The sequence below is a fragment of the Ambystoma mexicanum genome, chromosome 5q, assembly GCF_040938575.1.
Source record: "Ambystoma mexicanum isolate Mex_15411 chromosome 5q, UKY_AmexF1_1, whole genome shotgun sequence".
NCBI classification, from domain to species: domain Eukaryota; kingdom Metazoa; phylum Chordata; class Amphibia; order Caudata; family Ambystomatidae; genus Ambystoma; species Ambystoma mexicanum.
Genome location: NC_090933.1, coordinates 863,996,037 through 865,149,469, shown reverse-complemented (window position 1 = coordinate 865,149,469; position 1,153,433 = coordinate 863,996,037). Strand labels below are relative to the sequence as shown.

Below are 1,153,433 nucleotides of genomic sequence, written 5' to 3'. Positions count from 1 at the left end.
AGTCACAATATTGCTAGTGGGTGCTCCTAGATGTCATCTCTGCTTATATTTTCTATTCAAATCAGTCACCATACTCCCTTTTGGAAGAGCCTCGCGAACACCCTAGACACCCTTCAGGCCCTCAGGGGGGCCAGCCCTACAGTTTTAAGACCACTGCACTAGGCAAACAGCAGGCATGCCATACCCCCAAGTCATGTCACAGCATCCCTGTGAGTGACACAGTCCTGATGCTACCAACAGTTGCCAAGGCAATCTTCCGGTCAAGTCCTTTGCATTCTTCGGTGTATGAGCCAAAATGCTTACACACTCCACCAACCACTCCGAGTCAGATCGCCACCCTTAAAAGCCGAATTGGAACAATCTAGCTTGAATCATTACCAAGGAAACCACAGGCCAATCACTATATGGAACGATGAAATCACAAGGCAGTGTGGTTACATGTGAGCCTCCATTGCCATTGCTTCATCCAAGAAACCCCTTAAATCTCTCCTTCTCCACTCCCGGCCTTGAAACACCCTCCCCATCCTGCTCCCCCTCCTTTCTTTTTCCTTTCCCTTGATTCCCTCCTTCCACTCCCTACCACCCCTCTCTCACCCTCCCCCCTCTCCTCCTGTTCCCCCCTCCTCCCCATATTCCCACTGCTTTCTCTCCCTATTCCATGCAGTCTTATTGCTCTTCTTAATGGTTTATTTGATTCATATTGTAATCTGCTTCTACCGTTATATTGTTATGTTCTTTGTATCAAGTTGTTCAATTGTGCAGCGCTTTGGCGGAAAGCGCTATATAAATTAATAAATACAAATAAATACAAGACATCCATGACACTTGCATGATGAAATTGCTAATAGTTCATTATGATAAAATTCTAGTATAGTTTATATCATCAGCAGGTGTGGAATGCACTTGGTAGGGGGCTGCAGGGCAGTGTATAATGTCTTTACCCACCTATGTAAACACAGAATCATGCCTCTGGGTGAATAACTATTTTATTAATCTTTTTTTTCTATTCTATTCCTTTATTTTAATATCACAAACATGCACATAAGAACAGATCACATATTCCATTCCTTCTCTCCAATAGTTTGAACTGAGCAATCTGCTAGAAAAGTACAGGGCTCCTGACCAATCCAGAAATTACAATGCCTGTCTCTGACATGCACTTCCAAGCAGCTCCCCCACACACCAGGATATCACTCCTTCCATCTTTGCCAATTTAACAAGTTATAAGATCCATCTGTCGATTTGCAGACTCTTTACATTTTTCTAATTCCTGGGTGTAATTTCCCTCCTATATTAAGGGTTTGTTTCATCCAAGGGGAATATTTGTCACATATTTTCCCTTGCCTAGATAACTGAACAATATTCTTTGGAGACTTCCAATCGCATACCAACTGTCAAGCGAAAAATATGCTAGTAAACAAAGCGTAGTAGTATATTAACATATTAGCAAATATGCTTAAAACGAGTTATCCTAAACAGATAAAATATATGGATTTGCAGTCAGCTGCAAAGGACTTTGCATTATAACCCATTAGCGGGTCGAGCTAACATCCATTCAATGGTTGCAAAAACGATATAGAGAAACGATATGAAAGCACTGCGCAGGACTGGGATGGGAACATAGACTGAGGACACCATGTCAAGATAGATCCATTCAGATAAGTGGAGATTGCTGCTACCTGGAGGAAGCCAGCCACTATTCTGTCATGTCACATTTTTCATAGATAGCTCACCAAAACATAGCCTCATGCCCACGTGATGGCAGGAGCCACCATAAGCCGCCATAAGAGAACTACTGGATTTCCCTTATAGCATCGCTTTGCTGGAGCTATGGCATTTGAAAGTAGGTGAGCATGTGCAATTAAAGGCACTGCCTAGGCTTGGTTCCAATCACTCTAGTGATGTCAGATGTCAGTGTTGCTCATGCTGTGGGTTTCATAGTGCCGCTTTCTCAAAAGAATACCCTAGCACCTACCCCTGATAATCTTGCACCTTGCAAACATCTGATGACACCATACAAGTGAAGGAAGGATCGTCGCGAGAAGAAGGCCCGGCTACCACATGCATCCCCCGGGACCCGGTTACACTGAAAATGTTACAGCTTGATAAATAACCTCGCATTTTGCGAACTCTTTTATGCCATTTCTAACCATTCTACTTAAATTTACCACTTGTTTTCGGAAGACTTACAAGAAATAGAAGTATATTTTGAAATACCCTGCAGGGGCTGTGTAGGCAATGGGTTAGACTGCAATTGGCACAGAAGAAAGTCTCTGCCCGGACCTTTACTTCTCATTATCTAAAATGAAAGGGCTCCCACGCACACAAGGAGTGTGCTTGGGACTGGAGCAGTACAGCACCTTCGTGTACCACCCAGTGGCTTTGGCGGTCACAAATCTGCCACCATTGAGAGCTTTGCAAGGTTTAAAACCAGTGGCAGCTGGTGAATTTTGTAAGTGCAGGAGTGTAAATATTTCTCCCAGATATGCCATAGAGACCGAGCACAGCGAGGGAGCCGGAACCAATATAGGGGGGTTTGGGAAGATTCTCTCATCCCCCCTGAGACTTTTTTTTAAATGATGGGTTGAAATGGGGCATTTTAGAGCACACCTTTAAATCAAATTGGGTAAAAAGCCAAACAGTTTGGAATTGGTTTTGTACGGTAACTCATGAAAATATCCAATAGATGCAAGTCACCAACAGTGCACAGGAGCATTTCTCCAACACATTTTCATGATGCCTTTGCCCACGATATGTGCCAGTATACAACAGTTTCACACTGGCTGTGCACATGCAGTTCCACGCTGACTGCACCATTATACCCTATTATTCCCATTCCATTATACTGTAGTATTCCCATATAAGAACGCGCTATGTTTGCTTTGCGCATAATGCCAGTAATGATACTATTAGAAAACATGTCCATGTTTGTTCGGCCAATATATGGCAGTATCCCCACTCCAGTTGGCTTTACCATTAAAAATGCAGGCCACAGTATAAAAACATGTTCAAACTGGCTGCAGCAAAATTCCAGTCTAGCTACATAATAATACTTATCAGGCTTGCTTTACCAAAGATGCCCGATATAGCAGGTCACCCCACAGTAAGAATAATACCACTGACCATGCTTGCTTTATCAACGATGCCCAATACAAACTGTCATGCCAAAGTAAGAAATGGCTAGACTGGTTGCATACAAATGCCAGTCTAGCTTTGTAATAACACTTATCATGCTTGCTTTATCAAAGCTGCCCAATACAAAATGTCATAATACAAAAAGAAATGACAAGACTGGCTGCATTAAAATGCCAGTCTAGCTACATAATAACACTTATTATGCTTGTTTTATCATCCAAGCCCAGTAAATAAAAAATGCCATGCCCGCCACCTGGTGCACCAGCACCTCGCACTCCGACATAATCACATTTTGATTATGTCTGAGTGCGAGGCATTGGAGGCCAGGAGGCAGATGTGTGTCTGGTGCTAGGGTCCCAGGGTAGAGCCATGTAATTTTTATTGGGTATAGATGCCCAGTAAAAACTGCCATGCCCGCCCCCCTTGGGCCTCGATCGCCTCCCAGGCACACAATAAATTGGGTGCGTGCGAGGTGCTGGGGCGGGTCCAGGTATGGCATTTTTATAGATGGCCATTAATAATCAATTATCACATGTGAGCGCTGGAGGGCTTAGGGGTCAGGCATGACATTGCATGTGAAACACTAGGAATCCCAGAAAATTCTTTACTGGTCATACCCAGCAAAAAATGCCATGTCTGCCCCCTCAGCCCCAGTGTCTCTCACAATGAATGTGGTAGTACGTATGTAAAGCGCTGGGGGGTATAGACCCCATATCCTCCCACCCACACACAAGAAATGTGGCTATGTGTACATGCCAGATGTTGGGAGTCTAGGGAGCAGGTCTGGTATTTTTTACTGGACATAGAGGTCCAGTAAAAAATACCATTCCTGTCCCCTGGGCCCCACAGCGCCTAACACATGCACACATTCAATGTAATTATGTTTGTATGCAAGGTGCTGGGGGACCCAGTGGAAAAGCATGGTATTTTCTACAAGACATCTATCATAGATGTCCAATAAAGAAAATACCATCCCTGTCCCTGGGACCCACAGCACCTCACATACGCACACAATCAATGTGATTATGCGTGTATGCGAGGTGCTGCAAGACCCAGGAGAAAGGTATTTTTTACTGGACATCTATCATGGATGTCCAGTAAAAAGAAATACCAGCCCTGCCACTGGGCCCCACAGCGGCTAACACATGCATGCAATCAAAGTGTTTATGTGTGTATGTGAGGTGCTGGGGGCCCAGGGCAAAAAGCATGTTTTGTTTTTTACTGGAAATCTATGACAGAAGTCCAGTAAAAGCAATACCATCCCTGTCCCCTGGGCTAGACATCGCCTCAGAAGGAGAGCTGATTTTGGCCAATAAATAATGAACAAACACACATACACATTCACACAACATTCAGACAGCATGCACCCGTTCATTCACACAAGCACCCATCATCATACACTCACTTATAACAACACAAGCATCCATGAATCTATATAGATATTTAAATAATAAATGAACATACAAACACGCACACATTCATATAGCATTCACACAGCAAGAAGCACCCACTCATTCACACAAGCACTGATTATCATAGTTAACCCTTATGGTCCTTTTAATTAAGATAGCACATCATACGATGAATGGGATGGAGAATAACTTTCACACCAAATAAGAAGACCGATGCAGGAAGTTGGCAAAGTGTCTGTGTTATTCTCAATTGTCTAAACAGGGAGTACAACGGACATCTACGGACGTCCCACAGCCTTGTCTCAGTGCATTTCATAAAGAGCAGTACTTTTATAGCAAAAACTCGTCATACGTTACATCACACTACGTGGCAAGCTGAGAAAACCTACGTGGGATTGTGATAGTACTAAGGGGAGTATCTAAGTATACTTTCTATAAGGGATTGGATTGTGATTGGGCTCTATAGTCAGGTGGGCAACTCATGCCCTCCCTTAGTGCAAGTCATCTTCAACAGTTATTAGAAACACAATACATCATTGGCTCTCAAACTATAAGGCCTTCGTTATATGGCCCTCTACAATTGGTTGGCACACTTGTACTCTTCTGGAACATTCAATACTCAAGCAGCACATAAGCTGGTACCCAGGTGCCAGTGGGTGTACTTGACCGTGCCTCCCCACTCAATTAGCTCAACATCTCTCATTGCTCATGCCTTCTGCCATTCAGATTGTCCTTGAACTTGGCCTTGTAGTTGCTTTCCTTCTCTGGGAATATAAGGGATTGTGAGCACGTTCTTATCAAGGTTCAGGTCTACATGCCGAGTTCTATTTCCATCTTAGAATCACATGACGGGAGACAGTGAATCTGCCCATTTAATAGCATTTAAATGTCTCGAATAAAGAAACTTGCCACTCATGTGTTCCCTCGGCATCTCACATTCACTGTTCTTCATGGACTCATAACCAGTTTTGGTTGCTTTAGCCTTTGAGCTATCATCCTCCTTTCTCCATGGGTTGCGCTTACTAAAATTGTGACATTGAATGTCCAGATTCTATATATATATATTTATATATATATATATATGGTCTACTTGTGTTACGGAATCTGTAAAGTTATCAAACGACTTGCATTTTCTGCAGTGCGTCTTCACAGATGCAATCTTCATTCGGCACATGACAGTCTTCTTGTTTCTTTACTTTGCCATAAGTTTCTATAAGGTCTTTGCATTCTCTTCTCTGGGCATCCTTCCCAGTGCGTCACGTTCATTTCTTGTGCCGTCACCAGCCTCTCTTTTCACATCTTCACACTTCTTCAGGCCTCTCCCTCAGGAGACTGTCATCTCTTCGGGGATACATCATATAGGGTTTCCTCAGTGGATACCTTGTCTCAAAGGCTCTTCGTGGTATAGGTACTGGAGTTGCACATGTTGCAATTCCGAGTTTCCAACATATAGGCAAAATTGGGGGCAGAACTTCCTGCAGAGGCATTTAGCTGCTCCTCTACATTCCCCCCTCTGGTTTATTTATCAACCACTCCTTCACCAGTCTCCACATCTTCTCCACACAGAATTCAAACATCACAATCACCAATATTGCTCCCAAGAGCTTGAAGATATTCGTCATCCATTGTGGAACCCACGAGAAGATAGACACAAACCATCTGTCTTCTGCAATATCTTCTGCCTCATCTTCTATCTTGTTGTATAGCTTAATTAGCAACATGATGGCCTCTGTCAAAGTCCCATTCTCGTCATCGTGAGAAGTATGAACGTGCAACATGATTTTCCAATTTTGGCGCAAACACCTCCATCCATTGCTGTGATCATATCAAGGACATATCTTTTCTGGAGGGTATTCAGCCTTATGGCCCTCAATTCTTCCTTGATCGCACTGAATCCTTTTATGGTAGTGTTGATTGTCTGCAGGCGTTCCCATCTGGTAATCTGTAACCATTTCGAATTGGCCATTGTCTGGAACCCTGGCATGAAGATAATTGTGAAGATTGAGGCAGTCTTGCTAAATAACCTATGCTCATACAGAATAGCATCAAAGGATTCTATCGATTTAGCAGAGAAATAATTCTCCCTCCTTGTTCAATTGAGGAATTCAAGTGATCTTCTCTTCTTCAAATGGGCATCTGCTTTTGGAAAATCATCAATGTTCAGGTCGCTTTGAGGAATCACTAACGCTGGAACATGAATAAGCACTATCATATGATATGATAAAGCATTTATATTGCGCCTATACACAAGTGTTTCGAGGTGTGACGAGGCAAGGGAGGGGTAACAGAGGGAAGACAGACAACAATCCTACTAGGCCACGTGTCATTCAGATTGTGCAAGTGCATTGGAGGGGGAAGGGGTAGCGTGCAGGGGGAAGCGGTAGGGACAGTGCAGTACATGGATAATAGAATAAGTAAAAGTACAGCCAGCAGGTGGTAAGTGCAAGGGTAAGTGCAGACAAAAAGGGTCAAGTGCTGGTAGTGGGAAGCAGTCCCCAAGTGCGGTGGTTGCCAGGAAGGCAGTGCGGGTGTGCGACTGGTGAGGGAAGGGACCTGGTCCAGAGATCAGAACTTGGCCAGGTAACCAGTGCAGTTTCAGTTTCAGCCAGGAAGTCAGCAGGGGAGAGGAGGAGAAAAAGAAGAAGCAAAGAGAAAGGTTTTGAGGTGCTTCGGGAACCGGAGATGATTCTCCTCCAGTTTGAAGGAGGCAGGGAGGCTGTTCCAGAAGGAGGCCCCAGCCAAAGAAAGAGATCTACCACCAACTCATTGCTTGGAGAAGCGACTGACCCTGAGGGAGTTTGAGGCAGATGAGCGAAGAGCTCGAAAAGGAAGATATATAGGAAGTGAGAGTTGAAGGTATTGAGGCGCCAGGCCCCAGAAGGACTTTTGGACAATGCAGAGGGTTTTGAACTTAATCCTCGCAGCCACTGGGAGCCAATGGAGAGATTTCAGTCCTGGAGAGATACGATTCCTGGGTTTAAGGCCAAGGACAAGTCTTGCAGTCCTGTTCTGGATGAGAAGCAGGCAGATTTAGAAATAGGCTGTTGCAGTAGTCCAGCCTAGAGAGAACCAGAGCTCTGGAGACAGTGAGCTTCTGGGGGAAGGAGAGGAAAGGAAGAATACCTCTGAGGAGGTGCAGCTGGTAGTGTGACTGCTTGGAGACATCAGAGTTGTGAGGAGGGAAGGAGAGTGTGGCATCGAAGATGACCCAGAGGTTCTTAGCCTCACAGGTGGGAGCAGGAAGAGGGCCAAGAGAGGCCGCACAGAGAGTAGCAGGAAATGAAGGAGCAGGTGTGCCGATGAGGAGAATCTCTGTCTTACTGGCATTAAAGCAGAGATCATTGGTGGCACACCACTCCTGGATGGTGGACAGACCGTCAGAGATGAGAGAGGGAGAAGAGGTGGCTGAGGGTAGCCTGAAAATGAGCTGAGTGTCATACGAATAGCACTGGAAGTTGGGGCAGAGCGTGGCAAGGCGGTGGGCACGAAGTGCCAGGTATTGGTTGAACAGCTAGGCATAGAGGTTAGACCCCTGGGGAACACCACAGGTAGAGAAAGAGATGGAGGAGAGGAAAAACCCAAGTTGAACCTGCAAGGGTCGATCAGAGAGGAAAGAAGTCAGCCATGCCAGGGCCTGAGCGGTGATGCCCAGGTTATCGCGTAGACGGTTGAGCAGGATGACATGGTTGACCGTGTCAAAGGCAGAAGAGTGATCAAGTAAGATGAGGACACAGCGGGTGTTGGAATCAAGGTTGAAGAGCAGGTCTTTACGGATGTTCACGAGAGCAGCTTCCGTGCTTATGGCAGCTCTGAAGCCAGAGTGATGATCATGGAGACAACCAACAGATTCAGTGTGAAGCTTGAGCTGGGAGATGGCCAGCTTTTCCAAGAGTTTGCCCAGGAAAGGAGTGATGGAGATTGGGTGATAATTAGCCGGGCATGATGAGTCGGCAGAGGGTTTCTTAAGAAGAGGATGCACAAGGGAGTGCTTCAGGGGGGAAGGGAAGACTCCAGTGGCAAAGGAGTGGTTGCAGAAGTTGGCCAGAGCAGGAGCCAGAGAGTCAATGTGGTCCTTGATTGGCCAGTTCCTTGCAGATTTTAAAGAGTTCAGCGGAGTTGTTAGATGCCGCAGAGATGCGGGCTTGCATATTACCTCTCTTCTTGGTGAGGACAGAGAGCCAGTATTGCCTTTGGAGCAGGCGGTAGGCTAGTTTGTCAGAGGATGTACATGAAGCACACCATGTCCTCTCAGCCACCCTGAATTTGCGTTTAAGGGTGACGAGGTCTGAGTCGTAGCAGGAGTTGCACTTGGCTTTGGGCTTCAGGCAGATCCTCATGTCAGGGGCAAGAACATCAAGAGTATCAGATAAAGCAGAGTGGAGTGGAACACATCCTTCCCCAATCCTTGGGCAGCTTCATTTAAGCTCTGAACCCACAGGCCCAGTAGTGATCCATTAGAACTACTGTCCCATTCTTCATGCCTGGTAGATCAAAAATTCGGTCACACTGATGATTTACACCAACTTTCCTTGTGCCATTGTTTCTGAAACAAATAGCTGCACTGGCCAGAGGTACTATCTGCAACAGTCCTTCTTTATTGTCGACACATATAAACAACTTCACCCTTTTCGGCCAGTGGTGCTTGCATTCATTCTCTGCAATGTCTATAACTGGCTCATAATATCATGTTAGTGCTGCTGCCTTGCACACAATCAGGCCTTCTGCCCATCCTTCCGGAGTCAACATGGTTTCTTTGATTTGTAATTGACCTCTTTCCTTACTTCTTTGTATGTTTTCTTCATTCTTGTCTTGGCAAAATGTTCATCTTGTTTTCTTCTCTTCTGATTCCTGCTCTGCTCATTCCAGGCTGTTCATATTTTATCACTAAATTCTGTGTTTCTGGTCTCTCTCTTGTTTTCAACTCTTGCACATAGTTATCTTCTCTTTGGGGTGTCTTTTCAGTTATCCACATCTTTTTTTAAATTTATTTATTGTGCAATAGTCAACATTAGACTTTTAACATGTTTATAATCATGCAACAGAATAATAGAACTAAAATACTTCAATCAATTTACAAAATTCATGTCAGTAAAATCTTCATCTATTTTTTAAAAAAGATTATTAAGAGAAAAAAAGAAAAACAAAGACTCAGAAAAAACAAACATTTCTCACAAACACTAAAATTAATTATATAAAAAAACAAGACTACTGTGACTACGTTAAGCAATACCAGACATAGAAAAAAAATAATCAGTAGATCCAGGTTCCAAAAAAGAAAAATCACCTATACAGAAAAACAATTTCATTATCCACATCAAGGATGCTGTTCAACCCTGGAACTGTCCTTGTGTCTTGCAAAGTGCGAGATGCATTAGGCAATTAGCTTTTTGCATTGTTCCCTCTGTAACTATGAATACACTGGAGGTCCCCATAGCATACGGTATGAGAGCACAAAAATAGCAACTCTCCTTGGAAGTTCTCGCTACCCACTTTTATCATGTGCTGATACCACATGTTATTACCCAAATGTGCTGTACTGTCTAAATATGTGTTAATACTATTATAATTTTCCTCTGCACTTCTCCTGTACCTTCCTCTTAAAATGTTAGCAGCCCTTGGAAACAACTCTAAAGCAGCTCTGCTCTGGGCAGAAAACACTTGAGACCTTGACTCATCGGTAATGGGTACATCAACCGTAATTCCTGGAGTGGGGAGAATCAAAGGAACTAATGCCTCTTTTGGATCATAATAATAGAAAAGATGAATCATAAGAAACAAAAGGACACAAAGCATAACTGTGCATATGTATATTTCAAATGAACATATTAATCACCATTACTTATGTCATTCTGGTATCTCTTGAGCTTGCTCATTCTTTGAAATCGTACCATTTTCAAGATTCCTCATGTTTGCTTATACTCAAGTTTAAGGAAGAAAAACACTACTCCGGCAATTGGAATATATTTGTTATTTTCAGTAACTCCTCTACGATTGCTATAAGCAGCCGCCTTATTATAGGGCAATTTTTAGGATACTGTAAAAATGTGTGGATGTCCACATCTCTTCTAACAAGTGCAGGATAAGCTCAAAGAATAAACACAAAAATAGTAAGCACGATACGATGCACATTACTTTCAGGGAGAACCATAAACTCAGTTGAACAAGTATTCAGTAAGAAATGAATCAGGGTACTGCTCCCTTTTCCAATTATCGAAACCGAATTCGAAATCCAGTTCAGGCATATTTGTGATGTATCAACAACTTTCTAAAGTTCATTTTCAAAGAATTCGGTGGCTCAAGAAAAAATTTGCACCCCTGTTATAATATCTATAAGGAGTATCTAGTAAGAACCACAGTCCAAATGCAAATGTGCATTTATTTGTCAATCCGTTGGTTTATCGTCCTTCTTCCTTGTTAACGTTCGAGTCTGCACACACTGAAATTCTTCTTCTTGTCTTGCTTCTGGATTGATCATTGGGGGTGCGCCGGTCTCACCAGTGTAGAGCTTGACGTCGTTGAGTTGAATCCAAGCTCCTCTGCCTTGAACTTTTATTGCTGAGGGAGTAATGTCCTCCACAATGTACGGTCCGATAAATATTGGCTCATGCCACTTTAAAGTAAAGTTACGGGTATGCAGCACTGTATCTCCAGCAAACAGTTTATGTGCTGATAATAATTCATAAAATCTGGTTGCTGAATGGTTTTCATCTGTGTTCTGAGACTGACCCCCCTGACGCTTGAGTTGATCTGAAACAACAGAGATACTAGCAGTCATACATGTCAAATATTCATTTAATCAGTTTCCTAACATTTTTGCAGTGCTCTGGGCATCACTTCTGCTCCTCGATGGAGGAGTTAAAGGCATTCTCATTCGTCTTCCTGTCACTAGCTGATGGGGTGTGAGATGGTGGTCAGACCTGGGCTGATTCCTTAGGGCATATAAAGATAGGGGTAGGCAATATAGCCATCCCTTTTTCAATGTCAATTTAAGCTTGTTGACTCTTTCATTTAGAAGGCCATTGAGTCTCTCACATATCCTGTTCCCTTGCAGGTGATAAGCAGAAGAAAACATGTTCTTAATATTCAGCAATAATCCTATTTGTTCAAATACTTCATTAACAAAATGTGGCCCATTATCGGATCTCAGCACCTCACACATTCCCCATCTTGGAAAGATTCAAGTACTAAAAAGTTTGCTGCGCAAGTGGCATCAGGGTGTGTACAAGGACCTGCTTTGATCCACCTGGAGAAGGGACACACCACCACTATCCGATACCTGTATCCATTACATACTTGCAGCATATCAACATAATCGATATGTAAATGCTGAAAAGGACCATTCGGTCGAGGAATTACTCCTCTAATCGTTTGCAGTGAAAGCCCAGCGCTAAACCTTTGACATACGATGCAGTTTACAACATAAAATGCAATGTGTTCTAACTGGTTCAGTGCGAAACAGTCTTCTGCAACTGTTGCAGAAAGACTTTCCCTAGTTAAATGTGCAGGGTAGTGCTGCTGTTCAAGCGCTACCCTTGAAAGTGCTACTGGCATCACTGTCTTTCCAGTACTGTCCTGCCGCCATAATGCTTCTGTGGGGGATAAATAACACCCCTTCGTTTCCATAATTCCTGCTCTTCCTGTGGTTCACTGTTTTAACCCTCCTTTAACTGGGCTCTTGGTAAATGATTAAATCCTTCATTCACTATCATAATCTTAACTACCTTCTCCTTAACATCTGGAGTATCAAAACTTGAAATATCTGGTGAACAAGCAACCCTTTTGGCTTCTGCGTCTGCGGCTTCATTACTGCAAGAGATAAAGTCTGCTTGCATAGTATGCGCTGCGCATTTAATTATCGCTATGGCTACTGGGAGTTGTAGTGCCTTAATAAGTCTGTCCAATAAGGATGCATGCTGCACTGGAGTGCCGTCCGCTCGGAGGTAGCCCCTCCTTATCCAACATGCTAGCCCTGCATGTATGGTTGACATCACATATGCAGAGTCACTGTACACCGTCACTTCCTGCCCTTCACGTTTTTCGTGCATGACAATAAGCGCTATCAATTCTGCTCTTTGTGCAGAAAAGTGAGACTATAGTCTTGCACTTGCTACAACCTCAAATTTACCGTTTGCTCTATGCCTCACTAAAGCTGCTCCAGAATGCCTTTCTCCACTTGTTTGATACATTTTCAAAGAACCATCAATAAAGAGAATCTCCCCTCCTGACAATGCATTCTCTTTTATGTTTGGTATATCATCATAAAACTCTTCATAGTTTGCGCAGTCATGCAAATCCTCGCCCTCTGCCACAGGCTCAGCTACAAATGTGGCAGTGTTCACTATTTTACATCTGACAATTTTAATCGCTGGGTTTGATATGAATACTTCATATCCAGAAGCTCTCTGAGATGTCAATGTGGCCTTAGGTTTCTCCAAAATGGCAAACAAAGCATGCTCCACAAAAAGCATCATAGAACAACCCATTACAATGATTGTAGATTTCTCAATTGCGAATGCGGCAGCTGCCAATGACTGTTTGCAAGGAATGTGCCCTTTCATAACCGGGTCTAGAATCCCACTATAATATGCCAGAGGTTTTTACCCTGGCGTAGTTCTCTGTGTAAGCACTGCTGTCATAACTGTCCCATTTGTATGTAAAAAGATTAAAAACTCCTCAGCATAATTGGGAATTCCTAAAACAGGCACTGTACAAATTGCTTTCTTCAACTTTTTAAATCCTCCCTCCATTTCCTCAGTCCATTCTATTTTTTCATTATTCGCCTGTGCTTTCTTTAAAGACTGTAAAAGGGGTCTTGTGTATGAACTATAGTCAAACACCCATGCTCTCACATAATAACAATCCCAAAAACTGTTGCATCTGCTTCACCGTATGCAGTTTTTTAGTTTTCATGATCGTTTCAGCTCTTTCAGGTGTTACCTTCTTTCCCTCATGTGAGATCAACTGGTATATGTACAACACTTCTTCTTGAAAATACTGTAACTTTTCATTGTCTACCTTGTATCCCTTGTCTGCTAGAATAGTCATTAATTGAATCGATTATTGTCTACACTCATCTACTGTTGTGCTACAAATCAAAATGTCGTCTACATATTGTATCACGATGCTTTTCAAATCAATATTGCCTAGGTCCATCTTTAGGACTCTATTAAAGATCGATGGGGACTCACAGTACCCTTGAGGCAGCCTCGTGTTTCAGGCTGATATGACGGAATGAAAACAAATTCAAGTCTTGTGTGTTTTTGTGCAATGGGATTGAGAAAAACACATTTTTCAAATCAATCACGTGAAATATCACACTTCTACTGGGATACTGCATATTATCATTGCCGGATTAGCAACTAAAGGAAACTCTGCCTCTCCAATCTGGTTAATCGGTCTCATATCTTATATGAATCTCCATGACTCTCCCTTTGATTCCTTCATAGGTTACACTCCGGTATTGCACAATGATTCTGATGGTACCAGAATACATTGCTCCATCAGTGCTGAAATAGTCTAAAAAATGCCCTCATCTGTCTCTCGAGACATTGGGTATTGTCTTGCTTGAGGTGAAATCGCTCCTGGTTTCAGCTTTATTTTAACCTCCCCTACTCCTTTTAATACACCCATATCATAAGTGCCTGTAGACCATAAAACGCTTGACACTTTCTCAAGTCTACGTCAAAAAATGTCGGACGCTGCCGCATTATCACCATGCGCTGTGGTATCTCCCTTTTCTCTATTCTGATCCAATATGTAATGCTCATAAAGAACACCACTTCATCATCTGATGGATCATCTCTATATCTCTATACATATCATCATCAGTGACGTCAGGCAATCGGCACCCTTCCCCAATAGCAATCAATGTTCTCCATGGTCTACCCTCATCAGCTGTTCTTTCGAGCACTGCCATTTCCCCTCATACTATGGCTGCATCTAACTTTAGGGGGATGGTCTGCCCCCCCTCTTCGTCCATAGGTATCAGTGGTCCTAATAAAAATTCATCAGGTATCATCATAGTTATTCCCATTAAGCCAGGTAGCCATGTTAACAGAATGCTCATCCCATAAAGGGAAACTTTCGGTTCTATCGGCACACCTCGCAGAGCCATTTGCTATGTGAATGCTAATAAATATTCGCCCACATTCATATCATGTATCTCAGGAGTGGAGCACATTATACCTTTGTCAGAAAAATAAATCTTCATGTTAACTTTTGTCATTAAGTCTCTTCCCAAAATATTAACTGGTGTCTGCAGTGAATACAACAATGGAACAGACATATCACACTCTCCTATAGAGACTGGTAATTAATCAGTAAAAGGAACTTGACTTGTAGCTCCAGAAAATCCTTGAGCATTCATGGCATTTCCCGACATTGGATATTTTCCCTCTCATATACATGAACGAGTCGCACTAGTGTCTACTAAAAATGAAAAAGATTTGCCTCCTACCGTCACATCAACCCTTGGTTCCTCTTGGGGTCTGGTGTCACATATAGTACTGAACACATCAAGTCACCCTGTGAGCTGTGATATTGTGGATAAATTCATACCCCTGTATCTCTCCCAAATGCCATCAGCTCTTTAACCAAGAATAGCTGCTAGGAGACCCTTAATATCTCCTATTGCTAAGGTATTTCCTCCTGTCATTTTTTCAAACTCATAATCAATTTTCCCGCACCCGCTGTTAAACTGGGGAGATTGCACCTTAAATTATCCTTATCCATCTGTGGCCATGGAATATAATGTGGTCTTGCCCCCCCTTTTTCCAATAAGGGAAACTGTGTAAATCTCGATTTGCAATCGGCTCCCATCATCTGCCTATCCATAGTGGGGACAATGGTTCCTGATTGCCTTCTTCCTGGCAATGACCTTAACCTGTTTACATATGGCTGTGATTCTCTCTTCTCACTATACGATCGTTCTTTAGGGCACTCTGGATATGCCATAGGATCGGGCGTTCTTTCTGTAGGTTGCTCTAGATCAGACCATCTTACTTCCTTGTTTGCCTGCAGGCCTCCCTCGCGGGCATATGCACCTCCTCCCTCTTCCCCATGGAAGGATTCTCTCTCCTCATCTGACATATCTAATCCCCAACTAGTGTGACTTTCATCCCCTTCACCCTTGTCTAAGGACAGTCTACTGAAGACAAGGCTCTTTTCTTAAAACTGAATGGATTATTCTCTTTGATTCGTGATTGGAAGACTAGGGTTTGTTCTCCCTTCCTTTCGGCTTCCCAATTTGCCACTTTCTCTTTAGACCTGGTAGGCTTTACTTTATCAATTCTATCTCCGATGCTCCCTATATCTAAGTCCTCTTCTAGGGTTGCTCTATATGGGCCTGACGTTGCTCCATGTAACAAGAGGAATTATTTTATACCTCTCCATTGTATTACTGGAATTGGATCCATTAATTATTTTTGAATGCGATCAATATTGCATTCCCGCTGTCTCCGTTTTCATTCTAATTCTTCATCTACTTCTCTTCCCTTACTTGCTTCCCATCTAACTCTCTCCTCTTCCTTTATTATCTCATCTCTCCTCAACCCTGCTCTTATTTCTTCCTCTTCTCTTCATCTTTGTATTCATCTGTCTTCATTTCTGTGCTTCTTCCTCTTATCTCTTCCTTTCTTGCTTATCCCGTTCTTCTATTGCTCTCTGTCAGTTGTCATATTTCCTTTGCTCCTCTGCCCTTTCTTCTTTCTTTTGTTGCTCCTCCTGATACATCTGTTCTTGCCGCTGTCTGCTCTGTCATGCTCGTCTTCTTTCAATCTCTTTTCTCATTCCCTGTCTTTCCTGTCCTGTTCGTCTTGATCTTCCCTTTGCCTAACTTCCTCAAGGCTTTTCCTATCTAGCTTGAGTAATATCTGTCCTCCCATCCATTTGTTCTGTACGAGTGTTACTTTGTCAGATTTATCCTTTTCTCCTTTCCATCTCTTGATCTCTCGATCTATCTTTGTCGATACATTCCATTGCTCGCTTTTCTCTACCCTATTCTGTAAAACCTTAAAGATCTCCTCTTTTCTCTTAGTCTCCTATCGTCACTACTATAAGCAGGTGGTTCGTATATCAGATTACTATACCCCGTTGCCGTTTTCAATTCCTTTAACAGATAAAATCCTATGTCTTCCGTGCTATCACTAGGCAAGGGGAGCAGACGGCTCAACACCTTCCTCTTAACACTGGTTAAGCATCCAATCCTCAGGTAGCAGATCCTCTCTCTCTTCCTGGTACATCGTCCAAAGCTCTAAAATAGATAACCTTTTCTCCGATTTTCAGTGTACGCAGCATGCAAGTGTGTGGTCATGTGTTGCAATACTGCTTTCGCCAATGATCCCCCTTGTGGCCATGGCATGAACATCTTATGCACTGTGCATTTCACCCATTCTGCACTGTACTGTTTGAGCTTGGACATGTGTTTTGGCAGTGTCTTATATAAATGCATCAGAGGAGTAATGTCTCCCATTGTGACAAGTCTCAGTTGACGGTCAATACTTACCAATGTTTACAAAAATAAATGTTATGAAAACAACAAATATGCGCACGCTCCAACAATCGCCGCTCAAAACCTCTATTTTTCAATAATCTCAGTCTATCTGTGCGTCGGTAGTAACAGTTTCTCTAGATATATGCTATGTCTCCTTGACCCTTTCTCAATTCTCCTTACACAATTGTCGCTCTTCGACACCTTAATTTACCACAAATACACAGACAGACGAGTCGACTCTTCAAATTTATCCTCAGTGATCACTCTTGTTATCGTTGCCCTTAATAATACCCTGATCACATGATTTGAACTGTCATCTTGTATGGACCAGCCCAATACTTAGCCTAGTTTACTTTGACTGAAGTGTTTGACAATTGCTTCTAAATCCCTTGGGTTAGGACTCCCAGGATTTCTCTCTCTTATTTACACCAAAAAAACTCACTCGTTACTTTCCCGTTATTTTATACTACCCGTTACTTTTCCCTGTTACTTTCAACCTACCACAATCCCATCCCCTCAGTTTGCCATTCCCCTTAGTCCACTCACCATTCGCTCATTCAGCTTGAGGCCTTCGGTATTGACTCCCCCCTCCAATCAACCACTTTTGCCTTCTGTCCAGAAAAAACATCTGTAGGAACCAGGAGGGGTTTCATCAAAGAGGGACCCGTCTGACCGTCTCGATTTTCTTGCAAGAATTCTATATCGGCCGCTCTCCGCGGGAAACCTCGCAATCTTAAGGCTACATAGCGGAGGGTGTCAGATTGTCCGAAATACTGGGGTCTTACTGGTGATCAGTCTTGCTACCAAACCATCCCACATGCTACCAAGTGAACCCTTATGGTCCTTTTAAATATGGTAACACATTGTACGATGAATGGGATGGAGAATAACTCTCACAAAATAAGAAGACCGACTCAGGAAGTTGGCAAAGTGTCTGTTTTATTCTCAATTGTCTAAAACAGGGAGTACAACAGACATCCACGACGTCACACAGCATGGTCTCAATGCATTTCATTAAAAAAACATTACTTTTATAGCAAAAACTTGTCATATGTGACGTCATACTATGTGGCAAACTAAGAAAACCTATGCAGAATTTTGATAGGACTAAGGGGAGTATCTAAGTATGCATTTTATAAGGGATTGGATTGTGATTAGGTCTCTTTAGTCAGTTGGGCAACTTATGTCCTCCCTTAGTGCAAGTCATCTTCAACAGTTATTAGAAACACAATACATCATTGGCTCTTAAACTATAAGGCCTTTGTTATATGGCCATCTACAATTGGTTGGCACGGTCGTACCCTTCTGGAATATTTGATTATCGAGCAGCACGTAAGCTGGTACCCCAAGTACCGGTGGGTGGACTTGACTATACGTCCCCACCCAATTAGCCCAACATCTCTCATGCCTTCTGCCATTCAGATTGTCTTTGAACTTGGCCTTGTAGCCGCTTTCCTTCTCTGGGAATATAAGGGAGTGTGAGCACGTTCGTATCAAGGTTCAGGTCTACATGCCCACTTCTATTTCCATCTTAGACTCATGTGACAGGAGACAGTGAATCGGCCCATTTTATAGCATTTAATTGTCTCGAATAAAGAAACTTTCCACTCATGGTGTTCCCATTTTGCAACTTAACAAGGGATGCCTCAGCATCTCTCATTCACTGTTCTTCAAGGACTGATAAACAGTTTTGGCTGCTTTAGCATTGACACCGGGCCAAGCAGTCTTCCAATGGTCCATCTTTGAGCCTCGGCTTATTTCTTTGCTGCGATATACACACAGCTGTCAATCCTCCTTCCTCCACGGGTTGAGCTTAATAAAATTGTGACATCAAATGTCCAGTTTCTACATATATGTATATTGGCGACACCGCCTGCAGTCTATTTCCTACGTATAGCCAGCCTTTACGATTACTTAGTCTAGTTGCGTTACGGCATCTGTATAGTTATAAAAACGACTTGCATTTTCTGCAGTGCTTCTTCACACGTGCAATCTTCATTCTGCACCTGAAAGTCTTCTTGACTCTTTACTTCGCCATCAGATTTTATAAGTTCTATGCATTCTCTTCTCTGGTCATCCTTCTCAGTGCGTCACGCTATTTTTTTGTGACGTCACCAACCTCTCTTTTCACATCTTCACACTTCTTCAGCATCTCACACAGGAGCCAATCATCTCTTTGGGGATACATCATATAGGGTTTTCTCAGTGGATACCTTGTCTCAAAGGCTCTTCGTGATATAGGTACCATTACTGGCGTTGCACATGTCGCAATTTCCAGATTCCAACAAATAGGCAAAATAGGGGTGGGACTTACTGCAAAGGCATTCAGCTGCTCCTCTACAATACACTCACTTATAACAACACACACATACATGCTTCGATGCACACATCTAAATAATAATTAAGCTAACATAATTTACCATCTGCCCCGGTCCTGAAGTTCCCCCCCCCAAAGCTCCAGCTCCTGCAGCATGAACAGAAATCAGGAAGCAACAAAACATGTCTTAACCAGGTTGCCTTCAGCCACTCAATTTATAAGCACTCTGCATGTCCTTCACTGAAGTCCTGTTAAAAACGAGCATTGGCAAAGCCAACAGTTTTGGCTTGTGTATAAGTAGTAGGCATTTTCCAGGCACTGCTATTAGATGCACAGGTATTTGCACCATTTTGCACCAGCTACCATCAATTGCCAGTTAATACCACTACAGCTGTGCCTGGCAAGTGCCTTTCCCATGCCTACACCAAAGTCCAAACTGTTGGCATTGCCAATGCTTGTTTTCTTGGCTTTCTACGACTTGCAGTCCTGGAGTCATGAAAAAGGAAAACTACCAGTCCAAGAAAAAAACAAAAAAACAAAGACAGGAATGGATTAACAGGCATTACCTAAATGACACGGAGCATGTGGGCTTTTATGGAGAATATGGGCCTCATTACGAGTCCGGCGGTAACCGAGGCGCCTTGTTACTGCCGGACTCGTATTAACATTCCGCCTCCGTGATTCCCGGAATTACCGGGGCATTACAACCCCGGTCTTCCGGGAATCACGGAGGCGGAATGGTGTTAATCCCCATTCCCATTGAGTCCCATTGGACTCAATGGGAATGGGGATCATGGAAACACCGGCAGCATCTCGTCCCCCTGCAGGAGTTGTGATCGCCCGGCATGGAAACAACAGTGGCGGCGGGTTTACCGCCACCGTTGTTTCCATACCGGGCGATTTGTAATGAGGCCCTATGTCAATGTACATTGCATTTAGTAAACACTGGGAACAAACTATCACTACCCATGCCCATTAAGCCATAGTCAGCCGAATAAGCATGCATGTGTCAAAGCAACATGCACTATGAGAGTGAATTGCTCTATATCAATAAAACATTCCTTCCAATTACTCGCTGTTGACCCAAGTCCATGAATTACGGAACCTAGTGCACACTTCTGTGTTCAACCAGTGATCACAGTTTGGAATGCAAGCCAGAAGGACTCACCCTTTCATCCTTCCATAGCCGATGAAATGAGCAATCATGGGCCTCCCTGAATAATTTGCGCACGAAATGTAGAAAAGTCGCAGAAATCTTGCACAGCCCAAAATGATGACCATATATTCAGTGCAGAAACCTGTTTCAAATTACCTTTTACAATGCATGTGTACCAAGTTTCACACTCAGCTGTGATTTAGTTTGGTTCAAATGTGTGCATCTCAGACCTGAACCAGCAAAAACAAGATTAGCTGGAGTGGATACCAATGTGTACCTATTATGTTGTAACTTGCTCTCTAATCTTTAAATAACTGCAGTTCTCCTCCAATTTGGTGACAAATAAGAGTGGCGAGGCCAGGGCTGTCCTTAAGTGTCAAATTAATCAATTTCTTAGACACACATCCAGATACCGGAGATGATTTTCATCCTCCATCTAAGATAAAGTATAAATCCATGCACAAGGAATCTTGGTCCCAGGGATGATGTTGATGGGGCAATCCTATTCCTGATGCGGTGGAAGGGTGGCAGTACAGACCTTGCCGAAGATATCTGCATAGGTATTCTAGTAAGATGACCACATTTGATAGATGGCCCCCAGTAACTGCTGTAGAAGAATTGTTGGTGGGTGGAACCCTGAATTATGGGCCCAAGGGGTGTCCCCAGAATGTTTATATGGCCTGAACCCCTTTTCCTGTTGTAGTAAAAGTAATGGAAGATTAGGAACAGAAGATTAGGCTCATCCAAAGCAGGTTAATGCAAAGCCAACCAGGGCTACCTAGTTGGTCTCCAAACTGTGGAGCATACATCAAGTTAAAAGTTAAGGTCTTGGCGATGTCCCTCCTGTTCCAATATTAGCACCACCAAAAACAGTGATGGGTGCAATGTGAATTAATCTTAAAAACTGTCATGGCTCTGAGCAACCTTCCATGCCACCGATGTTTAGCCCATCTGTGCCACTTCACAGGGGGACCAGTCTTAAACAAATCAGCAAAGGTACTTGCTTACTGGGGCCAGTCTAGCCTGAACATTTATGCAACATAGTCTGTGCACGGACGTACAAGCAACCCTCAATGTATTTCATCATTGTTGGGCGTCATCATTGAGGTGAAGCTTGGCTTTCTAGGGTGCAGTGATCAAGGGACCAAGGGCCTCATCACAAGTTTGGCAGTAACCCTTAAATGTGGCGGTAACGCTATTAACGCCACATTTAAGTGTCTGCCAAATCACAGGCTTGGCGGATTTAGCCCCAGCTCTGAGCTGAAGGCAAATCCACCACGATTTTACTGTTTTTCGGCGCTATTACCGCCAAACATTCCCCATTGGGCACAATGGGGAATGGGAAATTTCCAAATGGGCCCAATGTTCCGCCAAACCCGTGATCCGGTGCTAATAGCATTGGGGGTTTGGAGGTAGGATTAATAACCCCGGCTGTAATACCGCCGGGGTTAGCGCCCATCTGGTGATGAGGCCCCAAGTCTAGTCATTCCTTCTCTCATTTAGGGGGATACATTATTCACCAATAAATGTGAGGGGAGAAAGGTTTTGAATTAATCTTAACCACTGGCATTGCCCTGGGCAACATTCCACGCCACACTTTGTAGCCCTATCTGCACCATTGAAGATGGAGATCAGTTAGCCATATGCACATTACTATTGATACTGCCACCAATGGTAGTAGTCCAACCCAGACAGCTTGGATATCATGCCTGAAGATAAGGGCTTGTCATCCAAAGCTTGCTCTGGTTCTGGAGCCTCCTTATAATGGGTAGGAACATGCAATGTTTAAGGACAAGTTATGTCAATATCATTTTCATTAGCTTCAGACTGCATTTGTCCATTCCGGTGTAAACCTCTTGCACAACAGACTGAACCAAGATAAAAATGAAGAACTGGAGCGTTTGTGGTGTTTACTAAGACCTGGTTATGTAAACCTACCTCACTTGCCTCTGTCGTTCCCAATAGGGACCAGCTGCAGCATTTCCCTATGACTTTTGCCGGGAAACTCCTGACTGAAATGCTCAGGATTGTCATCATACAGACACAAAATGTGTTTTTCTCCATCAGTCTTGCTCTTCTGAGGTTAAAAGACTGTGTACCCCTATTTGCATGGGTTAATTCAGGACAGGGTTCACAGTGTCTTTGACAATAACTTTCTTTGTTTTCATAATGGGCCATTGCTGGCCAAGGCTGGGAGTCCAGTCTTCTCTGTTCCCCTTCGCTCAGGTGTTGCTCCACTTGAAGGACAAGATCAAGGACTGGCAAGCAGGCTGTGGGCAGTGACAGAATTATGGGAAGTGCATTCTTCTTCCTAAAGCCCTGAGAAAAAACAGTGGCCTTCTTCGCTTTCAACCACTCAATAAAAGATGCCAATTGGTTGAAGCTTGCCACATGCTGTAGCAAAGTCTCATTATCGTGTCATAGCTCAAACTGTTCAAAGTTGGCACCCTTAGTATGATCCTTAGTCTCAAATATCAGACCTAATGCTATGGTAAGTGTATCAAAATCATAAAGTAACAGGTTTTTGGATTGTAATAAGTGGTAATACGAGGCAGCTTCTATTTTGGCAAGTAGGACAGTAGAAGAGATACCTTTGAAGCAGAATCCACAAAGGCTGAACGTCGGCATAAAACAATGCAATTGCACCGGTTTATCAAGTTAAAAAAAATCATTCTACGGGGCCAAGGGAAAAGGAATATGCAGGTGAAATAGCTGAGTGACTACATGACTCGGAGTAGGAGGTGACGCTGTTGGAGCTGCAGATGACAGCCACATGAGGAGGTGCACTAGCTCCCAACTCACAGGTTTTACCAGGAAGTGTATGTTAATACACCTATAATTGATCAAATCTGGCATTGATGGATGCATGGGCATTGACGATCTAGGTACACTAATCTACTGAGTCATGCATAATGGCCACCACCCCCTAGGGAGCCTGGTTCATGGGAGCTGACAAGGGACTCCCCAAACTGTTAGGACATCCAGGATGTGCCTATTAAGCTACCTCGGATGGGCCCTTTGATCTATCACAACTCTGGGTAGGTAAGGGAGCCCACAATGGAGTAAGAAAACAAACGTTGGCCAGGCACAGTGGTGCTCTTGCTAGGTTCACTTCTGAACCGGGTGAAGGCGTGGTCCGTATCTCGCTTGATGCCTATTTAGCCCAGGCGAGACAGGCTGCAATTTATGGGGCAGAGCTGTGGGGACATGAAAAAGCAGGTGCTCTAGTGGTGGTAGAGAATAAATATCTAAAAAGTATTTGGGGTTTACCATCTTCAACACCTAACTGTTAGAAACTGGTATGCAAGGCATTGAGCACATTTGCCAATTTCGTCCACTTTACTGCTGGGTTTGGTTATGGTCAAACGATTCTCTCATATAGAGAAGCCCTGATGGACGTGATTAGCCAGAAAGGGGGGTTGTCCCTGGCATGAGTAGCACATGGCAATGCTATATGAGCAAATTTTGACCACTTTTTTGTTAGCGGCTTGTGCGATGTGGCCTGGAATTCATAGACAAGAAAGGAGATCCCAAAACAAGCTACCTATTGATGTCAACATATAGGTTCGGAAATTCAGACTAACATGAGGCAACTGTGAATCAAAATCTTATGTGGAAACATATATCACAAGATATAAGCAAAGGCCGGTATTACAAAAATATTCTAAATTTTATTTTCTGTTACATTCTAAAAAGAAGGGACGTCAATGGTCCATCTTTTAAAAAAGACGACATGTGACAACCGATAACAACAAATACTGGGACACAGTATTCAAAAGCATATAAATATCTGTTGGCACATGTCAAGACTCAATAAAGCTCATTGCCGACTTAGAGTGGTGTTAGTAAACACAGGTGACTTCCAATCATATGCAATACAATTGATTTTTCAAGGGAGCCCCCATTGAAGATGTGCCGACAGAAATGACTCTGTTTCCAGCCCTAGATATGTGAACACTCGAGGTAATAAGTGTCAACTGTTGTAACCGGACACCTGATGGTCCGACTAAGGCTTTCGTCAGGACACACAGAGGACATCTGATGTTGGATGTCGTGTTTTCAGAAGAGATGCTTTTTGTATTTGACAATATATCTAAACAAAAACACAAAAATGTAAGACTATTACCAACCGGCTCAGTGACTCATTGCAATTATAGCGTTACCTCATTATTCCTAATATTTCCAAACATTTGAATAATTTTTACATGTGCATCACAGGTATAACATTATCCAATAATAAATATACCACTTAGTTATATTCGGATACATCTAATTTCTCTGTCCAATATTCTTCTTATATTGAAGGTATTTTGGCCCAAGGCCCCAGAAGGCCTGTGGACAATGCAGAGGAATTTGAACTTAATCCTCGCAGCCACTGGGAGCCAGTGTAGTGATTTCAGTCCTGGAGAGTTACGGTCCCTGGGCTTGAGGCCAAGGACAAGTCTCACAGTCCTGTTCTGGATGAGTTGCAAAGGGCGGAGAGTAGAGGCAGGAAGATTTAGATAGAGGCTGTTACAGTAGTCCAGCTTCGAGAGAACCAGGGCTCTGGAGACAGTGAGCTTCTGGGGGAAGGAGAGGAAAGGAAGGATACCTCTGAGGAGGTGTAGCTGGTAGTGTGACTCCTTAGAGACGTCAGATATGTGAGGAGAGAAAGAGAGTGTGGAGTCGAAGATGACCCCAAGGTTTTTTGCCTTGCAGGTAGGCGCAGGAAGAGGGTCAAGGGAGGCCGGCCAGAGAGCTGCAGGGAAGGAGGGAGTGGGTGTGCCGATAAGTAGAATCTCAGTCTTACTACTATTAAGGCAGAGGTCGTTGGCGGCACACCATTACTGGATAGCAGAGAGACAGTCAGAGATGAGGGAAGGGGAAGAGGAGGCTGCGGGGAGCCTGAAAATGAGCTGGGTATCATCCGCGTAGCACTGAAAGTTGGGACAGAGAGCGGCGATGCGGTGAGAAAGAAGAGCCAGGTACTGGTTGAACAACCAGGGGGAGAGGTTAGATCCCTGGGGGACACCACAGGTAGAGAAAAAGATGTCAGAGAGGAAGGAACCCAGTTGGACCTGGGAGGGTCGATTGGAGAGGAAGGAGGTCAGCCACGCCAGAGCCTGACCAGTGATACCCAGGTTATCACGGATACGGTTGAGCAGGATGGTGTGGTTGACAGTGTCAAAGGCAGAAGAGACGTCGAGCAAAATGAGAACACAAGGGGTGTTAGAGTCAAGGTTAGAGAGCAGGTCCTCACGGATGTTCAGGAGAGCACTTTTGGTGCTTCTGGCAGCTCTGTAGCTTGACTGATGGTCATGAAGAATACCAACAGATTCAGCATGGAGATTAAGCTGGGAGTTGGCCAGTTTCTCCAGGAGCTTTCCCAGGAAGGGAGTGATAGAGATTGGGCGCTAGTTAGCTGGGCAGGAGGGGTCGGAAGAGGGTTTCTTAAGAAGGGGGTGCACAAGGGAGTGCTTGAGGAGGGATGGGAAGACTCCAGAGGCGAAGGAGTGATTGCAGAAGTCAGCCAGGGCAGGTGCCAGGGAGTCAATGTGGTTATTGATAGTTTTGGAGGAACAGGGATGGACCTGTTTTGACAAGACTTTCATAGATCGGACTTGTCTCTAAACCTTGTCAGCAGAAAAAAGGGCAAAGGCAGAGAAGGAGGGAGGAGGGGTGGCTGCAGAAGGGCCTGAGGGAGAGCAGGGAATAGAGGGGGGGGGGGGGTGATAGGAGGAGAGTGAGGACGGGATGTCCTGAGTTTTTGAAATGAAGTGAGAGGCCAGTGCCGTGCAGAGGGCCTGGGAGGGGACAGGAGAGGTGGAGACTGCAGCAGGGTTGGCCAGCTCCTTGCAGATTTTAAAGAGTTCGGCCGAATTGTTAGATGCCGCAGAGATGCGGGCTTCTCTTGAGTATTCGTTTTGCCTGTGACCTTTTTTATTCTAAGGTGCAAGCTACGTGTTTCATACCTTCAAACTTTTGTGGACCCGCTCGGCTGCACTACCACTGCGTGTTTTTTCATGTCGCTGGGTGTGGGGAATCTTGTTTGTATAACGAGCTGGAATTGGAAAACTCCTTTACTGGATGCTAATCTCTCTCGTGTGCTCTGTCATAGTTAACCACATAACAGAGCAGTATATTAGAAAAGAACAGGAAGTTTGTGAGTTTCTCCAATTCTTCCAACAATAGTGACTCAGATACTTCCTCGAATGCTCCAAACACAAGTGGAACTACCCAACCCCAAAGGGGTCAACACCAGTTTTTTCAATGACGGGGCAATCGGGGAAGAAACAGACAATGGGGCAACCACGGCATGCGGACCAGATACTGGATCCCGCCGCAAACTTGGTAACCCCAATCTTTAACTTGAGCACACATGTATTACTGCCAGACGAGATATCAGTTCTCTCAAAAGGGTTGTCCTTTGTCCCTGTATCTAGAGCAGATGCCTTCCAAATAGAAGTTGAAATGCGTAATTTCTTTCGTATCATTAGGTTGAAATATTTCTTCCATGATAAAAATTATCCAATACCTGATAATGACAACCGCCTGCCTAAGATAAATAAATATCTAACCATCCCTCCAGGACGGCTGATAGTGTCTGCCATCGGCTCACTATTAGAATCTCTGGCATTTTATGCTGATGTGTACCTGAGAACTTTTGTGAGTCAAATGAAATAATTTGTGCAAGATTCCACTGCAATGATAAACATTTTGGATTCACTTACCATTCAGACTGAGGATGTTTTTGTCACACTTGATGTGACATCTCTTTATACCAACATACCACAGATGAAATGCATCAATATCATGTTAGGATTGCTCAAAACACGAGAGGACAAACGTCCACCTTTGGCTTTCATTGCCGAATGCATACATATTGCATTGACAAAAAATGTCTTTATCAATGACTGTTCGTTTTTCCAACAACTCAACGGTACCAGTATGGGGGCCACATTTGCTCCAGATCTGGCCAACCTATACATGGACCATTTTGAGAAAAACCATATATACATTGACACCAATCCATTTGTTAAAAACATCCAAGCCTGGTATCGATATATTGACGATATCTTTATGATCTGGCGGGGTACCATGGAAGGACTTAAGATCTTTAACATCTGGCTAAATCAATGTGAATTGTCTCTAAATTTCACCTGGGAGGCCAACAACGCAAGAATTGCTTTCTTAGACTTACTCATCTATCGAATGCCAACCAATCTTATTGGGACAAGTCTGTACAAAAAACCGATTCAAAACAATATCTTGCTTCATTTTGGAAGTTTTCACCCGCAATCATTGAAGGAAAATGTACCTTTCGGACAATTTTTGCATATCAGACGGAGCTGTTCTGAGAAACAAGACTTTGTAGCCCATAGCGAGGCACTAAAAAGCAATTTAAAAGCCAGAGGTTACCCCTCACACACCATCAGAAGGTCATATAAAAGGGCGGCCAATATCCAAAGGATTGATTGTCTCTCCAAACAAAAAAACACTAAACTGGATAAAATAACTTGTGTGACTTCTTTCACTCCTGTAAGTAATGATTTGAGAAAGACCATTCTCCATCCTTCCTCCCCATTTTGCCTTCAAACGGTTACAAAATCTAGGAGACAAATTGGTGCACACATATCCGAGACAGCCTGACAAGTTGTCCTCACAATCGACACTCTGGAATTTGCCTCCAGTTGTAGGACATTATAAATGTGGAAAATGTCTAATGTGTAATTTCACCAAAAATTCAAAATCCATTGACCTGAAAACTGTTGTCTGGAAACTCAGATCATTTACAAATTGTGCAACTAAATGGGCTATCTATTGTATAATTTGCCCATGTGGGCTTGTTTATATTGGAAAAACCAAAAGAACAGTCTGCACCAGAATAAGGGAACATCGTTCCTGTATAAAAAAAATGGGATCAAGGACAAACCACTAGTAGAACACTACCAAAAAATGAGACATTCACACAATGACATATCATGGTGTGTGTTGCAAACTGTAGATCCACACCCCCGAGATAGGGACCTTAAATTGCGTAAGCTCGAACAAAAATGGATCCATAAATTAGAATCTGTAAAGTGCAGTTTAAATCTGTACATCGAGTGGAACCTATTTGTCCACAAATGAGCCCTGCACATAACTGACCAGGGGCACCATCAAGCATTGACATCCATGGAATATCTGTATATCTATAGATTGCCATTCTTGGTGGATATAGCAGCCGTGTCAGAAACCAGTCCACAATATAGAGAACGTACATGCGGTCACACACTAGGCGTTGTTAACACTCCCTTCCGTATTATGTCCATTCTTGATCCAAATAACCAAGTACCACATTTCTCCCTTTGATTCTTGTGTTCCAACTCCTTATTTTATAACTATGAATGGGCACAAAAGTGTTATAATAATCACGCGATATGGTCTCATGAAAATATTTTTGTTGGTTCTGACATCGGCATGCACCAGACATATATACAAAATCACACTCATATATTGGGATGAGCCTTTTGTCTTTTCAAGATGGCCACCATGTAAACAGAACCCGTCCGTATAGACACCACTAGTCGCCGTCTAGTCACGTGACGATGTCATCACGCCATACGCGGCTATATTAGTCGGATCATGTGATCTAACATGAACTGTTCGCACTCGCACTTGGATCCCAATGTGCCGTAGGCTTTCCGCCATACAAGTAAGTGTTCCACCATTATCTAAGAACTACCACACTTGTTTACAGGTAGATCCTCCCAGTGCACTACTCGTTTTTCTAATACACTGCTCTGTTTTCTAATTAACTATGACAGAGCGCCCGAGAGAGATTAGCATCCAGTAAAGGAGTTTTCCAATTCCGGCTCGTTATACAAACAAGATTCCCCACGCCGGCGACACAAAAAAAACGCAGTAGTAGTGCAGCCGAGCGGGCCCACAAAAATTTGGAGGTATGAACACGTAGCTCGCTTGCACCTTAGAATAAAAACGGTCACAGGCAAAACGAATACTCATTAGCTTTTTGTTTTCCCTTAATGCAGAGCCACATGGTCACAAACGTATATATTGGCTATGATGTACATAGTTACCGGTACGAGTGAAATAGATGTATTGATGACGCAAATCGCTTGAATCTGTTCGGGTCTACCTCAAAGAAATTGACAAGGTACTTATTCAGACAGGTTGAAAAATCCAGCAGGCAAAATAAGAACTCGGTCTCCCTGTTCAATTATTGACCCGTTTCCCCTTCTCTTCCCCCTCCCCCACCCCGGACTTCTTGCATTTGAGCATGCACAAGTGTGTATGCAATATGATTATAAATAAAGACTCTCTCTTTCGAAATATCTTCCTTCTCGAGCTCTTCGCTCATCCACCTCCAACTACCTCAGGGTCAGCCGCTTCTCCAAGCAACGAGCTGGGGGTAGATCTCTCTCCGCAGCAGGGGCCTCCCTCTGGAACAGCCTTCCTGCCTCCCTGAAACTTGAGGAGAACCATCTCCGGTTCCGGAAGCACCTCAAAACCTTCGTCTTTGCCTCTGCTTTCCCTCCCTCTCTCCCCCCTGCTAAAATCACTGAACCTGCACTGAATCTGCTACTGGGCCACTCACCGATCTCGGTCCTTGGCCCAACCACTCTTCCCTGCACTGCCTACCTTCACTACGGGACTGTCTCTGTATCCTACAGCCCCTTCTCCTGGCACTTACCTTGCACTTGCCACCAGCTGCCCCTATTATTTATCTTGTATTCTACTAACCATGTACTGTACTTTCCTTGCACTTGCCACCAGCTGGCCCTATTATTTATCTTATATTCTACTAACCATGTACAGCACTTTTCCCCCTCTCCCCTTCCCCTTGCACTTTTCCCAGTCCCCTCTACCCCTGCACTTGCGCGATCTAAATGACACCTGGCCTAGTAGGATCGTTGTCTGTCTCCCCTTGTTCCCCCCCCGCCTCGTCACGCCTTGAAACACTTGTGTATAGGCGCGTTACAAATGCCATATCATATCATATCATATCATTAGCTTTTTGTTTTCCCTTAATGCAGAGCCAAATGGTCACAAACGTATATGTCGGGCTATGATGTACATACTTAACAGTACGAGTGAAATAGATGTATTGATGAGGCACATCGCTTGAATCTATTCGGGTCTACCTCAAAGAAATTGACAAGGTACTTATTCAGACAGGTTGAAAAATCCAGCAGGCAAAATAAGAACTCGGTCTCCCTGTTCATTTATTGACCCGTTTCCCCTTCTCTTCCCCCCCCGGACTTCTTGCATTTGAGCATGCACAAGTGTGTATGCAATATGATTATAAATGAAAGACAATTATGTCAGTCCAAAAAGAAAGACATATATATAAATATAAGAAGAATATTGGACGGAGAAATTAGATGTATCCGAATATAACAAAGTGGTATATTTATTATTGGATAATGTTATACCTGTGATCCACATCTGAAAATTATTCAAATTTTTGGAAATATTAGGAATAATGAGGTAACGCTATAATTGCAACAAGTTACTGAGCCGGTTGGTAATAGTATTACATTTTTGTGTTTTTGTTTAGATATATTGTCAAATACAAAAAGCATCTCTTCTGAAAACACGACATCCAACATCAGATGTCCTCTGTGTGTCCTGACGAAAGCCTTAGTCGGACCATCAGGTGTCCGGTTACAACAGTTGACACTTATTACCTCGAGTGTTCACATATCTAGGGCTGGAAACAGAGTCATTTCTGTCGGCACATCTTCTATGGGGGCTCCCTTGTAAAATCAATTGTATTGTATATGATTGGAAGTCACCTTTGTTTACTAAAACCACTCTAAGTCGGCAATGAGCTTTATTGAGTCTTGACATGTGCCAACAGATATTTATATGCTTTTGAATACTGTGTCCCATTATTTGTTGTTATCGGTTGTGACATGTCATCTTTTTTAAAAGATGGACCATTGACGTCCCTTCTTTTTAGAATGTAACAGAAAATAAAATTTAGAATATTTTTGTAATACCGGCCTTTGCTTATATCTTGTGATATATGTTTCCACATAAGATTTTGATTCACAGTTGCCTCATGTTAGTCTGAATTTCCGAACCTATATGTTGACATCAATAGGTAGCTTGTTTTGGGATCTCCTTTCTTGTCTATGAATTCCAGGCCACATCGCACAAGCCGCTAACAAAAAAGTGGTCAAAATTTGCTCATATAGCATTGCCATGTGCTACTCATGCCAGGGACAACCCCCCTTTCTGGCTAATCACGTCCATCAGGGCTTCTCTATATGAGAGAATCGTTTGACCATAACCAAACCCAGCAGTAAAGTGGACGAAATTGGCAAATGTGCTCAATGCCTTGCATACCAGTTTCTAACAGTTAGGCGTTGAAGATGGTAAACCCCAAATACTTTTTAGATATTTATTCTCTACCACCACTAGAGCACCTGCTTTTTCATGTCCCCACAGCTCTGCCCCATAAGTTGCAGCCTGTCTCGCCTGGGCTAAATAGGCATCAAGCGAGATACGGACCACGCCTTCACCCGGTTCAGAAGTGAACCTAGCAAGAGCACCACTGTGCCTGGCCAACGTTTGTTTTCTTACTCTATTGTGGGCTCCCTTACCTACCCAGAGTTGTGATAGATCAAAGGGCCCATCCGAGGTAGCTTAATAGGCACATCCTGGATGTCGGCAATGAGCTTTATTGAGTCTTGACATATGCCAACAGATATTTATATGCTTTTGAATACTGTGTCCCATTATTTGTTGTTATCGGTTGTCACATGTTGACCATTGACGTCCCTTCTTTTTAGAATGTACCAGAAAATAAAATTTTGTATATTTTTGTAATACCGGCCTTTGCTTATATCTTGTGATATATGTTTCTACACAAGATTTTGATTCACAGTTGCCTCATGTTAGTCTGAATTTCCAACCTATATGTTGACATCAATAGGTAGCTTGTTTTCGGATCTCCTTTCTTGTCTATGAGTAGCAGATGTCAAGGATTTGTTGTGCGCTGTATGTCTTGGTACATTCTGGACTGACCCAAGTGCAATTTCCATTGCCTCGAAAGCTGTAATTAAAGCTGCAGTGATCAGTAAGATTGAGCATGATATTGTATCGAAGGCTGCACATTCAGCTGCTTTGTTTAGATTCTGCAGTATTAAGACAAATGTGGGGTATGAGGAGTATCTCGAGCATGTTAACCCTAAATACAAACGATCCTCATACATCAAGGTGCGCGTAGGGACACTATCAATTGCATGTATAAGACACAAATGGGACAAAAATGTATCTGCAGCATGCCTCTTGTGTGTTAATCCAAAAGAGGACATGGCTCATTTCATATTTCTTTGCATAGCCACCTTGCCATTAAGCAAGAGCTTCTTAAAGCCATTGTTTCTGACTCGAGGTTGCAGAATGCTAACTGAGGCCATGGCGACCTGTCTTAACCCTAGCGATATACATGATGTATATGCTAACTGTAAATATTTATTGAGGGCATGGAGATTGAGATCAAAGGGGGGCCCTGACGAGTCATGAATGGTATTTGAATCGTATTTTACAAAGATGATATTTTATATGTTTATACGTCTTTTGTTTTTAGATCTGTATGTTCTTATCTGTTATTTGGGGCTCTTAGGAACTTTTGTATTGTCATTTTTAGATATTGAATGTTATTGATTAATCTTGTGATTTATTGTGTGCTTTTAAGACAATTCTCTCAAAAATAAAGCAAGAGAACTTCAAAAACTGGTTAGGATAAAAGCCACCAAGAGACAAAGAACAACACCAGCTTAAGTCATTAATCAATGTTAAAGTAAATATAGAAAAAAAGGAAAAGAACATTATAAGGATTCAAATAAGGAAGGTTGATGGTATCCAATTGTGAGGAAAGGGCAGAGGCAAGGAACTACTCTACCAGTCAAACATCAGAAATGTGGTATAATAGGGGCTATGGCCTACTGTTGTCATGGGAGAAATCAAGACAGGTCGACTCCAGCATATTACAAAATGACATTGATACTTCACGTGTCTCAAATTACTAAAATTATTGTGGGAGTTCTTATTACCTCCTGCACCTTACAATTAACAAAATATCAATTGAGATTATACCTTACATATTAAATTATATATGAATAGAGCAAATGTATGGTTCAGCATTGGATGTTGCTTGTATTAGTTATTTTAATATATAGAAAATAAACAAGAGTCTAATTGAACATAGAATTAAAAAATGTGACAAAGGGGAACATTGTATTGCATCTATAAATATTATTACATATTACTGGCCAGCATCCAAGTAGCCATATGCTACAAATGCTGGTGCTTCCGTCCTCTTTCAGAATCAGATAGGCCCTTTATTATGTTATGTTGTGTTACTAATCTTTGCACTGTGCATACCACCACCATAGGGCTTTTGAAGCACCAAGCCTTGTCCATGCCAAAGCAAATTGAGGCCATGCCCTGGTTGACAGCTAGACCATGGTCTGTGGGGTGAAAGTGGGGAAGAGTGGGAAAGGTTAGACATACAAACTTCATTCACTACATGTAGGGATATAAAAAGATAAGGGTGAGCGATAGAGATCATTAGGATGAAGTTTATTATTTTGACCATATGAATAGTTAATCAAAAGAAGTGATGAGAGCTCCACATATTGGCCATTAGCACCATCTAGGGGGGCGCCAGCCAATCAGGAGGCTTGGAACGCAAGCTGTACTGTATGGTACAGGCCCACATTCCGAACTGCCTGAACAGCCCGCACCCACTTCCCTTCCCCGCTCCCCCTCCCACCTCATCTCTTAGCACCCACGTAGTTTCCTACGCGTGTGCTAAGAGTGTTTTTTTTATAAAGCAATTTACCTTTGAAGCACAGCCCGGCGCCTCTCAGAGCTGTCATCAAGGAAACCCATTTCTAATGTTGGTGACGTCCCAAAGTCATCAACATTGAAAACTGACTTCCTGTCCAACTGCACTGCGTGGCGTCAGAATGCGCTTGAAAGGCGTACGTGTTTCTTTTTATAAAGACCATTAGCACCTGTGTAGATCACTACACGGGTGCTAATGGCGATATGCCGCCCGGCGGTGGGCTGACCCTTACAGTAATGGCTCTGCCAGTCTTGTTAAGGGAGCCTCGCTGTGCTAGGGCCCTTAACTTGAGCAGCTGGGCCATTGCCTACAGGGTCGGCCCGCTACCTTTGGGCATATCATTTGAGTAGAATTTTCATGGATGCTAGTGTGGTGGTCATTGTAGTGGATGTATGATGGCTCTGAGATGTACTCAAGAGTGTCTAGGAGCTGTGAGGGGTACGAGATAATCATATGGGATTGCCCCCTGCTGATATCCAGCAGGTTGTCTGGTAAAGCAGAGGCTACTGATTGAGATGTTAGAGCCAGGAATTGACTGCATGTAGATTGAGTGCTCAGGGGCACAAAAGAAGGGTTTGACAAATGAGCTCCCACAACCCTAGCCATACCAGATTGGAGCTAGGCTAATATGCGAAGATTTGGCGGCAAGCAATGATTCAAAGTCACACGTTAACAGTGTGTGGTGCACTGCATGGATCTGGAGCACATGGTTATGAATGTGAGTTGTCTTGATCACAATGTAAGCCTCAAATTGCACAGATGGCAACTGGCAAAGCTGGCACTAGTATTACTATAACATGTTGTATCCGAATGATTGCAAACAATCATTGCATGCAAATCATTTCACACATTGATTTCTAGATTACATTATTTTTTATGAATTGCAACACTAGTGAATTAGTTTCTGTCAGATCGGAAAAGTTATTAACAGCCAAAAGAAAACATAGACATTTTGTAAGTATGTATTCAATTATCAAGCTGTGAAGACATGTCTGTTTTCTGATATGTGTCTGTCAGATCTAGAGGGTATTTCTGCTCCAGAAGAGTGGTCATCTTGTCCCTATTCACAGTTTTATGTCTATATCCCAAACTTCTGAGGCCACTCTTCAGAAAGCCTGCCTTTTTTTAACCTTGAAGCAGCCCCAAACAGGCAGCGCACAGGCATTCATTGTGAGGTTTCACCTCACTGAATCTACCATAGAAGGGGGCCACCTCGCCCTCCCCTTTTCCGTTGTGTCTTGTCCTTATCTTCTCCTGCCCCTCCTCTGAACCTTCAGTGTTACGTTAACCCCCTCCTTCCACCAGGTCGCTTCAATCCTGCCCGGATCCCCCCTCTCAAACCCCTTACCGGCTTTGGCGCTCTCCTCTCCTGTAGTGCTTGTCTGCTCTCGTCTCTTCTGGCCTTCTGCTTCCATGCTTTTGTGGGAAGTGTTTCCTGGATGGCCTCTTTTCCGAGTGGTCCATGAAACGCGATCCATAGACCTGCAATGCATACTCCCTTGGTGTGATCTTGAAAAAAGTCTGGCCAAAATACCTCTGCAAATCGATTGTCTGTTTTGAATGCCCATGTATTTATTTTACTGATAGAGTTAGATAGGTAACTTTATTGTATTTACTTGGAGAAGTAGACTTCATTGAAGATGAATGCACTAGAGACACGTATCCAAATCATATGCCCTCTGTGTTACATACAAACATATCCAGTATAGACAAAATGTCATATTCAAGTAATACAAAAGCAGAATCAAGAATTAAAAAGAGAACAGCTAGTACTTAATGACTACCCCCATTACTTTCATAGCACCAACAATTCATGAATATAAATAGGCAATGTCCCTCAGCTTCACCATCCATTGCGACCTCTCCTTCAAAACACACATCGTCAAGGAGACACAAACAACATGGTACCAGCTGTCAATCCTCAGTCAAATCAAACCTATCATCCCTACCCTAGGCATCTGATCCATCATCTAGGCTCTGTTGCTCTCTCACCTAGATGGTGGCAACACCCTCCTGGCAGGTGTCCCAACCAGTACTCTAGCCCCACTGCAACTTTTCCTTCATGATTTGATAATACTAGCCTCTTGTGTGTGCCCAATCCGATGTGTTTTAGGGGAGATCGATACCCATTGCATGATTGGTATTTCCGGTCGGATGAATACATCATGACCCACCGTCATCTGTTCTGTATCCACAAGTGCCCAATAACAGGCTAACAATTGCTTCTCAATTGGAGTATATCTGTCACCAGCTTCAGGCAACTTCTGACTCCAAAACCCTAAGCGCACCCGCTTCCTGTCCTGTTTTTGCCACAAACGCCAGTTGGCATATGCATCTTGTACACATACGTTTAGTTCCACCTATCTGTCCCTCAATGGCCATAAATCAAGTACTTTCTGAATGGTGTCTTTGTCTAATTGGAACGCTCTATCTTGCTTCTCACCCCATTCAAAACTGAATATCTTGCGTGTTACTATGTAAAGGGGAACCAAAATCTGTCCCAAGTGTGATATATGTTGTCTCCAGAATCTGAACAGCCGAATAAGCTGCTGGGCTTGTTTTTTAGTCCTTGGAGTCGAAAACTCAGGGATCTTTTGTTTGGCTTTTGGCACCATTTGGCAATGTCCATGATGCCACTGAACTCCCAGAAAAATCACTGGGCCTCATTACGAGTCCGGAGTTAACCAAGGCGGTAAAACCGCCTGGTTAATGCCGGACTCATATTACCATTCCGCCTCCGTGATTCCCGGAATTACCGGGGCATTACAACCCCGCTTTTCCGGGAATCACGGAGGCGGAATGGTGTAAATCCCCATTCCCATTGAGTCCTATGGGACTCGATGGAAATGGGGATCATGAAAACACCGGCAGCATCTCGTAATGCTGCCGGTGTTTCCTCGTCCGCCTGCATGCAGGAGGTGTTAAACTCACCAGGTCAGACCTGGCGGGAACATCACCTCCCGCCTGCAGGGGTCGGACTCAGGCGGTCCGGAAACAACGGTGGCGGCGGGTTTACCGCCACCGTTGTTTCCGGACCATCTGGGTCGTAATGAGGCCCACTGTCTCTGCCGGACCTTGAGTTTTAGTCTCATTAATTTCCCACCCTTCCTTCCAGAAACCGTCCATGATAAGATCTAGGTGCAAAGGGCAAATTATGCTCATCTTTGCCTTGGATCAATATATCGTTAATGTAATGTACAATCTGTACCTCTGGCTTGCACAGGATTTTGTCCAGATGTTTTGCCACCAGGCAGTGACAGTTTGTTGGACTATGCATATAACCCATTGGTAAACGTTTGAACGTATACTGCCTCCCATTCCAGGAAAATGCAAACTGCTCCTGACATTCATCAGCAATCGGTACAGTGAAGAAGGCATTAGCCAAGTCTAACACTGCATAAAATGTTCCCTCAAATTTCTGTACATTTTGAATAAAAGTTACTGCATCAGGAAATGCCGGTATTATCGGAGGAGTATGCTTTTTCAACTCGCAATAATCAACAGTCATCCTGTAGCTTCCATCTGGCTTCTTAACAGGGCAGATCAGATTGTTCCAAGCCGTGGTCACAGGACGCAACAAACCGGCTTCCACATACCCTTTAATGGTTTCTGAAATCTCCTTTTGCCCCCCGGGGATTCAATATTGTTCCATGGACACGCTCTTAGTAGCTATCGTAACATGCACCGGGGGTATCTTCAACTATCCTACCACCACAGGGGTGCAAGTGAACGCACTTACGCCAAATTGATAAAGTTTACCTCCCAATCCGAGTGTTAATCCTTCTAAAATGTCAAATCCAATAATGTATTAAGGAATCGGGACAACTAATACTTGATAAGTGTCCCTTATCAAACCTCTGATTTTCATGTCTATTTTTGTTTGAACGGTAGGGGTCTCTTTGTCCCCCAGCCCTGTGATCGTGAAATGTCATCCTTAAACCTTGAGGGATTTCCATGTACAAATGAGTTCTCCACCCTGGTTTCAATGAAGGTGTTGACCTCCTGTATGTTTCCTGACTGCCAAAATAATTGAACTTTTACGTGAGGCGGTCTGTCTGCCTTAATTTGGGCAATTCTTACTGGAGTAATACCATCATCCTATTCATATTTTGACTTTGTGTTTAGATTCCATCTCCACCATTGCACTCACCATTTTCCTCAAATCAGCATAAGTCGGCTGAGGTTGCAGGGACATGCCTGGTAACTCACCATCTCCCTTCTCAGGAGGCGATGCAAAAGAATCCTCCCCCTCTTGGGGTTATGTACTTCTTGCCATTTCACCTCTTTATTACGCTCTTTCCCATCCAAACCCGGCTTTTTATACAGTTGATACATTTCCTGTGTCTCAATCCCATCAATATCTTCCCGTGGCACTCCATCTTTCAGCAATGCTAAAAACATATCCTTTATGGATACGTGAGAATCTCGGCAAACAAACCTCTTTACAGGAGTGCGACTTATCACTTTTCCTCTCCATCTCTCGATATTGGGGTCGTTCCTCTGTCTTTTTCCATTCTCCCAGATCTGCCAATTGCCTAATAGCATCCACCACCTCATCTGTTATTTTACCAGTCATTCCCACCTATAGGGTCATTATGACATTCTTAAATGCTGGGGGGATGTTTGAATAATGGTATTTCTGGCTGAAACAGATAACGCTACTAACCCCATATGCTCGGGAGTTTCCAAATGAATTGCCTCTTTCATGGCATGTTCCCTCACTCTTTGAATAGCCTCTTTTAGCATATACAATTTCTTCTCCTCGGTTGGCCAATCTGAGGCGATAGGATTCTTGTCATTACATCCTTGGGCCGTCAATTGTAACAAAGACATTTGAACCTCTCGTGGAGGGCCTACATGTACAATCTCCTGTATTTGGATTTCCTGCATCAAGGGTAAAAACCTGGCAGAATCTGTTGCATCTACGTGGAGACCTGCCGTCCCTCCACCAAATAACCTGACCATCCAGGCCAACAAGGGTTCTCCAGCCCTCTGCTTCAATTGGTTATTGATTTCCCCAATTTCTTGCTGTGAATAATCGTCCAGTGCAGTCATATCCACTATCACTCCTCCGGGATTATTGGGATTTCAACCCATCCTTCTACGTATCACAGGTTTTACAATTACATCTTTACGGCCAGATTCCGATTTTGCTAACACCTCTGGTTCTGAACCACTCTCGGTGCTAGTACTATAGAATACATCTCAATCCCAATGATCAGGATCCCAATCCACCCCTGCAGTAGCAATCACATTTGCTATTTTACGAGAATTCCCTCACCCTTGTCTCTTTCTGTATTTATAACAAGCAATCTTCACAGCAGCTTGCTCGGCTATCACTTGATATTTGTCTGCTTTATCATGATACAATTTCATCTCTAGCTGCTGCATCAGCGCAAGTTGTTTTTCAGCGGCCACCTCTTTTTCCAAATTCAGGAAATTCAACTGTAAATCCACATTCTGCTGATGTATCATTTGGAAGGCATGTATCAAAATACAGCCCCTCCTACCTAGAGCCGAACACTCCTTCCCTTCTTCCACCAGTACCTGTTGCAGACAACCCATCACTTTAGCCAGACTGACCTCTCCTATACTAGTGTACCATTTCTCACTCAAACCCTACCACATGCCCAAATCTGTGCGACTTTGTCATACAGACTCTTAGTCCACCCCGGAATAGTCACCTCAGGACAGCCTCTGCCTGTGGTGCTTCCTTTTTTCCTAAATAGGGAACTCCTTTTACAAAAAAGATACTTCACGTCCCTATCGTTAATACCTAACCACACACTATTCACTTTCCAAACGATTGCCTCTCCGAGTCAAATATCTTTTGGGTATATCAAATTGGCAGGGATCTTTGGCATCAATGTCAGCACAAAGACCCTGCTCACAGCACCAATTATTTTGCTTTATCTTGGCCAGGTGGGGAGACCTCATGCTTCCACCCCCCCCCGAACTCTTGCAAAATCAGTTATTGGACTCAGGTAGGCAAAGAATTACACATAATAAGTTGGTAATAAAGATAATATAAGTGGCTCATTATAGGCCTTTTATTCACTCATAACAAAAATGAAGAAAAAACAAACACATAGTCAGTTATACATAAACATAGAAAAAGCGCATCACCGTTAGGATAGTTGAAGAAAACACCTTCATCTCGGCCACCACAACGCTGCTTAGTCCCACAGCAAGTAGGCAAAGAGATCACTCGTACTAACAGAGTCTGGACCGGAGCGTTCTCCCTCTCAGCGAGACTGCATCACCCTTGGTCCAAATTCTAAATGCCTTCCAAGAGGAAAATCTATTCTCTTTATGGGGCTACTTTCGATACCCGCCCCTCATGGGTTACCAGACTGCCCCGTATCGAAGATCAGACAATAAGCATGAGGAGCAAAGAGTGGAATATTCTAGCTAGAAGTGGAAAAAACCCAACTCCTCTCCTTGCTTTCGTTCCCTGTACCCCTTATCATTGCACCCACAGAGCGTTCTGACTCCCATTCTGGCTTGTTCTTCGGTGAACAATAGAACTATTCTCAACAGTTACATCAATATGTGACATTGCCTCCGCTGCAGAAATACATGCTTACTTGCTAAGCCCATGAAAACGTAAGCTTTCATTGCTGTTTCATTGCGGTAAATGGAAGTGAATGTCCAAGATGGCTGCGCATCAGCGCCATTTTTTCTGGCTCATTTCGCACACGCACTACACCTGGTTCATGTGATGTAAAGTGTGTCCAATGATTGGCCATATTGCCTCTAGGTGTAGGTTTCTAATTCACAGAAAAAGGACACTGAAGGTTTAAGCGAGCAGTTGACTCACTATCGGTATTAAGAATGTATGACCTATTATGGTCATTCATTTAATAAGCATGCATTAGTGATGATCTTAGCTGACTCACCCTTCCTCCAACTTGTTGCAAAGGATACCCTGGTGGAATTAAAGTTTATTCGAGCAATGCATTATTGTCACACAGTGTTGTACATGTTTTAGTTGTTATCTCAGTCATGATACCATAGGAATGGTTAGATGGGACAAACCATTTGTTGTCGATCAATGTTGTTACAGAAACTATGGACTTTTGTAGAAATTGCAAATGGAGTAATCTGGATAGACCTTATTTCAGGTGCATTTGGAATAAAAATGCAGTGTGTATGAGCCTCACGCTCATCACATGGGGGATAGTTCCATTCGAAACTCTAAATTGATACCATCTGTCCCTTACCTTAAGTGTGCACATTCTTGCGCTTCAGCAATCGTAAATGTCATATATAGTTTGTTCACAATCCGGCCGCCTGTGTAAATCAATGCAGTTTTTACTTGTTAAGAATCCTTATGTTGACACATTTTACTCTACAAATAATACTCTAGTGTTGATCTGAATTCTCATCAGTGAACGGGTTTAATAATGTATAAAAAATGTTTTATTAATTATATCATTGCAATTGTGCCCAAGGTAGATGGGTCAATATTATTATATAATTGACTGATATAGCTTTGAAATCAATGTCATCCATTATATTGCTAAGTGCAATTGCTTCCCACACATTATATTGTTAGATTGCATTCTAGATATGTCATTAGATTTAACTTTCTCTGTGAACAATATGTGTCAGAAAAATTATACATAAGTCAGAGTCTGTGAAATTATGGCATCACTACTGCTACTCTCATTTGAGTTATAAGTTACCAGTGTGGGAAGGAAGGTCCCATAACACATGCGCTCGAGAGCACAGATAGTTGTTTTGGCAATATCGTACCTTAATGCGCGGAAAAGTTTACTTGGGTTAACTCCCTTTGTCAGTCTAAACGGGGTCAACTGAAGTCTCCGCTTATTAAAGGTTTCCTAGTGATGGTAATAGCGTGTGACCTCACGTGTACAGTAACGTTGACACGTGTGATGTCACACGTTACTGAACGCGTGACGTCACACACAAACAATAACACACCTAATGTGTTCGTCACTTGCATTAGAATTGTCTCCATATTGTCTGTTCATTAATTTTGTTTTTTCTATTCACTGTACGTGGATGTCTAGTGTTATTTTTAAGTATGCAAACATGAAGATGGAAAAGTAATATTTAGAATGCATTCTCGAAGGGATTAAAATTCAATCTCAGTTCTGAATGTGTACAATGTTCTAAGGCTTATGTGTGTGTATCCAGGGCCTTTGAATTATCTTGAACAATAATAGTTACTTTATAAATGCAGTTGCAAAAGTTGCACACGTGTGTAAGGTCCCTCAAGCATAATGGCTTACCTATATATAATAATGGCACTCATTTTTGCCTATGTTAAAACCAATGATTCCTAAAATGGAAATATTGAGACAGATACCATGTCAGAAATAGTTCGATATGTTAGTAATCACTATGCAGGTGTCCTGTCAGATATGCGCTCCTCACTTCAATGGTGGTGTAAATGAGGTGCACTTTGAATATAGGATAGGTGCATACATAACTCTTCTAATGAACATGCAGATATTGCAATATGTTTGACCAATGTTGTCACTAGTTTTCCATGTTTCCTCAGGTGGTGGTGTTGCCTTTTTAACCAGCACATAACACTTAGACTGTAGATTGTGTGAACATTAGTCTATCATACAAATACTGTCAACCTTACTTTTATTAAAAAATGTTCATCTCATGGTCTGCATTGAGACCATGCTGAGTGCAGCACAAGAAACAAATCAGCGTGCATGCAATCTGCCTAAGCTTTAGTTGTATGTCACCTCCCCTCTAACCCCGCATTAGGCCTATAAATCTTAAATCAGATTTGTCCGCTAGCTCGTGGGACAACTGCCAATGAATGGCAAGAGGTAATTTCCGGTCTGTACTATTTTGACTGACTAAATGCTCTCTTATCCTGATGCGCAACTGTCTGATAGTACTTCCCACATAAAGTTTGCCACAGATGCATATGAGTGCATAGACTACATGGGAAGTTTTTCAATTAATGTAGTCTCTGATTCTTACAGTAATTCCAGTGGGATCTGTAAATTCATCACAATCTTTGTGTGCATATTTGCACAGATTGCAGGTTCCGCATTTGTGAAAGCCATGTGCAGATTTTAACCAATTTTTGTCTGTTGCTGGGCTAAACTTGCTTGTATATAAGAACGAAGGACATAACTTATTCCTAATCATTTGGGCTTTAGCATAGATATATTTCGGTTTCTCTGATAGAAAAGGAAGCAAGTCTTTATCTAGTCATAATGTGTACCAATGTTTAGATACAAGTTTGTACAAGGTCGAGGCATCTTTGGATAATTTGGTAATTATAGTCATGTTCCTGACTGGTTTGACACCTCCTTCTTTTGGATTAATCAAAGATGATTGTTCGACATGTAAGTATTTGTGTGATGCTTTGCTGATGATATTTACTCGTACCCCCCTCTGATGGAACCTCTCTGTGAGAATTTTACACTCCTGTTGAAAGTCTTGACTGCTGCAGTTGCGTCTTGCCCTGTAAAATTCACCTCTCGGAATATTGTTAATGGTTTATTGTTGATGGCAACTCTGTGCATGTAATATAGAATTAATCCCAGTGGGGTTTTCTATAAGTATTTGTTTCAATCCTACGATTTCTGATGACAATATGTAACTCAAGAAAATCTACATTTGTTGCACTGCAAAGGCCTCTTAGTGTAATACCATAGTTGTTATTCTTGGTGTAAGATACAAAATTCCCAAAGGCCTCCTCTGTGTCTTGCCATTAAATCAGAATATCGTCAATATAATGTTTCCATGATGTGACATTCTTGAGATACACATTGTTATTGAGTACATACGTTTCTTCGAAATGAGCTATACATAGATTGGCCAATGATGGAGCATACTTGGCTACCATTGCCACCCCCTTTGTCTGGACATAGTACACATTATTGAACACACAAATATTATTCATCAAAGTGAACTTTAAAAAACATTTAAGCATTTTGATGTACCTAAAGTAGGATGCAGATGAATTGCGATAGGTTTAGTCAACAGCTTTGATGGCTAGCTTGTGGTCTATGCTTGTATAAAGGGCTGTCACATCAAGGGTAGCCATCAGAAAATCTTCTTGCCATTGTATTGTTTTAAGAACTGCAAGACTTGGGTACTGTCCCTAATGTAAGACCTCATGTTAAGGACATGTGGTTTGAATGTGTCATCCAAATATTGGGAAATTCCTCGTATGCCACTCATTATAAAAAAGGTTTATGCATTTTTTGCAAAAAATATAAAATGTGGGCATGGTTGATTCTGTGATAATTAGAAACCTTTTTTCCTCATCTGTGAGGTAACCCATTGAATACCATTCTTGTATGAGTGCCTGGAGTTCTTGAACAACCTTTTTTGTCGGATTACAGCTTAATTGCTTGTAGCATCCAGGGGTGGCTGAATGCTTGTTGCCCATATTGATGTAATCCTGCATCTTAAGTATAACAACATTGCCTCCTTTGTCTGCCTCTTTGATCATAATGGAACAATCCTTTGCTAGGTTTTCCAAAGCTCTATGTTCTTCTGTTCTAAGGTTAGACTTGCTCTTCTTCTTGCTAACATGCATCTGGTCTAGGTATTTGTGTATATCCTGTACTAGTGCTCTATGAAATGTTTCTATGATGTTGTCATTCCCCAATTGTGTGAATTTAGATCTAGGCTTTAATTCATCCATTCTCAAATGTCTGTCATGCACTCCTAACTCATTGAGTAAAGTCCCCTGGTCCAGGGTTGTATCTTCATCTAATGGCATAAGGAGTTCCATACTTACAATATCTCGCATTGTGAGAGTGCTTAAGGGGTCAAGTGAAGGTTTAGACACATATGTACACACTTGATTTGCAAACTTTTTTTTTAATATACATTTTCTTTCAAATTTGAATCGATCAATCTTGAAATCTACAAAGTCTGTTTTGGCACTAGGTGTGAATTATAATCCTTTTAAGAACTTGAATTTCTGGTTCGCTCAAAACTCTACTGGTAAAATGAACAACTAGGTTTTTGTTAGTCATTTCGCCAGTTGCTTTCTTGTGTGATCAGGTAAGAATCCCGGTTGGATTTGTCCGAGCTTCCGCTTCCCACCCCTCCTGCTGCTGTAGTGGCATTTGGTATTGTGATATTTGATATTAGAGGATTTTGAAATCTGACTTGCTTCAAATAAATTTGGCTGCCCTTCTTGTATCGTATTGTCTGATTTGTTCTAAAAAAAAAAACCTTGCTTTTTGCGACACTTTGGTTAATATTGTCTGTGCTGTTTGCTGTTTGGTCATTATTCTCACCTTCAGATTCCAGATCAGAACTAGCTGTAGTATTGGTGAATAAGCTGCTTCTAGATTTGTATCCCCTGTCATCATATTTACTCTGGAAGGTGTAAACCCTATCTTGTCTATAATCTTCATCGTCCCTAAAGACAATTGGACACACAGTTTGATTTCATCCTGATAATCTAATAGGATTTCATTAATTTTATCATAATTTGTTTGGTTAGTTGTGTCTGCATTAGTTATGTCTTTAATTTCTTGTCTCAGCTGTTCTATTTGTCCAATGACTCTTGTGTGTTCCCTGTTAGCATGTGCAATGAGTAGTTCTAACATATTTTTGGAGCTTTGATTAAGATTTTCTTCCCATTTTTCGGGTAAGTCTTTATCCTCAATAGTCAAAGTTAGGAAAAATCAAAATATGTAGGCATCTTGGAATTTTGTTGTAATTAGTATGCAATGGTTGTTCCCAGTATTTGTTTATTTCAAGCTTGTATAACCATTCCAACCTAATTAATTTGTGTCTTATTGTTTCAATTGAAGTGTTAGCATAAGGCTCATACACATTGCATTTTTATTCCAGATGCACCTGAAATAAGGTCCATCCCAATAACTTCATTTGCAATTTCTAGACAAATCCATAGTTTCTGTAACAGCATCGATCGACAACAAATGGTATGTCCCATCTAACCATTCCTATGGTATCACGACTGATATAACAACTAAAAACATGTACAAAAATAATGTACAACAATGTGTGACAATAATGCATTGCTTGAATAAACTTTAATTCCACCAGTATATCCTCTGCAACAAGTAGGAGGAAGGGTGATTCAGCTAAGATCATCACCAATGCATGCCTATTAAATGAATGACCACAATGGGTGATACATTCTTAATACCGATAATGAGTGCACTGATCACATGATCTTTCGGTGTCCTTTTTCTGCAAATAAGTAACCTACAACTAGAGGCAATATGGCCAATAATTTGACACACATAAGATCACATGAACCAGGTTAGATCTCCTACACACAATGGTTGGTCTTAAATGGGATGCAGTACTTCACTGGCATGTTCAGGAATCACCCACTGATATTAGTACTTTACTAAGGCGCTATAAACTATGTTTTTGTTCTGTCTTTTGCTTCTTCATGTCCCTCCATCATCAAATGAATGATGGGTATGTACAACTACTACACAAATAATGCGAACAACCATGAACTTATCTGTTATTGTGCTTAAATACGTTTTTTAATGTGACAATGTCCTAATATACTTCAATATACTTCAAATGTTTTTGTTTAACATGTTTACTTTTTAATCTTAATTTGACCATACACTGTCCATTGTTATTTATAATTTGGCTTTATAATATGTGCAAATGACTTATTTATGGAAATTATATTTTTGGTTGTGTTGTCAGCCTTGAAAACGACCAAGGTCTAAACACGTGCGGCTGACCATATCAGGAATTAAACATAATTATAAACTTATCAGAAGGACTTTGGAAGGAGTTGATTATTTGTAGCTCAGTAATATTACTTAAATAGAGCGTGATTCATCTTAATACAGTTCAATTCTTTCTTTAATTTTTCAGAGCTCTAGTTGGGTGGGATTTGTGGAGTGGTGGACGCAGCCTGTAACAATTTAAATGCATCCACAGTAGTCAATAACGCACTGGTATAAATTTTCCGAACCCATACACCTTAAAAACGTAGACTTACTGGTCAGAATCACTGGTGCCTGATGGAGACTATTGGACACACAATATGGCAGATTATCTACTTAACCGGGATGAGGATAGGGCTGCCCTTTTTGCACCCAGAAGAAGTGCTAGTAATGCCTTCAAAAGCAATTACACTTCAATTGAAACACTAAATCAATCATCAATTAGGTTAGAACGGTTATCAACAAGTGAAATCAACAAATGCTGGGAACAAGCCTTGCTTACTAATTACTTAGAAAACACCAAAATTCAAAGAGGCCTACGTATTTTGATTTTTCCTAATTTTGACAATCAGGAGGATAAAGACTTAGCTGAAAAATGGGAAGATAATCTCAATCAAAGCTCCAAAAATATATTAGAACTACACATCACAAAATCTAGCAGGGAACACACGAGAGTCATTGGATAAAAAGAACAGAACAGAAATTAAAGACATGACTAATGCAGATACAAATAAGCAAAAAAAATTATGATAAAATGAATGAAAACCCGTGAGATTATCAGGATGAAATAAAATTGAGGAAATTCAGAAAATATTTTCGGGATGAAAAAGATTATAGACATGATATGGTCTACACCTTTTAGAGTAAATATGATGACACGGGATACAAATCTAGAAGCAGCTCATTCAACACTACTCCAGATAGTTCTGATCCAGAATCTGAAGGTGAGAATAATGACCAAACACCAACCAGCACAAACAATATGGACCCACATGTTCCAAAAAGCAAGGGTTTTTTAGAACAAATCAGACTATACAAGAAGGGCAGCCAAAGAAATATTAGCAAGTCAGATTTCAAAATCCACTAATATCAAATATCACAATACCAAATGCCACTCCAGGGGCAGGAGTGGTGGGAAGCGGAAGCTCAGATGAAGACACATATCTGACTGGGATTCTTACCAGATCAAACACAAGAAAGCAACTGGCGAAATGACTAACAAAAACCTACTTGTTCATTTTTCCACTAGAGTTTTGAGCGAACGAGAAATTAAAGTTCTCAACAAAGGATTATCATTCACACCTAGTGCCAAAACAGACTTTATAGATTTCCAGATTGATCTATTCAAATTTGAAAGAAAACTTAAATAAAAACATACTTTGGCAAATCAAGTGTGGACATATGTATCTAAACCTTCACTCGACCCTTTAAGCACTCTCACGATGCAAGATACTGTAAGTACGCAACTCCTTATGTCATTAGATGAAGATACAACTCTGGACCAGGGGACTTTACTCAATGAGTTAGGAGTGCATGACAGACATTTGAGAATGGATGAATTAAAGGCTAGATCTAAATTCACACCACAATTGGGGAACAACATCATAGAAACATTTCATAGAGTACTATTACAGGATATACACGCATACCTAGACCAGATGCATGTTAGCAAGAAGAAGAGCATGTGAAACCTAAGCATAGAAGAACATAGAGCTTTGGAAAAGCTAGCAAAAGATGTTTCCATTACAATCAAAGAGGCAGACAAAGGAAGCACTGTTGTTATACTTAAGACGCAGGATTACATCAATATGGGCAACGAGCATTTAGCCACCCCTGGATGGTACAGCAATTAAGCGGTAATCCGACAAAAAAGGTTGTTCAAGAACTCCAGGCACTCATACAAGAATGGTATTCAATGGATTACCTCACAGATAAGGAAAAAAGGTTTCTAATTATCACAGAACCAACCATGCCCACTTTATATTTTTTGCCAAAAATTCATAACCCTTTTTTAATTTTACCTGATGTCAGGCCTATAATGAGTGGCATAGGTTGGGCAACAGAAGGAATTTCCCAATATTTGGATGACACATTCAAACCACATTTCCATAATATGAGGTCTTACATTAGGAACAGTACCTAAATCTTGCAGTTCTTAAACACCATACAATGGCAAGAAGATCTTCTGTTGGCTACCCTTGATGTGACAGCCCTTTATACAAACATATACCACGAGGTAGCCATCAAAACTGTTTATCTACACTTTTGCAATTCAACTGCATCTTAATTTAGACACATCAAAATGCTTAAATGTTTTTTAATGTTCACTTTGATGAATAATGTTTAATTTATTTATTTATTTATACAGTGCTGCAGGCATCAGGACGCTTACAAAGAGACTGAAGACGTGAAAAAAACGTGACAACAAGGAGAGTATTGCCTAGCAGGAATTGGAGAGAAAGTGTCTGGCTGTTGCTCAGTTAGTTGGACAGCATAGTTTTCAGTTTATTTCTGAAGTGTAAGTAGTTTGGTTCTAATGTGAGGTGCACAGGTAGTTCATTCCATTTAGCAGTTGCTCTAGTAAGAAAAGCCCAACCAAGTCCGATGGATTTTTTTGAGTACAGAGCTTTTACTAGTCCTTGGGTTTGGACCACAGGGCGCGACCTGGTTCATAAGGGCGAATGTGTTGTTTTAGATAGTCAGGGGCCGCTCCGTATAAACAGTGATGGACGAAGGACTTTGACTTAAAAGTAATGCAGTCTTCTATAGACAGGCAGTGAAGGGATTTTCTTTCCTTGATGATGTGCTCCCTTCTTGGTTTACCTTTGATTGACCTCACAGCATTGTTTTGAATGATTTGGCACTGTCTAATGCATTTGTTGCTAGCACCCAGCATCAGTGAGTTCCCATAATCCTGTCTGGACAGGTTTGTGGCCCGAGCGATGATGGAGCTGTTATGCTGACTCAATAGGGGCCGGATTTGTTAAAGGAGTTTTTGGTGGTATTGGCATGTTTGCTTAAGGTGTGTTTCATAGGCCTCTGCTCCTAGGGACGCCTGTAGATAGACACCAAACGTCTTAACCTTATCGGATACCTTAACATCTGAGTTTTTGATTTTGAATGTCGAGTAGGCTGGGTCAAGCTTGGCTCTGGCCTGGGGGGATCCAAAGACCATGAGTTTGGTTTTGCTTCCATTGAGGCACATCCAGTTGGTCTTCATCCACGCCTCAATGGAGTTGTAAATGTGAGGAAGCTTGTTGTCTGCGGTGTGAAATCCTGTTAGTTCCATGACTAATTGCGTGTCATCTGCAAAATTTGTAAAATATGTACCCAAGTTGGTGAGGAGGGTACAAAGACAACGCATGTAGATGTTACACAAAAGCGGTGAAAAGCTGGCTCCTTGGGTCATGCCACAGTCAACAGATCGAGGGGCTGATGCATGGTCACCCCATTGAATCTTAGAGCTCCTGTTTCCCAAGTTTATGTGTTCAATGATGTGTACTATATCCAGACAAAGGGGTTGGTGATGGGAGCCAAGTATGCTCCATCATTGGCCAATCTATTTATGGCTCATTTCGAAGAAACGTATGTACTCAATAACAATGTGTATCTCAAGAATGTCATATCATGGAAACGTTATATTGACGATATGTTGATTGTATGGCAGGGTACAGAGGAGACCTTTGGGAATTTTGTATCTTACACCAACAATCACAACTATGATATTACACTAACAGGCCATTGCAGCGCAATGAATATGGCTTTTGTTGATTTACATATTGTCATCAGCAATGGTAGGTTTGGAACACATATTTATAGAAAACCCACTGAGGTGTTACGCTCACCTGGCTCCCACAGAGGCGTCGATCTGGACTGGACTGCTGCGGTCTCCACCAATGTGACATGTAGGGCCAAGATGACGGACTGGACTGGCCCACCTAGCTTCGTTTGCTTGGCCCGTAGGAATATTCTTCTGCAAGTGGAGAAAGGGAATTAACCACCCATGGAGTTGAGCGTAAATCCCCCCACCCCGCTGTTCTCCCCACTGATCACCTTGGATGTTCCCTCTTATAGTCTCACCTGATGATTTGAAAAGATGAGCTGTCCATCCTGAATTGAGCGCAGGGGCGCGTAAATAACCAGTTGCTTCACTGGCTCAAAGGAATTGGTGAGTTCCAGGACAATATTGACTCTGATATTCCCGGCAAGATGCCGTAAGTATGTAGTTCATAAGAGTTCAAATGCCTGACTTTCACTCTTGTCCGATTCCTTGCAGGTTGCAGCTTGACCCTACTGAAGAGTTCCTCGTGGCAACCGGTAATGTTCTGGTAAGGATTTGTATTATCCAACACAGTTTGATAAAATAATGTCCATATGTAACCTGTTGCTTTCTCCCTTATTCAGGCGCTGAGAGAAAGTATGAAGTCTCGGGGAATAATGCCTCCGGCGGTAAAATCAGATAAGTCTTTTGTGGTGAGGAGGGTTCCCCTTGTTAGTCCCTTGTTTCCCCCTGCTGTCCTTTTGTTTCCCCTTAGGGGCCAGGGTTCGGCTAGGGTGCAGTGGAAGCTGTGCCGACCCGTGAAGAAGAATAGTACCCCCGGTGGTAAAATCAGGTACGTCTATGGGGGGTATTCCTCTGTGTATTCCCTTGGCTCACCTTGCTGTTCTTGTCTTCTCCTTAGGTGCCAGAGTGCGGCGGTAACATGCAGGAGGATACGGTGAAATGTGAAGATGCTGCGAAGGCCGGTGAGTTCAGCGCGGCGCTGCCGCAGGCGAGGCGACGCGCTTAAAATAACTTCTTTCTTCCAGCTCAAAGGTGCGATGGATCAGGAATTCAGGTAAGGATGAAAGGTATTGCTCTTGTTCTAACCTTTTCTCCTTCTTTCTCCCTTTTTCTAGGAGCTCCAAACTCGAGGCGGGCGTGGCAGATGACTGGATACAGACTTGCAGGCACGGTGAGCGTTACGCTGCTGGATGCAGAATAACGCGAAGCGTGTGCTGCTCTTCGGGCGTGGTTTAAATAGCCTCCAAAGTAGTCCCAGGTAAGTATTCCTCCCCAGCCCCACCCGAGTAAAAAAATAGTCCCTAGGTAAAATAGCCCCTTCCAAGCCTCGTTTGGCTTGTAGCTCTTGCAGCATGGTCTGCATCAGTTAAGTTTGCAGCATGGTCTGCATCAGGTAAGTTTTAATCTATAAGCCTGCTGCCTATGGCACCAGGACTGACCCTCCATATGAGCCTGGCGCCAAAGGCGCCAGGACTGCACCCAAATAGCCCCTAGCAGGGGTTGTTGGGCTTGCTTGGGGTAACTTGATGCCTGCTTCCGGGGTTGCTGGACTTGGTCTGGGTCCCCGGGGGTAGGCATCATGACAGCACTCCCCCCCAAGGCCCCTCCTAAAGTCATTCTTCCCTGTGGTTTCGGTTTGTCTGGGAAATTTCGGTGGAATTTTTTCACCAATCGGGGTGCATGAACATGGTCACTAGGTTCCCATGACCTTTCATGTGGTCCGTAACCTTTCCAGTCGATTAAATAAAAAGGTTTTGACTTTATCAGCTTAGAGTCCAGGATGTTCTTAACTTCAAATTCGGGTTCTCCGTCTACAAGGATGGGGTCTGGTGGCTTGGTTAGTCTTGTCCCTGGTTGTACTGGCTCCAAAAGTGACACATGAAAGACGGGATGAATTTGCATATTAGCAGGTAAGTTCAACTTGACAACCACCGGGTTAACAATGGCCTTAATAGAGTAAGGTCCCAAATATCTGGGGTTAAAGGTCCGTGTTGCCTTTAGAGGTATATGTTTTGTGGCTAACCATACTTGGTCCCCTATTTGGTATTGTGGAGAATCACTTCTATGCCGATCAGCATCTTTCTTGTATTTTTCTTTCATCTGTTTTAAATGTGTAGTGCTTCCTTAAAGGCTTGTGTAATCGTAGCATGCAGATGGTCCACTGCAGAGATTTCTAAATCTTGGGGTGAGTCAAGGTCTGAGGTTCGAGGATGGTGCCCATATAAGTTATAAAAGGGGCTTTGGCCAGTTCCAGAGTGTACTGAATTATTGTATGCATATTCGGCGATCCAAAGAATGTCTTTCCAATTACTCTCCATCTGATGTAACATACAACGCAGGTATTGTTTGAGAGTCTGGTTGGTCCTCTCTGTTTGACCATCGGTCTGGGGGTGGTGACTAGTCCATAACCTCACATCGATTTGCGCCAATTGACAGCATTTTTTCCAAAAATGTGAAATGAATTGACTGCCCCGGTCAGAGACCAACATGGACGGAAATCCATGTATGCGAACAATGTTTTCGAGGAATTTTTTGGCCAAGATTGAGGCTGAAGGTAGTCCTTTTAAAGGAAAAAAGTGGGCCATCTTGAAAAAAAGATCCACAATAACTAGAATGGTGTTAAACCCATTACAAGGAGGTAGATCGGTAATAAAGTCTAACGATAAGGTGTGCCATGGTGTAGGCGGAATGTCTAAAGGTTGTAAGAGTCCAGCTGGTTTTTTCTTTTGATTTTTGTTTTGGGCGCAAATGCCACAAGACATCACAAATGATTTAATATCCTTTTGCCAGGTGGGCCACCAGAATTGTCTTTTAATTTTAGCTTCAGTTTTTGCAATACCTGGGTGCCCCTCCATTAGGGTATCATGATAACGGGAAATGACTAGCTCTTGTAGTTCCTACTCTTCTAGCTCTTGTGTGGCAGAAATAGCCACCCTTGGTAATAAGGCAGATCATTGGTGACAGAGTAGTCCGGGCCTTTCTTTACCAAGTCCTACAGGGCAGTAGGAACAAAAAGTTGCTGGATCTTTACCTGAATGTCCTCTAGTGTCTGTAGAGTAGTCATGCCAATAATCCTTTGTTCGGAAATCATAGGTACTGGTTCTGGGTTCACTTCTGCCTCTCCCATCCCTATTCGGGATAAGGCGTCTGCTTTACCATTCTTACAACCTGGTCGATAGGTTATCACGAAATCGAACTCGGCAAAGAACAATGCCCATCGGAGTTGACGTGACGATTGGGTTTTGGCTGTTTTTAAATACTGTAAGTTCCGGTGATCGGTGATCACAGTAATGGTATGCCTGGCACCGAGAAGATAGTGCCGCCAAGCCTTGAAGGCGGATTTAATGGCTAATAACTCCTTGTCGGTAACCGCATAGTTTAACTTGGGTGCCGAGAACTTTCTGGACCAAAATGCTACCCGCTGAAGCTGGCCAGTTTCAGGGTCCTTTTGAGACAGGACAACTCCCATGGCTAGACTGGATGCATCAGTTTCCACTATGTATGGAAGTTCAGGGCGCGGGTGCTTTAACACAGGTGCAGACGTGAATTTCGCTTTCAGCTCTTGGAAGGCATTTTCAGCTTCTTCAGTCCACATAAAGTGTTTATTTTTTCGCAAGAGTGCTGTGATAGGATGTACGACATGTGAAAAATCTGGGATGAATCTGCGGTAGAAATTGGCAAAGCCGAGCATGCTTTGTACTCCTTTAACTGAACTTGGTGATGGCCACTTAAGGATTGTGTCCACCTTTCGTGAGTCCATTCGGACTCCCTTTGGGGTCAGGATAAACCCAAGGAATTCAACTTCTGTGGCATGAAAAACGCATTTTTCTAGTTTTGCATATAGTTTGTGCTGGCGCAATTTCTCAAGGACTGCTCGGACGTGCTTCACATGGTCATATACTGAAGAGGAGTATACTAGAATATCATCGATATACACGACCACAAAAACTCCAATGAGTTCACGAAGGACATTGTTCATGAAGTATTGGAAGGCTGCTAGTGCATTGCACAACCCGAAAGGCATCGCCTGGTATTCGAATAACCCATACTTAGTGCGGAAAGCAGTCTTCCATTCGTTGCCCTCTTTTACACGTACCAGATGGTATGCCCCCCGGAGATCTAATTTAGTGTATATACAAGCGTCCTTCACTTGGTCTAGTATTTCAGGGATCAGAGGCAACGGGTATCGGTTCTTAACAGTTATCTGGTTCAATGCGCGGTAGTCTATGCACGTTCTGAGGTCACCTTCCTTTTTGGGTATGAAGAACAAAGCTGAAGATGCAGGGGACTTGGATGGGCGAATAAAGCCATTGGCAAGGTACTGGTCTAAGTATTGTCGTAGGTGAAGGTTCCGTAAGGGCATAGATCCTGCTACAAAGGGGTTGTGCACCGGGTATGAGATCGATTTGACAATTGTACGATCTGTGAGGAGGTAAGGTGTTTGCCTGTTCCTTTTGGAAGACATCCTGGAATTCTTGGTATTCTGGAGGTAGTTGCATGACTGCTGTGGTTACTGTGGCCAGGCCTGCGTTCTGATTTTTCTTTGGGTAACAGGTTTGTGCACAATCCGGGAAGGTTATTCTCTTCTCTCACCAATCAATACAAGGATTATGTGTTTCCAACCAAGGTATCCCCAGTATTGTTTGGAACTGTGGGGCTTTGATTAGATCAAACACAATAGTCTCTCGATGCCCATCCTGACCCAATAGTGTCATCTCTGCGGTGGAGTGAGTTACAGGCCCAGAGGCAATTTCAGTTCCATCGACTGTGGTGTTGACATCTGAGGTGGTTTTTCGGCAGAGAGGTAGATTCATCCTGGAAGCCAATTCATAGCCCACATAGTTTCCTATGGCCCAGCTATCAATGTATGCCCTTACTGCGTGCATACGCGATGGCTGCCCTGGATCTACGAGGACCATTGGTATGATGAAATGCGAGGTCTGAGTATCCTTCTTCAAGCTCGGCAAGCGGACCTCTACGCTTGTCGGCCGTGGTCCTTTCCCGAGTCTGACTCCATATGGCTTTCATCAGCGGCTCCTACCACCTTCTTGGGTGGTTTTACAGGGCAATCCCGTAGAAAATGTCCAGAAGTTCCACAATATAGACACAATTGCATTTGCCGTCTCCTTTCTCTTTCTTTCTGGGTAAGGGATCCTTTAACCCCCCCCGATTTATATGGGTTCTGAAGGATCTGCTCCTTTCGGGTTAGCGTGGGTTTTGACCAACACCCGATTCTGAAACTTGGCTCGATCAGCCTTTCTGTTCTGAAGTCTGTGATCTAACTGGACCACTAAGTCTATATATTCAGCGCAGTGTTGAGGTGGGTTCACGACTTGAGTCAAGACATCCTTGAGTTCTCCTCAAAGCCCTCGATGAAATAACGCGATTCGTTTTACCTCAGGGCATCCAGTTTCCACTATTAACCTATTAAAGGTTGCGATGTAGGATAGAAGGTCCTGGTTACCCTGTCATAGGGACAAAAGCTTGCTATCCAGGGCCTGTCCTTGGGAGTGCCGGGCAAATAGTCTTTCAATGCTAGTTTGAAAGCCCTGAAAATCCCGAAGAATTGGGTCATCCTGAGTAACTACTGGAATTGACCAATCAGCTGCACTGCCGCTGAGATATGACAATACAAAGGCTACCTTGGCTTGATCGTTTGGTAAGGCTCCAGGTCTGCATAAAAAGTGCAAGCGGCATTGGTTCATAAACACGGCGAACCTTTTGGGATCTCCGGCAAAGCGTTGGGGTGGGGCTAATGGAATATGTCCCGGTAGGTTTATTTGCACAGGGTTACTTCGATAACACAGGAGCTGGATTTCCCCCGGAACCAGCTAGGGGTGCTTGTCTAGCCTGGCTTTGCAATAGTTGCCTAGCAAGGTCATCAGTTCGCTCCTTTGACAAAATCAGTTCTCTCCTAAGAGCATTGGTTTCTTGACGGGCGGAATGCACTTCAGCCCTCAGTTCCCCTAGTAATTGGGCCAATTGGTCAGTCTCTGAGGTATCCATAACGCCCGGGTGGGAATTTGTGGGTAGGCTTTGCGTTCTGTTACGCTCACCTGGCTCCTACAGAGGCGTCGATCTGGACTGGACTGCTGCGGTCTCCACCAATGTGACGTGTAGGGCCGAGATGACGGACTGGACTGGCCCACCTAGCTTCGTTTGCTTGGCCCGTAGGAATATTCTTCTGCAAGTGGAGAAAGGGAATTAACCACCCGCGGAGTCGAGCGTAAATCCCCCCACCCCGCTGTTCTCCCCACTGATCACCTTGGATGTTCCCTCTTATAGTCTCACCTGATGATTTGAAAAGATGAGCTCTCCATCCTGCATTGAGCGCAGGGGCGCGTAGATAACCAGTTGCTTCACTGGCTCGAAGGAATTGGTGAGTTCCAGGACAATATTGACTCCGATATTCCCGGCAAGACGCCGTAAGTATGTAGTTCGTAAGAGTTCAAATGCCTGACTTTCACTCTTGTCCGATTCCTTGCAGGTTGCAGCTTGACCCTACTGAAAAGTTCCTCGTGGCAACCGGTAATGTTCTGGTAAGGATTTGTATTATCCAACACAGTTCGATAAAATGATCCATATGTAACCTGTTGCTTTCTCCCTTATTCAGGCGCTGAGAGAAAGTATGAAGTCTCGGGGAATAATGCCTCCGGCGGTAAAATCAGTTAAGTCTTTTGTGGTGAGGAGGGTTCCCCTTGTTAGCCCCTTGTTTCACCTTGCTGTCCTTTTTTTTCCCCTTAGGGGCCGGGGTTCGGCTAGGATGCAGTGGAAGCTGCGCCGACCCGTGAAGAAGAATAGTACCCCCGGTGGTAAAATCAGGTAAGTCTATGGGGGGTATTCCTCTGTGTATTCCCTTGGCTCACCTTGCTGATCTTGTCTTCTGCTTAGGTGCCGGAGTGCGGCGGTAACATGTAGGAGGATGCGGTGAAATGTGAAGATGCTGCGAAGGCCGGTGAGTTCAGCGCGGCGCTGCAGCAGGCGAGTCGACGCGCATAAAATAAGAAGAGGTGTCAAACCAGTCAGGAACATGCCTATAATTACCCCATTTTCCAAAGATGCCTCGACCTTGTACAAACTTGTGTCTAAACATTGGCACATATTACAACTCGATAAAGACTTGCTTCCTTTTCTATCAGAGAAAGTGAAATGTATCTATACTAAAGCCCAAACAATTAGGAATACGTTAAATCCTTCGTTCTTAGATACAAGCAAGTTTAGCCCAGCAACAGACACAAATTGGTTAAAACCTGCACATGGCTTTCACAAATGCAGAACCTGTAATCTGTGCAAATATGCACAGGAAGATTGTGATGAGTGTACAGCTCCCACTGGAATTACTGTTAGAATCAGAGACTTCATTAATTGTAAAACTTCCCATGTAGTCTATGCACTCTTATGCTTTTGTGGCAAACTTTATGTGGGAAGTACAAGCAGACAGTTGCGCATCAGGATAAGAGAGCATTTAGCCAATCTAAATAGTACAGACCCGAAATGACCTATTGCCATTCACTGGCAGTTGAACCACCAGCTAGAGGACCAATATGATTTAAGATTCATAGGCAAAGAGGGGGAAGAGGGGAGGTGACATACAACTAAAGCTTAGGCAGATTGCATGCACGCTGATTTGTTTCTTGTGCTGCACTCAGCATGGTCTCAATGCAGTCTATGAGGTGAACGTTTGTTTATAAAAGTAAGGTTGACAGTATTTGGATGATAGACTCATGTTCACATAATCTACTGTCTAAGTGTTATCTGCTTGTTAAAAAGGCAATGCCACTACCTGATGAAACGTGGAAAACTAGTGACAACATTTGGCAAACATATTGCAATATATGCATGTGTATATTATGTAGAGTAGAGTAGAGTAGAGTTATGTATGCACCTATGCTGTATTCAAAGTGCACCTCATTTACACCACCACTGCAGTGAGGAGCGCATATCTGACAGGACACCTGCATAGTGACTACTGACATATCAAACTATTTCTGGCATGGTATCTGTCTCAATATTTACATTTGGGGATGCATTGGTTTTAACATAGGCAAAAATGAGTGCCATTATTATACATAGGTAAGCCATTATGTTTGAGGGACCTTACACACGTGTGCAACTTTTGCAACTGCATTTATAAAGTAACTTTTGTTCAAGATAATTCAAAGGCCCGTGATACATACACATAAGACTTAGAATATTATGCACATTCAGAACTGATATTGTATCTTCACATTTCTGTCTTATTATATAACTGGTCTTGCTGATTGGTTGTGGTTCCACAGCATTCTGCGGTGTTGCTGCACGTGATTTTATGGTAACTGTATTGTATTTCCGTTTCGCTTCTTGTTTGGTATTGTGACATGTTTGAATGGTTATAAATAAAAATCTATAAATAATTGTTTTTACAAATTTTAAAAAACGGCAGCTTGTGAACGTGGTTGGCAGGGCATGGATGTGATTTGGTGAGGACACATATTTCACCAGAAAGGATACCATAGTCAAGACAACGTTTGCCTTGGCTGCCTCAAATCCTTGCAACATCCTTGGCTAAAATCCTGTGCACCATCCGGGGCCTTTATTTGCAACTAAGGCATGTGGGTGGCTGGCTGCAAAGACCGTTCAGTCAGTGACAAATGCAGCCTCTACTTTACCTCAGAGCAGTGGCTTCAGACTCCACCTCGGCATATTCCCGACGAGGCACAGAATAGCTTTCCTTGTCAGCAAAACCACCCCGATATGCCTTTTTATACTGAGAATGTGATGCCTGCACAAGAGAATGCAGACAATATCAAACACGAATATTGAGAAACACTACCCTATGGGTTGTACTTGCAGCAAAACGAAAGTAAAATAGTCCCATTCTCTCGTCTGACTTACAAATTCAGTACGTTGGTGCTCACACAGTCGCCATGGCGCAGTTTTATTTACCTTGGAGTCCCCCCATTTCTGATTGAAGGGCACACTTCACAATGACGTGTGTTTATCTTTCACACTGTGCAACTGAGGCACTCAACCGTGAGGGGCGAGCTCTTTGACGCTTGTCTCTGCCAATGAGAAGCCCCAGATAACACATGATTGATCGGTGCCACCGTGTCGGAAATTTCGGGTGTTCACGGGGGTACCAAATAATAACAGGCTACCTGACAGCAAAAGGTGCTGGTCTCTCTTTTTTTAGACTTACCGACAATTATGCCCACGGTGCTATCAACCTTGTTGCTATGAAGGGGCGTCTAGTGGGGCATAAATGACATCTTCGGTGACAACTACACACCGCATGGGGAGAGTGGAATTCACCTCTGCCTTGCACACCTTTTCACTAATAAAACAGATTGAAAATACTACCTGCCCTCCCATGATAGCGGAGCGATGCCTGTTATGCGTGCAATAAATCACTTTCAATTTCTTGTGATCTTTTCAGAATGTCATAAAACAGATTGTTTTAATGGCTTTGCGAGCAATGAAAAATGTCCGTGTTAGGTGGAAACAACAAATTGATGTCTTTTTTTTTTCGATTCCACTGAATGGTTCGAGAGCCTCCGCAGCCTGCTGAGAAAAATATTCTCTTAATGATAGGCCTGTGGCACAACTTAAGGAGTCATCAAGAAATAAATGTTCTGCTGTCTGGCTGGCAGCTTGGTGTCCCTTAATTGAAGTATTATAAGATTGCGTGCACGGCGCAGCCTCGAGGGCTTTGCAGCTAAATGGCACGGACACCTCTGATGAGACATGCAGTTGAAGAAGATGTCTCAATACACTCTCCAGCAATTTGCTGCAATCGCGGGGACTGATTAATTTTTATAACCACGGGAGCTTCTATTAGCTAACCCAAGAAATCATTTAGACTTTATTAAGCGACTTATTTCTATCTTCTTCGAGAAACTTCTGCAGCATAGTCCACAGGAACTTGCTGGGCACTTCTGGAGAGGATCACAAGTTTCGGTATCAGCCAATGATTCATGCCCCAGTCTTTAAGATCTAATGGAGTTCCAGTCCTCTGATCCCACATGCTGAGCGCCTTATTTTTTACCATGTTTTATTTTTTTAAATGCCTCAGTGTAGAAACTTTCCATTTTAGTGTGGCAAAGCCCTACTGCTATCTTCCCTATCATTGCTACCAAAGGTGGAGCCAGAATCAATATTCTTGGGGCGCTGAACAGTTTTAGAAAACAGGTGGCGAGAGGCGCCATCAGGGATCACGCAAGTTCCTCCATGCTCATAAACAATTGTGCCTTTGCTTTGTGCACTCTGGCCTCGTAACTCAAGACCCTCTCAAGACGACGTCAGTGGATCTTTCACAGATCCCTGTGCAGCCATCTCACCACATTTTACATCAGTGTTTTTTATGAGTTTTTTTAATGGGGGCCTTCGGCCCATGATATTTTTTAAATCACTCCCTGCTCATTAGCCATGGCCTTTGTTCATGGCCAGTGGCCAAGCCCTTTGTCTGTGCCCACTCTCAATTTTTTTTAACACTACCTCCTTCGGCCGTGCCTACTCTCTATTTTTTAACACTAACTGGCCATCGGCCATTGACTTTGGCCATGCCCACTTTATATTTTACAACACCACAAGGCCTTCAGGTGTTTAAAATGCTACGGCCAGTGCTTTTTTACCCGCGACGTCACTTTAGCTGTAAAATTATATGCATTCTTTTCTAAATATGTTTGCCCAATAACCATGGGTACATTGCAATGAACTACAAATACCCTTGGTTATACCTGTGGCTATTTCTATTCATTATAACCACAGTTCTTGGCAAAAATCATTGGAAAAATATGCTTTCGTACCCTCCCAGACCCTCACCAAGTACCCGCTCATGTGTGCCTGCTGCCCCCACTTCCCTGATGGCCTACTCACCTCCCCTGTCCCCTCCCATTCCCAAACAACACTCGTTGATTCTGACGCAGTTTCAGTTGAAATGTTGGGTAGCCGCGATGATACCCCATGTTATACCCGAGGGTATATGAAAATGTTTGAGCCTCGTGTTGCAAACTTTGTCCCTAGTCCCCATCCAACTCCAAAATTTCATATGGTTTCCTCTTGCCTCCACCCTACCTCTAGCCTGATGGCATGTGCACGTTTATTGACCTGCAAATTACTTTTTTGTGCTTTTTATTTTCCGATACCCTGGGGTATAACCGCAGGTATCACTCGCATTGAGGAAACAAAACGATGGCTGGTTTTCATTTATAAACACCCCGATACTGGATGTTCCCAGGCAGATATACCTATTTATTTTGGAGAAGGGAGCTCCACCTTCTCCGTCAAATATTATAAAAAGTACTGGACGCAATAACCCCAAACCACAAAAGTATCGCTAGTCAACGCTTCATGCCAAAGTTGTTTCAAAACTGGTCCAAATCTGTCCTGCGATTTTGACTGTGAGATCGAGCAAAAATTGACCTTTTTTGTGTACAGAAAAATGAATGGGGTCTAGGCCCAAAGTGCTTTTGTTGTTTTCTTAATAGCTTTTCTATTTTTTAAAGAATCTTTCCTAAACTTTCCAGTCTGGGGGGGGGGGGCATAAGTACGAAATTGTCTGCAATATTTCATCCAAATCCATCACACGATTCAAAAGGTATTAGTGATTTGTTTGTTCGATTTTCCTATGCAACTCTGACTCACCTTAACTATAGGGTGGCCAGTTATGGTAAGGTAAGCAACCATAACTCGTGCCACCACCGTGCACTGCTAAGACTAACACCCAGGATATCAAAGATGACATCACAAATGTCATTGATGACATCACTGATGACATCACATGTCTGGTTCACTCTTTTTTTCCTTTGCTGATAGATCTAGGCCAGTAACAGTCAGGAACTAAGAATTCACTATACTATAGTACAAAGTACTATATTTGTAGACTTGTACTTCAAATATGTTCTTACAGTAATTCACTTAGGGTCCACTCAAAGCATATGAAACATACACAAAGGGGAAAACACAGAGTTGTAAGACAGCAATGCTTTCTATGCATGAAGATGATTAGTAGGGTTATCAACACTGTCTTATAGTTCTGTTGTTTTTTTTATTACTGTACTTTCCCTGGATATGCTCATATTTGTACTCATTGCACTTACACTACTTTCCTTAGGGTCTAGTCACAATATGTGATAGTTGTACATAGGGAAGTAGTAGCTTTGAAGCAGAGCGATCATTTCTGTGCATGAGGATAATGTTTTAGGTTATGAAGATTGTTGGGTAATACTGCTGTTTTTTTGTTTACTTCACTTTCCATGTATATGCTCTAATTGTATGTGTTGTTGTCTGTTTGTGTTTTGTGTGCAGTAATGTAATAATGTAGTAAGTGGGTTTGATTAGGTACTTATTAAATGTTTCACAGTATGCAACACTCTAATAAGAAAGCATTTATAATTTTAGTATTTAACATGACAAGATTATTAATATTGCATCTCCATCATGTCTGCTGCACACTATGCCTATGTTACTACATCTGTACCTTAGTATATTGGAGAAAAGTCATAATACAATGCTATTTGGATTAATACATTACTTAATGCACTGCGTACCTCATGATATTTATTCCAATGATCCTTGACACTTTTTTATTAACATTACAATGAGAATCCCTTGTACAGACATTTCATGAAAGGTAAATGCACATGTGATTTCATTTGTGATGTCGTCTTTGATGTCCTGGGTGTTAGTCTTTGCAGTGCACGGTGGTGGCGCGAGTTATGTTTGCTTAGATTACCATAACTGGCGAATTTCAAGGGTTTTTCGGTTTTACTTCGAACCATAACGAAAGTTGTTTTACTGAATTTGATAGGTTTTTAGTAGCGCAACTTAACCATAACATCCCTTTAACAAAGTTTTTTTACTGAATTTCATAGGTTTTTAGTAGCGCAACTTAACCATAACCTCCCTTTATCAAAGTTTTTTTTACTGAATACACATTTTCATAGAGTGAATTTGATATATGTTTACTAGGCTTCCCTTACTTTATATACATGTAACATAGAACATACTGAACCCCCTGTTAGTGATTTTGATGTCCGCGGACTGTGCGTATGTCCGCGAACGGACGCGGACAACATCAACACTACCCAAAAACTCAGGGGGTATCTTGTATTGTTCTATCATGCCATATAAACACTGCACCAGTTCAAAAAGCAGCACATAAACACATTATATGTAATAATAATAAATAAGAAGTGGAACCTATATATCTAACATATCAACCATCCATTTAAATACCATATGTAGTAAAATGGAATATACCAAAACAAAAAAGATATGCCTCCAACATAATTACCTCACAGAAACTGCAGAGCTAGAAGCAACAGTAGACCTACACAACAGTACGAATACAACTACCAAAAATAGTAAGTAAACTTCATTTTTCTTATATATTTCTAAACGTTTTGTATTAGATACACTAAAATTGATATATTTTTGTTTTACACACAGAAATGTGCAGTACTTTGGAATGGCTTGAGGAAAATTTTCCACGTGAGGAAATATCTGAAGACAGTGATACTAATGGTGGACACCTCTCTATATAAGCACATTAATAATCATTACTTTATGTGTACTTAACATATATATATTTATTTTTAACAGACCATACAAACATTGAAAGCAATACACCAAAACACACATTGGAAAAGACTCTGCAACACATGGAACAGAAAATGGACAATGCTCAAAGAAAATTTCAATGTTTTGAAACAGTTTGTGGAGAACCACAGAAAAGAAAAAATTAAATACCATTGTCCCACATGTACCTGTTCCCCCTCTCCATGTTCCAGTCAACTATCCCCAAACCCTCAACACCAAGAAAAACATTTTGATGAGACTTCCATCCCTTCATCCCCTCCCATCCATCCTCTCCAAACCTTTAATTCCCCTATATTTGTATCAGTTTCTGCTTCCCCCTCTCTTTCATAAATTGTGTATATGTATACAATTAAAAAAAATGTTTCTTTTAATGAAATCCTTTGTGTCTTTTTTTTTTAAAAAGCAGTTAAAATGTCAGCGGACAGCACGCCTGTCCGGAATGTCCATAATTAACAAATGGGGATCTCCTAAGGACACTACACCTGTCCGTACCATTTGCAAGCAAAGATGGAACTGTTCTTAGAACACACCCGGTGTCTGGGATGTCCGTAAATGAACAAAATGGGGGTGTCCTAAGGACACTAAACCTGTCTGTAGCATTCGCAACCAAGATGGAACTGTTCTTAGAACACACCAGGTGTCCGGGATGTCCGTAAATGAACAAAATGGGGTTGTCGTAAGGACACTATACCTGTCTGTACCGTCCGCAGCCAAGTTGAAACTGTCCTAAGAACACGCGCGGTGACCGGGATGTCTGTAGTCAAACAAAATGGAGGTGTCCTAAGGACACTATACCTGTCCGTACAGTCTGCAGAACATCTACGCGCATGCGTACCACACCCGTAAGTTCTGCGAACATTGCGCCTGTCCGTAACTGTCTGTCTCACTTGTGTCGCACTTTTAATTTGTTTGAGGACCCGAACACTGTCCGTAGAACACCTGCGCGCCTGCGCACAACTGTTCCCGTGCATTTAGTGTCCTGCGGACACCCATTCCCTTCGCGGACATGTTCCCGACCTCATCATGTGACCGCACCCATGCTGAGCGTGTGTCCTAATTTGCAGACACTGTCCGGTTCCCAACATTTTAAAAGAACTTTTTCAGACAATCCAAATTATTTTACAGTACAAATTCACCATTGCACATGTCCCAGACAATGACCTTGGCTTTCCACATACTTCCACACACCTCCACCCCTATAAAAGGCCGCACCCCAGAGCTGATCTTCATTGTACTTCTGGCTATTGCAGATTGACTTTTGCTGCCTTTGCTGCTCTTGCTGAGATTATCTCATCAACCCTGATGGCATCCATGGCTGCTGTTGCTACATCTGCCTCAGCACCACCCCCAAACCCTCCACCACCACCACCTCCCCAAGGGCCTGCAGAGGGGAACAGGCGTGAGGATGTAGAGAACAAGAATGAAGAGGATGAAGAGGATGAAGAGAATGAGGTCGAGGAACTCCCTACTACCAGCACTTTCCGGGAGTCTTGGGTGTGGCGGTTGTTTACCATTCATGGTAACATACCAAAAGCACATGCGAACTAGGTCACCCGCAAACAGTGCAAAATGGTGCTGAGTCGCGGGAGACATGGTTCGCACAGCTTTGGTAAGACATCCATGAAGCGACACCTAACTTCGTTCCACAGAAGGGACATTCGTAAGGTTCTACCTTGTGATAAACGTAATATGTTCAGTTCCTCTACAGAGTCCTCCGTCTCCGCTCCTCTCACCACAAGAGACACTCCTGTGAGAGAGCACATCCCTCCAGCTGCTTCACAGGCCATTTGCGATGATGTTGACCCTTACCTTTCGAGGGTCACAATATTGTGTATGTACTGCGTCGCAGTACTCTGCAGGGGGCAGAGTCTTCAATGTGCTTTCGAGACTACGGGCATGGAGCACCAGAAGACCTGCTACCTACCTAAGTAAGGCCCACCCTACATCTTCCTCTCTCCACCTGCCCTTTCTTATCCCTATGGTTGGTGTCCCTTCCTTACCCTCCTTTCCCCTCCTCTCCTAGTGTGTCGTGTGTAAAAAAACAAAAAAATATATAAAACAACAAAAATCCAAAAAAAAAGGCTCTTTTCAGAGCCGCCTTTCACAGTTTAAAAATAGAAGTGGCAAATAAACAGTGCAGGGCCCTGTGCAATTTTTGGAAGTCAGCGGACCGTCCTAGGACATATAAAGTTTTAGGATGCTGCCCTAGCAAAACCAATGCACTTTTCTCTGGGAGGAAGTGGTGGCTCTGAAAAGAGCCTTTTGGTAGTGTTTTGTGTGTTTGAAAAACTTGAAATCGTCAACATCTACTGCAAAATAGATTACTTCAATTCCAAAAAAGGTTGCAATACATTTTGTACATTTCTCAGAAAAATCTGATTGCCAGAATAGGTAAGATGGACTCCATCTCTGCGAAAAATGTATGTGCTATGAAACATAATATTTTCATTGTGAAAAGAGGACATGCCAACATCTCTTAGAAAGGCACAAACAGCCTTATTGACATTGTGCCTTTCTTTCTCCATTTGTGGACCAAATGAAGAAAAACGCAGGCACATTTGTCTTTGCGCAATACGAGAAAAAACTACTTGGGAATTTGGAAACATGTCCATGACCTTCCCAAGTCCTTCTTTCATTGCAAATTGCAAAGAAATTCCAGACACATGTCCTAAACTGTTCCCTCCACAAGGAATTATAATGATGTCTGGATGATGTTCTGTCTCTAAAGTAGCACAGAGAGGTACCAAGTCCAGCCACTTCATTCTACGCACTCCATGCCAGTGCACTTCCACATAAGGGAATCCAAGATCTGCAGCTACTCCATAGCGTTCTGCATGCACCTCCAACCAATGTATCCATGAGTCTCCCAAAATCCAGATAATCTGTTTTCGGAAACACACAGCCATAGCTCTCTGTTCTACTCTCAGGAAAAGTTCTGACAAAATCTCTCCTTACACAGCACACCCAGTAGACTTTACTGACCAATCCCTAGCTCTGCTCATTCTCATTTGCATGCCTCTCCACCCAAGAATCACTGTATGTAATATGCGCTGGCCGCGGACTACCGCCATGTCCGTGGACATATCAAAAATCTGAGCGTGGTGAATGTAAATTTAAATAGTGTGCCCCATTTCCCCTTTGAGGTTGGTTCTGAAAAGAGCTGTTTTGGGGTTTTTTCTGTTGCAGATGCCTGACAGACACCTGTTATTTTGTATTTTTTGGGGGGTTTTTTCTTCTTACTTTACTACTATCTTCACATAACCTTCTCCAAACCAACCCTTACATTCCAAAACATCATGGCATTTCCCAAAAAAGATAAGGAAATGCCATCTTCTTCAAAATAAACAGCATTACTCGAATCAATATTCTCATTATTACAGAAAAACATACCAGCTCCTCTAAGCATGAAAGCAGACATGCCTCGGTTGATTGCACACCTACCAATGTTTTGCTGAGGACAAAAAACATAACGATTGTCCCATATTGCCCTAGGTAGTAATCCAGAAATAATTACTTTCACATTTGGAAGGATGTTCATTACTGCTTGAACCAACTGTTCCAAATCTGCCAACAAAGTAGGGGCACTGACGTAGCCCAAATGGAAAGCACCATAGTGCAAAACTACCAGATGGGGACTGTTCATCCTGCCCATATCTTTGCAAACTTGTAGAATTCGCTCTACATTGCAATCGGGCACAGCGCTCCACACCACCTCCACTCCTTTAACATCGAAATTGCTTGCCACATGCCTGCATGGAGCATACTGCTGTAAAGCATGCACAAACAAATCTCCGAGCACCAACACCCTGACTTTCTCCACCTCTGCCATCTTCACTACACACAGTCTCTTTCTACACAAATCTACAACTTCAACATCTGATTGGCTGATCCTTACAGTCCCCTTTCCATACTGGATTTGCTGGAAAACCCCGGATGTGGCATGCCCTATCCGCGGACAGCTGCAGTCTCCACACGGCACGTAACTCTTAGCCAGCCCTTCTACCCTTTCCACATCACTCTCTGTGCCATTCCCTCATTGGATACAGCTAAGCAGTCACACAAACATCCACCAAACACATCCAAGACCTCTACATCTAACTCCTTCATCAGAGTTCCGCACTTCAAATGTACTGTTGATCACTCTGAGTACAAGTCTTATATCTTTGGAAAGCATCTACTACAAAAACTACTCTACAAGTCTCCAAGATTTCTACTTACAGCTGCATTCATATCCACATGCATGAATTCAAACTACAGGTATGCATATTTTATTCACAGTACATGTACAACTCTTATGAATCCATGTAAACAGAGTAATGCCACTAAACCTGCATAACCTATATATACTTGTCAACCCTCCCGATTTAGGCGAGAGACTCCCAATTTTTCATTGAAAAATTGCACTATTTTTTACTGTCTCCCACCTAAATTAACGTTAGTCCCAATGCAATCCTATGGGAAAAATAAATGTTCCCGATTGCTGTGGTGAAATCTCCCTCTCAGGGGCTCCCGATTGTTGGCATGTCTGAATTTATTGAAATTTTTCCCATCTACTATAATCAACTGTCAATTCCAAACCTGTCTGCCATCTACAACACAGCTTTAAAAAACCAAGTGAATTTCATACACTTAAAATTCTACTCATTTGCAAAGCATTTTGAACTAACATATTGTAAATAAAATATAAAAGCTGCATATAGTCAAATGAAATGCATGCATACACTCTGTTCAGATATCAAACAAGAATACTACCACAAAAACATAAAAATCTACATCTACATTAACATCAGTGCTATAAACACACAACATTACTAACTTCTTTCTTTTACAATTGCAGTGACAACCACTCTCCTGAAAATCAGCAGCATCTGAACTACAAACAACATATCCGAAGAAACCTGCTCATTCCACGAAAAAAGAGTAAGTACAATACTACCTTAATATTCTTACTGTTCCTCAAACACACTGTGTGGTTCATTCATGTAATTTGCGCACCAAAAAAACAGATTTCTGAACCATTCTGCGCACAAATCCCCATTTATTAAACAGGGATTAGCAGGCAGAATGGCACACAAATCCCTGTTTTTGTGGAACACAAATAACATACTCAACCCCTAGAATGTTAGTATTACAAAGCAAAGAACTGTTTTAATTTTATACCATTAGGTTTGCTATTAATGCTTCTCCTCACCACTAGCTCACTTATTACTCTGATCTGAACTGCAGTTTAGTAACACACAAATAGAAGAATAGCCTTCCCAACTAATTGTAGCTGCCCAATGCACAATCACACACCACCACATACACCTTTCCCATCATACTCAGACACTCATGCACACAGCACACATACATTGCAGAACGGCCCAACCCATACCTTCTTTTTTTTTCAACAGACCCCAAAGAATGCCTACCAAAAAGCAAGTACGTAGAAAGCAATGCAGAAGTAGAGCAAATCAAAATAAAAGTGTCCAAAATAAGCTACCAGAGTTTGTACAAAAAGTTCAAACAAAACAGCTAATACAGTCATTTAGCGAAACAAAACAAGCTTCCAGTACAGAAACTTTGCCTCCTCTATCAAAATGTAAAACGAAACAGAAAATGATTAACAAGAATTCAGCTACCACTAATGCTAAAACTGCTCCTATAAATCTTGATATACTAGCAAGTAACCATACCAAAAAAAGTATTTTAGCAAAAATGTTCTGCCACATAGTCTTTCAGAATCTTATAAAAACAGGAGACAAATCATCCACAACCCTTCAAACCTACCGTAGAAAATTAAGCTTAGAAGCTTTGATAGACAGTGCCATCCTTCTCAAAAGAAAGTTATTCATTTTAGTGTTAAACAGAATGAAATCACTAACAAAACTAACTACTAAATTACAAAAATACTTCTCAATAAACGGAATGTCAACAAAAATAACTTCTTAAATATCTGTGGAGGTGAATGGAGTCACACCACGAGCAGAGAACCATATTTTAATGAAGAAGCATACAAACAAAACCAAACAAACACAATTGCCATACATAGCAGTGGACGAGGTTATGAAAAAAATAATAATACCATAATGGAACAAGAAATACTGCTAACAAAAATATCCCCAGAAAACTCAGTATCACCTCTCCTTTCGACTGAACCAGAACGTACAGTATACAAATGGCAGTGCATGTCAATGTGTGACAAAAAATCTTTCAAATCTTTACGCCAGTTCCTCAATCAGTATGTGAAAGGCAAAGACAAAATCAAAATGAAACTACTACAAAATATGGATACCTGTCCAGTGCGCAAATACACAGGACTACAAGGACATTCATTAGCCTGCATTTCAGGACCTATTTGCAAAAGCACCTTCCATCATATCAACATGATATCAACACATCATTCAACTATATAAATCTAGTCTATAAACTGTACTATGCTAAAAGTCCTGCTTTAGCACTAGCCAATTTAAATAACACACTTCTACATGGTACACCCAAAGACCTACTTAAAGGAATCGACCATATCCAGAGAAAATATTTTGGAAGTGAAAGCCACTTACAAAATGCAATAGCTTTACAACAGACTAGCAACAATTCTGCACATGGCAACCTTCTACTACACACATACAAAAAAGAAATACTAAAATGTAAAGTACATCCGCTGAAGTACCAAACCATGTGTGTGTGTGTTGCCACAGAACGTTTTATAAAAGTAACACAAAAACCGTAGACGTAACATACAGAATAGAAGAAAATGAAGATTCCAAATGTTTTGAATTAGCTCTCTACCTAATAGCAGAAAACAAATACGAAATAACTGACCCCAAAACTTGACAATAACCAAACTCCTTCACGTGCTATTACAAATAACTTGGAATTATTCCCACTACTGAAACCCCTGCAACAACTCAATGTATATGACAGCATTATAATTCAAACAGTGCACCAATGTCAAGCAATAATACTCCTTCAACCAAAAACAGCAAAATTACCTCCCTCTGAATTGGTAAAAGGCATTTGTGGCAAGGTAGTTTAATTACCATTAGATCTGAAAGAATATGTGCACGCTCTGGGAGTGCAAGGTCCAAAAGAGCAATCTTTAATTGTCTTAGTAAATGATGTACCAACAAAAGACAACAAAATTTGGCAACAACTCGTAGACTTACATAAAGTTAGACAAGCCTTGCAATAACTAAAAGACAATAATGAATACTACAAAGAAATAAATATTGAAGAAAACATAAGGGAAACAACTGAAATAATTCAAGAGTCACCAGAAACTGCTCAATTTGAACTTCTAGATCCTACTACAGTATCCAATATTTTAGACCATTATACAATTCATCCATTACACTCTAATGACACCATAGATTGTTGGGTCAATAACCACACCAGGTAAGTTGCGTAAGTGGTTTATTGAACATTTGTAGACATACAGTAAGGACCCCCAGCCAGCATATCAGTCCATACCTAAATGCCAATCTTAAGCAACAACAAGAGCTGGAATTCTATGCTCTAGAATCCCTTGACCTCACAAGCTTAACAAAGGATATGGAGTAACAGAGAGACAGATTTGTAATATGACACATTAACATTAAGCATTTACACAACACCCCCCCTCCCTTATCTTAAACAAAATAAATAGTTGTACTTCGTTCTCATGTTATTTCAACTTAACATTTAGAAAACCAGGAAAGGAAAAGAAGAAGAAAAAGAAGAAGAAGAAATTAACTGAACAATAGTTTTATATACATAATATATTGCATTCACATTGCTTTATCCCCTTTATATTTTTGCAACTCTGGACAGATTCCATACCTGTCCACTTTCTAACCTCATAGCATTTTCAAACACTTGAACAACTCTTACAGGGTCTGAATAGAGAGGCTCACCTTTCTTGGGAATAAGAGCTCTCCTTATTCTGATAAGGTCCCCTACTTCAACAATGTTTTTTTTTAGGGAACCTCTCATTTGTCTTCCTCACCCTTTTCTCTTTTCGAGCATCCATCCTTTTCCTCACATCATCAACAACAACATCCGTCCCTCTTGCTCTACCCAGCCAGGCTGGTGATAGAAAGGTGTTAGCTTTTCGACCTCTCATAAGCTCAAAAGGACTTACACCCGTTTCCATGCACGGTGGCATTCGCAAGGCATACATCCACTCTTTGACAGCTACTTTTCTGTCCATACCGCATGCACTTGCCCCTCTAATTCCTTCCATACACCTATTGACTCTCTCAATCATGCCATTCTCTTGTGGGTAATAAAGCACAGTCCTATTGTGCTTTATCCCACACTTGTTTAAATATTCTTGAAATAACCTTCCCGTAAATTGTGGACCATTGTCTGTAAGCACACTCCTAGGCAGTCCTTCCCTCTCGAATATCTCTTCCAAAAATCCCACAACATGCTGTCATGTCACTTCTCTTAGCACTTTAAACTCCGTCCACCTCAAGAATGTGCCCACTAAAACAAGAAAAAATCTTCCTCGGCCAATACCCATGTCAACCGGCCCCAAAACATCTATTGCAATATCCTGCCACACTCCCTTGGGCGGATGCACCTTCCTCACCGGCTGAGACACAGCTGACAAATTCTTCCCCGACTTGACACAATCTACACATTCTCCAACCGCCTTCTTGATTTCACGATCAAGCCCTGGCCACCAGTAGTCAGCTTTTATAATTTCTTTAGTTTTATACACACCTATATGACCTTGATGTGCGGTTCTGATTAATATTTCCCTCAGACTTCCAGGTGCAACCAAGTTGTCCCACCGATATAATAACCCATCCTTCACCGATAACTCAAACCTCACTTCCCACAATGATCTTTCTTCACCAGACAATAACCTCTTCTCTGGCCATTCCTCCCTAACAAAACTTGTTATGCGTCTCCACATCTCATCAGATTGCAGCAACTGAATCCATGCTCCTTTTTGTATAACTCCTTCTATAGTGGAAAAAACCATATTTCCCGCCTCAACCGCATTATCACTTTCATCGTTATTGCCTTCTTCTATTCTAACTCTGGATGAATGATCAGCTTGCACATTATCTTTGCCTGACACAACTTCTATAACAAATTTGTGACATTGTAACCTGGTTACCCAGCAGGCAACCCTCCTTGATACCTTATCAAGACCTTTGCTCTCAAATATAGCCTTAAGAGGCTTATGGTCAGTTTGTAGAACACATTCTTGACCCCACACAAAGTTTTTCAGTTTCTCTATTCCCCAATGGCATGCCCAGGCTTCCTTTTCCAGGACTAAATAATTCAGTTCAGCACCTTTCAACATGCGGGAGGCATGCATCACAATAGCTTCAGTATCATCCACACCAGGTTGTGACATCACAACCCCCTATGCCTGTATCACTGGCATCCACGGAGAGTATGGTCTTCCTTCTTGTGTCATACATAGCTAAAGGCTTTGCCATGTCAATTTTCTTTTTAATTTCAGCAAACTCTCACGCACATTCTTTGTCCCACTCAAACTCCACTCCCTTCCTCAACAATGCCCTCAAACTAGTCACGCTATCAGCATAGTTTTCTACAAAGCGATGATAAAATTCAATCGTTCCCAAAAATTATCTCAATTCCGCTTTATTCTGGGGTGATTGCATTCTCACAATACCATTCACCAATTCTTTTTTCGGCCTCAACCTTTCCTCTGATATTTCATGCTCCAAGTATTCTACCACTCGGGTTGTAAAGACACATTTCTCTCCTCGCAACATTATACCTCTTGTTTTAAAAATTTCCAACACCACTTCCACCCTTTCTTTCAATTCTTCCTCACCCTTCCCGCATATTAGCACATCATCCTGAAAACACCACACTCCATTCACATCTTTCAACAACTTATCCATAACATTTTGAAAAACAGAGGATGCCGATATCAATCCAAAGGGCATGCATCGAAACTCCTTCATATGTGATAAAAGCAGTGAGCTTTCGAGACTCAACATCCAAATTTATTTGGTGATACACACTTGCCATGTCTAGTGCGTGACATGGCAATTAATCATGCCATGTCATGCCATGTCTAGTTTGGCGAAGTACTTTGCATTACCAATGCGACTCAAAAGGTCCCCCATGTTTGGAAGATCAGCTACCACACATCGATTGAGTTCCCTCAAGTCAATACATACTCTTATGTCCCCATTTCCCTTTCTCACCACTACCACGGGGGAAATCCATTCCACAGCTTTGGCAGACTCAATTATCCCTGCTTTTTCCAGTTTTATTAGCTCCTCCCGTACTGCACTTCGCATTGCTAATGGCAAAGGTCTGAGTTTAGCAGCAACTGGCACACTTCCCTCTTTCACAACAATTTCATGCATCATCCCTTTGAGACATCCCACACCCTTGTTAAACACTTCAGGATATTTCAATATCGTGTCTTCTCCTTTACTGGCACTTTTATCAATCTGTGCTGTGTTGGCAACATTTAAAACTTGTTCCTTACTATTGGGATCTAGTTTAATGCATAATCCCCTCTGCTCTTTCCACCGTAGTAAAGTCTCACCTTTCTTGGTAACATATATTTTACCATGTGTCATCCTACCTTTAAATTTAAATTGAGCATCGCAACATCCTAACACTTCTATTTTGCTTCCATTGTACCCCCCAGGATTCTTATCGGAGGGAATCAAGTCTTCCATATGTCCACCAAGTATGTTTTCGTAGACTACCCCGGACATCAACGTAATTTTTGAACATGAGTCTGCTAGCATTTTCACTTGATGCCCCTTCACTTCAACCCAAGCAGAGGGATGTTCACACTCATCAGATCCTGTGCAACGTACCATATGCACAGTAACAATCTCATTTTCTGACATTTCGCCTTCCTCTGATGACCCCACATCGCACTCATCAACCAACATGGTCCCTTTTCTTCCACCAATGCGGTAATTCTTTCAACAATTCTCAAAATGTTCCCATTTCTTGCCAACACTACAATTGGCACGTCTGCCGGGACATACAGGAGACGTCAATAAATGGCGTGCACTGCCACAGCGAAAACACAATCTATCATCTCTCTTTACATTTCCTTGCGTGTAATCTTATTGGGGTCGTTTATTACCCAGCTCACTTCCCCCACCTTTGCCCTGATTAACCTCATAACACTTGGGAGGTCTGACCTTGTGTCTCTTTTTCTCCTTCACATTCTCCTTCTTTTTGTCACCTACCCGAAGCACCTCAAAAGACGTCTTGTTTTCTTTGACAGACAACTTGGCCACACACTTGAAGGTATGTTCAATTCTTTTGGCTATACTAATAACATCTTCTAAATTCGGATCATCTTTTAGCCACACTTCCTCAAGAATGTTATCATTGGAACAGTGCAACATAAATTGATCCCTAATATGTTTGTCCAAGCCCCAGCCAAATTTGCAGTTCAATGACAAATGCCTCAGGGCTGTAACATAGTCTTCCACAGACTCCCCTTCATGTTGGAACCTCATGCCAAAATGGTACCATTCCAACACTGTACTTATTTTCGATTCAAAATGCTTATCCAGTTTAGCTAAAGCTTCATCGAAATCATTTGCTCCGCCCTCCAAATCCAATTCAGCAGTGTCAGGTAGTGTATCAAAGATTCTTTGCCCCTCATAGCCCAAAACATGCATCAACATCGCCACTTTGCATTCCACGGACATTCCATTACCACACGTAGCCTTGACGTAATGTAAAAATCCCTTCTTCCAAGGGGCCCACTTAATTCTGTGTGGGCCCGGTGTGGGCATAAACATCTGAGGACCAGGAACTCCCAATAAAGCCATATTCCCTGTTTACCAGGTAAATGCAGTACAATAGCAAACCTCCAGCAGATGCACTCAGCAACCCTTAATGCTGGAGATAGTACCGGAAGGGGTGTTCAGTAAACCATCAGTAAACCAATGCAGGGAATGCTTCCTCCTCCGTGTTTGCCAAAACAATTAACAATGTGCCTGATCAGACGTCTAGTTTAACTTTGATCACTCTCAGCTGTGATCAGAATGCTCCTCGTGAATTTCGCCCGGTCCAGCTACGAGTCAGCCTTCTGAAGCGGACGTGACACAGGCTGGAGTCCCGTGATTGCCGGCACTCACTCTGCCTTTCCTCTAGAGACCAGGCAGGTCTGTGGGTGCAAGCAGTTGATTCTGCTGCTTCCCACTTCATGGTTCGATGCAGAGAGTGATGCGGCGGTCGTCACATGACAGCTGTCACAGCGATCACAAGGCAATTCTGGAGAAAGGGGTGGCCTTCCCCTATGACGTATTCTGGAGCCCCTTTCTTTATTTTTTTTATACAGCCTGGGCCAGTGCTGTTGCCGGAACCTCCTTCTTCCTCCGGCAACTTGAAAAGGGAGCGGCCGCTCACACCGCCACTGTCACGCCGGCCTCTGGGCTCTGGGACGGATCAGCTGTACTGGATGCTGGCCGTGTGCAGGAGCGGCTTGACCCCTCATAGGTCTGCTGACTCAGCAGACGGGGGCACAATGGCAGGCAGCAGTCCTGGCACATACCAACCTCTCCTTGCTTACATGCTGGGGGTCTTGGAGCGGTTCGGATCCCAGGCGGGTGGCACCTCCTTCAGCATCCCATCCTCGACCCCAGCGTTGAGTCAATAATTTACACCAGGTAAGTTGCGTAAGTGGTTGATTGAACATTTGTAGACATACAGTAAAGACCCGCAGCCAGCACATCAGTCCATATCTAACTGCCAATCTTAAGCAACAACAAGAGCTGGAATTCTATGCTCTAGAATCCATTGACCTCACTAGTTTAACAAAGGATATGGAGTAACAGAGGGACATATTTGTAATATGACACATTAACATTAAGCATTTACACAACATAGATGATGCACTAGAAATGTACCAAATGCGACAAACCAAAGGATCACCAATCCGCACATGGGAAAATAGTATAGAAGCATGTGCTTTTCCTCTACTCGTTCCTACTGGAAAAGGAGGAAGGTACGATGATAGACCCACTCAGAAACAGCATCAGAATACCGCTCGTTACGAACGTATTCTGAAGATCCCAGATTTAGACAAAATGTGGAATACATATTCCACATACTCTTTGAAAGTGAACTAGCAACTCTATGTTACCGAATTGCACACATTTTGAAAACGGAAACCCACTTTCAAAATATGTCAGCTACGTAATTAATACAAAATGTTCAAGAAAAAGATGAGGTTTTACAATCAAGGATTACAAATCTGTTAGCAAACATGGTTGGTATGAAAGAGTACCTATTCCAATGTCATGGAGATGTACGTTGTATGATAAGAAACCTTGGCACACCCACTTGGTTTGTTACATTAAGTTGTGCAGAATATGCATGGGAAGATTTACATGATTTCCTATGCATATCAAACAAAAACAAAAATAAAACAAACATTGATATACTAACATCGGGAGAACTTTGCTCTCTAGATCCTGTTAATGTTTCAAGATATTTCCCTCATCATTTCATTGCTATGCTACACTTTATTTGTAATAAAACTGTTCTTCCCCTCGGAGAAGTGCAACACTTCTTTTGGAGAAAAGAATACCAAGCCAGAGGAGAACCACATAGCCACATGCTTTTATGGATTAAAGATGCTCCTAAATTTGGTCAAGAGAGTGATGCTACTGTTTTACAGTTTATCGAAAAATATGCCACTTGTGAAATTCCATCGGAATCAACAAATAGTGATCTTCATGCACAAATTGTACAATTTCAAAGACACAAATGTGGCAAATATGGTCGTTCCAAATACAAAAACAAAGGGAAATACTACACCAAATGCCGCTTTGGTTTCCCTAGACCAGTTACAGAAACAGGTGAAGTGAACAACTTCATGTCTTCAGTTAGACAATGGGCCCCATTACGACCTCGGCGGTAGCCATGCCGCTTTTGGTGGCATGGCTGCCGCCGAAATCGCGTCCAGGTCCGGGTTCCCAGAATGAGGAATTACCGGGCCATTCTGAGTTCGGAGGGCCCAGTAATTCCTCCCTCCAAGGACCCGGACCTGGGCCTTCCCCATTCCCATTTCAGGCCCCATAGGGCTGAATGGGAATGGGAGAGGGAGCAAACAATGGGCCGATTACGAGTGTCCCGTTGTTTGCTCCCTCTTCCCCTCGCGGGACCCGGTAAGCACGCCTGGTTTTACCACGAGGGGATCTCGTAATGTGGCCGAACGGGTTTAACGGGTCCGCATCCTTTTGTGGCACCCGTTAACCCGTTCCACCAGGGTCGTAATGAGGCCCATAGTGTTAAAAGTAAATCACCTAAGAGCACGTATTACATAAAAAGAAAAGAAGAATCAAAATATATCAATGATTACAATGCAATCATTGCCCTCTTATGGAATGCAAACATAGATGAGCAGTACTTTGCAGACAATTCCATTGCAGTTGCACGATATGTTACAACCTACTTAACAAAAGCAGAAAAAACAGAGCTTCAAGACCTCTGGAATGACCTATCATCGGACAAAACACTATCTCAGAAATTGTACAGCTTAGGCATAAAAATTCTCTCTCATAGAGAATGTGGCTCCTGTGAAGCTGCAGATCGTTTAACCGGTACTGCTTTGTATGGAAAATCTGAAAATATAGTATGGCTAAGTCTTGGTCCTGCTAAATCTAGAAAAAGAGTTCTCAAATCATACGACGACATAGAAACAATAGCCAAAAACTATCCCAACAGCCCAGACATTTTGAAAAACAATTTACTAGACACATACTACCCTAACAGGAGTACCACTTTGGAAACCATGTGTCTATACCACATATCCCAAAACTTCACATACAAAAATAATATAAACCCGATGAAAAAAAAGGTAGATATAGAGTGACAGATTGTGAAGGCAGTTTAGTGAAACTTAGCAAATGAAGCTTAATTAATCATATCAAATTGTCATTACAAACTCCTCAACATAAAGAACTATATTACATGTCCATGCTACAACTTTTTAAACCATGGAGAAAAGAAGATGAGATACTAGAAAACTATGACTCCTATGAAGACACTTTCAAAGCAAATGAAAGCACTATCCAAGGGCAGCAAGGCTTGCCAGCAAACAGCAGCACTTTTGCAAGCACTTGATGCGCGTGCGCTGATGCGCGTGGCCCGTGGTGTATGTTAGGCTTCTGGGAAATAAGGGGCGGAGCTATCCAGAAAGAAAGACCAAACAGGTAGCAATGTAGTATCAGAGCAGTCCAGTCCTATCCAATCCAAGGGCAGCCAACAATGAAAGCACTATCACTGATATAAACTTTACGCAGTACAAAACAATGTTGCACAATGAACAGCAACACGAAGAAGAACTCCAGGTCCAACTAGATAAGGAGACTCCCGACGGTAGTCAACCTTCTGCAACAGGAAGTCAAGAACCACTGGGACAGCCACTAATAGCAAATGAGGCAGAATTAGCTATGACAGAAGTAGAGAACACCATGTTTCACTATGAAGATACAGACGACTTAACTGTACTACAATCAAAACTGAACAAAGAGCAGCGTACCATTTTTCAAGAAGTAACAAAGGAAATTGCACATGGTGTACCACATGAAAATAAAGAATGTACCTGACAAAATTACAAACCTATACTACTATACGTCAGTGGTGAAGCTGATTCAGGCAAAACATTCTTAATCAAAAACATCAGCAAGTTCCTTCAACAATTGACAAACAACAAACTGTCAGCTGTTATAACTGCCCCCACACTTTTTGCTGCCTATAACATAGGCAGTATCACTTTAAACCAATTACTACTCCTTCCAGCTGCAATGGAAGTACACAGAGTGTTAAAACAAATGAAAATGCTACTAATAGATGAAGTGAGCATGGTCTCCAACCTAATGTTAGCTTTGATTCACCTCAGATTGCAAGAAGTACTTAAAACAAACTACGAAGAGCTCTTTGGAGGAAAACACATTATTGTTTTCGGAGATCTTCTTCAATTGACACCAGTGAAAGGTGAACCTATTTTTAAAAACCTTAGGACACAAACTCTGCCGTAAAACTGTTGGCAGCATAGGAAATGTCAACCTTTAGCAACATTTCCAATACAGAGAATTAACAGAAAACGTGTGCCAATCTGCAGACCTCACTTACGCCAAGATTTTAAAAAGTATTCGAGTTGGTGTACTATCTCAAGAAGCAAAAGCAATATTAAAAACCCGGCACATCCATGCACTTTATGGCCATAATTCATGTGCTACTGATGTCATGGAACAATTAGCACACAAAAAATGTCAATTGTATGTCCTTAATGCCAACTCTTGCAAGCTGTTCCTAATTCAATGAAACAATGTTGAAAACAGAAATGCAACCAATAACTGAAATCTGCTCCACAGACAAACTGGACGTACATGGTATGACACTACCCATGTGTCAACAAGCCACAACAAGACTAAATACCTTAGAAAATTCTATCTCCAACACAGCTGGTTTGGAGAAAATATTAAAATTATCCTTAAACTGTAGAGTAATGCTTAAACGTAACCTTGACGTGGAGCAAGGACTAGTTAATGGAGCACTAGGTACAGTTGTTGGCTTTCAAACATACCCACTTGACAACAACATTCAGTTTGTCAATATTCTCTTTGACAAACTTTCAGAAGTAAAAAGGATAGGGCGCTCAACAGCTCAATTCCTTCTCTTCAAAGACATGTATGTACACAGAGAACAATTTTCTCTAACTCTAGCATATGCAGTGACCATTCACGAATCACAAGATCTTACCCTAGACAAAGCAATGATAGATATTGGGAACACAATCTTTAAAGAAGGCATGAGCTACGTAGCACTATCACGCTTACGTACACTTGACGGTCTATTTCTAATCAACTTTGATGCAAGTAAAGTAAACGCTGATATTCCTTGCATTTTAGAATACAATAGAGTACATTCACTATACACCCGCCATCCAAAAACATATCATGTTCCACAAAAAGGAAAACGTTGTAAAAGGAAACTAATTCAAATAGAAATGCAACAGGATCTCACTGCAAATCCTCCAAAGAGAGTAAAAGAAGCTAATACTTCATCAATTACCACAACCAAAGAAGAACCTATTACTCAAAGTAACTCAGGGACTTCTTCAAAGAAGCAATACATACCCCGAAAAAAATTACTTGGACACAGAACTATCTGGTCCATTCAAATTTTCAATAATAACTGGTGTAAGTTGCTAGGCAAATGTAGCAATGAATATTCTATTTCAATTGCCACAAATTGTTGACAACATTTACTTACACAGTACAGACCAATTGTGTTTGCAAATCTTAGTCTTTCATAGAAACGCGACAAACAATCCTGACAACACGTATAGTGTGCATGGAATAAGACAAGAATTGGACTACTGTGCTGGGATGGTGAAATTCACTATAAACTCACAAGAAGATCCACAAGAATTTCCAATGTACTTACTATAAGTACTGGAAAACAAAAGCATACCAATAAATGAAATCTTCCAGATTTCATACATGTGGAAAAATACATGCACTCTCTGCAACAATGTGGCACAGGAACAAATCCCCAATGAGCATTTCATGTATGTATCCATACCTAATTGTGAATCCGTTCCATTTCAGCAACTTGTACAAAATGCAAACCATGGTAGATTATGTACTACCTGAAATTCAGATAATCGCTCCACATTACTAATACAAACACATAGTAAATACGTAATACTAATGCTTCTATGTTACAATGCACATGGTACCAAAAACAACTGTAAGCTGACTGGATTCACACATGGTCAGGTATCACTTGGTAAGAAAACCTTCACAACAATAGGTATAATCTACCACGCAGGAGCCACAACCAATGCAGGTCACTACACTGCATATATAACAAAGAAATGTGGATGGTTCGAATGTAATGATAGTACCATTACTCTAAAGCAGAGATTACCCCCAAATCTTACAAACGCTTATTTAATCTTCTTAAAACCAAAATTTTATAACTAATCTGTACTTAAACATTAACAAAACTTCAATTAAAAAACTATAAATGTTATAATATGCCAACAGGTATCTAACTGCCCCAAGATTCTATAACAACCAAACAGATAAGTGAATATGACTGCATTATAACAAGAAATAAACAGTTAGAATACGCCAACAGGTATTTAACTGCCCCAAGAGTTTGCAACAACCAAACAGATAAATCAATACCACTAAAATATAACATAAAATAGACAGAATACGCCAAAAGGTATCTAACTGCTCCAAAAATCTGCAACAAGCCAACAGATAGAACATTAGCCAGAAACAACAAGTGAACACTGAAAACAAACAAACAAATAGACTGAGCAAATTGCACAGTACACTGGTTTGTAAATTACTAAATATGAGGGTCGAAAAAAAGCTGAAATGTCGATTATGCAATGTAATAAGTCTTTATAAAATACATACACTAACATGCTCTTTTCTTTTATCAAAGAAATTGAAAAAAAATATGTGCTCCAGTTACCCAACTCATGAAAAATATATCCAATCTCAAAAAATCAAACATTAAGTATACTCTAATAGAATGCATAAATACTTCTGCATAACAGAACCATTGAGGCAAACATCTAACCATACACCACAATACAAAAAGTTTACTTCCATGGATATATTATACTGCAGTGCTTGTTACCAAACTCTACAATCTTAATGACATGACGTAGCCAAAACTTCACATACAAACTATAAAAATCAAACAGTACACAAACTGTAGATTTGCAAATATTTGATAGATATTTGATTCTGCGGCCATGCACCCAAGACTCTAGGCCCTGGCCACAACCACCGCAGCATATCACACCCATAGAATCAAACATTTTAACTGTGGCGGACAACACGGACGGGAATACTGTCCTGAGGAAACCCCTCATTTTCACTAATTACAGACATCCCGGACAGTGCGGGCATGGCGAATACATCAGTAGCACCTGCCACCTAAACAAATACAGTATTTGACCCATCTCCTACTCCCCAAACCTCCCCAAACACTCTTGCACACCAAAACACTCCCCAAAACGGCATTTCGCCTCTGTTCGCCGCCGCAATGGCATCAGTGATGGCATCAGTGATGTCATCAATGACATTTGTGATGTCATCTTTGAGGTCATGGGTGTTAGTCCTTGCAGTGCACAGTGGTAGCACGAGTTATGGCTGTGTACCTTATCATAACTGGCAAATTTCTGGGGTTTTTTCGGTTTTACCTGTAACCATAAAGTCCCTGTAGCACTGTTTTTCAATTGAATTTCATAGGTTTTTTAGTAGTGCAGCTTAACCATAACGTCCCTTTAACAAGGTTTTTTGTTAGTGATATAGGGCCTCATTACACAGTAGGCGTTAACCATGGCGGTATTAGCGCCATGGTTGCCGCCAGTATTTTACCGTGTCCGCCTTGGTGGATGGCGGAATTACTGCCCTACTCCAAGGTGAGAGGGGGTGGTAATTCCCCATTCACCAAGGCCCCTCCCCATTCCCATTTTTGCCCCCATAGGGCATAATGGGAATGTCGAAGGCGCTAATTACGGTACCGCAAATTGCGGTACCGTAATTAGCACCAAGGTCCCTTTGCGGCACCCTACTTTAACGGCTGGTAAAACCAGCCGTTAAAGTCGGGTCCCGCAAAGGGAACTCGTAGTAAGGCGGTAAGGGTTAACGGTCACCGGTAGCATTACCGGTGACCGGTAAACCTCACAGCCTTCCATGTAATGAGGCCCATAGATATATATATATATATATTGTGGTAAGTCAGACATTGGAGAAGGGGCAAGCAGACATGGTTTAACAGGTTTTATTAAAGAAAAAAAGGACATAACTACTAAACTGTCCCTGCAGCTATAATAATGGTTTTCACTAACTTCAAAGAAAACAAAAAACTGGTGCTCATCAGGATGTCATACGAATATTTCGTCCTCCATTCTATCCTATCATCTATCCATAATAAACTAAACAAAATAATCTTTTCCTAAGTATTTTTACACCCACTCTTCCTGTCTTCTGGTGGTGGATATTTGACCCCCCACCCAATTGTGTCTTTGGTTCCCTCTCTCTTTCTCAGCAGTTACAGTTCACATATGGGTCCTTTAAGTCCTCCTCACTTCTTAGAGAAGGTTGCTCGGGAGTACCATGGAAGCGTTCCTATCAGTTCAAGAAGACCATCTCCACAGTAGCAGGTTCTTTAAACCTGAAATTGGTTGCAACAATGATGATGAATTTGAGTCGCTATTGTTCTGATTGTATATTCAGTTTCTTTTTCAACCCTACTGGATATTTTAACCTCCTTTGGCTTTTTACATCTTTGAACCCGGTGTGAACTATCTAACCTTTTAAGTCATCTGAATACGGTATGGCATTCACATCCTTGTGAGGTATTCTGTGGCTCAGCCTCTCGTAGGCTGTCTGGCCTCAAAGGCCATCAGATTCTCTTGTTTCATGCACCCTCACGTGGGTTATTTTCGTGGTCAGACCTTTGTGGGCTAACTGGCCTCTCAGGCCATCTGCTTCTCTGGTTGCATTCACACCCTTGTAGGTTATTCTCTTGGTCAACCCCTTGAGGACTACCTCTGTTCCTCACCGCCCTCCTCCTGCATCTTCCGCATACCTTTTCTTCTGCTGTGATGGTCGTCAGGGAAGGCGGCTTCTTAGTTTGTTGCAGAACTGCTACTATGACCACGTTGTGGTTAGCTTTCTCCTTTCATTTCCTCCTGCCTGCAACTAGCAGGACTTTGTTGTCAGTATGGCTGGATGCCTGTGTGCCGCTCCAGCGGTGACTTGCTTCTCCCTCAGTTTGTGGTCAGTGCTCCTCGGGCTGTCTGCCTTCCAGGACTCGGCTGAGTTCCACGGTTTCCGGGCTTCCTGCAGCCACCATGTCCTTGTTTCCCTTCCAAATAACAAACAAAGAATTAATGAAGCGAAGCCGGCAGGCCACCTTACCAGTAAAGCTTTCATTCTGAGAAGACCCCAAACATTGCGCTCCCATCAACATATAGTAAGGTTCACATACAATGGGAGCAAAAGTAGCCCCATCGCAGTTCCCCTCACTTGATGGTGAAAAGAACCATTAAGCAAAAAAACATTATGATTCAAACAAAAAGAGATAATTTCCAAAATAATTTCGGTGTGACTCAAACAATTCAAGGCCCTGGTATCTGTGTGGTAGCGAGGGGCCAACAGGCCCCTCTCTGCCGTCACTTCTCAGTACAAGACTTGGACCAAGTGCCTCCAGTAGTGGGTACGCCCCTCGCCCTTATGCAATGGTAACATCCCTCACAAGAGCAAACATCACCCTGAGCACATGCAGTGCTCAACGTAGGAACGCACAGTGACATCATCATTGAAAGTAGACCATTGGGGGGTTATATCTCCTCCATACCAATGTGCACTCCACAGCTTGGAAAGTGTTGTTACAGCAGCCTGCCAAGAGTTCGATGGTGTGCAACTTGCTCCCACCCCACGCCTTCTGTTACATTCCCATTGCAGTGGGAGAGGTCCGAATTCAACAAAATGAGGCTATGCCCCAGAGGCATTATAGTTAAAGCTGCCTTCCCCTCATGCTGTCACCGGGGTCACAGCTGTTAATAATCACAGGCACCAGAACAACTAACCCCCAAATACCTAGAACTCTAGGTAGATTGAAATGTAATCCAATTACTGAGCAGACAAAGACACTACTCCAAAAACTGCTCCTCCAGAAACTATAGCCCTGACCAGTAGACAACTTCTAAGGAAATTCTGCTGGGCAGGAGTCGGAAGAGATTCCTCCATCTGGCATCACTCTCCTCTGAAATCTGTGGCTGTGAATGGCTCTTTGGGGGGCAATGGGTTTCCAAAATGTCACTGCTCCTCCAATGCAGAACAGCACCTTAACTACTGTCCACTCAAGAAGGCCAACTTTTTGCCAATGAAGTAACCAGAATCCAGTAAGTTATAGATGGCATAGCATCAAAGAGTACATGTAAAGGTAAGCTTTATTGGTTGTTGGTAAGCCAGTCACATGCCGCTGGGTCACTTAAATAGGATCTACGGGAACACAACCATCAGCACATCCTTCCCCTGCCAGTCTCTAGATCAACTATCTCCTCCAGAACCTCCAAAGAGCACCGACTCAGGTTTTCCAACACAACATTGCAGTCAGACCTCACAGGAACTGCATACATCAGCAATCATGCCAGCAGTACGAGACACCAACAAAATCAGATGGATTGTTTTTCACTAAACAAATTGCTACTTTTCAGTTTACAAATATTATCCACCAATTTAATGCCCAAAATATACATACTTGAAAATGCTCTACATTTAAAAAAACAAACACTGGACAAATTTGCACCAAACCAGGTAAAGCAAGACAAGAACTCAAGTTGGCAAGAACTTGAAAAGACTTGGTGCCAATCTATCCAGAGCATCAAGTTGGCTGAGCATCCGCTCCTTGCAAACAATCTGTCCAACTTTTCTTTTTTTCTGTAGATGAGAGAAAACATTTGCTTTGGTAAAATGAATGAGAATTGCAACTTTTAGTACTCCCACCTATAACCTTGGCTGTGTGCACAGTTTCAGTCCTTACTTACATAGTGTACGAAATGTACATCTCCCAGACGCACCTGTACAGTTTGTACATGAAATGTACATTCCTCCTGTTCTTGTATTATATGCCACCTATTCGTATAAAAGTTTGCATCAAAGTGAGCTTCAACTTTGAGGTGAGTTTTTCAATACAAGTAAGAGACGTATTGATGTTTTACATTTTGAACCTGAACACTGTTTATATCTCCCATACATCTAATTTACATCTAATGTACAGAAAAAAAACGGATATCAAAGTCAGTCCTACCTTTCATGTAAGTTTCCATACATAAAGTCGCTTTCATGTACAAGATTTACATCTTCTACAAGTACATGTTGTGACGATTCACCTACTCTCGTCACTTCTTCACAGAAGGGAACCCCTTTCCTTTAGTCTAGGGAGGTGAGATCACTACCCAATAGTTCCCCTAGGGGTGGTTTAATGTGAGAGGGCTTCATGGGGAGGGACTGCCCCCCTGTGGACAAGGACGACCACCTGGGGTTTAGCCCTGGCAATTCCATCACCAACACACATTCCCTAGTCCTACACTGCACCTCTAATCCCTGCTTAGAGAGCAAACATAAGTACTATTGTCATAGTGATGAAACCAGACAAGTAGGAAGGACTAGGACGAGGAAGAACATCAGAGGCATGAAGATGACACCTTCAAGTACTGCCACGAGGTGGCTCACCAGCATCATGAAGAGCGCCCCACGATCATACACTGCAGGTGTTGACATTAGGCAGAGGGGAGACCAGTCCTGCATAAAGAAAACTGTAGAAGTGCTCAAGGTTCTCTTCGAGGAGCGAGGGACCCGGGAGATCCGAATCCTGACAGAAGCAGGCAGAGCAGCATGTTCCGGCGAGATGCTGCAAGAGTCAACCAGGGACCCTGCAGGGGCAGACTCCTCTACCTGACCTGGAAAAAAGAGCAGTGGTGTATTCCAGGCCAGGTGGACCGATGGGTCCCAGAGAGGCACCTAGACCACAAAGATGGGGATTTGCGAGAATGCTGTGGAGCCTGCAGGCAGAAGGAGAATGCGCCTTTAAGCAGCACATCAGAAAACCGATCCCTGGATGAACCAGAGCAGTGCCTGACCCCACGTGGAGGTAAAGGGGGGCACGTGAGGCATGGTGAGGACACAAAGGGAACCGCTGATGCAGGAAGCATCCGTGGAACGCATCCATGTCTCAGTTGCATGCATGAGACCATTGGACACCAGAAAAGGGTCTGGGAACTGAAATTAGAAACGGAAAACATAAGAGGAAATCTTCCTTGTTTCAGTGAGAAAAGGAAAGCCATTGTGCACCAGAGAAGGGTCTGGGACCCAGACTTAGAGACTAAAAGCATTAGAGGCAATCTTCCTCGTTACAGTGAGAAAAGGAAAACCACTTACCACCACAGAAGGGTCGGGGACCCAAACATAGAGACAGAAGGCATCAGAGGAAATGTTCCTCATTACAGTGGCAAAAGGAAAACCACTGACCACCAGGGAAGGGTCTGGGACCCAAACCTAGAGACAGAAAGCATCAAAGGAAATATTTCTCATTACATTGGGAGAGGGAAAACTACTGACCACCACAGGAGGGTCTGGGACCCAAAACTAGAAACAGAAAGCATCAGAGGAAATCTTCCTCATCACAGTGGGAAAGAGAGAACCACTGGCTATCAGAGAAGGGTCTGGGACCCTGTCAAAATTTGGGACTTGGTTGAGAACAAGTCAGAGTGGCAAAGTGTGTGTGACATTGAAAACATTGAGAAAGAAATATATAAAGCCATACCAGGAGAAGGGAGTCATTCTCCTTGACGACATCAGGAGTTCTGAGAAAGACGCCAGGCGAATTAAGTCATTCCCCCTATCCTTGTCTTGAACTGTGCCAAGCCATACCAAGAGAAAGGAGGCATTATTTTGGTCCTGATCGGAGAATTGAGCTGAAGACACCAGGGGAAGGGAGTAATTTCTCAATTTCTTGTATTGAACTGTGCCAAAACATACCAAGGGAAAGGAGGATTTCCCTTGGTCCTAGACTTAGAATTGAGCCAGAGATGCAAGGGGCAGGGAGTCATTCCCCGTGGCATTGTGTTGAACCGTGCCACAGCATAACAATAGAAGGGAGGGATTCTCTTGGTCCTGAACTGAGAGTAGAGATAAAGACGCCAGGGGAAGTGAGCCACCCCCCTTGGCATTGTTGTGAAGTGTACCAACTCATACCAGAGGAAGGGAGTCATTCCCCCTGGTTCTATTGAAGAATATAAGGAGCCACACCAGGAGAAGGGAGCCATTCTCCTGGATGTAACGTTATGCCAGGACGTGGTGGTGATTTTGGTTTGAGAGAACACTCTTTTGAACATTACCCAAGAAGAAGGAGAGCCATTCATTCTCCTTAAAGAAGGAACTTTTTCGTTAGTTTACTTTTTTGTTGTATAGTGTGAGGGATAGAAGTAGGTTTTGACACAGTATGGAGGAATTTATGTTGACAGACATTCGACAGACCCTTTTAGCATTAGTTTTGAGGCAGGGAAACCCCTCTTAGAAGTTAGTGATATTAAGGGACTTTTTCACAAGTCTATAACCAAAACCATTGTGTCAGCTGCCTTCTTCAACACCCTTACAATGAACGGTTACAATGTAATGTCTCAAAATTGGCTAGCCTGATTTTCAAATTTATTTTCAGTGCAGCAATTCGGGATAATATTTAAGGGTATGCCAAAAATGTTGAAAATTGAAGACATTTTTAGATATTTGGGCTGAAATCATTATTTTATTTTCCAATAAGAAACCCCCCTGTTAAAAGCTGTTAAAAAAGCAATCAAAACAACATTTTGTTTAAAGTATAAAATCGTCCATGAACAATTCTAAAATGTTCCATGCACTAGGGGGCTCCCTCAAAATTTTACTGCAGAATTTTGTTCAGAGTTGTTTATGGAATAGCTCAAGAGTTATTAAGACAAGTTATTTTCTGAAACTTCATAGAAAATTTGTCCTAACCTTAACTATGACATACAATAGTGCCACACATAATATACACAGTGAAAAAACGTTAGTTAATATAGAGTTAAGATGATCTGATTTATTGCACAAATAACACATGAAAATCACTGGGTGCGGGAAGTGACACTGATCAGACAGAGTCTTATCTCGTAGATGTCCCCCATGAGGTCATCTTTTATTTCATAGCTAACCTCTCCTGTGACGTTGTATATGCTCTTGGGCTGTGTGACGGAAGGGACTCTTAGTTAAGATGGTCATCACTTCCTACACCCACGGAAATTCATGGGTTTCAGTTTGATATGTCAGATCATCTTAACTCTATTAACTAAAGATTTTCAAGGGTTTTGTAATACTATTTCTTCTCCACTGACCATGGCCTTTGGCTGTGGCTCCTGTTCTTGTAGCAGCATTTATTGTAAAAAGGCCAAAGCTCACATGGTCATACATCCTCCTGCACAGTAGGTAACTAGATGCCACCTGCCATGTCCTGCAGCAGCGTCCACTGTCCACACTGCAGCAACTAGGCAAAAAGACTGCCTACAGCCACATCCCATATCCCCTTGCCCGTAGCCAGAGGATCAGTACTCCTGATGAAGCCTGCATCCTCCTCACTCAGCCTTGGGCCACATCCCCCTGCCTAGCAATTCACCAGCTATGGTCTTTGCACATGGCTAGGTGCCACATGGCAAAAATTAGCCAACAAGAGCTTGGGCCACTAATATGGCTGTGTCCATTATATTCAGACGTGTCCATGGTCCCTGTTGCATCAAATAGGCTAAAAGACCAGGGACAAGTGGGCCGGGCCTACAACCAAGGCCCACATCCCCTTCACAATTAAATTATGAAATCCCACCATCCATGGATGCTATACTGGTGTTGGTGGTGCCCAGCATGTTTTAGCATCATTTTGAAAAGAGTTTTTGCACATTCAAACCGTGTCAATTCATAAAAACAGTACGATTACATACATTTTTATCACAATATTATAATCACTAAAACATTACAATTCCTCCTCTTTTCTAGACCCCCTTTTGTAATTTCTATTATCCCCTTTGTCTCACCAGTGCATTTTTTTTTCAAGCATGTCTTATGAAATGTATACAGGCATCCATTGGAAATCCCCCGGATGCTCTGGGTAAAACAAAAACGGTCTGGACTAATTGGGCCCTGCAGATCACCTCTAAATCTCCCACTACACAGGTCCTCTTTCACCCTCCACACTTCACCCCGTTATGAAAGCACCTCTTTCCCTGCTCCAAACATAATTTTGAGCATTTGGCTTTTTCGGCTTCCTTAAGGATTATTGCAGGAATCACTCGGATTTAGGAAATACAAATGGCGGCTTTTTACTTCTGAACAGCCTTATTGATGTAATAAACCATAGGTGATATTTACAGATATTAAAGTTTTTGGGAGCTTTGTGCCCAAGTTGTTTATTGGGTGCAGATACGCAGATACGCACATCGGATTTCGTGCTAAATGCGCTCAATGTGACGTTCAATGGAAGCACCTTTTTCTCTAAGGGGAAATGAACGAGTGTAAGGCGAGAAAAGCTTCTTTTGTTTTCTTAATAACATTTGAACCGTTTAAGGATTTTTTCCTAAAATTTCCAATTTGGATGGATCCAAGGCAATCATTTATTCTATGATATAATATATTCATATACATAGACGCCTATAGCAATGGCATTTCATATCATCTAGTTTATTCTTTGCTTGCCTGGAAACTCCAAAAGTAGCGATTTCCCAGCCTAGAATACTGGGAATTTGAATCATCACCTGCCCTGTTCAAAATGGAGCGCTGCATGGCAATTAAATCAACAAACAAGCACTCTCTGAACAGAACATGAAGGGCCCTTCCGCACACTTCACGCAGTGTATTTGGAGGACCATTCAGGTCTTTGGTTTACAGGAAGGGATTTGTAGTGTGCCTCACAGGGCTTGATGAATTCGTGTCTGATATAATAGAAACGTAGGAAAAGCTTTTTTTAAAATGATTACTATAAAATAAATGATATTTGATGTCAACCACTTCAAGCGGATATTGAAGATATTTGAATCGGAAGGTTAATTAGATAGGGAGCAGTAAGAGCTTCCTTGTTTCCGATACAGTCTGGAGTTGCTATGACAGTGCTCATCCAAGCATTCTAGAACCACCGAGACACCAGAAGGTTGCAATGTTGAATATAACTATCACCTCTGCATCGGTGCATCGGGGGGTGGGGGGAGCCTAGGGCTGATAACGGCCTGCCTGCATGAACCTAGGTTCCTCGGCTCAGGGCCCTTACCAACCCTGTGCAACCCTGACAATGGGTGATTACTATTCGCACCCTGGGCCTCTGGCCAGGGTGCAAATAGTTTCAATAATTTGTCTTTTTTGCTGCGAGATGGGCACGCATGTATTGCTCTAGCCCAATCCCCCATAAAAAAAAGAAAATCAAGATGGCCACTGATACAGTAAATAGAAAAAGGGCGCTAGCTCCCTTTTCTATTTCCATGGCAGTCTGATAGGGAAGGAGCATGGTAAGCAGAGTCCAGAGCCCCAGGCCAGAAAGTAAGTGGGGGCAGGAGTGGGGGTGGGATGTTGAGGATGGCATATCGGACATGGGGGGAAGGGGAGGGGTCTAGCAGAGGACCAGGGGGCTTAGGTGCTTAAAAACATGGTGGCATCTGGGGAAGGGACTCGGGTGGCACGTGGAACATGGTCATGACACTGGCAGTTCTCATCTGCGTTTCCAGCCACCTGATTGTCTGAGCCTCCTACCCTAAATGGGAATACATGTAACATGCCAACATCCATACATACATTAATTACGTGGCACATTGTCTATTATTTACATTAAAATAAATATTACAGACTGTTTTGGACCTCTTTTGGAAATGTGAGGCAGCAAGAGCAGCATAAAAGTACCTTTTTCTGGACTTTAAGTTTGTTGAGAAGTGAAGGATGATAAAAAGGGGAATGACTCACGACTTGATGCAGAGATATTCTTTTTATTCACATACTTGAAAGTAGAGATTTAATGGAAGCAGAAAAACTGTGGATTAAAAAGGCAATTATTACTAGGAAAACAATAGTTATATGTCATTAGAAAGAGAAAAAGGATGTAAGATAGATGAATGGATGGTAGCGATGTCTAAAACACCGAACTCTGAACAGTAGGAATCAGAATGACACCTTTGAGGCTGTCTGAGCCTGCTGCATATGCAAAGGAAAGTGTGATGTCCCTAACGGGGACCAGGGACACAGGCACTGAAATGAGCATGGCGACGCAGGGGGGTGCATATAAGGAAACTAACTGTATTACGGCACCTCCTCCCCCACATAACAGATCATCACATGACCCACTCAACTACTGCATGCCGAGACACATGGTGGCTAACATGAACACTGCCATCTCCCCCCAAAATAATAACATTTCACTCTACTTTCTCTATCCATCCCTTCGGGCGTCTTGTCACTGAATATGGTCGACCTTCTGACCTTGGTGGTGTATTTTCACACTAATTTCCTTGTCATTCACTTCCTACATCATGGGATTCCTCTTCATTCCCTCTGTACCCCTATTCTTCACTTGTGATGTCCCAGTGTTCCCCTCTTATGCTTGGATCCCTTGGACGTTCCTCCTCTATCTTCCGAAATAATTATTTCTCGTCTCCCTCTTATCAGTCCGAGCAGCCGTGACCATAGACCCTTTGATCTTTGTCACTACCAAAATCTCAGAGTCAAGTGGTGGCATACCTTTATGTGTCGCTGATTGTCTCACTAGTATGCTCTCTCCTCTGATATCAGACACTTGAGCCCTGCAACAGTGATCTGCATAACTCTTAATCCTTTCCTTTGCCTCTTTGTCACGTCTTCTGATGTCCTGATCGCGGCCTCATTTGTCCTATCATGCGAGGTGTGCAGCAATCACTTGCGCACAGAGCAACTGAACATCAGTTCTGCTGGGCACGTCCCTGTTAGACTGTGTGGTGTGATGCTGCAATCGTGCAGCAGTTGATAGATGGTCTGTTTGAGCGGCTTGCGTGTGATGTTGCCACTGCTCTCTTAATGTTGCCCATGAATTGCTCAACTGCCCCATTCGCCGGAGGCCATAACTGAGTGGCCCTCCTGCGATGGAACCCCATGTATTGCGCAAAGTCCTTGAAGTCCTTTGCTGTAAACGGGAGCCCATTGTCAGACTTCACCACTTTTAGGATGCCATATATTGAAACAATATGATCTAGAGCCGGAATCACAGATGTGACTGCAGTGGATTGTCAAATTTCAATTTCTGGATACCTTGAGTGCTTGGCTAGCACCACTAGAATGTAGATGTCTGATTGCAGGGGCCCAGAAAAGTCAATAACCACTTGTTCCCACACTTGTTCAGGCAGCTGGGTCATCTGTAGGGGTTCAGGGAATGTGTTGGGTTGTAGGCTGAGGCAGATGTGGCAGGATTTTAGGGTGCGTTCTACCATGCTGTCCATACCCGTTAACCTCACCTTCTGTCTGAGGAGTCTCTTAGTGGATACTATTCCCCTGTGGCCTTCCTGCGCCGCATCTATTACCTGTTGTTGTAGGGGTGATGGAATTACTATCCAATTTCCTTTCAGTATCATGTTTGAAAGCAATATTGATAGTTCTTCCTTTTACCTGATTAGTGTTCTCAGAAGGTGACCTATCGCTGGGTTCGAGGATGCTGTCCCTTCTGCCATCCGCCACCGTCGACTACGAATGCAAGCAGCAACTAACTCCAGCGTTGGGTCTTCAGATGTTCATCTTGTGAGTTCTTCCAGAACAATTGTTGATGGTCGGGCATGGTGTACTATATAATTGACATATCTTTCCGCTCCTTATCACTCGTCACTTCTGGGCTCACTAGTGGGTGACGGGATAAGAGGTCCACATGGTTACCTTCCTTCCCCGGTTTGTGTATGATATTAAACCGGTATTCCTGGAGGCACAAGCCCCATTTGGCAATGCATGGAGGCATCTGGCCTGTTGGCTTGGCATACATTGTGACAAGAGCCTGGTGACCTGTAATGACTGTGAAGGCCTTGCCGTAAAGAAATAAGTGGAAATGTTTGCATGCCCAAACCACAGTGAGGCTCTTTTTCCGCGTGAGAGTAGCATTGTTCTGCTTCCGTCAAACTTTTGCCCGCATATGAAACTATCTTCCCAAGGAAATGGTCGCTGCCTGAGTGTTGGGCCAAAATTGCCCCCAGTGCCACCTGGCTGGCATCCACTGTTACCTCAGTGTGCAGGTTGGGTTCAAAGTAAGAGATGAATGTTGCTGATGTTATTTCCTTCCAGATTTTAGGACAGGTCCCAAACTAACTTGTGCTCTTTGTGAGGGGTCAGAAATGTGACACGGACAACTTAGTAAAGAGTTTTCAAATGTAGCCATTTTATTAAATACAAAGGTTGGATTAATGCCTCACTATCCCTACCCTGAAGCAAATGTCCCTGCCTAAAGTAAACTGAGGAAACACTCTAACAAAAAGATATCTGTCCCTTACACGTTTAAAACCAATAAAGCAAAAAGAAGATATATGGCAATTCAACAATATAACATATGATTTGATTCACAACATATTCAATGTCTCTTCTCATAACCTGGCTGAATTTCCTTTCCCCAGATCTGAACAGGGGTTTTCTCAACAGTTCAAAGAAAACAAGGAAATCCATTTTAACACAAAGTTCAAATACAGTTTCAAGGTTTTGTATAAAGTTCCACTGCTTAAATAAAGTATCTCCAGAAATTAGAAGTTCCCACTCCTCCTGGAACAAGAACTGTCTCACATTGGTTTTCTTCCCAGAGGCAACAACAAATGTCTTTGTCAGGAAAATGATCCCAACTTGTGTATTAAAAAAGAAATAAACTATACCAACTTGTCCTGGAATAAGAACAAATGTAGCAGCAACAAATGATTTGCCAGGATAGTTTTCTTCAAACTTGACAGCAGGAAGAATTATAACTTTTCTTCAACAAGTTTTCACGTTGCACAAATAATTATGAGTTGTTTATTTTAAAATCACAGCTCAGCTCTTTTGGGCAATGCATCTTGCACTACAGGTTTACTTGCCTGCCCGTCTACTTCTTCAACAACAAGAACAGAAAAGTGTTTCAGTGGTAACTTCCAACTTAGCGTAACAACTTCATTATACTTCTTCAGCATCAAACTTTAAACATATTATGGGGGAAACAAGAAACCAGATTAGTGCTCTTCAAGACTTCTTGGCAGCTATGCTCTTCTCCCTCTGGATAATCTATTCCAGAAGGTCAACCTGTTTTCAACCTTTATTTCCCCTCTGTACCAACTGCCCAATTCTGATCACAAGATAGTATCTCTTCTCTTCTACCTTGCCTTTGGCAATTTAGGTTGCTATCACTTTTAGATTTGTATTTTGTAGGGTGTCCAGTCAACTCGTCGAAAAAAAACTGGTCGACTGCAATTTGGTCGACGCAATTTGGTCGAAAACCATTTCGTCGAAAACATTTTTTTATTTATATATTTATTTTTGGGTTTTCGTTTTGTTAAAAAAATGGGTTTTTAGAGAAAAAAAGGGGGTTGGGGGGGGGACCCCCCCCAAAAAAAAAAAAAAAAGGGTTAAAATAGAAAAAAAAAAAAATTCGACGAAATGGTTTTCGACCAATTTGATTCGACCATTTGTCTGGTCGACCAATTTTTTTCGACGAATTCACTGGCAACCTTTTGTAGCACATAAGCAGTAAGTTCTATAATCATTAAGCCTCTCACTGTTCCTCTCTTGCCTTGAGTACTGTTTGGTACACTGGTTTTCCTGGTTTGTTATAGACTCTTGGCGTTGGTACTGCCTGTGAGCTTTTGGAACAATTACAGCTTTCCTGTGGGGTTTCTGGGCTTTCCAACGCTCTCATGCACTTATTTATACAGTCACTTGCTCTTAACAGGCATAACTTTTGTTGTTTTCATATAGTTCGGCATTCAAAATCACTTATATTGTCACTTTCACTCACTCACGAGTGAAGCGGACTTCTGCAAACACGTGGGCAGTGTTGGAGCACTCCAGAGTCACTTGCAAGCTGTGAACTCACCCGGTTAGTTGCTCCTTTATGCTCCTCTCAGCATTTACAGGTCTTGAGGACTTGTGGCTTCTCATGGTCAGGTGGCTGCCTCCTCTGTTCCTTCTAGGCTAACCGACAATTGGAGCCTTCTCTTCTCAGGAAAGGTTCAGGCGCAATCCAGCCACCTTGATCCTCACAAGAGGGAGCACTTCCCTCGCTGCTACTGCTTTCCGCTGCACGGATTCTGCACAACTAAATATTCTCGAGCAAGCGTCTCGTCCTCATGTTTGACAGAGAAATACTAGGGCTGTAGATCTAAAAACCAGTGCAGGACCCTAGCATTGGAATCCTTCCTTGAACGTAACCACTTAAAGGGAGCATGATCAGTAATTAGCCCGAAATTTCTACCCATGAGATAATACTTCAGGTATGTTATAGACCACTTGATGGCGAGAGTTTCTAATTCCAGGGTTGCAACATTCTTTTCTCCAGCAAACAATTTTCTACTGGCATAGAGAACTGTGTGTTCTAGACCATCATGATTTTGTGATATTACTGCCCCAAGACAAATATGTGAGGCATCAGTTTGTAAGATGAATGGTCTATTAAAGTCTGCCACATTCAACACTGGATCTTGACATAATATGTGTTTTAATTGATCAAAACATTTCAGACCCCGCCTTAATTTTTGTGGTTCTGCATTTTTAAGTTTGTCTGTATAATGATGTTGTCAATACCTAATAATACCCACAGAATGATGCAATGGGGTATTAAAAATGATCCATAAGTCTCTGAACGGTAGCAGGAGCACCATGTAGACCAAAAGGCAAAACTTTAAATTGGAATAATCCAAGAAGGGTAGAAAAGGGGGTTTTAGGCATGTCTCTTGGATTAGCTAATACGTGCCAATAACCTTTAGTCAGGTCAGTGGTTGAAAGATATACTGCATCTCCAATTTTATCAATCAAATCGTCTATTCAAGGCATTGGATATCTGTCAAACTGGGATGCTTTGCTGTCCTGTCCTTCCTACAGATACAATACAGAATCTCCAGGAATTGTCTGGTGTGGCAACTAACACAATAGGGGAAGACCAGGGACTTTGCAAGGGGTCAATGATGTCAGCCTTTGACATGGCCTCTATCTCTTGTTGAATTATTTGCTTCCTACTTTCTGGGATTCTATAGGGTTCCTTATTTATTTATTTGTATTTATGTATTGGGTATGTAGAGGAGCAGCTGCATGTCTCTGCAGGAAACCCTGCCCACCTACCTCCCATATGTTGGAGACCTGAAATAGTGCCGTGTTTGACACCAGCAATTGTGCCAATACCGCAGCGTGTGTTCAAAAGAAGATACCTGTTGAGACAACTGTACTGAATGTATCCCCGAGGAGATGACAACCTAAGGGAGGAACTCTATGAAGGAATATGAAAAAGAGCAAAGAAAGAAACTAATGACATCACACGAGACATATACGACATCGCGAGATACTGGCTGAAGGGGATGTATGGATCCTACAGAAACTAATGACAAAGTAAAGAATCAAGTAAACCTTTAAATACGAAAAAGGAGATTACGCGTGCACGAAGTGCTGTTAAGAACCAACCATTCAATAATTGTAAAGACACAGAAACACAAGTAGACTAAATCATCTTAGAAGCTGGCTATACATAGTGAATACAATGCATTCAAAGCCGCCATGTATGGAAGCCGGACATCGGTATCATGAATTGAGTAAGCCAGGACTCATGAAGAGGAAAAGGAAAACTGTGTCGCAGCAAGGATAAACTGAATCGTTGAGCTGCATGGCGAGGTTGTCCGGCCTGGAGTCAAGGCCTGATGCGCCAAGGCCAGCTATCTATTCTGGAAAGGAGCGAACGTGTGAAGGATGAATCATCCCTTGTTACGCTGCAAAGAAAGAACACCAAGAGTGTCAAGTTTAATTCAGTATTTAAAACCTGCAAAATTGACCAAATCATGGTCTCCTGTCACGTGAGCCACGGATGAAAATAGAGTTCGGACTTGGAGTCCCAAAACACAATAGTGAGTGCTCAAACTCCAATTCATTCTGAAGACAAGGATACTTTTGCAAGGCCAAGTTCAAAGACAATCTTCATGGCACAAGGCATGGGTGATGAGAGATACTGGGCTAAATAGGTGGGGAGGTAGTGTCATGCCCCATTTCCTTGCACCTGGGTCTGGGCTGACATGCTGCTAAATGCACTGAATGTTCCAGACATGGCACAATCATGCCGACCAATTGTAGTGGTCCTTATAATGAAGGACCTAACAGTTTGAAAACCAATGAGAAACCGTGTATCTAATGTTTCCGAAAATGACATATTTTAGAGGTAGGCATATGTTGTCTACCTGACAGTGGGCAGCCAATCACAATCCTAGTTCCTATAGAAAATATACTTAGATGTTCCCCTTAAGCTAATCCTGACCCTTAGTAGGGTTTTCATTATTTGCCACACAGTAAGATGTCACCTTTGACTTATTTTTGATATATTAACTATGTTTTGTGAAAAGATCACTAAGAGAACCTAAGTTTACGTCTGTTGATGTTTGTTGTAAACTCCCTGTTTAGATCATTGTTAATAAAACAGTACTTTGCCATCTACCTGAGGTGGTTCGGTTATTAGGACTCAGATTTATTCTGTGTAATTCCATCCATTACATGCACGTTCTTAAAGGGCCCTAAGCTCATGTGGTAGCGGTGCGTATGGTTCAAAGATTCAAACTAATTCTGCTCCAGATTTTCGGTCGACCGGGCATCCTCCACCATTAGCTGGAAGATTGCAGAGTTTACTGTGGAGAGCGGCCGAATAGAAATAAACTTGCAAGAAGAACCGAGATGGTAGGCAGGTCGCCCTTTGAAAAAATCCCTGCCCGGTTTCCACAGGCACTGTGCGGACAGAAGGCAAAGTGGTCAGATTGGAGGACGAGTCGATACCAAAGGCCTCCAGTCGATTAATGAATGGTGAGTAGACTAAGGGGAATGGCAAATAAAGAGACAGAATTGTGATATTTTGAGTAATGGGGAAATACTGTGAAGATAAAGAGATACTGCCTAGAATTCCTAATTCAAGGGAATTAGGAGACATTTCAAACTCCAGCGGAAGTAGGGTAAAATATAAAACGTGCATTGAGGACTGTGTAAGGTAATGTCTCAAACCCTGTACAGGGTAAAAAGTAAAGGCGAGGGAAGAGGTGATCACAGTGTTTTATATAGTGTAAATGTTTGACTAGACTAAATGTTGTCTGTTGAGTAAAATACTGAGGAGCAATAGAAATTGTGAAGAGTTGAAGAAGTAACAGTGAGTAAGGATAAAGTGTAGTAAAACGATTGGTGCTAATCAAAAGAATAGATAGGCCATTGAAACAAGAGTATTGAGCAGCGATTGATGGTGCTTGCTCTAATTTGTTGTTTTAAAATGTTGAAAAGTGGTGATTTAAGCCACAAGGGGGATCATTGTCAAGAGCTGTATTGCAACACATGACCACATGCCTTCACGCTGCGTACAAAGGGAAGAAATTAGAGAAAAGATTTGCGGTTTTAGAGCTTTGGAAATGTATCAAGACGAAAGAGAAGACCCGCCACCTGAGGAGTGGATGCTTAATCAGCATAAGGGGGAAGGCATTGAGCCCTCAGCACCCCTTACCTTGCCTGAAGCAAAGAGTATTGCTACAAAAGAGATAACAGTGTATCCTTTAAAGGGTTTAAGAGCAGTGACGGGTAGAGTAATCTGATATATGAACCCTCCCCATACAGTAGCGATGATAGTCTGGAAGAGAATAAAACAAAGGAAGAGATTTATAAGTTCATACAAGATAAGGAAGAAAAAAGTGAGCAGTCAATTTATCGACAGAAATAGACAGGGAGATTAAGAGATGGAAAGGAGAAAGGGATAAGGCTGACAAGGCAGCGCTTTTACAAAATGAATGGATGGGAGGACAGATATTACTCAAAATAGATGGGAAAGTATCGAGGAAGTTAGGCAAATAGAAGATAAGGACGAACAAGAAAGGAAGGATAAGGAACGAGAGAAAAGATTGAAAGGGGATGAGCAGAAAAGGAAAAGCTGGGAGCGGCGAGAGCAGATATATGTTATGTTATGTGTTATGTTATGTTACTTGGCATTTATATAGCACCTTATATACCATTGGTATGACCTCAAAGCGCTGGTAGGTTGAACTCCCTCGGGAACCGTAGTTCAAGTCAGTGGAGAGAGAAAGTGTTGTATGGTGCGTGGGTGCACTGTATATGTGTGAAGCTGGTGTAGTTGTGGGGTGATAGCTGCTACTTAGCGATAGGTGTGGTGTTGAGGAAATCAGTTGGATGTGTTCAGTCTGGTCGGTGGAGTCCCAGACTTGGCTTTGGCTGTGTTAGGCCTGAAGAACGCCTATGCTAGCCGGAATGTGCATCAGCTAGCAGTGTTTTATTAGGGTGAAGAGGTGATCGTGAGGTCGTTTTCATATATAAACAGCCAGGCCGAATTATCAGGAGTATAACTGTGTTCTAGTTGAATGATGGTGTATAGAAGAGAGTAAGCATAGTGGTGTGATATCGTGACTATCAGTAGAAGCGCCTGAGACCAGGCACGTGTGCAGGACAGTGGGGACGTACATAGTGACATACATATATATAGCGACAGGATGGATTTAACACAATCTATATGCAAGATTCAACACTGTAACGCTAATAGGGCACACTCAGTGATGTTGGGCGCACTTTCTAAATTCAGAGTTTTTACTCAATCTAGAAGCAAGATTCAACACAGTGACTCTCTTCGGGCACACTCAGTGCTGTTGGGCACACTTTCTAAATTCAAGCTTTAGCACAGTCTAGATGTAAGATTCAACACAGTGATGCTTTTAGGGCGCACTTTCTAATTAGGGCAGACTCTATGATTTTGGGCACACTATCTAAATTCAAACTTTAACACAGTCTAGATGTAAGATTCAACACTGTGATGCTATTAGGGCGCACTTTCTAAATTCACATTTTTACACAGTCTAGATGCAATATTCAACACAGTGACACTATTAGGCACACTCAGTGATGTTGGGCACACTTTCTAAATTCATGATTTTTTACACAATCTAGATGCAAGATTCAACACAGTGATGCTATTAGGGCACACTCAGTGATGTTGGGCGCACTTTCTAAATTTAAAATGTTTACACAATCTAGATGCAAGAGCCAACATAGTGACGCTATTAGGGCACACTCAGTGATGTTGGGGGCACTTTCTAAGTTCAGACTTTAATACAATCTAGATGCAAGATTAACACAGTGATGCTATTAGGGTGCACTCAGTGATGTTGGGAGCACTTTCTAAATTCAGATGTTTTACACAACCTAGATGCAAGATTCAACATAGTGATGCTATTCGGGCGCACTTTCTAAATTCAATTTTTTTTACATAATCTAGATGCAGGATTCAACACAGTGACGCACGCTAGATGCACACTTTCTAAATGCAGACTTTAACACAATCTAGAATGGGTGGCACATGCTATCATTCACTTTTCTATCCAAATGTGATGCAGGCGAGAGTTCACAGTTATCTCTAGTTAACTTTGGCAATTATGTTAATATGTAATGCATGGCAACTTTTATAGTACAGCCATAAATAGATTTAGGCTGGCGGTTACAAATCTTTCTAAGTATGCATGGGCAAGTCTATGGCAGTCTATGTTCTTGAAAGGTAAGGTAGCATAGCGGGGGCTTTCTGGAGTAGAGTAATTGCTCTACACCCCACCCATGCCACACTTACAGTTTTTGTTGGTGTCTGCTGGCTGCTGGCTTCACAGGCATCTCCTGCGGACACCTGCAGACACTTTCTGGAGCCGCCTCTGTTGGAGCCGCCCTTTGCTTTGGGGCCCTTAGCCGCAGGGGCTGCCAGGCAGAGGGCTGCTTTGGTCAGTCCATCTTGACTTTTAGGCTAGCCAATCAGGTGTGATGGGCGGGTCGGGAGGCGGGTGGGACGCAGACCAGGAAGCGGGTGCGTGGAGGGAGCGGAGTCTGTGCGGTGGGATACAGGGGCCTGGGAGCTGAAACAAATTTAGTTTAGAGCGCGAATAGACTTAGAAACTCACCTGGCTTCCACGAAAAAGTGAAGCTTGTGGGGCACAACGGGTCAGTAGACCTCGTACACATGGCCTGGAGGACCAATCAGGCACGCTGGGCGGGTCGGGAGGTAGGAGGGAAGCAGACCAGGAAGCAGGTGCAGGGAGGGAGTGGGGACTGTGCAGTGGGTTACAGGGGCCTTGGGGCTGCGACACATTTAGTTTAGAGCACGATGGAGTTAGAAACTCACCTTGCTTCTACAAAAAATTGTAGGGAAGGACCCACACCTTGGGTATCCCCCCTCGTGGTTGTCCCAAAAGACAACGGTCAATTGCGCCTGTGTGTCGATATGCACATCCCAAACACAGCCATACAGAGGGAGAGGCATCCAGAACCTAGCATTGAGGATATGCTCGTTAGGCTGAACCAAGCCACACATTTCTCCAAACTAGACTTAAACCAAGGATACCACCAACTTGTCATAGACCCGGCATCCATACAAATTACTACCTTTGTCACACATGAAGGATTGTTCCGATATAAACGCCTTAATTTTGGAATATCCTCAGCGGCAGAGAACTTCCAAGAGACCATTAGGAAACTCATATCACCAGCGACGATATGCTCGTCTTTGGGAAAAGTCAAGTACAACACGACAGAGCACGTGTGCAAAATACTCCACGACACAGGCCTCACCCTCAATGGCCCAAAGTGTGACATTAACAGGACCAGCCTATGGTTCTTCTATCACATCTTTTCAGATAAGGGTATTAAGGTCGACCCAGAAAAGATAAAAGCCATCACCAACCTACATGCCCCCATGAACATTGCTGAGTTGAAATCCTTCCTAGGGATGGCAGGATACTGTGCCAGATACCTCCCAAATTATGCCACCATCACTGACCCCCTCAGGCCCTTACTCAAGAAGGACTCACCATTTGAGACAAACAATGCCAAGGTACCTTCCATGACATTAAAGAGAGCCTAGCTAACCATCGACAACTGGCCTACTTCGACCCAAGTTGGGATACTATCATCACCATAGACGCGAGCCCCATTGGTCTTGGTGCTGTCCTGGCCCAAACCAGCCCAGGGGACAACAGCTGCTTCACCGTCATCGTGTATGCCAGCAGAGCCTTGTCACCCACGAAAAAAAGCCTACTCACAGGCAGAACGTGAGAGCCTAGTGGCTGTGTGGGTCTGCAAAAAGTGCCATCATTTTGTGATAGGCAGAGGTTGCACGCTCGTCACAGACCACCAAGCGCTACTCTCCCTGTTTGGAAACCCCAAAACAAAAATGACCCCTCGTTTAGAGAGATGGGGCATAAGACTCCAGGAATATGATTGCAACATTGTACATAAGCCTGGAGGGGTCACGAACCCAGCGGACTACTTATCCCACCACCCAACAACCACCTCAGCCGACACCCTAGCCTACGAGGCGGAGGACTACATTGCATACCTGTCCACCAACGCCATGCCACCCACCATCACACCAAAGGAATTTTCCACCAGGAGCAAGGCTGACCCTACCATACAAGCAGCAATATGCCTCATTAGCAAGAATAATTGGAAATATCTCCACAAAAAACATTTCGCCGGGGGGGGTGCTGACAAGAAGGACCTATCCCGACTAGCCAAAATACAATCAGAACTAGCGACAACAGAACAAGGCATATTACTGAGAGTCAACAGGCTAGTGGCCCCTAAAAACTTTAGAAAAGCGCTAGTGGAAATAGCCCACGAACGACACAGAGCGATTGAAAGCACCAAGAAAATCCTGATGAACTACGTATGGTTCCCGTACATGGATGTCATAGTAGAAGATGTGCTAGCCCACTGTGAGTCCTGCCAAAAAGCAGCAAAGAAAACAAACCCAAACCCAATACAGCTAGTACCACAACCCGTAAGACCATGGCAAAGAATCGCAATAGACTTTTACCGGCAACTAGAAGAAGGTGGACATGTACTTGTGGCAATCGACAAATACTCCCGCTTCCCGTTTGTCAAACAAACACCATCAACATCATTCTACAACATGGCACCAATAATGGACAATCTATTCAGTGAATGGGGAATACCTGTTATAGTGAAGCCCGACAACGGACCCCCGTTCCTAGGACACGAATTTAAGAAACTGGCTGACCACCTAGGCTTTCACCATCAGAAAATCACCCTGGTATGACCCCAGGCCAACGGGATGGTGGAAAGATATATGGCTACCATCAAACAGACGAGGCAAAAAGCCATTGTGGACCAAATACCACACCAGCAAGCAATATGCTACATGCTCAGGAGGTACCAAAACACCCCCCACGACGTGACAAACACCAGCAGAACTCATGGTGAAATACAAACCCCGGACCCGCCAGGACACACCAGAACAAGATGCTGAGATCCGAAAACGAGACGCCAAGAAGAAAAGACAAGCAAAAGAATGGGCAGACCGAAATAGGAAAACCAAGGAGCGACATCTAGAAATTGGACAAACAGTCCTGGTGCGATAAAGGCAGCAGAAGAAAACGGATACCCTATACAATCTGGAACCCTGCTTGATCACAGCCATCAAGGGACCAATGGTGATGGCCACTGGAGAACAGTGTGATGTCACACAGAACGTGTCCTTCTTCTGGGATCTAATTCTATCTAATTCTATCAGAAGGAGCAAGAAAAAATTGAAGAACGGGCAGAAGAACAAAGAAAGTATGACAATAGACAAAGAGCGATAAAAGAAAGGGACAAAAAGGAAAGAAAGAGAGAGGAGAAAGAAGCACACAGACTAAGGGACAAAATATTACAGCGACAAAGAGAAGAAAAGGAAAGGAGGGAAGGAGTAAGGAGAGAAGAATGAAGGCAAGAAGAAGAAAGAATTAGAAGGGATGCGAGAAAGCAAAGGGAAGCAGATGAAGAAATAGAACAAAAAAGGAGACAGCAACGTTGTGATGCCAGTCACATTCGTAAATAACAAATGAGGCTGAGCCCAGAAATATGATGGGACAGAGTGGAAGAGATTCTTCTGATAAAAGAAGCAATGCCAGCAGTATCTAGAGTAGCACTAGAAGAAGAAGAATTCGATGTGCGAAGCATTGGAGAAAGGAACGATAAGCTCTATCAACCGTTAAGACGTATAGACCTTTAGGGAACGATGATCGAGTACCTCAAACGCGAAGTAAGGAAGGAAACTTGTTTATTGACAAATGCAGAGCCTTGTCTTTGAGCAAACTGAACTTAGACAAGAGTGAGGGGATGATAGCCATACTTGTTGGGGCCTAGACATGTCAGACGAGGAAAGAGAGTACGGTCTTGGGGCAGAAGGAAGGAGCGTGTGCGCCCCTGAAGGAAGCCTGCAAATGGATAAGGAAGTGAGGTAGTCGGATCTGGAACAACCTAAAGATAGAACGCCAGATCCCATAGCATATCCTGCGCATCCCCAAGGATGATCACGTAGTGAGAAGGGTGAGTCTCCATCATATATAAGCAGCTTATGGTCATTATCGACAAGGAGACAGACAGGGACATTTATCCCTGCCACAGATAGACTAATAGTGGGATTCGACTATGGGATGGGGTTCACACAGTTCCCCTTGTTAGAGAAGGTGGAAGCAAGACCGCAATACATACCATGGCCACAGATGGATAAGGATATCTTAAAATGTAAGCTCCCTAGTTTGACTTTGGGGGCTGGGAAATGGATATACGAATTAGAGAAAATGACAGGAGGAAATACTCTGGCCGTAGGGGACATAAAAGGTCTCCTGGCCGCCATTCTTGAAGAGAGGGCTGATGACATATGGAGGAGAGCAGGATACTCAAGTTTGACTGTACAAAACACAGCGCATGATGGAGCGCCGTTTGATAATTGTAGAGCAGATGTTTGGAGGGCTCTCAGGGTACAATATCCTGAAACATCAGATATGGGTGCAGTTATGACATGTAAAATGAAGAAAGTTGAAGACCCTATTGCTTGCATTCAGGATATTCAGGAGAAATGGCAACTTGAAACTCGCAAGCCATGGGAAAAGACAGTGGCATTATTTTACCACAGTTGATGTCAGGGGTTGCCTGAGCCAGTACAGAGGCAGATGAAAAAACAAGTAGGGATGGAAGCGAAGCCATGGGCTGAGATACAGTTGACAATAGTGCATCATTGTCAGTTATTTCAAGAGAAAAACAAGAATAAATTTGAGAACAGGAAGATTGAGGAAGTTAGTTCAGAAACAGTTGTCACACTTTGCCATAGATGGAGCGCTACTGACAAGCGGGGAAGAATTGGGATTGCAGGAAGCAACATCACAGGTGAACACTTTGTGCCAGACAGACCAAGGTGGGTATGGGTTTATACCACGAGGCACAGTTATGGGTTATAGGGGAAGACGAGGCGGATTTCAGAATAAGGAAGGTGGGTTTCAAAATACACAGAATGAGAACCAGTGTGCTCAGGGAGGATATAACCAAGGGGAAATTAACAGGAGGGTTCCCCCAGTATGTTGGACTTGTGGAATGACAGGACGTATTGCGCACGTATATGGGAGCCAAGGGAATGTACAAAAATGGCCAATTTTCCAGAGGGGAAACAGTTTATCCTCTGCCATACAGTAAACAGACCAGAATGGGCTTTGCCCAAGATTACACATCTTACCAGGCACAAGCACCGCAAGTACAGCAGGTGCAACAGCAGGGACAAGTACAAGTGAATCTGCCGCAAGGACAGTCGCAGCAAACCCCTATGCAGACACAGCAGTATGCAAATACAGGACAAGTATTGACACCTAGAATAGGAGTTGTCACTGTGGTAGGTGAAAATCCTTTCACAGGGACGGGGATGTGTTTGTATCCATAATAGCACAGCTCACAGGGTGACTTGATCTGTTCAGTACTATCTGTGACACCAGACCCCCAAGAGGAAGCAAGGGTTGATGTGATGATAGGAGGCAAATCCTTTTCTTTTCTAGTAGACACTGCAACAACTTGTTTGTGTCTACGAGAGGGAAAATATCAAATGTGAGGTATTGCCATGAATGCGCAACAGTTCTCTGGAGCTTAGAGTCGAGTTCAATTTACTTATAAATTACCAGTCTCCATAGGAGAATGTGACATATCGTTCCTCTGTTATATTCACGACAGACACCGGTGAACATTTTATGAAGAGATTTAATGACGAAACCTAACATGACGACTTCATTTACAGACCAAGGAATAGTGTGCTCCACTCCAGGAATACACTATTTAAATGTGGGAGAGATCAAACTGGCGTTTACAGGACAAGTGACTCTGCAAGGCGTTCCAGTGGATCCAGAGATTTCTTTATATAGGGTAAGCATTTTATTGAGATGGCTACCTGGCCTGGTAGGAAAGATTGTGAGGATACAGATGAGTTTTTATTTAGACTACAAATACCTATGGATGAGAATGGTGGACAGACTATTCCTGTAGAGTTGGAAGCAGCTATAGTACGAAATGAAATGCAATGCTTGAAGGAATAGACGGTGAGGGAAGACCATGGAGAACACTGATAGCTCTTGAGGATGGGTACAGATTGACTGACATAACTGATGATGATATGTTCGGGGAAGACCAAAGTGATGATGAAGTAGTGTTCTTCATGAGCATTACATGCTGGATGAGGATAGAGAAAAGGGAAGTTCCACAAAGAATGGCAATAATGCAGCAGCCACCAGCATTTTTTCAGGAGGATCTTGACAAAGTGCAGATTACCCTATGGACCACAGGCCCTTATGGCATAGGTTTATTGAAGGGGATAGGGGAGGTTAAAATAAAGCTTAAGTCATGTGCAATTTTACCCTGAGCAAAAGAGTACCCCATGTCTCGAGAAGCTGATGAAGGTATATTTCAGACTATTTCAGCAATTATGAATCAGGGGATTCTGGTACCATCAGAGTCATTGTCTAATACCACGTTGTATCCGATGAAAACATCTTAAGGAAGGTCATGGAAATGTATCCAGGATTTGAGAACTCTTAACCAGGTTGTAGATTCTGAGTTTCCTTTAGTTCCTAACTCGGTGACAATATTGTGCAGTATTGTAGTATAAGCTCAATACTTCATGGTGATGAATTTGAAAAATGCGCTTTTCTCGATCCCATTGCATAAGGACTCCAAAGACTTGACTTCATTTACATTTACCCAAAAGAGACTAAAACATACTCGACTGACCCATGAGTACTGTGAGTCTGTGATGATTGGCAGGTTGGGAAGAAGAAGGGAGGATGCAGGAAGGAGGGAGAATCTGCTCGTTGCCAGGGAGACAAGGCTTATTGTGGTTGGCACCTGCTTCAAGGTCCTGTTTTCTAACTTGCTCTGTATGTTGGTTACAGGAGACCGCCCAGCTGCCGGAGGACGAAGCTAACCATTATGAATGGACGTATTAAAGGTTGAGAAGACTGAAAACATGTTAATTTCATTGTTATGAAGCGCCGTTGCGCTAGTTGAGTTTATCGTTGTGTGAAGATAGAAAAGTCGTGCTGAAATTCAGTGAAGAAGAATGGAGCCGGACGAGCGCTGACGATTCGACCTGGCGGTTGGATTTGGAGCGAGAGTGGAGGTCGGCACCACACGGTAGGAGGGATAGCAGGACGAGTCTCCCACGTTGGGAGTCTCCTTGAAGGCGAGAAACGCTGACATCCCGAATTGAAGAAAGAGAAGGAGCTAAGTTACGGAGCTGCGGGAGGGGCTGAATGAACGGCCTATGAGGAGAGAGTACTCTGACGAGCCCCAACAGCTGTTCGTCAGCTGCGTACAACGCGGAAGAGGAAGGAGGCTGCAGCCCGCTGGAGAGAGTACGCTGATGAGCCCCAACAGCTGTTCATTCGACGACGAAGATAAGTGTCGAGGTGCCGCAGTTCGGAAGGGCAAGAAAGCAGGAAGAAATCCCGACGAGACGATGAGAGTGCAGGTTTAAGGAGATAAAGAGGGAGAGAGGTGAGATGTTTTGAAGGAAGACTGAGCGAGAAAGGAAAGACTTCTTTTGAACAAACGTTTTCTTTTGACAACAGTAGAAAGTCTTAATAGGAAGTTTGAATACTGCATGGAGTGAGAGTCTCACGTGGAGGAGTAAACATTTGAGGCCTATGATAACTTTATGGACTGATGATCTAAAATAAAACAAGGACTTCCTTATAAGGACCTCAGAGAAGAGGAATCACTACCTGTTGTATGCCTCAAAATGACCTAGTGGAACGGTCAAGGAAACAGACATTGTGTTTCACATCCCTGTGTCAAGTCGATGTTTGGACAGGAAGGAAAGTGTTTTTATGTCTTCGAGCAAGACTGTTTAATAGCAGGAGAATCATCACAGGAAGGTTTATCTGAAGCTGGAGAAGGCCGTGTCCTTCCAAAAGAGACTGCAGCTACCAATATCCTTTTTTCCTGAGAAAGTTCATTAAGAGTGTTTGATACACTTATTAAAGTTATATTTAACTTCCAGACCGTGTGTGTGATCTTTTAATCCCAGAAAGTGACAGTTGGTGGCAGCGGTGGGATTAGAAGAGAACGCCATGGAAGACTTAATTAAGACACTAAGTGAAGGCCAACACCTATTACAGCAAGCCTTACAAATGCAAAGCCAACAGGCTCAGGGGGATAGGCAGGCCTTTCAACAGGCTCTTCAAGTACAACAGGCCCAACTCTTGGAAGCTACCACCGTAAGGAATCACCCACAAGTACCAACTTCAGTCTTGCAGAAGTAGCTCCGGGTGAAGACCCTGCTCATTTTTTTGTCAATTTCGAGGGAGTTGCTAGGAATGCTCAGTGAAGCCCAGAGAGGTGGTGCCATTACATCGCCCCCTTGATGACGGGTGAAATGCAGAGCGCCTACCAAGCTGCTAATCTCACAGGAGAGACTGGTTATGCAGATATGAAGAAGGTAGTCCTTGAAAGGTTGGGACATGATGAAGAAGCATACAGGTTAAAGTTTAGAGAACTCAAATTACTTCCCGAGGAAACCCCACGACAGCTGTACTATCGGGTGAAGGAAATGGGCGATAAGTTGCTCCAAACAGTTACGACAAGTACCCAGGAGATGGCAGAGAAAATTATACTTGAACAATTTCTGGAGTCTCTTCCGTTGCCAATACAACGCTGGGTTAGGCAACATCACCAACCCACGTTGACAGAAGCAGTTAATATAGCTTCCGCGTATCAGAAGGCAGGGCAAGGACGCCTGTTAACATATACAACCGTTTCAAGGGGTAGTACAAACCCATCGCCCTCTTCAGGTAGACCCATGAGTAACCAGAGATGGCCGAACTTCATGCTCAGGAAGCCCGAATGGGAGAATGTCAGAGCTAGACCTAGTAGTGAAGGTCCACTCACAACTAGACAACCCTCAATACCATGAAGAGGCCCACAGTGTTTCGAGTGTGGTGAATGGGGCCACCTGCAGAGGCTATGCCCTAAGAAGAGCAAACCAGAACCCATGGATGTGGGAAGGTTTGACGTGTCAAGGGAGGCCAGTGTTAGTGACTGTGATCAAGTGGTGAAGTCTCCTTACCTGTACACCTGTGACGCCGAAGTTGATGGCAAACCAACCAGGGCCATGATTGATTCCAGGAGTCTTCAAACCGCTGTAACATCCGATCTGGTAGGTGGAAGGGTCAACCATAACAAAGATATACCCATTAGATGTGAGCTTAGGGACATAAATAATTACCTAACGAAAGAAGTTAAGATAAAAGTGGCTGGGGAACAATTTGGTATAAGGGCAGCAGTCATGCCCATTCTGCCTTAACCGTTGTAAGTAGGGTCAGATGTCCCCAATCTTTCAAAAATTGTGAAGAAGGTCGAGGAGAGCTGGTTGGAAAGTGCCCCTTTTAATAGCGAAGAGATAAAAAGCCCAAATACCAAAGAAATGAAGAGCAGAGCAGACAAGAATTGAATAAAACAAGAATGGGGAGAAAGACACGTACTCCCGATAGCTGTAGACTGGAAAATTGATGAGGGGGGTGACAGTTTTCAAATGGCACAGGAACTAGATCCTCTCCTGAAAAATGCTAGAGTTGCTGCAAAAGAAAAAACAAAACACGATGGAACTCATTTTATTCAAGAGAGGGGTTTGTACTATAGAATAACGAAAGGCTCTGGAGAAACTCTGATCCGGCAGTTACTGGTACCCAGTAAATTCTATAGAGCAGTCTTAGAGGTAGCTCACTTACAGCTAGGAGAAGGACACCTAGGAACAGAGAAGACAACAAAGAAAGTTTTAGCCAGATTTTATTGGCCTGGAGTTTATGCTCAAGTGGCTAGGTTTTGTAAGGCATGTGAAGAATGCCAGAGGAAGAACAGGGCAAACATAACTAAGGCACCCTTACAACCTATGCCATTAGTGCTTGAGCCGTTTCACCGAATTGGGATGGACATTGTGGGTCCATTGGATCCCTCCAGCAGAGGGCATAAGTATATACTTGTTGTAGTGGATTATGTGACTCGCTATCCCGAAGCATTCCCGTTGAGAACTACTAATTCACAACAAATCTGTGATGCCTTGATACCTTTTATGAGTCGGGTTGGCATCCCTAAGGAGGTGGTGATGGACCGTGGGTCCAACTTTATGTCTAACATCATGAAACAAGTATATGAAACCTTAAAAATCAACCATTTGAAGACGGCAGTGTACCATCCCCAGACGGATGGACTGGTTGAGCGATATAACCAGACCATCAAACAAATGCTAAGGAAGACCACTTCTCTGAGTGAACGGAACTGGGACAGGATGCTACCTTGGATATTACTGACCTTACGTAATACTCCACAATCGTCAACGGGATTCTCTCCCTTTGAGCTCCTGTTTGGAAGGCCGGTATGCACCTTGCTAGATGTACTAAAGGAAAGCTGGGAGGAGCAACCGTTGGAGGAAATTTCTCTCACAGAATATGCCTGTCAGCTGAAAGAAAGGGTGGAGAAATTACAGGCTATTGCTACAGAGAATCTACGTAAAGCTCAGTTGAGTCAGGAACAATATTATAACCAAAAGAGCCATATGAGAAGTTTCAAGGTGGGAGACCAGGTGCTAGTAATGTTACCATCGTCAGAGAATAAAATGTTAGCATCCTGGAGAGGCCCATATTTGATAGAGAAAATGTTGGGCCCAGTTATATATTCTGTAAGACAACCTGAGAAAAAGTTTCCTTTACAGACGTATCATGTGAATCTTTTGAAGGAGTGGGTGAAACCCCCTGAGACGATGGCTATGATTGACAATCAGGAAATACAAGCTGAGCTATTCCCACAATCAAAAGAATTGGGTGGAACGAAAGTCCTGAATATAAATCCTGGCATCTCACCATCACAACGTATGGAGCTGGATCAACTAATAGGAAAGTTTGAGAAGATGTTTTCCTCCATTCCAGGAAAGACCGACCTAATTGTCACTGTCATTGTCAAAGCAGTCATTGGGCATTGGTCCTATCAGTTCATTTCCTAGATCCATGGAAAAATGTCAGCCATCAACTGCCATTCCAATAATGGTGCCTGCGCCCAGAGTGATACTCCTGAGGTTGCTATTATCCATCAATATTGGAATGGTGTTGTCTTCTATATTGACTAATGGGGTTGGGTTTAACCCCAACCCCTGCTGTTGGAGATGGGCATTGAGGTGTACATATGCGTCAGGATTTTGCAGTCTCTGTCCTCTTTTAATTTTTAATTCAAGTGGGAATAGTCGTGTCCATCCTGGGATGGTGACCTCCTCTCCAATTTGAACTTCAACTGCATATGGCAGCAATTGGGCTGACCGAAATGCTTTTTCTGAATTATCAAAGTCCATGGGATTTCCCCCTAGTCGGGACCAGGCTTTGTAATTTATCAGGTCCAAATTAATGGCAAACCGATTGAGAATGTCACTGCCTAACTAAAATGCAGCAGGGGCATCTCGCACGACCCAACAATTATGTTCTATGCTTTTGGTACCTATAGAAATGTTGAGCATACACCTGCTAGGCAGGAGATGTTTGGAATTGGGAGTTTGCAGACCCGTTTCCCATTTATTGATCAATTTAAATGTGGGAATGGCTGGATCTTTTGGGAGCTGTCAGAACATGGCTTTGCTGATGAAGCTCTTACCATTTTTCTTGCACGCTCGGACGAGAACAGACTCCTTCCCCTCATTTAACTGAACAGGGATGAATAGCTGTTCTCTAATTTTCTGAATATCAGCTAAACTTTGAGCTGGCTTCTCATCACTTTTGACTATAGGATTGGGATTTTCAGATTGTGAATCAGTATAACATTTCAAAGTATTTGCTTCCACTGTTGAATGCCACTTAAAACTGGAAGGAAGGTTGATTTTCAGGAATGGAGAGGAGTTCCTATCACCAGTTTGTTGTCCTACAGCAGTTACTGTCACGTCCGGTATTTCATTGTTTTGAAGATGAAACTTAATTTGATCTGATTTTCGTTCAACCATGTGTCATGTGCCATTTAGACTAACATGGTTGATACTCTGTTTTAATTTTATTGGTCTGTGAGTCTAGGTCCAGAGTATCTTGTTCACACAGTCTATAAGGGAACACAACCTACGAAGGGTGTCATTCCCTAATAGACACAGGGTTCCCTCTGTAGCCACGACTATGACTGGGTGCTTCATCTTCTTTCGCCCTAGTTTAATTTCCAGCTATGATGTCCCCTGTCGACAGGAATTTCATTCCCGTCGAAGTTCTGGAGTTGTCCAGGAAGAGGGGTGAGAGGGATCTGAGATCTCTCCTCCCTTCCTGAATTTAGCTGGTCAAAGGCCCTTTTTGATAGAAGAGTGGCTTGGGATCCAGTGTGCACCAGTGCTGGAAATGCACATTTCCCTTGCACTTGGACGGAGGTGTAGTATCTACCTTCTGTCTCCTCCAATGGGCAAAGGTAATGGGCAAGCTGGGTGGTCAATTTCTTTATTTTGGACTCTGACACAGGGGTAGTTTGGGCATAATTCTGTGTTGGAGTTTGGGAATCTGAAAGCAAAATTTGACATTCTGATATTTGGGGAATTTCGGGCTCCCCTTTTTCTGGTTCTGGGCTGCCCCCCTTCTTAGAGACAGTCACCAGAATTGGTTTGGGACATTTGGGAATCCTCTTGTGCTGGTTCTGGGCTGCCCCCCTTCTAGGAGGTAGTCACCAGAATCGGTTTGTGAGGTTTGGAATCCCTCCTTTAATATTTGATTCTCTGGATGCTCATTCTGGGGTTCAAGGATGGGCGATTCTGAATCAGTCCTCACATCCACCCATTCTTCATTTAAATCTCTTGGGAGCCATTTTTTTTGGCAGGAGTTCCCCCGTCCCAGAAGGAGAGGATCTTTTTACCAGAATCCTCTGAGGATTCTTCCCCTTCAAATTGAAGGATACTAACTTTTTCCCCAAAATGGGCCGTTTTGAGGTCTTCATTTCTCCTACCCACCCTCTGTTCCATCGGTTTTGGGGGCAAGAGATGGTTTTTCAGGTACCTGGGTCTACAGGGGCTTTTCACTAGTGAGGAAGGAAGTTTCCTCTAGGGCTTTACACACCCTTCCCCCCGTGCCTCCTCCTCTGGAACTGGTGAGTTGTCTGGGTTCTCTCCCCGTCATTGTTCTGGGGTGCCAGAACCTTGGTTTGTGGGGTTCTGAGCCGCCATGTTCATCTGAGGGTTCTGTTGAGCCCTCAACATGCAGCCCAGATCCTGGGTGAGGTTCTGGACCTGGCGCTCCAGTTGGGACACCCTGTTCGGCTGGTACAGGGGTCTTTGCTCATACCTCGGTTGTTCACGGGAAGGGTAACTATCCCTTCTCACGTAGTACCCTGGATATGGTGGATTTTGGTAGCCCTCCCCCCTTGGTCTCCCCTCTCCTGGATTGGGTTGTCTGGGCTCCTGAACCCAAGGAAAGAAAGGAGGGTTGCCCTGCAGGTTGGGGTTTTGAGGGTACTGGGGAAAGAAACTTAACCTGTGATTTGGGGGATTACTGCCCTCTGCCCTCCAGAGGGAAGTTAGGAGGGAAGTTGCCTGGGGGAGTACTTACCGGTGGGACCCTCCACCTTGGGCTGGAGGAGTCCATACATACCCCAAGATAGACCAGTTGCCCTTGTACCTGGGACGTATATACTCAGGAGAATTAGGTGTCCTGTTAGTGGGATTACCTCCCTGATTGCCACCTGCTTCTGATTGGCCTGAATGCCTTTTTGGCCTCTGGTTTTGCTGGTTTAGGATTGGTGAATTTTTAGGCTTTCACATTTCTAGGTCTAAAATGGGGGCAATCTTCACCTCTGCCACCTTAGCAGCAGCAGGGGTGTTGGTTGGCTTGGAGTTATTACCCAGATTTTTATTTTCTGCATGTTTTTGGACTTCATAAATGCGGGCTGCCCAGTCCAGAGATCTTTTGTCATGGAAATCCCTCACCAGCTGGGTCACGATATATTTTAGGAGCGCATGAAAGAAGGTAGTTATAAACTCCCTGCTATCTGTGCGCACCCTCCTAGTGGTTTGTGCAAAGGCGCGTTTTAACTCCTGCACAAATTCTTGTGGGGCCTGATCTTCCCCACACTGCAAATTGTAGGCCGCCCTGTAGGTGGACCATCTTGAATGGGTCTGGTCCTCCAGTCCAGCAAAGAAGCTGGAGTACTCTGGCGAGAACGTCCACTTAGCCTACTCTATGCAGTTCTGGTTGTCTTTAAGGTGAAAAGTGTCCATCATTTGCTCGTAGAGTTCCAGATTTTCCCAGACAGAATATTTTGCGTTTTTGTGGTATGGGGTTATGAAAGTCCTAATGGCCTTAATCTGCCCAATGGGGTCTTTTACCATAACTCTCTTTAGATTATTTTCCTTCTTTGGCTTTGTCACCCGAGTCCACTTGCCCTCAGACTCAGAGGCTCTACTGTTGGAGGACCCCTCCTGATCTGGGAGAGGCACGCAGAATGGTGGGGACTAGTTTCTACTCCCCTGTGGCACACAGGAGAGAAGTCTTCTGACTCCTCCCTGCTTCCAGGGTTGGGGGAGGATCCCCCCCCACTGCCCTGATTGTGTGGAGGTCTTACAAATACTCTTTTTGGGCCTCGTTTCATTTGGTTTTGCATCAAATTAAACCAGTTGGTCCCTTGGCAGGTGGTATTTTTGTAGATCTATTTCCCTGACTTTCCCCTCACAGGAGACTTCCTTGATGTTTTGGTATCTATACAGGGATGCCCGTCCATCAATTTCTGGGGGCACTGACCTGTCAGATCCATCATACTAAGCCTATTTAATTCTGCCGGCCTGATGGTTTTTGGTCCATATAGACCAGTAGACAGGAAGGCAGGACTGTTTAATGTATTAAATAGGTTTGAGTCCCTTAGTACAGAGGTCATCATACTATGATCAGTGGTTGACCTGTCCCTTTCTACCTGTTCAGGTTCCATCCAGTTTGTATTAGATCTTGGATACTCTTTCTCCAACCTTGCTAGTTTTTCCTTCTCAGCCCGCATCTCTTGATAATAGGAAAATATCTGAGCCTTTTGCACATCTACCAGGGCTTTACTGGCCTCTATGACCCACTCTTGAGCTGCCACTTGTTTGTGGAGTCCATCATTCTCCTCACAGAGGGTATCATTATCTCTTTGTTCTGCCTGTATAGTTTAGGCACCCTGAGCCCATTTTTGTTGTAGGAGGTGAGCTTCCCTTTTCTGCACATTTAGAGCCGCTATGGCCTGCTCTAACTCAAGTTCCATTTGTCTCCTATGTCCTATTAATTGGTCATATTCTTCTTTTAGGCCAGTCAGTCCCTGAAGATCTGACTCCCTTCTATCCAGATTGTTTTTTAAATTACACATTTCCTGGTGAAGGGCCTCTTTCTCCTGACACAGGGCGGTCCTTTGTTCAGCCAGGCCATCCCTTTGTTGTGTTATGGTAATTTCTGGTGCTCTTCATCAAATTCTGATTGAGAGTGGAGGTCTCTCATAATTAATTTATTATTGTACTCTTCCAATTGTTTTATCTGATTCCATAAAGTGCCCATTTGCTCTATGCTGGCATTATTGTATCTCACTTGTTGTTCTAATTTCAGTTGACCCTGTTGGCACTCCATTCTTAAAGTATTTAATTGGGCCTCTTGGTCTACATTATTCTGTTGTTGGAGAACAAAGTCCTCTTTTAATTCTTTGATATAATCTCCAGATTCTGCCTCAGAATCTTGGCTCTTTTGCAATTTTGTTCTGCTAATTTCAGTCTGGATTTGAGCTAAAAGTTCAGATTGATTTTGCGCAAGGGTTCTATTTTCCTCATGCTTTTCCTGCATCACTCCCATATGGAGATACATATAGGCCACAATTCTGACAATTTTAGTCTGCTCCTCTTTAATTTTTCGGAGTTAAATATAACTAGTTCAAAGCTTGGTGTAATAGGCCACCATCCTACCATATATCCATGTCTATGGGGGTGACATGTTGCGTTGTTTTCTTCTAGCCAGACTTTTTCATTTTGTTCTGGCCATTCCCCCTGACAAATAACTTGTGCAGAAGGTGCTCCCTAGCTATGTTGATCTCTACTGTGGCCATTTTGGAAAGTGTTCTTTCTTTATTAATGTATTTATGTATGTAAGAGTAATCTGTATTCTATTGCTTTTTGTCTATTTTTGGGGATGATTTTGCTTTAATTTTATACACAGGCCTGGTACTTAGGATTTTTGTTTTGGGGAGGCGCTTCTACAGTGTAACCCAGTATTCCAACTACACAAAGTATCACTACCTTGCAGTTTAGTCTACTGTGTTAGGCTGTCATGGGTGAATAAACAAACTCAATCCCGACTCAAGCCCCCAATTTGTTAAGGATACGAATCAGGCGTAACACACCAGAGCAGGACACTTATTATCCCGTGATGTGGCGCACAATAGGAATGCTTTTTCTGCAATTTCAATGAATCCAAATTGAGCTGATACCCGACCTGTCTCAAATCCCCTTTTACAAATACCCTGGGTCACAATGGACCATGAACCAGGCGGGTTGGTGAAAATACAATATTTATTTATTTTTAGAATTCACAAAAATCACACAACTTTTAATATTGGGCAGCAATCACCAATGGGGTGATAATTACAATAAGAACTACAGAACTACACTTGGTTAACCGTCTACATGAACATATCCAAAGCACAATTGAATAGGAGCACTTTTTGAATTAGGATAGATAGCACCCAAGTTAAGGTTTCCCCCTGCAGTGTTTCCTGCACCCACGAATAATCAAATTCTGAGTGGATAGAAAAAAGCAGCAGGTAGTCAGGGATAAGAGGCAGCAATAGAATCATAATCCGACCTTCCCTCACAAAATTGCAGTGGAATCTGGAATCAGTTATGCTTTGGCCTTTGCAGTGGAATCTGGAATCAGCTATCCCATGGCTTTGCAGTGGAATCTGGAATCAGCTGTGCTTTGTACTTTGCAGGTGGATCTGGAATCTGGCAGGATGAATATAGATATCAGGAACGCAGGCACAGGAAATTCATGAAAGAGTGTGTGTGTAGAGTCCTGTCAGCCACCCTTTATATGAAGCATGGTGACATCATAGAACATTACAGTGGGGCAGGCTTGAGCATGCCTCTGAACAACTGGATTGGTCAGGGATAATGGTTGATGCCTTGCTCTCAGCTGTTGGGTTTCAAGGGCATGCTGTCAGATTTATGATGCGAGTTTTACAATGTCCAGACCCTCCCACAGTTATTTTAGCTAAAATCCAGTTTTGCCAAAAATGGCACATTTGTACAGTGGTAGCATTTTAACAAATTACATAAACAGGTTACATATTTTATGCAGCACATGCCACTCCAACGCTGTAGTCTGCAAGACCTTGTTTCACCCTTCTAGTCATTTTTGGTCATTTTTAGGGTGAAATATTTGGTCTAAAATTCTATAACTTCATACATGTGTGTGGATTATCAGTAGGCATGCCAGCATTGACATTCGCAGTGGCATCAGGTATACCGTCCATGGAATACCCAATTCTCTGCCATTTCTATTCCCAATATGGCAGTGAAAGCTACAATGGGCCTCATTACGAGTATGGAGGTAGCCATGCCGGGTACTGGGTCTGGGTTCCTGGAATGGGGAAATACCAGGCCATTCCGACCTTGGAGGGCCCAGTATTTCCCCATTCCAGGAACCCAGACCTGGTACATCCCCATTCCCATTTGAGCCCCCATAGTGCTGAATGGGAATGGGGAGGATGCTAGCATCAGAATCCTGGTCTGCTAGCGAGTCCCGCTAAGGATGCCTGCTTTTACCAGACATCCTTAGCGGCACAAGCCAGCACACCTCGTAATGGTGTGATAATGGGGCCTCTAGCTCTACCAGCGCCGTTATCCCTCTTCTGCATTCCTCGTAATGAGGCCCAATAGTTGTTAATTTTTTACATTCCTGCAAAGTCTGGTTACAAAAATAAAAGTCTGAAAAGTTTCTTAATAAAATAGCTGTTTAACCCAAATAGTCAGCATTGTCCTCCAAATATGGTCATGCCTTTCCAGGCTACCCCCATATGTCCAGGGTTTGACATGGAGTTTTTCTTTGAAGCTTCTTGTAAAAGTGACAGGGAGGTGTGATTTTCTTTTTCACGTCCTCATTTCTCAGAATTTCTATTGTGAGAGGCCTGTGTCCAGACAAATGTCTGATGAGTATGTGAACTTTCTTTGTCTTGGTCAGTCAAAGTTTTCCACCCTAGTATTATCAGCAGTGTGTCATGGACCTGGGAGTATATGGTGTTTCCTTTTGGGGGAAGCCTTAGCTTAGCCAGCAGGGAAAACCCTGTTCTGGAGCTTCCAAAATCCAGCCAATGCAGTGTAATTTCTTTTATTTTATTTTATTTTGTCCTGGATCAAAACAAGCCTGTTGGGTAAAACATCCCCTATAAGTTTCACAGCAACAAACCCCTTTACATTGCTAGGCACAGACAATGTTTTGTTCAACATGGTACTTTTAAAACAGGTATTTCTTTTCTGGTTTGCAAACCCCCATTTTTACATGTGTAAAGCCAGCTGGCATTTTCCTTGCAAATTCGGCTTGTCCCTTCCCTCTGTATTTCCACATTGTTTTGTAGCCAGAGTTAGTTTCTTGTAGGCAGTAATTTGTTGAAACACAGATGCACTGAAATTGACATGGGCCCAGAGCCAGGGCACTCTTTGACGCATTGATCTTTGATATTTTATATCCCAAAAGTAAAGTGTCTCCCGTGTGGCTGAAGTAAAGCTTCTCTTGATTCTTTCAGAACTGACCAACAGTCTGTCAATCAGGGATACTGCTCTTGTCTGCTGGAGCACAATGTGAATGTGAATGGGCATGGCAGAGTCTCCTTAATAAAATAGTGTGATGAGGAATCAGAGGAAAGAGCATCAGAGCGGCATCATTTTTAATGTAAATATTTCCCTTTTTCAATGGGAACTGTGGATTTGCAAGCAGCAGGGTTGCGCTGCATTGATTAGCTTTTCTTGGGTGCACCCCAGAACACACTGGCACCTTTGTCTGTGTGCTCCTGGTTCCAAATCACCCATTTTGTGTTTGGAAAGATGGTGCAGCCATCATTTTGTTGCTGCAAGGCGCAGTTTTGATGCAATGGTGCCCCAAGGAGCCAGTGCAGCCATTTTGCTGTTGACTGCCAAAGCGCAGCTTGGTTATGAAGAATAATTTTGTTGAGTGGGTCAATGTAGCCCACAGTAGTAGGCGCCTCAGCCAGATCCGTACTAATATGTAATGTGTACCAAGGTATTGTATTTTGCATCTGACAGCAAGGCTGGCAGGGAAGAGTAGGACAGGCTTGAGGTAGCAGACCAATGGGCCAGTGCAGGAGAACACAGCAAAGCTCTAGCAATTTGTAAGGGGCGCAGGTGGTGTAGTGGGGATCAGCTCCTGCTTTCTCATGGACTGTGCCAGTTTAAATGGATGGCAGTGTCTGTAGATGCAGCCGTCAGGAGCATATATGGGGTCCAGAGGTCAGTGTGCACCCGATTGATCCTCACTTTTGGTAGGGTAGTGGCAAAGCCTTGGCCACCGGATCTCCCACAGGTGTAGATATTGGGCTCGACCCCAGGACTGCCGGATGAGAGAAGAAGGAGCGCTGCTGTAAAATCATCCAGCCAGCTACCCAGTGCACCCACGTTGTTGTGTTGGGTTGAGGAGTTGAGGAGTTGAGGAGTTGAGGAGTTGGAGGCACCCCAGGCAGCAGGGGAAAGATGGAATTCATGGGTGCTAGGGTGGTGCAGTGCGGAGGGTGTCTTTGGGAGGGACTCACCTCTGGTACTGTGCGTCGTCTCCTATAGCTCAGCAGCACGGCCACTCCAGGTCCAGTGGGACAGCTGCACAATGTCAGCCGGGTCGTTCCCCGCAGCAGGAGCTCTGCACACAGGTCGGGGGGAGCCCGCCAGGAGTGCAGCACACCGTCGGGAAGTGTCCGGGCCCAAGATCGCACATCAGCCGATGTCAGGCCTCACAGGAAGGTGGGCGGCACAGAGCACCCTTTGTCTGTCACCTCACACTCGGCGCCAAAAGTTCTGTGTCCAGTCCACAGAGACCGGGAATCGTAGCAGGGTCGGGAGAGGATCCCCAAGTAGGTGGGCACATTGGAACCGCACCGGCAGCCTTTGTATATCGCCAAAGCAGTTGGAAGAGTAAATGCCAGCCCTCAGATAGAGCCAGGTGTGGCGGCTCTAGAAGTGAGCCCCCATCTTGCCCGCGGTGCAACAGCGCCCCTACCCCCCTGACTCTGCATTCAATCTTGAGGGAATGGTAGAAAGGAAATAATTCACTTAAAAGGTAAACTGATAGAAAAATTTACCTAATGTATTATTTTTGATGTCCAAGCATTATTTGAACCATGTCGCTCTAACATACCTGTTAGAAATAAGTCCCCCAATTAACTTCATTTATAGTTTCTTAAACTTGTCACCCTCTCCATCTCAGAGCTTCTGTCTTGCTTGGTTTATAACTGTAAAAACATAAAAACATAATGTATAATGTAAATAGATCTAATGAGCCATTCATACTCATTCATACTCATTCTGTGCATGATAGGATTTCCCAGATAGAATTCGGCCTTAATTATACTTACAATACATATATAGTGGGCCTCATCACGAGTTGGGTCGTATCCCAGCTAGGATACCGCCCAACTTTATTTACATTAGCACCCACCCATCTGGTAACATTACCGCCAGAACATGGATTGGGCGCTAACCGTTACTCCCCATTCCCCATTTTTGGCAGTAATTATGCTGAAAAGGGGCAGTTTTTTCAGGCGTGTTTATCCCCAGCTATTAGCTGGGGGTAAACACGCCAGTCTCGAGACTGGGCAGATCCTTAAATGCGGCAGTAACACAGTTACCGCCACGTTTAAGGGCTACTGCCCAACTCGTGATCAGGTCCATTGTGATGGATGCTTTTAAATCTTATTTTTATTTTCAATATGCATCTCCCAACAAATACATTGTCTTGGGAGGATAGCTCAGGGGCAACGTGCTCACCTTGGAAGCAAGACAACATGAAGCAACACAGGTTCAATCCCCGGGTCCACGCTTAAAACCTCTGGGTATTAACCGCGTTATAAATAACCTTTCATATCATATCATATCAATTATATGTCCCAAATAAAGACCCTCTAATCTGAATATTTGTTGATTTTTTTATTGTAAAATGTGGTATTTCTTTTCGATAATGGCCCAAAATGTCGCACTCACAATTACGATGGCCGAAAATGCAGACTTTTTCTTAGATCCCCTTACACCATATATATATGGGGGAGTGTATGTAATATAATCGTAATATGAGGAGGTGCGGGGGGTCGCCCCGCATATGTATGTGGTGCAAGGGGGGTTTAAAAACATATATATATATATTTTTAAGTCAGCATTTTTGGCCGTCGTAATAATAGTGGTCGCAATAATCACATAGATCCTTTCTTTTCTGTCAAGCATTTGTGTGAACATTTTCTCATTAATGAAAATCCTCTCCTGTTCTAGGGCCAATACTGCCTTAATCAGATATCCATCTATGTGCACTGGCATCCATGCCTGACCTTCATTCATGTGTACCTCTGCAATGGTTGATATAAAGTTTTCCTGATCTGACACTAAACACATTGTTTAAAATCTTCATCACTTAGAACCGCAAAGTGTTTTCATCCACTTGTGTTTGCTAGTTTTTCTTGGGATGTAGATGAATCCCTAATGACTGCTTTTCTTTTTCCCTCTGCATTTCATCCTATAATATGAAAATGGCAGTGACACTAGTGTAAGGGATTTCAATCCAGCACTCCAACTAAGTCAATGCCTAGTATGGGATGCCCAATGGAAACCCTTATTTATATATTTTTATGTCAAACTTCGTTTCATTCTGGATGAAGTACCCTTATATAACGCCCCTCTCCTTGAATTCCCCCGGTCTCACTGAACCAAGAAATAGGTTTGGTTTGCAAATTAAAAGATTTATTTGAAGAATTAAACAATATGAATAATATTTGAATATCACACTTATGAATATGAACAATGATCAGCAATGGGTAATATTACAATATCGACAATCTCTTTAATCAATTAGGAGTAGAAATAGGAGGAATAGTGTAGCAGAGAATAACTTTGTGTGGGTTCACGGAATGCAATGATAGGAAGAATTGCAACACAGAAATAAAACTTGATATGACTTCAATCAAAAACAATATAATCACTCTTTCCCCCTGTTATTACTCACTCCCCCCCAACATGCAATATGAAGAGATGGAACAAAGGCACACAGGTATCAGGAATAATCAGCAATTGCAGTTTCAATCTCACTTCCCCCCAGCAAGCAGAGAGAAACAGGGCTGATTTTAAACAGGTCAAAATGCTTTTAAATGTGATTATGTGATTTGCAATGAATGGGAAAAATGCTAAAAATGATTTTAATTCACTAAATGGATTCAGAAATAGTGAGAGTTGCTTTGGATTGGTTCAGGTCAACACTAGCAATGATTATAGAATGATGAGCAGATGGAAAACGAAATTTAGAAGTTGAAAGCAAGAAATAGCTGTTTTCTTTTACATGGGGTGAAATTGAGCCAAATGCGAAATCGTGGCAACTTTCTGCGTGCGTGAAACGCGATTACAGCAAAACTGTAAAGAACTTTTGTTTCTAGGACGTACGGTTCAGAAGTTACAGAGGTTTTTGTGAAGGTAGATTTTTCTGAAACAGAGTCAAGATTTCGAAAATGAGAGATGCGCTTTAAAGATTAGGACTCAAGATGGACTTATACTAAGGAGCAATGAAAGTACAAGATACTCAATGGGACAACCACCAGAACAGGGCGCCTTCCACTCTGGTTGTTGTGCGCTAAGACACTTGACTTTCTTCAAAATATCAGCGCATAGATGATTATCGCTACAGTTATCACAGACAATATAATGAGAAGAATTCAGGATGGACAGAAGATTCTAAAATGCAGTTCTGGAAAGGTTGAAATGGATTGAATAGGATTGCTTTAAACTAAGAGATGACTATAGACAGTTCTAGACTAAATATTCACTGCTGTGACTTTGGAATGGAATGGACCCATCAAAGATCTGGTCAAGGTTTTGGCTGGGATTCTTTCACCACCAGACAGGTCTCAGGCACTGGGTTCTGCTCTCAGCAAGGCCCTCTGGTCTGCGCGGCCTCTTGGACTGGATCGGACGGGTTGGTTCTGGGTACAGCTCTGCTCTTTGGGTCTGGATCTTGGTTCTAGCACGAGGTTCTTAGCTAGAACAGCAAAACAGCTCAGCCAGGCTGTTGGATTTTGTGGTGACCCTTAGAAGTTTAGGGGTTAGAATCAGGTTGCAAAAGATTCTGAGACCTGCTGAAAAAGGGTTCAGCTTCTTGGGTTAGGCCCCTCTGCTTCAAAATTCTAGAGTTTGGTTCTGGAGTCTGGTCTCTGGATCTATGTCTGGAGTCTTGGATCTTCCTGCAGGGTGCTTCGCCAAGAAATCAGTTGAGGAGTGGAAAGTGTGTGTCTTGTCTGTCCTCAGCAGTCCCTATTTATGTATTTCCAAAGTGGGTGGGGAGGCTGATTCTACTATGCCCAACCCTCTAAGGATATGATAGGTCAGAGAATTCCCCCTCTCCTGATTTGAGACAGGAGCAGTGTGTCATCAGGTGTCAGAGTGATGCTGTGTTTATGGTCCAAAGGAAATCCCTTCCCTTTGCTTCTATGGTTCGTAAATGACAACTATTTTGCGCTTTTGGTGGGTTTCTCAATGTTCGTTCTGCACCAATTTTTATATATGCATGCACGTCCCCTCTGGGCACATTCCTGTAATTTTTCATGTTCCTAACATAAACACCATGGCCACAATATGAATATTTTCTGGGTGTCAGTCTCAGAACATCGCACAGATTCCAACTTAGTCTTAAACTGTGAGCGAATTTTTCATTTTAACAATGTTTAAGTTTCATATTTTTGTCAGTTCACTACACTTTGCTATAAGCATTTTTCTAAAACATATATTTAATCCAATGTCAAATCAACAATTTCAGTCTGGCCCACCCCTAGAGCTGGGCTGAGTCAGAGGGTCACATGGCTTGCCTTCCAGAGCAGTTGTTGTGAGTTACACCTGAATTAGCATTTTCTATTCAGCCCAAGGAACCCATTGTTTCTTTCTCCTGACAGCAGAGAAAATCTCCTCCCCTCCTGATTAACATTTCAATGTGATATCCTTCTTTTGGTGGGAATGAACGAGGTGTGAGTTTCCCAGGGGAAGAAGGCCTCTTGGAAGTTTTAACTGAATCAGGTTACCTTCTGGTCAATTGTAACATAGTTCCTTGTGAAAAAAATACATTTATAAATTTAAAATAAGCAAACCCATCTTTTCTTCCAGTTCTTTTGCCACATGAAAATCAATGTGTGGCACTCTTATATGGCATTTTGATGGAAATCTCTTCTTTGGCATAGTTTGAGTTCAATATTCAACTTTACACATGATAGGTTTTAAATCGCAGGCTCCAAACAGAGGTGAGTAACGGTACAGATTTCTGACAGATTTCTTTCAGCAAGCAATCTTTAAAAGAGGATTTTGTTCTGATAACATATGATTCTTGCTGACATTGTATTTATGTGGAATCTTGCAGTAGAATAATGTGGAACACCCAACAAGGAGGTAGGATCTTTTAGGTGGTTTGTGAGCCATGATTTTTGCACATTTTTGACAATCAAGAAAACGGATTTCCAAACAGCTCTGTGTTTCTTTTTGGCAATCAGCATTGCTTTTTCAAGTGATTTCAGGCTATTTTGTGGGTAGCCCAATGGTGGGTTTTGGCAGTGGTCTCCTGTCTTACCACTGACATAGGCAAAAGTGGATGGCGGCCTATTTTTCAGATTTTTACTGCACACTTTCTGGTGATTTTTAGCGAGCAGCATGCTTTCTGGCAGCCATTCTGATGTTTCTGCTGCAAGCAATGCACAGTAATGTTGGAGGGCCTGGACTAGTGGGTTGAAACATCCCACATAGGTACACAGCCCTTTTGAAGAGATATCTCTACCACTCTCTCTTGACAATGGTGTGGCATTCGTTTGCACTGCTAACCCGGATCACCACTTTTTGAGGCTTCAGGGACTTCTTGGCCAAAGACCACAGAACACCATTTATTTAATCAATTAGCGGTGACAGGCACTTCAGACAATTTGTACCTAATAGGAATGGTGTCTCCTCCATCACCGTGACCACCTACTTTGATGTTAACTTCAGTAGCACCTTCCACAGGTATCTCTTCACCATTAATATGATGTGCAGGACCCTCAGTCTGTCTTAATTTCAGAATGTCCTGTTGTGGCCTTCCCTCATTTATGCTATCAAGCATTTTTCTTGACATTACTGTGATCCCGTAGCCACCATTTCATACACATTACATTGTTCTTCCATTCTTCAAGTATACATACGAAGTGTGAGTTGCTGATCTTAGGACTGATTTTCCTTAATCCTGCTTGACGTCTTGTTACACACTGGGGCATGTGGAATTATGTTTTACCAGCCTTTTTGACTGCTTGAAACTTACCTTGCAATTGTACTTTATTTGTTAACTGCACCTCATTGAACATCTGTGCATGAAATATTCCTTTAGGGACTTACCTGCCTTGAGGAGTTTGTACCTCTGTGGAGATATGAACAATATTATATTCATCGGATGAATCCCTATCACAGATTTTTGTATACATTCTACCCTCATTGGTCATTTTATCTACTTTTGTTTCATTTCTTTCTGCCGTGCTCTGTGCTCTTACTGGTGATTTTTGAGCTGAACCATCCAAGCAACTAAACATGTGATGATGGCCCTTTTCCTCATCACACATTTTCACACTTTCTCTTTCATCCCCTGCCCCCCATGTCATGAGTGCCCCATCCTGCACCCTTAACACTGAGGAGTATTAGTTCATTTGTACTTTCCTCATCCTTTCCATTTGCAAAGTACCTTTCTTTAGCTTGTTTTCTTTCCCACTGTTATTTGGGTTCACCACTAACATTGGTGTAATCATGTATATTTTCCATTTGACTTTCACTGTCTTCACACACCTGAATGGAGTCAATACTTTGATTTAACTCCAGGTTAAACCACACCCCTTTCTTATGTGTGTTTTTTTTCCTATTTCATCACCATTTTGCCTTCCCAAATCTAAGTTACTGTGCAGTCCTGTTTGTTAATCTAATAGTGTGGTATTTTGTGTCGGTTCTCCAGTGTAGGTTGTGTGCCTGATTAGTCATTTACTGGTTCCTTAGGCAATGCCACTCTTGCACTCTTCATTCTGTTTTGCAATTTGTTGGTGATCTCTTTGCTAGCACACAGCTAGCACACAGTCTCATGATTTCCTCAGCCAGCATTTTCATTTGTGCTTCCAGGCTCTGAAATCTTTCTTGATCCCTATAATCATCTCCCTGTATTCTGTGCCTATACTGATTGGATTCAAATTGCCCTGGCCTATTTTTGTTAGCTTCAGGTGACTGGATTTGGTTAGTATTTCCCCTCAATTCCCATTTTATGGCAGGGGGAGATCGTGGGGCTGTTCCTTGTCCATAACCCCTTTGCGTTTAGACTAGGAATGTGGGCTATATGTCTGATTATATCTTTCATTAGGTTGATACTGTTGTCTACATTGAGCACCTGCTTCAAGAAATGTACCTACATATCTTGGTACCACTTGATTGCTGTTCGCATATGTCATTGTCACAGGGTAAAATCTCCTCTGTGCTCCCAGGCCCTGGCATGACCCAGGTGGTGATTGATTTGTGGCACTATTTGACTCTGCCACACTGTACAGAAACCATACTCGTGGTGAATTACCAAGTTATCAGGGACTGATGTACGTATCCATTTGACTCGGATCTGTCGATTGGAACACCGATATCTGTAATGTTGTCCTTGTGTCGCTACATTTTTTGATTCTGTATTGTGTCACTTTTTATTTTGCCTGTCTCCAGTGCATATTTCTCCCTGACCTAATTTGTGAAACTGCAGGACATTATTTTGCCTCTTTTACTTTATGTTTCACTCCTTGCACTTATTTTCAGTGTGAGAAATAACCTCCCAAATTTTCATGGCTGATCTATACATTTTTGTATACTTTTTCCACTTGAAAAATAACGGGCGAGCTGGGACACTATCTTTTTATGAAGGATGTGAAAATATGTGCTTTTGAACTCGACCGAGTTAACATCACAACTCCCATCAAACCATATTAATGCCCTTTTCAATGTGTGCAGACATTGTCTGGGTGACTCATCTGGGCTTGCAAATAACAAATACGCTGCCCTTTTAGCATCTTGTACTGACTTATATGTCAAAAAGAATCCCCTCACCTCCTGCTGATAATCACAATTATGTGTGCTCTATCACCTGCTGGCTGGAGTCTGCCTCTCTCCCTGCAGTGCAAACAGCCCTTTATTTCTCTCGCAGGGCTTGATTCTGCCTATCCACATTATCTGTCTCTTCAGATACTGGAGGCTGGCCAATTCTTAGCAAGCATTCCTTGCCTGACCCAGTTCACAGACTGTGGCTTGGCACAGATCCACTACATTACATGTTCTGTAACTCACAATGCCGTAAACGCAAAACTTTCCCTCTTAAATCTGAGTTCTGCTGCCTTCATTCCCTGAGCTGTGTATGCAATTTCTGCATTTCATCATGAAATGTGTCAAATTTAAGCTGTTCTTGTCTCAGTTTTATGATTACACCATTCATTTCTATGACGTGTTCCTTGTAATCAGTGATTACTTTCAGACTTCTATTGCCCTGTGACATTAAATGAGCAATCTCATTTTCCAAGCACTGTATATCTTAAGACCACTGTGGGTTGTATTTACGCAATGATTCCATCTCTTTTATGGTAAATTCCATATCCATTCGAACCTGAATTAATTCACTTTTTATATGGACAATCTGTTCTGAATCTTCCTGTGCCTGCTTTCTCATAACTTCCAATTCAATTTCTAATATTTCCCAACGCTGTGGGGTTGCCCTTAAATGTGAAAATTGATCCATCAAGTCATCACATTTAGCTTGCAACTGTGAAAGTGGTAGCTGCCCCTCACCTGACATACCTTCTAACTGAAACAACCTTTTATGCAATTTAGTCAATTCATTCTGACATTTCAGCATAATGTGTTCATCATTTGTTTTATTTCTAGTACTCTGTGCAGGATGAATCACAGTTTGTACCCAACCAAATAACACAATCTTTTTGAGATTTGTTCTCTTCACAAACAAAAAGTCTGTTCAGGCATGAATGTAACTGTACCCCCTTCAAACTATTTTCAAGTTCCTCTTTTCTGTTTCAGCAACTAGGCAATCTCTCCACCCTTCAATGTATTTGAAGTCCATGTTCCTAGAGCAAAGAATTTGGCTTCTGAATACTCCCACACATTTGCAAGGCACACTATCGACAAATCCGATGTTGTCATGCCTGACAAATGCACTTAGCTAAAATGTTTCCCTGTCAATGCACCCCATATTTAGGACCAAGGGATTCCCGACCCTTCTCTATTTGCCACCTTTTTACACCACAGCATCTTAGCGAGGCATCTTTAGACTTTGTACTGTGTCACCCATTTCTAATGCTCATTTAAGAAATAGAACAGGCTCTAGACACAATAAAAACCACCACACACCAGCACACACTTTCACAGTGAAGGACTTTTATTTTCAAATTCATTAGAGAGAACCAACAGACAATTAAACCAGTTTATATTTAGTAGAGATGGAAACGTTCATTGTAAGCATTTGCATTGGGCACATGTGAGATTAAAGGAAAATAAACTATATATCAATAAGCACTTTGCATTGGGTCAGCATAGCATTTCAAAAGTATGTGATTTTCCCTCTAACTTGAGACATCCCAACTGGCACTCTTTGACAATGAAAGCCATGCAATAGGAATACAATTTCAGCTCTTAACTATTTGCCTAATGTTGGATTGGTAGCACGATTATGAGTTTATGAGATTATGGGATTATGATCCTCTCTGCATGAATGAAGAAACCCTAGCTAATACTTTGGAGTCTGGCTACTTTGTTAATCCTTTGGTACCATAATGATTAACTTCATGGAACACCCTCTACATTTAGAATATACTCCAACCCAGCCAAGAAACCTCACCAGAGACCGCTCCACAGCACGGCCCTCTCCCTCAAACCAGCCAGAAGCAGTACCCCTCTCTTACCACAAAGCTAGAAGACTCCCCTTAATCCTTTCTCCCTCTTTTAAACCTCTCAGTGACAACCGCCTCTTATCCTATGCCTCTGTACATTTTCTTTAATATTTCTTTAAGATTTCTCCTCCCTGCTTCCATGGTGTCATCTGTCACATCACGTGCTAGAACCTTCCAGCACCTATCCTGCCCCCTCTGATTCCACTTATGTAATTTCCCAATCCATGCCTTGAATGACCTTTGGATAGTATTCTGCAAAGCACAACCTCCCAATAATGTTGCATTTCATCCTTCCTTCCTCTTTTGCTGCTGCGCACAATGAACCAGTTTGAAGTCTGTTTATTTCCAAGGACCATCACAAAGTCACAACGCATGCTCTGAAACTCACCCTACAAGGCACTGCAGAACCCTTCTCAATTTCGCATTATTTTCTGAACGCTGCAATGTTGGTGTGTCTGCTGCTACCAGAATTTCTGTGGCCTGTGTAAGGAACTGATAGTTTCAAAAGTAAAGACATACACAAGTGATCACAGCATGAGCCAACATTTCTGTACCAGCGATCAGGTTCTTTGATGGTTAAGTCTCTTTCAAAAAAAGCTCTTGCCGTTCGAGGGCTTGATATATTCAACAAACAAACAGTTCTGTTCCATGTATACAATGGGTTATAGCTTCACCCCTGGCTCTCCCTCTTCCGGGTGTAGACCATTCACAAATTGTATTCAACAAATCAACTAAACAGTTCCTTTTTTCAATGAACTTTGGGTGCTAATTTTCCACCCTGGATCTCCCACTGCCGGGCTCGGACCCAAAATGACTAGGGGGACAATTCACGTCCCCTAGTCTTCCAACACTTCTTGTATTCACGATTTTTAGTATCTTTTTTAACAGTTCTTCCCTTTCTGGTTGATGCTGGCTTCATCCCTGGGTTCCCCTTTTCCAGGCTTAGTCTCCTCTTGAATGTTAGCCTCCCTCTGCCGGGTTCAATCTGGCTTGTATTTCAAGAACAATCTTCTCTGCTGTTTTAGCACAATATCTTTACACCAATTCACTGTGAACCTCCCATTCACAGGTTCACCTTTGTCAACACAACATATTCTTTGAGGCATCAGGCTTCGCCCCTCGTTGTCGGCATTCCCTTTGCCGGGTTGACTCTTGCCAACTTTTAGAAAACCATTCACTGGGGACAACCCTCTGCCGGGTTCACTCTCGTCAACCCACTGTTCTGCAGGACTTTAGACTTTGCCCCTTTCCATCGGCATCCCTCTTTCGGGTTCACTCTTGCCAATTCTTGTCAACACACTGTTCAGGTGCTAGTTTCACCAAACGTAAAGCTTCTTTCTTTGTTCTTCGAAAGTCTTTGACCGAGAGTAGTGAAGCTGTCGGTCAAAGACTTTCAACCGTACAGAGGATTTTACAAGACCCCTGTATGACCACTTTGACCTCTTCTTGCCTCTTTCCAAGGACTTCAGGTTACGGTATTTTCTACTATCGGGTAATCGCCCAGAATTTCCTGCTAAAGCACCCACGTGGTGCTGGCCTCCTCTAATTCTGATTTTCCCCCTTCTCCATCAATCATATCTTTAAGCCTTTCCAAGTTTAATTTAGCCATTGGCTACTTTTTGTTCATCACAGTTCGGTGTCTTATCGATTCTCCCCTCGACTCACTGACTGTGATGAACGGCTTGTCTTTCTTCTCCTTCGAGGGCAGGTTGGTAACACGGAGAACCCGCATCTCTTCCTGGCTTGGTTATCAGCAGAGGAGGGTCTCATGTACCATAGACATCTGTTGCAACACATGCTGGCTATTGTTCACGGTCTTGATATGATATGATAGTTTATTTATAGAGCACCTATACACAATGTGTTTCAAAGCGCTTCAAGGCAAGGAAGGGAACAAGAGAAAATACAATGACATTCTTATAGGCCATTACCAGTAAGGATGTGAAATTAACTATCGTACTCGGCCTGATGACATTACAGATAGAAGAGCTAAGACATAGATAAAGAGGGAGGGGGTGAGTGGGAAGGAAACGGAAACAGACAGGCGACTACTGTACTAGGCCTGATGACATTTCGGGTAGGGCCAGAGAAAACAAAAGGTGAGTGAGAGGGGTGCAGAAAGAGAGGGGAGGAACAAATACTAGGCCTGACGACATTTCAGATAGTGCTGGAGGAGGTGGAAAAAGTAAGGTGGGCAGAGACAGATGAGGTTGCTATCATACTAGGTCCAGGGAAAGTAGGGGGAGGAGGGTAGGAGATAGAAAAAAGGGAGAAAGGGAGAGGAGGAGAGAACAGAGAGTAAGCAGTCAAAAAGAGTGGAGAAGCTAGAGGGGAGAGCAAATACAATTGCAGAAGTCAGTTGTAACACATAATGTTGCAAGCCTGGATATAAAATGAAGATAGGATCAGCATGATTCAGGGGCACCATGAGAAAGGGTGAGGCACTGTGAATCAATTAAGTCCATAAAAGTCAAATTCAACATTGGCCACAAGACGGTGATGGTGAAACCAGAATGTATCAGGATAGACTCCTGCAGAACTAGGCTGGAGGGAGTGAGAGGGAGCAGGGTAGAAGAATCAGGCAAAACAGGTAACACCTGTGTGAGAGAAGGAGGGGCACAAGAGAATATCACAGGGAAACGGTTCCATGTGATATTTTTGCCGCAAAAATATCGCCATACAAAAATTTTGCCATATTTTTGTGGCGAAAATAACACATGGACCCTGGAGGGCTCCTTAAGAAGGGAAAAAGAGCGGCAACCAGGAAGGCACCAGGTGGGGGGGCTTGCTAAGTGGGGAAAAAGAGCAGCAACCAGGAAGGCACAAGGTGGGAGGGGCTTGGGCCAGGTGACCAAGATCCACTTGCACCTGCTCCCCATCTGCAAAGGAAAAGAGGCTGGAAGGCTCCATAAGTAGGGAGAAAGAGCAGCAACCAGGAAGGCACCAGGTGAGCGGGGCTTGCTAATTGAGGGAAAAGACCAGGAAGGCAGCAGGTAGGTGGGGCTTAGGCCATGTGACCAAGATCCACTTGCACCTGCTCTTCATCTGCAAAGGAAAAGAGGCTGACGAGTTCCTTAATTTGGGAAAAAGAGGAGCAACCAGGAAGGTACCAGGTGGGTGGGGTTTAGGCCAGGTGACCAAGATCAACTTGCACCTGCTCCCCATCTGTAAAGGAAAAGAGGCTGGAGTGCTCCTTAAGTAGGGAAAAAGGAAGGCACGAGGGTGGGCAGGGCTTGCTAAATTGGGAAAAAGAGCGGCAACCAGGAAGGCACCAGCTGGGCAGGGTTTAGGCCAGGTGACCAAAATCCACTTGCATCTGCTCTCCAACTGCAAAAGAAAAGTGGCTGGAGGGCTCTTTGAGCAGGGAAAAAGAGCGGCAACCAGGAAGGCACCAGGTGGCCGGGGCTTGCTAAATTCGGAAAAAGAGCTGCAACCAGAAAGGCACCAGGTGGGCGGGATTAGGCCAGGTGACCAAGATCCACTTGCACCTGCTCCCCATCTGCAAAGGAGGCTGGATGGCTCCTTAAGTAGGAAAAAAGAGCTGCAACCAGGAAGGTAGTAGGTGGAGGGCTCCCTAAGTAGGGAAAAAGAGGAGCAACTTGGAAGGCACCAGGTTGCCGCTTATAATTCCTTCTGCTGAGGTTTGACAGGCCTTGGTGGGAAAGGGCAAGGCCGCTTCTTTCCTTGTCACCCACTCGGTATGTGTCATCTTTCTCCTCCTCTTCAACTACTGTGCTGAGTTAGCTCTCACATTGATTCTGGTCAATTGCCTGACTTTGCCTGACCCTTGCATTGGGACATGTCAGGTAAATGGCTCTGGTGTTATTCCATTGTCTTTCGTGTTGTGCAAAAGTGTTTGTGTCGGAAAAGGGGGGCAGTGTTTTCAAATATCCTACGCTGTAGGATGGGGAAAAGGTGTTGGAAGAAGGGGGATACGTATCTCATTACGTTGGTGTTCCCGTTTCACTCCCAGAGGACCCCCCCATCCAGGTGATCCTCCCTTAGTGGTCCACCCCCAGGAACTGGTTCCAATAGCGATGTCTGTGTCCTGGCCACCTGGATGACACATCCCCGGTGTCTAGGTCAGGAGACACCTTCAGGTTTCTCACATGACCCGCCCCTATGCTGGTTGGATATATCTGTTCTTTGGCCAAGTTCCAATTTGTTTGGACCTGGAAGAGAACAGGGATGAGAGATATTCACAAACTCTTGCATATCCCATTGTTTGGCACTAGTTTGTTTATGTAGAGGTCTAGAGCTTTTATTGGTCTCTCTAAATAAGTCTATAAACTGGGTTTCACATGTTGTTGTTGGTTCCATATATTTTGCATTCTCTGAGTCCCATACTGGAGAACATTGGGAGTAATAGTCTGTTTGCCAGCTACTCTGGGGTAGAAAATCTCTGAATGGAGGTGGGTTTTCCTGTAAGAGAGTTGAGAAGGTAGGGAAGTTTCGCCCCAGGATAATTTCTTCGGGGAGCACCGAAATTATGGCTGATAACATTTCACAAGATTCGCACCAGACATTAATATGTAAAGATATTTTGGGATATATCTCATTATCGCCATGCACACAGGTAACCCTCACTACGGCTGCATTTATTAGGTCCTTGGCTGAAACTAAATCGGCTCAGATAGTGATTTGCTTACTACCCAAGTCAATCAAGGCCTTTACTTGTCTTCCGTTTACTCAAGCCCTCTCGTATGTAAAATCTGTAGAGGACTGGCATAAACAGATACTAAAAGTTTCTAATTCTTCCTCTGTTTCATCCCATTTCTCCCACTTCAGGCAACCTATTTCCATAGGTTCATCCCTTAGGTTTTTTGGGCAGTGTCGAGCCACATGTCCCATTTCTCTACAGGAAAAACAGATAGGAGGAGATGGTCTACTCTCTTTTATTTCCTCCTTTTTACTTTCATCTTTGGCTTTGAGGTCAATTCTTCTAACGTCTACTCTTTCACGGGGCAGCCCTTCTTTTTTTGGTATGATCCTGCTGGTCTCTCTATTCCCTGAGGTTGATGGCGATGGATCAGTCTATGATCCTTCCGTTACTCCCAATGATGGGCCCAATGGAAATGTTTAGCTGTGCCTGAGTGGTTTTGCACAGTTTCAATGACCACAGCCAGAGTAGCTCGATTTGAATGTAGAACAGCTTTTTGCGGAAAAGGGGTAAGGAATTTGTAAACTGTTCCAGGGTGATCATTTCCGTTAACTCATCTAGGGTTTTACCATTGATCCAAAGAGCTACAGTATTTTTAATGCTTACCCCCCTTTCTAAGGGGGTTTCCCCTGGATTCAATTTAATAGATCTTAATTTCTGCTGATAGAAATTGCATGTTTGCCCTACTCTTTTCAACAGCACCTCTTTGATGGATTAGCCCCTTGAGCCATATTCAGTAGTTAATATGAGGTTTGTAGTTTGCCTTTCAACTGAGTGCCCAAATAACATCTTTTAAGGTTCTCTTCCCTTCATAGTTACGCTGCTACATGCTCAAAGTTCAGAAAACAATTTCCCAAATCGTCTCCCACCAGATATGGTTGAAGTACCCCTTGTGGCAGTAGGGGTCTTGCTTGTAACTCAATTAGTTTAGCCACATTTTCTTGGAGTCTAACCTCTGCTTGCATCTGATGGGCCGCTAACTGGGCAATGATGTTGGTTAGATCAGCCATTTCCTCTGGGGGTGTAAGGGTTCCCTCCATGGATGGTTCTGAATCTGCAAAGATGTAAGTCTCACTTCCTTCAGATAAAGTTTCAAAATCTTCCGAGAATAAATCTGACAAACGAACAGACTTCAGTAGTTTAATCTCCAACCCTGATAGCCCTGTGATGGATGGTGAGGATGTACCAAAAGAAAAAAGGTTCACAACTAGGAGGGTTTAGTGTGCTAGGTTTTACAATAGAAAAAACAGGTCAGACCTTCAATACTACTCGATCGCACTGCTGTATGCTGTAGTGTGAGCGAGGATGGGTGTCGTGTAATACTTAGGTGTTAAAGAATAGATCCTGTGGACCAGTCGGGATATGCAACTGTGATAACAACACCTCTTTTAGTGTGGATACACTGTCAGAGTCGAGGAGTTCAACAATCCTGTTTTCCCATTTTGGCGGTACTACAATTAATAGCATGGGTTTCAATATTTATCAGTTAAATCACATCCCAATCCTGACACCATATGTAAGGAACCCATGGTGGCAACAGTAAGGCCAGATACAAGTGATTGCAGTTGAAGGGTGTTTATTAAACTGTATGCAGGTTGGAAAAACAACTAATCTAAACCTAAATCTAAAATGGGAGCAAGCTTCAACCCACAAATGAAAATAAGGCAGTCCTTGTGGTGTCTTGTCAAAATAAATGGCATATGCAAAAAAAACCTGCTGCCAAATCCTTACACCTAAATATAGAAAGAGTGTGGGATAGGGTTTTCAAATAAAGTAAGAAGTGTTCACAAATAATGAATCAGGATGTGATTGCCAGGGGTCTCCCTTCCCCTCATTTTGAGCACGGGACACGGTGGGTCTCCTGAGCACAGTACATGCTTGAGCTTTCCCAGCATGAGCCGACAGTACTGTAACAGCTGTCAGGTTCTTTGATGGTTAAGTCTCTTTCAACAAAAGTATTTTGCCTTTGAGGGCCTGATATATTCAAGAAACAAACAGTTCTGTTCCATATATTCTTTGGGTGGTGGCTTCACCCCTGGGTCCCCCTCTTCTGGGTGTAGACCCTTCACAAATCATGTTCAACAAATCAACTAAGCAGTTCCTTTTTTCAATGAACGTTGGGTGCTAACTTTCCACTCCTGGATCTCCCACTGCCGGGCTCGGACCCAAAATGACTAGGGGGACAATTCACGTCCCCTAGTCTTCCAACACTTCTTGTATTCACGAATTTTAATATCTTTTTTAACAGTTCTTCCCTTTCTGGGTGATGCTGGCTTCATCCCTGGGTTCCCCTTTTCCAGGCTTAGCCTCCTCTTGAATGTTAGCCTCCCTCCGCCGGTTTCACCCTGGCTTTTATTTCAAGAACAATCTTTTCTGCCGTTTTAGCACAATACCTTTTCACCAATTCACTGTGAACCTCCCTTTAACGGGTTCACCTTTGTCAACACAACATATTCTTTGAGGCATCAGGCTTTGCCCCTTCTTGTCGGCATCCCTCTACGGGGTTCACTCTTGCCAACTCTAGAAAACCGTTCACTGTGGACAACCCTCTGCCGGGTTCACTCTCGTCAACACACTGTTCTGCAGGACTTTAGACTTTGCCCCTTCCCATCGGCATCCCTCTTTCGGGTTCACTCTTGCCAATTCTTGTCAACACACTGTTCATGCGCTAGTTTCACCAAGTGGGTTCCATCTCTCTTTGCTCTACACTACTCTGTCATTCAAGACTTTCGACAGTACAGAAGATTTTACAAGACCCCTGTATGACCACTTTGACCTCTTCTCGCCTCTTCACAAGGACTTCTGGTTACGGTAGTTTCTACTATCGGGTAATCACCCAGACTTTCCTTTTAAAGCACCCATGTGGTGCCAGCCTCCTCTCTTACTGGTTTTCCCCCTTCTTCATCAATCATATCTTTGAGCCTTTCAAAGTTCAAATTAGCCATTGGCTACTTTTCGTTGAACACAGTTTGGTTTCTTATCGATTCTCCCCTCGACTCACCGGCTGTGATGAAACACTTGCCTTTCTTTTCCTTCGAGTCAAGGTTGATACCACGGAAACCCACGTTTCACCCAGCTTGCTTATCAGTAGAGGGTTTCATGTACCGTAGACTTCTGCTACAACAAATACTGGCTATTGTTTGCAGTCTAATAATTCCTCCTGCTGAGGTTTCACAGGCCTTGGTCAGAAAGGGCAAGGTCGCTTCTTTCCTTGTCATCCTCTTGGTATGCACTGTCTTTCTCCTGCTCTTGAACTGCCGTGCTGAGTTATCTCTCACGTTGTGTTGTCTGCCTTGCTCACAGTGTGCTTTCGGTCTCCACCTTTTATCCTTGTGGAGAAGAGAAAGGGCCGTCAGGTGTGTGTGATTCTGGTCAATTGCCTGACTTTGCCCCGCCCTTGTATTGGAACACGTCAAGTAAACGGCTCTGGTGTTGGTCTGTTGTCTTTTGTGTTGTGCAAAAGTGTTTGTGTCAGAAAAGGCAGGACAGTGTTTCCAAATATCCTAGGTGGTAGGATGGGGACAATGTATTGGAAGAAGGGGGATACCGCATCTCACAAGTCAGTGTTCCCGTTCCACTCCCCAAGGACCCCCATCCAGGTGATCCTCTCTCACTGGTCCACCCCCAGGAACATGTTCCAATAGTGAAGGCCGTGTCCTGGCCACCTGGATGACAGATTGCTGGGGTCTAGTTCGGGAGACACCTTCAGGTCCCTTCTGTACAGCGGCCAATAAATCCTTACCACCATTATAGTAACTGAACTTCCATAATGGCCCTTGGTAAACCCCTGTGACCTTGCTACCACACTCCCATCCACCTGCATGCAAAGGAGAACTCTGCAACACCCCTCCTCTCTGCTGCCCTCTTCTCCCCACCACCGATATTCTTTCTGAGTACATACAGGGGCCACCCCTTTCCCACCATGCTTCCTGGCCCTTTCCTTCTCCCCCCACACATCAGAGCCAAGACCCATGGGCATACCGACACATACAGCCTTTCACACTGCTTCTCCCTTCCTCCAGGCCATCAGTCAAACCTCATCCCCTTCTGCCACCTTTGCTACTTTTGGGATTCTTCCACCTGGCTCAGCAACCTTGCACTGATCTGGACAATCCACCCCTGCAAGCAGCTCATCATGATGCTCTTCACCTCCCCAACTGCCCACCTCAGTAGGTTTGCTCTGACGGAAAAGTAGCCTGTCCACAAAGCCCATAATCTGACGAGCAGGCCGAATTGGAAAACCTGCCAGTGATTTGTTCAGAAGTAAGTGACTACTTTCAGGATACAGCACTGATTTTCAGCCACTGTAACTGTTTCCAGACCTCTTAAAGATCTGTACTGTATCTAAAATAAACTAGCAATCTCTCATTTTTGTTCAGTATTAGCTTTTTCTTTGCCACCACAACTAGCACTGCAGCTCCCATCATGGTTTTGCCCAGTAAACAGGACCGTACCGCCTCCTTTCTGTGTTCCTTCTGGCCCTTGACTGAGAAGTTTCAAATTCTATACTACCTTAATTTTCTCATCTTTTCTTTGGTACCACCCTCCAGCTTTACTTTCCAAATATTTTGTGTGAGAAGCTCTTTGGGACCAACTTCATTGGGGGTTTCCAGAATGTGCATGGAGAATGCCCTGTCCTGATTTATTGCTGCCTCCATATTCTTCTACAGGTTAACAATACTGATAGCTGCACAATCTTGACTACCAGAGACATTCTCCTGGGCATCACTTCTCGGTAACACCATCTAATTTCCAGTGTTGAGACACATGTCTCTGCATCAGCTAGTCATGCCATATCTATTGCATCATGTACTCTATGGCCACCAAGTGTGCATTGTCTGTGGTTGACCTTCTATGAATTTGTTCAACATACTCAAGTGTTTTCTTGTGTACGCTCTTGCAATCTTCCCGTATCTTTGTGCTGTACACCAGAGTTCTAGATTGCTGGCTTGAGAAGCCGTTCAGTTGCTTTACAGTTTGTCTTCTCTTTCAGTAATGTCTTACTTTAGTATTATACTCTTCATTTCACTTGTCTTTTGCGAGCAGAAAGGAGACAAAGCCAACAAAATAGTATTCTCTAAGATCCTTCCAGCATTATTGTTGTAACATAGCAGAGTTGTAGGGAAAATAATCATATGGCATTGTAGTTTAGAACCAATTTTCTCTCAACTGATCTCCCCTCCATGGAGCTCATATGTGTAGTGGTGTAGTGTAAAATGCATGCGTAGATATTTTATGCCTGCATTTTATGCCATGCCACATTTTCCATCATTGATATGGCAGAAATGGGGCATGGAATGTTTTGTACTTTTCTGTCTCCCCCTTTCTCCTGCCATACAAATGCTCTTGCATAGTCACCAGCATGATATTTTTATGCTGGCTTAAAAGCTGTTGTTTCCTACAGAATCTGCCTGATTTTTAGACCAGCATTGTAAACGCTGCCTACCATGCATGCATATCACACAGCATTTAATCAATTTGCCCTATGCAGTACAAAAGGGAGGTGTAAAGACATTGGGCCTCATTACGAGTCCGGCGGTAACCGTGCCGGAAAAACTGGCAGGCTACCGCCAGACCCATATTACCATTCCGCCTCCGTGATTCCCGGAATCACCGGGGCATTACGACCCCGAGGACCCAGGAATCCCAGAGGCGGAATTCTGTAAGTCCCCATTCCCTTGGAGTCCTATAGGACTCCATGGGGATGGGGACAATGGAAACACTGGTTCCGTCTATGACAGAGCCTGTGTTTCCTTTTGCTCCTGAAGGCGGGTGGCGTTACTCCTGCCAGGTCAGACCTGGCGGGAGTGACATCTCCCGCCTGCAGTACTCTGAATCAGCCGATCCGGAAAGAACGGTGGCAGCGTTTTTACCGCCACCGTTCTTTCCGGACCGGCAGGGTCCTAATGAGGCCCACTATCACCTGCAGTTTACACCTCCCTTTTGCACTCCACAGTGCAAATGACAAAACTGTGTGTCAGAGACCTGTTTGCATGTATGTGCAAATGTAGACAATCCCCTTGGCGCAATTTATGGAAACTTGCAAAATGAACCCCTACATGTTTTTCAGAGGAGGGTCAATTTGTTTTCTGCATTTATTTTTCTGAACTCTAGCCAGAAAGACAAAGAACAACTTCATAGAACTATGGTGTGTTGGAAGCAGCCGTTTCTCAATGGTGCGGTTTGACGCTGGATGTGAGTTCTTACCTTCCTAGGTCCTTTCCTTTAACTTGCTTGTTTGAGCTCCTGGAGCTGCTGGCGGTGCAGCTTTCACACGCACAGCATTTCCATTGTTCTTTTGAGTGGAGTGAAGTCAGGAGCTCTTCTGAAAACATTTTGGGTTAAGTCGGCTCCGTGCTGCCACTGTGGGCAACAGCCGGAGCTTTCCTGTTTATTCTCCATGCCAGAAGCATGTTGATTGTTCCAGCATGTGCCCCTGCTGTGGCTTTGGTTCTTTCCTGCAACCTGAACGATGGTTAGCGTTGGGTAAGGCTTACTGCTTAGCGCTTTGTATTTAGTGGCTTTAGAGACTTCTGAAAGAGTAGTGAGTAAGTTGCAGAAACACTTATGCATTTTGCAGGAGGCAAGAGGCTGGGGATTATAGCTGTATCTGCTCTACCTTTGGCACCGCCAGCATTTTCTACGATGTTGAATCAGGTGGGGGCATAGTATTGGATTGGTTGGTGCTTGCTTAGACCCGAGTCGTTTTTGCAATTTCAATAACAAACAAAAAAAAAAGAGAAACATGCAGGTTACTTGAGCGTATGCTACCAATAAGTTGCCCAAAACAGCTTCTGATGTTTCCTCATGGTCAAAATCCCCGATCTTAGGAATAGGAAATAAAGCAGCATAACATACGCATGTCCCTATAAAGCCCAGTGTACCCATTGAATGCCCAGCCTCTCATGGGAACAGAAGTCGACTAACTGAAGTTCTGGCATTAAGTGCCCGAAGGAGACGACAAGTTCAGGACAAGATGGTCCAATCACTCAACATTGCTGATAATGATGTCTTCTCAGGTTCAACCTGGTATCCAATTACTACCCGCCGAGTTTCGGAAGGAGGTAACATCTACTCATGTGAATCGCTCATGCGTTCCTGGTGAAGTATCATCAAGAAACGGAGTTGGCAGTCCTGGGGACTTGGTTCCTGCCTTTATTCTCACATTGCAATCCCAGACTAAAAAGATGGAGGATGTTATCTCTGAAGCATTGGGGCTTCCACATTGGCTAAGAAGGGGGTGGATGATAATCCATTTGGCTCAGGGAGATGGCAGCCTATTAAGGAACTTATCATTTGAGATCTTAATGCTTGTACACATGTAGCTGAATTTCCTTCCTGGGTGGAGTCATTGGATACCAGGGTTCCTTTGGTACAGACACCAAGTACAGATAAATCTTGTCAAATGGATCAGACTCATGAAAAGGTGAACCTGTCTTGCCAAGCGGTTCAGATGAAATCGCTGATGTTGAAATGTTTATCAGGGACACTATGGACATTGGGATACGACAAGCAGAACAGGCCAGGCCGGCCCCTGACAGAACCTTGCCGTGGTGCTTCTTCATCTTCTGCAAAGCTTGTTAAAGCAAGGACCACAATTAATACTACATCGGACTTGTTATCCTTAAAGGATATTCGTATATGAAAATCTCACATGCCAAAGATTGTTGATCCGATCTTAAGGAGGTTTATTATGGACCCTCTGAATATTATACTCACCAATGTTGAGAGGCCCACGGAATTGGAATCAAGAGAATTGCTTAAAAACAAAATATTGGCCTGATTACAGCAAAGAGTGGGACAAAGTTGTATTAGAACTCAGGACATGAGCGTCTTTCGAAGAATGCAAGTGAATAACTGGTGTACAATCGACAATACAGACTGCATTGTTATATGATGTGGTCAAAGAAATGTACCATCGTTCCTGAATCAATGTAAAAACCTGTAGTCTATGTCACCCCATACTAAGTTGAGAATAATTTTGGATTGATTTTTATGATATTTGTAGGAATAATGGATCCTCTGTTTTTTATTAGATACTTATGTTGTCTTATTTAATATATGTTTTGTCTATTTATATATTTGTGAGCTCACTGAGGCCCATGTTCATGTTGTGCTTATATAAGAAATAACTAAACTAAAGCCAAATTCTTGAGGATATACCATTATCCCAAAATATATTCAAGTAGTCCCAACTCTATTTCCTCTATCACGATGCCATAGATAATTTTACTTCACTGAAGGGTGATGGCCGGAAGGTTTTGAATGCATTTAAATGGCTTGCAAGCATGGTCCAGTCTGGTCACATCTCTTCTACATGAAACCACAAGCAACCCAGGCATGATTCAGCCTCATTGGGCATCATCAGTGAAGTGTAGCTCGAATCTCTGGGCACAGCTCTGGAGCCATTTTGGAGAATACCTGTCCCACTCAGGGTGACTCTTGCATCGCTGACCCTTTTGGCGTGGATTAAGCCTAATTTGCAAGTAGTCTTTCCCCTTCTGTAATGGTATGGGTGTCTGAAAACAGTGAGTGGAAGGGTTGCTCCGAGCTGAGATTTATTCAAAACCCACCATTGATCACTCTTAAGGTTTACATTTGTCACCATCAGTGGGATGAGTATGTGCCTAAAACCCAAGCTACATCACGCTGATGATAACCCTTTAGGTCAAGTCATAGGAGTGGTAGCTTGGAGCTTCACTTATCTTCCTAGAATCGAGTGTAGTATTTCTCTCTATCTCTGGCCTGCCTTGTACTGGGTTGAGTACTAGCTGAAGCCCCTTCCTCCAGGTAGGTCTCACTTTAATGGACATTGCAGCAGACAGAGTGGCTCACAGTGGTTCTTGGCCTGAAGAATGGCACCTCTTGATGTTTGATCTCATCTTTTCATGAGGGGTAGGTTTCCATTTTAAGATGCCAGATATACTAGATATCGTGAAGGGTGCCAGTGAATGGTTAATACAGGGTTGATTGGGTCTTCTTGAGGCCAGCTGAAAACCCTTTGTCTGACTTATCCAAAATAGGCCCTGAAAGATGGTGGGGCTCTTTTTCTTTTTCAGATAAAGCACTGGTAAGAAGGTCCTTGAAGAATTATCAGAAGATCATGACAGAATATGTTTTCCTCTTTCTCACCACTGCCAATGTTGGCTATTGTAACATTAATCAACTTAATATGTTAGATCAGTCTAGTGCCCCTGAAATTACCAATTGCCTTACATAGAGCCCCATTACAAGTACTGTGAAGAAGAAGATGACCAGGAGTATGCCGATCACTCTGGAGAACCAAAATGAATGGTCTAACCCCCACAGCATTTGATTGGTTTAAGGAAATACAAAACATCAGAGGGAAACCAATATGGGGAGATCCATCCTCCAACAAGTAAGCCTGGGCGACGCTGACCAAGCGAACAGGGGACCGCAGCAGGAGACACCGTGCACCGAGGCAAATCTGAGTGCATAAGGTAGTCCAAAGAATGGAGCTACTTTGCTCACTGCCTAAACAAATCTCCAAGTGCCCCTAAGTTCAGCAATCCACTGGAAAGCAAAACCCAATCCTAGGAAGGGAGCAGAGAACCCAAACGCAAAGCAACCTGCGTGGACACCGCCAACCGCAGAAAACGCCCGAACGCTGCCATAGCCTCAGAGAGACGCACCAGTGCTCGGAAGATGGAAACCAAAGAAACAGGTATGTGGGCAGACCTAGAGGAGCTGGTGGTCCGTGATGAAGCAGGGAACAGCGGCAGAACACGAGTTAAGAGGGTTTGGGACCTGCACCCATATGTCAGCCAAAATATAAGATAGTCTGGTACCTAGAGACATTACAGAAAGGAGCACATGCCTGGCTGGAGAGTAAACCAGGCTATTGCAGCAGCGCATTTTGTGTCTGGGACCCGTACCCATATGAAAGCCAGAGAACAATAGGGTCTGGGACCCTGAGAGAAACAGAGGCAGTACAAAAGAAGGTGTTATCTTGGCAGGGGAGTAAACCAAGTTATGACAACCATGCATTGTGAGTCTGGGGCCCGCACCCACATGAGAGCCTGAAAATAAGAGGGTCTGGAACCCTGAAAGCAAAAGAGACAGATCAGAAGAAAATCTGTGCTTGGCAGGAGAGCACACCATGCTGGCATAACAAAGCATTGTGAGTCTGGGGCTTGCAACCATATGAGAATCTAAGAATACAGTGAAGTTCATTCAAGAAGGCACGGGGTATGGGACCCAAGGAGTTAAGAGAAGGAAAGGAAACTACACGAGGAGACAAACTCCTAAAGTAGAACCAGAAAGAATCCAGGGGAAAGGAGCAAACCCCTAATCATTGTAGTAATACCCGGTGATACATTTCCTTTGTTGTTTTTTTCACCTGAGCCACTGGGAACTTTTTTTGTTGGCAAGAACTGTCATCACTTTAAGTTGGGAAGTAACCACCTTGCACATTAGATTTAGGCTATTAGTGTTAAAGTCAGAAGTAGGGTTTTGGGACACAACTGTGACTATTTGTTTGACATCCTGATGTTTTCCTTCGATTTCTTTGAGGCAGGGAAACCCTTCTTAGCTTTAGGGACAGAGAGGCCATTTTCCCACCCCTTTTCATGGTTAATAAAATGTTATAACCAAAATCATGGCACTTTTGTGTCCGAGTCTTACTTCTGCACCCTTACACTAGATTTAAGTATTTTAAAATAGATGTTGAGGATATTTTCTGTGTTATTTATTTACCAAGTGGATCAGTGTGGGATGTCAGTTTTTATGGTGTTGCTGAATAAAATATTTGTTTCACAGCTTAACAATGGGGAATTACTCATATTTGGGGTGGAACCAAGTCAAGTTTGCATATGGCTGAAAAACAATTAATTTTTTAAATTTATTTATTTCATTTGTTGATAGAGCCCACAGCTGGAAGTATCACAGCGCTAGGTTACATTGGTTGGAAAAAGACAGTTGAAGTAGAACAGTTGCTGGGTTACATTACACATCGGTAAGAAGAAGACAGTTGAAACTAGAACAGTTGTTGGGTTACATCATTAGTATGGTTGCAGCAGTAATGGTAAGTAGGATACAGTTAGGTGTATTTGTTGAACAGAAAGGTTTTTAGTTTTTTTACGGAAGATCAGGCAAGAGGGCTCGTCTTTGAAAGATGGAGGGAGAGCATTCCAAAGAATGGGAGCAATAAATGTGAAGCTGGCTCCCCCACTCTTTGTCTGGTGAATCTGGACGTCGTAAGGAAGGAGGAAGATGAGGATCTCAGGCTGCAGGGATTGTATTTTTGGAGATGCACGCAGTGAGGTAACTGAGTGCAGTATTGTGGATGCAGCAGTGGGTGATTGAGAGGATTTTAAACTCAATACATGTCTCACTAGAGAGATGTGGTCAGATCTGTTTCGGCCCCAGACAGCTCAAAGGGTTTTATTTTGGATCAATTGTAATTTAGTTACATTTTTGGTGGAAGTTCCAGGGAGTATGGCGTTTCAATAATCCAATTTACTGCTGATAATGCACTTCGCCAGAGTAAGGCAGCTGTTCAGGATAGGAATTTTCTGGAGTGGTTAAGTTTAGTGGAGTAGGCAGCAGAGGAGGCAACAGTCTTTACGTGTTTGGACATGGTGAGTTCAGAGTCTTGGTGGACTCACAGGGTTTTGAAAATGGTTTGTGGGGTTGCCAAGAATAAGCAGGAATGTCATTTGGGGGTCACCAGGGTTTGCACTGCGACCGCTGTGGTCTCCCTTGCTACCCCTGTGGTCTTGCTTGCAACCCCTTTTAAACGGAAGCTCCTTGGCTGTGGCCAGCGCCATGTGACGCTTTGTTTCTGGAGTGGTTGGCTTTCTTGTTCAGGCCTCTAAAAAACAGGGGATTCCACAAGCATAACACTTTGAGAAATTACCCTGAATAAGGATTTTTCTGGAATTCTATACATTCATTTCTAGCCTCATTAAAGGTTTATTTCAGGCACACTTCAGGGAGCAAGTCACAGATTTAGTCCGTTCCCAAACACCTCAAAATTCACAATGCAGACAACAACTTCCAAAAAGCCTTTAGAGTAGAATAGGGATCCATTTTGGACAATGGGCCTCATTATGAGACCGGCGGTAGCCGTGCTGGTCAAACCGGCATGACTGCCGCCGGTATCAGTTTTTTGCCGGCACCCGCGAATGGGCAATTACCGGGACATTACAGCCCTGCCGGACCCGGTAATTGCCCATTCGCAGGTGCCGGGAATGGGGAGGTTGGATGCACCGGCACCATTCGTGAATGGTGCCGGTGCATCCTACATGCTCTGTTCGTGGGTGCCGGTATGCCCGCCAGGTCAGACCTGGCAGGCTGGAAGGCACCCGCGAGCAGAACTCATAGTTTGCCTGTCCGGTAACAACGGTACCGCAAACTTACCGGTACCATTGTTACCGGACCAGCAAACTTATAATGAGGCCCAATGTATTTTGCATTTCACAAGTTGCAGTTCTAGCATGTTTTTTCTCCCTTTGTCTCTGTTACAATCATCACAAGAGATTGTATCTCAGTGTCGTCGGTCACTTGACAAAATCCTTGTGCCTAAAAGCTTGTGTACAGTGTAGAAATGTTTGACCATAGCACATCAAGTGGCCCTTGATTTCATTGTGCCACAACTAATGCTTTGTTGTAATGTGTCTATCTTTCCTATCTCCCTGGCATGCTGTTCAGGATGTTTGTTTGCATGTATGAGGTGACGAGTGCCCAGACTATGGGATGCCATGTAAGTGCGCTGCTTTCACTGCACTACTCTAAATTCTTTAATACACATTTATGAACCCTCCCAATAGTATGTTTTTTTCCGCCTCTGAAGCCTGAAAAGTAGATCCACGCAGGCTTGACACGTGGACAAATTTGCACCAGACCTGCAGATGAACTGGCCTGCTGTTAAATCTCAGTTACCAGTTTAATGGTATCCACTACAGAGTGTAATTTACTTTCTTACTTTGAGAACATTCAGACATGTAATTGCACATTTTACTATAGTCAATAAGATAGCTATAGCTGGTAAGATACGTCAGTGGGTTGAGCGCTTGCTGCTGCCATGTGTGTGTGATCTGCAGGTTGCAGGTTCTAATCCCTGCAAGACCTACTCAGCCTTCCATCCTTCGGAGGTTGATAAATGAGTACCAACACAGGTTGCGTGATATTGTATGCATAGTTGTTCTATATAAAGTGCTCACGGGTAAGTGCTATATGATAACTTATCGTTTGGCCTTGGACGTCTGCTTGCATTCACAGTCATTTGGTTATATGGCCTAACACACACATACTAACGATACATCTGGTGATCTATTCTTGTATGAAATGTATATCACATTACAGTGATATCGTAACCATATTTTTCATAGTGTACTTAGGAACCATGCTATGTGATGCCACTTCCTGTTTTGTCAAGGCGTGCAGGGTCAAGTTCCATTGCTTCTCGTGATTTCACTTCGGGGTGAGTTCAAGGGTTGTGTGATTTCACCTCCGCTACACCTGGCATTTTGGCAAAATAACGTCCCTGAGAATAAGGCTTGTACAAAGATTTATTCAAAACCTTCCACATATCACCAGCTGTCATTCCTCGGTTTTGCAAAGACCATTTAGTATATTCTCTGAGTACTCCTTTACACATGTGTAGGTGGAAACAAAAGATAGCTGCATTTGCAATGAAACATTTTCGGCTGTACGCCTCCTGAATTAGTGATTTTGGCGGGGGGCTGAATACGCCTGTGGTGTGTATCAATTGAGAGATGCAGGCTTACATACTTGATGTAGAATAGTAAGATACTTGCCAGATGTTGGTGCCTTCAAGTGTTTTTAAGATCTCTCTCTCCACATCACCCGATGTCACTTCCTCCAGCTTCAAGTGTAAACATGTAGAAGGCCTCCTTTTAAAAAAAAATATCTGTGCTCATGAGGTTCCCTTCAAATTCAGTGGTTGGATGAGTTTTCAATTCAATTCTGAACAGATTTGATTAGGTTGAAACTCTAAGGTATTTCAATTTAGAAAATGCACGTCCCATTAACTTTGATATATTTCCTGTAACATTAATCTGCTCTCATCTCACAAATCCCCTAACGCCTCAATGATTTTGTTCCTTCAGGGTATTCGTTTGTATACAGACAGGAATGCTTGTAGAGCCCCACATAGGTCCAAGAGTAATATGGAAATCAATATATTGTATGTCACAGCAAGGGATTGAATTATCCATTTAACCTTTAAAAGAAATGCATATGTTTGTCAGATCCATGACACTTACAACATTTGCTGCATTTTATATAGCACAGACCTTTCTTTGGGGCATTGAAGCACAGTACACTCAAGGTTAACTATGAGGCATGGAGAGAAGAGAAATAACCCATCTGATCCGTCAAATATATTAGGGAATACCCCAATGCGAAAATAGGAAGTTCTTAAGATCTGTTAGAAAACACTTCAAAGATGGTGCCAAGCAACGTTTTTCTGGCAAAGAATTCCAGAACCACGGAATGTTAACTGAGAAGGATTGATTTGCAGTGTCTGAGATCAGCACTTTTGGGATGTTCATATGCAAAACATCTTCTCTCCTTCTTGCGGTGGAACCTCAGTCAAGCTGAACAGCTGAATGGTGGTTGGGGCGATTATGCAGGACAATAGCTGATGGTCAATACAACCTGTTTTGAAGGAAATGTGAGGATCCAGGGGTAGCCAGAATATTTTGTTGACGACAGAAATATGGTCACATTTCCTTCTTCCACCATCATTCCAGCAGCATTACGTTTAATTCCCAGAGAGTGCAGGACCCAGTTAGTGGCTCCCCTAATGTCGGTATTTCCTCTGTTGATATGTGGCACCAAAAGTGTTAATATTCTGAAAAGACCGGGAGGAACAAATGATTTCAAATGATTTAATATCAAGCCACAAATCAAGTGATTTTGCTGCCCAAATCAGGGTTAGTGAAAACCCTTCTGCTTTCAACAAGCTTTCAACAAAGTCATGGAATGGACCAACTCCTCCTTATTATGAGGGAGTCAAACAATGTAATTTCAGTCTTAGTTTAATTTAAATTAAGGTTAACTGAAACAATCCAACCCCTAATTTCAGGGAGACATTTCCATTATTTGCTTCACCTCATCAGCGGCATAATGTAAAGTTGAGTATAGTCTGGAAACTATGATTGCTGAAATCATGTTGTCGAATTAGATCCCTCAAAGTGAGATAAAACGGGTTGGGGATAGCTCAGGGGAAACACGCTTGTCTTGAAAGGTTAAAATCCTGTTCCCTCGCTAAGAGACTGGTCTCCGGCATTAGGCGCATTATAAAAGATTAATTATTTAATTAAATAATGGATCCTTAGGGAACACCACAAAAACAGGTCAGGAGAAAGAGCAAACTGATCCTACACGTGTAGCCAGTAGAGGAGCAGATCCTGTATAATACTTAAACGCCTAATCCCATATGGACAGCCAGGATGGAACAAAGAGCCTCATGGCTGACCATATCAAATACTGCCACTAGCTTAAGCAACATTAAGAGGCAGACATCACTATACATTTTCCTTAAAGAACATTTGTATTAGAATTGTCAATAATACCATTACAAACAAAACATGCAACCAGAAATAGTAGCAACAGCACATACACATTGGATACTCAGTACAGTAGACTGAAGCCCCACCGATCAGCACCTGAAATGTCGAACTTCAGTGACATAAGGACCATATAAGGGCAAGGGTACACAGCAGTGGTCTCTAGGCAAAGCCAGATTCAGGAGTTCATTTTAGTATGCACATAAGAGGTGAATACAAATCAGTAGCCCTTCTGCCTAAATCCATACACAATGAATCCAATATATATAGCCTCTTGGGCATTTCACCAGACCAGATCCCTAAACCAGATGCCAAATGCAGGGGCCACCACACCCATCCAGTTTATCGCAATTTGACACTTGACATGCAGCAATGCCAGTCCTAAAAATCTTCTTAGGAAACACAATGGTACCACCCAACAAACATACTTGATCAGATAGAACAGCAGCTTTAATAATTATACATAGTTCAAAAGTGACCACAAACCAGAATTGGGATATTTCAGGGCATGACCAGGCTAAGTGCATAACACCGGCATTGGCTTGCCCACAAATCCTGGTTCATGCCACATCTGTGATAGTCAAGCTCTTTTCCCAGTTCAATTATGCTAAATTACAGATATCCCTGTCAGGCATCACCAACATATGTATCTTATACATAATGGAAAGTGTATTCTTAGAAGTAATGGCCGCAAATAAATATGATATCAGTGGATGCTCGACCGGACTCTTAGGACAAGTTAGATCACTCTTGTCAACTCACCTCACACTCTGTAGTACATTAGCATCTGCTAGTTGAATTCCCCACATTCCTTGGTAGTGATAAACCTCACCTCACGAAGCAGGCAAACCATGTTTATCAGCCCGATTCTGGGTAATTCATTGCATACGGCCCCATCAAAGCAGCCCTCCATGCACCAGATCCTGTCTATGTAGATGCTAAGGTTGGAGGGGGCTCTGACACATTGTGGGAAATTATTTGTGGAACTCAGTGTCTGCAGTCTGCATTGTATTGTTGGGAATTACAGGTGTGTGCTGTGTCCCCTGGATTGCCACTGTTAGTTTCACTGGTTTTACAATCACCCATTCAATCACTCCATACTAACATGTTTCAATGTCCCGGACATTGAAACCGCCTTTCTCCAAAGGAAGAGTTAGAGTGCTCCAGGCGGAGACCATACAAGGGACATTATCAAATATGTGTATTGGCTTGGGAAGCACCACCATTTAGATTAGGGATATTCTACCCATTGTCTATAAAGATAATATTATCCACCTATTGACCCCAGGTTAAAGATTGCCTTGCTGCACTATGTAGTTTCTTTGCAAAAACGAGCCATATTCCCAAGTAGTGCAATGGTCTCTAAGGCACCATTAAAATCATCCCCACTGCTCACCAAATTGTCTAGTGTTCAGAGTTAAAGGAAGCAATGCAGATTATGACCAGTTACTTTTTAGGCTAGAATTATCAACAGAATTATTCAGTGTCAATTATTGGCCCTATGGTATTATTGGCAGGCTCTAGCAGATTAGCACCAAAGACTGATGTTATGATCTTTTGCATATAGAGATGAACACCTCTTTTTCTGTATTGCTCTCTCAGGAAGCAGGCCAGTGGCTCCACTGCAAGGAGAAACAAAAGTATGGAAAGGGGGGCACCCCTGCCTTTTATCTCATTCGAGCGTGAACGGAGCAGATGCACAACATTTGGCCTGAACCTATGCCTTAGGCTGAGCAGAAAGAAAAGAAGTTTAGTGAAGAATAAATACATCTCACCAACTCCCTGTCATTGCATGGACCGCAGGGACACCCAAGACACCCCCAAGCAGGACGCCAAATTCCCAATCCACCCATAGCAGAATCCCCCACCATACACACATAAAAGGTCACCCCGGAGCCAGAGTTTGGAGGGCACTAGTGCAGAGTTGGAGGTGGGCCCAGTGGACAGAGCCAGCCTTACACCAAAGCGTACCACAAAAGAACATCGCGAAATCCCGTTCCTTTGAAACCCTGTGAGATCTCGTAATTGCATGTGATCAGAAAATCTCAGGCGCCATTTTGTCAGGCAACGGTATATAAGCCACGCCCATCCTTGGACATGTGCTTAGTGTCCTGAAAAGCAATGATGCACCACTAAGGTGTTCCAGTTCCCTACAAGCCTTCACTCTCCTCAACCTGTTCCGTACTTAGGAATAAACATACTGTTTATGCCTGGATCTTTGTTCCTCCACATCGGTCAAGCAGAGATCCTCTGGAACTGCATCATTCCTACGCTTGAACTCGACCTGTAAGTGCCATCACAAGGTAAATTAAGGACTCATTGACAATTAGAGCAAGAAGAATCAAGAGGTGAATCAAAGCCTCTCAGGCAATTGGAACAAGCCATATTGACATCAGAGTTTACAAGAAGAAACATACATTGACAGCTACACATAGATATTTTTCAAGGTGCCACAAGAAGTCAACACTAGCAGGACTGCGTTGTTGGATCCAGTGAAGCAACAGGTCCTAGTCAGCTTCCAGGCTACCTCCAACTCTCACTCAGGTACTAATAGTAAAGCAGGGTTGATGGAGGGAGTTTGAGGAGGGGAGCTGCTTGCCAGATCACTTATGCCCCTTGTTTCGCCCTGCAGAGAGACACAAACTGGGCTGCTGGTAACAGGGTGGGAGGCGAAGACCAACATAACCCCATTCCTCCAGCACAGATCCCTTTTGTGCCTTTTTTCTGATCATTTGGGATATGTGTGGGAGTGGTGGGTACATACACAGCTTCCAGGCAGATCCGTAGCTCAGGTGAGAATTACTATTTAAGGTTGTTTACAAGATTGACCATTCGAATGAGCTTAACGCTTTTTCCATATCAGGAAACATGCCAGTGGCCTGGATAGAAGGGTCCATTTTTAAATAACAGTGAAAACGTGCCTCGTTTGTGTTGCGTGGGCCTATCTCCGACAAGTACAACTTGTCAGGCAACACCAGCTGGTCCATTAAGGGTTTTCACCTTCCAGCTAATTCTTTGGACAAAATTGTATTATCTTAGTAATGATAACGGACGGTGCAGATGGTCCTTTCCTTACCAAGTTTGGGAGAACTATGATCACATCTGATAATAGGTAGAAGAATCCCAGCATCTAGGGCCTTACCATTAAACACCAACCACCAAGGGAGCTACCATGTTCGGATAATTGATAGTCCTGGTAGTGCTCAACTGCAAACCATCAGGGCCCAGCACATTACCACTTGTCAGCTCACCTATAACCTCAGAGACTTCAGCAGCCGTAATAGGTGCATTCCACGCCATGTTGGTCATCAATCCTGTCCAGTAACTGCAGAGGTTACCTCAAGGGCCTTTGAGTCTCCCTCCAGTGATGTAAGTGTACCTCCAAGCTGCTTCAATACACCTGCTTCTTTAGCTATGCACACCCTTCTCACATAGGTTTGGTAGGTTTGCCAAAATGCACCCATGTTGTCCACAAACCCCTGCTTAGACTCTAGAACCTCTGCATTACTATATACAATTCTGCTGTTAATGCTAAAATCTGTGAGATCATCAGCCTTGAATCTGAATCTGCAGCCAAAAAGGGGAGTTATCGTGCCATAAGCGTAACAAGCAAAGAGGAATGATCCGAAATAGTTCTAGCGGGTATATAGCATGATTCAATCATGCTAATTGTGTCTGCGACAGCGCCAGCCATCATTTGATGATGGCGAGTTATGTGCATTGTAGTAGTAAGTGTCATCTCTAGCCTTGCAATTCAGGTGACGCCACATCTCAGCCAACACACATTCCTTGCAAAGGCTGAGAAGGGATCAAGCCATGGCGCCTAGAGCTTTGGGCCTAGATGTTAACCTATTCAAGTCCAGGTCTGTGATTGTGCTGTATTCGCACCCATAATTATGCAGTGGTCCATGAATGGTTGAAGTTTATCCAACGCTGTACCAAATAGGGCAGATGTATCAACATTGGGCTTGTATACATTCACCAACATTACATTTGTGCCTAGTATTTCCCCCCCTCCCTCACTAGCAGATATCTCACTTCAAGCTCAGTTGTGGTCTGCCTGCATAGAAAATGCAGTTTGTGGTGGATCATTATCATACCACTCTTAGTTGCGGTGTATAAAAAAAAATACCAACTGCAATTGCCCCAGTGCAGGCCAAACATGCTATGAACAACCTTCGACAGGTGCAACTCCTGCAATAAAGCAATAGCTACAGAATGCCTTTTGAGATAGGATAAGACTTTTCAGTTACTGCAGCCATTAGTATTGCCGGAACTCAGCCTTGTAGAATGTCAAGGCAACACAACAGCATTTGAAACATTTCCATGCTCCCCAAAACATTTCAGCACTCCACCGCAATAATGACATGCCGGTAACAAGATCTAATTCACATACAGTAATCACACCCCCCTCCCTAGTTGGTGTAGCCTCAACTTCACTGCGTCATCCTCATACACAAAACCCAAGACAGAAAAGAGACATAAATTCCAGCCAGAATCCCACAGGTGTGTGCTCGTAGTTCGGGGAGGGTTCTAGCAGACCGCGCCTCCAGTGCAGCCTGTAAGAATGATTCTCCACACACAGGCTGAACGTATTTGCTGTCTTTATTTCAGCTTTGTAAGCGCAGACCCCCAGCACTGCCTTCCTTCATGCAAGGACGGCAACAAATGGAAACAGAACATAGTTCAATTCACAACACTCCATACAAGTTCCTGACTACATCACATAGCATTACCTATCTACATTCTAATCACTATTCATCATTCCATACATATTTCTAACTACATAATACAATACCTAATAACTAATATTTACACAAGCTACATTATAACACATCTCCCTCCCTTATTCAATTCATCACGGCAACCATCCGTACAGGATCTGAACATAACACAACCCCTTTCCCTCTTAATCAAGCCTTTCCTAATCCTCACCCAATCACCAGACTCAACCCTATGCTCGTTTTTACCTCACCGCCTGTTTTCTCTCATCACATACACCTCTTTCTTCTTCACCAAACTCTTTCTTAACTCCTCGACCACACAATCAGAATCACCTCCTCTGCCCATCCACAGCGGGCTCACTTCGGAATATGCCTTGCGACCCTTCATAAGCTCAAATGGTGACACACTGTTGCGGAATGTGGAGACATCCTTAGGGCGTATAATCTTTCCTGAACAGCAACTTTCCTGTCCACCCCACACGCACCTGCCATTCAAATAGCTTCCATAATGCATCTATTAATTCTTTCTACCATCCCATTATATTTGTGATGGTACAACGCTCACCGCTTGTGCTACATCCCACATCTATTCACATATTCTCTGAAACATCCACCCGTAAATTGCAAAGCATTGTCCGTTAAGATACTGCTGGGAATAATTTCTCTAGCAAAAACCTCCTGCAAGAATTTCACATTCCTCCTCTCTTAAAGTAATGCCCCTCCATCACAGGATCCTTGATACACTGTCGAATATTTTGTCATGTGCACTTTCACTCTCTCAGCTCACCAATATGTCATCCTGAAAGCAGAACTCCCATTTAATTCCACAAAACATCTTGTCCATAATCTTTTGGAAAACAGAAGACGCAGACACAAAGCCAAAGGCATTCTGCAAAATTGAAACACCCCTTCATGGGTAATAAATGCTGTCAGTTTTCTACAATTCTCCTCTAATTCCAAATGATGATAAACTGAGGTCATATCTTACTTTGAAAATACATTACCACAACCTATTACAGCAAGCATTTCTCCCATATTAGGCAAAGGGTGGCGATCTATAGGTACACACATATTCAATTCACATAAGTCCAAGCATAGTCATAAACTACCTGAAGGCTTTCTCTCAACGACTAATGGGGACATCTACTCAACACCTCCCGCTCTCTCAATGATCCCCATACGTAGCAACGCATGCAATTCCTTCTTCACACTCTCTCTCAGAGGCAAAGGCAACAGGAGTGCATCCCTTTTCAAGCACTATTTGATGCTGCATCCCATTTACCATTCCCACACATTTATTGAACAAATTCCTATATGAATCACCAAAGGATGTACCAATTTGCAACACTTGATCCGCTTTGTTAGGATCTAACCTTACATTTAGTTTTTAAAATCGTGCCAACCCAGTAGAGTCATACCCTTCTTGGTAATGTATACTTTCCCCTGTGCACACCTCCCTTTTAGTTCAAATGTTGCCTCAAAATAACCCAATGAATGGATTTTGTTCTGGTTATATCCTCCTGGGTTTATATCGGGATCTAGTAAATTGCGGACATCCCCTTGCATATCCTGTTCAAAAACAGCTCCAGACATCAACGATATCTTTGAGCCTGAATCTGCCATCATTTAAATGCTCTTCCCATTCACCCATACATCTGCATATGGATGCTCGCATTCATCACTGCTCGGATCCTGAATAACATTAACTGTAATGTGATCTACATTACAACTTTCCTCATCATCAGACGCTACTAGGCAATCCTCATTGTTGACCGCTAACACCCTCCTTTGGTTAAATTGATAATTCTTGCAGCAATTTGCAAAATGACAGAGCCTCTTGCATTTGACACACACAGTCTTTCTCCCTGGACATGCCAGCAAGGTAGCAAAATGCCCACTACTTGCACATCTGAAACATAAACATTCACAAACATCTTTCTTTTCTCCCTTCCACTTGTTACTCTTGACCTCTGTTCTCTCCTTCACTGTGAATTGTTATTTTCCCTTTCTCTTTTGCTTGGACTCTGCAATGATAAAAACTACAATGTTGCTTTTGATCCTCCTTTTCAGAAATCCACTCCACACAAGCCAGGGAATGTTCAAATATCTTTGTGATGTCTAAAACTTCTTCCAACGAGGGCTCGTCCTTCAACCACAATTCTTCCCTTATCTTATTACTGCTATAGTGTATCATGAACTGATCTCTAATGTGTTAATCAAATCCTTCCTTACACTTGCATGATAGGGCTTAATACTGCCACATATTCTTTGACACTTTCCCTTTGTTCTTGAACACAAATGCCAAAATTGTATCCCTCCAAAATTGTGCTCGTCTTGGGATTAAAATGGATATCTAGTTTCCTCAGGGCATTATCCAGATCGCTTGTGCTGTCGCCATCACCTTCCTTGGGGAGGGGCGGTAATGTGTCAGATATTCATTGTCCCTCATAGCCCAAGAAATGCATTAGCAAAAACACTTTCCGGTCCATTGAATATGAATTGCCACACACAGCTTTGATGTAATGGACCAAGCCCTTTCTGCACTGTTTCCATTGTTCTTTGGGTGGGCCGGGAAATGCCATGAAAACAGGCATCCCAGATAGCCCTGTCATAGCCATGTTTGTGCATGTGGGTGTTTAAGGTACTTTATAGAACCTCCCGTCAACATCTGTTTGGTTGGTGTCTTTATTTGATGCAGTTCACTTATTCTTGTTGGGTGACACACTGCTAAACCTCTGTGGATATCTACCCTTTTACATGTTATGGTAATTGCCCTGGGTGTGTAAATGAATACACTTGACAGCATTTGGTATTTGTCTCAATGTTCCTGCAGTTTCTGTTTGACATAATAGATGGTCATTTTGGTGTCTTGCATCACCAGGCTAAAGTTCGAGAAGGTGGATCTTGAATCATTGTGGTATTTCAGTTCACCCTTCTCACGTGCCTCTCTCAAAATCAGATATCAGTCCCTGTAGGTGGAAATGCAGGCAATGGCAGGACAAGGGGGCATACGCTGTGCTAAATGCATGCCAGGTGATTAATGGGTCTTTCACCTAAGAAATGATTAGATAGTGCTGGGTGTGCCAGGGTCATAGCTAAGTGCTATTTCAAGAATAGTTCCACTGATCTCTGTATGGCCTTCTCTGGAACACCCAGAATCCTGTTGTTGTTGCATCTAATCCTCTATTCTAAATCCTCATCCTTTGTCCTCACTGCAAGAAGATTCCTATTGATACTGCCCATTTTCAACTTGAGATTGTACACCACATCATCAGTATCTCCAATGCGCTTATAGCTATCTCCAGAGACTCTCCCACATAGTTGGGCAATCTTGTGCTGAGAAGCTTCCACTTTGATAATGAGATTGGCCATCTTCTGATCTAGCCACTGGAGCATACCTTGATTTACAGCATAAGTGCACCCACATCAATATCAGGCTGATACATTTCCACAGATATGTTATCTGACACTGTAAGCAGAGAATGCCTAGTCAAACTGGCAGATGGGGCATCACAACAGCAAAGCTGTCTATTTGGACTCACTTTACAGGCTTTGTGCAAGACTGTGACATTTCCAGCAAGGTGGCCTAACATCCTGGCATATAAAGCTTGGGTGCCACTCACCAGCAGTTGTGGCATGTTATCAGCAAGAGTGTCAGTGCTAGTGGCATAAGAGAGAATAGACAGAGAGGCCCCACTATTTTATCGAAAGAGCAATCTCAGCATAGAGCTCAGTAGACCACAGATCAAGCACTGCGCCTCAGTAGACAAGGTGCTTCTTGGGTTCAGGGAGGAAGTAGAGCTGATGAACTCTGAGGCCTCACTGTATGCCTCCTGCACCCCAATCTATTTGCAAAGGCCATGTTTCCTGCTGAGTCATCTCACTGGCATATCCACTGAATCAAGAGGCTCTACGTCCAGTCTTTGCTCAGCAACTACCTCACATCAGGAGCGTGCACCCGCAACAGGCCTGTCGTCGACCCAACAGAGCCCCAACTTTGCCACCAACGTTGACAACTCAGGCTCCACTTACAGACTTCTTGAGCACCCACGCTCTGATTGCCCGCCAGGCGCCACCATCCCCAATCAATGTAGCATAGTCTAATTTGGATGATTCTTAAGGATCTTAATGGTTGCACTGGAGCTCAATACCAAGGCAGCCGTCTTGGTCGCAGCCCACTAGCACACCCCATCACTGTACATTGTAAATGATCAATTCAACGCATTCAATAAAATCCTCACCAATGAATATAAAGAAGTTGGAATTATCTGAATGAGCAAACAGTTGCTTGGAAACAACGTTTTTTAAAATGTTACAAAAAAAAGGCAGGTTCGTAATTGGCAGATGATTACTCAGACCCCAGGAGTCCATGGAGTATTTCTTTAGGAGAGGAGTGATCAAGCCAGTCTTTTAACAATATAAAAGTATTTTGTGGCTAAGTGAAGCATTAACAAGTGTACATATGAGCAGAAACACACAATTATAGATGTACCTAAAGAGTTTGAAAGGAATAACATCACCTACATGCAAGGTTGATCGAGGGAGGGCAATGACGTGTTCCAGCTCATTTAGGGAGATGGGCCAAAGGACTCCCACAATAGAATCTTGTGATGTCTGCAAAGAGTGGTCATATTGTTTAGGCCTTTATTCTTAACACTCTGTGAATTATAGTAATCTTTTTGACAAAGTGGTTACTGATCTGAGCACATATCACACGAGAATACACAGGGTAGGCTTCAACAGAAGATTGAAACAGTCTTTGACAGAATTTAAATGTTTGGATTGATTCATGGCCATAAAGATCTGTTGCATTTGATTTGTGGATGTGTCAGCAGCACTCATAACAGGCAGCACAATGTTTCAGAAAAGCTATTTGTAATCTGGATTCACGCCATGTTTTTTCAAACAACTGAGCATGAATAAGGTGAATGCCAATGGCTTAATGTCATCTTGAAGCTTCTGTTAAATTGAACATGGGCAATATAATTGATGAATTGACCCAGAAAAGTATTAAACAAGTTGAATGCAACTTCTACCCCAGTGTTGGAATTCAATGGTAACTCTAGAGATAGCACAGCTTCCAGTACTCTGTTTATCAATTCTCACATGGCTCAATTGGCCAATATGGAAAAATTGAATGAAACAATAAAGAAAGAAATTATAGAATGATTGGACCAGTCAATAGTTTTTGTAGAAGAACAGTCAATAATGAAGAGCAGAGCAATGCTAAAATCCAGCTTATTACCCTTACAATCGTGGTTTAAAGACAATGCTGGTGACGATCAAATATTGTGAAAATGTGCTGCAATTTGCCAACGATTGACAAAAAAGACTTGAATCTTAGGGATATTAGAATCACCCAGATGAACATTGACTGAGATGTCCATGGCCATTGATGGGCCAAATCTGAGCAGTCATCCAGAAATGTTGGCCGGGTTCTGAGCAGACAGTAGATTAAGTGAAAAGCTATGTTCTGTTAAGCTGAGATCTAGGTGGGGAAAGGTATAGGTTCAAATGAGGTAAATGAGATGGAGGGGGGTTGTTTTCAAATAATTTTCACCCATTTACCGAAGAAGATAATACACATCTAGTACAAATTAATCAAATATTACAATAGAAGAAGGAACATGTCCCAGTTAAAAAATAAAAATAAAATCAAGATAGAGTAATTCAATGTCCATGATTTCTAGGGAATAATTTACAGTGTTTTGAGAATTCAGTAAAGTGGTATTCAAGAAGGACTTATGAGTGTGAACCAAATTAAACATTTAAACACGTCGAATAGAAACCAAATTACTTTGATATACCCTCTTTTTTGGAGTGCCCAACACTTCAGTGCTCAAGTATGCGAGATAAAAGCATCGAAAAGGGAGCAGCCAAATGAGAAGCAGAAGGGTTAAGAGTTTGGTCCCTGGGCTGGAGTAAATCCATAATATCTTTCATTAAAACTGGATCGACAGAATAAATGAGTCAGGGACCCTTAGCCCCATTAATGAGCTGAAACAAAGTTGCACTGTGTGAAAAGGGGTCCAGTGATGGAGACAGCATCTGGTGAGCATAAAACTTTGTTCTAATAAATGCCCTTATCCTGTGTACTCCTCCGGTATCATCTTAGATCTAATCTCCAATTGAATTTTATTGCTCAGTGTTATGAAAGGAGAGGTGGCAAAAGGGCTGGAACAAATAATTTTAGATTAAAAAGGGATAAATATTTCATAACACCCTGAACACGATTGACCAGTGTGTACTCCATGAGAGGACTGTCTAGCAAAGACAAGCGGGTAGCTTGTCATGCCCAAGGCCCTGCCATGGCCAAACAGGCTCAAAGAGGCTTTGGGCCCTATGAGTTTGGCGGTGTGGCCAAAACAGTGATAATGCAGTGGTATCAGACTTAACACTGCCTTACCGCTGCATTACCACAATGCCGAACTATGGGTTTGGAGGTAAGGTGGAGGAAAAACCTCCATCCAAATTATGAAGGTAATTTTTCCACCTTACAGCCAAAAAACATCACTTTCGGCTGAATTCCCGCTGGTCATAATTTGTCTGAAATCCCCATGGAGTCATATGGACTCTATAAATGCAGGCTAACACTGCCGTACCGCCACTTGTAATCTGGCGGTAATTCCGCCAGACCAAGTGGCGGTAATGGTAAATCTGTTTGGTTGTGTCTCAACGGATTTACTGCCGAAATACCACCAAACTTGTAATGAGGCCCTTTGTGTCAGCAAGCTCGTTAAGATGGAGTCAGACCAGCGTAACCCATCGAAATTGCCCACAATTTTAGTCCACAACTGCATACAGCGGATAAAGAGACTAGTTTTCATTCTGAAGAGAGCATTTGAATTTTCTATTTTTTTCACGCAAGTGCACGTCCTAGAACAGCCTAAATAAAGCCCTTAGTTAAGGATTGCAGATCATCTATTGTATTATCTATATACAAGGCAAAATGGTCATTTGTATTATGTTAATTTGGCCAATTAGTGTCAGTAGCAACCTGTTCCATTTCTGCATAAGTGCGACTATCAGTTAATTAATTCTGCTCAAATGTATTTTCCCTGTGTCTTCTAATTTTTCTAGGTTTAGCACTCACAAGAATCTAATCTGTTTTTAGTTAAACTTATAGCTCAACTTAAAGTTCATTACAAAATGTCAGTTTTTTCTTTGTTTCTCTATAAAATTTGCAGAATGCATAAATATTAGTAACTAGACTTGTTCTCGTTTTTAAAGGATGCAAGATGCATACAATTAGCCTTTTCACTGTTGAGCCTTAAGTAATTTCAGCAAGTACAATGGAAAGTTAATATCTCAAACATTGCATGGAAATAGAATGATATTGGTAGTGTCCTGTATCTTTTGGACAGGTGGCTTTACATAAAGATCGAATATGTATGGGAATAAGGTCTTGTTTCTCTTTCTATCGGATGTGTTTGTGAAAGGTCATTCACAGCTTTTCTTTTATGGGTATGCTCATATGGTGTCAGAAAACCGCCTATGATTTTGAGACAAAATGTTATATTTTACAGATCATTCCACAAGAAATTGCCTTTCGCCTATTCAAAGGCATTACATGTGTCAATATTGATCACAGATGCATTTTGACCTTCTGTTGATACCACATAAATAGGGCACAAATCCCTTATTGTCAAGGTGGATTACTTTTTCAGTAATCTTTTTCCTACTATGTAGTAATATTGTAATATTTTGCTAAACATTTTTGCACTCAGCAGAAATAGATAGGTCTTTAATGGTGTGCAGTTATAAGGTCGACTGCAAAAAGTCAAAAACAAAAATGTCGAAAAAGAAATGTCGAAAAAAAATCGAATGCGTTTTTTTTTATTTGTATGTTTTTTTGGGTTTAGCTATAAAAAATAAACGTGGGGGACCCCCCCACCCCCCATTACAAAAATGTTTTTTTTTAAAACATTCGAAATTTATTTTTCAACATTTTCTTTCGACTTTTTTTCTCAACATTTTCACTATAACCCGTCTTTAATATGTGCATTGTGCTGTTTTTTCCTGTCTTTAGGTTACCCAATTTCCCAAAGTCCCCTACCTTGTTCGTGAGGCCAAGGCATTACTCTCTGGGGTTAAACTAGTGGATTAAGGGCCCTGGGGCTATGGTGAGTATGTCTCTGCCTCTCTTAATGTCCTCCATCACTTGGAAGAGGACATGCAGCGCTCCTACAGACTCCCTCCTCAGGCAGGGAAGCCTAAGATAAACACAAAATACACACAGCTCCCTACTGTCCTGAACACAGCAAAGACCCCAATCCTGCTGCTAAAATTAGGGAGCTGACACTAAAGGAACAGGTAGAATTAAAGGTGGGAGGAAAACGATTCATGGATGTTTGCTATATACATTCCCTAAACAAAGAGAAGTTATTATTTTAGATAAAGAAAACTTGGAACGCTACCATGTCCGGTCCTTGCACGTGATACAACGTTGCCACTCAACTTTTCATCAGCAGATTGTTTACACACACACACGATTTGAAGTTTTTAATCCATTATTCCTCAACTGAAAGTTCAATCGTGAGGGATCAAAGTTACAATTCCAGCAACAAAAAACATTTCCCTTCCCCATTTAAATATTGCAGAGACATGCTGAGGGATTTCTTGCTTCTGACTCACATGCTTCAGGCACATGGAGATGGGAGCTTTCACAGGCACAGCTGGGAAGACAAATAGATGGGAAAACTGAGCACAGTGAGCCCTGGAGCATCAGCCAATCACAATGATCAGATACAGATGGAAACACTCACATAGAGTCCAACCTAGGTGGAAGTCGAAGAGCAGTAAAACACAAGGCACCCAAGCCAGCTAAGTGGTGGGAGTTGAAGGAGATGGCGGCATAGAGAAAAGCTGGAGCTAAGCGATTAGAAAATAACAGGTTGGAAGCCATTAGAAAGGAGCGAAGAATAGGGTCAGGGGGCTGGAGTGACAGCAGAGACTGTAGAGACCCGAGAGTGACGGAAGAGACTGTAGAGACCTGAGAGTAGAGCGAGACAAAGGGGTGATGGGTAGAGATTTAAGTGTACGGTCTTGGCAAGGGAAGGTATTGGGACAAAGAAGGTGGTAACATCATGTAGCGGAAGTGATATTGTCAGGTGACAGGAATGAGAGCGGCTCTTGAGAGACTCAAAAGGATGTACAAAGTTCAGAGGGAGAGTATACTGTGGAGAAGGAAGAAGTGGATGTAGTCACTTCAGGCCCTGAATGTTCCGAACAATCGGCACCAAGGGCAGGGGCTGGTCATAAAGTGGTGGAAGTGGTACTAGTGAATAGGAGAGCTGTCAAGGAAGAGGTGGGTATAACAACAGGTGGTAAAGGGTGTATTAAGGAAGTGGTGGTGGCAACATGCGATGGTGAAAGAGGTACACAGGAGGAAGAAGTGGTAACAACAAGAAGCAGATGTGGTTTAAATATAAAACTACAAAATGAAGTAGTTAGTCGGTTCCATAAGGGTCCAGAGGGTCAGGTTAGTCTCAGTTAGGCAAAGGCAGTGCTAGGAGGAATGAGGACAGGGCAGTTAGAGAATGGCAAGGTTATAGAGGATAAAGGGCCACACTCTAAGGCTAATCTACCCAAGCCAGGGAAATAGGGAAACACAAATCTCTCTTTCTCTCTCCCTGTTTCTCTCTCTCTCTCTCTCTTTCTCTCTCTCTGCATGATTTCAAGAAAACTCTTTGTTGTCTTGCAGGTTGGAGAGACTGCTGGCAAAGCTGGCTTTTGAGGTCTGGCATCCCTGGAAACCCGCACCTAGTATCACTGAGCGGAAGTGGTTGGGGTCCCTTTATTCTGCAACGATCCTTTTAATCTGCAGTGCATGAGGACTCGTCCATGCAGAGGGGCTGACCTTGCTGACATTTTAAAGTCCAGGAACACTGGGAGGGACTATAGTAATTGAATTGTTCTCTACATACTGAAGAAGTTGTTGATGCTAAACTCCTAAAACAGAAGATCCCTTCTGAGACTTTACAATTTTGTTGTTAGAAGCAGTTTTTAAACCATAATTCTGTCTTGGGGTACTTCTTGGTCTAATTCACAGGTATGTGACACCAGGTTCTTGGGCTTTTCCTATATCTGGGTATGTTATTGAAATAAGCACAATAATACTGAAGCTAATGTTCCCAATAGGATCTCATATAATTCACATGGTAAGCCTTCTGGTCAGGCAGCATTGCTGCTTTTCCAGGCGGTCCTGAGGTCTTTCAACTCTGCCATAGTTTTCTAGGCTCTAGCTCTACTTTTTAGCTGTTATTCAGGTGTGATATTTCCATTTTCCCCACAAAATACCTTCAATTCCCGAGTTAGGACTTTGCTGATCTGCTCTGTATGGATTATTGAAGAACTCAAAGGCTTGATTGTTCCTTTGAGGTAGTATTAGGGTATCCAGAGCTCCTACAACTGCGATATGACTCCTATTTCTAGCTATGCTTCCCTTCCTGTTAATTATGCCAAAGATAGTCTGATATGATTGCCATGGAATGTTTTATTTGCTGACTCTGATTTCTGTGCCTGATGCCAACGTGTCTATTAGAACCCTTTCCAAATTGGCTACCTCAGCATCTGGGTCAGCTTGAGGTTCCTTGTCTTTCCTTGCTTTGGGGACAGTTTCATTATTTTACTCCAAATAAAGGCCTTACACATGTCCCAAAAAATGCTTGGTTCTAAGTCTGAAACCTGCCCGTTGAAGGCTGCATCCACAAAATGCTGCTAATTTGTTCCCTACTTGGAGCGGCCATCAACAAGCACAAAACGCTGATTTTGGAGAATCTAACCCCAAACCCCTTTTGAAGTGCTTAGCCACCCACCTCGACCTTGTCATGTGCTAGTTGGATTCTGTTTTCATCAAGTGTTTCAACCCCTGAAGCCCTCTTTTACTCCCCCACCCCATATACAAACACACACACACACACAGACATATACATACATATAAGCATACATTCATTACATATTAAGATGTAGAGGGTCATTCATCAGCCCAAAGTTAATACGTCTGGTGCCAGACATTACTCCTTACTTAACCTGCACATAGGCTTTAATGCAATTTCCAGCTACTAAAGGACAGTCATGGTATCACTTAAGTCAGGACATAGATAAGCACATAAAGACAACATGCAAGGAGCTGGACAATCCTGTTGCAGTCTCTACCTCTCCTGTTCCCTCCCAAGCCCTCTGCACGGTCTTGTCCTCTCATTTCACTACTAAAACACAGGAAATCCTGTCCACCCTCTCCTCTTTTACTTTCTCTTTCCTCCTCCTCTATCACTTCTGGCCTGTCTGAGGCCATCCCTCCTTCTCCTTTCACTTCCTTTTCCCTGTTCACCCCTGACAATGTTTCTAGACAAGTCCGATCTATGAAAGTCTTGTCAAAGCAGGTTCTCCCCTGCTCATCCAGAACCATCAAAGATCACATCGACACCCTTGCTCCAGCCTTGGCCGATTTCTGCAATCACTCTTTTGCCACTGGAACTTTCCCCTCCCCCTTAAGTACTCTCTTCTGCACCCCCTTCTAAAGAAACCCTCGGCTGATCCTTCCTCTCTGGCTATCTATCGCCCGATCTCCATCACTCCTTTCCTGGGCAAACTATTAGAAAAGCTGGCTATCTCCCAGTTTAGGCTATATAATGAATGTGTTGGTTGCCTTCATGACCACCAGTCTGGCTTCAGAGCTGCCAGAACCACAGAAAATGCTCTCCTTAACACCTGTGAAGACTTGCTCACCAATCTTGACTCTAATCTCCCTTCTGTCCTCATTCTCCTCTATCTATCCTCTGCTTTTGACACAGTCAACCATGCCATCCTGCTCAATTGCCTCTGATCAGGCCCTGGCCTGGTTGACCTCCTTTCTCACCGACTGATCCTCTCGGGTCCAACTGGGGTCTTTCCTCTCTTCTATCTCTCTCTCTCTACTTGTGGTGTTCCACAGGGGTCCAACCTCTCTCCCTGGCTCTTCAACCACTACCTCCCACATCTTGCCCACCACATCGCTACTTTCTGCTCCAATTCTCAGTGGTATGCAGATGACACTCGGCTCTCTTTCAGGCTCCCCTCAGCCACCTCTGCTTCTTCTCTTATACCAGACAGTCTGGCCGCAATTCAGGAATGGTGTGCCCCCACTGATCTCTGCCTGAATTCCAGTAAGACTGAGATCCTCCTCAATGGTAGACCCGCTCCCTCCTTTCCTCTCTCTCTCTGGCTGCCCACGCTGGGCCCTATTCCTGCTCCTTCCTGTTAGGCTAAGAACCTTGGTGTCGTGTTTGACTCCACCCTCTCCTTCTCTCCTCACATCTCTGTTGTCTCTAAGAAGTCAAACTATCAGCTGCACCTCCTCAGAGGTATTTTTCATTTTCTCACTTTCCCCAGAAGCTCACTGTCTCCAGAGCTCTGGTCCTCTCTAGGCTGGAATATTGCAATGCCTCTTTCTAAATCTCCCTGCCTGTACTCTTCGTCCTTTATAACTTATCCAGAACAGGACTGCAAGACTTGTTCTTGGCCTCAAGCCCAGGGATCATATCTCTCCAGCTCTGAAATCTCTTCACTGGCTCCCTTTGGCTGCAAGGATCAAGTTCAAGACCCTTTGCATCGTCCACAAGGCTTTCTGGGGCCTGGGACCACTCTCCCTCCAACTTTCTATTCCAAAACATCTTCCTTCTCAAGCTCTCTGCTCATCCACCTCCAACTCTCTGAGGGTCAGACGCTTCTCCAATCAGACTGTTGGCAGCAGATCTATCTCCTCAGCTGGGGCCTCACTCTGGAACAGCCTCCCTGCCTCTTTCAAACTTGAGCAGAACCACCTCTGGTTCCGGTAGCAACTCAAGACCTTCATTTTCGTTTCCGCTTTCTCTATTCCTCTCCCCTACTGATGCACCTGACTGCTCTGCGCACTGGTCACCTGATCACCCTCTGAACTCTAGACCATACTCCTGCATGTCCAGATGCCCTTGCGCTGCCTCCGGGCACCCCAGCACTTAAGGGTTTGTATCTGCAACCCTACGGTCCCTTCTCTCTGCACCTATGCGGCAAACGCTGGCTGCACTTGTAAAATAACTGCACTTCCCCAGTCCCCTACCCCCTGGCACTTCTCCTGTTTCCCGCACTTACACCATCTGAAATACACAAGGCATATTAAGATCGTTATTTTGTCCTGTCTTTGTTTCCCCATCATTGTCTTGTCGCGCCTAGAAACATTGTGTACAGGCACGTCATAAATGCCACATCATACCATATAGATGGATTTCCCTTAGAAATACAGACAATAAAATCCTTTCCAAAATACTTGCCAATAGGCTTGCCCATTCACGTCGAGATGAGCACTGCCAGACCAATCATATGTACCTTCATGAAATGATTTGCTTCATGTATGACTCTGCATACAATTACTTAGCAAGTATTTACAGGTGGCTCAGCTTTTTTAGTTTGTTTCGGAAACTGTTTTAATACTGTTATATATTTACCTGTGGGGTTTGATATGTTGTCAAGGTTTTTGGTTTAATGGAGAAAAGTTACAAAAAAAGTGAAGGCATAGACCCTTTGAGGGAGGAGGAGTTCTCAGCTCTGACTCTGCAGCCCTAGGAGGCCAGCTACCCTGAGCTGCAGAGGCCCCTCCAGGCCGCGTGATGAAGTTGGTGTTCCGATTTCATCACATGGAATAACCGAAATTATAAAGCAATGAGTCATCATTTTGCGTCATCAATGCTGAGGCCATAGACTAACGCATCCGTGTATAAATCACCCCTCATATTCTGTGAAACATATATTGGCTGAATCCACTGAGGCCAATCTAATGAGAGGATGCAGGAAAGAAGAAAAAGGTTCACCCTTTCAAGACTGTGGTGCAACGTTTACCACTTCCGACGCAGCAGCACTACAGTGTCATCACCCAGGTACAAACCCTAACTTGCAGTACTGGTGCACGGAAGACGTTCCCTCTTTACCTACCGGATCCTCTCCCTCTTACCACACGCCTCTCAACAAGGTACACAGTCACTCGGTGTTGCAGTGCTCTTACAATAGCTGTTAATGTTGCATTGCTGCAAGAGCAGCAATTGCTGCCTCCTGCCTCCCCAGCTGCAGCTGCCATGCAGCAGGATTATTACAGCCTTTGCTGCCAAAATACCAAAGCAAAGATCCCAGGTGAGCTCCGCTTGGAGGCGCCCGCTTTCACCCACCAGTATGTATGGCTTTTTAGACACAAAATTCCCAGAATGCAATCAAAGTGGCAGCAGCATGACAATCGCTAGGGATAACACACATCCAGCAGAGTATCACTAGTTGAAACTGTTGACAGCCAATGACTAAATGAAAGGTTCTGGCCTGTATATGCTTCAACCTGGAAGGGATCAAAAAGGGGAGCAGTCTGAATAACCATACGTCTCCAGAGAGCATGTTTCCAATGGGCATGATGAAGATGGCTGCAAACCTTGCCGCAACGCAACCATAGGCAGTGAGACTGTAGATTACTGCACCACTGCTAATGAACTGTACACATCTCTATGGCACCATGGTGCCAGGGGGAATCAAACCCCATCCTTCCCCCAACCTTCCACCTCAACTACCAAACTCTTGAATCTGCTGTTAATGTGTGTGTGGGGAAACACTTTATCGTTCTGGGTATCAAACCGATAAAGCATTATTGCAACCTTAGCACATTTGCTATTCAGCCTCGGGAAGGGAGTTTTAGTAGCTGCTTACTAGTTCCCTTGACCTGACCTATGACAGCTGGGTACTCGATGGTCAAAGCAGGAACTGGAAAACACTTAAACAGCCTCATCACGAGTTTGGCGGTAACCCTTAAATGCGGCGGTAATGCTATTACCGCCGCATTTAAGGGTCCACCAAATCACTGGTTTGGCTGAATTTACCCCCAGCTCTGAGCTGGGGGTAAATGTGCCAGGAATTTGCCGATTTTTGGGGCAATTACTGCATGGTAATACTGCCGACGGTAATTACGCCGAATATTCCCTATTGGGCCCAATGGGGAATTCCCAAGTGGGCCCAATGGGGAATTGCCCTTCCACCAAACCCGTAATCCAGCGCTAATAGCGCGGGGGGTTGGCAGTAATACCGCTGGGATACCGGCCAACTCGTGATGAGGCACTTTTCTTATTCCCAATAACGACACATTTAAGATTATATTAGAAAACAGAATAATGTTGTTTTTGGAAACTGGCTACAATGTAGTATATTATAGATATGCATTATATACAGTATTCCATTTTAAATTAAAATACTAATATATGAGTGCCTTTACTGTTAAAAACAAGTAAATTGAATGTTCCTTGAAAAAGTATTGAGCTGGAACTCTGCACTGAAAATTGAATCACTATTATCATACCAATATGGGTTGCTTTTTCAATGATATGAAGTGCAGCTGTCAGAGACAGAATGGAGCAATTTAATGGTCCATATGTAAACCCAATTCCAGGTATGGTAGACTATCATTGCCAACATGCTGCAAACCATTACTGAGAACAGATGGCATAAATGTGTTTTTAATATTCCATTAAGGGTGCACCTCCATGTTTTCAATGAAGGTTAAAGGCCCCAAAGGTTATATTAGATTAATTTGACAAGAGAATATTCAGAAAATGTGCTCTATTTGGAAGTGGTACCATGGGACTGGGTTGGACTGCAGCCAATTAGCTAATTGGAGCTGCCTGGGAATTTACTCCAAGTTCATCTTTTCATCAAAGAGTTTAGTAAAGATTAAGTGCATGAAAAAAGGAACCAGACTGGCAGCTAAGATAATTGTTCTAAATGGGTGGAACATTCAATGTCTTAGCAATGTTGGATTCCTCAGACTAACTCGAGAATGTCCCACAGCAGACAGTTGAAGATACTAGCTGCCCTTAAACCAGAAGGCAGCCTGACAATTTCTTATGCTTATTCAGCCCTTGGTTTCTTCCCAGACTATATGTGAGGGGGCAAATTCAAGGCAATTGGAATGAGGCTACGTGTGACATTTAATGTAAGGCACTGAGCGGTACTTTGTGGTCATACTATAAAAGAATAATTGGGATTGTTACCTTGAAAAAGGTACATCCTACCAATTAGAGAATTTGTAAATCTATATGAAATTGAATTTGAAAATAACAAATCTGTAACCCCTATATAGTCTTTGCAAGCAAAAGTGGATGTTGAGCCCAAGCTTACAGTATGATCGCCCATTGGCCTTTTATCTCCTACGAGTAGTGAAACAGTAAACCTTTGTTTTACTCCACTTAAGGGTGCTCGCAATGCTTGACATATGTACATGAGAGATCCCCTTAATTGCGAACAATATGAAAAGCTCTTAGACATCACCAATGCCTCCTCCTTTTCTACAGTCCAATCAACTTTAATGTTCCCCATTTGACATTATGAACATGCCTTCAAATTATTCAACTCTCCAAATAATTGCTACTGCCATCAGGCACCCAGCCTTCTACACAGTATGATAAAAGTCTCTCTCTTATCAGTTCCAAAATATCCTTGTGGCAATCTGGCTTCCTCTCCTTCTTACTTCTTGCCCCTAAACTTACAAATGCTTTACCCCTCTCTATTAGGTCCTCTCCCACCCTTTCTCTATTCTGTTCTAATCCTAAAGCTCATTGGTTTTTCACTTTGCTGTAACATAATGAATATTAAGTACTTTTGTACTCCCCACCATTCTGTACTGTTATTTTGGCGAAAGCGCTTTATAAATCAATAAAATACGAATTCATGTGATCTCTGGGTCAATCTTTCTACCTATCCGCACCCAAAATCGGCCATATTTGTTGACATTGCTTTGTGGTGATCTTTTATATGCTTCATGCAGAGGGGGGTGGTCTCTGCCTTTCTCCCCAGTGCCTAGGCAGCTGGGTCATTGTGATTGCGTCCAATCATGTCACCCATGTTGACTTGAGTCATGAACCCATTGCACATCCTGCATTACTCATGATCTAGTGAAGGGGGAGGGATGTCATCTGGAGCATGCCTAGAAGGCAAGGCCTCATGCTGGGATGGCCATTGTCACAAGGATTTACCAGGGGGAGGCCAGTGCCCTAAACATTTGTGAACATGGCACATGGGAGCTCATCTTCCCATTTGCATGGTAGTGCTTCACCCGCTTGAGTCTCTTCCCTCTCACCGTTGCCCTCTATAGGTGGCATGGCAGCATATGGCACGTGCTCAGGGTTGCTGAGCAGCACAGCCTCTGTGGGTATTGTGTTTGTGCCAGAGGGCACAAGTGGGGTAATTAATTTAGGACATGTAAATACATGTTGCCCGTTCTGCTTTGCCCCATCAGCACCTTGTCACATTCAGGTTACTTTTCATTGATGTTCTCTTGCCATGCCAAGTGTGAGCCTATCTGTCTGCTTCTCAGCTGTGCCCAGGCCTCCAATTTCAAGAAATGGTCTGGCAAGTATTGTGGTAGCTACAGACTCTTCTGTGGATGTCAGTGTCAGACCTCTGCTTGGCCCTCCTCCAGTTCCTGTGTTGTGTTTTTTCATTCAAGCCACTATCGACTTCTTACTTCCTGTGACATCAACTCAACTTTACTTTATTTTGGTCACATTAGGAATGCACAAAGGCCATTAATGTCCCTGCTGACCACTTGCCAGAAAGCATTGTGTTCTGCCATGGATGTGCATTATTAATGGAAATTGATCATTTAATTCTCATTCTTTTCTCACCTCCTTCGTTCCTTCATTCTCTCCTTGTGCCTTTTGAGGGCCATTTGGCATAGACTTCTGCTTCAATTTGGATGTGCACTGTGGTGCAAGCAACATATATGGGTGTGTACCATAGAGACAATGTTTGTTATGTGATTTGTGCTTTTATGTGCACGTGCGTGTTTTGTTATAGATCCTAAAATGATACCCATTTTTTATGTGTTCATTCAGTGCAAACATAGGCAGGAGCAAGATACGATTCCAGGTATGATGCATGTTTCTCACCATGAGATGCATACATTTGTCATGATATGCGCATGCTGTCACGTTAAGTGCATGTTTTTTATGCATTCACATGAATGAGCCATCACGCAATAGTGTGTAACGTTGCACTTTATTTGTGAATTTGCACCTCGCATTGTGACACATAATCGTGTGATTGCCAATCCCAATTCTATGTACTATTATTTCTCAATCAAGCCCAAAGATGTATCCTTTTTAGGACTAGGCAATTACTATCCAACCTTTTTTAAAACATTCCCGGTGCCAACTGGGGTCTTGAGGGTTTCAGTTGTCCGAACAAAGAATCAATGGTCTTAGCCATGTCAACGGGCATTTACAGAAACTCAAGATAATAGTGCAAATCCTGTGCTTTACACGACCAGGCCGAAGGGCGGCCATTGATACAAGAATGCCAAGGCATATGGTACTGGAAGGGTACACTCTCAGGTTCAACTAGGAGTAAAAGGGACTACAGACTTTACCTCAGGGTCGTTGTAGGGACTGGAACTGAGCTATTCATATATATTCATCAATATAATAACTATGCAAGGATCAGTAGGTGGACAACGTGAATGGAAGGATTCTCCTTGTAGATTGTGTATGGACGTGGTGCAAGCAAACCTCGAGATTGCCCAACCAGTGCACTGGTGGAGGATGAAAGAAATGGGAGAATTTCGAGCACTGAATTGGATTACTGCATGGCAAGGATGCCGGGTGGGGGGCTGAGCTGTATGTAAACTGTATCACGCTATGGAGGGGTGCAAAGGTGACAGCACCGAGAGCACTCGAGAAATTGATGAAACAGGAACACATGCCAAGATGGAGGTTGGGGGAGGATGTATTACTGGTGGCCGGGGTTGGATATAATGCGGGAGAGGATTGTCAGAATGTGAATGGACATTTGACTATCTCTAAGATATCTCTAAAACACATCGGAGTAAGGAAAGGGCATAAAGCACCATGGAAAAGTGTCGATTTTAGACTAAAGTATCTTCTTTCAGACGCAGGCTTCATTCCAATCTTGTGTATATCATCTCTCATGGTGGGATGGCTGCCCAAGCTTTGCATTGATGCCTCACTCTTGCTACAGGCAGGCTGTGTGTTTGGCTTGTTTGTGGGTGTGGCAATTAGCGAAGATGAATGGAACAGAAATGAGACAAACATTTTTCTATTGTCTTTCTAATTTCAAAGCTATTAGCACCTCCATGTTTTCCTGGAGTGCTAAGGCAATAATCACTGCCACGACAGGCTGTACCTGCTGGTTATGGCCCGCAGCCCTGGTTAACAGGCTTGAGCGAAGCGAGGGCCTTTTTAGAAGAGATGCAGGATGTTACCATCAAGGATGTCATGTAATTGTAGTCCCTGGCCCAATTAGGGCCCAGCTAGGAGGGTTATGTTGGTCACTCCCTGAGGAAATATAAGGGAAATAAAGTACATAGGCACCATCAAACTACAAACTACCCCAAGAGTACAATCACCATCCAACTAATATATAGGAACCTTTGAGAAGACATTACCTCTCTAATATCCGAAAACCCTAAACCCTCAGCACAAAATATAATTCTCAGAGACTTTAACCTAGGGTACAACAACCCTAACGACATTCCAGCATCCTCCCTTGCTAACGCCCTAGCTGAGCATGACTACACCCAATTCAATTATCTACCTACCCATCAGAAAGGTAGAATCATTGATTGTGTTGCAGCCCATAATTGCAATATCACCGGAAAAGCCCCCCAACCTCTCGTATGGACTGACCATTTCCTCATATCATTTGACATTAACATTAACAACCCAAATCCCAAACAGTGCCCCCACGCACCAGCCTGTCTGACCAGAAATAAGAGCAATATTACTGAGGAAACCCTTATACCATTGGTCCTCCCCATTCTAAATACGCTCCCTGCCACTGCTGACCTCAACCTACTGGTCAACACTTACAACAGCGCAATGACTAATGCCATTGACGCAGTCGCCCCACTAAAGTTATGCAAAGGTAAACCTAGAGCTGATCTGAACTCTTGGTACACACCTGAACTCAAAATTTTGAGATAAAAAGAAAACCAAGATATAAACTCTCTGGAAAATGACTCCATCAGCTGAAAATAAAATTAATCTTACCGCTATCTCCTCCCTTTACAAAAAAAGGAGATAATCCGCACTAGGAAGGAAGTTTATAATGTCAGAATAAACCAGGCAGGTTCCTGCGCTAAAGAACTTTTCACCATTCTAAAGGAATTAGAAAATCCTAACCCATCGACAGACACTTGTGTGAAATACAAACCCTGGTGCACTAGCATCCAAGATGCCCTTGCCAACAAAATCACAGGCATCCGAACTAAAATTGAGGTCAAACGACAACAACTCTCTAGCAGGAACTCCTCCACCCCAAGCATATCAACTCCCACTAATACAAACACTGGCTTCACGTTCAAAAAGGTAACTATACCAGAAGTCCAAAAAATCATAACATTCCTTAATCCCTCAAATTGCAAAGAGGACAGCTGCCCCGCCCAGATCATCAAAGACGCAACGAGAGACCTATCCCCCCTCATCTCCAAGCAAATAAATCTATCCTTTTCCGCCAACTCAGTACCTAACAACCTGAAACAATCATGGGTTCTCCCACTTCTAAAAAAAACTCTCTAGATCCGGCCATTCCCACTAATTACAGACCCATCACAACGGTTCCATTTTTGCTAAAAATCCTTGATAGAGTTGTCTACCTGCAAATTAAGGGTTATTTAGAGACCAACCGACTGCTAGGAATGCGTCAATCTGGCTTTCGACCTCAACGTGGAACAGAAACTGCCCTCGTTGACCTCAAAAGTCAGATTGATGACATTAAAGACAAAGGTAATGCTGCCATCCTACTCCTTCTAGACCCCTCAGCGGCCTTCGACCTGGTCAACCATAAAATACTCTGCAACCACCTCTCATCTGCAGCTCACTTCTCCTCCTCTGCTGTCATGTGGATACAATCTTTCTTGGCCAACAGAACTATGAGGGTTTTTTCATCCACAGCAGCAGCAGACCCCATCCCTATCACCCGCGGTGTCCCACAAGGCTCTTGTGTTTCCCCCCACTTTGTATAACATCTTTACAAAGCCTCTCTTTGACAAACTGGACCATCTGGGTGTCACCTACACCAAATACGCAGATGACACCCAGATACTCCTCACCATCTCAGGTAACTACAGTGTTGACGTCATCAGGATTATCAGGATTAACAAAATCTTCTCCATCATTCAGGCATGGATGGCCACACACGGCCTCTGCTTGAATGATGAGAAGACTGAGCTTCCCCTTGTCGGCTCACCTAATAACCTACAGAAAATCAGCCCCAACTACAACAACGTCAACATCGATGGTAATACAATCCCCATTGTTAAAAATGTGAAAACCCTCGGCTTTTATCTCGACGCCAATACCAACCTCTCCAAACAAGTTAATATGAACGCCTCAGCCTCTGCCTACACTGGGAAACTAATTAGGGCCTGCAAACCTTTCTTATCCACCAATAGCTGTGTCACGCTGGCTAGGGCTCTCATACAATCTAAGCTAGACTATTGCAATAGCCTTTACCTAGGTGCTAACCAATCTATAATCAACAAACTACAAGTAGTCCAAAACAATGCGCTGCGAGCAGCATTAAACATCCCTAGGCGAGAGCACATTTCCGCGACCACAATACCTGCAAATGGCTCTCTATACAACAAAAAATAGACTTAAAAACCATATGCCTCGCTTACAAAGCCTTGAACCACCTAGCCCCTCCCTATCTCACTAACAAATTCACCATGAAGTCGGCTACTAGAGTTACCAGATACTCCAATACTCTATGCCTTACAGTGCCCAGATTCATCTCTAAAAGATGTGGAGGTTCTAGCTTCACGGTCCTTGCCTCTCAACTCTGGAATACCCTGCCTCTGAACATCAAATCGATCAAATCCTTTCAACCTTTCAGGAAAGAAGTCATTGGATGGCTACTGGAAAAAACGAATTCCACCATTTCCATCTCCTATGCCTGACGACACAGCCCTTACGTTAACTATAACAATGACCATTACAAACTGTATATACTGTACATATTTCACAAATGTTTAACTGCAAGTTCAATTACAATAACTGTATATACTGTACATATTCTTTACAAATGTATAACTGCAAATTTTATATATTTTGTGCTTCTATAACCTCTCCATAAGCGCCCTTTTACCTCTGGGTCTGCAGCGCTATATAAATAAAATAAACAAACAAACAAACAAACAAACCAGTGCCAACAATTATTTTATTGGGTGCGTATATGTTTTTAACAATATGACTTACCTGTTTCCCCTCCATGGACTGGAGTGCCCCAACATAGAAAGGGGAGGGAGGAGGACAATAGCAGGCCACCCCTGGCCTGAAAGAGTGGACTGGGCAGGAGAGAACCTTGGAAGTAAATCGTTGAAAAAACTGTTGGACGAGAGACCATTGAGCGGGAAAGAGAGCGAGCAGTAAACCAGCAAAAGGCCCAGAAGTGGCTGCTATCTTGAGCATACTCCCAGGACATGGAGATCAATGTGAGCCAGGCCCTGTGTGTCAGGACTGGCCAGGCATAAGTGTGAGCCCCTGGCTGCTTCTCCTTTGCTGCCCAAGCACCCACATGGCCTGCAGGCAAGTTGGACTGCCTGGGAGCCAGACCGGGTGGGTTCAGATGAAGTATGCAACGGGCCACATGCGGATGGCGACTGGAGTGAAAACAGGGCCGCACACCCTAAGCCAGATGAGCGGGGTGGTGCGCGACAGGTGGCATGGCATGCAAGCCAGATGGCCTGCCCCAGAGACAATTGTGGCAGGCCCAGAAGATCCATGCTCCTGGGCTGTGTAAGCAAGGGTCAAAGTATACCAGACAATCTAGAGGTACTATGTTCCTCTCTGTCCCGCCACCTCCTGACATCCCCTCCTGCTCCTGCTCCCCACTGACCTATATCCATCCTCATCAATCCAATATAAGCCCCATAAATGGGACCTGCCTTTCTTCCACTCCATCCCCCCAAAACTGTGCTTTACAACTCTATTATTAATACTGAAAGGAAATGACCACTATTACTTTCAGTCATTGTCCCCCACAGAATGCACCTTTATGCACACTCCCCTATCCAATTACCTACCATTCACACCTTCTAAGGGACATGCCCAGGACTATATCCACCACCCACCCCACCCCTTATATGCACACAAAGCTTTGCCAGCAGCAATTTCAGGTTAATAGCACTTAATTGCAGAAAATAAACACTGATCGCTGTGTTCCCTACAATGATCAGCATTTGTTTTCTGAAATTAAGAAGGGCTGTGGTGCGGCTCTGGAATGAGCGTTATGTCCCAAGTAAGGTAAAAAATCAGAGCATAACCGGCTCTTGGTGCGCTTAGGCCCTAATTATATACAGTGTGGCGTGCTCCGTGACTAGTATAATGAGGGTCTACCCTTGGCCCCATACACTGTATACAAGAGTATAATATTTGGTTGTGATGAAATGCCTCTCATATACATTGCAAGGGTTTGCAGTGAAATTTCAGAGACAATCTTCATTTTATAAGCCCCACTAGAATACAGTCCTTAGGTTGTTTAATTGATAGCTTTTAAGTTTTTAGAGATTGTGTGGGAATCCATGAAACTTCAGGGCATTCTGTTCCGATAAAACCAGTGAACAAACAGTTCCAGGGATATAATGGCTAGATTCAGTGCCCAGCCGCTTCTTTTTTCTCAAACATAGTCTCAGGTATATAGCTTCCAGCTCATTCTCAGAGATGTAGCATCCAGATCACTCCCAGCGATATAATCTCCAGCTAATTCCCTGGGATATAGTGCCCGACTTACTCCCAAGGATATAGTGTCGAGCTCATTCCTGGGATGCAGGGCACAGCATAACTCCAGGGATATAGCATGCAGATCACTTCCAGGGCTATATTGCCCAGCCTACAATGCACGGAGGGAGCTAACGTCATATGCATGTTCTCTCAATCAGCACAACCAATTCCTAAACTAGAGTCGGGTTGCCACATGGGGCCATGCTTTGACTCTTAAGCCTTCTTGACTTCTCTTCAGCCCACCTTGTCTTCTCAGATCTCTCAAGTCCCTTGGTTCTCTCCACTCTCTTGGGCCACTCTATCATCTTAGCCTCATTGGCCCTATTTATCATTGCAGCTCTCTTGCACCTTTCAGCTCTCTGGGCCCACTCCGTTTCCCAAAGCCAATCAGTTCTCTTGGCCTGCATGGCTCTCTTGGGCCCATCAGCTTTCCTCTGCCTGTTGGCACTCCTGGGCCATTAAGCTCTCTGGAATTCCCCAGCTCTCTTTGGACACTTAGCTCAATTGGGCTCCTGAGCTCTTTTGAGAAAATCAGCTTCCATGTGCCACTCAGCTCTCATGGGCCACTCAACCCTCTTGGACTATTCAGTTTTAATGGACTAATCAGCGCCCTTAGTTCACTCAGACTTCAATTGTCTACTCTACTGCTTTTCCCTCCAACCTTTGAGTTCTTCCTCCGCTGTTCTCTGCCAACTGCCACCTTTGCTCTGGTTTCCCTGAGCCTTTTATAGGGACAGATGCAGTTGTTCCTATCTAACCAGGTCTTGCATTGGTTAGGCATTTGGAACTTTGTTTCAGTCTTCCCCACTGGTTCTCTAGATTTAAAAGTAATGTGTCCTATCTCTATGCTCCTGGATGGTTTGATGATACGTTAAATAGGCCAGGGACCATACTGAGGTCAGACAGATGTCCTGCCCTCTATATGCTGCTCACCTGCCTTGCTCTTAAGCTGAACTCCGCTCCACAGGCTGTGAATTTGGGAAATTCTAGGCCAGGGACCATTCTGAGGTCAGACAGATGTCCTGCCCTCTATATGCTGCTCATCTGCCTTGCTTTTAAAGGAGAGTTCCGGGACTTTTTTTTTATTGTCCCTACGGTTCGGCCATGTGTTTTTAAGCATAACTCGGTAGATCGTGGAAAACTTTCCTATGGACCTTACCCGACTTTTCGTCCATTAACGCACTCGAAATCAGCCGCCATTTTCTGATAATCCTATCACTTGCCGCATCGCCCTGGCTCACCTGCTTTTGCGGCACTAAATCAAATCCCCCGCCCCTGAAACAGACTTGATCAAAACATTCATATTCCCCGCCTCTATCCGTGACGTGACTGAGCTGCGTAGGCAAACGCGCCCAGGCGTCTTCTACGCGACTCCACACAGAACCAGGAAATCAACACAGATGAGCTCAAACAACACAGCGCGCCACAATTGGGAATATGAAACTGTACTTTTAAATTAAACCGCAAGATTGTAAATTTGGTAAAGTAAATTTATTTGACATCAAATGTTTTGAGAATATTCAGCGATTAGCATTTTTATTTGCACATGTTCCAAAAAGTTCCGTTTCGAGGCACACGATGTTCCTTTGCTGTACACAGGGTCTTAGATCATCTCACAATACAGCGCCACAATTCGGAATATGAAACAGTGGTTTAAAAGCAAACGGCAAGATTGTACATTTGGCAAAGTACATTTATTTGACATCAAATGTTTTGAGAATATTCAGCGATTTGCATTTTTATTTGTTCACGTTCCGAAAAGTTCGTTTCGAGGCACACGATGTTCCTTTGCTGTACACAGGGTCTTAGATAAATGAATTTTTATTTGCTCTCGATCCAAAATATTTCGTCTTGAGGCAAGCGATGTTCGTGTGCAGTAGACATGGTGTTGGTTTACGATAAAATAAGCTCTTCGGTCGCACTGATAATCGCATGGCTGTTCCAACAACGAGGCACTAGGCCACCACAACGGTCTGTATGTTGCATCTAGCCGTTAGTACCGCGTAAGGGCATACTTGTACTTGGCGATCGTCCCATAAAATGGTCAGGGTGGTAACGTTGTTCACGCGGAGAAGCAACTGGCGGTTAAAGAAGCCGTCCGCCGGTGTCTGGTACTCGTGACACATGCAGTAATGCATGATGTACCTGTTTGAAAAACATAAACAATGAAATTAGTCTCACCATCAGATCTTTATTAAAATTATTCATTTTATATATTCGGTCGGTAAATTATTTCATAGCTAGGACAGTGCAACTGGGTTTTAAACGTCAAGGGGGGGCTGTAGGATACTGAGACAGTCCCTCAGTGCAGGGGTTGACAGGGAGTGCAGGTGGAGAGTGGAAGGGCCCAGGACCGAGATCGCAGACAGTGGACCAGTTGTTGCAGGGGAGAGGGAGAGAGAAAGCAGAAGCAAAGGTTTTGAGGTGCTTCCGTAAAAGAAGCCGGTTCTCCCCAAGATAGTGTGCGGTACAAAACAACATGCCACATAGAACGAACAAGTACAACTTAACCCGTCTTTAAAGCAACTGTATAGTAATTAAATTGCGGTATAAACTCATCTAAAGAGTTACTTACATTATATTTGCATTTTCCATTGCGTCTGTGCGTAGGGCAGCCCCGAAATACCACTCCTTCTATGCCGACGTTATTTCTTCTAATGAACGAACATGAAATGGCTTTCGTTTCTGAAATTATATTCATTATCGTTTCTTACGTGGTCCAGGCCTGTCAAGGTCAAAATACAATAGAACCTTATTCTGAGTCGTGGGCCATTCTGGCACCCGAGAAAAAATCAAAGCAGCTGACCTTCACTTCGAACGAGCACACATTCCAAGTTAGCTACATTCAGTGTAAGGCATTCTCACAGGACTTGAAATTTACACTCCATCTTTGCATTTTGTCTGCGTGCTTTGCAGCCACACAGAACCATAAATACGGAGAGATTCTATATTTATTGAAAAATGATTTATATTACTGTTTGGTTTAATTTAATGCGCAAATGAACAAGGGTGGAGAGACACATTGCATGTACACTGAGCAATCACTTTTATTTACACAATACATAGATACACATATTCAATGGGCCTGCGACATGAGGAGACTTGAGAGAACAGACAATCAAATTACAATCATTTAAACCGTGATGTGTATTTCTCAATGAGTTCTTCTTTAGGTGGACATGGAACAGATGCAATGTTGGGTGGCAATGCAGTTGTCCCCTGCACAGGTTCGTTCACAACTCCATTTATGTGCCTATCTAGGACGTCAACAATAAGTTTCTCAATAAACTCATATTGCATATCCTCAAACACTGGTTTGATCACCCATTGTTTACTTCTTTTAGTGAAGGCCTTATTGTAGCGAAGCGTCCCTAAAGTTCCGGTCGTCCTACTTTGTTGACGGCCAACATTATGGTTATGTGCCAAGACCGCTAAAAGAGTCCGATTTATCATGCCCTCCATGCCAAAATGCAATCGTTTTGGCCTGTACTTTAGGCACATATTGTGGAACACCTCCAAATCTCCTGTGTGGCAGAATTCCGTGAGTCCCCTCAAAGCTTTTGTTATAGTTTTATCAAATACAATCTTTTCAATGGCTTTGTGAGTGGGTGATGAAGGAATCAACCACTTCTTCTTCCGTGCCTCCTCTGTGGACAAATGGCCATGTTCACAATTGTGGAAATGTTGGTTCGTGTTCCATCGGTGAACATTTGTACAGTGTGGCATTACTGACCGCCATTTTTCCAGTAGAATTTCCAACGACCCTCCACATGTTTTTGAGCTCCACCAAAGATGGTTGCTGATTGACTTGGACCACTGTGAAATACCTTGCAATTCTTTTTTTTTACCTGCAGCCGACAATTTTTTATTGATTGATTTTGCAAGATGCCAAACATCAAATTGGTGATTTATATTTTTGTACTGTTCTCTCATTGTCTTGGCAATTGAAACGTGTCTGTCCGTGGCTATCAGGTCGATCACCATTCCCCGCGATTGTAGTTCTTGCAATGATGCTACAAAGCCAACTTTCTCCATGGCCACTGAGGATGTACTTTGTGACACCTGCACGACCACCGAACTCACAATTTTCTTACTTTCCATGTCCTGAAAGTGGTAGGTGCAGTACTTGGCTGAAAATCCTGGGCTGTCGCACTGTCCATCACCGGCTAGCCTGAACCGTTTGCCCGCGAATGTACTATCAATAGACATTTTTTCCATTCTCCAAGCTTCGCTAATGGCTGGAAATAGATAATCGGTTTGGTATTTGTAGAACTGAGTTTTCGCAATGAAATGGATTCCCACAAACTGAAAGAAAGACTCTAATTTTTTAAAACTTGAACCACTAAAAAGTGCAGCCGCTGCACAAAGTAGATTGCCTGCTGGCAGTTGTCCCAGCATAGGTTGTGCAGACCATGTGAAAGGATGATATTTTGTACAGGTGGCATGTATTTTAAGGTTAGTGCCTCGAATTGCACGAGTCACATTAATCAATGGCTCCCCACATACTTCCCCACCTACCAAATGCCCACATTTAATCCGAATAATAATATCAATCAAACAACTATCGAATACAATGAATTTGGCCTCTTTCCTTATACTGTCACTCTGCATCCCAGCTGGTTCGGCCTGTAACGTTGAGGACATGTCACTCACATGAAAGGTAGAATCTCTGATATCGTCTTCCGCTATGTTCAGTGATATTGATGGTGTTTCATTGTGGTCTACTTCATTCTCTTCCATTGCAACATCTGTTCCTTCTCCGGCGATGGGTGAATAAAACAATTTCTTCAACTTTCTCGCCGTCTTAGTTTTTGCGGGTGTGGATTCTGTGAATTGATCTCCGACTGCATCCGAACTACCAGGAGGACATTCACTATCAATGGCTGGTGGTGGTATAGCTCCGTTGTCAATCACTTCATATTCTTCCCATTGGCACGATGCTTCTCCAGTCTCAAGTCCCTGACAAAAGGTTTGACAAGCAACATCTCTCGTTCGCTTCACTGTCTGTGTAGATCTAGTTCGTACACCCACTCGCAACTAGAGGACAGATTGGAAAAGGGGTGTTCAGTTTAAACACAACTTACAGTATTGAACTATTAACAGTGAAAAACAACATAATATAGTGACCAGGACACTAACCTTCTTTTGCTTTCTTTTCTTTGAAACTTTCTTGCCTCGAACTTCAACATCAGGACGCTGTTGCTCCGACTCGTGTGTGCATGTCTCCACTTCCTCTTGCGCTGCAACGACTATGTTTTCCTGATAAGCACATCCATCACGCACTGACGCTCCATGGACTCCCTGAAACATAGAACTTTCATTAGTATGTATAATAATATCGAAAACACAAAATGTACTTGGGGACCAATACCCACGTACATCTCAATAGCAAAACACGAATGAACGCTTTGTGTAGAACATTCAAACGACAATTATTCACGCATTGTTGATCTAGTTAGATGGAACTGTCAAGATCCATACCTCGGGCTCCTCATAGACTTCCATTGATGATATTATTGAAGATGATGCTTCAGTGACTCCCTGAAACACAGTAATTGCATTAGTATGGTTTTCTATTTTGATAAAAAGAACAGAAAGTTTGTGCAGGCGTGAACGGCTCATCTAAATAGACCTGCACAAATGATCAGTTGTCTAAAATAAATAATGGATATCTAAATATGATTCGATTTGCTCGATCGTTGGAAGTGTCACCACCCAGAAATCTGCATCAACTACTAGGGGTGATGTTCTTGTAGAAGAAGCTCCGTCATCTCCCTGAAACATAGTACTTGCGTTAATAAAGAAGGAAGTATAGCGGATGTAATCACGTCATATGATCTCGCTTGATCGAGCTGTCAGTATCCATACCTCGAAATGCATAAGAACATCAAGGGACGATGTAACTGCGGTGCACACTTCTGCAAGCTGTTGCGCCGACCCGTAACTGCACGCTCCCCCTTCTTCTTGGACTAATGCTCCATCGACTCCCTGAAACATAGGACTTTCATTAGTAATGAACACAATATTGAAAAAAGAAGACACATAGGAGGGCGACGACAGAAGGACAATCAATGGCTAAAAACGAAAGAAACATTGTGTGTAACAATCACGCTACAAGAATGCAAGATCTGATGATCTCCATCGATGGAACTGTCCTGAAACGTACCTCGAGCATCTGAGTGACATCAACGGTAGTCGTCAATACGTTGGACTCCTCAGCATCTCCCTGAAAGACAGTACTTGAATTATTTTGGATAACAATAATTATAACTGAAAACAAAGACTAGAGGACGAGTACAAGGGTGTACCATTAGGTAAAATAATTACACGATAAATTAAAACTATTGATTTACATGCCTAAAACAAGTCAGTGGCAGAATAGCCAAGTAATATTACCCGATAGGCGCTTGAAGTGGCTGATGACTGCAATAACGACACGGATGGAGAATCTTCCGCCTTCATATTGAGTGGATACATAAATGGGGAAATTATTGTTAGCTAATGCTACACACTACCGCAAGGCCGAGAGATAAATACGTAAACTTGACTCACCAGTGGAGGGATGTGGACGAATAGAGTGGGAATAGCGGTTGAGAGCAATTTTCGCCTCGCTCGCGGTGTGTTCTTCTTTATTAGCAATGATGTGGAGTACATGTCAGAGGTAAAGTGCCTGCTGCAGATGCGGTATCGATCACCCCTCTTGTCCGCAAAGACTTCTAGGACTCTACTTTCAAGCTCAGAGGGTGGATATCCGCAATATCGGACCCATTCTCTTATCTGATCTATTGTCTTAGGGAAAACATGCATTATAGTACCTTCAGATTTATTATGGGTCTTCGAAGGACAACCGCCAATGGAACAGGCAGGCATTGTGGAAAGTTCTGAAAAGTAAAGATCAACAATTCTCTATGAATACCAATGTGTTAAAAAATTAAATACATAAAAGGTTCAATGCAAGGTATGTTTTGGTTTTTGGAACTATACACGGTATTCACATGCGGATAAGTATTTGAATAACTTTAAAAAAATACAAAAATAATTTGACTAAACTCAGAACATGTGACTAGTTCCTTGCATGTACTGTCTTGAACGAAAAGAAATTGGACGCAAAATGAGTATGGTACATGGCCTTACCTTGACGAGCAAACAGTTAGATGCAGGGATCAGAGTAGTTTCTTGTCGTAGAACAGGAGATGAGTTTGCTCAAAGTGGTCACGGAAGTTCACAGAGACGAAGAGCAGACAACCAGCACCTTCACGGGTTGACTAGCAAAGCGCAAAGAAGTTCTCATTAGAAATATGAAGTGGGTTATAAAGAATTCGAAACAGGGGTGTGTTTGTGAATGAATGACGTGTGGGGAGATGCTTGGCAGGAGACACGGGGTCTGGCGGTAGACATGGGAACAACAACCCATGCTCTATAGACCACTTTGAAGTGTACATGGTCTTTGGCACCTCTTGGCCTTTATCGCTCCCTGACAGCTCCACTTGCCAGCGCAAGTACCCCGGTGCGAACTGCCTTTGATAGGGCGGGGGGTGGATTGGGGCGGTGGTCGTGCAGACAAGACACAGGAAGACTCGTGAATGGAGACACACTTATGTGGATTGCAGGGGGCCGTCCAGCGTGAGGGCAGATGCTTGGCAGGAGACACGGGGTCTGGCGGTAGACATGGGAACAACAACCCATGCTCTATAGACCACTTTGAAGTGTACATGGTCTTTGGCACCTCTTGGCCTTTATCGCTCCCTGACAGCTCCACTTGCCAGCGCAAGTACCCCGGTGCGAACTGCCTTTGATAGGGCAGGGGGTGGATTGGGGCGGTGGTCGTGCAGACAAGACACAGGAAGACTCGTGAATGGAGACACACTTATGTGGATTGCAGGGGGCCGTCCAGCGTGAGGGGAGATGCTTGGCAGGAGACACGGGGTCTGGCGGTAGACATGGGAACAACAACCCATGCTCTATAGACCACTTTGAAGTGTACATGGTCTTTGGCACCTCTTGGCCTTTATCGCTCCCTGACAGCTCCACTTGCCAGCGCAAGTACCCCGGTGCGGGCGGTGGTCGTGCAGACAAGACTCGTTTGCCGTAGGGCCTCACCAAGGAGAGGCCATCTAACTGCATGTAAGAGGCAGGCTGCAGGATCTAGTACATGGAAGGCAGGGGGGTGAGTTTATAAATACCTCAGCCTCCCAGGAGAATATATGGGTGAAGTTCACCCTGGAGACCCTGAACAAAGTGGTGTGGTAAGTATTTTTGGGGGAGGAGGCAAGGCCGGGAGGCTTGATGCCAACCCGCAAAATAACATATGTATGTCTGCTGCATATGGGTTCAACGGTTATGTGGATTGAAGGTGGGCGGCCAGCGTGAGGGAGGATGCTGGCCGGAGACATGTGGTGTGACAAGACAAGGCACAGGAAGACTATTCAATGGAGACACACTAGATTCATTTAAAAAATCAAAACAACCATTGTTAAAATATATGTTGGGTTTTATTTTAGATCTTAATTTCAATTGAACATAAATAATAAACATTACACATTGTAAAGTTGCGGTTGCAGCACATCCCGGGAAAAGCCGCGGTATTGTCCACTGTCGCTGGGGAAATGTTGTCTAATGGCAAGTACCGCACAGGCAGGTATTACTCTCCGAACGCGGTGTCCGAGCCTCCCGTGAAGCCACCAAGTGAAGCAACGATAGGCCATCAGCCTGTACCACCTGTGAAAATGAAAGATGCAAACTGTATTAAAATGACAACTTTCTTATCACTGTCGATTCAGGTACAAAAATGTCATTCTGCTTTGAAAAAAATTCTATCTAGAAAATGCACAACATGGAACCAATTTACATGCATTCGAATGATATGTAGATGTAGTTTTATATGTGGGAGACGACCATGAAATAGTAGTGGCATCACTGACATCACAACCAGAGTATACTTACTCGTTACTCGGATTACGCGGACGAACAGTGCCGCAAAGTTCGTGCATAAGCACCATCATCATCCTCAACACTGTCCGTGAGAGGCAGGCTTCCCTGAACTCTGGCAGCTCGGTGATGCATTGCGGACTTGGCTCGCCTTCCGAAATGTAGGCCAAGCACCCGGAATTTTCACGGCAGCAGCAGTTCTCCTCCTCAGTTGGCATTAGCTCGCACCGATTGCACGTGCACCAGGTGGAGATGCCGTCCATGCGACATGGTCCAGGCTCTTCATCCGTTGACTGGTCCTCCCAACTGCCGTCCGAATCCCCATCGTTTTCGCGTGCTTGCCTTTCCAGTAGTTCTTCCTCGGTGTACTCGGGCTCGTACATATACGGCATTATTGTAGCCATTGTGTGGTAAAGAAAGTAAAATAATTTATAGCGGTGGTACTGGTATCTGTTCACACGGGCTACAATCAACGAAGGTAGCTGACCAGAGCACAGAAACGAGTCACAGAATACTCAAAGTAACACAGCGAGAGTAATGGAATCGAAAATCTGCTGCTGTGTGTTGTGAAACGGTGTGTTTATACTTATTGAGGAAAGAGGCGTCCTGCCGTTTCCATGGCGACACTTCATTAGCTGAGGCGCAGCGATTGTTGACACGAAACGTGCTTTGGCGTTGGGAAATGGGCGGTACGCGTCTGCTGATGTCAGCCTCGGGGGCGGGGGATTTGATTTAGTGCCGCAAAAGCAGGTGAGCCAGGGCGATGCGGCAAGTGATAGGATTATCATAAAATGGCGGCTGATTTCGAGTGCGTTAATGGACGAAAAGTCGGGTAAGGTCCATAGTAAAGTTTTCCACGATCTACCGAGTTATGCTTAAAAACACATGGCCGAACCGTAGGGACAATAAAAAAAAAGTCCCGGAACTCTCCTTTAAGCTGAAATCCGTTCCACAGACTGTGAATTCGGGGTATCCTATTATTGTGAATATCAGGCTATTGCTTCACTCTTAAAATGCATGTGATGGCAAACATGGGGGGCAGTGACAGTGACTGACTTTTGAGCATTTTCATGACTACAGCTTACACAGCTCCCATTTGCCCCTGACCTGTCTTCACTTCATTCTGCAGCAGTCCGGAATGCATCCTATCACTTCAGTACAGGCCCTAGAGAGTGGACCAAGGTGATGAGCAGCATAGAACAAATGGGGATCAACCTGAGACTGGGACTCTAGAGAAAGGGGGTTCTGGGATCCTCCCTTTACATCCTCCAGGTAGCTCACAGCACAGGCCCGAGGGCTCTTGTAGGCTAGCTGGCCTGGTCTCAATCCCTGTGTACAAAGGGCCTTCTGGTTGCCTCCCTGATCACTAGAGTCCAAGTGAATATACACCAGGGGAGGGCAAATGTAATCCTGGTGGTTCCATTTTGGGTCAGAAGGTCTTAATTTCCAGTTGTGCAGGGTCTAAATGCAGGGCAAGGATTCATTCTCGATTTGATTTGTTCCCCTCCCAGGACCCCGTTGCTGTCAGCTCATAAATTATCTCAGCTCAGATTGTCGGTTTGGAGGTTGAGAGGCATGCCCATAATGATGGGAGCTTGGTAGATGCCGCCAGAAGAGTACAACACTCTAAAAGATGTGCAGAGTAAAAAGCTTGTGCATATCACTGGGCTTCTTCACAGCAATGAAATTTGATGAAGGCAATTCACCCCCTTCTGTCACGTTCTGTAGTCGTCTCCCTCGCTTCCTCCTCACCTGAGCTGTCAGTGGGACTGTCCAGAAGCTCTGTCTTCTTTCTTTGAAGTGATTGGAGTCTTTCTCTCGTCTTCTTCTTGGTCTTTTTATCGTGTAAGTAGGGATGAGCTCCATGGGATGCCACGCTGTCGGGAAGTTAGGGAACCGAACAGTGGGGATTCCCGGGAGCCGGTTCCTGGGCAGGGCAAAAGCCACACGGCAGAAAATACCCTGCAAGCTGGATCCATTTGAAGAATGGCAAGGCTGGTGTACTAGATGCCCATGGTCGAATATGTCCAGACAGCAGTCAGATGGCGGAAAATGAAGATGGAAAAGCTGTTCGAGAGGACGAGCACAATGTGGAGCAACAGGTAAGTCGGTACACTGGGTTCCAGCGAAGTATACAGGAAACCCAAGTAAAAGGACTAAGAGGACAGAAAATGCAGCAAGAGGAAGAGAAAGGAACAGGAATGAAAAAGACTGAGCAACAGAAGTAGTGTAAATGGAGGCAGAGACGGAGCAGAATAGGAGCAGAGAGATAGGAAGCTGGCAGCACGCAATACAAAGGAAGGCACAGAAATCAGAGTAACACAAGGAGGGTAAATGACACGGAACATTGGCAAAACAGAGTTACCTTTGGAGAGCAGTGAAGGTGCAATGCAGGGAACACTGCTCCGAACTGGCACTAGGAGATGCGGCGGCCATCTTAGGAAAAACAACTAGACCGATAATTCCAGACGGCCGCTGACGTGATGGAACACCTAATGGCGTCTCCAAGGGTCCCATAATCGTCGCCATGCAGAATGCATGACACCTTCATTTTGAATTCCTGTTCGAATATGGTAAGAAAGGTTTAGTGGTAGCAACACTGGAAATTCACTGGACATCTCACACAACCTTTCATCAGGCTTGTAAGAATCTGGGTGGCTTATACCTTGTGGGACTTATGCCTGTAAAGGTATTTACACTGTTGAATCATCTGTTGAGGTTTTATCGTCCTCCTTGTGATCTTCTGTTAGTTCAGAGATTTCTATATGGTCCTACTATTCATTACCTTCAGGGGCAGAATTGGAGTTGTTCTCTTAAAAGACCATTTCTGCCAACTGTCCAGAGAATCAGACATTCTCCGTCTTGGTTAGTAGACTGCTCAATTTCAAGAGGTTTTCATGAGTTATCTTCCAAATGTCTGTTCTTCCTTTGGTTTGGAGCAATCAGGATATCTCCCAGTCTTTTGCCCTTCACTAATCTTTAGATTAAATAGTAATTCACTCCTTCAATGTAAGAAGAGGAGTTTTATTATATTTGACTAGATGTGAGGAGTTCAGAAAATATGTTCTACTTTTGTAAAGGAAGGGGAGAATGATGGCCTTCCCTCTGACTGTTTGCTATTTAACTCTAAAAGTGAGTACGAAAGGATATGAGTAATCAGGTGTTTCTCCTATGAGTAAACGGGACTGTCAGCCTTGTGGTAGAGGCACTGGAGTTTCTACAAACTACGTTTGTGGGGTGACAAAATGGGCTGTAACATTCTCCATCAACATGTATGTCTTATTGACAGTTTTCATTGTCCAGAGTGTCTCTACTAATCTCTTCATACCTGCAATATGTTATGTCTGATGCCAGATCACTGGACCAAAATGATATACATATATATAAGCACAAGCAATAGTGTGTGATGTTTTGGTTCAGATTTGTGGGTAGTCAGTTGTGACAAATATAAGATTACGTGTAGCCTCGTATTGGGGGATGGGACAAGGGAGGTCATAGAGCAGTCACATTTCAATTACATAAGTGAATACTTATAACTCAAGGTGTCCTCCCTCATCACAGCACTCACATCAGCCGCCTCTCCCAAGTATGCATTGGAATCCTTGGAATGTCGGGTATTAACAATTGGTAACAACAGACACTACTCCTTAGTACTCCTGACACCCCTAATAGGCCCTTATGATGTGTGAAGGAGGGAGACCGGAGGTACAAGGTTAATTTCTTTGGGAGGTTTATATCACAAGGCCTACCTTTTGGAGTGTTGTGATACTTCGGGAAATGGAGATGACCATACATAATGAAACATTCACACTTGTTGCCAATATGCAGGAATCCAACCGTACATTGCCATTCAATGTTTCAATGGGTTTCATCTCTTTCCATATTAGATTGTATTCTTCCCCTTTGATGTCAAGCAGCCAGGCCTTCTCCTGTCATGAGGTTGAGAGGAGCATGAGCCTCTGGACCTCTGGAATACCAAGTAACTGTTGCACTGCACTGTGAGTGAGGATGCAGATCATCTGTGTATCGAAGTGGAGACCACTACAGTAGAAAATCCTCCATGAGCAGCTGCGAGTAGGAAGCAATGCTAACCTCTTCAAAGTAAGATTGTGTTTTTGTGAGTGGTGCTTCTTTTATCGAGCATAATGTCAAGATCAATTAAACTGTAATCATGCTCCTCCATTCAATTGATCTTATGGAAGCCCCAGAGCCAGGAGCATACCATTGTTTTAAGTTCTATTACACCTGGTTATTTCAGCCACCAACAGGATGTTTTATATAGTACTATTTACCTGGCACCCAGGGGAACAGATGCAATCAAATAATATTTATATTGAGCAATCAATACCTTTTTCATTGCATATGCTGCCAACATTTTCTTTGAGGACTTCTAGAATTAACAGGAGGTGTTACACATACCCTTCATTAAATGTTTTTATTTGGCTGCCTTTATTTTTAGCTTAATTTACCCTGTATGGCTAATTCAGTTTCCTATTCATACATGTCATCATTTTATACCATATTAGTTTTCATTTGGCGCTAATAAACAATTGGATCTAGTCCCTAACTTTACAGATGGGTTCATTGATTCATGATTTTATGGTGTTTCCTTAGTTGTGTCACAATACGTTATGGCTTATATGTACACTCTTCCTATCAAATGGCTTTCCAGTTATTTTTTAGGAAATTGTTCCCTTGCCCCCTTGATAACTCTACCACCCACATTTAGACTACGGTAGAGGACCTAATGACACCATACTCACTAAGATGTAGTTGTTCCCATAGTTGCATCTCTAGCATTGTGTGTTGGTTTTACCAGACTTGAAGACAGGTAGCAGTACTCTGCAGAGATAAATCATCTTTTGGACAGAGTTGGGACACATGTTTGCCTTGGACATACTTGGCAGTATAGAAATGGTTCAGGACTGTGATGCCATACACATTCATCTTCTGTTGCATGATGGCCCCCTGAGTTGAGTTCTTGTTCTTGACATCTGGCAGGGCTATCTTAATGAAGTTCATGTAGTCACCTATATCCCTTGTTGAAGTGAGTCAGATTTCCTACAGATAATAATTTTAAAAAGTAAAAAGAAGATAAGATATGGGTGCCACATCTTAAGATAAATGCCGGACATGTTCCAGGATACAATGCCAGTCTTTCTCCGCCGGGAGCACGTTACTGCATTCACTCAGGTGGAACATTGCTTCTCTATGTAAGTGGCAATTCCCTCTGGACTAGGCATGGATGGCCCTCAGTTTGTTTTGTATTCTCAAATTATCCCAATCTATGGACTGCCGTTTGTCTCATTTTGTAGATGTATATATATTACTATTATATTGACTCTCACTAAAGTGTCACCTACAGGACCTGAAAGCGACTCTTGTATGTATAAAATTTTTATCAGATGAAATTACCACATCAGCGCAGTCTCATCACTGTTTTGGCCCAAATCTATCGCTGATACCGGTTGGATATAGCCTTTTGAGATACTGTTTATCTGTGAGATACTGTGAGATACTGTGTGCTTTTTGTGAAGCGCTGTTTGGCAAGGGCTGTCTACGGCTGGACTTGCTGCTCTCTCAAGGATTGCTGACAGCTGTGCCTTTCTGCTGCCTCCTTTCCATGACTTCAAAGGAAAAGAGAACGAAAACAAAGAAGGGACTGTCTTTTTTCCTCGAGCCCCTTGGCCCCGCCCTCCTATCCCATAATCCATTTAATCTTGCACACCCACGCTTTATGCGCGCGCGCTTTTTGTGAAGCGCTGTTTGGCAAGGGCTGTCTACGGCTGTCCACGGGTGTTGAGGGCGTTGAGGGCGCACTGCCCTGTCTGTTTTTTATTTTTATTTTTATTTTCTCTTTTTTCTTTTCTTTCTTTCTAATTTTTGTGTAATTTACTATGTTCACCCATCTTCAGTCTCTCAAAGTAGGCATGCCGGATGACTCTGTAATTGCTGCTAATTTGACAAATTCTGTGATGAATAATTTCTGTGCGTTTCGTAGGTTGCCGCCACTATCAGCTCCCCCATTGCAATCACAACGGAGACCCACTGATAATTTTCCTCTGCCAAACCATGACTCAATTATCGCGGAACGCAACCACACTCGCACATCTCTTTGTCAACCCTTACGTTTGGCTCCTTCCAACACATGGCGCATGCTCCGTGCCGTGCTGCTGGCCACCGTCAATGGGCAGCAGGGTCTCCAATAGCCCCAATGTCAAAACTTGTTTCTGATTCAACTTTGCTTGCTGCCGATAACCATCGCTTCAAAACGCATGTCCTGCCAGTAGTTCCCACTTTAGATACCATCTATGAATGTCTTACCCCTGTAAATAAGGAGACCATTTCTTCTTATGTTGATTTACCCCATTCTCCATTTTCTGTGGCTAGTATCCATGATCTAGCCCAGCCACATGAAATCTCATACATCAGTAATGTTCCAAGTGATGCTTCTCTTTATGCGCATCCGACTCCGCGTGCGCAGCCTCAACCATCTTCGCCGGTTTCGGCGACTATCACTTTACCCACTATGCTTGAAATTACGCTTGCTGTATTAAATACCACTGTGTTAAGTCTTTACAAACTGTTTGAACGCCTGGACGATAACATTTCTACTCAATCCCTGCAGATTGACACCATGTATGATTGGATAACTTCCCTAAATCTTGTGCCAAACCAAGCGCCTGTTCATCCAGTCTTTACTCAGCTGGGACCTTTTCCAACTTTCCTGCATTTGAAGAAATCATTCGCCCCACTGAGGCTGATCCCGCTAACGAAGCCATTGTGGTTAATGATTCTTCTTGGGAGAACATCTCCTCGACTCAAGAAAACCTACCTCTTGTGATTCTTGAGTTGGTGATTATTGATTCTACTCAACCAACTCCTCCTATCAGCCACCCTCCTGTTCCTTGTCCTGACGTCGCTCAAGAGCCTTTAAAAGGCAAACGTCAAAAGAAAAAGAAATTGCCGCTTAGGCAAACACTTATCAAGAAATCTAAAAACATGCTTGCCCCGAAGCTTCCGAAGAATTCCATTGCCTCTTTCTTTAAACCTCCATCTTCAAGTTTCCCACAGGTTCCATCTATCAATCAACCCAAGCCAGTGTGTCAAATTGATAAGAGTGGTCCTAGTGGCAGTCCACCTCCTCTTAATAATTTTCATTACTCTCCTCTACAGATTTCAATTAATGCTTTGGAAAACTCGGTGCCTCCCGCATGTTCAAAGGCTGCTACTTCGATCACTTCCATTCCAACCTCTGCACCTGCTTTGATCACCTCCGGCCCCACAATTTGCCCTGATATTTCATCTACTGCAAAAATTGCTCTCATCAAAAATGCCATTGATGAGTATCTTTCCTTGAAAAACCAGTCTATTCTTCCTACTTGTGTTCCCACTCAGTCTATCAATGCTGTTCCCCTGATTTCAACCAACAATCCTTTCAGAATGGCGCCTACAAGTGTGACGCCTCCTCCTCCAGTTTCCACGTTACCTTCTGCCACAGTTCAAGATCAAGCTCCTAACAACATGCCATGTGGCAACTCTTTACATAATTCTGATTTCATGACCTCTCAGCTTAAATCTTTAATGGACGCTTTTCTTGAAACCCACGGTGCTTCATATATTGGTCCTTCCAATAATAATGCGCTGGCTAATACTCATGCCCAAAGTGAGTAATAGCCCTGGTTCTTCAATAACAGTTCCACATCGATCTCCTGGTCTGTCACCACCCCTGCATCGACAAAGCTGAACTACCACCCTCTTCCCCGTCCCGCCACTTTGCAGTTTTCCAAAAATACGAACCTCAGTAAAATACCCCCTAAAACTCTATCTCAAGTTTCCAATACACGTGCACCAAATGGCCACTCATTGATCATGAAATGTCGTGGTGGCTCTCATCCTCTGTATGATCTCAATAGACAGTGTGTACTAAATATCCTGAATGATGTTGACACCTTGGAACACATCTCGTCAACTGATATTGACTTGGTGGAATTCATTGCTGATGTTGACTTCACCATTGTCCGTCTATGGATTCCTTCAGCTACTGTGGCGAAATTGCTTTGGAATGCTAAGCTGATATTGTTTGAGATGGGATTTCTTATCTCTCAGGACCCTGATCGATCACAATCCCTGTTCACCTCAACAAATGTATCGGCTAGTGACTCAGGTAAATGCCTTCAAACCACACGAGTATATCAATCTACCAAAAATGGCTGTCACAATTTATAACCTCAAGATACCCCAAAATACTGTTCCATTTCATTAGTTTGTTGGAACACCAGAGGCCATGTTCATTTACAACATTCTATTGATGTGTTCACTCACTCTTATGATATACTGACTTTTCAGGAAACATGGTTTCTAACTCCTCCTGTTTGGGACAATTATGCAATTGCACTTATTTCGGCTGTAAGAGGTGAGAAAGGTCGTCCAATGTCGGGCCTCCTGGTAGCAGTTAGACAATCTTCCGACCTAGAAATAGTTCCATGGTGCGCCTTCGGCATCTATATACAATTAGTTAGAGTAATTGGATGTGGAGGTAATATGGCCATTTTCAACATATACCGGAATCCGGCAAAACTCTATTTGAATTTATTCCTTAGAGAACTCTCCTATATGTTGGAAATAGTTTCTCAGGCATCTGATGTCACTGCCACTTTTCTTCTTGGCGATCTTAATCTTGATTATTTTAATCCTACTTCTGAATCTACTGCCCAGGAGGTCTTGACTTGGTCTACCTTCATGTCTCACAATACCTTTATGATAATCAACGGGTCTATGCCTGGTGATCTTCCAGCCTCAACTACTTGGCGCCATGACTTAAGCACCAGTACAATTGATTACATATATGCTGACTCAAACTTGTTTGACAATATCACTTCATTAAACATCACTCCTCAGATGTATAGTGACCACAAGCTTCTGACAATACATTTCGTAAGACCCCTGGCTATAGTGCCTTCTCATACTAAAAGGTCCTCTCAACAACTTGTTATCAATTGCTCTGGTAATCGCCTCTCTGTGTCCTCTAGAATGTTTTGGACGTTAAAACAATCACTTGCCCCATCTACGGTGCCCAATTCCAATTCTAAGATTGAATATACACACCTTCTACAACAATTTCAGAACAACATTCTTATCTCTAAACAGAGGTCGATTACTCATTTACACTCCTTTGATCATGAATTACATCATAGAAGGAATAGTTATAGGCAGGAACGGAAATTATTGCTCTCCTCGTCACTAAGCTCTCGGTTTGCCCACGCAAGGCAGGCAAAAACCCGCTATACCAACTGGGTTCGTGGGCATAGAGCCTTGTTATTTCAACAAGATAGTGAGCTTATGCTTAACACTGTAGCTACAAAAAATTCTGCAAGTATATGGAAACTACTTAAGCACAAACATTGTAATCAACAACTAGATGCACAAGCCAATGGCGTGCAAGAAGCGCAATGCGTCCAACACTTCTCCGAATTATATTCTGAGACGGAGTTCAGTAATTTTAAATACCAAATGCAGTCCACCCCGCAATGGTCCCTGAACTGCGAGATGGAAACCATTATTCATTACATAAAACTGGCTAAAAACTCGAGAGCTGCAGGACCCGATGGAATCAGCAATTTAATGCTTAAATCCAACATAAACCATTGGGCCCAAATTCTCTTCCTTCTATTTCAAAACATTTTGACCACTCGAACACTCCCATCTTCATGGCACTCGTCTATTCTCGTGCCTATTTACAAAAAGGGAGATTGTTCGCTCCCCGAGAATTATCGACCCATCGCGCTTCTTGACTCGCCAAGCAGGATTTTTGCAAAGTTTTTGCTACTTGAATTTTCTGCATGGACATTAATCCATCTCCATCGTAATCCGTTTCAAACAGGTTTTGTTGCCGGAATGGGCACAGCAGTCAACTTGTTCCTCCTAAACTCCATCAAATCTCTGTGTCACATTCAAAAACAGCAGGTCGACTTTGCTTTTGTGGACCTGCATTCTGCATTTGACTCAATTTCTAGAGTTAAACTTATGTCTAAACTTATTCATGACAAATGTCCCCCCCTCCATTACCGATCTTATTTATCATTTCCATTCTACCACCACGGTTCAGGTTAGATTGATGTTGAATGGCCTACTTTCCCATCCGATTCCGACTACACGCGGCCTTAAACAAGGCTGATTGTTGGCGGCAGCCATTTTTAATTATTATATCCAAGATATCAAATATTCCTTTGAACCCATTCAATCAGATTCTCCGAAAATTAATGGTGTCCCAATTAAAGCACTGTTCTATGCTGATGATATCATTCTCATCTCAAAGACCCCCAATGGTTTACAAAAACTTTTATCAGCACTAGACCATTATGTTGTAGAGAACGATCTAAAAATTAATTCCACAAAGACTCAAGTCTTGATGTTCAATCCTCATCTTGGCCTCCATACTCGGAAACATTGGTTGATCGGTAATAATACTTCTTTGTCCCTGGTTTCATCATATACCTATCTAGGTATTATTTTTGAAGCCTCTCTACATTCATTGAAACACATGGCTCAGATTGAAGTCAAACTTCTTACAGCGATTTCACAATCACGTATTCTTCTTGCAAAATTTGGAAAATTTTCCATAATCCCGGCCTTAACATTTTGGCAGATGAAAGTCATTCCCACCGTATTATACGGTTTGGAAGCAGGACCACCCCATACCATCTACTACTTTTGATAAATGGGAGGCTAAATTTTGGCGGAATGTGCTGCATCTGCCTCAGTGTATTCCCATCTCAGGTTACGATACGAACTAGGCCTCTCTTCCCTGTCAGCGCACCTTAACTGGAAACAATGTTCATTTTTCAGGAAATGTCTAATAACATCTCGGATAGACAACCTACTTAAGGTATTGTCGAACTACATCTTTACGACAGATCACGTCTTTATCCAAAGATGGCTGTCAGCAGTTTACAAGATCTTAGCTGACGCAGATATTTCAATTGAAACCCTTCTGCAAAACCCTGATAAGGCTAAACTAAAAATTAATCAGACCTCCTGGATCATGAATCATCAGAAATGTCTCACCTATAAACATGCCTCGAGTTTTCGTTTTCCACCACATAAAAGAGGCATTACACAATCCTATTTATCAAGAGCCCCTTCACCGAAATATCGAAATGTAATCCTCCGTTTCCGGCTACATATATGGGAAACGAGAGATCTCCTTTATACGCGTCACCTTATAGGACCTTTTCATAAGTTTTGTCGGTTTTGTCAAACAACCAAAATCCCAGAAACCTTAGCCCATTTAATCACTACATGTCCTAATTTTACGAGTCTGAGGCAATCGCATTTTCATAAATATTGCCCTGGATTTGCTATGTATGAATCTTAAGCTTGTTGGGATCGTATTTTTCGCTCGACAGACTTGAAAATTCAGATAGCAACTGTAAATGTTCTTCTTTCCTTAAATTTAGATCAAGGGAAAATTCATTGAATTCGCGATTGAATACTCTTAGTTGAACCGAGTATGATGACATTTAAGACACCGTGTCCTTTTCTTGAAGATACTCTGATCAAATTGTGAATATTGGATTGTTTAATATCTATTTTGTATTTACTGTTTGTCCAAATTGAATGATCTTTTGAGAAACGATCTTAAATTGTTTTTATATTATTTTAATCTACCATGTTCAGATTGTGTTGATATGTCATGTTTATTGAAAAGTTGTAACAAAAAAAAATTCAACTAAATCAATAAAAAAAAAAAAAAAAAGATACTGTTTATCATTTTGCAACTAGGTGGTTACTTGCGCTGTTCCTGGCCAGGCCGCGTGTAAGAGGCGAGTGTGACATTCCATCAATGGGACATTCCTTTAGTATTTATGATTTTGGTTCATCCCCAGCTTTTTTACATGTGTTTTTTTATCAGCAAATGTTTTGCTTGCAAGAAATTACTAAGTGGCAGCAAATGTGTGCAGTGGTACTTGTTTATTATTATTCCTTTTATCAATCAAATAAGAACAACATGCAGTGCAACACAAACAGAAACAATCTACAGTACACTTTTCAATGAAGACCCACTCAACCACCTTACTCAAAAGCATATTTCAGCTGAAGCTTAGGCTTCGTTAACCTCCTCTCACCCAGCCATTGAGAAATGACAGCAATAGGATTCCATGTGAAAAGGTGCAGTGTACGGAAAACTTGCATGTGGCCAGATGCAGGAACAAACACTCTGATCTAGGTATGAGTGTTGCACCCACCCCCAAAGACAACAAAACACAAACAAAAGAGGTACCGTTAGAAAAGTAAGAAAATAAAAAGGCATCCCAACCCATAGCACACATTTCAATAAATACGTCACAACAAACAGATACTATTGTGATTATTATTTTTACCAAAAAGCCAAAAACAACATTGGTTGTCAAGCAGTTCTGAATAGGTGCTATTTTATGTCACAGATAGCACACGAATCATTCCAACTATCTGAGGTCGTTCAAGGGATTTTATGGATGTTTCCTTGGGCCCTAGGGCTGTCCCCTCTCTTTCATCTTATTTAGTGCCTTCTCCCTAACCTAGGCATCCCTGACTGCAAGTTGGTAAATACAGAACCTTGACCCCCTGCTGTCTCTATCTTATACAAGGGATGACGCCCTAAAGGCAGATTGCCTTATCTAGCTAAATTTCCCTCTGGGACTTGCTAACTTTCCCTTCTCTATCCATTTGTTAGTGTTCTACTGGGATTTGGGAATTGTGCTTTACAGACATACGGTTGGATTTAGTCCCCCTGTTATCATACTAACTGTCACCTCTCACTCTCCTGCTCTTCTCTCTACCCACTCCCGCTTTCTCCTCCCTCAAATTCTCTATCCTTGTGATGTCTTCCACTCTTTATAGGCATCACTCTTCCTTGCACTACACTACTTCTCCCTTCTTCCACACTACTACTCCTTCCACCACTTGACTACTTCCTCCTCCACTCAACTACTACCTCCTCCACTCCACTAATCCTTCCTTCACTCACAAACTACTCAGACACTCTCCTTTCACTCAGTGCCATGCACTTCACAGTCACTCCTTACACGATCTGGCGTAAACTCACTAACCACTGAATACTGGCACAAGGTGGATAGGAATTGGGGCCCTCTCAACTGCTACCATCCACCTCAAGGGTAGGACTGGCTCTGGAATTCTTCCTGGTGGGCCTCCCATCCCCGCCTTACAGGGATTCCTGTTCCCTCTGGGCAAGGCCATATATATCCCTGGACAAATTATTTGATCCCATATATAGGGACTGTCTTTAACCAGCATTTCAGTGCACAGAACCCCTCAGCCAACCAATCCGCAACCGTGAATACTGCTCCAAGTGGGGATAAATGTGCATGTAGTACTGCAAACTGTGACTAGGATTTGTTTTTCAATTCCCTTTATCTTTTTTTATTTTGATAGCTTGCAGACATCCACACAACGGCAACACAAGATGTCCCCATATGAATAGCTACTCCCTAATCTGAACACCTTTCACTCCCCACCCTACCTTAGACTGCGTGATCTGATCCCCACTGTTTCCTCCTCTAGCTGTTTGTAGATCCCTTGGTGACAAATTGCCCACCTCCCCCCTCCGCTGTTGTTAGTTCCTCACTTCCTTGTTTCTCTGCTTCTCTCACTATATTCTTCCCCCTATGATTGTAAAGCACTCCATTGCTTCTCGAAGCTAGGTCCATGGGCCTGGGGTATCACCGGTCAGGCCCTGGCGAGACTGACTTCTTTCCTCTTTGCTTGACCCTCCAAGGTTCAACTCTGGTCCTTCCTCTCCTCTATCTCTACCTGTGGTGTTCCCCAGGGGTCTAACCTCTCTCCCTGGCTGTTCAATCTATACCTGGCGCTTCTTGCCCACCGCATTGCTGCACTCTACCCCAACTTCCAGTGCTATGCGGATGACACTCAGCTAATTTTCAGGCTACCTTGAGCCACCTCGTCTCCCTCTCTCATCTCTGATTGCCTGTCCGCTATCCAGCAGTGGTGTGCAGCCAATGATCTCTGCCTCAATGCCAGTAAGACTGAGATTCTCCTTTCCTGTCACTCTCTGGTCAGCCTCCCTTGGCCTTCCTCCTGCAACCACCTGTGAAGCTAAAAACCTTGGGGTCATCTTCGACTCCACACTCTCCTTCTCTCCTCACATCTCTGACATTTCTAAGAAGTCACACTACCAGTTGCATCTCCTCAGAGGTATTCTTCCTTTCCTCTCCTTCCCCAGAAGCTCACTGTCTCCAGAGCTCTGGTTCTCTCTAGGCTGGACTATTGCAACAGCCTCTTTCTAAATCTGCCTGCTTCTACTCTCCGCCCTCTGCAACTCATCCAGACCAGGACTGCAAGACTTGTCCTTGGCCTCAAGCCCAGGGATCGTATCTCTAGAGGTCTGACATCTCTGCACTGGCTCCCAGTGGCTGCGAGGATTAAGTTCAAAACCCTCTGCATTGTCTGCAACGCCTTCTGGGGCCGGGGGCCGCAATACCTTTAGCTCTCTCTTCCTAAATATCTTCCTTCTCGAGCTCTTCGCTCATCCGCCTCCAACTCCGTCAGGGTCAGTCTCTTTTGCAAGCAACGAGTTGGTGGTAGATCTCTTTCCTTGGCTTGGGCCTCCCTCTGGAACAGCCTCCCTGCCTCCCGGAAACTTGAGGAGAATCATCTCCGGTTCCGGGAAGCACCTCAAAACCTTTCTCTTTGCTTCTGCTTTTTCTCCTCCTCTCCCCTGCTGTCAAAGTACTGTTTACCACATTTACTCCAAGTTATGGTTGAATGGATATGTAATCTAGAGATAGCATACTCATCTGTGCCGCAGATACGGTTTTGAGGTGAGAATATTTTGCACATTTCTTTTAAAATTAAAGTGGAAACATGATTTGCCTATGCAAGTGTGTAAAAAGTATGCAACAGACAACCAGAACATGACTAAACTTGAAAATGAAAAGAGCACATAAGAAACAAGACAGTTGTTCAGCACTGATGTCTAGCTTGTTAGTACCCTGGTTTGCTCGCGGGACCCTTAGCGGGTTCCTGCGAGCAGACTTGTAATGAGGTGGTAAGGGGTTGACAGCTCTGGCACCTTTACCGGCGCCGTTAACCCCTTACCGCTAACCTCGGAATGAGGCCCAATGTATATTTTCAAATTGTAACTGTTTTCCATCTTATTACTGATAAAATTATAAAATGCTTTGACAATACATATGCATGCATAATGGTTGTTCCCTTCAGCATCTATAGACCCAAAACATAACAGAAATTGAAAAGAAACAACCCCTTCCTTATCTCACTACACTGGGCCTTTTAGGAACAGCAGAAAATAAATGTCTGTTTTCAGACGCTGCTCCATGCATTGCAATTTCATTCATGCAGATAACAATCAAAGGATGTGTTCTGGATTCTGTCAAGTCACCTGCCCTCTGCTATTAACTGTTGCGTAAATGAAACACATCGAAAGATAAAAGGTTTCATATTTACGAGATTTTAGTGTGAAAAAGGCCTTGTACAACACTTATCCAGAGCTCTAATGAACAAAACATTTCCTTTGATGAAGGCTGTAAAAATAACAGTGCACATCTATGACTTTAAGGGACACCAACCAGTTCTTTTAGCATACATAATGAATTCACCGATTTAATTTTGATGTTGCCGTTATGAATCTAGCAGAGGGTTAACATGAAACATGGTATTGGTTAAGTGAAACTACAATTGAATGCACTCCTAATTCAGAAACCCTCCCAAACATATAGACAAACAATTGTAGTAACAGTTGAATTAGGCGAACTAACAGATTCCACAACAAAAAATACCATTTGGGATTGCATTTGAAGCCTAGTTTGACAGGTATTACAATGAGACGGTGTTAGGAGTGTTTTGTTCTTATCGCTACTAAGTATTGCTTTGTAATCATTGGTAGAGGTGTGCAAAAAAATAAATATTGAAACCATGACTCCTGCGGTGGACAGGCTATGCGGGAGGGAGCAAGTAGCAACACTTATTTCAAGGGGTTGTGAATGGGCCAGGTTGACAATCAAGTGGGTGGAAGCAATAGAATGGGGTCCTTTGTATTGTTTTTCATTATTTACACTATTTATATGCACTTTGTGAAATCAATCGCCTCTACTCGCTGATCTTAACTTTGTAGGAACCCATACTTAACACCTACCTAAACAGCAGCTGCTTCAACATGGCCCTGCTCCATGAAAAATGAGAGCTGTCATGAATAGGATTTGGTAATTTTTTAGAAAGCCTACATCCCAAGACTGAAAGTCATTTATCTCCTCTGATAAAACAGAGCCCTAGTGATGAATAGTAATTGTGTCCTGGTGTGTATTACAGTAGTCCAAGAGACTGGTCTCTAAGACTTCTACTATAACTGCACACTTGTCCAGTGGCATGAAAGGGCAAATCCCATATAGTCATCTGATGTCAAAATAAAATCCCATGGAAATGGCATGAACCTTTATCAACTGTATCATATAAGCATTTAAGCTGATAAAAAATGTGACTCGTTTTTCAAAAAGCAGGTGAAGACGGGGTGCCAGGAGAGATAATTTCTTAGTGTTTGCAGGACCTCATCCATCTTCTGATAGTTATGATGAAGCCAGCTAGAGTACATCCAGGCTGAGATGCCATCCATGTTTCATGACTGTATGGTGAAACAGATTTCCGTTTTGATGTAACTGCCATTGGTGGAAAAATGAAGAGGTAAACGAAGAGATATGCCGAACTACAAAAAGAACCATTCTGGAATGGTGTCAGTGGTTCTAAAAAGAAGTGGAACTTTAATCATTAAATATAAAAGTAGTGGCACTCTGCTCTCAATAGCTCCTGCTCACTTTGACCTCTGCTTGCAATTGTGGACATGTGGGGAGGAAAAATTACAGCACTTGAAGGCTTAATTGCAGTGCAGCCTTGTGATGCATAGCATCATTGACACTTAGCACTTGTGTTCCATAAAGAGGAAAAGAAATAAACAGCAGTATTCAGAGATAAATATACTCATAACAGTGTATCCTTGTGACCATGGGAAAGTAGCCTATTGTGTGCTCTAGTGTAACCTGGGGAAGAAAGGAAATACATCTGTACTGGGAAATGCAAATATTCATAACAGTACAGACTTGTGATCATATGGTCAACGAGTATAGTGTGTGGTCTTGTTTTCCATGGGGTGGCGGGCAGAATCACCACCTGGAGGCGAAAGGATTCAACTCAGTGAATCCACCCCACGTTCATGAACTGAATTCTCTGGCTGCAGGCTTCACAGAATATACAGGTAGGATTTCCACAGTTGCAAAATATGCGTGTGAAGCTTTTCCTATGCATATAAATGGGCAGTTTATTTTAGAGAGAAAAATGACATTTTAAATTCAGTCTTTGTTTTCACAAGCCTACATCATTGGGAGGATTAGTGGAGATCAGAAGCTATATGCCTTTATCAAACCCTTCATCAGTGAGATGGGGATGGGACTAATCGATTGTGGGAAGTGTTTTGAACTGGCGAATGCATCGCAGCACAACTTCTGTTTTGTTTCAATTCTTGTTACTATGATCCTGGTGCAGGGGTCCATGGAATACCTTACTCTGTGAAAGTTGATTATAGAAGTGTATCCAATACACACTCTGGAAAGTTGCATTTAGAATTGTGCCCAATAGCCTCTCTGGAAAATTGAATTTAGAAGTGTGCCAAATAGACGCTCTGTGAAAATTGCATTTAGAAGTGTACCCAATAGCCTCTGTGGAAGTTGCATCTAGAAGCGTGCTCAATAGCCTCTCTGGTAAACTGAATTTAGAAGTGTTTCCAATAGCCTCTCTGGAAAACTGATTTTAGAAGTGCGCCCAGTAGCCTCTCTGTGGAAAATTGAATTTAGAAATGTGCCCAATAGCCTCGCTGTGAAAGTTGCATTTAGAAGTGTGCCCAATACCCTCTGTGAAAGTTGATTATAGAAGTGTATCCAATAGACACTCTGGAAAGTTGCATTTAGAAGTGTGCCCAATAGCCTCTCTAGAAAATTGAACTTAGAAGTGCCCCCAATAGCCTCTCTGGAAAATTGATTTTAGAAGTGCGCCCAGTAGCCTCTCTGTGAAAGTTGACTATAGAAATGTGCCCAATAGCCTTGCTATGAAAGTTACATTTAGAAGCGTGCTCAAGAGCCTCTCTGGTAAACTGAATTTAGAAGTGTTTCCAATAGCCTCTCTGGAAAACTGATTTTAGAAGTGCGCCCAGTAGCCTCTCTGTGGAAAATTGAATTTAGAAATGTGCCCAATAGCCTTGCTGTGAGAGTTGCATTTAGAAGTGTGCCCAAGATCCTCTGTGAAAGTTGATTATAGAAGTGTGTCCAATAGACGCTCTGTGAAAGTTGCATTTAAAAGTGTGCCCAATAGCCTCTCTGGAAAATTGAATTTAGAAGTGTGCCCAGTAGACGCTCTGTGAAAATTGCATTTAGAAGTGTACCCAATAGCCCTCTGCCCAATAGCCTCTCTGGTAAATTGAATCTAGAAGTGTGCCCAATACCCTCTCTGTGAAAGTTGCATTTAGAAGTGTGCCGAATAGCCTTCTGCCCAATAGCCTCTCTGGTAAACTGAATTTAGAAGTGTGCCCAATAGCCTCCTCAGTTGAGGAGAGTGAGTGTATGGAGCGGGTGAGTGTATGGAGCGGATGAGTGTATGGAGCGCTTCAGTATATGAAGATAATGAATGTACAGAACAGATGAAGGTATAGAACAGATGAGCCTAGAGATGAATATATAGAACACGATATTGCTGTTGATTGCGTGAATGCACAAGTGCTTAAAGCGGATGAGTGCAAAGAGGGGATAAGTGCGTGGAGCGGATGAGTGCGTGGAGCGGATGAGTGCGTGGAGCGGATGAGTGCGTGGAGCAGATGAGTGCATGGAGCAGATGAGTGCGTGGTGCAGATGAGTGCAAAGAGGGGATGAGTGCGCAGAGGGGATGAGTGCGTAGAGGGTGACGAGTACGTTGAGGAGGATGAGTGCGTAGAGGGGACGAGTGCGTAGAGGGGACGAGTGCGAAGAGATGGTGAGTGCGCAGAGGTGATGAGTTGCGCATAAGGGGTGAGTTCGCACAGGGGGTGAATGGGCAGAGGGGGTGAATGCGCAGAGGGGGTGAATGCGCAGAGGGGGTGAATCCGCAGAGGGTGTGAGTGCGTAGAGGGGGTGAGTGCGTGGAGGGGGTGAGTGCATAGAGGGGGTGTGTGCGTAGAGGGGGTGAGTGCGTAAAACAGATGAATGCATAGTACGCGTGTGGGCATAAAGCAGACGAGTACCTGGAGCGAACGAGTGCCTGGAGCGCATAGAACTGCATGACGTATATAGTCCGGTTTGGAATGCAGAGAACGTTTGAAAGAGCACACCACCACGCTTACTCTCTCCTTTACATCACCACTCAACTAGAACACAGAGATACTATGACACCATTCGGTATAACTGTTCTCATACCAACATCCGCCACTTACTCCACATCATTCTATGTAAACACTGCTGGTTTAACAACCCCAGCCAGGCGTTCTCCTCAGGCCTGTCTCAGCCACATCCGTTCCGGATAAATCCTGCCAGAACGAACACATTCTCCTGATCTCTCAACCACCACACCTACCGCTAAGAAGCAGCTATTACACGAATACTGCACGAGCTGCACACATACCCGGTGCTCACACGCACCTTTTGACTCTCCGTACTCTCTCTACTGATCTGAACTTCGGTTCCCAAGGGCATTCAACCTACCAGCGCCTTCAGACCATACCAATGGTATATAAGGCGCTATATAAGTGCAAAATAACATAGCATAACATAAGATAACTTGCATTTAGCACCTGGCGAGAAGGTGCAAGCCAATCAACATTGCAGAAACATTGTCTGAATCACATGGTATAAGCCTGCTTTCCATCCTGAGGCAGCACCTTTCTCCCCGAGTCCCCCATGTCCTGGTACCCCGGCGCCTTTCTTCACCACCACTGGGTACCAGAATTTAGACTGCATATCCATTGTGGGGTTATCCTGCTTCAAAAAGAATGGTCTAGGGCAACTCTTTACCCCAGTTGGGGTTGCTACGTTAGACTTGTTACTTGAGTTTGTGGGAGTTTAAAGTCACTTTTGTTTTTGGTAAGCAAGAACAGGTTTTGATAATGCTACTTTAATGTATATAATTAGAAACATTCTAAATCAGATTGGTCCCCATTACAAGTTTGGCTGTGCAGGACAAAATGGGCAATAATTCCACAGGAATGGAATTGCTTCAATTTTTCACTGCACGGCCAAATTAGAATTTTTGGCGGATTTCGGTAAATCCTTCAATTTACCTCCAAGCATCAGCAGATTTAACATGCAGTCATTCTGCTGGTGGTAAATCTTCTGAAAATCCCCATGGAGTCCTATGTACTCCAAAAATGGGGAATTACCACCACTTAATTCTGTAGTAACCCCATGGGACCAAGTGGCAGTAATATGGCGGAATTACCACTGAATTACCACCAAACTCATAGTAAGGCCCATTGTACTTTATTTCTTCTCGTTCAAGATTCTCTTTACAAAGGCTTTGGCCAGCCCCAGGGGGCTGCGGCTCCCTCCTATAGCGACGATTGTGTATCCAGCGCTACGTTTAATCAATACATTATCCTAAACACTTCATGAAAAGATTCCCCTTAGGCTATCTTTTCACACAAATATTTGCCAACAGGAGCACATTTCTAACAACCAGTATCACAAAAGCAGTTCTCTTCCATCAAAATTCAGCACCAAGTTACTTTTGCTCCTGGATTCGCAATAATAGCATCGTTTTTAGGTATTAAGAAGCAGAACGGGTGTGACGGGTTTTACTGTTTGCTGTGTATTCTCAACATTCAAGTTCAGTACATTTGGAGCATCGGAATCTCTCAACATGAATACAGCTATACCCGCTGCTTCTCCGTCATGCATTGTCGGCTACATCCACCATAATGCTTGATGCATGGACTCCATTTTGTGGACTGGCATCTTTATATTTACCAAACAGACTACCTTAAATTGATGGGGGGACTTAATTTAATATGCCAGTTTATAGAGGGACTTAAAGCCATACAACATGATAAAAATTTACTGCATGGCATAGTCCAAGTTCTTATTTGCTACCCACAGCATACCCACATTTTGTCTATGGTAAATTTAGGATGTTGTGCATACAGTTTAAGTTCACATCAGGTCTTACATCAATACGCATAAGTCATCTTCAATTTCTCAGAAGGTCCGCTTAAATTCACTTAAATGTCCAATATTCTGTATATCTATGTGTTGCTCAATAAAGCTAATTAGATCAGTCCTGGCGATCAATTCGGCTTCAAGAGTAAAAATTCAATGTGAATGAAAATGGAAGAGACAGTAAAAAGTCAGCAATCAAGTGCACTATTCTAAGAATTTAAAATAAAACACCAGCGCATATGAGGAATTATTCCTTTTACCCACCATATTTGATTTGCTCATATTGATCACTTGTACTCTGCCTCTACTGTGTGGTCCATTCCTTTTTGTGGTATTCAAGGAGCAGCAGAGCACTTTACAGAGAACATGTTTTGAAGCAGGAGCATCTTCAACATCAGGGGCTGTACATATTTATGTATTGTGTGGTCAGGTGAGACCGGATTATAGAACCAGGGTGTGACAGGGAGCTGCAGTGGGAACATGCACTTGCCACAGAACGAGCTAAATTTCGAACCCATAACCACAACTCTGTCACATATAGCAGATATAGCTGTAAACAAAGGAACATGAATAATGCTATTGTAGTCAATGCAGTAAAACCCGGGTCAGTCACTACTACCTGGGTTTTGAACAGGGAGTTATGGGCATGGAACTTACTTGTAAGTCTTTTGGTGGCACACTTTCTCTCCCTCTGTGGCAGCAAAATACAACCACCTGCGCTGCCTGGTCAGCTCTCTGGTCACACTTCTTTCTTTTCTGACTCATAGTTCCCTCCTTTTCATGCAGATTAACCTCTGATTTTCCTTCCTTGGCTCTGGTTTTATACTTTTTTTGCAGGTTCCAGTTCTTCTGCTAGGCCTAATTTGCAGTATATGTGGCTATCTATTCAATTAACTTGACATTCTTAGCATTTTACTGTTGATTTGAGTTCAGCCATGATGCACTCTCTGTTAATCACTGTGACTTTGTGGTGCTTTTCTCTATGCCTTGGAGACCGCTACTTGAAGTGAGCCATCATCAGTGATATTACTTCACTTGCTCTAAGCCGGGTCTTAGTCTTGACCTATGGCAACCTTCTGCCATGGAACGTCTTTCTGTAGGTCATCTTTACATGAATTAAGCTCTGTCCATCAAAAATCAAGACTTCTGATAATTACCTACCCGCTCGACTGAGGATATCTGGAATTGGCAATTTCCACCTCGGCTGACGGTTGACAGAGTACACTCACCCTCGTTTTGGGGTTCCATCATACAGCACTTCTCCTTTGGGATGAGGGTTGTCAGTCCTGCAGAAGCTTTTATCCTTTCGTCCTCAAGCGAGTCACTTGCTTCTTGTGGCCTACAGCTCCCAGAAACGTGTCTTCTGCTACTGAGTTTCTGGATCTGTCTTCTCTAAGTAAAAAAATAAATATTCTTGAAAGATTGTTTTGCTCCTAAATGCTTACGCAATATGCATACAGCCAGAGAATTTAAATCAATGTTGAGTTTGTTTTGGACTTTGATATGGTTATCTGATTACTTGCCAATTCCTTCTGAGATTTGAGAAAGATTTTCTGATAGTTGATTGGCACTGGATCATCTTGTTTTAGTTATTGGATGATGAATTTGTTTTATAACCATTTCAATTGTGTAAAATAGTTGAGTCAAAACACCCCTAATTTTCTTGAATTATAATGTAGATATTATTTTGGATTCACATATGATGTCATGAGACATGGGTGCACTGTTTCTTGTCCAGATGAAAATGAGGAGGCAATAATCCGCAATCTTCAATCTAGTGAGTGCTGAAACATTTGGGAACTGTGTTGCTTTCTACCCAGCAGGGTATATAGAAAGGAAAGGATTTACTAATTATACATTGTTTGGGCTATAGTTATGTTAACTGCTTTCGTTCATTCTCTCTATTTTGACATTTCAATATTTGTATTGTGAATCTTTTGCTGTGTGTGTGTGTATTTGTTAATGTGTTGTATTTTATTGTGTGTAAAATGACATGTTTTTGCAGTTTCTTTAAAAAAAGAAAATAAATGTGTATGTGTGTGTGTTTGTCACGCTCTGGTGTGCACCTTTAGAAAATGTCTCCAAATATGTTGACAAAACATTGACCTCTTTTGTCACTTCATCACCTTCTTACTTAAGAAACATGAAGGATTTCCTAAACAACATCAATGGTATTCCATGGGAATCCTCCTTTCTATTGCATACGTTAGATGTTGTGTCATTATACACTTCCATCAAAGCATATGGATGGCTTGTGAATTCTTCCTAAATACCAGATCCATTAACTTTCTGAAACATGGCAAAATGATCATTGAGATGATCCATCTATGTCTCACTAACAACATCTTCCTGTTCGATAAAGATTACTATATTACTATATCCAACTCCAAGGGACAGCCATGGGCACCACATTTGCTCCTTGTATGCAAACCTCACAATGGGTTGGTGGGAGAAGTTCATAGTCTGGCATCCTGATAACAACAAATACACAGTTAAAATTGCGCTCTGGCGATGCTACAAGATGATCTGTTCATCATATATCAGGGAATAGCTGATGAATGGATGGCCTTTGTAAAATTTCTGAATACATACATGCTGAATTTAAAGTTTACAGAAAGTCATAGCCAGCATTCAATTGTCTTTTTGGATGTCTGTGTGAAAGTCGATCACGGTGAACTAATCTCACAAAGGTAATCACTCAACATTATTAAAATGTAGCATACCCTATGGTGAGTTCATACAAATTTGAAGCAACTATACTAGAATTGAAACCTTCGATAGTGAATGTGCCAAAATGGTGCAACGAATTTGTACCCAAGCATATCCTAAACAGGTGCTTGAAAGGGCGTTTACTAAAGCGTCTGAGCGAGACAGACATTCATTACTGGTTTCTAATACCAATCAAAACACGGCCAATGACGAGAAAGTTATACGTTTGATTCTCACATATAGAGAAGAATTTACAAACATTCAACATTGGCATTTCTTAAAACTTGATGAACATGTGGGGGGCTCCATTGGTGAGAAAATCGATGTTACGTTTCGTAAATCACTGTCCTTGAAGGACGCTCTGGTGTCCAGCTATATTAGTCCTAGGGCCAACATCAATGCTGATGCTTGGTTGAGCAAAGGCACCCCTGGAATTCATAGATGCATGAAATGTAAAGCCTGTCAATATGCCACCAATGTATCCAATTTCCATCATCCTATGGCCAAAGACATTAAGATCAAGTCTTGGATAACTTATAATACTGAGCATGTGGTATATATCCTTTGGTGCCAATGTAAAAAATGACATGTGGGTAGTACCATTGGCAAACAAAAATTGAGGATTCTTCAGCATTTATGAGCCATTAAGAATATAGATCCCACATACCCCATGGCTCTGCATTTCAAAAATACACATGAAGGAAAGCTGGATGGTTTCAGGTTCTTTGGTTTACACACAGTCCAAGATCCTCAAAGGAGAGGAAATCATGAATTCCAGCTGCGACAACTCAAACCAAGTGCATACTCGACCTAGAGACTAAAAAACCTAGTGGACATAATCTGGATGAAGAACTGTACACCTTTCTGGGCACATGAGTTATCAAACAGATCCCTATTATTGTTCCATTAATTGTAAAATCTTATGAAATGTCATGTTTCTCGTTTTCTCTCTCTTTTGTATTTCTCTTACTTTCTAGTTCTTGCTGCTTATTTCCTTTTTCTATTTAGAAAATATAGCAGTCACATGGCTCACGCTACTTTTCTACTTGCCAAGTCTAGTTTTTAAAATTTGAGAAGCTCTGATCTCATAGTATTCATTTTGTCTTGAATTGGAGAACCTTCTTCTTTTCCTCTCTTTTTTACGATGGTTTTTAACATCGTGTTTATACAATTTGGTGCAGGTTTGTTTTTGTTATGAGGGAAGTTAGGACATTTGGATTTTAATTCTCATGTTCTCATATTGGATTTATGAGAGCACTTTGGTTTTTGGACCATAGACTGTAGAGTGGTGTGATAAATGTGTGATATTGGTTTCATATTTGACTCGTCTCCCCGTGTCTAACATTTTATGGTTTTCACATTTTGGAGAATCCATCCTTTTTGAGTATACCATTGTTGGTACGCGTTATAATTACAATCTTTTTTTAGATCTCTTTTATCTTAACTTTGTGGTAATCTTGGTGGAGCTTGGATGTGCTTAGCATATTTAATTTGGCTGGCGAAACATTACCAACATCGTGTTATATCATTTTTATGAGGTTTTACTTTGTGATAATTAATTAGATCAATAGAAGGTACTTTATTTGATGGCGATTTTGCACATAATCCTTTTGTATTATGTAGTTCAGTGTTGAAATGAATGCTTGCAGTTTTACACTTTAGATCCTATTTGAGGTTCTATGTGATGTTTCCTCTTCCATCTAGAATTCGGGGAACTATGACAGTACTTGCACTATGCACTTTATTCTCAGATAAATATGCTGCTGATGTAATACTATTTTGTATTGTTTTCGGTCCGAATTGCACGGTCATTTCTTGAGGGAGTACCTCAGGGCCAACATGGTCCCCCTAGGTTTGATCGTGCGTAATGAACCGGCACTATTTCTTGATGATCCCGAATACATGCTCGGGTTCAGTCAAATCGCCACAAAGTGCAGCAGAGACCTGATGGTGCTGACCATCACAACGGCACAGAGAGTACATCTAAGAATTAAGAAAGATCTTGATAAAGAAGAAGAGGAGTTCTTGAAAAATACGGACCTGGACAATGCCAGGGAGAAGCTCAAGGAAATCAATAAAAATATGGACCAATTCATGGCAGATGCTCTAGAGAAAAAGCATAAGAAACTAGCGAAGGATATCAGCAGCTTCAAGATCGAGATAGTCTATCCCTACCTTGCCCCAGAATATAAGGAAAACAAGGACAAGGAGAGGACACAAAACATTGGCTCAGCCAATAGACAAAAGAAGAGATGTGTTTCGTTCTCGGATACCTATAGCTCTGATTCTGGTAAAAGTAATCAACCCCCAGTCTATGGGAATTTCCCATACCCTGGACCATACCAGATGCAACCGCCTTTTTTAGGGTATGGGGGCCCCAGAGGTGGACACTGGGGCCCCCCCGCCCCCTATGCCCCCCTTTGAGTTCCCCAACTGGAGACAACCGAGGGGGAGGAAGAGGTCGCAACGGAGATATTAGAACCAAATTGCAACACGATCCCTATATTCAACATCTCTGGGGTGCATCTGACGAAGGGAGAAATTAACGTCCTTTCCAAAGGACTCTCTTTTGTCCCCACCAATCCGACGAATTGGTACAACATAGATTGCGAACTAAGGAACTTTTTTCGCAAGATTCGCCTCAAGTCCTTCTTCCAAGACATAGGTGAATCTGAACAAGAATCAGATACCGGATTCCGTCCGAAATCCACATTTTGTCCTACTGAAGCTGAGGTGGCCCCGGCCATTATCACATTCGAGAAATGTGTATTACAAGAGGTCCAGAAAATACAAGCTAAAACACCTGTACAAGATATCAAACTAATCAGATATCCAGAGTATTTGGGTTCTACATTCATTGTTATGCAGGCGAATTAGCCTTAGGCCTTCTGTTTGTAAAGAACCACACAGGAAGTAATACTGTGTGTAAAAATATTTTTGTCGGGATGAGGTCAGTTACTTGTTCGTATAATAGATGTAATACTATTTTGCACCTAATTGCAATATGCATTTAGGAATCTAAAAATAGGATTAAGCGTTATGCACTTTATTGTTAAATGAGATAGCTGCATTAGGACCATCTAATATTCTCCACAACTGTTTTAGCAGTTTATATATTAAGATTCTTACTTAGCCTCCCTGGGGTTTCTCATCTACTGTGTAAAAGCTGATGCACAATTATTGTATTTACCTATCCACATGGTATATGTAAACATTGTATTAACATTGCACATTGATAATCCCATCAGAATATAATATTTGCTCTATTTCTTCTATTTTATTCTGTTATTAATATGTTGGTTAAGAAATAATATTTTGCACTGATTTGCACTTAGCACTTTACATTTGATGAATGCTATCATATATCAGGAACCCTGCAAACATGTTTAGGCTTCCGCTGACTGCATTAGACACATGAATACTACCCCTGCTTTGAAATGTAGGTTTCTGTCCCGCACATGCCAATATTTTGTTGGAGTTTTCCACTTCAATATTCTCCCTGTTAGATAAACAGTGCATTATAACCTACACTGTGTAAAACGTGTCTATTCTTGAACATTTCGTGAAGTTTTGTGTAACTGTGGAATTGTGTAAATATATGGAAACTTTATTAACAACCAACATATGTTTGCATTCAGCGCTGTACTCTCAATGCATTTGCGTTTATGGTACATATCTTTAAAACCCTCTCCATCACAAACTCTTGCCTATCAAACACAGCACCACCCTACCTCTCAGAAACCATCCACCGTGCCACGTCAGAAAGACCCAAGCGGGCACAGCACTGCAACCGGCTTGCAGACCGGACCTTTAAAAGATCCAGTGCAGGAGGCGCAAGCTTTGCAGTACTAGCTCCAAAGAACTGGAACACGCTACCAGCCACACTCAGGAAATAGACCTCCCTCACAGTGTTCCGCAAGGAACTTAAAACTCAACTCTTCCACTAGCCACTGTCTCATATGCGCACCCCTTCTTAGATATGATAACCAAATGTTTGGCCATTACCAACGCATCTCACCATTGTATGAATGAGAACACACTCTGTAAACTGTTCTAAACTATATGCAAACTGTTGTGCGCCTAAGCAATTGTACTGTAACAGTGCCAAAATGCCCAAGGGGCGATGTGCGCTTTATAAATGCAAATAAATAAATAAAGATGATTATTTTTCATAATCTTGTAATGTCAACCAGTCAGAAAGAAACATTACAAAATGTCTGATACATTAAAGCATGAATCAGGTGTCTCTCTATGTAACAACGAGACCTATCGATCATGCTCAGACCATAGAGTCTTTCACCATACTAATGTCCTACCTTTATGTCCGTTCCTTCATATGTGATCAAACAGTCTGTCTACCGCGAAAGGCGTTGTCGTGTGTTTTTCTGTCCACGGTTCATTGAATAAATTATCCTTGTTGTGGAATTCGTGGTTGTGGATTTTGTGCGGATTGAGGGATCGCCTCGTTCCGCTGTCCCAAGGAGTGCTATCCAAACAGCGTTCTATGGTACGCGCTCTCTCTACATACATACATATATATATCTTAAATTGTATATTAAGGCACTAGACACTTTATTGTGCAATGACTGAATATCACTCTCAGGTAAATACAGCTCATTTTGCACATGGCATTATTAATATCAAGTCGTAGGTTAACTGTAAGGTATCGGACAATGCACTTGCATCTGATTCTTAAGCAAATATAGCTTACTTAGCACACAGTATTATTGATATTATTAATATCAAATGGTAGGTTAACTGTAAGGCATACAACAAAGCATTTGCATTTGATTATCTTATGATATATCTTTCGATGTATTAAGCACTGATAAGTATTAACACAGATTTTAAAGCACAAAGATCATTAGATGTTCATCAATGGCTAAATATATCAGCCTATGCAAGGTTACATTTTCAAGCACTAAGCACTTTATATTGCAATATATGAAATTTAAATTTCAGGCAAATGCTTCAAATTCGGATCAGTTGCTAAGAATATTATGCATTTTATCTAAAAGTAAGATTTGCACAAAAATCCTATGCTATGTTGCATTTGTAAACACTAAGCACCTTATCTTATAATGTATGAAATCCAAATTCTAAGCAAATGCTTTACATTTGCACTAGTTGCTAAGAATATTATGCACTTTATCTAAAAGCAAGCTTTGCACAAAAAAACCCTCTCCTCCCCCCTTTCCACTTTTCCTTTTTTACCTTAGCACTCAACACTTTATGGTATGAATGTATTAAGCCTGTGTGAGCAAAGGGCGTGAGACTCAAGGAGTACCTGCTGTTGTGCTGTGGCTGCGCTTCAGTGACCTATCAGTTGTTCTAACAGCCGCTTCAGCTGGAAGAAAATTGCCAGAACTGTGGGAGCGAGGAGAAGCGCCGTCGTGCTGAGTAGCCCTGCCCCCTCTGCTCCGGGCCCCGGCCATGCAGGAAGTGTGCCTCTAAAACACCGCCCCAGACACCCATGCGGCGCTAAGCCCGTGTGAGCAAAGGGCGTGAGACTCAAGGAGTACCTGCTGTTGTGCTGTTTGGCTGCTTGCTGTGGCTTTGGCGGCCACCAAACTCCCCAACGGTGGTCAGTTGGAGACTGACACCCCCCTGCCAATTCAACTGAGTGGGAATCTATGCGAGGAGCTGCACGACGAAATGAAGTCGGTACCCGTGGAAACGCCGGCCTCGGGTTTAAGAACTCGCCTCCAGGTAAGACAAAGATTCACTTCCCTCAAGAAGAGGGAAATTCTGACCAATTACTTAAAGTGGTGCAAAAAGACCTGCCCATGTTGAATCAGTCACGCTTACCATTCAACACCAAGAAGCGTAAGAGCCTCTCTGTGGGGGCTGAAAGGACCGTTGAAAAAAGTACACTGCTACCCTTAGAAACTGAGGATAAACCAGAACCACTCCTTAAGCCCTATGACCCCCAAAGTGCCCCCCCGCCCCAATCTCAGCCGATAGCAGAAATCAACTATCAACGGGTCTTGGTAAAACCCAAAGCACTGAGGAACGGTTGGATTGTGGGAAACTGGGAGATCACGGTAATAGCCATCTAGGGGAAAATGGCCAGATGGACAGCTCCACCTCTATCAAAGAGCACAGAGTCTGTAAGGGCCAAACAAGTGAGGAACCAGGTGAGAACCCTGATAAAGCTCAAGATATGCCAGTAAATGAAATTGAGGCAGAGAACCCAGAGCTAAGCGAAAAATCCAGAATGGGCAAAGAGAAATGCCCCAATCATTGCCCCTGTGGAGCACCACAAATCCCTGAGGAGGGAGAAGGCGAGCAGGGTGTGGGTCAAAATCCAAACACTGCCATTGATTTGGAGCAGGCTGCCCCGGACCGGGAGGGGAGGCCCTCTCCAACCAAAGATAAAAATGGCCCTGTATCGGGAAATGCGACTGAAAGCATTTCAGGGAGGGAGCCAAATCTATTCATGGATGGCCCAGAAGGAGTAAAAACAAAGACAAAGAGGTGATGGCTGGAAGGTTTAGAATGAATCTTAACCACTGGCATTGCTCTGGGCAATCCTCCAGACCATCGTTCTTCGCCTGCCAAGCAATTACAGAAGGGGAAGACCATATGCAAATCAGACTTGGTCCCACTCCAAAAGGGGCAGTCCAGCCTGAACTGCTAGGTCACATCCCCAAACATGTTTCAACCTTGTTGGGCCTCATCAGTGAGGAGTAGCTTTGGTCTCTAGGCCCAGCAGGCACGGGACCCACGTCTGGGCATACCCGTCCCACTCGGGGTGACAAAGTGTCGGGGGGGAAATTCTGCCGGGGTCGGCCGGGCCGTCCGCAGACCTCCGGGCAGGGAGGCCCCAACTCCTCCCGTATATCCCAAAAGAGACAGAGTATGAGACACACGCAAGAAGCAAGGTGACTCTGCTGTTTATTATACAAAAACGGCAGGGATGGGTCAAGGATGGTACGCGTCCGTCCTGACACACACACAATCATAGGGCTCGCAGGCCCTTTTTACCTTAGTATGACGCGCTACTTGAGTCACCTTGGAAAGTTAGCAAAAAACCTATCGCCACTCTTAATTGGTTGCTCGAGTGGTAGGGTTAGTATAGCATACGTATAGAGAACAATATTAGTGGACAAGGGTTAGTCAGGTGATATATCTGGGTTGTCCCTACAATTAGATACATGAGAATTGTTACATGAAGACCACTGATGATTGGTTAATGTTAATGGCGTCAGTGATGAGAGCCCCATGTTCTGATTGGTGCGCCCGCGAGCTTCCCAGTCTGGGACCATCGCTGTTCCCAGCTCTCGGTGTACCTGTCATTTGCAACAATGTTTCACTATGAGTACATGTAGACAATGTGAGGACTTATTCATGAGCTGGAAGGCCGACTACTCCCACTGTTGCAGATGTCCATTGAGCCTTTTAATTGTATTTGCCTTGTGTCTTGTAACGAGGGATCCAGACGCCTTTTCTGGTCTTGGCATCCTGTCAGGTTCGGCTTGGTCACGTGAGGTGAGACCGTGTTTGAGGCAGAATTCTGCACAATTAATATTGTTTTTCCACTGTGTGCCTGGTTTAATTTGCAGGTGTGACTTTAACGTTGGTGTGCGGCGTGCGAGGTTGCAACATCGTGCCCTTGATGGTCTGCTTTCGGAATGTGGGTTTGCAACATTGCGACCTTGGCTGTTTGCTTTCGCCGGGCTCATTCTGCAGGATCAGCAACCTGACTCTTGTTCTTTTAACGTCCATGGAAGCTCTTGCTTGCGGCCTACTTAGGCCTGGTGTATAGGTGGAACCGTTTGGTGCACAGGCGCTTTAGGTTATAGTATCATATTGTCTTATGACCAGTATCGTGTCTTCATTATATTTCTCATTGTGGCACCTGGTTTTAGGAGAAGCGTAAGCAAGCTTTTTAGATGGGTTCATGATGCGTCTTGCGTTTCTGCATTTTGAGAGCCTATGTGGAAAATAATAAAGATGCACGTCCGTGGGTATGTCTGTCGCCTACGTCATAGCACTGAGTATATTCTTCGTGTAGATTGGTGCGGGAGTGTCCAGTGTGTATATTTGTACAGGTGTGCTGACCGTTGGCTAGGTCGTCATGGCATCTCTAACGACGTGTAGGTTTTAGTCTAGTTGATCCGTGCCGCAGGTGTCGGCATGGCCAGGGCGGGCTGCTGGGCAGGCAGATGGACACATCCGTATGTTCCTGTACCAGGGTATTTGGTCGTCTGGTAGATGGGCAAACTCTTCTCGTGGCGGGTGCCTGGGCCGTGACCCTTTAGGCCAAGCGCGAGAGGTGAAGGACGGGAGCCTGGTCTTCCATTCTCCCACTTCAGTCCCCCCTCTGGTCGACTTGTCGACCACAAACATATCCTTTTCATTATCTCCTCTTACTCTCCATATCTTAGTTATTCCTCCTAAATGTCCATAGTGGTTCACATGATCTTCAAATGACCAATACATATATTCACAGGTTCCTCCAGGAGTACAGTATACCCATTTCCCTATGTAGCTCCTGGGGTTTCTTGGGTTCTCGATCTTCACAGATGGTGGGTCCAGGTGGTTGGTGATGATCTGGTTGCGCAACTTCTCCCTCTCTTGTATGATTATGCCTGTGTGTTGGCCGTCATCTGCTGGCATCAAGGGGTGCATACCGACCATTTCAAGCAACTCGTCAGTGGTGCGTGCCTTCCGGGCCTTCCAAAATCTTATTATGATCAGTGTAGCTCCAGCCAAAATAGTACAACCAACTATAATTTTCAGTCCATCAGACAGCCAAGATGGCATCCATGACCATAATAGTGAAAACCAGCTCTCATCCTTTTTCACACCTTTACTTTCATCCATCATTTTGGAGTGCATCTGGGCCAATTGTGAAACTGCTTCTGTCAGTGTACCATTGTCAGCATCGTTGGCAGGAATGAACGTGCAGCATGATTGTCCTATCTTTGCGCAAACTCCTCCTTCCATGGCTGTGAGGAGGTCCAATACATATCTGTTCTGAAGTGCTACCATCCTTATAGCTCGCAGCTCCTCTTTTATTGCGTTGAATCCATTTACTGTAGAATTGATGGTCATCATTAGTTCCCATCTAGTTATCTGGAGCCATTTTGCGTTTGCGTAAGCCTGCAGTCCCGGATGGATTATTGAGGAGAAGAACATTGCTGCTCTGCTGAATAGCCTGTGTTCTGGCGGAATTGAAGTGAGTGCCGTTTCCGACCTTCCCCATAGGTAATTTCCTGTCAGAGGTTCTCCTTGTCTTTTCCTTCTATTTAGGACAGTATCATTGCTGTTGTTCCTGTTCCCTGGCCCCTCCTGAGGTGGTGCAGATCTCTTCTTCCTCTTGTCCCCTTCATCCATTTTGGGAAAGTTCGCCACATTCACATGCTTCTGGGGTACCACTAGTGATGGTACATTGACGTGCACCATTGTGCATACACCATTCCACAGAGGGGGCAGTGTATGGTATGCCTTTTCTTCACAGGCCCAATAATGGTCCATTATTACTGCTGTTCCTGCTCCCCCCTCAGGTAACTCCATCACGCTTGCACAGTTGGTGTTGTATCCTACGTCCACCTCTCCTTTATGTTGGTAGCATACCTTAGGCGCAGTCAGCGGCAGTATTGTTATTGGGTCTTCATCCGTTTCTATACATGTGAGCATGGGTACGTACTTGATCCAAGTCGTCCAACATCTGTGGTTGTGAGCATCGATAGTTGAGATAGTTTCTTTTGTTACCATGTTGCTGCCAATCACTCCTATCTCCCATTTGTTGTCCAGGTACACCTTTCCCGTTATCGTCACCAGTGGCCTCTCCCAACATCCTGGTTTACCAGGAACTTCAGTGGCGTACCAATCACATGGTAAATACTGCAGTGTTACTTTCTTTGTTTCCCCTTTTGCAGGACCACTTGTTATGTATCTGAATGCTTGTGGTAACTCAAATAAGTCTTGAGGAAGTTGTTTTCATATGGGTATGAGTCTCGTGTTTTCCACACCATATGCACCACTGTCCCTTGAAATCTTCCTTTCGTTTGGAACAGTGCCAAGTATATTATGCATCGTGCTGTCTTTTCATCTATTTCTGTGGCAACGAATGTTCGAGAAGTGCTCATGGCGTATGGTATTAATGAGCAAACGTAGCAGCTGTCTTCTGTTGTCTGCTTACCAATGCGGGTCATGTGTTGGTACCATATGTTGTTTGAGACGTGTGCTGAATCTTGTATATAATTATCAATACCTTTATTATCTGAGTATGTGCTGCGTTGAACTCTATTTTGCTTGTGTGCAATTTTACTAGTATCACCTGACGTAACACCTGTTGCAGCTGGGGATGTGGGTGTATTAGGTTTGGGTACAGCAATAAGATGGATAGCATAGCTGTACTGCCATACAGAGGCAGCCAAGAACCCGGTGATCATCAAAATCCCTATTATTTTTATTACATATGCTAATTTCACCGGCATTTTGCTCTTACCTTGCTGCAGTCCGGCAGCGTATTCTTGCGACGTTAAAGTTGCCCGCCTGAAAATTCTCAATATGCTGGTTATTAAGTGTTAGTTGTTGTTTTTTAAGCTCTCCCTATCAAATAGTCATTCAGTGCCCAGGCAAAGAGCTGTTCCCACGCTAATCTAAGCGATCTATCTCTTAGGACAGGCAAGTATGGGTGGAGGTGGGGCATTGAATATTCTATGGCCAAGAGGAATGCTGTGTAGTAGACACGTACCCTTCTCCTTTTCAGGTACTTTGGCCTTTTTATTTCATATACAAATTGGTGTGACAATTCTTCTGGGTAGTTATCGTCTGAGGGTACCATCTACTCCTGGGCAGTGAATTTGTTAGTTATCTATTTTCTTAGCAGTACAATAATACGCAGTTCCTGCATGTGCGAGAGAAAAGAAAAAAGAGCATTCACGTGTTTACATGTGTACGTGTGCAAAGCAATGTCCTTTAGTTCAGTTATTACTGCAGTGGGGGTAGGGGTCAATGGGCAGGTGGTTTGGGTTCAACTGGCGGAAGTATTTTTACTCTTTGAGCGTGTGACCATGGGGTGGGCAGTATGGGGATCACCCCTTTCTTCTTCAGTTATTGTCTCTGGGGAATCTGGGGAGTGACAGGGTATGGGAACACTTGGGCCGTTTGCTGTGGTAGAACTCTCTTCTTCCGTTGGTGATGTTGTTGCTGTTCTCCCAATGGACCTGTCGGTGGCGCTGGGGCGGGTCTGGAGTTTGTAGATCTTTACATCGTGTAGGTGGTTCCAGGCATGCTTGTCCTGTAGCTTTACTGCTCTCGTTGATACCTCCTCTACCAGGTGGGGGCCAGTGAATCGTGGACTATTCCACTTCCTGTTGAAATTGCGAAGTAGTACGTGGTCACCTTTAGCAATTTTACACAGTCTTTCCTTTTCCAATTCTTTATCCGCGTCTTCTTGTTGATTGCTGTTAGACCCGCCCCGTGTGCGCTCGAGCTGTTGAGACACAAACACTACACTAGTAATCAAAGAAGATACATATTGGTACATTTCATCACCAAGAACACTCGCTGTACTCTCGTGGTCGGTAAATGCTCTTGATGTTGGCGTTAGGGGAAGGCGCATTTGACGTCCGGTAACCACCTCGTGAGGGGTGAGGTGGTGGTCGGACCCTGGTCTATTCCTTAGCTCAAATAGAGCTAATGGAAGGCAATATAACCAACTCTTTTTTGTTGTTTGCTGTATCTTTGCAATTGCCTCCTTTAATAGGCCATTCAGGCGTTCACATACACCGTTGGCCTGTGGGTGGTATGCACATGCAAATTTATGCTTGATGTTCAGCAAGGATGTGATGTGCTGGAACATTTCGTTTGCGAAATGTGGGCCATTGTCTGACCTTAACACCTCGCACACTCCCCACCTGGGGAAGACCTCCCTCACTAGGAATTTAGCTGCTCTAAATGCATCTGGGTGTGAACAGGGCCCTGCTTCAATCCACCTAGAGAATGGGCATACTACTACAATCATATACCTATTTCCTTGACATATGTTGATCATATCAACATAGTCAATATGGAGATGCCGGAACGGTCCCTCTGGCCAGGGTATAGTACCTCTTATCACCTTTAGGGTATGGCCGGCCGTAAACTGTTGACATGTGAGACAATTGCTGATAAAATTTGACACATGAGAATTTAGCTCGGGGCAGAACCAGTCCTCCCTAATTCGGGCTGCAATTACTTCCTTGCCTGTGTGGGCTGGATGATGTAGTTGGCTCAGGGCGGTGTTCAAAAGTGCCAATGGTATTACAACCTTTCCAGTGCCACCCTGGCGCCATAGTGCGTCGGTTGGTGACATTGTGCATCCTCTTTTTACCCATATTTCTTTTTCGGCCATTGGTGCAGCCGCTTGTAGCTCCATAATCTGTGTGGCTGGGAGATGGGTGTACCCTTCTCTTATCAACATCTCCTTAGCCATTCCCCTCCCTCTCCCTCTCTGTGACTCTGGGGGGTTCCATATCTCACCAAAGTATGCAGCATACTTCGCATGTGCGTCTGCTGCTGCATTCCCTTTCAAGACGTGGTCTTCACCATTGGTGTGTGCGGTGCATTTTACTAAAGCTAATTCTTGGGGGTCATTTATTACTTCAATTAGTTCAGCCAATAAGAGGGCATGTTGCACTGGAGTGCCATCAGCTCTCCTAAACCCTCTTCTTCTCCATTTCGACAGCCCTGAGTGGACAGTGGATGTAACATATGCGCTGTCGGAGTATATGGTCACTCGTTTGTCAAAGCTTTCCTTCAACGTCAAGATCAGTGCAACTAATTCCGCTGCTTGAGCGGAGTAATGCTGTGGTAATTGTACACATTTCATAGCCACACACACCGGTACCTCCATCATTTTTACCACTGCTGCCCCAGTCCTCCTTATACCATCCCTTTGGTCGATAGTTGATGACCCATCAATAAACAGGAGCTCACCTCCCTCTAGTGCGTTTTCTTCAACCTTTCTAGTACATGAGTACATTTCAGTTATTTGCGTACAGTCGTGGGCGTAACCTCCCTCCTCAATTACTTCTGCCAGGAACCTTGCAGGGTTGACCGTGCTACATCTAACAATTGATAGTTCAGCTCTGGATAGTATGATCTCATAACCTGATGCCCTCTGCGTGGTTAGGGTGGACTTAGGTTTATTCAATATTGCAAATAGTGCATGCTCCACAAACAGTGTAGTTGGGCACCCCATGGTTATTGCTGATGCTTTTTCCACCGCAAAAGCAGCTGCGGCGAGACCTTGTTCGCAAGGGAAATGACCTAACATCACAGGGTCCAAGTGGCCACTGTAAAATGCTACTGGTTTGTAGCCCATGCTTGTTTTTTGAGCCAACACTGCTTTCATTACTGCTGAATCGCAATGTGAAAATATAAAAAATTGTCGCTCATAGTCTGGGGATGCCAGTACCGGAGCAGTTGATATCGCATCTTTTAATTCATCAAAAGCCTCTTTCATTTCCATCGTCCACCCCAGCTTTTTCTCCCCTTTATTAGCTTCCCTTAACGCCTCAAGCAGGGGTCCTATGTACGAACTGTAATCAAATACCCATGCTCTACAGTAGTTGCACAGCCCCAGGAACTGCTGTAGTTCCCTCACAGTGGCATTGGAGTGTTTGAAATGGCCTATGCTCTTTGTGGTGCAATCTTTCTTCCATGCTGGGATATAAGTTGACCAATGTAAAGTACCTGTTCTTGACAGTACTGTATCTTTTCCATGTCTACCTTGTAACCTTTGTCAGCCAATATTGTCAACATTTTTAAGGAGTCCTCTCTGCATGTTCTTTCGTTTGTACTGCAAATTATTATGTCATCCACATACTGCAACACTGTGCTTTCCACTTCAATGTTACCCAAATCCATCTGTATTACTCTATTGAAAATTGAGGGTGATTCGCAATACCCTTGTGGCAATCTGGTGTGCTTCCACTTTGTGTTTCTGTAAGTGAAGCTTGTCAGATCTTGTGAGTCTGGGTGCAATGGTATTGAGAAAAAAGCATTTTTAAGGTCGATCACTGTAAATTGTGATGCTTCAGCTGGAATGCCACACAATATTGTGGCCGGGTTTGCTGCTATGGGATATTCTGCTTCTACTATGTTGTTCAAGGGCCTGAGATCCTGTATGAAGCGCCAAGACCCCCCTTTAGCCTTGCGCACTGGGTATACAGCCGTGTTACATGGGGATTCTGAGGGGACCAATATGCCATTATTTATAAGGGCCGTAATGGTTTCATATATGCCCTCATCTGCCTCTTTTGATAGTGGGTACTGTTTCACTCTGGGGAGTATTGCACCTTTTTTCAATTTTATCCTTACTCCCCCTATACTTTTTATGCACCCCACGTCATAGGGGCTAGTAGTCCACAATGATTTGGGTACCTTTGACATATCCTCCTTAAAGAAGGGGACTGGGGTGCAGGCGGGTGCCTCAAGTGCCATTGCAATTTTCTGTGCTACTTGTTTGTAAGCCACTCTTAGCCATATTTCCACACTCATCATGAACACCATTTCACCTTCCTCCTTTTCTTCTGAGAACAGCTCCTCATCTGACATCTGGGTGAGCCTACATCCTTCTGCTAGTGCTATCACTGCCCTCCATGCTCTTCCTTCTCTGTCTTGGGCATGTACAGCAATGTAATCAGCTGTTGCAATAATGCTCTCAATGTCCATTAGAACCACCTTTCCTTCTGGTTCATTAACAGGTGTTTCTGGTCTGAACAGATAGGCTGCTGGCCTCCTCCATATTTTCCCTTCTATCCCTGGCATCCATGCAAATGCCATATCTGTCCCATACTGGAATAGTTCGCCATCTACTGGCTCCGCCCTAATCGCTGTCTGTCCGCAGTATGCTTGCATAATCTGTCGTGCTGTGAGCATGTTAATCCCTGGAGTAGAGCAAATTATGCCGTCCTCAGTAAAGGAGATCGTCATATTCAACCTGTTCATTATGTCTCTCCCCAGTATATTAACTGGTGAGGCACTATAATATAGAAGTGGAACTGACAGGTCATAATCTCCAATAGATAAGGGAATGTTATCAGTAAAGGGAACCAACCCTCTAGCCCCAGAGAATCCTTGGGTGTTCATGGCTTCGCCTGACATCTTAAATTTACCTTCCCTTATGCAAGACCGGGTCGCCCCGGTGTCAACAAGGAATGATAATTTTTTGTCACCTATCGTTACCTCTATGCGTGGTTCCTCCGCACTATTAGGTGTTACTGACAGGATGGGACACACCAAGGCTGTCTGTGGGCTGTCCTATTGAGGGTACAACGATTGGCCATTTCCTGTGTAAGGGTTGTGTCCCAAGACCGTCACCCTACCCAGTTGTGTTTGTTGTGCTTGGGGTTGTTGTGTCATCGCTACCTGTTGTTGTGGCAGTGAATATGTCTGTGGCTGTTGTTGTGTTATTTGTTGTTGTTGTTCATTTCCCTGTTGCAACGTCTGCTGTTGCTGTAGGCCCTGCTGTTCCTGTGAGGGCCTTGGTTGTCCCTGTTCACTCCATGATGGTGTTCCTGGTCTAACTCTACACGTGCGTGACATGTGCCCTAATAGTCCACAACTCCAACACACCGGTGGTTCCCTACTCTGCCATGGGAAGCTCCCTGTGTTGTCCTGGTATACTGGTTGTCCTGTGGGGTAAGAATGTCTAAGTCCTCCCACCTGCTGTTGGATGTTATATCCGTATCCTCTCCCTCTCATAATTCCTCCTCTCCCCCTGTTATAATTATAATACCCAGCTCCTTGCATTGGGTGTCCTCCTCCCATGTTGGTTGTGTATGGTTGCAGTGGCGGCGCCTGTTGTGTTATAGTCTGTGAAGGTGGTATTTGGGAGGAATCTTGTGCAGCCACTACTTGTGTGGGGCTTTGGGTCATTGTTGTAGGCGTAGTTATTAGTGCCCCTTCCATTGTGTATTTAGTAAGCTTTTTCTGTACTAGTTTAGCCTCTTCCGTTTTCCTGTCCTCTTCCTTTTGTTTCATTTTTCCTTGCCATGTCCTGCAATGATGCACTATAGTCAGTTGTATTTCTGGCCATGGTTTTGCTTCCATTCCCACTACTTTCTTTAGTTGTTTCTGAACTCCTTCTGGGAGCCCTTGTACTAGTATATGATAGAATATTGCTGGTGTTTTATCCCATTGCTCTCTAGTTTCCATGCGCCACTTCTCTTGGATTTCCTGGATATAATCAACAGGATCTTCATTCTCACGCATCTTGCGGGAGGTAATTGCTCCTATGTCTGATGTGTCTGGGTACTGTACCCTCAGTGCCTGCCATAGTGCATGTCTGCAGTTTGCGAATGGTGCCCCATCATGCGATGTGTTTGTTATTGTTACCCCAGGGAATCCCACTCTCTTCCAAATGTCATCCGCTGTATCCCCTAATATCGATATTAGAAGGCCCTTTAAATCCCCTACTGCCAGTTTCTGTCCTGCGGTGTGTTTTTCCATTTCATATATCCACTTACCCGCACCTCCACTTAATGATGGGAGCCTGCATTTTATATTGTCTTTGTCTGTATGCTTCCAAGGGACATACTGTGGTCTAACCCCTCCTCTCTCCAGAAGTGGCATTAAGTTATGTCCCGTTTTACCCTTTATATTCCATAATATCGAGTCCTCACACCCTTCCTCCTCTTCCCTCTCTTCTACATCGTCAATTTTGTCCATATTTCCCCTGCTCGTAACTCTTTCTTCTCCATCTTTTCCCCTTCTTCCATCATTTCCTGTATTTAATGTGGGCATGTGTATTCGTCTTTCCTGCCTGCGCCTAGGGAGGTCCCTAAACCGACATGCATAGGGTGTCAGTTCGTCTGTGAAGGGTGCGAGTTTTATTGTGCGTAACGAGCGTGAGGTGGTTGAGCATGTAGGGTGCGATGGGGGAGGGCGCATGTCCGTGGGGGGAGGGCGTGATGGGGATGGTGCGGCCTCATGTGTCTGTCTTTCCGCTATTCCTTGCTTTGCCTCCTCACTACTCTCCAGCTCATCCTTTCTCCTACTGATCCAAGGTGAGTCTGTGTTGGTCCGGGTGATGTATAGTTTATCTAAGCTTTCCCTTTCACTGTTTCTTCCTTCCTTCTCCACTCCTTCTTCTTCCTCACTACAAAAGTCAGTCATAAACGGCACCCCCCACTCGGTCTTTTTCCCCTTGATTGTTACTGTTTGTAAGTCTATTAGGTCCAGTTCTCCTTTTTCTCCTTTACCAACCGCTCCCCTTTGTGCTGATGTTGTTGCTACTTCTGTGTTTCTATATACATCCCCCCATTCTTCACTCTCCCTTCTCCTATCTTCTCTTTCTCCTTCATTTCTCTCCTCCATCTCCCTACTATTTTCCTCCCTTTTCCTTTTTAATTCCTCCATCACTTCACTGCTCATCTGTTCCAATATTCTTTCATCCTCTTTCTTCCTTTCCCATTTCACCCTTTCTCTTTCTACTATACTCTCTATCACCCTCCCTTCTTCATATTTCTTAGTTGTTTCTGATAGTAATCTCCTCTTCCACATTGCCATTTCTTTTTCTTTTTCTTCTTCTTCCCTTTACTTTTCTCGCAGCACTACTCTTGATACCCTTTCTGCTGCTGCTTTCACCCTTTCAGCTTCTCTCCTTTGCTCCTCATTTCGTTCCCTTATTTTTTCCAATTCGTTCTTACCTTCTTTCCTTTTCCTTGCTCTCTCTCTCTCCTCCCTCTCGAGCTGTTTGATCAATTAATTCTGCTCATCCCTTAGCTTTGCTAATTGTTCCTCCAAAATCTCTTCCTTTTGTCGTAATAGCTCCTCCCCCCTCATTTCACTCTCCCTGGTATTATCCTCGTCTGTTTTCTTTACTACCTCCTTCTCTTCTCCTGTTAATGAACCTCGTAATTTTAATAACATCTGTGCAGCTACCCACTCATCATTTCCTATTTCCACAAATTGTTCTTCTCCAGTCCTCCCCTCCCCTGCTGGCATCTTCCTATGAGCCACATATGGTGGAGGGCTGTATGCCGGATTCGAGTATCCCTCAGCCGCCCTTAACTGTCCTCTTTCTATTTCTCCTAATTCTCTTAAAGGGTACAACCCCCCTCCCTCTGTTTTCACTCCCGTTGCTAGGGGCATATCGTTGCTCTGTTCCTTTTTTATTTCATCTGATGTATTATTCTTTTCTCCTCCCTCTCGTCCGTTCCCTGTGTTCTTTGGGTCTTCACTCCCCTTTTTCCCATCCTCTCCTTCCTCCTTAATCTCTTTTTCTTCCGGTATTTCCCCCACAGTGAACACTCCGTTTGGTCCTGGTCGGGACCCTTGGAACATCCTCCATAAGTTAAACACCTCCACGTGGTTTGCCAACTTCTTCCCCTTGTATGTATTGTGCAGATGGTTTAGCAGTGAATGTTGGGCATATGGATCGAAGCTGCCATTAGGCGGCCACAGTGTTAGCATTTTGTTATCCGTCCCCTGGGTCCATTCTATGCTATACTTAATCAGTTTCTCCCTATGGGGTGGCAGTGTTGTGCATATGTGTTGTAGTGGGGTAGTGAGGGTGTTCCCCCACCCTCCCGATCCTGTCCCGTATGACATAGTAGCGCTCCACTTGTTACCCTTCCCCTATCTGGTAGTGGTTATCTCACTAGCCGTGTACAATATACAACCTTATATCGTTACCTGGCCCCGTAAGTTTGGGGACTTACGACAGTCCGCTGAGGAAAATTATTAAAATATGGTATTTACATTTGTATATGTTCTTCGTTCTGTTCTTCCTTTACACAACACCCTTACGGCCCCCTGCGGCCGAGGCGCACGTAGCCCCCTGCGGCTGCATACCCCTTGTGACGTTCTTATACAGTCGTCCTATTTTCATTTGCTCCTCCTCCTTCTTCTACAATTGCCGTGGCCGGCGTTCTCCGTGGGCAGCCACGTCCCCCGTTTCACCTTTCCCCGATCAACTCATTTACCGTTTATCTCCATTTCCACTCCCTTACCACAGTTCTTTACCCCACCACTCTTAAAACGAAGATACCTTGCGCTCGCGATATCCTATGAAAGCCCTACTGGTGACGTCACCGATCACTTCGAGCTACTGGTAAGTTCTTCATATATTCTTTAACTTCAAAATACACTTGCAATCTACCCCCGTTAACCTTACAGCTGTCTTCCTGTCACTCCTTGAACAAGGTAACTAATAATATAATTGGACTGCGCACGCTGCGTCGCCTCGCGTGTGATACGCCCCTCGACAGGAGGGCTTAACCAGCCAATTATCTTCCGTATTGGGCAACTAACTAGCTACCGCCTACAGGGAAACGTCATCTACCTATCGAGTTTCTTGCTCGAACAATAGGGATCCTCATCTACTCATTGATCAATAAATGCCAAATCGTAGGAAACCACACACACCCACCCTTACACGTAATCGCGACCTAGGCCAATCAGTTTCTACGAGCGGCCGCACGTGATGTTTTCGTGCTCCGCCCCCCTCTCTCGCGTGATGTAGCCGACTGCTCTCGCACTCATTCGGCTACCATTCATTCCATTGCCAACACTAAATTGTCAAACCTTCGCCGCGCACCTGTGCAATACCTCCCACCTCCCGTATTTAATTCCTCCCCCCTCCCTCACAATTTCACATTGCTTGTTGTGCGTGGCATGCTCACCAAGTTCTCTTGATGCGGGGCCGCTCGACTGCGTGCACCCATCCAAGCGGCTCGCCACCTCCCCTCGTCTGGACCACGTCTGGACACTCGCCAACCGCGGGCGGGATACTTCTCAACCGGCTCCCGAGGGCCAATATCCGGATTGCGCTGTCTGGTCTTCTCGCAGCTCCGCGATGGTCCTGTAGTCAGAAGGGGGCAACGGCAGAGGGGGCCGCGCCGCCGGGCCTCCTCGCAACGGGAGTACCTGGAAAAGGTAAAAATAAAAAAGCGGATCTTAAACAGATCTCAGCAGTGCCTCCAACTTGTCGGGGGGGAAATTCTGCCGGGGTCGGCCGGGCCGTCCGCAGACCTCCGGGCAGGGAGGCCCCAACTCCTCCCGTATATCCCAAAAGAGATAGAGTATGAGACACACGCAAGAAGCAAGGTGACTCTGCTGTTTATTATACAAAAACGGCAGGGATGGGTCAAGGATCGTACGCGTCTGTCCTGACACACACACAATCATAGGGCTCGCAGGCCCTTTTTACCTTAGTATGACGCGCTACTTGCGACACCTTGGAAAGTTAGCAAAAAACCTATCGCCACTCTTAATTGGTTGCTCGAGTGGTAGGGTTAGTATAGCATACGTATAGAGAACAATATTAGTGGACAAGGGTTAGTCAGGTGATATATCTGGGTTGTCCCTACAATTAGATACATGAGAATTGTTACATGAAGACCCCTGATGATTGGTTAATGTTAATGACGTCAGTGATGAGAGCCCCATGTTCTGATTGGTGCGCCCGCGAGCTTCCCAGTCTGGGACCATCGCTGTTCCCAGCTCTCGGTGTACCTGTCATTTGCAACAATGTTTCACTATGAGTACGTGTAGACAATGTGAGGACTTATTCATGAGCTGGAAGGCCGACTACTCCCACTGTCGCAGATGTCCATTGAGCCTTTTAATTGTATTTGCCTTGTGTCTTGTAACGAGGGATCCAGACGCCTTTTCTGGTCTTGGCATCCTGTCAGGTTCGGCTTGGTCACGTGAGGTGAGACCGTGTTTGAGGCAGAATTCTGCACAATTAATATTGTTTTTCCACTGTGTGCCTGGTTTAATTTGCAGGTGTGACTTTAACGTTGGTGTACGGCGTGCGAGGTTGCAACATCGTGCCCTTGATGGTCTGCTTTCAGAATGTGGGTTTGCAACATTGCGACCTTGGCTGTTTGCTTTCGCCGGGCTCATTCTGCAGGATCAGCAACCTGACTCTTGTTCTTTTAACGTCCATGGAAGCTCTTGCTTGCGGCCTACTTAGGCCTGGTGTATAGGTGGAACCGTTTGGTGCACAGGCGCTTTAGGTTATAGTATCATATTGTCTTATGACCAGTATCGTGTCTTCATTATATTTCTCATTGTGGCACCTGGTTTTAGGAGAAGTGTAAGCAAGCTTTTTAGATGGGTTCATGATGCGTCTTGCGTTTCTGCATTTTGAGAGCCTATGTGGAAAATAATAAAGATGCACGTCCGTGGGTATGTCTGTCGCCTACGTCATAGCACTGAGTATATTCTTCGTGTAGATTGGTGCGGGAGTGTCCAGTGTGTATATTTGTACAGGTGTGCTGACCGTTGGCTAGGTCGTCATGGCATCTCTAACGACGTGTAGGTTTTAGTCTAGTTGATCCGTGCCGCAGGTGTCGGCATGGCCAGGGCGGGCTGCTGGGCAGGCAGATGGACACATCCGTATGTTCCTGTACCAGGGTATTTGGTCGTCTGGTAGATGGGCAAACTCTTCTCGTGGCGGGTGCCTGGGCCGTGACCCTTTAGGCCAAGCGCGAGAGGTGAAGGACGGGAGCCTGGTCTTCCATTCTCCCACTTCAAAAGCAAAAACAAAGAGGTGATGGCTGGAAGGTTTAGAATGAATCGTAACCACTGGCATTGCTCTGGGCAACCCTCCAGACCATCGTTCTTCGCCTGCCAAGCCATTACAGAAGAGGAAAGACCATATGAAAATCAGACTTGGTCCCACCCCAAAAGGGGCAGACCAGCCCGAACTGCTAGGTCACATCCCTTCTGCACGAGACCACAAGCATCCCCAAACAGTAAAGACACTTGTTAACCAAACCCCAAGTTTAACTGCCTCTTCGGAGGCTCTATGGCAAAATGCAGGCTCTTGGGACTTGGCAGATTTAGGCCATTTGGAAGAAGTCCTACAGGCTTCCACTACCTCAAAAGGAAATAAATTCCATTCAATGGAAGCAACATGTGCAGATCCCATAAGGAATGATCTCTTCCTGCCATATATGGGGGATAACCCAAACCAAGGAGGTAAGGATACTCCATACCAAAAAATCAAACAAAATGAAGTTATGGCATTGGAAAAAAAACGGAGGGGATAAAGGGAGACATCGTTCAAACCCCATCCAGGAAATGGCCATGGTGATGCCTAAAGATGGGTGGAATGAAGATCAAACCTGGATGCCGGTAGAGAGACCCATACCATCAGAAAGTTTAAGTGGAAATGAAAGTACAAACACGCCTGCAGCTAATCTGAGTAATTCAAGGCTGGTGAATAAAATCATGCAAGACATATCGATCCTGATGGGGAAAATAGAAAGAGAGAAAAGTAAAAGCTTCTCCTTCATAAATGAGGAGATTGCAGCATTAGGCAAAGAGCAAGTTAAAATGGGCTTTTTGGGTGATGAAGAATATGACAAAAACCTGACTAATCCCTTTGAAAAACAAACATCAACTAAAATGACTCAAACATCGGCTGTAGTAGAACAAAGTCTGATTCAAGGGGGGATGTCCGAAAAGCAAATCACACAACTAATTAATGACGTCTGCAAAACTGAAAGGCTAAAGGATACTGAACATATCTAAAAAGTGATCATGGCATCTTTAAACATCACAATTGCTCCATTCTTAAAACTTTATGAGGTGATAAAGAACTCTGTACAAGAAGTAACTTGCATGAATATACAAATTAAAGAGGAAAATTTGCAAATAGAATCCTCCCTGCAGAGATTAAATCTACGAATGGATAACTTTGGCAAAACCGCCTTAGTGATCTAGCGAGAAAAGACGCTAACGATAAATCACTACTGATGGAGGCAGTCCTTGAGGACTGCAAATGAATGAGAAACATCTATGAGAAGACAAACGAGTTGGACCCATTGGGAGGTATTATAAAGATAGGAAAGGGTCCAATGAAATTGAAACAAGGAGAAGGTATTCATTCAAAACAAACAGGCCGAATCCCTGACGGTGTAGTCCTGATCTCTCCACGAACGAAGGCAAATGATAGAGGAGAGTCCGTGCCCAAACCAGATCAATCAAACTTTGCAATTTTTGCAGGCGGCACCTCAAATGGCCAGGACCCTTACGGGGGAAAATGGGTAGTCTAAAAAACTGGAAAAGGGGAAAAAATCAAAGAATGAAACGGAAACTAAATGGCTCCAGAGCTTTCCTGGGGAACTTAAGAACACCGCCTAAAAGAGAAAGCCTGCAATGTGCAAAGAAGCCCAGAAGGGAAATGACACTCAGTGAGCCGGACCCTCTGGAGGAACACAGGGCAAATGAAATTAATAAGACTATTGTAATAGATGAGGAGGAAGGGGCCGAATCGGAGCAAACTGCAGATTTAAGTGATCTTATTGAAATAATGGATAAAAACAGGGAAGAGGAGGAATGGGAAAGTATCAGTCTATCTGATTGGCAAACCATAGATAACTGGGAAACCTCCCATAAGGGAGTGCAACCAAAAGATCTAAAGACGCTGAAACCCCAAAAAGACAAATTGGCAAAGAGGGTCTTGAAACCAGATAAAAAGACAGACTCATTACAGAGGGAGCCTCGGGTTGAGGAACAAGGAGACACTACCCCTCTTAAAACTCTGGAACAAAAAAGGAAGCAGCAGGACAATGAAGAAAAGAAACCATAAATAAAGCAGGGAAAGCTCCCGGCAAAATTAAAACTGAAAAAACATGAGGGGGGAAAGCTGAAGATGATCAGAGAGAAGTCTCTCCTCCTCGAAGTGTCAGGAAAGCAAGGCCACCTAAAGGTTGCTACCTAAAGTTAGAAACAACATCAAAAGGCCCAAGAAGGGTAGTGCTAAATAGGAACTATGTGATGACTCTCTTCAATCAAACTTCAACTTTTACGTACAATAGTTACGGAGGACATAAAAATTGTGGAATTTGTAACAGAAAAGCGGATGAACCAGGTTATATTACACCTAACCTCCAATAAGATCAAGCAGAAATTGCAGGAGGCCAGTGACATCCTTAAAAAAAAGGGCTTCCGATTAGAAACTCTGGAAGATAAACCCAAGTCAAACAGTTCAAAAGAAACAAATAAGGAAGAAAAAGAACAGAAGGGGGTGAAGACTGCACATAAAGCGATAAATGTCATTGAAAAAGGAATCTAGTGAAAAATCCAGACCGATCATAGTGGATGAAATTAAAAAGGACTTAAGAGCAAATGCAAAAGAACTATCGGAAACCCAAAGGGAAAGATTATTTACAACAGAAAAAAGTGCCGAGCAAATGAAAACTCTGAGGTTCACAGTGGATAATTCAGGAAGCATGATGAAGAGAAAAATCAACCCCAATGGAGGGAAAAAGAAGTCCAATTATTGGACATGGATGGCTGGTATTTTAAACACTAAGAAAAAACAATAGATTGATAAGGAGCCCCAAAGAAATGTCTACTGTCCCTCATGGAACACCAAAGGCTTTAAACATCTGTTCACTGATGACAGTAGCTTCTTGGGCAAATATGACCTCATATCTATTCAGGAATCGTGGCTGCGAGAAACACCAGTATGTGAGGGATATGAAGTGTATATGAACCCGGCCAGAAATGGGCCAAAAGTGAGACCATTCACGGGTCTTATGATTCTAAAAAAACTAGAGAGCCCCCTACAAGTTCTAGAACACCATATCCCAAATGTGCAAATATTAAAAATAGCATTTCAATCAGAGGGGAGCGATGGTCCATCAAAGTTGCTATTGATTAATAACTACTGGAGCCAAAACATGCCTAAAGTTGATGGCTACCTAAAAGACAACATGAATGCCATCGATAAGTCTATGATGGTGGACAAAGACCAACTGATACTACTCAGCTGAGATTTAAATATTAAATTACTGGACCCAGATATTACCGATGAGAACAGGAGTGATGGAAACGGAAGTGTCCTGGGGAAGAAATCGAGTAAGGATAAAAAAACAGTCCATACCAAAGTTGGTGCAAAAATACAATAATGCCATAGGGAATGGTGATGACGTGGTTGAATACAGATGGCTGCTTGAAGCTTTTGAGGTCAAGTATGATCCGAATAGAGTTAAAACAATTAAAAAGAAACATGCATATGATGAACTCTTAGTGGCCAGAAGGAAACAATACAGAGCTGATCTGACATGCAAACCCTCTAGATAAAGATGAACAATGGAGGAAGTGTCGGCAAACATACAAAAATTGGCTACGCTCCACTCGATTTCAGAGAGCACAAGGAGATGCAGAGAAAATGCTAGCCGCAGTATCAGCTAATAATGCAAGAAGCACTTGGGATATAATCAACAACAAGGGCCTCAGCCAATCTGCAATAGGTGTTAACCAAGTTTCGGAGGAAAATTGGTTTAATCACTACACTGCACTATATGAGGGGAAAAACAAGAAAATGGCTATAGAGAAGGACCCAGAAGAATCTCCTTGGGCAACTGAATTTGACAGAGAGGACATCGTAGGGATGATAAAGAAAACCAAGTGCTTCCAGGGCAGCTGGCCCAGATGGCATCTCGAATAAGATGCTTAAGGACTGCTGTGAAGAATGGTCAGACTTAATTTACATATTGTTCCAACAAATAAGACGAGCGAGACAAACCCCTTCCTCATGGAGAGAGGCATACATTGTAGCGATTTATAAAAAAGGGGACAGAGGTAATCCATGAAATTATAGTCCAGTAGCGTTGCTGGAGGCAAACTATTCACATCTATTTTGTTAAGAGTCCTGAAAAAATGGGCGATACAGGCAAAAATCCTGGATGAGAGGCAAACAGCGTTCATCAGTGGAGTAGGAACATCTCTAAATTTGTTCCTAATTAATCTCATGAAGGCAAAGGGTCTGGAAAGGAAAAAAGCCACCTACTTAGCCTTCATCGATCTCGAACAGGCGTTCAATGGGATAAACCAGGACCGCTTGTTGCTAAAGATGAAAAAATGGGGATGCCCGGTAGATCTTTTAGAAGCCATCCAAGTCCTGTACACCAACACCACAATCCAGGTCCAAACAACAGCAAATAGAGGAGTGACTAGAAAGATCGGAACATCCCGAGGAATTAAACAGGGATGCGCCTTAGCTCCCTTTCTCTTTGTCATATACATGGCCGACATGAAGATCTCACAAGACCAGACTCGAGCCTTCGCCCCTAAGATCAATAGGATTGAAGTGCCATGGATGTTGTATGCTGATGATGCAGTATTCGCCGACCAAACGCCCATCGGACTTCAGCGATGAATAGTGGCCTTTAATAAGTTCCTAATAGATAACGACATGAAAATAAACATCAAGAAATCTATGGTACTAATAATGAAGTCCAGTCGTGGAAAAATATCGGCAAGGAAACATCACGTCTGGTCGCTAGAGAATGAAAAACTAGAGGTGGTTGATACAACACTATATCTTGGGATAAGGATAAATAAAAACTGCAATGAAGAAGGTCACTATGCATTGATTCGAGAAAAGCTAACAACCTTGACTAACCAAGGGTTAGTTATAAATCGAAGTTATGGAAAGTACTCTTTGATGCCTATTTTAACCTTTTATAAACAAAAGGTGGCAGCGGTAACTGCTTATGGAGCCGAGGCTCTGCTAGCCCTGCGCTGGGAAGTTTGGAACTTATATGAGGCATACTTTTGGCGGAAAATCTTAAACCTCCCAAATTCACTGCCGGTGGCACTTATAAGAACTGAATTAAGGCTCCAATCCTTGGCGTCAATAGTACTATGGAAAATGTTATCTCTTTACCGAAAATGTATCCTTGACAAACCACCACAACCCTGTGAAATACTAGCACAGACAGGGCCAAGTAATAGAGACGCGATACTCCAACGCTGGAAAACGAAATGTAAGGCCATCTTGGAACAGTTTAGTATCTCTGAGAACACCTTGAAATACAATCCTGACAAGGCCAAAAGAACTATCCAGGAAAAAGATTGGAAAGAAATTCTCGAGAAGAAACTGGTAAGAAACCAGTGCCATAACATCATATGGGAGCGAAAAACATCAAATACCGTTCCTCCCTACCTAAAGAAGTTTCCATCAAATCACTATAGAAACCTCCTGTTGAGATGCAGACTAAATATATGGACCTCCAGAGAGGTAAAATGGAGGAGAAAGTTAATGGAAAAGTCAAAAGCGCACTGTAGGTTCTGTGAAAATAAAGAACACCTGGAGTCCATTAGACATGTTATGTTAACCTGCCCGGCCCTGGCAGCGAAACGCCTAGCGGCTATGGGGAGTTGTACTACCACAATTTCACCAGAAACAGAGGAAGAATACTGGGAGAGATTATTCACAGTTGAAAAGGTTGGCAAAACAACTGACGCTCTAAAATTTGTGGAATCCTTTAAATTGTGATTGGAGGTGGAAGGAGTAGGAGAGAGAGGGAAATAAATGGGACCACAGTATATATACTATCACCTGATGTGAGGAAATGGAATGTGGAAAAATGTTAAAGGTTTAAATTGTTTAACCAATAAACCATAAAAAAAATTTTTTAAAAAAATTCTATAACCAGTCATCCAATATGGCCGCCATTAAAAGGCGAGCAATAAAGCAAAAAGTGCAGGTCTAGGGGTTTCTACACAGGAAAGATACCAGATCCAAACAGGAAATGAGGTATAAAGAATTGAAAACATGGTGTCAATTGCAATCCGACGAAGCCCAGTTTGGGGTGAAACTCGTTATTGTGATTTTTTATTCATGGGTGTGCTCTTGACTGTCCACACATGATAAGAATAAAGGATGTTTTACAATGGAGAAAGCATGGAAACGTGGTGTACTTTTTGGATTAAAAGATGGAGGAGTACCGCTGTGAACTGCTACCTTGCAGTTCGTTTTTTTGTTTCTATATATATATTCAATGAAAATCCTTGTTAAAGGCATGCTATGGTTAAATTGCACTAATAAAAAGCTATGAAATTCAATGGAAAAATGTTGCTAAAGGGATATTATGGTTACAAGTAAAACCAAAACCCCCCAGACATTCGCCTGTTATGGTAAGCTAATCAACCATAACTTGCGCCACCACTGTGCACTGCTAAAACAAATACCCAGTACATGAAAAATGACATCACAAATTTACCAGCTCCTACACCTATTCTTATTCATTATACATTAAAAATCTAGCAGACAGTACATATTTGGAAGAATATTAGGAAAACTGCTATTTATCTTAAAAACGGCATTAGCTATTTCCATCCCTCCTCCCCAAGAGCCACCCCCACCACCAGCTGGAGGACCTACACAACAAAAGAAGTGCAATACTTCAAAAGACAATCAAGAAGATCAGGAAGATGAGGTAGAAGAAGTGTCTACCTCTAGCACTCAGAGAGAATCATGGATGTGGCAGTTCTTTGCCACTGTTGGAAATTTACCAAAGGCTAAAGCTACCAAAGTGAAAGTGAGTTTACTCAGTCGCAGACAAACTGGGCAGTACTCCTATGGGACCACCTCTATGAGCCACCACACCAAATCCAATTACTGCAATGCTCTCAGAAAGGCTGTACCTTTCTTAGGAAGTAGTAGGCTGTCTTCCTTTACCTCTTCTTCCTCAACCAATGCTGTAACCACACAGCCTACTTCTGTGGGACACAAAATCCCACCAGATACCTTGCAAGTGATAAAAGAGGCTGCTAATCCATATCGTTCAAAAACAACAGTACTCTGTATATGCTGCAAAACACCACTCTGCAGGGTGGAGCAATTTTGAAGTGCTTTTGAAGCTGTAATCAAGAAGCATGAGAAACACTGCCCTCCATCTTAGATTTAACACATGCGTAACATCTTCCCCTGTCTACCTGCCCCTCCAAATGTGTGGTTGTGCCCCTTCTCTTATTTCCCTCCCTACCTTACTTTCTGTCCTCTCCCGCAAAAATATTATAATAAAAATAAACATTAAAGGTTCCTTTAGGAACCACCTTTCACAGTTAAAAAATATAGCAAAAAAATAAGCCTATAGACTCCTTCTACTTTAAAATGTTCAGTAAAGTAGTTAGATTCAATACGCTTCTCCAACATTCCCATTAGTATGTTCTACTATGCTAATAGAAATAATGGACAATTGTATATTAGAGAAAAAGAAAAAAGCACGGCCTGAGATGTTTCCGGTGGACCAGGTAGGCCCAAGGTAGATGTAGAAGCAAAGAGGATGTATGAGACAGTCCTGCTACACCATTGGCAAAGGATGTCATGAGAGGAGTAGAGAGGGGAGAGGGAGGCTAACCCCTAAAATCCCAGAAAGAAAAAACAGGGGAAGCAAATGATGAATAAGGCCCCACTCCTCGGTCTACCCTACACAGCCTCCAACAGCAAGTGCTCAGCAAACGAGACATGTAAGCCGGTGACTCTTTGCCCTCTAAGCATTAACCTGGACTTTGTTGTTATAAGTGTTAGTTGTGGGTTATGGAAGCTGGGAAAGACTGCAGTGATCCAGCATGAGATGCACATTGTTACACTCAAGGACCAACAACCATTGGCTCTTCAGATGTTTTGGGCAGTATAGTAGTCTGTCTGTCTCAGTTTTTAAGTTGGTGTATAGAGTACCTGGGTGTATGCATGGTATATTGGATTTGAATGTTAAAGGAGTGCTTGGGGAATGTTCTGTTGGATGACAGTTGGAGAGTGAGCTGACTGGGAAGTTGATGACTGGGTGGTTGTTCCATTATAAGCTTACCTGATGTATCCTAAGTGACCTTCTTGAACTGTGCAAAAAACGTACCTTGTACTTTCCTGTGGATCCAGCTTGGTGTGTCATCTCAAAAGGCCAGGTTCCTATGGGCTACAACTCCTATCAGCCATAACCAGGAATACCAATGTTTAGTGTTCATGGTAGTTGTAGTCCAACACATCATGTCTCATACATGTCTAACCTTACTGAAAACATAGCTACATCATTGTACATCAATGTTCTGATACCTGATTTCTGTTGACATGAGTGACAACAGAAAACCATGAATGAGGTGCACTAATGGCAATGATTGCTCTCTGGAAGCGAAATGTATCACAAAGATTGCTGAAGATTATGAGGCAGAACCCTCATGTGGACCATGCCAACTGCAAGTCTGTAGTATCAAAAATACAGTCAGAATATTTGAAGCAGCATCTGTCCTTCATTGAGCGAGAAGGCTGCAGTACAATGTCTCCTCAGCCACTGTCTGAACTTTCTGGGGCACAGACAAATAGGCCCCCACAAATCAATGAAAATGAAGTGTGTCAGTAGAGCAGATTAAAGACACAGATTACCAGAATAAAATTACTTGTTTGAACATGCATTCCTTCCTTTGTCCCTACTCTCTGCTTTCAACTGACTTTGACATTGCCGGACAATGACCTGGTTGTGCTTTAAAACCCGGTCAATCTTCTGATGTACCACCATTGCTCTCAGAACTGGACTATTTGACGACCATGGAAGCAGGGAACTTTTACCAGAACCCAACCCTGCCATGGGAGCTCAGGTTTATTGGCCGAGGGCCAGTACCGCTATTAAGCGAAAAGGGAACCTGACACCAAAGCACCCCTGAAAAGCTGCCTGCCAAATAGACACCTTCAAAGGAGGCACAGAATAAGGTTCTCACGATTGCACTTGGTATTTATTTTTCAACCACTAAATGCTCTCCCTTTCTTCTTTAACTTACTGCAATGTATTCTATGCACATTTTGCATTCAGTATGTTATGTTATTGTATGTTATGCTATGTTACAGTATAGTATAGTATTGTACTGGATTTGTCTGTATTCAAGATACTCTGTGCTTCTTTAGATAGTACACCAATCCGAATACTTTTCAAAATGTTGGCATAGGTGAGATCTTCAGACTAACGCATGTTTTCAGTTAATTCTTTGTATTGGAAATATTGCCAAAGATTGACACTTCCTATGCTGCCAAGAGTTTTACGGCATAGTTTGTGCCCTAAGGTTTTAAAAATAGGTTTACCTTTAACTGGTGCTAATTGAAGAAGATCTCTGAAAACAATAGTTCAATTGCAGCTCCTGGAGAGAGTCTGTAGTAGTACTAATTTGTTTTGGTGTTCTACTGGAAGGAGTAGTAATCCGTTAAAGTGACACTGCCTATGTTGTATGCAGCTAAACCTATGGGGACAGTTACAACAGCTGACAATTTGTTGTTTGTCAATTGTTGGAGGAACTTGCTGATGATTTTTATCATGTATTTTTTCCTGAACCTGCTTGATCACTCACATAAAGCAGTATAGGTTTGTAGTCTTGGCAGGTACAAGTTTTAGTTTCATGCTGCATATCATATTCAATTTGTTTTGTTATTTCTAGGAAAATGCTACGCTGTTCATTGTTTAATGATGATTTGAGTATAGCAAAGTCTTTTATAGACCCTTCATACTGGTGTTTTCTACTTCACCATGGCTAATTCAGACTCATTTGCTATGAGTGGCTGTCCAAGTGGTTCTTGGCTTCCTGTTATAGAAGGTTGACTGTTGTCAGGAGTGTCTATATTTAGTTGTGCTTGGAGTTCTTCTTCTTGTTGCTGTTCATCGTCTAACATTGCTTTGTACTGCGTAAAGTTTATGTCTGTTAAAGTGCTTACATTTGCTTTGAAAGCATCTTCATAGGAGACATGGGTATCTAATAAATCTTCTTTTCTCCATTTTTGTAAATTTGGAGTATTGAGAAAGTTTTAGTAGAGACATGTAATACAGTTCTTTATGTTGTGGAGCTTTTAATGACAATTTCATATGAACAATTAAACTTTGTTTGGTAATTTTCACTAGGCTGCTTTCACAATTTTTGACTTTATAACTACCTTTCTTCTCATCTGGTTTAATATTATTTTTGTATGTGAAGTTTTGGGCTACGTGGTATAGACACATGGTTTCCAAAGTGGTACTCCTGTTTGGGTAGTATGTGTCCAGTAAATTGTTTTTCAAAATGTCTTGGCTGTTGGGACACTTTTTGGCTATTGTTTCTACGTCTTCATATGATTTGAGAACTCATTTTCTGTATTTAGCAGGACCAAGGCTTAGCCATACTATGTTTTCAGATATTCCATGTAAGGCAGTATCAGTTAAACGATCTGCGGCTTCGTAGCAGCCACATTCTCTATGGTAGAACATTTATATGCCTAAGCTGTACAATTTCTGTGACAGTGTTTTGTCAGATGATATGTCTTTGAGCTCTGTTTTTTCTGCTTTGGTTAAGTAGGCTGTGACATATCATGCAACTGCAGTGGAATTGTCTGCAATGTATTGCACATCTATATTTGTATTCCATAGGAGGGCAATGATTGCATTCCAATCATTGATGTACTTTGATCCTTCTGTTCTTTTTATGCAGTATGTGTTCTTAGATGATTTACCTTTGACAGTATGTCTAACTAAAGACATGAAGTTGATCACTTGACCTGTTATTGAAACTGGTCTAGCGAAACCAAAGCAGCATTTGGTGTAGTATTTCCCTTTGTTTTTTATATTTGCGCCGAAAATACTTCCCACAATTGCGTCTTTGAAATTGTAAAATTGTTTTCATGTAGGTCACTATGTGTAATTTGTGAAGGGATTTCACAAGCGACATATTTCTGAATGAACTGCAAAAAAGTGGCATCACTGTCCTGACCAAATTTAGGAGCAGCTTTAATCCACAAAAGCATGTGGATGTGTGGTGCTCCTCTGGCTTGGTATTCTTTTCTCCAAAAGAAGTGTTGCACTTCTCCAAAGTGAGGCACTGTTTTATTACAAATGAAGTGTGCCATGGCAATAAAGCGATGATGGAAATATCTTGGTAAACTTACAGGATCTAGAGAGCAGAGGTCTCCTGGTGTTTTTATATCTATATTTGTTTTCTTTTTGTTTGCTATGCGCAGGAAATTGTGCAAATCTTCCCATGCATATTCTGCACAACTTAATGTCACAAACCATGTGAGTGTGCCAAGGTTTCTTATCATACACTCTACTTCTGCGTGTCATCGGAACCAGTATTCTTTTTTACCACACATGTTTGTAATGCTCGACTGTAAAACTTCATCTTTTTCTTGCCTTTTTTGTAGTTATTGCATAGCAGACATATTTTGAAAATTGATACCTGATTTCAATGTGTGTGCAACTCGGTAGCATCAAGTTGCTAGTTCACTTTCAAAGAGAAGGTGGAATATGTATTCCACGTTTCATCTGAATCTGGGGTCTTCAGAAGACATTCGTAAAGAGCGGTATATTGATGCTATTTGTGTGGGTCTTTCATCGTAAATTCCTCCTTTTCCAGTCAGAAAGAGTAGAGGGAACGCTCGTGCTTCTACACTTTTTTCCCATAGGCTGATTGGAGATCCTTTCGCTTGCCGCCTTTGGTAAGTTTCCAGTGCATCATCTATGGTGTCTTTAGAGTGCAACGGGTGAATTGTATAATGGCCTAAACTATTGGATTCTGTCGTAGGATCTAGAAGTTGAAATTGGCCAGTTTCTGATGAGTCTTGAATTATTTCGGTGGTTTCCCTCAGGTTTTCTTCAATGTCTATTTCTTTGTAGTATTCATTGTTGTCTATTAGATATTGCAGGCCTTCTGTAACTTAATCTAGGTCCACTAGTTGCTGGCAATTTGTTTTGTCTTTTGTAGGTACGCCATTTACTAGGATAATCAAAGATTGTTCTATTGGCTGTTGCACTCCCAGAGTGTGTCCATTTTCTTTGAGATCTAATGGCAAATAAACTACTTTAGTAATTCAGAGGGAGGTAGTTTTGCTGTTTTTGGTTTAAGGCATATTATTGCTTGTAATGCGTGCACTGTTTGAATTATAATGCTCTCATACAAGTTAAGTTTTTGCAAGTATTGAGGGGTTAGTCATTTCGTGTCTGTTTTCTGCTGTAAGATAGAGAGCCAATTGGAACCACTTGGAATCTTCATTGTCTTCTATTTTGTACATTATGTCTACAGTTTTTGTGCACACACATGGTTTGGTACTTCAGCAGATGTGCTTTTAAACTTTAGTATTTCTTTTTTCTATGTGTGTAGTAGAAGATTACCATCTGTAAAGTTGTTGCCAGTCTGTTCTAAAGATATTGAATTTTGGAAGTGGCTTTCACTTCCAAAATATTTTCTGTGGATGTGCTCTATTTCTTTGAGTAGTTCTTTGGCTGTACCATGTAGAAGAATGTTATTGCCAGTGCTAAAGTAGGACTTTTTGGCATAGTACAGTTTATCAACAAGATTTCTTACAGTTGAATGGTGTGTTCCTATCATTTTGATATGGTGGAAGGTGCTTTTGCAAATAGGTCCAGAAATGTAGGCAAATGAATGTCCTTGTAGTCCTGTGTATTTGCGCACTGGACAGGAGTCCATAGTTTGTAATAGTTTTTTTTTTATATATATATATTTTTATTTTATATAGTTCATTACAAACATTTAAAATATTCTACATTTTCAACATTGATGCACTTTAATTAAAAGACAAGAAAGAAAAGAGAGAAAACATTTCTGCACATTAATGCACTTTCAATCCATTCAACAAAGATTTGAGAATTTGCAGCGGTAACGTATATCGTTGACTTTTATGAGCTTCTATCAGGGACCTGGTCAGAGTTATTTCTGAACCCCAATGCACTCGCTCAAGTAAGGTCCGCCATAATGCATTCTGATTTCTCTAGAAAAAATGTTAATGCGAAGATTAGTTTAAAGTCTGTTCCTTCAGAGATTATGTTCCACCAATCTTCTCCTTCTAATTGCGGCCTCTTTAGAAACTCTGGTCCCAATTGTGCAGTTCGTAGATCTCTTAATTTCGTACAATATAGTACAAGATGTTTTAGCGTTTCTTTTCCAGTTTTACAAAATCTGCAATCTTCATCTGAAACTTTGTCTTTATTTCTTATATTCATAATTGATTTGGTTCTGAACAAGTTCATACGAAATTTCAGGTAGATGTTTCTCCTTTTAATACATGGAAAGTTTTGGAGATATTTAGGAAGAGTGTTAAATGCCTGTGCTTCAGAGGCATTTTCAATCATACATCTGTGGGCTGATCTTTGTGCTTGGTTTTCACACCAGTGTAGCTCCCATAATTTTTTTTTTACAGCATTCGGGTTCTGGATCAGCGTTAATTGATCTGTTTGTAGTTGTATTAGAGTAGTACCACACATGTTTGTAATGCTCGACTGTAAAACATACAGGTTTCTTTCCACATACTCAATACAGACACTTTAGCATTTTTTTCCTTGTTTCGAAGAATTACATATTGAGGAAGATCATCCGCTCCCAACGCTTTCCGATATACTGAGAGCATGTTCCACATCACCTTTGCATTAATAGAAGTTAAACCGAGCTCATATCGAATACAAGCAGTTGGGGTCCCTCTGGGCAATGATAGCACTTTTCCCCAGAATATGTTTTCACACCACGACCATGTCTCAGCAGGACAGCCAAACATTGCCTCAGCACCAAAAATCAGTGCTGGGATTACCTTTGCTTTGTAAAATTCTATGGTCGGTTTTAAGGTGAATTTCCTGTATTTCTTATTTATGACGAAGCCTTGAGCTGCTAAGGCTTTGCATTTCCGATGAATTTTCGTCACCATACTGTCGTCATTAATACTGGAGTTTATCATCACTCCTAAATACAGGGTTTCCATTGTGAGCCAGATAGGTTTGCTTTCTAATTTCCAAATGAATTTTCGCTGTTTTGTTGCTCCCACTAGGTTTTGAAGTACCAGTATCTCGATTTTCATTGGGTTGATCACAAGGCCATTTGTGTCTGTATATTCGTTTAAGGCTGTCAGTTCCCTTTGCAGCCCAATCAGAGTCATAGTTTTATTTTCAATTTGTCTTTGCCTTTCACATACTGATTGAGGAACTGGCGTAAAGATGTGAAAGATTATTTGCCTATGTTACACATTGATGTGCACGGCCATTCGTAGACTGGACGTATTGGTTCAGTGGAATGGAGAGTTGATGCTAAGTTTGCTGCAGATATTTGTGTGAGCAGCATTTATTGTTCCATGATGGTATTATTAAACTTTTCATACCCTCGTCCACTGCTATGTATGGCAATTGGGTTTGTTTGCTTTTGTTTGTATGCTTCTTCATTGAAATATGGTTCTGTGCTGGTGGTGTGACTCCACTCACCTGCACAGATGTTTTCGAAGCTATCTTTGTTGATATTCCATTTGTTGAGAAGTCCTTGTTGTAGTATAGTAGTTAGTTTTGTTAACAGTTTCTTTCTGTATAAAACTAATATAAATAACTAATATAAATAATTTCCATTTGAGTAGGATTGCGCTGTCTATGAGAGCTTCCAGGATTAGTATTCTGCAGTAAATTTTAAAGGTTGAGTATGATTTCTCTCCTGTTTTTATAAGGTTCTGAAGGACTCTGTGGCAGAACATTTTTTGCAAAATCATTTTTTTGGTATGATCGTGGTGTCATCAATGACGTTTGTGATGTCATCTTTCATGTCATGGGTGTTAGACTTAGCAGTGCACAGTGGTGGTGGGAGTTATGGCTACTTAGCTTACCATAAATGGCGAATATCTGGGGGTTTTCAGTCTTGCTTGTAATCATAATATGGATAGGTTGTTATTAGTGCAAAGTAACTATAATGTCCCTTTCAAATAGTTGTTGCACTGAAGTTGATAGGTTTTTCTTAGGGCAACTGAACCCTAACGTCTCTTTAACAATGTTTTTGTCAGTGAATTTCATAGGTTTTTAGTAGGACACTGTAACCAGAATGTTCCTCTATCATAGTTTTTTCAGTGAAGGTGATAGGGTTTTAATATCACAACTTAACCTTAACGTCCCTTTAACAATGTTTTTTTCACTGAATTTCATAGGTTTTTACCAGGATACTCTTAGTTTGTATAGGTGTGCTGTACAGCATACTGAAACCAGTGGCTCCATACTAATAGCCACAGTGGGTGCGAACAGTGCGTCTGTTCGTGGACATCGGGTGGCAACCAACCTGCCGAGAAAGGGAGGGGTGGTCATACATAGTGGTACCATGTAGCAAAGACAAAAAACATATACAAACAGCAGCAAGTACATGAATTGGAAGGGAAAATGCAGTAGGTGTACAAACTCTGTACTTTTGAAACAAAGAGCACAAAGGCATAGGGTATACAGCATAATGGAATGCACCAACAAGAGAAGTGACGTCTGCCTTCAACAATCTTACCGCAGAGCTGCTTTACATAGGAACAAAGAACGAAGAGGCAGAGTTAGGCCCGAAAACTACTGAGAGCAGAAAGTCACTGCAACGTGGTAAGTACACCAAAGTTTACCTTATAATTGCACAGGTCCTGCCGTGTACAACAGTAGGAAACCATGATGTTTTCTTTTTGTGCGAAGCAATGGCAACCATCCTAGAATGGGCGGAAGAGAATTTCCAGCATGACGAAATGAGTGAGGACGATAACCCCATTGGTAGGCACTGCAGTGTGAAAAGTAAAACAATTACTGCAAATGTAAGTACCCTAGAATGGCTGGAAGAGAATTTCCAGCATGATAAATGAGTGACCATAGTAACCCCATAGGTAGGGAACACAGTGTGAAAAGTAACACAATCACAATATATTACTTCATGTATACCAAACACATTTGTTTTTCTTTAACATAACATACGGGCATAGAAAGGAGTACACCACAAGCGGCACCTCTTCCACAGCAACATACGGCCACATGAACTGAAGGAAATGCTGCAAATAGCAAACTAAATTGGTGCTGAATTTATATGTACCTTCTCCTTTGTTTTAACAAGCCCATTATAACTCTGAGGAGCACAGTACTAGTTGGGATGATCGCAAGTTAGGAAAATGGAGGAGTCCTACGACCGCCGCACCTGTGTGCGCAATTACAATGGAAGCATCTGTAGGATGCCACTACGGGCCGCATGTCTGCATCCACAGAACCACCTGTAAGTAGTTGTAGGACTGTACGTTTGCCGGTCGCACACCTTTGCACATGCGCATCTCTTCTCCTGACGCCTGGTAACACTGCCCCTGGCCAAGATATGCAAAGAAACGTGTGTTGTACTTTTAGTAGGTGGAATCGCTCACCCATGTCCTGCGGATACCTTTGCACATGAACATCCCACCTACATTACCGTTCACACACCCAGCTTGTTTAGAAATGGTTGAGGCACATGTGGTGTACTTTTAAGTAGTCCGGGGATCACAAGGGTATCCGTAGTACACCTATGCACATGGGCACAAAATATTCTGGCCAATATGCGTCCAGTGGACAGCCGTCCCAATGGAGAACAATCGCAACGTCACCATGGGAACTTGATAATCTGTTGCAGATGGGGCACGCGCATAGTTTCCACGTGACTTGGCTGGGGTGCGTCTGGGGTACGCAATGAGTTTCCATGCGATTTTGCTGGGGTGCGTCAGGGGTATGCAATGAGTTCCCATGCGATTTGGCTGGGGTGCATCCGGGCTACACAATGAGTTTCCACGCAATTTGGCTGGGGTGCGTCCGGGGTACACAATGAGTTCCCACGCGATTTGGCTGGGGTCCCTCAGGGGTATGCAATGAGTTCCATGCGATTTGGCTGGGGTGCGTCCGGGCTACACAATGAGTTTCCATGCGATTTGGCTGGGGTGCGTCCGGGGTATGCGATGAGTTCCCAAGTGATTTGGCTGGAGTGCGTCCGGGGTACGCAATGAGTTTCCACATAACTTGTCTGGGGTGCATCCAGGCTACGTGATGAGTTTCCACGTGACTTGTCTGGGGTGGGTCCTGGGTATGCAATGAGTTCCCATGTGATATAGCTGGGATGCATCCAGGGTACGCAATGAGTTTGCACGTGATTTGGCTGGGGTGCGTCCAGGGGACATGATGAATTTCCACATGATCACTCCACCCGCACCCCAGCCAAATCGCGTGGAAACTCAGCGCGTACCCCACAAAACAAGCGCAAATCCCCTGGAAGATGACCCCTCCTCATGGGAAAGCCACATCCCAGCCCCCATAACCCGTGACCACCCCGTAGGCAGCCCGCACCACATGGGACCTCCATCACCCGTGACCACCCCCGCAGGCAGCCCACACCACATGGAACCCCCCATCACCAGTGACCACCCCACGCAGGCAGCCCACACCACATGGGACCCCCATCACTCATGACCACCCCCGCAGGCAGCCCACACCACATGGGACCCTCAATTACACGTGACCACCCACGCAGGCAGACCACACCACATGGAACCCCCCCATCACCCATGACCACCCCCCAGGTAGCCCACACCACATGGGATCCCCATCACTTGTGACCACACCCCTCAGGCAGGCCCCGCCTCATGTCCCCCCACCAAAACCTGTGACAGCAACCTGCAGGCTGGCACTGCCTCATGTACCCCCCACCAGTGACGGCAACCTGCAGGCAGGCCCCGCCTCATGTCCCCCCACCAAAACCTGTGACAGCAACCTGCAGGCTGGCACTGCCTCATGTACCCCCCCCCACCAGTGACGGCAACCTGCAGGCAGGTCCCATCTCATGGGACACCCCCCACCCCAAAACACTTTGGACCAATATACATAAAATAAATGAAACCTACACCTAAAGAACTATATACAGTGGCAGAGGGCTAGTACCCCTCCTCACCATACTGCATGCCAGGGCATCATTGAACACTGCATCCACTTCCTCTAGGCAGGCCTCCGCTTCCCCCTCGAGGGCTTGCAGGGACTCCACCATTCTCCTCTCGAACTACCTGCAAGTCTCCTCGAGGACCTCCGCTCACCTCTCTGCCCGATGCAGTGAATTCTCCGCCCTGGCCATGGCAAGATCGTGCCTCCTGTGCCCGCTGCCACTCTGCCGCTCTGCCGCTCTGCCGCTCTGCCCATATCTTCTGGCCCAAATGCTCCAACACGGAAGACATCCTTGTTGTAAGGTCCACGTTTGCCTCGTGCCTGATGTCCGATACCTGCCCCTCTGCTGTTGAAATACCTGAGTCCTGTCACCTCCTACTCTGAGTCTGCTGCTGCAAATATGCCTGGTGCCTGCGCATCAAGGACAGCCTCCGGGATGATGACAACCCCCGGGGCTGTCGTGCACGTGCCCTTCTCCTTGGTGCCTGTTCTTCCTCCATTGTCCTAGCTCTTGTTGCTGTGTTGACCACATCTGCTGATTCCACCTTGACTCCCGACTCTGGCAGGGATGTGATCTCCACTAGACTGGCCGCCGGGGTTGGGACAGATACACAGGGTGCCCTGGTGGTATCTTGGCTGGAAGACGGCAGAGAGGACGACTGGTGCACAGACGAGGAAGATGAGGACGGGGTCACATAAGTGGCCAGCTCATGGACCCATTGCGGGACCATGAACTGTGCTAGCCAGTTCATGAGACGACAGACCTCATTGTGATGACTTGCAAGCCCCAGATTGGAAGCCTGCACCTCATCATGGATGTTGCCTGTACGCCTCGTGATACCGGCTAGCAATGGTTTCACCCGGTTCCGAATGGCTTCATTCGCAGGTATTGGTGTATCTGTTTGCGTGGATATATCTGCCACCTGCAGGTGCACACAGATGTAGTCACAGTTCCAGGGGAAGGAATTAGCACAGGCACCTCAATGAAGACCTGCGCTGCCTCCGGCCGCTGAGTCTGGCCTGCAGCACTCACACTTAAGTCATCACCCCCACTGGGCCCCATGGACTGGGCTGATGTGGCCTCCTCCTCCTCCACATCCCCGCCAACCTGGATGCCTCGACCCCTGTCTTCCGCAGTGTCTTGCCCCTGTGTGGGCTCATCTGTCCCCCCCACTGCTGATGAGTCCTCCACCACATTCGCCCTCTTGGACCTACCCTCAGCAGCTGCGGCACCAGCCTCCTTGCTTCTGGAAGATGACAGTACCTGGGAGGACGACTGGGCCTTGCGTCTGTGCCTGGTGAAGGCATCCCTGCTGCCTTGCTCCACAGCGCCTTCTCCGCCCTCTTCTCCCATCGTTGCTGTGGATGTGAAAACAGAGAACACAAACATCAGGGGACTGAACATATGTGTTTGGCACAATATAAATGTACATCAGTGGCATTGTCAAAGGTCACAACCATCATCACTGTCCACTACACACCGGGAAGTGGCATTCACACACATGCACAATCATGTATGTCATGCGCAACAGAAATTCACATCCATGTACAAGGCGCTGTGAGCACTTCAAAATTATGTACCCACCTCACATGCATCATGTGACTTACAAATCTCATTCACATACATCACCTGACAGTCATGCAACAGCCCATGCAGCTATCACGTCAGAGTGCACATGAGGCCAATTTGGCAGCATGAGTCAATCACACATTCAAATGCCCATGTATCATACATCCATGAGTGTTGGCCAGTCACACAATCACTTCACTGACATATGCACATGTACACCATGCATGCCCGTGATGTTGATGAAAGTACACATGTGTAACACCACTCACATGCCCCAGTAGAGGCACATGCATGCAAATATGTGCATGTCACTACATGCTTGCGCGCATTACGCATTGCAACCCAAACACCATTGCTGTCACACATGTTTGAACGGACTCACATGCAGCACTGTCTGGGACATGTACACAGACCTCTGTACAAGAGGCCAAAGTGCACACTCCAGCCACACATCAACATGCACATACACCATGGTGTACGAGAACACATGGATGAGAAACAGAGAATGGGACATATCAGAAAGAGAAGTCGACTCCAGATGGAGCTCCAAATCCCAGACCTGGGTGTACAGCGCTGGATAGAACCTCTCCAGGACCCGATAGTTGTTGTTGCTCAACCGGCCCCGTGCCTTGTTGTGGGTCCTGGCCTTGAAGTCCTCCCAGCACTTGTGGATATGTGTGTAATCGCGGGGTGCCACCCCCTCCATGTTGATGGCACCCACAATGTCTGCCCAGATCCTCCTCCGTCCTTCCTTGCCGACTTGGGATGGTCCATGGAAGACAGCATTAAAATGCCCCAGGTCTTGCTCCACTAGGATGCCAACTTCCCTGGCTGAGAAGCTGACAGCCCTCTGCCTCGCTTCCGGGGGTTGCCACTTGCCTCAGGTGATGTTGGATCAGACATGGCAGGTGTGGGTGGGCAAGGTGTTCTGGGGCTGGGCTGTGGAGCGGTGGTGTGGCACGTCATCGGGAGTCTTTGGCATCAGCAGATGTGATCACAGTGACAAGATCACTGGCAATGGCTGTACAGCAGGCACCAAATTGCAGGGTACATAGGCAGCAGGCACACAGAGTGGATAGGCAGCAGCAGATGGCTTGTAGGAGGCAGTTCGGGGCACTTGGAGGCAGGTAAATTGGCTGGTAGGCAGGAGCGTGGGTCTTCTGTGTTACTCGTGTGGCCAGCCGGAAACATAGTGACTCTGCACGTGCGGAACCAGTGCATTAGTGTGGAATTAGAGGAAAGGGCGTACGCGCGTCACTTACGTGACACGCACTGTACGTTGGGTGTCTGGGTTAAAGGTGTGCGTAGGACAACATTGCACTGTATATGCATTTTGTTGCGGACGGACATGTGGACTTCGTAGTATTCTGGGGTCCCACACTTATTCTCCAATACTGTGACAGTGCGTACATCTTGTTTTGGTGGGGGAGCTGCCTCTGCGCATGTGGTTTTTTTTCTACGAGGCAAAGGTTGAGTCGCATAAGCAATTTTCATACTGTGCTTGCTCCTGTGTGTCACGTGTACCCCCCTTTTCAAGGTCATAGTACCCTATGTGTACCTTGCCTACACATTTATTTTGTTGCTGGGTGCCACAGCATACTGTCTAATGCTTTTACTTCACACATGGGCTACCGAGGGGTTGCGTACACGTTTTGTTTTGCTTTTGGGGTGCCTGTGCATTACGCAACCTGTTATTTTTACCCCAGGGGTTACATTGAGCCTAGCTGGAGCACAGTGGTACGTATTTCATTACGTACACTGCCACACTCACTGAAATTGCCCAGGACAATTGTGTCTCCCATTGCATAATTCCATCAGTGCCATGAGTGGGAGGCCCAGAAGTGGGAAGGGGGGGCAGAGGTGGACGAGGTGGCAGAGGTGGCCGAGGTGGCCGAGGAGCCCGAGATGGACAGGGCCATGCAGGGAGAGCAGTACCCCCCCAACAGGGTCAGAGACATGGAGCTGATGCTGATGCCCCGAGCACTCAGGATCCCGGGGAAGCATTGTCATCTGCTGTACCCACCAGCCAGGGTGAGGGAGCTGCAGGGGCAGCTGCAGCAACCCACGCCCAGGCTCAGGGGCCAACCGCCAGGCCTGTAGAGGTGCTGGCACAGGTCCACAGAGACCCAGGTGCCATTGTCCCTGTCTCCAAGGGGGAGGGACGTGTTGTGAAAGTTACCAGCACCAGGGGTCACAGGGCAGCATCGTCATCTGCTGTCCAGACCAGCCACTCCCATGAGAGTGCGGTGGCAGCTGCATCTACCAGCACCCAGGCTCAGGGTCAGCCAGCCAGGACTGTGGTGGTCCAGGCACAGGTCCACAGAGACCCATGCACAAATGTCCTTGTCAGTAAGGGCAAGAGACATGCGGTGCAGATTACTGGCACCAGCACCGAGGTACAGATACCTGCCAGGGCAGCTACTGTCATGCCATCAGTGGCTGTTGCCATGACACAGTCCACCAGTACTCCAGCCCCTACTGGCCCAAGTGGCCCCAGCAACTCAGGGTCTGCACGACCTTGCAAGAAGCAAAAGCATGCAGGAGCGGAAAGGGCTCAAACCCCAAGCACGGCACAGCAGACCAACACGTCGAGGAAGAGGAACTTCTGTGATGAGGAACTGTACATCCTTGTGGAGTATGTGTTGGAAAATGAACATGACATGCATGTGCAGGCAGGGCGCACATATACACCTGCTCAGCGTATGGCCCACTGGCAGCGTGTCACGGATTGTATAAACGCCTTGGGCTATGAGAGGGGCACACCTCATGAGGTGATGAAGCGTTGGAATGACATCCGACGCAGAGCCATAGACAAGCTGGGTCCCGCCTAGGCCAATGCTCTGGTGACTAGAGGTGGGCCAGCACAAGAGGACGATCAACTCACTCCACATGAAGTGATCGTCAGTAATATGATCGATGTGGAGAAGGCGTGGGAGACCTGCCATATTATGAGGACATGTCCGGTGAGTGTAGATACATGTGCGTCAGGGACATGTGCTTGTCACTTGGATGTAGTGTGATGATTGTCTGCCAGATGTGCCTATATGTACATGAGTGGCAAGAATGAGCCATGTGAATGTAGAGTGATCCATGCTTGTTGTTGTGCTGACTGCATATGAACGATGTGCTGCACAACTTGACAATCCTCATCACCACACTGAGTACTGATTGCATGTCACTTCCTGTCAAGCCTCTCTTGGGCCTCTTCCTGCTCCAGCCTGTGATGGCGGATGGCCTGTGATGAGCTTGCACTACACAATCGCCTTCTCTCATCACTACTGTGATGTCTCAGGGAGGTCACCTTGCCGGCTGCACTTCCTCTGAGGTTCACTCCCTTTCCTCTCCTTCCACCTGCAGATCACTGTCTGCAGAGTACAGTTAATTCCTATGGTGGGCTACTACAAAGGCTTCTAGCGGGTATATGTGCTTCTACTCTCTTCCTTCTGCAAGTCACCGCCAATAGCACTGTGGGGGTAGTCTTGTTCTCCTGGGGCCAGGTTTCTCACTAGGAATGTGATGTTGTCACTGCATCACAGTGCCTACGTAGGTGGATTTCAAATCCCTGTGCATTGCCTACATGGCCATATTGTTCCTGGTGCCGCTGTTCGTTGATCTCCATCATTGACGTTTGATTCCTTCTCATGGTATTAATCATCCCTTTCCTTCTCCCTCAGCCTCAGTACCTGCTCATTGGCAAATGTTTTGTGGTTCATTCCTATCTTCATCTGGGTCCTCGCCCAGATGGAACTGGTGGTGTGCCTTCTCTGGAGATGTAGGCACTTGTGTTGCTTCCACATGTTTTGTGCTTTCTCTCCTCGTCTCCCTTGCTGGGGTCCGGGATGACTGCAGGTATGGACTTGCCACCTGCCAAGACTCTGATCTGCAACACGGTCCTCTGAGCCAATGTTTGTACACATGCATTGCCTCCTGGACATCTCCCGCACTTGGGGGGTCTTTCCTGTATCCCTATGACCCACTACCAACACTTGACACCTGATGTGTGCACATACCCTTCCACTGGCAGCATCCCGCTAAATTACAGTGCAGGTTATGTAGTTATGTCCTTATTGTCGCACGTCCACATGTGATGCACTGCCACCTCCCAAATCCAACCCAAAATGTCCACTTATACATGGTACTTCACTTGTGTGCTGTCAATGTGACCTGGAATCACGGTATCAGTGTGCCTGGCTTCACTCTATTCAGCCACCATAGCTTCATTGTACATTGTGACACATTTGTGTTTCTGACTAGTGATTTCCATGTCCTGTCAGGTCACAGCCATTGGACATGGGTCTTGGACAGTACTCATCAAGTTGCATCTCATGGTGTTTGTCATTTCAGGCATGGCCGTGCTACGTGGCACCTGTGTATTTTCACTGGGGATGTTGGTGACGCGACTGTACAGGTCAGGTGCTTGGGTGTGATGCAGGTGCTAGGCACCATGCACTAAATATGTTTGCGTGGCCTTTAACACACTTCTGTGGCTGCTTTAATGATACACTCCCCTTCAATTGAGACTGCGTATGTGCGTGAGCATGTGCATTGACTCTGCGTGCAAGGTGATGTGTTGCGTGACAACATTGTGATGCCTATGTGCGTGGCCTATCGCATTTACAGGTGTCTTCATGCATTTTTCTGTCCATGTGCAGGTGATGAGGCACTCTATGCAGAGTAGGAGGTGGAGGAGGTACAGGAGACTGAAACGCAACCTGGCACCAGTGGAGGATGTGGGGTGGTAGCCCATGAAAATCATGTGGTGCTACAGGCCATCCTGGCGACGAGTCAGTCTGACTCCACCTCTGAGGAAGCCTTTGGCTCGGGTGGTGAAACGGATGTGGATTCAACATTGCTGACACAGGTGAGTGAATCAACTGTGGGTGCTGTTCATTCCCAAACTTCTGCAGGGGGGAAGACCCCTCACAGGGCCAGTCTGTGTTGGAACGTTGGTCTGTGGTAGTTACGGGTGCAGGGTCACACTTCACAACATTGACTGCTGGTCCTCGGGCAGGTGGTCAAGGGAGGGATGCAGTACTGCAGCTACAGACAGCGGCAGCACATCAAGGGCCACATTTCCTTAATCCAAGCAGACCTGGAGGCCGCCATTGCGGTGGCCGTGTGGCAGCAGGCAATACTGTGTTGGAGCAGGCCATGTATTCTGTTGCACAACAACAGGGGGCTTCCTATGAGGTGTTGGCTCAGGGCATGGAAAGCGTGGCCAATTCCATTATCCCCCCTGACAGACAGGTGGAGCTCCAGCAGCAGACATTGCAGTCCACATGCCGCTCACAGAGGCTCCACATGATGGGCAGCAACAGATGATGATAGGCAGAACGGAGTGCTCTGCGTGCATCCATGGCTGCAGAGAGTCGGGCCCATAGAGCTATCCTGAGGGAGGAGAATAGGTCCCTCCGAACTGCACTGGCTGCACTCGAGGCAGCCCACAGTAGACGGTCAGAACAGCACATGCAACAGTTAACACACACCATCTCAGAGGAACTGCATGCAAGCCATGCAGTGTTGCAAGCAGATCTGCGTGCATCCCGTGAGGTGTTGCATGCAGACCTCAGAGCCATCATGTTGATGATGCGAACATCTCAGTCCTGCATGGCTGCTGACATGGAGGTCCAGGCCAGGGCCTTCTGTGGTCAACCTCCCTTACCACTTGCACCTTGTAATGCTACACCAGAGGGTGGTGACAGCAGCAACGGCTCTTCCCATCCATGCTAGCCGTGCCATGGACCCATGGAGGGTATTTATTTTTTCTCAACATCCACACATGTGGTAGTTGAGGTGCACCCTGCCCATCCACCCTCCTGGGTGGCCCTCAAACCCCCCCCAGCAGCCCAGCATGGGCATTTTGGAATTGTCCATTGTGCATTTATGTAGCAGTGTGTTGCTTTGTAGCAGTGTGTTGCTTTGTGTGGCATCCGAGGGCATCCACTGTAGGTTCCAACTGGGCCCATACAGGCTTGTGTTTGTGGCTTGGGGTCCGGATGCGACTCCTGCTTACCCTTTCCATGGGCTTGCAAGGAGTGCAGCGTGTAAAAGTAACTTACACAGGGGCACTGGGCTTCCATGATATATGTGGGCAGTCAGAAGTCCAAGCTGTGTATGGACCCCAAATGCGATTCATGATTGTTTGGCCTGTGCATGGTTGATATCCTTTTTTTTTTTTTTATCATTGCGGACCATTATGTTTTTATTGTGATTTCTCAGGTATTTGCTTGCCTGTCTCCATTGTTGGTGGCCTTCATGCTGTTTGCACTTCCATGACCACTTTAGTTGGTGGATGCCACACTGACAATGGCAGTGTACCAAGGAACACGTTCAGACAACTGTCGTATTCGTATTGCTCGCTATCAGACAGGATCACTGTTAGCTCCTGTGTTTGTGGTATGTTCTACGGGGCAATCGATGTTCCAGGGTACATTGTTCTTTTGATATGTGGGAGTGAGTTGTTTCTGGAGTAGTTTCGTTTGTCGTTCTGCACTTCGTGACAGTAGTGTTATGTGGTGGCCCTTTATTTTGTCCATTTTCACATTGCATGACATGGCATGGTGCAGGCAAGGAGGTGACATGGAGATTGTGTGGGTTTATGTGACATACCGCCATATGGATGTGTACTTTTGCATAGGGTTAGTGGCATACAGCATCTTCCGTGTGTGCCTTTTGTGCACGCCAGTTTGAGTAGGTTTGAGTTGTAAGGGATGCACACAATGTAGAACTTCCAAGGACACATTCTCAGGGTGTTAAGGTTGGGACAGATGATTGGCCCTTTGTCATCATCGATTGTGACCTGGAATGTGCAGGCCTGTGTGCACTCCGCAGGGGTTGAATTTTAGGTGAAAAATTGTGCCACAAGCTGGGTACAGGCAGCCTCGCCACATGCCCTTTCCCCTCCATGCACAGTTGGCGTGCATGTGGTTGGGGATGTGGGGGCACCACCATGTCCACTGCTATACCATGCCGTGTTGCAACGTTGTGCAGGACACATGCTGCCACAATGATCCTGCACACTACTGGTGGTGCATATAGTAGCTCGCCACCAGAGTGGTTGAGGGAGCGGAAGTGTGACTTGAGCACTCCGAATGTGCGCTCCACTATGGCCTGAGTTGCAATGTGGGCTGCGTTATATCTTACCTGGGGTGGTGTGGTGTGGTTCCGTATTGGCGTCATCATGTAGGTGATCAGAGGGTAGGCACTGTCCCCTCTGGAAGTGACAAGGTTTGTCAGTGGTATGTTTTGGTCTGTGTGAGACATGCATGCATTTGCAGGGCATTTTGTTGGCATGCCTCCCAGCTTCCAGGGTCCGGTGTTGGGGTGACATTCTGAATATGAAACTATCATGGCTGGACCCGGGATAGTTGGCATACAATGCCAGTGCTTGAGATTGCGATAGATATGCTCTGTGGCCCTAAGTGGACGTAGGGCCACATATGTGCAATCGATGGCACCAGGCACTTTTGGGAATTGTGCCACCCCATAAAAATCCAGGACCATGGCCTGCCTTTCTGCGAGTGTTCTGGGCATGTATATGTGCCTGCGGAATAAGAGGCGAACAGTCATGATTGCCAACACCTGGTGTAGGCAGCGTGACTGCGTGGCCTATGAGATGCCCCCGACAATGGCAGTTGTCTGCTGGAATGACCCAGTGGCCCAAAAATGCAGGACATTGAGCACCTTTTCCAAGGAGCTCAGTGCTTGGGAGCACAGGGTTGGTGACGTGAGGTCATCTTCCCACTCCATGAACAGGTCTAATATGATATGAGGTGGAAACCTATACCTGGCATAGACCTGATCATCAGGCATCCCAAAAAGGCTGCTCCTGGGTAAAAAGATGCATGCCCTGGCTATCCTCCTCCTGCAGTGTCCCATGATCACTGCTGCGAAAAATGGCACATTCATCGTAGCTGTATACGCGTGTTTGTTTTCTTGCTGTCTTTTTATGCATTGTTTTTGGTGCGCAGTGACGCTTACGCCATGAATACGTGTTGTTAGCGCGCGTGTGGGCGTTGCAAGCATTTTACTGCTGTACTTCCCACGGAATGCCCACATTTTCATTTGTTGTTCCCCATTCTGCCCCCTTTTAGGGTGACTGCGCAAGACAGTATATACCTTCGCTGCGCGTCTCGTGCAAGGCGTTCGTGCTATTGCAGTGACATGCTCGGCCCGCGCGGATTCAGCACATGTCTCAGGTAAGCCACGCGCAATGTGTTCCATGAATCGGCAAACAGGTGCTTGTGTGCGTTTTGCATGCAAGCGCCTGTTTTTCTGTGCACTTTTATTCCATGAATCTGGCCCATAGTGTGGTTAAGCCTTGGTCCTGCTGCATCCAGAAAAGGAGTACTAAAATCATACAAAGAAATACAAACAATAGCCAAAAACGATCCCAACTGCCAGGACATTTTGAAGAACAACTTATTGGACACACACTACCCGAACAGGAGTATTACTTTAGAAGCCATGTGCCTGTACCAGATAGCACAAAACTTCTCATACAAAAATTACATTAAACCACATGAGAAAAAAGGCATATACAGAGTGGAAAGTTGTGAAGGCAGCCTGGTGAAAGTTACCAAACGCAGCCTAATTAATCATATGAAATTGTCATTAAAACCTCCTCAACACAAAGAACTGTACTACATGGCTCTGCTGCAACTTTTCACATCATGGAGAAAAGAAGAAGATTTGTTAGCCACCCACGCCTCCTATGAAGATGCTTTCAATGCAAGTGAAAATACAATTACAGATGGAAATTTTACTCAGTACAAAACCTTATTGGACAATGAACACCAACAAGAAGAAGAACTTCAAACACAACTAAATGTAGACACTTCTGAGAGCAGTGAACCTTCTCTAACAGGCAGCCAAGAACCACTTGGACAGCCACTCATAGCAAATGAGGCAAAATTAGCCATGACGGGAGTAACCACCACCATGCTTCAGTATGAGCAATCTGCAGAAGAGTTGGCTGTACTGAAATCCCAACTAAACAATGAGCAGCGTACCATTTTTCTGGAAGTAATTGAAAAAAATTGAACATGGTATGTAGCATGAAAGTAAAACTTGTACCTGTGACAACTACAAACCTGTACTGTTGTATGTAAGTGGTGAAGCTGGGTCAGGGAAAACATTTTAATAAGAATTATCAGTAAATACCGCCAACAATTAACAAACAACAACCTTTCAGCTGTTGTAACCGCCCCCACAGGTTTAGCTGCCTACAACATAGGTTGAGTCACTCTACACCGATTGCTACTCCTTCCAGTAGAACACCAAAACAAATTAGAGTACTAGAAACTTTCAGCAGAAGCTGCTATGGAGCTACGCAGAGTTTTGAAACATGAAAATGCTATTAATAGATGATGTGAGCATGGTTTCTAACCTAATGTTAGCTTTGATTCACCTCAGATTGCAAGAGGTCCTCCAAACAGACTACGAAGAACTGTTTGGTGGAAAATATGCCATTGTTTATGGAGATCTCCTTCAATTAACACCAGTAAAAGGTGAACCTATCTTCAAAAGCTTAGGACACAAAGTGTGCCGTAAAAGTCTTGGAAGCATCGGGAATGTAAATCTCTGGCAACATTTCCAATACAGAGAACTAACTCAAAACATGTGTCAGTCTGCAGACCTCACCTACGCCAACATTTTAAAAAACATACAGATTGGTGTACTATCAAAGGAGACGCAGTCTACCCTCAATACTAGACGCATCCATGAGCTGTACGGGCGTAACACATGTGCTACTGATGTAATGGAACAATTATCTCACCGCCTCCCAATCTACACATGCCCTAATCAGCCATTTAATTGCCTGCGTGTATATTGACCGCCGGCATACCCTTTGGGACATCGATTTTGTTTTTGTTACTCCCTACCCATGTCCTCCTATCGTCATTCGCCTGAACTAACCAGCGCCAGTACTGTCTGTGCCATGTACTGTTCTGCTTGAAGGATTGCGTGTGAACCCTTTCATTAACAAGGTTAGCGCTTCTTTGCTTACCCGCCTCCTTTGACGTTTCCCTGTTGACTGCCCACCTCTCTGGGAAACTAGCCTAAAATAAATCTGATGCGTTCTATGCTCACTTGCCTCAACTTGACATTTGGTAACATACACTGTACTGAATATGCCAACCACTTGCCCGTAATGGTTGTCTACCCATCCGGCAAAGTTCGTTCTGTAGAAGTGCGGCCAGTGCTCTCCTACAGATTGTTACCATAACTGACATTGGGCCTCATTCTGACCCGGGCGGTAAGGTGTTACCGGTACCGGTAAGGGCACTGGTGCCGGTAATCTCTTACCGCCCTATTCCGAGGTCCCTTTGCGGATCCTCCCTTAACGCCTGGTTTTACCAGGCGTTAAGGACAGGACCCGCAAAGGGACTTTGGAGCTAATAACGGTACCGCAATTAGCGGTACCGTTATTAGCGCCTTCCCCATTCCCATTGAGCCTTATCGGGGCTCAAATGGGGAAGGGCCATGGTGAATGGGGAATTACCACCCCGCCAAGCTTGGAATGGGGTGGTAATTGCTCCATTCACCATGGCGGAATCAGTAGGTTTTTGGAGGCAACCATGGCGCTAATAGCGCCATGGTTACCGCCTGGGTCGTAATGAGGCCCATTGTCTGCAAAGTGCAAAGTTTGTTCTGTAAAAGTGCGGCCAGTGCCCTTCCTACCGATTGTTACCATAACTGACATTGGGCCTCATTACGAGGTTGGAGGTAGTCATGGTGCTATTACCGCCATGACTACCTCCAATACCGGGAACCGTGTCCGGTCCCGTTCAATGAGGATTTACTGGTCTATTCCGAACTTTGCAGGACCAGTAAGTCCCCATTGAAAAAGCCATTCCCCATTCCCATTTGAGCCCCCATAGGGCTCAATGGGAAGGTGCTAATAACAGTCCTGCATTTTGCGGTACCGTTATTAGCGCTGAAGTCCCTTAACGGGTCCCTTCCATAACGCCTGGTAAAACCAGGCGTTAAGGAAGGGACCCGCTAAGGGACCTCGTAGTAGGGCGTTAAGGGATTACCGGCACCGGTGCCCTTACCGGTGCCGGTAATCCCTTAGTGCCCAACTCGTAATGAGGCCCATTGTCTGCCTCTCTGAGCCCAGGACTAACTGTCAGTCCAAACCCTCCTAGGGTGGTCTGACCTTAATCTCTGAAAGTGGTCCGACACCCTGTCCTAGTATGCTCCACCTAGTCTCTAGCCAGACTGTCTGCTTTATAGCCATCCTACAAAGCATCACCTTATATACTATTCTACTACACTTTCCTCCCACCATGACACATAATTCTAACCCACATAACATTTCAACTACTAGACTATGCCTAGACATGAATGCTACAAAACCCCCACGTCCAAGCAATCCTTGCACTACTACAGCCAGGAACCTACGTCTCAGAGCTAGATTAGAAAAAAAGTATGAGCCGCCTATCAGATCGATTCCCACCACTATAGGATTAAGATCCAGGTCAACTCAGCCCTGCCATACTAATACAAACGTGAACCTAGCCCCTAACTCTGTTCCGGTGTCTACCAATAGAAGGGCCAAGTTCAGCAAACCCAAAACATCACAAGCTCACCACCTGTCAACTACTACCACCTTGAACTCCCCAGATCAAGGGAGCCCTAATTAACTCCAGATCTCATGCTACAGAAATCGCCGACCTTATCCTAAATGAGGACCTAGATTTCCTCGCCATCACCGAGACCTGGTTACACTCAGCAGCAGGCCCTATGCTCATGCTAGCAGTCCCGGATGGCTATTCCATACTAAGACAAGACAGACTAAAACCCAGCGGGGGTGGCATCGCTATTATCCACAAATGTAGCCTTACCATGAGACTAGCCATTCCCATCGACGTCCTCTCTTGTGAATTGCTATCTTTCAAAGTCCCTCTCTCAAATGCCCAAACCCTCAATGTTCACCTGATTTACCATCCCCCTGGCCCTCCAGGGACATTTGAAGAGGACATTAACACTATCCTGTCCAGTAACCTCAAACGTTCTACACAAGTACTGGTATTTGGGGACCTTAACATGGGTTTCAATGACCCTTCAGACCAGCTTGCCCTTGCTACACTCAACACCCTTACAAAAATAGGCTTCACCCAAAGAAGTAACGCACCTGCCCACAACAAAGGTAGAATACTTGATTGGGTGGCAGACTATAATTATCAAGCCAATATCCTCTCTATGTCGCCACTACCTTGGACTGACCACCACCTTGTGTCATTCATGCTCTCCACCATCAGACCCCCACCACCACCAGCAATCAGAGCTCCACCCAACCCATGTTAACTAGAAATAAAAGGAGTATTACTGTGGACAGGCTTATCCCGGCCATACTCCCTACCCTCACGAAGAATATAACAAAATCATGACTACTTCCTTAGATTCAATCACCCCCATCAAACTCAGACCAAGTAAGTCCAAAACTCACTTAAATAAATGGTTTACGCCCTTCCTAAACAACCTAAGGCAACAAAAAAGAAACTGCGTGGCTGCCTGGAAAAAACTACCCTCAGCAGCTAACAAACTCAAACGTAATAAACTCTCATCCCTCTATAAAAAAGAAATATGCTTGGCTAAGCGAATATCTTTCGACACACGCATATCCCAAGCTAAATCTAACATGAAGGAATTATTCTCCATCCTGAAAGAAATAGAGACCCCCATTGCACCAATTGACAAATGTACTAAAGACAAAAAATGGTGCTCCGAGATCCAAAATGCACTAGCCAATAAAATGTCAACATTACAAAACAAAATTTCCAGTAAAAAACCCTCCTTAAATAACTCTCCCCCATCAAAAACAACTGAGAATACCACGGCCAATGATTCTACACGATTGAACCTCACCAAAGTCTCTATTCTTGAAGTAGAAAGAATTATCCTGTCCTTGAAACCATCCAACTGTCAAGGCGACCTCTGCCCTGCACAACTTATCAGGGATGCAGCCCGAGACCTCTCCCCTTTCATCACAAAGCTTATCAACGCATCCTTCTCTTCTGGCAGCATCCCTACCAATCTTAAACAATCTTGGGTACTTCCACTGTTAAAAAAACCCACCCTTGACCCATCTGTGGCAACTAACTACAGGCCAATCACGACAGTACCTTTCTTCTTAAAAATGTTGGACAAAGTTGCTTATGTACAAATCCAAAAACACTTGGAAGCACATCAGCTACTAGAAGCCAGACGATCTGGTTTCCGCCCTCAACACGAAACGGAGACAGCACTTATTGACCTTAAGACCCAAGTCGATGAGCTTAGAGACAATGGCAAAGCTGCCCTACTCCTCCTCCTAGACCTCTTGGCTACATTCGATTTGGTTTATCATACTATCCTATGCAACCACCTTAATACAGCTGCTCACTTCTCAGTTGTGGCGATTACATGGATTAGATCCTTCCTAAATGGCAGAACTATGAGGGTTTTTTCACCTACTGCTGCTGCCAACCCCATTCCAATCACCTGCGGGATGCCCCAGGGTTCTTGTGTCTCGCCTACACTTTACAACATTTTTACCAAGCCCCTTCTCGATGATCTGGATCATCTGGGTATCGCCTACACTAACTATGCAGATGATACTCAGATCCTCCTCCTGCTTTCTGGGGATTATGGAACGGATTTGGCCTTGGCTAACAGAGTGTATATCATCATCCAGGCATGGATGGCCACGCATGGACTATGCCTGAATGATGATAAAACTGAACTCATCATCCTGGGCACTACCCCCAGCCTAAAAATAATTAGGACCTGTCTACTCATCGTTCATTATCGATGGTTACAGCATCAAGGTGGGACATGAGGTAAAAACACTAGGCTTTTACCTTGATGCCAACCTCTCATTTGCCAAACAAGTTAATTCTCTAACGTCCTCCACTGTCTACACATGCAAACTTATCCGCACTGCCAAACCATTTCTCTTCGACACTAGTTGCACCACCTTGGCTAGAGCCCTCATCCTGTCTTGCCTGGACTATTGCAACGCCCTGTATCTTGGGTCATCCAAAGCTACCATTAGAAAAATACGAACTCTACAAAATAATGCTCTTAGAGTGGCATTAGGTATCTCCAGAAGAGACCACATCTCTGAGAGTAGCCGACAAATCAACTGGCTCACTACCAATGATAAAATCCTCCTAAAAACGTTATCACTTACATACAAATCGCTCAATAACGCAGCGTTCATTTACTTGATCAACAGATTCCATAGACATATCTCCTTGAGACCCTCCAGAACAGCTTATAAAGACTGCCTTTCCATTCCTAATTTCAATTGCTCCACTATCAGCGGTAACAGCTTCCCAGTGAAAGCAGCTAAACTGTGGAACTCCCTACCACCCACACTGAGATCTGACCTCTCCTACCATAACTTTAGGACCAACGCTATCCTGTGGCTGAAAGCTAATGACCACAAAATGTAGTAAGCAATCAGGATTCATTGTAAGGAGCTACTGCTACCCCGCAATTCTGCCCTTTCCACACTGACATACATTCACCTTACCATTGCCTACACCTGTATATATTGCTGCTGTAAATATGTTGTATGTATCATTTAGTTCTCTACTATTCTAGCATCTGCCTAGATGAATGCTCTATTTGTATATACCCATGTATATAATACCTGTATATATTTGTATTTGTATTGATTTGGTTTATATAGCGCTTTACGCCAAAGCCCTTCACATTATTAACAACAGGATACATTTAACGATAACAAATTAACAGTAACAGTAGAAGCAAATAACAATTTTGAAGTTTTTGAATCAGACCAACAAAACAGTATTTAGAGCAAAAGGGAGAGGGTGAGGGGAGTGTAGTAAAGTAGTTCTGGGAGGAAGAGGGAGGGATGGGAAGTAAGAGGAGAAGGGGAATGGGAGGAGTGAAGGTGGGTGTGGAAGGAGTGGGAGGGAGTGTGGAGGGAGGTGAATAAGGGGAAGAAGGAGAGGGTGGGAGGGGGGTGATAAGGGGAGGGGAATCATGGTGGAGAGTGGAGAGTGGAGAGTGGAGAAGGAGAGATTTGAGGGAGGTGCGGAATGAGGAAAAGGTAGGAATAGAGCGGATTGAGAGAGGTAAGGAGTTCCAATGGAGTGGAGCTAGGAGTTGGAAAGAGAGGAAACGAGAGGAAGCACAGGGGGAAGGAGGAACAGTGAGAAGAAAGTGGTCAGCGGAGCGAAGGGGGCGAGAGGAAGTATAGAAAGAGAGAAGGGAAGAGAGATAAGGGGGAGCTTTTGACTAGGTAAAGGAAATTTAAGTTGGGAGCGAAAGGGAAGCCAACCAAGGGAGGATAGGGAAGCAGAGATAGAGTCTCGGGAGGTGAGGAGGCAGAGGGTACGTATGGCAGAATGGTAAATAGATTTGAGGGGGTGAGATGCGAAGTGGGTAAACCAAAGAGTAAGGAGGAGCAGTAGAAGAGGCGAGAGAAGATGACGGAGGAGATTAAGAGTTTACTGGAAAGGAAAGTAAGAGAGGGGCGAACCTTGCGAATATTATAGAGGTGGTAGCGACAGGCGCAAGAGGTGAGAGAGATATGGTGGGAAAAAGTGAGAGAGGAGTCAAAGTGAATGCCTAAGTTCCGGGCGTGGGGGGAGAAATTAAGATCAGTGGGGGGAAAATCAATAGAGGTAGGAGGAGTGGGGGGAAGGGAGTTGGAGGGGAAGAAAACGACTTCTGTTTTGTCGGAGTTAAGGGAAAGGAAGCAAGAAGACATCCAGTTTTTAATTGCAGTAAGACAGGAGAGTTTAAGGTGGAGGTTGGAAGAGAAGGAAGAGAAGGAAAGAAAGAGCTGCGTGTCATCAGCGTAGAAATGGTGAGAGATGGCAAAAGAGGAGATAACAGGGGCAAGAAGAGAGGTGTAGAGCGAGGATAGGAAAGGGCCAAGCACTGAGCCTTGTGGAACTCCGTATTCCAGAGGCTGGGAAGGAGAGGAGCGGCCTCCCCAGGAAACAGTAAAGGAGCGGGAGGAGAGGTAAGAGGATAGCCAGTTGAGAACAGAGCCTTTGAAACCAAAGGAAGAGAGAGTGTTGAGAAGAAGGGGGTGATCAACAGTGTTGAAGGCAGCAGAGAGATCAAGAAGAATAAGGACAGAGGATTGCTTAGAGTGAAGAGCAGTGAGGAGAGAGTTGAGTATGTAAGTGAAGGCAGTTTCAGGAGAGTGTTTAGGGTGGAAGCCAGATTGAGAAGGGGGAAGGAGAGAGAGATTATTCACAAAGGATGAGAGCTGAGAGTAGGCGAGGCGCTCAAAAAGTTTAGAGAGGAATGGGAGGAGTGAGATAGGACGGTAGTTAGAGGTGATAAGGGGATCTGCAGAAGGTTTCTTCAGAACCGGAATGATTTTGGCATGCTTGAAAGCAGAGGGGAAGGTGGCAGAGGAAAAGCAGGTGTTGAAGAAGGAAGTTAGGTAGGGGATAAGACGAGGGTAGATCTTGGGGATAAGGTGGGAGGGGAAGGGGTCAGTTGGAACAGATGAGGGGTGAGATTTGGAGTGGAGGATGGATACGTCATAAGGGGAGACAGTGGAGACGTCAGTCATGAAGGATGTGGGGGCGAAGGGAGAAGGGGGAGGGGGGAATAAGAGGAGGCATTGATCTTTTGCCAAAGGGCAAGAATCTTGGAGGAGAAGAAGTTAGCAAAGTCAGAGGGAGAAAGGGTGGATGAGGTTGAGAGGTCAGGGGTTGGGGGAGAGAGAAGTCAGGAGAGAGTTTGGAAGATACGGCAGGGGTGGGAGGCTTGGGATTGAAGAAGGTTGGAGTAGTAGGAGTGTTTTGCCGAGGAGAGGCAAGAGTCATAAAGGGAGTGGAAAGAGAAGTAGGAGGTTTGGTTGGAAGGTGAGGGAGATTTGAGCCAGAGTCTCTCAAGACGTCTGAGGAGACTTCGCATGGAGAGGAGTTGAGGAGAGGGCCATGGTTGAGAAGGTTTACGGGTTGGACGGAAGAAGGAAAGGGGTCAAGTAGATCAAGTGAGGAGGAGATAGAAGAGGAGAGAGTAGACAGTGCGTCGTTGACCGATAGAAGAGAGAAATCTTGAAGAGAGGGGAGAGAAGAAGAGCAAGTTTCAAGAAAGAGGGAGGGGTCAAGCTACGAAGGTCACGTCGTGAGAAGATGGACCGGGGAAGGCTTAGGAGAAGGAAGGGGAAAGGGAGGGAGGGAGAAGGAGAGTAGAGCATTCACAGAGATATAGAGAGGAAGTGTAGAGACAGCAGAAGAGGGGTAGGAAGAGTTGAAGATTAAGTCAAGAGTGGAGCCAGAGGAGTGATTAGGATAGGAAGGAAGAGGGGAAAGAGGGTAGGAGTCAAGGATGGATGAAAGGGGAGAGGTGAGGTGGAGAAGGGGAGGGAAGATTAAAGTCACCAAGTACGGTTAGAGGAGAGGGAGAGGGAGAGATGAGTGTCATGATGCCTACCCCCGGAGCACCAGGCCAGGCCCAGCACCCCCGGGAGCAGGCATCATGCCCCCGGGTAAAAGCCCAGCGGCCCCTTATAGGGGCTCTTTGGACTCTGTCCTGGCGCCGTTGGCGCCAGGCTCATGTTGGACATCAGTCCTGGCGCCATAGGCGCCAGGCTCATAAAGGAAGGTGTTTTGTGCACTTACCTGATGCAGACCATGCTGCAAGATTCAGGCCTCCCTGAGACCTGAAAGGGACTATTTTTTCATTGGGACTATTTTGCCACTCGGGCGTGGCCAGGGAAGGATACTTACCTGGAACTACTTTGGGGGCTATTTAAGCCACGCCCAGACAGTAGCTCACGCTTCGCTTTGTTCTGCATCCAAGCAGCTGAACGCTCACTGTGTTTGCTCCTGCATCTGGTCTCCAGCCATACCCGCCTCGATCCTGGAACACCTGTAAGGAAAGAAGAGAAGAGAAAGGTGAAAACCAAGAATTTTATCAAACTTCTTACCTGCATCCGGAACCTTCACGCCAGCGTTCCTGAGAAAAGACTTTCATTAAAAGCACTGCGTTGCTCGCTGCAGCGCCGCGCTTCACTCACCTGTCCCAGGGAGTTCTTCTGGCTCCACCGCGACTGTCTGCTCCGGTCGCCACATCTCTGCGCCTAGGGGAGAGAAGAAGAGACAAAAGGTGAGCAGAAGGAACATATGAGGAAAGCCTAATTTTCCGCCATAACACTTACCGGTCTTCTGTTGGTGGACCATTCCTCATTTCGGGTCGGCGCCGCTTCGTTGGCAGGTACCGCACCCCGGCCCCTATGGGGAAAGGACAAAAGACATTACTGGAGGAATATAAAGACATTAAGAGAGATCGCCCCCATCGCTAACTCACCTGAGTTTACCATCGGCAATTCAATCCCTCAACGCATCGCCTTCATTCTGCACCTGAAATAAAGGACAGATCACAGGTTAGGAAGGCAACAGAAAAGGAGGCTCTACACTTGAACTTTTGTAATCTTCATACTTACGGCGTTCCGCTCGGAAAAGTCAAGTGGATTTTGCCAGCGCCATTCTGAAAACCAGTGAAGTAACTGGACAAACACGTGCCCCTGCACCAGAAGCAGGATGGAGAGTTCATCCTTTCAAACCATAAGGTGAGCTTCAACCGGGGATTTCAGAGGAAGTTAGAGAAGAACAAAGAGGGCAAGGGGGAGCAAGCACACTATTCTGCAGACTGTTAATCCCCTTTCTCATCTGTAGAAGGATATTCCTACGGGCCAGACAAGCAAGATTTGAGGGTCCTGTTCAGTCGGTGTTCCGAGTTCTGCGCATCACGCTCGAAGAGGTCACAGCAACCCAGACTAGACCAGCACCTCTGTGGAAGTCAGGTGAGCGTTACAATGAGAGAAAGGAGATGATCGAGGTCATCATAGAAAGAAGAGAGAGGGCCAGGGTGACGATATATGATTAGGAAGGAGATGGGATGAGGAGAGGAGAAGGATTTGTAAAGATACTTGAATGAGGGGAAAGAGGGAAGAGATGGAGGGGAGGGAGATGGGGGATCTCCCTCTGCACTGCGGTGACGCTGTGCATCTTCAGGGGAGGGAGAGGGAAGGTATTTGGGGTGGAAGAGGAGGCCAAGACCGCCACCGCGGCCAGTAGGATGAGAGATATGGGAGAAGGAGGAAGAAGAGGTGCTTAGGGCAGCGAGGACTGTAGTGTTGTGAGGGGGGATCCAGGTTTCAGTGAGGCAAAGGAAATGAAGGTTGAGTCGGAGGAACATGTCAAGAACTGCTGCAGTCTTATTGCAGAGGAATCTAGCATTCCAAAGAGCAATGTTGATGAGGGAGGAGGGTTGGACTATGGGGGGGTAGAGAAGATTAAGGCTCCGGCCCGAGGAAGAAGCACAGTACCTGAGCAGATCCTGGTCAAAGGAGAAGGAAGAGATAGCAGTGCGGCAGACAGGTGGTCCGAGGGGTGAGAGGCCGGATTGCGTGGCCAAGCTGGGAGCCGTTGAAGAGGAGCCCGTGATGGAGAGGCGGGCAGTGAGACAGCTTTAGAGTACAGAGGGAGACCGGGTAATGCGACGGCTCACACCAAGACCTTTTGGAAGCCTAGGCGTGAAATAGACGGTGGGCAGTCCACGCAGATTGCATATCGGAGCAAAACCAGTAGGAATTGTTGTAGAGTGTTGGGGCAACGAATCCGGCCTGAGTAAGGTGCGCTGCGCCCACCGCAGTGTGGGGGGAGATTCTGCTTCTGCAGGCAGGTGGATTGATGGTGAAGAGGCCGGAGAATATAAGGAATATAAAGACATTAAGAGAGATCGCCCCCATCGCTAACTCACCTGAGTTTACCATCGGCAATTCAATCCCTCAACGCATCGCCTTCATTCTGCACCTGAAATAAAGGACAGATCACAGGTTAGGAAGGCAACAGAAAAGGAGGCTCTACACTTGAACTTTTGTAATCTTCATACTTACGGCGTTCCGCTCGGAAAAGTCAAGTGGATTTTGCCAGCGCCATTCTGAAAACCAGTGAAGTAACTGGACAAACACGTGCCCCTGCACCAGAAGCAGGATGGAGAGTTCATCCTTTCAAACCATAAGGTGAGCTTCAACCGGGGATTTCAGAGGAAGTTAGAGAAGAACAAAGAGGGCAAGGGGGAGCAAGCACACTATTCTGCAGACTGTTAATCCCCTTTCTCATCTGTAGAAGGATATTCCTACGGGCCAGACAAGCAAGATTTGAGGGTCCTGTTCAGTCGGTGTTCCGAGTTCTGCGCATCACGCTCGAAGAGGTCACAGCAACCCAGACTAGACCAGCACCTCTGTGGAAGTCAGGTGAGCGTTACAATGAGAGAAAGGAGATGATCGAGGTCATCATAGAAAGAAGAGAGAGGGCCAGGGTGACGATATATGATTAGGAAGGAGATGGGATGAGGAGAGGAGAAGGATTTGTAAAGATACTTGAATGAGGGGAAAGAGGGAAGAGATGGAGGGGAGGGAGATGGGGGATCTCCCTCTGCACTGCGGTGACGCTGTGCATCTTCAGGGGAGGGAGAGGGAAGGTATTTGGGGTGGAAGAGGAGGCCAAGACCGCCACCGCGGCCAGTAGGATGAGAGATATGGGAGAAGGAGGAAGAAGAGGTGCTTAGGGCAGCGAGGACTGTAGTGTTGTGAGGGGGGATCCAGGTTTCAGTGAGGCAAAGGAAATGAAGGTTGAGTCGGAGGAACATGTCAAGAACTGCTGCAGTCTTATTGCAGAGGAATCTAGCATTCCAAAGAGCAATGTTGATGAGGGAGGAGGGTTGGACTATGGGGGGGTAGAGAAGATTAAGGCTCCGGCCCGAGGAAGAAGCACAGTACCTGAGCAGATCCTGGTCAAAGGAGAAGGAAGAGATAGCAGTGCGGCAGACAGGTGGTCCGAGGGGTGAGAGGCCGGATTGCGTGGCCAAGCTGGGAGCCGTTGAAGAGGAGCCCGTGATGGAGAGGCGGGCAGTGAGACAGCTTTAGAGTACAGAGGGAGACCGGGTAATGCGACGGCTCACACCAAGACCTTTTGGAAGCCTAGGCGTGAAATAGACGGTGGGCAGTCCACGCAGATTGCATATCGGAGCAAAACCAGTAGGAATTGTTGTAGAGTGTTGGGGCAACGAATCCGGCCTGAGTAAGGTGCGCTGCGCCCACCGCAGTGTGGGGGGAGATTCTGCTTCTGCAGGCAGGTGGATTGATGGTGAAGAGGCCGGAGAGCGCGGACAAGCTGGGAACCACAGAGGAGCCCTTGAAGTAGATATAGGCTGCGGGCGGAGGGAGGGGATACAGCTGGGTGGCAAGCAGCGATGCAGTTGCAGAGCTCGGGGCGGGCAGGAGTAAAAGGAGCGGCAACACCAGGCCCGGAGGAAGCCTAGGCGCGAGATGGATGGCTCGCCTTCCAGCGGATGACACTGCAGAGACTAAGCAAAATGTTGGGGCACCGGCTCCGGCCCAAGAATGATGCACAGTGCCACTGCAGTGCAGAGGGAGATCCCCCTGCGGCAGGCAGGTGATCTGATGGTGAAGAGGCTGCACCACGTGGCAAAGCTGGGAGCCACCATGGAGACGGCGAAGCGGACACAGGCTGTGGGCGACGGGTGGAGTCACTGCAGGGCGGCGGGCGGTGATGTTGCTGCGCAGGGGGGGTCCGGAGCAAATGCTGCATCCACTCCAAGGACTTTTGGAGACTGGCGGGGGGCCTGAGTAGAACGTGGGAGCTCTGACACCGGCCCAAGAAGATGCACAGCATCACCGCAGTGCAGAGGGAGATCCCCCTTCAGCAGGCAGGAGATCCGATGGTGAAGAGGCAGCCAAGGACCGCTGGAGGCCCGCTGGGGGGCCTGGGTAGAACCTAGGGGCTCCGGCACCAGCCCAAAAAAGATGCACAGCGCCACCGCAGTGTGGAGGGAGTTCCCTCACAGCAGGCAGGAGATCCGATGGTGAAGGGTGGCCAAGGACCGCTGGAGGCCCGCTGGGGTGCCTAATAAGAACGTAGGGGCTCTGGCACTGGCCCAGGAATGATGCACTGCGCCACCGCAGTGTGGAAGGAGTTCCCTGACAGCAGGCAGGAGATCTGATGGTGGAGAGGTAGCCAAGGACTGTTGAAGGCCCGCTGGGGTGCCTAAGAAGAATGTGGGGGCTCCGGCACAGGCCCAGGGAAGATGCGCTGCGCCACCGCAGTGTGGAGGGAGTTCCCTCACAGCAGGCAGGAGATCCGATGGTGGAGAGGCAGCAAGGACCGTAGGAGGCCCGCTGGGGTGCCTTAGAAGAACGTAGGGGCTCTGGCACCGGCCCAGGAAAAATGCACTGCGCACCGCAGTGCAGAGGGAGTTCACTCTCCAAGTAGACCGCGAGATGGACACAGGCTGCAGGCAATGGCGCTGCTGGGCGGCGGGCAGTGATGCAGCTGCGGAGCTTAGAGGGGGAGGGGGTCTGGAGCAAAAGCAGCGGCCGCTCCAAGGCCCGCTGGAGGACCAAGCGAGAAGTGGATAGCGGGCTGTTCCCGCGGAAGATACTGCGGAGGCCTCGTTGAGGAGCTGAGCTCGGGCAGGGTGAAGCAAAGACCGAAGCCGGGTGGAAACACCGCCGGAGGGGGCCTCCAGGCTCAAGGTACAGGAACCGAGGTAAATTGGGTGAAAAATAATGCTGAAAATATTGAGTTATTTCGTCTGATTCAGCCTGAGTTGAGGAGGCGATGGTTCAAAGGAAAGTTCATTCAATCAGAAGTTCTAAATGGTTTGGCAACAGTATCACCAAATAAATTGAAATCAGCTCATACTCCATCAACTACCAAAAGCACAGACGAAAGACAAGCCATACCCAACTCCACACACAAAAAAGTGCCTCTTGAAACAAACCACGTGCCCTTCCATCAAAGTACTCAGACAAAGAAGTACCTTGTCCATTCAAATTTTCTAATAAAACAGGTGTTAATTGCTATGCCAATGTAACAATGAATGTTCTATTCCAAATGCCAGAAATTGTTGAAAACATTTATTTAAATGGGGCAGACGAGTTGTGTTTACAAATGCTCGTCCTTCACAGAAATGCCTACTTAATATTCTTGAAGCCAAATTTTGATATTGATGTACAAACCTGCTGTTCCCTATGCCCCAGCACCCACCAGTACCTTCGTAATTGCACAAAAAAAGAATTACCTTCCAGGCTGTGGACCTAAAGCAATTTACCATACAGCAAGTATTCAAGAAATGCATTAAAGTGTGTGTTGGACAATTGTATCCCCAATGAACCCAATGAGTACACTCAGACAAACAATACGTTGACAGAAATGACACTAGCAGTATTTTGCACATGATATGTAAAAGGGAAAGCACTAAGTATGAGGGTTTAAAACCATCCTCAGTAACTTCGGAAACCATCGAGTACACAAATGAGTCACCATCTGTCTAAGAATACTCATACAAATGCAATACATATGGAACTATCACTGCGTAAACCCTAATGGTACACAACCACTTCAGAATGTACATAGATGTGAAAGTAGCAACAGGAATTCACAAGCTTGTCAACGTACCCGATAAGAATGGGACACTGTAAACAGAATATGCCACCTGCTATCTAACTGCAACCAGAATACTACAATGTTAATTGCAGCATTAAGAAAATCCAACTCAACCTTCAACAACCACTGTGTGACAAACATATCCTCAAACACTTCCAAAGTATGAACAATTACAGTATGCCAACAGGTACCTGACTACCCTCACAATTCTGCAGTAGCATAGTACAATGGCATAATACTTGCAAAACACCAGCAGCAACCAAATGCATAAAGAAACAGTGCTACAAAAAGGAAGCAGGTAAACCTTTATAAAACACCAACTGCTATACAACGGCACCCATACTACCAACATTTATAGACCAGAAACCGTAAACCATTGCATTTCCTCCTACTTCAAGAGTACACATTAAAAATTGCTATAACTACTACAAACATTACTGTAATTCATTGTGCGCCATAGCAGCAAAGAAATTCAGAAGGTTTTTTTTATCCAGCATGGATATTTTTTTCCCACTGACCCAATGACTATGCACAGTACACTTGTTCAAAGCATAGTACTTATGAAGTACTAGTAATGAGGGTCCACAAAGTAAATTAATATATGCAATGTAGTGGACTGCAAAATACCTGCTCTAAATTGTTATGTTCTCTTTTCCCACAGATAATGCAGCAACGATTACTACAACATTTCACATCCCATACACAAATAACAGCACAATCCAAACAGTAAGTATGAAATTATTGGTATCATACTTCTCTGTAAAGTCCACAGTGCAATGTGTGCACATATTTCTGCAATCCACATAGCAATGCCACAATTTACAATGTACACCTATATTACACTACGCAGCTCGTGCCAATGCCCTACATGATTCACAACACCCCATACAGTGTAGGGGCTCCAGCCATGCACTTAATATTGTAGACCCTGCCCACAACTACCGCAGCACAGTACAACCATGCATACAAACCTCTATCCACGTACCACAAACTCCACACATAACACAGCCACCCACCCCTTAGCCAGTGCAGTTCACATTGCATGACATTTCTTCCACACAATGGATAACCTCTTTCCTACATATACTGTTCACCCAAGCCTATATATTATTTTTTTAAAACTTTATTTTTGGTATTTATGCCACAACACAAATTCACACCCACATTAGGGCGGACTTTAAACCTTGCGCCACGACCCCGGACCCTCCCGGTAATCCTCCCCTGCCCCTCTAAAACCATGTCTCTTAGATAGTGATTCTGCTCTAGCCGATTATGTGTCATTTCCCGCTCCCATTCCGCGGGTATTGTCCCCACAATTGTTAGCCCTCATCTGGGGGCATTCTCCGAGTCGGAGGAGTCAGAAGGGTGCTCTGCTGCCTCACCCAACAGGAACAATGTCAGTGGTCCCCATACGTCTGGAGGACGGGCGTGCAAGGGAAGGAGTTTAATGAAATCCGATTCAACGTCTTGGTAATAAAGCAAGTCCTTGCGCCAAGCGGTGAATGCTGGAGGGGGGCCCCGGCCCCAGGCAATGGCAACTCTCCTCCGAGCCAAAGTCAGCAGGATCCCAGCTAGTTTCCTTATCGGGGGTGAAAGCAGCCTGGTCATGCCCAATAGGGATGCTGTGGCACTTGGCTGAATTGGTTCCCCCACAATTGCTGCAGTCGTCTCTAATACCCGTTTCCAGAAGGGGGCCACCTCGGGGCATTCCCACGCCAGGTGAACAAAACCTGCTGAAGTTGTCCCGCACCTGATGCATTTCGCTTCTGCGTCAGGGTGGTGTATGTTGGATTTTGCTGGAGTATGGTAAGTCTGGTGAAGGAAGTTGAAGTGGATGAGTTTTAGGCGTGAGTTAAGCGCCACTTTTTTAGTCTGTTTCAGGCAGTAGTTCCAGTCCTCATCTGTTATATTCGTATGCAGTGCTTCTTCCCATCTAGCTTTGGCCCTAGTGATGGCCGGGGTTGTGGCAGGAGTGAGAGCTTTGTAAATTTGTGATACCAGCCTACCCTCGCCTTGGGCTTGAATGACATTATGTAACAGTTGCCAAGTTGGTGGTTGACGAGGGAAGTCTGGCAGCAAGGCCTGGAGGGTGTAGCGAGTCCTGAAGTAAAGGAATATGTCCAGAGCCGTGTTGCCCCCTCTATTTCTGGCTTGTTCTGGAGTTAGGAAGCCTTCTTCTGAGAAAAGATCCCCTAGTGTTTGAATGTTTAGTTTGTCAACCCAGTGGTGGAACACGGTCTCTGAGGTGAGTGGGACTCCGGGAATAAACTTGACAGGTAAGAGTGGGGAGTACCGTGTTATCACTTCTAGTCTTTGGGCCAGGGTCCTCCAGACCTTGTACGTCGTGAGCATCACGTTCATCGTGGAACTGGGAACCGGTGTGTGGCTCAGGATGATTGCGGTCAGAAAGTTTGGTGTTGCAAGGGCTCTTTCCACCTGTACATGTGGTCGGACCACCTGGGGGGTGTACCAGTGGCTGAGGTACTGTGCCTGAGCTGCCCAAAAGTATCTTTCGAGATCAGGTAGTGCCAGGCCTCCATTTGTGACCGGTAGCGTGAGTGTAGTGTACGCTATTCTGGCTGGTTTGTTTGCCCAGAGTAGCTCGAGGACCATGCTCTTTAATTTTTTTAAAAAGGCTTGTTGCAGCAGCAGAGGGATATTGATGAATAAGTAAAGTAATTTTGGTAGGATCACCATCTTCACCAGAGAGACCCTTCCCCAGAGTGTCAATGGTAATGACTTCCATCGAGAAATCTTCTCTTGAATCGACTTGACCACCACTTCGTAATTGTCTCGAAACACTTCCTGACAGTTTAATGATAGCTGTATTCCGAGGTATCGGACTCTGGAGGATTTCCATGCGAGTTGGAAGTCGTCTGGAAACTGTTTTGTGTTTGGGGTCAATGGGAAAACGATGGATTTTGACTGATTAATTTTTAACCCCGAGGCGGCTCCAAATTTGATGACCTCCCTCATGACTGGATTCAGGTTGTCTACTGGGTCACGGATAAATAGGGCTACGTCATCAGCATAAAGAGAGATGATGAGTTTGTGAGGGCCTATGATGAGACCTCTCTGTTGTTGCTGTTCCCTGAGTTTGGAGGCTAGTGGTTCCATCACCAGGGCGAAAATCAGGGCTGAGAGCGGGCAACCCTGCCTCGTGCCTCTTTGCAGGTCGATTGGAGCTGACTTGGTTGTGCCGACGATGATACTTGCACGTGGTCTGGAGTACAGGAGTGAGACCAGGTTGATGAAACGGGCGCCCAGGCCCATCCTAGTAAGCACTGCAAACAGAAACGGCCACTCCACCGAGTCAAAGGCCTTTTCGGCATCGAGTAGGACCGCCACCGCCTGCAACGAGGTGTCCAATGCGGCAATGACACCGAACATTCTTCTAATTCCGAAAGTCGTGTTGCGGCCTGGTATGAAGCCGGCTTGATCCGCCAGCACGAGGGTAGGCATCAAAGGCATTAATCTTCCCGCTAGCACCTTGGCGAGTATTTTATTATCGAGATTGAGGAGGGATATTGGTCTGTAGGATGAGCATTCCTCTGGTGGTTTATCTGGTTTGTACAGCAGAATAACGTTGGCATCACAAGTGGTGGGAGGGAGGTGACCCCTCTCTAGTGCTTCTTCATATACCGCCGCTAGGAGGGGGGCCAGTGTGCCCGCAAAGGACTTGTAGAATTCGCCCGTCAGACCGTCCGGGCCTGGCGCCTTAGAGCTGGGGAGGGATTTTATGGCCTCCAGAATCTCCTCTTGGGTGATCAGTTCGTTCAAAGGTTCACGGAGGGAGTGTTCAACCCAATACAGCTCTGTGTCCTCGAGGTTCTCCCGTGGGGCGGTCGAGGACTTGCACAATTTGGCGCTGTAGAGTTCTTGGTAGAAGATCCTGAATTCCTCAGCTATCTCCTTGTCAGTATGTACTATATTGCCTTGCTTGGTCCGAATGCGTTCTATTTGGGTCTGTTTGGTGTCAGCTTTGATTAGGTTTGCCAAGAGGGCGCCGGGTTTCTGGCCTTCTCCATACTGCCGGACTTGGCTATTGCGGTTCAGGAATTTGATCTCTCGGTCCGCCGCTTGATTGAATATCAGTAATTCCTCCTTCAGTGCCTTCGCAGTTAGGGGATCCATCCCGTTTGTGGCTTGTCGTTCCAGGTCCTTTAACTTCCCCTCGCTGGTTGTGAGCTCGCGTCTGATGAGCTTGAGGATGCCATTTTCCTTGGCGTGACACACTCCTCTGATATAGCATTTTAGGGATTCCCAGAGTGTACTTGCTGAGGGGACTGATCCGGAGTTGGCTTCTAGGAACACGCTAATCTCTTCCTTCAGTTCGCTGGCGAACACCTCGTCTCTCAACGAACCTGTCTTTTAACGCCATCGTAGTAGTGGCGGAGAAGGGGTGGAGTGTGCAACTTCAAGAAAGAGAGGAGAGTGGTCAGAGAGCGTTCTTGGGTATATACTGCAGCGTCTACTTGACAGTGGACCACTCGCTGAGATGAAGAAGTAGTCAATTCGGGAGCTTGTATTGTGAACCGCAGAGTGGAAGGTGAATTCCCGTGATTCACCATTCGTGACCCTCCAGATGTCTAGCAGATTGAAGGCATTGCAGATTTCTTTTATTTGGAGTCCTGCTTTAGTTGGAGGGAGTTGCTGAGCTTTCGATCTGTCTCTTGATGAATCAAGTACAGTGTTCATATCCCCTCCCCAGATTATGGTTGCTGGGTCTAACTTGGAGAGCTGGGACAGCACCCAACCGAAATTATCCGGGCCGTCCGTGTTCGGAGCGTAGGAGTTAATGAGGGTCACCTTCTGGCCTGCTATGACTCCACTTACCAGAATCGCTCTCCCCTCTGAATCTCTCGTTGTGTGGATCAAACGGAAGCTCAGCCTCCTATGTATAAGAATAGCGACTCCTCTGGCGTAGGATGAATAAGAAGAGTAGTATCTGTGGCAGCCCCAGCTCTTGGCCCACTGATGGTCCTTGCCCGGGAGAAGGTGTGTCTCTTGAATCATGGCCACGTCTACGTTGTGACGTCTCAGGTATTGGAGTATTTTCCTAGTTTTAGCGGGAGTATTGCCTCCTCTTATGTTCCATGTCAGAACATTGAATGTGGCGGGGTAAACTTTCTGTGTCGCAGCGTTACGGTGGATGCGGTTGGCGGTATCATGGCATCAGGGTGAGATTTGCAAGAATCGTCGCATCGGGAGAGGACCCCTGTTGGATAAGGTGGCGCTGGTTTTTGATTGGGAGATGGCGAGCTGGGATATGGTTGTGGGCTAGAGACGCCTAGTCTATTTTTTGATGAACACTGAGGGAACCATCCACGGGCTAACCCCAACTGGCCCGTGGAATTCCTTTCTTTTGGGTGGGCAACCCCCAACAAGCCCACCGAGAGGACCCTCAATAACCAACTAGAACGAACTGCGGACACGTGGAAACCATGTCGCTGTGTAAATTGTGCTCCAACTGAACTTGGCATGAAGACCAACTGGTTGCCGAGATAACTTTGGAGACTAAACTGGAGCTGTGCTAGGGGCGTCAGGGGCCCTCCAAGTTTCCCAGCCCCGTGTCGTACTCATAATAAATTGAGCCTGTACTTATGACAATCTGTCGTATGGTTGTGGGTCTGCTTAGGACATGCTGATTTACGGTGGATTTCTGCGGATTCCGTCTCTTTGGGGCCTTGGTCGGTTGGGGTCCGGATCGGGACAGCCCATCCGATCAAGGAACATGCCCGCCTCGTCTGGAGATTGGAAGAAGTGAACCCTCTCCCCCTGTTGGACTCTGAGTCGTGCAGGAAAGAGCATTGAGTAGGGTAGTTGGTTGGCTCAGAGTCTTTGCTTGATGGCGGTGAAGGATTTCCTCTGGGTTTGAACAGTGGGTGAGAAGTCTGGATAGAAGTGGATTTTATCACCCTCATGAAGAAGTTCGCCCTTCTCCCTGGCCAGTCCTAGGATGGTGTCACGATCTCTGTAGTTGAGCAGCCGTGCGATGATTGGCCTTGGCGGTGCTCCGGGGACTGGTCTGTTGGATGGGACCCTGTGTGCTCTTTCCACTATAAAGACTGGGGACATAGATTCTCTGCTGAAGAGTGATGTGCAGAGGGATTCTACGAACTCCTCCATTTTACCTTGTAGCCGTTGTTCCCTCACGCCTATAATTCTTATGTTGTTCCTCCTTGAGCGACCCTCCAAATCCTCGCATTTGGCAATTGTTGTTTTCATTTGGGATTCCAGTAGTGAGACCTTGGTTATAAGGGACTCTGTGCTATCATCTAAGTTCGACACTCTTTGCTCAACCTCATTCAGACGTTCTGAGTGTGTGTCTATGCGGTGTTGTAGGAGGTCGACCTTGGAGGCGAGGCCATCCATTTTATTGTTAAGATTTCCTATGCCGGCTTTCAGTTCCAGAAGGAGTTCTTTGATTTCGGGCGGGTTAACCTCCGGTTCCAGCTGAGGCGGGGGGACCGGGGCCGCCGCGTGGACCTCGCTTTGAGAGGGGGCTTTAGGAGTCGCGCCACCCTCAAACGTCAGTTTCCTCTGCGATTTATCGTTCTTCCCCATTTCTGCGGTGGACCCACTGGTAGACGGTTGAGTGAAGCAGGGTTATAGTGTTATATTAGTGTTTTCTTATGGCAGGATTGTTCTGAGAACTCGCTCAGGGATGCCGGTATGGTGGGGTTTGCAGCTGTGATGCAAAGTTATTAGGCGTTGTAGAGCTGCATTTTTGTGAACTACTGGGGCAGCCCTCGGATGACCAGGAGGGAGAGGATGGCGCTCCACTGCAGCGATCAGCTGTGCAGGTGGCTTCCCTCGTGAGTGGCACCGAACTGAGGGGGGGGAGGACACTCCACCGTGTTCTCGCTTGACCTCCTGGTGCTGGTGCCCCTGTGGCTTGATAAGGGCACCAGAATGATGACTTCCGGGGGGCCCAGGGTCTTTGCCTCCGCGGTGGGGGGGAGGGTGAGATCCCTCCAAGATGGCGCCAGCTGTCGCGCTGGGGGGGGAGAGCCCCCTGCTGGTTATGGGCACTCCCACTGGTGATGGGCGCTGGGGGCTGTTCTCTCCCTCGACCCGCGCCGGGTCCCAAAGTCCCCCTCAGCGGCGGCTGGATTTGATCAGCGCTGATGCCCCCTCGGCGATGGGGAGGGGGGGGCGGCCACTCAGGGGGCGCCCAGTATCACCACAAGGCTCGACCCCTCCCCACCCCCGTACCTTATCCTCCCGGCGTTCCGTCCGCTCCTCACCGCCGAAGTCCGCAGCTGCGCTGGGAGTCCCACGGCGGCCCCGGTTCCTTCAGGCGCTGGTGGGCCCCGTTGGGCGGGTGGTGGGTGGGGGGGGGGAGGGAGGCTCCGGCTGCAGTGACATCTCGGGCGCCCGAGCGCCAGCTCCACCTACCCTCCGAGTCCCCACGGGACCTCGTTACGCCGGAGGGCGGCGGGCCGGACCTGGATCTGGATCTTGGGGGGAAAGGAGCGCCCGAACGCCACCTCCTCGCCGATTGATCCTCCCGGGCTGCGCCGCGAGCCAGCCTCCCAAGCCACGGGCCGGCCAGGCAATGCACCGGTTCAGGCCTCGTCGGTCTTCTCAGCACAGGATGGCCGATTTTCATCCAGTTTTCACTGGCAGGCTGCTGGAACAGACGGGAGACCAGGAGTCTAGGATTCGGGCTGCGAAAGTACAGGCAGAAGGAGGATTATGCAGGATTAATACGGGCTGTGCTGGGAGCTCAGGTCAGTGCGGCCATCTTGGATGGCCCTCTAGCGCCCTCTTCCCAAGCCTATATATAATAAGTGGACACACTGAATGCACTATAGTACAGTACCCTACCCGATAATATGCACAACCACAACAATGCAAACTGAACAATGCATCCATATGGCTTACGTAACTTTCCTATGTGCTGCAACATTTGCCTCCTCGCATGCCACTAGCACCGTTTAGGGCATTAGGTAATATTTATTGTTATGTACACCATTTCAAAAGAAGGTATACAACACAGATTTAACTGGAGCACATGGTACATAGCTCGGCAGCCATATTTGACACTCTGCGTTACTCCTTAAACTTTCAAACTTCTGAATCCCTTTCTTAATCTGTAATGGAAACATCATTTGAAAACCATACCCCCTTACAGTGTTTGAAGGAGGTATGAAGTAATTTATTTTCCTTGATCAACGAGAGCCCTCAACCATCTTCATGCTGCAAGACACCAAACTGCGTACGATGGCCCAGCCACCCACGTATTCTGACCCATCGCACACACAGTCTGCCATCGTACACTGCTGCCTCGTAACACACTGCACATATAAATGTTCCTAAGGGCCTGTAAATGCACATTTAATGTATGTTGCCATCTGTGCATTCAGTGCAGCATGTGTATGGCACCATCATCTCTTCTTAAACGTCATACTAACTTCACTGTAACAACCATACCAACATTTGGAAACACATGGTAATATCGAAACACGTTGACACCTGGATCCTTTTTTTTTCCCAGCATGGTCTCCGGAAAGCGAAACCTAACATACCTCTCCTTCAACAGGACAAATGCTCATTGTAAAACAGCCTTGAGTTGGAAGCATGATTAGCTCCAAGGACAGACATTGTATGGAATTGTAGAAAAAAGTAAAGATAACTTACAGTGCAGTTGCTCTGCCAATGTGCCCCAAAGGTAGTCTGCAACGATTCAATACGCCATACACAGCAATTTGTCGTCCACCCAATACAAGCATGGAATTTGCCAAAGTTATGTAAGTACAACTTTACATTACATGTGTATAAGGATTAAAATGTATTAGGCTGCAGTTCTGTATGCATAATTATAAAGTTACTTTACTGCACACTTTGTCTGTGTGCATTGTACGGGGGTTTGCAACGGCAGTAGTCACGCGCTGTTACAGTGCCATGTCTCCACCATTCAGCGTAAATGGCAGCTATGATTGTAGTTCGCTTTGTTACCATCCTTCTCCAGCCCCTGCAAATCCAGACATAAAGGGCAAGACAGAAAGGGAACGCAACTTGTGCAGTGAAACATCACACCTTATGCTCAAGCGTGTACTGCTACATTGCATGTTTTGTCCTTACTAAGCCCTTTCAAACAGTTACCAGTTCTACGCACCCTTGTTGTATTGAAAGTAACAACGGCCAGAGGTGCACGTAGCACTGGACCGGCACACAAACATCGACAGGTGATAATTTAGTGTTGCATTTTTTAACAAAACAGCTCCAGCATTCACCTGCAATCGGAGGGGACCCCCATGAGGATTTTTTGCCATCGGTCTAATGACACTCGTTAGCACTGTCATTTTTTCTAAAAAGTAAACACATGAAAGGAGGTCTGTTGCCAATGTTTGAAAGACATTTTGCATGTGTGGAGCCATAGATAGACAGTATCACTTACAAAGTAGACAGCAAGGCAGTGGGTGAACATATGACACTACTCATTAACACACAGTAGATCACCCAAAGGTCAATGAGGCAGCCACCTACAGCCCGTTTACGACATCCTTCCCATAAACTGTTGTCCTGTACGCTGCCACTAATAACGGCTACTTACATGTATTCTTATTCCTGTATCTTCTCAGATACCTTGCACCTCACTGCGCGTGTCACAACTTCCAGGTTCCAACAGACGGATGGTGGACCAATCATTGCAAAATTACCATAAGCAATGTCTTTTCCGTTGTTATCTGGGCTGACCGATATGGGCCTGTATGTCCATTTGCAGTTCCGGCAATAAGAACCAACCTGCAAATCTTTATGCTATAAGGCATCACAGAGGCAACAGCTGGTACCTTTCCTACCTTGCAAAGAAAATGTGTTTTTCCACACGGCCCACCAATGACCACAAAGTAATCCTTTTCCCACTTTGCCAGATGACAAAAGAAGTACAGAAGTGCACAAACAGCATTGGACACTGGAATTTGTTCGCAAAATAAAAGAGCAGTGCAGTGGTTGCAGCCACCTTACACGTTCTTGTGCAAATTCTGCACCAAAATAAAGCACTTGCAACAATTCACAGTGTTTGTCGTAAACTATGGAAATGTTCTGGAACCGTACGCTCTGTGTGTGCATACCTGCTTTTGCTTTTCTTTATGTTGTTGGTTTCCGAAACTAGGTGCTCACATGACAGAGTGGTCCATGCTGGGCAGGCACGTTAGGAAGGTACCCCAGAGTGCACACCGTGAGCAACGACTGTCCAAAACTAATGTCTGCTATGCAAGTGAGTGTTGCAATGGTGTATCGTGTCCACACGTAAAGGTAATGCAAGCGATGCACACATAAAAATTGCACACAATAGGAACGCCAACCGCGCTCGTTGGCCATCTCAAAAAGTTCTCAAAAGAAAGCTTACAGTGATATGGCCTGCCATCCTGTATATGGCTAGACTTAACCGCGTAGATGGTTTTCTCTGGTGCAAATGTATGTGGGTCGGTCTGTCCATATTTGAAACGTGTGATGCTAAGTAACTCCTGTCATGTCACAATGTCTTCCTTCACTCTCAAAGGAAAGGGTATGATCCTGGGCACACCATACCAAACACAAAGGGTGGCATTTCAGTCTGTGAACGGCAACGTATAGAAACGGACCCAAACAAGGCAACAATTTAAAACCTACTTCCAACCATTGGCCAGACTGGTAGGTGCAAGGGCCTTATCCATGCACACAAGGCAGTAGGGGCTTGGCAGTCACAACACAACATGGTACGCCAAATGCAAATATCCTCAGATTATCTGCAATGCACTCCCCATCCCCAATGGAGTCTGCCTGCACTCACCACAGAAGGTAGTCGCCTGTGCAGCTACCCGACAATGAAGTATATGTGAGAAGCTGCGTAAATGGTCCATATTGCAAAGTATGATGCTGAAGAAATCTTTTTATGTTGCAATGCCTTACTGCACTCCCTAAAGCAAGGCTGTGTTCACGGCCACACCATTCCAAACACAAATGGTTTCATGTCTCACCGCTGCTGCTGTAACAAGTCTAACATTACCACCACAAACAATCTGCAAAGCTGAAACTTACATATTTAAAAGTGGGTGGGATGGAGGACCGTATGATTATAATAATTTACGCAAAAGAGCGAAGGAAAAGGAAATACACTCTGCATACATATGTTTACAATCCACAAACCAGTATCACACTGCTCCCATGCATGGCCGCGTTGTGTTGCAGGGCTTGTGCCCAAGGCCTAAACTATTGGGTACATGCAGAAGCCTATGGCCTCCGCCCATGCTCCCAAAAGCCTAGGCCTTGCCCACAACCACTACAAGGCAATGGAGGCATACATGGGAACATGTGGCCACCTACCATAACTGAGAAACGTACCACAGCCACAGGCCCCCCTACCCAACGCCACAGCACAATGTGAACCCACAACGGCAACATAACCACTGGCACCCCTAGCCAACAGCCAACAGCACAACACATTGTCAATATCTTCGTATCATCTGCAATGTAGTTCTCATTCCCAATGAAGCATCCATGCAGTCACCACAGAAGGTAGTCACCTGAGGAGGTACCCGCAAATCGCTGCAGTGCTTGCGGACACAACTTGCACACCACCGTCCTCTTCGACCTAAACAAATATATCATATGTTCCGCTTTTAACTCCCCCAAACTTTTCTTCCCCTCTTTCACCCACCCCATCCTGCAAACCATGTTTTGCAACCCCTTCCGGCGCTGCACTATCCTCCAATACACCATGGCAGTGTTTCCCAAAAAATGTGACGCACAGCATGCTTCCCTCCAGCCAACCACCGGCTGCGTCCAATGTTCGCCGACATCACGGCGTACTGCAAGCCAATGAGACTTTTGTCCGCGGAGCGAACAGGGAAATGCGGCTGCTGAGCGGAGCCAGATATCACTAATTTTTGTGACGTACATTTGAGTTCTTTGCAACAAAAGTACTGGTCGGATTTCCACCAAACACACAAATGCACACTTTCGGAACCAAGCCCCCGCTCCTGCCGCAAATTTGGTTATAATCCGTCCAGCTGTTTGGCCTGTAGGCTTGCACAAAGTTTTTGCCCATTCAGTCTATGGAAAAAAATATATATTTGGGACCCCCCCCCCTATAACTTTGCCCCAACCTCCATGAAACCTCACCCAACTTTCCAAAACAATTCGGCGGGCCCCATATGCTTTTTTGGCAAGGTTTTAACCAAATTCGTCCATGGGGAGAAAAGTTATAAGCCGCCCAAAAAGCGGTCTTCGTATGGATTTAGCAACTTAACCATAACTACACAGCCACTACTGCGGGCAGTGTAAAATATATTATATGGCCACGGTAGTGGCCATGTAGTTATGGTTAAGTTGCTGTTTCAATAGGAAGAGCACTTTTTGGGTGGCTTATAACTTCGCTCTCCCTGGACGGATCCTCACCAAACTTTGCAAAAAAAGTATTTGGGTCACTCTGAATATTTGGTGAGGATTCGTCCAGGGGGGGCAAAGTTATAGGGGGGGTCCCAAAACTTTTTTTTTTCCCATAGACTGAATGGGAAAAAAATGTTGCTCACGCCTACAGCCCAAACCGCTGGACGGATTTCCACCAAATTTGGACCAGGAGCAGCGGCTTGATCCCGAAAGCGTGCTTTTGCAAATTTGGTGAAAATCCGTCCAGTAGTTTTTTTTAAAATGACCAAAAAGTAGGTAAAGAAAAATTAGTGATATCTGTGTTCGGTTCGCGGACACACTTCCCTGTTCGCTCCGCAGACAGTGTCCTGATTGGCCAATCGTCTTGCGTGATGTTCGCGGACATGCAACGTGTTCGCTGATTGGACGGCGTGGAGCGTGAAGCGCGTCAGATTTTTCGGTAGCGCCCGCCATCTTGGATTCGCTGACGTCCGCGGACAGCGCGGTGAAACTTTGTTCAAAATGTGTATTTAGTAGAGTGTGTTGGTGTGTAGGAGTGTTTGGGGAGGGTGGGAGTGTATGAGATAGGATGAAAGTTGTGTTTTTTATATGTTAGACTTTCTTTTTGTGTTCGATTTGTTTGCGGACATCACAGGTGTTCTGAAATGTTCTAAATAAACTGACTGGGGGGTGTTCTTAGGACTCAATATGTGTCCGTTTTGTTCGCAAGCAAACTGAAACTCTTCTAAGAACACTCGCAGTGTCCGGGGAGTGTTCGTAGGGGGTGTCCTGAGGACGCTGTCCGTATTGTTCTCTGTCAAGTTGAATGTGTTCTAAGAACACCCGGGGTGTCCTGAAATGTTCGCAAATAAACAGGATGGTGGTGTTCTGAAGAAGCTTCTAAGAACACTCGCGGTGTCCGGGGAGTGTTCGTAGGGGGTGTCCTGAGGACGCTGTCCGTATTGTTCTCTGTCAAGTTGAATGTGTTCTAAGAACACCCGCGGTGTCCTGAAATGTTCGCAAATAAACAAAATGGGGGTGTTCTGAAGACGTTTTTGAGAACACTCCCGGTGTCCTGGAATGTTCGTAGGGGGTGTCCTTAGGACGCTGTCCGTATTGTTCGTTGTTAAGTTGAAAGTGTTCTAAGAACTATCGCGTTGTTCTGAAATGTTCGTAGGGGGTGTCCTGAAAACGGTGTCCGTATTGTTCGCTGGCAAGTTCAAAGTGTTCTAAGAACACTCACAGTGTTCGCGGACATTAAAAGTTTCCCATAGATCATATTTAAAATGTTTGACTCTATGGATGTGATATGCTGCGGTGGTTGTTGCCAGGGCATAGAGTCTTGGGTGCATGGCCATTTGGCCATGCACCCAAGACTTTATGCCCTGGCAACAACCACTGCAGCATATCACATTCATATTTGCTTATAACTTTGGGTGAAAAACAAATGTATGGTTCTCTGTCAAGTTGAATGTGTCCTAAAAACACTTGCGGTGTCCTGAAATGTTCGCAAATAAACAAGATGGTGGTGTTCTGAAGACGCTTCTAAGAACACTCGCGGTGCCCGGGGAGTGTTCGTAGGGGGTGTCCTGAGGACGCTGTCCGTATTGTTCTCTGTCAAGTTGAATGTGTCCTAAGAACACTCGCGGTGTATGGCCATTTGGCCATGCACCCAAGACTGTATGCCCTAGCAACAACCACCGCAGCATATCACATTCATATTTGCTTATAACTTTGGGTGAAAAACAAATGTATAAGGAACAAAGGTATTAGATACTATGGATGTGATATGCTGCTATGGGTGTCCTTATTATTGTATACTTACTGTTTGGTCTAGTGATGGGAGTCCATGTTTTTCTTCTTCATTTCTGTGATAAAAGAAAATAGCATGTTAGTATTAGTATTTTGTAATGACTTATTACATTGTATAAGCAATATACTTTTATTTTTTTTCGACACTCATATTTAGTATAGTACAAATCAGAGTACTGTGCAATTTGCTCAGTTTCTGTATTTGTTGCTAAAATCATTGGGTCTGTGGGAGAAAAAAAAATCCATGTTGGATTAAAAAAAAACTTTTTCTGTTATGCTACAGTTTGTTTGTTTGTTTTCAGTGTTCATTTGTTGTTTCTGGCTAATGCTTTATACTTTGCTTTGTTGTATTTTTTTGGAGCAGTAACAGATTCTTCATTTGTTTTGATATTATAAAATTGTGGAGCAGTTAGATACCAATTGGTGTATTCTAACTGTCTATTTTTTTAATATATTTTAGTGGTTTTGATTTATCTATTTGGATATTGTTAAATTTTGGGACAGTTAGATACCAATTGGCGTATTCTAACTGTGTATTTTTTGGCCTAATTTAGTGGTATTCATTTATCTGATTAGTTGTTGTAGAATCTTTGAGCTGTTAGATAGTTTTTGGAGTATTCTAACAGTTTATATTATTTTAACACAAATTTATAATTTTGGGACAGTTAGATACCAATTGGCGTATTCTAACTGTGTATTTTTTGGTCTAATTTAGTGGTATTCATTTATCTGATTGGTTGTTGTAGAATCTTTGAGCAGTTAGATAGCTTTTGGAGTATTCTAACAGTTTATATTTTTTTAACACAAATTTACTTAAAGGTTTAAATACAGTTTATTTATCAAATTTTGGTTTTAAGAACATCAAATAAGCGTTTGTAAGATTTGCTGGTAATCTCTGCTTTAGAGTAATGGTACTATCATTACATTCAAACCATCCACATTTCTTTTTTATTTATGCAGTGTAGTGCCCTGAATTGGTTGTGGCTCCTGCGTGGTAGATTATACCTATTGTTGTGAAGGTTTTCTTACCAAGTGATATTTGACCATGTGTGAATCCAGTCAGCTTGCAGTTGTTTTTGGTACCATCTGCATTGTAACGTAGAAGCATTAGTATTACGTATTTACTATGCGTGTGTATTACTAACGTGGAGCAATTATCTGAATTGCAGCTAGAGCATAATCTACCATGGTTTGCATTTTGTACAAGTTGCTGAAATGGAATGGATTCACAATTTGGTATTGATATATATATGAAGCGTTCATTGGGAATTTCTTCTTGTGTCCCATTGTTGCACAGAGTGCATGTATGTTTCCACATGTATGAAATCTGGAAGATTTCCTTTATAGGTATGTTTTTGTTTTCCAGTACTTGTAGTAAGTACATTAAAAATTCTTGTGGATCTTCCTGTGAGTTTATAGTGAATTCCACCATTCCAGCACAGTAGTCCAATTGTTGCCTTATTCCATAAACACTCTGGCCGATTCATGGAATAATTAGCGCGGCGCAAGTGGGCAAAAACGTGCGAATCGCAGTGGAATAGCGAAAATCGCAGTGCAAGTGCGAAAATTGCACGAAAAGCAGCGCACATCGATTCATGGAAGGCCGTGCGCGAGAAAACCATCGGATGTGCGATAAAAAAGTGCGCGGCGCACGTTGGCGCACAGGGCATCTAACTGCGTGCGCCAGGTCACAGCGAAAATCGCACAGGCCACAGCGAAAATCGCACATAGCGCGGCGCACGCAACAAAAGTAGGCGTAACACGGGGCGTAACACTCGGAATGGGGAACAGCTTGCCAAAATGTGGGCGTCATGGGGGAAGTACAGGGTACAAGTGCGCGGAAGGCCCACACGCTCGCCTACAACACGTATTCATGGAATAGAATAGGGGAAAAAAGCGCACGCTCAAACCAGCGCACAGGCACAAACACGACCGCCACAAGAAAGCAGGCGGTAGCGTCTCTGCGCCTGGAAGAAATGTGCGCCAAAAGGTGCGCCAACAAATAGCACCTATATACAGCCATGATGAATGTCCTATACTGTGGCCCTCCAGGACAAATGACGTGCAAAGGGGTACCCACAATCACGGACACCCGCTGACAAAAAATACGTGTGCGTGTATACCGGGGTGCGCGGGAAGTCTCACACGCGATTTCGGAAGGGTACGTGTATTTCAGGGGTGCGCGGGAAGTTCCACACGCGATTGGCCGAGTGCGAGCAGGGTACGTGTATTCCATGGGTGCGCGGGAAGTTCCAGACGCGATTTCAGCAGGGTACGTGTATTCCAGGGGTGCGCGGGAAGTTCCACACGCGATTGGCCCAGTGCGAGCAGGGTACGTGTATTCCATGGGTGCACGGGAAGTTCCACACGCGATTTCAGCAGGGTACGTGTATTCCAGGGGTGCGCGGGAAGTTCCACACGCGATTTCAGCAGGGTACGTGTATTTTAGGGGTGCGTGGGAAGTTCCACACGCGATTTCAGCAGGGTACGTGTATTTCAGGGGTGCGCGGGAAGTTCCACACGCGATTGGCCCAGTGCGAGCAGGGTACGTGTATTTCAGGGGTGCGCGGGAAGTTCCACACGCGATTGGCCCAGTGCGAGCAGGGTACGTGTATTCCATGGGTGCGCGGGAAGTTCCACACGCGATTTCATCAGGGTACGTGTATTCCAGGGGTGCGCAGGAAGTTCCACACGCGATTGGCCCAGTGCGAGCAGGGTACGTGTATTCCATGGGTGCGCGGGAAGTTCCACACGCGATTTCAGCAGGGTACGTGTATTCCATGGGTGCGCGGGAAGTTCCACACGCGATTTCAGCAGGGTACGTGTATTTCAGGGGTGCGCGGGAAGTTCCACACGCGATTTCAGCAGGGTACGTGTATTTCAGGGGTGCGCGGGAAGTTCCACACGCGATTGGCCCAGTGCGAGCAGGGTACGTGTATTCCATGGGTGCGCGGGAAGTTCCACACGCGATCTCAGCAGGGTACGTGTATTTCAGGGGTGCGCGGGAAGTTCCACAAGCAATTTCAGCAGGGTATGTGTATTCCAGGGGTGCGCGGGAAGTTCCACACGCGATTTCAGCAGGGTACGTGTATTTCAGGGGTGCGCGGGAAGTTCCACACGCGATTTCAGCAGGGTATGTGTATTTCAGGGGTTCTGGGGAGTACTACACGTGAATTGGCCGTGTGGGTCCTCCCAGGTGTACGCTCCACAGCCTCCACGGCCCCTGCAGGCAGCCCACACCACGGGGGACTACCCTGCACCCCTGCTCATGTCCCGCAGGCAGCCCATCCACCATGGGCATGCCCCCCAGCCAACCCACATGTCACCTTGCACTACTGATCAACAATGCATGTCTCCCACCACCCCCACCCCCCAGCCACCAGGGGCACCCTCCACCAGGCCCCCACTACTGTCTCCCACCACCCCACCCCCCAGCAGTGCAGGGGCACCCTCCACCAGGCCCCCACTCATGTCTACCACCCACCCCCACCCCCCAGCCACCATGGCCAGCCCCCACCAGGCCCCCACTCATGTCTCCCACCACCCCCACCCCCCAGCAGTGCAGGGGCACCCTCCACCAGGCCCCCACTCATGTCTCCCACCACCCCCACCCCCCAGCCACCAGGGGCACCCTCCACCAGGGCCCCACTCATGTCTCCCACCACCCCCACCCCCCAGCCACCAGGGGCACCCTCCACCAGGCCCCCACTCATGTCTCCCACCACCACCACCCCCCAGCAGTGCAGGGGCACCCTCCACCAGGCCCCCACTCATGTCTACCACCCACCCCCACCCCCCAGCCACCATGGCCAGCCCCCACCAGGCCCCCACTCATGTCTCCCACCACCCCCACCCCCCAGCAGTGCAGGGGCACCCTCCACCAGGCCCCCACTCATGTCTCCCACCACCCCCACCCCCCAGCCACCAGGGGCACCCTCCACCAGGGCCCCACTCATGTCTCCCACCACCCCCACCCCCCAGCCACCAGGGGCAGCCTCCACCAGGCCCCCACTCATGTCTACCACCCACCCCCACCCCCGAGCCACCATGGCCAGCCCCCACCAGGCCCACACTCATGTCTCCCACCACCCCCACCCCCCCAACATCCAGGGGCACCCTCCACCAGGCCCCCACTCATGGCCCCTATCACCCCCACCACCCCCCCGCCACCAGGGGCAGCCTCCACCAGGCCCCCACCCATGTCTCCCACCATCCCCACCCCCCAGCAGTGCAGGGGCACCCTCCACCAGGCCCTCACTCATATCTCCCACCACCCCCACCCCCCAGCCACCATGGCCAGCCCCCACCAGTCCCCACTCATGTCCCCTATCACCCCCACCCCCCAGCAGTGCAGGGGCAGCCTCCACCAGGCCCCCACTCATGTCTACCACCACCCCCACCCCCCAGCCACCATGGGCAGCCCCCATCAGGCCCCCACTCATGTCCCCCTGCACCCCCACCCCCCAGCATCCAGGGGCACCCTCCACCAGGACCCCACTCATGTCTCCCACCACCCCCACCCCCCAGCCACCAGGGGCACCCTCCACCAGGCCCCCACTCACGTCTACCACCACCCCCACCCCCCAGCAGTGCAGGGGCACCCTCCACCAGGCCCCCAGTCATGTCTCCCAACACCCCCACCACCCAGCATCCAGGGGCACCCTCCACCAGGCCCCCACTCATGTCTACCACCCACCCCCACCCCCCAGCCACCATGGCCAGCCCCCACCAGGCCCCCACTCATGTCTCCCACCACCCCCACCCCCCAGCAGTGCAGGGGCACCCTCCACCAGGCCCCCACTCATGTCTCCCACCACCCCCACCCCCCAGCATCCAGGGGCACCCTCCACCAGGCCCCCACCCATGTCTCCCACCACCCCCACCCCCCAGCCACCATGGCCAGCCCCCACCAGGCCCCCACTCATGTCCCCTATCACCCCCACCCCCCAGCAGTGCAGGGGCAGCCTCCACCAGGCCCCCACTCATGTCTACCACCACCCCCAGCCACCATGGGCAGCCCCCACCAGGCCCCCACTCATGTCTACCACCACCCCCACCCCCCAGCCACCAGGGGCACCCTCCACCAGGCCCCCACTCATGTCTCCCACCACCCCCACCCCCCAGCCACCAGGGGCAGCCTCCACCAGGCCCCCACTCATGTCTACCACCACCCCCACCCCCCAGCAGTGCAGGGGCACCCTCCACCAGGCCCCCACTCATGTCTCCCACCACCCCCACCACCCAGCATCCAGGGGCACCCTCCACCAGGCCCCCACTCATGTCTCCCACCACCCCCACCCCCCAGCATTCAGGGGCACCCTCCACCAGGCCCCTACTCATGTCTAACACCCACCCCCACCCCCCAGCCACCATGGCCAGCCCCCACCAGGCCCCCACTCATATTTCCCACCACCCCCACCCCCCAGCAGTGCAGGGGCACCCTCCACCAGGCCCCCACTCATGTCTCCCACCACCCCCACCCCCCAGCATCCAGGGGCACCCTCCACCAGGCCCCCACTCATGGCCCCTATCACCCCCACCCCCCCGCCACCAGGGGCAGCCTCCACCAGGCCCCCACCCATGTCTCCCACCACCCCCACCCCCCAGCAGTGCAGGGGCACCCTCCACCAGGCCCCCACTCATGTCTCCCACCACCCCCACCCCCCTGCAGTGCAGGGGCAGCTTCCACCAGGCCCCCACCCATGTCTCCCACAACCCCCACCCCCCAGCCACCATGGCCAGCCCCCACCAGGCCCCCACTCATGTCCCCTATCACCCCCACCCCCCAGCAGTGCAGGGGCAGCCTCCACCAGACCCCCACTCATGTCTACCACCACCCCCACCCCCCAGCCACCATGGGCAGCCCCCACCAGGCCCCCACTCATGTCTCCCACCACCCCCACCCCCCAGCCACCAGGGGCACCCTCCACCAGGCCCCCACTCATGTCTACCACCACCCCCACCCCCCAGCAGTGCAGGGGCACCCTCCACCAGGCCCCCACTCATGTCTACCACCACCCCCACCCCCCAGCCACCAGGGGCACCCTCCACCAGGCCCCCACTCATGTCTCCCACCACCCCCACCCCCCAGCCACCAGGGGCAGCCTCCACCAGGCCCCCACTCATGTCTACCACCACCCCCACCCCCCAGCAGTGCAGGGGCACCCTCCACCAGGCCCCCACTCATGTCTCCCACCACCCCCACCCCCCAGCATCCAGGGGCACCCTCCACCAGGCCCCCACTCATGGCCCGTATCACCCCCACCCCCCCACCACCATGGGCAGCCTCCACCAGGCCCCCACCCATGTCTCCCACCACCCCACCCCCCAGCAGTGCAGGGGCACCCTCCACCAGGCCCCCACTCATGTCTCCCACCACCCCCACCCCCCAGCCACCATGGCCAGCCCCCACCAGGCCCCCACTCATGTCTCCCACCACCCCCACCCCCCAGCCACCAGGGGCACCCTCCACCAGGCCCCCACTCATGTCTACCACCACCCCCACCCCCCAGCAGTGCAGGAGCACCCTCCACCAGGCCCCCACTCATGTCTACCACCACCCCCACCCCCCAGCCACCAGGGGCACCCTCCACCAGGCCCCCACTCATGTCTCCCACCACCCCCACCCCCCAGCCACCAGGGGCAGTCTCCACCAGGCCCCCACTCATGTCTACCACCACCCCCACCCCCCAGCAGTGCAGGGGCACCCTCCACCAGGCCCCCACTCATGTCTCCCACCACCCCCACCCCCCAGCATCCAGGGGCACCCTCCACCAGGCCCCCACTCATGGCCCCTATCACCCCCCCACACCCCCCCACCACCAGGGGCAGCCTCCACCACCAGGCCCCCACCCATGTCTCCCACCAAAACCCCCCCCAGCAGTGCAGGGGCACCCTCCACCGGGCCCCACTCATGTCTACCACCACCCCCACCCCCTAGCCATCAGGGGCACCCTCCACCAGGCCCCCACTCATGTCTACCACCACCCCCACCCCCCAGCAGTGCAGGGGCACCCTCCACCAGGCCCCCACTCATGTCTACCACCACCCCCACCCCCCACCCACCAGGGCCACCCTCCACCAGGCCCCCACTCATGTCTCCCACCACACCCACCCACCAGCCACCAGGGGCCGCCTCCACCAGGCCCCCACTCATGTCTACCACCCACCCCCTCTCCCCAGCATCCAGGGGCACCCTCCACCAGGCCCCCACTCATGTCTACCACCCACCCCCACCACCCAGCCACCATGGCCAGCCCCCACCAGGCCCCCACTCATGTCTCCCACCACCCCCACCCCCCAGCCGCCAGGGGCACCCTCCACCAGGCCCCCACTCATGTCTACCACCACCCCCACCCCCCAGCAGTGCAGGGGCACCCTCCACCAGGCCCCCACTCATGTCTACCACCCACCCCCACCCCCCAGCATCCAGGGGCACCCTCCACCAGGCCCCCACTCATGTCTACCACCCACCCCCACCCCCCAGCCACCATGGCCAGCCCCCACCAGGCCCCCACTCATGTCTCCCACCACCCCCACCCCCCAGCAGTGCAGGGGCACCCTCCACCAGGCCCCCACTCATGTCTACCACCACCCCCACCCCCCAGCAGTGCAGGGGCACCCTCCACCAGGCCCCCACTCATGGCCCCTATCACCCCCCCACACCCCCCCGCCACCAGGGGCAGCCTCCACCAGGCCCCCACCCATGTCTCCCACCAACCCCCCCCCAGCAGTGCAGGGGCACCCTCCACCGGGCCCCACTCATGTCTACCACCACCCCCACCCCCTAGCCATCAGGGGCACCCTCCACCAGGCCCCCACTCATGTCTACCACCACCCCCACCCCCCAGCAGTGCAGGGGCACCCTCCACCAGGCCCCCACTCATGTCTACCACCACCCCCACCCCCCACCCACCAGGGCCACCCTCCACCAGGCCCCCACTCATGTCTCCCACCACACCCGCCCCCCAGCCACAAGGGGCAGCCTCCACCAGGCCCCCACTCATGTCTACCACCCACCCCCTCCCCCCAGCATCCAGGGGCACCCTCCACCAGGCCCCCACTCATGTCTACCACCCACCCCCACCCCCCAGCCACCATGGCCAGCCCCCACCAGGCCCCCACTCATGTCTCCCACCACCCCCAGCCCCCAGCCGCCAGGGGCACCCTCCACCAGGCCCCCACTCATGTCTACCACCACCCCCACCCCCCAGCAGTGCAGGGGCACCCTCCACCAGGCCCCCACTCATGTCTACCACCCACCCCCACCCCCCAGCATCCAGGGGCACCCTCCACCAGGCCCCCACTCATGTCTACCACCCACCCCCACCCCCCAGCCACCATGGCCAGCCCCCACCAGGCCCCCACTCATGTCTCCCACCACCCCCACCCCCCAGCAGTGCAGGGGCACCCTCCACCAGGCCCCCACTCATGTCTACCACCACCCCCACCCCCCAGCAGTGCAGGGGCACCCTCCACCAGGCCCCCACTCATGTCTACCACCCACCCCCACCCCCCAGCATCCAGGGGCACCCTCCACCAGGCCCCCACTCATGTCTACCACCCACCCCCACGCCCCAGCCACCATGGCCAGCCCCCACCAGGCCCCCACTCATGTCTCCCACCACCCCCACCCCCCAGCAGTGCAGGGGCACCCTCCACCAGGCCCCCACTCATGTCTACCACCACCCCCACCCCCCAGCCACCAGGGGCACACTCCACCAGGCCCCCACTCATGTCTACCACCACCCCCACCCCCCAGCAGTGCAGGGGCACCCTCCACCAGGCCCCCACTTATGTCTACCACCACCCCCACCCCCCAGCCACCAGGGGCACCCTCCACCAGGCCCCCACCCATGTCTACCACCACCCCCACCCCCAGCAGTGCAGGGGCACCCTCCACCAGGCCCCCACTCATGTCTATCACCCACCCCCACCCCCCAGCATCCAGGGGCACCCTCCACCAGGCCCCCACTCATGTCTACCACCCACCCCCACCCCCCAGCCACCATGGCCAGCCCCCACCAGGCCCCCACTCATGTCTCCCACCACCCCCACCCCCCAGCAGTGCAGGGGCACCCTCCACCAGGCCCCCACTCATGTCTCCCACCACCCCCACCCCCCAGCCACCATGGCCAGCCCCCACCAGGCCCCCACTCATGTCCCCTATCACCCCCACCCCCCAGCAGTGCAGGGGCAGCCTCCACCAGGCCCCCACTCATGTCTACCACCACCCCCACCCCCCAGCCACCATGGGCAGCCCCCACCAGGCCCCCACTCATGTCTTCCACCACCCCCACCGCCCAGCCACCAGGGGCACCCTCCACCAGGCCCCCACTCATGTCTACCACCACCCCCACCCCCCAGCAGTGCAGGGGCACCCTCCACCAGGCCCCCACTCATGTCTACCACCACCCCCACCCCCCAGCCACCAGGGGCACCCTCCACCAGGCCCCCACTCATGTCTCCCACTACCCCCACCCCCCAGCCACCAGGGGCAGCCTCCACCAGGCCCCCACTCATGTCTACCACCACCCCCACCCCCCAGCAGTGCAGGGGCACCCTCCACCAGGCCCCCACTCATGTCTCCCACCACCCCCACGACCCAGCATCCAGGGGCACCCTCCACCAGGCCCCCACTCATGTCTCCCACCACCCCCACCCCCCAGCATCCAGGGGCACCCTCCACCAGGCCCCCACTCATGTCTACCACCCACCCCCAGCCACCATGGGCAGCCCCCACCAGGCCCCCACTCATGTCTCCCACCACCCCCACCCCCCAGCAACCAGGGGCACCCTCCACCAGGCCCCCACTCATGTCTACCACCACCCCCACCACCCAGCAGTGCAGGGGCACCCTCCACCAGGCCCCCACTCATGTCTACCACCACCCCCACCCCCCAGCAGTGCAGGGGCACCCTCCACCAGGCCCCCACTCATGTCTACCACCACCCCCACCCCCCAGCCACCAGGGGCACACTCCACCAGGCCCCCACTCATGTCTACCACCACCCCCACCCCCCAGCCACCAGGGGCACCCTCCACCAGGCCCCCACTCATGTCTACCACCACCCCCACCCCCCAGCAGTGCAGGGGCACCCTCCACCAGGCCCCCACTCATGTCTACCACCACCCCCACCCCCCAGCCACCAGGGGCACCCTCCACCAGGTCCCCACTCATGTCTCCCACTACCCCACCCCCCAGCCACCAGGGGCAGCCTCCACCAGGCCCCCACTCATGTCTCCCACCACCCCCACCCCCCAGAATCCAGGGGCACCCTCCACCAGGCCCCCGCTCATGTCTCCCACCACCCCCACCCCCCAGAATCCAGGGGCACCCTCCACCAGGCCCCCACTCATGTCTACCACCCACCCCCACCCCCCAGCCACCATGGGCAGCCCCCACCAGGCCCCCACTCATGTCTCCCACCACCCCCACCCCCCAGCCACCAGGGGCACCCTCCACCAGGCCCCCACTCATGTCTACCACCACCCCCACCACCCAGCAGTGCAGGGGCACCCTCCACCAGGCCCCCACTCATGTCTACCACCACCCCCACCCCCCAGCAGTGCAGGGGCACCCTCCACCAGGCCCCCACTCATGTCTACCACCACCCCCACCCCCCAGCCACCAGGGGCACCCTCCACCAGGCCCCCACTCATGTCTCCCACCACCCCCACCCCCCAGCATCCAGGGGCACCCTCCACCAGGCCCCCACTCATGTCTACCACCCACCCCCACCCCCCAGCCACCATGGCCAGCCCCCACCAGGCCCCCACTCATGTCTCCCACCACCCCCACCCCCCAGCAGTGCAGGGGCACCCTCCACCAGGCCCCCACTCATGTCTCCCACCACCCCCACCCCCCAGCATCCAGGGGCACCCTCCACCATGCCCCCACTCATGGCCCCTATCACCCCCACCCCCCAGCCACCATGGGCAGCCCCCATCAGGCCCCCACTCATGTCTCCCACCACCCCCACCCCCCAGCCACCAGGGGCACCCTCCACCAGGCCCCCACTCATGTCTACCACCACCCCCACCCCCAGCCACCATGGGCAGCCCCCACCAGGCCCCCACTCATGTTCCCCTGCACCCCCACCCCCCAGCATCCAGGGGCACCCTCCACCAGGCCCCCACTCATGTCTCCCACCACCCCCACCCCCCAGCCACCAGGGGCACCCTCCACCAGGCCCCCACTCATGTCTACCACCACCCCCACCCCCCAGCAGTGCAGGGGCACCCTCCACCAGGCCGCCACTCATGTCTCCCACCACCCCCACCACCCAGCATCCAGGGGCACCCTCCACCAGGCCCCCACTCATGTCCCCCACCACCCCCACCCCCCAGCAGTGCAGGGGCAGCCTCCACCAGGCCCCCACCCATGTCTCCCACCACCCCCACCCCCCAGCCACCATGGCCAGCCCCCACCAGGCCCCCACTCATGTCCCCTATCACCCCCACCCCCCAGCAGTGCAGGGGCAGCCTCCACCAGGCCCCCACTCATGTCTACCACCACCCCCACCCCCGGGCCACCTAGGGGCAGCCCCCGCCAGGCCCCCACTCATGTCTCCCACCACCCCCACCCCCCAGCCACCAGGGGCACCCTCCACCAGGCCCCCACTCATGTCTACCACCACCCCCACCCCCCAGCATCCAGGGGCACCCTCCACCAGGCCCCCACTCATGTCTACCACCCACCCCCACCCCCCAGCCACCATGGCCAGCCCCCACCAGGTCCTCACAATCCCCAATCATGTGCGTTATGGTCAGCCTCCACAGCCAAAAAGCCCTACCAAGTAACCCATTCACCCACATGGAAATGGAAATTACATGTTACACCCCCAATGTTCATAAAGCTAATGAACCCATGTCCGTCACACACAATGGTTGCAATTGAATGGGAAACCACCCAACATGACATGCATGAAACCAATGAGATGATACCACACAGTGAAGTATGAAAACAAAATTGTATTAAAAAAAAATAAGAATGCAAAAGAAATGAAACAAACTACAATGGGAATGAAAAAAAGATAAGCTGCATGTCCGGTTAAAAAAATAAAAACACCAAATCCTAATCCAAAAAAATGTTGTCCAAAGTCAAATGAAAAATAAAATCAATCCAATGAAGAACTATGTACAAAACATCCAAGGGTCCATGAGCCCAACTGAACAAAGGAAACCTACAAAAAACCCTAACTAAAATGCAACTATATACAAAAAGTGGAGCAGTGTCCGTCGACTCCAAATCATAAGAATAAACAAATGAAACCTAAAACTAAAGAACTATATACAAAGGCGGCGGGCAAGTCCAGCGGCTCACTCCGTAGTGTTCCTGGCCAGGGCATCATCAAACTCCTCGTCTATGTCCCGGAGGCGGTCCTGTTCCATGGCCCCGAGGGTCCGCAGGGACGACGCCATCTGCTCCTCCAACCCCCTGCGGATTGGCTCGAGGCACTCGGCCCGCCTCAGGGCCCTCCGCATGGAGTTCTCTGCCCTGACCATCGTGAGCCGCTCCTCTTCCGCCCGCCGCCACTCCGCACCTATCTGCTGGCCCAACCGCAGCCACACGGAAGACACTTCCTGTCCTGGGTCCTCCTGCCCTCCGGCCGATGCCTGCCCCTCCGATGTTGATGGCCCCGAGCCATGATGCCTCCCACGTTGACTCTGCTGCTGCCTCCGACGCAACTGCCTCTGCCAGCACGACGGCATCCAGGCTGATGGAATCCACCGACGCCGTCGTGCACGTGCCCTGCCTGATGATGCCGGCACATCCTCCATCTGCTGGGGTACAGTTGCTGTGGTGTCCACCCCTGCTTGACCTCCGACTCCCGACTGTGGCAGGGATGGGATCCCCACCGAGCTGGCTGCATAGGTCAGGGCAGATCCACAGGGGGCCCTGGTGGCATCTGGGCCGGAAGACGGCAAGGAGAACGACTGGCGTATAGCCTCCACAGAGGAGGAGAGGGCCGCCAGATTGGCCGACACATGCAGGAAACCCCCGAACATGGAAGATCCCAATTGGGCCACGTCGGCACGGTGCTCTTCGTGATAATGTGCGTGCTCCTCCCGGGAAGCACGCACGTCATCACGAATTGCACCTGCGCGCATCGCAACCCCAATCAGGACCTTCTCCATACGGACACGGGTCCCCTCGTCCGCAGGTGGAGGGGAGTCAGGTGACATGGACATCCCCTCTACCAGCGGACGGGCCTGGGACGGGGCAACCCTGCTGGTGCATGGTGGTGCACTCACAGGGTCAGGGACAGCGACATGCACAGGCCCCTCCACGGTGACCTGTGCTGCCTCCTGCCCCTGGCCCTGGCCCGCACCACTTGCACCAGCAGGGATGCCCCCACCAGGCCCCATGTGTGCCCCTGTGGCGGCCTCCTCCTCCTCTGTGAAAACCACCAACCTGGATGGCTCCTCACCGTCTTCCACTGTAGCAGGCCCCTGTGGGGGCTCACCCACCCCTTCCGCTGCAGCCGTGGGGGCATCCCCGCCGCCTTGCTCCACAGCGCCGTCTCCGCCCTCTTCTTCACTAGCCGCTGCGTAGAGGGAGACAAAGAACACAAGCATCAGGGTACTGTACAATGGTCCCCTAGACAGGAAGCAATAGCAGATGAGTACCACTGTCAAAGTACACTTCCATCATGTCCCTCCACAACACATGGGTCAGTCCAGGCAAAACACACACAGGAACAGGCATGGTGCATGCCATGGACATTTCCATACATGTCCAATGGACTCTTGAAACATACAATGATATGGAACTCACATGCATCATGGGTCATGCCTATCACATGCATACACTTCACCTCAGTCACATCCATCTGGCCCCATACACCCCAAACACAGCGGATACAAGGGTAACTAGGCTGCATCAGTGAATCTGTGCATTGTCACACACATGTGTCATGCATCCATGGCATGCACAAGTCACAGACACGCAGGTCAGACACACAGACATGGCTACCATATATGTACCTGCCATCAGCACCCATCCCTCACCCCCACCCGTGTCCAGGAACAGAGACTGGCATGCTCTCATGTCTAAAATCTGCATAGGGCTCCCCATGTGGCATTTAAACACATGCAACAACCATGTGGTTCACACATCACTGGTCGCACATGCATTACCATGATGTCCCTGCACACATACATGCATACATGGCCTATGTCACACATACAGGCAAGTATCAGAGAACCAGCACACCGCAACATGCCCTGTCTCACACAGCAATGCTTGGACACTTACCGCTCAACTCCAGACGGGTCGGGTCTCCCTCTCAAGGATCTGGGCGTGGAGCGCTGGGCGTACGCGTTCCAGGACCCTCATCTGGATGGAACTCATGCGGCCCCGGCCCCCCTCCAAGAGGCGCCGGGCCTTCACGAGGGTCCTGGACCTCAAGTCCTCCCAGCGCTTCTTGATCTTCTGGACGTCGCGGGTTGCCACCCCCTCCGCGTTGATGGCAGCCACACAGTCGGCCCAGATCCTCTCCCGTCCTTCCTTGCTGGCGCGGGACGATCCAAAGAGGGCATCATACTGCCCCAGGACATGCTCCACCAGGACACCAACTTCGGTGGCAGTGAAGCTGGTGCCCCTCTGGCCTGGGGTTGCCACTGGTGCCAGATGTGGAAGTGCCCGACATGGCAACCCCAGAGGCAGGTGTGGGTGGGCAACTGGGTCCTGGGGCTGGGCTGTGGAGCGATGTTATCCCAGTCGGGAGTCTTCAGTTCCAGCAGGGGTGGACACAGCAACTGGACCCCTGCAGATGGCTGATGTGCAGGCACCAAATGGCAGGGCACGGTGGCAGCAGGCAGGCAGGCAGGCAGGCAGGCAGCAGCAGATAGCACGTGGGAGGCTGCTCGGGGCACTGGGGGGCAGTAATTCGGCCTTCTGGGCAGGAGCGTGGTCTTCCGTGTGTTTTCGCGTGGCCAGCTTGATACGGAGTGATTTGGCACGTGAAAATCCTGCACGTCAGCGTGAAATTCGAGGAAAGGCCCTTAGCGCGTAAGCGCGTCAGCACGCATACGCGATTCTATTGGACCAAAGGCCCTCAGCGCGTAAGCGCGTCTGTGACGTGACCCGCACGGGTGTTTCCCACACAGCACGTGATGACAGAGCACACGTGGAAAGACTGCACGTCAGAGTGTCATCGCGTGTAATTGGACAGCACGTCAGAGTGTCATCGCGTGTAATTGGACAAAAGTGCGCGTACACGCGATTGGCCTATGTACGTGTATATCAGGGGTGCGCGGGCACTTACACACGCAAGTACGTCAGCGCACCTGTATCCCGGGGTGCGCGGGAATTTCCACACGCCATTGGACTGGGTACTGGATTTCAGGGGTGCGCGGGTCACACGCTCACCTACAACACGCGCAACACATAAATTTGCGCGCTAACAAAATAACAAGCTCAGACCCAGGATGAACATACCGTTCCTAGCAGCAGTGGGCATGGGCTACCAAAGGAGGAGGAGGAGGATAGTCAGGGCCAGAATATTCACACCCAGAACCAGCCTTTTCGGGATGCCTGATGACCAGGTGTATGGGAGGTACAGGTTTCCACCACACATAATACTGGACCTGGTGAGTGAGTGGGAGGATGACCTCCCATCACCCACCCTGTGCTCCCAAGCACTCAGCCCCCTGGAGAAGGTCCTCAATGTGCTGCACTTCTTAGCCACTGGATCATTTCAGCGGACAAGTGCCATAGTGGGTGGGGTATCACAGGCCACCCAGTCACGCTGCCTACACCAGGTCTTGAACATCATCACTGCACGCCCATCAGTCCGCAGGCACATATACCTGCCCAGAACACCTGCAGAAAGGCATGCTGCCGCCCTGGATTTTTACGGTGTGGCACGATTCCCCAAAGTGCTAGGTGCCATCGACTGCACCCATGTGGCTCTACGTCCCCCCAGGGCATCAGAGCACATCTATAGGAACCGCAAGCACTGGCATTCCATCAACGTGCAGGTAGTATGTAATGCCAAGGGAATCATCACCTCAGTATATGCCAACTATCCCGGGTCAACCCACGACAGCTTCATTTACCGAATGTCCACCCTAAGCCGGGACCTAGAAGCTGGGCGGCATGGCGATACATTGCTGCTTGGTGAGTATGAATGCCACTGCACATGCATGCATGTCAGATACTGAGCAAGGTCACAACCCCACCAATGATACCAATCACCACCTCCACAGGGGACAGTGCCTACCCTCTCAGCCCCCACATGATGACGCCAATTCGGAACCCCACCACGCCACCCCAGGTAAGATATAACACAGCCCACATTACAACCCGGGGCATAGTGGAGCGCACATTCGGAGTGCTAAAGTCACGCTTTCGCTCCCTTGACCGTTCTGGCGGGCAGCTGTTGTACGCTCCCCCAGTAGTGTGCAGGATCATAGTGGCAGCATGTGTCCTGCACAACGCTGCAACACGCCGGGGCCTGGCCGTGGACATGGTGGTGGCCCCACATCCCCAACCACATGCACAGCCGCTGCGCATGGGAGGGGAAAGGGCACGGGGGGAGGCAGCTCGTACACAGCTAGTGGCTAATTACTTCACATAGAAATCACACCCCTGTGGAGTGCACACTGCCCTGGCACATTCCATCTGACAATCAATGATGACTCAACCTGACACTGATCCTGAATGTCTGGAGAATGAAACGTGAAAACCATATCAGCCTGAGATTGTTCACCTGGAAGTGTTACAATGTGTGCATCCCTACCCACACAGACACCACCAATGCAGTTTTGTGAAGTAACACATTCAAGCAGCTAAAATGAATACCCACTTGCAAAATGCAACAAGAGGACAGTGCCATGTCAGCCAACCCATCCCCAGCACCGCCACACGACACACCGTGCCATGTCATGCTATTTGCAGGTAGAAACTTGCAACACCTGAAATGCTCACAGTAATGCAGGACCAACAACAAACTTGAGCAGGTACTACCATTAACATGACATCACAAATGTTATAAATTAGTAGTCTCACCACCTGGAAATGCCTGCACTCCCACCACTACCAACTGTGCAGTGTTGGCGCCATGTAGAGTTGTAGGTGCACTGCTGCCAACATGGACCCCATCTCCAAACTAGAGGGCCTTGTGTAGACATGAGGAAGGGACCTGCAAATTGGGAGGTAGACACAGATGATGAGTTACACATCAATGCAACATGCAGTGTACAACACAACAGCAATATGCACTAGGAATGTATACACAGTATTGACTAGACTACCCACACATGTAGTGGGAGTCCAATGTCACCATGTACGTCAATGTCACTTGGGCACACCCTTTGCAAGCCCATGGAAACGGGAAGCAGGAGGGGTGTGTGTGACTCAAACCCAAGCATCTGAACCAAATACATGACAAGCCTGCATGTGCCAAGCCACAATGCAGCGTATGCCCACAGGAACCACGGAAGGCAACAAATTGTCCCAAAAAAATTGGGAAAAAAATAATTAAAAATAAAAATAAAAATAAAAATAAAAAAAAAAATAAATAAAAAATGGCCATTGATGGGCCCGGGGGGGTTGGGGAGGCCAACCAGGAGGTCCGAGGACAGGGTGCACACCAGAACCCACCTGTGTGGATCCTGGGAAAAAAAAAACACCTCCATGGGCTCATGGCCCACACGGCTACCCTATTGTGGGAGTATCACTGCTGTCGCTATTATCACCCTGTGCAGCTGCATCCGGAGGTGGTTGCACTATGGGAGGCAGCCCACGCAAGGCCCTAGTCTGCCCCTCAATGGCTGCAAGCATGCGGGTGTGGTAGGTCTGGTTCTGGAGGATGAGTGTGCGGAGGTCCCCATGCAACAACTCACGGGATGCCCGGACCTCCGCCCTCGTTGCCTGCATCTCAGCTGAGAGCGTACGGGTGAGACGCTCCAGCTGTTGTTCTGCCCTTTGGTGTGTTGAAGCCTCAAGCTCAACAAGAGTCGTCCTGAGGTGAAGGAGCTCCTGCCTCAGGGCTTCCCTGTGGCCCTGGGACTCTATGGAGATGGCCTCCTGCAGAGTCGCCAGTGCCACCCGCCTGTCCCTGTTGGACGCCAACATGTCCTCCCTGTGTGACTGGCAGATGGAGTCGGTTGCCTGCTGTAGTCGCTCCATCAGCCTTTCAGGGGGGACAATGGAAGTGGCCACCCTATCCATGGCCTGAGCCATCATCTCGGATGATGCTGCCTGTTGGGTTGCCATACCGTAAATGGATTGCTCCCATACGGTATTGCCAGGTGGCGTACGGCCACCACGTCGGCGGGCACTACACCTGTCTGGGGCAAGGCGAACTGCGCCTTGCTGTGCCGGCACTGCCTGAGGCTGCAGGACTGCATTCCCCCTCTGATCTGCTGGCCCAGGAACAGGATCAGATGTCGTGGAGTGTGACCCTGCATCCGTAACCACCAAAGGCGTAGCTGCCAACACTGACATCCCCATTGAGGGTTCTGACCCTGGTGCAGGTGGGTGGGACAGAACAGAATCCCTCCCTGAAACACTCACCTGCGATGGCACGTAGGTCTCATCATCCGAATCAACACCTGAGTACAGCTCGGGGGAGGTGCAGCCAGAGACACCCCTTGAGAGCACGACCTGCAGCACTTGTGGGTTCTCACCCACCACCACACCACGTCCCTCACTGGTGGTTGGTCGGCCCTCAGACCCCTCCTGGGTCTGCACCATCTCCACAACCCCAGCAGTATCAGGTACGTCTTCCCCTGCAAAGACATAAAAACAAAGAAATGGAAACAGGCATTAGCACCATGGCACACAATGAGGGCTGAGATGCAAGAGAACCAGTACTTGATTGACACATGTCCCACATGACTAAAACCCTCCCATGCATGCACCCTCACTGCATATGAAGGGCAGGCAAATGGCACACACTGATGACACCAAGATGGAAGATGAACACATTTTCTGCATGCTGCCTGGCAGTGGCATCACACATTGGCCTGTGATTGCCAGGTGAAACACACATGCCATCACACAGATGGCATGTACCATTGCTATTGAGTGAAGATGGAGAGGAGGGCAGCACCTATTCATTCAGTTCAGTTCCCGCATGTAATAGCTTTTCTTATTCAAACAGGTCAGATTTTTCACCTGGAGCTGCCAGTCCGAAATGGTCCAATTGCACAGGGACATGTGTGAACAAATGATATCCAGGTAACAAAGTCACTCCACTTTACCATAGCCATGTCAGACATGTGACTAGAGGACTGCGAAATGCCTAGTAAAAGTGGTGGAATGGAAACAATCTGACTGAATGAACAGTGAAAAATAAGCAACAATGTTGTGGCAAGGTGACACTTCAAGGGCAACTGGCGTGCAGTTGGGCTAGATGTCTACTGTTGGCAGAAGGGATACTGCTATGGCCAAATGCAGCTGCGCAGGATGTATTGCATGAAGCACATGGCTGACCCATACGACTCAGGTGCACACACTCTCACCTGGCACACAAACAGAAGCCCTCACACACACCATGCACATGGATGACACACACATGCATGTGCACTCACCGGACAATGCCTCGTAATCAGGCAGATCTCCCACGCCTTGGATCTGTTCCTCCGTGACGTAGGTCCCAGCGACTGACTCATGTGGAGTGAGTTCCATGTCTACTACTGGAGACCCACCTCCAGTCACTAGAGTTGCGGCATGACTTGAGGCCAGCTTACTCTTTGCCCTGGGCTTTAGGTCATTCCAGCGCTTATAGCAATCATTGGCTGTGCGCCTCACGATTCCAAGGGCACTTACGATGTCCGCAACGGTCTGCCAGTGTGCCTGGCGTTGTGCAGGTGTGGTCTTGGACCCTGCAAAAATGACCATCTCGTTGTCATGTGCGGACACATACTCGACAAGTGCATTCAGTTCGTCATCCGTGAAGCTGGGCTTCCTCGACGGGCCAGACTGTGTAGCCGTGTCTGGGGCATCAGCCTGTGCCGGACAAGCACTCTTCCTCTTCCGCTTGGAAGGTGGTGGTGATCCTGAGTGTCCTGCGCCGCTCTGGACACTAGGGGCAGGAGCCCTGGTGGACTCTGTATCAGGAGTGTGGGATTGCACACTCAGCATGGGAGTTGGTGCAGGCATTGGCTCAAGTGTAATGGTGTCAGGGGGAATGTCAGCAGGATGGACTAGGACCGACACTGTCCTGGCTGGGTGTGTGAGGGCTGGGGTCGATGGAGCCGCAGCTGCCCCTGCAGCCTCTCCGCCCTGCCTACTTGGGGCAGCAGATGACCTTGCTGCCCCAGATGCACGTGGCATGATGACATCAATGTGCACCAGTGCACGTGTCATAGGCCTGCTGACCTGGAAGTCAGCCATGGAGTCAGCCAGGTCTGGTGCCACAATGGGCTGGTCCAACAAGGGCTGAGCATGGATGGTGTCAGCCACATCAGCCTCAACGAGAGGGGGGGGATTATGGGTGCCCTTGACTGGTCCTCCACACATGGGGGGACAGGCTCACCCTGCAAGTAATGACCACGTCCCCTACCGGATCCACCACGGCCACCACTTGTGGCTCTTCCACCTTTGCCACCCTTACGGAATCCTCGCCTCCCAGCCATGGCACTGATGTTAATGTGCGTATGGGAGTGGCTGTAAACTATTGTCCTGGGCAATTGGGGGTCAAAGGGATTGGGTACCAGATGGTAATTGTACCCTAGTGCTCTTGCAAGGCTGAATGTAACACCTGGGGAAAGATGACGGGTCACGCTACGCACAGGAGCCCCAAAAAAGTGAGATGACGTGCACGCAACCCCTCCTAGACCACGTGTGCAGAAAGAAAAACCTGCACTACGCTGTGGCACCCAGTAACACAAGAATGAACGTATGCGTGTCACACGCAGCCTAGAATGACCTCTGAAGGGGTAGGCTACACACGGGGCAAGCAAAGATGTTAGATACGTGCGTGACTCACCGTCTGCCAGGTAAAAGAGCGTGAAAAAGGAGCGCGTTTGGTTGGCAACACCCCCGCCAAAAGAAGATTTGTACGCTGTCTGAGGAGACAGGACAACAGTAGAAGGGAACACTGTTTGAGGGAACAGGCCCAGGTAAACCAGTAAAAGAGAAAAAAGAGAAAAAGCTGTCAGAGGTAACAGGGAATACGAACATGAAACGCCGTGAAGTAAATCGCATGTGAAATGACAAGAAGTACAGAATTCACCCACTCGCTCTCCACGAAAAGCACGTACAAGGAAATGGTGTACTACACGTACCTTTTATACAGGCCCACACGTCCGGCGTCACTTACGCGGCGTGTACGCGCTAGGGCTATTTCCACCAATTACACGCTTTGTCACTTCTGCGTGTAGGGCCATTTCCACCAATTACACGCTTTGTCACTTCTGGGTGTAGGGCCATTTCCACCAATTACACGCTTTGTCACTGCCGCGTGTACGCGCTAGGCCCATTCCCACCAATTACACGCTTTGACACTCGGACGTGTCATTCATTTTTTTCACACGCAACATTTTCAAACGTGTGCCCAATTCAACGTGCACGTGACTTCATAGACACGCATACGCTGGTGACGCGTTTACACGCTAAGGGCCTTTCCTCGAATTACACGCAGACGTGTTGGATTTTTCACGTGCCAAATCACTCCGTATCAAGCTGGCCACGCGTAAACAGACGGAAGACCACGCTCCTGCCCAGAAGGCCGAACTACTGCCCCCCGGAGCCCTGAGCACGCTCCCACCTGCCATCTGCTGCTGCCTGACTGCCTGCTGCCCACGTGCACTGCCATTTGCTGCCTGCACATCAGCCAGGGGTGCTGTTGCTGTGACCACCCCTGCTGGAACCGAAGACTCCCGACTGGGATTCCATCGCTCCACAGCCCAGCCCCAGGACCCAGTTGCCCACCCACTCCTGCCTCTGGGGTTGTCATGTCGGGGCAAACACCATCTGTGACCACTGACAACCCCCGGCCAGAGAGGCAGAGGGGCACCAGCTTCAGTGCCACCGAAGTTGGTGTCCTGGTGGAGCAAGTCCTAGGGCAGTATGATGCCCTCTTCGGAAGTTCCCGCGCCGACAAGGAAGGACGGACTCGGATCTGGACTGACATCGTGACTGCCATCAACGCGGAGGGGGTGGCAGTCCGCGACTTACAACATGTCAGGAAGCGCTGGGAGGACTTCAGGTCCAGGACCCTGAACAAGGCCCGGCGCCTCTTGAAGGCAGCGGATGCCAAGGGGCGCCGGGGCCACTTGTCGGAAGAACAGATGAGGGTCCTGGAACGCATATCCCCAGCGCTCCACGTCCAGGTCCTAGAGAAGCAGACCCGTCTGGAGTCGAGCGGTGAGTGTACATGCATCCTGATTGTGAGCAGTGCGTGTGGTGATTATTCGGTAGTGTGCAGGTTGCACATCTGTTTGTATGGGGTCGAGTATGGGTGGGGGTGTACAGGGCCGTGGGGCTGACACATACGAGGGCTGTAATGTGTGAGACATGGATGGTGCTTGTGTGTGTAGGCTTGCATGGCAAATGCAGTTGTGTGGGCACACATGTTTGGATGAATGTGTATGTAAGTAGACATGTCCGTGATGTCACGCATGTATGTTGTTTTCGGCTGCATGCATCAGCACTGTGTACATGTGCATGTGTGTGTATTTGACAAGGGTGCAACAGTGATGCAACATGGATGCATGTGACAGCGGTATGTGGAAGCCTGATTGGCAGATGTGACATGGATGCCCGTCTGAACAGTGCGACACTTGGCAGAGGTGTACACATGCATGCAAGTGTGGTGGTGTGTGTACATGTGTGGTGCACTTCCTGTGTTGCATGTGATGTCTGGCTCACCTTTGGCTGCTCATGCTGTTGTATGTGTAGAGATGGTGGTGGCAGTTGCGATATGGCTGTGGTATGGCTCATGTGTGCGAGTTGTAATGACATGTGTGTTGGGGATTGTGATGACATGTCTGAGGTTTGCCAATGCCACTCATGTGCAACTGTCATGTGTGTATGTGTCCATTGTACAGTGCCCTGATGCCTGTGTTTTGTTTCTCCCTGTCTGCAGCGTCAACTGATGAAGAGGGCGGAGAAGGTGCTGTGGAGCACAGCGGCGGGGATCCCACCGCCAGCCGGAGACGCAAGGCCCGGCTCCCCTCCCGTGTTGTCATCTCGTCGGGGAGTGAGGAGTCTGGTGCCGTGTCCCAGGCCACAGCTGCTGGGGGGAGGTCCAAGAGGCGGAGGTTGGAGTTGGACTCCTCGGCAGCAGAAGGGGCAGCTGGGACCCCACAGGGCCCAACAGGAGAAAATGGCACGGAGTCATCCAGGTTGGTGGGGGGTTTGGTGGAGGAGAAGGCCGTGCAAGTACCAGAGACGGGGTCTGGAGGTGGGGATCCCACTGGTGCTAGTGGTGCAGTGCAGGACCAGGGACAGGAGGCAGCACAGGCCGCCGCGGAGGTGCCTGTGTGCAATCCTGTCACCGATCCTGTCCCTGCATCATCTTGCACCAGCAGGGATGCCTACGTCCAGACCTGTTTTCAGGCAGGGGATGAGCTGACGTCAACTGGCCTTCCTCTGCCTGCGGACGTGGCTATCCAGGTCCGGGTTGAGCCTGTCCTGGCTGGTGTGGCGTTGCGTCAACGGGCCATGCGAGGTGACCTGCAGTCTTTTCATGGAGAGACTGCACGTCATCTCGAATGTCTCGTTGACCACGTCAGCCTGCTGGGACAGGTCACCCAGGCCGGATTCCTCCGTCTGATGGGGCTTGCTCCGACCCCCTCCTCAACTGGACCCCCTACGTGCCAGTCGTCCTCTGTGCCATCTTCCCACCCATCAGTCACCTGGGTGCCCTGTGGTGCTGCCTCTGACGGTGCGGCCAGGCTGGTGGAGGAGGCATCCCTGCCACAGTCGGGAGTCGGACGTCCAGCAGGGGTGGCCACATCTACGACTGCACCCCAGCCGGCGGAGGATGTGCAGGCAGCAGGAGGCAGTGCACGGGCAGAGGCAGAGCAGCAGCAGCAACATGGTGGGAGCCATGAAGGCTCGGGGCCTTCGACATCGGAGGGGCAGGCATCGGCCGGAGGGCAGGAGGACCCAGGACAGAGAGTGTCTTCCGTGTGGCAGCGGTTGGGCCACGCCATAGGTGCGGAGCGGCGGCGGGCGGCAGAGGCGCGGCTCACAGTGGTCAGGGCGGAGAACTCCATGCGGAGGGCCCTGAGGCGGGCCGAGTGCCTCGAGGCAATCCGCAGGGGGTTGGAGGAGGACACGGCGTCGTCCCTGCGGACCCTCGGGGCCATGGAACAGGACCGCCTCCGGGACATCGAACAGGAGTTCGATGATGCCCTGGCCCGGAACACCACGGAGTGAGCCGCTGGACTTGCCCGCCGCCTTTGTATATAGTTCTTTAGTTTTAGGTTTCCTTTGTTTGTTCTTATGATTTGGAGTCGACGGACACTGCTCCACTTTTTGTATATAGTTGCATTTTAGTTAGGGTTTTTTGTAGGTTTCCTTTGTTCAGTTGGGCTCATGGACCCTTGGATGTTTTGTACATAGTTCTTCATTGGATTGATTTTATTTTTCATTTGACTTTGGACAACATTTTTTTGGATTAGGATTTGGTGTTTTTATTTTTTTAACCGGACATGCAGCTTATCTTTTTTTCATTCCCATTGTAGTTTGTTTCATTTCTTTTGCATTCTTATTTTTTTAATACAATTTTGTTTTCATACTTCACTGTGTGGTATCATCTCATTGGTTTCATGCATGTCATGTTGGGTGTTTTCCCATTCAATTGCAACCATTGTGTGTGACGGACATGGGTTCATTGGCTTTATGAACATTGGGGGTGTAACATGTAATTTCCATTTCCATGTGGGTGAATGGGTTACTTGGTAGGGCTTTTTGGCTGTGGAGGCTGACCATAACGCACATGATTGGGGATTGTGAGGACCTGGTGGGGGCTGCCCATGGTGGCTGGGGGGTGGGGGTGGGTGGGAGACATGAGTGGGGGCCTGGTGGGGGCTGCCCATGGTGGCTGGGGGGTGGGGGTGGTGGTAGACATGAGTGGGGGCCTGGTGGAGGCTGCCCCTGCACTGCTGGGGGGTGGGGGTGGGGGTGGTGGGAGACATGAGTGGGGGCCTGGTGGAGGGTGCCCCTGGATGCTGGGGGGTGGGGGTGCAGGGGGACATGAGTGGGGGCCTGGTGTAGGGTGCCCCTGGATGCTGGGGGGTGGGGGTGCAGGGGGACATGAGTGGGGGCCTGGTGGAGGGTGCCCCTGCACTGCTGGGGGGTGGGGGTGGTGGGAGACATGAGTGGGGGCCTGGTGGAGGGTGCCCCTGGTGGCTGGGGGGTGGGGGTGCAGGGGGACATGAGTGGGGGCCTGGTGGAGGCTGCCCCTGGTGGCTGGGGGGTGGGGGTGCAGGGGGACATGAGTGGGGGCCTGGTGGAGGGTGCCCCTGGATGCTGGGGGGTGGGGGTGCAGGGGGACATGAGTGGGGGCCCGGTGGAGGGTGCCCCTGCACTGCTGGGGGTGGGGGTGGTGGGAGACATGAGTGGGAGCCTGGTGGGGGCTGGCCATGGTGGCTGGGGGGTGGTGGTGGTGGTAGACATGAGTGGGGGCCTGGTGGAGGCTGCCCCTGCACTGCTGGGGGGTGGGGGTGATAGGGGACATGAGTGGGGGCCTGGTGGGGGCTGGCCATGGTGGCTGGGGGGTGGGGGTGGTGGGAGACATGAGTGGGGGCCTGGTGGAGGGTGCCCCTGGATGCTGGGGGGTGGGGGTGCAGGGGGACATGAGTGGGGGCCTGGTGGAGGGTGCCCCTGGATGCTGGGGGGTGGGGGTGCAGGGGGACATGAGTGGGGGCCTGGTGGAGGCTGCCCCTGGTGGCTGGGGGGTGGGGGTGGTGGGAGACATGAGTGGGGGCCTGGTGGAGGGTGCCCCTGGTGGCTGGGGGGTGGGGGTGGTGGTAGACATGAGTGGGGGCCTGGTGGAGGCTGCCCTGCACTGCTGGGGGTGGGGGTGGTGGGAGACATGAGTGGGGGCCTGGTGGAGGCTGCCCCTGCACTGCTGGGGGGTGGGGGGGTGGGAGACATGAGTGGGGGCCTGGTGGAGGGTGCCCCTGCACTGCTGGGGGGTGGGGGTGGTGGGAGACATGGGTGGGGGCCTGGTGGAGGCTGCCCCTGGTGGCGGGGGGGGTGGGGGTGATAGGGGCCATGAGTGGGGGCCTGGCGGAGGGTGCCCCTGGATGCTGGGGGGTGGGGGTGGTGTTAGACATGAGTGGGGGCCTGGTGGAGGGTGCCCCTGCACTGCTGGGGGGTGGGGGTGGTGGGAGACATGAGTGGGGGCCTGGTGGAGGCTGCCCCTGCACTGCTGGGGGGTGGGGGTGGTGGGAGACATGAGTGGGGGCCTGGTGGAGGGTGCCCCTTGATGCTGGGGGGTGGGGTGGAAGGGGGACATGAGTGGGGGCCTGGTGGAGGGTGCCCCTGGATGCTGGGGGGTGGGGGTGCAGGGGGACATGAGTGGGGGCCTGGTGGAGGGTGCCCCTGCACTGCTGGGGGGTGGGGGTGGTGGGAGACATGAGTGGGGGCCTGGTGGGGGCTGGCCATGGTGGCTGGGGGGTGGGGGTGGGTGGTAGACATGAGTGGGGGCCTGGTTGGGGCTGGCCATGGTGGTTGGGGGTGGTGGTGGTGGTAGACATGAGTGGGGGCCTGGTGGAGGCTGCCCCTGCACTGCTGGGGGGTGGGGGTGATAGGGGACATGAGTGTGGGCCTGGTGGGGGCTGGCCATGGTGGCTGGGGGGTGGGGGTGGTGGGAGACATGAGTGGGGGCCTGGTGGAGGGTACCCCTGGATACTGGGGGGTGGGGGTGCAGGGGGACATGAGTGGGGGCCTGGTGGAGGGTGCCCCTGGATGCTGGGGGGTGGGGGTGCAGGGGGACATGAGTGGGGGCCTGGTGGAGGCTGCCCCTGGTGGCTGGGGGGTGGGGGTGGTGGGAGACATGAGTGGGGGCCTGGTGGAGGGTGCCCCTGGTGGCTGGGGGGTGGGGGTGGTGGTAGACATGAGTGGGGGCCTGGTGGAGGCTGCCCCTGCACTGCTGGGGGGTGGGGGTGGTGGGAGACATGAGTGGGGGCCTGGTGGAGGGTGCCCCTGCACTGCTGGGGGGTGGGGGTGGTGGGAGACATGAGTGGGGGCCTGGTGGAGGCTGCCCCTGCACTGCTGGGGGGTGGGGGGGGTGGGAGACATAAGTGGGGGCCTGGTGGAGGGTGCCCCTGCACTGCTGGGGGGTGGGGGTGGTGGTAGACATGGGTGGGGGCCTGGTGGAGGCTGCCCCTGGTGGCGGGGGGGGGGTGGGGGTGATAGGGGCCATGAGTGGGGGCCTGGTGGAGGGTGCCCCTGGATGCTGGGTGGTGGGGGTGGTGGTAGACATGAGTGGGGGCCTGGTGGAGGGTGCCCCTGCACTGCTGGGAGGTGGGGGTGGTGGGAGACATGAGTGGGGGCCTGGTGGAGGCTGCCCCTGCACTGCTGGGGGTGGGGGTGGTGGGAGACATGAGTGGGGGCCTGGTGGAGGGTGCCCCTGGATGCTGGGGGGTGGGGGTGCAGGGGGACATGAGTGGGGGCCTGGTGGAGGGTGCCCCTGGATGCTGGGGGGTGGGGGTGCAGGGGGACATGAGTGGGGGCCTGGTGGAGGGTGCCCCTGCACTGCTGGGGGGTGGGGGTGGTGGGAGACATGAGTGGGGGCCTGGTGGGGGCTGGCCATGGTGGCTGGGGGGGTGGGGGTGGGTGGTAGACATGAGTGGGGGCCTGGTGGGGGCTGGCCATGGTGGCTGGGGGGTGGTGGTGGTGGTAGACATGAGTGGGGGCCTGGTGGAGGCTGCCCCTGCACTGCTGGGGGGTGGGGGTGATAGAGGACATGAGTGGGGGCCTGGTGGGGGCTGGCCATGGTGGCTGGGGGCGGGGGTGGTGGGAGACATGAGTGGGGGCCTGGTGGAGGGTGCCCCTGGATGCTGGGGGTTGGGGGTGCAGGGGGACATGAGTGGGGGCCTGGTGGAGGGTGCCCCTGGATGCTGGGGGGTGGGGGTGCAGGGGGACATGAGTGGGGGCCTGGTGGAGGCTGCCCCTGTGGGCTGGGGGATGGGGGTGGTGGGAGACATGAGTGGGGGCCTGATGGAGGGTGCCCCTGGTGGCTGGGGGGTGGGGGTGGTGGTAGACATGAGTGGGGGCCTGGTGGAGGCTGCCCCTGCACTGCTGGGGGGTGGGGGTGATAGGGGACATGAGTGGGGGCCTGGTGGGGGCTGGCCATGGTGGCTGGGGGGTAGTGGTGGTGGTAGACATGAGTGGGGGCCTGGTGGAGGCTGCCCCTGCACTGCTGGGGGGTGGGGGTGGTGGGAGACATGAGTGGGGGCCTGGTGGAGGGTGCCCCTGCACTGCTGGGGGGTGGGGGTGGTGGGAGACATGAGTGGGGGCCTGGTGAAGGCTGCCCCTGCACTGCTGGGGGGTGGGGGGGAGACATGAGTGGGGGCCTGGTGGAGGGTGCCCCTGCACTGCTGGGGGGTGGGGGTGGTGGGAGACATGGGTGGGGGCCTGGTGGATGCTGCCCCTGCACTGCTGGGGGGTGGGGGTGGTGGGGGACATGAGTGGGGGCCTGGTGGAGGCTGCCCCTGGTGGCGGGGGGTGGGGGTGATAGGGGCCATGAGTGGGGGCCTGGTGGAGGGTGCCCCTGGATGCTGGGGGGTGGGGGTGCAGGGGGACATGAGTGGGGGCCTGGTGGAGGGTGCCCCTGGTGGCTGGGGGGTGGGGGTGGTGGGAGACATGCATTGTTGATCAGTAGTGCAAGGTGACATGTGGGTTGGCTGGGGGGCATGCCCATGGTGGATGGGCTGCCTGCGGGACATGAGCAGGGGTGCAGGGTAGTCCCCCGTGGTGTGGGCTGCCTGCAGGGGCCGTGGAGGTTGTGGAGCGTATACCTGGGAGGACCCACACGGCCAATTCACGTGTAGTACTCCCCAGAACCCCTGAAATACACATACCCTGCTGAAATCGCGTGTGGAACTTCCCGCGCACCCCTGGAATACACGTACCCTGCTGAAATCGGGTGTGGAACTTCCCGCGCACCCATGGAATACACGTACCCTGCTCGCACTGGGCCAATCGCGTGTGGAACTTCCCGCGCACCCCTGAAATACACGTACCCTGCTGAAATCGCGTGTGGAACTTCCCGCGCACCCCTGAAATACACGTACCCTGCTGAAATCGCGTGTGGAACTTCCCGCGCACCCCTGGAATACACGTACCCTGCTGAAATCGCGTGTGGAACTTCCCGCGCACCCATGGAATACACGTACCCTGCTCGCACTGGGCCAATCGCGTGTGGAACTTCCCGCGCACCCCTGAAATACACGTACCCTGCTTGCACGGGGCCAATCGCGTGTGGAACTTCCCGCGCACCCCTGAAATACACGTACCCTGCTCGCACTGGCCCAATCGCGTGTGGAACTTCCCGCGCACCCCTGAAATACACGTACCCTGCTGAAATCGCATGTGGAACTTCCCGCGCACCCATGGAATACACGTACCCTGCTCGCACTGGGCCAATCGCGTGTGGAACTTCCCGCGCACCCCTGAAATACACGTACCCTGCTTGCACGGGGCCAATCGCATGTGGAACTTCCCGCGCACCCCTGAAATACACATACCCTGCTTGCACTGGCCCAATCGCGTGTGGAACTTCCCGCGCACCCCTGAAATACACGTACCCTGCTGAAATCGCATGTGGAACTTCCCGCGCACCCATGGAATACACGTACCCTGCACGCACTGGGCCAATCGCGTGTGGAACTTCCCGCGCACCCCTGAAATACACGTACCCTGCTGAAATCGCGTGTGGAACTTCCCGCGCACCCCTGGAATACACATACCCTGCTGAAATCGCGTGTGGAACTTCCCGCGCACCCCTGAAATACACGTACCCTGCTCGCACTGGGCCAATCGCGTGTGGAACTTCCCGCGCACCCCTGAAATACACGTACCCTGATGAAATCGCGTGTGGAACTTCCCGCGCACCCCTGAAATACACGTACCCTGCTTGCACGGGGCCAATCGCGTGTGGAACTTCCCGCGCACCCCTGAAATACACGTACCCTGCTTGCACGGGGCCAATCGCGTGTGGAACTTCCCACGCACCCCTGAAATACACGTACCTTGCTCGCACTGGCCCAATCGCGTGTTGAACTTCCCGCGCACCCCTGAAATACACGTACCCTGCTGAAATCGCATGTGGAACTTCCCGCGCACCCATGGAATACACGTACCCTGCTCGCACTGGGCCAATCGCGTGTGGAACTTCCCGCGCACCCCTGAAATACACGTACCCTGCTGAAATCGCGTGTGGAACTTCCCGCGCACCCCTGGAATACACGTACCCTGCTGAAATCGCGTGTGGAACTTCCCGCGCACCCCTGAAATACACGTACCCTGCTCGCACTGGGCCAATCGCATGTGGAACTTCCCGCGCACCCCTGAAATACACGTACCCTGATGAAATCGCGTGTGGAACTTCCAGCGCACCCCTGAAATACACGTACCCTGCTTGCACGGGGCCAATCGCGTGTGGAACTTCCCGCGCACCCCTGAAATACACGTTCCCCGCTTGGCGTTTGCTGTTTGCCAGCCCGGTGAACTGGTCCAGGGTTAGCGCAGCCCTTTGCGATGATTTAGCGATTTTGATGTCTTTTCCTTGCGCGAGGGCGTTCTTGGGGGCGTTACTGGCGCTGCTGCAGGGTCGCTGCGATTCTCTGCGCCACAGCTGGTTTGGGAGCCTAAAATCCATGAATACGCTGTGCGCGGAAATCGGTTTTAGCGCACGTGCCTGGCGCAGACAATGCACGCGGACACTCTGCGCCAGCCGCTTGCGACACTTTTCTGCGAAATTCTATGAATTACCCTGTATGTGTTTAGATGGGGAGTGTATAGTGAGCGAAGTCTATTATATTCTAAAATGCAAGGAATATCAGCGTTTACTTTACTTGCATCAAAGTTGATTATAAATAGACCGTCAAGTGTACGTAAGCGTGATAGTGCTACGTAGCTCATGCCTTCTTTAAAGACTGTGTTACCAATATCTATCATTGCTTTGTCTAGGGTAAGACCTTGTGATTTATGAATCGTGACTGCGTATGCAAGAGTTAGAGAAAATTGTTCTCTGCGTACATACATATCTTTGAAGAGAAGGAATCTAGCTGTTGAGCGTCCTATCCGTTTTACTTCTGAAAGTTTTTCAAAGAGTATATTGACAAACTGAATTTTGTTGTCACATGGGTATGTTTGAAAGCCAACAACTGTACCCAGTGCTCCATTAACTAGTCCTTGGTCCACGTCAAGGTTACGTTTAAGCCTTACTCTGCAATTTAAGGATAATTTTAACATCTTTTCTAAGCCTGCTGTGTTTGAGATTGATTTTTCTAAATTATTTAGTCTTGTTGTGGCTTGGTCACATATGGGTATTGTCATACCATGTACATCTAGTTTGTCTGTGACGCTAATTTCCATTATTGGTTGCATTTGTTTACTTAACATTATTTTATTGAATTTGAGACAGCTTGCAAGAGTTGTCATTAAGGCCATACAATTGACATTTTTGTGGGCTAATTGTTCCATAACATCTGTAGCACATGCATTATCGCCATAAAGTGCATTAATGTGCCGGGTTTTCAATGTTGCTTCTGCTTCTTTAGAAAGTATACCAACTCTCAAACTTTTTAAAATGTTGGCATAAGTTAGATCTGCAGATTGGCACATGTTTTCTGTTAATTCTCTGTATTGGAAATGTTGCCAAAGGTTGACATTTCCAATGCTTCCAACAGTTTTACGGCAGAGTTTGTGCCCTAATGTTTTAAAAATAGGTTCACCTTTTACTGGTGTTAATTGAAGCAGATCTCCAAAAACAATAATATGTTTTCCTGCAAAGAGCTCTTCATAGTCTGTTTTGAGTACTTCTTGTAATCTGAGGTGAATCAAAGCTAACATCAGGTTGGAGACCATGCTCACTTCATCTATTAGTAGCATTTTCATTTGTTTCAATACTCTGCGTAATTCCATTGCAGCTTCTACAGAAAGTTTGTAATAGTCTAATTTGTTCTGGTGTTCTACTGGTAATAGTAGTAATCGGTGTAATGTAACACCACCTATGTTGTAGGCAGCTAAACCTGTGGGGGCAGTGACAACAGCTGACAGTTTGTTGTTTGTCAATTGTTGAAGGAACTTACTAATGATTTTGATTAGGAATGTTTTGCCAGAACCAGCTTCACCACTGACGTACAGTAGTATAGGTTTATAATTATGGCAGGAACATTCTTTATTTTCATGTTTTACACCATGTGCAATTTGTTTTGTTACTTCTTGAAAAATGCTACTTTGCTCATTGTTTAGTTTTGATTGTAGTATAGTTAAGTCTTCCTTATCGTCATACTGACACATTTAGTGAGTTTAACTAAGCTGCCTTCACAGTCTGTCACTCTATATTTACCTTATTTTTCATCAGGTTTCATATTATTTTTGTATGTGTAGTTTTGGGCTATTTGGTATAGACACATGTTTTCCAAAGTATTACTTCTGTTTGGGTAGTATGTGTCCAATAAATTGTTTTTTAAAATGTCTTATAGCTGTTGGGATCATGTTTGGCTATTGTTTCTATATCTTCATACGATTTTAGAACTCTTTTTCTAGATTTAGCTGGACCAAGACTTAGCCATACTATATTTTCAGATTTACCATACAATGAAGTACCAGTTAAACGATCAGCTGCTTCATAAGATCCACATTCTCTATGGGTGAGCATTTGTATGCCCAAGCTGTATAATTTCTGAGATACTGTTTTTTCTGATGACAGGTCATTCCAGAGGTCTTGGAGCTCTGTCTTTTCTGCTTTAGTTAAGTATGCTGTAACATATCGTGCAACTGCAGTAGAATTGTCTGCAATGTACTGCACATCTATGTTTGCATTCCATAAGTGGGCAATGATTGCATTATAATCATTGATATATTTTTCTTCTTCTTTTCTTTTTATGTAATATGTATTTTTAGGTAACTTACCTTTAACACTATGTCTAACTGAAGACATGAGGTTGTTTACTTGACCTGTATTTGTAACTGGTCTAGGGAAACCAAATCGGCATTTGGTGTAGTATTTGCCTTTGTTTTTGTATTTGCGACGACAATATTTTCCACATTTGTGTCTTTGAAATTGTAAAATTTGTGCATGAAGATCACTATTTGTGATCACTATCTGATGGAATTTCACAAGTGACATATTTTTCAATAAACTGTAAAACAGTGGCATCACTGTCTTGACCAAATTTAGGAGCATCTTTAATCCATAAAAGCATGTGGATATGTGGTGCTCCTCTAGCTTGGTATTCTTTTCTCCAAAAGAAGTGTTGCACTTCTCCAAGGGGAGGAACAGTTTTATTACAAATAAAATGTAACATAGCAATGAAGCGATGGTGAAAATATCTTGAAACATTAACAGGATCCAAAGAACAAAGTTCTCCAGGTGTTAGAATATCTATGTTTGTTTTGTTTTTATTTGATATGCGTAGGAAATCATGTAAATCTTCCCATGCATATTCTGCACAACTTAATGTAACAAACCAAGTGGGTGGGCCAAGGTTTCTGATCATACAACGTACATCTCCATGACGTCGAAACCAGTACTGTTTAGTACCACGCATATTTGCTAATAGATTTGTAATATTTGATTGTAAAACCTCATCCTTTTGTTGCACTTTCTCTAATAATTGTGTAGCTGTCATATTTTGAAAGTGTGATCCTGATTTTAATATGTGTGCAACTCCGTAACATAAAGTTGCTAGTTCACTTTCAAAGAGTAGGTGGAATATGTATTCCACATTTTGTCTAAATCTGGGATCTTCAGAATACATCCGTAATGAGCGGTATTCTGAAGCTGATATTTGAATAGGTCTATCATCATACCTTCCTCCTTTGCCAGTAGGAAAGAGTAGAGGAAAAGCGCGTGCTTCTATACTTTTTTCCCATATACTGATTGGCGATCCTTTTGTTTGACGCATTTGGTAAGTTTCCAGTACATCTTGTACGGTGTCATTACAGTGCAAAGGATGAATTGTATAATGGTCTAAAGTATTTGATATTGTAGCAGGATCTAGTAGCTCAAATTGACCAGCTTCTTGTGTTTCTTGAATTATTTCAGTTGTATCTTTCAAGTTTTCTTCAATATTAATTTCTTTGTAATATTCATTAATCTCTTTAAGATATTGGAAGGCTTGTCTAACTTTATATAAATCTACCAGCTGTTGCCATATTTTTTTGTCTTTTGTAGGTACTCCATTTACTAATATAATTAAAGATTGCTGCATTGGACGTTGCACTCCTAGAGTATGCACATTTTCTTTTAGATTTAATGGTAAATAAACTACTTTTCCACGAATGCCTTTTACCAATTCAGAGGGGAGGTAATTTTGCTGTTTTTGGTTGAAGGCGTATTATTGCTTGAAATGGGTGTACTGTTTGAATTATGATGCTCTCATTTAAATTAAGTTGTTGTTGAGGTTTTGGTACTGGGTATAATTCCAAATTATTTGCGATAGATCGTGACGGAGTTTGGTTGTTGTCAAGTTTTGTAGTGCAATAACTGCAAAGTATTAAGGGCTCAGTTATTTCATATTTGTTTTCTGCTACAAGGTAGAGAGCTAATTCAAACCATTTAGAATCTTCATTGTCTTCTATTTTGTATGATAGGTCCACAGTTTTTGTGTTACTTTTATAAAAAATTCTACGGCAACATACACATACATGGTTTGGTACTTCAGCTGATGTACTTTTAAATTTTAGTATTTCTTTTTTGTATGTGTTTAGCAAAAGGTTGCCATGTGTAGAATTGTTGCTTAATTGGTTTAAAGCTATTCCATTCTGTAAATGGCTTTCACTTCCAAAATATTTTTTCTGGATATAGTGAATTTCTTCAAGTAGGTCTTTTGCTGTACCATGTAGAAGGATCTTATTTAACTTTGCTAGTGCTAAAGCAGGACTTTTAGCATAGTACAGTTTATAGACTAGATTTCTTATAGTTGAATGATGTGTTGATATCCTTTTGATATCATGGAAAGTGGTTTTACAAGTAGGTCCTGTAATGCAGGCCAATGAATGTCCTTGTAGTCCTGTGTACTTGCGCACTGGACAGGTATCTATATTTTGCAGTAATTTAATTTTGATTTTGTCTTTGCTTTTTACATATTTATTGAGGAATTGGCGTAAAGATTTGAAACATTGTTTGGGAATGTTACACATTGACGTGCATGGCCATTTGTACACTAGACGTTCTGATTCAGTTGAATGGAGGGGTAATTCTAAGTTTTCAGGCCATATTTTTGTAAGAAGTACTTCTTGTTCCATTATGGTATTATTCACTTTTTCATAACCTCGACCACTGCTATGTATGGCAATTGTATTTGTTTGCTTTTGTTTGTACGCTTCTTCATTAAAATATGGTTCTGTGCTTGTAGTGTGATTCCATTCACCTCCGCTGATACTTAAGAAGTTCTTTCTGTTGATATTTCGCTTATTGAGAAGTCTTTTTTGTAATTTAGTTATTAATTTTGTTAGTGGTTTCATTTTGTTTAACAGTAAAATAAATAAATTTCTTTTGAGAAGAATTGCACTGTCCATCAATGCTTCTAAGATTAATTTCCTACGATAGGTTTTAAGCTTTGAACCTGATTTCTCTCCTGCTTTTATAAGATTTTGAAGGACTTTGTGACGGTATATTTTGGCTAAAATACTTTTTTTGGTATGCTTACTTTGCACTATATTAAAATTTGAAGAAGTAGTTTTATCTGTACTGATAGCTGATTTTCTGTTAATTGTTTTTTTGGTTTGTTTTACATTTTGATAGAGGAAGCGAAGTTGTTGTACTTGAAACTTCTTGTGTTTCACTAAATGATTGTATTAGCTGTTTTGTTTCAACTTTTTTTACAAATTCTGCTAGAGATGGATGCTTATATTGGACACCTTCATTTTCATTTGCTCTACTTTTGCGTTGCTTTCTACGGACTTGACTTTTGGTAGGCATTCTTTAGGGTCTGTTGAAAAAAATAAAGAAGATATGGGTTGGGGTGTTCTGGAATGTATGTGTGCTGTGTGCATGAGTGTTTGAGTAAGATGATAAAGATGTATGTAATGGTGTGTGATTGTGCATTGTGAACTAAAACTAGTAGGGATAGGTATTCTTGAATTTATGTGTTACTAAACTGGGGTTCAGATGACAAAAGAAAAGTAAGCTAGTGGTGTGGAAAAGTACAAATAGTAAATCTAATGTATACAATTAAAACAGTTGTTTGTTCTATAATATGAAAATTGTAGTGGTTCAGTTGGGTAATTTGTGTGTCCAAAAATAGAAATTTGTGGGCCATTTTGGCTGTAAATCGCTGTTTAAGACATGGAAATTTTTGGACAAAATGGTACAAAATCTCTATTTTTAGAAACCGAAATAGCTCGTATTAACGTTATAGTATATTTGATTAATAATACAAATATTATGGTGATATTTTACTTACTTTTTTTTAAAATTAACAGGTAACTTCTTAGTTTTTCTTTCTTCTTCGAATTCGGCTGCTTCTTTTCAGGAAACTGGTCTTCACTGCAATTGTAAAAGCTTCAAATTAGTAACTTTGTTTGTATATAGCACTGTTTTTACTTTAGATATTGATTTTTTTAATTGAAATCCTCAGTGCCTTCTTTAAAACCATTAAACTAATTTATTTACATAAGATACATTGCATCAGTTCAGTACATATGATATGTTCTTAATGAACAAATTGTATTGAATGACTAACTCTAGCAAAAAAAAAATATCTTTACTATGTCTTGTAAAATTTATAATATATTAGTGAATACCACTATTTCTGTAAGTAAACTGTTCTAGGTAATAGCGCCTCAATGTCATGTCTAATTTAAAGCAATTTAGTAAATAAATAAATAAAAACAAAAAATATGAAATTGTATAAGTATTTTTATAAAGGTTTAAACATAGATTGTGTTTGCATGCAATTTTGTTTGAATATATGTAGTCTATATATTTCATTTAAAAATGTTAGTTTAACATGATTTGAGTGTGTGTGTATAAAGAAAATAAATAGTATAAAGGTTTATAAGTGATAGTTGATTTTAGGAAATTGAAAAAAGTACAGTAAATTCATTTTACAGATTTTACAAGGTAAAAGTCTGTTTGAAAATGTGTTCATCTACTATACAGAAAATATGCATACCTGAAGTTTGTGTTCATGCATATGGATATGCATGGAGCTGCAAGTAGAAATCTTGAAGACTTGTACAGTATTTCTGGTAGATGCTGCTTGCCAATGATATGACACTTGTACTCAAAGAGATTCAGAGTACATTTGCAGTGCTGATCTATGATGATGCAGTTAGATGTAGAGGTCTTGAATGTGATTGGTGCATGGTCATGTGATTTTTGAGGTACATCCAATGAGGGAATGGCAGAGAGAGTGTAGTGGAAATGGTAGAAGGGCTGTTCATGTTACGATATGTCCGCGGACATGGCGGTAGTTCGCGGACATCGGGAGTTACATCCGGGGATTTTTGGGTTCAGAAGTCATGCAAATGAGAATAAGCACTGAAAGGGATTGGTCAGGAAAGTTTGGTGGGTGTGTTGTGCCAGGAGAGATTTTCTCAGATACTCTTTTTGCTGAGAGAACAAAAGATAGCTATGGCTGTGTGTTTCAGAAAACAGATTGTTTGGATTTTAGGAGATTCGTGGATACATTGGTTGAAGGTGCATGCAGAAAGCTGTGGAGTAGCTGTAGATCTTGGATTCCCACATGTGGAAGTACACTGGCATGGAGTACGTGGAATGAAGTGGTTGGACTTGCTACCTCTCTGTGCTACTTTGGAGACAGAGCAACATCCAGACATAATTGTAATTCATTGTGGAGGGAACAGTTTAGGACATGTGACTGGAATTTCTTTGCGATTTGCTATGAAAGAAGGATTTAGGAAGGTTATGGACATGTTTCCTAATTCTCAAGTGATATTTTCACGGATTGCGCAGAGACAAATGTGGCTTCGTTCTTCTTCATTTGGTCCACAAATGGAAAAAGCAAGGCGCAATGTTAATAAGGCTGTTTGTGCCTTTCTAAGAGATTTTGGCATGTCTTCTTTTCACAATGAAAATATTATGTTTTGTAGTACATACATTTTTCGCAGAGATGGAGTCCATCTTACTTATGCTGGCAATCAGATTTTTCTGAGAAATGTACAAAATGCATTGCGACCTTTTTTGGAATTACAACGACGATTTTGAAGTAGATGTTAAGCATGTACAATTTTTGACTTACAAACACCACCCAAAGGCTCTTTTCAGAGCCACCACTTCTTTCCAGATAAAATTACAATGTTTGTGATGGAGTAGCAACCCAATTTTTGTAATGTTCGTGAACTGTCCGCGGACTTCTAAAAAATACAAAGAGCCCTGCTTCATTTATTTTCACTTCTATTTTTTAACTGGGAAAGGCGGCTCTGAAAAGAGCCTTTTTTTTTTTTTTTTTTTGTAATTTTGTATTTTTTTTGGTTTTTCAGACACGACACACTAGGAGAGGAGGTTAAAGAAGGGTAAAGGGGGGGACACCAACCACAGGGATAAGAAAGGGCGAGCTGAGAGAGGAAGATGTAGAGTGGGTTTTATTTGGGTAGTGAGCAGGTCTTCTCGTGCTCTGAGACGATAGTCTCAAAAGCACTCCGAAGTCGCTCCCCCCTGCAGAGTACTGTGTCACAGTACATACATACAACTGTGACCCTCGAAAGGTAAGGGTCATCAGCATTCTGTATGGCCTGTGAGGCAGCTTGAGGAAGACGCTGTCCCACAGAGGTGGTCCTTGTGGTGACAGGATCAGAAACAGAGGATGAAGTAGAGGAAATCAACCTGCTACGTTCTTCGCAAGGTACAACCCTGTGAATAGCCCCAGAGTGAAATGACCTCAGGTGTCGCTTCATAGTAGTGGTCCCAAAGCTGTACTTACTGTGCTTCCTGCGACTGAGTATCATTTTGCACTCATTGCAGGTAACACGGTTCGCACGAGCCTTAGGAACATTACCATGAATGGTAAATAACTGCCACACCCAAGACTCACGCCTAGTGCGGGTAGTAGGGTTTTCCTCTACCTCATTCTCATCATCCTCTTTTTCCTCCTCCGCATCCTCACTCCTGTTCCCCTCTTCAGGCTCTTGGGGAGGTGGTGGTGGTGGACGGGGTGGGGGTGGTGCTGAAGCAGGTGCAGCACCAAGTGGCAGTTCAACAGCCAAGGATGCCGTCTCGATGATGGTGTAGTCTGCAGGTCGCAGCAAAAATCACTGTGTTCTGAAGAATAGCCAGAAACACAATGGGAATAAGCTCTTGGGCGTGGTCTTTTATAGGGGTGCTTGTGCGCGGTTCGCGGACATGCGCACTGTCTGCGGATAGATCGAACACAAAAAAAGGATCGGAAAGTTTCAAAAGGTATATAGAAACTCAAGATTGCTATGTGGGACTTGTGCCATGGTGAGATTTTATTGAAAAATATTATGGATTAACTGAAAATGTACTTTTAAATTGTTCGGGAACACGAACAGTGTCCGCATTTCAGGACACATGATGAGCGTGGGCGCGGTCATATGATCCTTTCGCGAACTAGTCCGCGAAGGAAGCGCCTGTCCGCAGGACACCAAGTGCACGGAGATTGGTTAGCGCATGCGCATTGATGTCTTACAGACACTGTTCGGGTTCTGAAGTAATTAAAAGTGCGTCACACGTGAAACGAACATTTTAGGACACCGCGTGTGTTCTTAGAACAGTTTAAACTTGGTAGCGAACAGTAAGGACAGATACAGTGTTCTTCAGGACACGTGTAATTTCGTTTATGTACGAACATTTCAGGACACCAATTGTGTTCTTAGAACAGTTTCAATTGGGTAGCGAACACTACGAACAGGTATAGTGTTCGTCAGGACACCTCCATTTTCGTTTACGTACGAACATTTCAGGACACCACGTGTGTTCTTAGAACAGTTTGAACTTGCTAGCGAACAGTACCGGACAGGTATAGTGTTCTTTAGGACACTTTAATTTTTGTTTGTTTACGAACAATTCAGGACACCGCGTGTGTTCTTAGTACAGTTTCATGTTGCTAGCGAACACTACGAACAGTTGTACTGTTGTTCAGGACACATCATTTTCGTTTATTTACGAACATTTCAGGACACCAATTGTGTTCTTAGGACAGTTTTAAGTTGATAGCGAACATTACGGACAGATAGAGTGTTCTTTAGAACACTTTAATTTTTGTTTCTTTACGAACATTTCAGGACACCACGTGTGTTCTTAGAACAGTTTCAACTTGCTAGCGAACAGTACGAACAGGTGTGGTGTTCTTCAGGACACCTCCATTTTCGTTTATGTACGAACATTTCAGAACACTCGCACTGTCCGCGGACACTTTTATTGTTTTTTAAAAAAAACAGAAACTATTCACAATACAATATAAAAATTAAACTTTATTTAACATATATTAATAATTTATGACAGAGAAGGTGAGGCAGAAACAGAAACAAAAACAGGAGAATTTGGGGTTTCAACATGATTGGTATTAGGTGAAGAAGGGATGGAAGTCTCATCAAAACGTTTTGGATTATGGAGAGGGTTTGGGGATATTTGACTGGGATATGGTGAGGAGGGACAAGTACATGTGGGGCAATGGTACGAGGTTTTTGGTTTGAAATGATTTTCTACTAAAGTTTTTAAATTATTAAAATTAGCAACAATACATCTATTGTTTCTTCTATATTGTGAAGACTGTTATCCATAACAGGGTTTTCTGAAGTTTTTTCTATTTTGGTATGCTCTGTACAAAAAAATAATATATATGTTAAATGTATATAAAAAAATAATAAATAAATGGTTTATATTATAAAGTGTTTACCATTAGTTTCACTATCTTGTGACATTTCTTCACGTGGGAAATTGTCCTCTAGCCATTCCAGAGTACTAGACATTTCTGTGAGAAAAAAAAAAAGATAATATATTTTTTAATCTAATACAGAACGTTTATAAATATATGAGTAAAATGAAGTACACTTACTATTTCTGGTAAGATAAGTCCTATGTATTCATTGGGTCTGGTCTTGTTCTCAGTTCTGTTGTGTCTGTGAGGTAATTATGTTGGAAGCCAATTTATCTTCTTGTGGTATATTCCATTTCAGAACATATTGTATTTAAATGAATGGTTAGTGTGTTACATATATGGGTTACATTTCTTATGTAACCCATATATAATGTGTTTGTGTGCTGCTTTTTGAATTTGTTAAATGTTCCTATATTATGATATAACAATCAAACATACCCCCCCACACCCCCCCCCCCACAGTTTTTAGGTAGTGGTACTGTTCTCCGAACATGTCCGCGAACATTAAATAAGTTCGCAGACATCAAGTTCATAAGAAGAGATCTAGTCAGTTCCATATGACATGTATATAAAGTCAAAGTCATTATTGTTAAGTTGTGCTACTAAAAAACTATGAAATTCAGTGAAAAAACTTTGTTAAAGGGACGTTATGGTTAAGTTGCGCTACTAAAAACCTATGAAATTCAGTGAAAAAAACTTTGTTAAAGGGACGTTATGGTTAAGTTGCGCTACTAAAAACCTATGAAATTCAGTGAAAAAACTTTGTTAAAGGGACGTTATGGTTCCAAATAAAACCGAAAAACCCTTGAAATTCGCAAGTTATGGTAAGCTAAGCAACCATAACTCGCGCCACCACCGTGCACTGCTAAGACTAACACCCAGGACATCAAAGATGACATCACAAATGTCATGGTGTGGGATAGTTCTCAAGAAAAGAAAGAAGTGTTCACTAATAAAATGTCAGGATGTGGTAGCCAGAGTCTTCCTTCCCCAGGCTTTGAGCATGTGGTAAGGTGGGATCCTGGAGCACAGTGAACTCTCGAGCTTCCCCAGCACGAGACGACAGTTTCACTTGCAGCTATCAGGGCCGTCGATGGCCAAGTCTTGTTTCTCTTGAAAGTCTCTTACCTTCGAGGGCCTGACGTGTTCAAATAACAAAAACGAAAGTTCCTTCAACAAAATGAAAGTTTGTTTCCTGGTTTCACTTAGGGTGAGGATTTTTCACCCCGGGGTTCCCCTCTTCTGGGCGCTGACCCCTGTTCCTCTTGATATCAGGGCCTCGTTGTTGCATCTTCTGGTTCCAAGGGGCTGATAGGTTTTTTATGTATTTATATATTTATTAGTTATATACTTTTAGCCAGCGGCTTTGTATATACAACATAAAATTACAAACATTCACGTCAACAAAAATATAATTCCATATAAAACCAGTAAAATCCATTGACAATTTACATACTGATAATCATACAATATAGGTTGCTCATAAGCTATTAGCAACACCTACTTACACACTTAAAATCAAGGTGACAACACTAAAACATGTTTCAGGCGTTCTATATTATCCTAAAACTTTAAAAATCATCTGTATCGTCAAATAAAATTTCACCACATGGTAAATAAAATTACTGTCGTCACCTTTCATAAATGTTAACCATATTTCAAAACTTTTGTCACAATCAACTGCTTTATCATAAGATTTTAAAAACATTGTGAGCATCTTATTTAAACTTTCACAATTAGCAAGCAGGTGTTCCAGAGTCTCCCACACATTACACCCACATAGACAACAGCATTTGTCAGTGCCTGATCTCCCTTGCCTTCCACCTATTACTTCCAAGGTGTCACAAACATTGAATTTCATTAATAGATCATTTCTAAATATAAATGCCTTGGGGTAAGCTATGATATACTTAGGCTTAGTCAGCCCGGACAGCCAGTATTGTAGTATAAACCACTAACTTTCATAGTCGATAATTCGACTATATGAGACTCCCGGCTGTACTCTTGCATTTTCTTTTTAAGCTAAAATTTCAACTTATTTTGTGATGCATTAGTTAGAGATATATCATACTCAGATGTCCATTTGTTATGTTATTTACTCATTTTTATTATTCTAATAGTGGCATACCTGTCCAATTTTAAATATGCTTGAATGTAGGTCACAATAACTATATCGTTGTCTAGCAGCATCATGTTTTCTAGGTACGTAACCATTTTCCTCATACCTTCTATAACAACGCCTCTCATTTCAAATTCAAGATAGATATACTCAATTGTTGAGTTCCTAGGCATTCTGAAGAGTTTCCTAAGCCACCCCGCCTCAAATTCTGAGTACATCTAGGTAGTTATGGGCCCAAATCTCGCACCCATATAACATAAGCGGCAGAATTTTAGCAGAATAGAACATCAGAATAGCATGAGTAGATATACCAACATTTTTCCCAATAAATGAACTTATAGCATTTATTGACTTCCTACATTTTTCTTTTGTTGCTTGCCAATGGTAAACCCACTTCATCTTTTCATCCAGCATGACACCCAGATATGAGTACACCTTTACCTGTTTACCTGTTCTAGTGATGTATTTTCAATTTGCCAAACATATTGTTTGGTTACTTTCTTAACACCAAACACCATAGTTTAACTTTTTTGGATATTTACTTTTAAACCATCCAGGTTGGCGTAGTCCAGTAAAGCATTTAGCAGATTTTGAAGGCCACTAGCTGTGAGGTCAACCAAGAGCAGATCATCTGCACCAGCTAGCCAGTTTATCATAGCGGTACCCACCTTTACTGGGCTGGTTAACAAGTTCATAAAGTGCTCATGCATATCAGCCAAGTACAGGTTAAACAGGGTTGCTGCCACAATGCAACCCTGCTTAACCCCTAGATAGGTATCTATAGGAACAGAAAGTTTTCCCCTGCCATCTAATCTGATGCAAACCGTAGTGTCAGCATATAGCAAAATTAAAATTTTCAACAAGCCCTTCGGGATATGCCAAGCACATAATTTTCTCCACAACCTATTTCTGAGTATGGTGAGTATGGTACTGAATGCCGCACTGAAGTCTATGAAGGCACAATAAACATTACGTTCACGTTGCCTCCAGGAGTACTCAATAGCCGTTGTCAGAACAAACAGGTTATGCTTAGTGTTTGCTCCAGGTCGGAAACCTATCTGGTTTGCTCGTAGGATATTCTTTACTTTAATCCATAGATTCTGCTCTACCAACAAAACCCTGGCAAATATTTTTCGATGAAACATCTAACATAACCAATGCCCGGTAATTGGCCGTATTGTTCCACACACCTCTTTTGTATAGAGCCAACAGATGGCTCATATGCCATATTACTGGTATTCTTCCTTTGCATCCTATTTCTTTGAATAATACAAGAAGTGCATGCGCTCATAGTTGTGGTGAGCCTTTCAGTAGTGCGTTACACACTCTGTCAGGCCCAACAGCCCTCGACTTATTGAGTTGTTCTATTATTATAAGTTTTTAAATACCAAACAAACACAAAGTTCTGCTCTATAATTTTTTCGGGTGATGGATTCACCCCTTAGCTCCCTCTTCCGAGCGCAGAGCCCTCTTTGCTTTCAGACTCCCTCCACCAGGTTCACTGTGGCTTTTCTTGGGTGATGGATTCATTCCCGGATCTCCCTCGTTCGGGCTTGGATCCATCTCGACTGTTGGCCTCCCTTCACCGGGTTCACTATGGCTTTCAACAATCTTCCTCTATCGTTCCTCGTACAAAGTCTTTTCAACAGTTCGCTGTGAACCTCCCTTCATAAGGTTCAATTGATCAGGGTGATACTGGCTCACCCCTGGGTCCCCCTCTTCCAGGCACAGACCCCTTTTCAATTTTCAATGTCTTTTTAAACAGTTCCAGCGGACATCCCTTGGCCCGGTTCACTCTTGTCAACACACTGTTTCTTGGGAGTTTAGACATGCCCCCTTCTCATCAGCATCCCCTCTTCTGGGTTCATTATTGCCAACTTCACCTTCACAAATGTTTGCAGGATTCACTTCCCTTGTTTTCTCACAGTTCTTAGGTCGAAGGCTTTTGACTGTACAGAGATTTTGCCTGACCTTCTGTATGACCACTTTGACTGATCTTGGCGGTTCTCCTACAGCCTTCTGGTATTTGAAGTTTCTCTCAGACGGGGATCGACCATAGTCTCTTGAGTTAGCACCGACATTATGCCGGTCCCTCTACAGCTGGTCTCCCCTCAACACTTTTTCAGTTCTTTGAACTTGGTTCAATTTGCCACTTTGCGTATATCATTCACCACAGCCCGGCTCTTATCGGCTCTCCCTTCGTCACACCGGCTGCGATGAACCACTTGGCTTTCCTCGTAACTGGAGTCAAGGCTGGTACCACAGTAGCAGGAGTTTCCCTTGCTCCCACTTATCAGCATCGACACGCTCTGTGTACCGTTGACATCTGCTGCAGCACACTTGGGCTATTGTCCTCAGCATTATGATTCGTTCAGCGGAGAGTTTGCAGGGTTTTCTCAAAGAGGGCAAGGTTGTGTCTCTCCTTGCCAGCCTCTCAATGTTTGCCGCCTTTTTCCTCTTCTTGAACTACTAGGTCTGGATAGCTGTCTCGTCATGCGGTCTGCCTTGGTCGTACTTGCTCTCGCTCCACCTTTTATCGCTGTGGGGAAGGGAAAGGGCTGTCAGGTGTGTGGGATTCTGATCAATTGCCTGACTTCCTGACCCTTGTATTGGGACGTGTCAGGTAAACGGCTCTGGTATTAGTCCGTTCTCTGGTGTGTCGTGCGAAAAAGTTCATGCTGGAAAAGGGGGGCAGCGGTTATGAATGTCCTACGTGGTACGGTGGGGAAAAGGTGTTGAAAGAAGGGGAATACCACGTCTCAACCGTTGGTGTCCCACTCCCTGAGGACCCCTCATCCAGGTGATCCCCACTCACTAGTCCACCCCCAGGAACTGGATCCAATAACGATGGCTATGTCCTAGCCACCTGGATGACAGATCAGGGGGACACCTTCAGGCTTCTCACAGCTCCCAGCAACTAGAGCGCTGCCTGTGCTTGGGGCTTCTTTTGCTCTGCATTCCTCCACTCCCCTTCCTCATCACAGTGCTATGGTGTTTCTGGGAACAGTAGTCCCTTTTGGATAACTTGCCTGAAAACATAGGAGGGATGTTCTTAATAGGTTTTGATGGCAAGTCAGCTATGGGGGATTTATATGAAGAGTTATAACATAGGACATTAGTAGATTTACAAGGAAAGTCAATGCTTGAGAGTTGGTTTGCAGATTGGAAAGAGTCAACACTCTCCATTGAGGGAGCAGGGGAGGAATCACAATAGGCCATTAGAGTGTTACAAATGGGAGGTCCGTCCTACAAGGGGAAAGGGGTACACCATGCCTCATCCACTGAACCCATGACATCCACCCAGAGGTTGCCTCCTCCCGTGTTATCCTCCCTCATATAGCTGCCCCCAGGGGCAGGATCAGGTAGTGGCTGCCATCCCCTAGCCACACGGGAGGAGGTCACTGCTGGGAGAACAGTGATGACTCCATTGGATTCATCACAATGTGCAGCTTTCAGAGGTGGGGATGAAGGCAGTCTCCTAGGCCATCCAAAAAGAACTGTGCGTGGACTCAGTCCAGTCGTTTGATTGGGTGTACTGCTCCCACTGAACAATACCGAAGGGTGGCATCAGGGCACTTGAAGCCGTTTCACCACAAACCTTAACCGGAGTCTTCTTCATGACCCTATTTTGATGCTTCACTGCAGCTAATGACTGGGGATGGTGTAGGAAGTGGAAGTTGCATTGAATGTTGAGTGACCGACACCTCTCTCATAATCTGATTAACAAGATGTGTGCCTCTGTCGCTATTTATACTGAGTGGTAACCCAAACATTGGCACACACTCTCAGATGTAAGCTTTCACTACAGAAACAGTGCCTGTACTCTGGCTAGGGTATGCCTCACAAAGCTGGCAAAGGTATCCAGAACCACAAGGACATATTCCAGGTAATTCTAATGGGGCAGTTGGGTGAAGTCTACTTGAATGTTTAAAAAGGGACCATAAGGTGGTGGGATAGGTACCTGATATAGTGGGTAACAATTTTCCACTGATTATTCTGCAAACAAACAGTACACCATCTGGAGTATTCATGTGCCATAGTTGTAAACTCTGGAGCACAACTTGGACTAATTTGTTTAGTGTGGAAATCATCCCTCCTTTGCTTACATGGGTTTGTACACAATGTATTCTGAGTAGTTCGGACAGTAACATTTTCGAAGCCACTAATCGTCCTGGTTCATCTCTCCACAGATAGTCTTCATGTAAGTGGCATCCCATGCATACCCAAAAGACTATTTCTATTAAGGGGGCATCTTCATGCATAAGCACAAGCTCCTCGAGAGTCTTAAAAGGTGGCAGCTCTGGCACCCTTTTTGTTCACAACAACTATTCATCCTGAGAGTTGTAAATGGGTGTTAGCTTCATATCAGAGTCTGTAAAGCTGTTCCCACAACTAACCTATTATTTCATATTTGTTTATTAGGATTACTTTAAATATAACCTTTTACCAAATACATCTGTATCAACACAATGAATATCTTGTCCTAAGCAATCCAATATCAAAAATTCCATTTCCATTTCATATCACCCAACACAATCTCATTTTCGTGAACTCGAAGGACAAGAACAGCATTCATCCAGACAATCAATAACATCTGTTCATGGCAAAAAGAACCAATAGAAGGGGTTTGCTGCTATTGGGCGATATAGCCAGAATCCATTGTTCTAAAAAAGAAAAAGACTTTGTTTAAGAAGTTTAATAGCGCCAAGGTCAGTGACATACTTTCCCACATAATTAGTCGATCCCACCATTGGTCCATTGAAAACAATGGAAATTCATCAATAAAGGTGGCCAGCCATTTGGTTCTCATTTCTGTTATAGCCGGACATACGAAGACCAAATGTTGCAGTGATTCAATTGAGGCTTTAGAGCAACACAGTCTGCAGGTCAAATCTGCCTCCATGCCATCCTTAGCCCACCGAACACTCAGAATTTCTCTAATTGTTCAAAAGGTTGGTGTACCGCACATTTGATCATGGCTATCATTCAATAGTGCATCTACATAGGTGTGATTATTTAAGGGGAACCTTATTTAAGGGGAATCCAGATGAAGTCCGACTCAATATCACATGGAGTTGGGAGCAAAGATAGAGGATTCAAGACAGGGCATCAGGTCAAAGTAGTGTTGGATGAATTTAATAACAGGAGTGTGTTGGGTCTTTGTTTTAAGCAGGAGCGCAACCACTGGATACAGGACTTCAACCTCCAGAGGCGAAATCAAAACAACATTTTCACATTTGTCTACTGCTATGGCTGCAGCTGCTTCAGATGGAAGGAATGGAGGCATACCTGCAGCTATGTACTCTTTACTATTACATACAATAGGTCTCTAATAATGTCCATGTGTTTGTGTCAATACTGCTTTCATGACAAAACAATGTCATTTTCTTCTTCGTATAGTGTTGCAATGGCTTGACTATCTTTGCATAACGCGATATCCATTGCCTACAGTAACCTACCATGCTTAAAAAGGCTCTCATTTGTGTAACGGTCTGGGGTTTGGGAGGGTTTGGGAGTCTTATACACAGCTCCTTTCCTGGAAAGGGCTAAGTGCAATTTTAATGTCATGCCCTAAATAATGTACCCTCTCCATGCATAAGTGAAACTTCTGCTTGGATGCTCTGTGCTCATTCTCAGCTACATCAGTTTACAGCACCTGGGCATCCTGTTTGCTCGCCTAATATGAAGGTGGGGCTAAAAACAAATCATCTAAATATCTGACACAGAATTTCCAGGACATCTGATATCATCTAAATATTTTTTTAAGCTGCTATGGAAAAAAGTGTAGGTGACTCTGTATAACCTCGGGGCAACCTTGTCCACATGTACTGAATTCCACGATAAGAAACACATTTAAGAACTGGCTTTAAGTATGTATAGTTATTGAAAAGAATGCAAAACATAAATCAACCACAGTTAAATGGGTTCTATGTAATTTCATCAACAGTCGTAATTGAAATGGGTTTTCAAAGAGTATTTTTTACTGAAAAACAAATCGAAATTGATTTATTTTTATTTTTGGGGGGTTCCTCCCAATCCCCATCCCCTATTGTTTTTTAACTATTCCCAATCCCCTCACCCCCTTATATACACTTTCCCAATCTCCATCACCCCCCTATATATTTCGTTAAGTTTTTTCGGTAAAAAATACTCATTAAAAAACCCATCGAAATTATGACCGTCGATGAAAGGACGTTACCAGTAAAATGTGTGACAGTGGGCGGTATACAGGCATGATAGTAGCAGGATTAAGCACCACTGGAAAGGCTGAGACAACCACTGATTGTACTGCTCTCAGGTCCTGTACAAATCTTTATGTAGTTCTACCAGTATTTATGACAGGAAGAATCAGGGTGCTACAGGGAGCAGTGGTAGGGACTTTGACCCCTTGCTTCAGAAGTGACTTTATAACTGAGGCTATACCTTCTTCTGCTTTAGGTTTCAATGGGTACTGCAAAATATAGGGTCATTTTTTGATGGATCAATCTTAATTCGAATTGGTTCAGCATTCCTAGTGCAACCCACTTCATTATCATGTATTGACCAAAGGATTCAGAAACAGCATCAATCAACCCTTGTGAATCTGGTGGCCAATCCCTCACGATAGATCAAACAGGGGTTTCCTACAAGACCTGCAATGTTGCTAAAATGGCTAATGTATTTTTGCTATGTACACTAAGGAACAGTCCATCAGGAGTACAATAAATATGAAAATTTAGATTATGCATCTAATCTCTCCAAGCACATTAACATGGGCTGGGAAATATGTGTGTGCATCTTTGATGAGACCCAAAGTGACCAAAGGTACCTAAAGTTAAAGGCTCAGTAACTTGGTGCAGCACAGGAACATCGACTATGCCTATTGCCTTTACAGTCTCGGAGGATAGTGGATTTTCTAGAAATACTTAAATTGAAAAACCGAGCTATTAGCTCCAGTATCTATCAAGCATGGAACGGACTGACCATGGACATCATATTTATCATATGGTCCTCCCTGATCTACAGTTATCCTGGGTTTCACACAAGATTATCTCTCATGCTGTCTTAATACTGTTCTTCCGCATTATGGGACTGAATGGTTAATTCAGAGTGAGCCTTGGGGAATTTAGATTTTGAAAGGTGTCCTGTCCTGGAGTATTGGGAAAATTGTTTCTTTTTGTGGTTCTTATGGGCATTAGTTCTTGTAGTATCTCATCTATAGTGGTGTCTATATACCCCCAGGCTCTCCCTGTGGATTCCTATTCTGTACTCATTTTGAGAGACACTTTCCCTACCAACCAATGCCCTTTCTTACCCATCTACCTTCTGTGGGCACCTGTCCCTGCAGATTATGTAGCTGCAAAGTCATGAGCTTATTATCAGTATTCTGCTTCATCTCTTCCTGACACACAACACAGTGGCACATTATCATAAGTAGCTCACACTGTGGATTATTCTGACAATCTATATAGATAGTCCTTATCTGTGCTTGTATCTTTGGCTGGAGAGCAGACACAAAAGAGTTTGCAATTGTCTCTTGCGTGGTCACATCCGATTTAGTGATGCCAGCGTGCTAACTAAATACTCCACTGGTGGCTCTCCCTTATTCTGTTTGCAGTTTATCATCTTACCCCAATCAGTCTTCCCAGGGCACACCTCCGGACTTGGTGCTATTATTCTGTTCCAGGCTTATTCTAATCAATCTCTATCCCCCAGTTCAGCAATGGCCAAATGACATGCTGAACCAACCTTGTCTAACTTCCAAAGGGACAACCGCTCTCATAAATTGGTTCATGTTAGCCCAGGCATGAATATAACACTGAATTAGGGTCTGGAGGTCCTCAGTAAAATTCAAAGGCTCCTCCCCTACGTTAAGGAATTTATTGGCCAAATTCCTTAGATCTCCAGCAACCCATGAAACATTTACAACAACCAATTGATTCTCATGTCCTTCACCACCAGCCAACGCTTGGACTTGTCTGAGGAGTGCTTGAAACACTGTGTCCATGTCTGGTACGTTCTTTCATCACAGACAGAGCATAAGAGGGAGGTGGAATTGGTACCTATGAAAATCTTTGACCTGCAGCCTCTACAGCTATAGGGGAAAGAGGTTCAGAAGCACTCACTGCAGGTTGTAGCATCACCATTGTAAGAGCTGGTGGAGGAGGGGGTGCCTGAATGGGTGTTGGAACTACGGGGTTGACACAACCGCTTGCGCAGTGTACATCACTGAGTGCACAATAGTGAACAAATCTATTAAGTCTTCTGCTGTTTTGCCATCAGGTTTGGCATCTATAATTTGAGGATAGATCAACAGAGATTTCTGTTTTTTTTATCCATTAACCAATTTCTGAAATACCCAAGCTGCCCTTTCAGTCACTCATTCAAATCCTTCAGGCCCCTAAGGTTCAAAACATTCTGTTAAAGCGAGGCCTCTTGGAACCAAATGTTCCCATCTCCCAGTTTTGAATCCCTTAAAACAGATTACCAGAAGGCCACTTGATCATTACTAGACTTATATCACCAGAGTGTGACTCGACACTTATCAGACCAGAATAACCAGAAATGAAAACTGACAGTACTTTTCTAGGCTAATATCAGGATGCAACAAATATATGACTCCAAATACTGTAGTAATCAGCCAAGCACAGATGAACAACAATACTAAATAACCTACTTAGAATTTCCAACTCACATTAGCATGCCGCTGAAAGAAATGTGCCTCTTGTTCAACCACCTTGTAAAAAGTCATGCTCTCATGAGTGGATCACGCACCACTTATGGTCAACCTTCTCCAAACCATCCCACAGGAGATTTTTGCAGCACTCATAACCTATTTGGATGTGCACTGGGGCATTTGAAAGGAGGTGGCCACATATTCGGTGATGCTCCCAAACTGAACGACAGGGTCTGAGTCACAGCACCAGATTGTCTGAGAAACCAGGCTCACACGTACATTTTGGGTGATGACAAACAGAGGAAATCTTTATTCATTGATTTGCAAGCCAAGCAAAATGGCAACCCACAATCTAATGGGACTGCCCTTACCTGACCCGCCCTCCAGACCCCTTACCTTTATAGGTAAAATGTAACCTGACCCAATCGAAACCTAGGAAACTTTGAGAACTACTAGTAGGCATTCCGGCATACTCATCCCACCTCCCACCAAAACAATGAAACCATTCATTTATAGACATCCCTGCCCCTGATCTAAAAGACTTTCTGACCGTTGAGAAGAGGAGAGAGCACACAGCTAAATCTGTGCAATGGTACCTTTCTCAATCCACTTTAGTGCCATCTACGAATATGCATCAAGTCCAAGATGCTCGATCAAAAAAGTACTCTAAAGAGATCCCTGATGGTAGTGAAAATAAGAAGGTTACATTTCAAACGTCGACAGCATCAACTAAGGAACTTGGTCGCAAAGCGGCCACACAAAATAAGAAACCGTGTTTACATCATCTAATTCTACAATGTAGAACCCATCCTTTTCGTACGTATGACTTCAGTAGAGCCTGTGTAATGATATACTAAGTGATATACCCGCTTTAGAAGATCTATACACTTATGATATTGAGCAAGTGGAATTTATCCATGACCATTACGTGTCCGTAGTTAAGTTATGGATCAGTTTGTGTTTAGTGAAGAACATGTTGTGGCACACCAGAGCAGAGCTATATAACCTGGGTTTCCTTCTGATTAATTATTAATCTTTTGATCATATACACATCCCCACTCATGGAAAAGATATATACTAAACCAAGATATATACCATAATAAAAGCTTGGCTACCAGGATATATGTTCAAAATGAAACCAAAGTAGACTCAGCGAGAATCAGAAAAACAGTTATGAATTCAAATAAACTGATCTGTCCTCCTGTTCTCTAGGATCTTGGAATACTAGGGGACATAAACATTTCACAAATACCAAACTAAATCCCTTAGTGGACTACGACATAATAGCTCTGCAGGAAGTATGGCTTACTACACCGCTGGTCTGGGAACAACATCTGCTCTCCATAATTCCAACTAAATTACCAATCAGAGGATGTCCCATGGCCGGTCTGATGGTGGCCGTGAAAACAGCGTCAAACTTATCTATAGAACCTTGGGCATCCCCGAATAGCTTTCTCCAATTAGTTAAAATAAAGTCCAACAGGCAATCAATCGCATGAATATATGTGTACTGGAATCACACAGTGATACAGGATGACAAGTTTTTTAAGGATGCAGAATCCCTGTTGGACCTTGTAACTTTGGATCCTTCAAATAACTATTCCATCTTAGTAGGGGATTTAAACATTATGGGCCTGATTCACAGAACGTTTTCCTATGGAATTGCAGCATTATTAAATGCTTCTGTGAATCAGGCTGTATGTGTTTAAAAAAAAAAAAGAAATCTACCAAACCATTTACAGCTGTGGCAATACGTTGGAATACACTTATGAAAAAACACCACTTACTTATGATAAATGGCTGCGTCCAAGGGGACATCCCCCCAGCATATGCAATGGCATAGAGGACAACAAGTTGCTGTCATTGATTATGCACATGCGGATTTCAAGCTTTTCGCTCGCATTTTGCAGTTTCAAATCAAATCTCAAACTGCAAGTGACCACGATTTGCTGTCTGTTATGTGGAATTGGTCTAATCCTAAAAAACCTCTGCAACTGTCATCTGCTCGAGATATGACCGTTTCGAGTGGTAAAAACAGATATAGATGGACACCAAAATCATTATTTAGTTTGAACAATCTATTAACAAATTCGCTGAATACTCAGCAAGTAGATACTGCTATTACTCATGGCTCAAATGCAGCTGTAAATGCAGACTTTCAACATCCAAACGTACTCGAACTCTAAGACCATTACGAGCAAACTTCATATTTAGGAACATGACTTAGCTGCTAGAAAAGCTGAATTTCGAGCTCAGAAGAGAACATTTCTATCTCTACCTTCTTCTAAATTGGTACCTAGGTTAAGGTCTCCGAAATGCCAATATAAAAACTGGATCCAAGCCAGGAAAGCCTTAATGTACCAACGAGATGCTGAGCAAATGATAGAAGCCATGGTCACTAAAAACTTGGCTCGCATTTGGGGGCTTCTGAACATAGCAAATGGGTCCTCACAACTGGGTGTTCAAATGAATGCAGTTCCTCAAGAAGTGTGGAAACTGTTTTATAATAGCGTATATGCGGACACTCCTCTATCGTGCAAGGCAGCTGATCAACTATGGGATGCCCACTACACCTTGCAGTGCGATCTCGATGATCTACTTTAATATCTCATGAGACTAAGCACATCTCGGCCACCAGGCCCTTACGGTCTATCGGACCAGATGATCAAAGCCCACCCTGTGGCATGGGCAAGAATACTAATGGTTATATTCTCTCACATGATCCAGACCCGACAACTTCCTCCCTCGTGGAGGAAATCCATCAATGTCCCGATTTATAAGAAGGGCGACCGTAGTGACCCTGGTAACTATAGACCAATCACCCTATTAGATACCCCAGGGAAGCTGTTTCCTAGACTCATTCTGAGGGAATTTAATCAGTAGATCTTGCAAACTGACATACAGGACCTGAGTCAAACTGGTTTTGTGTGTGGCTTGGGTACAGCGATAAATAAACACACTTTACATGCTATAAAACTTAAAGAATGCCAACGGAAACAACCTTTAACTAGAGTGGCCTGTCCTGTTCATCTGCTAAATTGGATAAACAATTACACTCTCAAACTACTGCGCAAGATCGCCTCTCTTTGGACTGTAATCTGTCGTCTCCCATTGCAATTTATAGAGGGCTCAAGCAGGAGTGTATACTCACATCAACACTATTTAATTTCTTTATAGCAGATATGCGACACAAATTTACTGCAGTCACGTCTGACATGCCCAAACTGGCAGAGTGCGTGGTCCCCTGGCTGTTTTCATGCCGAAGACCTTGTGTTGTTGGCGAAAACACCCAGGGGCCTGCAAGTGCTTTTGACCCAGTTGGGTGATAAATACGAATTTATTGAGGGTCAATCAATCAAAGTGTAAGATTATGATTGATGATGACAGACAGAACAAGAGAAGGATGAAATCTAGATGGGTGAGCCAAGGAAAATAGATACATGTAGTTCAAGAATATAAATACCTGGGCCTTAACATTAGTAACAATCCGTCTTGCAAACCTTATCATGCTGATTTACAAAGAAAATTGAAACACCACCATATCACATGCACCTATTATACAGGCTAGATATGGTACATTTTCCATAAAACCAGTTATTCTTTTCAATCAGAAGGTGAGCCCTATTCTCACCTATGGTGCCGAAATGAGAACATAGCAACTGGAGACTCTATGGCTGAGGATGGAAGGCTGTTTTTGGAGATCAGTTCTGTTGCTCCATCAATCAGTTTCCATGTGTCTGATACGACATGAATTAGGGATAGAGTCCCTTCATGCAAGGTATAGATGGAAGCTACTTTCACTTTATAGAAAATATCTTATGTCTTCAAAGAAAAACTCTTTAATGAGTATTATTTCAAGTTATGCAAGATCGACTGAACATACTAAAATGTTAACGTGGAGAACAAAAATTCAAGAATTCTTGGAAACAGCAAGTATTTCAGATTCCTTATTAATTACCAATCCAAAGAGGGCCAAAACAAAATATGGCTAGAGGACTGGATTTGAACGAGAGAACACTGTACCAAACTTTGCATATTTAAAGATCAGGCGTTTCTGCCAAAGAGTTGGAATAAGACTGAACTTTACATGATTATGTTTCCAGATCCATCAATAAGAACGTTATTTATGAGGTTTAGAATGAACCTGTGATACACAAATGATGTTCTCCAAGTAGGAAAGAAAATTAGTAAGGAAGACAATTTCTGTATATTTTTTTTTAAATGTTATTCAACCTGAGGCAATCAAATATTTAATTTCTGAATGTCCGGCACTATGTGGAATCAGAACGAGATATTTCTTCCATTTATTTAAAGATTATTGTATACCAAGATTATTGTATAACAACCCCGGTAGAATTGTGGAGAATGTTATTCGATTCTCAAACAGTTTCAATCAATATAATTTCTTCAGTCACTCAATGTATCTTGATGACCTGTAAGAAATGATGAACATATAGAATTTGAAGTTGATTTTACCTAAAAGAGCAAAGAATGATTATCGACCTGGCCAAGATCCCAAGAGATACCTGAGTCTTAGTTCTTGATTTTTCTGTTTTATTGCCTTTTATTTATCTGGCTAACTGAAGAGGTGATTGCTGTCCTATTTAATACCGAATTAGCAAATACCTAAAAAGGTCGTGTTGAGAATTATGATCACAATGTTTTTTTATTGTATATAATTGTTTTTAGATGTAAATGTATAGTTTATTGTATCTTCCTTTCCTTTTCTCTTTATTTCTTTTTTACTTTATATATTTCCTTGTCATGCTTTATACATGGTTATGTTGTAATAAATAAAATGTTTGAATGTTGTTTTTTTATATGAAATATTTGAAAGGCTTGATCAGCTATAACAAATACATTTAAAAAAAATACAGTCCCTCTTCTGTACATAATTCCATATACATATATATATATATATATATATATATATATATATATATATATATATATATAACATTTGTAGATGTTGTTTATTACATTGTGATGTTTTACATGTTTAGTTGTTTTGTGTATGATTGTGAATACTGGATATGGATATGAATGTTTGGACTAAGGTATAATGCCTAGTTCAGATGTGAGAGTGAGTTATGGTTTTTTTTCCTGCATTTAATTAAATTGGCTTTAAGCTGTTCATGATTCATTCAATATTTCTGTATTAATTAAATAAATAATGTTGATACATTTCTAAATTTTGTCCACTGGACTTTTGTTTTCTGAAAAATAGTTTTGTATTTTCCCAATCCAGAGTGTGGGGTTCCCTGCTCTTCATTCTATCAGTATAATTCCGGTTATGTCATCATATGACAATTTCCAGTCTGCTGGTCTCTCCAGAGGAACGTTGGACTCCCACAGTGACTTCCATTCGCTTATAAGCAATCTCATGGTCCATTCCATTCCTTACTGGATTTAACAGTCTTGTGTTGCCAATTACCTTGGCATGGATTTTTTCGGAACAGCACTTTTTAGTCCATGACAGAATTCTTGCTCCAAATAGTCCATCGATTAACAAGTGTTGGTAAAACCAAAGGGGCAAAGAAATGCTAGGGATGTGTATAGCAACGTAAAATGAAGGGACAATCTTTATTTATATGGATATTGCCCACCTCTAATTCACATTTTCTGCTTGACTTTATTCATGGATTTGTTTATTTGATTTACCATCATTTTCTCCATCAAGCACCAATGACTTCACCCCACCTTCCGTGGTTGCCAACACTTATGCTTCCTAAGAACTTTGAGTTTGAGGAATAGTAGCAGGGTGATTTTGGAGTGGAGACTGGGGCAGGGACTGTACCAGGCCAGGGCTTATGTCTGGCTGCACAAAGAGGCCCCAGGGTCCCCTCACCACGACCCACGTATGCACACCGACTCCTCACACAGTGCACAACCCAGTAGCACCAATGATGCCCACCCTTTCCTCATTTGATTTCCCACATGTGGCATGCTCAGTTACTCCAAGGAAGAGAGTTGGTACCAAGTTTCCCGATTATGTGCAGAAAACCATTTCTGCATTGGACGAGCAAGTCATTATTTTTACTAGTAAACTCTGAGCAAGCAATATTGTATGCATACTCTTCAAATATATAGCCACTTTGAGCAGTATGAGCAGTGGTGCAAGCGAGTGAACTTTGATGGATTGGACAACATGGTGAGTCTTCCCATTCTTCTGAGGATCATGAGTCTCATCTTTGTGCGCACAAAGTTTGGGAATTACCAGACACAGCTCTGTAAGAATACAATAAACACACTCTAGGCTGAATCAATGCCTCTTCCTTTCCCACCTCACTGCACCATTGGCTGATTCACTGATAGTCATCAATCTTCCCCCTTTTACCCACACACCTGTCCCCCCACACAGTACCCCAGACAAGTAGCTGATCCACTGGCAGCACATCAACTTTCCCACTCTGCCATCTCTGACTGTTCTATGTACTTATTAATTCAATTCAATATGTGTCTATTTCGGAAAACAAGAACATTCCATAAAACACATACAAAATATTGCATACAAAATATAGAATAAGAGCGATAAATAATCACACACAATTAAAATAAAGAGAGGTCAGCATGCATTGCAGAATTAATAAATTACAATTTTAAATGGCAAGACCCAATCTTTAATGCTCGGCAAAGGTAAAGCTGTAAAGCCCAGCCAATTACCTGTGTTTCGGCCTTAGTACATGATGTATTGCTGGAATAAAATCTGGAATTACATTCTCTGTCTTATGCGAAAATAAGCAGGACAAAAGAAAAGAAAATGCATTAAATCTTCATAATCAGCATAACACATTCGACATTTTTGTTGCAGTGCAAAACCTGCCCAAACTGCTATAATGTCTCCCAGAGGAATGCAATTAAAGCATGCCTTAGTGATAAGATAATTATCAAACAGTGGGTTACTCCATAAAATATACTCTTGGATCCAGTTTGAAGCTATAATCATGCATCTGCGATTAAAAGGTTTTGCCAATTCCATGCTCTCTGCATTATCTTGAATAGTATACCCCAGGTGGGAAATGTCCTTTCTTAAAGGTGGAGCTAGGGCACTGGGATTGGCAAAATATGAACCACCATTAATTTAGTGTAATAGATTCTTAACATGTTGGAGCCAAGGAATGGTAGCAGGGCCCCTTTTACTGCTGATGGTAATAATAAGGAGTTATGTTAGATCTGCTTTAGGGTTGGACGACACATGTATACAGTGTAGAAGGGTTATGGGAACTATTTAATCCCCCAAAAATCCCAATTCCATATGTGCAGTGTAATTGGAGGTTGATCTTGGAAGTCCCAGTAACTTTTTGAAGGAATCATTCTCAACCGTTTGTAGCCATGTACCTTTAAAAAAGCCCTACAAAGTAGCTCCATACTTTGAAATTACTTTTGTTTTAGCAACATAGACATTTAAAACCATTTTCATAAAACGTGTCACCCCTCCCAAGGATTGCCTCATTGTGGGGGCCTGTTTATCAAAATGTGCTTTACCTGTTAAGCCTCTCCAAAAGCAAATGCTCAAATAGTCACCTTCAGGAACTTGTGGAGTACTACATCTTTGGGATTCTAGTGGAAACCAAAGGAAAAAACAAAATTGCAGACTTCACTGTGTTTACTTGAAAATCCAATGCATTGTTAAATGCTGTAGACTGTATACCATGTATTTATTAATTGTATTTATTGGGTTACTGGTATAGTATAAAAGCTGAGTAATATAGCACAAGTTGACAAGTGATATTCATTCACATATTGGTTACTGCCCCAATGCACTTTTTTCAGGACCTGCCACCCCAAAACGAGCAAATATTTCCCATTGTGAGTGCTGTATTCTCCTGCTGTGACATCATGGTAGATGATTTCAGAATTCATAATCAACTGATATGATGTCACACTAGGCAGCTACAGCAATTCCTCTGCCAGGAGTGTTTTTGGGATTTCTATGGGGTGAGGTGAGACTGAACCTAGCATTTTTTAATGTCTTGTATAGGTCCTTCATGCCTCACCCGTCTCCCCTCTTCCATGCTGGTCCACAGGGCAGTGCAGTGGGTGAAAAAGGGATGCAGATGGGGCTATACCCATCACACAGTTATAGATTGGTAGTTTTCAACTGCAGTACATATTCCACTTTACGGTTCTATGTGACTTCATAAGCAACTCGTGATTCGCTCTCTTCTATGCAATGTCATCCTGAATGCCTTGGTGGAACATTTCTGTATAGTTGATAGCTACCCATCTATAATTCTGTATGATTGTTCACTGATGTGATGTCACCGCTGGATTTAGATGTATTTGTAGTGTATCATGGCTTTCAATGAAGACACTCAACATGTCTCTTGGTGAAGCCATACACAGCATGACCACTCCCCAAGACGATCACAATGCCATTCAGTGTCACATTCTGACAGCTGCCTGTTAGAATGGATGTCTGCACCTCACCAAAATAATCAATCTGCTAAAAGGAGACATTCAGTTAATGAAGGCACAATAGGCTTTGTTGGGGAAGAATTTGTAGAGTCCAACTGGTGTGGGATTTTACAAGACTCATCTCTTGGTATTAGGTAACCCACCTTTTAATATAGGTCTGTACTACACAAGTTGCTAGAGTGACTGAGCAGCCACGCTTATATTAAGAGGGGTAATGTGAGCTGTACAGCTGTACAATTAAATTAGTAAATAAGGGTATCCAAGTAAACACTTACACACTTAAAGTTATAGTATACATATTTATCTTATATACACAAGTATAATTATACAATACTGAAAAAGCAGCAACTAATAGTAACATTAATCCCAAAATTAGGATTCAATTCAACAAGAGCAATAAAGTAGGCGAGTAAACATTTCTTATGTTATACATATTCCAGAACACTGAGTGACGTCATTTGAGGTCAGTAATAACACTTATTTGTGATCACAATTAGTTAAAATCAGACCAGAACATACTTTGTAAGTAGAGAAACAGTTAGGTTCTCCCAGGGGGATACAGACAGCCTTTTATTCCAGCAATAATAGTGTTCAACAAATAAAACCTGTAAGGGAACAAGCACTGCCAGAGCCAATATGTTCGGAAGGGGCCCTTTAGGGGGCCAGGACAGCCAAAGTCAATGGGCCAGTTCAAGGTTCTGATGCTCTCTTCTTAGAAAAAGTTGTAAAATAGTCAGTAATTCAGTAGAAAATCACAGAAGCTTAAAAAGAGGTACCTTTAAGAAGCACAAGCTGGGAGGCCAGTGCAAGTAAGTTGAGGTCAACTCAAAGGGGTTTAAAATAGTACTCCCTAAGCTAGGAAGCACCCCATTTGGCAAAGGGTAGATGTACCCCAAGCCCCATAATACCTGAGAACTGAAAAATTGGTTCCAGCTGGATGCCTTCCTGTTGCACTGTAGCAGGCCCTTCTTCCTGGTCTTTGGTCGTGGAGGATGTCTGGTGGGCTTCTGCAGCAGTACTCGAGAGAGAGGGACTTCAATGGATTCTCCTTGATTCAGTGGCCTTTTGTGGTTTTGGTACCTTTTTCTCAGCACAAAAGAATAACAAACAGCTCTAGTTGGAAGTTACTTGATCCTTCGGTCCTGGACACTGATGAGGGGCCTTTGGATGAAGATTTCCTGCTTCTGTAGGGGCCTCTCGATGCCTGCAAAGTTTTGCACTCGATGATGGTCAGGGGTCCCCGGGCATTGCGATTATCCAGCCTTGGAAAGTCAAAGCAAGTTGGAGGTAGCGCCAAAATGAATCTTGTCTCAAGGCTAGTTGGTCTCACCAGCCCAAGGGAGGACATTTTCCGGTGCAGGTCTTTCTAGTCGAAGCAGAAATGGGGTCAGCACAGCTGCAGAACTTCACCAGGTACATTGCGGTCCAGGAACATGCTGCTGGTGTATCCTGGCATCTTCTTTGTCCGATGTCCTCCATTGGTCGACTCTGCCTCTAGTCCCAAAAGCCTCACCTTTTAAGCAAGTTCCCATTAATTCACAAGCCTTAGGCTGTCAATCACCAAGCAGGGTGGCTGTCCTGCTGGACAGCCAACTAGCCAATCAGAGCTGGTTTCACTCAGGCCCACCTAGAGACAAAGGACAGGAATGTTTTGGGACCCTCTCTCACTTCCTGCCTTTGACAGACACACTGGAGCCTGGGCGAGCTTCAGGGCTGAATCCTGCGAAAGGCAAAATATAAAAAGGACTCAAACCTGATTCAAACAACAGAGTAAAAGCCCAGAAGGAACGAACTGACAAGGAACGGTGAGAAGAGAAGACAGGGCCGTATTCGGAAAATTGTCACCCTTTGGTGCTGTCCTGCAGCTGAGAAATCAGCCTGCAGATCCATGGCACAAAGGTAGTAAAAAAGAAACCACTTCCACCAGCCATTCAAGTTAGTTAGTGTAACAGAATGTTACACGAGAAGTGGGATAAAGGAGTTACTACGTAACACCCCGGCACTCCACATAGGGTTGTGTGTGCTGGACCCACAAAAGAAAAAGTAAGTAACACAAACGTCATCTTACTATTCTTGGGAACAGTAGTTCACCAAAGAAAATGTATTTAAGCATTAAGAGAGTGGCACTGCACAAACGGTGCTTTGTGTCACCATGCACAAAGCAGATGCCTCTGGATTTTACCATTAAACAGTAAGAAACACATAATCCAACTAAGAAAAACACATAAGGAAGTGGGGGGAAAAAGCCCCACTCACTCAGGAGAAAAATGTTTAAATCCCTGAGTACAGCAAAAGAACTGGGGCTCTCTAAGGTTAAAGGGAATTGGCACAGGAATGAAAATTCTCCCTAACAAGCTTGAAACTCTGAGCAGACATTATAATGACTGATGACAATGAAGGTGACGGTAGAGAAAACTTAAATTATTTACTTCAACTATATAGGCCATTTAATATTCTGCCCCAACTGCTATCTAACGAGCTATTTTCAATTGACCTCCACATTCATGGAGATAGAGTACCTTCCATTCATTTTTCATTAACCCCTGGGTGAAGGCATATTATTACCTCAAAGAAAATAGAAACAGATTGTGCAATTTATCTGTCCCGAGGCCAGCAAAACAACGACTACCACAGGAAATATGTGGCACCCAATGTTCAGCTTACTTTTGTTGGAAACTAGAAGCTGCAGGCAGTTATTTGTCTTTTGTAAAACATGCTTAATCCCCGGCAGTTTTGCTCTGTAGTTAGAATAATGCTTATTTTAATGTTCAAACATCATAAATTAAAATTGCGATTTATTTTTGTTAAATTAAAAAAATAGTTAACACCCACGTTCACGGGGAGTAAACAAGACATTATATGGCTACATTATGACCAGATTATATCTATTAGTTACTGCTGTGCACCATGTTCATCCCAACATCCCCCGGGGGAATGAGAAAATCATTTCAGCCTTCAATAACTAACAATTGTTATTGCTCTGGGCAATACTGAAGCTGCATGCAATTATCTAAAGTGAGGCTAGCAGTGCAACAAATGAAATACAGATTTCTTTCTCTCTTAAAATAAATACAGCATCTCCTCATCACAGGCTGCTGCATAGTCTAATAGGATTTCTGAAACACGCCGACTGAACATTCTATTTGAGGTTTGAAATATATGTGATTGACATTTATTAAGGTTACATTTTATGCCTGTGCCTCTGCATTCCCATTAGCATAAGAACCAAAGCCTTCACGAACAGAACGGACAAGATACCAGCGCATTCATGGATTGCAAAAGCACAAAGCTGGTACTAGGAGCAGAGGCTGGTTTATGGATCTATTTTCTACATTGCAACAATATCAGCGACTCCTTGCATGTCTGAAAGGGCCACTGAGAGTCGGAAAGTTATGTCACTATCTGTGGTCCAGCACTGCAGCTCACACAAAAATTCCACAAGCAGTAGTAAAGTCTTGTGTTATGTCCAACACCCAGATCCCTATGAATGTTCTTCAATTCCGGGAGGATAGCTCAGGGACGACGTGCACAGCGACCCAGGTTCGAATTCGGGTCCTTCTCTTAGAGACTGGCCTTCGGGAATTAAGGAATGTAATTAATTCCACAAACAATAGTCATGCAGTACTAATGTAGCGTTAAGCACCGTTTTGGCAGGCGGTTTTATCACCCACCAGCCCAAACCCTGGTGTGGATTTTAACGCTCAGATCTTTTTTTCCACTTCCACGAGCAGTAGTATGGTTGTCCTCCCCAAGAGTATCTAAGATTAGCATAGCATCAGTGTGAACAATGGAGCAAGTGGAGTTGGCACTGGTTTTGCTGCTTATATAATACAGAATGGACCAACCAGTTTTTGTCCCCAATCCTAATTATCTAAAAGCGTTTGCATGAGGATGAGCGTAAAAATTAATCTATTTCTTTTGTTACTATGTTTGCTGCGTAACATAAAAAGGAAAGTGGTTTCTGTGCTTTTATGCAGAAAGCAAAGTAAAGAGTAAACCAGTCTGCTTCAGTTGTGCCTTACTGAAAACATTTTTAGATACTATCAATTGGGAGCAAACATTGTTTGCGCCTTTCCCTGTTATAGAAGAAGTGGAATTCGTGCTGCTTTGCTTTACTCCATTTTTTTCACATGGGTAAAGTTCAGGCAATGTGGCCAAAGATGTGGGTTGTGTTAACCAGAGCTGTGCACATGTCTTTGAAAAGTGTAATTCCACAACTGTAGTACTGACGTTCCGATTTGAATCTCAGCCCCTGGGTCTATATACCTGCCCTTGAGTTGTTCAAATGCACATTCAGTAGTATGGTCATTACGAAGCTGGCCCTGATTGGTTTTTGCATTCAGGCAACATACTCATATGAGCTTCACTCTGGAATGTTGAAGTTCTGCAAAGGTTATATATCGGCAACTGTTACTATTTCTGAACTGCGATATGTGTGAGCATTTATGCATACTTGTGTCTCAAAGTTCTGTAAAGAGTATACAAAAAGACACTTTGGTTCGATGCAGACGAACACGCGATGAAATACACCTTTACGCCCATTATTTTCCCTCTCCCACTCCTCCCAATCTATTTGTTTTTCTCTAGAATATATTTGAGATGTAACTTGTTTATGTGTATATGCAACTGTTTAGTTCTGAAATGCAATGTTAGTTCGCAATTATGTATGTTTGCAGTGTAAGGATTAGGCAAAACCACGATTAATGAACTATGAATTTACTTTTATTTTTTCCTCTGTTCCCTCTCTCACTCTTTAATTTGATCTGGTGGCACCTTGTCCAGCTCTACAGATACACACATCGTTATCCCTTTCTATTCATTTTTATTTCTAATTCGCCCCTTTGCTCCCCCGATCATGACTTCCAATGCACACTCCTGGGTTGTATGTTGTTGCAGCAGACACAATAGTAATTAATAATACAGAGAATGTTACCCCATGCTACAGTAGATATGAAAGGTTCACAACAACTATCTCCCTAGCAAACCTTTCTCTGCTTTGCTTTAGGTCTCCTTCGGTACAGAGAAGTCCCAGTGTTGTAGCAGAAGGCCATTTAGACAACTCAGCACCGATAGTTTGTGCTACATGCAGTGGTACCAACCGTACAGCTGTTCTTTTTAGAGGTCATGGTGCCATCATTTATATCTTTCTTTGTATCAAACCACTAGTATCATTGTGGGACACATTTCCTTTCTCAGTGACAACTGTACCGGTATTCCTTAGGCTGACCCTGATCCATCTTCTGTTGCACAAGGAAAAGGTCTGTCATTTTCAGGAGGTGGACCTCATTCCCTCACTAAAGGTTGGGCCAGTAAAGTGCACACAGTTTTTGGTAACTGTGGAAGATGTGGGTTTGTGTTTCCACATAGGCTACATTCACTTCACAATGAGGCCTTTTAATGAATCCATAGAGGGTTCATATGAATGGTGTTTTGAGCCCAGGATGGGTGGCTCTTGTTGTGGGGAGTTCCGGAGTCCATTTTTAGGTAATGAAGGCTTCTCTATAATGGCACCTTTTAGGTTTTTCTTGAGGGTGCAAAAGCTGTGTGAAGATGTTGGTTTTGGGGAGAAGGTGAATTAGAAGTGGGAACTACGCTATCTGCAGCCATGGTATGAAATTCACAGTGATTCACACGAGGGAGAATAGATATTGTCACGAGGGTTGTCCCCCAACACAGAGTTAAGAGGGGAAGAATTCTCTGAAAAGAGATGTTTTCTCTTAAAAGCAAGAAGGCTGGTTGAGGATCTTAGGGTCTCGGTTATAGGACAAAGATGCACCAGAGATGGGGGTTGAGTACTTGCCTTGCCAATTTCAAACAGTGAGTCTGTTGTTTCCTTTATTGTTTTTAAAGGGTGGGATGTACACTGAGAGATAGGGTATTAACAATTTCTGACTTCTAGGACCTGAAAATGATATCACAACTGTATTTCATTATACAGCCTCCCTGTGCTGCAGTGAGTGACTCCCTAAGGGCAGTGTGGTGTCCAGCGATTGTGTAACAGGGAAGATCAATTGCTTATGTAGCAGACGGGAGATAGGTGACAGGAATTATGTCAGAGTGCCAGAATGACAGATTTGACAGTTGAGGACAGAGAGTGCGATCACTGTGGTGAAGCTGACTGGAGACTGTAGGGAGAAAACTGTTTTCAGATAATGGAAGATTTCAAAATAGGGTTTCGCCATAGAGAAGGTTCAAGGGACGGTATTTTAGGGACGGTTAGCTGTCGGATTTGACCTCACATACAGACCTGAATGATGACAGGTTTCTTTTAATCAATAATTGGGTTGTGTTGGACCCTCACCAACATCCCCAATTTAGCACCGGTATAGTGGCTCAAAGAGCTGCGCGAGAGAGGCATGCAGTGCGTATATATCCCATTGGCCAGTGAGATCAAACGACTGTAAAGATCTCTTAACCATAAAAAACAAAATAATATTTCTTATTAGTACCTGGCGAGGGTCGATGAGCTTGTTACAAGCAAGCTCATTGGCCCTCGCCCGGGCCTTACCTCACCAACAAGGCTCTGAAGCCTCTGCTTCTCTGCCGTGGCATCCCAGATTGGCTGCCACGGAAAGGGAGAATGGACTATATGTATTCCCTTCGCCCCTTCCATTGTAGCCATTTTTTCGTTTACTTTTTTTTCATTGGTTTTAATGGCCACCATGGAAAGAGAGAAGGGACTACATGTAGTCCCTTCTCCCTAATCCCTGGTAGTCATTTGTTTTGCTTTTCTTTCTCGAGTCGAGGAATGGTTGCAGCACCATTTCTCAACTTGAGGAAAATTACTATTAGTACCCCGGTATGACGTGCCAGGGTACAAATGGCAATATGACCTCTGGGGCTGAGTTAAAGCCTTGGCTCGGGCTTGTAACTATGGCCCCGGGTGCATCACCCAACTGTTAAGGCCCACTCCTCAGGTCATCTTGCCTAAACAACGACACGCCTGAGTGTGCAGTCCAGACAATTTGGTTCAGAATTGCTATTTTAATGAATTGATAAAACGTCAGCATTTATGGATCAGTTGCATACACATTAGATGCATAAACTTAATAATTTACAAAGCCGTCAAATGAACCATTGATACTGGCACTCATGAAGTGAAATGTTGTTGTTTATGTTGTGTGGCTTCATTACCTACATTTATTTAAATGTTTAAGTAATTCTCGGGAGGATAGCTCAGTGGCAACACGCTTGCCTTGGAAGCAGGACGACAGGGAGCACCATAGGTTCAATCCCTGGGTCCGCGCTTATAAACCTGTGGATATTGAGCACGTTATAAATAACCTATCATATCTCATGTTCATGATGGGAAGTGGTGAACCGGGACAGTCGACCCAGCCCTTTAAGGCGAGGTAGCAATACCTTGAGATGAATGGGGATGCAGAAGTTACTCAAACATCAATAATTAAAACAACTCAGGAAGTTGGCAAAGTTGACTGTTTTATTATCAATTATCTAAAACAGGGAGTACACCGGACATGAACAGGCGTCTCATAGCATGGTCTCTCAATGCATTTATCAAAAAACATCATACTTATAGTAAAAACTCGTCATTGATAACGTTAACCTACGTACTCACTAACGTCATCCTACGTGGCAAACTACAAAAACTTAGTGTCAAATGTGATGGGCTCAGAGGGAACATCTAGGTATACATTCCATACTAATCTAGAAAGTGATAGGTTATTTGACATCAGAGGGACTACTAACCCCTGAATGTCACTATATACACAACGTCCTATTGGTTATACAAACTATAGGGCTCTTAATTATGCAGCCCCCTACAATTGGTTGGCACTCTTACACACGTCAGTACTTTTCCACCCACGTTCGCAGCACGCAGGCTGGACTTCCAGGTGCTGGTGAGCTGGTCATAACCATAGCTTCCCACCAATTAGCATTGCATCTAACATCTCCTGAGTAATCTGCACATCAATTAAGGCTTTGAATTTGGCCTTGAAAATGTTCATTCCTCTGGCAAATAAAGGGGAGTAGAGGCACGCTCTGCCTCTGCGTAGATGTGGTTCGTCATGTTTGTCCAGTTGTATCCATTCACGTGACTGAAGACCACAAATTTGAGCTCTGGTACATTCAAAATACTACTATTAAATGAAACAATGACTTCTTCCTTGTTTTCGCCCATGCCTTCTAAACAGGAGTTTCATTCTTTCACACGATTGTAACTAATGTCTGCTCATCCCAGTCCGATAAGACCTTGGTTTATTGGGGCTAATCCAGGCTCGCCTTTCGTAGGTTCACTTCTGTAATTGCGTTGTTTTTCAACTGCGACACACTGGAAAAGGCCTTCCTTCTCTGGTCCAGCTCTGCTATAACACGTTGTGGAAACATCCATTCTTTACTTACTCCTATATATGTATACGTTGGCGCATGCCGCAATCTATTCACTACATAGCTAGCCTCAAGAATATTTTGTCTGCTTATCAGTGGTTGAAGTGTATGAAAAGAAGTAGTGGAACTATGTTCCCTGCTGGCCAGCCCCCGCTCCCCACAAACCCCATCGCTGCAACCCCTCAGAAAATCAATTCAAACTCCAAAACAAACACACCTGCTGTTTATGGGAATGTTCAGTGCTGTGCACTGAAGTGCAAGCTTCAACGTCTTCCTAAACTTTTATTTTAAAACTAAACCATTCCAGAACGGTTTCTTTTTAAAATAAAAGTATAGGAACAGTGACACTTAAAAATAAAAAGTATAGGAGCACCGCTCCAGACCGCTCCCGCGTACTTCCACCTCTGCTGCTTATGCTTCTTTGCATCTGTACACGTGTAAATGACTTGATATCTTCATCGTTTCTGTAGCATAAGTTTCTTCATCTCGAGCCCGAGAGGTCACTTATCTTTCTTGATGCCTTATAGAATATCTTCACTCTTTTGTCTTTGCATCTCTTCCATGTACATTAGTCTGGCTTTGTGTGACATCACCAATATGCTCTTTCATTGATTGGCCCTGCTTCTTCTGGGATTTCATTCAAATGACCATCATACTGTCTCGTATGCAAGTATGGCTTTCTCAATGGGAATCTTGTCTACAGGATTCTGCTTGGTGTCAGTATATTTCACTGGTACTGCACGTGTTTCAAACTCTGGCTCCCAACATAGGCAATATGGGAGAGATGGTTGAGGTGGGGCTACTTGGCTCCTTTGCTTCACTCCCCCCTCTGGACGATTCATCGACCACTCTCCCATCATTCTTCACATCTCGGCATCCTTGTCTGAAGAAATGCTTCTTTGGGACCCAGATCTTGATTACTCCTTTCAGGCATCCAGCTGATTTTACATGCTCATCCTTTTTCCACGTCATGAGCATGCACTGACCACTTGGACTGCAATCGATTCATCTTCATGAATGCTGGCTTTCACAGAATCTCTGAATTCTTCATGTGCCAGCTCTTTGGCCTTCCATCCTGATTCAACATCAATCATTATCTTCAGCCCTAGAGCTTTCTTTGCAGTCTTTTTGCATTGTGAGATTATTATCCTAACCACACAGAATCCAAGCAATTGTCAGGAAAGCAGTTTCCAATGCCTCTAATTCAACTATTTTCCCTGGGACAACTGGTCGCTTCTCCACTGCACGAGGGCATCGGGCCCCTCCCGTGGTTGCTGGGAAAGGTACTGCACCGAAGATCTATCGTAAAATACTGAAACGCTTGTGGTCCTTGCGGGAGCGTTGGTTGTTGCCATGGAGACGGTGGTATCCTATGTTTCACTCATGCTCCTCCTGCTCGCTTCCGTGTTGCCTACGGTACGGCAGGTCAGCTGACCAGAATAAAGGCTCCTCCACTGCTCGTGAGCAGCACTTCTGAATCTGGTATTCAGCTGCGTACCTTGTTTCTATGTGCCTCAAACTCCTGTCTTTGCCCTTATCTCTTCCCCCGCCCCTCTTGTTGCTTTGTCCTTGATTCCCTAATGCTGACCCGGCCCGCTGATAAGGATGGACTTTGCCTATGTTTTGTCTTCAGACGCCGGCAGGAAGTAAACCCGACCCGGACTGCTGACACGGATTGGTTAGCCTCACATTGTTTTGTCTTTGTCACCGCCAGGAAATAGAACCGACTCGGACAGCTGATTCAGATTGCTTTGCTTCAGGATACTGTTTTCATTCACCGCTAGGAAAAGTTCCAAACCCGGAACTTCAACGGATCTCTCGTCACCAAGTACTTTGTTTTCTGGACTTTTGGGAAAACTGCTGTTGGTGGACTTCCCCCCGTGTGTTTGGACTAGAGACTTCCTTTTTAGCACACTTGGTGCTAGGCGTCCTCGTGCTGTCGGTGTTAGGTTGCTTAAATGGACTACATTACAGGCGTCCTTGTACCGGAGGGATAGGGTTCTCCTGTCTGCAACACTGATTGACTCTTCACAACCTCAGGACTCCTTTGATGGTAAGACACTCTCCTTTTCCCTATGTTTCTTAGCCAACACCCTTGTTCAATTTGAAAATCATAGTGCTTTCATTTTTGCCTACAGGCTCACACCCTGATCTCATTAGAACAGGATTTCTTGTTAAATCTGAAAACCCAGCCTGAAGAAAAAACAGGTGAGCCTTGTTCAGTTTACTGTTTATTAGTACTGTCTCTGCTTGGGATTAGTTCCCGATCAATGTTTTCTTATATACAGCCTCCTGTTACGATCCTGTTCCGGGGTGCGGAGTCCATCTTCCGGCTAATCAAATTCTCATACCATCTATTGGTACGACTGAGAACTGTATTGGCAGTAAGATATCGTCTTCTACATGACGAATCAACGGCTCTACCTGGTCTAAGCAGTGTTAAGGCAGTGTAACATATTCAGAAGCCTCATACATATTAGCCGTGGAAGCCTCTAACAACCCCCTGGCTGTTTTGGTCCAGTTAGTGGCAGACCTTCGTGCTGATATGACTGCTGCCCTTGACGCCACTCACCTCCGCATTGACAATTTACATGTTGGATTACAAGCAGGACAGGCTCCCTCAGTCCTAGCTCCCGATGCTGTTTCCGCTTCAGGGGGTGTATCACCGCGGCAGGAGAATGTGTCTGTGTATATGGCCGCACAATTTCCTTTGGCTACTACGGAGCATTTTCATGGAGACCCGAAAACTTACTGCACTTTCATTAATCAGTGTAGGTTGCATTTCTTGTGCAGCCCCACTTCATTTTCTGACTCCACCACAAAAGCTGCTTTTGTTTTATCCTATTTAGGTAGCACTGCGGCAGTCTGGGCGAATCCCTTATTACATACACAGGAATCCTTGCCTTATTTGGATCCAAATAGTAAGCAGTGCATACTGTAAGTGAAATAAGAATCACAATAAAAAAGATGCATGTATAAATGATGTATAGGTAGGCCCACTTCATGCAGCAGTAGCTTCTTGCACATCGAAGAGGTCTCTCATTGACGGCCATGACATTATTACTGTTGATGATGCCCATTCCCTAATCTTTTTTTTAAGGAAGGAAAAATCAACTTTTATTCGGGCAACATCATGCAATACTCTTAATCTCCTCAACAAGCTCCTTAAACTGCTGGATGATTGCAGCACGACTCTATGTCTGTGATGCCTTGATAACAGCTATGTCTCCTGTGTTTGATACCCGTTACAAATCTCAGGCCACAGACCTGGAGCTTCTTTCTCTAAAACATGGTGATGGTACACTGTTGGCATACCTGTCCAGATTCAACCAACTCATAGCAGAGACAGGTTGGCCAGATCAAAAGAAAGGGGCTTCATTGTATAGAGGGCTGTCGGATTCTCTGAAGGACACCTTATCCACAGTCCCAGTAGTTCCCACCACCTTCCCTGAACCTGTAATTTGGGTTTGCATATTGATGCATGGAAGGCGGAGTGGAGGGGTGGAAGGAGAAGTAATACTCCTGCTTTGCAAGTTCCTTTTTCACCTCCTGTTGGGGAAAGTGAACCAATGCAGATCGGGCAGTTTGTGGTCCTTTGACTCCTGAAGAAAGGGAAAACGGGAAGAAAAATAACTTATGTTTCTATTGTGGCGCGTCAGACCATCATTTGAGAACCTGTCCCAGAAAACCAAAGAAACAGGGACACGTCAAAGCCCGACAATAGAAGGAGCCCCTTTGTCAAGCAGATTCTTGCTGGGCTCCAGTATTCCGGTCCCTTTCGCTATACCTGTTACCTTGACATTTCTTGAAGGGGTGTCATGTTCCGCTGAAGCTATTTTGGATTCAGGTGCCATAGGGAATTATGTTGACAAACAATGTGCTCAGCACTGGGGGTTACCTTTGGTTTCAAAGGAGTGACCTGAGTTTGTGAATGCCGTGGACGGTACTACCTTGCTGTCTGAGTTAGTGACACAACGAACCACTGAACTCATCATGGCTGTGGCACCTGGACATATCGAGAGGATCACTTTCGATGTCATCTCTGCTCCGCAATTCAAGTTGATCCTTGGTTTACCATCGTTGGTATTACACAATCCCGTGGTGGATTGGCATGCAGGATCCGTGGAGTTTACCTCTGATCACTGTGAAGGGTCCTGTCTCACTAAGGAAACCATAGCACATACTCTGTGTAGTGCTCTTCTTGAGAGGGCTCCTGTTGTGGGTGTGATTTCTGCTACCATTCTTCCTGAGGAATACCAAGTTTACAAAGATGTTTTTGACAAAGGAGGGGCAGAGATCCTACCACCTCATTGTGTTTACGACTGTCCAATTGATTTGGTGGAAGAGGCTAACATACCCTCAGGTCGTATCTACTCTTTAATGCAGAAAGAGGACGCTGTACTTAAGGAGTATCTGGATAAGGCCTTGACGGTCGGTTTCATACGACCATCTCGTTCACCGGCTGCTTCACCTCTGTTCTTTGTTCTAAAGAAAAAGGGTGATTTTTGTCCATGCATAGATTACCGGGCTCTGAATGCCATTACTATCCACAACCAATATCCCATTCCCTTAATATCGGTATTGTTAGACCAGATTGGATCCTCCAAGATATTTACCAAGCTAGATCTGAGAGGTGCCTAGAACCTGGTTAGGATGAGGAAAGGCGACGAATGGAAAACTGCCTTCAAGACCGGGTATGGGCTATTTGAGTATGCGGTTATGCCATTCGACTATGCAATGCCACTGTGACTTTTCAAAACTTTATGAACAATGTCTTTATGGATTTGCTAGACTAATTTTTTGTCTATCTCAATGACATTTTGGTTTACTCACCCTCATACGAAATACACATTCAGCATGTGTCCACAGTCCTTCAGCATTTACGAGATAATCATTTATTTGCCAAACTCGAGAAATGCATATTCCATGACTCTAGTGTTGAGTTTCTGGGTTATGACATCATGGTAAAGGGCATCCGAATGAGCCAGAATGAGGGGAGGGCTATTTTGGAAAGGCCGGTTCCTAAGTCTATAAAAGCACTACAATCATTTCTTGGTTTCTCAAACTTTTATAGATGATTCATCGATTCTTTTTCCGCTAAGGTGGCTCCTTTAACCACTCTTACCAGCAGCAAATGCCCGTTTTCATGGGGAGAAGGAGCACAACAGTCCTTTCACAGTCTGAAAACGGCTTTTATCATGGCTCTGGTTCTTCAACACCCGGATCCTGCCAAATCGTTTTTATGGTAGCCGACGCATCAGATGTGGCGGTGGGTGTAGTATTGTCCCAGATCTGTGCCGACACTGGATTGTTACATCCAGTGGCTTACCATTCACGTAAACTCAACTAGTACCAAAGCCATTATACCATTATGGAACGTGAACTATTGGCAGCCTGCTATGCTTTTATGCTTTGGAGACATCACTTATTGGGTACCCTGGTTCCAGTACAGGTTTATACAGACCAACACAACCTTCTTGCACTACAGTCCGTCAAATGCACTACTGCACGTCATGCCAGTTGGCACACGTTTTTTGCAATGTTTAATTTTGTAATCACTTAACAACCCGGCTCTCTACACTCTAAGGCTGATGCGTTATCAAGGAGGCATGGTGCTCCTTCCTCACATGACTGCGATGGCGCTCTCCTCTTACCTACTCAAGTGGTCTGTGCTTGTACTCTTGATTCGTCACTAAAATTAGCCATTCAGGATTGGGTGTCTAAGAATCCAAGCGAGATATCGGACTATAACATGGACATCATACATTCCTTGCCCTATGTCCAAGGTCGCATCTACATGCCTGATGCCGCTACCAGATGGGTTGCTTTGCAATGGTGTCACGATTCCCTGATGGCCGCACATACCGGTGCCCACAAGACCATCAAATTACTGAAACGTTGGTGCTGGTGGTTTTTGTTACATAAGGATGTGGCTAGCTACATTGCGACTTGTGCTATATGTGCCCAATGTAAGGGTTCCACCGCCAAACCAATGGGTTTACTGCAACCACTGCCTATAGCTAGTCAGCCTTGGTCTATGATATCCATGGATTTTGTTATGGAACTACAGTTGGTTCGGGGATATGACACTATTTGGGTAGTCGTTGACAATTTCACAAAATTAGCCTTGTTTATCCCCTGTTGTGGCTTGCCTAGCTCTCCCGCATTGGTGGATCTATTCTTCTGTAATGTCTTTTGATTTTGTGGTCTGCTGGACATTATTATTTCTGATCGGGGTTCGAAATTTACCTCCTGTGTTTGGAGGCATTTTACGGCCCTCTTTGGCATTGATAACCATTATTCTAGTGCCTACCATCTGCAAACTGACGGTCAGACCGAATGTTTGAATTCTAGACTACAATCGTATTTGCGCTGTTTGACTATGCAGTTCCATGAATCATGGTTTCAGGTACTCTCGACTGCTGAGTTTGCTTACAACAACTCCATTCATACCTCTACAGGCAAGTCCCAGTTTTTTGCTATGTATGGTCAACATCCATGGACTCTTCCTCTGGATATCATGGTTCGTTCCGCCAGTCCAGCAGTCCTCGATTGCACAAAGGACCTTTCTGCTGTACATACTCAAGTCTATGAACATCTGCAGAAGGTCCAGAATCAGGCTAAATTTTATGCAGATTGTCATCGTAAGGCAGCCCGGTCTACCTCCAAGGTATGAAGGTATGGCTATCCACAAGAAATCTGCGTATCCCTGGTTGCAGGTGTCTGACTCCATGTTTTGTGGGTCCGTATCTTATTTGGAAGGTCATCAGCCCATTGGCAAGTTCGCTTGGAGTTGCCCCGTTCGTGGAAGATCCATTCGGTTTTCCACGTTTCATTGCTCAAGCCTTGTGTTGCTGACATTCGGCTGCCTATCCGTCCACCTCCAATCATGGTTTAGGGTTCAGAGGAATACGAGGTTAATGCTATCATAGATACTAAGCTTTCACATGGGGTTCAGCTTTACCTGGTCGACTGGAAGGAGTACGGCTAGGAGGAGCGGACTTGGGAAGCGGCTTCTAATCTCCATACCCAACTGGTCACTTCTCCACTGCACGAGGGCATCGGGCCCCTCCCGTGGTTGCTGGTAAAGGTACTGCACCGAAGCTCTATAGTAAAATACCGAAACACTTGTGGTCCTTGCGAGAGTGTTGGCTTCTGCCATGGAGACGGTAGTGTCCTACGTTTCACTCAAACTCCTCCTGCTCGCTTCTGCGTTGCTACAGTATGGCAAGTCAGCTGACCAGAATTAAGGCTCCTCTTCTGCTCACGAGCGGTGCTTCTGAATCTGGTATTCAGCAGTATACCTTGTTTCTATGTGCCTCAAACTCCTGTCTTTGCCCTTACCTCTTTCCACGCCCCTCTTGTTGCTTTGTCCTTGATTCCCTAATGGCGCCCGGGACCGCTGATAAGGATTGACTTTGCCTACGTTTTGTCTTCAGGCACCGTCAAGAAGTAAACCTGACCCGGACTTCTGACACGGATTGATTAGCCTCACGTTGTTTTGTCTTTGTCACCGCCAGGAAATAGAACCGACTCAGACTGCTGATTCAGATTGCTTTGCTTCACGATACTGTTTTCAGTCATCGCCAGGTAAAGTTCCAAACCTGGAACTTCCACTGAACTCTTGTCGCCAAGTACTTTGTTTTTTCTGAACTTTTGGGAAAACCGCTGTTGGTGGACTTCACCAAGTGTGCTTGGACTAAAGACTTCCTTTTTAGCACACCTGGTGCTAGGCATCCTCGTGCCGTCAGTGTTTGGTTGCTTGAAATGGACTCCATTGCAGGTGTCCTCGTGCCGGTAGGATAGGGTTGTCCTGTCTCCAACACTGATTGACTCTTCATGACCTCAGGACTCCTTCGATGATAAGACTCTCCTTTTCCCTGTGTTTCTTTGCCAGCACCCTTGTTCAATCCAAAAATCATAGTGCTACAGGCTCACACCCTGGTCTCATTAGAACAGGATTTCTTGTTAAACCTGAAATCCCAGCCTGAAGAAAAAACAAGGAAGCCTTGTTCAGTTTACTATTTATTAGTACTATCTCTGCTTGGTGTTAGTTCCTGATGAATGTTTTCTTATATACAGCCTCCTGTGACAATCCTGTTCCGGGGTGCGAAGTCCATCTTCCGGCTAATCAAATTCTCATACCGTCCAATGATACGACTGAGTATTGTATTGTCTTCTACACAACGAGTCAACTGCTCTACCTGTTCTAAGCAGTGTTAAGGCAGTCTAACAGCAATACCATCACTATCAGGGCTCCAGGAAACTTGAACATATCTGCCATTGATTGTGGAACCCAAGAAAAGAGCGCTCCAAAGCAGCATCATCAGCAATTTCTTCCACTTCGTCCACCATTTGGACATGCAGCTTCGTCAGCATCTCTATGGCCTCTGTCAAGGTATCATTCTCATAATCATGAGAAAGTATAAATGTGCAACATGATTCTCCAATTTTTCCACAAAAACCTCCATCCAATTCCAAGATGGCCGCTGCCTAGAGGAGACGTACTCCTCGGATCTCTGTCGGTACCGGAGCTTTATAAAGCTGGAAATAAGCAGCAGCGGAGGACCGTATCGCTAGAAATCGTCCGTGGATGCTGCGCACTGAAAGCGGAACGGACTGATGCACCCTGGAAACTGTCCACGTTAAGAGGTGTGGATACCGATTCTACGGGCGACCCGCGGGCTCCTGAACGCGCGGACTGGTGGCGCGTGTGATTGAATCGGAGAGAAATGGAGCACCCCTCCCCCGGTTTGCTGATCCGGTAAGAGGCTGAACCGTTGTGTGAGGATCCAGTGTGCAGAACCCCGGTATTGGAAGGACCGGAGTGCCACTGGCTGCGGAGCTGACGGAGGCTTGGAGGTGGAGGGGTCGGGAGCCCGGCGTGTGCTGCAGCCGGGCTGGCCTAGCGCGCGCTTCTGACTCCAGAGTGCCGGGGAGGTGCGGAGGTGGTGTGGGGCCGGAGACGGCGGAGAAAAGGAAAGGAGTCTGAGGCTGGCGTGGAAAGAGCCGGTACTCAGTGTACTTTAATCCGAAATTCACTTCTCTCGTGGTGTAAGAGAGGTGAGGACGCACCCCCCACCCCCTGTCCCTCGTACCTAGTGAAGGACTCTGCATGGACTCGTGGATGAGAAATATGAAAACACCTTCCCAAATATAACCTCAGCTGTATGAAGTGCATCAGAACGGACTCCATCGGCTCTGCGGATTGTATTAGATTGAAGACCAGGCCTGTCGAGAGACGCCTCCCTTGGGAGGCCATAGGAGTTGTGCAGTCTTACAGGGCGGATAGACTTAATGGCAGAGAGACTGCTGGCATCGATTTGAAGGTCTTGGACGGCACCTGAGAACCAAATTTAAAGGAACAGCAGATGAGTTAAGGCTCCTGTGAGACTGGGCTCTCTGGGTTGGTCATAGACACTCACCTAGATATAGAAAACAGTTTGGCTCTGGCTTGCTGTTGGTTACGTTGTTCGCTGCATCCAATCCCAGTTCATTCCAGACTGGCTGCTGGGACATAAGTGCAGGAGCACATAAGTGACATACGCTGTGGTTGCAAGCCCAGGACGAATTAAATTGAACTCAAACTACTCATGCCAGGCGCAAAACCTAGAGGGGCTCAGAGGAAATCTAAGGGAGTACTTACTCGTCCGGAATCCCGAATAGAGAGGTGCTGGAAATATAAACAACCAGAAGAATCTCAGACGCTGGAGACCCGATCGAACAGTTGGGGCCAGGAAAACGTTGAGCGGTCATCTGACATGGCTTCGGACAAAGAAGAATTACTAACATGTTTGAAGGGAATGGAAACTAGAATGATGAACACATTCCAACTCCAAATGACCCAGATGAAGGAAGAGCTAAAAAGAGCTTTGCAGGACATTCGGATAGACCTTACTGAAATTGGAGAAAGAGTAGAGGTGCTTGAAGGAGGCCTTTCCGAAGTGGCAGATGACAATAAGCAAAATAGCATGCTGTTGGAAAAGCTGGCCAGAGCTACAAATAATTTGGAAATACAAACTGAAGACTTAAAAAATAGATCGAGAAGACCGAATATAAGGATTAAAGGGCTAGCAGAGTCAGTGTTAGATGTGGACCTTCGGTCTACTGTACAGCTTGATTTCAGCAGCCTCGTCAGAGATACCCTGCCGGAGGAGATCCGTTTCGACAGGGTTCATTGAATTGGTCCGAAAAGAAATGAACCAGGGGCTAGACCCAGAGACGTACTGGTCGCCTGTACTTCCTTCATCCAGAAAGAAGAAATCTTAAAGGGAGCCAGGTTGCAGACAGAGCTGACGATTAACGAAAATCAAGTTAAACTATTTCAGGACTTGGCTCTCTCAACGCTTCATAAAAGGAGGTTAATGAGACCAGTGACAAAGGCTCTGACGGACAGGCAAGTTAGATACCAATGGGCCTATCCATTTGGCCTCGTGTTTAAGTGGGAAGGAAAAACTCACCGGATTTCAACTTGCGAGGAGGGGATCGCAATACTACATATTGAGGATGGCGGTGGGCAAATGGACTCAACTTCACGGCAGACGCCCCTGAAAGTTGCAAAGCCTCACTGGGAATGGAGGAGAGAGGGCCTTGAGAGAAGAGATCGAAGGTTGACCCGATTGGGGCATGCTGCGAAATGACTTGACATGGGCAACTGAACAGAGGAGAAAGTCTGCTTTTTGGTCTGAAGAAGGATAAAGGGTAATCGAACTGCATTTTGAATCTACAAGTGGGGACGGGGATTGGAGGAAAGCTGTCTTAGATCTACTAGCTGGGTATGATTAAGCCCAGGCAGAGGAGGAAGTATGAGTTGGGAATGGCCCAAAACCCTGATCGAGAATTGGGGAGCGCCCGGTTGGGCCACGGCCATTCGGGGGAGAGATGGGGGGGGGAGAAGGGAAGGGGGAGGAAGATCAAAGGGGAAGAGGAGTGGAGAGTTAAAGTCCAATAACGTGAAGTGTGTGGCACGGTCCCAAATTCGAGGTGCTATTAAAAGAAGAGTCATGGCAATGGATAAATGGGTTCAACTGTCATGGGTCACTAGATGGGTTCAGCAAACTATACAGGGTAGGCCTAATGCATGAAGATGTGGTAATATCCCTGAATGTGTAGGGATTAAACTCCCCAGCGAAACATAGAGCAATTCTGGGGAGGTTGGTGGATCTCAATGTATCGGTGGGCATACTCCAGGAGACACATCTCCTCCCGAAAGATGAGGGGCGTCTAGCGCACAGACTCTTCCCACAGCAATATTTTGCCTCAGCAAACAATAAATCCAAGGGGGTAGCAATATCGCTGAGCAGACCCTTGCGGTTCCGAAAAGAGCAGCTACTCACTGACCCTGAAGGTAGGTTCCTGGGCCTTAAATGTTGGATAAGGGGGCAAAGATATACTATTGTTGCCTTATATGTGCCTAATGATAATCAAGACAACTACATTCAGGGGATTTTAGATAGGTTTGGTGGTTGGTGTGAGGGACATACCATAATAGGGGGAGATTTTAATTGTGTCATGGACCCTTCAATAGACAAAACCCTACCTCCAAAAGCAGCAGACGGCAGAAATAGGTAAGCTTTAGGAAAACTCTTCAGAGACCTAGAGGTGATTGAAAGCTGGAGGTTCTTTCATGAACAGGAAAGAGAGTACACACACTATTCGGCAGTCCACCGGGGATACTCAAGGATTGATATGATCCTCGTGTCGGCTACATTGGTCCCACAAATAAGGAAGGTAGATATAGGGGTCCAATACCTGACTGATCATGCTCCAGTGATAATATGCATGGATATGGGGGTACAGAACACGGGGAAAACAAGGCGATGGACACTCAATTAACTTATCTTAAAAGACATAGCCCTTAGAGTACATATAGAAGAAGCGATCCGTAATTAATTTAGTGAAAATGATCGGGAAGGGATGGACTTCAAATCTGTATGGGATGCTGGAAAGGCGGTCATACGGGGGGAATTTATCTCGCAGGCAGCGATGTATAAGAGGGAACAGGCATTAGTCACTCAAAAATTGGAAAAGGAATTACGAGAGGCAGAGCTCCAACACAAGCTCAAGCACACGCAAAAATCTTTTAGGATCCTTAAGAAAATTAGGGCGCAATTGGAAGCCCACACGCAGATAGAGTAGCCCAATCGCGTACAATCTTACTATGTCCACGGTGGTAAAGCAAATAAATTTCCAGTGGCCAAATTACAAAAACAGAAGATTTGTAACTATGTGATACAATTGAGAGACTCACAAGACGTATTGAGAGTTGGAGAAAAAGAAAAGATGCAAATAATGACGAACTTCCAATTTAACCTGGCAAGGCGAGAGGATTTGGATTCCCATCTTCAGGAATCTTACCTGTCACAAATAGGCCTGCCTCAAATAATGGAAGCAGAGAACGAAAAGCTGGGGGCCGAAATAACAGCACAAGAGGTTAGTGAGGCAATAACTAGTCTCCCATTGAATAAAACCCCGGGACCTGATGGGCTGGGGGGGGGATTTTACAAAACTTTTCGTACACAATTATTGGCACCCCTAGAAAAATTGTTCAATCGTATTAGAGAAGAAGGTACAGTAACCCCAGACATGGGCAAATCTTTAACCCTATTGATTCCTAAACCGGGTAGAGATCCCTCAGATTGTGCCAATTACCGTCCCATAGCTCTGTTGAATACAGACGCAAAACTCTATGCTAAGATTGTGGCATACAGACTTGGGAAGGTCCTCCCCAGAATCATACACTCTGATCAAACTGGGTTTATCACTGGTAGAAGCACTCAGGATAATGTGAGGCGAGCGGTAAATGTGATTGATCTGGGTACTAGAACAGGTCAGCGCTTCGCTCTTGCTGCTTTAGATGCCAAGAGGGCGTTCGACAGTCTGGACTGGAACTATCTAAAGCTGGTCCTGAAGAAGTTTGGATGTGGTCCAGTCTTCACCAAAATGGTTCTAGCAAATTTCCAAGTTCCATCAACAAATCTCTTGATTAATGGCTTTACGTCAGGGCAGATTAGGATAGAAAGAGGCACCAGGCAAGGCTGCCCCCTATCACCATTAATATTTGCCATGGCAATAGAGCCATTTGCAGCTCGAATCAGGCAAGACAAGAATATCGAAGGGGTGAAATCCGGAGAAACCAATCATAAAATCGCATTGTATGCAGATGATCTTATGTTTTTTATGTCAAACACCCGGTTCACGCTCCCGAGACTGTTGCAGCAATTAAAGGATTTTGCTGAGGTTTCCGGGTTTCATATAAACTTTGCGAAATCTAAGGCCCTAAACATTACAGAGGAGCAGATAGAAATAGCGGAATTAGAGCGAGCAAATCTACTCACTTGGTCAAAAGACTCTTTAGAATACCTGGGTGTTCATATAACTAGGAGACTTGCTGAGCTGTATGAGGCCAACATCAAACCGTTATGGAAACAACTGCAAGAAGACTTAAACAGATGGAATAATCAGGAGCTGTCTTGGTTTGCCCATATAATGGCAGTGAAAATGACCTTGCTCCCTCGTTTATTATATCTTGTTAGCTCTCTTCCAATCAGTATTCCGCCCCAAATCTCTGCTAACTTGCAAATAGCAATTTCAGCCTTTGTGTGGGAAAAGAGAAAGCCTAGAATTCAGAAGAAAGTCATGACGCGTTCCCCGTTACTGGGAGGCCTAGGACTACCAGATATACAGAGGTACATCCAAGCTGCACACATTCTTCCCATGTTACACTGGAGGCAACAGGGTCTCTCCCTGGGCTGGGTGCAAATAGAACAAGAAGTGACGGGATTCCCATTGAAAACATTACATACTCTCCCACCACACAAGCGTCAAATGAAAGGGAAGCTGTTAGAAACCACTAAACTGCCGCTTAACAGTTGGGATAAAGAGCTAAAAAGGAGAAACATTACTCCTGGACTAGGTCCCCATTCCCCAATTGCGTATAAACCCGAGTTTACCCCGGCGCTCCAGACACATTTTTGGGAGGGATGGATAGATGAAGAGAATGTGACCCTGGCTGACATGTTTCGTGAAGGCGAACTCCTTACCTTTGAAGAATGTAAACGAAAATTTGAGATTGGGGAAAAAGAAAGATATAGATATACCCAACTAAGACATTGGATAACGCATCCAACGGTGAAAAGGGCTGCTACTAGACCCCTGATAGGCCTTGAACTCACCTTGCAAGAAGGGTCAACTAGGAAGGGTATTTCTAGATTATATAAACTGCTGGATGCGGCTCTCCCAGAAGACGTTTTGCACTATAAAGTGATTCTGACGCCCTTGATTTGGGTATATCTAGATCTGATCATCTCACTTCTTTGTCCACTGGAGAACATCCCTGGGGACCGCCAGTGTTACCTCCCTCCTCCCCACGGAAGGTTTCTCTGTCTTCCTCTGACGTATCCTGCCCCCGATTTGGTTCCATGTCATTTCATCGCGGGCTGTTTTTTCTATGTTTTTTTTACCGTGATTATTTTTTTTTAAACCCATTGAATTTATTTTGGGGGGTTCCTCCCCAACACCCCCATTTTCTCATAAATTCGATGGGTTTTTTCTAAAATTTGCGGTAAAAAACCCAGCGGAAAAACATCCCGCGACGAAAGGACGTCGTACCCACTGATATATGTGGCTTCCTCCTTCCTCTTCATCTCGATTCAGAGATAGTCTGTCTAGAGACAACTCTTTAGGCTCAAAACTACACAAGCCTCCCTCTCTGTTGTATAACTGTGTACCCTCAAGTCGATTGTTTTTACTCTTTCCTTTAGGTTACTGCTTAGTCCTCATATCATGATAGACTTTATCGATTGCGTCCCTAGTGCTTCTAGAGTGAAACTCATCCTCTAGATTTGCTTTAGACGGACCTGGCATCGGTTCATTTGCAGGGAAGAATTCTTCTATGTCCTCCCATGCACCTACTGGATTAGGATCCATTAACTATTTTTCTACGCGCTCAATGTCGCATGCTCTCTGCCTTCTCTTTCGTCATCATCAAACTCTCTTTTCTTCCTTATTCCTTCTTTCACCCTTTCTTCTTCCTTTCTTTTCATATCTCTTCTCTCATTTGCCCTTTGGATTTCTTCGTCTCTACGTCTTTGTTTCCTTTTATCCCTAATCTTTGTTGTTCCTGTTCCTCTCTTTCTTTCTAGTCTTTCTTGTTCTTCGATTGCCATCTGTCTGTTGTCATATTTCCTCTGTTCTTCTGCCCTTTCCTGATTTTTCAGTAGTTCATCTTGATACAACTGTTCTCGTCTTTGTCTATCCTTCCTTCTTGCCCCATCTTCGTTCAGCCATTCCTCCCTGTCCCTATCTTTTTTGTCCTTTTTGTCTCGATCTTCCTTTTGCCTAACTTCCTCAATGCTCTTGTAACGCTCACCTGATTCCCGCAGAGGCGCCGGTCTTGACTGGGTGAAGGCCGTATCTTCAAAGGTGATGTGTAACACACGGTTGGCTCTTTGGGCTGGACCTCTGTGCACTGTATGTCTGACTCGAAGAGTAAGATGTCTGCAGATAGAAAATATGGGATTAATGAACTGGGGTTATTGGGTGCCTCTCTCCTCTTCCCTTTCTCTTCTCCTGTAGAACCCCAAAGGTTAACGCCCTCACCTTAGGTAAGTGAACGCCGAGCTCTCCATCTGCCTCGGGGCAGGGTGCCGTAACCAGTTTCTTCACTGGATAAGGGTGCAGGCCTCTTGACCTCAGAGGACTGCTGTCCGTCGTTAACTGCACGAACGGTAAGTTCTGGGCACTTCAAATGTCTTAAAAGTCTTTTGTAATGATATCTCTTGTTTTGCAGGGTTCCGGCGATGGCGGATGGCGGGCTGATGAGAGTTGAGGATCGAACCCGCGTGAGGAATAGAAGCGCCTGGAAGCACGTAAGTAAGCGCTTGTAGCCTGCTTCACGATGCGCACTAACTGTCCCTTTTATCTTGCAGGTACAAGTTCGGAGCTTTAGAGAAGCTGAAGGGTGCTGGAATACCCACTGGATTCGGCGTGGGAAGGAGTAATGGCACGTGAGTAATAAAGTTGCCCAATGTCTTTAAACACACCTTCTTTTGTCTTTCAGATGCGGGATGCAGCGCCGAAAGCCTCCGGAGCGTGCGAAGAGCTGGTAAGCTTTTGTCTTTCAGATGCCGGAATGCAGTGCGAAGACCTCCGGAGCATGCGAAAAGTAGGTAAGCCTTTGTCTTTCAGATGCCGGAATGCAGCGCGAGGCGTTGGTGACAGCCGATGGACCAGGTAAGAGATGCGCTGCCACTGAAGACCGTAGTGCTAACCTGTTCTTTCTTTGTCTTTACAGGTGCTGCTGAAGACTGGATTCCAGGATGGTAAGCCTTTGTTCCCTTAGGCCCAGGATCAGAAGCAGAAGACACGATGAACGTTCTGCTGCAGAGAATGCAGAATAACACAAAGCAAGATTCATCCATCGGGTGTGGTTTAAATAGCCTCCTGTAGTGCTTAGGTGTCTCCTTCCACAGCCACGCCTACGTAAGAAAAGAGTTCCTGCTTTCCAGAAGAGTTCCAGTGTTCTGAACCTAGGGAGTGGCTCCTGCCCCACCCAACAGGAAAAGTAGTCCCAAACAGAAGAGGATCAGGGGTTCAACTGGCAGGTAAGTATGCAGCATGGTCTCCTGCAGGTAAGTCCACCCAAGCATTATGAGCCCGGCGCTTCCAGCCTGGGACTGGGCATCTTTATGAGCCTGGTGCCACTGGCGCCAGGACAGGGTCCAAAAGGTCCCAATTGGGACTGGCTGGCACTCGGAACCGGGGTTATGGGTCTGCTTCCAAGGGAGTCGGGCAAGTCCTGATCTTTTGGAAGCAGAGATCATGACAGCTCTAACCATCAAGTTTGAGCAGAATCTGGCCACCCATCTATTCGTTCTGTATGAGCGCTACCTCATCAGCCTTATCTTTTTCTCCCTTCCATCTCTTTATTTCCCTTCCTATATCTAAGGATGTACTCAGTTGGTCTTTCTCTCTTTGTCCCTTGGGACTTTAGAGATCACATCTCTTTCAGGAATTTTCTCTGCACCCTCGTTGCTGCTATGCGCAGGCGACTCATACGCGGGATTGCTGTACCCTAGCCGCTGCCTTAAGTTATCTTAATGGGTACACTTCATCATCTTTTATACTATCGCCTTTTACTTCAGGCACAGTGGGGGGAGCAGAAGGCTCCTCTGCCCCCTCTTTGCATATGTTAAGTATCCAGTCTGCATGAGGTGGCTCTTCTCTTTCCTCCTGGTACATTTTCCAGTGCTCTAAGCTCGCTAGCCTTTTGTCTAGCTTTTTTCCTGTGTATGCTGCGTGCAAATATGACGTCATTTGTTGTAAAACTTCCTTTGAAAGAGATCCCCCCTTGTCGCCATGGCATGAACATCTTGTCTGCCATGCCCTTAACCCATTCCGCACGGTACTGTTTAAGCTTAGGTGTGTGTTTCGGCAACTGCTTGCATAGATGTATAAGTGGAGTAACATCCTCCACTTTGAGTCATCACTCTTGACTGTCAATACTCACCTTTACACTTTGCACTTTTTTAAATATACGTTTTCAGAAAAATAGTATAATAAAAGCATGCACCAATCGTTGCAGCTCCAAACCCTTTGTTTCATGTTTTACTCCAATCCATTTATTCACTAAACACCATCAATTCAATTTCAACAAAAAATTATTAACTCTTAAATGTTGTGTTTTACTTTTCACGTCTCTTAATTCATCTAATATTTCTTAACCACATAAATATCTATACAATATATAAAACACACAGATAAACTGACATACTGGACTGGCCACAAACATCTCAGTCTGCGATCCTCAAGACTTATCCCCGCCCTTAAATACCCTGATTGGGATGTGAATCGTTCTCTTTAGACATGTCTTTAAACGAGGCTCTGGCCTACGTCATCCGCTAATGGGACTCTAGATACGACTCCTTCTGTTACATGCTATGATGCAGAACACTGGGCTTACTCTTTTCTGACGTTCCTCGTCTCACTGTTTCTTAATTGCTTGGCTCCTCTCCTCAAGTCAATTACTTAATAACTCAACACTTATCGTCTGGAGTTGTTTTTTACCCCAACTTCCCTCCGTTACTTGTTTCCCCTTATCACTTTTCTCCACTCACTGCCCATTCTCAATTTTGCCACCTCACTCAGTTTTAATTACCATTTGCTTGTTCAACTTCTGACTCTCAGGATCGAAACCTCTTTATCGGCCGTTTCAACATTCCGTCAGTTCAGCTTCCTGTAGAAGTCGGGAGGGAATTCCGTACAAACCGAGGGACCCATCTCACCTACACTTGCAAGCCTTAGTTTTAAAACTATTTCCGCTATCTACAGGGAGCTTCACGCCCTTTCAGCCGAATGGCAGAGAGCATTCGATATTGCCGGGACCCCAAAGCTTACTTAGGTCAATGGCTCAACCATCATCTCTGCTACGATGTGAACCGGGAAGCCAACCCAGCCCTTTAAGACAAGGTAGCAATACCTTGAGATGACTGGGGATGCAGAAGTTACTCAAACATCAATAATTTAGTCAGGAAGTTGGCAAAGTTGACTGTTGTATTATCAATTATCTAAAACAGGGAGTACAACGTACATCAATACATCAGTACATCATAGCATCAGTTCAAAAAATATCATACTTATAGTAAAAACTCGTCATTGCTGACGTTAACCTACGTACTCACTAACGTCATCCTACGAGGCAAACTACAAAACCCTAGTGGCAAATTTGATAGGCTTACAGGGAACATCTGGGTATGCGTTCCATACTAGTCAAGAAAGTGAAAGGTTCTTCAACATCAGGTGGGACTACTAAGCCGATCCTTCAAACAAGTCACTATGAATGTCACTAAATACACACATCCTATTGGTTATACAAACTATAGGCTCTTAATTACGCGGCCCCCTACAATTGGTTGGCACTCTTACATCCATCAGTACTTTTCCACCCATGTTAGCAGCACGCAGGCTGGACTTCCAGGTGCTGGTGAGCTGGTCCTAACCATAGCTTCCCATCAATTAGCATATCATCTATCATCACCTCAGTAGTCTGCAGATCAATTAAGGCTTTGAACTTGGCCTTGGAAATGTTCTTTGCTCTGGAGAATACAGGGGAGTGTGGAATAAAGGGGAGTAGAAGCACGCTCTGCCTCTCTGCATAGGTGTGGTTTGTCATGTTTGCCCAGTTCCATCCATTCACGGGACTGAAGACCACAAATTTGAGCTCTGGTGCATTTAAAATAATACTATTAAATGAAACTCTGACGTCTTCCTTGTTTTCGTTCATGCCTTCTGAACAGAAGTTTCATTCTTTCACATGATTGTAACTAATGTCTGCTCATCCCAGTCCAATAAGACCTTGGCTTCTTGGGGCTAATCCAGCCTTGCCTTTCTGAGATTCACTTATGTAATTTCATTGTTTTTCAACTGCGACACACTGGAAAAAGGCCTTCCTTCTCTGGTCCAGCTCTGCTATAACACATCATGGAAACATCCATTCTTTACTTACTCCTATAAATGTACATGCTGGTGAATACTGCAATCTATTCACTACATAGCTAGCCTCAAGAATACTTCATCTGCTTGCGTTTCTTTGCATCTGTACACGTGTAAAATGACTTGATATCTTCATAGTTTCTGTAGCATAAGTTTCTTCATCTCGAGCTCGAGATGTCACTTATCTTTGATACTTTCTTGATGCCTTATAGAGTATCTTCACTCTTTTGTCTCTGTATCTCTTCCATGTACATTAGTCTGGCTTCATGTGACAATACAAACTGCTCATTCATTGATTGGCCCTGCTTCTTCTGGGATTCCATTCAAATGACCATCATACTGGCTTTCTTAAAGGGAATCTTGCCTCCAGGATTCTCTTCGGTATCAGTATTTTCACTGGTACTGCACGTGTTTCAAATTCTGTTTCCCAACATATAGGCAATATGGGCGAGATGGTTGAGGTGGGGGTACTTGGCTCCTTCTCTACAGTGGCCTCACATATCAGCAGTCATTTTTCTGGGGCCCCTACCAGCCCCACATTTAGATAGGTTGAGTCATTCTTCGGGCCAACTGTCAGGCAGGTCAGTACTATTTATTTCGGGAGATCGTAGGACCCGCAAGGGATGTAAGCCATGCCACTCTCCTGTGCGATATACAGGTGGATTTAATGAAAAAGTAGTGACCCTGCATATGCATATATAGAATTTATAGCAAAGCAAACAACGCTAGGCATCATCATGCAACTTTACGCCATGTATAAATTGTATAAATTCAATACATGGGAGTAGTAGATGGCGCCCCCTTTCCTCTTCAGGTAAATTTTGACAGGTGGAAACGCCCCCTTTGTGTCTTTAGTCTCGCCCCCTTTTAATATCAAAATGCGATCAAATGTGTATTTTTATAGGAAGTTTGATATATTTTGATACGAAAAGGGTATCAATTATATCAGTTTTATATAAAGTTTATATTAAAATGTTTTTAATATGGGAGAGCGCGTGTTGACTGTTGCTTGGTAGAGGGCATAGTGAGTTGTGAGGAGTTAGTCGCAAATGTGAGGTGTTGGTGATGCTTTGATGACGCGCGAGTCGGTTGTGGCCTTGATGGTATGAGGTCATAACATTATATAAAGCTGGCCTTTGATACACCTTTGAATATTTTTATACAAACTTTATATTATTTCTATTTATAAAATAAAAACAAATCAAAAATTGTTCTATCAAACAATGTGGTTATCAAAAATGTTTGAAATAAAAAAAGTTATATAAACATTTTTTATCCCAAAATGTATTTTTGATATCAAACATTTTTTCTTATCAGATTTTTTGATATCCAAATTATGTTGGATTTAGTTTTATATGAAAAGTAAAAAAATGGATACCAACAATTTTATATCAAACATTTTACAAAATTGATATAAAAAAAATTGTAATATCAAAATTCAAGGTTTTCAAAATTAAACAAAATGTGAGATCCTTTTTTTTGTTTTACTATCAAAATTAAAAACAATTTGTACATAAACATTTTGAAAAAAATGTATATCAAAATAAAATTAAAAAATGATATGAAATGATATCAAATTTTTGGGTGATATAATTTATTTTTTTATATCAAAATATATTATTTTGATATCTAAATTATATCTGTACTTATATCTGTACTGTACCAGGGAAGTGTACGGAAAGTGCCCTGATCGTTCCTTGAGCGTGCTGCTTAGCTGCTTGGACACTCTGTGTGGACTTCAATTTGGGACTATGACACGATTTGGCTGGCTTTTACAAGTTCTTTTGTTTCTAACTAGGAGGCTCCACCCACTGTATAGCTGGCAACCATAAAACCGGCGCGCACGCTTACCAGCGGGCGCTCAACAGGGAAGTGCACGGAACGTGCCCGGATCGTGCCTTGAACATGCTGCTTAGCTGCTCGGACACTCTGTGTGGACTTTAATTTGGGACTATAATGCGGTATGCAGATGTTAATCCTGCTGCACCCCAATGGACTTCTATAACAGCAAAGATTTGTAGTTAATGGTATAACGTTTTTATTCATTTATATTGCAGATTTGGCTGGCTTTTACAAGTTCTTTTGTTTCTAACTACGAGGCTCCGCCAATGTATAGCCTGCAACCATAAAGCCGGCGCTCATGTGTACCAGCGTGCGCGCACCGGGGAAGTGCACGGAAAGTGGCCAGACCGTGCCTTGAGCATGCTGCTTAGCTGCTTGGAAACTCTGTGTGGACTTAAACCTGGGACTATAGCGCGGTATGCAGACATTAATCCTGTTGGACCCCAATAGACTTCTATAACAGCAAGGACTTGTAGTTAATGTCATAACATTTTTTATTCATTTATATTGCAGATTTGGCTGGCTTTTACAAGTTATTTTGTTTTTAATTTCAAGGCTCTGCCCACTGTATAGACTACGATTATAAAGACGGCGCGCGTGCGCACCAAGGAAGTGCACTGAAAGTGCCCGGATCATGCCTTGAGGGTGCTGCTTAGCTGCTGAGTCTGCAACTTTCCATGTCACTCCCGATTGAACAGCTACCATAAGGTAATCATCTTTGTCAAATTAGACTCTGCAATTGTTTTACTATGAGTAACTATGGCCTCAGGCGTTTATTTGCTTAAATGTGACTTGCCACAGACGATGTGTAGTAAAGAATCGGCCTCTCTGTGCCCCCAAAATTCCTTGAGAAAATCTATGGCCACCGCAGCTATTAATTCACGATATTTAAAGTCGCAGACTCGTTCTCACACCTCAGGCCTTGATATTCGCACATACTACCGCCCCACTATCGTCATTTCAGCTACTCCAACAATAGTGGAAGAAACTCAAACAGTCATGTCCATGCCCGAACCAAAACGTCATTGTCGAGATAAGAATCCGAGGCTTCATAAGTCACTCATGGAAATAAATGAGACAGATGTGCCTTTTATAACAGACTCTGTCTTAGAGGCTCCATTCCCACTCTCGAATCTCGCATCCACAAACACAAATTCTATTGAGAATAACCCCGCCCCTACCTTGTGCGGAAACCTTCCTACGCACATAGATATAACTCAACAAACGGGGGATGTAATTCTTGTGCCGTCGAATGTGGGTGATACAATAGAATTGAGACAGGTGATAACATGACTAATTCTGGTAATTCTTTAAATTCATTACATTCTGCTTTGCATGAAGTTAATTTTGATGTAAGTGAATTTAATCTTTCTGTGTCACCAGTTATGTTTGCACAATCGTCATGTCATTCATCCCCATTGTCTCTTTCCTCTGCAAACCCAACACCTAGACGTTCTAGCATGCCTTCGACTAATTTGACGAATAATTATCCATGTCAAAACTGTTTAAATAAGGACTCAAACATAAACAACACGCTAACTGCCATGAATACAGCACTCATTTCTATAGCGAGCCTATATGAAATGTTAGATCTTAAATCTACAAACCAAACAAACCTAGTGACTGAATTGGTTGAGCAGAATGAGTTGATGAATGAGGAGCACATTAGAACGTATTTGCTTGTAGTTCCTACTCTAAATCTAGAACACAAAACATCAGATACTCAAATAGAAAAAAACAGCAACATAAAATGAGATACCTGAAATACTGTAAATTATTCACTCACCAGCAATTGATACAACTGTACTGCGTGCTGATGATGTGACCATTAAGTCTAAATCATCCCACGTAGCTCTCTCAGAGGTGCCGCAAAATAGTGGGATATCTGAAATGACATTACCAACAAAATCACTTAAACATGTCCCTTTCTTTAATATCTTGACATGTTGAATGAGAAAGAAAAAAACAATAAAAGCGACATAGCAAAAAAACCCTAAAAATCAACCTTTAGCTAAGATACAAATACGATCGAGGCGTTCCTCAATCAATCTGACTACTCCTAAACGACAGATGCAATGCAAAGGTTTACGAAGACAAGAGCACAAACCATTTACAAGCACTCACATGCATTTGACCCAGAGTTGAAACTAAGAAAGATTCGACTTAAGCAAAATATTAGAAGTCTTAGAGAACTGCCCCCCACGATGAGACAAAATGAGATCAGACTTCTAAAATGTATCTACAGGAACTGGCTGCGAGCGAGAACATTATTTTAAACGCAGAAGGATGGAGAAGCAATGCTTAAGCAAATTTATACCAAATCCTCTGCAGGTATATGGTCTCTATTAAATGAGGCCAATCACAAACCTCAACTGTTGATTCAGGTAAATGTCATCTCGGAGCTGCAATGGACACAATACTATTATTCCAAATTATACCAGCCGCCCTTTGTCAATATCAACTTAGATATTGACAGCATGGTGATACCATACCAACTTTTGGTTGATAGTGATGATATATTGCAATCTATAGCCAATCTGAGCTTGTCCAGAGCCCCTGGACCAGATGGTATATCTAATGCTGACCTGAAACGGCACCCTGAAGCTTGGGCCGGTATTCTACATTTGCTCTTTAACAGAGTCCTGCAAACAGGTTTAATTCCTGCTTCTTGGAGGAAATCATTTATAGTACCAGTCTTTAAGAAAGGTGACAGAAGTAATCCGGCCTCTTATAGACCAATTGCACTTTTAGATTCACCAGGGAAAATGTTTGCAGGACTTCTGATGAGAGATTTTAATCTATGGCTAAATGAAAGAAAATCGCAAGACCCCTTTCAAACAGGATTTAGTCCAGGTCTAGGTACGGGTATAAATGTACTCACCATCAATGCGATTAAGGCAAATGAACAACATAGGAAGCAGTCATTATATATAGCTTTTGCTGACTTCAGTATGGCTTTTCACTCTGTGCCAAGAGAATTGTTATTTAAAAAGTTGCTTGATGCCAAATGCCCAATTCATATACTCAGATTTCTATATCAATTTCACACTCAAACCACAATACAGATTTTACTGTCTACTGTAGGATTACTTTCTGCACCAAGGGCTGAAGCAGCGATGTGCCTTTGCCTCAGCCCGCTTTACTTCTCGAACCTAATAACTGATTCACTAAAGTTGGGCAATGTGACGATGAAATGGCTGCTATATGCTGACGATTTCGTTTTGATGTCAAAAACTCTGCGAGGCAGGCAGACGTTACTTAATGCACTAGGTCAATACAGAATAGCAAACCACTTAACAGTCAATACTACAAAAAGTGAAATAATCCAGTTTGGTGCAGCGAGCAAGAAGAAAAAACCCTATAACTGTCTCCGACACAAAGTACTCCCTATAGTTGTAGTGATCTTATCCCGGTGTAAAAATAAATAATGATCCTTTTGACTTGCCGTATCAAGAAAACCTAAAAGCAAACTAGCCTCAGTCACATCCCAAGCCAGAATAATAAATGGGAAATATGGTAAGTTTTCAATCATACCCTTGATTACTTATTACAAGCAAAAGGTTACACCGAATCTTCTGTATGGTGCGGAAACCAAGATTTACAAATCAAGTGAGTTTTGGCAAAAACTGGAAAGTAAATATTGGAAGACTGTTTTAATGCTGCCTAAGTCTCTACCGATGCCAGTTATAAAACATGAATTAGGACTATTGTTGTTGTATGGTATATACACCTGGAAGTTATGTACTTTATATTGTAAATGTTTTCTATTCTTTTTTTTCATTTTATTGGTTTGTAATTAAACTTTTAAAATACATAAATGTTACAAAACAGACAAACAACATTCATCCATTTCCCTTTCCCTCATTGTTCTACAGAAGTATGATTTCCCACTATCCCAAGAGATGTAACACATCCTCAGTCGTTATTTATAGCTACATTAGGGGTCAGCAATCGATTTTCAATTATTGCTAAAAGATGTGTTACAGGCCAGACTAGTTTCATATCCTTTCCATTAAACATTTGTTGCCACCAATCTTCAGCGTCCATTGACGGGTGGGAGTCACTCCAAGGGCCCAAAAGATGAGTTATTTCCGTTCTTAGCCCATCGCAGAAGAGCATCAAATGTTTCAAAGTTTCAGGTGCTTGAAGACAACAACGACAGGTTGGATCTAAATTTGCGTATATTGACCAGGCCCGTAGCCGCTCTTTCGTTTTAAACCCATTTAGCCTGAAGCACATGAACAGTCTTCGGGCGTGCGGGTCCGGAAACAGTTCAACGTATTTTTGTGGGTTATTATATGCCCGGGCTTCAGTTGGAACCTCACACATTATTTTAGAGGATGTTCTTTTTGAACATGTTAGTTCCCAATCCTCACGCCATATTTTTATTTTTGCTGCATTCGGGTTTCCTTGGAGAGTATCTATCTTAATGTCATACTCAGACATAAGCGCTTCACAACGTTTCATCCATAATGCCAGGACCGCAGGTCCGGAGGAAGTCGCACCAGGGAGTATGCCAAATTGCGGAATCTGTTCACTAGTTCTCGTTTTCCGATAAAGTGATAACAGATTCCAACAAACTCTCGCATGAATTGAGATCAATGATAGTTCATATCTTATCGAGGACGTAGCCGTTCCTTTTGGCAACTTAAGGACTTTGGTCCAAAAAATATTCTCAAGAGTAGACCATATCTCCCATGTACAACCCAATGCATTTTCTGCCCCATATGTAAGTATAGGTATCACCTTTTGCTCATAAAAACGTAAAACTGCTTTCAAAGAAAATTTCCCATATTTATTGTTTATCACCTGTGCTTGACACGCCAATTGTTTGCATTTACGTTTAATCTCAATTTTCCATGGTTCGTCACTGAGGCTGGAACTGAGCATCATTCCAAGATATTTCACATTAGGCGAGATTGTTAGCTTTTCTTGGTTTAATGACCATGTTAAATTTTTTACAAGCCTAGTTTTGCCACTTTTTAGATCTTTCAAGACCAATATTTCACACTTCTTTGTATTAATAGGCAGATGGTTTTCGATCACGTATTGCTGATTGCATTGATTTTCCTCTGTAGACCAATCGGTGTTAAATCCAACAATATAAGATCGTCCGCATACAACATCCAGCTCAACCGGGATTTATGGATCTTCGGCGGAAAGGTGTTTAAGCCTTCAAAGGAGTATCCAATATCAGAAATGAACAACCCAAATAATGCCGCCGCCAGCGGGCAGCCTTGCGTGACTCCCTTAAAAGTGTTAATTGGTTGAGACAGCATACCAGTTTGATCCAGATGAACCCTTATAGAGGTTCCAGTGTGTAATTCTTTTATCGCGGCAACTAGGTCTTTCGGGCAGCCCCATTCTCTCATTTTGTTCCATAGCCGTGCTCGATCTATTGTGTCAAATGCATGGGAAAAATCAATGAAAGCAAGATAAACCATTGTTTGGGTTCTAATTGCCTCCATTTTAAGTATATTTAACAACAATAGATTGTTTTCTATTAAGAGATTTGACTGATTTGTTATCCATGATATCTACATATGTTGGCGAATCTAACCACAATTTTATTGTACAATGGAGATCCAAAATTCAATTCATTATGCAAGAGGCTGATATTTCGCTTAACCTTCTAATTATGAATCCGACTCAAGCGAAAATTAAATTGTGGCAGCTGGATTGAATTAGAACTAGAGACCAACGCATGTCATACAAAGACTTTCAACATAATCCATTTAATATCAAGAAGTGCAAAGTATTGGGCTCGTATTTAGTGAGATCCCCTAGATTGAATCTTTTGTACATGAATAAAGTTATGTACAAATGAAAAATGGATCCCCATATGGAGGGTAAATGTCAATTGTGTCAAAATCAAAATGAAATGTTGAGGCATCTAATTTTTAAATGTGTCGAACTAATGGAAAAGCAAATAAGATATTTTAAAAGTCATTTCTTATCCTTTTAAATCCTAACTTTGGGAAAGGTTGTTTTGTACACAAAATCAAGCTATTGGCTATTCAATTGTGAACTTTTTACAGTATTTGTAGCTTGATTCTAGAGATAGACCTGATGATGCAAGCTAATCTTGCTGGTAGTATGAGTCACATGAATTTGCTAACAGTGTTGAGTTTGCATTCTTTTCATCTCTACGTATTGGTATATACATATTTTATTGTTGACTGAATGATTGCCTTTTCCTTTTTTATCTTCTTTTCTTTTCTTTTTTATTATTTGTACTGAAGGTTTTTACTTTGTAAATGAAATGAGGTTAATCTTTTTCCTTTTTTTCACTATGTAAATGATGTTGATTAATATTGAAAAGTTGATCTATTATCAGCTATACCAATAAAAAATAAAAAATATCTGTACTTTTATATCAAAATAAAAAAATACAAATGATATAAACATTATTTTGATAAGCCTTTGAATAATTTTATCTAAACTTAATATTATTGTTATATAAAGCTGGAATACATTTGATAAGCCTTGAATACATTTTATATAAACTTTATATCATTTTAATATAACATTTTATTGAAAGGTTCGGCTTAAGGCTAGGGTGACACGGGTGTGGGCTTTAGAACCCAGATATATAGTTTTATGTGACAGGGTGGAAAACACACACTTTTTGAGTTAACCAAGGGCTATTCAGAAAATGGCGACTATGATTAGCTATAGCAACGACGCAGGGAGAACAACCCCAGGAGCCCCTGTGGATGTTATGGTATATGAGGGGATGGAAGCTGCTCAGGATTTAATGGCCGGTTACAAACCCAAAGAGTTTTGGGACAATGACGATGCGGTTATGGAGCAGCCATTTGCAGACGATGCAAGCTCTGAAGACAAGGACTGTGAAACTATCATGCTGCAGGTGGATGCGCCCCCCCCGGAACCATGATGAAAAACAAGGGCATGTGTGCAGGGATGGGATGATCTAGGTGGCGGCTGGGACTATTAACACTTATTGTGTTGGTTGTTTAAACAACATGAACACACAGGTTATTCTGAAAATAGCCTGTGTAAGACTTGTCTTCTACTGATGCAGACTGATAGCCTTAAAGAGAGTGCTATTATTCAATGTGCTTGCTGCTCAAAACAAATAGAAAGCCCTGGGAAAAACAGTCTGTGTAAGGACTGTCTTACGCTAATGGAGACTGACATGGACACAGCGGCCCACTTCGCAGCAATATTTGAGCCCTTCAGGGGGTCACGGCATAGTGGCTGAGACATGTTTAAAATACACTTTTACAGACGGTGCAAAGGACATAAAATTAATTATCCCCAGCAGGATGTTCACGAATGTCTGGAACTATCTTATGTGGATATTTTGCTACATAAAATATATGTTTTGTGTTAAGCCCTAAACACATTGTAGATTTGCTGCGCTTGACGCAGTCATTGACACAGGTAAGGATTGGTGCTGGGACTGAACGATGCGTATCTAAAACATTATGGGGTATAGAATCTGCGAATAACCCTCTCTTGAAAATGAAGCAATTTCGATGCGTGCGGTCGATGGAGTTTAGAAACATCATCGAGAAAACAGTTCCCAATTGGGCGGGGATAAAGTATATATAAATGAGCGCCTAATTGAGTGCAACATGATCGCTTAATGAAGCGGCGGCATGTAATGGGTTTGTGCGCTATTTGCATGTATTATGGATTCTATAACTGGGCCGATTATTTTTGTATTTTAATATGAATATATTCTCAATAGAAATTGCTGCATTAAATGTGCATAAAAATCTGTTTTTAATAAAAACTGACTGTGTCTTTATGTTGAGATGTTAGGGGGTAACATGGCTGCCCTCAATCTGTCGGAAATATGTTATGATGAACGAGGTGTCGGTCGTTATGGAGGGGTTGACAGCCTGTGTCGTAAACTGCAAACTGACGGTGAGAAGGTGTCACAGGGAGCAGTTAAGATGTGGCTTTCAGGGGATAATGCCTACACGCTACACAAACCAGCATGAAAACATTTTAAACAGCGAATGACAGTGGTATGTGATGACAATCAGCAGTGACAGGCAGAAATTATGGATCTGAGTCAGTTTCGCAAAGATAACAATGGTTTTACATATATTCTAGCTGTCATTGACGTTCTATCAAAATATGCTTATGTTGAGGCTTTCAAGAACAAGGCGGCCCATAGCGTGGCAATGGCTTTTAAGCATATATTTAACAAAAGCAGGGTTCCCGCTAAACTACAGACGGACGCTAGTAAAGAGTTTTTAAATAAGCCATAGCAGAATCTTCTAAAGCAACACAGTGTGCACCACTTTGTAACACACTCTGAAGTTAAAGCCTCCATTGTAGAACGTTTTATACGAACATTTAAAACACGACTCACTTTACAGCTAAAAACACCCAAAGATATAAGGAGGCACTACCTGCATTTATAAATGTATATAACAATATGCATCATAGATCTATTAAAACCAACCTGCTGATGTAATGTCACAGATTGCCTGGAAGAAACTGTACGTTGAAAGACTATTTGAAAAGACAAAACTTATGCCCCTTAAAAAGGGGGCTCATGTCCAGATTTCAAAACACAAGGCCATCTTTACAAAGGGGTATGAGCAGAACTACAGCAACAAGAGCCTTATCGTAGAAAGTGTGACTCAGAGGGAGGGTGTCCATTTTAGCTCGGGGGAAGCAACCTTTATTATAAAATGAACAAACCCTCAGAGGCTCTGGCTGGGTAGATTCCCCAAGGGGCATTATTCAAATATCCTGGAACTTGTGAGTGTCACCAACAATGCTATATCAATCATACCCGAATATGAGGCCACAACGCTACAACTAGACCCACAGCAGCGTAAAGTTTTTCTACAGGGTACAGACCTGTCTGTGAAGGTTTTAACAGCAGGGTGACCGTGCAACATACTGGTGACTGTGCAACACATTGGAAGTAAAGAACCGTGGGATAATACCAGCGCCGACATTAACAGGTTTTTTTTAATAGCTTATTGCTTTATAGCAATGTTGCGGAGTATCAACGTGTGGGTGATAGCTACACCCCGCTACTTCGAACCGTTGAGATTAAAGGGAACAACAACTATATTGTGAACATTCAATACAACAAACTTAACAATGTTCCTGTGTGGAAAAAACATTTTGACACCATAAACATACAGATAAGAGACAACCAAGAGTAGTTTGTATCATTTAAATACGGAAACATCTGGCTGCGGTTGCACTTCAGGCCGCTCTGGCTGAAAGATTAACAAAACAGCGTTATAATGGCTGTGGTAAATAACTATGGAGATCCCGGTCCCTATATGGAATATTACATGAACCAGGCCGTTTACGGCGATCAGCCATATTTTAGCAGAACTTCCGTCATGTATGGGCCCGGGCTCGGCGGTATCTTTAAAAGTCTTTTTAAACGCGTGATGCCCTTTCTACATCACAGTTTTGAATTAGTTAAACTGCATGTGAAAACAGCCGCTGACAATATTGCAAAAGCGTCTCACCCAACAGAAAAATATGGGGCAGGACGGATCCAGCCTCATTTATAAACCATGTAGGAGAGTTAAGAGGAAGAGGTTGGCGTCTCTACTGCCCAGCCCCCCGAAGCCCACCAGGAAAAGCAGATCAAAAGCCAGAAGTGCACAGGCGAATAGGAAGAAGAAACGTATTATTTCTAAAAGACACTAGGACGGCAATATTTTTTAAAGAACAATGGCTTCTTACACAGAGCCTCGGGGGGGAAAGTATAAAATCAGAACTCAATCTTTTTACACTGCCCCAACACAGACCAGCATCAATAACAGTTTCTATCGAAGTCTCGCCTCTGGCTGCTCTATCACCATTAGCCCCCACAGAATATTTTGTATCGGGCTCCACCGACATGTATCTGAATTTGAACGATATTCTTCTGCATCTAACCTGTAAAATAACAGAGGCGGATGGAACTGACAACGCGGCTACAGCACGTGCTGGTACGATCTCTTATACGATAGCCAGCATGCTTAATCAGGTGGACGTGACGTTGGGCGATAAAATGATAAGACATAGCGATAATATGTACGCCGACAGGGCCTACATAGAGAGTCTGTTAAATTATGGCCATGATGTCCTGGATAAGCAGCTCTTGGTGGTGCTTTTTTAACGCTATAATGCAGGGCATTTTGACAACACTGCCATGGATGTCGATAACAAGGGATTTGTGAAAAAGAGCCTATCATGCTAGGACCAGTTGAGTATTTGATTTACTGGGCCTCTTACACGCTGACCTTTTCTTTCAGGATAAACTATTGATCAATGGTGTTGATCTTAAAGTGAAACTATCCAGAAAAACAGTCGCTTTTTGCCTCATGAGCAGGGATATCGAACAGTACCAACTAGTCATCGTATCGGCCACTTTATTTGTTAAAAGTGTAAGCGTCTCTGCAACTATTAGATATCTGCAGTGTCGCTGCATGCCTCAGTCTAACGGGAAATATTCCGTGGAGCAAGTCTTCAGCATTCCTACTGGAAGCCGCGGCAACAGTCAAGACAACCTGTTTCTGGGGCAGCTCCCAAAGATAATCATCATGGGAATTGTCGCTTACTGGTGCATATGATAAAAACCCTGTGGACTTCAAACACTGTAACATGAACTATATGGCTCTGCACAAGGACGGTGTTCTAATTCCTGGCAAAGCATACATACCCAATTTTAGACTGCAGAACATAATCAGAGAGTACATGGGGTTGGTGGTTTTCACTGGAAAGCACATGCATGATGTACCAGTTTCATTCTCACACTACGAGTATGTGCTTCGCTATACCTTGCTGGCCTTTGATCTAAGACCCGATAACGCATCAGCAGGTCAATTCAACCTCATGAGGAGCGGAAACCTACATGCAGAAATAAAGTTTGAAAGAAACCTAACTGCCACATATTGCCTGCTAGTGTGGAGCGTTTTCGATAGCGTTCTTGAGATCAACACACAAAGAAACACACTTTTTGATATTTAATGGGTACTCTACAGATAAAAGGATTTTTGCATAAACATAGACACGCACAACGAACATTTCATGGTTCGTATTCCAGCGATACATGTCCCAAGCGTCTACCTAGAAATCACCTGGTTAGTCTGGTGGTGAACACCGATCCTCAGGCCCGGGCTGGAACACACTTGATAGCTTTGTGGCTCGAGGGAGATATGCTAACAGTGTTTGACAGTTTGGCGCACTTCCCGCAACACCCCATATATGCCAGAGTTTTGATGGACTTTGTAAAAAGCATTGCAAAATATTTACTTTACATTACTGTACTGGTTCAAGACTCTAAAGCCGTGACCTGCGGTCAGCACTGTATATTCTTTATCAGCCAAATGTCAGAATGTAAATTGCTGTCAGCTGTTTTGAAAATGTATTCAAGCAGATTGCATGCAAAACTACCAAATTGTGACCAGATTTGTTAACAAGATGTTATCTAATGTGTATAGATCTTGCAAAATGTTTACAGTGTGTAAAAAATGTAAATGTGGATCGTCTATACACTAATACATGTATAAATAAAATAGTTTCAAAAATCAACATGCATTGTACGTTATTATACATACTAAATAATATAACATAATAAAAGACCAGTCATGTTTATGAATTGAAAACTTTTATTAATAAAAAGACATATTTAATACTGAAAGAAAAGAAACGTTATAGCAGAATATAGCAGTGGAGAAACTTATACATTCAACAATGATTGGGGGTTGCATTATTCAGATAGCCATATAGGCCTGCCGCGGCCCTGATGTTCTAGACGTTTCAGAGGCACACATGCCGCAGGCAAATAAAGAATCCGTAAGCCAACTGGTATTCCAATCCTTTTCGGGGCTGGGTGAGTGGGGGCTGCTCATGGGGGTGCTTAATGGGCTTTGTTGTTGGCGAGGAGTTGCGGGAACACCAGTTTTTAGCATCTCGAGAAGGCGTTTTTGGACATTACCCACGACCAAAGTTGGAATATTTAGATCGGCCACTGCCTGCATAAACTTGTTTCAGCCGATGGGTGCATTTATTGTAGCAGTGGGATTTTGGTTTGTAACACTTCGTACAAGATTGTGCAAGTTCGAACCACTTAAAACCTGGTCTTTATAAATAAGCTCTCCCCTATTAGTCCATGCGGCCACATCCTTTGAAGGTTGCATCTTATGTAGCAATAGTTCTGTATTAGGTTTATACAGTCTGCAGCAAGGACTGTAACGCTTCCAGCACATTAGCAAGAAGAATGCAGGTAAAGCAAAATAACACGCGTTTATTTTGCTTCACCTTTCATTCTTTTTTGCCGACTTTCAATGCGAACGTGCATTTCTTTTGCCCAGGTTAGGGTGGACTCAGCCCCATTGAACCACAGCCATCAGGTTTGCAGGCTGGACAACTCACCACTGCACTACATAACCTGATGAAAAACAACTAAGGTGACATGTCCAATTTCGGTACTGCAAAATTCAGGGAAAACCTTTGTATTGGTTCTTGGAGTTTACATGTGCACATTCTAACGTGTTGATTTTATGGAAGGTGAATGCTATTTTTCCTATGCAATTTGGGTTGTTGTGAAAAGGCAATTTAATGAAATATGCAAATTTCAATTTGAACTGCAAATTTCTGACATCACATCACATTACAACAGTTTACCTTTTTGACATGTGGGCGGAGCCATGTGGAAATGGGAGAAGCTTTGTGTGACCGTGGGCGGGGCATAAATCTCAGGATTTTTGATTTTCAAATGTAGGCAGGTATGATATGACCCTTTAAAGTGTTCTGAGCACTCTCCTCAATAGTGGCCAGCAAGTCATCAGAAGCCGCGGCTAGAATGGCCTTGCGTTGTTGAGGGGTGGCACATACACGCATTTTCAACAGCACAATGTTTCTTCGTATGCATGTTGACATGCTGAAAGCACAACCAGGTACTGACACGATATTGCGCTTAATGTTGTTTTTTAGATGACTTTCTCTGAATATAAACAACGAGTAATTCTGGCGGAAATATATCGGTGTGCAATCGATAATCCTCTAGAATGGTTGTTTTGTAAATCAAGCAGGTAATATCCATAGGGCTTAGTGATTGCATCTTCAAAAGCTTCCATGAATAAATGTGTTTTGGTGGGATACATCTGGCGGGCTAGAACTGCTAGTTGCTGTTTTAAATACCACTATATTGCTAGCTTTTAGTGTTATCGATCTGCTACTCTTTCCCTTGTTAAATTGGTTTTGCACAATATAACATATGCTCAGATTGCAGTGATGGGAATATTGAGTAAAGACTTTTTCTAGTTTGGCGTTCTGACCTCCCTCAGTCATCAAACCATCCACAATAATCATATTCACCATGGTCGGCGGTAATAAACGATTATCGTTGAGACTCTATGACATATCTTCTACAAACTGAAGGTATTTAAACTGCTGTTGTAGGGTGTTGTAAAGAGGTTACCTGCAACTGTAAAATCAAATAATATTTTCGGGGACATGTGATAAGTAGCGTTTTCTAAAAGTTTTTTCCCAAAGTAACTTTTCCCGCAGTTAGAGGGACCGGCCAGCACACACACGAAGGGGTGTTGTAGCCTGGTATCCATAATGACAAATACCTGCGCAGTAGCGAAGTATGTACAGATATTAATGTGCAAGCTTCTCGTGTGAGTTTAAATCACCGTGGATAGCTAGGCTTTCAAGCTTCTAAAAGTTGATAAAACAAACATTACTATATCTGCACATTTCTATTTACTGTTTAAGGGCTATGTGGAAACCTACACTGAATTGTAAATAAAAAAGGTGTTAATAATAAACATGATGCAGTATACAACTGTATGAAACACATGTATTATATATCCCACACAACATAGCTTTACAAATTATGATGAATCATTCAGCATATAGCATCCCATCACACATGTAAAAACACTGATCACACCTGTAAAAAATACTGGGTCGGCATTTGTTAGCAGTGTCATGACACATGATTTCAAAAATAAAAGAGCAACTCTGCTTGTTGGGGCCTCAGGCCCCTCTGGATGAATCAAAAGAACTCCATGCTTATGGGCCCCCCCAGACACTCCTTGAGCCCCTTGGATGAATCAAAAACAACAAGGTAAAAAAGAACTTGTTTTGGGGCCCCAAGGACATTCCTCAGGCCCCTCTAGATGAATCAAAAACAACAAGATGAAAAGAACCCCACATGTTGGGCCCACCAGACATTCCTCGGGCCCCTCTGGATGAATCAAAAACAAAAAGAACAACTTAATACTTTAGGGCCCCCCAGACATCCCTCAGCTCCTCTGGATGAATAAAAAACAAAAAGAACAACTGCAAATACATTTTGGGGCACCCCAGACATTCCTTGGGCCCCACTGGATTAATTAAAAACAACAAAACCCAACCCCAATGGGTGCAAACTGAATCCAGGCATGTCTACTGATGAAATTACAAAACAACTCCTTAGCGTCGGGACCCCCAAAATCCATCAGTCCTTGCTGATGCACAAAAAACACTAGCCCACCCATCCTTGGGGCATTTAAAACACTCATGATTTGTTGATCCCAAGAGAGCCAAATGGGCCCATTGATGAATTCACAAAAGACCTCTGCGGCATATGCCCCCCAGATCCATTGGGCTTTACCGCTGTAACAGCACTGTCAGACACCAACCATGGGTCGTTGAAACATGTCAAAACTGTTGATCCGTGCAAAACAGGACCCATCCCAGCACCCGCAAGAGATCCAGTAGAGACAGGCAAACCCATCCCTGTGCTCTCAAAATAATCCATGCAAAGCACCCCACCCCTTGTTTTTTTTGTTCACTTATGAGGCCCCCGGACATTCCGGACGGTGTAACAAAAACTCCAGAACAAGCGCGTGCCCAGTGATGATTTCACAAAAGACATCTGTGGCGGTGGGGCCCTCCAAATCCATCGGCCTTGCTCCTGTAACAAAAACATTAGACCCTGTTCTGGGTGGTTAAAACATACAAGTTTAGTTTAGTTTAGTTTAGTTTATTATTTGATAATGCGCACAAAACCCAGGGGTAGCCGGGCACAGCAGGTACAAGGTTACTTAAGCTTAGGTTACATGCATATGGACGATAGGAAACATATCCAAAACAATACATATATACAATACAACAAGGTGTGTTCATCCAGAAAGAACAGGCTGTCATTGTCCACCGCTGCAGGCTGTTTTTCCAGAAGCTCCCTGTTGCAGCATACAATTGTTAAGAGCTATTTCTGTAAGAAAACATAAAAACATTGAGTCAGCATCAACATATTAAACCTGTATAACAACCAGACACGGTCCTGAAAATAAATTAAAATTTCAATAGACATACAGGTTCAGGCCCTAAGTGTATATGTAACATTTAATTTTGTAACTGTGGTTATTTTAATCAGTGCTCACCACATCTATTCGTTTTGTCACAGGTCCACAATTAAAAACCACACTACACAAAGCGCCTATTGCGTGTGTGCACAGCTGTTTTCCTAGAGTCAAAATATGTATACATGTCCAATACCATCTCCAGCCAAAACAAATATTTGAACAAGAGTACCAACAGCAACCCCATACACGTGTTTCAGCCTTGTTGGGCCTCCTTTTTTTTATATTTTTGGAAGGTACTTGGGGTTGGTCACCCTAAGTTACCTGGGGGCAACCAGACATGGACTCCCTGCTCACTGTGCTCAGAGAGGCACAGCTTCACCTCGCTGATGAGGCCCAACAAGGCTGAAACACGTGTATGGGGTTGCTGTTGGTACTCTTGTTCAGAGAGGAATTGCCATAGCATTTCAGTGCTGGACTGCCCATGTGGGTGGGACAAAGACTGATATGCAAATGGATATTTCCCATCTGTGAAAGGTACAGTGAGAAAAAAGCATATGGCTGTGAACTCTCAAAGTGGTTACTAACCACTGAACAGGTTATCATGCTGTGTTCTTTCGAGAGACGGGCGCCTGCTACCTTTTTTGTATATAAAAATACAGGCTGGCAGTTAATCCTGCCTGCACATAGAGAGTAAACACGTTTTGTTTTAAATTGTCTGTTTACCCATTAAATAAAAATACTCTTATGTATATAAAAATCCAGGCTGGCAGTTAATCCTACCTGCAGCTAGAGAATACACACATTTTGTTTTAAAAACTCTGTTTACACCATTAAATAAAAATACACAGGGTTAGATTCTAGAACATATACTTTTTAAATGGTTTTCACATCTTGTTTAAATAGTTAACACTTTTAAAACACAGCTATTAATTTACAAGCTTGCAGAAAAATCATCGAATCAACTCACTTTTAAAGTAGAATACCTCTTTCGTCAATGGGCTTTAGATGTCCTGGGGGCTTCAGTTACAGCCGGGGCTGCACAGATTGTGCACATCTCCTGAAATCTGCAGCGATGTTCTGGCAGGCTTCCAAAGCATGGGTTTTAAAGACACCCAACCCCCACCTCAGCAGAACACCCCCATCCGGCCTATTCCCCGTACAGGCTGCTGAGGAATTTTGAAAAACCCTAGTCACTGGGAGTTTAGAATACTATAGGTCATTCAGATGTCCTTTAGGCACAGCAGTCACATGTTGACTGATGATTACAGGCATCTCAGGGCTACGTTTCCTTTACAATGAATGGGGCCATGCAAATACAGTTTAGTCACACCAGGCACATGGCGGCACGTGATTGCAATAGACTTGGAGCATTGCAAGGTTGGATCATTCTGATGTGGCTTCATATCATTTGAAATAAACAGAGAAACCAAAATAGTTGAGTCAGAGTCTGGGCCTCTTGTGTGCATCATCATTAGTGAATTCTCTGCCCTGCCGCAGCATTTTCATAAAGGCAAGCTGCAGCTGTGTTGCTGGAACACTGCTTTCTGCACAACAAGGAGAATGGTGGAATCCAGTTCCCCAGCATTTTTATTTGTGGCCCTGGAATTAGATCTTCAATTTTCATTGTGTTATATATTATAAACTATATATTCACAGGCTATCAAGCTCAATAGTCCAAATCACAGTTTACGGACCGCAGGTGGGTTCAGTGTGTATGTCTAGAATAATAGATAGTAGCCATTGCCTTGAACAAGTTCTGTTGGGAAGCATCTTTTCTTTCTCGCTTGTTTTCACTAATACATGTATAATTATATATTTGTAGATGTGCCGTTTTGTGAAATGGGGAACAAGATTGACCTTCTAGAAGTAACCGTTGTCCTGAAGATGGCCCAATACTAATCTATGTAATCACTGTTGACATGAGTGGTATACTATTACGGGCCGAAACATATGTCGACTGATAAGGGAAAATCCAATTTCTTTTTCCTATGTCGTGTATGCATATACATAATTACTGTTATGCTCAAACTTTTTTCAACTTTAGCACTCCCCTGTTAGAATAGAAATACGATGACTGAATGGTATGATTGAGGATCACTATTGACAGATGTTTGTAATGTTTTAATATGTTTTTATAAGAATAAAAAGAGATCGATTTTTTGTAAAAGTTGTAATGTTCGAACAACTTCTTCCCATTAAGGCAGATACCTTGCAAATAAAATATTAAGGTGCACTTTTTCCATTACCTGTGTCCCGTACGGGACTAAAAGAGAGGGGTAGTCAATCTGTACTTCCTATATTTCTCTCCCTTAAACAATATAGTACAGGATGAATTTCTGGTTGTCCTGAACCCTGCAACCATCATTTGTAACATAACTACTACAGCGACCCACTTTACTGTTATCGATTTAAAGAACACACTTTCTCCATCCCATTGCACCCCGATTCTCAATACCTCACTGTTTTTACCTATCACCGAAGGAGATTCCAGAACACTAAGCTCCCACAGGGGTACTGCGAGTCCCCCAGCATTTTTAACAGCATTCTCAACGCTGAGCTGGTGAATATACAGGTGCTTGGAGTTATAATCCAATGACGATTTGTTGGTATTAGGGTGATAACGGTATACCGGTATAAATACCGTTATCAATTTCATTCTCATGAAATAACCGTTTTCGTTTGCAATCGTATATCGAATTAAGTTGTGCATGTGTGCAGTGCACATTAGAATGTGTGCACGACTGTATCAATGGCTTCTGTTTTGCAGTCTCCACTGAGCCGGAGCCTGGGACTGGTGTCAGAGTTTGCCCGGGGCTGCTTAGATGTGCCCAACACAAAGAAAGAGAGAGTTACAGGTGGCAGCAGGGCAGTGCTCCATGTACGGCTCCACACACAATAAAACCTCTAAATTAACTCAAGCGACCTAGCCAGCCTGAGCTATCGCGGCCCAGTGCTGACTCCTGAGTGCAGAAGATTATTGCAGAAGATCTTTCTGTGACGAAGAACAGAAAGCTGATGAGGGGAGGATGATATGATGTGGCATTTATAACGCGCCTGTACACAAGTATTGTTGGCTCAGAGGATCGGGATAATTACATTCGTAGTGCTGCATCACACCTTGTCTGGTTCCCTGTTTGACTTTGATGCAGCATAGCACCGAAAGAAAGGAATGTGTTTTTTAATTGTTAACCTGACCAGCTTATTAGCTAATTTATTTAAATGGAGCTTCCCATGGGCAGCCTGCAAAAGATCCTGGGTGCCAGCTCCTAACATTTTCACCTACTGAAAAAGATTCTGGTGGTCAATATTCTTTCAATAGAACAAAACGTGGCCTTGCCTTGCAGCAGTCCTCACCAGTCCACTGATGCCAGCCCTGTAATCACTCACTGTGACTGCCTGGAGGCTTTAAGCAAGTGTAATTGGAAAACAAGCTGATCTTATCTTATCTCTACAGATCAGATCAATACACAGCTTGTTTTCTGATTTGCGTAATGCAGATCAGAAGCACTCATGCAATTACTAGCAATGCCGCTGGTCCATCATTGCGAGGGGGTCGGGATCACAGGGCTGGAGAGGAGGTTGTTTGCAAGGAAGGCAAGGCCCACATTTCATTTCATTGAAAGTATAACATTAAAAATGATTTTTTCTTTGCTCTGTTAATTCAGACAGCTAGGCCAGTTGCTTTGCGATTTCCCTCCCCTGCCCCTACCAGCATCACATACAAGTTACTGTTTTCCCCAGATCCTCTCAGCATGTGCAGTGCCACATCAATAGCCCTGCTTGCACTTGCAGTGCAGAGTACAGCATAACAGCACATATTTTGCAAGGGCACATCTGAGAGGGGTGATGGTATAACACCATAGGTCCTAAAAAATAAATTCTCTCTTGGGGTCATCATTCCTCACATGGTCAATCTATTTAATAGCCGGTGAGATAGCTCAGCAGGTTAAGTGCTTGCTGAAGACATCTGCGATGTGCAGGTTCCAAATGATAAGTCAACTCAATTTGTGACTCAATTTGTAAAGAATGTGATACCGCCTCAAATGAATTAAGAATGCAAAGTTATGTTGCGAATTCGAAAAATGCAACTACTGTTGTAATGTCTCTTTGGTTTTAACCTTTTAATTATAATTTTGCGTTAAATGAATTTTGAATGTCTTCATTGATTTTTCTTATCTTGTTAATGGTTGTAGATTTTGTATTTTCTTTTTTGGAAGGTTGATTTATTCAGCCAAATCAAAATAAAAAAATAAAATAAAAAAATAAGTCAACTCAGCCTTTCATTTTTCCAAGGTTGGAAGGCCTTTCCAAAGTTCTGTTTGGTTAGAACAATATCTACTATATAAAAATGTTCTATGTACATTGCTGTTGCAAAAGTGCTATATAAATGTAAACAATATTTAGTATTCTCATATTGAAGGTAACTCGCTCCTTTAAGCATGGGGCACATTCCCAATATCTTCTTAACAATCAGGGATTTAAGAAGAAGCAAAAGAGCATTTGATGTCTATGTACCTGGGGTACGTTTTTTTCCATTTGTATGTTCTGCTCTGAATTACATTGCGTTTTCATGCTGTTCAAATGTGTTCAACCCAACCCGCTCTTAAAACGTAAAACGTAAGCAAACTAAAATATGATATGCATGCATTGCTGACACATGCAGCCTGATTCATGGAATTATTTGCGTGAAAAACGCAGATTTGCGCGCCTTTCTGCCCGAAAATCCCTGTTTGAAGTATGGGGATTTTCCGGCAGAAAGGCGTGCATATCTGCGTTTTTCACGCAAATAATTGCATGAATCAGGCTACTGGGAACATAGGAGTTTCATGGAAGGGAAAAGGCCATGGGAACAATACCATGCCCAGGGGGTGAGACACATGGTAGCACGAGCAGAAGGCAAGCTTGCGTGCATTGGAGATCAGTGGCACGATTGCTAGCTTGCCCTTTACCCCCAGTCAGTGGCGCAATGACCACTGGGCAGATTAGGTCTTAGTTGCCCCCTCTCCAACCATTGACATTTTGGGTTGCGTTGACTTGGCCTACAGGACAGGACATGTTCCAAACAGCGCCTGTGGCTAAATAGTTAATTAACCAAGGTCCGGCAATTACTACTGTAAAGCATTTTATTGTTAGAAACTGCATTCATTTGTATGCATACATTGTTAGCCCCACTGCCGCAATCTGAAGGGCTACACCCACACCCCCTGAAATGTTAGTCTAGTTGCACCCCTGCCCCCAGTGGTGGTAGCGGCAGTCATTTGTTAAATAAAATGACTGGAGGGCGAAGACCCACTTGGCCCTTCTTGTGATGGCTCTCCAGCTGAAAAGTATAACGAGGATGTGTTCCAAAAAGTGATTTTTGGGTCACATCCCCTCGTTCTATGTTTCTGACTACTCTCCATCACATGATTGGCAACAGGGGCAAGCGGTTCTCCCTCCTTTCATTTTTGTTGGCAAATGACATGTCCCTCCTCCCTCGAGGTTGTCAGGCGTTTCATATGGCGCAGGGGTCTTTAAAGCCTTTCTGTTGGAAATGGCCCACAAGCATCAAGGGGGTAACTCCCCAGCAACTGCCCCCATGTAGCAAGTACCACTGTCAGTGCCCGTCAGAAGTCTAACACAGCAATACATTCCTTACATTCGACCTGGGGCTTTAAATGTGTGCTTGCATCGCTCACCTTAAAAGCTGTGTTTGCTGGAGCCCTTTGGCTGTCGCTTTCCTCAAGTGTTATCACCTTGTTGCCTTGACATCTGTTCCACTTCCTGACAAAGGATGTATAGCTATGGCATTTGCCAGGTCATGGGTAATTGGACATTTAGTGGTTCAGATCCCTTCTGGCTGGCCGTCTCGTGGGAAGACACGGAACGGCCAGCCAGCAGGAATATGAAATATTTATTAAATGCCCATTGCCTGCCCAATGCCCATAGCTATAAATCCTTCTTTGTCAGCATGGGCATTGTGAGGCACCCGTGGGGTATACATTTTAATGGGGACTGGTAACAAAAAAATACAGCCAGTCATTACAGCCGCCGATTATTCAAAACACTTGAATAATCGGTGGCTTTATTTCAAAAAAGGCAGTAGGCGCTCCTCTCTTCAGAGAGTAATTGCCATAGCATTTCGGTGCTGGACTGCCCATGTGGGCGGGACAAAGACTGAAATGCAAATGGATATTTCCCACCTCTGAAGGGCACAGTGTGCAAAAAGCGTGTGCTGCAAACTCTCACCTCAGAACAGGTTATCATGCCATGTTCGTTCTGGAGCGGCGCCAGCTACCTTTTTTTGAAATAATCGGTGGCTTTAACCGGTGGCTGCATTTCTTTTTCTACCCTTTATAATGTATACTCCACAGGTACCTCATACTGTTTTACACTAAAGGCCCCCCTAACACCAAACCATCATCTTGATTGTTGAAATGGGCCCCACATTAACCAGGCCTGCAGTGTGTCGATTTCAAATGTACTCTGCACTTATCCAGGCATGCATGAAGCTGCTAAATCGATTGCCAGCTAAATGATGTTGGATTACATGGGCCAAAGTCCATGGCGTTTGGCCCCTTTAGTCCATTAGCAATGGTTGCAGGAACCTCACTTTTCCCCATAGAAAACAAACGTTGCACAATTTCCAGTTTCTGGCCGTCCATCCTAAGTGTCAGTGTCAACTGTCAATGTTGCTGGGGAATGTGGATAAAATACTGTTAAAGTCATAGATGTCGGACGAACTGTATATAATGCAGTGATTTTGAGCAGTGTCATGGGTATCTGGCATCACCAATCCAATATATTAAGTAATCAAGCAATACTTTGTGGGGGACAGGGTGGGGTCTACTTTTTCTCCACACTTGCGAGGGCAATGCATCAGCTGGCACACAATCACACATGACACGTGAGCTTTTTATACGACCCTGTCCCATCCTGTCCCTGACCCACCCCATTATGCTTAAATGTCTTCTAGATGTGTCCTTCTGTGTTAATGTTAACCAGGCACTTCCATCCTACAAACACTTTCTGCTGCTCATGAGTCTAATACTTAAAATCTTGTCAATCTTGTGAACTTAAGCTGGTATTTGAATTTCTTGAAAGGTTTACCCTGGTGTTGTTGCAAAAGGAGCTGGGGTTTTGGAACTGATCTCAAACTCTGGCATAGCCTCTCATGGTAACCCTTTTCAGACCAGCACAAAGAAGTGCTTGATCACAGACTCGAACAAAACAAAAGAGATAATGGCTGGAAGGTTTTGAATTAATCTGAACCTTTGGTGTCACTCTGGCAAAACCTCCAGGCTATTGTCTTTCCCACCTCCCATGCCATTACAGAAATGGGAAAACCATATTGAAATCAGGCTTGGTCCCACTCCCACTGCAAAAGGGGCCATCCAGCTTGCGCTATCATCCAGATTGCAGAAGGATGTGACCAAGCACTGCCGTTCTGGCTGGACTGCCTTTTTTGGGGTGGGACCAAACCTGATTTGCATATGGTGTTTCCCTTTCTGTAATGGCTTGGCAGGCAAACAACAATGGTCTGGAGGGTTGCCTTAAACAATGCCAGAGGTTCGGATGAATTAAAACAAAAAAACTTTCAGTCATCACCAAAGTTTGTTTTTCTTGAGTCTGTGACCAAGCAGTACTTTGCTCTGGACTAAGTGTGCACTTTGTTGTGGGGCCAAGTCTGATCGGCATCTGGTCTTTCCACTTTCTGTAATCGCATGGCGGGCTGGAGAACAATGGTCTGAGGAGGGTTCCCAATGCCCACTCCCCAGAGGAGCTATGCCAGAGTTTGAGATTAATTCAAAACTCCAACTCCTTTTGTTTTGCAACAACACCTTATAAAAACTTTCAAGAAGTTCCAATGCCATCTTAATTTCAGAAGATTGACAAGAATATAAATTATAGAGTCAGTCTGAGTAGACGGAAGCTTTTTTGTTGTTGATGCTTTGGTCAAAGACGGACGTACACATCCCTTCTAATCTGCAGAAGACCACACGTAACCCCAAATGTTTCGGCCTATGGCCATCATCTGGGAAGTCATGACTCCCAGTCTGTACCCTTGAGCCGCTAGTAAACACTGCAAGCTCAGGAGTCAGCACTGACTGTGCCATGTCTGACCTAGGGCATGTTACCTGTCCCACTGAAGGTGACCTTAGCAAAACAAAAAACGATGCGTGGCTGGAAGGTTTTGAATTAATCTTCTCACCTCTGGCATTGCTTTGCACAACCTTAGACCATCGTTATTCAGACTCCCATGCCATATTGCCAAAGGAACAAAGTGTACTGATATTTGCAAATTAAGCTTTCTTATTTCTTTGATGACTCAACAGGTGGAAACACAATGGTCTCTGCGGTTTTGCAGAGCTATGTATGCAGTTATGATTGATTTAAAACCTTCTAGCCATCATACTCAGAGACACTAGTCTCATACATTTCTTGACCTCCTACTTCTTTAATTAAACTCCTAAGAGGGTTGTATTTTCTACAAAGTTAAATTGGACCACTAGCTCCTGCTCTGCAGAGTTAAACTAAAACAAATTTATGTGAGAAGAACTAAGGCAGCTTGTTGGTGGTGTCTTCCTGTTTGTGTTGTGTATCTTGGTGAAAATGTAACTTTTCCGGGCAACATATTATTTAGGACAATGGATAAACACGCATGTGTGCTATGTATCGCGATAACCACGGTGTACCGTCATTTCACATCAAGGTTATCATAACATCAAAAAATCAATACCGTGAGATCCCTAGATGGAATGCAGCGCAAATGAACAGCAGTGCCGAGAAGACTCATTCACATTATTGAAAATGTTAGCAGACAAAGGGTACAAGGTCGACAGGGCCAAGTTGCAATATTGTTAACAGGAAGTGTTATATTTAGGACAATTTATTTACTTATACGCAGCTGCAGTGTGCAGCACACCACAGCCAGTGACAGTTAAAGACATGCAGACATTTCAGTTCTATGTTCATTCTTCGATCATTCTTTTTCGCAGCACTTTTTGCTGAAAAATGTTTGCCGAAAAAAATCAACATGTTATTTTATTTTATTTGGGCCCTCCCAATGGCCCCTCCCCTTTTATATATCCCTATACACCACCCAACGCTACCACTTTTATGCCTTACCCCTCCCATATTTTTCTACTTTTTTGGCAAAGATTTTCAGCAAAAATTGCAGCTAAAAATAAAGGAGGGGATGAATGAACATCGTACCGACATTTCTAGGGTTGTGCAATTACTGCAAGTCATGGATCTTTTACTACACCACATACACAAGACTGTTGTTACAAGGACTGAAGGATGCCCAAAAAGCCTACTAATGCTAGAGACTGTACTCGCGAAGAGTGGGAAGTATTTTTTGTGGATGGCTCAGCGACGATAGACCAGGAGACAGGCAGATGGCAAACGGGGGTGGTAGTGGTCCATTTGGCAAATGACATGTGGTCCGTTTGATAGATGGAGAGTATGAGGTATTAGTTCAGAAGAGATTTCCCATACACTACTCTGCCCAGGCAGCACAGCTCATTGCCCTAATTGGAGCGCTGGAGTCATCCTAGGGGTGCCGGGTGACGATATACTCTGATTCAGCATACATCAATACTACTGTACATTCAGGCTTTTCCCGATGGAAGAGGAGGGGTTTCGGAGGGCCGATGGGTCCCGGTGTAACATGCGGCCCTGCTGGACAGGTTGATCTATGCTCTTTCACAGCCCACACTTGTCGCAGTTATATTACAGACCCAATTTGATGAGGCAGCCAAACTAGCGGCATATCTTCCAGTGCCAGATGTTTCAGTCTACCTAGAAGTACCAAGTCTGCAAGCACAATCAGAGGCCTCATATACTCAATTACCAGTCACATAGATAATGGAACTACAGGGACAGGTGCCACAGGAAGAGAAATAATTGTGGCAAAAAAGGGGCTGCATGCAATCACCAACCAATCTCATTTGGAGACAAGTTATCACAGGTAAGGTAGCTGTATGTGCCTAAACAACACATTGCCGCAGACATTCAGGAGTATTGGTTCGTTCCGAACCTGCAGAGGTTTTTGTAGCAAACTGCACCACATGTCACCTTTACAACATGGGACAAACATTGAGGACACGGCATGGCACATTATTCCGCCCCAGTCAGCTGTTCCGCAATCTCCACACAGACTTTGCCGACATGGGGGAGAGGTGTAACACCTATAGATACATTATTGTGTGTCTGTTCTCCCGGTGGGCCAATGCGCACATCTTGACGTCAAGTCGGCGGCCATATTTTTAGTATGTGCGAAGTACTTAATTACGATAATGGCACACATTTCTACAACAAATTATTTAAAGAAATTGCAGAATAGTGAGGCATTCGCCATAAGATGTGCTCTATTTATCACCCTCAGGCCAACAGAGTTGTTGAAAGGGTGAATGCACTCCTGAAGAGAAAATTATCAAAATTGTGTGTGACCCTCAAAAAGAACTGGGTCCACTGTTTGCCACTGGCTGCAGATTGAGAACGCAACCCTGCAAAGACCATTACTTTTCGCCTCACGAAACTGTGATGGGGAGGAGAATACACAGGCCACTTTCACCCATACGTAGTGCATCTGATGCTCAGAGGTCTGCAAGTGTTTTGGGGGAGGAGATTACAGGGTATTTGTGTCAGTTAACCAGATGCATAAAGGTTCTCTCTTGACAGATTGCATCAAAAAGAGACGATCCAGAGGTTGGTGTGGTGCCCAGCGGAGTAAGCTTACCACCATTGCAGCTGATGCCAGGAGACACCATCTACTTTAGAAATGTTGTCCGGTATTGGAGTCAACCAAGGTTCAACAAACTTTTTATGGTGGTCTACGTCACTCCTTTCACTGTCAAGGTAAAGCAGTTGCAGTATTGGTTCCAACTTTCTGATATCTGGAAGGCACCTCATACAACTCCACCTTTGTCAGACTCGCAGCCACTTATAGAGTAAAACATAATTGTTTAGGTATGGTTTCCAGCAATTGACGCTTCTGTAGAGAGAATATTCAGTATCCTAGCTGTTTTTCTTTCAGGGACGTGATAGACCAGTGGTATAACACATGTGTTCTAATGATATTGAGCATGGAATAAAATGTGACTTCTGCGTAGTTGTCTCGTTCTTCTCGCCCCCTTCAGGTGTCGCATCACAAGCTCTGTGTAATACTGTCTTTATTGTACATATGTTTAGGTTTTGTTGTAGGAGTTTGTGTATATTATTTGTGTCAAGTTATATGGTGGGGCATATAAAGGGGGGTGTACATGGTGTGTAGAGAACATGATATAGAATATGTACAGCATGATATTGAATATATTTTCTGAAAATGCTGTGATTAACATGAAGAGAAATATAATAATAGATAACTGACATGGTCCAGAAAGCAACACATTAAATGGGGAATTGAAGAGGAGAGGGAATACAACCAATAAGGACGGGGTGGTGTTTGATACGACTAACGTACACCACTCAGAACTCTGAGAATATATGGTATAGTCACACATGCTCAGTGAGTAAGGAGAGGTCACATGGGAGCTGATATGTTTGCTCTCTCATCCGTCATGCGTTGGGGCACCCAAAATGTTAATATCCCTTGAAAAGCCACCTCTGGTAGACCAGTGCTTGGTTCATTTGGCACTGTGGCGGGTACAAAGCATGTTCCAAGGGCATAGTGTGCAGGTTGTACTGATGGACAGAGATGATGAAGAATGTTCAAAGAAGGAGAAAAGTGGCCGAGCAGATAATGGTTTAATTGTATCAAGCTGTAGGCCTGCAAAACTAGAATGGAATGTGAACAGCAGTGCAAGGGTAGGTAGGGCTGCACCCATCCCAAAGGACAAACTCATGGGAACCAGGTAGAGGTCTCGAGCTGCCATAATGCTCTGTCTAGAAGGCTGGAAAATAGAGTACCTAAATCCATCAGAAATAGGCCAATTTATGTGGTCTTTGAGAGAGTAAGGGGGAGTACTGTGGGTGGGCAGCTGATAAGGGGGAGTGAGCAGCAGAACACACTGTGATTTGTGATACGAGGAGAAAGAGGTGATGCCAACAAGCATAGTTCAGAGCGGTGGGGGCACCCATGTGTCTGGTGTCAAGAGAAGGACACTTTTATTCCAAGAAGCCAATCTGACCTCAGAGTTATCCACTGAGCTCATGTTAATGAACAGATGCATACTGTAAAGACCGGAGGGGGGGTCTGTACTTCGCTCTCTATATGGTAGAGGAGAGACACAGAGACCCCTGCCAAGATTCTCTAGTATTGGTATTTGTGGTCGAGCAATCAAGGCCTAGCTTCTCGGGAGGTGATGTGAGCTGGTTCTTAAGTACAGTGTAGTCCCCGAGCACCCACGAAGGAGTGTCCACACACTGTATCGGTTAAAACACAATCTTTATATAATTAATATTCAAAGTCATATACACGATCACGATAACTCACTTTCTGCTCTGAAAATCAACAATGGTAAATATGTACAATTCTAAAGTGGTCCCACTAACGTTATAAGATCTTATTAAAGTGCATACGGTCAGAATGACACACCAATCAAAATAAAGAGGAAAACCAGCAGTAGAGAGAAGAAGGAAAGCAAGGTGGTTGAGCAATAGGCAGAATTATGGTAACTACCGTTAAACACAGCTCTGTGTGGAGATCCCCCCACCTGGGCAACCTGTAGAAGAAAGATACAAGCCCAGTCCATATTTTCTTCCCACTAGACTTTCCAATAGTTCAGCAACCCCAAAAAACCTTGGTGTTGTAGCTTCCTCGTCGGGGAAATCAACAACCCTACTGGAGTGTCCTCCCTTTCAGGCAGGAGTCACGGGTCGTCAAACGTCCGACGGAGAACAGGTCGAGCTACGACGATGAAGTGGCCGCGTCTTTCCTAGCGGTGCTCATTGACGGGGAAGTGTAAACGTCCTGCAACAAAGAGGCGTGCGATGCACCTCAGTGTCGATAGTTCTGGACGGCAAAGAGTTGAAGAACTGTGGCCCAGCAAGGGTGTCGAGTCGTCGGCGTCTCTGTAGTCTTTGGGTGGCGGGAAACCCACCGGTGGATGCTCCTCGGTGCGTCGACGGTCAGGCCTTCTTCAGCAGGATACGGCGGCGACGATGTGGACGAGAGTGTCCTTGGATCAATTAAGTTCTTAGGCAACAGGAGCACAGCGGCTCCAGTTGGCAACGGCGGTCGTCGACAGTGGCGGACAACAGTCCGGGTGCATCTCCTTGGAGTTCCGCAGCAGTCCCCGTATCGGGTCGACAGCCTGTCAAAGGTCTGTCTACCAGGGAGCTTAGGCAAAGATCAGCTGTGCATGATGGTCCCTCATAGCTCGGGAAGAAGGCGCCTTACCAGGTCCTCTCTGGGTCAGTTTTTGAAGCACAGCAGCTTTCCGATTGCGAAGGAGAGCAACACCAATTCTTCTCGTCCAGCAGGGCTCAAGGTTAAGCTTCACTCCAGTTACTCATCGTAGTGGACTTCAGCTTCTGAACACGATTCCTAGCAGTGAGAGGTCTCCGGATATACTGTTGATCTCCCATTCATTCCGCTGGGTCATACTCAAGCATCCAATCACGACTACGGGCATTCATGCACGCAGGCAGCCAATCAGGCACAAAAGGTATTCAGGCCATTCACTTCTCTCCAGACACTCACAACAAGTTATGTGTATTGGGACAAGTACCGAGCCATTCAACACTCCAAGCTGCATTCATACCGGTTTCGGGCAAGGCTGTCTCAACCACTGTGTCAAACACCAGATACTAGACAGCCACAACATAAAATGTATATTCGTCACACACTCCATTCACCCAGGTCCCACCCACAGGCGTACCCGAATCATACGGTCATTGCGAAGGCCCCAGCCAGTCTGGTCGGCACTTCCCCACAATACCATATACAGAACTTCCACCCAACAGCCAGTCATGGGGAAGGGAAAGAGGCAGGGCTTCCCGGGACTTCGGGAAGATCAGGGTAACAGGTGATGGAAGGCAAGAGCCCATGGGGGCCATTTTGTCTCCATCAGGAATCTACCGATTCCAATGACAGGGCCTGGGCATCCCAAAATGGAGGACGCTCAGGGCACGAGTCATTTCAGCACGGAGCTGCCACCAGCCCGTACCCTGCTCTGTGGGTCACACATAGGTGCCAAAAAACATACACTAGGGGCACAGGATTGTGCCCCTACCCATGGGTGCCATAAGGGTATCCCACGGTTCCGTTCACTAAACCAAAGGAGAGAGAGCTGCACCGCCAGGAGTCCCACATGAACTCCTGCGTGGAAAACATGACAGAACACACGATAAAAAGCAGTAAAGGACAAGGATATGGAGGCCCGGTGCATTTCCAGCATCACAGTCGCCCCCCCAGACTGAGGTGGAGGGTGCCTAATCTCCCATGGGATAGGCACCCTCATTCAGACAGTCAACATACCTTCTGGAAAGGCCATCTGTATTATCGTGACTCTTCCCTGGTCTGTGCTCAATGGTAAAGTCTAGTCCTTGCAGACTAATGGACCACCTGAGCAGTTTCGGGTTTTCACCCTTCATCTGCATAAGCCACTTTAGAGGTTTAAGATCGGTTTGGACCTTGAAGGTAGACCCGGTAAGGTAGGGTCTAAAACGCCTAAGGCTCCAAACAATACTAAAACATTTCTTTTCAACAGTAGCCCACCTAAGTTCCCTACCCTTAAGTTGTCTACTGTTGAATATGATCAGATGTTCTCTTGTTTTGTCATCTAACTGGGACAAGACAGCTCCAATTCCTGTGTCGCAGGCTTCAGTTTGAACGTTAAAGGGCTTGCTGTAATCAGGCAAACACACCACGGGTGCCCGACACAGACTTCCTTTCAAGCCATCAAAGGCCCTCTGACAGTCTTCAGTCCAATTAACCCTCCTAGGTTGTTTGGGCTAAGTCAACGCTGTCAGGGGTGCAGCTATGGTTCCATAGTCTGCCATGAAATTGCGATAATACCCAGTGAGTCCCAGAAAGGCTCTCACCTGGGTTTGAGTAGTGTGAGTCTCCCAGTCATGTACATCCTGTACTTTACTGGGAAGAGGTTGGATTTGACCCATTCCTACCTCATGACTAGGATAGGTGACTTTCCCCTGAGCGATCTGGCACTTGGTGGCCTTGATAGTGAGGTTAGCCCTTTTTAACGCCTGCAACACTTTATTCAGATGCTCTTCCCAGGTGGAACTGTAGACGGCAATGTTGTCTAAGTAAGCCACACAAAAGGCTTCCAGCCCACTGAGCGCATGGTTGACTAATCTCTGGAAAGTGGCAGGGGTGTTCTTCAGCCGAAAGGCATGACTCTAAACTGGTAGAGTCCCTCTGGTGTTGAGAACGCTGTATTTTCCTTGGCATGGTCCGTCAGAGCTATTTGCCAATAGCCTGAGATAAGGTTGAAGGTGCTCAGAAATTTGGCAGCCCCTATGGTGTCCACAAGCTCATTAGCCTGGGGCAAAGGGTGCGCGTCAGTTTTGGTGACGGCAATGACTCCTCAGTAGTCCACACAGAACCTCCAATATTTTGTACCTGCCTGGGAACTTGCCTTGGGGACAAGGACCACGGGACTGGACCAGGGACTGGTTGAGGGTTCAATAACACCCAGATCCAACATCTTGGCGACCTCAGCCTGGATGTAGTTCTTGACGGTATCTGACATACGGTAGCACCTGCTTTTGACCGGCACACTGTCACCAGTGTCAATCTCGTGCCTACACCACGGTGTAAGGCCTGGTGTCAGTGACAACAGAGAGGCGTACTGCCGGAGCAAAGCCCGGCAGGCCTTCTGCTGCTCTGTCATCAGATCGGGAGAGAGATGCACTCCCTCCACGAAGCCATCCTGAGGGTTGCTATGCAGCAAATTAGGAAGGGGCTCACTCTCATCCTCTTCTTGCCCTGAAGCTAGCAAGAGGCATGAGACTTCAGCCCGCCTGCGGAAAGGCTTGAGCGTGTTAACATGGAATATCTGAGGGGCTACCCTAGAGGCCCCCATGACAACCAGATAATTGACCTCACCCATCTTGGAGATTATCCTGAAGGGTCCAGTCCATTTATCCGCCAAAGCCCGAGGCTTGGTAGGCTCCATCACGAGGACCTCCTGTCCCGGAGTCCAATCCACTTGCAATGCTTTAAGGTCATGCCAGTACTTATTCAATTCCTGGCTGGCCTTAAGGTTCGCTGTTGCCTGACCCATCATCTGTGTCATCCTCCATCTGAGGCCTAACATATAGTCCCCCACTTGCTTGGCGGGACCTGGAGGGGTGGCCTCCCAACCTTCTCGGATTAAGGCGAGGGGGCCCCTCACAGGATGTCCAAAGAATAACTCAAAGTGGCTGAAACCAACACCCTCTTGAGGTACCTCTCTGTAAGCAAACAGCAGGCATGGCAGGAGAAGATCCCACTTCTTCCTGAGGGGCACTTCTAAAGCGCCTAACATGCCCTTGAGAGTTTTGTTAAATCTCTCGACCAAACCGTTGGTCTGGGGTGGTAAGAGGTGGAGAATTTGTAAGATACTCTGCATTCTTTCCACATGGTTTTCATGTAACTCGACATGAAGTTGGATCCTCTATCAGAGACAACCTCCTTAGGGAATCCAACACGGGTGAAAATGCCCAGGAGAGCCCTGGCAACCACCTTGGCCATAACCGTCCGAAGGGGTATAGCCTCAGGGTACCTGGTGGCATGATCTACCAAAACTAGGATGATCTGATGTCCACCCGACGTGGGAGGGTCAAGGGGACCGACGATGTCAATGCCAACCCTCTCAAACAGTGTGCCCACCACTGGCAACGGTTGCAGTGGGGCGATGACTCTGCTTCCAGTCTTGCCAGACAACTGACAAGTTGGGCAAATCCTGCAGTGGGACTCCACTTCTACTCCCATCCGTGGCCAGTAGAAATGGGCAGAGAGCCTCTGCTTAGTCTTCTTGGTACCAAGATGACCAGCCAAGGGCACCTCATGCGCCAACTGCAGCAGGAAGTGCCGGTAAACCTGGGGTACCACCAACCTCTTGAGGGCACCAGGTTCAGGCTTAGTGGGCTCACTAACAAGGAGCTCACCCTCCCAATAAATCCGAAATGTCCTAGGCACTTCTCCCTGTGCCTGGGACAGGGCCTGTGTCCTCAGACCCTCGAGAGTGGCTCTCTCTCTGTCCCTTACAGAAGTCTGCCCGGGAGGGTCCCCCTTCAGCCAACAAGCATTGAAGGTTGGGATGATCCTCCGGGTTAAGAGCCTCTCTCACAGGAAAGTCTTCTGGCTTGTCTCCCACAGGAGTTGAGACAGGATTTACCACTGGACCCAGCCCGTCCGGAGCATGGATCCCAATGGGTGCTGTCGGAACAGCGGGAGGAGTAGGGGCTCACTCCACAGAGGCAGCTTTCTTACTCTTCCGTTTCTTTCGTGCCTTGGGTTTCCCCGTTGGCAAGGATACCGGGCTCGCAGCCGGACCCGGTGTGACCTGCGATCGGGTGACTGCCACAGCAGCCATGGGTAGCCAACCGTGATTATCCCCAATTCGACCAAATCGTTTCCCAACAAAATATTCGCAGGCATGTTGTCCTGAACCAGGACCAGAAGCTTTGCTGTCTTGTCTCCAATCGTAATGTTGACTAAGGCTACAGGCGAAAATTTGGGAGGCCCACCAGCTAACCTGGTGGTTCTCAGAGGAGCGCCTACATAGTCCTCTGGCTTGAGCAGGGTCCTGTCCACCACTGTCATGCTTGCCCCAGTGTCTCTCAAACCAGTAGAAGGCTGGCTATTCAAGAGGACACTTCTCAAAAACCTGTGAGTATTTTGCGGGATAGTCACCAGTACTTCTGCGTATTGGTCCCAGGCCCCAAGGGACACTAAGGAAATCTCTACGGGAGCACCAAATGTGATCCCAGTAGATGAGGGGAGGACGGTGGCCTCCGCCTCAGGTATAGATTAGGGATAGGTCAGGCTGACTGCCTGGACTCCAAGTACCTTACCCTTACACTTGGGGTCACCCCTTCCGTGATCCAGAGCCCCACAATCCCAGCATGTGCCGGGCATGAGGGGTATGGTACTGGAACCACTGGGACCCTGCTTTGCAGCAGGCAGATCACTACTCTTACTCCCACCTACAACAGATGTATCCCCACTAGGTTTTTGGGTCTTCGGAGAGGAAGGTTTTGGTTTACCGAGTGTGATTGCTTTTGGGACTCCTCAGCTTTCTGAGAGGCCCCCTTTTCTTTGTCCTTGTCCTTCCCACTGGAGTCCTTAGGGGACACCTGGTGGGAGACACACTTGTCAGCCAACCTAGCCAGCTTAAATGGGTCCAAAATGTTCTGGTCAGCAACATACTGACCCAGCTCTGGTGAACAGGCTTCCGAAAAATGCTCAAAAAACAGGAGGTGAGACAATTCAACAAACGTTTTCACTTTGTAACCATCAATCCACCCCATCATGTTCATGTGCGCAGCACTCACCCAGTGAACCCAAGACACATTCTCTTGTTTCTTAAAATCCCTGAACCATTTAAGATATTGGGTAGGTGTTTTGCCAAACTTGGTGATTAAGGCAGACTTCATGCACTCATACTGACCCCTTTCTTCCACACTCAGTTTCAGAATACAGTCATATCCAGTTTGAGGCACTATGCTTAACAAACACTTAGCCCAATCTCTCTGATCAACATTGTGAATTGCACAAGCCATTTCAAAAGCTTCAATCCATTGGAGGATATCAGAACCCTCCGCAAAGACACCAACCAAATCTTTCGTAAACTTGGTTGCTGGGGACCTGACACTCTCAACTGGTTTCGCTGAAGTCTCCACTCAAGCTTTCTCTAGCTGGATTCGCTGATATTCAGTGTCCCGGTTCTTGAGTTCAAGGACCTTAACTTTGATTCAAGATCCCTATCTTTTAACTTAAGATCCCGGTTCTTGAGCTCCACTTGCTGTGCCAACTCCTCTTTCTTAAGCTCAGCATTTAGTTCCAACTTGCGATATTCAAAGGCTAACTTCATCCTCAATAGCTCAAGCTCTAAAGAATTACTGGGGTTCGGAACAGAGGCAGCAGGAAGAGTGGCATTCCCAGAATCAGTTTCTGCGACAACCCCTGTGGTAGAGTCCTCATTGGTTGCACCCCCCCCTTCAAGAGTTTCACAATCGATCTGGTAGTCCACCAGGGCAGCTATCAGCTCAGCCGTAGACTTATCCACAAAGTCTAATTCCCTGGCTTCACAAGCACTCTGGAGAGCCTCTAAGCTCATCCGAGTCAATTTACCATTCACAATAGATTCCATTGCTTGTAATGCAGTTATCTTGTACACGACTAAACCTTAATTTAACAAAGTGCAGATATCCCTCGTAAGTGGCACGGTTATACACTGAGTATTAAAACCATAAGCATCCCACTGCTGCCACCAGCTGTAAAGACCGGAGGGGGGGGTCTTTACTTCTGCTCTCTATATGGTAGAGGAGAGACACAGAGACCCCTGCCAAGATTCTCTAGTATTGGTAGTTGTGGTCGAGCAATCAAGGCCTAGCTTCTTGGGAGGTGATGCAAGCTGGTTCTTAAGTACAGTGTAGTCCCCTAGCACCCACGAAGGAATGTCCACACACTGTATCGGTTAAAACACATACACGATCACGATAACTCACTTTGTGCTTCGAAAATCAACAATGGTAAATATGTACAATTCTAAAGTGGTACCACTAACGTTATTAGATCTTATTAAAGTGCATACGGTCAGAATGACACACAGATCAAAATAAAGACGAAAACCAGCAGTAGAGAGAAGAAGGAAAGCAGAATTCTGGTAACTACCATTAAATACAGCACTGTGTGGAGATCCCCCTACCTGGGCAACCTGTAGAAGAAAGATACAAGCCCAGTCCATATTTTGTTCCCACTAGACTGTCCAATAGTTCAGCAACCCCAAAGTACCTTGGCATTGTAGCATTCCTCGTCGGGGAAATCGACAACCCTTCTGGAGTGTCCTCCCTCTCAGGCAGGAGTCACGGGTCGTCGAACTTCCGACAGAGAACAGGTCGAGCTACGACGGTGAAGTAGCTGTGTCGTTCCTAGCAGTGCTCGTTGACGGGGAAGCGTAAATGTCCTGCAAGGGAGAGGCGTGCGGGGCACCTCAGTGTCGATAGTTCTGGACCGCAAAGAGTTGAAGAACTGTGGCCCAGAAAGGGCGTCGAGTCGTCGGCGTCTCTGTGGTCTTTGGGTGGCGGGAAACCCACCGGTGGATGCTCCTCGGCGTGTCAACGGTCAGGCCTTCTCCAGCAGGTTAAGGCGGCGACGATGCGGACGAGAGCGTCCTTGGATCAATGAAGTTCTTAGGCAACGGGAGCATGGCAGCGCCAGTCGGCGACGGCGGTCGTCGACAGTGGCGGACAACAGTCCGGGCGCGTCTCCTTGGAGTTCTGCAGCAGTCCCCATATCGGGTCGGCAGCCTGTCGAAGGTCTGACTACCAGGGAGTTTAGGCAAAAATCAGCTGTGCATGATCGTCCCTCGTAGCTCGGGAAGAGGGCGCCTTACCAGGTCCGCTCTGGGTCAGTCCTTGAAGCACAGCAGCTTTCCGATTGCGAAGGAGAGCAACTGCAATTCTTCTCGTCCAGCAGGGCTCAAGGTTAAGCTTCACTGCAGATACTCGTCATAGTGGACTTCAGCTTCTGAACACAATTCCTAGCAGTGATAGGTCCCCAGATATACCGTTGATTTCCCATTCATTCCGCTGGGTCATACTCAAGCAACCAATCATGACTACGGGCATTCATGCAGTCAGGTAGCCAATCAGGCACACAAGGTATTCAGGCCATTCACTTCTCTCCAGACACTCACAACAAGTTATGTGTATTGGGACAAGTACCGAGCCATTCAACACTCAAAGCTGCATTCATACCGTTTTCGGGCAGGGCTGTCTCAACCATTGTGTCAAACACCAGATACTAGACAGCCACAACATAGAATGTATATTCACACACTCCATTCACCCAGGTCCCACCCACAGGCGTACCCACAACATACGGTCGTTGCAAAGGCTCCAGGCAGTCTGGTCGGCACTTCCCCACACTACCATATACGGAACTTCCACCCACCAGCTAGTCAGGGGGAAGGGACAGAGGCAGGGCTTCCCAGGACTTCGGGAAGATCAGGGTAACAGGTGATGGAAGGCAAGAGGCCATGGAGGCCATTTTGTCTCCATCAGGAATCTACCGATTCCAATGACAGGGCCTGGGCATCCCAAAATGGAGGACGCTCAGGGCACCAGTCATTTCAGCACGGAGCTGCCAGCAGCCCGTACCATGCTCTGTGGGTCACACATAGGTGCCCAAAAACATACAATAGGGGCACAGGGTTGTGCCCCTACCCATGGGTGCCATAAGGGTATCCCACGGGTCCATTCACCAAACCAAAGGAGAGAGAGCTGCACCACCAGGAGTCCCACATGAACTCCTGCACGGAAAACACAACAGAACACACGATAAAAAGCAGTAAAGGACAAGGATACGGAGGCCCGGTCCCTCCGATGCATTTCCAGCATTACACATTCCATGTGAGTAGGCCAAAGGGGTGGGTAACATTCCAGGTAAACTCACCAATCAAGTAGCACGAACCAAGGTGATGGAGTAGGAGGACCACGTTTTAGAGGGCAGGGGCAGATTAGGATAGGCTCGGTCGAGGTACTATAGGGGACTATAGGGGACTGGTAGTATATAGGTGGTAGCCAATGAGCGTGGGGTCTTCACACTGTTTTACATCACGAGTGATGATCTCATTCTTTAAAAACTCATACTGCCTTTGAACTAACAGAGAGCTCTGTGTCAGTTTGGTTCTATGGGACATTCTGTCACCTTTTTCCTTTTTGTAGACAAAATAAACCTTGTTTTCCTTGCAAAGAGGTACACCTAGCCTTTTTCCTTAGAGTGTTTTTATTGTATGGTTGCCTAGGTCTTGCCTTACACATGTAAGCCCTACCCCAATGCTTGCAGCTTGCTTCACACCTTATCAGATGATGGGATCCAAAGCGATTTTAAAGTGGCAATGATAACATATTTTGGTGCACCACTGCCATGGAAATGATTTAATGTGGAATTGATGTACAGTGTGGAGTTTGAAAAGGAGCAGCATGAAAAAAATTGCTCGATTTTTAAACTATTATTTTGAACTACATTTGAGTGGCGTTCAACTGCCAGCTCCGCTCCTCTGAACTTCACCACCTCAGAACTCTGTCCCTTGTGGGATCCCCCTTTCAATTTTTCCATTTCAACCACTGTTCAAGATACCAAAATATTTTGACATAAACATGTAAACTAGCCCTCAGTCAGACATGCTGGAAAATTGCCAGGTCCACGCGCGCTTAATTAAGAATCTGTTACGAAGCAGCTCCCAGCATTCTTAGGTTGACATGCTAGGTTTATTTCCAGCTTCATAGACATCTTCATAGGAGTCAAGTAAGTTACATATAGGACAATAGAAACACTGGCAGCCCATCACCCAGGCAAAGGGCTCACCAACTGACCAGGTTAGAACATTCACCGATGCATTCCATCACTCAGGCATAAACACTCCACATGACATCACTACATTCCTTCTGCAAAGCCAAGCCATACACAACACATCTCCTCCCCTCACATTGCACATCACCCACAGCAAAGCATTACACAACACATCTCCCCTCTTCCGACAACAGCGCAAGACATTGAACAACACACCTCCACACACACCAACATACGACATTACACAACACACCTCCACACACACCAACATAAGAACATTCACACCGGCTCACATCATCAGGGATAGCACACAACACATGCTCTGAAACTCTACCACTCACCTCATACCCGATGCACTGGCCAGGCACACCAGGACCAACCAATATCACTGTCTCACTCCGGACCCTGATGGGGTGAAAAGAGCACATGCACAGAGAACAGAAAAATACATTATTTGTGGTAAATAAACCACAAAGTCGGGGTAATGTGTGACCATGCAATGCCTAATACCACAGACACGCCCATACCAACACCAGGGGTGCTACCACCCGTACACACATACCCCTCACCATGCGTGACTTTACTGCAGTCACAGCCCTACACATACTGGGGGCGCTACCACTCAGATACCAAACTATTGACCTCGGATGACCAACCTCAGTCAAGCCCCAACAATTGGTGGCGCTACCACCTCACACAACCATACGTGGGATAACCATGCATAACCTCATTATAGACATGCCCCGACATATCTGGTAGTGCTACCACCATAAACAGACATAAACTGTTTAACCCTGTGCGACTCATCACAATCACGCCCATACTGTACTGGAGGCGCTACCCCCAGACACCACATTACGTGGCACTACCTCCCAAATGCCCTTGTGTAGTACCATTCCACACCCATACTGAAAACATAACTGAAGGTGCTACCCCCAGAAATCACATTTGGAAGACAAAAACATGCTGACCTGGCACTCACACGCCATAAGCAAAATCATATTTATAAATCACACATAAGCTTCACCCAAAACCAAACACATGGGAGGCGCTACCCCCGCAATCACCAGACAATCGTATCGACACCCATACAAGGGATAATTGAAGGCGCTACCCCCAAAATAACTAAACTTCCCGGATCAATTCAGATGTTCCATACAGTACACCACACATCACACACAATGTGCAGTTCACATTGCATTGTTCTATACATATAAATGGATGCATTTCTTAAGATATTATATATACCATGAAGCCCAAACCAAATGCACCCCTAAAAGTCCATGTCGCAATTTAGAGACCTAAATGCTGAAAATCCTCAAAAAAAATTCAAACTAAACAATTTGAGAAACGCCATTCATCATACTAGTATTGTAGCATACCATACATTTTCTCCATACTAAAAGTACATGTCGCTTGCAGCGACCTAAATGCTGCAAATCCTCAAAATATTTAGACCAACCTTCAACCAAAACTAAACCTTCAACCATAACCAAACCACTCTTACACAGTGACAAACACAATGCAGCTAAATGTCCAACTGTCCATAGCCATACATTTACTCCATACTTAAAGTCCATGTCACTTGCAGTGACCTAAATGCTGCAAATTCCTCAAATGTTAAATCTACTGTTTATCTAAAATATTTGCATACTCATTCCTCCTATCTTACATCGCCGCTGCTAATCATAAGACACATCACAGTTGCTACTGCAGCATCTCTTAACTGAACACCATCCATTTCCCTAGATGTACACATTACTCAAAAAGGATACACATATCCATTTTCTTCTCTCTGCTTGCACTTGGTCGCACTGTAGACCGACCAAAGGGCATCACTGCTGACACTGTTTCTTCCATCGGTGGATACTCTTTGTAGTTCCTTGCCACACCCACTCCATAACATACAGTACTCCATTACTTTCTTCCATCGGTGGACACTCTCTGTTGTTTGCTTGCCGCGTCCACTTGACTTGCGCAGTCTTGTTCTGGATGTAATGTAAACTTTATCGTACTGTCCATTTTGTAGCGGTTATATACACTCTGTATAGGACTTGTTAATTAAAGGAATGGTTCAGTCAAAAAATGTTATTGCCCCTACGGGTCGGCCATGTGTTTTTAAGCCTAAGTCGCTCGATTTTAGAAAAATTTCCTATGGACCTTATCCGAGTTTTCGTCCATTAAACGCACGCGAAAACAGGCATCAGGGAGCTGCCATTTTGTCATAATCCTATCATTTCCCCCATCGCCCTGGCTGACCTGCTTTTGCGGCACTAAATCATATCCCCCGCCCCTGAGCCTGACATTATCGAAACATTCATATTCCCCGCCTCTCTCCGTGACGTTACTGTGCTGCGTAGGCAAACGCGCCCAGTCGTCTTCTACGCGACTTCACACAGAACCCGGAAACCAACACAGATCAGCTCACAACACAGCGCGCCACAATTCGGAATATGAAACTGTATTTTAAAATCAAACAGCAACACAGTAAATTTGGTAAAGTACATTTATTTGACATTAAATGTTTATAGAATATTCAGCAATTGACATATGAACTCCGAAAGTCATTTATTTTCTTTTATCTCTATCCGCAAATCCTTAAAATTTTATTGTGTTTCATGCGCTGTTCCTTTATGGTACACAGGGTGTTGGTTTTCGTTGAAAGAGGCACTTTTGTCGCACGTTGAACCGCAAGGCTGTTCCATCAAGTAGGCACTAGGCTAGCGTAAAGGTTGATATGTTGCTTCTAGCCGCTAGTACTGCGTAAGGGCATATGGGCCCTTGGCGATCATCCCATAAGATCATCAGAATGGTGCAGTTGTTTACATTAAGCTGCAGCTGGCGGCTGAAGAAACCGTCTGCCGGTGTCTGAAACTGGTGGCAGGGGCAATACGGGAGTATGTACCTATTTTGAAAACATAAAATTTATAATTAGTCTCGCCAGCCGATCTTTAGTAATATTATTCATTTTATTTATTACGGCCGAGCTGAAACTATTTGCTTTCAAGTATAGTGCAATGGAGTATGTTCGGCTCTAAAATCAATGAGAAAACTAACTAAATAAATCGAGGTTGGTACACAATGAGAAACGACTTTTTGTCTACATGCGTGTGGAATGTGGACCTGCATGCCCATGTGCCCGCTACAAGGACGATCCCACAAACCTTTTCAAAGCTCTTCATTCATTCATTTATTCATGCATACATTCATTAATTCTTCATTCCGGTATAAAAGCGTCTAAAGAGTTACTTACATTATATTTGCAATTTCCATTGTGTCGCTGCGTAATGCAGTCCGTAAATCCCACTGTGCTCTTGACAACGATTTTTCGTATACTGAACTAACATGAAACTCGGTCTAGTTTAAGAATGTTCTGCCTTATCGTCTCAAACATTATTGCACCCCCCAACCTCCTTTCAAATGAAGTTCTTTCTGCATGGTCCCTGTCTCTCAAGGTCAAAAAACAATAGAACCTTATACTGCCAGTGCGAGTTGTGGGCCTCTTCAGGGCGCGAGCTGAAAATCAAAGCCGCTGACCTTCACTAGAAATTAGCAAACATTCTTTCTTTGCAACATCCCGTAGTAAAGCCATCTGTGAGAACTTGAAGTTTCGCATCCATCTATGTAGTGCGCCTCAATGTGCAAATGCGAACTGGCTTCTCTCCCATCTGCAACGGCTCGCTTGGCGTGTTCTAAGGCCCCAATTTTGTCCTCGTTGTCTGCGAGCTTCGAAGCCCCAAAGAACCATAACTATTGAGACTTTTAATTTTTTGGGGAAGGTCAGGTGAAAGTATAAAGTACCCGAGCAGTTGATTTGAAAGTGAGATTTATTGTTTGTTTGTTTTATTATTTGCAATACGCAAGCCTCCCCTTGGTTAACAGTGCCCAGCAATTTATAAGAGATTGCAAAAATTAGTTACATCAACAAAAATATATAGATACACAAATAGACAAGGTCAGCAATATAAGGTGAATAGAGAGAGAATTCAAAGATGACACCCAGGTAGTTCGACACCCAGGATAGTGAAGGTAGGGGTTAGGGTTAGCGTACTTTGTATGCACACTGTACAATAACATTTATTTACAAAAAGACAATCGTATTACAATTATTTAAACCGGGATTTGTACTTCACAACCAGCTCTCCTTTGGGTGGACATGGCACAGTGGCAATGTTGGGTGGCAATGGATCAGTGCTCTGCACAGAAACGTTCAAAATTTCATATCTGTGCTTCTCTAATACAGCAACAATAAGGCTTTTGACAAAGTCGAACTCCATTTCCTCATAGACTCGTTTGATCACCCATTGCTTACTTCTTTTTGAAAAGGCCTTGGTGTAGCGAGGCATCCTTACATTACCCTTAGTCCTAGATTGTTCACGGCCGAGATTCTCGTTATGGGCCAAGACGGCAAATAGAGTCCTATGTCTCATGCCCTGTATGCTGAAATGCAAGCGCTTTGGCCTGTACTTCAGGCACATATTGTGGAACACCTCCAAACCTTCTGTGTGACAGAATTCTGTCAGTCCCCTCAAATCTCTTGATAGAGTTTTATCGAAAACAATCTTCTCAATGGCTTTGTGTGTCGGTGAAGATGGATTCAACCACTTCTTCTTCCGTGCCTCCACTGGGGATAAAGGGCCATGTTCACATTGGTGGAAATGTAGGTTTTCTACCAGCGGTGCACATTGGTACAGTGGTGCATCAGTGACTGCCATTTTCAAGTAGTATTTCCACTGACCCTTCACAAGTTTTGGAGCTCCACCAAAGATGGTTGCTGATAGACTGGGACCACTCTGAAATACTTTCCAAACCTTTTTTTTCCTGCAGCCGAGATTTTCTTATTGATTGATTTAGCAAGATGCCATATGTCAAATTGATGTTTAATATGTGGGAACTGCTCTCTCATTGTCTTGGCAATTGAAACGTGTCTGTCAGTGGCTATGAGGTCAATGTGCATTCCCCTCGATTGCAGATATTCCACTGATTTTATAAATCCTAGCTTCTCCATGGCCACTGAGGATGTACATTGTGTTACCTGCACGACCACCGAACTCACAATTTTCTTACTATCCATGTCCTGAAAGTGGTAGGTGCAGTACTTGGCAGAAAATCCAGGGCTGTCGCACTGTCCATCGCCAGCTAGCCTGAATTGTTTGCCTTCGAATGTACTTGCTAGAGACAATTGTTCAATTTTCCAAGCATCACTAATGGCCGGAAATAGATAATCATGTTGGTATTTGTAGTACTGCATTTTTTAAATGAAATGGAGTCCCACAAACTGAAAGAAAGACTCTAACTTTCTAAAACTGGAGCCACTAAAAGGTGATGCAGCTGCACACAGTAGATTGCCTGCTGTTAGTTTCCCCAGCATCGGTTGTGCAGACCATGAGAACGTATGATGTAATCTACAGGCGGCATGTATTGTGACGTTACTGCCTTGTTTTTGACGAGTCACATGAATCAATGGCTTCCCACATACTTTCCCTCTGACGGAATGCTCACATTTCAGCATACTTATAATATCCATCAAACAACTGTCGAAAACTATGTATTTGCCCTCTTTCATTAGACTGTCATCCTGCGTCAAAGTTGATTCGGCCTATGACGTTGAGGACATAGCACCACATTTGAAAGAAATATCGCTGCTATCAAGTTCTGATGCAACGGTGAATGCTGCTGCTGGTTCATTCTCTGTCATTTCAACATGTGTTACTTCAACATTGATGGGAGAACACAACAATGTCGACAGCTTTTTTGGTGGCAATTTTTTGGCGGGTGTAGATTGTGTGAATTGATCTGCGACTACGTCAGAGCTATCTTCAATACTTCCAGTATCATGTTGTTGCGGCTGTGAGGTCGTACTGTAGCAATGGTCCAATACAATTTTGCTGGATTCTCCGCACACATTCATTTCATGTTCTGGCCATTGGAAATGAGCATCCCAAGTCTCAACACGCTGCGTCTGAATTAATAGTTCCTCCATAGTGTAAATGGTCTGGCAAGCAACATCTCTCATTCACTTCACTGTCTGTGTATGTATAGTTCGTAGACCCACGAGTAACTAGAGGACAGATTGGAAAAGGGATGTTCAGTTTAAACACAAGATAAAGTATAGTACAATTGACTGGAAAAAAACATAAAATAGTCCCCAGCACAAAAAAATTTCTAAAGTTATGAATTGTTTGTAACTAACCTTATTTTGGTTTCTTTTCTTTACAACTGTTTTGACTCGACCTTCAACATCTGCACGCTGTTGCTCTGATACGTATCCACATGTCTCCCCTTCCTCTTGCGCTGCAACGACTATATTTTCTGTATCCGCATAGACAGCACGGAATGAGGCTCCATCGACTCCCTGAAACATAGTATTTTCATTACTGTGTATCAAATATTGTTAGCGTAAAACGCACGTGAGGACTAACACACATGTACATCTCAATAGCCAAACACGATTTAAACATTGTGTGGAACAATCAAACGACAAGTATTCGAGCTCTGATGACCTAGTTCGATGGAGATGTCAGTATACATACCTCTGGCTCTACATGGACTGCCACGAATGATTGTATTGAAGAGGAGGCATCAGCAACTCCCTGAAACACAGTACTTGCGTTAGTATGGTTTTCAATATCGTAAACATAACACACACTTGGGGTCGACGGCACAGGTACATATAAAGAGATAACCACAAATGTTGCATTATCTAAAAGAATCAAGGAATATTTAAAAATGATCAGATTTAATTGACTTATTTCTCCGTTGTCTTTACATCTGCATCATCTAAATGTGATCTTGTGATTGTAGTGGAAGCTCCATCATCTCCCTGAAACACACTACTTGCGTTAATAGGGAAGAAAGTATAGCAAATGGAATCACGTTATATGATCACGCTCGATGGAGCTGTCAGTATCCATACCTCATGCTGCTGAAGAATATCTAGGGCTGTTGTCAATGTGGTGCACACTTCCGAAAGCTGCTGCGCCGATTCGTATCCGCATGGTCCCGCTTCCATCGGAATTACTTGAATGTCAGGCTCTGCATCAAGTGCGTGGGTTGACGATTCAACAACAGCCTGAAACATAGTATTTGCATTAGTAAGGATTACAATATTGAAAACACAACACACGCTTGGGGTCGACCGCACAAGTACATATCAACGGCTAACCACAAATGAAACATGGTGTAGAACAATCAAACGACAAGTGTTCCAGTCCTGATGATCACGGTCAGTTGAGCTGTCAGTATCCATACCTCGGGCTGCTGAAGAACATCTAGGGTTGTTGTCAATGTGGTGGAGGCTTCAGCATCTCCCTGAAAGACAGTACTTGCATTAGTATGGATAACACTAATTATAACTGAAAACAAACACCAGGGGACGACAACTAAGGTGTATATCAATTGGAAAGCACTAACCAAACAATTGGTAAAATAATCACACGATACATACAAACTATTATTTGACATGCATAAAACAAGTCTGTAGCGGAATAGCCAAGTATGATTACCTGATACGCCCTAGAAGTGGTTGATAACTGCGAGCACGTGACGGAAGTAGAATGTTCTTGCTTCAGATTCAAGGGATAGTCAAGAAGTTGTAAAGGTAAATTATTGTTTGATAATGAAATGCCAATATTTAAAATTGCCATGTAAGGAGACAGAATACTTGAGCAATGCGCAATATAGCACAGTTCCCTGTGCCCATATATAGATTTTGTTTGTGGGTTATGAAATCTAAAAATAATATATTGATAAATGTCATTATTCAAAAAGCTATTCACTCATATCAATGTCGAAAGTATTACAAATTGGAAACAACACCTAAAATATCAATGAATCCATTTGGCTACCTACACACTACTGCAAGGCCTAAAGCTAAAAACGGACACTTGACTCACCAGTGGCGGATTGTGGATGAATAGAGTGGGAATAGTGTTTGCGAGCAATTTACGTGTCGATCGCCGTTGGTTCTTCTTTGTTACCCAAGATGTGGTGTACATGTTCGAGGGAAAGTGCCGGCTGCAGATGCAGTATCGATCACCCCTCTTGTCCTCAAAGACTTGTTGGACTCTACTTTCCAGCTCATCCAGTGGATATCCGCAATGTCTGACCCATTCTCTTATTCGGTCAACAGTTTTCGGGAGTACATGCATTGTAGTGCCTTCAGATTTAGCATGGGTCTTCGAAGGGCAACCGCTAATCGAACAGGCAGGCATTGTTGAAAATTCTGAAAAGTAAATATCAAGATTATTATAAAACCTTGATGAATAAAAATGTCATAAAAAAGTAAATGAACCATACCATGCTCAATGCAAGGTTTGTTTTGGTCGCCGGAACTATACCAGTTCATCATGTGCGGCTTAGTATTTGCATAAATTACAGAAATTTCTGTTTTATCTTGCACAAAAAGGAACCATGCTTACATTATAGACTGGACCCCCGATGGATGCAATTCGATGACAATTGACACAGATGAAAATAAATAGATCCATTGATAGCATAACAATTGAAACTCAAGTCAATAGCAATGAGACCAATGACCATAGCTCTATTGGGTACTGTAATGGCAAATAGATTGAAATGTAAAAATGACCGAAATATGACTAGGATACATGACCTTACCTTGACCAACAAACAGTTGGATTCAGCAGGCCGAGCGGTATGTTGCAGGAGAACAGGTAGATGGCCACAGGTAGCACACTGACGAGTTTGCTCGAAGCGGTCACAGATAGCACGGCGACAAGCAGATTAGCATAGATCTCAGTGCTTCTCAGGTAGAAGGTTCAGGAGTTGACTTGCAAAGCACAAAGATGTTCTCATGAGACTTATCAAGTGGTTTATAAAGTATTAGAAACAGGGGTGTGTTTGTGCATGAATGACGTGTGCATGTCGTGGTATTATGTTTATTGCAGCGGGGCGGCCTGCCTCAGGGGAGGCCTGCCTGGAGACACGGGGTCTGAGGAGGCCATGTGAGCGATGGCCCCTGGGCGTGGGATACCTTTTGAAGTGTACATGCTGTTCGGCACCTTGGCCGTTTGCGCCCGTCACAGTCCCCCATGCCAGCGCTCATCCCCGGGTGCGAACCGCCTTTGATAGAGGGGGTGGGATGGATCGGCCTGGGGCGTGCAGATAAGGCACAGGAAGACTGCTGAATGGAGACACACTTATGTGGATTGCAGGGGGGCGGCCTGCCTCAGGGGAGGCCTGCCTGGAGACACGGGGTCTGAGGAGGCCATGTGAGCGATGGCCCCTGGGCGTGGGATTCTTTTTGAAGTGTACATGCTGTTCAGCACCTTGGCCGTTTGCGCCCGTCCCTTGCCCTTATGTGATGTTAAAGGACACGGGGCATCCATTTTTGTACACCCTTTCCACTCCATTTTGGTGACCTGCGATAGTACAGCGCGCAGAGCACATGGCCCACAGCCTCGTTCCCACTCTGACTGGAAAACTCCAGAGGTATTTGCAACAGCTAATAAATGTAACACATCACTCTCTGAGATCACGGTCCTGCATGTGAACCCGCTTGAACCATGCACATGGCTCGTTCATCTCCACAAACGTGTCCTTGCCCATGCACCCTCGCCAGTGGAAAGTAACTGCCATTCTGACCCTTTGTCCCTGCAAGGTATTCTCTACATGTGCGAGACCACTGACCACGCCATGATGGCCACCTAGCAGATCCCCAACTAACATTAGACCCCTACTGCAGTATATCGTTGCCTATCAATAACAAATGCCACATATCAGAGATTCTTGTGAGCACAGACCCACACTTCAAACACTGTATTATAGTGGTGAAGACCCTTGACCTAAGGCCTGTATAATCCAATGTTCATTGATAGTATTGATATATGTGTGACTTTTATAGAGACATAACCGACTGAAAGACTTTGAACAAGTGTTATTTAGTGCATGCATTATTGATAATATATTTGGTTAGCTTAGATAGTGACCACCCCGCTTCACAGCGACCTGAACTTCACCCATTCCGTGCACAGGTGTCTGACGTCCATCCTTGAATGGAGACACACTTGATTGATTTAAAAAATCGAAACAACCGTTGTTAAAATATATGTGGTGTTTTATTTTGTAGCTTATTTTGATGACACAAAAAAGTACAAATGTTTACACATTGTACAGTTCAGGTTGCAGCACAGCGAGAGAAAATCCCCTGTACTGACCGCTGTCACTCGGGAATGTTTCTCTTATGGCACAAACGGCACAGGCGGGTATCACTCTTCGAACGCTGTGTCCAAGCCTCCCGTGAAGCCACCATGTAAAGGAACGATAGGCCACCAGCCTGTACCACCTGTGAAAAGGAATGAAACAAACTGTTTTTAAATGACCAAGATAATTTTAATAAACGTTTGTTGTCAATGACAATTCTTGTAACTAATGGCATTCTGCTTGGACAAATGCTATCTAGACACTGCACACTATTGAACGACTTTCATGCGTTACAATGATATGAATATGTAATTTTGGATATAGTAGAAGACCATGAAATAGTAGTGGCATCACAAGCAGAGTATACTTACTCGTTGCTCGGATTACGAGGACGAACAGTTGCGCGAAGTTCGTGCATAAGCACCATCATTATCCTCAACACGGACCGTGTGAGGCAGGCTGCCCTGAAGTCTGGCAGCTCGGTGATGCATTGCGGTTGTGGCTCGCCTTCCGAAATGTAGGCCACGCATCCCGAGTTTTCACAGCAGCAGCAGTTCTCCTCCTCGGTCGGCATTAGCTCGCACCGATTGCATGTGCACCAGGTGGAAACACCGTCCATGCGACTAGGTCCAGTGTCTTCATACGTTGATTCGTCCTGCCAACTGCTGTCCGAAGCCCCATCGTTTTCGCGTGTTTCCACAGAAACGAGTCACAGAATACTCAAAGTAACACAGAGAGAGGAATGGAATCGAAAATCTGCTGCTGTGTGTTGTGAAACGGTCTGTTTATACTTATTGAGGAAAGAGGCGTTCTGCCATTTCCATGGCGACACGTCATTAGCTGAAGCGCAGCGAATGTTGACACGAGACGTGCTTTGGCGTTGTGAAATGGGAGGTACGCGTCTGCTGATGACAGGCTGAGGGGCGGGGGATATGATTTAGTGCCGCAAAAGCAGGTCAGCCAGGGTGATGGGGGAAATGATAGGATTATCACAAAATGGCAGCTCCCTAGTGCCTGTTTTCACGTGTGTTTAATGGACGAAAACTCGGGTAAGGTCCATAGGAAATTTTTCTAAAATCGAGGGACTTAGGCTTAAAAACACATGGCCGATCCGTAGGGGCAATACAAAAATTTGACCGAACCATTCCTTTAATGCTTTCCTAATCTGTCGCACCATCATACTTCGGGCGCATTATACGTCAACACTTCGGCGTGATCACCCGAACTTGCTGGGCACGTAATGCCACGCATTAGGGTCCGTTTCTCAAACACCTTGCACTATATTCCTGACCCTAAGCCAGTCCCCTTCTCGGAACGTTTGAAGCGCTGCGCCCGCCATGTCCAACGTAGTGGGTGGTTGAATCGATCTTGCTGGAACACTGGGGAAGTTCCAACGCCTCCGCCAACACCCTCCAGCTCATCATGACGTCACTATTCACAGGTGAGCCACAGAGCAATGCAGATCGCTCCGGACCCAACCGACACCATTTCGGTGCTTCCTACTAGAGCATTGTGTACTGCGGGGGAGCCCACCTGGAGTCGATATGGAGGGCAACCGATAAGAGCCAGAACCCCTGGATGTGGAAATCCTCCAAGTTACCCTGTCACATTCACTGCACCTGGTTGAGGTAACACATTTTGTTACTCTTGCCCAACACCATTATCCACAGGCGTCCCCCGCACTAAGACCGTAGATTGTACATATCCACCGACCATTGGACCATATGGGCAGATCCATTCCTTTCTTTACCTCCTTCCCTCCTCTAAGCTTATAGGGGATTTCCTAGCAGAGCGCTTGGACACCACTACCAGGTGATGTACCCATAATCCTTCCAATGCTGAGCGCTCCTCCTCCTCCCCCTTTTCCCACCCTGGGTGATGGGCCTTACTTCATTTGGGGGCAGTGTTGTCCTTCTCGTCCTTTCTGCACCCCCTTCTTAGGTTGACATGCTAGATTTATTTCCAGCTTCATAGACTTCTTCATAGCAGTCAATTAAGTTACATATAGGACAATAGAAACACTGGCAGCCCATCACCCAGGCAGAGGGCTCACCAACTGACCAGGTTAGAACATTCACCCATGCATTCCATCACTCAGGCATAAACACTCCACATGGCATCACAACATTCCTTCTGCAAAGCCAAGCCATACACAACAGAATCATAATAACGTACGATCAGTGCTTTGAATGGCGGAAAAAAGAAGTGCGGGTACTCGCCAATCTAGGCTTTAAGTGGGCCGTGTCTCGGACCCGTTAATGTCCAAAAATTGGTCTTGTGCCGGATCTCACTAGCCCATTTTATTTAATTTTACCCTGTCCAGTCATGTAGTTCTCTGTGTCTCACTTTCTAACACAGGTCAGTCATTTAACAATCTAATCATTAAGATAGAGTTTTACACTTACCTCTCATTTGGTAGGACAACCCTAAACATACCCTATTAATTTATCTATTACAGAAATTACCCTGATGAAGGGCTACGCCCAAAATGCTTCATACACATAAAGGACAACACTGCACCCCCAGAGTCCCTTTGCAGTGTTTGTGCTCCTTACACGAGATCACAAATATAGTTTCATTTTTTTGAAATGCTAAAATTATCAATGTTATTATGCTAATCTTGATGTTGTTGTTAATTTTGTAGACACACACCATTCTTTTATGAGTTTTTTTCTACCTCCATGTTAGAACTTTATGAATGTGTTTGATATTCAAGACCAATGAACATTTCATTGTTAATTGTGCTAATTCATGAATTCTTTGGATTAAATTGCTTTCTGATTATGTTTCCCAGTATCATTACTGTTCATTTAACTTATTTACTGATCTCTATCAGACTACAGTATGCCCTGTTGTTGTCCCGCATTCATTCAGATTTTCAACACATTCGTTCCAGAAAGTCATAATTCTATTAAAGACAGCGAGGTAAAGGATCATGCTTCTCTTCCATATTTACTGTTCAGCAGCAAAGTATAACCAATAAAACATGAAACACAAAACTCAATAAAAACTACAATAACCATGGTTTTAGAGTCTTTGTAGTTCTGTTCTTATTGGTCCTCAAACTGACCATGTGATACTTGTAACCAATCATAGTGTTTCTTGTCCATAAATCACCCTGTCCTTCTACTATTCCTCCTATTTCTGTGTCCAGCCGAGGGTTGCGTCCAGTGAACTTTGTAATTCCATCCGTTACATGCCGAAAAGAGTTCAATTTCCGGATTGTTTGTTGTCTGCCACCGTACCACTGGAAACATAAAGTAAAATGGTGACTATAAACTGAAAGAGTGTGGGACAATCGTAAATCCAACCACAATTTATCTATATTATCCTTTTGTGCATTAAACAAAACTGTACCATTTTATTGTATTCATCATGCACTATTTCAGTAGTTACAAAAAACATGTAAAACATTAAAGTACTTTTACATTACATTACATTATTACGATTGATAGGGTGGGATAATCCTTTGCCTGTGTCTTTAATAGAATTATGACTTTCTGGAACGAATGTGTTGAAAATCTGAATTCTATGTCGAGACCAGAGGTTCGGTTTATGCGTGTTCAAAGCTTACTCACCACTAACGATGCGACACCATCCGTTGGTTTAAAATAGAAAGTTTTAAAAGTCGATTCATTCGACCAATCTGCCGACCTCATAATGGCCTCTACTCTGGCACCTATGTTCAATGCCTTGGTAGCCATCGCTCCTCTAGCTGAGCGAACGTCATATTTTACTACGTCAATGCCTGCCTGTTCCATTACCATCTAAGCATCTGGCTGTGGTAGCCAGAGTTATGGCCTTGAAGGGTTTACAAATTGCTATCAGTAATTGAGATACTCCTGGGGGTCTTACTTCCCTTGTCATATCCTCATATGCTGTTAAGCATCTGACCGGGCATAATTTTGGTTGTCCCTGAAAAGATTTGTGAGATATGGATCTCAAACCTGTCTTGGTCCTTCTCGTTATGAGAAAGGTCACTCCATTAGGTGAATGAAACACTTTCCTGTTGATTTCTAGTGCTCTAACGTCTGATGATCTCTTAAAGCTAAAAGACATAGTAGCATGGCTAGTTTCCCTGAAATCGCCTTCCTGGATAGATCCTGATTATCTGGCCATGATAGAAATAATCTCGAAACTGTGTCTACATCCCACAATTGAGTGTATTTTTCACTAGGAGGTCTAGTCATTTGTACTCCCTTTACTAATCTACAGATAAAGGGATGTTCACCTATCGCTATGCCTTTTATCCTAGTATCAACGTGTTAATAGTTCTGTATGCTTTCCCCTGGGCTGCCAACTGTGCTAAGAAATTGGCTACGTGTACTACATCCGTTCCATCGGGCTGAATATTCCTGTCCAAACACCAGCTACTCCATCTAGCCCATGCAGATTTATAAGCACTGTGTGTTCCTGGGGCCCAGGATTCGTTAATGATGTTTTCAGCCTCATTCGATAGTCCTGGGCTAACCCAAGATCTCCTGAAATCGCCCATGCAATTAGGTTGAGTCTGCCTGACCTCACTAGTGGATGGCTGAGATCCCTGGGGTCTCAAACAATGAATTTGTCGTTGGGTAGCGCCACTGGGTTGTGGTGTGATAACTCCAGAAAACTGGGGAACCACACTTGCCCCCTCCAGTCCGGCGTAACTAGTACTAGGGATGCTTTCTGGCACCTCACCTGGGCTAGCGTCCTCACTATCATAGAGAAAGGAGGCGACGCATAGTTTGTTTGGTGGCCCTATAGCTGTAGGAAGGCATCTGTCCCTTCTGCCTCTGGGTCCGTTCTCCAGCTGAAGAAACCGGGTAACTGTTTGTTTAGTCTTGATGCAACTAAGTCGACTTGGCATGGCCCCCATTGCGTCATTAGATTTTGAAACACTTCCTCGTCCAGCTTCCAATCACTGGCATCTCTGAGGTATCTGTAGTTCCAATCGGCCACCTGGTTCTGATGGCCCGGCAGGTACTCCACCGTCACTGACACTTCCCTCTGAAGACAGATTTCCCAGACATCTTTTTCCAGTGCTGCCAGTAGTCTGGGATCTTGTCCCGCCCAGTCTGTTTATGTACCTGACTGCCGAGATATTGCCCATCTTTAGCAGGACACAACACTGTGCCCTCTCTTGAGCCCAGCATTTCACTGCGAAGGAACTCCAGGTAGTTGATATGGAGCGTCGTCTCCTGATCCGACCGCCTGCCCCCTGTCGATAGGTTCCTGCATCGGGCTCCCCAGCCCCATATGCTGGCGTCGGATTCGATGATCAGGTCGGGGGAAGAGCCAAATATGGCCCTCCCGATCCATGCATCTATGTGGTGTACCCACCATTCCAATTCTTCCCTCACTTCTTGGGAGACGGCAACATTTGTTTCGTAAGAAGCACCCCTCCTGAGATGTCTAATCTTTAACCTCTGGAGTGCCCCGTAATGTAGTGGTTCTGGAAATATCGCTTGGATTGATGACACTAGGCGGCCCACTAACCTTGCAATGTCCCACAGTGACAGTTCTCTCTTCGCTAAAGTGTGATTTAACTGCTTTTTGATATCGTTCACCTAGGGAATGGGTACATTGAGAGATCCCTGAACAGAGTCCACTATGAATCCCAGAAATTCTAATGACTGTTCCGGTACTATTTGGGATTTTTCCCAATTTATTAGAAACCCCAGGTCCTCCAACTATTTTATTGTCTTCTGCACCTGTACTAGTAATGGTTCTTTCTCCTGACACATCAGACATATGTCGTCTAGATAAATTATAAGTCTTATTCCCTGACTCCTGACATGTGTCACTACTGGTTTCATCATCTTGGTGAAACACCATGGTGCGGATGCCAGGCCGAAGGGCAGACATCGAAACTTCCATGTCGATTCTCCCCAGATGAACCTTAGGAATATGCATCCTTTAAATCTATTCTGGCTAGCCGATCCCCTTGAATTAAGGTGTCTCTTAACATGTGTGTCCCTTCCATCTTGAAGTGTCTGTACAACACTTATTTGTTTAAACCTTTCAAGTTTATAATTGGTCTTACCTTGTGTTTCCCTTTCACGAGAAATATATTGATTATATACCCCTTTGAGTAATCTTATGTCCTTTTTGCTTTCTAGTCCTCTCATCTCTTTTTCCAGCAATAATTTGACTTCCCTGTTTAGTTCTAAACTCTTTGGCAGTTTCTTCTGATGAGGTGTCTCTAGAAAGTCTATGTGAAAACCTTGTACGGTTTCTATTATCCAAGTATCCCCCAATATAGTGAGCCAATTTTGTATAAACTCTGCTATCCTTCCCCCTACTTCTGGGGTAATTAAGCATGGGTTGTTTGCTCTTACCTGAGTTGTTTTGTTGATGCTCTCCATGTCGCCAGCTTCTGCCCCTTCCTCTGCCCCTTGATGGGAAGAAGGGGGTTTGTCTTCGATTCTCCTGATCTCGCCACTGCTTTCTGTCCTGGTAGGATCTGTTAAAGTGGAATCGGCCAGCCGAGCAACCCTTGCCTCTGCTGGCCTGTCCAAAAGTTTGTCTCCCAAAAACTGTCTTGAGAGAGGCCTGTGCCTTGTCCAGCGCTGCATAGGAGTTAGCAAACTTAGTTAACTCTTTAATGACAGAATCTCCGAAAGTTTTCCCTTCGCAGTTGACGCTGACTCACTTATCTTCGGGTCTACCTTTACCAGTAGACACCTCGTTCTCTCTGTGGTGATAGCGTAGTAGATCAGGATCGTCGGGTCCACTGGCTCCCCCTTTTCTCTGGCCTCTTCGCCAATCTGTAGAATCTTAGTGAGGGGCCCTGTCATGTCCAGCATTTTGTCCTGGCATGAAAGCCAGGACCTACCTAGACCTTTCTTCACGTCCTTAGTGTACTTGCTCATGAACGTGATCATTTTGTCATCTATTTCAGGTGTATCTGCTGCACCCTCTGGGAGGTGAGGTCTAGGGCATTCCGCCCTCATTTTACTCCTAGCTTCCTTAGCTAGGGGCACCCTCAGGTGCTTTCTTAAGTAGGCCGCTATCTTTTTGGCGGCTCCCATTAGGAAGACCTTGGGTGGATTAGTGCTTCAGGATCAATGTCATTATCACCTGCACCATCCTCCTCTGTCTCCTCCTTCCTCTTTGGCGCTTTGTGGCCTTCTTCTTCTGAGGAAGATATAGAATATACCTCTTCTTCCTCCGAGTATTCTTTCTCCCAGTCCTCCTTGCCCTCATCAGAGGTGTCAAAAGATTTATCCTGTCCCCTGCTAGGCCCAGCCTTTATTCTTACTCTCCTTCTCTTACCACCCTTCTTCTTTGGTGGAGTGCCCGGGCAGGGCCGGGGGTGTGCGCTTTCTCTGCCCTACAGGCTGCTTTTCTGCCCCCTTTTGTTTTCCCCTGTGCTTTTAGCACTTTGATCTCCTCCAAGCCCTATGAGAACTTGAGCCAGTCCTCCATCAGAGCTATCTGCTATGGCCCTTGTCCCAACGAGGCCCCCATGGCTTTTTGGAAGACCTGAGTCATCTCTGCATGGCTCCTCTTCTGGCTAATGGTAGCCTTTCCCTCATCACTAGAGAAGCTCATGTCTGCACAGAACACTGGGGATTTCAATAATATACCAGGAGTTTTTATGATCTCTTATACTCTCTTGGGGGTTGAGCGGTATAAAATAAAAAAATATATATATATACATATATATATATAGTGATCACCTGGTCTGATATGATATATATGATATATATGTAAGCTATAACAGGTTTTACTTGGGACTGTTCCCGTATGGCTGTTGTGGTACCTTACTGTGGCCTGCAGGGGCGCTGTGCTCTCTGATCGTGTAGTGCGATTCTGATGGAACGTTGCGCTAGGAAAGCGAAACGAGTAGAATATGATTGTCGAGATTGTAATATATAAGAATGATCTCAGCGATCGTACGATATGTCTGAACACTTCTCTAACTGTCCGTGGAATGGAGGGAGAGCGCCGGAACTACATGGTTCAGTCGCGCTCTCCCTTCCGTGACTGCAGTGCCCTCTGTGTCTCTCCTTTGGAGTTGCGGTCGCCGGAGCACCAGGCCTGTTGCGACTGCAACTTCAAAACACTGAAATACTGATGTGGATATGCTCCGCCAACACTCCTAATAGTGCATGCGCGTGCTAGTATGCCTAATAAAACACCATCATGTAAACACAGTCACACAAATAATGAAAAAAGGGCATTTAACTTTCTGCCGAGCAGCAAAGAAAGAGGAGGAATAGTAGGAGAGGGTGATTCATGGACAAGGAACACTATGATTGGTTAAGAGTATCACATGGTCTGTTTGAGGACCAATAAGAACAGAACTACAAAGAGTCCAAAACCATGGTTATAGCAGTTTTTATTGAGTTTTGTGTTTCATGTTTTATTGGTTATACTTTGCTGCTGAACAGTAAATATGGAAGAGAAGCATAATCCGAGCCTCCGGTCTTGACATAGAATTAGGATGACCTCTTGTTCCACGTTTTATTGCAAGTCTTGTAGCCAAGACACACACAGGAGCACTTCAACTTATTTATTGATTGCACTGACAAAATATCACATCTTCTATCTGAACGACCCATATTTTCTGAGTGCACCTCTACAACCTGTTTCACTTTCTATGTGTGTCTCCTCTATTTTTAGCACTTTATTTTTGTTTCTCTCCTACTTGCCTCTACAACAATCATATTTTCGCCCCCTTTTTCACTCTGTGTAAGAGCTAGGGCCTTGGGACTCTAGCCCACTTAGACATTACAATCAGTGATTCCAATAAAAAGCTAATTATTATAGTGTACTTTTAAGACAATCTCTCACATTTCAGGAAAGGTTTAATAAAACATATAACTGCTAAGGATCCTTAGTCTCCCATTACCCTCAGAGGACTTGCCCACTCCGACAGAGACTTGGTCATCCTGCAGTAACAGCGGACTACCGTATTACTTTTGAGTTTTGCATTAATCTCTAAAGACCTTGTGCATTGTGATCCATTCGGGAGCCTAGTATCTTACATAGGGCCCCAAGTGGCACATTCATCCTTTGTACAGTGCCTATTGTTCATTTATTTAATTTCATTGGCTATTTTTTCTTCGTCCTAATTTGTACATTGTATATATCCTGTATTCATGTAAAAAACTGTATATTTTGCTATCATGTAAATATTGTAACCTGTGGATACGAAACTATGTAAGTCTTGCATTTCCATTTTGCTGCGCCCTTTTACTCACGAGTCTGGTGCGCTTAACAAATGAATAAACAAACAAACAAACAAGACATGCACTTGAAATGTGATTGTCAGCCTTACGATATAAGTCATTTATAAAACACCTGTGTTTCTAGGCGTTAAATGCAGGCATCTCTCAAAGATGTCCATCAATCAAAGACTGAAGTTGCCCTGTTTTGCCACCAATAGCAGAACGTTTAAAAGGTGGTTGGCTTTGAGAAAAAGGAGGGTCTGAAAGACAACAAATTCTATTCTTATAATTATGATCAAAGTAAACGAAGGTGCTAAAAGAGAAAAGTCACTGATAAAATCTCACAATCTCATTGTATACATTGCTTTGAAAACATATCAGGAAAAAATAGGATTATAGCTTTATTTTACCCATCCTGACTAGATGACAGTAAAAACCTACAAAGTGTGTGACTTTTCAAAACTGTATTCTCAGTGAAAGAAGTTGGGTTGTAAAACTGTATTCACAGTGAAATAAAACGCAAGGCATTTTAATGTCATCTGCTAGTCTTTATTTCACACAGCAGGTGATATTCTGCTTCCTTCCCATTTATTATCACACCTCTTAAAGGACAATGGTCTGTCCTTCCCATGTCCCCTGGCTATCTACCACTAATCTCTTACTGTTCTGGTTTGATTACACACAGCTAAACCTTAGGTGGAGAGGGATAGGGGTGCGTGGGAGGGGCAGATGGGCGTCCCTGCTCTTTGAAGTGTCACAACAAAAAGTGTAAACTCTGAGCTGGGACAAGGCTGCAAATCCCATCTGGGGAGAATAGAAATGTATTGAGTACCGGAACTCTCCTAAAGCTTGGAGAAGTTCCGGCTCTCAACACTGCCAGCAATGAGAAGTGCAGGTGCTGAGGGTCGGGTAGTGGCGGTCCATTTAAAGCACTGGTACGAGATGAACGGTCTTTCAATATTTATGTTCATTTTTGGAAACTTTCGACAACCACAAAACAAACGCATCAAATAACGTGAAAGCCTCCAATTCCCGGTGCGTTCTACTCCGGGGTGTTAGCCTTACACTCCATTTCACTGAAACGTGGCTTATAACCGCACAGCAGTCTCGTGGAACCTGGCTACAAAGGACACTCCCTTCCTACCACACGTGGGAGGAGAAACTAGGATAAACAGGAAGTTCGCCGCTCTTGAGAGGCTGGTGCACGCAGTATATGGGCCGGTCTCAAACACGGTAAGCTGGTAACCGGGGAAACGGCTCTACGCTGAATTGTAAGGCCGGGACGTTCCAGCAACGCTGCACACTGCGACCGCCTAGTGCCGTTAGCAGGAGCGTTGCGCGTCTGCCAGTACTACCAACGCGGTTACTCCCATTACTGACGAGAGCCGCCCCAGCCGACTCTAACGTGCTCCGATGGGATTGGTAACTGGGAACGTCAATCTCGCCCCACGACCTTCTGCCCGGGGGGCCTCCTTTCTTGGTTGTCATTCTGGCACTAGTTTTATTGGTAACTCCGCGTAGATGAATTGTCGCCGCTCCGGTGTGCTGGTCAATAGTTGCGTTGCCATTTTGGCTGTTGACTAACACTTGATTATTTTGCAATCGGCTCAGAGTGTTCGCAAGTATTTGATAGTTCGTCTAGTCAACAGACTCGTACGGGCATTTGGGGTAATGCCCAAGTTGCGAATTGAAAGTCCTAGGCCAGTTTTCCGTGGTAATGTGGGTCATTTTAATTGTTTAGTCCGCTGCCCAGCTTCTAGTTTTAACAATACTACAATTTACAGACCATGTACTTGAATGTTAAACATCCATATTCAATGTTTTATCTTGCCAAGTTACACGTGATATTTGTGCGTTTTGGCCACTTTCGTTTTGATTCCCTGGTCTCATTTTCATACCTACCGTTTCAATGAAAAGGCAGGTAAAACAAGAAGGTTTTTTTGCATCATATATATTTTACTTTAGGGAATGCTACTATGCTTGGAAGAGAGCCAGAGTGTTGGATGCAGTTGGAAACGTAACCAATTTTGTTAGGGCAGCATACACGTTTGGAAACCACTGCTACTTTGTAAATTGAATATGATGGGTCACTATTATATGTGAAACAACAGTCTATTAAACTCTGAGGCTTTTTTGGAATATCGTACACTGCAAACTAAATCACTTCTTGGGGCACCTAATTTTGTCAACTAAGGCACAGTGAGAAACGGTCTCACTCTTTGGTTAAGTTGTGAAGTCGGAATTTGATCATAGTCACTATCTTCCCAGCTGAAGTTAATGTTTGAGTTTACTGACCTAAAATAATACTGTTTATAGTATTCAAGCCACATTATATACCAACCTGACAATGTTATTGTTAAAGGTATTTGTACCGTGCACTGTCACGACCGGAATGGTCCCCAGGTGCTCTGGCGGATCTGAAAAGGGAAGAGGGTAGGAAGGTTAGCAGGGCTGAACCTGAGAAAGGCAAGAGAGCAGTGATGTGCTGTTGGCAGCCTCAGTTCGGTTTGCACCGTTCGCTGAGCTTAGGTGTCCTTTTCGGTTGTGAGCTGTTGTGTGAGGCTATGTGTGGTATGATTTTGTGTGTGAAGTTTGTTGTGCCTTTAGTTTGAGATGTGTACGTAGCAGGCGAGATTGTTTAGTGGGGTTGGTTAGTGGCATCGCTATTAGAAGTGAAGCATGCTAATCCTCACCATCCTGTCTGGATGTGATGCAAGCTGACGTCACAGATCTGTCTAGTTGAGCTAATCTGTACAATCCTCTCTAGGTGTGGTTCAAGCTGACATTCACAATTCTCTCTGGATGTGACGCAAGCTAATCTTTACATTTCTGTCTAGATGTGATGGAGCCTAACCTTCACAACTCTGTCTTGTTATGACGCAAGCTAGTATTACAGTTGTCTAGATATGACACAATGCTAGTCTTCACAATTCTGTTTTAGATGTGACGCAAGCTAGTTTTACAATTCTCTCTAGATGTGACGGGAGTCTAATCTTCACAATTCTGTTTAGATGTGACAGAGGCTAATCTTGACGATTCTGTCGAGATATGACGCAAGCTAATATTTACAATCCTGTCTAGGTGTCTGACATTCACAATTCCATCTAGGTGTGACGGCAGAGTTGGGGAGCAATGTATAAACCATTGTAGAAACATGTTGATTTTGTTTTGCATCCTAAATTGCACAGATGGGAACGTTTCTGTTGGCAATTGAAAGGACCCCTGCATACATGTTTGCACCACGTAGTGCAATAGTAAAACACTGGTAAAATTGGAAAAGTGTAATTATCTTCCGCAACTAATGATTGCGGGAGCGATCTACAAAAGATTCCTTTGGTGTACATGTCGGGCAGATTCCATCAGAATCAATTGGTTTTCCACTAGCATAAAAATACATGCTGGTGGAAAACCGAGCTGGTTTGGCCGGCGGACCCAGAAGAGTAGGCAAATGTGTTCCCTCCAACTTCACCATACAAAGTCTTCTGAAGGGGGAAAAGTACTGGCAAAAGCTTTTACCGCCACTTTTTCCACTGTGCAGAACATGGAACATTATCCACAATGATTGTAAATTTATTTTCCCATCCTGAATTTCAGCATGCATATTAATAAGAATCTACAAAAAAATTGACAGCCACAAAGTGAAAATATCTGTATGACTGGGTCATTGTTTCACACAGCGTGTTGCTTGATGATCACTCAACAATCGTAGCTTATTAAAACCTAGAATTATAAGAAAAAAAAAGTCCACATCCCATTATCTGTCAACCTCACTAGCCAGTTACCATTATAAATGGTCAGCTGCTCAGACTGTTAAAAAGATCTCACTGGGAGGTTCTGTTCAACCAGGGATTTTGTCTTTGAGTTGAGCGAGGCATAGCAAAAGCGGGGGTGGAGGTGGGGGTCGTTGGTCCCTTGTCCGTTTTTTAAATCCGCCAAATCCAACACTGCTTATTAACCTATAATGCTCAAGAGTATCTTATTTCTAAAGTGATCTTCAGTCCGGGCTGCATTTCTCACATTGCCTGTTCCCTCAACTCCCTTGTTAACATTATCAATGCAAAACAAAAGACTGAGGAGGCCTATCGAGAAAGGTCAAGATAAAATGCCATTTATTGCTGGTTTGCAAACTATTAAACGGACAGTACAGGAGGTGGTTTCCTTTCCTACTGCATGCCTCGAGCAGTGCACAGCTGCTTTCTTGCTGCGTCTGCAGCATACCACCTTGATGAAGACCTCCTCGTGGCCTGGTGAGCTTTCCCATGTAGGCTCACAACCTCAATTTTCCCTGTTGCTTTTTCTCACACACACCCTCGCTCCTTGCCCTGTGATTGGCTGATCCTGGGTCAGCTGACCCTCCAAAGCTACCCAGAACCCATGCAGGTGGATCCTTTACTTGCTGCACGCCTCGAATAGTGCCCAACTGTCTTCTTGCCTCTCCTGCAGCATAATACCTTGATGAAGGCCTCCTCGTGGCCTGGTGAGTTTTCCCATGTAGGCTCACAGCCTCCATTGATATAATATGGCATGGCATTTATAACACGCCTATAAACAAGTTGTTTCAAGGCAAGGGAGGGGGAACAGAGGGAAGATGGAGACCTTACTCGGCCAGGTGACCTTGAGATCACGCAGGGGAGGGGGGGAAGGGAAAGTGCGGGGGGAGGGGGCAGTGCAGTACATAGAAACAACAGTAATAAATAAAAACAATAGGTAGAAAGGGCATCCAGCGTGTGGCATGTGCAGGGGTGAGTGCAGACATCACATGTCAGGAGCTGGTGGGGGCTGTAGGCATACAACAGCCCCCAAGTGCAGGGGTTGCCTGGGTGGCAGTGCAGGTGTGCAGCTGGCAGGGGAGGGGACCTGGGCCTGAGATCAGAGTGTAGCCAGGTGACGAGTGCAGTTTCAGTCAGGAGTTAAGCATGTATCCTCATTTACTCATGTTATCACATTCCTTTATGGCGTCATCATATCATGAATCCTGTTCCCCCTACACCCGGGGTGACTGCTCAACTAATCTAACTACCCATCTTACACCCTTGCACTAATTCCCAATTCACCTGTTTTTTTCTTTGCACAGGGAATTCTATTCTATTCACCCCACCCCCCCCACCCCACTATGGTCCACTCCTTCTTTCTACTACTACAAGTATTACCCTTTACAATATTTATTTGTAAGGCACTTATACAGCAAGTAAATTGTGTTTCAATGCGCCCACAGGGCAACAGGAAGGGAACATGGGATTGGTAAACCATTAAAACACTGAACTATAAAGAAGAGAGAGAGAGAGAGACAGAGACAGACAGACAGACAGACAGACAGATGTAAGTGCCAAGTGGAGGAAGTGCTATGGAGTGGTCTGCTGCCAATAAATGGGTAAGTACAGTGGCATGTGCCAGGGCAAGAGCTGGGAGCGGGCAGAAGGTGATTGGGTGTGGGAGGCCAAAGCCCATAAGACACCAGGGCCCTGGATACCAATCTCGGCAGTTGTGGGATTAACAGAGGAAGGAAGGAGGAGGTGAAGATGAGTCTTGAGGAGCTTCTGGAATATGAGGAGATCCGGCTGAAGGGGGCAGGGGCCGTCCATAAGACGGAGCCAGCTGAGGAAAGAGATCGGCACCCAGCCCTCTGTTAAGTGAAGTGCTTGACACACATAAGAGTGGGTACTGGAGGAACGTAAAGATGTAGGAGAGTATTAAGCAAGTTGTAGATAGTATGGTCTCCGGCTGCAGACAGCCTTATGGGTGATGCAGAGGGATTTGAAACTGATCCTTGCAGCAACTGGGAGCCAGTGGAGAATTATTAGGGCTGGAGAGATGCAGTCCCTGGACTTGAGGCCAAGGATAAGTACAATGAGCACAATTCTAAGTTCAATGATACACACCATCGTCCTCTGTAACGTCAGTTTCCAAGGTATTTCAAGCAGGGCAAAGGAGGGGTGAAGGTCAGGCCCTACGAAGAGGAGGCGAGCTGGTTGGTCCATTTTGTATACCACGGCTCGTGACTAGTGACAGCGCCTTGTACAAACCCAAATCACCCCAGCCAACATAAAAGAAAACCTACTGTTGTGGTAATTTATGGCTGATCCGACACTTTCTGATTTACTGCACACAAAACATCTCCTGCCGTACATATTGTGACTGTACGATGAGCCACTTTAAATGCATGTTTCTATTTATTAAACATAGTCTCCAACACCTGCAAACTCTTTGTCACATACTGCTTCTTCCACTTCCTCTAACTCCTTAAATCTATGTGGCGCTAATTTGGGCCACCCCTTTAGCAACTCGACATACACCTTACCATCCTTCTCTCTGTAGCTGGCCATTTACCCTGCTTAGTACCTGTATGAACAGTGAAATGCACATCAGGCTCTGGAAGTGCTAATAATTCTACACAGCAATCCTTCCCTTGGAACAACCTTCTTCCTACCAAACTGTATTGAGCTCCCTCACTTTCCCAGCACACTTGGTTTGCAACCAACACTCTGTCCCTCACTAAGTTTACTGAAACATTGCAACGGAGGGAGGTTGCAAAGGTCATAACTTCCAATTTAAACCAAAACAATACAAAAAATTCAAGGTCATCCCTGTGGCAGACATCCGGTATCGGGAGGCATTGTTGGGTTGTTTGATTTCCAATACTTCATGATGTGTAACCCACTCCCAGGTTAAAATCCTGCCCATAGTCCTCCGATTGGCCCATGCACTGTGAATGAAAACTCTCTATCCTCCCAATACAAGCCACTGACTTCCAGAAATTCCTCTATTGCCATAGACGTCCAGGTATCCCAGAGTCCTTCAACTGCCATGGCCGACTATTATGTTGAACATCCTCTGATTTATGTCATCTTGCACCTCGTCACATGCCATGCCGCGCTCCAAGTTCATTCCGTGCTCCAAGTACCACATCCATCAGTCTTTGCCGAGCACCGTTTGGTAGGTTGATGGAGGGTGCCTATTACACAGTGGTTGCCAATATGTGCCTCACTGCATGTAAGCTCTGCTCCAGATATGAGTCTGGCGGCCTTTTCAAGTCTGTCAGCTTGACCCTCTAAATTTGTATCTTTTTTTTTTTTTTTTTTTTTTTTTTATATACCAAAGAGCAGTATTGACCCCACTGCACATTTTATCCAGTACTACTTTCCTTTTCTGTCAGACGCTAATGGATAGTCACCTGGAAAGCATACAAAGGAACAGTAAAGAAAACTGTGGCTACAGTTGCATTTAACACTACATCTATAGCCAGACCGATCCAGATTCGACAGTGTTGTACCACTATGGTTGATTATACATTTGTATACTTCATGAACTCCCACATGTTCATCTCTGGGTACTGGAAATGCTTATTCGCACCATAATGTCGCCATTATTGTGGCACCATTACTAAAACTTCATCTGAGCGCGGTACGAAAATCCAGACCCCTCATCCCCATTACTGCACCTAAGCAGAGCAGGAGTTGCAGGGGTGTCCCCCGCTCTCCTTGGTTGAGGGTTGGCGGGGGTGTCCCCCGCTTAGTATTACGGTAAGCGGTGGATAAGATAATAAAACAAAAGGACCCTGCAGCATCGGCACCGCCTGAGGAGCTGACCGCTGGGGTACAAGGATGGCGGCGCATGCAGGAGTGCGGCACAGTAAGTTAAGTGGGGGGGTGCGGTTTTTGGGATCGCGGGCTGGGGCAAGTGGGCAGAAGTGATCTATCTGATAACTGAGGCGCGCTGTAATTGGCGTCATTTTCGTCAGTGAAGTAATGGGCAGCGCAATGATCACATAGATCCAATCGTAGTACACGTTCGATTGGTAAATTGTCTGAAAACTGGCACAGGCATCTGTAGAATTCAAACACCTTTTCACTGTTCTTCACATATCCATCCTTAGTAAATCACACCCCACACTACTCCCACCTCACCTTTTTTATATATGAAGTTGGAGCCCCTGTCAGAAATTACTTCTTTAGGGACCCCCACCCAGAGAGCCTTCACCACCACGTGGTATTTGATACCTCCAGGGCAATGCTTCAGGGTACCACGTGGCATGGCCTACCACTAACAAAATGTACCCGTTTCCTGAGGTGCTTTTGGGTTTCAAAGGACCCATAATGTCCTTGATAGGCTGCCCACCCAGGAATGGTGGAATTAAGGGGCACTTTGTCAATTGTTGGCCTGCTTGAAAGAAGCTTGAAAGAAGTTCACCAATGTATCTTTATTTTAGTATTTGTTTAAACAATTTAAAAAAAAAAAATTCTGTACGCCAGTAAAAAAGGAGACCTCAGCTGTGCTGTCTTGGTCACTCCCAAGTAACCGGCCAAAGGAATGACATGGTCCAAGTCCAGTAGGAACCTCCTGTTGCATTGCGGAACAACACATCTCTGATTGGCCCTAACTGCGAAATCTTGCGCTTACTGTATAGGAGACAATTCTCCCAATAAACTTTAAACAACCCAGGGACCACACACTGAGCTTGTTCTGTATAATTGCTCCCAAAACCAATCCAATCAAACAAAGTAAAGGAGCACCCCAGGTGCAAGGAGAAAGTACCTTTTTATTTACTTTATTTTGCAAAAGTAACGGGCGGTATCGAACAAGAAACTGAAAATGCCCACATTGGGCCAATTGTTATAAAGCGGAAAACTGCAGTATTGACATAATTACACAAAGTAACATTTCATGCAATTCTAACATAGTCATTGGCTACTCTAATCAAAAACCCTATAGAATCCTATACATTATCTACCATTGCTAATCCACTGTCTCCAGAAGCACCCAAGTTCAACCCATCAACTATAACGTCATCACCATAAGCATCATTAACTTGTGGTTTAATTGGATGGCAGGTTTTATGCTGACAGTGACAAAATGTTTTAATGCTATTGGTTGGCACTCCGTGTGGTGGCCTTGGATGTTGCACCCCTCTGAGACAGCCGAGTTAGCAATTAATGTGAACAGAGAGATTGAAACCTGGCTTCAGGAAAAAATCTCGCGTCCCATGCTTGGGCCCCTACAATCCCAGACAGTTCCCTAGCCTTGAATAACTCATTCTGCAATTCCTGTCTTGATTCATGTTGCCACTGCAGGTGCACAGTCTTCTAATTGGGTCATGAGATGAATAGCTGGACCTGTGTGCAGAAACACATGTGTTGGTCTCGCCAATGCATTCTACAATGGGTGCAATGGCACTAACTTATCGTTGGGGGAGACTGTGTACGCAGCTTAGCTTTGTACCTTTGGCAATGTTGCTACATGGTTTGCCGTGCACCTGGTGTTCAAAACAAAGTTCTGTATATTCATCTAGTTATCGTCTGGAACGGAAATAATGGTTGCAAATCTAGTTCTGATTCATGGTAACCAGGCCTCCAGATAAGCATTGTACCCAGCCTTTTTATGCATTAAAATCGTGGCTATACAATGGCTTTATTTTTTTCCTTTGTACATTTACGCACAGGTTTAGAGCACAGGGCGGTGCAAAGGTCTGGTTACTTGACAGAAACCAGAATTCTTCTTTTGATTTCTATCTACATGGATGTAATTGCAAGCCATGGAGAAAAGGTTTTTTTTTTTTTTTTTTTCTCTGGAGCCTTTCAGAAAGAAATCACACACAGGGATATAAGGAATGGTTTAATTCGCTTCAGCTTCTGCTGTGTTTTATATGTAGCTGCTCATGGAGCAAACAGAAGAATTGCGGATATTTTATTTTCCTAGCATTTTAGGATTATATAATTAATAAGATGTAAAACGGACTTACATTTGCAACTGTTTAGTTTCAATTAGGTCTGATTAATTCTTAGCTTTTGACGTGTCGTGGTTGCCTGTTGCATGCTTTTTACACTCTTGAGGAGGTAATTTTTACATAATTTTACAATGCAAAATTATGAGTATGCACGATCTTGTTTACATCCGTTCAACCTTAACTTGCAGCCAATGGGGTATATATCCCTAAAAATGGCTCAGTGGCAGCAGAGTTCTTCCTCCGGGGTGAGTGATTTGAAATTGCACCGATCACAGGTGTTGCAGCCTCTTTCAAATCTTCAAGACTACATCTAAAACCAGACTTTCCAGGAAGTGAAGCGATGTTCAAAAACGAACAAAACTGAGTTACATTTGTAATTTGAAATAGAAACCCAGCAAAATCTGTCCCTGTAGTGATAATCCAGATGGGTAGCGCTTCATGGATGGTTCGTCCAACTGCCTGGCACTGTGATTATTATACCTCGTTCGTTGGTCATTATACCAACCTCTGGAGGATTTTAGCCGGTAAGATAGCTTTGCCGGTTGAGTGCTTGCTGTTGCTATTTGTGCATGATCTGCAGTTCGCAGGTTCGAATCCCAACAAGGCCAACTCAGCGTTTCATCCTTCCGAAGTCGATAAATGAGTACAAACTTCGGTTGGGTGATAATTCTGTGTAAATCTATTCTGTGTACAGCACTTTACCAGACAAACTATATAAATAACAAATCATTTAACTCCGTCCAGCCTAAATTTGACCATGAGATTAGGTATAGAATTTAGCATCGAGTTCTTAAGTCTCTGCATTGTTGTATCATAACATTGGCATACCATTAGGTAATAGTAATTATAGGAAATGAGGACTTTCATTAAACATCAAAAGCCAATTTTATGGGACCCTCAAAACACATGATACAATTCATGTTAGCGTTACTGTGCAATTGGCTAGATTTTTGTATTTTAAAAATTTAAATGTATACAGAAGTGATAAAATGGTCATAATTAAAGTTGAGTGACTATCGCTCTGTTTTACATGAAGTGAACCAGCTGTATAGTGCCAGGGAATCGTTATAGAAATCATTTGTTTTTCTAAGGCTGAATGCCTTATAATTACGGTTTACTGAATATACCTACTATGCATAGCTTTTTTGATTTGAGTTGGCCTGTGTATGTTCACTAGTTGCTGTCAATGTAGTGTTAGTTCCATCTTTGAGGATCTTGCCATGCTGAGGCATTAACCGCTCCTGTTCTTTGTGGGTGGTTCACCTACTACTGTATTGGGGAGGCACATGCTGGGCATAATCTTTGTGACAGACATAATTGGAATATCAGCAGTCCAAATTGCTAAGTGTAGCTTGCACTGCTGTGGTGAGACCCTTAATTTACCTTCAGTGTGGGGTGCTTTCACTGCTCCATCCGTGCAATTTTCTCTATGCAACTGGTACTTCTACCGTTACGACTGACTCACAATGTATCTGTTCCAAGTGTGGTAATCTTGCATTGTTGAGACTTCCAATGTTCCTTTTCTATGTGAGTCAAGCATGATCTACTGAGATCCGTGGAACTCCTTTTCTATATTAGGAGTGAAGTGTGCACTACCAAGGTGATTATATACATATGACGGGAGCTTCTACTGCAGACACATTCGTGATCTGTTGTCTGTGTGGGAATCTTCCACCTTTGCTTTACACCATGCACTGATCACCACATGTTCTCCATAATTAAAGCTTGCATTGGAGTCGCCCTGATTCACCTTTATTTGTATGGGTGAAGCATGCACGGTTCCTACTCGAGCTGACCTCTGTGTGAGCGAAGCATTAAAAAGCTTCTACTGCTACCCTTTCTTTAAATGCAAGGGAACCTCTGTGTTAGTGCTCATCTGTTCCATTTGTCGGAGGGTGTTTGTGTGCTTTATCTGTTAATTGTGAGAGAAACCTGCTTTTCTGTCACGATGCAGACCTTGTCGGTCCCACGTTTAGCTTATAGCTTTAGTGTCTTTTCGTTATTTTGCTTAGCCAGATCCGACTTGTTTACATACGAACATGTTTCACAGTGACCTACCCTTCATAAGTCTACTTTGGACCCTATGTACTAATCTACATTACAACTAATCGTTATGTGAACCTATAGACATCCGCATCCCCCTTTTTTTAACACTCCTTAGACCTAACGTGATTTTTGTCAGGCAACCGTACATCTTCTAGTAACTTTCACTATACCTAACGCGATCTCTGTCAAATAGGCAGCACTGGCGCTACTGTGCATTACTAGATCGCATCAGTAAAGCAATACCAACATTAGTTCACATACTGTATTACATCCATATGCGCTTCTCTTTGCAATGCGCTACTTTTCGAAACATGCTTTTGTCCTTTAAGTTTGCGCATGCACTGCAATCACGTTCAGACACATTCCGAGTGTCCATCACCATGGAGACATCCCCGCCCCATGGCTTGCGCCAGGGGGTGGGGCGCGAGGCGTACGTGCTCTGCACAGACCACGACGCCTCGCCCCGTCTCCATGGTTACATTTAAAACAAAACAAAGTAATTTCCACCGCGAGCGCGTTGGAAGCTGCACACACGGCTGACACGTCTTACAAGCTGTTGGGTAAGCACGGTTACATCCAGCTACACTGAAGCTCTACCCTCTGCATATTGTGCGAGGATTACTCACAGTGATACTTAACTTCTATTTTTTGTAGATCCTCCAGTTGTGCTCACGCACAACGATATCATCCATGCGCTCTTTGACTTGATTAAGGTATGACTTGCCTTTATGGCGGATACACTGATAGAAGATGCATAACCATTGCAGCAAACTAATTGAAATGTTTTTTGCTTCTTGTTTCTTTTTTATTTTCTACCAAAATGGATGTGGTTCACAAATGGGTATGTGCTTTTATAAACATGTTTGATAATATTTTCTATGCATGTTTTGCAATGCATCTTGTGAACATTGTTAGATACAATGCAATAATACCGCCCTGATGAAGGTTTTATCCGAAATGCATTGGCACCAGAGTATTCTGGGCAATTTCAGATGAATACTCAATGTGTAATTCACACAGATTAACTTTACCAGAAAACATTTCAGAAATGTGCATTAAACATTTTCTGTTATGAAAACTCATGACTTTCAGAACTTCTTTGGAATAACATTTGTCTACTTTTTACAGTAGACTATATATGAGCAACCTAATTGGGGCTAACTGTGCAGCGCCTTTCCTAGCAAAGTGGAGTCACTTTGTTTTTTAGAGATTATACGATGCAGAAAGCTGCCATATGGTAATGATTTCCATACGGTTTTTGCACACGTCGGATGGTTGTTCCATACTTTTTACTCTTGCAAAGGAGGACATTAAATTGTACTCTCTTGAAATCACATTTACTCTCAAAGTTTAAAAATGGGGAGTAAAATACTCCCACTTTGAACCACCTCAAAATCCTATCTGGAACATTGATGAGTACAGCCAATTCTCACAGCTTCAGCTAAAACTGTGCTAACTTCCCCTTTGTTCCTTGCCTTGGCTACCTGGTGTTCTTCAACCAGAAATAAAACAAAATAAATTGTGCAGCTTTAAACAGGGCCTTCTCTTAAAATGGTGATACCCTTGCTCAATGTTGCACAAAAAATGAATGTCCTAGTGTATTCCCCGTTCAGCTATATATATGCCTGTGTATTTGGGAACCTAAAGCTCCCTTACATGCAGCAAAACGAGTTGCCTGAAGTGTGGCAAAACTAACTTTAGTCTACTTGTGTTCATAATCTAGAAAACATGGCGACTTCTCAAACAAAAGGTCTGAAAGCTTTATTCAAAGTTTTCTTATTTTATATTTCCGCTCTTGTGTGGGAGATGATGCATGATGTTGTATCTGCACCATCGCATACACCCCTCTGGGTCATGTATTAACCTATAAACCATCATTCTGCCGTGGGCATCTTCTGGTACCCATGATCGGCACACTCCCTTCAAGCTACCTCCACGTGCTGCATACTCCTCTGGGGTGAAGGTCATAAAACGCTCCCCTTATCTATTAAAATCCACCCAATGCTTCGTATAATTCATGGCATCCTTGGGAGGGGTGTAACGAGTGCCAGGGGGACCAATCGGATATTCAATTTTGACCATGCAGTGTTCCTTTTGACCGTTCCATGAATCTATGTATGGGCATGTTTCGAGATGGGGTGGCCTCCAAGCAACTAAGTGTAAGTTGTAACATTCGTGCTTGTGCTGTTTTCTTCCCGACTCCTTTAAAATAAAATACTCCTAAACGACAGAGGTTTATGAGTAACACAACGAGGACCGTAACCAACACCTTAAAAATGTTGCCCAAGCAGGCAGGCACCCAGGAGAAGATCAGGTTATACAATCTTCATCTACCACTGGACCACTCTCCTTTTCCATAGTAGTGTGCAAAGCATAGCATCGGTCAAACTGCCATTTTGCGTGTCATTTGCCTGCACGAACGTGCAGCAACTTCCTATTCTCTTGCAAACGCCCCCTTCCATAGCAGTGAGGAGGTAGAGTACGTACCTATTTTAGAGAGTGGTCAGTCTAACAGCCCTGAGCTCCTCCTTAATGGAATTCAATCCTTTCCTGGTGGAATTTGCCAGCTGAAGCCGATCCCAACTTGTGATCTGAATCAATTTAGAATTTCCGGCTGTCTGTCTACCAGGTGCAAGAAGAGAAGTGAAAAAGACGGCATCTTTGCTTAAGAGTCTATACCTGGTGGGAATTTCCACCATCTATCAGAGGATTACTGGAGAAATAATTCTCACACTTCAATGTCAGAGAGTGATGGGGGTACTTCTTTGAATTCACTTCATTAATAGCCGGATGATGATTGCCAGTGTGACGTTGTGGCACCACGGGTTCCGAGTGGTTAGGGCTCATGAAACACTCCAGTTTGGTTGGCGCTGCGTAACAGCACGGGTGCCACAGGATCAATAGTGGTCCATTATTGCTGCTGCTCCTAGTTGCCATCCTAGCATGTCCATCGTAATCCCACACCATTCCTGCCTATGTTCACTGTTCCCATTATATCACAAAAATAAAGAAGGGTGTGTAAGCCTCTGTATGAGAAATGGTTCTTTCTTCACATCGATCCAGGTAAGTAATTTGGCAAACTTTCTCCATCAGCAAGACATGTGTTATCAAGATGTGCAACTTTCTTTTGCCAGTCCTACCATCACCTCTAGTCTACATCCCATTATCCCCTCTTCCCATCTCCTTCGGTGGAAAACCGTCCCTATAATGAGCAACCGACGACCTCATCCAACACTAAGGCAGTATGCTCACTTCCGAATCTGAATTTTCTTGACACTCTGTGTCCTAAAAGTCAACCTCCGTTCCCCCCCCCCCAATGTGGACTCTGTAATTCATAGCGCATTGCAATATTTTTCTGATCCTAAACTATCTGCCATTTCTTTTAAAGGTTTTTTTCTTTTTTTATTGTTATTCTGTCCTACCCATTGAGTGTGTGCCAAAAGCATCTGAAAACCCTCTTGTCTTACATAATGCAAGATGGAGCAAACAGTGTCCATATTTAGTGGTACCTCCTGTGGTATAAACAGACTGGGGGCACCTGTTACATGGGAATGCGAGGGCAAACGTAGCATGCCTCGTTCAATTTCTCCCTTCCTAACACTTTCTTGTGGCCCTATCACATATAATCGATATCGGAGGGAAGGCCATCATTGGTACCACCTAGAGACATTTCTGTGTTGAAAACCTTTTTTGCGCCAACAATTGCTAAATTTCAAACCAAAAGAAAGGGGAGAAAGTAGAAAACACAGTAATTGTAACTATAATGTACTTTTCTTGAATGTGCCCGGATGCCCAATGGTCGGGAGAGCTCTACAAATTAAACAAATCAAGGCACATTTTTCATAAGTCTTGCCCATCTCCTGTGCTGTGGGGGGGGGGAAAAAGCAAAAAATCTATCTGAAAAAGGATGAATGGAAGTAGAAACAGTCGCATGGGAACTTAACTATACTGTCTTGCTGCTCTTGTCCTTCTTGACGTCGGTTATGTGCACTTACCCCTTTCTTCCTTGCAGTTGGGTAGTGTATTCAACCATGAAGGTCCCACGAACTGCGATTTGTTTGTTCCAGCGGCACACAACATTTCTAACCGACACTTTCTCTCCTGTGTAGAGCTGTGGTGGTATCAGCGCTGTTAGATCTGAAGGCACCTCTCTCTTCTCCGGTAGTTGCAGCTGGCCATAAGTGTTGAGGCCTTATCTAGTTGGAAATAAACTTGAGAATCGGTCATGGCCCTAAGATTTTCATGACCTTAATCCCCAAATACAGCTGTAGCGCTACGCGCATCAGAAAGTGCGCATCGAGGCATAAGTGGAACATGCATTCTTCTGCCTGTAGCTATCTGATGTGGGTTAGGGTAGTGCTCGGAACCTGACTGATTTCGCTGAGTGAAGAGAGCCGGCAGCAAGCAATGGAGCCAATTCTTGTGAAGGGCATCACACAACTTCGCAAGGTGTTCCTTCAGTAGGCCGTTGCGGCGTTCCACAACTCTATTGGCTTGTAGGTGTTCAATTGAACACAATTTGTGTTTAATGTCTAAATAAAGGTGTTTTCCTTAAAGAGGTCAAGGAAAAAAATGGGCATTGTCCGACCGCAATAATTCACATGCCCCCCACTGGGGAACCCCTCATGTATGAGGAATTGTGCTGCTGATTTGGCATCTGGATGAGCCCAAATACCCGTTTCAAGCCAACGGGAAAAGGGGGCACGCCACAGTTATATAGCAATGGTTACATTTGTTGCTCATATCGCTATAGTCCATATGAAGATGGCGAAAGGGCCCAAACGGGCGAGGCAATGTTTTTAGTGTGTGCCCTGCAGTATATTGCTGACACACTGCACAGTTAGTAATAAATCCTGACATGCTCCTGTACATTGGGAGTGAACCAGTTTTCCTGTCTGCTGCTGTTTGGATGTGTGTGTGGGATGATCTAATTGTTTATGGGTGATTGTATGCGTCTCTAATGGCATAATGGGCTTCCCTGTATTGTTCTGTTCCAAATAAAATCTGTTGGTGATATGAAACACTCCTTTCGTCCATAATTCCTGCTCTTGTTGAGGTGCATGTCCCTGAAGTTCTATCATTTGTGTTAGGGGTAAGGCGTTACAGGGTTCAGTCACTTGCGTGTAGTTTTAGTAGATATTGCTACTATCTCTAATGATTGGTAAATATGCTGCTTCTTTTGCTGTGCTATATGCTACAGCATTACCACATGCTATCATGTCTTACATTAGTATGTGCGGCACATTTTATCATCACCACTGATGAAGGGATCGATAGTGCTTCCATGGATCTAAATAATTGTTCATGCTGCACTGTCGGACCTCTTAAAACCTCTCCTTTTGTAGCGGGATAGTCCTGAATGTACTGTGGGGGGGGGTAACATATGCAGAGTCAGAATAACCAGTGACGGGGCTGTCTTCGTACATCTCTACCGCTGATATTAGTGCCATTGCCTCTACAGCTTGTGCAGAATAATGTGAGGGCAACCTTTTATTAACACTTCATACTCCTAATGTGGACCAATCCTGTATATAATTGCCCTGCTCCATGGGATTTGCAATAAAAGTGGCAGAATTAACACAGCATCTCACAATTTTAATTGAGGCATTTGAAAGAATCCCTTCATAGCCTGACGCGTTGTGTGGTAAATGTAGACTTAGATTTTTTCAGAATCGCAAAAAGCACATGCACTACAAATAGTCCCTGAACAGTTCATGGTCATTGTCAATGTTTTTTCAATTGCGATGCTGCTGCTGCTAAAGCCTGTTCACATGGAAAATGTCTCTGTATTACTGGGTCTAAAAGGCCACTATAGAAGGCCAGGGATTTGTGCCCCGATAGGATACTTCTGTGTGAGGACAGCTGTCATCACATACCCATTAGAATGGGGGGAAAATAATAAAAACTTGTATAATTTGGCAATGCTGATCGCCTCTTTAAGTTCATGAAAGTATTTGACCATTTCTACTGACTGGGGGAGAGGGGGACCTTTTTCCTTTTGTGCTTTCTTTTAGCCTTTGTCAAATGAATCTAGTGTAGGTGGTAGAATTGAAAATCCAAGATCGACCGTGGTTGTATAGTCCCAAAAAATTGGCTGCATTTCTTTTACAGTGGTTGGCTGTGGTGTGTTCTGTATTGCTTCTGCTCTTTCTGTTACACTCCTTGCCATCGAAGATCTTATTTTTCCCAAATTAATTACTTCTTTCTGCAATATTGCAGCTTGCCTTATCCACTGGGTACCCCCCCTTTCTCCTAATAGTCAAAGGCATCGCTGAATCCTGTCTGCATTGTTCTTCCTCTGTGCTGCACACCAAAAGGCCATCAACATATTTTATTGCTACACTCTGTGTTTGTAAATTTGCCATGTCCATTTGCAACACTCCATTAAAAACACTGGGTGATTTACAGTATCCTTGTGCTATCAGGTGTCTTGAAAGGTCTGCCCACGGTAAGTAGTGGTGGGTTGTTTTGAGTGAGTGCAATGGTATGGAAAAGAAAGCATTCTTTCAATCACTGTGAAATGGGTGGAGTTGGTAGGGATATGACAGGAACCTATAAGACCCTTGCACCCCCCCTACTTTCAGCTCCTGCCATAAAATCTTTTTCACCCATGACTGATTGTTCATATATCATATGAATGTTATGAAGGAAAGGTTTTGCACACCTAGCTTTGCCTATATCCGTTTCTTTAGTCCTGCCACTACAACACCCTAAGACGAGAAGTAGTGATAAGCACATTTCAATCTGTTGCAATTTCTTTGGGAGGGTTGACTAGAGCTGGTCTTTTTCTTGTCGCCATCCTTCCAGTGTTGAGGGGTGGCAGTGAAGTGTGATTGATACCCTGGGGTAATTTGTAGAGCTTCTGAGAAGGACAATGGTAAGTGTCATGCAGTGGGTGACAAGACTTGCTTTCAAAAGAGTGCAGTGCTGTAGGGGGTTGAATGGCCAGTGAATGAGTGGGCGTGTTAAACACACTCTTCAATCTCCTACTCTGTGAATTAGTAAGCATGGCAGAGGCTGAGGTTTGAGGTGACTCGGTTGCCAAATTGTTCAGCCTGGGCCAACAAAAGCATCTTTGATGGCTCTTCCTATTTTTATACCAGTTTGATTGAATTAGTATGTGCTGGGATTTAAGTTTTTTATCACAAACGTTTGTGGTTCATACTCTCTTCATTGAATTCATGTGTAAGGTTACCCACCAGGCGTGCTCTGAAATCTGGTTTGCTTTACCTTTATGAAAAGTCCAAGTGGAAACGAGATGATGTGGCCGTTGGCAAAATGTGTTTGGGAAATGATCACGCTGCCTCCTGAAACATTACTCAACTGCATTTATATCTGTGCTGCTTGCTCATTGATGGGTCAATGTATCTATTTTAACATGACTTACAAATTACACTCAGTGTTTTGATATGTCCCTAGGGTACAGCCAACATATTTGTTAAACGGAGGCTGCTGGAGGTATTTACTAACCATTTGTGCTCTGTATATGTTGTTTAAAGAAAGCCAACCTTTACTCTAATCAACAGAAAAGCAAGAACGAAGTAAACTAGCATGTTACTGGAAGGGACGAAATCTGGCAGTGTTTGTATTTCCTCAAGATCTTTTTTTGTGGTTAAGATACTGCAGCTCTACCTGAATTCTTATCACAAGGGGTGATTTTGCTTTCTGAATGTTCATGAAAAAATATGGTCTGAACGATGATTTAAATGTACCCTTAATGTGCTATGTTATAGTTGCTGCTGTTATAGCATGTGCAATGCAAATAAGAGCTTGTAGGAGATGGAGGTGATATCAAAAATATATCAACCTATTATCCACATTGTCAATTGCGTTTTCCTGAGTAATGCTTCATAATGGTGTATCTCTGAGTACAAAAGAACTTCACAAAATGTCCTGTGTTTTGTCAAATTATGCTATTAGGCGTAGACACTCAGGAAGTTTGTCCCAACCGCTAGGTCAACTCATGGGGTACCTATTATTATAAAATAGGACTTCTGATTCAATGTCCACTCCCCACAGCCGCAACTGAGGTGGAGGGGAGTGGGCAGAAATCAAGCTTGATAAACGGGCAATCATATCCATACCCCATTTCACTTTTCTGAAGCAGCCCAAGCTGGGACTGGAAGAAATTGTCGGATTTAATTATGATATTGCATTTAAGCTTTTATAATGGCTATGTCCATAGAATAAAGATTTTCCATAATAACTTACTAGAAAGTCTTAATTCTATTAGACACAGAGGCAACCATTATGCTTCTCCTTTCTTTATTCCAAACAAGTAAAGAAAGCTCAGCAGCAAGATATTTCTATGTACCTGAGCGCAGCAGGTGATATGCGTAGGTACAATAAAAAAATATATAATTAAACACATTAGACCATGTCCATTAGTCTCTGTGGAAAACGAGAACCCCATTTCCCAGGAAACTTCCCTTTAATGTTCATTCTGAGGTCACTAACCTGTGACATTAGTCTGGCAATAGGTATGCAGGTCTCCTCATAAACCGTCCTGAACATGATGTAACTTCCTCTTTCGAGGCTGCAAACTTGGCTGTCCATAACTTGGTAAGTAAAATGGTACCTGAAGCCATCTCATAGAAGTAAATACAACTGAGCTGCAGCTCATGTGGACTTGTCTGCAGGCGCTGTCAAATGATGGATAAAATACTAAAATTACTTAATGCGTAATTTTGTAGGGTGGGAGAGAAATCATTGAGTTATTTAGAAAACCTATACAAATTCCAAATCGCCAATAATTCATAGCAATGTACATGAGTACTATCAAGCATGTTACGTGCTGCTATTTCTTTCTCTCGCCGGGTGGGATAATGCTCGCCTCCGTGTCTTTAATAGAATTAAGACTTAGAATTAACATTTTCCATAATAACTTACTACAATGTCCAGATGATTCTATGTCCAGACCGAAGGCTCACATTATGCTTGTTTAATGCTTACTTACCATGATATGCCGGCTGCTCTAATGGTTTCAGGTAGAATTGCTTCAATATTGATTCGCTTGCCCAGTCTGCCATCCTCATGATGTCCTCTAGGTGAACTCCAACTTGGAAGCCATGCCCCTCTCACGGAGTGGGTTTAGGGTATCGATCCCTGCTTGAGTTAGAGTCCAACGCACCCAGCGTGCTAAAGTTGGAGCTGAAACTGCCTTGTGCGGTTTACGCAGAGCTGTCAATAGCTGCCCATTAGGAGAGGTCCTAAGCGGGGCTGTCATTTCTTTGTAAACCTTCAAGTATTCAACCAAGCAAAGCTTGGGCTGGTCTCTAAAAGCAGGGTAAGAAATCACCTTAGAGTTGGATTTTGTCCTCCTTTGATATATTGAACACAATACCATCAGGAGAAAAGGTGCTGCCCGCAAGATCGAGAGCTGACATCAGAGACTCTCCTGCAAGAAACCAGGCAGAGCAGGGTAGTAAGTTTGCTGGATAGGGCCGTACGGGATAACTCCTCATTATGCGACCATGACAGAAAAAGATTCATCACTTTGTTAACGTCCCAAAGATTGTCGTAGCAGGACGGAAGAGGGATTGTAAGTCTTGATACCCTTGAGTAATCTGCAAACGAGGTGATGCTCTCCTGCTGGGACCCCCTGAACGAGGTTTTGTCCAGCAGAAATGGCTGAACGATGGGCGTTAACAGTCCTGTAGGTGAGACCTCTCAACTAAAGAAGCTAGGAAATTCAGGATTTCCTCTATAGGTGCTAAAATTGGATGTAATCCGTTCTTTTGACACCGGGTATTCCAGGTGCTCCAAGAGTTGGAATACCTCTTAACGGTAGCAGGAGCCCAGCTTGCCTTGATAAGCCTGACCGCTATGTGTGAAATGCCGGGGACTCTCGATCTTGACCTGAAATCCTCCAGGCCACTAGGATCAGTGATCCGTTGAGAAGGGGGTGATGCTGCCCTGAAAGATCCAGTAGGAGTTCTGGAAACTGGGGTAGAAGGATTGGAGAATCTGAGGAAAGTTCCAGAAGAACTGGATGCGAGGTCCAGACCACCGCTATGAGGATCAGATCTGTATGCTCCTGACCGCCTTCGCCAGGGTCCTCGCTATCATGGTGAGTGGGGGGAAAGGCATAATGGATTCCCTGGGTCCATTGTTGCAAAAATCTGTCTGTCGCAACTGCTGCTGGATCCGGCTTCCAGCTGTAAAATACCGGTAGCTTGGTCTTAAGTCTGTAAGCAAAGAGGTCTATGGACATAGGACCCAAGATCCTTTGGAGGCGGAGGAAGACTTCTCTGTCTAGCCTCCAAGCACTGTAATCTGTGGAATGACGGGAGTACCAGTCCGCTACCACATTTGTGAGGCCAGGTAGCTTCTCCGCTGTGACTGAAATCTAATGTTCCAAACAGAAATGCCAACAATCCTTGGCTAATTCTGCTAGAGGCCTCAATTTAATGACCCCTAGATGATTGATGTACCTTACCGCGGAAATGTTGTCCATTGACAGCAAGCTACAACTCGCTCTGCCTCTGGCAAAAGAGCGCACTGTGAAAGAGCCCACGAGGAGTTCCAGGCAGTTGATATGCATCTCCACCTCGTGAGGAGACCCAAGTTCCTCCTGTGGCGACAGAGCTGCATCTCGCTCCCCAACCTGAGTGACTGGCATCTGACCCGATGATGATATTGGGGGGGGGGTGGATACGAAGATGGCTCTTTCGTTCCAGGCTTCCATGTGAGTGAGCCACCAGTCGAGCTCTATTCTCGCCTGAGGTGATGGTGTCAAGTGTTGGGAGTAAGAAAGGCTGCGCCTTAAGTGTTGACCCTTCAGTCTTTGTAGTTCTCGGTAGTGAAGGAGACTGGGAAATATCGACTGGATGGAGGAGGATAGCAAGCCTATTACTCTTGCTAACTCCCGAAGAGAAAAGAGACTCCTACGCAGGTGTCTGCGGATCTCCTGTCTGGTGGAGTGAATCTTGGCTGCTGCAAGGCGGAGTTGAGAATTCTTAGTATCCACCACGAATCCCAGAAATTCCAGGTTCCTGGATGGATAATGGATTGACTTTTCTCTCCCAGTTTGAGACAGTTGAGGCTGTGCAGTAACTCCTATGACTAGCTTGGCCTGCCGCTGAACTAGCTCTTGTGATTGAGCCATGAAGATGATGTCGTCCAGATAAATTATAAGTCGGACACCCTGTTCTCTTAGATGGGGCTACTACTGGCCTTAGAAGCTTGGTAAAAGCCCAAGGTGCTGAGGAAAACCGGAGACTCGTGAACTCCCTGTCTCGTTGTCTCCAGGAGAATCTCATATAACCTATGTGTGCTTGGTGAATGGGCACTGCGAGGTAAGCATCCTTCAGGTCTAGGCGCATGAGCCAATCGTTCACTTTCAGGATGTCTCTGAGCATGTGTATGCCTTCCATCTTGACATGGTGGTAAACGATGAACTCCTGGAGAGCCCTTAAGTTTATTACTGGCTGCTCCTTCTGTTTTCTGCGTACCAGAAATATGGGGCTGAAGGAACCTCCTTGACTAGAGCAGGGGCGAATCACTTGCTTTTGGTATAAGCTGTGTATCTCCTAACGCTATTTGATCAGTCTCGGACATCACTAGAGGTGCAGTGCAACAGACTTGAATGGGCTGTGTGAAAAACTCTAGGCACAGACCACGAGCTGTGTCTCTGACACAGGCATCTCCTGACAAGGTATCCCAAGCTCTCGCAAAGATAGGGGTTAGGAGCGCAGGTGCTGTTATGAGTACACTGACCTGAAGATTGTTGCTGGGCTGGGTATTTTAACCGCTTCTCCAGGCACGCCCTCTTCCACGTCCTCTTGAAGGAAATATGGTATTGGTGCGTTCTTGCCAGGCGTTATGCTGGTCCCTGGAGTGTTGAGGTCTTCTATTGAAGAACTAACGGCCGGAGGAGCGACCTCGTCCGGCCCTGGAGAAAATTGTTTAAGCGAAGACTCTCTTGATGGAGGCATGAGCTTTGTCTAATGCGGTGAATGTACCGACAAATTTCGACATATCCTTCAGGAAATTATCCCCAAAAAGTAGGCCCTGAACAGCAGCACCTGACTGTGTCCGGTAATTCACTGAACTTGGCGTTGATTTTAAACCGGATGCCTTAATGACGTTCAGGTGATATAGCACAACCAGCATTTCCTAGTAGGCTGATGGCCCGCTGAGCCCAGCCGGAGAGAATCACTGGGTCAATGGTGTCGGTAGTGTCGATGGCTGCTTCCGCCAGGTCCAAGATCTTAGCTAGTGGACCCGTAACGTCCAGAACTTTGTCCTAACAGAACCTTCAGGCACAGTCTATGTCTTTCTTATGGTCCTTCACATTTTTTTCCAAAAAAATGTAATCATTTTAAAGTCTAGCTCCGGGGCTAGGACCACTTTGTCTGGAATTTCTGGACAGGGGCGTTCGGCTCAGAGTCAAGCTCTGACCTCTTTATTGAGGGGCTTGCGTAGTCTGATAAAGCTGTATTTAGTTGTTCTAGAAGACGGCTCCCAGTCAGTGGATCTGGGATGTATTAGATCCTCGGACGCAAACATCCCCTTTGAAGGAGATTGATTCCCGGGTGTCTTCTTGGGGATGGGGGCTGCGACAATCCCAGAGCCAGAGGGCTTTGAACCCACTATATGAAAGTCCTCATCAGAGGGGGTGTAAGAGTGATTGGCTTCATACACGCCTCTGTTCTAGTTGTCTTCCATGCCCCTCTGGGCTTGAGGTTCTAGTACCACCGTTGTCCTCCTCGGGGTAAGAGGGTCTATCATGGGAAGGGGTTACCTTCCTATTCATAAAGGCTCTTTTTAAACTGGAGAAGGCGTCCGATACGGCAGCATGGCCGGTCAGGTTCTGGCTGGCTCAAGGGGGGGTGGGGGGGGAGGGGTCGGAGAGCTTCTGCTCTTGCGAGCCGGATTACATCCCCCTTATGTAATGTGCTTCCTTTTTATGGTCTCTTTCCTCCCTGGTGGGGAGGTTTCTCGCATGTGCTCCTCTATAGTATCCAGACGCTGCTGGATAGGTAGGAGCATATCAGTTACAGCCTTTTTAATGCTGGCGTCAACAGAAGAACCTAGCACCTTCTGCAGGCTATTTGCCATTGCCACTTCGTCAATATATCAAGTATCTGCCTCACACTCAGACCAAGCTTTATCTGATTGAGGGGAGTACTGTTGCCGTTGTCAATTATGCACTTTTTATTTTTTGCTTTCTGAGCATACTGGACACCTTCTCTCTAGCCCAGCAGTAAGGGTAGTGACGTTTGAGATGATCCTTCTTATAGGATCTTGTCCCCTTACAGTTGGCATGTTTTTTTTTTTTTGATTTCAATATAGAACAGTGAATAGTCTCCGGCGCTCGCGATTGCAAATTGTTATAATCTGCAATGGAAATGCGTCAGGAGCTCCACCTGGTGGATCGCGGGCGGCGGTGCCACACGTATTATCAGGCTGTGATGGCTTCCCCGAGCCCTGGGGGCAATTCGGCTGGGCTGGGGAAGAAGCTTTATGATTTATAGCGAATGTGAGCAGATCGTTTGTATATGCATGCTCTGACGCCAGCAGGAAGCATCTGGCATCGGAGAAAAACTAAGTAATAACGGAGCCCTAAAGCAGGCAAAGTCAATAACTGACAAGTTACACATTTTAGTAATGTATAATAATTAAAAAAATATAACTAATATTTAAATCAATAATATAAGCACTTCATAAACAGTGCTGAACATGAAATGTACTTCTCTCTTGCTGTGATCAGCAAAGAAAGAGGAAGTTACATCATGTCCTGGACTGCTCATGAGGAGACCTGCATACCTATTGGAGGACTAATAGTGACCTCTGAATGAACTTGTTCCCTGGGAAATGGAGTTCCTGTTTTCCACAGAGACTAATGGACATGGTCTAATGTGTTTATTGTGTCTTATTATATATTTATTTATTGTACCTTCTTTACGCATATCACCTGTTGCGCTCAGGTACATAGAGATATCTTGCTGCTGAGCTTTCTTTACGTGTTTGGAATAAAGAAAGAGGAGCATAATGTGAGCCTCCGGTCTTGACATAGAATTACAAATACAATGAGATTGCAATGAAGGTATTGGCACAGTGTGCTGGAACAATTCCACTGGAACGCCAACAAATCGAATAAATCCTTATTGTAGTCTCTGAAGACGTGCCTCAAGTTTTATTTGTGGAGTGCAAGGGAACCGGATTGCAATGCACAGAATTGCTAAGAATGTGTTGCATGATATTTTGATATTCATATATCATTAGAACAGTAATGTACACTGTTCTTGGGTGTTTAAAGCAATAGCCCCCTAATAACTATTCATGTATGGCTTTGCTATGTCCATGTGCTGGGAATTGCAATTTTCAATGATCCCTGTACATTATTGGCCTGGAAAACAATTTAAAAATGGTTGATTAACTCTGTTTGATTCCTTTGCTTCAGAAATGGCTGCTCACCTTCCCTTTTATCTGTAACAGTTTGTTTTGCCTGTGTTTGGCTCAAAGAAGAAAAGTGCCATTCTTGGTCAATAGAGCAGGAATGTGGGTTGACCAGCCCAGAGAATTTAGGTGACCAAAATTCAGTGAAGATATCTGAATGAGATGGTATCTTGGAGGCATTTTTATAGGTATTTGCATCCTCTCAGATGACCAGGTGGACCTGTGTGCCTCACCTGTATGTGTAGATCTAAGGCACTGCATCTGGACAAACACATTGCTGGCCTTGGGTAGTGTGAAGAATCTGGACTATTCGTCCCTTCTCCCCAGAGGGTAGCCACCCTCTTTGAGGCTTGGGAGGTGGTCCCGCTAAGTAAGACCGTCCCTAGGAGTCTGAGAAAGTGGTCCCTCACTTGGAGGGACTCCCCTGTAGAGGGACAAGAACGCCATTCCTATGAGGAACTCCATATCAAGAATACATTGTCTGCATATATGGGAATCAAAAGGATGTTACTTCTGTTTTGGATTCAAATAGCTGTGACATTACTGCAATCTATTTGGCTTCAGGTAATGCTGGACTGGATTCCCCCTGAACCTAACGTTCAAAGAGGAACAACCTATCCTTTACGTGATTGGTAACAAACATAAAAAGTTGAAGAAACTTGTATGGAGGAGAGGGACTCTATGCAGAGGCGAGCCTCTTAACGGGAAGACTTCCTGCAGGAGCAGAACCGCGCTAGACCGGGGAGCCGGTGGTAGCGTGATAAGTGAGTGGATCGCTAGCAAGACGCCAGAAGGCTGGCATCCCGAGTAGCAATGAAGCTGTGAATGAGGCGGTAGAACTGTCTTGCCTGGTGTTGCACCTACACCAGAGTTGTGGTGGGCCTGGGGCCAGTTAACCAACAAGACCAGACCTCCATGGAGATAACTGATCATGACCACTGCATGAGAAATGAGCTGACTACTAATCCCGGCAGGAAAAGGTTAAGCGGATGCTCCAGAGAAGGTGGAGAATCACGAATGGCTGCGTCCTAGAGTGTTGCGAAGGTAAAAGGGTTCCGGGAGCCCGAAGAACCAGAACACTGGATAGAGGCAGACACTTAACCGATTTCCTGCTGTATTGGATCGGTCGGCGGGCTTTGGAAAGCCTTAGAAAACAAAGTGACATTTACATACAGGGCTGGAAAATCCTAAAGGGTTACGAGACTCAGAGAAACCTGAACTTTGGACAGGGGCAGAGGCCCAATCAAGACCCTGCTGAAATAAACGCATCAAAGGGCAAGATGGCTTTGTGGAGCCCTAGAAATACAAACCACAAGGAAAAAGACTGGGACCAGAAAGAACCTGGAGGGTCCCATTGTATAAACGCTAAGGACTCTATCAAAAATCAGAGCAGCAGTGGTGGAATCCCACTAAGAAAATCCCCTTTGCCTTTAAAGAATGGACAATCTTGGATGTGTGTGAATCTTACAACTTTTCCTGATAAACCTGCACTGTGGCTGAAGAACTGTACTTTTGTTCATTCACTATTTAAAAAAAACATTATTTGGTAGGAACCAAAGTAGTTTGGGCAAGTAAAGCTGGAGCAGAGAGGCTATTGCTTTGGTCTAATGTTAAATTGTTTCTAAGTGGTAGGGCCCGATAGTAGGTTTTAGATGGAGAAATATATTAATTTGGACATTTGACGAGCACCATTATTTTAATTTGTTAGGGAATTGTCCTTCTAGAAATGGGGCTAGGTAGGTGTTTTTATTTAAATGGCATATTCAAAAAGGTAAGTCCTGACACCTTCTTCTGATGCACCACATATGGTGTAAGAAGTGTGATTAAGACCAACTGATCAAAGTTTGGGAGCCATGCTTTGAGAGATCCCCTAAGGCAGAAGTACCCACACTATCTATGCCACAATCCATAGGGATGGATTTTTGCAACATGGAGAACGTCTTCATACCCCCTAATGAGAGACATCCGATACCAACAGGGCTCGGTTTTTCCCTTCCACCTGGGACGTATGTGTGATTGGCCTTTTAACTCAGGCCTTACCTGGCTATGTGCCGTAGATGTGGCGGCTGGAGTAATAGATCCTGATTATCGGGGAGAGGTTAAGATAATCATCATAACCACAGGTTTCAACCTTACATGGTCAGGGAAGGAGAATTCGTAACTCAAGAGAACAGGCCCTCGCTCCTATTCCTCAAGAGGTGGAGTTCAAAACGGGATCATTGAGGTTTGACCTTCCCAGAGAGGAGCTATACCTAGTAGAAACTGAGGACTTTGCACCACTACCCGACTTTGCCTTCGCCCAAAGGAATGCACCTGCTCTTACAAAGGCCTCTGGAAGGGTAATGTCAGAAGAACCTGGGCAAAGTCAAGCTGGGCCCTTTCTCTTCCTCAAAAGAGGGCACACCGGGAAAGATGCCACTCCCAAAGCCAATTCGTAATGCCCCAGAGGCTTGTGTTGGGAGCTAGCCCACTTCCATCTTACCGGCACCCACCAGGGGATGGATAAAACCCAAAGGCAGGTGCTACCCAGGTTTTATTGGCACAGGGTATTTTCGGATGTAAAAACATGTCTCCATTTGTACCATCTGCCCAAAAAAATGCACCTACTCCGGTACCCCAGGCTCCACTTTAACCTCTACTAATCATTGAGGTGCCCTTTTCATGCATCACAGTGGACATAGTAGGACCGTTAACCTCTAAATTGGGGAACACATGTATTCTTGTCATTGTTGAATATGCAACTCTGCATCCTGAAGCATTCCCCTTTAGGAACAACACCCGTCGTCAAATATTAAAACATCCACTTCCTTTCCAGATTTAGATTCCCCAATGAAATCCTTACGGACCAAGGCACAACCTTTTTGTCCAAGATTATGCAGGACGGCAAAAAATTATTATACATCAATTCATGTGCATCTGTATAGCACACTCAGACTGATGGACTCATGGAAAGGTTCAATCAAACCCTGAAAATATTCTTAATCAAGTTGGTACAAAAGCCCCCCGGGCATGTCATGGATATTCCCAGTTAAAATGATTCTACAGAAGGGGGAAGCTCAAAATGTACTGCACAGGCCGAAGGAGACCTGGGAAGACCGAGCCCAAGAACATCAGAAGGCTCTGCATGATAAACCAGATTTAGCCCGGTCTTTCTCCATAGGTGACTCCCTCTGATTTCCCCTTTCAACCAGAATAAGACCATTTCTAAATGATATGGCCCTTTTATAAAATTCTGGAAAGAAAAGATCCCCTGAAATATGTAGTCGCTCAAGCAGATGAACGTCCGAAGACCCAGATGTACCATGTAGACCTGGAAAATCGATCCAGTGGAGAAACTACAGTGACAATGGCCACCCTCCTCACAGACTGAGATCTAGAAAACCCATTAATCCCTAACCATCTACCACTCTCTCAATAATACCTTCAGGATTTGTTAAACCAGTTCCCAAAAGTCTTCTTTGAATAGCCAGTTTGCATATAATGAAACCAATTACTCTCAAACACCTTCCAGACATGCAGTAAACTTAAAACCTTACTGGATCCTGGAGGCAAGGATAACAATCTTTGAAATGGAGCTCGATGAAATGCCCAAGGCAATCCTCATTGAGCCTCCATCCCCCCCCCCCATCATTTTATTGTACAAATCGGACAAGACTTGGATATTCTGTATATAGTTCAGGAAAATTGAACTTCATCTTTGCATCCGATACCCTTGTGACAAATCTTCATTGAGAAACCAGGGCCATCTAAGTATATGTCCAGTCTAGATCTAGCCAAAGGATACTGGCAGTTAGACCTAACGGGGGGGGGGGGGGGGTCGAGGGAGCAAGACCGCTTTCTCCACTCCTCCAAGGGCTGTTCCAATGTAAGGTACTGAACTTTGGTTTACATGGAGCTCCTACTACATTCCAGTGGTTACTGAATGAGATCTTAACACCATACTCTACTTCATATGGAGCTTGCTTGAATGATATTATCTTTAGAGTAAGAGCTGACCCAACACCTGCACAAGCTATATGTGATTGAGCCCTTGGGAGAGCAGGTTTGACACCCAACCGGAAAAAAATGTCATCTCGCCCAGACGGCTGTAAATTATCTGGGTTACTTTGTGGGAAAGGAGCTTATTAAATCTCAGACTGAAAAAGTCAAGGCAAAAGACAAACCCCTTGTACCCAAGACAAAATGAGACTTTTGCCCTTTCATAGGATTGATGGGTGTGAGACACCTGAGGGCGTTCTCACAAGTAGTCCAGGGGGATCCGTTGTTCAGGTGGTCAGGGAAGGCCCATCGCTGTTGGATACCAACTCTGGGGGCGGTCAAGCAAGGGAGGATCACCTGGGCAGAGGAGCCCTTGGGGACTCCAGGGAGAGCTTGCGCAGGCCAGATCTAGTATTCCCCATTCCTTGCCCCAATCCATTTAACCATCCCCCCCCTTTGTTAATGGAATATGGTCATCCAAATCCCGTCCTAACCCATGACCTTCCCTCAAGTAAAAGGAAGATGAAACATCTTGCTTGGACACCTGGGGAGACCAAACTCTTGTCTCTCCCTCCTCAACACCCTGAGGATATGCTGTAAACCCCACCCCCCTGTTATCCCTCTCCAGTAAACAAAGGGATTTAGAACCAAAAAAACCTCACCCACTCACCATTTTAATAGGCCCCAACAAATCCCTACACCTAGTACTGAAGAGGATGAGAACATTCCAAACCCCCTCAGCCTTTAATCTCACCCAATCTCCCCCTCCCCATTTTCAACTAATACTAGGATGAAGAAGAGGCAACCGAGTAGTGAGGATTACCTATGGAAAAGCCATTGAGAAACAGAGGAAAGGCTGCCACCACTTACCATTGCATTGTCCCACTAATAGGCACTCTACTATAATCCTTTACACCCGGCTCCATGGAGGACTATGAAAGGTGTGGTTCTGCACAGGTGGGGGAGCGAGCTGGGGATGCCGTCTGGACCTGAGAAGCCAAGGAGCAGAAGGGGGCAGGAGCTGAAGGCCGGAGGAGAACGGCATGCGGATATGCTGGCCCAGTGTCTGTGAGGGGCTGCAGCGTGGTGAGGGAGCCGGAGTAAGGTTGCCTGCATCCTGCTGGTGGCGTATGGTGGAGCGCTCGTTGCCTTGGGTCCTGTGCCATCTCTAAGGGTATCTGAAAGGAAGGTGATGAGACCCTGACCTCAACCCCACGTGTCCTGGAGGGACTGCCTGTCCATGTGACGCTACCCAGTGTGTTTCATGAAGGTTAATGAGCGAGAAACTCTGGAGCTTACGTGTGACTGCGACAGAGTGGGAGGATGGCACCAAAAGAAAGCTGCACAGAGGGTGACTGATTGTGAAAAGACGTAAAGCAAGCAGAAAATGTTTAAAGCGTCAAGAAAGGAAGCCAAAAAACAAGAGCGAGAAAACAAGCGGAAAGTCAGAAAAAAGGCTTGAAGGAAAATGCGCTAGGGGCGCTAAAATAAGAGGAAGTGAACTGTAAGAAATAGAAGGGCGAACGGTGCGAGTGACCGGAAGCAGGAAGAGGGTGTGAGTGACACAGCAGATTTGAAAAGGGGGAAAGTAAAAGCAAGAGGAAGTGAAAAGGGGGTAGGTACGAGTGACCTGAAGATGAAAACAAAAGTGCAAGCAACAAAGTGACAAGGTGCAAGAATGCAAGTAACAAAGGGTGCCAGGGGCACGATAAAGGCAAGGCAAGGGAAGCGTTCAAGAGGCATGGCAAGACAAAGGGGGTTCAAGTGGGTTTGATAGAAAACGAGGCATGCAGGAGGCACAGTGAAGTGGAAAGAACAGAGTGAAAGAGGCACAGAAGAGAAGGTGCCTGAAGAAAGCTACAAAGAGCAAGGAGAGGGGTTGCAGGTCAGAATGGTCACGCTTGGGAGGAGCAAAGAGCCCTGCATTCCCAAGTTTCTGATGCTACCCCATGTAAGAACTGTGGAGTGAAATGTCCATCCTGATTAGGAGGACTTTGTTTAAAGATGAAAGGGATATTGTGAACTTTGTTGATTTGCTGCAAGAGACCTGCGTGGAAGGTTCTAAGGGCTCCCCTTTTGAATCAGACTGTTTTACACTGGCAGAACTACACCCATTGGTAAGACTATAAGAAATCAGTTGTGGTTTACATTTCCTTTTCTTTGAGCCACTATTTTCTTTAAGAAACATTCCCATCACATTTTAGTCAGAGTGAGGGCAAGCATAGGTTTAGACACAAGACAGGTTTTCTCTCTTGATACCATGCCTGTCTCTCACAGGCTATTACCAATGTTTTTTACCCTCCTATTCCACCTTGGCTGGCAATCTTAGACAAAATAAAGAACTCTCACCCACAAAAGCTTGTCTGGGGGGGGGGGAGGAGAATCAACAAAGCTTTGAGGCTCTAAAACATATTGTGTCAAGAGCCTGTTTTGAAAATGGCAGACTTCAGCCATGAATTCATCGGACCAATGCATCAAAGGTTGGTCGTGTTGGCTGCAGTATTGTCACAAGAACATGTCATGGAACACCCCCTTTTGTATACAAGCCGGAAGCTGTTCCCTAGAAAACAAACCTATGCAACAGTTGAATTGGAAGCCCTAGCCATCAAAAGTAAGCCTGCTTGACTATCTTCTCAAGAAGGCGATTCCGGCTCGTGACTGACCACTCTCCCCTAAGCTGGATGAGTCGAAGTAAAGATTCCAATGCCTGGGTTTTGAGATGATTTATAGATCTTCAACACTTGTTTTTCGGTGGAACATCGCAAATGGGGGAAAAAACAAGGTAATGTGGACTTCTTGAGATGTTTCCGTCTTCCAATAATGGGGTGCCACTCGCTTAACAGGAGCGGTATGTGACGAATCTGGACTGCTCATCCCTACTCCCCAGAGGGAAGCCACCGCCGTTGAGATGTGAGCCTGCTAAGCAGGAACCTCACTAGGGGACTGGGAAAGTGGGACCTCAGTAGAAGTGACTCCCCTCTGCAGGGAAGGACTCCCATTCCTATGAGTAACTCACTAGCAACCCCTTCTGCTGCAAATCAGGTACTCCGCATTAACAGGGTTAGATCCCTTGCTGCAAATCAGGTACTCTGTATTAACACACGGTTAGATCCCTTGCTGAAAATCAGGTACTCAGTATTAACAGGGTTAGATCCCTCAGCTGCAGTTCTGGAGGGATGTCGGTTGCTGGTAACCTGAACAGAAAAAAACGTTTTCACTATAGCTACCAGAATGGATCTAACCCTGTTAATATTTGTCCATTTTGGGATGTGACTCAGGTACTTATTTTGTGCAACAGGTTTAATTGACCAGGACCGGGAGTGCGTGCCTCACCCACCTTCTTTTTTGCACAAATTACTCTTAGACACGTGTATATGAAGAATATATATATACATTTATTGTTGGCCAGGCCAATAGACGCAAGTAAACTTTGGTTATATAAAAACTGTTACCACACAAAATACTCTACTATATAGCCTATATTCAATACGTTTCCTAATGCGACAAATGAGTAAAACATAGCCACAACCTGTAAAGAGACCATTAGCCAATTTTTCAGAGTCGCTCCTTAACCTTCGAGTCTAGTCTAGCCCTAAGAAGTGGGGAGCCTTGTGCTCACAAGTACAGTTGTGTGTTTAAAAAAAAAAAGGCACAATCTCACAGGCAGAACAAAGAAAAGTGTCTTCTTGGGAGAGCTCTAACAAGTCAGGAAGGGGCTTGAGGCGATGAATAATTGGTTGCCACTATTCGTGTAGGATCTTCCCTTGGTGGCAGAACAGTTTTCAAAAGGTGAGTATAGCTAGGGGGCGCAGGCTAAACTAGCCAAAAGCAAATCTGTTTTTGGGGATATCCATGCGTAAAAGATTGGTTGTGCCAGAGGGCCACCGGTAAGTGATGGTACTCACTGACCCTCGGCACAGTCCGGATCAAACGTTTCCAGTTTTGTCGAGGTCACTAGTAGGTTAGAGTCTGCAACTCTGTGGCGCTCCGGCTCTCAGCGGCTGTGGGATAGAACGTACGGCTGTGACGGGATAGTTGCTTTTTCTCAGCTTACGAAGGAGATGCAAAGAAAATTCTGGTGCAGCAGGGCACAGGAGAGCAGGTTAGCAAGACCCCTACAGCGACCGTCACGAACAGGTAGAGACGGGAATCACAGATGTGTGCAGCGTTACACACACTTCTAATTCGGTACCCAGATGAGCTAGGCCTGTGAAATTTGCCAGGCGAGGGCACGAGACCACAAGCAAGCAGTGTCTCTGGTTTCAAATCGAGATGGCAGTGATTCTGCGGGATACCCTGAGGTAGAGCTGGACAGTTCACTGGACGGGCCAGGAACACTTCCAAAGGGGCTTGTTCGGCGGGTAAGCACGGGGCACTGAGAGTAGTTGTTCCCACTACTCCAAAGGGGCGAAGCACCTTGGCAGGCCTTCTTGATTGAAGAAGAAAACGGGGGTCCGACGGGACAGCAGAGGTTGAAAGTTGCCAAACCTTCCACAGCCTCTCCGGCGGTTCCACAAGTCTGTTTCTTCAGTGCAGGATACTTGGCTCCTTCTGTAGTTCGGAGAGAACTCTGGTGATCGACCTGGAATGGATGCAGAGCCCCTTCGCTTATCTAAGATTAGCTTCATGCCAACAAATTGAGGACTTACAATCGAAGATCTGCTCTCATGCAGGCATCCCAGTTGTGGACCATCACGGTCCATGGTGGTCCCAGTCGTTCAGGCACTCCAGACATCAGTAGTGTGGATTGGGACCAGGCTGTCCCAACCCGCTTCCTGGGAGCACACACGTGACCGGCAGAAGCCTGCGAAAGAGATCGGTTTTCACGGGAGGCTGCATGCCCAAGTAAGGACAACCCGGGTTACTCGACCTGGGTGAAGGCAAGGGCCAAAATGGCCATGAAACCGAGCAAAAGACTTTTGGCTCTGTCATTTTCAGACCTGGCCACAGGCTTGAAACAACCGTGATCCGATTCCGTAAAAAGAAGTAAAACACTTACTTGTCCCAGGTGCACTCATACAATCACCAAAAAATCCTTTGAGTGGGGGTCTAGGTCCATGTAACAAAAAGGACCCCAGCGCACCGTACTGAAAAGAACATTGTACATGGTTTATAAAAAAAAAATAAAAGATTACCAAATGGTAACAGTCGACTAAGGGAAATGCAGTTTCACAGTACTGACAGTCTGAAGGACGTGCCAGTGTCCCCATAACCAGTGAGCAAAAGCCCAGGGGAGAGCTGCTGAATGCTGGGCTCCACTGGTAAAATGTTGGGATATGATAGCCAAACGAAAGCAAAAGGTTTGGGGTTTTCGGGGGCGGGGGGATTCACAAATGGAGGGGAAAATTACACATAAATGAAATCCTTCCCAACACTGACCTCGGCATGAGATGTGTGCCGACTTCCAAGCCAGGCAGGAAAATGTAAGTGGACTCTCCTGAGAAGGTAACCCTGAGGAGAGGATCCGGCTGCTGAGGTCCCTGAGTGTTGGAGAAGCCACCCAACCAAGGTTCCACTGTATTGAGTCTGTCAGAGAGCTTTGGAGAGCCCCAGAGAACTATGACATTTACATACAGGCCTGGAGAAGCCTAAAGGGTTACGGGAGCCAGAGAAACTGAAATTTTGGAAATGGACAATCGAGACCCTGCTGAAGTAAGCACATCTAAGGGCAGGAGGGTTTTGGGGAACCCTGGAAATGCAAGCAATAAGGAAAGACTTGGACCAGAGAGAACCTGGAGGGTTCCAGTGCATACACTCTGCATAAACTCTAAACAAGAACTTGATCAAAAAGATGAGCAAGCATGGTGGAAATCCTGGAAAGTATTGGATGTATGTGAAAACTTGTGACTGGCCTGGAAAGACCTGCAAAGAGGCTGGAGAACAGTACTCTGAACATTGTAGGGCTTTTGCCACTTGGAAATCCCTTCATTGGAAGGAAATCCAAGTAGTTTGGCCATGCAAAGCCAGAGTGGAGAGGTTATTGCTCTGGTCTAATTTTGTTACTTTTTCTAAGCGGTAGGGCCCAGTAAGTAGGTTTTGGGCAGAGGACTATATTAATTTGGACATTTGACGAGCAGTTTAGTTTGTTAGGTAGGGAATGTAATACGGCTTGATGGTATGTTGAAAAAGGTTGTGTTTTATTTTTTATTTTTGTTAAGAAAAACACCCAATTCCTAGTTGACTCCTTCTTCTGATTGACCACATAAGCATGCCTTCAAATAGACAGGCTATTTAGAAACTCTGGGGAAATACAATCTTCTCTAAATATCCCATCTTCTCCTCTCCACACCGATGCACCGTTTCTCATGAGCCACTTAAGGGTATGGCAACAGCCAAAACTGTGAAAAGCAATTCCCGCCACAGTTCCTCTAGCTTAGACTTTGCAAACAGTCTATACCTTCAATAACCAGCCTATTTAAATTGCTGTACTAGAAAGAGCCTGAAACGTGACCACTCCCATATTAACAAGTACAGTTGTGTGTTTAAAAAAAAAAGGCACAATCTCACAGGCTGTGTTTTCAAATATACAGAAACCATCCTGCCAGCCTTTCTTTCACTATATTGCCTTCCGGTGTGAAACAGTTTCGCATTTTTCAAAATCCTTTATAACTATACCATGAGTCTTTTCAAGACATGGATGCCGGTTTAAAGGAAAATTACTGCAAAACATCAGAAACCACTACATTTTCCATTCATTCCATGGAAAACCAGTAGTTCAAAAACTGTAAAGATTCTCACTATCTGACTTTGTTCCAAAAAACCCAGACGCTCCTTGCTCCTCAAGTTCGTGCCAACCAGAATTTGAATCAATTGTGGAACTTAATCTCATTAAACTGGACTCTGTAATTAACCTGCGTTATGTTCCTTTTTGGTGGCATACACTGGCCAAATGTCTGTTCCTGACAGGAATGAGAACCAATCCATTTAGGATTAGGCAGGTGTAAATGATTTGCTCTTCCATACTTCTACAAACTTATGAATAGCGCATAACCGCATGATATTGCATGTTGAGTCATTCTGTAATATCTGCTTCCTATCTTAAAATTAGTTGGGAACATTTAACTGTTCTTCTACGTAATTGGGTGTGATTTAGAAATGGCAGGTTGGGGTAATGCTTGCCTCTGTCTTTAGTAAGAACCCAGTCTTGTCTCTAAGAGGTTCTGGAAAAATTGCCGTTCTATGCCAAGAGTGGAGGCTAGCATTATGCATGTACAAAGCTTGCTACTAAATATGCCAGATGTTCAATGGGTTTGAGATAGAAATCTCTGAAGGCAGATTTGCCGGACCAATTTGTTAAAATAATTTCCCCCAACCGCACTCCCAACTGAAAGACATCTGCATGCTAAATGTGTACAAATGTAGTGGTATCATTGCCGTTCTGGGTAGGTTTCCGGCACACCCAACTATCCAGGGTTGGTGATGTCACTGCCCTCAGCGGCCTTTTTAGCGCAACAAGGGGTTGGGCTTTTGGATCCCCTTTTTGGGAGGCCGTAACCTCTTTGTATTCCTTCAGGCTGCACACAGCTTTAGATGAGTCAGAAAGTAAGTGTATTAGATGACTTTGACATTGCATTTTGTGAGTGCCAGAATGTCAAAAACTAGTCGGTGTGCTGAATACACTCAGCCCTCTAAATCCAGAACTCGGGCATATGACACTAGTCTACAAGACACTAAACCTAGAGCAGTCAGTTTGCCCGAAGGCAATGCATGTGAAAGGTAAGCATTTTCAAGTCCTCACTAAAACAAGTTCATCACCAAGTTAACATCAAATAGTGCAGCATAAAGTTAGCTGGTGAATGTGTAGCTAGCCACTCAGCATTTAGCATGCAACATTACTGGAGTGTGTTTCCCCTCAGTCAGCAGACCCGCCACTGTGTTGTGACCGGTAGAAATAATGGAACGGTATATATTAACTGTGCCACATTTCTGTGGTGCATGCTAAAAATTTCAAGACAAAATTGGTTGAAATGGAAGTCCTGCCCAATACAATAGCAACTCCACGATGCTCAAGAGACTGCATACCACTTGGAAGTAGAGCCCAGCTTTCTATAGTACAGTTGTTGCCTTTTCTGAAAGCCCTGAGACCTTCCAACATACCAGAAATCCTACAGACCCTCATTGTTACCTGTTATCAGTGGAGGTGTGTCCTCCTTACGGACTTGTCCGAAAAGGAAGGTTGTGTGCGCAAGTCAGATTGTTCATAGACGTTCCAGAAGAATTGGAAACTGGGCATGAATTTTCCACCAAAGAGCACTGCCTCTACTCGCCACCCCCTAGCCCCCAAGGAATCAGGGTATATTGGGGGCAAAGATGTGATTTCTCCCCAGCATCCAGGTTTACAAAAAATGCATCTGATGCCACTGCTGTTGGCCTGGCAGGTGAATATTGACACAGGATGCAAATGGGTCCGCGTCAAATGAACCCCAAGGATGCTGTACCAATGCAAAAATGGCTGTCCAACCTCCAGTCAGTGTAGTCAATTATTATCTTTTATTCCAACAAGATGTAATGTGGAACAGGCCGGGTAATTATTCCACTGTGACTGGAATCTCTCTTTCAAGGCAATCGTGCATAAAGGCTTTGGATAATTCTGCTCGCCATCACGACCAACTAGAGTTTCATTTACCTCACTGTAGAAACTAGGCCGATTTTTAGGCGATTGATCTAGAAAGACAGTCAAGTCTTGCAAAGTGAACCGTGATGGATCCCTCTAAGAGCTATAGACAATTTGTGCAAATACAGCTCTTGTGCTGATTACTGCGCTCCTGTGGACATTGTCCCTCACCTAGGCCCAAGCCTTCTTTGCTCATGTCCTGACTCAATTATCTGATTGAGGGCTTATCTGAATATGGTCCTGCCGTTCCAGGTCCCCATATGCTCCACCCACCAAAGCGGTTCTTTCTGTACATGAGCGGTTCTGCTCCATATGCTTCAGCTACCAATACAATTCTACTCTCACTTCTTTTAAGAGAGAGACGGCTTCTATGCCCGAATGTTTTCAGGCATACATTCTTGTCTATCTAGGGCTCTGTAATGTAGGGAACCTTGGAAGATGGTGTAGGGGAGGATTGGTCCAAAAGACCCCCTTGCCTACATCCCCCTCCCCCGGTGAGGGCCATGGCTCATCAGGCGTCCCTTCCTTACCACCAGGGCCCAGGTGGTGGATGGCTCACCTGCTGAAGACATTGCCCAAACATATTGAATTTAGCTAGGCCTCAGGAACCATCTTGTCTAATAAAGATGGTGTGAGCTCGGCGCACTGCAGCGCGGCCCCCACCTCTGGAGAGTTTGTTATCCCTGTGGCCACAGCTCCCTGGCAGATCCGCTGTGAGCCCGTTCCCACGAACAAGACGGACATGAGCTAGTGTAAGATACCAACACTGTAACATTTCACCTTCCGCAGTGTATCACTGCTCCCAACATGACCCGGCCAGCAGAGCCTGGGTGGAAAAAACTGTAAAATGGCCCTCGGATAAAAGCAAAAGTTCCCAAATTTAATGCCAAAACTACCTGCGATGGGCACATTTTCTCCACAAACCTCTTTGACTAGAAAACCTGTAAGATGTATAGATATGGCAGAATGTATGTTCACATGGCATTGGCAATGAAGCACCCACACCACTGCAGTTATGTACAAATAGTAGAAGCGTCCCGGGGGGGTTATTTGTTATGTGTAACATTGAAAAGTTTACACCCCACGGTCCCGCGCCATCACCGAACTAATGCTGCTAGAGTGCAAAGGAAGACAAATGCATCCATACTGAGGGCTCATGTGAAGGACGCGCGAGAATGCACCCTTCATGTGTGTATGTCCAAGCCCCTTATGTGCCACTACCGTCACCTACGGTGGCGAGTCGTTTTCTATGTGCTCCACCAACCCCACTACTACCTCACTTACTGCAAATGTATATACATATAACAAAATGTTATAGTTATTAAAACATAGTGTACAAATAATGTGCTCGGACTGGCTATATTTGAGAGGCATTTAGCAAAGTTAAAATGTAAGCTTTGGAATGATTCAATGAGTATTGTATAGTATTCAAATGTTTATGATGCTTTCACCTAAAATCGGCAACACACGAGGAAGATACCTTTGTGAATATGAGCAAGGCCATTCCCCCCTCCCTCCCTGCGAGTCCTGCCAGACGAGAGAGCAGAGAGCCGCGCCGCGCTGCTCCACCTCCCCCAACTAGGCTGGAGCCGCTTCAAAGATTTGTAGTTCCCTCTGCAGCACCCAAGACCACGGCCCGCCACCTGCATTATTTACAGCCCAGCAGTAAACCTCCGCCTGAATACACAAATCCAGAGGCGCCCTCTCTTAAACCCCACAACCCACCGGATCACCTTAGGTTAATGGCCCCTGTAAAATTAGGACACCCAATATTATGGCAACATTACAGCAACACATTCATAACGACTTCTAACAAGACAGGAGGACATGTACTGTCTGTCCCATGCCCTGAGACCCAGCCCCACGACCTATGGTACCCGGTCAACAGGACACTGGTAACCATGTACTGATGAATCGCCATCAAACCCCTCTGAAGGTGCATTCCTCCTGTGTTGCATTAACCTGTAGCATAACCTATTGGGAGATTTACTAAAGAGGATAATATTGCAAATGACTGAATGACTGCGGTGTGCATGGCCTACGGCAATGAAGTCAGGAAAAGACATTCATCTCTGACACTGGCCACAATGGCACAACAACACTGCCCAGCTGACCCGCCAGGCCCAGCCCAACCCACGAGGCTGACCAGTGACGTCCTCCAGCCAAGACCAACCACATCACAGCAGCACCTATAGCTAGTCGTCGCCACCCAATCCCATTGAACTTGCGCCCCCTATAGTGTGTAGGTTTTGATGACGTTTTTTGTAAATATTTACGCCTGTCTTTGCTATTGTCAGACAGAGCGCTCTCGGAGTTCTTTGCATGCCCTATTCTGATTGATAAACTCCCATTTAAGCTCACCCACACTTTGTCTTGGCCTTATTCCCATTCTGGGAGAGTACATCATTGTCTCTCATTGCAGGGAGGATCGTGCTGGTTGGGGACGCTTGCTTTCAGTGGTGACCCCGAAAGCGTGATTATTATTTTCTCCCAACATATCCCTACCGTCCCCTTTGGCACGAAAATCTCTGGTTGAAAAGGGATACGCACGGTGCGCCGGCTCCGGGAGGCTGCCCGCCAACGGTGACCGGTACGCTCAGTAGTGCGCACTCAACAGAGAGAGGGTACGGGATCCCGGTTGAAAAATCCCCTTTGAGTACCGCTCGCCGGAGCCGTGGCTGACTGTTGAGCGTACGGCAGCACTGCCTGGACGGACCCAGTTTCGGAGACTCTCGGTTCAAGACGGGCATGTGAGTATTGAGTGCGAGCGATCATAAAGGGAGTAGAGGAGGAAATTTAGGACAGAGAACGAGGCGGGGTAAAAAGGGGCACGTTGGGTCTGCTAAAGACCATCTTAAACTTTCTTTGCATATGGCCATTAGGATTAAGAGGTGATTAAGAGATAAAAATGACGGGAACCTAGCTCCGAGAGGGGGTGGAAGGCGGCGCCGCATAGTGCTATCTTGACTAGTACTGGGAATATATGAAGAAGTGGAAAATGAGATAAAGGTGTCTGGCAAAGGGAGACACGGAGAATATATTAGTGACTGCTATTCTTTAGGGTTACGGGAAAAATAAGTGGGGTAGTACAAAACCAAAGAGATAAAGTAAAGAGACAGAGAGTTTTACTTTAAAATTGAAGATCAAACCTATATATATATATATATATATATCTGAATAAGACGGATAGGGACAGCCGGCCAGGGAGGAAAGGGAGGACAAATTGAACTGTGAATAGAGTGTTACACAGGGGTGTGTGAACATCGTATGTGTCAGGAGATAATTTGGTATAATGGTTGTGTAAAAATGGTCAGAAATGTATAGCCATTGAGTGGTCATGGTAAGTGTGACCAGACAAAATATCATAAAGACAAGAGTAATGTGGTGTAGTGAGTGTGTACCTTTCTGGTTTTTGGGTTAACATTGTTTAGATTACTGACGGTTTGCTCTTGTACGTGCCCCCCAAAGCGAACAGAATAGAGACTGTGCGCAGCCAATCTTATGGTGTGCAGGCGGAGGGAGGAACACGAAGGTCCCCACGATTCAGTAAGACATAAAATACGCGAACTTACATGGTGATACGTTTATATTGAGATATCGAGATACATAGAGATGCACAAGGTATGGGGGCAGAAACACCCTTATCACATATTTGCAAGAACCTACCTGGGTACGCGGAACGGATTAAGAAATATCATGACCAATAGATCAGAGTTGAAGGGGGAGGGGTTGCCTCAGATATGGCCCGAAGGGGGTTCATTTGACAAGAGTGTCCTAGATATGGTAGCCACATGCATTTGTTTGAAATACAAGGGGAAGCAATTGCATAATAGGAGAGAAATATTAGATCTCTGGAGGCTGTTTGAAGAGATACCGCCGCCTAAGGCAAGGGAATTAGATCCTGATCTACCGTCTACCACTGATAATCCACTAATGATACAAAAAGATGATAATGTATTGCCAGAGGAAGAGCCACCGATAGAAGTAACCAGGTTGTACCCAATACTAAACAAGCCAGTGCCCGCAGAGGGATACAGTGACCCTACTTATGTGCCCCCACCGACAACTATCACAACCCAGGGGCCAACAGCACCCCCTCCATATGAGAGTCATAGGGAGCGAGCTCAGGTGAGCACACCAAGGGTGGACATAGAAAAACTAACAGACTATCTAGAATCAAGGCTCTCCATAGCCAAAGATGAGCTCTCGAGGATAAAAAGCATATGTGAGCGGACTGCACTTAATGAAGCCAGATCAGAGCATGCGTCTAGAGCGCAGAGCAAGAGTAGAACATTTGAAGAAGGGTCGAAAAAAGGCGAGATACTGTTCAGAATACAGGAAGAACCAACCCGAATAATTGAACTAGAGGCAAGAGAGGGATATACTGACAATGAAGAGAGGCCTATAGGAGACGGGGAGGAGCTACTATGTGATATAAGGGATGAGTTGGAAGAAAGCGACAGGTTGAGTATGGCAATGGGAGGGGGAAGCGAAGGGTTGGATGGTGCATGCTCAATGAGGACACTGGATGAGTGGACGGGGCGATTAAGGAACCGGGTGGGGAAAATGGCATCATTAGGAAAATCAGGAGTGAAGGCGGGTACAGATATGACAACGAAGGGAAAGTTGCAGCTCCCGCTAATACATAGGGGAGGAGGGAGGCCGAATTACATACCCTGGGCTCAGATGGATAAGGCCAACTTACTAAAGTTATTGCCCCCGTTATCCGGAGGGGTGAGCAAGTGGATATACGCCTTTGAGAATCACACTGCCGGGGTACCCCTAGCAATAGGGGATGTGAAGAGCTTACTTGTATCAGCAGTGGGGGATCAGGCCGACAGAGTATGGGTCAAGGCTGGTTTCCCAGGAGTAACAGACTGCAATCGCCATGATGGGGCCCCCTTTAACACGGTGCATGCAAGGGTGTGGGATGCTTTGCGGGAAACGTTTCCAGATACCCCAGACTTGCAGTCAGTAATGTAATGTACAATGAATGACGGGGAAGACGCTATGGATTACATTTTTCGGGTTATTTTACTTCATTATAAAGAGGGGGCTCCCAAAAGAGGTTCAAAAGGCGCTCGACAAGATAGCAGGTATTGAAGCGAAAGGATGGCCTGAGATTCAGAGCATAATAGTGCACCACTGTAAGCGAATAAAAGAAAGGGAGAAGGAGGTGGCACAGAAAAGATTGGCAGACGAAACAAAACTAGTGCAAACAAAGTTGGTGAAGGTCGCAGCAGCAGTAGCCGCGCTCCCACACAGCAGGGAGGGAGATGGGGAAGAGGAGGGGCTGGTAGCAATACAAGGAAGGATGGCAACTAATTGGGCAGGAGCAGGACAGCGGCAGTGGAACGAGCCGGAACAGGGCAGAGGTCCGCAGTGGCAAGAGTGGGCCCCTCGAGGGGGACGAGGTGGGTACAGGGGCCGAAGAGGAGGTGGACCGGGGTACGGGGGAATGGGAGGAAATGGATGGCAGGGTCCCAGAGGTGCGCAAGGGAGTTGTTGGAACTGCGGGAGGTGGGGACATTACTCTAGCGAGTGCAGAAGCAGACCACACAACGGATTTCCAGAGGCGGAACATTATGGCCATCCCCATCCGGGGAGCCCATATGGTCTCCCAATGGAACAGCAACAAAGAAACCCAGGCCAGGGGTACAATGAGCAACAACAGGGACACCAATACAGAACACAGAATCACCCACAAAACAATGACACTATGCACTACACACCAGGCAACCCTTTCGCGACAACAGCAAACTGAGCCCCAGCACCAGCCCCCTATAGTGGCGTGTCAGTGGTTTCAGGGAGCGTGTTCAACCAAGGGGGGCAATGAGACACCCCGCATAGGACAGCCCACAGAGAACACTTGCATAGTCCAGTTCTATCTACCACCTACGATGCAGCAGAGGAACCATTGGTAGGGGCGCAGATAGGAGACAAGCAGTTCATATTCATGGTGGATTCGGGAGCGGAGAAATCGTGTATTAGGGAGGGCCGGTTCCCATTATCTAACCGGAAGTTAGAGACGCAGGGGTTCTCTGGGGCTGTAATTGTAGTTCCTTACACAGAAGCATTGGATGTGACGGTAGGGGGTAAAACTGTAAAAACACCCTTGCTGTATTATGAACATTCGCCAATAAATTTACTAGGGAGGGATCTTCTTAGCAAACTCAATATGACGATATCATTCACTGAGAGAGGTATAGTGTGTTCAACACCAGGAATATGCCCATTACGTGTAATGCTGGTAGTACAGGCTCACACAACTGCACCAGAAATATGTGGTTTGCCAGTGGATGAGAGAATGTTTATTGAAGGACTAAAGACACTGGCCCTCATAGTTCCTGAGCTAAAAAGAATGGATTGGAGAATGCCGGCGGAGTTCCTCTTCCACCCAATAGTGCACCCTGACATAGCACCAGGATCAGTGGTATCATTGGATTTGCACGCTGTACAGGTATCTGCGAAAAGGATCTCTGTGATTGGAATGGATATAGAAGGATGTGAGTGGCGTACAGTACTGTGTACCAATGCCAATATTGCCCTGAGAGACTTAACGGATGAGGATCTCTTTTCAGATTCGGAAGGGGATGGTGAAATAGTAATGGAAATAGCGATGCCCTGTGACATTCTGATTCAGGCAAGAGAAATTCCTGTCCAGCTGATGGCAGTGGTGGGAGCACCACCGTCATTCTTCGATGATGACATGAGGCTAGTACCAAATAATTTGTGGACAACAGGCCACCATGACGTAGGGTTGTTGCATGGAGTACAACCAGTGATAATAAAGCTCAAACAAGGAGCGATTCTACCCCGAGTGAAACAATATCCATTGTCCCGTGAAGCTGAAGAAGGGATAAAAGAGACAATTAATGCACTACTAGCACAAGGGATAATAGTGCCTTCAAACTCCCCATGTAACACATGCATTTACCCAATTAAAAAAGCAAAGGGAGGGTCTTGGAGGATGATTCAGGATTTACGCCCCCTAAATGATGTAATACAGAAAGAGTTCCCTTTGGTCCCGAACCCTGCATCAATATTATGCAGCATCCCAAAAACGGCATCACATTTCACGGTGGTCGATTTGAAAAACGCATTTTTCTCCATCCCCTTGGCTGAAGAGAGCAGATACCTGACAGCATTTACGCTAGGGGGGGAAGAGATATGAACATTGTAGATTACCACAGGGATACTGTGAGAGCCCGAGCATATTCAACCGCATACTACATGAAGACTTAGGAAACTTATCAGTTGAGAGCACAATTATTCAGTACGTAGACTATTTACTCATCTGTGCACAGGATGAAGAAACATGCCGAAAAGATTCAATAACACTCCTGACCCTGTTGGCCAATAAGGGGTACAAAGTAGACAAGGAAAAGCTACAATATTGTCTGACAGAAGTTCTATACTTGGGACAGCTAATATCAAAAGATGGAAAAAGAATAATCCCCGACAGGGTAGAAGCAATAAGATCAGTAAGAGAACCCACAACAGTGAAGGAGATGCAGAAATTCTTGGGAATGTGCAACTATTGCCGAGCATGGATATTAGATTATGCAGCATACACCAGACCCTTACTGCAAGCGCTCAAGGAGGCCCAACAGGAGAACAAGAAAATAGAATGGTCAGAAGAAATGAGCGCCTCCTTCATATCATTAAGAGTTGATTTCAAGCACTCCAGTGCTCGCAAATCCTGATTATGGGCGCAAATTTTACCTGTTCTCACACTGCAAGGGGACACTCATGACAGCTGTACTGACACAAAAGACGTCCCTAGGACACAAACCTTTGGCTTACTATAGTGGCACTTTGGATGCTGTGATGCAAGGACATTTCGCGTGCGAGCAATCGCTCGCTGCAGCCGCGTTCGTAATTGAGAAAAGTGCCACAATAGTAATGGGATGCCCTGTGACATTGTTTGTGGAGCATTCATTATTTGCGATACTCGAAAGGTCAAAGAGTACACTGACCACACAGCGGGCAACCGCCTATGAAATAATATTGTCCAGCGCCAATATCCATGTGGTGCGATGCAGGACAGTGAATCAGGCAACATTCATTACAGAAGCATGCACACTAGAGGACATGCAGGAACACGATTGTGCAACTTACACAGGAGAAAGAGGGGAGGACACAGTGGTGTGCGAGAATGCCCTGACCGAGGGGGAAGTGTACTTTGTAGACGGATCAGCATCAATTGACGTGGACACAGGAGAAAAACATGTGGGTATGGCAGTGGTGAGATTAGAAGACTGTGAGTATGAGACACTAGTGCAGTACCGCCTTCCATCACAAGCAGCAGAACTCATTGCCCTAATGGAAGCATTGCACGCAGCCAAAGGGTGCGCGGTAACAATTTACACGGATTCAGCTTGTTTGACGACAACAGTACATGGAGGTCTGGCAAGATGGGGACGGAGGGGGTTTCGACGAGCAGATGGGACTCCAGTGCAACATGCAGAATTACTGAAGGAGTTAATTGAAGCACTACGAGATCCCACCATGGTAGCAATAGTGAAGTGCCGAGCACATACGTCCAACACAGACGTGTCTTTGGGAAACGCGGCAGCGGACGCGGCCGCCAAAGAAGCCTCATACTTTGAGAAATGTGAAGCAGGTGAGTACATGCTACAGCACAAGACAAACAAGGAGCTTCCAGAAGGGTACAACACAATGCCTATATCACAAATACTAGAGTTGCAGGAAGGAGCAAGTGCAGATGAAAAGGCGATGTGGGTGAAACGAGGGTGCAGCCAATCAGCAACAGACTTACTGTGGCGACAAAATAACTTGGGGGGGGGGGGGGGGGGGGGGGGGGAAGTGGTAATGCCAGTAAAATTATTAGAAATAGCGTTTCAACAACTGCACTTCCCAGCACACAACACGAAACAACACATTGCAGCAGATATACAGGAAGAGTGGTTCGTGCCCTGTCTTCAGGAGCACTTATCTAGATTGACATTGGAGTGCACAACATGCCAGATATACACTTCAGGAATGACATTACGTACACTAAGGGGAACAATTCCAAAACCGATTGGGCCATTCAGAGAGCTACATATTGACTATGCGAACATGGGAGAGAGGTGTAATGGGGCACGTTACATGATTGTGTGCCCATTTTCAAGATGGGTGGAAGCAGGTCCATGTGCTCGACCTGATGCTAAAAATTCCTAGTGAGAGAAGTATTTCCGCGCTGGGGAATTTGTGACATGATTCGCTCAGACAACGGCACCCACTTTGTAAACAAACTCTTCAAGGAAGTAACGACGCTATTGGGAATAAAGCATAAGTTGTGCTCTATTTATCATCCTCAAAGTAATGGCGTGGTAGAAAAGATGAACGGCCTGTTAAAAGGAAGATTATCGAAACTATGCTTTTCATTAAAAAAGAACTGGATTTACTGTTTACCCCTTGCACTGTTTGAGCTGAGAAATCAGCCAAGCAAGGACCACCATTTGTCTCCGCACGAAATCGTGACCGGGAGACGAATGCACACAGCACACTCCCCACTGCGCGAACACTCGGGTGCACACAGAAGCGCTGCGATACTGGGAGATGAGTTCACGGACTACTTGAAAAAATTAACAAGGGCAGAGCGCACAATATCAAAGCAACTTTCACCACCGTTCACGAGAGAAGAGGGGAACACAACAGGGTCAGTTACAGAGCCTGAAGCCCAGGTACAACTGACGCTGGGTGAATTCATTTATGTCCGGAGCTTTGTGCGCCGGTGGAATGCACCACGGTTCCATGGCCCATACGAAGTGGTGTTTTGCACCCCTACGGCTGTAAAAGTGAAGGGCCTCAAGTATTGGATACATTTGACGGATGTACGAAGAGGATATAATAATGTGCAGGAAGAGGTGGATGAGGGGGCACAGACAACCGCAAACCATGCAAATGAAAAGAATGTGTGAATATGAACTTGAGTGCGACAGAAATGCACCTGATTGAGAAAGTTGCTGACAAGTATAATTACATTTAAGGGTATTTAGAAAAAAAAAGAAACATTTTTTTTTTATGAACTTATATGTAAATAATGATGTGATAAAAATACGGAGTGTCTACTCCCTTGTCTGTGCATCCCCAACCCTACTGCCCTACCCGCTTCCATTCCCTTTCAATATATACTGGCACTGGTAGTGCCAACAAAATGTTTACATTCATGCACTTGATGCACTTTTATATCTCAAACAGGAGCTATCATGGCATCTAACGGGCAGCCTGCAACGGATAGATTTATTAGATATAGAGAATTGTTAGCTGAGAGATGCAGATATTCGTATGAGTGTGGATTGTCTGTGTGCATTACATTGTTTTTTTACAATCATGTTTGGCCTGGTTACATATTGGTTCATAGCGTTCATCTCTATCGAGATGAACGAGGGGGGAGGGATTAACGGCACTAATGTGACCAACGCAACAGCAAGTGTAAATACTAAAGGTGATTTTTTTTGGTATGGGACGGAACTAAACTTGTATGGGGATATTATACCACACCATCCAATGCTGTCATCTCGAAAAATGAAGGGCCACAGGAAGAAATGCAAAATAACACAGTGTCTCCGCCAAAAATATCTAATTACAATGTTCGCAGTTTAAATGATCGAAACCCCTCCGCCATATCCTGGTTGTATAACACCCCCACCAGCCAGCCTGCCCCCATAGCCAAAGACACACTGTCAGATAACATAAAGGAAGAAAATGAAAGAATGACAGCAACACATGAAATATTATATGTTTGGGCAAAGGGGGGCGGGAAGGAGAAAGGGGGGCCCACTTTGTCCATCGCCCATGAAGCCGGGAAGTACATCAGGAACAAAAATAACAGACGAAAAAGGGAGGCGGGAAGGAGGAAGTATGATGAGTATTATGTGTTAGGACTAGATAAAATGGAAGACCTGCGACACACCCACCAGACAAATAAATGGTATGCGGACATGAGTGCAACAGCTAAACAAACAACAAATGAAAGCTGTTATGTCTGCTCCCTCATTCCCCATGCTTCAGGCACGCCCAAAGTATTGTTACCCAAAGAGTTGCCTATTGTAGATGCCCAATGTCTCCTTCATCTCACGTTGTGCAGAATTAAGAACACCTTCCAGGCACATGAAGTTACTTTTAGAATGCTGCAGAACTAGAAAACCTGCTATCCAAAGACAGTAGGAGTGGTATGTCTGGAAGAACCATTTTTTATAATACAAGGGACACTTTTTTCAGATCATAAATGGAAGGACGAAGAAGTAATGTGTAAGGCTGAAGCACTGAGGGGTGTGGCACCAGAGAAATTGCAATTGATAGAAGAAACGTGCACACCAGTATGGAAGGAACACATTTCAAAACTAATGTGGGTAACAGCCATTGAAAAACCCTTCAAGCTGCAGAAGGAAATGGATTATGAACTGTGTTTTAAAGGAGAGGGGAAAGCCTCCATGGGGACAAACAAGAACTGTAACAAGACCCTCACCATCCCAGATTTAAGAAAAGGGACAGCGGCCCTGATGGACACGTATTGGGTATGTGGCAACCAGGCATACCTGCACCTCCCACAATCATGGAGTGGCAGCTGCTCAATGGCCACTCTGCACTCGGCACTAATGGTAATCCCAGAAAGCCACATTGATGGGAGCAAAATGACGCGAGAAAACGCCCAACAGAGTGCGGCCCAGCCAACTGCAGAGTCACAAATCTATGTCTTGTCTTCCGGGAACAAGGAAGAGGTGCTGTCCCGAAACAGACGAGCATCGAACTACATATCAAAGGCATCGTCAGAATTGCTGGCACAGATCCCAGACAGGTATCGATTATTTAGCTCGGCAGAAACCTTCTTCGCCTCACTCATCCCAAGTATCCGGGCACGAGCAAACGCAAAATGGCTCCAGATAACACGTTGGGAGCTGATCCAGCTGGCAAATGACACTGAAGAAGGGTTCAACGTAATAAAAGTGGAACTAAGAGCATTACGGCTGATGACCATGCAAAACAGGTATGTCTTGGACCTGTTGACAGCGATGGATGGAGGTGTTTGCCGAAAAATCGGAAGTGCCTGCTGCACTTTCGTACCTTCCGAAGACGCAGACAACGGCTCCCTGTCCCATGTGATCGAAGCAGTACATAACCTAGGAGAAAGAATGAGAATGGAAGGTGGAGCGAAAGAAAGCACTTGGTTCGACAATATTTTCTCCTGGGTTCCACCATGGCTGGGAATGACTGTGAAATTTTTGATGCCAGCTGTGGTGTTCCTCCTCTTTATTTTTTGCCTGTGCCAGGTGGGTCTTCGATGTTGTGCTAACGCAGTACCGAATGGTGCAATGATGATGGTGACAATGGGCAACCCCCGTGGTACAATACAAGCTATGCAGGAAGTGCAGGTACAAACAGGAACAGATGACACACCAAGATATCAGCTAGTGCCTAGGTATCACGACAAGGATATAGTAGATAAATTGTGGCATACTACCATTAGAGAGCCCCATATACTAGAATGGTACACGGAGGTATGGGTAGACTTGGAAGGAGAGAGCGGATGTATATACCTGACTTGTACCCCAGATGAATATGCTAGGAGAGGTGAGAGTTAAGGGGGGTGTGCAGAGCATGGATGCCCATAAAAGGCACACCTGCATGGGATGACGCAATAATTGACGAGGAAGAGTGCAGGAGATTGGAGGATTTAAAGAATTCGTTACTTAAGTAACGAAAGGGGGGAAATGTAGGAGGATTGGTCCAAAAGACCCCCCTTGCCTACATCCCCTCCCCCGGTGAGGGCCATGGCTCATCAGGCATCCCCTCCTTACCACCAGGGCCCAGGTGGTGGATGGCTCACCTGCTGAAGACATTGCCCAAACATATTCAATTTAGCTAGGCCTCAGGAACCATCTTGTCTAATAAAGATGGTGTGAGCTCGGCGCACTGCAGCGCGGCCCCCACCTCTGGAGAGTTTCAATTATCCCTGTGGCCACAGCTCCCTGGCAGATCCGCTGTGAGCCCGTTCCCACGAACAAGACGGACATGAGCTAGTGTAAGATACCAACACTGTAACATTTCACCTTCCGCAGTGTATCACTGCTCCCAACATGACCCGGCCAGCAGAGCCTGGGTGGAAAAAGAACTGTAAAATGGCCCTCGGAAAAAAGCAAAAGTTCCCAAATACTAATGCCAAAACTACCTGCGATGGGCGCATTTTCTCCACAAACCTTTGACTAGAAAACCTGTAAGATGTATAGATATGGCAGAATGTATGTTCACATGGCATTAGCAATGAAGCACCCACACCACTGCAGTTATGTACAAATAGTAGAAGCGTCCCGGGGGGTTATTTGTTATGTGTATCATTGAAAAGTTTACACCCCACGGTCCCGCGCCATAACCGAACTAATGCTACTAGAGTGCAAAGGAAGACAAATGCAACCATACTGAGGGCTCATGTGAAGGACGTGCGAGAATGCACCCTTCATGTGTGTATGTCCAAGCCCCTTATGTGCCACTACTGTCACGTACGGTGGCGAGTCGTTTTCCACCAACCCCACTACTACCTCACTTACTGCAAATGTATATACATATAACAACATGTTATAGTTGTTAAAACATAGTGTACAAATAATGTGCTCGGACTGGCTATATTTGAGAGGCATTTAGCAAAGTTAAAATGTAAGCTTTGGAATGATTCAATGAGTATTGTATAGTATTCAAATGTTTATGATGCTTTCACCTAAAATCGGCAACACAAGGAAGATACCTTTGTGAATATGTGCAAGGCCATTCCCCCTCCCTCCCTGCGAGGCCTGCCAGACGAGAGAGCAGAGGCCCGCGCCGCGCTGCTCCACCTCCCCCAACTAGGCTGGAGCCGCTTCAAAGATTTGTAGTTCCCTCTGCAGCACCCAAGGCCACGGCCCGCCACCTGCATTATTTACAGCCCAGCAGTAAACCTCCGCCTGAATACACAAATCCAGAGGCGCCCTCTCTTAAACCCCACAACCCACCGGATCACATTAGGTTAATGGCCCCTGTAAAATTAGGACACCCAATATTATGGCAACATTACAGCAACACATTCATAACGACTTCTAACAAGACAGGAGGACATGTACCGTCTGTCCCATGCCCTGAGACCCAGCCCCACGACCTATGGTACCCGGTCAACAGGACACTGGTAACCATGTACTGATGAATCGCCATCAAACCCCTCTCAAGGTGCATTTCTCCTGTGTTGCATTAACCTGTAGCATAACCTATTGGGAGATTTACTAAAGAGGATAATATTGCCTAGGGCAATGAAGTCAGGAAAAGACATTCATCTCTGACACTGGCCACAATGGCACAACAACACCGCCCAGATGGACCCAGCTGACCCGCCAGGCCCAGCCCAACCCACGAGGCTGACCAGTGACGTCCTCCAGCCAAGACCCACCACATCACAGCAGCACCTATAGCTAGTCGTCGCCACCCAATCCCATTGAACTTGTGCCCCCTATAGTGTGTAGGTTTTGATGACGTTTTTTGTAAATATATACGCCTGTCTTTGCTATTGTCAGACGGAGCACTCTCGGAGTTTGCAGAGTTCTTTGCATGCCATATTCTGATTGATAAACTCCCATTTAAGCTCACCTGCACTTTGTCTTGGCCTTATTCCCATTCTGGGAGAGTACATCATTGTCTCTCATTGCGGGGAGGATCGTGCTGGTTGGGGACGCTTGCTTTCAATGGCGTGGACCTATGCTAGCTCTCTGAGAGAAACAGTTCTTCCTTGGTAACAGCCTGGCCTCACTCTTCACTTTCTTGGACAGCACCCTGAGCTTCCATCATAAGGTTCCGTCATTTATCAAACCCTCCAGGAATTCATTCACTCTTACCGGAGTGAGAGCCTCCGTCCATGTTATCCAAGATCCAGCCCATGGAAAAGTTTAAATGCATGCCTTTGTTCATTATTGAATAAGAAAATTGTATTTACCAAATAGATGGTGAGATGCATGTCCCTTTTATGAAGTGCGCGACCACTGGCTTTGTAGTACCAAGGCTAACAAGTGCCTGAAGGGCAAATACGTGAATTCCCATGTTACCCTGTCCACGAACTGTAGAAATTATTGATGTGGGTAAAAGATTGGATTGTGAAGTATCGTCCTTGAGATTCAGGCCATCTGCAGGGAGGGGGATGTTCAGATACTGTGTATACCCTCCATCTCGAAATTATGATACCATAAGAAGATGTTGATCTTTGAGGTTTATAACTGGCCTCACTTTTTACTCCTTTATGAAAAATATATTGCTGCCAAACCCTTCAGTATGGTGGCCTTTAAACACCACCGTGGTAATATACTTACTCTTAGCCCTCTGATCCTCCTGTGAAAATGCCCCTGAACTGCTGAGGATCTGTGAAGAAATTCAGGTGGACACATCGTCTGATGGCGCATCCCAAGGATGTGCAAAGTGAGCTATCCTGAACTCCTGCTGGTGACCGTTGTGCTGCGCTTTTGCAGGATGTCTTGCAGGTCTCCTCCAGTAACGTCTTCTTTTTTTGTGTCCTCAGGATGCAGTGGGGTAGGGGGGGTGTCGATGGCGGGATGGCATCAATCTTTTTGGTTCTGCTTCTATACTGTACGGTTGCAAATATGTTTAAAGATCATGGGAATTTACACCACATTGGAAAAGGCACAGGCATGCATTTAAAAAAAAAAAGTTTTTCAAGAAAATGTTTCTCCAGGGCCGAAGATGCATGGCCAGAGGAGCAGCCCCTGCATTGATGCCTGTGGGTTTGCTTTTTGAACTTATGCCAATCTGTATTATTGTGGATGAAATGTTTTTGTATTTTGCACGTTGACTTTTTACCCTGAATTGTGAACTTGTAAATGTAATGCTCTGTATTTTAATGATTTATGCAAAGGTGAATGACCTTTGATTAGCAAACACAATTATCTATTGTAGAGTCAGCAGTAGTGGGAAGAAAATGAAAGGCAAAGGAAAACTGCCTGAAATTAAAGCGAGAGGTGCAAAAAAGTTGCACTGTTGTATTCAAGTGTGATACACGGGATTCAACTGTTTGGAAAAAAAATATTGGAGTCTAGAGGGATGGTGACATTCAGCGGCGATTTATACAGAAGGAAGGTCGGCCGATGACCTTTCACAAGGTCGCTGCAGAATCGTGAGTATGGGTAGGGCAACATATAACTCATGCCTCACTTCTACATAGACTGAAATTGAAATGGCCAGGAACAGATGGAGTATTGGTAGAAGACGAGACAATAGAAATAGTCTATGATATATCAGAAGGGGGACACACAGTATCAAGACTATATGAGATTCTGATGGCAAAGCCAGATAGCAATCTAATACAGATTAAGCAATGCTGGGAAGTTGATTTGCAAGAGCAGCTGCCAGATGATGCTTGGAGTAGGACCATGGGGTATCGCAAGAAAGTGTCCAGAAATGCAAACAATTGATCCATATATGTTACTCACAGAGCATATTTAACTCCGAAGAAAATTGCAAATTTTAGTAATGCGTCAGAACAAGCTTGTCCAAAATGTGGTTGCCTGATCAACGCAGGCCTGATGCACATGTTTTGGGCATGCGCGGAAATACACCTTTTTTGGGATGATGTGGCCCAGACCCTAGCCAGGATCGGCCTATCGGCAGATTCCGTCTTCCCCAATGTGTGCCTGTTATGTATCTTCCTGAGACCAAAGCAGACGAGACACGTTAGCAAATTGAGAGATTTAGCGTACATCTTGGCAAAACGCAGGATAGCAATGGGGGTGTAAGGCACATGGAGGCCCAGTTATATGGGTAGAGTTATTTACAAAGTTTGTATGTTATTTTGTTTGAAAATCGATTTTGGAAAAATAACACACTAGAATAAGACATGGCAATACCCTAAAAACTACACTCGCCATGAATATTTATGCAAGCAAGCCCAAAGGGGGATGGGTTTGCAGATTACTTTAATTGCAACAAATGGACATTAAGAATGTCCCTTTCATCGTTGGTGCGAAGACCCAACATTACAATTTGGCTAAATAAGGAAATAATGGATTTTTTGCAGAAATAATATAATGGCTTTTTTGCAGAAATATAAGTATCGGACAACAAACATGCAAACGATTAAACAAGATCTTCTATAAGAAGAAAATAACATTGCCATATTTTAAAAAGTTCTGACATATGGAGTGAAGTGCCAGTGCCTTGACTGTTTCAGAGACATTTGGATGGAAATCATGTATTTATTCAACTATTGTTAAATGTATTGTACAAATCCATAATGACTCATCGAACTGATTCAACCTGTGCACAGGATTTGAAAAGCCATAACTTGTGTGATTTTGAAAAATCTATTTATTTGTGTGCTATAGTATGTTGACTTCAAGTGGCCAGAGTTTCACTTCTGTGTGGCCCCAACCTTTGGAAAACTCCTTGGAGAGGTGAATGTGAGAAAACACTCTGAAATAGTTTAGAATTAAACTGAAATTGTGGTCCACAAGGAGATTACCATCTGTTGTCCTGAACCAGTCTGCATTACGGGGAACTTCAAAAGCAAATTTGCCCTTTAAAATTACCCTGTTGTACTCTACACCCAGCCAAATGCAGAGCACTTCGTACAGAGAATGTACGGTTTCTGTTATTTCACTTGCATCTATCATTGCCAAAAACCCTCCATGAAGACATGTAGAAACCACTTACAAGGCTGCATGAACCGTGCTGGAGCACTGAGGCCCCCAGGTGGGAATACAGGTACAGACCCCCATCAGTTATGTGCATTTCTTATGTTCATTCAAATATGCATATAGGAATAATCCACCGCTTCTACTACCCTCGCACAGCCCTTGCCAAATGGGGCAGTGGGACGGATATGAGACCTGTCTCCGGTGACGGGTACCTTTTTCCATATGATCTGGGACAGAGATGTGCTACAAGCCTTCTGGAACAAATGCATTAATACGATTTCCAACATAATAGATCACCAATCCCGAAAGACCCCAAAATGACACTCCTGGGAATCTGGAGTGAGGTCGACCTCACCAAATATGAAAAATTGTTCCTAGTGGTGGCATTGCGAGCAGGGAAACGACTGATTGCTGCAACCTGGGGTTCGATAGAATCAATATGGCTGAACCGTTGGGTCAATGAAGTAAGCAGATGCGCATCTATGGAAAACTACATCTACAATGCAAGAGGCTGCCCCCAAATATTTGAAAAGATATGGGGGGAAATGGCTAGACCTGTACTGAGAGATGTCCCCCTCCAGGCCCCCCCCCCCTCTCTCTTCACCCATGGACACATAACGCACTCGGCACTGCCACCCGTTTCTGTCTTTCGGAAATACCCAATGTACCCCTATGACACTGGTGGCTCTTATTCTCACTACTGCCGTAACTTTAAACTGAATGCCTATGTTTATGATGATTTGTTGTATAAACACAAACCAAAAAAAAATGCATATATGTTTTATCACTAATACTATGTGAAATAATATTAATAAATCCTGAATTACCAGAGCTGGGAGCATGAACATTTGTGAGTTTGAAGATCAACACTCATTGTTCATTCCCTTCCCACCTCTGCGCCCCAAACCCCCCCCCCCCCATATTCCTTAACAGCTTTCAATGAATCACGTCCTGGAGCTTGCCAGCTGAACTGAGCATGGGGGCGATCTAGAAAAGACCTCCATCGTAGGCCCAGAATTGTTTTTACTTTTAAGTTCTTTGCAGTATCAAATGAACAAAGTGATGTTCTTGACCTCTCCACCTTCAACTCCTATGTCCTGTGAAGAATTGAGGGAATTCGCCCCTTCGCTCAAAGGGGGTGTTGCCCACACCCCCCGTGAGGCTAGAGAGGTGAGACCACTATGCAACACCATCTTTAGGGGTCAAAGCAAGTGGAACCGCTCCGGGAGACACTACCCCACCCCCTTAGAGAAGAATGACTCCTGTTCCCATGAGGCTCTCCATAGAGCTGTACACACTATGACCTACATGGCAGCCTCTCCAATATCTGAAGTTTCTAGACTGTGATGAAGAAAGTCCCCAGAGATGCCAGTATCTTCTAGGAAAAGAATATGTCCGTTTTTAACTTTGAAAAAAAGAGAGCGAGTGCATATGCGTGTTAGAGAGCACCCCACACTATGTAATACTTTGTGGAGGCAGAAGACGCTCAATTGACGAAGCCAGCAAGTTTTAAACTTGCTAGAGAATGCAAGCTGGGACGCTGGAGTCCTAGCGCAACCCAAGTGTGAGAAACCAGCAGGAGCCCAGAGACTGGGATGCCGGAGTCACGGCACAACCCCAGCACGATGGATCAGCTGGGCAGAAGCCATATCGAAGGTGGTGGCGAGACCACGAAAGGCCCATGGAGGACTATCGGTCTAAGAATGATCGTCAATACCATTGCGCACAGAGAACCTCAGGGTGTCTGGCCCCTCATCGGAAGACCAGGACACCATAAAGAGAAGAGACCAGAAGGAGAAATACGCGAACTAAGGCAAGGGGCCAACGCTCCAACACCCGAGAGAACGTTGCAGAAGAACAAGGCTCCTGAGGACGTTAACCACTCGTTACAAAGTTACTGGGGATCACAGGAGGCTAAACGGGAATACTTATATGGTGTGAACAACTTGTCTCAGTAGAAGTCATGAGACAAACATAGCATTGAAGATGAACTTTTGGGATACAAGGAAAAGAAATAAAGTTAAGAGAAATGACAAGAGATGACCATACCTTGCAAGAAGGGAGAGTCCTTGGATATTTTGCACAGGGGAAAGAGCATATCCAAAGGGCTGAATATTCTGAACCACAGAGGATTTAGACAATTGAATCAAAGAATCAAGTAGAACAAAGTAAGGCGTGCTGTGCTTTACCCGGAAGGAGCGACTATCTGAATAGTATCTGCCCAGGATTTGCTGGAAATAACAACCAGTAGCTTATAATAAAAAAAAACCCACAAGGTGATCCCAAGGAGAAGGTGGAAAATATCCAGAACGCAATGTAAGTTTAGAGACTGATCCAAGAAATCGTAAGAGAATATTTCAAACTGATAAATAAGTGTGTAGACTGGTACTAGAGTACCCTCACGGAGAAGGAAGTCATTCTCATAATATACGTTAGTTTTCATAGTGGTAGGGTCATATTAGGGTCGATTTGAGACTGTTAACTATTTCTTTGGACATTGACAACTGACATATGAGCTCCTTAGTTCGAACCATAGGCAGGGACCACCCAAAGAGATGCGGAAAGTCAGGCCTTATGCTTTATTATTTTTGTTTTGTTAAATACGTATTTTATTAAGTATTGATAATGAATGAGAACACATTTAAATTCATCAGTTAACATAGTTATAAATATAATCCTGAATAAATACAAATGTTTTGTTGAGTCAAAGTGGTGTATCAGGGTTGTAAATAAAAATTAAACCTTACATTGGTAACACAATAAAAATATTTGTAATGAAACTTGTGAATCATGTCTGTAAAAGTGACTGCGTCCTCCTTCTAACCTATTGAGGGGTTTTTACTGGACTTGGATTGAAAAAGTTGGAGGAAGATTTATGATCCAGAGTGAAATTAGCAACTTGGTAAACGACTCCACACAAAATAAGTCTTTATTTATTTTGAACAAGTTTCATTTTGAAGTTGGTCCAGAAAAGGGGTTCAGGAGCGGGAGGGCCATATACATTAACTATATAGTAACTGGTAAATTGTTGAGCATTGCATTGATAATGATCCATTGGACTTCAGGGTCCTTTTCTTCATTAATCGGAGAGAAGGACTGGTTGATCAAAATAGAGATGCCTTGTTTCAAATGCTTTATATAAAAAGGGTGGTGTGACTAATCCACGAAGCTTTAATCTTGTCATTTTTGTTGTGGGAATTTAGGTTAGTTTCTTGAAGGCAGGTGACATCAACCTTGAATTTTGCAAGTTGGGTAATGGGATGATTTAGTCCTTTGACACTCTTAATAGACATTAGTAAATATATTGACCAAGGGGTGCAGCAAAAATTACAGTAGAGATACAACCAGATTAAATGTATGGCGGTATAGTGGTTGGTGAACAAGCACAATGTTGAATTCCATGTCTTGCAGCGATATTGGGATGTAAAGGGCAGTACAGAAGGATACGGACATGACCACAGGGAGAAGGATATATATATGGAAATATAGAGATTATACTATGTGGAAATATTGAGAAGTCGAGGTAGGAGAGAAGAGAATCCACGTAAAGTGACAATAATAAAGGAGTATCATGGAAGATGTAAGAGCAGTTATGAGCAATGCAAAAGTGATGGAAAGCTGGTACACGGGAGATGATTATAACTAACACTATTGTACAAAAAGAAAACTAGGGCAACATGTGAAGTAACCCGCCTATGATATAAAGAACTATGTAAACATAATGTATTAAATAGACTGTGAACATGAATAAATAGTTGGAACATAGTGAGAGAGTAACATTGTATTCAGGTTTTATAAAGCAGCAAGGGCAATTTACGTGGTTTTGATAGGTGATCTAGCTTTGGCTCGGGGGCAACTAGGATTTGAAGAAGGTGTAGATGAAGCAGATCCACTTTGTGTAGAATTAAACTTGCTTTGATGATTTCTTGATCTTTTGTAGCAAGGTAGTTGCTGCTGAGGGTCTGATTCGGAAGAGCAGGATGTTGAATCTGAAGAGGAAGAAGTATCCATCGGAGTAGATTGAAGAGACTGGAGTAAATTGGAGAGGTCACTGGGTTCACTGAATTCTTTAGCCTGGCCATCAGGGATTGTAATGATCATTTTTGCAGGTTCAAGCAATCCGTATCTGATGCCAAGGGTCTTCAGGAGAGGTCTTGTATCAATAAATCTTTTTCTTTTGGCTTGTGTGCATTTGGAAAAATCCAGTGAGAGAGATTTTTGGACCTTGAAAAATAGGGGAGTTTTTCCTGGCAGCTAATAAGGTTTGGCACGCTTGCTGATGTCTTGGAAAGCCAGTAATAAACTGTCGGCGTAGAGTTGTTGGAGAGTCTTGGCACCATTCCTGTCATTATATGTGGCTAGATGGACTCGCCATGCTTTTCTATGTTTTTGTTAGAATCTCTTATTAACCAACGAAATCATGTGTTGAAGAGGTTTGATTGTCGGGGACTGGTTAAGAGTGTAGGTATTGTAGGAATGTGTAAGCCCAGGAAACTCTGAAACACGCATGAAATGCTGACTGTATTGAGATCAAAGCTCCTACAAATGTTTGCACAATTTGCAACCGTTGGTGACCCTGAAATGACTTGGTCCTCAGGCTTGTCTGGTCATTTGACATCCACTGTAATTGCCGTTGTGACTTTTTTAAGAGCGTCCGGGGCTGTTAGGGGGGGGGGAGTAACCCTCTTACCTATATCCATACTTGTCTATCATTTATGCCTCCAGTATAGGTGACTATGATGCATGCATTTACCTATACACTAAAGGTGGTTATGATGCATACATTTACCTATATTCTGGGAGGTTAGGGGATCATGGTTCTAGTAGTGCTTAATGTGTTAACTGTGTCCTTTTCTCTTTTTATGGTTTTTGCTTCTTGCTTTGCTGTTTTTGTTTTTTATAGTAGTGTTTACATTGTTGCGATAAATTGTCTGTTCATGTTTAATTATTGTCAAGATTGTTTAAAGGTTGACTTGTTTAACCATAAAACAATAACAACAAAAACCCCAAAGTTGTTGGTAGAAAAATAAGGCACTATCCAGTGAGCTCTATGCCGTTCCAATGGAGGTGAAAACTTGATACATAAAGTTGAGGGGGTCCATTTAGTAAGAAAATGTATAGTTTCATCCAACTCTAATTTTCTCAGGGATCACGCAAAAGCATAGGTTATCGCTCTGATTTCTATCATCTAATTCAGTGGCGTCAAGCTCAAATTGGTGTATTTAATTTTTTTTTTTTTTTTGCTGCATGTTTTCATTGTCTTCCATCCTATCTTCAACAAACAAAATTCTCTTCAGCCTCATCTATTCTGCCTGAGAACATTTTAATCTCATGTTTGAAGCCTTTGATTTCTTCTTGAATGTTGGAGGAACGAGAATCAAGAGTGGAGATGAAGGAACAAATATTGCTGAGCTCCTCTAATATCTTCTCCATACAAGAGCTGATGGAAGAATAATCCAATGGAAGTGAGGCATTGGTGTTATTAGCCATATTTGTATTGGAAAAACAGTAATAGTGCGCCTGAAATAAAAAGATAAAAGTTAATGCAAGGCATGTGATCTTATTTCGACTTCGGGTGTCAGTGTTGAGTAGGCCACTGAAGTGTTGGAGCAGCTGGGGAGTAACTTAATCTGTGACGCCAAGGGACAGGAAGCAGACTGTCAAGTGAGGCCGAAGGGTGCCAGAGGAGAGTGTCTGAGAGAGCAATCTGCAGAAGAGCAAACCCGGACCACACGGAAGTAATTGGAACACCCCCTGTGAGACCGTGACTGGCACGGAATCAAGGCAAATGTTGAACCCTACATGGGTGGAGAATTTTCACCTCCGAAGAGGAACACCGCCGACATGAGAAACTTGTACCGCCATTAAGAGTGTATTGTCCTGAGCCATTCTGCAGCACCACAGGATGCCATTTTAATATTTTCTGTCGTCTGCAGTGGCCGGCCTCACCAGCAAAGATTGTAGATATGCGTAAAGGAGACCGACTTCGAGATACGAAATCAGCGTTTCTTTACATGCAGAGCCTCCGACAGCACAATAGGAGTTCCTTTACTGCTGTAGTTTGGAAACTCGGCAGGAATGCATGGTTGCTGCTATTTAATAGTTTATGTTGATGTTTTAGAGGTAGTAGAGTAAGAGATATTGCCCATATTTAAGAAATGATCTCTGTGATCTTAGGTGCTGCTTGACCACGTCCCCGTCCCTTTCAATGCAGAATATTCCATACACGGAGAGGAACAGAGGGAGAGGGGGGGGAGAGAAAAAATACCTTGTGGAGGCGGAAGATGCAAGTTTCAAACTCGCCAGAGACTGCAAGCTGGGATGCAACCCCAGTGCGAGGAAAACCAGCAGGCCATGAGCACTAATAAATGTGGTGGCAGGACCACCGAAGGGCCGTGGTGAACCATCGGTTCAAGAACGACCGCCAATACCATTGCTTATAGTGAACTGCAAGGTGTCCGGTGCCTTGTTAGAAGTCCAGGACAGAGGCCAGAAGGGGAAATATGCTGACTAAGATACCATGGAGGCTTGGGATTACGTGAGGCCGAACCGGAATAATTATATGGTGCGAACATCTCAGTAGAAGTCATGAGACAAATATATCCTTTAAGCAGATGTACCTAATGTTATTTCTTCTTCTTGTATCCCATCATTTAAGAGAATAGAACGAGAGATAACCATACCCTTGGAGAAGGGGAGAGTCGTTAGGTTATTTTTCACGAGAGGAAGAGCATATGAAAAGGGCTGAATATTCTTAACCATCCTTCAGACAGTTGCAACAAATAAAGAATCCAGTAGAACAAAGTAAGCCCAGCTATGCTTTACCAAGAAGGAAAAACTATCTGAATAGTATCTTCCCAGAATATGCTGCAAATGACAACTAGAAGCTTCTAGCTTGTAAAATAATCCCAAAAGAAAACCTAAAGAGAATTGAAAAACCCAAAACACCAGAGACTCTGAACATTTCCAACAGATTAAAAAGCTTATAGGCTGGTACTAGTACCCTCAAGGAGAAGAGTCATTCTCCAAATATAGGTTAGTTTTCATAGTGTTTGGGTCAGATTAGAGGAGTTTTGGGACAGTGGACTATTCCGTTAGACATTCACGACTGACCAAGCGGCACCTTAGTTAGAAATATAGGCATGGACCACCCATAGAGATGGGGAAAGTTAGACCTTATCCTTTTTTCTTTTAATAAAACTCATGAATCATTTCTGTAAAGTGTCCGTGTCCTCCTTCTGACCCGCCTCACTCCCCAAGGATAAATGAAAAAGATCACCCCTTGCAGATCAGCTCAGTGTGAGAGTGAATTGACCAGGCTCACCAAGCCCATGAGTAGTAGGCGTTACAAGGAATGATATGGGTGACCTGTTCTATCTCTGGTTCCAACACATCCTTGACTGTTTGCTACCCAAGCCTATATGAAGTGCACACCCCATCCCTGGGAGTTGCATACGTCCTCCTGCGGAACAAACAGTTGGTCTATGCCTGTGGCTAAACCGGTTTTGTATTAATTTTTTTCGTTTTTTTCATTTTTATTTACGGGTTGTGGCTTATCCTTTCACCATCCATAGATCTGTATAAATGTATGCATTTACAGTCATAATTACACCTTCTAAATGACGAAACATAAATATTCCCAATAATCCAATTCCATATTCTCAAATTCATAAATGCAATTCAACACATAAGTGATAATCTGAAATATAAAAATTAATCTCAAATTCCTTCTAAATTTACATTCATAAGAGGCATCTTCATCTTAAAAATATCTACAAATCTTATTAGTGCTAATACCAAAGGCACTCTTTTTCCACCCAAAAAAAAAAAGTAATAACCTTCCCACCATTCTTCGGGGGCCAAACTATGTGCCTCATGAATGAACCTCCCCAGAAGCAACGTTCTCAAATCTGTGCAAGAAAGGAAAAGGTGCTGCAGGGTCTCTATTTCATTCCCTGGACAGAGTCTACAGAGGGCCCTAACATTCGCCCCAAAGATAAGTGAAATTCAGGCTCTGTATGCTGATCCTCTTTTCTTTACATTCCACAAGTATTTGGTGGGGGCTGCACACTCTGGCTTCTTTGGGAATGAAAATCAATCGAGAGAAGCACTTCCCAGTGTTCTTTTTGAGCCCAGATCCAAAGGCCAAACCATCCCTACAGAACTTTGGTCTCATCTGAATAGAATGTAAGTACCCTGCTAATGTCAGACATTTGAACATCTTTTTTTGGGTATACTTACTCTCTGGAAGAGCATTCCCACTGAAGTGTCCGTAGTCTCGTCTAGTGAGATCAAAGATGGCCATGTGCTATGTGGATTAGACCACTTGATAGATCTTCACTCCAGGGCAGATAGAATTTCCCCAAAAGAATTAATGAGAAAAGATTGCAGTAGAAAGACAGATTTTATTTTGGTCTAATTCTTGTGACATTTTTGCAAATTATAAAAAAATATGTGGTGGGCTAAGGTTATTACCTAGGGTGGAGGGGGGGTGGGGGGGGGGGTCTTCCCACCTGTATTATGAAAAACAGAAAAAGTGCAAAAAGCCCCCAAAATGTTGGTCATTCGACCAAAAAAACTGTTTTCCACCTCCATTTTATTTTGTTCACGTACATCCGGGCAGACACCCATTCTGGGCATGCTGTGCGATGGCAAATATTTGGATAGGTTTCGTGGTCTTCTGCCTTCCGCTCACTTGTGGAAAATCTGAAGTATCCTCCTAAGTATGCAAAAGGGGAATGGAACATATGCATAATAAAAACCACTTTTCACTTCAGTGACTTCGGATGTTGTAGTCCATTATAGTCTTTCCTTCATACGGCCTGTTCTTCACCCCCTCCCTCCTCACAAAGGAGTAAACCGAGTGGTGGGTAGGACTGGTATCATGCGTGAGGGAAAATACTTGCTCGGCATGTCTACAGGTGCGCTTGCACCCGCACTGTGTTCTTGTTTTGGAATCTGTTACTCTGCATTAAGCTTTGCTTCCATCCCCATATGGGACTATTTCCAACCATTATTGTGAAAAGGGGAACGATGGACTAAGTGCAATAGTCAGTATGGCAAAATAAACGTAGTCTCTGGTCTCCACTGTCCCCGAGTATACTAGTGACCAGTATTGTCTTGAATGCATCTACCTGCTCGCAAACCCCTTATACTTCTTATGTCCTTCAGTACTGATGGCTGATAGCAACCAAAGGTAATTTCGTGAGGATGAGTTAGTGAGGAGCATAGTTCTATTGCAACTTGAGGTTCGCTCAGAATGTTACGGATAGGTGCTGCAGGCATCACTATATGTACTACTCAATTTTTGTATATCTTTAAATTTGAGTGCCTGGTGCAATCTCCAGCGGTCCCATGTTTTACCATACTGTGCCATTATTATGCAAATGAATTCCCTAGACATTTTTGAGACCACATGTTTCTTCTTGTCTACTACCTAACCATTTGTGCCTCCGACTGTTTTTGTTTTAAAACCTACAATATTCTCTAAATCTCTGAAAAACTAATGTTTTGTGTGAACCATGTCTGATCGCTTTACTCGAATTAAAATTCAAGAACATAGAAGTTACTCATCAATAGTATTTTATTTGATTTGTAACCTGAAATACTTTGAGGTGCTGCCCCCGTTACGGGGCTTGTATGTTGCCCAATTGTAAATCTGTTAACGAAAATAGCCTACTTGCCCTTTTCTTGTTTTTATGCTATTCTTCACATTAAGTGATTTTCCTGCTCTGACAATGCCCCAATAAAATGGCTCTCATTGTAGCGTTTCTCTGCAATAGCACCATTATCCAGATAATCTAATCCAAGTAAGGCCTAAAGACATTGAATGTTGAAGCAATAAACCCTGACGGCAGGGGGAATTGCTGGGTCAGGTAATGCCTGGGGCCGAGTTATAGGCCTGAGCGAAGCCCCAGGGCATCTCCAGACTCGGTAATGGCCACGTCCAGAGGAATTTATTGCTGCCGGCATCACTGAATGCTTTTTTCTGGGATGCTAATTAGTTTTCTTAAATTGGGAAACGGCGGGTTTCAAGTTTTCTCAAATTGCCAAAAAATACAAACCAAGCATGGACCAGGGAGAAGGGAACTACAGTCTTTTCTCCCTTTCCATGATGGACATTACTGCGACAGATGCACTGGGAACACAGTGTTCCCAGCGACTGTGAGGGACAAGGGAGCGCCAAATAAGTGAGATAGGGTTGGGGATTTGGAAATTTAAGATAAGGGGTCGCAGGGGAGCATGCTGGCTGACTTGCCTTCATCCCTGTGGGGAAGATGGCAGTTTCCTGTTTGTCAGTAGGCTCGGACCGGGAGATTTACCATGAGATAACGCCCCTGCATTCCAAGCTTCCTGATTGGCTGGGAGGCCATCTGACCCCCCCCCCCCCCCCCAACCTGGGTGCTAATGTAAATGAAACTGCATTATTGAATGTCATAAAGGACTTACTAAGATGTACATTTACTGTCCGACATTGTACTTGTCTAGCATTATGGCCTGGTGCCATAGTCCATACTGGGGCTAAGGGCCTACAAGCACATTTGTATGGATCTTGGCTAAAGGCACACAAAATTGTTAAGCAGCAAGTGTCTAAAGTTTTTGGCACTGCCGTAGGGTTCTGTGGTTTGACCCTCTTTTTGCTCCTTGACTCCCTGTGCACATAGGAGAAAATGGGTTTAGAGAAATAAACCTTTTGAAAGTAGAGATCTGGAGACATGGGCAGTTGAGAAAGGAGGTGAGACAAGGAGCTACATCATGCTTCATCATGCCCTATGGGGAAACTGGAAAAATAACCTTTCCAGAAATGGGTTATTTCTTTTCTCAAAATAATAAATGCATGCTTTGTAAAGTTAGTTTCCTTCTTAATATTCTAACAGTCCATTATTATTTCTTTGGGAAATTCCTTTCCAAGATGCAAAGTCTATTTTCCTCATCTCCCAGAATGTAGTGTGTGCGCAGTTCTCCTTCGTTCACGTGTTTGGGCGCTTTGGTATTAGGACTACATTTTCCACAGTGTATTGTCACAATTCTCCTGTCAGTTTTCTTCAGACATTGTGGTACTTGGACTCCAATTTTTAGAAAATAGTGAAGAAAAAAATGGGGTTGTTGCACCAACTTATTGACACTTTGCTTTTTTTTTGTTATTTTTCTGTCTTATAACTTTCTTTCCCAAAGCATCCTTCCCCACTCGCCGTCCTTTATTTCTCCGACTTAATATTACTACATGTGATTTGGTGATTATAACATTGTCATTTTAATTATGCTGGTACTATTAAGCATTATGATTTATGTTGATAACCTCGGATTTGAGAAAGGCAATGAGGTTTGCCGAAACACGTGTCACCAAAGGGCAAATTGTGATGTACACTCAAAACTGAGGGTTCCTTCCCTCTGTCTTTTTGAATGCTTTGGTACTTGACTATACGCCCCACCCAGGGATCTTACTTCCATTTTTCTTTATCCTACTTACTGTTACTCCATCTCATGTTTGTTCATAGACTCCCAGGATCTCTGGCCTTTCCCAGCAAACTGTTCTCATATGCGGATATCGCCATTTGTATATTTTATTGTATATAGTATAGCATCTGGTCTACAATATAAACCCATAGATGAGCATAAGATAAAATGATTTTTTTTAAACCTTAAAAAGAATTGTAAAAAGGAAGGCCCACAAAGTGGTTACCTACAAAGAAGCAAGTATAAATACATTCATGATCAAACCTCAAGATGAAAATGACAGTCGGCAAACTTATCCCCACTCAATTATAGGATGTTTTTAATCGGGCAACATCCAATTCAGGGGAACTTTAACCAGGAGCACACAATTTTCCTTTATTTAATAAAGTTCTTTATTTGAATGTGGCCCCCCAATCTAATAACTTTGGGCCTCATTACAAGCGTGCCGGTCTGGGAACAACAGTGCCGGTAAGCCTTCTGGCACCATTGTTACCAGACCAGCACACTCCGAGTCTGCACCCCCCTCATCCCCATTTGAGTCCTATGACTCAAATGGGAATAGGGATTTACATTTTTCCAGCGCCTGGCTTCCATGAACACCGGAGTCGTAAACCCCTGCAGGGTAATTCATGGAAATTTGCACAAAAGTGTCGCACACGTGCGATTAAAATCAATTTCTGCGCACAGCGTATTCATGGATTCTCGCCTCCAAAAGCAGACGTGGCGCAGCGACCCTGCAGCAGCGCCAGTTACGCCCCCAAGAACGCCCTTGCGCAAGGAAAAGCCATCAAGATCGCAAAACCATTGCAAAGGGCTGCGCCAACCCTGGACCAGTTTCCCGGACTGGCAAACAGCAAACGCAAAGCGGGGTACGTGTATTACGGGAATACGCGTGCGCGAGAGGTTTCACATGCGATTGGGCCTAGGGGAGCGTGTGCGTGTATTTCAGGGGTGCGTGAAGTTTTACACGCGATTGGGCTGGGTGCGTGTATTTCAGGGGTGCGCGGGAAGTTTTACACACGATTGGGCTGGGTGCGCGTATTTCAGGGGTGCGCGAGAAGTTTCACACGCGATCGGGCCTAGGGGAGCGTGTGCGTGTATTTCAGGGATACGTGAGAAGTTTTACACGCGATTGGGCTGGGTGCGTGTATTTCAGGGGTGTGCGTGAAGTTCCACACGCTATTGCAGCAGGGTACGTGTATTTCAGGGGTGCCGGGGAGTCCTACATGTGATTTGGCAGTGTGGGTCCTCCCAGGTGTTCCCTGTACACGCTCCACGGCCCCTGCAGGCAGCCCACACCACAGGGGACTACCCTGCATCCCTGGTCATGTCCCGCAGGCAGCCCACCCAACATGGGCATGCCCCCCAGCAAAGGCACATGTCTCCTTGCACTACTGATCACCAACTCATGTCCCCTTGCACCCCCACCCCCCAGCATTGCGGGGCACCTGCCAGCAGGCCCCCACTCATGTCCCCCTGCACCCCCACACCCCAGCATTGCGGGGCACCTGCCAACAGGCCCCACTCATGTCCGCCTGCTCCCCCACCCCCCAGCATTGCGGGGCACCTGCCAGCAGGCCCCCACTCATGTCCCCCAGCCAACATGTCATCACAATCTAGATCCCTGGCCCTTATGGTCAGCCTCCAAATGCCAAACACCCACCCGAGTATTGCATCCACCCACTTAGAAATGGCAATGACATGATAGAACCCCAATTGCAAGTTTGGAAATGAACACATGTCCCTCACATACACCCAATGGGTGTCAGTGAATCTCAAAACCCATATCATGATATGCACGATACCAATGAGATGATACTACACATTGAAGTTTGATGAAAAAAAGTATTAAAAACAGCATAAATGGAATTAAAAATAAACAAATGACAATGGGAATCAAAAACCAAAAGCAGCATGTCCGTAAAATAATGAAAAACGACAAATCATAATTCCAAAAGGAAAGGTGTCCAAAGTCACAGTTCAAGAAAGTAAATCCAAGGTAAAAACAAAACCGAAAACCATTGCTCCATGGGTAAATCCAAAAAAAAATTTAAATCCAACAGTCAACTATATACAGACAAACAATCCAGGGTCCATGATCCCAACTGAAGAAATGAAACCTATATAAAAATATTACCTAATAAAAAAAAAAAAACTATATACAAAAATGTGGTCCATTGTCCAAAAGGTCCAAAATAAATAAAAAAGCACAGGAAACCTAACACTAACTACATAACTATTTACAAGGGCAGCGGGCTAGTCCGACGGCTCACTGGTTGTTGACATGGGCCAGGGCATCATCGAACTCCTGTTCAATGGCTTGGAGGCGGGCATGTTCCCTGGCCCCGAGGTCTCGCAGGGATAATGCAGTGTCCAGCTCCAACTCCCTGCGAAGACCCTCGAGGCACTCGGCCCGCCTCAGCGCCCTCCGCATGGAGTCCTCCGCCCTGACCATTGTGAGCCGTTCCTCCTCTGCCCGCTGCCGCTCCGCACCTATCTGCTGGTTCAACCGCTCCCACACGGAAGCCACTCCCAATCCAGGGTTCTCCTGCCCTCCGGCCGATGCCTGTACCCCTGATGTTGATGGGCCCCGAGCCATGATGCCTCCCACGTCGAGCCTGCCGCTGCCTCCGACGCAACTGCCTGTGCCAGCACGACGGCATCCAGGCTGATGGAATCCGCCGTCGTGCACGTGCCCTGCCCGATGCCGTCACATCCGCCATCTGCTGAGGTCCAGTTGCCGGTGTGTCCACCCCTGCTGGACCTCCGACTCCCGACTGTGGCAGGGATGGGATCCCCACCGAGGTGGCTGCATTGGTCGGGGCACGTCCACAGGGGGCCCTGGTGGCATCTGGGCCGGAAGACGGCATGGAGTACGACTGGCGCATAGCCTCCAAAGAGGAGGAGAGGGTCGCCAGAGTGCCCGACACATGTACGAGACCCCCGACCATGACCGCTCCCAACTGGGCCACGTTGGCACGGTGCTCTTCGTGATGACGTGCATGCTCCCCCCGGGAAGCACGCACCTCATCACGAATGACAGCCGTGCGCAACGCGACACCAATCAGGACCTTCTCCATACAGCCAGGGGTCCCCTCGTCCGCAGGTGGAGGGGAGTCAGATGACATGGACATCCCCCCCCCCTACCTGCGGACGGGCTTGGGATGGGGCATCCCTGCTGGTGCATGGTGGTGCAGTCACAGTGTCAGGGACAGTGACATGCACAGGCACCTCCACGGCGACCTGTGCTACCTCCTGCCCCTGGACTGCACCACTTGCACCAGCAGGGATGCCCCCACCAGGCCCCATGTGCGGCTCAGTAGCGGCCTCCTCCTCTGTGGAAACCACCAACCTGGATGGCTCCACACCGTCTTCCGCCGTTGCAAGCCCCTGTGGGGGCTCACCCACCCATTCTGCTGCAGCCGTGGGGGCATCCCTGCCGCTTAGCTCCACAGCGCTGTCTCCGCCCTCTTCTTCACTTTGCGCTGTGTAGAGGGAGACATACAACGCAGGCATCAGGGTACTGTACAATGGTCCCCTAGACAGGAAGCAATAGCAGATGAGTGGCACTGTCAAAGATCACTTCCATCATGTCCCTCCACAACACATGGGTCAGTGCAGGCAAAACACATGCAGTAACAGGCATGGCGCATGCTATGGACATAAGCAAACATGTCCAAGGGACTCTTGAAGCATACAATGTTGTTTTTGGACTGACATGCATCATGGGTCATGCCTATCACATGCACACACTTCAACGTACTTTCATCCATCTGGACTCGTCCACCCCAGACACAGTGGATGCAAGGATAACTAGGCTGCATCAGTGATTCTGAACATTGTCACAGACATGTGTCATGCATCCATGGCATTCACAAGTCACAGACACGCAGGTCAGAAACACAGACATGGACACGTACATGGCATCAGCACCCATCCCTCACCCCCACCCATGTCCAGGAACAGAGACTGGCATGCTCTCATGTGTCCATTCCGCATACGGCTCCCCATCTTGCATTTAAACACATACACCAACCGTGTGCTTCACACATTACTGGTCTCACATGCATGACCATGATGTCCCTGCACACACACACGTGTACATGGCCTATGTCACACATACAGGCAAGTATCAGACAACCGGCACACTGCAACATGCCCTGTCTCACACAGCAATGCTTGACCACTTACCGCTCGACTCCAGACGTGTCTGCCTCTCAAGGATCTGGGCATGGAGCGCTGGGCGTACGTGTTCCAGGACCCTCAGCTGGATGGTACTCATGCTGCCCCGGCCCCCCTCCATGAGGCGCTGGGCCTTTTGAGGGTCCTGGACCTCAAGTCCTCCCAGCGCTTCTTGACTTGCGTGATGTTGCGGGTTGACACCCCCTCCGCGTTGATGGCAACCACAAAGTCATCCCAGATCCTGTCCCGTCCTTCCTTGTCGGCGCGTGGTGATTCGAAGAGGGCATCTTAATGCCCCAGGACAAGCTCCACCAGGACACCAACTTCCTTCTGACTGAAGCTGGTGGCCCTCTGCCCCTCTGGCTGGGGGTCGCCAGTGGTCTCGGATGGTGTTTGCCCTGACATGGCGACCCCCGAGGCAGGTGTGGGTGGGCAACTGGGTCCTGGGGCTGGGCTGTGGAGCGATGGTATCCCAGTCGGGAGTGTTCTGTTGGACCCCTGCAGATGGCTGATGTGCAGGCACCAAATGGCAGGGCACAGTGGCAGCAGGCAGGCAGCAGCAGATGGCTCGTGGGAGGCTGCTCGGGGCTCTGGGGGGCAGTAATTCGGCCTTTTGGGCAGGAGCGTGGTCTTCCGTGTGCTTGCGCGTGGCCAGCTTGATACGGAGTGATTTGGCACGTGAAAATTTTGCACATCAGTGTTTAATTCGAAGAAAGGCCCTTAGCGCGTAAGCGTGTCGGCACGCATACGCAATTCCATTGGACCAAAGGCCCTTAGCGCATATGCGACGTATCGCGCATGGGCGTTGCTGTTCGTGGGGTGCGGTGCGTGTGTTTTGCAGGCGTTGGGGTTCACACGCTATTACTTCACAGCAGGTGGGTGTTGGCTACGCGTTCTTCTACACGCAAGGCAGACGGTGAGTGGTGCCCTGCTCCCCCAGGCCCGATCGCGTGTAAAACCACCTGCAAGCCCCTGAAATACATGTACCCCGCTCCCCCAGGCCCGATCGCGTGTGAAACCACCCGCGAGCCCCTGTAATACACGTACCCCACTCCCCCAGGTCCGATCGCGTGTGAAACTTCTCGCGCACCCCTGAAATACACGCGCACAGGCCAATCGCTTGTGGAACTCTCTGAACTACACGCGCCCAGGCCAATCGCGTGTGGAACTTCTCGCGCACCCCTGAAATACACGCACACGCTCCCCCAGGCCTGATCGCGTGTGGAACTTCTCGCGCACCTCTGAAATACACGCACACGCTCCCCCAGGCCCGATCGCGTGTGGAACTTCTCGCGCACCCCTGAAATACACGTGCACAGGCCAATCGCTTGTGGAACTCTCTGAACTACACGCGCCCAGGCCAATCGCGTGTGGAACTTCTCGCGCACCCCTGAAATACACGCACACGCTCCCCCAGGCCTGATCGCGTGTGGAACTTCTCGCGCACCTCTGAAATACACGCACACGCTCCCCCAGGCCCGATCGCGTGTGGAACTTCTCGCGCACCCCTGAAATACACGTGCACAGGCCAATCGCGTGTAAAACTTCATGCGCACCCCTGAAATACACGCACACTCTCCCCCAGGCCCGATCGCGTGTGGAACTTCTCGCGCACCTCTGAAATACACGCACACGCTCCCCCAGGCCCGATCGCGTGTGGAACTTCTCGTGCACCCCTGAAATACACGCGCACAGGCCAATCGCGTGTGGAACTTCTCGCGCACCTCTGAAAAACACGCGCCCAGGCCAACTGAAATACACGCACCCAGGCCATTCGCGTGTGGAACTTCTCGCGCACCCCTGAAATACACGCACACGCTCCCCCAGTCCCGATCGCATGTGGAACTTCTCGCGCACCTCTGAAATACACGCACACGCTCCCCCAGGCCCAATCACGTGTGGAACTTCTCGCGCACCCCTGAAATACACGCACACGCTCCCCCAGGCCTGATCGCGTGTGGAACTTCTCGCGCACCTCTGAAATACACGCACATGCTCCCCCAGGCCCAATCGCGTGTGGAACTTCTCGCGCACCCCTGAAATACACGCACACGCTCCCCCAGGCCTGATCGCGTGTGGAACTTCTCGCGCACCTCTGAAATACACGCACACGCTCCCCCAGGCCCGATCGCGTGTGGAACTTCTCGCGCACCCCTGAAATACACGTGCACAGGCCAATCGCGTGTAAAACTTCATGCGCACCCCTGAAATACACGCACACTCTCCCCCAGGCCCGATCGCGTGTGGAACTTCTCGCGCACCTCTGAAATACACGCACACGCTCCCCCAGGCCCAATCGCGTGTGGAACTTCTCGCGCGTGTAGAACTTTGGCGCACATTTTTTGCCTGCGCAGGGACGCTACCGCCTGCTTTCGTGTGGCGGACATGTATGGGCCTGTGCGCGTCTTTGGCCGTGCGCTGTTTTTACCTATTCCCAGATTCCATGAATACGTGTTGTAGGCGAGCGTGTGGGCGTTCCGCGCACTTGCCTCCTGTACTTCCCCTGTGACGCCCACATTTTCACGAGTTGTTCCCCATTCTGCGTGTAACGCCCCGTGTGCGAATTCGCTGTGGCCTTATCGCACAGCGTTCGATGACCTGTGCGCCAGCGTGCGCCGCGCACTTTTTCAGCGCACATCCCACATTTTGCGCGTGCACGGACTTCCATGAATAGATGTGCGCTGTTTTCTATGCGATGATTGCACTTGCACTGCGATTTTCGCTATTTCACTGCGAATCGCACGTTTTCGCACGCATGTGCCCTTTTTTCAGCGCACATTCATTACATGAATCGGCCTGCTGGTGTTTCCATGAAGCCAGGTGCAGGAAAGAATCACAGCTCTGGCGGTTTTACCGGCACGGCTACCGCCAGAGTTGTAATGAGGCCCATTTGATTCCGTACAGCTTGCTTACTCTTTCAGACAAACGCACAATGTTGCACAGAAGGTCTATTTATTAACGAAAGAGAAATAATTGAATCAATTTAAGAAAAATATATTGCACTTCTATTAAATCCAATTGCAATGATGAAAAATGATCAACACGCAAGTCACTTGAGTTTCCTATGCAACAGTTAAAGAAAGACTTTTGTAAAGCACACTTCACCATAAGTATCTATGCATTCAATTGTGTGTCCATAAATGTTACATTTTCCATGAATGCAGAATTCTTTTTGGGTCTTACGTCCAGCCTTGTCAATTGCAGTTTTATTTGAGTCATTGCAAAATATTGCACATTTCATTTGTGCGTGTGTTTTGCGCAGTCTGCAGCTAGCATGTTTTTAAAATGCTGCTTTGCTCTGCATGGTGGGGGGGGGGCGTGCAGGGAGCACACATTTTTACGAACACAGTACCTCTTATCATGGAATGTTTACATTACTTCTTAATACTAATATTTTCATCCATTCGTTGTCTCGCACTCTGTAAGTTGATTACTTACCCATTAATTTTCCTGATACGGTTTATTTTTTTTTGTTCTTTCGGTTTCATATTTAATTATTTTCAGGTCTAACTTTAGATGGCTCCTCAATCATTCTCAAAACTGGTCTAGGGTGACTGCTTTTCATTTGATTGATTTTTCCTCAACCAGATCTCTTTTCGTATTCAGATCTTCTAGGTGACTGGAGAAATGTTATCAATCACAAAATCGCCTCACTAAGAAGGTACAAACTTCTTCTCCTTGGCTTGGTTCCTCTGAAAATCCTGTTATGATGATTTGAGGTTGAAATATGCCCTAATCCCTTCAAAAGACTTTTCCATATTGAGTTGGTTAGATTGCATTGGGCATATGCAAAAGCATGCTGTAGATGCTTGCTCAAGTTCACAATGTACTCAGTAGTTGAGGCATTTATCAATATCTGCTCTTGAGTTTGGTAAAGCAGATGTTGAGGTAATACCATTTTTCCTCCAGTCATTAATTCAAGTAGAGGCCTCTTTGGTGGCAGAAAAAGGGGTAGATTGTTTGCTGCTTGTCCTGATGGCCATTCATATGGCTTAACTTGGTCCAGAATCAACCACAAACAACTTCATGATCGTCACAATTGTTTTGTTCTATCTCGCTGCCACACCACCACTTCATGCTGGGTGGTAGGTGAGGTGGAGTTTTCTTCTCACTCATAATAACGTTCACATCTTTATCACTTAACTGGTAAAATGACGACCTCTATCGGACTACTGGTTATACCCAGATTGGAGTTTTCTCACCAAACAGTCTGTCTTGTACCTCAAACATACTCTGAAATGTCATCAAAATACAAAGATCTTCCTTTCCTTTGTAGTATTGATTCTGCCAGAGGAAATATGACTGGATTTTCGGAGTATTTATTGAACTTTCCAATATTGGGATTCTGTTTTTGGGCAACAATCAAATCTGCATCTGTACTCCACTGAGCAGCCCCAAGTTTTCTGCCGTACCAGGATTCCAACCCCGGAGGTGTTTTTGTCTATGAATTCCCCCTGTAGAACTCTTGTTTTGGCCAATTGATCAGCCAAGTAATTTCTAGGTTTATCGGGACCCTCTTATCTCGACCTGTGATTTTTCTTCCAATATATAGTCCTCTCCTGAGACATCACCACATCATAAATAGTTTGGATCAATCTACCTTGTTTTCACGGTTTATTTGCACAAAGCATGCCTCTAGTCTTCCAGTTTATTAGGTGTTCCACAAACCTATTTCATACATAATCTGAATCGGTTGATTGTTTACTGCTCTTCTGAGTGCTGACCCCTCATGTATCGTATTCCTCTATGAACTTTGGATGTGCCTCACCCCTAGATCTTTCTCGGGCTCGGACCCTTCTTGACTGCCAGTACTTGGGTGAAAGGGTTCACCTCTGGATCTCCCTCATTCAGGCTCGGACCCGCCACCCCTGTTGATTGCCAGTACTTGGGTGATGGCTTCACCCATGGATCTCCCACGTTTGGATCCCTCTTGACTCTTAGCCTTCTTCACAAATCTTAATGTCTTTTTAAACAGTTCCAGCGGACAACCCTCACTTTTGTCAACCGACTTGCTGCTTCTCTCTGGCATCCCTAGGTCGGGTTCACTCTTGCTGTCTCTTTAAACAGTTCAATGCTGTTGGGATTCTCTTCCCTTGCTTTTTCAACTGTTCTTAGATCAAAGTCTTTCGATTGTATGGTGAGTTTGCTTGACCCTCTATATGACCACTTTGACCTATTTCGGTGGCTCTCTTACGGCCTTCTGGTACCTGTAGATTGCCTCAGATGGGGATTGACCTAAGTCTTTGGAGTTGGCACCCACGTGGTGCCAGTTTCCCTCTGCAGCTGGTCTCCCCTTTAACACATTTTCCAGTTCTTTCATAGATAATTGCACTTGGTACAAACTTGTCACTTTGCGATTATTATGCAAAATAGCCGGTTCTCCCCTCGACTCACTGGCTGTGATGAACCGCTTGGCATCTCTCTTCTCCGGAGTCAAGGCCGGTACCATGGGCGCGGGAGATTCCCTCGCTCCTGCTTATCGGCATAGGCTTGCCCCGTGCACCATTGACATCTGCTGCATGACACATGTGCTATTGTTCGCAGTCTCATGTCCTCTTCCACAAAGGTTCTGCGGGCCTGGGACAGAAAGAGCAAGGTTGCTTCTCTCCTTGCCACTGTCTCGATTCCCGACGCCTTTCTCCTTCTCTTGAACTACCGTGCCTGGTTAGCTGTGCCATCGCGCTGTTTGCCATGCTTGTCGTGTGCGTTATTGCTTTTATCCCTGTGGGGAAAAGGAAGGGTAGTCTGGTGTGTGTGATTAAGTCAATTGCTTGACTTTGCCTGACCCTCTTGTCGGTACATCTTAGGTGAACCGTTTTATTACAATTCTACATTGGGGAGAAGTGTGGGTGTCGGAAAAGGGGAGAGGTAGAGTTTGTACATGTCCTGCATGGTAGGCTGGGGATAAGAAATTATAGTTTTTGTATTGGAAAGAGGAGAGGTTGAAGTGTCAGAGTATCCTACGGGACAGGATGAGGAAGGTTTGTGAAATGGATGAGAATGACTGAGATGGAAAACGGAACATAGGGGATTGTGGGAACTGTAGTATTTTATCTGAGCAGGTTGGGAGCGTGGAAAATAAGAGGGACGGGAAGCAGAATGATTTGGAGTATTCAAATTGGAAACAGGAAAAGTATACTGGGAGGGGTGGGTTTTGGTTCTGATGGGGTTTGTGCACCTGTGGTATTTATCAGATATGAAGGGGATGTTGGGGTTGGGACAGGAGAGATCTAATGGAAGGAAGGGAGGCAGACGTAATCCAGCCTATGAAGATTTCGGGGATCTCGCCCTCCTCGCCTCTGGTAAAATACTGCGTCTCCTTTGGGTTATTTCCTCGGGTATAACCCTGAGCTTCCCCATCCCGGTGAACCTTTCTCGCTCTTTCACCCCTAGAGTTGGGATCCGAGTGGGTCAGCCCTTCTTTGGCCACCTGAAACAGGGTTTCTTGAGGTTTGCTATGTGAGATACCCTCAGATATTTCACAGCATCCCCGTACAAGTGTTTTCTTCATATATCTTGTGCGAAGATGCCAGGTATGACTCCATATTACTATTGATAAGACTTTTGTCCTCAAGACAGTTTGAGCTAGAGGACCCTTCTTGTTGTGGCAGTATCTGACGTCTACAGAGAAGCCCTCCATTGACGTAATCCAAGAAGTGATTCTTGAATTAGAAACATTCCCAACATGTATTCCATAACTTTTGTGATGAAAATGGCAAATTCACAATTTTCTGCCCCCAAGATACCCTACCCTCATAATAAAAGCAGGGGACCAGTATAAAGGTCCTGTAGGGAAAATCTACTTTAACTGTGATGAGGAGGCCCTGCACAGAGGTAATTAGGAAGCACCGGCAACATTCTTGTTGTTGCTCAGCTACTGAGACTGGTCAGCATATAAAAAAGCAAAGAGGGACAAAACTAGTGAAGTGGAAGCAGTAGTGGTCATCGTAGCAGTGGTCCAGAATGTAACGATGGTTGGAGATTGAGAGGCAGTTGAAAAAGTAGTGACCGTAGACTGCACTGTGAGATCAGAGTGTATGAGAGAAAGGGATTGCAAGAAGGACTTTTTCAGGTTCGTCACCAGCAAAGGAAGCCGAGTGTCAACTGGGACTATAATGGTTTGTTCCCAGGCAGACTTCATTGAAGTGGAGGAAACATGCCCAGAGCAGAGCTGTGTTCCTGAACTCCCATGGGAGGAAACCAGGCGAGATAGAAAAGCTGAATGCCTGGAAGACGGAGCATGGAGCGAATGGAGGGGCGCTGAAGGAGCCATTCCCAGGTGAGTGTCGTCCCATTGCCAGACTGGGATGCGTGTGAAAAGCTCTGCGAAACACTACTCAAAGCAACAAGAAAGTGAGTCGTGTGGTGCAGCATACGACGGGTACCCGGGGCAGGAAGGGGAACAGTGGAGTCCAGAAAACGCAAATTAAATAATATTATAACGTGTGGGTGACGTAAAGCCCCAAGAAGTGTCAGACAGTAAATCACCTAATAAATAAGAAAGACTAACCTTTAATAAATGGTGATTATGGGAAAGAAAGAAAACTATCAAAACAGAATGTAAGCAGGTGCAAGTTGGACAAATGTGCATATGCTTGTTAAACATTGAAAGCTCATGGTGGGAGTTTTCTTATCGGCATCAACGTCTCTTACTCGTTCGAGTGGTTTGGGCAGTCTTAAGTGAAGTGTGAGACAGACTCAAAGATGTTAGTTACAAAAGGTTCTTAAATTTGTGCAATGCGTGGCTGGCCCTAAATCTAAAGGGATGGTTCCCTTAACTGATGTTTCTCAGGGCTGTAAATGTCAGTCCAAAACAATAGTCAGTCTGTGTCTAAACCTATGCTTGCCCTCACTCTTTACAAAAATGTGTTGTTATATCTTCAAAAAGGAAAAATAGTGGTTCAACAAAAACTAGGAAACCAAGGTTGGTTTCCAGTGACTTTCTCGCCAGATGTGGGGTGGTTAATTTCACAAAAATGAGTTTAATGGACAATGGGCTGTTCGTCAGACCTTCTCCATAGTTCTTGTTGCAGTCTTACACTTTCAAGTGTCTTAAGTTCCTTGGGATTCTATTCCCCAAGCTTTTAGTTTTTCAAAGTTCCAAAACGCAATCAAAAAGAAATGTACACAGTTCCTTTCCAGGCTCCCTGGGGTTTCCTTCCCCAAGCTCTAACTCCATTAGCATCAAATCCATTCCACTTCTCTGGGATTCAACCGCAAGTTCAGCTGTCACAAAATAATAGGTATTCCACTGTGTTAGGCCTCTCAGGAGTTCCCTTCCCCAAGCTTGGGCCCCTCTTGTATTGAAACGCAAGTTTTGTTTGTCAGGATGTACCATTCCTTTTTATATTCAGTTCTTTCATACACATTTCACGCGTGGGGCACAATCCGAGACTTTATAAACTGCCAGGTTCTTTGCTTCTCCTAGGCGTGACGACTCTGATCGGTATCCCCTCTTTATTCCTTGCACTTTCCTTTTAACCTCTCACCTTCAGGTGCTTCCTGCACCCCTTTCTTGCTTTCCCTTTTGTTTCTTTTAGTTTCTCGTGCATTCTTGCACCTTCCTTTGCTTTTATATCAGTATTGTGCCTCTTGCACACTTTCCTTTCTCTAATGTGCATACTTGCACCCGGTTAACGTGCACACTTGCACCTGTTTGTTTTCTTCCCATGTCTCTGCACACTTTTACACACTTTCTGCACTGCTAGCGCCTTTTCCTTCTTTCTGCTTTCCTTAAACGGCTTTCTTAAGCTTCCTTTCGCTTTGAACTCTGTGCCACTTTATATACTCTCTAGCTTTTCCACGCGGTGCCGCTTTACAAACTGTCTTTCTCCCGCTCTGCTCCAACCCACTGTACGATCCAGAGTTTCTCTCTCACTGACCTGAAACTCAGCGGGCAGTGTTTTGCTGATGAGCAGTCTGTCTGGATATACAGGGTTGAGGTCAGGGTCTCACCACCTGCCCCTCGGATACCCTTTGGACAGGCATCAGTCAGGATCCAAAAGCGATGGCCCTTCCCTGGTCACGTGAATGGAAGATCCTGAAGGAGTAGGTGGGAGAATACTGCCAGGTTTCTCTTGAACCCTTCCCCCTCTGCGGTTTGGACTGAATTGCTTCACAGGGGAACCTTGAAAGGAAATCTTATTCTTTGCCCATTTTGATGTTCCACTGAGAAGCAATAGGGTTGTAAGTCCAAGAACCACCGCATAACCCTTGGGTTGGATTCTTTCCTTTGATTGTTCCATATTAGGGGGAGAGTTCAGTGATATACATTTTTGGCCCAACAAGTAATTCCTCCCTCTCGGCAGGATAGCCCACGGGCAACGCGTCGCTCGCCTTGGAAGCAAGGCGACCTGGAGCAACCCAGGGTCGATCCCCGGGTCCACGCTTGGAAACCTCTGGGTATTAAGGGCGTTCTAACCAATTTAATTATTAAAAAATTAGAATTCTAATGCCCCATTTGATTGCTAAAGCTTCTAATTCAATCACCAAATAGATATTTTCCCTAGGTTACAGTTTCCAACTAGTAAATAAAATGGGATGTTCTAGCCCGTCATGGTTCTGAGCTAATACTGCACCTAAACCAGTCAAAGAAATGTCAGTTTGTAATATGAAGTCCTTACAAAAGTCTGATACCTTGAGCATAGGGCTTTGACGTAATGTTTGTTTGAGGGCCCGATGGCATACCTCGTCGTCCTCGACCCAATAGAGTTTTTGGGATTCTGGGTTTTGTAGTTTTGTCGGTAAACCTAGCTGTTTTATCAGAAAAATTAGGGCTGAATCTCCGATAGTACCCAATCAACCCTAGGAAAGATCTTTAATCCGTTTTAGTTTTCGGCGTAGGGGACTCAAGACAGCTCTAACTTTTTCCTCTTGAGGTTGAACACTGCAATTTCCAACAAAGAACCCTAAGTATTTCACAGCAGGTTGAGCTAACTTTCACTTTCTGGGGTTGGCTGTTAATCCCGCTTTTTGTAAGGCTCTTACTACAGTGTATAGATGGTACAAATGGTCTTCCCAGGTTAGACTGTGGATTACAATGTCATCGATGTATGCCCTGCAAAATTATGAATAAGGTTGGAGAATCTTATCCATCAACCTTTGGAAAGTTGCTGGGGCAACCATGCAACCCAAAGGGTAAGACTTTAAACTGGTATAGGCCTATCTGGGTGGAAAAGGCAGTCTTTTCTTTATCTGGTCCTTGTAGAGGGACTTGCCAATACCATTTGGTTAAATCTAGGGTGGATAAACAGATGGAACTACCCAATTTATCGATGTCAGTCAATACGATGCATTGGGTAGGCGTCAAAGGCTGAGATATTGTTCACCTTTCAGAAGTCTATACAGAACCTCCAAATTGTGTCTGTCTTTCCCACCCGCACAACGGGGGAGGTCCAGGGACTGGTAGATGGTTCAGTTATGTTGGCCTGGAGCATTTGCTCTACTTCTTTGACAATATTTCTAAGGGCCTCATGTCGTCTATACGGTTTAAGATGTACTACCTTGCCTGAAGGGCTGCAGATGTGATGGTATGTTCCTTTCACCCTACTAGGCTCTTCATGAAACACACCAGGGAATTATTCTAGCAATTCAAGGATATAATATCGGAGGGAATTATTACTATTCACCTCTTCTAGTCATACAAGATAACACTGTGGCATTACATTCAGAGGTGTTCTCCTTCCACTCTTTTAAGTTTATATGACAGATTTGAGTCTCTTGCTGATGGCCTGGTTGGGCGATCTTATAATTACATAGTCCTGTCTTGTCCAATACATCTCGTGGCCCATGCCATTAAGAAATAAGTTCATCTGAGGTGGGGAGAAGTAGGACTGTTTGCCTGATGGAAACTGACCTAAGTGATACCTTCTTATCGTAAAATGCTTTCTGTTGGCTCTAAATAATTGATCTTGTACCAGTTTTAATTGAAAAGCTGTGGTATTGAAGGTTCTTCCCTTTCCTCCCATGTTTCTCGAAGCATATTTAAAAAATCTCTGGCTTCTCGCCCATACAAAAATTTGAAGGGTGGGAAAACAGTAGAGGCTTGAGGTGTTTTTCTTATGGCAAACCAAGCCCATGGAGTCCTCTGATCCCAGTTTGTTTCGTCCTTGTCAACCAGCTTCTTAAGAATAGCCTTAAGGGTCTTAAGTCGATTAACTTACCTATCCGTTTGGGGATGGTTAACAGACGTCCTCAAGGTGGTTATATGAAGTCGCTCTTTTACGTCCTCCATGAGCCTACTCATAAAGGTGGTACCCTGGTCTGTTAAAATGTCCTTAGGGAAGCCCACTTGAGAGAATAAGGGAAGTAAATGCTTAAGTATCTGCTGGGTGGTATTATTGCACAGTGGAAATGCCTCTGGGTATCTGGTGGCAAAGTTCAGTATCACTAACCTGTATTTGTTCCATAGCCTACATTTTTCAAGGGGTCCATTATTGTCCATTCCAATTCTTGAAAATGGTACTTAGATGATGGGCAATGGATTTAAGGGGGCTGGTGGTGGTAAGTGGGTACTAGTCTGCTGACCTTTTTCACAAGTCTGAATTAAATTTTTCGTGTCAACGTGTTCTGACCAGTAGAATTTGTTGGCCAGGTGAGCATGAGTTTTGGCTCGACTAAATGTCCTCCTGTAAGATGTGAGTGTGCGAGAACCATCTGTTTGTGACTTTGGAAATCCACTAGCTGTATTCTTGGCCCCTCTATACAGAAGTCCCTTTTTAAAAGGGGGGAAAAATGGCCTCCCTCTCTTCCAACCCTCAGACTTGGCATATCTTGAAACAAGGCTTAGCGAGTACAGGAAAGTTCAGCTGAGCAAAGGCCAAGCCGGGAAGTTTGTCAGAACTTTTGTCATCGATGGCTGGAGTTTGATTAGAACTAGGTCGGACATCGGCCTCACCAAAGCTTAAAGCACCACTTTCAGTAACCTCTGTTTCAGCCTCTTTTCTAAGGATAGGCAACATCATTCTTTCAAGTATCCCTTGGGCTATTTGATCCTCTGCCTGAATCTGAAAGGCCTCTTCCCCATGATTGAGTAGTACCTTCTCATCCCCTCTAAAATCAGGATCGATTTTTCAACCCCCCAGCAGGACATCGATGCAAAACTTCCACGCAAGGCCTGACTTGGGTGCCAATCTGATGTAGGTTTCGGGAGGTGGAATAAGAACAAGAGTAGTAGGGATGAGACCTCTTTCTTTTGGCAGGATGGTTTCTGCCCAGCTACTACAAAGATCCAACCCCACAGACCCTTTAGTGGCCGCTGTGGGTTTGGAGGCTCGATCACTTAACTTCTCATATTTCAGGGTCCCCCAACTTATTTCGGTTGAGTTGCATCCCACTGCTGACACCAAATATGAGATGGGTATGGTATCAGGAGAGACACAGACTCAAAGATGCTAGTTTCAAAACCTTTATTTACTATGGTTCTTGGGTTTGTGTAATGCTTAGCTGGCCCTGACTCTAAAGGGATGGTTCCCTTAACTGATGTTACTAAGGGTCTTCCATGTCTAAGAGTCCAAAACAATGGTCTGTTTGTATCTAAAACTATGTTTGTCCTCACTCTTTACAAGAATGTTAGGATGTCTTCAAAAAGGAAAAATAGTGGTTCAACAAAAAATAGGAAACCAAGGTTGGTTTCACGTGACTTTCCCACTAGGTGTGGGGTAGCCTGCTTCAAATAAATGAGAAGGGAGCTGTTCATCAGACCTTCTCGATAGTTCTTGTCGCATTCTTACACTTTCAAATGTCTTAAGTTCCTTAGGATTCCATTCCACCAAGCTTTAGATCTTCCAAGGTCCAAAACACAATCAAAATGAAATGTACACAGTTTGTTCAGCATCTACGGGTTTCCCTTCCCCAAGCTTAGGGTCCTCTGGGATTCAAACACAAGTGCAGTGTGTCAGGATGTTCCTTTCCTTTTTATATTCAGTTCTTTCATACACATTTCACATATAGGGTACAATCAGACTTTCGAAACCATCAGGTTCTTTGCTTAGGCGTGAGCACTCTGAAAAAGGAAAGAGTAAGGAATAAAGATGCACTCTGAAAAAGGAAAGAGTAAGGAATAAAGATGGGGAATGCCGATCAACCTCTCCCCTTCAGGTGCTTCCTGCACCTCTTTCTTGCTTTCCTTTATTTCTTTTACTTTCTCGTGAATTCTTGCACCTTCCTCTGCTTTGTTCTATCGGTATTGTGCCTCTTGCACACGCACGTGCCACACTTTCCTTTCTGTAACATGCACACTTGCATATGTTCGTTTTCTTCCCGTCCTCTGCATACTTTTGCACACTTTAAATTTGTTTTCTTTCCTTCTGCGTCGCTAGTTCCTATTCCTTCTTTCTGCTATCCTTAAATGGCGTTCGTAAGCTTCCTTATGCTTTCCGCTCTGTGCCGCTTTATAAACGCTCTCTCGCTTTTCCATGCCATGCTGCTTTACAAACTGTGTCTTTCTCCCGCTCCGATTTGCAAGCTCCCGCTTCTTTCACTGACATGAAGCTCAGGGCAGCGTCACATTGATGAGCAGTCTCTCTGGATACACAGGGCTGAGGTCAGGGTCTCACCACCTGCCTCACAGACATCCTTGTGATAGGCACCAGGTCCAAGGGAACAAGCATTTCGCTGGACACCAACGGCAAGATGCAGGCTGCCTTGATCCGGCTCCTTGGAGGCCCGGATCCCTAGCCACGCTACAGCGCCTCACAAACATCGGGCCAGCGTCTCGCCATGCCGTTCTCCTACAGGGGTTGGGTCCTGCTGCTCTCTTCTCCTTGGTCTCTCTGTTTCTGACATCTCCTCCAGCTCGCTCACTCCTCTGTGATAAACCACACCTTTTTATAGTTAAACAGTCCAGTGTAGTGAGGTGCGAGTGTTCTTTATCAAATATCTGACCCAGCCTGACTCTATTAGTGGGACAACTTGTCTTCTTTCTATAGCTGGTTTCCCCTACTTTCCCCATGGTATTTCTATGGGTAATATACACTGATCCTAGTTGCATCCTCCTCGTGTTCGTATTTGCTGGAAATGGGGGCAGGGTGAGATGGAAATACCCCATGCAGGCTGAGGGAGAGTGGTGCAGTATTATTGGGAATGGGGATTACCATGTCTCACCCCCCCCCCCCCTGGGTATCCTCCCAGTCCCTTGTGACCCTCCAGTCGGGTGCTTCTCCCTCGCTTGTCCGCCCCCAGGGCCGGGATCCACAAGCGATTGCCCTTCCCTCGCCAGATGAATAGAAGATCCCGAAAAAGTAGGTGGGAAAATACCGTTGGGATTCTCACAGAAGATCTACTTGACAGGTTAACAAACCAACTGTTGTAGGTTAATGCAAAAGACACACAATCCTTGACAAAAGAGTATGCCAAAGGTTGTGAGTAAAGCAGAAATTCAATAAAGGGACTCGCAAGGAAAGGGATACCAACACCTTTGACTTAATTTAATTGACTTGTGAAAGACAGCGTTTACTAGTGGAACTAGTTATATTGGAACTTTGTGTATTGGTGCGCGACTAGAATAATTAGCAACCCTGAGTAAAGACCAGGAGATGTGGATTGTCCCACTCCCACCAAAACAACAATAGCGGGTGCACTGATCAATGCTAGATCTGTCATGGCCCATGCCACTGAAATAGCTGATATGCTAACATCAGATAACCTCGACCTTCTAGCGATCACAAAAACCTGGCTACATGATGCAGCAGGTCCAGCGCTTTCCTTAGCAATACCTAAAGAGTATCAACTCCTAAAAATAGACAGACCTAATGCTAGAGGAGGTGGCTTAGCCATCATTGCTAAAACCAACCTGGATTTAAGACTATCCATGCTACCCCCACTAAAATCCTGTTAACTCCTATCAGCGAAACTGACTATATCCCCATGTCGCACTATAACCATTTACCTTATATATAGGCCACCAGGGCCCTTCGGCTCGTTTGAAGAGGACATATCTAGCCTCTTAGCTAGTAATACAAAAGAGTTCTCAGATGAGGATCCTAGGTGACCTCAATTTAGGACTCAACAACCTGGATGACAAACGAGCTCAAGCGATAGCCACCATGCTTGATGAACATGGTCTCACCCAAAAAGTCCTTCCCCCTACCCATGATAAAGGTAGTACATTAGACTGGGTAGCCACTTCAAACTGCCCAACTACGATCACCAAAATTACACCCCAACCTTGGACATGCCACTTCCTAATTGTTTACTTCTTTGAGTATTAAACAAGTCCAAGAAAAAATAATGGCACCTTCTCTCCCCACAAGATCATCACACCAGACAACATCTTACCTCTTCTCGTTCTAGTGATTAATGCCCTGCCAAGCAATTCTGATCCAGATACGCTGGTGGACTCCTGTAATGATACCATGGCCAAGGTCCTAGACACCATTGGCCCACTTAAGAATTGCGAGAGTAAACAGACCCTCCTCAATACCTGGTTCACCCCTCACCTAAAAGAACTTGGACTGGAAAAAAGGAAGTTGGAAACCATATGGCAACATACCCCAATGGAAGAAAATAAACTAAAACTCAAACTCTGCCACCAACTACAAGAAAGAAATTATCCAAGCCAAAAAAGAAGCCTACAATGAAAGAATCTCCAAAGCATGCTCCAATACTAAGGAACTATTTGGGATCCTGCGAGAATAAGAATCTCCCATACCTCCACCGGATAATGTACCTAAAGATAAGCAATGGTGTACTAACATCCAAATTGCCCTAGCAAATAAAAGAAAAACGCTACAAACCAAAATTGCAATAAAATCAGACTTGCTTCCACTCATGGAAACTCCTATTATTTCCACTCCTACTAACAAGCCCATCCTAGCAGCATTTAAATTCTCTAAAGTCTCCATTCAGGAAACTGAAAAAATCATTGCCTCACTAAAGCCATCAAATTGCAAAGGCGACAACTGCCCGGCCCAAATAATTAAGGATGCAGCCAGAGATTTAGCCCCCTTTATGTTGAAACTCATCAATGCCTCCTTTTTATCCAATACCGTCCCAAGCAGCTTAAAAGAATCCTAGGTTCTACCCCTTCTTAAAAAACAAACCTTAGACCCCTCCATCCCCAAAAACGACATGCCCATCACAACAGTCCCATTCCTCCTGAAGATGATAGAGTGGCCTATCTTCAAATTCAAAAGTACCTTGAGACAAACCAACTATTAGGCTGTCGCCAAGACCTCAGCACGGCACAGAGACTGCCTTAATAGACCTTAAAGCCAAATCGATGAGCTTAACGACAAAGGAAACATTATGCTACTCCTCCTTGATCTGTCAGCAGCATTTGACTTGGTGGACCATGCATTATTATGCAAACACATAGCATTGGCCGCCCACTTTTCAAGGGAAGCTATAGCCTGGGTCCAGTCCTTTCTTGACAACAGAAGTATGCGAGTCTTCTCCACCTCACCATCTGCAGACCCAATTCAAACAACATGTGGAGTCCCCCAGGGCTCATGTGTCTCATCAACCATGTATAATATCTTTGCTAAGTCTTTATTTGACAAATTGGACGGACTGGGTGTCACCTGCACAAACTATGCAGATGACACCCAGATCCTAATTCCCCTTTGGGGCAATTTCACCTCGGATACAGCCTTAGTTAACGAAATGTACATCCTCATTCAGGCATGATGGCGAGCCATGGCCTCTGCATGAATGACGATAAAACATAGATCCTGATCCTTGGCTCGGCCAACGACCTAAAAAACGTGACGCCAACTACAGCGCCTTCAACATCGAACGTAATATAATTACAGTTGCCAAAGAAGTGAAGACTCTTGGCTTTTTCCTGGATTCCACGCTATCCCTAAAACAAAAATAAATAAATTAAAAAAGTAAACTCCCTGGCCTCATCCACTGCCTACACTGGCAAACTTATTAAAGTATGCAGACCCTTCCTCTCACTACCAAGTTGCATTATTTTAGCCAATGCCCTCATCCTATCAAAATTGGACTACTGCAATGCACTGTATGTAGGAGCTAATAAATGCATCATTAACAAATTACAAACATTGCAAAATAATGCACTCAGAACGGCCCTGAACCTCCCTACTAGAGAGCATATGTCTAAAGCTAGGATAAATTACAATTGGCTAACAATCAGCGATAGGATCCTCTTCAAAACTGTTACGTTAACCTTCAAATGCCTAAATAATGCAACCCCCCCTTACCTGAAGGAAAGAATAACCAGAAATTCCTCTGCACGACCCACTAGGACAGCCAATTCCTACTGCCTCCAAATATATACCCAGATTCCGACAACAACAAAAAACAGGAGGCAACAGTTTCCCTGTAAAAGCAGCTCAGCAATGGCACGCATTACCAGTGGAGCTAAGAAGGGATCAGTCTTATGACAGTTTTAGACACAAAACCCAGGCCTGGCTGCGCCACAACAACCACTAAACCCATGACCACAGGTGTCTGCTCTCATGTCCTGCCTCTCATCCGTTAACTGTTGTAACTGTACCTGTAAATATTCTCTGTACCTATCTATATCTGTATCTAAGCAAACTGTAACCAAGCTCTAAGTATTCTTGTCATGTTGTGCGCCCAGCTACCTAAGGGTTTAGGGTGCCCTATAAATAAACAAACAAACTTGGCATTATCAGATCCCCTTGAAGGGAAGAAAGTCACTTCCCCCAACAGCAGGCGGACCACCAAGTAAGAAAATCCTACTTGTAACATTGTGGAACTTTGGTTCGCAACTTTGTTTGTTTGCATATTGCTTTCATGTTAGAAAGTGGTGCACAGGAACTGGGAAATGCTAAAGGAAAGCAGCCGAAAGACACATAATTTTCTTCTTGTGCTATGTTTTGTAGCATTGAACGTGTGAAGGTCAGAATGGGTTTTCAAGACGGAACAGGTAACTTTATTTTGGGCATTCGGACGACTGGTCCATTAGTTTTGTTGCGGCTGGGAAACCCCCCTCAGAGTTAGGGCTAGTGAGGCAATTTTTCCATCCCCTTTATTATTTTAATAAAGGTAGTTGGGCAAACGATCACCACTGTATCTGTCTCCTATGTTTGACCCCCTCACACCGTGTAGATATTGCAATGTTTGGTGGGGGATTCTCTACTATGATGTGATCTCCCTGGATAAACGGGCGGTAGTTTTTCAATGCCTACACTGTTGCCAGAAGTGCTTTTTCTTCAATGGAGGAAAATGTTTTGATTGCGATGGAGATTGCCTTGGTATAACACTGCCGTCAAGCAGGGATCTGAGCAACCCATCTCTAAGAAAGGCTCCTTATTCGTGATGGGGTAATCCAAACAAGGAGCTTGTGACTGGCTTCTTTTCAATTGCTTCACTGCCTCATGTTGTGCTTCACCCCACTCACACTTTACTCCAGTCTTCAATAAATGAACCAGAGGTTGTGTGATCTCTGCAAAACCTTCCATTAATTTTCAACTATAATTGGTCAGTCCAAGGAGGCTTTGCAACTCGTTATGGGGCTCATTAATTTGAGTAAGGTCTCAACCTTCTTTTTCTGGCTATTGAGACCCTCTGCTGTATTTTCATGTCCTAGAAAGCCCTCTCTGGATTTGTACCATTGTGCTTTCTGGAAAGATGCACCAGCTTTTTGCAAATGGGTAAGAGCATGTTCTTCCACAGTTGATCTATTGATCAACAGATCCACATAGGCCAAGTTTCCTCAGATCAGGCATGGCCTTGTGAAGGAAAATATTGAACTCCTCTCCTGAATTGATGCATCAGAAGGGTGTATGGGTCCACGTACATTGTTGCCCTCCTAAGGTAAATGCACACTTATACTGGTCTCCCTTATTCACAGGTACCATCCATTTGTCACGTCAAGGGCTGAGTACACTTTTGATCCTTGGAGCTGTGCCAGTCCTTCATCAATATAGGGAAGAGGCCACCTTGACATCTGGACCCGTTTATTTAACTTGCTAAGGTCAGCACAAAGTCTCCATTGTCCATTATGTTTTAGGATCCCCAGTACTGGATTGTTAAACTACTGTTGATGAGATGAATTATGCCACAGGATTCCAGATTTCTGTAAGTGATCATGTTCGCGCGAGGCAGCCAGGATTGTTTTACAAACACAGGAGCAATTTCAGGGTCTGTTGGTATTGTTGGATGCTGACAATTGAGTCCACTGAAAAGATCCTCTGGAAATCTAGAAATACATGTCTGTTGTCGCTGTTCATTGGTTGCACAGGCATCGGGCAGACTTCTGCTTTTGATATTTCAGAAGAATCCTCCAGTTGAGGGGACAGATTGCTTTTAATTGTGTTTACCTGGACAGGGGTTTCCGTGGATTTGTGATGGTTATTATGAACTCTAAATAGCACCTCATCTTCCAAGAGGTCACAGGTAACCTCTTCTACCCCTTAAGGGCATGAAGAACACACCAAGAAATACCCCCAGTGTTTTTCTTTTCTTGTGGGATACTCTGTCTTGTAACAATCTTGCAGAATTGGGCCTAGGATTTTATTTTCTGAATCAATTAGTATTGGCAATCGACCAGCCATTACAATAGAGTTGTCTGCGTCCAAAGTGATACTTTGAGGGTCACTGTTAACCACCAATATTTGAATGCTGTCTTCTTTTAAATCGATAGGTAGATGTAGGGACAATCTTTGCTGTTGGAGGGTCAGACTCAAATTTATGAACGCTTCCTGATTACCATAAAGTGTCGCGCCTGTCCTAGGAAAGTAACCCCTTCTTTTGCTTGGACTTCAACAGTTGAGCCGACCAAACTCCTTTTTCAACTTTGTCAAAGCCCATTGGGTTACCCACTTGTATTGACCAAGCTTTTGCAATTATGGCAAATCGATGGAGAATATCACTACACAGATAAAATTCAGAAGGGAACTATCCAACAATTATGGTCCATCGTTTCATTGGCAATCGAAATATCTAACATGCACCTGCTATGTAGTATATGTTCGTTTTACAGGCCAACTTTACATTTATTTGTCAAATGAAAGCAGGAAGTGGTTTGATCATTTTGGAGTCGCATTAAAAGTGCTTCTCTTATGATGCTTTTTCCATTGTATAGACAGACTCTGGCAAGCACAGTATCTTTCCCTCCATTTATCCGAATGGAGAAGAATGTGTGTTCACCTTTTTTCTGGATGTCAGTTAAATTATAGCTGTTTTTCTGAATTGTTTCAGGAGCACTTCAAATTTATTTGTGGTCCTCCTGAACAAAGGTATCTCCATTCAATGTGGCATTTGATAGGAGGGAGATTATTTTTTAGAAGTTGGGATGAGGTCCCCTCACTGCTCTGTTCCCCTATGGAGATGGTGGGGATTTCGGGATCCTGATTATTTTGAAAATGAAATTCAGTTTGATTGTGATGTTGTTCAATCAAGTGACTTGGAGATAAAATGTGGAGTAGGTGTATTTCCCCCACTCCCAATCCACAGACTCTTGTCTTCTCTTTTCATAGGACAATCTCCAGAATCCTTTAGGAGGGAGAGTACTGCTACTATTTCTGGATTTTCTTGGTTTTATGCGATTGGCTTTCGTTTCTATGAGTTACTTTGCACTTTTCAGTCTTTCTTTCTACATTCTTGGATTCAGGGTGTTCTATTTTTACCCACTTTTCCTTAGGAGCTGTCACTCCATATCTGAAAGAGAATACTTTCTTTTCTGGGTTTCCTGTGTACTCCCCATCTCAATAGTGACTATTTTTCTTTTCTCGAAATTTCACTTTTTCTCTGTACTTTTGGTTCTAGTTCTCAGTGGAAAGAATTATCGCTATTTTATTGTCCGACTTAATTTAATTCAGGGGTTCAGAAAGGAAGCTTCCTCTAAGGCATGGCGTATCTTTTCGACCCCCACCCCCCATCCCCTTTTTTCTTCCACTAGATTACTATTACTTGGATTGTTTGCCTCTTAGTCATTGTCCCTGCTGGGGCACCTGACCTGGACTTTGGGGAACATTGGTAGTCTGAGGGTTCTGTTGGGCCCTCATTTATCCACTTTTCTTGGTGAATTGCTTTACCTGGCTCCCCCACCCCCTCTATCCCCCTGGTGTGGGGGAGTGCATCTGTAGCCCATGATGTGTCTAGGGCCCAGGTACAGTGGACTTACTAGGTACTAGTGTCGGAAGGGTCAGTATTTTGGAACACTGGGTGAGTGTTGCTCGATTGGGACTGGACAGAAGGCCTCCTCTGTTTGCCATTCTGTTTGGTTCTATGGGAAGCATTCATCGAAACCATTGACTCCAGAGGAAGGGCTTCTTCGTCTCTGCCACATTTGCAGTGGTAGGTGTTGAAGATGATTTGGGAGTTTTGAGGTTATTTTTGTTTTCTGCAGGCTTTTGGGCTTCATAGATCCTAGTTGCTTTTGAAATCGCCCACTGAAGACTTTGTGAATCGTCCAAGTCCCTTACTAAGTGGGTGACCATATATTTTGGGAGTGCATGGAAAAATGTTCTGATCAACTCCCTACTGTTAATGTTTAGCCACTGAGAAGTCTGTGCAAATGCATGCTTCGACTCTTTGGTAAATTCTTGTTCCTCTGCTCATATTGTAATGCAGCTTTATGGGCCTCTTAGGGTTTTTTATGTGCAAAGATTTATTTTAAATGGCTGCCTTATAAGTGGACCATTTATGGTGATTTTGTTCCTCCAGTTCTGCAAAGAAGCTGGAAAACTCAGGGGAAAACATCCATTTGGCATACTCCATGTTTATAAAATCAGTTCTTATGCTAAATGAGGACATCATTTGCTCAAACAACACAGAGAATATTTCACAATTTTATGATCAAGGGTCATACAACGTTTTATGGATTTGATTTGTTTGATATGGTCTTTGATGAAATTGGGATCTGTCCTTCTTGTGTCTCTGAACAGGAGTCCGCTGTCCCTCTGAGTCAGCGCTACTGTTGGAACCCCTTTCCCTATTATCATCTGGGCTCTCCCGACTGTTCTGATTTCGGGAATGCCTTCTCCATGATTTCTCTGGGTTATTTTTTTTGCCAGGATCTTTTTTTTTTTTTTTTTTTTTTTTTTTAGGTTGGATAATATTGGGTTTCTTCCTCCGAGGGCTGAAAATAGACTGTCTTATCTCATGGATGAATTAGAATTCTCTTCCCAGTATCCCTGATGGGAAGAGACTTGTAAAATGCCCTTCCATGGCTGAAGCTTTTCTTTCCATGTCAGCTAAGTGGGCTAAATGATTTCTCTGCGGGATCATTTATTGCAGTTCCATATCCCTCAATCATTCATGGAATATTTCCTCAGGCCCACGTGTATCTTAATGTCCACGCCTGTTCCCTCCTGACATGCTGAATGGGGCACCCTCCCCCCTTCTCACTGGTAAAGATGAGAAGGCATCTATATCAGATAAGGAATGTTCTCCTTCCTGATCAGGAACATTTGGGTGAGGAGATGAGACACCTCTCAGCCTGCCAATAGGAAATTGAATGTGGGTGTAATCAGGCCTTTGGCAAAAGGGAATGATCCTCTGTCCAAAGTACTTTCCTCTGGGCTGCCTACTGGGTAATAGTTGGGTCATTTTTATAATCCCTTCTTGGTATTTCTTTCCATTTCCAAAATAATTTTCTTACACTAGGCACGTATGCTGGCCCAATTAGCTTGCAGCGTTCTGCTATGGGAAGGTAAGTCCGTCTTATTTTGTCATTCCTGCTGTAAACATTAATTCTCTCACTGGCAATTTTGAATGGCACTAGATGTTTCTCGACATTCTCTTACGAGTGCAGTATTTCATTTTGTTTTATACAAACTACCTATTTCAGGCCAGTCTCTATTTGCTTGAATTTATCCTGGAGACACAAATTAAAATTTTTCACATTGGCTACTTATTTTGTGCGCTTGTTCTAGTTTGTGTACCAGTTGCTGCTTCTCATGAGTGAAGAGCATCACGCTCTTGTGTGAGCTGATCTGTCATTTTGTGATGCTCAAATTCTAATTAATTTGTTCAAATTCATTTTGAGACTAACTTCTTTGTGAATTAATTTACTTTTTACTTATTTTTATTACCCTAAATGGAGTTTTAGGATCACAATGTTGTCTAACAAGGCATTACTATGCACAGTTTGGTCATTCTATTTTTCCTTGTAGCTTATTTGTGGCCTCCATACACTTGACTGTGTCCTGGAAACTTTGTGTCATCTGATTCTGCAGTTCATCACAAGGTACATTAATTTCAGCTTGCATTTGAGCTGTGACATTGTGCTGATGTAATATGGAAGCCTGATTTTCCTTCAGCGTTTCTTGCAGCCGCACAATGTCTTGTAGTTTGTCACTACACATTTGCTTGGCGCTCAGCAGCATTTTTCCAGGACGATTTCTTCCTACTGTTTAATCTGAACCGTCCTGTCCTCTAACCTGCCTTCCACCAATTAGAGGTGAAAATAGTCTGCAAAGGGGTAGATCAGTATATTCTTGATGGTGGAAGTCCTAGCCTTTTTTAGGGATTGGTTAAGTGGGCCATGTTCATTACAAATGTCCACGTGCACTGAGACGATTCTGTCTAACATTGGTCTTCTAAAGGGCAATATCTATGACTGTTCAATACCCTTTCAAATTTAACTTTGAGAGGGCCTGGGCCTTTGCCGCAGGTACTGCTCTGTCAGAGATTTCTCAGTTTGAACGTAACAACCTGCCTCAACCAATTCTCATTGAACAGAAATGCAAACATTTCTTACTCTTATTTTACCAGTGTCGCTCAATCACTTACAACACCAACTTCAAAACCTAATAATTTACACTGTTGGTAACCCGCCCACCTCCACCTCCCCCCTCTTCACTGTGGGCAAATACTGAATAATGGGGGAGAGTTGGATCCGGACTGGCTCTGAACTACAGGAACCAGAATTCCTTTTTGGAACATCCTGGTACTTGCCAGGAGGATTAAACCTTTCACACCTGAATCCGATCAGCCCCCCTGTCGTGCTGAAACATGAAAGCACGCACTAGGAGGAGAACATCACTGGACTCTGAGCTGATTGCAGCTGGGACCCAGACTTGCGCCTGCTGCCACCCCTTTTTTTTTATTTTTTATTATATATATTAAAAGGCCTGCAGTAGCGACTGTGTAATTATGGTTAAGTTGCTCAACTTTGAGCCTTTTTTGTGTGGCTTTTAACTTTGGTGCTGTTTGAATCCTCACCAAACTTTGCAAAAAAAGTATATGGCCACCTCAGAACGATTTTGTGTAGTTGGGTGCGGTTTCGTTTAGGGGGTGTTCCAACTCTTTTGAAATCCTTATAGACCTAATGGAGACAAAAAAAAAAGGGTTGCTCACGCCTACAGCCCAAACCGCTGTACGGATTTTCACCAAACTGCGTGAGGAGTGGCGGATTGGTCCCGAAAGAGTGCTTTTGCAAATTTGGTGTAAATCCGTCCCATACTTTCTTTTTAAAAATGGCCAAAAAAGTAGGTAAAAATGTGTGAAATCTGGGTCTGGGCTGCAGACTTACTGATCCAGTCCGTAGATGCCCGTGGACCAGTCACAGGGTGGCTTGTTGTCCCCGGACATCAACGGCAAACTCTGATTGGATGGTCAAAAACATGAGGTGTGTCATTTTTGAAACAGTTGGCATAATGGATCCACAGACTACGGACTGTGTCCGCGGACAATGCAGTGAGGAAAAAGTCTGAAAATACACTTTTGGGTTATTTTGTGGTCAAAAGAAGGCCTGGAAAGGATAGGGCAGTGGAAAATAGGAAGCTCTGTGCAAGGGTCACCGAGTCCGCGGTCAATTTTACTGTCCACGGATGTCATTTGGATTGGGGTGGTGGGGGTTATCGGTGATCCTTGTTGTTTGAAGGTGCATTGCACATACCTGTTACATGGTTTAATTCTAGTGTGGTTGTGGCCAGTGCTATTCCTGTAATAATCTGGCCACACACACTATAGTAATAGGTATATAGTAATTATAGGTACTATAGGGGGAGTATACACTATTTGTAATATGGTGGAGTGATATAATTGAAATATATATGGTATTTATGATCGTAGTAAAATTGAGGGTAGTGCTTATGGAATCTATATTTTTTTTCTTTGCGAAGAAAGAAAATGGGATAATGCTGGGTATAGTTGCAAATGGTAATAAAGCTGGGATCTGTGGCTCTTTTTGTTGTGAAAATAACAGTATAATTTGTTAAATAAGATGCTTTAAAACCTTTAGTTGCATAAGATTGTACATATAGATTTACTTTTTGACCCTGATAAGTAGAACATTCTATGTACTATATTTGGTACAACATAAGTGTGTGATACTCTGTTGTATTAACATGAAATAATCATTGGGAATAAAATACATAGTGGGTTAAAAATTAAAAAAAAAAACTGCTGTATTTACATGCATAGTTTTAAAGAATATATATGTTAAAGAATACGTGTGTGTGTTTGTGTGTGGAGTAGAATGGATATATTATGCGAGTGAAAGCGTGATAGGACGTTTGTAGTGTGTCGTAATTAAGGGTACGTTTAAAGTAGGAAGATGCTTGTTGGCGTATTCCAACTATATTGGAATTTACAAGAAGTATTGCAGTAACAATAACTGATGACATATTTGAAGTGTATCACAATGAAAGGTATTTTTAAAGTGTACCCTTTGGCGTTTTCGAACTGTCTTGGATATTAAAAGTACTATTGTATTATGGATGTAGTTAGATACCCATTGGCGTACTCATGTTGTACTATACTTTACTGATTACATTTGGGTTGAAGGAATATTAAGTAAGCATTTGTTAGATTTGCTGGTCACCTATATTTTGGAGTAACGGAAGTCTTGTTACATTCCAACCAACCACTTATTTTTTTGACATATGCAGTATAGTGGCCCGATGTGCTTATGGCACCAGTGTGGTAGATTATGCCTACTGTTGTGAAGGTTTTCTTGCCAAGAGATACTTGGCCGTGTGTAAAGCTAGTAATCTTAGTTATTTTTGGTACTGTCTGCATTGTACCTTAGAAGCATAAGTATGAACTATTGGGCAAGTGAGTTACTTTGTATGATGGAATGATTGGCATGGTTTGAGGGATGGACACAGACCGTCTCTTTTCAGGCTTGCCAATCTACGACCTATGGGGTTCCCCAAGGGTCATCCTTGTCCTCTCTCCTTATTAATCTTTAGATGTCTGCCAATTGGCAAAAGCTGAATGGGGATAAAACGGGGGCGTTGGTGTTTGGTCCCCAAGCGGCTGGTAGTCTTTTGAATTCTCAATTTTGCCACAATTTTTTTGGCACATGCCCAGCAGTCTGTGTGTCTGTAAAGAGCCTAGGGGTGAGACTCATTCCTAGTGGGTCGTGGGGAAACTCCGATTTCTGCTGTGTCATGCAGGGTTTGGGAAATTTGAATCCTGCGGACGATACCGCCTCTCCTGCCTTCGCATAGTTGAACTATGCTGGTTAAACAAAGATAATGGGGTCACTGGACTACTGCAACAGGATCTACTTGGGCAACCCAGATATCAGATACAACATATGCAGGTACTCCAGAATGCAGCAGCAAGGCTCGCGCTTAATGCCACCGTTTGACCTAGTCTGTAGCTCTCCTGCGGCACCTGCATTGGCTCCCAGTGGCAGCATGGATAGAGTTTAAGATACTCTGTGTCACTCACCGACCTTTGTGCAATGTAGGCCCGGAGTATTTGAAAGTTAAGATATAGCGCTATTACCCAACTAGGAAGCTGCGTTCAGCTGCTCAGTCGCTACTTGGATATCAGGGTGCGCGTTTTGGAGGCCGCTCCTACATTGTGGAATCTTCTCCCTCTGGTTCTGAGAGTTGGAGGAGTACCTTCCCTTTCAAAGGGCGTTTAAATCCTTTTTTTTTTTTTTTTATCTGTCAGCATGCAATCAATGAGGTTTTGATCTCTGTACTGCCAATAGCAGCGCCTAGACGCTTTCGAGCTGTAGTTGACCTTAATACATTTTTTAATAAATCGTCTGAATTGCATAATATGCCATGATTTGCATTCTGCAGAGGCTGGTGCAATGGAATGGATTCATAATTTGGTATGGATACATACATTGTTCATTAGTCATATGTTCTTGTGATACATGGTTGCAGAGAGTGCATGTATTTTCCATGTGTATGAAATATAGGAGATTTCATTTATAGGGATGTTTTTTGGTTTTAGTTTCATTACTGATGCCATTTTTGAAGTTAAATAGCAGGTGTGCCAATAGTCTTCTATGCAGGTGCTCTCTCGTGGGCTGCCAGATTGAGAATGACTAAAAGTGAGGGTTGGGTGCCTTCGGTCTTCCCTACTGTCTGCGTACTACCAAGTCGAAAAGAGGCCTTGGAAAGTTTCAAAAATATGAGATCAACTAAGAATGGGTCTAGGAACTGTGGAAGGGTAGACTTTCAACTTGAATCTTCGTAGGTCGGCTGAAAATGCAGTTTCAAAATGTCTGTGAAGCACGGACTCGTTCTCTGACAAGTCATCACCCCCGCACGGGCGTGGCCACGTGATACCGTCTGGGGACACCCGCGATACTGTAAGACATTAGTGAACATCAACAAACAAAAAATGGCGTAAAAAGTTATAGAAAGTTGATAGTGTTAAGAATGTTGCGAGGCGGTGGGGAATGTCAACGTTCACTTGAAACTTCCTAGATTGGCCAAAAAGGCAGTTTCAAAATGTCCACAAAGCGCAGTCTCCAATCACGGACACATCAGAGGCACAGTCACACGAAGATCCCTGTTCCGGGACTAACTAGACCGTATTAAGTTGCGAGGTGCCCCCCCAGAGGGGCTAAACAAACTACCGGCTAGTCTGAGGGAGCGCATAGGTTGGGCAGGCGTCCAAAGTCATTAGTCGCTGGCCTCAAGGAGGGCTAAAGATCACCTTGAGGCTCCTAAAATATCAGCCAAACCCACGATGGCTTCTGACAGACCTGTGACGCATGTCAACACGGAAGGTCTCAAGATGGCATTTCAACCAGCGCCGTCAGTGTTGGTCCCTTTGGGTCGGCCATTTTGTCAGTACCCTCTGCGGCGCCAGGTCTAGATGCCAGGCTCAAATCTTTGCTGTTTGCATCTTCAAAGGAGGCTGTTCTTCAGTAGTTTCCAAAACTTGATGCACAATGACCCTATGAAGGCATACTTCGAGGGGATCAGGTCCTCCGACGTATTCCATATCTATGACAGTAATCACCACAGCTGTGCTGCTTTGCAAAATCACTCTGCGTCCTGCGGCGATGACGTCGATACGCCGTCCTCGAGGACCTCCTCCGACAGCCGACGTCACCAGATGTTATAAGTAGGACGCACGGCGCCCGTAGCCTAAGTTCCGTTTTTTCCGCGAACGTGTTCGCTTTGGAGATCTCGGCGCGCCTCGACTCTTTGGAGTTTGTTCTTTTGGTTCTTCAAACCTGTTAGTTTTGTGAAGTATTCTCGGGATCGCTTCCTCTTCCTCCACCCCGCGCTTCAAGAAGTGTGGGGACTGCGGGTCCAAGATGTCGGTGACAGACTCGCATGATGCCTGCCTCTGGTTCCTCGGGGAGGCCCATGACATGGATGATTGTGTCGACTGCCAGTCGCTCACGTCCAAGGCCTTGCGGGAACGTAAGATGTCGGTTGGTAAGGTGTCCAAGCCTCGGAAGGCGAGGTCCACTGGGCTTTCGACGGACGATTCGAGGGGGCGACTCTCCGCATCGTAGTCGTAAGTCTAGGGGGGTCTCAGTCCCAGAGTGGGTCCCACCACTTCTCTGCCTCTTCGAGGCACTCCCGGAAGCGCCGTCATCGGTCACCTTCCCTGTCCTCATCCGCAGGTTTCTTATCCCACCAAGCGTTCCTCTCCGGAGGAATGGGCTTCCTTCGGGAAGAAAAGTTTGGCGATTCTTAAATCGCAGGGCTCTGGTCCGTCCGCGCCTCCGAGTGGGGTCGGCCGTGACCGTACTGGAGACACCGCTCATACGCCTTCGGGTGGTCGGCACAATTCGCGGGAGAGGTCCTGCTCGGACAAGGGGAATCGTTCCAGTCATGCCCGTTCCAGGTCCTGGTCCTCGACGCGCTCGAGCCCGTGTGCACCTGTGAAGTCTTCGAAGAAGACGTCGATGCTGGTGGCGCCGAGGTCTGACTCTCTCGAGGCTCTACCTCTGAGGAAGTCGTCAAAGCCATCGGCGCCCAGGCTGTCGAAGGACACGCTCGGGGCTCTGCCCTCGAGGCCTGTGTCGCAGCCGTCGATGCTGTCGGCGCTGCGCTCCACGTCGATGCCGTTTCACTCGACGCCTTTCGAGGCTGTGGTGTCGGAGGTACCCCGTGGCACGGGGGAACCCCCTAGAAAGGCTCTGGCCAAGGCAAAACATGTCTTTCTCCCGTATTCTTTGCCCCCTTTCCAGCCTATGGAGTATATTTCCGAGGTGGAAGAAGGTTCTGAAGATGGCTTGGTTCCGGACACGGTACCAGATGAGATTCTTTCTGTCATAGCCAGATTGAGGACTTGTGTCAATCACAGCATGACACCAGTGGTCTGGACACCTCTCCGGAGGTGGAGTTCTGTAGGCCTGAGCCTGGCACCCATGTCGAGTCATCGTACTGGCGCCTTATGTCGAGGGTCACGGACTACTTGGGGTGGTTGCCGACCCAGTTGATTTTGTGCAGGATAACCTGACGGATATCCTCGAGCAAAGTCCGCCCACTGACCCGGTACTGCCATTCCATATGTCTCTGCAAAGAAGGGTGGCAGAGGCTTGGACTGCTCCGGAGAGTCTCCCGGCAGTGGGCAAGTCTTTGCCGCGAAAATACCACCCAGCCAGTAGTGACCCCTGCTACTTGACCACGCACCCCACTCCGGAGAGTTTGGTGGTGCAGGCGGTTATGGCCCCAGCTACGCAGGCGTCGTATCCTACCATCCCTCCTGATGGGGACGACAAGCATTTTGATGGCTGGGCGAAGAACGTGTTTTCCTCAGGGGGTATGGCTCTTCAGGCGGCCAACTCCGTATGTGCCTTGTCACGTTTCACGCACTCTGTGGAACTGGATTTCCTTAGCGGCTGAACATATTTCCGAAGGGGACGAACAGGATGCTTTTCTTGCTATTATTCAGGATGGCAAGGATTCCATGTGTGAGTCCGTTCAGTCGGGTTTGGACATGGCAGACTGTGTCAGCCGGTCCATGACGGCGGGCACTGTAATATGCAGGTTTGCATGGTTGAGGAAGTCGGAGTTTGCTCCTGATGTGCAAGCCAGGATCCTCAACATGCCCTTTGATGGTGAACATCTTTTTGGCAGCAAGGCTGACGAGAGTCTTGAGAGGTTGCAGAACTCCAAAGCTGCAGCGAAGTCGTTGGGCGCTGCAGTTCGCCAACCTCCGCCTTTTTGTCCTAGGGGACAGCAATGGAGGGGAGGTTCCTTCTGTTATTACTCATCCTTTAGCAAAGCGAGAGGTGCTGGTCCTCATGGGATGGGGAGCTCATGCCAACGAGTTGACGGTCAGCGGTCGTTGGTCTCTGTCGGAGTCCAAAACTCCATATCAATCTGTTGGAGCTGAGGGCCGTCAGGCTTGCCCTGAAGGCTTTTCTGCCAAATGTGAGGAAAGAATGTTCCGATTCTGACGGACAACACAGTGGCCAGGAACTACCTCAACAAAAAGGGGGGGGGGGGAGGGTCACTTCCTCTGTGCAGGGAGGCGATGCAGCTCTGGTTCTGGGCCATCCAGCAGGAAATTTCGATCTCTGCAGTTCATCTGGCCAGAGACGAAAACGTGATGGCGGACGCTCCGAGCAGGCAGAGCGCAATCTCTCACGAGTGGGAGCTGGCTCAGGAGATTCTCCTGGAGATCTTCGCCTCCAGTGTCAACCAGAAGTGCGAAAGGTTCTGCTCGCGGGAATTTCCTCCAAGAGGAGCCTTAGGAGACGCGTTCGTGGTGGAGTGGTCCTTCCCACTGCTGTACGCGTTTCCTCCAGTCCCCATCATTCCGCAAGTGCTGCAGAGGTAACGGATGATCCTCATTGCTCCAGCATGGGCCCGGAGGACGTGGTACCTAGACCTTCTCGACTTGTCCATCTGCCCTCCACGTCGTCTTCCCTACCGAGACAATCTGCTCTCACGGGAGGGGAGGGCTCTCCATTCAGAGGTCAGGTCCCTCAACCTTCACGCTTGGCTTCTGAAAGGTTGAAGTATAAGGATTGGGACCTCCCTGAAGACGTGATGGAGGTGTTGCTTTCGGCCAGACGGCCAGCAACAAAGTCCTTGTACCATTGCTGTTGGAGACAGTTCTGCGACTGGTGCAGGGTTAAGAATGTGGATCCTTTTTCATGTGACATTCCTATGGTTCTGTCTTTTTTTGCTTTCTTTGGCCCACAGGGGCCTGCAAGTGGGTACCATCAAAGGTTACCTGGCGGCGCTGTCTATATTTAATGTGTTCCCTCTGTCACCTTTCCAGGTGCCCGGTTGGGATCTGAACCTTGTTCTCAAGTTTCTAATGGGTGCTCCCTTTGAGCCTTTGCATTCTTGTCCTTTGAGACTGTTAACACTTAAAACTGAGTTTTTAGTTGCGGTCACTTGTTACAGGTACTTTCGGTTAAGCCTTTCATAGGGACTGGGTTGTCCTTGGAGTTTGTCCTTCCTTCCTTTCTTCCGAAGGTGGTGTCGGAATTTCATTTAAGCCAGAAGGTTATTCTTCTGGCATTTTATCCTCCTCCACATCCTGGTAAGGAAGAGGAGAGGCTCCATAGGCTGGATCCTAGGAGAGCTTTAAGCGTCTACATTTCCCGCATGTCCCGGGTCAGGGTGGACGATCAACTCTTTATTGGTTACCCTGGAAGGCGTTTGGGACAAGCGGTTACTAAGCAGACTTTGTCTCGATGGATCATCTTGGCAATTTCCGAATGTTGCTGCTTGGCGGGTAAGGACCCTCCGGTAGGCTTACAGGCCCATTCTACCAGGGGTATTGCTGCCTCCACTGCCCTTCCAGAGGGGTGTTCCGATTCGTAACATCTGTGATGCAGCCACCTGGGCTTCGGTCCATACTTTTGTACATCACTACTCCCTCGATCCTATCCGGGGGCAGGATCTGGCCTTTGGCAAGGCGGTCCTTGACTCTGCAATTTGATTGAGCATTCCAAATTTGTATATTCTAAATTCTTTTCCCTTCTCCTTACGTTGGTACTACTTTGGGAGTCTGTCATAGATATGGAATATGTCGGAGGACCCAATCCCCTCGAACAAGTTACTCTCTTACCCGGTAACGTTCTTTTGATGGGATGGTCCGACGACGTATTCCATATTGCTCCCTCCCTGCCAACCCCGCTACAGAATTTCTTATGCGATTGCAGCTTACATTTCCGCAAGGCTTTCTGTGGTCATACTGGCAGAAGATTGGTGCCACACGTTCTGGGGAAAAAACTACAACTGAGGCTATGGGCGTCGTGCATCCTACTTATAACATCTGGTGACGTCGGCCGTCGGAGGAGGTCCTCGAGGACGGCATATCGACGCAGGACGCAGACGCCGAAAGATTTTCCGAAGCAGCACAGCTGTGGTGATTACTGTCATAGATATGGAATATGTCGTCGGACCATCCCATCGAAAGAACGTTACCAGGTAAGAGAGTAAGTTGTTGTTCTTTTAGTCTTCAGGGACATTTTCCCCAGAGCCCCCTGCTTCAAGGGAGAGTATTCCTCTGCTGCCACCTCCCAGGCCAGTGGAAATGCCTCCTCTTACTCTGCCCCCTGGGCCCAGAGGGGATGCGCTGGATGTGTAAGATGACGATGATGTTCCGCCTTCTTCCACCGGGGTGTTTCATGACCGGGTGCTAGATATCATGACCTTTTTTGACATTCCAACTCTTGATCCTCCGAAGCTAAAGGCAGGGGGGGGGGCTTCTATCAGGGGCACTTAATTTGAAAACTCTGGAAAGATCTGGCATTTTCCTTCAAAAGGACATTTTAGCAGAGGCCTGCATGGTGTGGGTTAAACCACGTATGGGCCAACACATAAACAAGAGGATACACTTGTTACAAGCTACAGGCATCTGAAGAATTTCCCTTGACTGCTTGCCCCTTCCGTGTTCCACTATAGTTGCTGCCGCAACTCTCCACTGCAAGTCTTTATCGTCCTCTGCTTCCCAGGTGTTTTTAAAGGCGGATAAGAATTTGGAATGGGGAGGGAAGAGTGTCTTTGCTAATGAGGCAATTCATCTTCGTCGGGTAAATACTGAAGCAGTGCATGCTGCTGCAAATTTAAAATTATGGAGAGAACGTTCACAATTCGAGCAGTTCATTCCCCACGACAGATTTGAGGATTTCAAGACCTGCTTGTCGGACTTCAGAGTATTGGCTCAGTATCTGCTAGAGGCTGCATCATGTGGATACTTTGTGCGCTGCCTTATGATTGGCCTTGATATCACCCCGCAAGCGTGGCTGCTGCAAACCAAATTCTCAAAGGAGGTCCAGGAGAAGGTTCTAGATCCTCCTTTTGAGCGCAAAGAACTCTTCCACAGTTCCACTGATGAGGAGTTGGAAAAAACTAAAGCTAGCACTTAAACTGCCAAATCTCTGTTGGTCCTATCTAAACATCGAGTTGCAAAGTCTTCTTTCCCCCAAACATTGGATTTCCGCTCCAGATCTTTTTTGGGGTTCTGGGAGTTCCAGGACTGCAAGACATGTCAGCCGGACCGTTCACCAAGCAGACCTTGTGGAAAGGAGCAGAGTGGTCGGTTTTTAGCCCACTCTGCTTTCACTGCGGATCCAGTACCCTCTGAATAAATAAATAAATAAATAAATAAATACCAAATGATGGTTTGGAGTAGTCCCATGTAACGCTGGTGGGGAGGTGTTTCTACTTTCACCTGGAGGTTTGGCAGACCATCATGAAAGATCCAGGGGTTCCATCAGTAGGCCGTTTGGGTTTCTGTCTTCCCCTTCTGGCAATTCCTCCTTCCCCTCTACCTTTACATTGGGCAGGGTCTCCCTCTCTACTTGCAGAGGTTCAGAAGCTTCTGGACTTGAAGGCGGTAGACGCTAAGAGCGCGTGGGGTTTTATTCCTGCATTTTTACTGTGATGAAAGCCAGCCAGGCTGCCCTGCGCTTTATTTTGGGCTTTTCCGATTTCAATCTTCACATCCCCTTGAGAGATTCAAGATGATCATGTTAAAGCAAATCCACCCGCTCCTCCCTTGAAAGGGACGATTGGCAATATGTTAGGTCTTCAGGAGAGTTACCTACATGTAACACGCAAATTTTCGGTAAGGGCACAACCTTTGTGTTGAGATTGACGCCTAGAGTCTTTAGACAGATGACTGTAATGGCCGCGTTCCTCAAACTTTGTGGAGTCCATGTCTGTCCATATCTGGACAATTTGCTCCTCAGGAGTCACTGTAACCGTACAGCAACGGTGCACTTGCAGTTACTACTTCAGCTGCTGTTCAAGTTGGGACTTTCAGTGAACTGGAGAAGATCATCAATGATGGTCTTGCAGGACCACTTTTCTTTGGAGGTTTTCGATGGAACACGGTCGGTGCCAAGGTTTTTCTGACCCAAGGACAGGATGAGGGATTTAATGCATCCAGCCTCCCTTCTCCTCACTTCCACCCACTGGTCGATGTGGTGGTTTCAGAGGCTTCTACGGCTAATGGCCTCCTGTGTGTTGGCACTGCTTCTGACAAGGTTGAAAATGAGATCCAAGCAATTAACGCTCAGGTAGAACTGGTACCAGTCAACAGATCCATACTCTCAGTTGATTCCAGTGTCTCTGGAAATGACAGTCGGCCTCTGTTGGTGGCCGGACTTCATCACTTTCACGAAGGATGCCATTCATGGAGCGGTCTCCTCATGTCACATTAACAGATTCTTCCCTGCTCGGCTTGGGAGCAACAGTGGGCCACCTGGAGGTTTTCGACCTATTGTCTGCCCTAGACGGGGATCGCCAGATTAATTACCTTGAGCGTGCAGCAATTGTTCTTGCCTTAAAAGCTTTTCTGCCCATTATCGTCAACAAGGTAGTTCAGATTCGGATGGACAAATCCTTTGCAATGTTCTGCGTGAACAAGCTGGAAAGGACAAAATCTCTGCTTCTAGTAAACCTAACCATTCAGATTTGGGCAGTACAGAATAGTATTTGGCTGCAGGCAGTGCATAGCCCGAGCCAAGAGAACATAGCTGCCAACTCCATCAGTCACCAGTCTGTAGCAAACCATCAGTGGGAATTAAACAATAAAGTTCTGTCCTGAATCTTTGCTGAGTGTGGGTATTTGCAACACTCTCCAACAAGAAGCTGCCACTTTGTGCCCCCAGGGAAGGCCTGGGTCTGAGCTCCAGTGGGGATACACTGGAAATTTCATGAGACAGGATCTCCAGATTCGCCTTTTCACCTCTTCCCCTTGATCCATTGGGCCTTGTTGAAGCTGAGGGCAGTGCGCTGCTGCACTCTGGTCTTCATAGCCCCATGGTAGCCAGCCAGATTCTGGTTCTTGTACCGAAAACATCTGATCCAGTTGCCAGAGATTCCCAATCACTTGCACCAGAAGGAGCAGTGGGTGTGGCATCCCTCCCCACAATCCCTTAGCCAGACGGTCAAATTCCTGAGGTTGGGTCCATAATGCAGTTCAATCTTTCAGCAGATGTGTATCATCCAGGCAGTGAACAAACCCTCCTCTTGAGCTCAGTACAGGAGCAAATAGCTGTGTTTCTGTCACTGGTGCTAAGATAAGCAGGTTGATCCTTGTCGCGCCTCAATTGATTGCATCCTTTTCTTTCATATTGGACCTGGCATCTATAGGAATTCATATAAATTAATGTCGAACATTTTTGTTTGCTATTGGTGCTTACCTGAACACTGACTCTTGTTCGTTCACCTTTACGAAACCCAGTAATAAAATGTCATTTTGTTGGTCTTCTGCACCCGTTTTTTCCTGTCCGGCCACTGCAGGACAAATGGGACCTCAATGTGGTGCTCAACAAGCTTTGCCATAAACCTTTTGAGCCCATAGCGACAGTGGAGTTGAAACTGCTCTATTGGAAAGTGGCCTTTCTAGTCGCTATTTCTTCAGCCAGAAGGATAGGGGAACTTCATGCTCTCTATTGAAGAACCTTTTCTGGCCTTCCATAAGGACAAGGTGGTGCTCCGCACGCACCCACCCTTTCTACCAAAGATTGTTTCAGACTTTAATATTAATCCGACCACAATCTGGGTATTTTCCAGACCTGGTGTCGGCCGCCATATGAGTCCTCAACCTTGACGTTAGGAGGGTTTTAAAGTACTATCTAGAAAGAACTAAAGACGCCAGACCCGCCTTTCCTCTAATCTTACTGTTGATTTGAAAATCAGAATGAAGCGCATACCTCTAAAGCGTCTATTTTATGGTGGATAACCTCCTGCATTTCGGAACCTTAAACAGTTCAGGGACAATGAGCCCTCATGGGCATCCAAGCACACCTGGTGCGGGGCAAATCTGCTGTGGTAGCTTTTCAAAAATGTCCCTTGGTAAACCATCGCTAAGGCTGCCACTTGGGCCACCCCTCAGCGTTTTGTAAACCCTTTTGCCTAGATTTCGGTCAGGCTATTCTTAGGAACCTCTTTAAGTAAGGGAGTTTTCCATCCACCCAGTCTATACATCAATGCTTGTGAATCACCCACCAGTGTGGAGGAAAGGGAACGGGACATAGGAGTAAAATAAGGAGTGAGTAATGTAATCCTAGTCCATAGTCCTATTTAGTCCTATTTCCTCCATATGCCAGCCCACCTTCCCCTCTAAAAAAAATAAAAAAAAAAATCCCTCCTATTGCTAATGTCTACCAACCTTGTCGATCGAAAAGGACCGAAGGGCGATACGCTGGGCCAGGCTCAGGCAGGCGGGGCTAAAGCCACACACGCTAGACCCAGGTAAACATAAACTACTTTTTTTTTTTTTTTTGATCCTACAAACAGAGCTTCAGTCCCGTCCCAAAGGACAGATAGAGAAAAGGGGATTATGGACCAATAGTACGTTGGTCACTACGATGAGAAACTTGTTTTTTTCTTGGATAACCACATTACACAATGCACAGCTTTTCTCCCTTTTTTCATAGCATTACAACGTTTACTCTTCCTCCTTGCTAAACCATAGACTTTGTCTTTGCAGCATTACTGGATTGCCCTAGGTCATGGCTAACGCTACTTCTATCCTGGCCAGGAAAATTGCATCTACAAAAAGCAATGAGTGGACAAGTGTTAAGGGCCGTGTAACATTAGCAATTGAGCTTTTGGAGTACTTTGTTAGACGCTTAGCAACCTGTTTTCCACAAGGTTATAAATGAATATATCGTAATTTGACCTACCTGCAGCACACAAATTTAAGGCTCCGTCGATGAGCTTTATTTTTTTTTTCTTTCTTTAAAAAGAACATTATTTGCACGGTTATGCCTTTGAGGTGTGAGGCGGAAGGGAGCCACTCGAAAAGGTAGCAGTGGAAATTAGTATGTTTCAAAATTGGTACAGTAAAGGACAAAGGGGCTATTTGCTTAACAATGCTTTGTTTGCAGACTGTGTCAAATCATCTTGCACAATTGAGGGCTTATAGTTTTCTTCAAGCTGGCCGCATTGCAGTGCTCGACCATGCAATCCAAAGTTATGTGGTTCGGCCTGCCATCATGTTGGGATGCCTGCCCTGTGGATCTATTGCAAGCTTCCTCTGGCTAAAATAATATATTTTCAAGTATGTTTTGATACCAGAAGAGATGGTTGATGCAGGTTTTATTTATTTTCAAATCTAGGCATTACTCATTGGATGGCTTGGAATACGTCGGGAAATTTGAATTTCCTGTACAAGCTAGAGGCTTTTTCTAAACCGAGATATGCATTTTTTGATATTATGCAGCAAAAAGGAGATTTATTTGTGGATTATTTTTTTTAATTTTTTTTTGTATTCTTTCAAAAATGTAGTCCTGCACGTCGGGATGTGTTTGCGTTTAAAAAAGCTGGGTGCATTTTACCTACTGTCCGTGCGATTAGCAGGTCCACAGCTAACCATGTACAGTATGCGGCAAAGCGGTGTTCGTAAATGATGAATTCTAAATGAACAGCTTTTTTCTGATGCCTATTCAACATAGTCTCCAGCAGAGATTCTTTAATTAAATTTCTTTAACCTGACAGGTAATTGTCTTGAAATTTTAATAGCCATTTCAAAAATAGATTTGGTTCACTGCCGCATGTTTAGTATTCAGAACTGCTGTTTGTTTACCCATCTATTAGTGGGCTGGAGAAGAGTTGCGGGGGGGGGGGGGGTGACTCTGTTAAATCGAATCCTTTGTTTTTCATCACCCAACTGTGTATCCACAAGAAAGAATGCCGGTGCCACGTTGTTTCTCCACCCCTGAACATTTCATAGATTGATCTCCTAGAAAAATTCCCCATTGCCAGAATGTTTGCTAAATCATAGTTGCATATCAGTAATAGAAAATAGTTTTTACTTAGTCTATCTGTGTCATTGCAATCCTTTGGTCCGTCTTCTCCCTGGACTAATGAGAGGGAAAGAGGCAGAGGGACTCCGTATCTGGCAGCCATATTAGATTTTTTCACCAATCATGTGCATGGGAATCCTCTAGTATTGCTCCTGATAGTGTGTTACACCAGTAGGGTCTAAAACACATTCCTCTATGACTTTAGCAGTTTGACACTCCTGCTTTGTGAATCCTCCTTCAAGTGCTTTTCCAGCTCTTCAAATGCCATTTTGGCTTATTTCTCAGCTCATCCTTCAGATATCATGGTTGAAAAGTATGAGGAAAATCCCAAAGCAGGGAGGTCCATTCTCAATTATTGTGCTACATATGGGAAGAAACATGTGTATTTGAAAAACCTACACAAAGACTGCATCTGCTGCTTGTACCCTCTTCAGAAGGCTAACCTTTGCAAGTTCTGCAAGTCTATTTGAAATGTTACCAGGTCAGTACGCTGATCGTGCTATGAGGGGAGAGGAACCCCTCTCAGCCTAGGATGGGAGGCCTATTGGGGTGTTGGCCAGTTCCAGTCCAATCGCAGAGGTGGCAGTTGGGATGGCCCCAATTCATGTTCCCTCCCTATAAACAACTGTTTGAACTTGAGCCGTGTCCACTTTTATCATCCCATGCCTTTTGAAACACATGCTTGCCAATTTTTCTGACCCAGCATGAAAACCACAGAAAAAGACCATTGGTGAGAACAAAACCATCACTGTCCCACACAACCAATATTCCAGCGCTAGAATCAAGGAACCAGCTAATTGATGGAAGCATCCTGATGGAGATCAGGAAGCTTACACTGGGGCATTATACATTGTGGGCCACCATTGCCACGTCGTGGCAGTCCTGCATTGAAGAAATGTGTGAGGATTAACTTGCTGTATGTAACTCCCCCCAGGCGGGGAAGACTGGGCTATGACTAGTAGTCCAATGGGGGAGCATGGAGGAGGATAAAAAAAATCAAAGCACAATGTTTTGGGTTGTATAGGTGAGGTCAGAGGAGATGGAGGCAGCAGACCCAGAGACCAGCAAGCAAGATGGAGTATGCCACTAACACCATGCCAAAGTACACATCTAAATGCTGGTATGTCACTTAAACACTCCTACACTTCATTGAACCGGTTTTCCACGCCATGGCATGGCATGGCATGCAATGTCAAAAGAGACAAATAAATGGGTAACGCGTAGTACTACTGTCCCAAGCGTTGAACGATCAATGGATCTAGTTCAGAAAGAACACTCGCACATCAAAATAATAATGTACACTGGAACATCATCATATTAGCACAAGTGCCACAATGTGTCGTAACTTGCACAGGGCACCCTTGCAGTATTTGTGTGGCTCTGCTAACTAAAGGGGTCAGGTAAGCGCATACATCAGGAAGGCAAACAATACTGGACATAGCCAAGGTAATTAATGAAGATGCAACATGAACAAAGGATGGATCTCAATGTCCAACCTAAAAGTGATGGCAACCATGCAGTGGACAGACCATGGTGAATCCCACTAGGGGTGTATACACAGGTTGGACTTGAGACTGCCCACAGATATAATGGAAGCCCGATGCCCCTGTGTAAGTTACTTTTACACGCTGCACTCCTTGAAAACCCATGGAAAGGGGAAGCAAGAGTGGCTAATGTGTCTGGACCCTAAGGCACAAACAAAGAGTGTACAAACACGAGACGAGTCATTATGGGTCCAGCCAGGACCTACAGTGGATATGATAGTTTATTTATATAGCGCCTATACAACATGTGTTTCAACACAAGGAAGGAACAATGGAAATATGACATTCTGACAGGCCATGAACAGTAAGGATGTGAAATTAACTATCTACTCGGCCTGACGACATTTCAGATAGTGCAAGTGCTAAGACATAGATAAGGGAGGGGGAGAGTGGGAAGGAAATGGAAACAGACCGGTGACTACCGTACTAGGCCTGACGACATTTCTGGTAGAGCCGGAGGAAAACGAAAGGTGAGGGAGAGGGGTGCAGAAAGGGAGGGGAGGAACAAAACAAGTGACTATCGTACTAGGCCTGACAACGTTTCAGATAGTGCTGGAGGGAGGGGGGGCAACAGTAAGGGGATAGGGGAGCGACAGACGAGGTTGCTATCATAGTAGGTCCAGGGACAATTCTGATAGAGTAAGTGCATAGAACAAAGTAAGGGGAGGAGGGGAGGAGATAGGAAAAGGGAGAGGGGAGCAGAGGGGAGGATAGAACAGAGTAAGCAGTCAAAAAGAGTGGAGAAGCAAGAGAGGAGAGCGAATACAATTTCAGAAGTCAGTAGCAACACATAATGTTGCAAGCCAGGATACAAGATGAAGATGGAACAGCATGATTCAGGGCCACCATGAGTACAAGATGCAAAGGAAGTCCAGCATGAGAGTGGAGAAAGGGTGACGCATCATGAATCAATGAAGTCCATAAAAGTAAAATCCAGTGTTGGCCACAAGACGGTGATGGTGAAACCAGAATGTCTCAGGACAGACTCCTGTGTGCAGGAAGGGTGGGGGGTGCACAAGGGAACAACACAGGGGGGGGACCAGAGAGGGTGGGGATGGCCTGTTGGGACAGAGTGTGTAAACACATGTTGGTGCATGCTTACCTGCTGTCTTAGCAGGGGGTTGGTCCCTGGACCCTCCTGGTCTGAACAGGTCCTAACAGTAATAGCCCTTCACTTTGGACTCCTGGGCGAGAGACGCCCTTCATCTAAGAGTTAAGAGCAAGAAGGAAGAGGCAGGGCTAAGAAGGTGGGCGGGGCTTAGGCCAGGGGACCTAGATCCACTTACACCTGCTCCCCAGCTGCAAAGGAAAAGGGGCTGGAGGGCTCCTTAAGTAGGGAAAAGAGCGGAAAGCAGGAAGGCACCAGGTGGGCGGGCTTGCTAAGTGGTGAAAAGGAGTAGCAAGCAGGAAGGCACCAGGGATGCCCTTGGATGCCACTGTCGCATAAATTCACAATAGACCACAGGTAAGACAAGGGAAGGGAAGGTGCAGCAGGCAAACTCAGAACAAAGGACTAACATATGCTCAAGTAAGTACACAAGAATGGCAACCAAAATAAACCGGTTAAAATGGGCAGTAAAGTCACCAAGATTCACAAGGTGAAAACAAGTAAATCAAAAATATCCATGGTGGACCGGGAGTGGAGGGCACCAAGTAGGGTGGAGGGGCAGGGTGCATGTCAACACCCACATGTGTGGCTGTTGAGAAGAAAAAAAAAACCCTTCCATGGGTTCATGGGCTGCATGGATCTGGAGAGCTGTCACTGCTGTCACCACCTTCTGCTGTAGCAGTACAAGGTGGTAGTGGTAAGGGAGGTTCACCACGCATAACCGTGACCTGGTCCTCCATGCCAGCGGCCACGCGGGACTGAGATGAATTCATTGCCAACATGATGGCTCTGAGGTTCGCATGCAACACCTCACGGGATGCACAGAGTTCCTCCAAGGTGGTAAGAGTCAACTGTTGCATCTGCTGTTTCGACCATCTACTGCGGGCTGCCTCCAGTGCAGCCAGTGTAGTTCTGAGGGACCTATACTCTTCCCTCAGGGTGTCCCTGTGGGCTTGACCCTCTGCAGCCATAGATGCGCGCAGAGCCCTCAGTTCTGCCAGTCTGCTCCTGTTGCTGGCATCCATGTGTAGCCTCTGTGAGTGGCATGTGGACCGCAATGCCTGCTGCTGGAGCTCCACCTCTCTTTCTGGGGGGGGATCATGGACTTGGCCACCCTATCCGTGGCCTGAGCCAAGATCTCATATGAAGCACCCTGTTGTGCAACAGCATACATGGACCGCTCCTACACAGTATCGCCAGCTGCCACATGGCCACCACGTTGGCGGACCCTACACCTGCCTGGCCCAAGGAAACCTGGCCATTGATGTGGTGCTGCTGTCTGTGGCTGCAGGACTGCATCCCTCCCTATCAGCTGTCCCAGGAGCCAGTACTGTGGCGCGTGACCCTGCACATGTAACCATCACAGACAGACGTACCAACACTGACTGGCCCTGTGAGGGGGCGTCCCCCCTGCAGACATTTGGGATACAACAGCACCCACAATTGATGCACTCACCTGCGACAGCACAGAGGAACCAAATTCCGGTTCACCACCAGAGCCACAGGTTTCATCAGAGGCGGACTCGTCCTGAGTCAGGGCCTGGATAGACTGTAGCACCAGTGGATCTTCATGGTCTGCTACACCACGTCCTTCACTGATGCTCTGTGGTGGCTCAGTATCCTGTTCCTTCTACTCCTCTGCATCCAGTGCCTCATCACCTGCCCACAGACAGTAAAAATAAACAAACATTAAGACATATGTAAATAGCATATCCCACACACACAGGTATCACAATGTTGTCCTGCAACACATTAACATGTCATGTCACTCATGTCACAAACTCATGCATGTGCGCCGTGTCAATGGAAGGGATGGGTAGCATGAAAGCAGCTTAATAACACATGTAGTGCAAGGTGCATAGCACCTGCTTCACATACAAGCACCTGACTGGCATAGTTCACTCACCAACATCACTGATGCAAATACACAGATGCCACGTAGCATAGCCATGCCTGAACCATCAAAAAGAATGAGATGGAACTTGATGACTACTGTCCCAGAGCCATGTACAATGGATGTGACATGACATTACATGGAATTCACAAATTCAAAACACACGTGTCGCAAGGTGCAACGATGCTAGGGTGGTGGAATAGAGTGAAGCCAGGCACACCTATTCCATGAGGCCAGGTCACATTGACATCACGCAAGTGAATAGACAAGTTGAAGGGGAGACCTGGGGTTGGAAGTGTCGGGGGGGGGGGGCGGGGGGGCATTGCAGTACATGGGAACGGCCTCAAATTAAAATATAACCACGTAACTAGTAATGTAAATGTTGCGGGCTGGTGGCAGTGGAAGGTCAAGTGCAGACATCAGGTTTCAAGTGCTGGTAGTGGGTTGTAGTGATGCAGTAAACGCCGCCCCAAGTGCAGGGGATACCTGGGAGGCAGTGCATGGGCTCAGCTGGTGTCTCAGAGGACAGTGTCAGAGATCAGAGTGTGGCCAGGTAACTAGCGCATTCTGTCATCCAGGACTCCAGCAGGGGGGAGGAGGAGAGAAACAACACATGAGGAAGCATCAGATCTGCCTACACACACAGAGAATGTTCACCCCAAGTTCCATTGTGGCAGGGAGGCTGTACCAGAGGGAGGCCCCAGCTGAAGATAGACATTAACCACCAACTCATTGCGAGGAGAACCTATTGACCCGTAGGGAGTAGGAGAGGGATTATTGAAGACCATGAGAGGGAAGCGAATGTGGAAGATAGAATAGAAGGAATTGTGGCCCCAGATCCATAACGCCTTGTGTACAATGCACGGGGTTTGGAACTGAACAGTCGTAGCCACTGGGAGCCAGTGCCATCATCACAGTCCTGGGGAGATATGATACCTGGCCCCAAGAAAAAAAGGACAAATCTCACAGGCATGTACTGAATGAGTTGGAGAGGGAAGAGAGTAGAAGCACAGAAATCTTGGTAGAGGCCGTTGTAGTAGGCCGGCATAAGAAATGACCAGTCCTCTGGAGACAGTGTGCTGCTGGGGGAAGGAGAGAAGAGGTAAGGAAGAATACCTCTGAGGAGGTGCAGCTGGTAGGATGACCTCTGAGACATCAGAGATGTGAGGATAGAAGGTGAGTGTGGAGTGGAAGATTATCCCCGGCTATCTGCCATCACAGGTTGGAGCCGGAAGAGGGCCACGAGAGGCTGGACAGAGTGACGGGACGGGAAAGGAGGGAGCAGGTGTGGTGATGAGGATTGTCATGGTGTGTAGCACATTGTTTGTATGCAGTCTGCAGGACAACCAGCCCATGTCAGTCCACCATGACATGGTTCACCCATGGCAGTCATGCAAATGCAGGCGTAAGTGCCAGACAATCGTAACACTTCATTCATTCAATCAAAATACCCATGTCCTGTATGCACACGCTTCACCACTCACCTGACATTTCCTCATAAATTGGCAGGTCTCCCACGCCTTCGATCTGTTCCACATCAATCTTATCACTAATGAGCTCTTCATGTGGAGTGAGTTCATAGTCCTCTCATGGTGACCCACCTCCAGTCACCAGAGTAGAGGCAAAGTTGGCACCCAGCTTCTCTTTGGCTCTCAATCCAATGCTTCACTACCTCAGGAGCGGTGCGCCTCTCATTACCCAAGGCGTTGATTCTGTCAGTGACACGCTGCCAGTAGGCCATACACTCAGCAGGCGTATGTGTGCTCCCTGTCTGCACGAGTATGTCATGTTTGTCTTCCCGCACGTAGTCCACGAGGATCTAGGTTCTTCATCATTGAAGCTCCTCTTCCTCGCCGTATGGGTCTCATGTGCCGTGCCTGGGGTTTGAGCCTGTCCTGCTACTGCACGCTTTGCCTTCTTGCAAGGTCGTGCAGACCCTGTGTAACTGGGACCATTTGGGTCAGTAGAGGTTGGTGTACTGGTGGATGGGGCTATGGCATCACACACTGATGCTGGGACAGTAGGTTGCCTTGCAGGTAACCATACCTGGGTGTTGGTGCTAGGTCGTTTCACTGCACGTCCCTACCCCTTGGACGCAACATCTTCCTCTGCGTCTGGCTGGACCAGGGCCGTGACCACTACAGTCCTGAATGAGGGACCCTGAGCCTGAGTGGTGGGGGCTGCAGCTGCCTCTGCAGCTTTCTGACCCTGGGTGTTGTGGACAACAGATGATCCTGCTGCTCCTGGACCCGGGGTGCTGGTGCCAGGTACTTTCACTGCACGTCACTTGCCCTTTGACACACGGACATCTACCCCATCTCTCTGGACCTGGGCCGTGGACACTACAGTCATGGCTGGTGGTCCCTGAGCCACAGTGTTGGGAACTGCAGCTGTCCCTGCAGCTTCCTGGCCCTGGCTGGTGTGGACAGCAGATGACCCTGCTGCTCCAGGACCCTGGGTGCTGGGGACGTCTGCATCAGCTGCATCTCCATGACCCTGTTGGGTGGGGGGCATACCTGTACCTACACCGCCCGCATACCTCGGCCAACTCCGCCACCTCTGCCACCCTTCCCACTCATGGCACTGTTATGATTGGTGCAATGGGAGGTGGCGCTATCATTTGTCCCGGGCCATTTCAGTGAGGGGGCAGTGTACGTGATGTTGAACATACCAGTGAGCTCCAGCAAGGCTCAATGTAACCCCTGGGGGGAAAAAAAATGGGATGGGTAACGCACAGGCACCCCAAAAAAGAAAAATGTGTAGGCGACCCCCCTTGGTAGCCCATGTGAAAAGAATTAACGTTACACAGTACGCTGTGTCACCAGCAACACAGAAAATGCATACGCGAAGGTACATGAGGTACTGTGATGTTAAGAATGGGGGTACGTGACACACCGGGGCACCCACAGTATGCAAAATGCGTACGCGACTCACCTTTAGCCTCACAAAAAAGGGAAAGTACACGCACGCACGCACACACACCCACGTGTGTGCGCGGAGGCAAATCCCCCCCCCACTAAAAGAAAAGGCTTGCACTGTCGCAGTAGTGAAGAGATTGCATGGAAACGTTATTATCGCTGAAGTCTACATGCCCGCTATAACTTGCACAAGTGTGTGTGATGGTCTCCTATGCATTGCTTTATCCCGATGCTGTACGCCAATGCCCAACGTTTAGCATGTGTCACGTAACTTGTGCGCTTAGGCCTTTTCCTCTTATTTTACGCTAACGTGCTATCACTGTTTCCGGCTGCCCACGCGAGTAACACGGAAGACCCACTCTCATGCCGACCAGCCAATTTTTCCTGTCTCAAACTGCTCTGAACTGCTTCCTACGAGCCATCTGCTGCTGCCTGCCCATTGTGTGTGCCTGCTGCCCATGTGCCCTGCAATTTTAGTGCCTGCTCTACAGCCATTGCCAGTGCTTCTGTCGTCTGACCTGTGACCACCTCTGCTGATCCAGGAGACTCCCAACGTGCCAGGCCACCGCTCTACAGCCCAGCCCCAGGACCACACCTTGCCCACCCACACCTGCCTCAGGGGTTGCCATGTCTGGACAAACATCTTGAGGCAAGTGGCAACCCACCGGCAGCGAGGGACAGGGTTGTCGGCTTCCATGCCAAAGAAGTTGATATCCTAGTGGAGCAAGTCCTGGGGCATTATGATGCCCTTTTCCACAGACCAATGCAAGTCAGCAAGGAAGGACGGAAGATGATCTGGGACCAGATTGTGGGTGCCATCAGCACAGCGGGGGTGGCATCCTGGGATTTCAACCACGTGCACAAGCGCTGAGAGGACCTGAAATCCAGGACCCGCAACAAGGCCCGGCACTTCCTCAAGGCTGGTCTCGACCAAGGGGGGCGCCGGGGCTGGTTCAACACCACAAACAAGCAAGTCCTGGAGAAGTTTTACCCGACGCTGCATGCCCAGGTCATCGATTTTGCAGCACCGTCTGGAGTAGACTGGTAAATGTAAATGTGTTGCTGTCCTCCAGTGTCGGGACCAAGTAACTTGGATGTATCCCTTGTCACTGTCCGAGAAACAAGCCTTACGACAGTATCTAGATGCCAACGTACAGAATGGACTCATACAAGAATCAAGATCTTCGGGGGTTGCGTCCTTTGTTTTTCATCCCAAAGAAAGATTCCTCAGAATAACGTCCTTGTATAGATTATCGAGGACTAAATCAAATAACCATTCGGGATCGATACCCGATGCCGCTAATAAGAGACATCCTGGAAGCGGTAAGAGGGGCATCCTACTTCACGAAGTTGGACCTTAGAGGAGCTTATCATCTCCTTAGAGTAAGGAGCGGAGACGAATGGAAGACGGCTTTTCGAACCCCATTCGGCTTATGAGTACAAGGTAATACCGTTTGGCTTTGTGAATGCTCCATCAATATTCCAAAGATTTATTGACAAAATATTTTCCAACATGTTATTTGTGTCAGTTGTCATCTACTTGGACAATATTCTCATATTTCCAAGAACATCGGAACCTAGTCAAGAGTGTTACAGCGGCTTAGGACTATCAACTTCTCGTAAAACCAGAGAAGTGTCAGTTTGAAGTAACGTCAGTCTCATATCTGGGTTACATCCTCTCGAAGGAGGGTATCGAGGTGGATCCCAGCAAGATAAAGGCTATTACGGAATGGAAGGAACCCAAGTGTGTCAAGGACATCCAGATGTTTTTAGGGCTGGCAAACTTTTATCGCCAATTCATTCCCACCTTTTCCAATTTAATGCTACCCATTACTGGGTTACTCAAAAAGGGGGTCAAATTCCTATTCTGCCAAGAACAAAGAAGAGCCTTTACCCTGCTCAAACAATTGTTTACTTCAGCACCCATCGTGGTGCAGCCTAACCAAGAACAACCTTTCCTACTGGATACTGATGCCTCAGGAGGGGCGGTAGGCGCAGTACTCTTACAAGAAGCTGAAGACGGACTCTCACATCCAGTAGCCTATTACTCTAAAACCCTGACCAAGAGTGAACGGAACTATTCTGTATTGGAAAGGGAATTTTTAGCCATTAAATTAGCTTGTCAAGAATGGCGACATCACCTCCAAGGGGCAGCCCATCGTTGTCTGATCCGTACAGACCACAATAACCTCAGAGTTTTACAACAGATGGAATGCTCAAATTCTCGACATGCCAGATGGGCGTACTTCTCCCAATTTGATTTCGACATAACCTACATACCAGGAACTGAGAACAAGATGGCAGACCCTCTATCTCGAAGTCAGGAAGGAGATACTGATCTCACGAAGGGTCAGGATCTACTGTTTCCAGGGCTGAAGGTGATAGCCAGTGTTTCACCTTTTTTACAAGAGCTGACTGACGTTCCAGTGTCCGTAATCCAAGGAAAGGACAATCTGTATTATCATGATACCCAACTGCATCTTCCTTCTACTAAGCTTCAGGAACCGGTCCTTTCATGGTGCCATGATTCACCCCTTTCAGGACATCCAGGTATAAGGCGGACCCATGATCTCATTGGTCGTCGCTTTTGTTGGCCCAATCTTCACCAAGATGTGGAAAGGTACGTGTCAACTTGCCCAGTCTGTGCAGCCAACAAGTACCCAACAGGCAAGACTCTAGGAAGACTTCAACAACCCCCTCTACCAGGTCGTCCCTGGGAACATATATCCATGGATTTTATAGTAGACCTGCCCAGCTCTGATGACAAGACGACCATCATGGTGACCATTGATACTTCTAGTAAGATGGCTCACTTTTCTGGTTTACGTGATCTTTCAACAGCCCCGGAAACGGCTGCCATGTTTCTCAGAGACATCCTTTGTTTACATGGATTACCCCGCACCATAGTCTGACAGAGGCACCCAGTTTACCTCAAAGTTCTGGGCATCATTATGTCAACAACTGGGGATTCACCGAGCGCTCTCGTCTGGGTACCACCCACAAAGCAACGGTTAGACCGAAAGACTCATTGCTAGTCTGGAACAATATCTGCGTTGTTTTTTCAGTAATAAACAGGAAAGATGGAATTCCTTCCTTCCTTTCTCAAGCAGAATTCGCCTATAATAACACCTTTCACTCTTCGATCCAAATGAGCCCATTTTTGTGCCCTTATGGTTCTCATCCCCAACAGATTCCATGGACAGGTATGTAAACTACTAAGACCCCTGCCACAGACGGCATGTTGGCTGAACTTGAGGAAGTCCATAACATAGCCAGAAGAGCCTTGGAAAACAGTCGACAGACCCACAAGAGGTGGGCTGACCGTAGCAGACTCGCCAACCTGGAATGGAACCCTGGTCAGAAGGTCTGGCTATCTACAAAGTACTTACCTCGTTGTGTTCACAAGGGCAAACTTGCTCCTCGATATTTAGGACCCTTCCCAGTTCTGGCCAAGGTCAATCCAGTAGCCTTTAGACTACGTTTACCTAAAAGCCTCCAACGGGTACATCCCGTTTTCCACACCTCGTTACTCAAAGAATGCAAGGAGGATCCCTTTCTGCGGAAGACTCAGATGGCCAAGACACCTGTCCAGAGGGAACCTCGGGTGTATGAGGTCGAATTCTTGGTAGATTCACGTTATTGGAGAGGTAGCGTCCACTACCTGGTTCATTGGAAGGGCTATTCTGCAGAAGAAAGAACTTGGGAACCTAAACATCATTTACATGCTCCTAAATTGTTAAGGAAGTTCCACCAGAGGTACCTGGGGAAACCAGGGGGTTTCCAGTGGGGGAAGGGTTATACTGTCAGGACCCGACCGTGGAAGCTCTGGCATTCCTGGAAGGTTAACACAATAGGCGGTTAGATTGCAGCAGTCTAGTCCTCAACCAACATGGCGACTGGGATTATAAAGTCAGACTCCGCCCACTAACCAGTGCATTGTATCTGCCTTTCGATATTCCGCTCGCTCCTAACTTGGTTAGCAGCCTTCACTCTTTGCCTTCCCGTATTCTACTAGCCCTCCGGGACCTTCGGGGATCCCCTTATTGCTCACTCCCTCTTTGTTCTGAATCTTCTTATGCTCTCGACTTTCCGCTGTTTTTTCCATTTTCATTCGTTTGCTTACCTTTCGGCGCCCTCGCCGTTTCATACTCGCGGCTTCCATATCTGGCTCTGCCTCCTCGGCGATGCTTCGCCTTCTAACCTACTTTTGTTTTTCTACACTTATCTGGTAAGTAGGGTCTGTTCTGGGTTTTCTATCCGCTTTCCTTCGTACTTATTATCTAGCCTTCTATTCTTACCATCTTTCCTTTCTGGCAGCTCTGATCCCGTTTCCTGTGTACTATTGAGGACTACTTTATCTGACTGTAACCTACCCCGTATCACTACACACCTTATCCTGTCCCTGGGTGCAGCCGAGGAATTCTTGATCTATTTGTATCCAGCCAAGCATTTCAACCCTGCTTATAACCGTGCTCCAGTCTTCATCTACCGACAGACTTCCTCTGCAGATAAACCCAAGTGAAGGGGCCCCTCGGATGTGGAAACAAGGCACAGTCACCACACACAAATAGATACGCCAGACACGAGGTTCTGTTCCCGAAATCTAAGGTTTATTCCAATACAAAGAAGTCCCAGTTGGCCAAGTGGTCCCACGCCCCGCGACGTGTGTCTAACGGACTTCGGGGGACGCAAGAGAGCGTGAAACGTACATCAGTTACATATATACAAACGGAGCACCTTACAATCAGTAATGACACATTTGATGCCGCCCCCAATTCATTTCCCTTTGAATTCGAGGCGATGATTGACCATCGTGACAAATATGACACCTTAGACCACCATATTTAGTAACAGTTTGCAATCTCCAGTTTTACAGACCCCATTATTTGTTTGCGAGAACACAGCGTTTGTTTTTCATGGGCAAGCTGCGCGTAGGAGACTGGCACATACCAGGCCTCACTATCTCTAAGCTTCGATTCTTGCTCTAGAAGTCAGCCCGCTCTCTGGGGCCTCACTGGGCTCAGAAAGGTGGGCCGTAAAGAAGATCCTAATTCAACTCTTTAAATGCTAGTTTCGTACATTGCTATTCTTTCAGGAGACTCGCTGGCATTTGTGTACTGATTAAATGCCTTGCTCCCTGCCTTCAAGGATACGCGAGGGAGGGAATCTGGCATTTCTGTCTGGCTCTCCAGTGTAATGTTTCAACATGTTTCTTAGCCTTAGACCATTGAAGCGAAATAATATCTACAGCAAAGCAGTTTTACATGAGGCAAAGTGGCAACGTTAGAGAGAGCAGAGAGAGAAAACAAAATGGCGATTCTGGTCATCTTAAAATGGCTTCAGTCTAGTTAAACTAATAGCTACGTAATAACTAATGACTAATGAATATATATTCTTGCACTGTAAATGAGGTGGTTGGTCTTCGGCCAACCAATTGTCATTCATTTCCGGACCCTCAAGGGGTGCTTAGTTTTTCTGGACTGACAAACCCTCCTCTTGGCCGTAAGCCAAAGGTCTCATCCATCCATTGCATCCTCCTCCGACCAAGTATTTGGATTAGATTTGGAATCTGATTCAAATTCTGACTCATGTACACTTGTTGTCTCCTCATTATTATCAATATCAATTGCCATGAATTCTTTCATGGTTTCAGATTCGTTACTATGGCGAGTGCTTGATTTAGTAATGTTTTTTCGTTTCATCATTTGTACACACTCTTCACTAATCTCAGTACATATTATGGGGAGACAATGTATGCAACAGCATGTCACGAATATTCCTAGGATTGCTACTAGGATTGCAAATAGTTTCCATCCCCAGGATTGCAACACTTCCCAGAACCAGGAGCTTATGTTCAATTCCCAACCGCCTTCAGGGGGGTGAAGATCAGAACTTAACACATGCAATTTTCTTATCGCCTCAAAGATCGTGGGGGAGGAGTCACTTACAAATACGCAGCACGCTGATCCCACGATTTTGCAAACACCGCCGCGATCAATTAAGATTATATCAAGGGCCATTCTATTTTGTAGTGACATTAATCTAATTCCTTTTTCTTCAAGAGTCATATTATATAATACATCAGTGGTTCCATTTATTGTTTCTTCTAATATCGTAGACAGTCGTCTTATGTTATAAGAGTTTATCGCCTGGCCCCAAAATTGTATGAATGATTTTGCTATGTCCTCTACAATCAACCCGTCTTCAATATTACGGCGAGGACGTGACCTAGTCAATTTGGTTATGTCTGATGTTTTTAAAAGAAACACCCCAGGAAACGGAAATCCCAAATAACACGTACCCCACAGTTCCTAGGTAACCAAGGATATGCTTTTTCTCCATGTATGAAATACACAGGATCTCCCACATATATTGGTTCCACTTCTTTATCAAGGAATGCTATATTCCTGCATCTGGTAAATGTTCCTACCTGGAAAGAACCCTTTTTCTTTAGACAGAAGGATTGTTATAATTCACTGTATATGAAGGGGGTTCCGCATCCTTATTCCCATGTGGGTTCATGTGGAACGTGATCACAGAGGTTTTATAAGGTACATATAAGTTACAGACAATCTATCCTGTGGCATTATTGCTGGTGTAATTAATCGTCTTTTTTGGAACACGGAGCAACCCACCGGTTTCATAATCACTTCCTCGAATTCATTCAGATTTGTTTTATCTAGTTGACCAGTTTCACTTTGGTTCAATTTCCCATAATATAGGGCACTCAGAGAAGCATAACATGCAGAAGTTAAGGGCAGGGGCTGTACATACCATCCTATTCCCTGACCACCATGCTGCGGCAGGTGGGCACAAACCCAACAATTATTTTTTCTTAGGATTGAGTGTGTCATATTCATTATTAACAGAAATGTGGTGTTCCCATATCCTTCCCTATGTTTCTCTTCCATTGGGGACAAGGTATAAGAAATCACATGGACTGGGCTTTCCATTGTGGAAATGTTCATTATGGGCAAAAGTACTTCAAGAGGGTGCATTTCCTCTAGGTACCATAACACTGTTATGGTCAACACTGGGGCTAATATACTCATTATGCACATTACTATGGTTAGACCCAGCATACAATTATGTTTACCATGTCCTTTTTTCACCTGATTACGTACTAACTCTCCATCAGCATTGGTGCAGGAGGGGGCATTCGCTGGTTCCGACATTCTTCTCTCATCCTTCTTCGTCCGCTGTGCTCGTCGTGAATATTGTTTGTTCTTGTGCTTCCCAGGATGTTGAAAAAGTTCAATCAATGTCAATGTCTACAATCTTTTATGCCAGTTTTCTGTCTGCCTGGATTGCCTATTCATCTGGCAAGGCCTCTGTGCATTTTGCACATTGCTCTAGAATTTCAGAGCAGCTTCCTTTGTACCACGTGCGTCCCGCTTGTTCACTCTGGTTCCTGACACACGGATTTAGCACCGAGGAGTTGCGTTTCGTGAGCTGTCTAATTTGCACAACTCTTACGCCACCCTCATCTAGGCCTCCGGTTCCCACTTCATCCGAAAATAGGAAACGGAGGCAAGAAATTCACCAAGAGATGAAAAATGTGATCACTCCTTTCTGCTCGGTAGGTTGTACCCATTTGCTCCTGGTACCGTGTGATCAACAAATAGTGCGGGTGCACTTCCGGTCTCGAGCTTGGTGTCAGCCTGGGGCACAATGGCAGATGATGATGGGTGCCCAGGCGACCATGCAGGCTGTGGCGCAACAGAAGATGGTGGGCGCCACAGAGGTATGCGCTTGATGTCGGCCAGCAGAGATGCAGAATCTGCTGGACAACGTTGAGGCACTCTTTGCTCTTCTGTTTTTATGGCAATCTCATCAGGCTTTGTTTCAGGATCAGGCAGTTTCTGTGGCAAGGGACTGGCGATGGCATTTTTCATTTCTGGAACCGCTGCTATCGCTTTCTGGTTTTTGTCCCGATCAGTTGACTTGTCGAATGGCGATGGGACTTTCTTGGCATGCGTGGAATGAATCCACACCTTGCATCCATCCACGCGTAATGCTGTCTGCATGGTTAAAAGTACCTGGTAGGGCCCACGCCACCTGGGTGCTAGCGATGTTTTCTGCTCATAACTTCTGATGAGCACCCAAGCTCTGGGCTCTAATGCATGTCCTGGGCCAGTATACCGCACCGGTAATGCCTCCTGCACCTGCTGATGAATCAAACGCAGTATTTTTTACTAACAAATTACAATAAATGCTGAGTACAGGGTATTCTACCTCTCATTTTTTTCTAGGCTGAGTTGCGCACCACACATTCGCCGGTCTCCCCATTATGATCTCATAGGAGGAGAGCCCAGTTCTGGCCTGCACTGACGTTCGCATGCACAGTAACGCTATTGGTAATGCATCTACCCAGCTTAATTTGCTACCTGCACAGATCTTATTGATTTTGGATTTCAAAATTCCATTATGGCGTCTTATAAGACCGGCCGAACTCGGATGTCTTGAACAATGGAATCGCTTATTGATCTGCAATCCTGCACAAATCTGCATTATCACTGCACCTACAAAGTGCGGACCATTGTCCGACCATATGACACGGGGCAGACCAAAGCGAGAGAAATACTTTTACCATTACCTTTGCCGTGCTCATGGCTGTGGAATATTTCAAGGGATATGCTTCTACCCATTTGCTGAATGCACATATGATCACCAGAACGTATTTCAGATTTTGGCATCTCTCCATCTCTATGAAGTCAAAGTGAATCACTTCGAATGGCATAGAGGGAGGTCCAAAACCTCCTGTTGGAGTCACTGTTCCTTTTCCCACATTATGCTGTAGGCACCTGATGCAGTTTTGCACCAGCCTCTCGGCATTCTTTTTTATGAGTGGATTTTCCCAGACCGTGGCTAAATGTTGGACTATTTTCTTCGCACAGATGTGTGTGGGACTATGAGCCATTGTAACCATTGCGTTTACATACGCATTTGGCAACATCCAATTCCCTTTTTTTTTTTTTTTTTTTTTCTGTCTACCCAGCAACCCTCCAAATCCAGTTCTGCAGAGCCCTTGGCCCATCCCTGTATTTTGTCTGCGGTACCTTCCACCTGCATTTCTTTAACAGTCACAATTCCATTTTCTATCATGCAGGGCACTTCCTCCGATTGTACCGCCAACATTTTTGTACTCCAATCAGTAGCAGTCTGTTTCGCAATCTTGTCTGCAAATGCATTTCCTTTTCCCACTTTACACATTTTTATGCGCCTCGCATTTCACTATTGCCAGGTGCTTTGGGCACGTAAGTGCAGACAGTAATCGCACAATCAGAGGGCCATGTTGAATTCTAGCCCCATGGGATGTTAAGAAACCTCTCTCGGCCCATAATCGGCCAAAATTATGAACTGCGACAAAGGCGTACTAGCTATCAGTATAGATATTTACGCTCAAGTTCTCCGAAATTTCACAAGCTCTTGTTAAAGCAATTATCTCTGCCGCTTGGGCGGAGTTATAAGGAATTCTTTTACTCTCCACAGCACCTTTTAATGTTGTAACAGCATATGCAGCAGTTGATGTGCCCGTCGGGTAGTTTAAAACGGGAGCCGTCACAAAACAGTTCCCCATCTGGTTCTTTTAGTGGTGCGTCACTCAAATCAATTCTCCCTTTTGTTTCTTCCTCAATAACCATTAGGCAATCATGGTGAGGCAATGCAGTCCCACCATTGTTTTCCACGGGCATCGGCATTAATTCTGCTGGATTCAAAGCGCTCACCTCATAATTTGGATGTTGGGCGCGAACAATACAATTTCATATCTAGTCAATCTAGCAGTGGTGAGGTGTTGCGTCTGTGTTCTATTGGGTAGAACATCTATGGCATGTGGCACCATCAAAATTAAGGTGTGCCCAAAAACCATCGCTTCTGTTTGTTTCACTGACGCAGCAGCCGCTGCAACAGCTCGCAAACATCGTGGTAGTGCGCGTGCTACAGGGTCCAGCGCAGAAGAAAAATATCCGCACGGCCTATTTCTTCCACCTTGTTCCTGTGTTAAGACAGACAACGCGCATCCTTCATTTTCATGCACAAATAGCCTAAAAACCTTTTCATAATTCGGTGTGCCCAAAACTGCAACAGAACTCATGTTTTTTAGCAAATCAAATGCTTTCTGACATTCTTCATTCCACTGCAAAGGCATCACAGCATCCTTTTTTGTTAATTCCACCATTGGTTTCACAATCAAAGCGAAGTTCAAAACCCATTGACGGCAATAAGAAGCCATCCCAATTATCGCTCTCACACCTTTGTGTTGGTGGAATAGGCATACCAGAAATACTCTTTATTCTCTCTGGTGTTCATCTTCTCCCTTCCTTTGAGAGTAGGTAACCCAAATAAGCTACTACTTTCTGACAGTAATGGGATTTCTTTAGGCTTGCTTTATGGCCATGCGTGGCTATATGAGCCAATAATAGAACTGTACATTTTTTACATATCTCCACCGTGTCAGCAGCGATTAGTAAATGGTCAATGTATTGTAATAATACACAGTCTGCTGGTAATTCTAACATGTCCAACTGCTCTTTCAACGCTCTACTGTATATGCTCGGACTTTCAGTATAGCCTTGTGGAATGCGTGTGAATGTGAATGATCATCCTCCTAAAATAAAGGCAAATAAATACCTGCTTTCTTTGTGTACTGGAATGCTGAAGAAAGCGTTTTTCAATTCAATAACACTAAAGTATTCTGCCGAAGCAGGGATCATTGTCAAGATCGTAGTGATGTCTGGCACTAACAGGAATTGGGGATCTACCACTTTGTTCAGTGCACGGAGATCAATTATGAAACGGTACGGTACCTCATTACCCCCTTTCTTGTATACGGGAAGAATGGGGCTGTTACATACACTACCTGTAATCTCTGCAATCGCCCCTAATTTCACCAAATCAGAAACAATACTTTTCAATCCTTTTTCTCCTTCTGCTGAAATTTTATACTGCGCAATACGTGGTAACGTTATTCCTCCTTTCAATGTAATTTTTACTGGCTCTATTTTCAAACATCCCACATCATTGTCATTCACGGCCCAAATGCAAGTTGGCACTGTACTCAATTCCCTTGTTAAGGGTTCCGCCATAAATTCAGAAGTCTGCATACTCTGGGGAGAAATAGTCAAAAATACCCCTTCTGGTGTACAATGGATAACAGCGCTTAGTTTTTTCAATAGATTAAATCCTAAAAGATTCTTCCCACAATGCTCTGTTAAAAGACATGGACAATGTTCAGTAAAAGGCCCTATTGTCACTGCCACTGATTTGGACTCTGGGTTTATTACTGGGGTACCTGTGAACCCTACTGAGATATTTTGTCGCCATGACAGAGATATGGCTGGAACCAAGTGATGATCTATCGAGCACTTTTGTGCCCCGTTTCAACGAGGAATCTATGCTCCTCATTCCCGATTTTCATCTCTACGTAGGGTCCTTTCTGGTTCACGGGAATTGACACTGGTTCCGACCCATGTCCTGGGCTGTCCTATTGGGGTAACAACACGTCATCGGATGTGTAGTCACCACTGTTATTATAGTATGCACCTGTCTGGTTATCAAAAATTTTCCCCCCTCTCCCTCTATTTCCCATTTGTGCACCTTGCTGATTTTGACTCTGAATAGTTTGATTCGAAGCCTGGCCTTGATTCTGTGCACCATTCCCTTGATGATTCTGTTGTGACCATTTTTTCCCATGTGCCCTCTGTGAGGCCTTCTCGGACTATATCCGCCGCTATTTTGCAAATGCGGACATTGTGCCCGCCAGTGTCCTTCCTCTCTGCAGTATGCACATTGATTTAATCCCAAAGGCCCTCCATGCATATTCGAATTTCCCCTAATCTGCATCTCCCATTCCCCTGTGGTGTCCTGCTATCTGCTGCAGTAACACCCCTACTATCGTCCGCAGAGCTATTCTTATTTGCAAAGGATACTCATTACATATCTCATTTATCTCCTGTACCGAAGTCCTATGGCTTGACATCCATCTCATTGTTTCCCGCACACACACCTGCAATCTTTGTCTATCACCTATCTGTCCGGGTGGCGCAAGGATTTCTGCATAGACAGTCTTGACGCTCTCTTCCTGCCCCTCTCAATATTCCTTCTCCAATTCCCTGGTGCGGCGACTACTTCAGACTACTCTTCATCCAATTCATTCTTTATTTCAAACATTCGCTTCACATGCTCTTCTATTTCTTCATATCTCCCTCTACAACGGGCTAATGCATTTAAATCCAACAATCGTTGCGGTGGTAACTTCCCAATTAACTTTTTCCATTGTCCTGACAAATATTCCCCCATGCATTCCAACAATACCTGTCTTTCGTTGTTTCTTCTGAAGTTCTATAGGGACGCTAGCGTGGATACCTCATCATTATCGTCTATATACATTTCCGCCTGTTCTTGCAGCTCACGCTTTCTCTCCTTACTGATCGCGCTGCGAGTTACACTCGTACATTCATTCTGCTCATTTCCACTCATGGGAGGGGCAGTCGGGACAGTGGCACCCTCTTGATCAGGAGGCGCAGAGGGGGCAGTGAGAGTGGGATACGTCTGCTGGGGCTGTGGTAATTGCAAAACACTCGGGGCTGGCAGGCTAGTGGGCAGTGCAGTGTCCGATGCAGTCTGTGGTTGTGCTGGTGTTGGGAGGGGTTGAGCAACGGGAGCGGTTGGAGCGGCAGCTACTGCCGTAGTCTTTTTAGTTTCACTCCTCGGGCCCTGTTTTGTTTCAGTTAAGATTCTGTTTATTAATTTGTCCGATGAGTGTAACTCTCTTTGTGGATATATTTTTTCTATGTTTAATTCACTGCGCCGTCTTGTCTTTCTCAAGCTATTACTCCACTCCTTCTCCTCAGCTTTCTCTGTCTTTGACTTATGCCTGCGCGCATGTTTCTCTCTACTTCTAAATCGGAGCATTGCTTCCCTCCTCCAGTCCCTAAGGATATCAAGTGCTCCAGGGCGTGCTCTTTTACTTATCGACACCTTTTCCAGGTAATCTATACGTTCCATCTCAAAACTCCCTTGTCCTGTTTTCTGGTTTGCTTATGCCAAGTTTCACAAAACATTAACGCTCCCATACCATACTTTATGTACATATCATAAGCCGGCGTTCCTCACTGAGGTGCTTCCTGGCCAGTTTCCAAAGATTGTTCACCACAGCGGAAAAATCCTGCTAAGGTGGACAATACCCCAGGCATGTTTTAACCTTACCCTTGGCTAATCAAACTTACTGTGTGTGATTTTGCAAAATCAACACTCAACCAATATCAGGATTACTTACGAATTGCGGCACAACTCGCCTGATCAATCAATTTGTCTTTTCAAGACACAATTCGTCCGTATACGGACACAACCAATGACGTTGTGTCTATGTATCTCGGCTCTGCCTTGTTTCGGGACCCTCGCCTCCTTGTTCACTGGCCAGGGGCGTCGATCAGGGATCAGCGGTGTGCAGATCTGCAGCCAGGAATCTCATCACTTACGCAGGGGCGCCCCGAACACCTCTCGATCTCGGCTCGATCGCTCCCGTCCTCGCCGTTCTTACCGCCTTCCTTATTTTGCAACGTACACGATGGAACAAGTGGGGGAGGGTGCCTATTTGGGCGCCATCTTGAAGGGGCCCCTGAGGGACCCTTGGATGTGGAAATAAGGCACAGTCACCACACACGAATAGATACGCCAGACACAAGGTTCTGTTCCCTAAATCTAGGGTTTATTGCAATACAAAGAAGTCCCAGTTGGCCAAGTGTGTCTAACAGACCTCTGGGGACGCAAGAGAGCGTGAAACGTACATCAGTTACATATATACAAACGGAGCACCTTACAATCAGTAATGACGCATACTCCTACGTCCCGTCCCCTTTCCTCCATACTTGTGGGACATCTCTCCGTCCTGTGGGACAGGACCGGAGCACTTTGTAAAAAGCATCCAAATGTTTCCAAAAATGTGTCCTTCCTCTCTTTCCTGCGCGGGGCCTGGCACGCGGCCGTAACCCCGCCCACCTTGGCTCCGCCCTGCGCATCGCCCCTCAGTCCTTTTCTCCACTCGATCGGAGCCGGACGCACTTGCATCCTCGGAGATTTTCTTCCCTGTTTTCCTCTCTGTCTCTTGCTAGCGTTCGTCTTATAGTCTGTCTTTTAAATTAGTGTTTGGGTCCGGAACACCGCTGGGACTCCTGTTTTTACTGCGACTCCCTTTCGGTCCGGGCTCTTCAACGTCGGTTGGAACGGTGGGAGAAGGTGTTCCGACGCGCTCCTCCATCTCATTTTCAGGCGTTCATGGACGAGAAGAAGAAACACCCGCTAAGTTCTTTAGTTTTCAGAGCACCCCGGCGGGGGATACCTTCCCGGTTTCCTCTCGAGCCGGGAGGGCGTTGATCGCTCTGTCACCAGGGTTCGCCCTGAGGTGCCTGTCGGGCCTAATAATTCTACTGGAGTTTTCTCTGAGGGTCTCCGTAAGGGGCCTGTGTACAACGGAGTAACTTCCGAGGCCCCTCCTGTGGGGGCTGTGTGTAGACCCAGTACTGCTGAGTCACAGGGTACCGGAGCTTGCTCTGAGGCCTCTCTTTCGGCTTCCCTTAAAAATAAGACCGGGGTGCGCCCCGAGGCCTTGGCTGGGCTTGTGTTTACCGAACGGATGTTAGATGCCTGTGCCGATAAGGCTATTACCGGGCCTAGGCCCGAGGTCCCTCGTACAGAGGCTAAGGCTACCAGCAGTTCTGAGGGGCCAGGCAGGGCCCTGTCGGTGAAGGTTTCTCACCGTTCCCGCTCTTGTGGTGATACCAGATCTGTTGAGGGGGCAAAGAAGCAAGGTTCTTCTTTTACCGGCAGTGCCAAGGTCCTTCCTTCGACGGCTCAGTTGGTGGTTGGTATGTCGCAGAAACATTCCAGGCCTCATAGTACCGGCTCTGCCGAGGTTCCTTATGTTAAGGCTAAAATTAAGACCCCTGATCCATCTACGGGGACCCCTGCCTCACCTCCTCACGTGCCGCAGTTCCCCTCAGATGAAGACAAAATGGCAGCCGTTCCCGCCACAACCACGGTGGCCATTTTAGGTACTACCCCTACAACTGCGCCATCGGCCTCTGGTGTAGGGTTCGGTCCCTTGGGTGAACATAAGGTCACTTGTGCGTATCCTTACCGGCCCGTTTATGATTGGAATGCCCGGATGCCTCTTCCGCACAATGTTTCGTTGCCTGCAGGGGTGGCCCCTTTTGATTTATGTGGATATGTCGGCGGAGGGCCCGGCGTGGCGCCCTTCTCCGTTACGTCCCTGGATTTGTCCACCTCATGAGAGGCCTCCTCAGGTTCCGAAGCAATCTCCTGAGGACGCTTTTTTCGGTACATTTCAAGCGCTTATGCGCACCGACCCCATGATGGAGTATTTCAAAGGGCTTTTTAAGGAAATTTGTCCTCCAGCACCTCCGGTTCCACCCGTTCCTCTGGTGGTGCCGCCGACGCCTCCTTTGCCCGTGGTGCCTGCCCCTGCTCTTCCGCCTTTGCCACCGTTGTCCCCATTGGACAAGGCAGTGCCTGACACGGTTCAGCAGGCTACTGACCTGTCAGATGACCCTCAAGGCGAGCAGGACAACGAGGACCTTCCCCGCTCTGTTATAGCTTTTCATGACCGGGTACTGGACATGAGTTCTTAGATGTCTCGGTTTCCGAGGCACCTGCTCCACAGGAGGGCGCGCTTTCTGGGGCGTTCACCCGGTCTCCTTTGGAGCGTACTGGCCTTTCCCTGCAGAAGGATGTTTTGGCTGAGGTCCGAAGAGTCTGGGAGAAGCCACACTCGGGACTTTTCGTCAATAAAAAGATTGACGCGAGGTACAGGCTGCACTCTTCGGAGGAAGTGGCCTTGTCGTCTTGTCCGCCTCCCTCCTCCACAGTGGTGGCTGCGGCCACGTTGCAGTCCAGACCCGCAGCATCCTCTTCCGCGATGGCTACTCAGGTCTTGGGAAAGGACAAGCTCCTGGACTCCCTAGCGAGGAAAATCTTTGCCAATTCGGCCTTGCAGCTCAGGCAGGCCAATGCCGACTTGATTTTGGCGGGAGCTAACATGCAGATGTGGAAAGGTCTGTCGGAGTTTGAGGAGCATATTCCGGTCGAGAAGTTGGAAGATTTCAGAGGTGGCCTTTCCGATGCCAGGGTCTTGGCCCAGGATCTCCTGGAGGCTGCGGCTCATCACGTAGACACTTCGGCTCGGGGCATGATGCTCAGGGTTGATACCTCGAGGCAAGCGTGGTTGCATGCCACCATGTTTTCGAAGGAAGTACAAGACAAGGTGTTGGACCTTCCATTCGATGGTAAGGAGCTTTTTCATTCTTCTACTGATGTAGAGCTCACCAAAACCAAGGATAGCACTGAGACGGCTAAATCATTGTCTGTTCTGGTTAAAGCTCCTTTCAAACCTCAGAGACCGTTATCACAGAGTCGACCTTCTTCTGGTTTCAGGGGCTTCCTCTACCGCAAATCGCGCAGAGTGGACACTCCTGCGGGAAATGACCGCCGTAGACAACAGTGTATGCAGTATTTCTCCCGCTCCTCCACCTCCTCATCAGGTTCAGGTGGCACCGCCACCGATAAACCTGCCAAATGAGGTTTTTCCGTGCTTGCATGAGACCCCGGTGGGAGGACGCATCACGTCTCATTGGGAGGCGTGGCAGACCATTACAGAAGACAGATGGGTCTCGTCAGTTGCTCGGGCGGGCTTCCGCTTACCTTTACCCCCTACCCCACCCCCTCAACCCTCCTTTTCAGCTGTCGGGCTCACCCTCCCTCAAGGCCGAGGTTCAGAAACCTCTGCTCCTCAGAGCTGTGGAACCCGTTCCCCTTGGGGAGCAAGGGGAGGGCTTCTACTTCCGGCTGTTTACGGTGCCCAAACCCAACCAGGCTGGCCAGCGCACCATCCTAGACCTTTCCCCGTTCAATCTTTCCTTACCCCAAGAGAAATTCAAGATGATCACGCCCAGCCAGATTCGCTCCTCGTTGCAGGCGGGCGATTGGCTCAGCGTGGTGGACCTTCAGGATGCGTACATGCATATCCTGATTTGGGCTCCACACAGGAGGTACCTCCGTTTCTCTTTGGGAGAGGAGCACTTCCAGTTTCGGGTGCTTCCTTTTGGCCTCAGCTCGGTGCCGCGTGTCTTCACGAAGATGATGTAGGTGATTGCGGCCTATCTTCGTCTTCAGGGTATCCATGTGTATCCTTATTTGGACGATTGGCTTCTACGCAGCCCTTGTCCGCTGGCGGCAGCGGGCAACCTCCAGTCTCTCCTTCAGCTCCTGTTCCATCTTGGGCTGTCGGTGAACTGGCGGAAATCCTCCATGACGGTCTCTCAGGACCTGATTTTTCAGGGTTTTCGTTGGAACACGATCGACTGCAGAGTATACCTGACCGGGGACAGAATGGCGGATCTGTTGGCCACATGTCAGATGTTTGCGCAGTTGGAGAGTATGTCAGCCTGGTGGTTCCAGAGGCTTCTGGGCCTCATGGCCTCGTGTGTGCTGGCTCTTCCTCTTGCTCGTCTCAAAATGAGACGGACCCAGATAGCCCTTCGGAATTCATGGCGTCAGGCAGTGGACCCAGACTCCATGCGGATAATGATTCCGGATTCCATGAGAGTAGACCTGGACTGGTGGTCATCTCTCAGCAATCTGGGGGCGCGGGGTTTCAGGACCCGGTCCTTATGGTGACGATCACGACGGACTCCTCCCACCTAGGGTGGGGTGCGACGTTGGATCTCCTTCAGGTCTCGGACCTCTGGTCGCCTCAGGACAAACTCCTGCACATAAACCATTTGAGCTTCTGGCGATTTTCTTGGCGCTCAAGGCGTTCAGACCGGTCATTGTCAACAAAGTGGTCCGCATAAGAACGGACAATGTGGTGTCAATGTATTACATCAACAAGCAGGGGGGAACAAAGTCCCCCCCCCCCTCGTGGACCTATCCATCCAGATTTGGGAGTGGGCCGTGCTTCATGGTGTCTGGCTGCTTGCAGTGCACATCCCGGGCCAGCTGAATGTCACAGCAGATGCCCACAGCCGGCAAACAGTGGTCAACTATGAGTGGGAGTTGAAGGCGGTGGTCCTCTCAGGGATTTTCTCGCGCTGGGGCACACCGCAGGGCGGCAAACAAGAAGCTTCCTCTGTATGCCTCCAGAGGGGGGCTGGGAGCCTCCTCTCTTGGGGATGCTCTAGAGATTCCATGGCACAAGGTGAGCTTATGCCTTCCCGCCTCTGCCTCTAGTTCACCGGGCAATTTGGAAGTTGAAGAACTCAGTGAGCTGTTCTCTTCTACTGATAGCCCCGTGGTGGCCGGCCAGGTTTTGGTTCTCAGAACTCCAACACCTCTCGGTTTATCCACCGATCAGGTTACAGGTAACTCCCGATCTTCTCCACCAGGGGGAGCAGCAGCTGTGGCACCCCTCCCCACAATCGCTCAGCTTGGCGGCTTGGTGCCTGAGTTCAGGTCTTTAGAGCATCTGAATTTGTCTGCGGACAACATGCGTATTATCCAGGCAGCCAGAAAACCTTCGACCAGATCTCAGTACAAGAGTAAATGGCTCAGGTTCTGTCATTGGTGTCTAGAGAAGAAATTGGATCCAAGGGGGGCCCACGGTTGACGCAGTGTTGTCCTTCGTGTCCTCCCTAGCAGAGTCAGGGGTTCATGTTCTGTCATGCAGGACTTACCTGTCAGCGGTCTCTGCTTATCTCTCTACGGATCAGTGTTTGTACTCTCTGGCTAACCCAGTGGTAAAGGGGCATTTTGCTGGTTTAACACGCCTTTACCCTCCAGTTCGTAATCCACACCCGCCATGGGACCTGAATGTTGTCCTGACGGCGCTGTGCAATAAACCCTTTGAGCCGATGGCTACTGTGGACCTCAAGTACTTGTTTTGGAAAGTGTCCTTTTTGGTCACCGTCACATCGGCAAGGAGAGTGAGTGAGCTCCAGGCATTGTCGGTGGAGCATCCTTTCTTGGTTTTTCACAAGGACAAGATAGTCCTTCGAACTAATCCGGCTTTTCTGCCGAAGGTGGCGACCGATTGATTCAAATGGAATTCGATCTCCCTACCGGTCTTTTTTCCGAACCCTGCCTCTGAGGCGGAGAGGGTTCTACACTGTCTTGATGTCCGAAGAGCTCTCAAGTTCTACCTGGATAGGACTTCCGAGCTTAGAAGTTCTTCTCAACTTTTTGTGACTTTCGGCAACCCTCAAGGCAAACGGGCGTCTAATGCAACTATTTCTAGGTGGATTGCCGCCTGTATCACGTAGTCTTTCACTGTCCAAAAGCTGAAACCTCCTAAAGGTATTCATGCACACCTGGTGCGGGGCAAGGCAGCTGCGGTTGCTTTTCAGATGTATGTTCCCTGGGAGTCCATTGCTAGGGCAGCTACTTGGGCCTCTCCATCTGCTTTCTGTAAGCATTATTGCCTCAATATGCGTTCTATAGCTGATGCTTAGTTTGGTCAGGCTGTGCTGAAGAACCTTTTTCAGTAAGGGGTATTTCCACCCACCCGTAGTTCCTGTAAGGAGTGCTTGGGAATCTCCCACAAGTATGGAGGAAAGGGGACGGGACGTAGGAGTATTATCAGGTTACTCACCGTAGTGACCACCTTACTCCTAGTCCATAGTCCCCTTTCCTCCAAATGCCCGCCGTCCCCTCTAATAAGGTTCCTCTGTATTGGTAATGGGTCTCTGACCTGGCAAAGAAAAGGACTGAGGGGCGATGCGCGGGGCGGAGCCAAGGTGGGCGGGGTTATGGCCGCATGCCGGGCCCCACGCAGGAAAGAGGAAGGACACATTTTTGGAAAAATTTGAATGCTTTTTACAAAGTGCTCCGGTCCCGTCCCACAGGACGGAGAGATGTCCCACAAGTATGGAGGAAAGGGGACTATGGGCTAGGAGTAAGGTGGTCACTATGGTGAGTAACCTGGTAATTTGATGCCGCCCCCAATTCATTTCCCTTCTAAATGACACAGAGGCGATGATTTTGAATTAGAGGCGATGATTGACCATCGTGACAAATATGACACCTTAGACCACCATATTTAGTAAGTTTGCAAACTCCAGTTTTACAGACACCATTCTTTGTTTGCGAGAACACAGCATTTCTGTTTTTCATCGGCAAGCTGCGCGTAGGAGACTGGCACATACCAGGCCTCACTATCTCTAAGTTTCGATTCTCGCTCTAGAAGTCGGCACGCTCTCTGGGGCCTCACTGGGCTCAGAAAGGGGGGGGGGCCGTAAAGAAGATCATAATTCAACTCTTTAAATGCTAGTTTCGTACATTGCTATTCTTTCAGTAGACTCGCTGGCATTTGTGTACTGATTAAATGCCTTGCTCCCTGCCTTCAAGGATACGTGCGGGAGGGAATTGGGCATTTCTGTCTGGCTCTCCAGTGTAATGTTTCAGCACGTTTCTTAACCTTGGACCATTGAAGCAAAATAATATCTACAGCAAAGAAGTTTTACATGAGGCAAAGTGGCAACGTTAGAGAGAGCAGAGAGAGAAAACAAAATGGCGATTCTGGTCATCTTAAAATGTCTTCACTCTAGTTAAACTAATAGCTATGTAATAACCAATGACTAATGAATATATATTCTTACTGTAAATGAGGCGGTTGGTCTTCGGCCAACCAATTATCATTCATTTCCAGACCCTCAAGGGGTGCTTAGTTTTTCTGGACTGACACAAGGCTCTTCAAGGACATTTCTCCAGGGTTTTTTGTGCCGTTCCGGCTTTTTCCCTGACTATTCGGGTTTGGCTCCATGGAGGCCCCCAAGACAGGTCCTCATCCCGAGGGAGCCAGACCTTACTTACATGATCGGAAGTCCAGGGAAAGAACAACTAAGGATTCCTCCAGACACCTAAGAAAACAGACTCTCTCTTCTAAAGCCAGTGAAACAGAGGACACAGATGAGGAGTCGGGGGCGGAAGGAATTGGGCCTGACACACAGTGCATGTGCATTTTGATGTGTGGTAGGAGTGTGCACCTTGGCCTTACGGCAAGTATGCCTCTTGTATGGATGTCTGTGTACATGTCACAGACAATGCTGCATCTGTGTTCTATGAAGCATGCTTAATTCCAACGATGCTACTTTTGCAACGTGTGTTGTGAGGCAGCATATTACGACGTGAACATGGTTGCTTGCATGTATCTGATATGTGGCCATGTGAGAGGTATGACATATGAGTGTTGTCAACATCATGAACAGGCATGGTGTACCTGTGTCTGTGTCTGAGATGTGACTGTGTGACTGGCCAACACTCCAGGATGGATGTAACTGGTGCATTTGAATGTGTGCACTACTCTTGCTACCTGATTGACGTTGAGGGGACTCTGATGTGATAGCTCGGTGCACTGCTTCGGGACTGTCAGGTGATGTCTGTGAATGACATCGGTATGGGTCATGACACGTGTGTGTGTGTGTGTGTGTGTGTGTGTGTGGCATGCACAATTGTAGGTGCTGACATTGCCATGTCCAAGGATGTGATTGTTGTGAAGGACATACATGTATGTTCATTGCATGTACCTTTGTTTTGTGGAGGGTGATGATGGTTGTGACCTTTGGCAGTGTACTTTATGTACATATGTTTTGAGTCAAACACACATAGGTGCAGTACCCTGATGTTTGTGTTCTAAGTCTCCTTATACACAGTGCCGTTGGAAGAAGTGGACGGGGAAGGTGCTGTGGAGTAAGGCAGCAGGGATGCCTCCATCATGCAGAGACGCAAGGGCCAGTCAGGCCCCTAGGTATTTTAATCATCTGGGAACAAGGAGACTGGTGCCGCATCAGATCCATCGGCCGCAGCTGCTGACGGGAGGTCCAATTGGGCGAAGGTGGACATTGACTCCTCGGCAGCGGGAGGAACAGGTGAGCCCACAAAGAGGCAATCCACTATGGAAGATGCCGGTGAGGCATCCAGGTTGGCAGGGGAGGAGGCTGCATCAGCCCAGTCCATAGGGCCCGACAGGGATGGTGAGGTGGGTGTGACTGGTGCAGTCCAGACTCAGGTGCAGGAGGCAGTTGCTGTGGAGGTGCCTGTACCTAATCCTGCCTCTGGAACTGCGACTGCACCATTATGCACATGCAGGCATGGCCCGGGCCGGACCCATCCGCAGGTGGCATATGTTTCCACACAAACAAACACCAATTCCTGCAGATCTTGCCATTCTAGACAGGGTGGAACCGGTGCTAGCCGGTGTCGCAAGGCTTACAGCCACCATTCGTGATGATGTGCAGGCTTACGGTGGTGGGCTTGCACATCATCACAATGAGGTCTGGCATCTCCTGAACTGGCTAGCTACATTACTGTCTCAAATTGGGTGCGTGGGTGTGGGCTGGCTGCGATTTCTTTTTTTCTCCCCCCTCCCCTCACTCCTTGTCTTCCTCTTCTGTGCGCTAGTCGTCCTCCTGCCGCCTTCAGGCCCAGAGACCATCAGGGCCCCCTGTGTACCTGTCCCACCCCCGGCGGCCCGTCTGGTGGAGATCACATCCCAGCCAGAGTTGGGAGTCGACGTTGGATCATCCGAGGTGGTGGTCACGCCGATATAGCAGACAGGAGCTGTGGCAATGGAGGGAGAACAGGCAACAAGGAAGAGGGCATGTACACGACGGCCCCAGGCAATTGGTCGCAGTTTTCGATGATGCCCTGGTCAAAACATGAGGGAGCATGATGAGGAGAAGAACTAGCCTGCTGCATTTGTAAATGGTTAACTAGCTGAAGGTTTCTGTTTTTTTTCTTTTTAATTTGGAGTTTTTGGACTTTACTCCAATTTGTGTACATACATAGTTCATGTTTGATTTTGCTTTTATATTTTAGGATTTGCGTACAAATTGGACTTATTTGTACATAGTTTACTTGAGTTTGCAATTTTTGTGTTCACCATGCGGAAATGGTTTTTCTTTTTTTTCTTCTTTTTCCTTGTTTTTGAAAGACTTATGGATGTGGACTTTTTTTTTTCTTTCTTTTGAATTTTTCATGTACATATTCAGAAGTTTGTTTTGGACTTTTTAAAATCATTTTAATTAATGTACATATTTTGATTTATGATTTGCAGTGTGTATGAAAAAAATACAACTGGAGAATATACTTCATTTGGTTTACGCACAGTAATTGTTTCTCTAACAATTTTTTTAATCCAGTTTGCGTCTGTTACTTGGTTTGGTGTTGCTGGTAATGACGATATTTGGTCGAGTGCTTCCTCGAATGGATGTCATGTTTGCTATACATTTGCGTGAGGCATATTCACATGTGCATGACCATTGGGTGGGTGTTAAGGGGGAGTTTGGGTGTGCACGGTCAAGTGCCATTGGCTTTCACATGAGCAGCATCACTGTGTATTGGTCCTCACTGTTTATAGGGGTGGTGAATGGGGTGACTGATAGGAGTGTAAAATGGTCTCGTTATTGCTGCTGAATTAGCTGACGCACATGTCATGCTTTGCCCTTCACCAGCATGTGGTTGCGCTGTTATCATTGTCTCTGCTGTTTTTGGGCATCTTGCACTGGCAGTCACTTTTGCTATTTCTATCTTTTTACAAATTGGCAGATCAATGCAGCAGTCTCGGTGGTTAGCGCACGGTCTGATTGCCATGTACTCATTCAGAACTTGAGGCATTCCTCTGCTTATATTTTTGGTACTCCTCTGCCCTGCTGAACTCCTGTCTGAATCTGCAATGGTCACGTGGGTGCCCTCTGAACTTGGGAAAAGGTCCCCTTGCACGCCACTTGCACCCCCGCACTGCCTCCCTGGCATCCCCCAAACTTGGACTGTTTTTATGTATGCCAACAGCCACCTACCTGCACTTCACACCTGCTGTCTGCACGTAGGCTTAGGCTTGGACTTGACACCAGCTGGCCGCTGTTTCTTTATTTTCTTCATTGTTCTATTTGTTATGATGTCCTTTACATTTAGTGCACTGCACCTTCCCCCTACCCTCTTTTCTCCTTCCCCACTTCCATGCACTGGCACCATCTCAATTTCACCTTCCCTACCAACTTCAGTATGTCTGTCGACACTGTGTTCCACATCCCCGGACTCTTTGCGGCTTCTCACACTTGTGTATATGTCATTTGATAAGATGTCATGTCCTTCACAGATGTGTTTATTAGGTTATCTGTTCTGGTAATGTCACCTCATTGAGGCTCAGGCCGTGACACACCTGGGCAGTGTCTGTTCATGTGACACACATTGAGGGTGCTTAGGATTCTGTCACTGTGTGACTATTTCTATATGGTGATTATTTTCATGACTTTGTCACATGGACTGCAGGGCCTCACTTTACCATTCACTTGTGTGATGTGTATGTTGGGAGATGGTTGCAGACAGAAATTGTTTGGCCAGCTGCCACACTCAAGGATGTGGCCAAGGTGTATGCATTTGTTTCTGTTTGCAGGTTTTTTTTTGTTTAACAGGAGGTTCAGGGTGGTGTCACTACACAGCAGTCAAGGTGCTCGACACGCCATCGATGGAGTGGACATGTGTCACGATGTCAACATCCAGCATGCATGTGATGTCCGGTCTGGAGGGGGCTTCCTGCAGGGTGGCGTCGTGGGTGATGCAGAGGGGAGCTTCCATGTGGTTTGGACTGCCTGCAGGGTGGCATCACAGGTGATGGGGAGGGGTTTGAGTGGGTCCCATCTTGTGTGAGCTGCCTGCAGGGTGGCGTCACGGGTGATGGGGGGGGGGGGGGGCTGGGAGTGTCCCATGTGGAGGGGCATGCATGCATGCTGGGGTGATAGGGGCTTTTGTATTTGTATTTGTGTCAGTTCCCAGGAGGGGTCTGCTTCCAGTGGATTTGTGCGGGTATCGCAGGTTGTTTTGGAGCGATTAGGGTGCTGCAGTGGTATGCACTGACTTTTTGCATGACTTCGCTGGGGTGCTTCCGGGGTACACGCAGAGTTTTCACGTGATTTCGCTGAAGGGGCTGTATGCTGGTCCAGAGATGGCGCAGGGGCTTGTGCTGTGTTATGCATTTCACTTGCTTTTTACTCTGCGTGGGGGCGTTACTGGCGCAGCTTGGTGTTCCTTGTGCCATGGCTACTGATTCCTCTGGAAATCCATGAATATGAGTGCCACCCAATTTGCTTCACTGCGCCACGGCTGGCGCACGCTCCTTCTCGGCGCTTGCGCCTTTTCTGCACAGAATTCTATTAATCGGGCCCTTAGTATTCTAATCCTGTCAGATGTGGTTAAAGGGGGCAGCCTAGTGTCTTTCAGGGATCTGCAACTTGCCTTTGTACTGCCAACACTGAAAGTTGCCATTACATACATTTAGCGCATACCTTTGGAACACAGATCTGGAATTTTCAGGATATCCCTCCATGTTCTCCTCTGGAGGCAAACGTCCTCCCAGAATGTATTGCCACTAAGGTCACACCTACCTTATACCAGGTCATCACTGCTTTTGGAACCAAGGAGCTGTGCCGCCTCTGGGCAAGATGGGAGGGGGATGTGGGTGCACTTGAAGCTGAGGAATGGGTGGAGGTTTTGATGTTCCCCAGAGAAATCTGAGGTTGCAGCTAATACAACTCTAGATACTTCAAAGTGTACTACCCCCCCCCCACACCTTATTTAAATGGGTATGCACTGACCATGCTAACTATCTCAGATGTGGGTGAAGTGAAGGTACCTTCTTTCATACTCTGTGGGAATGCACCGAGGTCTGACACTTTTCGATCATTCCAGAAGACCTGAAACTACTGTTGCTAGGGATCTAGGGGGAAACCCTCATACAACCTCTATGAAAAGTTGTTTCCAATGACCACAATAGGCTTGATAAAGCTTACTATAGCATCCAGACGGGTGGTGCAGGGGGTTGAGGGGCGGGGCTGCAGAATGCTCACGATCAAGCACTTGGAAAAAGAGCATATAAGGCCCAGGGTTGCCCAGCCAAAGCACCGGAAATAAAAATGGGAGGATGGCCGTTGAGAAATTGTATTTTGGTTTTTGACTCTGCTCTCATATCTATATCTTTTGGACCATGTGTACTATATAGTAGATCAATTGTTCCCTACATTTACTTCTGTTCTGAGTGTCATACAAGATGTACCCAATCACGATTTACATTTTTTGTTTTTTAACACCAATAAAAAAAGGTTTAAATCGGTTCGTGAATCTCAAATGTCTTCAGAGTCCTCCTCATTGATAACATTCCAGCAACGAGCCAGTCAAGCACCCGTCCACAGATCTCCACCAATCCATGATACTGCCATCCGAGAAAAGCCACCACAGTGATTCTGTTACTGGGCGATATCTGGGGTTTGTCTACACCAATGTTAAATGCCCCCATTATCCATCCCACTTTACTCAACAAGGGCTGATGAGGGCAAATGTCCAGTTTTGCCTGTGATGCATCCCCAGGCTTGATTTGGTCATCGTTGTTACCTGCCACAGCTCCATCTCTTCCCCATGAGAAAGAGTGTTGGAAAATGGACACTGCAGGGTGAGTAGTTGCAACTATTAGGTCACCGACTATCATGCAGCTAATGCACAGGCCATCCCAAAAAGATGTAACGCGGAGATGCGACTCAAAATATCCCAGGTTTTTGAGCATCTTCTGAATGGCAATATAGAAGACACCAAGTAATTCTTAATAAGGGCATTCTGTCAGTGAAGCATGCCATAGACTCTGCTGTAGACAGATGGTGCATGGAGCTGTTTTACCGCGCCAGGGCTGATTGCGTGCCACAAACCTTTTGTTGAAGGTTCAGGCTCCCATTCTGGATTTGCTTTGTGATGGACTAGATTTGTTCAGAAAAGAAGATGACACGCTAAAGGACAGAAACGCAGACAAGGACACAGCCAATACAATGAGTTCTCCAAGAGAACTGTTCCTTTTGCCAATTAAAGGGATTTTTGTTTTTGAGGCCCACCTCCCTCTTCAGACATCCCTCTCTCTCCCCGAGACTATCCAGGTTCCTGTTGTCTGGCACCACTGGTGGGTATTATCAACCACATTCTTTTCAGCAATCCTATGCATATTTTTCTCGTAGCGAGGGCAGATGGGGTAGCATTTTGCTCACAGCCCACTAAGTGACTCCTCGTAGCCCCCACCCACTGCAAATTCAGCACCCCAGGAGTTTTCACAAAGTTCCAGGCACCAGTGTTGGCACATTTGAGGAAACTGGGGATACACTTGTGTGCCAGCAAACCATCCAGATATGGGAATGAGGACCAACCTGGAAGTGGCTTTGGGCAATACCAGCATTACACTGCCATACTGGGCAGGCTAGGCTTATCCGTCAACCCAAGTCACAACTGTACCTGTCCCAGAAATTCCTCTTCCTAGGCACACTTTTTGACCCACAACAGGGAAGGGTCTGCACATCCAAGCAACTTGGCTGCAATTTGATCACCAAAGCACACCTGCACAGGATGCGGTTTCAAGTCGCACCAGAGTTTTCGATCTTCTTTTACTGGCCTCATTCAACATTACCGACTAGGTATGCGACAGAAAAAAGAGATCAATTGCCAGGTGATGGAAGCAGAGGTCGAGTGGGACAATGTCCTGACTCTCGGCTCGTTCTTGGTAGGCTCGCTCCAGTGGTGAACCAAAATCTAACCCCTCTCCAAAGGGATGTTCTTTCAGCCTCTGCCTGCTGTACACGCGAACATAAGACACCACCATGTCTGGATGGCGCAGCATCTCGATATCCTTGCCACCGGGGCCTGATGGCCAATGACATAAAAACATTTTCACATCAAGGTCCAATTCCTCCTTTCTGATGGTTCAAGATGTGCCTTTTTCAATAGTTTCAGAATGTGGTTAAACTTCAAACTGGATGGAAAAATGCCCTGATGCAAAAACCCATTAGTGACCCACAATAAAGGGCCAGAACACCACCCTTTAGCTCTTATATGTTGAATGGCAGGACATTATCAACCGAAAATGTTGCCTTTTAAGGCCTGCATATTAGCTAGGAGACCCTCCACCCCTGTTTCAATATCTGTGAAAGTATGCCATTCCTTTTCCCATTGCTTACCTGAAAAAAGAATGTATTCTGTCTGTTGCAACTGTATAATCACGGAGTTTAACAATTCTAACCATTTCAAATTGTCTTTTGGATACCGTGGTAAATTATTTGCTGTGGAAGTGGGTTAACTGATTGATGCAACTGCTTTAGAAAAAGCATGCTGTGAATTTTCTTAAGATAGTTAATATGCAGCTTTTGACAATTTTATTCTCCATTTTCTTATGTCCTTTCCAACTGTAAATGCAATAGAAATGCCCTGGAACATGATTACTAAGAAATGCCCTGGACCATGATTACTAAACAGTCTGTTTTCGTTTTCTTTCTCGAAATGTTTTGGTTAATTTTGTAGCATGGTATTATATGAAGATTTTCCTAAACACGTTGGATTTAACTAATGTTTTTGTTTGCTGTCTGCAGGGTACAGTATGTCTGTGAAGGGCGTGAGAGAGTATTGGTGGGGGCCGAGGATGTCCTACATCCTCTGCCAGTACTTGTAGGTACATATACCCTGCCTCTTTGACCAATGAATCTCTATCCTCGAGTGGCGTTATCCATTTTAAAACCTTGTGAATTAAAAATTGATAATATATAAAGTTTTAAAACTTTATTTTTCTTTCTTTATGGATGTATGACTGTGTCCCAGGCATTGAATTCAAACTTGTGCTAATTGTGCTGTAAGGGTTGGTGCTGTTTGTTTCCACTTGCATGCATGCGTTGTTTGTATTTTTTAAATAATTGTGCATTTGGTTAAATCCAGCCTTGAGCACATTTAAATGACAAAATATGTTTGACAATTAATACAAACAAAAGAAATAAATAGCATAAATTAATTCATACAAAGAACAGTGACAATTGTGATACAATACAAGTAGTAATCCGTTAAAGGGGCTAAAAGCAGTCAAAAAGCACAAGAACAAAAATATATAATTCATTCAAAAAATCAGGTAGGAAAAATACTAAATCATTTTAAAAAAATCACATAGGAAAAATACTAATTTCACAATACTCTATGAAAAAAATGTATTCAGTTTCTGTAAAACCTCCTTCCATATATAAAAAGCAGCAGCAGTAAATACTATGGATTTGGCACTATGTATGGCGTTCCAAAACTGGTCAGTTTATAGAAACTCCAGGTGGCCAGTCAATTAGGTTTATAGCCTTTAGCTTAAGAAGCAGCAACATTGGGGCAACCAGTGAGAAGATGCTGAAGGGTTTCCCTTTTTGCTACAAAAATGACGTAATCTCTCCATGAGGGATCCTCGACCGTCGGCCTGTACGTTCCCTAGTGTGAAGGATATTGAACCACATACTAACAATGAGTCTCTTCAGCTGATTAGAACAGGGTTTGACTAAATAAGAACGAGGGGCACTAAGGCAAACACCCTGGCTAGCAAATTAATAGTAACTTATTGTATTGTACAATTACAATTAAGCCAGCATCCCAGGCAGCAGTTTTAGCTCTCAATTTGCTCATAGCATTAGGGAAAGTGATCAACTCTTCTATAGTAATTAATATATCAGCCAGGTGAGTCCCAGTGGTTTCCCGGAGATTCTTCAGAAGACTGTTAGAGGTGGACCGGTCATAATGTTTTGCAATCGGGCATCCAAAGTAGGGGCAGTCGCGGGATAGAATACATTTACAGCGCTGGAATAGCCAGTTAGATCTTAAAGACGAGATGCCTAACTCCATCCTTGGGGCCGGTTCAGAAGAAGCAACGGATAGGATGGAGCGTATTCGCTTTCCCTCCACTAATTCCAGCCATTTCATTTTAGATTCGGGCAAATGAATGGTGCCATAAAGAATGCCCGGAACAATGCTAGTTCTATAAACTGTGATCAAGCCCTCAGTGTTAAAACCACCCTTATTGTTAAACCATTTCAAGACCTTGGGTATAATAAGGTTGCCATAAAAAGTAGTTGGGGTGAGATTTAACGGGGGCCCCTAAATAAATTTAACTGTCTACCACTAAGAGCAGAGCATCATCAGTCTTCCAGACCGATTTTATTATTATTTTTACTTAGAGCCGTAACCGATAATTACTATTTTAGTTTTCCTAATGTTTACTTTAAAATTATTCAACTTGGCAAAGAGAAACCGGGCATTGATGGATCTTTGTATGCCGATCGGGGTGTGGTCCAACATAACCAAACCATGCAACTGGTTTGGATCCGAAAACGGGTGGGAAATTACGTTTTGCCCCTATTGCCATGGCCAAATCAAAGAGATACAGGTTAAGAAATGCAGCCCTGCTTTAAACATTATTTGTTTGAATGGATTGCATCACCTGTCCCTACTGGTTAATGCGGACCACTACTGAGGTGCAGGAGTAGAGTTTTTTTAATAAAGTACAACAACCTAGGGTCAATTCCCCAGCTATGACGTTTACCCCAAAGGCGATCACGCAACAGCAAATCGATTGCTTAAAGCAGAGATGCAACTTCTTATCCTTAGTGTTTTCTGCTTCAGCCACAAGACTTTGCAGAGCACACATATTTAATGTGGTTGCGTGGCCTTTGCAATATCCTGTTTGAAAAGTGTGTAGGAGTCCTTTCTCCTGAGCCCAAATGTTAGGTTTCCTAAGCAGCAATGTGGCAAAGATGTTCTGACTACTATCCAGCATGGCTAGAAGTCTGTAGTTGTTGGGGTCTTTCTTGTCCCCTTTCTTGAACACCGTCACAAGCACAGACTTCTGCCAGCTGCAGGGAATAGTGCCAGTTTCCATAATGTTACTGTAAAGACTCATTAGAGAACATTGGATTAGCTTTAATTATCACATTTGCGACACCGTCGGTGCCAGGGGCTCGAGTTCTTTAGGCGCTTAATAATGAGCAGAATGTCATCCATGTCAAAATTCACAAACCAGTTCAAGAGAAAAGGATGCAACTCTATACTGGAGGTATTTTGATAAACACCATAATACAGTTCTATAATGGCCGCCGTCCACTCCTGGTCAGGAATGATGTTCTCTTCCTGGAAAGAGTGGGTGTCTTCTGATCATGGACCAGAATTTTTTGTGTTATCGTTCCCACACAAAATAATTGAATAAAAACATCCCGTTAGCATTATTAGCAGAAGATGCGTGAGCCCATACCAATTTATTTAACTTGTCGAGATGTTAGACAGCTTCCTACCCGTCTCCGCAACATTGATTCGTTTTACCTAATCAGCGCTCCGGCCCGATGTCACAATTTATTTTGTTTTTGTTTTGAATGACCATATCAAAAGGGCTATAATCACTACCTTCGCTCCCCGCTTTCCTATCATTAAGACCTTTGGGTGCTCAGATAATCCAACATCCACTTAAAGTCCCAATTATGATCATCAAGCCAGCCCAGTAGAGTTGCCCCAACACCAAGAATATATTTGAAGAGTCTGTTGTTGATCCACTCTGTCCAGATTAGGCGATTGCCCTGCATGCGAACTGTAACTTGAGCATTGATACAGTCGCCAACCATTGCAAAGTAGCGTGATTGCTAAGCTTAGTATGCTTCAGCATCAGCGTACTGCATCTCATTCTAGTATAGTAGTCAACAAAGGCTTAATGTAGACAAGAGGAGGAACACCCATTAGACCAGGTACAGCGAGTCGTAATATTAATTTCAGCGCTCTGGCTCAAACAATGTAGATCATAAGTCAATTAGAACACCCCACTTGGTGCTTCGAAGGGATTGTTTTCTGTGCCGATCAGTAAAAGGGCAGTTCGACTCTAGATCTCCCACAGGGGACAAGTGGTAGCAAGCATAGGGGTGTTGAAATCCTGGCTAGAATTACCTTGCCTCTAGGGTGTAACAAAGACCAGGATGCTAATAGCCTATCGACAGTTTTCTGTACATTGAAAGAACCTGTGCCTGTTGGAGGATCATAGATATTAATATCAACATTTGGTCATGTAAACACTTAGGATCTTCGATGACGGCAGATGAGACCTGGGGGCGGAGATGGGACAAGGAACAAAAGGAATTAGTTTAAATTGGACCTGGGCACCAATAGCCAAACCCCCCTCCCCCAACCCCCATTGGCATTCCACTCGATTTGGTAACATCAGGACGGCAAAGAACCTGATAACCATAAATGCTGAATTCCTTCGAGAGCCAGGTTTCTTGCAACAAAAAGATCTTGCAACTAAGGATTTGAAAAAGTTCTTTGGGATGGAATAAGAAAGAGCAGTGGCCTCTGGTGTGTCGGCATAATATGTTGATGCTTTTACTGGCATGAGCAAGTCAATTGCTTTTGTTAACACTCAGTGTGTCTGATAACCAATGCACCACCTGCTTTTGCCCCTTTTGCCCCTTCGTGGTAACCTTATTTTTGGCAAATGAGGCACGTATACTGGACCTTCCAGAACTCGAGTTGTTGCGATACGCAATGATGTCAGGGTTTTGTATCCTAGCATTGCAAAAAAAAACAATCTATACAAATCTGAAGTGTATGTGCTTAGAAGCGCCACAGCTGCTGGAGAAATAAACTTGAAGGCCCAATTCGTAAGGCTATCAACAGTAGGTAGCTCAATGTGGTGCATGTCTTCAGAATACTGATAAAGCAAGGTATTTTGTGGCAAAGATCCATTAAGAAAGAGCGGTTAAGAAAAGGACTTTATGTAGTCTGGATCAGTTCTACTAACTGCCCACTTTGCTCAAGTTCCTTGGACCCATTGGGCAATGAGACACTAGGGTTAGGTAAAGAATAATCAGTTAAATTGGCTGGATTCACATTAGGGAGCCAGTTCAGAATACTTTCATTAGTGCCAGTAGGTGCTAAATTAGGGATGTTGGTGTTCATGCTGGTGCCACGATTTTTAAAAGTGGGTGCAAGGTTTCTCTCATGTCGGTTGCAAGCAGTACCAGCATATAATACACTGGTGCTTGAATAAATGCTGAATTTGTGTTAGAATTAGGTTACTGGTTAGACACGTGGGCCAATTGCATGTTGTTAATGCAACTATGGGTAATCGCCTTGTCCTGAAAGGCAACCAGATCTGAAGCAGACAGCACCATTTGATTAGCCGTGATAGGTTGTGCCACATTAGTCTCTGGATCTTGATCATGAAAATGATGGTATTGCGAGATAATCGGTGCTGGTATACCAACTACGTTTTTACTGATGCCATTTTGGCACTTCTCACTACCAATGCTAGAGGAGGAGTGTGCCACAATATTAGGCTAGCCAAATCATGGTTGCGCCACAAGCTGAGGCCATGGATGAAGCCATTTACTTACTGCCCATGCTCTTGATATTGCAGATCTTGTATCTAAACAAGGCTTAGACTAGCTCGACATTAGAGACCTGGTTGCATGCCACATCAGGCCCCCTTCTATCATTGGCCATCCCCAACGACTACACCACGATAAGACGTGACCGCACCCCTAACCAATCTAAAGGTGGCGGTGTAGCCTTCATCCATAAAAAATCATTAGACATGAGAATACTTAATCAACAAATTACATCAGCTGTACTCTTGTCAGTCAAACTCCCCATCTCACATAATCAAACTGCCACTGGGCACCTCCTCTATAGACCACCAGGGCCCATCACCACCGTTGCACATGACATCACCTCCCTAATATCTGACAAAACCAAAACTAACTCACAAATTATTCTACTAGGCTATTTCAACTTGGGCCTACTTGACCCCAACGAGACAATGCCTTAGAAATTGCCAACTCCCTTACCAACCTGGGCTTCACTCACTGCATCCTCAAACCCACTCATGAAAAAGGAAGAACTCTTGATTGGTTAACGGATATAAACTACACTCTTACCTCCTATAGTCAACTCACTGTGTCATTGGTCCGATCACCACACCATTACTTTCAGCGTTGCAGCCAGTTATCAACGCCCCAGTCCAAACATGGCACCCCCTACCTGTACTAGAAACAAGAGACATAACTAGAGAAAGCCTTCTCCCACACATTCTACCAGCTCTCAACAATGCACTACTATCCTGCTCTGACCCAACTGCCCTAGTTGACGCTTACAACAATACCATCCTCAAAGCCTTGGCCTCTGTAGCTTCTAACAAAACTAGGAAGGCCAAACCACGTGCGCACCTCAACTCGTGGTTCACCCCACACCTGCAAACTTTGCGCAAAGAAAAAAGACGCCTGATGGAAAAGCCACCCTTCTGAAGCGAACAAGGACAGCCTTGCTGTAGTTTCACTTAATTACATGGAGGCCATTCACTCAGCCAAGAAGGAGACTTACAACAAACGCATCCTGCAAGCCAAATCTAATACAAAAGAGCTCTTCGAGATTCTCTGAGAACTTGAAACTCCTGCCTCCCCCAATTGTAGCAAAAGAAGTACCTGGCGCTTAAACATACAGAATGTGCTCCTAGACAAAATTTCAACGCTTCAGTCTAAAATCAATGTAAACAAAGTAGCCTCCAGTACAATGCCTTGCTCAACTCCCTCCTTAACAAAACTAACCTCACGCCTCATACTGTCGAACCTTTCAGCTTCTCACCCTTAACAATCCCAGGGGTAGAACATATTATCAACAACCTTAAGCCTTCTAACTGTCAGGGTGACACCTGCCCTGCTCCCATCATAAAGGAGGCATCCCATGAATTGGCACCCTTCATTACTACTTTTATATACTCATCCTTTAGCTCAGCCACCATGCCGGACAACCTGAAGGATGCATGGGTCGTCCCTCTCCTTTAAAAAAAAAAAAAAAAAAACGCCATCCCTGGACCCTAGTATACCCATTAACTACAGGCCTATCGCAACTGTACCATTTCTGCTAAAAAATGTAGACCGAGCCACATATCTACAGATCCAGGACTCTCTAGAACGCAACAACCTTCTCGGCCTTAGGCAATCGGGCTTCCGACCCAAGCACGGTACGGAAACAGCCCTATTAGATTTAAAAACACAAATTGATGATTTGAAGGATAACAGCAAGATCGCCCTCCTTCTGCTACTGGATCTTTCAGCCGCCTTCGACTTGGTGAACCACCAAATCCTGTGTTGACATCTTGAAACGGCAGCACACTTTTCTGACGAAGCCACTATGTGGATCCGATCCTTCCTGGCCAATCGTTCCATGAGGGTCTTCTCACCCGCTTCATCTGCAGCTCCTTCGCCAGTACTGTGCGGTGTACCCCAAGGTTCTTGTAAACACGTAAAGTGTAGGTGAAACACAAAACCACTTTTCGATATCCTTGACTATCTGGGTGTCACTTACACTAATTATGCGAATGACACCCAGATACTCATCCCCATTACTGGCAACCACACTGTCGACACCAAAGCGCTAAATGATATTTACTTAGTAATCCAGGCCTGGTTGGCCCAGCATGAGCTCTGTCTTGGCCATGACAAGACAAAGCTCCTCATCCTTGGCTCTACTAACAGACTCAACAAACTAGACAGTTCCTTCAAATCATTTGTCATCGATGGTAACATCATTAAGGTTACGAATGAGACCAACACTCTAGGTATTTACCTGGACTCTGCACTCTGGCTCGTGAGACAAATGAATGCCGTTGTCTCAGCATTTGCATACACATGCACTCAGGACTACGTGCCGCCCATTCATCAACACGGCAAACTGCATTATCCTTGCGAGAGCCTTAATCTTGTCTAGATTATTGTAACGCCCTCTATCTTGGGACCAGTTACCGTAATCTCAATAAACTCCAGGTTACCCAAAACAACGCCATCAGAGCTGCCCTATACTTCCCTAGAAACCAGCATATAAAAACCAATGTAGGTTGCGTCGGTTTCCCAAAGAGTCGCCCTCAAATCCTTGGCCCTCATTCACAAATGTCTGACTGATAATGCACCTCCCTATCTAGCCATTAGGTTCACAAGACATACTTCCAACCGACCACAAAGAACAGCCCAAACCCACTGTCTCCATCCCCAGATTCAAACTACAGAAATCGGGTGGGGCTAGCTTCCCTGTTCTGGCATCAAAACTTTGGAACTCGATGCCCACCTCTCAGACTCGAATCTGCCTTTGGCATGTTTAAGAGCAAAATTAAAGCGTGGCTCTTGGAGAAAGAAGTAAACAACCTATCTCCCCTTCCCTACTAACCCTTCACATCACACCTCTGACACGGTATATCTGCCTGTACACATTGTAAAAAAAAAATTCTTAAACTTTTATCCTGAACTTTAATGATCTAGCTGTCAATGCTAATCTTATGTGTTAAACATGTTTGCCAGCAGAAATGTACAGGTTTAGTACAATCACTTGTGCCTTACAATTGAGTATATGCTTGATTTATATTTGTACTATAGACCTACCTGTAAATATATTGTGTGCCTTATTTGGTTATGTTTGTATTATCCTGTGTAAGCTAAGACATGTGCCCAGATGCCTTAGGGCTAGGCGCACTATATAATGTCTTATAGTACCATCACCCTGGTCTCTAGTAATTCTTATTCTGTTATCCGGAAGAGGGAGAGAAGGTAGCAAAATGCAATTCTGAGTCTCCAATGTGAACAGGCTTAACAATCGAACTACCGTTAAGTTGTTGTTTGCCAGATTGGTAATAGCGCGTTCAGCACTTTTCCTTCTTGGAGTTCTGCCCGGGCTGGGAGCTCCCTTAACCGAGGTCTGAACCCCATGATTGATGGACATTGCAGTCGTTTGGAGGAATATCTGATCACTGCTTAGGGCAGTCATAGGGGCAGCTGTTGGTGGGCCACGTTTCCCAAAGAATTGGGAGCATCAACGGGTGGCATTCTGAAACAATGTTACTTTTGGGCACAACCATATCAAACACTGTTACAGGAATAGTGATGAAGGGGGGGGGGGCACTAGACGTCAATATTATTATTATTAATATAATGTCCACAACTTTAGAAAGGATGAATTTCAGGTCTCGTTGTTACTCTGCTATTGTTGAGCACATAGTCAGTAAGTCAGGACTTACAGATAATTGGGTGCCGATAATGTTGTCAAAACCTGAGGCCATATATTGTTGTAAGGAGTCGCCCAGGGAGTTCCTTTTGAGCCCCATGCACATTTAAGAGTTATCATTGTCTATAGTTGGAGCCAGCAAATTAATTTTCACTTTGGTTGTCGTGTTTGGAAAGGGAGTGTAGGCAAGTTACTCGCCTTCTAGAAATGATGCTGAATTAGCGGGGGGGGGGGGGGGCGGAGGTGGGGAGTTGAAATGTTAGATTTCTTTACCGCTTCTGTCTTGCTGGTTCTTTCTCGTGAGTGGGGGGGCCAAGGAGGACTCATTGGTCCTTGCTGGGCTGCACGTTTTTACCAGCTTGCCGGGCTCAGCTGCGGATTGTATATTTCTGTTGTTTAGATGATTTCATAGTGACCGGATAGAGGTCAAAGCAGCTTACTTGCACAAAGGATACGCGCACATTTGTACCTCTCCGTTTGGTACAGATTTTCTATAATGAGTGCTGCAAGTCTTGATCCAGACGGGACTCAAATGATCTCCCCACAGCTAATGCCAAGATGTGCCAGGGAAAAGACAAGCAGGCGAGTGGGCACATTTCTTCTCGATTTTGAGTTCTTGTGCTTCAAATACAAGTTGAAGTTGTCTGAGTTTAATCGTTATTCGACCCTACAGAACGTTTTTGATGTCCTGTTTGCCTGTTTGCACACCCCAAAGCACGTTTGCATGGCTTACCTACGATCCTGTATTTGACTCCAACCATGTCACTTTCAGCTTCTTTGCTCCATACACTTCTTACTCCATGTGCACATAACTTGCCATCTTTGTGTGGCAACGATCGCCGGGACTGCGACCTAGGTTGTGAGATCTGATATTGAGTGGTCTCGTTAATGTGCTGGTCCATGCAGATTCAAGATGGACTTAAATTTGCGCTTCACACAGCAGAGGATTATTCATTTAATCTTTTGGCCCCCTGAAAAGTTGGTGTCCTGTAGGTTGACGCGTGATGTGTTATGTTGGAATTGTAAAAGGGCTGCGGGTACCACCTTGCATATGTTCTGGAATTGTCAGAAGGCCCAATCTTACTAGGCAAAGTTCTCCAGTGTATGGACCTCGTGGTGGGCCTTCTTCTTCCTTGCATGGCTATGTTGTGCATGTTGGGCCTATTTCCAACTGATATTGGCTTTTCTGTTGGTAAACTCTCTTGGGATTATAGGGCTCTTGTGGTAGCTAAGAAACCTATTTTGTTCCATTGGATGCCAGACCTACGGTTGATGGCTAGCTCCACAGCTTGTCAGTCCTTTCTGGCAGGGAAAAGTTGTCCTTAACCCCTTAACTGCTAAGGGTGCCCCCCCCCCCCCCCCACCCCAAGTGCCGAGGCTTTTTTGGTGATTTCGGTATGCCGCCATTCAATCCCTTGTAACTTTACTGTTACATGAGATATCTCGGCCAAATTTAGCCCCTTTTTCTTCCCACATGTAGGCGGTCATAACGCCACCAAGGAATCCTAGTTTGCTGTAGGGGGGTGAGAGAAAATACCAAAAAGGAAGAAAGTGTTGGTTTTTGTTTCAGAATATGCCAATAAAATGATGTACAAAGAAGCTTGTGGTTTATCCTTGTAAGAACTAGGAACAAATGGTTTGCTGTGCTGAATTCGCCATTTTCCAGTCTTTCAAGAACAGGTTGAGTGGAAACAAAAAAAAAACATTTTCATATGGTTACCAGCCGTTTTGTGAGGTAGGCGATTTTTTTTATTTTAAATTGTTTTTTTTTTCTTCCAATAGGACATGCGTGCACAGAATGGAAGACAGAAAGGCATACATTTCTGAAAAGAAGACAAAATTCCAAGTTTAGAAAGGGGTGATTTGCGCAGGTCAGGCAACCACTATGTAGGGAAAAAATCCATGGTTTGCGGAAAAATTAGGACAATGACAGATAAAAAAGGTATGTGGTGGACATGGTTGGCCCGGTAAGGCAATGGCTTCTGTGAATTTTGCGAAAAACAATGCCCCGCTACATTCCCCCGACTCTTCCAGTTAGGAAATCACACATTTTTTGTAATGTTTCACAAAACGAGCAATACCACAAGCCAAAAACTGAGCCATGTTACACAGGCTTTTAATGCTTGCGGCCTGAGCATCTGCAAGTAAGGAAAACAAATGTGGTGAGGAATGGCATGCATCCATTTTTTGAAAGAGCACAGGCAGACCTATTGAATGGTAGGTGACTTGCGCAGGTAACAAAAGTGTATAGTGCCTAAAGCAGCGCCTACATGTAGGTCACATTTGGGAAACAAAAGGGTTGTGTGCCAAAGTGCAGCAGCAAATGTTCGAAAACTGTATGAAAACCAACGGACGTGGGGATGGTCGACCCACATGGGAGACAGCCACCCAAGGCCAGGGACATCCCTCCTGCCCCCCCCACAAATCCTGGAGCTCTGGAATGGATGGGGACCCTGCCGGGGCTCCCTGGGACAGCCGCTGCACTTGGGGATGGTCGCCCCATATGGGAGACAGCCCACCAATGCCAGGGACATCACACCGGACCACCCTGGAGCACTGGCTGGGCTGGGTTACAGAATTTCCCTCGGGGGAGGGAAGGGGGTCCCTGCTGGGGCTCCCTGGTGCTGCCACTGTGATTGGGGACGGTACACCCACAGGGAAATGGATGCCCATGGCCAGGGACATCACCTCCAACCGTTCTGGAGTTCTGTCTGGGCTGCGTTGCAGCTTTTCCCTTTGGGGTGGTATTGGCACACTGCTGGGCCTACCTGGTGGGGAAACGCTGTAACGGAGCACAGCCAGAACTCCAGGACAGTTAGGGGTGATGTCCCTGGCCTTGGGCATTCATTTCCCATGTGGGTCTACTGTCTGCAAGCCTAACAGCAGTCCCAGGGAGCCCCGGCAGTGTCTGCGTCCGTTCCCAAAGGGAGAAGCTATAACGCAGGCCAGCCACAGCTCCAGGATGGTGGGTGGCGATGTCCCTGCCCTTGGCCGGCTATCTCCCGTGTGGGTGGACTGTCCCCAAGTCCAGCAGCCGTTCCAGGGAGCCCCGGCAGGATCCCCATTCCTCCCCGGCGGTGACATCTGTAACGCAGCACAGCCAGAGGTGCAGCCTGTGCTTGCGGACAGTCAACCCATATTGGAGACAGCCGCTCCCAGTGAAGCACCAATGTTATGCTGGCATGGGGGCCTATTTGTGGGCTGACCCTGCAATTGTGTACGAGTCCACCAAAATACCTCCACAGATGGCCCACTCCCGCCCACACCACCAGCAATCCAGCCCCAGCCCCAGTCCCACCCACCCCACTGACAATGGGCCTTAACGGTACAATAATTTTAAAAAAGCGCTTTGGATGAAAGCGCTATATAAACAAATGAATACAAATACAAAAAACAGTACTCGCATAACCTTGCAGATGCTCGCATAGGAAAAGCTGTATAGGAAACAAAAAACATTTGTTACCTATGGTCAGCACAGCAAAAACAAATCCTAACTACTTCTCTCCGATCACGGCCCCCATTTCAAGCCATCCCTGGTGGTCTACTGACGCTCACCCCCCAGTAAAAACACATGTGCCCCTTCCTAGGGGAAGATTGCCAGATTGCACTACAAATGTGCCCCCAGGGAGGGCTCCATGAGGGCCCCCCCTGCATGTTGGTTGGGGGGGGGAGAGGGACCCCCCATGTCCATTCCAAACATCTGTGGTGGTTTAGTGTCCCACCCCCAACTAATTCTTGTGTATTTTTATATTTTTTATTTCTGTTTTGCCCCTTCCGTTGGGGCAGATGGGCACATTAGTGGCTACCCATCTGCCCCCAGGGGATCCAATACATGTGGCCCCATGCTTTGGGGGGGGTTGGGGGTTGGGGGGAAAGGGCCGCTTACATAGTAAGCAGCCCTCTTAAACTTGACAGATACCTGGTGGTCTAGTGGCATTATTGGGCGCGGATTGAGCGCTCTGTGCCTGAACCGAGCCCAGCAATGCTTCAATAAAGATGTAGTTGGAAAGGGGAGAGTCTCCCCTTTCCAACGACACCTCCCTCGATCTGACGGGCACAATAGTGCTGCAGATCAAAGGAGAAAAAGAAGGAAACTTACCTTACGCATGTTGACGTGAAAACTGAAGTAAATCCAACCCCTGGGCTGTGAGGAGGAACCTCCTCCTTACATAGCCCAGGGGTTGGATTTCAGTTTTGCGTGATCCTGACGTGCCAAAAAGGATGAACTATCTCATCCTTGGCAACACAGAGGTAATGTCAAGGACGAGATAGCTCGTCCTTGGCACTTAAGGGGTTAAATTATAATCGGCAACTTGATAAGTATGCATCCATTTGGGATGATTTTAATGACGTGTACGTTTAGCTCCCCCAACCATTTTTTCTTTTCCTCCCTCCTTCCTTGAGGTATTTCCATTTTCGCATTTGCTGTTTAATGGGCCTGTTGCTGTTATACCCTTTATGTGTTTTGAATTAGTAGCCTGTTATGTATAATTGTTGATATTCTTTCTAAAATGTCACAAAACAATGAAAAATGATTTTCCAATAACATGTGGAGGATGCATCGGAAGTAGTTTGAAGGGATGGCTTTAAAAAAAGGGGGTTTATAAACGTACTATTGGTTTGAAGGGATGGCTTTTAAAAAAAGGGGTTTATAAACGTACTACTTATTAAATGCATTTGAAGTTTTAAAGCGGTTGGTTGTGCAACACTACATTAAAAACATATAACATTTGTTTTATTTGATGTTTATTTATAGTAAATGTTTTTTGTAAAGTGGTTTGTATATAAACAGTGCATTTAATTATTGTTCCAAAAAAGTTACCCATGTAGGATATGTACTTTTAGATTTGTTTTTTGACTGTGGGGCTGGTGCAAGGTCTGTGGAGCCAACCTGCTCACAGACCGAATCTAGAGAAGCGGACTGTTTGAGGGTGTCAAAGTATTGATTGAAGAAAGTCCTGGTAAGGAAGCATAACAGGCAAGGTAATGTTGAACAGTGTGTAAGATACATTGGCTAAGGAAGTCCTGGTAAGAATACAGCAGGACTGACAAAAGGCGGAGTTAAAATACACCCAGTAAGTGTGAGAACCTGGCAGGAGAGTATCCTACAAAGATACAGACTAACCGACAAGTTGTTTTGTGTACCAATTATATTGTTGATCAAGAGAAACTTGAGGAACTGATATTCTTGAAAGTATAACACGGATTGAAGAGAAATCCAGGGCAAGGGATTCACCCTCTGGGATAAAAACCTCTATCCTTCTGCAACTTTTTGTGTTGGAGTTGCACATTTCCTTGTTTTGAACATGTATGCATTACTCAAGGCAAAAGATATTACCCTTTTCACCTTCAAGTTAATTTTGTTAGAATTGTTAGAATGTGAGGGCCATAATAGTACTTTGGACACAAGACGGTTTGCTTTGGACATCTTGACATCGGACAGACCCTTGGTTTTATGTTGGGTAGGAAAATACCTCTTGGAGTAGGAACACTGAGGCATTTTCCAACCTCCTTTTCATTTGGAATAAAGGTTTATCGCCAAAACAATAAGTCCTGTGTCCATGTCTCATGCCTGTTTCCTCACATAGGTTTCTTATATGGCTTGTGGAGTTCTTGTACTGTGTACTCCGGGTGTATGCGTATGGTTCACATGTAGGTTTTATGTTTGGCATACATTGTTCGTATGTTTTGTTTACAACAATGTAATTATTTTTTAGCATGCGTCCTAGATTAATCCTAAATTGTTTCTCAGAATTGATTGCTATGCATATGGTTGGCATGTGGTTCATGACATTGCTTGTGGTGTTAACAGTTTGTACATTGTTCTTATTTATTTCGAAAAGAAATGTGGTCATCATGGTGCATGCTTCATATATAGATACACTTTATATCGTTAATATCACAAAATTTGCCAAGTCGATTTTCCCCCAAAATAATTCAGTGCACCAATGCCAGATGAAATTTAGGTGCATGCTAAAAATTGAAAATCGAAGCAGACCATTTTGAGATTTCTTGTGGGAAAACCCCATGTTAAAAGCTGTTCAAAAAGAGATTGGAGCAAGCATTTATTAAACTTTGAATGGTTAATGTACAATTCTGAAATTTAGCATGCACAGGCTTTCAGAAAGGTGGAATATTTTCAGATTTTGTTCATGCAACGGTTTGAAAGTTATTGAGAAAAGTTGTTTTCTGAAAATCCATAGAGACTTGGTATTAACTATGCCATGCACTTTGTGTGTTTTCTAGCATGCCACCAAGAAGCGGTAAAACATGAAGGAGGCCTTATTGATTGCACATTTAGGAATGCCTTAAACATGGTCAACTAGCCACTGGTTTGAAATGTCTCAGCTGGCTATCAAGAGGAAAGGTTCTATTGCCTTGAACACACTGAACCTGATTTATAAAAAAAAAAAAAATAACTGCTTTGCTCACTAAGTAAATGAAGGCTAGAGATGTGCGAGTATGTCTAGAGATGAAGAGGATAATGCAATGCCGTGTAGAACCTGAGACTCCAGTGTTCTGCGTGTGTTGAATCGCTAGGGTCGCATCAATGATTTCTGTTCTTTCACTTGATATATAAAAACGCAAGTAGTATAGCCGACAACCCTACCTGCATTTCTTTTTATATTCCGAACGGCATTTTACTCCTTAAATAACATGTAGTGCCGCGATTACTTTGCTTATTATTCCACCGTGGTGTATTGTAAGGGTTGATTGTATAACATATATGCCCTTTGGAATTTGGCATTCAACATCAGTTTTTTTCTTTTCTAGCAGTACTTCAGCGATAGAAAACAAAGTTGTGTGATATTGAAATGTAATGATGAATTCTGATTGTATTTTCATTACTTTGATTAGTGCTGCATCATGAGCTTCGTTCCCTGACGACCCATCCAGCTGCTGGAATTTTGATTTATTTTGAAGGTGGTAGAAAAATCCCAAAGAATCTCTGCACAGCTTTTTGTAATTTTTGTCCAAGGGAAATTATTAGCATCCCTACCGTTTGTTCTTATTATTTCTTCTTCGATCTTTGTTTATTGGGATCAAAGTTGAGGTTTTGTGAAAACAAATTGCTGCTTTGTGCTGGTCTGCCAGGCCATGCATAACAGATTCCACTGACGTCTTGCTAAGGAAGTGACACTACATTTGTTTGACTGAACATACCGCAAATCTTTGGAGTGCATGTAAAAAGGAGTTCTTGCAACTCGCAAGACCTGATGGAATCTTTTCATAGCCAAAAATAAGGACCAAGCAATTAATGTGTGCTTTAAATCTGTCAAACACGTTGCATGTTTTATTTGAGCACAATTTTTTTTTTTCTTTTTTTTTTTAGTTTCCAGGATGGGTAGAAAAGATACCTCAACATCAAGAGCTCCCATTGAGCAGTACCGGAAGCAAATAGGTAGGTTATCATTTGACCGTTAAGACAAATGTTTCTTTGAAAGTGAGCGATATTGTAAAGCATGAAGGAGTCCAAACGTCACCAACCAACACCAATGAAGGGTTGCCTTACAACGGGCATGTTTAACTTCAACCTTTCAACTGTACGAGAACCCCATTGCTCATTTGCATAGTTTACATTTGGCATATGTCGTCCTCCGTACCCCACATTCTAACCACTGATGATCTTACTCTACTAGTCTAGTAAAACCATCACCAGTTTCATGGCTCACACTGACGGACAGTAACATGGTGGTCCTCTTATTGAACTATTCACTGTAATACAGCCCTTATTGGCTGTTCTTCAGTTATAGGTGCATGAATAGTACCCCCTTCCCATTTTCTATATTTCCCTGAGCTGGGAGCCCTGCAGAACGGGAACACACTTACAGTACCACAGGGAGGTATCTACTGAAGCACAAAGCCAGAGCATAATCTAATCGCAAGTGCAACCTTGCTAGTAAATTTTTCAATGCAGTGCAGTTTACCTGAATCCAGACATATCCTGCCACGTTCTCCCAGTCCGTCTCCATAGTGCCTCAGCACTTATAGCTGTACTATTTGTGTCAATTGCACCTGGACCTTTGGAGGACACTTGTTACTTGGTTAAGAACATGAATTAAGATGTTGTTTGCCGATATATTTCTGTTTTGTTTGGTTTTATAGAGCACACGTTTCACCAAAGGCGTCAATGCTCTATCGAAAGATAAAAGGATAATGGGCAGAATAGAGTTCCCAGTACATTCAATCCTATCCTAATTATCCAGCTCTTAAGGTATTTCCAAAACGCTCCAATTTCCGTTTTAGAGCATAAACGTGATGGAAGTGGAGCCCAGATGACAGAACCCTGGTAAACCCGTGATCTTCTAACCATTCTAGATTTTGAAAATGTAGGGACCCTCAAAAGTCAATGAGATTACGATCTTTAATTTCTGTCTGATTGATGAGGAATTCTGAACCATTGGATGGTTAGTTTATTATCATGGAGGGTTCACTTGAGCAACACCTTCTTTCTCAGGGCAGCAAGTGAAGGAACCCTGGTGAGATGTGCTCATATTTTTTTGTTAAGCTATGCATGCATGTAGTTGGAGAATTTTGAAATCGCAGTAGTTTTCATTTGATCTTGTTACGCCCAAATATATAAGCTGTTAATAAATTCCAAATAAAATACTCATATAGGTGAGCAATTGAGTTTATATTAATTGTCTGTTCACAGCTAATATCAACAATTCTGTCCTTTTCCTTGCAGCTCCACTGTTTGTTGCTCTAAATTCTTATTAACTGACCTATAAATCAAATATATGAATTACTTTACACAATTCTTAAAGTACATCAATTCAACTTGAAGTCTTACATATATTTGCAAAATTAAAGTACATCACGTGCCCCATTCATGTCTACCAATTACAGAAAATCGAAGTTCTTTCAATTATCCTATACTTACATACACAAATATGACAGTTTAAAGAACTCTAAAGTACCAAAAATGTTCCTATATTCACATTGTTTTCTTTGTTTATTGATTTGTAATTGCGCGCCAAACCCGAGGGTATCTGTGCGCATTTGCACAGGGTTACAAGTATACTTTAGACATGAGTTACAATAGCCTCAACTATAAAACAAAGGAATACATCAGTAATAAGCAATCTGGCAAAAGTACTTTCAATATCCCTATATCTACATTGTTTTATTTATATTGTGAGACAAAATAATTGAAGACTTGTGCGTAATTTTGTTGCGAGAACCTGTAGATGTTGCAATATAATCTTCACACTTTCTATATTTGACTTTAGATGCACCTAAAATAATCGTGTATTCGACTTCAAACCATACATGTTTCTGTCCCTCATCGCTCTGAATGCTTGACATGTCTCGGGGGAATTGGTGTCTATTCTAAACCATACCAATTAACTTATCCACTACCTTTTCTTTTCTCTTCATCACCTTTTGACAATTTCTTCGTTTTCTGTGGCTGTTTTTCTACTTTGTACTTATGTTTTAAACTTTGCAATTCTTCTTACACCTAATCTTTACATTTTTTTTTACATGCTTTCGCCTTTACACTTTTCTTATGGTCTGTTAACAAAGAAACAGCAAAAAATCTATTTTTGACCTATTATTCCAATTAATGTGACTGAGTTTTCGTATTCTGGTCGCATGTGGTTAAACTCCCTGTAGTGTTTACAATGATCATACTTTGAAAAACCTATGAACGTAACATTTATTTCACTGTTATTGCGATTATTATGGTATTTGAGCGTGGACCTAGCTTTGAGATGCAATGGAGCGCTTTACAGAGGTATACAAGAGTACAGATGCATAACGAGAGATCATATTTGCAATCTCAAAATTACCTCATCTTTGAGTGCTCCTGGAAATGTAGTAGTCCCCTGTTACTTCATCAGTCGCCTGTATAAATTGTTTTCCTTGGCATTCTCATTTTCTGTTTAAATCGGATCAATCTTGGGGGCCTTCCTTGCAGGAAAAGGAGAGTTGAGCGATGAAACCATTTTTGCGAGCAAGTGGTTTACAATTAAAAGGATGCTAGGTTACCATTTCCCCAGTGTTCAAGTGAAGCTTGTGGACTAATTGTGGCAAGTGTTTATTTGCGTGTAAACTGTGCTGTGGTGTGCTTTGAGCCAAGTATATGGGCTAACAATTTCATTGATGAAAGAGCCAAAATGGCTGCTGTGTTGCATAATGTGCGCAGTCTTGTTCTGGATGTAATGTAAACTTTATCGTACTGTCCATTTTGTAGCGGTTATATACACTCTGTATAGGACTTGTTAATTAAAGGAATGGTTCAGTCAAAAAATGTTATTGCCCCTACGGGTCAGCCATGTGTTTTTAAGCCTAAGTCGCTCGATTTTAGAAAAAATTCCTATGGACCTTATCCGAGTTTTCGTCCATTAAACGCATGGGAAAACAGGCATCAGGGAGCTGCCATTTTGTGATAATCCTATCATTTCCCCCATCGCCCTGGCTGACCTGCTTTTGCGGCACTAAATCATATCCCCCGCCCCTGAGCCTGACCTTATCGAAACATTCATATTCCCTGCCTCTCTCCGTGATGTTTCTGTGATGCGTAGGCAAACGCGCCCAGTCGTCTTCTACGTGACTTCACACAGAACCCGGAAACCAACACAGATCAGCTCACAACACAGCGCGCCACAATTCGGAATATGAAACTGTACTCTAAAATCAAACAGCGACACAGTAAATTTGGTAAAGTACATTTATTTGACATTATTCAGCAATTGCCATATGAACTCCGAAAGTTATTTATTTTCTTTTATCTCTATCCGCAAATCCATAAAAGTTTATCGTGAGTCACGCGCTGTTCCTTTATGGTACACAGGGTGTTGGTTTTCGTTCAAAGAAGCACTTTTGTCGCACGTTGAACCGCAAGGCTGTTCCATCAAGTAGGCACTAGGCCAGCGTAAAGGTTGATATGTTGCTTCTAGCCGCTAGTACCGCGTAAGGGCATATGGACCCTTGGCGATCGTCCCATAAGATCATCAGAATGGGGCAGTTGTTTACATTAAGCTGCAGCTGGCGGTTGAAACCATCTGCCGGGGACTGAAACTGGTGGCAGTGGCAAAAGGGAAGTATATACCTGTTTTATTTATTACGGCCAAGCTGAAACTATTTGCTTTCAAGGATAGTGCAATGGAGTATGTTCGGCTTTAAAATCAATGCGAAAACTAACGAAATAAATCGAGGTTAGTACACAATGAGAAACGACTTTTTGTCTACGTGCGTGTGGAATGTGGACCTGCATACCCATGTGCCCGCTACAAGGACAATCCCACAAACGTTTTCAAAGCTCTTCATTCATTCATTTATTCATGCATCCATTCATTAATTCTTCATTTATGTATAAAAGCATCTAAAGAGTTACTTACATTATATTTGCAATTTCCATTGTGTCTCTGTGTAATGCAGTCCGTAAATCCCACTGTGCTCTTGACAACGATTTTTCGTATACTGAACTAACATGAAACTCGGTCTAGTTTAAGAATTTTCTGTCTTATCGTCTTACGTTATTGCCCCCCCCCAACCCCCCTTCAAATGAAGTTCTTTCGCCATGGTCCCTGTCTCTCAAGGTCAAAAAAACAATAGACCCTTATACTGCCAGTGCGAGTTGTGGGCCTCTTCGGGCGCGAGCTGAAAATCAAAGCCGCTGACCTTCACTAGAAATGAGCATACATTCTTTCTTTGCAACATCCCGTAGTAAAGCCATCTGTGAGAACTTGAAGTTTCAAATCCATCTATGTAGTGCGCCTCAATGTGCAAATGCGAACTGGCTTCTCTCCCATCTGCAACGGCTCGCTTAGCGCGTTCTAAGGCCCCCAATTTTGTCCTCGTTGTCTGCAAGCTTTGAAGCCCCAAAGAACCATAACTATTGAGACTTTATACTTTCCCTGACCTTCCCCAAAAAATTAAAAGTACCCGAGGAGTTGAGTTGAAAGTGAAATTTTTTGTTTTATTTGCAATACGCAAGCATCCCCTCGGTTAACAGTGCCCAGCATTTAGAAGAGATTGCGAAAATTAGTTACATCAACAAAAATATATACATACACATATAGACAAGGTCAGCAAAATGAGGTGAATAGAGCGAGAATTCAAAGAGGACACCCAGGTTGTTCGGCACCCAGGATGGTGAAGGTAGGGGTTAGGGTTAGCGTACTTTGTATGCACACTGTACAATAACATTTATTTACAAAAAGACAATCATATTACAATTATTTAAACCGGGATTTGTACTTCACAACCAGCTCTCCTTTGGGTGGGCATGGCACAGTGGCAATGTTGGGTGGCAATGGATCAGTGCTCTGCACAGAAATGTTCAAAATTCCATATCTGTGCTTCTCTAATACAGCAACAATAAGGCTTTTGACAGAGTCGAACTCCATTTCCTCATAGATTGGTTTGATCACCCATTGCTTACTACTTTTTGAAAAGGCCTTGGTGTAGCGAGGCATCCTTACATTACCCGTAGTCCTAGATTGTTCACGGCCGAGATTCTCGTTATGGGCCAAGACGGCAAGTAGAGTCCTATGTCTCATGCCCTGCAAGCTGAAATGCAAGCGCTTTGGCCTGTACTTTAGGCACATATTGTGGAACACCTCCAAACCTCCTGTGTGACAGAATTCTGTCAGTCCCCTCAAATCTCTTGATAGAGTTTTATCGAAACAATCTTCTCAATGGCTGTGTGTTGGTGAAGATGGATTCAACCACTTCTTCCGTGCCTCCACTGGGGACAAAGGGCCATGTTCACATTGGTGGAAATGTAGGTTTTCTGACCAGCGGTGCATGTTGGTACAGTGGTGCATCAGTGACCGCCATTTTTCAAGTAGTATTTCCACTGACCCTTCACAAGTTTTGGAGCTCCACCAAAGATGGTTGCTGATAGACTGGGACCACTCTGAAATACTTTCCAAACCTTTTTTTTTTTCCCCTGCAGCTGAGATTTTTATTGATTTAGCAAGATGCCATACGTCAAATTGATGTTTAATATGTGGGAACTGCTCTCTCATTGTCTTGGCAATTGAAACATGTCTGTCCGTGGCTATGAGGTCGATGTGCATTCCCCTCGATTGCAGATATTCCACTGATTTTATAAATCCTAGTTTCTCCATGGCCACTGAGGATGTCCATTGTGTTACCTGCATAACCACCGAACTCACAATTTTCTTACTATCCATGTCCTGAAAGTGGTAGGTGCAGTACTTGGCAGAAAATCCAGGGCTGTCGCACTGTCCATCGTCGGCTAGCTTGAATCATTTGCCTTCGAATGTACTTGCTAGAGACAATTGTTCACTTTTCCAAGCATCACTAATGGCCGGAAACAGATAATCATGTTGGTATTTGTAGTACTGCGTTTTTTAAATGAAATGGGAGTCCCACAAACTGAAAGAAAGACTTTAACTAATAGATTGCCTGCTGGCAGTTTCCCCAGCATTGGTTGTGCAGACCATGAGAACGTATGATGTAATCTACAGGCGGCATGTATTGTGACGTAACTGCCTTGTTTTTGACGAGTCACATGAATCAATGGCGTCCCACATACTTTCCCTCTGACGGAATGCCCACATTTCAGCATATTTATAATATCCTTCAAACAACTGTCGAATACTATGTATTTGCCCTCTTTCATTAGACTGTCGTCCTGCGTCAAAGCTGTTTCGGCCTGTGACGTTGAGGACATTTCACCACATTTGAAAGAAATATCGCTGCTATCAAATTCTGATGTGTCGGTGAATGCTGCTGCTGGTTCATTCTGTCATTTCAACATCTGCTACTTCAACATTGATGGGAGAACACAACAATGTCGACAGCTTTTTTGGTGGCAATTTTTTTTTGGTAGGTGTAGATTGTGTAAATTGATCTGCGAATACTTCAGAGCTATCTTCAATACATCCAGTATCATGTTGTTGTGGTGGTGCGGTCGTACTGTAGCAATGGTCCTTTACAACTTTACTGGATTCTCCGGACACATTAATTTCATGTTCTGGCCATTGGACATGAGCATCTCTAGTCTCAACACGCGGCGTCTGAATTAATGGTTCCTCCATAGTGTAAATGGTTTGGCAAGCAACATCTCTCATTCGCTTCACTGTCTGTGTATGTATAGTTCGGACACCCACGGGTAACTAGAGGATGGATTGGAAAAGGGATGTTCAGTTTAAACACAAGATAAAGTATAGTACAATTGACTTGAAAAAAACATAAAATAGTCCCCAGCACAAAAAAAATTCTACAGTTATGAATTGTTTGTAACTAACCTTATTTTTGTTTCTTTTCTTTGCAACTTTTTTGACTCGACCTTCAACATCTGCACGCTGTTGCTCCGATACGTATCCGCATGTCTCCCCTTCCTCTTGCACTGCAACGACTATATTTTCTGTATCTGCATAGACGGCACGGAATGAGGCTCCATCGACTCCCTGAAACATAGTATTTTCATTACTGTGTATCAAAATATTGTTAGCATAAAACACATGTGAGGACGAACAAACATGTACATCTCAATAGCCAAACCCGATTTAAACATTGTGTGGAACAATCAAACGACAAGTATTCAAGCTCTGATGACCTAGTTTGATGGAGCTGTCAGTATCCATACCTCTGGCTCTGCATGGACTCCCACGAATGATTGTATTGAAGAGGAGGCATCAGCAGCTCCCTGAAACACAGTACTTGCGTTAGTATGGTTTTCAATATTGTAAACATAACACACATTTGGGGTCGATGGCACAGGTACATCTAAAGAGATGACCATAAATGGTGCATTGTGTAAAAGAATCAAGGAATATTTAAATATGATCAGATTAAATCGACTTATTTCTCCGATTTCTTTACATCTGCATCATCTAAATGGGATCTTGTGATTGTAGTGGAAGCTCCATCGTCTCCCTGAAACACAGTACTTGCGTTAATAGGGAAGAAAGTATAGCAAATGGAATCACGTTATATGATCACGCTCGATGGAGCTGTCAGTATTCATACCTCGTGCTGCTGAAGAATATCTAGGGCTGTTGTCAATGTGGTGCGCACTTCCGAAAGGTGTTGCGCCGATTTGTATCCGCATGGTCCCGCTTCCACCGGAATTACTTGAATGTCAGGCTCCGCATCAACTGCGTGGGTTGACGATTCAACAAATGCCTGAAACGTAGTATTTGCATTAGTAAGGATTACAATATTGAAAACGCAACACATGCTTGGGGTCGACCGCACAGGTACATATCAACGGCTAACCACAAATGAAACAAGGTGTAGAACAATCAAACGGCAAGTGTTCCAGCCCTGATGATCACGGTCGATGGAGCTGTCAGTATCCATACCTCGTGCTGTTGAAGAACATCTAGGGCTGTTGTCAATTTGGTGGATGCTTCAGCATCTCCCTAAAAGACAGTACTTGCATTAGTATGGATAACACTAATTATAACTGAAAACAAACACCAGGGGACTACAACTAAGGTGTATATCAATTGGACAGCACTAACCAAACAATTGGTAAAATAATCACACGATACATAAAAACTATTACTTGACATGCATAAAACAAGTCTGTAGCGGAATAGCCAAGTATGATTACCTGATACGCGCTAGAAGTGGTTGATAACAGTGAGCACGTGACGGAAGTATAATGTTCTTGCTTCAGATTCAAGGGATAGTCAAGAAGTTGTAATGGTAAATTGTTTGATAATGAAATGCCAATATTTAAAATTGCCATGTAAGGAGACAGAATATTCGAGTAATGCGCAATATAGCACAGTTGCCTGTGCCCATATATAGATTTTGTTTGTGCGTTATGAAATCTAAGAATAATATATTGATAAATGTCATTATTCAAAAAGCTATACACTCATATCAATGTCAAAAGTATTACAAATTGGAAACAACACCTAAAATATCAATGAATCCATTCTGCTACCTACACACTACCGCAAGGCCTAAAGCTAAAAACGGACACTTGACTCACCAGTGGCGGATTGTGGACGAATAGAGTGGGAATAGCGTTTGCAAGCAATTTTCGTGTCGCTCGCCGTTTGTTCTTTGTTACCCAAGATGTGGTGTACATGTTCGAGGGGAAAGTGCCGGCTGCAGATGCGGTATCGATCACCCCTCTTGTCCTCAAAGACTTGTTGGACTCTACTTTCCAGATCATCCAGTGGATATCCGCAATGTCTGACCCATTCTCTTATTGGATCAACCGTTTTCGGGAAAAAATGCATTGTAGTGCCTTCAGATTTAGCATGGGTCTTCGAAGGGCAACCGCTAATCGAACAGGCAGGCATTGTTGAACATTCTGAAAATTAAATATCAAGATTATTATGAAACCTTGATGAATAAAAATGTCATAAAGTAAATGAACCATACCATGTTCAATGCAAGGTTTGTTTTGGTCGCCGGAACCATACCAGTTCATCATGTGCGGCTTAGTATTTGCATAAGTTACAGAAATGTTTTAAATTATGTGACTAAACTCTGAACATGTGACTCGTCCCTTGGATGTTCTGTCTTGCACGAAAAGGAAACATGCTTACATTATAGACTGGACCCCCGAAGGATGCCATTCGATGACAATTGACACAGATGAAAATAAATAGATCTATTGATAGCATAACAATTGAAACTCCAGTCAATAGCAATGAGACCAATGACCACAGCTCTATTGGGTACTGTAATAGCAAATAGATTGAAATGTAAAAATGACCGAAATATGACTAGGATACATGGCCTTACCTTGACCAACAAACAGTTGGATTCAGCAGGCCGAGCAGTATGTTGCAGGAGAACAGGTAGATGGCCACAGGTAGCACACTGACGAGTTTGCTCGAAGAGGTCACAGATACCACGGCGACGAGCAGATTAGCATAGATCTCAGTGCTTCTCAGGTAGAAGGTTCAGGAGTTGACTTGCAAAGCACAAAGATGTTCTCATGAGACATATATCAAGTGGTTTATAAAGTATTAGAAACAGGGGTGTGTGTGTGAATGAATGAATGACGTGTGTATGTCGTGGTATTATGTTTATTGCAGGGGGGCGGCCTGCCTTGGGGGAGGCCTGCCTGGAGACACGGGGTCTGAGAAGGCCATGTGAGCGATGGCCCCTGGGCGTGGGATACCTTTTGAAGTGTGCATGCTGCTTGGCACCTTGGCCGTTTGCACCCGTGACAGCCCCCCATGCCAGCGCTCATCCGCGGGTGCGAACCGCCTTTGATAGAGGGGGTGGGATGGATGGGCCTGGGGCGTGCAGATAAGGCACAGGAAGACTGCTGAATGGAGACACACTTATGTGGATTGCAGGGGGGCGGCCTGCCTCTGGGGAGGCCTTCCTGGAGACACTGGTTCTGAGGAGACCATGTGAGCGATGGCCCCTGGGCGTGGGATACCTTTTGAAGTGTACATGCTGTTTGGCACCTTGGCTGTTTGTGCCCGTGACAGCCCCCCATGCCAGCGCTCATCCCCGGGTGCGAAACGCCTTTTGGCGTGCAGGCAAGTGTATGGGAGCGAGGGGCCATCAGGTCCCTCTCATCCTTTACTTCTCAGTAGAAACTCGTACCAAGTGCCACCAGTAGTGGGTTCGCTCCTTGCCCTTATGTGATGTTAACTTTGGATGACATTCGCGTAGATGGGAACACTGAGCAGGACACGTGGCATCCATTTTTGTACCCCCTTTCCACTCCATCTTGGTGACAGGCCTCACTGCGATAGTACAGCACGCAGAGCACATGGCCCACAGCCTCGTTCCCACTCTGACTGGAAAACTCCAGAGGTATTTGCAACAGCTAATAAATGTAACACATCACTCTCTGAGATCACGGTCCTGCATGTGAACCGGCCTGAACCAAGCACATGGCTCGTTCATCTCCACAAACGTGTCCTTGTCCACGCACCCTCGCCAGTGGAAACTTACTGCCATTCTGACTCTTTGTGCCTGCAAGGTATTCTCTTCATGTGCCAGAACACTGACCACACCATGATGCTCACCTAGCAGATCCCCAACTAACATTAGACCCCTACTGCAGTATATCGTTGCCTATCAATAACAAATGCCACATACCGGAGATTCTTGTGAGCACAGACCCACACTTCAAACAGTGTATTATAGTGGTCAAGACCCTTGACCCAAGGCCTGTATAATCCAATGTTAATTGATAGTATAGATATGTGTGACTTTTATAGAAACCTAACCGACTGAAAGTGCATGCATTATTAATAATATATTATGTTAGCTTAGATAGTGACCACCCTGCTTCACAGCGACCTGACCTTCACCCATTCGGAGTACAGATGTCTGACGTCCATCCTTGAATGGAGACACACTTGATTCATTTAAACAATCGAAACAACCGTTGTTAAAATATATGTGGTGTTTTATTTTGTATCTTATTTTGATGACGCAAAAATACAAAACTTTACACATTGTGCAGTTCAGGTTGCAGCACAGCGAGAGAAAATCCCCTGTACTGACCGCTGTCACTCGAACGTTTTTCTTGTGGCACGAACGGCACAGGCGGGTATCGCTCTTCGAACGCGGTGTCCAAGCCACCATGTAAAGGAACGATAGGCCACCAGCCTGTACCAACTGTGAAAAGGAATGAAACAAACTGTTTTTAAATGACCAAGATAAGTTTAATAAATGTTGTCAATGACAATTCTTGTAACTAATGGCATTCTGCTTGGACAAATGCTATCTAGACACTGCACACTATTGAAAGACTTTTGTGCGTTACAATGATATGTATATGTAATTTTGGATATAGTAGAAGACCATGAAATAGGAGTGGCATGACAAGCAGAGTATACTTACTCGTTACTCGGATTACGAGGACTAACAGTTGCGCGAAGTTCGTGCATAAGCACCATCATTATCCTCAACACGGACCGTGTGAGGCAGGCTGCCCTGAAGTCTGGCAGCTCGGTGATGCATTGCGGTCGTGGCTCGCCTTCCGAAATGTAGGCCACGCATCCCGAGTTTTCACAGCAGCAGCAGTTCTCGTCCTCGGTTGGCATTAGCTTGCACCGATTGCATGTGCACCAGGTGGAAACACCGTCCATGCGACTAGGTCCAGGCTCTTCAGCTGTTGAATCGTCCTCCCAACTGCCGTCCGAAGACCCATCGTTTTTGCATGTTTCCCTTTCCAGTAGTTCCTCCTCGGTATACTCGGGCTCGTACATGTAGGGCATTATTGTAGCCATTGTATGTTAAACAAACTAAAATAATTGATAGCGGTGGTACTGGTATCTGTTCACACGGGCTACAAGCAACGAAGGTAGCTGACCAGGGCACAGAAACGAGTCACAGAATAGTCAAAGTAACACAGAGAGAGGAATGGAATCGAAAATCTGCTGCTGTGTGTGAAACGGTCTGTTTATACTTATTGAGGAAAGAGGCATCCTGCCATTTACATGGTGACACGTCATTAGCTGAAGCGCAGCGAATGTTGACACGAGACGTGCTTTGGCGTTGTGAAATGGGCGGTACGCGTCTGCTGACAGGCTCAGGGGTGGGGGATATGATTTAGTGCCGCAAAAGCAGGTCAGCCAGGGCGATGGGGGAAATGATAGGATTATCACAAAAAGGCAGCTCCCTGATGCCTGTTTTCGCGTGCGTTTAATGGACGAGAACTCTGGTAAGGTCCATAGGAAATTTTTCTAAAATCGAGGGACTTAGGCTTAAAAACACATGGCCGACCCGTAGGGGCAATAAAAAATGTTTACCGAACCATTCCTTTAAGTACAACCACAAAGTCAAATAAGCATTTGTGGCTGTGGGCTTTTTAGGTAGGGAAAGAAATGGCAACATATGTTTTAAGTTTCTGGAGATGGAAAAAAGCCAGACCTGATGACCAGGGAAACCCGGGGGACGATCTAGTGCAGTCAATCATCAAACCCAGGTTCATACCTGGTTTGGATCAACTGGGAGAGTCACTAACCAATTCCGGCCAAGATGTGTAATGCGCTGGGTTATGAAGGGCATTAATGGTCTTGATCTTATTTTTATTTGGGTTCATTGTCAATGGGTTTTTGTCCATCCAGTCTTTAAATGTTATGAGACGCTCTGCTTTTTTATGCTGCAACAGCTTAATTCACTGATTAATTTTATGAAGATCTGTGGACCATCGGCATAATTTGGAAAATAAGTGCTCCATTCGGAATCAAATCGCCCAGGGATCTGATATAGAGATTAAAAGCAGAGGCGACATGGAAGAGCCAAATCCCATTTTTAAAAATAAAATTGCCCTGGCAACTGTTAGATATGCCACCCTTCAACGCAGGTCAAGCCATGTCCCCTTTCAACCTTTTGTGCACAACTGCACTGTAGTGCTATATTGGACTTCCAACAAGATCGCATTGCTACACCTCAACATTTTTTAGCATTTCCCTTGGAATGATGTAGGAAGGTTGAGCATTGGTACAAGATGACACAACTTTCTGAATTTGGTGGGATTTTATTTAATGCTAGTAGCTCAAGGGTCAGGTTGGAAAAACATACAGTACCTAGAGGGAGATTTTAGAAATGAGGGATGAACCTGGGCAAAACAGTGTTGAGGGTGGCCCAACACAAAGTGTGAATCTTTGGCGTCTTCCCAGATCCTTGGGTTACTGAGAGAAGATGCACGTCTTAAACATAGCCTTAACCATTCTGTCCCTCTGAGGACTCCCATATCTATAAAGCAAGGTTCCCACGAAAGCACCCAGAGGATGCGCGTCGAGGTGATGAGCTGGAAAACCGGTAAGAACTCTGCAGGCAGCAGTAAGCGTTACGCTGCAGAAAGCAGACTAACGCGATGCGCCAATAGTCAGGCGGGTTGGCCTTAAATAGGCTGGCCCCGGCCCCTCCCTTTGTCCCCACCTTGTGGCTCCACCTTGCCACTCCCAGAGGTTCTTGCACATGTTCCCCAATATTCTCCTATGGCCATGCCCGGCCTGGATGCACATGCCTTAGGCACAAAGTGTGCAAAGCACACTTTTGCATGAGCCTGGTGCCAGAGGCGCCAGGACTGGGTCCATTTGGACCCTGTAGGTGGCAAAAACATGGGCCCTTGTCTAGTGGCCATGACACCCATATATTGTTTTACCCTTGATGCCAAGTGAAAAATGCAATGCGACATTAGGAAAGTATATGTATACTGGCACTACTAATTAGTGGCAGTCTGCATATACTTTCTTACTGTGATATGGATTTTTTTGCTTGCCATCAAGGGTAAAACAAGCACACTCTTTCGCCCCCCTTGAACTGTCATTCCTTCTCCCCCTTGCACTCATTCCTTCCCCGCAGGAGACTCAAAGCTGAAGCCACCGCAAACATAAATACGTTATAAATTCTGTGGTTTTCTTTCCAAGTTTCCCGGGCTCCTCCTGCACGCGGGAGCCCGGTAAACTTGCAAAAAAAAAAAAACGCAGCTTTTATAAATGCAACAAGGTTATATTTAGATATTTGCAGTGCTTAGATAAGAAAAAAAAATAAGCAGTTAACTACATGCAACCTTCCTGCCTGCATTCATGAAGCAAAAGCCACCCAGGGTGCCTCCTAGTGCTTGAAATTTTTGAGTTTGAGCCTCATTTGCTCAAAACTTTACATAGGGACTTTGTTTAAACATTGTTTTTATATATATTTTTGATCATGGGCATCTTTTTAGCCAATAATATTTTAGAGTGAACTATCCCTTTAATGGTGCTTTGAGTTGTCCCAACCAAAAGACTATTACAATATTTGTGTTCGTAGCGGCTGCAATCAATGCTCTGTTTTTTTCTGATGGTTAAGTCTCAATCTGCCAAAGCAGATGAGTCCTATAGTCACAACAAGAGATTAGATATGAAACATGCTTCTTGAAGATTAAAAAAAAAAAGGTTTTTACATGTTCGGAAACCTGGATCATGTTACCTTCAATCATAAATGCACTGTATTGGTGGTCAAGTTTTTTCAGTTTGGAATCAGTGCCCAAGATCAAAATCTCAGTCTTTTTATCATTTAGAGCAAGTGAATTCCTAGCCATCCATATTTTAAAGGCACCAAAGACCTCATTTACCTTGGCCAGATCTTCAATATATGACCCAGGTAACACCAGGATGACCTGGGTGTCATCCGCATAATTTGCAAACTTTACACCCTGACCATTCAGGAGATCACACAATGGTCTTGAATAAACATTGTCCAACAATGGGTGACAAGCAGGAGCCCTGCGGGACACCACTCTTAGGTGGAACTTGCTGTGACTAGTGATCATCCTTGACCACTTTTGAAGATTTTAACCATTTGGCTGCTAAATATGAGCATTTGCCAATATCGACTAACTTGTCTGCCAACATTTCATGATACACCAAATGAAATGTGGCGGACAGGCCGAGCAGCAGGAACAATGCTAAACCACCCTTATCTCTTATTTTGACTATATTAGACTTCAAGTCGAGAAGCGCAGTTTCCGTACCGTACTTCGTTTGAAATCCGGATTGTCCTGTGGCAAGAATTCCCTGTTGCTCAATGTAACTTTACTGATTGCATGCCACTTTATCAATGATCTTCAGCAAGTAAGGGACATTTGTCATAGGTCTAACTAGCAAGGTCAATAAGCTCAAGGTTGTCCTGTTTTAACAAAGGCGATAGCCATGATTCTTTAATACATTCTGGAACACAACCTTCCTGAAAGGAACTGTTTATGAAGGTTGTAACCGAGGAAACAAAAATGATAAAAACTCTTTAAAACATGAGGCAGGAAGAACCTCTCCTTTTACAGGAAGTGGGCTTCATCGTCTGCACAATCTTTAAAACATCACTATCCGAAACTTGTTTAAAAGCTAATGAACGAGCATCAAGGATCAGCCTTGCACCCAAATCAGTAATCCCACTTTCTGAATCTGTTAACTTTTTAATAGTCTGCAATGCAGGATCGATGCGGATTTATTTTCTATATAAACCCATTGTGAATTTCTTGACACCAATTGTCACTAACATGCGATTCATTTACTGTACACTTTAACTCATGCAGAATAGAGAATAACTCTAGCTCCCCTAATACTTTCATCTAGTTTTTTTTTGTCTTAAATGATTATCTTCTATATAACTTTTAGCTGCAACTTTATAGGTTTCAAGAGTGGAGTCTGACATATTTTTTTTCTCCTGCTCTGCTCAGCCATAAGTTTAACCGTCCTGGCTTCCAAAACTTCAGAGGAAACCACTAAATTATATTTTTTAAGCATTAAACGTAAAGGCGCCAGCATACCAAAGGCGTCGTTGGTGATAGTCCGAAACTGATCAATGAGAGACTCGAGCGGTATATTTTACTGAAGAGGAATTAGCTGGGGAGTAGCAATAGCTTCAAAGGCCTGGCGTGTAACTTTTTTTTTTTTTTGAGTACTGCTGGAAAGAAAAGGTTTAACACCAGCTCAACAAGCTTTGGTTAAAGAGCTTGGCAGTTGAATATCGAACTGCAGAAGGAATTTATCTAACATATACATTTTTGGATATCAATTAGCGAGATGTCCTGATTTTTGGTTAAAATCCAGTCAAGAATATTCCCCCCACAGGGTGTAGCCATTTCTATATGTTTCAATCCAAGACCATCCAGAATGTTCAAAAATGAGATTGCAGATTGGTCTGATTAATTTATAGGCGTATGATCAAAGTCTCCAAGAACTATGGTGACTGAAGTTTAATAGCAGACCCTAGAAAGGCTAGTTGGCGGTTAATATTGGAGGGCGATGAAGTATAAAGCTAGAGTGTGGTTGTGGAATTCATTTTTACCAACATAGCGTCACAAGAATCCAATACTGGGGTGTTTGATAATAAAATATTAAGAATCTCAACCAAAAAAATATTGCCACGCCCCCTCCTCTGTGGCCCACACGATCTGAATGCAGGATTATATACCCAACAGGGGTAGCAGTTTGTGCAGCATGTAGGTTGGCTTCCTGTAGCCAAGTTTGTTATGACAACAATATCTATACTTGACTTCCATTAAAAGTCAGATAATTCCACAGCATGACATACAAGTGAACGAGTATTCAGTAGTACTGTCTTTAATATCAGTGAGGTTGAAAGGGGCCCCCAGGGGACCCTGACGTCTATGGAAACAAGGCGGGTCACCACACACGATAGAGACGCCAGACACGAGGTTGTATTCCCAAAGCTAGGGTTTTATTGCAAAGCAAAAGTCTCAGTTGGCCAACTCGGTCTCACTCCCCGCGACGTGCATCTCTAGACCTCGAGGGACGCAAGAGAGTGAATTACGTACATCATTTACATATATACAAAATGCATATCAAACAATCAGCTATGACCTGTATAACACCCCTCTTCATTGGGTTTCTTTGAACTTGGTGTGATGGACATCTCCGACTACTATGACACCTTCAAACATCTATTCTAGTAACAATTTGCAATTTGTGAGTGCGTAGGCATCTTTCGGTTATTGAATAGAACACAGCGCTTCTGTTCTTGGAAGCAAACTACATACAGGGGGGAGTTGCATTCCGGACCTTGCTATCTATCAGGTGCTATTCGTGTCCTGGGAGCCGACATGCTCTTAGCGGGCTCAGCAAAGGGGGGCTGTTAGAAAAGCATAATTCAAGCCTTTAGCGGTATTATTCTAACATATTCTACCATATAACGAGACTGGCTGGCAGCTGTGAAATGATTAAATGCCATGCAGCTCTGCTTCAAGGCTACATTAAGGAGGGAGCCGGGCATTCTTCCTGGCGCTGCCTATGTTTGTGTTTCAGCGAAACTCTTGTTATCCTCTCGGCCCTGTGGCCTTGTCCTTTTCATATACAGACAACAATGTTCCACAGTCGAGCAGTGTAAGTGGAAAATATACTGCGAAGCAATAGGAACAGAAAGCAATGAGCAATGGTTAGAAAAAACAAAATGACGATTCTTGTTACATCAAAATGGACGTTCATTGGAAAACTCGAAAACCTATATTCTGTTGTATCGTGCATGAGACGGTTGGCCCACGGCCACCAAAATGCGTTTGCGGTCTCAAATTAGATTTCTAGACTGACCAGGTATCCCGTAATAACTGATTCCTACACCATGGCGACTGATCACCATGATTTGGAGAGTTATCAGTATCCATTACCTTTTTGTTTTTAAACAATCAGCCAGCATTTTGGTTTGATGCCTTAGCCAAGAGATCTGGCTGCAGAGCGACATTGTGGGTCAATTTACCCCGTGATGTACAATCTATCAAGGCTGAGTCTAGTCTAGCCTTACAGTGCTGTTGGATCTGAGAAATCAGATCCCTGCAGGACATCCTCACTAATTGGCTTGAATAAGTGCAGGTAAATATGATAAATGAGTAGTTTAATCTTCTGAATTTCTAACAGGAGAGTAAAGCGCTTCGTAATACTCACCACTCACGAAGGAGCACAAACCGGCTTCAACACGCCTGACCTCGTAATAAAAGGTTGCGAATACTGCAAAAATCGAGGGAATTGTAGTTCTATAGCATGCAACTAGTGCCAGGAAACTGTACACTGAATAGAACCAAAGTAAGACGCAACACAATTGAACTTGTGAAGTGAAGCATTCCTTGACTGCTGACAGAATTAAAACCTCACATTATGAAGATAATATTCTGTCTATTGAATCAGGATTTGTGGTTTGGTCCGCGGTCATGGAATTTTAGTGAACATTTGCGGTCCCCCCTGCCCCCGCCCCCTCCACTCCCTCCAGGGCGGAACCCTTATGGAAGCACTTTTTGATAGCATCTCCGAATTATTGACTGATTGAATAGTGGGAGAGAATGGTGATTTGGTTTTGTTAGCTCTAAATACCTACTATTTGTGCCAATTAATTTATTGAAAGTGGAAATGTTAAGAGCAAAAGTATTATGGTCCAGAACACTGCAAATAGATGGGGGGGAAAATGGTTGAACTTCCTAAATGAGTAAGGCCTGGTCATGTTAAATGGTTGCACCATGGGAGACTGCCCTGGCAATTATACCTGGGCTTGTGGTGGGGGCGGGGAGCCACTTAGGACTAGATTTTCTTTTTTGTTGCCAGTAATGATTGTATCCCTCCCGTGCCTGCAACAATTTTTTTCAGTGACCATACAACACTTAACATTTATTTTTCCCATGGTGTAGGTGATCATGACAAGGTTGGATATGTGGATGTCAATCATGCTGGAAGTTGTAAAAATGTTGCTGGAGCGAGTATGTTTTTTTTTGGTGATTATGGGGAAGGAAGGTTCCAGCACATTGAGCAATTAACCGCTGATGAAATACAACATTGGCTGACTGACTTCGCTGTGTATATTGCTCTACATAAAGGTAATTCTGTCATTCATGATGCAAAGAAGGCACCAATACTATTTGATAAGGAAAATAAGGATGCCAAGCAATGTATGCACTAGCAACAGTATTTTTGAGACTAGCTTTCCAAAAAATATATGTACTGTGTGTAGCTCCTTTTATTGTTTACGTTCGTACCAGCTCACTCGCCAACTAAGAGCTACACTACCATTGTGATGGCCAAGCCTGACAGAATGTACATCCTGCACATTTAGTTTTGGTTGGTCTTCTCAAACTTTTTTCTTTTTGTATTGTTTCTTTGTTTCTTCAACAAAACAAAATTCCATGCCAGATGCATAAAATCGGCGGGCTAGAGCTGCAACGAGCACAATTACCTGGGGTGCCCGGGAAGCGCTTATGAGGTTTTACCGGGGTGTGTTATGTTTGATGCATAAAGTTGAAACAAATCAATTTAAGCCTAGTATTTAGGGACACCTTGCGGGTTTTAGATTTCACACATTTCCAAATATCATTCCGAATGTCCCGTCCCAAAACTTCGATCCATCGCTATCTGGGTGCGTAGCCCTCCCACAGGATGTCCAACATAAAAGCAGAGTACAGTCGCAAGACCCAACGACCCTCCCTCTGCCGATGTATGAGCCAGTGTAGCAGCGCCCACTTAGTTGGCTAATTTTGGAACGAGGGAAATGCAGCCCTCAAAATATTCTGCACCCGGAAGTACATGAACACGTCAAGCGCGGTGGTCACCCCTCTATTCTTTGCATGTTGCAATGTAATGAACATACCGCAAAATAATCCCCCAAATGTTTGAATTCCAGGCCTGTCCACCCATTGCAAGATAGGCCCTTTCACTAGTTTTTGCCAGACCATTAACCTATTAAACGGGGAGCCGCGGTGAATATACAGTATCTACACCCATCAATTGAGCTACTTTGTGCCAAACCACACAGATAACCTTCATCACGTGTGTAGAGCCCGCCACAGCTCTGGGGGCTCCTAAAATGACCAACCGCAAGAGATTAGGGACCACCAACACCCTCTCCACCTGAACATGCAGACAAATTAATTGTGTGGTGTACTAAAACGCTAAATAGTGTGCCTGTGCCGCCCAGTAGTATTGTTCCAAATCCGGTAATGCGAGACCCCTCCCCCCTAACATATGATTGTGTCCACGTAGTGTGTGCCACCCTGGCCCGTTTCTCAGCCCCGTTTAAATTAATAATGATGCCCCGTAAATGGGAAAGAAGCCTGGTGAGAGAAATAAAGGGATATTAAGAAACAAGTAGAGGCGCTACCCATTAGAGTAAGAGGGTGGGTACGCCACTTCGTCACCAGATCCTGAAGAGAGCTATTAGCCCAACTATAATTCTCACGGAACAATATGGTCGGGTCTCGCAAAACCACCACTTCCAAATAGCGAGTACTGTCAGACTCCCAGAGAGGCCCAAAATTGTCTTTGAATGCCACGTTCCCGCTAATGAATGGGAAAACCGCAGATTTACTGTAATTAATCCACAACCCAGAATATCCCCCAAATTTCAGCACCTGGCGCAGAGATATGAATGGGATCCTCAAGAAATAAGACCACGTCGTCAGCGTAGAGAGAAACCATCAACCTATGTGGACCCAGTTCTAAACCTTGAAATATATGCTGTTGCCTCAACAAGGCCGCCTAAGGTTCCATTACAAGAGCAAAAAGGAGCTGGGATGGTGGGCACCCCTGTCTTGACCCATCTCCAAGGTCTCGGATTAGAGTCGTCCCACCATGATCCAGTCTTGCAGACCATTATAGAGAAGCAATACCAAAGAGATTAACCTGTTTCCCAAGCCCAGTTTACGGAGAACAGCAAAAAGATAGGGCGTTTCGACTGAGCCTAATGCCTTTTCAGCTTCCAGCAACACTGCCACTGCCTGAGCCTCAGATTCTAGCCCAGTTAGGATCCGGAGAAATCTGCGCAGGTCGTACTTCTTGTTCCGCCTTGCTATAAAACCTGATCCGCCAGCACCAGTCCAGGCAACAAAGGGTGGATCCGATTGGCCATTATTTTGGCAAAATTCTTATTGGCATTTATTAAGGAGACCGGCTGGTACGAGGCACAGTCCTCGGTGGCTTCTCTTGTGTAACAAAGTAATAGTAGCTTTGTGCAATCAGGGGGGGGGCAAAGACACTATTGCAGCTGCTTCAGAATATACCTGTAAAAGCATAGGGGCAAGAAAAGAGGCATACGCTTCATAAAACTCCCCAGATAGGCCATCTGAGCCCAGAGCTCTTCATCCAGGTAGTCTCCTAATAACCGCTAGCACTTCCTCCAGCATCACCTCCCTGTTAAGAGCCTCTCTAAGAGACTGGTCCAACCAGTACTGTTCTATATCGTCCAGATATTGTCTCTTGCACATTCTTGGAGGCATAGAGACTACCATAGAAGGCCGGAATGTTGTTGCAATATCCTTCTCCGCGTACAAGGGAGTCCCAATGGGATCTCTGATCACCTCGATATATGGCAGCCTCTTCCCAGCAACCTGGCCAATCGCACCCCAGGCTTTTGCCCTTCCCTGTATTGTCTCACCCCATGGCCATGGCCCTGGCCCTGGCCCAAATATTTACTCTTTGTGCATTGGCATATAAGCTATCCAGCTCCAGCCGTAGCCCTGCCAAGACTTTGGGGTCAGCCGATGAGGCATACTCGACCTCCAGTTCTTTCAGTTTGATTTCATTACCTGCCAAATCATCCCTGACCGTACAGAGAATCCCATTTTCTTTAGCCAAACAAATTCCTCTAATGCAACACTTAAAACATTCCCAGAGCACTCCAGGTGAGGTGACCAAACCCACATTCCAAAAAATAAAATGCTTCAATTTCGTCCTGGAGTTCTTGTTGAAAAACCATATCTGCCAGGGCCTCAAATTTAAAATGCCAGGCTCTCCTTCCCATTGACCCATTAGTCGCATCACAATCCAGGGGAACTGAGGAGTGGTTGGAATAAAGTACTGGGGAGAATCTGACACCCACCCAGGGCAATTCCCCCACTATGGGACACGAGTAGATAATCCAGTCTGGAACTAGACCCATGTACCATGAGTGAAATGTGTAATCGCGATCAATCCAGTGCTGTATCCTCCATGCATCTATCAAGTCATAGACTTCAGATATTCATAATCCGTCTTCTTGCCCTAGATTGGGAACCACCACCCCCACCAGCTCTATCACAAGCAGGGTCCAATGTCGTATTAATATTCCCACCTCACAATATAGTGGCACCGGGCATGCGGCCAAATTGACCATCACCCAATCAAAGAATGTTCCACTATCATACCAGAGCTTTAGACATAGCTGCATCAACTGGCTTAAAACTACTGATCACTAGCCTCTGCATCTGCTGTTCCTAGGTCTTGGACTTAGCGTTGTCATACTACTTTGCTTTATGATGACATGTAACTGTTGCCTGTGCTTTGTTTATTTTTGATGTTCCTAAGTATTAGACTTTCTCATAATGTTCTTACCTTGTTATTATGATGAATTGTAACTGGCCCAAAAGAATTGATCGGGGCTGTCACCCCCTCCAGGACAGGGTCCTCCCCCCCCCCCCAAGCCCAACCCTATTATCACTTGAGGATAAATGCTGCGCTCAGGTTGCCATTGCCCAACCAAGCTCAGACCAACCTCTCCAAATAGGATGGACAAGAAACCAAGCAATAAGGAAGAGTAGAGCTGCTAACTAAGTAACTCCAGCCATCAGGAAAAGGAATCCTTATAGTGCAACAACAAGACAGGTGCCGTGCTCACCATCACTTAGAAACAGAGCTGCTGGACATTCCGGGGTCTATTTGGCCCTCCAGGCTGCGGTTTCCGACTCCAATCCTGGGGCGCTGGTCATTTTGTCATGCCACCTTATCAATCCTGTCCAAAAAGGAGCTTGCAGATTCCAGCGCCTTAAAGAAATTAGTCTTTCATTTACACTGGACCCAGAGCTTCTCTGGAAAAAGCATTGAATACTGAACGTCATTGTCAGTCAGCCTTGAACTTCTCCATCGAAGTGTAATTCCCCTTTCTGTCGTGCCAAGCAAAGGATGGTGACGCAATCCCTAAAGTTGAGGAGGCGTGCTATAATGGGGCAAGGGGGTGCCCCCGTCCACGCTGCTGGAATGCGCCCTCAACTACAAACTGGGTGAACAGCTCTTCAGTGCCAAGGTCGTCTAACAATGTTTCCACAAAGTCCTCTATCCTGGATTGGCCCTGGCGTTATCTGGTCTCGACCACCCTAATATTAGTCCTGCGAGCTGGCCCTTCCAGGTCCTCATTCGTGGATGAGACCATCTTATTTGAGCCTCCAACGCAGACACCCTGGTCACCAACGAAGTCCCATCCTCGAGACCTGAGACACTGTGCTCCACCTCATCCAAGCGATCACCATGTTTCTCCAGGTGGTGCTGAAGCAGATGCACCTTAGCTGCGAGAGTTGCGCTTGGAGTCTAGCCCACCTATTTTGGCCTTAAGCTGCAGTAGGATCTCTTTAATATCAGGGTCCTGAACCGGACCCCCCACCTCTGAGCTCGGCCCAGAAAGCCTAGGGCCTGTGGGCTGTGACTGGGCGTGAGGCGTCTTGGCAAATTAACCAGCCTTAAAGGAGAGTGTATTTTTTTTTTTGTCTTCCCCATTTTTTTCCTGCACCAACAACCAAAGGTTGTGAAGAAGCACACCAAGCACCCACAAGGGAAGAGCAGGATTGAACCGGGACAGCCGACCCAGCCCTTTAAGACGAGGTAGCAATAATTTCTGTATCTGCATCCCCATTTATCTCAAACGTCAATAACCAAAACGACTCGAAGTTGGCAAAAGTTAACCTTTTTAATATCAATTGTCTAAAACGGGGAGTACAATGGACATCAACGGACGTCTCATAGCATGGTTTCTCAATTTGCTTCAGAAAAAACATCATATTTATAGTAAAAACTTGTCATTGATGACGTTAACTTACGCACTGTCATCGTACGTGGCAAACTACAGAAACCTAGTGGCAAATGTGATGGGCTTAGAGGGAACATCTAAGTATACGTTTCATACTAGTCTAAAGTGATAGGCTCCTTAACATCAGGTAGGGCAGCTAAACCCTCCCCTCAAACGGGTCACTATGAAAATCACTAAGTACACGACATCCTATTGGTTACACAAACTATAGGGCTCTTCATGCGGCCCCCTGCAATTGGTTGGCACTCTTACATCTGTCAGTACTTTTCCACCCATGTTGGCAGCACAGAGGCTGGACTTCCAGGTGCTGGTGAGCTGGTCATAACCATAGCGTCCCACCAATTAGCATATCCTCTCATCACCTTAGTCGTCTGCCCGTCAATTAAGGCTTTGAACTTGGCCTTGGAAATGTTCCTTGCTGTGGAGAATACAGAGGAGTAGAGGCACGCTCTGCCTCTCTGCGTAGGTGTGGTTTGTCATGTTTGTCCAGTTCCATCCATTCACGTGATTGAAGACCACAAATTTTGAGCCCTAGTGTATTTAAAATATTTTTTAGTAGACCTCTGACGTCTTCCTTGTTTTCGCCCTTGCCTTCTGAACAGGAGTTTCATTCTTTCACACAATTGTAACTAATGTCTGGTCATCTCAGTCTGATAAGACTATGGTTTCTTGGGGCTCATCCAGTCTCGCCTTTCTGAGCTTCACTTCTGCAATTTTGTTGTTTTTAACTGCGACACACTGGAAAAAAGGCCTTCCTTCTTTGGTCCAGCTCTGCTCTAACAGGTCATGGAAACATCCATTCATTACTTAATTGCAACATATGTATACGTTGGTGAATGCCACAATCCATTCACTACATAGCTAGCCTCACGAATACTTGATCTGCTTGCGTTTCTTTGCATCTGTACACTTGTAAAATGACTTCTTCATTGTTTCTGTAGCATAAGTTTCCTCATCTCGAGCCCAAGATGTCACTTATCTTGATACTGTCTTGATGCCTTTTAGACTATATTCACTTCTCTTGTCTTTGCATCAGTCTGGCTTTGTGTGACCTCACCAATCTGCTCTTTCATTCATTGGCCCTGCTTCTTCTTGGATTTCATTGAAATGGCCATCATACTTTCTTGTATGCAGGTACGGCTTTCTCAATCAGAACCTTGCCTCCAGGATTCTCCTTCGTATCGGTATTTTCACTGGTACTTCACATGTCTCACACTCTGGCTCCCAACATATAGACAATATGGGCGAGATGCTTGAAGTGGGGGTATTTGGCTCCATCTTTATAGGATGATGGACCAAGCACTGATCACTTATGGGCAGATTCCCAATACACCTCCAGGAACGTAGGCTACAGTAAAACGGCACCACTATCCCACTGGAGGGTGTTTTGAAATTAAAAAAAAAAAAAAGTTTTTAGTTTGTAAACAGACTTTTACGACATATAACGTTTTTACATAAGACAAGATATATAAAACTTACAAAGTCAATTCATCTATTGTGTCCTACAATATTTAAAAAAAAAAAAAAAATTGGCCAGGTAAAATGTACAGATTAAAATTGATAAAGGTCACAGTAACACATTTCTCTTGTCTGCATAAATATAGCTTGCATGATTACAACATAAGAGAACGAATGCAAGTAAGTTCTGCATGAATCAATTGTGTAGAATTACATAACAAATCATTCCGGTATTAGCGTTTACATCATGCTAGGCAATTATTCAACGATTCCATCATTTTAGAATAAGATATTGACTTTAGATTCAGCAATTTCAGGCAAGAGTAAACAAACAATAATATAAAGTGAGTAGTGCTTATATTGCATTCACTGAAAGAGAAATAGTGGCTGCTGCACCCACTCATTAGAAACAATAGAATTAGCAAGCGGAGTTCTCCAAGAATACTCTAAGGTTAGTTGCAAGCTCTGCATTGATGATAAGAAGTCGGGTTAATGAGTGGACGAGACTGGTACTGGTCCCCCACATGCATGTTATCCATAACCAATCCCTTTGAGGTGGTGGTGATGCCAACTTTATTGAGGCCAAAGATTTTAATTCGGTATGCTTCAAAGAAATCGCAAAAGATAACTACATGTTTAATGGTTTCTATTTGTGATTAGCAATAACAGAACCTACAGGTGCCTTTTTAGATGTCATTCTCATCAAGGGATACCAATGTTTAATTCTCTCATATGTGGCTATTTTATTCAATTTGAATCTAAGGTAGCGAACACTTGCCTTGTTACAGAGAAAGCGCACAAGGTATAGTTGTCTAGGCAGTCTTTTAGCTGTAAACCGAGCGGTTTCCTTGTAACTTTGATAAGTGGATAGCTGTTTAATAGTGTGACACCAGTCGAGTTCATAGTCTTTTTTTTTTTTCTTTTTTTTCTTTAACATATGTTAGCCTATGTTGCAGATCCGCGTGAAGCAGAATTAACATTCTGCCGTAGTATTTCGCGATTGATACTGGGTTGCGCTCAGCTATCATGGTGCCAAGGTTCTCATATAAAGAGTTAGGAGGAGATGACATCATTTTGGCAAAGTTGTTGAGTAAGCGCCAGTTGAATCTTGCAGACAGTACAGAGATTACTAATTCGTGTCGCAAGAGTGTGTTCGGTAAATAATTTACTAATCTCAAACTTTCTTTCCATAGGGACCCTTGTATTTGATCAAGAAAGACTTCTATGTTGATCAAGCGCATATCCAGTCCATAGAGAATGATTGCCTCTACTTTCAAGAGGTAAAAGTCAATTAAAGGCAGCATTGAGTATTTACAATGTTTGGTATATAATATACATATTTGCGAGAGTAGGGGATTGATTTTCTTGCGAAGCGCAAGCTTCCATATGGTAGTTGAATTTGAATCAACTAAGTCGTATACTAAATATTTGACTGAATGTGCACATGGAACATGAAGTCCATCTATTGACCACTTAAATGGAGAGGATTTTTTTTAGAGATCATTGAAGATTATAAATCTCGATTTGCTCACACTAAAATGGAGATTATGGTCCTGTGAGTACTGTGCGAAAAGATATAGTTTCACTTGAAATCCGAATGGTGTGCAATCGAAGATGAGAATGTCGTCAGCAAATGCCAACCAATGTAACTGTAGATTCCCAAGTCTGACCGGAAAGCTGATTTGATGCTGCCATAATTTATCAATATCGCACAAATACAAATTGAATAAAGTTGCGACCAAGTTACAGCCCTGCTTAACATTCGGACAGGTGGGTATTAGCGGAGTTGTGGCTCCATGTTGATTGATTTTCACCATATAGGTGGTGTTCTGGTGGAGTTTGGAAATTAATAGTATCAGTTTCGGTGGAAAACCAAGTTTCAGCATTTTGTTTCACAATAAATTGTGAATGATGCAGTTAAAAGCTGCTGTAAGGTCCATGGACACCATGTGTATATAGGACCGTAGTTGCATATTTTACTTTTAGCAAGTAGATGTGCAATGATGGTGGCATTAAGTGAAGTGCCCATCCGCCTGCAGATGCCAATTTGAAAGCGGGAGAGAACTAGGTTGTGTTTTATGTGATTTTAAAATTCTCTTAAAAGCAAGATAGAAAACGCTTTTGCTGAGGCATCCAACAATGCGATGGGGCGGAAGTTTGTGGATCAGCATGTTAACCCTTCTTGAAAATAGGGACAAAAATTGATTGAAGCCAGGCTCCTGGTAAAGCAGTTGAAATATAGATATTGTCAAATTTTATTTTTAAAACCGCAGCCCAGAAGGTAGAGTTCTTTTTCAGTACGCACGGAGGGAGACCATCCGGCCGGGGGCTTTTGAGTGATGTAGCCGGGAGATGGCCCATTCTACATCTGTAGCAATTCAAGGGTAAAGAGTGGAATTTAATCTAACAGTAATAGTAAACATAACATTAGTGAATTTGGGCAGCATTTGAAATTTGTTAGTTAAGACATCCATAGATGGATGAAGAAAAGTCATCGAAACGCTTAGAAGACCTTTCTCTTAGAATCGCCCATACTGATCTCCTATCATAAGTGGGAAGTCATCTTTTGGTTAGCAAGAGTATGTAAACGATGTTTGATAATCCTCCAAGCATTTCAATAAGAATTGAGTATTGCTTTTTTAGTGTGAAGAAAAGAAGCATTTGGTAAGTTGAGTACCTTTTTAGATGCCTTAGTGACTTGTTTTTTTGACATTTTAACGAGCAAATATCTAAGCTATATGCATGAGCGTGTGGAGGCTTAAAAGTTAGTTGGGCCTGCGTTAACTTCTTAAGCATAGAATGAATAATGTGGTTGTTCCTGTCTTCAATTTGTTGGCTAGACAATTGGCGAAAGCCGGCATGCCAATCAGCTTGAAACTTTATCAATCATTGCAATGAGCTTGGCACATAAATATGGATTCCAACGTATGAAATGACAGGGACGATCACATTCAAGAAGTGTAAGATTAGAATCAACTTGCAGAGGAAAATGTCATGGTCGACAACAGTAAAAATTATTAAATGATCACTGCAACCAGGATCTATGGTCATTACCGGTTTACATAGACCTAATACATTTGTAGACCTTGCAAAATAGTCTATGCAGGAAGCTTTGCTACAGTTATGCCAGGTGAACTGAGAAGCTTGGGGGTGAAGGCCTAGAATAGTAATATCCCACTGATCTAAGTAGTCAGTCCATATACTGCCTTTAATTAGAGGGGTTGACTTATGTTCATTAGATAACATGCTTCCAGAAGAAGTATGGAAGACAGAATAGCAGACAACCTCACCACTGAGTATGATCCTGTCATTCGGATTTGTTAAAAATGCCTCTTCCAGTATCATGGTGAGCTGCGAAAATATTTGCACAAGCGATTTGCGAGTTGGTTTCCATTAAAGAGAGATTATTAGGAAGGATACGCGATCAGAATCAGCAACAGTAGCTGCAATCACTAAGAGGTCTGAAGAAGCCGAGAGTGTTTTTGTAATAGCCCCGAAGTCATTGTTCACTAGAATTGCTAGACCCCTGTAAGGCCGACCCAGGTGGCCCCTTTCAGGCTTCGCAAAATGGGTTGTGAAGCCATTAATGTGGAAATTGTGTAGCTTCATAGTTTCCTGGCATAAAATTATGGAAAATTGCTCATTCTGGGATGTAGAAGATAACCAGGAAAATAGATTACTGAAAACACAAGAGTTCCATGAGGCAATAAATAAAAACAGGTTGGCTACGCTGGTACAGTGGGTTCCTTTACAGCATTAAGGCTGTTTGCATGGGGCGCCAGCCATAACCAGTCTTTGATGACGTTCGATAAGGCAGCAAGTTGTGCCATCACAGCAGAATCGGGAAGAGAGGATATAGTTACTTGTAGGTGGGTTAATAGCTTCTGTAGGGATATTATCATATGTTTCAACCAAGCTAGTTGCTTCAGCTTTGGAGTTAAATAAATGTGGAGTTGGACCTATGTGATTAAGATCTAATCTGCGTGTCCACATCAATTTGGTTATGATTGAAGAATGAAACTCACAAATCATGCTGTGATTTTTTGAGATGGTGAGTGTAATCCAATCAATGTTGTTGGAATTGAGACTTCTCAGCGCAGGAATATTCTTAAAAGCCTGGAGAATGAAGGAACGGTTGAGTCTCTGGCCCCCATTAATGGAAGAGTCGCTCAACCAGCCAATAATGTTGGACGTATCCGCAGTAAAATCGGAAACCGAAACGGCTTTGGGTTCGAGTTTTCCCTGGTTGTTGTTTATCAGGGGCTCTTGTTGGGAGATATTGCATGGTGCTACAGTTGTTACGTTCTAGTGTTGGTGTGACTGGCTAGGGAAACTAAAGGATTCCCAGGTGGCAATGTGTCTGTTGCTGAAGTAGCCGAGGCAAGAGGTGGTGGCAGGGCTGCAATGTGCAGCAAATACCCAGAATGAGCAGGAGCTGCTGTTGAGTTGAGAAGTGACATTGGATTTTTATTAGAAATATGGGGATAGAATGTGGATAGTTGGGCCTGCCTAGATGCTTCAAATGCAGTGAAAGAGATCGGAGCAGTAACAGGAGCCATGTCAGCATTGGCCTTGGTAATTAGGCCAGAGTTCACCTCCAAAATCGGTGATACTTCTTGCGAAGTCTCTGTAGGTTTAGTTTTGGTCGCAAGTTCGTGGGGGCTAGCGTACCCTCTATTTTAGGAGGTGTAGGTTTCTTTGCTCTCTGCATTAAGCTAGCTGAGATCGAGGATTACATCTTCATTTGATAAATTATAAATATTTTTAATATGTGAATTGTGTCCTCTGATCTTCGCTGAAATTATGTTTTTTGATATCATTTTCTTTTTGGTCTGGATCATTTATTTTGGTGGGTTTTTCTGGAGGCCCTTCGTTTGAGTGCTCTAAGATGAAGCCATTTCTCTCTGCGTGATAGCAATTGCTTAGAGGAGCTCGTTTCGACTGATACAGCGGAAGCCTCATGAATATCTGTGCCACTGCGAGCACTATCTAAATCCTGATCGATTAAATTGGTTGGAGCAGAAGGACTGTCTGGGTGATCAGAAGTGTGCAATGCTTCAATGGTCATATCCTGGGGCTGTACACAGCAGTTAGAGATATCCCCATTGGAGGGTAAAGAGAGTGTTTTACTTATTATTTGAAGCTGTTCATTATTCACTGAATTAGTGCGGACAATCTTACATAATTTTAGGTAGTCAACATGTTGGTTGCTTTCATGAGTGTCAGCTATGTTTAGAAGGGCCTGAGCATATGAGCGCGAAGCTAAGTGATTATGTTGGTCAATACCAGAGGTTTGAGTTGTAACCGAAGCAGTTAGGCTCTTCGTGGTTTGCGATCCTAACAACTTTGTTGACAGCTGCTTTGGTTTAGTAATTTTGGCAGAGTTAAGGGCCAGTATAGTCGATTCAGCACAAATAAAGCATTCAAGCTTATTTAGCTTAGCCAGGATATCCGACAAAGATGTTTTTAAATCCCTTAACTCATAGTGGGTAAAGTCATGGCCCTTATCTAATAAATTCAGTACTGGAAATGAGGATTTAAGATTTTGTAAATCCTGCACGAAGTGTGTGTTGTTGGGCGGAGAAGTTGATGCAGCTTCGTGCAAGTTGAAAGAAGTATGTTGAGATTGAATAGACTGATTATAGGCAGAAGTTAAATGAGTGTATTCAGCATTTTGCTGCAGGTAGTTGAAAGGAATTAAGTTCGGGGAGCTTGCAGTGGGCCGTGAAGGTATCAAGACATTGTAAGCATCCTCTATATGCGTAATGTTGATGTCGGCTGGGGAAGCGGACCTTTGATTATGCAAATGCACATTGTCCATTCCAGCAGCCACGCTGGCTACTGGCATGGAGGGGCCAAGAGAAAGGCGCCCTCTTTTCTCCAATTCCGCCGTTACTGCAGGGGCAAGAATAGATAAATCCGATGGAGGAGCATTTGCAGGATCAATTAAAGGAGCACTAGAAGACATATGAGTGCTCTTGCATGCTGAGGAAGCTCTGTTGAAGGGAAAGATCAATGTCAAAGCCCTTTTGAAGTTTGTAAGAAGGCAACTTACTCGTGGCATCCAGGGTTGTGTGCATTTGTGCATACATATGAGAAGAAGCCATGTCATGCACAGTGGGATCTTCCCCCTTGTGCTGCATATCCTTGATGGAGGTGTGAGCATGGGGTGTAGTCCTAGGTGAGTGCGAAAGGGATGGGAGCACGCACAGACGATCCCGGTCCCTCAGAATAGCAGAATGCTGTGGAGAGGGAGTAGTCATGACATGATATTTAAACTGACTGAGCAGATAGACAAGGGAAAAGGAGCAATGATAAATATAGTTAAACCAGTGTCTCGGTGCAACTTGTGCAAATGCTGCGATGTGTTGCACCACGTGAAAGGACCATTCGAATTCGAGCATTCTCTTCAGAGCCAAAGTAGAAATTAGAACATGTCAAAACGTACCAAATGCTCAAAGCAAGTGTATCGGCAAGCAGTTATCTCAATTGCCGCGGGGTCGAAACAATATATGAGGTACTGAGGACTGTAGAAAGACAAAAGCCCTCCAATCAAACTTGCTTATTCAACGACAAAAGTATACATTAAAGTTAGACTAAGCATGGAATAAGCTGAGAGCGGATGCGCCAGAAGGCAATTGCAGTGCAGTGAAAGTAAGAAGTGTACTGGGGACAATCACTTTCTGCACTGACACCAAGAGCACTCGAAGTGGATGTCAAGAACCATTAATCATATTCTTACGATTTTGATGAAGTTAGAGCTCGCCTGCTAGTACGTGAGACGTAACGTACAAGCAAAATAACAATTTTAGCCAAAAGCAAGGGAGGCATGTGGTTGGAAGGCACACATATTATTACAGTATATGGTGGTTAACTAATACCAATGCTTTACGGCATGACAGCACATTGAAAGATCTCAGGATAGCTCCAACATGTGTCCGTTTTGATCGATATATATACCAGTAATATAAAGGAGACTGTCGGCGCGACCCAAGCCCGCTCACCCGAACAGACAAACAGCACTTTGGTCGCACTTCTGGTGCGCACTTACTGGTACACGTGACCGGTTCAGAAGTAGGCTGCTGGGAGTGGGTGGGCGGGGCCAGGCAGCAACTATGGAGTAGGGGAAAAAAAGAACAGTGAAGTTAGAAAACCGATGAGTGAAAGTCAAAAAAGAGTCCAAGAGTGACCATGAGCACAGGGGTATTACTTGGAAGGTGCTGAAATGGTGTTTCGCCGTAGGCTGTAAAGAGTTGCTGCCTCGTGCGCATGGTGGGCTATTCAAGCAGGAACCAGCAGAGACACCAGCACAAACAGCACTTCTGGTGCCACTCCCCTATGCAAACAAAATCAATCTTCCAGGAGCCGGCGGGACCCCAAGGCCACCATGAAACCCTGCCCTCCACCAATAGGTGAGCCAAGGGCTAGGGGAGGGGCCAAAACGGGGAACCCAGCACTCACCAGGCCAACAGTCATAAATAGTTCAAAGCAAGTGTCACCTTGTTGCCTGCATATTTTGCGGGGACCCGACTCTCTCCCACAGCTGGATCTGGCAGCCATGGGACACCATCCGCCCCCAAACTCCAAACAAGGGATGCTGGGCCTTTGTAAAGAATTGTGGTTGTCGTGTGGATAAAGAACACCTCCATCCCCAAGTACCAGCCAGAGATAGATGAAGACCACTCACTGGCCGGCCATTGAGGCCACAAGTAACTGGAATGGCAGCGCTGGGTCTCCAGGTGGCTGAAAAAGAACAGAACAGGTAAGGCACAATTCAGGAGAGCATAGTACACAAACGGGCAATCAAGCTATGACCTACCTAGAGGAGACCTGTGATGTATGTAGAAGCGGGGAAGGATGCCAATCTCCGGAAGGACCGGAGGTGCTTTCCCCACCCAAAAGCGCTGTGTGAAGTGACAGGGTTCTAGACGCCTGTGAGGACCCAGGCAGGGTTGAGTGCAAGGCAGTCCCAACAGTGATGGATGTTTCGAGTCCTGACCAAGAAGGTTTTCCTGTAGCGAAGACTAGTGTCGGAGAAAAACCAGAAGTGCGTGGTACAAAAGGGCAATCCAGTAGCAGTCCGTAAACAATCCGAGGTCGAGCACCAGACGAATTCCGAAGGCAAACAATCCAAGTGTGATCCAAAACAGTCCAGCAAAACAGAGCCAAAGGAACAAACCAGGAAATCCAAAGAAAAAGCAGGAACGAGCAGAACAGAACGCCGCACTAACTGGTCCATGAACACAGCTGAGAAGCTGCGCTTGTAGCGTCCTGGTTGTTTTTATGTAGGTTGCTGCGGCAATGAGTTGCTTGATGTCTTGTTGACCGCGAGTGGCTGCAGGCACTCTCCGAGCATCCTGCAGTCGCCAGGGTAACTGCCAGCGAGACCGCAGCAAATGCCGCAATGTCAAAGCAAAAAGAGAATATTGAGGCTGAGTACCACAAAAGGAAATACACCAAATGTGGGTTTACAAAGATACACAGATCTTTATTCTACAATTGAACAGTTTTTAAAGAAACAAAGTATCAGATGGCTATCTGGCCCTCAGTACATCACTGAGAATACTAGCCCTGTCGGTGTGAGAAGTGAGTGGGACTGTACATCAGAACATTCACTCTTATACAATTCTAACATGATGTCCAGCCCACCTACAGGTTAATTATTCCTAGGGCTAGGGGTTCATGCCGCGTTCATTTCTAATTTATTCATCTACAGGCATATGGATTATTCCCAGTTTATATACAAATGGGTCACAATGGCAACAGTGTCTTTGGTTTCAACATTAAGCCTTCGTACATGTTTTGTACAGTATATTCAAACAAGTGTTCACATTCATTATTTAAACAGCATTGTACTTAATATATGTTCGTGGATTAGTATCGTTGGCACGGGTAATCCTCGATCTACAGGTCAACGAAGGACAAGGTCTCATTACATGACCCCAACATTTGGCCTACGGGCAGTTTAAGCATTAAGTTCATGTGGAAGTCAAGACGGCCATGTTACAAACAGAAGAACATTGTCCACCATTTTAGAACACACAGTGACTTTGGAGTGAGACTCAAAATGGCGGATGAACCTAAGATGGTGGCTAAATCGATCTAAGGTCAGAACCTTGCAACGCAGATTTCTTCGTAGAGTGACTGGGCTCAATAAAGGAGGCACGATATAATATCCCGTTCGACAGCAAGGGCCACGGTCTTGGTGGCTGAGGACCATGCCCCCCCCCATGTGCGGCTGGATCGGGAACTGTGGGGGCATGCCTGTTGGCGTGGTGGCCGTAAGCGGAACTGCGAGGGATGAGTAAACCCTGCATTCGCGACGGGGACAGCCTGACCGCCTTCATTGTCGCTGCCTACACTGGGTTACGTTGTCCAACTTGTATCCCCCGGCCAAACTCGCAGCACACCGCCTCCACCAGGAAGCCCCACCAATGGCGGTCGCCCACGTGGCCGGCAGCTCTCCACTCCTCCTGTTGCCGCCTGGCATACCCTACCGCCAAAGTCAGCTCCTTCCCTACCTGTCTGCTTCTGCCCTTGTAAAGACCAAGTGGAGCAGATCTAGTCTGCAAACTGCCGACAACCTCCAGATCCAGCAGGAGCTCAGTGCAACCCAAAATCTCTTTGCCAAATTATTTATATGGGTCGATCTAGAGGGTTTACTGCAAGTCTGCCATACTCGGTGGCGGTCTCTAGCGCCCCTCCTGCCTCCCCGGCCCTTTAGTTTTAATAAGCATTACTAAGAAAATAAAAAATGGATATAGAAATTGGGTTAAAGCGTCTCTAGCAGATATGCGCAATGGCAGAAGATGATTGCAGTGCTTGTTCGTTGTGATGCGACAGGAATAAGGAAATTATTGGAGACGGCAAAGGGAAGTAAAAGCAGTCTGTTGACAAATCCTATAAACAATGCACAATGACGAGAATATATTGAGCCGAATTTACGGCATGGAGACTGTAAAATCCCACATTTTTTTAAGACTGGAGCTATTACACCCAAATTCTTGATTGATAGGGACGAGATACTAGCTCAAATAAAAAAATTAAAATTTTCTACAGCTCCAGGAAACTAATGGCCTCGCTAATATTGTCCTAAAAAGTGATCCCGAGTCCTGGGCCAGAATTCTTGAAAGACAAGTTTTAGGAAAGTTGTGTTTTTAATGGAAGTATCCAGTAAACCTGGAGGCGGTCAATATTCGTCCCTATTTTCAAAACGGAACTGCGCAATATGCCTTTGATTTATAGACTGTTATCGATGTTGGATATTACAGGTAAGATTTTTGCTATGTTTATATTGGATGAATTGCATAAATGGTCAACTCAGCTATTAGACAAGTTCTATACTAGCTTTAGAGTCGGGCCAGCCACCTCTCATATTCTGAGAATGGTAGATATGCTGTTAGAAAAGGCAAAGAACAAGAGTCCCCAGTTTTGTATGCTCTTTGTCAACTTCCAAGTTGGCTTCCACTCTGTAAACCGAGAGCGACTCTAGCAAAAGATTGAGTTGCTGCTTGGGGTACATTTTGCATTTTATTTTTTAAAGGATTTCATGACAAAACCAGTGTCCAGATCAGACTGGATATCGGGGGTGCCAGCACGGGCCCTGTTTCTACAAGTAGAGGGGTTAAACAGGGATGTGTTTTGAGCACCTTGCTTTTTAATTTATATCTAGCAGACAGACTGGCCTTAAATTGTTCTCTGAAGATAGCTTTGTCGCTTATTGTCTCTTTCATATCCAGACGATTTAGTATCGTTCGACCACTCTCTCTGGCTTAGCAATAACTACTAGAGAATTGTATAGCAGATGAAAACAATCGATAAATATGGACAAGATGAAAATAATGTTCTGGCAAAAGGGTAGATGGATCAAAGCTTATCCAGTCGCAAGAGATTATTGATTTCATTGACTGTTATACATATTTGGGTGTGGATAATAACACTAGTAAAGGTTATGCCTGCATTGCCTCTAAAAAAAAGGAAGGCAGTCATCTTACCTTGCTAATAGCTACCCTTTCTAAACCAATGGCTGCTTTCAGCTTGGATGGAATTCTCAGTCTATATAAGCAGTGCTTTTGTGCGGCTGTCGTTTACAGTATGGAGGCAATGAACTTGAGTGATCCAACTTGGCTTCATGTGATAGAGGGAAGCTTTTGGAAGAAAATGTTGGGTTTGCCATCTTGTTTTTTTAAAAATTATTTTTATTGGTTTGTTACAAACCTTTAAAAAAGAATAGAACAAACAACCATGAGATACAAAATACATCGCAACAATTGAGTGCAAAAGGGAAGGTAAAACACAGACTAGGAGCAAAATTATAAAGACCAATTAGACAAAGACAAAATCATAGAGCCAAAGACTTTGACTACATCAAATGGCTTTAACATTTATGTTTCCAGGTCAGCTTCTGCCTTTAACAGTTTTTTTTCTCCATTGATTCTAAAAAGAACGTTAGTTCAATTGTTAATCTGCGGTCCGAGTCTTGAAAGGACTCTCTCCACCACTCGTCAATGGACAAAGATGGTTTTGGAATTAACCTTCCCAGATGCATTGTGCGTTCTTGTCTGAATTTTGGGCATGTTAGTGTTAGATGCTTCAAAGTTTCATTGTCTCCTCAGAGATGACATATTAGAGATACTGTGCCCTCTTTTTCCCGTGTAAGGAATTGATTTAGGCGGTATTTCATGAAAATGGACCTGCAATTTTTTTCCTGGAAATTTTAGTAGATGCGGCTGAGTTTCGTTTAATTTTCTCGCTTCATAGGGAACCAATTTCATGATTCAATGTTTCATACGAGAATCACCAGTATCTATCCAATCTTGTGCCCATAGCATTAATTTGACCATATTTGGATTTTTTTGTAGCAGACATCTGTTGGCTCCTATGTCGCTTAAGATTTTTTCACAGCGGTGCGCCCACAGTGGCAATACGGTGTCACCAATGCAATTAGATGGATCTTTTAAGATGTTATACTGTGGTTCCAGTTTCTCTGCATTTATTTTGCAATATTCATTCAGCGTGTTCCACGTTATCCTTCCATTAATGGATAGGAGACTAAGCTTGTGTCTTATGGACGCGGTAGGCACGCCCAAAGGAAGTCGCAGCACTTTAGACCAAAACTAATGTTCTAAGGAGGCCCACACTTCTACAGGACTACCAAATGCACAGTCTGGTTTAAATGAATGTTTACCGTATTTCTTGTTCACAATGCAAGGTTGCGCTGTCAGTTGCCTGCATTTATCCTTTGTACCCATGGAGCATCATTGATACTGGAGCTCAAAAGCATGCCTAGGTACATCGATTGTTTTGTTAGTTCAATTGTTTCTTTGCCCAATTTCCAGGTGAACTTTTTTTTTTACCGGCAAATTATTTTGTTCTTTTGTAGATTTTGCAGTATTTCTGATTTTTGCATGTTGACACTTAGGTCTTCAGCGCAAACTATGCATCCTGGATCAATATATTCAACAAAATGGTCTATCGAAGTAAGGTCCAAGAGGACCAGATCATCCGCATACAGTAACCAGTTCACTTCTCTTCCATTGATTTTTGGAGGGAATATATTTGCGTCTGCATAGGCCTCGCCCAAGTCTCAGATGAATAAGTTGAAGATTATCGAGGCTAAAGGGCAACCTAGTTTGACCCCTCAACAGGTTTTTATTGGATCGGATAAGGTGCCCTTTTTGTCCATCCTTAGTCTATTAGCGATAAAAGCCCTGCACACCAACACTGAAATAAGAATATTAGGACATTTGCAATCAGACATCTTCCTCCATAGGAGTTCCCTGTCAATACTGTTGAATGCTTGTGACAGGTCCACAAACGCAAGTTAGATCTTTTTATCCCTTTTTATTGCATCCATTTTAAGTATGTTGAGCAATAGGAGATTGAGACCACAACCTACACCTTTTACAAAGCCAGATTGCCGGCAATCCAAGTGGTTGGTGTCTTGGATCCACTTGAGGAGTTGTTTTTGCAGTTGTGTGGCAAAAACTTTCCCAAGGACGTCTAATAAGGCGATTGGCCTATAATTTATGGGCTCTGTTGCCTTTTTTAAAAATCAGAATTACAATCGCTGTTTTCCAGCTTGCGTGAATTGTCCCTTCATTTGCAATTGTTGTGAACAGTTTCACTAGAAAATCGGCCCACTTTTCAGGGTTCTGTTTAATTATGAAGTTCGTTAGACCATCCGGTCCCAGGGCCCTGAAAGAGGAGCTTCGTTGGAAATTAGTAGAATATCCTCTCTCAAAATGAAGATCCTATTTCGCAAGCAGCAGTAGGGATGGATCAATGTTGGTACTTTTCTTCTCATACACTGTGTGCAAGTGTTTAGTCCATTCGCTTTCACTCACCATGTTTGCTTAGATTGCTTCTTGGCGACAGTCGATGTTATTTATGAGCTTCCAGAACTCGGAGTTCTTGTTGTTAAGACTAGCAAGCATGGATTTGCTTTCTTGTTGGTACAAGATTGCCTAGTGGGAAATTGCCAATTTTCGATTTTTGTTTGCTGGCTTTGTTTGCCTGCTTTTGTTGATCCTGTTTGAGGTTTTTGTGCTGCCTTAGAGACTTGTTCGTCGTATTGATGTTTTGGTTGAAACAAACTTCTTTTTGCTCCATTATCTATGGTCTTAAACTGCTCCAGAAGGCATGTATATTCTACTTTCTTATTTGTTGCATCAATTAAGTACTTGCCAAACGACTCTGTGAGGATCTTGACTTAATTTGGCTTTATTTTTAGTCGAGATCTATTAGGTTCCACTGCTGGGGCTTTTTGATGTTGGTTGCCTGAACAGATAATTTAAGTTGACTATGGTCACTACTAGGATCAACTGATTTAAAGTGACCCGACTCGCTGTCCTAGGTTTTCTGAAATGAAAAAGTAGTCTATGGTGGATGACTGATTGGCGCTTCTCCAAGTTTTCTGTGGAGAGATGTCACCTGTGGTATTTCCATTTACCATCGTTGTATTTCTTTCCTCAAGGGCGGAGCACCATTTTTTAGTCTAGTTTTTGTCAAGGATTGTGTGTTCTGGAGTCATTTTTTTTTCTCATTTATGCAGGCCAAATTCATGTCTCGGCAGCAGATTATGCTAGGTGCTTGATGGACACCATCTGTGTCATCAATCAGATCACACACCATTTTTATAAATGTTTTTTTTTCCAGCGATTTTATGATGCCAGTAGAGGTTGAATATGTGGATTTGACTTATGGTATTGTTTGTCACATTTTTTGCTGCTACCACAGTGCTGTATAAACGGTGTGTGATTTGTTGAGCTTATCAGTTTCCAACCAGAGTTTTTCTTGATCGTAGTCGGAAGGCCAGCAGAAGGTCGTCACTACTTTCTTGTTATTGCTGGATTTATTGCTACCGTGTAATCGTCAGAAATCGGACAATTGGCCATCCATGTTTTCTGTAAACAAATAAAGGTCCGATCACTCCATTTTCTTGTTTCCTTGAACAGGTGTGAGAAACCTCTAGTGTTCCAAGATAGGATGTTGATATTTGGGCTGTCTAGCCCTTGTTGGCATTAGCTTGATTGTCCCCCCAGAACTCCTGCCAGCCAATTCCAGTTTGTGTTCTTAACTTGGTCTGGAACACCATGTACTTCAACATTTTCACTTCCCAGGGTATTTACATTTCCATGTATCGTGATTTTAAATTTTTTCTCCAGGTGTGTAGGTTTCTTGAGTTTCAGTACTTTTGTCGATTTCATTTTGATGTCTGTAGATCTGAGTAGTTATGTGCTCTCTTGCTGTCGAATCATTGGTAGCCGCGGTCTTGTGAATGATTTTAGCTAGTTTCACCCTCCCTCGATCTTTCCTTGGGTACTTTATCTGATGGTAATACCACAGGTTCCTCAAGGATGTCAAACCCCAGGCATAACAGGAAGGAGACCGCGTTCAAAAGGAGGTCGCAAATTAGTCTAGAGTCTATATGACGCCGGACTTTGTTGTTTTGTAGATCATTGACAAACTCTACAGTTTGGATGTCATTTGACTCGATGGAGCGAAATCCCGGCACATGATGTAGCAAGTATAAGACGTTATTTCTGTTTAGTGTTAGTCCATCCTTTGTGTCCAAGATTCGTTCAAGTATCAGGACAAATTTTGCAGGTTTTATCTGTTTCTCTGCACGTGGACTATTTTTTTGATTTGAACTTCCTCGAGTTCTGTCATTTCTGCAGAAGGCTGTTTGAGTGTAAAATCACTCGTGCAGATTTGTCTATTGGAAGAACAAATGGGAGCAGTTGTCCCCTGTTTTGCCAAAGCGCCCTCCACACTCCCTTTGTCATGTGTGTTCCTTGGGGGGGGGGTTTCTGTCATTTGGAATTTTTGGCAAGCCGCTTAAGGCAACTTGACGCCTTCTTTTCTCATCCATATTTGTTGCTTTGGTAACATCCATGGGCAGGACCAGATGCTTCCACTTCTTGAGTGTTCTTCAATATGTTTTGGTGCATGGTTATCTTCGATTTGCACTACATCAGGTTTGGCACTGTTTTCTATTATTTGTTCATCATTGTCTTCATCGCATGAGTCTTCTTCATATGTGGATAAATTCAAAAGCTCACTTGAGTGAGTTCCACACTTTCGTCCAGAGTGATTGGATCCTTAATTGATGGAATTTTGTTTGGTTTTATTGGCTGTTCATCTTTCTTGCAGTTTACGTTGCCCTGCTCTGTATTTACAAAGACATTTACTGCTTTCAAATGGTGTGCAGTTATAATGTCGAAAACATAATGTCGAATTACAAAAATGTCAAAATATTTTTTAATGCCTTTATTTTTTTATTTACATGTTTTTTTGGGTTCCGCAAGTAAAAAAAGTTAAAACAGATTTTTTTTTTTTAAAGTGAGGTGGGGGGGGGGCATTTCGAACAAAAAACAAAGAAAAAAAGACATTTGAAATTTTTTTTTCAACACTATGTTCGACATTTTGACTTGAAACATTGTTTTTTGACATTATCACTATAAACCCATTCAAATTTCTGAGGAATTTTCTTAGCCTATGTTGCTACGTTTCTTTTTACATTTCTGTTTTTTTGGCTTTTTTTTTCCAGAGTTTGGTTTGGGTCAGGAATCTTCGGTTTTTGGAATATGTCATAGGTTTTGTCCTTTTCTACGTTTGGCGCAATTACTTTCCTCACCGGAGCCAATAGTGCCATCTCCATTATTCAAAGTTGATGGAAGAGCCTCAATCAGAACTGTTTCATTGGAGACACCTGAGGCCTTCTCCTTTTCACATTGGTCAAGGTTACTTGATTTAGGCTGTGAGGCCTGTGGATCACGGGCGTCATCCGATGGAGTCAGGAGAAAGTTAGTTGTTTGTGGCTGTTGGGCCTGTGAAACTCGAGCGTCGTCGGGAGTAGTCAGGGCAATGACTATTTGTTTCAGGCCGGTCTTGAACCTCCTCCTCACCAGTTAGGTCAGTCAACGATGTTGAGGGACACGAGTCCAACATCTTACCCATTGATGACTGTGTGAGACTTTGTGAAATTGCGGTTAGCCTCTCGGGCTGATGACTCTATCCATCCTTATGTGACTTATTCTTTGGCACCAATTTAGTTGGCAAGAGAGCTGGAGATAGTGCAGTTATCTCTAGCTCGTCTCTTCTCAACTTTTGACTCTGTTTGAGCAGGCCCAATGCTTCCCTTGTGACCTCAGCCAACACTTTCTTGTCCTCACTGTTGGTATGTTTTTGATCAGCTAGATCCCTCAATGACTCATCGATTCTTTGAATGTTTTCTCATAATTTGGCATTTGCCATTTCACCTTGGGAATCTACAGATGGCAATTTAGAATTCATGAGGGCGGACAAGGTTGTGAGATCTTTCATGTTTTCATTGATTTGTTCATACATCTTGATCATAGGAGACATCGCTAGGGTCAATGATGACATGACAAAAGGTCTTAAGTCATTTAGAGCTTCCTTGATCAATTTCTGAACATGGGCGTCCCTCATGATTTGATTTGTAGTGGCTTTAGGAAGCATGCGTTTTGCTTTTGACTGGTTCCGTTTTATGCATGTGGACTCATCATTTGAAGATAAATCAGATCGATCATCTGTGCTTGTCATGATTTACAGGAGCTTTGGATGGAATTCTCAATTCCTGCTGGTTGGTCACTATTTTTGAAATTGATGTTTTGTTGTGTGATCTGGATCTGTACTGTGAACTTTGGAATGGAGGAGAAGAGCTGGAAGCCATATGTCTTCTTTTTCTGGCACCCATTGGGCAGTATTTCCAGGTAATGGTCTGTTTTGCGGAAAGCGAGAGTGGCTCAAGTGATCTCCAGGGCTCTTTGTTATGTTCCTCCATATCAGATATCTGGTCACTAGTAGTGGATAGTTTTGTATTTAGTGACCCATTCAATTCCGTCAGGTCTAACAATAGTTTGTTCACAATGGCCAAGGAATTTCGCTTTTTGGAGGATGACTGAGGTGTTTCCCTCTGTTCCATGTTCTTTGGCGGGGCTGAGGATTCTGCATTAGTCTGTGAGCTGATGCCAACCACCTCATCTTGGTCCAGAACCACGTTGTTTTGGACCGTAGCTACTTTAGAGACACTTTTTGCTTTCGTATTTTCAGGCGTGGGATGCATCACATTCTGATTTACAGTGAGCACCTTGTTGGTTCCAAGTAGTTCGGGGGAATGCATGTTCACAGTTGGTTTTATGCCTAGGCACTCGAGAGCACTCGCGGGTCCCCTGGGGAAAGCCGTCGTGCACAACCACGCGCCAGTGTTCTCCGACGTCAGCCATCTCTCTCTACGGTCAGGGGCACCATGCTCCGACCTCATAGACGGTTCGCGGGCCTGCACTGCGCGTGCCGCCAACACGTGCAGCTGAAGCACAGAACCCGACACTACGGCACTTCCAAGCACCGCGAAGGGCACGCCCTGGCACCCCCCCACTCCCTCCACCCGCGACCACACCCAGGCCATCCGAAGCCACCGAGAGAGAGTGGACCCCACAACCAACCATTGAACACCTACAACCAGAGACGGCGGCAGCGCATGTCTCTGTCGCGACCGCCAACCCGAACTCCACAGGTAGGTGGTCATTAAGTCTCGCTGTCTTGCCGAGATGGGGGAGGCGATGCATGTGTTGTAAGTGGGATTGGGTTTGGGTTTGTGTTTCGTGTAAACAATCAGATTCACTTGAATAGCTTTTGTGCATGAGTTCACGTGGCAAAGAAATTACGCGGGCAGCCGGGGAAGAGTTGTAAAGTAATTTTCTTACTTGTAATGTCCCAAATGCCTCTTCTGGTCGGCTTGTGCTGTCGGTTATCCTTTCAGCTCCTCCTTGTTCAGCGCGCCGCAATTGCAGACGTGTTAGCGGGTGATAGATTTTTCGTGGGGGGAGCTTGTCACGATCCATATTGAGTGAATATTTAGGGGTGCTAAGTGAGCCTCGTGAACCTCCAAAGACTCTGCACCGACTCTGCGCCGCTCCACGGTCTGCAGGGGTTTTTATAAGTATCTACACCCCCTCACGAAGTCAATGAAGATAGAAAGTGGACAAAGCAGCTCCACTAGTCTGCAAGCTCCCGCAGGCTAGAAACAGAGTAACAGAGACTCATGAGACTCTGCACCGACTCGCTCCATCTTGTGTTACTATGGAAATCTTAAACTGGGTTTAATTTATTTAGAGGCAAATGCATTGAAGATGCAGGGGATCTTGTTCATTAAAGCCATGACCAAACCTAGATGGCCCTTGCTATGTACAATGGGGATGCACATGAGGCAGCAATTGTGAGGACTATACTGAATCAATCACAACGTTTTTTTAACCAGATTGATTGGCGCCCTGATTGGGAAGGGGATTTTTATGAGCTTTAAAAAATCTTCTGTTTCGAAAATTGAGAAATGGTACTGGAATCGTAACTCTAATCACATGGCCAAATTTAAAAGAAATTATACTTTTACTGTTCAGATTATGGTGTGTGGACAATGTTAATGTATTGTCATGTTAAGCAATACATGAAATAAATCTGTCACTCTGCCTACTAACTCACAAATACGCAGACCATAATGTGCTCAATAATGCATATCTTCCGCGCTACGGCGCAGTTTGTATAAATGTTTCTTTTCCTGTTAGCGTAAATTAAAACCCCTTCTGTTATTCCTGCATCTTCGGGTGTTTTTGTCTCTTGAGCTAGTAGCTACCTAGCTCCGCTGCAAACCTGGTGACCCTATGTCACGCCTTAGGTTAGGGTAGCTTTGGCTCACTTTTGCTTCTACTGTAATTATAAAATTAGTCATATTTATTGCTTTGACCGTCACCGTCTGTGTGATGCTCCCAAATCTCCTACCTGTATTACCCCATATAAGGACCTGTGTTGAAAGTACCTAGATTTTGTCGTATATGCACATTTTATAGAGTTTTTGGTACATATGTTTTTATTGGGTACATTTGTGCATGACTACAACAACATCAAAGAACAGCATTTTGGTACTGTTGCCTTAGCTCCAAGAATAAGACTTTGCACTTGGCAGGTAGTAGTTAAAGATATGAGAAATGTGTACGTTTTTATTCAATGCATTTTGTACTATTTAATTGTTCATAAATTGTATTTTGTTTTAACTATTTATTCTGTAAATGTTTTATATGTGAAAAGTTCAACGTGAACTAAACCACATTAAATAAATAACAAAATAATATACTCTGCCTTGTAGCAAATCACAGAGGGACAGAGAACCGAATTGAAAGGAGCGGGCGTAGGGAAGTTAGGAGGCCTTGAAGGGCATGATACCAGGAAACACTTTAACTCATAAAAATGCTCTGGTGTGTAAAATGTGACTTTTTGTGGTCTGCTCTTAACTGAAATTTAACAGCGTAAAACTATGAAAAGGAAATTTAACACATTGCTGCAGAAATCCCATATTGGAAGATCGATTGACAACAAAATCCAAAAGGGTTTGAATCCCAATGAGAACTTGCGTTTATTCTGCCTTTTTCTGATGAGTTCGTATACATCGAAATTGTCTCATGATCGGCTTTTATTTAAACTTCAAACACTCTTGCAGCATTAAAGAAACTTGTTCACCTTAATGCATCCTTCTTGTGCTTGGCTGGAAGCTGACTTGTGGTTGTTTGAAAAGCTAATTTGCCTCCCTTGAGTGACTGGATGGATTATCTTTCTAGTATTAAATGTAATGATATGTCAACTCTCAGCTTAGAACGCGTTCTGTCTCCTGGAGAAAAAAAACACATTTGTTCCCAAGCACTTAATGTTGTTAAATGATGATGTGTCCTTTGCAAATGTATTATTAGTGTCAGGCTGATCCGTCTCTTGCTATTGAAAAATGCCCAGTGATTGCAAGTGCTATTATACATGAATAAAAAACCCAGGCCTTTTCCCTTCTTAAAAAGTGTGCAGTATGTATTTCAATGTGTTTTGCCAGTCCAGAAAAAGCTTCTTTAATCATAGCTCTTTTGCAGATTTTCAATTTATTAAATGCAATATTTGTTCACTTCTCTTCTCTGAAAGGTGTATGGCTAAAGCTGATAGCTAGTCAGAGACTGCCATTTATGGAGGTAACCATATCTGTTTCTTTGAGTGGTTTTACATGCGTTTGTCCGATTATATATGTGCCAAGTGAGTAGCCATTGCAGAAATAATCTTTATCCATTCCATGTGTCAATTACTTTATACGAGCATAAGCTGCGTCTCGTTTTGAGAATTCTTCGCAACATCTTTGCGTATCATTCATTGGAGATCATCCCTCTGTGCAATTTAGGCAATTTAACTGTTTCCTGACCCTCAAGACAATTGGGGAAGATCAGCCTCTCAATATTCAAACGTACTCTGCGTTTAATGCTGGGTTCACAAATTTTCTGGCCAAAGTAGCACATGTGTGTGTGATAGGGTACTCTTAAGCGTAGGCGATACAACAGCTCACATTTTGATTTGTTGTGTATGTGATTATGAGTAATAAATCGTAACTGATGCTCCTCTGTGATAGTTCTTTTATTTTGTTTATAATAAATGGCAGCCTGCAACATCTATCTAAAACAGTAGATTATTCTTTTTACATTCAAACTATTTTCGGCATCCCCACTCACCTGCTATATAAAAAAATGACAGCACTACTTTAACTGTAATAAAGTATTACATTTGACTTTGCAATGCCTGCTGTTCGAGCAAGAAGAGCAGAAATCTTTCTGCTACCCGAGCACCTAATTCATTTTTATTACAATGCTAAAAATATTTTTTCAAACTCGCTACAAGCTGCATGCCTGTGGAGTTTATTTTGTTGTTCTCGCTCAACTAAAAAGATTCTGCATTGCTTATACATATTAGGAAATGGTTTGTATCGCAGTAAGCAATATTAAAAAGGGATGAGTCTGTATTTTGTGCAACATTTACATGTAAAAAAAGATATTTGCAAGTCACTGCAGAGTTCTGTGGCCTCGTTCCTCTATTTGGCCACATAACGCCTCAATGTCTTGCAACAACCTTTCCAAGGTAGGTTAAGGAGTATCTTATCCCATATAGATTCAATCAATGTATGTCAGAATGGTAAAATCTAAATCTTTTCAATGAAATGTCTTTATTGCTGCGAAATCTGCATAATTTCAGTTTAATAATTGTGGTAGGTTTTCTCGGGCTGCTGCTAAGAGCCTTTTCTAAACTGTCTGGCCTACACTTAGTATGAGGATTGAGCAGTGGCAAAAGCATACTTTCAAAACAATTCGTTTTTTTCTGGGTGATGTTTATGAAAGCCATAAAATCTGATAGTAAATTAGAACAAGTTCCTGTTCCTTTTATATAATGACCCTGCTGCATCTACATTGAAAGCCAGGCCGAGTCACAAGCTGGTCTGCATGAGCCTTCTTGATGGCATTCATGGACGGGTAGGCTGCGTATATAGTATTCCGCAGTAGGTAGAGAAATATGAACAGTCATTTAAAACAATAAATTAAAAAAAGCCACCAGCGCCTCTGAATACCGAGTCTGGTGCGTGGGACCAACGAAGAGGAGAGCCATGACTCTAGTACAAGCTGATGGATCACAAGGACAACAGCCAGAAGGAACTCGGCATGCGTATATCTATTCATCCTTTCTACTAATGAATGAATGCATGCATGCATGCATGCATGCATGCATACATTAAACGCTTGCCCACGGGGGAATCCCTTTGTGCAACCTCTTGACATTGCCAGTAAGGAGCAGTTTGAAAAATTGATTACCAATTTTTGTGCCAATTTATTGCTGTTCACACGTATTGCTTTTCCATAACACTATATAATTCTAGTTCTCAGTTGCCGTGACAGCACTTAAACGGATCGTGGAGGAGAAAGAGCCAGCACAGACGAGCATTTTCAGTATACTGGGTTATCCTTTATCTTACCTACGGTATCTATAACTATTAACCCCTTTTCATATTGATGCATATTAGGAGGTGCAGCAACATTCAAAACCATGCTTTATAGGGACCTGTAAATACATTCTATAGACCATCCAAAATGATGTAGACCTATATTAGAAGGGATGTCTGAAACATTGTCACCTGGTGCCACTTGTAAGGTGATGGACACCCTGGGTGTGTCCCTCTGCTTCCCAACAAGATTCCCTTTATAAATCCCATGTATGCATGTATGCATGCAAGCGAGCCCAAACCTAACCACGAGTGTTTTCTTGTACTACATTCTTTTCCACCCACCGTCAGAAGACTGTTTAAAGTTCTTTGTCGAAATTATGCGTTTTTCAGCTCCTTTTCTGGGCGAAATTTGATTAAAATATCTGATGCATAGACCTTTTTAAAGGAACGCACAAAATATGCAAATGATAAAAATGCCACGTAACCAACAGTACATCAGAGCATTTTGATGTAGAGAAATAATTAATGTGCTTGTAAGACAAGTGCGTGACTGATAAGATGTACAGCAGACCAAGATAATTCTGCTATACATTGTGGAAACCTTGTCTGATGCAGTGTGCCAACAGCACACTTGAAAAAATGGCAATCGTAAAGCATATGCCAGTGGAATTACAGCACACTGAACTGCGTATGCCTCAGACTGAAATGCTCGGGTGACCCATCTCAGATTGTTTGACACTGCTACCCTGCAGAACGGTACGTTCTCTTTTGGCGTGACCCTTTCAGGGCAGCCGGTTTGGCTCAGGCCCCCTGTGGTGCGTCATGTTGGCCGCGGCCACCAGGACTAGGGACCCAACACCTCTCATCTGTGTCGAACGAGTTGCGTGCAAACGGCCTGCGCCGAAATGTCTCGCTTCGTCTGCAGAATGCTGTGCACAGCTTGACAGCTGCTTGTTCAGTGTACCGCCTATTATTGGAGTGTTGCCATTGTATAGCAACTGACAGCAATCAAAATACTACACGACTTCTCAAATGAATACATCCTGATCATATTCAATGCTTTTAGGGTTGATTTGAAGGAAAATAATACTGCAAATAAGCACTCTTTCAGTTTAGTTGCTCGGTTTTGCTCACTTTGGTCTCCTTCTTTTTAGAAGGTAAGATCGTTGGGTTCTTTTATGTCGAGTAAAGGCATTCATAGCGTTTACAGAAAAAAATATTAATGGTCTTCAATGCTGGTCATGTAAGCAACAGTGCTAAAATTTACAAAGACAACTGAAGTCATTCTATACATTTCGTAGTTCACTAAATAACCCATTAAACAGTGCCGCATTCCCCCGAAAAAGCATACACCTCGTGCATTGTAATTCTGGTCTGACATGTGTTCTGACATGTCTCCTGTCCATACCACACTGCAACAGACGAACAACACTGTTGGGGGTTGGAGGTCCCCAATGAATACACGGACACCAGCGGGTGGAAGTACGTCTCTTTTATTCCCCATACAAATCCCAAGTCCCGTTCCCCGGCACCCTCTTCCTCTCCCTCCGTCATTTCCTGTAGTGACGTCTCACCACCTACTGTGACGAGGAAGAGGGTTGTAGCAGGATGAGGAGTAGTCCATAATCAAAACATTATTATTTTTTTTTTCTGGAAATCGCCACCGGATCCTGGGGACCCCGTGAAAATGTCTTGGGGGGCCTGGTTTGTTGCACACAACTCCGGCAGCAGCCTTGAACCTGCTGCCTGTGCAACGATGCGTGTGGCAGGATTACTGCACACCTGTTTCTCCTCTCAGTGGGACTGCAGGCGGGAAGGAGGCAGAGTCCAGGAATGGCGTTCGCAGGAGCGGGGATCTGCAGGCCGGTGGGATCACCGGGATATCAGGAGGAGCACGCACGGAGGTATCTCCGGCGTGGGCAGGAGGAGGACCGCTGGCAGGAGGTTTCCTCGTCGCCAAATGTTGGGGATTGGAGGGCCCCAATGAATACACGGACACCAGCGGGTGGAAGTACGTCTCTTTTATTCCCCATACAAATCCCAAGTCCCGTTCGCCAGCACCCTCTTCCTCTCCCTCCGTCATTTCCTGTGGTGACGTCTCACCACCTAACGAGGGCTGCCTTAAAGGGGCAGCCACTCGTAACAAACACATAACCTATTTCAACAGCACATGGGAACTCTCACTAATCCGGTAACCACACTCATGCTCAGCATAAGGTGAAACATTAACTGAAGCTGCCAACAGGACACCAGAGCTCTCACTATCCTACTCCCTCTGCACCCTACTAACCCCACCCCCTCCTCTTTCAGATCCGTCACAGTGCCTGGGCACCACTCCGGTGGTGACCGTGCATGATACAAATAACTTCAACATAACATACCCTCCATCTTTTTAGTCATCTGGGCACAGTCAGTTTGCTCCTATTACTACCAGAAACGCTTTCATTGTGATAAATTATATTGCAAATTAGTTTGTAATATCTTGTACATTCCGTTTTAACGCATACTTCTGATAGAACTGACTGTGGCCTAATTTGGGCGGTCCAACCCTCTACTTGGGACATTGCTGGGATAACGCTCTTCACAATATTCCTTTTGTATTTATTTTAATAATTATTTTAATTGGTAGTGTTTTTGTATACATGATACCATACACAGAATATAAGATACACACTTAGACATACAGAAATATATACATTTCAACAACTTCATCTGTACACATTATTTCTTTCCATAATTTTTATTGATGGGGTGACCAGACGTCCCTGTTCTGTTGGGACTGTCCCAGTATTTGGTGGTCTGCCCCCCTTTCTCAAGATAGTTTCCATTGGAAACTGCAGTGGTCCCAGTTTTTTGTACTAGGTCTTCATAGCTGGTAGGCAGGAATGCACAATCTTGCACAGTAGAAATGCTGCATTTTACAAGTTAAGACAGTGTTAGTTTGTGATTAATTATAATGTGTTTTTTTGAACCGTAACACTTAAAGACCCTTCACTACCAAACGCTACTGAAGTATATAGTGCATTGATAACCACTTTCGAGAGTTAGTCCTACTTTCATGTCAGTTGACCTGCCCCGGTTTTTTACTTTTTAAATCTGGTCACCTTAGTTATACATATAATTTACGATAACAATATGAACCTTTTTAAACACCACATAAAGAGAATCTTACTTCTACCTTGTAGAAACCTAATTCATTGTCTAAAATTTGAAACCCATCAACTGAAAAGCAGAACTACTTTCTCAATTAAGTGCATTGTGCATATAACTTGTTGAAGTTCAGCAAATAGTTTCTTCAAGTCTTACTAATGCCAATTGAAGAGGTACATGTCATTAGTCTCGTCCGCAAGTCCTTTGATATAACTGATGATGTGGAATGTAGAAAAGGTCCCTCCACCGTTGTAAGCCTTAAAGAGACGGTTTCAGAACATTCCAAAACATGATACAATGTCTCTTGACAATCAGACTTGCGGAGACAACACTTTTGAAGTTCATGTGGAATACCAAGTCTCGGTCCGATTGCCGCCAATGTGGTCATAAATTTAATCTAAACCTAAAATAGTCTCTATAAATCTGTGAGGGAAACTTGTGAAGATACAATCTAATGTCTTTTTCATAAGGAACGTAAAAAATTCCTCTATTGCTATATCATTTTCTATCAAGATCATATGTTATCCTGTCCCAATGACCTAGCCAGAATCCGGATTTGCCATCTCAATCGTTCAGCACATCGCTTTTTAAACGTACCAAGAAATGGATTAGATTCCCCCTCTAACATTTCACCCAAATAAGAGCCCAAATTTGGTTTTTCCATGTTTGCAACCTTCAGATACAAAAATATAATCTTCATGTATTGAGCCCACCAGGATTGTAAACCAAGTTCTAATCGAACAACACTTATGCGTACTGATTTTGACAAGCCCAAAACTTGCTTCAAAATTTTGCCTTGAAGAGAGTCAAAGTATTTAGTGGTGGAACAATTCTTCAGCTTTATTCAGTGAACAAACAAACCATAGGCTAAGCCTTCAACTGAAAAAAGTCTGAGGGGAGCCAGAGAGTACGGGAATAATCTGTTTTGTATCACCTTCTTTGGCGTTGTACAAGATCTGACCTTCTCCATTTTATTTTTGAACACCTTTTTTTGAGGAACTAACCAGACCCAAATAATTAAAGGATTCTACAACTACAACTTTAAGTCTTATTTAGTCACACATACCTCTTACTCTTTCTTATTCCACTTATTGTCATTGTGTAGGATTTGGCTGTTTTTATTGCCAACTTATCGCATAGGTAGGACTCAACGCCATTCAAGGTTCGCTGCAAACCTGAGTGTAGTCTAACAAGAATAAGCCCTCAGCATAAGAGATGCAATTAATTCGTAGATCTATATATTTTGGTGGTAAACCGCCCCAACTGCAAGTCCCATAAATCAGCCATGTATAGATTAAACAGGGTTGGGCGAGTACCCAACCCTGCCTGACTCCTTTCTCCATATGTATACTTCTAGACAGATTTCCATCAGTATTTAGCCTGACTCTAGCAACATTATTTGAATATATCGGCTGTAACATACATAGAGGGTCATGTCCAATACCGCACCTTGTTAGCTTGCCCCACAGCCTTGATATATCTACATTGTCGAAAGCGGAGGAAATATCGAAGTCTGCCATATACAGCATTGTCATGATGCCTGCCCCCGGGAAACCAGATCAGGCCCAGCAACCCCGAAAGCAGGCATCATGCCATTTTGAGCGCGCCCAAAGACCCCAGCTAGGGGCTGTTTGGGTGCAGGCCTGGCGCCATTGGCGCCAGGCTCATAGTAGAAGACCCACCTGATGCAGACCATGCTGCAAAAGGCCTCAAGCCAAATGAGGCTTAGGAGGGACTATTTTACCTGAGGGACTACTTTTTACTTGGGTCGGCCTATGGAAGGATACTTACCTGGGACTTCTTCCAAGGCTATTTAAATCACGCCCGAACAGCAGCACACGCTTCGCGTTATTCTGCATCCAGCAGTGTAACGGTCACCGTGCCTGCAGCAGCTTCCAGTCTTCTGCCACGCCCCCTTCAAGCCCGGAGCTCCTAGAAATAAGAAAGAAGGCGAAGAGGTTAGAACAGGAACATCACAGTAATCCTTAACTGAATCCTTGATCCATCACGCACTCGAGCTGGAAGCAAGAAGTCTCACGTGCGTCGCCTCGCATCTCGCGGCGCCGCGCTGAACTCACCGGCCTTCGCTGCATCTCCGCATTCCATCGCGATCTTCAGCATCTCCCGGCCGCTCGCCGACACCTAGGGAGACAAGAACAACAAGGTGAGCTAAGGGAAAACAAAAGGACAAGTAAGCAAGCTACCCCCCAAAGACTTACCTGATTACCACAAGGGGTACTTAGCTCATCTCGGGTCGACGCAGCTTACACAGCATCTTCGCCGTACCCCGGCCCCTAAGGGGAAACAAAAGGACAATAAGGCAAGCTACTCCCCCAAGACTTATCTGATTTACCACAGGGGGTAATTAGCTCATCTCAGGTCGGCACAGCTTATACTGCATCTTCGCCGTAGCCTCCACAGTAGACTTACCTAAATCTTACCGGTTGCCACGTGGAACTCTTCGTGACGGCAAACCGGCAACCTGCAAGGAATCAGACAGAGTGAAGATCAGACATTTTGAACTCTTTCTACCTACCGTCTCACGGCGCCTTGCCTGGATTCTTGGAGTCAATACCGCTCTGTAACTCGCCAATTCCTCCACACCAGTGAAGAAACTGGTCATCTACGCGCCCCTGCGTTCGATGCAGGATGGAGAGCTCATCCTTCCAAACCATCAGGTGAGACTAAAGAGGAGATATCAAGAGTGATCTGTGGGAAGACAACGGGGGGGTGGGGGAAGGTGGGTTAACGCTCAATTCCACGGGTGGTTAATCCCCTTTCTCCATTGCAGAAGGATATTCCTGCGAGCCAAACTAGGCTGAGTGGGCCAGTCCAGTCAGTCATCTCGGCGCTACGCGTCACGCTGGTGGAAACAGCGGCCCAGTTCCGATCGACGCCCCCGTGGGAGCCAGGTGAGCGTAACAGAACGCAAAGCCTACCCACAAACACCCACCTGGGAGTCATGGAGACTTCTGAAACTGATCAGTTGGCCCAATAATTAGGGGAATTAAGGGCTGAAGTGCACTCCGCCCGCCAAGAAACTAATGCCCTCAGAAGAGAACTGATTGTATCAAAAGAACAACAGATGATTTGGCCAGACAACTATTGCAAGCCCAGGCTGGGCAAACACCTCTACCAGGACTCGTGGCAAGCCCAGCTCCTGTACCATCGAGTAACCCAGTGCACATAAACCTACCTGGAACCGTTCCATTGGCTCCGCCCAAACGTTTTGCCGAAGACCCTAAAAGGTTCGCCGTATTTATGAATCAATGCCGCTTGCACTTTTTATGCAGACCTGGAGCCTTCCCAAACGATCAAGCCAAGGTAGCCTTTGTACTGTCATATCTCAGCGGCAGTGCGGCGGATTGGTCTATTCCACTAGTCAATCAGGATGACCCAATTCTTCGGGATTTTCAGGGTTTTCAAACAAGCATGGAAAGACTATTCGCCCGACACTCCCAAGGACAGGCCCTGGATAACAAACTTTAATCCTTGCGGCAGGGGAATCAGGACCTTCTATCTTATATTGCAACCTTTAACAGATTAATAGTGGAAACTGGGTGGCCTGAAGTAAAGCGAATCACATTATTCCATCAAGGGCTTCGGGGAGAGCTCAAAGATGTCTTAGCCCAAATCGTGAACCCACCCCAAGACTGTGCAGAATACATAGACTTAGATCATAGACTTCAAAACAGAAAGGCTGATCGAGCCAAATTTGAAAATAGGGTGTTGGTTAAAACCCACGCTAGTCCCAAGGGAGCAGATGCCTCAGAACCCATGCAAATCGGAGGGGTTAGAGGACCCTTGACCCAAAAGGAAAGAGAAAGAAGACGGCAAATGCAATTATGTCCATATTGCGGAACTACCAGTCATTTTCTGCAGAACTGCCCAGTAAAACCAGCCAAGAAAACTATAGGAGCAGCAGATGAAAACCATTTGGAGACTGACTCGGGAAACGACCACGCCCGACAAGCGTAGAGGTCCGCTTGCCGAGCTTAAAGAAGGACACTCAGACCTCGCTTTTCACCATACCCATGGTCCTTGTAGATCCGGAGCAGCCGTCACGCATGCACGGGGTAAAAGCATACGTTGATGGCGGAGCAATAGGAAACTATATGGACTATGAATTGGCTTCCAGGATGAATCTACCTCTCACCCGAAGGACCACCTCTGATGTCATCACCACAGTAGATGGAACGGAAATTGCCTCTGGGCCCGTAACTCATTCCACCACTGAGATGACATTGCTGGGTCAGGATGGGCACCGAGAGGCTATGCTGTTTGATTTAATCAAGGCCCCACAGTTTCAAGTAATACTGGGGATACCTTGGTTGGAAAAACATAATCCCTGTATTTATTGGCGAGATAAGAGGATATCCTTCCCAGAATGTGCACACACCTGTTATCCAAAGAAAACTTTAAACGCAGTCCTGACCCCAGTAACTCCGTCCGCTGTGCAACTACCTGCTGAATACCAAGATTTTCAGGACGTCTTCCAAAAGGAACAGGCAAACACTTTACCCCCTCACAGATCGTATGATTGTCAAATAGATCTCATACCCGGCGCACAACCTCCTTGCAGCAGGATCTATGCCCTTACGGAGCCTGAAAACCTTCACCTGCACCAATACTTAGACCAAAACCTGGCTAATGGCTTCATTCGCCCGTCCAAGTCCCCTGCATCTTCAGCTTTGTTCTTCGTGCCAAAAAAGGAAGGTGACCTCAGAACATGCATAGACTACCGCGCTCTGAACCAGATAACCATTAAGAATCGATACCCATTGCCTTTGATCCCTGAACTACTAGACCAGGTAGGACGCTTGCATATACACTAAACTAGACCTTCGGGGGGCATATCATCTGGTACGTGTCAAAGAGGGCGATGAATGGAAGACTGCTTTTCGCACCAAGTACGGGTTATTTGAGTATCAAGTGATGCCTTTCGGACTATGTAATGCACCTGCAGCCTTCCAATTCTTCATGAATGATGTCCTCCGAGAACTTATCGACGTTTGTGTTGTCGTTTACATCGATGATATCCTAGTATACTCCTTGTCAGAATCTGATCATGTAAAACATGTCCGAGCAGTTCTGGAAAAGTTACGCCAGCACAAACTATGTGCTAAACTGGAAAAGTGCACCTTTCACAATACCGAAGTGGAATTCCTAGGGTTTATTCTGACCCCAAAAGGAATCGGGATGGATACGCGTAAGGTGGACGCTATTCTTAAATGGCCTTCACCAAGCTCAAAGGAGTACCAAGTATGCTTGGCTTTGCCAATTTCTATCGCTGGTTTATCCCGGACTTTTCTCACGTTGTACATCCTATTACAACGCTTCTGCGAAAAAACTAACGCTTTGTGTGGACAAAAGAAGCCAAAAACGCCTTCCAGGAGTTAAAAGCAAAATTCACATCTGCCCCTATTTTAAGACACCCACGTCCAGAACTTCCATACACAGTGGAAACGGATGCATCTAGTCTAGCCATGGGAGCTGTCCTCTCTCAAAAGGATCCCGAAACTAACCTGCTTCTCCCAGTGGCATTCTGGTCTAGAAAGTTTTCGGCTCCCGAATTAAACTATGCCATTACCGACAAGGAGCTGCTAGCCATCCAGTCCGCCTTCAAGGCTTGGCGGCATTACCTACTGGGTGCCAGGCATACCATTACGGTCATCACCGATACTTGCAATATCTGAAGACAGCCAAGGCCCAATCTTCGCGCCAACTCAGTTGGGCATTGTTTTTTGCCGAGTTTGATTTTGTGATAACCTATCGACCAGGTTGTAAGAACGGAAAAGCAGACGCCTTGTCCCGAATTGGGATGGGAGAAACGGACACAACCCAAGAACCCGTACCCATAATACCTGCACAGAGAGTTCTCGGCCTGACAACAGTACAGACACTGGAGGACATTCAAGAGAAGATCCAGCAACTCTTTGATCCAAGTGCCTTACAGGACTGGGCAAAGAAAGGCCCGGAGTACTCTATCACCAATGATTTACCTTATTACCAAGGCCGGCTTTTTCTGCCACAAAAGGAACTACAAGAACTAGTCATTTCCCGTTACCATGATACCTTACTGGAAGGACATCCTGGTATTGCAAAAACTGAAGCTAAAATTAAGAAACAATTCTGGTGGCCCACCTGGCGAAAAGACATTAAATTGTTTGTCATGTCTTGTGGCATTTGCGCCCAAAATAAAAGTCAAAAGAAAAGACCCGCTGGACTATTACAACCTTTGGACATCACGGATCTTTATCACGGATCTACCCCCGTGCAATGGCTTTAACACCATTTTAGTTATTGTGGACCTTTTTTCCAAAATGGCCCACTTTATTCCTTTAAAAGGGACACCTTCAGCCAGGGGTGTTGCTAGGCATGGAAAAGATCAGGGGCTAAGCTAATGTCGGGACTGGCGGGATTCGGGGCTAGCTATATCCTTTTGGTTGTAGCCCCTGAGCTTCTATCCGGGGCTACAACCAAAAGACCCGGGGCTATAGCCCCCTTAGCCCCCCCCTAGCAACGCCTCTGCCTTCAGCTTTAGTTCTGGCCAAAGAGTTCCTTGAAAACATTGTTCGCCTACACGGCTTTCCATCCGTGTTGATTTCGGACCGGGGTAGTCCATTCATTTCGCATTTTTGGAGAAAATGTTGCCAACTGGCACAGATAGATGTTAGGCTTTCCACCAGTCACCACCCTCAGACCGACGGTCAAACAGAGAGGACCAACCAGACTCTTGAGCAGTACTTGCGTTGCCTGCTACATCAGTCTGAGGGTACTTGGAAAGACATTCTTTGGATTGCCGAGTATGCGTACAATAATTCCGTACACTCGGGAACTGGACAAAGTCCTTTTTTTACCATCTATGGACACCAACCTCGGACCTTGATTCGCCCCAACACTTAGAGATGCCTGCGGTGGACCATCTCCACGCTGTTATTACACAAGCCTTTAAAGAAGCAACTGCACATTTGCGAAAGGCTAAGGAAAAATACAAGAAAAATGCGGATCTGCACAGGAGTGAAGCACCGCAATACCAGATAGGGGACCAAGTAGGGTTGGCCACTAAGCACATCCCACTCAAGGGAACACGGACCTTTAACCCTAGGTATTTAGGACCTTACTCCATCAAGGCCATCATTAACCCTGTGGCTATCAAGTTGGACCTACCTGCTCATATGCGGATTCATCCCGTCTTTCATGTGTCCCTTTTTGAAGCTAGTACAACCAGGAACAAGACTAACCAAACCACCAGATCCCGTCCTCATAGTCGGAGAGCCCGAATTTGAGTTTAAAAACATCTTGGACTCAAAAAGAGTGAGATCAAAACTCTTTTATCTAATCGACTGGAAAGGTTACGGACCACAGGAAAGGTCTTGGGAACCTAGTGACCACGTGCATGCACCGCAATTGGTGAAGAAATTAGATTAAGTGGCTTTTGGGATCTTACTTTGGTAATGGCAAGGTTAGTGACGGCAGGAGTATGAATGGCTAAAGAGGAAGACAGAGTTAGGAGCGGCAGCTTTCAGACAAAGTTCTGAAGGCTGCAGCACGGCAGTCACTGAAGACCCAATCGGGCCCAGTGAACTACAACCCCCAAGACTCATCAGCTAAGTCAGCACACCCAGGTCCTCTTGCTCCAAAGTGAGTTGAAAGCAGGGGTCAAGGCCATATTTAAGCTCAGACTCCCAGTCAGTCAGGCAAAAGCCAGAAGGAAGGAGGACAGCAGCTGGAGGAGGAAGGAGTTTTGAGAGCGCTGGAGGAAGGAATGTGGAAGAAGCTGGAAGGTGCCTGGAGAAGGATAGAAGAGATGAGGAGTTGAAAAGCCAGGGGTTACTGCCCCGGTGGAGGGTGGTGAGAATAAATTGGTGGAGGTTATGTTGGGAAAGGTGGGAGAAGTGTCAATGGAATCTAAGGACAAGTCAGAGGTGTGTCAGAAGGTTGTTTTGAGAGGTGAAAATGAGGCAATTGATGGTTTGCTGTTGTTGGAAGCAGTATGGAGAATATAAGGAGAGGTTTAGCAATGTCAAGGAGAAGGTCAGGAGATTGTTGACAAGTTTAAGTAAGATGTGGAAGGAGATAGGATACTTGGTGGAGGGTGTAGCAGGTTTGTCAGAGGATGTGGTTGGATGAGAGATACAGGTGAGTGCGAGGAAGTGATAGGAGATGTGAAGGTGGTGAGGGATCATTACAAGTAGGCTATATACGGAGATGGAGAGCAATATGGAGGGGCTTGGAGATTACATTGAGTGCGTCAGCCACTTTCAACACAGTAGACCACCAAGTGCTTAAAGACATCCTACATCGGCACATGGGGGGGGGGGGATCAGCAATCTTGTCCTATGATGGTTCAAGTCCTACCTCGCCAACCGCCAGCAGTTTGTTCAGGTGGACTCCTCTAGATCGCCAATTCTACCAGTCACCTGTGGAGTCCTGCAGGCTTCCATCTTCTCCCCAGTGATTTTCAATCTATACAGAGAGCCACTGGGAGCCCTTCTAGCCACACATGACATCCACCAATACGCTGATGGTACACAGCTATACCTCATGATGGACTCCATCAAGGACATCCATAGGCTCAAAACCTGCCTCTCGCTGATCCAGTCGTGGATCTCCAGTGCATACTTGAAGCTCAATCCCTCCAAGATTTAATTCCTACTCCTCACCAACAACAACAAACACCCATAACTGCAGACCTGGCTATCAACATGAACCCTGAGGGCTTCACACCCAAGCTCGCCTCCTGTGCCAAGTCTGTTGGATTCGACATCGACAAACATATCTCCTTCAAGACACACATAGCTAAGAAAACTCAGGCAGCTTGGTATAAGCTCTCCCTCCTGCCGAAAGTCAAGCCCTTCCTCTCTCCAGACAGCTTTAGATCCACCATTCAAGCACTAGTCCTATCCCACCAAGTCTTGCTGCATCATCGATAAATGAAAATCACCCAGCTTCCTTGCGGAGAACTCAGCATCTCCAGCAGACAGCGCACCACCAGAAGATAGAACATATGCAGACTTAAAATCAGTGGCTGCAGAAAACAAGCCTTCTTTGCCTATGCCCCAAGACTATGGAACCTCCTCCCCGTCAGCATCAGACTTGCTCCCACAATTCAGAAAAGAACTCAAGACCCACATCTTCAAGAAATCTCTTGTCAACAACTAGTCCATCAGGTCGCCCCTTGCACCACCCGACTCACTAGATGTCACCCACCCCTCTGCTCCCCGCCACCTGGTACAGCTGTACCTCTCCTTTGTAACCCCCCCACCCCTGCTGTATATCTATTCCGTTACCTCTGAATAGCACTCCATTATGAAACTATACTGTTTTATACCCCTGTAAAGTGCTCTGTTGCTTCTCGAAGCTAGGTCCGCGCTCAATAAATACCATCATTATAGTCATTATAATGTGGAGGAGAATCATCGGGTAAAGACAGATTAATAAAGTAATCCAGTATGGGGAGGGTAGGTCACAGAGGAGCAGAGACTGAAGAGGCGGTAGGTCAGGTCGAACAATGGATGGAAAAAAAAAAAGATAGAGAGCCAAAGTTAGTACAGGAGCTGATTACAGAAATGGAAGCGGTGGCGAAAATGAGGAAGTGGAAAGATCTTGAGGGAGAGGAGCCCACTGAAACATATCAAAAGGTGACAGAGTAGGAGAGTTGAAAAGTGGAAGGATGCTTCAGGGAAAGCCATGTATCTAGGCAGCATCCGGAGGTAAGAGAGGCACTAGAAGCGGGAGGAAAAATGAACATGTGCCCAAAAGGCAAGGAGGGAGCTTGTTATATAGAAGTGACTGGAACAGTCACTTTTATATAATTAGGGGGAACTGGGGTGTCCAGAACCAGGTGTATATAATAATAGGTACAGACGCACGCCTTGTTTCCAACATAGTAGTCTGAATTAGGGAGTAACTACTTCAGAGATTTAGAGGTGCAGGGGAGAAAGTGACTGGCACAATAAATGGCTAAACTATATTAATTATTGGACACTCCTGTCCCCTGCACACCTTCTAGCTGGAACTAGCACCAGTTCAGATTTAAATAAATGTCAAATTACATAAGTAGGGTTAGTCAATCAAAGAATGTGAGATTTTCAAAAGCAGAAATACATTCAAGACATTTAGTGTGGTATATCCAATTCAATCAAGTTTATCAAAATTATTTGATAGTTAAAGACAAAAGAAGTGTTCACAAATAATATAGGCAACATATGAATTATAAGAGCTTGACGTGTTTCGGGATGAGAATTCCCTTCATCAGGAGCAGAAAAAATTATTTTGAATTCAATAACTTTTTCAATCTTCAACCTCCAAATTAATCTATAAAGCAAATTAGAGACTAGTATCAGTGTGCAGTCTTTCAATGTTTATGCAAAATATTTTAAAAATCTTAAGTAAATGGAATCACTGTATTCAACTGTAGGTGGAGGATAATGTCGGGCCCAGTAATCTTTGTCCAACGGTAATGATCGTTAGTTATGTGGGGTTACGCAAGTTCTGGTATTAAAAGAATACAGTGGTCGATATGTATGGAAATCCGTTCAGTGAAAATCCAGTAGTAACTAAAGATAGAGGATTAAAAGCTTACCTCTATTTTCGTGTGTCTGCGCATAACTCACTATATTTGCATTAGTCAGCGGTATTCGAGTTCCGTTCTTGTGGTTGCCTACCATTTAGGACCTGTACAGTATAAACATAATGGGTATTTAGTATATTCAATATCATGTTCTCAGAATGTTGGAAAAAATATGAAAATAAATTCAAAAGAGCTTTAATCAGCTGCCATCCCGTTACTTGACTCGAGTACGTGTCACCTTTCTGGAAAGCGTTCTGTTAGGGAAACAATAGCGAACCATCAAGAAAAGAAGATTGTATAAGTGTCAGGAATTATGTAACCTACGAACGTGCAATACATAACTCTGTAGAATATTGTTTGTCAAACACGCTTACTGGTGCTGCCCCTTGCATGTAGCCATCCTCAATGATAAATATGTCCTTGCTCTTTTCATGCCTAAATCATTGCCGGCTCACAGTGCCATTCCGCTAACGCTGTTCCTGCCTACTGCACAAGCCCCTCTCTGCAGCTACCCCACGGGGCCTCACGCCTCTGAATTAGCAACCTCAACCCATACCCGGTCTACACCTTGTAATGTTCCTCTAGGAAAGGTGCACCTAACAGCTCGTTTAATTTGTGGTACCCGGTGCCATCTTAGGCCCAAGCAGACTAGAATCAGTTCCAGAACTAAAACTGGCAACCTGCATCACGACCTGTAAATCCAGGTTTCCGTCGGCGAAACTATTCGCTTCCACGCCCTGCTGTTGACAAACCTGTCCTACCTCCATTTGCAACAATGAATAGTGCTCTTAATACCAGATTCGAGAGCAAGATCACCGAGGACTTTGCACATACTGCAAGCGCCATACTGAAGACTTACCTCTACCTCAGCACAAGCTAATAAAACACTCCAGCCTCCACTAACAGCCAAACCTTTGTGAGTACCACTGCCTATGTGGTGAAATATTTTCATTCTAATAGTAATGTCTATCTCCAGAATAGGCTACCCCTTACTAGTACAAGTTCCGTGTGTACCCCTGCCGATGCGAAGAATGGCCATCTTGCGTGAAGTAATGTCTATCCGCAAATACTGTCGCTGCCTGCTCATTCTGCCTATAGTGTCAACACTGGTACCGGTCCACTACCCTTGCCAATAAAACAAATTATTATCACTACACCAGTGAATTCAAGGACTATGTCGCCAGTTGCACCTCATATCTCCAATACTCTGCCTAGTGACACTCTAGCAGAACCCAACTCCACCAATGGTGCCATTGAAACAGTTCTTGTAAATGACCTACTGCTGGCCAATACCATTCAAACAGACTCTTCTGAGACTGTCCTTGCATAAACCACCCACCAGGTGGCTAAAGTGGGGGAAGCAAAGGCAAGGTTCAGGTCCCATATGTCAGACTGATTCTAAGGAAAAGTCTGTTTTCAGTTCAATCGAGCCTGTGTGCTTCATCATTAATCCATCCGATTAACAGGGACCTGTTTTTCTGCAACTTTCATCGCCCCTCAAGGGCATAAATCGTTAGTGTTTCTTCTTGGAAGTTTCCAGAAGTCCATCAGGCCTACACCGTGCCGGATCATGTCGGAGGCGAAGGATGGAGCTTCCCTCTTCAAGCTATGCACCAGCTGCAGTTTGCAGAATGTTTTCAGACCAGCATTCCCAGTACCTGTATTGTCTACACCCAACCATAAGGAAGAAGATTGAGATCTGCCATGGCTTCTCCAAGTGCACGATGAAGGATCGACACGTCCGGCTGGCAAAGTGGCTCAAGGCCAGCACCTCTACCCCAGGTGGTTCACAGGGGCATGCCTCATCTGGATCCAGCAAACCAGAGCGGGCTTCTAAGTCCTTTGAGGGTGCTCCATCCGTAGGGGCCCCAAGACAAGGCGAAGTACCGCAAGGGGCGCCGCGCCAGTGGGTCTCGCGACGGTCAGGGTATGCTCATCGTCTCAGCCTGCCTCGATCGCCAGCCGCCACTCCAGCTCTTCGTCCAAGAGGAAGTCAGCTACCCCAGCTGAAGCTGCGGGATAAACCAGAGAAGGCCAATCAGGACAAGGTGTCCGACCTGGCCGTGAAGGCTCGGGTGATCCAGACCAAAATGTCCTCTTCCATCTAGATGGTTGCTGCTGCCCTCTCGAATGAAAAAGGGGCTGACCCGGTCCAGGGTGCCCTGGTGGCAGCCTGAGTCGCTCTTCTCCCGGGCGGGAGGCTTCATCCAAGCCTGTAGAAAAGACTCTGGAGGATGGTGGACCTTAGCCTGAGACCGACCACCACAGGACCCAAAGAGGGAGGGGGGGGAAGAGTCTAGAAGAACTCCAGGGCACAGAAATTTCGTCGTCCGAGGAGGAAGAGTTTCCATCCACACCATCCCCGAGGAGGGTGATGATGATGACGTGGAGAACGTCGAGAAGATGCCCGTCCGAGGTGGCGACGACAACATGGGTGCTGGGCCCAGAGACCCTGTCTGCCAGGTACCTCCTAGAGACCTCTCGCAGGATATTCTCTCAACCTTCCACACGCTGGTGTCAGAGATTCAAAAGAGGATGCAGACGTCGTCAAGAGCGGCACCATCACTGGTGACCCTGTTGACGCCGGGGCAACCACGTCAAAAAGGAGGAGGCACCCTAGGCCTCCATGCCAACCGTCACTGCCCCCCCCAATCCCTAGGGGACGGTGAGGGACACAGCACCGACTGATACCGACGATGATGGAAGGATGTCTCTGCCACCAAGGACTTCTCCGCCGGACGAAGTGGGATCCTTGCACTCCATGATCACCCGTGTGCCAGAGCTTTTCCACCTTACTCCGGAAGAGAAGCAGGAGGGCTTCCTATACCAGCGCCGGAAGGCGAAAAGGAAGGCTATTCTGTTGGTACCGCTCATGGATGATGTCTGGGATGAGGGGCTGGCGCTGCTGATGAACCCCGCTTCAGCCCCAGCAAAGAGACCGGCTTGAAAAGAAATACCGGGTGCCAGAGTTTGTGCCCAAGTTTCTGCGGTCTCAGCCATCACTGGACTCGGCGGCCGCAAGGAGGTAGTCGTTGAATTTGTCATCTTCATCTGCACCCCCGGACAACGAGGGGGAAGAAATTAGATTCCATGGGTAGAAAGGTAATCTACTCGGCGGCAACGACGGTCAAGGCTGCCAACACCCCAGCGATCGTGGCCAGATACGACCAGGAGCTTTGGTACAAGATGGCTCCACTCATGGTTTTCCTCCCCGATGATGAACGAGTCGAAGCTTTTGAGATTCTTCAGGAAGGCAAGGCGGCGTCGGACCACGCCATCACCGTGGCCCTGGATATTGCGAACACAGGTTTCCGCCAGATGGGAAATGGGGTTTGCCTGCATCGTCGTAGCTGGCTCAAGGCCACCAACTTTAGACAGGAGGTCGCAGACGAGGATCCTGGACAAGCCGTTCGACAGACAAACTTTTTGGGAAGGTCGTAGATGAATCCCTCCTGTCCATCAAGACTGACATGACGTCCCATGCCTTGGGGACACTGCATCGGCACTGTCTGTCCTTTCGTTCCTCTGGAGGGAAGTTTAGCCGGTCTTTGAAGAGTTTTGGCGGGGGCTCATCCTGTTATGGCCAAATCTCCCGTTCCATGACCCAGGAAGCCAACAGGGGTCACTCCAAGGCCTTCGGAGGTGGCCACCGTCGTCCAGGCTCCCAGGGTGGCGCGCCAGCCTCCAAGCAGGCCTGAACTGGACAAGATGTCGGGCCTCCACCCCTGTACCCCGGAGGGAGGCTGGCTTGCAAACTAGTCAGCATGTGGGAGACTATCTCCACCGATAGATGGGTGCTGGACGCTCTTGTCCACGGACACACTTTAGAATTTCAACAGAAGTGTCCGCAAATACCACTGATGGCCTGACGGGAACAACACATCCCTCCGCTGCTGCTGGAAATTCGGGCCATGTTAAGAAAAGGGGTGATAGAGCTGGTTCCAAAGTGACTCCGGGGCTCCAGAGTTTACTCAAGATACTTTCTTGTAAGAAAGAAGACTGGGGGCAGGAGGCCCATTCTCGATCTACGACTACTCAACAAGTACAAAAAGTCCCAGAAGTTCAGGATGGTCACGCTGCAGCACGTGCTCGGTCAGCTGGAGGAGGGAGACTTTCTGTTGTTGGATCTAGAGGAAGCATACATCCATGTCTCCATACACCAAAAACATTGCAAGTTCTTGCGCTTCGTCGTACAAGGGAAGCATTACCAGTTCAAGGCTCTCCCCTTCTGACTGAAGTCGGGGCCCAGAGTCTTCACCAAGTGCCTGGCCCCGGTGGCGCGCCATCTACGACTACAGGGTAGTCATGTGTATCCTTACCTCGATGACTGGCTCATCTGGGCCAAGTCAAGGGACATTGCCGTCGATCACACAGCGAGGACCGTCCGGCTGCTCACGGACCTGGGGTTCTCAGTGAATTATGCCAAGTCCTGCTTGACTCCATTGTAGGACGCGCTTTTCCTAGGAACCAGGCTCAACACAGTCTCCTGCCTCGCGACATCATCGGAGGAGAGGATAGCGGCCATCTTGGGCAAAGTGCAACGGCTGTTAGCACTGAAGATCAAGTCGCTGCTCGGCATGTCATGCATATACCTGATCCGGCTCTGCAGATTGTGGATGCGCCCGCTGCTGGAGTTCCTGCACACCCGTTGGATCCATGTGTCCGGAGGCTTACAGGACAGAATTGCGCTCGACAAAGAGTTCCGTCGAGCGATAAGTTGGCGGGGCATGCACTCAAACTTCGCCAGAGGCACAGACTTCCAGAGCCCCCCATACCAGGAGACAGTCACGACGGACGCTTCCCCGTAAGAAAGCGGAGCACACACAGGACATCTTCACACCAGAGGTCTGTGGCTACCAGAGGAGAAGATGCTACACCTCAACATACTGGAACTACGGGCAGTGTTTTGGGCTCTCAAGTCGTTTCAGCTGTCCCTCAAGGGCAAAGTGGTGAGGGTCTTCACGGACAATAACACCATGATGTTTTCCATCCGGAAGCAGGGGAGGCACCTGATCCCCAGCACTCGCCAAAGAGGGGCAGGACTTATGGCACTGGGCCGTAGCTCAGGGGATGTTCCTCGTTCTGTTTCACCTGACGGGAGTAAAGAACACTGTCGCCGACTCTCTCAGCAGGGAGCTGCGCTCTTGGCAAGAGTGGGAACTTCGGCAGGATCAAGTGGACAGACTTTTCCGCCAGTGGGGCAGTCCCCAGATCGATCTGTTTGGGACGGCGACAAACACCAACTACGAGTCATCAGTGAACTCACAGTACTGGTGCAGGATGATCCTTGTTGCACCGGCCAAGGCAGATATGGTACCCGGACCTTCTCAGCATGTCCGCATCCCCACCAGTCAAGTTACCAGTGGTCCTGGATCTGCTCGCCAAGGAAGGAGGCGCAATGCTGCCCCAAGACCCTAGGTCGCTGAACCTGAAGGCCTGGCTCCTGCTGCATTAGAGTTCGGTGGTAACGAGCTGCCGGCAGACTGCAGGTAGGTCCTTGCCAGGGCAAGGGCGTTGCTGACTCTTAAATGCTACGGACAAACATGGAAGCGTTTTGCGACTTGGTGTTGGTCACAGAAGATTAACACGCTGAGGGTCACAGCCCCACAAGTTCTTTCGTGCAGATCATTGGCTAAATCTCGGCTGGCGCACGCCTCCATCAGGGTGCATCGGACGGCTATCTCCCGCTACACCCGGTCTCCAGGACGGTCTTACCTATGGTCGCACCGTTTAGTAAAAGAGTTCATCAAGGGCCGGTGAAGGCACCGGCACCGGCCCCGGCATGGGAACTCAACATGGTTTTGACTAGAAACATGGGGCCTCCATTTGAGCCTATGGAGTAAGCTTCGCTCAAGTTTCTGTCTTGGAGAACCGCTTGCCTTGTGGCCGTCACCTCTGCCAGAAGAGAAGGTGAGATCCAGGCCCTGTCCTGCAAGCAGCCTTATTTGACTTTCCACAAGACTAGGGTGGTGCTGCGGATTCACCCCTCCTTCATGGGCAAGGTTGAGTCGGAATTTCGTTTCAACAAACCCTTTGCGTTGCTGGTGTTTTTTTTTAAATTTTATTTGGTTTTTTTCGATGCCTTCGTCGCCGGCTGAGAGGACTTTGCTCTCGCTAGATGTGGCTCAAGCGCTAAAGTTTTATGTGGCCCGCATGAAGAGTTTCCAGAAGACTTCTCAGCTTTTTGTATACTTTGGCCCCCTGTGAACCATGGGAAGGCCCTGTCCAAGGCTTCCATTTCCAGGTGGCTCTCTGGCTACATCAATTACTGTCACCGGTTGGCAAACCGATCGCTGCCTGGCCGTCCAAGAGCCCATTCTACCAGAGCGATCGCTGCAACTACGGCGTTCCTGTCTGCTGTGCCCCTGCTGGACATTTGCAGGGCTCCTACGTGGAGGCCGACGCAAACCTTCACGAAATTCTACTGCTTCGACTGGGATTCCAGGGAGGAGTCAAGAGTCGGCCAAGCGGTGCTACATAACCTGTATGCTTGAAGGTGAACCTGGTGAGGAGGTAAGAGTGATTGCTTCTGTTGAGCCTTGCCACATCCCGTGATTGTGTAATTCTGTACTGCTGTGTATTCTTTATTCATGAGCATGTGAATCCATGACCGACCCCATGATGGACAGGAACAAGTTACATACCTGAAGATGGCTGCCAGACGAGGGGATTGGGGAGAGGGCAATCATTGGCTGGGGGCAGAGCTCAGTGATTGGTTTATAGGAGAAAGACAGTTTATAAACAAAAGTGAAACAATTCTTTCTCCAGCATGGGGTCTGGCATGGATTCACATGCTCATGAATATTCCCCGTCGTCAGGCTGGGAATCCTCGGTAAAGAAAAAACTCAGTATCAGTTTCGTTTCTGATCTGACTTTCGTAGTAGTAACCAATCACTGATTTCTGTGTCATACTGACCACAGCCAATGACTGCCCTCTCCCTAAGCCCTGCCTCTGTCAGCCATCCTCAGATTTTTACCGCACGTTCAAGTGTTGGGATCCTTGTGCTATTGCTCTCGAGCTTTAGTGCGTTTTCGCGCTTTTTTCATAGGAAAATGTTCTCTTTTTTCGGTCAAAGAGCCTCAAGCTCCACCGTTTCTATATCCGATCAACGGGGATCCATGTCAGATTCTTCTACGCCCCTCAAGGGTGAAGATTTCGTCGAGCCACGCTTTGGAGGACTCCAGAACTTTCTCAGGCCCATCTCGGACATGGCCCAGGAGAAGGGAAGCTCGACGCCCGGGAAGCTGTTCAGGGTCTGCCCTGCATGCCAGCTTCAGAATGTCTTCAAGGAGGACGAACCCTCCCTTTGCCTCTACTGCCTGCATGAGGACAAGACGCACGTGGAGAAGGACTGTGCGTTTTGCGGGAACATGTCGGAGCGGACCATAAAGGACCGCCATCTGCGTCTCACCAACTGGCTGAAAAGCAAGAGCCCGTCAGGTGAGAAAAAGAAGTCTGAGCGGTCTTCTAAGACCTTTGAGGGCGCCCCAGCAATGGGGGCCCAACAGAAGGCCTAGCACCGCGGGCACCGGGAGCGCCGAACGGTCGGGCTCTTCGGTTGCCAGGCAGGGCGCAGCCTCCCTGGCGCCATCAACCACGAGCCAACGCTCTGGCTTGGGTAAGAGGAAGTCCGAGCACCCGGCAAAGCTTCTGGAGAGGCCCCGGTCGAGCTCGAAGGCCAATTCGGAGGGGGAGCGAGGCAGTGACCCCCCCCCCCCTAAGGAGAAGGCGGGGAGCGCACCTAAGGTGACGAAAGTCTTGATCCACCCGGCCAAGGCCTCTATCGAGACAATCGCAGCGGCCCTGGCTCAGCCTGAGGAGGCTACACCAGTGGAGGCGACCTCGGGGCCCAGAGTCTCCCTGCCACCGCGGAGGGAGTCCTCTTTCCAGCCCATCCACAGGACCCCCGTGAAACCTCCGACGGAGAAGAAAAAGGGGGGGCAGGAGGCCATCGTGGATTCGGCCTCAACCTCTGAAGAGGAGCTGATCGAAGTCTTAAACCACGGCATTGGCGTGGAGGAGGACCAGCCCGTCGGGAGGGACCCCGACGAGGGGGACGACGAGAACGTCGATGGTACCGATGAGGTTCCTGCTCGCCCGTCGGAACCCCCTCAACCAGTGCCGCAAGACAACTCGGCGGCCATTTTGTTGGCTATACAGTCCTTATGCTCGGAAATAAGGACGAGATTTCCGTTACCACCGACGGAGGAACCGCTCCCGACGGGGGACCCGGGGCCGGGCCCTTCTGGGAGCCCTCCTCCTAAGAGAAGGATTCATCCTCCACCTCCTTTTCAACCATCGCGCCCGTCTCAGCCCTCCTCCCTGTCCACGACCCGGGGGGATGACACGGGGACGGACACGGCTGCGACGGGTACAGACGACAAGGTTTACGGCGAGGATCCTCCATCGTCCCCTCCTCCCCTGGGCTTCCCCGCCAGACGAGATTGGATCGTTTCATGCCATGATCGCCAGGTCATCCGAGCTTTTCCAGCTCTGCCCGGAAGAGAAGAAGGAAGGCTTCCTTTATCAATGGTGCGAGAGCAAGAGGAAGACGGTCCTCGCTGTACCCCTACTGGACGATATCTGGGATGAGGGTCTCTCCCTCCTCAAGAACCCATCCACAACGCCTGCGAGAAGGGATCGGTACGAGAAGTACCGGGTCCCGGACGCAGCCCCCTTGTGCCTTCGGGCACAGCCGACCCCGGACTCGGTCGTCTCCGCGGCGGCCAGGAAGAAAGCGGAGGGGGGGGCATCGGCCTCCACGTCAACTTCCCCCCCCGGACGGCGAGGGAAAGAAATTGGACACGATGGGACGCAGAGTCATCTCATCGGCAGCGGCGACGATTAAGGCTGCCAACACCTTGGCTATCGTAGCACGCTACGACAGGGAGTTGTGGTACAAGATCGCCCCCCTGCTGGACTTCCTACTGGACGACAAGAGGGCTGAGGCACTGGAGATCTTGCAGGAAGGGGAAGTGGCGTCGGACCACGCCATTACGGTAGTGACGGACATCGCTGGTTTTTGCCAGTTGGGCAACGGCGTGTGCCTTAGACGGCGTGGATGGCTCAAGGCAACAGACTTCCGACAGGACGTGAAGACCAGAGTTTTGGACATGCCGTTCGACGGGAACAACCTGTTTGGGAAAACAGTGGACAATTCCCTGCAAGCCATCAAGGCGGACACGGAGACGGCCCGGGCTCTTGGTGTTCTCCAGCAACGACGGCCGCCCTTGCAAGCAGGGTGCCTCCAAAAGTTCCGGCGGCGGATATTCCACCTACTGTCAAGCGGCCCGTTCGTCGTCACAAGAAGCCTACAGGGGACGAGGCAAGTCGGGCGGACCCCGCCGTCGTCGCCAGGGAGGACAAGGCAGCAAAGCCTCGTCGAAGCAGGACTGAACCGGCCGTGGGGTCGGGCCCCCACCGAAGCACCCCGGTGGGAGGCCGGCTGGCGAACTTCGTAGGCGTGTGGGAGTCCATCTCCACCGACCGTTGGGTGCTGGATGCCCTGGCCCAGGGTCACGCGCTCGAGTTTCTAAAGAAGTGCCCGCGCGTCTCCCCCCCCCCCCCCCCGTGGCCAGGAAGGAACATCACGTCCCTCAACTTCTCTTGGAGATGAAGGCGATGCTCAAGAAAGGTGCCATCGAGCTCGTCCCAAAGAGGCTTCGGGGCTCCGGAGTTTAATCAAGATACTTCCTCGTGAAGAAGACAGGATGGTGGCGGCCCATCCTGGACCTACGACGACTGAACAAATTCATCAAGGCACAGTAGTTCTGGATGGTCCCCCTCCAGCACGTCCCTGGGTCAGCTGGAGGAGGGCGATTTCCTGTCATCGTTGGACTTGGAGGATGCCTACTTCCATATCCCCATCCTAAAGGGACACCGAAAGTTTCTCAGATTCGTGGTCCAAGGGCGGCACTACCAGTTCAGAGCCCTTCCCTTCGGATTGAGGTCGGCACCCAGGGTGTTCACCAAGTGCCTCGCACCGGTGGCGGCGCGGCTGCGCATGGAGGCGATCCACGTCTACCCCTACCTGGACGACTGGCTCATCCGAGCAAAGACAAGGGAGCTTGCCGCGGAACACACGGCGAGGACCGTCCAACTACTCACGGACCTGGGTGCCCGCGCAAGACGCACTGTTTCTGGGAGCGAAACTCGACACAGTGGCGCTTCTGGCCTCGCTGTCGGAGGAAAGAACGAGGGCCATCTTGGGCAAGGTGCAGCGGATGCTGGTTGCGGACGCGGCCAAGGTGAGGTCCATCAAATCCCTCCTCGGAATGATGTCTTCTTGCATTTATCTCATCCGCCTGTGCAGGCTTCGGATGCGCCCGTTGCAGGAGTTCCTGGACGCTCGCTGGGTCCAGACGACGGGCAGCTTCGAGGACAGGATCACACACGAGGAGAGTTTCCGACGAGCGATCCGGTGGTGGGGCACCCGCGCGCATCTGACGGCGGGCATGGACTTCCAGACCCCGGGCCACCAGAAGACAGTGACCACGGATGCCTCCCTGGAAGGGTGGGGATCGCACACTGAAAATCTGCACGCGAGAGGCCTTTGGCTTCCGCCGGAAAAATCCCTACATATCAAAATCCTGGAACTCCGTGCAGTGTTTTGGGCCCTCAGGTCCTTCGTTCCGTCCCTCAAGGGCAAGGTGCGTTCGGTCGGCACACATGGTATAGTTGATGCACTACCTGCTTCCAGGCTCTGCAGCCCAATTCAGCAGAATTGAGGAGCTGTGCGAGTTGTGGACAGGAGGGATCTCATGCAGATATCCCACTGCTTCCACAAGATCCCTACCCAGTACTTCTCCTCCCCCTTTTTTGGGCAGCAAGCCTCGGGAAGCGTTGGCGTGCACTGGGAGATCCGGAAAGCTATAACCATGCTTCGCCAGGCCCAACCCGGTCGCACTGTAAATGCTTTTTTGGCTGGGGAGATCCCAGAGCAGGCATCTTACACGGACCCTACACTCCTCCTCTCTCTGATGGTATCTTTGATGTGCGCTATCCTTGCACTCGCCCACCTGATCTTCAAGGTCTCCCTTGACCTTGGGCCAGAGAGGCAGCCTAACCTATCCAATGAGTTTCCCATACAAAAGTCATGCTGTTGGCTTTGCTACTGCTTATTTTAATAACATTGTTATTACAAGTTACAATCTAGTCATTAATTTACTATTTCTAAAAGGTAATGCGTTTTGGACTCTGGCGTCAATAAAACAAGTAACCTCTGTAATTTTGTAATAATTATTATACACCCAGCAAGTATCTTTATTTTTAAAGAAAGCTCCATCTACAAAGTGAATGCGAAAGATATTCTGCAAATTGTATGCTTCCAAAAGCCTAGAATATTCCATTTGAACTTGGTGGTGATTGAAGAACATAAAATCACTTTTCTGACAGTGCAAAAGTAAGCTTGAAAAAGAGATTTTGTGCCTCATACTGCTTTCATTATAAATTCTTCAGAACTAGAATTCTCATTTTAAATAAATGATTCTCCTTCTGAAGACTATAGCCTAACCAGACACACAGGGCCCTTCTACCTTGGCCTGTTGGCTTCAATTTGGAGTCTCCTTTCTGCCTAGTCATGCCACATGCTGAGCAAATAGCAGTGGTCCACCAAAGGCAAGTTGCTTAATGTCCCCAAAATGCGGCAAGCAGAGGCAGGGTTGGGGAGGGTGGGAATTGATTATATGAGTACATTTTTAGAATGTTCTTTCCAATCTTTCCTTTTTGTAGATTTTTTCCAATTCACAGATATACCAGTTTACTGAAGTTCCCTGTATTACAATCTTTTCATTGCAAAAAACAAACTCTACTATGTTATGCACTGAGAGGGCCATTACGTTGGATAATAATTCTCAAATAATTACTCTGACGACGAACCTCAGAGGATGACGAGCTCCTTTTGGTTACAGTGATGCTTGTGCAGACAGAGATGTCCGTGCAGACTTTGTATCAGTCAATTGTCTACACATCAAAGTGCCGCTATTTGTCTGGGATGGTGGTCTTCCTGTCTCACTGCTTACTCCACAACAGGTCAGGTAGTGGCTACTGGCTTGATACATGTGCTTCCTTCATTTCTTGTCACATCAGGCTGCCGGTTTTTGGCAGGTGGTGCTCCAGAATATTCTTGTCTGGGTGGTAATGCTCACTCTCCTCTGTGTTCTGTACTATGGAAGTTTATCTAACATGAATCAGTTGGAGGGAAGAATCCATTAAAAAAAAGAAATGGCTTTCCGCTTTCGCCAGAGGCGTTGCTAGGGAGGGGGCTATAGCCCAGGTCTTTTGGTTGTAGCCCCGGATAGAAGCTCAGGGGCTACAACCAAAAGGTTATAGCTAGCCCTGAATCCCGCCAATCCCAACATGAGTTTAGCCCCTGATATTTTCCAGACCTAAGAACACCCTAATGTTCTTTCTGATGGATTAGTCTTTCCTTTCAGATTCCTCATTTCCCTCCCATTCTAGCCCTCAGGTTGGATTGTTTGTTCATCTCTAGCTGTTCTATGGCCTCTCAGCTACAGGGTGCTAAGTAAAAATGCAGAACTGAGGTTGCGTGGTGTCAATGTATCCATGTATACTGTCCCTTCATGTCCATCGTTGGGGCACGCATTGTCAAGCAGAGCAGACGGGTAGCTGCATGTCACCCCATGGTGACTGAAAGTTTCCGAAGGCAGCTGCCACCTGAAGATGTATCTATCTACAATGAGGAATCTGTGGAAGGACTAATCCATCAGAGTACTAATGTGAGGTATGTAATTTGTTCTTTATATACACATAATTTTGTTCATTATTGCAATCTGTATGTAAGAAAATGTTTTAACTTTTGCCATTTGTAAAGGAGCTCCACCTCCAAAGGGGGTTTAGTTGTGGTTGCGTTCGTGTGATGAAAGTTCTAAGGAGCATTGAACGTGTTTTGTTTCTCAGAGCTGAAATGATTTCTTTTGAAACGACGCAGTTCTAACATTAAGAGAAGTCTTGGTTTCTGTTCAGCAATGATTGCAAAAGCGGTGGCTTTTATCTGGGGCTTTTAAAGATTGGTAATTAAACTGATTATATGGCCAACCTGCTAAACCTGTGCTTTATCATTACCAATCACATTCCTCAATATTTGTAAAACTGGAAGCCTTCTTATTTTTATAAATCAATATGATGGAAAAGATGCAAGTGAACTGATTTTACTAAAATGTAAATTATCATCACAAAACATGATTCCACCACATCTGTTTCTATTTAGAAATGGGGGGCGGGGGGAAGAACTGACAGCTGCGGGAATGTAATGCTTACTGTCTGTGGTGCCTCAAACCTGGAAAAATGCCAGGCGACATGTTGCAGGTGGTGGTACTTTATTGGACCAATTTGAAACATTCTTCACTTATGCAGTTCAAAAACCATGACTTGGTAGCTGTAATGCAAAAACGACCACACAACAGGGGATGTGAGGAAACCAAAATAAGTCACAAGGTAACCGAGATGATGAACAATGTATTATTAATTTGAGTAGCACCAACCAGGCCACTGAAGGAAGCAGAGTGTTGTACGAGACATGCTAAAGCTATATATTAATCAATACGGATGTGTGTGCATGCGCGATACTCTGTAAATGTAGACAATGCTGAAAATGAAATCTGGAAAAGCAGGAGATGGGATCCCGAATGTAAGAGGTGGAGGGGTTCATTGTTGGGGCGAATTCTCTGTTAAGGCTAATTTGCCAAACCTAGTGAGTCCCCCAGCAGCTTTGCTGGATTTTTGCCGTTTATTTTTTTTCTCCTGCTAAGAGTGAGACTCTTTTTCTCCCACTCTTAGGCATGATTTGAGAATGCCCTTTGACTTTGTAATGTGTTTTATGGGCTATGGGGTCTTTTACTCCATAGGGCTTCATGTGTTTTTGGTATGTGTTACACAGCACCCTCCGTGCAGTAACACAGGGGTGTCATAGTGACCCCCAAACATAGACTCCATACCCTTGGACTGACTACTGTCTCCCAAGGCATGTATAGTCACCATTGGCTTTACTAGTCTCAAATTGTGAACAGAACCAGTACAAACCATCATATTGTAGAAGTACTGGTAGGGGTAATTCGATTGCCCCCGGGTCTGTTTTCCAAGGGGGCACTGTCCAGTCCCCCCTTGTCGAGTTTCTGGCTGGTGGCAGTGGATACCACGCGAAATATTCCACCAGAATATTTACAATCGGTTTTTCCTATTCATTTTAAACGCACCACTTTTTGGTGCAATGTTAAAGATACCGCCGGGTTATTTATTTAATATGTATTCCCCGGTTGAGTCTTTTTGCCAGGACTCTGTTTTAAAATGGCGTTTGTGTTCGCCTCAAACTCTAACCCAAGTTGAGCCCTTTGTTCCACTTTTTGGCGGGCTTCTCCACAGAAGCCCTCCAAATGGTGCCACTCTGTCTGGGGTCAACAGGATGTGGGGGAGGGGGGGATTAGGCACCCTGGACTGAGTTGCCTTGGCAACTAAAGTCGCACTCTTGTGTGATTGGCCCAGTGGTGAGCCGCCCCGCTCACCACTTAGCATGTTTGAGTGACAGCTAGGCTGATGAATGGGAGTTTTGCTGCATAAAAGCAGGGCTTTGGGGACTGGAACTTCAGAAGTCACCACAGGACCTAAAGAATCCAAAGAGGGGAGCAGCTGAGCCATCTACAACGACAACGCCATTGGTGGAGCCCTGCTGTACGAACTCGCCACTTCCCCGACGACAGAGGCGATCTTCTTCCAGGAGAGAGTTCTTCCCTTTGAGCTGGTGGGACCAACCAGTTCGCCTTTTTCACCTTCCTGGATCGTCTGTGCATAGCATCCCGGCGGCCGGATAGCCACGCTTCACCACTACCGCGAATAAAAGGGTTGTACCTTTTAACCGGGAAACTCTGTGGCTGGTTTCTTCCCTGGTAGTGCAACAACCTCCAGCTTTTCTCCACTTCGAGATCATCTCTTCCCCTGGACGAAGCCCTGACTTGCAACCGCTGCCAGGAACAACTGCCCCCGCTGCAGCTTTCTCACCATTTCAGGTACTGTGTCCCGCCTGGTCTCCCTTGCAAAAGACTGTCCAAGGTGTCCCGTAAATCCTTGACTCTCTATCCTGGGGTGACCTCGGACCTGCTAACTTTACCTTTCTGACTTGATCCAACCTCTTCTGACTTTTCTGCAAAGACTTTCAGTGCATTTCCACTGTGTGTTCTTGGGCACATTCCGCCTTGCTCTCTCCAAGAGTGGGCCTGGCCTATGAACTTTTTGCTATACAGTAGACCCTGCCTTTCTTGACTTGCTGTGGTTTCTTAAGTGTTGGTACTGTGTTATTTTCCTATTCTGCCTTTTCGCTCCCTTTTTAAACAAATTATTGGAGTGCCATCTACGGTTACGCGCTCACCTCTGTTTTAAGTGGTGTCTTAACCTAGACTTGTCGAATAATTAACTAGGGAGGTGTATATACTTATAGTGACTGTGTTTGGACTTGCTTGACATATTAGTGCCAGTGTATTTTTACAAGTGTTTTTTTTAAATAAACAATTATATACTTTTATACCAAAGCTCTGGTCAGTGTTTGCTTGTGCTACTGTATTTTTAGCCCTATTGTGTGTACTCTATATACTGCCTAACTCTTCTTGAGAGAAGTCTGACTGCTCAGCCACAGCTACCAGGTAAATCTGGGTGGTGCAGACTGCTACCAATTGGGTTTACTGCTTACTCCTGTAGTCTTAAACATTTTGCAGCGGTCCCTAAGGGAAGCGCACAGGTTTCTGCCTAACATTCATGCCCCCTCTCTGTCCAGCATCTAGTAGTAAAGAGGGATGACATGCTAGCCCTGAGGCTCTGTGTACACAGGAAGGAAAAGAGTTCGGAAAGGAGAAGGCGTGTAAGCTTAATGAAAACATTGCTGAATGAGCAAAGGGATGTTGCAGGAGAGATCATTTTAAGAGTGTCCCTAGAGGACATGCATGGTAGCAGTGAAGTCATCAGTATTGCAACTGTGAGTGATAATTGCGCAGAAAGCATACGAGTAGGCCAAGCTGACTGTATGTGATGGGTGATACACGCAGAAGCAAAGTGTTGGGACCTTTTTGAAGGAAATCACTCCAGGGCTGGGCGAAGACCAGTGACGTGGAAGGCTTGGGATTGTTGGAGATGGGAGGCTGGGTGGGGGGGAAATGGAGGAACAGGGCTAGGGGTGATCAAGGTAAAAGTAGTATGACCCTCACCACATGTAATTGTTGTCCAAGAGAAGAGATGCTGAAGGTCTATAATGGAAGTTCTGTGCTAGGTTCAGAAGTTCTGCAAATAATGATCCTGTTGCTTCCTGCCTTATAGACCGCTGTTTCTTCTCTGTTTACCTCATTATACTGAATCATTACCATAGACCAGTCTGAGTCTGATGGTCTACTCACTGCGTAGAATTGATGCTACATCACAAGTCTTGAAAGGACTATGTTTACTAGGTTCTTGGATCCACTGCCCATGGCTGCAATTCTTTGGAGACACCGGCATTAGAAAAACCAGCCTCGCCAGATTGCAGCACAATGTCTGTCTGCCGTCATTGCTAGGGACGAAAAATGCTACTGTAGGACAGTTCTCTGTTCACATTACAGCACATACACTCAAACGGGGAAGCTACCCTGCTGCTTCAGTATGACTCTAGGTAGTGTATCCATTTCAGGGAGAATTCTTATTTGTGTGCTAATTCCCTTCAACTTTAGAGACCCACAGCTCTTTTTCTGGTCTTTCGAACTTTTTGATTTTAATCCTGGAGTGAGACCTTCTCACTCTCTCATGTGCTTTGACCTGATATGGATTGTGTTTTCTCTGTTTTTGGGATCTGACTAACTCCATAGGCATTTACTTTTTTGTATGGTGACGCACAGCACCTTCCGTGCAGTGTCACATAGAAATCCTTTAGATTTCTCATAAGGTTTAACTACCTTTTCTTGTGTGAACTACAATTCCCAAGAATAGTAAAGTGAAATTGACTTTACCTACCTTTTATTCTTTGTAGGTCCAATATACACCATCTTATGTGGAGGGGGTTACCTAGTAGCCCCTTACCCTACATTCTAATGTAACATTGTTGCCCTCACTACTTTAAATGGCTGGTGGCAGTGGCTCAATTTTCCTACCATTGTGCTTTTCTACCGCAGACTGAATCCTCAGCTGCAGTACAGCACATATGGGTGGCAATTCTGGGACATTGGCACCAGTCTTCTTTTTTCGATGTTTTCTGTTGGTGAGGTAATTCTTGGGTTTTACTCTGTGCGTTGAGCCAGGTTTGAGCCGTTTGTTTGTTTTGCCTTTGACTGGCTTCAGCCCTGAAGCCCGCCTTTGGCTCCAGTGTATCTGGAAAGGCAGGATGTGAGGGAGGTTCCTGAAACTCACCTGTCCTTTGTCTCTAAGAATGCCTGAATGCAACCAGTCTTGATTGGCTGGCTGACTGTCCTTTCAGGACAGCCATCCTGCTGTGTTTTTGACAGCCTAGGCTGTGCATGAATGAGAGAAACCTGCTTAAAAGGCAAGGGTTTGGGGATTGGAGGCAGAGTCAACCACTGGGAGAAATATCAGACGAAGAAACTGTGCATAAAGCTTGCTGCATCCTCCTGGACCTTTGAATTGCCCGGTGAAGCCCTGCTGCTGTGCTGAAACTCCTTTTTCAATTCAACGGAGAAGCTCTGGAAGGGACAACTTCTTCCCTTGGGTTCGTGAGACCCACTAACCCTGAGATGAACTCCACTGGACCATCTTCCCTGACTGGCTGTACTTCTTCGCTGCTGCAAGAACTGAGTGCCAGGGGTCGTAATCTATAGTCCAGTGCAACATCTGAAATCCGTCCAGAAGCTACGTAGTCTCCTAAGGACCCTCAAGAAGCAGGACGACCAGAGCTCTAGTCCCCTCACCAGAGTGCAGGAACCAAGGAGTGAAGGAAGCCCAACCAGTATCCAAGATCTGCGACAGTGCTATTTACTAAGTGCTGAAACCGCAAACTGCTGCTGAACCGAAAAAAGCCCATAGCTGCCAACGACCTCCCAACTGCCGCTGCAGGAGACCTCCAGACGTATACTCTCTTGTCCCCATGACTGAGGCTCAGGAACACAGGGTCTGCACCGCTGTAACAGGATAGAATCCAGCTGGACCACTCTTCTTCAAACCAGGGGTACTGTTTAAACTTGGGGTACTTAGCTCATTGTCTTTTAGCTGTGCTTTTCTCAGTTGGGAATTGCAGTGGCTTACTTTTAGAGTTGATTCCAACTCTGCTTTCACAGACTTAACAGCTTGTGACTTACAAGGGATTTTTTAACAAACTGTCTAATGTTGTGCAAGACTTTGATTCTAAGAAGTGCCCCAGCTCCATAGACTGTTTGTTTCAAATTGACTTTGGCTGTCCTGGCTCCCTGCAAACTCTTTTAGCCCATTGGCTTTGATATTGTTTGTCCCAACTTGTTTTAGACTGTTATTGCTGGGAAAGGCTTGTCTAGATTTCATTGGACGATTTAAGTGTCCTCACATATACTGAGAACCTTTTTCCTTCCCTAAATCTTTCCTTTCTGCAACCTCGGAATCTGATGAGTAAGTAGTGTGATGTATAAATGACAGTACTGCCCCTGTGATTGAAGTCGCCTCCGGGTGTAGGAATAGTGTAAGAAGCATATCCAAAAATTATCCACTAGCTTGTTTTTATTCTGAAAAGTATTTTTAAAGTACATTTACATTGTTACATGAATTGCATTTTTAAAGAACGCTTATTTAAAAATGGATGTTAATTAAATAAATATTTATAACTGAAACCTTGGGTGTAAGTGTTACCTGGCTACTTGTATTTATGGATTTTATTGCTACACCCTTACAGCTCACATTTACCTCTCTTGAGATAGGCCTGGCTGCTCATTTAACTACCAACTTGTGTAGTACAGACCTATACCAAAAGGTGGGTTACCTAATTGTGTAGTCTTTCACAGTGGGACTGCATCAATTCTTAACCAACACTGGTGGCAGGCGGTGGGATTGGCGTACAGTGGTTACATTGACGATTTGTTGTACTTGTGCCCAACTAAACCAGCCACAAGGGTATGCTCCACCAAAATGTTAAGCAATTGTAACATGCCAAAAATGCATCACTGAGTCGGCCCTGACTTGCCTGACAGTAGAACTGAGAAATATGTGTAAAACCAGGGGTCTGATTCTGAAAGGAAAATAATTTGACTTGATTGTAAGGTTGTTAAATCATCAAAGCTTGGTTAGTAGGCCTGAAACACTTACTTACCCAAATAATATGGAAGATAATGATGAGGATGCTAGTTTAGAGTCAAACTCCAATCTGTCAGAGGAGTCTCCAGAAGGGAGCCACCCTCTTCCACAACCTACCCCTGTACTTCAGCAACTTCCCATTATGACCTCCCAATGTCCAAATCTAAACCCAGATTTTCTTTCACTTGAGAGACTAAGATTAGAGTTGGAGTTCAAGAAACGAGATGTCCAAGCTGAAAGCAAACATCAAGATGTGAAACTAAGAGAAGGAGAAATGCAGTATGAAATGGAAATGAGAAAGATGTCCCTTGATTCTGCTTCCCTTTCAGGGTCTTCTAGGTCTACTTGTCCCAAGAGGCCTCACCTGCCTAAAGAAGCAGTGAGTATGTATGAACCTAAACTTGACGTGTTGGATTAGCTGGGTACGTTTGAATACACCTATGGTCTTCAAGGAAAAAGCTGGAATGATTTGATTCCATGGCTCATGTCTAGGCTCGCCCTGAATGGTTGTGATGCTATGATTGAATTGGGTGTCAGTGATAGATTACGAGTCAGTTAAACTGCCATTAATAGCCAGATTTGGGATACTCCTTTTAGTACCCTCAAAAAGACCGATGGTACCCCTTGGGCTACCTGGGTATGCGAATGTTTGAAAAACGTTGATGATTGGGTTAATGGGTACAGAGTACACGCCTTTGAAGGAATGAGAAATCTTTTTTTGCTAGAATCTATTTTTGATGCCTGCTCTCCTGAGCTGAGACAGCACTTGGCTGACTCAAAAGAAATTGATCCTAAAAAGCTAGCCCAAGGTGCTGACCTATGGGTAGTCAACAAGGCCACTCATAAAGACTCTGGGGCCACTCACAAGAAGGAAGAGGGGAAGCGGCACAAGAAAGAGGATAAAGGGAATTCTAATTCCAGCCATCCAAAAGAGGGACACAAACATAGCAAAGGTAAATTCCATGGGAAACTTGGTATTTCTAGTGAACCCTCTGGTGCCAAACCAGAGGGAGGTCAACAGAAACACCAATTCCAGAGAACATTTGGGAAATGTTTTGTATCTGGGTCTGTAGATCATTTGAAAGGGGATCCCAGATGTATGGGTAAACCTTCAGGGGTCCACATTGCCTCCTTAGCCTTCATCCCTGAGGGAGAAGCACAAATGGCAAGTGCACACTTTCAACTACTGGCTGAATACCCCATTGGAGTTGAAGCCAGTACATCTTTGTTGTCCCTGGGTCTATGGGAACAACAGAATGTGCCTGTTTAGAACTCCATTCCAGACAATACCAAAGAATATTATAAGGACAGTGTTCTTGTAAATGGTCAGGAGACCCCTGCAATCATAGACACTTCTGCACGCATTAGTGTTTGATGAATGTTTTTTTCAAACCTGAGGATGTAGCTAAGGCACCCAAAGGTCCCACTAAACTTGCAGGATGCCCTTTCCAAATGGTTCCTATTCTGCCCGCTCTCATCCAGTGCAATAATATGACTGTTAGAAATCCTGTAGTGTACAGAATAAAGTGCCAGGGAGAGTCCTGTTGGGGAAACTCTGGAGTGGTGTCTAGTACCCCCAGGCCTCCCAGCAAATAAGAAGCTGGAGCAAACAAGATTGACCAGAAAGACAACCTTAAGAGACTCTCAGTTTGAGGTTGAGGAGATTTCCAATACCTCCAGTCCACAGGAAGGCCACCCTTTTACTTCCAAGACAAGGAAAGCAAGAAAGGAGAAATGCAAGATCTCTGGGAGAAAGAACGGTTTGAAACCTAAACCTGTTCATGGGACAAGGACATCCCTTAAGGGACTGTCCCAGGTAACCCCAGTTACCCCCTCCCCCCAACTGATGCTGAGTGGGAGGACCTACCAAATTCTGTGGAATCGGCTACTGGTGACACAGAGCTGGAAGAAAACCTTCCCTGCATTGGAGCTCTGGATCCGAGAGACCATCCTGAGCTGCAGACTTTACTTGCAGAAGGTGGACATTCTAGGGCAGACATCAGCAGAGGACAAAGAGTGTCCCTCTCTAGACGGTCTGCGCCAGCAGACAGCTTCCCAGCTGGAAGGGCAAGAGCCAGGGCTGGGAGGCTGGCCTCCTCTTCAGTGATCCTACTGAGTCTACCCCAGGGGACTACAGGAGACTGATAGTGCCTCAGGTGAGACAGAAGTTCCTACAGTTAGCACATGAGATCCCTTTGGCTGATCACTTGAGTTTCAAGAGGATCAAATAGAGGCTTTGGGCTGGAAGTCCACTGGCCCAAGATGGGGGCTGATGTAGATACATTCTGTAGGAGCTGCCACACTTGTCAGACTTCTAGCAAGAATAGATCCAAGAATGTGGCACCTTTAGTGCCCCTCTCTGTGGTGGGAGTCCCTTTTGAGAGGGTGGGGATTGACATTGGTTGCCTGAAGACGGAGGGTCTAGGGGACCAACACCTATTGGTTGTGGTAGACCATTCTACAAGGTCTCCTGAGGCCATACCTATGAGAACTGTTACCGCTCAGGCAGTGGCTAAGACCCTCCTTGGTATTTTTACCAGTGTAGGTTTTCCTAAAAGAAGTCCTCTCTGCCAGGGGATCAAATTGTATGTCCCACTACATGCAGACCATGTGGAAAAACTGTGGAGTGACTTACAAGTTCTCTGCATCCTACAATCCCCAAACCAATGGGTTGGTGGAGAGGTTTAACCATACTATGAAGTGCATGATACATGCTTTAGAGGATCCCCTTAGAAGAAAGTGGGACCTTGTACTGCCATGTCTTCTCTTTGCTTATAGAGAAGTCCCTCAAGCAGGGGTTGTTTTTAGCCCCTTTGAACGCCTTTATTGACATCCAGACAGAGGCCCTTTGGGCCTGTGAGAGTCACTATGTGCTAGGCCTTAGGAAGAGGATGTAACAGATGACGAAAGCTTCAGAAAACCTGAAAAGCATTGGCATGACCAGAAGGCCAAAATGGTGAAGTTAACTTCAGACCTGCTTGTATTGGTTATGGAACCTACAAGACAGAAAGCCTTACAGGACAAGTGGATTGGACCCTTCTAGATTGTAGGCAAGCTTGGAACTATTTAGTGGACTTGGGCAACCCCAAGGAGGCCCCTAGTGTCATGAATCGGAGTGCGCCCCTTTTGGGCTTCTTGGTCCCTGTCACAGTGGGCTTGCACTCATTAATACTCCCAAAATGGCCGTCCAGCGTAATCCCTTCTCGCTCCATGCTCTGGACGTAGCCTTTTCTACTAATAGACCACACCTTCTGCGGCTCCGCGCGTCTCAATGCTATTGCTCCGTAGCGACCAGACGTGTGCTCCGTAGCTCGCGGTTCTTCTCCTTTTTCCAATCCCGCTATTCATTTCTTGTCCTCTCCCTTCTACTTACCTCCTGGATTCGTGGCTAGCATGCTTCCACTGCCTCCTGGATTCCTGGATTCGGCGTCCCGGAAACTGAACGCATTCTGGATTCGGAAGAGACTCGGGCAGCCTTCTTCAAGACCCGGTCCATCCGCAAGAAGGCATCGACCAAGGACCCCAGTAAAGAACGGACTCTGGCAAGAAGGGGGGAACACCTTGACACCTAGGGTCTATCACACTAACCGTCTGAAGGCTTTTGTTTCCAGACCAGAACTAGGAGTTTTGCTTCTGGCCGCTGATCAAGAGTAGGAGGAAGGTGGGCCTCTCCCTGATCTCCTCAAGGGACAACCTTCAGATGAGACAATTGAGGTGGGAGGAGGTGAAATTGGGCCATTGCCTAGCTAAGTACAAGCTGTACAAGACTGGGCCACCCCTAATGCTCGGACACAAGTGAGAGCCTTCCTATATCTCACTGGTTATTACAGGAACTTCATGGAGAACTATGGGACCATAGCTTCTCCCTTTAAATGTGATCTCCTCACCCAAATTCCACAAGAAGGTCAGGTGGGATGAGGAGTGCACTAAGGCTTTTGAAGGACTGAAGAAAGCCCTTTGTCAAGCTCCAGTCTTGAGAGCTCTTGGCTACAACAAATCCTTTGTTGTACAAACAGATGCTTCTAATACAGGGATAGGTGTAATGTTGAGCCAACTGGACGAGAAAGGCAGGGAACACTCCATCTGCTTCATCAGTCAGAAACTGAAGGAGCGTGAGACAAGGTGGGCAACTATAGAACGTGAATGATTTGCCGTTGTGTGGTCTCTGAAGAAGTTTGGGCCCTACTTGTATGGTTCTACTTTCGTTATTCAGACAGACCACAACCCTTGATATGGTTAATGCAGATGAAGGGGGAAAATCTGAAATTGTTGAGATGGTCAATCAGCCTTCAAGGGTTTGATTTTACCATAAAACACAGGTCAGGGTGTAATTGCCACAATGCTGATGGTCTCTCCAGAAAGTATGTCCGACTAGAATAGGAGATTCATCCAGGAGTGGATTAAATCCTCCTGGCCCTTAATCTGGGGAGGCGAGTGTTGGGGAGAATTCTCATTTCTGTGCCAATTCCCTTCAATCTTGGAGACCCTCAGCTCTTTTGCTGGACTTTAGGACTTTTTAATTTTAATCCTGGAGAGAGACCTTTTTCTCACTCTCTCGTGTTTTGACCGGATTTGGATTGTGTTTTCACTGTTTTTGGAGTCTGACAAACTCCATAGGCATCTACTTCAGTGCAGTGTCACAGATCAATCATTTGGATTTCTCATAAGGTTTAACTAACGTTTCTTACAGTTCTCAAAAATAGTAAAGTGAAATGGACTTTACTTACCTTTTCTCTTTGTAGGTCCAGCACACACTATCTTATGTGGAGTGCTGGGGGGTTACCTTGTAGCCCGTTACCCTACAGTCTCATGTAACATTTTATATGTTAACCTCGCTACTTTAAATGGCTGGTGGCAGTGGTTTAATTTTCCTACCATTGTGCTTTTCTACCGCAGGCTGAATCCTCGGATGCAGTACAGCACCCATGGGTGACCATTTCGTCAAAATTGACCCATTTTCTGTTTGAGGCCTTTCTTGAGTTTTACTGTTGAGCCCTGTTTGAGCCCTTTGTTCGTTTTGCCTTTGACTGGCTTCAAAGCCCGCCTCTGGTTCCAGTAAGTCTGGAAAGGCAGGATGTGAGGGAGGTTCCCGAAACTCCCCTGTCCTTTGTCTCTAGGAATGCCTGAATGCAACCAGTCCTGATTGGCTGGCTGGCTGACTGTCCTTTCAGGACAGCCACCCTGCTGTGTGACTGACAGCCTAGGCTGTGCATGAGTGGGAGAAACCTGCTTAAAAGGCGAGGGTTTTGTGTTTGTGTCCATGCCAACAAAAGGAGACGTTAGTTAAGAAATCTATTGAAAAGCTACTTGGTGCTGTAATAGTTTTAAATGATTGCAAAGACCGTGACTACAACCACCCTGCAAAAGAAATCAATCAAAGTAATGAAAGCTAGCATCCGTGATGTGTGGCTAAAGACAGACTGTTAGATGGCATGATATACTTTTATTTATCCAAAGGAAGATGGAAGGCCTAACTTTCCTTATGATTATGGGTGGTTCCTGCCTTCTTAACCAACTAATGTGCTTGTCACTCTGTGAAGGTGCCAAAGGAAAATGTCTACTGTTCAGAATGACTCCCTACTCCTTAGGGTACTGCTAGTAACAGTGTATAGAGTTCTTATAGTAGTAAGAATTCCTCACATCGTCCCTTTTGGATATTGTGCATCAGTCTCTGTAACTCTTCAAGGGTGACTTATAGTTTTCCCTTATCCTCAGTTACCCTTTTTGGTTCTAATGTCAGAATAGCCACTTTCTCCTGGCAAATAAACATTTGTATTACTTTGGTATGTTGATCTCTTGTTTAACTTCCATTGTCTGAATTCTCTAAATTCAGGTTCACCGTTATTATTCCTATTTATTTTCTCTTCTTGTATAGCTTGGTTTAGCTCTCTCCCTGTTTCCCAAGGTATGGTTATCCACAATTGGCTTCTCTGGATGTTATTCTTTTCTCTTAGATTTTTATTTCCTCTTTTCTCTCCATAGTTTAAAGTTGATTCCTTAAAGGGGGTTTGTATGCCGTGATTGCTACTGAGATGAGTTATTTGGATAACATTCGGCTTATTTCTTGGCAACCTGTTACATTTGCCCCCCCCCCCCCTTACCTTCTATTCTGTGGGGGAATGTTTCTGGGAGCTGTGTTGCATTGTGACCCTTTCTCTAGTCTGTTTGTTGTAGCCTGTACTTCGGCGTTAGAGTTCTCCTTCGGTTTTCTCTCCACTTGGTGATTACCTTGTCTGTTGACAAGGCTTTGGACACCCTGTGCCTGTTGCTGCAGGTTGGTTTCGATGATGTTGCAGGGACCAACTGTCCACCACGGGGTTCCTGTTGTCTCGCCACCACCTAATGTTGGGATCCTCTCCCACTGCTTTCTCTTGCTTGGTTGCTGTCCTAGCATTGGCATGCGAGCGTCTCTCTCTCTCTCTCTCTCTTTCCTCTTCCTCCTCTTCCTCTTCCTCTTCCTGGTTCCTGTCTCGGGATTTCTCATGCCCGGTTGATGCCCTGCATTTGGTGTGCCTGCCTCTTTCACCAAAATGTCAGGGGTAGCAGAAGTGACCTCACAGGACTCTTGACCTCTGATAAAATCACAGGAAGTAATGTCATTTGACCCCACCCTGAAGTGACATCACGGGAAGTGATGGAACACAACCTTTCACCCATCAACAGCCACTTCCTCAGTACACAAGGAAAAATATGGTTACAATATCACTGTAATGTACATTTCATACAAGAATGAATCACCATATGTATCATTAATATCACTGTGTATAGCCCCATATTACCAAATTACTGTGAATGCAAGCAGACGTCCAAGGCCAAAAGATGTGTTATTATGTAGCGCTTAAGCACTTTATTTAGAACCAATATACATACAATAGCACCCAACCTGTGTTGGTATTCATTTATCGACCTCAGAAGGATAAAAGATGAAATGCTTCTCTACACAATTCATCTGCTGCATTGCTTGTGGGATAGAGCACCAAGTCCATCGTTCTTCAACCTATTTCTAAAGTTAACCACGAGGGTTAACACCTTCAAAGATGGCTACCGCCTTAGTTTTCGCACCTTACTACACAATCAATCTGACTTCCTGCAGTTGATTGGTTGGTCCGCAGCACATCTACTTATCAGGGAACGCCGGCAGGCGAAAAACGCCCCCCAACAAAGTGCACACAACTAAGGCTCCTATCCGAGCCTCATCCACAGGAGAAGTAGTGAAGCCAAGCGCTGGAACACACTCCCTGCCGCACGCTGCAGGAGTAGTGCCTTCACTCCATTGAGACATCGACCTGAGCCCTAGGTAAGCCCGCTGGCTCTATTATTCATTAAACTGCAATAGCAGTATTTGATCAATAATTCACTCTGAGCCAATAGCTCCTCTACACAATTCTTCTTTGTTTGATCTGCTGCATCTCTTATTGGATAGAGCGCTAAGTCCATCGTTCTTCAACATATCTGGCTTCCGTCCCAAGCACAGTACAGAAACGGCCTTATTAGACCTCAAAATCCAGATGGATGGTAGAAGAGATTCAGGGAAAATGTGTATCCTCCTCCTACTACTCATTTGACTTGGTTGACCATGACAAGCTATGCAACGCCCTTGCTGAGAATCGAACCTCAAGAGTTTCCATCAATGCTGAGGCGACCAAACCCATCCCAGTCCCTCTAGGGGTCCCCCAAGGATCATGCCTCTCTCCCACCCTCAATAATGCATATACAAAATTACTTTTTGCAGCCCTGGATGCCATGGGTGTCATCTACACTAACTTTGCAGATGACACCCTGATCCCCATCACGGGAGACTACGGACAAGACTCTGCCACCATTAATAAGATTCACGCCATTATTCAACATTGGATGACCACCAACAGTCTGTGTCTCAAAAATGAAAAAACAGAGATCCTCATTGTAGGCCCCCCTTCAAGACTAAAAACCCTGCATGCCAACTACTCATCCATCACCATCGACGGTACACCCATCTCCGTACTCGACCAGGTCAAAACTCTAGGGGTCTACATAGACTCCAATTTAACGATGAGCAAACAAATCAGTGGGCTGGCTTCGGCGACTGCCTACACTGCCCAACTTATTGAGCTAAGCCGCCAATTTCTTTCCCCACAGAACTGCCTAACGCTAGCTCGAGCCCTTATCCTATCGAAACTGCACTACTGTAACATCCTCCTACTAGGAACCTCAGACATTAACCTTGACAAAATGCTACTGTTAAAAATAGCCCTACGGGCAGTTTTCGGGCTCAAAAGAAATGATCATATATCCCACATCAGGAGATAAGTACATTGGCTACCCATCAGAGCTAGAATCCTATTTAAGACTCTCCTTATCACTCACAAATGTATCACCAACATGGCCCCACCATATCTTATTAACATTGTCACTCAAAGAAAGACCACTAGAACCCTAAGATCAGGCTCCAGTACATACCTCTTCGTCCCTAGGTTCAAGAGCATTAGAGCAGGGGGGCGCAGCTTTCCTGTTGCTGCACCAAAAATCTGCAAATCCCTCCCCATGCATATCAGAAATGAGCCTTCCCACCAGCGCTTCAAGAGCCTCATCATAACTTGGCTATTCAATAAGTTCTAACAATCCATGACGGTGAGACCCTCATTCTCTCACTTCACCCGGCTATTTTCCTCTGTCTGTATAGTATTATAATCATGCTATGCCTTGAACTGGACTGCTGGTGGCTTAATCAACCACCCTAACCCTTACTGTAACAGTTAAGCCTGTTCATGCATCCTACGCTGTGATACCTCCGGGTTTGGGTGTATGCCAACTGTAAAATAAATTAAAATAAAATAAAAGGCTGAGTTGGCCTTGCTGGGATTCGAACCTGCAAATCACACCTACCGGGAGCGAGCGCTCAGCCCACTGAGCTATTTCACTGGCTATAGCCATCTTACCAGCTATAGTAAAATGAGCAATTAGATGTCTGAATGTTCTCAAAGTCAGAAAGCAAATAACACTCTGTAGTGGATACCATTAAATTGGTAACTGAGATTTAACTGCAGGCCTGTACATCTGCAGGTCTGGGTCAAAGTTGGCCACATGTCAAGCCTGCGTGGATCTACTTTTCAGGCTTCAGAAGTTGGCAAAATACATACCATTGGGAGGGTTCATAACTGTGTATTAAAGAATTTAGAGCAGCGCGGGGAAAGCAGTGCCCTCACAGGGCTTCCCGTACTCTGGACACTTGTTACATTGTATATTCAAACAAACATCCTGAACAGCATGAAAGGGAGATAGGAAAGATAGACTCATTACAACAAAGCATTAATTGTGGCACAATGAAATCATTGGCCACTTTATGTGCAATGGTCAAACATTTCTACACTGTACACAAGCTTTTAGGCACAAGGATTTTGTCAAGTGACTGAGGACACTGAAATGGAATGTCTCGTGGACATTGTAACGGAGACGGCAGAAAGAAAACATGCTATAACCGGAACTTGTGAAAAGCAAAATACATAGTCCGAAATGGATGCTTATTCTACTCTAAATGCGTTTTGGATGTTTTTGTTTGCATTGTGTATTTGAGGGGTTTAGGAACAGACTAAATCAGTGACTCAGCCCCTGAAATAAACCTTTAATGAGTCTAAGAATTATTGTATAGAATTCTAGAAAGAGAAATGCTATTCATATCCTTTCTTTTTTAGGGTCACTGCACAAAGTGTTAAACTTGTGGAACCCCCTGTTCTTTTAAAGAGGCCTGAACAAGAAAGCCAGCCACTCCAGAAGCAGTGAGTAACATGGCACTGACAAAAGCACAGGTGCTTCAATAAAAAAAAGAAAATTGACCCCTGCCAACCCCCAAATGACGTCCCTGCTCTTTAGTCTGTCTCCCTCTTTCTCTCTAGGGAGTTCCTCACAGGAGCGGGAGTCCTTGTCCTAAAAGGGCGGCCATCTCTCCCGGTGAGGTCCCACTTGCCTCCTCCCATAGGAAGGGTATTGCAGAGCAGGCTCACATTCCTAGTCTCACAGGAAGGGGCTCTCCCTTGGGGAGAAGAGAATTCCCTCGATTCGTGACAGATGTTACAAGAAGTACGCACACAAAAGGTAAGCTCGATCGACTTCCGGACAGATAAAATAAACAACTTGAAGAACATGAAGATTTTGGTGGAGCTTCCCTGTACAAGGTCTCAGGAGGATAGCTTGGGGGCAAAGTGCTCGCCTTGGAAGCAAGACGACACAGAGCAACACAGGTTTGATTCCCCGGGTCCGTGCTTAGTTAGAACCCTCTGGGTATTAAGCGTGTTATAAATAACCTATCATATAAAGTATAAATATGCAATTACACAACAATGCCGGCGTCTTTAGCAATAGACCTGAAGTTAGCTGGCATCCATTGCACACTATTTTCACTGAATATGTGGGTCGGAAGATATGTGATGTTCAGTTGAGTGAAAATAGCCAATGGAAAATGACTTGATGTATCACAAAGAATGATTTGTGAAAAATGTACACAATGTCTTGTAAACTTCAGGAAAACCTCTTGAAACGCCACTGAATGTGCAAGTCCGGTAGACTTTATTGACTGTTCGTTGAGGCCCTATTCAAAGGTAAGATTGTCATAATGGCAGATGCTACAAGGAAATCTGTTACACAAATGGCGTAGAGGAAAAGATGATATCCATGAAAAATACCCCAAAACATGTATTGAAGATATAATTTGGACATGGACGTAGTATTCAACAACCTCATCTCCAAGATAGTGTAAATCAGTTAACAATGCTGTGCTTTCACATGCAGAATCAAGTACCCACATGAATTCAAAGAGCCTGCTAAATTGCTACAGAAAACCATTCTGGCTGAGAAGTGGACATTTACAGATTCCATCAAGCAGGACAATGTTACCAAGTTAGTTCTGAAAAAAAGCATATTGGAAGAGATTTACGAAGGAACCTGCTTTGTGAGGCAAACCAATATTCCTCTCTGTGCTCTTGGAGCCGAAGAAGCACTTGAGTATCAAAACAGAGCTTTGAAGGTTACTGGAGGTTTAGTAGGCATTACGCAACACACTAGCTAATGTGCACACAAGTTTTTAACAGCACGTGTACTTAACCACATATTTATTTTATTTATTTCTTGTTCACTTGTTAGGCACTTATACAGGAAGCAAATGCTGTTTCAAAGCAACCACAGGGCAACCTGAAGGGGACAGGGAATGATAGACAATGTAATTACAACAATGTTAAATAATTAAATGCAATAAAATAAGAGATGATGGGGAGGGGAAGACTAACCTACTATGCCTTTTGAGTGTTCAGAACATGCAAGTGCAGAGGGGAGAGAGGTATGGTATAGGTGCTGTGGTGCTCATGGAGAGCATCAGGTGAAATGCTAAGAAGAAAGGTAAGTGAAACCTCCAGTGGTGATACGATGTGTGAGGTTGGGGCCCAGAGGATGCATAAAGGCCCTGCACACCACTCATGCTACTGTGCAATTAGCAGGGGAAGGAAGGACGAGGTAAAGATGAAGGTCTTGAGGCTTTTCCGGCACTTAAGGATGTCCTGCTCAAGATGAAGAGGGAGGGGGAGGCTGTTCCAAAAGAATTAGCCCGATTAGGAAAGCGATCAACCACCTGCTATGTAGAGTTGCAGTTGGCCCCAGACAGCCTTGTGGATGATGCAGACGGATTTGAATTTAATCTGTGCTGCAATCGGGAGCCAGTTAAGACTTTGTAGGACAGGAAAGATGCAGTCCCTGGGCATGAGGCCAAGGATGAGTCTTGCTGCCCTGTTCTGGATTAGCTGGAGGGGTCGCAGAGTGGACGAAGGTAGATTAAGGAGGAGGCTATTGCAATAGTCAAGCGTATAGTGAACCAGAGCCCGAGTATTATTGAGTCTCTGGGGCAAGTTGAGGAAAGGTAGAATTCCTTTCAGAAGGAAAAGCTGACAGTGGGACTTCTTGGCAATGTCCTGAGTATGAGGGAGGAAGGAGAGAGAGGAGTCGAAGATGACTCTGAGGTTTCTGGCTTTCGAAGAGGGAGCAGGGGGAGAGCCCATGGAAGAAGGCCAGAGTGAAGGGAAGAAGTCTGGTGCCGGGGTCCCAATAGGGAGGATCTCTGTTTTGCTGGCGTTGAGGCAAAGATCATTAGAAGTACACCAGGCCTGGATGGCTGAAGGGCAGTCGGGGATGAAGGAGGGTGCAAAGGCGTCTGTAGGAAGTTTGAAGATGAATTGTGTGTCGTCAGCATAGCACTGGAAGTTGGGGGAGAAGGAGGCAATGAGGCATGCCAGCAGAGTAAGGTAGATGTTAAAGAGCCATGGTGAAAGACTGGAGCCCTGGGGGGGGGGCACAGGTAGAGGAGGAATTAGCAGAGGAGAAGGTGCCCAGTATGTCTTTGTAAGAGTGGCCAGTTAGGAAAGAGGTAAGCCAGTCCAGTGCACAAAATGTTTTATTTTAAATTGGGGGAGGTCCCCCCCCACCCAAGTCCCTCATGTCTACTGCCTTTTTACCCCCCCACCGCCACCCATTTAATACCTTAACCCAACCCCCATATATACCTTTACTTTTAAAAGGTTTTTCGTTATTTTATTTTCCGTTATAAACACTGAATATCCTTGAGGGAGGATGTAAGAGAACCAGTAGCAAAGGAGTGGTTACAAAGATCAGCGAGGGCAGGGGCGAGAGAGGAAATGCTGTCCTTTGTGGTTCTGAATGAGCAAGAGGCAACCTGTTTGGAAGAGACCTTCATGGAGTTTACAACTCAGACTTCTTCCGGAGAGACAGAGGTGAAGGAAGAAAAGGAGGAAGGAAGAGGGTGAGTGTCAGTGGAGGAAAGTGGCGGGAGGATGGATTGGAAGAGTGTGTGACAAGGCTGTTCAGTATGTCCTGGGTTCTGGAGGTGAAGTGAGTGGTGAGAGCCTTGCAAAGGGCCTGGGAAGGAGTAGGGGCAGAGGAGTCAGCCGTGTTGGACGCAACAGATATGCGTGCCTGAATGTAGGCCCTTTTTCTTTGCACAGATAGTCTGTAATGCCTTTGAAGCAGGCAGCAGGCCAGTTCGTCAGAGGGTGAACCTGAAGTTTTCCACTTCTGTTCTGCAGCCCGGCACAGGTTTTTGGCCTGAAAGTTCAGAGTCGTATCAGGTGTTACGCTTGGATCACATTTCAGGCGGATTCTCATGACTGGCGCAAGGATGTCAAGGGTGTTGGTAATGGATGGATGTTCGTGAACGAGGTTGGCAGGGATTTTGTAGGAGTTGTCACAGGGCCTCCGGGACAGGGGAGAGAGAAGAGAGTGGTCAGACCAAGAGAAGGGGGGTGACCAGTGGAGATGAGAGAGGGAGGTCGGAATGGATGTTGCTGTCCAGCGTGTGTCTGGCAGAGTGGGTTGGACCAGAAGGAAGAATGGAGAGGGATAGGGAGGTGCAGAGGTCAATGAAGAGGGTGGATGCTGTGCACGGGGAGGCTAAATGGATATTGAAGTCACACAAGAGTAGCAGGTTGGAGATGGTGGAAAGTAAGGAGGAACAGAAATCAGCCCACTCGGAGAGAAACAAAGAGGAAGCGCCTGGAGGCCAGTGAATGGTAGCAATGGTCAAGGTGGAGGAGGGAGAGATGACCAAGTTGCATACTACGCTCTCAAAGGACGAATAGAACTGAGTGGATTGGATGGAAGAAGGAATCCACTGTGGGAAGATTAAGGCAACCCCACTGCCAGCCCGGTGAGGTTGAGGCTTGGAGGCGATCTTAAAGCCGTCGGGTAAGAGCGAGTCAAAGGAAGCGATATGTGAGCGGTAATCTGATATCTGAGCAGTATCCCCCTTCGCCTAATAATGTCTTGTACACTCCCCTCTTCTACGTTCACTTCTTTATGCATTTGCTACTTTGTATGCATCTTCACATTGTCGAGGTGGCAATGGATATGGTAAGGTTAGCTGTAAGATTAGGGTTGGGGTCAAAGCAGGGCTAGGGGGACGAATATGGGTTAGAAAAAGAAGGGGTCTCCCCCTGGAATGATCACATTAATGTTCAAAGAAGTAATGGTATGTTATGGTAAAGGTTCTCATACTGCACACTTGCGTTATTCCTTGGCACTCTGGCATGTCTGTAAAGCAAGAGGGTGTGGTGTAAATTAGCAGGACTCAGCGAGGGGAAAAAGGAGCACGAGCGCTGTGATGTGCTGTTGGCAGCTTCAGTTAGGTTGACACTGATTGCTGAGCATAGATGTGTTGGTAGACGTCATGTGCTGTTGTGCAAGGCTATGTGTGGTTTATTTCGTTGCTGTGAAGTGTGTGTGGTTTGTTGTGCTGTGTGACGCATGGTTGTGTTTAGTGAGGAGTTTGGGAGGTGTATTTTTTTAAGCATAGATGGTTAGTGGCAGCGCCTTATCGTATACCTTCGATTTTGATTGACTGTTGCACGTATCCCTTCCCCTATTGTGTATTCTGGTGTGATGAACTTGCCCCTACTATGATGTGTGCAGAATAGTGGGTCCCCAAAGGGCTGTATCTTACCCTCCAGTATATTTTCAATATGCCGCAATTACCAGGTTGGGATGTGTTCCCTGCGCCCTGTGGTCCATCAGTTTAGATCTGGGCTTTCTATCAATGGTCCAATTAAGTCGGACCCATCTCTGTCCCCTGTTTCCTGTTTGGCCCTCTATAGGGATACACTCAGGTCTCCTTCCCATTTGGACTGCTCTTGTCTTCCCTGTACTTTTATTTAGGTTCTGTATACTTTCCAGACTTTCTCCATCATTTGATAATTTCATGGTGAGACAATGTTGTAAATTTGTTTTGTCTCGTTCAGAGTGGAAGAGCCAGGTTTTTAGAAGTTTTCTGAATTTATGGTGGTGCTTTGGGGAGGGAGTTCTAAAGTTTTACGGCTAAGCGGGAGAATGCTGATCCACCAAGTTTCTTTCTCATGTATGGTTTAGGTTCTAGGCGGATATCGTTGCTGGATCTGAGTGGTCTAGTCGGCTTGTAGATGGTGATTTTCTTTTGTATGAATTCCGCTCCTAGGCCATGGATCGCTCTGTGTTTTATGCACAGTTTTGAAGGTGATTTTCTTTTTTTAATTGGGTGCCAATGTAGCTTCCTAAGTGCTTGAGTGATGTGGTCCCTTTGCGAGTTTTAGGAAATGTTTGGCAGCTGAGTTCCATATATGTTGCAGCTTCTTCAGTAAATAGTCTGGTATTCCTAGGTATAAGCTGTTGGGATAGTCTATCCTGGATGTGATGAGGGAGATGATGGCCAATGTTTTGTGCATGAAGGAGAGGACTGGTAGAATCTTTGATCGTATGTAGATGGAAGAATTATTTCTTAATTATTGCGTTTACTTGCGGTTTTAGGGTTAGCTCATAGTCCATTAGGATTCCAAGGTTTTGGTTGGTGTGGGTGTTGTTCCCAGTACTGTGGGCCATGGGATGTACTGGTTGCATCCTTGGTTGTTGGATGTAATCGTGGTTTCTGTCTTGTCCGGGTTGAGTTTGAGGTTGTTCGTGTTCATCCATTTGTAGAGTTCTTTGAGACAGACTATTAGTGTTGTGTGTTCCTCTTGTTAATTGCTGAGTTTGTAGATGATTTGGATATCGTCTGCGTAGTTGTAGCAGGTGAAGCCGTTTCGTTTGATTAGTGGCGCAATGTAGAAGTTGAAGAGGAGCAGGGATAACGAGAATCCTTGTGGTACTCCACAGGTGGTTTCCGCGGTGCAGATTTCAATGGTTTTATCCATATAGCTTCTGTTCTTTCAGACAAAGATTTAATCCAGAGTAGCGCTGTCAGTGATCCCCATTTCTTTGAGGATTTTATGGTTGACTGTCAAATGCTGCAGAGAGGTTGAGTAGTATCGGTGCTGAGTTTGTGTTGGAGTCTGTTTTGGTTTTTAGGTTATCCCATATAGAGAGAAATGTAGTCTCCATCTGTCTCATGGGTCTGAAGCCAACTTGTGCCTGGTCCAGTAGTTGGTTGTTTTCTATGCAGCCCTCCAGATAAGGTGCGTATTGTGCCTTTTTACGCATGTAATTATATCCAATACGGATAATTTCATTTGCTACTGCGTACCATGTACGCTGTATTTATTCATTAAAGAAACATACTTTCCACCACTAGATGGCACTCTAGCGTTTCTTTTGTCATCGGCAGCATAGCCTTTCTTATGCATGATGGTGAATTTCCAACTGAAAGACCACGAGTCCACTTGCAAATCTGTGACAGTTAAATCGAGCAACACAATACAGTATGCACCCTTTTAAAATGTGTTCATACCCATAACATCTAATAGCTTGATATGCTAAAAAGTAAAGTTTGCTTTGATATCCTTAGTTGAATGTTCTTTAACCATACATCATAACACGCTGGAGGTTTGTGACAAATCTCCAAACCTAAGTGAGTTTATGGCACAACTTATTTTTCTGTGTTAAATCAGGATGTTTTGCCTTTTTCATCTTATAGTTTTCCATTCAGGATGTGGAAAATAAAGGTACAGTGATATTATTTTGGCCCAACACGATGCTATAAGGATTTACATGTTGTCATGATGCTTTACTATGCAAGTTGTTTATTTTGCAAGTAAATTCTTTGGGACAGTATTATTGCTGGTCTTGACACCCAAAAATGTTATTTTTGTTCCAAGTAAAGCGCAGAAGAAGGTGACTGTGCCCAAATTGAAAGAGTGGGTTAAAATCCCTGCTTCGCTGTTTAGCTTAAGTGTGTGATCCTGGTCAAATAATGTAATCTCACTCTAAGTTCAATTGCAAAAATTGCAGTTTTAATAAGTGTAGGGACACATTGGTGTACCCTGGTGTTCCTCTGCTAGTGGCTCCAATACTGGTGCATAGAACAGCATTAATGCTGCACTGTCCGCCCACCCCCCTCCCTCCGTCCCCAGTCTTGTAACACTGGATTTGACAGGCAGACCTAGTCTCACCAGCCAGTCAGTGCACCAGATATTCTACTATAGCGGACTGTGGTAGAACCAACATTACATTTTCTCTGCTGTTGCTCCCAGCCACTGAAGTTGCTTGAGCCGTCCAGAGTACTGCCGCACACTCTGCAGTGTCCTGTTATTGCACACCGTCTGCCATTTTCACACTTTCTAGGATTTCAGGATCTGCAAGAAGTGGGTGTTACAGAATCAAAGGAGAGAGCAGTTAAATGATTGTAACATTGAAGCTGCACTCGAATAGTCTAGAATAGTCTTATTACAATAAATAATGTAGTTGGATGCCCCTACACAAGTATGTTTGCCACTCCTTCACAGTCTCTGAAGTTAGTGCTTCTCCCAACATTTGAAGGGCTAGCCCCACCTACATTTTAGCCCATAGGTGCACCCCTGGATGTGGGACAGGAGCCAACACATACGCAATTATTCCTTTACTTGCTGCACCATGGGCCGTTGCAAACCTGCTCTGTAATGTATAATTTATAAAGTAATGCTGGCTGTAGTAAGTCGTCCGCTTGCTGTTTGGTCTATACCACGAGGGATGGGCCGTTACCCCATGCAGTGATGAATGGTTCCATTAGCCTGCACGAGAGATGCGGGGCAGCCCAGGAACTGAATATATTTGCCATTAGCACATGCAGGGAGGCCATGTGCCACTGGCACATCCAGAAAAGAGATGCTCAGTTAGCATGTACAGAGAGCAGATGTGCTGCAGCATGTGTACGGAGGCTATGCCAATACCATATGGAAAGGGATTGTGTTCTTACATAGCGCTTTTAGCCAAATTCCTTCAGCTTTTAAGCACAGTGGTAACAGTTATTATCCCTTTTCGAATGGTACTTGATTTATTACAGCAAAACCGAGCAGAATGCCAGGGGAACACTGTTGGGCATTGTGGTGGGGGCTGGCGAGGACGTGTTCGAGTCGAGCTGAATAAGGAAAGGGGATGGGGAAAATCGGGTACATTTGGCCCCAGTACATTTTTTACATTTCCAGCACTGATAGTAACTTCTCTGAAAGGTCATTCTTCATTATTGCATTTCTTGTAAGAAAGAACCGACTACTCTGCGGTCTTCCCTCTGCGCCACACCCATCAAGGCTGTGTCAGCCCTCCACGTAATTGTAACTTGGGAAGTGCAGGCTGCCCTCCTGCCCCGTAGCTTTCCAGCCTTTCTTTGGATGCAACGTTAGCATGTGCTTTGCCAACATTAGCCTGTGCAGAAGGAAGCCCTGCTGTTAGGACTGGAAGAGAGGAGATGTGACATTATAGCATGGGCAGAGGAGATGCTACGTTAGCACTCGCAGAGAAGGAATATCCCTATAGTATGTACTTAGTAAAGATGTGTCATTTGCACGGGCCAAGAAGAGATGTGACATTCGTGTGGAACAGAAGTGCAATTAGCATGCAGAGCCGAAATGTGCCGTTACCATGTGCAGAGACAGGATGTCGAGTTTGCACATGCTAACTGCACATCCCGTCGCTGCACATGATGTGCAGTTAGTACGTGCTGGGATGGGATGTGCAGTTAGCATGTGCAGATTGGGTATGTCCCATTAGCATGTGCGTTGAGAAGGCGTGTCGTTAGCATACACATCTCCTCTGTGCACATGCACACAGCATGCATGTACAGAGAGCTGTCCCACTAGTATGTACGCAGAGAAGATGTGCCATTAGCAGACGAGAAGAGATGTGCCAATAGCGTGCGCAGAGAGATTTGAGGTCACTATGGGTAGAGCTGTCCTGTCAACGTCTGCAAATATCAGACTTGCTAAACAGAACGTGTTCTATCAACATGTGAAAACAATGTCTGCCATTAGCATATGCATAGAGATGTGCTGTTAGCATGCACACAGTGTAAAGGTGAAATTTACACATGTAAATGACAGTATTTGAAGAGCAGATTTGTAACCGCACATCTCTGAAAATGCTGAAAGAAGATGTGCCTTTAACATGTGCACAGAGTAAGTGTCGTACTTGTTAGTATGTGTCAAGAGGAGATGTGTAGCTAGCATGTTGGGGGAGGATATATGCCATTTATCAAGTGGAGTGATCTGCTGTTACTATGTGCTCAGATGGGATGTGCGGTTTGCACGTGGCGTGAAGGGCTCTGTGCAAGCCAGACAACTTTGATCTAACACTTTTTTTTTGTTGTGCTCTACGGGTCTGATTTTACGTATGCATTGGGTGCGTGTATGTGTTAAGTTTTACTCTCTTGCAGAGGTGAAAACTCATTTTTACTCTCTTGAAATTGCATTTACTCTCCAATTTGAAAAATCATGTGTAAAATTCTCTCACCTCAATCTTATCTGGTGCACTGCTTCTACATATTCCTTAGTTTGTTTGTAGACCTAGGAATGTCGTCGTTTTGCTGGATAGGGAATGTATGAGATTGGTCTGTAGTTTGAAAGGTCTTCAACATTGCCAGTTGTGTCCTTGAGGAGCAGTTTGATGTAGGCGGATTTGAATGCCTGCAGTTCTCTCCTCGGCAAGAATGATTGGTTGAAGAGGTTTAGGTAGCATTCTGATGGTGTACCTTGTGTAAGAATTGATTTATAGATGTCTGATGGCAGGCGTGCATTGGGGAGTCTGCCTTGTTGTTTTTTTTCACCAGTTTTTCTATTGACCTTTGTGCAAAACTGTTCAGCCTGTTCTGTTGATAGGTAGGGGAGGGTGTTTGATCTGGTTGATTGGTCTACTTTGTTTGATCCGGCGTATGCTGTTATTTTTATTCTTAAAGTGATCTGCAAAAACATTGCATAGTTTTGTGAGGGTGCTGGTGTGTTAGGGATTTCTGATCTCGTTTATGACGTTGCATAGTTCTTTCTGAGTGTTGGTGGGTTTTGTAATCCGGTCTTCATACTATTTCATTTTTTCATTAAACAAATCCGAGCATACAAAAAGGAAATCCTTAATCTTTTAGCTTGGTCATAGTTTTTCATCCATTCTTGTTCTAGTTTGTTTGTTTTTCTCCATTGTGTTGAGGTGGGGCGTGAACCATCTCCCCACTGCTATCTTTTGTGAAGGGGTGAGGGGTTTTTCCGGGGGGATGCTGTTGATTGTTTCAGCGATCCATTTCTGGATTAGGTCTGCTTTTTTAGCTAGGTCAGTTGCTTCCATGGTTTTGAGGATTTAGTTCTTCGAAGTGGCTGTTTTTGACAGTGTTGCACTTTATTTTCCAGATCGGGGTTACTTGAGGGCCTGTATGGATGGTCTTGATGGTAGCTGGATCACGAATGGTATAATGAGGTGGTCGCTCCATAGTATTTGTATTGGTGGCACAGTTGAGGTCAGTTATTTTGTTGCCGAAGATTGTGTCAATAGTGTGCCTCACTGAGTGTGTTACTCCTTTCAAGATCTGTCGCAGTCTCATTGTCTCCAGGTGCTTAGTGATTTCTACAAGTTTGTTTTCCTCAAACCATATGTTGAAGCACAAGGGATTTGCAGTACGGTATGTTCATCGGGTCAGTTGTATTTTTATTTTTAGGTGTTCTTTGTAGGCTACTGCAAGTCCTCCTCCTCTTCTTTTTTTTTTTTTTTTTTTTCTTTTTCTGTTTACCTGTATACATTTGAAGCTGTTTACCAGACAACTTTATAGCTACAAAGTCACAGTAGACAGCCGTTTAGCTAGCCAGGTTTCTGTGAGATATAGGATGTTGATTGCTCCTTTGCTGAGTAGATCATAGCTCTTTGTAGCGTGTTTGGACATCGAGATTGCGTTGATTAGATAGCAGTGCATTTTATTCTTAATGGTTTCCGGATTTGTTCTTGTGTTTGTCTGTGTGTGGCCTTGTTGGGGAGTTTCCTCATTATTCTCAGGAGGTGGGATGTGTTCTGTTGGGACTGGTTCATCATTGAGTAGGTTGGCTACGTTTCGAATTGGGTTCATGACTTCTTCTGGATCCTCTTCGATGTCTAGTTGCCGTTGCTGTAGATCCCATTGGGTTCTGGTGATGAATGGGGTGAAGGTGTCATTTGCCACCTGTCTCCTTCCGAATGAGCTGCCTTTTGTTCTGCATTGTCCTGGTATCCTGTTGGTTTGTTTAACTTTTCCGGTGGCTGTTTGTTACCCTGTAGACCCTGTAGAATGGTCTGTGGCGAGGTACGGTGTTAATCATTTTTGTCTCGTTTTTGAGTGTGTTCTTTTCTCTGTTGTGCTTATCCGTGTCTGCTCCATCCCTATGTTGGTATTTGAAGCCGCAGTGGCCCGGAGTGCATCCATTTAATTTAACCTTTCTTTGTGTTTTATCTCCCATTGTCTGTTTAGTGGTGTGACATATTCTGTTCTCTTAATGTTGCTAGTGTTTTTTGCTTTTTTGGGAAGTTTGTGCTGTTTTGGAGGTGGGCAAAGGCCCCTACGACCCAACTCTTTTTCAGAGCTTTTTTCTTTGGTTTAGTTTTGGGATCCTTTTTTGTTGCAGTTTCCTTGGTGATTTGTTTGTAGTTCTTGTCGGGTGATGGTGGGACTGTGCTGCTCATTTGGGGTCTTTTCGGCTGCAAGGTGTGTTGGGGGGAAAGGTCGTAACTGGACGGGTCTGGGAGGTGGTGCCTGAATACGTGCTATTTCGGACTTACCCGAATTGGAGAAACACCCCGATGTGGGGTAATGCACTCTACGGTTGAAGACCGCAAACTGAAAGAATATTACAACCAAAAAATGCAAATCGCTTATTGAACTTAAATTGATGGGAAATCCATTTTCATATTGATGGACCTTAACTTGTCAACATTGCAACCAAGGCAGTTTTAGTGAAAGTATTACAAAAGATATTGGTCCGCTTCCCTGATTGTTGCTTTTCACAGCACTGCGAGCTTGCTCTTGCTGGAGCAGCGTTTTTCCTCCCTTTCTGACGCCCTGCTTCCTGGAGGAGGCGGGCCCGATTGCCTGCACGTGACCAATCACGTGATTCCACCCGAGCTCAAAACAACGCTCGAGCCACCCTTGCGGCGTTAAGCCCGACAGGGGTTAAGGGCACCGACTGTGGTGCGGCTGTTAGGCGCTGGTGGTGCCTGGAGGGAGACTGCGGAGATAACTTTCTCTTTGATCCCTCTAGATATTCCAACCAAACCACACACGAACTGCAAGATCATTCCATCACGGTGTACGTGCAGGTAATCAGTGTATTCCCTTTACTTTTATTTCCTTTTTTTTTTTTTTTTCATATATATGCATATTCATGAACGTCCTTTTTTTTTTTTTTTTTTTTTTTTTTAAATTAAAAAATTCAACATTTAACGCTCCAATTCTAATCTCACATAGTTAGGAGCTTCTTTTATTGAAACCTCAGACTTTTAAAGTGCAGACTTTTAGAAATCAAATATGAGCTCCATTCCTCAATCGTGTAACATCAATTTACCCCCAGCAGTGTCAAATGTCAATTCCGCATCAGATGGGATCCCTTCAAGACTAAAAAGTAGTCTAAAAAAAATTCCATCTTCTACGTCTATCATTTTGACCCCGCGTGCAAAAACACGTGCAAAAACTCAGCTTGCCAGCAAAGACATTAGAGATTTTTGCCCCGTTGTAAAAAACATTGTACCAATGTCGGTTTTATCCGCTACCCAACCCAAAGATGTGACAAATAATAGTCCCTCTACTGAATTACTTACCCAGACAGCGCAACTTGTGCAAGATGAATCATTGAATCAGTCTGCAGATTCAATGTCTGCAGAAAGTCTTCCAGCACATGATAATGAAAATAACTCCGATACAAGACTATCAATACTGACTGTTACGTCGTCAGCCACTCGGGATGCTCTTGCTAATTTGGAGCCACAAATTCCTCAAAACTTACCAATATCAGATAATACTATGATTCAAGCTATAAATCAATCCGAGCGAAATAAAACTGCGAAAACACAATTAAATCAAATAATAGAAAATCAAGAGGATGAAATCGAGGAGAACAGTGAAGATGTTTTTCCTGAAAATCCACAACATACATTGGCTACAAAAGATAAACCATCATCTAATAGGTCATTGATTGATTATCATCAACGTTGTTCTATGGACTCCACAATCTCTGAAGCTGTCTCATATACTGCCAACCCCTCGACAACGAGAATCATCCAGAGAAAAAGAAAGGGTCAATACCAAGGCTGGTCTACTGGAAGTTACCCTTGCGGCAGTAAACCAAACGATCCAAAGTTTGTTCAAACTATATGAATCTCTTGAATGCAAAATCAATTCACAATCGAGTAAAATAGATCAGATCTCGGATTGGATCCAATCATATCCAACGAATATAGTGAATGCTTGCCAACATGAAGAAGCTAACAACGATTTATCAAAAAATGTCGAAATTATAACTATTCCAGCATCATCACATGCAAATCTTCCTGCCTTTGAACATATAATCTGTCCCATCGAAGAGGAGAGTCAGGAAAACACTCGGCAAAACTCCTCATGGATTAGTGTGGATCAATCTCCTAAACGCACAAAACAACAAATTAATACAACTCAATATGACCTGTTCAATAAGCACCCAAGAAAAAGAGGACGAGCTGCACACTTGATGTCGAAACCATTCCAATTAGCAAAACGAAATAACAAATTAATTAACCGCTCTGAACAACCACAAGTGGTCGACTTAACTACAACAGTGAAACCTGTAGATAATCAGAATACAGGCCAAGTGACAATGTGCAGAACTCCAGTCGTTCCATCTACAATTCAGAAATCTGGGGACAATCCAACTTCAGGCCAAACGACAATGAATAGAACATCTATCTTAAAACAGCCTATACCATCAATACATCAATCTCCATTGAGTCAATTGGTATCAGTTTTGGACAAAGTTTCTCTACCTGTACAGAGTCAAAGGAACACACAACCTACACATAATGCTGATTTAAGGCCTAACACAGTGCTCCAAACCGCAGCATATCAACCATCAACCCAATCGACGACAGACATGTCTCAAGTTGATCAATTAAAAGCAGCAGTTGACTCATATATTCTTCGTCGAACGCACGAACTAAAAAACATGGAATTTAATGTATGCATGCAGAAAACAAATGCGGAGCCTATCTTAAATCAAGGCCATCAAAATCCATTTAAAGTATACTCACAAAATATAAACGTGCAACCGATTTCAAATCAAGACCAGCAAAATATGATACAGAAAATACCTGCTTGAATCCACCTGAAAATGAAGTAAAAATATCTATAAAGTCTCCAGAAACGTTAAACGGATCAAAAACTGCCAATATAGCCAGTCCCAGCGACGAACAAGATGAAAAGATCAAACTAATAATTGAAACATACTTAGCGACTCGCATGGACTTGGCTATCAACAATCCAAGACCCACGTCTGAAAATCAAGGAAGAGTTACTTTTGCCGAGCCACCGGCACTACGGTGTAAGAATAAACAATCAGAAAAATCAAATACAATGACAAGTGAATTAAGTCATAAGAATCTTTCTAATCCCAAAGACCCTGTAACGAAGTCACATGAAATGGAGCAACAGCGTAAAAAGAAATTTGCAAGCTACCATACTTTAATCTTAAAATGTCGAGCTGCCCCATATCCACAATATGATCTGTCATGCGCCAGCGTACTTAACATCTTTAGTGATGTGCCGGAGCTAGGCGATCTATCGTCATCAGACATAGATCAGGTCGAATTTATTTGTGATTCAAACTTGGGAATAGTTCGATTATGGATAAAATCAGGGCTCGTCATGAATTCATTGTGGCAAGTTAGATTAAAGCTCTTCTCGATGGGCTTTCTGCTAGCACAAGACCCGGAAAGAAAAAATGCAAACATCAATAATGAAAATTCAGTCCTTATTAAATCTAAAAATGCTGGGTGTCAGTGTTCTAGTTGCAACCCAACTGTCTGCGAGAGTGAATATCATCCTGCCTCTCATTTATAACCACTATTGTTACAAGAAGGCTTGGAGAGAAAACTCAAACCTATAAAATTATTAAGTTGGAATTCGAGAGGATATTCACACTTACTCACAAATTATAACCAAACCTTAGAAGATGCGGACATCATAATGTTACAAGAAACTTGGATATCAATGACCCCAGTTTGGGACAATCATGACATTGTAATTAACCCAGCTATCACAGCGCAAAAGGGACGTCCGATGGCTGGGCTTATGGTTGCCGTCAAACTGGGATCCAAAATGACTCTTCAACCATGGGTTAACCCAAATAAGCATATACAAATGGTGAAAGTGTCATATGACCAAGAAACACTGGCACTGATTAATATTTACAGAAATCCAGCGGCAATTAGGGACGATTGCTTTTATAAAACCTTAGCGAAGATGTTTGAACTCATTGCCAAAGCGAAAGAAATAACAGATATTGTATTAGCAGGAGATCTTAATCTAGACGCCTTTAAATGCAACGTTGTGAAGAAAAAACAAGAACTCCTTAAATGGAACAACTTTATGGATCAATTTGGCATGCGAATGACCAATGGATCTATCCCTGGAGATATCCCTGCGCAAGCTACGTGGCAAAGAGGCTCCTCGGCAAGCACCATTGATTATCTCTACTTGTCTAACAAGAAATTCATGACAGCAAAGGAACTCAAGATAGTGAAGCAAACTTGCAGTGATCACCACATACTCTTACTTACTTGGCCAAGAGATGAAAGTGAAGTAGACACTACCTCCCTATGGATGTCTCAAGAGTTAACTGTTAATCATGCTAAATCTCGACTTAAGTGGAATCCTCCGCGACTTGTAGACCTCAATAATAAGCTGCTACGACAGTTTGAGTTGCAGACTACAACATCATATGTAGAACTGCTGTCTGCCTACAAAACCTTTTTTATTCCATCTGTTAAGGCCCGAATTCATACATATGATCATTTGGTGTCTCAAAAAAAAAGGATCTACACAAAGAACTAAGATCTGCAAATCGGCTTCCTTGGCCAGAAAAGATCATTATGCATAAAGCGCTAAAATCACGCTACAAATATTGGTCACGCTCTCACAGAGAACAGATGTTTCAACAAGATGGGGAAACTTTCTTGGCAGCCACACGGAACAAGAACTCTGCTCAAATCTGGCATTTACTTAATTTGACATCAAATCTAACCAACCAAATAACTCAATTAAATGGTGTTTCTGAGAACCAATGGATATTGCATTTTTCGAAATTATATATGGATAGATCCTTCCAAACATATGAATATAAACGTCAGGGTCTATCAACCTGGAGCCTAGAATGTTCAGAAGAAATCATTGAGGCACTTATCATCAAATCCTCATCATCTAGAGCAGCAGGTCCTGACGGCATTAGCAATTTTATGCTAAAGCAATTTCCACGGTTCTGGGCAAAAATTTTGAATACCATCTTTAGTCAGGTTTTGCACACCCAGAAAATACCAAACTCATGGCGCACCTCCATTATAGTTCCAATATTCAAAAAAGGAGACCGAAGTATACCATCAAACTATCGTCCGATAGCGTTATTAGATGCACCAGGAAAAATCTTCACTCAATTAGTTCTATCAGCATTTAATAATTGGACACAAGAAAACAAACGACGAGATCCACATCAAACTGGTTTTGTTCGTGGGTTAGGGACATCAATCAATCTTATGACTCTTAACTCACTAAAAATGCAAGCACGCTATACCAAAACCCCTCTATTCTTCGCCTTCGTCGATTTAAATGCAGCATTTGACTCTGTCTCCCGTATAAAACTATTTCAAAAACTAAGTAGAGATAATTGTCCACAAGACATAGTAGACATAATATATGCCTTACATTCTAACACGTCTATTCGAGTTCGATTATCTACCATCGGCTTGCTATCGAAAATAATAGAAACATCTAGAGGATTGAAACAAGGATGTATTTTGGCCTCTGCGCTCTTCAATTTTTTCATTTATGATGTCCGTCAAGTATTTTCCTCAATCTCAACAGATTCACAAAAAATGAATGGCACAGTGATACAAGCACTGTGGTATGCCGACGATTTAGTTTTAATATCTAAAACACCTACAGGTCTCCAGAATTTGATATCTGCGCTTTCAATCTATTTTGAAGAAAATGAGCTCTCTATGAATATCAAAAAATCCCAGATACTAGTGGATATACCAAGACGCTCACCAAGTTTTAAGTTTGTATGGATGGTCAAAGATACTATTCTAGATATTGTACCCAATTATAAATATCTGGGAACACAGTTTGAATCAAATTTAACAACTACTGAACACCAACTGTCTCAGCAAAATAAATTGACGGTTGCTACCTCGCAAGCAAAAATAATTCTTCACAAATATGGCAAATTTTCCATCATGCCTGTTCTATGCTATTGGATACAAAAAGTGACACCTACACTGCTTTATGGTTTGGAAACACGAGATATCATTGATGTCAAAAATTTTGATAGATTGGAAGCTAAATATTGGAGATGCCTACTACATTTGCCTCAATCAACCCCAGTCTCATGTATTAGATACGAATTGGGCCTTACGTCTCTCCGCGCCAAATACCATTGGCAACCTTGTGCACTATTCAGAAAATGCTTAGTAAACATAACTGCGGATACTGTTATAGCTACTCTGTCCAACTACTTATTCTCATCTAATCATAACTTTGTTATAAGATGGACTAACTATGTGTATCAAATTTTGGCTGCAGCAGATATAGACGTTGAGACCTTAGTTCAAAATCCTGAACGAGCGAAGAAAAAAATTTTTCTAAAAGATTGGCTGACTAACCGAGAGATCTGTTTAGGTTACACACATTTTAACATCCTCATCTTCCCTGACAAAAAACTGGGAACTATGGCAAACTATTTGATTAAATCGCCCTCACCACATGTTCGTATGGCGATTATGAAAGTGCGTTTCAACTTGTGGCCTACACGAGACATCTTGGCACAGCGTAGGCAACTAGCCGAATCAGATAATGGTTGTAGATTTTGTAACAATCTGCTTCAAAAGGAAACTTTAGAGCACTTAATTGTTGAGTGCCCTGCATTATGTTCAATACGAAACAACATGTTTAAAAGACATTTATCCACTGTTGCTAATATCCAACCTAACCTGAGATGGTCTTGTCTACTAAACTCACCTAACATGAGTATACTTATTGCCTCTGTCAATTTCATGAATAACCTTTGTTTGCCTATGACAATAGATGATTAATTTTTTTTAAAGTTAAATACTATATGATTCAAATAATATGAATGGAAACTTGATGAATTTTAATTTCATGAAAAATTGTATAGATTTTGAATTATTGTATAAAATCATTTTTGTATGACAATCTTGTAAAAAATCATAAATGATTAAATACAAGTAAACAAAAAAAAAAAAGTTATTGGTCCGCTCATGCTTTTGGTTTTAGATTGTCTGAGGGACTCAAAATGCAAAGACTCCACTCTGAAAGTAACGCCAAGACTTTTTCGGATGCTATCAAGGAGGACAAACTAAATCTTTTAGAAAGCACTAAGAAGAAAATGAAAATAAAAATACGTGTGGCTGATACTGTTACAGAGGTTAAGAGCAGACCGATCATTATTTTCCTGATTACTTGTTGTGAGAAGAACACAGCATCTAGTCATTTTATGAGACACATTAGTGCTCTGAATTTTCTGCTTTACCACAATCACTCTTTTTAATGATGATGGAAATGTGCATCTTTGCTAGCAAAAAACAAAAGCATTTGGAAACTTGAAGCAGCAGTACAAACCATAAGCTTTTCCAACAGCAGCAGTTACCATTACTCCATCTAAAAGGATCGTATCTGTTGTAGATTTTGATGGGGTGACAGAGGCATAATCTTTGAATAATACAAAAGGCATTCAGACCTGCAAATGTCTGACTTAAGCAGTCACCAAAACAAATTCAAAAGTAGTACTGGGAGTTTAAGAAATACACTTGCAGGCCGATTCATGGAATAATTAGCACGGCGCAAGTGGGCAAAAACGTGCGAATCGCAGTGGAATAGCGAAAATCGCAGTGCAATTGCGAAAATCGCACGAAAAGCAGCGCACGTCGATTCATGGAAGGCCGTGCGCGAGAAAACCAGCGGATGTGCGATAAAGTGCGCGGCGCACGTTGGTGCACAGGCCATCTAACAGCGTGCGCCAGGTCACAGCGAAAATCGCACAGGCCACAGCGAAATTCGCACATAGCGCGGCGCACGCAACAAAAGTAGGCGGAACACGGGCGTAACACTCGGAATGGGGAACAATTTGCCAAAACGTGGGCGTCACGGGGGAAGTACAGGGCACAAGTGCGCGGAACGCCCACACGCTCGCCTACAACACGTATTCATGGAATAGAATAGGGGAAAAAAGCGCACGCTCAAACCAGCGCACAGGCACAAACACGACCGCCACAAGAAAGCAGAAATGTGTGCCAAAAGGTGCGCCAACAAATGGCACCTATATACTGCCATGATGAATGTCCCATACTGTGGCCCTCCAGGAAAAATGACGTGCAAAGGGGTACCCACAAACACGGACACCCGCTGACAAAAAATACGTGTGCGTGTATACCGGGGTGCGCGGGATGTCTAACACGCGATTTCAGCAGGGTACGTGCATCACAGGGGTTCGCGTGAAGTTTCACACGTGATCGGGCCTGGGGGAGCGTGCTACGTGTATTACAGGGGTTCGCGTGAAGTTCCTCACGCGATCGGGCCTGGGGTAGCGGGCTACGTGTATTACAGGGGTTCGCGGGAAGTTCCACACGCGAATAGCCTGGGCGCGTGTATTTGAGGGGTGCGCGGGAAGTTCCACACGCGAATAGCCTGGGCGCGTGTATTTGAGGGGTGCGCGGGAAGTTCCACACGCGAATAGCCTGGGCGCGTGTATTTGAGGGGTGCGCGGGAAGTTCCACACGCGAATAGCCTGGGCGCGTGTATTTCAGGGGTGCGCGGGAAGTTCCACACGCGAATAGTCTGGGCGCGCGTGTATTTCAGGGGTGCGCGGGGAGTTCCACACGCGAATAGCCTGGGCGCGTGTATTTGAGGGGTGCGCGGGAAGTTCCACACGCGAATAGCCTGGGCGCGTGTATTTGAGGGGTGCGCGGGAAGTTCCACACGCGAATAGCCTGGGCGCGTGTATTTTCAGGGGTGCGTGGGAAGTTCCACACGCGAATAGCCTGGGCGCGTGTATTTCAGGGGTGCGCGGGAAGTTCCACATGTGATTTGACAGTGTGGGTCCTGTACACCCTCCACGGCCCCTGCAGGCAGCCCACACCACAGGGGACTACCCTGCATCCCTGGTCATGTCCCGCAGGCAGCCCACCCACCATGGGCATGCCCCCCAGCAAAGGCACATGTCTCCTTGAACTAATGAACACCAACTCATGTCCCCTTGCACCCCCACCCCCCAGCACTGTGGGGCACCTGCCAGCAGGCCCCCACCCATGTCCAACTCATGTCCCCCACCACCCCCAGCCACCAGGGTCACCCTCCACCAGGCCCCCACTCATGTCTCCCACCACCCCCACACCCCAGCAGTGCAGGGGCAGCCTCCACCAGGCCCCCACTCATGTCACCCACCACCCCCAGCCACCAGGGGCACCCTCCACCAGGCCCCCACTCATGCCACCCACCACCCCCAGCCACCAGGGTCACCCTCCACCAGGCCCCCACTCATGTCTCCCACCACCCCCACACCCCAGCCACCAGGGGCACCCTCCACCAGGCCCCCACTCATGTCTCCCACCACCCACACACCCCAGCAGCGCAGGGTCACCCTCCACCAGGCCCCCACTCATGTCTCCCACCACCCCCACACCCCAGCAGTGCAGGGGCAGCCTCCACCAGGCCCCCACTCATGTCACCCACCACCCCCAGCCACCAGGGGCACCCTCCACCAGGCCCCCACTCATGTCACCCACCCCCCAGCCACCAGGGGCACCCTCCACCAGGCCCCCACTCATGTCTCCCACCACCCCCACACCCCAGCCACCAGGGGCACCCTCCACCAGGCCCCCACTCATGTCTCCCACCACCCACACACCCCAGCAGCGCAGGGTCACCCTCCACCAGGCCCCCACTCATGTCTCCCACCACCCCCACACCCCAGCAGTGCAGGGGCACCCTCCACCAGGCCCCCACTCATGTCACCCACCACCCCGCCACCAGGGGCACTCTCCACCAGGCCCCCACTCATGTCTCCCACCACCCCCAAACCCCAGCAGTGCAGGGTCACCCTCCACCAGGCCCCCACTCATGTCTCCCACCACACCCCAGCAGTGCAGGGGCAGCCTCCACCAGGCCCCCACTCATGTCACCCACCACCCCCACCCCCCAGGGCCACCCTCCACCAGGCCCCCACTCATGTCTCCCACCACCCCCAAACCCCAGCAGTGCAGGGTCACCCTCCACCAGGCCCCCACTCATGTCTCCCACCACCCCCACACCCCAGCAGTGCAGGGGCAGCCTCCACCAGGCCCCCACTCATGTCACCCACCACCCCCACCCCCCAGCCACCAGGGGCACCCTCCACCAGGCCCCCACTCATGTCTCCCACCACCCCCACACCCCAGCAGTGCAGGGGCACCCTCCACCAGGCCCCCACTCATGTCTCCCACCACCCCCACACCCCAGCAGTGCAGGGGCAGCCTCCACCAGGCCCCCACTCATGTCACCCACCACCCCCACCCCCCAGCCACCAGGGGCACCCTCCACCAGGCCCCCACTCATGTCTCCCAGCACCCCCACACCCCAGCAGTGCAGGGTCACCCTCCACCAGGCCCCCACTCATGTCTCCCACCACCCCCACCCCCCAGCCACCAGGGGCCCCCTCCACCAGGCCCCCACTCATGTCTCCCACCACCCCCACACCCCAGCAGTGCAGGGGCAGCCTCCACCAGGCCCCCACTCATGTCACCCCCCCCAGCCACCAGGGGCACCCTCCACCAGGCCCCCACTCATGTCACCCACCACCCCCAGCCACCAGGGGCACTCTCCACCAGGCCCCCACTCATGTCTCCCACCACCCCCAAACCCCAGCAGTGCAGGGTCACCCTCCACCAGGCCCCCACTCATGTCTCCCACCACCCCACACCCCAGCAGTGCAGGGGCAGCCTCCACCAGGCCCCCACTCATGTCACCCACCACCCCCACCCCCCAGCCACCAGGGGCACCCCCCACCAGGCCCCCACTCATGTCACCCACCCCCCAGCCACCAGGGGCACTCTCCACCAGGCCCCCACTCATGTCTCCCACCACCCCCAGCCACCAGGGGCATCCTCCACCAGGCCCCCACTCATGTCTCCCACCACCCCCAAACCCCAGCAGTGCAGGGTCACCCTCCACCAGGCCCCCACTCATGTCTCCCACCACCCCCATACCCCAGCAGTGCAGGGGCAGCCTCCACCAGGCCCCCACTCGTGTCACCCACCACCCCCAGCCACCAGGGGCACCCTCCACCAGGCCCCCACTCATGTCTCCCACCACCCCCACACCCCAGCAGTGCAGGATCACCCTCCACCAGGCCCCCACTCATGTCACCCACCACCCCCACACCCCAGTAGTGCAGGGGCACCCTCCACCAGGCCCCCACTCATGTCTCCCACCACCCCCACACCCCAGCAGTGCAGGGGCAGCCTCCACCAGGCCCCCACTCATGTCACCCACCACCCCCACCCCGCAGCCACCAGGGGCACCCTCCACCAGGCCCCCACTCATGTCTCCCACCACCCCCACACCCCAGCAGTGCAGGATCACCCTCCACCAGGCCCCCACTCATGTCACCCACCACCCCCACCCCCCAGCCACCAGGGGCACCCTCCACCAGGCCCCCACTCATGTCACCCACCACCCCCACCCCCACCCCCAGCCACCAGGGGCAGCCTCCACCAGGCCCCCACTCATGTCTCCCACCACCCCCACACCCCAGCAGTGCAGGGGCAGCCTCCACCAGGCCCCCACTCATGTCACCCACCACCCCCACCCCCAGCCACCAGGGGCACCCTCCACCAGGCCCCCACTCATGTCACCCACCACCCCCACCCCCAGCCACCAGGGGCAGCCTCCACCAGGCCCCCAATCATGTCTCCCACCACCCCCCAGCAGTGCAGGGGCACCCTCCACCAGGCCCCCACTCATGTCTCCCACCACCCCCACCCCCCAGCAGTGCAGGGGCACCGTCCACCATTCCCCCACTCATGTCTCCCACCACCCCCACCCCCCCAGCAGTGCAGGGGCACCCTCCACCAGGCCCCCACTCATGTCTCCCACCACCCCCAAACCCCAGCAGTGCAGGGTCACCCTCCACCAGGCCCCCACTCATGTCTCCCACCCCCCCCCACACCCCAGCAGAGCAGGGGCAGCCTCCACCAGGCCCCCACTCATGTCACCCACCACCCCCACCCCCAGCCACCAGGGGCACTCTCCACCAGGCCCCCACTCATGTCTCCCACCACCCCCACCCCCCAGCAGTGCAGGGGTACCCTCCACCAGGCCCCCACTAATGTCTCCCACCACCCCCACCCCCCAGCAGTGCAGGGGCACCCTCCACCAGGCCCCCTCCCATGTCCCCCCTGCCCCCAGGTCCTGATGATACACAATCATGGCAGTAATGGGCAGCATACCCAGCACAAACACCCAGGCAAGGATTGCATCCACCCACATAGTGAATGCAATTACATGACACAACCCCAATGGCAAGTATGTAAATGAACACATGTCCGTCACACACACATACACAATGGCTGCAAGTGAATGTCAAAACCCATATCATGACATGTATGAAACCAAAGACAAAATAAGACAAGTGGAAGTAAAAATAAAAAATGTATTAAAGATTAAAAATAAGTAAACAAATCAAACATACAACTATGTGGATAATAAAATAAATGGTCCATGTTGGAGAACAAAAGTAAAAATCAAAAAACGAAAAAGGAATACAAAAACAAATGTTGACCAAAGCAATATCAAGTAGAAGCAAAAGAATGAAAAACCATTTCCACATGGTGAACACAATAATGAAAAAAAGAAAATGTTCCTTCAAAAAGCAAACTAAATACAGGAATGTACCAGGGTCCATGAGCCCAACACCATAAAGGAAACCTACTACTACCTAATGAAAAAAATATATACAAAAAAGTGGCCATTGTCCGAGCGGTCCAAAATAATAAAAACAAATAAAGGAAACCTAACACTAACTAACTATATAACTATATACAAAGGCAGCGGGCAAGTCCTGCGGCTCACTTGTTGATGTTGCTGGCCAGGGCATCATCGAACTCCATGTCGATGTCCTGGAGGCGGGACTCTGTCCTGGCCCCGAGGTCTCGCAGGGATAACCCCATGTTCAGCTCAAACTCCCTGCGAGCTTCCTCGAGGCACTCAGCCCGCCTCAACGCCCGACGCATGGAGAACTCCGCCCTGACCATGGCGAGCCGCTCCTCTTCCGCCCGCTGCCGCTCCGCACCTATCCGCTGGACCAACTGCTCCCACACGGAAGACACCACCATCCCAGGGTTGCCCTGCCCTCCGGCCGATGCCTGCCCCTCTGATCTTGATGGCCCCGAGCCATGATGCCTCCCACGTCGAGCCCGCTGCTGCCTCCGACGCCACTGCCTCTGCCAGCACGACGGCATCCAGGCTGATGGAAACCACCGACGCCGTCGTGCACGTGCCCTGCCTGATGATGCTGTCACATCTTCCATCTGCTGGGGTCCAGTTGCTGTGTTGTCCACCCTTGCTGGACCTCCGACTCCCAACTGTGGCAGGGATGGGATCCCCACCGAGCTGGCTGCATTGGTCGGGGCAGGTCCACAGGGGGCCCTGGTGGCATCTGGGCTGGAAGACGGCAAGGAGAACGACTGGTGGATAGCCTGCACAGAGGAGGAGAGGGCCGCCACATTGGCCAACACATGCAGGAAACCCCCGAACATGGCCGATCCCAATTGGGCCACGTCGGCACGGTGCACTTCGTGATGACGTGCGTGCTCCTCCCGGGAAGCACGCACGGCATCACGAATCACAGCTGTGCGCATCGCGACCCCAATCAGGACCTTCTCCGCACGGCCAGGGGTTCCCACGTCCGCAGGTGGAGTGGAGTCAGGTGACATGGACATCCCCTCTACCTGCGGACAGGCCTGGGACGGGGCATCCCTGCTGGTGCATGGTGGTGCACTCACAGGGTCAGGGACAGCGACATGCACAGGCCCCTCCACGGTGACCTGTGCTGCCTCCTGCCCCTGGCCCTGGACTGCACCACTTGCACCAGCAGGGATGCCTCCACCAGGCCCCATGTGTGCCCCAGTGGCGGCCTCCTCCTCCTCTGTGCAAACCACCAACCTGGATGGCTCCTCACCGTCTCCCACCGTAGCAGGCCCCTGTGGGGGCTCACCCACCCCTTCCGCTGCAGCCGTGGGGGCATCCCCGCCGCCTTGCTCCACAGCGCCGTCTCCGCCCTCTTCTTCACTAGCCGCTGCGTAGAGGGAGACAAAGAACACAAGCATCAGGGCACTGTACAATGGTCCCCTAGACAGGAAGCAATAGCAGATGAGCACCACTGTCAAAGTACACTTCCATCATGTCCCTCCACAACACATGGGTCAGTCCAGGCAAAACACACACAGTAACAGGCATGGTGCATGCCATGGACATTTCCATGCATGTCCAATGGACTCTTGAAACATTCAATGATATGTAACTCACATGCATCATGGCTCATGCCTATCACATGCACACACTTCACCTCAGTCACATCCATCTGGCCCCAAACACAGCGGATACAAGGGTAATTTGGCTGCTTCACTGAATCTGTGCATTGTCACACACGTGTCATGCATCCATGGCATGCACAAGTCACAGACACGCAGGTCAGGCACACAGACATGGCATATGTACCTGGCATCAGCACCCATCCCTCACCCCCACCCATGTCCAGGTACAGAGACTGGCATGCTCTCATGTTCAAAATCTGCATAGGGCTCCCCATGCGGCATTTCAACACATGCAACAACCATGTGGATCACACATCACTGGTCGCACATGCATTACCATGATGTCCCTGCACACATACATGCATACATGGCCTATGGCACACATACAGGCAAGTATCATAGAACCAGCACACCGCAACATGCCCTGTCTCGCACAGTAATGCTTGGACACTTACCGCTCAACTCCAGACGGGCCTCCCTCTCAAGGATCTGGGCGTGGAACGCTGGGCGTACGCGTTCCAGGACCCTCATCTGGATGGAACTCATGCGGCCCCGGCCCCCCTCCACGAGGCGCCGGGCCTTCACAAGGGTCCTGGACCTCAAGTCCTCCCAGCGCTTCTTGATCTTCAGGACGTCGCGGGTTGCCACCCCCTCCGCGTTGATGGCAACCACACAGTCGGCCCAGATCCTCTGCCGTCCTTCCTTGCTGGCGCGGGACGATCCAAAGAGGGCATCAAACTGCCCCAGGACATGCTCCACCAGGACACCAACTTCGGTGACAGTGAAGCTGGTGCCCCTCTGCCCCTCTGGCCTGGGGTTGCCACTGGTGCCAGATGTGGAAGTGCCCGACATGGCAACCCCAGAGGCAGGTGTGGGTGGGCAACTGGGTCCTGGGGCTGGGCTGTGGAGCGATGTAATCCCAGTCGGGAGTCTTCAGTTCCAGCAGGGGTGGACACAGCAACTGGACCCCTGCAGATGGCTGATGTGCAGGCACCAAATGGCAGGGCACGGTGGCAGCAGGCAGGCAGGCAGCAGCAGATGTCACGTGGGAGGCTGCTCGGGGCACTGGGGGGCAGTAACTCGGCCTTCTGGGCAGGAGCGTGGTCTTCCGTGTGGCCAGCTTGATACGGAGTGATTTGGCACGTGAAAATCCTGCACGTCAGCGTGAAATCCGAGGAAAGGCCCCTAGCGCGTAAGCGCGTCAGCACGCATATGCGATTCTATTGGACCAGAGTCCCTCAGCGCGTAAGCGCGTCTGTGACGTGACCCGCACGGGTGTTCCCCACTCAGCATGTGATGACGGGGCACACGTGGAAATACTGCACGTCAGAGTGTCATCGCGTGTAATTGGACAAAAGTGCGCGTACACGCGATTGGCCTATGTACGTGTATTTAATGGGTGCGCGGGCACTTACACACGCAAGTACGTCAGCGAGCCTGTATCCCGTGGTGCGTGTGAATTTCCACACGCTATTGGACTGGGAACTGGATTCCAGGGGTGCGCGGGTCACACGCTGTATCCCGTGGTGCGTGTGAATTTCCACACGCTATTGGACTGGGAACTGGATTCCAGGGGTGCGCGGGTCACACGCTGTATCCCGTGGTGCGTGTGAATTTCCACACGCTATTGGACTGGGAACTGGATTCCAGGGGTGCGCGGGTCACACGCTGTATCCCGTGGTGCGTGTGAATTTCCACACGCTATTGGACTGGGCACTGGATTCCAGGGGTGCGCGGGTCACACGCTCGCCTAGAACACGCGCAAAGCATAAATTTGCGCACTTTAACAATAACAAGCTCAGACGCCAGGATGAACATACCGTTCCTAGCAGCAGTGGCAGTGGGCTACCAAAGGAGGAGGAGGAGGATAGTCAGGGCCAGAATATTCACACCCAGAACCAGCCTTTTCGGGATGCCTGATGACCAGGTGTATGGGAGGTACAGGTTTCCACCACACATTATACTGGACCTGGTGAGTGAGTGGGAGGATGACCTCACATCACCCACCCTGTGCTCCCAAGCACTCAGCCCCCTGGAGAAGGTCCTCAATGTACTGCACTTCTTAGCCACTGGATCATTTCAGCGGACAAGTGCCATAGTGGGTGGGGTGTCACAGGCCACCCAGTCACGCTGCCTACACCAGGTCTTGAACATCATCACTGCACGCCCATCAGTCCGCAGGCACATATACCTGCCCAGAACACCTGCAGAAAGGCATGCTGCCGCCCTGGATTTTTACGCTGTGGCACGATTCCCCAAAGTGCTAGGTGCCATCGACTGCACCCATGTGGCTCTACGTCCCCCCAGGGCATCTGAGCACATCTATAGGAACCGCAAGCACTGGCATTCCATCAACGTGCAGGTAGCATGTAATGCCAAGGGAATCATCACCTCAGTATATGCCAACTATCCCGGCTCCACCCACGACAGCTTCATTTACCGAATGTCCACCCTAAGCCGGGACCTAGAAGCTGGGCGGCATGGCGATACATGGCTGCTTGGTGAGTATGTATGCCACTGCACATGCATGCATGTTGGATACTGAGCAAGGTCACAACCCCACCAATGATACCAATCACCACCTCCACAGGGGACAGTGCCTACCCTCTCAGCCCCCACATGATGACGCCAATTCGGAACCCCACCACGCCACCCCAGGTAAGATATAACACAGCCCACATTACAACCAGGGGCATAGTGGAGCGCACATTCGAAGTGCTAAAGTCACGCTTTCGCTCCCTTGACCGTTCTGGCGGGCAGCTGTTATACGCTCCCCCAGTAGTGTGCAGGATCATAGTGGCAGCATGTGTCCTGCACAACGTTGCAACACGCCGGGGCCTGGCCGTGGACATGGTGGTGGCCCTACATCCCCAACCACATGCACAGCCGCTGCGCATGGGAGGGGAAAGGGCACGGGGGGAGGCAGCCCGTACACAGCTAGTGGCTAATTACTTCACATAGAAATCACACCCCTGTGGAGTGCACACTGCCCTGGCACATTCCATCTGACAATCAATGATGACTCAACCTGACACTGATCCTGAATGTCTGGAGAATGAACCGGGAATACCATGTCAGCCTGAGATTGTTCACCTGGAAGTGTCACAATGTGTGCATCCCTACCCACACAGACACCACCAATGCAGTTTTGTGAAGTTACACATTGAAGCAGCTAAAATGAATACCCACTTGCAAAATGCAACAAGAGGACAGTGCCATGTCAGCCAACCCAACCCCAGCACCGCCACACGACACACCGTGCCATGGCATGCTAATTGCAGGTAAACAAAGTAATCCCCACAACATGACATCAGTCTCACTATGTACAGTGGCACTATTAGAAACCTGCAACACCTGAAATGCTCACAGCAATGCCGGACCAACAACATACTTGAGCACGTAGTACCATTAACATGACATCAAAAATGTTACATATTAGTAGTCTCACCACCTGGAAATGCCTGCACTCCCACCACTACCAACTGTGCAGTGTTGTCGCCATGTAGAGTTGTAGGTGCACTGCTGCCAACATGGACCCCATCTCCAGACTAGAGGTCCTTGTGTGGACATGAGGAAGGGACCTGCAAATTGGGAGGTAGACAGAGGAAGAGTTACACATCAATGCAACATGCAGTGTACAACACAACAGCAATATGCACTAGGAATGTATACACAGTATTGACTACAGACTGCCCACACAGCTCATGGGAGTCCAACGTCACTGTGTAATTCACTGTCACTTGGGCACACCCTTTGCAAGCCCATGGAAACGGGAAGCAGGAGGGGTGTGTGTGACTCAAACCCAAGCATCTGAACCAAATACATTACAAGCCTACATGTGCCCAGCCACAATGCAGCGTATGCCCACAGGAACCACGGAAGCCAACAGATCGTCCCAAAAATATTGGGAATAAAAGAAATCAAAATAAAAATAAAAATAAGAAACAATCAAAAATGGCCATTGATGGGCCCGGGGGGGTTGGGGAGGCCACCCAGGAGGTCCGAGGACAGGATGCACACCAGAACCCACCTGCGTGGATCCTGGGAAGATAAAACACCTCCATGGGCTCATGGCCCACACGGCTACCCTATTGTGGGAGTATCACTGCTGTCGCTATTATCACCCTGTGAGCTGCATCCGGAGGTGGTTGCACTATGGGAGGCAGCCCACGCAAGGCCCTAGTCTGCTCCTCCATGGCTGCAAGCATGCGGGTGTGGTAGGTCTGGTTCTGGAGGATGAGTGTGCGGAGGTCCCCATGCAACAACTCACGGGATGCCCGGACCTCCGCCCTCGTTGCCTGCATCTCAGCTGAGAGCGTACGGGTGAGACGCTCCAGCTGCTGTTCTGTCCTTTGGTGTGTTGAAGCCTCAAGCTCAACAAGAGTCGTCCTGAGGTGAAGGAGCTCCTGCCTCAGGGCTTCCCTGTGGCCCTGGGACTCAATGGAGATGGCCTCCTGCAGAGTCGCCAGTGCCGCCCGCCTGTCCCTGTTGGACCCCAACATGTCCTCCCTGTGTGACTGGCAGATGGAGTCGGTTGCCTGCTCTAGTCGCTCCATCAGCCTTTCGGGGGGGACAATGGAAGTGGCCACCCTATCCATGGCCTGAGCCATCATCTCGGATGATGCAGCCTGTTGGGTTGCCATACCGTAAATGGATTGCTCCCATGCGGTATTGCCGGGTGGCGTACGGCCACCACGTCGGCGGGCACCACACCTGTCTGGGGCAAGGCGAACTGCGCCTTGCTGTGCCGGCACTGCCTGAGGCTGCAGGACTGCATTCCCCCTCTGATCTGCTGGCCCAGGAACAGGATCAGATGTCGCGGAGTGTGACCCTGCATCCGTAACCACCGAAGGCGTAGCTGCCAACACTGACATCCCCATGGAGGGTTCTGACCCTGGTGCAGGTGGGTGAGACAGAACAGAATCCCTCCCTGGAACACTCACCTGCGACGGCATGTAGGTCTCATCCGCATCCACACCTGAGTACAGCTCGGGGGAGGTGCAGCTAGAGACACCCCTTGAGAGCACGACCTGCAGCACTTGTGGGTTCTCCCCCACTACCACACCACGTCCCTCACTGGTGGTTGGTCGGCCCTCGGACCCCTCCTAGGTCTGCACCATCTCCACAACCCCAGCAGTATCAGGTGCGTCTTCCCCTGCAAAGACATGAAAACAAAGAAATGGAAACAGGCATTAGCACCATGGCACACAATGAGGGCTGAGAAGCAAGAGAACCAGTACTTGATTGTCACATGTCCCACATGACTAAAACCCTCACATGCATGCACCCTTACTGCGTATGAAGTGCAGGCAAATGGCACACACTGATGACACCAAGATGGAAGATGAACACATTTTCTGCATGCTGCCTGGCAGTGGCATCACACATTGGCCTGTGATTGCCAGGTGAAACACACATGCCATCACACAGATGGCATGTACCATTGCTATTGAGTGAAGATGGAGAGGAGGGCAGCACCTATTCATTCAGTCCAGTTCCCGCATGTAATTGCTTTTCTAATTCTAACAGGTCAGATTTTTCACCTGGAGCTGCCAGTGTGAAATGGTCCAATTGCACAGGGACATGTGTGTACAAATGATATCCAGGTAACAAAGTCACTCCACTTTACCATACCCATGTCAGACATGTGACTAGTGGACAGCGACATGCCTAGTGAAAGTGGTGGAATGCAAACAAACTGACTGAATGAACAGTGAAAAATAAGCAAATATGTTGTGGCAAGGTGACACTTCAAGGGCAACTGGCGTGCAGTTGGGCTAGATGTCTACTGCTGGCAGAAGGGATACTGCTATGGCCAAATGCAGCTGCGCAGGAAGGATTGCATGAAGCACATGGCTGACCCATACGACTCAGGCGCACACACTCACCTGGCACACAAACAGAAGCCCTCACACACACACCATGCACATGGATGACACACACATGCATGTGCACTCACTGGACAATGCCTCGTAATCAGCCAGATCTCCCACGCCTTGGATCTGTTCCTCCGTGACGTAGGTCCCAGCGACTGACTCATGTGGAGTGAGTTCCATGTCTACTACTGGAGACCCACCTCCAGTCACTAGAGTTGCGGCATGACTTGAGGCCAGCTTACTCTTTGCCCTGCGCTTTAGGTCATTCCAGCGCTTATAGCAATCATTGGCTGTGCGCCTCACGATTCCAAGGGCACTTACGATGTCCGCAACGGTCTGCCAGTGTGCCTGGCGTTGTGCAGGTGTGGTCTTGGATCCTGCAACAATGACCATCTCGTCATGTCCGGTCACATACTCGACAAGTGCATTCAGTTCGTCATCCGTGAAGCTGGGCTTCCTGGACGGGCCGGACTGTGTAGCCGTGTCTGGGGCATCAGCCTGTGCCGGACGAGCACTCTTCCTCTTCCGCTTGGAAGGTGGTGGTGATCCTGAGTGTCCTGCGCCACTCTGGACACTAGGGGCAGGAGCCCTGGTGGACTCTGTATCAGGAGTGTGGGATTGCACACTCAGCATGGGAGTTGGTGCAGGCATTGGCTCTAGTGTGATGGTGTCAGGGGGAATGTCAGCAGCATGGACTAGGACCGACACTGTCCTGGCTGGGTGTGTGAGGGCTGGGGTGGATGGAGCCGCAGCTGCCCCTGCAGCCTCTCCGCCCTGCCTCCTTGGTGCAGCAGATGACCTTGCTGCCCCAGATCCACGTGGCATGATGGCATCAACGTGCACCAGCGCACGTGTCGTAGCCCTGCTGACCTGGAAGTCAGCCAGGTCTGGTGCCACAATGGGCTGGTCCAACAAGGGCTGAGTATGGATGGTGTCAGCCACATCAGCCTCAATGGGAGGGGAGGAGGGGGGGGATTATGGGTGCCCGTGACCGGTCCTCCACACATGGGGGGGGGACAGGCTCACCCTGCAAGTTACGACCACGTCCCCTACGGGATCCACCACGGCCACCACTTGTGGCTCTTCCACCTTTGCCACCCTTACGGAATCCTCGCCTCCCAGCCATGGCACTGATGTTAATGTGCGTATGGGAGTGGATGTAGACTGTTGTCCTGGGCAATTGGGGGTCAAAGGGGTTGGGTACCAGATGGTAATTGTACCCTAGTGCTCTAACAAGGCTGAATGTAACCCCTGGGGAAAGATGACGGGTCACGCAACGCACAGGAGCCCCAAAAAAGGGAGATGACGTGCACGCAACCCCTCCTAGACCACGTGTGCAGAAAGAAAAACCTGCACTACGCTGTGGCACCCAGTAACACAAGAATGAACGTATGCGTGTCACACGCAGCCTAGAATGACCTCTGAAGGGGTAGGCTACACACGGGGCAAGCACAGATGTTAGATACGTGCGTGACTCACCGTCTGCCTGGTAAACGAGCGTGTAAAAGGAGCACGTTTGGTTGGCAACACCCCCGCCAAAAGAAGATTTGTACACTGTCTGAGGAGACAGGACAACAGTAGAAGGGAACACTGTTTGAGGGAACAGGCCCAGGTAAACCAGTAATAGAGAAAAAAGAGAAAAAGCTGTCAGAGGTAACAGGGAATACGAACTTGAAACGCCGTGAAGTAAATCGCGTGTGAAACGACAAGAAGTACAGAATTCACCCACTCGCTCTCCACGAAAAGCACGTACAAGGAAAACGTGTTCTACACGTACCTTTTATACAGGCCCACACGTCCAGCGTCACTTACGCGGCGTGTACGCGCTAGGGCCATTTCCACCTATTACATGCTTTGTCACTTCTGCGTGTAGGGCCATTTCCACCAATTACACGCTTTGTCACTTCTGCGTGTAGGGCCATTTCCACCAATCACACGCTTTGTCACTTCTGCGTGTAGGGCCATTTCCACCAATCACACGCTATTACACTCTAACGTGCAGTATTTCCACGTGTGCTCTGTCATCACGTGCTGTGTGGGAAACACCTGTGCGGGTCACGTCACAGACGCGCTTACGCGCTGAGGGCCTTTCCTCACGCTGACGTGCAGGATTTTCACGTGCAAAATCACTCCGTACCAAGCTGGCCACGCGTACGCACACGGAATACCACGCTCCTGCCCGGAAGGCCGAACTACTGCCCCCCAGAGCCCGAGCACGCTCCCACCTGCTGCTGCCTGACTGCCTGCTGCCCCTGCACTGCTGGGGGGTGGGGGTGATAGGGGACATGAGTGGGGGCCTCGTGGGGGCTGCCCCTGGTGACTGGGGGGGGGGGGTGATAGGGGACATGAGTGGGGGCCTGGTGGGGGCTGCCCCTGCACTGCTGGGGGGTGGGGGTGTTGGGAGACATGAGTGGGGGCCTGGTGGAGGGTGCCCCAGGTGGCTGGGGGGTGGGGGTGGTGGGAGACATGAGTGGGGGCCTGGTGGAGGGTGCCCCTGCACTGCTGGGTGGTGGGGGTGGTGGGAGACATGCATAGTTGATCAGTAATGCAAGGTGACATGTGGGTTGGCTGGGGGGCATGCCCATGGTGGATGGGCTGCCTGCGGGACATGAGCAGGGGTGCAGGGTAGTCCCCCGTGGTGTGGGCTGCCGTGGAGGTTGTGGAGCGTACACCTGGGAGGACCCACACGGCCAATTCACGTGTAGTACTCCCCAGAACCCCTGAAATACACATACCCTGCTGAAATCGCGTGTGCAACTTCCCGCGCACCCCTGAAATGCACGTACCCTGCTGAATTTGCATGTGGAACTTCCCGCGCACCCCTGGAATACACATACCCTGCTGAATTCGCGTGTGGAACTTCCCGCGCACCCCTGGAATACACATACCCTGCTGAAATCGTGTGTGGAACTTCCCGCGCACCCCTGAAATACACGTACCCTGCTCGCACTGGGACAATCGCGTGTGCAACTTCCCGCGCACCACAGGAATACACATACCCTGCTGAAATTGTGTGTGGAACTTCCCGCGCACCCCTGAAATACACGTACCCTGCTCGCACTGGGACAATCGCGTGTGGAACTTCCCGCGCACCCCTGAAATACACGTACCCTGATGGAATCGCATGTGGAACTTCCCGCGCACCCATGGAATACACGTACCCTGCTCGCACTGGCCCATTCGCGTGTGGAACTTCCCGCGCACCCCTGAAATACACGTACCCTGCTGAAATCGCGTGTGGAACTTCCCGCGCACCCCTGAAATACACGTACCCTGCTTGCACGGGGCCAATCGCGTGTGGAACTTCCCGCGCACCCCTGAAATACACGTACCCTGATTGAATCGCGTGTGGAACTTCCCGCGCACCCATGGAATACACGTACCCTGCTCGCACTGGCCCATTCGCGTGTGGAACTTCCCGCGCACCCCTGAAATACACGTACCCTGCTGAAATCGCGTGTGGAACTTCCCGCGCACCCCTGAAATACACGTACCCTGCTTGCACGGGGCCAATCGCGTGTGGAACTTCCCGCGCACCCCTGAAATACACGTACCCTTCTGAAATCGCGTGTGGAACTTCCCGCGCACCCCTGAAATACACGTACCCTGCTTGCACGGGGCCAATCGCGTGTGGAACTTCCTGCGCACCCCTGAAATACACGTACCCTGATGGAATCGCGTGTGGAACTTCCCGCGCACCCATGGAATACACGTACCCTGCTCGCACTGGCCCATTCGCGTGTGGAACTTCCCGCGCACCCCTGAAATACACCTACCATGCTGAAATCGCGTGTGGAACTTCCCGCGCACCCCTGAAATACACGTACCCTGCTTGCACGGGGCCAATCGCGTGTGGAACTTCCCGCGCACCCCTGAAATACACGTTCCCCACTTGGCGTTTGCTGTTTGCCAGCCCGGTGAACTGGTCCAGGGTTAGCGCAGCCCTTTGCGATGATTTAGCGATTTTGATGGCTTTTCCTTGCGCGAGGGCGTTCTTGGGGGCGTTACTGGCGCTGCTGCAGGGTCGCTGCGATTCTCTGCGCCACGGCTGGTTTGGGAGCCTAAAATCCATGAATACGCTGTGCGTGGAAATCGGTTTTAGCGCACGTGCCTCGCGCAGTCAATCGCACGCGGACACTCTGCGCCAGCCGCTTGCGACACTTTTCTGCGAAATTCTATGAATTACCCTGTTGGTGTTTGACACACAGAAGGAAAACTCAATCAAGTGTATAAAAAAGGCAAACGATTCCAGGCAATAGCGCAAACCCACTACAAAATCATGGATTGCACAAACACAGCTAATGTTACTATGAAGAAGCTACTTTCACACATTGCTACAAAAGTTGAATTAACTGCTTATCTAGCTCACAAAGTACTTCGGCATGCACAAATGACCAAAAAAGACTGTGTAGTGGCGTGATGTAGTGTGTAAACTTTAAAACTCCTTATTTAAATTCGTGAGACATTATCACTGCACTCTATGAAGGCATTTGGCATTATCTGTGTTGGATGCAGTGTCTTGATGTGATTACACAGGTACTTTGTCAGGGAAAGGTACAATTTCAAAGTGGAAAGCATTCACTATAGTTACTAAAGACACCCTTTTGGCACTTAATTAACTAGTAACTGTGACAAATCAGTTATTCATCACTTATCCCCAAGCAGGAATCCCCCATCCTGCGAGTTTAGGGAGGTGAGCCTGCTCTGCAATACCCTGCCTAGGGGTTGAGGCAGTGGGACCTCACCAGGAGAGACTCCCCCTTTGGGGACATGGACATGTGTGAGGAACACCTTAAGCCATTCCCCATGTTGGCATACAAGGGACTATCGGAGGTAAAGAACAGGACAAAATACAGAGACTTGGCTGAAGACAATACTAAAACATACTGTTACAAACAAGAAAGAGGATCTGTCTCTTTAAAAGGAGACCTCCATTTAACTGAGACAAGGAGGCTACAAAGAAAGCACACACTGAGACCAAACAGAGAGACGCATTTGCAAGCGGGGGAAGCCTTCTGACAGCATCACACTTGAGAGAGAGAAGGCAAAGAACTGGAACAACTAAAGAGAACATGAGCTAGCCGAGGTCCCGGAGACGTTGCCCTGCAGATCTCTAGGTAATGGGGAGAATGTGAGACCCAGGATACCGCCGGGGAATCTTTACGCAAGAAGAGAAACTCGCCCCAGGGAAATTGCTGAGACCATTAATGGCCCTTGACCAGTGGCCGTGACACCAACTTATGTCCCACAGGCTCATATGAAAGTGTGCTCTGCACACAGTGTGCCTAAGGCATGTGCATCTAGGCCGGGCGCGGCCATTTACAAGTATTGGGAGCACGTGCAGAAGTCTGAGGGAGTGGTAAGGTGGGGCCAGAGGTCGGAGCTGAAGGGGAGTGGCTGGGGCCAGGCTATATAAGCCAACCCCCACCCGCGTGCTGGCGCTTCGCGTTAGTCTGCTGGTGCAGCGTAACGCTTGCAGCCGTCTACAAATCATTACCTGTTTCCAGTTCTGCATGCTTATCTTCAGTCTCCGGAACTCCATCCTGCAACTGCGCGCATCTTACCTGAGACCAGCCACACCATTGCACGAAGCTCGGCTAACCCGATTCCAACTCTGCAGCAACCGCGCGCATCTTACCTTAGACTAGTTACGCCATCGCTCGAAGCACTGCTTACCCGATTTCAACTCTACAGCTACCGCTCGCATCTTACTTGTCTCTGTTGATCCAATTCTTGCATCTTGCGTTCTTACCTGTTCCGGATGCCCGACATCCCTGGAGACATCCTCTGGCTCAGCTTCCTCACGGATTCCGCCATCAAGCGCCGTCAGGCTGGGGGCGTGGCTTGGCAGCCATGGACTAGGCTGCTCTCCGAGTGAGCTCCGTGGATCCGAATACTAACCGTATGAGCGCACCAACTTTCAGCAGAAAAACCAATGAAAAAATGCAGCCAATGTAATAGGAACACAGGAGGGCTTTGATGTACGTGGCCGCAAAGGATACTGGAGGAGTTCTGTAACTTTGTTTCCCCCCGCGAGCAATTTGGAACTTGGAAACAAAATGGCGGCCCTGAAACACAAACCGTTAGTAGCAAGGACCGAAAGCAGAGTGAGAGCAGAGTAGCGCGGCTGAACTGGTATCCTATGCAGACAACGGCTGCAGCAGCTCAGGACACAAATAACAGGCAAGGTCATCAAGCGACCCTCCCGCCTCGAGTTGCCTGCCTTGGATCACCCACGCGATCACTGCTGCGGTGCATCACCTGAGGGCTTTAGTGATAGCAGCAGGCGGCACCTCTGGCGTCCCGGATGAGAAGGAATAGGTCAATAAAGGTGCGGAGCGTCCGCAGGACCTGAAGGACCTTAACGGCACTAAGGGACACTGAGAGGCGCCTTGGAAGCCCGGGGGCAGCGAATGCCCGCAAATAACCAAGAGGACGCCTCGAGCTCAGTCATAGCAAGCGCGCATCTGCAGCAGCGAGTAAGATGCACAAAGCAGATGTGGCATGGAAGCGATATCGGAACAAAAATGGTGACTCCGATTGCAATACAGATAAAAGTAACGGGCAGAAGCAGCCCGACTTGAAGAGAAGTGCTGCGGTGTGCTGCTGTGAGCCCCCCCCTCCTGCGAATAAGCGGCATATGGTGAGACCACTGAACAGGGCAGACTGTCCACGAGAGGATGCTGGGCAGGCACAATCACTGGAGTAGTGTGAATGCAGCGAGAGTCTAGAACTGCAGAGCCAAGCCACAGGAAGAGGCAGAGGGGTAACAGGCTCTGTGGTGAAAAAAGGCAGCTGCCTAGGGATGTACCACTTGACAGACAGGGGCCAAGAGAAAGGTGGTGAAGAAAGGAAATGACTACCTACGGAGTGGTACGGGAGAGGCCGGGAACAGCAAGAAGTGGGCCTCGACTCAAGACGGGGCACTGGTGGCCCCGCGGAAGGTAACAGGTTGGCGGACCAGTGCCTGGCCTGTCTTTGGTACAATGGCACCCTAGCCTGGAAGAAAGGGCGCAATACTAATGATCATGACGCATTAATGCCTGTGAAGAAGAGACCCACACCGAAGCACAGGGGGGCCCTGAGAGGACGGAATCAAGGCACTAGCACCGGACTGTCGTAGTGCCAGGACCCACAGGAAATAACAAAGAATAAAGGCCAGTGGGCAATAGCTGCAGATCCCTCACGAGGCGGAACGGCACACCAAGTAAAAGTTGCATACAACTGGTAATGCAATAGGGTGCCCCGCATCTGTGAATAAGGGATCCGGGGGAGGCAAAAGAACCCACATAACACCGTTGAGACGCAACCTTGTGAAGCAAAGCCAACAATGGACATCTTTGCCAAATTGCAGCAGTCCCCGACCACTCTCGCACAGGCTATGACCACTACACCTGCAGACACGGCCTCGACGAGGGATGATCACAGGATCCTCGCAGCCATTACTGAACTGAAATCCTTGTGGGGGACAGCAATGGCGGACCTGAAAGCGGCCTTGGAAACCATAATTGACGCAGTTGGGCTTGAGGTCAATTTATTATTTATTTATTTGCATTTGTTAAGCGTACTTGCAGCCCATAAGGCATCGAGGCGTTGAGACAGGATATGAGAGAGCTGGTGTAAAGGACGAGTGGCCTAGAGAGCGCCATGAAAATCAACAAGGATGTCAGCACGGCTAACGCCAAGGAGATCCACATATTGAGACAACAAGTGTCCAACTTGGAAAATCGAGCAGAGGAGGCGGAAGGGCATGCAAGACGCAACAATATACACGTGGTGGGCCTACCGGAAAGGAGAAGGAGGCCAGGACCCAACGGACTATGTGGAGAACATGATTATTCAGGAAGTAGGGGCTGGCAAGCTCTCCCAGGGGTTTGCGATCAAACGTGCGCCCAGGGCCCTGATGAGAAGGCCTCAACCGGGGGCTCCTACCCGCGCAATCATAGCAAAGATCCTGAACTACAAAGATAGGGGAAAATCGTGGATTTTTTCGGAAAGGAGGGCCAATAACACAGGCGTCGGCGACTGTCACTGCATACCCGAATTACACCATGCTGGTGCAGATACAGCGGTAGATCTGTCGTGGTGAAAAGAAGCTTTAGCACAGCTGGATTCAAATATATGCTTCTGTACCCGGCAAAACTCAAGGTCCTACAGAAAGGCAAAGCACACTTTTTCGAAACCCCAGAAGAGGCGGCAGGCTGGCTGCCCAGGGTTGCCCAGAACACTGAGATGATCAGGAGCGGGAGGAACAGCATAAGTGATACAGCGCCATGTTTGACATTGTTGGGGGTGGGGGAAACTGCAGCAGAAATGCTGGATAGGGATATAATAGGCACGGGGGGAAATGCGAACATCAAGAAACTGTTGCACCTAACAGTGCCTAACAGTGGGACTTGTTGGACTGGAATATAGACTACATAAGGCAGATTTGAGCGGCAAGTGCGCTGTGATCTAGGGTTAACAAAGGAGACACTGATATAGACGACCTATCCCCAGTAGGTAGAGTAGTAGACGCGCCATTAGGGCGATATCACCCTGCTGTGCCTTGAGTACGGGCAATCGCCAAGAAAAAGGCTAGATGCGGTGGTGCCTGAGATCCAGGGATGGAGCTGGGCATCAGTTGGGAGTGGGGAGAGAAAGAGGGGGTTTGGGGTGTGGGGCAGGAAAGTTTGGGAAGTTGTAGAGTTAATGGTTAGGGGTAGTTTAAGTAGGGGAACAAGCTTACACACGCGAGCAATGGCACTTTAGGGAGGGCCCAAGAAGATACAAAGGAGGGGGCTGGAGGCGGCAGGAATATGGGAGACCTTAAGATAATTTCCTGGAACGTTAGGGGGCTGAACAGCTACCTAAAAAGGAATAAGGTTATAATGTACCTGAGGAGGCAGAAAATCGATCTAGCCTTAATTCAAAAGACCCACCTCACAAAAGATAAGCTAGAGGTGGCCTGGGAAAAGTGGAGGGGGACCCTTATCGGGACAACATATTCGGCCTATGCCAGAGGAGTGATTACCTGGGTGGCACTGCATGTCCCATTTCAGCTATTAGTCTACAGTCGAAGCGGATGGGAGGATGGTGGTAATGCGAGGGCTAGTGGAAAATAAAGAAATATGTATTGTGAACACATATGCCCCGAATCAGGATACAGCGACATATTTCAAGACCCTATACAACAAACTGAGCCTGTGCCTGGGGGGGGCAGTGATCAGGGGAGTGGATTTTAATTGCACATTAAACCCAAAGGTAGACAGGTCGAATTGTAGACAAGAGAGGCCCGCCCCCGCTGCCAGGGCCTTGCAGACCCTGTTAAGAGTTTCGCCTAGAGGATGCTTGGAGGGTACAACACCCACAAGACAGGCAATATTCGCACTGCTCGGCCCCACAGAATTTGTATACAAGGTTAGATTACATGTTTGCCATACAGGAGGTAATAGTAGAAACTGTACAGGCAGTATACAAGGCGAGGGTCCTGTCGGACCACTCGCCGATGGTCCTAGTATGGCAATACTGACCCTTGAGGGCTAGGATCCCAACGTGGCGACTTAGAGCAGGAGCGCTGAAGGATACAATGTTCAGGGAAGATTTGAGAGAAGAGATTGTAAACTACTTTGAGACAAATACCGGGAGTATCTAGTCATCTGGCATACTATAAGAAGCTTTGAAGGTGGTGGTGAGGGGAATAGCAATAGCCAAATCTAAAGGGCTACAGGGATGCATAAGGGAATTTCAGGAAGCGGAAACCAAGCTAGAGACAGTCCTGGGAAGGGGTGGACAGCACGAAGGAGGATGCCGAAACTATAAGCCAATTGCAACAGGAATGTGCAGATCACTGGGATAGACTATGTAATTTGAACTATAAAAAGTATGTAGAAGGGCAACATGCGGGTGGAGACAAACCTGGAAGGATGTTGTACAAAAGGGAGACCCCTAGATCCATGATTAGAGAAATAAAGGGAAGGGATGTGCAAGTGGTGGACACCCAAGAAGGGGTAAACCGAGAATTCCTCGACTACTACCGTACACTGTACCGGGATACAGAAGGGAGCGATAGCAGGGAGATGAGGGATACACTGGAGGACATAAGCCTGCCACGGATAAACGCGGAGGAACGAGAGGACCTAGATGCTCTAATTACTTTAGAAGAACTGGAAGAGGTGGTAACACAACTACCTACCAGCAAGACCCCAGGGTCTGATGGTCTCCCCAGTGAATTCTACAAAATGTACAAAAATGAGGTGCTTCACCCGCTGCTAGCAATGCTAAACGAGGCATTCGAGATGGGATGGCTACCAGAATCCCTATGAGAAGCGATTATTATCCCACTCCCCAAACCAAATAAGCCAGGTAATGACTGTGATTTGTTCAGAGCGCTACCAATGTTAAACCAAGACAGCAAAATGCTGACGGCGGTGTTGGCGAATAGAATGAAACTGATCATTAACAAATTGATACACCCTGATCAAACAGGATATGTTCTGCGTAGCAATATATCCGACAATCTTAGGCGACTCCACCGGGTCATAGAGTACACAAAAGAAGATTTGGGTGATCGCAATTGTTTCATTAGATGCAATGAAGGCCTTTGACTCGGTCAAATTGCCCTAGCTGATGGCAGCCCTGACTAGCTATGGTATAGGACCAGGGTACCTCAAGTGGGTCAAATTGCTATATAGTGCACCGCTAGCCAGAGTAAAAACAGGAGCAATCATTTCTGAAAGGTGGCCTTTGAGTAGGGGCACTAGGCAAGGATGCCCATGGTCTACGATGCTGTACATTTTAGCACTGGAGCCCCTTGTGATATACCTGAGGCAGGAGTGCGAGGGAATAGGGATCAGCATAAAAGTGGAGCCACATCTAGTTTTGGTATATGCAGATGACATGCTGCTGTACATGAGATACTCTGACGAGAATTTCCAATATATCTTGCAAGTGATGGAGCGGTTTGCGACGCTATCCGGAATAGCGGTGAACCCCCACAAATCATGTATATTCCCACTGGGGAGGTATGTAGGAGTCCCACACGAATAATTACCAATCCTACAAATACCGTGGGAGTCCAACACGTTCAGATATCTGAGATACACATTTATCACATGGTAGAGGCAGAACACTGGCATAATACTGGAAAAGCAGTAAAGAACGTTGAAAATAGTATGAGGTTCTGGTCTAAACTTCTTTTGGCAATGTTGGGAAGGGGGGCACTGTTGAAGATGGTAGTGTTGCCAAGACTATTGCATTTTTTCGGGAATATCCCATACCTGATACCAAGGCAATTCTTTACTAAGCTACAGAACATTTGTAGGGAATTCCTATGACATGGGACTAGGAATATTATAGCCCTCTGGAAGCTGCAGAATGCGCATGATAAAGGGGGTATAAAACTGCCGAACTACGAGATTTATTGCCTAGTTAGCCAACTACAATATGTGGCCAAGTGGTTGTCAGAAGACCCAACCCTAGAATCGAGACTGCTGAGACTAGTGTGCCCCGTACTTCCTGAAAGAAATGATATGGCTACCTAAATCGGGGGTGAAAGAGTGCTCAAAAATGTTGGAACTGGGATGGCAGGTATGGCGCAGGGCTTAAAGGATAGCTAAATTTTAAAAATGCAGAACGACAAACATGCCCCAAATGCAGGGAGGAAAATGTGGGATGACGCATGTTTTTGGCTTGTCCTGAAATTGGGAAATTCTGGGAAGAAGTAACCCGCTGGCTAGAGGAGAAAGGGATTAAGATAGATGTTGAATCGGTATGGGCATGCTGGGTAGGGGGATTCCCTAGCCCACACAAATTAAAACATGTATGTAATTAAAGGACTTGGCATACATACTTGCCAAGCGCAGAATTGCCATGGGATGGAAGGCATGCAACAGACCTAGGATAGAAGTCTGGTGGAAAGACCTCCAAAAATGGAATGAGGCTGAAACGGTAGTATGGCAAGAAGCGGGTAATAAAGGAGGTGAAGAGGCAAATACCCTGATAGCCTGGAAACACTTAGTGGCTACACTGAATGGGCCCGCCCAAGACTGGTCGAGCGACCAGGACTCTGTTTACGATGTAGGAAAAGGGACCCCTGAAGAAGATGTGGACAGCGAGGTGAAGTACGCCCTACTGGGGGGGTGGGATAAGGGTAAGCAGTAGACACTGTAAGATGTATGCAAATTCTGAAACGTTAAGAAATGTACTGCAAGGTTTGGTTTTATGGCTGATTATAATAAAATCAATAAAAAATATCTTTTTTAAAAATGAAGCGCCGTCCGGCAGAACCTGCAAGGGAGATTGAAAAAACACAACATTAGCAACTGCATTAACTTTAACGCTTAGCCGCGCATCTGTACTCTGTACCCACTGTACTACTGTATTATACTACTGTACAGTACTATTGTACTACTCTATTTGACAGGACAAAGTATTAATATGACTGTCACTAATGCACATCTATAGTGCCAAGAATGAATGAGAAACATCTGGGCTAATTTTTTGGAGCTTATATCTGTAACACGTGCCGCAGGAAGCTAGCGTGTCAGCACATGCATTTAATCTAAATTAACGGTTCCTACACAGTCTATTTTATCATAAAGTAACACCATCATTATTAATCTCCATTCGGAATAGGGCAGAGTTAGCCTTATTTTGTATACAAACACGGCATCCGTATCCCAAAAGATGGCGTGCACCATGAACAATGTTCGTGAACACAAAGAAGGGACTCTGGTGATTCGGTCTCCATGACGACTTAGAAAACAACAAATACTTCGCTCAGACGCCATTTCGGCGTCCCTACAAATCAGCAGCACGCAATTGAACGCGAAAAGGGTACCGATCAGGTAAGAGACCATCAACAAACTATGGTCTCTTGAATACAAAGTGACATTCGGAATTCTAATATAGCCGCTTCCAATGTTTGCTAGAAGATGGTTATTAATTGACGCAAAAAAGGGTAATCGTACCGAGTGGAAATATAGAAAATGTGTGCAACTACCTGTACTAATGATTATCGCGGCGTTAACAAGGAGAATGCAAACAAGCTTTTTGATTTTGGAGTGACGCTAAAAATATTTAACTATGACAACAATAATTTTTTAGGAACTTGCGGGCGCATTAAGTGTCACTATACGAGACACATGTTTTTAAATGCGCATTTAAAAAGTTGCATCAATTACTAGAATAGATGTTAATCGTAGGCAGTGTACATGACAAGAATGTCATATCTATGTTTTTAAAGATGCCAACTGAACGTATTTAAAGTAAGCAATGGATTGAACCCATTTATTGACAAGCTTCACACTGACAATCTGAATGGGGACGTGCAATCACAGGGTAATTGCGGTAGTATAAATGGAACTAAACATTGTTTTATATAACATGCACATCCAGATTTGCATAGATTATTAGCCAATTTTCACTATTTCTCTTTTAGTTTCTTTTCGTCTCCCATTGTCGTTTAAACTGTTACTTTCTCAATAACCTATGAATCCTCCCCTTCACCAACCCTTAATTTAATTTTCTGTGATGTGATTTTTAATAACAATGGTCCACACTTTTTTCATCAATGTGAATTTAACATTGTGTTTACACTTTTCGTATTTTTCTCCGTAATACATTTATGTTGACCAATATATTCAATAATGCTTTTGTTTTGTCAAAAATGTTCTTTGTCTCCATGTTTATTTCCATTATTTGTAAATAAGTTGTATGTGTAATGGAAAAAAGGCCCTGATTTGAAACTGACTGGTAGTAAAGCCGAAACACATGTTATCAACAAGGCAACTACAAAAAATAAAACTAACTTTTTTGTTTTTGAAATCTAAAACGTGGCGCTGTCTTCAATCTGAGTATTTATGTAGCAGCACTCTCCGAATCGCTGCCCGGGCGTTATGAACACCTCAGAGACTGACCAGTTGGCCCAATTGCTGGGGGAACTAGGAGCTAAAGTGCATGCCTCCAGACAAGAGACAAATGCCCTAAGAGTTCTCATTGTCGCTCGAACGAACTGACGACCAGGCCAGGCAAATGCTTCAAACTCATGCAGGGCAAGTTCCTTTACCTAGAATCGCAATCGCATCAACCCCTCTGCCACAGCCATCACCGCCAGTTCAAGTGGTACTCCACTTCACTTTGGCCCCACCCGAACGGTTCACTGTTGACCCCAAAAAATATGCCATATTCATGAACCAGTGTCATCTTCTTCACTTTTTGTGCCGCCCTGGTGCCTTCCCTAACGATAGTGCCATAGTTGCCTTTGTACTTTCATACTTGGGAGGCAGCGTAGCAGACTGGTCCATACCTCTGGTAAACCAGGATGATCATGTACTTTACAATTTCGGGGAATTTCAACGAGAATTGTAAAAGTTGTTTGCTAGGCACACCCAAGGACAAGCCCTAGATAACAAACTGTTGTCCCTCAGACAGGGAAGCCATGATCTGCTGACGTATATAGCCACCTTTAATCATCTCATTGCACAAACCAATTGGCCCGAAGAAAAGAGGACCACATTGTTGTATCTAGGATTGCGTGGAGTATTAAAGGATGCACTAGCCCAAGTGGTCAACCCTCCCGAGTTTTGTGCTGAATATATTAATCTGATGGTACAACTAGATCATAGGTTACAAGACCAAAAGATGGAACGCTCAAGAATGGAAGGGGAGCCTGTTTATGTGCGGCCCAGGGACAATCAAGTCAAAACTCAAGAACCCACCAAACCCATGCAGATTGGGGGATTACGGGCCCCAATAGCCAAAGCTGAGAGGGGGAAAAAGGAGGCAACAACAACTTTGTTTATATTGCGGCAAGTCAGGACATTTTCTCCGGGATTGTCCAACAAAACCTCCCAAGAAAACAGTAGGTGCAATGGACAACAGCAATGATGAAAAAGATCAAACCCCGGAAAACTCCAGCTCCCGACAAGCGTAGGGGTTCACTTGTCGAGCGAAATGAAGAAAGTAGTTCAGACCTCACACCTAGTCATTCTGGTACTCGTAGTCCACCTCCAGCAACCATCAAATGTACATGCTTTGGAAGCGTATATTGAGAGTGGAGCTGTGGGTAACTATATTGATCAAGATTTAGCCGCACGAATAGGCCTTCCTCTTCAGCAGAAACTACAAGCGGAAAACGTTACTGCAGTGGATGGTTCTCAATTGTCATCTGGCCCAGTAACGCAACACACTGACAAGGTTATGCTGATATGTCAGGGCGGTCATCGGGAAGACCTCTTCGACCTTATCGGGGCACCACAGTTCCATATGATCCTAGGAATGCCGTGGCTAGAAACCCATAATCCCAGGATTGAATGGCAAACGCGAGTGCTGACCTTTCCGCAAGAATGCTCCAAAACCTGTTACCAGAAGAACCTGAACCAAAAAATCAAGGCAAAGACGATCCTGGGTCTTGCTGGTGCCTTACCTCCAGAGTATTGGTACTATCAAGACTTGTTCCAAAAAGAACTAGCAAATACCCTGACTCCACATAGGCCCTACGACTGCCAGATCGACCTGGTCTCCGGAGCTCAAATCCTGTGCAGTCGAATATACGCTTTATGGGGACAAGAAAATCAACATCTGAGAACCTACCTAGACCAGTACCTAGTTAACAGATTCATCCGCCCATCTGTCTCCTGCATCCTCAGCTCTCTTCTTTGTACGCAAGAAGGAAGGCGACCTCAGAATGTGCATTGATTAAAGGGCATTGAATCAAATCACTGTTAAGAACAGATACCCACTGCCACTCATCCCTGAATTACTCGACCAGGTGAAGAATGCTTGAATCCACACAAAATTGGACTTTTCGAGTATCGGGTGATGCCCTTTGGCTTATGCAATGCACCAGCAGCATTCCAGTTCTTCATGAACGATGTACTCCACAAACTGTTGGATGTCTGCATCCTTGTTTACATTGACAATGTCTTCATCTATTTACAGTCCAAGAAAGATCATGTTGGCCATGTAAGGGCAGTGTTGGAAAAGCTCTGTCAGCATTGACTGTTAGCTAAATTAGAAAAATGCTCCTTCCATGTCACGGAGGTCGAATTTTTGGGCTTCATGCTTACTCCACAAGGAGTTCATATGGATACCTGCAAAGTGGAGGCTATCCTTCAGTGGCCATCCCCGACATCTACCAAAGGGGTGCAGTGTTCTCGGGTTTGCTCATTTTTATGGACAGTTCATCCCAGAGTTTTCACAGATTGTCCACCCAATCGCATCTCTTCTAAAAAAGAAAAAATTATTTTGGTCTTCCGAGGCAGAGACCGCCTTTCAGGAAGTAAAACAAGCTTTCACCTCAGCATATATATGACATCCTCGACCTGACCTGCCTTACATGGTCAAAACAGATACCTACAGTATTGCCATGGGAGCAGTATTATCGCAAAAGGACCCATAGACAGGGCAGCTTCATCCCATAGCATTCTGGTCCCGTAAGTTTTCTGCACCAGAAAAGAATTACGCAATCACTGACGAGGAGCTCCTAGCCATCAAGGGAGCCTTCAAAACCTGGAGACACTACCTCGTAGGGGCAAGACACACGGTCACTGTTATCACAGACCATCGAAACCTGCAATATTTAAAAACAGCTAAGGCTCAATCTTCCCGTCAACTTTGCTGGGCTCTTTTCTTTGCCGAATACGACTTCGTTATAACTTACAGGCCTGGAGAGCGTAACGGAAAGGCAGACGCCCTATCACGTATGGGAGAGGACGCCTTAAACCCATCTGAACCAGTAGGCATTATTCCCAGAGAACGGATCCAAAATCAAATTGCTGCAACTACCTGCTGGGAAGACTTGAAGAATGATTTCCAAGTACAGATGGATCAGACAGCCCAGAAGGAATGGTTGGGTAAGGGGGATCAGTACTCCGTCAAAGATAACCTACCATACTTTCAAGGAAGACTATATATCCAAGACAAGGAAGTGCAAACCAAGCTAATGGCAAACTATCACGAGTCGTTGGTGGAAGGACACTCTGGAATTGCGAAGACCCGAGCCAAGATCCATAAAAACTATTGGTGGCCCACCTGGAGAAAAGATGTCACCCAGTTCATTACAACTTGCAGAGTCTGTGCACAAAATAAATCTCAAAAATGAAGTCCTGCAGGGTTGTTGCGGCTATTAGAAATGCCACCAACGCCATGGCATAGTTTGTCTTTGAACTTCTTTACTGACCTACCACCCTGCGATGGATTCAATACAATACTGGTCGTGGTAGACCTATTCTCCAAAATGGCACATTTTATTCCACTAAAGGGACTTCCCACTGCTACTACTGTGGCCACAATATTCCTAGAACAAATTGTAAAATTACACGGTTTTCCATCCGTATTACTTTCTGACCGTGGAACTCAATTTGTCTCAGCCTTTTGGAGGAGGTGCTGTAAACTAGCCCAAATCGACCTTCGTCTGTCCACGAGTCACCATCCCCTAACTGATGGTCAAACGGAAAGGACCAATCAGACTCGAACAATACCTGAGATGTATGTTACAGCAAACAGAAGGGTCATGGAAAAACATTCTCTGGTTAAGCGAATTTGCATACAACAACACTATCTATACTAGCACTGGACAGATCCCATTCTACACCATGAGTGGTCAGCACCCTAGAACATCTTCGTTCGATCCGCTTGACGAATTAGAAATGGCAGCGATCACTTCTTTGAATAAAATTATTAGTCAGTCTCTTAAAGAAGCTACCGAAAACTTAAACCAAGCCAAGGAACAGCAAAAGAAGTTTGCAGACAGACATAGGAGAGAAGCCCCGCAATATCACGTCGGGGATAAAGCATGGTTGGCATCTAAAAACATTCCGTTGAAGGGACCCCGGGCCTTTCGTCCAAGATATCTCTGACCTTATTCCATTAAAGCCATTATTAACCCTGCGGCCATGAAGTTGGATTTACCCGACAACATGCAAATCCATCCAGTTTTTCATGTCTCTCGTCTAAAACCAGTGAAACCGGATACTCGGATTTCAACACCACCGGAACCAGAGATCATCGCAGGTGGACCTGAATACGAGGTTAAGAGTATTCTGGACTCCAAAAAAGTGCTCTCAAAACTATACTATTTGATTGATTGGAAGGGCTACGGGCCCCAGGACTGCACTTGGGAACCAGCTGAATTTGTCCATGCCCCGCGACTAATCAAACAATTTCACCGGGACAATCCCACCAAACCGGCACCAGGAGGAAGGACAACCGTGAGAGGGGCCTTGAGGGGGAGTGCTGCCATGGCCACTGGTCAAGGGCCATTATGTCCCACAGGGTCCCAATGGACCCAGTCCTGGCTCCTTTTTCGCCAGGCTCATCTGAAAGTGTGCTCTGCACACTGTGTGCCTAAGGCACTGCATCCAGGCCGGGCGCGACCATTCACAAGTATTGGGAGCACGTGCAGAAGTCTGAGGGAGTGGTAAGGTGGGGACAGATGGCGGGGCTGAAGGGGAGTGGCTGGGGCCAGGCTATATAAGCCAGCCCCACCCACATGCTGGCGCTTTGCGTTAGTCTACTGGTGCAGCATAACGCTTACCGCCGTCTACAGATCCTTACCGGTTTCCAGTTCTGCATACTTATCTTCAGTCTCCAGAACTCCATCCTGCAACCGCGTGCATCTTACCTGAGACCAGCCACGCCATTGCTCGAAGCTCAGCGAACCTGATTCCAACTCTACAGCTACAGCGTGCATTTTACCTGTCTCTGTTGATCCAATTCTTGCAGCTCCTTGCGTTCTTACCTGTTCCGGACGCCCGACATCACTGGAGACATCCTCCGGCTCAGCATCCTCACGGATTCTGCCATCAAGCGCCGTCAACTGCATAAACTTTTAGCAATTAGCCGCCATCTTACAAACCTTGCGCATCATCCAGAAACCCAACTCGCATCTCTAGTGGGTCTTCTAAATCCCTGTTGGCTCCGTTTTGAACTCTTCCATCACTGCATCTCCATGGGCCATCTTCATACCTAAAGGGGAAGGAAAGGACATTACAACGTTATGGACAATAATCATTGGGAATAACCAACACAAAAGGATACAAACAATAATCATTGCTACAAAAACTTCAAGGTGGGATTGGTCGCAGCCGGTCTGGACCACCACACACAAGGACCATTGACGCAACTTGGTCTACTTACAGCGCCCCTGCTGAGAGAAAGCAGGACGGAGAGCTCATCCTTACAAAATCACAGGTGAGGTCATATGGGAAAACGCATGCTCATCTCATTCTGGCACAAAGGGTTTGAGGGGGATCGAAGTTCCACCGCAGCATTCTCATTGCCTCCTACCTTTTATCAAGGGTATACCCAGCAACCCGAGCAGTCCACACCACCGCAGTCGAGGGAGGAGCTCGAGCCAGGGGAGTCCATTCCAGGGAGGGCTCCAACCGTGCCCCAACGTCCCCGCAGAGACCAGGCAAGCAGAGCTGTAATAATGTGAGAAAGCGAATCACAAACACTGAAAAAGAAACCATAAAAAGTGGGGCACAAATACCCTGGGAAGAGCAGAAAGTAATACCCACGCTAAAACCTGAAAATGTTGTCCAATCAGAAAAAGCGAATACTCTAAGGAGAGGAAGAGAACCCAAAGTAAACCTGAAAGGGAGATAATTTAGAGGAGAGCACAAATACCCCAGGCAGAGGGGAAAGCACCACATATATTAAGGGACAGAGACCGCAACAAACGAGGAGAATTCTATGAAGAAAGTGTCGAGCAAAATCTTTAAGAGAAACTTTACATACAACCAAGCACCCTGGGGAAAGGAATGGGAGAGATTAACCGTCAGGAAAGCATATCCCATCTAATAAAATATGTTGCAGAAGTACAAAAGACATGTCCATATGGAACCAAAGATGAGACCAAGAGTTAAAAGGTTGTCCTGGCAGAAAATCCCTAGAGGAGGGAATACCCAAAGAATCTGTCACCATCTGTACAAGTTCTTGTAACTCAGTCACAAGGGACTTTGTAAAATTAGTGTAAAGAAAAGGAGAAACCTAGCATGAAAGACCATCCAGAGAAGGGACACCTTCTCCTGAACTTATTTTGGTACAATAGTGGTAGGGTCAGTTAAAATGTGTTATTCTGTTTTGTTTGACTTCCTGGCGACAGATGAGCACCTTAGTTACTTATATAGGCAGGGGATACCCACATAGCAATAGGGAAAGTTAGGCCTTTTTCTTATCATTTAATAAATAACTAATGAAAATCCTTCTTGTAGTGCAGCAGTTATTGACCGGAGAGCATGTTCAAGCTCTGCCCCCCTACTTTCCTCTGAAGAAACAAAATTATAAGATAGACACATTTGAAACTGCACTTTAAATTCTCCTGGAAAAGCAGCTTAAACAAAGAATAGTTATTTTGTGCTACACAAGTAGTGAAGAGATAAGGCATTGGCTTGCACAATTGGTGACAGGAAGGCGTCTACACAAGATGAGGACTCACTACACAAGTAGTGCAGAACATTGTAGGTAAATACGGTTGCTGCTACACATAGGAAGGGAAATAATGTGACGCACATGCACCAGGAAATCGGTAGATAGCAAAGCAAATGTGTCTTGCAGAGAATAAAGCGTGACAGCAGTTGCCATTTTTAAAACTGCACACGCACAGTGGAGAATGAAAGTCCTGTACCTTTAAGAGGCATCGCAGCTAAGCACTGTTAGGGAGAATTCTCATTTTATGGCTAATTTTCCTCACCTTGTGAGTCCCCCAGCAGCTTTGCTGGACTTCTGGAGTTTATTTCTTTCACTTGGTAAGAGTGTGAGCTTTTCCCCCACTCTTACCCATGTTTTGCCATGTGTCTTTTACCTGTTTTTAGGATTGTGGACTCTGAAGTACACCACTTCAGTAGCCCCCTTCTTTTGTGTGTTACACAGCACCTTCAGTGCAGTGACACAGGGTTGTCTTTTAGACTTCCCACCGACTCCATTTCTGGGGCTGACTACAGTCCCCCAGAAAAGGGTAAAGTTGCCATTTACTTTACTTAGTCAATTTACCACAGATCCAGTACACCCCATCTTCCATGGAGTACTGGAAAGGGTTCATTGGTATCCCTTTGTATCTGTACCTCCTAGAGCATTGTTTCGCTCTTTTAACATTTAGACTTGGCTGGTGGCATTGGTATCTACCCTAACTTTTCTACCGCGATTATATTATATAAACGTGGTATTGTTTTAGGCTATTATTTTAGCCTGAAACTTAAACCCGCTTGACCAAATACTATTTCTTTTGGCTCCGGTTGGGTTTATTCGCCATTTCTTTTTGTTAAAGTCCTTCTTGTGTTTTACTTTGCGCTGCAAACCAGGTTTGCCTCCTTTGTTCACCGTCCTTTGGCGGGCTTCTGCTCAGAAGCCCTCCTCCAGGCGCCTGGGTGTCTAGGTGGGCTGAATGTGAGGGAGGGGTGTTGTCATCCCCTGCACAGGATATCCTAGGAAACCCAAGTCGCACTTTGCCATGATTGGCTGAGGTGGTTGTCTGGGCCGGACAACCCCCCTGCTGGGTGATTGACAGCCAGGCTGTGTGAATGGGGGATTTTCGCATAAAAGGCAGGTCTCTTGGGCTAGAAGTCAGAGAGTTGCCACTGGAACTACAAGGAACTGAAGAGAAGCGGAGGAGAGGTCGACTGCTGCAACTATCCCGTACCGGTGAAGCCCTACTGCAGTCCTGAGCTATCTACCCTTCAACGACTAAGAGAAGATCCAGTCCAGAGTCGTCTTCCCTTGAGCCTGGTGGGGATAACCAGCTTGTCTTCTTCAGCCAGAGGAATCCCTTCGTGGTCGAAATTGCTGCACACTGCTGTAGTGGTCCGGATAGCCACCTAAAGAGCCTCTCCTGTTTTTAAGGAGCGCACCTTTTATTCATCGTCACTGCTGCCCGCTTCATCCCTGTGTGGTGCAGACCCCTCCAGACGTCCTCCACATCGAAGCTCCAGGAACCGTGGGTCTGCGTGAAACCGACCGGAACAACTGCCGTGGCACCAGCTTCATCCTTTGAGAGAAAGGTACTGTGTTCTGCTTGTCCTTACTTTTCCCTCCTTATAACTTTTTCTTCCGAACATTTACAATATCAAAGTACTCTTGGCGACATTGAATCGTGAACTGTCCGACTGTGTGATCCTCGACAACAGGCACCCGGTGTCACTTGACCCTCGCTCTGGCCCTTTGACTCTTGAATTCCTGTTTATGAATGTTCTTCGATTCTGTCTGCCTAACTATAATATTGCCTATGATTTTTGCCTCCAACTCCCTCTGGGTATCTCAGGTGCTAAGTGTGTTTTTGCCCCGGTACCATTTTTTGTCACGGATACGCGTTTATTTAGTAGACCGAACGGTCAAAAAGTGATCGCTATCCTATTCACGGTAACGTGTCTTGTTTCCAACACGGGTCCATTCAAACACAGGGTACTTACCTTGAGTCATACCGTACAAAGTGAATTGGCTAGTTGTAGTATATTTTACGTGTGGTTTTGAATTTAATAGAAGTGTTGTGTTTATAACAACTGCTTTAAAAATAAATGTACTTATATTTTTCTACCTGAAACCTTGAGTCAGTGTTTGCTTGAGTCACAGTGATTGTGGTGCCTTTGTGTAATCTATGCTACTGCTCATATACTCTTGAGATAAGCCTGGCTGCTCCGCTGCTGCTAGCACTTTAACATATTAGTGGAGGCTTGTACCAAAGGTAAAACCTGTATTGCCACCTGTAGTCTTAATTGTGTGTAGTGGTCCCTAGGGGCACTGCACATGATTCTGCCTAACAAGCACTCTATTTGAAACAAATACATTTAATTCAGGAAAAATCTGCAGTGGCTGGATGGTAGCTGCCCAAGGAATTTCCCAAGGCTGGAGTAAAAGTTTACATAACGGATCAAGATACCAGTGTCTGGGCATCGAGCGTTCAACCATTAAAGTAAATCACTTAAGACAACACAGCAAACTAGGAAATTACATAAGTAGCTGACAGATGAATGTCTCAGCCATCGGCTAGGCGTGACAGAGAAGCAAGGGCAGCTAAAAAGACAAAATAATTGCTGTGACGAAATATCAACATGGTGGAAGTAGCATGACTCGTAACAATAGTTATTCATAATGTGTCTTTTAGCTTGTGTATAAATATTAGGCATTTGGCTGACACTGCTATTGTATGCCCAGCTACACACACCATTTTGTAGCTGCTACGATCGATGGCCAGTTAAAGCCACTATGGCAGTACCTAACAAATGCCTTTCCCATACCTACACAAAAGCCCAAACTGTTGGTATTCCCAATGTTTCTTTCCTTAGACAATTAACCAATTAATCTTTCTGGTTCTTGATCCTTTTTGTAAAAAGAATGGCGCCTTTACTGTTGCAAGACAGGGAGGGCCGGAAAACTTGAATTTGGGCTGTTTTATTTCATTAGGAACAAAGGCGATATACTTGTCCTCTCCTCCCATCTACATACACATGTCATCATGCCGCCTGTTCATGGAGAGTGTGACCGCATGTTAACCAATAAGCATATGTCCTTTTCATTGCAGAAGTAATTTAGAGCTTACCAATAATATTCAAGCATAATGAGGTTGTACATTGAATGGGATGTTTTATGGGTGGGACCTTGTAGAGTTACCCAATCAGTCGGGTGGGGGGCAAATAGATACTATATGTAGCTTAGCAATTAGGACCAATGAGCAGTAGAGCTAGGTTTTAATAGCTCAGTGATTATGATGACATCAGAATGACTCATTTGCATTATATATACTATGTTTTCTGTTCAAACGTTGAAGAAATGAGAGAGAGTGAGCGCTTGACTGTTCTTGTTTTCTCCCCAGCTTTTGCATACTTGCAATAAAGCTGTATTCCCTTGCATTTGGCATACCTCCATCCACTCTGTCTCTTTATTGGCAAATACCAGGTAGAGGGCTGTACTGTTTTTGGATCTCTGTTTTCATTCTTCTGACCCGCCACAGAACACAATTCTTTGGGAGGAGGGGCTGAATCTCCTGTAACTACCAAATGTCACAAAGAAAATGTTGGTTCTCCAGAAGGCTGCTGCTCTCCCCCAATATGATGTTAGATCCTCTCTCCCATCTAGCCAATCCCTGCTGATGCTTTCTTCTTCAGTTGGATCAGTTCCTCCTGAGAAAGAGGGAGACAACCATAGGTTGGAATTCAGAATCATCTTGGAGAATGTCATGAAGGGGAATGATGTAACGGGGTCCTCTGTCCTCCACGCAAAATTAATTGCCACCAAAAAACAAGTCTTATAGAAAGATCATATCTACAAAATAGATAAGCATGAAAGGAGCACCCTGAAGGGCCTTAAGGACCATGTTGAGATTCCTAAGCCAATGAAAGAGCAAGATTGGGGCCTATTTAATGTACAATCTTTAGGGAGTCTGTCCACTAGCTACCTGATCTTCTTCCTCTCATGGCTCCATAAATGTCTTAATTGCAACTCTGAGCCATCTGGCAAGAGTGTGCCACCAAATAGTTACTGAAGAAATTAGGTGATCTGGCTGGAACCTTGGATGGATATGGAGTCCTTGAGATTCCCGTCCCTTGAGATCCTTGCATTTCACCTCCCAAAATACACAACTCCAGTTGCTGAGCTACTTAAAGAGATCCCTGGATATGATTCCTGCCAGACTGGAGCAGGGGACCTGGAGATAATCCAGGGATGTTCCTGTGCCATCTGTAGTAATGGCAGGATCCAACTTTTCCTGGGCCATTAGAACTGAGATCATCTCCCTCTTTAGAAAAAAATATGTTCTGGGGATTAGAGGAATTGGGGGGAGCATGCACCAGAGTGTGAGGCCACTGGATTTGAGAGTTCATCTGCCCCCCATGCTCCCGACTCAATGGCTTTGGAGAAAATTATAGCAAGTAACTTGTTATTCGAAGAAGCAAATATTTCCACCACAAGAACAGCCCGTCTCCTCTATTTGGTAAACTTAGTGAGACAATTCCTAGTGAGACCATGCCTACTCCAACAAGTGGGACAATGATTAGCCGAGGACGTCTTCTATCTTGTCCTTCACCTAAATAGGTGTTTTCTCAATGACAACAGATTCTCCAGTGACCATAGCCCGAGAGAGAAGCCAGCTTTCCCCAAGTTGCTCGATCTCATCACTTTACTCATGCCAGCTCACATAAGCAAAAGCAGTCCAATTTCTGGTACTTATTAACACTGCTTTCCACTCGATCGGGGGGGGGGGGGTGAAACCCTCAGTACCCTGAGCCCTCTCCAGTTTGATGTCATCTGTACCTATGTTGCACTCCAAAGTTCCTGAGCTTCCTCCTCTTTAAAGAAGGCTTTGTATGCCCTCTTTCAAAAAGGCTCTGTATGGCAGCAGTCCTGATGAGAGGTCCAGTGGAAATAAGCGGGAAGCCAGATAACACATTTGCTACACCAGTGAATCAACTCCCTCAGACTAGACATTATTGTAACTGGACATCATTGTGTGAGATGATTTGCATTTCTGAGATTCTGGGGACCAGAAACTACATGAGCTTGCAGTGGATGCAGGCCTAAACTGGCCTCACGAAGTGACAGAGACAGGCCTCCATGGGGCCCTGCACTCAGTTAGGTCTTCTCTATGGGAACTTGGGGAGTTGCACAAGTCTAAAACCTCCCTCATTAACATGTTGCAACTGTCAACATGTTGCCACTGTCTGAATGGAGAAGCACAGAACCTAAAGCTGTAGAGAATACTTCCCCTATATACTGAAGTACCTTTGTCGGACATGTCCCAACAAGGCACATGCTCTTTGATATTCCATCTTTCACTTTCAAACGGGAAGGCTCCAGAAGAACCTGTCATCCAAGAAGGAGCATACCACCACTCCTCCATGAAGCATGCCTACCAAAGGAGCCAGGACTTCAGCCCAAATGGCATGACTTGGTACCGAGTATGTTCTCTCCTTCGCATAGATGCTAGTGATCTAGAGGCCTCATTGGGATTTGGTAGTAAGCATCCACTAAGACCTGAGATGTTGTCCCCATCTCAGCTTCTCCTTGCTCCTCAGATATGACCAGTGCTCTTTGGGTGAAATCTGTTTCTTTTCCTGTACCTGATCATTTCTTTTGCTTAATGCATTCGTTTTTGGCATTGGCAATAAGGTAGACGACCCCCAAAACAGTCAGTCTCCATCTTCCCTTCTATTCAGAGCTACGCACGTTTCTACTTCCAATTTCATTTTCCTTACCCCCGCTGCTACCGATCTGCACATGATCCTTCGATTCCGACTGCCATCCTTCTCAGTGTTATCCCGCTTCCTGACCTCATCCCGGAGGCCTGTACCAGAGTAGACAGCTAGCCTCCAGCAATGTTCCAGGCCTGGACCGGCTCTGACTTTGCAGTGGCTTCTACTTACCCAGACTCTACAGCTGAGGCCCCACTGGTACCACAGGAGATCAGCTCTTCTACTTTCTCTGCTTGTCTTTGTATATGTCATGACCACTATTAAGGGTATCAAGTTGTGCCACAAGCAAGCACCCACAATAGCCTTAAGGGCCTTAAAACTTCTGCAAAAGGGCACCTGGAGCCAGTCCTGGCGCCTCTGGCACCAGGTTTATATGCTGTAAGGAAGACACATAGCAGGTTTGCTTTCAATTATAAACATGGGAACTTTCGATCCAACATGGTCACCGCGCAGCTCAGTTCTTTAGAACCAAGCCATGTGGTCTAGTGCTTTGGGTGTGGCTGGGCCCGGAACTACTTTACCTGGGCTATTTAAACCACACCCAAACAGCAGAACACGCTTTGCATTATTCTGCATCTAGCAGCACGACGCTCACCGTGTTCAGCTCCTGGTCTTCAGCAGCTCCCTGCAGTCCTGCAAGAACAAGATTACTCTGCCTTACCTGTGAGTACACAATCCAGCATCTAATCCATCCATCGCTGGAAAATCGCAACCTGTGGAACTAAAGAGAGAAGAAAGCATCAACATCACTCACCTGTGAGTCTTAGCTTGAGGAATTCCTGAAATCCGCTGTCGCAGCCTCCGCTCGAACATCGCAACCTGAAATGACAAGAAAGAGAATAATATTAAAACTTGCGTGGTCTCAGAACATCGAATTTCATTATTCTTACCTGAATTCTGTTGCGCTTCCATCCAGAACACCGCAGCAGCATCCTGCAAGGAAGAAATATTCAGGTTCGCTTTCAACATTTAACAAACCTGCTGCGCTCTATGCATTACTTACCTTAACGGATTCCTGGGCACAGGTTTCGTCTTTCTCTCGTCCACTCGTAGCTCCACAGTGGCCTGTGAGGAGGAGAAGAACACCACAGGTTAGCTTTAAATAGACAATAAAAGAACGCTGCACTTCACGCTTTCTCTCACCTAAATCGTGCATCTCCACCCGGCACGCCAGCACCCAAAGACTTTCACACCTGCAAAGAAGGAAATGAAGATCTTAGTGAAACTTCTGCAAACCACCATATAAGAGCAGACAAAGACTGATAAAACATCAAAGCTACCTGTCTACAGCAGACTTGGGGTCACAGCAGGCCTGGACACGAAGGAAGGCGCACTGCACCAGTGAAATAACTCGGTCGGAGCGCCAGCAACCGCTAAGCGCCCCTGCACAAGAAACGCAGGACGGATAGCTCATCATACTCGAAAATAAGATTAATTATTTCCACGTTAGGCAACTACTTATCCAGGGTTCATGATCTCAGAGCTTTTCAGATGCCCCCGGGGATATCGGGTGAGCGTAACAGTATACTGCCTGGCAAGCAACCACAAACATCCCCATCTGGAGAACAACAAAAAAATCAAGAGTATGCTGTGTCTGTGTTTCCATTTATGCCCAGATAGTTTGGAAAGCGGAACGCCTTCATGATGTAAGTATTGGGATGAGGAATTTGGATGTCGAGGTAATGTCCGTGGCAAGCAACCATGTCTTTTGTTTTATAATTTTCCCTATCATTATTTTATGTCTGTTCCAGGCCTCCTCGACTGACTGTTTTCAACCCATTTGAGACTCAAAACCTAGGTGGCCTACCAGATCTGTCCAAGTGAAGTGATGTCCTCTTTTAATATACTGAGCAAGCACAGCTTTAATTTGTTAACAATTGGGTTACACAGAAAACACAAACCTAGTTTCCTTTTCTATTGAGTTTGAGATTGTGCAAGCAAGTGCGAATTACACTGACTTTTAGCCAGTTTTCTTGAGAATAAACACTATTGGATAAGCTAACGAGATATAGTTGACGTGTGTTGAAAGACCATGAAAACCTTTTAATTCATTTAGTTAGATTTCTTTTTGTAAAGCACACATGCTGTTAGATGACTACTAGTGAGCATGCTGAGGAGGTGGGTTCATATGGATGGCTGAAGAAACTGATTCCATAGTGAGGTGGATTGATGTCATTGTCCTTGTGTAGGTACAAAATCAATCAATGCGAGAGAGAGAGAGAGAGACAGGTTTTCAGACCTATGCACAACACACCGAAGGCAGCTCTAAGGCAGAGTCCCATATGGTGGAGACTTGCGTGTGGAGGGTTCTTCCTCAGGTCATTTATCTCTTTGGGTGGAGAGAATGTACTTTGGGAAGTCGAGCTTGATATCTGCTTGGCTGGTGTGGAACCATGAGTTTTTTTTGTTTTTTTTTTTGTTGCACGTAATTGGGTGCTCAACCATTGTGGATTAAGCAACCTATATTAAAGCTATCCTTTGTTGAATAGGTAGCCAGTGAAACAAATTCAGCACAGTTGTAATATAGTCTGAACATTTCACAGCAAAGAGCAGACCATTGTAAAGTTCTCGGTTCTCAGAAAAGTACTGTTGAAGGTGAACCCCAGGATTTGGACCTAAATGTTCTGAAGTGGGGTTCTTGGATATTCCAGGAGGACTGCATCATTGAGGCAGAGAAGTTCTGTTGCATTTGGTTTTGATTGTGGGAGAGGCATTTGGCGGGTCACTTCAGGGAACAACTGCCATCGTTAGAGTGCATATGCTAACCACTGCTGTTCCTTTTGAGAATCTTTGGAAGGGATGCCATATCTATACAAGGTGAGGCACAAGGGCTGATCAGTGATGGGAATGTACAGGAGATTGTTGAATCTGGGCTTGAGTGTGGTGCATGTACGAAGTGTTATGTACAGTTTGTCTTGCTGACCTTCCTAAAGGTTAGACGGGTGCTCCCAGCTGGAACATTCAGGAGGCAGGATGCAGAAAACGTGTAGCTTTATTATACATATGTTGTAGATGATCCAGTTGGTCTGGAAGTAATTTGTAGAGAAAAACATCTACTGGTCTATCCTCATTCAATCCAGCTCTGCCCCAACTGACATTCTTAAAACAAGGCACTCCATACGCAGCCCCAACATTCCTCTGCACGCCCATCCATTCCCAAAAACTAGCATTTCACCACCATTCGAGGATGATCAAAATCCCTCACGCATCTAGGTCCCCCAGATTGTTTTTTTCCACCCAGCTAGCTGTTCGCCTTATGCAGAGCTTGAAAATTGGTAAAAGATATTTCTTTGTCCACAACCTCTGGTCGTTTAATATTCGTCATTCCCTCACCGATGACTACTTCACAACCAACTCCAAAGATCCCTGAAGACGACTGCCGATTTCGGCAGCTGGTGCTCCGGTCGACCGCGTGCGCTCGGCCCTCTGGCCAGGCCTATTGGGGCCTGGGGTTCTGATTCTTTTGTAGAATGCATTTCCTGCTCCCCTCTCTTTTCCCTGTTGGTTTCTCTGTCGCTTTTAACCTGAGCTATAGACAGAACACCTTTTTAAATGTTGCCCTTCTTGCAACAGCATATTTCCCTGGAAAGATGCACACCAGAGGTGTAATAAGTGTCTACCTCGAGATCATAATGAGCAATCCTGCAAGTCGTGTCAACTTTTTTAGGTCCGGAGACATTAAAAGATCGATGAACGAAACAGTGGGTGGCCTACACGATGCAGCAGGCCGAGTGTAGCTTCCTCATCGGCGCAGGTGCTTTGTGTGACGAGGAAGCAAGCGACAGCCATGGACTCGATCTGGAGGCCATTGACCCATCTACGGAATAGCCAAGTTCCAAGATGTCCATCTCTGGCAGCAGGTCACTGATTCTGCTATGGGGAAGGTACACCCCGGTGACAATGACACACACACATCACAGAAAGGAAAACCCACAACCCCTCCGAGCCTCCTCAACAGCCTTGTCGGGTAGGCCACAGATGCCAGCGGGTACGCCTAAACTCTCGACGGAACCCACCAGTCCTCGGGATCGGCCGCCCTCCCCGCAACCGTCTAGGCGGCATGCATACGAACACGCAAAATTTCATAAAAGGGCTGAGATGCCCTCTAAGAGCGCGTCTGTGCCAGATACACCGGAGATCTTCGAGACTCTTGCGAGCATCATCTCTGTGGCAAATGGGCCCAAAGACACATCGAAAGATACGTCCAGGTGCTGAGAGGGTCAGGAAGAATATTCAGAGGGTTCCTGACCCCTGTCTAAGACTGTCAGACAAAATTTGACAGCCCAAAGACCCAAGTCCTCCAGAAGAGCACTTTCGCCCTCCAGATTCCTCTGGGTCATCCTTATGGACCCGGGACAGGTTTGAGGGGTACCTGAATAAACTCTCCAAGTTTGTGGACTTTGCTGAAAAATGTATCGCCGCTAAAAGGCAAAGAGAGGAAGACTACTACACTACTTTGTCCAAACTTCAAAGGATCTCCAGCTACACTCCTCGTGAGGAGGTGTTTGACCTAACCGAGCTAGAGGAGATCCCTCAGAACCCTTATGATCAGGGAGAGGATCCTTTTGAGGAATCTATAAACCAGCCCCCAGACTGGGGTGATGAACAGCCAGTGGGTGAGGCACCATGGATGTCACCGTCCACTACCCCTGATCCAAACACACTGTGCATAGATCCTCCCTCCTCACTTCCTACAAGACAAGCCTCTCCTATCAATGACCAGATGGCATTCACTGCTATCCTTAAGAAAGCAGCTGAACGCTTTCAGATTGCCACTCAAGAGGCGATACAAGACACAGACTTTGTAGAGGATATTTTAAAAGACAAACCACCCTCAAGTCAGGCGATGCCTCTGTTAAACTCCATCAAACGGCGCATCGCCCCCTCCTTGCTGACGCCATCACAAACTAGAGCAGTTAACCCACTAGTCGAGAAACTCTTTCGTCCCTCACCTACAGACCCGCTTTCTATCCGGGGCATGCCCCTCCCGATTCCCTAGTGCTGACAACAACTAGGAAGAGAGCAGGAGTACCCTTGTCTACAGCCGAGGCACAGCCGGACTAGGATTGCAAGAGGTTGTATGCCCTGGGGAAGCGTATTACAACAACAGCAGCAACCTAGTCCACCAGGATAGCCAACACCACATTGCTGGCTAGTTAAAGCGACGTCCAGTGGAATTTACTCCAGGTGGGCCTGCAAGAAATCGCAGAGCCAACACGATCATGCCTGCTGGCGGTTGTGTCGGAGGGGAGGCAGGTTAATCAAAACATACTTTAAAACACCCTGGATGCTGCAGAGACAGCGGGATGAACACTGGCCCAAGGTACCTTGCTAAAAAGGCACACTTGGTTACAAAATTCACGATTTAAACCTGAAACCCAGACGTCCCTCATTAGCAAGCCGGTAGAAGAAACTAACCTGTTTGGAAAGGCGGTGGATGAGGCTTTAGAGACTGCAAAAAAGGAACATGAAACCTTAGGGCCTCTGTGTGATCTGGTTTAGTGACTATCAGCTGTGAGGGGGTAGCTCTCGCTGCTCTTTTCAGGGACAATCTTTCCCACCTTCCCCCTCCACCCCCACACAATCGGTATGGAACGGCAAATGCATCATGGTCCTCAGGACAGGGGGTGGCTGCCTCAAGCCAATACCAGCCAAGAGGACAGCGCCATGGGAAAGGAGGGGCTAGAAGCACCACCCCAAGGGGCTCCCCGGCCCCAAATAAAAAATGAATTACCACAGACCAGTGGGTGCTCAAGACAGTCACCCACTGTTACTGTATCGAGTTCAGCCGACCACCTCGATACCGGCCACCAACGTCCAGACGCTAATCGCCCGAACATCTGAAGATCCTACTACAAGAGGTTGAGATCCCGCAAGAAAAGGGTGCGATTGAAGTCGTCCCCATTCTACAGGTAAACAAGGTTATTTATTCAGTGTACTTCCTTGTACCCAAAAAGGAGCTCACCATGCGCCCTGTGCTAGACTTGGCCCAGCGAACAAATTTGTCAAACCACAAAAGTTTAATATGATAACGCTGCAAGAGGTAATCCCTCTATTAACACAGGGGGATTACATGCAACATTGGACATGAAAGATGCATACTTTCATATTTCAATGTTGCCAGCGCACAGAAAATACCTAAGGTTCATGATAGAGGACAAGCACTATCAGTTCAAGTCCTTGCCTTCCGCATTGCCTCAGCCACAAGGGTATTTACAAAGGTGCTGGCGGTAGTAGCGGCTCACCTGCACAGGCAGTCCATTTCGGTCTATCCATACCTCGACGACTGGCTAATAACAGAGGATTCCTATGGAACATCCCTATCAAACACCCAAAAGAGAGTAGATCTACTCTTCAGTCTAGGATTCTCAATAAATGAGAAGTCGTCCAGCCTAGACCCCAGTCAAGTCAAACAATTTCTGGGGGCTCTAATTCAGACAGAAGACAGCCTCTTCTTCCCCTCCAACGAGAGGGTTCAAAACATGCTGTTCCAAATCCCTCCCTATGTAGCCATTCGCAAAGGTGTACGCAAAGCCATGTGACTGCTAAGGATGATGGCCTCCTGCATTTACTTTGTCCCACACGCACGTTTGCGCATGTGCCCCATACAAGAGTACCTCAACAGCCAATGGTGTCAGGCCAGCGGACAATGGGACGATCTAGTGGTTGTCTCGGAAGCCCTCATTCTCTCTCTGCAGTGGTGGTCCTGGGAGAACTTCTTGAGGGGAAAACCTTCACCACCCCTGCAGTAGAAGCCACTCTAACTACGGATGCATCCCTGATGGGGTGGGAGAGGGCTTGCCTCCTTCATCGCACGGTGCAGAGTGTTTGGTCCCCAGCAGTAGCATCAAACCACATGAACCTGTTAGAGTTGTTAGCAGTGTTCAAGGCCCTAAAAGCTTTTCAGACACAACTACAGAGGAAGACAGTACTGGTCCTCACGGACAGCACCACGGCCATGGATTACCTGAACAACCAGGGGGCACACACTCTCTAGGGCTATCCAAACTGTCCCAGAACATTTGGAAGTGGGCTCTCAAATACAAGATGTTCCTCCTGTCTCAACCCAAAGACTTCCCTCTACCCACAGATACGACTGGCAACTACACGAAGACATAGTCTCCGTCTTCGCAGAATGGGGCTCACCAGAGATCGACTTGTTCGCATGCTCCCAGGGGAACAGTCTCTGGATAACATGGTCAGGGAAATTTGTCTACCCCTTCCCCCCCCCCCCCGACTCCCCTACACAACACGATACTGCACAAGATGCACCAGGAACCAGTCACAATGATTCTGGTGGCCACTATGTGGGCTGCCAACCCTGGTTCTCCCATCTGATGGCGATAATCTCTCCTCCGATGAAGCTACCTTGCCCATACAACATGCTCTCACAAGACAAGGAGGGGAAACGCTACATCCTTGCCGGCAAACTCTCATTTAGCGGCCTGGCTCCTGAAGTCCTAGAGTTCGGGCACCTCCAACTTCCTCAGAGATGCATGGACATTCTTAAAGAGGCTAGAAAGCCGAACACCAGACATTGCTATTCCAAAAAATGGAAATGCTTCATTATCTGGTGCCATTCTAAGAGCATCAATTCCATAGACTGCTCTCCAACACATAGGGCCTCATCACCAGTTAGGCTGTATCCCAGCTGTAATACTGCCCGACTGTAATAGCCATAGCACCGACCGGTCCGTTGGATCACGGGTTGGACGTTAACGGTAAATCCCCATTTTCCATTGGGTCCAATGGGGAATTTTGCAGCGCTAATACTGCGGGCTAATACAGCCGGCGGTAACACCGCCAAAAAAACAGGGCGCTAAATGGAATTTTCACCTCCAGATAAAAGCTGGAGGTAAAACTACCCATTTAGCAACCAACGTTTGATACGGCCAGCCGTTAAATGCGGCGCTAATACAGTTACTGCCGAATGTAAGGACTACAGCCCAACTCGTGATGAGGCCCATATTGTCTTGTTTGTTTAATCCTGTATAATGCGCTCCAGACCCAAGGGTATCGGGGTGCAGCAGTAAAAGGATATGCAAGGCTTGGGTACAAAGGTTACAAGATGTAAGCAGGAGTGGTACATGTACATATACAGGAAATTGGATAAATCAAACCATTACAACATGGACAATATATACAATCTATATACAAAGACTAGATCATATGATTACAATACAGAAGTGTAGGTCATGCATGAGAGGGTCATACTGATCTGTAGACTTGAGCCAGTTAATATGGTTAAGTCTGAAGTTCAGGTAGGGTTGGTCTTCTCTAATCCGGTGTGGCTTGGAGTTCCATAGTTGGGCCGCTTTAACAGGGAAACTACATCCACCAACTTTAGAAAGCTTGAATCTTGGGATGATGAGGCAATTGATGTGGGTTAGTCTCATGGGTCTAGTGGATGTTCCCCTAAACAATCTATCTTTAAGGTAGCTAGGGGCGGCATTTTTCAATGCTTTGTAGGTGAGAGATGCTGTTTTTAGCTGGATTTTATTGTAGGTTAAGAGCCAGTTATTATGGCGCCTAATCACAGATGTGTGATCTTCTTCCCACACTGAGTGCCGCTCTTAGGGCGTTGTTTTGGAGGATCTGTATCCTCTGGATGATTGATTTATTGGTGCCAATGTACAAGGCATTGCAATAGTCTAGCCTAGAGAGTATAAGGGCTCTGGCTAGGATCATGCAATTGTTATCAGATAGGAAGGGTTTGCCGGTTCTGAGGAGTGAGCGGTGGCAGAGGCCATGGAGTTCACTTGTTTGGCGAAGGAGAGTGGAATCTAGGTAGATCCCCAGGGTCTTCACCTCCTTGGCCACCTTGATAAGGTTGCCGTCTATTATGAAGGATGAATACTCCTGGCCTAGTTTCTTGAGGTTGGTCGGGGTATCCAGGATGATGAGCACAGTTTTATCATCATTCAGGCAGAGACCATGGGTTGCCATCCATGCCTGGATAATGAGATGCACTCTATTCACCAAGGCCAAATCCTTGTCGTAATCCCCAGAAAGTAGGAGGAGAATCTGGGTATCATCTGCATAATTAGTGTAGGTGATACCCATACGGTCCAGATTGTCAAAAAGGGGCTTAGTCAATATATTGTATAATGTATGGGAAACACAAGAGCCTTGGGGTACCCCGCACGTGATGGGGATGGGGTCTGCCGCTGCAGAGAGGGAGAAGACCCTCATAGTCCTATCGCTCAGGAAGGACTCGATCCATAGTATGGCCTCTTTAGAGAAGCGGGCAGCTGAGTCTAGGTGACTACATAAGACCTTGTGATCCGCGAGGTCCAATGCAGCTGACAAGTCAAGCGGTAAGAGGAGGGCTGTTTTCCCTTTGTCTCTTAACTCATCGACCTGAGTCTTCAGGTTGATAAAGGCGGTCTCAGTTCCGTGTTGGGGGCGGAAGTCTGATTGTCGTGCTCCTAAGAGTTTGTGGCGTTCCAGGTATTTTTGAATTCGAAGTTAGGCAACCTTGTCAAGTATTTTTAACAGAAAAGGTACTGTTGTGATAGGACGGTAGTTAGTGGGTATGAGTGGATCAGGGTTTGCTTCTTTAGCAATGGGAGCATCCAGGATTTTTGAGGTTGGTGGGGATCATGCCGGAAGCGAATGAGGCATTGATACATTTGGAGATAAACTGGGCAAGATCTTGTGCGGCATTCTTTGAGCTGGGCTGGGCACAGGTCCCCCTGGCAGTTGGAAGTCTTAAGTGAGAGAATAACTTTTTCTACCTCAAGAGTAGATGTTTAAGTGAAGTTAAAGCGGGCAGGGGAGTTGGGTGGAGTGTCCTTAAAGGGATGGTCACGAGAGGTATTAAGATAGGATACAGTGTTAAGTGATGCTTTTTTTAGGGCTATTGTGTTTTGAAGTGTAGTGACTTTGTTAGAGCGTGCCTGTTGTATTTCTCAACACCAGGTTTTGTCTTTAGTACAGATATCAGGAATGGGGATGGGAGACTTTAATTCCTTCAGGATGGTGAATAATTCCTTCATACTAGAGTTGGCATTGGAGATGCATTTATTGTAGGAATTGCTTTTGGCCAGACAGATTTCCTTTTTGTATTGGGACAAAATTTCAGTTAATTTGGTACTGTTGGCTTCTGAAGGGAGTAGTCTCCAGGAGGTTTCACAACTACTCTTTAGTTGCCGTAGGTCATTTAACTGAGGGGTCAACCACTTGTTCAAGTGAATTTTGGGCTTGCTAGGTCTGAGTTTCATAGGGGCAATGATGTCAAGTGACGTTTGCATAATTATATTGTACTTAATATTGTTGACAAGTGTTCCTGGATCTAGGTTGTCGGCGAGTGAGTTAAGGGTGGAGAGGATAGCAGGGATCACTTTGTCCGCTGTGATGCTCTTTTTGTTTCTTGTAAGGCAAGGTGGGGCAGTGGGCGTAACTAATGGAAGTGGTCTAGTAGTTGAGAGTACAAAGGACAGTAGGAAGTGGTCCATCCAAGGTTGTAGAACAATGGAGGTGATGTTGGCCATGCAATTATAGTCAGCCACCCAGTCAAGGGTTCTCCCTTTTATTATGGGTAGGTCCGTTAACTTATTGGGATAAGCCAAGTTCTTCCAAAATGTTCGCAGTGGCTATGGCGTATTTATCTAGAGGGTCGTTGAAACCCAGGTTAAAGTCACCTAGGAGTAGTAGTTGTGAGGTGGTTTTGAGGTTATTGGAGAGTATGGTGTAGATGTCCTCCTCAAACGTCCCAATTGGGCCGGGAGGTCTATAAATTAAGTAAATAGTAAGGGTCTGGGAATTGACGGATTTCGCAAGATTTGGACAGGAGAGAGTCTCATAGAGAGGCTAGATTTGGAGATAATGGCAATACCTCCACCTCGTGCCTTATCTCTGTTCTGTCTAAATATTGTATAACAGTCAAGGACTGCTAGCGATAGCACAGGTCCTGCCGCTTCATGTAACCATGATTCGTGATGGCTAGAAAATCCAGATTGTCTGCCAGTATCAAGTCAGAAATGTCTGTTGCGTGAGCAACCAAGGACCTAACGTTTATTAGAGGTCCTTTGAGGTAGTTTGTGGCATTGGTAGGAGTGGTAGTTGAATTAGCTTTCTTGGATTTGTACGCCTTGCAGTGCTTGGTGGTGGCGTGAAGACTTGAGCTGGTAATGGTGGGGTTATCGCTAATGGCCTTCTGGCTGATAGGAAAGTTGGTTCTCTTATTCACTGTGGGCATAGATCTGGTGAGGGGTTCGAAGAGTTTGGATAACCTGGAACGGAGTCTGGAGTTCCTGGAATCTAGGGTGCACGGATTACTTGGGAGTAAGCCAAGTGTGGAGTAGCTGTCTTGCCCAAAGGTGGGTGAAAAAGCTGTCGACATTTTGGACAGGTTTAGAGGGACTCGCACGTCAGGGAAAGAGAGTTCAGGTTGGGTATAAATAGTATGCTAAGGGTGCAAAGGTTATGTGCTGTGGTAAGCATATTATGATAGGGATTTCGGTTGCGGTAATATAGGTTGAGTAGACTAATCCATCACAGCATGAATGGGTCTGTTGACTATCCAGGCCTGAGCCGAAAGGTGCAAATTAGGGCATTTAGCGTAATAGGCTAGTGTAGCATTTGCGTCGGTGGGGATCGGCAGTGCAGACTGGTGCAAGATACCATGGTGGACTAGTTCATAATACAAAGGAAAGCAGGATCAACAGTGCAGGCTAGAGCCACGTATTGTAGAAGGCTAGTCTAGCAGTACAGGCCAAATATCGTCTAGGCTAGTCCAACAGTACAGGCAGTAGCATTAAGCAAGGATTTTGGTCCAGCATTAGCTAGACAATGGCAATCAGCAGTGTAGGCTAGGCAAAGTATAGTAATATGCTAGTTAAACCGTACAGGCAAGAGCAATGACAAGGTGGGCTAGTCCAACATAGCTAGGGCTGTGGTTCAGCAGTGCAGGCTAGCACCAGATATCTTGATGAACTTAGTCTAACAGTACTGGTGGAAGCAATGAGCCAGGTAGGCTATTTCTGCATTAGCAAGGTAGAGGAACAACAGTACAGGTTAAGGCCAAATGTCGTGATAGGTTAGTCTAACAAAAACAGACGGGAGCACTGAGCTGGTAGGCTAGTCCAGCATTCGCTAAGATAGGGGGGGGGGGGATCAGTGATCTAAGCAACTAAGCATATGGTCAGTGGCATCTAGTGTTAATACAGCAATCAATTGTGCCAGTACTCAAAATGAAACAATTACAAATGTATAGGCATCATAATGCAGTCAGTCTGTATATACTTACAATCATGACAAATCAACGGGCACGTAATTGAGGTAAGGCATATAGTGCAATTGGTGTAGTTTGAAAGTATTCATATGCTACATGTATTCGCAGCTAAAAAAGTTTGTACTCAGTACATGGTGCCTTGATTATCTTTGGTGCAAGATTGTACTAAAGGTGGTTGATCATGCTTTCGTTATGTGCGCAGATCATATGAACCAAGTAGATGTATAATGAGTAATCTCAACTATAGCGCTACTGAGAATAGCTGGCAGATAACGGTGGTAGTGGGACGAGAGTGTGGAGGACTTGGTATTCATGTTAATGTCGTACCTTTTGGATGCAGAGACAAGGGAGTGGGCCACGCTGCGCTCCCATGCACAGAACAGGGCCTTCTCCCAGCGGGCCTTCCCGGATGCGGGCCGGCTTCCGCCTGCCAGCGGTAATGTGGATTCATGAAGGGGCCGCGTTGCTAGGCAACGTGACGCTGCTCAATGCGGGATGGCAGGGCAGCCATATTAGGTGCAGGCAACGGCCTGTGGGGGGACTGAAAATCAGCTGATGGCGGTGATATTTCCTCGCCTTATACCGGTCTTATACCCGACTCATCTACTGGACTCGGGTCTGATTTTTTTATTCCCTCAAGGTCCATCTGGCTGCACTTTCAGCATACACTACGTCCCAAAAGAAGGTGTCGTGGTGGAAGATCCCAGTAATTAAGGCTTTTATGGAAGGGATGAAAAGACTTCAGCCTCCTATTTTCAAACTCACCTCCCAGGTGAGACCTAAATGTGGTACTAACTAGACTAATGGATCTCCCTTTTAAACCTATGTATAAGGCTAGAGTTAACGCACTCACTTAAAAGACCGCATTCCTAGTGGCAGTCACTTCAATAAGAGCCAGTGAATTGCAGGCCCTTTTAGTTCAAGCTAGTCTATGCACAGCACGTGACTCTGTACTCCCTTTTGAATTCTGACGTTTGTCCTTTTCGTTTGATAAGAAGTCTGTCATTTACTTTCCAATTTTCTCAGCCCTCACTTCACTGGAGAAACATTTGTTTTTTGTGGCTTCCCAAGATGTTTGGATGTGAACTGCCAGTTGAGCGAGATAGTCATGCTGAACTCCAAACTGGATTATATAACTGCTGCATTGTCATATGATAGAATCAATAGGCTAGTGGCAGATTTAGTGAAGTTTGCTGGTTCCACTATTCCTGAGTAAGACTAGGTGAAGATAATGATGGGGTGGGCAGTCAACATGTAAGCAAAGCTTATCTGGGATGTTAGGTGATGGCAAGTTGTTTGTAAAACTTTTGTACTACACCAATCGCCACACAGTAGTAGTCTTACTGGGCCTGTATTTTTGGTGTATTCTGCCCCCCTCAGCTCAGGTTAGTTGAGGATTTAGAGTTTCGTAGGAAACGCGAAAAAACTAATTGCTAATAACTTTTGACACGCAAGATGGTTTTGGCTGACATTTTGCTAACAGAATTGTACTGGTTGGCCCCAGCCACGAGACTGGACATTTTAGGAAAGATCGGTTATTAAGAAAGTTTTAAAAAACGCTGTTTCGACCTAGTCTCATTTTCCATGCCCCCTTCTCCCAAAATTATGGCTATATCTCTGATGGTGCATTGCACCAGAGAGGCTGAGGGGATTTTCGGAAACGAAAAAGCAGACATTTGTTCCTAAAATTCTATTGCTAATAACCACCTTTGACTTGCTGGGTGCTCCTGTCCACAAGGCCTTCTGGGGTCTGGGGCTGCAATACCTTCAACTCTCTTCCTAAATATCTTCCTTCGCGAGCTCTTCGCTCATCCTCCTCCAACTCCCCCAGGGTCAGTCGCTTCTCCAAGCAACAAGTTGGTGGTAGATCTCTCTCTTCGGCAGTGGCCTCCCTCTGGAACAGCCTTCCTGCCTCCCTGAAACTTGAGGAGAACCATCTCCAGTTCCGGAAGCACCTCAAAACCTTCCTCTTTGCTTTTGCTTTCTTTCCCCCCTCTCCCCTGCTGAATTCCTGGCTGAAACTGCACTTGTTACCTGGCCACCCTTTCTGATCTTGGGCCCAGGCACCGCCAGTTGCTCAGCTGCACTGCCTCCATGGCAACCCCTACACCCGGGGACTGGTTCTGTATCCCTACAATTCCCCCTACCAGCACTTATGTCTGCACTTACCTTGCACTTGCCACCAGTTGGCCGTTTTATTTATCTTATTTATTCTACTATCCCATGTACTGCACTTTCCCCTCTCCCTTCCCATGCACTTGCGCGATCTGAATGACACCTGGCCTAGTAGGATTGTTGTCTGTCTTTCCTTTGTTCGCCCTCCCTTGCCTCGTCACGCCTTGAAACACTTGTGTATAGGCGCGTTATAAATGGCTTATCATATATCATTTGGATGACATTTCCAAACAAGTAGTTCATCTAGAGCCCAACTGAACAATTGTTGTAACGATTCGTTGGGAAATGAAAAGGTTATGAAGAAAACGTATGAACACTGTTTTCAGCCTACTTGCATTCATTTTCCCATAAAGAAAAGGTACTGTTTTTGAACAGCCATAGCGTGAAAACTGCTTGGCAGATTTGGACCAAATAAACAATTTGGGCACACAATGTTGACTTAATTCCCTTGATTGATTTGGGGTAAATCAATCTGGTAGTGCCCCCTGTGCCTTAAAACCTTTATATCGGTATTGGTGCTTTCCAGCAGGTAGGCTGAGAGAGGCTAATAACTTTTGCTGGATGGATTTGAATGAAATTTTCTTAACCAAGGATTTGTCCAGGGCCCCCCAAAACAGGACTGTTTGGGAACAATTTTTCAAAAAATGAGTTATTCCGAATGGTGTGAATAGTGTATAGTGGCCACAGCATGATCGGCCATGGCCACCTTGTGGGTCAAAAAGAAACATAATGGGGGAACATGTACAGTGGACAATGCTGTGGCCCAGTAGTGTTTTAAAATATGCACTGTACAGGCCGAAGGCCCTGGCTAGTAGTTACAAAAGACATTTATTGTGGCCAGTTTACACAAAACTTTAGTGAAAGTGCAGTTGTGTGTGTATGTATGTGTGTATATATTCTATTCATTCTCTCAGGAGATGTGTGCAGAGGCACTGTTTGCCTGAGAAGCTGCTTCTCCTTTTATCCCCTCCACTTATAAAATCCTGTGAGGCTACCAAACCCAGTGAGGCTCTCATACTGTCCTGGATTTGCATTTTAGGGTAAATAGAGCAACAATTTAGCCTGACATCCTAGTCCTGGCACTATCTGAATGAGTATATATGGGTCATGTTTACAAACCCTTTAATGTTGGGCTGGGTGTTCTGAAGGATTAAATGAGGAGCACGCCCGGAATGTAATGTGTGTTTAGTTATTGAAGAATACAACCCTTTTATCGCTGATCTATTTGGAAAATACAAATATATGTGGTAATTTGTGTTCCCAAAATGGTTTTGATTTCATGCAAAACAGCCCTGAACACCCATTGTTGTTTTTTGTTCCCTTCCGCATAGGTATTTTTTTAAAAGTACAATATGAGTGTACCAGACTCTCCATCTTGGAATGATAACCATGTTGGTTACAATTGGTTATTTTAGGTTTTGTTAATTTGCTTTGCTCAAAGACTATATAGTGCAAGCGATTATCAGAAATGAACATTGTAACGTTTTAAAGAGAAATTTCTTTTTAATGGCTTATTTTCCAAATAATACACATGATTTTGTCTCTATCAAAATGTCCTTTCATTTGAAAAGGGTCATGCTTCGATTAAAACAATTGGTTTCTTCTGTGCACACTGATTTTAATTTTGCGTGCTGATCATTGATGTTTTTGTTAATGCTGCTGAATCTGCATTTGTTACAGTATGTACAAACTTTAATAAATAACTTAAAATAACATATCATTGCAGTTGTATACCGTACAGCCTGGTCCTCTGGTACTTTCCAAGGTCTGTCAAAAACCTAGCCCCTCCCGCAGAACCTATCCTCCTCTCGCCCATTGCCTCACTCCTTACATGTGATGTCAGCATTCCAGCAAGACACATGCAGTGATAATGGACCTCATTATGAGTCTGCTGGCCCTGAAACAAGGGTGCTGTTAGCAACGTACCAGCACCCTTTCCGGACCGGCAGACTGCAACTCTGCCTGCCGGAGCAGATAGGCGCATCGGCCCCTGGTAGGCACAGTTGTCATTGAAGCACCGGCACCGTTACCTCACCAGCAACACCGAACCCCCAGACATACAGACCTAGCTATCAACCATGAACCCTGAGGGCTTCACATCGGAGCTCACTTCTTGACAAACACTGTTCCTTCAAGACACACATAGCTAAGAAAATGTTTATCAGCTTTCCCTCCTGCAGAAATTCAAGCCCTTCCTCCCTCCTTACAGCTTTAGATCCACTGTTCAAGCACTGGTCATATCCCACCTGGATGGGGGGCAATGCCCTCCTCGAAGGCCTCTTGTCGTTCTCCCTTGTGTCTCTGAGAAGTGTCCTACACACAGCTGCACGCCTCAAGGATCTACGCTGATGTGGCCACATCATCCCCGGCCCTAATTGACCTTCACTGGCTCCCACTGCATGCACGAATTACCTTCCAAGTTTTGTTGCATCATCTGTATCCACCACTGCAAAAAGCAAAGGACCAGAAAACAAACCTCTGCGTACGCCACAAGACTATGGAACCTTCTCCCGGCCAGCATCAGACTCGCCCCGACATTCATACAATTAAGAAAATAACTCAAGACCCACCTCTTCAAGGAGTCCCTCATCAACACCTAGGCCATTGCATCGACCAGCCCCCCACGTCACCCGACAAACTAAACGCTGTCCATCCCTCTACGCCACCCTTTACAGTGGTGCCCCTCTGTATCCTACACCCACTGTATATCTTTTTTTTAATGTAAGTTTCTTTTTTTTCCTTTTTCCATACAATGCATTTCCGTTACATAAACAAAGTGTTACCCATCCTCCCAGAATGTTATAATCACTGGGCAATCCCAGGTCATATGCCAGAATACAGCTGATGCTCCTCCACAGCGAGGACAACAGTGTGGATGTTGTGGGCTAATCGCTTGGAGCCTAGACGGTGTCATGTACACTCAATGCAAGAAATTACTGATTTAAATGAAACCTTGCATTTCTACACACCTTCTTGACCTGCTCCCAAGCGCAAGTCTGTTTTTCTTCTAAGATCTTGCATCCCATGTCCCTTCTCAATTTCTTTGACCACCAAAACCTGTCTGTTTCTCTTCTCCTTATGGAAGGCTGAGATAGCTCCTCTGCTCCCGCCCACATCCAACACCTGTTGTAACTAGGGATTAATCAATGGCTCCTCTGGAGCCTCGCGCCATAAATCAGCTGATCATTTCACCATCCTAGCATATCCCAAAAAAGGCTCCCTTGGGCATATCATACTGTTGTCTCCACTACTACTTCCCCTCTGTATAGAGATCTCCTACCCTGGTACAGCCCCTCACACGTATCTTGCCTGCATCTAAATGTGTCATTATCTCTCGCATAGCTAGGTCGTACCGCAGTGGTAAAGTTGGGTTAAACATTTGTGACCTAGTAAATTTCCTCTCAAGATCTCTCGAAATCCCCCACGGAACCACATATATTGTACCTGTTATTCCTTCCCTATTGTTTGGGAATCCCAGTAGAAGCCTCTTTAAATCCCCCCCCCTCCGTTGAGTCATCCCAATTAGTAACTGACTGTAATTGAGCTGCCATGAAGTAAGCTTCAGAATCCGGCAGTGCGAGTCCACCATCTATATGTGACCTGCGTAATGTGTCTAATGCCACTCGTCTACGCCTTGTACCCACAATAATTACAACATTTTAAAGATTTTTTTATCCTATACTGTATGTTCATAAAATGATAAAGTAATTCAGGTAGCACCACCATCTTACACAAAGTGATTTTTCCCATCAACGATGGTGGCAAGGAGAGTCGCCTATGCCGATTGTGCCCTCCCTGTATTATAGATAAATGTATCCTCCATCCATGAAAAACAGTAACACCCAAGTAGCGGAAGGACTCCAATTCCCATCGCACCTCACACTGTGGGAGCATATCCCTTGGATGCTCCTGCAGTCCTGCCAGCGGGAACAGGAGAGATTGTTCCTTATTTACCAAAAAGCAGCAGAGTCGTCTGAGGTTTTGCAGTACCTTGAATATCATCAGAATATTCTCTTGGGTTGCTGATGTATAACAATGCATCATCTGCATATAAAGATATGTTATGAACTACTCCCCTGACTTTAATGCCGATCTCCGGCATATACTTTCTAAAATACCCTGCCAAGGGTTCCAAGGCCGTGGTGAACAGTGGTGAAACCTATCTGGTGCCCCGTTCTACTGTCCAATGTGGAGAAATCCAGCCCCCTGTTTTGACTCTTTACTGTAAAGTAGACGGATCTGTTTTTGTATACCAGGCCCCAGCCCAAATGAATGTAACCCTTTAAATAGCCAAGGCCATTCCACTCGGTCAAAAGCCCTTATGGCCAGTTCTTTGTTGGAGCCCTGTACCTGCTCCATTATGTAGTTTAACCTACTTATATTCCTTGATGTATTTCTCCCACCCACACACCCACACTGGTCCGGATGTATGATGGCCGGAACCACGACCGCTAATCTGGGTGCCAACACCTTCCCCAGAATTTTGGCATCTACGTTTATTAGAGAGATCAGTCTTTAGGAGTCACTATAATTTGCATCCTTCTGGGGCTTCAAAAATACTATAATTAGTACCTCCCTCATGGTCTCTGGGAGAATTCCCCTAACACATGCCACCTCATACACTTGTGTTAATAGGGGATCAATATGTCTGCGTACCCAAAGTAAAATTCCACTGGTAACCCGTTGGTACCTGGGGACTTGCCTTTTTGCATCTACCAGAGCGCCCTCTCAATCTGCTCCTCTATGGGCATGTCCAGGCTTTCCGTCTGGTTTTGTGACAGCTAATGCACCTTTGGGATATCCAGCAGCTCCTCTGCCTCCTCTTCCGTATATGTGCCCTTGCTGCTATATAACTTCTTGTAGCACTCTTGGAATACCCCATTGATCTGTTGCATTGTGCCGTGACCCTGTCTCATTATATATCTGTGTAGGGGTCCCCCTCAGGTACTCTCTCTGAGTCAGCCAGGATAGCAGTAGCCCTACTTTGTCCCCCTGCCCATGTATTTTCTGTGTGTACTGGTCTTGAGCAGTGTCTCCTGACGTTCACGTTAAATGCAGAGCGCCTCCGCTATGTCTCTCCCAAAACTGTACCCCTCACCCATATCCTTCTCTAAACTCTGATGTGCTGCCCCGACTCTTTCAGGGAGTCCGATAGTTCTCCACACCCTCAACACGTGGCAATGCATACCCCTCTCACCGTCGCTTTATGGGGTTCCAACAAAGTTCCCACCTCCTACTAACCCTTCATACTGCTCCAAAAATGCAACGGTTTCCTCCCGTATTGTGGCACTGAACACCCCAGTCCTCCAGCGACTTCACCCTCAGTCTCCATGTCAGAATAGCCATCCTATCCAGCCCCCATTAAACTCTGTCACCAACGGGGCATGATCAGACAGTACCTTTCCTAGGTATTCCGTGTGGCTAAATCTGTGTTCTCTTCCTACAAATCAATAATCCAATCGGGAATATGTGTGGTGTACCGGGCACGTAACAGCATGGGGTCTGGCATGGATTCCACATGCTCATGAATATTCCCCATCCTCGGGCTAGGAATACTTGTTAAAAGAAAAAAGTTTCACTTTCACTAAACTGTATTTCTCCTCTAAACTAATCACTGTCCTCTGGGTCCTACTGCCCCCATCCAATGACGTCCCCTCCATAAGTCCCTCCTCTGGCAGCCATCTTCAAATGTTTACCGTATGCTTCAGCGTTGAGAGTCCTCGAGTTTGCTCTCCGTGCTATTTGTATGTTTCTTTGTGTTTTTGATTGATTGAAAAAGTTTAATTTTTGTTTCAAAGAAGCCAGGGTGCTCTTTTCTTCAATTGCCGACAGTGGGGATCCATTGTCGTTGAAGTTCCACGCCCCTCAAGGACGAAGATCCACCGAAGATTCTACAAGGCCATTTTGTGCCTACTTCGCGCCCTCCGACCATGATGGAGAAGGAGGGAAGGTCCCTCTTCAGGCCATGCACCAAATGCGGGCTACGGAATGTGTTTCTGGAGCACAAGCGCCTGCAATGCCTCTACTGCCTGCACCCAGACCACAAGGAAGTAGAGTGTGAGATATGCCTCGGTTTCTCCAAGAAAACAAAAAGGATGGGCATAGTAGGCTAGCAGCATGACTTAACGCCAATGCCTCTGACCCATGCTTAGAGGAGGGTCATGCCTCACCCAGGACCGGCCGCTCCGAGGATGGTCTTCTAAGTTCTTTGAAAGCGCCTCATCCGTGGGGACCCAAAATAAGGCCAAGAGCCGGAAGACAGAGTTCACCGGGTTCGCAGCGGTAGCGGGTTCCAAAGTGGATGGGGCGCAATCACCATCACCTTCCGCCTCCATTGCCAGCATACCTTCAAGTGCAAGTCATCTACCCTGGTTAAACTATGTGAGAAGTCGGAGAAGGCGCAGACGGTGGAGAAGAAAGCCGCGCAGCCCAAGCAGGCTCAAGTGGCACAGGCAGAGACCTTGTTGGTGACTTCGACTACTACCAAAGCAGCTACGGGCGCTGATCCTACGAGGATGGATCCCATGGCTCTGTGTCCCTGGCCCAAAGGCACAACACCGGCACAGTGGGGTGCAACCGGCCCAGGCCCTGGTTCAAGACCTGTAGGGGGGAAAGAGAGTGGGGTGTGGAGGCCCCGAAACAGCCCTCCCAGGCATCACCCAAACCATGGAGGCCTCGTCCACGGACAATGAAGATCAGGAGTCCTTGCATACGATCCACGACGATGTTGAAGAGTGGGGGCAACGGCGCAGGGCCTAGTTTTCCTGTTGTGCCTTCTCCGTCGAGGGACATTTCCTTGGATATTTGGTTGAGGATACACACCTTGGTGTCAGAGATCCAGATGAGAATGCCTCTGGCACCATTACCTGTGGTTCCCCAGGTCCCAGATCAGCCTCCAGTGAAGTAGAGGAAGCGTCATCCGATGCCTCCATATCAACCTCCTCCACAAAGTCGGGCCCCTTCTCCACCAGCAGACCCAGACACGAGTACAAGAACGGGTACAACGACAGATGATGATGAAGACCTTGTCACAGCAGGTGATGAATCACAACGTTTGGATGCTTCCCATAGGGTGTCCCCACCGGACGAGGTGGGATCGTTCCACTCCATGATCGCCAGGGCCTCCAAGCTATTCCAGCTGGTGCCTGAGAAAACCAAGAAGAGCTTCTTGTATCAAAGGTGTGAGGCCAAGAGGAAGACTCTCATGGCAGCGCCTTTTCTGGACGATGTTTGGGAGGAGGGCCTGGCCCTCATGAAGAACCCTTGCATGGCTCTAGCCAAGCGGGATAGGCTAGAGAAGAAATAGAAATATAGCTGCAAAGAAACTGTTGGCTAACCCGTCCTCATTGTCTTCAGTCCCTCCGTACAGCGATGGGAAAAGGATGGAAGTCATGGCAAAGAAGGTGACTTACACTGCAGTGTCCACTATCAAGGCGGCAAACGCACTGGCGATCCTGGCCAGGTATGGCGGGGAATAGTTGTACAAGCTGTGACCGATCATGTAGTTCCTCCCCGACGATAAGAAGATGAAGGCCTTCGCTCTCTTCCAGGAAGGGGAAGTGGCATCGGATCACGCCATCACAGTGGCATTGGATGTCCCCAACACAGGTTTCCGGCAAATGTGGAACAGTGTCTGCCTTCATCGACAAGGTTGGTTGAAAGACACTATTTTCGTCAGCAGGTGCAAGCGAAGATGCTGGACGTGCCCTTCTACAGAGAAAAGCTGTTTGGAAGGCCATCGACGCGTCCCTCCAGGCCATCAAGGCGGATATGGAGACGGCCCGCTCCCTGGGCGCACTACAGCATTACTGCTCGTCATCTTCTCGCTCCTCCAGGGGAAAGTTGAGCAGGTCTTCAAAAGGGTTCTTCACGTCATACAGACAGCCTTCCAGATCCTCAACGCAAGGCCTTGGTGGTAGCGGAGTCGCCCTCAGGGCAGGACACCAGGCGCAGAAGCAAGCCTGAACTGACGGGGACATCGGGCCCCCACTCGTGCATCCCGGTGGGAGGCCAGCTGACTAGGTTTGTCAGCCAGTGGAGAAAGATCACCACCGACAGATGGGTGCTGGACGCTCCCTGGAGTTCAACACAGGTGTCCGCGGATCCCTCTGGTTCCCCTTCAGGAGCAGCACATCCCTCGGCTTCTGGAAGAGGTATGGGCCATGCTGCAAAAAGAGGCGATAGAGCTGGTTACCCAACTGCTCCATGGCTCCAGAGTCTATTCCAGATACTTTCTAGTCTGAAAGAAGAGGGGGCTGGAGGCCCATCCTAGACCTACGTCTGAGCAAATACCCAAAGGTTCAGGATGGTCACGTAGTAAAAACGTGCTCGGCCAACTGGAAAAGGAGACATCTTGACTTTGTTGGACCTGGAGGATGCCTGTTTCCACATCCACATGAAACATTGGAAGTGTCTACGTTTCATGCTGCCGCACAGCACTACCAGTTCAAGGCCCTGCCTTTCAGCTTGAAGCCGGCCCTTTGTTTTGAAGCCCCCCCCCCCCACAAAGTGTTCATGAAATGCATGGCACCCGTGGTGGCCCAGCTGCATCTACAGGGCATACACTTATACCCATACCTGGATGACTGGCTGATACGCACCCGCTTGCAGAAGCTGGCCGATGGACACACGGAGACGACCGTCCGGCTGTTGATGGATCTGGGATTCTCCGTCAACTATCTGAAGTCCTACTTAACATCATCGCAGAACATGCTATTCCTAGGTACCAGACTCAATACAGTGTCTTGCCTGGCGTCGTCCTCCGAGGAGAGCCTAGCAGCAATTCATGGTTGGGGAGCACACACCGGACGTCTGCACGCCAGAAGCCTGAGGCTGCAGGAGGAAAAGGCTCTGCAAATCATCCTGGAGCTACGGGCAGTGTTCTGGGCCCTCAGGTCATTTCTTCTGTCTCTAAAGGGCAAGGTTGTGAAGATCTTCACGGACAACAGCACCACCACCATGTTATACATCAGGAAGCATGGGGGCACTTAATCCCTGGCGCTCTCTAAGGAAGCGTGGTACTTGTGGCACTGAGCTGTCGGACAGGGCATGTTCCTCATCTCTCTTCACCTTGCAGGAGTCAAGAACACCATTGCAGACTCCCTGAGAAGGGAACTGCGCTCCTGCCAGGAGTGGGAGCTTCATCAGGATCAGGTGGACTGCCTATTCGTCAAGTGGGGCAGACCCCAGATTGATCTGTTTGCGATGGCAGTGGCCATCTCCAAATGCCAGATGTTTGCCAGCAGATTCCAACAGACGAGGAGCCTGGGGGACGCGTTGTTCTTCCCTGGAAGCATTTCCTCTCCTGCTATGAGTCATCAACACACTCAGTGTCCATGCAAGATGATACTCGTCGCCCCAGCGTGGCCAAGGCAGATTTGGTATCCAGACCTTCTCAGGCTGTCCGTGTCGCCTCAGTCAAGTTGCTGGTGGTAACGGATCTTCTCTCCAGAGACGGAGGCGAAATCCTTCATGACCTGGGATCGCTGAACCTAAGGGCTTGGCTCCTGCAGCCTTAACGTTTGGAGGTTATGAGTTGCCAGTGGACTGCAGGGAGGTCCTCGCCAAGGCCAGGGCGTCGTCGACTTTGAAGTGCTATGGCCATAAGTGGAAGCATTTTGCTACCTGTTGCCAGTTGCAGATTACCACCCCTTTTTTAGGGTCATGGCTTCACAGATCCTTCCATACTTGCTATCCTTGGCAAAGGCTGGCCTGGTGCACACCTCCATCAAGGTGCATCTAGCGGCTTCCACATGCTACACCAGGAAGATCTTTGGTTTGGGCCCACCGACTTGTTAAGGAGTTTCTCAAAGGACTTTTCCGATCTTTCCCACCGGTGAAGGCACCTGCCCTGCTGTGGGAGCTCCATGTGGTTCTCAAAAGGCTCGTGGGGGTTCCCTTCGAGCCTATGCATCAGGCCCCACTCAAGTTTCTTTCATGGAAAACTGCTTTCCTCGTAGCGATCACCTCCGCCAGATGTGTAGGTGAGATCCAGGCCCTATCCTGCAAGCAACCATGCCTGACTTTCCACAATTCGGGGGTGGTGCTGTGTATGCACCCGTCATTCATGCCAAAGGTTCTGTCAGAGTTCCACCTCAACAAGCTTTTGGGGGTGCCTATTTTCTTCCTCAAACCTTTGTTGCCGACGGAAAGGGCCTTGCACTCGCTGGACGTTGCCTGTGCCCTCAAGTTCTACATGACACACACAAAGAGATTTTGGAAAACTTCACAACTGTTCGTGAACTTTGGTTCTGTGAACCATGGGAAGGCCTTGTCCAAGGTTTCCCTTTGAAGGTGGCTCTCCGGCTGTATCATGCAGCGTCATCGGTTGGCGAACCGACCGCTGCCCGGCCGTCTGAGAGCCCACTCCACCGAGCGATCGCTGCGGCAGCGTCGTTCCTGTCTGGTGTGCCCCTGCTGGACATCTGAAGGGCTGCTACGTTGTAACAGTTTTTTTGACACCGGACACTCCAGCCAGGGACGACTTCCACTGACAGTGAAGGTGGCGCACAATGAAACACGCCTTTTCTATTTTTGTTTGAACCCTGGGCTCTTTCTTGAGAAGGCACCCAACCCGTCTTACACCCACCTTAACAAATTACCCGTGTCGCAATGTACCGTGAACCAGGCCAGTGTGTAACAATGAAATATTTATTTTTAAAATTCAAAGGAAAAATCAGAGCAACACGAAATTTAGGGCAGCAGCCACCACGGTGTGGCAATACAAATGCAAAGTCTTATAATACAGTTAATTCAACTTTTAACATAAAAGATAGCTACACCTTTAATGGAAATTGAAACAAAATCACTTTTCTTTACAATCACAGGTGGCACATAGGTTATGCACTTCCCCTGCAACAGTCCCTCCCTCCCCCCCCCAATCACCTGCTGACTAAATTCTGTGTGGATGGAAAGCAGCGGCAAAGAGTCAGAGAGAAGAGGGAAACATCATTTTTTAAATTCGACCCACCACCCCAGAATGTGAGGCCAGAAACTAAATGGAAACCCTCAAAAGGAGCAAAATGGCATACTTTTCTTATTTCACACAGGCTTTTAAAATGACAAACCGCTAAGAAAATGGGCTTGGAGGTCAAAATTGGAAATCGGTTTTTGGGATGAGGAACGAAGGCAGAGAACAGATAGGATACTGAGGGGAAAGGATGACTCTTTTTATAGGATGATAGTATGGGTTCTTATATAGGAAATGCAAATCGGGTTTTTAAAGAAAAGCAAAATACACTGGCAAATTCGGTTTTGGTTGCACAATGAGAGGTTCTACTGATGAAAGGGGGTTAATTTCGAATTTTAACTAGCTTGCACTACGTACCTCCTTATAGGGGAATTAACCTATATCAAAATGGTACTAGGACTTGCACAGAAAACAAATAATTATAAAAGGAACATGCTAACAGATATGGACTAACACAGATTCTTCAAGGGAAAGGGTGACCAGGGGATAATGGCAATTTGGGATATGAGTGGGATTTTAATAGGCTTTCAACAGGATGTAAGGTGAAAGAGCAGGATATGCATTTTCTGGGTACTGGGATACTTACAAGGCAAGCTTGAATTTGGTAATTTGGACAGCCAGCAAGGTCTCTGGACAGCGGGGCCAAGGATCTGGTCACTGGATTCTTCTAAAGAGGATCAGCTGCCTCTCTGCTTTTCTCCCTGGATTACTGAGCAGGCCTGTAGCTGAATGTTGGTTCTTCCTGGATCTGGATGGTCCTGCTTGGATGAGATCAGCTGCCTCTGGATCTGGTTTTGGAGTCTAGGAATCTTGAATGTTGAATATTGAATGTCCCACTTGTCTCTGTCACCTGCATGTATAGCTGGTGTGACATTATAGAATTTTGCAATATGGGGGGGGGGGGGGTAATCCAGGAATTAGTCCTATCCTAGGCTAGGCCAGCCCATCGGTCCTACCACCTCCCTCTGTGCCGATTGGTTCGGTGGAGTGACCTCATTGTATGTGTGTACATTTTATGGCTCCCTTTGACTCATAAACCTAATTCTTTCAAAAGAGTTATGGATCAAAACTTCATATTTACACTAGTCACCATCATAAAAAGCAGATATGCAGATCCCATATTTCACAAAGAGTATGCCAGTCCGAACGCCAATTCTTTGTGATGTTGCATCACCCTCAGGCACAATTTCGCCGTTTTTTCAGGAGAAACATAATATCAAAAATTCTGCAAATGGCTACACATATGCATACTAGTATTTGGCATAGTTTCCCCAAGTTTAATGTCTGTGCCATTTATGCTTCACCCAGAAAAGCATTTTTCCTGCCATTCCCGTTCACCACATGTCAGAAAGATGCACATGGTCTCGTGCTTTTCAAAAAATCACATAAAATACTACCATCATATTGAATTTCTTTAGGGTGCTTGACAAAATGTCTTAATGTACAACAGTTTTTAAAATCAATGGGCCAGATTAGTCCCTTGTGTGGGCAGTCCTTCCACTCCCCAAGCCAAACTGTCTTCCTCCTATATCAGCTTGAACAAAGGATTTCCATGACTCCCCTTTGAAGCCATCCAGTGGGTGCTGGGAATGAATGTAGAGGAAATCACACCTCTGAGGCAAAACACAGGGCTTTCCCCTTCCTTTGTTATTGGGAGTAGTTCTGTCTGGCAGTCTGGTAGAACCTGTAATTATCACACTGTCAGGTCCCATAAGAACAGAGCACATGCTCTTGCAGCATCTTTTCACTGATAGGTGCAAAATTAGCCTTTATAGCAAACTGGTTTGACAGGAATTCCTGGGCGACAGCTAGGCTGTCATGCCGTTTGCAAGGAGATTCCCTTGGAGTCTGAGAAGCCAATGGCAACTCCGCCGCCATTGATTGTTCCACTTTTTTCCCCATTTCCTGTTGCTACTGTTGGGTGTCCTGACCCACGTTTAAGCTATCATGCTACAACATTTGGTGCTGTGGGCTTAGAAAATTCAAGATGGCAGAAAGCCCACATGTGCGCCGAAATCCAGGAAAGCTGCGCAGTTTGTGCGCCCACCGAAATGGTTGCCTCACTTGCCACCCACCAGTGCGAGAATGAAAGGCTGGGTTGCCATGAGGGAAATGGGTTGCCAAAGGAAAAACCGTAGCGCCGGTTAGCTTCAAAGCGCTTTAAAACCACCATTGGACTACCCGAACAGTAGTCTGAAACCATTGGGAATGGCAATGCTGATTGCCAAATGCAATTTAGAATTGTGGGGAATTCATTTGTTCAATCCCAAAAATGGGTGCAGTACCAGTACTCACCACTATCCAAAAGCCGGCAGTTTAAAACCACCCTGTGTTTCTCTGAAGGCAGGCTCAAACTGTCTATTTTAAACATTGCAACACATCTAAAAACTCACTGGACACCAGCAGACATTTGGTAGAATGGAGTGTTGTGTGCCTACAAAATCTGGGAAATGAAGAGCCCAAAACAATGCTTATAACAAAACTGCTATGGAGTCAGCAGTTTAAGTTGCACTGGATTTAAAGACACTAAAATCGAAAATGTTTAGATTAAATGAGTGACCTATGTTTGGTGTCACATGCCTTTGTAACTGTTTAAATGTCATAGTTTTAAACTTAGAATCAGCCTTCTAGCTGCATATGTGAAAATGTTTAGTTTTATTTGAATGCAGAAACTGGGGAACAGGAATGACAGCTTAAAGAGATTCCAATTTGCCTGGCAACTACCCCCATCAGGAGTGAAACTTGAGTCACAGCTGTGTTCCCAGGCCTAGCTGCCCTTTTGCTGCTCACACTAAGGATATGCCATCTATCTGATAATTGAATTACCTGTGCTCTGCAGGAGAGTGAACAATGCAACTCCCTTCACCCAGGCAGAGGGTTTATTGAGAGGATCATAAATGGCTTCCTCTTGAACAATGAGCCTCTCCTGACTCAGGCAAAGGTTTTATTACAGCAGTCGTAAAATGTAGCTTCCTCTTGGCAGAAGCTGGGAGGAGCACTGCCTGTGAGAGCAAGCTGGCTTGGCAGAACTGGATAAACCAGTATTTCTACCTTGTGCTGAGAGGAAACCACACCCCTTTGGAGCCAGAACATAACTTTAAAAAGATGGATCATTCATAGAGCGGACATGTGAAAATTTTATAAATGATACCATAATTCTTGTGATTTTTCTGCCCACAGTTTAAGAGGTTTTTAGAACCGGTGGTATGTTCAGGGGGGTGTTAGCGGAAAAGTGGATATTACTCTAAATGTATGCATGTTAAAAGTCTGAAACTTCATCAGTTAATGTCCATACTCCCTGCGCACATGTATGTAAAGTTGGGTCAATGTCAGAAATTGAAAAATCAGTTAAAAAGTCAATTATGTGCCATTTCTGAATGCAAGCTCTTAGAAACAGCAGATTTGGACAGAGACATGGCTAAATTCAGCCACACCATGTATATGTAATTTCAAGCAACTGTGTAACTGTGAAATATGTCTTTTATTATCAAATATAGAATATGTGCAATCTGACAGAGGAGTGTCCTATCTGCAAGCCATAAAATGACATCACTCTGACACAACTTAGCTTCGCCAATCAAATGATAAATGGAAGTTTGACCAATTAGAAGCTGAGAGAGAGGTAGGGTCAGTGATGCTAGAACACACCCACATTCTAAACACATAAAAGCAGACAGACAGGACCGATAGGGACCTTCAATTCCATCTGCAGCGGGACGCTCTGCCGGAAAAATCCATACTTACCTCCATCAATCTTCAGAGAGCTAAACTAGAGACTTCAATCTATCCAGAACTAGAGACCCAGACCAGAGAACCAGAGAGAGCTGACCCAGATCACTGTGAAGTGCAGAGACCAGAGGCGAGTTTAAAACCTGACCAGATCCATGGCGAGGCCCATTTCACTCAAGAATATAGTGTGAGTACCTAGAAAACTGTGCAGAACCAATCTCCTAGTTAAAATAATATAATTCAATCCTATTTTAATCTAAGTAGAACTGTCTCCTAACTGTCACCTGTCATTTGTAAAGCTGTCACTTGTCATTTCCTAGTTGCAAGCTGCACTTGTCTTTTTGAACTTTAAAATTTCAAATCTGAAAAACGACCTTCACAAAATCGCTCATATCTCCGCAACCGTTTGTGCTAGAGACTTGCAATAACTTTCATCTGAAAGGTTAGAATCGTGGCTTTCCTACGAACCTAGATCCGCATTCCTACCCCTTATAGTTTTACCGCAATCGCGGAACACGCATTCGCGAATTTTACCGCGATTTGCAAATTTCTTCACATGTAAAAACTGCTGCTGCTTGCCTTCCATTTGCCAGAAATTCGTTTAACCTGCTAACTATCCCTGCCTCATTGCTAGTGTGAGCCTGGACTAATATTAACTAGATACCACTCACCCTGAACCTCTGAAAGGGAATTAAAAGCATTTCCAGCATATTTCTCATCCATTGCTAGCACATATCAAAGCAATTTGCCAGTGTTTTCAAAACTCCTATCTGTTTTCTGTAGTGTAAGCTTGCTGGGGTGAACTGATTTACATTGATTGCATTTCTGAGAACTGTGTGTTTTCCTTCCATTTCCTTGCCTTGCATCAAGGGGGGGAGGGGATTGCCAGAGAAAAGTGATTACATTGTTTGGTTGAAATCATATTGAGTATTTTCTGTACTGCATTCATTGAATACTGCATCCACCTGAGCTTACATAAAGCATCCTCTACCACATTATACTTTTGTTCCTATTTACCAGTGTGCTACCTTATCCATTTCATGTCAACTCATTAGTGATTATAAGAAGTGTGCTAGTGCCAGATTCTCCGTTGTTGATCTTTATCATATCAGATTAAGTGTGCTATTCAATTATTAATTTATTATAAGGTGTGATATATACATCTCTTGTTTAAATTATCAAATAAACCTTTTAACTTGCAAAACAGAACTACTTCTTGGCTCAGTGGGGTCAGGGGGATTCCAAGAGGGGTGTTATATAGGGGTAGTCATCCAGAACGCATGAACTGGACATAAAGATATATCAATAAGGGTTTTCATTCAGTATTATAGACTAGGCGTTGACTTAGCTGTAGTGTTGAATTGAATCCTCTTACACTACGCTCTAGTCTTTTCCCGGCCTCTTCCTGGTTTCGCTCTTAACCACGCCTCTTTGTTTTGCCCGGCGCGTTGCAACTGAAGCTTTCACGCTCCGTTTCGCAAGCGCTCGCTCTCCAGTTCCTTGCTCGCTGCTTGACCGGTCTTTTGCCGGTTATAGTCCCTTTCTGCCTTCTTTCTTAGCTTTTCTCTTTCTGGTGCCCTTTCCCTCCTTGGTCCTACACTATTTCCTTCGTCTATCTGCTCATTGCCTCTACTCCCGTTCCCTCTCTCCTCGTCCTGTTTTTTTTTGTTTTTTCCCGGTGCCTCGGTCCTCCTCTTTTGTGCTTACCTTCTTCCGTGCTTACCTTTTTCCTTACCCTTTCTTTACGGGTCTATTATCCTTCCTCCGTTCTGACCTCTTACTTACTTTCTCTCTCCTTCTTCCTTTTCGGTCTCCGCTTCCATTCTTCCTCTTCCCGGTCTACCGCCGCTCTTCCGGCATTCCACTCTTACCTTTTCCCCTCCCAGCTAGGCATTCACGTGATCCTCTGCGGTCTCTGCGATCCTCTGCAACCCGGAACATCCTCTCCTTCGGATACCTGGGAAAGCAACTTGTCTGATTAACCTTGCTCCACATCAAGATCGAAGTACAAAAGAGGTTTCTTTTAGCATACGCTTTTTTCCTCTCCTACGGCTTCTGCGGAAAGGATGTCCCTTGTTTCCCTGGTTTACTAGGGGGAACAGGGTGGCTTCTAACCACGGAAGACCATATCTCTTCTCAAAAAAGAAATCCACAAGAAAAAAGGGGCGAAGACGCGAGGAGTCTACAGAAGAATCAGGTGAGGAGGAGTGGGTTCTGCATAAAGACAATTCTGGTTACGACGAATTGAGTGATCAGCCTGACATTCATGATATAGGCTGAGGTATTTTGGGGGGAAAAGAGCATAATATACATAGCTTTGCAGCCCCTCTCACACAGAAACACAATTGTATATGTGGGTAGCCACAGTATTATTTAACATTTAGTTTTCAAAATGTCATTTTCCTGTTTTGCAAAAGCAGATTTACACGTGTTCTTTTTCTCTCATGTTAATTTCAGAAGATGCGGCTTCTGCCACACACAGTTTCCTTTGCATTAACTTTCTGAAAGGCTTTTAGAGATATGGTCAGTTTCTGGACACAGAGATATGCTGAAAATAGTTCCTTGGTAATTGATACGAGGCAAGAGAGAGAGCCACGCTGTAGCTTTCTTTTCCATTGATTTGCGTGTGCTGGTTCCTTTCAAAGTAAATCTTAGCCGTGCGGACTTGAAACAGAATTCTCTGCTCTTCAGGGACTTTATTAAGGGAAGCAATGCGGTTCTGAGAGGGATTGCCTTATTTTATGGCACTCAAGTGAAATACACATGCAGGGCTGTTTTTTTACTGGAGCAAAACTGAGTGATGTTTAATATAAAAGGAGGCACATGGGCGATGCCGTCTTGAATGCAGGTCATTTTCTTGTGCAGCCTTGAGTTTTTAAATGACAGAACATCAATACAGAGCCATTCTGAATTTAGGTTATTTTCTCTGGATTCACGTGAAGGAGAACAAAATGCAGACATTCTTGGGTGAATGCTGAAATGTGGTTTTGTGATGAAGGGAATTTCTGTTGGGGCTGGTAAATGTACCCCACATATTCCGCCCCCTGCTCTGTTGTGACTTTGTTGAGGGAGAGTAGGGCAGATTGGGGTTAATTTGACAGAGTTCTCATCAGGGAGCAGCACTCCAGGATTTCTTTCGGTTGGAGGGGCACCCTCTTTCCTTCCTTCCCTTTCCAGGTCCCCTGGGAAGTCCTCACCATGCTAGTGTTAAGTGACTTCAAGTCAGCAATCCCACTAAGTCAGTGCCTCGTCTGGGACGCCCAAGGGAAGCTCTTACTTATATATTTTTATGACCAGTTATTATTATTATTATTATTTATTTGTTATAGTTTATATAAACCTTACAAAATATTGAAATAGACATTTATCACACGTATTTACATAACTTTGAAATAGAATAGAACCAGTCTCAGTAAAAAAAAGCAACAAAAAGACAAGTACATAATCAAATACTGAGAAAACACAATTACAGATCTAAACGCAACAAATTAAAAAAAAAAAGCACTAGGAAGAAATATCAAAAGTCACCTAACAGAATTAACATTCTCTCCAATAAATACGATCAAACCTTTTCAAAAAGATCACATACATTTCTCAAGAAAGTTGCAACCCTAACATTTAAATTGCCTTTACTACAAATGGAGCATTCTATACCAAATAAAATCTCTATCCACATTAGCAGTATTGGATACATATTGACTGAAGAATAGAAGTCTTTTGGTCTTAAGTGCCGGGCACACCAGCAAAATATGCTGTAAATTCTCAACCGTCCCCTCTACCAGGCAAAATCTGCACCAGGTCCAAAACCCTTTCACACTTCATCTTATGGCATTGACCTGGTTTGTAGTAATGACATTGAATCTAAATTGCATGAAATCATGTCTTATTCGCTTACAAGGATATTTAGCTAAATACTGTTCGATATCTGGAAACCATTTGTTCAACGCACATACTTGGTGGTAAAGTTTAGAGTCCAAGATTTTATTTTTTGTATGTAGCCAATCGAACCCCATCACACTTTCTTTTACCCGTGTGGGTTTCTTCTTTAAAGAGGTTACTGACATACCTAAACATACCAGAGTCTTTGTAGTTTCGGCATTCAGCTCTTGTATAAAGGGGTTACCAGAATCCTGACCTACACCATAGTACAATGAATTCATTTCACTAAACATGCATTTCCTCCACAACTTTAATCTTTTCCAAGGTACATGTGCCACTAGAGAGTTTAAACCAAATTCGTACAGAATTAACTCCAAAGGAATTGATTTAGGTAACAAATACAAAACAGATTTCCAAATATAGCTCTCAGTGGCAGACCAGTCCCCCTCGTATTTAAGAGACTGTAATTCAGCCCCATATATTAATCTCGGGATGACCTTTTTCGTATAGAATTCTCTCAGGGGACACATTGTAAATCTACCATATTTGGATTCGATTGCTCTCATTTGACGGATAGCAATATCGGCCTTGAATCTAAGTTGAGTTCTAAATACTGATCTTAAGTTAGACCCCGATATAACAAACCCTAAGTATTTAAACACAGGCTGGGCTCTAAGCCGCGATATACCATATGACCAGGTAAGCGCGTCCAACTTCTTGCTTCTATTGCCCAAACAAACTATCACGGTTTTTGCCGGATTGATCTTCAACAGTAGGGAGGAGGTAAATTCATCGAAAGCTTTCAGCAATTTTTGTAGACCGATCTTTGTATTATCAATAAGGAGGAAATCATCCGCATACGCTAGCCATGCTAAACGGATATTCTGTATTTTTGGAGCTACGAGGCCTTTATTCGTCAGAGTGGTATTCGCAAGTTGAATATTGTAGGTGCCAACCGACAGCCCTGACGCAAACCATTGTATACGGTCAGTGCACTAGTCAAAGTACCCTCAGCATCTAATCTTACCCTTATTATTGCATCGGTGTATATAGCCCTGACTATATCCAACAGGATAGGCAGCATATTTAGTGATCTCAGTCTCTGCCAGAGGATCCTCCTATCCACCAAATCAAACGCAGAGCTTAAATCCATGGACGCAACATAAATGGCTAAGGCACCCTTCTTCATGGCTTCAGCACGCAGACAGCTAAGTATCATCCCTCCACATTCGGTTCCCATATTTTTTCTGAAGCTGATTTGCCTAATATCAAGAATATTCCCTTCAAGCATCCACTTGTGAATTTCCTTCAGTACAACAGACGCAAACAATTTCGACTCTGGATCCGAAATGGCAATTGGCCTATAGCTTAGAGGACATTGTCGGGATCCCTTCTTAAAGATCGGGATGATAATGGATACCCTCCACAACAGAGGAAAAACTCTGGTCAATAATATATTAAACAAACTAAACAGTATTTTTGCCCATATTTGGGGTTCACGTTTAAAAAGTTTATTTGAAAGATTATTCGGCCCTAGCGCACCCGAGTTATTAGATTTAGTTATTAAGTCCACGATGTCCCTCGTGCTAAACTTCAAGTGCCATTGGGATCCTCCATTAACTACATCTTTCATATCATGATTTTTAGTGTGATATATATCGGCAAAATGACCCAGCCAAGTAGATTTGTTAATAGGATTAAGAAGTATCTCTTTCTGGGGTTTCTCAAGGTTGTTAATTAAGTTCCAGAAGTTGCTGGAGTTATGTCCTCTAAGGGAGTTAAACATAATTTCCCCATCCCTCTGCTCTTTAACCATACGATGTTGGACCGACCAATTTTTATATTTTTACTTTATTTTCTTTACCAGGGCCACAGTATCAGTAATATCATACTCCGCTTTCCAAGCCTGTCTAATCTCTCTCCTCATCAGACACTTCCTGTCCTTCACTATCCCATCAAAATAATGGGTCTTACAATTATTACCTGTGATCTTCTTGCCAAAAGAATCCTCAATTTTTCTAAGTGAACTATTAATATAGTCTGTAAATTTAACAGCCGAATATGTGTCGACCCGTTGGATGTCAGAGAAAGATTCCTAATCTTTAATCATGGTGGCCGTGAAAGAAGTGTTTTTTTCTCAGTCCATTTGATTCTATTCCCAGCCTGATTAATTTCCAAGGGATGATTATACATCAGTTTTGATTTAGAGTAACCCACCGTGTCCAATTCGAAAGAAAGCATACAATGGTCGCTAAGATTAGTATCAAGGATATCCAATCTTCCTGTGCAGTTGAACACGCCCACAGAACAAATAATGTAATCAATAGTGGATTTGTAACCCCGAGCTTTCCAGGTGGGAAGAGGATTAGCCACAACTATCATACCCCAAATCTCAATAAAGTGCGACCAAATTTTACCTCGACCCTTGGTTATCCACTGGTGGTAGTGCGATCACATCATTACCCATATACAGGTCTCCAATCGGAGAGTCCACAGGAATATCAGCATTTAGGTCGCCAACTATAACCATGACCCCCCAGGGATTCACAGCCATCCAGGATTCAAATAATGATCCCAAATTCCCCAATTCCAGCCTTAATTGATTATCAGATTAATCTGCCAGATTCCAGTATATATTCACTATCAGAAATGCAGTGTCCACCGCGTTAAACTTCAGTATGTAACCCACTACTAAAAAGTGATCCGAAAACGCCCATTCACCCGTAATTCTAAGACCACCTTTAGGTCTACCACGCCTGCCCCCTTTTGTGATTAAAGACGAAACAGTGAAACCCTCCCAGCATAAATGAACCCTAGACCAGGTTTCTTGGAAACAAACTCATATCTGGCTAAATCATTCATAAGGCTAGGATTATGCAGCAGGTGCGAGGATCCTCGCGAATTCCAGCCAAGTAATTTCGAAATTCCTTTTTCCAGTTGCTAAAGGGGCTTAGATAGATTAAGAGTATCAATAGATTCACGTAGGGCCAAGGCAAGCCACCTCAAGTCTTGTGTGTCCGACTTCTCTGTTACAGACACAGATCCCCCCGCCAAATTTTTGGAATAGAATCCCTTTGCTTTACCACTATAAGTTGAGAGCGACTTTACCAGTGGTTGTACATATACATATTCAAAGATGTCGTGGCCTCTTCGTTGAAACTGTTCTGCTTCTTTCAGGAGAAGGTTTCAAACCAAAGGTGATGGAATTACTAGACGACCATAATCAAGACGTTGTCTGTGTATATAGTCAACTAAATCAATGTCGGCCGAGGTGATCAAGCTCAAGTCCGGAATTGGACTCAATAGTGATAGAATAAATGGTCTGTTTAGTGAGGGCCCAGTAGAGTCATCAAAAAGAGTTGTTAGAACAAGCCCCGGTAGCTCCGGTCTTACAGGTTCTTTTAAGTCAAGCACTCGATACTCGAGAGACTGTTCATTGCCCTTTTCTTGAATGCTAGGAATAATCATTCCGACCTCCCCTCATCTCGACCAAATTCCTCACAGCTACCAACATCATTCATACCCCTTGCAAGTCCTACCCGCAACTCAGACAGGTCTTTCGCGTGTTTTTCCTTGAGTGTTGTTATTATGGATTCATAGAAAGCCTCATTATTCACAGTCTGTTTGGTAACACTCACACTACTCAAATCAGGGACTTTTTCAGTATTTACAGCATAATCACCTTTTTTTTGCTACAGTTTGTGTCCTTAAAGGTTTTACCCGGTGCAATTTTCCAATCGTGAGTCCCCATTCCTGTATTAACCGAAATACCCACATGATTCCTCAGTGGGACAGCATCATGGCCACGTGCACCTTCATTACTGGTCTTTGTTTCTACCATCACAGACCCTTTGTCATTGGCCAAAATTATGTCTTTGCCACCCAGAGGATTTTGTAATTCCACCGAGGACCCATAATGCACGGCAGCATTAAATATCTCATAAAGATCATCTCGGTGGTTTTTCTTTTTCAGAGTATCACAGAGTCGATACTCCCCTTCGAGATAGGAACTCTGTGTGGATTGATCAATACCTCTCCTTTTTTTTTTTTTTTTTACAAGTTGGTCTTTAGTTCCTACAGGTTTATTACTTTGCAATTTTTTCTCTACACTAATTAGTTGTACATCATTAGCCTCTTCATAAGCGAGATCTCTGAGGAATTTTCTAGAAGATTTCATCTGCCCACCTTGTTTATTACTATTGTTTTTTTTTCCTCAATTTAGCCAACCTTTTCACTTGTCTTTTAGAGAGTTTAGTATCATTCACACTTGGTTCATCTCTATTTCCGGGAACTTCCCCCCCCCCCCTGCTCGCAATGAGCTATATCTGCCAATTCTGCCGCAGTAGTACCCATACCACTCCCCACGGCAGGGTCCTGAGTAGCTGGTATAACAATAATCTCATCTACAGACTGGACAGAGAAAGTCTTTGTAGAGCCCAAGCTGACATCATTCGTGCTAAAATTGTTATCCAGACTTGACGTCATGATTTTACTCAATGACTCAGATAGTCTCTGAAATCTCCATGCTCCCCGAGAAATTAAGTCCCGAATGTATTTCGTTTGATCCCTCAATTCAGTAAGCATTAGGCGATTTAAAGAGAATAATCAAATGGAGATCAGAAGCCAATGTGTCCGGCATACTTGTAACAGATTTAGGAGCCTGACTTGGCAATTGATTAGATAAATCCAGCAAATTATCATAATTAAAGTCACTAGGGAAACAATTATCATTTTCATGTGAATGTAGTTCGGGATCGATGCCAGCACCCAGAGCCTTAGTTTTGTCACCCATCGTATGTCATCTCCTCATCACCAAAAAGTGGTTGAGAGGAATCAATACTCTCCCCATTCTGTTTCCCCAACAGGGAGCACTCTTGTGCACACTGCAGCATTTCCATCTCCTCATTGTTAACTTCGGGCAACGGTAACGCCGCCGCACGGGCAAGACTAGCACGTCTTGTGCTAACTGCTGTAAAGAAGTCAGCACCCGCTTCTTTACACATCGGCGGTAATTTGAGTTTCCTCATAATTCACTTGGAACCACAAAGTAGAAGCGCCCCTCCAAACAGAAATAAATGAATACAAACAACACACCTTTACACTCCAGCCACAACCACCTCCACCCGAACCACCAAACGGCCAGCCACTTAGTCCATTTAGGTAATATAGAACACCTAAATAAAATGGCGTCCCCCCACCCCACCGATAGATAAGCGGCAATGAACTTATATCAGTGGTCAGGACACACAATAAGGAGCACTTAAAGCATATAAATAATAGTAGGGTAGTATAGTGTCCAGTACAACCCACCAGATTAAATACCTTAATAACCTCTGATGACCATAGGAGGGTGTCTTAGCAGCAGCAGCACGCCCCGCGCCGCGCACCGTAAACAGTACTTGCTGTGCTTGATCGGTGCGCTGGTGCCTGTGTATTTATTCTCCTCCCAGCAAAAGCGAGCACGCCAGGGGGGGGGGCGGAGTCCCCACGTTCAGGTCGCCCTTCTTTTGTTTTTTATCTTCCAGGCAGAATGGTGTTGCAGGAAAAGGCGTTCTCCAGCCCGTCAATACGAGCTTTGCAATAGACAGCCCACAGATCCAAAAATCCACAAGTCTAAGAGTAGTGACTTCCAGGACAGGGCAGCCCCCAATGAAAGCGCTGCCCCAGTAAACAGTACTTGCTGTGCTTGATCAAAGTACAAAGGGAGCTGACACATCCATCAATTTCAGTTTGTCCTCAAAATCCATTTAATTGCAGTCATGGAACTGCGTTTGGTGTGGACCTCAATTCAATTATAAGTTCCTGCACGGCGTGTTGATCGTGAGCATAGGTTGTGTAATCATTTGGGCACTACATGTCCCATAATGCATCATGGAATTTGACAAAGAATGTCCCAAACGCTATCTTGCTTTTTTTCTCCTATTTTCGTTATTTTTAAGTGTCAGCTCGCATTGACAACCAGACCAGGGAATCAAGTTCTTATGTGTCAGTTCACGCGGTGAAAAACTACCGCTGCAGGGCACAGCTTCAATAACATGTACCTCAAGGAGGGACTGCCTGCACACTTCTATCAGATCCCAGTGGTGTCGAAATAGAAAGTGGACTAACCTGATAGTCTGAGGTTATAAACCAAGTTATACTCTTGATGATAAACCCTTTTAATAACACCGCTCTCTTTGAATCCCCCTGCCCTCACTGAGCCAAGAAGTAGGTTTGTTTAGCAATTTAAAAGATTTATTGAATAATTAAACAATATATATTACACTTTTATAATAAATTAATATTTAATATCACTTAGTATAATGTCGATTAAAATGGATGATGTTATACTAGCACACTTATTTTATTACTAAGGAGTTGGTACGGAAAGAACAAGGTAGCTGAGAATACGTTTATGATTTCAAGGAATGCAGTGATGGAAAAATGCAGCACAGGAATAAACTGATATGGGTTCAACAAGAGATAATGTGATCACTTTTCCTTTTGACAATTCACTCCCGTTATGCAATATAACGAAATAGAAGGAGAGCACACAGTCTTCAAGAATACCAACAAAAATGCAATACAAAGTTCCAATTCCTCCCCAGCAAGCTTAGAGAAACAGGGATGATTTTAGACGCAGGCAAAGTACTTTAAATGTGGTATGCAAAGAAGGGAAAAATATGCTAAAAATGATTTTAATTCCCTATAAGAGATTCAGGGTGGGTGATAGCTACTTTAAATTAGTTCAGGATCACTTTAGCAATGCTCTATGAATGATTGTCAGGTTGCAAACAAATTTCAGCAAAGGAAAGCAACAAGCTGCTATTTTGACAAGTGAAGAAATTTGAGCCAAATCGCAGCACTTTTTCCGAGGTGCGTCGAGCGCGATTACGGAAAAAGTATATTGAAAGTTAAAACTCGCTCCTAGCACAAACTGTTCCAGAGATACGGATGAGTTTGTGAAGGTAGTTTTTCAGAAATGAAATAATGATTCAAAATGGCAAAATTACACTTTACAGGTTTAAATCGGAGAAGGAACACACGATTCCTATGATGCAGTTCTGGGCAGGTTCAAATGTTTTGAATCAGATTATTTTAAGCTAAGAGATTGGTTTTGCACAGTTCTGACTGAGCACTCACACTATGAATTTGAAATAGGCCGTCTGGGTCTGGTCAGTTTGGGACTGGGCTCCAGGCGGTTGGTTCTGAAGTCACAGCTATCTGGGTCAGCTCTGCTCTGCTGGTCTGGATCTCTGGTTCTGCTCACAGCGATCTGGTCTGGTCTCTCTGGATACAGCACTGCTTTCTGGGTCTGCTACCGGTTCTGGCAAAAGTTCTTGGCAAAGAATCCAACAGCTCGCCCGGCTGTAGAATAGTTTGGTTGGATTGCTGGATTCTGAAGGCCTGCTGAAAAAGGATTTAGCTGGTGGTCCAGGCCCCTCTGCTTTAAGTTCTGGAGTGAAGTTCTGGATCTCTGGAGTTCTGGATTCTGGAGTTCTCAGTCAGAGTGCTGCACGGGAATTCAGTTGAAGGTTGGAAAATGAATGTCCCTGTCTGGCTTCCAGTGGCTCTTTTTATCTCTTTTGAAAATGGGTGTTGATGCTAACTTTCTATGCCCAACCCACTCACGATTTGATAGGTCAAGGATTTCTCTTTGACCTGATTTGAGAAGGGAGCAGTGAGTCAGAGTGAGTCAGAGTCTTACAGTCTATTGAAGAAACGCCCCTTTGCTTTTACTTAGAATTAATTTTTCATAACTAACAGGTTTCCCAAATACACACGTCGTTGACATTACATGTACATATCATATATCACATAAGGTAATCTCTGTTCCAACTCTGATGTTTCTAAGAGCTCGCATTCAAAAATGGCAACTTATTTTCGTTTTTGGTAGCTTTTGCAACATTGGTTTTTCATCAAATCTTTACACAGACCTGTACCCTCTTCCTGAGCATATTAATCTAAGTTATCGTGTCTCTAGCCTAAATACAGTGTTTGTAGTATTAATAATTAGTGGGGTTTTGCCTCAGAACATCACAGAGTGACCAGCCTAGTCTTGAACTGGGAGTGAATGTGTCATTTTAAAGATCCCAAAGTCGTACATTTCTGTCATCTGGTTACAATTAGTTATCATTATTCTTATAAAACATATATTTGCCTTCCATTCACTTCACTTCAGTGTTTGGGTCCGCCCCCAGAAGCTTGGTGAGTCAGACGGTCACATGGCCTTCTTTCCTGGCATCTCCCAGAGCAGCGTGTTGACAGTAAACACCTAAATCAGCATATCCTATTCAATGGAAAGAGTCTATTGTGTTGGGTCCTGCAGGCTGGAGGAAAAACCCCTCCCTTTCAATCAACAGGGCCATGTGATATCCTGCCTTCTTGTGTGGAGTTCTGAGGTGAGAAGGTTTCCCAGCCTTTTGGACTGTTAATTGAATCAGCCTGTCTTCTGGGAACAGCAGGTGTTTAAGAATTTTAATTAACCAAAAGGCTTTGAAGTTTCCAGCTGGCTCAGGATCCTTTTGCAACTCCTGAAGTACAGTTCTCCTGTCAGAGTTTAGACCGCTAGCGCTGGTTTGTGTCCAATGCCGGTACTGCACCCATTTTTTTAGGAGTTGTCTTGAATTAACTCCATTTCAAAAAGGGGATTTTACTTGATAGTATATGATTCTTGCTTAACATTGTTTTGATGGGAATCCTTACAGTAGAGTGGTGATGTGGAACACCCCACAAGAAGGTTGAATCTTTAGAGTGGTGTTGTGAGCCATGATTTTAGCAAATTTTTGACATCAAGAAAATGAATTCCCAACAGCTCTGGGTTGCTTTTGGCAATCGGCATTGCCATTCCCAATGGTTTTAGGCTACTGTGTGTGTAGCCAAATGGTGGTTTTAGGCAGTGCCCTCCTGTGCTCACAAACATAGGCAAAAATGTGTGGCAGCCTATTCTTCACGTTTCCCTGTGCACTTTCTGGGGATTTCTTGTCATGATGTTTTCAATGCCAGTAATGCACAGTTTTATGGTAGGGCTTGGATGCATGGGTAAAAACATCCCACACTAGGAGGTAATGGAGTTAATTATCTAATAGGAGATAGCTAAAAGCAGGTTTTAGGATATTTAAATGACAGCATTCCCAGAAGATTTACAACAGCGGAACAATTTTTACAGTTACAATTCGCTCTGGTCTTTTCTTAACATTTGGACAATATCAAGAAAATTACTCCACAGAACAACGTCCACAATTTGACTTTTACACCTTGGCTTCATTTATACAATAGCCTCAAGCAACTTACTCCACAGGATCAGGACAGCAACTTGACTTTGAAAACACCCTTTCTTTCATTTTTACAATAAAGACAAATTACTCTCTTATATAGATATACTTATGCACCTAAATACTTCCTTCTGCTTTTTTCCTTTTTCTTTCGTCTCATTCTTCCCATAGTTACTCTGTTCGATTTTCCTTTGGCTCATCAATCAGCTGCAAAGTGTGTCTGGGGTGACATCTTTTTAGTCTGATTGATTTGGACCCATTTCTCTTCTGATGGCTCTCCTTTGGGGATGCAGATCCTATAGGCGACAGGGGAAATTTTGTCTACAATTTCAAAGGGGCCGCGTTGGGAGGGAAGGAATTTTCTCTCCTTGATCTGGTTCCTCTGAAAATTGTACAAGTAGACCCTGTCTCCTAGTTTGTATTCTTTTTTTAGTTTTTAAGTCGTAGTGGATTTTCATCCCCTCTGCCGGTTTTCTCCTGATTCCACTGAGCATACGCAAAAGCATGCTGAATATTCATGTGTTATGGAGGCATTTTATCAGTGTCTGCTCTTGTGTTTGATAAAACAGATGCTGAGGTAGCACCATTTTTCCTCCAGTCATTAGCTCAAATGGAGACATTTTGGTCACAGAAGATGGTGTAATTCTGATCGCCATCAGGACAAGCGGTAATCTGATGTCCCAACTAGGCTCAGTCTAAGAATGCTCTTAAGAATACTCACAATAGTTTTATTTTACCTCTTAACTCCTCCACTAGAGGATTGGAAGTATGCAATATGGAGTTTTCTCTTTACCCCAAGTATATCCCACATCTCTGTCATTTCACTGGTGAAGTGACTTCCTCGGTCTGACTCAATCCTTTGGGGAAGGCCAAAACGCAAGGAGATGTGGTTGATCATCAGGGCAGTTGCTGTTTCTGCCTTGCAATTTGGGGCCGGGAGACATTCCACCCATTTGGTAAACAAGCATGTTACTGTTAACATGTACTTGTTCCCCCTAGAGGAGCGAATCACGGGCCGATGAAATCTACTTGTAAATCTGACCAAGGCAGTGTCATCCCCCTCTTCTGGAGGGGAGCTCGGTGTGTGAGTGAACTTGGCTGAAATTGTGCACACACAAGACACCCCTTCAAATATTGGTCGAGGTCCTGCCCCGTGAGTGGCCGGTATGTGACCTCCCGCAAGATTTCTAAAGTAGTGTGAAACCCCCGATGACCGGCTGTGGCTTTGTCATGGGTGTGATTTAGCATCAGAATTCGGAATGAGTTGGGTACCTCCCACTGGTCACATCCAGAAATGGATCTCCTTACCAACAAACCATCTTGGATTCAGAACATTTTGGGAAACTTCATCAACACCCGGAGATCCTCTTCCCCAAATGTAATCCGTTTCCGTCAGGAAAGTTCACAGGGTACTCAATGTGTTGGTAAAATATACCAATAATCGGATCCCCTTTTTGTGCCATAATTAAATCGGCATCTGAGGTCTCCCTACTCCACTGGGCAGTTGAGAGTTCATTGTGAGCAAGTGTCTGGGACCTGGTGAAAGCAGTGACCTGGATTTCCCCCAGCATGGACTAGATCTCAAGGAGATCCCCTTGGATGGTTCCGGTTTTGTCTGGTCCCTCTATTCTGGAATGAACCTTAATCTTTTTCCAATAGATTGTCATCCCATTAGAGGTGACCAGATCATCAATATTTTGTATGAGCTTGCCATGTTTGAGTGGTTTATTTGCACATAGCATGCCTCTGGTTTTCCAATTAATCATATTCTTCACGAACCCGTTCTAGACATAATCTGAATCAGTGATTATTGCCAGTTCATGGAGTCGGTGTTGCACGGCAGTGAGGATGGCCTGGTGAACTGCCATCAACGGTGTCACCTGACTACTGCGGGGATCAATCATGTACCCAGCGGAGGGTCCCGGTGCAGTTCCAGACATAATCTGAATCAGTGATTATGGCCAGTTCATGGAGTCAGTGTTGCACGGCAGTGAGGATGGCCTGGTGAACTGCCATCAACGGTGTCACCGGACTACTGCGGGGATCAATCATGTACCCAGCGGAGGGTCCCGGTGCATCATCCACCCAAGCATTCCCAATGCCAGGCCACCAGTTCCTTTTCCCCTTTGTTGTCAACATGGTAGGAGCTCCCGTCCACATAGACTGTGGGCATCCCCTTGCACGTGTCTTCTTTGTAGACCTTGTGCGGGGAATTCAGGTATGCCTCTGTTGTCTTGGGTTTTGAGACTTTCGTCCTCGAGAGGGTTTTCTCTGGCACAATCGTGCAAGTCAGCTAAACCTTGTGCGAGGGGACTCTTCTTGTTTCGGCCATGTCTGACATCCACAGGAAAGCCTTGCATGGACAGAATCCAGGAAGTAATTCTGGAATTACTTACATTTCCTGCCCGGATTCTGTCACTTTGGAGGTATTGCAAAGGCTGGTGCAGAGTCTCCACAATGATGTGCTCCCCCTGGAGGAACGGGCGTTCATTTTTCAATGCCCACACAATTGCCACGAGTGCCTTCTCACAATCGTTGAATTTTTCCTTACAGAGGATAGTCTTACTTGCATAGGAGATGACTTTATTGATCTTGTCATGATTTTGATATAATACTGCTGTTAAGCATGTATTTGAGAACCCCGTCTCCAAGAACAACTCCTAGTTTTGATGGGGTAAGCTAGACAAGGTGCTTGTGAGACTTTTTTTCAGTTGTTTCACTGCTTCTGCTTGTTCTGGACCCCACTCCCACTTGACCCCCCCCATTTAACAGATGGACCAGGGGGCTTGTGACCTCTGCGCAATCCTCAATGAACTTCCTCCTGTAATTAGTCAGTCTAAGAAGGCTCCTTAGTTCATGCAGAGTTGTGGGGTCTTTCAGTTTAAGTAGTGCTTCCACTTTCTCCGCCTGTGGACAAGTTTACACGGGTCCTACACCACTGTGCCTTCTGGAAGGACAGTTTTGCTCCTGCAACTTTACCGGGGCAGAACACAGCTGATTTCCGCTATGTGTTCCTCCACAGTATATCTTTTAATCAGGACATCATCCACATAGGCCAGGTTACCCCTTTCACCCAAGTCGGCCATGGCCTTGTGTAGAAAGATGTTGAATTCATTGCCGGAGTTTATGTATCCCAAGGGAGTCTGGGTCCATTTGTACTGCTGCACCCTGAAGGTAAAATCCAGCTTGTACTGGTCCTCCCTACTGACGGGTACTGTCCAGTATCCCTTGATTAGGTCAATGGCGGTGTACACCTTTGACCTATGGATCTGGAACAGTCCCTGTCAAAGTAGGGAAGAGGCCATCGGAAAGTGTGGACCAGTTTGTTCCGCTCCCTAAGGTCTGCGCAAAGTCTCCATTGGCCGTTTGGTTTTAAAATCCGCAGTACCGGATTATTAAAGGTACTGTGCACTGGACAAATTATCCCACGGGAGTCTAGGTTTTTGATGATTTCTGTAGGACTCCATAAACGTGAGTGGCAAGCGATATTGCCTCACGAATCCAGGAGTCATCCCAGGGTCTGTGGGAATTGAGGTAGAATGTATCTCGGTGCGACCAGTCCTAGGAGTCCACAGTAAAGATATCTTTGATACCTGTTTCAACTTTTGCTTTTGTTCCTTGGTCTCACAGGCATCAGCGAGGTTGACCCGTTCTTCAACCATCTGTCTGAAGCCTGGAAAGACCTCTGGTTTCGCAATCTCAGCGGGCTGCTCCAGCTTTGTGGAGAGATCTCTGGTGAGGGTGTTGACCTGGACAGAGGGTTTCAGGTAGGAGAGGCAGTCGTCGTGGACCTGGAATATCACCTCTTCCTTCCTGATGTCACAGGTCTCCTCTCCCCTCACTCCCCGTAAGGGCAGGAAGAGTACACTAGGAAATTCCCCTCTTGCCGGGTGAAGATCCTTTCTGGTGGTATGTCATTGTCAGTCATAGCAGCCATAGGGGATTAGTCACATGATTTAATTTCCTAAATCCATGGAAAAATGCTAGTCATCAACCGCCATTCCAATAAAGGTGTCTGCGCCCAGAGTGATACTCCTAGGGTCGCTGTTATCCACCAATATTGGAATGGCGTTGTGTTCTAAGTCAACTAATGGTGTTTGTTTTAACCCCAACCTCTGCTGTTGGAGAAGGGGATTCAGGTGTACATAAGCGTCCGGATTTTAAAGTTTCTGTCCTCTTAATTTTTAAGTGAAGTGGGAATTGTCAGGTCCATCCTGGGATTGTGACCTCTTCTCCAATTTGAACTTCCACCACATACGGCAGCAATTGAGCTGACCGAAATGCCTTTTCAGAATTATCAAAGCCCATAGGGTTGCCCCCCAGTCGGGACCAGGCCTTGTAATTTATAAGGTCCAACTTAATTGCAAACCGATTGAGAATGTCACTGCCCAAATAAAATGCAGCAGGGACATCTCACACGACCAAACAATTATGCTCTATGCTTTTATCACCTATTGACATTTTTAGGATACACCTGCTAGGCAGGAGATGTTTGGAATTGGGAGTTTCAAGGCCCATTTCCCACTTGTCAATCGATTTAAATGTGGGAATGGTTGGTTCTTTTGGGAGTTTTCCTGAACAACGCTTTGCTAATGAAGCTTTTTCCATTATTCAGGCATGGTCCGGAGAGAATAGGCTCCCTCCCCATATTTAGCTGAATAGGGAGGAACAGCTGCTCACCCATTTTCTGATTATCAGCCAGGCTTTGAGCTGGTTTTTCAACACTTTTGACTACAGGGCTTGGATTTTTAGATTTGGGATCGGTATAAAACTTCCAGTGTGGAATGCCACTTGAAACTGGAAGGAAGGTTGATTTTCAGGAATGGAGAGGCGTTCCCATCACCAGTTTGTTGTCCTATAGCAATTCCGGTAATGTCAGGTATTTGATTGTTTTAACAATGGAACTCAATTTTATCAGGTTTTTGTTCAACCATCTGGCATGTGCTATTTAAACTGACATAGTTGATGCTTTGTTTTAATTTTATTGGCCGGTTAGTCAGAGGACCTTGTTCACACAGTCTATCAGGGGAGACAACCTTCGAAAGAGATCAGTTCATAATAGACAGGGGGTTCCCTCTGCAGTCGCGACTGTTACCGGGTGCTTCACCTTGTGTCGCCCAATTTTATTTTCCAGAGCCGCCGTCCCCTTGACAGGAATTTAATTCCCGTCGAAGTCCTGTAGTTGTCCACGAAGAGGGGTGAGAGGGATCTGGTGTCTCTCCCCCCTTCCTGAATTTAGCTGCTCAGAGTACTTTTTGGACAGAAGAGTGGCTTGGGATCCAGTGCTAAAAATGCACATTGTCCTTGCACTCAGACGGGGGCATAGAGCCTACCTTCTTTCTCCTCCAAGGGGCAAAGGAATTGGGTATTTTGGGCAAGCCAGGCGGTTGGATTCTTTATTTTGGACTCTGACAGTGTGGGATTTTGGACAGTATTCTATTCTGTGTCGAAGTTTAGGAATCTGTAAAGAAAATTTGGCATCCAGCAATAGATGAGATTTCAGAATCCCCTTTTTCTCTTAGCTCAGTTCTGTCCCCCTTTCCCTGGAGACAGTCACTAGAACTGGTTTGTGGAGGGAATCCCTCAGTGATCGTTGGGTTCTCTGGAGGACAATTCTGAGGTTCAGGGATGGCCGATTCTAAATCAGTTCTCACACCTACCCAGTCTGGGTTGTGGTTTCTTGGGACCCATTTTTCTTTGTGCGGAATTCCCCCGTCCTTGAAGACTTTTTTTTCGCAGTATCTTCAAAGGATTATTCCCCTTGAAACTGGAGAACAGACTTCCTCCACAAAATGGGCCTTTTTGGCCTCTTTGTTTCTCCTACCCACCCTCTGTTCCCTGGGGTGCAGATTTTCGGGGGCAGGAGATTTAAGTTCTGGTTCTGGGGTCTCTAGGGGCTTTTCACGGGTGAGGAAGGAAGCTTCCTCTAGGGCTTTACATCCCCCTTCCTCCCTAGAACTGGCTGGTTATCGATGTTCTCTCCCCGTCATTGTTCTGGGGTGTCAGACCCTTGGTTGGATTTATTCTGAGCTGCCATGTTCATCTGAGGGTTCTGCTGAGCCCTCAACATGCGACTCAGATCTTGAGTTAGGTTCTGGGCCTGGCGCTCCAGTTGGGACACACGCTCCGGCTGGTACGGGGGTCGGGAATCATCTCTGAGCTGCTCTCGGGAAGGGTAACTATCCCTTCTCCTAGTGTAACCTGGGTACTGGGGGTTTCTCTGGTAACCCTCCACCCTTGGCCGCCCCTCTCCTGGATTTGGTGGTCTGGACTCCTGAAAGCGGGGAGAGTAAGAAGGGTTGTCCTGGAAGTTGGGGTTTTGACGGTACCTAGGGATAAAACTTAAATTCGAATTTAGGAGATGACTGCCCTCCTGAGGGAAGTTTGGAAGGAAATTTCCTGGGGCCGTACTCGCCTGATTGGATACCCCCCTGACCCGGGGGGGAGACAACGCGTACCGCAAGATAGGTCTGTTGCCCTTGTACCTAGGTCTGAGATAATTGGCAGTTAGAGGGCACATTTGTGGTGTACCCTACCTGACTACCTCCTGTTGTGATTGGTGAGAGGGTCTTCTTTGCCTCTGATTTGGTTGGTTTTTGGTAAGACAGATTTTTAGGCCCCCCATTTCTAGGTCCAAAATGGGGGCAACCTTCACTTCTGCCACCTTGGCAGCAGTGCAGTGTTGGTTGGTTTGGGTTTTTTGCTTTTATTTTTCTTTTCTACAGGCTTTTGGACCTCGTAGATCCGGGTAGCTTGCTCTATTACCCAGTCCAGGTTCCTATCATCATGGAAATCTCTTATCAGCTGTGTCGTGATATCTTTTATGAGTGCATGAAAATAGGTATTTATAAATTCCCTACTATTCGTGCGCACCCGCCTAGTAGTTTGCACAAATGCCCGCATTAGCTCCTGAACAAATTCTCCTGGGCCCTGATCCTCTCCACACTGCAGATTGTAGGCCACCTTACGGGCCTCCTGGGAGTTTGTGTGTGTAGAAGTGCTTCAAGATGGACACCTTGTAGGTGGACCACTTTGAATGGTTCTGGTCTTCCGGCCCAGCAAAGAAGCTGGAGTACTCTGGAGAAAACATCTATTTTGCAAATTCTATGGAATTCTGGTTATTTCTAATGTCAAAAGAGGTCATCATCTGTTCATATAGCTCCAGGTGCTCCCAGACAGAATATTTGGCATTCATGTGGTACAAAGTCATGAAACTTTTAATAGCTTTAATCTGTTTAATGGGGTCTTTCACCAGTGCTCTCTTTTGTTTATTAGCCTTCTTTAGCTGCTGCACCCGAGTCCATTCGTCCTCAGACTCAGAGCTGCTGCTATTTGTGGTCCCCTTGTTATCCTCTAGGCTCTCCCTAATTCTTTGAGCTTGAGTTTCTCTCAGAATGATAGGGCCTAGTCTCATCTCCACTGTTGTGGCTTGGGCTCTCTGGGTCACTCCCGATGGAGTCCCTCTTCGCACAGGAGAGTAGTCTTCTGACTCCTCCCTGCTTCCAGGGTTGGTGGAGAACCCCCCCACTTCCCTGATTGGGTGGAGGTTTTCAAGATACTCTTTTGGGGCCTCAATCCAGACTCCTTTTTCTCTGCAAAGCGAATTAAGTGGTTCTTATGTAGGTGACGTTTCTACAGGTCTAGCTCCCTGATTTTCTCCTCATAGGAGTTTTCCTGGTCAGATCCATCAGCCATGACGTTTTTTAATCTGAACAGGGACGCCCCTCCATAAGTATCTGATGGATGCTGAACTGCCAGCTCAATCATGCTAGGCCTATTTAAGACTAGTTGCCTCATGGTTTCCAGTTCATGTCAACCTGTGGACATGAAGAAGTCAGCAGTGCATTGGGCATACAAGGTGGTAAATGGGTTTGAGGCCCTTGGTACAGAGTGCATCAGACTTTGATCAGGGCTTGCCCTGCCATTCTCTACTTGTTCGGGGTCTCAAGTTTCGATTCAACCTAGCACATTCTTTTTCTAACTTCCCAAGTTTCTCCTTCTCAGCCCCTACCTCTTGATAGTAGGCACAGGCCTGAGCCCTTTACTCTGCTATCGGGGATTGGCCTGCCTCTATTACCTTCCCTTGGGCTGCTACCTGGCTCTGGAGTCCCCTGTTCTCATTGTGTTACTGGAAATGCATTGGAGGGGCAGGGCCACCCTGTCCTTGTCCTGTAGTCCTTTTTCATTTGGGTTCTGTATTGTTTTCTGCCTAGGAGTCCATGTGGGACTCCTAGCAGTACAGCTCTTCCTGTTTTTGGTTTGGTGTACAGACCCATGGGATAGCCTTATGGCACCCATGGGTTGGGGTACAACCCTGTGCTCCTAGTGTTTTTGGGCACCTGTGTGTGGCCCACAGGCTGGTGGCAGGTCCATGCTGAATTTGACAGGTGCTCTGAGTATCCTCCATTATGGGATACCTAGGCCCTGTCACTCGAATCAGTTGATTCCTGATGGGGGAAACCAGATAGCCCCTGTGGCTACTTACTTTCTATTACCTGTTACCTTGTATTCCCAAAGTCCTGGGAAGCCCTGACTCTGTCCCTCCCCCCTGACTGAATGTTGGGTGGAAGTTCCATATATGATGGTGTTGTGAAGTCCAGGGCAGACTGTCTGGAGCCTTCCCAGTGACTGTACGTTGTGGGTACACCCTGTGGTTGGGACCTGGGTGAATGGAGTGTGTGAGCAATATGCACTTCTTGCTCTGGATGTCTAGTAACTGGTTGTTGACACAATGACTGAGACAGCCGTGCCTGAAACTGTTATGAATGCGGTGTGTAGTGTTGAATGGCTGGGTACTTGTCCCAATACACATTCCTTGTTGTGAGTGTCTGAGAGGGAGGAAAATGGCCTGAATGCACTGTATGCCTGATTGGCTGACTGACTGCTGAATACCCTTCTGAGTGATTGGTTGCCTGAGTGTGACCGAGCAGAATGACCTTGAAACTAAAACTGAATTTCGAAGCCTAGCCTGAAGAAGGTTGACTGCTGTCTCCGTTCAACGAAAGCCGTCGAGACTGATCCAAGAGAGGACCTGGTTAGGCCCCCTCTTCCCGTGCTCTGAGGGACCATCGAGCTTCGCTAACCTTCGCGAAGCTCCCTGGAAGTCAGACCCTCGCCAGGCTGCCGACTGGAGATTGGGACCACCGAGGAGACCGAAGAGAAGCATTGGACATTCCGTCCACTGTCGTCGACCAGGGTTCGCAGGTTTGCTATACCAGCTGGAGGCCTGCCAAAGCCATGTTGCTCAGAAGCAGGGACTGCTAGACACCGTGCCATCTACAACCGGAGCCGCAACGCTCCATTGATTAAGACTGTGAGTCACGGACGCGCTCATCTGCACCACCTCCCGCCAGAGAAGGCCAGGCCGTCGACACGCCGAGGAGCATCTGCCGGTGGGTTTCCCGCCACCCAAACATCATAGAGACGCCAGACGACACCACGCACTTGCTGGGTCACAGTTCTTCACCAACTCTTTGCGGTCCTGAACTATCGACATCGAGGTGCAGGACGTCTTCGAGCACCGCTGGGACCGAAGCTGCCACCTCAACGCCGAGTTCACTTTCCTCGAGGGATCTTGACGATCCGTGGCTCCTGCTTTAAAGGGATTCACTCAAAGATCCCTCAACACCTCCTCGAGGAACTCTGCTATTCCAGGTACATTGGGGTGGTAGAAACATTTTAGAAGGGAATTGAACTATATATGGACTGGGCTTGTGGTATCTTTATTTTACAGGTTTCCCAGGTGTGGGGGGGGGGGGGGGAGCTCCACACAGAACTGTCTAGTGGTAGGGGCCAGTATTCTGCCAATTGTTTTAACCAACTGTTTACGCCTATGTCTATTGTTGGTTACTTTTAGTAAGTGATTTGTGTGACATTTAACCAAAGTACAGTTGATGCACTTTAATGAAATCTGATAATAATTGTGGTACCACTTAGAACTGTACATATTTGCCATTGTAGATTTACTGAGCACAAAGTGAGTTATTGTGATTGTGTATATAACCTTGAACCTTAATTATATAAAGACTGTGTTTTAACTAAGTGTGTGGACATTCCTTCGTGGGTGCTTGGGGACTACGCTGTACTTAAGAACCAACCTGCAGCACCTCCTGAGAAGCTAGGCCTTGATTGCTTGTCCATTGCTACGTAATAGAGAATCTTGGCTTCTGTGCCTCTCCTCTACCATAAAGTGAGCAGAAGTACAGACCCCCCCCACCCCCCTCCAGTCTTAACACTCATCACAGAGGGCCTCATTGTCTTTTTGTGCTTCTTGCATTGCCTGGGAACACTGAGCCCATTTTTGTTGCAGGAGACACATCTGTGCCCCAATACATTTTCATTTTCAGTTTTTAGTTCATTCAGTTCCTGGAGGTCTGACTCTTTTCTGTAGGTCTGTTTTTTAATTTGCACACTTCCTGGTATAGGGCATCTTTTTCCTGATACAGGGTGCCAACCTGTTCAGTCAGTTCCTCTCTTTGTTGTTTTATGGTGCCTAACTTCTGACGCTCTTGGCCAAATTCTGTTTGGGATGGAGTTCCTTAATAATTCATTTATTGCTTTCCTCTTCCAATTGCTGGCTCTGATTTTGTAAAGTGGTTATCTGCTCTGAGCAGATGTTATATTTGATTTGTTGGTTTAATTTTAGTTGAATATCTTTCAGGGAATCAACCTTTTCCTGACGCCCCTTTTTGAATGTAGCTGATTGGGCCTCTTGCTCTCAATTATTTTGTCGTTGTACAGCCAACTTTTCTTGAGCTGCTTGATGTGGTTTTCAAATTCTACCTCAGAATTTTGGCTTTTGCAATTTTTCTTCTACCTGTTTTAATTCACTCTGGGTTTGGTTTAAGAGGTCTGACTGGTTTTGCCCAAGAGTTATACTTTCTTGGTATTTTTCCTCCATAACTACTATGTGGAGGTATATGTAGGCAGTGAGTCGGACCATTTTAAGCTGCTCCTCTTTAATATTCACAGTCATATACAACTCAGTCAAGGCGTTATGTAACGGGCCAAAGTCCTGCCACACATCCATGTTCCCGGAGGTGACCTGATGCATCATGTTGGATAGCCAGGCTTCCTGCTCCTGCTCTGCCCATTCCTGTCTAATGAATATTTTGGACAGAAGGTGCTGGCTAGCTATATTAATCTCTATGGTGCTCATTATGAAGAGTGGTCTTCCTTTATTTATTTATGCAAGGACAATCTGTACTCTGCTTTTGTCTAGTTTAGGGTTAAGTTTACTTTTATTTTTACACATCGGCCTGATGCCTAGGGTATAGGTTTTGGGCTGGCGCTTTTTCAGTGTAACAGTTTTCTAACCACCAAACGTATCACTACCTTTGCTGAGTTAGCCTGCTGTGTTAAGCTGTCATGGGTGGAAACACTTATTTTAATCCCGGACGAGCCCTCCACGTGTAACAGATTTTATGACACAGCACACTCCAGCCAGGGACTTCTTCCAATGACACTGAATGTGGTGCACAATAAAACACACCTTTTTTCTTTTTATTTGAACCCTGGGTTCTTTCTTGAGAAGGCACGCAACCCATCTCACACCCACCTTACACAGTGGGGGCTCGTCCGGGATTCTGGATCAGCTCAACCATTTGTGCAGCTTAAATACAGTGTGTTGCAATGGAACATGAACCAGGCGGGTGTGTAACAATTAAATATTTATTTATCTTTAAAATTCAGAGGAACAATCGGAGCAACACGAAATATAGGGCAGCAGCCACCACGGTGTGGTAATACAAATGCAAAGTCTTACAATACAGGTAATTCAACTTTTAACATAAGATACCTACATCTGTATTAGAAATGGAAACAAAATCGCTTTTCTTCACAATCACAGATGGCACATAGTTTATGCACTCCCCCTGCAACACCCCTCCCCCCCCAGAAAACACCTGCTGACTAAATTCTGTGTGGATGGAAAGCAGTGGCAAGGAGTCAGAAAGAAGAGGGAAAGATTGGTTTTTAAATTCGACCCACCACCCTGGAATGGGAGGCCAGAAACTAAATGAAAACCCTCAAAATGGGCAAAACGGCATGCACTGATTGTACTGGTTGCTTATAGATCAGTTTACACTTGTGGTAGGTTAGCTAGGACAGAAATTCGTGTGGCTGCACTAAAGAGACAAGGAAGTTTACAGGCTACTCAGCAGGGCATTAAAGCAACATGAACACAGGTGATAAAATCGATTTTTGGGAGGAAGACCATGCACAGGAAAACACGCGGCAGGATTGCAATTTCTTATTTCACACAGGCTTTTAAAATGACAAACCAGTAAGAAAATGGGCTTAGCAGTCAAAATCGGAAATCATTTTTTGGGATGAGGAACAAAGGCACACAACAGATAGGATACTGAGGAGAAGGCATTACTCTTTATAGGATGCTAGTATGGGTTCTTCTATAGGAAATGCAAATCAGATTTTTAAAGAAAAGCAATACCCAGTCAAATTTGGTTTTGGTTGCACATGACAGGTTCTACTGATGCTATATTTTCATGACTATATTCTTAAGGAAAGACACTGCGCGCAAGGGGGTAATTTTGAATTTTAATGAGCTTGCACTTCGTACCTCCTTATAGGGGAATTAATTAATATCAAAATGGGCTTACACAGATAACTGAAATAATTATAAAAGGAACGCGCTAACAGATATGGATTAACACAGATTCTTCTAGGGAAAGGGTGACCAGAGGATACTGGCAATTTGGGATACGAGTAGGATTTTAATGGGACTTGAGCAGTATTTCAACAGAATTTGAACAGGATTCAAGATAAAAGAGCAGGATATGCATTTTTATGTTACTGGGTGATCAGATACTTACAAGGCAAGATTGAATTTGGTAATTTGGACAGCCAGCAAGGTCTCTGGACAGCGAAGCCAAGGATCTGGTCACTGGGCAGCAGGGTCGAGAGGTATGGTTACTGGGTCAGCTGGGTGCTCCTGGATGGGAACAGCTGGATGAAGTCTGGTCCCTGTGGACAGCTGGATGGGTCAGCTAGGCAAAGGGTCTGGTCACTGGATTCTCCTAAAGGGGATCAGCAGCCTCTCCTCTTTTCTCCCTGGATTATTGGTTAAACCTGGAGCTGAATGGTGGTTGACCAGGATACCAGAATTCTGGCTTTGCAGAAGGAGCACCAAGACAGTTTGGACTCCTTACTGCAGTGCCAGAAAAAGCTGGAGCAACAGATCAATTTCAACAGGGCATGCACAGAGCAGGTAGCCACCCTGCAAATCCAACTAGACCGAGAGAAAGAGGAAAGCAATAAATTGATTTTGAAAGACCTGGATACCCAGGCAGAGTTTGATGAAGAGCGCCAGAAAGCTGGTGCCCTTCAACGGCAGAGGGACGACCTGGCGGCACAGATGCAGGCTCTTGCTCAGGAAAGGGACATCTTAGGCCAGGAAGTCTGCCACTTAAAAAGAAAAATTCAAGAAAATCACTTGGCCCTCCAGGGACTGGGTGACCTCCAAAAAGAGCATCAGAACTTGTTAGAGCCCACCAGGAGGGTGGAAGATGCTCTGACAAGAAAGGAGCAGGCCAGTAGGGACGGTGCCCAGCAGGTAACCACCCTGCAGCAAAGACTGACCCAGTGCTCCAGGACTAATCAGGAAGCACAGAAAGAAAATGAGGCTCTCTGTCAACACAATGATAGGCTCCAGCAACAGGAAGCCATGCAGGAGAGACTGATAGTCTAGTAAGGCCTTGGTTGAGGAACTGAAAGCCCAGGCTCTTGCATTGCAACAGGGAGCAGGGGCTGATAGAGATGAAGTTCGCTGGGAAAGGGAAACCCCTGAGCATAACCTCAGGAACCCTAGTACCAGAGACCTCCACCTCTCCCAGTCCCTGGACTCTGCCACCCCCATGTCTCCTGGCGCACAAGAGCACAGGGCCACAGGGATGGCAGATTACTATCCAGCCAAAAGTATGGGGCTCATAGGCCAGTACCACCCAGGGATGGAGGGGCGGGCATCCGGGTATGGGCACCCCAGCACAGTGCAAGTTAGTGGGGAACCCCAGGAGAATAGGCCCACTAAGGGCATCCTGAAAACCTCTGCCCAGTTAGGTCAGTGGGGGGGGGGTACCCATCAAATCCTGGCAGCAAGGAGGGATCTGAAGACTCCTCCTGAGCGTCACAGGAGACCAGGTCCCCACATTCTGCCAGCCATTCCCAGGCTCGCAGAATCCAGGAAAACCTGGAAGATCAGACGGGTACCTCTGGGAGCAGTGCTTCTGAGTCAGAGGATGAATGGACCAAGGTTACCCGAACCAAAAAGGCCAATAAGGCAAAAAGGGCCTTGCTTAAGGACCCCTTAAAACAGATTAAGGCAATCAGGAGTGTCATCACGCCTTATCACAAGAACTCCAAGTATTCTGTTTGGGAACACTTGGAGCTCTTTGAGCAAATGATGGAGACTTTCCATTTGAAGGACAACAGTAGCTGCATCCAGTACGTCAAATGGACATTCTCCCCAGAATACTCCAGTTTCTTTGCGGGGCTGGAGGACCAAAATCATTCAAGATGGTCCACCTATAGGGCGGCCATCTTGAAACATTTTTCTGTTCATAGAAATCCTCAAGAGGCTCGCAAGGCAGCCTACAATTTGCAATGTGGGGAGGATCAGGCCCCACAAGAATTTGTGCAGGAGTTAAAGCGTGCTTTTGCGCAGACTACAAAAAGGGTGCGCACGGACAGTAAAGAATTTGTTAATACGTTTTTCCATGCCTTACCCAAATAGATAATGATCCAGCTCGTGAGAAATTTTCACGAGAAAAGATCTTTCGACTGGTTCATCGAGCAAGCCACCCGCATCTATGAGGTGCAGAAACCGGTGGAAAATAAGAATCAGCCCAAAAACCCCAAAACCAACAGCACCCCGGTAAAGGTTGCCCCCGTTTTAGATTTGGAGGGGGGGCTAAAAACCTGCCTGCACCGAATAATTAACAGCCCAGAAGGCCCTCGGGCCAGTCAGACAAGGAGTCAAGGAGGTAATCCCACAAATGGAGTCCCTCGCTCCCCTGACTATGCAAGTCCCCGCTACAAGGGAAACAGACCCATCCTGGGTTACGTGTGGACTCCTCCAGCCCAAGGGGGGGGATCCAGCCAAGCACCTGACCCGGGGAACTTCCCTCCTAACTTCCCACAGGAGGGCCGAAATTCCCCAAATCCTGGGCAGAACTTGTTCCCCAGGTATCCACCTAACTTCTACTGCCAAAATCATCCATCCTTCTTTCCCCACTTCCCTGAGCACAGACCACCTAATCCGGGAGTGGGAAGGCCAAGGGTGGCGGGGTACCCAAATCTTCCCATCCCAGGGTACTACCAGAGAAGGGATAACTACCCTTCCCAGGATCAGCCCAGGGGAGAAAATAGAACCCCGTATCAGCCTGAGCGGGTTTCACAGTTAGAGCGCCAGGTCCAAAATATGGCACAGGATCTGGGTCACATACTGAGGGCTCAAGAGAACCCTCAGATGAACATGCCACCGCAGAATGCCCCAAACTCTGGGCCTGGTGCTCCAGAACAATGACGGGGGCAGCACCCCGATAACCCACCGGTTCCCAGGGAGGAGGCACAAGGGGGAGGAGGGTGTAAAGCCTTGGAGGAAGCTTCCTTCCCCACTTGTAAACAGCCCTTGGAAACCCAGGAACCGGAAACAAATCGCCTACCCCTGGAAGTCTTCCACCCAAGGAGCAGAGAGGAGGTAGGAGAAACAAAGGTCCCAAACAGACCCATTTTGTGGAGGAGGTACAGGTCTTCCAATTTGAGGGAGAGGGATCCTCAGAGGATCCTGGGAAAAGGATCTTTTCCTTCAGAGATGGGGGAACTCCTCCCAAGGAAAAATGGGTCCCAAGGGATTCCAACCTAGACTGGGTAGATGTGGGGATTGAGCTGTCGCCGCCCATCATTCTATCCCAGAACCAACAAGACCGAAAACCCCTGGGTCAAACCCATCCTGGTGACTGCCTCCAAAAAGGGGGACGGCCCAGAACTGGAACCAGGGGAACCCAAAACCGCCTCAATAGACTGGGTAGATGTGGGGATTGAGCTGTCGCCACCCATCATCCTATCCCAGAACCAACAGCATCAAAATCCCCGGGTTCAAACCCATTCTGGTGACTGCCTCCAAAAAGTGGGGGGGGGCGGCCCAGGACCAGAACCAGGGGAACTCGAATATCCTCTTTCAAGTTGCCAACTTTTTCTTGCAGATTCCCATGACTCTCCATGGAATTCTGCCCAAATCTCTTCTCTAGCAATGTCCAAAACCTGAAAATGAGCCCACCAGTTGTCCAAAAATGTGCATTATCTATCCCCCTTGAGGATAAGGAGGGAAGATACTATGCCCCGGTACAAGTACAGGGGCAGGGTACAATTTTGGCACTGGTGGACAATGGATCCCAAGCTACCCTTCTGTCCAAAAGGGCCTTTGATGAACTAAATGCAGGAAGGGGGGGGAGAATTACCGAATTCCTCTCACCTCTCTTCCTGGACAACTCCAGAACTTTGACGGGAAGGAAATTCCCGTCGAGGGGACAGCAGATTTGGACATCAAAATTGGGCGACACAAGGTGAAACACCCGGTCATAGTAGTGACTCGAGAGGGCACCCCTTGTTTACTAGGGAATGACCTCCTGAGAAGGTTGTCAACCCCTAATAGATTGCGTAAACAAGGTCCTCTGGACCCAGACTAGCCGACCAATAAAATTAAAACAGAGTGTCAACCATATTAGTTTAAACGGCACATGCCACATGGTTTAACAAAAATCTGACCAAGTAGAATTTCACTTCCAGAACAACCAAATTCCAGATGTGACAGTAATAGCAGTAGGACAACAGACTGGTGATGGGGGGGGAGGGTCCTCTCTATTTCTGAAAATCAACCTTCCTTCCAGTTTAAGGTGGTATTCCACACTGGAAGGAAACACTCTGAAATTCTTTACTAATCCACAATCGGACATTCCCACTCCGATAGTCCAGAAAGATGTGAAATCAGCTCAGAGCCTGGCTGATATTCAGCAAATTGGAGAGCAGTTGTTCATCCCTGTTCAGTTAAATGATGGGAAGTACTCTGTTCTCGCCCGAGTGTGTGTGAACAATGGTAAGAGCTTCATCAGCGAAGCCATGTTCTGCCAACTCCCAAAAGATCCAGCCATTCCTACATTCAAACTGATAGACAAATGGGAAATGGATCTGGAAACACCCAATTCGAAACATCTCCTGCTAAGCAGGTGTATGCTCAAAATCTCCATTGGCAACAAGAGCATAGTCCATAATTGTTGGGTCGTGCGAGACGTCACTGCTGCCTTTTACTTAGGTAGTGGCATTCTCAATCGCTTTGCAATTAGTCTGGACCTAATAAACTTCAAAGCTTGGTCCCGATTAGCGGATAATCCCATGGGCTTTGATGATCCAGAAAAAGCATTTAGGTCAGCTCAATTGCTACCTTATGCAGTTGAAATTCAGGTTAAAGAGGAAGTCACCATCCCAGAAAGGACCCGCCAATTCTCCCTGGGAGTGAAAGTTAAGAGGACAAAAATTGAAAAACCCTGATGCTTATATTCATCTAAATGCTTCTCTCCAACAGCAAGGGTTGGGGGTAAACCCAACACCATTAGTCAACATAGAACATGACACCATTCCAATAGAGGTGGATAACAGCAGAGTATTACTCTACCTGCAGGCACCATTATTGGAATGGCGGTTGATGACCGACATTTCTCCATTGATTTAGGAAATGAACTGTTAGGACCAATCCCCAAGGACTGTTTTGACAGTGACAGTGATGACAATAAAACACCAGACAGGATCTTTACCCGGCATGGGGGGAACTTCCTGGTGTACACTTCTTGCCCTTACGGCAAGGAAGATGTGACTTGTGACTTCGGAGGGGATGAGGTGATTTTCCAGGTCCATGAGGGCCTATTTTCCCACCTGAAGCCTCCGGTCCAAATCAGCACTCTGACCAGGGACTTCTCCACGCAGCTGGAGGAGGCCGCTGAGATAGCAAAACCAGAAGTCTTTCCAGGCTTCAGGCAGATGGTGGAAGAGAGAGTCAACCTAGCTGATGCCTGTGTGACTCTGGAACAGAAGCAAAAGTTGAAACAAGTTTTCTTGGATTTCCAAGATCTCTTTGCGGTAGACTCATATGACTGTGGTCGCACTGACATCCACACAACAATTCCCACGGACCCTGGCATGACTCCAGTGGTGGTTGAAGCAATATCGCTTGCCTCTCGCATCAATGGAGTCCCTTACTGAAATAATTATGAACCCTGAGCCCTGGGGAATAATCCGTCCAGTACACAGCACCTTCAATAATCTGGTGCTGGGAATATTGAAGCCAAACGGCCAGGGGAGACTCTGTGCCGACCTTAGGGAGCTCAACAAACTGGTCCATACTTCCTGATGGCCTCTGCCCTCCATTGACCAAGGGCTGGCCCAGATTCAGGGGTCACAGGTTTTCACTGCAATAGACCTGACCAATGGATACTGGACCGTGCTTGTCAGTAGGGAGGACCAATACAAACTGGCTTTTACCTTTGGGGGCCAGCAGTACACATGGACCCGGACTCCCTTCGGCTACCTCAACTCCGGCAATTAGTTCAACATTTTCCTACACAAGGCCATGCCCGACCTGAGTGCAAGGGGTAACCTGGCTTATGTAGATGATGTCCTCATTAAAAGTTCATCTGTGGAGGAACATATAGCGGAGATCCGTTATGTTCTGACACAGTTGAGGGGCGCCGGAGCAAAACTTTCCTTTCAGAAACACAGTGGTGTAGAACCCGTGTTAATTTCTTGGGGCATGAGATTACTCCTCAGGGTCTCTGTCCCCAAGAAAAGAAAGTGGAAGCACTTCAGAAACTGAAAGACCCCACAACTCTGCGGGAACTAAGGAGCCTCCTTGGACTGACTAATTACAGCAGAAAGTTCATTGAGGGCTACGTAGAGATCACCAAACCCCTGATTCATCTCCTGAAGGGGGGGTCAAGTGGGAATGGGGTCCGGAACAAGCCGAGGCAGTAAGACAGCTCAAAAGAAGCCTCTCACAAGCACCCTGCCTAGCTTACCCTGTCCGAAACAAGGAGTTTTTCCTGGAGACAGGGTTCTCTAATACGTGCTTGATGGCAGTATTATACCAAAAGCATGACAAGGTCAATAAAGTAATCTCTTATGTGAGCAAAACTTTATCCTCTGTGGAGGAAAAATTCAACGATTGTGAGAGGGCACTCCTGGGAACGGTGTGGGCATTGAAGAATTACCGCCCGTTCATCCAGGGGGAACACATCATAGTGGAGACTCCACTCCAGCCTCTGCAATATCTCCAAAGTGACAGAATCCGAGCCGGAAATGTGTCAATGCAATGCTTTCCTGTGGAGGTCAGATATGGCCAAAACAAGAAGAGTCCCCTCACGCAAGGTCTGGCTGACTTGCATGATTGTGCCAGAGAAAACTGTCTCGAGGACGAAAGTCTAAAAATCAAGGACAATATGGAGGCATACCTTAATTCCCCCCACAAAGTCTTTGAAGAGGACAAGTGTGAGGGAATGCCCACTGTCTATGTGGATGGATGCTCTCACCATGTTGACAACAACGGGGAAAAGGAACTGGCGGCCGGCGTAGGGAATGCATGGGTGAAGGAGTCCCCAGAACCCTCCGCTGGGTACAAAATTGGTCCCCGAAGTAGTCAGGTGGCAGAATTGATGGCTGTGTATTAAGCCATCCTCACTGCTGTCCAACATCAACTCCACGAACTGGTCATAATCACAGATTCAGATTATGTACGGAACGGGTTTGTGGAGCACCTTGTTAATTGGAAAACCAGAGGCATGTTATGTGCTAATAACAAACCCCTGAAACATGGGAAGTTAATTCAAAACATTGATGATCTGGTCACCTCGAATGGGATGACCATCTACTGGAAGAAGATGAAGGGTCATTCCACAGTAGAGGGACCAGAAAAAACTGGAAATGACTTAGCTGATCAGCTGGCCAAAACCGGGGCCATCCAAGGGGATCTAATAGAGATTGAGTCCCTGTTGGGGGAACTCCAGGTCACTGCTATCACTAGGTCCCAGACAAATGCTCACAATGATCTTTCAACTGCACAATTGAGTAAGGAGACCCCAGATGCTGATTTGATTACGGCTCAAAAGGGGGATCCAATAATTGGTAAGTTTTACCAACACATTAAGGACCCTGAGAACTTTCCCCTAATGGATACCGATTACATTGGGAAAGAGGACCTAAGAGTGTTGATGAAATGTCCAAAGATGTTCCGAATCCAAGACAGTTTGTTGGTAAGGAAATCCCAAGCTGGCCATGATCAGTGGGTGGTCCCTACCTCATTCCGAAGCCTGATGTTAAGTCACGCCCATGATGCGGCCACCGCTGGTCATAGGGCGTTTCATACAACACTTGAGATCTTAAGAGAGGTTGCATACTGGCCACACATGGGGCAGGAACTCGACCAATACTTGAAGGGGTGTCTTGTGTGAGCGCAATTTCAACCAACATCCCTCACACATCGTGTGCCTCTCCAAAAGAGGGGGATGACACTGCCATTGTCAGATTTGCAAATCAACTTCATAGGCCCCGTGATTCGCTCCTCTAGGGGAAACAAGTACATGTTGACGGTCACATGCTTGTTTACCAAGTGGGTGGATTGTCTCCTGCCCCAAACTGCAAAGCAGAAACAGCAGCTGCCCTGATGATTAACCACATCTTTTCCCGTTTTGGTCTACCTCAAAGGATCGAGTCAAACAGAGGTAGCCATTTCACCAGCGAGGTAATGACAAAGATGTGGGAGATACTGGGGGTCAAAAGGAAGCTACATATTGCTTACTGGCCAGCTTCTTCTGGGGCAGTAGAACTCCACAACTGGACCATTGTGAGCATATTAAAAAAGTTTGTGGCAGATTCTGGGCCAAGTTGGGATATCCGATTACCTCTGGTCCTAATGGCCATCAGATCTACCCTTCATCTGCAACTAAAATGTCACCGTTTAAGCTGATGACTGGACGCAAGATAGTGCTTCCCCAGCATTTTCTCTACAGGACCCAAGAGCAGACATTGATAAATGCCTCCAGAACTCATGAGTATGTGGAGAATTTAAGGAAACGCCTTGAACATGCTTTTGCCTATGATCAGCGGAATCTAGAAAGATCAGCTGATAGCATGAAGACCCATTACGATTTGAAAACTTCCAGGAAAGTGTATAATGTGGGATACCGGGTCGATCTATACAATTTCCAAAGAAACCAGGGCCAAACAGCGAAAATGTTTGCCTACATGGAAGGGACCGTTTGAAATTATAGACAAGATCTCCTGAGTTGCCTACAAGATCCGCATCCCCAAAGGTAGTTTGGCAGAAGGGGAAGACAAGTGGGTCCATATAAATCAGTTAAAGTGTTGCCATCCCAGGCACACTCTGCAGCAACTGGAGGAGTCCTCTGCAATACCAGAGGGGGCCGCTCCAGAGTAATTCAGTTCCAACCCTAAAGTATCCCACATATAGTCTCCAAAATATTATGATTCTTGAATGCAAATTGTCTCCTGATTAAAAGAAAATGTATATGTTGTCTCCTGATTTAAAAAAAAAAATGTGTATGTTCATGTCTTTGGATTTATAAGATGAATATGCCGCCCCACTATATCAATAGTGGGGGAGAAATGTCTACGAATAGGTATTGCCGCTTTGCTTTGTCATCCTAGGAGAGATGAAACCATGGAGACTGACCAAGGAAGACGACCTGGGGACCGGGAGCAAAGATCCGAGGGGCCCGGGGTACCGCCCAATACTCCCATCAGGACCGGCGAGGAGAACCGATCGATCCACCCTGATGGAGGAAAAGATGCGGAACTTTGTCATCTGCGGAATCGGAAGAAGATGATGCGGACATCCCAATGCGTGGATCAAAACATCCTTTGCACCCGACTCCCCCTCGACTCGAAATCAAAGCGCAGTCGGGCGGGGGGGCTTGTTTGGTGTCCTGACCCACGTTTGGACTATTATGCTGCAACATTTGGTGCTGTGGGATTAGGAAATCGAAGATGGCGGAAAAGCCCACATTTGCGCCAGTCTGCAGGAAAACAGCACAGTTTTTGCGCACACCAAAATGGTCGCCTGACCTACCACCCACCAGTGCGAGCATGATGGGCCAGGAGTGCCATGAGTGGAATGCGTGCCAAAGGAAAAACAGCAGTGCCTGTTAGCTCAAAAAGCGCTTTGAAATCACCTTTGTTTCTCTGAAATGCAAGCTAAAAATGCCTATTTTAAACATTGCAAGATATTCAAAAATCTCAATGAACACCAGCAGACATTTGGCAGAATGTAGTCTTGTGTGCATACAAAATCTGGAAAGATGAGGAGCCCAAAACAATGTTTAGAACAAAACTGGCTGAGCTGTGGATGTCAGCAGATGAAGTGAAATTGGACTTAAAGCCACTAAAATCGAAATGTTTAAAATAAATGAGTGACCTACTTTGAGTGTCACATAGGTTGCAACTGTTTAAATCTCATAGTTCTGAACTTAGGATCAGCATTCTAGCTGCATGTGTAAAAATTGTAAGTTTGATTTGGATGACGAAAAACTGGGAACAAAAGTGACATTTGGCTGAAGCCTGGTGTCACGATGCCCGCTCCCGGGGAGCCGGCTCAGGCCCTTTGTCCCCGAAAGCGGACATCAAGTCCCCGGGGAAGGTCCCAGCAACCCCTTATAGGGGCCCTTTGGACAGCGTCTTGGCTCATAGAAAACGTCAGTCCTGGTGCCATAGGCGCCAGGCTCATTATGAAAGTGTTTGGGTGCACTTACCTGATGCAGACCATGCTGCAGAACCCGGCCTCCTTGAGGCCTGAAAGGAACTACTTTACCTGTGGGACTCATTTACCACCCGGGCGTGGTCGGCGAAGGATACATACCTGATTGGAGGAAGGACACATTCTAGGAACTTCTTCCAAGGCTATTTAAACCACACCCGATCAGCCACACGTGCTTCGCGTTGTTCTGCATCTAGCAGCTGGACGCTCACCGTGTCTGCTCCTGCATCTTGACTTCTGCCACACCTGAATCACCTGCAAAGGAAGGGAACAAGAGAACAGAAGAAGGAAAAGGCCTCACCTGCTAAATCTGCATGCCAGAGACATTTCGCCGACAATCCTGAAAAGGAAGACATTTATTTTTAAAAGCATATCGCATCGATCGCTGCAGCGCCGCATTCTACTCACCTTTACAGGGCGCCTCCATGTTCAGCAGCGACCATCCGGATTCGCAGTCGCGCCCCCGCGCCTAGGGAGAAAAAGACGAGAACAAAGGTGAGAGAAAGAAGGGAAAAGGGAAGCTAAAACTCCATGTCAAGACTTACCTGTTGGGTCATTCCCTTTTCATTTCGGGTCCGCGCCGCATCTAGGCATTTTCGGACCCCGGCCCCTAAGGGGAAAAAGACATCAGCGTTAATGAGTGAATGAAAAGACATTACCAAAACACTCATTAAAGACTTACCTGATTTCCACAAGGATTTCACCGCTCACCTCGGGTCGGTGCCTGTTCCCCGGCATTCCGTACCCCGGCCCCTATGGGGAAAAGACACTAGCATTAGAACATTAATGCATGGACACAAGGAGAACCACTTATAGAAAAACTTACCTGGAAGCCAAGCAAGTTTGGTTCTCACCCATCCGAAAATCCAGTGAGGTAACTGGATACCAACGCACCCTGCATCAGAAGCAGGATGGAGAGCTCGTCCTTCCAGACCCTAAGGTGAGACGCTACGGGGAAGCACAGAAGGGTTTTGAGGAGGGTGGGAGGCCGATTGCATTACCCCGCAGACCGTTAACCCCCTATTCTCACCTACAGAAGGATACTTCTGCGAGTCAGACAAGCCAGATCTGGGGCCCGGTCCAGTCCGTCTTCCGAACCCTGCGCATCACCTTAGACGAGGTCACAGCAGCGTGAACCAGGCCAGCGCCCCCGTGGGAGTCAGGTGAGCGTTACACCTGGCTTGAAGAGATTGAATTCTGCCCATCAACTACCCCCGACAGGAGTGGAAACTTGCTCAGCCACTGCATTCCCAGGCCTGGCTGCCTTCTGCTGTTCCCACCAAAAGGAGATGACACCTCCCTGATTGAATCAGGGGAGGAGCACCTGGGAGCAGGGAAACCAAACAATGAGCCTTCCTTGGCTCAGGCAAATGTTAAATTAGGGTGGGTCGTAAATGGCTTCCGCTTGAGAGAAACTGGGAGGGGCAGTGCCTCTGTGAGCAACTTGAGTTGGAGGAAGTGAACAAACCAGAAATTCCACCATGTGCTTTGGGAAACCACACCCCTCTGGGCCAGAGCATAATTTTAAAAAGATGGATAATTCATAGTATGGACTTGTTAATATAATTATTCTTGTGATTTTTTTTCTGTGCACATTTTAAGAGGTGTTAGGACTCTGTGGTATGTTCTTGGGGGTAGTAGTGGAAAATAAGGTATTACTCCGAATGTCTGTCTGTTAAAAATCATCTGACACTTTATCATCTGATGCCCATATTCCTTGTGCATGTTTGTGTAAATTCTGGAAAAGTTTAGAGGTTGTGTTCTTGATGAAAAGGGCAGAATTCTGTCATAAGTGGACACATCTTACAACGACAGGGATCAGATGGTTTGGTGCTACAGAAAATATGTTAACTGGACATACAATATTAGAAAAATGGTACATAGATAAATATGTATTTGGATCAAAAATAGATTTGGGTGCAAATTGACAAGGGGAGTGTTCTTTCTGTATGCCATAAAATTAATGCCTGATGACACTCCATTCCTTCCCCCAATCAAGGGAGCGAGGAGAGTTTGGCAAATGATAAGTTATGAGGGGCAGGCATAGTTATGCCCACGCACACACCCACTTTCAAAACACACAAAAAGGACTGCTTGGACAGGCAAGACATTCACTTTCCACTTTCTTGCGACACATTTTGCTGGACCAGACAATATCCAGAAGGACCATCTCCAGAACCAGCGACCCAGACCGCTGTGAAGTGCAGAGCAGAGCTGACCCAGAGAGCTGTGACTTCAGAACCACCTGCCAGGAGTCCAGTCCAAACCTGATCAGACCTTGACGGCCTATTTCAAATTTATAGTGTGAGTACTCAGCTAGAACTGTGCCTGAACTAATCTCTTAGTTTAAAATAATCTTATTCAAGACATTTGATCCTGTCCATAACTGCATCATAGGAATCGTGTGTTCATTCTGTCATTTCAAAGCTGTAAAAGTGTAATTTGGTCATTCTGAAGTTTACTTTAATTTCGAAAAAATACCTTCACAAATGTGTCTGTATCTTTTGAATCGTAGGTGCTAGGAACGAGATTTAACTTTCATTTCAAAGCCAAGATTCTAATCTTTCCAATAATTGTCATTTCGCTCAATTTCGTTTTCTGTCAAAATAGCCGCTTTTGCTTGAACTGCTTAAATTCGTTTTCAACCTGCTAATCCCTCATGGAGCATCGCAAGTGTGACTTGAATTAATCTTAAATAGCTATCACCTACTCTGAACCTCCGATAGGGAATTAAAAGCATTTTTAGCAAATTTTACTTCATTGCCACCACATTTAAAAGGATTTGCCTGCTTTAAAATCATACCTGTTTTCCTCTAAGCCCGCTGGGGGGAACTGGAAATTCGTATTGTATTGTGATCGTATTCCTGAAGACTGTGTGTGTTACTTCGATCTCCTTACATTGCATAGGGGGGGAGTGAATTGCCACAAGGGGAAAAGTGAACATATTATCTCTTGTGAAACCATATCAGTTTATTTCTGTACTGCATTTTATTCATCTTTGCATCTCCTTGAACCACATAAAGCATTCTCTGCTACCTTATTCCTCTGTTCCTATTCATAAGTATCCAAGAACTGTGCTACAGTAGGATTACCTATTGCTGATTACTGCTCATATTCACAAGTGTATTATCAATTTATTAATAAAAGTGTGATATATACATATTGTGTGATTTTTCAAATAAACCTTTTAATTTGCAAAACAAACCTACTTCTTGGCTCAGTGGGGTCAGGGGGATTCTAAGAGAGGGGTGTTATATAAGGGTTGTCATCCAGAGTAAACGAACTGGACATAAAAATACATCAATAAGGGTTTCCATCAGCATCCCAGACTAGGCATGGACTTAGCTGTAGTGTTGAATTGAAGCCGCTTACACTCCTCAGCCCTCGATGCAGCCCAAATTAGATTCTGCATTCCAGGATATAGCAGGATATTTAAGGGCCGGCCATGGAGCTCTGCAGGCTCGCGTCTGCATCGCTCTGTTGATAGCCACCCCTCCCACCCTCGCTACATATCTGTTGTGTTGTTACCTCTGAAAAGTGCTCCGTTATGTATCTATATAGTTGTATAGCTCTTTAAAGCACTTAGTTGCTTCTTGAAACTAGGTCAATTCAATGATGATAATAATAATGGTAAACTATTTTGGCAACACTTGCAATAACACTGCTGATTAAGTCTTTTTGTTTTTCTTATAAGATCAACTTTGCTGACCCCATTACAAAAGCTTAATACAGGATATCGGTTGAGGTTTCGAAAATGCTTCTAATGGTGTATTTCTTTCAATAATGAAAATTGAGAAATGATTGCAGAGCTCCATCATCTGATATTGGTAGCCAGAAAACCGGAAGATGAAGTTTCTTCTACAGTGTGTGCATTGGATATTCAACAGGATTATTGTGCTTTCTTCGCTATATTAAAACATGTCTACAATGGTTAGAGTTTTTATAAAGCTATGGGAGTTTGCCTGGTCAGTAAACGTAATGCTATGATCTCTACTGAACTGTGGGTGAACCAACAATGCAAGTAAGGATTAACTTCCATAATTGCCATTATTTTCAGAGGGGCTAAGACTTCCAAGAATGCCAAATTCCAATAATCACATTTTTGGCAGGCTGTCAAACCTTCATTATGGCTAGTAGAAAGGAGGTAAAATTAATAGATCAAGCTGTAACCCTTTTTCATTACCCAAAGAAGAATTTGGATCGCAAATGGATGTCTGATCGATCCAAACCGAAAGGAGGCTGGGAGCCAGTACATACCAAATTTAAAAGTTTGGATGAAAAGGAGGATAAGAGTGGAACGTTTGTAATATGTTGACTGTGAGATATGCCAGTATTGTGGTGATGTATTGAGCGCCAAGATCAATGTTGCGATAATGACTAAGTAATCCCGGGCTACTAAATCAGATATTTCAACTATTCGGGAGAAATTGACCACTAGTGGCTGATGAACCAACAGTAATGCAACTATATATTTAAAAAGCAGGGCACGATTTGGATGCCAGCAATTCGAATTTGAGCCTGAGCACCACAGGAACCGTAAGTAGAGAGAGAATTGTATAGCCAGGTCACACAACCTTCAGAATAGTCTTGGTGGTCAATGTGCAAAAGTCTCTATCCAGCCTGGACCCCAAAGGAATAACTGACCAGAAGAGTCCATCAGCCTCTGTCTAATTTATGGTTACAATAAGGTGTTTAATATTACAGTAATTTAGACTGACTTTTCACTGGGCATTGATCAACAATAATTTGGTAACAGTATTCACTGGCCTTCTACTCCCTTGAAAAGTTGTTGGCCCCTCTCGCTGTCTTCGGCAAGCTATATGTATCTTCATGCACCATATTCCTGTTTGTGACGTAATATTAACTCTGCAATCTCTACCCATCTGCATGATACTGTATGTAAGCTTACATGCAACCTGTACCTAGCCTGTATACCTTATGTAAGCATCCTTCCATTTAATAGTAACTCTGTAATCTCATAGCCGCTTGAAACCGCATGATAACATTTGTGTATTTTATGTAAGCATTCTTCAGCCATCATCTCCCAATGCCTACGGGTTTAGCGCACTTTATAAATGTAAATCAATAAATAATGCAATGGGCAGTTAGGAAATTAGTCCAGTAGGCTTGCAGGGTGTTTAGGAAGAGTAGTGCCTTACTACATGCGTTCTAGCACCCTGCTGCCAGAAAATCTACACGTCTTGCATTTCCTGTTGCATCTGCTGCTGGACATCGATCTTGTCCGCTGATGCGTCTGTTCTTCCCCTCTGACCCGTTGCTGTATAGGAAGGAACTACTAGTGGCTTGTTTAGATTCCCTTTTCAGGAACTGCTGTAACTAGGAGCCATGTGCACTGCCACCTCGAAGGAGCTACTATAAATGGATGTGGTTGAGGGGTCTTCTTCTGTGTGTAGCCTCGGTTCTAGAATTCTGCGGCCTACAGTCTCCACGGACCATTGCACGTGATGGTCGTGGACGTGGCACTGTCGGCATAAACCGTCATCCAATTCTTAAGCCTGTTGAAGAAACCTTTTCAAGAGCCGCAGTGGCAGTAAAATGCTGAAAACATTCCGATACCAGCATTTCCGAACCCCACTGCCAGCAAATCTACACTTTCTGTGCTTGCTGCCGCCAGGCACTGAAGCCTGTCTCTTAATTTTTTTAAGTTTTTTATTTGGTTAGTTGTTAAAAACAACTTTTCAAATCTTTAACATTTTTACACAGCCAAAAAAACAGCAAATAACATTATAAGTTTACACTATGGTTACATTTTCTCTTCAACAAAACTGGACGTGGACAACATTCAACACAAGTGATAACATCACTAAATCACAAAATTAATCCTGTAACCTCATCAGTGAGTGATTATAAAAATAGCTGAAATGAAACGTTTGTTATATAAATACATAAGTACCGTCTATTGTAATTGGATCTCTTTCCTGAACACATATTTTCTCTTTCACAGTATATAATATTATGTGAGTGCAAATTCTGGGACGGTAGCTTCCAGAAAGTGCACAATCGCAACCTTTACAGCTAATCTTGGGCTTGTAAAAACTAGTTTCCAAAGTGAACCCTCGTCCAACTCAGAACAATATGAAAACATTTTGAAATAATTTCATGCGAAGCGGCTTTAAACGGGGGCATGCAACAATCAGATGTTGAAGAGTTTCTTTTTGTTGTTGGTCTAGACAATAGCGGCAGTAATTTTCATTTGGCACAATTAGATTTCTCCTCTGTAATACTTCACGGGTGTGCCATAAATTGAATCTGAATTTCATATATTGCTGTCGTATGAGGCGCGGGACATTTATTTAAATATTCAGCCAAGTCTCTGTATCTTTTTGACCCAAAAACTGAAACGTCAAAATCTTTATATGTCTGACAGGCTGCTAGATTCCTAATCCAATCGCATTCAAAGATTTTCTTTTTTGGTAAATCTGGATTGGACACCAAGATCTCAATACTTACCGCAGCCTCAGCATTTCATTGTATAGTAGTGGACACCACTTGCTAGGTAGTCCAGTTAAATTTGAGAGCAGGGACTGTGCTACTATACCCAATACATTAGCTGCATTAAGGCCTAACAGACACTTCCGCAGAAGGGCACACATTTTCCACAAGACCTGCGAATGCAGGGATAATGTACCCACCTCAAAACGTATCATAGGGAGTGGAGTGCAATTAGGTAGTTGTAACACTTGCCTCCAATATTTGGCCTCTATTCTGTCCCAATATAATCGATTTCGTGGACTTGCGGCTTCAACTCCATATAATAGTATTGAGACAACCTTCATTTGATAGAAAGACAGTATATGCTTAAATGAGAATTTACCAAATCTAGCAGCAAAAATCCTGGTCTGAGAGGTCAAGATTTGTGTTCCCAAGTCTGAGTCTTTGATGTTATGGAGTTAGTAAAAATAAAACCTAGATATTTATATTGTTCCACCACTCTAAGTGCCTTGCCCTGAATTGTCCAGGCGTAGCACTTTTTCTTACGCTTGAAAGTATTATGACAAACTAATACTTGTGATTTAGTTGGGTTTATTTGTAGATGGTTGACTACGGTATAATGATTCAGCCTGTCTAACATTTGTTGTAGGCCATATGGCGTTTGCAACAGCAGTACTAAATCATCTGCATAAAGGAGATAGCTGACTTTGTCATTACCCAATTTTGGGGGATCACAACAGATGTTGGTAAAGATGTCTCCCATATCAAAAATGAAAAAGTTGAATAAACCTGAGGCCAATGGGCACCCCTGTTTCAATCCTCTCAGTCGTGATGGATGCGGATAGTATACCTTCAAAAGTTAAGCATACCTGCATTGTGGTGTTCGAATGCAGTAGCATCACAAGAGTTAGTAGGCAATTTGGACAGTTATGCCTTTTGAGTTTCTTGTAGAGCATGGCCCGATCTATAGAATCGAACGCTGCCTGAAAGTCGAACGCTAGATAGTGTCTGTCCTTTGGCGGCATAATGCATTTTAATCAAATTTAGGCATATTGTGTTTGGGATTGTCCCCAAGCCAGAGACAAAACCAGATTGGTAACTGTCTCCTAATTCTGCTTGGATGGTCCATGCATTAAATTTCTTCAAAATCAATCTGCCAAAAATGTTTCCTGGGACATCAAGAAGGGAGATCGGACGATAGCTGCTAGGCGCTTGCCGATCACCCTTTTTGAATATTGAAACAGTGATTGAGTGCATCCATGATTTTGGGAGGGCTTGAGCTGCATTGATTGCTGAAAAAATGAAGTGCAATATCGACTCCCACAACTCCGGATGCAGTTTTAGGGTATAGTTTGAAAGACCATCTGGTCCAGCTGCCCTAGAATTGGATGCTGTTTTGATTAATGACAATATGTCTTTGTGATCAAACTCAAGGTGAAATTGGCCATCCAAAACAGAAGCATCAAAACATGTGGCGCCTTGGGAGACTGAGTATAGGTCAGAAAGGTGCTGTACCCAAGCTTGTTCACTCACCGCATTGGATTGAGCCGCAATTTGTGAGGACCCCGTAGCAAAAAATAATTATGGACCACATTTTTGCAGTATTCTTGGTTGCTAGTGTGCTCAACATAACTGTGCCATAATTTTGATACATCTTTGCACAATAACTTTTTACCCAATTGGTCTACTTCAGCTTGATTTTTCTTACAAGTAGGGCTCTGATATCCAGGGGATACCTAGAAGCTTGCCTCAATTCAGCACGCTTTTTAGCTTTCCTTAATTTCATGACCAAATCAAAACTGTGCCGATGCTTAGTTTTTAGTTGCATGTTCAATCTTGGGTTCTGGAAGAGCTTCATTGTATTACTGTACTGCATACCCATATTATTCACATCAGTGGGATTTTGTTGGATTGATTTGACCAAATATTGGTTAAATTGGTATAAGTCATCCTCTGACCATCAGAGCCTATTGAGCCCTGGATTCACAATTAAAGAACCTTGACACTGACCAGTATGATCAATTTTCCTAAGATCTTTCTGCCACCATTTAATTGCTAAGATTTTATGATCACTCTGTTTAGCATCCACGATTAGAAAACTCTTAACCATAAGAGAGCAAGGTAACACTCACAAAGATATAATCAATGATTGATTCCATTTGACCATTCTGCCATGTTGCCCCTGGGGGTGTATCTTCTTTAAACATACCAATTAGCATATGCAGATGACGAGATTTGGTAAGCATGTGCCATATGTATGCTCTACCTCCACTTGATAAGTTTTTCTTACTGAGGAGATTAATGTTTAAGTCTCCAGCAAGTATCAGGTGAGAGATTATCTAGAGCAACCAAATCAAGTAGCGTTATTACATCGTTAAAAAATGCATTGTCACCTATAGCAGCTGCATTCCAATATATATTAAGAACAGCAAACCCTATTCCCTCAGCCTTGACCTTTACCAAAAGCATGTGCTTATTTGGACAGACCCATAATTCCGATGACACTCCCTTTCAAATTTTAATGGCTGTAAGTAGACCAGAAGATGGTCTGCCAGAGGATGATCTATAAGCGGGATTGATATAAATATCAAAAACATTCCCAACTGGAGGATCTATGAGCCAGGTCTCTTGTGAAAGAATTGGGTCATATATTCCGAGCTGATTCTGGTCATTACTAAGAAGGTGAGTGAACCCTCTAGTGTTCCAACTCAGCAGGGACACCTAATCCTGCATATAGACAAGATCTAGTTGAAGTTGTTCCTGGGAGCATTTACAATGACATGTGTTGGCCTTTGCAATTTCCCTATTTCCTCCCCGCTTGGGTACTCCCCCTGTTTGTTTCTCTGAGGGAGCTTGGTAGTTGGCAGACGCTGGGTTGGTTATGTTGTTTTCTGCTATAAGCTCAAAGCCCAAATTGTATAAATGGGCTTTTGTTGACCAGATAAGATTTTGCACCACCCGAGAGTTCAGCCACAATCTCACAATGTTGAGATTCTTGTCTCTCATGAACTCTACATACTCAATGTCAGCTGAGTTGATGTCCTCCAGCTGCACCACTTCAGAAAATATGTCCATAACAGATCTTCTGTTAAGGTCATATTGCTTACAAGGTGCTGATCTGCAAGCCAAAACTAGTGAATAAGGTGCCAGTCTTTTTTTCCCCTCTGACTTTGGCATAGGGAGTGAAGGGGTCTGGTTGTTACTGTTATCTCTCGGTGGATCATTTTTCGGTTTCGCCTGTATTTGTTTTAGGGCAGTCTCTACTAAACCCCTCATTTCCGTTGCCATGTCGCGACCCTGTGCATGGGGGTCTTGAGGTGCTAATATCTTGTGCAGGCTTGCCCTTGAGTCTATATCATCTCGTGCTAACGAGGCAATAGATGTTACAAGCGGTTGAACTAACAGCATATTCTATTGTGTACCGCCCCTATATCTTGCAGAGGGTCCATACATTTTGAGAAATTTTGATATGACTCGGACCTTATATCCTGCTCAATCACTCTACTAGGTGCAAAAAAATTTAAGGGGTCATTACCTGACCTTGGTGGAATTGGCAAGTAATGACCAGACATGTAAGCATAAACTGCTGTTCTAATTTCATGTCTATATGCCTGGATAACTTCTTCATTTCTCAAATCTGTCAGATTAGCCTTGGGCCCATTGGAAGATTCCACTCGAACCCCCCCCCCCCCCCCGCATACTTTTTGTTGGTGTGAAGCACTATGAAGGTTCACTTCCTTAATGCATCCAGAGGTGCATAGTCTGCGGTCTGAGGTGGAGTATTAGATTGAATAGATTTATTCTGCATCTGTTTATATTGTTTCCTTATAGCTTGTCATGCCACAATCAAGCTTTTCTTAGGAAGTGTGAGTGCCTTAAAAAAATTGCTTGGAGCGTGAGTTTTTTTTTGTCGTAATTATGGGGACCACCAGATTAGCTTCAGATATGCTCTCAGGTTTGCTGCCAGGCAAGGGATTCCCATTTGAAGGGGTCTCAACAATAATCCCTTCAATGAGAAGAATAACAAAATCTGTTTTTTGCGTTATTGCAGATGTTTGGACAGCTACTGATGACATTGCTGTCTGTTTTTATTTGGATATACTTGACATAAGTTATTTGGCGCCAATTGCAATCCCAATGGTATTTTGACAGGTATGCATCTGTTCCATCAAAGCAGCCTGCTTTGTTAATTTAATGCCAAGTGTCTCAAATAATTTCCCTAGTGTTTGTATGGCAAAGTTCATGGCTTGCAAAGTGGCTTCCAACAACCGCTCATTTTGCGAGCCTGATTGTGCCATACTCCTTTTGCTTGGAGGCCATGTGGGTCTTCTTGGAGTGGGGTGCATAAAGGACACACTTATGGGGGAGCTTGTGTAATTGGGTTCCGGTGTTTCAAAAAGGACTGATGACTCTGACAAATTATCAGGTAAAGTGTGCCCAGAAAACCCAGATCCCTCATCGTCCGGGTCAATTACCGGTACATCCTGTGTGCTTTTCCCATTGTGATGCTGGAAATGCATCGGAGGGACGGGGCCTCCGTATCCTTGTCCTTTACTGCTTTTTATCGTGTGTTCTGTCGTGTTTTCCGCGCAGGAGTTCATGTGGGACTCCTGGCCGTGCAGCTCTCTTTTGGTTTGGTGAACGGACCCGTGGGATACCCTTATGGCACCCATGGGTGGGGGTACAACCGTGTGCCCCTAGTGTGTTTTTGGGCATCTGTGGGTGGCCCACAGAGCAGGGTATGGGCTGGTGGCAGCTCCATGCTGAATTTGACAGGTGCGCGGAGTATCCTCCATTTTGGGAGACCCCGGCCCTGCCATTGGGATCAGTTGATTCCTGATGGAAAACAAGTTGGCCCCTGTGGCTTCTTGCTTTCTATTACCTATTACCTTGCTTTCCCAAAGTCCTGGGAAGCCCTGACTCTGTCCCTTCTCCCTGACTGGCTGTTGGGTGGCAATGCCATATATGGTGTTGTTGTGAAGGCCCGGCCAGACTAGCTGGAGCCTTCCCAGTGATTTATGTTGTGGGTACCTCCTGTGGGTGGGACCCAGGTGAATAGAGTGTGTGACGAATATGCATTCTGTGTTGTGGATGTCTTGTATCTGGTGGTTGACACAATGACTGAGACAGCCCTGCCCGAAAACGGTATGAATGCAGTTGGGATTGTTGAATGGCTCAGTACTTGTCCCAATACACATAACTTGTTGTGAGTGTCTGGAGCTAAGTGAATGGCCTGAATACCTTGTGTGCCTGATTGGCTGCCTGCCTGCATGAATGCCCTTAGTCGTGATTGGATGCTTGAGTGCGACCCAGCGCAATGAATGGGAGATCAACAGTATATCTGGGGACCTCTCACTGCTAGGAATCGTGTTCAGAAGCTGAAGTCCACTACGACAAGTAACTGGAGTAACTGAAGCTTGACCTTGAAGCCCCGCTGGACGAGAAGAAGTGCTGTTGCTCTCCTTCACAATCTGAAAGCTGCTGTGTCTCCAAGGACTGACCCAGAGAGGACCTGGTAAGGCGCCCTCTTCCCAAACTACGAGGGACCAAAGTGCACAGCTGATCTTTGCCAAAGCTCCCTGGTAGACAGACCTTCGACAGACTACCGACCCGAGACGGGGACTGCCGCGGAATCTCAAAGAGAATCACCCGGACTGTTGTCCGCCACTGTTGATGACCGCCGTCGCTGACCGGAGCCGCCGTGCTCCCGTTTGCCTAAGAACTTCATTTGATCATCGGACACTCTCGTCTGCATCGTCGCCCACTTTATGGGCGACCGCTGGAGAAGGCCCAACCGTCAATGCGGGGAGGAGCATCCGCCGGTGGGTTTCCCGCCACCTAAGGACCACAGAGATGCCGACGACTCGACGCCCTTGCTGGGCCACAGTTCTTCATCATCTCTTTGCGGTCCAGAACCATCGTCCCCAGAGGTGCTCCGCACGCCTCTTCCTTGCAGGACGCCAACGCTCTGTCGTCGATGAGCACCGCTAGGAACAAAGCTGCCACTTCATGGCCGTAGTTCAACATGTTCACCGTCGGACGTTCGACCCGTGACACTCGCTTTAAAGGGAGGGCACTCAAGAAGGGCCTTCGATTCCCCGACACTGAACGCCGAGTTGCTCGACGCCTCTCGACGATCCGTGGCTCCTGCTTTAAAGGGAGTCACTCAAGAAGGATCGGTTGACGCATCTTCGGAGAACTCTACTCCACCAGGTACATTGGGGGGGTAAAACCTTAATAGGAGGAAATAAGACTACTGTTTCAACCATCTTACGTTCCTGCTATCCCTATTGCTGGTTCCCTCGTTATTGATCTGTGACATTTTAACAGTACAGTTGATGCACTTTAATGAGATTCGATAACATTGGTGGTACCACTTTAGAATTGTATATATTTATCGTTGTTGACGTCCAAGTACAAAGTGCATTATTGTGATTGTGTACATACCTTTTAATATTTGTATAAAGACTGTTTTCAGTAATACAGTGTGTGGACATTCCTTTGTGGGGGTTCGGGGACTACACTGTACTTAAGAACCAGCCTGCATCACCTCCTGAGAAGCTAGGCCTTAATTGCTCATTCATTGCTACCAAATAGAGAATCTTGGCTGGGGTCCTCTGTGCCTCTCCTCACCACATAGAGAGCGGAAGTACAGACATCCCCTACCAGTCTTTACACCCATCCAATTTCTTTGTGTTATTTAATTTTGCAGTGGGAGGAAGCTCTTTTAGCATAATGCTATCGCTTACAGATGGAATATTAGATAACATTTTAGCATCATTGGACAAGTTAGTCACTCATATTATTCACCACAGAAATGGAAGAAGCGGGCGATTTACACCTCTCCGCCTCATTTAATTGGTCACGTTTTGTGTCCTTGGGCGCCTTTGCTCCAATGTGGTTGCGAAAGCGGACTTGGAAGTGTTTGTCATCAACTTGGCAGATTGCGTTGAAGTCGGTGGTTAGTAAGTGCACGGGACCTTCCCGTGATGTTCTTTTAAAAGGCGCGGATGTAAGCGTCCTTTAATACTTTGTCAGTGGAATGCAGAACTTTCCTATCTGTACGGGCAGCCGGCCTGGAAGACAACGGAGAGGCTACACGCGAGCGCCCATTTAGCACCGACATGCCTCCCCCCTCGAGCTAAAAGGAGACCTGCACGGGGCTGCAACAGACTATGTTTTGAAGAGCGCAATTGCATGCCACAATCAAATCACGAGACACCAGCACCCGAAGCACCTCTGCGCCGCACCGCTGCAACTCAGCGGCGAAGAGGCAAAGACATACTAGAGGTACTTCACCTGGTGTGTGCAGACAGCTGATTTGAACCACTTCCTGCTAAAAGAGGCGGGGCCACTGCAAATAAAGCGGTATATCGGCTATTTGTGTACGTTGAAAGTAGCGAATTCAGCACGGATCCCAAGACGTCCAGAACAGCGTAAGAGGCAAAAAGGTACTTCAGGTACTTCGCCTGGTGCGCGCGCCTGTCTCTTAAATGATTGAATGCTACCACCCTGCTTCTCTCCACAACAAAGTCTTTGCCACACTAAACATGAATATCTTTTGGAAATATATTTCATGAGAAAGGCAAGAAACTAAATGTATATTTTTTTTTTCCTTTGATGCTGAATATTTCACCCATCCGAAGTAGGGACAGGAATTGTTCTAGTTTGTTTTGTATTCTTATGTTGGCATTGTTGCTAGGAAATCTATAGTTCTGTGCCACTACTGTGTACATATATTCCGTTTTTTTCCCCTGGCGCTCGTCACATGCAGTAACTTCACTGGAGAAGAGAGGTGGATCGTTTAATTGCACTTCAACACATTTTTTCACGTATGCTTTTGAAATGTCGTTTTTCTTATGTACCCGCTAAAGCAATTCGCCCATTCCCATAGATGTAATGATTGCACGTTAGAGACTTCGGTGAATTTCTCAGTCCTATTTGCTTTACACTTCTAGGGAAACAAGATTACAAGAAAAGCAAGCCTGCATTAAGAGCGACGCGGCTAAAAGCTGAAGCCAAGCAAACAGCCATAGGAATAAAGGTAGGCGACGGTTTCATCTCACGCATTGACTTTCCATGCATGCCTCCTTTCCTTTCCCCCAGAACTCTGCGTGAATATTGATTTCTGAGCGATATTGCACATGACACTTCAAAACCTAAGTGGGGCACCTGAATGTAAAATATTTATCACGGCATTCTTTTATTTAAAACCGCCATTAACCCGTGAATGGGCAAAGTAATAATTTGAATGATTGAAAATGTTCTTTATGTACAATGAAGTATATAATGGGGATGGCCTTCCATTCTCCATCAGGAAGGGCAGCAGGCAAACATCTACACGATGCATCGAATGGAAAAATCGGTTCATGAGTTTGGCAGAGTGACCAAAACGAATTGATTCCCCTTTACAAATGTAGCTTCTAAATACGTCTTCCATTTGGATTTTTCCTCACTTTCCCTCCGGAAACCACTGTCGTCCAGTTCAGATGCATTTTTTTTTCGTCGCCTCTCCATTACGCCTTTTCTTTGAGCTTTTATAGAGATCCCTTTGATCTACTTTGATCATTGGTATATAAGAGCAGTGCAGCAAATGCTATCATTGTGTTTACTTCACAGGTATTGTATGGTTAATGAGGGCCTCAATGAATCCTACCAAAACAGAGCTTAAGCAGTGGGCTTGTTGACTGAGCACATAGGAAATTCCTTTCTGGTTTTCTGGAACACCAGAATTACACCAGGTGCATCATAAAAATGCACCTATGAAGAATTTCAATGGTTGCCACTTTAAAAGAAGGACTTTTTTTTTAATCCTATTTGCTTGGCCTTCACAGCTATACATGTTTTTGAGAGGTGGTTAATTTCTCCTGTTTTACAGGGCTCTGAGCAGCCATTCGGCTCAATGGACCATAGCATTCTGATTGCACACCGACTTCCGCCTCCCACTGCCTTGAAGGAGCGCAGGAACTATATACTTCAATCCAAGAGGATTGGGAAAATGTACATGTTTTAGAACCTCCTTTCGAATCGGCACCTTTTTGATGTTGACATACTGTGAAGCGGGCATTGGTGTGAAGCTGAAGCAGGACCGTGGCGATTTCTCATTTGCACCAAAATGTTCGTGACCAGCCCAATGCACAGCTCTGCGTCTATAGTCTCTCGTGTGCTTGCTCTGGCTGCAGTTGCTTTATCGAAATTAAATCACGTAGTACCGAACACTCTCGTTGACGAAAATTAACATTCTGAATGTGTCTGCGCTCAAATGCGAAATGCACTTCTAGGGCTGGGCCTATTACCTGTGTTCAAAGAATAAGTCTTTTAATGGGGGTGGAGGGTGGGGGTGGAGAGGGGGCTTGCATGAATTGAGCATTGCACCTCCTTTTTGTTTTTTTGCATTTGTTGGAGATTTGGCCGGATTGTGTACTTTGTTTTTGTCCCCACAAATACTCCAGCATGTTCACTACCATGACATGTTCATGATATCTTAAATGAGGTGGATGCATTTGGAATCCGCCCGCTTTTTACACCAGCAAATAATTTAATTAATTTGCATGGCGCAGTGCAAAAGGAGACTATGCCTCCACTTTACACCTCTTTTGCACTGTGACATGCAAATGATTAAAATTACACAAAGGGTTACTGGTTTGCACAAAAGTGCAAATGGAACAGCTGCCACTTGTGTTATTTACCGGGATTTCTAAAATTAGCCATGGAGTCATTTAAAAACAAAGTGCAAATTCCATGCAAGAGACAGCCATGCTTTTGGGTCCCTGCATGCACTTTTCAAAATTTTACAAAGTGGAGTGTAATTGTGAACAGTAGAAGGCAAAATCACCTTTACTGTTCACTTTTGTGCCCCGTTTTGGAGACCTCGTTTTATAATGGATTCCTATGGAGTCCTCCTGCTCATTACCAGGTGCAATTGGTACCAACTGCTCTCCTGTGCATGCCGCCTTTTGCCATGTACATTTGCACTCTGCCATACAAATGAATAAAGTTTGGCGACGTGGATATATATACGCAGTAGCTCCCTGCTCCCATATTATGCCCTGCAGCAAAATGAGCTCATATGGCATTTAAAATGCCCTACATACACCCTGATCTCTGCTCACATGCTGGTTTGCAGGTGGCTTTCCCCAGGAGTATCTGTTGGTCTCTTTGATTTTGGCTTTCTACCGCTTTCTGGTGGTGATCGGATACTGCCTGGTGATAGAGAAGAGGTGTCTAATAGCAAATATGTGACCAGTCACTTCTGTTGGATCTGCATTCAGTTAAGCCACGCGGAAGTGCCGAAGCATGTGCCTTTTATATTCTTGGGTGCTTCACATACTTGATTGCATTCAGTTAGTGTGATGCATTTTAAGCTAGTACAGACATCAATATCATTATTTGTATTTATTTAAAACCTAAAGTTCCTTGGAAATTAATGCATATAAGGCTTTTACATTGATTCAAAGGAGATGTTCATGAAGATTATGGACCAGACCGTGAAAAGCACTCGACGAAAACAAAACCTACAAAAACAATACAAAATAAAAACAAAACAGCAACATGTAGCAATGTTTCAAGTTAAAAAAGGCGGACATGCCAATTTCAATGCATCAACAATATACATCAGGTGACCTATATATCCTCTCGTATGACAAACGCGTCCAACGTTTCATTATGCAAGGGACACGAATACAAAGAACGCTGTCTCTCTTCTTTGTTTTTCAGTTGACAGTATCCTAGCTAAACAAATTAATTGCAAAGATGTTTGTCTTGCATTCTCGGGTACATGGACCCCCACAATCTCGTGTTTTTCTGGAATGTTTTGGGAATTTTCTTTCAGAAATATGCAAACCTGGGGATGCGGGAGATGCTTCAATCTGTGTGGCGTGCACGCCTCTGCTAGGGCACGCATTAAAGCCCTTCGCCCGTTTTTCTTGGTGTTTGAATTGTGTAAACACGTTTCTCCGTGCACAGAGGGCATTGGCTATCCGAAAGACACGCTGCGGTTGTAATGTGGGCAGAGTTTAAAGTAGCTGTGCTTCAAAGGTGCTACACAACTGCAAAGATGGGTTTTTGACTGTCTCACGCTGGAGACTGTTCCAGTACAGTATATAATAATTGGATCAACCGTTATCCAGACCGACCGACTTTTTATAACAATATTTAAGATAGCAAAGTTGCTTTCAGCCAGTGGTATTTAAAACTTTTATTTTAATTTCCCTAGTGAGCGGTTTTCATCATGTTGATAATGTCAGGAAGCAACTTGGGGGCTAATAAAATAGCGAGAGCCTCCACGTTATCGGTTCATGATATTTGTACAGTACTTTTTTGTAATTCTAACTGAAGGAGTATTTTTCATCCGTTTGGAAAAATTAGAGAATTCTTTTTTGAAATGACCACCTACCGAAATTTCTGCCGTTCGTCTGAATGGTAATTAACCTCCTGACACCAGCATAAGACATATTTGACAAAGAGTGTACCGGTGACCCCCCTGGGGTAATAAACTGGAAATTGCAATCACAGTGCCTTTGCCCATAATTATAAATTATTGCATGGCACAACTGCTGAGATTGCCATTGTGGAGCGTGCATGATGTTAACGGCGAAACACAACACGTTGAAATGCACCTGGACAAAGAAGGGCTGCATAGAAAGTCTTACCTTTTCTTGTATGTAATGACTTGCTGTTGTGTGGTATATTTTGCTCAAAATGGGTATCTCTTTTGGAAAAAGGCAAGCACAAAGGAAAACTCCAACTAGGAAAACCTATAACTGGTCATGATCATGCTAGCAATATAATTAAATCATATAACAAACAAGATTTCCTGAAGCTGAATGAGTTGGCAAAGAGAATAGGGTGTTCACTAGATGCCTGTTTTCCAACGTCTGATCTCCATTGGAGGATCCTGTGAGATGTCAAATACATCTCTCCCACATTTATACCATGTTGCACTTATTTGAAATAAGTGCCTTTTAACAGGCACAGTGGATCTGGCAACTAGATTTTGGTGTGGACCAGGCCAGACGGGATGTCTAATGCTACATTTAAATCGGATCCGTACCTATGGGCGAAGATCCTATGGGTTTTATTTGGTTGACCTACTGCTTCTTGCCACACCACTGTTTCTGCGATCGGCCATTTTAACAGGTCCCTCCACCACACCTGTACCATAGGTCTAGTCCTTTCCTTCCATCCTATCGCTATTCGTTCGCCAGAATATATGCCAGATCTTTCAGCCTGCTCACATGTTTAGCCCTCTTTGGCCGTGCAAAGCTTCCTAGTAGACAAGCTTGGGGGACCGATTTCCAGGGGGATTTCCGCCTTCGCTAATGCTTGGGCTACTTCCTCCCAAAATCTGCCTATCTCCGGGCAGGCCCAAAACATATGGACCAAATCTGCGTTGATTTCGCAGCACTTTGGTCATGATTGTGTTGCTGCCAAGTTGAACTTAGCTATTTTATGCGGGGTTAAATATGCCCTGTGGGTCACATATAATTGAATCTGTTGGAGCTGTGCGTTTCTAGAGATCTTTTTGTGGCCCGCCATTGCTCTAATCCACATTGCTTCTGGGATGGGTTCTCGTAAGTCTGCCTCCCAATGTAGTTTTGTCTGCCCTAATTCTTTTCCGACTTTGGACATCAGTAACTCATATATTCGTGATACTTTGTGTCACCCTTCTGACACATCATAGAATGTCTCTATCGCTTTGTCCAGTTGCAGGGGTGTTTCATTCTCTGGCCACCTGCGTCTAAGGTACCTCTGAAGGCGTGAATACGTGAGGTGCTGCCCCCTGTGTATCCCTGTTGCTTCTGACAGTTCCTCAAAATCCCTGGGCAAACCCTCCTTCATTCCATCCCCCATCAACGCTACTCCCCTGGGTTCCCAGTATTTCCTTACATTCAAAATCACTTGTTCATCTACTCCCTTTAACGCAACAAGCGGGATTTGCGGGGCATACGGCCTCGTGTTTCCCATCAATTGGCAAGCTCTGCGCCACATTACACACCCTAGTCGGAGCAGCAAGGGCAAGAGGGTTGTATGTGGGTCTGTTATCCATATTTGTTCAGGAAGATCAGAGTATTCATTGCCCGCAACAGTCGCTGTTCTGGCGTTTGGTCGTTCGATTGCCATCTTGTTACGAATTGCAACTGGCTCACAACAAAATATACTTCCAAAATTGGGCAATCTTATCCCCCCTTGCTCACATGAGTTCTGGAGCTTCCATAATGCCATTCTGCACCTTGACTTATGCCACAGGAAGCTCCCGCAAATGCCATGCAATTTCTTAAAAAATATATCCGGTATTGCAAACAGGACATTTGCAAAGCAGTGCAGGAGCCTCCGTAGCACCACCATATTTAACAATGCTGCTTGCCCCATCATGGACAACGGGAATCTGCCCCAAAAAGCCATGGAGTTTTCTATTTTGTTCACAGCTTTAACTGTGTTCCGTGTGTGCTCTGTTTTAGGATCATGATAGATGTTTACCCCCAGGTACCAGAATGTGTCCATCTCCCATTTGATTGGTAGCTTGCGTACGGGCTTCCCCACATATACTCCCAAAGGGAACAGACTTGACTTCTGTGGGTTGATCATGATGCCTGATAAGGCAGCAAACCGTTCATCACGTCTAGTATATATTGCAGCGTTTCCGGATGTTGGAACTATAGGAGAAGGTCATCTGCGTACAATGAAATCAAATGCCTCCCACCCAGAATGCCTTTGCCCGCCTCCCTGTATTCCTCCCGTAAATAGGCTGCCAATAGCTCCAACACTAGCATAATGAGCATCGGGGACCTTGGACATCTTTGCCTCGTGTCCTTGCTTAACTGCCATTGTTCCGAGATGACCGTGCCAGTCTTAACCCTGGCTATCGGTTCATTATATAGCAATCCCACTCGCTTGATGTATGTGGGTCCCATGCCAAACCTTTCCAGCACGGCTAACAGCCAAGGCCATCTGACTGAGTCGAACGCCTTGACTGCATCTAGTGACGCCACCACTAAATGCTGTGTATCATCTCTGGTGCAATCTATGATGTGGTGTAATCTTTGTCAGGTTGTTGGTAATATTCCTATGAGGAGTGTATCATGTCTGCTCCGGGTGTATAAACTTGGCTATAGCTGGTTTGTCTATGTGCCATCACTGCTGTAAGGATCTTCCCATCTTGATTTAATAACGAGAGAGGCCTATACGAGCCACAGTCCGTATCCGGCTGGTTGGGCTTAAAGAGGAGGACAATTATTGATTCCCGCAAGGACTCATGCAATCTGCCCTTGTCCAGTGCCACATTAAGCATGGTCCGCAGTGGGGTGAGGTTTTCCGTTCTGTATACTTTATAAAATTCACTGGGAAGTCCATCTGCTCCCGGGACTTTGCCAGTTGGTTGTTCTTTGATCATGTACTCTAGCTCTTCTATCATTATGTGGGCCTCAAGCTTGTCCCTCTCCTCAATATTTAGCTTGGGGAGATTTATCTCTGATGATGATGCTTGTATTTCTGACCCATCACACTCTGCGGTCTTCTCATATGATTTTTTTATAATGCTCATAAAAACATTTATTCACCCCCTGCTGCGTCTCACACAACTCTGTCTGAGCTCACAATAGCTCTGACTGGTTTGCGTTTATTCTCGCAGCCAGGCCAACAATCGCCCCGGCTTGTCTCCTTCTGCATGTTGTCTCTAAATATATTTCCTGTAGCTGAGGTTGCTTAACCTATTCCAGTTTTTCTGGCATTCTGGTTGTAGGCAAGACACCTCCTGTGCCTCCCCCATTGTCCCCCCTCCTGTGTGTGCTATGGCTTCCAATCTCTTCTGTTTATTGCAAGTCCCACCCTATGACATCTTGCATCCCTTTTGATTTCGCTATTGCCGCACCTCTCACCACCACTTTAAAGGCCTCCCATAGTGTACCTGCAGATTTCATGCTGGCCGTGTTATATTAAAAATAGTCTCACTTCCTCACTCAGGTGTTCACGGAGCCCTGTGTCTCTGAGAGCCTCGACCCTCAGTCTCCATGTTGGAATCTTGGCACGGGGTGGGGGGATCTGCCACATAACTGCCAGAGGGGCGTGGTCCGAGGGGACCCTTGCCTTATATTCAGTTCTTATGAATTCTCCCAGATTCTCTACCCCTACAAACATATAATGTATCCTCATGTAGAGGTTAGTAGGAGCATTATAGTGGGAGTACCCTCTACCCTGCGGGTACAGTGTCCTCATACATCCGCCATCTTGAATGCATTTAACAAGGTGCTTAAAACTTTCACTGGGGGGCTTGGATGTACGAATCTATCCATCGCCGGATCCAGCGTACAATTAAAATCTTCCCCTATACCAATGCACAGTCTCTGTATGGGCCTATCTTGGAATATATGGATCTAAAGTAGGCCACCATATCTTTATTCGGGACATACGTATTGATAACATTTGTTCTCTACCATTCCCCATACTTGTTACGCTCACCTGGCTCCCAAAGAGGCGTCGATCGGAACTGGACAGCTGCGGTCTCCACCAATGTGACGCGTAGGGCTGAGATGACGGACTGGACTGTCCCACCTAGCTTCGTTTGCTTGGCCCGTAGGAATATTCTTCTGCAAATGGAGAAAGGGAATTGACCACCCGTGGAGTTGAGCGTAAATCCCCCCCACCCCCGCTGTTCTCCCCACAGATCGCCTTTGATGTCCCCTCTTATAGTCTCATCTGATGGTTTGAAAAGATGAGCTCTCCATCCTGCATTGAGCGCAGGGGCGCGTTGATAACCAGTTGCTTCACTGGCTTGAATGAATTGGTGAGTTCCAGAACAATATTGACTCAGAGATTCCCGGGAAGACGCTGTAAGTATGTAGTTCGTAAGAGTTCAAATGCCTGACTTTCACTCTTGTCCGATTCCTTGCAGGTTGCAGCTTGACCCTAATGAAGAGTTCCTCGTGGCAACCGGTAGTATTCTGGTAAGGATTTGTATTTTCCAACACAGTTCGATAAAATAATGTCAATATGTAACCTGTTGCTTTCTCCCTTATTGAGGCGCTGAGAGAAAGTATGAAGTCTTGGGGAATAATACCTCTGGCGGTAAAATCAGGTAAGTCTATTGTGGTGAGGAGGGTTCCCCTTGTTAGTCCCTTTGTTTCACCTTGCTGTCCTTTTGTTTCCCCTTAGGGCCCGGGGTTCGGCGAAGATTCAGTGGAAGCTGTGCCGACCCGTGAAGGAATAGTACCCCGGGTGGTAAAATCAGGTAAGTCTATGGGGGGGTAACTAATATTCCTCTGTGTATTCCCTTGGCTCACCTTGCTGTTCTTGTCTTCTCCTTAGGTGCCGGAGTGCGCCGGGAACATGCAGGAGGATGTAGTGGAATGTGAAGATGCTGCGAAGGCGGGTGAGTTAAGCGTGGCGCTGCAGCAGGCGAGGCGACGCGCATAAAATAACTTTTCTTCCAGCTCGAAGGCGCGATGGATCGGGAATTCAGGTAAGGATTAAAGGTATTGCTCTTGTTCTAACCATTTCTCCTTCTTTCTCCCTTTTTCTAGGAGCTCCAAACTCGAGGCGGGCGTGGCAGAAGGCTGGATGCAGACTTGCAGGCACAGTGAGCGTTATGCTGCTGGATGCAGAATAACGTGAAGCGTGTGCTGCTCTTCGGGCGTGGTTTAAATAGCCTCTAAAGTAGTCACAGGTAAGTATTCCTCCCCAGCCCCACCCGAGTAAAAAAATAGTCCCTAAGTAAAGTAGTCCCTTACAATCCTCTTTTGGCTTGGAGCTCTTGCAGCATGATCTGCATCAGGTAAGTTTTAATCTATGAGCCTGGCGCCATAGGCGCCAGGACTGGACCCAAATAGCCCCTAGCAGGGGTTGTTGGGCTTGCTTAGGATTACTTGATGCCTTCTTCTGGGGTTGCTGGACGTGGTCTGGGTTCCCGGGGGTAGGCACCATGACAGTACTGCTACCATCCTCCCGTCTGTGTCTAGGAGGGACTGGAGGACCTTAAATGGGACCGTTGGTGCCACCCATATCAACACCCCCCCCTTGCATATGCTGAATATGTTGAGCCTAAGGTCAACCCTCCCCACTTCTGTGCCAGAGTATCGTGTTTCCTGCAAGAGGGCTATATCAATTTTCTGGCGCCCTAAATATGTCATTACCTGGTTCCTTTTTAATGTAGCTGTTCAGGCCTCTAACGTTCCAGGTCGCTATTTTAAGTTCCCCCATCATTCCTCTTGGTCTTCAGCATGTATTTTAAATTGGCTACGCGTAGCCTCCTTTTGACTGCCAGATAGTTGATCCGTTGTTTTTGAACCAAAAAAGTATAATCTGGGTATGCTGTGATGGTTGCTGATGCTCGGCTGATTGTACCTCCTTTGCGAAAATATTCTAGGATCCTCTCCCTGTCCTTGTAGTTTAGGATCTTGGCTATTATCGGTCGAGGTGGAACTCGGGTGACGGCTTCCTTGTTAGGGCCTTCTGCGCCCTCTCCCCTGTGAAACCTTGGGTCAGTGTTTCCGCCCCTATCTCCTGCAGCAACATGTTTTCTATGAAGTCTGTTGGGTTTGGCCCTTCTTCTCCTTCAGGAAGCCCAACAATTATCACATTATTTCTCCTTGACCGTCCTTCCGCTTCCACTGCTCTGTTTTCAAGATTCCGCACTTGTTGCAGTATGAAGACTTCCTGGGAGTTTTCCTTGCAGCTGCTTGCGTTTCCTTTCACTTCCTTCTCTAAAGTCCCCATGCTTTCTGCTAATGCCCTGCCATCCTGCCTTAAAAGGTTCACGTCATTGCTAATCGCGTCGATTTTAAATTCCAGCGTCGCTTTCAGCTCCGCTATGGCTTCCAATATCTGCTGATCGATTTTCACCGATGCTGCATCACCTTCCGTCCCCTGTGCTGTCATCACACTGCCTGGTGTTTGTGCAGATTTGGTGAATGTGTCAATTGAGGACTGTTTCCTTTTGCTCTTGTTTGGTTTGAATGCCATTTCCTCCCCAATCTGTATTGCAGCGCCGTCGTCTAATGAGTCCTGTCAGCGCTGATACTTGTCTGTTTCAGTCTTGCTGTTGACTGGCTCCTTTCCGTTGATGACCTCATTACTGGTTGCCTTCTCTCCCGCGGGGGCTTGCATCCGTGGTGACATCCTTCATTCCCCTTGGGGTCCTCTTCAATTCTTATCCGTGCTTGGGTTCCATCTTCCTGCTTATAGTGTCAGCGCACCTGGTGCCTCTGTGTCTGGGAACACTCCTTGAGGTGTATATTATAGTGGCTAATGGCAATGAGCCTACACTGTTAAGCCACCTTCATTCACCTTGTCCCGTATTACTCCGGGGCACCCATCCAGTCAGCGCTGGGTTGCACTTCTTGTACTAAAATGTCTTGGGAGATACCTTCAACCCGTGCCCATCAATTCCCATGGTTTTAATCATTTTTCTGTGCCCTTACAAGTGTGCGTATATGGCCCTTCTGGTTCTGGGTTGTTTGTTCCAGGGGAGCTGTTCTACCACCAGCTTTGTTGTGCCTCTCTCCACGCCACCAGGGCCCACTGTTTCTCCTCTGGATCACTGCACTATTCAGGCCTGCTCTCACGCCTTTCTTCACCTTTTCATGCTCACCTCTTGTTCAGGTTCTGTGGGCCTCCTCCAGTTGTTGGGAGCTCTCTGGGCCTTTAAGATCCTTTTGCAGCACTGCATCCACCGTCGCTGTGTGGTGCACAAAAACCAAGACCGCTGCATGTCCTGCTGCCGCCTTTCCAGTGTCTAATTGTCTGACATCTGTCCTGTGCCTACAATACAACCACCAAATAGAGACATGAAGCCATTTTAATGATGTAGTGACCGGGCTCCTAAGCACAAATTCGGGACAATCCTTTACCTAAGGGTCACACCACGTCACCAGTTATCTCCTCTTGTCTTCCCCTCGTCAACAGACAACTCAGTACTTGTAACAAATAGGTACTAAGTCACAATCACACTTTGTACAACACAATTTTAATTCCATATAAATAGCAATACATTATTCAATTCTTTAAAACATCATCTTAAAATTGCAAAAATTCATAAACTTTTTACAACATTCTCCTAAAACAATTCCCATATATAAAACAACCTGTGTTATGCTCACCCCTGTGTCAACCTGCCTATACAAAACTCAATAATGTGTAGTGTTAGGGTGAACACTCTACCTCAAGAGACCAAATGGTTGGTAGCTACTTGGTTCACTTTTATTAAAGGATACCACTGTACACGTAATTAATCTGGCTACTCTGTTCCTACCCCCTCCAGTGCTACCCTGGGGTGGATACCAGTCCGATATATCAAAAAAATTAATATATTGTCACTAAATCACAATAACTTTAGTTGCCCAACATGTTTCGTTCCTCACTCATTTATTCGACCAATTGTTAAAGAACTTCATCAGGGGGACCATCTGTACCCTTAAACAATATCTCTTCGCCTATGGTAGATTCCACATTTTTAAAAACTCTTTACTGTGCATGATTAACTCAGCATCTCACAATTCTTGAACTAGGGAAACGCAATGGAGAAAAGATAACCAGAAATAACAGTCAGTACCTTCAGAATTACTGTTATTCTACTCAGTCTGCTCCTAAATTAGCTAAACTAAGGCTTACCGTGTCACTCTTTTCAAAGGTTAATTGAACAAATGTTCCTGTAGGGGAGTATCCAAACAACAATGTCGGACCGCTCAAATCCTGCAAAACACAAGACAATCCAAACGACTGAAAACTAAAACGGTGCGTAATTTCCAAATGAGACAATGTCCCTACTATTTCCAATCTCGCAGTGTATATTATACTCCTAATGTAAAGATCTAATTACATTAGTTCAAACCTCCTTTTCACTCTTTCTCCAGTCTCATGGAGCAACATTCGGTAATACCGTCTTTTAGTGTATTCATAGTTGATACCTAAGATGTCGTTCCATTCCAATCTGACACTGTCACTATAATATAGCACCCGTGTCAAATCAACTGCCCTTATAGCTGGTGAAAACACTCAAGTACCAACTCGCCGGTGTACTCATTACCTGCTGTCAGGTGATCCCATCATTCTTCAAGGTAGAAATTTAAGCGCTCGTGAACCTGACTCTCGTCGCATGGGGTAGTTCTCCATATCAGTAGTAGCATTGTAGAATCAACTGTTGTGATTCAATCACACCTGGGAACCTAAGTAAAGGAAAACGAATGTTCCGCTTGCGGTTACTACTACATCCGCATCGTCAATTTCCAACAGCGTCTCTCACTAATCAAACACCTCACACTCGGGCGCAACAATGGACATACCCCTTTCGTAGCAGGTGCACTGCCTCTCCGTCCGCCGTCACTCTCTCTACGCTACGGCTCATAGCATTGTTGATGACGGACTATTCTATTATGTCGCGTAGCTCTTGTCACGTGAACGCCACTTCAGTCACATGAGCTCTACCAAATCACATGACCACAACCAGTCCCGCGTCTCTCACATCACGTGTTAGACGTGTAACTCGGAATGCTAACCTACAGAGTGCAAAACAGACGCACTACTAATGCCAAATGTACGAGATCTGTCCTGTGCCTGCCTGCTTCATCTGCGGTTTTCCGCTATGCTCCTGCTTATTCTTCTATCTAGTCCTCGCACCGTCCTGCCTGCTCCTTTACAGGTTTCGCAAGGATGGTGATGAGTACCAGCACAGTCTTGTTATTATGATTTCTGGCCCGTTCCATCTTCTCGGACCGGGCCACTTTGTTTGCACAAGACTATTTCAGCAGTTTGGTGGCTGCAGGACCTTGTCACAGCTGCTCCAGACAACCACTAAACATCTATGTAGGTTCCCTTGCTCTGCATGCTCAGACTTTCGTATCTGAGCTATTCCAGCTCTCCGCTGGCTCACAGTGCTTCGTTCCTCCACATGTCCGTCTGACATCTTCTGCAGTATCTTTCAGTGTTGTATGACCTCCATGCCTACAATGAATGGTCAGATCCATAACTCTGTGCGATTGATCAGTTACGTTTCCGGGGAACTCTGCCCCGACTCCGCTTCGGTGTGCTGGCTTGCTTCCCTCCACAAAATAATCTTGGTGAACTCTCCACCTTTCACAGTGACCCTGCCATGTTATGCCTTCATGTCCTGCATGATCAGTCTTCTCCACTTGCTCGCAGTCACAACCTTAACAGTCTCATTGGTGTAGTCTGCGGTCCGGCAGCCATGCTGTGGCTACAATGTATCTTATGAGCTCTGTTGCTACAATGCATCTTACGAGCTCCGCAGCACAGTGCAGCCTCAGGGCTTTCGCTCTCGCTGCCTGTTGTTGTTACTCGTCCAGCCTGTCAGCCCGCAGCATTAGAAGCTCCGGCACAGTGTCGCACCGCTCCAGCCCTTCAGCGACAGCCCTCACTGCCTGCTCCCATCTCATAGTCTGCACTCTCGTCCTTGCGGGGACTCATGCATGTGTCATCGCAGTGCTGTCTCGCCAGCTTGCTTTCCGCCCGATATGATTGTTTTAACCACCTGCAAAGTTCCTTTCCTTGCTCTTCCGTGCCTCGGAACCAGCACTTCTCCCTGCTTATTCAAGATAGTTTGTCTGGGGAATCCTTTGTTCTAGTCAGGTCGCCATCTTGTTGTTATTGCCAATGAGGCGTTGAGCCCCTTCTCCGGCTCATATCTCCTGGGCTGCACTGTACGTTATTGCAAAATTGTACACCTTCTGTTCCGTATTCTTTCACACGCCTTCATCTCCAGTTATATACGTGGAAGCTTCTCGTGGTTGCAGCTTTTATTCAGGATCATTGAGGATCCGCAGGAGCACCCGGAATCGCGTCCTATTCCATGGCTCTTAAGCCACGCCCCCATAAAATTAAAGCTTTTAATAATGTTCCTTATTATCTTGTTAAACATCCCTGTCGTAGTTTTTAGATTTGAATTTTTAAGATTTAAAATGAATTCATTTTTAACTAAGGAAGTGGAGGGTGCTCACCTTAAGGTAGCAAGATCTGAGCAGTTGTGTCATTTTTGTTTACAAGAAGTTGAAACCTTATCACATTTGTTAAATTGTGACTGCCTTACGTCTTTGCGTATCTATTGGTTTTGAAGATTTGTTTACCATGAATGTATGTTCTTCTGAACAATTTTGTCATAGGATTCTTGGTGCTAGTTTTGTAGTTTTAGCTTTTATTAATCAGATTTTGACCTGACTGTTCATTGTACTAAGGTGACATGGTACTAGTTTTAAGATGAATGTTGTATGTTGTGTGAAAAGTTTATTTTAAACTGTACCACATTGAATAAATAAGTGCCTTTTAATATGTAATAATGCCATCCAAAGCACTCTCACAATGCCTCACTGACTTCGATTTGTTAGCAAAGTGTGGTTTTCAGTTTATCTTAAGAAGAGGTTTTTCGTTTCTTTATCTTGCATTGCATTTGTATAGCACCTCCTACAATGCTTTATGATGTCTAAGCACTTTTGCCTGTCCGAGGCAAAGGAGGAGTATGAAAGAACATTCAGTATAGAACACTCGGTAGTGGTAGGGAGAAGCAAAGTCTGGTAGATAGTTGGGATGAGGGCGAGAGATGGATAAGATTCACAGGATGGCATGGGAAGGAGACAGTGGAGGAGCGATCTGTATAATTGGACCACATTTACCGTGGACTCCACTGTATTCTATGGGGCACAGGTATGTTTGGAATTTACTTTTGCTGCATAGTGAAACTGGGTATGTTGAAGCCATGCCCAAGAAAACACAGGCCGCAAAAGCCTTCCACCTACTTCCCTAGGCTCCCAACAACATTCTGGAGTGGTTGCATGCCAGAAATGTCAATTTGCCAAGTTGGCAAAAGCTCTCTGAAAAGTGAGCAAAAAACCTCACCTTTTTGGTTTCCTCATTTAGGCTTTGGTTACTAAAACCCTAGGCTTGTTCTTAAGGACACAACATGGTTCAAACCAGTGTACTGTGCAATTTGCTCAGTTCCTGTGTTTGTTCATGAGATCATTGGGTCTGTGGGGAAAAAAATCCATGCCGGATAAAAAAAAAATTCTACGTTATGGTACAATATCTTTGTCACGATTCATGCCCCTGACCCCTTCAAACAGCCCCCCGCCAACATTGGACTACAGCTATTAAAAATGGCCCCAAGTGCCTTTTAAACAACTTAAAAAGAACACTTGGAGCCAGTCCTGGCGCCTTTGATACTTGTCCTATTCTTGATAATGAGCCAGTCATGGGTCTTAACCCAACATGGAGGCCTGTAGCACAGTTCTGTTCCTAGAACTGAACTATGCAGACCAGTGCTTTGGGTGTGGTCGGGGCCTTCGGGTGTGGCTGGCTATATAAGCCTCACTCAAGCTGGAACACACGCTTCAAGTTATTCTGCACTCCTGCAGCATAACGCTCACCATGTCCAGCTCCTGCTTACCTGCTCATCTCCAGCCCGATCCTGAAGTCCTCGATTTTTGACGCCATAACCGATCTGGAGGAAATAAGAAGAACAGCATTAATACCAACACTTACCTGGGTAGGCATCGGATCTTGAAACCATTCCAGCGGTTCGCTCGCTCACCGCTCCGGAACATCACCGCAACCTGCAACAGTGGGAGAAAGAGGAGAGAGAATAAAACAGCAGATTAGCAACTCTCGCAATGAAATCCAAGAATTGCGCTGCGCTCCGCATCAACACTTACCTGGAATCTTCGCTGCCGGCGCTGCATTCTCTTCTTTATCTGGCTTCTCGTCAAGAGCTCTAACTGCAGCCATACCTGCAGAGACACATTATTAGAGAAATTGTAAAGTCGGAAAAAACATTGAAAAAAAGGAAAAAATTGAGAGAAGAGAAAGAGACAGATTCGAGACGGGAACAGACCCTATAACTCACCTGAAGACAGCAAAATAAGAGTCAGAGTCACAGCCTGTCTATAACTACCCCTTATCCCAGAATTGCTGGACCAAGTCATGGATGCCCAAATTTACACCAAGCTGGACCTCAGGGGGGCATACATCTCATGCGCGTAAAGAAAGGAGACGAATGGAAAAATGCCTTTCACAACAAATATGGACTGTAGGAATATCAGGTGATGCCCTTTGGGCTTTGCAATGCACCCACAGCACTCCAGTACTTCATGAACGACGTACTGCATGAGCTGATCAACGTATGTGCCTTAGTCTACATCGACGACCTCTTGGTGTACTCCGCTTCTAAGCAGGACCATGTTAAGCACGTCCGCTCCGTCCTTGCAAAACTCCGGCAGCACCAACTATATGGCAAACTTGAGAAATGCTCCTAACATGTCACTGAAGTCCAGTTCCTTGGTATTGTCCGCACTCCCAGAGGTGTCCGGATGGATATGCATAAAGTGGAGGCCATTCTTAACTGGCCATCACCGTCATCAGTCAAAGGCATTCAGAGCATGCTCGGCTTTGCAAATTTTTATCGCCGATTTATCCCGGGTTTCTCCTAGATTGTACACCCGATTACTTCATTACGAAAAAAAAAAAATATTTCCAATGGACGGATAAGGCGGAGAAGGCTTTCCAAGAACTCAAGAAAAGATTTCCCTCAGCCCCGGTGCTGCAACACCCTCGCTCAGATCTCCCGTATGTAATGGAAACCGACACCTCCAGCATGGCAATGGGGGCTGTTCTCTCCCAAAGAGATCCTGAGACCGGCCAGCTACACCCTGTGGCCTTTTGGTGGCATACATTTTACACACCTCAGCTTAACTACGCAATAACAGATAAGGAACTCCTAGCAATTAAGGCACCCTTTAAGGCTTGACAACATTATCTTCTAAGCGACAGACATACCAGACGGTAATCACAGATCATCGTAATCTACAATACCTTAAGACATCAAAAGCTCCGTCATCTCGTCAACTCTGGTGGGCCTTATTCTTTGCAGAATATGATTACGTATTGACACGGAGTCTGGAACGGAAAGGCCGATGCCCTGTCCCGCATGGGCATCGACGAGAACGCATATTCACCCCCAGATCCTGTAGCCATTATTCTGGGTGAAAGACTACTAGGCTTTACGACAACTTTCTCTGGATGATCTCCAAAAAGGAATTCAACTCCTGAAGAATAACGAAGCTTTACAAGAATGGACCACCCGGAGTGAACATCATTCGACAAGGGACCAACTCCCATACTTCAGAGGACGTCTATCTACCGAGTAAAGCATTACAGGAACAAGTCGTCTCCAGCTAGCATGACTCTCTGGTAGAAGGACATCCAGGAATTGCCAAAACCTTTGCTAAGGTAATAAGGAACGGTGGCCGACCTGGCGAAAGGACATCACACAGTTTGTGGTATCATGCAGCATTTGTGCCCAGGACAAATCTCAGAAACAAAAACATGCGGGCCTTCTACAGCCCTAGGAAATTCCACCCGCACCTTGGCACACGCTCTCCCTCGACTTCATCACAGATCTGCCTCCCTGCCATGGTTTTACTACCATCTAAGTGGTAGTACACCTGTTCTCCTAAATGGCCCACTTCATTCCACTCAAGGGCCTACCAACTGCATCCAGCTTGGCAAAGGTGTTTTTAGAGCAAATCGTATGATTACATGGTTTCCCTTCCATCCTGATCTCAGTCCGAGGTAGCCAATTTATTTCTACAGCTCTTAAGTGTCCCCAAGGGCCTTCAAACACCTTAAAAAGAACACTTGGAGCCAGGCTCATTATCAAGAATAGGACAAGTATCAGTCATGGGTCTAATCCCAACATGGAGGCCTGTAGCACAGTTCTGTTCCTAAAACTGAACTATGCAGGGCAGTGTTTTGGGTGTGGTTGGGGCCTTCAGGTGTGGCTGGCTATATAAGCCACACACAAGCTGGAACACACCCTTGACATTATTCTGCACTCCTGCAGCGTAACGCTCACCGTGTCCACCTCCTGCTTACCTCTGGCCCTAACCTGAAGTCCTCGATCCTGACGCCATCACTGATCTGGAGGAAATGAGAACCGCATTACTACCAACACTTACCTGGGTAGGCAGCGGATCTTGAAACATTCCAGCGCTTCGCTCGCTCACCCCTCCGGAACATCACCGCAATCTGCAACGGTGGGGACATCACAGTAACCTGCAACGGTGGGAGGAAGAGGAGAGAAAATTTAAACGGCAGGTTAGCAACTCTCACAGTAAAATCCAAGAACTGCATTGCGCTCTGCGCATCAACACTTACCTGCAATCTTCGCCGCAGGCCCTACATAATCTTCTTTATCCGGCTTCTCGTCAAGAGCTCTAACTGCAGCCATACCTGCAGAGACAAAAGACATTATTAGAGAAATTGCATAGTCAGAAAAAACATCGAAAAGAAGGCCAAAACTGAGAGAGGAGAAAGGGTTACCGGTCATTTGGTCGAAAAAAAAAAGGTCGACAGGACAACTGGTCGACACAATTTGGTCAAAAGACAAATGGTCGAATTTTTTTTTTTTTGGTAGTTTCACTTATTTATTTATTTTTGGGGGGGGGTCCCCCCAACCCGCTTTTTTTGCTTAAAAACCCTTTTTTTTCCTAAACGAAAACCTGAAAAATATATATAAAAATTAAAAAAATTCGACCATTTGTCTTTCGACCAAATTGTGTCGACCATTTGTCTGTCAACCAATTTTCTGTCGACCAAATGACCGACAGCATTAGAGACTGGAAAATACCATATAACTCACCTGAATATAGCAAAACAAGAGTCGGAGTCGCAGCCAGTTTGGGCCCGATACAAGGGCCCACGGACCAGTGAAGCAACTAGGGCCAACGGAACGCCTGCACTCACAACTGCGCCCCTGCACAGAGAAGCAGGGCGGAGAGCTCTATGCTTATCAATCCAAGGTGAGAAATGACCCCAGGGGAAAATCGATTCATGATCAGAGGGAGATGGGAGTTTCACCAACAGAAGACCCAAACCTAATTGCTCCATTCACCTGTCAGAGGAGCTGCCCCCACCAGGTGAATAGCGAAGCAGAGAAAGTCTAAGATAACGCACAGACGCCCCATATAGCATTGTGTGGCGCCCCAGTGGATACCAGTTGAGCGTAACAATCTTTCTGTGGTTGATTTCCATAGGAAGAATTGAATAGGTGTATGGTTTTGGTTTGTAAGTGGTGGTAGTATTGTTGAAGTTAGATACCAGTTGGCGTATTCTAACTGTTGATAGTTTTGAAGTTGTTGAGGGTATTTTTATACAAAAGTGTTGCAGGGTTTCCTTAGAAAAATGTATATTGATGTTTCTGATTGTAGTTAGATACTTGATGGTGTATTGTAACTGTTTATAGTTTTTCACTGTTAGATACTTGTCTTATTTTTATTAGTTTATGGATTTAAAGGTTATTGAGGACATTTTGTTGATGATCATACTCAGATTAGTGAATACATTTTGGTTTTAAGAATATCAAGTAAGTGTTTACAAGATTTGCTGTTAATCTCTGCTTTTGAGTAATGGTAGTATCATTACATTCCAACCATCCACAATTCTTTTTTATGTATGAATGTAGTTACATGCTTTCGTTGTGGCTCCTGCATGGTTGATTATACCTACTGTTGTGAAGGTTTTCTTACAAGTCATACTTGTCCATGTGTGAATCCAGTCAGCTTGCATTTGTTTTTGGTACCATCTGCATTGTAATGTAGAAGCATTACTATTACGTATTCACTATGCGACTGTATTTGTAAGGTGGAACGATTATCGGAATTGCAGGTAGTACATAATCTGCCATGGTTTGCATTTTGTACAAGTTGCTGAAATGGAATGGATTCCCAGTTATCTATGGATACATACATGACTCGTTCATTAGGGACTTACTCTTGTGCCTCATGGCTGTAGAGAGTGCATGTATGTCTCCACATGTATGAAATCTGGACGATTTCATTTATAGGTATGTTTTTGTTTTCCAATACTTGCGGTAAGTACATTAGAAATTCTTGTGGATCTTCTTGTGTGTTTATAGTCAATTTGACCATTCCAGCACAGTAGTCCAATTCCTGCCTTATTCCAGAAACACCAAGTGTTGTCGGGATTGTTGGTTGCGTTTCTGTGAAGGACTAACATTGGCAAACACAATTGGTCTGTCACGTTTAAGTAAATGTTTTCAACAATTGGTGGCAATTGGAATAGAATATTGATTGCTACATTTGCATAGCAATCTACACCAGTTGTATTTGAAACTTGAATGGACCAGACAGTTCTGTGTCCAAGTCATTTGTTCGGAGTGTGCGTAGTTTCTTTGAAGAGGCAGTCGGTTTTGTTTGTGCACTAGTTTCTTCTTTGGTTGTGGTCATTGATGAAGTATTAGCTTCTTTTAATTTCTTTGGAGGTATTTCTGTGAGATCCTGCATAATTTGAGTCTGAAGTAGTTTTCTTTTACAAACTTTTGCTTTTTGAGGAACAGGATAGGTTTTGAGATGGGGGCGTAGAGTGCACACAGTCTATTGTATTCTGGAATGCAAGGAATATCAGTGTTTACTTTAATTGCATCAAAGTTGACTAGAAATAGTCCAAGTGTACATAAGCGTGATAGTGCTACATAGCTCATGCCTTCTTTAAGCACTGTGCTACCAATATCTATCAATTCTTCATCTAGGGTAGGACCTTGTGATTTATGAATGGTGACTGCGTATGCTAGACAGTTTGTCTGTGGAGCAAATTTCAACTATTGGTTGCATTTATTTTTTCAACATTGTTTCATTGAATTGTGCACAGCTTGCACGAGTTGGCATCAAGGACATACAGTTTAAATGTTTGTGTGCTAATTGTTCAATGACATCATTAGCACATGGTTATGGCCATACAGTGCATGGATGTGCCTGGTGTTTAATATAGATTGTGTTTCTTGAGATAGTACACCAACTCTAATACTTTTTAAAATGTTGGCGTATGTGAGGTCTGCAGACTGACGCATGTTTTCAGTTAATTCTTTGTATTGGAAATGTTGCCAAAGGTTGACATTTCCTTTGCTGCCAAGAGTTTTATGGCCTAGTTTGTGCCTAAGGTTTTAAAAATAGCTTCACCTTTAAATGGTGTTAATTGAAGAAGATCTCTGAAAACTATAATGTGTTTTCCTCCAAAGAGTTCTTCGTAGGTTGTTTTCAGGACTTCTTGTAATCTGAGGTGAATCAAGGTTAACATTAGGTTGGAAACCATGTTCATCTATTAGCAGCATTTCCATTTGTTTCAAAAGGCTGCATAGTTCCATTGCAGCTTCTGGAGAAAGTGTGTAGTAATTTGTTTTGGTGGTCTACTGGAAGGAGTAGTAATCGGTGTAAAGGGATACTGTCTGTTGTAGGCGGCTAAACCAGTGGGGGCAGTTACAAACGCCTCCCCCTCCACATCTGCTCTTCTCCCTCCTACCCTGCCTTTCACTCTTCTCTAAAATCTTATCTTTTCCATTCCCTTCCCTAACACCTTTCGCCTCCTTTCCTACTCCTCCCACTGCTTCATGACTCACCTCTTACTCCTACACTTCCTGACTCTCTCCATCCTCTCAACTCCCTTCTACCCTACCTCCGGCTCTTATCTTGTCTTATTCTTTCCTCTTCTTCCTCACACCTTCTCGCCTTCCCTCTTACTTCTGCTACTACCTCCACTCATACCTCCCATTCCCTCTCACGCCTCTTTCCCTCTCCACTCCCTCCTCACTGCAGCAATAATGTAAATTGTTCCTTGTACTGTATTCGAGTTGTGATTCAGTTGCCATCTTATGCTTGTACTTTTTCTTGTTCTCATGTAAAGCACTTTGGTTTAAAGGGCTATATAAATTCAATAAAATAAAAATACAGCAGCTGACAGTTTTTGTTGTCTGTCAATTGTTGGAGGAACTTGCTGATGATTTTTATTAAGAATGTTCTGCCTGAAACAGCTTGACCACTCACATACAGTAGTATAGGTTTGTAGTCTTGACGGGTAAAATTTTTAGTTTCGTGCTGCATACCATGTTCAATTTGTTTTGTTATTTCTAGAAAAATGCTACAATGCTCATTGTTTAGTTGTGATTTCAGTAGAGCAAAGTCTTCTGCAGATTGCTCATACTGACACATGGTGTTTTCGACTTCAGTCATGGCTAATTCTGCTTCATTTGCTATGAGTGGCTGTCCAAATGGTTCTTGGCTTCCTGTTACAGAAGGTTGACTGTTGTGAGGAGCGTCTACATTTGGTTGCGCCTGGAGTGCTTCTTAGTGCTGTTCATTGTATAACATTGTTTTGTACTGCGTAAAGTTTGTCTGTATGGTGCTTTAATTTTCTTTCACAGCAGCTTCATAGGAGTCATGGGTATCTAGTAAATCTTCTTTTCTCCATGGTTTAAAAAGTTGTAGTAGAGACATATGATATATTTCTTTATGTTGAGTTTTTAAAGTCAATTTCATATGATTTAACTAAGCTTTGTTTGGTGAGTTTCACTAGGTTGCCTTCACAATTTTCCACTCTATCTACCTTTCTTCTCATCTGGTTTAATATTTTTGTATGTGAAGCTTTGGGCTACGTGGTATAGACACATGGTTTCTAAAGTGGTACTCCTGTTTGGGTAGTATGTGTCTAGTAGTTTTTCAAAATGTCTTGGCTGTTGGGATCATTTCTGGCTATTGTTTCTATGTCTTCATATGATTTGAGAATTGTTTTTCTAGATTTAGCTGGACCATGGTTTAGCCATACTATGTTTTCAGATTTTCCATCCAAGGCAGTACAGGTTAAACGGTCTACGGCTTCATAGCAGCCACATTCTCTATGGGAGAGCATTTGTATGCCTAAGCTGTACAATTTCTGTGACAGTGTCTTGTCTTGGTCTTTGAGCTCTGTTTTTTCTGCTTTGGTTAAGTAGGCTCTAACATTGTGTTACTGCAGTGGAATTGTCTGCAATGTATTGCACATCTATATTTGCATTCCATAGGAGGGCAATGATTGCATTGCAATCATTGATGTATTTTGATCCTTCTGTTCTTTTAATGCAATATGGGTTCTTAGGTGATTTACCTTTGACACTGTCTAACTGAAGACATGAAGTTGTTCACTTGACTTGTTAAAACTGGTCTAGGGAAACCAAAGCGGCACTTGGTGTAGTATTTCCCTTTGTTTTTATATTTGCGACGACAATACTTTCCACACTTGTGTCTTTGAAATTGTAAAATGTGTGCATGTAGCTCACAAGGTGTAATTTGTGAAGGGATTTCCCAAGTGACATATTTCTGAATGAACTGTAAAACAGTGGCATCACTGTCCTGACCAAATTTAGGAGTAGCTTTAATCCATAAAAGCATGTGGATGTGTGGTGCTCCTCTAGCTTGGTATTCTTTTCTCCAAAAGAAGTGTTGCACTTATCCGAGGGGAGGATTTTTTTATTACAAATGCAGTGTAGCATAGCAATGACGCGATGATGGAAACATCTTGATACATTTACAGGATCTAGAGAGCAGGGCTCTCCTGGTGTTTTCATATCTATATTTGTTTCATTTTTGTTTGCTATGCATAGGCAATCGTGCAAATCTTCTAATGCATATTCTGCACAACTTAATGTCACAAACCAAGTGGGTGGGCAAAGGTTTCTTATCCTACAGCGTACATCTGCATGGCGTCGGAACCAGTATTCTTTTGTTCCACGCATGTTTGCTAAAAGATTTGTAATGTTTGTTTTGTAAAACTTCATTTTTTGCACTTTTTGTAGTAATTGCTTAACTGAAATATTTTGAAAATTATTACCTGATTTCAATGTGTGTGCAACGCCGAAGCATAGAGTTGCTAGTTCACTTTCAAAGAGAAAGTGGAATATATATTCCACGTTTTGTCTGCATCTGGGATCTTCAGAATACATTTGTAAAGAGCGGTATTCTGATGCAGTCATGCGTGCGGGTCTTTCAGCGTACCTTCCTCCTTTTCCAGTAGTAAAGAGTAGAGGAAAGGCTTGTGCTTCTACACTTTTTTCCCATATTCTTATTGGAGATCCTTTGGCTTGTCGCATTTGGTAAGTTTCCAGTGCATCATCTATGGTGTCTTTAGAGTGCAATGGGTGAATTGTATAATGGTCTAAAATAATGGATTCTGTAGTAGGTTCTAGAAGTTGAAATTGGCCAGTTCCTGACGAGTCTTGAATTATTTCGGTGGTCTCCCACATGTTTTCTTCAATCTTTATTTCTTTGTAGTATTCATTGTTGTCTTTTAGATATTGCAGGGCTTCTCTAACTTTATGTAAGTCCACTAGTTGCTGCCAATTTCTTTCTCTTTTGTAGGTACGCTATTTACTAGGATAATCAAAGATTGATCTATTGGACGTTGCACTCCCAGAGTGTGTACATTTTCTTTGAGATCTAATGGCAAATAAACTACTTTGCCACAAATGCCTTTCAGTATTTCAGAGCGAGGTAGTTTTGCTGTTTTTGATTCGAGGCGTATTATTGCTTGAAATGGGTGCACTGTTTGAATTATGATGCTCTCATACAAGTTACGTTGTTGCAGTGGTTTTGGCAGTGGGAATAATTCCAAGTTATTAGTGATAGCACGTGAAGGTATTTGGTTGTTGTCAAGGTTTGCAGTGCAGTAACTGCAAAGTATTAAGGGGTTAATAATTTCGTATTTGTTTTCTGATAGAAGATGGAGAGCGAATTGGAACCACTTGGAATCTTCATTGTCTTCTATTTTGTACATTATGTCTACAGTCTTTGTGCTATTCTTATAAAAAGTCCTGCGGCAACACACACACACACACACACACACATGGTTTGGTACTTCAGCAGATGTGCTTTTAAACTTTAGTATTTCTTTTTTGTATGTGTGCAGTAGAAGGTTGTCATCTGTAGCGTTTTTGCTAGTTTGTTGTAAAGATATTACATTTTATAAGTGGCCTTCAATTTCCAAATATTTTGCCTGGATGTGCTCCATTTCTTCGAGTAGTTCTTTAGCTATACCATGTAGAAGAGTTATTTAAATTGGTCAGTGCTAAAGCAGGACTTTTGGCATAGTGCAAGATTTCTTACAGTTGAATGGTGTGTTCCTATCAGTTTGATTTTGTGGAAGGTGCTTTTGCAAATAGGTCCAGAAATGAAGGCTAATGAATGACCTTGTAGTCCTGTGTATTTTTGCACTGCACAGGAGTCCATAGTTTGTAATAGTTTTACTTTCAATTTGTCTTTGCCTTTCACATACCGATTGAGGAAGTGGCATAAAGATGCGAAAGATTTTTTGCCTATGTTACACATTGATGTGCACAGCCATTGTAGACTGGACATATTGGTTCAGTGGAGTGGAGATTGAGACTAAGTTTGCTGGGGATATTTATGTGAGCAGCATTTCTTGTTCCATAATGGTATTAAGTTTTTCATACCCTCGTCCACTGCTATGTATGGCAATTGGGTTTCTTTGCTTTTGTTTGTATGCTTCTTCATTGAAATATGGTTCTGTGCTGCAGGTGTGACTCCACTCACCTCCACAGGTGTTAGCAAAGCTGTCTTTGTTGATATTCCGTTTATTGAGAAGTCTTTTTTTGTAGTTTAGTAGTTCGTTTTGTTAGTGGTTTTATTCTGTTAAAACTAAAATAAATTCCTTTTGAGAAGGATCGCGCTGTCTATGAGAGCTTTCAGGATTAATTTTCTATGGTAGGTTTTAAGGCTTGTGCATGATTTATCGCCTGTTTTTATAAGGTTCTGAAGGACTCTGTGGCGGAACATTTCTTGTAAAATAATTTATTTGGTATGCTTACTTGTGGCTACATCGAGATTTATAGGTGCAGTGTTAGCACTAGTGGTAGCTGCAGTCTTTTTAATAACTTTCTGTTTAGTTTTACATTTTGAAAGTGGAGTCAAAGTTTCTTTATTGGAAGCTGCTTTTGTTTTGCTTAGTGGCTGTATTAGCTGTTTTGTTTGAACTTTTTGTATACATTCTGCTAGAGGTGGATGCTTATTTTGTACACTTTTATTTTGATTTGCTCTACTTCTACATTGCTTTCTATGAAGTTGCTTTTTGGTAGGCATTCTTTGAGGTCTGTTGGAGAAAAAAGAAAGTGTGGGTTGGGACGTTGTGCAATGTATGTGTGCATTGTGCATGAGTTTCTGAGTATGATGGTAGGCAATCATGTAGAGGTGTGTGATTGTGGAATGGGCTGTTACTTCAGGTTGGGAAGGCTATTCTTGTATTTGTGTGTTACTATAATGGTGTTCAGATGACAATACAAAGTGTGCACCTGCTGAGGTACAATCAGTAATACTGAATCTAATGTTGCAGGGTTAATACAATTGTTTGTTTTACAATACTAGAATTCTACAGTGTTTGAGTAACAGTTGGAACATTATGGCAGTATTACACTTACTTTTTTGGATGCAAAGAGTAGATATCTTCTGAATTCTCTTTTGTACTTCAGACGCTGCTGGTTTTCAGGAGAGTGGTCTTCACTGCAATTGTGAAAGAAAGAAGTTAGTACATGTGTGTTAATAGCACTGTTAATGTGTAGACATGTATTTGTTTTTTGCAGTAATAGTGCTTTCTGTTTAATTGTGTATAGAATGTATATGCAGTTTCCTTTGTGTATGGGCATTTTGGATATTTTATTTAGAATCTGTCAGTTGAACTTGCCTTAGAAATGATTACAATGGTAAGCACACAGAGCACACTTAGCTTTTTAAGGCAGTGTTATTTGATGTTAGGAGATAGGAGAAATAACAGTATGCTTTTCTTGCTAGTTATGCAGGGTAAATGGCAGGAACTCTGGTGAAAAGCATGCAATGTATGTATTTACAATGCAGGGTGCCTGCTACTTAGCATGACAGTTTTACTAGTTATACAGGGTGTCATTGTCATGCTGTCATTTCTCTCATCTGCTATGATCAAGTGTCACTTTCAATGGTGTTTGTTTTCCAAGTTTTCATTTACCCATATCACAACACAGAACAAGAAACCATACATTGCATGCATTTGAATATGGTTCTTTCCATTGACAATCTTACTGTTATTTCTCCCATCTTTTAACTTGAAATGACACTTTGTTAGAAAGCTGTGTGTGCTGTGTCTGATTACTATTGTAATCATTTCTGAAGCAAGTTCAAATGGTAGATTCTATGTAAAATGCCCAGAATGCACACAAAGGAAACTGTATGTACATCCTATGCACTATAATGCCTGAAATGCTATTGTGCTTGAAATGTGGATAAACAGGTGGCAGTGGTTATAAAAATGACAGAATGAATGAAGACAATAACAGTTTGCACATTACAATTAGTAATATGGATAAATGAAATTTAGAAAGCACACCGCTTTGCAAGTGCCTCTTGATCATAGCAGATGGGAAAAATGACAGTATGCTTTTTTTCAGGTTATACAGGTTTAAGTGGCAGGTACCCTGTTCATATGCATTTATACACGAGTTGTACATGTACTGTACACAAAATATTCATACCTGTAGTTTGTGTTCATGCATGTGCATGAATCTGCAAGCAGAAATCTTGGAGCGTTTTACAGTAGTTATTGCTGTAGGTTCTTTGCAATCACAGCAGAATTGTACTTGGAGTGATCAACAGTACATCTAACGTGCTGAACTGTGATGATAGAGTTAGAAGTAGAGTTCTTGGATGTAATTGGTGGATGGTTGTGTGACTGCTTAACAGTAGCCAATGAGGGAATGGTGCAGTGAGTGGCTTCTCAGCACATCTGGCATGGAAATAGGACTAGGGGAATTAGCCAATAAGGTGCTGAGGGTGTCCTTCATAGGGATGGAGGGTAATCATTTTTTTCATTGCTGTATGCTGCGAAGATGGCTGTGGTTGCTGAGATGGACAGAGTCCGAGTGTGGATAGTGTTAGATGGTTATCACTAATCTGCAGTGGTATGCAACTATGTGTGGCATTTCAGACAAGGTTGGAATGCAGGGAGTAGAGGCTACTTGGTGTGACGTGCCAGGGAGAAATTTGCAAGGTGTTTTTACACTTTGTAGAAATGTGGCTTATTTTAACACTCCTGATATCCTGGTGGTAAATTGTGGAGGAATGTATTTGTACTATCTGAGTGCAATAAGTTTGCAGGGTGCACTGAAACAGTTGCTAAAGGAACTGATGCACCTATTTCCATCTGCAAAGATAAATTATTCCCATTTACCACTTAGGACTGTATGGATGCCTTGTCATGTATTTAATCCTCAACAAGACATAGCAAGATGTCTTGTTAATAAAGGAATATCTTGTTTTAGTTTTGTGATGGAATCACTTTCACAGATTGTGGACATGCAATATTTCATAATAATATGCATAACTCAATCAGGAAGTTGTTGTGAAGTCATGTAAGACCCAAAAAAGTCTCCAAAGCTGCAAAAAAGGATATTTTCAGAATCAACATCAAAGAGGAAATGGAGTACACTATTTAAATTTTATTCTCCACTCTCATATTTTTACGATATGTCTGCGGACACCACGGCTGTTCGCGGAGTGCGTGTGTTAGATACATGGATTTTGAGGCTGAGAGGCACATAAATGAGATTGTGCAGGTCAAGTGATTGGTCACTAAGGTTTACTGGGTGTGATGTGTAAGGAGAGACTTTGACAGAAAGTCTGTTTCTGATAGGAGAGCAGATAGCTATGGCTGTGTCTTTCAGAAGGCAGATGGTGTGTCTGGAATTTGGGTGACTCGTGGATAAATTGGTTGGAGGTGCATGCAGATCGCTGTGGAGTGGCTGCACATCTTGGATTCCCTCATGTGGATATGCACTGGAATGGAGTGTGCATAATGAAGTGGCTGGATTTGGTTCCTCTTTGTGCTGCTTTGGTGACACATTCATTGTGGAGGGAACAGTCTCTGGAATCTCCTTGCAATTTGCAATGAAAGAAGGACTTGGGAAAGTCATGGTCATGTTTCCACAGAGTAATTCTTTTCATATTGCACAGAGCCAAATGTGGCTGCGTTCTTCATTTGGTCCACAAATGGAGAATGCGAGGTGCAATGTCAACAAGGCTGTTTGCGCTTTTTTGAGAGATGTTGGTATGTCCTCTTTTCACAATGTAAATATTAGATTTCGTAGCACACACATTTTTTCGTAGAGGTGGAGTCCATCTTACTGATGCTGGGAATCGGATTTTTCTTCGAAATATACAAAATGCATTGCAACCTTTTTTGGAAGTATAGCAATCAATTTTTCCAGTAGCTGTTGACTCCTTGAACTTTTTGGGAAAAAAAATACGACAAAAGGGCTCTTTTCAGAGCCACCACTTCCTTCCGGAGAAGAGTGCAATGGTTTTGATAGGGCAGCACCCCAAAAATTGTAATAGTCCGTGGACTGTCCACAGACTTCTAAAAATGCAGAGCCCTGCATCATTTCATTGGCACTTCTATTTTTGAATTGTGAAAGGTGGCTCTGAAAAGTCTGTTTTGTTTTTTGTTTTGTATTTTTGTTTTTGTTTTTCAGACATGACACATAAGGAAGGGAAGAGGGGAAAAGGAAGGGGCACCAACCACGGGGATAAGAAAGGGCAGGTGAAGAGAGGAAGATGTAGGGTGGGCCTTAATCGGCTAGTGGCAGCCCTTCTCATGCTCCCGGACCGCACCCTTGAAAGCATTTCAAAGAGTGACCCCCTGCAGAGTACTGCATCGCAGTACATACACAATACTATGTCGAAAGCTAAGGGTCTACTGTGTTGCGTATGGCCTGCAAGGCATCTTGAGGGATGCGCTGCACCACAGGAGTGTCTCTTGTGGTGGCAGGAGCAGAAACAGAGGATGCTGTAGAGGAATTCAACCTACTACTTTTATCGCAGGGGACAACCCTCTGAATTGCCCCAGTGTGGAACGACCTTAGGTGACGCTTCATGGAGGTAGTACCGTAACTCTACAAACCTGGTTTGCCACGACTGAGCACCATCTGGCACTCAGTGCAGCACACATTGTTTGCACGCTCCTTGGGTACCCCCTCCAACAGTGGCAAACAACCTCCACACCGAAGATTCACTCGGGCTACAAGTAGTAGGGACTTCCACTACCTTAACCTCGTCTTCATCCATCTGCATCCCCACACCTGTTCCTCTCTCCAGGTCCTTGGGAAGGTGGTGGTGGTGGGGAGGGGTTGGGGGGTGGTGCTGAGGCATAAGTAGCAGCAGGAGCAGCCATGGACGCCATCTTCAAAGGTTTAAGGTTCCACCAGGATGTCAGCAAATTGCAGTAAGAAAGAGCAATCCAGCAATGTGGAGCAGTGTTTGTCCTGGAAGTCCAAAAACAGAATGAGGAGCAGCTTTGGGGTGTGGCCTTTTATAGGGGTGCTGGGGAGCGCTTTCGGACAGCCGCACCGTCCGCGGACACTTCGAACATGCAAAAGGCCTAAAAGTTCCAAAAAGTATCCAGATCGCCCAGTGCATGGTCTGGGACATGTGCAAGGGTGAAGTTTCACAGTAAAATACTTTGGATTGCTCAAAAAAGCAATTTTTATGTGTCCTGGGGCCCGGACTGTGTCAGCGGTCAAGTACCCACGCTTGGAGTGGGTGCAGTCACGTGATGACGTCGTGGACACGTTCGCGAATGGGATGGCTGTCCGTAGGTCACCAAATGCGTGGGTTCCGATTTACGCATGCGCACAGGTGTTCTACGGACAGTGTTTGGGTCCTTGAACTAATTAAAAGTGCGACATAAAGGCGGTGGACAGATACGGACAGGCGCGATGTTTGTATGACCCGAGGGTGGCATGTGTACAGGTGTCCACCGGACAGGGTTTGGGTTCTCAAACTAATTAAAGGTGCACCATAACTTTGCGGACGTGTTATGTGTTCTACGGACACATTCATTCTGATTGAGGACAATACGAACAGGGGGGATGTTCTTAGGACACCCTATTTTGACTAATAATGGACAGATTGTGTCCTATGGATGCCTCCATTTTGATTGCGGACAGTGCAAACATGCATAGTGTCCTTAGGACACCCCCATTTTGGTTAATTGCAGACATCCTGGACAGCCGCGCCGTCCGTGGACACCCTAACGGCCTTTTTTAAAAAAAAAAACACAAATATAGGAACAGTATTTATCTATATTTTATTATTGTACAAAAATATAGAAATTATGCAAGAGAGGGGGAAGCAGAAATTGAAACATATAGAAGGGAATTGGGGGTTTCTACATGTTGGATGGTAGGGGAGGAAACGGTTGGGGATCTCATAATGTTTTTGGTGATGGGAATTTTTTGGGGATGGTTGACTGGGCCATGGAGAAGGGGTACAGGTGCACGTGGGACAGTGTAGAAAACCATATCATGGAAATAAAATCAAAGTTCTTTAAAATAATGAAATTGGTAATTAATTGATATTTTGTTTTTGTTCTAAACGTTGCAGATGATTTTCCACAGTATCTGTTTGTTCTTCCATTAGTACATGATGTATTGTTTCAGTATTATTCTCATTTTTTGTATGTTCTGTTAAAGAAAAATAAATGTGTTCGGTACACACAAAATAATGTATATTAATTGGCTTACTTACAAAAGAGCAGTGTCTACCGTTAGTATCACTGTTTTCACTCATTTCGTCCCGGAGACAATTTTCTTCAAGCCGCTGCAAAGTACTAGACATTTCTGTGTAAAAAAAAAAGAGGTAGATTATTTTTTAGTGTATCCTACTACATAGTTTATAAATATAGAAATTAATGTAGTGTACTTAACAGTTTGTTTGAGGGGATTGGGTCCTCCAACGTATTCCATATCTATGACAGGTAATCACCACAGCTGTGCTGATTACCTGTCAAAGATATGGAATATGTCGTCGGACCATCCCATCGAAAGAATGTTACCAGGTAAGAAAGTAACTTGTTCTTTTTTAGTTTTCCTGTTACTGCTATGTAGGTGTGCTGTTGAGATTTGTTTTGCAGTTTCTGTATAAAGCATCAGTGAGGTAATTCTGTTGGAGGTATATATATATTTTTTTTTTGGTATGTTCCATTGTGTTTCATATGTTATGTGATAGGACTGTTGGTGTCTTACATATACAATTTGAACTTCTTATTTATTTTTTAATGTAATTTATTTATATGCTGCTCTTTGAACATGTTCAGTGTGTTTATTGCATGATACAACAATGTAAGATACCCCCTGAGTTTTTGGACAGTGTTGATGTTGACAGTCCGTCCGCGGACATGCACACGGTCCACGGACAGCCTAACCACTAGCGTGGGACAGGGGTTTCAGTATGTTGTATGGTATAGCTATATAAACTAAGGCAATCCTAGTAAAAACCTATCAAATTCATGATCTCTATATTCAGTGAAAAAAGCTTTGTTGAAGGGACGTTATGGTTATGTTGCTACTAAAAAACCTATGAAATTCAGTAAAAAAACATTGTTAAAAGGACGTTAGGGTTACAAGTAAAATCGAAAAACCCCTGAAATTCGCCAGTTATGGTAAAATGAGCAAACATAACTCACGCCACCACCGTGCACTGCTAAAACTAACACCCAGGACATAAAAGATGACATCAAAATATCATTGATGACATCACATGTGCATTTACTTTTCATAGAAGTGGTTGTGAATGTAATGTTGGCAAAAATGTATCAGGGATGATCGGGAGATGTGTAATGAACTTCCTACTTCATTACGCAATGTAGTGTTCTAAAGAACATTCCATTGAAGGGTTCTTTCTAGTACAGGAACCTACTCATACAGAAATGTAAATATTGGCTGCAGCATACATCATAGAGGTGCAATATTTGTAATTTTCCAAGTTATTTAGTAAAACAGTGAATGCTTCTGTATCAGACTTTTCTTTAGCTAATAATGCATCACTTACTACATATTTCTACTAATGCACACAAAACATAAATGGACTACAATGCATACAAATATGGGGCTTGTATATGGAGAGGAAAGTAAGCAAACAAGAGGCAGTATCATTAGCAACTGTGTATAACCTACATGATTGTTTTCGAGCACAAAAATAATTGCTGTGTTTCAGGCCTGCTTCATCCCCTATATATGTACATCATAAGATGCAATTAAATTCTAAGAAAAGTAGTGTAAGAACATGTGAGAATAGCAACATCTATAAATATAATACCTTTTTGACTTTTAAGTTTCTGACTGTCCGTAAATAAACCCATCTGGCCTAGAAATGTCGGTGAACGAAAAAGAAGGGGCTAGACATTTGATGTCATCAGTGATAGGCTGATGACCTTGACTCCGAGACCCTACATACACTTGAGGATAGGGCTTGAACAATCGTACATCATTTTAATCTCTCAATAGTACAAGTGAATGTATCAATAGAAACAAACAATACTTTTTAAGCCACAGTTGGCCACTCGGCCTCAGTAGTTTTGTAACCATAAGACACACAGACTTGGGGCGGTAAAAATAAAAAAGAGAACCAACCACCAAGAAATGTGCACCTCAGTGATTTAGCTTGAGGAAAGCGGTGAGCGAGCTTAGGGTAAGGATCGCTACACCCATTTTCCAGGCGGCACATCATCGCCAATCTAGGGATGGTTGTACCACACCATGGGGATATGAGATAATAGCACACAGGGCCAGAAAGCTAACAATAGGGACTCAGACCCAGGAATAATTTTTTTTTAACAGAATAGCTATTGTCTGTCTTGTGATATATATGTTGGGGCATAGACAATTAGTGGAAGCCCATTGACTTCTACTGTCAGTATCACTTTATAACCATTTAGATTCTCCAATAGCTCAGATGGTTGATTTTGTTTACTTCAGTACGTTTTACACCACGTCTTGTGTCTGGGCTTATCTTGGCTCTTTCCCAAGTTGGGTTACTGGGTTTTGGCACAGTTGTCGAACCACATGGTCCAACCATTAGAGGTCATGCAACCGATGACCCTTGGCACGTTGAGATGCTCTTGGTTTTCCCTTAGTTTGTTCCAAAATATGGGAGCGAGTCACTTGGTCTAGGCGCAGTTAATGTACCACATGGTTGACCCATTAAAGGTCACACAGCCAATGACCCATGATACTTGGTTATGAACTTGTGTACCGTCTCTGTCAACCTGCACCATATGTTACTAGTTAATGCCACTTTTCTTTATCAGTCTCCTTATTTGGCATTGATACACTTTGTATTTCAGACACACTATCAAGTGTTTGTCCAACTCAGGATCACTTTCTTTGAACTTGTCAGTAATCAATTTTTGCAGTATTATTTTCCTTACCCGTCTTTTGGCTTTGCCACAACTTGTACATTGGCAGTCTTTTGGCTTTGCCACACCTTTCATTCACATTTTTCTGTGGTGTATACTCTCCTCCACCCCCTCTTTTACATTGTCCATTCAAGTTCAGCTCATTGTCTTTCACGCTTGCTTGTCTCATAATCCATAAGTATTCAACTTGTGTTTCACAGTTGCTTTTCACTTGGTTAATAAGTATTCTTTTACAGGCTTTCATTTTGTTCATCAATGCTTCTTAGCGGTTTTCACTGCTTTCATACTAGCACATCATTCGATTTCCACTCATGCTGTAATTTCACATTATTTCCATATCTTCTCTTTAGAGCAGTATTCAATATAGGTTTAGGTTGATGTATTTCACAAAACATGTGGCAACTTGTTCAGTGTTCTCCCATTCGGGTTCCAAACCCCATTCTTAGAAGTTTCAGTTTGATCGCTGACAACAAATATCCAATTCCCACCCCTGGAGCACCCCGGTACGAGTGTTCCCTGTCTCACACTCACCGGGGCTTGTCTGCTCCTCCAGGTGTCTTCTTTTAGGCACCTGTGGCCTTTCAGTGGTTTTGCAGGTGCGAGTACTTGCCTCACCACAATTCTCTTCTTCATCCCATTCTTAAAGGCATATGATTGTATGAAGTGGGGGAGGGTTGGGGGGTGTGTGTGTTATAGATTTACAATACCCTATGAAGGCAGGGGGAGGGTAGGACTTATTTTCATACAGGAAAGGGGGATACCATGTCTCACCTGAAGACACCCTCTCCCCAGTTTGCTCCACTCAGGAGAACCTCCCTTGCATATCCACGCCCAGGGTCAGGATCCAAAAGCGATGGTCTTTCCCTGGCCACCTGAGAGGAAGATCCAAGAGCAGTAGATGGGAGGATGGCCTCAGATTCCTCACAATATATGGAACAGAAGCTCTATCAGCTAGTCGGTATGTAACGGTGAGGGAGCATAGACCTAAAGTAGTCCCACCAGTTCCCCCTTAAATAGACCTCTAACCAGTATGTACCTGCCTCTATTGTCGGAGACTGCGGTTTGGAGCTTGAAAGGTATGTGTTTATGGAATAGAATCAGCACGCGCCTAGTTCCTCTGGTGAAGCCGGCATGGAATCGCATCATAATTAGATTTATTGAAGAATTTGCAATCCTTGCCAGCAAGATGGGTCTTATGAAGAAAAGCGATGGAAGGCTTAGATCGATTAAGGAATGGTAGCACCGTACCCCACTTAACCTTGTTGCAGAGGCCATTAACATTCCAAACATCCAAGATAAATCTGATTCACCCTCTCGTTTACGGCGTATTTCTCAGCATACATAAACGACATCCAGTAATGGTGGACTGAGGCACATTAGAAGCAACATGATTGTAGTAAAACTGAGGCACCGGTCGATTAACCCCCCCCCCCACACCCCAAAACTCAAAAAATCCCCCTCTCCCCATACAACCATAGAACCTGTTGTATTTTTCGCCCGAACAGTCAACCCGATTCAAATAGTAGGCAAGAGCGAAACCACCAGAAAAGCTCCCTAGTGCGCAGCGGTACCACCCCCAACATATTCTATTCCCCTTCTAATGTGGGACCTGGAGTCCTGTATCTCTTATTGCAAACACCCCCTATCCAATATAGCAAATAGCTTGTGGATACAGGGTCCACTCATAATTTCTGGCATCAACCACAAGGATCTCAAAGGTAGTTGGCGCCTCCTCGTGGAGGGTTTCGGCAGTGAATTCCCACCTGGGGGTCTTCCTTTCCCATCGCTGTTAGGCTGTCTTTGAAGGCATGTACAGTTCTAGCCACTCCCACACCTATTTAGAGTCAAAGAAGAAATGTGCTTGGCAATCGTGCAGAATCTTGAAACTGGCTACATAGTATAGCACATATCTGATGTCCATAGTCAGGCGGTGTTTTTTGATATCATCGAGCGGCTGCCTGACCTTTTGCAGTGCTCCGTTAAAATCTGGAAACACCGCAACCCATGTACCTTGCAACTCCAGAGATCCCTTCCTATGTGATGTCTGCAGTATTGCATTGCAATCTCTGAAGTTCAGTATCTTGGCAACAATTACTCTGGGTGTATGCATGCGGGGGGCATAGCTTGAACCTGGTGAGCTCCCTCAAACTAAATTGTTATGCAGCTCTGTGGGTCCCACCAACTCTTTATACCAGGATTCCCCAAATAGTTCAGCAGAGGGTCCCTCATGTTTCTCAGGAAGGACAACCACAAAGACGTTGCTACGCCTCGAGCACCCCTCGGTATCCCCTATTCTTCATTTGAGCCAAAAATGTATGGAGGTCTTGCCGAAGGAGATTCACGTCGCTGCCGAGGGTATCTATTTTCCCTTCCATGGCAGACCTTGGGTCGGCTATAGCCAGCATAACATTGTTCATGGAGGGGGTCTGTTTCACTGTGCAGCGTCTTAACACCCCATCGCTCGTTGGCCTGCTCCAGTCAGCAAGGGTGGAGGGGCCACAGTGGGGGCTTATACCTACACATTCCACTGTCCCCAGGGCACGGCAGCCGTGCCCCATCTCCGTGATCACACTCTTCCCAGCCTCCAGCAACGCTGCCCCTCCATGCAACACCAGTGCTCAAAGACACATGAGCAGGCTGCAATACAGGTTCACCGGTTAGCTGGGGCAGCCGAGCTTCAGAGGTTCACCAATAATGCAGACCAGCATCAGGAGGAGTCTACACTGCTCCTGGTGCGAAATCACATAATAAAATATGTTTAAATCAGGATAAGTAGTGGGTTGTTGTGGAGCCGACATGAAAGGCAACTAAAATCATCTGCTGCGCCCCTGCTCATCTGTTAAAGTAAATGGGTCTGACTTTGAGTTATTACTGTAACATGGTAAATGATTTGACTTTAAAAAAAAAACAATGAATGAGCCTATTATGGTTGCTGTGTGACAAGCATTGTATCAAGAGAGACACTGACTCAAAGATGTTACTTTCAAAACCTTTATTTACTAAGGTTCCTGGGTTGGTGTATTGCCCAACAGGCACTAGCTCTAAAGGGTTGGTTCCCTTAACTGATATTTCTAAAGGCCATCGATGGCTAATGGTCCAAAATAAGTCTGTGTCTAAACCTATGCTTGCCCTCACTCTTTAATATAATGTGATAGGAAGTCTTAAAAGGAAAAACAGTGGTTCTCCAAAAATAGGAAACCAAGCTTGCTTTCAGGTGGTCTTCACGCCAGATGTAGAGTGGTCAATGTCACAAAAATGAGTTGAATCAAAAAGGGCTATTCGTAAGACCTTCTCCACAGAGCCCTTATAATGTTCTCAATCCCTCGTGAACCTCCACTCAGGTGATCTTCCCTTGCTTTTCCACCTCCAGGGTCGGGATCAAAAGCGGCCCTTTCCTGGCTACCTTAATAGAAGATCGCCAGGGAGTAGGTGGGAGAATACCATCCGGTTTCTTACACCACCTGTATACATTTTGTTTGTGCTCTATATTGGAAGCAACTGCCATGAGGTTGACTGGTCTTCAGAAAGATTCAGGACAACATTCCATGTCCAACACAAAGGGTTAAGAAGGGGTGAGCACAAAGTTGGGCCAAATTCACACACAAACAGTATGTCCAAGTGGCACTTTCTGGGTAAAGGTCTGTTTTTTCAGAACCAACGAAAATATCTCTAAAGGTCTCTCCAGGTCTTTCACCAGAATCAGTCAGCCGTTAGTCTCTTGTTCTGGTTTTCTGTGCTGGTCAAATTCTCTTCTGGTGTTTGCTCATTGACATGATGAAAAACAGAGAGCTGGTGGGAGATCACTTTCCTAGGCTGGCTGTGGAACAGTCTCCCTCTCCCTTTGCGTCTTGAGCAAGACCTCCTTAAATTCAGAAAAAACCTCCTTCTCCCCTGCTAATCCCACAGCAGCATGACTGATGTGCAGGGCCCTTATGTGTCCTTGGGGCCTTGACCCCCCCCCCACATCTCTCATCTCAGCCACTGTCTTTCTTTCTACTGCACTTACTTGCTCACCCACTCATTGAAGGTTGCACTTGCATTCTCCTCCTCTCAGCATTTACCATGAGCGCTTCTCCATGAGCATCAAAACACCTTATCCCTCACCCCTGTGCCTTGCACGTTCTAAACACTCACAGGGCATAGTAGGCTTGTCTCCCCCTTCCCTCGATTCTCAACATTTGTTTCTACTATTAATGCAATTATTTATCCTTGCTGTAATTGGATTGTCTACTTCCCCTGTCCCCACCCTGTCTGCCCTGTGGGTGCTTTGAAACAAGTTTTTCTAATTGTACAAGTGCCTAATAAGTGACCAATAAATAAACTCCAACTCCAGTATAAGCCTCTTGGTCCAAATTTCCTTCAGCTACTCCCAGAGGCGAGGCAGGCTCTGGAGTTTTCTGGCTGTTTGGGCTTTTGGCTTACTACCTACCCAAGAGTCCTTGCTCTATAGCCCACCATTCCACTCTCTCTCCTCATTGTTGCCTCAACATAAACTTGTTCCTATGGAGCCGACTTGTACTTCCCCTCTGTCATGATCTCAGTTTACTGACTCTTTATGTATGCTTCCTCAATGATCTGTCAAATGCGTGTACCTCTTCATACCTTGCGCTCATACCCTGTAGACAGAGGGTGCTTGTATACATCTTTATTCTCCCTCCAATCGCTCTGCTCCTATTTCCAGCCCCTCCTTCACCTCAGGTCTTACTCTCTCCTCCAACTTCTTTGCTTTTCTTTCTCATCTACTCATCTGCTCTTACTCTCGCTTGACTCCTCCTGTCACCACTTTCTCCTCGGTTCTTATTCCCTCCTTCTTCCTTGTATCACCTCTGTCATTTTCTGCGCCACCAACACCTCCCTTCTCTAAATACAACCAAACATTCACCTTCTTCTACAAACTCCCACACCTAAGCTCCTCGTGGGCTTCCTAGTATATAGACCTTGGCCCGCTCCACCTGGGACGGCTTTCTTGTGAGAGTCTGCACACATGAAGGATTTATTTTGTCAATGTGGGATTGGATTGTATTGTTCCGATTCTTAACAAGCATTTTACTTCAGGTGTTTGGAGAACACAGGCCTCCCATTTCCTCTGGACCGAGGCTGTAAGAAGTCGGTCCACCACGTTGGATTCTCTTTGATGCTCATGGAAGCTTTAGAGCTTTGAGATGATTGGGTAGAGCCAGTGCCACTCTGGTGGCGATTGTTTCCTCTGGAACCAACTTGTCTATTTGAATACTGATAAGTTGTTCTGCCGTCACTAATTAAAAATTACACTTTGCTTGAGAAAGATATTTCTCCATTGCCGGGACTTCATGAAAGGGCTTGGAGAGCTTTTAGTACCAGGGGCGCTTCCACCTATAGTTCACCATTTTTTAAAGGGCTAGATGTCTTGTAACTGATGTGGCATGCACCTGCCTCCTGATCCAAGTGTTGGAGACTGGGTGACCAGGAGATTATCTCCACAGTGCGCCAAGCCCTTTGTCTTGGAAAGGTGGCGAAACCCGGCCTCCATGGTCTTCTTTCCACACACCTGTGCCAAGCAGACGACCCAGTCAAAGGACCCATTTAGAAAACAAGAGTTAATCAATACTAGCATAATGTACAATTTTGGAAAAATATTCTACAAATAAGATTACATTTATTTTTCCTACTCCGCTAACCATATCCAGAGTGGCAACTAACAAAGTACTTAGAGAGAGCGTGTGTTACTATTTGGACATGAAATTAACTGTAACAGAAAAGCTATAACCCCTGTTTACTCTAGAAATTGGTCCATTTTTCATTGAAATATAATGACTGGTCTAGTCTATATTGTTCGTCTCAACCACGTTTTGATGAGTGTTAAAATTCTGGTCCAGCAGTTTTTAAAAGCTTTTCCTTAGTCATGGGCCAACAGTCATTTGTTTTCATCTCCAAAAATGGGCAAGGCCCACGCTACTTGGGTCACCAATATATGGTGGAAAAATTGCAAATGTACTTACTGCTAACAGATTTCCAGATGGGAGAAAAATCAAACCGCTGGGCCATTCCACCCATGTGGCGAAAATCAGGTTTTTTTTCCCCATTTTGGGCTATTGGGCATTAAAATTGCCCCTTTTTTTGCAAGGCCACATGACGATTTTCCCCAATTAAGAGGCACAGAGGGTCTCATTAGCGGTTTGGTGGTAATTCAGAGGTAAATCTGGTAAATGACTGCCAATTTTGTTTACCATTACTGCAACTCGGTCTTGTGGACTTAGCACAGTGGTGGCGCGGTGGTGTTTCGGCGGAATTACGATGAGCAATAATTCTGATGGTTTTGGGAGATAAAGGGGAGGGTTCACCTTCAGTTTTTTCCTCAGGTGAATCATCCGCTTTCCCTCCAAACTCGGAAATCAGCTGTAAAGATCGCAGTAATTCTTTATCTTTAAAAAATGTGACGGTAACGGAATTACAACCTCTTTTTACCACACTGCAGAACTCTTAATGGGGCCCAAAATGTTTCTGCTTCCTATCTGGCCAAAATCGCCAGGAATTCTGTGCCTCCGGGGGAGTGGAATTATGTTCGGAATCTGCCTGTTCTGCTCCGCTGGCAGAATCTTTACCTTCTCCTAGTCATCACTACACTCAAAACCAATACCCAAGTATCAGTAGATCAATAACTCTATAGCACAGGCACTTATGTCATCTATTCCCTGATGTTAAAATGTGTATCTTGCTATCAACACTGTTGGAAATGTTGGCATTGCAGTAAAATATTGTTTTTTCAATACCATTGCATTTTGTTTACTATGCAGGAACTAGTTTTTTCCCGAACTATGGATTTCAACCATAAAACTTTTTGTTTTTTTAGGTTCATCATCTTTACCAAAATAACTGGATTTTTATGTTCCTGGTATGAAATACAATTATTTGATTTAGCTTTTGAAAAGCCGCAAAGCAATGTTCACACCGTTTGCTCACAAAAGGCCTCTACAGTACCTGTCAGACACGAATTGCAGCGATCACTGTTCGTTGACATTGAGAATTCATTTAGTCATTTTACTTCCAAATGAGTTTGTAGTAAATGAACACTTTTAGAGGCATTTTGCATGAAAGTGTGGATCACGTGCCCTCATTTAAAACGGACCATATTGCTCTTTGTTTGGCAAAGCTCCTGTCTATGCCACTTACTGCATGTCATATGTCAAATTGTATGACAAGCTTGTACTGTAAGCACGTTTTCGTGAATTGCAGCAGTGATCTTTTTGCAGGCTTTATGTTCGGTATTTTTGTGTTGGGACTTGCAAATATGCACTCAGAACCGGAAGTTTGAATGTGCAATAACCCAAATACGTATGTGACCATAAGATAGTGAATAATAAATAAGTGAAGTCCATGAACTGTAAGCTGTCATGCCAAACACTTGGCATTGCTCATTTTCCCGAAATTGCTGCATTGGTGATGAGAAATGTTACCAACAAATGAACTATTGGTGGTCACTAAAGAACAGTAAAGACGAAAACGTTAGGCCCTAGCGGGTGAGCACCAGAGGAGAAAACCAGTTTAGAAAAAGTTTAAAATATCAAGACTTCAGTTATGGATTTTCACGATACATTCAAAGAAAATAACCATCTTTTATTTATTTAATGAGACAGACAGGAGACAGCACAATGCAGGACTTTATGTGATATGATATGAAATTTTATTTATATCGAGCGCATACACAAGTGTTTCAGAGCGCGACCAAGCAAAGGGAGGAGAACAAGGGAGAACAAAATAAAAAACGATCTGACTAGGCCAAGTGACATTAAGAATGTGCAAGTGCATGGAAAAGGGAAAAAGGGGGAAAGTGCGTGGAAGGGGGAGAAGTGGAAAGTGTGGAACAGAGGAGAGAACAGAATAAATAATGCAGTAAATAAATAAATAAAGGTGGTAAAGTGGTAAGTGCAAGTACAGGATTAGTCAGATAGTGATAAGTGCAGAAGATTAGTGGGGGGCTGTATGGGTACAGATACAGAATCCCAGTGCAAGGGGTGACACAGAGGGTGTCCAGGTGCACGGTGCAGAGAGAGAAAAAACGGTCAGCAGGGGAGAAGATGGGCAAAGGCGGAAGCGAAGAGGAAGGTCTTGAGGTGCTTCCGGAACTGGAGATGGTTCTCCTCAAGTTTCAGGGTGGTCGGGAGGCTGTTCCAAAGGGAGGCCCCAGCCAAAGACCGAGATCTGCCCCCAGCTTGTTTCTTTGAAAAATGACTGAGCCTGAGGGAATTAGAAGTAGAGGAGCGAAGGGCTTGAGAGGGGAGGTATTTGCAGAGGGATAGTTGATGGTATTTTAGACCCAGGCCCCTGAAAGTCTTGTGGACAATGCAGAGGGTTTCAAATGTAATCCTTGCATCCACTGGGAGCCAATGAAGGGATATCGGAGCTGGAGAGATGCGATTCAAGGGCTTGAGGCCAAAGCTCGCAATCCTGTTCTGGATTAATTGTAGAGAGTGGATAGTCGAGGCAGGTAAATTTAGAAAGAGGTTGTTACAGTAGCCCAACCTAGAGAGAACCAGAGCTTGGGAGACAGTGAGCTTCTGAGGGAAGGAGAGGAAAGGAAGAGTACCTCTAAGAAGGTGCAGTAAGAATTTTGAGCTTTTAGAGACATCAGAGATGTGTGCGGAGAAGGAAAGTGTGGAGTCAAAGATGACCCCAAATTTCTTAGCCTCGCAGGTAGGGGTAGGAGGAGGGCCAAGGGAGGCCAGCTAGAGAGTGATATGAAAAGATGGTGAAGGTGTACCAATGAGGAGGATCTAGGTCTTGTTGGCATTTAGACAGAGATCGTTGGCAGCACACCAATTTTGAATGGTGATTAGGCAATCGGAGATGAGGGAAGGAGAGGAGGTGGCTGAGGGAAGCCTAAAAATGAGTTTGGTGTCAAACTTGCACTGGAAATTTGAGCAGAAGATGGAAAAGCAGTAGGCAAGAGCTGCCAGGTATTGGTTGGAAAGCCAGGGCAAGGGGTTAGACCCCTGGGGAACACCACAGGTGGAGAGGGAGATAATGGATAGGAAGGACCCAAGTTATAAGTTGGGTAAGAAATCGAGAGGGGGGGCCCTCATTTGGGGGCCTGGCTTGCGGGATGGGCGTTGCCAAAAAGTACACAAACTATAGTAGGGAATGCACATAGATATATAAATGCTTACATTTATATATTTGTTTGTGTGCCTTACTATGGTTTGTGTACTTTTCAAACCATCACATTTCTATGTTTATAAATGATGGCTTTAAAAGTACACAAACCATAGTAAGGTACGCACACAAATATATAGCATTTATATATTTGTGCACGTACCTTATTGTTTGCGTACTTTCTATGTTTGATTGAATTTTGTGCTTTTCAAGCCATCTTTTTATAAACATAGAAAGTATGCAAACAATAAGGTACATGCAAAAATATATAAATGCTATATATTTGTGCGCGTACCTTACTATGGTTTGTGCACTTTTAAAGCCATCATTTATAAACATAGACATTTGTAACATGTTTTTATGTTTATATAAGATGGCTTGAAAAGCACACAATTCAATCAATCTTGGATGAAGCTTTGACAGCGGACAAAGCCTGAGGCGTCTTTGTCCATCGGCAAAGCTGTATAAAACATGCCTTGAATTGTGCACTTTTCAAGCCATCTTTTATAAATATAGAAATTAGCACAGAGTCCCCATGTTCGCTGATTGTCAAAGACAGTCCGGTGACCGGGGGAGGGGGAAACAAGAGAACACTAACTTCCTCCTATGACCCCTTGCGTTAGGGGTCAAAGGAGGAAGTTACAGTGACTGACAGAAGTGCCAGCCACGTATGTGGTTGGCTGGCACTTCTGTCGGCTTGCCTTACTGGAAAATGGCGGGCACATCTCCTGTCGCGGCTGTGGCCGCAGCAGGATAATGTGTCAATCTGCAGTTGTGGTGGGTCCGGGGCCCCCTGCTCAGCCACACTTTTTGGAGACTGTAGAGGACTAGCCTGAGCTGGCCCCAACCCACTGAAAGCACTAGTGCAATGTCTAAGTAGGCAGGATTACGCATTTTACGACAATAAAGGCATCAAACAATAAGACAAAGTTCAATCATGTTGCAATTGTACACACCCAATGACAAAACTATAAAGTAGCCTCAGGGTAATCTACCTAACCTTATAATAACACAAAGTATTTATACAACATAGGTTTGTGCACCCCATAATAGGAATATTGTTTGTCATTGATAAAGGGGAGCCAGGTCGCCACATAAACTGGGCATTTGCCCTCTGTCAGGGCTAGCATGGCCCAGATTTTCCCCACCACATCGCTAAAACGGGGCTGTCCAGGGATTTCCCGTTATGGGCCAGGGAGTTCTTGCCTGCAAGCAGGAGGTGGGTGAGCAGTTTAGATGTATTGACCGTTAGCAGGTATATTCCATCACCTCGATCCCTTAGCAAGATTAGCAGGGGGTCCAAGGGTAGAATTACCATTGGCATGGTTTTTATATGTGGGAACCTCTTTCCAGAAGGTTTGAGATTTGGGACAGAGCCACCACATACGTCCCTCTTTCCAGGCATCAACTCCAGCAGGTTTCGGGGTAAGAGGGGGTCATGTGGTGAAGTCCATCAGGGGAAAAATACCACTTATAACAGAGTTTGAGTTGACAATCCTCATCTGTAGTTCATTTGGCAGATTTCCATTCCCACATGATAGGCCAGGATTCCTCCCCTATTTAGATGCCCAAGTCCCTCTCCCAGCTACTCATGTGTGGTAGATGTTCTTGGAGTTCATAACGGTCAAGCGGGTTGTATAACCCTGACATTTTATCCTAAGGACGACCTTCCAAAATGTTTCGCTAGAGGACGTTAAGGTCTCTGGTCCCTCATAGTTTTGTGAAGGCATGGCTCACCCAAAGGCGCAGCTGAGCGTATCTAAATGTTTCCCTTTCCTGTAATGAAATCGATGGTTTGCATTCTTCAAAGGTGAATGGGGACCCTCCCTAAAAAGCTATGTTCTTGTACCCCACTAGAAGACCAAGTGGAGAACACCAATGTCTGCATACCAGGGGAGGATTCAGGATTACAAACGATTGGCTATAGTGGACCTAAGCCCAGATGAGTACCACCACCTTTGTCGCTGTGTTCCAGCATGCGAGTGTGTGCATCGTCGAGGATAGGAGTGTTTGCCCCACCAGACTTTGGAACAGTTTAATGAACAGTAGTTGTCGTAACAGAACCAGGGTTGCAAGATGTTCTATTTGTGTTCATATGGGAATTTCCCCACTCTGTGCCCACAAGAAGATGTGTGTGAGATGAGAGGCTAAATAGTACAGTAGATGTCGGGGGCTCTCAGGCCGCCCAAGTTTTCTTTCCTTAGTAGGACCCTTATTGCGATTCTGGGTTTATGGTGTTGCCAGATGAATATGAGAATTTTTCCCCTGAAGCGTGTCATTTGTGTATTGAGAATAGTTAATTTCAAATCTGGAAAGACTACCAAAGTCCTCTACCTCAGCCATCAGAGCTTTAGCCAAGGTTTCAGTCGTAGCCATCCTGACCAGGACATCGTCCACGTAGAGAGAGATTTTATGTTCCTGCCATTGGTACGGGATACCTCTGATATTGGGATGGCTGTGAATTTGGACTGTAGTCCATGGAGAGTGCAAAGACGAGAGGTGTCAATGGACATCCCTGACTCATGCCTCTGGAGACCTTCACTAGGAGGGTTGAGTTCCCGTTGAGCAAAACCCAGGTAAAGGGCGATGAGTAAATGGCCAACAAGGATTGTCTATATCTCAGGCCCAGGCCCGCACGCAGGAGAACTGCCCTCAAGTATAAACAATCAAGGCGGTCAAAGGCCTTGTGGGCATCAAGGGCTGTAAGCCCTGCTCTCAGGTTTAGTTGGCCGGCCACCTCCACTAAGTTAAGGGTCTTTATGTTGTGGGAGCAGCGCTGGGCTATAAAGCCTGTCTGGTCTGGATGCACAAGCACTGGTAAGACTGACATTAGTCTGCTGGCCAGAACTTTAAAGTGCATTTTAGCGAAATTATTCATGAGGGAGATTGGACGGTATGAGTCGATCAGCTCCTTATTGGGTTTCAGGATCAGGATAGTGGATGTTTCCAGCATAGTAGGCATGGTTGTCCCAGATTCTGGTAATGTATTAAAGAGTTGGCCCTCATGTGGGTAAGACCTTCCCTCCATGCTCACTGCTTACTAGTCACTCACCTGTGCTGTTCTTACTGTTTGGCTGCCTGATTGATGTTGCCCCTCACGCTATGAGGTGTGACTTTGCCAGTCTATGTAATCGTACCAATATGACTTATATGCTGTCTGATGTTGCCCCCCTGTAACATGGGGTAAGGCTTCACCAGTCTGTGTAATCGTACCTGTTTGACCGATATGCTGCCTGATGTAGCCCCCTGTAACATGAGGTGAGGCTTTGCAAGTCAGTGTACATACATCATTAGGTCTGTAACCATATGTGTATTCTTGCACCAATGTACCATGCACTTTCTTTAACTAGCACCTAGATGCCTCAGGGCTTTGTGTGCTGAAATAAATCAAAAATAAATGGGTTGAGTCAGACATGGGTCAAGAACCTCCCTGTAGGTTTTATTCAATTCTGATGTGAACCCATCTTGCCCTGTGGTTGTGTTTTTAAGTGATTTGATAGCTGCAGCGGCTTCAGCTACCCATATCGGCTGCTCAAGTTGCACAATTGACTCTGATGGGAATGGCGGCAAGGCAACTGAGTGCATATAGTCATATAGGGTATCCACATTTAGTAAAGTGTGTGAGTAAATGCAGCATATTTGTAAACACAGGCCAATTTGTTGTGGTCTACTCAGATGAGCAAGCCCTCGTCCAGCAACGCATGGATGTCATTACAGGTTTTGTTTCGCTTGTTTATGGACCGGGATCTTGTTAGCCTACCTCTGGTGTAATAATACTGTTTGACCTTTAATCGGTCTTGGGATGTCCTCGCCCCGAAATGAGCCTCTAGTTTAGCCATGGCTATTTTCAGGTGGTGCCTAGCCCTAAGGGAGCCTGATAACTTGTGGGCAGTCTCCTAGCCCAGACTTCCTCCTAATTTCTACCTCCGGGCAAGCACTGGTTTTCAAGTAGGACGAAGTTGAACTCCCCACCCCCTGACCCACCTTCATCACATCACATCCCAGACTGTCTGCAAGGCCATGCCTTCTGCAAGATTATACACAAAATAAGAGGTTATAGCCATTCTGATCTCTTGAAGATAACCACATTGAGTATCAAGCTGTGCAACCTCCAGGGCTTGTGAGTCTGAGCTGGAAGGTCCGACACAGAGGTAAAGAGATACCGGGACATGATCTGATGGGTTGTGATGTGTATGGTGGTTTCCGGGATAGCGGGACAAAGGAGGAAAAGGTGAGAAGTGTCCATTCGTAAGAACCCCTTGCAAACGTTAGAATATTGAGTGAAGTCCCTGCAAGAGTGATTCCGTAGCCTCCATATGTCTAACAGGTTCAACTATGCCTGAATGATGATAAAACGGAACTTATCATCCTAGGCACTACGTCCAGTTTAAAGAATCTTGGCCCCGCCTATAACTCTCATGATCGATGGCAACAACATTAAGGTCGGACAAGAGGTCAAAACTTTGGGTTTTTACCTGGACTTGAATTTCTCCTTCAAAAGACAGGTGAGCTCCCTGGCTTCCTCCACAGCCTATACGCGCAAATTAATCCGCACAGCTAAACCATTTCTGTCTGACACTAGCTGCCTTACCCTCGCTAGAGCCCTCCTATTGTCCCGCCTGGACTATGGCAATGCCCTCTATCTGGGATCCTCCAAGGCCATCACTAGTAAACTACAAACCCTTCAGAATAATGCTCTCAGAGCAGCCTTGGGCATCTCCAGTAGAGAGCACATATCAGGACTTAGTCAACAGTATAACTGGCCCTCCATTAACGACAAAATTATCTTAAGTACATTACTCACGCACAAATCCCTCCATAACGCTGCCCCTATCTACCTTATTAACAGATTCCATAGACAGTCCTCCCCGAGACGTACCAGAACTTCCTACAAAGACTGCCTCTCTGTCCCCAACTTTAAACGTGCCACCATAGGAGGCAACAGCTTCCCAGTGAAAGCAGCCAAACTGTGGAATTCCTTACCGCCTAATCTCAGAGTGGACCTGCCCTACCAGAACTTCCGATTCAAGGTAGTTTCATGGCTGAAAACGTAGGCCGTCTAAGTTACTCCACCACCAGGCTGTCCCTTTTTCATGTTACCGACACACAATGTAACCGCCTGTGCCCTCCTGTTATATGTATATAAAAACCATGTACCTCATTGTTGAAATGTATATAATATAAGTGTACCATATCTTCTCTGTACCATATTTTCTCTCTGTATACCCTATGACCTGTAACTAAGCTTTGCAAATTCTTGTAAAGGCTGCGCCCTGATACCCTCGGGTACCTTGCACATTATAAATAATAAACAAACAAATTCATGGAGGATCTTCATAATGGCTGGCAAATTCCTAAAGTCCCTGCTGGTAGCGGCCAGGGTCTCATCAATTTTGGGATTGGGAGCCAGGTTAAAAGGCCTCACCCTCGCCCCCTGATGATGGAGCCTTCTATAGGTCTGTAGTCTACTGAGGAGGTAATTGAGAAAGAGATCCTGTCTTTTGTTTGGAGCATATACTGAGATAAAAGTGAAGGTGTTTCCCATGAGGGACCCTTTAACCCTTAAGTATTTTGATCATGAAGAACCCTTAATTTCACAAAGTGAGTTGCCCTGTCAAATAAGATCACAACCCCGCTCCTTTTAACTCCACTAGAGGCAAAGAACCCAGGCAAGAAGCATTAATGTGAATCTCCATTATCTGATATCAATAGGTGGGTCTCTTGTAAGAAATTGACTGAGGGGGAGCAGCCAATCGGTATAGCAATCGCAGATTTACGTTTAACAGGCGAGTTCAAGCCCTGAATGTTCCAGGTAAGAATAGATGTTGTACAATCCGGATTAGTTGTGTCAAGTCTAGCCATGGTGGCTGTGTGTTGGCGCGCCTAGGTAAACACCAGCATTTCCTGCCCTCACGTAGTCCCTGTAAAATGGCATCTGCTCTGTCCCAATTTTAAACCCAATAACATAAATCCCCTTCATCAACCCACCCCCAATCAAGAAAATATGTAACCGTCATCCCCAACATTGAACATAAACAAGGTCGCTAGGCGACCAAAAAACAATTTTGGGGTAACATACGACAGGCAGTAACCTGTCAATGAATCGACAGTAGGAACCAAACGTGCCTCCAAACAAGCAAGAGAAACCAGTTAGCGGGTTAGCAGGAACTAAAGTTACATCGCCTGAGATCACAAGAAGCCAGAAGTGAAGGACAATAACGGATCAAGTCAACCTTAGTCTCATTGGGGGGGGTCCACCTCGGAGACCGGCCTTCTCTTCTTCTTGCAGCCTCTCCCCACCTTGGTCCAGGGACCCACTCCAACACTGTCTACCTTGAAGATCAGCAACCGGGTCTGATTTGGGGTTGCCCCCTTCTGATCTGGGCAGAGTAGCTCCTCAGCCTCCTTCATCGTAGTGATCGTCCAGGGCTGTTTCAGATGAGTAAAGTGGAGAACTGTTAGAAACCCCCATCTATAGTGTTTGTTCTTCTCCTGGAGCCGTTCTGTAAGCCGTCGAAGGTTCTTGCAATTCAGGGGGGTGACCCCCGCCAGGTCCTGATAAACGACAGAAGAGTAACTCATCAAGTTGTCTGACACGAGAGAGTATTTTCTCCTTCAGCTTATAAAAATGGACTCCGGTGAGGACGTCAGGGACAAGACCCTGATGCTCCGGGCCAGGTGGGCAGACCCTGTGTCCTGTTCAGCTTGGTGGGCTCCTCCTCTGCTGCATTCAAGATATGGCAAAAGAGGACAGATACCTAATCCTTCTGTTCCCAGTCAGGCACATCGAATGGCACCCCTCATATGCGTATGTTGTGCCTGGACCAGTTCTCGGAGTCCTCATATTTGGCTTCAAGAAGATTCATCTTGTCCTCCAAGACATCTACGCGCTGAGCCCATTCAACCTTGTATGACGGTTCGCGCAGGGTAGTCGCCATGGCCTCAACACAGTGATCCATTTCCCCCAGGTGCTTGTCAAAGGAAGTTATCTTGCCGGCCATCTCAGAGGCTAGTTTGGATTTCCCCCTTGATCTCCACGAGCCATTGCTGCAAGTCATTTTTTGTGGCCTATTGAGCAGGAGCCCGAAATTATCGTAGACCTGGGCAACCCTTTTAAGCTCCTTCTTCCCTTGATCCTGGATGTACAGCAAGGAGACAATGTCAACCAACTTCTTCGCAATGGTGTACCCTCCACTTCTTCTACAGAGCATCGAGGGCACTACAGTCGTGGAGGGCTCTGATAGTAAGGAGGAGGACCTGATCGTGGGCTCAGAGCCTCTGACCCGGCATAAGTCCACAAGATTCTCCACGAGCCCACTAGGCAAAGGGCCTCTCTACTGGGATGTAGCTGTGGAGGTATAGAAGTTCAGAGCCCCACCACGGTCTGCGCACATGAGGTGCTGCTGATGTTCACCCGATGTGCTGTCTGGTCCGGGCTCCTCTACCGGGCAGGGCCTACACTGCAAAGGGGGACGGTGGCTGGGACCCCCCAGCTCCGGGGCCGCAGAGGCCAGCAGAGCCCAATGATAGAAAATGGATGGCGAATTGTCAGGCCTTGCAGCGAAGCGACCAGCAATCCCCCCCCCAGGCCAAAGGCACCAGGCTGCAGATCAAAGGAGCACTGGCAGCCCCACGCAGGTGTGAACATCCAGGGGCAGGTCCCAAGGCCACCACGCTGCCTCGCGAGCAGGATCCGCCAGAGGGAGACATGCATGAGGCAGTGACTCTGGAAGGCGCCGATAGGTGCAGTTTTCAGCGTCAGGAAGGCCTCTGTGCAACCCCAGTGCCCACATGCAGGCCGCTCAGGAGTCTCGGTTCGCAGATACACCCCCCCCGCCACACAGCACGTTAGTTTCTCGCCAAGAGCATCCACAAGTGTTCCCTCGGCACCCACAATGGACCAGGAAGCAGTAGTCTGCTTCTAATGCGGAATATCAAAGCTTCTTCTGCTCTCACATCGGGTGCCATGCCCTGCCCCCAACTACTGGTATGTTTAAGAATATTTCTGGAGCACCTCTCTCCTCTCCCTCTTGCCAAATGTGGGTTTATACAAATCTAAATGCTACTATGTCTTCTGTTTTCCTTTAAAGTAATGGTGCGGTCAGAAATATTATTGTCCCTCTGGTTCGGCCATGTGTTTTTAACCATACGTTGACTGATCATACAAACATTTCCTATGCACCTTACCGTAGTTTTTGTCTTTTGTACACAATCGAAATCAGGCAGCAGGGCACGGCTATTTTGTGATAAGATTATCAGTTGCCCCATCACCCAAAGTGTACTGCCTTTGCTGCACTAAATCATATCCCCCGCCCCTGAGCCTGACATCACCAAATAATTGATATTCTCTGCCTTTCTCCCTGACGTTACTGGGCAGCGTAGCCAAACGCGCCCAGTCGCCACCTACACGACTTGACGCGGAACCCGGAAAAGACACATCGTCTCACAACATAACGCGTCACAATTCGGAATATGAAACTGTACTTTAAACAGAAACAGCAAGACTGTACAATTGGTAAAGTACATTTATTTCACAATAAATGCTTCGAGAACATTCAGCGATTGACCTATTCAATCAAAATGGAACTTTTTTTCTTTGCTCTCGATCCGCAAATGTTTATTGTGAGTCACGCGCTGTTCCTTTTGGGTAGACAGGGTGTTTGTTTTGGGTAAAAGAAGCACTTTGGTCACACAGTGAATTGCAAGGCTTGTGCATCAACTTGGCACTAGACTACCGTAAAGGTTATGTTGCTCCCAATCGCTGGTACAGCGTAAGGGCATATCGGCCCTTGGCGATTGTCCCAAAAAAGAGTCAAATAAATCCAGTGATTGACGTGTAGCTGCAGCTGGCGGTTGAAGAAACCATCGGTTGGGGTCTGGAATAGATGACAATCGCAGAATGGCAGGATGTACCTGTTTGCAAAACATAAAAATAGAAATGTGTCTCAGTAGCCGATCTTTATTATAATTATTAATTTCACTTATTAGCACAGACGTGACACAATGTGAACAGAGAGAAAACAACGTGGAAAGTACTCGACTATTTGCTTCCGAGGATAGTGCAATGGAGTATGTTCAGCTCTAAACGTAATCCGGAAGCTGAGGCAACAATTCGAGGTGCACAATGTAATGATTTGTTAGCGTTGAACCAGGGGGAAACGAGTGGTGGTCTACATGCGTGTCGATGCTGGACTGCCCATGTCCAGCATGAAAGACCAGCACACAAAGGTTGTACTTGCGTTTCATTGCAATATGCCACACGGAACAAACAAGTACAATGTAACCCAGCAATAACGATCAGCTATTGATATTTGGACTAGTTCTGGTATAAAATCGTCTAAAGTGAAACTTACATTATATTCACCATTTCCATTCTCTTGGTGTAATGCAGACCGTAACGCAGACTTCGTTCGTGTCAACGATTTTTCATAAACAGAACTTACATGTACCTACGTCCAGTTTTGGAATGGACAACCTTATCATAGCTTACGTTATTACACCCTTCCTTCAATTCAATCCCTTTCGGAATGGTCCCTGTCTCTCAAGGTAAAAAAACAATAGAACTTTATACTGTGTGTGTGACGCGTGGGCTTCGTCAGTTCGCAAGCAAAAATTCAAAGCTGTGACCTTCATTCACAATGAACATACATTCTTAGTTAAAAACATCTTGTCAAAGCATCCACGAGAACTGGAATTGTGAAGCACGGGCACAGGAGGAAAAATTTGGGGGCTGTCACTGCTCGCTGTTCGTGGCGCTGCTGAGGGGTAGGGGAAACTTGGCAATGACAGAATGTGCCCTACTCCAAAATTGTAGTCGAGGAAACACAAAAAACGCAGTCAAAGTGTGTCTAGCAATAGCCCCACCTCTGCTTATGTCACGCCCTCCTACCGCATGGCATGTTTTCACAGTCAGTACTTCTTGCATGCCTAGTATCTTATGTAGTCTAGGTCTCATCCCTTTTGTGTGACGAGCAGTTATTCAGCGGCTTAGGTAACTGTATGGTAAGGCAACTGCCGAAACACAAAGATTCTTACACACTGTTATCCATCTGGCCCTACCACGATCAATGAAGGTCCCACAGTAGCTCGACGAAACTGTGAAATGTGAAAGCACAGTGTTACATTGTATGACAATCGTAAAAATTGTACTATTTTGAAAAAAAAAGGACAAAGAGGATAGATTTCAAAAGAGAAATTGTATACTTTATTTGAACACTTCATAAAACATGTTTGACAAAAGTATAAACAGATGGTAATCATTTGTACCGGGATTTGGACTGTTCAACGAGCTCTGCTTTGGGTGGACATGGTACGTTGGCAATGTTTTGTGGCAATGTATGTGTGCTCTGAACAAAATCGCACGCAATTCCATGAGTATGCATCTCCAAGACATTAATAATAAGATATTTAACAAAATCGAATTCCATTTCCTCATATACTGGCTTGACCACCCATTTTTTGCTTCTTTTCATAAAGGCCATAGTGTAGTGAAGCATCCCCAAGTTTCCTGCAGTCCTACATTGTAGACGGCCTACATTCTCGTTATGCGATAATACCGCTAGTAATGTCCTATATTTCATCCCTCCAATGCCGAAATGCAATCTCTTTGGCCTGTACTTTAGGCACATATTGTGGAACACCTCCAAATCTTCTGTGTGACAGAATTCTGTGAGTCCCTTCAGATCTCTTGATAGTTTTATCAAACACAATCTTCTCGGGGGCTTTGTGTGGAGGTGAAGATGGAATCAACCACTTCTTCTTCCGTGCCTGCTCTGGGGACAAAGGGCCATGTTCACATTGGAAATGTTGGTTTTCTGTCCAGTGGTGAACGTTGCAACTAGGGATATAACGGTATACCGTTAAAGATACCGTGAACCACTTAATTGAACAATAATAACCGTCACATTGTTTATATCGTTATACCGTTCATACCGTAAAGTGTGCTTTTCAATCTGATTTGGAAAGGCAGCAGTAAGCAAGTGCTGCGCAGTCTTGGTCTTGCACTGTTGGATGTGCCGTCTGCCAAGTAGTTTCAGTTGGAGCAGTATTTAATGCCATTCCATAAACCACACGTGCCTGACAAAATCAATATGTTAGCAATAGGAAGAATAGATACAGTGCCAAGAAGGAAAAGGGTTTACTTTGGGTTGGCGGCTTTGGGGTTTATATATTTATAATGGATAATGTTCTCTAAACATATGGCAATGGGGGATTTCCCTGGTTCTATCATTGAATTTACATATAAGTCACACTGCGAAATTCACTCATCTCTGTGGGTATTCCCTGCTGCCATACCAAAGGGTAACATGTCCCTGATTACTGAACACCTTTTGGCCCGCAAGTAAACTAAAGGCTGTAACGTAAAGAGAGTGCGTCTGTGTCTGTGTGTGTGTGTATATGCGCACAAGCGTATACTACCATCAGCCTCCATTGATCGGTGGCATGCAGATTATCAAGATGGCAACATGTTCATCTTCACCAGTAGCCAGTGGGGGAGCATAAAGCCTAAGTGACCACTTAAGTAAAGCTATTCAGTTTGCTTTGCCAGTTGCAGCAGGGCCCCCCCCCCCCTCCTCCTTGTGTTTGGTGGAAGCAAGGCATTTCAGTGGAAAGTATGTTGAAAAGCCCAATTCTGGCCCTGGGTGCCTGGTTTTGTTTGTGATGCTAAATATGTCAATTTATGACCTTTTAGAAAATATTTGTTAAGATTAGTTAACTCCACCTGCTATACCGCGATAACTATGATATACCGTCATTTGGCAAGAAGGTTATCGTACCGTCATAAAACTAATACCGTGACACCCCTAGTTGCAACAGTGGTGCATTAGTGACCGCCATTTATCCAGTAGAATTTCCACAGACCCATCACATGTTTTGGAGCTCCACCAAAGATGGTTGCTGAAAGACTGGGACCACAGTGAAATACTTTCCAAACTTTTTTTTTTTCCCTGCAGCCGAGAATTTATTGATTGATTTGGCAACATGCCATACATCAAATTGATATTTGGAAACTGCTCTCATATTGTCTTGGCTATTGGAAAGTGCCTGTCCGTGGCTATGAGGTCGATTTGCATTCCCCTCGATTGTAGATCTTCCAATGATTTTATAAAACCAAGTTTCTCCATGGCTACTGAGGATTTACATTTGGACACCTGCACGACCACCAAACTCACAATTGTTTTACTTTCCATGTCCTGAAAGTGGTATGTGCAGTACTTAGCAGAAAATCTGGGGCTGTCACACAGCCCATCGCCGGCTAGCCTGAACCGTTGTCGGAGAATTTACTTTTGAATAGACAATTGTTAAATTTTCCAAGCTTCACTAATGGCAGGGAATAGATAATCACGTTGATATTTGTAGTACTGTGTTTTAGAAATGAAATGGAGTCCCACAAACTGACAGAAACTGGATAACTTCCTGAAACTAGAGCCACTGAAAAGTAAAGCTGCTGCACACAGTAGGTTGCCAGCTGGCAGTTTCCCCAACATCGGTTGAGCGGACCATGAAAATGTTTTATGTAACGTTTCACAGGTGGCATGTATTTTGAGGTTACTGCCTTGTGTTAGACGAGTCACATTCACCAATTGCTTCCCACATACTTCATCTCTCACTGAATGCATACATTTCAGCATCTTTATAATCTCCATCAAGCAGCTGTCAAATACTATGTATTTGGCCTCCTTTATTAGAACGTCATCCTGCATTAATGTTGTTTCGGGCTGAACTGTTGTGTACATATCAGCCAAACTGGACATACTATAGTTGAGACCTTTGTCTAGTTTGTCGGTCAATTGTGTTGATACTTCAATCTGTCATTTCAACATCTGTTACTTGACCGTGAATAGGAGAAAATATCAATGTCTACTGCTTTTTGGGTGGCACTTTTTTGGCGGGTGTCGATTGTGTCAAGTGGTCTGCGACTAATTCAAAAGCATCTTCAATACATTTTTTCATCTTCATCTGGTGGAACAGTCACATTGTAGCAATGGTCCAAAAACACTTTGCTGGATTGGCCGGTCACATTAAATTCATTTTCTACCATTGGACAAAGGCATCTCGACTCTGAACATGCTGCGCCTCAATTAATAGTTCCTCCATGGTGAAAACAGTTTGGCAAGCAGCATCTCTCATTTGTGTCCCTGTCTGTGTCTGCATAGTCCGTACACCATCTGCCAACTACAGGACAGATTGGAAAACTGATGTTCAATGTAAATCCAACATACAGTATTGGACAATTTAGATTAAAAAAAAGCATATTGTGAAGGCCTCAGCACAAAACAATTGCTAAAAATAGAAACTGTTTATAAATAACCTTATCTTTCTTTTCGTTGAAACCTTCTTTTCGAGGGGATTGGGTCCTCTGACGTATTCCATATCTATGACAGTAATCACCACAGCTGTGCTGCTTGGAAAATCTTTCTGCGTCCTGCGTCGATGTCAATACGTCGTCCTCGAGGGCCTCCGTCGAGCTGACATCACCGGATGTTAAAAGTAGGACACACGAAGCCTGTAGCCTCGGTTCCATTTTTTCCGTGAACATGTTCGCTTCGGAGATCTCGGCGCGCCTTGATTCTACTGAAGCCTGTTCTTTCGGTTCTTCGAACCCGTTTCTTCATTGCTGTCCTATGAAACCTTCGGCTTCTTCCACCCTGCGGTCCGGGTTTAAGAAGTGTCGGGTGTGTGAGTCCAAGATGTCACTGACGGATACGCACAACGCTTGCCTCTGGTGCCTCGCGAACGACCATGATACGGACGACTGTGTCGACTGCCAATTGCTCACATCGAAGGCCTTGCGGGACCGTAAGAAGAAGCTGTCGGTCGGTAAGGTGGCCAAGCCCCGGAAGTCACGTTCCACTGGTCTTTCGACGGACGATTCAAGGGGCGACTCTCCGCATCGTCGTCGTGTGTCCGGGGGTTCTCGATCTGGGAGTCGGTCCCGCCATTCCTCTACCTCTTGAGGCACTCCAGGAAGCGCAGTCACGGGTTGCCTTCCCCGTCCTCTTACGAGGATTCCGCCCGTCGGTGGGTTGCTTGTCCCAACAAGCATTCCACTCCTGAGGAATGGGATTCCTTCCGAAAGGAGATGTTGGCAATTTTTCAATCACAGGGCTCCGGTCCGTCCGCGCCGTCTGAGGACGCCGGTCGTGGCCTTGCTAGAGAGACCGCTCATATGCTTTCGGGCTCGAGCAGTCGTCACGACCACCGGGCGCCTTCGAGGTCCTGGTCGGACAAGGATGGTCGCTCTAGACATGCCCGTTCCAGGTCCCGGTCCTCGACGCCCTCGAGACCGTGAAAACCTGTGAAGTCTTCAAGGAAGACATTGACGCCGGGAGAGCTGAGGTCGTCGACGGACTCTCTAGAGGCCCCGCCTCCGAGGAAGTCGTCAACGCCATCGACGCCCAGGCTGTCGAGAGACCCACTCGGGGCTCCACCCTCGAGGCCTGTGTCGATGCCGTTGAAGCTGTCAGCGCTGTGCTAGACATCAATGCCTTTCGAGGCGGCCTTGTCGGAGGTACCCCATGGCACGGTGGCACCCCCAAGAAAGGCGCTGCCCAAGGCTAAACATGTCTTTGTGCCTTTTTCTGTACCCTCCTTCCAGCCTATGGATTATATTTCTGAGGTGGATGAGGGGTCTGAAGAAGGTGAGGTTCTTGCAGAGGTTCCTGACGACATTGTTTCTGGTCATAGTCAACTTGAGGACCTGTGTCAGTCACTGCACAACGCCAGTGGTCTAGACACCTCTCCGGAGGTGGAGTTTGGTCAGCCGGAGCCTGGGCCATCCAGCAGGAAATTTCGATCTCGGCAGTTCATCTGGCCGGAGACGAAAACGAGACGGCGGATGCTCTGAGCAGACAGAGCGCGATCTCTCACGAGTGGGAGTTGGCTCAGAAGATTCTCCTGGAGATCTTCGCCCTTTGGGGGACCCCTCAAGTGGATCTCTTTGCCTCCAGTGTCAACCGGAAGTGCGAAAGGTTCTGCTCGTGGGAATTTCCTCCAAGAGGAGCCTTAGGAGACGCTGTACGCGTTTCCTCTAGTCCCCGTCATCCCACAAGTGTTGCGGAGGTTCGGTTCCCGGATGATCCTCATTGCTGCGGCATGGGTCTGGAGGACATGGTACCCGGATCTTCTCTACTTGTCCATCTGCCCTCCACGTCGTCTTCCCTACCGAGGAAAAAACTGCTCTAACGGGAGGGGGGGTCAGGTTCTCCATCCAGAGGTCAGATCCCTCAACCTTCACGCTTGGCTTCTGAAAGGTTGAGGTATAAGGATTGGGACCTCCCTGAAGACTTGATGGAGGTGTTGCTTTCGGCCAGACGGCCGGCAACAAGGTGCTTGTACCGTTGCCATTGGAGAAAGTTCTGCGACTGGTGCGGGGCTCAGAATGTGGATTCTTTTTCATGTGACATTCCTATGATTCTGTCACAGGGGCTTGCAAGTGGGTATCGTTAAAGGTTACCTGGTGGCGCTGTCCAAATTTAAGCACTCGTCTGAGGAGTGTTCTTATTTTAAAATTCCTTTTAATTTCTCAGTTTCTGAAAGGGCTCACTAATGTGTTCCCTCTGTCACCTTTCCAGGTGCCCGGTTGGGATTTGAACCTTCTTCTCAAGTTTCTAATGGGTACTCAATTTGAGCCTTTACATTCTTGTCCTTTGAGACTGTTAACCCTTAAAACTGTATTTTTAGTCGCGGTCACTTCCGCTCACAGAGTGAGTGAGTGAGTTATAGGCACTTTCAGTTAAGCCACCCTTCACTGTGTTTCATAAGGACAGGGTTGTCCTTCGAGTTCGTCCTTCCTTTCTTACGAAGGTGGTTTCGGAATTTCATTTAAGCCAGAAGGTTATTCTTCCAGCATTTTATCCTCCTCCACATCCTGGTAAGGAAGAGGAGAGGCTCATAGGCTGGATCCTAGGGGAGCTTTAAGTTTCTACATTTCACGCATGTCCCGGGTCAGAGTGGACGATCGGCTCTTTATTGGTTACGCTGGAAGGCGTTTGGGACAAGCTGTGACTAAGCAGACTTTGTCTAGATGGATTATCTTGGCAATTTGAGTGTTACCGCCTGGCGGGTATGGACCCTCCTGTAGGCTTACAGGCCCATTCGACTAGGGGTATGGCTGCCTCTACTGCTCTGCAGAGCGGTGTTCCTATTCGTAACATCTGTGAAGCAGCCACTTGGGCTTCGGTTCATACTTTTGTACGTCACTACTCCCTAGATTCTTCCCATGGGCAGGATCTGGCCTTTGGCAAGGCGGTCCTTTACTCTGCAATTTGATTGGACATTCTAAATTTGTATATTCTAAATTCTTTTCCCACCTCCTTACGTTGGTACTGCTTTGGGAGTCTGTCATAGATAAGGAATACGTCGGAGGACCCAATCCCCTCGAAGAACAAGTTACTCTCTTACCTGGTAACGTTCTTTCGATGGGATGGTCCGACGACGTATTCCATATCGCTCCCTACCTGCCTGCCCCGCTACAGAATTTCTTGTGCGATTGCAGCTTACGTTTCCGCAAGGCTTTCTGTGGTCATACTGGCAGTAGATTGGTGCCACACGTTCTGGGGAATAAAATACAACTGAGGCTACGGGCGTCGTGCATCCTACTTGTAACATCCGGTGACGTCGGCTCGACGGAGGCCCTCGAGGACGGCGCATCAACATCGACGCAGGACACAGACGCCGAAAGATTTTCCGAAGCAGCACAGCTGTGGTGATTACTGTCATAGATATGGAATACGTCGTCGGACCATCCCATCGAAAGAACGTTACCAGGTGAGAGTAACTTGTTCTACTCTAACATCACCAACAGCAAGCTGGTGCACCGACTTGGATCCACGTGCCTCCCGTTCAATATAAGGATCTTGTATACATCCCTAGAAAAGAATATCCATTTAAAATAAGTCATTTGTATTACAAATAAAATTAGACCGACTTTGTTTCATTAGAGGGTACTGTCAGTACGGTATCCAGTAACATTTTTTAAAACACATTTTCGAAATGCCATTTTGTCGAAACAAAAATGCCCAAAAAAAATTCTGAATGTATTATTATAAACCGTCAGTATACATACCTCTGGCTCCAGATCGACTAAAAGGGATGATGTAATTGGAGAGGACGCTCCAGCAACTCCCTGAAACACAGTACTTGCATCAGTATGGATGAAAATATTTGAAATTGAACACACGCTTTGGGACGATGACAATGGTACATATAAATAGCAAACCACGAATGAAACATTGTGTAGAATAATGACACGATATGTAAATATGATCAGATTATCTCATTCGATGGAACTGTCAGTACGCATACCTCTGGCTCTGGATCAACTACAAGGGATGATGTAATTGTAGTGGATGCTTCAGCATCTCCCTGAAACACAGTACTTGCATTAATAAGGATGAAAATATTGGAAATTGAACACACACATTGGGACGCGGACAAAGGTACATATCAATAGCAAACTACGAATGAAACATTGTGTAAAGGAATGACACGATACGTAAATATGATCACATTATCTCAAATTCCATGCATAAAACAAGTCTCGAACAGAATAGCTACGTAAGATTACCTGATACACGCTCGAAGTGGTTGATGACTCCAGGCAAGACATGGGTGTTTAATCTTGTTTCTTCATATTCGGTGCATAGTCATGGAGTTGTAAAGGGAAAATATTATTTGATTTAGAAATGCTAATATTAAATATTTCCATGTAAGGAGACTGAATACGAGAACATTATGCTTTTTTAAATGCATAATATAGCATAGTTATCTGTGCCCATAAATCAATTTTCTATGATCGTTCTAAAACCAAGGACTGATGTTTAGCAAAATGGTCATTATTTAAAAAGTTATACAATCATATAAATATCGAAAGTATTATAAGTGACATATTGTATATCGAAAGTATTATAAGTGACATTTACACCTAAAATGCCATTCAATCCATTGGGTTACCTGCTCACTACCCCAAGGCCTAAAGCTAAATCCGTAACTGTGACTCACCTCTGGTGGCATGTGAACGAATAGAGTCGGAATACCGTTTGGGAGCAATTTTTGAGTCGTTCTCAGTTGATTCTTCTTTGTGTAGAAGGATGTGTCATACAAATTCGGGGTAAAGTGCAGGCTGCAGATGCGGTATCGAACACCCCTCTTGTCCTCCAAGACTTTTTTTACTCTATTTTCAAGCTCTGCCGGTGTATATCCGCAATATCTGACCCATTCTCTAATTCGATCTACAGTCTTTGGGAATACATGCATTGTAGTGCCTTCAGATTTGTCATGGATCTTAGAAGGGCAATCGAAAAACGAACATGCAGGCATTGTTGTAAATTCTGCAAAAAAAGGTCAACATTATTCAAAAATTACTTTGCATAAGAACATGAGAAAGAAGGAATTATACCATACATTCTTCAATGCAAGCTTTGTTTTGGTCACCACAGCAAAACCAGTGCAGCGTGGGCAGCTGTATTATACAATAACTTTCATAAACAGTTCTTTGATGTGGCGAAAAACATTTCTCGTTACTCGTCCCTTGAATGTGCTATCATGCATCAAAATGAAATATGCTTTATATTATAGACACAGTCCACTAAGGCTGCTATTCGATGCCAATTGACACTGATGAAAATTGAAATATCGATAACATAACAAATGAAACTCCAGTCAATGGCAATGAGACGAATGAACATAACACTACTGAGTATGTTAGTTCGAAATAGATAGAAATTTACAGATGAAGGAGATATGATTAGGATACATGTCCTTACCTTGACCAACAAACAGTTGGATTCAGCGAGCAGAGTAGTTGGTGGCAGGATAACAGGGAGATGTTCACAGGTAGCACAGTGACGAGCTGACTCGCAGCGGTCACAGAAGTTCACAGATAGCACCACGACGAGCATATTAGCATTGGTCACCGGGGTTCTCAGGTAGCACGACCTGCAGTGCAAAAAGATGTTCTCATGATAAATATCAAGTGGTTTATAAAGAATTACAAAAAGGGGTGTGTATGTGAATGAATGACGTGTATATGTCGTGGTATTATGTGGATTACAGGGGCGTGGCCTGCTTCAAGGGTAGCCTGCCTGGAAACACAGGGTCTGAGGAGGGCATGTGAACAATGACCCCTGCATGTAAGATACCTTTGAAGTGTACATGGTGTTTGGCACCTTGGCCGTTCGCGCCCCTGACAGCACCCCTTGGCAGCGCACATCCACTGGTGCCAACTGCCTTTGATAATGGAGGGGGGGTGGATGGGCCTGGGACGTGCAGACAAGGCACCGGAACACTGCTGAATGGAGACACACTTGATTCATTGAAAAACTGAGCCAACCATTGATAAAAAAATATGTTGTGTTTTATTTTGTTTCTTATTTTGATGGCACAAAACTACTACACATTGTAAAGGTCCGGTTGCAGCACAGTGATTGAAAATCCCCTGTACTGACCGCTGTCACTGGGGAAAGTTTCTCTAATGGCACCAACGACACAGACGGGTATTACTCGTCGAACGTGGTGTCCAAGCCTTCCATGAAGCCACCATGTAAAAAAACGATAGGCCACCAGCCTGTACCACCTGTGAAAGAGTAAGATACAAACTGTTTTTAAATGACGAAGATAAGTGTATTAAACCTTATTTGTCAATGACAATTCTTGTATCCAATGGCATTTTTGCCAGGACAAATGCTACCTAGACACTGCACATTATTGAACGACTTTTATACGACTATTACTAGAGAATTGCAAGACTAAATTGGTATGACAATGATATATTGAAGTTACGACAATATAGGAAACAACCATGAAATAGTATTGGCCTAACTGACATCACAACCAGAGTTTACTTGCTTGTTACTTGGATTACGAGTGCGAACTGTTGTGCGAAGTTTGTGCATAAGCACCATCAAAATCCTCAACAGGGACTGTGTGAGACAGGCTGCCCTGAAGTCTGGCAGCTCGGTAACACATTGCGGCCGTGGCCCGCCTTGCGATATGTAAGACCAGCATCCAGAGTTTTCTCGGCAGCAGCAGTCCTCCACCTCGGTTGGCGTTAGCGCGCTCCAATTGCAGGTACACCAGGTAGAGACGCCGTCCATGCGACTAGGCTCAGGCTCTTGATTCGTCCTCCCAACTGCCGCTCGAAGCCCCATCGTTTCCGCATCTTTCTCTTTCCAGCAATTCCGCCTCGGAATACTCGGGCTCGTACTGGTAGGGCATTATTGTTGCCATTGTGTGGTAAACAAACGAAAATAATTTATAGCGATGGTACTGTTACTGACCATAGCACAGAAACGAGTTACAGAATACTCATAGAAATACAGTGAGAGGAATGGAATAGAAAATCTGATGTGTGCTGTAACGGTTTGTTTATACTTTTTGAGGAAAGAGGCGTCCTGCCATTTTCATGGTGACGCGTCATTAGCTGAAGCACAGATAATGTTGACAAGAGACGTGCTTTGGCGTTGTGAAATGGGCGGTACGCGTCTAGTGATGTCAGGCTCAGGGGCGGGGGATATGATTTAGTGCCGCAAATGCAGTCCACCCTGTGCAATGCATCAACTGATAAGATTATCACAAGATGGCCGCGCCCTGCTGCCTGATTTCGCTTGTGTACAAAAGACAAACTCTGGTAAGGTGCATAGGAATTGTTGTACGATCGATCAACGTATGGTTAAAAACACATGGCAGAACCATAGGGACAATAATATTTCTGACTGCACCATTCCTTTAATCCCCAAAAAACCGAATTCAGGAGATTTACATATGTCGTCTTACCTAACTTATGACTTCACTTTTGTTTCTCACATAAGGAATTTTCTCCAAAGATCTTAAGCTTGGAGATATTTTAACTGCCAAACTTTTAGACTTCTCATGTATGACTGCATCTCACAAGAAGTTAACCAACGCTCTGCCAAAGAGAGGAAATTTGATTGCTTTTGTAAATGCACTTGAAGGTTTCTTTCTTGGTGGTGTTTGGAAGCTCATTCTACCAGCACGGATAGTAGGAGAATGTTTTCTTGGACTTTGAAGCCAATCTTAAATGTACAATTATTGCCTTTCATGATGATGTGTTTCCGGCATTGGTCAGATTTATCAATTGCAGGGATCGCTGTACTTAAGTACATAATATTTAACCCAAAGGATGCTCAGTTTATTTTTTACAGTAAGTTTAAGAACTAGGAATTAAAGATTTAGAAAAAGTGGTATAAATAGGCTGCTAAGAAATTGGCCTGCTTTTTTTTTTTTGCAGGATAGATATCGTGGTACCTGTTTCGGCTCAGTCTGATACACCATGAGGTAGTCAGATCTTCCATAATTTGCCTTCAAATTAAACGTTTACAAAGTTCTTTGATGGTCGCTAAACTGTGCTGCGTGGTGTGATTTATATTTTAGATATTAAATGAGCAGCAATTATGTTTTTGGTAAATTGGGCTTTTTGAGGATAGAAATGTTTAGTTCGATTTTTAATCTGGGTTGACTTGCAAGAAAATTTGTTTGCTGTGTCTGCTTCGGCTTGGTCCGTGCATTATCAAAATGATAGAGATGGGGACGGGGGAATAGCCAGCCATGACAAAGAAGTTTCCTTACCTAGTTCCTGCTCAGATTCCACTTTGCAGGCCTTCCTAGCCGTCATCTGGGAGAAGAGGTACACTGTGATGCAGCAGTAGATAATTATGTACAGATGCCGACAGCTTCTCTGGTTTCTATTCAGTATTCCCTTAAATGAGTTGACCCATAGAGATTCCCCGGTCCCCTTTTTGCAGGCTGAATGTAGGCAATATGTCCCCTGCTGCATGGCATCATATTTGTGGCGCTGGCCCTTTAAGGGCGCGCGCACGCCACGGAGTGACGTCTCACTCCGCATGCATTATAAATAAACGGGGCGCTCCCGATGGCCGCAGAGCGAACGGGGAGCCCGCACCAGCAAGTGTGTGTGTGTGTACGTACGGATGTGGGGGGGGCTCATGGGCCACATGGAGAGTGGCAACAGTGGCGACGAGTCGGGATGATGACCTGGGCATGGTGGTAACTTTCGGCTGTGATTTCTTTGATTTATTTAGCAATAGTCTCACCGCTCGAAACATGCCGCGGAGAGGGACACAAACCATGCAGTCGGCGGCCATTTTAGAGTCCGGGCCTTGGAAGATTGCAACTTCTTCATGAAGTGACAGTGAGCCATCCAGGCCTAATCTTTGGAAATTCGTGTGGCACACAACCACATCTTGCACAGGATGTGATTTTGAGGTGGATTTGAGACATTTTTCACTGTTTTTCATTGAGTATTGGGTGTCGAGCCAGGGGAGGCCTGTGTTTGTGTGTGTGTGTGTGTGTGTGTGTGTGTGTGTGTGTGTTGCTTCCCATTGGTTGGGGCATTGTCTGCTGGGGCTTCTGCATCCATCTATGCCCTGTTGAAGTTTTGGTGCGGGTGATGCATCGTTGGCCTGCCTGTGTCAACTGGAAGGGGAAAGAAAGGCGGCCCATGCTGCAAGATGAGGTGGTGTGAGTTGCGGCCCTATCCATTTCATCTGGGGTGCCTGTGCGCTCGCCACCATGAATGTGGATCAACAGCAAGTCCCTGCAGCTGTAGTCCAACAACCACCGCCAGCAATATCAGTGAGACCACCGGGGCCTTGAAGCCAATGCCTAAGTTTGAGTTTCAGGTCCACCTTCCAGTTTAGGGGCCGAGGTGGAAAATGTGGATCGACGGATTAGAAATGTATTTCAGAGCCACAATGGAGACCAGTGATGACGGCACTTTGTACTGCGCTGGGCCTGCGGTGCATGAGGTGTTTGTCCCTCCAACCTCCGGATGGCTCATACACTGCAGCCAAGGAGGCTCTCCAACTACTCCCCATGGCTAATTCCGATTACAAACATTTTCTTATGGGCACGGCGCGCCAAAAGACGATGAGACTTTGGACACATTTTATGGGAGGCTGCGCAGGCTCGCAGTGCCCTGTGCCTGGAATGACCCCGAAACAATGATAAGGAACCAACCCATTCAGGGGTGCGTCTCTGATAAGCTGTGCCATCAGATCTTGAGGGAACTTGGCATTACCCTCCCTCGCATCCTAGAGCTGGAAAGGTGTCATGAAGTGTTGGAGCTACGGGCGTCCCGCATGGAGGCAGGAGTGCGCCCCAACAAGGTGGAGGACATTTGTGCTGTCGGCAGAGGGAAAGGTGCGAGACGCTCGGCAGGCAATTAACAGGATAGGGGACAGGCACTGGTCAACTTGTGCATAAAGTGCGGGTTTGACCTTCCACATCCTGCGGAAGGCCCAGCCATCGGAAAGTCGTGTGGTCGCTGCGCTGTCGCTGATCATTATGCCTGCATGTGCAAGGCCCCAACACTGACGATCATTCCAATAGGCCCAGTCCGAGCTGGCTTCTTCCGCCAACCGCGCTCATCAAATGTGGCCCAGGTGGACCAAGGAGATGACGGCAATGGCCCGGAAGGTGAGTAAGAAGAGGAAGAAGAAAATGTGTTCTTTGTGTCGAGTGTAGGTGTCTTGCGCTCAAAATGCAGGCGGCAGCCCCGATGTAATGTACTGGTCAACAAGGACTCTGTTCCGATGCTTGTGGACACTGGCGCCTCTGTAAACGTAATGGCCAGGGAACATTATGATGCCATGCAAACCCCGCCTAGCCTGTCCACGCCCAAGGCTCGCATTTTCACCTTTGGGGGGGCACAACCGATCCCACTTGATGGTGCGTTCATTGCAGATGTGAGACATGGTGGGGCAAAGATTTGTGTAAGGTTTTACGTAATGCCAGAGAGCACCAACGCCCTACTGAGATGTGCGGTGGCAGAGGCCCTAGGCATCGTGACTTTCGCATACTCGGTGTATGTAGAGGACACCCAGATGCTCCTGGACAAACATTCAACTTTGTTTGAGGGCATCGGACGAATGACTGGAATCCCTGTCCGGCTACAAATCGATGACTCATCCAACCTGTGGCATTGAAACATCGGTGGGTGCCCTTCCACTTAAGAGATCTGGTGGATCAGAAGTTGGACAACCTGGTAAGACTGGACATAATCAAGAAGGTGGAGGGCCCCACTCCATGGGTTTCCCCGATCGGGATCGCCCGGAAGCCCAAGCAGCTGACTCGGTCAGGATATGTGTGGACATGCGCCTACCCAACAAGGCGATTAAGCAGGAAAGGCACCTGATGCCCACTATCGATGACATCATAACTGAGTTACAGGGTGCCAGGTTCTGTTATTATATCCCGGATGCCACGGAGGCCGATGCCGACCTGGGAACCAGGGTGGGTGTCATTAAGGGGGTCTCCGGGGACATGCTGGTATATTGTGTGCTGTGATGTGTGGTAGCTAGTGCTTTCTTTTCATGTGGTTGTTGTTATGGAAAAGGAGGAGTGTGGCTTTGCCCCTTTAAGGGCGCGCACACGCGATAGTTACGTCTCACTCCATCCATTGCGTGCATTATAAATAAACCGGGCGTTCCCTACGGCCGCAGAGCGACCGGGGAGCCCGGACCAGCAAAAGTGTGTGTGTGTGTGTGTGTGTGTGTGTGTGTGTGTGTGTGTGTACACGGAGGTGGTGGACTCGCGGGCCACATGGAGAGTGACAACAATAGTGTGCTGGCGCTCATCCTCTCTGAACGAGAAAGTGCTGTGCTTCTGACACTGTAGGAAAACAGCGAGTGGGATGGCCGTTTGAACAAGGAGGCTCTGTGGTGTTACCGGGACCGCAAGCAGAATATTTGCAAGCAGAGCTAGACTGTGGCACATTAGAGTGGAGTGAACATAGCGACACACAGAGCCCCTGGCAGGCTTTCACCCCGAGACTCTTATACTGCAAGGCCATTTGCACTTTGCACTGTTGATGACTGGATTACTGGAAGTTGTAGCATACCGATTTGAAACTGTGGTGACGATGGCTAAGGCCCTTCAGCCTCCCCACCCCTCCGGATGTGTGTGCGACTCAGACGATGCCAAAAACTGAAGCACAGATGAGTGACTTGGCATCCAGGCTAGTGAGGGGACATGCTGAAATGTTGAGCTTTTTCCGTCTTTTACATATTGAGTTCGATGGCATTCTGTACACTTAGGACTGAAGGTTGGACGAGTAAAGCCGCACACGCCTGATATGTTGTTGCGAGTATTGCAGACAGTTTGTGGAGTTGATGGAAAAGGATCCCAATGTGCAGAATTCTGATGGAGGTAACCGCACCGAGAGTGGAATGCAACCGATCACAGCAACTGTTTACAAAAGTGTTTTAATGTAGTACAATTTAAGCGCATGAATGACAGGCAAACATCAGAATCACGAGTGGGGGACAGTCCATGGAAAACAATGTTCCTAGTTAAATTTTCTTTGGCTGTGAACTTTTCTGGGTTGCTGTACTAAGGGAGTCGGGTTACACAGCACAGATCACTTCAATCCGGGGATGGAGGCCGATTTACGATTGAAGGGTGGTGGTAACAGGTTTGACTGGACTTTGCTGATGAATTATTAAAGGCATTGTGGGTTAGGATTCGCTATGCTCTTTTTCTAGGTTAGGGGGTTTATCACTCTCTCTTTTGCTCTAGTTACTTTCCCCATGCACCTCTCGCCAGTCTTTTGCCTCAGGGAAGCTGAAAGAGTTGATGTAAGTGCATTGCCAAGAGTGAAAATGGCAAATGTATGCGATGTAGTTATGTGAATGTGTTCATAAATGCTGTCCATTCCTATGTCCGTATGAGTTCTGAGTTGTCCTTTTCCGTATTATGTACTGGAATATTTTTGTATTTGTGACTAAGACTTAGAAAATAAAATGTTCAAGGTGATGACATATGTCAAGGACCTGACATCGTCAGAAAGGGGGAGGGAGATCTAGGTACAGTTCTATCTCTGGTAATGGCCGGGAGGACCCAAGTTCCTATGCACTGCTCTATTGTCCATATGTATTGGTGTAGAAGCATGTCTCCTACCATGCCTGTTAACAAAAATACTCGCCAGCATTTCTCTCCTTGTTTCAGGTCCACTGCAATACAAGGCAATGAGACTAAGTGAACCGAGCGAGACCATGCATTAAATTCATCCACATCAGCGAAGAACTGCCGTACCGAGCGACACTTAAGCTGCTCGAATCAGTGCAGAGAGAGGTGGTGAGAGAGAGGCGCAATGGGAACCCGCAAGCGTACGTGGCAATCCCAGCAGCATTGCAGTCCTGGTTAGAGACCAAGCTGACCACTCCAGTGAACATCCATAAACCATCAGGGATTAAATTGACTAGTCTACAGCAGTGGGAACCTGGTTCCTCCACAAAGTGAGCAATTACGGAAGACTTCATACCCTGCCATTGTGCACGGGAGGTGTGCAGAACAAGTGGGCTGGGAGTGAGCCATATTTCAAAGATTCCTTCTTCACATACATGTCCCAGGGCGGGGGAAAGCAACCCGGATTGGCTAGGGAAAGGGGTATTAAGGCGTAGAAAGTAAACTGGAAGGTGTGGGTTTACCGGCTGAAGTCCTCAGTGGAGGAGGAGGATGACCAAGAGACGAGGAGGAGGAAGGAAGGAGTAGCGGACAGTGGAAAAGGGTGGTGGAGCAAGTGAGGTATTGGTTGAGTGCTAGTGGTTCTGCAGTTTGATTGTGTTTGCTTGTGTGGTGAATGAGTAGAAGAAGATGGTGTAGACTGACTTTGAAGTATTTATCTGTGTGAGTGAGGGTGTGACTGCAAGGTAGGAGGCGAGTAGTAGTGGCGATAGGGGAGTAGTAGTGGCAGTAGGCGCATGAAACATCAGAGGGATAGAAAGAAGGTGGGGAGGATTTGGTTTGAAAGCACAGGTACTGTGAAGGGAAAGGTGAGATTAAGCATACCTGGAATAGACTAGTATCTGCTGGGCACTGTTGCGATTTCTATTAGATAACTATCCTATGGTGAGAGTAAGGTCCGTTGTGAAGTCCCAGGGGAAGTTGGTGAGCCTGCATACAGGGAGAACCTCGATAGTGTTAGAACAATGAATCGGACAGTAGGGGGTTACCAATCAATGTGACTAATCTAGGGGTTACAGACGCCGGGGTTACATTGAGACTCCCATGGCAGGGGAGGGAGAGAGTGGGAGAGAGAGAGGGAGAGAGACACCCCTAGGCCCGTAAATCCATAAATAAAATCCCTTGGACTATTCTTGGACTATTCTTGAGACTGACATAGTTCTCTTGTAAATATATCAGATGTATTCCCCATGACTGCATGGCGGAGTTAGCGTGTTTCGGTTATATTATGGAAAATCTTAGGTGGTTCTGATAACTGAATCAACCCAGACACTACAATTGGGGAACAGCAAGTGGGAATCACTTAGCCTCCAAAGAGACCATTTCTAAGAGATTGGGCCTCATTATAAGCGTGCTGGTCCAGAAACAACGGTGCCGGCATGCTTACCGGCACGGTTTCCGGACTGGAAAACTACAACTCTGCGGGCGGTGCCCTCCTGCCCGGCAGGCCAGACCTGCTGGGGCTGGACGGCACCCACCCGCAGAGTTTCACAGTAACACCGGCACTGTTAAGAAAATGCATTTCTTGATATGCGAATGGCATAGGGTGTATATGCAAATATACACAATATTGTCTGCCCAACTTGGGCAACCGTTGTGACCTGACCAACGCACCATTAAAATTGACCAACCACAATCTTCCAACTGTGTCCAGCAGTTGTTGGAGAGTCAAATCAGGGTACTACTTTACCACTTGGCAACTGCCTTATCCAGCGTCGTCGTAAACGAGGTTCCAAACCCCAATCTCTACTTGTTAAAATGTGGTTGGTATCTAAAATATTCTTGTCTACTTCAATACGTACTTGATATTTTAAAATGGTTACTTTTATATACTTTTGTTTACGCCCGCAAGCCACTTCCGGTGATGTCACCAGGGCTAAAGAGGATATTATGCTATTTGGCTCAAAGGTCAAGTGGCATCACTTCCTCCTATGTCATCAGTTCTGTGATGTCACATTCACTACCCCTGGAATTTTGGCGAATTGACATCGCTTCTAAAATGTCTGCTTCTTGTCCTCATCTCTTTTTCACTTCATGACCAGCATCCTCCTTCAGATTTTCCCTCTCCTTCTTTGATATCTCACTTTGCTGCTCCCAAATTATACTCTTCTCCTCTTGCCTTCTCTTTACCATCAACTTCCTCCTTATCCTGTTCTACGTATTTGGATTTTTTCTTCTGCTCCTGCTCACCCCTCACTCTTGTTTTTCTTCCTTTTTCGACGTGGGTCAACATAGTTTACACAGCATATAGTAGCGTTGCGTAAAAAACATTAAAGAAGAAAGAAAAGACGCAATACAAGGCAAACCTGTCAAATCTTGTCTTGTTCTCTTATCCAGCACTACCCGACATTACCGGGGGAACCCCGCAACCAATGCACATGGTATTCCCAGGGTAGATGTCGGTATGTGCCAGTGTGTGACACCTATCTAACCTCACTAGAACAGTCTCTAAGGAAACATTAGAGTGGCTCCCAAATGTTTCATGGTCGAAGATTTTGCACCAATAAAGAACAATAGTTTAGTTGCATATCGCAACTCCAGGTCAGATCGATCAATCATTGAGTCGAGGTACAGTTGCAGGGGTTGGGGGCGGGGGGCAGTATTCGACCAATGCATTATAAAATAAATCTTTTAGCCCCCATCGTGCACATTGACAATAACTTTCTATTTGTGGAGACCCCATACGTTCTACCAAATCGACAACACATGGGATCCCTAGGTATTTACACCACTAGAATTTGAGTCATCATAGACACAATTGAGTCCCAAAATATGACAATTACTGGACATGTCCAAATCATATATATAAAATAAACTCCCTCTGTATGACATTTGGGGCACTTTCCAGTGGCCTTATTGTAAAACTTAATTTGATGAGACAGAGTTAGGTATGTTTGACGGAGGATTTTATATTGTATTAACTTAAATTTAGTATTCAGTGCTACCGTCTGCAAGTTTCATCTCAGAAGGATAGCTCAGCGGCAACGTGCCCACCTTGGAAGCAAGATGACATGGAGCAAAACAGGTTCAAACCTCGGGTCCGCGCTCACAAACCTCTGGGTATTAAGCACGTTATAAATAACCTATCCTATCATGTAATGGCACAGAAAGGTCCACAGCCGGTCATCTAATTGTCTCCTCATGTTACTTTCCCATTTTAGGTTTCTTGAGGAACACTCTGGAGGGGCGGATGTCTGTGTCATTTGATAAATAGTGGAGACAATTCTCCTAGCATTGGCTGAGTTCGCAATATACTGCAACATATAGGGTTTGAGGGGCTTTTGTCCAGGCCTGGAAGGCCATAAGTAGCCTAAGGTATTGAAAGATCAACCAATAGTCATGCCCCCCCACCCCCTTGCTTATGAACTGTTCTCTGGGCACGAATTCCCCATCCAGAAACATGTTATACATACATTTCACCCCCAGCTATGACCACACCTGGACTATCGAATCGTCACATGCTGGACTTAAGTCTCTTATACCCCAAATACAAAATTCTGGTGTATATGGAAATTGCACATGTAAGCACTTGAATAATCTCCTCCATGCATGCACTGTGCAGGAAACTGGATCAAAGTTGCATTTATCCTTCATGGCCATAGACAAAAGAGCTGCCTGCAATGAGTAGGGCTGGGCAGACATCTTCTCAATCCTGACATGGGGGAATGAGAGCCTGGGATCCAATATGATGTAATATATGCCACTAAGTAATAAAGTTCCATGTCAGGAGTGCAGAGCCCTCCCTGATCCAAAGGTTATATCAGGGTTTTGCACATTAAATCCTTGGTAATTTCGGGTGTTGAGTTAGATCCACCAGAAGTGAGTGCAGTAACTAAATTAATTTAGTACCAGGCCAAACAGGAATGTTTTGAAATAAACAGTAACTTGGGGATTACTACCATTTTATGGCTATGCGCCGGAAGTAGATCCATTTCTCTGTATTTCATTGAAGACGTTTTAAATACACAGAGTGGTTGTCAATGGTTCATAGCGACAGTTTTGACAGTCAAAGTTTCGACTTGTGAGAGTTCCGACACACAAGTGTCCAAAAGAAAGTTTCAAATTATTTTTATTTTTATGGGGGGGATCCCCCCCAAACCCCAGTTTCTTTTTTTTTAACACCCATTTAACTATACCAAATTAAAATAAACACTTTACTATTTTAAAAAAAAATTAAATTTGAAACTTTTGTTTCTGGCACTTTTGTGTTGAAACATTTTCCTGTTAACTATTTTTTTGAACCTTTGATTGGACACCGTTGTCAATCAAAAGGGAGGTATGGTGTCTAAATACTATAATGCCTAGATATTTAACCACCATTTGTGCCCACCTAAAAGAGCCAATCTCACTGGTTCTAGGGGTCTGATAATTTAGCGGAAACAGAATAGAATTGAACCAGTTTATTTGCAACCAAGAGAAATCTTCAAATTCTTCTATTTCCCGCGTGCGAGGTAATAGATTAAATGCAGGGTCTTTAATGTAGAGCACGATGTCTGCCTATAAAGACACAATTTATCTCATCCCCCTTCCCCCTATTGCCAATCCACGCTCGCGGTGCGAGGTACAATCAAGCAGCCATGGCTTGACCTCCATGGCGAACAGCAGTGGCAGCAATGGACACCCCTGCCTTGCCCTTTTGCACATCTTGAAAGTAGAGGAGCGTTTCCCAAACAGGCCGAACCGTGCACTGGCCCCAGAGTAAAGGAGCATCACACAACGTAAAAAGTAACCCGAGGGCCCCAGTTTCTCTCGGGTAGCGTAAAGGTAATCCCAAGACCCCGAACCAAATGTCTTTTCAGCCCCTAACCGGGCCCCAGGTGCATGAACACACGGTTCAATATGGGCGAGTGTAGCAAATAATCACCTCAGATTCAGCACTGTAGGCTGCCTGGGCATAAAACCCAGCTGATCCAGATGAATCAAATATGATATGAGGCAGCAGAAGGTGAGCAAGAATCTTGGAGACCATCTTGGTATCCAAGTTTATTAGTGTAAAAACATCTATACGAAGAACAGTCTGCCAGGTCCTTACCGGGCTTCAAAATCAGTGAGATTACAGCTTTCCGCACCGTTGGAGGGAGGGTGCCCGATGGTAATGACTCCTGCCATACCTGTAACGGGCGCAAAGCTATTTTGGGGCTGTAATCCTTAAAATAATTCTGCAGTAATGCCATCTGAGCCAAGGACTTTATGGGAAGGAAGTGCTATCAAGCCATTATATTGCCAGTCGTGATCATGGGCATTAAGTTGGTCCTGGGCATTCTTATCCAGCCTGGGCAACAGTATGTCGCATATATAGGTTTGCAAATTGCTAGAGTTATGCGTCTCTCTACTGGCATAGAGGTTCTCTTAGTAGTTAAAAAAAAGGTGTCGACTTTTGTATCCGGATCTGATACCAATTCTCCCTCTTTGTCCCTTATGACTGTTAAATCAGTAGGGCCACTTTCATAGCACAACAATTGAGCTAGATGATGACCTGGTCTCCCCTACTCGCCATGTTCGTGAGCCTGTCTCGAGGTGGAGAGGAATTCAGCCGCAGTATGAAACTGGTCTAACTTGCACTTAATAGTTGATAGAAGCACCTCATTGGCCGTTTGACCCAGTTCAAGCTTTAGGTGTCTGAGTTCCGCTTCAAGGTCAGCCAGACTCCTCCAAATGGTTTTAAGAACCCCATTTTCAATACCTATAGAGCGAACCGTGTAGACCTTAAATGTCTCTCAGATCGTCGACATCAAGGGAACTGATCAGAAGCACACACTCGGAGGACGTTTGCAAGGTGTATTTATTAAATAATATGAAGGCCTTATTATCCCCATCGCTGTGGGGTTTTACCTACCTATTTGAATAACTAAGGTGCTTGTCAGTCGTCTGTTACATTAGTTGTAGGGTTAGTTAGCATAAGCATTTGGACAGCAGACATGTTACTTTTAAACATTCACAAACTAAGGTCAAGAGAAGGACGCCCTTCTGCTGATGTATGCTACATGCACGTCTCTTCTTAGTCTTTAGGCTTCTTGTTAAAATGCAGTTTTTAAATCGTCTTTACTTATCAGTTTGTGGAATTCACTCATGAGATTCTTGACTTTACTTTCCTCTTTAGAAATGGCTTTCCTTGACTCCTGTCGAATCTTTAGATCAATCTTAATGGGTTTTGCATGAGTTGGTGTAATGAAGTTTCCTGTATGATTCTTGTTTCCTTGACATTTATAGTTCACCTTTTCATGGCCTGGTCTCTCTTGTGGTTTGTTTATCCTAGAGGCTTCTTTGGCCTTCAGTTCATCATATTTTTTCTTTATTATGTTCCACTCTGACTCTTTATCCGGGGTTACATTTCCTCTTATTCCCCGGGCAGTGGTATCCCCATCGAATTGATCTCCCCTTCAGGGATGACTATTATTCTTTCTTTCTTTACAACAGTTTGAGTTTCTTAAATTTGATCCCTAACTTTTCTAATTTCTACTAGGATGTGTTTCCTGGAGCATATAATTCCCTTTTGGTTTCCCGTTCCTCCTTGGTCCCCGTTACCTTCTTTACTGTTTGGGAACGTCTGTGGGATTATTACAGGCTTGCAAACCTCTCCAGTGCTCCGTCTCACATTTGGTTTGTTCTCGCCAGCGTCCTGGCCGTACAACTCTCACTTTTTCTCCCAGCTTCTTGGTATCTCGACGGGGAGCCTGTGACGTTTGCTGTGGCTTCCCTGGGGTGGTATTGGCATCATTGCACGGGAAGCCTGCCAGGACAAGCTTGTGGTCAACCCTTCACTGAATTGCCAACTCCAGTTGTCTCTGCTTTCTGTCTCTCTTACATGCCAGGCTTCCTGCATTTGCTTTGCTGGTCCTAGATAACTCTGAATTTTGCAGGCTGTGTGTTCTCCTGCGGTTCCGCCTCCTGCTAGTGTTATGCTATCAGGGGACCTCCCCAGCTTCAGTACGAGTTCCTCTCTTCTCGCTCTCTCATTTGATGAGTACTCCTTCTTTATCCTACTTGTCGCAGCAGATTGTTGATTTCCATTTAAACCGACAACTTCTATTTCTTCCTAATGATAGTACATTTAAACTTTCTCTTCAGTCAAGTCTCTGTACTTGGAAGTATTTAAGATGTTAGATAGTCCCATGTATGCCATCCAGTGAATTGGCTTGGGGAGTTCCTCACAGGAACGGGAGTCCTTGTCAGCTAAGGGGTAGTCTTTCGGTGAGGTCCCACTTTCCTTGACCCCTAGGGAGGGTGTTGCGTTACAGGCCTGTCTCCATAGCCTCATAGGGGGGGTGCTATCCCTCGAAGGAACAAATTCCCTCGATAGGTCACACCTCCTTGGCATTGCTTTGAAACACAATATCCACCAACGTGTGGGACTTATTACGGCTATTAAGATACCAGGGCTCGAAATTAAGATTGGATAAGCAGGAGCTATAAGCAGCTCCTGGGTACCTAGCGGTAATCTGTGACCAGGAGCTACCACTCTGGAATGAGGAGCTAGTACATGGAATTATGCAAATCTAACTTTCTCATAAAATGCAAACATTGTCGTTATTATGTATGACCCCCTTATGCTTCAAATGCCATACTAATGTGTCCTAATGTTTGTTTATGGATTGTCCCAAATAAACCGGGTTAAATTCACACAGTTGTGTTTGTTTGGCATCAGTTGGCCTGGGAGCCAAATGTAGCTCCTGGTAACTGTTGGTTTTGAGCTAACCAGGCTCTTCTAATGGATTGTGTCCTTCCACATATTCCTCCGCTTTGATAGATTCGAATTCTGCTCTGCAGCTTCGGAAAATATTTTTCATCAGTATAGGGCGCTGTGGGGAAAGATACATTGCAAAAACCACCAAATGAAATATAAAACTCAATCCAGATATAATGTGTGATGAAGTGCCTAGAAGCTGGGCAGCAAGAAGATTCATAATGTGCATGCGAGGAAGGGGACCCCTTCACTGAGAACCCATTGTGGAGAAGAGACAATAGTATTAAACGTGCATGCACACTGGCATACATACATGGGGAATTTGTAAATCTGTGTGGTGCGCTTTCTTTATACATTTATTAAAACTCTGCAGCTAGGAGTTCATAGGATGAATTCTGAGCATGTGGGATTGACAAGTGCAGTCTTGGAAGTTGAAGGAGAAGTAATGATTAACCATGCAGATGGGCGACTGACAAAACCAGTCATGGTGTTTATTGTCTAGTAGTTCTGCAGAGAGCAGATGTAATCTCCTAAGCACATGGAAGTTTGCAGATGGATCCGGCCATTTATTGTGACCCAGCAGTAAACATAGGGTGAAGTGATGCTCATGGCCTGAGTGACAGATACCGAGGAGTTTTGATTGTATTCTCAGGACGCATGTATGCGTAAATGGTAGTCATTTAGATTACAATGTTCAGGGATGCCAGTAAAGTTGTAGGGCAATGAGAGAGTTATCGCCAGTTCAAAGGCGACCTGTTTTATTCTGCTTTCCTCCATGTTATTTGAATTATCCATGCAAACCATGTTCAATTACATTTAGGGTTAAGGGGTTTCAGGCCAGTGGTGACCTGTAATGAATTATGTTTGTATATGAATATTTAACTGTGTGCTGCTGTCAGGACCTATCATGTAAAAATCCCAAAGAGGGGTGTGCTATGAATATGATCTGAAGATGGTAGTTAAGATATCCATCACCAATTAGGATGGAGGGATTGGAGAAAGATGGGATTTCTTTTTATAGGTTTTGTCCAATCACATGTGGGGGATGGATTGTAATAAAATATATATAATGTGTCAAATTATGTGGTTCAGGGACACTCTGGTTAGTTTGACTCGACAGGGTCATCTAGCTCCTCCCTGGACAATTGTACAATAAACTTACTTTACTTACAAACATGCACTCGCTTCTTAAGTGGTGGGCCCACTTTCGGCTAAGGTGATTAGAGGCCCATCCACACACTTGGCGTCCCTGAGTGGGCTCTACGCATTATGAGACGTTTGGTGTCTCCTGTCTGCACAACTCGGCTGAAGTGCCTCTCTGCGGGGACCAGTCTTTCGGGCACGGTGAAAAAGAGAGGTTTGCGGTTTAGTTAAAGGTCTGTCTGTTCCCCGGAGGCATGGTACCGCGGTCCAGCTGTGCAGGGCGAATTGACGGAGCAATACATCGGAGCACTTCGGTATCACGTGAGTGGACTTTTGGGGGGTAAAGCATGAAAGGAAATCGGGAGAAAACCAGGTTGTTTCTTTGGTTTAAGGGTTTTGGTAAGGGCAGAATTGGAGTATGTGTGTGGAGTTAGTCGAGGTTACTGGGATTTATTTTATTTATGCATTTATTAAGCACACTAATCCCATAGGTATCAAGGCGCTGATTACAATCAAATTCCAAACATACAGATGAGAGTCCGACAGTTGGCATATTCTGGGAGAAGAGTAATGTCTTAAGGCGTTTCCTGAAGGTCCAATAGGATTGTTCAGATTTCAATATCGTAGGTAGTGAGTTCCAATTCTTGGCAGCGATGACCAGGAAGCTGACCCGCCCCCCCCCTGATGTCCCTCTTGCTCTCTTTCTCTTTCTTTCTCTTTTTCACTTTATTTCTTTCGCTTTCTCTTTTTCTCTTTCTTTTTCTTTCTCTCTCGCTCTTTCTTTCTCTTTCTCTCTCTCTTTCTCTCTCGTTCTTTCTCTCTCCTGAATCGTGGGATGGTATGTTGGTGGGAGTAAGTGGTGTGGGTAGGCCTGGATGTTTGCTCGCAGAGGTCCCCGCAAATGGGCCACTGCAGTAGTCCAATCTCGAGCCAATAACAAACATATTAATATGAAACAATACAAAAATATAAATTATACACAAATAAGCATCAGAGGACAGTTAAAATCACAATTCTAGTAATATCATATAAAACATTCCTAGGCAGACGTTGACTATTAGGCCTCTTATCTAGTCGACTACCAATCTCAAGTTCGAAGAGCCCTTAGGCAAATATTGGCAAATGCTTAAAAAGTGTGGCATGTTACCGGTCCCACATCCCACCAAAACACAATCACGATTCTTATAGGCACACCAGCCATCTACTTCAAGCCTACGAAGGACCATGAAATCCGAAGTTCTAACAAACACCGGCCCTGTTCTCTAGCGAAGCTATGCCAATACTTTGTTACGTAAGACCTCTCTGGGTTCTTTATCTCGTGGCTTTTCTATATAGTGATAATAAAGTTTCTACGATCCATAACAAAGTCTCTTGTGGTTTTATCCATCATCACCGGCAATTGATATTTTCCCACTCGCAGACACCGAAAAGTGGCTGTATTAGTTCTTAGATTTATGGATCGACGAGGGCAGTCGGGACTTGATTTAGATTTATGTGCATCGGCAGGAGATATAGTATTCAAAGCCTGTGATCGCACGCTGTTTCCCACTACTGAGGAGGATATCGCAGCCTTCGAGTGAGATGTTACTTCAGGACTCAGTCCGTCAGTTACTTTCTGTATAGTTTGTGAGGGCTGATGCCTTCTCTCAGGTTGTAGATTTATCTGACAAATATTATCCATTTTATCCAGGTACTGTTGGACTGCTGGTAAAATGTGATGATCCGTTTGGCAGGATTTGTCTATTTTAACCAGATGATATTTTTCGACTCATTTATCCAGAAGCTCCACCCATGTACAAAAATCAGAACAAGTGTTGCACGTATTAAGCTCCTTGGTTATATTGGCCTTAACTGGCATACATTGTACAGGAGTAATATGCTCCTGTGGACTACCCTCGCATCCCAACAAACGGTGTGAAGTGTGGTGTCAATGTCTCATTATTGACCTTAGTCCCCTTTGTTCCAGATGAATATAATGCAATGGGGGAGATATCATTGAATATTATGAATTTCTAGTTTATTTTTAAAAAAAGCAGCCCCTACAGTTTCTAAATTATTTACTTGACAAGCCAGTGCATCATTATCTTTATACATGTCAATAACCAAACTTGGGACGTCATTGATGTTGGGGGGCACATATCTATTCTCCCAACCCAGAGTCTCTGTCTCCTACAAGAACTAAGCGCCATAACCTCTGATGGGCGATCCTTGTTAGGAGTTGCAGATATGGCCACAGTACTGCAGCTGTCGAGGCAGGGGTGTTATTTATCAGATGAATGGAAGGCTTATTCAATGTGTGACTTCTTGTTAAAGATATACTGCTCATAGAAAGCATGCACTTTTAGTATGATGGGTTAATAAAGTGGCACTCCATTACCTTACATAGGAATAGTTGCTTCCGCCATCTGGACTGTAGAGACTGCGTGTCTCACCGGATCGGAAACAGCCAAGCTCCTGAGGGGAGCAGCATCGACACACCGACACATTGGCACGCTACAGACCCAGCTGTTAGAACTAGCTGAGCCGTCGGAACAATGTGAAGACAGAATCTGAGGAAAGGACCCAAAAGTCGTCTGAAGACATGAAGCCGCACTGCAACAGGAGGTTATAGCCGCTTCCGACGTCCAATTTGTGCATCACTCATTGAAAAGGGGTTTGTAGTGTAGGCAGCTGAAGAGGCGATTGCATTGACATGCCTTGGTAAGGACAATGCAGAGTCAAGGTAAACACCCAAGGTCTTGACATTGCTGGAGACCGGGATAGAGATACCATCTATAGTGCATGAACTGTATGCATGGTCAAGTTTGCTGAGCATAGTTTGTGAGCCAACCGGGAGAATCTCCCTCTTTTCATCATTAAGGCAGAGATGGTGGGATGCCATCCACACCTGGATGGTGTCGAAGACTGATTGCAGGTTGTTGGAGTCCATGGGGTGGTTTACCCTGAGAGGGAGAAAGCTCTGCATGGCAGCATAGTTGGTGTAGGAGATTCCCTGGTCATCTAGCAGGTCGAATGGGGGTTTAGTGAAAATGTTGTAGAGGGTGGGGGAGACGCACAAGCCTTGTGGGATACCTGCATACTATTTTAACTACAAGGCACAAGAGCGCGAAAAGTTAGAGAAGCGGTTAAACATTTTAGAGCTAAAGGCGGGAAGGGCCATAATGTTAAAGTCTCAGAGGAGGGGGCAAAAAAGCAGGGTGCAGGAATTCCTTCTGCATCACCCCCAAATGGGTGCTATCCTTATCGCCCATAGAGGGGTTTACAGACCCGAAGTTCGAACCTCCATTTTCCCCAGCGGCCACTCCAGTTGTTGCGAGGCAGACACAAGTAACTCCTCCATCGACTACAATTCCTAGAAAATGGGATATTGAGGAAAGCGGAAAGGTTAACTCCTTCAATGGTTAGTGTTGTAGAAAGGTTGAGAGCGGAAAGGGAATAGCTCCCCCGACTGCTAGATTAGCAGAGAGATTAAGGGTGGAGGAACGAGCAAGAGTGAGGACGGCAGACAGAGTACTAGATGAAGGGTTGAGAATGAGGGATAAAAGGGAGATTATGCCTTTTTCTGGTAAGATAGAGCATAGGCAATGAAGGGTAGTAGAGACACAGCAACAGGAAAAGATGTAAGAATGGCTGAGGCTAGCGAAGGAAGATGGCGTCAGAGAAATGAAGAGCGGGAAGAAGTGAATAGACAGGCAGAGGACATAGAGGAAAGGTTAAGGCATGGGCAGGTTCTTCAATCGATTATCAAAGAGGTCAATGTGGACCTGGAGAAGAGAAATATTGCCATGGGTACAGGATTCGAGCAGGGAGAACGGGATCCGGCACCCTATGGTAGTACTGAGTTTGCTTCTGTGCCTTTAGAAATATCAGGGGAAGTAATAACCGGAGTAAGAGGTGAAGAGGAATGGGAATCTGATGTCGAGCAGGGTGTAGCAGCCCTACCTCCCGCTCCGTTAGCAGCAACAGAGGGCACACCATGGGTCTTAGGACGCGCAGTGGTGCTTGCATGACTGCAGTAAGTAGCAGTGGAGAGAAAGGGAAAGCCCCACTAAAAGTGGGTGCAACTCTGTTTCCGTTGCTCCAGAAGGGTCTGGGAAAGGCACATTATGTTCCGTGGTCACACATGGACCGGAATAATTTGATGAAGACCCTCCCTTCGCTCTCTGTAGGGATGTGGATTTATGCATTACAGGAACACATTGCCGGTGTCATGTTGGGAATAGGGGACATGAAAGCTTATTCACAGCTCTAAAGGGGGAACAGTCAGACAAGCTTTGGAGGGGATTGGGGGAATCGAAGCGTTCAGTTGGATTCAAATGCTCACAATGGAACAGTTGTTAATAACTGCAGGGCGCAGGTGTGGGCGGCCCTGCAGATTATGTATCCCGATACGCCTGATATAAATTTGATTCTAGTCAAAACATTGAAGTTGGATGATGAGCCTGCCGCACACATCCAGTTAATACAAAAGATGTGGAGAGCAGGGACGGGAGATGCATGGGACAAAAATGTGGCGATTTAATATTCGTTATTTTTCTTTTAACCACATGCTAAAGAAGCGACTTCCTTAGGTAGTCCAGCACAATTTAGATGAAGTAGTAGGGATGGAGGTGAAGAGTTAGCCGGAAATTCAGGCGAATATTGTGCATTTTTGCAAACGGAGCAAGGAAAAGGAAAGAATAGAGTAGGCACAAAAGGCAAAGGCCACGCTGTTTCAGAAAAAGTTAGCAAAAATGTTTGGAAGGGGCACTGATTACCAGTTCCATGGAGGGACAGCAGGGACAATTGGTATAACAGGGACATGGTGAACCGGGTGTGACACAGGCTTGGATGTACAGTTATGCCCCCGGTTCAAGGCAAATGAGAGGGTTTCTGATGGGACTGGGTGACATTCACAAGGATGTGGGAACCCAAGACTGGTAGGAGGCCTGCCATTCTAACATAAAGTGCTCAGGATCAGAGGAGCATAACCTGCATTGCATGTGGCAATCAAACGTGTGGAACAAACAGCAACATTGTCTCATGTTTTCTCAGGAGAAGTAGTCAAATCTGTTGGTGATCAAATTAGAAGACTTTCTGAAGTTGTGTGAAGAAAACACAAAACCACAGAAGTACTTTTAGAAGTAGTAGTAGTTTTACTAGTTCTTTCAGGAGAGTACACCAGGACAAGGGACCTTGTACTATAGGCCTGGTAGGTGAGTGGCCCAGGCAGAAGTCCTTAAAGTACTGTGGTGTGGTTAAAGGTGTTGATGAAATGGCAAGACCACAAAACCATATTTTCAATAGTTGTGGAATCATCCTGACAAACTAATATTGCTGATATAAGGTTTCGTTGTGAAATGTTAAAGAATTATCCTGACAGAAGCCTTTTTGTTGATCTTGAGCAACTGTGGAAGTATAGTTATTGTATGAAGAAAAGTTGTGTAGAACTCTCTGCCCCTAATGGAGACAGCAAAGATGTGTTGAACATTTTGAACTGTTGGTCAAGTCCAATTGGGAGAGTTATTGAAACTATAATGGAACTGTGTTGCAAGACAGGATTTCCTTATTCTTTTGAACTGTCTGTTGAAATCCTGATTAAATCTGGGCTAGGTGGACTCACCCAGTTGACAGGCGAGACAGTTGCCTGGTCTTGAATATAACTGTGCATTTTGTTGTATCTGAATTGCCATATGTTACCTTGTATATACAAGTGTGAACGACAGAATCCTTTTGTTAGTGTTTCCTTTAGTTTATTTTAGGCTGGGAAATCCTCATCAGGGTAGGTATAGTGAGGCGTTCATCAAAGCTTTCTTGAGTTTAGTAAAATGGCATGTTTCGAAAAACCTTCACAAAGTTTTCCGCCTCACATTTCTGACCCCTTACAATAATTTTCCTTCCGTCCATGGGTTTAATTTCCAGTTTATTGCCCATACAGGGTTGCTCGTTATTCACTGCATCTGTTTTCCACACTTCCAGTTAAACAGTTTGTTACCGAATATCTTGTCTCTGACTAAGACGAGTTTCTCTCCTCATATAAACTTGCCTGGCAGCCTCCTGCTTTTCTTGTACTCCCTGGTACCCCTGTATATGCAGGGGAACATTACGGGGCTCGGCACTCGCTCAGGCAGTCCTCTTCGGTATCTGGCTTCTCGTTAGTCAGCTTCCCGTTCTCGGCTTCCCTTCTAGCTGCTGCCATATATGGCTACTGGCGATGGGGAGCTGCTCGCACGCCCCACTGTGATGGTCTCAGCGTGCTTTGCCAGGCGTCCTGCCTACCACGATCTGGTCATGGCCACACCACCATCTGGCACAGGATTCCTATCTCCTGCTTCACAACGGTCTCTCTGTTGTATGCACCAAGCTTCTGTTGTCTCACACTGGCGTTCTTTGCCTCCTTGAAAGTTGCTCGCTCTGTGGCTTGTCTCTGCTCTACCTTTCCCAGGTGTGATCACGTTGGGGGGCTTCTCCTGCGTACGGTACTCTCTCGCTCATTACTCCACTCGTCTGAGTTAAATGTGCGTTTCTCCTTAAAGAGACATCATCTTTTCCTTTTCCAGATTGGTTTGTTTCAGCATTCAGGGATCACATTATTTTTCACAGCAGGTAATCCAATATATACTGCTATGGTGTTTTGCCTAGCGAGTTCCTCACAGGAACAGGAGTGCTTGTCCCTTTGGAGGAGTCTCTCCCAGTGAGGTGCCACTTGCCCAGACCAATATCGAGGGTCTTGCAGAGCAGGCTCTCCTCCCTAGCCTCAAAGAGGGAGGCGCCCCTTGGGGAGAAGGGGCAAGTACACTTGAGTCATCAGAGTGGGATTATACATTTTGTGTGCCCTATCTGTTTTGATTGGGCCATATACTGATTCTCTGTCATCAATAAACGTGCTCTAAATGAGCAAAGCCTACTACATATCCTTCAGGATAACCTCAAAGCCTCCTCAAAAATCTTACTAGGTGACCTCAACCTGGGCCTCCATGACCCTACTGATTTACCTTCAAAATCCTTATCTGATGCACTCAGCACAGTTGGCTTCACTCAACGTGTCACCAACCCCTCGCACAACAAATGCTGCATACTAGGCTGGATCGCGGACCACAATTGCCAAATCGCCACTAGCGCCAACACACCCTGTCCTTGGTCCGACCACTATATTATCGACTTCTCTATCACACAGCCAAACAAGCCTATAGCTCGACCCAACCCACTTCCTCCTACTGTCTCAAAGTGCTCTCAGAAGCTCACTAGAGTAAATATGCTACCCCTGATCAACATTCCCTGCCTCCAGGCTCCCTTCCCCTCAAACTCCTCTTCACTAGTGGATACCTAGACATTCATCCTCTCTAAGGCAATGAACACCCTAGCCCGCCTATACAAAGCCAAGATGGTCAGACACTCCAATTCATGGTTTACCCCTGCCCTATTAGATTTACACACACTGAAATGACAAGCCCAGTTAACCTGGCTGAAAGATCCCACCTCACTACAAAAGAGGATTTTACCAAAGCTTCCAAACATTATAAATCAGCCATAATCCGAGCTAAATCCAATTCCTTCAACACTAGAATCCGCAATACTAAATCGGACACAAGAGAAATATTCACCATTTCCAAAGAACTTGAATCCCCTGCCGCTTCCCCCACAATCATCATTAAAGACAAGACTTGCTGCTCGAGCATCCAAGAGGCACTGCTAGGCAAAATTGACACCCTGAATAAGAAGATCCTCTCTCAACAAAGAACCTTCAACATAACACCTATGACCTCTAGCAACACTTGTTCACCTCCTTCATCCACCACCCAGTTCTTTTTCAGGAACCTCTTTCCGAAAACTATGTCACCAAACTGATTATAAAATTCTCAAACCTTTGAAATGTAAAGGTGACATCTGCTCTGCTCCCCTTGTCAAAGACCAGTCGACATACTAACGCCCATCATCACAGCTATCATAAATACCTCCTTCGCGCAAAGCACTGTTCCAGCTAGCCTCAAAGAAGCCTTGGTACTCCTTCTCCTGATAAAAACAACCCTTGACCCAGCAATCCCTACTAACTACATGCCAATCACCACTGTCCCCTTTCTCCTAAAAAATGTGGACTGAACAACTTACCTTCAAGTTAAGCAGTTCCTTGAGGACATTCACATCCTGGGGATGCGTCAATCCGGTTTCTGGCCAAGGCACGGCACAGAATCTGCCCTGCTTGATCTACAAAATCATTTAGATGAAATCAGGGACGAAGGCATGTCTTATAGACTTATCTGCGGCCTTCGACCTGGTCAAACACCAGATCCTCTGTCACCACCTCACTACTTACTCACCCTCAGCCACTGCATGGATAGCATCCTTCCTTAATGGAAGTTAGGAGTTTTCTCAGAGATCGCGAACACCGCTGCCTCTCCTGCATCCTGCATCGCCCTACGCTCTACAATATATTCACCGGCCATCTATTCCACATTCTAGATTCACTTGACATAGCTTACACTAAGACTCTAACTCCCTTAACCCAATAAATTCCACATTTCGGATGGCAGCCAATCACCACTGCCTCAAGTCCGAAATCCCGATTGTTGGCCCTCCAAGCGCATTAAAGTCCCTCAATAATCAATATTCTACCTTCACAATCGATAACTTATAGATCCTTGTCTCTAACAACATAAAGACCCTGGGAGTCTATCTAGACGCATCACTCACCATGACAAAACAAGTGACATTGCCTCTTCGGCAGCCTATGCTACCATGGTTCTTAATGCAGCCAGACCATTCCTCTCTAAGAATAACTGCCTAACCATTGCATGTGCAATCATTGGCTCAAAGATTGATTATTGCAACATCCTATTCAATGGCACCTCTTCAGAAACATACTAAAACTTCAAGTTATCCAGAATAATGCCCTTAGAGCAGCCCTGAACATCCCAAAAAAGAGAGCATCTCGAATGCTAGAAGAGATGCACACTGGCTCCCCATCCAGGAGAGGATAATTTTCAAAACACTCCATCACTCACAAGTGTCTATCCATCACAGCACCACCTTACCTTTCCAATAGAATTGCCAAAGTCCACTCTTCCAGACCCACTAGGACCCCTTACACAGATAGACTAATTGTACCCAAAGTGAAAAGATCCTTTGAGGGCAGAGAAATCCTACTGAATCTTCTGTTAAAAACTATAAAAACTCTGCTTTTTTCATAAAACTGACTAGGAACTTTCTGTCCGACCGTACAACTGCCCGCTGCGTAGGATAATTGCCAACTGTTATATACCTGTGTATGTTTCTGCATGTTTTTCTTTCACAGCCACCATTTGCTCACCCTTTAACACTATTTGTATGCCACTTGACTGTAATACATTAGCTGGACTAGTACTTTGTACCTGCAACAGCACCTCAATGCTTACGGGTTGCATGTGTGCTTTACAAATGAAATAAATAAAATAGATAGTAGGTAATTAAAACCTATCATGACTATTCGTTCAGGGCACAGTTGCGTTATGGGAACTGGTTGAGGCCAAATGTGCCATCATTTCCTGAATTAAGGTACTGTACTTATGAGCAGCCTGTATACCTATTGCTCTTTATCTGAGGTATTGACCATTTCTCTGACCCATTTTCCCACCATTTTGGCTGCAATTTATCTCTGATACCTGTTGGACACAACCGTCCAAGTTAGAGTTCATCGTTTCACCACTAGGTGCTCCGTGTCATATAATATGGGTCTCAACACCGAAACCTGCATGCACTGCTCCTGCCCACAAAGGGTGTGCGAAATTGCTGATCGTCTCAACATATGCATCCTTACAAGCACATAGCCATGCATGCGCCTCTGACTCTTTCACATCGATGGACATAGGTTTGTGCCCTTGCCCAATTCACCAACATTAAATTGGTAACAGCTTTGATTCTGGTGAATCGCTCCTTAAACTCGATGAACCCCTCAACTAACTGGTCAGCAGATTGGGATATACAGAGCACACGGTTGAGCGTGTTAATTTCTTTATATAATAAGCACAGGACACATGTGAACATGTTTAGTATTTACTGTTATGTTTTTTTTTTTATACCCCGCTTTTTTGGGTCAAGTATCCAGTACAGAAGCTTAAGATTCCAGTAAATGTGTTCAGTAAACAGTACTTCGAGGGGATTGTGTCCTCTGACATATTCCACGTCTATGACAGGTAATCACCACCGCTGTGCTGTTTCGGAAAATGTTTCTGCGTCCCGCATCGATGACGTTGATACGCTGTCCTCGAGGGCCTCCGTCGAGCCAATGTTTTAAGTAGGACCCACGATGCCCATAGCCTCTGTTCTGTTTTTTCCACTAACGTGTTTGCTTCGGAATCTTGGCACGCCTCGGTTCTTCTCCTGATTGAATCGGTTCTTCGTTCTTGGTTTTTGTGAACATTCATGTCTTCATCATCTTCTACTCCGCGGTCAGGCTTCAAGAAGTGTCGGGACTGCAGTTCCAAGATGTCGCTTACGAATCCGCATGACGTATGCCTCTGGTGCCTCGGCGAGGACTACGTCGCCGATGACTGTGATGATTGCCAGTCTTTGACTTTGAAGGCCTTGCAGGAGAGGAAGAAGCTATCTGTGGGTAGGGTTCCAAACCCCGAAAGTTGAAATCCGCTGGGCTTTCGACCGACGATTCAAGGGGCGACTCTCCGCATTGGCGTAAGTCCAGGGGACCTCGGTCCCAGAGTGGTTCCTGCCATTCCTCTGCCTCTTCTAGGCACTCGTGGAAGCGCAGTCACCGGTCGCCTTCCCTGTCCTCGTCCGAGGACTCCGCCAGACGGCAGGTAGCTTGTCACAACAAGCATTCCTCTCCTGCAGAATGGGACGCATTTCGTAAGGAGTCTATGGCGATTTTCGAATCGCAGGGCTCCGTTCCGTCCACGCCTTCGAGAGAAGCCTGCAAGGAATGCGCTAGGGCCACTGCTCACATGCCTTCGGGCTTGGGCAGTCGGCGCAATCATCAGGAGCCATTGTGGTCCCGATCGGACAAGGTAGATCACTCTAGCCATGCCCGCTCCAGGTCCCGGTCCTCGACGCCCTCGAGACCGTCGGAGCCTGTGAGGTCTTCTAAGAAGACGTCGGCTCCATGTCCGTCGAGGGACTCTCTCTCGAGGCTCCGCCTCCGAGGAAGTCATCGGCGCCAAGGCCGTCGAAGGACACGCTCAAGGCTCCTGCCTCAAAGCCATTGTGGAAGCCATCGACACCTTTTGAGGAGGCTTTATCGGAGGTACCCCAGAGACTGGTGGATACACCGAGGAAGGCCCTGAGTAAGTCGGTGAGGCCTGTGTTTGATCCTTTTTCTGTGCCCTCATCCAGGGATTTGTTCCAGCCTCTGGATTATATCTCTGAGGTGGATGAAGGGTTGGATGTGGAAGGTCTGGTTCCTCAGGAGGTTCCTGATGGCCTGTTGTCTGGTCATAGCCAGTCGGAAGACCTGCGTCAATCTTTGCATGATGCCAGTGGTCTGGACACCTCCCCGGAGGTTGAATTTGGCAGGCCTGAGCCTGGTACTCATGCCGAATCTTCACACTGGCGTCTCATGTCGAGGGTAACGGAGTATTTGGGGCGGCCTGCTCCACCCATGGATTTTCTGCAGGATATCTTGACAGATATCTTGGACCAAGGTCCACCAACTGACCTGGTGCTGCCATTTGATAGGGCCTTACAAAGAAGGGTGGCGGCGGCTTGGACTAGAGTCTCCCGGCAATGAAGAAGTCGTTGCCGAAAAAATACCGTCCAGCCAGTGGCGACCCTGGCTACTTGTCTTTGCACCCCACTCCAGAGAGTTTGGTGGTGCAGGCGGCTACGGCCCCAGCGAAGCAGGCATCGTACCCTACCATCCCTCCTGATAGGTATGACAAGCGTTTCGACGGTTGGGCAAAAAGTGTTTTCATGTGGAGTTATGGCTTTAAAGGCAGCCAACGCTACACTCATTGGAATTGTGTATCTTTGGCGGCTGAACATATTCCCGAAGGGGAGAAACAGGATAGTTTTCTTGCCCTCGTTCAGCATGGCAAGGATGCCACATGTGAATCCGTTCAGTCGGGTCTGGAAGTGGCAGACTGTGTCAGCCGGTCCATGGCGGTGAGCACCGTGATGCGCAGGTTTGCGTGGTTGCGGAAGTCAGGGTTTGCTCCTGATGTACAGTCCCAGCTTCTCAACATGCCCTTTGATGGTCACCATCTTTTTGGCAGCAAGGCTGACGAGAGCCTTGAGAGGTTGCAGACCTCCAAAGCTGCAGTGAAGTCGTTGAGCACTGCAGTTAGTCAACCTCTGCCTTTTCATCCTAGGGGACGGCAATGGAGGGGAGGTTCCTTTCGATACTACTCGACCTTTGGTAGATTGAGGGGAACTGCCAGTCAAAGGGGCCAACATAGGAGTACCAGAGGTGGAAAACAAGGTACTCAAGGTGGCAAAGCCGCTCGGGCAGTTGCCTCTTTGCCCTCGGGCACTGCTGCAGCCACTTCAGCTCAGTCATGAGGCCATGTCCCATGGTTTGCCAGTTGGGGGAAGGCTGGCGCAGCATCTTGTAGAATGGCGCACCATTACTTCAGATGTGTGGGTTCTGGTGATCATAACCCACGGCTACCGTCTTCCTTTCTGGCAGAGGCCTAGCGACAATCCACCAGGGAAGCTCTTTGAAGAGTCCGGATCCGTTCCTTGCGCAGGATATCAAATCCCTGCTGGAGAAAGGCGCCATAGAACTAGTGCCTGTAGCGGAGAGGAACAAGGGATGGTATTCCCCATATTTTTTGATCCTGAAAAAAGACTTTGAGACTCATCATGGACTTGCGTGGTTTGAACAAGCTCCTCAGGAAGGACAAGTTCAAGATGGTTACTCTTTCTCAAGTCCTCCAGGCCCGTCTTCAGGACTGGTTGGTGTCTCTCGACCTCAAGGATGCTTACTTTAATGTTCTGATTCATCCCAAGCACAGGAAGTACCTGAGGTTTGTGGTTGGCGACTTGCATTTTCAGCTTCGGGTCCTGCTGTTAGGCTTGACCTCCGCCCTGAGGGTCTTCACCAAGCTCATGGTGGCAGCGTATCTCAGGAAATGGGGGATTCGGATTCACGTCTACCCCTACCTGGACGATTGGTTGATCAGGGCGCACTCTCCTGAGCAAGTCCTGGATCATCTGTTAGTCACCTGCCACTCCCTTCACAAGCTGGGCTTCTCCATCAACTTGAAGTCCCACTTGACACCCAGCGGCTCCAGTACATCTGAGCAGTGCTCGACGCATCTCTGGGGCAGTGTTCACCTCCCCAGGTGACGGCTCATCACATTCTGCAGATGGTGGACAAGTTTCAATGTGCCCAGAGTCTTGCGGCGTTCTAGTTCTTGAGGTTGCTCGGCCTCATGGCATCCTGCATTCTTCTGGTGCCAGAGGCCAGGCTGCGGATGAGATCTCTGCAGTAGGCACTCAAGATGCAGTGGTCGCAAGCCTCCGGCAGGATGTCGGATCCCATTCAGGTGCCGCCCTCGGTCGCCCAGGATCTTCTGTGGTGGGCCGTCAAAGGCAATCTGATGAAGGGGGCTCCATTTTGGCTACCTTGGCCGGAGGTGACTGTCGTGACGGACGCATCCCTCACAGTATAGGGAGCTCATGCCAACGAGTTGACAGTCAGCGGTCGTTGGTCTCTGTCGGAGTCCAGACTCCATATCAATCTGTTGGAGCTGAGGGTCGTCCGGTTAGCCCTGAAGGCTTTTCTGCCGTCTGTGCGTGGGAAGAAAGTCCTGATTCTGATGGACAATACAGTGGCCATGCACTACCTCAACAAAAAGGGGGGGGCAGGGTCTCTCCCTCTGTGCAGAGAGGCGCTGCAGCTCTGGTTCTGGGCCATCCAGCAGGAAATTTCGATCTCGGCAGTTCATCTGGCTGGAGACGCAAACGAGGCGGCAGATGCTCTCAGCAGGCAGAGCACGGTCTCTCACGAGTGGGAGCTGGCTCAGGAGGTTCTCCTGGATATCTTCGCCCTTTTGGGGGACCCCACAAGTGGATCTCTTTGCCACCAGTGTCAACCGGAAGTGCGAAAGATTCTGCTCGCGGGAGTTTCCTCCAAGAGGAGCCTTAGGGGACGCGTTCGTAGTGGAGTGGTCCTTCCCACTGCTGTACACGTTTCCTCCAGTCCCCATCATTCCACAAGTGCTGCGGAGGTTACGGAGGTTCCGTTCCCGAATGATCCTCATTGCTCCGGCATAGGCCAGGAGAGCGTGGTACACGGACCTTCTCGACATGTCCATCTGCCCTCCACACAGTCTTCCCTACCGAGACGATCTGCTCTCACGGGAGGGGGGTCGGGTTCTCCATCGAGAGGTCAAGTCTCTCAACCTTCATGCTTGGTTTCTGAAAGGTTGAGGTACAAGGATTGGGACCTCCCTGAAGACATGATGGAGGTGTTGCGATCGGCCAGAAGGCCTGCAACAAAGTCCCTGTGCCGTTGGAGAAAGTTATGCGACTGGTGCAGGGTAAGGAATGTGGATCCTTTTTCATGTACCATTCCTGTGGTTCTGTCTTTTTTGCTTTCGTTAGCCCACAAGGGCCTGCAAGTGGGTACCTTTAAAAAGGGTACCTGGCGGCGCTGTCCATATTTAAGCGCTCGTCCGAGGAGTGTTCTTATTTTAAGATCCTTTTTTGATTTCTCAGTTTCTGAAAGGGCTAACTCATGTGGTTCCACCGTCGCCTTTCCAAGTGTCGGGATGGGATTTGAATTTGGATTTAAAGTTCCTCATGGGATCTCCGTTTGAGCCCTTGCACTCTTGTCCATTGAGACTGTTAACCTTTAAAACTGTATTTTTAGTTGCGGTTACTTCCGCACGCAGGGTGAGTTGCAGGCACTTTCCGCCAAACCACCCTTCACTGTGTTCCATAAGGACAGGGTTGTCCTTAGGGTTCGTCCTTCTTTTCTTCCGAAGGTTGTGTCGGAATTTAATTTGGGACAGAAGGTAGTTCTTCCGGCGTTCTATCCTCCTTCGCATTCTGGTAAGGAAGAGGAGAGACTCCAAAGGTTGGATCCTAGGAGAGCTTTAAGTTTCTACATCTCACGCATGTCCCGGGTCACAGTGGACTATCAGCTCTTTGCTGGATACGTGGAAGGCGTTTGGGTCAAGCTGTTACTAAGCAGACCTTGTCCAGATGGATTAGACCTTGTCCAGGTGGATTATCTTGACAATTTCTGAATGGTACCATCTGGCTGGTAAGGACCCTCCGGTATGCCTACGGGCCCATTCTAGGGGCGTAGCTGCCTCTACTGCTCTGCAGAGGGGTGTTCCCATTCGTAACATCTGTGAAGCAGCCACATGGGCCTATGTCCATACCTTTGTAAAGCACTACTCCCTGGATTCTATCCATGGGCAAGATTTGGCCTTTGGCAAGTCGGTCCTCTATTTTACAATTTAATTGGGCATTCTAAAATTCAAAATTCTTTTCCCACCTCCATACGTTGGTACTGCTATGGGAGTCTGTCAGAGATGACAATCCCCTCGAAGAACAAGTTACTTTCTTACCTGGTAACGTTCTTTTGATGGGATGTTCCTCCGACGTATTCCACATCTATGGCAGGTAAACACAACAGCTGTGCTGCTTCGGAAAACCTTTCTGCGTCCCGTGTCGATGAGTGGGTGCAACTACCAAGAGTAAGTGAGCAGTGACCTACCCTGTCATGCTCCCTCAAATTGATCTCCTGCGACGACAACACCCTCCAGCTGGTAACACACCTTAACCTACATTCTCCCCACTTGTTCACACAAGACTGCCTAGAGCTCTGCCGTAGTTTTCAGGTCAGCAGTAAAAGGTACTGACCACTTCCTAGCCCCCATATTCCATGCTGATTCAATAGACACTGCCCCCGAAACAATGTCTGCCTTTTAGCTGGGACCGTCTCTCTTCCTATGTCGCTTGTCGCATCCTCCTTTAAAACTTTGCATGCTCCTCCTTGAACCCTGGAGCCAATGAATGCATAATGCAAAGAACATTACACCAATACTATTGGCATTGTCAATGCTTGTTTTTACTGCCATCAACAGACAAGACAACTGCACCTGTCCTCTCTCCACGGTTGGGGGTGTGATGAATCTGACAACTTCTTCACCGATTCCCTGGAAGGAAGCTCTTGCATGGCCAGGGAAAGGCAAAAGCCACTTGATTCTGAACCTGGGGGTGGCTATCTGCGGGAGGACCACATGGGGGAGGACAAGCTCCAGGGAGACAAAAAGAGACTAAGTCAAGATATCCCTTTAGTTATACCTTTCAGTGACAACCATGTACCTTTGCAACATGGCCTGTTGTAACAGATACGGGTTTTCGCAGGTTTTTCTAGCCCAAACTCTCGTCCCCCCTCCCACTTTTTGAGTACTGATACGAGGAAGAGAGATGGAGTAATGAGGATGACTGGACACAGTAGACACACTCCGCGTTCTAGTCTTTGGAGACCACAGAGAAAGTTCAGGGCATTTTAAAGCAACACAAGTGAATTGAATTAAGAAGAACGAGAGAGCCAGGATGAAGTGATTACCTGCCTCCAGTTGTTGTGCACCACACCACCATATCCGAGATTTACATTTCTTCTTGGTGGTGAACTGGATGACCTTAGTTTTATCAGTGTTAATAGACACATTTCCTGTGCATAGGTCCCAAAGGCATTGATTAGTCTTTGTAGCCCCAGGGGAGTCCGATCAAATAACAAGAAGTCATCAGCATAGGAGAGCCACGTAAGCTTCTGAAGATTGAATTTACGCGATGCAAAGGCCGATTTCGCTAGTGACTCTCCCTTGTTGGAGATGTATAGATTAAAAAGACAGGGAGCAAGAATGCATCCCTGACTTACTCCGTAAATGTTGAAATTTTACCCGATAGCTCCACATTATAATTCAGTTTGACCTGTATGTTCAATTCAGAGTGGAGGGTGGTAATTAACCTAGGCAAGTTTTGCCACTATAGGTTCCTGTTGACTTTATCAAATGCTGAGGCTAAATCAATTGTAGCTGTGTATGTCGGGCTCGTACTACCACTCCAGGCTAGTTTATGAACAATCCCCAGGAGCAGACCGTTCTAAGAAGTACTGTGGTTTTTATGAAAACCTGTCTGCTTCTTTTGAATGTGTCCTGACCCAACCGCCCAGACCTATAGATGCCGTAACGGCAAAGCTGCAGAGATCTTGCTGTTGGCACCTAGGATGGAAATAGGCCTGTAATGTTTTGGGTCGTTACGATTCCCCTTCTTAAATATGGGGATAAGAAAAGCGGTGTGCCAGGAGACGGGCACAGTACGGGAGTCCATAATCTGCCTGAAGTATAATGCAAGAATCGACGCCCAGACTGTGGGGTCATCTTTAAAAACGACACTGGCCAATCTGTTGGGCCCTAGGGCCCTAGAACTACTAATATTTTGAATAACTGAGAGAATGGTCTTCCCTCGAATATCAGGCTGCCAATCTTCTTCATTCTCATCCAACCCAGCATTGTTTAAGCCTCTTGCATATGACCGAAGATTGATTAAAAATGTTCAATCCATTGGTCTTCCCCTATCGGGTTTAACTGCATGTCCGCTTGGTGCCTGCCAAGGTCGTTTATAAGACCCCAAAATGATGTAGTGTTAAGTTTACAACGTTCTCCCAACATAGTTTCTGCATCATTTTGCAATAGGTAGGCACGGTGCATGCTACTCCAATTGCTATACGCATGTTTTACCACTCTCTTGCTGCACATCTTGTGGGTTGGTCCTCACTGAAAATATTAATAGCCCTTATCTTTGCCCTTTGCTGTTTCTTTTGTGCTCTCACCCTCTCATCAAATTGATGGCAATGTTTAATAGGAGCACATTGAGCCTTCATCTATTTTCTCTTACATATATAATCTAAAAATAAAATCATATTTTGTGTTGAAAGTGTTCGGCTTCCAATCTAAGCAGGTCGAGTCCATTACTATTGTCACTTTTTCATTCAGCCGGGCAACTTTCTGTTTATTCCAAATGGCCCGGTTACCACCTGGTCCAACCCTTAGCCCTGTGTGGGATGCCGGAGTAAGGAGTCGGACACAGTATAGGGTTATTCACCAATTTATTTTAATAACAAAAAGAGATGGGAAAATACCTCACTAGGCCTATCTCTGAGGGGATTCCCTGCCTCAACAAAACAAACTAATGAGACAGTCATCAGGATCTCCAAAATAAAGTCCGCTGTCCTGTGTCTAAAACCTATTCTGACCTTCACTCAAATCCTACAAAACTCCTAAGAAGGTAAATATGTTGGCTGCTCTACTGCAGCTGTTCTTCTCCTTCGGTCTCTCACTGACTGTTTGGCTCAGTGATGATCTTGTACTGATTTCAGGGACACAAATGCCAGAGGAACAAGCCCTTCCTGGTCTTGGTGATGCCAGGGGCACAAGCCGTTCCCTGGTCATTGCTTCCGTTACTTCCAAATGCCTTTTCGGTTCCCAGCAACCTTTACCCTTGTTGCTTTATGCCCCCTCCCGCCCCGCGAAGGTCACGTATGCCGGCCTTCACTGGATGTCTTTGCCCCCAAAGTTTTGTAATACATAAACCATGTTGGGAGAGCAATTGGCTTTCGCTAAGGTTTGGTAGACTTGGTGTGCGGAAGGATAGGGAACTTCCGTATATCCCTGTCTTCAGGTTCTTTTTCTCTCCACTGTTGTTGTCCGCTTCTCTCCTGTCAATACTACCTTCAAACTGACTGAGACGAGGAGGACTAGGCTAATGTAACTTTTCTTTTTAAGCAGCCTAGGCTATCGCCTTCACTGCCTGTTATAGCTCTCTTATTCTCTTTAAGGAAGAGTGACTCTTTATGGGGTTTCTGTGTCTATTACCTTCAACCATTTACCAACTCCTGTGTTTATACATTCAGGTTCACATTCTGCACAGCTGTTTACCACATGAATAGCTATACGCTAGTGCAGGTTTCTGCCAGCTTCCAGCTCAATGACAGTTGCAATCCTTTAATTGTGTGCTGTTGTTCGCTCTCCTGTCTCGGCTCTCATTTACTCTGTTATCACAGTTTTTCCTGCTGCTTTAAGTTTCTCTTTGTGCTACGGTTTTTGTTCCCAAAACATTCCCCATTTTTCCAACGGTCTCTACTGTTCCTTCGGCCAGCAAAACCACTGCTTCTACACGTACTACCCCGTCCTCTACTACTACAATGGCTACTACGACTCTCTTGTTCTAGTTTTTGGCATGTTTCGATTTTCTGGTCAGTTGCACTTGTTCAACAACTAGAACGTTGCCAGACATGCTGGGCATCCTTCAGTGATTTCCTCGTCCAGGTACTCCTTCTTCCGGGTACTGACATTTCTTTATGGAGACGCTGAAAATACAAAGGGTGACACCTTTAGGTTCTCCACACCTGTTGCATCATTATCTCTCATTCCTCGGAAGGAAGTTAAATTCAGCCGAGATCATCCGATGGCACCCTAAAGGATATACAGCCCAAGTACAAATGATTGTTCACGTACATATAATCCAGGGTGGAGTGCCTTAAGCTTCTTGACCAAGTTGACCTACTGGGCAGATAATCCTGATAGAGCCATTTAAGTGCTGAAGGCCAAAGCCTCAAGACATTTTGCCCACTTGACTCCCTGCTTGTGTTTGGTAATGCTATTTCTATCCATGTTTTCACCCACATTTACTAGACCCAACCAATTCAAATTGAGGTCCCCACCCAAGATAACCATACTCTTCTCTTTCAGAGACCCAACCCGAAATGAATGTGGTCAACCGTTTCAGGGTATTGTCAAGACTACAAAATAGATGATACGAATAAATGTTCATTTATATTTTAGTTCTTGCTTCGTTAAACCCCATCCTAGCCTGAACAGATAAAATATCTTTTCCCCACCTGGATTTGTTGGGCAAACTCGAAGCTAAAGGGTAACCAGTCCACCTGAAGGTTGCCCTCTTCTCGGCTGCCTGTCATAGCGTAACCATCTAAGACTGGAGCTTCCATGAGCCAAGTTTCCTGAATAAAAATAATCGGATACTTTCGCAAAAACGTACCCAATGCTTCTTTAGTGAAAAGATGTGAGTTCCCATGACTATTCCGGAAAATGACTAAAACCGGACCACTTGAAACGGGCACAAACACTACCCATTGAGTGGGCCACCCAGGTCCAATCCTCTGCCACATTCACCTGTCTTGCCTCCACTCTTAGCTAACACATTACCATGATTGTTAAAGTCCCTCCTCAGAAGCATCTTCAATGCCGAATTTAACCAACTGATTTTAGCGATCTTAACTTAAAGCATTGCATTAAAGGTATGTTGATTACATATAAAGCACAACTCCTCCAATGCCACCCCACCCTTGGATTGTCTACTACTACTGCTGCTGCCTGTAATTCCTACTATAGCTCTTGTACACACAGGAGATTTAATCATTTTCTTTTGTTATCGCATGTATCAATACTACAAAAAGACATATTATGAAATGCACTCATTACGATTTCATTGTGCTGCATATCACAAGCAGGATAGGGGGAGCACAAGTAAAGGGGGATCGGGGGTTGTGGGCGTGTCCCCCGCATACTTCATATATATTCTCCATATGTTAACACATTCCCGACAATGCTCTGCAAATTAAGAGTCCAGAAATTGGGCTCGGTCTCCGGTCAATCCACTCGTACCTTGTGCACAGAATCTTTTTGATCTATTTTTAGTGTACTTTAGAAGTCATTTAAAACACGCTGAGCGTATGTCTACGAGAAACGCTTTATGAGCATTTCGTATGCGTAGTATAATCACACAATGAAATCTGCCACAATGTATTCACCCAAAACCCTTTTCAATGTCTTTTTTTTTTTTTATCAATGGTCCGTTTTGTCATTCACTTTTTATTGAAAATCAAAGTAAAAGAAAAAGTACAGCTCAGCTACAATGAACAATATTGAGGCCAGAAAGAAAATGGGTGCATAGCTATTTATTTTTATTTTATTTTGGATTTATAGAGTGCACCGCAGCCCACAGGCATCGAGGCGCTAAAAGGATACTTAAGAAGGCTTGCTTGAGGGTTACAATAAGCAGCCCAGTAAAAAAATCTTACAACCAGTTTCTTACAGGGATAATTTACACAGTACAATATTCTACATCACATAGTGTGTCCAGGTCAGTGAAGTAGCATATGTAAAATATTGCAAATGGATGATAAACCCTTTAAACAAAGAGCGTCGTTTTTAAGGCCTTGCAGAATGCATCATGAGACTCGATTGATCTGATCTGGTTTGGGAGTTTGTTCCAGAGAGTGGCAGCCGTTGTTGGAAAACTCAAACCCCCAGCACGGACTCTACGCGTGTGAGGAACCATGATGCGGTTGGCATAGGCGGACCTGGAAGGTCTGGACGCTGTTTGTTTGGAGAGCCTTTGCACTAGATACCTATGTGTGAGATCGTGAAGACATTTGTGGGTTAGGGCTAGTGTTTTGAAGACAACCCTTTCCTTGATGGGAAGCCAATGTACCTGCCTCCTGAGTGCAGAGATGTGTTTCCTGCGCGATATGCCTGTTGCGGCCCTGAAGGCATTTATTCTGGGATATCTGCAGTTTAGCTAAGATTCTTTGGGAGGTACCAATAAAGAGGGCATTGCAGTAATCCAGTCTGGATCCAATGATGGCTGTGGCTATGGTAATACAGTTCTGTTGGGTCAGGAATGGTCTGACATTTGGAGTGATACGCTGCAGAGGAAGCAATGGCATTGAGATGCCTGTCCATGGTCAGGCTTGGTTCGAGGTAGACACCCAGTGTCTTAATTGCTTGTGATACTGTGATGGGGATGTTGTCAATAGTGAAGGTGTGATACTCCTTGGTGAGTTTGCTCAGTGTGAATGGCGATCCGATCAGGAGGAGTTCAGTTTTTTCACTGTTTAGACATCTCTCATTTATGTATTGACCATCTCTCATATACGCAGAACAGTGGTTAGTGAAAGTTTGCGTAACATCAGCCCAACAAATCTTGATTTCATAACGCAGTGAGAATGCAATTGAACAAATCAAGGACAGAAAAGGCATAATGCAGACAATTACAGCAGTAGACCCATTTTAACTTTCACAACAATGTAAAGGAGGACATATCTTGGGGTTTATAGTGTACAGCTGGGAAGTCATTCTGGTTAACAAGAGATGGAGGGGTTCCATTCAACCAAACATTTGGACATCTCGCCTCTAACAGCTGCCTCAATTTTGCTCATGTCTGCCACAAACCATATTTTAGCCCCCCATTTTCTTAGTGAGTAACTGGAAGTCTCGCATGATAGAACACCACCCTAGCTGAGACCAGAAGGTGAGTAATCGGATTGAGTATGTTCTCCCCAGCTGGTATAGTCCTCCCGGATCCTAGTTCCATAACCACACTACTTGTGGGTCAGTAGGCAACTCCACTCTCCTTAATCTGAGCGAGCACACCCTTCCAATTAATCGGGATAAGTCCACCATACGTGAGAAATTGTGCAGGGGGCCTGGAAACATCTCCAGCAAAGGGTGGACAATTTTGGATTTATTCTATGGAGCCACTTGGGGGTAAAATCTTGCCTATGTAGTAATATGTAACTGTTCGCCTTTAATTGGACACACCTAGATTTTTCAACCCTAAACCACGTGTTGAACCATGCTAGCTCGTCTATCGGGAGTCCCAAATCAGTTTACCACCGGACCATATAGGGATGCGGAAGCTTAAAGCAGTTTGCATTCAGAATTTTCTATAGAAAGGACACTTTCCGGGCTGGGCATCTCCTAGAAACAACTAGCACTTGCAACCCAGAGTTGCTGCTGAATGAAGTCGTATTTGTCTGCATCCCCAACCAAAAACATTTTTATACATTGTGCAAAAGTAACGGTTGCCCATTTTCAAATAGCTGTCTCACTCTTGGAAATCTACCCTCTTTCCAATGAGTGAATCCCCTCATCTGCCAACCTGGGGGAAAGTCTAGAGAATGCCAAATGCATGTAAGCAGGGAAGGAAACATGTGCATACCTACGCACACCGCACTAGCCCAATAGTCTTGTGTCATTTTGGTGGATGATAACAGATGTCCGCTTCCCTTCCGCGCCATAGGGGAATGCCATCAACCTTCATGCAACGGGATTCCAATTGTTGATTGCTCAGTATCTGCCCAGTGTTATGGGGGTGAGAACTGCATTTTGACTATCCAGAATATCGGTAATCTGCACTGTATGTAAATATCTTTCCAAATCTGGTACACCTAAACCCTAACTTTACCTAGCCACCATCAGTGTGTGTCGGGGAACCCTGAGATATCGCCTGGCCCAAATGTATTTGAAGACCTGGGATTGGAAGTCGTGTATCACCGATTTGGAATTAAAAGAGGTAATACCATAAAAATGAGTTTCTGCAACATAGCCATTTTGAATGCTGTTATCCTCCTGAGCCAAGAAATGTCCACTTTGCTGCTAATATTACGCGGTTACTCTCCACTCTTAAATTGGACCTGGACAGATGGGGCATAGAGCTGATCATAGCTGGGTGTGTGATGAATTTCTAGATATTTTAATCTGACAGAGTTCATTCAAAAGCATAAGTATTCTTTAACTCACGGACCGTGGTGGGCCCGCAGAGAAATTCAATATGATTGATTTAGCAAATGTTATCTTAAACCCATAGGAATGATGGAATACTTCTAGTAAGGAGACAATGTACGGAATCAGAATACAAAGCAAATTTTTGCAAAGTATTTGCTATGACAATTCCGTGAATTATCTCAGATGACCTAATTTTGGATAGAGCAAATAAGAGAGGAGATGGTGGGTAACCATGGCGGGTTCCCCTAGATAGCGAGAGGTTCAGAAAGTGTACCATTCATCTTAATTTGGGTGGTTGGTTGGGCAAAATTGGCAGCCCCGATTTGTCTGGGATTGCTGAAGGGTTGGCCAGCTCATTGGCTAAAAATGGGGCAAACATTAAAACTCTTCAGTAATTGGGTATAATACATTCTATCAAATGCTTTTTCAGCATCGACTGACAAAACGGCCAGTTTCTGTTTCATATGTCTTGCCCATTCTATCACGTCTATGGCAATTCGGATATTATCCCGAGCCTGCCGCCCCAGCATATACCCCACTTCGGCTTTATGAATAATCCCAGGGTGAATGCCTGGAAGTCTAATGGCTAAGATCTTGGAATAGATGTGGGCATCCTAGTTAAGGACCGCAATTGGTCTATACGAGGAGCATTCTGTGGCGTCCTTGCCCAGTATAGCTATCTGGGTCAGTTATGACTCCCTCGTCGTTGACGTAACTGGTCCAGTTGCAGTAAAGCTATTAAATAATTAAACAAAGGAGAATTTCATATAAAAGAGGGCCTAGAAGCCATCAGGCCCAGGAGCCTTAGTAGGAAGAGAGGGGATGGCCTGAGAAACCTCTTCTGCCATAAACAGACTCTCCAGTCTCAGTTTATCCTCTTTGAGAACCTATGGGAGGTGAGCTGTGTGAACAAATTCCCTCTGCATGGTTTAGTCCAGATCATCGGCCCTGAATAGGTCAGAATAGAAACGGGACAGGATATCTAATTTAACTTGATCTGGCTGCACACTGCTGCTTGCGTCTTTCAATTGCACTATGGTGTTATGAGCAGCTTGGGCCTGTAGTTTATAGAATAATATTCGAGTGGCCTTATTAGAAGTGTTGCAATAAAACGGTTTGGCATTAAAAAGCTTATGGGAAATATCGGCTGCCCAGAGTGCCTTCAGTTCAGCTCTTGCAACTTGCAATTGTCTAGATGTACGTCGAAGGCCAACCCTTTTGAATTGCCTATCTAGGGCCTTCACCTCACCTTTTTTCTCAAGCCACAACACAGCCAAAATGCATTTTCTCACTGTGGCCAAGCTAATGAGCACCCCTCAGAGGGTAGGCTTAAAGGCCTCCCAAACTGTCGCAATCGTGACATCTTTCATCATATTTTCTTGGAAATACTTCCAGAGATTGAAGTCCACTAAACCACATCCACTAAGAGGGAGTCATTTACTTTCAACAAAGTTAATTTCCTCGAATGTGAGACATATGCATCCATTTGAATATTGATGGGAGCATAGTCCGAGACTACCACCAGTTGAATGGTGGAGGGCTCAATAGTAGCAGTGTCCCAGATTAGAGAAAAAATTTGATCCAGGAGAAACTACGGTGAACATGAGAATAGTGTGTATAATTGCTATGATGAGGGGGTTGGTGTCTCCACACATCTATTAAGTGCAAGTCATCCATTGCCTTCCATCCCATTGTTCAAAACCACATTAAACCGCCCCCTCCCCCACAACAATTACATCTCCCTTATGGAATTGAACAACGCAGGGAAATAGATGGGTTTAAAATGCATCGTGGTGTTGATTTGGGCCATATACTGATAAACGAGGTCAGCTCTGTCACCCAGTTTATTTTGTAGACCTAGAAACTCCCCCTGGTTATCCTTCATTTCCCCAACCTTTGTAAAGGCCAACGTCTGACTGAATAAAATCGCAACTCCCACCTTCTTCTGTGGGGCAATGCAAAATACTGGTGTGGAAAGCATTGAGAGCGAATCCGCAGCCAAGCCTCTTTTGAGAAAATGTGTCTCTTGGAAGAGTACTATGTCTGCCTTCAACTCCAGGAGTTTCTTCAAAAACGCTCTTTCTTTTCCTGGGGGACTTGAGGCCCTGCACATTTAGAGACATAATATTAAGGTTGCCCATTTGTGAATCACACAGCTATTCTTCCCCAAGCTGCTAACCAAAAACGCCTGAGCACTAATTGCCTATGAGAATGAGTGTCCTTTTGGCCCTGCCGATATATATCCATGCCCCATTGTATGTCAGTACCCAAAGTTACCGGCTCTGGTGAGACATACCAAAACCCAAAATGTCCGACAGGCACGCCGTCTGTTAAAATTCAGTGAATGTACCTTGAGAACAAGAAACAGTATAACCGGGGTGTGCCAGGTATTTGGAAGCGCTTAAGCTTGTGTATTTAAACAAGATCCTTCCTCAAACAAACAGAACTAGCTGCAGCATCCGGGGGGAACAAGTAGGCACCTCTAACCCACTTAACAATACAAGGAAAACAGTGAATGTTCCGCAATCGGATGCGCTGCCAGCTCACATACGTTATGCATCTATAGCATTAAACATCCTCATAATCAGTCCATCTACAAAGTATATTTTGATTGAAAGGTGGATAGATTTTGGCGTTTTTAATTATATTCATAGTCCATGATCAAACACCAGATTTGTATGCCCAGATGACAGACTTATGCCAACACGTGTTTCGTCCTCCACAGGTCTTTTTCAAGGCAAAACTCTGATGAAAAGTCTTACTGATGAATATCCACTTATAATTGTGAGCAAATATGTCATTTAAATAGTCATGTCCTGCACTGTTGAATCATTAGAACAATCCTGGTGCATTTGTCATTCTGTGATGCAGCCTGCCTTGAATGGCATTACATAATTAAACTGTCGTCCGCACCCGTCCGTCTCATAGTAGGTTCAAACGCGGTCGCGCCCGCGTTCTGTATTAAAGGAAACAACAACGGATTGTTCTAATGATTCAACAGTGCAGGACACCGACTCTATTTAAATGACATCTTTGCACACAATTATACGTGGATATTCATCAGTAAGACTTCATCAGAGTTTTGCCTTGAAAAAGACCTGTGGAGGTCGAAACACGTGTTGGCATGCAACTCTGTCATCTGGGCATACAAATCTGGTGTTTGATCATGGACTGTACCTTGGTTTTTACAACATTCTCAAAGAATGCAAAAGGAAAAAAAACATCATGGGGAAACATTAGGTGGTAGTACAAAGTAAACTATATAGAGAACAATGTCGAACAAACTGTTCAGCACCTCAATCCTGACGCCATCACAGGATAAACAATTAAACACTTTGGGACCCTCTGATTCACCACTCTGTCGCCAAACCTGCAAGATGCCTTGCGATCTCTATTTTTATTTCCAAATTTCTTTATTGGCATTTATAATAAGTACAACAGCAGTGCAGCAATGGTTGCTGACTACCGACATGGAATAAAATGTTTGTAATGGCCAAACATTAATAAACAATAAACTTGTTCAACCTATAACATTTAACAATAACAAGGGAAGTCTCCTCATGGTGGATATATAGTTCGTGTTGAGGGGTCAGCTTGGGGAGGTGGGGGGGAAGGAGGGAATACAAGAAGGAGAGGAGGAGGATCAGGTCTATTCCAGCAGTAGTCTATTTGGGTAAAGTTTGGTAGATAAGTCAAATCGGCATGGGGGCGATTTATTCAAGGGGGATTGTCATCATTGGAGGGGTGGAACAGAGCCCATGTAAGGGCCTTCCAAGCATCTATCGCCTGGCTTGCGTCATCAGGGGAGCTGGCAATGCCGTCCTCCCAAGCTGAAGTCTCTGCCCCAACCCAACGTAATAGTTCACTGTGCCATACCTGAAAACATGGGCCACCCAGTCGCTTCCATGCCATAGCTATAGTCCTTTTCGCCAGAATGCATGACAGGTCCATGAGCTTCACTGTGTGCTTAATTTTGGCCAGTTTGGGGTACGTCCCCAGAAGACACTCTTTGGGGGTCCATTCGTACCGGGTCATGCCAGCACTCCTGCAAGTTTGTTCCACTCCGGCCCAGAGCTGTTGGGCCTTGGCGCATTCCCAAAACATGTGCATTAAGTCCTCTTTGTCTCTGTTGCACCATGGGCAGTTATGTTGGGGCTGCTCGTAAATCTTCGCTATTCTATGTGGTGTTGGGAACGAGCGATATAGTAAGTTAAGTTGGATCAATCTGAATCTGGAGTTCTTGGAAACCACCTTGGGGAACACCAGCGCTCTCTCCCATTCTCAATCAGTCATTTCGTGCCCCAGGTCTCTCTCCCATTTAAGCTTCAGAGCGGGACTGCAGGCATTAGGCCTGTCTATCAGGTGGCTATATATCTAAGACACTGGTCTCCCTCCCTCTCCCAAGTTGTACAGAGTGTTACAAAGGGATTGGGCTCGGGTTCCTCAGGCCAAGTATCAGTTAGTTCGCGCCAGCTTCCGAATCTTTAGATACCAGAGAAATTGGCCAGCAGGTATGTCTTCGGATTGTAATGAGGAAAAGTCTCGGAAGGAGCCCTCACTGTATAGATCCCCCCCCAGGTGTACGCTCCTAGCCGTTCCCAGTATCTGATGGTTGTTAGATCGACACTGCTTTGGCACAGGTCGGTGAGGAGCGGAAGGTCTGGAGTATAAGCATGTTTCAGGTGGAGAAGTGATTTGGTTCTATGCCAGATCTGTTTGCCATGGGTGGCTAAAAAGGGGGTTCGTCCTATGAGGTGTTGGGGAACCCAGATGAGTTCATTCAGCCGAACTGAGGCAATCTGATGCTGCAGTAGTGCCGTCTCAGAAGTGAAGTCGTCAGCTAGCCACTTGGTTATGAAGCTGAGCCACCCTGGCTGTATGGAAGGGTTAACGTAGATGGTGCCAGTTTGTGTCTGCCTTTCGCCCATAAGAAGTACTTACGTATCGTCTCTAGTAGTCGGAAGAAGGGAGCTTTGATGTAGTGGAATACATTTTGGAATCCGTAGAGAAATCTTGGGAGGGCAATCATCTTGACGATGGATGCTCTTCCCATCATGGACAACGGGAGCCGGGACCAGAACCCTATTGATTTGCGTAGAGGGGGTAGCGTTGGCGCTGTGTTTATTTCGTGCATAAGTTCAGATGTGTGGTATACGTTGACTCTGAGGTAGCGGAAAGTAGTAAGGTGCCAGCTCACCCCTAATAGAGGTAGATCATCCATGTGTTTGCCTTTGAGGCGACCCAGCGGGAAGAGAATGGATTTACTTCTGCTAAAGTGTATGCCAGATACTTCGGCAAAATTACCAAGGACCTCCAGTATGGTTGGGACATTCAGATGTGGGTCTCTTATATAGAGGAGGACGTTGTACCGCATACAGGGATATTATATGGTCAGTCCCGTCCAGTTGTATGCCGGCATCAAAAAGAAATTCCAGAAGTAGATGGCAATGGGTTTGAGCCGAAGGATGTAGAGCATGGGGGAGAGTGGGCAGCCCTGCCTCGTGCCCCTTTGTATGTCCCACGCTGCAGAAATGACCGGCCAGATTTCACTCGTGCTCTCGGTTTAGTGTAAAGGACTTCAACCCATCTAATGAATTTCTCTCCAAAGCCAAACTCCCGGAGCACCGCCAGCAGCCACTCCCAGAAGATGGAATCAAATGCCTTTATGGCATCCAAGGAAAGCAGGGCGTAGGATCCCCCATCTAAGCTGGGATTAGATGAGACGTGCTGGAGCCTGCAGAGGTTGGCCGTGGTGTTACGGTTTGGTACAAAGCCATTTTGGTCAGGGTGCACCACGCCTCCTATTACCCTGGAGAGCCGCTTGGCTAAGATCGTGGTAAGGATCTTGACGTCATAATTGAGCATTGCAAGTGGACGGTAAGAGTCGCAGTCCTCGGGAGGTTTGTTAGGTTGAAGCATTGGTATCACCAGCGTTTCCCACATACTCTCAGGTAGGATCCCCAGCTCATAAGACTCTAAGAAAACCTTGTACAACAGTGGGGTTAGCTCAGGTTCGTAAGTCTTATAGAATTCTGTGGGCAGACCGTCGCTGCCTGGGGTCTTGCACGTGGCCAGGGACTTAATTGCTTCAGTTATATCTTCCTTGGTGATATCTGCATCCAGTGCTTCTTTATGTGCATGTGATAGTTTGGGTAGCCCTAGTTCATCCAGGGTATCCAAAATCTCGCTTGGGGGCACCCGAGTGTCATGGGAGTATAGCTGAGCATAAAATTGCCTGGAAGTATCATTGATGCCCTGTTGGGTCTGGTGGAGCGTGGCCTCTACACCTTTTAAAGCTATAATTGGGTGCCTGGGGTGTTCTTTCTTACATAACCATGCTAGCAGCTTGCCGGGTTTATCCACCTGGATGTGGGCCCTGTTGGTCTTAGTGGTGTAATCAGACTTATCTAGCCTGCCCCATGCCTTCCCACATTCAGTTCTAATTTGCTTGAGCTTGTCCTCTGCTCGCTGAGGGCCACAGGCATCAGACTCTAGTTCTATTTCAGCCTCCCATCGCTCAAGGTCAGTTTTTAGGTGCCTCCTGATGCCCCCCGCTTTCGCTATGATTTCACCACGCGTAACCACTTTTAGGGCATCACAAAATGTGCTCAAATGCTCAACGCTATTTCTATTTTCTTTTTATATAGTTCTCCAGGGACTCCCTGAGATCGTCTCTGAACGCCGGGTCTCTTAATGCATCAGTGGGCATCCTCCAAGTGGGTATTGGGGATCTGGGCCCTATGGTGCTCCATTAAATTGTAAGGGGGGAGTGATCAGTATTGCGCCGATTCAATCTGGGGGAGGCTTTCCCTGCCAGCGAAGATTTAATCCATCCTGGTATGGAGATTATGAGACGAGTAGGAGTAGCCCCTATCACTTGGATGTTGCTCTCGCCAGATGTCCACTAAGTCGAGGCGGTTCAGCATGACATTCAACGCCGTAGTGGATGCCGACGGGCCCCCGGGAAGGGGGGTGGACCTATCAAGTTCTGGGTTGCTGACACAGTTAAAGTCTCTCCCCCCGCACCCCCAAACAAAGAGAATGTTCCTGTAGTGTGTGACCTTGGCATACATCGGGTCGAAGTGCGCTGGTATGTTGTTGTTGGGGAGGTAAGAATTAACGATGCATTTCGGTCTGTTCAATGTGGCCCCATAATATCACATACCTTCCTTCCGGATCCGATTCAACCTTGAGTTGAAAGGGGATCTGGGGGCTAATCCATGCCAGCACTGGTTGCAGTGGGGTGGGTCGTGGCGGTGCCTGTGTGTGACCGGCTGAGCTCCCGTCTGAAGGAACACATACTGCCTCCTGCCATGGAGTGTCACCGTTGAGAGCAGCGTTCTGGTATCATACCTGGGTGTGGTTTTATTTGTAAGATATGTGGTTCCTGTTCAGTCCTTCCGCCGCTGTGGTGCGCTCATCACCTTCTGCTAGGTTATTGTGCTCCAGCCACATGTTGGCTGCAGCTGGAGATTCCATGAAAACTGCTTTCCCTTTCTAGAGTATCTTGAGGCATGAGGGATTCAGGAGCATGAACTTGAGGTTGAGCCTGCGCAATCTCGCTTTAATTGGTATGAATGAGTTCCTAGCTCGCTGCACATTAGGGGTATAATCGGGATACATGACGATCTTGGAGTCATTTCGCTTAATTTCACCTCCCTCTCTGGAGAATTTAAGTATCGTTTCTCTGTCCCGGAAATTTAGAATCTTAGCGATCATTGGGCATGGGTGTGATCCTGGTGGAGGCCTTTTTTGCAGAGAGCAGTGGGCTCTTTCTACTGAGAATCCCTGCGTGAGTTTGCCAGGCCCAATCTCTTGAAGTAGCATGGATTCTACGTATTCTGTTGGGTCGGTTCCCTCCATTTCTTCCGGAATTCCAAGAATACGTATATTGTTGCAGCGAGCCCGCTCCTCCGCCTCCTCCGATCTTGACTCCAGTTGGGCAACTTGCCGTTCAAGCGCGCTCACCTTAGTTTTCAAGTCTGTGATGGTAGCTGTGGTGTCCTGCAGGCTCACCTCCACTTCGCTTACTCTTTCTGTTAGATTGCAGGCATCCTGGCATATGAGCTGCATATCGGCCCTAATTTCATCTATTTTGGTCTCCATAAATGTCTGAAGTGCTGCAATAGCTTGTAGCACCTCCGTGTTTTTAGGGTCGTCTTCGGGTGGGGATGGTTCTGTCTGTGTGATGATTTTGTGCTAAGATTGCAGCTTAGGTCTCGATCCTGAGAAGGAATCCATGATTGTTGTCGCTTTGTTCTTGTGTCGCGATGTTGACATTCTGCTCACTATTGCATAGGTCGTTGCGGCGGTTTCTGACCCAGGACGGTGTGATGTGAGGTGGCCTTTTGCAATACACGGTGAGCCCTTACCCTGTGTTCCAGCGTTGGTTCACCGTTCTGGCGTCGGGCTCTATGTTGCCTGGGAGCCCGTGGAATTGTTGCCGCAAGTGCCCAGTACTGCTAAGCACTCCTCGGGGGGGCGTTCTTCTATGGGGCTTGCGTGAACCCTCTGCACTGTGGGGCACCAGTTCTCCACTTTACTTGCTGGTTCCTGGGCCAGAGATGTTCCTCGCCACTGCCTGGGAAATGAAGCCCCTCAGGAGGGGAACTGTCCTTGCGGGCACGAGCAGTATGATGGCCAATGTACTATCATTGCCCAGGCTTTGCCCGGGCTGATGTACCCTCGGGCTGCCCTGAGTGCCACCCAAAAGTACCTCTGGGCTCCAGCGCCTGTGTGTGGCTGAATGCTCGCCCAAGCGGGGAACTCCGCTGTTACACGTACTTCACCGGAGTCTTGGAGGCCTCTTCACGGTCCCGATCTCAGTTAATACAGGGAGCCAGCAGAGTGTTCGGTAGCGATGAGGGGAGGATGATATGCAGGTCCTTACCCCGTGTGTGTCGGCGTGTCGGCAGTTCCGCTCCCGGTGCAGTGTCCAGGGGAGCGTCCCAGCGCTCCGTAGTATGGTAGTTCCGCTATGCTTATACCAAGTGTGCGGTCTGTCGGATCAGGCCTCAGCATTCCCAATGCAGGTATTTGAGTGGGCTGCTGCGCTCCTCCCAGTCACTCGGTGCCGGTGGTCCACAAGGTTGGGCCGTAATAATGGCAGTGAGCACCTGTCTTCCAGTTCGCTTCAGGACGTCAGCATGAAGACGGGCCCCTCCCCCGCCAGAGGCTGCGGCTCCGATCAGGCCACCATTGCAGTGGGACCCCCGGGGCTGATTCGGAGCATCGTTCCAGGGTGCACGGGCTCCGATTTTCGTCGGGGCTTCGCTGGGAGGGTTCAGCAGCGCTTGCTCTTAACTGGTGCTGTAGTTGTTTTAAGAATTGTGGTCATTGGCAGGTATACAAGGATCGGTGAAAAAATCAGCACGGGAGCTCAGCTCTGCTGCTGCCTCACTCCCTGAGCTCCGGCCATGCATGCCTTGCGATCTCTATGGCGATATCTCCGAGATCTTGGGGGCACCGTGTCCAGCCCCTACAGGATGATGCAGTTCAGTGACCAGAATGTGGATAGCTGCTTAAATGATGTGAATTGATGCTTCACCCCATCATATTTAAACATAATGTGGTACGGCTAACCCCATCTATATTGGATATCCTTATTCATCCGCTATTATGTCAGCTGTCTCATCTGACAATGCTTTTGTATAGTGCCCTGCACCAAGTCCTGAAAAATAGTAAAAGTGGTGCCTCTGACTACGATCCCACGTTGTGACCTTGTCTTCTGGAAGAGCAAGTCCTTAACTTTGAGTGCACTCGTGTCAGGACATCTGGGAGCAAGTTCTGCCACGGTTGGAAGTTAGAATAGAACCTATGTTTGCTGTTTAATATGATATCAGACTCCGTAGCATCTCAAAGGATCTCAGTAAAGAGGTCACGGGCGTAGGCTTCTAGGTCCTGATCTGGCACATCTGGGGATGTCCTTATTCTAACATTGTTCCAGCAAGAGCAATTTCACTGTCTTCTATTTTCTCTTCTACGGAAGTACGATGCACCTTCATTGCTGAGACTCGTGTTCCAATAGATCAAAATTATTGGTATGGCCACAGAAGGTGTTGCACTTTATGGGCCAGGACAGTGAAGGAACTTTTCAGTTTGTGAAAAGTGGGTGCTATCTCCTGAATGACCTGAAGTAGGTGCGCACTATTGGCCTTCATGGCCTGCTGGGAGTCCATATCAGGCTGGATCGATAGTGGAGGGACAGGCTGGCTTGCTGTGGCTGCCTTAGGTGTTTGACACAAGTCCTTAATTGAGGTTCCGGCCTTCTCCTTGTGGTATCCACCTTCATGGTGTACCTGGGCCTCAGCTTATTGGATTGAGCTCTCTCCAGGTAAAGACACAGTAGGTACCAAGATGATCCACTTGCAGTGTGGAATACTAGTTATTGACAGTCCAATAACAGTAGGATGTGCTCCCACACTCCAAATGTTCCTAGAGTTAACTTGCCCCATTTCAAATGTATAGGATGGGCTTGTAGGGGGAGGAAGGGAACTCTCCAATCACCCCAGGCGCTCAGAGTCGTTTTTTTGGGAGGGCAAAAGGGGCACTTGCCCAGGGCCCCCACCTTGGAGGGCAGCCCCACAGGGCTGCCTGATCTGAAGAAGTAAGATTCCATTTTTCACCAGTCTTAAATAGCACACGTCAGGATATTGTATGGGGTGCTGATGAGGCTCTAAACCCATTGCCTTTCTATTTTGACAAGTACATTCTGCCTTGATCAATTCATCATTGCTTTCTGTGTTCTCTGTGGTACACATAGTTTGTGTGTTCCTTACGGCACAACTCTGTAGCATTCTTTCCTTCCTGTGGGAATTATGTTGATCATGTGCAATAGGCAACGGTGAAATGCATGTTGATAAATTGAGTGCCACAATGGTTCAGAAAATTAGCTCAGTGTGTGAAGCACCCATTGCAGAGATATGTGTTCATATGCAAAATTAGAATATCACATTCCAGCAAGGCTGGCTGAGCCTTTCCTATGTCTGAAGTTTATAAACATGCCTGCATATGTACTTGGTTTTGCAGAACATCATCTGCTATTATCAGCATTGTACCTGCACCACATAGGGGTTGCTATAAAAACTAACATATCCGTATGTTGAAGGTCTAGAAATTGGTTTGTTCAGAAGGGGTGTTGTAAAACCTAGGCAATCGCCTCCAACGATGGAATAGTCTATGGAACGAAAGCGTTCATGCTTGTATCCTGGACTTGCCAGCAGACGATACAGTGATCCTGGTCAAATCATCTAATATATCTTCCATTACTGTGCTGTCTTCTGTGAGGTTTGCCTTCTTGCATGCTGTTGGTATCGTTTAGCCCATGTATTGATCTTTCTTCTTATGTAGGCCATTTGGGTAGAAGGGTTGGTAGACAGAAGAGAGCAGACCAGATGCTGCAGGCCTCGGGCAAGCATATTTTAAGGTCTGATTGTTTGAAGCAAAAAACGTTTGTCAAATGTTTTTATGCACGTTTATAAATTAAAATGTCACAAGCCATTGTTTTGGAAGTATTTCAAGATTTAAAATACAAAAGACAAACCCAGATTAAATGTGTTAAATCACATTGATTGATATGCTGGTACTAATATACTTCCCGTGATGGTGAGAATGAAGGTAGAACCATTCCCATTTTGCATAACACCCTTCTATAATATTTTGTTTAAAAGTGGTCATATTTGGTAATATGATTTGTGTACTTTCCAAGTCCGTTTTTATGTCAGCCCTTCAGAGTGATTTCCTTCTCAAGGATGATTTTCATGAAAGCCTTATTCATGGTTTCACTGGCTATAGGGTTTCTTCCACTTTAATAGTGAGCATATTTATATCGCACACCACAGGCATTTGCTCTTTTGATATCTAATGGCAACACTATTTGAAAACCTTATCCCACTTCTAATCTCAGTCTGTCTGGATAAAGACACCTTCCTGGTAGCTTCTAATCACCATCCACTATCGAGGCTACAGTAAGTGTAGCTTTCTCCTTCCTGAGGCAGGTAATCTGAGTTCTCCGTCTATTACGGGTTACATGTACCTTTTACATACGGTACTCTATTAATACTACAGGCTGCATACCTTCCAGGATGCTATTGATAAAAAGTATCCAGTATGTACTAGAACAGTAACCTCTTCGTAGACTGCTAATGTTGGTGTTCAAATGCTACTTGTTTATCATTCTGATTAGAGCAAGAATGAAGAGGATAAGGGGACTTGAAGGGAGTAACCGTGCTTATTATGCTGCGAGACAGCATATCAACCTATATGTTGTGAGCGCGACGGGTGGGTTGCGGGGACACGACCAATATTCTTGATCCCTTAATTACTTTGGTTTGGTGGAGGGGGCCCCAAAGATGTCTGTGCCCAGGGCCCCAGAAGTGCTTAAAATGGCCCTGCAGGCGCTATAATGTGCCAAAAAGGAAAAGAGGCACACACCTCACTCTGGTCTGGCTGCAGAAGGGAGGCGCTCAATCTGGGCTTCACGCCCAGTGCCGGCAGCCCAGCGCTACTCTGATCGATCCTGCTACGATGCAGAGGTAAGAAAGGAGCCCGCCTGGGAAGGGGACCCCAGAGCAGCACAGACAAAACCAAGCTGTTCCACACACCTGTAGCTGGGGCTCAACTCCTCAGCGAGCCGTCGCCACGGGACGAGCAGTTGTCTCGCGGGGGGACCACGCTCTGCAGTAGTGGATTGCAGAATGGCGGGGGTCCGTTCGAAGCAGCTTTGCAACAGCTGCAGGGTCAGGTTGTCGGGTCCGCTTAGCGGAAGCTCGGAGAGTCGCACGGCATCTTGGAGCTGGCAAAGATCTGCGTCCGAGAGGGCCTGCTAGTCTGCTCCCCTGTTCTTCTTCAAATCAAAGGCAATCGTGCTGGAATAACTCAGGAGACGCACCAAATAAAGTGGAGTCAATTCCGACTATCACAGGAGCAACACTACACAAAGTCGCAGGCTGATTGGCACGTCTGCGGAGCGAGTCTCCGTCTCCATTCGCCTCCTGCACGCAACGCCCCCATCAATGGTCCGTTTATCGAGTGAATCACCTTAGTGTTCAGAGTTCTAATGAACTGTGACCATTGTCTGAGCGGTTGAGACATTAAAAAGATGCAGCAAAATGATATCTAGTGGTATACAAGCATTCTGCTGTTTTTAAACTTGGATCTACGGCATTATTGTATAATTTCACTGCTATAATTTTCCAAGGGAAAACAAGTGCACTGCTGGATTTATTGTGCAAAGATTTACGAAAGTGTATGATTTATAAAATAGTATATCGATGGAAAAACCATTCTTGTTTTCAACAAAGGTAGAATATCTTATGGCACGTGGACCCATTCTAAACACATTAGGAATAGCCGTTTTGCACTATGCTGGATTTACATCCTACAGTTTATACTGTGGTGCAGTTTTTGTGTGGTGCAGTTCAGCGCTACACACCCTTCCTGCAAGCATGCTGTCACGGCAGATGGGCGTTTAGGTGGTGCAGAGTTCCCTGTGCACAGTTTTGCTATATCCCATCCTCTCCTCATTGAAATGTCTGCCGTGCAGTGGACACATTCCTAGTAAGCTGTGCAACGGTGGTGGCTTCCATGTCTCAGCTGCCGTTGCAAAAGTTAAACATCTTATATTCTTCTTTACAAGTGATCAGGTGAAAGTAAAAGTAGAACGGCCCTGCCTAGAGTAAGGAACTGAACACCTTACTCTTCAAACAATATCTAGCAGTACATCCCACCCTCATAGCCAGAACCTACTGTGCCACATATGGTAATGCACCTCACCTTCTAGCCTCATGTTAACCGCAACAGTCCTTACTTCCGAGCGAGGTTTGTGCTATATAAAACCCCAAATACAAATATCCACAAAACACCAGAGGATAGCTCAGGGGCAACATGCTCACCTTTGAAACAAGACAACAGGAAGCAACACAGGTTTGATCCCTGGTCCTCGCTTAGAAACTTCTGGGTATTAAGAGCGTTATCAATAACATATCAGATCACACTAGCAAATATATACCATAGCCAGCTGTTCACTAACTGCCACTCTCAGAAACCTCTTTCTTCAACGCTCACGTCGCTCTCTCAACATTCCAAACATTCATGGCCTCAAAAGCTCCATCTATCAGCAGCACTCGTACGTTAAACCGAAATCACATGCCAACATGGGCTTGTTTCTTGATAATTTGCAGACGTTGTGCTCTGGCATTGCAGCCCCCTTACTGCCACTACACAGCGCCCCGAAGAGTGAGTCGGCATGGGAGTCATAGGGTCACTGTGTCAGGAAGTGGACCCTGAGCTTCAGATTTAAACGCTACGAAGAAATCCGAGTGTAATAACGAGAAGGTAAAATGGAAGACGTTAGGTGCACGGCCATCACAAATACTTGCTGTACTTTCTTGTCCACTTCCCCGAACAGATGGGGCTAGTAGTTTATTACATCCTCATAAGATTGGTAGCCGCGTGGCCAGATGGGGCTGAGAGCACAGCTGCACATGCAAAGAAATAAATGAAACCTGTCTGCTGATGCCATGGTCTTTTGAGATGACACTGTGGCTGCAAAACAAAGAACAAACTTAAAATGTTACTTCTATTTAAACGTTGGGGAAATTAGATGTTTTTTTGTTTACTTTAATGCTCATGATTACAGCGTTCTTGGTGTTGACACAGCATTTGTGGCATATGCGTCTTTTTAATTGCATCTATTGAAACGGGCCATTTACCTAAATGGCCAGGAGCGCAAAATCAATAAATTGCCATTTAAGCTGTTGTATTTTCGGTCCTGTGCTCGAGATTGATATTTGAATTTAAATGGATGGGGGAGGAGGGGAGTACAGCTCAGAAAAATGACTAAACCACATTGAGCCACACTGATGCATCAATTCATGTTTCTGTGAAAGATAGGATTTTAATAGCACTAAGATTGCCTCATTCGGCTTAACTGTGCCTTGCCTCTGACTATCGCATTTAGCCCATATGTGCTTTGCCATTGATAGCTGTATCTAGCCCATATGTGCCCTGCCTTTGATTGCCTCATTCAGCCTATGGGCCTCATTACGAGTATGGAGGTAGCCATGGCGCTATTAGCGGCATGGCTGCCTCCATATGGGCTCCAATACCGGGTTCTGTGAATGAGGAATTACCGGGTCATTCCGACCTTGAACGACCCAGTAATTCCTCATGCACAGAACCATTCCCCATTCCCATTTGTGCCCCCATAGGGCTCAATGGGAAAGGGGATAGAGCTAATAACGGGCCCGTTCATAACGGGCCCGTTATTATCTCCTTGGTCCCCTTGCGGGACCCGGAAAGGACGTCTGGTTTACCAGACGTCTGTTCCGGGTCCCGCTAGGGGACCTCGTAATCAGGCATCCCGTAATGAACGGTGCCGGTCCTGTACCGGTACCGTTCATTACGGGACCGCCAGCCTCGTAATGAGGCCTTATAGGTGCCTTGCCTCTATCGCTTTTAGCCCATATGTGCCCTGCCATTGATTGTCACATCTAACCCATGTTAATATGCTCAACTACCTACACTACATGTGACTTACTACATCTCTCCTGACCTAAAGCGACCCAGTATGCTGTATTTAGATTAACCATTTAGGATACACCCCCTCCACATTCACGCTTTATCGCTGCCCAAGTATAAGAATATACTTCCCTAATAGTGATACACCATGAGCATCATAACACTCAGCCTCTGGTCGATCACCTATCCATTGCTCCTAACCTGCCTTACATCCGATATTGGCCTACACTTCACTGTCAAGAATCACCAGCACAACTCGTCTTGTATAGCCACCTCCTTCTGCACCACCATGGAGAAAGTCAACCTCACCAGTGGACCAAGGACTGGGACAATTTTTTCAAACCCCCAAGCAGCCCTTGCAGCCCACCCACCAGAAATTCCAGACTTAGAGCAAGACTCACGAGACTACATGAGCCTTTGGCGAGATCCCTCCCTGTCACTAACAAAAGAACCACTACTCAACAAATTAGCACTACCAATAGCAAAACTGAAACATCGAGTCTGGAATGGAGGTAGTTCTCATGTTTAGGCTGATTTTGGCAATAATGGCACTCTTGTGAAGTGTGCACCATCAAACTCCCACTTCAAAATTCCCAGACCCTGACTATCTACCTGATTTATAGGCCCCCCCAGCCCGGTGGGTACATTCGAAGAAGATATTAACTGTCTATTATCCACTAATCTCAAAACTTCCACACAACTACTCATTCTTGGAGACTTTAATCTAGGTTATAATGACCCATCAGATAAACATGCCTTCAATGTAGCCAATACCCTCACCGAATTAGGACTAACTCAAGAAATCATGGAACCCACCCATAACAAAGGGAGTACTCGCGACTCCATTACCTCCATCTCCCCACAATTATGGACGGACCACCACTTGGTAACCTATAATCTTTCCACCTCTAGGCCACTCCCTCCTGCAGCCAGCATGGCCCCCTCATGCCCTACCAGGAACAAAAAAAGTATCACTAAGGAGAAAGTAATTCCTGCTATTCTACCCAGCCTAAACCAACGTGATGAACATCTAGACCCTGAGATGCTCGTCGAAGAGTTTAACAAAATTATATGCATCACTCTTGACAACATAGCCCATTTAAAACCTAGACCTAGCAAACCTAAAGTCCAACTTAATAAATGGTTCACCCCTGAACTGAAATATCTCTGCCAACTTAAAAGAAGTTGCGAATCCACCTGGAGACTTTCCCCATCAGATGACCATAAAAACAAACTTAGAGAAATCTCCTCACAATACAAGAAGGAAATTATTCTAGCCAAACGTAACTCCTATAATAAGCGTATCTCTACGGCAAACTCAAGTATGAGAGAGCTGTTTTCCATCCTAAAGGAACTAGTCACCTACTCCGACTCCAGATATATGCACAAAAGACATGGTGCACAGAGATTGAAGAAGCCTGGTGCACAGAGATTGAAGAAGCACTGGCCAACAAAGTTACCATGCTTCAAAAGAAAATGGCCACTAAGAAAGCAGCACTTAATCTACTGCCAATATCTAACGCTAACCCACCTTCTGTGGAACAAAATACAACTATCCAATTCAGATTTGCAAAAACATCTATCCGGGAGGTGGAGAAAGTCATCCTCTCACTCAAGCCTTCCAACTGTCAAGGCGACCTGTGCCCTGCACAACTTATAAAAGATACCGCTAGAGAACTCTCCCTCTTCATAGCTAAACTCGTAAATGCCTCATTTACTTCAGGCACTGTGCCGTCCAACCTGAAACAATCATGGGTACTGCTGTTGCTAAAAAAAAAAACCCTAGACTCCCTCATCCCTACTAACTACCACCCTATTATGACAGTCCCCTTCCTGCTAAAAATCCTGGATAAGATTGCCTATACCCAAATCCCAAAATTCCTAGAACACAAGTTCCTAGGAGCAAGGCAGTCTGGCTTCTGCACGCAACACGGGACCGAGACCGTTCTCATTGATTTGAAAGCTCAAATATCGATGACCTAAGAGACAAAGGTCAAACAGCCCTACTCTTACTCTTGGATCTCTCAGCCTCATTCGACCTTGTAGATCACAAAGTCCTCTGTGACCACCTTAACTCCGCTGCACACTTCTCTAAAGAAGCCATACTATGGGTTGAATCCTTCCTTAGCGAAAGGACCATGAGGGTGTTCTCCCCCTTCAGATGCAGCAGATCCTATTCCCATTTTGTGCGGCATTCCCCAGGGCTTCTGTGTATCTCCGACACTATACAACATAGTTACAAAGCCCGTTTTTGATGATCTGGACCTTCTTGGTATCACCTACACTAACTATGCAGATGATACCCAGATCCTCCTCCCACTTTCAGGGGATTACAATAAGGATTTGGCCTTGGTAAATGGGGTGTATCTCATCATCCAGGCATGGATGGCTACTCACGGTCTATGCTGAATGATGACAAAACTGAGCTAATCATTTTGGGCACAAACTCTCACCTAAAAAAACTAGGCCAGGATTACTCTGCTTTAGAGATAGACAGGAATACCATCAAGGTAGCCAAGGAAGTGAAGACTCTGGGTTTCCATCTAGATGCCTCCCTCTCCTTCAAACAGTTGAATTCACTAGCCTCAGCCACAGCTTACACATGCAAGCTCATCAGAGCAGGTAAACCCTTTATCTCAGACGACAATTGCATGATTCTAGCCAGAACTCTCATTCTATCTAGGCTCGACTACTGCAATACCTTATACATTGGGGCCAACAAATACATCTCACAGACAATACAAATTCAACAAAATAATGCCTTGAGAGCAGCTCTTGGTATCTCTAGACGATCACATATCTCTAAGATAAGGCTTAATAACAACTGGCTGTCAACCCAAGATAAAATCTTACTTAAAGTTGCCTCCCTCACACACAAAGCCCTGAACAATGCGGCTCCTCCCTATCTAACTGATAGATTTACAGAAAGAAGATCTTCCAGACCCTCCAGAATCTCCAATGCCAACACTCTTATCATTCCAAGATTCAAATTGACTAAGGCCGGAGGCGCCAGCTTCCTCGTCCGGGCAGCCCAAGTATGGAACTCCTTGCCCCACACTATACGCGAGGAGAAATCCTACCTTAAATTCAGAGCGAATTACATCACATATCTGAAACAATCGATCAATTAGTCAGTGATCCTTCCCCCACCACCCTGCTGTTGTATTACCTGTAATCTGTATGATAGCCTGCATATAATTTACTGCATTACTGCTACGTCCAGTATTACACGGCCCACGGTAGTGGCCGTGTAGTTATGGTTAAGTTGCTAAACCCATAGGAAGAGCCCTTTTGGGCGGCTTATAACTTCGCTCCCCCTGGACGTATCCACACCAACATTTACCAAAATAGTATATGGCCCACTCTGAATATTTTTGCAAAGTCTGGTGAGGTTTGGTCCAGGGGGGCATAGTTATAGGGAGGGGTCCCAAAATGTATTTTTTTCCCATGGACTGAATGGGGAAAAAACTTTGCTCATGCCTACAGCCTAAACCGCTGGACGGACTTTCACCAAATTTGCAGCAGGAGCAGCAGCTTGGTCCAGAAAGCGTGCTTTTGTAAATTTGGTCCAGTTGTTTTTTTAAAACGACCAAAAAGTAGGTCACAAAAAATTTGTGATATCTTTGTCAGCTCCGCGGACACACTTTCCTGTTCGCTCCGCGGACAGGACACCGATTGGTTAATCAGCTTGCGTCATGTCTGCGGACATGCAACGTGTTCGCTGATTGGATGGTGAAGAGCGTCAGATTTTAGGGAAACGCCCGCCATCTTGGATTCGCGGACTTCGCCGCTGTCCGCGGACATTGCGGTAAAAACATATTAAAAAAACACATTGCACTTGTCAAACTTATTAAATAATCTCTGGGGAGGTGAGGGGTGATGAGGATGGGATGGGATATGGCTGCAAGAAGCAAAAAAACAGGTGTTTTTTGCCGCGAAAGTCCGCAAACAGTTCTGAAAAGTTTGCGGACACCACAGCATTACAGGGTTGGTGAAATGCAGTTCTTGGATGCCTTATACATTTGGCACCACTTAATGGAACTGCATGAAATTTTGCATGTATATTTCTGAGTTGACTCTGAGTGAGTATGAGTAGTTTAGTGGGATTCTGTCATGAGGAGGCAAAATTAGAGGTAGGGTCCCAAAATATTGTAAACGCTTATAAATGTGGTGCCATTTGACAAATCTGTACAAAGGTTTGCAAACAGATTATAGATCTAGATATAGATGTTTTCGTAAAGTCTGAATGGATTTTGTCTAGTGGGGCTAGGTTATATGACAATTGTATGTGCATACATTTGACACTTTAGAAAAAATAAAACATGGGTGGATTTCCAGCAAATTTGCGTAAAGAGCATTGGCAAGGACCTACAAACATGGTTTTGCAAATGTGCCAGTGTTTTATTATTTCACAAGTGTCATAATGTAGCTACAAAAAATAGCAGTATACCTTTAGTGACTGAGGGGTAGCCTGTGGCCATGGGCAGTGGCCAGATTGTCACGGTCATGGAATAAGGTTATGATCCGGATAATCTGGCTACTGGCCATGACCACAAGGGAAAAAACATAGGATTAAAGTTGCCATGTCCACCTGGTGCTGGCTTTTTGGTAAAGTTATTCGAAATTAGGATAGATCTGAAATGGAAGAAAAATGTGCTTGTGGTAATATGGTCATAGGGTTCTCTTTTTGCCTTCTGCAGGATGCCATGGAAAGCGAAGAGGGGCCATGTATGGAACCCTCGCCTTCCCTTTCCATGGTGACCATCTTGGAAAAGGATTTTCCTTCCTACACCGGGATGCCACAGGCGTCCCGGTGTAGGAAGAAAAATTCTCTTTTTTTAGCACCCCAGGTTCCCGCTTTGGTAGCCTATGTTGCTTGGGGCCTTCATCCCCCATTTCATAATGTTCCAGAGACCTCGTTATCCACCCTCGCTTTGCTTGGGCTGATAACTTGGGCTGATTGGCCCGTATCCACCTTTCCAGTCCCTGGAACAGAGGATGAACACCACAATATTCCCATTAGCATAACACAAAATGCAAATGGAAATGTTGGAAAATCTTATTGAGTCTATATACTTTACTGAGAAATATAAAGTAGATGGAGTCTATACATGTTTTTTTTAGTTCTAATTCTTCACTGTAAAAGGTGGTTCCTAAAGAAATATGTTTTTTTTGGATGTCTTTGTTTTGGCAGGAGATCTGAGAACGAAAGGTTGGGGGGGGAATGAGGGAAGAGGAACCAAACACTAATGTGGAGGGGTAGGTGGACAAGGGACAATGATGCGTGTGTGTTATTTCTAAGGTAGGGGGCAGCGTTTCTCATGCTCCTTGATAACAGCAGTGGTGGTGGCTCTTGGGGAGGAGGGATGGCATTAGCTGATGCCATTTTAAGATAAATAGCAGTTTTGCTAAAAGTATGTACTGTGTACTAGATTGTTAATGGATAATGAGTAGGGATAGGTGTTGGAGCTGTGCAAGGGAAATTTTGAAGTTGAAAGTTCCTAGATAAGTAGAAAATGCAATTCTGAACTGTCCGCGAAGCAGAGATCTTATCGTGAAGTGCGGACGGGTTCTCTGACACGTCGTCATGCCGCGTGCCAGCGTATGGTCATGTGGCACTGTCCGGAAGGTCCGCTATGAAGTCAGATGTTCATAGGCGGCTACGGATGCAAAACTAGTTGAATTAGTTGCAAAAAGTGTATAGAAGTGTTAAAAATGATCCCAGAAGGTGGGGTGACACTTTGTAAATGGGACACAAATATTGCTATATTGGGTAAGTATGATATTAGTAAGTTGTAGGAAAATGGCATGCACTGGTAAAGTATGAAATTCACTGAAAACACCTTGTTAAAGGGGCGTTATGGTTCAGTTGGACTAATAAAAACCTATGAAATTCACTGAAAAAACCTTGCTAAAGTGGCGTTATGGTTCAGTTGCACTACTAAAAACCTATCAAATTCAGTGAAAAAAACGAAAACCCCCTGAAATTCGCCAGTTATGGTAAGCTAAGCAACCAATGTGCACTGCTAAGAATAACACCCATGACATCAAAGATGACATCACAAATATGATTGATGACATCACTGAAGACATCACACGTGCATTTAATTTTCATAGGAAGTCCCTACAAGGGGTTGTGAATGTAATGTTGGCAAAAAGTGTCAGGGGCCTTCTGGAGATGTGTGATGAACTACATACTTGATTATGCAAAGTATTGCTCCAAAGAACATTCCATTGCAGTGTTGTTTCTAGAACAGGAACCTACTCGTACAGAAACATAGGCATTGGCTGCAGCATACACCATAGAGAAGTACTATTTCTAATTTTCCCATGTTGGATAGTAAAACAGTGAATGCTTCTGTATCACACTTTTTCATACTGCGAAACATATACTAAATAGGTAATAATGCATCACTTACTACATGCTTGTACTACTACACACAAGATTAAGAGACCACAATGCATACAAATATGGGGTTTATACAGGGAGAGTAAAGTAAGTAAACTAGATCAAGTATCATGAGCCACTGTGTATAACCAACATGATTATCTTTACGCATAGAAATGATTTCTGTTTAAGGCCTGCTTCTTCCCCTATGTTTGTGCATCATAAGATGCGATTGAATTCTAAGCAAAGTACTGTAAGAACATGTGAGAATAGCAACGTCTACAAATGTAATATCTTTTTGAATTTAAAGTTTTTGACTGTCGGTGAATTAAAAAAAAGGGGCTAGACATGTAATGTCATCAGTGATGTCATCAATCCTATTTGTGATGTCATCTTTGATGTCATGGGTGTTCTTAGCAGTGCACAGTGGTGGCACGAGTTATGGTTGCCTGGCTTACCATAACTGGCAGATTTCAGGTGTTTTTGGTTTTACTTGTAACCATAACGTCCCTTTAACAAAGTTTTTTTCACTGAATTTGATAGATTTTTAGTAGCACAACTTAACCATAACGCCCTTTAACAAAGTTTTTTCATTGAAAATATATATACATATATTTATTTAGCATTGTATAACTTTGTATCATGTGTAATTATGTAACTATGGAACCTAAGCTTTGCATATCCTGTACTGCTATGCCCTCTTACCCTCGGGTCTGGTGTGCATTATAAGTGAATAAACAAATTATTTATTTGGGGGAAGATGCATATTGAAGTTAATTTGCAAACCTGAAACCAGCATTAAAAACTCTTTGGATTGGGAATGAAGATCGATGTTACAAATTGTTACTTTATATGAAAGTATTGGGTTACATTAAATTGAACAAATAACATTGCCCTGTAAAGGAGCTGCTGATTTTAGGCATATGCAGTATTCCGTTTGTATGTCATTAATGTCTAGTCATTTGGTCATATAATGTTCTGTGTGGTATTTTGCTGCAGAATATTATTACATCGTGAATAGTCTTGATTGTGAATAATTCAAAGAAACTACAGGGCCCTAAACATCAAAATATGAGCACATAACCTTTAGACCTTGGTGAGTTGGGGGAGAATCTGTTCTCCTACATTTACCCGTGCCCTTTCTGGTAACATTTTGTGGAAGAGATTAATTTAATTTAAGTGAAACTTTACTTTGTAACCAAAATTCAAGCTGACCCGTATAGACGTGGATTCCTTGCCATTGATAGTACTTTGTTGGCTTCCCAATTACTGTTGCATTATGTAGTCCCAATCAATTGCTCGTCCAGTTTGGATGTTACTTTCCACGGAACAACCTGTATGGCTTTCTAGTTAAAAAAAAGGTCTTAGGAAGATACATAATTGTTGACTTTGTTCTAATTGCTTGGACCTGAGAAGGATGAAAAATACAAAAATCTTCACACAACTGTTTTCCAAAATAGAAAAAGGTATATGTTCCTGATACCTAAATAAGGACATTCTCTGAATCAGCCTATACTAAATTCATTAAATTATTATCCTAGGACAGAACTATATATTGCAACTGTAAATTCTACCTAGGTAAGAATGTTAGAATAATTGTGTGGCTACTAACGTTATAGCTGTAATATACCTATTCAGTTCTGCAACCATGCTCGGTGCTCAAACAGTCACCTGCAACATGCACCACTGGCCCCTTCAAAATCGCTATGCAATGTAATGGGACTTGTAGAGCACATCATTTTGGTACCCTTTTTTGTGGTGTGCGCTGAAAAACTGAAGGTGATTATTTTATTAAGTAGTGGGAAAGTCAAGATGCAAAACCTGAGGTATTGTTGCATGCAGAACAGAAGTACCCACAATATTTGTGTGTTGAGAATCTAGGTGAAATAGGTTGGGACACGTGGGGTTTGAGGTTCACCAGGGAGGACCCCTAGATATCTTTCTCTGTGGCATACAAGATCTGCCCTGTGAGCAGGAGCATTTTTAGGTATGTACCTTGGAGGCATGTGAGAAAAGATGAAGATTGGGGAGTGTGTAGTGGTTACTACTATATGAGGGGATGGGATGCTGCAGAGTTGTTTTTTTGGTTGATATAAGTATGGCATGAAAGGTGGAAGAAGTTGATGAGTGGGTACACAGATTGGTTATTCATGGTCATGGCTTTGCGTTTTTGGGTGTGTTTGGGTATGTGAATATGCGTTCCACAGGGACTGCTATCTCAGATGCCGGCATTGTAAAGGAAAACGCAATTATGTGCCTAGTTATCAACTTGAAGACCTTGAATCCTTTGACCAATTTGTATTTCACTATGGCAGTGATAATCCCCACCCCCCCCCCACTGCAAGAGTCACTTTAGGAGACTGGTTAATGGAGGTTCGCATTTTGATTCTTAGTTGGATGATTTCTGGCATTCCTTGGATCTCCTTTTAGTGGATGGTACAGACCTTCACTGTGAATTTTTGGTTGCTAGCACTAGGCCACAATACCTGTAAGCTTGGAAGATGTAGTCTCGGTGGTTCTTGGAGCATGGCTTGGATGATGTTAAGTATTTGTTCTGGATCTGGCCCTTTTCTTTGCTTCCTTTCCTTTCAGGTGAGGACGTGTTAATAAATGGTGAATTGTTATAGGTCTGCCATAACGGCTTGGTATGAATGTTGGCGACCTTTCCATTGAGAAGGCCCCCTGTTTTACCGCCATCTGAAGGATGTGAGGCTTTTGGTCTCGACTGTCCTGCTGTACACTTTTGTTTGGGATGTTGACTTTGGTGCCAATATGGGTAAGGCTTGGCCATGCAATGAAGACCTTTAACTCTGGTTAGAACCCTGAAAACTGACAATGCTGTAGTGGTTGCCTTCTTTTAAGGGGGTTTCCGGCGTCAGTGCCTTGGACTAGTCTTTTTCTAGTTATAATCCTAATGGTGTTTTCTATCGGATTACTCGAAGGACCAAGGCATCCTCCTCTATTTTTTTTCCTTCTTTAGTTTGCTGCATGCTGCTTTGTATGATGAATCGGAGGTGAGCATTCCCAAACCTTTGTCCTTGACCCGTTATCATGTGGCCAGGGAAAGGCAGCCACTACCTGATAATGACCCTGGGGTGGTAATCTGTGGGAGGATCACATGGGAGGAGGCTCAGGTCAGGAGGAATGGGAAAACCCTCAGAATAATTTCCCTAATGATCCTACAATTGTAATAGCTTACTTTGAAATTGAAGACTCTAATGTAAAAACAACAAACATTATGGACTTCAAGTGCCACAGTGCTCTTAGTGCTGAGATGAGGAAGTGAAGCACAGAGTTGCTAAAGTGAGCGGTCCAGTTGTTCTACTGACACACACCTGAGTGGGACCTTTAAACATTTAAGGCCTTTCAGGTGCAGGTCAGTACAAAACAGTGGGAGCAGCAGAAGCAGCAGGTGAAAGAAATAGGAGCCGCAGATGTACGCTGTGCAGAAAACCTGGTGGAGGTAGAGGTACCTCGGAGATGCAAAGGACGTACAGCAGGAAGCAGTGTGAAAACCAGCTGTCCCGAGGGAGAGAGAAGTGCTCCATGTCCTGCATTTCACTCGGATGTGGGGTTTTCACCCGATTGTGTGTGGAGCAGTGGAAGCGCCGTTCGCAGACAGTGCAAGCAGCAGAAGGCTGACTGGTGAGTTGGCTTGATATAGGTGACCCCAGGCCACTCTAAATGTGTATTCTTATGCAGCGGTCTACATTGAATACCAAACCTTTGAATTGAAGCAAGTTGGGCATGACTTTCCTATTAAAGGCAGAGATCAAATAAAAGAACATTGCAACCTGCATTGCCACAGCCAAAGGGAGGGAATAATAAAGCAAAAGGGATAAAACCTGTCTAAAGAGGGATATCTAACAAGTGGACATTATAACCAGCATCACCAAAGCCAAAGAAAGTTAATAGTGACATCAAGATCATTTGAATGTAACCGCACCAGCACAAGATACCCTGTGGGAGAAAGTTGTAAACTACATTACCTGCAGCCAATAGGTTGTGTAGAAAGAGATCAGAGACTACTGGAGAAAAGCAGCCCTCCTTATAAAAGGGGTAAAGGGGGAGAGAAGTTTAACCAGCATTTCCTAAGAGCAACAGATCAATATGAGAGGCATTTTCCCTTTCTAGAGTATACCTGATGAAGCTGAGCACCAAATGTTTTCAAAGCCAAGAGACTGAATCAAGAAGCAGTTGATGATTCAACTTTCCCCATTGAGGATTTAAGTGTGGAAAGTTGGGAACAAACCTCACCACAGAGTACAAGTAGTAGTGATAGGAGTTTTGTCCTTGCAGGCATGTACACAAGGAAAGGGTCACATAGTGATTAGTCCTGGCAGGCGAGTGGACCATGAAGACAATAATTTGAAGTACTACAATGTGGTAGAAGTGTGTGGTGGAAAGAAATTGATCATTCCACTAATGTGGTTTGATGAACTGTTTTATAACCATCCTGACAAAGGTATTGCTTATGAAGAAGAAATGCAATGTGATACAAAAGTGGTTGGCCTTTCTCTCTTCATACATCAAGTCAAAATCAATGTAAAGGTTCTTGAGCTAACCTTTTATTTTGCCAAGTCAAAGATATATTGGAACTGTTTATAATACCTGGAGTGGAACTTGGCTAGTGAAATAAACGTTCCTAAACAGGGCTGTTGATTTCAAACTTCCTGAATGATCCAGGGGAAGGGGATCCAACCCTGATCACAGGGGTTCCTGTTTATAACTTTTGTGTTTGAATGTACATGTTATCTTGTGAAGTTTAAATTACCAAGTGATTCCTGTATGCTTTTGATATATGTATTAGTGTGAGGGACAGTTATTTTTGGTCATTTTCCTTTAGCCTTGGTTTGTTAGGTAGGGCAATCATTATTAAGCTAGGGAAAGATAGGCATTCATCTCCTCCTTTACCATTTAAATAAAATGCCGACTTGTGTGAAAACTCCATCTAAAGGTCCGACTAGCATTTCTGACTCCTCACATTTGTGTGAGGTGGTGCTTAAGGTTGTAAGTTGTGAGGACGGCTTCTGGGTGCGGACCAACTCACTTTCCTAGGAACACCCCTTTCACCAAGTGGCTTTGGCTACCTTGCCTTGGGCATTGACTTATCTGTCTTTCAGGATCATTCAACAAGAGGTACAATGGCATTAGGTACATTCTTGGAGGGTGCCCATCTGAATGATATTTTGGGAGCAGCAGACTGGTCATATGCCTCTCCATATACATATTTTCACTTATAGCCTTTGTTGCACCCTTATCAGATGATGATTTTGTGGCTGTGAACCTGCCATCATTCTGGCCTCTGCATTTTGCCAGGTAAGAGATGTTTGCAGTCTCACGCGCAAAGTTTATGATTCTATTAATTACACAAAGACTTGAAATTTCCATCTCTTTTTCCAGCATCATGGGGGAGAAGAGGGAGCATTGTGCTTGCCATTGGTACCTGTTCACAAGTTATTGATATAGCTGATAAAAAAACATCAACTTTTCAGTATTCGTTTTAGATATATTTTTCACGTAATACAAGGAAAATAAAATTGTTTTACATAATACTAGTAAATAAAAGTTGATAAATTTAAAACCACTCTAGTTCGATTGCTCAAATTCATCAAAATCAATATAACCAACATACATGTTTACTAACTGCCTTCTCTCTCGACTAGTCTATTTTGGCCATGGAATTCACCATAAAATCTAACTTCAAGAATTTAAAATAATTCACAATTTAATAGCTAACAGTTTGACTTTCTGTGTGAAATAATCTTGTCCACAGCTCATCCGGTGTTAAAATTTCAAAATGTAAAAAATGCTTTTTGAAATATTGTATTCGTATGTGTAATAATTTGACACATTCTGTGATCAGATGTCTCAACGTTTCACATTGTGTGAGACAAAATCGACATTTATCATCTGCTTGAGTTCCCATTTTTCATCGGAACATAATTTCATTAGTGTGCCACAAGTTGTCTGAAGCGTAGAAAATCAGATCTGTGTGTCATGCTGGGGGATTTCATTAAGTACAAGGGGAGAACACCACATTTGTTCATGTTAAATGAGTTTAGTTGAAAATCTTTATACAACATGCATTGCTCTTTTGTTCTGATCCAGTCGATTTGCCACAACCTTGTTTTTGCTTTATCTGGGTTTGTCAGCAAAAGGTCAAGTGAAATGTCCGCCTCTCTCATAATGATCTGAATCTCAAATCTCCATTGAGCAATACATTTATGAGTGGATTCCTTTACATAACCAGATACCTTTGATAGCAAGTTCACGATATTTCATTGTGAGCATGCACTTACGATACAAAGCACATAGTGTCCAAGTATAAATTGCAAACAATGATAAAAGACCTAGTTTGTATCTCACAACTGGAATGGGTTGGGAGTTAGGCAATTTAAGAACAGACTTTCAGTATTTGCTTTCGATTTTCTGCCAAAATTGGCTGCATCTATACATTTTGGATTCAGCGCCGTATACTAAAATGGGTGCGACTTTTTGCTTGTAATATGTCAACACAGGTATAATTGAAAATGTACTGAATGTTCCATTTATTATTTTGGCTTGTGACATTACTGAGTTAGTTTTCCTCTCAGTTTTTCATGGTATGGAAGATCATTAGTATGATTGTTTATACTTAAGCCAAGATAAGTATACTCTGCAACTACTGGATGTAATTGGTTCTGCAGGTGCCAACTTCGAAATGTTTGTCCTCTGCCCACAGGACCAAATTGTATTATTTCGGTTTTCTCAGTGTTAATGGTCAGACAGTTTCTGACTGCATATTTGTCTAGTGGATTCAGCAATAATTGCAACCTACGCGGATTCCTTGAAATTAACACTATATCGTCCGCGTAGAGTAGCCATTTAATTGTTGTATTGCCCAATTCCGGTGAGTCAGATGTTTGAAAAGCATTGACCTAAATCAGAAATAAAGACATTAAAAAGAGCTGAGGCAAAAGTACAACCCTGTTTGAGCCCCCATCTGCTCTTATTGGGGCACTAAGCAATCCAGCAGTGGCTAAACGAATCTGTACTGTCGTATGCATGTGCAACTGATGTATACATTTTAATATGTGCATTGGGCATTATGCATCTAACAATTTTTGGAACAATAATTTTCTTGCCACTGAGTCAAAGGCCATACGATAATCAACAAATGTCATGTATAGCGATTGCTTCCTATTTTGTTAGTTTGCTTTGATTGCATTAATGGTAAATAGATTAATACTGGTTCCCACTCCAGGAATAAATGCCATCTGAAAGGGGTCTCGTAATTCCCTTTCATCTTGCCACAGATTAAAATCTCTCAATAATAGTCCTGCAAAAATCTTCCCAGTGAATCTAGTAAGGCAATTGGACTGTAAGAGGCTGGATCAGACCTATCACCTTTTTTGAAGAGGGGAATTATCAGTGATTTTCTCCAGGAAGATGGAATATATCCTCTTTGCAGGACCTTTTGAGAGATAAAATAGAGAATATTTGCCCAGGCTTCAGGTTGCCGCTTTAGGACAGCATTGGATAGACCGTCTGGCCCTGGAGCTTTAGATTAGCTCAGATTAACTATAGGATTTGGTGGAATTTGACCGAGCATTCTTTCGCCATCTTTTTGTGTTTGTAGGAACTTTTTCGCTCGTAGCCAGTTTCTATAGAAACATCTGAGATGTCTAGTTGTGTTTTGTCTCATCATAAGTGACATTTCCCTTGAACATCTAATATCTCGTCTGAGTAGGACCTTTCTTTGTTTTAACTCCACATCAAATGCGAGCGTGCTTGTGAATGACCTGCTTGTCTGACATTTTGATTTCAGTGAAGGTTTACTTAGCTGTTTTATGGGTGCCTTCATCATGGAAACCATTTTGTATGCCCCTCTCCAATTTCGATTGGAGAATTGTTAGTTGCCTCAGACCATTTGATTTTAGATCTACCATTGTTTACAATGATTTTATCTTGGTTTTTAAGTATGTGTAAATTGCCTGGCCATGACCACGTTAAACAAAGTTGTTTATGGCCACTATGATCATTGTGCTGCACTTTTAATGAATCAGATAGGGTCATGAAAGCGTGATCGCTGTAAGTAAAGTCAATTGTGGCTTTCTGCAGGTCCGTTTGCCAAGTGTGATTTGAAGGGATATCTCCTGGAGTGCCATTAAGCATTATAAGGTGTCTTTTTTTCCATTAAGTTGTTCCACCTTTGTTTGATGCTTTGTTCCAAGCTGCTTTCTTTTGCTAAAAGGTGGAGATTAAAATCCCCAACAATGAGTGTATATGATGTCTTAACTTCCATAGCTATCGTTTGTAATGCAGTCTCGATTTGTGCAAAGAAATTGTCAACAGACAAGTCTATATAGCCCCAGTAAATATTAAGAAGAGCAATTACTGTCAATGTGTCCAGTGATCTTAACTAACTGGACATATGAGCTCAATGAGAGCCATGCTTCTAACTTAAGCCTTTGATTTCTTGATCGCTACTAGAAGCCCAGCCACTACGCAAACTCTTTTATATTGCTGACACCAAATATCTTACTTCAGTTTGTGACTTTACACATGGTATATGCCTGAAGTTGAAGCCAAAGTCACTATGGCTCATCTTTTATCTTTCAGGTTTGTGTGCAAAAGAGAAATGCAATCTCTTAATGTTGAGCAGAAGGCAAAGGTTTTAATGCTGACATTGAAAACCTATTTGACGAAAAATTAGGGATGCAGAGAGTGGAAAATGTGGGACTACATCAAAACAACTATTTTAACGTGGATCTAGAAATAAGGTTCTCACTAAATGCATATCCAGATTTTTTGTAGGTAGAATGTGATGTCTGGGGAGGGCTTTTTCGTACAGCAAATTATTAAGAATAATATTAAGAATAGTCTTCTTATTTACTGCACATTTGTTCAAAGGAGCGATTTTTTAAAGTGTGTGTTCTGACCTTTTCAAAAGAACATTTGACACAGAAGTACGGTTCAAATTGGCTTTCTCCTTTTCCGGATGGCTATTGGTGTTGGTGTGAACTCCTATAGATACTAGTGTTTTTCTACAACTGAAAATGATGCGTCTCCCTCTCCCTCCTAAATAAAAAGGTGAATGAGTCCGTAAACTATAGTGCATCCAGTGACTTCTATCTAGCTGGGATATTGGTCTTTATCTGTGTTCTAAATGATTTCAGTGATTTAGTGCCCAGCACTTTTCTTGTCGCTCTTTTACAATCTCGGGGCTATAGTACCCAGCCTACTGTGCATCTAGAGATGCAGAGACCTTGCTGTGCTACAGTCTGGGAGATATAGCACCTATCGCGTAATCACTGTTTATAGATATACTCAACTTATATCCATGTGACCCTACTGGGCTCTGAACTCACCTGGGCCTCTCGGCTCTCTCCGGCCTTTCATCAGTTCTTCCCCTAGTCAATCCTCCTCCTGCATCATACTTCCGTCCTGCTTCCCTTCTCCCAGAGCGAGTGAACAAAACACCTTTTATTGTAATACTCTATAGTCTCGTTTCTCCCTTGCTGGAAAAGCAATCATTATCTGTGAAGCTTTATAGTTCCTTGCTATGGGAAAAGGAATTTTGGCCTGTGGTCTTTTTTTTATTTACTCTGTTCTCATAGCGTTTGCCTGGTATCCTATTGTTGTCCCCCCTGGCTTGGTCTCCTGTTTCTGCGTAAAAGGGGCTGCAGATGCAAGGATTTTAATTTTTTACCCCTTTTCTACCCCTCTTGCTGAGAATTTCTTTTTGCATCTTGCAAGGTTTGTTTCCAGTGCTAAGTAATAGTCTGCAGCAATAAGTGAGACTGTCTTCATGTAGGTAAAGGGGTAAATTGCCTCCCTTGATCATTGCATCTCATAAAGGAAAATGTCACTTGTTGGTCACGAAACAAGGAGAAGACAGCATCAAAACACCCTGGGTTGTTTTGAAGTGACAGTGAGCTTCACTGCGCAACCCCTCCCCTACATTTAGTTTAAAGTGGAGTGCTGAGTAATGCTTCTAATATGTAGTTCAAAGGGGAACGCAGGGTTATGCTTCAGTCATGTTTTTTTTTATGCAAGGGCTGCTAAATGTCTTGTGACCTCACTTTTGCTCTTCAACGATCAATTATGCCCCTGAACATCCTGGGGCCAACCTCATAATTTCCATAATGGAGTGATTGATTACTAATGCCCCAATCTCTAACCCACTCTGAGGAGGCCTCTCTAGGACATGTGTAGAGGTACTCTACCGATCTCACCAATAGTGCCTTCAGGTAGCTCCCAGCACTGACCAGAGACCCATGTTCTCTCCAGCTCTTGGGACGAAGTCAGGACAAATTAGCATATTTTTGTTACCGTATGTTAACAACATTAGGGTTGCTGGTGTTGTATTTTTAGCCTCTTCTGAACTGGTTTTTCAAGTGCCAGAAGTTGCAAAATAGAGGTTTGATCTGCTCAAGCAGGTCCTACTTTGGTTAATAAAGGGTGTGACCTAACATGTCATGAACTGTTGCAAAGTAGTTCCTAGATTACTTCACTTAGTTTGGATGGAGATCTGAACGTTCACACACCTAGAGGTTTCAGTTTGTACATTGGTTTGTTGCTTCTCCAAGCCAATGAGGCTAAATTAATGGTTTAATGTTTGTCTCAGTATTCTGCTTATTGCTATAGCGCCTTACGCCAAGGTGCTTTCCAAAATTAATGAATTGTTGCAATAATTGACATGGTAGGAGTTGACAGGATACAACAGAATAGAAAAGAGCAAAAGCAAACCAATAAAGACATTATCATTTGCTGTTCTTATGGACCATTCAACTAGTCGGGCAATAAGCTGTGGAGCTGCAAGACAAAAGCCACACCATCCTCAACTAAACACCATTGAAGGGGAGCGGTGAAAAGTCTACAAGAACACTGCTTATCCAGGCACAATCAAGCAGGCAAGCAATGAAAAATTCAGAATAATGCAGGAAAGATTAACACAAATCCTGCAAATAGGCCACCTGGGTTAGCCAACGATAAGGCAGCAAACCAGCCTACAGAGTCCAGGAAGTCATAGCCACACCAGCTCATCCAGCAAGTACCGCTGCCCAAGACTCCAACACTCCCAGCAAATGTCCCCAGTGCTCTCCACAGACCCCACCATATAATCTAGAGCAATGCCCATCCTGCCGGGACAGATTGTGACTACTGCAGCAGCCTACAGCACCAAGACAGCCCGCCAAGGCAAGCGCAACCTCCGCCACAAGTCCACCTGCAGCCACCTCCTCCCTGCTCTGCACAGTGGAAGAGTCTCATCTTCCCAGGGTCTGTGTCTTGTGTCCCGAAGGCCCGCGTCCGGGTGTTCCAGAGACCTCTTGGCGCCACGGAGACCGGCATCTCTGCTGGCCAGATACCACCACGATAGCACAGGTATCAGAGGAAAGGACCCACCATTGTGCTTCAGTGGCAGTTGGATCTGTTCTCTAGCTTGGCTAACCCCTTTCCCAGCTAGTCGCAGACTGGTACTGGCCTTTCTTGGCTGCATGTCCCTACTGCCACCTGTAAGGGTGTAGAAGGAGGCTGATAAAAAGGTGCTATATTTGTAGGTAAAGGCTTTTATTCAGTGAAAAAAAGAAAAGAAAACCCATCTATCCTTATCGCTAGGGGAGGGAGGTGGTTTCCCTGCCTCAACTAAAAGATCAAAGGTGACGGTCAGGATGTCTCTAAGTATCCACCGTCTTGTGTCAAGAAAACATTACTTCTATCCCTTACACTAGAAACTATAACTAAAGTAGTACTGTTGGTTCCAGGAGAAGAAGTCCCTTCTCCTGGATTCAAGCTCCTGCTTTGTTGGAACAGTTTGGTTTGGTTCAAAAACAGTCATGTCTCACACGTTGTTTGAGGGAATTTCTCCCTTATCCTGATAATAATGTTCCAAATAATACTTTTCATGGGCTGTCAGGGGGAATGGCTCCCTTCCCCTGATAGAGTCCTAAGCACTTTGGCATTCCTTCTTGGTGGATCAGGAAAATGTCTCCCTTCTCCTTATGTCCAGTTTCAGATAGCCGGGGGAAAGGACTCCCTTCCCCTTGGCCTTTTGGACCTTCTGCTAGTCCGACTTACCAGGTGAATGACTCCCTTCTGGTATCTTATCTGTTCTTTTAAATAACATGGCGGAATGACTCCCTTCCTCAGGCCTTCTTGGACCTTACTACTAGTTTAGGCTAGCATGAGAGGACTCCGTTCTCCTGGTGTCTTGCTCTCGGTTCACAACATCCAGGAGGAATGACTCCCTTCCCCTCGTCTTCTTTCCATGAAGCTTCGCAGCTAGAACAACCAATTCTACGTTCACCTCTTCTTTGAATTGGTCCACTTCTCTGCCAATTACTGCCACGAAGAAGATGAATTGTATCTTTTTCTGGATTTGGGTCACAGACCCTGATTTCTGTTTCACCTATTCTTTGACTTGGCCCACTTGGTTCCCTTCCCTGTCAAGTACTGCCACAAGGAAGATGACTCGTATTTTTACTATGTGCTCTGTTGGGGTCCACAACCCTTTTCTGATGGTTGGTGGCCTCGGAGCTACCACCAACATGAAGAAGACATCCTCGGATGAAAAAGTCACTCTCTCACATTAGGATGTTTAACCCTTCTCTGGTGGTTAGTGGCTTTGGTACGATAACTGATAAAATGAAGATTTCCTCTAATACAAAGTTAATTCATGTTTTCTTTCAAATGAGGGGACTTATGTCTGCCTCTGTTTACACAGGTGCTGTTAATCGGTTGCCAAGACACTCTTGTGCTCCCACTGGTCAGCCTGCTCTCTCCCATGCCGTCTGGGATCTTCTTGCTGAGCTCCGGCCTCTTATGGGTTCTGCACTCACCTTTTTTTGGTCTTCTGCCGCGTCTGGTTTGCAGCAGTGGCTCTGCGGTCTTTGGCTTCCTGCAGTATCAGCACCTGTTACAGACCTTGCGGTGCACCTCCTCCTGGAGGCACTGGATCTGCCTTGCTAGCTTCTTGCAGTGTTGGACCTGCTAGAGACGTGTCTCCTCTTCTGATGGCATGGCGGTCTCCAGCCCTTTTAATCGCCCGTGCCGAACAGCTTCCACAAACGATGTTGCTCCGGGGACGGCTTGACATGGTTTCCTACCCTCCTTCAGTTTTTAAAGTCTGTATGGGCATGTTTCTTCCTGGAAAACTAGACTGCTCCTCTAGGTTCACTTGAGTGTTCTTTATGCATCCTCTTTGTGCCAGTACTTGCCTCTCAAGCATTCTTCATCTCAGTACTGAAGTCAGTCAATGGTATAGTGTCACAGTAGCAAATGAAAGAGTTAGCAAGTGGAGGTTGGTTAACAGGTGGTAAAGGACTTGGGAAGGTTAGGTTGGGGCTTTTGTGCCTAACTTTTTTTTTTCTATTGAAAAAATTGTTTTAGTTGATGTATCAATTTTTTCTATTGAAATATTACTGTCGCTTATTTACACGATGTTTTTAACAAGTGTTGGACATAATTGTGATCAAATATGCAGTTACAACCGAATGATCTTTAAATAACATGTTAAGAGCTTCAATTGCAATAGATTTAAAACCGAAATTGTAAATTGTACATTTGTGACTTCTTTCCTTATTTATCTGCTTTTTGCAGCAGTTCTCTGGTTAGCAATTAAGTCATAAAATCATCATCACATTTCAAATAAAATCATATAAAACAAATTAAAAGGATTGATAATACAGGGAGCTAGGGAATTGGAATCATCACATTTACAATAGTAAAATCATTGAAAGAGCACTATTTCATAGGCTGCAGGTCTAAGTACCTCTAAAAGATTTACTAGTCAGTAATATAAAAAAACGGCATATTTAAAGCAGTAAACATGAGCATGAATTTGGCTTGGTTTATTTCATTATGCAGGGAGAATCATTTTAGAGCTGTGCGTCGGAGATAAGCTTAAGTCAGCGAAAAACTGGACGGTGTCAATCAGAGAAGTATTGTTGGCATTAAACACTGCTGCCCAAAGTTGTTGTTGTGATCAGGTGTCTAAAGTGTTTATGAAGATACCGTTTCCTCTGATCAGTGAGTGTGTGGCATTCAGTTAAGAGATGTTCCGTGGTCTCAGTATTGTCTTCTAATTTACAAAATCTGCAGGTTTTACTTAAGTTGTCATCTTTATTATATGTTGCAATTTTAGCTTCAGTTAGTGACAGATTAAGACGAAAATCGCAAAAAGAACTCAGCATAAATTCGATCAAGGAATTTAGTAAGATAGAGTGGAAGTTCATTCAAGTATTTGATTATAAAAGCACCAACTTTGAATGCCACATATGTCCTACACTTGTCCCATGTGGCAATCCAATCATGTTGCCATAGCTTCATTTATGATTTGTCCGGGTTCTCTAGAAGTAAAGTTATTGAGATATCAGCGTTTTGTAGTGTTTGAGACCATGCTTTCTTCCAATCTTCCAGAGGGCCTGATCAAGGTGCTTCTGAAAGGGTTTTGAGAGCTGGGAATAGGTTGCGCGAGGAGGTTGTAGAGAGCAAATATTTCCTGTATGTAGATAACATTAACCAGGATACTGATGCAGAGAGTGAGGTTAAACCAAGCTCAAATCTAGTTAATGAAATTGGGGTATTTAAAGGGACTGGTAGAATTGCTTTCCAATATATACCCTCAATTATGTCCCGAATTCCACCGCCTGAGGAAAGGGACAAACACCTGGATAGAAGTCCCTCCCCATGAGAACCTCCTGCATTATGACACACCCAGGCGGACTATCAGGTAGCGGCCTCTCCTCTGGCCTCATGGAAAGTGTACCCCTGTCGGGGAGAAGTGACGACATCTGATGAATCATCACACACCCCATGAATGTATTGATAAGGTACTGTACCTCCTTTTTAGTTTCATTTAAGCAATGATTGCATATGACATCCATCTTGTTCTCTTTACTTCAAACTCCAACTGCCAGCGTGGGGCACACTCATGTTCATGGCCTCCGCATGCCATTTGTGCCTTTGACCAGCTTTGTCATTTTTACAAGCACTGCTCATCCTTAAATCTCCAGCCTTCTTTTCTAGTCTGGGAACAATACTCTAGCCAACTGTGCGCCGACTTTATGTCCTGCGGGCGATGGTAGATATCTTGAAGTAGGACTATTGTTTCCCATTGACCACTGCACACCAAAAGGTGCCTGTGTATGTTGCAGGACTTGGTCCATGTGCACTGTGCTTTCAAACAAAAACCGCAGAATGGCGTTAACCCCAATGGTTTACGGTCCCCGACATGTCAGTTGCATGTGAATTCTGCACTACCAATGGTACATGCACTCCACATCATGTCTCTATCTCATGTAGATAAAAATGGAAGAAAGGGTAAAGGCGGACACCACCAAGCTTATATGATAATTCTATTAAATCTGCAAATTCTTTATAAAAAGTCCATCAAAATCTCAGGAGCAGACAAGTAAAAAATCCCTAGAATAAGGATAAAAACTATACCAAAAAAGAGAAGCGGGGGGGGAGGACCATGGTCCAACCTGTTGCTTACAGTACATAAGTACTAAACTATAATCCTATTTGAGATACTCTGGTCCATTACTTGGTTTAACAACATATTCCTTTAAAAGATACAATGGGTAAAACTCAGTGTGTTTTATCCATCTTTTCAAAATGGATTATGCACTGCAGAAGCCAATGCATTTCGGAGTATTCTCCGTTTTCATGGCTAACAACTGCGGTCAAAGCATACTCTGACGTGATACTGAGTCTTGTCATCCCACCAAATGGTGGTTGTTTTAAAGCGCTGGCGCTTTAGATAAGTACGGACTCTGTGGAGAGTCAGTATATCAATATATGTGTGTTCACCTTCATCCACAAGGAGAAGGTTCTGTGGTCTCAGTTCGTCGTTCCGAAGATCGAATGGCTCCACGCATAGCGAAGAACAAAAACCATATAAGGTCTTCTCACCGGCACTCTTCTTCATGGAAGAAAGTCACTGCTTGAAGGGTTCTCCGGAGCCGTCGGTGCAGGTACCCTTCCCAACCACATCCTCCAGGAAGGAGGAATAAGAACGTTTTCACCCAAAGATGCTTGACATCATTACCAAGGCACTGGTGCTCCAGCCCGGCACCTGTGGCACAGGCAGGGAAGCCGATTAGCTTTGGCCACAGCGCTGATTGTTCCCACCATGTCTTCTGCGACCGGCAGGGTACCCTGGGGCAACCACTCCCACATGCCTACGGGCTCTGGCCTAGACCGCTCAGTGCTGGCTGGCTCCAGCCATGGTTGGGGCACCCATCGGCTCCATGGGAATATGTCCCACCTCCCAGAGATGCTTTCATGTAACAAATGCAACCAGGTTCCATTTGGGTTGGGACCCATGGGTTCTAGGGAAGAGAGGGACTTTCCCAGAGGAGTTCCATTGGAGTGGAGATATGATGGACCTGGAAGCTGACCTTCAAGGGGGCAGCGGTCTGGACACTTTCCCGGAGTTGGACATTGTGCCAGCACCAACACTAGGTAAACCTCAAGCCGTCCAGAACAAAGTGCAATACGAACTCTGACATTCTGTATGATGCTCCAAAGAAAGAGACGCTGCTGCCGTTCAATGTGGCGGTAGAAGCCTCAGTGTTGTAAGTGTGGGAGAAGCCTGCCTCTGTTGCCCCAGTGGACAGGGATCTGGTAAGCACCATCCTGCACCTTTGGACCCAGCTTTCCTCTCCGCCCACACATCACTGGAAAGCCTGGTGTTACATGCCGCTATGGCGAGCCTGAAGACCTGTACCTTTCCATCTCTTCCACCGGACAGGGTAAGCAAAAGGCTGAATGCGTGCGGCAAGAAGGGGTTTGCATCAGGCAGTCTAACGCTGCAAGCTGCCAATTCCTCTTGTGCCATGGTGAATCTCTTCTTTGATCACCGGTCGGCTGCAGTATGTGCAGCAGAGCACATTCCAGAGGGCGAGATGAGGGCTGGGTTTCTGTCCCTGGTCTCGGACGGCAAGGAGGCGGCTCAACAGTTACTACAATCTGGCCTAGACATGGCAGACTGCTTGGGCAGGTCCATGGCCACTAGCACTGTGGTCAGGTGCCATTCATGGCCAAGGTCGTCTGGGGTTTCTGCTGATGTCCAGTCGATCCTGATAGGGATGTTTTTTGATGGACAGAACTTATTTGGAGCCAAGGCTGATGACGCCCTCCAGAAATTCCAGTCGTATACAGCGACTGCCAAGTCCTTGGGACTCCCGGTCCAGCAGAGGGAGAGGTTCACAGTGAGGAGGTCTATTTGGATTTAGGGGACTGACTTAGTCCCACCAATTGGCTCCTATGACCTGCCTTAAATATGTAACAAATGTTGTTTGGCAAAGTATGTATAAAATGTTCAGCCGCGTTGACAGCTCACTTCATTCAGTTCAGTTCCACAGTGTATTTTAATCGTGCTTCCCAGCTGTTTGGATCCAATGGATTTGTGTTACTTCTTGCTTGGTGTACATTCCGTTTTTGGATTTCTTTTATTCCCTAGAGCTACTTCCGCTGTAGGTCCCCTGCTACAGGGGTAAGGGTATCCTTGTTCAGCAGGGAGTGGTCAGAGACCATGTCCAATGCTTGGGCCTTACAGGTCATCAATAAGGTGTATTGCCTTCCTTTTCTCCAAAGCCTACCAGACCACGGTCCACGGACCACCACCCTCCTTCAGAAGGATCCCATCCTTCTGGAGGAGGTTCATCAACTTCTGGCGAAGAACACTATTGAACTAGTTCCACATTCAGAACGAGGTAGGGGTGGTACGTCCCTTATTTTCTGGTGCCAAACAAGGACAGAGGCTTGCACCCTTCTGGATATGCGGCTGCTGAACTTGTGCCTTCACAAGGGCAAGTTCAAGATGGTCACTCTAGCCCAGATCCTGCAAGCCCTCGAGCTGCAGGACTGGTCAATTTCCTGGATCTTCAGGACACCTACTTATATGTGCTGATTCATCTGTAGCACAGGAAGTGCCTGAAGTTCGTGGTGGAAAAAAACATTACTAATTCAGAGTCCTGCCATTCGGTATTTCGTCAGCACCCATGATTTTCACCAAGCTGCTGGCAGTGGTAAAGGCTTGACTCAGAAGGGAGAGGATTCATGTCTTTCCCTACTTGGACGACTGGCTCGTCCGAGCTCGCTCACCGGAGCTAGTGTTGCAACATCTACTCGGTTCATGCACTCTTGCATAGTTTGGGCGCCCCATGGTGGTGGAAAGGTTTCTGGAGAACAGCTGCGCTGGGATATGGGTATCATAGATGAGGAATCTATGGCAGGATATCCATCAAAAAGAACATTACCGAGAGGTTAGTCATTTGTTAATCTCTATCTAAAGTAAATTCTAATCGTCACAATAATGGCATGCCAGAGAAAGAGCACATTGTGTGGAAAAGATGTGTTGCAACATTTTGGATAGTTTGTTTGCTAATTTTAAGAAAAAGCCATTATTTTCCTTTTTACATCCTTTCTAGATTGAGAAAGGGATTAGGGATTGTGGTTTTTTATTTTATTTTTTTATGGTGGCAATGTTTCATCTGTTAACAGTGAAATGTCAGGTTAATGACACAGGAAATGATTAATCAGCTTGCCAGATCAGTCTCTTGGTGAAACACACTGAATACATGTTTTAACAAATATCCAAATCGTTATGTGCGGTCTAATGTTACAGAAAACATGTATGTGTGCAGTTTTAACATTCTTTTTCTTTGCTTTTTTTACACAGGAAGTAGCCCTTGCTTTGCTGGCGATACTTTTAATTTTAGTAGTAGCCTATTCTATCTTTTATTTCAACATGACAAATGAAGTTGAAGCCGACCTTGAATTTGACCCAAACGAGAAGTAGCAGATCTTTTTTCCAGTTTTTGGGACCATTCTGATATGAACAAGTAAGGCTCAGAAGACCCCACTTGAAGGAAATATACAAACCCTGCTCAAAATGAAGAAGCACAACTTCCCTACAATTGTAAAATGTTACCTTGCTGTATGATATGCTTCACAAATTGATCCCAAAAACGTATTTTTTTTCTTTGTTATTTTTTACTCTGATGTACATCACGGACCAACAGTTTTAGCACATTTGCACTAATGAGTGAAGTGCCAACGACAAACCTGAATTTTAAAAATATAGTCCTAATAATAATGCAGAGGGGACATGGGTAGCCTTCCCTATGTCTGCTTATAAATTCTTATTTACAAATTTTAAATTTTTCTATATTAAATCGTCCAATAAAATGGGCGTGTTTTTCAACGCGATGCAGTTTAAATGTTTTTGTCACTCATTTGCTGTTAAGATTTGCACCTCAGACTCGCAACAATGTAAAACTAATCTGTTGCAAATGAATGATTCTGTTTTTAGAATGATGTGTAAAGCTGCCAGCTTTTCTATATTCAGCATGCAATCCTAACAGAACGAAGACATAGACTTTTTTTCTCGCAATGGAAAATTGGATGGTGAGCCCTGGTGGGTCTAAACGATATTATAGCATTCATGTGCAACCTCTTTACTTGTTGCCATACAATTCATCAAAAATATGATTGCAAAAACGTCACTAATTACTCTGCGTTTCGTTAATAAAAATGTGCTTTCCAGTTTGGCTTTAACGAGGCACAATTATTTTATTTTTCATTCACATTTTGCATGACCCAGCTATGTTAAAATGTATATGGAATTGCATAATGCTCTGATAAGTAAATTGGAAACCATTGGCCTCCACAAATGTGTGTTTTCCTTACTATCTAATTATTGGACCGATAAACAGAAGACCGGTTTTGATGGAATATGATTTGCTCTATTCTCCCATGTGTGATTGCCAAAGTAGATAACAAAGAAGAACTTGTCAGGATTGTAGTACATCCCTTGTTTTTAGGGAATTATAAGTTCACTGAAGAGCATTACTTCTAGCAAAGAATGTTCCCTCTGTCAACAAGTTTCATGAGAAGACTAACTTAATTTCCCAGCAAGGAAAAGCTATGCGAAAGGTATTAAAACAACAATCGCACCTCTTTCGTGACATAAACAATATTCAGACTGTACTAGCTGCTTGCATTAACTATTTGGTCCATGATTCTGATGGGATAGTTCCATTGCGGAACTAGCAAAGCCACTCAATGCATGTTTTACCCTTTAACAAAATACTGTGGATGTAAGTGACAGAAGGGTTTGTATTTAATTACAGGTATGCCATAACACATCATAGCTAAATGTTGTGGTGTCTATTGCTATTTTGAGGAGGGTAGGCCATTATGGGAACTACAACAGTGCCAACTTGGGTTATATGAGCCTTGCATTTCTGTTGTTCATGTACAGGACCATCATTTGTCACATGATTTAGGTTTTCATCAAAATGTGAAGGACTAGAGTATAAACTCCTTTGCAGTGTTTAGGCACTGCAGAGAGAGGTTTGTCTTTCCCACCCACTTTTATGTTCTCATGTGTATTACATATTGTGGCAGGGCTTTAGGACAGCCTGATTCTCACCAACAACCACTGAATGCACTTGACTGTTGTCATGCTTTCCCATCCATCACAGGATGGAGGCATTGGAAAGAACATTTTATTTTCACTACATATTTGAAATCTGATGGAGAAGCAATCTCCTTATTTTTGTAGTCCCACAGAAGTCGATAAAGTATGCTCCCGTTGTAGTCCGCATTAGCACCCTGGAAGGAGGCACTGGCCAATCAGGAAGCTCGGATCATGGGCTGTATTATATGGTACAAGCCCCCGTTCCAAGCTGCTTGGGTTCTGCTAGCCAGCGCCCCTTCCCTGCTCCATCTTCCCCCTCACCTCTTAGCACCCATGTAGTTTCCTATGCAGTTGCTAAGCATGTGTATGTTATTTAAAAAAGAAAACAAACTTCCCTTTGCTGAGTGGTGCCGGGCCGTGCATTGCTTTCCCAAAGTCTGTTTTCAATGTTGATGACGTCACCATTGGGGAGCTACATGGGTGCTAATGACAATATGCCCCATGTCGACTCTATCGGTAATGGCACCACCTCCCTCGTTAAGGGACCCTCGCTTTGCTCGGGCCCAACATGGTCGGGCCGCCACTTTCAGGCATATCGTCCCACTACAACAATGTGTGTCCATAGAATGCCTATATTTCTTACTGGTAATGCTGATTACTCCTAGACCTCCACTTGATCACAGTCTTCGCAAAGTGAGGTGAATCCCGCCTATGGGGCAGAACTCCTTGTTGTTTAAATATTTTGCAACATTTTAGGGCCAGCTGTGCCCGTACCTCCAGGTGTGGTGTAAAGAGGCTGAATTGCTAGGAAAATGAGTATTTGCCAAACTTCCCCAATCTGGGTCAAAGCTGCAGGTATGTCGGGATGATGGGCGTGGACTATTAGGAAGAAGAATGGGAGTAACGAGCAACATGTCTCGGGAGGATAGCTCGGGGGCAACGTGCTCGCCTTGGAAACAAGATGGCACGGGGCAACACAGGTTCGATTCCCCGGGTCTGCGCTTAGAAACCTCTGGGTATTAAGCATGTTATAAATAACCATATCACTAGGTATTAACACCATAACCACTTTCCTCAAGTGAAAAATGCCAAAGCATAAACGCTTTGCACCAGCAAAACAAAGAAAATGTATACAACAATGCTGCTATATTTGTGAATCAATTACTTAATAAAAGAAGGATATTTATCAAGTGAGTGAGACTTTGACATGAAATGCAGCAGTTCCAAAATCTAAAATGTGAACATGTTTGCCAGCATTTAATATTCCATAGATTCATATGCCGTTCGAATAGTACCCATCGCCAAATTGGGAATCCTCTGTATCATTAAGCGGTTTCAAGAGAAAACAATCTGCATTCACTTTACTGTTCTCTTATTGTCTTGGGTCAGTTACCTGTTAGCCAATAGGCAGTGCCTGGCTTAACTCCACCGCTGGGGGGCCAGCTTCAGGTTCGTTACCATATTCTTAGGGTTGGGAGTCCTCTCCAAAGTTCTCCTTATTCAATGTTTTCTGGAGGAATCGTTAATCACTCAGCTTTACTTTTACCATCATTTTGAAAGCTACAGATAAGCACTTTATTACTCTGGGGTTTAGAAGTTCTTGCACCCAGTTGATGCTCCCCTACGGGGACAAGTTCAACTGTGTTCTTCTAGGAATGAGCTCAATGCAGTGGAGTGTCCGTTCTACCCCTCCCCTGACTGGTTCAAAGGCCAAGAAGAGCCATTTCAAGACTTATTCCGCCTGCAAACTTAAAGTCCGCTAGGTGGAGGACAGACACCAGGAGTGTCTTTATTATTTGTACTCCAATGCCTGCTCCGCCTTCCAGTGTTTTTCTAACAAGATCCTCAAGAATAGACACAGGAGACTTGTGGCTTGGCTGGGCGAAGGCACTGTAGCCTCTGATTCAACTTCTGTGAAGCGCTGTGCTACACTGCGTCATAGCAGTGCCACAAAGCATACTCCTCTTCCATGAGATTGAGATTCCTATTAAAGTTCCTGTGGAAAAAGGATGAAGAAACAGTATTCCACCCATATTCTGCCAAGGTCTGATAAGCTGCCATACCTGAGAAGCCTCCATTGTAGCACAAACCTTCCACCTCGATGACAAAAACATTAGCGATGCCATGGTTTACGAACCTTGATGACGAACACATCCTCAAGCCAAACCACTCCTAAGCTCTCCACAACCCCTTTGTCAATGAAGACCCCATCATCTGCAAAGCTTAAACTGGCGACAACTCTGATGACTTCCTCTTTAACTACCACTCCAAGCCTCCTCCGTTGACGTCTTTGTTCACAGCCCTGTGAATGATCACATCTAAATCCATGTCCTCCATCCTGTCGACAATCCATTTGATGGATTTGTTGATGACCTTTCACTCATCTGCACCATCGTCTACATGCCCTTGATCAGCATATCCACGTACAGATTCTGCACCACTGAGGTCACCCAAAATGCCTAAACAGCCCCTGTTCACGCTGCAGTCTTATGCCCCATACATCTTGTCGGTACCTTCCAATATTCCTCCGGAGGGCATCCTGACGCACAGTATTAACACAGATTTTGAGGGCTGAGAAGAGATGTTTTATAGAGGAAGAGGTGGAGGTTACTAGCATGCCTCCATCACAGCCCCTGCCTCAACTAGTGCTTAGACGCCAGCACCTCCTCAGAGTAACCTGCCAGGTCCCTCGCAACCACGACCTGAGGGGCACTACTTATCCATGGACATTGAATCTACCCTTCAGACCCGTGTCGGAACTCCAGATGAGAATTCACACTGTTCCTCTTCCACTGGACCCAACGCCTGCTAGGCTGTCCTGGCTTTTGCCTCTGTACTATCATCGGCGTCTGCCTCCACTGGAGGCACAACCACCTGAAAATGTCTCCTAAGACACTGATTCACATGAGGGCATTCATCCAGATGCGGCCTCTACTCACTCCTTTAGTACTGACAAGTTACATGATCTTTCACCAGCGGATCGAGAACCGCAAGATCTCCCACCAGGGTACTCCTGTCCATATGAAATTGGCACTTTGCACTCTACCATGATTAAGAACGCCAAAATGTTCGCCCTTCCCAGAAAGTAAGGGTCCTTTACCATCGGATGGAGAAGTCACGATAAACTGTAGCATCCCCATCCTGAATGACAGCTGGGAAGACGGACTTGATAGGTTTTGATAAAAAATATAGGATAACAGGCAATGTCCCCAAATGTCTGCACACCCAACCCAACCTAGTTGTGATTCTTTGGTCTCTGCTGCAGCCAGGTAAAGGTTGGCCAATCTTTCATCTCCATGAGTTGTCCCTCCTGATTGGGTAGGCAGGCAGCTTGATGCCTTCGACGAGAGTCATTTACACGGTGGCTACCACAATCCAAGATGCAAATTCGCTCATTATCCTGGCCAGATATCACCAAGAACTAGGGTGAAAAATCTGTCCCATCCTAAAATTTCTTCCAGATGACAAAGAAGCTTTTACGCTAGTCAGGGAGGACTATGCCATCTCTGTTACAGTTGACATCACTGACATAGGATTCCTCCAGATTGGGAATGATGCTGCAGTAGGACCCCCAAGGCTGGCTGAAAGCCACAAATTTCAGTCCTGAAGTGCAGGTAAAGGTCGTCAATATGCCCTTTGATAGGTAATTCCTTTTTGGCAAGAATGCGGAAGATGCTCATCACAACCGATAGACACAGCCTGGGCCCTGGCTACGACAGCCGTTTCAGTACTTTTGTTTGAAACCGCCCTTCTCCAGGTCTGACAGAGACTACTGCTCTTCATACTGCTCCGACATGCAGGGGAACATCCTAAATGTCTGGTGAGCAATACAAAATTGTATCACTATTACAGGAGTTCCCACAGACGTTGCAGCACTCTCAGCCCAATGGCCAGTCCAGCAAGCAGACTTGGCTCCTGCACAGTGCCGCCCTCACATTTCAGCACCCCGTTGGGAAGCCACCTGTCTTGATTCATACCAAAATGGTTAAAAGTAACTACAGACAAATTGGTGTTTTAGTTGAACGACCAGGGCCATTCCCTCAAATTTGTTCAAAGAGTGCCCATCATCCCTGCCCCCTCCCGACTGAAAAACCAACTCCTTCATGTGCTACAGCTGGAAATACACTGGCTCCTTTCCAAGGAAGCTACAGAACCTGTATCGCACTCACAGCGGAATCAAGGCGTGTACTCGTGACATTTCCTGCTGCAAAAAGTCAGGCAGCTGGAGACCCATCTTTGACGTGCGATATCTAAAGAAATTCCTCAATTTCCAGTCATTCCGGATGGTCACTCTGCAGAAGATCCTCAGCCAGCTAAAATATTTTCTGTTGTCCCTCAACATAGAAGATGCTTATTTCCACATCCCCATCCACCACTGTCCTTGCATATTCCTGCTCTTTTTGGTGGCAGGCCACCACTTTCAATTCAAAGTCCTCCCTTCCGGCTTCAAATCTGCCATAAGGGTGTTTACCAAATGCCTTGCCCAGGCCAGCCAAGAAGGCCTGTCTTACATCATTGGGATTCTCTCTCAATTACGAGAAATATAGAAGCCCTTACCTAATATACATAAGGACCCCATAAGACTTAAGTATACTAGCAGTCAAGAGAAAAGTATACACCAATATTAGTGGAAAGATGTATCGCATCAGTTTAGCTAATAGATGTTTGCATGGTTTATTCACAGAGAGTAGTGGGTGGCGATTAGCGAAGTGGCAATACTCCACACCGCACTGCATCGTCTATTGAAAAAGGCCGGAAAAGTGAAGCTACACACAGAATGAGGCTAATTTTTACTAATGAAGAAATCTAAAGGGCTATCAGTTGTTGACACTAATCTTGTATGGGAGAAAGACTTCAAACCCCCTGCCCCCTCATCTTCTGCCGGCTCTGTGGTATTAGATTGTAAGGCTCTTAGTAGCATAGAACAAGTAATGCCTGCCTTTATAAAAAGGGGCAGGAAATATTTGAATCACCCAAGTGTACACAAAGGGGTACAAAAGCTTTTGGAAGGTTAACAAGGCTCTGAAGAAGTTCAACACATTTATTCTGCAAAAGATAGGAATGAAACAAGTTGGGCAACTAAAGGTAAAATTGTTCTCGATTGAGATCTACATACTAGTTGCGATATTTGCACATTTTAGCTGGTTCACACACTTGGTTCAATTCAGCACGGTGACATTTTTGCACATTGGCTTTTATAGTTGTTTTAATCATGTGTTTTTGGAATTGTATTGATATATGTAAGTCTGTCTTTTATGGTCGTAACTATACCTTCAGTTGAAATTGGCAGGTGATCATGAAATCATTTATCGACTATCCCATATCTAAAGAAATTGTAATTCTTTGTGCGGATATATGCTTGACTCTACCTATGCTAGCAGTCCAGGTTGGCTTTGTACAGATAGCAGTTGTTTTCCAGGGGTAAACATTCCTGCTGCTTTATCAAATACCCTGGAATCTCCTACAGTATATTTGAGTTTCTAGCATGGCAGACGTGAGATTTTATATCGCAATTATACTCCTTCCTAAAATAAACTGCAGCAAACATGGCAGTAGATAAATGCCTAAACTACGATGATAGATATGCCACTGAAATACTGGCAAATGCCTTGTTATGCAGCAACACTAAGGATCCTAACACCATGAACCTTACAAATTGGGATGAATTAACCCCAATGAAAAAAAGACTGATAACCTAGCTTCACAGCTTGAGTTTACTAGAATATCTCAGAAATGGCACATTGCCACAACGCTTGATTATACATGAAGAGCCTAGGTATTCCTGGATAACAAAGAATTTAGAATACAATGGAGTTGAATAGCAAACGAATGCGGGGGTAAGTGGGTTCTTGATCATTGACACAGCCAAAGAATGTCAGACAAAATAGTGATCGAATTAACTAAACTAGAAAAAATGTTTAAAAAAAAAATACTGGTCCCCTTAGAAGTCTTCAAGAAACGTTTGAACGAGATCAAGATGGAAATGGCAGAGTTCAAAGAATTTACAACAAAAGAAAGGATCTGGAGAGTGAAAAAAGATCTGAGCAACTTCAATCATGAAAAGGCATTCCCTTTCTCCAAAGAAAACTATAAATGCCAGGAAGAGGAAAAATGTCAACTACAGACAAAGAGGTATGTTAGATTTTGCAATAGATCCTATACATCCTACATCCCCCAGAGGGCTAGGCTTCTCATACATTGCACCCAAACTATGGAATTCACTCCCTGCCATCCTTGGAGCTGAATCCTCCATCCATGCTTTCTGTAAAAATTTAAGACCACTTTTTTTGAGCTAACTCGGTCAGTACCCCCCAATGTATACTGTAATATAAATGTAATATAAACATAAAGTAACCTGTGTACAGATATCTCATCTCTAGACTTTACACATGACAAATGTATAATTATGTTCTAATATATGCTCTTTGTATCAAATGTCACGTTATAATTATGCAACTAAGTATGTTTTTTCTTCTCTAACAAGTGCCACGATGCCTTTGGGCTGCTGCGCACTATACAAATATGCATAAATAAATAGCTCACTGAAGAGAGTTTGGGGGAAGAAAATGGATATCAAAAATAAAACGGATCTAGAGGAAGAAATTACAGAGGATCTTTCAACAACCTTAGACCAAGGGGAAGCAGAGGAAGAAGAGGACAAGATCTTTTTTAGGCCAGAGGCAATAGGAGTTAGAACCAAGAATAACAAGGAGCCACCAAACCTTGTAGTCGACTTGTCTAACTATAACCCTACTCCAACAGAATCTACAGTTTTGAATAAAGGATTAGGCTTTGTTACCACTAATAAACATGACAATTTTAAATTCAGAATACAATTTAAACCATGAATGCAGAAAATACAGCTGCGCCAGTTTATTCAGAATGAAACATACGTGACCACACCAAATGAATGCTGGTTAAAGAATCCTTCAGACTTCATGCCCCCTACACACAGCCATAGTGCTGAAGCTATAGTCGTTGAAAGAAAGAGTCCTGGCAGATTTGGAAAAAATGGCAAAGATAAACAAAAAGCATTTTCAAACCATTGCCAAAAAGAAGAGAATCCAGAGACAATCTGGCTATCAATGAAAAGAATCATAATACTGGGAGCCAATAAAGGTGGGGGAATAGTCTGATGGGCAGAGATGACTACATCAATGAATGTAAGACAACTTGATGATGACAATACATGCTATCCGAAACTTGACACAGACCCTACGAGCAGCAGACTCCAAGGTATAATTAAAACTAAAGTGGAAAAAGCTAACCGAGTTGGTAGCTATGTAAACAAGAGGCAATGTTTCTTATTAATGACACACCCAGAGTACCATTATTTTATATCCGCCCCAAAATCCTAGACAAACCATCAGGCAGGCCCATTGTCTCTGGGATTAATTCCATGTTGTTACCTCTATCCAAGTTTACAAATGTATATTTAAGATGTTTAATGAGACAAATGAAATCGTATGTGCAAGATACCACAGCTGTAATGCGTTTGGTGGAAGGAATGGCCTTTGATTCTGCACAAAACACACTGTTAAGTTTGGACCTCATATCCCGGTATGCGATGATCCCCCAAGTAAACTCGGTACAAATGTTGGAAGATCTGCTACATATAAAAAAATCCCTATCGGTACACCTAATTTTTGTATACTTTGATGCGTGAAAATGGCCTTGACGGAAAACTACTTAATGTTTCTTGACACATTCGATCAACAAATACAAGACACTGCTATGAGAGCAGCCGGTGTGCCTAACGTAGCCAATCTATATGTCAAAATGTTAGAGGAAACAAAGATTTATGCTAACCATAATCCTTACAAAAACAAAGTCAAATTGTGGAAAAGTGACATCGATGATGTTTTAGTAATATGGGCAGGTAACAACAAAGCAGAGGTCACTGGCTTTGTGGAGTGGCTGAACAACCAAGACAGATGTCTACAATTCACAATGAGCTGGGACCCCCCTACAAATCAATTTTCTAGTCATAACCATCTTGGCAGATATAGTTAAGAAACTGCCAGTTAATCCGTATGACAAAAAACAGAAAAATAATTCACTGCTGAAATGGGACAGCTTTCACCCGAAACACACCAGGGAGGACCTCCCCTTCAGACAATTTCTCCAGTTGAGAAGAAACAATTCTGGTAAAGCAGATTATAAAACGGAAGCAAAGGCCCTGAAGACAAACTTGCAAAAAGTGGATATCTGAAATCGCTCGTCGAAAAATCTTGTAAAAGAGCAATAAATAAGAACAGGGAAGTGATCCTCAAATACAGCAGTAAAAAGGATAAGAACACAGACAACAAGGTATTCGTGAGCACAAACATTGATCTAATGAAATATCAAAATCAATCTAAAAGAACTGGGAAATTCTACAAGAAGAGAAGACACCTCTAGGGCCCCCGGTGATGGCCTTCAAAAGAAGTAGAAATCTGAAAGACCAGGTAATAAGAAATGGGATTCGCCCAAAACTATAAAAACAAGTAAGTTTGCTGACCGTATCATGGGTGATGGAAAGTACTAGAGGTCATGTAAATGTAAATGTTGTGCCTCAACACAAAGGTCTAAGGAGATTGATATAGGTCTGAAGACCAAATGGCTGCAGACAGCATTGACTAACTGTAATACTGACATGGTCATGGATGCGATCTGGTGCCCCTGTCCAATGCTCTACATTGGAAAAAACAATAAGGACAGTTAAAACATGAAAAAGCGAACACAAGAGCTGCATCTGCAACAAAGTGAAAGAAGCACCAATGGTAGAACACATTTTAGCAAATGAAACACGGTTGTGAAGACATCAAATGGACAGTAATATATAAAATATCCAGGAGCAAAGACAGCAAAGCAGACAAAGAGCGACTATTTAAGAAAGACCATGAGCACATTTTTTTAACCAAATGTGACCAAATTGTGCTGAATGAAAACATTTAATGGCACAAGATCAAACAATGTTTCAATAGACTCTAAATACAATAGCCGACAAGATTGCTTGAGGAGTAGTCAGAACTGTGAGCAATATATGAATGAGAAATACAACTCGTAAGTTTGCTAAAAACAATTACCATATCAACCTGCGGATTGAAATAACGAACATCAAGAATATATACACTTCCATATGCTGACTGGAGAGAAATATGCATATAGCAAGGGATGGATGCCAGAACCGTGAGCAATATATGAAGGTGTAACACAACTCGGTCGAGAGTTTGTGAAAAACGATTTCAGGTCAAAAGCATTATGCAATACCATATTACAATTACAAAAGCAGGTTGGGGATTTCAAAACGAACTTCAAGACTGTATGCACTTTTGTATACCTATTGTAGAGACATAGTCATACAACAAGGGATTGATGTTAGATGTGAAATATTGCTGTCAAGATCTGGAATATGTACTGAGGAAGACACTGTAGGCAAGTATTCAGTATACAGAGAGTACATGTGTGTGTTTAATAGATTGCTGTGGCAAGAGACCATGACTGGGGAATGGTGGGGACACCCGTGGCAGACACACTGCTAAAAGTACTGCATATCTTGGAGTAAGCAGTTCTTTTATGTTGACTATGAGCCTCTGAGTCTTTAATAATGTATATGCCCAAAGACAGTGATGGCGGCAATATAACTAGAATGGTTTTTGAATGCCACCTTAAGGTTAGATCTGGGGCGGAATCAAAGAAGTTTATCATTTAAAACCTAAATAGTTCCCCCATTCGATGCAGAAACTGTAGGTCGGTACACCCATACACTTTGCATATCTTATCTGAGTAACAGAGTAAAGTGCTGACTAAACCATTTTGAGCGTTCACGCCGCATCGAACGAGAAACTAAATAGCCAACCTTGAGATCCCGTAGGAAGACGGAGACCGAGTTGAGACACGGTAGGCTGTGCTTAAACTCTGTTAACTCTCTGAAGCGGCGCACAGAATACCAAATGCAAAGAAAAATGCAAAGAAAGCATACCAGCTGACGAGGTCTATTATAACGGAATACAAAGCAGAGATGTTTGGATGCACTAAGGCACTGACACTCAGACAAGACATGCCCCATAAGCATTAATCAGTGAAAATAAACTATCCCATGAGCAGCCTGGCCAGCTTCCTCATCCCCCTCGGGATCTGTTTGGTATAGCCCAGTAATGCTGTCATTGGTGCCGGATCCACCGTCAACCCAGCCCGTTCTAACAGTCGATAATTGTGGTTATATAGCTACTCTGAGGAACGTACAATATTTATACCCAGATACCGAGTGTAGGTTCTGTGCCACTGTAACCCCTACCCATCTACAACTGGAGTCATAGCATTTGTGAGTGGGAAGAGTACCGATTCTGTGGTGTTAATTTTTAACCCATCAAAGTCTGCAAGAGCCATCACATCAGCCATAATTGGGCTAAGATTGTGTCACTGATCCATGACATACAGCACCTTGTCATCCACGTAAAGGGAGACTACCACTTTGTTTACTCAACTGTATCCCCCTGTGGAGATGACTTTCCCTGATTATTTCAGCTAAGGGTGGGTTCAATCGCCTGATCTAGGTAGCTGTTTAATTTCTGTTGTGATGCCCGAACATGTGAGGAGTATAATCGGCTGTAAAATGTACAGAATTCCCGGACTATATTGTGTCCTCTAATTTCTCTTCCCCTTGCTCGACCCTTACTGATGGAACACGACCCCCAGCTGTGTGTAACTTTTCGACTCTCGCTAGCAGCTTGCCAGGGCACTGCCCCTCTCCATAATGTTGCAATGCTGTTTTCCCTAGGAGGAACTTCACTCCCTTTTCTAATAGCTCCCCAAACAACTTCAGTTGTTCTTTAATCTCAGCCTGCCCAGTCAGCATAGCCTCAGTTACTGCAGTTTGCAATTGTCATATCCGAACCTCGCAATCTGTCAGCGGTTTGCGGAGCTGTTTTAATATTCCTGCTTCACTTCAGATACACTCCCCTCTGATAACGCATTTAAAACTCTCTCACAGCATTGCATAGGATTCCACGAACACACATTCAGTTCAAAGGAGGCATCTATGGCCTTCGATAACCCTTCGCGAAAACCGCATCTGTCAGGCCTTCAATTTTGAACACCCATGGCGGTCTTCCATTTCCTCTACCAGCCATCGTCAGGGTCAATACCAATGGGGCGTGATCCGACAATGTGCCTGCCGGGGTAGTCACCTCAGTTACCCAGCCCACCATTGTATTAGGACCAAAAAAATAATCTAGCCATGAGTCAGAGGAATTAAATGTGTACTCCGCTCCCCTTGGGTGTCTGGTCCTCCAAACATCATTCACCTCTCATGTCAACACATATTATGTAGTTTGCACATTACTTTTGATAGTGGTCTATGTACCCTCCCCGTTCTGTCCCAGTGGGGTTCTATGACCAAATTGAAATCCCCCGCCCATATAATGTCCCCCAGTGACATCTCCTCAAGTTGGCGAGTCATCCACCTCAGGGTCTCCACTGAGTCTTGATTGGGGCCATGGTAATTAACCAGGGTAACTGTTCAGCCATGTATAGTCCCATATACCAGCAGGGCTTATCCTTCCTGATCCTTGACTAGAGAGGTTAGGCGGAACCCAACTGTACTTCGTAACAGGATGTACATCCCTCTGGAATATGTGGTGTAGGAAGAAAAATAGCAGTGACATCCCCATCCCTGCACAAAATGTGTTTACCTCCTGAGTGTTCAGTGAGTCTCCAAAAGAAATGCTATGTCCACTAAGTGATGCTGCACATACAGTAGCACTTTACGACAATTAGACGGACAGTTAATCCTCTGACATTCCATGAACTACTTATAAGTATCTTAGCCATTCTGTATCAACAACATCCCGGTAGCCTCAAAATCGACCCACCCTTTAGTCTGTGATGCTGTACTATTCAGTCTATCAGTGTAGTAGAGTAACCCTCTGAACCACTTGCAACCCCAAACATCTAACCCTTCCCCAATTCCCCCTCCACCAGCAACCTCAGCCTGCCAGTTAACCCCTTCTCCTCTTACCCTTACAATGAGCATATGCTCACGCTTTAGGGCTCACCAGGATCCAGTCGCCCAGGCAACCCTTGTCCGTAGCCCCACCTGCCTAGGCGCTAATCCATTTCTATGAACTGTAGATAATCCAAGTGTCATACTTATGGGGAGATTCCAAGAAGGTACTCACCTCTTCTGGGCTATGAAAAATCGAGCCCGTCCATCATGCTCCACCCTACATATGTTAGGAAATAATGTAGCATATTTCATGTCTTTCTCATGAATATTTTCTTGGCATCTATGAAAGTTTTCCTGGATGACTGCACTTTATCCGAGAAATCTGGGAAGAGACGAATCGATGCACCATGATACATCGGGGATCCTTTTTCTCTTGTCTTTCGTAGGGCTAGGTCTCTGTGACTATAATTAAGTAATCAAGCAATTATTGGCCTAGCCTGGCTTGCACCCCTAGCACTGGTCTTCTTACACTGAGGATGCGATGGGCTCTCTCCACAATAAACAGCACTGAGAAATCTCCATCTCCCACAACCACCCATGGCAGAGTCTCCACCATCAACTCCATATTACGCTGGTCTGCTGCCTCAGGCACCCCTATGATTCTCAGATTATTCCTTCGGGAATGGGATTTGAGGTCATCTTGCTTATCTGACGGCTCCCTTATTGATCAGAACCAGGTCTCTCGTGGAAGTATTGGATCTGTGAAACCAGATAATATGGAGAAGCCAGGTTTATATCATTATAGAATCATTACCTATTGTTAGAGAATCATTACCCATTTAGGGATCCTGTTATCCATCATACACTCTGATTAGTACTGATTAGTCGTGACATGAACTAGTGACATTAGACTATCCACATTATTCTGCCACTTTGTATGCATTTGCAATTTGCTATAGAATGAGGCCTGTTATATTTGAAGTACCATGTAGAGGCACATGTTATATTTGTAGAGATATGTAGAGATATGTTACGTATTATGTATGCATTGTAGAGAGACACACATTGAGTGTGCACTTAGAATATGCATTGAGACAGTAGATAGCACTTGGTTTGAGTGAGTGAATGTGCTAAGCACTATAGAGAATGCATTTAGCTGGCTCTGAAGCCATTCAGAAGTTGTTCGTTCCGTGGAGAGATTGTTGACATTCCATGTACCAGTGTAACTCAAAACAGTTTTTTGGCAGGAAGGTCGTAACTTTGACAGAGCAACACATAGCAAAAGGGGAGTATTGAAAAGAAACGTGCATGGGGAATTAGAACAGACACTCACACAGAGCTATAGATGGGGTAATCAGACAGGGTTTGTCTTAGAGAGAGAGTGTGAAATATGGTGCGGAATGGAGTTGCTATTAGATTGCTTGCATTAGAAGCCTGTAAGGCTTACAGTTATTGCATTGCATGGTAGATTTGCACCAAAAGCATAAAAGGTGCAAATTCGAGATTTGCATTATAGTAGTGTTTGCATCATGCATTGCTATGTATGTATAAAGGTGTTTTTATTGTTGAATTGATTCATGTGTTTTCTTTGTGTCTTATGTTAGTGTGTCCATAGGAGTAACTTAGGAGTAACACAGTGCACAATTCCCCTAAAATACAAGAGCAGGGGCGGCATTAGTGATTCACCCCCATCAAGGTACATTTGTTGCAGTTTCCACAGATCCATCTTTGATAGAAGACACCCGACCCGCGACTTTGTCCGACTTGGTCCAGTCTTTCTCCATGGTTATCCAGTTGAAGTTGCATGTGATCCAATTTGCATGTCAGGGTGTCCATCTTCCCATCTAGGGACTGTAAGCTTGCCTGTACTTGTCCAAGCATCATCTTGATGCTGCAGAGCACTCTCCCCGAGTCCAACACTGAGAGCTGTGAGGTGCCGCGCAGTGTTGGTTGTTTGGCCGGGGTTGAAGTTTCAAATTTGAATTTCGGCTGTTGTTTACCGGCCTACTGTGATTATGACATGGCGCTGCCCCCAGGTATGACTCCTCCTCTGGGCATGTGTGCACCAGCTGTTCCCGCCAAGATACCGCACAAACAAGGGCTCTCAAATTCCTCCCCTCCTGGTTTTGTCTGCCTTCACACTCACTTCCACCCTTCCGGGGGTGACAGACTATCATGCTTGACTCGTGTCCCACCACTTCATGCTCTGGCACCGCCTGATCAAGGTCCAGTGTCGTCTCCATGTGTGATGTCTACACCGTGTGGCAACTAGGGGAAAAGGGGGCAATTATGCTGTGGAGTCTTCGCGTCTATTAGGGATCCTCTGTGTACAGGGACCGCACTCATTGACCAGCATCCAGCAGACAACGTCTCTGTCTGGCCCCAGATATGTGGCTCGGATTAAGGAAAGTCACTCACCACCTCATCTCAAGAAACATACGGATGTACTGCAGTTTATGCCCCTGACCCGTGTTACTCCTCTCCCCTGGGACCATGTACCTAAGGACCAGCCCATGGATTCGAAACCACAAGGGGTAATGTTTAATGTTTGGATCCCTTGTCTATCGTCGGTGTATTATATGCAGCACCCTGCAGGTAATAACCTGAAGGAGTTGTTTCGAGGTGGTGACGAGTTGAGAGCTGGAACAGTTCCTGCCAGTGATCCGCTTGCTCCGCAGCTTGAAACTAGGCCCCCGTGAGCTCAGTGAGGTAGTGGCCCGACACACCACGCCATCCTTCCCAGTTGGGTGGCCATGCTCACCTCGGCCCTCACTTGAATGCGTCACAGCCAAAGTCAATCGGGCACACAAGCCCCAGTTGTTCCGTGCTCGCATTCCCCCGGCCCTGATCGCTCTGTCTGAATCTCGCTCTCAGCCCTTCGCTGGATTCCGGCACTGGGTATTCCGTCTGTTTCAAACTGAAAACTGCTCTCCCTCTGATTGTCCCTCGGGTGGCGTGGGAGGCGGTCTGATGTCTTGATCGTATCCACACCAGCCTCAGGTTCTTCAGTGTCGTTTTCAACATTACAGGATTTCCTCACCGCCTCACGCTGGCTGCCTCAACCCCATTATCTCTGTATGTGGAACACTGCAGTACCGCAAAGTTCCTGTGTCTTTAGTTATGGCTGTGGCAGCACGAGTTCCATCAGGATATTAGCTGGATAATCACGGTTGAACGGGAGCTCACAGACCTGTGGCCATTTTGACGAACCCCTTTCATGACGTCTTTAAACGTTGTGGTAGTCTATTTGTTCCCCATTATGTGGGACTCTGGGTACATGTTTCTTCTAGCCGCTATATTTAAGAGCAGGAATAAGACGAATCCTCTCGCTTCTCAGGTGTCCGCCCTGTTAACCTCCCTCTTCTCGGGTGTCTACCCGGTAACCTTTATTTACTTATTTAATTATTCTAGAGTCATTATCCCCTTAAATATACAGTCTTCTCTACTTCTAACTATATTTTGTTTTTTCTCTCCTCCCTCCGTTACCTTTTTCCCTTTACTTGTTCTAAGGCATGCACTGTTTGCCAAAGCACCAAATTTTAGTTTCACTCACCGTTCGTGTTGTTCGTCTCTGGACCCTCGGGATCACTGCCTTTGTTACTGCCTTCTTCAGCTTTTTCGCCGATCAGCTGCCCGTATGAATGGGAAGGGATGTGTTGGGAAAACGGGTCCCTTCAGGCCCTGACCAGTTTTCTTGCTTATTCTACCATTGTCTACGGGGAGCTTCACGGTCTATTCAGCCGAATGGCAAAGGACTTGTGATATTGCCGAAGACCTAGAGTTACTTTATGTTGACGGTCAATAGGTTTCTTACTTCAATCAATAATCGATAGTCGATAAACCATCCTCTGCTACCAAGTGTACTGAGAGACCCCCGGCCGGCCCATAGAGTCAGGGTTTGCTCTGCAGCACTTTCAGACGAGATGGCTGTACCTCGAGATGGATGGGGGTGCATGGTCTCTTACTCCAACACCAATCAATAAGGACAACTCAATGGTTTGGCAAAGAGGAGTCCGTTTAATGACAAGTACAAAAAATGGGGAACCATGGAAATCGACAGCAGTGCGACAGCCCGTCTCACTTCAACTCCCTCCAATTTCATACAAAACATAACTTTTATACTCAAAACGCGTCATACTCTGACGTGTAACACTCATTGGTTAACATGCAATTCTATTGGTTGGAAAAAGGTAACTTTAATATAGGTGCTATATCTGTATATCGTAACGGAGTGAAGGGATTGGGTAAATACTGTCAGGTGGGCATCTAAGCCCTTCTTTCATAAATGACTACTGTAAACGTCACTACAAGTACGTCTCATTGGTTCTACTAACTATAGGACCCTAGATTATTTGGTCCACTGTGATTGGGCTGGGATCAACCCATGCATAACTCTCCACTTTGCCTAGCAGCACGTAGAATGGTCAGCCAGGTGAAAGGTGCCCCCCGCCCCCCAGCTACCTGGCCTTCCTCCAATTAAGGTTCCAATCAATCATCACTTCAACAAAGTGTCAATTATGTTACTGTGGTTGGCCTCGAAACTGCATCTGCTGTCTGGAAAGTTTTGATCTCTGTCTGGGTGGATGTCAAGCGTAAGTGTGAACTCGTGCCACCTCTCGCTCGGCTGGTCACATGCTAGTACGCCATGGATTTGCCTTGTTTCTTTCCATTTGTGCATTTGATTTTCGTTTCACCCTGCCACCTGCCTTCGCTTTCTTACCTTGATTCTTCAGAGGCAGGTTATTCTGTTCTTTGCTTTAAAGTAGCTACTGTCTACAGCTTCTATCTATGTGACCTCCCTGGCACGGGCTGCCTCTGCCGAGTTTCGATTCAGCCTTTTTCCTCTTGATGCTAGAATATGGAACTTCTTGCGTTTGGCCTGTAATCACCTGAGTTGGTTCTGATTCTTATGCAAAGTGGACCCACACTTATAATAGTGTGCTTCATTTTTAGGTAGATTATATACAATCGCGCTTGCCGCTCTATTCTTCTACTTAGCATAGCAAGCTGCACTGTTTTCTTTAGCTTCTTGCGGTTCCAAGCATGTGTACAGACGTAAACTGACCAACTGTCTTCATTTTGCTTGCAGCTTAACTCTCTTATGCTTTGATAGCTTTCTATCACTTCAAGCTCACAATTTCTTTTGTCAGGTGGTTTTGTCTTTGTGTCATTCTTGGTTTGTCATTTGTTCTATCTGTGAGTCCGTACGGGCTCTTGTGACGTCACAATTCACCCTCCATTAAGGATTTTCTGGTTTCTTCCTGTACAGTACTTAATCTTAATTTTGTTTCATTTGCTGGTAGGGTTTTCTCAATGGTTACCTTACTGCCCATGGTTTTCTGGTTATTGGTACTTCAATAGGTATTCTTCTAATGGGTACTGGGCAGAGCCCCACTGCGGCTCTCTGACGGTTTATTTGTTCATCATACGTCAGATATCTCGGTGTGAACGTTCCTGGTACTTCAAAATGGGTGACTGGAGTGCAGGCTATATTTGGGACCTCCTCTACAAGGTACTACCATACAAAAAGATAGGTTGTAGAAAACAGAAGCAATGGTGACCTAACCAGACGCTAGGGTGCAACTGCACCGTATGGGCAGATCAGTGTCAACAGTACCTGGATTCAGTTCTTGGTGGCCTGATGCATCAGACCCAGGTTCAAACGATGATGCAAGCTGATCAGGCTCAGTTTGGGCCTGTAGGATTGTGGAGGCCCTGGCCATAAGCAGGCATTGAGTAGGGTTGAATGCAGGTGCCCTGTGTGGTCGAACGATAGCGGTTCATGTGATGTAGGTCTGGGCGGTCCCAAGAATGTTTTGCAGTTGGCTAGGCTGAGTCGGGCTTTAGACGCTGGGAGAAATCAGCGAGTGATGCTCCATTGTTTTGAGTCAGTATGTGACAGTCGTCGAAGTGATGATCAAGGGTATGTTGATGTGCAGTCAATGAGGTGGCAGTTCTCGGGCTAGCTGGGCCGAGCAGTGTTCTTAACCCCGGCTAGAGCTGGCGAGTGACCCTCCAGTGATTCGGTTGGGTTCTGACAGTGAGCAATTTCTTTGGGCCTAGCGGGTTACGTGCTTCGCTAGGACACGATACAGTGTTGAGCTGGTTTAGATGTAGTGCAATAGTTCCACTGGTTGAAGGAACGCAGACACCAGCACCTTCCCTATTCTTCAGGATGTGGGATCATTGAGCGACCGGTTTGGTGCGATAGAACAGGGATCTTTGGGAGGGAGTAACTCTAGGTCTTCGGCAATATCACAAGTCCTTTGCCATTCGGCTGAATAGACTGTGAAGCTCCCCATAGACAATGGTAGAATAAGCAAGAAGACTGCAGTCAGTGCCTGAAGGGACCCGTTTTCCCAACACATCCCTTCCCATTCCTATGGGCAGCTGATCGGCGAAAAAGCTGAAGAAGGCGGTAACGAAGGCAGTGATCCCGAGGGTCCAGAGACGAACAATGCGAACGGTGAGTGAAACTAAAATTTAGTGCTTTAGCAAACAGTGCATGCCTTAGAACAAGGAAAGGGAAAAAGGTAACGGAGGGAGGAGGGAAAAAACAAAATATAGTTACAAGTAGAGAAAACTGTATATTTAAGGGGATAATGACTCTAGAATAATTAAATAAATATAGCTTACCGGGGTAGACACCCAAGAAGAGGGAGGTTAACAAGGCGGACACCTGAGAAGTGAGAAGATTCACCTTATTCCTGCTCTTAAATATAGCGGCTAGAAGAAACATGTACCCAGAGTCCCACATAATGGGGAACAAATAGACTACCACAACATTTAAAGACGTCATGAAAGGGGTTTGTTTACACTCCATAAAGGGGTAATGATTAGAGGCAGAGATGTGCCTATCTGGAGTCTGTCTAGTCTGTTAAAGCGTCTGTCTTACGTATTTTCTGTCGTGACGTCACATGTGAAATTTTGATTAAATAAAATGTTTGCGTGATTCAATAATTGAGACAATCGCATATGAATTAATGGTTTTTGAGCAAATTGGTAATATAACATTTTTGTGAAAATTTGGATTGGAGCTTGCAGTGTTTCGTGCTCGCCCATATTGTCACGAGTTGTTTAAGCCACACAAAAGCATTGGCAAGTGTTGTATAAGAGGAAAAGGAACAGATTTAAACATGGAAGACATAACTCCATTAGCACACTTATGCAAGCAATTGCCAAAACACGCACCCAAGCTAAAGAAGTATAGCACCGAGTGGGTCAAAGGTACTGCCCATAAGATGTTTATGCCATGGCCACAAAATGGGTCTTTATCTAAAGCCGTCTTACAACATATGACAACATATTTGCATGCCACATATACAGGCCAGAAGTTAGAAAAACGCCTTGCTATTCTTGAATTGTGGAAAATGTACGAACAGGTAAAGGAGGAAGAGCCGCCAACAGAGTGGATACTTAATGTATGCACTGAGGGGGGTGAGACGCCTACCGTGCCACCTGCCTCACCTGAAATGAAAGATGAAGGAAGTAAGGTAGAGTAATTATACCCGTTGAGGGAACTTAAAGCAGCCACGGGGTACAGCAACCACGCATATGAGTCACCTACACATTGCAGTGACGAAAATCCAGGGAAGGATAACGACAAGAATATTATCTCCACAGTCCCAAGGGACAAGGGGAGGTGCGATGATGAAAGTAAAGACCAGGCACAGACAAGTGCATCGCTCGACAAGGAGAGAGAAGGGAAGAAATGGAAAGGGAGCGGAGACAGAACTGATGAGATAGCATTCGCAAAGGATAATGGATGTGAGGACAAATTTTATTAAAATTCGATGGTAAAGGCATTGAAGACGCCAAACAAAAAGAGAGGTGTGATGAAACTGAGAGAAAGGGGAAAGAAAAGGAATTAAGAGACAAAAGGATAAGAAGAAAAGACAAAGGCGAGAACAGCTATATCGCGAGGAGCAAGAAAAACAGCTCGATCGCAACCCTAGAGCAGCCTATGATCGAGACAGACAGGAACAGCAAAGGTTAGAAGAAGACCAAAGAATACGTGAGAAAAGAATAAAAAGACGAAGAGATGAGGAAATACAGAGGGCAGATGAACGTAGAAATGAAAAGAGAAAAGAAGATAGGGTCAGAGAAGCGGCGAGGAGTGCAGAGAATTTGATGACGATATCGAACGTAAGCGAAGATAGAGAGCACGTGATCTTGAATATTTGGAAAGGGAGGTTAAAAAACCCGATCCATTTGTAGACTGGGAAGACATTGAAGAATGTTTTCTTGCATACGGTTCGGCACCAGGCACGTCTAGGGCGAATAATGATGATGACTCCGACACCACAAGCATCGGAGAAACGATCGATGGAATATATGATGAAATGGGGCTAGAACAAATACCCCAAGGAGAGGGGGAAGATGAGCACCTAGAGAGCACTCAACTGTATGACACTGATTATGTCACCCGGATTAGCAGGAATAAAGACCTATCCCTGGATAGACTAGAAATAAGTAGTAATAAAGAAGATACAAGAAGTTGCACGAATTGGGAACACACACTGCCCGACTCCGAGGGAGAGGAGCGCGAGGAAAGAGGAGGGAGACAGAACGAAGGACGTCTCCAAAAAGAAAGGGTTACGATGGTCAGATACTACCGAGTCCGCACCCACGCAGTCTGACCGACAAGAAGTAGTGTCTCACGGTCAGAGGGGGGTGTCTTCACCGCCCTATGTGGACAGACTTAAGGACATTGCCAGGTAGACGGTGATGCAGGAATATTACCCCTGCAATAGACAGGAGAACAATGAGAGAGGTTCAAGAGGGCTATGCATTCCAGTTTCCTCTACTAAAGAAGGGGGGATTAAGACCACAATATATTCCATGGCCACAAATGAATCGGGAAAACTTGAAAAGCAAGCTTCCAATGCTGACATCGGGAGCCGGAAAATGGATACATGAGTTAGAAAAAAATGACGGGGAAATATGTTAGCCATAGGGGGCATTAAGGGTCTCCTAATCACCATACTTGGTGAGAGAGCAGACAACGTGTGGGCACGGGCAGGGTACCCTGGTGTAACCACAATCAATACTGCACATGACAGAGCGCCATGTAACAATTGCAGAGCAGCAGTATGGAAAGTGCTACGAGTACTTCACCCAGACACTTCCAATATGGGAGAGCTATAATGACTCGAAAAATGAAGGATTCTGAATATCCATGTATTTATTTGTTAGATATACTTTTAGCCGAAAGACTTTGTATAACACAGACATACAACATATACAGGTCATCAATACAAAGGCTAAAATTACACAATTCTAAAATATAGCATCCAATACACATTAAAATTCATCATTCACTACATTTTAAAATCGCCACAATCTTTACATAAAAGATAACTAAGTAGTATAGTAGGTTAATATTGTTACCACGCATAAAAGACATCCATAATTCAGTTGTGTGCATCACGTCAATTTCTTTATTAAAAGATTTAAATGATTTGGTTCTGATCGCAGTCAAGCTTTCACAATTCATAATTAAGTGGTAAAGTGACTCATAAACCTCATTACCACATAAGCGACATTTCCTCATTTCCTGTGGGATACCAAGAATATCACCTTTGGTTGTCAATGCATTTGTCATATTAAATTTCATTAGAAGATAGGTGCGAAAAGTGCTGGTGCTAGGATATGCCACAATATATTTTGGAGGCATGATTCTGGTTAGATACTCTTCAAGATATGGACCACTATTCGATTTAGAGGCAACATTGGTTATATTTTGCTCATTCCAAAGCTCAAACACTTTCTTTTTTATGTCTCTTTTTAGGGAAACAATCGTTAACATTCCTGGAGTACTCCCAGGCAACCACTTTCTATAAGATGTTTGTAAAGTACCAAGAGTACCAACAAGCATATTGCCATCTAACGAAGATACGCTTGCACATACGGCACAATAATTGTCATTTGCTAGGGTAACCACCTTTTCATAAGACAAAACGCATTTGCATGTATAGGCACACCAGATACCTTTAATTGCAAACTCCAAATACAGATATTCTACACTAAGATTGTGTGGTAACCAGAGTAACTTCCTCAATAGTTTAGCCTCAAATATTACCATGCGTTTGACAAAAGAGTGACCCCATATCTCAGCTGCATATAAAATCATTGACCGTATTTTGGCCAAATAGATGTTTACAACCGAGGTGACAGAATAGCCACTGTTTCGACCGATATAAGTACTCCAGGCATTTGTGGACACAATACACCGATTCTGAAGTGGGACCATTGGAATTCCCAAGTGAGCTTCTGATCAACAATAATGCCAAGATATTTGTATGACGTTACTTGTTCCAGTATTTTTTAATCTAAATTCCACAAATATCTCTTAGGTCTTTGTTTTTTAGAAAAGACCCTCATTTTGCTTTTATCGATATTTATAGTTAGGCCATTGGTAGCAGAGTAAGCCACCAGGGAATCAAGCATATGCTGGGGACCTGCTGGGGTATAGTCCAGTATCACCAGGTCATCCGCATAGGCAAGCCAACCAACAATCACACCATTAACTTTCACAGGATTAGCATTAGTTAGATTAAAAGCATTCATCATATCGGAAAGGTAGAGATTGAAGAGGATTGCCGCCATCATGCACCCTTGTTTCACCCCACAACAGGTTGCTATATTTTTCGATAACCTGCCAGCAGCATTGAGTCTGATTCTTACCGAAGTATCGGTATGAAGCAGCATCAACATCCTCAAAAGACCTTGTGGAATTCCACAAGAGTTTGTTTTTGCCACAATTTATTGCGTAAGTTGGTATTGAATGCGGCAGAGAAATCAATATAGGCACAATATACATCTAGATGCAGTTTGGCCCAAGCATGCTCAATAGCAGATGTAAGTAACAAAAGGTTGTGCGTAGCACTGGATATATCGCGAAAACCTACTTGATTTAATGGTAATATGCTGGAGGCGGCGATCCATATTTTCAATTCTTGGAGCAAAACTTTAGTGAACATTTTGGAAGATACATCAAGCATGGTTAGCATTCTAAAGTTAGGCGGATTGTCCCAAGATCCTTTTTTGTGTACCATAAGAATATGGCTAGTTTGCCAAGATGGGGGAATCGCACCCAACCTACCAACTTGTTTGAATAACGGTAGTAATGCTGCACCCCATAGAGCAGGTTGTTTTTTGATTACTAGATTACAAACACCATCAGGTCCTGCCGCCCGAGAATTTTTCAGTTTGTCAATGATTTTAATGATATTGGATACAGATGCTTTACAGTCCCATGAGGCTTCCGGCAGCGGGAGGATGTTATTGGACAGTTAAGTTTTACCCAGTGTATCTTTGATGTATAGGGCCCATGTATCCTCAGAAATACAGTTAATGGACAAATCACGTTTGTTTTCTGAGGAGATGCCAAATGCCTTGGTTGTTATTAGACATAGCCATTATTGCAATTATTTTCCATAATTGTATTTCAGTTTCCCTTTTATGCGGCTTAACCCACTTTTTATAATTCGTTTTGAGTGTTTTAATGTGACATGCAACATTCTGGACAGATAGTGTTGAAACAGTTTTCTTCACTACCATTCTAATTGCATTACGGAGATGCTTCTTTGATTCTCTAATTATAATATCATTGCCCATCCTACGAGGTATCATAATATTAGTCAGTTCACCAGCAGATTTATGGGCCCTGTGTTCACATACATGTTCACGAATATTCTGCATTAGCAGACTAAATTGGGAAAGGATAGTGTTTGCAGTCATTTGACCCGAGGCCCCTTCCTCAATGAACACAGATAACAAATCAGAAACAACATGGGTGACATTCTCAAGGTTACGACTATGCCAAACTATTCTGTTATTACCTTCATTCACATAGATCATCCCATTATCATCGTAGTCAGTTCCAACATCACATTTACCCGGAAGTGTAAACAAGAGGCATAGTGGAAGGTGATCACTTTCTTCACGTTCCACGATGCCCATGTCCCTTATGGAATGGAGGCCCAAATTATTAGTGATGATGTTATCAACAATGGCAGCTGATCTTCCTTCAACCCTGGTAAATTTCATCATGGCATCACCTGGTGTGAGGCCATTTGGTTTGACAAGACAATGGCTATTGATGAGATAAGACCATTTACGAGCTTGCCTATTAGATTCCTGGATGGTTGCTGATCGCATCAGTCCGTCATTTTTCTCAGAGTTATTACCATGGTCACCAATTTTGGCATTCAGGTCGCGTAGTAGCCAGATTGAATGGCGAAGACTATACATCTTAAGAACAGCATCTAAAGTACACACATTTTCAGTTGTATGGACCATATTGGGTGGATCGTAGACATTAATAACTATTATGACTTCCAATAGCCAAGTTAGTTTTGCAACTAACACATGTTGAGTGGACAGAGGGAGCTTTACAATCTTCCATGGTGATTGAACCAATATCAACAATCCCCCTTTTGGGCGGCCAAGAGGGCCCTTAGTGGCTACCTGATGTACGGTACTTCTGTCATCTAATTGGATCTCAGAAGACAACCAAGTTAATTTATATACAAGATTTCCAAGAAGCTCAAAACGCATGAATCTTGGACAAAATCCATACCTGTGTTTTACCATATATTATGCCAAGAATTGCCAGAACCAGTACAGAAACAACTCAAGAAATTGGTAGGAGTTGAGGCCAAACCTTGGGCTGAAATGCAGTTGACTATCGCACACTATTGCAGACTATTACTGGAAACGAATCGAAAAAAGGAAGCAACTCGAAAGGGTGAGGAAGCGAAACTGGTGCAGAAGAAACTATCAAAGTACGCCCTGGAAGGAGCCATGCTAACTAACGCAGCTGAACAAAGCATGCAGCAGGTGGCGTAGGATCTTACCCACGGGAGAGAGGATTTAGGGGAAGAGGATGGCAGAGCAGTCAGGGAGGCTTCCAAAATCATCGGGAGGGTTTCAAAATGTGCAAAATGGAAACCCAGATATGTCAAATGGGCAAATAATCCGACCACCACCAGTATGTTGACTATGTGGAATGACAGGGCACTTGGCGCACACATGCAGAAAACAAGGCATGATGCAGAACGGCCAAGGGATGGGAGCAGGCATGGCGAATCCACCTGCAGTTGTACAACAGGGCGTTGCACAGAATCACATGGTGCAACAACAAGCGCCAGGAGCACAGCACAGTGTGCAACCTCAGAGCATGGGCAGTTTTCCGCAAGGACAGATCCAACAGGCACCGTTGCAAGTGTCACAGGCAATGAGCACAGGGCAGACCCAGAACCCTGGAAAGGGAAGCAACAATGGGAATGGGGAAAATATACAAGTGCACGATGGGCCAACATTGTATATGAACTAGGACAGCTCACTGGGAACCCTGATGTGCTCTATCCTATCAGTGACACCAGACACTCATAGGTAACCTAGGGTGGATGTCGTTATAGGGGGCAAGGATTATTCCTTTCTAGTAGACACGCGTGCAACACGCTCGTGTATACGTGAAGGCAAGTTTTCCTTGTCTGGTGAGGCCATAGATACTCAGTTGTACAGGTGCTCAGTCGAGTTCCCTTTACAAACGCACTCCCAGTCTCCATAGGAGAGTGCGAAATGAATGTACCTTTATTGTATTCACGTCAGACGCCAGTAAACATTTTGGGTCGAGACCGAATGACAAAATTGAACATGACAATTTCATTCACGGCGGAGGGCATAGTATGCTCCTCTCCAGGAATGCACTACTCAAATATATGTGAAATGATTAGAGCATACTCAGGACGCATAGCCATGAGGGCCATACCATGTGAGCCAGAAATGTTTGCATATGGCATGAGTGTGCTTATGGCGGGATTACCAGGACGTGCAAACAAAATCATGAGAACCCCTGATGAGTTTTTATGCAGACCAAGAATACCTATGCATGAGGAGGAGTGATGAGTATTTCCCTTGATGATGCACGCAGCTGCAGTGCGAGGGAAAGTTGTTTTGGTTGATGGTTACGATGAGGAGGGCAGACAATGGTGCGCAATTATCAGCATCGAAGGAGGATCTCGAGTGACTGACGTCACCGATGATGATCTGTTTGAAGAACAACCGGATATGGGAGAGACAATGGTGGAAGTGAGTCTCACCTTTTAGGTAAAGATGATTAAAAGAGAGCTACCTCAGAAAATGATGTTGGCACTAAAACGTCCTGAATATTTTGATGATGATATAGCTAAAGTCCGTATCTCAGTGTGGAGTACCAGACCCCATGACGTGGGTCTCCTGAAAGGGATGGGAGAAGTAAGAATCAAATTGAAACCAGGAGCAATCCTACCAAGAGCCCGACAATATCCCATGTCCAGAGAGGCAGATGAAGGGATTTCTAAGACAATTTCTGCCATGATGGACCAGGGCATCTTAGTGATGTCATAGTCATCATGTAATACGTCAGTTTATCCTGCCAAGAAATTAAAGGGGGGTCTTGGAGATCTTAGACCGATAAATGATATTGTTGAGGCCGAGTTCCCTTTAGTCCCTAACCAGTCTACAATCCTATGTAATATACCTGTAGAGGCAAAATATTTCACGGTGATTGATTTGAAAAATGCATTTTTCTCAATCCCGATGCACCGTGACTCACAAGATCTGACGTCATTCACATTCAGACAAATGCGTCTGAAAAGTACAAGGCTGCCACAGGGGTACTGTGAGTCTCAGTATATTTTTTACCAGAGTCCTGCAAATGGATTTAAACAACATTGCACTAGAAAGTGTTGTCTTACAATATGTGGATGACATCCTGATGTGTAGCACCACAGAAGAACAATGCAGGCACGATTCTGTTCAGCTATTGACTATATTGGCTGAGAAAGGATATAAAGTTGACAAGGAAACGTTACAATATTGTCAACAAGAAGTGCTGTACATAGGCCAGTTGATCTCACATGAAGGGAAGAAAGTGACCCCAGAAAGGGCTGAAGCCTTAATCAACATGGCTAAACCACACACGATAAAGCAAATGCAGAGCTTCTAGGCCTATGCAATTATGTTATAGAATGGGTTTTCGATTACAGCTCTTATACTGAGCCTTTACTTAAGGCCCTAAAGAAGGCCCAAATGACAAAAGAAAGGATTGAATGGTCTGAAGCCATGGAGGAAGGGTTTACTGAACTCAAGAGAGCAATTTGTACAGCTCCAGTTCTTAGAATTCCCAATTATGCCGAGGAATTTTACCTGTTTTCACACACAAATGCCAGGGTTATGACGGCAGTACTTTCTCAAAGAACCTCCTTGGGGTACAAACCCCTAGCATACTACAGTGGGAATCTGGACCCAGTAATGAGAGGCCACTTCCCATGCGAACTAAGTTTAGCTGCTGCAGCGTTCGCCATAGATAAAGCTACAACCGTTATGATGGGATGCTCCATGACGTTGTACGTCGAGCACTCATTATTTGCCATTCTAGAGAAACCAAAGGGCACATTGACATCTCGGAGAGCTTCTGCTTATGAAGTGATCATATCAAACCCATCGATTAAGATAGTCCGATGTAAAATAGTAAACCCAGCCATGTTCATTGCAGAGCCAATCACTGAAGGAGAGCCAACACATGACTGTGCGAATTATGAAGAATTCTATGATGAAATTCCCGGGGTGAAAGAAAATGCCTTGGCAGGAGGAGAGATCGTCTTTATTGACGGGTCTTCGAGAATCAAACAAAGTGATGGGCAGAGATACACAGGCGTTGCTGTGATAAAGCAGACAGCAAATGGAAAGTTTGAAGTGCTTCTTGGTGCACGAATACCATCTCATTATTCAGCACAGGCTGCAGAATTATTGGCGTTGATACCATCAAGAATCACGCAGATCAGGAAGTAACGGTGTACAGTGACTCTGCCTATGTGACGTCGACAGTGCACGCAGGCTTAGCGTGCTGGAAAAGGAGGGGCTACCTACGAGCAGACAGCATGCCAGTTCAGCGCGCAGCTTATTGGACAGGCTGATTAAGGCACTACATCTCCCAGTGGGCATAGCAGTCGTGAAATGCACCGCCCACACCAAGGGGACAGATTTTGTCTCTCGCGGGAACCAAGCAGCGGACACAGAAGCCAAACGTATGGCATCCAAAAGTGAGACTATCATGGAACTGGCGTGCACCAATCAAAGGATGATGGTTGCACGGGCGACATCGAAAGCCTATAACTATCTTGGGCAAACACAATTGATGGAGCTCCAAGGGCAGGCCCACAGGAAGAGAAGAACTTGTAGAAACATCAAGGGTGTTCTTTAAACCCCTCTGACAGCTTGTGGTGACAAGACAGCACTGGTAAACCAGTAATGCCTGTAGCCCTATTAAAAATAGCGCTGGAGCAGTTACATTACCCGGCACACATGACAAAAGAGAATCTAGCACCAAGGCTCACTGAAGACTGGTTCATACCGAATTTAGCGGAGCATGTTGCATTATTTATGGTGAACTGCATAATCTGTCAGCAATTCACCGCTGGGCACACATCAAAAGTAATGAGGAGTCCTCCCCAGGTCAAATGGGCCTTTTCAGCACTTGCATGGCGATTACGTCGACATGATTCAAGTAGGCAACGGGTACAGATACTTAATTGTGGTGTGTCCATTCTCTAGATGGATAGAAGCAGGTCCATGTACACACCCAGACTCTACCTGTGCGGCCAAATTTCTAGTGGGGGAAGTGTTCCCCAGGTGGGGATGTGTGAAGTCATAAGATCAGATATTGGGGCTCATTTTGTTAATACAGTGTTTGAGCAGATCAGCTTGCTGCTCGGTATAAAGCACACGTTCTCGTTGGCGTATCATCCAGAAGGTAATGGGATCTGTGATAGGTTCAACGGCTTGTTGAGGAGAGAATAGCCAAGTTGAAGCTTACTCTAAAGAAGAGATGGTTGCACTGCCTTCCATTGGCACTGTATGCTCTTCAGAACCAACCTGGCTCTGACCATCATTTTACGCCACACTAGATAGCCACAGGAAGAAGAATGAAAACTCCCCTCACACACCGAGACAGAGCTGCCCAGTCAACGGGAGAGGTTTTAGGATTCGAAATGCAAAACTATCTGAACTGTATGACCTCTTGCCTTACTCTAATTTCAAAAGAAATACATGAATTGGTGCACTCCTAATCTAGACTTTTTATGAAAGTAGTCGAGAACAAATGTCAATTTAAATTAAGGTGCGGGGTAGGAACTGAGATCCTGGCACAAGACCACCACAAATAACAAAAGACAAAGAGAAGGCTCAAGCTTTGAACCCTCCCGTCCCCTGCACACTGTTGTGTGTTGGCTAAACCAACTACTGTAAACTCGAAATGGTTAATTCTGTTTGTAAATAGAAATGGTACTCTTTCTGTATATTTCTGTATATTACTGTGTATTGTGTGTAATTTCCTTGTAATTAATTAATTCTGTAATTAATGTACTTAATGTAATGTAATTATTTGCTGTAACATGTTTTCAAGAGTATGCGCCCGGTTGCCCCTAGGCCTGGTTCTTTGCGCTTTATAAATAATAGACCAAAAGCAAATTTTGTAGAACACAAAAATGTGTATATTTTGTTTAAGGTTACAAATAAAATTTTCACCCCAAGGAGAAGGGGTGGCAGTGTGTATATCGAGATGCGGAAAGCTGCTTCCCAATAGGCGTCAACAACATTGGCTTGCTCAATCTGAAAAATATGGAAATATAATGATCAACGGGTGTCGAAGGGTGGTGGTGTGCACCCTATTATTGGCGTAGTGATAGATATCCTCTAGTATCAAAATATTACTCCTCATAAAGGGTGGCCATCATATCTTCCAATAGGGGGGCCAGCGTGGTCACTAAATAAGTATGGAGTGAGTCTACATCTAATATGGCAAAACCATCTGGTATACAGGTCCATAAGGACTGTTTAAATCCACCATTGAGACCCATTGTGGCTGGTCCCGAGAGTATCTTTGATCCCCTCTCTGTATATGTTGACGTTTTACTCCAACCTCTTGTCCAAGCTACAGCTACCTATTTGAAGGACACCACAGACTTTCTTAATTGCCTGAAGGAAATCACGGCTATCAGCACAGATTGCCTTCTTTTCAGTCTAGATGTCTGTAGCCTGTACACCTCAATACCACATGTTGAGGGGATTGAGGCGGTAGAATGGCTACTCCTTAATACAACAAACCTCAGAGGCGAAGCTGAATTCATCATTGAGTTACTTAACATCATACTATACAATAGTTATTTCCGCTTCTTAGGGAAATTCTATTTACAAACCTCTGGAACCTCATGGGGTCATCCATGGCACCGATGTATGCTAACACTTTTATGTTTAAATTTGAGAGCGACATTGTACTGGAACATCCTAAATGGTCATCATACATATTGATTTTGGAAACGTTTCATTGATGACATATTTGGAATCTGGTGTGGAACACATGATGAATTACAATCTTTTTTCAGTTACCTTAACTCAGTTCATTCGAGAATCAAATTCACTATGGAGATTGGCAATCCATCCCTCCATTTTTTGGATGTCAACTTGAAGATTTAAAATGGCAACATTACAACCAATATCTACCACAAACCCACAGATGCCAATAATCTACTACTTTTTGCAAGTTTTCACCCAAAAGCCATGCTCCAAAGTCTCCCATAGAGTCAGATTCTTAGGCTCAAACACATTATCTCAGAACCAGAAGGGCTTGACACAAAGTGTTCCAAACTAATTGAAAAATTCAAACAAAGAGGTTACCCAGATACAGTACTTAATGAGGCAAAGACCAGATCACTAAGCGTGACAAGAACGGATTTACTGCAACCTAAATCACGCAATGACGACATTCCTTTATTGTTCATATCCATATTTTCTCGCCAGAGTTTTCAAATCAGTAAAAGTATTAAGAAACATTGGTCAATACTACACAATGACTCATCATTGTTGAGACTGTTCCCTAAAGCGCTGATGATGTGCTTTAAAAAAAGAAAAAACCTGAGGGACAAACTGATCAAAGCAGAGAGACCATTGAAAGAAAATCAGCAGTTTTTGACCACTTGGAAAAAGGGCACTTGCCCATGTCTTAACTGCACACACTGCAACAATATCATCAAGGGGAACATGCTTTCCCATCCACAAACGGGCAAGAAAATTAAGATCCATGACTACTCAACCTGCATGACTCCAGGTGTCATCATACTATCAAGTGCCCGTGTGGTAAACTTTATGAAGGTCAAACAGCGAGACCAGCCAAGGAACGGTGGTCAGAACATAAATCAAACGTAAGATGCAATAGTCTACGATCACCAGTGGCAAGACACTTCAATTCTGAGCACCATACCGTTGCTCAGATCAGAATCCAAATCCTTGAAGTTGTAAAAAAAAAAAACAGAGGTGGAGATTATCATTCCATGCTCCATAGGAGAGAACCTTTTTTGGATTAACTATTTGGACACTGTACACCCCAAGGGCCTTAATGAAGAACATTCACTCGACTGTTTCTTATAAAGTTAATCCATTATGACTAGAAATATGTACACTACACTGGTTTTAAATCTTTATTGTGATTGCTTTATACTAGATGCTTTCTATTACAGCATCATGGACGTTTTGGCAAATTGATCGTACAACTATAGATTTCTCTATGTAAGACAAAAATGTATCTTCAAGTATTATATACTCCCATGTACAAAATATGAGACTAGATGTTTTGTTTGAGACTTCATGATTATGTTGGATTCATATTATGCTAATGGAATAATGGTAATGGATTATTTGTCTTGGACATTTATTCATACAACATTGACAGATTGATTGTAAATACGTCAATTTAAAATGTCCTTCCTTTATTTTTGCCCATATATACACCTGTTTAATATATCAACTTGTGATTGAGCTTTGAATAGCCTGTGTGGATACGGTCCTATTCATCCCATTGACCCTTAAACTCGTATCCAGACCGTGTTGACAGTTTCTGTTTACCAGCTTCCTTACACTGCAACCCATCTTTGTTCTTTTTTCATTTTTCGCTCTAGAGTCATCTTTCGACAGTTTTCTTTCCATCCTCATTTTATTTTCCTCTTTAATCCCCTTTTTTTTAATTTCCAAACGCCATCCCATGTGTTATATCTTGTAATTCATAAGGACACTTACACGTGTATTTACGTTCCTTTAAACATTTAAAGATGGCGGGCAGACTATTCCAGTTGAACATTTAGTCCCTTCTTCAGTTTCTATTATTGAAGTTCCCTGAATGGATAACTTGGTGCATGTACACAACCTGTTTTTTGCTTATAAGGGCGAAGCGCGTTACCATGGTAACGGTCGCCGATGCCTCGATGCTGAGCTAGAACCATTTTCTCAATCGCACGGCTACAGGTAAGAGCGATTGCTCCTGTAATAGATAGAGAATCCGATTAGGGATGTTTCATTACTTCATTATTATTCTACATGCTTGTTTATAGCACTCTTTTATTTTATACTTACCTCTTACAGTTTGGATATCATAGAACTGTTCGAAGACTGCACCTATCCACTGATATACTCTTGTCTCGCATTCATAACATGGTTTTCCCGACTCTTACCCCGGAATTTGGTCTAAACATGCCTGATCCATCTTTTTTTACTATCTAGGTAGGTATTCTATCTAGCTACCCACGTTCATCAATATATTTTTTACTTACTCCTGCCTATATACCTTTTCCATCTCATTTATACTTCTATAATATATTTCGTTTGCAGACCAAATTTTTTTGGAAGCAGTTGTGGAAATTCGGTGTTATTTGAACGGACGTCTACGACCACTCTGGACTAGCAAGCATTTTTCAAAATATAGTGTTCCTTGTGAACCTTCAGAAAGGATTATAATAATGTAAATTATGTATACCAGATGGTTTTGCCATATTAGATGTAGACTCACTCCGTACTTATTTAGTGACCACGCTAGCCCCCCGATTGGAGGTTATGATTGCCACCCTTTATTTAGACTTTGAGGAGTAATATTTGGATACTAGAGGATATCTATCACTACGCCAATAATACGGTGCACACCACCACCCTTTGACACCTGTTGATCATTATATTTCCATATTTTTCAGATTGAGCAAGCCAATGTTGTTGACTTTGTTGACGGCCACTACGCCTATTGGGAAGCAGCTTTCCGCATCTCGATATACGCACTGCCACCCCTTCTCCTTGGGGTGATAGACATTACACTCACATCATCATTTTCTTTATACTTTCAGATAAACCAGATCACTTCATTTATTTCTCACTTGTATGTTTCTCTTTCATTATTTTATTTATTTTATTTATTTTATTACATTTGTTATACGCCCAGACCCGGAGGTATCACGGCGTAGTTACAGACAATGGGATAATGCAATCTTAGAATAAACATAGAGGTGTAAAAGTATAACAATCAAAAATGTACAATAATAGGAATCAATAGTACACACTAATATACAAAGCAGTCAGGTAAAATAGTTGATTGGAGGGGATTAGTGCACTGGTTCAGTTAGAACTTGTTGAAGAGCCAAGTCTTCAAAAGGCTTTTGAATTTGGGGAATGAGGTTTCATTCATAATGTGGGTAGGTAGCGCATTCCAATGTCTGGGGGCCAGTGTTTTGAAGCTGCTGCCCCCTGCTTTCTCTCTTTTGTATCTGGGGGTTTCAAGGAAGGCGTTTTTGTTGGACCTGAGGAGTCTGGTCTGGGGCTTCATCATGACTGTGTTGTTGAGGTATTTGGGCGCTTTGTTAGCCCTGCATTTGTGGGTGATGCTCAGGGTTTTAAATAGAATTCTAGCTTGTATGGGGAGCCAGTGGTGGTCTCTTCTGGTGTTGGATATATGTTCAGATTTTTTGATGCCTAGAGCTGCTCTGAGGGCTTTGTTTTGCATGAGTTGAAGTTTAGCTATGTTGGCTTTGGAGGTGCCAAGGAATAGGATATTACAATAGTCTAGCTTAGACAGTATGAGTGCTCTGGCTAGAGTAACACAGTTGTTGGTAGAGAGGAATTTACGGCTGAGGGAGATGAGTTTAGAGGTGTAGGAAGTGGATGAGGCTAATGTGTTTACTTGTTTAGACATGGAAAGTGTGGCATCTAAGTACACGCCGAGGGTCTTGACTTGTTTAAGAACAGGGATTATGGTTCCATCGATGGTGAATGATTTAAAGGCGGGCTCAAGGGTGTTGATTTTGCTGGAGGAGCCTAGTATGAGGAGCTCGGTTTTGTCGTCGTTGAGACAGAGGCTGTTGTTAGCCATCCAGTTTTGGATGAGTGAGTAGATTTTGTTAACCAGGAGGGAGTCTTGTTCATGGTTGCCTGTGAGAGGAATGAGGATTTGGGTGTCATCGGCGAAGTTAGTATAGATGACACCCAGAGCATCCAAGGCTGCAAATAATAGCTTGGTGTAGGCATTATACAGAGTGGGGTATAGGCAGGAGCCTTGCGGTACACCTGCAGGGACAGACACTGGGTCTGCTGATTCTTTGCCAATGGATACTCTGGAAGTTCTGTCAGCCAAGAAGGATTTGATCCAGTTGGTAGCGTTCTGAGCTAGGTTGAAGTTGTTTGCTAGAGTGTTACAGAGTTTGTCGTGGTCAACCAGATCGAAGGCCGCCGAGAGGTCCAAGAGCATCAGAAGGCAGAGTTTACCTGCTTCTCTGGTGGCATCCATTTGGATCTTCATATCAAGGAGGGCTGTCTCTGTGCTATGGTTGGGACGGAAACCTGACTGGCGGTCTCCTAGTAGGTGATGTTGTTCCAGGTGGTTCTGAATTTGGCAGTAGGCTATTTTGTCGATTATTTTTAGGAGAAATGGGACCGTTGTAATGGGTCGGTAGTTAGTGGGTATTGTTGGATCCAGGGAAGGTTTTTTTAGAAGTGGTGTCACCCAAGCTTTTTTGATGCTGGTGGGGACTGTGTTTGTGAGGAAGGAGGCGTTAATGAATTCAGTGATGATAGGTGTGAGAGTGGGGGCGCATAGTTTCACTAGATGGGATGGGAATTGGTCTTCCTTGCAGTTGGAGGCTTTGAGTTTCATCATAGTGTCGAAAACTTCTTTGTTAGTCACTGGTGAGAATTGGAATGGGGGACCAGTAGTGGCGTTTGAGATGGTTGTTGATATGGTGGGTGGAGTTTTGTCAGCTAGGTGTGTTTTTTTACTATCGATTTTGTTTTGTAGTAGGAGGATTTTGGATGAGAGTGCGTTTTGAATGGTGGTGCACCAGTCTTTGCTAGCGTTTGAAGGTGCTGAGATTTGACATGGGTTTTCGAGCTCTCTAAGAATGGTAAAGAGTTCTTTGCTGTCTGAGGACGCGTTAGCAATGCGGAGGTTGAAGGCATTGGCTTTTTGAGTGATTATTGCTGATTTGTAAGTTTTGTTGGCTTCAGCAAAGGCTGATGCCGATTCTGGGGTGTTGTTTTTCTTATGGAGGTGTTCAAGTGATCTTTTAGTGCGTCTTAAGGCTATAAGTTCTTCATTAAACCAAAAGCAGGAGCGTTTATCAGGTCTACGGGTTTTAGTGGTGATGGGTGCAAGTAGGTCGATGGTTTGGGTGAGGCATTGTTGGTATTGTTCTGCTAGATAGGAGGGGTTGTTGGTGCCTAGAGCCATATGGGCAAAGGAGGCACACAGGGCTAGAGTGAGTTTGTCGGAAGAGAGCTTTTTGATATTTCTAGTCTCAAATGTTTCTGGTTTTTTAGGGGTGATGTGTTCGGTACTGGCATTGTCTATGGTGAAGTTAATTGCATAGTGGTCTGACCAATTGAGTGGTAGGATGGAGTCAATAGTGACTAGAGAATTAAGGGTGAGAAGCCAGTCTAAGGTTCTTCCTTTTGAGTGGGTGGGTTTATCTACCAGTTGTATGAAGTTCATCTCTGACATGGCTGTATAAAATGTAGATGCTTCTGAGTCGAGGGGGTCATTGTATCCTAGGTTAAAGTCACCGAGGACTATGCATTTGGTTTTAGGCTTGATGAGGGGCGTTAGGAGTAGTGGGATGTCCAAGTCAGGGTGTGTGTTTTTGTTGGGTGATCTGTACACCACTAGTAGGTTGGTGGTGCTTTTGGGGTTGGAGGTATACTTGACTAGTAGGAGTTCATAACCTTGTATCTGTTCTATTGGGCATGCTCTGATTTCCAGGGTGGTTTTGGCTATTATGGCAACTCCGCCTCCTTGGGTATTTATCCTGTCTGTTCTCAGGATGCTGAATCCTGGGGGAATAGCAAGGGCTAGAAGTGGTCCTGCTGCTGGGTGAAGCCAGGTTTCAGTGACCACCAGCATATCAATGTGTTGGTCTACAATGAGGTCATGGATGTCTATAGCATGGGCACCTAGTGAGCGGGCATTGATGAGTGTAGTTTTGAGGGTGGAGGTAGGGGCAGGGGGTGGTGTGTTATCTTTGATGGGGGAAGAGTCAGCGGTTTTGTTATTGGTTAGGTGTTTGAGTGATGCGTTGTGGAATCTTATGTGTTGGAAGTTGGTGGGCGTGGTGTTTGGTTTGATCAGTGTATTGGGTGAAGTGGTGAGGGAGTTAGCTCGTAGGGACATTTGGGTTCTAGACATGAGTCTATTGAGTCTTTCGATGCCCAGGATGGGTGTGGTTGTGTCATTAGTGCAGATGGGTATGGTGTGATTGTATGTAGGCGGGTTGGGACTAAGGCACGGGATGTCCGAGGCTGCTGCCTTCTTGATGGTGATGGGCATGGTGTGGGCCTGAGGAGATGGTATGGGAAAAGGGGGGAGTGTGGGGAGGAAAGGGGTGGGGCAGGGGATGGGGAAGTGGCGTGGACAACCTGGTCTAACTAATCCATCGCCAACCTTGATGAAGTGTCCTCTGGTGCATGGTGTGACATTAGGGACTATGCAAAAAGGGAACATGATGAATGTGAGGCGTGCTAGCATTATATTAGTGGGTGCTGGGTGGGTAGAGCTAGAGTTCAGTGAGCTGTCTAGGCACCTGGACTGGGAGCAATAAACCAGTGCAGGCAGGCAGTGCTCTAATGCAAACACAGCATCAGCCTGGGTAGCTAGTAGGGTGCGCGGGCAGTGGGTCATCTAAATTTGATTATAGTAATCAGGGCGGAAGCGGGGTGCACAGGCAGTGGGTCACCTAGATTCGATATTGGCAATTCAGGCACAAAACATAGCAGGGTGCACAGGCAGTGGGTCACCTAGATTTGATATTGGCAATTCAGGCACAAAACATAGCAGGGTGCCCAGGCAGTGGGTCACCTAGATTAGATATTGGCAATTCAGGTACAAAACATAGCAGGGTGCACAGGCAGTGGGTCACCTAGATTTGAAATTGGCAATTCAGGTACAAACATAGCAGGGTGCACAGGCAGTGGGTCACCTAGATTTGATATTGGCAATTCAGGCACAAAACATAGCAGGGTGCACAGGCAGTGGGTCACCTAGATTTGATATTGGCAATTCAGGCACAAAACATAGCAGGGTGCACAGGCAGTGGTTCACCTAGATTTGATATTGGCAATTCAGGCACAAAACATAGCAGGGTGCCCAGGCAGTGGGTCACCTAGATTAGATATTGGCAATTCAGGTACAAAACATAGCAGGGTGCACAGGCAGTGGGTCACCTAGATTTGAAATTGGCAATTCAGGTACAAACATAGCAGGGTGCACAGGCAGTGGGTCACCTAGATTTGAAATTGGCAATTTAGGTACAAAACATAGCAGGGTGCACAGGCAGTGGGTCACCTAGATTTGAAATTGGCAATTCAGGCACAAAACATAGCAGGGTGCACAGGCAGTGGGTCACCTAGATTTGATATTGGCAATTCAGGCACAAAACATAGCAGGGTGCCCAGGCAGTGGGTCACCTAGATTTGATATTGGCAATTCAGGTACAAAACATAGCAGGGTGCACAGGCAGTGGGTCACCTAGATTTGAAATTGGCAATTCAGGCACAAAACATAGCAGGGTGCACGGGCAGTGGGTCACCTAGATTTGAAATTGGCAATTCAGGCACAAAACATAGCAGGGTGCCCAGGCAGTGGGTCACCTAGATTTGAAATTGGCAATTCAGGTACAAAACATAGCAGGGTGCACAGGCAGTGGGTCACCTAGATTTGATATTGGCAATTCAGGTACAAAACATAGCAGGGTGCGCAGGCAATGGGTCACTAGCAGAATGCACAGGGGGTGAATGAGTAACCTAGAGTCGAGTTTAGTTCGTATAGTGAGGAGTTGCATTATGTGTGGGAACAAGGAGGTATAGGGTTCCAACTAATAGTCGATTATGCGGCACGGTAGCAGTAGTAGCTTACCTAGAGCAGGGAGGGCAGAGGTGCGGGTCCCATGCTCCTTTGTGCTGATCCAGGGCTGATTTTCCACACTGTCGGGAGTGGGGCTGATTCCGGGAGCGCCGCAGAGCGCAAACAGGAGCAAACAGGCTCGACTGGCCTTAAGAGGCCTTCGGATGGCCGTTTGTATTTAAATAAGAATACAAACACGCGTTGCCTAGCAACGTGGAGGCGTCTCAGCCTAGTTTCCGTGCCGCATCGCGCCCGACATTTTGGAAAAGGTAAATGTCGGCGCGTGCGGTCTTAGGGAGAAATTGGGGGCCAGGGGTGCCGTGGAGATGATGGGGTGCCCAGGCAGGGCTGGATGTAGCAACTGTTGGTGGCTGCAGGCGGGGGGGGGGCAGGCTGCTGCGTGGATGCAGGGTGCTCCGTGCAGGGACCTCCTCGCTGGGTCCTCGTCGCTGGGTCCTCGTTCCTGGTGGGTGGGTGTGGGGGCTCCTGCCCTCTCCACTGGTGGGGAGGTAGTTGGGGAGCAAACAGGCTCGACTGGCCTTAAGAGGCCTTCGGATGGCCGCCGGCTCTTCCGCCTGCCGGCGGATGTTTGTATTTAAATAAAAATACAAACACGCGTTGCCTAGCAACGTGGAGGCGTCTCAGCCTCGTTTCCGTGCCGCATCGCGCCCGACATTTTGGAAAAGGTAAATGTCGGCGCGTGCGGTCTTAGGGAGAAATTGGGGGCCAGGGATGCCGTGGAGATGATGGGGTGCCCAGGCAGGGCTGGATGTAGCAACTGTTGGTGGCTGCAGGCGGGGGGGGCAGGCTGCTGCGTGGATGCAGCGTGCTCCGTGCAGGGACCTCGTCGCTGGGTCCTCGTCGCTGGGTCCTCGTCGCTGGGTCCTCATTCCTGGTGGGTGGGTGTGGGGGCTCCTGCCCTCTCCACTGGTGGGGAGGTAGTTGGGGAGCAAACAGGCTCGACTGGCCTTAAGAGGCCTTCGGGTGGCCGCCGGCTCTTCCGCCTGCCGGCGGATGTTTGTATTTAAATAAGAATACAAACATGCGTTGCCTAGCAACGTGGAGGCGTCTCAGCCTTGTTTCCGTGCCGCATCGCGCCCGACATTTTGGAAAAGGTAAATGTCGGTGTGTGCGGTCTTAGGGAGAAATTGGGGGCCAGGGGTGCCGTGGAGATGATGGGGTGCCCAGGCAGGGCTGGATGTAGCAACTGTTGGTGGCTGCAGGCGGGAGGGGGCAGGCTGCTGCGTGGATGCAGCGTGCACCGTGCAGGGACCTCCTCGCTGGGACCTCCTCGCTGGGTCCTCGTCGCTGGGTCCTCGTTCCTGGTGGGTGGGTGTGGGGGCTCCTGCCGTCTCCACTGGTGGGGAGGTAGTTGGTTGATGATTAGTGGTGATTTTGGGACCTCCATCCACACAGGCTTTGGGCCTATCCTAGGAGCAAATATTGGCTGTTTAGGAATCTAATTATTTTAAGATGGATTGTGGGCAATTGAACTTAATGTGACGCAAACTAATGTAAATGTAAATACACTAGCATGATTATTATCTATATTTTGCAAACAGAGCTACAATTTTGTTTTCTCTAGCCTATAAACTTTTCAATCCTTATAGCATGAATGTACAAATACAATGTTTTATACACCATTTGTCTATTATTTATACATCTGTTTATAGTCTGTTTAGGCCTAAGAAGAAGAGGTTTTCATCCTCGAAATGCATTGCCAAATGAAAAACAGACTACTAGCAACACTTCTACAAATTATTCCTTCTTTGCAAGAATATTGTGACTGTTTTTTGCCTTCAAAATTTTATTTGTAACCTTAAAAAAAAAATATACACATTTTTGCGTTCTACAAAATGTGCTTTTGGTCTATTGTTATTTACAAACAGAATTAACCATTTCCAGTTTACAGTAGTTGGTTTGGCCAACACACAACAGTGTGCAGGGGACGGGAGGGTTCAAAGCTTGAGTCTTCTCTTTCTTGTGTTTTACTCTAATTTCAGACCAGCTGCATCGACGATCAACAGGGTGCAGCGCAGCACAGAACACAGAAGGAGACACTGCATCAGACTCAGTTCAAGGTCTGCATATTCCACTCGTCTTCGACGCCGTCTTGGTGAGAAATCATACATGGAAAAGGTGGGACGAGCCAAGGTTCAATGGACCGTTCACAGTTGAAGACGTTACTCCATCTGCTGTCAAGCTACAAGGAAGAGTAGCTTGGATCTTCCTGGGTGATATCAAGCCATACATCGGAGGAGGCCCCTGCCTGCACCCCACCGCGAAGAGGCTACAGACAGCGGGGAAGAACCACAGCTCGTATAGACGAGATCAATGACGAGGAAGAAGGACGCATGACCAGCAAAGTAAAGACAAAGAACTTTTTGTAAAAGGTTGTGGCTTCTTTTTGGACATTCTCGAAGTAAAAAAGGGGATAAGGACATAAAAACTACCACACTGTGCATCCTAGTTGCAGGGTAAAGAGGAAAATTACACGTGTAAGCCACAACATAGTCTGTTGACTTTGAACTTTGGACTGAGGCACGCTGAAGCCTTGATTAGGAAGAAATGCCAAATTTTGACTGAGGACACATAAATTGGAAGCAGATACATTACCCTGATTCCTTCCACACCGAGACCCTATTTGGAATCACATATGGTGTCCCACAATAAAGACATCACAAAGGACGTGGTCACCAATTTCAACCTAGTGCTAAGATCATACCTGTCATTGGTAGGAAGACTCACAAGTGTCGCAGACTTTCTCCAGCATTGGATCTTTCATAGATTCAGATGCTTGAATATTCCCCGTCGTCAGACTGGGAATCCTCGGTGATAAATTAAATAATAATAATTTTGTTTTATATATATATATATATATATATATATATATATATATATATATATATATATATATATATATATATATATACACTGCCACCTAGCAGTTCATGTACATAGCCCATTATAGCCTATGAGCCACTTCATTGTATAGTCCCTCCACCTCACTTTGGTCCTTTATGGCCCCAGCCAATGAGGTGGTAGGGCTTAAGCTCCGCCCCCGGCAGCCATCTTCAGATTTTTCACCGCAGTCTATCAGACACAGGGAATCCTCAAGCTCTCTGAGCTTTCTCAAATTCTTTCTACTTTTGTGTGGAATATATTTGTAAAATATATTCCATCTTGTTCCCCTTCTTAGGGGCTTTCTTTCCAATTAACCTTGGTGACAAAACTTGTAGTTTTCCTCTCAAAATCGTCGACTGAACTTCTCTTCAGAAATGGAGGCACCTCAGGCTGTCAGGAAGCCTTCCCTGTTCAGGGACTGCACGAGGTGCAAGAAGAAATTGGTTTACTACAAGGACCCCCACGAGCATTGCATTTATTGTCTGTACCCACATGACATTAAAAAATGCGAGATTTGTAAAACCTTTTCCACTAAGACCCTTCATGACAGGCATAGAAGACTCCTTTCATACCTGGAATCCAGGGATCAATCTTCGGACGAAGAGTCTGTCAGAACAGCTCCTGTCCAATCCAGCATTCCATCTGAGAGGCAAACTTCAAAGAGAAGGGCCTCTTCAGTGGAAAGGAGTTCCTCTCCCAAATCCAAAAAGAGGAAGCTGGAATTGATACCCTTTCTGCCTCCAGTTGACCTATCAAGCCAGAAAAAGTCAGCAAAATCTGCCTCCAGAGGTAAGGAGGAGTTTGCAAAAAACGGGGGGGCAGTCGTCGGCGGGTAAACCGCCCACGAATGAAGGGAAAGGTAAAGGCCCGTCATCGGCCATACCGTCGACGAAACCAACATCGACAACGACGACGCTTAAGACATCGTCGACAGTTAGATCATCGTCATCGGACATGTCGACCGCGAAGCAATCGTCGACGAGCAAGAAACACCACTCGTCCACGAAGCATTCCTCCATGACGCAGTCGTCCACGGAACACACTCCACATTCGTCAACGAAGCCCTCGTCGACGGGAAAAGGTCAGTCGTCGACGACGAATCCCTTGTCGACGGGAAAATCTCAGTCGTCGACGGGAAAAGCTCAGTCGACAGCGAAGCCTCCGTCGACGGGACAATCTCTGTTGTCGACGGGAAAAGCTCTGTCGACAGCGAAGCCTCCGTCGACGGGACAATCTCTGTCGTCGACGGGAAAATCTCAGTCGTCGACGAGGATAATATCATCCATAACGCCTTCAGAGGCACCGCAAATTTCGGCAGTTACAGAGGAATTACTGCCTCTCACTCTTGAAGCTCCTGTCATTACAAGCAATATCATTGAGAAGAATACTGTAACTGAACCTCTGGTACAGCAATTTTCACCTTTGGGGCACATGGCAGAACTTCCGGATATAATTCTTCAGGAAGAATTCTCTGATGCGGAAGTGGTGGAAGAGTCCATCGGTCCCTTACCGAAGCAATACAGCCCTCCTTGGCATCCGTCCACGGGAGAATCCGAATATCCTCATGACCCGGTGCTCATGTTATCCGTGCAGAGGATTGTAGAAGAATTTTACAAACGGCAAAGGGAGAAGCAAATTCCGATTAATCCCATTCCTAGAGAGTCATCCCCGATTCCAGGCACATCGGGTTGCTCTCCTTACAGGAGTAGACCGCAAAAACGGATGAGATCACCTGCTCGAAGACCGAGGAGCAGCACCCATAGTGCTTCACCTACAAGAGTCCCGTCACCACAGTCATCGCACAGACCGCGATCTCCGGACGTAGATCCCACCATGGTACCGTCCACCATCTCGGTATCTGACTGGCAGGAGGATCCTTTTGGTGAATTTTCGGAACCAGAAGAAGGAGAAATTACTCAGGAGCCAGACGATTGGGATGACTACGTCGTCGAGAAGCCCAGGAGGAGAGACTCGCCGGGCAAGGCCTCACCACCCGATGATCTTGTCTCTTTCCACACCATAATAGGTAAAGCCGCAGAACTGTTTAAAATTCAGGTTTCTTCGGAGGAAAGGCAATCAGTGCTCTACGAGCACAGGGACAAACGAAGGAGGACAGTGACCACAATTCCCCTCCTCGATACCATCTGGGATTCCGGATCCAAGATCCTATCTACGCCCTTATCGACTCCGGCGTTGGTGTCCAGGCCAGAAAAGAAATATAAAGCTCCGGATTCGGCACCGCTTTGTTTAAGGGGTCATACGAAACCAGACTCAGTTATTACAGTGGCGGCCAAAAAGAAACTCGCCAACCCCTCCTCACCGTTGTCGGCCCCACCGGATAAGGACGGACGTAAATTGGAAGCCATGGGCAGGAAAGTATCATCTTCTGCATCACTTACAATCAGAGCGGGTAATGCACTGGCCATGACCGCAAGATTCGATCGCGAGCTTTGGCTCCGCATGTCTAACTTGGCGAAACAATTACCACCGGAGCTCCAGGAGGAGGCAAAATCCATAATCGCGGATGGTGAAGTAACATCGGATCACATGATCGACGCAGCAGTTGATGTGGCCGAATCAGGCTTCAGACAGATGGCGCACGGCACAGTGCTCAGAAGGCAGGCCTGGATGAAGGCTACTAACTTTAGACCTGAAGTTCAGGCGCAGATACTAGACATGCCATTTGACGGCCAAGATCTCTTTGGGAAAAAGATAGATGACCATTTGAAGGCAATCAAGACAGACACTGACACAGCCAGAGCCATCAGTTCTTTAAAGGACAAAAGTAAGGACCATCGGTCTTTTCGTCCCTTTAGAGGTTCATCTTCCAAGTTCAGGGGATACAGTCGTTCCTCCTATGGTCAAAAAGCACAAGGCGGCACGTACCAAGCCAATAAATATCAGTCATCCAACAGATACGCCCATAGAGGCAGACGTGGCTCCGCCCAAGGGAAGTCGCAAGGCAAGCAGAACTGACGACCAATCTCCCCCCCCCCCTTCGCCACGCCCCGGTGGGGGGAAGGGTTGAGCCAGTTTTTCCAGCGCTGGCGGTCAATTACATCGGACAAATGGGTGTTACAGGTGATCCGAAAGGGTCACACCTTGGAATTTCTGGACCAACCTCCTTCCCTGCCTCCAACTCCCCGCAGAGTGCATATGCTAAGACAGGTCATGTCCGAAGTGCAAAAACTGCTCCAGAAGGCAGCAGTAGAGCCAGTACCCTATTCTCAGAGGGGAAAAGGTTTCTACTCCCGATTTTTCCTCGTCAGAAAGAAAAACGGTCAATGGAGGCCCATCTTGGACCTGAGGGCTCTCAACAAGTTCATCAAGCGCATAACTTTCAAGATGGTAGCTCTACAAGGGGTGCTACCTTGGTTAAACAAGCACGACTTCTTGGCCACTTTAGACTTGGAGGATGCATACTTCCACATTCCGATCCATCCAGCACACAGGCAGTTCCTCAGGTTCACAGTGGGAGGGCTCCACTTTCAGTTTCAAGTGCTTCCGTTCGGTCTAAAATCGGCGCCAAGAGTTTTCACGAAGTGCCTGGCACCGGTAGCGGCAAGTCTCAGGAGAGCAGGAACGGACGTTTTTCCATACCTGGACGATTGGCTGATAAAGGCAAGTTCAGCTGCAAAGGCTCGTTCGGCAGTGTCGAGGACGGTCAACCTTCTAAAAGAGTTAGGTTTCTCCATCAACCAGATGAAGTCCTGCCTCGTTCCCAGCAAGGTAGCTCTCTTCCTGGGAGCCGAGCTCGACTCAGCATTCCCAGAGTGAGACCATCCACAGAGAGAATAGCAGCGATTCTACGCTCAACTTCGAACTTCCTACAGAAAGAGACAACATCTGTACGCTCTTACAAATCCCTATTGGGCATGATGTCATCATGCATATTCCTCATACCGAACTGCAGGCTTCGCATGAGGCCGGTTCAGGAAGCTCTGGACCACCAATGGAAACAAGCTTTCGGATGCTGGGAAGACATTGTCCAGATTCCATCGACGTTGCACAAGGCCCTTCGATGGTGGAACGTTCCGAGGAATCTTCTACAGGGAATGCCGTTTCAAGCACCGACATCAACCCTCCTGCTGCGGACGGACGCTTCCTTATCAGGCTGGGGTGCTCATCTTGCAGACCTCCAAACCAAGGGATCTTGGTCGGCACAGGAGTCCCAGCTCCACATCAACGTGTTGGAGGTCAGGGCCGTAAGGTTGGCGCTGAAAGCCTTCCTACCGGTTATAGCTGGTCAAGTTCTTACGGTCCAGACAGACAACACGACCTCCATGCACTATACAAACAAGCAGGGAGGCACGAGGTCTCAGATTCTGTCGCAAGAAGCCCAACAGCTATGGGCATGGGCCTTGCGCTACGGGATACAGATCAGGGCAGAGCACCTTCCAGGAGTAGACAATGTCCTAGCGGACAGATTAAGCAGAGAATACACAGCGTCACACGAGTGGGAGTTGGACGACAGAGAAACCCGATGGATATTTGCCTTATGGGGCCATCCGCAGATCGACCTTTTCGCCACCAGGAACAACAAAAAATGCAAGAGATTTGCGTCAAGATACCCCGAGCACCAATCGCTGGGAGACGCGTTCTCAGTGGATTGGTCGGGGAAGCTCCTCTAAGCCTTCCCACCCATTCCCCTCATGTCGAGGGTACTTCGCAGGGTGAAAGAACAGGATTGTTCCTTGATTCTTATTGCACCCGATTGGGCACGGCAAGTCTGGTACCCGACGCTGAGACATCTATCCTGCAAAACCCCGATTCGTCTCAAATCACATCAATATCTACTGACACAACAGAACCGCAAGGTCCTCCACCACAACCCGACGAGCCTGTCCCTCAAAGCATGGTTCCTGAGCAGCGTAAACTAATGCACCTAAAGTTACCATCAGAATGCTGGGATATCATCAGGGCCGCTAGAGCCCCGTCCACGCAACTCACCTACACCAGAAAATGGACCAGGTTTTCCAAATGGTGCGAGACCTCTGCGATCGATCCCCTCACGGCCTCGGTTTATCAAATTCTGCCTTACTTGTTGCACCTGGCTAAATCAGGGCTCTCACTGTCCTCTATCAAGGTCCATCTGTCAGCCATAGCGGCCTACACAGTAACCGCGGAGACGCAAGCCTTACTCTCCTTACCAGCGATCAAGATCTTCCTGAAAGGGCTGATGCGTACTTATCCGCCTACACCTACACCAGTTCCGGACTGGAGCCTCAACACCGTCTTAACAGCCCTCATGCAACCTCCCTTCGAGCCCATACATAGATGCGATATGAAATTCTTGTCCTGGAAGACATCCTTCCTGGTAGCCATCACATCGGCCAGAAGGATCAGTGAGTTGCAAGCTTTGTCTTCGGAACCTCCATTTACCTTGTTCCATAAGGACCGCGTCATCTTAAGGCCTCACCCGAAGTTCCTCCCCAAGGTACTTTCGGAGATGTCGTTCACTGAGCGCATTGTTTTACCAACCTTCTTCCAGAATCACGCTTCGGAAGCGGAAAGGACATTACACTCTCTAGACGTTTCTAGGGTGTTGAGGTTTTACTTGCAAAGAACCAAGGAGTTCCGCTCCTCAAACCGGCTATTCATTTCCTTCTCTGGCCGTACCAAGGGCCAACATATATCCAAACAAAGCCTGGCACGCTGGGTATCGTCCTGCATTACCCACTGTCATCAGTTGAAAGGCGACCCTTTAACTAGACCGCGGTCTGCGCACTCCACCAGAGGAAGGGCGGTGTCAACAGCATTCCACGCAGGGGTGGCCTTGAAAGACATATGCAGAGCTGCCACGTGGAGCACTCTCCATACTTTCGCAAAACACTACTGCCTGACTGAAGATACCAACAAAGAAGAAACTGCAGTTGGACAGGCAGTGCTCCGCCATCTCTTTGTGTAAGGTAGGACCAGCCTCCTTTCCCACCTTTCCCGAAGTATGTAACCGTTGTGTTGCTGCATGGTAAAGGTTTGATCAGAAATATGTTTTTCTGTAACTATGCATATCTGTTTATAATGGTGGCATGTTTTAACTGCTTGGTATTCTATTCAAGCATCTGAATCTATGAAAGATCCAATGCTGGAGAAGTCTTAGTTACTTACCTGTAACTGTATTTCTCCAGCATTGGTATCTTTCATAGATTCACATGCGCCCGCCCGCCTCCCCTGAGAGGCTGCTCCTATGCTCGGCATCCATCATACTGTAATCTCTACGGTTCAAAATCTGAAGATGGCTGCCGGGGGCGGAGCTTAAGCCCTGCCACCTCATTGGCTGGGGCCATAAAGGACTAAAGTGAGGTGGAGGGACTACACAATGAAGTGGCTCATAGGCTATAATGGGCTATGTACATGCACTGCTAGGTGGCAGTGTATGTATATATATATATATATATATATATATATATATATATATATATATATATATATATATATATATAAAAATTATTATTATTTAATTTATCACCGAGGATTCCCAGTCTGACGACGGGGAATATTCAAGCATGTGAATCTATGAAAGATACCAATGCTGGAGAAATACAGTTACAGGTAAGTAACTAAGACTTCTTCAAGATCCTGACAACGAAAAAATAAAACAATTGCTTACTGTCATAGCCGAACAATTTACAATACTCCCTGAGTACAGTGAGAATGAATAAAATGTTCCCAACACAGGCGGAAATAGATGATCTCATCAACACACTGTTCTTTCGTATAAATGAAGACTGTCCATCTATTGTCAGGGGAACAACAGACATGTTAACATTCCTTCGAGATCCAATGAATACAGAAAACCTGAGTTGTCTCCTAAACAACATCTTTTTGGTTCCACTTCACACAAACGGACAGTGCAGACATTGTTTACATCAAGGAAAAAACATATGATCCTGAATCTCAGCACAGACTGGACCGATGTCTCTATCACCAGAGGACAGCAGGCTGGTGCATAATGTTCTGTTTCGCCTAATCACTGACTTTCCAGAGCTAGTGGGGAGACCAATCGATGTTGATCTCACATTCATCGGAGATCCAGCTAATATTGCACAAATGTGAAAGCTACTGCACGAAATTATGCTGCAAGTGGAACTTGCCAATTATCAGAGGAGTTTTCCGAGAAGGTCGTGAAGCCTTCCTCCGAGGGAAAGATCGAGGAAGGAGAGTCCAAAACTCCATTTGTTATTTTTCCCATTTCTTCATACCAATCAGTGTCCAGCATGTCCTCAGGACTGAAGCAGATTCAGGGGGTGGATTGGGATCTCACCTACTTTGAACATGCACAGTAAAAGGACACACTGAAGTATTACTTAATTTGATTTCTTTTCTATAGTCTGGCAAAGGAACTTTATCCTGAATTAAAAAACAATTGCCACTTGCAAGAAGAAGGGGAGCACCTTTAAACACCAGTCACTCAGACTCAGAACTTGAAAGAAGATATTAGATAAGGAAACAATATTGACAGTCGGCTAATGATCGAGATGGGGGCCCAGAGCAGTATCCTGGTCCTACCACAAGAAGAGAGGTACCCCAGCTTCTCTGGAAGGAAATGCTGTCGCCTTATATATCGAACCATAATGTACTTATGCATTGTATTTATCATCATTGTACTGTCATTAAAGATCAGAACTGCATTCTATATTGGTGCACAAAGCTTTCCTAATTCGGTACACTCACCTGATGATATACGCATGAAACCCACAAAGGCACCCAGACCATACATAGTCATTCCAGTCCCCAGAAGATCTGATGGTGGAGTGAGTGAACTTGAAATGGATGTGACTAGCAATGATACTTACACTCTTGTGGTAACGAATGAGCAGGAAAGCCGGAGACAAGGTCAGCACGAACTAAATGAAGAAAAATTACTGACAACTACACGCACACAAACACTGAATGTACACGAAACAGGCCTAGCATCTATGACTGCAGAACCACAAACTAAAGCAGCAGAAAGGAAGAGACTGCCTACCACAAAAACCTTAGAAAGACCAACAGAAGCAGTCATATCAGAAACCCTTAAGAAAACAGAAGCGGCCTCAGACAAACTCTCCGTAAGGACGCAAATGTTAGTAGACTTACTATTCTCACACATAGCCAGAGCAAGGAAACTGCATGAGGAACTGAAAAATAAAACCACAGAGACTGTATCGCCAAGCATATATGTTCCAACACAAGGGACAAGTACCAGTTCCACAGTACAGCCATATAACGGATCAGTGTCAGGCTGGTTGGCATGGGCATTTGCACGCAACAGAGAAAAAATGCATGAAGAAAAAGGAAGAGATGACAGACTCATGTCCACTCAAATGGCGCAGATGAGAAGGCCTGCACCTTGGACAAGGATACCTGAGAACCCTCCATCAAGAAAGAGCCATACAAAAGCATTCAGACATGTAGTAATAGAAAACTACATGAAAACACTAAGAATTAAAGAGAAGCATGCATGAAGACGACCATGAACTGAACGATTACCTGGATAACACAGCACACTTAGGAAACAACATTTGGTACCAGCACATGAAGGAAGTTGGGAGATGAAATTTCGAAGGGGAATGCTATGTTTGTGCTCTCTTACCATACATTATGGGAAAGTCAAAGATCTTCGTAGCTGTAGAAATTGATGTCCAGACAGCACGCTGTCTTTCACACATAGCCATGTGCAAGACTAGAAGCCAATTTATGGGAAGTGACACTTCCCTAATATGGGCAACTGAAACAGCCTATCCCGATGAAGATGATTATGTTCAGGACATCAAGACAAGAAACAGAGCTCATACGAGGAATCATGTGATCAGTTACGAGAAGCCTGAGGTTAAAGGAGCAGCAATAAGATGGGCATTAAATCCAAGACTAAATGTCCAAGGAAAAACTCCAGAGGAAGCTTGAAAGTGAAAGAACAGCACTCCAATGCAGATTTGGGAAACAGTGCTTTCACCAGACGGATGGGAAAAAGGAGTGGTGATTTGCCGAGCATGGGTGATCACTGGACTCGACAAACTGTTGATATTGTGCAAAATGGGTGCAAGCCATTATGGCCAAAACTTGCAAAGCTACTGACATGGGTCGAAGACAGAGGAGGACCCTTGCAGATAGTACCACTGGAAAGCCCAAAATTATGCTTTGGAAACAATGGCACAAGAAAGCTGGGAGAGAATCAGAACTGTGGACGAGTTTTTGATGCTCCAGGAATGGTTCACAGAACTGCAGTAATTATGGATCATTATTGGGCATGTGGATCTAAAGCATACATCAGACTGCCAATAGACTTGGTGGGCATATGTACAATTGTGAATGTCCACGTTCCAGCATTAGTAATCCCGAAGAGTGACCTGAACATTAATAGTTTCCTGAAAGCAGATGCACACTTGAGGAAGAAGAGCTCTGTGGAACGGATCACTCTGCTGAAGAGAGAATTACTTCTCGGCTAAATCAGAAGAAGCATTTCATGCAATCCCATATCAACACAGGCTGTTCAGCCTCACCTCATCAGTGTTCACGACAATCTTCATGCCAAGATTTCAAATTGGAGCAAATACTAAATGGTTGCAGATAACAAGATGGGAGTTACTGCAGGCGATCAACACGACCATAAAAAGATTCAATGCAATCAAGGAAGAGCTAAGAGCCATCTGACTGATGACTCTCCAGAACAGATATGTACTTGACATGATCAAAGCTATGGATGGAGGAGTTTGTACAAAAATAGGAGAATCATGTTGAACATTTATACCTTTTCACGACGAAGTAAATGGAACTTTAACGGAAGCTATAGGTATGCTGACAAACCTGCAGAACCAGATGATCAATGAAACCGATGAAGTTGATGATGACAGCTGGTTTGGATCACTGTTTTCATGGGTTCCAAAATGAATGGCGGATTCATTCAAGTTTTTGGGAGTCCTGCTAGTGATATTACTAGGATTTTGTGTTATCAAGATAATAATCTCACAATGCCAGAAAACTGTGAAGAAAGCCATAGGGATGAAGATTATGATTGATGTCAAACAAGGATGGAAGCCCAGACCTAACTGATGAAGAAATAAGAGACTTTTTGAAAGCTAGCAAGCACGCACCAGAAGGTACAAAGTTTCTCTATCCCAGGAAGCGCAGAAATTATGTGGGCAGATGGATTAATTGCAAACCAAATGGACAATTTCAGCTGATGGCATGGAACAAAGACGAACATGTAAAGACAGCAGGAAATCTAAGAGGAATGATAAAGATATGGACGCCAAAAAGACACTTCCAGCCATCATGTACAGAACCAGAAGATGAAGAGGGAATGAGCCCAAAAGATGAATACAGAAGAATCAAGTAAGATGAATCCAAAGGAGGAACTGGTCGATGAATTGACTAGAGGGGGGAGTGTAGAGGAGGTCCCAAATATAGCCTGCACTCCAGTCGCCCATTTTGAAGTACCAGGAACGTTCACACCGAGATATGTGACATATGATGAACAAATAAATCAGCAGAGAGCCGCAGTGGGGCTCTGCCCAGTACCTATTAGAAGAACAATACCTATTGAAGTACCAATAACCAGACAACCATGGGCAGTAAGGTACCCATTGAGAAAACCCTACCAGCAAATGAAGTGAAATGAAGATTGTTTAAGTACTGTACAGGAACAAACCAGGAAATCCTTAATGGAGGGTGAATGGTGACGTCATGAGAGCCTGGACGGACTCAGATAGAATAAATGACGAACCAAGAATGACAAGAGACAAAATGCCCTGAGTAAAGAGATTGTGAGCTTGAAGTGATAGAACGTTATCGAAGCATAAGAGTTAAGCTGCAAGCGAAATTAAAACTGCGAGGCTTGCTATGCTAAGTAGAAGAATAGAGCGGCAAGCGCCATTGTATATAATCTACCTCAAAATGAAGCACAATATTATAAGTGCCGGTCCACTTTGCATAAGAAGCAGAACCAACTTGGGTTATTCACTGCCAAATGCAAGAAGTTCCATATTCTAGCATCAAGAGGAAAAAGGCTGAATCGAAACTGCTGCTATCTGCTCCTTTCTGGATGATTGGCTCATCCGAGCAAAGTCAAAGGAACTCGCTGTCGAACACACAGTGAGGACCGTCCGCCTGCTCACGGAACTGGAGTTCTTGATAAACTATGTGAAGTCCTGCTTGGAGCAATCTCAGGATGCTCAGTTCCTGGGAGCCAGGCTCAACACAGTGGCGCACCTAGCTTCACCGTCGGAGGACAGGATAAAGGCAATCCTGGGCAAGGTACAATGGCTGTTGACCATAAAGGTTGCCAGGGTGAGGTTCATCAAGTCCCTGCTCGACATGATGCCGTCATGTAACTACCTCGTTCGGCTGTGCAGGCTGCGGATGCGGGCGCTGCAGGAGTTCCTCGATGCCCGTTGGATGCAAGCGGCGGGAAGCTTTGAGGACAAGATCACCCTCAGCGAGACATTCCGTTGAGAAATTCGATGGTGGGGGTCCGCATGCATCTTGCGGTGGGCACTGACTTTCAGACCCCAGCGCATCAGGAGACCGTGACAACGGACACCTCCCTGGAGGGTTTGGGTGCACACACTGGAAATCTCCACGCAAGAGGCCTTTGGCTCCCGGAGGAAAAGTCATTGTACATCAACGTCCTGGAGCTCCGGCCCGTGTTTTGGGCCCTCAAGTCATTCCTTCCATCCCTCAAGGGCAAGGTGGTACGGGTCTTCACCGACAACACCACCACAATGTTCGACATTCGGAAGCAGGGGTGCACCAGATCCCCAGCTCTCTCCAAGGAAGTGCAGGATCTATGGCACTGGGCTGTTGCCCAAAGGATGTTCCTGGTACCCTTTAATCTGGCAGGAGTGAAGAACACCATTGCCGACTCAGGCAGGGAGCTGTGCTCTTGCCATGAGTGGGAGCTTCAGCAGGATCAGGTGGAGCTGCTGTTTCGATGATGGGGCAATCCCCAGATCGACCTGTTTGCGACGGCGATGAACACCAAGTGCCGGAGGTTCGCCAGCAGGATTCCCCAGCCGGGGAGCATGGGGGATGAGTTCTCATTCCCCTGGGATGGCATGTTTCTCTACGTGTTCCGACTGCTGCCGTTGCTTCTGCAACTCATCAGTCAACTGAGAAGGTCCCGGTGCAGGATGCTTCTTGTCGCATCGGCATGCCTGAGGCAGATTTGGTACCTGGACCTTCTGGACATGTCAGAGTCCCCTCCAGTCAAGCTTCCGATTGACGCAGATCTTCTCGCCAGGGAAGGAGGCGAGATTCTGCACCACGACCCGTGGTCGCTGAACCTGCAGGCCTGGCTCCTGCAGCGCTAGAGTTTGGAGGAAACGAGATCCTGGTGGACTGCAAGGAGGTGCTTGCCAAGGCCAAGGCTTCCTCGACTCTCAAGTGCTACGGACATAAATGGAAGAGGTTCACCATCTGGTGCCGTGCACAGAAGATAAACCCTCTGTGGATTACGGCCCCTCAAGTGCTGCTGTACTTGCTGTCACTGGCCAAGGTGGGGCTGGCACACGCTTCTATCAAGATCCATCTGGCAGCTATCTCTCGCTACACCATAACTCGGGGGCGATCGTCGTTTTGGTCACATCGCCTGGTTAAGGAGTCAATGAAAGGACTTTTCCACTTGTTCCTGCCGGTGAAGGCTCCGGCCCCGGCGTGGGAGCTCAATGTGGTGCTGACTAGGCTCATGGGTTCTCCGTTCGAGCCTCTGCATTCAGCACCTCTGAAATTCCTTTCGTGGAAGATGGCGTTGGTGGCCATTACCTCCGCACGACGAGTGGGAGAGATCCAGGTCCTCTCCTGTAAGCCTCCATACTTGACTTTCCACGCAGCAAGGGTCATGCTGAGAACGCACCCCTCCTTCATGCCCAAGGTGCCGTCAGACTTCCATCTCAACGAGCCCTTGGTGTTACCTGTTTTATTCCCGTCGCTGGCTGAGAAGACTTTGCATTCGCTGGATGTGGCTAGAGCGCTGAAGTTCTACGTGGACCGCACAAAGAGTTTTCGGAAGACGTCACAACTGTTTGTGAACTTTGGCCCTATGAACCAAGGGAAGGCCCTCCCCAAGGCTTCCTTCTCGAGGTGCCACTCCGGCTGCATCATGCACTGTCACCGGTTGGCAAACCGACTGTTGCCTGGCCGTCCGAGAGCCCATTCGACCAGAGCGATCGCTGCAACTACGGCGTTCCTGTCTGATGTGCCCCTGCTGGACATTTGCTGGGCTGCTACGTGGAGGTCAATGCCCACCTTCACAAATTTCTACTGCGTCGACTGGGATTCCAGGGAAGTAGCCAGAGTCGGCCAAGCAGTGCTACGCAACCTGCTCGCTTGAAGGTGAGCCTGGTGAGGAGGTAAGAGATGCTTAATGTTGAGTTGTTGAAATGTCTAATGTTGCACAACCACAGGAGGTGGCAAGGCTCATATGTGTACTGCTATGTTTTCTTTTATTCATGAGCATGTGAATCCATGCCAGACCCCATGCTGGTGAAGGAACAAGTTACTTACCTGTAACTGTTGTTCTCCAGCATGGGTCTGGCATTGACTCACATGCGAAACCTCCCGCCTACCCCTCTGCGGCTCGTCTCTTGGTCCTACTGCCACTTTACGTGCTACCAAATCTGAAGATGGCTGCTAGAGGAGGGGCTTAGGTAGAGGGCAGTCATTGGCTGTGGGTAGTATGACCCAGAGACCGGCGATAGGTTATTAGGAGAAAGACAGTTCAAAAACAAAACTGTAACTGATTTTTTTCTTTTCCAGAGGATTCCCAGCCTGACGACTGGGAATATTCATGAGCATGTGAATCTATGCCAGACCCATGCTGGAGAACAACAGTTACAGGTAAGTAGCATGTTCCTTCTGCACTTCCCAAATAGGAAGGTGTGTTGAGGTAACTTGAAGGGTCGCCTCTAGTGAGTATCTCCTGGGCACCAGCTGTCTCAGCTTCAGTAGTTTATGTATGCAGCCAGCCAATCACCCAAATATTGCCTTGGGCTGGTTAGTGGGAAGAGCCTGCCTCTTCTTTGGAGATATTGGTCATCACCTTTATGGCATAGTACATTGGAGCAGGTTGGACCCCCAGATACAAGATGAATCCTCCTTCAAGTGTCTACAGAAGAATCAACTAAGAGGCAGGCATTCCCCCCTTTATATCGGTAAAAAGCCACAGCAGATTGGTTCACTTTTAGTCTTCTGTAAGGAGTCCAATTTGTACTGCTGTTTCATATTCTTCTTGCATGGTAATGTCATTCCCAGAGTGATTTTTCTGCAGGAAATGGTGAGAGGCACAAGAAGTTTGGCAGCTCTTGGAAAATCCAAGATGGTGGAACCCCTCTCTAACTAAAAAGTCCACTCTTGAGCTACGCTACTCTACCCACTTCCTCAGTCTGCCCACATCAAATGGGCTCTTTTAATTAATACCCTGTTGTGACTTCTTTTTCCCTTGCAGAGTCTGTCCTTTGAGGAAATGGATTCCTCTGTGCCACCTGCGGGTATTTTTGCTAGGTCCAAACGGACGTTGTTACAGGCAGATAATACACAGGAAGCTCTGACTAGGATGGTCACTAGAAACCAAAGTGGTAAATAAATGACATCAGATGGTTTTGGTCTAGACTTGTGTAGTCCCAGAGATCACCATGTCATACAAGACATGGCTTATATTTATTTATTTATTTATATTTGTCATCTGCCAAATGATGATACTGAGGTCCAAAATTATATAATTACAAGTAGGCTTTGGATTGCCCACAGTTAAAGACAGATCCTGACATGCTGGACTTTTGGTTCCATTGGTTGCTGTTACGGTTATATTGCAAACCACCAGGCAGCTGCTTAGAGGTGCAAGTAGACAAGCTCAGTTCAGTCACATATGTGCAATACAATTTTCTAGTATGGACTATTAAGAAAGGAGGGTCTCATTAGCAGACCTCACTTCATAGAAGGAGCTACCGGCATCATTTCAATGTGTTTAATTGTTGAGTTCACAATTGATACCAATAGTATTGGGTTGACTTTTCTGATCCCCGCCTCAGTATATTGTCAGCATATGTGTGTTTTTCACATCTCATGGATATATTACTGTACACATGAAATGTTTCTGATTGATTGGATTAATTGAATATATATATATAGCATTAATGTTGACTGTAGTGCTAATTCTTGTCTTTCACTTGCTTCTGTACATATTTTGAAGTGCAATTCGTTCATTGCTGTTAATTATCATTGTGTCCAAATCTTTCTTTAAGTTGTGTTTTTCACACATGACCATCATTCACAAACCTCCTCAATTGCATCACCAATGTATTCTTTAGTATTTTATTTAGATTAACAGTATTTTTCAATATCAATATAACTTTTAAATTGCTCCCATATTCATAGACCTCTACTTGTGTTTCCTTATTTGTCAACATTATTTACCTGCATCATAAAATTGTTAATTTCGTAGTCTATTAGTATGTGCAGAATCCACTAACCTCAGGCAAAGAATCATTTAATTAGTTAAGTCATCACGGATTGTGTATCCTTTTGGTGTCAAATCTTTTCTTTATAAATGCTTAATTGTTGTTTATTCTCCATCATACAGATAGCAGGGTATCCATAGGGTTCTCCCTGTGAATGTAATCAACCAATATTGGTCATTATTAATTCACAAAATCATGCACCAGTAGCTAAAAATCACAAGAGCACCATCTACCACTACACGTATGTTTTCTTACCTATCAGATGCAGTGGTCACTTTTCCATCGTACCGGTGCTCCGAGCCACATACAAGCGAATGTCTGAGCACCATTTTGGTCTAAACATAAATATCAATTAAACCTTATTTATCAGGCTGAAAACCTTCCAATGATGTGTAGTGCACTCTAACTTGACCCACATGTTAACCTGGGTGCTTGCTCACTATATATTGTACCAACCCCGCCTGACTAACCTCAAATATAGGCCTTTGCGCAGTATTTCTGATTCTGCCTGTACACTCGGACCCGTGTATATAGAGTGATGTTACTTGTTTGTGACTGTGATAACTGCTGCATTTACCGAAACTCGAATCTAGGTTTGCCTATAGCTAGTTTAAAAATGCAATGCTTAGGGCGTGCTTTATAACTGCGATTGTTATGTGTAGACACGACTCTGGTTCCTGCTGCATTTATTGAAACTCAAATTCAGATGTGCCTACAGTTAGACTAGTAAGCCTCTCAGGGCTGCTTTATACCTGTGACTGCTATAAATACACATCTGTGAATCTGGCTATACTTACTGAAATTCGAATCCAAGTATGCACATAGCTTAAGATTAGATATTTGTTCTGATAACTGTTTAGACATCTGTGGACTCAGTTGCATTATACGATTTGAACCTAGGTGGGTCCATAGCCTAAATTCAAGTAATTGAACCGGGTGTTAGCACATCTGAGGTCTGTTACTCTATTTGTGGAAATACATTCAGTCCATTCTGACCACTCACCTAGACACAGACACACTGTACAACACATCCCACACCATGCACCTGATAACTGTCCAACTTAGTACACTTGTGCACCTTACTCACATTAGTGATACCCTATACAATGTCTTCATCAGGAGGTATATCAGACACCTTCAAAAACCACCTACCACCTCCTAAACCAGTCAGCCATCAGCATATCCTTCCACACCAAACTACACCTTGTAACGTAGCTCTTAGAAATGTTAGACTACGGGCACGACTACCCAGAATTTTTGATCCTCTTATCAGATATGAGACCAACATCGTCCGAACAAAAACTGCCCCTGAACCTACACCTAAATCTAACTACTATAATCACAACAGCCATAATAACCCACATGTAAAAAGAGGTAGAATCATTAGCCGCCCAACAGGCCCACCTCCTCCAGCCAAGTCTATACCTAAACTCAAAGGTGCCTTAATAAATGCCAGATCACTAGTCGCCCACGCTATAGAAATATCTGAAGCCTTCTCCACTGAAGATTATGATTTCTTAGCTATTACTGAATCTTGGCTCCATGAGGCATCAGGCCCAGCACTGTTCTTAGCCATTCCAAACAACTATACTATACTCAGAGTGGATAGATGTGAAGCTCGAGGTGGCGGCCTAGCCATTATTGCCAAAACTAAGCTTGGCATGAGACTATCTCCTTCACCTGTCACTGAATCCTGTGAAATAATGTCCATTAAAATACCCACAGCCAACTCCCAAACATTGAACATTCACTTGCTATATAGACCCCCTGGTCCTATCAAGACCTTCATAGAAGACCTATCCACTATTCTTTCAGAAAACCTAAAAGATACATCCCAAAGATTACTGCTTGGCGACCTTAATATTGGTTTCAATGACATTAATGACCAGCGAGCCACAGCAGCATCTAACATTCTGACAGAACTGGGCTTCACCCAAAGAGTGAATGAGAACACAGGCAGAATTCTAGATTGGGTTGCTGACCATAATTGCAACATCTCTACCCTAACTATTTCACCCCATATCTGGACAGACCACCACCTGATATCCTTTACATTAGATACTAAATCTCCCACCCCACAAAAACTCTTTGTGCCACCTATACTTAACAGAAATAAAAAAAATGACAGTAGACAAATTACTCCCTGGTATCTTGCCTACCCTCAATACTTTACCTGCTAATTTAGATCTTAACCTCCTCGTTGAAGAATACAACAACATTATGAAAAAAACTCTTGATAACATCGCCTCTTTAAAACTCAGAAATAGTAAACCTCATAGTCATCTGAACAACTGGTTCACCCCCCATCTTAAAAATCTCAGACTAGAAAAAAGAAAATTAGAAAATACCTGGAAACTTTACCCTACTCCAGAAAACAAACTGAAACTAATCAACATTTCATCTCAATATAAGAAAGAGATCCTCTCGGCAAAACAAGAGACTTACAACAATAGAATTACACAAGCAAACTAGCATGAAAGAGCTGTTCTCCATACTCTGAGAACTTGAAAACCCTATAACAGCTCAAGATAATTGTGTCAAAGACAAAACATGGTGTTCTGAAATCCAGCATGCGCTAGCGAACAAAGTCCTAAACCTCCAGAGGAAAATAGATTTAAAGAAAGTCATTAGCTACCGCCTCACTGCCTATAACTACAGAACCTTCCAAAACCAAAGATTACACCCAATTTCACTTCTCTAAAGTCTCCATAACTGAGATTGAGAAAGTAATACTTGGACTCCAACCCTCCAATTGCAAAGGCGATCTATGCCCAGCACACTTGATTAAAGATGCCGCTAGGGATCTAGCACCATTTATCACTAAGCTGATCAATGCCTCCTTCTTCACTGGCCCTATTCCCAGCAACCTAAAGGAATCATGGGTACGCTCACTCCTCGAAAAGCAAACTTTAGACCCGGCTATACCTACCAATTACAGACCGATTAAAATGGTGCCGTTCTTGCTGAAGATTCTGGATAGTGTGGCATACATCCAAATCCAGAACTTCCTATAATCTATCCAGCTATTAGGCTCTCGTCAATCCGGCTTCCGTCCCCTACATGACACTGAAACTGCACATATTGATCTTAAAGCCCAAATAGATAAACTAAGAGACAATGGAAAACCTGCATTACTTCTCCTATTAGACCTATCTGCAACATTCGACCTAGTGGATCATAAAGTTTTATGCAACCACTTGGATTCAGCAGCCCACTTCTCCAGTGAGGCAATAGCGTGGATTCAATCATTTCTCAGTGACCGTACCATGAGGGTCTTCTCACCTTCTGCAGCTCATATCCCCATCACTTGTGGAGTGCCACAGGGCTCATGTGTTTCTCCAACATTATATAATATCTTTACTAAACCTTTGTTTGATGACTTGGACCATCTGGGTATCACCTACACTAATTATGCAGATGATACCCAGCTCCTCCTCCTCCTACTTACCGGGAACTACAGTGAGGACCTAGCAATTGTGAACAGAATCTACAGAACGTTCATGGTCTCTGCCTTAAATATGATAAAACAGAGCTTCTCATCTTGGGTACTACACCTCTTCTCAACAAACTAGGCGTGAGCTACTCTTCCTTCATCATCGATGAGAACCTTATTCAAGTAGCTAAGGAAGTAAAAACGTTAGGTCTATACTTAAACTCCACTCTATTATTCACCAAACAGGTGGCCTCATCAACAGCTTATACATGCAATCTTATTAGAGCAGGAAAACAAGTGTTATCCCCGCACAGTTGCATGACCTTAGCCTTGATTATTTCCAAACTAGATCACTGCAATGCCCTTTACATTGGAGCGACCAAATGCACTATCAACAAAATACAGATACAGTAAAACAATGCTCTTCGAGCCGCACTGAATGTCCCTAAGAGAGAACATATCTCTGAAACAAGAAGGAAGCACAAATGGCTCTCCACCTATGAGAAAATTAGACTTAAAACCGCTTCCCTCACATACAAAAGTCTAAATAACAAATCCCCACAATACCTAGCAGAAAGATTCTCTAGAACAGCATCTTCCAGATTAACAAGACTAGCAAACACCAATCGCCTTCAGGTACCCCGATTCAAACTCTCCACTATTAGAGGCTCCAGCTTCCCTGTCAAAGCAGCCCAACTGTGGAATGAGCTACCCACTTCACTGAGAATGGAACAATCCTTCTCTAAATTCTGGCATAATTTGATCAGTTGGTTAATAGAGACAAATGACAAAAGAATGCACAAATCTGTTTTTGTTGTATATACCTCTTATCTTGCTTACAACTGTTATTCCTATATCGTTAATTTAAATTGTTGTACTGCTTAATCTTTGCTCACTATTGACACTCTGTAATTTGTAACTTTTGCACCAAGCTATACGTTTTCTTATGCTCTTGTGCCCTTATACCCTCGGGTCTGGCGCGCATAATAAATACTAAACAAGCAAACAAAGGACTGTTAAATGTGTGTGCCTGTGTGCCATCTTGAAATTGTCAGGATTGTGTCTGCCTGAAACAGACATGGTGAAAGGACAAGTGCATTGCCTGTAAGCAATGGACTATGAACCTCAAGTGCTAGCCGTAAAATTTTTCAGTGCATGGATATTGGAATGAATATAGTAGATGTTTGATACATTGCATATGTAAATTTTCTGACAATGTGTAAAACAATTGGCATCGGGGTAAGTGCATCTGTGACATAACGCTACTCTGGCAGGTAAAAATATATGTATCGTCATGGGGGGCAAGTTGTCTTTAGGTACAAACTTGAAATGCATCCATTTAATTCAAGCATTCATAGAAATATTTTTAGTGTGGCAGCACATACACAGCGATTCAGTATAGTCAGATCCATTCCCAAATCCTTGCTCCATTTATCCTTTCTCCTCCGCTTCACATCGTTAGGCCCTGGGTTAAAATCAATGTCCAGTGCAGCGGTCCGCCCTCCACTTCATACATTTTCTAAAAGTTACAATACCTCCATGCTCAAGTAGCATAATGGGAATTTGGGCCTAATCATCCAAACAGTCAGCGTTTCTGGACAGGTCTTCCTCTGTGCATCACCCATTCAGTACCAACATCCTAGAAGGATAGCACTTTCCCATCTTTATACCTCAAACCAACTGATTTTCACCCTCTTATAACCAACGATCCCCTACCGGATGCCAGCAGAAAATCTTTACATATTTAGTTGTGCCACAGATGTGTATCTAGACGGAAAGTGGAAGCTGTGACCTGCCGAGCTATGCAAAGACTGTATAGTATGGTTATAGAATCTTTAGCAGCCCGAAAAAGATTAAAGAACATGCCTGTGCAATATTGGGAATCATTCTTCCCAGTAAATCGAAGTGTTCCTCATCCCACCAAGTAGCTATATGTTAAAGCTGGATAGATTGGTAGTAGTAGGAGGTCAGGTACCCCAGAGATCCCATAGTTCATAAGGAAACTTCAGTGTAGACCATGCAATGCAGGGGGTGAAACCCTTCCAAAGCAGTTGTAGTAGTTATCAATCTACTGTCTTGAAGAAAGACTCTGGGGTAATTGTAGGCACAACTCGAGGCAGGTATAATAGCCTGGGGAAAGAGAACCATCTTGGCCACTGTTATTTTCCTCATAAGCGTAAGACAAAGTCACAGTGCCAGCATTGCATCCAGCTCTTCACTATTCCCGAACACCATGAGGGAGCAACTAATTATGTCCTACCATGTCCCAAAGAAGCAAGATACTCCGGACTGCATCTCCCAAAATGCATTCTTTTAAGAAATTGAAAATGCAGAGCAGATTCTGGCATGTCTTTCAGCAGTTCAGGAGAAGATATGTTATGGGGAAACACTAGCACATCTGGAGAGACCCCTTAGTCAACGGGTTTAGAGCCTCTGAGGAAAAACCCTACCTTCTGACAACCCACCCTCTTAGCTGCAGTGCTTGTGAATGAGAACTTGCTAGAGGGTTTCATGTGCCTTGGAATGGCCTTTCAACACCAGAAACCCACAAAGTGAACCTGTGTGCAAGGGAAATCCAGGCGACCAGGCTGGAGGAAAGCAACAGGCACAGTTTTACAGTAACGTGCACTATAAAACTCCCTACAAGTGTGATTAATTATTATTGGATCACTTGTGAACTCTCCTTGTATAGGATCTGGTAGACTTGTCCGCACCCTCCTCTAGCCGCAGTGCTTTAAGTGAAATGCAAAATCGAGGGGGTGCTCTGACCAGGGGCATGGCCCAAAAAGTGGTAGGTGTGGGCTAAAGGCAGGAGGTGGCCTAAAGGATGGCATGTGGCCTAGGCAAAGACCAGCTGAACCCATAGCTAACACCTTTATTTGGGGGTGGGTGCAGGCAACCTACACATTTGCAAGCAATTTTTTCTTTGTATTCCGAATACATTTTAACCAAAACATTTTCAATATGCCCAAGCCATAACTAGTAACTATTTGTCAATGCTAGACCAAAGTTTAATAAACCAACTGTATTACTTCTAGGGACTTCCAAGTTTGGTTGGTGGACCACTGTAAGATTGAATAATTATACAGGATCACACACACTGGTGAAGTCAGGATTTACGAACCCCATCTACAATGTAGGTACTTGACCAGATAAATGCAAGATCTAGTTAGTTCAGCTATTTGGTCATGCTTAGCTTCCCAGGGCTAACATTTTGTACTTTATTGAGAAATCTTGAAAAGTGGCCAAATTGCATAATAAAAGAGCCTGGAAATATGACTTGTTTCTCCCTCTTTCCCATCACCACATCTCTCTCTCCATTCTTCAACTGTCTGTTTTCACTCCCTCCCTTTCTTTACCTCTCTGCCAAACCCCAAGACGCGGTCTCTTTACCTGTGATAAATGGTATGGCACTGAGGACTGTGATGATTGATTTGATAGCTTCACTTTTCCCCAGGGGGGAGAGCCATGATGCTAGGAAGATGTGCGGAGGAAGGATAGCTCAGGGGCAACGCGTTTGTCTTGGAAGCAAAACAACACAGTGCAACACAGGTTTGAATCCCGATCCCACGCTTAGAAACCACTCACTGGTATTAAGCACGTTATAAATTAATAGAAAAATAAAATAAAATTAACCTATAATCTGCCTAGGGGTGGAAATGGGCGGGAGGAACTCCTGGAGAGGAACTCCCTTCCTAGGGACAAGGACGCGAGTAGAGCAACTGAACCCTTTAAAACCCAACTCCCCCAAAGGTACTAACATCACCTAGATCTCGTTTACCTTGGTTCATGTTAAAGACTGTGGGCCTCATTACGACCCTGGCTTTAAGGGTTTAACGACGCCGTAAAAGGTGTCGGCACCGTTAAACCCTTAACGCCTGATTACGAGGTCCCTTTGCGGGACCCGACCTTAACGGCTGGTTTTTCCAGCCGTTAAAGTAGGGACCCGCAAAAGGACTTTGGTGCTAATAACGGTACCGCAATTTGCGGTACCGTTATTAGCGCCTTCCCCATTCCCATTGAGCCCTATGGGGGAGGGCAATGGCGGCATGGGGAATTGCTGCCCCACCAACCTCGGAATGGGGTGGTAATTCCCCATTCCGCCATGGCGGACACCGGCATGGACCATGGTGCTAGTAGCACCATGGTCCTCCGCCTGGGTCGTAATGAGGCCCTGTGTGTTTTTGTACAAGATCAGATAATCTTAATATGATAAGTACTGGGACCAGAATGATCCTGTGAACGATACATTTAGGTGAATACTCAACCAGCTGTAGTCAATGAGGCTGAAGTTACACTAGAGTGGATCCCGCTATTTCAAGACGTCATAGACAAATGACTGAGAGCAAGAGTGAGAGGAAAATGCAGAGGAAGACATCCAGGCTGAGACAGGTGTTGAAATTGAGAGAGAGACCAAGAGCTCAGCAGAAGGGAGAAGCAGGCTACTCAGAAGAGAGACATGGAGGGTGTGGTTTGAGGGATCGCACAAGGATGTGTTGCAGGCTGACTAAGTACTGGTAGAAGTAGAGACTGAAGAAGGTGTCCCACTCAGCCAAACATAACAAAAGCAGAATCTGGGGGATGGTGGATGAAAGTAAGACAGAGAAGAGTTGATACAACGCCCCGGCAAAAGTAACAGATGATATTGGTGAGATGCCCGGAAAGCATCTTACCAATTGGCCGGGAGCCAGCCCAATGGAAGGACGAAGAGTGCTTCACGGTGGCATGACCTGTGGTTGGTGGAACTTGCGTCTCACAACTACGCCAAGTTCACTATCCCAGGCCTGTCGCATTGAGACAAAATGAGCCTGGAGAAAATCCTGACCGGAGGTGTATGCCTGAACGGTACCGAAGGGACAGTTGAGTCTGTTACCACCATCAGAACAGTAAGCACTACAGGACCTTAGAGACAAGCGCCCAGAGAGAATATCTATATACCGCCACAAGATCCACGGCAAAACCAGTGGGACATCCTGATGCCGAGAGCAGGTAATGGGAATTGCTACAATCGGGCAGGGAGCCAAGGGGAAATTGAGAAAGTTATTAGAAAACCTAAGAAGACACCACAATAAGGAGATGGCACTCACCTCATTGGCTGTGAAGTAATTCTGTCCTCAAAAGCAAAACCCTACTGCCAAAACCATTTTTCAAGGGGTTATCATCTCGAATGTGGACAGAAGACCCAAAACCCTTAAGAGGGTTTTCGAAAGTATCATTGACGAGAACAGAGTGTATGTGAGGACTTTCGAGAAGACTCTTTGGCAAAGAAGTAGCACCCCAAAACACGCGCCAGCTGAAAATCCTCCTGCACACCCCATGAACCATCTTGGGGCTGGTCTTGAAACGAAAAGCCAATCATCACATTTCAAAGGGACAGTTCAGACATGCTTTTCGCGCTATTGTGAGAAGCCCTGTTGTGTTAAGGGCTGTTGAGGCTGCGAGGCTGTGCTCCTGGATTTTATAGTGCAGATTGAAAAACTGAATCCTGCTGGCAAATTCTGCTAAGTGGTCAAGCAACTCCCACACATACCAGCATTCCATTTTTACTAGCGTGATCGCGACATTGCACGAAGCCCTGTTGTGTTAAGGGCTGTTGAGGCTGTTTAGGGCTGTGGTGGGCAGGTGAGCACGAGGCTCTGTTGTATTTGGTTGAAACTAACAGCGTCTCATAATTTGATCATATTGCCTGTTGAAGGTGTTTGGTGCTAGGACACGCGTTACTGTTTGAAATCGTTTGGCCAGGCGGTTTTACTGAGCTGTCTAGTTGCTGCCTTTTGGTTCTTTTAAACATTAGTGCTTGCATGTTGTAAGCACATACATTTCACTTATACACCTTAAAGACCAATATGCCTTCGAAACTGGAAACTCTTAGACTCGTGCAACGTTTAAAATGCACTGCGCTTAAGGAGAAACATATTAGTTGTAGGATGAAAAGTGCGGCGCCTGGAGCTCCAACTAAAGTGCGCTCGGACATACGCTGCTTTTATGCGGCGGGTGCAAGCAATGCACTTTTGAATGAGGGGACGAGAACACTGTAGCTGTTGCAGACACAAAAGCCCACTTACAGGGCTGTATGCATACAACCACAACGGACAATAATGTGGTGTCTGTGCCTGCAACGCTTATGCTGGAAACACATGGCAGCATTCAGACTTTGCCATTATCGGAGCAAGTTGCGCCGTCAGTAAGTTCAGGTGTTAACATACTGCCTTTGAAAAGCGCAATTATTGTTCCGGTTATAGATGATCTAGTTGTGATTGACTCTCCAGTAATAAACAAAAGTCTTATTTTGTCACCTGATTGCGATCAATGCAGCTGCTAATATTAACCATACAATAGTGAAGGAGAGAACTGTTAAAGAAAGTACTGGTGAAATGAATTCTTCACACTATTCCACACTCTCACAATCACCAATCATGTTCCCAGCTACTGTTCCTATTTCTTCACCTTTGTCAATACGTTCTCTGACCATTCACCATTGAGAGGATCCAACAAGAATAGATCTTTTGCTGCAACTCCAGTAGCTGATGCGATATTGCAGCTACTTTAGTGGCCATGAATCTAGCGCTCACCACAATGCTTAAATTATATGAGCTCATGGATGCAAAGTTGCAGTCGCAAACAGCTATACTTCCTATTATATCCAAGGAACAACTAGAGACTAATGTGATCCTAAATAAGCTCTCTCTACAAACACAATCATCACAAGTAGTGTCTGGGGACTGCCGAAACTTGTTGCCCTTATTCCAGCCTGTCCTAAATTGAGAGGAAGCAAGATGACTACTGCAAGCTCTGTGAGTTCTGGCCTCTCCCACGCTGAGGTCTTGGATTTTGCTATGACCTGCAATTGCACTCAAATCGTAAATGAACATGTGCTATCGCATGCCAATGACATTGACAGTGTGTCTAACACAAATGCACTCACTCCTACGGCTTTAAAGACAGTAGGACCAGTGGTTGATTTTGATATGTTCACTAAAGTTGTTATTACAACACGGAAACACGGAAACGGAAGCAAAATAAGGTCTTGGTGACTGAGAAAAAGACCAACAATATTAAGAAACCTTGTTTACCCTCTAGTGCAGCATCTAAATGTTTTACTAAAAGTTTACCACGACCCAACAAACAAATTATAGATGTGAGTGCTGCAATAAGTAAGAAATACTTGAACATCAACAAGAAAAATGGTAAAAAAAAACAAAAAAAGAATTCACCTACACCAACGGACCCTGTACTTTGTGAGCTATTGGATGAAATTCTGGAGGCTATACAAATACAAATAAATGACACATACAACGTTTTGAACAGTGCATTACTGAAACATCCAAATCACATGAAAAAAGGCTTGCTGGTATGGAAAAACTAATGTTTCACTTTTTTTCTGGTCCTGGAACTGCTGATCAACCAAAAGATAATGCAATTATGTCTGTTGTACAAGGCCAGTCTAATATACATCTACAAGATGCAATGAGGTCGGAGAGAAACCAGTTTATACCTATTACAAATGAGAAGGAAAAAACCCACTTTGAGCAGAATACCAAATCGATGCAAAACGCTCTACAATCTTCTAAATATCTTCCTTTACATACACTAATAATACAGTGTAGACCTGATCTACATCAAAGACGTCTGTTCTGAATATTCAAACTGATGTTTTCTCTTTGGAGGACATAACCACAGTTATAGACCGGGTTGATTTTTTAATGAGCTCTAGATTATGTATTTGATCGGGTGCTATTCTAAATCTTATATGGCAGGATAAGGATGACATTTTTAATTTGGGATTCACATTGACTTATGAGTCCTATGAAAATTACATCATCATGGTGGACAATGTCAAAGGAACCTTGACACCAAAGTTGCAACAAGCAAGTGACAACATCAACAGAAAAGATGTTGTAAAGTCACTAACTAGAGCCCTATCAAAGTCGAGTGAATACCCAACAATGATGTATTGAGGACTCTTAGCCACTAAGATCAGATTCCAGGATGTTACTATCTCTCTTATCATGGAATACCCGTGGACATAGCCATCTCTTTGATAACATTTCGAGTGGTTTAGATGATTTTGACATAATAGCATTGCAGGAGACGTGGTTAGTCACGCTACTTGGGTTGATGAGAATCGAGTGGTTATTCCACACGGCTATAAATCCAGTGAAAGGTCGCCATATGGCTGGACTACTGGCAGTTAAAAAATCTAGTGGTCTCATTCGCACTAATTGGGCAACTCCCAATCCTTATATTCAATTGGTTAAAATTGTAGTTTCATCATACATTATTGCATTTGTAAACATATATTGGAACCATCTGGCAATCACTGAGGATCTATTTTTGAAATCAATATATTCAATTATGAACTTGATTATGGTTGATACATCTCTTACAGCTATATTCATTGTGGTTGGCCTTAACTTACATGATTTATCTAATACAAAATAATCACACACTGAAACTGAACGCAGATGGTCTGAATTTATGGCAAACAGACAAATGTTACTCCTAAATGGTGCAGTTGAAGGAGACTTGCCTGCCCAGTCAACTTGGCAAAGGCTATCACAACATGCAATTTTGGTCTACATCTATGTTGATCGAAATACTTTTTCCTGTGTAAACAAATTTTTTATCCGAAAACAACATGAGTGACCATGAGCAGCTAACCATGTCCTGGAAATGGAACATATCTGATGCACTGTGGACAATAGACATTATGAGTGGTCAATTCCAGATTAATAGTAGATGGAACCGCTTAATTTGGCATGACGACAGGCTACAACACTTCCATGAAAAGTTGGAAATAAACATGTCCAGTAAAAATAGGACTTGAGGAATTGTGATTATGTATCAATGCTACACTTATTTGCTGAGGCCAAAAGAAAAAGTGACAAACCCATCTTTCGACATAAACATCAATATGACTCAGAAATTAGATTGAGGAAAACTCTTCTAAGAAAAGAAATAAGGAGTCTCACAACCATCAAACCTCATAATCTTATATTCCTAATTAAGGCAGTTAAAAGCAATTATCAACATTGGATCAGGTCTCGTAAAGCCATTTTGTTTCAACAGGATGGTGAAATGCTGCTCCATGCCCTTGCTTCAAAAAATTCTGGAGCAATTTGGAACTTGTTACGTGGAGCCACTCTAATGCCACAATCCTCCCTCCAAATAAATGCTGTGCTAGAATCGGTATGGATAAATCATTTTGCAGCGTTATATGCTAGCAAAGATGAGAGTCCATACATAAGTAGACATGATAGACCATTCAAGAATTTGTTGGATTTTGATACAGATGATATAAAATTATTTATAGTTAAATGAGTGCCTCGAGGGCCCGACAGCCTCTCTAATGTCACTGAAGGCACACCCTGATGTGTGGGCACAAATACTTTCTCTAATAGACTGTGAAGTTTGTAACGCAAATGAAATTCCAGCTAGCTAGCGCAAGTCTATAATAGTCCCTATTTTTAAAAAAGATAATGGCCAATTCCCCTCCAGCTATAGACCAATTATTTTGCTGGATATTTCGGCAAAAATGTTCTCGCTTATTATATTGAGACAACTAACTTTGTGGATTAATTGTAACAGCTTGTTTGACCCACATCAGACGTGTTTCATTTCAGGAATGGGTACTTCCATCAATCTCATCTCTATAACAGCAATCCAACAACGAATCATTAAATCAAAACAACCTATATATATGGCGTTTATCGATTTCAAATCGGCCTTTGATTCTATCAGTAGGTCGCTAATGTTGAAAAAATAACAACTGTCGGATGTCCAGATGTTTTACTCTCCGATATTACAAAGTTACATACAGACACTACTATACAGATAAGATTAACAACAGATGGCAAATTATCACTGCCTGTCCCGACGTATCGTGGACTTAAACAAGGATGTATCCTTGCTTCTACTATTTTCAATTTTATTTATTACAGATATGGGAGAAGTATTTGCATCTGAACAATCTGACCCCCCGAAACTCAGTGTTTCACCACTTCTGTGGTTATTTTACGCGGATGATTTGCTTTTACTATCTAAAACGCTGATTGGGCTACAGAAACTTCTAATTGCCCTCCAAAAATATGCTATTACAAATCATTTGGAAATCAACATTGAAAAAACTAAGATCTTATGTTGTTTTCTGAATTCACTGAGAAGAACACGAAAATTCAAGTGGCAATTAAATGGTAACATTCTTGAGGTTACTGATCAGTATAAATACCTAGGCACAAATATTAACAACAATATTATGGATCTACCATATGTAAGATCCATAGAAACAAAATTGCAAACAGGGGCCTTGCAAGCCAAGGTTATTCAGGTGAAAATTTACTATCTCTGCTATAATTACATTTTATCTACAAAAGGCCACAGCAATTGCACTCTATGGCTGTGACACTAAAGCACCTAGGACGGAGCAATTTTGGTCAAGAATTGAGGGTATTTATTGGAAAAGAGTTCTTGGCCTACCTAATAGTTTGCCAATGTCGACATTGAGATATGAATTAGGTCTACCGTCATTATTTGTGATGTATTCATGGCGAGTTTTAAATCTCTATAGAAAGATGTCCATGGTCTGTGATAATGGGTTGTTAATAAACAAAATAGCTATGTATATGTTAACATCGCATCATACCTTTCCATGTTTGTGGAGGAATCATGCGCAACTTGTAATGGATGCCACAAATATCACAATGGATCTACTAATATCTAATCCAACGAAAGCAAAAACCGAATTGTGGGAAACCGATTGGATTCATACAATAGAACAGTGCAATCGGTACACCTCGTTTAAGGAGAATCCATTTGAATGCAAAACAATGGGGACTCTTGAGCAGTATCTTTTAAAATTCCCTGCTGTCAATTTGAGAACAACATTTTTGCGGTTTCGCCTGAATTTATGTAACACAAAACAAATACAGGCACGTAGAAGGCTTATAATAGACTCAGATAACTATTGTCGATTTTGCTTCATCCAAAATCAGAAAGAGACTATGCAACATCATTGTACGGAATGCACTGCTCTATCGTTGAAATGTATTTATATACACTATTGACATCTAATGATTTTTGGACTAAGCTGCATCATACTCTCCTCATTAAGGTCCAGGTAGTGATTGCGAAATGTATTACTCATATTGGCATTGACATATAATATACTTGCCGGTGAGTGAGTTTGTACTATTACTCTTGCTTGTATAACAGTTGTTAAATAATGACTAGAATTGTTGTATTTTATATATTTTTATTCCTTTTTTTACATTTCTATTTTATTTGTCTTAGTACTTTATTTTTTAACTGAAAAAATATTCTGGATACATTGATGAACTAAGAGAAACATTTATTTTTATAATGTACAGTTTTTTATGTAAAAAGTTTTGTTTATTGAAAAGTTGAGTTTCAACTAAGTAATAAGAATAAAAAAAAAAGACCTGCTTTTTGTCGACACCAGACCGCGTCAAGAGCCCAGCCCTTTCAAATCTGGGGGGTTCGTATTCCTTTCTTAAACAAGGAAGAAATAGCATCCTTGTCTTTGCCCTCCCTTTGTGAAAAGAGGAAGAAGCAGGCGAGTATTGAATCGCGTTGTAGCACAGTTCCTTGAGCAGTACCATAAGAGGGTGGTACTGGAGAGTCTAGAGGAACTCGGAAGCTTCTTGGTCGTCCCAGTGGGGCAGGATAAAGAGTATAAAGAAAGCAAAATGTGTTGAGACTGCCTTGAAGGAAATACAAGTTTTGTTGAAACTATAAGGAACACCACAGAGCCAGCTAGGAGAAGGGAGTCATTCTCCCTGTTGTAATGTAAAGCACTGGATGTAAGGAGGGGGTTAACAGAGGGCATTTTCAGTATGGGGATGATAGTAGCATGTTTGAAGGCTGAAGGAAAGATAGCAGATGAGAGACAGGTGTTGAAGAAGGAGGTGAGGTAGGGGATGGGGATATGATCAGAGGGGCAGCTGTAGGGTTAGTTTTAGACAGGAGGAGGGACACAGAATGAGTGATGGTGTGAAGTTAGACATGTGGGAGGAAGGGATGGTATGCGGAGGGGAAGGAGGAGAGTAAGAGGGGGAGCGTAGGATGCTTTGGCAAAGAGAGAGTATCTTAGAGGAGGAGAAGTCGGCCAAGTCAGAGCGAGAGAGGGAAGAAGTTGCTGAGTGGTCAGGAGTGGGAGGGGAGAGAAGGTAAGTTAGTGTTTGAAAGATTCGAAAAGGGTGTTAAGCTTGAGAGTGGAGAAGGTTTGAAAGTAGGTTTGAAAGTAGGAACTCTTGGCTAAGCTAAGGCAGGAGTCATAAAGAGAGTGGTAAGAGAAGTAAGAGGATGGTTAGCGGGCGAGCAGTGCTTAAGGCGACAGAGAAAGCGGCGCATTGAGAGAAGGTGAGGGGAAAGCCAGGGTTGAGCGGGTTTGTGGGAGGGGTGGAAACAGGAGAGAGGGTGAAGTTGATCCAGAGTCTGCCCTAGAGAGTGAACCGGGCCAGAGGGGAGAATAGAGATTGAGAGAGAGTCGCAAAGGTCACGAAAGAGTCCAGAGGAAGGACAGGAAGAATCCAGGTGGATGTTGAAGTCTCCAAGAAGGAGGAGTTGAGTGATTGAGACTAGGAGGGAAGAGGAGAGGTCCGCCCACTCAGAGAGGAAGGAAGAGATCTGACCAGGTGGCCGGTAGATAGTAGCCACAGTAAGGGAATGGCTAGGAGACAGAGAGAGAGCTTGCAGACGAGGCATTCTAAAGAGGAGTAGGCCTGCGTAGGAATGAGGTAGGCAGGAATCCACTCTGGGAAGATCACGGCTACACATGAACGGTTGGACCTGGACGCGGAGAGGATCTTGTAGCCATCAGGGAGGAGAGTGTCAAAGTTTGTGGCAGAGCTGGCCGTGAACCATGTGTCGGTGAGACCGAGGACTTTGAGGTCAAGTTCCACCAGAAGGCGGCAGATGTCAGAGGAGTGTTTGACAGCAGAGCGAGAGTTAAGAGTGGCAATATGGAGAAGGTTGCCATCCTTGAAAGACTCCCGGGAAGGGGTACAAATCAGAGGTACGCCCCGCAGAGGTGTAGAAGCAGCCTTGGGAGGGGGGTCAGAAAGGGAAGGAGCAGAGGGCAAGGTAGCCAAGGAGGAGGCAACGGGGGAGGCGAGAAAGCTGTGGATGGGGGAGAGGGGACAGAAGAAGAAAGGAAATGTATGAGGCGCCGGAAGCGTCTATCGAAGACGATAAGGTTGGCCTGAGGGCCTTGGACCAAGACGGTACCATTCACATAAACATTAATGATGACCTTCGAAGAGTGGAAGGAGGCCAGAGGGCCTCCCACCGGGTGCCACCATTAGTGGGAGAAGAAGAGAAAGGAGAGAGCACAGAGACCATATGCAGGGTCCATAAGTCAGGTGAGGGAGCGACAAAGAGGATGTCGGTGAAAGTTTGCTTGGAGGAGGCACTGGTACAGGTGTCAGCGATAGGGGGGCCTGGGTTGGAGACCTGGATGTCCTTTTTAAACTTCTTGCTATCAGATTTAGTGAGGAGAGCAGCATAGTCGACAGAGAAGCAGTTAGAGAAAATAGGAGAGACAGAGAGCACCAAAGAGTAGGTAGGAGAGGAGCGCAGAGGAAGGGAGAGGGATGGGGAGAACACTAGGGAAGGACACAGGGCAGGGTGCAAGCAGATGAGACAGAGTGAGGTGAGACAAGTTGAAACAATTGGACAAGACGGCAGACACTCAGATTTAAAGGACAATCACAATGTAATTCTAAAACAGGGGAAAAACACACCTACGTTTGAGAATCCTGAATAGAGAGAAAAAGGCCTAAGTTTCACAATGCAATTTTTAATACTTTCAAAATGCAATTTTTAATACTTTCACAATGCAATTCTGAAACAGGAGAAAAACACACCTAAGCCTGAGTGTCCTCAAAAGAGGGAAACACTTTCTTCTAAGAGAAGGGTCAATTCAATAAAATTTGAATATTTCACTTTAAAATATGTTCATTCACTGTGCATATATTCAAGGGTGCCTGCCGGCTTTTGATTTTCGCTATGGGGACAAAGGTTCCCACACAGAGAGAAGTGAGAGAGCTGTGCTCATCCCCACCCACATGTTGCAGCAGGAATATGAAAAAAGCTGTATGATTTACAAGAAGGTATAAAAGTATAACATCTTTGCAACACTTACCTAACCTGCTGCAGCATTCTGTTATAGGATCCCCTGATATTCTTGCACCCGGCAAACAGTTTTGGCCTCCTCACCTCCCAATCAAGCCTCAGGGTGTACATTGATGAGATTCCCTTCTCATTTGGTAGTGAGCAGCACTTGATAAACAGTTATTATCTGCTTAGAGTTTATTTCTTTTGACAGTAAAAATAATCCTTATCTCCACCAAAGTGAGTGCTCCCGGCAAATCCTTTTTTCACACTACGCCTTATCTGCTAAAATGAGAAGTCTCTACAATGTGGAACAGTCTTTTTCACAAATCAAAGTCTTCAAGGGAAGAAAAGAAAGAGCATGGATGGGCAAAGAGTGCCTGAAAAAGTATTGCATAATTTACTGCAATAATTTTGACTTGTAGAAATGTTAGATATTACTGGATTAACACATTCATCTTTATTCTCCTGAAAGTTTTCATAACATCTTGCCCTGAGAAACATTGCCCTACTTATGCACGCAATAAAACAATATATGTGTATTTATACTGGAAAAAAAAACAGTTATCCGTGATTTTTTGAAGGGGGACAAACTGGAAAAAACAGAAAAACACAGATTCAAAAAATATTTGAAAACACTGGAAAACACCCCTGCAAGTAAAACAAAAGATATCCCTAAGACAGGAAACCCTAATTATAATATACAATGATTAGCAGTAAATCATATTTGTGGTTCTTTATGAGCCATTTTACTTTGAAATTGTTGCTATTGAGCAGTGGCATTTTTTATGGCAATCTGAAAGCTTTCTTGGAGAAGATCTTGTAGCCATGTATATGTGGTGTGGTCCAAAAGCGATAGAGAAGAAAGACATCATGCTTCCTAAAATTATTTCAAACGTGAGTTTTGCTCATGAAGCTATTATAGCCTCTTGGTTTCCAGGAGGAGAGGAGAAAGAGGGGAGCAGTTGGATCTAGGTGGTAATGTACTGATTTTGTTTGTAATATATCACAATGCCAAACCCAGTCATTGCCACCTTCTTCTCCCATATGTTCATTCCAACATTTGAATGTACTTACCAGTTTTTGTTGTGGGCATTCCAATTACCGAATTTAAACACCCTTTATCTGTTCCTAATTTTCTTGAAATTGGGTTTCCCTCATGTTGCTATGGACTTGGCCATTACTCCAGTTAAAAAGGCAGTAGCCAAAATGGAGACACGATTTTACTTGATTTAACATTATGTTATACATTATTTCGAATACAAACATAGGATGAAGTGTACTGTGTTCTGAATGAAGAAGTCTACTTGCTCAATATCCAACAAGTGTATTAACTTCAATGAGAGTATTTCATGGAGAATGCCCAAGACTCTAGAGTCTTTAATGGGGAATACCATGTCTTTGGGGGGTAGGCTACTGTTGGGAAGGAAATGAACCTTCCCCACCCCTCTAGGCGCTTTAGAGTGAAACGAGTCCTATAGATAGACGTGCGATGTACCAGGGGGAGAGGGCTGTGCTAAGAGACCCTGCACGAACACAATATTGCATGCAATACAGACGTATAGACTTAGTGCGCGCATATAAGGAGATGTCATTTTTTGTAGTTATTGTAGATACATTCAGTCCTGCATGGCTGCGCGGTAAACACAGGGCCGACAAAGAAACCCGAACAGGCCCAGATGCTAATGGTAGAAGGACCTGTGCTACTAATTCCCATCGAAATTTATCTTTGTTTCCCAACTGTTGCAAATACTTGTTATCCCAAAAAGGAATGTGCCCTGCAAGGCTGTGAGACAGCACCAGGCACCTCAATGTGCCAATTCATCACAGCCAGGCCAAAAGCAGACCTCCAACCCCCACCCAGCCCATCAGGAGTTATGACACCTACAACTTACCCAGTCCAAGACCCCTGAATTCCAAAATAGTAGGTGACCTCAGACCACCAACAATAAAACCAGTGGTCATAAAAGATCTGAATCAACACAACCATTTCATCTTATTCCATAATGACACTCTTTGTAATATGAGGTAAAGGGAGAAATAAGTTATAGTCCAAAGCGAGGGTGGAAGCCTTGGGTGCAGAGAGTTTGATATGAACTGAGCGGAGAATATGTGGGTCAGCATGATCGCGATCCTCTCCCTGTGCCAGTCCCCGAGTGTTCCCAGGTGCACACCATAATGATAGAGTAGCATTGTCTTATGAGGAGCATGACCTTCATTCCCTGGAGTGAGAAGCCCAGCTGGCCTCATGTGATGGAAGACGGACGGACGGACGGGGTTGGGGCCAACGGGGTTGGGGCCAATCACAGCCTGGCATCCCACATTTAGCAGGCCCATGTATAGGGTCTCACAAACCAGCCATGCAGGTTTCTACTGTATGCATGACATAGTAATGATGATGTGCTGCCTTATAACCGGTTGTATACTAATTGACCTTGGAGAATTGACCTAATTTAGAAGGTCAATTAGGACATACATGCGGGGGAAACCCCCCACCGAATCCAAAAAAACCCACAACCCCCCACCCAATCCCCTTTTATCATTTATAATCCAAAACCAACCCAATACATATATGAAATAACTAAAATAATATAAAGGTCAATTGTGCAGAAGGTCAATTAGGACCATTATAATTAGGTCAATTGTGCAAAAGGTCAATTGTAAAAGGTCAATTTGGGTAATACTTATAACCATCTGCTTGTACTTATTTTCAGCAGAACTTTCCCATGCAGCAGAGTTCTTTGCTGGCCTACCCTTTTTTTGTGCGATTAAAACATTTTCTGCCAGGAATGTACAAGGGCGTGCCTTCACTACCCACCCAAAACACAGGGATCCCACATGGCACCAATTCAATAGACCACTCAAATAAGGCACGGACAGTGAGCAACGCTGGAACATCTTCATTCTCCTACCTCTCATTCCAGACTAACTCTGCCTGCTTTGCCTACCCCGTTCCCCATACCTCGGCTCCCTCCCTGCCCACGTGGCAATGTCCCCAACTTCAACAACGTCACAGGGACCACATCCTTCTCTATCAATATTGGTTCCGGGCCCAACAGTTTATCACCGGGGGAAAACCCCAGAGTATCCCCTTCTGATATATTCCTCATTCTGTTGCTGTGCTCGTGTGTGCCTCATAATACTCCTTTATTTGAGACAGCGTAACTCTCATTCTCTAACTGATCTTTTGGGAGGTTGAAACTGCACGAAAGGAGTCTTAAATAAATGTTGTGAACCTAGAAGTTTGTCTGGTGCCAGTAGCTTTTCGATATATCAATTTGTCTATTCATCACGAATGAGGGGTCTATGCCCTCCTCCATTTCGTGTATGTTCTGTGTTCTTTTCCAAATACTGATGAATATCTTGGTTTGTCCCAAACATGTTATTTGTTTCTTTCATTTGTCTTTCTTTTAATCCATGTTAGACTTTTTCACCAGTGTCACTTCTCCCAGAGTGATCATTAGTCAATTTCTTTGGATTATTGGGAGACCTGAAACATTTTCTGCAGCTTTTCCATTGTGATCTTCTCTTAACCACTCTTTCCTTCGGTTAGACGGCGTAAGCTGTTTAAGAAGGATTAAGCTGTTTCATTATTTTGCTTTACTTGTGGGAGTGATAGTATGTAGCGAATTTGAGGTACAAATGCCCTTGCCACCATTCTATTGACGGTTTGAGAAAATTGTGTAGACCCAATTTTGTAGTTCAACCATTTAGTCAGCGCCTGCCTTTATTTTCATTGATGTGGTGATGAATAGCATCTTTGCCCATACTGTTGACAAAAATTCCTGGCTGTAGGTGACAGATACTCGGGAGCAGAAAACGAGAAGATACGGGAGGGTCGGATGTGCTCATTAACTCCTCTATACGCGCATTTCTGTCTGCCACATTCGATAGCGGATCTGTATGTTTTTACTTCTAAACTTATATTAGCAGGTAGCCTTGCCAAGGATTGCAGGACTAGGCTAAGGGCACTGTTAAGAGGTAGAACCCAGAAATGCTGTAATTCCATGCACATTAGGTTACTCCAGACATGGAAAAAAATGATGGAAGAGTTTTGGAGAGATTATAGGGACCCCACCAACTTTTCCACCCATAAAAGACTCCACAGTTAATCTATATGCCTCCCTTCGCAAGCTAAGACATGTACCTATGAATGAGGAATTTAAAGGAGTCATTTTGCCACCTGTTCTATTCGTTAGTTTCCATCGAGGCACCTTGTTTAAAAGCATTTCATTATTTTAGTGTCTACGATTTCATTTAGGATATCCTATTTTGCAATGTCACCACTCTGTTTGTTCAGCAAAATAATTGGTATTTTTTCCAGTAAGCAGTGACTGTTTACAGTTTAGATTATTCATTGCCTTATTCTCTCTCTGGAGTGAGGCGGAGGACCCTTTCTCGTGTCCCCATCCGGGTGCCTGCCACCTCCTGTTTACTCTACAAATTACATACCAAGGAAGGGGGCATATTAATCAGAGCATCCATGAGTGCCTGTAGGGTGAACAAACACTGATCTTAAAACTTTGTTTCCAAAAAAGATCAAAGTAAAGCATTTTCACCTCTGTCCTTTCCATACATGCTAACATAAGCACCTGGCAGGAGATGTTGTCAAAGAAAGCTGGAGAAATGAAATTCCCTGAAGGATTGGATTGAGGTTAGAATTATTTTAGGCAGGAGAATGTGAAAAATAGTTATAATTTTAATTGAAAAAGCAGAATTTCAAGCCTAAATCGGGAAGGTGTGACAATGGCAACTATGAACTGAACTTTGAAAAACAGAACATTGATTCACTGGTAGCGAATCGAGAGACCTAGAACTCATGTGAACACATTTTGGCAATACAGAAACAAGCATGAAATTCTTTTGTTCGTCTGGTGAGTCATACAGAAAGATAATCTGCAAATAAATTAATTTGTTTTATATCATATGATCATGTGAATTAGAGTGCATATAAGAGGGTCTTAATTGTGTTTAGAGTCCACAGGAGGAGGCGGTGACATGCATTTTGAGAATAATACAGTTTCACAGCGCTGAAATCATACTGACCGGCCTCTAGGCACTGTATTTCGTGGTACAGTTTGAAGAGGCACCTTATGACAGCACAGATACAAGGTACTGCAACAGATGGCTACACGAATACAACAACTCCCAGAGATAGTTAAATGTTTTTTATGATCAATTCAGCAAAGGGCCCTAATGGCCGGCCCCCTCTCTCTAACCTAGGAAGGGGAAGTCCCTCGGCCCCAGAATGGTATTAAGAATGGGTAACCCTTACTATCTACAAGCTTTCTGTCTCCTGGAGATGGCTTAAAGGAAACTGCCTTGCGGACCTAGTTTTCCAAAGGGAACAATCAAGGTTTCTACTCTGTTTTCCCCAAAGGAATGACAATGTTTATGCCTTCTTGGCACTCAGATATGCCCCCTTTGTGGTCCTTCCACACTCCGTTATCCCTCTCCCTAGATCTCTCTCCCACTCACCCTTATCGCCTCCTAACCTACCCACATCTCTCCTCTCTATCCCTCAGACTCCCTCCTCTGTCCCCCCCATGGTGCTCTCTGCTCTATTTCCTTATGTCTTACCTCCTTCCTCCTTTCTTACTCACCACTACTCTCTCTGATCCACAGTATTACTTCCCTCTCCTCTTTGACTACTGCTCTCCCCTTTCCACATGACTACTGTGTCCCCTCTCTAAACCACTACTTCTCTCCCTCTCTAAAGCACCACTACTCTCCCCCTTTCTAAACCACTATTATCCGGTTTCTACACCACTACTACTCCTCCCATACCCTATTTTACAATCACACTCCCTTTAAATCTCAATCACCTTCTCACTCACACCCTACCCTCTCCTACCACTGCACTCACACACATGATCATTCACGTCGTCCAGTACCACTTCATCTCACTAAACAATACTTCACTTTGCACGCAGCTCGAGTAAACCTCCTGCACGCTCCTTTGCACCATCCTTGCTCTGCCTGGTCTCTTGGTCTGTCTCGTCTCCACTGGCCTCAGCCAAACAACCCCCAACTTCCTGTCTCCTAGGTCTCTTTCTCATCCTCCTTTTCTCCCCATTGACTAACCTTCCACACTGCTTCACAGGGCCAATCTTTCCCTGTTCTCCCCTCCCAAGATGTGGTACAATCATCAAAAGCCATAAAAAGGGTCTAAGCCCCACCCCTTTCTCCTGTGCAAGTCCACCAGGGTTTTTAATGGCAGCCCATCGGGGTGAGTCAAGCCCTACAAATGAGGGCCTTGCAGAGCTGTCAGTCCACTAGTTTAGCTGGGGAGCTGTTCTTTTAGTATCTTGCAGATAAATGCATATGTCTTTGCAGCATAACGTATGCACAGCCCTCTGCTGTTGACTGTAGATCTGTGCCATGCAGCAAACTCTCTTCAATAAATTGCTAGTTTAGGCTTGCGGGTGACTAGCCGCTTGTTGGTGGTTTGGTTTGGCTGGTTGCTGGTTATTCTGGGATATGTCATTTTCTAGGGGAAATAGAGAAAAACTGGCCAGCTTCATGCAAGATAGGGATGGGGTGACTGACAGTGGCACGCTTCAATAAAAAATACTTACTTATATGGGTGGGGCCGGGCTCCCAACCCAAACTGTTTGAGATGCAGGGCGGATGAGGGAACATTCATACATATCCTGTGGAACTGTCCTCAAATCCAATGATACTGGCAACAATGCTGCACCAAACTGTCTGAGACACTAGGTAGAGAGGTGCTAATGGACCCTAGGCTATTACTGTTGGGCATACCGATGAACATGTCACTAACAAGTGGGAAAAGCTGTTTATTTTCACGGCAGCTAGACTGATTAAGCGGAACATTGCCCGTCTGTGGGGCTCACCAGAGAAACCAGTACTGGCCCAATGGATTGCTGACATGGATGTATGTGCTGCAGTGGAGCACCACATATACAAAGTGCATGGATGCCCACTAAAAGCCACTAAAGTGTGGGGCAAATGGGAAGAAGGGAACTAATAGGAGTTTCTAGGACATTATTAAAGAGGAGAGGCCCAACCACCTGGACCGATTTGAAAATATCTAGCTGTTATAATGTACCACTGAATCTGCACTCCTGGTGACGTTTTGTCAACTGTAAGGAGGTGCATGCATGTTGTATGGTGTTTCTATGTTTTTAAATAATAAAAAGATTTATAAAAAAAATACTTACTATAACACATTTACAGATGGCAGACGCCTTCCCATGAAGGGTGCCTGTACAAAAGCATAAAGATGAGAACAAATAGTGAGCCAGTTATTGAGGGTGTATAAAATGAGGACATATACCGGGAACAAAACAAACAGAAACAAAATGTATATAAGAATACCATCGATTTACATATGGGGTGATTGGCAGTGGCGCTGTGCTCAAGTAAACTGGCACTATAAGAACGGAAAGGGGTTGTGGGCCTACGAATTGCCACCTTACCCCTCCGGGTAAGGATTGGCTCTGGCTCCAACCCTGGTAAGCCAAACAACCCATGCTGAGAGGGGTCCCCTTCGCCTTGCTGACCCTGTCACTACCCTGTCACAGTACATTCTGCACGGTTAAACTGACTCATTAAGCCTTGGCCATAACACCACAATGGTGTAACATTAAGAACTGTATTACAGTGTGTTTGTTCAATTGTATTAACCTGTATTAGTGGGTGTGTCCAAGATGGTGACCAAGTTGTGCGGGGGGGGGGGGTGGGGGGGGTCCACACATTCTGTTATTTTCCTGGCGGGCTATAATAGGCTTCTTATTGGGACAGCAGGAAGTCACCATTGGTCTACTTACAAGGCAGGTGCTTACATTGTTGTGGCTCTTGATACTATACACATGGCCACTGGGGGCTACAGAACTGGTGCAGCGTGGTGTTCTCTGGGTTCTGGTGTGCTGTAGGACCCATGGTTTCAGCTGATCGTTGTTTGTAGCATCCCAACGTGATGTTGCTGGATGCCCCCGGCAATCGCTTGCTGTTTCATTCTCTTAAACTCTGGTGAGTTGGTTGTGGTTTGTGTCGTGTAGTCTAGCAGCCAAGCTCTCCACATACATCATGGCCCCCTCAAGGATTAATTTGCTTAACTGGAGCTGTGCGCTTTGGACTGGAATCTCTGGCTCGCCTCTCCTCTGGGGGCCAGAGGAGCTGGGGAGTGATGTCCCAGACTGAGCGTTGTTGTGGATCAGGCAGACACTAGACCACGCACAGTGACTTGTCTTGGTGGGGGAAAAGTGGCAGCATATTTAATTTCTCACTTTACTTCCTAAAGGCACTGAATATAATAGCATGCATCAACAAAGGTTGTCCATATATTTGCCTATAACACAATGGGACAATCTTGTACCATGTAGTTTGGGTTCTCAGTTGTGTTTGTATTCCTGGGAAGATTAAGCAGTAGCATAAACTGTGCCGCAAATCTGAAGCAAAGCTGATTAACACTATTGAGTACGTATTTACACCCATGAATGGTCCCCAGGTGCCAGAATGGCCAGCATGATAGCTGAACACAGCAGTATTGCTACTGTCAACACAGGTGTTTGGAGAATTATGCAAACAATGACCATAAGCATCTTATGCCAGCATGAAACAAGGAGTTATCTGCGCAAATGGAGATACTTGTGGAGAATATAGCACCTATATGGCGGGACATGGACAAGCTTTGCAAGCACACAGTAGCTGCAGAACAAAGTCTCTCTAGTGATGAAGACATTGTTCAGGCAAATATCTGTGATGTAACGCACCTAAAGACCATAGTGAGAATGTAGCAGAAATTGAAAGCACTTGAGGATAGGTCAAGACGTAACAATGTATACTTGCTGGAATTGGCCAAGGACACACAGGGGTTGCATGGAGAAATGTTTGGAGAGCTTTGTTCCATCCCTTAGTTTTAGAGGTTGAATGCCTTAAATGACTACTAGTGAACAGAGCACACAGGGCTCCAACAAAGCAGCCTATACAAGGCACAATATTCATCATTATGAAACTCCTTCGTTACCAAGATAAGCTTGCAGCAGCCCTGAATTGAGGTGACATTTTGTACAATGGCACCAGTATCTTTGTATCCTGACAATAGTGTAGCCACTCAGAAACTACATCAGACCTTTGACGGAGTGATGAAATACAGTATGCTTTACTGCTGCCAGATTGCTTATAGATCGCTATAGATGACAAGTGAGCCTGAGGCAGCTTTGGCTTATGTATAAACATCAACGCAGTGTAGAGGGAATGGAAAGAAGTGATATGCTAGTTTGTTGCTGTGTGGAAATGTACCCGGTCAGAGGTTCTAGCCTCCAATGATGTTGCCATGCTCGATTGAGATGGTATCCTGGAATTTGATGGGCATTAATGGTGAAATTAAAAGACAGAGTGGTTGTGTACCTTCGCAGGGGAAACATGAAGATAGCATTGATGCATGAGACACATTTTATGTCAAACACCCCTAGCTGCTGAGGGCTACATGGGGAGGTCAGTTATTTTACTTCTTTTTCTCCACATCTGCACGTGGTGTGGCAATTTTAAGAGCCATGGGACACCTTGGTCCAGACTTATCGGCGTGCCATTGCGGGGCACTGATCTGTGTAGCTGTGCCCCTTCCTCATCTTGGCATCTATCCAGCAGAGTGGCCTTGCCCTTTAATCTCCTGCGGGGTGCCAACCTGTGCTGCCTTGCCCCCTCCGAATCCGGATGTCTCTCCAGCGGGGTTGATCCCCCCTCTCATCTCATACGACACGCCTCTCCTCCGGCTTTTGACCAGTCAGCTTGTGGCTGTGATCGCCTGTGCCTCCTGGCCTCATACTCCTGACCGACTCCGCAGCCGGGCTCACCCATGACCTTCCAGGACCAGTCGACGTGCAGCTGTGATGGCCTGTGCCTCCTGCCCTCCTACTCCTGATGGACTCCACAGCCGGGCTCGCCCGTGACCCTCCAGGACCTGTCAGTCACCTCTTCTGAACTCCCCACTGCATGGGACGGCGTGGTGTCCATGCTGGTCTGTGCACACCAGCCCAACGGCTCCTGAATTCCACCTCTGCCAAGCACACCCGTGTTTCCCTCAGTGACTGGACCTCTGCTGTGGCCTGCTGACCCTCACTACCTTGGGTCTACATTGCGCCTGGATCCATCAACGCAGTGCCTGGTTCCCTTGGCCTGCACCCCGCACTGTGTCTCTGTCCACTGTCTCTGTGCGTCAGTTATCCCGCAACGACTTGCGCCTTGGCTCAGCTCGCCGTAGTGTCTGTTCCTCGGAACCTGCTCCATGCCTTACTTCTCTTGGCGAGTCGCTGCCGAACTTCGAATTTGACTGCAGCGGAGAGCCCACCTGTATGCCGCCCCCTCCTACTCCTGGCATCCACCCACCTTGGATCTCACCAGCATGTCCTACTGCCTCTTTCTCCCCACAGTCCCCTCTACTCCTGGTCTAACTGCTACGGAGAGCCCGCCAGGACACTGCCCCCCCTACTCCTGGCATCTACCCCCTTGGCTCTTACCAGCATGTCCTGTTGCATCTTTCTCCTCTCAGTCCCCTCCATCCCTGGTCTACATTGCGCCTTGGTTTAGACTGCTAGCTACTACGGGCACACTCCCCTATTACTGGGCCTCCCATCTTCTTTCCCAGTGTTGTGCCCAGTGTCCCACAGCACCTGCAGCTCCTCTCCACACCCACATTTGCCCTGCCGTGCGGTGTTTCCGCCAGTACGCCAGCGCCTGCTCCCTGTTAGCCCCACTACTCGAACCTGCTCCCTGCTTCCCCTACAACTGCACCTCCTCCAACTCGTTGTGTTGTTCTTCTCCTGGGCTGAACGGGACGCCCAACGACCCCATCTGCACTTCTTCAGCTGATCCTCCCTCCTGCAACTGATTCACCTATTCTCCTTACCCTCGCCCTGCAGTGAGCTAAGTCTTCACCGTAGCCCCACATCCTGTTACATTGGGACTGTCACGCCTGTCTCCCTGCACCTCAGTCCTTACCCCACCTTCTTACTCTCCTGACCTCTCTCTCTCCCCCAACCCCTCCCCCTGGCCCTTCCTCCAGTCCCTCAGCCTGATCCTCATGACCATCTCTATGCTCAACCTCCCCTCCACGGCCTATCCATCCCCCCTCTACCCACTCTCACCGTCCCAACCTCATTTACCCCCCCATCGTTGAGTCCTCCAGCATCTTCAACGTTGCCCTCTGGAATGCAAGATCCATTTGCAACAAGACCGCAGCTGTCCTGGACTTGTTCCTGTGACTCAACCTTCAATTCCTCTGTATAACTGAAACCTTGATCCCCCCTCTTCAACTCTACTGTACCAACTTCCCTTACCACCTCCTCCTCCTCCTTCTCTCATGTCTCCAGCCCTTCGGGCCACGGAGGCGGCATTGGTCTCCTTTTTCATCCTAAATGCCTAACTTCCCCCTGACCTACGTCTCTCCCTGTCTTCCCTTCCTTCGAATACTTGTATAAATCTTTCTCCTCCCCTCACCCTATTTCCTTTCTAATTATCTACAGGCCACCTGGCCCCCTCTCCTCCTTCTATTATGACCTTGATCACCTCCTTTTCCTTCTCTCCCCCTACCCCTCGCTTTCATCTCCCCGCCTCCCACCAACCCTCCCCTCCGCTAGCTATTCTCAACTCCTACCTTCTCACTCCCCTCCCCACTCCTCCAACCCACTCTTCTGGCTCCACTCCCGATCTTATCTTTGTCTCCTCCTTTTCCTCTTCTGTCTCCACCCTTGCCAATTATCTTTCTGATCACGCCTTACTCTAATTCTCCCTCAATCCCCCTCCCTCTCCCCTCTCCCCTCTCCTCCTCTACTTCCTTCTCTCGACGGGACCTCCGTAACTTTAACCCTTCTCTCTTCTTCGATACCTGTTCTTCCTCCCTCCCTCCCTCCCCTCTCTTTCTGACTTTTTCTCTCTCTCGGCTAACAAAGCTTTATCCACTCTGTCCTCCTCCATCTCCACATATCTTCCTCTGGACTCTTTCGTGACCTTTGCGACTCTCTCTCAATCTCTATTCTCCCCTCTGGCCCGGCTCACTCTCTAGTGCAGACTCTGGATGTTCTGATCTCCTCAGACCTTCCCCTTTCTATCTCTCTCAACACTCCTCTCTCCTGGAGTGATCACTTTCTCCTTTCCTCCCAGCTCACCCTCTCTACCCCTCAGGCCAAGCCAACTCCATAACTGCCACCCACCTTATCGGTCATCCGACCCATGAAGCGCGTGTCAGTTGAGGCTTTCGCAGCCACTTTCTCACCCCCCCATCCCCTATTGGCTGACTGACACCCTGACACAGCCCTTTCCATGCTCCACTCTGCTATATCTTGATGTTCTTGCCCCTGTCATGAGGATCTGCCTAAAGCCCAAAGCCAAGTGCAACTCTTGGTATGACTCCGACCTTGTCACCCTTAAACGCAAGTGCAGGGTGGGTGAGAGGAAATGGCGTGCTTCATGTACATCCTCTGACAAACTGGCCTGCCGCCTGCTCCAAAGGCAATACTGGATCTCTGTCTGCACCAAGAAGAGAGTTCACATCCAAGCCTGCGTCACTGCGGAATCTAACAACTCGGCTGAACTCTTTAAAATCTGCAAGGATCTGGCCAATCCTGCCACAGTCTCTACCTTTGCTGTCCCTTCCCAGGCCTTCTGCACAACACTGGCTTCTCATTTTCTCTCTAAAACTCAGGACATCCTGTCCTCTCTCTCCTCCTCTCCCCTTCCTGCCTTTACTCCCTGCTCTTCCTCTGGCCCTTCTTCGCCACCTCTCCTCCCTCCTGCACTGCCTTTCCCCTTTTCTCCCCAGACAAGGTTTCTAGACAAGTCCGATCTATGAAAGTCTCGTCAAAACAGCTTCGTCCCTGTTCCTCCAAAACCATCAAGGACCACATTGACTCCCTGGTTCCTGCCCTGGCCGACTGCAACCACTCCTTCACCACTGGAGTCTTCCCTTCCACCCTGAAGCACTCCCTTGTGCACCCTCTTCTTAAAAAACCCTCTGCTGACCCATCCTGCCTGGCTAACTATCGCCCAATCTCCATCACTCCTTTCCTGGACAAACTCTTGGAAAAGCGGGCCATCTCCCAGCTCAATCTTCACTCTGAATCTGTTGGTTGTCTCCATGATCATCAGTCTGGCTTCAGAGCTGCCAGAAGCACGGAAACTGCTCCCCTGAACATCCTTCTCTCCAACCTTGATTCCAACACCCCCTGCGTACTCATCTTACTTGATCCCTCCTGTGCCTTTGACACGGTCAACCATGCCATCCTGCTCAACCGTCTCTGTGACAACCTGGAGATCACTGGTCAGGCCCTGGCGTGGGTGACTTCTTTCCTCTCTGATTGACCTTCCCAGGTTCAACTTGGGTCCTTCCTCTCCTCTCCTCTATCTCTATCTCTATCTCTACCTTTGGTGTTCCCCAGGGGTTTAACCTCTCTCTTTGGCTGTTCAAACAATACCTGGCACTTCTTGCCCACCGCATTGCCACGCTCTGCCCCAACTTCCAGTGCTATGTAGATGACACTCAGCTCATTTTCAGGCTACCCTCAGCCACCGCTTCTCCCTCTCTCATCTCTGACTGTCTGTCCACCATCTAGGAGTGGTGTGCCTCCAATGATCTCTTCCTTAATGCAGAGATTCTCCTCATCAGCTCACCCAATCCCTCCTTTCCTGTGATTCTCTGGGCGGTCTCTCTTGGCCCTCTTCCTGCTCCCACCTGTGAGGCTAAAAACCTTGGGGTCATCTTCAACTCCACACTCTCCTTCTCTCCTCACATCTCTGACATCTCTAAGAAGTTACACTACCAGCTGCACCTCCTCAGAGTTATTCTTCCTTTCCGCTCCTTACCCCAGAAGCTCACTGTCTCCAGAGCTCTGGTTCTCTCTAGACTGGACTATTGCAACAGCCTCTTTCTAAATCTGCCTGCTTCTACTCTCCACCCTCTGCAACTCATCCATAACAGGACTGCGAGACTTGTCTTTGGCCTCAAGCCCAGGGACCGTATCTCTCCAGGACTGAAATCTCTGCACTGGCTCCCAGTGGCTGTGAGGATTGACTTCAAAACCCTCTGCATTGTCCATAAGGCCTTTTGGGGCCTAGGGCCTCAATACCTTCAACTCTCTCTTCCTAAATATCTTCCTTCTCGAGCTCTTCGCTCATCCGCTTCCAAATCCCTCAGTGTCAGTTGTTCTCCAAGCAATGAGTTGGTGGTAGATCTCTTTCTTCGGCTGGGGCCTCCCTCTAGAACAGCCTCCCTGAAACTTGAGGAGAATCATCTCTGGTTCCAGAAGCACCTCAAAACCTTTCTCTTTGCTTCTGCTTTTTCTCCTCCTCTCCCCTGCTGACTTCCTGGCTGATATTGAAACTACACTGGTTACCTGGCCACCCTCTGATCTCGGGCAGAGGTCCCTTCCCCCACCAGTCGCACTCCTGCAGTGCCTTCCTGGCAACCCCCGCACTTGGGGACTGTTTTCTGTATCCCTACAGTCCCACTACCAGCACTTGACACCTGATGTCTGCACGTACCCATGCACTTGCCGCCAGCTGGCTATACTTTTCCTCTTGTTATTTTTTTTATCTCATGTACTGCACTGTCCCCTCCCCCCGCACTTCCCCCCTTCCCCTTCCCATGCACTTGCGTGATCTGAATGTCACCTGGCCTAGTGGGATCGTTGTCTTCCCTCTGTTCCCCCTCCCTTGCCTCGTCACGCCTTGAAACACTTGTGTATAGGAACATTATACATGCCTTATCATATTATATCATATCATAAAAGAGCATGGTGCTTTTAAAAAAAGTTATACAGTGGGTGGACCGAGCACAAGCCAGCATAAAGACTGCTATCAGCCGCGGAGTGGACGACGAGTGGCAGTCCTTCTCCTGCTTCCGGTTAGAACCTCAGGTGCCTGCAGTACAGAGTCTTTCCACTAGCTTCATACAGTGGGTGCACCCAGCACAAGCCAACATAAAGACTGCTATCAGCCACGCTGTGGACAACGAGTGGCAGTCCTGCTTCCTGCTAGAACTTCTGGTGCCTGCAGTACAGAGTCTTTCCGCTAGCTTCATACAGTGGGTGGACCCAGCACAAGCCAGCATAAAAACTGCTATCAGCCGCAGAGCGGCGGCGGAGTGGATGAGTGACAGGCCACTCATGTCTGGCAGGGCTGGCAGGACTGTGGATGTGGTCATCACCTCCAAAGATGAGGAGGAGCGTCGCTGTTTGAGGAGCTTGAGGACGCAAGCAACTGCGATCACGCCACAGCAAGAAGACTCCTGCACGTCGGCAATGCTTGCCATGCTTCAAAGGCCCTCTAAGCAAAAAGGGGTGGTGAAAACCTTACATCGAGATCATTGTTCCCCATACCTGCCTTATTAGAACATTTGTAGGTTATCTCCCTTAACATGCTAAATTCAAGCATCAGTGTGGTTATGCCACATCTGGAAACATCAGTGAACCCGACCAGAGACTCACAACAAGAAATAACATTTTTCACCTCGGTGACGGAGACGCCGCCTCAATGGTCCTGCCTGATTCCAGCCTTGGTTTGCGCCTCGGCCCCGCCAGCTTACACCAGGCTCCGGTGGCCCACGGAGGGGGGGCACTGTTTGAGTGGGTGGCTGGTCTGGGGCGCAGCGTTGAGCAAGGGCCTGTGAACAATGGGGTGGAGGCGCAGGGCGAGTGTGCTGCAGCATGAATTAGCGCACTTCTGACGAGCAGTACGGAACTGAAAAGTGCTCCGGGTGCGGAATCAATAACTGACAAGATGACAAAGTTGCAACGGAACTTAACAACCGTAGCTGCACAGGTGCACATAGATCCAACGCCCCGGCAGCATTCCTTTGCGGAAACCTTTGACCCCTTTTACGGGGACAAAATAATGAAAGTTCTGTCAGACCAGAAACATCAAGCTGACTGGGTAAACACAAAAAAAATACAAAGACCGACGTAAATCTCAGGCCTTGGACTAATTAAGAAACTTAGACCACAACAGAAAGGCCTATGTAAGAAAAATGTGTCCAAGGGGGGCTATTTACACAGAACTACGTCCTTAACACAGGGCCATCTCAATCCAAACCCCTCAAGAACTAGAACAAGGAATGATGAGAGAGAAATAAGAAATTCTCTAACACATTTTTTCAAACTGCGCCCCAATGCAAGAAACTAAAAAAGATCAGACCACTTGGAACTTTCAGACATGGAAATCCTGGAGGCAGTTAAAGAATGTTTTCCGCTCTCCGATGGAGAACGCCTCAATAAAAATGTCCAACGACACACTGCCTCAGCATAGTAATGAAAAAAGGCTGAGTGAAACTATAGAAGAGCAGCCAGAAAAAGGAGAAGAGTTTTTAGATATGGCAACGCCCTTAGAAAAGGACTTGTTATCAGTAGCCCAGGAAAAGGTAAAGCAGTCTTCATCAACCTGCCAACCAGCCTTGAATTCTCCAATTCCATCAGCAAACCTGGACTCCTCCATCATTACACTGGAAGGGCGCTGCCCAAACTCGATGGCCCAAAAGGCCCCTTCAAGAGTAAGCAAAACCACAACCGAAAAAGACCAAAAAACTGGTAGTTAAGGGGGACCAGCCCTACTAGTTATTCACCAAATAACTAGCGACCAAGACAATAACACAATTACCGGAAAAAAGGAACTTAAAGTGCCCAAACAACAAAGAGACAGAACTCAGGTCTGGGACCTGAACAATCAGCAAGCAAGACAAATTGAAGACCAGTTTATACCTCCTCCACAATCAAGTGCAACCAGAAGATACTCACTGGACACATATAGATCTAACAAACCTCATTGATCGCCATTTACGGCCTGCCAATCAGAATCACCTACCAAAAAACCTTCCACAAACGTACAGTCGCCGAGCCAAACAGAAACTTCTACCAAGAAACCAGCTATTTTTTCCATAATATCAGTTGTGACAATTGCTCTATTTCGTCACTGGGGATGGGCCCGAGATGGCTAGGCTGGATGCCGGCTCTATACTGCACTCCCTCGGCTAAGGTGGTTGCCAACAGGGCTGAATCAGGGAGCTTATCTCTGGGGAGGGGCACAAGGCAGGGATTTCCTCTATCCCCCCTAATATATGCATTGGTCATGGAACCCTGGGCGATTTCGGTCCGTAAAGATGAGGCTGTAGCTGACACTTTAAAAGATCATACAACCATACAAGCGGTGATACACACCAAGTTAATCTTTCTTGAGGCCTACGTCATGGCTCTTGAAGCGAAAACCATATCTCTGCAAGTCCTACAAGGACAACTTCCCATGATGACAAAAGAGGCTCAAAAATGTATAGAAACAGGAACACAAACAACAATATGGATAGACCTGACAGAAACAACCCAGAAACTTTGATGTCCAGCTCCTACCTTGTTAGCAACCTAGCCCTTAAGATAATCCCTTAACTGCGAGAAACAAATGACCACCTCAGCGGTTCAAGCGGTCAGAAAAAAGGCTTAAACTCAGACAACAAAAACAAGTCCATCACTACTGGGACATAAATGAAATCTTTGATTAAAGCGCTAGGAAAGCCAAACAGTCCAAAGATGGAACCTATTTTTCAGTTCAATAGTGCCTCAATGAGAGCCCAGGATCAAATAATTACTAACATGAACCTTAGTCAACACTTGATAGACCAAACATCACTTGAAAAGAGAGATGAAGCGACCCTTATCTCACCTCACCATGACTTAAATGACAAGCTAAATGAGAATTTGGATGAAACCGACGAGAACCTAGCGAGTTCTTACTACACGCTGGAAGCGATATGTAACTAATTAACTAAGAAGAAAAATTGGGGATGCTTAGTCCTCTGCAACCAAGGAGAGACACCGGTGAGCTTACGCCTATACCATCCATCAAGGACTCAAAATGGCACAGAACAAGAAGAAACCAACAGATAGACCGTCAAAAACTGAAGGACGATACGAAAGATAGAAAAAAGAGCATTTACGAAAAAGAGACGACAAGAAGGCAGACCTCAGAAGAAAAGAAAGTCAAGGGGATCCATTATCCATCTAAAACCCAAATCTATAACGAGAAGCCCAGAAAATGGGAACAAGCAAAATGGAGACTACACTTGCAAGGACAACAATGATAATGTTACACTAAATCGTAGCTCAGTGCTAACACTCTTCAAACATTTTCCACAACTTCATCACCTTAAATCGGACAATCTCCTTATAGTCGAACCTAGTCATAAACACCAGAAAGCAAGGGCCTATCTCTACATTGCTTCTTCAATGGTAAAAAGGCACATTAAGAGGAAACACCAACGCCTTATTAAAAATGTGGTTCACCTTGACGCTCTCCTTGAGAATCTGTTTGACAAACGAAACAACTAATGAACCAGATCATCCATATAGAAGTGCAAAAACACTATCTGATCGCCATATCATCCAGCTGAAAGGCCACTCGAGAAAGGATTTGACATGCGCACCGCAAATGAGCCTTCGGCGGAGCAGTGATATTAGATCACGGAGGGTAAACTATGACTCCCGCCCCAGTACTAATAACAAGGACAGGGATGACAATAGGACGCCGAAACTGAACACCCCTCAGCCGATTTGGAGCTCTGTGTCCGGTACAGTTGATCTGCCAGTAACTAAGAAAAAAAGTGAAGCATCAAAAAACATCAAGATCATAAGATCCATTACGCAAACAATATCTGCAAACCAGACTACAAAAGACTTATTCAGGAAAAGCACGTTACCACAAGGATTGTGGTCCTGGCTGCCGCTAGTCTTAACAACACAACGTAATAAATAGCAATTCACTTCCACTGAACACATCGGTGAGGTCATTCAATGGCCCGAAGGGTCTTCAAAAACAATAAGGTTATGCTCATAGAACACAAGTGGCCACGCCCATCTCCAAAAGCCAGGGGACTTTCAACTTTATTGGTACGACCTCTTGTGTTTACAGGAGACCTGGCTGACGCGGCAACCCACTTTGAAGGGATACAAGCTTACTTTGGCGCCAGCAAGAAAGGGCACTCTAGGCCGCCCCTCATCGGGTCTACTGATCGCCTGCAGAAACGCTTGTGGAATCTCTCTAAAGAAAATGCTAGTCAGCAATCAAGCACTCCTGATGGTTAAGGCAGACTGGATAAACCAAGACAGCCCAAAGGACACCAGCCACAAATCAACGCTAATAATAGCGAACACATTCTGGAACCCGGCCGCCATGGACAATTTAAATTACTTGGAAACACTAGAAGAAGCAATTGACGAGGCCTTGGCTGTTCACCTGGCACCATACTTTTTATTATGCGTAGACCTAAATGCGATATGCACCTCGCAAATTGACACTTTTCACCCTTCCTGCAATCTATCAGCAGCTGAACCTAGAGGCTTAATACTGATGAAACTGATGAAGTCAAGAGATTTGCACAATTTACACGAGGTATTCCCTGATATTAATCGATACCCGACTTGGGAGCGTGACAACTCGAAGGCCACCATAGATCACATTTTCGTCTACTACAAGTTACAAAATCTTTTCAGGTCACAAGAACAAATGCGAGTGAACACAACCCACTGTCAATGACATGGAGCACCTCTGCTCCTCTTTTCTCTAAGATGCAAGCACAGTTGGAAGTCAACACGCAAGGTAGTCGATTAAGACTGTCATCAAAAGCAATTAGAGACATAGGGCCTCATTACGAGTTTGGGGGTAGCCATGCCCTTAAAAAGGGCATGGCTACCCCCAAACTCGGGTCCCGCAAAAGGGGATTTACCGGGCCCTTCCGACCTTGGAGGGCCCTGTGATCCCCTTTTGCGGAACCCAGACCCGGTACGTCCCCATTCCCATTTGAGCCCGCATAGGGCTCAATAGTAATGGGGACGATAGCAACAATAGCCCCGTTAATAAGGTGGCAGTTTCAGCCACACGCTACTGCTTGCGGGTCTCGCTCTGCACGCCTGGTCTGGCCAGGTGTTCCAGAGCAGCACTCGTGAGCATACTCGGAATGTTGCAGCGAGGTAACGATGGTGCCGGTAGCACTACCGGCACCGCTGTTGCCTTACCGCAACATTCGGAATGAGGCCCATAGACTCCAGATACAACATGATGATTCAATCTGTCCAGTCAAAACAAATTGACTATGTGCCCTTCCTAACAGTTTATAAGAAAGTGTTATCTAGGAGCAATCAGCCGGTTACACAACCGAGACACGTTTATGATAAAACTTTAGCAGACAAGCGATGCAAACTGAGAAAAAGCAAAAGAAGAGCAAGAACCTTAGGCACGGTGGAAGCAATTTTTGAGGCCGCAGCAGCAAAAAAAACAATATAAAATTTGGGTAAGAGGATACTGTCTTAACCTCTACCAGCATGATGGCGAAAACATCTTAAAGTCCATAAGCGGACATAAAGCTAGAGATTTTTAGACGCTTATAAAATCAGCTACTCCTGCCTCAGAAAACATCTTGACTAACAGCATCGGCGAACAATCTTGGAGATTGTACTTTACAAACCTTTTTGAAAGCCCATTAAATAGTCTGACTATACCTACAAGTTCCGAGTCACAAGCATGGGTGAATCTAGACGATCCAGTGGAAACGTTAGAACGGATCAAACAACTAAAGCCCTTGAGAGCCCCAGGCCCATGTGGGGTAACAAACGTGGACTTAAAAACCGGCCCTAATAAATGGGCAACATTGCTGAGCAAAACCTTCTGAGATGCACAGATCTTGAATCTGTTCCTCCATCATGGAAAACCGCAACAGTGACCCCGATTTTTAAGAAAGGCAATGAAAACGATCCAGCAAACTACTGCCCAATAGCACTGATGGATGTAATAGGGAAAGTCTACGGTTCTCTCTTGCTAGACAAATTCAAAGAATGGGCCAAACACGCGCCATGCGGCGACTTCCTGCAGACTGGCTTCAAGAAGAACTTGGGAACAGTGGCAAACATCTTCCTATTAAAGGTACTAAAGAACAAAGTACTGGAAGGGGGACCACGTATATTCTTAGCCTTGATAGTCTTAACTCAGGCGTTCAACAGAGTGCATAGTTCCCGCCTATGTTCTAAACTAACAGCTTGAAATTGCACTCCTCGACCCCATCAAGACTCATACATGGACACCAGCATGAGAGTACGCTTAAATCAGTATGGGGTTTATCATCAGAGATTCCAACTTGCATAGGAGTAAAGGAGACCTAAAGGATTCAGACACAGAAGAGCATTCCCTCCTAAAATGAGCAAAACATTGATTACCTGTCTATTGTATGCAGATGACTTGATTTTATTAGATCATACGCCAATCGGCCTTCAATGTCAACTCAACAACTTACTCCAATACATCCAGGCAAATAACTTGGAAATCAGTGAAACAAAGACTACGTTTTTGACGCTGAAGACAACAAGGAGGAAAAAAAGAGAAAATTCATCTAACCTTAGACGGGAACCAAATTGAAACAGTTCAAGACTTTAAATACCTGGGGGTCATACTGGACAGCTCAAAGAACAATGCATCGATGCAAGAGGCACTAAAGGCAAAGCGAAGCAACTGGCAACACAAGGAAAGGCCATAGACAAGAAGTTTAGCCGCTAATCCATGGTTCCAGTGCTGGAATTTTACAAAATGAAAGTGGTGCCATCACTAACGTATGGGGCTGAAGCAATGCCAAACATTCCCATGACCATCTGGACAAAACCTGAAGCCCTTTTTTGGAGAAAAGTTCATGCCCTACCTAATTCAACTCCAGTGGCTTCAATACGCCATGAACTAAGCTTGTTATCACTTCAAAGCACGGTCAGATATGCTACACTGATGCTCTATAGAAAATGCCAGATGGCGGCTTCACTTCAATTTACAACTCAATAAATCAAGAAATGGAGAAAGAAAACAGCAAATCACTTACTCCATGGAAAACGACAAACACTGCGGTACTTAAGTTAATTGAATGTGACGAAGAGCTGCTGTTGCACAACCCCATGAAAATTTTAAAAAACTAAAGGTTCTGAACTGCACATGGACATTAGAAGCAGCGGCAAGAAACAAACTGACAAACCATCTGCCAAGTAATGTGAGAAAACTTAACGAATTGCAGACTTACATTAAGAAATTTCCAAGCAGACAGGGCCGTGATTTTCTGCATAGAGTCAGGTTAAACCTGCTTCCAACTAACAAAATCTTGGTAATCCGAGGCCTTTCATCTATTGGCTATGCCTCTTCTGTAACACAACCTCAGAAAAGGAATCAATTCGACATCTACTGCTCCAGTGCCCAGGAAAGCAACGGAGAAGAGCTCATTATTTGAAACACATTTTCTCAAAATTCACGCTGATGGACGAACCAACGTGCTGGATTCGGCTGATCAGCAGAGACAAAACGAAATGGCTACTAGCCACCTACAAAATCCTTCAACATATCAACTTTCCACCAACTCAAAGAGGCCTTAAAGAACCAATATATACCTCTAAGTTCAGCCTCATGAAAAAATTCTTCTTCTTTTATGAAACATAGATTTTACTTCTTAAATTCCCTTTTCAGTTTGCCACAACTGTAGTTTAAAGATGAACGTCATTCATTTTGTAAAAAAACCTTGTTGATTATATACAAATAAACATTTTTTTTAAAATATGCTGGCAAAGTATAAAAGGTTCTCACCTTCAAACCCAGAAATCTGTAGTGAAATATTCCCAGGAAAACAAAGTGCTTGTTTTCTTGTGGGTAAGTGTCTGCACTGAGAACATACCAACCTGAGTAAAATCCTAGTAGCCAAATACTTGAGCAAGCTTCCCAACATAAAAAAAAAAAACAAAGGGATGCGTCCGCCCGCTGAAAAAAGTTACGTTGTCCACCCACATGTATCCTTTACTTGTGCGCTGAAAAGCAGCTACAATCAGGGAAAAATAACAGCACCAGTCTCCAGGATTGTAACGTCTCTTGCAACATCGTGGGCAAATATTCATGACTCACTTGCCCTCTCATCATTTTCCCTCCTCACCCCCAATGTCTGGCTTTCAACTATATTCTGCTTTATAAAGATAACCTGAAAAGTACACATACCATAGTAGGGAACTGACACAAATATATAAATCCTTATAGAGGTATGATCGGGAAAAGATTTACGATTGTGGCATTATTCCCTCCATCTTGACTGGGAGACTACAAATACAAGAATGCAATTCAGCAAAAGGCAGAAAATGGTCTTTGGGTTTTGAAAGGCTTATAACAACATGCAATGTGTAAAAGAGTTACCTGTTTGTGTTTGACAAATGCAGGGTTCATCTATGATGTGATGAAAATATGAGATTCTACCAAAAATAAACACTTGTGGGTGTTAAATATGAACATCTGAAAATAATGTAGTTAGTTTAAAATTGTTCTGTGTGATATTGGCCTGGAGAATGGCATAGATTTAGGCAGCTAACTTGTGCTTTCTGTGTGCTTTCAGAATGAAATGCCCATATGCATTTCTTCACACAGAAAGGTTACGAGCGTCTTGTCTAAAACAATGATCCCTGTAATGAGCCATCATTTATAAATCGCTCCTAATTTAAAAACTCTCTGCTAAGCAGCAATTAAGGAGCCTGCAGCTTCTGATGGGCCACTAGGTGCGGGTGCTCTATAGAACCACAGGAGGTTGGGAGGTGACTGCGACACTGTGGCCTCAAGCGAGCCTTGTACATGGAAGCCTCACAAGCTTTCCATTTAAAGCCGACAGGCAGCTGACACTTTCCAGCTCTCCTCCACAAACAGACACACTGCAAATTCCATGTTAAACCATTTTTTCAAAATACAAATATTTGTCAGTGGTCAAGACCTTTTTTGAGGAATTTTAGCCAATGTTAAGAAGTGAATCAGCAACCACAAACATGGCTCACTTTTGGCTACAATTAGCTTTGACCACATACGAATACAAATATTTGAATGTGCAGTGTTTTTGAATAAGGTCAGGGGCCAGGAGGGGAAGAAATGGGAGAAAGCAAACAAGCATACATGGGGGAGTAGGGCGCCTTTCCAATTAGCTGACAAGCCCCCTCTCCAACCACCCCTTGAAACCCAAACTTTCTCCCATGCCTGCTCACACTAAGGCACCACTGGGATAGGGGAAACAAGTCTTTTTCAGTTTAAACCTAGGAGACGCATTTTCTTCCGGGGGTGTTTTTCCGGGTTTATCGGATTTCACTGAAAACAGGAAAGCCTAATTATAATCCAGGCAAAAGTGATGGTAAAACTGTTAGGTCTGACATGGTGAATCATCTTTATCAATGGCTAATAAATGGCAATGCTGACAACATAATTGTGGGCGATTTTAATTCTAAGATCGGCTATCCATAAGTAAAGAAAATTGGGCAGTCAGGTTAATGATTCTGAAATACTGCATGCAAAAATGCCACGGACAAAACAAAAAATTACTATTCAGGTTTAAGCTGGGTGGAATTCTTCTATGCATAAGAACTTGTTATGTTAAATGAGATAGGGATGGGTGACTCTCCTAGTAATAACACATGGATAAATGGGACCTTAGGAACCTCAATTGATTACATGGTTGTATCAAACAGTTTATATTTTCCTGTAGGAAACTAGTATTATCTCAAAATGGGATTGGTGATCGTTTTACTCATAGTCTAACATAGGATATTTAAGTGGTTGTTCAGAAAGTTCAGAACTCCTTGACTGACCTGAAGAACTAATAGAATTAAATAGTCATTAAAAAATGGATGATGGAACCATCTTAGAGATGCTCCAATCTACATATTTCAGTGAAACTATAAAAGCATGCACATCTCAAATGATTTGTAATCCTTCCTACCACAGTCCTATCCTAGGTAAGACCACTTGTAAATACATTGGCTGTTATCAGGAAAAAAACTAGTACAAAAACACAACCGAGAGCCTTAAATAGTACTTTAGAGATGGAAGTGGCCCTCTTATAAAAATGAAAACACTACAAGATAAGAAAAATGGTTTGAAATGTGTGCAAGTAGACAAAACTTACAAGGGAATGCCAATAGATACTAAAGAATCTTAGACACTAAAAATACTAAAGGCCTTGTTATAAGTTTGCCAGTGCATTCGGGGCCAATTCTGCTGTATTGAATTACGTTGTCGCTATGGCATCCGGTGTAATTAGCGCTTAATTATGAGCGCATGTGTGTGCCCCCCAACCATCAGCGAGGATGGTAATTAGCAGAATTAGCATCAAAAAGTAGTACCACGTGGTACACCCTCCACCGGCGGAATTAGCAATTGGCAGAAAAAGCTTCATGCCCTAAAAGGCTACCTTTAATCTGAAACATAGTTTGAGTTGGTAGCACTGTAGTCTCCTATCCTCTTATTAATTATGAGTTCTCCACGATCTGTGACAGTGCATATGTTTTCCCCTGCTTATGTCCTGGTTTATATGATACTGTGAAGTGAAAGTGGGAAAAAAGTACCCGTCTCGCGTGTCCGTGGATGGCACATTTTATACATTGCAAAAAATCGCTCATTCTTATGATCTGTCGATGAAGTTATTGACCCTTTCAAATAGTGTCACAGTTGTTATGGCACTTTTAATGCTAATAGTTCCAGATCGTAGATGGCATAGTTTTGCTCTATACTACTCAAGGAAAGAGAAAACATGTTTTTTATTTAAGATCTGCAGTGTGTGAGATTCCTTTGTGACATGATGACTTCAATGGCAGTGCCGAGGCATCAGTTCCAAAATGGATGCTCATGTAAGATCTCAAAATTGTCTCAAAATGGGTGCTGAATTATTGTTTTCTTCAGGATGCTAAATGCCTTTTCCTGTTCCATTTCACATCTATAGCACATCCCTTTCTTAGTTACAGGATTAATGGGTTGAACGAGGGCTGAGAAATCTCTAATAAATCAATAATACAAATTGGAACTCCCCAAAATATTTTTACTTCTTTTATTCTCTTTGGGATTGGACAATTTATGAATGCTTCCACTTTTGCTTTGTCCATGCTAAAGACTTTTCAGGAATTATGGCAGCCCAAGAAGGCCACTGCCTCGACTTCAAAAAACGTAATTGATGAAATACTGAAAGGTGGCCAGTGCTTTAGATTGACCAAACGGCTTTACTAGGTACCCGCAGTATCCGAACATGATATTAAATGCCATTTTCCATTCATAATCCTTATGAATGAATACCAGTTTATATGCTGTTAAATCCAATTACATACAAATCTGTGCTGATCCTACCTGATCCATTAGTACCGATATCACAGGTAGTAGGTATCTATTCAGTAATTTTATTTAATTCATGTTAGTCCACATATGGGCCTAACAATCCATCGATTTAGGGACATAGAATATTGGTGCTTCTATAGGGGATTTGTCGTATCTAATGAAACCCTTCTCCAGATTCACAACTAGACCCTTTGACATTTCTTGATCTTCTGTCAGTCTCAAGGCATAGCTCCTTTTATGAGGTATTACTAAATTAGTAAGAACATCAATCCATTCTGTGAGGTGTTAATCTCACTGCTTCGTTTACAAAAAACATTTGGCACATTGTAGGACAGTCACCCCCTAGTTCCATATTGATTGGCTGTGCCATCATTTTATTAATTGTTTTCTCCTCCTGCCAATGACTCCTGGCACCAACTGGAGTCAAACAGGACAGTCTGTCATCCAATCCACCTTGGGGTATGCTTTTGCAGCATGAGTTTACTGATATAGGGTGTAGTCTGACAAATGGATGATATCAAATTGGATCTTCTTTGGATGTCCTACCTCAGTGGCCATATTTAGCGCAATCATTTCCCATTCAACATCCCCAGATGTTAGTGGAGTACTATCCAGTCCTCTGAAGGGTTCAGGCATGGTCTTCTTCCCCAACCCTGTGCCATGATTTTGAGAAAACGTGGGATACATTAATCCTCCTGAAGCTCTGGAGTCTAAAAATGTGTCAACCATTCTGGGTCCTAACAGTATAGTCCTAATACTAATTGGGGGTGCGTGGCCTGGAGCTCACGGTGGAAGGAGGCTAAGGCGCCGAGCTCTGGCCGAGACGCCGCACCACGATCCTTGTTTGACCGCATGCAGTTCACCTCTGGGCGACAAACTCAGACACAGGACGGTGGAACACCCCGCCGAACAGCGACAACAATCCCGAGAAGAAACGGAGCCGGGAAAGTAAAATTCAGCCCTGCACGATCCCTCCCCCTCTCCACCCTCGCCTGTGCTCAAGATGGCGGCCTCCGCGTTGCACTAACGCTGCAAATGGCCCATCGCGAAGTTCAGCACACGAAGAAGCAAGACAATAGCGGATGCGATTCGGGGGAACATATCCCCACACAGCTGCGAAACTGCGCACTGGGCGCCTGAGGCCCCACCGACACGAAAGGCGCCGCGAGCCACAGCCAACGAGTGGGGGAGGAACCAGATCCGGAACTGCTCCCACTGAACGGGCGACAGCCAAGGCACGGCGCAGCTTCCTACGCGCCGGCATCGTCCTGCCAGGAAAACCCTGGTCACCGCTGGGGAAGATCAACAGACACGGCGCGAGCCGATACCCGACCCCCCACCCGAGGACAGCACCGGCATACCTGCGGCGAAGATCAATGCCCACGAGGTGAGGAGATAGGGGGGCCCCGTGAAACTCCATAGTGGCATCAGCAGCCACCACACCGGCTCTGAGCCTCGAGCTCAGCACTGCTCAACCTCCCTCGATCCTGCTACAAGAAGATAATGTGAGCCCCGACAAACATTATCAACCCTTCTCACGCTGCCTGGGAAGAGCGCAACACTCTCGCAAAACTTGAGGGCCACTACCTCCCAACGCATTAGCAAGACAACACCATCCAATCCCCGCCCAATCCAACCAATGTGGGGCGCACCACTGTTACCCGCCCGCGCCACATTCCCGCAGACCTGCCATGTCCTCCAGAGGCAAACCAAAACCCGCCACAATGGACAGCTATGTTTCTACAAAACTCAAAACTACGGCTGACCAGCAGCCCCCCAGCCCCGATCCTACAAAATCAAAAAACGCAGACCCCCCCGAGAGCCAAGCACAAGTGCTGGAAGCCATAGCGTCTCTGCGCACGTTTATCGACATCAAGATTGATGAATTTAGGTTGGACATTCAGCTTGTGCGACAGGATGCCAGGAATTTAACGGACAGGGTCGCCACCTCTGAGGCAACCATAAAAGAGACAACTGAAAACACTGTGGAGCTGAAAGCTAAGGTGGTGGACCTTGAAAGAAAGGTGGCTTTTCTCGAGGCGAGAGCCGAGGAGGTCGAGGGGCGCGCCAGAAGGGGCAACATCAGGATACTGGGAATTCCTGAAGGCGATGAAGGCCCGAACCCCACTGCATATATAGAAACCCTACTGCAACAAGAGGTAGGCGCAGGTAAACTCACGCAAGGTTTCGCTGTCGAAAGGGCACACAGGTCCCTCCAAAAGAAGCCTCCTCCGGACTCGCACCCTCGCCCAATAATAGCCAAAATACTTAACTTCCAGGACAGGGAAGTCATTCTGAGGCACTCCAGGGAGAATGGTGATGTGGCCCAATGGAACGCGGCAACTCAAAGATATCCGTCTATCCAGACTACACCCCAAAAGTGCAAAGAGAGAGAAACTCATTTGTTCCAATCAAGGCCAGGTTGCGGCAACTGAATTTAAAATATATGCTGCTTTATCCATCCACGTTAAAAGTCATCTTCAAAGGCCGCTCGATTTTCCTGGAGTCCCCAGCGGCTGCCAACATGTGGATGGAGGACAACAACTTAGCCCAAGGCGCAGACACCCACCCCAGAGACAAATGATCAAAGCTAAAGAGCAGGTGACACGTATCGTGCATGTTCGCCGACCCCACTTGAATCCGACGCCCGGATGGGATCCAACGGTGCGAGAGCGCCTGAGCACAGCAACGTGAATGCAGTCGCTAGGCGCACCAGTTACAGTTACGTTATTTGTTATGTTAGATGCACAGTCTCCACATCATCACACTCGAACGGACAGCAGAAGAAACCGACACAGTACCTAAGCATAGGCAGGAACGAGGGTCAAACGCCGAATCTCCTCATCAAGAAACCAAACCTTCTGGGCAGACTCGCTGGGGAGGGGACAAAAAAGAGCTTGCACACATCCAAATGACATCACAACTAAAGATAATGACATGGAACGTGCACGGGATGAACTCCTACCTGAGAAGAAATCGAATTCAATCCTACCTTCGCAGAAAGAAGATTTCTATAGCAATGCTCCAGGAAACCCACCTGACGGCGGAATCCTCGTCCAAACTGGCAGAAAGATGGGGAGGCTTTGGAAAGGGAGCATCATACTCCAAATACGCACGTGGAGTCTTCACATGGGTGAACCCAAGCGTTCCGTTTCGCCTTCAGGGATTGGAAGCTGACAATGAAGGCAGATACCTGATACTATGGGGAACCATTGAACACACCGCAATTTGCCTGGTCAACTCCTACTTCCCACAACACGGAATACCATCACCTATCACAATGTTGTGCTCTAAAATAGCCCACCGCAGAGAGGGCACCTTCATTTGGGGAGGCGACTTCAACTGCGCCAGCAATGACGAGATGGACAGGTCGGCGCCCCTAGAGCAACCGCATAATGCCCTGCCACGGCTCTCAACAATGCCCTGGAACACTTTGACCTGGTGGACATATGGAGAGCGCAGCATCCAGAAGAAAGAAGCTACTCGTATTACTCTGCCCCGCACAAGATTCACACAAGGATTGACTACCTTTTCATCGACAGGGAACAAGCTGCATTGGTGGATGACACCACATACCTAGGCAGATCGATATCTGACCATTCACCGCTGGTTATCCAGTGGAGGCCGAACGGCCCCAGGCCCCCGATTCCGACATGGAGACTGTCCCCCATGGCACTTACTGACCAGGAGTTCAAGGAGGATCTTGGCACTAAGCTCGAAGACTACATTGACAACAACAAAGGGTCTGTATCGAGCTGGAGTACGCTGTGGGAGGCGATAAAAGTGGTAACACGGGGCGAAGCCATTTCTGGAGCGGGAGGTATTCGGAGACGCTTGAAGGAGACACTAGAAGAACATGAAGCAGAGATAACACGCCTCGAGTCCCACTTAGACACCACAGCTGAAACGGAGGAGACCCTGAGGGGGATCCGAGACGAATGCCGAATGGCCTGGGACAGATTGGCGAAATTCGACTTTGCAGCCAACACCACCAAGGCACACAAAGAGGCCGATAAACCAGGTAGACTACTAGCATGGCTGTGCAAACGAGAACATCCAAGGCACTCCCTCACCGAGATCCAGGATGAACGTGGAGTAACACATAAGTCACAACTGGATATTAACACTGCATTCGCAAAATTCTACTCTGAGCTCTACTCCCACGATAACCAAGTACCCAGAGAAGATATCAGAGCCACCCTTGACGAGATCGGGCTCCCAAGACTGACCAAAGAACAGCGAGAAGCACTAGACACTGAGATCACCGCCGACGACATCAAGGACGCGATCAGATCTCTAGCCACCAGCAAGACCCCAGGGAGCGATGGTCTCCCGCCCGAGTTCTACAAAGCCTATGAAGCCACCATTACCCCGATTCTACTCGGGGTCTACACAGAGGCATATGAGGAGGGAATTCTCCCCTGCACCATGAAGGAAACATCCTAATCCCCATGCTCAAACCAAACAAGCCACCCGAACGCTGTGATTCTTATCGCCCGTTAGCGATGCTAAACTATGACGCCAAGATTCTGACCACCATTCTGGCTAAGAGGCTCGCGAGGGTGATTGGGACCATTGTACATGAAAACCAAAATGGGTTCATCCCGGGACGCAATACCACGGCCAACCTAAGGAGACCACAACACGTCATAGCTGAAACCTATGAAAGTGACGAGGATCTGGCGGTGCTGTCATTAGATGCCGTCAAGGCTTTCGACTCCATCTTCTGGGAGTGGTTAATCGAGGTGCTGAGTGAGTTTGGATTTGGAGAGGGCTTTGTGAGATGGGTCAGGGTCCTGTATAGCTCACCCAGGGCCAGAGTGAAAACCGGACGAACAATATCTGAAGCCTGGGCGATACAACGAGGCACCAGGCAGGGCTGTCCGCTATCACCCATGTTGTACATCTTGGGACTTGAGCCGATTGCCATCTATTGCAGGAAGCAGTTCTTCGATGCAGGCATAAAACTAGGCAACAGGCACTTCATAATTTCCTTGTACGCAGACGACGTACTCTTATACCTAAAGAACCCGCAAGAGAACGCGCAGGTCTTGCTTGATGTCCTGGACAACTATTCCCGGTATTCCGGAATCAAATTCAGCAGATCAAAATCTTGTGCATTCCCGCTAGCCAAACTCAACAAGATGAGAAAGGAAGATTTGCCGGAGGTGGGAATAAAATGGCAACCAGGAATGTTTCGCTACCTGGGAATCAACATAACGCATACCCCAGAGCTTACCCACGACCACAACACTGAAAAAGCAACAAAAGCACTCCGCAACTCCATGAAGTTCTGGTCAAAACTGCCACTTGCCATGATGGGCAAAGCAGCAATCGTGAAAATGATTATCCTTCCGAGATTCCTCTACTACTTTACAAATGTCTGCTATTACATCCCCCTACCCTTCTTCAGAAAGCTGTAATCACTAATCAGAGATTTCCTATGGGGCCCAGCTAGACACAAGCTACCCCTAAAGATCCTCACGCTAAGACACAAAGAAGGGGGGTGCAACTCCCAGATCTACACATGTATTACTTAGCTGCTCAACTCAGCCATGTGACAAAATGGCTCCACGACGACCCAAATGCAGAATCAGGATTACTAAGGCTAATACCTTCCAACCTGTTCCCCAAGGAAACACTTTGGAACCCACTGAAACAAACACGTGAAGTCCCCATGATTGTGCAGCTGGGTAGACAGATTTGGACTAGAACCTGCTCCATCCTTCAACTGATTCACCCATACTCTCCTGACACCCCCATCCTCGTGGACAAACCATAACAGATCTCAGGGTGGCAAGAAACTGGGAGCGCGCTGGGATTTACACTTGGGGTGACATGTTCGAAGAGGCCAAATTCAGAGAATTCAAATCGATCCTGGAGTCAGAGGAACTAAGCAGAGGACAATTCCTGTGGTATCATCGTCTCAGACAGGTTGCAAAAACGAAATGGCCAGAATGGCCGGAAGAACCCAACCCCGACCCCCTGCTCAGCGAGATGCATGAACTTTCAGATGGCTGGAAACCAGTAACCCGACTCTACGGTCGACTGATAGACAGACCCAACCCTAAAAGTGCAGCACTAAAGGAAAGATGGGAACTTGACCTCCAGGTCACGCTTACGGACACTGAATGGGAGAGAAATTTACTTTACCCCAAGGAGGTCTCCAGGAACACTAGATTCCGACAAATCCAACTCAATGTTCTCTATAGAACATACATGACTCCGAAGAGGGTGGCCGGTTTCAACAAAAAGACATCACCAAACTGCCCTTGGTGCAGCACCAACGCAGCGGACCTGCTGCACATGTTCTGGACCTGTAACAAGGTGATGCAACTCTGGTCTAAAATAAAGCAAACTTGCATGGATGCTGGCATTACCAGATACAACTGGGAGCCCAAGAAATGCCTGCTTGGAGCATACCCCAGACTGAGCAAGATCAAACACGTGGTCAAGCTGATGGACATCTCCTGCATCCTGGCCAAAAGAACCATAGCCATGGCTTGGAAGTCAAAATCGGGCCTGAGATACGAACACTGGATCAGAGAACTAGATCGCTGGACCACAGCCGAGACCAGAGCCTGGCAAGATGGAGCTAACACTGGAGCAGTCGACATAAACAACACCTTTGAAGCATGGAAGGCCCTCCTCCGTGACATACCCTTCTCCGCAGACCACAAGCCCCCCTGAGGTATCTGCCCACTCTAATATCAAATAAGTATGGAAATACCCAGAACCTGGACTTTGATCTCTCACAAGCCCTGGAACTCTGTCCTCACACTCTTCTTCCGGAATATAAGCTGAACAAGGACATCCTCACGAAGAGACTGTGCAGTTTGTTATTTTTATTGTTACCTGTTATTTTGTCACTTTATATGGCTAACAAGTACTCTACTAAATGCAATTCTGAAACGCAAATCCACCCAAATGCCAATAAAATGTGTTTAAAAAAAATATATACTAATTGGTAATAATAAATGAGAGTATTACCTTTCTCTAGCACAGACATATACCTGTTTACTATGATCAAACTTTGCCATTTACCACCAACTGTGGACATTTTTGTACAAAGGGATTCCCCTGTTGACAGTAGATAGTCTTTCATGTGTTAATTCTTCTCTTTCCACACTACTTAATGTTCTTAAAATGTGTCCTACCTGTATAGATATTTTCCCACTCCCCCTTGAGTCAAGATCTCCTCAGGTCTGTGACAAAAAACTGGGTGTTTTCCTTTCTCCAATTTTCTAACTCTCCAAGCATGCATCTATTGATCAATTTTCAAAGTTATCATGATTAATGTTGCAGTGTTTGTTGTCTGTCTACCACTAAAGCAAGTCAATCTTTCAAGTCTCCTCGCAGCCCTGCATAGAATATGGCTGTTGCTGAGTCATTGATCCATTGTGCTGTGACCAGCAATACCTAAAACCTAACTACAGATTCAGCCAGTTCTCCAGGCCTTTGCTTCAGTTGTTAGAATATCAGATGTTCTACTTGTTTAACTAACCTTTGTTCAAACATGTTCAAAAAATTTGATAAACACCACTAACGTGCGATTGCCTGGATATAAGCATGTTGAGGTGTGCTGCCTTCATTCATCATAGACACTCATGCCTAAACTGTCAGAAGTAAGTAAAACAAAAGGATGATCTCAAAATAGATTGCTGCGCCACGTCTTAAATATTTATGATGATCTATTTTTTTTATATAGTAGCTCCCATTTCGTAATTGAAAGCAAAAACTTTATGAATGAGTTAATGTATATTTGAATTTGTTGGTGCAAAAGCTAATACTTTATTGCAAAAAGTAATAATTTTTCACTAGAACAAATTGATCTGATCATGATCTAAAAGTTGCTGGCCTAACATGTACGCATGGTGCATTTGACATTTTGAGTGGTTATAGATGATTGGGCTTCAGTTATTACTGATTAATTGTGATGTTCGTCGTGTATTAATTTCCCTTGGTTAGTGCGTTGCTCGGATGCCAAAAAGTTAGTATTTCAGAAATAGATAAGCCGCTTATAACACCTATTCTTTGGGATCCTGATATGTTAAAGCAAAATCTGGTGAGGTGTCCCGAACCTCGCAGGTTTGTTCTCGCAATACACAACAGACAGCACAATTAGTAATATTTCACCCCCAATCATCTACAACCACTCAAAAGTCAGACTGCAACATCTACATAATTCTACATAATTCTAAGAGGTACTTTATGAAGCTTGGCCCTGAGGGAGCTCAGAATTAGAATGACATTTTGTTCAAACATGTCTGCAATGTTCAAGCTAAACTCCTAATGATTCTCTAAAAAACGATAATGAATGGGGTTACCCAAATCAAAGCATCTTTAGTCAGGGTTGATAATATATAGGCAATTGTAGCATCATCTTCATACAGTGGTAGGATCATCTCCCCTGATAACCATTAGGGTCCACTGAAGATTTCTCAGGACTTACTGGTGAGACATTCTGTAAATAACCCATGGTTCCTTCTGTGCTTGTAAAATTGGCAGTGGTTTAACTGTACGGTCACACCCCCTAACCCCACTCACTTCTAGGCCCCCAGTCCCTTGTTTCTGTAACCCGAAGATTAGCCCCATCAGGTTTGCCCTTCTTCTTGTATTTCCCTGATGGCTTGTGCAATGCCCATTAGTGGATTTGCATCAGTCTCCATATAGTACGCTTGCCAGTCTGTTATGAATTACAACCAAGGGAGTATGAATGCTATTCCAGGCCCTCTGCACAAAGCTAGCATTTCCCCCAGGGTATCTCCAGGTGGTATCGGAGACATGGGCGGTGGTTAGGATCTTTATTGTAGAGACGGGCCCCTGCAACATGCGCGAACACCTACAGAGGGAGAAAAGTGAGTATATACTACTTTGTTTGTGAAACAGTAATATGTGCACCTCTGTCCTAGCCTTAAAGGGATAGTTTACTCTAAAATATTATTGGCTAAAATGTTGGCCCATAATCAAAAATATATACAAAAAATTTTTTTGTTACGGTCCCTATGTAAAGTTTTGAGCAAATGAGGCTCAAACCCAAACATTTCAAGCACTAGAAGGCATCCATTTTGTGAAATGGATGAGCCTTCTGTGCTTCTGTTAAGCTCTGCCCTTGCTGCACTAATGAAGCAAAAGCCAGCCAGCTGTAATAAACAAAAGCTACTACTGGGTGGCTTTTGCTTCATTATTGCCGGAGAGCAGAGAATGCAGGCAAAACAAACATTGTTGTATTTAAAAATGCTGCAGTTTTCTTTCTAAGTTTCCTGGGCTCCTCTGAGCTGGAGGAGCCCGGGAAACATAGTAAAGAAAACTGCGGCATTTATAAGTACATCCGCTTTGTATTTATGTCTGCAGCGGCTTTCACTTTGAGTCTCCTGGGCTCCCCCAACACGGGTGAGCCCAGGAGACTCAAAGCTGAAGCCACCGCAAACATAAATACAACGTTGTTGTATTTAAAAATGCTGCAGTTTTCTTTCTAAGTTTCCCAGTCTCCTCCGAGCCGGAGGATCCTGGGAAACTTAGTAAAGAAAACTGCGGCAACCGCGTTATATTTATGTCTGCAGCAGCTTTCACTTTGAGTCTCCTGGGCTACCCCAACCGGGAGGAGCCCAGGAGACTCAAAGCTGAAACCACTGCAAACATAAATACAATGTTGTTGTATTTAAAATTCTGCGGTTTTCTTTCTTAATTTTCTCGAGCCGGAGCAGCCCAGGAAACTTAGAAAAGAAAACCACAGCATTTATAAATACAACCGCATTTTATTTATGACTGCAGCGGCTTTCACTTTGAGTCACCTGGGCTCCCCCTCCGCAATCATAAATACAACAACAATATATTTGTAATTGCCCTGCATTTGCTTGTAGGCAATTCGAAGCAACTATGAATACTTCACCAGCATCCGGCAGAGTTTCAATAATTGCTGCACATTTCTTTTCTAGTTTCCCACACGTGAAACTAGAAAAAAAAGTGGCAGAAATTATGAAAACTCTGCCGGCAGCCGGCAAAGTATTTATAATTGCTCTGCCTTTCATTTTATGTTTTGTGTGTGTTTCCCTGGGCTTGGGGAGCACCGAAAACGTAAAATGAAAGTGAAGGCAGCCTCCTCCATGTTCAGCTCTGCTCTGGCTGCAGTAAACAAAAGCTCCCAGTAGGGGGATTTTGCTGCTTGATTAGTGCTGCCAGGGCAGAGCTTAACATGAACAGAGGAGGCTGCTTGAAATGACAAAATAGATGCTCCCATGTAAACACTTTGAGCCTTGTTTGCTCAAAAGTTTACATAGGAACTTTCTTTAAAAATATGTTTAATATATGTTTTTGATTATTGTCCATCTTTTAGGACAATCAGATTTTAGAGTGAAGTATTCTTTTAATGGTAACCTGGTGCTTACCCAGTGTGCAGGTCCAGGCTTCTTGTCTCCAGCGGATCCCCCAGGTTGCCAGATTACAACTTGGGCCAGAGTTAGTACTCCACAAAAGACCCTGAGCCAGGGGACAAACAGAGCAGAAGTAACTGACACCTCAGGGAGTAAAAACAGAACCCCTGATAGATGGAGGCAAAGGATGCACCAGAAGGTGAGATGACACAGGGTACCCAAGGGGTCCTGGAGAAGCATGGTATGCCAAGCAAGTTAGGCATCGGAAGGCCATGGAGGAAGAAAATAGGGGTGGTATGGAAGCAGGAACAATGGGACCGAAAAGGGTTATGACCGAAACAAGACACCAAGGTGAGAAAAGTAAAGGAAGAATGGAGAAGATAAACAAGGGAAGAATAATTGCATAGGGGCAAGAACTTAGACTCAAAGAGAACAGAGAGCTGCCTAGAACCTGCCTACCTAGAAATAAGCACGCTAAAATTAAAGATCATGAGATTTATAACTCAGTAGCATAGACTGTCCTATCCATGTAAGTTGTTGGGAGTGCCACTGGAAGAGGTAAAGCATATGGTTTACCTAGTCATCCCCCTCTACGATCAAATATTAAAATCAGCATTACAACAGAGACTACAACAGAAGTGAATGGTTACCCTTGTGAAAAAAAAAAAGAAATCCAAAATCCATCCGCTATATGGTCATTTTCCCTGAACACCAATTTTATAAAACCAAATTAATTGGTATTAGGTCAATAGACCTTTTTAAAAATACAAAAAAAAAAAAGATTTAGAAAGACCGCTTTGTGATCGCACAGAGCGGTCTTTCTAAATCGAACTGTCAGCCCCTGCGACGCACATGCGTGCTTGCAGGGGCTCACCCGAGGACCCGGAAGCAGCCACGAAGGTGATTGGGTAAGTTTGTGTGTGTGTTTGAGTATGTGTCGGATGTACGTGTATGTGTTTCTGTGTGTTTTCAGGGTAGTTGTGAGAGGGAGGCGGCGGGGGCTGAGGGAGAGGAATCCTGGTGTGAAACCACCCAATTTGGCTAAAAGCGGGAAGAGAGGGTGGGGGGGTGTCATTATTTCCATTTTTGTATGCCGCCTAAAATCGGCCCAAAAAATTCGTCTTTTGGTTAGGCGACCTACAAAAAACAAAATATTTACATAGAACCAGTGAATTCACAGGTTATTGTGTGGGTTAGAGAACAATTTTGGAATTGATTATAAATGGCTAGAAATTTTGGAGGGATATACATGGAAGAACTTACAAAACATGACATAGGGGTTATCGAATTGCGTTGATATGTTGCACACACATGGTCACAGTTATGACATGGAGGAAATGAGCCATAAATTCAAAAAATCAGACAGTCGAATGACAATTCCTCATACACCGATCTTGGAAAAAATTATCAAAGCAAGTACTGGACAATAATTACCAAATGTATGCCAATTTGTGACGAGATTACCACTGATCAGTGATGCAGTCAATAACAGAGCTCTTTATGAAAAGGTGGATTGGCAGGAAAACATTACGGCAGCTTCTGTGCTGTCTGGTGATTGAAATATAAAAACGTTTTGGGAAAGCAGTGGGCACTTCCTCAATATCGCAGTAGTGCCACATTAATTCTCCTACGGCCAAAGATTTTGAATACATGAAATACAATGATTTTACATTATGTCAAAGAACCAGAGGTTTGCATTGCTTGGCAATTTCCAGATTTATTCTCCAACACCATGAAGCTCTGATCGACCCTTATCTCAGTTAAATTGTTCTATCAGATCTCAGTCCTTATTGTTTATAGCAACCATGTAAAGATGTCAAAGTGTTCAAATGGAAATGTGAGGAATCCTTTTTTTTTATTTAAGAAAATTATGCTAGTAATTTCATCTTTGAAAGAGAACATTGCTGATCAGATTCCTCTTTCATATGCCAAAAGCGTGTTGTGTACCTGTGCCCTGCTACATCAGTATTCTGATCTGCAGCGCCTGCTGTAACAGTGGCACAGAGAAGGTTCAGAGGACACCAGTACCCATTTGACAGCCACGTCTCTGCAACACAGTTTACTGTCTTATGGCAGATACATCATTAAATATAACCCATACCTGAGTTATGAAATGATGGATGGCATTTCTCATAATTTTTACAGCCACCGCAATTTGATATCAAACATGTGTCAGCCTTCTGAGCCCAGCTCAGCTGTGAAAGGATTATGTGTATTCCTTTTGTTTAGGGGCAGATGAACATATCATACAAAGCTGCTGACCCTCCCTCAGCTCAATACCATACAGTTGAGAAACATTACTTACTAAGGCAACCGCACCGCGCTTACCCCAGGCAGGTACAGCAGGAGATGGACACAATCTAAGTTGAAGATGACACGAGTAACCAAACTAACATTATGACAATACATGTGCATGAATTAGACACAAAGCAAATATGCATTTGCCATGAAGAATGCAGACACTAGGTAACATATGCACTTATATATGAAGAATATTAACCTGGCATCCATAAGACATGAAGAATACTAACATACGTAATGTGTAAGCTGAATGCAACATGAACGACACGCAAATATAGCTTACTAACATAGAAACACAACATTAATGGGCAGCCATCTTTTCCAAAATGGAAGCCACACAATGCTTCTAATTAAACTAAAGGCCTCAAGGCTTCACAAGAACTAGAAATGCAGAAATTACAAAAATACAGATCCGTGCATAGCTCAGGCAGGAGCTGGCAACCACAGCCAAGGCTACATCAAACTAAGGAAGGGTCAGAACATAGCAGTGAAAGCACAAGATTGCAATTCCCGGGACGCAAGGGGGATACTCGCAGATCAATTAAGGTTTTAAAAGAGTACAACCAGCTATTGTAAGCCTGGTGCAGGACAACTATAAGGCAAAAGACTCCATGAAGAATAACTCAATAGTGTCCCCAGTGGCAAAAGAAAACATAATACTTGCATAAACGGTGAAATAATTCCAAACACTGTCCCATCACACGGCATCCGTAATTGAAGAACACTCTCCATTCATTAGTAACGAACACACATAAGACACCTGCCTTACTCCATACACGTATCCCCAGACATGAGATGCCAAACAAGGCCAAATACAAAGAGATCACTGTGGCGCATGGTCTAGAAATGAGGGCCGGTATTTTTTTTAATTGAAAGAAAAGCAGTCCATGGCCCATGTCTTAACGATTTGTCAGTTATCCAAGATTGGTTGTTAAGAAGCCAACCAAAGAGGGTGAGTAAGAATTGAAATACAATGATGGTAAGTATTGGTTAGCTGAGCTGTGAAGTATTATCATGGAGATACTCCCATTATCCACCTGTGAAAAGCATTAGCCCGGAATAATGACAAAATAATTAAATACCACACACAGTGGGTGCGGGACACAGTGGCCAAAATGTTTATGACCTGGCCACAGGAAGGCACTCACCCGAAGACAGTACTGCAACACATGTGCACCTATTTACATGCCACATATAAGGGAAAACCGTTACAGAATCGACTAGCCATTCTGGAACTGTGGAAAACCATTGGGGAAAAGAATGGATGCTTAATCGCATGACAAAGGGGGCACAGCACTAACGGCTCCTCCTCCTCTGCCCCAGATCAGTGATACCTCTTCGAAAAGCACAGGTATTATATCCATTAAAAGCAGCTGCGTGGTATACTAATCCCACATAGGCACCTCATACGTACAGTAGTGAAGACATTATAAGTGGGGAAAAAATAAGTAAGTAAAGACCAGTGTCCATGCACGTGGAATATGATGAGTGCCAAGACTTGCACTCAAAACTGACAGAAACCGAGGAGGAGGTCCAGAGAAAAAGAAGCAGGCAGGGTAACAGGGATGAGACGGCGATCGTATCGAATGAATGCGTAAGAGGACAGATAAAGCTCAAGTTGGATGCAAAGGGCATGGATGATTTTAAAGATAGAGAACGGAAGTTAGAGAAAAACAGTAGCAGGAAGAAGAGAAAAGAGAGGAGTGAGAGCAAGAAAGAAGGAATGAAGAACAGGCGACAGAAAGGAAGCAAGAGGCAGACAGAACAAGGGAGAAGAGACGAGAAGAAGAAAGCAAGAATGAGAAATGAAGAAGTGAGGTGAGCGAAAAAGGAAGAAAGGGCAAGGGAGAGACAACAAGATGCAGATAGAAGTAGGGAAAGGCAATGAAAAGAAGTTGATGATATTATTAGAGGGTTATGTGTGATCAGAGTGGTAAATTTGAGAGTGGTCAAAATACTGAAAAAATACTGCATTGTTTTGTTTTTAAATTTTGGGGTGGGGGGTCCCCCCAAAGCACCACATTTTTCTATCCTTTTAACCCCAGCCCTACGCCATCCCCACCCATTTTAACCCCTTACCCCACTACCGTATTTTGGCTTTCAGTAAAACGTATCACATTTTCGTTAAAATGACTGGGTACCTATTAGAGGGCTTATACCAGAAAGAGAGAGACTGGAATCAGGAACAGAGAGAAAGAGAGAGGAGCTTAGAGAGACGCTGCAAGGACGTGGATGAGATTCTTAAAAAGCATATTCTTCCAGATGAAGAGGAGAAAGGGGCTATACGAAGGAGGATTGGTAATCTGTACAGGGGCAGGAGGGGTGGCACTAGCAGCATAAAGCAGGGTAGAGGAGGGTCTCTGCAAGATGGAGGAAGGGATATATTGGAGGTGGTGATGAGTGGAACATAAATGACGAGTCCCCTTGGGAGACTAGATTTTGAAGACAGAGAAGATGAAGAAGGTGATGACAGTGTCGACACTATTTTGGAAGATGAAGATGGAGGGGAAAGATGATGGTGGAGGCTGCACAAGCCCCTTCTACAAGCATGGGGATAGGGAAAGATATAGCATGATTAGATTTGGAAGAACCAGTGAGGAGGCCAGAGCCCGTTGAATATCACAGATGCAATCAAATAGTATAGATGAGAGAACGCTGTATGTCAATAGGTAGGAAGACAATTAGTATGATAGATGCAGTGACAAAGACAAAGAGTGTGGCTTCACACAATTCCCTTTATTGGAAAAAGGAGATTAACTGTTGCAATACATCCCCTGGCCACAAATGAACAAAAATAATTTAGTTTGTAAATTGCCATCACTTACATCAGGGGTGGGTCTATGGATATTTGAATTAGGGAGAATGATAGCTAGGAGGACCTTAGCAGTAGGTGACATAAAAAGCCTACTTGCTGCCATATTAGGGGAGCAATCAGATGACATTTGGAAGTGAGCGGATATCCTGGGGTGACAGCACAAAATACTAACCATGACAGAGCACCTTCTAATAATTGTCGAGCTGACGTATGGAGAGCTCTTAGGGTTCAGCGCCCAGACTCGTCAGACATAAGCACAAAGGACACAGCAGGTACAGCCAGTAGCAAACTGACATTTTCCAGGAAGAGGAAAGTACTATTATTTTCCATGAGTGCGAGGGTTTGCAACCAGAGGCAGAGCGTTTGGGTTTCAAGATCCACAAGGAGGAGGGTTTAATATTATTATTACGGTATTTATTGAGCGCAAACCTAGCTTCAAGAAGCATCAGAGCTCTTTACAGAGGAATACAACAGTACAGATGCATAACAGTGCTTTTCACAGGTAACAGCAGAACCAATATACTGTGGGGGGTAGGATACAGAGGGGAACAGAAGTGGGGTAGAGCTTTACTCTGTGGCGTTGAAGAGAAGGGTGGGCAGTGTCTAGTGAGTTAAATGGCACAAGGGGCGTTGTGATGGCCTAGGTGTTGAGGAAGAGAGACTCCTTGAAGATGTGGGTCTTGAGTTCTTTTCTGAATTGTAGGAGCGTGGGGACGAATCTGATGCTGATGGGGTGGAGGTTCCATAGTCTTGGGGTTAGGCAGAGAAGGCTTGTTTTGGTCTTTTCCTATTTGCAGCAGCGGATTACAAGTCTGCAAATGTCCTGGCTTCTGGTGGTGCGCTGTTGGCCGGAGATGCTGAGTTCCTCCACTACAATGCTGAGTTTCTCCGCCAAGTAGCTGAATGACTTGAGGGCAAATGCCTTACAGATGATGCAGCAAGACTTGAAGGTGATTTGTGCATGCAGTGGGAGCCAGTGAAAATCGATGAGGGCCGGGGTGATGTGGTTGTATCTGTGTATACCCTTGATGAGGCACGTAGCCACATTAGGACACTTCTCAGGGGCACAAGGGGTGATGATGAGAGGCCTTTGAGGAGTGCATTGCCCCCATCCATGTGGTATAGGATCAGTGCTTGAACGGTGGATCTAAAGGTACCCGGAGGGAGGAAGGGCTTAACTTTCCGCAGGAGGGAGAGCTGATATCAAGCTGACTGAGTGTGTCTTGAAGGAGAGGTGTGTGTCGATGTGGACCCCGAGGGACTTGGCGCAGGACCTTGGGTGTGAAGCTCTCAGAGTTCATGCTTGATAGCCAGGCCTGTATGTCTGGGTTTTCGGTGTTCTTGGTGAGGAGTAGGAATTTGGTCTTGGACGGTTTGAGCTTCAAGTATGCACTGGACATCCACGACTGGATCAGCGAGAGGCAGGTATTGAGTCTATGGATGTCCTTGATGGAGTCAATCTTGAGCTATAGTTGTGTGTCACCAGTGTATTGGTGGATGTGGATGTTGTGTGTGGCTTGAAGGGCTCCCAGAGGCTCCATGTATAGATTGAAGTTCACTGGGGAGAGGATGGAACCCTGCGGGACACCAGAGGTGACGGGTAGCATTGGCAATCTAGAGGAGTACATCTGAACAAACTGTTGGCGGTTGGCGAGGTAGGACTTGAACCAGCATAGAACAAGGTTGCTGATCCCCATGCACCAATATAGGGTGTCTTAAAGTGTCTTGTAGTATACTGTGTTGAAAGCGGCGGAGAGGTTGAGTAGAACCAGGAAGCAGTGGTGGCCTTCGCCAAGCATTTTGAGGGTGTCGTCGACTACCTGTATTATTGCTGTCTCTGCGCTGCATCCGGATCTGAACCCAGATTGGTAGGTTTGGAGGAGATTGTTGGTGTTGATGTGCTGCTGCAGTTGTGTGGCTACCGCTTTCTCGATAATCGTTCCTGCCAAGGGAAGATGGGTGATGGGGCGATAGTTACCAAGGTTGTCTGGATCCAGAGTGGGTTTCTTTAGTAGAGGGAGTATTTGTCCTGATTTTAGGGTCAGTGGGAAGGTGCTTGGAGTTAGGGAGCAGTTGATGATCTCCAGGTTGGGAAGGAGAGCTTCTGCAGGGATGGTCTTGAGGATGGATGCTGGGAGGATGTCGTCAGTATACAATGCGGCTTTGAGGGTGGTCAGGGTTTCTACCAGGTCCTCTGTTCAGTGTCTTTAATGTTGTCCAGGGTGTGGAGACTTCACAAAGAGGGACTTGAGGTGGGTCTGTGGATCCAAAGCTGGTGTCTATGTGCTGGCAAATTTTGCTGATTTTGTCGATGTAGACAGTGTTAATGGTGTTGGATTTTTTGAGGTGTGGTATGGCAGGATCATGTAGTGGGATTGATGTAGTGCTTCACAGGCTATGAAGAGGGCTCTGCTTTTGTTGAAGGCTTCTGCTATTGTATTCTGATAGTAGGAGGCCTTGGCTGTGTGGATTAGTTGTCGGTGGGTTGCTCAAAGTCCCTTCAGGAGCGCCAGGTCAGATGCGGTCCTTGAGCGGCACCAGGTTTTCTTTTGTTTTCTGATTACCCTTTTGCTGAGGTTGAGTTTTTGCATGTAACAGGGTGCTGACAGTTTCGGTTTGCAGGTGCGTTGTTTCAGAGTCACATGCCGGTCAATGGCATCTGAGAGGATGGTGTTGAGTGCTTCCAGTAGAGTGTCACAGTTCGATTTGGGGTGATCGGTCCAGGTACATTGGAGCTTGGAAAGGTCTTCCATGCTGACTTCCTGCTGACCCTCTTGCACCTTTCATTATCCCTGACTGCCTTTCCTCCATACAGGCCTTGTGCACTTCCAATGATCTCTGCCTCAATGCCAGGAAAATGGAGATCCTTCCCATTGGGACCCCTGCCCCGATTTCTACCCTTCACTCTGGCCTTTCTCCATGGGCTCTCTCCATGCTCCCTCTTCAGAAGCCAGAAACCTTGGAGTCATCTTCGACTCCCCTCTCTCCTTGCTTCCTCACACTGAGGAGATTGGCAAGAAGTCCCACTTTCAGCTCTTCCTTCTCAAAGTAATTCTACCTTTTCCCACCTTCCCCCAGAAGCTCAATGTTACCCGAGCCCTGGTACTCTCTAGGCTTGACATTTGCAATAGCCTCCTCCGGAATATTCCTTCTTCCACTATGCAACCTCTCCAGCTAATTCAGAATAGGGCAGCAAGACTTATTCTTGGCCTCAAGCCTAGGGGCCGCATCTCTCCTGCCCTAAAAAGACTTCACTTGCTCCCGGTTGCTTCACGGTTTAAATTAAAATCCCTCTGTATCATCCACAAGGCTGTCTGGGGTTGGGGACCACACTATGTGCAACTCTTTCTTGCTAAATCTTCCCCCTCTAAACCCCTGAGCTCCTCTGGCACCAACTCTTTGTGTGTAAAGCATTTCGCTAAACAGAGGGCAGGAGGTGATCGCTTTCCTCAGCTGGCTCCCTTGTTTGGAACAGCCTCCTCCTCTCTTTTTGTCTTGAGCAGGACTTTCTTAAATTCTGGAAGCTCCTGAAGACTTTTCTCTTTACCTCCTCTCCCCCACACTCTCCTCTGCTAATTTCACAGTTGCTTGTTTGGTGTGCAGGGCCCTTAGGTTTGGAGGGTTGCCCCGAGCAATGCCAGTGGTTAAGATGCAGTCTAAACCTTCCAACCATCACCTCTTTGTTTTTGCTTTGTCACCCCGAGTGGGACGGGTATGCCCAGACGTGGGTCACGTGCCTGCTGGGCCTAGAGACCCAAGCTACTCCTCACTGATGAGCCCCAACAAGGGTGAAACATGTTTGGGGATGCTAGTGGTCTCGTGCAGAAGGGATGTGACCTAGCAGTTCGGGCAGGACTGCCCCTTTTGGGGTGGGGCCAAGCCTGATTTGCATATGGTCTTTCCCCTTCTGTAATGGCTTGGCAGGCAAAGAACGATGGTCTGGAGGGTTGCCCCGAGCAATGCCAGTGGTTAAGATTCAGTCTAAACCTTCCAACCATCACCTCTTTGTTTGTGCAGGGCCCTTATGCATCCTCGGGGCCCTGACCTCCCACACTGAAGTGCCCCCAGCTTCTGTCTGTCCTCAGCACTTGCCTCGGCTCACCCTCCGCCCTGGAGATTCGCACTTACCCTTCATTGCACTTCACCTGTTGCTCACCCATGAGCACCACAGCACCTACCCCATGCCCCCTCCCTTCTGCACTTGCACATTCTGAACCCTCACAAGGCATAGAAGGTTCCTCCTCTGCTCCTGCCCACTATACTTAATATTTCTTTATCTATTTAATTTGTATTAATTGTTTAATTGTTTCTCATCCCCTTGTCCCCTCCTTGTTGCCCTGTGGGCGCTTTGCAACAGTATTTAAAAGCACCTAACAAGCAAACAATAAATATATAAATTAAATAAATAAATGAGGGCTTCCACTGAGAAGTTCTTGAAGGACCTGAAGGTTTGTATGATGGGTTTCTGCTGGGAGCACTTGACTGGAGTGGTGTGCAGGATGTTGAAAGGCACAGCTAGGTGGTAAGAGCAGTTACACGGGAGAGGAGAGCTGTAGTGGAGGGAAGACAGTGCGCTTATGATTAGGTTGAGGATTTTACCTTTCTCGTGTGTTGGGTCTTTCGTGTGCTGTGGGAGGCTGAGGGGGTCAAGACAGCTGAGGAGAGCTTACTTTAGTGGTTTGGTGGCTTAGTCGCCTAGGAAGATGTTGTTGGCGTGCGTGAGGGTCATGGTGGTGACTGGGTCAGTGAAGTCTCAGATGAAGGTGATGTTGGGAGGTCTGTAGATTAGATGGAAGGTGACTGTGTCCATCAGGGAGAGAAGGAAGTGGCAGGAGATGACTTCAAATGAGCGAATGTTGTCAACAACAAGTCTGGTGCAGGGCCACAATGTCTTGCTGATGACTGCGAGGCCTCCGCTTGTATTGTTTGGCCGGTCTCTGAGTTGGATGCAGCAGCCGTCAGGGACAAGGATGTCTATGATGTGGGTGGAGGTGTATTTCAGCCAGTTTTTGGTGATGAAGATGGTGACATGGTCATGTATAGTGATGATGTTGGCGACGTCTACTGCATGGGTGATAACTGAGAAGACGTTGGCGAGCATTAACTTCCATGTTGTGGACAGTGAGGGGGTGGTGATGGGCTTGGGGCTGATGAGGATGCTGCATTAAAGAGGCCATGCCTTAGAGGAGGGGTGATGTCATTGACGTTGGCGTTGCCTGGTGATGGTGGGGGATGACCTTTGAAAACAAATGTTCGCGCGTGCTTACCTGTAGTCTGAGCAGGCTTTTGGTCCCTGGGTCCTCCTGGTCCTAACAGGTCCAAACAGGAATTGCCCTTTTCTTCATCTGCCCTTCAATTCGGACTTTGGTTTAATTGGGGTAACCTAGGTTTAGAGGACAGGCACAGCAATGTTGGTCATTTGGAAAGATGAGACACATTTCATATGTATGCCAAAGCAGGGGAATGATGCAACAGAATTGGCAAGCAGCAGACACAAAAGGCGGTACAGCATACCCCCCACCATATAGCTCAGAGCCACTTGAATATTATACCCAAGATCACAGGTGGTATCAGGCACAAGTGTCACAAATACAACAGACACAACAAGGGATGCCACATCAAGCACCAATGCAGATACAGCAAGCACAATGAAGACACAGGCACTAGCACAACAGAATGCAGTGACACCATGGAACGCAAACATATTGCCACAGGCAGCTACACCTAGAATAGGGGGTGTGACAGTAGTGGAAGGGAACCCTTTCACATGCTCAGGACTGGACGTTTTTCCACAATAAAACAGCCTACAGAAACACTTCATGTATTCCATCATATCGATTACATCAGACCCACAAGAGGAACCGAGGGTCGGGGGTGACCATAGATGACAAAACATTTTCCTTCTTGGTAGATACGGGGTGACTATCGTTTTAAAGAGGGATGGTCCCAATGTCAGGCATTGCCATGAACGCACAATGATTTTGCTGGGGCGACAGCTACGGTTTCTTTTACAGATGCTTTACCCATCACCATAGAAGAACACGACATGTGTATGCCATGGTTGTATTCTCGCAAAATATCAGTTTGGGAGAGACTTGATGAATACATTAAATTTGACGATATCATTCACTGACCAGGGGATCATATTCTGTATCCCATGGATCCATTGTGTGAATGCATCAGAATTCATAACAGCATTCTATGGTCTGGAAGCACAAAGAGGAGTGAAACTAAACCCAGAAGTATTCCTTTACGGGGTACACTTATTCTTAGCATGGCTTCCAAGTATACAGACCAGACCAACGTGGTTACCCACAGAATGTTTGTTTTGGCCAGAAGTACCGACGGATGTGGAGGAATATGATTTGAATTGAATTGATTGTTTATTTGTATAGCGCCTATACAAAATGTGTTTCAAAGCGCTTCAAGTAGGGGAGGGAACATGGGGAAAAACTATTCTTTCAGTCCTTCAGACAGTCAGAATGTGAAAAGAACAAAGATCAACTATCATAATCAGCCTGACGACATTTCAGATAGTGCAAGTGCTAAGGGAATGGGGAGGGAGGGAGAGTGAAACAGACAAGCGGCTACATTACTATGCCTGACGGCAATTGAGGTAGTTGCAGAAAGTAAACAGGAGGAGGGTGGGGTGGGGGAATTGGAAAGAAGGAGAGGGAGAGGATCAGAACAAGCAACAATTTTACTATGTCTGACGACAATTCAGATGGTACTGGACGGGGTGACAGGGGGGAACATAAAGGGAGGGGAGAACAAAACAAGCTGCAACATATAGGTCTGGCGGACATATCTGAAGAGTAAGAGCAAAATAAACAGTGATTGGGAGGAGGGGTGGGCAGGAGAATAAGACAGACAAGCGGCTACATTACTATGCCTGACGGCAATTGAGGTAGTTCAGGGGGATTGGAAGAGGGAGAAGGAGGAGAACAGAATGAGGCAACTATTTCACTAGGTCTGCTGACGATTAAGATGGTGCTGGGGGGGAAGGGGAAGGATGAGGGGGAGAGGAAGACAGGACAAGTGTCTTTCAGAATAGGACAGGAAATGTCACATTTTGAAAAACATAAGTGCTAAGGAGGAAGGGAGCAAAGGACGGGGGTAGAACAGGGGGTGGACAAAGGAAGATAAAAGGGGGACAGTGTGATGCTGGAAATGCATCAGAGGGACAGGGCCTCTGAATCCTTGTCCTTTACTGCTTTTTGTCGTGTGATCTGTCATGTTTTCTGCCCAGGAGTCCATGTGGGACTCCTGGCAGTGCAGCTCTCTCTTTTGGTTTGGTGAACAGACCCATGGGATACCCTTATGGCACCCATGGGTAGGGGTACAACCCTGTGCCCCTAGTGTATGTTTTTGGGCACCTGTGGGTGGCCCACAGAGCAGGGTATGGGCTGGTGGCAGCTCCATGCTGAATTTGACAGGTGCTCTGGGTGTCCTCCATTTTGGGATACCCAGGCCCTGCCATGGGGATCAGTTGATTCCTGATAGGAAACAAGATGGCCCCTGTGGCCTCTTGCTTTCTATTGCCTGTTACCTTGTTTTCCCAAAGTCCTGGGAAGCCCTGACTCTGTCCCTTCCCCCTGTCTGGCTGTTGGGTGGAAGTTCCATATATGGTGTTGTTGTGAAGGCCCAGCTAGACTGACTGGAGCCTTCCCAGTGACTGTATGTTGTGGGTACCTCCTGTGGGTGGGACCTGGGTGAATGGAGTGTGTGACCAATATACACTCCTTGTTGTGGTTGTCTGGTTTCTGGCATGAGAGACAAAGACTGAGACAGCCCTGCCCGAAACTGGCCTGAATGCAGTGTGTAGTGTTGAATGGCTGGGTACTTGTCCCAATCCACATTCCTTGTTGTGAGTGTCTGAAAGGGAGGAGTGTGGCCTGAATGCACTGTGTGCCTGATTGGCTGACTGACTGCATGAATGCCCTTCTGTCTGATTGGCTGCTGAGTGTGTGCCAGCAGTGTGGATGAGAGACAGAATAGTATATCTGGGGACCTCTCACCACTGGTAGAGGTGTTCAGGGAACGTTCAGAAGCGTTCAGAAGCGTTCTGGGGCTGAGTCTCCACTCTAAGAGTAACTGGAACTGCTGATCCTCGACGTCCAGCTGGAAGAAGAAGACTTGCTGTTGCATTTGCTTCGACCGATCCGAAGGCTGCCGAAATCGTCGAAGACTGACCCGAGAGAGGACCTGGTAAGGTGCCCTCTTCCCGCTCCATCTTCGCCGAAGCGCCCTGGAAGACAGACCCTCGAAAGGCTGCCGACCCGAGACGGGACCACCGAGGAGATCGAAGTGAGGCACCCGGACATCGACGCCATCGAAGTCCATTGCCGTCGACCAGGGTTCACAGGTTTGTGTAACCGCTGGAGGCCCGTCGAAGTTGTGTTGCCCAGCTGTGGGAACCACTTGACGCCGTGCCGCCGACGACCGGAGCCGTCCGCTCCTTTGCCTAAGAACATTCGAATCGAAGGACTCCCTCGTCCGCACCGTCGACCGCTTTATCCTGCCGGAGAAAGTCGAGGACGACCAATGCGCCGAGGAGAAACCTGCCGGTGGGTTTCCCGCCACCCGAAGACCACAAAGACCCGAATGACTCGACGCCCTTGCGGGGCCTCCATCTCCACAATCTTTGCGGTCCAGAACTATTGTCACCGAGGTGCCCCGCACGCCTCTGCCTTGCAGGATGCCGACGCTCCGACGCCGACGAGCACCGCTCGGACGACGCTGCCGCCTCATCGACGCCGTTCTACCCTGTTTGTCGACGGACGTTCGACGCCCCGTGTCTCCCGCTTGAAAGGGAAGGCATTCAAGAAGGGCCGTCGATTCCCCGTCGCCGAACACCGAGTTCCTCGACGCTTCTCGACGCCTCTCGACGATCCGTGACTCCCGCTTGAAAGGGGGTCGCTCAAGAAGGATCTGTCGACGCCTCTTCGAAGAACTCGACTCCACCAGGTGCATTGGGGGGGGTAAAAACATTATAGGAGGAAATAAGACTTGCAGAACAATATATGGACTGGGCTTGTGCTATATCTTTATTTTACAGGTTGCCCAGGTGGGGGGGATCTCCACACAGAACTGTGTCTAGTGGTAGGGGCCAGTATTCTGCCTATTGCTCAACCATCTTATTTTCTCTCCTCTCTCTATTGCTGGTTTCACTCTATTGATCTGTGTGACATTGTTACAGTATTGTTGATGTACTTTAATGAGATCTAATACAAAGGGTGGTACCACTTTAGAATTGTATATATTTGCCATTGTTGATTTTCCTGAGTACAAAGTGAGTTATTATGATAAGTGTACATAACCTTGAATATTGATTATATAAAGACTGTGTTCTAACCAATACAGTGTGTGGACATTCCTTTGTGGGGGGTTTGGGGTACACTGTACTTAAGAACCAGCCTGCATCACCTCCTGAGAAGCTAGGCCTTGATTGCTCGTCCATTGCTACCGTACTAGAGAATCTTGGCTGGGGTCTTCTGTGCCTCTCTTCTACCATATAGAGAGCAGAAGTACAGACACCCCCCACCGGTCTTTCTTTACAGCTGGTGGCAGCGGTGGGATGCTTATGGTTTTAAGAATCAGTGTATACCCGTGCCACTTACAAAGGATATCCGCACTTTATTAAATTAAGGTTTAGTTGTGTACAAGATAACTGCATTACAAACAATGGAGTCTATTGCAAATGGCAAATTGACTCGGATGAGCTTGGAGGCTCTCCAGAGTGCTTGTGAAGCCAGGGAGTTAGACTTTGTGGATAAGTCTAGGGCTGAGCTGATAGCTGCCCTGGTGGACTACCAGACTGATGGTGAAACTCTTGATGAGGGGGGGAATGCAACCAATGAGGACTCTGCCCCTGGGGTTTCTGCTGAATCTGTTTCTGGGAATGCCGCCATTCCTGCTGCCTCTGTTCCAAACCCCAGCATTTCCTTGGAGCTTGAGTTATTAAGGATGAAATTGGCCTTTGAATACCGCAAGTTGGAAATAGATGCTGAACTTAAGAAAGAGGAGTTGGCTCAACAAGTGGAGCTCAAGAATAAGGACCTTGAACTCAAGAGCCAGGACACTGAATGTCAGAGAATCCAGCTAGAGAAAGCTAGAGTGGAGACTTCAGTTAAAACCAGTGAGAGTGTCAGGTCCCCAGCCACCAAGTTTATGAAAGATTTGGTTGGTGTATTTGTGGAGGGTTCAGATATCCTCCAATGGATTGAAGCGTTTGAAATGGCTTGTGCGATTCATGATGTTGATAAAAGAGATTGGGCTAAGTGTTTGTTAAGTAGAGTGCCTCAAACTGGATATGACTGTATTCTGAAGCTGAGTGTGGAAGAAAGGGGTCAGTATGAGTGTATGAAGTCTGCTTTGATTGCCAAGTTTGGCAAGACACCTACCCAATACCTTAGAAGGTTCAGGGATTTTAAGAAAAGAGAGAATGTGTCTTGGGTTGACTGGGTGAGTGCTGCGCACATGAACATGATGGGGTGGATCGATGGATACAAGGTTAAGACTTTTGTTGAATTGTCCCACCTCTTGTTTTTTGAGCATTTTTCTGAAGCCTGTTCACCAGAGCTGCGTCAGTATGTGGCTGACCAGAACATTTCGGACCCCTTTAGGCTGGCTAGGTTGGCTGACAAGTGGGTCTCCCACCGGGTGTCCCCTAAGGACTCCAGTGGGAAGGACAAGGACAAAGAAAAGGGGGCCTCTCAGAAAGCTGAGGAGTCCCACAAGCAGTCACAGTGGGGTAAACCTAAACCTTCCTCTCCCAAGATCCAAAAATCTAGTGGGGATAAGTCATCTGTGGGTGGGAATAAGAGTAGTGGTCCACCTGCTGCAAAGCAGGCTCCCGGTGGTTCCAGTACCGTACCCCACACTCCTGGCGCTTGTTGGGTCTGTGGGGCTCTGGATCACAAAAGGGGGGACTCCAAGTGTAAAGGTAAGGCACTTGGAGTACATGCTGTCAGCCTGACCTACCCTTACCCCGTGTCTGAGGTGGAGGCCACTGTCCTCCCCTCCTCTACCGGGATCACATTTGGTGCTCCAGTAGAGATTTCCTTAGTGTCCCTTGGGGCCTGGGACCAGTATGCAGAAGTACTGGCGACTATCCCACAGAACACCCGTAGGTTTTTGAGAAGTGTCCTCTTGAATGGCCAGCCTTCTACTGGTTTGAGAGACACTGGGGCAAGCATGACAGTGGTGGACAGGACCCTGCTCAAGCCAGAGGACTATGTAGGTGCTCCTCTGCGAACCACCAGGTTAGCTGGTGGGCCTCCCAAATTATCACCTGTAGCCTTAGTCACACTCATAATTGGAGACAAGACAGCAAAGCTTCCTGTCCTGGTTCAGGACAATGTCCCTGCTAACATTCTGTTAGGAAATGATCTAGTAGAGTTGGGGTTGATCTCGGATGGTCTTCCCATGACTGCTGCTGCAGTCACTAGGTCACAGGTGACACCAGTTCTGGCTGTGGGTCAGGTACCCGAGCCAAAGGCGAGGCCGAAGTCAAGAAGAAGGAAGACCAAGAAGGCCACCTCTGTGGAGGGAACACCTTCTCTTCCTGCTGTTCCGACAGCACCCATTGGGATCCATGCTCCGGACGGGCTGGGTCCAGTGGAAAACCCAAACTCAACTCCTGTGGGAGAAGAGACAGAAGACTCTCCTGTGGGAGAGGTTCTCAACCCGGAGGATCATCCCGACCTTCAATGCTTGTTAGCTGAAGGGGGACCCTCCCGGGCAGACTTCTGTAAGGGACAGAGAGAGTGCCACTCTCTCGAGGGACTGAGGAAACAGGCCCTGTCCCAGGCACAAGGAGAAGTGCCTAGGACATTCCGGATTTATTGGGAGGGTGAGCTCCTTGTTAGTGAGCCCACTAAGCCTGAACCTGGTGCCCTCAAGAGGCTGGTGGTACCCCAGGTTTACAGGCCCTTCCTACTGCAGTTGGCGCATGAGGTGCCCTTGGCTGGTCATCTTGGGACCAAGAAGACTAAGCAGAGGCTCTCTGCCCATTTCTACTGGCCACGGATGGGAGTAGAGGTGGAGTCCCACTGCAGGACCTGCCCAACTTGTCAGTTGTCTGGCAAGACTGGAGGCAGGGTCATTGCCCCACTGCAGCCATTGCCAGTGGTTGGCACACCATTTGAGAGGGTGGGCATCGACATCGTCGGTCCCCTTGACCCTCCCACTTCAGGTGGACATCGGTTCATCCTGGTCTTGGTAGATCATGCCACCAGGTACCCTGAGGCAATACCCCTTCGGACTGTTACTGCCAAGGTGGTTGCCAGGGCTCTCCTGGGCATTTTCACCCGTGTTGGATTCCCCAAGGAGGTTGTCTCTGACAGAGGATCCAACTTCATGTCTAGTTACATGAAAACCATGTGGAAAGAGTGCGGGGTAACCTACAAGTTCTCCACCTCTTACCACCCCAGACCAATGGTCTGGTTGAGAGATTTAATAAAACTCTTAAGGGCATGCTAGGGGCTTTGGAAGAACCCCTAAGGAGGAAATGGGATCTCCTCCTGCCATGCCTGCTGTTTGCTTACAGAGAGGTACCTCAAGAGGGTGTTGGTTTCAGCCCCTTTGAGTTACTCTTTGGACATCCCGTGAGGGGGCCCCTCGCCTTGATCAGAGAAGGCTTGGAAGCCACCCCTCCAGGTCCCGCCAAGCAAGTGGGGGACTATGTGTTAGGCCTCAGACTTAGGATGACACAGATGATGGGTCAGGCAACAGCAAATCTCAAGGCCAGCCAGGAATTGAATAAGTACTGGCATGACCTTAAAGCCTTGCAAGTGGATTGGACTCCGGGACAGGAAATCCTTGTGATGGAGCCTACCAAGCCTAGAGCTCTGGCAGACAAGTGGACTGGACCCTTCAGGATCATCTCCAAGATGGGCGAAGTCAATTATCTGGTTGACATGGGAGCCTCTGGGGTAGCCCCTCAGATATTCCATGTCAACAGGCTCAAGCCTTTCCACCGGCGAGCAGAAGTCTCATGTCTCTTGCTAGCTTCAGGGCAAGAAGAGGATGAGAGTGAGCCCCTTCCTGATTTGCTGCATAGCAACCCTCAGGATTGACTCAGTGGAGGGAGTACATCTCTCTCCGGATTTGACAACAGAGTAACAGAGGGCCTGCAGGGCTTTGCTCCAACAGTATGCCTCTCTGTTTTCACTGACGCCAGGCCTTACACCGTGGTGTAGGCATGAAATTGACACTGGTGACAGTGTGCCTGTCAGAAGCAGGTGCTACCGTATGTCAGATACCGTCAAGAACCACATCCAGGCTGAGGTCGCCAAGATGTTGGATCTGGGTGTTATTGAACCCTCAACCAGTCCCTGGTCCAGTCCAGTGGTCCTTGTCCCCAAGGCAAGTTCCCAGGCGGGTACCAAGGATTGGAGGTTCTGTGTGGACTACCGAGGAGTCAATGCCGTTACCAAAACTGACGCGCACCCATTGCCCAGGGCTGATGTGCTCGTGGACACCATAGGTGCTGCCAAATTTGTGAGCACCTTTGACCTTACCTCAGGCTATTGGCAAATAGCTCTGACGGACCATGCCAAGGAAAAGACGGCCTTCTCAACACCTGAGGGACTCTACCAGTTTAGGGTCATGCCTTTTGGGTTGAAGAATGCCCCTGCCACCTTCCAGAGATTGGTCAACCATGCGCTCAGTGGGCTGGAAGCCTTTTGTGTGGCTTACTTAGACGACATTGCCGTCTACAGTTCCACCTGGGAAGAGCATTTGACACATCTGGATAAGGTGTTGCAGGCCTTGAAAAGGGCAAACCTCACTATCATGGCCACCAAGTGCCAGATAGCTCAGGGGAAAGTTACCTATCTTGGTCATGAGGTAGGAGGGGGTCAAATCCAACCTCTCTCCAGTAAAGTACAGGATGTACAGAACTGGGAGACTCCCACTACTCAAACCCAGGTGAGAGCCTTTTTGGGCCTCACTGGGTACTATCGCAATTTCATGGCAGACTATGGAACCATAGCTGCACCCCTGACAGCTCTAACTTCACCCAAACAGCCTAGGAAGGTTAATTGGACCGAAGACTGTCAGAGGGCCTTTGATGGCTTGAAAGAAAGTCTGTGTAGGGCACCTGTGTTGTGTGCGCCTGACTACAGCCGACCCTTTATCGTCCAGACGGATGCCTGCGACACAGGAATTGGAGCTGTCTTGTCCCAGTTAGATGACAAAGGGAGAGAACATCCTATCATATTCATCAGTAGACAACTCAAGGGTAGAGAGCTTAGGTGGGCTACTGTTGAAAAGGAGTGTTTTAGCATAGTTTGGAGCCTTAGGCGTTTTAGGCCCTACCTTACGGGGTTTACCTTCAAGGTCCAAACAGATCATAAGCCCCTGAAGTGGATTATGCAAATGAAGGGTGAGAATCCGAAATTGCTCAGGTGGTCCATTAGCCTCCAAGGGCTAGACTTCACCATAGAGCACAGACCAGGGAAGAGTCACGATAATGCAGATGGCCTTTCCAGAAGGTATGTTGACCGTCTGGATGAGGGTGTCTATCCCGTGGGAGATTAGACACCCTCCACCTCAGTCTGGGGGGGGCGACTGTGATGCTGGAAATGCATCAGAGGGACAGGGCCTCTGAATCCTTGTCCTTTACTGCTTTTTATCGTGTGATCTGTCATGTTTTCTGCCCAGGAGTCCATGTGGGACTCCTGGCAGTGCAGCTCTCTCTTTTGGTTTGGTGAACAGACCCATGGGATACCCTTATGGCACCCATGGGTAGGGGTACAACCCTGTGCCCCTAGTGTATGTTTTTGGGCACCTGTGGGTGGCCCACAGAGCAGGGTATGGGCTGGTGGCAGCTCCATGCTTGAATTTGACAGGTGCTCTGGGTGTCCTCCATTTTGGGATACCCAGGCCCTGCCATGGGGATCAGTTGATTCCTGATAGGAAACAAGATGGCCCCTGTGGCCTCTTGCTTTCTATTGCCTGTTACCTTGTTTTCCAAAAGTCCTGGGAAGCCCTGACTCTGTCCCTTCCCCCTGACTGGCTGTTGGGTGGAAGTTCCATATATGGTGTTGTTGTGAAGGCCCAGCTAGACTGACTGGAGCCTTCCCAGTGACTGTATGTTGTGGGTACCTCCTGTGGGTTGGACCTGGGTGAATGGAGTGTGTGACCAATATACACTCCTTGTTGTGGTTGTCTGGTTTCTGGCATGAGAGACAAAGACTGAGACAGCCCTGCCCGAAACTGGCCTGAATGCAGTGTGTAGTGTTGAATGGCTGGGTACTTGTCCCAATCCACATTCCTTGTTGTGAGTGTCTGAAAGGGAGGAGTGTGGCCTGAATGCACTGTGTGCCTGATTGGCTGACTGACTGCATGAATGCCCTTCTGTCTGATTGGCTGCTGAGTGTGTGCCAGCAGTGTGGATGAGAGACAGAATAGTATATCTGGGGACCTCTCACCACTGGTAGAGGTGTTCAGGGAACGTTCAGAAGAGTTCAGAAGCGTTCTGGGGCTGAGTCTCCACTCTAAGAGTAACTGGAACTGCTGATCCTCGACGTCCAGCTGGAAGAAGAAGACTTGCTGTTGCATTTGCTTCGACCGATCCGAAGGCTGCTGAAATCGTCGAAGACTGACCCGAGAGAGGACCTGGTAAGGCGCCCTCTTCCCGTGCTTCGAGGGACCATCGAGCACCGCTCCAACTTCGCCGAAGCGCACTGGAAGACAGACCCTCGAAAGGCTGCCGACCCGAGACGGGACCGCCGAGGAGATCGAAGTGAAGCACCCGGACATTGACGCCGTCGAAGTCCATTGCCGTCGACCAGGGTTCGCAGGTTTGTGTAACCGCTGGAGGCCCGTCGAAGTTGTGTTGCCCAGCCGTGGGAACCACTTGACGCCGTGCCGCCGACGACCGGAGCCGTCCGCTCCTTTGCCTAAGAACATTCGAATCGAAGGACTCCCTCGTCCGCACCGTCGACTGCTTTATCCTGCCGGATAAAGTCGAGGACGACCAACGCGCCGAGGAGAAACCTTCCGGTGGGTTTCCCGCCACCCAAAGACCACAAAGACCCGAACGACTCGACGCCCTTGCGGGGCCTCCGTCTCCACAATCTTTGCGGTCCAGAACTATTGTCACCGAGGTGCCCCACACGCCTCTGCCTTGCAGGACGCCGACGCTCCGACGCCGACGAGCACCGCTCGGACGACGCTGCCGCCTCATCGACGCCGTTGTACCCTGTTTGTCGACGGACATTCGACGCCCCGTGTCTCCCGCTTGAAAGGGAAGGCATTCAAGAAGGGTCGTCGATTCCCCGTCGCCGAACACCGAGTTCCTCGACGCTTCTCGACGCCTCTCGACGATCCGTGACTCCCGCTTGAAAGGGGGTCGCTCAAGAAGGATCTGTCGACGCCTCTTCGAAGAACTCGACTCCACCAGGTACATTGGGGGGGTAAAAACATTATAGGAGGAAATAAGACTTGCAGAACAATATATGGAGTGGGCTTGTGCTATATCTTTATTTTACAGGTTGCCCAGGTGGGGGGATCTCCACACAGAACTGTGTCTAGTGGTAGGGGCCAGTATTCTGCCTATTGCTCAACCATCTTATTTTCTCTCCTCTCTCTATTGCTGGTTTCACTCTATTGATCTGTGTGACATTGTTACAGTATTGTTGATGCACTTTAATGAGATCTAATACAAAGGGTGGTACCACTTTAGAATTGTATATATTTGCCATTGTTGATTTTCCTGAGTACAAAGTGAGTTATTATGATAAGTGTACATAACCTTGAATATTGATTATATAAAGACTGTGTTCTAACCAATACAGTGTGTGGACATTCCTTTGTGGGGGGCTTGGGGTACACTGTACTTAAGAACCAGCCTGCATCACCTCCTGAAAAGCTAGGCCTTGATTGCTCGTCCATTGCTACCGTACTAGAGAATCTTGGCTGGGGTCTTCTGTGCCTCTCTTCTACCATATAGAGAGCAGAAGTACAGACACCCCCCACCGGTCTTTCTTTACAGACAGATACAAGCAGCAGAAATTACAAGGGAACACAAAAGGGGAAGGGGGTAAACAGAAAATACAGGACAGGGAGAGAGGTGAGGGGGTATAGGGGGAAAAAGGTAAGAGCAGAGGAAACGGAGGAGGAGGGGGAGGCAAGGGAGAGCCACGAGGGTCAATCGAGGTGGTGGAGGGACACCCAAACAACGCAGGCCAAAGAGGAGGGGAGGGGGAAATCAGGGTGCAACGCGGGTCATGCGGGATAGGGGGGACAACAGGGAACAACGTGGGTCATGGAGAGGGGAGGGGGATATCAGGGAATAATGCGGGTCATGGGGTGGGGAGGGGAGACATCAGGTAACAATTCGGGTCATAGGGAGGGGAGGGGGGACATTGGGGAATAACGCGGGTCATGGGGAGGGGAGTGGGGACATCAGGAAACAGCGCAGGTCATGAGAAGTGGAGGGGGATATCAGGGAACAACGTGGGTTAAGGTGAGGGGAGAGGGGACATCAGGGAACAACGCTGGTCATGGGGAGGGGGACATCAGGGAACAACGCAGGTCATGGGGAGGGGAGGGGGAACATCAGGGAACAACGCTGGTCATGGGGAGGGGAGACATCAGGGAGCAACGCGGGTCAAAGGGAGGGCGTCAGGGGGAGAGGAAAGGCAGATAATTATTGTTGAGTTAGAAGCTGTAATAGTGAGAAAAGACAGAGTAATTTTACACAGAGTTGATGAGCAGGGGGCCACAACAGTGATAGCTCTTGTGATGAATCCAATGGAGTCATCACAAATTCCCCAGCGGTAACCTCCTTCGCAGCTGCTACCTGATTCTGACCCTGGGGGCGGTTATATGAGGGAGGATCAGATGAGAGGAAACAGCCACCAGGGGGATGTCATCGCTTCATTGGATGAGACATGGCATCACCCATTTGCCCATGAGAAAGACCCCCTGATACCCAATAACCTAATGGCCTATTGCCATGTATCTGTTCCCCCCGTAGGGAACATAGAGAAACCTTTTCCCAGCACCCTTTAGGCCAAACCCCCATCCGTGGTCTAAAAAGTAAAAGCTTCAAGAAAACCTTTTTCATTTTGTTAGAGGAATTTCAAGTGGTCGGCAGAGCCATACCGGGGTCCGCGGACCTCCAACTCTCGGAAGGCCCTAACTCCTTCCGCATCTCAAAGAAGTAGAGGGGCCACACAAGAACAATTAGTTACTGCTGTTTATTACAAGAAAACAGACAGGGACACAGGCTGAAGAGCCATTTTGTAAGTGAGTGACATAACAATGAGCGTCATCGGCAAAAGCCCATCCCCAAACCTACCGCCACTCCGGGTTGGCTCCCCGATGGTAGGTTCAGCATAGGACCATATAGTGAAAGGGTTTTTTGGTAGAGTAGGGATCAGGTGGTACACTTGGTTCATCCCTAAAATTGTTACATGGAGAGAGTAAGTGATTGGTTGTATGGTAATGTCATCAGTGGTTAGCCCCCTGTGACCTGATTGGTCCAACAGCGAGCCCCCAAGCCTGGGACCATCATTGTTCCCAGCCCGTGATGTAGCTAGTGTTAGCAAGAATGTGTGACTATGTGTCAGCGGACAGCAATGGATGGGTCCTGCTACTGCCATTAGACTTGGGACACCAATGCTTCTTCAGTCTTCGGGAGTTGGTGTCGTATCAGGTCGGTCTGGTCACGTGTTGAGAGACCGTGGCTGAGGCAGAATTATGGGGATTTGATTTGTATTTTGCTCCGGGTAGTCACAGGCATGGCAGGTGTCACCTTGGGTTGGGGAGCACAGAATGTGGTTTGCAACATCGCAACCTTGGCTGCGGTGGCTCCAGTCAGGGGTTGTTCTGCATACTCGGCACCTTGTGGCTCTGTATGAGCTGCTCCAGCCTGTCGACTCTAGTTTGAGGCCTACTTCGGCCTGGTTGCATGTTGTAGCATAACGTGCATAAGGCAAGGGGGATTGGGGGTGTGGTGTGGTTCCTTGTACATCGGTCCAGTTATAGGGTCTTGTCTCTAGGGTTAGTAGCATGAAGCCTCTGCAAGCATATACACAAACTCTTCTGGCGTCTTACGTTTCTGCGAAGCGATTGCTGGTCTATGTGAAAAATAATAACGATGTACGTCTGTGAGTGTACACAGTCCGCTACGTCATAGCACTGAGTGTGTTCTTCGTGTGGGTTGGTGTATGTTTGATCCAGGTGCGTGGCAGCACATGTGTTTCTGTCTGTTTCGGCTATGTCATTGTGTCATCTCTAACAATGGCAGCTTAGGTTGTGAAACATTTTAGTCAAGCTGGTCCATGCGATCGGTCTCAGCTCTGTCTTAGTTCCCACCTCGTGCTTTGGGTGGGATATGGCCAGGTATCGCAGGTAGAGCATGGCCACGGTGTATATTGACATCCGGGGCAGTGGACAGAGATGCAAACTTGTCTCACTGGGGGTACTTTGGTCGTGACGTCGTCAGCCATAGTTTGTACGTGGGTCTTTGGAAGGGACGACTCATTTTCTCTCTTCAGTCACCGCTCTGGTCGACCACAAAATTATCTACCCTTTTATCATCACATAAGCGCCATACCTTTGTTATCCCCGCCAGGTGTCAATAGCGGTTGATGTGATCCTCAAATGACCAATACATGTATTGTATACACATCCACCACCGGGCTTACAATAAACCCGTTTCCCAACATATGACTTCGGATTTCGTGGATTTTCAACCTTTATAGATGGTGGGTACAAGTCTGCTTGTACTATCTGCTGGTGTAGCCGTTCGCGTTCCTTGAGGATCACTTCCATGTGTGGTTCATCTTCTGCAGGCATGAGGGTGTGCATACCGATCACTTCTTCTGCTGTACATTTTGACCTTGCCATCCATAACTTTATTCACATGAGCGATGCCATTCCCAGTATTATACATCCTGCTAACACCTTGAGACCATCCGCTAGCCATGATGGCATCCATGACCAGATGTACGAAAACCAGTTTCCATCCTTTTTTGTTCCCTTTGTTTCTTCCATCTTGGCGTGCATCTTTGCCAATTGTGATACCGCTTCTGATAGTGTGCCATTATCCTCATCATTCGCGGGAATTAACGTACAGCAGGAACTTCCATTTTTACGCAAACTCCTTCCATGGCAGTGAGGAGGTCCAGCATGTACCTGTTCTGTAGTGCTACCATTCGTATTGCTCTTAACTCTTCTTTGATGGCGTTGAATCCTTTCATTGTGGAGTTTATTGTCATCATCAGCTCCCACCTGGTGATCTGCAGCCATTTCGTGTTTGCATATGCTTGTACCCACGGATGTATTATCGACGAAAAGAACATAGCTGCTCTACTGAACAGTCTGTGCGGTGCTGGAATGTCGCTGAGCCCTGTTTCAGATTTACCCCAGAGGTAATTTCCTGTGAGTCGTTCTCCTTGTCTTTTTATTCTTGTCAGTTTCTTTTCTGTGGGGGTGGCACCCGGGGATGTGCTGCCAATTTGTCCCAGAGACCTTCTCTTTCTTCTGCTTCCTTTGTCCATTTTGGGAAGTCTTCCATTTTGATGTGTTTCTGTGGTACTACCAGGGAGGGTACATTGATGTGTACCAAAGTACACACTGCACCCCATGATCGTGGCAGGCTGTGATATGCTTTGGCCCCGCAGGCCCAGTAGTGGTCCATTAGTACTGCTGTTCCAGCACCCTCCTCAGGAAGCGTTACTATTCATTTGCATCCTTCATTGACTCCTACATCAACCTTTCCATCATGCTGGTAACATAGTGTGGGGGATGCAACAGGGATTATTGTGAACAGCTCTTTCTCCTTGTCCAACCATGTGAGCAGCCCCGCACTCTTTTCCCACTCCTTGTAGCACTTGTCATTTTCTTCTTGTACCAATACTACTTGAGATTTCGCCAACGTCAATATTTTGCTTCCAACTACTCCGTCCACCCAACACTTCTTCGTATACACCTTGCCATAGATCAGTATCAGCGGTCTTTCCCAGCACCCAGGTTCACCTCCTATCTCTCTTGCGCTCTATTTACATAGCAGGTAGTCCAGCATCACTTCTTTTGTTTCTCCTTTGTCTTGTGCGTCTGTTATATACGGTAGTCCTTCAGTAAGTTTCCAATAGTTGTCAAACATAGGTAGTGTTTTGATGAAGTTATTCTCATATGGGTATGTGGACCTTGATTTCCACCTTAGTGTTGCCGTTCTACCTTGGAATTGTCCTAATGTCTGAAACAGCACTAGATATAGGAGGCACTTTGCTGTGGACGCTAGTACTTCAGTGGCCACAAATGTTTGGGAGGCGCACATGCCATATGGGATCAACGAGCAAATGTAAAAATTGTCCTTTGTCGTTTCTTTACCAATTTTGAACATGCGTTTATACCACATGTTGTTAGAGACATGTGCAGAATCTGTAAGATATGTGTCGACCCCATGTACATCAAGGGGAACTACGTTTACCTCTTCTTACTTTTTGTCCCGTGCTACTCGTACCACTTGACACGGTGTTCCTTGCAGCCGAAGTGGGGGAAATGTTAGTATTGGGTGTTGCGGGTGCATGCAAAGCATAGTAGGCCTGCCAGGCAACGGCAGTTATCAGCCCAGTGGTCAAAAATACATTTTAATCACAATTGTTGCGACCACTGGCATGTTGATTTTACCTTTGCTGCCGTCCTGCAGCTATTTATTCGAGATGATATAGGTGCCCGCCTGAAATTCTCTAAAATTTTGCATTATTACTGTTAGTATTTGTTACTTAAGGCCTGTGGATCAAATAGTCATTCAATGCCTATGAAAAAAAACTCCTCCCACATCCACCTAACCGCCTTGTCTCTCACAGCGGGTAGGGCCACGTGGAGGTGTGGCTCTGAGCGCACTATCAATTGAATAAAAGCGTTATAGTATACGTGTGGCTGTCTGGGCCTGAAATGATTTGACCTTTTAAGCCTGTGTATAAACTGGTATGATAGTGCTTCTGGGAGATTGATGGGAGGCTACATTTATGCCTGGGCAGTGATCAATGTGTTTTTATCAAATATTTGCATATAAACAGTACAATGCGCAAGACCTGCATGTGCGAGACAAAAGAGAAGAGAAGATGCACGTGTTTACATAGTGTTGTGCGTATTGCCAATACCCCTATCAGTGTCAGTTGTTTATTAACTTGTGCTGATCTTTTATTTTGTTGTCTTCTGCATGATTGTCACATTTAAAATTCTATCAATTGTTCAGTGGGGACATTTTGTGTCTGTGATCTCCTGAGCATGGGGTGGGCTGTGGGCTGTGACTCGTTTATGTCCTTAGGGGTATCTGATGCTTGTGATGCGTCTTTTCCGTTGTCTGTCATTGCTGTTGCTGATGTGTTGGCCCTGCCGCTGCTGTGATGGGCCACGGTCAGTGCTTTGTAGGGCTTGATGTCATGGATATGTGACCAAATGTCTTTATTCACTAGTTTTACTGCCCTGGGTGCCACATTTTCTTTGACGTGTGGCCCTGTAAATCTAGGAGCGTTCCATGTGTGCCTAGAATTCCTGAGGAGTACTGTGTCTCCTTCTTTCACTGCCCACTGTCCAGTTTGGTCCTCGTTGTTGGTTATTTCCTGTTGATCATTCTCTGACCCACTCTGTGTCCGTCGAATCTGTTGAGAGATAAAGGAGGCACTAGTAACCAGAGAAGTAACATAGTCATACATTTCTTTTCCAAACACATCATTTGTTCCTTCACAACCATACATGGCTCTTGTGGGTGCGTTAATGGAAGGTGCATTTGGTGTCCGGTCACCACCTTGTGGGGCGTAAGGTGGTGGTCCGAACCCGGCTTGTTTCGCAACTCAAACAGTGCCAAAGGAAAGGTAGTAGAGCCAACTCTTCTTAGTCGCCTGCTGTGTTTTTGCGATGGATTCTTTTAGGAGGCTGTTGAGGCATTCACAGACGCCATTAGCTTGTGGGTGGTACGCACAGGCAAACTTATGTTTGATCCCAAGTAATGCGGTGATGTGTTGGAATAGTTCATTTGCAAAATGTGGACCATTGCTTGATCTTAGTACTTCACACACCCCCCATCTCGGAAACACTTCCCTCACCAGAAATGTTGCTGCCCAAAGTTCGTCAGCATGGGAGCACGGGCCAGCCTCAACCCACCTTGAGAAGGGGTAAACTACCACAATCATGTGCCTGTAGCCTTGGCATACATTGATCATATCGATGTAGTCGATGTGTAGGTGTAAGAAGGGTCCTTCAGGCCACGGTATTGTTCCTTTGATCACTTGTAACGTGTGACCGGCTGTAAATTGTTGGCAGGTAAGGCAATTGCTGATGAAGTTTGCAACGTGTGCTTTTAGTTCGGGACAGAACCATGACTCTTTTGTTTGTGCTGCAATTACCTCCTTTCCTGTATGGGTGGGGTGGTGTAGTTGGGCCAGGGTTGTTTTTAGTAGGGCCAGGGGCATAACTACTTTTCCTGTGTTATTTTGCCTCCATAGTGCATCTTTTGGGGACATTGTGCATCCTCTTTTTGCCCACAGTTCTCTCTCTGCCATTGGTGCTGCCGCCTGCAGGTCCATGATCTGTGTTTCTGGGAGGTATGTGTACCCTTCTTTCATTATCATCTGTCTAGCCCTCCCCCTCTATTTTTGTTTTTCTTGGAGGCCCTAAATCTCGCCAAAATATGCAGCATGCTTTGCATGGGAATGTGCTGCCTCATTACCTCTAGAAATTGGATCTTCACCATTTGACATTTCACCAGCGCTAGCTCATGTGGGTATGTTCACCCAGGAGGAGAGCATGTTACACCGGGTACCATCTGCTCTTCTAAATCCCCTTCAGAGCCACCTTATTAATCCAGAGTGTACTGTAGATGTGACACAGGCACTGTCAGAATATATTGTTGCTCTTTTGCTGTTACTTTCTTCTAGGGCCAATATGAGGGCCACCAATTCTGGTGCATGTGCTGAATATTGTTGGGTCAATTTGACACATTTTACTGGCTCGCTTGTCCAGTCCTCCCTTAATCGCACTACGGCTGCACTTGTTCTACTTATGCCATCACTCTGATCAATGGTTGAGGACACGTCAATTTACAGAACATCACCTCCCTCTAGGGTGTTTTCCTCTACCTTTCGGGTGGATGAGTAGTACTCCATGGCATATGTACAATTGTGTGCGTGTAAGCCCTCTGTTACTTGTTCTGCTATGAACTATGCTGGGTTAACATTGTTGCATCTCACTATTTTCAATTCTGGTCTGGAAAGTATGATCTCGTATCCCGTTGCCCTCCTGGTAGTGAGTGTGCTTTTTGGTTTATGCAGAATTGCAGAGAGGGCGTGCTCTACATAAAGTGTAGTAGAGCAACCCATAGTGATGGATGATAATTTTTCTACTGCAAATGCTGCAGCAGCCAGGTGTTGTTCGCAGGGGAAGTGTCCCATCATTACTCGGTCTAGGTGCCCACTGTAAAATGCGAGAGGTTTGTGTCCCTTGCTTGTCTTTTGGGTGAGCACTGCTTTCATTAATGCACCATCGCAATGTGAAAAGATGTAGAATTCTAGCTTGTAATTGTGAGTACCCAGAACTGGTGCTGTTGATATGGCCTCCTTTAATTCATTGAATGCTTCAATCATTTCTCTCATCCAACCCAACTTTCCCCCCACTCTTTGCGCTTCCTTGAGAGCTGCCAATAGGGGTCCTGTGTATGTGCTGTAGTCAAATACCCTTGCTCTGCATAATTGCATAGGCCAAGAAATTGCTGCAATTCTCTTATGGTTTCTGGCTGTGGTGTATTCATTGTTGTCTGTGCTCTTTGTGGTGCAATGTTTCGCTCCCTTTGTGAAATGATCTGTCCTATGTATAGGACCTGTTCCTGGCAATATTGTAGTTTTGCTTTATCAACCTTGTACCCTTTCTCGGCCAACACTGTGAGCATCCACACAGAGTCCCTCCTGCACTCCTCTTTGGTGCTGCTGCAGATGAGGATATCATCCACATATTGCAACACCATGCTCTCAAGCTCAACATTCCCGAGATCCATCTGCATGACTCTGTTAAAAATGGATGGTGACTCGCAGTATCCCTGGGGTAACCTAGTGTGTTGCCATTTTGTGTTGGGGTATGTGAAGCTAGTCAGATCTTGTGAGTCTGGGTGTAGTGGTATTGAAAAGAATGCGTTCTTGAGGTCGATCACAGTGAATCGTGATGCTTCTGCTGGTATCCCACACAATATTGTGGCAGAGTTAGCTGCCACCGGGTATTCTGCCTCTACAATGTGGTTAAGGGGTCTCAAATCTTGTATGAAATGCCAAGACCCTCCCTTGGCCTTGTGCACAGGGTACACCGCAGTGTTGCAGGGTGCTTCTGATGGTAACAATATACCCCTCTCTATTAGTGCGCTTATTGTCTCATAAATTCCTTCATCAGCTCCTTTTGACAGTGGGTATTGTCTTACTCTGGGAAGTATTGCTCCCTTTTTCAATTTTATCTTCACCCCGCCAATGCTCTTTATGCAACCTACATCATTGGGATTGGTCGTCCATAGTGAGGCAGGTACAGTAGCCAAGTCTTCCTTGCAAAAGTCAGGTGGTGCTGGGAGGGGTGCCTCTAGTGCCATTGCCATTTTCTGTGCTACCTCCTTGTATGTTACTTTCAACCAGACGCAGACCCTCATCTGGAACACCATCTCACCATCTGCTTCTTCGTCTGAGAACAGTTCCTCGTCTGACACCTGTGTTAACCTACACCCTTCCACCAGTGCTATTACAGCTCTCCATGCCTTTCCTTCCTCATCCTGAGCGTGAACAGAAATCCAGTCCTGCCTAGCTCCTATTCCTTCGATGTCCACTGATATAATTGCCCCTTCTCCCTCACCTTCAGGCATCTCTGGCCTGAAAAGGTAGGTGGCTGGTCTTCTCCACACTTTACCCTCAATGCCTGGTAGCCATGCTATTGCATTTCTGCCAGATTGCTACATTTCGATCCTAGGTGTTTATTCATGCATTTCTGCCAAATTGCCTCATTTCGAATCTAGGTGTTTATTCATGCACTTTTGCCAATTTGCCACACTTTGAAATTAGTTGTTGATCCACATTTCGATCCTAGGTGTTTATTCATGTATTTCTACCTAACTGCCTCATTTCGAATCTAGGTGTTATTCATGCATTTCTGCCAAATTGCCTCATTTCGAATCTAGGGGTTTATTCATGCACTTTTGCCAAATTGCCACACTTTGAATTTAGGTGTTCACCCATCTATTCCTGCCAAACTGCCTTATCTCAAACCTAGGCGATTTCCTACGCATTGCTGCAAACTGCCCCACTTGACTCTAGCTGCTTACCCCTGCAGTTCAGTCTAACTACCATATTTCAAAGCTACCACCTAGTATGTCTCTATTCACCACCCACCTGTTGGCCTATATCCTGATTAGCCTCAATACTGCATCACCGACCAAGATGGCTCCACAACTACCCAAAAGGCCAGTTCTATCTAGACTCAACAATCAAGTACCACACCTAGACTTTAACCACACAGCACTGCCACCCTCCAGTCACCTTCGCATCACCATAGAAAGGAACCTAGGACTTAGAGCTAGGCTAGCCAAAATTCATGAGCCCCTGGCCCGCTCATTGCTCACCAAACAAAACTCTAGAACGTTGCCACTCCAACCTAATCCCTCCACACAAAGTAGTAACCCACTACAAAAGAGTGAAAAACCCTACTCCACACCCTCTAACAACCCCCTCAACCAGGGCACTCCTGAACCCACACAGGACAAGTGTCACACTACCACTACTCCCAAAAACTTAGTTAATCCTAAGATCAAGGGATCTTTGATCAACGCCAGATCTTTGGTAGCCCATGCAACAGAAATTGCAGACCTAATACTTACTGAAGACCTTGATTTCCTCACCATCACCGAGACCTGGTTACACCCAGCAGCAGGCCCTATGCTCATGCTGGCAGTCCCAGATAACTATACCATCTTGAGACAAGACTGCCCCAACTCAAGAGGAGGTGGTGTCGTCATTATCCATAAGTGCAGTCTTACCATGAGACTAGCTACTCCTATAGCCACCCTTTCCTGTGAAATACTAGCAGTCAAATTACCACTTACTAACACCCAAGCCCTTCACATCTATCTGATCTACCGCCCCCCAGGCCCCACTGGTACCTTCGACAAAGACCTCAATTCCATTCTGTCTAGCAACCTTAAAAGCTCCACTCAAGCACTAACCTTAGGAGACCTCAACTTGGGCTACAAAGACCCGGAAGACCTTCCCGCTAGCATCATAGCCAATACCCTCATTGAATTAGGCTTTGCGCAAAGATGCACACTTCCAACACATTCGAAAGGCAAAACACTCGACTTGGTGGCCAACTACAATTGCCTAGCGAAAATCACAAATATCTCACCTCTAGCCTGGACTGACCACCACTTGATATCATTCTTGCTTTCCACCGACAGACCTCCACCCCCGCCTTCCATCAAGGCCCCACCCACCCTCACCAGAAACAAGAAAAACATGACAGCAGAAAGACTTATCCTTAACCTACTCCCCACTCTCAACACACTGCTAGACAACCTGGACCCTGAGTCCCTGGTTGAAGAATATAACAAGATTATGGCCACCTCACTGGACTGCATCGCCCCCTTAAAACTCAGATCCAGTAATCTGAAAACTCACCTAAATAAATGATACACACCTTTCCTTAAAAACCTAAGGCAGCAAAAAAGAAACTGCGAGGCCATCTGGAAAAATCCCTCTCAGACTCAAACAAACTCAAGCTCTCCAAATTAGCTGCATTATACAAAAAAGAAATCTACCTGGCCAAACGAACATCATTTGACTCTCGAATATCCCAAGCTAAATCCAACATGAAAGAACTCTTTTCAATCCTCAAGGAAGTAGAAACCCCCATAGCACCCCTTGACACATGCACTAAAGATAAAAGTTGGTGCTCAGAAATTCAAAATGCTCTAGCAAATAAGATTGTGACTCTTCAAAATAAAATCTCTAGTGAAAGAGCCTCCTTGAATGACTCTTGCAACTCAATAGTTCCCAACAAACCCATGCCTACTGATCTTGCCCGCTTCCAGTTTTCTAAAGTCAACATATTGGAAGTTGAAAAAAATCATCTTATCTTTGAAACCGTCTAATTGCCAGGGAAATTTGTGACCTGCACAGCTCATCAAAAATGCTGCCAGTGACCTCTCCCCTTTCATTACAAAATTGGTCAATGCCTCCTTCACTACTAGATCCATCCCCACCAACCTAAAACAATCCTGAGTACTCCCATTACTGAAAAAATCCACTCTCGACCCAGCCATACCTACAAATTACCGTCCCATAACGACCGTTCCCTTTTTACTAAAAATTTTGGACAAGGTTGCCTATGTACAAATACAGAAGTACTTTGAAGAACACATCCTCCTAGGATCTAGACAATCTGGGTTCCGTCCCCAACACGGGACCGAAACCGCTCTCATTGACTTGAAAACCCAGATCGACTCGCTCAGAGACGATGGCCAAGCTGCCTTACTCCTTCACTTATCTGCAGCTTTCGACTTGGTTGATCACTCTGTCCTATTCTCACACCTCTACACCTTAGCTCACTTCTCTACAGAGGCCATCACCTGGATTACATCCGTCCTTAATGGTAGGACCATGAGGGTCTTCTCCCCCACGGCTGCAGCAGACCCCATACTTATAACCTGCAACGTTCCTCAGGGATCCTGTGTTTCCCCCACACTATACAACATATTTAACAAACCCCTTTACAATGATTTGGATTGTCTCGGTATCACCTACACTAACTACGCAGATGATACTCAGATCCTCCTTCCGCTTTCTGGAGATTATAGAAAGGATTTGGCCTTGGTAAATAGGGTGTATATCATCATCCAGGCATGGATGGCCACTCATGGACTATGCTTGAATGATGATAAAACAGAACTCATCATCCTAAGTACGACACTCGGCATAAAGAAACTCGGCCCGGCCTTCAATTCCTTCGTGATTGACGGAAATAACATCAAAGTCGGACAGGAGGTCAAAACATTGGGATTCTATCTAGTCTCCAATTTCTCTCTCAAAAAACAAGTGAGCTCCCTTGCATCCTCCACGGCTTATACTTGCAAATTATTCCGCACAGCTAAACCATTCCTATCGGACTCTAGCTGCCTGACACTCGCCAGAGCTCTTATTCTATCGCACCTCGACTATTGCAATGCCCTTTACCTAGGGTCCACCAAGACTATTACCAGTAAACTGCAAACCCTTCAGAACAATGCCCTCAGAGCAGCTCTGGCCATCTCCAGAAGGGAACACATCACAGGACTCAGCCAACAGAACAATCGGCTCTCCATTAGACATAAAATTGTACTAGAAACGGCATCACTCACACATAAGTCTCTCAATAATGCCGCCCGACATACCTGATCAACAGATTCCACCAGCACTCCTCATTAAGACCCACCAGAACGGCATACAAAAACTGCTTATCTGTCCCCCACTACAAACTGTCCACTATAGGAGGCAACAGCTTCCCGGTAAGAGCTGCTATGTTGTGGAACTCCATGCCTCCTAACCTTAGAGAAGACATGGCCTATCTGAACTTCCCTGGTAGTCTCCTGGCTGAAATTGGAGACCCACTAACTCTATGAAGTGCACAGCGCTACCTGCACATATGGTAACACGTGTGCCTCCTGCTTACCTGTACATACTGGCCTGTCGGCCTACTACTGATTTGTATATAACAATGTTGTATTTTATTCTTGAATTATGTATATTCTTTGTACTGTAACCAAGCTTCAAAATTTTTTTTGTAAAGGCGCGCCCTGATAACCCCGGGATGCTTGCGCATTACAAATAATAAAACAAACAAACAAACAAACATGTCTGTCCCGTATTGGAAGATCTTGGCGTCCACTGGTTCTGCCCTCGCAACTGTCTTGCCACAATAAGCCTGAGGTATTTGCCTCACTGTGAGCATGTGTATACCTGGTGTGGAGCATATTATGCCTTTGTCAGTGAAGGATATGGTCCTGTTCAACCTACTCATGATATAACGCCCGAGTATATTCACTGGCGCTTGTTTTGAGTATAACAAGGGCAGAGATAGGTTGTGATCTCCTACAGATAAGGAGATGTTATCAGTAAATGGAACCACCCCTCGAGCCCCAGAAAATCCTTGAATGTGCATGCCATCGCCTGACAATTTGAACTTCCCCTCCCTGATGCAGGATCTGGTGGCTCCTGTGTCAACTAGGAAAGAGAAAATGTTGTCACCTATTGCCACCTTTATGTGTGGTGCCTCCGCAGGGTTAGGTGTTACCGACAGGATGGGAGACAACTAGGAAGTCCATGGGCTGTCCTATTGGGGGTACAATGATTGTCCGCTGCCCATTTAGGGGTTATGCCTCATGATCGTTACTCCCCCATTCATGTCATTGGTACCGTGGTGTCCATGGGTTGTTGTTGATTGTCTTGCAATTGTGTTAGTTGCTGCACTGTGTAGACGTGTTGTTGTTGTGTCGCTATCATTTTCTGTTGTGCATGTTGTTGAGCAGGTTGGTGTGATATCTGCTGTGTGTTGGGCGTCACTTGTTGTTGCTGTTGTGGCTGTGGTTGTGGTATGGTACATTGCTGTCCCATCTGCACCTGACCCGTCTGTTGTGCTTCTTGTTGGTAGTAATTGTTTGGTCCCCCTTGGTAGTCCTGTTGTCCCTGTTCACCCCATCCTGGTTGTGCTGGCCTTGCCCTGTATGTACGTGCTACATGTCCTACCAACACACATGTCCAGCAGGTGGGTGGTTCCCGTGCTTGCCATGGGAATCCACCTGTGCTATCCAAATATCCTTGCTGTCCATATTGGGAATATCCTCGAAATTCACCCCCCGGCTGGTGTGCTGATGGTCCAAACCCCCTCTCTCTGCTGAACCCTCCTCTGCCTCTGTAGTTGTTTGTGTAGCCGTTGCCCATTGCTGTGTATATTCCCACCATTGGTTGGGTGTATTGTTGTGCTGGGGGAGTGGGTGGTAGTTGATGGGGCATGAGGGGTACTTGTTGTGGTGGGGTTGGTTGTTCTTGTGCGAGTGGTTGTACTGGTGGGGCGGAGCTTGTTATGAGCACCCCCTCGAGGGCATATTTTGACAGTTTTTTCTGAACCAATTTTGCCTCATCTGCCTTCCTGTCTTCCTGTCTTCCTCTTTCTGCTTCATCTTCTCTTGCCATAATCTATGGTGCACTATAGTTAATTGTATCCCTGGCCATGCCTTTTCTTCCATCCCCACCAACTTTTTCAGTTGCCTCTGCACGGGTTCTGGGAGCCCCTGTATTAGTATGTGATAAAATAGAGCTAGTGTTTTGTCCCACGGCTCCCGTGTTTCTAAGCATCACTTCTCCTGAATCTCTTGGATGTAATTAACAGGATCCTCGTTCTCACTCATTTTGCTTGACGTAGTCATCCCTATGTCGGATGTGTCGGGGTACTGTACTCTCAATGCCTGCCATACCGCGTGTCTACAATTTGCAAATGGCGACCCGTCATGTGATGTGCCGCTGATTGTCACCCCAGGAAACCCCGCCCTCTCCCAGATGTCGTCTGCAGCATCACCCAAAATGGAGATCAAGAGCCCCTTGACGTCACCCACCGCTAGCCTATGCCCTGCTGTCAATTTTTCCATTTTGTATATACATTTCCCCGCCCCTCTGCTTAAGGAGGGCAGCCTGCACTTGATATTCTCCTTGTCTACATGTTTCCATGGTGCATATTGTGGCCTTGTCCCACCCCTTTCCAGTAGTGGCATCTGCGTGTATTCTGCCATTTCCTCTGGTGTGTGCTTATACTGTGTTGTCTGTACTTACTCCTCATAGTCCTGTCGTTTTCATTTTGCACTCGCTCACCTGGCCGTTCATCCTTATGTTCCATCTCCGCCCTCACCCTGCGTAGTTCCTTTATTATGGCGCCACTCACCTCGCCCATGACCTTTGCATCCCTATCCTTGGTACTCACTTCTCCACTACCCCTTGCTAGTATGCTCTCTAGTATCCTGCCCTCTTCGTACTTACGTGTGCTTTCTGATCAAATCTTTTTCTTCCAGACTGTAATTTCCAGGACACTTTCTTCCCTTTCTTCTTTTTGCCTCCTATTCCCACATTGTTCCATACGCGCTGCCCTTTCTGTGATACCCTGTATGCGTACCTCCTCCTGTTCCCTTTCTTCTTCCCCTTGCTGCTCAAGTTCCATCCTCCCTCCTTTTTCCCTCCCCAGCTGCACCTGTCTCTCCAGTTCCTTTAGCACAAGCTGCTTGGTGAGTATGCTTTGTGTTCTCTTTAATTCGGCTTTCTTTTCCTCTAGTTCTGTTCTTCCTCTTTTGTGGGGTTCCCTTCTTCCCTGTTACTTACCTCTCCCACCCTCTGCGTTCGTCCTGCGTTCACTCTGTCAATTGCCTCTATCGCCTCCTCTTCCTTTCCTCTGATAGTCCCCTGTAGCTTTAACAGCACCTGTGCTGCTACCCATTCGTTTGACCCTATACCTTCTAATTCAAGCTGTGCTTTCTTTATGCAATCAACATTCACCTGTGCTACTCCCGTACCTACTGTGTCCCCCTTTGGTAAAGTTTTTCGGTATGGCTCCTCCGGAGCATACAGTGGTGGATTGTACGTAGGGTTTGAGTATCTCTCTGCTGCTGTCAGCTCTCGGGACTTGGCTGCTTCCTTCAATTCTTTTATTGGGTATAACCCTTCAGTTTCGTCCTCACTCCCCTCAGCACTGTCTGCACCACCACTGGAAGGGGTCCGGGTTAGAGCACTCCCCTCTCCCTCGCTCTCCTCTTCTTCCTTTACTTCTTGCATGCTCAGCATCCCGGGCTGTATCCCTGAAACATCCTCCAAAGCTTGAAAATCTCTAAATGGTTTGTCAGTTTCTTCCCCTTGTATGTTTGGTGTAAATACGCTAACAATGAATGTTGAGTTTCTTTCAGAAGCTACCATTAGGCGGCCAGGCTATACTTATTTTTTGGTCTGTACCTTTAGTCCATTCTATACTGAACTTTACTAGCTTGTCTCTGTATGGCGGCAGTGTTGTACATATGTATTGCAGAGGTGTTGTTAACATGTGGTACCCATGATGGGTCCCTATCCCATAATACTATTACATTTTTAAATAAATACCACCATTTCCTGGCCCCTAATTGGGGACTTGTGACTCTCCGCTGTCAGTAGGAAGAAAATAAATGTGCGTTAAACTCGCTTGATAACTTCAACACCTATTTCTCTATTGTCTCACACTGGACTGCTGTCTTCTGACACGCCCTTCTGCGTTTCTAGGGGCCCCTTCAACCCACTTCGACTCTGGTTTGCCGCTGCTCGGCGCACCCTTGTTGTTATTCGAGCCCCTCCTCTCCTCCTCTCCTCACAGTCTGCGCTGTGTATGTTCTTAATGTCCCGCCCACATGGGTGGTACCACTGCTCAGCACACCGCCCTCGAGGATGTGCCGGCGTTCTCCGTGCGTGGCCGCCTGCTCACCTTCACCCCGTCCTACCCGCTGCCCGCGGCTCCAATCTTCATAAAATGTCCTATGCAAACTCTATGGGTGACGTCACCAGTTAACACAACGTACTACGTATACACAGTTGACATGTAATGCGCGCCACATTTCACATAAGACAAACCCAACAATCCCCACAGCTGTCTTCCCACCACACCTGGAGTGGAGTATCCATTAATCAATTTTCTCAATATAATTGGTCTTCACCCGCTACGTCGCCTCGCGTGTGATACGTTCTCTCACTAGGGGAACTTAACCAGCCAACTATCTTCCACAATCTGAGAGAGACTCTAGCTACCTCCTGTGGGAATACGTCATCCATTCACTGAGCTAAAACACCCAATTAATAGGAATCCTTGTCTACTCATTGTACTGCAACGCCGACTCATAGGAACACCACACCCCCATACATGTGTTCGCTATCTAGACCAATCAGCGTGGCACTCCCTCCAACACATGGGGACTCGTCGCCCCACCCAATATGCTTATCAACACAGAAGGGGCTACCTCCGCTCTGTTCCCTACTACAACTCGCGGGCCGATCAACACTGATACACCAAATTTTTGCGAAAATGTAAAACCATGCGCCACCCTATTTACAATTCCTCCCTCTGCCCACACAACATAATATTGCTTGTTGTGTGGTCCATACTCACATTAGGTGCACATCTGTCGGTGCACCTCAGCTGTGGGCACCCCTCCCAATCAGCTCACTATTTCCCCTCGTCTGGACCGCGTCTGGCCACTCACCAACCGTGGGCAGGAAACTTCTGAAGTCGGCTCCCGACGGCCAATCTCTGGATTGCGCAGTCCGGTTGTCTCGCAGTTCCACGATGGTCCTGCAGTCCTCCAAGGGGGGCAACGGCAGAGGGGGCCACGCCACCGGGCCACCTTATCACAGATGATCTCGCTGGGGCCTCTAACGTGTTAGGGGAATTTCTGGTGGTCAGCAGATTCGTAACCGGAGTCCGCGGACCTCCAGCTCTCGGAAGGCCCTAACTCCTTCTGCATCCCAAAGAAGTAGAGGGGCCACACAAGAGCAATTAGTTACTGCTGTTTATTACAAGAAAACAGGCTGGGACAAATCTGTGGAGCATGGGTTCTAGGTAACATCTCAGCGTAATTGGGCTCGCTTTCCCATTTTGTAAGTGAGTGACGTAACAATGTGCATCATCTGCAAAAGCTCATTCCCAAACCTACCACCACTCCGGGTTGGCTCCCTGAGTGGTAGGTTCAGTATAGGAAAATATAGTGAAAGGGTTTATTGGTAGAGTAGGGGTTAGGTGGTACGCTTGGTTCGTCCTTAAATTTGTTAGTTCTAAAAAGTTACATGGAGAGGGTTAGTGATTGATTGTATGGTAATGTCGTCAGTGATTAACCGCCATCGTCGTTCCCAGCCCGCAAAGTACCTAGTGTTAGCAACAATGTGTGACTATGTGTCAGTGGATGACAGTGGATGACAATGGACGAGTCCTGCTACTGCCATTAGAGCGCTCCTTTCCCATCACCACCTCTGTCTGAGATGTTACAACTTTGGCTTTGGCTGCGGTGGCTCCAGCTGTTCTGCATGCTCAGCACCTTGTGGCTCTTTATGAGCTGCTCCGGCCTGTCGACTCTGGTTTGAGGCCTACTTCGGCTTGGTTGCATGTTGTGGCATAAGGTCCATAAGGCAAGAGGGTGCGTGGGTGGGGTGTGGTTCCTTGGACATCGGTCCAGTTATAGGGTCTTGGCTCTAGGATTAGTAGCATGAAGCCGCTGCAAGCATATACACAAACTTTTCTGGCGTCTTGCGATTCTGCGAAGCGATTGCTGGCCTATGTGAAAAATAATAACGAGGTATATCTGTGAGTGTACACGGTCCGCTACGTCATAGCATTGAGCGTGTTCTTCATGTGGTTTGGTGCGTGTCTGATCCAGGTGCGTGGCAACACTTGTGTTTCTGTCTGTTGCGGCTATGTCGTTGCGTCATCTCTAGCGATGGCAGGAGGGGTACAAAATGCATATCCTGGAAGGGTAGGGCCAAACCTTCCCCTGCCGTGGCCAGCTAATTAACTAGCAAAGGCTCCACACACCCGCCTGTCTTTTTGTTGGGCCCTGCAGCTTCACATACAATTCACAGGGTAATTCAAACAGGCCCACATGGGGCTTGGCTTCAGAGGCTAACAGAGGAGACAGGCAACCCCAAACACCCTTTAAAATGCACTTTGTCAACCTGAAGCCAGCTCCTGCCCTCAGTATCGATTGACAGTGAAATTTCATGTCTGGGACTGCAGGTTTACAGTAGGTCCATTAACCAGAAGGACTCTTTGATCCACACCTGACAGAAAGATGGGTGGGACTTAGTATTACATGTTTTCTTCTCTTTACCTTTTCCCGTTGCAAAGCACTCTGGTTATGACCTCATGCATACATTAGTTTGTGTGTGGGGACCCAGGACTGGTTCATTACGGTAGAGTTAGCCTACACCAATCCATCTGGTCCATTTGGCTTTAAAAGAGGGAAGAGCCCCTCTTTTGGGAGATCATCTGAAGGTTTCACCAGAAGCAGAAGGAAGAAGTCATCCTTGGACCCTGGCTGAAGGTACAGGCTGCCTTACATCTTCCACCAGTGAAGGAAGGTCAGGACCTCCATGAGGGTAGCAAGACCCTCCCATAAACATCTCCCAGGGAACAGAGGGAGATACAAGTCCAGAAGACCCTCCAGCAGCACCAGAACCAGTACTCAGCCAGCACACATCGGGCCTTGCTAGGCTCTGCAACAAGATTCCTAGGGTGGGAAGTGCCAGAGAGTTTCTGAACCCTAAATCAAGGACAAGGCAGCTGCCTGCAGTACACTCCTCAGCTTTGGGCCATCCGCCTTAAAGGATGACACAAGCTCAGTGAAGAAGCTAGCAGAAGTGCATCGACAAGCATCTATCAACGTCTGCCTTAAAGGCCATTTTTGAGCCAGTCGAGTCCCTCGAGCTTCATTTGACTGCAACACTGACTGTTGTTATGCCGCAGTCGCTTAAAGACCTCTGAGACCTCTCAACCAGTACTTGAGAACTTCCAACCAGCACAGAGACAACGATTCATGACCCTGAGCGCCTATGTAGGCCAGCCTGCAGCCGTTCATCCAGCCTCACTCTCTGAACAGTTTGTCGCCTGATACCCGCAGATGTTGCCCATCTTGAACTCTGTCCAAAATGTCTGCAAAGTGCCTAGAAGCTGACTCGACTCTGTCGAGCACCAAACACACCTACAGCACAAGGTACATTGTGATCCTGTCCACCTGCTCCTTACCAGAACGCCCCTAGAGACATTTTAAGATCCATTGCTCCCTTTGTGCTGAAGCCAAGTATCCTTAAACTATTGCGATTATTTACTATATCGACTACCATCCTGTCAGTATCCAGAGTGCATCCCTTTTCCTTCTTTGAAACTGTCTGTTCTATGCATTCCTTTACAGGGTGGGTTGTATTTTGTAGCGTTTCTAGAACTGTCTGTTGTGATAATAATAAAGTACATATTTGTATATAACCTAGACTGGACAGTCCTTTAATCATTGGAAAATAATTGTATTTTTGTTGTGTTGCAACTAACCAATGATCCACAACCTTTCGGAGATAAGCCTGCCATTCCATCCATGTTAACAAAATTGGACAAGTAGGTTGATCATTTGCTTGTGTTTCTGTTATGTAGTGACTGTCTGTGTGTGTGTGTGTGTGTGAGTCTGTATGTGAGTCTGGTAAAGGAAGGAGATGTGTTATGTAGTGACTATCTGTGGAGTCAGTGAGCTTGTGATGTCACATGGAGTGTTACTGTGTGAATTTTGGAATGTTTATCAGAGGGTTCCACACTCAGGCAATTACTTAAAGAAGCCTGGAAGTCACTTTATAACAATGGCAACAAGTTGGTCTTAGAACTGCGAACCTGCATGTGAGAAGCTGAAGAAGACTGAAGGAGACTGAAGAAACCTGCTGCAGGGGGTGCTGGAAAGATGTGGATGGAAGAAGGAAAACACTGCCCCTATGACAAGTAAGACCCATCACCCAGGGCGCCAAAGGGTAGGAGGAAGAAAGACCCATATCCTGAGGGATCAGCTGCCAATAAGGTGTAGGGAGAGCTGGGTCCTGGGCTGAAGAAGAGAAGCTGGGCCCTTGAGGTGAAGATTTAGTTGAAGAAGGCACACAATCACATGAGTTGAAAATGGGAAATGCTATACCATTCTGAAGCTACCTAAGTGAAAAGAAGCCGCATAGGCAAAACTGAGTGAAGTGAAGTTTGAAGTGAAGCCCAAATAATTAAAAGGGAAGCTGCCCCATAAGATGTGAAGAGGGAAGCAGCTCCCATACGTTTTAGAAGGGCAAGATGTGCCGATAAGTGGGAGATGTTCCATAGCAACAGTGTCTCATATGGTGAAGAAAGGGGAGTTGCGTCCCTTAAAGTGAAATAAGGAAAGATGCATCCCATAAAGTGAAGAAAGGGACCAGGCAAGCCATGGGAAATGCAGAGAAGTTCCCATGCTGTAAATATGAGAGAAGAAAAAGCATTGTATATAATCTTCGTTGGCATTAAGCTAGGAAGTAACGGTTGCCCCTACCGTGTCTGTTCAGCGGTTGAGAGCGTAGAGCTCCTTGAGGTGCTGCGTTCAGAGTGGCAATGATGACATCATTGGACACCCTGGAGAGTTGGCGATCTGATGGAATGCGAGTATTCTGTTCGGATAAAGAATTCTATAGTGGTTTGAACTGCAGGAGTTGATGATATGCGGCGCAAAGCAGATAGCAGAGATTACTTTTGAGGAAAGCACCTACAGTAACGTCGCAACATTATGAGGAAGCTTTCAGAAAGTGAAACCAAGGGTATATCATACCATTAGTGTGGAATGCGGCTGTGGCTGACTGCGGCTACTGTTGGCAAAATTATATAGGAAGCAGGAAGTGTGGAAGTTGCGGAATGGGATGTGTTGACTACGATTGGACTTTAATATAAGGACGAACATTAAATTAAATAAAGGAATGGAGTGCAAGTGCTTGTGTCGCTGACATGTGATGTTATAGTCTTGGAGATCGCATTCAGGAGGAAGGAAGATAAGTACTTTTAAAGTCAAGAGGCACAATTTAAAAGCAACGCAGAGTCTGCATTCCGGAACTTTGGTGTTTCATTGAGTACATCTCAGGAAAGGGACAACAGATGGAAAGATGCGGGTCCATGAGATGTATCCTTTTGGTGAAAATTCTGTAAAGTGATGAAGCTTTGTTTGTATTCCTTGTGTTTAGAAATAGGTAGCAAAGGAAAGCAGGAAGTCCTGCAGTGTTATGAGACGGATTTGAATGAGCGGCAAGTGTCAGGAAAGGGAATGTTACCCTATTAAGTAGATTTAACCCATTTGAGGGATTATAATATGTCTATGTGTGAATGGGCCGGAGTAACCCTTTGAGGAATTTCAGGGTACATAGCATGCAGCAACATGGACTTTCAGGTTATAAGGATTTTATTCTTAGACCAGGGTTTAAGGCCATAAAGTGGCCATGTACTTTTAAGATCGTAGAGGACTGGTTTAAGGTCATAAATTGGCCATGGACTTTTAGGACGAATATTTATTAAGTATATGGTGTAGTACAGTTGTGTTTGCATATAGGATTTTGTAGTGCAAAATTAATTGTGTTCTCACTCTTTTACGATTTTGTGTAATTGATGCACATCATTTAGAATGAAGTATGGTGTGAGTCAGGGTGTTAGAGTGAGGTAGCGCCTCCGGTGTGTGTGACACAATGATGTTAGAGCTAGTTAGCGCCTCCGGTGTATGTGACACACTGGTGTTAGAGTGAGGCAGCACCTCTGGTGTGTGTGACACAATGGCATTAGAGCAAGGTAGCGCCTCCGGTGTCTGTGACACAATGATGTTAGAGCGAGGTAGCACCTCCGTTGTGTGTGACACAATGATATTGCAGTGAGGTAGTGCCTCTGGTGTATGCGACACAATGGTATTGCAGCGAAGTAGCGCCTCTGGTATATGTGACACAATGGTATAAGATTGAGGTAGCACCTCCGGTGTGTGTGATGCAATGTGGTTAGAGCGAGGTAGCACATCCATTGTTAGTGTGAAGTTTGGCTGGAGTTCTAAGTGGATGAGTGCCACTTCGGAATGATGTACCAAGCCACAATGGGTGGAAGGTAGGAAGGTAGTGCCTTTGCTAGAAGGCTGCAATGTTGTCTTTTGTGATCTCTACAGCTAAATCCTGTTCTTTGTATGAAGGTACAGAGTTTAGCATAGTGACTTGTGTGATACTGTCATCGGGCTGTGAGTGGTCAACCAACAGTGGTGTAGATGGATTTGAGGATGACTGGCCAGCGTCTTTAAATTGTTTGGAGTACCTGAACATCTTGGGTTGGTTGGATGTGCCCGATTAGCTGAGTCTGTCTTAATGTTCTGTGTGTTTGTGAGTGGGATGCATGCAACAATTATGTAGGTCCAGCATAGTAGGTCGTGATGCTGGTGATGGTGTAACCTGGGTTTGTAGAACTTCCATTGTGTTGCTTTCCTAACCGGTATGGTGACTCTTTTGTCATCCTTGAGGTCAGGTAAGTGCTTCAGGATCGCAGGTAGTGCTTCAGGGTGGCAGCCTGGAGGCTTGCCGGTGGCGGGGGGCGGGTGGAAGGCTAACAGTTAAACTTGTGGTAGTATAGGGATGCCCAGTTTAATTGCCTTGGATCTGGGGTTCTATGTGTCTAGGGTGAGAGTCTAAAGTCTGGTTGTGGCAGGATCAGATAGAAGGAGAATTGCGTATTTTGTGAGGGTTATCCAGGTGTGTATAGGGGTAGTTTCTGGTTGTTATGCCTGTAGGGATTTCCAAATGGCAGTGGCTCACTAGTGTGGGCACACAATCTGTGATGGGTGCAGATGTACTATGTATTTCCATGATGTATCTGAGTAGGTGCAGGGTGCATCAGTAATAAGGAAGGTGTGTTATGTAGTGACTGTCTCTGTGTGTGTTTGAGTCTGGTAAAGGAAGGAGATGTGTTATGTAGTGACTGTCTATGGAGTCAGTGAGCTTGTGATGTCACATGGAGTATTGCTGTGTGAATGTTTGAATGTTTATCAGAGGGTTCCACGCTCAGGCAGTTAGAGCTCCCCTGCCTGGGTGATGGGGCCAATGTTATGTCTGGTCCACTCTTCCAGTCTTATGTATATATCTTCATGTAACTATGTCTTAAGTACCTGTAATAAACCTAAGAAGTTACTTAAAGAAGCCTGGAAGTCACTTTATAACAGTTTCCAATCTGTTTGGGTCGCTTCTTGTGTACTAGAGGTGTGGTGCTGATTGGTGGTTTAGAAATTGATATTCATCCCTGGACCACTGGTGCCATTGGAGGTTCATTAGTCACATGCAGGATGTGCGTTTTCAACTACAGCACATACGTAAGGCCACTTTTAAAAGGACTGACGTAGGTTCAGAAGGATAACAGTGATGTAGCCTGGACAGGCAAAATGATAGACGCCTCTGATGAATTGAAGCTAGCAATTAGCACAGCTCTTGTGTTAGGGATCCCCAATTACAATAAAGAAATATTTTTACTCTCCATTCAAATGGAGTAGTGAGGATGATTGTCCATGCACAGAAAACTACCCTGGGACACAAACCATTAGCATTTTACAGTGGGATTTTAAATCCAGTCATGTGAGGTCACTATCCCTGCAAGCAAGCATTGGTGGCAGTAGCCTTTGCAATTGAGAAATCTGCCAGTATGACTATCGGCTGCACAGTTACATTATATGTTGAGCATGCCCTATTTGCCATACTTGAAAAGCCCAAAAGCATATTGTCTTCACAGAATGCCTCTGGTTATCAAGTAATTATATCAAATCTTTGAATACAATTGTTTGGAGCCGAGTGGTAAATCCAGCCAGCCAAATAGCAGAACCAGTAAAAGAAGAACATAACACTGAATACCATGATGAAGTACCAGATGTCATGGAAAACACACTAGGAGGGGGGAATAATTCCCTTCATTAATGGGTCATCGACAATAGACCAGAGCACTGGTGAATGGCACAGTGTAAGAGCAGTAGTGAAGGCATTACAGAATAACAGCTCTGAGACAGTGACAAGTGCATGATTGCCAACGTATTTTTCAGCAAAAGTGGCAGAATTGGTAGCACTGAATTTGGCACTTGAAGCGCATGAAGAAGAGGTGTTAACAGCGTATTCCAACTCCGCCTACATGACGTCAACAGGACTGTCAGGTTAGTAGAGCAAGGGATTCCTGCATGCAGACAGCACACCAGTGCAGCATGTGCTACTATTAGACATACTCATAGATGCACTTCAACGCCTATCAGCCATCGCTGTGGTGAAGTGCGCAGCGCACACCAGATGTGAGGATTTGATTTCTAGTGGCAATGAGGCCACCGAACTTGAAGCAAAAAGAGCAGCATATTTTCCCAAAATATCTGACATTGTGACTGCACCGAACTAATACACACATGCACGCAACATGGTGATGAAGGTATTTTCTTTTTAATACATTACCCATAGCACATATTACTGAACTACAGGGAAGGGCATCAACAGAAGAGCATGAGTTTTGGAAATCAAGGGGGCGTTCATTGTCCCCCACAGATGCAATGTGGAGGCAGGACAGTGCTGGGAAACCAGTCATGCCCCTAGGGCTGCTTACAATAGCATTAGACCAATTGCACTACCCAGCACACACATCAAGAGAGTGTCTTTCTGTATGGATTCCGAAGGACTGGTTTGTCCCAAATTTGGCAGAACATGTTGCTAATTTTATAGTAAATTGTTTAACATGCCTGATGTTCACTGCTGGGCATACTCTGCGAACAGTTAGAGGAGAAATAGTCCATTCTACTGGACAATTTTAGTATTTTCAAATCAACTATGTAGATGTGATTCAAATTTGTATCGGCTACAGGTACATGCTAGTGGTTGTATCTCCCTTTTCCTGATGGATCGAAGCAGGTTCATTGACACATCCAGATGATGCCAGATGTGCTGTGAAGTGCCTCATACGTAAGGTATGTCCAGAGTGGGGGGGGTATGAAGTGCTCCGGTCTGACAATGGACCACACTTTGTAAATGATTTGTTTGAGCACACCACTATCCTGTTGGGTATAAAGCACACATTCTTCTCAGCTTATCACCCACAATCACACGGCATCTGTGAGTGCCTCAACGGAGCAAATTGGCAAACTAAAAGAGACACTGAAAAGAAGATTGGCTTTATTGCAATATGCAATCAGCACGGCTCTGACCATCACTTGACTCCACATGAGCTGGTGACTGGACACCAAATGCATATGCCCCTTTCTCCTCCCACTCAAGATCAAACTGATGCAGAGAATGCTACTACCGTGTTAGGGAAAGAAATGCATGATTATTTGCCAGCTATGATTGCATCTCTCAAATGTATGTCTCGACAGATACGAGCGTGGCAGGGGGTTCAATGAAGACCGATGAAGCAAATGAACAAGCTGATCCAAATGTTCTACTGAAGCCACTAGTACTGTTTCCCGGGGATAAGGTCCTGTGCAGGAACCTTACACGACAGTGGCACAAGCCCTGCTTCGAGTACCGGTCCTGGTGGAGGCGGTTACACAGTCTGCAGTGAAAGTTCAAGGAAGGCATGCCTAGTTGCATCTTGGCGATGTCAACCCTTACAAAGGAAATACCACCCTGTCCACCAACATTGTGCACGAATGTGAAGAAGACATGAGAATAATCCAAATGAGGTCAAGGACAAGAGCCAATCAGCAGCAAGAAGAATAAAAACACATTGTTTTTTTGTATAGATATAAATACAAGTCAGTTCAACATCCTTTCAACGATGCTTGCCTAAAATAAAGTGTGATGCTTCTACAGTAAAAGGAAAATAACAGATGTTAACTGTAGCAATTTTATTTTTCTTGGTCTTGTCCTTTTTTATGATCACTTATCCCTTTAGAAGAGCTTGGAATATCTGCATAACTATATAAATACTCAATCTTTCTCTCAGAAATGTTCTCTCAATAGTGGCAAGGTTTTTCTTGTGAATAATAGAAGATATTCTCTTTTAGTGCCTAGAAGAGAATGTTCTCACAGAGAGATTTACAGAAAGTAGATATCCTATCAATAATGATAACAGCAAGTTTTTTTTTAACATTTTGTAGTCTTTATATAATAAGGTTTATCGCAGCAAGAGAAATGATCATTTATAACCCTGCTAGACCAATAAACATGTGCATAGGTACTGTAACAACGATAAATGATAAATGAAACAGCACCAGAAGAATTCCCTGTAGTAAATGCACAGATGAGGAGATTAGATGACTCTATATATCTGAACAAATATATTAATTTGTGGTACCAGCACATGAGCAAAGTAGGGAGAGGACATCTGATGAGAGCTGTTATGTGTGTTCTCTCATTCCCTATGCCATGAGCACTTCCAGGACATTCGTGGCCACAGAAATACCTCAGCACACTGCCGAACGCACGTAGCACTTTGCACAACTAGGGGGCAATTTAAAGGAAGATGGGCCACCTTGCGATGGATGACAAAAAAGACATTTACTTATGAGGATAGCTACATAAAACAAAAGGCTATGATGGAAGATCCTGGAAGTAAAAATAAGATGATGCAATACACATTAGAAGGTCCGAATAGAGGAGAGGTTAAAAGAACGGACCATACATTATTACAGGGCATAAATGCTGCATGGATAGAGATACGTGGGTGCTGGGAAAGACCCCAGTTACTAACATACAGACATGTATTCACCTCAGAAGCATGGGTCGAAGGGATGATGGAGTGTAAACCACAAGCACTCCTGACAGTACCAGTAGAGGTGGTGCAGAATGCAAATGATATATGCCTCAAAGAATGGACTGAATATTCCAAATTGCTCACATGGGTAGAGGATGAAGCAGACCTCCTACCCATAATACCCGTGAATAATGCCATATTATGTATTAGGAATACTGGCCCAGTGAAAGTAAGGGACAACACAGGGTTCAGATGCATTTTTGATATGCCAGCCATGAAAATAGGCACCACAGTATTAATGGACTACTACTGGGCCTGTGGTGCAGGGGCTTATATGCAGCTACCTCCAAATTGGTAGAGGCTTGTGCTCCCTGGTGGTAATAAGTACACCAACCCTAGTAGTACCCAAGAGTGAAGTACGGATTGGCGAATTCTCCAAAATGAAAATACCTATAATACATAAGAGGTCTCTCACACTTGCACACATGAAGAGGAACTATAACTCAATGAAGATGGAAAATGCATATGACACCATACCAGATGAGCATATATTGTTGGGTAGAACTGTGATGTTCTTTACAGCCCTCTTTACTGCAGGGTTGCAAGCCAACACAAATGCAAAATGGCCGCAAAAACTCCACTGGGCGCTGCTGCAGGCAAACACAACAGTAATAGGCTTTAATGCCATAAGAAAAGAGCTGAGGGCAATAACCTTCCAGAACAGCTATGCTCTTGATCTGATAACGGCCACGGAGGGGGGCGTGTGTGCAAAAATTGGGACATTTTGCTGCATCTAGTCATCTGGCCACAATGAGGAGAATGGAACCCTCACAGAGGCCATAGCCACCTTAACAGAAATACACACTGGAATGGTGGCGGAGATAGATGATATTGCTGATGATAACTGGTTTAATTACCTGCTCTCATGGATCCCCTCCTGGCTGGCTAATGCATTCAAAGTACAGATGGCCATTTTAGTACTAGTACTATATACCTTCTGTGTTCAAAGAATTGCTATAAGTCAATGCAAAAAAACCTGCCAAAAAGGCAGTAGGAATGAAAATAGTAATAAACGTGGATGCTCACATACACAAATATACCCAAATAGATGACCTCCCCCATGCCCAACCAATGGAAAGCTCTTTCACCCCTCCAGGATAAAAATGTATTTGTCCTTAGGACCCTCACAATTACACCGAGCACTGGGTATATTGTGAATCCAATGGGGAAGGCTGCTATATGACCTGGAGTGCGGACGAAAATGTTAGACATTCAGGCTGCTTGAGTGGGGTGACTAAGATATGGATTCCCAAGGAACCTTATATGGGAGAGAGCAGAAGGAAGGCATGGTCAAGGACTCCACAAGAGAGGGAAATGTTAAGAGGCAACTGAATATGTCATTCATAGCTTCTGCCCCTCCCCCAGCTCAATACAACACAGGTGGGAAATGTTACTTACTAAGACAACCGTGCCACCCTTATCCCAGGCAGGTACAGCAGGAGATGGACACGATCAAGATGGCATGAGTAACCAAATTAACATTGTGACAATAAATGTGCATGCATTATACACGAAGCAAATGTGCATTTAACATGAAGAACATGGACGTTAGGTAACATATGCACTTATACATGAATAATATTAACATAGCATCCATAAGACATGAAGAATACTAACATAAGCAATGTATAAGCTAAATGCAACATGAATGACACTGGAAAATAGCTCACTAACAAAGAAACACTAACAACAGTGATGTGCAGTCATCTTTTCCAAAATGGAAGCCACAACATGCTTCTAATTAAACTAAAGGTCTCAAGGCTTCACAAGAACTTAAAACGCTGAAATGAAAAAATCCATATCCATGCAAAGCTCAGCCAGGAGCTGGCAACCACAGCCAAGGTTTATCGTGAATTAAGGGAGGGTCAGAACATTGCAGTGAAAGCACGAGATTGCAATTCCTGGAAGCAAGGAGGATCAATTAAGAGTACAACCAGCCTTTGTAAGCCAGGTGCAGGACAACTATAAGTCAAAAGACTCCATGAAGAATAACTCAAGAGTGTCCTCAGTGGCAAGAGAAAACATAATACTTGCTTCAATATTAGCTAAATTCCCATAAATTAAGGGTGACATAATTCCAAAGATGGTCCCGTAATTGAAGAACACTGTCCATTCATTAGCAATGACACCTGCCTTACTCCTTACACACCACACAAGGCCAGAAGCATGGAAACTGCTCTCCTGAACATCCGTGAAGACCTGCTTTCCAACCTTGACTCCAACACCCCGTTTGTTCTCATTTTGCTCGATCTCTCTTCTGCCTTTGATACTGTCAACCATGCCATCCTGCTGAACCGCCTCCGTGATAACCGGGGTATCACTGGTCAGGCTCTGGCGTGGCTGACCTCTTTCCTCTCCAATCGACCCTCCCAGGTCCAACTGGGGTCCTTCCTCTCTGACATCTTTTTCTACACCTGTGGTGTCCCCCAGGGATCTAACCTCTCTCCCTGGCTGTTCAACCAGTACCTGGCACTTCTTGCCCACTGCATCGCCGCTCTCTGCCCCAACTTTCAGTGCTATGCGGGTGATACCCAGCTCATTTACAGGCTTCCCTCGGCCTCCTCCTTTCCTTCCCTCATCTCTGACTGTCTGTCTGCTATCCAGGAATGGTGTGACGCCAATGACCTCTGCCTTAATGCCAGTAAGACTGAGATTCTACTCATCGGCACACCCACTCCCTCCTTCCCTGCAGCTCTCTGGCCGGCCTCCCTTGGCCCTCTTCCTGCTCCTACCTGCAAGGCAAAAAACCTAGGGGTCATCTTTGACTCCACACTCTCCTTCTCTCCTCACATATCTGACGTCTCTAAGAAGTCACATTACCAGCTGCACCTCCTCAGAGGTATTCTTCCTTTCCTCTCCTTCCCCCAGAAGCTCACTGTCTCCAGAGCCCTGGTTCTCTCCAAGCTGGACTACTGTAACAGCCTCTATCTAAATCTGCCTGCCTCTACTCTCCGCCCTCTGCAACTCATCCAGAACAGGACTGCGAGACTTGTCCTTGGCCTCAAGCCCAGGGACCGTATCTCTCCAGGACTGAAATCTCCACACTGGCTCTCAGTGGCTGCGCGGATTAAGTTCAAAACCCTCTGCATTGTCCACAAGGCCTTCTGGGGCCTGGGGCCAAAACACCTTCAACTCTCTCTTCCTAAATATCTTCCTTCTCAAGCTCTTCGCTCAACTCCCTCAGGGTCAGCCGCTTGTCCAAGCAACGAGTTGGGGGTAGATCTCTCTCTGTGGCAGGGGCCTCCCTCTGGAACAGCCTTCCTGCATCCCTGAAACTTGAGGAGAACCATCTCCGGTTCTGGAAGCACCTCAAAACCTTCCTCTTTGCTTCTGATTTCTCTCCCCCTCTCCCCTGCTAAATTCCTACTGAAACTGCACTGATTCTGCAACTGGGCCACTCTCACCGATCTCGGTCCTTGGCCCAGCCACTCTACCCTTGCACTGCCTCCCTGGCAACCCCTGAACTGCGGGACTGTCTCTCATCCCTACAGCCCCCCTTCTCAGCACTTGTCTGCACTTACCTTGCACTTGCCACCAGCTGGCCCTTATTATCTATCTTGTTATTCTTCTACCCCTGTACTGCACTTTCCCCTCTCTCTTTCCCCCTGCACTTTTCCCTTCCCCCCTACCCTTGCACTTGCATGATCTGAATGACACCTGGCCTAGTAGGATCGTTGTCTGTCTTCTTTGTTCCTCCCTCCCTGCCTCGTCGCGCTTTGAAGCACTTGTGTATAGGCGCGTTATAAATGCCATATCATATCATATCAAATACAAAAAGATCACCTTGGCTCATGCCCTAGAAATGAGGGATGGTATCTTTTTGAATTGAAATGAAAGCAGTCTATAGACCTCTCTCCCCCTACTCCTGTCTGGCGCATATCTTCACAACATGTCAGCTGTCCATGGTTGGTTGGCAAGAAGCCAACCAATGAAAATCTGTAATTGTACGCCGCCCAGGAATTAAAGTGCCAGCAAATTAGGCACTGCAGGGATGATGTCTTTTTACTGTTATCAATTTACATGTGGTCACAATAGGAACCATCAGACAAGCTTTACCTAATTAGAATGTATATGTAATATTCACTATTAACCAATCCCTGTCCCCCATAGGTTTTTGGTAACTAAGATTAAAGTATGATGTCAGCTATGACAAATGTTGAATATATAAACCATTATTTTTGATAAGCATGTCAAGAGTGGCAATAATTAAATGGTTGTAGGCTGTCTCAGCTTTATTTTGATGATAATAAAGTTGAGCTTTGCCTTGTACTTTGTCTTTTTTCCATTTTTGAGTCTGGTTTGAACTGGCTGCAGAACCTTTGTGTAATTTGGACTTTCCAGGCCATTTTCACACTTTGAATATATATGGATATGAGTCATGCCGAATTGACATCTGCTCTCGACCACATAATCACTGACTTGGTTTGGCATAGCCATTTTCAGAATAAATGTGGTACCCCTCCGGCGACTAGGCTATCATTTGATATAAATACTTTGGGTACCTGGTGAGGGTCTTGCACACACAAGTCTCTTGTTGGAAATATCAAGAAACCAATCATAGGGCCTCATTACGGGTTGGGGGGTCCGGAAATAACAGTGGCGGTAAACCCGCTGCCTCTGTTAATTCAGGACCGCCCGATCTCGAGTCCTGCAGGCGGGAGGTGGCGTTCCCGTCAGGTCTGAACTGGCGGGTTTAACACCGCCCGCCTGCAGGTGGACGTGGAAACACCATCACGAGATGGTGCCGGTGTTTCCACTTCCCCATTCCCATTGATTCCTATGGGACTCAATGCTAATGGGTATTTACCGAATTCCGCCTCGGGAATTCCCGGGACACCAGGGTCGTAATGCCCTGGTAATTCTGGGAGTCACGGAGGCAGAATGGTAATACGAGTCTGGCGGTAACCGAGCCGGAAAAAACATCTGGTTGCCGCTGGACTCGTAATGAGGCCCATAGTCTTTACGCAGAATCCAGAGCTATGGGCAGGGGTATTGGTTGCTCTCTTTAACAACAAATCAGCAGGAGGTTCTTTTCCATCAACTTGGTATGCCTTTTATGTAGTCCCATCATATAAGAAGGGGGGACACTTCAATCCAGGGAATTAGGTGTCTCTTCCAAGATCTTTGTGTCATTACTCCAGGATGACTTTTCTTGGGCATCAGCAATAATTCACCCATCCAAGTTCCAAACAGGCTTTCGGAGGGGCTATGACACATCCCTGAATGGCATGCTGTTAAACGTGCTCCTTAGTCAAACACGGAAAAACAGCACAGGTCAGAATCTGTACATGGCATCAGTGGACCTCTCCTGTTCTTTTGACTGTGTGGATCAGGCTAAACTGTGGAACAAGCTATATGACTGGGGGATACTTGGGGGTCTACTGAACCTTCTTGTCCATCTCCACTCTAAAACAAATATGCAGGCATGATTAAACAATATAGGCACTATGGGCACTCACTTAAAGACTTTCGTAGGATCTAGACAGGGTGCGTCCTGTCCACAGCACTTTTTAATTTATATTTATTTGAGTTTATTGATCATTTATCTTGTTGCAACTGATATGCACCTAAGCTGGGACACCTTCATATCTAGGCTCCTTTGTTTGCGGATGACATTATGTTACTTGATGGGACTGAGATTGGGCTCCTTTGTCTCCTTGAAAGTCTCGATCTATATTTAAGCTATAATAACCTCGACTTAAACCCTGCAAATTCAATGATCATAACTATCTCTGGCTGCAGGGCTTAACTCAGACACTTCAACTTGTTAATTAATGGAGCTAATTGCAGAAGTCAACAGTTCAAAAAAATATCTGTGTTATTTTATCCGAGCCAACAGCAGCTTTGTTGATCTGGCCACAAAGATAGCACCAAAGTTGCTGCTGTGTTTGGCACAAATGTGCAGGATCTATATCAGAATCTGCAAAATGTCTTTGGTGACCTTATTATGATACTATGTTGGTAAAGTGTTACCCTCCATACTCTATGGACTTGAACTATCAAAGATAAATTGGAAAGCTCTAGACATCCTGGAGGACACCATCTGGAAAGAAACTGCTGGGCCTCCCTAGCTCTTTGCCTTTTATATTAATAAAAATGTCATATTCAATCTTGGAGGTTCATACTGCTGGAATAAATTAAAATAAATTAAAACTATATGTGAAGATTTTAAATTCATTCCCTCATGCCTCATTTACCGATCTGAACCTCGGTATGCACTCAGGCCAGTCAGCGGTTCATAAAGAGTTTATAAATGACTGCAATCAGATTTTGTCAGTGGTGTCTTCAGAAAGACGAACTCCACATAAATCTTGACAGCTTAAAAAGAAAAGCAGGGATATTAGAATGGAGTCGTGAGCAGGAGGCCATTGACAAATATACATTATTTAGCGAGTATGGAAAATTGCATTATCAAGTTATTGTATTGTCCAAATATCTCTGTAAATTCCATAGCTCAATTTATCACCATATATTTATGCGCTTTAGATTAAACCTATTGGGGACACTCAATAAATAGGGACCGATTAGGATGCTTGTGCATCTTGAGCGCCAATTTCTCATTTTAAACACTTAAGCATCCTGTGTTATATTGCAGGGAAACATTTAGACTTTTGGCATAGACTTTTAAGTAGCCATCATCTTTCTCTAACAATTGCTTTAGTCTAGTGTCTCATCGGCAATCATGCCCTCTTGGGGAAAAATGTGTACAATTCTGGGGGTTTTAATTGATTGATTTTAAGTATTTTATTTATCTTTTCTGTGGATTCAGTGGATAGTAATTGCTGTTTATATGTAATGTATTCAATCTAATATTTTTAGTGACTGTGTAAAGGGTTATTATAAACTAAACACACAATAATAAAACAATGTTATGTGTATTCTCCCTAGTCAGTTCAGCCCTGTCACTGCTGGCAGGATTGTAGACTTGGTCATTGCCTCTCTTCATTCCTTTTTGAGGGCAGATAACACCCTCCCCAGAGAGACAGCCACTCCACAGGAAGTTGTCCTGTGAACAGGAAGGAAAGTGTAACGCTCACCTGATTCCCGTAGAGGCGCCGGTCTTGACTGGGGGTATACCGTATCTTCAAAGGTGATGTGTAACACACGGCTGGCTCTTTGGGCTGGACCTCTGTGCACTGTATGTCTGACTCGAAGGGTAAGATGTCTGCAGATAGAAAATATGGGATTAAGGAACTGGGTTATTGAATGTCTCTCTCTTCTTCCCTTTCTCTTCTCCTGTAGAACCCCAAAGGTTAACGCTCTCACCTTAGGTAAGTGAACGCCGTGCTCTCCATCTGACTCGGGGCAGGGTGCTGTAACCAGTTTCTTCACTGGATAAGGGGAGCAGGCCTCTTGACTTCAGAGGACTGCTGTCCGTCGTTTACTGCACGAACGGTAAGTTTCGAGTAATTCTAATGTCTTTAAAGTCTTTAGTAATGATGTTTCTTGTTTTGCAGGGTTCCGGCGATGGCGGATGACGGGCTGAAGTGAGTTGAAGATGGAGCCCGTGTGATGAATAGAAGCGCCTGGAAGCACGTAAGTAAGCGCTTGTTGCCTGCTTCACGATGCGCTCTAACTGTCTTTTTATTTTGCAGGTACAAGTTCGGAGCGGCTGCAGGGTGCCGGAATACCCACTGGGTTAGATGTGGAAAGGAGTAATGGCACGTGAGTATTAAAGTTCCCCAATGTCTTTAAATGCACCTTGTTTTGTCTTTCAGATGCGGGATGCAGCGCCGAAGGCCTCCGGAGCGTGCGAAGAGTTGGTAAGCTTTTGTCTTTCAGATGCCGGAATGCAGTGTGAAGACCTCCGGAGCGCACGAAGAGTAGGTAAGCCTTTGTCTTTCAGATGCCGGAATGCAGCGCGAGGCGTTGGTGACAGCCGATGGACCAGGTAAGTGAAGAGCTGTCACTGAAGACCGTAATGCTAACCTGTTCTTTCTTGTCTTTATAGGTGTTGCTGAAGACTGGATTCAGGATGGTAAGCCTTTTTCCTTAGGCCCAGGATCAGATGCAGAAGACACGATGAGCGTTCTGCTGCAGAGGATGCAGAATAACGCAAAGCAAGATTCATCCATCGGGTGTGGTTTAAATAGCCTCCTGTAGTGCTTAGGTGTCTCCTTCCACAGCCACGCCTAGGTAAGAAAAGAGTTCCTGCTTTCCAGAAGAGTTCCAGTGTTCTGAATCTAGGGAGTGGCTCCTGCCCCACCCAACAGGAAAAGTAGTTCCAAGCAGAAGAGGATCAGAGGCTCAACTGGCAGGCAAGTAAGCAGCATGGTCTGCTGCAGGTAAGTCCACCCAAGCATTATGAGCCCGGCGCTTCCAGCGCTGGGACTGGGCATATTTATGAGCCTGGTGCCACTGGCGCCAGGACTGGGTCCAAAAGGTCCCAATTGGGACTGGTTGGCACTCGGAACCTGGGTTATGGATCTGCTTCCAAGGGAGTTGGGAAAACCCTGACCTTTTGGAAGCAGAGATCATGACAGAAAGGGCATACACATTCACAACAGGAGTAGCTTCACACCAGGGGGCTGCCTACATAAAGGCTTTTGATTCTGTCGAGAAGTGAAAGGGGCAGGGTTAGTATAGACAGAGGGAGCATTTTACAGCCGGAGGACGATTCCACCAACTTGTTTCTCTCTGCCTCTATCTTCCCTTCATGTCCCCTCCACTTCCTGTAGCACTAAGCACTTTAGTTGTGATATCAGAAGGCAAAGTCAACTTAATGTAAGGACAGGGACTGGACCCTAAAGTAGGCTATCTTTAGTAGAATCGACTTGTGGGCTTTTGCCTGTAGAAGAAGGGGCTTCTCACTACTTCTTTGATCTCTGGACTTCATCCCTTGAAGAAGAATTTGTATGGACCCTGTTTGGGAGAGCACTCCTGTTTTAATGTCCACCATTTATGAGGTGAAGACAGGTAGTCCAAGGTAGAGGAAGACTCTGCTCCCTAACCATTCCCAGGGAACATTGGGGCTGATGTGCTGCTGGAAAAATACTTGCCTCTATGTCAGGTACAGTGGTACCCGGGACCTCACCGTGTTGCAGGACCCCTGCAGTTGTGTGCCAGGCTCCCCTGTGTTTGGGAGCACAAGAACAAAGACCCATTGTGTCCCTGTGTCCCTGGAGTACGACTCAATGCAACCTCACGAGTCTCGCTGCTGAGAAAGTCCTGTCTCTCTGCCAGCTATGGCACTACCCATGTTGAAGGAACCCTGAAGTTGTGTGTCAGCCTCCCCTGTGTTTGGGAGCAGAGGAAAAGGACTTATCTTGTGCCTGAGCCCCTGGATTGTGACTCACAGCACCCTAAGAGCCAAGAAAGTCGTGAGCCTACTGTTTTCATCATTTAACTGCTTGGAGCCGTGTTTCACAAACCATTCAACACATTCAAATTGGTTCCATGTGATTTTAACAAATCACAAAACGACAAATTAATTTTTAAGGAAATGTCTAACAAAAAAACAAATTTTTGTCTTTGTTTTTGGGGGTTTCCTCCCCCCAAACCACCCTTTTTTAAATTCATACTTTTTCCCACCCCCAAAACTACTATTCCCATTCCCAAATAAATATATATAATAAAAAAAATATATTTCTTTTAGTTGTTTTGGGTGTGTTAACAATTCCATTAGTTGTTTTGTATTAGTTAAAATCACTGCATACCATTTGAACCACCAGGGCTCTGTGGTGTTGCCTTTTGAATTCTCCGATCTTTGTGTCGCTAGCACAGTGCACAGAATTTTGGTTCAGTGCTGCTGGACCACCGAGAACCAAGTAAGGTATTATTGACTTCTAACTGACCCCTTGGTCCATCTTTGGGACCTAGTGCCAGGCTAGGTCACATTAATCCCTTTTTGCAAAACAAGAACATATTCTTTTTTGAAAATTGTGGTTTTTACTGCCTTTTCTCCCACTTTTTCATTACCTAGAGTGCTACATCTGCTATCTTGCATGTTCTGCTTTCTTTCTACATGCGTGATTTGTTGTAGTTTTTTTCTATTTAGTTATTATTGTGCATAGTGTGTTTAATTGAATTTTATATATATATATATATATATATATATATATATATATATATATATATATATATATATATATATATATATATATATATATATAGCCATAACTTGAAGCAATTTTCTGGAGATAAATCCTTGGCCTCCCAAAATCGACACTAATCAGACGTGAACTCACCCTCTCATCTTTAGAAACAACTATTGACTACAACAGCGTCTTGTTATACCGGAAATGTATACAGAAAGACTCCCCTTACGCTTATCGCCTGATAAACGAAGAAATCCGGCTCAGCACTTGCCAAATGCTAATAAGTTGGGAATCCAAGAATCTGTCCATCCTAAACTCAGTAGAAAGTAACGCGGACGAGCTTATAACTAACCCAGTTATAAAAAGATCAGAGAACTCGACTGGATTAAGACCATTGAAACCGCAAACAAATACAAACTTACCAGTCATCTCCCTCCGTTTTCCAAGAAATTGGACTTTTTACAACCATACCTAAAACTTTTTCCGAGTAGGTCGGCGCGTAACTACTTCTTAAAAACCCGCCTGAACCTATTGAAAACAAATGAAGTCTTGGCTATCAGAAATCTATCTTCAACCAACTGTTGCCGAATCTGCAATTCCATCACTGAAAAGGAAACCATTCGTCATCTCCTTCTGAACTGCCCAGCGACGCGAGACATTAGTTTCAGATATCTGAAAGACAGTTTATCTATTTTCACCCTTCAAGATGAGGAAAACTGTTGGAACAAACTGATAGGAGGTGACGAACAGAAATGGCAGTTAGCCACAGTGAACATCATGCAACATATCCTCAATGTGATGCTCCGCTCACAGATCCTAAATACCGTTTCACCTACACCAACAAACTAACCTTCCTCACTTTTTGTTGTTCTAATTCATCAGCATGACTGCCTTTTACAACTACTACAATTCTTTGTTAAACAATCTGTAAAGATAAAAAAAATATATATACATATATATATATTTATACAACCTTGTTTGGACATTCCTTTATTTTGGACTGTTATACTTCGTTGTTTGGGTCACTACTAAATCACATTCCCCACCCCTCTTGAGAGTACAGTCTTCCATCAGCCCACATTACCACAAAAGCCAACGGAAGAATATCTCTTAACTGTGCCTGTTTTACCTTTAATTGTGTTAGCTCTTGGATTGTAGGAGCTTGAGGGTTGAGTGGCCGCTTTAGCCTCTACTCTTCCTTGCATTACTGCAGGGCAGAAGTCAATTTTTCACAGGATACCATACCATGTTTGTTAGAGGGGAAGGCAGCACCACTTTTCGAGGAAATGTGATCCCCGCTTCTGATTGGACTGCATTCTCTGAAGACTAATTGATCTGAGGGTTCATGCAGATCGCTTTCTACTTGGCCTGCAAATGAATCAGCATTCATCACTGCATCAATGTTGGCAGGGTCAATGAGAGAGAGAGCAAGAGAGAGCGAGAGAAAGAAAGAGAAAATGGCTAAGAGTGAAGAAAAGGTTGAAAGATGATCATCTGGTGGAAGGGCACCAAAGTCACCACTAGGTAACCTAAGAAATACCCAAAGGATTTGGATAAGGTTACAGAACGTAGGCCCACTAAAGTATGGCCAGCCGAGGCAGTAAGGGTCACCTGGATATAGAGCAGGTTTATTGTCATCAGGCTTGGTTGATTAGGGATGCTGGGCTAGGAAAGTGGGAGCCCTCTTCAAGAACAAGGGAACGGTAACTGGAACACCCCTATTTTTGGACTCCCAATTGTCTCTGTGTGTATATATTATAATGATAAAAACTGAAAACGTTTTGTTTGTGTCTTTTGACACATTGAGAAACATTCCAAACATGTACAGTGAAAATGTTTGCTGTTTGGACACGGCAATGTATGTGGGGGCGACTCAGTCTCCCTTGGCTGTTTGCATCTATTTTATGCAGCACATTATATCAATTTGCTGCACCATATAGATGCAAATGACCACGTCCCCAGGACTTGAACTCAGGTTGCATGGTTCAGAGGGTTAACTATTAACAACATAACCACACAAGCACCTTGCCAAAACCAATTACAGCGCTGTGTTCTTAAGAGTTCAATTCAGGAGACATCATGGCAAACATGTCTTTGTAGCTGAATGAGAGTAGAAATGCAGCTAAACATGACATGTTTACTGTGTCTTTAAAATTAAATTATAAATAAACGTGCAACTCTAAAGATAAGGCAACCATGCCCTGTATAGCTGACCTGCTACTCACACCCAGCTATACAGGACATGTCTGCAGCGTATTCACAATTGCTTCAGAATTGAGGGCAGTGAACAACACCAGCTCCCTCTAGGTAACGGGTGCCTGCAGGCACGCTGGAGAGTGCTGGTGATTGGGTGTTGCAGCCAGGGCAATGCGTTAACTTTCCTGACAAACTGCAGAAATGGGCGGATGCAGAAACCATGATTTGACAAGAAGCGAACAGCGCTGGGGGGGAGGAGGAGACGGAGACCCTGATGGCCTGGAAATTATTAATAGTGGAGTTGTTTGGATCAATACAAGACCAGGCAGAACTCATGGAAGGGGAGACCCCACCACAAGATGCAGGAGCAGGATGTGGGAAGTAGTAGGCTCGGAATGGGGGGTGGGACAGGGGAAGCAGTGATCAGAATTAACAATGTATAATTTGACTGTGGACATATGCACTGCAAGTTTGGTTTGTATTGTTTGTTTGAATAAACTAATAAAATTGTTTTTTAAAAAAAAACTTTCCTTACAACCTTCATATGGGCAAATGCTTGTTGTGTGGCCAGTTTACCAATAACCAAAACAATTCCTCTACATCCCATAAAACTGAGTATCTGGGTACGGGAGGCTTACGCAACTTTACACCTCATTGAAGCCATACTACCGCTGGGTGCTCCCCTACTGACTGTCATGATATGATATGATATGGCATTTGTAACCCGCCTATACACAAGTGCTTCAAGGCGCGAACCTTCTTTGTTTAACTCTTTTAAATTGATAACAGGTCTCAATTTATCTTTTCTGTGCACCAGAAAAATATTTCTGTAAAAACCTGACTCCTCTAGAGTCTTGCGCTCTATTGCTTCTTTGCTCGCTAGGCTGCACAACTCTGCCTGCAATAGATTCACTTCCACCTGCGCCATATGAATGGGGTGGGGCACTGCTCTCTGGATGGGCATATCTGTCAATTCAAGGCATAAGCCTACTACTGCTTGCAGCACCCAGGAGTCACTTGACATTTCCCACCATTTGTTTAGGATTAACTTCATCCTGCCCCCTACCGCCAGAAGGTCTCCCCTCTGAGAACTTACTGCTTGCGGCACTCTATTGTGTATAGGTGCCTCTGCCTCTGTGACCTCTGTAGTGCCGGGCTCTTGTCAGGAAATAGGCATTGTGCTGTCTAGTTTCCCAGTATTGAGCTTGGGGAAACTGAGGCCTTCTCTGCATGCCGAAGAGGCCAGGCCTGCCTATTTTTAAGAGTAGACTCCTCCTTCTCTCTGAAGAAAGTGCACAGTTGGCATTGGCCAGGAGGCAAACTGTGAACCGTGCCCAATTTGCGAGGGCTTGTGCGTTCACGGGTTACCCTGTATCTTTGGCCCTTTCCGCCAGGTCCATAATTGTTGCTAAGGGCCCTACCAAGTCCAGGACCTTGTCCTGGTAGACCTTCCAGGCTTGATCTACACCCTTCCTTATGTCCCTGGACATCTTCATGACAAAGGTCACCATCTTGGTATCTAGTTCAGGAGTGTCTGTGACTTTGCCTGGCAAGTCTGGCCTCGGACACTCTGCTCTCATGCGGAACTGTACTTCACGTTCCAATGGCTTCCTAATCTGCTTCACTATTTACAAAGCTACCTTGGGCAAAGGCACCCACTCTGTTGACTTGGGGTGCCTGATGGTTTCCGGGTTGAACATATCGACTGTGCTGTCATCCTCATCCCCTTGCTCTGGGGTGGTGTTTGTAGGGTGCTTTTGTGGCACCTGCTAGCTGGGGTGTAAGTCTATGAATGCCTCCTCGTCATCCTCATCATCATCATCATCAAACGAGTACCCACTGTCATCATCTCCTGTGTTAATTGCCCCTGGGGTAGGGAGTACAGGTGTGGCACTGTCGACTTATTCAAAAATCACTTTTTAATTTGCTGAAGGCATTGACCCCTTGTTTATTACTCCCCACTTGTTCAACCCCAGACCTGGGGTGTCTGGAAGATGTACCCTCTCCTGGACTATTCTCATAATAAATAGACTGCAGAATTATCAAATGGAAGTCAGCATGTTTAGGGTATGGAGTGCATAACGTTTCACATTGTTCATTTGGAAAAGTATCTGTAATGTTTTATTGAATTTTTGTGTATGTGTAGGGACATTTTAAAGACATAAAATAAAAATGCCAAGTGCTCCCCTCCTTTAACGTATTGCCTTCCATAAACCTTAGCAAGTTATGGTAATATCTGGGTTTCCACACTACTCTTTTCCCACTTCTGCCAACTCACAGATGCTTGTTTCTGTTCCTGAATTGGTACAATGTATCTATTTGAGACAGAAGGAAAGAGAGAGAGAGGGAGAAAGAAAGAGAGAGAGAGAGAGAGAGAGAGAGAGAGAGAGAGAGAGAGGAGTGGGGTGGCATTGGGAGCTACAGAAATGGGAAATGTCTGTAAATGGTATGTGGTAGGGATGCAGAGTTGCAGGCTGTTTTGCCTTGCAAGGCCTACTTCTGCCTTCTCCTGACTATCTGACTCCCCTTTAAAATCTCCTACCGCCTTACACCACACACAAAAAACCAAAGATGGCCACCACAGGCCTAGCCAGTACCACATCAACATTAACAGACCCCCGACTAAGCTCTCCTCTTTAGCCCTGTCTCACTGCAGACCTAAAGTGTTGTAGTTTATCAGTTCTTGGGATCTTCCCGATAGATAACATACGTCCAAGTTTCTCCACCAGACCCATAGAAAGCTGATTAGCACTCAGAGTACTTCTGACCTGCACCCATCAACAACACAGGTTTCACATCTGCATCCCATGGTCACACTAATGAACCTCAGCCCCCTTTTTCCTAACAGAGCCAAGCTCACAGAGGGCACCAATTGTGGCAGATGGGTACTATACAAGACCACTTACCTTACATATATAAGAACATTCTGCTTCTCTCTGTTTTGCTAAAAGATGCACAATGTATCGTCCAGATATCTTGGAAAGGATGTGACATGCTTTTAATTGGAGCTCACATAACACCTATTTCAATCTCTCTTTTACCAAAAGATCTAACGGGGCTTTGGACTTGTACATAAAATTCAGGCCTGCCTCAAAGTTGTATTCAAAACAGGTTTTTCCTTTTTGGTTGCTTGGAAATTCAGTGTGATGTCACGTTTCAGAGGCAACACACTCTTTGTGATTGTCTGCCCTCACTGTTTCCACGTGAATATGATCCAGCTGTTCTTTGATTCAAATGCTAATAATGCCCTTGACAAAAGAGCCTTTTCTGTGTTCTCTTATTGTGAACCATAGTTTTTGCAAACATTGGTGCAATGGTAGGTGTCAAAACGTACTTTTGTTCTGACTTGTATGGCATCAGGGCATCCTGTGGTAAGTAAAGCAACGTAGACCATAGAGCATGAAGACATACGTTTTATTCCAGGAGAAGACCCCATGCAGGTTCGTCCGCAAAGCAAGCCAGATGATATGTCGGTTGGTGCCAACTGTCAACACGCAGAGCGCATGCAATGGCGTTACAATGTTGAACATTGGGATGCCATATTGTGCGTGGTAGATATAACACATCATACCAAAAACTATTACACATATTTTCCACCAAACCAACAGAAGGCACATCTGCATTACTTTGTGCTTCTCCTGAAAAACATTTGAAGCAAATCGGTGCAGTGATCTGGGCTGTGTGCCTATTCAATGACTGTGCAGTTTCCTTAAGGGAAAACCAATGCCACAATAGACACATGCATGTTGCTGATCCCTTCCATAAACTTGTCTTGTATGCAAGATATGTATTTATTTTGCATACAAGACAAGGGTATGTAAGGGACCCTAAACATGCAAATGGTTTTTCCATGTTAAATATATAATCCTATAAGGCAGCCCTTATTGCCAGATAGTTATGGTGAAACGTACAATCCATTAACTTTCTGGAAATTCTATTGCTAATAAATGAATGACATTTTCCAAATATCTTTTTGGCACTGGCCCTCCAAAAACTTGGAATTTTGGTGTAAATTTGTCCAACAGTTCATTGCTTTTTCCATAGCGAAAATGGGCAGTCACAGGACAAATACTGGATGGATTAGCTTAAAATGTGTTGCAGTAGCAGTACAAAACTATGCAGATGTGCCGTTTGTTGGTTTGGTGGAAACTCTGTGTGGTAGTTTCTGGTGTGGATGCCCTGATACTAACATCTTATTACGTATCTCCCATGGTGCATTGCTGCAATGAACATTTTTCAGACGAGCAAAGCATTGATGTGAGGAGTTCTCACTACTATTCTGACGAGAGTAAAATCACAATGCACTTAAAATTATATTAGGAGAGCTTAGGGGATTTTTACCTTCATGGTGGATGTTGGGGTAGGATGAAATGGTAGTAATGGGAAAGTTTGTGAGTTTGTGGTGGTGTAGGGAATGCTGTTTCTTTCCATTAGTTTTCGTTTTTTAAATAGAAGAGTTACTGTTTTAACGGGATGAGGCAGTGATCAGGTGAGACAGCTGTATTTATTAGGCCTTGTGTAGTATTGTACCTATCTATTTGCACTGGGTGCACACAGTGCTGCTAGTAGAATACAGCTATGTCATATGGAATGTGATGGGACCTGAGGGTTCCAAGAACTACAGTTGGTAACACAGGATGGGAGAACCTTACTGAAAGGATGTCATCTGTTTAGCTCTCTGCCCCTTTCTATATAACTAGCCCTGTAACTCTGTAACTTATAAATAAACTCACTCCTTTTATATATACTGGTCTCCTGTGCCTTACCTGAATCCAGATGTCTTCTTACCATCCCCGATACTACAAATGGCGACGAGGATGGGATTAACAGGCGGTTGCTGGTTCCAGTTGGACTGATATATGTTTGCCTGTTGATCCCAAGATAAAAGGACCTACTGATGGAAATTCTGATGACTCCTGGCATCATAAAAATGCTTTTGGCAGAGGTCCATGATGAGCCCAGCAGTGGCACAGCTCAGCGCCTGCTTCCAGTGAAATGACTTCATACATCAGCTTACACAAGGTATAAGTCCTGCTATTTTTGCATCTATATGGCAGGCAGCCGGCACGCAATCAATTGAGGAGCATCCATATCGATTAAGGTACTGTGCGGCATGCCTGGGGAGTTGTAGCAGCGGTTAATTAAGGGCTAGGGTGCCCATTGCGGCTGCCGAGTTACAGGGCTAGGGGGCTGCAATCTGGTATAAGCCCTGCATGATGAACTGCAGGCAGCCAGAAGACGGCGTGCCGTTTGGCACATATTATGATGGCTGTGAGAAGTGCTCCCAATGCAAGGTACTGTTTAATAATCAATACGAGCGCCGTGTTTGGCAATTCTTAAGGGCTGCGTTAAAAAGGGTGCTTTGATTATGAGTCTAGTGAGAAGGTGATGCTTCACGCCACTCTCGTCTTCCTTGTGAGCAGATTTGGGCGTATTTCACGCTAATCAATGCTTCTCATGGGACATTGATGTTGCTCTTTCCCGGTGCACTCCCGATGTGCACATTATCACTCACTTGGGATGAATGATGACGTATGCTGCTGGTGTGCGGTAATGGCGGTGACCAGAACGTTGTTTCTCCAAGTATTCTTCTACGAGGCGTTCTATTCCTGAGGACCGTTGTTGGATTCTTCTCGTATGTGTAGGAGGAAAACATTAGAGGAACGGTCATTTCAGCGTGCATGAACGTGATGACGTATGCAGAAGCCTGCGAAGTAAATGCAGTTCTTCCGACTGCGAGCATCGTATGAATGCTCCTCTTCAAAGGATATGTACAACCGTCAGCTGTACATTATATTAATCATCAGAATAAGAAGAAGAAAGCGTTCTGATTTTGTGTCAGCTGCATCAGCGGTTCATGGAGTTTGAATCGGAGGCAGCTAATTTGAATCCTGTTGTCGGGGCACAAACTTGCAAATAATAATGCTACATGTGGGAGTGTTAGCAATGCTTTCCGCATGGATTTATAAAAGAAAATGTTATGTATTTCTATTCCTATATTCCTCGTGAAATTCATGGACTGCAAGGAGTTTTTACTGTGATGCAGTTGAATGTTTTTTTCTGATGTCATTTAAACGTATACAGTAATTGTATATGTGACACAGGATGGTAAGACTGTGGGGGTTGCGGCAAGAGCAATGTTCTGATTCTGTTTTTGCTGCAGATGTTTATCTTCGTGCAATTCATGAACTTCAATTGTTTTAGGTATTTACATGCACGTATCTAATGTTGAAATGAAAGCACCATGGAACTGTTTGTTTTCGATTTGCTGCAAAGATTTTCTTTGTGAAATTCATGGACATTTTTGCTGTTTTTTTATACAAGTTATGTCTGTTCATTTTGAATGGGTTTTAAATGCACATAACTTTTCTTACTAGTTATGGAAATGCAATGTATTGATACCATTTATGGTTTAAGCTGATGTAATTTATGAAGTGGATTGTGCCATGATTGTATGGAATGGTAAGTCCTAATATTTAAAAGGGTGACAGAGTGCAATAGGTGATTGCATTTACTATATGAGGATGAGTGGGTGTATTTATGCATAACACTATATCACACCAACAACCTAACCAACAAACAACACAAAGAAAAAAAATGTTTTTTTCCTGCGTGTAGTGTTTAACAATATTATAGGATTTTCAGGTTTTCAAATGCTGTATTTCATATATGTTTGCAATGCATATTGATATTTTAAATGTGTTATTTCCAAGGGGAAATATGTTCATTAATAATATATTATCCAAGATGTGGATTGGAATAAGTATAATTTAAGTGGCACAGCATCGTTCTGATGTCATGAAATATATAAGTGAAATTGCTGAGTGATCTCCATGTTAAAGGAGATAGCCCTATGGTTAAATGTGACATGAATGTTGCATGGTATCTATACTAATTTTTTGGGCATATTACATATGGCATGCATGTGAAGATATTACCGGTTTATTTTCCTTGGCCTAACATGTTTTTTAAACCTTGGATGCTTTCATTTTTTTGGCTGCATTCAAAACAATTTTGTTTTAAAAGATCTTTTGCACTTGGACTCAGATCTGATCAGTCTCTGTCGCGGTGTATTCTCTTCTCGTGCTGTTCTTTTCCAGCTGCGTTGTTTTAATGTGATCCTTGTTTTGTGAGTTTTCTTTTCTGCATTTTCCCACTTTTCATTGTTTCTTATGGCAGGGTGTGTATGTGAATATGTGATGGCGCAAACCACAGGTGTTTCGGAGAGGAATGGTGGTGTATGTAGTTATGCAGTTATGGTTGTGAGGCAAATGTAATGTTGATAAGGATAAAATATAAGAGGTTCATATGAATGTTAGATAGTTCCTTATGGTTGCGTGAGTACGCGTTTGTGCTGGGTGTGGCAGACCCTTGTCTCCATGTGGCAGGTGGAGTGGGAGGAGATACGCTTTGATGGTTGAGAGTGTGGCAAGGAACGTATGTGCTTGCAGGTGGCAGCTGTGAGGCCAGGGAGTGGCAGTTCCGGGCAGGTGGTGAATTGTGTACTTGATTGTTTTGAATGTTAGTTACGTGAATGTGGATACGCTTTCTTGGTTGTGAATGTTGTATAGGTTTTACGGATTTGCAGGAGTGTGTGATTTTGAGAGCCTCTTTTAATGCTTGGTTTGTGATACTTTGTTTGGTGTTCAATTGAAGAGAGGGAGATGTGTAGTATTGTACCTATCTATTTGCACTGGGTGCACACAGTGCTGCTAGTAGAATACAGCTATGTCATATGGAATGTGATGGGACCTGAGGGTTCCAAGAACTACAGTTGGTAACACAGGATGGGAGAACCTTACTGAAAGGATGTCATCTGTTTAGCTCCCTGCCACTTTCTATACAACTAGCCCTGTAACTCTGTAACTTATAAATAAACTCACTCTTTTTATATATACTGGTCTCCTGTGCCTTACCTGATTCCAGATGTCTTCTTACCATCCCCGATACTACACCTTTATGCACAGCCCACCAGCAGATCGTCCTCTCCTCTCACCCATTTTCCTCTCAGCAGACACCTCCACACATTCTCATTCTGGATTCCAGTCAAAGCCATGCATTCTTTTTCTCCCCATGACATCACGTACATAAATAAGCATACTATACACCTCCCTCCCCCAACAACCCCAAAGTAAAACAACAACAAACTGGGAAAATAGAACAGCGGGGGGAAAACAACAACTATGCAAAAGAAAGGATGGAAAATCACATCGAACAACTTGGTTCTATTAACACATACCAACCACATAGCCTTTTAACCTTTATGGTTACTTCACTTGCCTGTCTGACCCCCCTCTCTTGCTAATCTGCTTTCTCACTCTGCCCTCCAGTAGAGAACTCAGGCACACACTGATAAGCCACTTTCACCACTCTCCCTACATTCCAAGTCCTGCCATCTTCTGTCATCACAGCAACATGGAACACCCCTTTGACTCTACAAGGCTTTGACCATTTCAATGGCCCTTGTCTTAAAGCCACCGGTAATTTCAATCTCACTAGATCACCAATTAGTATATGACTCTCTTTGACAGCCTTCCTTATGTCATATCATTTCATATTGGCAATTCCTCTTCCTGAGATGCAACCTTGTTCTCTGCACAAACTCCCACGTCCATTTAGTGCTTTTCATCCATGGGGGACACAGTTTGCAATGTGTCTTCCTTGCCCTACTTAACTCAAATGGTGAGACACCTGTTGCCCCATTTGAGGTACAATTATGTGCTTGAATTCTACTTCTCACGACACTCTGCCAGTCTTCACCATCCCCCAAGCCCATCTTATAGGGTCTTTTATCACCTTGTTAAATCTTTTAGCTGCACCATTGGCTTGGGGATGATATATAGCTGAGACCTTGTGGTCAATTCCATTCTCTTCC

General features: G+C 45.3%; 1 protein-coding gene across 2 annotated transcripts; it reads left to right on the top strand.

Moving 5' to 3' along the window:
* The first annotated feature begins 439,838 nt into the window (after window positions 1-439,838).
* On the top strand, window positions 439,839-971,536 carry TRIQK (triple QxxK/R motif containing). 2 transcript variants are annotated; one of them, XM_069621348.1, is made up of 4 exons: window positions 439,839-439,967; window positions 600,783-600,851; window positions 828,400-828,485; window positions 970,543-971,536. In XM_069621348.1, the coding sequence occupies exons 2-4, from the start codon at window positions 600,791-600,793 to the stop codon at window positions 970,660-970,662; spliced, it is 267 nt and encodes an 88-aa protein (XP_069477449.1). In that variant the 5' UTR covers window positions 439,839-439,967; window positions 600,783-600,790; the 3' UTR covers window positions 970,663-971,536. The 2 variants fall into 2 exon arrangements, with proteins under 2 accessions (XP_069477449.1, XP_069477450.1); XM_069621349.1 differs by lacking the exon at window positions 439,839-439,967 and adding an exon at window positions 503,221-503,352.
* Window positions 971,537-1,153,433: the final 181,897 nt, after the last annotated feature.

Bases quoted from the DNA above. Each gene is read 5' to 3' on its own strand.
- TRIQK (XM_069621348.1), top strand. From the start codon at position 600,791: ATGGGTAGAAAAGATACCTCAACATCAAGAGCTCCCATTGAGCAGTAC. The intron at 600,852-828,399 runs GTAGGTTATCAT...TTACACTTCTAG, and splicing joins GCAGTACCGGAAGCAAATAG to GGAAACAAGATTACAAGAAA. The intron at 828,486-970,542 runs GTAGGCGACGGT...TTTTTTACACAG, and splicing joins AAACAGCCATAGGAATAAAG to GAAGTAGCCCTTGCTTTGCT.